This window comes from Papio anubis, chromosome 16 (assembly GCF_008728515.1).
Source record: "Papio anubis isolate 15944 chromosome 16, Panubis1.0, whole genome shotgun sequence".
Taxonomy (NCBI): Eukaryota; Metazoa; Chordata; class Mammalia; order Primates; family Cercopithecidae; genus Papio; species Papio anubis.
In genome coordinates this window covers 49,391,503-50,544,935 of record NC_044991.1, presented here as the reverse complement: position 1 = coordinate 50,544,935, position 1,153,433 = coordinate 49,391,503, and the positions used below count along the sequence as shown (strand labels likewise).

The 1,153,433-nt window shown below is 38.1% G+C and overlaps 3 protein-coding genes, 4 long non-coding RNA genes, 1 other non-coding gene and 2 pseudogenes across 11 annotated transcripts; 4 read left to right on the top strand and 6 right to left on the bottom strand.

Annotated features, from left to right (window-relative positions):
- Positions 1-4,293: 4,293 nt before the first annotated feature.
- LOC110740529 lies at positions 4,294-6,142 on the bottom strand (annotated as a pseudogene).
- Positions 6,143-62,172: 56,030 nt separating this feature from the next.
- On the bottom strand, positions 62,173-118,973 carry HAO1 (hydroxyacid oxidase 1). Its single transcript, XM_003905057.5, has 8 exons — positions 117,923-118,973; positions 112,125-112,276; positions 95,337-95,592; positions 87,023-87,198; positions 75,872-75,963; positions 66,505-66,663; positions 66,323-66,392; positions 62,173-64,437 (listed from the first exon to the last, which is right to left on the bottom strand). The coding sequence occupies exons 1-8, from the start codon at positions 118,057-118,059 to the stop codon at positions 64,367-64,369; spliced, it is 1,113 nt and encodes a 370-aa protein (XP_003905106.1). The 5' UTR covers positions 118,060-118,973; the 3' UTR covers positions 62,173-64,366.
- A 31,739-nt stretch (positions 118,974-150,712) lies between these two features.
- TMX4 (thioredoxin related transmembrane protein 4) lies at positions 150,713-191,162 on the bottom strand. Its single transcript, XM_003905058.5, has 8 exons — positions 190,727-191,162; positions 182,260-182,375; positions 173,610-173,655; positions 171,846-171,974; positions 169,657-169,702; positions 160,664-160,765; positions 157,160-157,223; positions 150,713-155,986 (listed from the first exon to the last, which is right to left on the bottom strand). Exons 1-8 carry the CDS (start codon positions 190,900-190,902, stop codon positions 155,616-155,618), a joined length of 1,050 nt encoding a protein of 349 aa, XP_003905107.4. The 5' UTR covers positions 190,903-191,162; the 3' UTR covers positions 150,713-155,615.
- On the top strand, positions 190,504-191,770 carry LOC116270792. Its single transcript, XR_004179024.1, has 2 exons — positions 190,504-190,592; positions 191,686-191,770. It is a non-coding gene; the product is annotated as an uncharacterized LOC116270792 (long non-coding RNA).
- A 66,269-nt stretch (positions 191,771-258,039) lies between these two features.
- On the bottom strand, positions 258,040-309,314 carry LOC116270698. Its single transcript, XR_004178862.1, has 5 exons — positions 309,247-309,314; positions 298,356-298,428; positions 297,633-297,683; positions 296,215-296,234; positions 258,040-258,544 (listed from the first exon to the last, which is right to left on the bottom strand). It is a non-coding gene; the product is annotated as an uncharacterized LOC116270698 (long non-coding RNA).
- On the bottom strand, positions 306,393-308,991 carry LOC110740605. Its single transcript, XR_004178863.1, has 3 exons — positions 308,904-308,991; positions 307,378-307,566; positions 306,393-306,582 (listed from the first exon to the last, which is right to left on the bottom strand). It is a non-coding gene; the product is annotated as an uncharacterized LOC110740605 (long non-coding RNA).
- On the top strand, positions 308,015-1,046,733 carry PLCB1 (phospholipase C beta 1). Of its 3 annotated transcripts, XM_031656115.1 has the most exons (33): positions 308,015-308,500; positions 326,295-326,372; positions 547,887-547,955; positions 792,421-792,558; positions 808,074-808,153; positions 809,889-809,942; positions 811,350-811,425; positions 819,173-819,273; positions 820,517-820,683; positions 846,193-846,339; positions 858,857-859,014; positions 870,132-870,214; positions 877,865-877,949; positions 878,989-879,166; positions 883,750-883,817; positions 886,044-886,140; positions 888,636-888,720; positions 890,694-890,818; positions 894,949-895,103; positions 898,144-898,308; positions 900,071-900,170; positions 901,169-901,273; positions 902,292-902,401; positions 917,884-918,016; positions 921,249-921,302; positions 925,892-926,111; positions 935,010-935,190; positions 948,903-948,979; positions 949,087-949,176; positions 949,957-950,014; positions 950,621-950,707; positions 961,759-961,876; positions 1,043,449-1,046,733. In XM_031656115.1, the coding sequence occupies exons 1-32, from the start codon at positions 308,402-308,404 to the stop codon at positions 961,855-961,857; spliced, it is 3,522 nt and encodes a 1,173-aa protein (XP_031511975.1). In that variant the 5' UTR covers positions 308,015-308,401; the 3' UTR covers positions 961,858-961,876; positions 1,043,449-1,046,733. The 3 variants fall into 3 exon arrangements, with proteins under 3 accessions (XP_031511975.1, XP_031511974.1, XP_031511976.1); XM_031656114.1 differs by lacking the exon at positions 961,759-961,876; XM_031656116.1 differs by lacking the exons at positions 961,759-961,876; positions 1,043,449-1,046,733 and adding an exon at positions 953,506-955,264.
- LOC100997493 lies at positions 773,831-774,593 on the bottom strand (annotated as a pseudogene). Its single transcript, XR_652478.4, has one exon. The product of XR_652478.4 is annotated as a peptidyl-prolyl cis-trans isomerase A pseudogene (transcript).
- On the top strand, positions 992,167-992,400 carry LOC116270864. Its single transcript, XR_004179169.1, has one exon. It is a non-coding gene; the product is annotated as a small nucleolar RNA SNORA73 family (small nucleolar RNA).
- A 69,085-nt stretch (positions 1,046,734-1,115,818) lies between the features above and the next one.
- Positions 1,115,819-1,119,180, top strand: LOC110740530. Its single transcript, XR_002515201.1, has 2 exons — positions 1,115,819-1,117,551; positions 1,118,812-1,119,180. It is a non-coding gene; the product is annotated as an uncharacterized LOC110740530 (long non-coding RNA).
- The last annotated feature ends 34,253 nt before the right edge of the window (positions 1,119,181-1,153,433 follow it).

The window sequence follows — 1,153,433 nt, the reverse complement described above, 5'->3', positions numbered from 1 at the left end:
AGTGTTAGGGTATGGCAGGGTCAGGTATCAGGAGAACCCAAGGTCACATCAAACTCTAGTGGGCAGATGAGAGCAACAGGTAGGTATGAATCAAGGCCCTTAGAAGTTGTCAAGATGATGAGTACCGGAAACCAGCACACGTATACTGTCTTTGGTGGTTGTTGGAATTGAGATTCTGTTAAGAGTTAGGTCTCCACGTGGATGAGCACAACTTCATAAGGCACAACTCTCAAAGTTTATCTGTCACCAAACACCGTGATTAAATTTAAATTTGGGGGGCCGGGCAGGGTGGCTCACGCCTGTAAATCCCAGCACTTTGGAGGCCGAGGCGGGCGATCATGAGGTCAGGAGATGGAGACCCTCCTGGCTAACACGGTGAAACCCCGACTCTACTAAAAATACAAAAAAAAAATTAGCCGGGCATGGTGGCTGGTGCCTGTAGTCCCAGCTACTCGGGAGGCTGAGGCAGGAGAATGGCGTCAACCCGGGAGGCGGAGCTTGCAGTGAGCAGAGATCTTGCCACCGCACTCCAGCCTGGGTGACAGAGTGAGACTCCATCTCAAAAAGAAAAAAAAAATAAATTAAATTTTTATTTCCAATAGATATTTCTACCCAACAAGGTAAGTGTAGAAGCCTCCATTGTCTGAGCTTGTCAATTGTATGCCTGGTCTTATCATGGCCTTACCGCTGGTCTAAACCAGCTGAACTCTCCTGATTTATATATTTATATTCATAATTTCCAATAAATTACTTTAGTTTTGCACTTCTCATATCCTGTATACGTGTGTATAAAATTAAACTAAAAATCCTTTATGTGATAGTACCAATGAATAATGTCAAGAAAGCTCAGATATTAACCCCAAACTTTGAGAAGATAACATCTACATTACCTATTTCCCTAAAAAACCTTACCATCAGTAATTAACATAAAATCAGAGGCTTCAGTCTGGAAGTTAAGAGATCATCTGTGGCAGATTTTTAGATGCCCACAAATTTTGGATCCTCTTTCCATCAAAAGTGGGATTACATCCCTCTTTCATCCATCAATAAGGGCTTCGGACTTACTTGCAAATGGTCTAAAGATGTAGCACAATTTCTGAGGCTATATCATAGTGGGTAATGCAGCTTCTGTCTTGAGCACTGGGCCACATGCTGTTATTTATATCCATGAGCTTAAATGTAAGAACACCAAATATCTTGAAGAAACTATAATGTGCAGAAGTTGAGGACACAGAAAAAAAAATCACATATACATGCTCCAGTGGCAGCCCCAGCTAAGCTCTCAGCCAAGTGCCAGGAAAACCTGAGTGAGGTACCTTGGACATTCAGTTCAGTAAGACTTCTTTATATGGTTGCAACTACTGTCAATATACAGCTGCAACTGCATGAGACACATCAAGTGAGATACCCAGACAAACCCTTCTGAATTCCTGACCCATAAAAGCTAAGGCAAAATAAATTTTTAAGCCTATAACTTTAGAAGTAATTTGTTATGCAGTGATAGATAACTAACTGATATACCATCTAATCCAAGTCCCTACTCTGTGATGAATCTTTTGGATTAAATGACTCTAGTGCAAGGTGTCTTCCTTCACATTAGCCACAAACCAATAGTTTTGGACAACACGATTTTGTTCCTCATGTTAGATCAAAATCTTCATTTCTCTAACTTTAAACCAATATTCTAGATTAGCATTATATGGCTTCTTAAACATGAAAGCTTGCCACATAGACAAAAGCACTCTGTAAATATCTCCTTGGTCTTTTCTCCTGAAGGAAAACAATACTCTTTTACTTCTGGCCTTGCCTCAAAAGAGAATTTTCAAAATTCTGTGTGTCTTTTTCTGAACATATTCCAATTGGAGAAGTCTTAAAATATAATGTAACGAGTTTGACACTTCATCCCATAAATCATCTCACAGAATTTGGTGAAATTGTCTTTTCTATTGCCTCTATTGTACTACACACAATATTTCATTAATGCAACCCAAGATTGTGCTAGTCTGTTTTTTGAACAGCCACATCATACCATTGGCTTATTTTATGGTTGTCATCAAATGGAAATCCCAGACCTCTGCCATCTGTACTGTGGCCAAACAAGCTCACTCATGCAGCTGACTTTCTGAACCTAAACAGAACTTGAAACTTGTTTCTGCTTAATCTCATTTCAATGGTTTTGGCTCAGTGTGTTGCTGTCAGTTGACCACTTTTATTCTTGAGTCTGTCACTTATAGTTTTAGCCATCTAAGCATCCTCACTTCTAAAGCTCTATCAAAATTATCCATAGAAATACTGAGTCAACAGGGCTAAGTGTACAGTCAGTCAAACGCCATTAGAAAACTACAAAGCCATTTGCCAACACATAGCAGACATATGTTTAGACACTAAATATCAACACTTCTATCATTCAATCTACTATTTACGTATGACGTTCTTGCAAAAAATACTGTCACCTGCATTGATGTAATTGAAACAATTGATACGTATTTTATGCATGGAATTTTCTGTTCTCTAGAGGTTCTAACAAAATGAGAAATCATGTGAATTTGGCATGATTTGTCTTGAAAAAATGTATGCTAGCTCCTAGAGATTAGCTATATTGTTTTTCAAAGGTTCATAAATCACATGCATGATAATCTATTCTAGAATATTATATTAAGCTGGAAAAGAAAAAACAGTAATCCCGATGATAAGTCATCATCACCATTTTTGAAAGCCAATACATAATTTTTATAGTTCAGACTTCTATCGGAAATCTTCTCTGATACTTCTTTAAAATTAGCACATAGTTCTCTTATACTATTAGATAATACATATTTATTGAATGAATGAACTAATTAATAAGTGAGTGAAAACATACATGAATTATTCCATTATCCTGCTTTATTTTCTTCATTTCAACATACCACCCTATGGAGGTAATATATTCTTCACTTTATTTGGAATTCTCTATCTACCCCTTCTCATGAGTATAGACCTTGATCTATCTCAATAATGTATTCACAGTGCCTAAAATTTAGTCTAAGGCATACTATACTCACTGCATGGAGACATGTTAAATTAAGGAAAAATATTTAATCCAGCTAGGGCTTAGGTCTCAAACTCTCTCATTACTCAGTAGTTTTTTGCTGCCGTATTCATTTTACTTCTTCCAGTTAGAAAAAATATTTTCCTTAATGAAGAAGACTAATCCACAATAGGAGTTCCATTTTCTGTCTGTCATTTGTTAATGTATTTCCAAGAAACACTTAATTTATTCTTATTCTTATGCCAAATATTTTTTCAAAACTAGATGCTTTACTTTAAGTTCCCATGCAAGCAATTTATTTTGGAGGTGACCCCAGGCAGGAAACACTGGGAAGGAAGTTCAGGAAACAAGACAGGCAAAAGAAAAATGAAGAGTTTAACTCTTCCATCCAGAACATTCAAGAATGCCTCCTTGAATCTTCAGAATTGAAGTAGTCATTCAGGTAGACCTCAAGAGGTTGGTGGCATGACAAACGTTTCAGTGACTTCACATTCAAGCATTTTCCCCACTTTTCCAAACCAAAGTTATGACTGACTTCTCCCCAGCAGACTGACATACATTAAAGTGAAACATTTGTATACATCTGACTTTTATTTCAAATAGGAAGATTCTCATTGTAATCTTTTACATCTATTATTTTCCCCATTTTGCCATTGACTCATTATTTCTCAAAGAAATTCTTCGAAAATTAGTATGCTAAAATTAGAATATTAATATATGATAAATCTGTATCAAATGTTCTAAAAACTTCATAATTATAAGTAACTATGTCACTATTGTGTAAAATAAGCATCAGACATTTAATGGCATGAAATATAATTACTGTTCTTTTATTTTAAATGAAGAATAATTTCAAGGTAGCATTATAATATATGCATATTCTAATAAAAGTGTGTGTGTGCATATGTGTGAGTGTCTGTGTGTGTAAACATAACGGTATAGATGGTAGAATTTCGAGTGTTTTTTTCTACTTTTTTATGATACTAAGGAAGTTATTTATTCACTATACACGGAATATGTTCATGTCCCCTATAAAATGTATATGTAAATCACTAAAAAGTATAATTTGGTCAACATTTTCTCAATTACAATACATACTAAATCAGTTGAGATAACAGCTCTTCCTCAAAATAATCTAATTATAGCACCCAGTCTTCTTTATATCTAATGCAAAGTTAAGTACTTATTTTGGGGGTTATCTCCTAGTTTATGTTTGGTGAGGCAGAGTAAATAATTTAACTCTAGTATATTACAGTCACTGCACAATAAACCAGATTATTACAGATTAAAACAAATCATTTTTTCATTATTTACAATAATAGGATCAAAGAAATATGGGATACTTTTAAATGGCAGATAACCACACAATTACTTATCTTTGATAGTATATTGGGTTCTATAATTATATTAGGATATGAATGATGAAAACTATTGTTATGAATAATACACCTCAAACAAAACAATGAGGCCATACTGTAATAATTCACTAGACTGTGCTCAGTAGACATTTACTGATTAAAGGAATTATCCATTTTTCTCAATTATCCAGTACAATGTTTTGCCCACAGTAAGGGCTCAATAAATACTTGCTGAACATAGTGACCAGGAAAGAGGTGAGAAGAGATGGGCCCTCTTAGCTGGATATCAAATATAATTGGAATTTACCTGGGAAGGAGAGTAGTTAGGAAGATGTAAACTGCATGTGGTGTACAAGTAAATAAGCGCAGGTGCCAACCCGGCAAATGATTAAACAGAAAACACTGGCACCAAAATAAACAAAAGCAAGATTTGCCAGTAATGGTGAAAATGGAACTTTTACATTGGACCATACTTTTTCCCACTCAATTCAGTTTGAGACACACCAACAGAGGCACTGTAAGACACTATGGCTGTCTTCCTTGATACTGAGACATCCTAGTTTCCAATAATTTATTATGGACCTGTTACCCATGAATCAATATAAACCTATTCATATTGAGGAAAAAGTTTCCACAAGTACAAACTTGAATTTCCTTTTATTTGTCCTAAAATGCTTACTTTCAAATTTGAAGGGACTTCAATTATTCCATGTAGTTTTCGAAAACATGGAATCTTTTGTATCTTTTCTGACCAGAGTCAAAATATCCATACAGTATTCATACTGCAGCACCCTCCACCCACCCTTTGGTCGCTTGAACTGCCCTTCTTTTGTTCTTTTTCCACGTTCAGATCTTTCTTGAAGTGTAGTAAGCAGAACCTACTGGGTATTCCAGCTGCAGTTTGGTCTATCATTGTTGGAATGACTTCTGCTATGCCGTCGTCTTCCAGTCGATCTATTTCTAGATACGATCTTCTAAACTGTTATCAAATGACTGACTTCTTGATCTCCTTCTTTCATAACTTCAGCTTCTAGAACGTCTGCATCTGTCATAATCATCATAGTGTGAAGACTGTATTTCAATCTGCCATCCACAAATCCACTTTCTGTCTAAATTATGTAAAGCGTCTTCAGCATTGCAAACATCCTCAAGTTGAACATAAGCAAATCCTCTTGGACAGAGAGTGCAGAAATCAAGTGGAACATACACATCAACTATAGGACCATAGTGACCAAATTCACTCTGTAAATCTTAAGACCTGGTGTCGTCGGCCACATTTCTGATAAGCAGAGATGTGTTGGGGGAACATAAGTAGCGAGACATGGTGACGGCGTGTCTGTCAGTCAGGTGCACTAATGGGCTCAGCAAACTGACTGTGGCTCTGGCGGCCAAGCGTCAGACACACATAGCCCAGAAGGCTCTGCCACAGCCATCCACCTCTTTTCATGAGACTTCACTAACTCCACGCAAAGCCCATTTTTTCCTACTTTTAATTATCTATATGTCTGATTTTCTTTTTCTAAAATAAAATCAAATTATTTTGTAATAAGCAAAAAATATTGGCAATTGGTGTAAGCAAATGTCCGAAACAAGAAAGCCGATCAAGTAAAAGATGTTATTCATAGAAACCTATTGGCAGCAAATATCCTTACTTTATGAAAGAACATGCCACTTACTACTAATTACATTAACAATACATTCTTACCATTTTTCTTATTAAAATAACATTAGAGGATCATAAACTCGTGTCCAGAATTGGTTCCTTCTGGTGGGTTCTTGGTCTTGTTGACTTCAAGAATGAAGGTGCGGACCCTCGCAGTGAGTGCTACAGTTTTTAAAGATGGGGTGTCCAGAGTTTGTTCCTTCAGATGTTCAGATGTGTCTGGAGTTTCCTCCTTCCAGTGGGTTTGTGGTCTCACTTGACTTCAGGAGTGAAGCCGCAGACCTTTGCAGTGAGTGTTACAGCTCTTAAAGGTGGTGCTTCCAGAGTTGTTTGTTCCTCCTGATGGGTTCGTGGTCTCACTGACTTCAGGAGTGAAGCCGCAGATCTTTGCAGTGAGTGTTACAGCTCATAAAGGTAGTGCAAACCCAAAGATGTGAGCAGCAGCAAGATTTACTGTGAAGAGCGAAAGAACAAAGCTTCCACAGAGTGGAAGGGTACCCAAGTGGGTTGCAGCTGCTGGCTGCAGTGGCCAGCCTTTTTTCCCTTATTTGGCCCCACCCACATCCTGCTGATTGGTCTATTTTACAGAGCACTGATTGGTCCATTTTACAGAGCTTTGATTGGTCCGTTTTTACAGAGTGCCGATTGGTGCATTTACAAACCTTTAGTTAGACACAGAGCGCTGATTGGTGTGCTTACAATCCTTTAGCTAGACAGAAAAGTTCTCCAAGTCCCCACTCAACCCAGGAAGTCCAGCTGGCTTCACCTCTCAATCCCCTTCTCTAAACAGGACACCCCAGCTGCTGTTGGGAATTGGGCAATGACTTCTCTAGCTACTTCCTGCTGGAAAGGAGTGAAGAAGGGGCCCTGTAGTTGTAGTGTCCTCCAGAGGGGAACTCTTTAGGTCAGTGAAAGGGCCAGGCAGGTTGGTCCAGGGGTCCTTGGTAGAAGTTGTTAGTTGAGCTCATTGGGGTAAGACCATCTGTAGCTTGATGGCCTCGATCCTAGAGGAAACAAATTTGACAAGGAAGTTAAAAATACAGGGCCAGAAGGCAAGCAATAGCAAGATGGCTGCCATGGGACCTAGAAAGGGGAGAAGCCATGTTGCCCAACTCCAGAGGTTGGTATAAGAGTTTGAAAGGTGTTGTCTGATGTCAGAAGCCTTTTCCTGTAAGTGCTGGGCAGCATCTTGTACTATCCCTGACTGGTTAGTGTAAAAACAACACCCTTCCCCTATGAAGGTGCAGAGTCCTCCTTTCTCAGCAGCGAGGAGGTCTAGGCATCGGTGGTTTTGGAGAGTTACTCTTTCCAAAGAGTCTATTTGGGGTTGTAGAGTAAGGATAGATATCATTGTTTCTTGCAAACTGTCTGAGAAATCCTTTGAGAGTGTGTGGTAGTAGGATAATGAAGTAGATAAACTGGCTATTCCAGTTCCTGTAGTAGTAACCATTCCTAACCCTATAAGTAGGGGTATTAGTTGCATGGCTCTGCACTGACAGACTTGAGCTTTGAGGAGTACTGATAGGGCCTGATTTCCTGGGGCAATGTTAATGTTGGGACTTAGAAAGACTAAGATGCAGGTGCCTGTCCAGTAGGTGGGGAGGCAGATATAGGTCGATGTTCCACATAAGAAGAATATGCCTTGACGGTAGACAGAACTGGTTGTGTATATTAAAAACGTGTGTGAGTTTGTTGTTTTCATTTTCCCCTACTCCTAGAGTACTTGCCAAGGCAGATCCGGTGCTGGAAAGGGGTATTGGGAGCAAACTGAATGGCTCCCTATGTTCCATTTTCCCATTGGAGAAAAAAATCATTTTGTATCTACTAGGAATCATTTGAGAGAGTGATTGAAAGAAGGGATGAGAAGGCATTCACTAGTGGTGGGGATGCTGCTGCAGGGAGTCCAGGGGTGAATGGTTATGCAGGGAGTATGTTTGTCATTACAAAACCTGGACTGTTTGTTAAGTAGGGAGGAGGTGATAATTTTGGGGGGCCCTGAGAAGTAGACAAACCATCTGAATGGAGCTGTTTGGGTGACTCAGAAGTTACTATGATCAGTTGGGGCTTGACGCTATAGGGTGTAATTACACTGATGGGGTAGCAGGTGCCCCAGGGGCAGGCCTGATAACAGGTTGCGTTGGATGCATAAAGGGGCTTGGAAAGTTAAGATGGTATTCATAGTTACAGGGCTGCGTATGGGCTTTTCATTGCTTGTGTAATAGGTGAGGTTGGAAATGTAAGAACATAAAAGTTGGATTGCACATCCTGTTAGGGTATTCTTGGTCCTATCAGAGATGGGGAAGTTGGCTAATGATTGCATATTTAGAAGTCAGAAAGAGTCTTTTCCTTCATAACGAGGGTGGTAGGTTAATTTGGTAAAGACCCAATTTTTTGCTAGAATGGGAGTGGCAACATAAGCAGAGGTTGATAGAGAGATACAAAGCCAACAGTCATTTGCCAGCGAAGGATTGGACTGGTTTAACAGAGAGTGGGTTGAGAGTCTTGTAGAGGTAATTAGGAGCTAGTGGAAGGGGAGGGATGATTGTATGAGGTATCCAAGGAAGCAGGAGGAATAGATAGGCAAAGAATAAATAGGAAGGTAAAGAGGGTGCTCTGGAAGATGAGATCATTTTATTCAGGCTGAGTTAAAGATAGGAGTAAATTGTGGTCAGAAGGAAAGAAGATAGAAAGAAGGCTGATGTGATTAGGATTTTTGTCCTGGCAGGAGCTACAGTATATAGTCCTATTGCAAAGAGTATGGTTAGAATGCTGCTTAATAATATGATGAAATAGTAAAAGGATTCCATTAAAGGGGCAAGGAGAGATGTTAAAGATAAAGATTATGTAGGTTTTCCCTTATCTTTTTTAAGGAGGAAGGGGTGTGTCTTCAGTATCAGTGGTAGGAGCCTTTTTAGTTTGGGATGTTTCCTTCCGAAATAGGAGATGCAAGTCCTCCAGTGGTTCGCAGGTGTTTCGAGGCTGGTATGGCTGATCTTGGGACTCCTGAGCTGATGGTCCCACAGGTTCCTCAGGGGGTGTCCAAAATTTAACTCGGGTGTGGTGAATCCAGGATTCCACTCCTGCCACCTTAACTGCAGTGGGGATAGAGAGGATTACCGAGTATGGTCCTTCCCACAAAGAGTCCATAGATAGGGAGGTAGAGGGGAGAGATTTGACCAACACTAGATCTCCTGGTTGTATCCAGGCATCCATAGTCGGCAAAAGCTGGTGATTCCAAGGAACCCCCACAACTGTTTTAATGTCTTAGGGTGAGGATAAGCCAGTATAGGCTGTATTCATTCCTTGCTGAGGGCCCTGGCCCCTCTGGCTAAGATTAGGCCTAGATATTTGACCTGCTGTAGGCAAAGCTGGACCTTCGACCTAGACACCTTGTACCCTTGATTAGCTAGAAAGTTCAAGAGATCTAGAGTAACCTGCTGGCATGAGGCTTCTGAACTGGTAGCCAAAAGTAAATCATCCACATGCTGAAGGACCAGAGTGCCTGGACTTGAGAAGTGGCCTAGATTTCGGACCAGTGCCTGACCAAACAGATGAGGGCTATCCCTAAACCCTTGGGGCAAGACCGTCCGTGTAGGTTGGGACATGTAGTCTGTGGGATCCTCAAAGGCAAAGAGAAACTGGGAGTCAGAGTGCAGGAGAATACAGAAAAAGGCATCCTGGAGGTCCAGAACAGTGAACCATTCTGCTTTCTCTAGTATTTGAGAGAGCAGGATATAGGGGTTGGGTACAATTGGATATAGACTCATTGATGAGTCTAAGATCTTGCACTATTCTCCACCGACCATTTGGATTTTGTACTCCTAGAATTGGGGTGTTGCAGGGACTGCTGCATTTCCTTACTAAGCCTTGAGCTTTTAAATGTTTAACAATATCCTTTAATCCTTTAGGAGCTTCAGGCCTTAAGGGATATTGCCTTTGATAAGGAAAAGTGGTGGGATTTTTTAGCCTGATTTGGACTGGGCGGGCATTTTTCACCCTTCCAAATTGTCCTTCCAATGCCCAGACTTCAAGGTTTATTCCCTCCTCAAGTAGGGAACAACAAATGGGTAACTTGTTCCCCATATTCATGTAGATAATAGCTCCAGCCTTGGTTAATACATCCCTCCCTAATAAGGGTGTGGGACTTTCAGGCATAACAAGAAAGGCACGTGAAAAGAGCAAAGTCTCCCAATTACAACTGAGAAGGTGGCAGAAATACTTGGTTACAGGCTGTCCCAGGATTCCTCGGATGGTAACAGACCTTGAGGACAGTCGTCCAGGACAGGAGATTAACACCGAGAAGGCCACACCAGTGTCCAGGAGGAAGTCGATTTCCTGGCCCTCAATGGTTAAACGTACTCAGGGCTCAGTGAGGGTGATGACATGAGCTGGCGCTTGCCCCAGGCACCCTCAGTCCTGTTGTAGGATCATCTGGTTGAGGGCTTCTGGCCCAGAGAACCATTGCACTCTGGAGCAGTGCACCTTCCAGTGATTGCCTCGGCATAGTGGACATGGACGAGGGGGTGGCTTGTTTCTCATTGGACAATTTGATAACGATCCCTACCGGGTGATTGGCCTGCTCCATTTTCTGTCCTCTCTGAACCACCAAGGTTTGTTTATCTGAAGGCCATGACTGAGGCTGCGGCCTTTCTCTGATCTTGCTTTTCCTTTTGGGCCTGTTCCTCTTGGTCCCTATTATAGAACACCAAGGTTGCCAGGCTTAATAATGCCTCCAGATTTTGTTCAGGGCCCAGGGCTCACTTTTGGAGCTTTCTCCTGATATCTGTGGCTGATTGGGTAATAAACTTATCTTTTAGGATCAATTGACCCTCAAGTGAGTCAGGTGACAGGGCAGTATATTTTCTTAAGGCCTCCCATAGCCGCTTGAGGAAGACAAAAGAATTCTCTTCCTTTCCCTGAGTTATGCTAGACATCATTGAATAATTCACGGGCTTTTTCTTAATTCTCCTTAGTCCTTCTAGGACACAGGTCAACAGATGTTTGCGACTCTAGTCCCCATGATCTGAGTCAAGGTCCCAGTGGGGATCCATACTGGAGGTGGCTTGCTGACTGGAAGGGAATGTGTCCCTTTCCTCGGTTGTCATTCTATCATTTACTTGACTAAGATACCAGGTATCTCCAAACTCTCGGGCTGCAGCTAAAGCTGCATTCTTTTCATTAAAGGCCAGGGTTTGATATAACAATAGCATGACATCTCTCCAAGTGAGATCAAAGATTTGCCCTAGACCCTGTAGGACATCTGTGTACCTATCAGGATCATCTGAAAACTCCCCCAGGTCTGCCTTGATCTGCTTTCAATCAGAGAGGGAAAAGGGGACATATATGCGGTTTGGATCAAATTCCCTCCCCCTACAGCTTGAAGGGGACAAAACGGATAGCCTCGGGGGTTTTGTGGTCCTTTGGAGATTTCTTTGCTTATTTCCTTCTGGGCGGGGAAGATTAGAGGAAGCTTATCATTAATAGGAAGGGGAGCTATAGGGAGGCTAGGATACGGGGGTAAGCTGAGAGGTCCTCCATGTGGGATGTAAATTGCAAGCTTTGCATAGTTGTGTATTCTCCTTCAATGAAAACAAAGTTTGGACATAAGGTATTTCACTCCATTTGCCTTCCCTGTTACAGAAAAGGTCAAGCTGCAGGACAGTATTGTAATTTATATTTCCCTCAGGTGGCCATTTTTCCCATCAGAGAGAGAATATTGGGGCCAGGCCATAGTGCAGAAAAAAAATGAGCCACCTCTTTTTCAGAGTTTGTGGGTCAAATTGATCCCAATGGCTTAGGATGCATTTCAAGGGTGAGCCTGTTGATGCCTGAGTGTTTCCCATCTGAAAGACAAAACTGCCTGAGGTTTTGGTTTGTTTGTTTCTCCCCATGCCCAAGAACCCACAACGGTCCCTGGATCCTGCTGATCAGAATAGTTGTGCTCACCAACGCAGCAGCAGAAACACCTCTTGCCCAAGAACCCGCAATGGTCCCTGGACCCTGCTGATCGGAATAGTTGCGCTCACCAACGCAGCAGCACAAGCACTAGTTTTCCTCCTAGACCACAAGGAGGACTGAGGAATGTCAGATTTAGTGGCCCTTACCAATGCATTCTCGAAAACCTGCACCCTTGCCTGTCCTCCTAGACCACAAAGAGAACCAAGAAAAATTGGATTTAGTGGCCCTTATCGAAGCATTCTCGAAAACCTGTTAGAGTCCTAAGCATTCTTCTGTTAGTATTGGGACTTTACTCATGTCCTATAAAGATGTTATGCTCCAAAATTGAAGTGGAGGGCCATATCCTGAGGGAGGGAAGGGATCTCCAGAGTTGGAAGAGTGATGGCTTTTGTGCTCACTTATATGAATAGGAAGGAAACAATTTCTAAGCTCCCCATGTCCTAGCTTCAGGAATAGCTTTTGTTAGGTCTGCTTGTCTGAGGAGGGATCCTAAAATTCCAGGTAGTCCCCGTTAAGATGGGGCTTTTGGTAAAAATTATGTCTTTCTGATTGGTGAGCCTGGGTGCCTAAAGAAGGAAATACAGTCCTGAAGTTTATACTAGAAATCATTCTTATAGGAGAAACTAGAAAAGCACCAGAGACAAGGAGTGGTTTTTAGAAGCAGGACTAAACTCAGAGAAGAGAGGCGAGAAGTTGTTTGTCTGACAGGCATCAGGACCCAGGAGGCAAGGGTCAGGATAGATAGGATAAATGGACAAGTCTTGCTTGGGCGACATGACTCTGAGAGTTCTGCTAATGGTCGCAGGGACAACCAACTTATTGTCGGGACTCCAGAGCTGAATGGCTTTCCTCTCTGTCAACCCTCGGCTCAGCCCAGAAGTACAAGAAAAGCAGAAGCTGGTTCCAGGCAAACTAATGCTCCCAGCTCCGAAGAATCAGGGGTTGTTACAGAGCCCTTTCCCAGAAAGCCTGACACCAATGTCTTTAGTCCAGTGGCCGTGCTAGTTGTTTTTAGTTGGCCGACAGGTACCCGGTATTTTGCCCCCGAATTCTAAGGAAAAGTAGGACAGAATAGCAAGTGAAAGGGGTCTGATGGTGCTCACTGCTTAGCGATAGTTAATAGTCCCTTCATGGTTGGCAAAATGTGTCCAAAATTGGTTCCCGGTGGTTTCTTGGTCTCGCTGACTTCAAGAATGAAGCCGCAGACTCTCACAGTGAGTGTTACAGTTATTAAAGATAGTGTGTCCAGAGTTTGTTCCTTCAGATGTTCAGATGTGTCTGCAGTTTATTCCTTCTGGTGGGTTTGTGGTCTCGCTTGACATCAGGAGTGAAGATGCAGACCTTCGCAGTGAGTGTTACAGCTCTTGAAGGTGGCACGTCTGGAGTAATTTGCTCCTCCCAGTGGGTTCATGGTCTCACTGACTTCAGGAATGAAGCTGTAGACTTTCACAGTGAGTGTTACAGCTCATAAAAGTAATGTGGACCCAAAGAGCTAGCAGCAACAAGATTTATTATGAAGAGTGAAAGAACAAGGCTTCCACAGTGTGGAAGGGGACCCAAGCAGGTTGCGGCTGCTGGCTGGGGTGGCCAGCTTTTTTTCCCTTATTTGGCCCCGCCCACGTCCTGCTGATTGGTCCATTTTACAGAGTGCTGACAGGTCCATTTCACAGAGTGCTGATTGGTCCGTTTTTGCAGAGTGCTGATTGACGTGTTTACAAACCTTTAGCTAGACACAGAGTGCTGATTGGTGCATTTACAATCCTTTAGCTAGACAGAAATGTTCTCCAAGTCCCCTCTCCACCCAGGAAGTCCAGCTGGCTTCACCTCTCAAACTAGCACTATTTCATGTCCATTTTAAGTAAAATTTAGGTTACAATATTTAGTTTATCCCCAGTTTTTCATAGATGTTCTACATCTCTAGAATAAGGTAGAGAACAAAAAAGGTGTCAGGAATTTGTATTACCTTATTTCTGTACCCTAATTTTGAGCATTTGTGCTGATTAAATACAAAAAAAATACAGATTAAGTAAACCTAATAAATTCACTTGATTCAAAAATAATAATTGATTTTAATAGTTATCAGTGTTTTTATTATCATTATCATCACACCATCATAAGTAAGTGACAATAAAATATTAGAAATTATAAACAGATTATGTTGGTGGTAGATTATGTAGAATTCTTCCTGAACATATCTTATAGTAGTATCTAGTCAATTTTTATAAAATGAGCAAAAGAAATAAGATGCAAGCCAGCAGGGAAAAAACTTTTGAAAAGCACCTCATCAAGTACCTGCCACAGAGATAACTGTGCTTTGACAATATCTTAAAGTTCCTCTCAAATTCTAGTACAAAAGTTTTTGTTGTTACAGAGCCTGAATTCAGTTACATCTTGGATATACACAATACTTTGTGATCTGTTTCTTTGTTTTTGTCATTCATCACTCCAAATGACACATATTTGGGGGTAAAATAGAAAGAATTTTAATTCACTACTCCAGAGATAAATTGTTCCCCCTTACTGAGTTTTCCACTTCTCAGTTCATAACTTTACAAACTAGAGCAGAACATTTTTGTCATGTCTATATTCTTCCCCAAAAATGTATAGAATTGTGCTATCAATATGGTAGCTGTAGTTTCAAATTAAATAAAATTAAAATTTCAGTTTAGCAATTGCACTAGCCAGATTTCCAGTGCTCAATAGCCAACTATAGCTAGTGGCTATCATAATTGGGGGAGCATTTTTATAGCGAGTTCTATTGGATAGTGCTGAATCATATATCAAATGCTGTCCAGTTACTTGTTAAAACCTAATTTAAAGCTAAGATTTTAATAACAGTGCAGTTTTGCCATAACCTTTAATATTTGGCTTACAAGGTAGCTGATGTAATTTAAGGTAGAATTAAATGCAACTTGTTGCTAAAATATTCCACTCTGTTGCCACATTCTAGAAGTTATCTACAAATATACTCGCAAACAGGCTGCTTTACTGGGTAACCAGGGTTTGAATTAGCCATGCCGCATTATTTATTGCTGTGTAAGGAATCATTCCAAAATTTAATAGTATGAAAAGGCAATAATCATTAATTATCTCCTATGATCTCTATAGGCCAAGAATTCAGAAGCATCTAAATTGAGCAGTTCTGGCTCAGAATCTCTCATGAGGTTGCAGTCAGATGCCAGCTGGGGTTTAGCCATCTGAAGACTCAGTGGCGCTGGATGATCCATTTCTAAGGTGGCTCTCACAAATGGCAAATTGTCTTCTCTCCATGGAACTTCTTGAGTGTTTTCACAACATGGCTAGCTTCTGGAAGAGCTAGCAATCCCAAATACTAAAGCAAAAGCTGTTGTACCTTCTATGACCTAGCTTTGGATGTCTTATACCATCACTTCTACCATATTCTATTAGTCACAAAGGTCAGCCCCAAGTGATTCATTGTGGCGAGAGGCACACAAGGACATGACTATCAGGGCACAATTGTCAATGGAGGCCATCTTGGAGGCCAACTACTACCCTACACTCAGCCCACAGTGTTTCTTGCTAGAGTATAGGGGTTAAGCACAAAAAGTGGAAAACATTACCAAGGAATTTAGTCACACTGTCTTCTGTCTGAACATAGATTTGTCTAGTGATTGCCCAAAGGAAGCTCCATGTTTCATTCACCTTTTGAGCTTTCCTCAAATGATCAAGATACCAGAACACTTCCTACTCACCAGCCTTCCCCATAAGCAACACATTTACCACCTAAGGGCAGGAAACTTTACAAAATCGGACCATTAATTGTTTTGACCTTAGCTGCAAAATGGAATGTCTCGGAGGTCTTTTTTAAAAAATTACTGATACCTAGGTTTCACCAGAGATTATAATATAATTTGTCTGCATGCAATCCAAGAATTAGAAAGCTGAAAAAGCTCCCCAGGTGATTCCAATGTTCAGTGACAATTGAGAACCACCAGTTAGAGGAAGACCCTTCTGAATGTTCTCTTCTGTGATTCCTCTCCTTCTTTAAGTGCTTCATCATACTTTGTAACCCTTAGTTTCCAAATTCTGGACCTTGTTTTTCAACAAAATTCCTGAGAAAACTCTTGACTTCCCACAAAATTTGGAGAATACCTTGGTCCCTTTCAGCATCTAATTACCTCCATTAACCCAAGATGCAACTCATCCTTACAGAATCCCAAGGGGCAAAAGCTGATTCTGGCTTTAAGACCAGAGAAGAAAGTAGAATGTTTGAATCCACTTCAGGCCTTGAATGCAGGATGCTGTAAATAATTTTCTCACTATTTACCTAAGAAATAACCACACCTTGTCAGAGGGAAAATTAATATTTACCTGAAACAACACAGTCCTATTTAACATAAGAAAACAAGTTCCTCCTGTTAACGAGACCTTAACCCTGCTCCTTGTGAAATAATAAATAAATCACTTCAAGATGATGATGTTAAGGCATATCTGATCCTTTCAAGACCTGGCTTATTTTGCAAGAGAAACAACAGTAGTAGAAGAAGACTTCTATTTTAGTCATCTGGACTAGCGCTAGCAGTTCTATCTATGTGGTTTCAAACCTTCATAATCTTTGCTCTTATAAACAGAAGAGAGGTGTCTCACTTTATTACACCATCTCATCAAACAGAGACACTCCATATGTCTATCTTCATAGGTATTTATGGAAAAAAAAAGGTCTAGCTATCAGCTATTCTCACAATTTTAGCTTGTGTATGAATTACCTGGGATCTTGTGAAAATGCAAATTCTGAGTCATGAGTGGAATCAAATTCTAAATTTTTAACAAGCTCTGGGAGACATCACGTTGCCAGTTCACAGACCACACTCAAGTATCAAGGATCTAGATATTATAGATAAATAAGAATAATGACTACAAAGCACTTTTCATCTCTTCCCTTTGATCTCATGCTTGTCCACAGAATTAAAATGGTTTTATCTCATTCTTCCTCCCACTTTTTTATTCACAAAATCTATAATATTTAGAGAATTCTATTACTCTTATACTTTTCATTTCATCTTTTTTCTGTTATGGCAAAACGTCTTCTGAACTTCTTTGTGTTATAAGAGTACAGATGAGTTCGTGAAAGAAAGACTGATAGGAAACAAATCCAAGATCCCACAAAAAGGAATTAAATCTTTTTTACCAAAAAGACTAAATATTTCACAAATATGTGTTCTTCTAGAATTGCTATCACAAAACATACAGAATATAATACTTACAAAATGACTCATGCCTGGGAATATCATGGTTACATGTTAGTCGGTAGTTTACTGGTTGTATTGTTTTGTTTTATTTTAGTAGCCAACCTATTATTCAGGTCTTTAGGATATAGGAAAAAAAATATGTCATTAGAAACATAGTACCGGCCGGGCGCGGTGGCTCAAGCCTGTAATCCCAGCACTTTGGGAGGCCGAGGCGGGTGGATCACAAGGTCAGGAGATCGAGACTATCCTGGCTAACATGGTGAAACCCCGTCTCTACTAAAAATACAAAAAACTAGCCGGGCGCGGTAGCGGGCGCCTTTAGTCCCAGCTACTTGGGAGGCTGAGGCGGGAGAATGGCGTGAACCCGGGGGGCGGAGCTTGCAGTGAGCCGAGATCGCGCCACTGCACTCTAGCCTGGGAGACACAGTGAGACTCCGTCTCAAAAAAAAAAAAATAAAAAATAAAAAAAAGAAACATAGTACCTCTTAGCTTTGGGGTGAGGAATCTATATGTAGTCTAATTAGCTATAGGAGATAGAAATTATATTCATTGTTCTAATATTTCTTTGAAGCATCCTTTGTCATTATGATCCTTGGCCATTCCAGTGTATTATCTTCAATGATAAAACCAACTAAAGTATCTTCTTGACCTTCTTTGTACATTAATACCAGTTCAAGAAATTACTGAAATGTTTTCAATAGTAAATTATTGAGTTAATCACAAGACAGTGAATAAAATTTATACGTTTCTTTTGTCTTTTATAAGTATAAAGGAAAAGTCTACTGAAAGAAAGAGCAGAACAAAATATTGAAAACAACTGAAAAGACACAAAATATGTCTTCGTAATCTTGGCTACTTACTACAACCAGGTTAAGCTTTTTAAAAATCCACTTTTATTCCAAACTTATTTTAAGTATAAAAAGGCACCGAGCAAACATGACTCAGTATTTAACAAATTATATCATTCTTAGCACTGTTAGGTTAAAGTCACTCCAAAGCATTTCCAATTAAAGTTTCTATAATTGATTCATATTTGAGCACATAGAGAAAACTTTACCCCCAAATTGCTCTAAAAGTAGTTCGCTACACAATGTATCACCCTGGAGAAAAAAAAAAAGTGACTGTTTCTTTTGCCTCCATGGTATCAGGCAGTCTAATCCTACAATATTTCCAAACCTCACCCATCCCAGAATAAATAAATGTATGAGATGACATTGCAAATTGGACGCCCAATGTTCACAAAAGCTGACTCTTTCATAAGAGTCACCCTTACCACAATCTTTACCTTGGAAATTACATCTGAAGTGGCTGGATCAATCCGTTCAAGCAGCATATGTTGAAATTTTGGTCTAACTCCATGGTAACTATAGCAATGTTTATTTCATTACAAACTACAATAATCAACATAAAGAACTTTGGACATAAATATTTGGTAACAATAGTGAAATTTCCTAAATCTGGTGACTATTGTTCTGCTGGCTCCCGGAAGGCCATGAAGAAATACAAAGAACAGGTAACGACATCCTCAGTTAGACTCCAGAATTGAAAAATGACTTAATAAGATTCTTCCCATTTGCCTAGAAGTTAGAAGATATGGACTCTTGTCCCACTTTCTCACTGACCATTCTTTTGAATTTGAGCAACACAATCAACATAAATGAGCTTTAGTAAATGTACTTATGAAATAACAAATGGTTGGTTTCAATATATCTGAAGTCCTCTACATCAAGAAAAATATAAATTGTTTAATTGCATTTTTTTTTTTTTTTTTTTTTTTTTTTGAGACGGAGTCTCACTCCATCATCCAGGCTGGAGTGCAGTGGTGCGATCCTGGCTCACCGCAAGCTTCACTTCCCAGGTTCACACCATTCTCCTGCCTCAGTCTCCTGAGTAGCTGGGACTACGGGTGCCTACCACCATGCCTGGCTAATTTTTTGTATTTTGTTTAGTAGAGACGGGGTTTCACCATGTTAGCCAGGATGGTCTCGATCTCCTGACCTCGTGATCCGCCTGCCTCCGCCTCCCAAAGTGCTGGGATTACAGGTGTGAGCCACCGCACCCGGCCATTTAGTTGTATTTTTAAAGCAAAATTATATTGTGTGCCTTACCCATTTCCCCTTCTCCAACGATCTCATTCTTGATCTGAAGCTTTTTGGAAAATTTCAACAACTAACTCTGAATTATTAATTATACTCCTGGCCTTTTCCAGACAAGGGAATATACAATAGCCTACAAATGTGGTAAACAAATTATTAGTCAACAAATACTTACTGAGAAACTACTAGAGACAAAGTACTGTATAAAACTGATTAGTATTAGAGCCTCACTGGAACCAACTATGGGGCATAACTGGTAATATTATTAAACAGTGAAGCTCCCAGGTAATGGATTAGAATAGAGATATACACCTTAAAGAGGCAGGAGACTCTCCATCTAAGCCTGGATAGTACCCAGAGGGACAATGTTAGCATACTTGAGAAAGAAATGCATTTGACAGCAACAGCATTGGCCAGACTTAGAAGCACAGAGATATAACCTTGAGAACCTGTCTCTAGCACAATTTAGATCCACTAGTACCCCTTTTGAAGAGTCCTCAAGGATAAAAGAGCTATAACTATCAGGATAACTTGTAACTAGAATTTAGTTCTTCCAACTAATTCCACTTTCATGGTATCCATGCGCACTAAACTACCCTCTGATTCTAATTTGACATCCCACATATCTGTCACTGTTAAGCATGGAAAATATAATCCCCCTAGAATAAAAATAATAGATTTTTCTGACTGGGATTAGCAGTCCTTGGTGCACTGATAAATCTGTATTCTGAGCTTCTTGAAATGTTGGCAGGAAGAAGGGGCTGTCTATAATGAACTCCTTATAATAATGCCAGACTTTCCCAAGAAAATCACACATCATAACTGGGCTTCTTTCCCCTCAAACTTCAACACGTCTATTTATTCTTTATCTCTGTTGGCTCTTATTTCTTCTTATTCTTATCCTCTTCCATCTCCTTCAATTTGCCCCAACAAAGATAATGAACTGACGTGGGCTTGGGTTTTAAAAATATTTGGGATTAGATAGATGTTCGAAGAAGGCGTTTCAAAGAGAGGGGCAATTAAATTGGGTTGGCGGATTAAGTAGACCAGCCCCAGCCAGTTTAAGGAGTGATGCTAAGTGAGGTGAGACTAGAAGCTTAAGCCATGTCCAGATCATAAGGATTTCCAAATGGCATTAAGGAATCTGGCCCCAGGCAGTTGACTATGAGAGTTCTTAGGATTTCTTGAAAAATAATGACATAGACAAAAGTTGAATTTTAGGAAGATTATGTATATTAAAGACAACCATACATGAAGCAGTATGTGTGTAGTATTAACTATAAACTATACTTAACACAAAAGTACATAGGCCAGTACTTTGAACTTCAATCAAGGAGATTACACATTCCTCTTTAGTGAATGGAGGTAAGGAACTTGTAGAAAATGACTAATGTTTACTCACAAGGAGACAACTTTAAGGAGCTGGAGGGATGTGGGTATGTCCATGAGTAATGGAAGGAGGAAAGAAAAGAAAGAATAGAGATTTCTCTAATTCACCCAGTACCTTTCCTCAGGGGTAGAGTTGGCTTTCAAATGACCAGCAAGTCAACGTTGGCAGCAACTCAGCCACCAGAGCAATATCCAGGAAGCCACTGGAATCACAGAGCATTTTGAAACACATGTGTCTGGATTTCAGTGTTATTCCTGAATAAATTTGTAGTCTTCCCTCAACACCTTCTATGAGAAATGGAAACTCTGGAGACACAAGGCAAGGAGGGACAACTGGACACACCAGCTGAATCATAACATCCGGTGAAGACTTCTCTGCTATCACAGAATCTGAGAGATGGCTAATACTCAGACCAGCTCCTAAGAGTAACTTTTCTACAGGAGGGTGAAACGACCTCAGGATTTCAGCTCAGGAGAAATATGTCTGTATGAGTAGGAGAGAGATGGAGTTGTGCGGAAGCATATGTGTGCGGTTTTCGAAGCAGAGGACAAACACAAAATCACATAGCATCCTGGTCTGATGGGTTTCCCTGACTTGGATGTTTCAGTGATGCAGTTTGGCCCTAGAGCCTTCATCTGAGCTAAAGTTCCCTCCCTCCCTCCCTTTTTACTTCAGCTCAGTGTTTTGCTTGAATCTGAGTCATAAGCTCCTTAAGCTGGCAGGAAGCGGATAGTTGGGCTGGCAGCTTGCTCTCCCCCAAGCAGAGGGAGTGTCTTGGCTGACACCTAAGCAACCTTTTCCATCCCCAGACTCTGTAACAGAACCAATGAGCATTAGAAGAATGGAAGGTTGGGCTATACTCTCAGAGTAGAAGAGAAAAACCATCCTATAGAAATCCAAAAGCTCAAGCTATGGTTTTAAAAAAAAATGGCTTACGGAATTTCCTCAGCCACTCGTGAAGTCCTTACAATATTTTGTGTTTATCCCACAAAGCTTGTCTATATACACTCTTAATCTAGTTCCCACCCCAGCTCTACAGGTCTTTATTCTCCATCCAGTTTCTGAATGATTTCCCCCCCACTTATAAACTCCATCCTTCCCTCTACTTCTCCTAAACCACAGCCCCTCTAACAGTTAAGTTCATACTCTCAAAGTTTGCCCTGTAGGGACTTAGAACAGAAAACTACCAAGTATGACACCTTGGCATGCTGAGTACTTTGAAATGGCGGAGATAGAAAAGGCCTCTGCAACAAGGTCTCTCCAACCTTTTCCCTCTTCCTTCTCTCGCCTAAGACATGTCATAGAAACCAGATTCCTCTCCCAAAGGTGGGTCATAGAAATTAGAACTCCTCTACCTCAAAGCAAACCATAAAACTTAGAAAGGCCACTCTCTGACTTACCTCCCCTGAAAGTAGGCCATAAGACCTTCATTCCAGAGGGTCCTACCCCATATCCAGGGGGAAATAATGCTACGCAGAGAGAAGAATTGCTCTGGAGGAATCTGAACAAATAGGTCTTGCTAGGGTATCCTCTTTCCTCAAGTTTATTACCATTAGATCATACCTGTTTTGTCCAATCGTGTTTCTCCACAACTATCCACTTCTTTCATTAGACTTAGCATAATAACACACAGCTTTCTCTGGGTCTTCAGCTTTTCATTTCTGAAGGCTCCTATGTCATGTATAACTTTGTTAAATAAATATGTGATGTGTTGCTCTTGCTAACTGGTCTCTTGTTATAGGAGTGTTAATCATGACCCTTGTGATGGATGAGGGAAAGGTACTTTTTTAAATCCTTTCAGGCCCCATTCATGGGCAAAGTAATAAGCTGCAATCTGAAGGAATTAAGGAAAGGCCTCTCTCCTGCCCAGTTCCAGAATTCCCGCTTTACTGCATGATGAAGAGTACAGATGTGATCAGAGAGGAAGGAAACACTGAGACATTATCACTCACAGATACTCCAACTCCCATCAGTTGTCAAATTAACTTCAACAAAGATCAAGCGCACAAGCAAAGAAGGAACCAGATTTTGGGGAAGCAGAAAAACTAGGAGAGAAAAGTCTGGCATATGAAGCTTATCATACTTAATGATTACTGCAATGTGGGTGACCTTGGAAGCTGTAGTTCAGGAAAAGGGAGGGTGGGGTTCTGAACACCTGGATGGAGAGAATCTGCCAAAAGAGCCAAGGGGTGTTGAAAAGTCATGGCAGAATGTTGGCAGCGATCCTTACCTCCTTCATAGTTTTTCCTTCCACCAATCTGGTTCCTTAAGTTTAGGACTGAGACTTGGCAGGCTTTTTGCATGCAGACCCCAATAGAAAGTCTGTCTCACCCAAGACAATTCCAACACTCTGTATGCCCCTTTCCCAACTCCTTCTGACTCCCTTGCAACCTCCCACCATCATATGCCTTTCCCTGGCCCTCATCCTAGCCTACTCAGACCTCACTTCTAACATGGGGTAAGACTTCAAGCCCAGGGCCCCTGGCCTTTTTTCTACCTGATGATTCTCTGCTTCTTCCTGTCTACACCATCACCTGATACCTTCTGATTGCTCAGACCAGGGCTCTACTGTCAATCAAGTCGTTGACCTCCAGAAGGCAGTCTTCAGTCTTTGGCTTTCCAATTTAAGGAAAGTAAAAACAAAACAGAACAAAAAAAATCCCTAAAATATTTGAAACAGGTTCTGTTTGGAAAGTTAAAGCTGGTGAATGCTGAATGTGTAAAATAACGTCCCTCACTGTCCTAGAGAGAACTTTGCAAAGCAGCTATCGTTCCTATATTAGAAATATATGCAGTTTTGTTATGAATTGAGCTCTTTCTTTTTACAGACACTGGCTCTTTGTTTATTTCAGATATGAGCAGCTACACAGCTGCTCCCCCGTTCAATATTTGCAGCATATTAGTTATGAGAGATAACATTGAATTATTAATATAAATAATGTGTTAATACTGACCCACCTGTATGTGAAAAGAGTCTTGGAAAATAGTTTCTATGCTTATTTAAAAATGATATTCAGAATGAGATTTTCACAGGGGAGAAGAGGACACATTCATAAGCACCAGGTTCAAGAAAGTCCATCTCTTTTTTTCAAATTTGTTCAGATGAGATGTGCTCTTCAGTCTTTCCCCACATGTCCATTCTGAACATTTGAATGCCAATCTCCTTGCAGACAGATTGATCTTAAAGGAACTCAACCAAACTAAGTTTTGTGGCTTGGTGTTGGGGCATTGCAGACCTTATCTGACAGTCTGGGTTTAGAAATGTAAGGAATAGAAGCAATCAATCAGAGAGCAAGAAACTTAATAACAAAGTCTAGTAGGAAACAGAAGTGATTGCAGGAAAACTTCATTCGTTCAAAGAGTTGAAGAAAGACTAAAATGATGACATGTGACTTACAGAGGAAAGAGTTACATGAGAATCTAAATTCTTACAATAATTCTGTCTCTAATGAGATATGTCACCTCAAGCAGAACTATTTATTTCTAAAGTCTCATAATATAATATCCCATGGATGATGTACTGTTCTATGTTCTTTTCTGAGTTCAGCCTCAGAGAGGTGATGCAGTCAAAGGGACATCGTTTATACAAAAATAAGACTCCTCAAAATAAATTCTTTATTTGCATTTTTGTGAAATTCTTGAAGAGAACAGAGAATCTCCAGTAATACTTTTTTAAAAATCCTCTTTACTTTTATCCACTGAAAGACATAGAAGAGACTTCCAAGATACTTTCTTCAAAACAGCAAAAGAATATTTCCCTCTAAACCTCCTGCCTTCCAAAAATTGACTCCTCCTTTTGGCTCTTCACCACTTCACCACTTTGTTATGACAATTGGTTGGCTGCTTTTTGCTAATCCTTTCCCCTTCTCCTCTCACCTCTCAGATCCCATCCTTTTATGGTCTTGCTCTGGTTCTCCATCGCAAATGCCAGAAGGACTGGGCAGACCCTCCTTAGGTGACAGAACCGAAGGGGGCCAGAGTCCTATTTGTCCTGCAGTGGATGTGAGAGAGTGAACATGCATAGAGCAATGCTTTGTATTGGCATGCCAGACCTCCATTGCTTCCAATAGGGATGGCACCATGTATGAGAGGCTGAAGAAAAGACCGAGTCAGAAATTGAGACATAGAGTTTACTAGGGGAACTTCCATACAGAGAGAGTCCAGTGGCAATTGCTGGACAAGAGAACTGCTATCATTTGTAAAAAGCATGCAGGTTGTATAGCATTTTCACATAGCAACTTCTGCCTAGCAACCTCCATTTAAGCCAAACAAAGGCCCTCTGTTCACTGTATGGCCTGCATTCCAAGGGATGGATTGGAGATTCAGATGTCCTTCATAGATAAGGAGTGGATCTTCAGGTTGGCCATTGCTGGGTTCCCTAGTCTGGGACTCTGATCACACTTTCTTCTTAGACCGTAGGGTTGTTCTCCTAAGCAGGACTCCTAAGAATATGCTTCAGTTATTGCTGTCAGGTGCATCTGTCATTCACATGTCTGTTTTGACAATGGCTCATGCATGATCTTAAACGGAAATGATATTTTAAAATATATAGTATATTCCAAAGGATTTTCCAAATAGAAGCCCTAAACTTCGATGAGTTATTGTCAAGTATTCTATCTTGAAGTAGACTATATGGCATTCAATGAAAATTAATGCATTAGAGCAACGTGCATTTGTGTGTATGATTCTCATGCATATCTTCCTCTCCTCCAATACTCTGTTCTTTCAATACCTTGGTTTCCCCAGACTTTCAGCTATCTCTCCTCTACCCAAGTTGCCCACCAACCCCTGCCTTAAGGTTCTCTCCTCGTGAGCCTGGAAACTTTCTCAAGGCAGTAAGCTGTGGCAATTATAGGACTTCCCACATTTTAATTTGCTATCGCTCAAGAATCATTGTTCTGTGGCACTTGGTGACCAATGTCTTAAACACTTTTTTACCCAAATATTTTGTCTGATTGTTTGTTTGTTTGTTTTTGAGATGGAGTTTCACTCTGTTGCCCAGGCTGGAGTGTAGTGGCATGATCTCAGCTCACTGCAACCTCCGCTTCCTGGATTCAAGCAATTCTTCTGCCTCAGACTCCTGAGTAGCTGGGATTACAGGAGTGCACCACCACACCAGGATAATTTTTTGTATTTTTAGTAGAGATGGGCTCTCACCAGGTTGGCCAGCCTGGTCTCGAACTCCTGACTTCAGGTGATCTGCCCACCTCAGCTTCCCAAATTGTTGGGATTACAGGTGTGAGCCACCGTGCCTGGCTGTCTGATTGTTCTGATTATTTCAGTTAAACAGGTAAATACAGTTCTTAATCCATCTCAACCAGAAGGAAAATTCCCACCAGCTATGGATTTAACAGAAACTCAGGCTATATTTGAACTCAATTGCTAAAGATCCACAGGTTCAGATACATAACAGCCCTTCTGCCACCAGAACCCGATCTCAAAGAAAATCCCATAACCTTCACTATGATTTGTGCTTTCATCATAGTGTACAGTCTTGCTCAGGGAGAGTGACCTCGTCTTGGGTGTGTTAGTTTCCAAGGGCTGCTATCACAAATTTCCAGAAACAACAAAATTTCATTCTTTCACAGTTCTGAAGGCTAGAAGTCCAAAAGTATGGTGTCAATTTATAATTACCTGGAGGCAATTCGAATGTCTTCATTTTATTCTAACACACAGCATCCAGCATTGTACTTTGCTCCTCAAATAAGCTCTACAGCGTTTATATAATGTTTAATTTAATTGTAACAGCTAAAAGGCTTTTCTATGAAGGTGATTTCAGCCTCCAGTCTTCAATTTAGGAATTCCTAAAAAATAGCACCAGGTGTACCATTCTAACATGCCTGTAAGGAACACCTGGCTAGGGAACAAACTATTTTTCCCACCTGTGTGGAAGTTACTGGAATGCTAAGCTGGAGAAATTTCACTATCTTGTAAGCCACAGAGAAAGAAAACGTGGTCTGTATAAAACTATTAGCTAAAGCTAAGACAGAGTCAATCATAAAATGCATTCCTGACTTCAAAGATAATTAAAAAGTGAAAGACAGTGGATTCAGATTCAAACATATACAGTGTAGAAACATGCTTTGTTTGTGAGCAAATGGAGATTGCTATCTTGCAAGTGACTTTTCACCCTGTCCAGAAAGTTTCCCCAACTTTCTACACTATGAGACTTGCCCGTCTTCCAACCTCCTCACTCCCAGACATCCAGCTATACTACATCTCACAGGTCCAACCTAGCTTGGCCAGTCTTATTTAAAATTTAAAACAGAAATACTGAGGCTAGGATTCTTTGGTAGCCAAGTCACATTAATGGCAATTGTCTGACACGTGGTGCTGGGGTGTCTCATAACTTTCCTTTAGACTACTCTTTCCAAAGGCTAAGGGGTTTAATCCTCCCTTGATTCCGCAAAATACCCCAACATCATTCCAGTAAACTCTTTTTTGTGGCTTAAGTCAGCCAGAGTTTATTTTTTGTGGCCTGAAACCCAGAGAACCTTAACTAACACAACGCCCTAAGAACATTTTCGGAAAGATATGCAAGAAATTAACCTTAATTATCTCTGAGAAATGAACTAGGTGTCCTAATGGTGTAGAAGGTAACTTCTGCTGTTACTTCATAACAATGTGTATGCCTGGATGTTGCATTGTTATGGTTTGGAGCAAAGAGTTGTCGGAGCAAAGGCTTTCCAGTTCAGAGTGTAGTCTGATTTGGGGTGTTCATTTTTACACACAGTGAGCATGTATTACTTGCATACATTTTTCAGCTAGGTTTAGTGCGTGTGTGTGTGTGTGTGTGTGTGTAGTGTCATATTTGAAAAGGAATAATACGATGGTAGCTTTCTGATTTTTCATGGCTCGCATTTGTTCCTATCCTGGTCCAGCTCCCTTATTTCACAGACATACAAACTGATCCTAGAGTAGTTAGGGCACAGCCAACCATCTTACAGCTACCGTGAGATCATTGCTTTAGAACAGCCTAGAATTAATCTTATTGATAATGTTCCTGTCTTAAAAATAATGATCTTATTTTTAAATGCAGTGATACTAAGTGATCAAACATCTTCCTGTGAAGTTGCCTTACATGTTCTCCTTCTACGTCATACTCCAAATTTACTCAACTTGAAGTTTTTGCTGGTTAATAATCTCCTACTTTGAAAAGAAAGTCAAGCTTAGATGGATTTGTTATTGATCACACTTGAATGTGAATTCCCTTAATTGGGTTAAATGTAGGCAGACACTTGGATAAAATCCCTCTCAGTGAATGAGCTGGGTGTTCTGATGGAACTGTGATAAATGTAGACTATTGGACATCACGTAGGAATACTCTTGTAGCTCCCTCCTTCATCTTTCCCTGCCACTACCACCTAAAAAGAAAAAAATTAATATGGTCAGAAAAAAATTTATCCCCTGGAAGGAAATTAGCACAAGTCAAGACAAATAGACTAAATTAGCCATTTGTGGAAATAGTTCATTCTGGGAGTTGGCCTGCAAATGCCTTGTCGTTGGAGCAAAGGGTTTCCAGTTCAGAGAGGGCTCAGGAAAATTGGACGGCATGTCATAATTATAAAGCAGTAAACTCTGCAGTTGTATTTTACCTTGCTTAGGATGATGTCATGGTGCTTTAGCAACTGACTTTAAAATAAGAGAGTGTAATAGTGTATTATTGTTCGTCCAGGACTGTCTTGAGAATCAGAGAACCACCCAGGATCACTCTGATTCTACACAAGGGATCACAGTAATTTAAACAGGCAACAGGTGCTTCCTAGACCACTAAACTTAGTGGAAATGGGGTCACAATGAGAGAGAAAGGAGGGAGGGAGAAATGAGTGAAAGGATGGAAAAAGGAAGTGACAAATGAAAGGAGGGCAGAGGGGGAAAGAGTAATGGTAAAGAAATGAGGCAAAAAGGAAGGAAAATCCCCCTCTCCAAAAACAAACATAATTCTGCCCCTCAAAGTGTTAGAATGTCGGGGCAGGGTAATGATCCTCTCTTCTGGTATACTGTAATGATGTTCTTAAACAAGTTTCCTGATACAAATGTACACTATTTTGTAGTGTGAATCTAAATATGGAAGTTATCAGCTCACTCCACCTTGTTTAGGACAATGGGGTTTTTTGGTTAAGTTTGCCTTCCTGTCTCAGAACTTCACTTCCCAGCCATGGCCCTTCGTGGTGCCCTGGATTTTTGTTGATATGTGCAGTATGCCTTGCTTTTTTATACCCTTGAGGCTTTTGGTATTCTATTCGCTCTAGGTAGAATGAAAAGTCTGCCTTTCAACCCCCCGCAACCATCACCCCTTTTGTCTTGCTGTCTCAACCAGTGAGACACTGTTCAAACAATATTTCTTCTGTAGAATCACACGCGCCTCTTCATAAGAGAATGATTCATTAAGATTCTATTGGCGTATATCAAATAAACTGTGGTTGTCTGAGTGAATCTCTCTCTCTTTGTAAATATTGAGCTCCTAAGGAACAAGCACCTTCTCATATTTACCAGCATGTATATATACCAGTCTCCCATGTACACTCATAAGTTTATCCTTAAAAGTACTTGAATTAATGAAGAAGGAAACAGAAACTATTTTCTGGAAAATGCACTCAAGACTTGAAAGTGACATAAAAAATTTCTTGGCTATTTTAAAATTATTTAGGGGTGACTGTTAATTTGCAGAAAATGAATAGCAATGTGAATGATTCCTGCCCATAGCAATGCAAATGAATTACACAAACCCCTGCAAGTCAAATTTTCATTTGAACCAGTGAAGATCTTACTGGTCCCCATGGCCGGGTGCGGTGGCTCATGCCTGTAATCCCAACACTCCGGGAGGGCAAGGTGGGTGGATCACCTGAGGTCAGGAGTTCAAGACCAGCCTGGCCATGGTGAAACCTCCTCTCTACTAAAAATACAAAAAAAAATTAGTCTGGCATGGTGGTGCACGCCTGTAATCCCAGCTACCTGGGAGGTTAAGGCAGGAGAATCGCTTGAGCCCAGGAGACGGAGGTTGCAGTGAGCCGAGATCATGCCATTGTACTCCAGCCTGGGCAACAAGAGTGAAACTCCTTCTCAAAAAAAAAAAAAAAATAGATCTTACTGGTCCCCTCATTTATTAATGAGTCAAATAAAATCTTTGACATGCATTCGTTTTATATTTGGATGAGAGTCATGATTTTACTATTTTTGAAAATTACGCTTTAACACTGTAATAGAACATTTTTATTGAATATGTCTGTGCATAAACTACCAGATAGCATAGGTTGAGGGTGTGTTAATAGAATATAGAGAATGTTTTCTATTAAACTTAACATAATAGCTGTAAGGCAATGTGGAAGTGAAATTAATGTATCTGTTAAAATCATAATACTACATTAGAACACCAACAGAATAATATAATAAGGTCCTTTAAAGCAAATGGTTTCCAGGTTTACATATACACATTCACACATGCACACACTACATATATACCTACAAATAAATATGTGCATGTATATGTGTTAAAATGTAACTGATACGGTGAAGTCAATATGTTTTCCATAAAGTAATTACAAGTTTATAGGTTTCTGCATCACAAGTATGTATCACACTCTATTAAACATGTGGTCATGAGAGCACAATGTTAACTCTATTGCTTAACTCTTTTAATCACTCTTACTCATACTTCCCTGTTATTTGCTTTTCCATCATTTTCCTTAACTAAAGCCTATGTATCATCCTCCTGCCAGACATCCCCCTTCCACTTATTTGAGTGGAAATAGGAACTTTCCCAATAAAGGCAGCTGAACAGACGGCATTAAGCAAAAACGTTTCAAATCTAATGGCCCATTAGTCACACTCAACCGATGATCCACTGAAATGACTGACCAGGTAACTAGGTCAGCTAGCTCAAGGGAAGCATTTACCACACAGCTCTCACTTTTCCAAACCCAAGGACCACAGCTTCAGCCTCCATTCACAAAAACAGGATATGGACCCAGGAGCCATGTGGCTCATTACCTGTGTGGTGGGAGTTTCTCATGGACACAGGCATGCTTCAGAGGACTGGGAATACACCTTTCTCTAAGACTAAAGTTTAGATTCTCTCTAACTTTAAGAGAAGGGTACCGCAAGGTCAACCTTGCAGTCTAGCACTTTTGTTTTGTTTTGTTTAAAGCACTACATCATTTCTTAAGATACATATTACATGTGATTAAAACTTTATCCTATTTTTCTCCCTCTCTTAGCTGGCATTCCTTGGGAGTGGAAAAAAAAAATCAAAGGCATTCCCACACAAAGGTCCACATTGAAGTATGTTTAAGTGTCAGATTAAAACTAACAAAAGGCAGGAAATAAGGAGTTAGACTTTAACTCAGTCCTGAACTCACCCTATTGTGCCTAGGTACCAAGGGGTCAGGAAAGAACCTCTAGGTTCAGAATTAGCTGCTTCTGTTTCCTTTCACTGCTGAGATATTATACTTCAAAAAAATATTAAATTGACAAGAAGCCCCCAAGTGCCTATAACCCCCACAGGGTGGTAATCTGTGCATATCTCTAGTTTTAAAAGACATGATTCAACCTTACACCTCTTCAAAAGTACAAAAACATCTGTTACCTTTGGTAAATCCCCTTTCCTATGTATCTGTTTTCTGGCTGTACTGAGTTATTTCCCTTTCAAAAAAATAAGTAAATCAGAAAAAGAAAAGATGCCAGAAGTAGGAAAAAGCAATGATTTCTTAGCAGATGGCAATCAGCAGCTTATTTATTTCTGGGTTTCTCTGCTAAGGAAAGCACTTTATTCATATTCAAACTTAATTTTCTAATCTAGGATGACTTCCAGTACCAGGTATGATTCTGACTCTTCCTGGCCATTTTTCAAATTCATCCTATGAATTTGAATAATTGCAACTGCCTACAGCTTATTCGCAAGGGGAGAGTGCACCTCCTCTGCAAATGTAGACTGCCTTTGGGACCTAGAGCATCTTTGCCTAGAGTTCTCTCAAAGAAGTACTGGCATAGACACTACTCAGGTATGCGTGTACGTCTGCTGACTGGAACTGGGAATGCATTTTGTATTTTGCATAATGGTAAACCAGAGTTAGCCTTCTGTGATCCACAGTATTGCTGAGGAAATTGGCCAGGGTTATTAAGACTCCAGGTACCACGAGTAGCAAAGGACATCCCTGGGGAGAAATAGTCAAGGTTCTAACAACTCAGGGTCTGTGACACTCTTGTCCTTGGATGCTCTTCATCTCATGCTCCACAACTTGAGACAGATAGATGTTCTAGCAGATTCTCTCCAGATATTGAAAACTGCAGATGACTGGAAGTTCCTGCTAGTAAAAATCTCCCAGATGAATTTGCAGAGCAAACCTGCACCTCCCACCAAAGAGGACAAGAGAACTCATCCTCTTTTCTCATCACGTCTGTCAGTTTATATCCTTCTTCAACCCCCCAAAGAAGGGAGCAAATCATCATTCTTCCTTTGACCAAGAAAAACAATGCCTCTCTTTACTTATAATAGTAGGAGCAACATTATGAGATAAAAATGAAAAACATCCAACCAGTCACAATGTTTAAATAAGAATTGTTGATGCACTGTCTCCATCAGTTGGGTAAAAGTTTAAAATTGTTTCCTGCTTGCTGGTTCGCACCTCTCACCCCTTTTCTCCACATGCAAACACACATCTTTCATTTTCACTTAAATCTTACAAGAGGGAAACTCAGGCATTGAGAAGACTGTTCAGTGTAAGTGCCTCCAATAAATAAATAACTCAGTACTTTCAGAGAATAATAAAGGCTATAAAAAAGGAAATAGTTAGAAGCGTCATGCAATTTATCATCCCAGCTGGTTAAGTTTTGAGAGAGTCAGAGGTCAGAACAAATACTAAACTGGACTGGGCACCAGGACAAGAGCCTCTATCTGGGACTCTCCCAGACAAACCTGAAGGTGGGAGGTCTCTCTCCAGGTAAAGTGATAATAATTTCTGGAGTGACTTTCAGAACTTTGTACTTAGAGAGGCAGTGGGAGACAGAGGACTGAGCCCAGTCTTGCCTGGCTGAAGTGAGCTTTGGAAAGAGCCACACAAAATTCAAATGCAGGCTGGATTTGAGGGGCCAGAGAAAATAGGTAGATATTTAGTTTATTACACTAGATATTTGAGACGTAATAGAGGCTTATACTGGCTGGTACCAATAGGATGAATGTGAGGGATTATTGATGTGAAATGAATAGATCTCAAAACCTCATGTCTATAAACAGGGTGAATCAGAGGTGATTTTTCTGAGTAACTGAGTGATGTCTTTAGCAGTATTTTGGGAAAACTAAGGCCAAAAGGTTGAGTAATATACACAATTTTGCCAACTAATAATGTGACCTCCAGATCTACTTTTTAGTAAAAAGATGACTCTATTTCAATGTGATAAGGGCCATGAAGTGGACATGAACAAGAAACTCTGAGGTCGTAAGAACTGATTCTACTTTTGCCAGGTGTGGTGAGACCCTGTACTACAATCTAAAGATGGACCCTGCTCGCTCAATCTCTAGTTTTATTACCTCTGGTGAGTACTTGCCCTTTTCTGGGCCTCAGTTATAAATTTGAAGCTCTCACATAGGTATGCTTCTTCACTGCTCTGTACCTTGGAATATGCAGCTCTCTCTAGCAGAGTGCCCTTTTCCATCTTGTCTACCCGAGAAGCCCTTTGTCATGCCCAAAGTTACCACCTCTGTGAGACTTTCTCTGAAAAATCATCCTTTGGAAACATAGCCTACCAATCACCTGTCTGTTGATTTCTTGTGGCAGATACAATTCTGCCTTCCCAGACACCTTCCAGCCAAGGGATAGCCATGTAATATGGCTTAGCCCAATGACACATAATCAGAAATCTTTTGAAATGGGGATTCAAGAAGACCTTTTACTTCTCTGGTTAAAAGTAACAGCCATCACACTCTTTTGCCCTTTTTCCTTCTTTCTTCAAACCACCTCAAACACCATTATAATTTTGGAGATAAATCAGCCATTTGGCAACCATGTTGCTACCAATGACAGAATGAAATCCAGCAAACTAAGTTGTGGAAGATATGATCAGTAGATTCATTTATGTCATTTTGAAGCACTGAAGCAGCCCTGTACCTAATTTTATTCTTCCTATTATAAAGACAGATAAGTCCCTGCTTTCCAACCCCTGTGAGCAAGTCTTTTCTTGAAACTAAAAGCATACATAATTGACACACTATCCGTTAGCTATTGCTGAGTAACAACCCCCAAATCTGCAGGTCACCTAGGTAGTCCTGCTGATCTGGTCCATGTTTCTGTTGAGCTGTCCAAACATCTGGAGGCCACATTGCCAGGCTGGCTAGACTAGGAAGGCCTCAGCTGGGACAGCTGATCTCTACTCCATGTTCTCTGTCATCTCCCACCTGGCTAGCCTAGGCTTTCGCACATGGGAGCAGAAGAGTTTAAAGAGAATGTGGAGCATGCAAGTCCCCACCATCACATCTACCATGTTATTGGCCAAAATGAGTAACTAGGCCAGCCAGATGCAAGGGGAGCCGTGGAGTACTGGAGGCATGACCGCTTGCACTCAATCTGTCAAACAATTGTAAAGTGTGAGAGTTTGAGAACAAAGATTGTGAGATATTTGCAACTTCTATATAGTAAGCCTTCCCTAACCTTATTTTTAGCCAAATGTTTGCTCTGCTTAATTCACAGGGCTATTGAAAGAACCCTTTATTTCTGAGTCCACAGTAGATCAAGTGGGAGGCCTTCTGAGATGCAAGGAAACAGATTACCACACACTAAATTACTGCTGGTATAATTAGATTTTTGGATGCATACTTGCAGAGCAAGGTTTTCATCCATCTCCAGGGACTTTGGAAGAAGACAAAAAAGGAAATCAATACATAGAAGAGCTTTAGCTCCTGGGTGAATTTGAAAGTTGAGTTAACATAGAGTGATTATTTACCTTGCCATCCAGTTATGATTACTTGTTACCAGTGGATAGCATGTTGTACTTCAATCACCTATTTGAGATAATACTTATTTTTTTCCCGGGAGCAAACTCTCCCACCTGGTCTACACAGGATTTTTCAAGACCACTTTCAGCAAACCATCCTCATTGTTCCCCAGAATAAAGGATAAAGAAGCGTAGAACACTTGTGAGATCATGTCTTCTACAGGAAAATTTTTGACCTCGAACAAGTTGGAAGTAGAAAACAGTGTGTCCACCATCTGGGGAATAATCAATGAACATCCTACCCCTAATATATGATGCATCAGAGGCTGGCTAAATTCTCACCAGTTTCTTAGGCACACAGCCACAATACATTCCCCTGATACTCTGCATCTGGGTGGGAACATATGACTGTTTTTTGCCAATGGAATGTGATTGGAAGACACACCTTTTGGTATAACGCAGGGGTCTGCAAACTATAGCCTACAGGGCAAATGTGGCCAATCACCTGTCTTTGTAAATAAAGTTTCATTGGAACATAGCCACCCTATTCATTTACGTATTGTCTAAGGCTCCTTTCACACTATGTCGGCAGAACTGTGTAGTTTTTAACAAAGATTAGGTAGCTCTCAGAGCCTAAAATATGTACTATCATTTACAGAAAAAATTAGTTGACTCTTGGTTTAAGGCATATTAAGGTGAGTGCCTGTTCCATTTGCTCCTCTTCTGCTATCTGAAAGATGTCAGGCCAGTTTTTGAAGCCACGACTGGATCTTGCAGAGTCCCATTATGAAAATAATTGTGTCGCTGAATGGATGCACAAAGCAGAGGCTCCTGTCCAAACAACAGACCCATCCCCATTCTCTTGGAATTCACATTGGACCATGATACAAGCAAAAAAATAAAACTTTATTGTGTTGAGGTACTGAGACCTGGGGATTGTGTGTTATAGCAGCAAACACTACTTACCTTGACTAATATAAATGAACAAAGCACAATGCTCTATACAAATATGATATTTAAAAATTGAGTAATTGCAGCATGGAAAAACAAAGGCATCGGTCTAAGACCTATAGCAAAGCTTGGAAGCGACAAGAGTGGTTATCATTTCCCCCAGCATTGTGATGAATTGGCAGAGAATTACCGCAGACCAATTCTAGCACCAACCTTAAGGTCCTTCTCATGTGATGTGACTCAAGGAAAATTGAAGATTCAAACCCAAAAGAATATCTCCTTGCTGGCTTGTCACTGATACCTGCCTCATTTTTTTTTTTATTATTAAAGGTTGCCTTGTTGTTGAAATGTGAACACCCCAGAAAATCATTAGCTACTCAGTATGAGAAAGGATCTCATTATACTCTTTTTAAAGGAGAGCCAGACAAATAAGCCAGAAATATATTTTTATTATCTCAAGATAGTTAAAATCCTAGACACCTGGAAGAGAGGGCTATAAAAAGAAAGGTAGGAAGGTCTTGCAAAAATAGATGGCTGTCTAACTTTGCCCCCTTCTTTGGTACAAGGCATGACTCAGGAACCTGGCAATCGTCTTGAACTCAGAGGCCAAAATGTTTTCCTAACTACAGTGCCCTATATTCCTTACCTGCTTTGTCACTTCCTCTTCAACGTGAGTCACTTCCTCTGAGAATTCTTCAGATCCATTTCAGATCTATTCTTCCTTTGTCTTTCACAACCCCTGCAATTAATAAATGCCTCGGGAAAGCACTTATTATACTATATGGCAAGTGTAATTTTACTCATCTGTCTCTCCTACCAGACTTCAGTGCAGGGCCATTTCCTGGCATAATTTCTGGAATACAGAATATATCCCATAAATATTTGTTGAGTTAAAGATAAACTGCTCTCTAGACGAAAGGGCCTCCAGATCTGGTTAAGAGTTAAAATTTCTTGAGGAATACATAAATATGGACTCCCAGACCTACTGAGTCAGGATCTAGAATTTAGACGATGAAACTGTTATTTTTCACAAAGTGATGGTGGAGCATCAAGTTTTACTCTGCAAGAATCTAGTCAAGCATTAGTCTTTCTTTGGTGGTTGGTACTTGCAAACCTCACACATACCATGAAAACAAGGTGGAGAATCCATTCATTTATGTATTTAGTCATAGTTATTGAGTGTTCCTTTTGTATCAAGCACTCCTCTGGGCTTTGGAAGTAGAGTAATGAATAAAATAGACAAGAATCCCTGCCCTCATGAAATTTATATTCTAGAAAGCTAAGCAAAACAAATTAAGTGCAGATTATGTTGTAATAAGTGCTGAAGAAAAAATTAAGCTAGGAAAGGATCAGAAAGCATTAAAGAGGGTCCAATTTTAGGTAGAGCAGCCAGGGAAGGCCACAGTAAGAAGGTGTCATTGATTCAAGATCTGAAGGAAATGAGAGTGAGAATCATATTTGGGGGAGGAGCATTCAAAGATAAAGAACAAGTAAATAGATCCTAGGAGAGCAGCACCCCTGGAACGTCTGAGGAGGACTCAGGAGAATAGGAGTGAGTAAGAGAGGGTCAGTGATAGGAAATAGGATCCCAAAGCATGGAAGAGGTCACATCACACAGGACTGTGTAGGCCACCGTAAGGTCTTTGCAATTCCTCAATGTGAGACGAAAAGCCTTTAAAGAGTTCTGGGCCAAGACTTGACAAGGTCCAATTTACCTATTAACAGCATTTCTATGGCTACTGTGCCTAAATTAAAGTGGTGACAGGGGCTGATGCAGGGAAATCTATTAGAAAACGTTTGTCCTAAATCATGTAAGTGATGCTAGTGGAATAGACCAGGGTGTACCCATGGAGGTGCTGAGAAGTTTTCAGATTCTAAATACATTGTATTTTAAAGGCAATTCCAATAGGTTTTGCTTGTAGCTCAGGTGTAGAATAAGAAACAGGAGAATCAAAGGCAACTCCAAAGCTTGGGGGCTGAGCAAATGAAAGGATGGCATTTTCATGCAACCCGATGGAGGAGATAGGAAATTGAGTGGCTAGGGGATGGATGTAGAAGCTCAGTTGTGTTAATTTGAAACACCCAATTGGAGACCTAAATGAGGATAGAAGTCATCAGTAACCTATGTGTTTCTTCCTCACTGATCTTCTCTGGCTTTGACCTCCAATGCCCTAATTCAAATATCTACTTTCTAAGCAAAAGCATAATTGCATATGTTGGTAAAATTGCTTTTCGAAACCATAAAGCACTATCAAATGAACATTATTATTATTTATACATGGAAATACTAGGATGATGCCATAAACCCCAAGAAGGACCTTTCATTTGGTATTTTGAAAATCAGGCTCTAAGAAACATGAGTTCACTGTACCTCAGGGTTTCTGGGCCAGAGGAATACAGACTGGATTTTTGCAGCAAATATAGTGCCCTTTATGGAAACCTTCACAGTTTGCTAAACTTTTGGAAAATTAAACACCCATCATTAAATTGTAACCTAAGGGGACATGAAGAAACAACTAACCATGCACACCCACCTCTTCTCTCCTGGGAAGTAAAAGCATTATGTGCAACTAAAGGAACTACAAGTTCAATTGAGAATATGTAAAAACCCATGGGTTTCCTTTTTAAAGAAACCAGAGTCCATACTTGAAATCCATCTCCCACTTCCATCCCATCTCGCAACCACCAGCTCTGCCCTCATTCCCACTCGTCAAATCTTGGTAGAAACAGCTGTCACCACAAAAGTCATACTGGGCCAGGACAGACAGCTGGCTCTGTGATTCACAAACAAATTAACCTTGGGATTTTATTTTGAGCAAAGGGGCTTCCTATCCTATGTCCTTCATGGCCATCCATTTTTTTGCCTTTGGGTAAACACACACCAACTCAAATGTCACACACGGCTGAAGGACATTTGGAGTTTTCAGGGTCACTACCCACTATTGCTTTTAAAAAATATTTCTTCTTAATCAAAGGCCTTTATCTCTTGACAAATTTTCCAGTGAAGAAGTGTACCTAGTTTAAGTAGCCAGACTCATGCCTGGGGTTTCGCTTCTCAAAGAGGGATGGGTGTGAACATCATTGTTCCATTAACAATTTAAGGATCAGTTCTCAAAGTGTAGTCATAAGGCGTAGAATTAACAGATGACATAATGTGATATTTAAAAGTTTTAAGAAACCAGCAAATATATGTCTTGCAGCACAGCACCATCTACTGACCAGACAGAGAAAGAATATGGGGGTGGGAGCAGAAGGGAGTGAGAAAGAAAGGGTGAGAAGGACTGAGAAGGCTGAGGGGAAGAGGAAAGGGAAAAGAACGGAAGAGGAAAAGAAAGAAAAAACAGGACTTTAGATTTCTGTTAATGCAATTCCACATTCCACAGATAAAGAAACAGAGCTCAGAAAGTTTAGCTGAATTCGCCAAGGATACAAAAGGCTCTCAGTTCTCCTATTTATAAGGAAAATTATTTTCACATCTTTGAGGTTTAAAAAAGAGCTATCCTGATGTAGAATTTGAGAAATTAACCAACATATATCAACGGAACTCATTAGAGAGTGCAGATATAGACCCATATGTTGAATCCATTATTTTTCTACCTTTGTACAAAGGGAATTCAATAGAGAAATGATAATCTTTACAGCAAACTTTATTGAAACAGTTTTGCAAAACACATGTAACCTCAACTCATAGTTCACATCTTGTGTGAAATTTTTATGCACCTTGTATAAAAATTCAATATGTATTATAAACCCAAACAAAAAGTATAGAACCCTAGCCAGGTGTGGTGACCCATGCCTGTAATCACAGCTACTTGGGAGCCTGAGGCAGGAGAATTGCTTGAACCCAGGAGGCAGAAGTTGCAATGAACTGAGATTGCGCCATTGCACTCCAGCTTGGGCAACAAAAGTGAAACTCCGTCTCAAAAAAAATAAAATAAAATAACCCATAGAGCTATAAAACTTCCGGTAGAAAACATAAGCGGAAAAATTCATGATCTTGAGTTAGGCAAAGAAATCTTGGATATAACATCAAAGAGAAAATCTTGGATATAACACCATTAAAGAAAACAATTATAGACACTATCAAAGATTAAGAATTTCTGCTCTTTAGCAGACACTGTGAAGAGAATGAAGACAAGCTATGAACTGGGAAAAATATTTATAAATCATGCATCTGATAAATAACTTGTATTCCCAAGATATATTCAACTTTTAAAACACAGTAATGAGAAAGTCAACAACTGCATTTAAAAATGGCTAAAAGACTTGAATAGACAAAATGTTCAATAGCGGTAGTAAAGAGGAAAGTGGAAATTAAAACCACAATGGGATACCACTACCTACCAATAAGAAGGCTTAAATGTTTAATGTCCTTACAATATTAAAGTATTCAAAGTGATTGGAAATATTTTATATTGCTGTTGGTAATAAAAAATAGCACAAACATGGTGATCATTAAAAAGCCAGGAAACAATAGATGCTGGAGAGGATGTGGAGAAATAGGAACACTTTTACACTGTTGGTGGGAGTATAAATTACTTCAATCATTGTGGAAGACAGTGTGGCGATTCCTCAAGGATCTAGAACCAGAAATACCATTTGACCCAGCATTCCCATAGTAGCTCCAGTAATAAAGTTAGGAATAACCCCCTTCCACTTCCGAGTTCTGGAAGTAACTCAAGGGACTCCTCTGACATCCGGCATGCTCCTCCTCACATGACAAAAACTATTTCAATTATATATCAAAATTTTTCATCAATAAATACAAACATTCTTCTTACTCTTTCAATCCTGTTAGGAAAGGATTATAAATCCCAAAGGATTATAAATATACCCAAAGGATTATAAATCATTCTACTATAAAGACACATGCACAGGTATGTTTATTGCAGCACTGTTTACAATAGCAAAGACTTGGAACCAACCCAAAGGCCCATCAGGGTTAGATTGGATAAAGAAAATGTGGCACATATACACCATGGAATACTATGCAGCCATAAAAAAGATGAATTCATGTCCTTTGCAGGGACATGGATAAAGCTGGAAACCATCATTCTCAGCAAACTAACACAAGAACAGAAAACCAAACACCGCATGTTCTCACCCATATGTGGGGGTTGAACAATAAGAACTCATGAACACAGGGCAGGGAACATCACACACTGGGGCCTGTCGGGGGTGGGAGGCTAGGGGAGGGATAGCATTCAGAGAAATACCTAATGCACACAACGGGTTGATGGGTGAAGCAAATCACCATGGTATACATTTACCTATGTAACAAACCTGCACCTTCTGCACATGTATCCCAGAACTTAAAGTATAATAAAAAAAAAAATGGCACAACCACTTTAGAAAAGTCTGACAATTTCTTTATATAGCTAAATATACATTTACTATATGACACAGCAATCCTACTTCTAGGTATTTACACAAAAGCGATGAAAATTTATGTTTTTTAAAAAAACTCTGGGCCAAGTGGTGGCTCATACCTGTAACCCCAGCACTTTGAGAGGATGAGGCAGGAGGATTGTTTGAGCCCAAGAGTTCGAGAGCAGCCAGGGAAACATAGCAAGATCTCACTGTACAAAAAAAAAAAAATTAAGAAATAGACAGTGGTGGTGTGCACCTGTAGTCCCAGCTACTTGGGGCACTGAGATGGGAGGATCACTTGAGCCCAGGAGGCCAAGGCTGCAGTGAGCTGTGATCGTACCACTGCACTTCAGCCTGAGCAACAGAGAGAAACCCTGTCTCAAAAAACAAAACAGAACAAAATAAAATTGTGTATGACCGTTTATAATTCCTCTAGGTGTGATCACCAAAACCTTGTCTCTCAATAAGTAAAGAGGTAGATAAACTATGGCATAAGGAATGCTACTCAACAATAAAAAATGAAGGGGCTAGTGACTCACCTAACAACATGGATGACTCTCAAAGGCACTATGATGTTACATGAAAGAAGTCAGTCTCAAAGGGCTATATACTGTATTATCCCATTTAATGGCATTCTGGAAAGGGGACATCTTATAGGGATAAAAAACAGATCAGTGGTGGGTGGGGCTGGGGTGGGAGGAGACATTGGCCACAAAAGGACATACAAGAATTTAGGCGACTAGGGGGTGAGAAAAACTGTTCCATATCTTGATTGAGACGATGATTACACAGCTGTAGGCATTAGAAAAAACTCTCAGAGCTGTACAACAGAAAGAGTAAATTTTGCTGTATGTAGATTATAACAAAAAAAATGTTGAAAATGGTCTATGGTCTGGAATACATTTTTCAAAAACGTGGAATTAAAAGTATATTCTACTCTCATACACTATTTGTTTATATAAATAAATTTGTTCAAAAAAAGGAAATAAAGAAAATAAAATGAATAGTGATTCATGCCTCAAATATCCTATAGTTTTAAATAACGGAAACTTAATTGGTAAGTTTTTAGTGCAATATGCATAGTTGGTTACATTATGAATATTTTAAGAATCTAAATTTATTACAAAGAGTAAGACTAGGCACAGTGGCTTATGCCTATAATCTCACCACTTCAGGAAGCCAAGACAGGAGATTCACTTGAGGCCAGGAGTTTCAGACCAGGCTGGGCAACAAAGCGAGACCCCCATCTCTACAAAAAGTAAAAATTTTCCAGCCATGGTGGCTCATGCTTGTAGTCCCAGCTGCTGCTTGGGATGCTGAAGCAGGAGGATTGCTAGAGCCCAGTAGTTCAAGGCTGCAGGGAGCTATGACCATTCTACTGCACTCTAGGCTATCTGACAGAGCAAGACCCTGTCTCAAAAAATTATGGACAGTGGATTGGGCTTACATTTGATGCAATCTTTGAATATGCTTTTAACATGAATTTTTATCCATATGAAATGGCTCTAAAAATTTTTTCTGGTAGCTTACCTAATACAAATAAGTGAATATACAGTTCTGAGTGCTGTTTCTTTCTTTTCAAGCTTAAAAATTACATTCCTATCAGCCTTCATGGAGCCATACATTTGTTCTTACAACCTGCGTGACATCTCTGCTCCAAAGAGTTCAAATGTTGCCCCATATAGGCAGAACATTTATTGACTTTAATTTAGGATGCCAGGAGTGATAGTAAACCGACAAGAAGTGGGAGAAAAACTGTTAAAAAACTCTCACAACAATGAAAGCCAGTTTGCCACATTAATATTTATCTTATCAGTGGTTTCCTTGCTGCTTCCCAAGGTCTCTAGTCCACTATTAAAGTTTGCCTATTTGACAATTCTTTTCTGCATATCTGTTATGTAAGGTATTGTGCTAAAAATAAACTCAGGATATTGTGGCGAATTGAAAGACAAAGGAACTATCCTAAAACAGCTCACCATCCTAGGGAGGATATATAAACACATACATTCAGAAAGTATGGCACAATAGTATCAGAATGATGATGGGAAGCTTCAGGAGCACAAGAGAGGAAGTCAGGGTCACCAAAGGGAGGGGTATAGAACATGGTCAGTAAGAAAAAAACAATTATGAGGGTATAAGCATTAACCTGGTTTATGTCCACTAACCATCCATTCACCAGGTTGATTGAGGAAAACGGGCAGTAAGAGAAGAAAACATGAGCAAAGACTTAAAGGCTTAGAAGTCTTTGGCTTTCTGTAATCTTGTAATTAAAGCTTTGCCACATGATAAAGATTATGCTTGGAAAATATAAAAACTCAGTAAAACTTTTAAAAAATTCAAAGCTTGGTTTAATTGATCTGTAGCTATCCATTTGAAGTCATCCAATTGGTGTTAACTGAAAACAGAGAGGCCAAGTTTATCTAGAGAAAATGCTATCCCTAAATGATATAATTACTTGGTCTTTAATTGGGGAAAATACTTTGGTATTAGAGTGACAGTCTAGAAAACTGAATTTTCACAGAATGTCGTCAGTGGAGTAAAAAGCAAAGTGTGATAGTCTTCATAACCTTTCTAGTTCTGACATTGTACATTTGAAGGTAGAATCTGACCGGACTGATTTCTGATAGATGTTGTTTTAGAAATAGATAGTTACTCTCTTACTTTTCATGAATTTCCTGCAACAGAAATATCTTGAACATTTAGACATGCCATTTCTTTGCATTGAAGTTCATCATTGGTAGAAAAAATATCCATTCATTCAGCAAGTCTTTATTTACTGCCTACAATGCGCTGTAATTCAAAATCCTCATTTGCATTATGTACTTGAGTAATAACTCTCATCAGTCATATAAAGTCTTAAGATGTACACAAAATTTCTTAACCAGTAGCTTAATTGCTTAGGTAAGCTCTCCCTCAGACCTCAAAAGCTATAATAAAATGAGAACTAAAATGTCGCAAAGCTAGCCGTATTTTTGATCCATGCCATTTTTAAGATGGCGTTTCAATAAATATTATTCTTTTACCATGCCATAAATTCACCTCTCTATAACTTTAATAGCTTAGTCATAATTTTATCGTACTCAATTTTAGTGAATTTGTATGTCTTCAACCATCAGTATTTGCCTTTCCAAAATATTCATAGTAAGTAATTCAGAAATAGAGTCTTCACACCTACAATGATCTGGTCTTCAACAAACTCAACAAAAATAAACAATGGGGAAAAGGCACGTCAACAAGAAAAAAAAATCCCATTAAAAAGTGAGTTAATGCCATGAATGGACACTTCTCAAAAGAAGACATGCAAGCAGCCAAGAAACATGAAAAAAATGTTCAACATCGCTAATCATTGAAAGGATGAGAATCAAAACCACAATGGGATACCACCTCAAACCAATCAGGATGGCTATGATCAAAAAGTCAAAAAAATAACAGATGTTGGCAAGGTTGTAGAGAAAAGAGAATGCTTATATACTTGGGTGGAAATGCAAATTAGTTTATCCACTGTGGAAAGCAGCTTGGAGATTTCTGAAAGAATGAAAAATAGAATTACTACTTGACCTAGCAATCCCACTACTGGGTACACACTGAAAAGAAAATAAATTCTTCTACCAAAAAGACACCTACACTTGCATGTTCGTCACATCTCTATTCACCATAGCAAAGACATGGAATCACCCGAGATGCCCATCAGTGGTGGATTGGACAAAAGAAATGTGTGGTATATATATGCCATGGAATACTACACAGCCATAAAAAAGAACAAAATCATGTCCTTTGCACCAACGTGGATGCAGCTGGAGGCCGTTATGCTAAGTGAATTAACACGGAAACAGCCAAATATGGCAAGTTCTCACTTTTAAGTGGGCGCTAAATATTGGGTACGCAGAGGCACAAAGATGAGAACAATAAACACGGAAGATTCCAAAAGGGAGGAGGGAAAGGTGGGGAAAGAATTGAAAAGCTGTGTACTGGGTACTATGTTTACTGTTTAGGCAATTCTTCTACAGCTATTTAGCTAGAAACTATTTCTTGGGTTCCTCATTTCTCCTCTGCAGTGATGCAGCATGGGGCTGTGTGAGATATCCTTTCATGTGGATAATGTATTGCTTTGGGCAGAAGAAAGCACTCCTACAATAAATCCTCTACGTGAGCTGCTCCCTAAGGAACTTGAAAAACTGGGCAAAACAATGCAAGAAGCAAGCATGAAACTTGAGGCCGTTATCAATGCCAACACACAGTTAAATACATGAAATCACTACCAAGTATGTCTGCCCAAGCCAGCCAATGGACCAACTTCTCACTCACTGTCTTTTATTTGTATAAGCCAAGAGGGAAACACAAGAAAAAACATCTCACCTTTACGTTTATAAGACAAGAACAGAGGACAAGAAAAAGGTAAATTTTGACAAATATTCGCTATTTATTTTGGGTAGTTATTGTTAACTCTTAGAAGTTAAATCAAAAGAAATGTGGGATTCCGTCTATCTTGGGCAGGGCTAGGGAATGTTCATCCTCATTTTCATTATATCCTCTTTGAAGCTACACACCCCACGTCCTCAATTTTCATTACATATATCCAGAACTGAATCTCGCAGTAACCAGAGAAGCAGCATGTTGCAAGAGACTCACTGATGGGCAATTGCTTCATTACCTCCTCCCCACTCAATAACTACAGAGATTTTGTTTAAGTCCACTCTGTAAATGTCACAGTTACAGACTGGTACCCAACTTAATTCAGCGCTAATGCCTTCTACAAATCTGCTTGGAAATCTTGACTAGTTCTGAACCTACATATCATAGTTCTTAAGTCCCACTAGGACTAAGAACTTGATGTACAGAATGAAATGTATTCCTCATCTGCAACTCCTGCCCTCATTTCCACATCTACAATAGTCTCCATCGATCCCAGGTTGTTTCTTAGAAAACTGGGTAGAGGATAGTGCCTGCTACAGGGAAGATGGCGGAGCTCCATTCAGAGGCTCTTGTCATGTTGTATGCCCATCCACAAGCTTCAGTGGACTTTGTTTCACATTGCTTGCACCTGTGACTCCATTCAGATGACTGACCTTGGGCAACTGGAGCCACTTTGCTGCCCAGAAAGTCAGAAGTACCTGGGAACTTACAGCCTTCAAGGGTGACCAACAATTCTAGTTTGTTTAAGACTAAAAGATTTCTCAAGATAATTGAGTGCTGAAAGCCGGATGGTGCCAGGAAGACCGGGACAACTGGTCACCCAATGCACCCCCACACCAAACTCCAAAAATAGACAGCCCTTACCCTCAAATGGGGACAAACTTTTGGGCAAAACTATACCCCAGAGCTCCTTGCAGGACCCAGCTGAGGCTGGCATTTCCTTTGCTTGTCATCTTTCATTCTGTGTCTGGTTTCCTCCCTCTCACCTCCCCATGTCTGCTGGAAGTACTTCCTTCATAAGTCTTAGGCACCCATTCTCGTCATAGGGGAACATTTCTGGGGATCCCCGCTGAGGACACCTGCCTCTCCGTGAGTGTTAGAAAATTGCATGATGTATCTACCACTGAAATCCATAAGGCAGTCACCAATTTGATTTCAGCCAAATTTTTGAGCCTCCTCTCCTGAAACAAAACTGATAATGGAAATATTGGCAAGTAGAAAAATCCCTCATCTTGTTGATTGTTTTTGTGTTGTTTCCATAGCCTCAGGTCAACCTGGATGTGCCAGTGATGGCAGCAGAGAGTGAAAGCAGTACTGAGGGGCCAAGAAAAAGTAAAAGGAGGAAAACAGAATTTAAATAATAAACTCCAAGTGATCAAGACGTGATTATTTCTTCTACAGTGGGGCTTGAGGGCTATTTTTCCTGAAATAAGACTAAAATCTAGAGTACACTTAAAAAATTGCTTTATTATGATATGTAGTAATGTATTGATATTATTTATATAGACTTTAAAATATTTTTAGAAACTGTAACTCTGTAAAGTATTAACCTGAACTGGAATGGCCCTCTTTACAAAATATATAATTTTTTTTTTAAACTCTCCTTCACTAACTTGCTCTTTCAATGAACCACTGAAGTCACTATATGGTGAGGAGCAATTTGCAATAATTTACCAAAATAATAATAAGGTAGCTCTATATCCTGTGTGTTTGATTTTTTTAAAAAAGAGTTTCCCTTTCAGGACCCCATGAATGTACAAGGTTCAAACAAAGTGCGGGACGCTAATGAACAGACGGTATTTTCCTGTGCCGGGCCCCTGTACAGAATGACTTCATTCAGGGCTACTGCTCGCGCATGGAAAGTGCTGGTAAAAAATCCCACAGAGTTCAGACGACCTTTTCCTAACTTTCGTTTTTTTTTTTTCCCCCTTGTTTGTCTTTCGGGCCTAAGCCAGGGAAAACATAAATATTCATCAGCTGATATTTGCAGTAGCTGTGAAGTTATGAATGGGGCCATGCGGCTTTCCTCCTATCCCATCTACAGAATGGCAGCTTCTCCACTCAGCTCCCAGCCAAACGACACTTTCCGAAATCCCCAAAGTGTACTAGAAGTCTTTTCAAATTCAGTCTTTTTTTTTCCCTTTAATGCTCAAAGCAGAAATGCTGTCTGCTTAATGTTTACCCTAGGATTATAGAAGAAGAAAAAGAAAAACATTGCTTTGCCAAGTTTTAAACTTTCAGATGCCTTGACGTAACAGGCAAACTGCTAGCAGCTCAAAATATTGGTAGTATATATCAATGGATATGATGGTGTCAGGTTTTTTAATATCAAACACTAGAGAGATACCTGAGGCATTTATTGTGTGAAGAGCAGAGAAAAAAAAAACATTGGTTTGATCTGGTTCTACCACTTTGTTCGCTTCTGGACAGGTGTTAGAGACAGATGTTGGAAAACACTTTTGAATAAGATTTCAGATAGGTCCTCAATGATGAGATATAAAAAGAATGAAAATTGTGCCTGCCATAGGATCTGGGATGGAGCTGGTCTTTCTGTAGTCCATATTCCTCACAAATTAATGCTTTAAAATCTGGAATCTTGTCATCTTCCAGGGTCTGTCACTCAAATAAAACTTTAGTAGAAGGTGAATTGTGAATGGAAGAGACTGTATAACAAATGCAAATAGCCATCAGTGTCTGGGAACAAACAAAACCTGTTCTGGGCTCAGCATAACCATATGTCTTTGAGCTTCCTGGATCTGGTTCCTGTAACACAGAGGTCTGAAGAACCACCTTCAGACAGAGGAGGCATATCTGAAAGTGTTGGTAAAGACTGTCGACAACACTTCTGAAAATAGCATTGTGCCAAGAGGCAACAAGTGATGAGTAACAGTGAGAATGCAATTGTGGAACAAATTGATTCAAATAGTACTACAGCCTCCTCTCAAGCATTCATTTCTACAGATGACTGCTGGACTGCTTGGTGAATCCACAAGTAACCAGGATTGTGGCACAACTTTTGATACCAGAAAGAAGTTTGTGATTCTAATAGAAAATGACTTTCAAATAATATTTTTAAAATGTCTAATTGTGAAATAAAAAAATGAACAGCAAAAATGTCAACAACACAACAGCTAATTGATCAGTCCCCAATTATTAGTGAACATAAGCAGTGAGACATGTTTTTATAGATAAAGAATATATGTGTCAATGTTTAATATTCTCCTTTTGACTTTGCTCATCAGTATGTTTTATTCAAAGCTCAATATTTGGTCCCTCCTTGTCTCTGTAGAAATGTTACCTACGTGATGGGTTTATTGGGTAATTTTAGGGTTGGAAGATTATTTGTAAGAAGTGTCACTAACTACAAGGTCTTACTTGGCAAAATATTCTTAGGAATATCCTCTAGTTTTGAATTTTACTTCACTATTGCAGATCAGGATCTCTTATAATCATTGTTCTGTATTTTTTATGGGGTTAGCCATATTACCTATACCTGACAGTGGAAATAATTCTCTAAACTACCAAACCAAAGAGATGAAGAAAAGGATCTCAGGTGTTCAAATAAGCACCAGTTCCCAGACTGGCAAGAGAGCTGACTAGAACAAATGCTTATGACTTGGTTGCTGTATCTTTCTCCATTCTGGAGAAGCCTTGCCAGTGCCAGAATGGAAGCCAGAGGCCAGTGCTCAACTGTGTTCTCCTTGGCTACAACCCTCACCAGAATAAGGCCTGATGAAGAGCTATGGGACAATGTCAAAGGCGGTGACCTTCTGCAGGAAAAACTGGGCAGCATACAGGAGTGATGGATTGTCATGCATGTCCAGAGACATTTGGGAGGCCAGCTGAGTAAGCATAGGCAGGAAAATATTTCCTCTCCCTCTATTCCTTGCCCAGGACTGAGTATTTTGAGCTAGAAGTAGTAGAGAGCAGAATTAGTTGTCCATCCTTCCCTGTGAAACTCATTTTGCAAATCACATCAGATCACAATGTCAAAAAGCATTCCAGTTTGATACTCATTACATTTATGTTATCAGAGAAGAAAGTCACCTGGTTCAAAAGTGGCCCATAAAATCTTGTTTACAAGCAATTCTATGTTTTGATCTTGGACAGAAGTAAACAAAATCTCGCATTTGGTGATTTTTCTTTGTTTTGAAAGGGATATTTACATGTTAAAGACCACTACCTACATTATATATTTTTTTCATCCTTCTGCCTTCTCTGGAAATACTGCGTTTTCCCCCATGAATACCTCCCCTGTTCAAATACACAGCTAGAGTCTTCAACAAGACAAGAGAACATTGGATACCCAGAATCAGATCATTTGATGCATACCACAAGTATAGCTCATCAATGTGGCCTATGCAATTTATAATCTAAATTGAGAGATTTTTGACAGTAAACAGGGCATTATTAATTACACTGGGAGAATGAGTATAAAACCAAGATTGTTATGAACACACAGTAACATATGACCATCCTACACATGGAATCTTCTTGCTGATTCTCTCTACTGTTATCTTCAGTTGCCACTTTTGCTATCTAGATAATATGTTGCTTTTCTATGAGGAGATTTATTAACACCTTATCTGGCTGCGTGATCACAGCTATACCAAGTCATCATCAATATGCTTCACTTAGCCTGCATCTTCCTGAGATTGTATGGGAAACGTTATCTTACTTCTGTCTTCTCCTCAATGATTTTAGTGATTTCAAAAGCATATCACATAGCATATCACATAGACAGTTGTGTGTTCTGCCTATGTGTAGAGCTGACACTAACTCAAGAAAAGTAGATTGTTTATTTCCATTGCTTCGGAGAGACTACTCGGTGGATTCAGGGTACAGTGTTGGCTCTCTATACTGAAGTATGCTTGGCTCCTGATAGAATCAAGATGATTAGCAAGATACAAAAGGGTCTCAGATCATTTCCATGGGGTCAATGTTTACACCTGTTAGAAAAGGGCACCTTTGTAGAACCACCACTTTAACACATTGGGTTTGGATTTGAGGGTTCCATGATGCCTGAGGATTTCCAACTCCTCTGTGGTGAATTCCTTTTACTGTTTGTTGATCTTGAAGTGTCCCACTGTACTTTTTTGCCTTATATAGTTCCTTCTGTAATGTAACGTGGAAAACAAAATTATGCCACTTCAAAGTTGATAGTTTTTTGAAGTAATAATTGACTGAAAGTCTACAGTCAATTTAAACTGATTAAGATAATTCTAACAGGAATTTACATAAACAAACTTTTACTTTTCTTACCATTAAACCTTGATGAATTTTGTTATTAAAACTTTATCAATTATCTCCAGTTCTGTGACCATTAGTTGACTGGCCTGGAGTAAGTCATAACCTTTCTGGTCAGTTCCCCAAACTACAGATGAAAGGGCTGGATTTTTAACATTTCTCACACAGCATTCCACAGAAGTCTAGTTATTTCCCATATTAATTGTACACATTCACAAAGGACTAATGGGAAATCCCTGGTTTAACAAATTAGATTTTCTTACTATAAGACTTAAGACACGCTAATGGACAGAGTGTCTTTTCAAACCACAAGACTCAACTTTAAGTTTACATGATTAATTTATGCACTTCAATAATAAAGTAACCAAGAAGTTAAATTTCCAAGAATAAACACATTAACTTTAGAATAACATGTTAAATTCCCATCAAACATTCTTGGTCTCAAACTGACATTATGGTTCTGGATCACTGATAGGTGGTTAAGCAAACAAAATAAGACACTACTCATAGTGGGTCTCCAGGCCATTTCTTCCGAAGCATGTAACTTCCCAGTTGCAATGTGATGCTATATCCATCAGGTGTTATAAGACTAAGGTCAAAGAATATACAGGGTGCCAAGTACATTTAAATTATAGAAAAACAGGTAATGTGTTTTTTTTTTTTTTTTTTTTTTTTTGAGACAGAGTCTCGCTCTGTTGCCCAGGCTGGAGTGCAATAGTGTGATCTCAGCTCACTGCAACCTCCTCCTCCCAGTTTCAAGCAATTCTCTTGCCTCAGTCTCCTGAGTAGCTGGGACTACAGGCGCACACCACCATGCCTTGCTAATTTTTGTATTTTTAGTAGAGACAGGGTTTCACCATGTTGGCCAGGATGGTCTTAATCTCCTGACCTTGTGATCCACCTGCCTGGTCTCCCATAGAGCTGGGATTACAGGCGTGAGCCACTGCACCCGGTGAAAAAGAGATACTCTTTTAGGCAAGTATGTCCAAAATCTTGCCAATGTCCAAAATATTTTATACTAAAAATTATTTGTTGTTTCTGTGGGAAACACATATTGTTCTGTCTCCAATAAAGCTTTCCTACTCTGGGAAGAATGGTACCGCTTCTCTTCCCTCTTCTCCACACTACAACATTTAGAACTCATAGTAGCCCCCAATTCATATAGTGCCTTTTCTTCCTGACCAAGTTTGATTGGTCAAGAGATGGGCAAGAAACTCAATTAGCGTTCTGCTCTCAGATAATATTGAACTGGTGCTGGAACAAGAGAGTGAATTATTCCTTGTGGCAGAACCAAGAGATAGGAATCTGGGGAGCTGCAGACGGCCATGTGCTTCACTAGGAGGAGGATGCCAACCTAGTGTGGAAAAGTATAAAGCCTACATTCTGAGGGAACTAACCTGGAGAAAAGCAAAAATAGTCCTTGTTGCTTTCAAACCCATGGTCCCAAGTTTCCCTGGGCCCAATCACATCCACGCTTTTCCTGTGCCTTGGTATTTCAACACTTCTTGTGATTGAGACACTAAACACTCCTCCTTTTCCTTCACCTGGTTCAAGTTGTATTTTGTTCTTTCCAACAAAAGATCATGAGTTATGAAATTGTAGTTGAACATTGTTTAGGATGCTTAGATAAAAATTAGCTTTATCACAAAGACTAAAGGAGTGTTAATTACTCACCACTTTTTAGGAACTAACTCTTGCACAGTTGAGATGCAGCATGTACCTTCATCCAACTGATGTGCCCACAGAATTCTTTTCTCAAAGACTGGATTGTAAGACTGCTTCATGGAATACACATGAGTAACTTCTAGTCACATAATCTGACATATTTTAACTAACTTTAAAATTCTATGACTTTGTGACATTTCAATTATTTTTTAATCTCAATTTGATAGTTATTTGCTATGAGAATAGAATCAAATAAGTATTTAAATGTTGAAATCTATACTTGAGAAAATCATACTTTCATATTATAATATTCCCTATTTATTTCTGTTATGAAAATTAAGCACATTTTTACAATAGCAGTTTATGACCATGAAAAATTCTTATAAAATTGGTGTTCTTAAAATTTTCCATTAAATATTGTGATTTTACATTTTCTCAATGGCATACTTCTAAGTCTTTGCTATACTTGATTCTAAGCATAGAATGTTAGAGTTAGTTCTTTAAAAAGTCAATAATATCCATGACAAATGTTTATTAGTTAAGTTAACAAATATTTACTGAGGCCGGGCGCAGCACGGTGGCTCAAGCCTGTAATCCCAGCACTTTGGGAGGCCGAGACGGGCGGATCACGAGGTCAGGAGATCGAGACCATCCTGGCTAACACGGTGAAACCCCGTCTCTACTAAAAAACACAAAAGACTAGCCGGGCAAGGTGGCGGGCGCCTGTAGTCCCAGCTACTCGGGAGGCTGAGGCAGGAGAATGGCGTGAACCTGGGAGGCGGAGCTTGCAGTGAGCTGAGATCCGGCCACTGCACTCCAGCCTGGGCTGGGCGACAGAGCGAGACTCCGTCTCCAAAAAGCAAACAAACAAAAACAAATATTTACTGAATACCTATAATTTTTATGCAAGGTATTGGTAAGACAGCAAAAAAGATACATTTCCTCCCTTCATGAAAATGACAGTCTAGTTTCTAGCACTATTTCCTCGTCTTTTTTCTATGTTGATGCTTCTTCCGTTCTTAGGACAACATTAAGTTTACTCATATGTCTACTTAAGAGCGTGTAAGGAAGTAAAGATCATCACATGTCCACCCCAAGACTAGGATGCATTCTACAAGCATGACTTGATTTCCAGGCATCTTTCCCACATGCTTTCTCACCCCTGAAAGCTTTCAGTGTGGCCAGAATTGGAGGCAATGCCACATAAGCAGACAGACCGCCACTGAAGGATGGTCTTTCTATTGTTCCAGACGCTGTGTTTCTGTTACCAAAGTGCAGAGCAAAAAGCAATGTGCCCTGACAGGAAGAGCTCTTTGTCAGGAGTCCAAAGACTTGGAAGGCAGCTCTTACCCCAGTACTCATCAGGGAATGACTTCAGTGCTCAGAGAAATATCTAATGGCATCTGGACAACCTCTAGAAAATTATAGGTTGTATCCAAAAACTTCCACCCTTGCAAACTTTCCTATCACTCTCTATATGAACCTGCCTACAAGTTTTTAAAAATAGTATATTGCTTTAACAATTGACATCCTATCACGTGATAGCAGAGGACATGCATAATTATTGATTTTAGTAAATGCTTTAATAGTGTAGACAAATTCTGATTATGAACATTTTCTGATATGGGCCAATATTTCTGAGTTTCAAATGAATCTAGACTGGAAAATAATGTTGGCTTTTATATTGAATAGACTACTAAGAATACCTGATTTATGCTTTATTCCTGAACAAGAGTCAAAAAGACAGAATGGTCAGGAGTACATAAAATAAAGTATAATTGATAGGAGAGTTAGATTCTTGCAGGATGTGAGTCCTATTTTGTTGTTATTTTTGTTGCAGCTGTATCATCTCTCATTTCCCCTTCTATTGGGCAAGGTAGAAGACATTAGAGGATCATGTAAACCTTCATCGTCAGGAAGGTTTGAATAAGCAATAGGAATGTAAATATTTGTGAAAACAACTAGAGACTGAATAGTTGTAATTGATTCATCATATATAATTTTACTTAACATTTAAAATATATGTTGTTATTTTATTAACCTGAAGCCTTGAAGAATTTTGGAAGTAGGAGTGTTAACAAAGAGGACGTTTAGTAGAGGAGGGAGAGATTCTTATTCCTGAACTTCTGGAAAAAAGACATCTCTCCAATGGGGAGGCAGTTGGACATTAACCTCCCATGTCCTTTTAACCACTCCCTTCCAGAGAAAGGCCCAAAACTGTGGGGAGTGCTCTGCTTTCTGCAGACTTTCTTTATGTGTTTATTTGCTTGCACTTGCATCATTTTCTCCATCATTTGCCTGCCCAATAAAGGATGGACAAGAGATGGCAAAAGAGTTCAAAGCCAAACAAATAATTCTGGATAAATTGTTAACAGACCTGGAATAAGATGAGCCAAGAAAAATTTAGCTAAAATAAGATTTTGGGGGAAAATCTGTGTATTTCATTTAGATTGTGTTTACATGACAACAACGTATCAGATTAACTCAGTGGAAAGTAGGCAAATTGTTTATGCAGTTATGTAGACACAACAGTTGCGTCAGTGATTACCTTTTCAAGTTGTGGATTCTGGCTTTCTAATACACTGCCCTGCCCATAATGATGAATTTATAATAACTGCATAAACTAAATTTTTTGATAGATTCACATTTTACTAATTTCTGAGCCTTCCAATATTTTTTGTGGTTTTGTCCAGTTGGTGGTGGTGGTGCTTATTTATTTATTTATTTATTTAGTCATATATGTGGCTGGGAATCTTGGAAACAGTGAATGTTAGCTTTATTAAGTCAAATAATTGAAGAATTTTTAAAAAGAGTTTCTTCCTGACTACTTTTGTGGTGTATTAAAACCAAGATATTACTACTTAAAACAGGGATGTTCACACCATGACACATATTATATAAAATTACTATTATTCAGAAATTCTCAAAAAAAAACCTTGAAAGATATTGCTTTTTAGTATTTCAACTAGATAGTATGGTTATAGTATCAAATAATGTTCAAACTAAAATTCAAACCAACCCCTCTGTTGGGTATTGATATGGTTTGACTGTGTCCCCACCCAAATCTCATCTTGAATTCCCACATGTTGTGAGAGGGACCCAGTGGGGGGCAATTTAATCATGGGGGTGGGTCTTTCCCATGCTGTTCTCATGATAGCCAGTAAGTCTCATGAGCTCTGACAGTACTATAAGGGGGAGTTTCCCTGCCCAATCTCCCTCTTTGCCTGTGCCATCCACATAAGACATGACTTGCCCCTCCTCGCTTTCCGCCATGAGTGTGAGGCTTCCCCAGCCACGTGGAACTGTAAGTCCAATTAAACCTCTCTCTTTTGTAAATCGCCAAGTCTCAGGTATGTCTTTATCAGCAGCATGAAAACGGACTAATACAGGTATATACCCAAAAGAAAGGAAACCAGTACATCGAAGAGATAGCTGCACTCCCAGGTTTGTTGCTGCACTGTTCACAATAGCCAAGATTTGGAAGCAACCAAAGTGTCCATCAACAGATGGATGGATAAAGAAAATGTGGTACATATATACAATGGAGTACTGTGCAACCTTAAAAACAATGAGATCCTGTCATTTGGAACAACATGGATAGGACTGGAGGATCATTGTGTTAAGTGAAATAGCCAGGCACAGAAAGATGAGCATTACATGTTCTCATGTATCTGTGGGATGTAAAAATGAAAACAATTGAACTCATGGACATAGAGCATAGAACATTGTGTACCAGAGGCTGGGAGGGGTAGTAGGGGATGCAAGGGCAGTTGGGAATGTGTAATGGGTACCAAAAGAGGAGAAAAAACGAATAAGACCTAGTATTTGATAGCACAACAGGATGACTATAGTCGATAATAACTTAATTGCACATTTTAAAATAACTAAAAGAGTGTAATTGGATTGTTTTTAACACCAAGGATAAATGCTTAAAGGGATTACAAAATGAAACAAAATTCAAATCAAAACTATATTTTTGTATATGGGATAGCTATCGTCTACTATTATTCAGAATATTTTTTAAAAACTGAGTGGTTTGCACATTAATAATAAAACTAAATAACATAATATTAAAAAATAAAGAAAACTCAGAGCTGAAATATGTTGACTTTGGCAATGCTATTTGTTCATATGATAAAGAAACCTGTGCTCTTATGTCAAGGAGATGCCAACATTTCTTGAGAAAGACTTCTTATTGGTGCCAGTTTGCTGTTTAGGATACAGGGTTTCATCCACTCTGCTGGAAATATTCATTATATCTAAATGTTTTGTTCATTCTTTCCGGATTTCCAAGATATAAGTCATTACATTACATGCCAAATATTACAAGTGCATTATTTTTACTGTTTGAAACCGTATCACTACTTGTCATTACATCTTACTGATTAGCTATATTGCTATTCCACCTAAAGGATGAAATGTAACATTCAAGATTATTTTCTCAAGATTTGTCAAGTTTGACTTGAGATTTCTCAAGTTTGTCCATTCTGAACTCTAAACTTTAGACAACATTATTGTGTTTTTCTAGGTTATCCTTACCAACAAGGTAATGGTAAACTGAATGGAAAGATTAATAAGAAAAACAAGCCAAAAATAATTCCACAAAGCAGCTTTAGATAAATATAGCATTTATCCAAATAATTTTACAATTTTATTACATTTGTTATTGCAATTAATTTACATGCTATACAGAATAACATAAATTGTATTACATTTATCATTGTAGTTTATATGTTTACCATAAGGGTAAAATTTTATTTTTTTAATTGGAAAGCTACATCAAAAAGACTTTATATGACTTCCCCAGGATAATCATGTAGCAGGACTCGTCAACTTAAAGTAGTCTTGAGTCTATTAGATTAAGTTTCCCCAGTACCAAATTTTATTCATAACATCTAGATTTGTGCTATTCAATACACACCCACTAGGCACATAGGACTACTTAAATTTAAATTAATTAAAATTAAATAAAAAGAAGCATTTGAAACTAGACACATTTCAAGCACCCAATAGCCACATGTAACTGATGGCTCCTATATTGGCAGTGCAAGTAACATTTTCATCATTATAGCACATTCACCAGACAGCACTGGTCTGGATAACAAAAACCTCTAATGAAATTTGTTGTCAAGGAAAAAATGTTCAATAATTTATAATATGATAACCATTGCTGTTAATGTCATTATAATGTGGTTGGTAAGGATAACATAAAAAAGCGAGAACAATGTTGTAAAAATAAATGTCAATAATTGATATGAGATTTATGCTGGTTGTTTTTTGTATATTCAAATTTAAAATAAAATACAATGGGTTAGGCATAGCTCTGCGTCACAATGGTAAGTCATGTGACATTTAGCTTTAACTTAGCTTAAGTCATTGAAATTCAAAGATAAAGAAATAATTTTTAGACATTGGGTTTGGGAAGTGGATGTGGGGAGATTATGTTAAAACATCACGAGCAAAAGAGTAAGCCAGTTTTTGTTTCTTCACATAAAATTCAATGCCAGAAAGCAATCCAAAATGTCTACAAACAGAAAACGTGACCCCAAAGTAGTATACCTATCCATGGTGTCGTTCAAATACAAAAACATCAAGTAGATTTTTAAACATGCACAAACTGAAGGAACACCAGCTATTTTTGAAATTACAGTTGGCCAATGAAATCTAGGGAACCAAGAGGTGAATCAAAGTTAAGAACCAGAGAATGGAGAAGCTATGAGAATTATAAGTACCAAGCCCATTTAAATGAAAACCAGTGTTAAACAATTTTGGAAATCAGTGATAGAGAAGACAATGATTTATACTTTGATAATTTAAAAATAATATATTAATGGCCAGGTGCGGTGGCTCATTCCTGTAATCTCAGCACTTTGGGAGGCCGAGGTGGAGGGATCACCTAAGGTTAGGAGTTCGAACCAGACTGGCCAACATGGTAAAACTCCTCTACTAAAAATACAAAAATTAGCTGGACATGGTGGTACATGTCTGTAATCTCAGCTACTCAGGAGGCTGGGGCAGGAATATCACTTGAACTCGGGACGTGGAAGTTATAGTGAGCCAAGATCATACCACTGTACTCCAGCCTGGATGACAGAGTGAGACTTCATCTCAAAAATAAAAAAAAGTATATATATATGCACACACACACACACACACATATATATATACACACACACATATATATATACACACACATATATATATACACTAAAGGGGAAGAGAAGAGGAAAAAAGGAGAGTAGATGTAAGAGACTAATTACTTCATGTCATTACTAATTACTAACGAGTTAACTGATGCTAAAATTAAAACATGTATATTAATGTTTTAATCAAAAATTACTTTAATCTTTTAAGTTTTCATAATTTTCCAAATACATTGTGCAAGCATTCTTAATCTACAATATCTCTTTTTGAAAAAAATTACCTTAATTTTAAATGTTTCCAACTTTACTTTTCCTTCTACAAATTCATGTAAAAATAAATTGAATATCTTACTTAAATATAACATTTATTGTATAGGCCTATTTTAGTAAAGCTGTAACCATCCAAGAAGTTCATTTTGCCCACTGTACAGATGGAGCCAAATTTTCAATACACAAATTGGCAATACAAAAAGAGTTTAATACACATAGAGCCATCTAAACAGGAGACCAGAGCTTTATTATTACTCAAATCAACTTCCTTGAAAATCCAGAGGCTAGGATTTTTCAAGGGTAGTTTGGCAGGCTGGGGAATGGGTAATGCTGACTGGCTAAGGATGTAATCATAGGACTGTGGAAAATGGTCCTTGTGCACTGAGTCTGCTTCTGGGTGGGGGCCACAGGACCAGCTGAGTCAAGAGTCATGGATCAGTGTGGGGCCGCCCAGTCCTCAGAAATGCCAAAGCCTGAAAAGACATCTCAAAAGGCCAATCTTAGGGTATACAATGGTGATGTTATCTTCAGGAGTAATTGGGGAAGTTCCAAATTTTGTGACCCCCAGCCCCAGAATAAAGGCTGATCATCATTTAGGCCTACATCTTAGCAGAATTTAGGCTCCTCTCATCCTCCTAACGTGGTGATCCTTCATTAGCTTTACAAGGGCTGTTTAGTTTTTAAGAAGGGCTGTTATCATTTAAACTATAAACTAAATATTCCCAATGTTAGCCCAAGCCCAGGAATGACCATGGACAGTTAGGAGGTTAAAGGTAAGATGGAAGTTGATTAGATCAGGTCTTTTTCACTGTCATAATTTTCTCATTGTTACAATTTTTGCAAAGGTGACTTCAAAACCACTTCTATCTTTCCAGTTGCTACTGATTATTCACACACAGCAAAGTCTGAGATGATATTCACCCAATATAAATAACAGTTATCTCTCTGTGGTAAAATCTTTGGTGATGTTTATTTTACTCTGTAAAATATTTAACTTTTCTCTAAATAAATGCTATAAAATAAAAGACTTTTTGGGATGTCTTTTATTCTCTTTCCTGATAATAATCATTATTAAAATATTAATATAAAATAATATTTTCCTTTGACTGTTGATTTACAGTTCATGATAAATTCTCACATATTTCACCATGCTATGTTCGTAATGACCCGGAGAGGTAAGCAAATGCTGCCAGCCTAATTTCTCAGCTGAGCATCTGAGGGTCCTCATATTAAATAACAGTTCACATTGCTAATCATTCAGATTCTCAGGATTCTAATCCAGTGCTTTTGAGCAGGTTAGTCTTGATCTTCATCGAGTAAGTTTAGTAAGAAAGCTCTAATATACAATGTAAAGAATCTTACCATAAAAGACTCTATCAATAGGAAGATTCCACTGTTAGAAACAGACTCAGGATGTTGACTGTAATTGAAAATAAATGAGCGTTAAAGACAGATGATCTAACCAGAAAAGATAGAAACCAAGCAAGGCTCTTCTCCCCCGTGATGCTAAATCAAAGGAACAAAATCAAGCCTATTGCTCACTTGAATTCCAGTTCTTCTTTTGGCATCATTCAGGGTAACACAATTCTTAATTTTTAGAAGGTCCTGGAAAACTTTCAATAGAACTTATACTCATTATCTAAGAGCAGTAAAGTGTCAGTGGAGAAGCAAATAGATAACTGGATTTAAAATAAAAAAGTATCTTTTTATTTCCTCCAACAATAGGCAACCACATTAGAGAGGAAAGAAGACACCTATTGCTCAAGTTTGATTTGGGTAAGGACAGGAAATTGCATCTTTTAGAATAGATGAGATTTCCCATCACATAAACATATAATAATAGCCTTCTATCATTTGGGCTAACATTTACATTACCTAAAATAAACTCTCATCCTGATGTTGTTCTATAATTGGCTTGTGACAGAATGCACGCTGAGGCAAATATAAGTTCAGAAAGCATCCTCCGTCTTTATGTTAAAAGAAATATTTGGACTTTCCTAAACAGACAAACTTTATTTTGTTGCTATGCAACTGACATACAACATAGTCCATCAGACAGTAAATAAGTTATGAATTTTACAATGAAGAGAAAAGTCTTTTCTCTCTGTTTGAGAACAAGCCACAACTTCCTTTCATGCTTTCCTAATCCACCACAGCCCTCTAAAGCTGTTTCACAAACGCCAGTGTTTTGGCAAGATAAACAAGCAAATGAATAACACAGCAATGACCCAAATGCAGTCTGCAAACATCACGCTAAGAAGCATCAATACCATTCAATTCATTCCTACAGACCTGGGAACCTGGGCTTCCCAAGCATCGTAAAGAGAAGAAAGTTTATTTCACACCCACATTCTTCCAGGTAGCTGAATATAAATAAGCTTAAACAAAGGAGATTCTGGCAATTTCTGTTGGCAGGCACCCATCACTGCTACAGGTCTCAGGCATGATTTTGTGTCAGGGCGTAAGAGTGATTTCAGCCATGAGGAAAACATCTGTGAGGAAAAAAATGTTTCAGGGTTGAGACTTGTGGCTTGTGGGCCATGTCCATGTTTAACACGACCTGCTCAGTGTTCAAAATGTTAAATATTGTCCAACGTTTAAAACTTTTTACATAAAAATCTAAATGTCTTGCGTTTCTTGAAAAATTATAAAATATCAGTGAATTTGCATTTTTGCAAAAATCAGTTAGAATCAACTTCCAGCAGAAAAGGAGAAGAGATAGATAAACTGTGGTACATTCCTACAATGAATTACTACAGAGCAATAATCAGAACTAAGTGCTGATACACTCAGCAACATGAATGGACTTCACGTATGCCAAGCAAAAGAAACTAAACACAAAAGTGCACACTGCATGGTTCCACTAATGTAAAGTTTAAGGCCAGTGAAAATCAATCAATGGCAACGGAAATCAGCATAGGTTTATCTCTGGCGGAAGGAGTACGTTTGGAGATGATGGAAATGTTCTATATTTTGATCGGGGAGGTAGGCATATGGGTGTAAATGTAAAGTGTAGACACTGATACACTCAGGTTTCAGCACCTTACACACCTCGCTGTATGAATTTCATATGTCAATAAGAAATAAAATTTAATGAAAAAGTGTCAATTGGCTAAGGAACAGCTGGCCTTTTAAGGTGAGGCTTGCCCTCCCTGCCTGGAACCCATACCCAATAGCTGGCTCACTTAGATGGCTGCAACAGAATCCATGGTATGGGGCGCAGCAATCTGTTTCAACGAGCCCTGAAGTCCTGAAGTTGATTCTGATGCACTATTAAAGCTTGAGAAACTGCTCTAGAGCACTATAGACATAAAATAACATACATGAAAGGCAGAGGCGGCCCTTATGGAGCCCTGTTACCCCTCCCCCAAACGTATTTCAAGAAACCTAGAAGAGAGGACTTTGTTGGCTTCCTCAAAGAACTCTATCTATCAAGCCTAAGTTTCAAAACTCTTGAAAGGGATTGTACAACCAACACACACCATTCCTCTTTTAACCATTAGACACTTTTTATTTCAGCACTGTTACAATTGGGTCCATATCACTCATTAAAAAAAAAGTAAAAGCAAACAGCTGTATATCTTTGATTATGAAAAAATTATCAAACAAAAAGCATTCAGATATATTCCAACTTTGAAAATATAAACGAAAATCTACATTCAAGGAGTTATTGTGGCTCAGGGAATCTTAAAAATTACGAGAAACTCACGAATTAAGACAAGTAATCCCCATTGTCACCGTTACTTGCATAAACCTTACATAAAACACTACTTGGAGATCTCTATTTTCTGGGAAGTTATCAACTTTTAAGCAAGCGCCCACACAACCACACAGTGTGATGCAGTCAAACTGGAAATTCTGTGCCAACAGAGAAGGCATTTTGAATCTGTCGAGGGAATCAGAGGTGCTTATTATACACTTATTCATTGATTAATATTAATTGGAAAAGCATAAAACAATGACATGATATGATAGAAATATTTATTCTGTGTATTTTGCGAAAAAGTTAAGGGATAACTTTTCTTTTTCATAAAGTTAAGTGATTATTTTTTACCAGAATGGTATATAATTTCAGAAAACAGTTTTTTGTGTGTTCATGCTAATATTTAGGAATGTCCTAGCATTTAGAAGGAGAAAGGGAGAGAGAAAGAGTTCTGGGAATAATAAAGCATAATAATAATAATAAAACATAATATAATAATTATATTTTCAGGTGGTGATTCTCTGAATTGTTTCATTCAGTACCTCACAGTGGTTGAACGACCAGAGAGATGATGAAAAACCAACTTCAAAATTACTTTGGCTACCTAGTTCACCTCCAATTTGTCAAATACTTGGTTTAGGAATGAATCTAAAAGTCACGTGATCAGGGCTTCATGGGTGTGCTCCTAGTGCGGTGGACAGGGCTCCATGCTCAGAAAAGGGACTCGGGCTTAGAGCTTGATGTTCTGTGGTTATTGGCTTGAAATACTTAATAATGTAATCATTCAATTTGTGTTTTATAAGTGAAGCATGATGCAACAATGGAACTTGTGCTGGGGACACTGAGAACCTAGCATCATACATTGTTCCATCTCCTGCCACCTCCCCATGTCTGCTAAGTGAGTTCTTGGTTGCTGGCTCAGGCATTCTGCTTAGTATTTTTGTCCTTCAGTCCCAGCAGGGTTCTGGGCATGGGCACAGGTGGGATCAAGGCAAGTTACAAGGCAATACCCCAGGCACCTGGAAGGCTCTACTACTTGCCATGTGGGTATCCCCAATCCCAAGGAAGCATGACATGAAACAGCAAACATCTCCATGACAGCTTAAGAGAAAAACTGTGGAAGGAAGGAAAAGGTTTTTGTCTTGCTTTTTGAACAAGGGGCCCCATTTTAATGTGGCATAGTCCTCACACATTATGTAGCAACCCTTGCACATGGCTATCAATGGTAAAGAATCAAAAGAGTAAAGAAAGGGAAGTAGGAGGTACAGGAGAACCAATGAGGTATGCAGAAAGGAAACGAGATAATTAGGGCTCAGAAAATAAAATTAAAATTTCATATTGTTACAAATGGACTAGATATATCCTTCCCCAAAAATGCTTTATTTCTCTCTGATTAAGAAGTAACATATATCCTAAAACATTTGGATATATTCAGACACTAAAGATGTGATTGGAAAGCTGCATTCAAAGAAGTATCACCAGTTACTGCCATCCATTCCAATTCTATCCAGGGCTACCTTCTCAATGTTGTCAATCAGGCATTTCCAATGCTTTGAATCTGAGCTTACAATTTAAGAACCACTGTTTTAAAGACATCTAAACAGAATACAGGTTAATAAACAATGAGATCATTATCTTTTCACCTTAGTGTTTGCTACCTCCAATTTTACTAAAGGATACAGCACTTTAGCCTGCCAGAGGATGACGTTGTCTAAACACATTTTCAATGTTTTCTTTTTAACAGTTAATATATTTCCAGGATGAAAGTCCATTTCTTTCTAAAAGGTTCCTAGGACACCCATTGAAAAGTCAAAAGCAATGAACTAAAAGGGATTGCTATTTTGTTGGAAAAGAACGACACCCTTTGTATTGAAGTGGGGGATTACAGACTGTGGTCACCCTCTGCACAGTGTCTCTTTGTCAAGTAATACATGCTGAAAAAAAAATAATACAGATGGGAAAATATTGTGCACTGTCAGATCTTGGAAACGGCCAAAGGATTTTTCCTCACCAATGTCTTGTCGATGACTTTCACATTCTGGCACCCTGAAAAAATAATGCATACATTTAATATGAACTGAATGCAATAATAATCAGGCAGGTAATCGTTTTCCCAAGGAATGTAAAATTTGACAAATGTAAGGTTTATGATTCAAGGTAGGCTTGCCAAATCTTATGTGGCATGAGACCATTTTTTATTACCTAAACAGTCCTTAACACAAAATGACTGGCACATATTTTTATTAACACAAAGAGTATATTCTTTCTGCCACATTTAATAGAGAGTCAGTGACTGAAAGCTCTCTTTTAGGATATGTCTGTAGCAAATTAAAATGCGTAGTGAGGATTCACAGAATGGCATTCTTCTTGTTGAGGCTCTGTCTGCAGACTGAGTACAGTAGTGAGTAGACCATTTATCTGGGGAGTTCTATCTATGGGGACAATCCAGATCATATGGATTACAGAAAAGGAAATCCTCTTTGCCTTCAAACATGGGGTAGCTGATAATTAACTCCCGGCCATTCTTTCTAGCTACAGGTTCTTTCTGAGCCAAATTTGAAATAGTCACTAGTAATATTTTAATGCTTATTTATTTATTTATTTATTTATTTATTTATTTATTCATTCTTTCAGCAAATATGTATTGTTTGTGTGCCAGGCACTGCTCTATGCACTGAAAATACTGCAGTCAAGACAACAAAGCACACTGCCTCATGCATCTTCTGTTCTAAAGGGGAAGCAGACAATATATAACACATATAATTTTAAAAGGAAATTCTATGATAGATGACATATAGGAGACAATAGGTGCTATGGAAAAAGCATGAAATAAAACTGGAAAAGAAAACTGAAAGTTGAATAGATTGGTGGAGGGTAAATTGCTATGTTAAACACAGTAATCAGGATAGGCACCTTTAAGAAAGTGTAATTTATATGAACACACGAAAGATGAGAGGAAGTTTTTCATGTAACTATCTGGAGGAAGAGCATCCAGGCAGAGGGAACAATCATTGCAAATACCCCAAGGCTAAAACATATCTCACACAGTCAAGGGACATCATGGAGGCAAATGTCACATGGGTAGAATAAGTAAGGGTGACATTATTAGAAGTTGGGATCAGAAAGATGACGGGAGTCAAACCATAAGAGGCCTTGTAAACCACTACAAGGACTTTGGCATTTACTCTGAGTAAACCAGGAGCCATTGGGGGTTTTCTGATCAGAAAAGTAAGATGATCTCAATTAATGTTTAAAAGAACCGTTCTGGCTGCCATGATCAGAATAGACTGGGAGAGGGGAGGTACAGGAGGATAGACCTGCCCACTCGCAATGTCCATGGGATGAGACACAATGATGGCTCCAGCCAGGGCGGTGGCAGTAGAGATGACAGGGAGGTCAGAATCTGATTATATTTTGAAGATCGAGCCCCTGTGAGTAAGAAGGTGTGAGAGAAAAGAAGAGGCAAGAATGACTGAAGATTTTTGGACTCAGCAACTGAAACTATGGGATTAACATGAACTGATGGAGAAACTGCAGGTGGAGCAGGTTTAATGTGGAATGTTAGCAGCTTAGTTTTGGACAGGTAAGAGTTTGGGATGCCACTTAGATATCCAAAGGGAGCTGTTGACTATCCAGGTAGATGTATGTGTTCATGTGTTATGAGATGAGGAAGAGTATGATGTTGCAACCACCTTTAAGTAGTCGTACTCACCAAAATATTCCTAATAAAGCTGTGAAATATAGAGGTTAAGTAATTACTAGAGACTATGCACATGCAGAGCTCCTCAAAACTGTAGATATGGAGTCAACGTCAAATTTAATATACTCAATGATCCCACACTCTTCTCTTTCAAATTCACTTCTCTCCACCAAGGACCCTGACTTACAGATCATAAAAGAAAAGAAAATTGTAAACAAGAATGAGTCTTACCACTCAAAGCCATGGCCAACCGGAATTCTTCCTTTAGTATCTCAAGGACATCTTGAACACCTTTCTCCCCCTAACCGAGTGAAAAAATACAGAACTATTGTGTAAATCAGTCTGACTTGTTTTATTCATTTGTTTTACTGTCAAATTGTCTATTTTATATATTTATTTCTTTGTCCAATTACCTGGAAAGCTAAGCCCCAAATGATTGGTCTCCCCACAAACACAGCCTTGGCGCCAAGAGCCAGAGCTTTCAGAACATCAGTGCCTTTCCGCACACCCCCGTCCAGGAAGACTTCCACCTTCCCTTCCACGGCCTCCACAATTTCTGGCAGAACATCAATCTGGGGAAAGAAAAGTTCAATAATGTCACTCTATTAACACTGAATTGTTATTCAACTCCACCTCCAAAAACCACGGACACATCCAGCTAGGGCTTAGAGTGAAAGAAGCCAAGTAGGTTTGGGGTCAACGGTAAAATTATTTCCTCCTGAAAGAAGAGAGGTACAAATGCTAGTAACTAAAACACCAACTAAATTTGGAAATGAGTAGCTTATTTTTATTTTAAAGTGCAAGGTTTTCTTTTTTTCTGTTTCTTATATTCAAAGATTGTCATCAAAAAATTATAAACATAAAACACTTGATCTTCCATAACTTTTTTTTGTTCATTTTTGAGACAGGGTCTTGATCTGTCACCCAGGCTGGAGTGCAGTTTCATGATCTCGGCTCACTGCAGCCTCCATATTGAGAGTTCAAGTGATTCTCCTGCCTCAGTCTCCCAAGTAGCTAGAAATACAGGTGCCCACCACCGTGCCTGGCTAATTTTTGTATTTTTAGTAGAGATGGGGTTTCATCATGTTGGCCAGACTGATCTCGAACTCCTGACCTCAAGTGATCTGCCTGCCTCAGCCTCCCAAAGTGATGGGATTATAAAATGTATAAAAGTAAATGAAGTATTTTATTGACATAAATTATTCATTGCAAGTCAATTGTTAAAATTCATGCTCCGATAATAGTGCAAGCGGTGTGTAAAATGCAAACACAACTAATAATAAAACAACTTAGTCTCTTATTTTGTCATCCAACATATTTTGCATCCAGCTGTATATTAAAGAACAATCTGTGAAAACATTTTTCTTGCTTTTAAGGAATATGACCACTTGCACCATGAAGATCTTGGTCTTGATTGGCAATTGGTGATGATGGACATAGGTTGGCATCAAAATGCACTTGCCTGCACCTTAGCCTTGGCCACTTTGGCCGATAACATGTGAGCAGAGCTGGCAGAATGTCATTTCTGAGCATAGGCCTTAAGCAACCTCATGTATTCCCACTTACTTTTTTGCACCTTGTCATTTGCCATGAGAAGACCATCCACCAGGTATTATTTCCCCCTCATCTTTGGCCCCAGGATAAATATTCAGGAAGCAGAGCCAGCACAGCCAAGCCCAGCTGGAGCTGACAACTGGATACCAGCCACCTAGCTAGTACCAAGCCTAGATCGGTAGACACTAGTCAACACAAACTTTCATGGAAATAAGTGATTGCTGATTTAAATCACTGAGTTTGGGATTGTTCATTTTATACTGTCACATGGCAGTAGCTAACTAATACAATCGACTACTTTAATGTGAATCTGCATTTGAGAATGAAAACAATTTACAAGGTGAGCTAGAGATCGAAATCTGTAGAAATCACCCACATTCATCCCAAAATGTAAAAATCTAAATTAGTATAGTTCCTATTTTAAATGTATGCTGAAGAAGCTGCCATACACTCAAGTCCACCTTTTCCAGAAATAATTGTGCTGAAATCACTCAAAGGTTATCCCATTTCTACCCTAAAATTTTAGAGGCTAAACTTAAAGAGAGTTTTATATATGAGGCTGAAGACCAAATAGGGCTACAGATTGGAAGGAAGTGAAGGTAACTCTTGGCATGTGGCCCCTAAATGTTTGGCACGTAATGTGATTTTCCTCTTTTCCTTTTGGCTTTTCAGCCTCGCCAAACATGCTTTGGATCTATTTACATATGTCCCTTTTCCTATACATAGTCCTCTTTTTGCATTCAGGCAAGTTACATCAACATATAAATGCTACAATTTCCAAGCGATGATGCAAGCTATAATTAAGCATATTTCCCCATTTGAAACCAGAACCAAAGAAAAATATTAGCTAGCTTGGGTTCAATACACATTTTCAAAGTCAGTCAAATCAAGTGTGTTTAGGTAATTTCCAATGCCTACCCTGGCCTAAAAGTAAACTAATAAAGATACTTAAAAATGCGAATCCTGGGTTAAAAAACAGAGCCCAGATTGGTGTTTCATGTGTCTGTGAACAACAATGTTCCATCTATTGCTAGGCATTTCAATCCTCCCCTTTTTCTTTCAATAGCTGCAGTTTTACTAGGTGTATATTACACAAAATAATTCTGATCAAACAGATTAGATAAATAAATACAGTAGACAGACTCACTATGTTATGGCCCTGTTTATGTTTCCCTCTTTTCAGCTTTCTATACATCTGTGAGATCATTCATTTTAGCCTTTTCCTTAGTGCTTCCTCGGGCAACTAATTGTGGGCTTAACTCCACTGGAGTTAATCTCCAGGAAAATATGGTAAGATCCCTGTATACTGTTACTCATTCATCCCTCTATTCGCTGTTTTATCAAACACTTTATAAAGGACCTGGTATATTTAAGGCACTAATGTCAGGCAGAGTAGGGGGTGTAGAAAGAAACCCACAGGGATCTGACTCGCAAAGAGAATCCTCTTTCTCATTTGTGTTCGAGTCACACTCTTCCAGAATGTTCCCTGCACAACTTGCTTCCCCAACCCCTCCCCCAAACACAACTTCTACCGGCAAGGAGCTCTCACCTTTCCATCCTCTATTGCATCCATTGTTATACTCTCGATTTCTGACATTTTAGGTATGGAAACCTTTGTTCAAATCAAAATAGTTTAAAGTAAATAAAAGCAGATGGAACCAGAGGTGCTTAGTTAAACGCAAAGGAGACAGAGTCCAAGTCACTGCCCATAACCTAAGCACACTTACAAAATCACTGGTCTGTATACATTTTGCTGATTGTTTGCAACTGCAAAAATGGCTACAATGATTTCCTCTTCTTCATTTCCTTTCAACATTATGGGAGAGAGGGAAAGGAAGGAGGGTTCTGTTCCCCCACACCTTAGATCTGAATTGAACTTGTGATTTACTTTCACCAGTGGAATATGAGAAGTGACAGGATGCCCATTCCAAGCCTAGATCTCAGGAGGCCTTGCATGCTTACACTCACTCTCTAGGAGACCTGCCACTTCATGAGAATGCTGGAAGATGTGAGACAATGCAGAGCCATCCCTGCAGAGCTCATCCTATGACAGCCTCCTAGTAGGCCTAGTAGCTGGCCACGGACACATGTGACTGAGTCCAGCCAAGACCAGAGAAACACTCAGCAGATCTCAACACAAATTGCCAACCCACAAAATTGTAGATTGTAGTAATGATGATTGTGATTTATCCAGTAAGTTTCAGAGTGACTGGTTATGCAGCAAAAGCCAGCTGATACATTAAATGTTTCTCCAAGATAGAATTGCATGGACTGTTTATATAGAAGAAAATTTAAATCCCTTGTAGTACTTCACAGAACATCCCCAAGAACTTAACAACCCAAATGCTTATTCTATAAAAATGTTTTGCTGTTGATAACTTTCACTGTGAAAGAAAGTCATATTTCTAAGCTTGAAGTAGTTTGTGTCCAGATAGCATCAAAATGAAAATGCAAAATTGAAAAAAAAATGCTCTTAGGATTCAAATATTCCAGAGAATCTTAATTTGAGAAGATCTAATGCTATGTATTTTAGAACTCAATTTGATTCCATCCTGTTATTCTCTAATTACTTCAAAGCCAATCTGGATCACATTATAACCATGAGGTGACAAGTGTATTTTTAATACGATCTTATTTTTTAGTTTTTCTGGGGTGTAGCAGAGGCCTGACAACTCTTCTCAGAAGCAACATATTAAGATGAACTGAAGTTAAATTACTGTTCTAGGACTCCTAGTGATAATAAGTATTTCTCCATATAAGCAAATCCTGTGATTTATATTAGCCTGGTGCAAAAGTAATTGCAGTTTTTGCCATTAAAAGTAATGGTGAAATGACTTTTGCACCAACCTAACAGAAATGTAGAATTCATATTGTTGTCCACTTTCTTTTTGTAAGTAACGCAATACTGTGAAGATGTTTGGGCTAAAAGTCTCAGTGACTTACTCACCTAGCTCTTATCCCCTAAGAAAGGTGAGACAAGACTCCATTTCAGTGCTCTTCCCATGACATCATGCTGCCTCTGTGGCTCTGACTTATGACATAACAAAATCTGCAGTACAGCAAGTTCTTCTGTGCAAGTACTGAGACCTGGACACCACAGCCTCCTCGAAGCCTTTTGTCACTCACCGCAAAACCCACACACTGAGAGAACTTTGTACTGTGCCATACACCGAATCCTTTCTCACATTTCTCTCATCATTATGAGCCTCAAATTTGCTCTAAAGTGTGAGGCAAAACTCAAGCAAGCATCCCTCTTATGTATATGACATGCAAAGAGGAGGGTTATGGTTTGTTTTGTTTTGTTTTTGAGATGGAGTCTTGCTCTTGCTGCCCAGGCTGGAGTAAATACAATGGTGCAATCTTGGCTCACTGCAACCTCCGTCTCCCAGGTTCAAGTAATTCTCCTGCCTCAGCCTCCCAAGTAGCTGGGATTACAGGTGCCCGCTACCACACCTGGCTAATTTTTGTATTTTTAGTAGAAGCAGAGTTTCACCATGTTGGCCAGACTTGTCTCAAACTCCTGACCTCAGGTTATCTGCCCACCTCGGCCACCCAAAGTGCTGGGATTACAGGCATGAGCCACCGCACCCAGCTGGTTATTGGTTTTTGTTTGTTTTGTTTTTAATTTTAATTTTTTATTTTATTTTCCATAAGTTATTGGGGTACAGGTGGTATTTGGTTACATGAGTAAGTTCTTTAATAGTGATTTTTGAGATTTTGGTGCACCCATCACCTGAGCAGTATACACTGCACCATATTTGTTGTCTTTTATCCCTTGCCCACTCCCCCACTCTTTCCCCCAAGTCCCCAATGTCCATTATATCATTCTTATGCCTTTGCGACCTCATAGCTTAGCTCCCACATATCAGTGAGAACATACGATGTTTTCCATTCCTGAGTTACTTCACTTAGAATAATAGTCTCCAATGTCATCCAGGTCACTGCAAATGCTGTTAATTCATTCCTTTTATGACTGAGTAGTATTCCATCATATATATGTACCACGGTTTCTTTGTCCAGTCATTGATTGATGGGCATGTGGGTTGGTTCCACGATTTTGCAATTGTGAATTGTGCTTCTATAAACAGGCCTGCGCAAGTATCTTTTTCGAATAATGACTTATTTTCCTCTGGGTAGATATCCAGTAGTGGGATTGCTGGATCAAATGGTAGCTCTACTTTTAGTTCTTTAAGGAATCTCTGCGTGGTTTTCCATAGTGTCTGTACTAGTTTACATTCCCACCAGCAGTGTAGAAGTATTCTCTAATCACTGCATCCACACCAACATCTACTGTTTTTTGATTTTCTGATTATGGTCATTCTTGCAGGAGTAAGGTGGTATCGCATTGTGGTTTTGATTTGCATTTCCCTGATCATTAGTCATGTTGAGCATTTTTTCCTATGTTTGTTGGCCATTTGTATATCTTCTTTTGAGAATTGTCTATTCATGTTCTTAGCCCACTTTTTGATCAAATTGTTTGTTTTTTCTTATTTGTTCGAGTTCATTGTAGATTCTGTATATTAGTTTTTTATCTGATGTATAGATTGTGAAGATTTTCTCCTATTCCGTGGATTGTCTGTTTACTCTGCTGACTATTCATTTTGCTGTGCAAAAAGCTCTTTAGTTTAATTAACTCCCAGCTACTTCTCTTTGTTTTTATTGCATTTGCTTTTGGGTTCTTGGTCATGAAATCCTTCCCTAAGCCAATGTCTAGAAGGGTTTTTCCAATGTTATCTTCCAGAATTTTTATAGTTCCAGGTCTTAGGTTCAGTTATTGTTTTTTAAAAAACAGTCTCAGGGAACACAACTCAAAAACCCTTCTAGATATGTCCATATTCTCTCAGTGAGAGGGAAACAAGCAACACCATTTGGCTATTTTTCCCTTAAAATCTAGTTAGATTTTATTTCAGTAGATTTATATTTTATTTTTAGAAAACAATTTGGCCCACCCACTAAGTCTGCATATCCATACACAGGTGAGTCATAAATCTGAGAAAAAGCTTTCTGCTGTGACCAACCTCTCCACCCTACAAGGAGGAGGTCTTCAGTTTCCACCTCTGTTTACCTGCAGCCAACATTTAATATCACCTAAAATGGTGTGTCTCTGGGAGCAAAACTGAGTTGCAAAGAGCTGACAACTTCCGGTTTCATTACTTTTCATCTTTTGTGTGTTTGTTTTGTTTTTTGAGACAGAGCCTCACTCTGTCGCCCAGGTTTGAGTGCAGTGGCATGGATCTTGGCTCACTGAAACCTCCACCTCCCTGGTTCAAGCAATTCTCCTGCCTCAGCCTCTCAAGCAGCTGGGATTACAGGTATACACCACCATGCCCAGCTAATTTTTGCATTTTTAGTAGAGACGGGGTTTCACACATTGGCCAGGCTGCTCTTGAAATCCTAGCCTCGAGTGATCCCCTTGCCTTGGGCTCCCAAAGTGCTGGGATTACAGGCGTGAGCCACCACTTGACTGTATAATCCTACAATGTACAAAGACTTGCTTGGTTCTTACCATTAGTGCTTTAGGAAAAACTCAGTGCAATATGCACACCCAATATTCCCTGCCATCATTTACTCCACCATCACAGCCACACAATTGGTCTATGAATGTCACTAAATCAACCTGCTAGTTCAATGAAACAACAGACCACTACTAGTTGACTAAAGTATTTGTTCTACTCTTCGTCTGGTTGTGTGGATAAATTCAAATGGTCATCTCAATTCAAACAATCTATATAATAACTACCACTGAAGGGTTCCGATAAAAGGGAAAATATTTATATAAGAATCCAGTTCTGAGAGAGGTGGTAGTCTGGAAAGTTGACCCACATTACCTAGTAAATACAGATAGATAGATAGATAGATAGATAGATAGATAGATAGATAGATAGGAAATATATATATATATTTAGTAAATATATTTAGATATATAAAGTTTTGTTATATGATGCTAGTTACTTTGCCTATGTAAATCACATTATAAAACATTACAGTTTAAAGGTTTAAATTTTAAAAGATGAGGAAACCAAGGTAGGGAGCAGAAAGCAATTCCCTCTGTCCCTCTGCAGTTCAGGCCCTCCTTCTCTCTTTCCTTGGCTATGGTAATTGTAAAGGCCACCTCATTGGCCTTTTTGCTTCTTGTCATGACAAAATCCACTTTATAAGACTCATTGCTGCTAAGCCAAGGCTCTTCTAGTGTACACCCAATGACTCATAATAGTCAAGGATCTCCTTCCTTATCTATCCAGGCAGATGCATTTCCCAGAACTCTCCCACTCCCCCTGAAACCGCCTTTGCAAAAATTATAACTGAGAAAATTATGTCAGTGAAAGAGACCTCACCTAACTGATTCCATCTTGATTCTAACTGCCAAGCTTTCCTTGTTCATTCCTGAGTGTAGGCCAAACTAACTTTGGGAGAAACTTAGTTCATACTTTAATTTTGAAACAAAGATGGTAACAGCCCTTTCCCAAAGCAAACTCCCTGCCTGCCTGGTGACTAGGCTGCCTTTGCAGGACTAACAAATTAGTCACAAGAATAGAAATTATGGTTTAGGAGTCATGCAGCTGTAGGCTGCAAGATTCTGAACCTCCCCAAATTGCTCCTGGGGATAGCATCACCATTGTAAAAACCGAAAATAAATGCCTGAGATATTTTGCAGACCCTGTACCTGGATCAGTTGGCACCACCTAGACTGATAAACTGGCTCATCTGGTGTTGTGGCCTCCAATGAAGAACTGACTCAGAGCAAGAGGACAGTTGGACTGTCTGTGATTTTATGTCCGACCTGACCAATCAGCACTCCCCACTTTCCGACTTCCTCCCCACCAAATTATCCTTAGAAACCCGGAACCTCAGGTTTTCAGAGAGACTGATCTTAGTAATAATAAAACTCCAGGCTCCCAGTACAGCTGGCTCTGCATGAATTAAACTCTTCCTCTATTGCAATTCCCCTGTCTTGATAAATTGGCTCTGTCTATACGGTGGACAAGGAGAGCCGGTTGGGCGGTTACAGCATCAGACACTGCAAACAAGATGGATTATTTAGTATTCCCTGAGCACATCTCACTCTTTGCCATTTTACACTTAGGCTTATCACACTGCAAAGAGGGGGCCACATGGGGCCAGAGCAGAAGCAAAAAGTATCTGCAACATCATTGCCCCATCTACAAGAGGCTTGGCCAAATCCCCACAAGTGGACAGCACGTAAGGGAATCCGCTTGATAGCACCCCACCAATGGCTCCTGGCCCCCATTCTGGATCACGGATCCATAAAATCCACCCCAGGAAATGTGTCCATCTCCATGGCTTTGCATCCATTTCTGGACTCCCAGTCCCTGATCTTAAAATCTGCTCTAAGTGTCTGTTGGTTTTCATGGTTTTAGGATCTTCAGGTTCTAATTGCTCTTCAATACAGTTCCACTCAGTCCCACACCTTTCAGGCCAGTTTGGTTCACTTTTATACCTAGATTTTGGACTCTGATTTGCCTACTCCAGTACATAAAAACCAAAGATGCACGTTGGAATCTCCTGATATCTTTAAAAAAATACTAGCGCCTATACACTCCCAAGCCCCAACCAGAGATTCTGATAAATAGACCTGGGGAGGAGATCAGGAGTCTTTAAAGTTCCCAGATGATTCCAATATGCAGCCAAGGTGGTTCACAACCCAGCCAGAGTAGCCTATTTACAGCTCACTTCCCCTTGCCTGGGCCTAAGCTTTTTTTCTCCTTTTCCCAACTCGTCACCGTTTCTCTGCAGCTTTTCAACCGCCACCCCACAGGAAATTCCAATATGTCCCTCCTCCTGATTTCTTGTCTCAGTTGTACCAATGATCTCAGATTCTACCACAGCCTTTGAATTCCCACAATTCTCTGCTAGTTCATGTCTATGGACATTCATGGCGTAATCCTTTGTTTCACACTCGTTTACATACTTATTGGTGTATCTGTGAATTCCAGAATAATCCTTGCCCACAAATGTCTTTATTATTTAACAGAGACTTTCATAGGTTACAAATAAATGCACTGAGCTAATTAAACATAAATATATTTGTTAATTTGGGTAGTTATGTGCCACTAAACTTAAAATCCAAGATCTCACATATTTGCACGTATTTCACCTTGACTGATCACACAAACTACACACAAAGAGGAGGCAGACATAGAGATAGTAACACAGTGATGGAAATGGGAACTCCAAAAGGAAATTGCAGCGTTTGCCAAAACTCACAGTGGCTGGCACCCCATCGAGTTGTCGAGCCCCATGATTCGACACCAAGATCCCATTCAAGCCATGTTTAACAGCCTCCCTGGCATCATCACCTGGAGAGAGTAAAACAAGCATCTTAAGGAAACTGTAACTTAACATGCGGCTTGGGTTTAGAGGCCTCCACATTCCAGTCAAATGGAAGCTGACTCCCACCTGCATACCTGGATCAATAATCTTAGCATAAAAGTGTACCCTAGGGTTAGCGCTAGAATAGTAGTGGTAGTTTTCTAGGCCAACAACAACAACAAAATGTTACCACTGACGGCAATTTAATTGTAAAATACATAAAAGTATCAATAGATAATACATTGACATAAAACGTATTTATCTTTATAAGGGTGTACTCTTGCTAAGTATTTTTAATAAATAAGATTATACCACTTTATCATTTAGCAAAATTATTCCTCAACAATTTGGATAGCAAAAAAGCACATAAAAATGGCAAGCACTGTTAATGTAACAGACAGTGGACAAACCTATTTCAAAAAACAATCTTTAATACAAAGTCATAATAGCTTTAGTAACTATTTTAAGTAATATTGTTCTATAATTAAATATATGTTTGTTCATTGAAATGTATAAAAAATTGGCCAGGCACGGTGGCTCATACCTGTAATCACAGCACTGTGGGAGGCCAAGGCGGGTGGATCACGAGGTCAGGAGTTCAAGACCAGCCTGACCAACATGGTGAAACCCTATCTCTACTAAAAATACAAACAAAAAAAAAATTAACCAGGCTTGGTGGCAGGTGCCTGTAGTCCCAGCTACTCAGGAGTCTGAGGCAGGAGAATCGTTTGAACCTGGGAGGCAGAAGTTGCAGTGAGCCAAGATCACACCACTGCACTCCAGCCTGGAAGACAGATAAAGACTCCATCTCAAAAACAAAAAAGAAAGAAAGATATAAAAAATGTAACATTAAATCTCTAATCATATTTTAAAATATATTAATTTCTGAAAGTTCAGTTTAAAATAGATTACTGTTCTCTTAAATCTATTTGCAACATTTAAAAACATATTTTATATTCTAAACTATTATTTTTAGCATGTCCTAGTAACAAACCATTTGCTAAAAGAATCATGAAAACAACACTGGTTCTCAGGTTTAACATTCAAAATGCAATACTAAGCAAAACCAATCGGTTCAAGAGTGTAGTAAAAATCAGGCCTTGGAAATTTAAGCAAATGGATATAGGTCATTGGTAATCTGTACAAATTCAGCAATGGAGATAATGAGCAGACTTGACTAAGAACTATTTTAAAAGATAAGATAATTATTTTTTAAATTATATGCTATCATTTTCCAAACTTTGTTTTATACAAGGCTATTTTTCAACTATTCTTACTTTTTTCAAATAATGATAGTGATATTTTTCTTCTAAAATTATAGGTATAGGAAACTGTTAAGCCTATATGTTATAGACTAAATATTTAAATCCTCTCAAAATTTACATGTTGAAGCCCTTATCACCAACGTGATGGCACTTGGAGATGGGGTCTTTGGGAGGTGATTAGGATTAGATTAGATTTCTAATTGCCTTTCTTTTCTTTTTTCCATTTACTGTCAGACTTCAGAATATTATCAAGTTCTTCAAAATTTCAATTATTTGATCTGACCTATTAGGTCACTTTATTTTCCCCCTGGAGATAACCCCTGGAGCCCTCTGCCTTCCTGATCCATTCTGTTGTGGTTACTCACAAGACATGATGTCTGCCTTCAGCTTTGAATTTGCTCCTATTCGCTCTGAGTTGAATATCTTGCTGTCTGAGTATGCCCTCATTTGGTTTATATTCTCATTTGTTTGTAGTAGATTCCTTTGTAACTTTCTTAAAAAGGACCCAAGGGAGGTAAACTTACAGACCACCTAAATAGCTTCTCTTGTGTGTGAATGACAATTAGATTGGGTATAATAATTTAGGTGGAAAAACCATTTTCCTCAGAACCTTAAAGACATCAGTCCATTGTCTTCTAGTACCCATTGCTGATGCAAGGACTGATGCCAGTTTGAATTATTTTATAAGTAAACAGTTTTATGTTTAGTTTATCTATACACATTATTTTTCTGAAATTTCATAAGGAACGTGAGAAGTTGTGATTTGTTTTCTCACTCTAATGACTTACAACAACAGCATTCAGAAATTGTTGGTCTTTAATAAATTCCTCTAGGCCTCTTTCTTTTACTTTTCTACCTGAAACTCCTATCAGTTGGATATTGTACATTTTAAAGTGGTCTTCATGTACATTCATGTAATACGTTTTTCTTTCTATTTATCTTATTGTTCTCATTGTTGTTTTACCCTTTGGGAAATGTCATTGACTTTATTGCTCAGCCTTTCAGTCATTTCAGCAATCATGTTTTTAATCTTTGAGAGTTCTTTTTTATATTCAATTTTCCCTTTTTTAAAAAAAAATCAGAAGTCATTTTTCTAATCATTGGGAACTCTTCTTTATGCTCTAATTTTCTTTTCATGGCAGACTCTTCCTATTTATATATATATTTTCAACTTTTTTGAGTGTCTCATTTGGATGTTTTAAAGTTCCTTTTCTTGTTTCATCTCTTTTTCCTGGGATAAGCTTTTCTATAGATTCATCTTGATTTTTTATGTTTTGGTGTTTCTGATATGCCTAGTGATGCTAAATTTTCCATTTGTATTTAAGGAAGAAAGATTGAGGAACTGCCCTGTTTTGTAAATTAGTTTCATTCTTGCCAAGTCCTTGGCTGGAGTGGAAATTCTTTCTTGGAACTCTATGTAAGAAAACGCAGGGAATGTCAACTAAGAGGCAATTAGACTGTGAGTTCCTCAAGTGTCAGAATGAGGACAGCATCATGTCATATTGGAAATGTCACCCACCTATATTTCATCCCAGTCATTCATTCATTTCTTTAGAAAGGATCAGCTACTTTATTATTGAGAAGTCAGTGCCAAGTGTCCATTGTTGCATAAGAAGTAGACTGGGAGCAGGATTGCTGGCAGGCATGATCGCTTCCTATATTGATCTTCAGTCAGTCCCCTTGCATTTAGTCTTCACTACCCTCTCTGCCATCCTTGCAGACTATATACCTACAGCCTCTCAAGCATTCTATTACATAATCAACCCCTACGTCCTCTAGGATTTCCTGAAAGCCTATCTCAAGGTACAGTTTTCTGTATGTTTTCCTGCTATCAACATGCTTTCAAAAGTTTCCTAAAATTTCTCTGCTGTTTCTGTCCCTCATCCTCCTTTGCTTTGCTGTCATTAGTGTATACATATTTGCATTTCTGTACTTTAATTTCAATGGGGTCTTGGCTTTAATGAGAGGATTCATATGTACTCAGGCCATCATTTGAAACCAGAAGCCCAATACATTTTCATCTCAGACATATTTCATAAATGATTCCCTAAAGATAGGGCCTCAATGAACTACCATAGAACTTTCTGTGATAATAAAAATGTTCTAGATCTGTGCACTTCCATCATACAGTACCACTAGTCATGTAGACACTGACCAACTGAAATGCGGCAGTGTGACTAAGAAACTGGAATTTTGCCTTTATTTCATTTTAATTAACTTATATAGCCACATGCAGCTAGTGGCTGCCGTATTGCACAGCTCACCTTCAATGTTCCCATAAGTTTACCTATCCTAATAGACATAGCATGGCATTTATTTTTAAAACCTAGGTGTAGTCATAAATAACCTTAGTAAACAGTGTAAAATTATATTCTGAATTGCTATAGTTTGCTCTGGTTATCTAGTTATGTACATGATACTAAACTTCAAGTCAAATGTAAAAAAAAAAAAAAACACTTAAAAAACATAGACAATGGTATTTTTTCAAACCTCATAATTGAGCATATGTATAGTTCTCCAGTTTATATTCCTATGTCTGCCACCATGTAGCTACAACCTGCATTATGAGAAGTCAAATATTACCAGTAAACAGATCCTGTACAGGAGGAAGAAGTGATTCACTGTTTAGACTAAGTCATCGGACCACCTGGACTTAAATCCCACATCTGCTGCTTGCTTGCTGTGTAAGTGGCAAGTTACTTAACTTCTCTGTGCATTATGGTCCTAAGCCACAAAATGAGGATAGCGATCCATATATGATGAGCTTGTGGATTTAATGAGTTGAATGTGTGTTTAGAAAGTGCCCGACACATGTCGAACACTCAGATAAATATTAACTATTATTACTCTTTTCCTCTGATGGTGCAGGGAGTATAAACTAAGACGATGAGTAGGTGGAGAAAGATTTATTTGCAGGATGCATTTGGCAACTCTATTTGAGTTGTGTTTATAACAGTTTCATCCTAGTTGGGATTACAATGATAAAGTGCCTCCCATTTGAATTAAATGTTTCTTAAGTAACAGTCTGTTATCTGCCATCATTTCAAGTGGTTTTTTATATTCTGCAGGTAGTATTGGGAATATAGGGAGAAAGGACAGAATGATTTGCTCAGAGGATAGGACTGTGAATTTCTAGAGAAGCAAAGACAATAAGGATAATTTATAACCAGACATAAGTCCCTTTTATTAGCTGCTTATGCAGCCTGGTCCACAGTTTTACGTTTTATTTTAACACAGAGAGAAAAGCAACTTTGCCTTAATGAAAGGGCCAAAATATTCCCACTTAGCAAAATGTTCGCGAATCTTGGATATTTTTATTAATTCTTAGAACTTAAGAGTGTGGCATTCCATATTTGTGAATTTGCCATTAAGTACAGTGATTGAGAAACACAGTCATCAATGAGCAGTGGCACTGTTTGCTCTCTTACTAATATTTTATTTCCGTATTTAATTTAAAATATAAAAGTGAAATGTAAGTACTCAAGATCTGAGCTCAGCCTTCAAACTCTTGGAGCTTTTGGTCTAGGAATCGATTCTGACTTAGAGGAGAGTAGTAACGAAATCCCAGACACATGACAGCAATTTTAAACACAATCCAGGAACATTAAATGAATTTTTTGTTAGAGTATCTTGAACAATGTATACAGGCATACCTTGTTTTATTACACTTTGCTTTATAGCAATTTGCAGCTACTAAGTTTTCTAGAAATTGAAAATCACCACCCTGATCAGTTAGCAGCCATCAACATCTAGGAAAGACCCTCCACCAGCAAAAAGATGACAACTCACTGAAGGCTCAGATAATAATTAGCACTTTTTAGGAGTAAGGTATTTTTAATTAAGGTATATACAATGCTCTAGTGGCATTGTGGCAACCCTGCAACAAGCAAGTGTACCAGCACTATTTTTCTAACAGCATGTGCTTGCTTTGTATCCCTGTGTCACAGTTTGGTCATTCTCACCCTATTTCACACTTTTTCATTATTGTTACATCTGTTGCAGTGATCTGTGATTAGTGATCTTTGATGTTACTATTGTAATTGTTTGGGAGTACCATGAACCATCGCCTTTAAAATGTGGAACTCAATAAATATGTGTGTTCTGACTGCTCCACTCACTGGCCATTCGCCCATCTCTCTCCCTGTCCCCAGGCCTCGCTATTCCCTGAGAAGCAACAATATTGAAATCAGGCCAATTAATAACTCTACAATGGCTTCTAAGTGCTCAAGGAAGAGTCACATACCTCTCACTTTAAATTAAAAACCAGAAATTATTAAGCTTAGTGAGAAAGGAATGTGAAAGGCCAAGACAGGACAAAAGCTAGGCTCCTTGTGCCAAACAGCTAAGTTGTGAATGCAAAGCAAAAGTTCTTAAAGGAAATTAAAGCTACTATGCTAATGAACACAGGAATGATAAGAAAGCAAAGCAGCCTTATTGCTAATAGGGAGAAAGTTTGAGTGGTCCGGATAGATGATCAAACCAGCCACCACACTCCCTTAAACCAAAGCCTAATCCAGAGCAACACCCTAACTCTCTTCAATTCTATAAAGACTGTGAGAGGTGAGGAACCTGCAGAAAAAAAGTTTGAAGCCAGCAGAGGTTGATTTCTGAGGTTTAAAGAAAGGAGCCATCTCCATAACATAAAAGTGCAAGATGAAGCAGCTGAGTGCTGATGGAAAAGCTGCAGCAAGTTATCCAGGAGATCTAGCTAGGAAAATTGATGGAGATGGCTACGTTGAACAATATATTTTCAATGTGGATGAAACAGGCTGTATGGTATCTTCTTCCAAACAAGCCTTCCTCATACTGGAAGAAGATGCCATCTAGGACTTTCATAGCTAGAGAGGAGAAGTCAATGCATGGCTTCAAAGTATAATCCAAAAATTTTACCAAATCTACTCTGCCTGTGCTCTATAAATAAAACAACAAAGTCTGGATGACTGCACATCTGTTTACAGCATGGTTAACTAAATATGTTAAACCCACTGTCGAGACCTGCTGCTCAGAAAAAAAAAAAAAGATTTCTTTCAAAATATCACTGCTCACTGACAATGCACCTAGTGACTCATGAGCTCTGGTGGAAAAACACAAAAAGATTAATGTTTTTATGCCTGTTAACACAACCTCCACTCCATAGCCCATGGATCAAGGAGTAATTTTGACTTTCAAGTCTTATTAGTTAAGAAATATATTTCATAAGATTATAGATACTATAGTTAATGATTCCTCTGATGAATCTGAGCAACATTAATTGAAAACTTTTTGGAAAGGATTCATCATCCTAGATGCCATTAAGAACATTTGTGATTTGTGGGAGGAGGTCAAAATATCGACATTAACAGGAATTTGGACGATGTTGATTCCAGCCCTCATGGATGACTTTGAGGAGCTCAAGACTACGGTGAAGAAAGTCACTGCTGATGTGGCAGAAACAGTAACAGAACTGAATTAGATGTGGAGCCTGAAGCTGTGACTAAATTGCTGCAATCATGTGATAAAACTTAAATGAATGAAGAGTTTCTTCTTATCGATGAGCAAAGAAAGTGGTTTCTTGGGATGGAATCAACTCCTGGTGAAGCGGCTGTGAACATTGCTGAAATAACAACAAAGGATTTAGAATATTACATAAACTTCACATATAAAGCAGCGGCAGTTTGAGAGGACTGACTCCAATGTTGAAAAAGTTGTACTGTGGGCAAAATGCTATCAAATAGCTTCTCATGATACGGAGAAATCTTTCCTAAAAGTAAAAGTTAATCAATGCATCAAACTTCCTTGACTTATTTTAAGAAGTCACCACAGCCACCCTAAACCTTCAGCAACCCCCACCCTGTTCAGTCAGTAGCCATCGACACCCAGAAAAGACCCTCCACCAGCAAAAAGACTACAACTTGCTGAAGGCTCAGATGATGATTAGCATTTTTTAGGAGTAACTTATTTTTTAAGTAAGGTATATACATTGTTTTTTAGGCATAACGCTATTGCACAAAATAGATTACAGTATAGCAAAAACATAACTTTCATAGGCACTGGGAAGACAAAAAATTTATGTGACTTGTTTTACCGTGGTGGTCTGGAACTGAATCCACAATGTCTCTGAGGTATGCCTGTATAAGAAGAGCTGACTAGAGAAAAGTTTCTCAGAAACACAAAACCACAATGGAAGTGAGACAGCCTAATTCAAAAAAAATTAAAAGAAAAAGAAAAAACTCTAAAAAGCACTATGCTTTTGCTCAAAAAAGCCATTTGTTTGCTAGTGTGAGTTCTGACAAAGACCAAATCCTGTCTCAAGTACATGTTAGGAGCTTGCGTTGACATTCTCTAAGGTCAGTTAAACCACACACAGTAAGAGATTACATCTTCCATTCCAATTTGCATTCATTAAAATATAATTCTTAAAATGGTGGGACAGTCAGATGTTTGGTCTAGATCTTCACAGTTGCTCATGGCTTCATGTTCCTGCAAATATAATCTGCACTTTTCTGAAAAAGGAAAATGAAAGAGGATGGGTGACTCTTAGTCAACCCATGTGATTTCTGGATGAGGACCTGTGAAATGGAGAAAATTGGATTTCCCAGAACTGGTCCTGCCACCACTCCCTTCCGATCCAAATTGAGCATATGTGTTACTTGGTGCAATTGTTGTCATAGAGATGATTCTTGTTTGTTAAATAAAAGAACCAAATGGTTACAGAAAACTAGACAATGTAAACTGTACATGTATAAATAAGTTATTTCCCTTTAAATGTCAAATGTCCCATCTCTCCTTATCCTTTTTTTTTTTTAGCTTTCTCTAATTAGATAGACTCATAGTTTTCATCAAGAAGTTCAGTAAATAAATATTTGGACTATCTACTATGTGTAAAATGTCACAAAAACATTTAGAAACAAGCAAGAAATCCATATGGATGAGAAGAAAAGAGAGGTGGTGATGATGGTGGTAGTGGTGGTGATGGTGGTAGTGGTAGTGGTGGTCATGGTGGTGATGGGAGTGGTAGTGGTGGTAGTGGTGATAGTGGTGGTGGTGGTGCAGGTGGTGGTGGTTGTCTTGGTAATGGTGGTGTTGATGGTGGTTGTGGTTATGGTGCTGGTTGTGGTGGTGGTCATGGTGGTGATGGGAGTGGTGGTGGTGGTGGTGGTGATAGTGGTGGTGGTGGAATGGTGGTTCCTGGTAACGGTGGTGTTGATGGTGGCTGTGGTCATGGTGATAATGGGATTGGTGGTGGTGGTAGTGGTGGTGGTTGTCCTGGTAATGGTGGTGTTGATGGTAGTTGTGGTTATGGTAGTGGTTGCGATGGTGGCAGTGGTGGTGGTTGTTCCCAGTAATGGTGGTGTTGACGGAGGTTGTGGTTATGGTGGTGGTGGTGGTGGTGGTGGTCATGGTGGTAATGGGAGTGGTGATGGTGGTGATGGGAGTGGTAATGGTGATAGCAGTGGTGGTGGTGGCAGTGGTGGTGGTTGTCCTGGTAATGGAGGTTGTGGTAGTGGTGGTGGTGGTGATGGTAGTGGCAGTGGTCCTAGCTAAAGTGATAACAGAATGAAGTTCTAGAAACCAAAATATTTTTCAACATAACATGTGATAGTAAATCTAATTCAATTGATTTGCATCATATCTTAGGGGACAAAGTTGTAGAAAATGATATACACTGGAAATCCTAAATTGAAAAGGTAGTTAAAAAATAAAATCACCTTTGTTCCTTATTCGAAACAATTATGGAACAAGACTAAAATTTTATTCTTCCCTAGTGTTTTAAAGCCAGATCCCCTGGGCCATCTCTGTGATTAACTGTCTTAATTTTCTAATTTAATTATACCTTCTCAGTCCCCTCCCTGCTATTACTCTAGGTCATCTCTACAATTATCTCTTTTCTGGGCAACAACAGTTCCTAAATGTCTTCCCTGACCACAATTTTGCCACCTCCATCCATTAGGTCCATTGTGCAAAGCATTATTTCTGTAAAATGCTTATTTGATGAGGTTGCTTCTCTGATCAAGACACTTCAGTGGTTCTCAGCCACTTTAAGGCCTATATTCTCTAAATGGCTTACATGTTTTATAAATTGTTATGCATAATTGCTTTATTCTGCCAGTACTTCAGTCTGAAATAGAGTCTATTGGCTTGCATGGCAAAACTCAAGCATCATCTTTCATTCTGAAAAGTGTTTTCTAACTCACTCTTATATTATTGTCCATATTCTTTTTTAAGCCATGCCCTTACATTGCACAGATTTCTATATAACATTTTATTGCACCCAAAATGCTTGCTTATATATCTGTCTCCTACAAGAATAGACTGTCTTTTCATCCAAGGATCTAAGATTGTTTTATTTTATAAAAATATTTTAGCACACAGTAATTACGATATTTATGGAATGAATGAGTGAGTGAATAAGAGAATGGATGAATGAATACATAAATGAATGGCACAGAACCTTCAGGTTAATATTATTTAGTCCCCACAGTTGAATGCGGCCACAGTAAGTAGCACTAGTAATCATGGATGACAACACGGATGCAAGTAAAGGAAGTGAAACCATTGTTTAAAGGTGTCTGTAAACCAAACCAATACATATTCATTGAAGTATAATCCACAGAAATTTTGAACTAGTACAATGATCAGTAGGAAACAGTGAACAATTTTTTTAGAAGTACAGAATAATGTTTGAGATGATGGATATGCTAATTACCTGATTACTATACATTACAGGTATTGAAACATCACTATATGCTCTATGCATATGTACAACTATTATATATCGATTTTAAAAACTACTTTAATTTGTTTAAGCACAGAATAAGAACATCTGGATTTAAACATATCTCCACTACTTAAATGTTGCACTGGGCTTATTTCTTTTACTTTTATAAGCTCATTTCTTCAGACATAAAATTAAATAGTCAAAGTAGGTAGAACTTTATAAATAGGGACCACATGACTCAGACACGTTCAAGTAAAATCTATGAAAAAGTTTTGATTCAAAGTCATTTAATAGACATACACTAACGGACAGACTCTCATCCCAAAGTCACTTACTCAAACATTTCAGTTAAAAAAAAAGAAAAAAGAAAAAAGTTTTTGGCAGTTATCTATATAACCACACTAAAAAAAAAAAAAAAATGTTTTCAAAGGCAAGAAAACATTTTTGTGGGTAAACACATTTACACTCCAAAATTATTATAGTCATTGGTACCTCCCTGTGGGATCTGAATATATGGGGATGCTGGAGGAAATAGTTAAGTTTCTTGTTACCCATGGCTTGATAATTGAGCATTTGACCATACTAGTCAGCCATTCTCTTCAGAGAGGTGATGTGGGTTTGACCACACTCAAAAATTAGTCCTAGCCATTTGTACTGGAGGGAACACAAGGAAAAGAGGGAAAGCTCTTAAAACAAGTCTGTCTGTCATAATATCTCCTTGGGGTTTCTCTTTGGTCCGAGAGCAGCTGTTGTAGCTTTCAGGTAAAGCAATGAACTCGTGATGTTCTACCAAGATCTTGCCAGGCTTCATGATTCAGTAACAGCTCTGAAATAAGGCAATGGCATCCCAATTCTTTGAAAAAGCTAACTTTCTACTTCATGAGAGTTTAGCTCTACTTCAGAATATTACCTAAGAATGAAGAAATATTTACTCACTGACATGAAAAGAGAGAATTGAGAGTTGGAATATCTCTCTCAATTTCCATGTTAATATTTCCTTGTTATTTTCCTTTAAGAATATGAAGACCATATCCACAAAGGATCATAAAATCTGTATGAATTCAAGTAGAGAAATAAACGAACCTCTCAAAATGCCCTTTGCAACAATTGGCAATGATGTCAGTCTTCTCAGCCATTTGATATCTTCCCAGCTGATAGATGGGTCTATCGCTTTAGCCACATATGCAGCAAGTCCACTGTCATCTCCAAAATTTTCCTCAGGAGAAAATGATAAAGTACTGGTTTCAAAATTTTTCATCCTAAAATAAGAAATGCATAAAACAAGAAATTTGCCAAAGTTAGAAATATCTTTCCAATGATTCATTCGATGAAAAATGTTACCCTTTTCAAATCAATTGGCTGTTCACTCCTCATTCATCTATAAGTCAATTAAGTCAATTGCATGCATATTTTCCATATTTTAATGTAGGACCCTAGACTAAATGTTATACACTAGTGGTCTTAATCAGTGACCTAAATTTTATTTTACATCTTAGGCTATGTTTATACAAACAAATGTGTTTCAAGGAAAAAAAATGTGTTCATATTCAAATATCCCTTTTTAAGCCAGTTTATAGGTATAGACAATAGAGTTGACACTATTTTTAGCCAGCAATGCAAATTAATCACAATTTTAAAAACATTTTTATGGTGCACTATAATTTACAAAGGGTTTCGTATGCCAAAATTATCACGATTTTTCCTTAAAAGACTCTTAGAAAGTAACACTGATACTCTATGATTCCCATAGAAAATAAAAACAGAGGTACAAAATGAATTGCCTCAAATTAGAACTAGCTAATAGCAGTATTTGAGTTCCAATCTGGGTCCCTTGACTTTATTCCTAATTATATTCTCTTTGCTCAGATCTCAGTTTCCTCCTGGCTATTGCACCTGACCTCATGAAACCTTCCAATGCCCTTGTAGAAAATTCTAGAAGAGGTTGCAACTGCAGTAACAAGTGTTAACATGACTGTCTGTTGCCCCTGTAGACTCCTTCTTGCCCTGCTATTGCAGTATTGATGGTGGTGGTGGGCATGGGAGAAGTGGGAAGTGTTTCCCAGCAGATAAGTTGTCACCTCTTGCCTTTCCCTCCCCCTTTTAGTTGTTCTCTCTGAACCTCTCGGTCTGCTGACTCAAAACAAGTTTGACAAGGACATGAACTTTTCAATTATCAATACCTTCATTTCTCTGACAGTGGTTTTTTCTTGGTCCTGGGCCTGAGTCACCACCCACACAGCAGACTGGAAGCATTAGGGATGTTGAAGTGTAAATACCCCAGCTCCCTCACCCCTGGGTAGACTAACTCTGAGATAAATTCTGCCTAAGCTCCCAGAATTTTCCAGCAGGGTTAAGCTTCAGTTGCCCACAACTGTAGCTGTCTTGGTATTATGCCCTTTGTTCAATGCCTTCCCTCCTTTGCCTCACTTTCCTACTCCTCTAGCAGTATTCCCTTCACCTTCCCTATAAACTACTTGCACTGAAATCACAGGCTCACAGCCTGCTTCTAGGAGAACCCAAACTGAGACAAAGTACCACTGAGTTGCTTCCTTCCCATATGTCTATTTTTGTTGACCCAGCTTAGCCCAGTATTTCTCTAACTCACCTCTAAGATTCTGCAGCTGGCTTCCCCTGTGCCTGAGGTCTTTTCTCTTGACCTAATATCCTGGCTAGACTTTGGCAGTTCCCCACTCTAGGGGCAATGTCTTTTCAGCCTGCAGCTGTGACTGCTAGCTGGATGGATGACTTCAGGATACACAATAGAATCATTCCTGTGACTTATCTGCCCACAGCCCCAAATCCAGTTGCAAAATTCTTCTCCTGAAAGATTGTTTTTGAATAATGACAGTGACCGGACTCACCTTGCTCTTCTGCATACTATTAATTCCCCTACCAGTCAATCTCCTTTTTTGGGGGGTCAAAGTATAGTGGTATGTATATCGATCTCTGGCTTAGTCCTATCTCTTTCTTCCCCTCCACCAGTTCTGTCATTAAATGTAGAGAAGATCATGGAGCCATATAAAAATTTATATATCGGCCAGGCGCAGTGGCTCATGCCTGTAGTCCCAGCACTTTGGGAGGCCAAGATGGGCAGATCATCTGAGGTCAGGAGTTCAAGACCAGCCTGGACAACATGGTGAAACCCAGTCTCTACTAAAATTTCAGAAAAATTAGCCAGGTGTAGTGGTGGGCGCCTGTAATCCCAGCTACTTGGGAGACAGAGGCATGAGAATCGCTTGAACTCAGGAGGGGGAGGTTGCAGTGAGCCGACATCACGCCACTGCACTCCAGATTAGGCGACAAAGTGAGACTCCATCACAAAAAAAAAAAAAAAAAAAATTGTATATCATACTAGAAGAATCTAGGCACAATCATGACTTCCTTTAATAGAAAACTATGATTTTTTACACTTTAGTGTATTTTAGCTAACATAACTGGTTATGTAGCTTGGGTGGCATATATTATCACAAAGATATGAACATTCATATCCCATATAACTCAATTCAAGCTATTAACAAAGTTTTCTCAATAAGGATTGAATAGTTAGTCCTATAGTTTCACGGACTCAGATGGCCATTGAAGATCATAGAAAATTTCAGTGAGTCATATGGATGCCCATCTAGTTGTTGGCCTTTGGTGGGGATTTTAGCTGAAATGCCTGGACTTCCTTTTTATTTAAATCAAACCCTTAGGGTTGTACGTTATATCATAGTCCTTGGTCTTCTGTGGTCACCCTAATTTGAATAAAGCTAACCGCTGGTCAATAAACATATCCTTATCATGGAGACCTACTTCATTACTTACAGATGATTAAATGATAATAAATTCCAAACCTTTAAATAATATTGTTAATAAGAAAAAGTCCAACCTGTCTATCCCATAGCAAGACCAGGAAAAGAAAAAGAAAAACATCTGTATGTGTATATAGTCTGCATGGCACCCCACCCCCATCCCAAACAAGCTCCAGTGTTTCAACAGGGGTGGGGTGAAAGGGTGAAATGGATAGGAAAAAACAGAAACATGGATAAAATTATATAAATAACTGTTGTTATTCTTGGATGGTGAAATGCGGATCAACACTTGAATGAATGTTGCCTTACAGAAATTTCAGTGCACAATGAAGCCTTGTTGTTACTCTGAAACTTTGTTCAAAGTCAGAAGCCAAGAAAAAGTTTTCAGATATCTTGACAGAGACCCACGATGGAGTGTTTTACCAAGAGCTCCGAAAGAAACCTCCATGAATGCTATTTTTATTCGGATTATGACATATATATATATAAATGCTTAAAGTGGCTTCTGATAACCAAAGTATTCCATTTTGTAAGGAAAAAAGGGGCGAAATCAAAATAATAACATGATTACTTAGAGCTTAATTCTCCAAATCCTGATCTGTTTAATGACGCAAATGTAAGAAACAAGATTTCTTCTTTGTAAGGTACTCATTATCTCTTGAGTGACACTCAAATATACTTTTTAATATAGAAGTTGTTTTAGCTGTTAGTAATTTAGCATCATAAAAATAGTAACAACTGCTAATGTAAGTTAAACATTATTAAATAACCAATAGTAACACTAATAATCACGAATATTGAGTAATACATAATATTATGTATTATAAGTATTGATAATGCAGCATTAAAGATAAAGCCACATAATTCTGTCTTGGGAAACGAAAAAATAAAATGACCAATAGAGGCTACAGTATCAACACAATATGAAAAGAAAGAGATTGAAAGAGGGGCTCATAAATACAGACACTGATACCTGGGCCACCAGCCTTTAATTCTGTGGTTAGGAGAATACTTGTGTTGAGAACACAGCCCTGGTAATTGCTTCCTCAATGTGGCCGCTAGAAGAAGGTTCAGGGAATGAATTTTGAGTTCAAATCCTGGTTCAGCCTCTTGCTAGTTATGTTACATTGGGAAAATCTTGTATGCTCTAGTACATTTTGTTGATTGAGTCAAAAATTACTTGTTGAGCATCTACTACGTGCCAGTGTTTTCAATGTTTAAGATATATCAATAAATATCAAAACAGTTGAGAATCCCTGCCCATGGTAAACATCATCAATAAGTAAATTACAAAGTGTATCAGAACATAAGCACTATACAAAGTCAAGAAAAAAGTAAAGCAGATTAAGAGGGATGTGAGTTGTCAGGGACTCAAAATCAAACTTTAAGTATGTTTGGTAACCAGTATTGGCAAAATTGAGACGCTACCTTGAGGAGGAAATTAGTAGAACTGTGTTTGTGGTTATTTGTTACAACAACAATAAGAATAACATGAAGGCATTATATTACAGTTCCAAATGTCAGAAGTCTAAAATGAGTCTCACTGGACCAAACTCAAGATATCAATAGGGCTGCATTTCTTCCGGAGAATCTAGGGGAAGCCCTATTCCCATGTCTTTTCCAGCTTCTAGATACCCCCTGCTTTCCCTGGCTCCTGACCACATCATTCCAACCTCTACCTCTGTCATTTCGTCTCTTTCTCTGACTCTGACACTCTTGCTTCCTTCCCTCTTATAAGGACCCTTTTAATGACATCAAGCCTACTGAGATAAAACAGGAAAAATCCTCCCACCTCAAGCCCCTTAAGTTAATCACATCTGCAAAGTCCATTTTGCCACGTAAAGGAACAGGTTCCAGGGATTCATTTTCCTGCTATACTTATGGATGGGAATGATTTCCTAACCAAAAATTTAAGAGGCTATTATGCCATTTAAGAGGCTATTGTGCCAAGTCTTCCACTGACCTCTCTCCCTGCCCCTCCCCCCACCCTGTTATTCTGCTCATATTTGCATCTCTACCATCAGTTTTTATTGTGGCTTCCCAATATAGAGACATGTATACCCATTCCTAACGTCAAGACTCAGTGGAAGCGAGGTTATCAGTCATGCGTGGATTCTGGGAATTACTGTTACAGGCAGAGGGAACAGCCAGGGCAAAGGCCCCGGGGTTCCAGCATGCCTGGCATATTGAAGGAACAGCAGGGAAGCCAGAGTGGAAGAGTAGGTGAGGATGTGAGTGCTAGGCAGTGAGGCAGAGGTCATGGAGACCTATTCACATTGAGTCTACTTTAAGGCAGGCCACTTTCATCATGAGAGACCTGAGAAGACAGTGGCAGGCCAATCTATTTCAGTATGATATATTCTGGCTACTGTGATCAATAAATCACTTCTGGACACCGGGCGCGGTGGCTCACGCCTGTAATCCCAGCACTTTGGGAGGCCGAGGCAGGCGGATCACGAGGTCAGGAGATCGAGGCCATCCTGGCTAACACGGTGAAACCCCGTCTCTACTAAAAATACAAAAAAATTAGCCGGGCGTGGTGGCGGGCACCTGTAGTCCCAGCTACTCGGGAGGCTGAGGCAGGAGAATGGTGTGAACCCGGGAGGCGGAGCTTGCAGTGAGCTGAGATCCGGCCACTGCACTCCAGCCTGGGCGACAGAGCGAGACTCTGTCTTAAATAAATAAATAAATAAATAAATAAATAAATAAATAAATCACTTCTGGGCTTAAGAAAACATGTCACTGGGCAAATCATAGAAAGGGTAAGTGTCATGATTTACCTTGATCTTAGTCAATGATCAGAAATTACTTTTCTTCTCTATAAACTGCCTTGGCACTGCACTGAAGGGCCAAATCTTAATTCAGGGTAAATGAACCATCTCCGTGGGGATATGGAGAAAGAAAAAGTTTCTGCCCCAAAGCCTCAGGAATCAGTCTACTGAACTGGTTTCATTCCTTGCTTCTTCCAAGAGCAGATGAGAAGTCTCCTTACTCCCTCTCAGTTTCAGGAACCCCCGTGCCATTAATAATGTATACACATGCATGTGTTTTGCATATGGACCAAGCAGAGACTACCAAACCTCTGAACTCTTGCTGGGCTCAGATGCCAAGAGTCGGGACCCTCCCCCACACCCGGGCAGAGGAAGTAACAAGGGCTGGAAGGAGCCATGCTTTACAGGCTCATTCTCCTCTGGATTTCCTGCCTCCCTTGCCTGCCAAACCTCACTTATGAAAAGCCAGGCTTCACCTTCTGTGAGTCAGGTCAGTTGCGGAAAGAAACCGATTTCATATCAGGCTATAACAGATGAGCTTTTCGGGTGTATGTGGCCTCAGGCGGAAGCCTGGACCTCCCATTAGCGTGCTCTGCCTTTGAGAGCTGAATGTGGACCACTGAGGAACTGACCAGAAGGCACTGGCCTACTCCGAAGTCCACTAGGACAAACAACGCCAATGTGCACTCTGAGGGGCTGGGGTACACCCAGCTGTGGGGTGTTTCCCGTCTTCCCTATAACCTGGATGTGTTGCTCATTATTTGATCATCTTCAGACCGGAGATGTGACAAGCTAGGAAGCCGCAGCCAGTTCCATGCACACCGACAGCTGAAAAGGGTCTTTGTTTCATGGCCCTTCACGTCATCTGGGAAGGAGCCCAGGAGCAAAAGAAAAGGGGGGAAAGCAAATCAACCTTCCCGCCACTCACGGGGTAGCCCCAGCCGTGAAGAAGCAAGAGGTACCAGCCAGAATTAACAACTGTGTCATCCCCACCCCATCTAAGTAGATGCCTCTGTGAAACACATTTTGCTATCCAGAGCAAGAAAGCATGTCTTAAGTTAAAAACAAAACAAAAAACCCTACTGTACTTATTATTGTTGTTACTATTGTTAGTAGTAGTAGTATTAAGAGATGGAGGAAAAGGAAGAACAAATTCCTTTTCAAATGGCCAAGGGGAAATAATGAGGAATGTTTCCTGTCAGAAACCTCGATAGCGGGAAACTATTTAGAAAGTCTTTAAAAAAAAAAAAAAAGTAATCAAAATAGAGAAATAATGTAAATATGGGTTTCATATTGGGGGAATTTGAATCCCTCAGCTTTCTGATGAATTTGGCAAGGAATAAGACTATGTCAGAGGCTTTTGTTTTTGTTCTCTTTAAACACGGGGTGTTTAGGTAACCCTGAGTCTGGGATATGTGGAACAGTTTTATTGGCAAGTTTGGCAGGGAGAGCACTTTCTTTTTCTGTCATTGGCCTAATCCTGGTGCCACATACAGAAATAATATCCTAAACTGGCCTGGTAGTAACAGGGAGGTAACATCACACAGCTAATTCACACATGGCTCAACAGCAAGATTTTATGCACAGTAGTTTATTCTCACATAGGTACATACACAGTAAAACTATGTGAAACTTACACAAGGCCATGCTCCAACTTCCATGGTGAGATACACTCTGCAGTCACTGTAATAGATATGAAATTCCAGGCGAATATGAATTTGATTTTGGATCTTTTCATTTTTGAATATTTTGGAAGAGCAAACACAGTAAACCTGTGGCTTCTTTCGTCTTTTATCTTTTTTCAATCTTGCTAGCCCTAGGTTGCTTTTTCTTTTTCTTTTTTTTTCAAATACAATTCAAACATAGACAGAATAAGTAAGGGCCTCTGTGGTATGAGATCTGGGAACCCAGAAAGATATTCCTCATAATCTTACATATTCTGATGGATGCTGTAGGAGTCCATCATAAAAATGTCCTCCATTAAAACTAAGATTTTGATCCATTTTCAAATACTTATAGGGCTGAGGGACATAATACATCCATATGAAAAATCCAAGAGCACATTTTGGTGGAAACTAAAGGAAGGAAAACATGATGGGGAAAAGAGGTGTATAGCTTAAGGAGGTTTGGGTCTTTCCCAGAGACTTCCGCTCAGTTTCCAGCTTTGACTCAAGATGATTGTAATCCCAAAATACTACCAGGAAATAGATAATAATTCACTGCTTGTGAACAGGGTGAATGAATGACCTGATGAAACCATTATAGTTCAACATCAGATTATGTGATACATTGTTTTTGCTAAGATGAATGATTTGAGTGAATAAATGAATGAATCTTGACCTATGGACAAACCACAGTGAAAGGAATATTGCTGAAAGAAGAAGTAGACAATGAGGGATCAAAGATGTGGCTTTTTAAAATCTCCATTATTTTTTCTTTCTTTAATCTTCTTATCCTTAGCTGTTCCATGTACAATTAAAAATAAAATGTAAAGGTGGCTCTTTGACTTTAACAGAGAAATAGGGCACCAGGATGATCTTAATAAACTGTTGCTTGGGCAAAATTAAGTATCTTCCATCTGTAGAGCAATTCATACTTCCTAAAGCCAAAGGCCTTAATGCACTCTGGTCTGAAAACTTATTTTGACTTTTGTAAGTATAGAGGCCATTTCTGTTTCTATTGTGTAGCTCAAAAAAGTGACATCTACAAAAGGGATTTGATTAGCTGAAGATTAACCAGATATTTAGCAATGATGGTATCAGTAGAATCCAGACCCTATCATTCCCAGACAAGATCCCTTTCAGCTCAGTTCAGGGCCCACATGTTCACGTTTACCTGAGTTGTGGTGGCAGCTTGAATCTGTTACGTACATCATCAAGACGGTTGCCCAGGTAAGGTGTGTCCACTGTCACAAATATGGCCTTGTAGCCCGTCTTCTCTGCCTGCTGCACCAGCTTCTTGGTGACTTCTCGGTCCTTATAGATATACAGTTGCAACCAACGAAGTGCCTCAGGACCAGCTTCCGCCACTTCTTCAATTGAGGAGGTGGCCCAGGAACTCAACATCATGCCCGTTCCCAGGGACTGACAGGCTGAGAAAGACAGGGGATAATCAAGCCAGGCCTGGCATTGCTCATCCAAGCCTTTGAATTGCAGTTGGATGGAGTAAAGACATCTAGAAGGGCAATTTGGCAATATGAAGTCAAATATTTTAAAGAGAGAAGCAAGTTCAGTCCATACCATCTATTTCCTGATTTTACCTCCTCTGGAACAAATGGCTACTGGAGTTATTGCTGCTCAGTGTTTATTTTCCAATGATTAGAAATACACATTTCTTTCCACACTTTGTATATTGTTCCTGAAGAACAAAATGAGTCCAATAGTCAAAGGTGCCTGTAAATACAGGCAAAAAATATTAAGAACCTGAATGTCCAGCACTAGGGAATTGGTTAAACTATGGTTCATACACCATCAAGTAAACACTGATCTTGTATGAAATCCCAGGACTCTCTTATCTTACTTTTACTCACTGACTCTTTTCATTGTCTTTAAGATACATCTTCAAAGATAGACACCTACACTTTTAATGTTACAGATATACTGAGACTTTATTCATATGTTTGGCATTTATTTCTCTTCTTTAATTAAACAGTTATACATTATGCCATTGCTATAAGGAAATTGCATATGACACACACACACACATACAATCACTAAAAGGGACACTGGTCAGGTCTCAGATATTGAAGCATCAAAGATAAGGCTACGTATATAAGCTGGGAGATAAAACTTCCATTTCAGAACAATAACAGGGTAGAATGGATTGAGAGCCTGTCCTACAGTCCCAGTCTTGCCATCCATGAAGCACATTCTATCTGCACAATGGCTATAGCCACAGCTGTTCTGCCCACTTCATTGCATTGCAAGATCATCTATTGGGGCAATGTTTGTGAACGTTTTCTGTGTAATCCCCGAAGCCATGCAATTGTAAAGGGCTAGGTGAGAGGATGCCTAATGAATTTGGAAAAATAAGTCCTGGATAGCTTTGTATATTTTTCTAATTTCGCCAAGGACCTGGATTTCTTAATGTCATTATTTATTAATCTTCTCTTTGCCAGACTCCTTTGTGCATTCACACTCTGCACCTCCAGTATACAGAGGACCTTCCTACCGGACTCTAAGATTCCATGCCTTCCCAATGCATGGCAGTGTCTCTCATGCACATGGCAAACCTACCCTCTTGGATGTCATTGCCCTGAAATATTGAGGGAGTCTATTTATCTATGCTTGGTACCAGGGAGTCATTTAGACATGCAGGGAGTCTAGAAAGATCATTGCCCTGGGAGAGTGGTGAGTTCCATGCTGAGTTCTCCTACTTTGTTGCTCATCTCTGTGTGACCTTAGGTAACATCCTCTTCAGGACATTTTTTTTTTTCCTTTTTTTTTTTTGAGACAGGGAGTCTCACTCTGTCACTCAGGCTGGAGTGCAGTGATGTGATCTTGGCTCACTGCAACCTCTGCCTCCTGGTTTCAAGCAATCCTAGTGCTTCAGTCTCCTGAGTAACTGGGATTACAGGCATGTGCCACCACACCCAGCTAATATTTGTATTTTTAGTAGATACAGGGTTTTACCATGTTGATTAGGCTTGTCTTAAACTCCTGACTTCAAGTAATCTGCCTACCTTGGCCTCCCACCAAAGCCAGCTTTCCTTTGCAATTATTTTTAATTTATTTATGTGTATTTTTAATTGAAAAATAGTAATTGGACATGTTTATGGGGTAAAATGTGATGTTTTGATCTATGTATACATTGTGGACAAATTTAGACAAGCTAATGACCATATTCATCACCTCACCAACTGGTAAGGTTTGGCTCTGTGTCCCCACCCAAATCTTACTCAAATTGTAATCCCACATGTCGAGGGAGGGAACTGTAATCCCCATGTGTTGAGGGCAAAAGGTGTTTGGATCATAGGGGTGATTTCCTCCATGCTGTTTTCGTGCTAGCGAGTGAGCTCACACAAGATCTGATGGTTTTATAAAGGGCTCTTCTCCCTTCACTTCACACACAGGCTCTCTTACCTGCCACCATGTAAGACATACCTGCTTTCCCTTTCACCATGGTTGTAAGCTTCCTGTGGCCTCCCCATCCATGCAGAACGGTGAGCCATTAAACCTCTTTTCTTTATAAATTACTTGGGCAGTTCCTTATAGCAGTGTGAAAGTGGACTAATACACCAACTTACCGTTTTTTTTTTTTGTAGGGAGAACATTAAATATCTATTATTTCAGTAATTTTAAAATATAAAATACATTACTATTAACTGTGATCACCATTCTGTACGATAGATCACTAAAACCTATTACTCCAGTTGCATTGAAACTTTGTACAATCTTGATCAATCTATCACTTTCCTCATTCTTTTCCTTCCTCTCCCAGCCTCTAGTAGCCACCTTTTTACAATCTGTTTCTGTGAGACCTACCTTTTTAGATTCCACATATAAGTGAGATCATATAGTATTTGTCTATCTGTTCCTGGCTTATTTCACTCAGCATACTATCTTCCAGATTAATCCATGTTGTTACAAATAACAGAATTTTCCACTTTTTAAAGGCTGGATAGTATTCCTTTGTGTACATACACCTCATTCTTTATCCATTCATCTGTCAATGGATACTTAGGTTGACGCCATATCTTGACTATTGTGAATAATGCTATAATGAACATAGAAGTGCAGATACCTCTTCAACATACTGATTTCAACACCTTTCAATAAATATCCAGAAGTAGAATTGCTGGATCATATGGCAATTCTATTTCTAGTTTTTTGAGGAATTGTATGAAACTAAAAATTTCTGCACAGCAAAGAAAACAAACAATTAACAGAATCAAGAGACAACTCAGGGATTGGGAGAAAATATTTGTAAAGCATATATCTAATGAGTGCTAATATCCAAAAAAATATATGGAACTCAAACAACTCAATAGCAAGAAAAAAATAACTCAAATAAAAAATGTACAAAGCACAGGAAGAGAAACAATCAAAGGAATAAACAGGCAACCTACAAAATTGGAGAAAATATTTGAACACTATGCATCCAACAAAGGTCTAATATCCAGAATCTATAAGAAACTTACAAATCAACAAGAAAAAAACAGATAACCCCATTAAAAAGTGGGCAAAGGACATAAGCAGACACTTCTCAAACAAAGACATACAAGAGGCTGATAAATATATGAAAAAATGCTCATCATCTCTAAGCATCAAAGAAATGCAAATCAAAACCACAAGATATGCCATCTCATACCAGCCAGAATTGCTTTTGTTAAAAAATCAAAACATACTATGTTGGTGAGACTGTGAAGAAAAGAGAAGGCTGATATACTGCCGTAGGGAATGTAAATTAAATAAGCCACTATGGAGAGCAGTTTGGAGATTTCTCAAAGAACTGAGAGTTATTCTACCATTCGACCCAGCAATCCCACTGACTGGGTGTATTCCCAAAGGACAATAAATCATTCTACCAAAGAGACACATGCACCTGCATGTTCCTCACAGCACTATTCACAATAGCAAAGACATGGAATCAGTCCAGGTGCCCATCAATGGTGGACTGAACTTTTTAAATGTGGTACATATACACCATAGAATACTATGTAGCCATAGAAAAGAACAAAATCATCTCCTTTGCACCAACATGGATGCAGCTGGAAATCATTATCCTAAGTGAATTAATGTAGTAACCAAATACCACATGTTGTCACTTATAAATGGAAGCTGAACATTGGATACACATGGTCATGAAAATGGGAACAATAGATGCTGGGGAATACAACAGTGGGGTTGTGAGGGGGAAAAGGGCTGAAAAAAACTACCTGTTGGGAACTATGCTCACTACCTAGGTGATGGATTCATTTGCACTCCAAACCTCAGCATCATGCAATATACCTTTGTAACAAACCCGCACATGTACTCCCTAATTCTAAAATAAGAGTTGAAAAAAGAAAAAAAAAATGGGCAAAGGATCTGAACAGACATTTCTCAAAAGAAGAGATAAAATGGCCAATAGACATAATGAAAGAAGCTCAGTATCACTAATCATCAGGGAAATTTAAATTAAAATCATAATGAAGTATCACCTCCAACTGTTAGAATGGTTATTATCAAAAACACCAATGATAACAAGTGTTGGTGAGGATGCAAAGAAAAGGGAACCCTTGTGGAGAAAAGGGAACCTACAGATGACAGGAAAGTAAGTTAGTACAGCCATTTTGAAAAACAGTATGGAGATTCTTCTACAATGATTTTGATGCTCAAGAGACACATTCCTCTTTTCCCTTGCAAATATAGTGTCCAGTGCTCAATACCTTTATGGAGAAAGCTCCTAAAGGAGAGTGGAATCTTCTCCAGGCCCAAGAACTCCCTGTGGGGACCTATATAGGGAGAGAATATCTAAGGAGATAATTTCTGCATTCCCAGGGTACACATTACTTTGGAGAGCCTGGAACAAATAATCCAAGAAGTGCAAAAAGAACAAGCTTTTCCCTATCCCCATCCTAACCTGTTTACAAATTTCCGTGGGGGGAACTGCAGAGCGAGTCTAAGGGGCTGCAGCACTTGCATAATCCAAACATCAATCAATAATACTTGGAAGAAAAGTTGTAAAGTTCTTAGTATATGTTTTTGGTTTCTCTACTCTTCCATTTGCAATGTAACTATAAATATAATAATATAAAAAAAGTGAGATTAATATCATTGTTTACTATCACCTATTCCCCCCACTCCATCTCAAAAAATGAGCTACGGCCAGTGGAATGATTTCTGTTTAACAGAATAAAAGTTAATCTCAGACCCACCCATAATGAAGATTCCTATTAGAGTTAAATCACATGTCCTAGGGTGGAAAAATGCCACAAGGGTCTGCAATAACCTGACGTAAGGTAAGTGTAGATCGACCTTTCTAAACTGCCATTCAATAGAGGGTTGGAAAATTTCCTATACTATGGAACCTATAATCAACTACTGAGATTAAAAAGAACTCATCAGGTATGAATGCAGCTACCTCTAGAGTTGACACAAATCCTAAACTCCAATGTACAGTGATTTAAATGAGCTAGGACAGGTAAATAGCTTTGGAAAACAGCAAAAACTGGCAGTGTTCTCCCTGTGGCTGAGAAATGCAATTGTTCTTCTAGAGCTTGGCAGAGTTTTGTTTTGTTTGTTTGTCACATCAAGCCTTAACGAAAACATTTATTTCTGATCCAGGTAATTTGGATGTGAAGAAGCAAAAATAGGAAATCCATTGTATACATAAATTTTAGGGGCCTGGATACTAAGCCTGCCCATCCCAGGTTTTTATCAAAGACTACTGTGAACACATCTCTCAGTTATCTAGAGTCTCCTTGTGACTTCTCACTCATTTCAGGCAGTCATTCTCAACTTGACAGGCTCTCAAAAGACCTTGAGGGTCTTCAGAAGGGAACAATATCCATCTACATCTAATACTGTTCATGTTTGAAGAACTGAACTATGCCTTTGACTTGGAACCAATAGGAATTTTCATCACAGGCTCTGACCAGGGCTTCTCAAGCTTTGAGGTGTATAGGAATCACACGGGTATGTTAACAAAATTCAGATTCTGACTCAGTAGGTCTGTAGTGGGACCTAAGATATGCATTTCTAACAAGCTCCAGAGTCCTGCTGATGCTATTGTTCCAAAGACTATGCTTTGAGAACCTTGAGGTAGATATTTTCTTTCAAAAGGACTCATCCAAATTAGTAGAATATGTGTGATGTCCTGAGCAAAGTTGGGGCTCATTGAAAATGGGAGGGAAAGATGGAGCAATGGCAGTGAAGCTGGCAGTGGTTGTCACATGGTTTGCCAATGGCCAGCCATGCCTTGCTGATAAATTGCCTTTCTTCTCTGCTGGCACCCTCTGGAGAGGGGCACAGGTACATGTGCCACATTTTTTAATGCATTCTTCTCTTACTAGTTTTCAAGCCAAGGAATTAAACTGTGTTCTCATGATGGCCCCTCAGTACACTTAACCATTATCCCATGATTTGGGTTTGTTTGCTTGTTTGTTTTTTTTAGCTTGCTTATCTGGGATTTGTCCAGCTTCCTAGTTCTCAGATCAGAAGTGGAAGTGAATGGCAAATAAAAATAAAATGGTATAAGTTGAAGAAGACGAGAGCGCTTACTCAAAGCTGAGAAAACACAATTTACCAATTATAAAATAGTTTCCAAATGTTTAATGTCAGGTTCAACAATCTTACACACAGAAATAAGACGATGAACCATCAAGCAAAACTAAAGTTTATCATGCTGGGCTTGATGAGGAAGGGAATTATAATATATTTGAGAATGATGCTCATCCACAGCCACCACCACCACCACAAAACAACAATGGAGGGAAATAGAAAATATTAGTTATCGGTGAGAGTTAATTATTTGGAAAATTAATTCATGTGGGACTAATCATACACCTAGATTCAAACAGAACAATTAAGCAACATGTTACTTTAGATCCAAATAATTTCTTTGAAAATAACTCTCTTTTATGAGAAGGCAGAGTTGAGTTTCCAAAATTATGGTTTTAAGGAAAAAGAGGAAAGAGGAAGCAAAAAAGGGTAATATGTTCAAAGGGCCTAAAGTGTTGGGGTTTTCTTAGGTGCATTTGATTAAAAAGCTCCTACAAAATTTAGTCATCAAAACAGCTGCACTGAAAATAATTTTGTTGAGAAAACGCATTTTGTCATCTGCACAGGAAGTCATTACGTAATAGGGAAAATATGCAATGACCAAGTACCAAGCAGTTGTGTGGTTCTAAACTCAGGGCCTGTCATAGTGAAGTGTTTGTATAACTGTGCACCATAATGTCCATTGAGTGTGTCATCCTGTCTTCACAGGGGAGCTACCATCATATAGGTCTTCACAGAGGATCTACCATGGTATAGACGCAGTCAACACTGTTTTATGAATGTCTAAAATTACAATTGAGATTAACCAGAAAAATAAAGTTCTGAAGTCAGTGATCTAAAAGAAGAACAAACCTTCAACTACAATTATGCTTGAAATACTTAAAAGTTGTCAAACAAATCTTAATTTACAATTTATGGAGCTGAACCAATTTAAACACGCCAAGAAAGACCAGGAAACCAGACTTAATCTTTCCAGTGCTTTCATCATGGTCCATTGAACGAATCTGGAGCTATATAATCTTGAGTGATCATACTGCCACTATACCTCTAGATCTCTTTTTTACTGTATGAAAATATTTGCAAGGAACAATTAGTCCCAGTGACATCTTAGCTCTCCCTTCCTTGTTTTCACTGTATTTCTAGAGCAGAACTCTGCAACAGATTAAAACATTAACTCTACTGTAGTGATTCCTGTGTTATTATTCTGTCATTTTACTGAATTGTCAAGTCTTGGCATAAATGGCAGATCATATGGAGACCACAACACAGTGATAGGCCCTTTAATAATGGTTTTAAGGAGTACTGAGTTTGTGCACAACAAATTCAACCAACCTCCCAGTGTTTAACAATTTCAGTGTTGGGATACACACATGAGCCTCTGACTTTTTTCACTGTCACATTAAAATGTCATCAGGTACATTAATAATTCCAAGAAGAAGCAATCTCATGCTCTCAACAAAACCACCCAATAGCTTAAATTTTGGTGCAAAATCCTAGAAATCATACCATTTGATGGCTGTCTTTAATACGGCTAGATTCTAATTTTTAATAGGTGTTTTAATTAACAATCTTGTTTCATTGCAAAGTGATTTTAACACTGAAGTCACTGTTTATATGCAAATACTTTATACAATGAAGCATACATTTTACAATGAATTATACAATGAAAATAAAATGAATTACACATTTTAGTATATGTATATATATATCAAATGTCCATAATCTTTTAATACATTTATAAGCATATGTAATATGGATGTGTGTTTGTGTGTGCGTGTGTGTGCTTACACATAGAAAGAGCATATCACTGACTTTTTATTGTTAGAAAAGCAAGTCTAAATCATAAAATTTGGTTACACTTTAGAGTGAAACAGACTTAGATTCAAACCCCATCACCAACATTACTGGCACTAGGCCTTGGTCAAGGGCTTCCTTCTTCTCTACTGTCAAACAGAATGAGAATTACTTCACAGGCCTATGGTAAGGATTAATCACAAGAACATGAAGTCCAAGCATTGCACCTGATACATGACAGGCACTCCACTTCAGAAAGAGTAAAAATTTTCCTTAAAGCAAGTCCAGTGCTTTGCCTGGATTAGGTAAAATTGAGAATAATTGGGATATTTTCCTAGTAGGTATGCTAAAACATATATCTAGTCGGTCACCTAGCACAACACATAAATATATAAATTAATAAAGCTTTCAAAAAATACATCGTTTGGGTTTGGAGCAAAGGAAATGACAATTTTTCCTGTTGAATGGTCTTTCACTCAATGTTAAGGTTGATCACTTAATCTTGGAAAATCCAGAAAATTCAACAGCTAAAACTCTCACCTACACCCTAATGCAGTCATTTGGGGTCTGTGTGGCTCTTTGTATTACTCTGCAATCTGTTCCACCTGCATCTTAATAGGTGGTCAAGTCATAGCTGAGTCCCAAAACTTCACTTTGGAATGTTCTGGCCTTTTAGGCTCAAAAAAAAAGTGTTTAGATTTAATGGTTTTATGGCCCATCAAATCCTGTGTGGTAGCCTCTAATTGCATCCAGGGGCTGGAATTTCTTTTAAACTCCTTTTTTTTTTCTTTTTTTTGACAGTTTAATAAGAATTTGCTAATATGCTGAGCATTCCTGGAACGCATTAGGTAGGTTTTAATTTTTCTTGATATGAGGTCCCAGCACTCCCTCATGTGGCACTTGCCCACATGACAAGTCAGAAGCAAAAGGATAAATGAATATTTAATCATTTTTTCTCTTTCTTTTTGATTTCTCATGTTTAAAGGGAGAAAAAACCATCTCCAGTAGCTCCATGAAACATGAAGGAAAATATTATTATAGCTACTGTTCATAAAACCTGAGAGGTTTCCATGATAATGTTCTTAAAGCACCAAGTGGTATAGTAAGCATTTTATTAATTGGATATTTGAGAAGTCAGAGATTTCAGAGATGATCTACTTATCCTGGAAGACAAAAATTTAGCCTAATGATACTACCTATTTTATATGTGTTAGCATTTATGTTTATTATTGCTATTTCCCTCAATATGTTAAATATTCATAGAAATAATTCTTCTTTAAAGAATATAAAGAAAAAAATTCAAAAACATAAATAAAAATTATCTGCTAGAGTTTCAAATGGATGTGCCATTATAAGTAGAGGCACTTATAAAACATCTTAAATATTATAACATTTACAACTATTAAAAGGTTGATTAATCTATTGAATCAAATTTTTTATTCGTAACACAGTACATGAAAAACTGCCCTCCATTCAGTATTTTTCAGATATTTTTCTTCCACTTTAAAAGACTTAGAATTTTATTTTTTGTTCGATTGTACTTCATGACCCATTGTTTATGCTCCCAAATTTTGCAAAAAGCGAGTATTTCCTAATTAATTTCACTTTCTGTGGCTTGCTTTATCTTCTCAAAGTTAAAAAGATAAAACAATTAAAATATAGGATGTTTGCAGTAAATATTTTAAGATGATAGCATGGTGCTTGCCTTAGGATTCTTGCTATAGTTAATGACATTTGAAAATACCAGTAACGGAGCAGGATGTTATAGGTAGCACTGCCTAAGTGATTAATAACCGGAGCAAGGCATTTAACCTTTCTAAGCCTTGATTTCCACATCCACAGGAGTTGGAGAAAGTTTCTTAGGGTTTTGCACTCACACGTTTTAAGATGGTGGTAAGGATAGATGAATAAACAATAAAGTCAAATTGTGTGGCACATACTAATTGCTCTATAAATGCTGGTGATCATCATTTTTCACAAGACTTTGAAGTATCACTTTCAGAGTTTATGCAACATTTATTAAACACATGTTTATGTTATTAGCAATATTCAGAGATAGTTACATATCTTGTTCCTCTCCTATAGACCAAGAATGTACTTTGAGAAATGGACATCAAATGCACTCAAATGCTCACTGCCTCATCTAAACCCTCCAGGGCTGACACAGCTCTGTGGAAAGAAGTGGCCTGACATAAAGTGCATGTAAAACCTCAAGGATTGACATAAAGTGTAAATTTCAGAAGTGTTAGAAAAGGTAGCTCTATACTTTCAATTGTCTCTCTTTTTGCATTTGATAAAATTTTAAATGGGATCAAAATCATTTATTTGTATACTGAAAATATTGCAAAGATCATCCACTTCTATGTCAATTTTCGGGGTTTTTGTCTTACCAGCAGAACTATTTAAAGAACTTTTCTTTTGAACGCCAAAATGCAACACAAGTAGCTGCATGCTCAGTGTCACACCTAAGTTCTGTAAGATCCCTGGGAACAACCCCAGCCTCCTTGGGACGTGGCATTCAAACCACTGGTCTTGCTCAAGCAGCTCACTGTATCAATGAAGAAACGTAATCCTAGAGAGTGAAAATGACCTGCCACAGAAATAAAACTAGTTTGTGGCAAATTTCCACATAAATCAGATGTCCCAGATGGACAGCCCAGGAGACACTTGTAGCCCACAAAAGTATTTACTTTGGCCCACATATTGTTGCCCCAAACAGTGTTTTAGGGAATTTTGATTTATTTGCCCACATTTAAAAACCAGGAGATTGTACGTAGAAATCAAGATTTCTGGCTTCCCTTAAAATTTTGGAAGATTTGGCAGCCCCACATCCCTGCTCCCTTGGGTCATCAAGAGCTAAGATGTGGCTGCCCCCTTCTGATGGAACACGAAATCTCAGATTCGCTGCAGTCTCCACCCAGGAGCTTGCACTGTTGTTTCGTTTGTTTGTGTGTTTGTTTGTTTGTTTCACTTTCATCTTTTTTTGGACATTTACATTACAAGCCTGGCTCCTAAAGGTACCTTTTTCCCCCAAGGTTTCTGCATAAAGCTTAAAATAAAAATATTTTTAGCAAAGAAAAAGAACAATTTTTATTTCCACTAAGATGAAATGGAATATTCTTTACTGAAACTGAGTTTTTGTGTGTGAAAGATAAAGATTTTGGGGACTTTGGGCTCTGAGGAGCAACTAAAGATCGTATATAAGCATTTCTAGCATTTATTTCATGAATCCTCACAAGAACTCCTACAGGTGAGAGCTCTGATTGAGCAAACATACAGGACATCTATGATTTGTTGTTTATCTGAAATTCAAACATAATGGGCCCTCTGTGTTTTATTTGGTAACCTTGTATTCATCATCATTTTGAAAATGAAAAAAGTATAGCTTCATTGGTCACTCTACAACCATGTAGCAGTGTAAAAGAGTAGTGTTCAGGCCGGGCGCAGTGGCTCACACGTGTAATCCCAGCACTTTGGGAGGCAGATCACGAAGTCAGGAGATCAAGACCATCCTGGCCAACATGGTGAAACCGTGTCTCTACTAAAATACAAAAAATTAGCCAGCCGTGGTGGTGCAAGCCTGTAGTCCCAGCTACCCAGGAGGCTGCGGCAGGGGAATCGCTTGAACCTGGGACCCAGAGGTTGCAGTGAGCCGAGATAGCACCACTGCACTCCAGCCTGGTGATAGAGCAAGACTCCGTCTCAAAAAAAAAAAAAAAGAGTCAAGTTCAGTCCTCAGTCCCAGTTAATAAGGTGGATGTGCCCCACAGTTGTGAGAGGAAGGGCAGAAAGGCCCTCGAAGTTGAACTCTGAATAAATCTGGAGAGTCAACTGGGAAAATGAGACTATGGCACCATAGCAATTCCCAGAACTTTCTGGAGGCCCATTCTAATTACTCAGGCCAGACCATTGCCTGTGGACACCAATGGGTTTCACTTACTCTCACTGACCATGCTGAGGGGGACACTTCAGAGAGATTGATAACTAACCCCTGTTTTCTGAACCTGGCCCCAACTTCTCTTCCTTGCTAGGGTCTAAGTCCTTGGAGACAGGAATGCTTAGGGGCCAGATAATTAGGAGGGTAACAAAAAAAATACTCCACAACAAGTTCCATAGATTTCACCATATTCCCAAGGATTGACTTGCTTGAGAGGATTTCCATATTCTTTCTGGGAATGATGGAATAAATCCAATAATAACTTCATAATTCCATGTAAATTTTCTCAGTTTTCATAAATAAATCTCTGCCAAGTATGAATATTCTTACACTGTTACTTAAATTTGCCTATGGCTATCTATAGCCTTCAGTTAGCTATTATCCTGGTTTGCATACTTCCAGAAGCCAAAAATTACACAGAGATGTGAGAGCAAGTCATCTTATTTGGAAATGATCTCAGTGAATTGAAGGAATGGGGAAGTGAGAGAAGAATGGGAAGGAAGCCAGTAAAAGAGGGTATGTTCATGGGTAGGCAACTACTGTGGACAATGTGATTCAATCCTTCCAAGGATGAGTGGGTGACCATATTAGAAAATGCTTCCGTTACCCTGATCAAAGAGAGCTGGGGTATTTATCCACCTACTGCTGTACATCATTAGCTAGGGAACCCTCTCTCCCATTCCCCTACTTCAAACACACCTATCCATGGGCTCATGTTGCAAGAGATAATGTCAGGCAAAAAGTGGTAGGTCCGATGGAAATGGGAAGTAAGACGGGAATACATCCAGAGCGCAAGCACCATCTACTCCAGGCATTCATTCTTTCCTTGCAAGTAACCCTCTGTCCCACAACCAAAACACACCTGCCAAAGAGCACTCTACTATTAGCTGATGACCGTCAGCTTTCTGGATACACCTAAATATTAAATAGACTAATAACCTAATGGTCTTTGAAACATAGGAGAAAACTTAGAAACCCTGGAGAAAGGTTTCTAGTACAAATACAGAATAGAAACTCTGATGTTGCTTCCCTGATAGGAACCCAATGGAGGATCCTAGATTTTTGAGGGCAGCATGTGCACACTTCCATTGCCTTCTCCAGTTCCTCTGTGATCTCGATGTCACCACCCTCTCTTTGTTCTGCTGGATCCACCTTATCCAAATGTCTATTGTGTAACTTATTCTGCCGAGGGGCCTGTTTTGCATGATTCTAAAACTATAATTACTTCTAGGGGATCATAATGGGCTTCTCCTCATGACACTTTATAGGACTTTCTGAAATTAAAGCTCTTGCAAAGTGGTAAGGAGCCCAGATTCTGGAGACAGAATACCTCTATCTGAATCCCATCTCTATCACTTATGAATTGTGCATCCCTAGGCAAGGTTATTCATCTGGTGTGTGCCTCAGTTTCTCCTGTGTAAAATAGGTTTAATAATATGACCTATTTATTTGGGCTGCTCTGAGGCTTCAATGCTATAATACTCATAATGTACTTAAAATAGTGTCTGGAACATGATAATTGCTTTATAAGTGTGAAATAAATCTAAGGGGATAAGACTGTAATAAGCACTTAATATCCTCTTATGGTTACTTCTGAAGGAAATAGTCCTACTTACACTGTCAAATCATAGTTTCTAAAGAAGCTTTCTTTTCTGCTTTCTTCTCCTCTTTCTTCTCAGCCCAACTCCACCAAGAATAAAGACTGGTCTTGGAACCATCAGAAGTGACTTGGAGAATAAATCTGTCATTGACGAGCTATGAAGAACTGTTTTCTCTGTAACTCTAGCTACTTGCCCACAAAATGGGGACAGAAACACCTGGCAAATATCAAATAAAGTAACATGTGTTGATATGGTTAGGCTTTGTTTCTCCACCCAAATCTCATCTTGAATTGTAATCCCAGGTGTTGAGGGAGAGACCTAGTGGGAGGTGATTGGATCGTGGGGGTGGTTTCACCCATGCTGTTCTCATGATAGTGGGTGAGTTCTCATGAGATCAGATGGTTTTATAAGTATCTGGCATTTCCCTGCTTGCACTTCTCTCTCCTGCCGCTATGGGAAGAAGGTCGTTCCTTCCCCTTTGCCTTCTGCCATTGTGGTAAGTTTCCTGAGGCCTCCCCAGCCATGTAGAACTGTGAGTCAGTTAAACCTCTTTCCTAATAAATTACCCAGTCTCGAAGAGTATCTTTAAATCAGTATGAGAAGGAACTAATACATGTGGTAAAAATAATCTGCTGGTTCCAGGGTGCCTTACTAAGTGAGCTCTGTTTTTTGCCTTCTCTGCTTCCTTTCTTCATTTCCATTCTCTTCATGGTCCCTTGTTCCTTTATCTCTACTCTTTCAAATCTAATTTTTATCATTTCCTCCCTACAAAATAATTCAAAGAAGAGTTTATAAGATTGAGCCAAAAATCAGAAGAGTATAAAGTCAGGAGTAATCTCATCACTTATAAAGAAACATTTGTAAATTGCGATATTTGAAACTAAATGTATTTTAGGACCTGACTCTCGTTTGCAACTGATTTCTTACAATTTTAAATTAAAATATCATTCTATGTTATTGCACTCTTCCTATAGTATAATTTTTTAATTTGATGCCATTTTTATGCATCATATTTTTTGCAAACTATCTCTAATTATGAGATGTTTGAGTATTTTTTTCTAGTTATTCTCCTGCTAAAAATAAGAAGCATGAAAATCCTTGCAGAAATGATTTTTTTCCTCAAAAATCATAATTATTTCCTTGGAATTCCTAGAAGAGAATTTTTAGCATCCCATGGAATTTACATTTTTAGAGCTTCGATATACAGTGCCAGATTATTTTCTAGGAAGATTATTTCACTTTACACTTCTCTCAACACTGTTTGAAAATGCACGTTTTCGGCCGGGCGCGGTGGCTCACGCCTGTAATCCCAGCACTTTGGGAGGCCGAGACGGGCGGATCACGAGGTCAGGAGATCGAGACCATCCTGGCTAACATGGTGAAACCCCGTCTCTACTAAAAAATACAAAAAAACTAGCCGGGCGAGGTGGCGGGCGCCTATAGTCCCAGCTACTCGGGAGGCTGAGGCAGGAGAATGGCGTGAACCCGGGAGGCGGAGCTTGCAGTGAGCTGAGATCTGGCCACTGCACTCCAGCCTGGGTGACAGAGCGGGACTCCGTCTCAAAAAAAAAAAAAAAAAAGAAAAGAAAATGCACGTTTTCTCCCTAACCTAATCATACTGCCTGATCTTAAAATAAAAATTCAATATCCAGAAAATAAAACAGATGGTCATAATTTACATGTCTTTGCTTATTAATGAAATTGAATATTTTTCATATGTTTATTGGTTACTTTTATGTCTCCATTTGTAAATTTCCTATTTATATCTTTTGTTCATGTATTTCTCTTTGTCCCTTCGAGCAATATATTATTTTCTTCTTCAAATATAAGGGCTTTTTACGTGGAAAGGACATTAACCCTTTACAGTCTCATATTTTGTTTTCCATTTATTTCAGTTTACCATTTACTTTTTATTTTCGTTGAGATTTAAGAACACTAAAGCCTTAGTTTTTTGGTGTTCATTTGTTTTCTTTTGTTCTAAGGTTGTTGCCTATAGTTTCAAGCCTGAAAGGGCCTTTATGATCTTGATTTTGTATAGATATTAACCCATTTAGTATTTTCCTTTTTTTTCTTCTCTCTACTTATGTTTCAGGATTACCATAGACAAAAGACTGGGGCCCCAAAGCCACTTATTTGTGTGTGGTCCTAGAATTAAGAAAGCTGCTAAGTCTGTCCAGCAAAACCTCATTGTGCCATTCTGATATCCCTGACAGAATTTTATGTCAGACATTTCAAGAAGGGAAGTGAATTCACAAGATCCTTAATTCTTAAAACTACAATGTTTGAAAATATTATGTAGTCGTGTTATTTTTCTGCCCTGCTTAGCATCAAAAGAATTCATTTCCAACTTTTGTATGAGTTTCTGAAGCAGAATTTGGGGAGATTTTTTACTCTCCATAGCTTTTCAAATGTTCACAGTTGCTAGAGAACTGGAAATTAATACATTAGCCCTAATAAAAGATTTCTTTACATCTTATTTGATTTTCTCATCACTCCCTCCTAAGGCAGCTGGAACTGCTCTACTAGGAATATAACTCATCCATAACAAAGAATCATGATCCAAAACCATGGAAGAAAACACAACCAACAGCGTTGCTCCATGTACTCTTTGGCTGTGAGAACAACTTTTATTTGGGGGAAGCAGGAGGGTTTTGAGATAGGGTAGCCACAGGGCTGAATTCCAATTCTGTAACTACCTAGCTGTGACCTTGGGTGAGTCTACTTGTCAGAGATCCATTTCCTGAGACAGTACTATTAATATCCATAATATAACCAACAGTTACTGAGCCAGAACTTTGTATACCTGAACTAATTCAATCCTCACCATAACCCAATGAGGCAGGTACAGTTTTTGTCCCCATTTTACAGCCAAGGAAACCAATGCAGAGAGAAGGTATCTTGCCCAGTCACACAGCTGGAAAGAAGAGGAGCAGGACATGCAAGAACAAGCATTTTGATGATAGAGTCTATGAGCTTAATGTTTCTGAGTGTAAAAACATCAAGGAACACGTTTGCTTGGTGCATTCAGAGAAGGAAGTTGATAAACGTTAGCCCCCTTCTGTCCCTGTGGTGACAGTCTTCCTCCTACCTCGCACAGTGGCAAGCTCGCCATCCACATGAGCCATGCGCTGCATGGCCGTGGCCCCCACGCATATTGGCATGCTGACCCTCTGTCCTAAAACAGAAGTCGACAGATCTGTTTCAGCAACATTCCGGAGCATCCTTGGATACAGCTTCCATCTAGAATTAAAAAATAAATAAATAACATAAAAGGCTTTAGAGTTTCAAAAATATAACCAAAACTTTGACATTACATTTTGGTTAAAAAGAAAAAATATGATTGGATTTTTTCCCAACAAGCAAATGACTTTACAAAGCTAATGGAAAAGAGGCAATTTTACTGTTAGGATAGAAAGTTGACAATTAGAGGGTAATTAATTTCCCAAGCAATTATTTAAGTATAATTAATATATAATAGTATTCACTCATTTTAGTCTGCACTTTTGTGAATTTTGACAAATGCATACAAATGCATGGTGTAACTACCATCACAATCAAGATCTAGAAAAGTTCAATCATTCCCAAAAATGTCTCCATTTTCTTTTGTAGTGAAACTCTCCCCAATTCAATCCCCTGACAACCACAGATGTATTTTGTTTTTGTCCCAATAATTTTACTTTGCAAGAATATCATGTAAACAAAATCATACAGTATGTCACCTTTTGAGTTTGGCTTCTTTCACTTAACATAATGCATTAGAGATTTTCTCATGTTGTTGTATGTATCAATAGTTTGTTCCTTTTGGTTGATGAATAGTATTCCATTGAACAGGGGCACCATCATTTGTTCAATCATTCCCAAGCTAAAAGACATTTGGAATACCTCCAGTTTGGGGCAAAATTCTAAATAAAGCCACTACAAACATTCACGTACAGGTTCTTGTGTGAACGTAGTTTTCATTACACTTCCCCAATCTTGAAAATCAAGATGGTATACAAATACGTAGAGTTTAGAGTTTAAGAAGATATGCTATGTCTAGTTTGTCTCCTTTTTATGTGATCAACAGCAGCTTCAAGCAATTACTTTTAAAATTATAATTTGATTTCTTCAAAATTACTGAGCTATATGCTGTATTCATTAAAGTCTAATGAAGAGGGAAGGTTTTTTTATTAGTTTAACTTAACACTTTTCTCAAAAATGTTATTTGACAAAAACTGAAATTTGGGAGTTAAAAAGGTTTTGACTCCTGAAAATTATTTTAAATGACTGTTTCTGTGCTTCTTCTGTGTTGGAATGAAAATTACCCATAAACCAGCAACCAAAAATTCACCAGTAAGATTTACAGGAGAACTAGTTCTCTTTCCTCCTGTTAAAATATATATCTCCTGTTTGTTTTGATTTATTATTCTCCTCATTACTGCTGATTAAAATTGAAGAAAATACAGCCCTATTTCTAATATGCATCAGTATAATAAACATGTTGTTCAGGCACACATATATATCTAACCAGCATTCACCTAGTATTACCTAGCTTTAACTCTGCTTCCACAAACAGCATGACTTTTTAGTAAATATAGTGAAGTACGATATAGTAACGCAGTAACTTGAAAACAAAAAAAAAAGAAGAAGAAAAAGAAAAAGCCCTTAATTGAAGTGTACTTCCTGTAGCGGAAGAAGAAATTCTGCCTTATGGTGCTTTGTGGAATAGCTAAGGGTCTGTAATCTAACCCCTCCTCACATAATAAAGTAAAAACATCCAGTCCCTGAAAAGCATAATAAAGAAGTTTTACTGTGATTTCTATGCTATTCCTTTGAACATCATAATTGTCATTATTTTATGTCACACCACATGCTCTGTTGCTGAAAGTCTTTTCTTCTTGACGGACCCTCACAGCATGATTCTTTGATCTCCATTTTGAAGGGGGAGAAGCAGAAGCCTTGAAGAGAGTTTTTATTACCAATCATCTCTAAGTGTGTTATTAGAATGAGAGAAAACGATCTTAATAGCAGCCATTGGCAAGCCAGCCTTGGAAGGCATTAATATTTACTTAGAGCTAGAGAAACAATGAAAGCTTTATGAAAAGAACACACAACGCTGCAGGGCAGCAGCTCTGTGTGTGTGTGTGTGTGTGTGTGTGTGTGTGCGCGCGCGCGCGCGCGCCAAAAGGGACATTTTTAAAGGTCAAATTCCCATTTATAAAGCAAGGCTAAATCCTTCCATCTCCAAACAGTGGCTTTATGCTTGTCCACTTGGTGGCGCAGTCACTTTAATAACTGTGGGTTCTTACTTTCCTTTAAACAGTATTTTCTGTTCTGAGGATGTTACAGAGGTTTGTCAACCAATGCACAAAACGTAATTCCTACGTAAAATTAGATAAAATCAATGGAATGGGAACATGCATGTTATCTAAAGAGTCCTCCATGTTTTGATATTTTTCAAATAGTAATAACAGCAACTATGTCAGATAGCTCACTAGCTTTCCAAGCCTTGCCCAACCCCACCCCAAATTTAAGTAACTTTCCCACAATCATACATAAAATAGCACCTCACCATTTTCTCGGACTGTGCTCTCCTGGGCCTCCACTTTGGAAAATAATAAACCGTTTTCAAAGGATAGAAAATGAGATGCCAGAGTAAAGGAAGTGGGGTAAAGATGAGAATCTGTTCACAGGAATTTTGGCCCACCCCACACATCTAACAAGGGCCTCAAATTTAACTTATAAAAAATCAAATGATATACACACTCCTCACAAAGTAGCTGCCCTGTTGAAGGAAGACACCCGTGCCTCACCCAGCTTTATAACTGTATGCTGTTTCTGAATCACACCAACTGAACATTGTGGGTTCATGTTTTATAAGGTGTGTAATACTATAATATTGCATTCCAATTTTCTCCACATTAATTTTTTACTCTAAACAGTTAAAATATATAAAGCAAAAACACCTTATTCACCTGTTGTGGATACTAGATAAATGATTTTGTGACATTTATGCCTATGAGAACACAATGTCACTGGTAAGTTTATATGTTTATATCACTTCTCAAATATTAAAGTGAGAGAATGACATCACTTTTACCTATCTGTTATTTAAAAGAAAATGACGCAATCTTCAGTATCAATAGGTGACGCAGCAGAAAAGAATTTCCTTTTCTGAAATCATGCTGGCTTCTAAGTGTCCAAATTGTTGAATTATCTTCCATCAATGATAATTTCAGGAAAAAAAGCTATGACACATGTGAAGACCATTGTTAAGAAGGCTACTTTGAATAAATGTGTAAGAGAAACAAATTACTGTTCTTCCTTGAATTAATCGCAATCAATTCCAGCCATGCAAAATGTAGCAAGTTGACATTTGCCCTGTTTTGTTATAACTGCAATAAGAAATTTTGTTCTTCTGGGTGGTTCCATTTATCTGTCCTTTTTAACATTTTTTTTCTATTGCCACAGTAATATTAAAGTCTCAAGTCTTACCCAAAAATATCTCCAAGCAACTGTTGGGTGACATGAGTGGCCCATGTCCCCAGAACTCGAAAATGTGGTTATCAGAGATGAGTACAGAGAAATAAAAGCTGTCACTGTGAATGACCTTTTGTTGTACTTGTGAGATGGGGAGGTGTATAAATTTTGTAAATGTGTTTGAAATACTCTGACCTTGTATCACAACGGGTTATCTGAGGTTTGATTGTTTTGCACTTTTCATTAGAATCAGAATGTGAAATTTCAGGTTGTTTTCCTTCATGCCACCAACCCAAAGTCTCCACAACCCTGGCAGAAATTCTACTCTTGGTTTCACATGACCAGCTACATGATGCAGTATGAGGAATCAAGGGTCTCCTAGCAAGTCACAAAGCAAAAGAGGAATTGAGATATTAGCTAGGTAACAACCCCTAAAATGTGTCGCAATAAAAACTCAAGTAGTTGATAATAAAATAGCATCAGCTGTCCTCCAAAGAAAGTTGATCAATACTTTTTTTTTTTTTTTAATTTAAAGCTGAACAAAAGAGAATGATCAAGGTTCCTGGGAAAGGTGGCACTGCAAATTCATTTTCATTGTCTGTGTCCTATCCCTAAGTTACTCGCTACACACATAGGATGGGAATACTCACTGGAATACCATGTAATTCACATAAGGCATGAAGCACTTTTCCAGTTCACAACTTAGAAGTCACCAAACTTTCTATGTCTCCCAAAGTTTCTACAATTTATAGGGTTGCATAGGTGATCCATCTGCCTTGGGGCGTCCCTTTGCATCCTCTCTGAGACCTCCACTTGGCCAACTATTTGGGGCCCATTTTGCATCAATTCAATCCAACAGTATACTGGAGGTTGATAGGCATCCAGTGGAACGTAAGCTCCTATGGACAGGAACTTTGTCCGGCTCACTGCTTTTTCCTCAGTATGTAGTACACAGTGTAGCTCACGGAGACTCCTAATTAGCCCTAGTTAATTAGCTAGCATGGGACAAAGGGAATTAAGAAGTGAGGAAGGCTGTGTATACATGAAATAATCACTTGAGCATTGATTGGAAGCCTAGCAATGCTGAGACACTAACCATATAAATCTGTCAAGGGTCTGAAATTTCCTTGGTTGTAATAACCTATTTGGGTTAAGGTGTTTTCAAGAGACCACTCATAGGCAAATTTTGGTGGACAAAGTTAATGTTGGCCCAAGAAGGGGCATCTTCCAAGAGCAGAAACTTTTAAATGAGTCCAAAATAGTAAATAATGGTGCAGAATTTTAAGCCCCTCTACTCTCAGTCAACTTCCCTTCCCCTGACTTCCCTGGCATTTGTTGAGCTCATTTGGGTCCCAGGCAAAACTTGAGACAAAGTCAAGGCTTGAAAGGATTGGGGAGAGGCCCTGTCCTTCACCCCATCACCATTTTTAGTCTCTACATGAATTTGTGGGTGAATCAGTGCTGCCTACCAGAGGCTACCTTGGCCGGGATGATTTTATTTCTCCTAATTTAAATATAGAAAACTGATTTTGAGTGATTTTGTTGTAGACTAAAGAAGAAATCAGGGAGGAAAGCTGATTGTCTCCCCACTGCATATTTTCTGCCTTTTTGTCTTTAATTTATCACCATCAGTGAGTACCCACAATACTGAGTCCCTTTACTAAGAGCCATAATGTTAGATGGATGAGACTGAGTGGAGTGGAGTGAAGGCTCTCCTGTCTTGCTCCAGCAAATAAACCATTTTTTATAACTCAAAAAAAAAAAACCCTTTGAAATGATTTTATTTCTTGTTTTTATTACAAACAGAAAACATAAACCATGTCACCCACCACCTTGTGCTTTGAAATATGAAAGTCAAGGGAAAACTAATTTGGGAAGAGAGATGAAGTGCTTTGAAGGAGAGATGAAACAGCAAGGTTGAAAGATTAATGCTACATAGACAAATTGAAATCTAAAGTGAAAGTTTAGACAACAGTGATCAAAATGAATGATAACACGAAAAGCCAGCAGGGAAAGAACATTTGAGCCAACAATCCAATCTGGTTCATCCGGATAAGATGGTTATCTGGCATTTAATGCTGTTTCCTACACCATGAACATAAGCACTTACTGTCATACTAAGAAAAAGAAAAGTCATCCGAATTTATCGCTATTTTTATATGTAGTTAAATTATTGTTATCATACTTCCAAGTGAAGTTAACATAGGGTTGACTCTTGCAGTCAGTTGTTCAAGATTCACAGGCTTGGAATATTTTTTAACAATTTAAAGGCCCAAGATTTCTTACAGCCCCAAGAACTTTCCCCTCTCTACCAAGCCTAAATCTGAACAAGTAATTACACACCACCAACGTAAAACTAGGAGATCTTATTTTGGTACAGTCTTTGTGTAATTTTAAAACACGATTTAAAAAAAGAAATTTTCTTACCTGGAAAATGCTGCAACATTATCAGCCAAAGTTTCTTCATCATTTGCTCCAGACCTATAATAGTCATATATAGACTTTGGAAGTACTGATTTAGCATGTTGTTCATAATCATTGATACAAACTAGCCGGGGGAGCATTTTCACAGGTTATTGTTATCCCAGATGGAGTTTTTTTTTTTTTTTTAATGTATTGCTTTCTACATCCTCACTGTTCTGTTATTTGTCAATTATTAATAGACTTTTGCCAAAGTTCAGATTTAGTTCTCTGTTGCTTACATTTAGTGAGCAAACATTATACGCTGAGCCTTTGAAATTTCATTTGTAGGCTATCTTCCAAAGAACACCGAAGTCACACTCTGCCAAAGAACACCGAAGTTGAGGTTGGGGAGGCAGCAGAAGGTGATGATGTGTCTATCACCTTAAAAAGGGCAAAGGAATAAGTAAAAAATTAAAGACTTAGAGGAATACCTGTATGAAACCACTCTTGGTTCAGTTTTGCCTAAGGCTGCTTCTTACACATGGTCTGTGCCTGTGCTGTTTGCTTGATACCCAGAATGGACTGCCCACCCATTTTCTTTCCACATTTGGATCATGCACAAATCATATAAACAAGAGCTTATGATCAGAATGAGGCATCCATGAAATACCGGGCATCCATGAAATTCAGGACTTCTGTACAATATAATATTTAGCTGATTACAAACATAAACATTTGGCTTTAACGTGGAACATTAAGGCCAAGTTTACAGCTAATTGTTTTACTCATTCTATATATTTCAGGTTTACAACATGATGTTATGAGATACATATACATAGAAAAATGGTTACAATAGGGAGGCAAATATAATATATCATCTCACGTATTTACTTTTTTGTGTGTATGACAAGAACAGCTAAAACTGACTTATTTAACAAAAATTCCTAATATGATACAATTTTATTAACTTTAGTCCTCATGTTGCACATTAGCTCTCTAGACCAGGTGTCCCAAACCCCCCAGCATGGACTGGTACTCGTTGGTGGCCTGTTAGGAACTGAGCCGCACAGCAGGAGGTGAGTAGCCGGTGAGCAAGCATTACCGCCTGAGCTTCGCCCCCTATTGTGAACTGCACATGCGAGGGATCTAGATTACGTCACTCCTTATAAGAATCTAATGCCTGATGATATGAGGTGGAACACTTTCATTCCAAAACCATCCACCTACTCCCACCACCTGTGGAAAAACTGTATTCCACAAAACTGGTCGCTGGGTGCCAAAAAGGTTAGGGACCCTGTTGTAGACTCACGCATCCTACATGTCTGCTATTTTGTATCCTTTGACCTGTATCACCCCATTTCCTCTTCCCTGCTTCCCACTAGTGGTATTCACTCTCTCATTCTCTAGCTCTGTGCATTTGAAGTCTTTTTAAAAACAAAATGCCACCTATAAGTGAAATAATGCAATAGTTTTCCTTTTGTGCCTGGCTTATTTCACTTGGTGTAATGTTCTCTGGGTTCTCCTGCAAATGACAGGATCCCCTTCTCCTATAAGGCTGAATAATATTTCACTGTGTATATATCTATACATTTTCCTTACCCATTTGTCTCTTAATGAGCATTAGGTTTCCCATTAATTCTTTTTTTTTTTTTTTTTTTTTTTTTGAGACGGAGTCTTTCTCTGTCTCCCAGGCTGGAGTGCAGTGGTGTGATCTTGGCTCACTGCAGCCTCTACCTCCCAGGTTCAAGATATTATTCTGCCTCAGCCTCCCAAGTAACTGGGACTACAGGCATGTGTCACCACGCCCAGCTAATTTTTGTATTTTTATTTAGTAAAGATGGAGTTTCACTATCTTGGCCAGGCTGGTCTCAAACTCCTGACTTCAGGTGATCCAACTGCCTCGGCCTCCCAGAGTGCTGGGTTGCAGGTGTGAGCCACTGCACCTGGCCTACCACTAATTTTTAGAGTCTTATCTTGCTCTGGAGAGGGTATAGGGAAGTGCTATTCCAAAAGACCTATGGTCTCAATCTATAATGTCACTCAATTATAGAACACCTGGGGAAGATTCACATTAGTAAGACATGCTCGAGAAAGCAATGATTGTAACTACAGTTAGACCTGAGTTTCAATCTAGGAGCCTCCACTTAAAGCTGTTGCCAGCTATTCACTATCTAAATTCCAACCACCTACAACTGTAGGAGATCTTGCTCTTGAACTTGGAGCCTGTTTATCATAAACGTAGCCTGCCAAGTAGTATAGCTCCATGCCCTGTGGAACAGCCCTCAAACACAAGCCCAAGAAAGTTGGTGCATTAAACACCCCAAATTTCTCATTCTTCTGGTGGGATTACTTCTAGGCTTACCCTTTACATTGCGGGTTTCATTTGCCCACAGTGTGAGCTGGTTGATAATCTACATAATCTATGCTGTGTTGGCTACCTTCCTTTTTTTTTTTTTTTTTTTTTTTTTTGAGATGGAGTCTCGCTCTGTCGCCAGACTGGAGTGCAGTGGTGCGATCTCAGCTCACTGCAACCTCTGCCTCCCAGGTTCAAGCGATTCTCCTGCCTCAGCCTCCAGAGTAGCTGGGATTACAGGTACATGCCACCACACCAAGTTGATTTTTGTGTTTTTAGTAGGGATGGGTTTTCACCATGTTGGCCAGGATGGTCTCCATCTCTTGATCTCGTGATATACCTGCCTCAACCTCCCAAAGTGCTGGGATTACAAGCATGAACCACTGCGCCCTGCCTGGCTGCCTTCCCTTCCAATCAGACTTTCTTACTCCTCATTGGTGCTTCCTTCACCTCCCAGATAAACTCCTTGTGTTTGAATGCTTGCCTCTCAGTCTCCTTTTGGTGAAACTTAAACCAAGACAAAGAGAAATAGTCATCCCTACCCTGAGGAGTGACTGTGAGGACAAAGGATATATCGTTGATGAAACACTTGGCATACAGTAGGCACAGCTGACCTTTGAACAAAAAACAAAGAGTCCACTTATATGTAGATTTTCCTTAGATTCTTCCACCCCTGAGATGGCAAAAACAACTTCTTTTCTTCCTCTGGCTCCTCATTCTACACAATGTGAAGATGACAAGGATGAAGAGTTTTGATGTTCCACTTACACTTTATGAATAGTAAATATATTTTCCCTTCCTTATGATTTTCTTAATAACATTTTCTTTTCTCTAGCTTGCTTTAGTGTGAGAATACAGTACATAACACATGTAACATATAAAGTATGTGTAAGTTGATTTTGTTATTGGTAAGGCTTCCTGTCAAGAGCAGGCTACTAGTTGTTAAGTTTTGGGGGAGCTGAAAGTTATACACAGTGGGTCGGTACCTCTAACCCCCATATTGTTCATGGTAAACTGTATTTCATTAATAGTACTCACCCTCATCTTCTCAATATACTTTATCAATACATTTTTCCAAAAGACATTTGTTTAATGTCAATTATATAAGGACAATTCCCTAATGTACAAGAAATTGGACAAAGGGATTCTCGGGCTTCTGGAAGGCCATTGCCATTTTTCTTAAGTAAGTTAATCCCTTGGAGTATTTCTTTTTTCTTTTTTTTTTTTTTTTTTTTTGAGACAGAATCTCGCTCTGTCGCCCAGGCTGGAGTGCAGTGGTGCTATCTCGGCTCACTGCAAACTCTGCCTACTGGGTTCCCGCCATTCTCCTACCTCAGCCTCCCGAGTAGCTGGGACTACAGGCGCCCACCACCATGCCTGGCTAATTTTTTGTGTATTTTTAGTAGAGACAGGGTTTCACTCTGTTAGCCAGGATGGTCTCGATCTCCTGACCTCGTGATCTGCCTGCCTCAGCCTCCCAAAGTGCTGGGATTACAGGCATGAGCCACCGCGCCCGGCCTCCCTTCGAGTATTTCTTTGCTAGATTTGCAATTAGTCCAATTTATTTTCTACACCCTCAAGAGAAGTGCCTTTCATAAATAATGTATATTTGTATAATCAGACCTTTTTGAAAATTGCCTTATCCCATGCTTCAGGAGGCTTTATATGGTAGAAAAGATAGGGTGTAAAATCATATCTTACAGTGGGTAAGGACCCTTTGAGTTTATTTTGGAGAAGGAAAATCATCTAAGATGAAGAACAATACTAAGGGGTTCAGTATGTAATCTGTGACTTAGTTTTGACCTGTGGTCACAGAGTGAACACAGAGCACAGTCATCAGTTATATGAAATTCCCATGCTGTGGGTCACCAAAAGGAGCAGGAGAGAGGATATGGATTAAATCTATTTTTCCTACTGACAAAGCAACAAGAAACGAAAGATGCAGACTCCATAGCAGCCTATTGGGCAAACTGGGAATGAAACCAGAACCAAAAATATAAGCCATTAGGTCTTTCCCAGATGTAATGATAGATATAGTATATAAAAAATAAAGGGTTTAAATTAATCAAAGGGTTATATGCTGTTAAAATTGACATTGAATTTTATAGTACATAGGTTTATTCTCAAAGTTCACAAATGCTTACTTTTTGCATCAGTGTAGTGACAGATAAAATGACATATTAAAATTGCTATTAGGATGTGGAAAATCTGCTAATAGGATAAGCAAGTTCTAAATAACTCAGTCTCATAGTTAACAAAATTATTATGAAAATGTGGTCAAAGGGATCTTAATTATGGCTTATAACCGATTCAAAATTTAAAGATTAAGGCATGACCTTTTATTTGCATATTTATGTGCAAATTTAGCATTTATTAAAACAATTAGCATCCTGCAACTAATGTAATTAGAATGAGGAGGCAATCTAATATTCTTTATCAGGTCAAGTCCTGGTGAAACTAAAGAAGACACATAAGGGCCAGTGGTTCTCCAAGTGTGGCTTTGAACCAGCAGCATCAGTATCACCTAGGAAGTTATTAGAAATGCAAATTCCAGGTGTCATCCTAGTCCTACTGAATCAGAGACTCTACAGCTATTTGTGCTGTAACAAGCCTTCCAGGTGATATGATGCCAAATATTGTTTGAGGACCATGGTTTATGCGAGACGGAATGTAAAGGGGGATTTTTTTCTTAAGAGGCGTATTCATTTTTATGATTTCAACTTTTATCTTAGATACCGGGATACATATACAACTTTGTTACCTGGGGATATTGCGTGATGCTGAGGTTTGGGGTACAAATCCTGTCACCTAGGTAGTGATCACAGTACTCGATAAGTAGTTTTTCAATCCATGCTCCCTTCCCTCCCTCCCCACTGTAGTAGCCTGCAGTGTCTGTTGTTCTCATATGATGTCCATGTGTACTCAATGTTTAGCTTCCACTTCTAAGTGAGAACATGCAGTATTTGGTGTTCTACTCCTGGATTAATTCACTTAGGATTATGGCCTCCAATAATCCATGTTGGATTGTTGCTGTGAAGGACATTGCTCCATTCTTTTTTATGGCTGTACAGCATTCCATGGTATATATGTACCACATTTTCTTTATCCAATCTACCATTGAAGAGCACCTGGGGTGATTCCATGTATTTGCTATTGTGAATACTGCAGCAGTGAACATATGAGTGTATGTGTCCTTTCAGTAGAATGATTTATTTTCCCTTGGGTATATACCAGTAATGATATTTCTGGGTGGAATGGCAGCTCTATCTAAGTCCTTTGAGAAATCTCCAGACTGCTTTCCACAGTGGCTGTACTAATTTACATTCCCACCAACAGTGTATAAACATTCTCTTTTCTTCACAGACTCTCAAACATCTGTTGCTTTTTTGACCTTTTAATAATAGCCATTCTGACTGGTATAAAATGGTATCTCATTGTGATTTTGATTTGCATTTTTCTGATGATTAGTGATGCTGATAATTTTTTTATGTTTCTTGGCTGCTTGTCTGTCTTCTTTTGAGAAGTGTCTGCTCATATCCTTTGCCCATTTTTTAATGAGGTTATTTGTTTCTTGCTTGTTAATTTGTTTATATCCCCTATAAATTCTGGATATTAGGCCTTTATTGGATGCATAATTTGCAAATATCTTCTCCCATTCTGTAGATTGTCTGTTTACCCTGTTAATAGTTTCTTTTACTGTGCAGAAGCTTTTTGGTTTAATTAGGTCCCACTTTACTATTTTTGTTTTTATTGAAATTGATTTGGGAACTTAGCCAAAAATTCCTTGCCAGGGCCAATGTCAAGAAGAGTGTTTCCTAGGTTGTCTTCTAGTCATTTTATAGTTTGAGGTCTTACATTTAAATCTGTGATCCATGTTTAGTTAATTTTTGTATATGGTGAAAGGGGTCCAGCTTCAGTCTTTGGCATATGACTGGGCAGCTATCCCAGGACAATCTATTAAATAGAGAGTCCTTTCCCCATTGCTTGCTTTTGTCAGCCTTGCCAAGGGTCAAATGGTTGTAGGTATGTGGCATATTTCTGAGTTTTCTTTTCTGTTCCATTGGTCTATGTGTCTGTTTTTGTACTAGTACCGTATTATTTTGATTACTGCAGCTTTATAGTATACTTTGAAGTTGGGTGGTGTGATGTGTCCAGCTTCGTTCTTTTTGCTTAGGATTGCTTTTGCTATTTGAGCTCTTTTTTGGTTCCATGTGAATTTTAGTTCTTTTTGTTGTTGTTGTTGTTGCTGTTGTTTTTTCTAATTCTGTGAAGCATGACATTGGTAGTTTGATAGGAATAGTGTTGAATTTGTAGATTGCTTTTGGCAGTATGGCTGTTTTTATGATATTAATTCTTCCAATCCATGAGCATGGAATGTTTTTCCATTTATTTGGGTCATCTTTGATTTCCTTCAGCAGGGTTTAGAGTTTCCTTGTAGAGCAATTTCACCTCCCTGATTAGCTGTGTTACTAGGTATTTCATTTCTTTTGTGGCTGTTGTAAGTTGAATTGTGTTCTTGCTTTCACTGTCATCCTGGACATTGTTGACGTATAGAAATGTGACTTATTTTTGTACATTGATTTTGTATCCTGAAACCTTGCTGAAGTCACTTATGAGTTCTAGGAGTCTTTTGGCACAGCTTATAGGATTTTCTAGGCATAGAATTATATCATCAGGGAACAGAGATAGTTTGACTACTTCTTTTCCTATTTGGATGCCTTTTAGTTTTTTTTCTCTTGTTTGATTCCTCTGGCTAGGACTTCCAATGCTATGTTAAATAGACAATGTGAGAGTGCAGAATCTTTGTCTTGTTCCAGTTTTCATGGGGAATGGTTTGAACTTTTGCCCATTCAGTATAAGGTTGGCTGTGTGTTTGTCATAGATGGCTGTTATTATTTTGAGGTATGTTCCTTCAGTACCCAATCTGTTAAGGGTTTTTGTCATAAAGAGATGTTACATTGTATCTCATGCTTTTCTACAACTATTGAGATAATCATATAGATTTTGCTTTTAATTATATTTATTAAAATTAAAATGTGGTGAATAATTTAATTTAAATTAAATTATTAAAATAATAAATGTGGTGAATCACATTTATTGATTTTGCATGAATTTCCTACTTGATTGTGGTGTATGAACTTTTCAATGTGCTGTTGGGTATAGTTTGCTAAAATTTCTTTGAGAATTTTCACATCTATGTTCATCAGTAATATTGGCCTGAAGCTTTTTTTTTCTCTGTTGTGACTCCCCAGATTTTGGTATCAGGCTGATTGTGGCTTCATACAACGAGTGAGGAGCCCCTCCTCAATTTTTTTTTGAATAGTTTCAGTAGGATTGGTATCAGTTCTTCTTTGCACATCTGGCAGAATTTGGCTGTGAAACCATCTGGTTCAGGTCTATTTTTTTCTTGGTATGTTGTTTATTACTCATTCAGAAGTTGATATTGGTCTGCTCAGGGTTTCAGTATCTTCCTAATTCAATCTCAGCAAATTGTGCACTTTCACGAATTTATCCATTTCCTTTAGATTTTCTAATTTGTATCCCAGAGTTGTTCCTAGTAGTCTCTGAGGATCTTTTGTATCTCTGTATTTTTGTATTTTGTATTTCTGTAGTTGTAATATTGCCTCTGTTATTTCTGGTTATGCTTATTTGGATCTTCTCTTTTTCTTTGTTAGTCTAGGTAGTAGTCTATCAATCTTTTTTTTTAATTTTTTTTTTTTAACAACCAACTCTTGGTTTCATCGATGTTTGTTTGTATTTTTGCATCTCAATTTCTTTAAGCTCTTCTCTAATTTAGCTCTTCTTTTCTTCTGCTAGATTTGAGGCTAGTTTATTCTCTTTTTTTCTAATTCCTTTAGGTGTAGAGCTAGTCTGTTAATTTGAAATCTTTCTAACTTCTTGATGAAGGCACTTAGAGCTATGAACCTTCCTCTTAACAATGTGTTGGCTGCACCCCAGAGATTTTGCTAAGTTGTGTCCCTATTTTCATTAATTTCAAAGAATTTTTTTATTTCTGCCTTAATTTCAGTGTTTACTCAGGAGTTATTCAGGAGCAAGTTATTTAACCAATATGTATTTGGGTGGTTTTGAGAGATTATTTTGATATTGATTTCTGTTTTTATTGCACTGTGGTCTGAGAGTGTGCATGGTATGATTTCAATTCTTTCAATTTATTGAGACTGGCTTTATGACTGAGTATGTGGTCAACCTTAGATCATGTTCCGTGTGCAGATGAGAAAAATATATATTCTGTGGTTGTTGGGTGGAGTGTTTTGTAGATGTCTATTAGGTCCAACTGGTGAAGAGTTGACTTTTTCCAGAGTTTCTTTGTTGGTTTTCTCCCTTGATAATCTGTCTAACACTCTCAGTGGGGTATTGAATTCTCCCCTATTAGTGTGGGGTTGGTAAATCTTTTCTTAGGCCAAGAAGAACTTGCTTAATTAAACCGGGGACTCCAGACTGGGTGCTTCTATATGTATGATAGTTAAGGCTTCTTATTGGATTGTACCCTTTATCTTTATGTAATGTTCTTCACTGTCCTTAATATTTATTGGAATAATGTCTGTTTTATCTGATATAAGAATAGTGAATCCTACTCTTTTTTGTTTTCCATTTGCATGGTAAACTTTTCTTCTTCCTTTTACTTTGAGTCATTGGTGTCATTACATGTGCAATGGGTCTCTTAAAGAACAACAGATGATTAGGTCTTATCTTTTTATCCAGCCTGCCACTCTATGTATTTTAAGTGAGGCACATTTGCATTTAAGGTTAGTATTGATACGTGTGGTTTTAATCCTGTCATCATGTGGTTAGCGGGTTGTTACATAGACTTAATTGTACAGTTGTTTTATAGTGTCTGTGGGCTATGTGTTTACACATGTTTTTGTGGCAGCAGGTGTCATTCTTTTGGTTCCATATTTTGCACTCCGTAAGGGCCTCTTGTAAGACTGCTCTAATGAAATGTACTCCTTCAGCATTTGCTTATCTAAGAAGTATTTTATTTTTTCTTCATTTATGAAGCTTAGCTTGGTTGGATATGAAATTCTTGTTTGAAATGTCTTTTCTTTTAGGGCACTGAAAATAGACCCCTAACCTCTTCTGGGTGGTAAGGTTTCTTCTGAGAGGCCTGCTTCTAGCCTGATGGGGTTCCTTTCATAAGTGACCTGCCCCTTCTCCCAGCTGCCTTTAAGATTTTTTTCTTTTGCATTGGCATTGGTGAATCTGATGACTGTGTGCCTTGGGAATGGTCATCTTGAATAGTATCTAGCTGGGGTTCTCTGTATTTCTTGGATTTGCATATCAGCTTCTTTAGAGAGATTAGGAACATTTTCATGAATTCTCTCTTCATTAAATATATTTTCCAGGTTATTCATTTCCTCTCTTTCTCTCTCAGGAATGCTAATGAGCTGTAGATTTGGTCTCTTTACATAATCCCATATTTCTTGGAGGTTTTGTTCCTCTTTCTTATTTCCTTTTTCTTTATTTTTTTGTCTGACTGAGTTGATTTCAAGAACTGGTCTTTGAGCCCTGAGATTCTTTCCTCATCTTGTTCTTTTCTGCTGTTAATACTTGACAACTGTTTTATGAATTCTTGTACTGAATTTTGCAGTTCAAGGAATTTAGTTTAGGTCTTTCTTAAAATGGCTACTTTGTCTTTCAACTCCTGAATCATTTTACTGGATTGCTTGGTTTCCTTGGATTGAGTTTTAACTTATTCCTGGATCTCAGGAATGCCATCCAGATTCTGAATTCTATGTCTGTCTTTTCAGACTTTCACACTGGTTAAGAACCATTGCTGGAAAGCTAGTGGGCTCATTTAAACACTGGCTTTTTTAACCGCCAGAGTTCTTACACTGATTCTTTTGTATCTGGAAGAGTTGATGTTCCTTTGACTGTATTATGCATTGAGTATAGTCCATTGGCTTCATTTCTGGAAGTTTTCAGAGGGCTAATGCTCTGTACAGGGTCTTGTTGTTGAATTATTGTAAATAATACAGCTTCGATGAATGGAGGAACACCAGGTTTTTTGTCTTGAGTTGAATTAGATAAGACACATACACACATAAGAAGATTAAATATGAAAAAAAAATCCACTTTTTTTTTGTACTACTGCAGCCCAACAGTTGATTTGGAGTACCATCTTAGTAGGTAAATTCTGAAATGCAGTCCCCACATTGCTTAATCTCTTGGTGGATAGAATGAAAAGCAGTGGTTGGAGATTAGAACAGCTTTTGTTAATTTGCAATGAGTGCATTGTTAAAATATCTTACATTCTTTCAGAGACAATACATTCTTTAAAACTTCTCTCCAGGTCTCCTGTGAAGTCAGATGCTAAAAGAGGCACAGCACAGCAAAACAAGTTCAGGTCTTGTTCAAGATGCTAAATGTTACATTTGCACACTCATCACCCCCACCCTCCCCGCAAGTTTGGGAATCAGAATGGTAAACACCAATGCAAATGGCATCTGCTGGGTTCAGGCCCCCTCCTTCACTGTGGCCAGAAGAATAGGCTTTGGTGTTTTTTTGTGTTTTCTTGCCACTGGACTTAATAAAAATCTTAACTTCCAATCCCCCCTAATATCCCAATAAAATCTGCAGAATAGGCCAGGCTTGGTGGCTCATGCCTGTAATCCCAGCACATTGGGAGACTGAGGCAGGCAGATCATCTGAGGTCAGGAGTTCGAGACCAGCCTGACCAACATGGCGAAATCTCATCTCCACTAAAATTTAAAAGAAAAAAAAAATTATTTGGGCGTGGCATCATATACCTGTAATCCCAGCTACTCAGGAGGCTGAGGCAGGAGAATTGCTTGAACCTGGGAGGCGGAAGTTGTGGTGAGCCAAGACAGCACGATTGCACTCCAGTCTGTGCAACAGGAGTGAAACCCCGTCTCAAAAAAAAAAAAAAAAATCTGCAGAATAATGTCCCGACATCTCCACAACCTTTGGATATTTTCCAACCCACAGGGTCATCTTGAGGAACTCTCTCCTGTTCCTTTCTCTCAAGGGTAACTAATCACAACCTAGAAGGAAGCAATAAGTACTTCTCAACTGGAATTTTTTCATTATTTGTCATAGATGTAATTTAGACTATTACATCTATTACTATTACATTGTTTGGAGAAATGTCATATTTCCTGTTTTTATCCTTTTAAGAGGCATTTTATTTTAAATGAGGAATAGAGTTTGGTTGAGTCTTAGTTATTTCCATCCTTCTAGACATTAGAAGAAGTTAAGTTGTCTCAAGCACTAATGGCTTGGGAGAAACGGGTATCCTGGACAGCTGGAAAGAGTGGCCCTTACAAGTATAAAAACTATTTCGTTGTGGTTTTACTTTATATATTTTTATGTGTTTATTGACTTTTTGTGGTTATTGATTGGTTGGCTTTCTTTATGCTTTTTTGAACATAGATCCTTCAGATTATATGTGTATGAGTTACGTTTTTCCTAAGTTTACTTGTTTTCACACATAAATAATGCCAATGTCAGCCACAAACCTGCATAATTGAGAGCATGTGGTGGGATACTCTGGTTTTTTTCTCTTTTTTCCTCCCTCCTTCCTTTCCTTCCTTTCTGTTTTTTTCTTTCCTTAGTTTTTCTCTCCTTGTTTTCATATTTACTTATTCACTAATTTAATTTTAAAGACAGGGTCTCACACTGTCACCCAGGCGGGAGTGCAGTGGCACAGTCAGAGCTCACTACAGCCTCAAACTCCTTTGTTCAAGCCACTCTCCCACCTCAGCCTCCTGAGTAGCTAGGACTAAAGGCACAGGCCACCACACTTGGCTTTAATTTTGTTTGTTTGTTTTTTTTTTTTTTTTTTGTAGACACAGGGCCTTGCTATGTTGCCTGGCCAACCGGGTCTCAAACTCTTGGCCTCAAGAGATCTTCCCACCTCTGCCTCCCAAAGTACTGGGATTACAAGCATGTACCACTGTGCCCCCTACTCTTCATCTTTAACTTAATGTTGTCTTCTTTTCTTTCTTCTTCCCTTTTCTCTGCCTCCTCACCTTTACTTTCTTTTTTTTTTTTTTTTTTGTGTTGGAGTCTCGCTCTGTCGCCCAGGCTGGAGTGCAGTGGCCGGATCTCAGCTCACTGCAAGCTCCGCCTCCCGGGTTTACGCCATTCTCCTGCCTCAGCCTCCCGAGTAGCTGGGACTACAGGCGTCTGCCACCACGCCTGGCTAGATTTTTGTATTCTTTGGTAGAGACGGGGTTTCACCGTGTTAGCCAGGATGGTCTTGATCTCCTGACCTCGTGATCCGCCCGTCTCGGCCTCCCAAAGTGCTGGGATTACAGGCTTGAGCCACCGCGCCCCGCCTATTTTCTTCTTCTTTTTCTTCTTTCTCTGTCACTCTGTCTTTCCATGTTGCAGTTATAACCTAGTCCTAGATAGGCAAGTTGCCTTTAGCTAGATTTTTTAGGGCTTTGTTTTTGTTTTGTTTTGTTTTGTTTTTCTGGTTCACCCTCTAACTGTGGTCCCTTTGAGGTCCTGGCTTTAAGCTAGGCTGAATAGGTATGCCAGTGGTGATAAGCTTCTGGAAAAGACTTTCATACTCTATAACAACAATAGAACCTGACAAGCTGTTGCCTGGGGGTGGAGTGAAGATAGAAGTAAGAGTAAGAAGTGGTTGCAGGTATTGCTCCATTAGCTCTAGTTAACAACCTTTTCAGTACTCACCTTTAAAGTAATGTGGTTGCCTGCACTTCCCCCAACAACCATGAGGCCATTAAAAATAGAGCTCTAATGCAGGATTGGGTTCAGCACATGCCCTTGGCGGAAAAGCAGCTTTAGGACTCTGCTTTCTTCTCCAGGTTCTTATTCTCACAGATTTTGGTCTGTTTATTCATTATTATTTTATGAGCATTTTGATATCTTCAGAAATGTAATTTGTTATATCTAAAATAACTAGTGTTTTTAGCAGGATGATTGAACTGGTATATTTTAGATCAATCAGTATGAATATGGGAAACAAATCATTTGACTACTAACTACTGGTCATAAATTATTAGTTTAGTTTTGTTTTAGTTCATTATCCCATACCCAGTATGGAAATTTTCTCTTGGATCGCCACCTGCATTGAAGCATTTTCCCCTACTATCCTTCCACTGAGGATGTCGTCTTCCAGGTTTCCATCTTTATATGGTAGTCTCTATGCCTTAGTCTCTGCATCCACATGTAGCTACACACAGGTGCTCTATAAGGGCTTATTAAATGATCTTGAGGAAATCTTAGGCTTCAGTGCCATTTACCTGCCTGTTGAGGTTTTACTTGCTTTTGGTAGTTCTTTTTGTTTTTTTTTTTATATTTGGGTTCTTGAGAATATCCATTACTTTCTTGCCATTTCAGCCACACATTGTAAAATATGCTTATAACATTTTATCTCACATCTGTAGGTGTTTTATAAAAGACTTCACTTCAGGAAAACTAGTCCACATATTTCTAAACATTATAATTATGGTTTTAATTATGAACCTGTTGTACAGAAATGTAAGTGTTTATTTTAGTCAAAGATATCAATAGTGCTGCTGAGGATCTGGGCTTTTTAGTCTTGCTTGGAAAATCCTTCTGCAGTCTTAAAAACATTTTCTCATGTTTTCTTCCATTTGGAGCTGATCTTTGTGCACTGTGTAATCACTATTTTATTTCTGTTAGCAAAGTGGGCCAAATATTTGATTTAACAAATATATCCAGCTCTTTCCTTCAAGGCACATAGTGAAATTGCATGTTCTGGTTTCCTTGTGGGTAGGGCCATGTTGGTTCTGGGCCATATGACCAGTTCTGGCCAATGAATTGTTAATGTCTGATGATCATCAAATTGGGGTTGAAGCATTTAATTGCCAGTGCAAGACCTGTCTTAGCTCTCTTTTCCTTGGCAGATCAGCGAGCTCTATTCTAATGGTAGCTGCTTTGTCAGCCTGGGTGAAAATGAGAAGAGCCCCAGGCAATACACGACTGGCAAATAGTATGTGACTTTGAATGCCAAAAATTATATCTTTGGCATCCAAAGTCACATAGTGTATCCTAGTCTTACCAATATACATAAGGCCCAAGATAAGAATTAATTTATTTTTCCAAATAAGTAACCAATTATCTCACCCTCACTGAGTGAACAGCCCATCTTTCTCCATTCATTTAATGATACTTGTTAAGACAGAATATTTCATACCATGAATATAACCAAAAACATTAGGTTTTGGTTAATCAAAAAAACATTTCCCATGTAGACATAAACACATTTTCAAGATTAATGATGAAATAAGATGGATAATGGATGCTAGAAATTATGCTTTCTGTAAGCAGCATGCAGAAATCTCCAAAGGAGGCTATTTCTAAAACACGGTTGTAATTGGAACCAGTGAGCGAGAGTAGGCTGCTAATGGGATGTCATGCTTTGATTTGAGAGATGAGGAATCCAAATTGAAATGACCTTAAACAGTACAGTTTTGTTTAAACGGTAGTCTTCTGCTAGGAGGAAAAGTTCCCAATATTTAAAATGGGACAATTTCTTCAGGTAGATAATTTGAATTTAGAGAGGAAGGGTAGCTTTACCTGAAAGGTGATGCTGAAAGGAAGTCACTGCAGTTGGAGGCTCATCCTGGAATAGGTTCTCATCCTGCAGGCTGCTTGTCTTAGAGGATGAGACACGGATGTGTGTGGTCTTCCTACAGGTATTGAATTATTTAACCCTTTTACGAATATTATTGATGACTCTTTTTGTTTTTGTTTTTTGAGATGGGGTCTCACTCTGTCATCTAAGCTGGAGTGCAGTGGTATGATCATGGCTAACAGCCTTGAACTCCTGGGCTCAAGTGATCCTCCAGCCTCAGCCTCCCGAGTAGCTAGGACCACATCACACCCCTGCCCTGCCACATGCCCACTGCCCAGCTAATTAAAAAAAAAATTGTAGAGACTGAGATTGGGTCTCACTATGTTGCCCGGGCTGGTCTGGAACTCCTGGCCTCAAGCAGTCCTCTCACCTCAGCCTTTACAGATGACTATTAATAGCATATTTATAAATATAACATTTAAAAATATTTGTAAATTATTTCTGATAACTAAATGCTGACAGTCACATTGAAGCATGTTAGAAAATTAGAAAATCATTAGGACCAATTTCTTTTGGAAATTACTAAAAAAGAGTATAGAACTTCATGACTAAAACACCAAAAGCAATGGCAACAAAAGCCAAAATTGACAAATGGGATCTAATTAAACTAAAGAGCTTCTGCACAGCAAAAGAAACTACCATCAGAGTGAAAAGGCAACCTACAAAATGGGAGAAAATTTTTATAATCTACCCATCTGACAAAGGGCTAATATCCAGAATCTACAAAGAACTTAAACAAATTTGAAAGAAAAAAAATCAAACAACCCCATCAAAAAGTGGGCAAAGGATATGGACAGACACTTCTCAAAAGAAGACATTTATGCAGCCAATAGACACATGAAAAAAATGCTCATCATCACTGGCCCTCAGATAAATGAAAATCAAAACTACAATTAGATACCATCTCACACCAGTTAGAATGGCAATCATTAAAAAGTCAGGAAACAACAGGTGCTGGAGAGGATGTAGAGAAATAGGAACACTTTTACACTGTTGGTTGGACTGTAAACTAGTTCAGACATTGTGGAAGACAGTGTGGTGATTCCTCAAGGATCTAGAACTAGAAATACCATTTGACCCAGCCATCCCACTACTGGGCATATTCCCAAAGGATTATAAATCACGCTGCTATAAAGATATATGCACATGTATGTTTATTGCAGCACTATTCACAATAGAAGACTTGGAACCAACCCAAATGTCCATCAATGATAGACTGGATTAAGAAAGTGTGGCACATATACACCATGGAATACTGTGCAGCCATAAAAAAGGATGAGTTCATGTCCTTTATAGGAACATGGATGAAGCTGGAAACCATCATTCTGAGCAAACTATCGCAAGGACAGCAAACCAAACACCGCATGTTGTCACTTATAGGTGGGAATTGAACAATGAGAACACATGGACACAGGGTGGGGAACATCACACACCAGGGCCTGCTGGGCAGTGGGGGGAGGGGAGGGGTAGCATTAGGAGATATACCTAACGTAAATGACAAGTTAACGGGTGCAGCACACCAACATGGCACATGTATACATATGTAACAAACCTGCACGTTGTACACATGTACCCTAGAACTTAGAGTAAAATTAAAAAAAAAAAAGAGTATATTGTTATGTGAAATATGTGTGGGAGCCATACAAATGTATTATAAGCAAATGGACGTGGGAAAAGGAGCACACTGAATGAATTTTTACCCCTCCTCTCCTCATTTTGTCCATAAATGTAAAAAATAAAAAACTCAGTCTTTTAAGATACGTAAAATGGTTTCAAAAACATTCTGATACTTCAGCTCAATTGCTGGAAATATCCTTTGTGGTAAGCAAAGATAGTTGCCTATTCACAAAGAATAGCATAATAAGAAAATAATATTTGGCCAGGTGTGATGGCTCATGCCTGTAATCCCAGCATTTTGGGAGGCCGAGGTGGGTGGATCACCTGAGGTCAGGAGTTTGAAACCAGCCTTGCCAACATGGTGAAACCCTGTCTCTACTAAAAATAAAAAAAATTAGCTGGGCATGGTGGTGGGTGCCTATAATCCCAGCTACTCGGGAGGCTGAGGCTGGAGAATCGCTTGAACCAGGAGGCAGAGGTTGCAGTGAGCTGAGATTATGCCATTGCACTCCAGCCTGGGCAACAGAGTGAGACTCTGTCTCAAAAAAAAAAAAAAGGAAAACAATGTTTATCTTCTACTTTATTATTACGGAGAGATTGTTTGGCAGGACTGTTTCTTTTATCTGCTTTGGGACCATTAGTAGCAAATGTTCAGCGTGACCAACATAAGTTAATGATGTGAGGACTGATACTAATAATTTTTGAAAACTCTCAGTGGAAATCATGAGTTTACCCAGCATTAGGTTTCATAAGTTACAATAATATAGTCTCTTTGCTTTTCACTGTAAATATATTCATTGAATATAATATTATATTGGTATATATTATATCATATGATTATGCATAATACATCATTACAATATATAAAATTAATATGTAAACTCACTCAACAAAAGATATACAGATCTTAGGCTAAGACAAAATTGGAAAACATTAAATCTTCTTATGAAAGCAATTTCTGTGGTTGTCCCTTCTTTAGAAACATTGGGTCCAGTGGTATGAAGGGTGATGGATGTAATAAATGAAGGCTTCATTCCTCAGTGGCAAACACTGGAACTACCACCCTGATCTATGCAGAGAATGTTTCAGCATCATTCTCTGCCAGTTAACTCCAGTATTAGTATACTACCAAGTGTTATTTTTTTGTGAACTCATATTAAATATACGTACATCAAGTATCTTCCAAATTTTATATTGTCAGGTCCTAAGAAACAGAAACAATGGTTACATCTCATATTAGTACACTAGGCTGCCCAACTGGCATGCGTTTTATTTGTTAATAAATACAATTTTAAAAATGCTCTCCACCTTCCACTGGTCCCCTTGCCACTCCCCTAAATAACTTAAGGGGGCTGGCTTGGCTGGGAGGCCCACTCTTTGCCCTTGCCATCTTCTTCCCTCTTTCTGTTCAGAATGCAGAAAGATCCAGCAGCATCTTGGGATGGTGAGATGCCACGAGAGTGGGGGCCAGAGACAAAGGTGACAGGGCAGAAAGAGACAGGATCCTGGGTCCTGAGGCCCACAAAGATGCCATACAAACCCTCAACAGCTTGCCTCCTGACTTCTTTCACACAGCAGAACATGACCTCCCATGTGATTTAAGTTCTTATGTTTGGAGTGTCTTTTCATTTTTGAGAGTCTCACTCTGTCGCCCAGGCTGGAGTGCAGTGGTGCGATCTCAGCTCACTGCAAGCTCCTCCTCCTGGGTTCACGCCATTCTCCTGCCTCAGCCTCCTGAATAGCTGGGACTTGCAGGCGCCCGCCACTGCGCCTGGCTAATTTTTTGTATTTTTAGTACAGACGGGGTTTCACCGTGTTAGCCAGGATGGTCTCGATCTTCTGATCTCACGATCTACCCTCCTTGGCCTCCCAAAGTGCTGGGATTACAAACATGAGCCACCACACCAGGCCTGGAATGTCTTTTACTAGCATCCAAACACAGCTCCACAGGGACCCAGATCGCAATTCACTGCGATGCCAAAGACAGGATGTAATAAGGTTAACAGCAAGATATGTATTTTATATATACACATAGATACATGCACATATACTATACACATAATGTTTTATATATACAAATAAATGAAATTGCAGCTTACCTTACCTATAAGCTAAGCTGCAATTTATGGTTAACTGAAAGTCAATTGTAGCAATAGTATAATATAGTATATGTAAGACCAGTGATACTATAAGTCATTGAAATTAGTGTCATGGAGTAAAATCCCAGAAATACTCATTAAAAGCAATTCTTGTTTTGTTTTCTGTAGCATGGGTATGCGTGTATGTGTGCATATTCTGTGATTTTTATACTCAATATTATAAGAAAAATCTTGGGCTGGGCGCGGTGGCTCAAGCCTGTAATCCCAGCACTTTGGGAGGCCGAGACGGGCGGATCACGAGGTCAGGAGATCGAGACCATCCTGGCTAACACGGTGAAACCCCATCTCTACTAAAATACAAAAAAAATTAGCCAGGCGAGGTGGTGGGCGCCTGTACTCCCAGCTACTCGGGAGGCTGAGGCAGGAGAATGGCGTGAACCCGGGAGGCGGGGCTTGCAGTGAGCTGAGATCCGGCCACTGCACTCCAGCCTGGGCAACAAGCCAGACTCCGTCTCAAAAAAAAAAAAAAAAAAGAAAAAAGAAAAATCTTGATTTAACAATTATGTTCTGGCTCTTATCAACTGAAATATTTTCTCAAACTCCTGGCCTCAAGCAATCTTCTTGCCTCAGCCTCCCAAAGTGCTAGGATTACAGGCATGAGCCACCGAGCCCAGCCTCAAGTGAAATTTTCTCAATTAATCAAACACTGTCAGCCAGGGCAGAACAGAAACTCTGAGAATATTCGAAGTGCCCCAGAATGTAGCTTCTGATGCCACAGGAGTAGAATGATGGATTCCCCTCCAGTTTCCTTGTAAAATCCTGTTATAAAACCGTGTGCCAAAAACATGGAGGACCTCATAGTTTGTAACATTAGAAAGAGATAAAATATCTAACCAACTGCTAAGACAGGTCACTTTGCATTTTGAAATCCTAACTGAAGAAGTTATCTGCTCTATACAAAAAGATAGATACAAGACAAATATTCTAACCTTGAACCCTAGCATCTAGGTGGATATTAACCCTAACAGTTGTGTCAGGATACTGCCAATGGGATTATGTCCTGAGTAATGGGCCTTTTTTCTTAATGAACCCATTTAACAGCTGTCAAGTTCAAAGAAAGACTCAATGTGTTAGATGAGATCATCACTATCCCAGATCTCTCCTGGATAATAAACAACAAAAGAATGTTCCTAAGGTTCTGTAAGCTCTTACGAATTTACCTTATGTGAATAGCCTCATTATAATAAGAAAAACAAAGACTGCTTGTCAACTTCTGTGCAGCACCTAGGGAAGTATACCTATTTTCATTATAGTAAATAAAAGCAGACCATTTTTCAGGTGTTCCATTTTTTATGTATCTGTAAAGCCCCAGCAATGGGTAACTCAGGAGCACATCGTAGGTTTTTCCGTGGTTGACTTTCTTTCTAAGTTACAATGAGACAATGTTATAATAAAACCTTGTTCGTGGGCCAGATGTGGTAGCTCACACCTGTAATCCCAATTTGGGAGACTGAGGCTGCAGGATCCCTTGAGGCTAAGAGTTCAATACCAGCCTGGGCAACATAGCAAGACCCTATCTATTCAATTAAAAACAAAAGAGAGGCCGGGCGCTGTGGCACATGCCTGTAATCCCAGCACTTTGGGAGGCTGAGGCGGGTGGATCACGAGGTCAGGAGATTGAGACCATATCAGCTAACAGTGAAATCCCGTCTCTACTAAAAATACAAAAAATTAGCTGGGCATGGTGGCGGGCACCTGTAGTCCCAGCTACTTGGGAAGCTGAGGCAGGAGAATGGCATGAACCCGGGTGGCAGAACTTGCAGTGAGCTGAGATTGCACCACGTAATCTCTGCCTGGGGCAACAGAGTGAGACTCCCTTTCAAAAAAAAAAAAAAAAAAAGAGACAGAGAGAGAGAGGAAGGAAGGAAAGGAAGGAGGGGAGGGAGGAGGAGGAGGGAGGGAGGGAGGAGGGAAGGAAGGAAGGAAGGAAGGAAGGAAGGAAGGAAGGAAGGAAGGAAGGAAGGAAGGAAGGAAGGAAGGAAGGAAAGAAACCTTGCAGCTCTTTTGTTTTCTCAGCCTTGCTTTCCCCACTGTGGAATGACTCCTGAAAGTTAAACGAACAGAGTTTTAAGAATCCTATCTTATCCTTCCTTAAGAGAGAAAAGTCACACAAAAAATAGGTTGAAATGTTGAAAAGAATATGGTGAATTTGCAGTGGAAAATTAGAAAAAAAAATTCCATCTGAACATTTTCAATATCAAGTGACTGTCAAAATATTGTCTAAGTCAATTGTTCCCTCTGACCTCTTATGTCACTTCTGGAAACAATAACATTAGCCTCGTTTTCACACAAGTCCTCAGCACACACGCTTCTACCTTTTTTCTCCACTTGAGTATCTACATTTATCTCTTTAGTTAGACAGTCGTTAGACAACATTGGGAAGCAGGCCAGCTCACAGTTCTTACCCCTTTTATCTTAATAGGATTTTCCAGAAATCATGTGGATAGACATGATACAAATTATTCTGCCTCTTCAGCTTTCAGTAACAGGAAAGTTTCTGTTAGTAAGGTTTCAGTATTGATAGGCATCAGTATTTTCCGGAAAAGAGATAGCATCATTTTCAATTTACAGGAAACAATTTCTCAATGAACAGTTTGAAAAGCACAGGAATATAAAATGATGGACTTAAAAAATACGGTCATATAGTCAGATTTTTATTTTAGTCAACATTTCTAAGTAGAAAGAAAATGCGTTTTTATGATTCTTCTAGTCTGGAGTTATTATCTACTGCTGAAAAAATCTAATAATATTATTAATAAAAGGTGCCTGCACATAGAGGATATGTAAGGCCTCAAAATGTTTGGATACGTATAAAATAAGCAGTATTTGGAATTCAAATTCGACTAGTGAGGCACATAATCTATCCGTCTATCTGCCTTTTGTCCACCTCCTTTGTTTGGCACACTTACAGAAAAGCAACAACTTCCAAAGTAGTTTCCCAAACTAGGTTCCATGGATTTCTAATAAATATTCCTTCACAGAGAGTATCTATATGTAGGGAAAAAAATATATGTGATTCAATGGAAAATTACGATTATTTAGATCAAAACATTCCAGATTATCTGATACTAGTCTGTCTTTATCTTTGAGCTATGTTACAACTCTATCAGTCGTAGATGTCTGATGGAAATACAAAATAAGATATTCACTTCTAACAGTAGCTTAATCCAATAATTTCATCTTTCATGATCATTCACCCATGATGCCCAGACCAAAACCTAGGAAACATTACTAATTATTTTCCTTTTCATCATCTACATCTAATCCAGTAACACGTCCTATTCATTTTAACATGAAATTATGTCCCAATTCCCACCATTAAATACCATGTGAATTTCAACCATCCTCATCCAAGCCTCATCCTCTCTCATTTGAACTGATGGCCAGATGATGAAACTTAAAAACTGAAGTCAGCCAGGCATGGTGGCTCCTGCCTGTAATCTTGACAGTATGAGAGGTCAAGGCAGGAGGATCCCTTAAAGCCTTAAAGTTCGACACCAGCCGGGGCAAGAAAATAAGACCAAAAATAGTTTTTAATTAGCTGGCATGTGCCTTTAGTCACAGCTACCCAGGAGGGTGAGGCAGGAGCCCAGGATGTGATGTAATGGTGAAAGCAGAGATTGGAATGACAGAACGCAAGCCACAGAATGCTGGCAGTCTCTAGAAGCTGGGAGAGACAATTTCTTCCCTGAAGCCTCCAGAAGGAATGCAATTTACTGACACTCTGATTTTAGCTGCCTAAGACTCATAACTTCTGACTTCCAGAATTGCAAGATAATAAATTTGGATTGTTTTAAGCCACTAAACTTGTGAAAATTTGTTACTGCAGCAATAGCAAATCAATATAGATGCATTCACTAGATATTGGCTTAAGGAATCCATTCCTCAACAGAGGCACTGTATAGTCAGGTGCTGCAAAACAATGTTTTGGTCAGCACATATACAGACAGACCTCATATATGACAGTGGTCCCATAATATTATAATACCACATTTTTACAGAATCTTTTCTATGTTTGGATACATTTAAATAAACAAATACCATTGTGTTACAATTGCCTACAGTATTGAGCACACTAACATGGTGTGCAGGTTAGACTAGGAGTAATAGGCTACATATAGCCTAAGTGTGTAGTAGGGTCTACCATATAAATTTGTACACTCTCTGATATTCCTAACAATAAAATTGCCTAATGACACATTTCTCAGGATGTGTCTTCTTCATTAAGCCATGTGTGACTGCAATAATGATTTGGCACAGAGATTGAGAACTAAGACTTTTGGGGTTCAAATCTCATCTCTTAATGAGATAGTGCATGTAAAACACTCAATAAATGCCAGCTGTATTATTGTTATGTTATATAGCTCAATGAAAAGTCCTCGTCCTGTTTCTTAACCCTGGCCGCACATTAAAATCACTTGAAGAGGTAAAAAATGTTCATGTTTTATCTCCGAAAAGCAGGGCCAGTTACATAATTTGCAAACTCCATGCAAAGTGAAAATGCAGGGCATGGTGGCTCATGCCTGTAATCCTAATATTTTGGGAGGTCAAGGTGGGAGAATCGCTGAAATCTGGGTATTCAAGACCAGCCTGGGCAACATAGTGAGCCCCTATCTCTACCAAAAAATTACAAAAAGTAGCCGAGCATGGTGGCTACATGCCTGTAGTCCCAATTACTCGGGAGGCTGAGGCAGGAGGGTTATTGCTTGAACCCAGGAGGTCGAGGCTGCAGTGAGCCACAATTATACCGCTGCAATTCAGCCTGGGTGACAAAATGAGATCTTGTCTCAATAATACTAACAAAATATAATAACATCAACAACATAGCATTTAAGCACAGCTCTGGGCCCTTCTGGGCATGAAGTCCTACAGGACTGCAGTCACATCCTTAGAGCCCACCTTGCTCAAGGGATTCTGAAATAATTCTGAAATAAATTATCTGTAATGTTTAAAAGCCAAGTTATTCTAGTATAAAACCCCAGTTGAGAACCACCACTGTAGTCCAACAATATCATTTAATAAATAAAAAATACTGAGTCTCATGTCCAATGCTGGCTTCCCAGAATCTCCCTAAAACAACCTATTGATAGGACAAAGTTGAGTTTATTGCTTACTGTGGTATCACAGCACTACCTCAACAGTCTTAATTGTATCTCAGAGGGAGGAATAGCAAAATTGGGAGATTTATTGATATTTGGAAGTTTCCTTTAAGTATTTCTTTGAGACTGGCAGGAGGATTGGTTAGGCCTGGGTAAGGATCAGAGTAGGATCAGTGAATACCGTAAGGCAAAAAAACTTGAACACTATCATTTGATGCCTTCTATTGAAGAGTCTGATGAGTCTTTTAGAAAGTTTCTGGAAAAACACAGTATAGTTATTTGTAGCTTTCATCTTTCTGGGCAAGTGTTTTCTGGAATAATAAAATTATGTTGATGAACACTGTGGAATAATCAAGTCAGATTAATTTGGATACTAAGCCATAGATAGCTTGGATTCTGAAAAGAAGGGTTAAATGATTTACATAGTATTGTTCAAATAGTGGATCTGTTGAGGGAGACCTTAAGTGTTCTGACTCAAAGGTAGTGCTCACACCAGTCTGCTTCTATGGAACATGGGAATCTAAATCAAACCTCTCACGTTATCATAATTTTCGCAAAACACATTTCAAAAGACGGTATCCTCCATTGGCATTACACTTCCAAAAAAACTGTTAAGTAGCAACTTTCAACTGGATTATTATAACAGAAAAGTTCAAGGTATTCATTTTTTATCATTAAAGAGCTATTTTCCAGTCCAAAGGTAAATTATGAGAGTTTTTGAGGATTTTGAAATCATGCCACACTCAGGTAATAACAAATCTGTAAATCTCCTGGTTAAGTTTGTAGCAGAAAACACTGAGCTAGTTCAGGAAATCAGAATTCAGAAGGCTTCACAAATTATTATTTTATGGTGGTTACTGTAAATTGAAACATATTCTAGTCTTTCAGCCTAAGTGCTTTTTTTTTTGACAAATGATGCAGCAATGCATGTTTTAGAAATTTTTACAAGAACTCTCAATCTTTTTGTGTTCACTGAGTTATGTCAAGCGTAGAAGTCTCTGTTGAATTTTAGCTAAACTAGAGAAGTTGTAGTTCTAAAGAATCAACCCATACTTGTGCAAACTTTCACAATAAGTTTTCTCGAATTTCCCATTGGCTTTAGATTTTTTTTCTTTTACATAAAAGAAAACTGATTAATAATGATCTCTGTGACTGGAAGTCTATTTCTTTGAGTAGACCAGAATGAAATGAGAGGAACGAATTCCTCGGGATAAATTTTTACATATAAAATTGAATTGCTTTCAGAATTAAATACCTTAGCCATTCTATACTCGTTTGGCAACATTATGACAGTGACATGGAGAGAAAAAGAGCGGCGGAAGGACAATTCTTTTCCTATGCTGGAGCAGCAAGTGTGAGATTTTCTTTTTCTACACCCTCAAGGCTAACTCATTTCTGGGCATGCAAGAAAAACTGAATGGAATTAATGTCACTAACTTGGAAACTGAATATAACATCTTTCACTCAAATGTGAAACTTGCTATAAGTAAATGCTGGGGAAGGAAGAACAATTGTCTTATTTCTGGTTTTAGATCGAAGACCCAAAGATGGTGCTAGTGGAGAGGTAGTCAGCAAAAATATAGTCCACAGAGGTAACAAATTATATCAGCTTTAATTTATAAGTGTTTGGCGATTTCCTCCTGGCCTCAGCAAGGAATAACATAGCTTTCTCCTGTTTCTTCCTTCGTCTGCTCCACCTACCCTTAGACCCTATTATACAAACTCAGAGCAGTCAGGTAAAGAGGAAAGAGGAAAAAGAAAAATAGAAATATTTGTAGTGGAAAAGGTTGAGATTTGCGAAAGGAGAAAAATTGAGGTTTGAAAGGGAAGGAGAAGGAGAAGGAAAAAAGCAAGAGTTTATGCAAAAAGCATGGAAGGGAAAGTTTGTGAGGGAAGAAAATGGAGAATGCGAAAGAAGGTAGAAGTCAAAGAGCAGCCCCAGGGACCCGTGTATGAGAGAGTAGAATAATAAAAGAAATGCACGGAGCTTTTAAGAAATGTTAGTCTAGATAATAAATTAGATTCTCATTATTTTTCCAGAGATAAAATAATTTGTGTTTCTGGCTCCTGGGCTGAGTTTCGTGGGCTAGAAATACTGGGCCATGTAGAGTCACGGAATTTAGATGGGTTACATTCTAGACGTGAATCTCCAGGTCTTTGGGTGTATAATGTGATACCCAATTGCACCTTGATTTAAATTATTACCTGAGTCAATAGTGTATACTTGCCATGAAAACCAGACTCTTGGAACAATGGAATAAATAAATAGGAAATTAAGAGTGAGTTCTTATAACTCCAGAAGACCCAAGCAATGTGGTTGAGGCTTTGATACAATAAAAACTGTAATTTGGTAGGGAGGAGGAGGAGATGCATGCTTCCAATTTGAAAATCAGACTTATGAAACAAATATAATGCAGTAAAATTGAGATTATCTTTAAAAGAAAAATATCCCTTGTGAAACTGCAAACTGGATATTCAGTTTAAAGACAGCTTCAGTGGCCCTCTCATTTCTCAAGAACATACATTGCATTCTTAACAGAGGCAGACAGACCGTGTCAGTCCTGCTTGGAGCAGTCAAATCTGCTGCCTGCTCTACTGTGCTGAGCACATTCATTCCAAAGGCATCTGGCTGCTGCCATGGAAGTCAACTTCCACCAGCCTTTGGAACTGTTGCAACAGGCTAATAGCTCCCAGAAACTTGAGAAATTTGTGGAAAATAACAGGCCAAGGAAGGGCCAAATTGAAAAACCTTGAGTTGTGATTTGAGCATTACACTAAAATGTTGTAAGATGTGTGGACACAAAAATAAGAAATACAGCACCTACTATCCTACACCAGGGCCGATTTATAAAGTGACAGCTAGAAAAGCTGCTATTCATGTTATAGATGTTTTTGAGAGGATGTACCCATAAGCAGCAAGTGGCTTAAACAATTCCTAAGGTGGAATGTCTGCCAGGAGTGATGGAATGAGGCTTGGCAAATGTCCTGGTTGGAGCAGATGGTTGAGCAAGCCATGATTTTCTGGGTTTTAATCCTAAAGCAAGAGTCATATGACCTCTCATTATTGGTGAAGATGACCTAACCTGAGGAGGAAAATGAATGAAATGTAACAGCCTCCAAGACCATATAATGGGGCTCACACTGGAGGCCTTGAACAGATTTAGGGAGCTAGAAGTCATAGTAAAAAACACTCCATCTTTGTTAGTCTTTTCATAAGAGTGAACATAAGCAGGATCCAAATGCCAAGCATGGGCCCACAGAGAGCTCTTCTTGGAGACTGGGCACCAATTTGCCTCCAGGGCAAGCAGGTTTCCTGCAATAAGAGATTTTAAGAACTCAACATGGATGAGTCTATATGAGGATCACCCCAGTCTGCCTAGCCAAACTTGGAGGACTGGACATGATCGGTGTTTATTTCTACCATGGAGAAGAGGAGATCTAGTGGTAGTTTCCACCCTGAGGGTATTTAATACTGAATCATCTTTCCTTACCTGAGGAATGGGGACTGGAGGAGAGGACTAGAGAGTCTCCAAATGGGGAAGGAGGGAGGGAGGGAGAGTGTCATTAAATCCTAAATGTAATATGTTGGCCATCAGGGAGTTCTCCCATTCTCTGCCTCCAGTGTTTGCAGAAAGGACAATGATGAATTTTGGTGGAGGAAGCTAAGCTTGAACTTCTTTGTGAAGTGCCTGACAGGAATTTTGATCTACCCAGTATACACTAGAGAAGTTGGGGGGCAGCTGATGTAAAGTGTAATAGACACATACGCACAGCTCCTTTTGACACATGGATATTCATGGCCTCCCACCCACCTCCTCCCCAGTCAAGGAAAATTCTGGCAATGCCATTTTGGTATTTACTGCTTTCCTGGAGCTCCATGGCTTTATTATGCAGTGAGAAGAATCTTACAAGCAGAGATGGGATAAGAGTGTTAGAAGGGAACTGTGGAGAAAGGAGCTTTCTCTCAGGAGTAAAGACGGAGAAGTAGTAGGTAAGAGGAGAGTGGTTAGGAAAAGAGAACAATTAGTGTTTGCACTTTGGAAACATCCTAGAGAATTTTCAGGCATAAAGACAAAAAGAGGGGAAGTGGAGCACAGGGATAGCTTTGGGGACTAAAAGAGGCAAAGAAAGAAAGAAAAATAAGGAGTCGATTTTCACTTTTGATAGCTAGATTATAGTCCTTTGAATGCAATAGTCCACAATGATAAAGCTTTATGAAGCTCGGGATTTATTGAAACTATGGCTTGCTATCTTATAGCAAAAAAAGGTAGAAAACTCGCCATCCAACCTAGGAACTCAATCTCCACCAGTTAACTTCCCCCAGCATTTACCCTGACTTCCAGGATTGCATCATCCTGATTTCGGAAGTTGCATAGGCCAAGGCTGAGTTTCAGTGTCTGTGGGGTCTGCTGACTTATGGTTCATCCTTATTCCTAATGTGAGTCCTTCACAGGCCCTCCCATCCTTAGCCATTCCCTGTCTCCTCAGAAGACAAAGTTCTCATAACCATTACTCAGCCTCTCAACACACCCCTTACCCCTACTCCATAACAGTAAATGCCCTCAGGAGAAACACGGCCCCAAACAACAGGATCACATTCCTGACCTTACAATTTCTCCTAGATCTTGGCCTGATATTCTTCATCATCTTGTAAACTTTGATGCCTTCAAGTGTGTAGCTATACATATATTTTAAAATCAGCTTTCCTGGTTATCTTCATTGGGAGGGGTGGTTAAAATTGTCTAGACCTTCATTAGTGGATGTGGAAGTCTTTTATTATCCCCATTGTAAATATGACGCACAGAGAAGTTGGGTAACTTACTCAAATTCACACCACCGCTGGCAAGTGGCAGATCCCAGAGTCTTCCTGGGATCCAACCCCAGGAAGACATGTTCCAGTGTTTGTGTTCTCAAATATCTGCTCCTTGCTAGGGTAATATATGTTGCTTTCTACAAGAACAAATCTTGGAAAATCCTGAGGAATATATTTCTAACATTTTGGCATTTCTCCCAAAGATTATTAGTAGAATAGTCCAGGGGATGTCTCACAATCAAAATATTCAAAGGACCAGCTAAGAACTAGAAACTCTCTATAAGTCTGTGGATAGTGGAAGGAATAAGCAACACATTGAGTATTTATGCAATGAAATACTACACACCAATAAAAAGAATTGAACTACGGATACGTGCAAGATGGATGAACCTAAAATACATTATTTTGAGGGAAAAAAAGTGCCTAATTCTTTTGTGTTATGTGTTACATGCTTATTTTTCTTTTAATCTAAAGTTTCTATTTAATAATTTTATCCCAAGGGTTTAAGCAAGTCTCACCTTGCTATCTGATAGTTTCCTTGTGTGATATGTAATTTTGAATTATGAGTTTATTTTAAGTGAGACTTTATCTATCGGAATCTTTAAGCGAGACTGAGGGTGTTTTCAAGAGCAGCTCTACATATCCATTCCCGCCTCCCCCGCCCCACCATGTGCACATCCCGCCAACCCCATTAGCCCTTTTATGAGAATTGTTTTGGTTTAGGTCCTTTTGAGACTATGAAGCTACTGTAAATTCAAACTCCAAGTTGTGTGAGGTCAGACCATTGATTGTGATTTCTTAGGGAAGTCTATTATTTTTCAACACATAGACCAGGCTAAGACAGAAAAGGTTTCTTGAAGTGTCTATGTTCTAGTGAGATTTTTTATTTCACCAAGGATGTAGCTGGGAATTTTATGTAGTATCAGTTCCAGCTTTCTAACTTGGCTATAGTCAAGGCTTTGCATCCTATACCTACATGGACAATAAAATGTACTCTCTCTGGTTACCTAAGGGAGCTGCTGCTCTCTCCACCACCACTGGTGGCAGTTCCGATATCAGGTCATATTTATTGACATCTTGATTTTTGGCTTTGTGAATTTTTCTTACTCTCTTTTGAGCTCAGTTCTATCTTTAAAACGATACTGGTTGTATTTTAGTCAGCATTTCTAGTTTTTGTAGTGCGATGGTTTTCAAATAATCTATTTCACAATATCACTTTTCAAGTTAAGTTTGAAAATGCTAGAAACTAAACTTATCCTTGGAGATTCACATGATCAGCCTATTAAAGGTCACCAATTTAAATATTACTCAATCATAAAACCCTTTTTGGTATATTACACACAAAGGCCTCCCTGACTTGGGTTTGGCCATAAATCACCACTTCATTTACATATTATGAATGAGGCAGTTGTCCCCCTCCGCCGCTAAGAATAATCACGGGCTGCTTTTTGAAGTCACTATCTTTTTTTTTTTTTTTTTTAATTTTTTTTTATTTTTATTTTTATTTTTATTTTTGAGACGGAGTCTCGCGCTGTGTCACCCAGGCTGGAGTGCAGTGGCGCGATCTCGGCTCACTGCAAGCTCCGCCTCCCAGGTTCAGGCCATTCTCCTGCCTCAGCCTCCGAGTAGCTGGGACTACAGGCGCCCGCCACCACGCCCGGCTAGTTTTTTGTATTTTTAGTAGAGACGGGGTTTCACCATGTTAGCCAGGATGGTCTCGATCTCCTGACCTCGTGATCCGCCCGCCTCGGCCTCCCAAAGTGCTGGGATTACAGGCTTGAGCCACCGCGCCCGGCCTTTTTTTTTTTTTTTTTTTTTAAACATAGGGTCTTGCTCTGTCATCCAGACTGGTGTGGAGAGGCATAATCACTGCTCACTGCAGCCTCAACCTCCCCAGGCTCAGGCAATCCTCCCTCCTCAGCTTCTCAAGTAGCTGGGACTTCAGGCAGGCACCACCATGCCCGGCTAATTTTTGTATCCCTTGTAGAGACGGAGTTTCGTCATGTTGCCCAGGCTGGTCTCGCACTCCTGAGCTCAAACGATCCACCCACCTCGGCCTTCCAAAGTGCTGGGATCACAGGCGTGAGCCACTGTGCCAAGCCTACTGATTGGGATATCAAAGATATTGAAATGAGAAAAAGCTCATGGAAAGATTAGTAAGAAACTGTGCCTCCATCACTCCCGCATAAGAAAATGAGGGCAAGAATCTACCACGATGGCTTAGTAAAGACATTCTCCTTGAGATCAGTGCTAACCTCTGTTTCCACACACGTTGCTTAAAGGTTGCTTGTGTGTGCCCAAGGGGTCCCACACCCACCTCAGCCTCCGCAGCCCCAAATGTAGCCCTCCTGGTCACACATACCATCTACACCCTCAGCCCAGGTCAGGTTCCTTTTTATAAACTCATATAGCATTTGTTAACTTTTCCACTTGTAACTTGTTTCCTGCTAATATTCACCTTCCCAAGTAAAATACAAACTCCATGAAATGACAATTTTCAGTTTGAAAACTCTGGTAGCTTGAAGAGCCACGGTGGTCAAGTCCAGCAGGAAGATCGCCAGCACTGAGACCATAGGTACTCTGTCCTCTCCTGCCATATGTGCATTTATACTATGTCCCAGGAGCTTACTCTATAGAAGGTCCTAGGCCTACAAAGGGGGGCAAGAAAAAGTCATTATGGCACGAGATTGCTAGCTCTCAAGTTCCCTTTGTTCTTAAGCACACAGCAAGATTACACATCTCAGTCTTCCTTTCAGTTAGGCATGACCCTGTGACTAAGTTCTCTCACAGGAAATGTGAACATAAATGACACATGCGCAGCAGCCTCGCTTTAAAATCTCTCAGCAATGTTCCTCCATCTCTTACTCCTGACTCACTGGGATGGAAATGATCAGAGCCACCTTAGCAGTCACGTTTTGTTGTTGTTGTTGTTTGTTTTAACACGGAGTCTCGCACTGTCGCAGAGGCTGGAGTGCAATGGCATGATGGCTCACTGCATGCCATCCGCCATGCAGTGGCTCACTGCAACCTCCGCCTCCATACAATGGCTCACTGCAACCTCCGCCTCCCGAGTTCAAGCAATTCTCCTGCCTCAGCCTCCTGAGTAGCTGGGATTATAGGTACCTGCCACTACGGCTGGCTAATTTTTGTATTTTTAGTAGAGATAGGGTTTCACCACATTACTAAGGCTGGTCTCGAACTCCTGACCTCAGGTGATCCACCTGCCTCGGCCTCCCAAAGTACTGGGATTACAGGTGTGAGCCACCATGCCCAGCCCAGCAGCCACATGTTAAATGGCAAAGCCTCCCTTGACCTTGAGGCCCAGAAAAACCTGCATAGGACAGAGCCTGCCTGGGATGCCTGGCCTGGCCTCTGTGAATCAGTAATACAATTCTTGTTCTTAAAGCCCCCGAGATTTGGGGGATCTGTTAGTACAGCCTGGGCTACTGTAACACAGTTATCAATATCAAGAAGCTCACATGTTCTAAGAAAGAATTTCTATTATTGTGAAATATGTTCCAAAGAGCATTCAAGACTAGAGCAAAGCAGGAGGTTAAATTTGTAATTCAGTGTTGCTGGCTTGAAAGCTGCAAGTTTTGCTATAGGCAAGGATGAATAACCAAAGTCATCTAGGCAGACAGCATGAGACATTTTTCTCTGTACAGGCAAATAAGCATTCTGAGCCAGTATCTCTGAGGGAGGGCCTTGGTGGTATGCAGGTTTAATAACTGTCTTCTCACTACACACATCCCCCACCATCTTCCAGAAGACCAAAATCAAATCTCCATCGTTTCAGTCTCTGAGGGGGTTTCAAGGACTCACCTTACCTCCTTGATGTTTTTCCACTATAGTGGTGGTGAGCGTTAGGCGTAGAAGGGAGTTTTCTGAAAGCCCCAAGGACAAGGCCAATCCATAGTGTCTTGGGGGATTAGTAGCATCCTTTGCCATCTGGCTACCCCAAGACCTCAGGATAGAGGGAGACCCCAGAGGTTTCTGAAGGCAACACAGTGGCTGGAAGGGCCTTGGATCTTTGGACCCAGTCTTGGTTTTGTGCACTTTCCAGAGCAACTAAAAGGCACGTGGTCTGAGTTTCACCGAGTCAGGAAGGGAGAGAGAGAGAGAATGAATGAACAGACTAGATGGAGGATGGACACGAAGGAAAATTTTTTTTAACAAATTAATATTTTTTGCTGCCTAGGCAAATGGTTTTTGTGAAAACACTTGTATGAAAAGCAATACACCATTTGTTTTTACTTATTAATCACTATCATTAGGTTTTGATGCAAATGGGAATTTACAATAAAATGAAACAAATAGGATCGGGGATTATATACAATACTGTGATCAAGTGATTTGTGATTCAGGCATTGTACTACTTGAAACACGTATCTGGATTTCTCATTCCAATAGCTGCAGATGCTATTTAAGGAAGCAAAAAATACAGAAAGAAAAATAATTAGGTTCATTAGGCTAAGACTAATACAGATAATATAAACAACACATTTATAACATACCGCATTGCAAATAAGCAATGTTTTTAGTATAAAAATTGCATTTCCACAAACAGACTAATAACAAATATGATTAAACTACTTCAGAAACACGTCAAAGTTGTATGAGTCACACATATATAGCGTCACAGTCTACATAAAGCTTTACTGAGAATAAGCCATGTGAAGGCCATGTCCTGGGCTGAAGCGATCAAAGGGCTTTTCAACTGAAGCTCTTGCTTCCGGAAAGCTGTTCAAAAAGCTGCCCCATCAGGTTCAGCAGGCTTGATGACTCCAAATTTGGCTTTTTAAGACAAGCTAAAATCTCCTCCAGAGAATCAAAGTGTAGGACTGAGGTAAAGAGATATTACACAAGAAGGAACTTTTCTGTTGGCATAAGAGATTTGAACGAATTCTTCCAAAAATGCTGGTACATCTGACAGGATGGGTCAACCACATATTTATAATTTAACTGACAGAAGTAACACTGCAACACCAAGATGAAAGACAGATAGCCTATTGACACGAGCAAGACAACCAATCTCCCTCTTCTTTTTCTCACTTCATACTAAAGATTTTATGCTGAAATCTCCGGTTTACCCTATCTTTTCCACCTTTTCTTAAAATTTATTTTTCTCTGGACTTTTAATGTTTCCATCCTATAAAACAACATACCAGCTCCACTACTGATACATTTGGTAATAAAAAGTCACATGGTAAGTACTTGCCTTAAAAATGACTTTTATCATCTACCCCATAGGTGTTTTTACAGGATGCAGGTTCTGTAGACTGACATATTCCCAAATCATATCAGGATATCACAGCTGTCAACAAGGAATTTTGGCCATAAAAAGTCAAATTTTGGCTTTTTCCACGATCAAAAGCCAACTCAGCTGAAGCTTATCTATTTTCTACTATAGTAGTTATTTTGAATGTATACAGTTAAAGAGGCCTGTGGCTAACAGACAGGGATTCTATGCACAAGATGAGCTTGTAAGTATGTGCCCATGCAGTGCAAGGCCCTGTGAACCCAACAGGCCCGCACCTCATCCCATCCAATGACTATACTTCAAAGGGAAAGAAAGATGTGGATTGCCCGTATGATGCTTCAGTATGAGATCTCTGAGCAAGCTGGGTTGGTTTAGCAGATCTAGCAAGAGATAAATAATAAGAGAAACCAACATAAAGGTAATCAGAAGTTTCAAACTTTCCTTTTAATTGAGGAAGAGGCACCCTGTTCCAACTCCCCAAACATAAAGCACTGCACATTCCCATTCCAAAACCAGTTACCTGCATTGCATTCACCTAATTTTAATTTACATAAAATACCATTCGGTGACTAAATAACTGGTATTGCAATAGAGGGAAGCATGATTTTAATTTTTTTTTTTAGATTTTAAAAATCAAAATCATGTTTCCATGCACTTGAGTTCTGGATCAAATATATTATCTACAGAAAAAACCCACAAACTCTTATAGAAATGTTCATATAATTTTAAGCTTAAATTATTTTAGGTTGACTTTTCTTCTTTAGTTTTACATTCATTAAGTATTGAAAACAAACCTAAAATATTCAAGTGGAAAGACATTAAATTAGTTATACTTATCACGTCACTTGGGAAAAAACCCATCTTTGCCATGATGTTAAAAAAGGGAAAATCAGGAAAAATGGTTCCCATAGATATTTAAAGTTTTAATGGGTCCTTTTCTCCAAGATGTTTTTTCCTCATCCTTCAATTTTTTTTTTTTAAAGTACTGCTGAGCAAGAAAATACATTTTCTGCCAGGCGTGGTGGCTCACGCCTGTAATCCCAGCATTTTGGGAGGCTGAGGCGGGTGGATCACCTGAGGTCAGGAGTTCAAGACCAGTCTGACCAACATGGCGAAACCCCATCTCTATTAAAAATACAAGATTAGCCAGGCACAGTGGCGCATGCCTGTAATCCCAGCTACCTGGGAGGCTGGGGCAGGAGAATCCCTTGAACTAGGGAGGCGGAGGTTGCAGTAAGCCAAGATTGTGCCATTGCAGCCTAGGCAACAAGAGTGAAACTCCACCTCAAAAAAAAAAAAAAAAAAAAAAAAAAAAATATATTTTTCTTATTATATAATTAGATATTGGTCAAATATCCCTTATCCAAAATGTGTGGGACCAGAAGTGTTTCAAATATTTTTGGATTTGGGGATTTTTGTATATATATAAGGAGGTATCTTGGGAGTACACCCAAGTCTAAACACAAAATTCATTTATTTTTTATATACACCTTATATAACACAGCTTGAAGGTAATTTTAACCAATATTTTTAAGAATCTTGTGCATGGAACAAAGTTTTGATTGCACTGTAACTGCCACCTGTCAAATGAGGTCAGGTGTAAAGTTTTCTACTTCTGACAAAATGTTGAAACTCAAAAAGTTTAAGATTTTGGAGCATTTGGGGTTTTGGATTGTTGGATCAGGAATGTTCAACCTGTACTATTTGGGGTTCAGTTGGAAACTGGCTTTACATTTTTAAAAGCCAGTGTAGACTGTATTTCTGCCCTTCCTCCCCTCTAGTCAAATACTCCACTAAAAAAATGAATATTTCAGTTTGAGGGGGAGGCATTATATAGAAAAGCCAAACTATAAAATCATTCTTATTCCATAATACCTCTGAACCTGAGTTTACTGTTCTTTGAACACTCTGTTTCAGCTAATTGTAAGAGAAAGAAATCCAGTGACACGAGGGCAGGCAGGCCCTGCTCTGCTCTGATCCAGAAAAGCTTCCTGATGTCAGGGAGATGGAACTGCCACCATCAGAACCATGGCACTTTGGGTGAAGGTGTGTCAGCGACCAAGGGGGCAGGAAATGGGCAGTGACTAAGGCGGCAGGAAATAGGCAGGCACATGGTAAGGTTCTCCCAGCCCATCAGCCCAGTGATGGCCTTGAACTTGAAGCTGCACTACTGTCTGAAAAGCACAGTTACTGGTGACTCTTAACAAACTTCACCATACTGGGGAAGAAGACTGTCAAGTAACTGAATTGGAAAGATGAAAAAGAGCCATCTCTAAAAATTGATGCTGTCAGAAGAACAACCTCCTTTGTGCAAGTCTTGCAACATCCTCATTCAACCACTGGAGGGCAGAGTTTCAGAACCTCCCCCACAGTGAGCTCCGTGCTCGCAGTTAATACAAGGAAAGGGTTATCTAAACAGCCAGATAGAAATATACTGCATGTTCCTTTCTAAAGATGACAGAAACTTTTAGAATTTCTTAAACCTGTACTCATTATTCTGCCTGGATCCAAGGGGCACAGAATCAACTTTAGGCATCTTTCATATGCTTGGAATCTAATTTCATGAATTTATTCTAACACATAAATCAGGTAAGAGAGAAGTAGATGGATAGATTTTTTTCAAAAGAAATTAGCCTCCCTGGGTACTTAAAGTAGACTGAGTACTGAGAGATTTACAAAGATACAATCTTTAGAAGATTACAGAAGATGGAAACAAAATCAAATCTTTCACTTTCAGGTACTGGAATTCATTAATTCTTTCACCAAAAGCACATCACCGAAGGAAAATCAGAAGTGGTTTTTTAGTTATTATTACAGTAGTTCAAGACCCAGGGAACACCTTGAGATGAAAACAAAACAAAACAATATTCAACTTTTCTTCACAAGACTACTTTGTACTGGCAAGACTTAGAGGACTTCTGGCTTGAAAAATATTGCTAAGAAAACTTAAAAACAAGAACAACTACTACTATATTTTGGACAAAACAATTTTTTTTAAATCTGTCTTGTAAAATCCTTACTTCCTTTTGAGTCTCTGATGGCTACATTTCATTTGAGATGTTTGGCAGTCACGGCTTCATGGGTTATGGATACTGATTATCTAAACGCTTAGGTCAGAATAAACAAACACAGTTCATGTAAACCTGGCTGCTACTGGAGTCCTCTGACCAAGAGATAATTGTGAAGAGTGTGGAGAGCCTGAATGCCCATGGTGGAAAAGATGGAAAAATTATAGGTAAGAAATAAAACACAAGAGATTCAGACAGCTGGGATGACTTCTGAGCTGCTCTCTATACCTAAGACCCTTTCAATTTCTAGCTGTAAAAGATTTTTCATGCACTGTGGTGCCAGATGTTTCTTGCAATTTGAGAAAAATAAATACTTTACACAAGAAAAGGAAGCAAGGCTTCTACGCTACACTTTTGAGGATGCTCAGGAGCCAAGGCTCCTGCTTGGCTTTCATTTCACAGGGCCTGCAGCCTTGTCTCTAGAAGGTGCTAATTAGGGCTGGAAGTGGCCTCCTCTGGTCAAGACTCTCTGACCCCCAAGTAAATGAACTTGTTACCATCCCAGTCCCCAAACAGATCCCAACAATACGTTTGTTTTTCTATATCCTGATTGTCACACCTGAAAGACTCTCCTTAGTATACACGAGGCTTACTGCCATGAGACCAAATGACTAGAGAGCATCTTTTAAGAGAGAAGCTTGCTCATTCAGGAAAAATTAAGGATTTGGTACAAACTGCAGGCCAGAGGAAAGCTGACATATTGTTTTGGTGTGTATTCTTGAAAACGTGTCATTAAATCTACAGTCCCTTGTCAGCATGCTGACTTTTACGCTGCCTCAAGGAGTCTTCCACCACCTCTGTGTCAGCTGGGCAGGGCTTCTCAGAGATGCCTTCTTCAGCCTCCTCAGGCTCTACTTCCTCCCGGGTCACACTGTCCTCTCCTGGGGGCCCCTGGTCATTGGCCTCACTTCTCTCCTCATCCACACCAGCAGCCAGGTTGTCCTCCTCCTCTTCTTCCTCTGCTTCATCCTCGTCGCCAAGATCTTCTTTCTCTTCTTCATCATCTACAAGGCTGTCTTTGTTTTCTTCTTCATTTGAATCATCTTTTTCCTCCTCTGCATCCTGCAACTGTTCAGCCCTATGAGCCTCCTCTGACCTCCCATTCTGCTCTGTGGAGGGAAGAAAGAGGAATATCCTCTGAATAAACAATGGTAATTCAGTAATCAATTGAGTGTGTTTAGCTGTGAAATAAAAATAGAGGGTAAGTGACAGTTTTTTCTATCTTGAAGCTATGGTCACAGAGGACAGATTCTCTGGTTGGCATCCTAGCCCCATTTAGGGCTTCTCCATCTGTCTCTGGAGATTTCATGGACCATAATGACTTCAGCAGGGCATGTGGGCAGCAAGGGCAAAATTTCCTTTACGCTCTGTATATTGTGTCTTGTAGAAAGCTCAGTGACTCTATCGGTCATGGTGATTGGTTCAGAGATGTGACAAGCTAAGCCACTCAAAGTACTCCCCAGGAGTTCTGGGTCAGAGTCAGGAGAAAAAGCCTCTTTTTCTTCAGGGATTTTTAAACAGAGAAAGTGTGCAAGGACTGTCAACAGCTCTTATGAATAAGCCACACAGAAAGAGAAACCTAACATCACTCGGGCCATGCTTGAAGCTAGAATGTCCTTGGGCTTTTCAGTTATGTGAGCTAATAAATTTTCATTTGTTTTCCTAAAATGTTTGATATTGGGTTTCTATTACTTTTAAGAATTCTAAGAATCATATTTTCAAATTATCTATGGAAGTCTCAAAGCCTCAAAAACTTCAAGAACTAAAAAGAAACATGAGCTTATTTAAACTCCCACATAAAATTCAACAATTACAAAGTCTCATGAACATCTTTATGCAGTCTCAGAAATAGTCTGGAATAAAGACATGCAAATCCAGGGGCACCCGGCCCCAGAAGAAGTGTGCAGCAGTGCAATGATTTGGGAAAACTGCTTTTAAAGGACTTAGGAGAGTTACTAGCACACAGCAGACTCAATATATATTGAGTTTCCCTTCTTCCCTTCTAGTTCTAGTTAGAATAAAGGAAAATATGATACTGATTAATGAAGTGCACACACTTAAAAAGAAAAAGCAATTGCCAAAATGAAATATTTCCTAATTTAAGAAAGGGAGAAAAATAATTTTTGTTCAAATCTACCTAGAAAACATATTTTAAGAAATCTGGTAGTGATGATTTGCTCACCTAGTAAATCACAGAGAAAACCCACTATCTATATGAGCACAAAAAGGCACACCACAGAATTCCAAAAACACTCTAGATCACAGGAGCTTATGGTACTTACCAGAACGCTCAGACAAATGCCTTGGAAGTGGCACATAGAAACATTCTGATATTACCACCAAGACCTGGAGGGAAAAAAGTGATTTTACAGTGAATAGATAGGACATTTATTACCAAAGGGCCTCAAAATTAGGCCTTGCTTCTATAATCAGATATTCTTAGACTAATAATTAGCAGCCAGTCAAAAGTCTTCACAAGAGACAAGGATATAATTAAGAATTTCCTACTTTTCAAATGTGATATAACACAGGAAAATATTAATTTAGAAAGTGGTCACAAAGCCAAAAGTCTACAGAGAACCCACTATAAATAGATGAACCAAGCAGGTGTAAGAAGACAGACACTATGAATCAAGTCTTTTTAAATACACTATTCTGGACAACCAAACCACTCTTTATATAGGCTGCCCCTCACCAATGGGTAACCCGTGATTGAGTGGAAGAACATTTCACAAATATTACAGCCAGCTGTGGGTGGGGAAGGACTGAGGATGACTTTGAAGGAGGGGGTGTTTAATGCCCTGGGCAGTCAGGAGAGAACAGCAGCACCGCCTGGCTGCTCTAAGCTAAACCAAGTTGGATTTCCATGGGGGGATCTTGGATCCAGAGAAAGCCCTGAATGCCAAACTGAGGAGACCCAGGAGGTGGGGCAATGAGTTGCAGGAAGGCTTGGTGGGTTGGGGAACAATAAGCTCTAAGCCATTAAATCAATTTGAACAACAACGAGAAAAAAACATTCATTCTGAAATGATTCCAGTTTGAAAACCTTACCTTTTAATGTGATAGTTGTATGTTTACTGGCTATTCCAGGACACATTTTTTTTCTGACTTTTCTTTTTTATTTATAATTGACACACAGTAACTATATATACGGATGGGGTACAACGTGATGTTTCAATGCATGTATATACAGTATAATGATCAAATCAGGTTAATTACCATATCCAGCACCTTAATTTATCCTACTCTTCTATTCTGGAAAATTGTACATTCAACAATTTTATCTCAGGTTTAGTCTATCTAACTTAGTCATTTAATTTTGACTCAGTTGGTGAGGTTACCAAAAAAAAAAAAAAAAAATTAGATGCTAGCTTCCCAACAGACATGTCATCCTTCAAGGAGTCTGGGCCATTCAGAGCCAGCCTCGGGCAGCTTTGACCCTCAGTATACCTTTACCCTGGCATGCTACATAAATATTCCCTATGTGGCTAAGATATGAAAACAATTGAGAAACACTTCTGTATCATCCTAGAAGTTAACAAAAATGTCATTCTGGAATAGATGATTTAAAATGGGATAAGAATGCAGCTGTTTCAAATTGTATAACTCTCACAAAACAGAAGTTGAAAGTACATAAGAAATTAAACGTTACTAAAGGCAAAAATTCTAGCAGTTGTGTGTTTACTTTAATATACTTAACAGTTATAGAAAAGGCATTGTATGTGTGTGTGTATATATAGAGAGAGAGAGGGTTTTTTTTTTTTTTTTTTTTTTTTTTTTTGGAGACAGGGTCTAGTTCTGTCACCCAGGCTGGAGTATAGTGGCAAGATTATGGCTCACAGCAGCCTCGAACTCCTGGGCTCAAGTGATCCTCCCACCTCAGCCTCCCAAGTAGCTGGGCCTACAGGTGTGTGCTACCATGCAAGGCTAATTTTTGTATTTTTTGTAGAGACAGGGTTTTACCATGTTGCCCAGGCTGGTCTCAAACTCCTGGGCTCAAATGATCCACCTGCCTCGGGCTGCCAGAGTGTCAGGATTACAGGCCTCAGCCACTGTGCCCAGCCTAAAACAGGCACTTTGAACACAGACACGTGTTTGTTATTTTTTGGAAACTTATTAACAATTAATGTATGAATCTTTTTAAATTTATGATTTGTATGCTTTGAAATTATTATTATTTTGTTAAAAAAGTTAATAATATTTTGTTAAAGTTATTTTCTTATTAAGGAAGGGTAGTTTATCTCACTTAATCACTCGAACAGGCTAGAATCACTCTCTCCTTACTTCAGGCCAAGCCTCCAATAACCTTTCTGCACTGATTATCTGAATCTAGGTTTCCAAAGGAATCCAAGGTGTAGGCAGGCAGGCCTGACTCAATTTCATGGACTTGAAGTCAACATCGAAAATAATATTCTAAAACTCTAAGCATTTTCAGTAGTCTCCCAACAAGTTCACACACAACCTACATTCCCTATAACTCCATCATTGACTCGCCTGGGACCTCATACCGTTCCCCCTACAAGAACCTCACACTACGGTAGCCCCAAAACACACTGCTAGAAAAATCTAGCATCAGACAACAGATGGGAGAAGCACAGACAGTCACATTCTATTTATATCCAGTGTTGAATCCCTTTAGACGAGAGCAATGGGGACATGTTAATTAGCAAAAAGATTAATGCAACAGAACAGAACATACCCAGGACCTAATGAAGGACATATACAGATATCTAAGTAAGCCCCATTCCTATCCCTGAAGTTAACATCAGGAGCCAAGTTTCAAAGATAAGCCATGATATGTATTAAGCATGTTCATGGAAAAGTCAAATCGAGCCTCTTTGGCCTCTTGGAGTTATCACTTACTATAAGTCAATTGTTAACATTTTAAGCTTATTTTTAAAAAGAACTTGCTGAAGAGTCAAAATTCATTATAAAATATAAGGATAGACTTTAAGATAATCTTACCTTGAAGTCTGTTCTTTGACATAAATTTTTAGTAATGGTCAATTATTCCCATTATAGTGTTTAGGAACTATGTGATTAGTATACAGTATAAAGGATTTTTAAAATTTTTTGGTTTAGTTAGGGTTTAAAATGCAGTCAAACTAATCAAGATTAGGTTAAGAGAAAGAAAAAAACAATAAAAAGTACAACATGCTAAACATTTATAGTTGCCTATATAGTTAGATAAATCAATTTATTATTCAACACTTGCCTGAAATACCTGGGGAGAAAATACACAGATAAATACTGCATACTGATTTTCATGCCCAAAGAATAACTGTGTTGTTTTAACTACATTATCTATCTCAGGAAAACCAGAGTGTATGCATAAGCAGCTAGTCAGGATTAGTTTAACTGGAGGATAAGAACAACAACAACAAAAATCTTGCATCTACCCAAGGAACAAATTCAAAACATTGGCCTTATCACTACAGTGTTCTAATTAAGTAGGCAACGTGTGAAATCACAGCTGACTCAGTTGTCGTAGAAACTATCAATTCAAGTACGGTCTCTCTCTTTTTTTTTAATCACTGTCTATAGTCTAGGCAGTACACATCTTCAAAATACTTAAAGGATAAGATTAGAAGATAAGAATTTAATAAATTTTCTATTATATCTCACATTACCATTGAAAGCAGTCTCAAACAAACAAATGCTATTTAACTACTTAGATTACACAAAATACTATTTTTTATGTGCTTTTTCTTTCTTGGTTGCCTTTTACTTGTACATGAAATCCATTTTGCCTTAAAGATAGAAAAAGGTTTGGTATTATCTCTTACCAGACCCATAAAAAGGCCAAAAACCAAGGTGGCTATGACGAAAAAGACATAAGAACACCAAGCAGGAATTCCAAGGGTCACTGTGAAATAGTTGTGAAGATGCTGGAATCAGAAGAAAAAAAAATATTAATTTTTAAGAGAACCAAAAATATTTCAATCTCCCTCTCTAGCTGTTGTTTTTACATACATAGGTTTATATATCTAAATGATTCTTAAAGAACAAGTCAATTTTATAATATTGGGAAACACAGTAGTAATCAAAGTCATTACTAAAAAAAAAAGTTATGCCTGCTTAGAGGTCATAATCTGGATAGAATTCTGGTAGAATCATTGTGATAGTCCTTTCTTCCACCATGATGGATGCTTTTGGCCCTCCTCCCCTATTATATACATCTCAATGTTTACTTATAATAGGGCATTCATTAAAAAATTAAACTGTTTGGGCCTCTGACTTTTTAGTAAAACTAAATTATGACTTACAGAACGTCAACCATTTAAAATGTCTCCATACCTCTTTTTTCTAATCAGACTCTCATTGCTCTACACCTATTCATCCTTTCAAAGTTTAGTAAATTACCAGAAAACATAAAATGTAACAGTAGACAGAAGAATCAGTTTTTCTGGTTAATTTATTATGAGTAAATGAGATTCCAGCAGTCTTTGAATAGAGTGTACATCCCTTCATGCTTACTGTTCCCTAAGACTCTATTTGACGACAAACACTCTAAAAATAAGGGACATAATCATAGCTAGAAATTATTTACATGCTAAATCATACAGAAATTAACAGATACGAACTTGCTATTTCAAAGTCAAAACATCAAAGTCTACTTAGATGTAGAGTTGCAGGAGCCATGCTTCCTCACAATGACTCAGTCTTTGGTTTAAGACTCTGACAGCTTCAAAAATGGCCATTAACTAAAATTCAAGCACAGGATGATATGGCTCCAAATATCATCAGCAAGCAAGGTAATGACAATGACTTGCCTAGAACCAGTAAGGTTGATGAAAATTAGTCCAAGTTTCTATTTTAATTTCCTATTTCTCAAAATCTAAATCACTCCCATTGGTTTCTTAGCTTACGTCAATGCAATTAATTAACATATTTTATTCTGGCTTAATTTGGAATGATAAATAAACAAAGAAAAAAGCTTGTAAACTGATTTAGCATAATCTGAAATATCTCTCTACAATTTCTTATTCAGCAGAAGAGATAGAGCTAAAGACTCAGCAAGTATTTTAAACACTGACACATGGAATCAAAGTGTTCAATCAGTATTTGTTGAATAAGGAAAAGATGCATCAAATGCCTGAGCTATTTATTCACAGGAAAGGCAAACACACTCTCAAACTGTAAAACTGGCATCTGTCCTCTGTTGATGGCACTGGTCATCAGCGTGTGTTTAACCAGGACAACTGCTTATTAAGAGTAACTTGGCTGGACGCAGTGGGTGACTTACGCCTGTAATCCCAGCACTTTGGGAGGCTGAGGTGGGCGGATCACGAGGTCGAGACCAGCCTGACCAATATAGTGAAACCCTGTCTCTACTAAAAATACAAAAAGTGGCTGGGCATAGTGGCATGTGCCTGTAATCCTACTACTCAGGGGACTGAGGCAGGAGAATCGCTTGAACCCAGGAGGCGGAGGTTGCAGTGAGCTGAGACTGTACCACTGCACTACAGCCTGGGCGACAGAGCAAGACTTCATCTCGAAAAAAAAAAAAAAAAGATAACTTAGCATTTTACAACCCAGCAAGCAAAAGGCATATTTCAGATATCAAAACACCGTTTCATTCAAACTCTTTTCAATGGAAGTTTTAAAATTTACTGTATAGCTTCCTACTTTAGAAAATACTATGTATTAAACTTATGCTTTTCTCGGGGGACTCAGTATTATCAAGATTAAACCCTAAAATGTGCCAAAGAATTAGAAGATGGTCAAAGTCAATCTGCCTCTGTGCCAACCCATGAATGTATTCTAGAACTTGCTTTATAAGCATCTGCTGATTTATCTTACTCATATGGTTAGGAAAAATAATGTGCAGTTTTAAGTCCTTCTATACAGTATCTCATGCCCTTTCTGCAAAATAAATGATTAATGCAACTCTCAAGAAACTTTCTACATTACTTTTTAATTTCATTAAATCATTTGCTTTTGAAGCATTGCATTCTGACTCAAACACTTAGTACTTTCAAAACATCCTCTTATTTTAATAAGCTGCACTTCAGTTTTCTTGTATCAACTTCCTTTTTAAAGGGATTTGAGTTTCTTGGAGAAACTCTGCCATCTTCTGGTCTTTTAGGTCATTATTAGTAACGATTCATTAATCAGGTTGTACTTTCACAAGTACAGATATAAATATTTACCTGTTTACTTTGAGTCTACAACGTCTTTAAAGCCCCTTATAAGTGTTAGGATTAATGGTAACATGTCCTTGAAGTTTTGCTTTATATATGTTTCCAAAGGAATAGCTTATTAAATAAAATCCAATTCAGTTTTAGATCATTGTGTTTCTGTTTCTTTAATTACTAGGCAAAGTGACAGTTTTCACTTGTGGAAAATACTGATCCTTGTTCAATATTATACATGCTTACCACAAGGAAATATCCCATGCTGTTCACGGAAAATGCACAAAAATGTAACCTGATGGGCATGATACCTTATACTATTGTACTAGATGAATAAGAAAGTATCTTACTGCGGCCGGGCGCGGTGGCTCACACCTGTAATCTGAGCACTTTGGGAAGCCGAGGCGGGTGAATCACGAGGTCAGGAGTTCGAGACCAGCCTGGCCAATATGGTGAAACTCCATCTCTAACAAAAATACAAAAAATTAGCCAGGCGTGGTGGTGTGCGCCTGTAGTCCCACCTATTTGGGAGACTGGGGCAGGAGAATTGCTTGGACCCAGGAGGTGGAGGTTGCAGTGAGTTGAGATTGCCCCACTGCACTCCAGCCTGGGTGACAGAGCAAGACTCTGTCTCAAAAAAAAAAAAGTATCTTACTCTGTTCACTGAAAATGCACTAAAATGTCATCTGATGGGCATGATATCTTATACTACCATAGTACATGATTAAATTAGAGCTAATTTTGGCCACATGCATATTTGAGTGAGAAGATGAAATTAAAACATCTTTACAACAGAATAAATGAGAAGAGCATTCTAATCAGTGGTCAGATAGACTTAAGGAAGACAGCCAAGCCAAGGCCTCCATGTATGAGGTAGAGCCTTCCCTCCCCAGAGAGGCAAGCAGTCCCGCTGGAAGTCTAAACTGCTGCAGGTTGGATTAAATACTGCTTAGTCACACCCACTCACTCGTCCAGCCCAGTGTTGCAGAGTCTCATTCAAACCTAGGCTGGCCCTGAAGGACAGAGAGCCTTTGGATTTAGAGTTCACCCGTGTCATAGGATATATTCTCTGAGGAGTTCTGGAACAAGCCCTTTAACTCTTTCAGACACAGATCAGAATCCCCAAAGTATCTTCCTTGCAAGGAAACAGCTAGAAAAGACTCTTCAATGATGGCCAACGTTTCACTTCTTTCATGCTTTAGCTCTCAGCACTTGTAACAAAACATAACCTCGCAGCCTCTTGTAGGATCTATGAGAGGTACCTTACAGATGTGCACCACTGTCACTATAACATTCTACAAAACATCCTAAACATTTTTATACGAAAAAAACATTGAGAAGAGACATGCTATGTAAATCATAGAGGAATGTTTTCAAGTTAAAATACACTTTGTTTTTCTGTAGTCTAAATGTTCATAGCTTTTAATTCTTATCATCAGATATTTTAAATAAAGCCTTAAGTCTTCTGTCACGTCATTCTAATAAAAAGGAAGGTAGCACCCATCACACAGATTGTCCTCCCAAGGATGTAGCACATCTTATTTTAGCTAAAATGTGCCATATGCCTACATCCTCTCAAAACAACAGTAACATTTAGGAGAGGGAAGTTACATCCTATATTATCAGTGAACAGCAGAGATTCACCAAATCCAATAAAAAATGCTTTAAATACATTTAAATGCTAAACCTAGTTAGCAAAAGCATATACAGGTTGAGTATCCCTTATCCCAAATGCTTGGGACCAGACATGCTTCAGAGATTTCTGATTTTTTCAGATTTCTGCATTACACTTACCAGGTGAGCATCACAAATCCAAAAATCGGAAATCCAAAACGCTCCAGTGAGCATTTCCTTTAAGTGTCACACTGGTTGTCAAACAGTTTCAGATGATGGAGCATTTTGGATTTTGGATTTTTGGATTTGGGGATGCTCAACCTATATGCTGAGCAACTGCCATGGCACCCTATTTTAAGCCTGCTATCAGCACTGGCTAAAAAATTAACAAAAGTAAAAGTATCGCATGTTGCCTATAAAGAGAAGGGAAAAGTAAAATAATAAAGACAACAATGATTAATAAATATAACTAACAAAAAGCAATTATCAAGCACATAACTAGGTACCAGATTCTGCACTAAGTGCTCAAAGGGTTCTAGGAACAAGTCTATGCCAGGAAAAAAATAAAAATAAAAGGATTCAGGGGCCTAGACGCAAGGTGTGAAACAATGTGTTTCTGAAAGAGAAGGATAGTGCCACTCTGTAGCATTGTAGCCAACTGTGAAAAAAGGAAAGACAGAAGACCGGACTGTCTCTCTCCACACGTGTGCCACACACAAAACCCAAGGACTTCTAATCCTAACTCTGCCACCAGATTTGGTAGTGATGCTTCCTGATGTTCAGTCTCCTGCACACTGCTTTCATGATATTTACCTCACCTTGTACCATCCATTAGAGTATTAACATTTTTCATTTAGTCACTTTAAGTTGTATACAATTTCAAAGAAATTTTATGTTGCTACTATAATATAAAATCAAAATGGATTTTGTCCTTTGAAAACGTCAACTCTCTGAGAAACTCCTCTAACTATCCCATCTCCTAGGCCTCAGTGACTCCATCTGTGAGACGGGTAAAATGTTGAGACTATCTGTGAGGACAGATATTAACAGCTAATGGGGTAATTACTTCTGTGAGTTTATATAAAAATTAAAATATACAGGTGAATGCCATCATGACTGAATTGGAAAGACAATTTAAATTTAGTGATGGAAAGAACACTGGAGATCATCTATTCTTGTCCACACTGTGTTATGAATGACATATCAAGGATCCCTGGGATTCAGGGTAACAGCAGGAAGCTCACAGGAACTGCCTCATAAGGGACTTTCTCACCTCAAGGATTTACTCAAGCAAGAACATAGGGGAAGTTGGTATAAAGTTAAGAAGGCCAAATGCAAACTAAACCAACTCCTGAGTTGATAGGAATTCGGCCACGTGAGTGTCTCATCACCAGGGGATCCTAGAACCTTGAGGACCAGCTTTTATCTCCAGAATGTGCGACCTAGCAAGTTAGCTTCTCTTCTAAGGCAGAAAGAAACTCAAGCCCCTTAAGGAATCACTAGTTCAGTAGGCTCTGATCTTCTAGATATCTTCTAGATAATCACTAGTTCAACAGGCTCTGATCTTCTAAATACATTATTTTCATTTTTTCATGACAGAAAAAAATAGAAGTTATAGAAAAAAAGTTTTTGAAAATCACCCATAATTCCAGTATCAGAGAAAACTACTGTTGATCTCTTTCTAAGTATTTTCCTATATACACACAAAAACTCCATATAAACATCCATTATACTGTTTTGTTATATTCCCTGTAGAAATACTTACATCTAATCAGCTACCCATCCAGGGAAGACGGTTGCTGAGGAAAGACTCATTTCTATCTGTACGTGTATCCGGATATTTCAGTAGGATAAAGAGATAGGCATAAACAATCTTGTCTCACTGGCATTAGCCATTCTACATCTTTCCTTCTTCCATCTTTTTAATCTTCTTTCTCTGAGACTTTACACTTTTTTGGTTCCACCTCCCATCCCTAGTCTATCTCTGTCTCACCATGTACAGTTGTTTCTTCTGTTCATTATTAATATATTTGCATTGCAGTTTCATATGATCTAGACATGATTTAAAAAACAATTAAGTTTGCCACAATTATACATTCAACAATGATGTGAGGAACTCTGACTAAAGGAAGAGTCAGCTGAATGAGCTAACTGAGCAGGAAGGGCAGTCAGCTGGAAGGACTGGCTGATTAAGTGACTCTATAAAGACAGGAAGGCAAGACCATAACTAAAGGTGGAAATGGGAACCAGAGACCTGATGGGTAGCCAAGGACTGCGTCTCTTTAGGTCAGAGATTATATACCTTGTAAATAAGAGGACAAGAGCCAAATTCTAGAAATACAAGTGGCAAGAGACCTTCCTAGAGATTTGATGAAAGGATGGGGACTTATTTCTAAGAATAAATCACAAAAGTGGGCAAGAGGCTTGGGGAGGCTACATGCTGATACAGAGGGTAGTATCAGATTTCACAAATTATTAAATGTATGTGTAATATACATACACAGACGGAAATCAAAATAATCTAACACTGTATCATTTGCATTCTTTTATGTGCAACTCTCTTCCACTTCCCTACATACACACACCCTACAATCAGGACGAATGTTTTAGTGATCCCAATAAATATAAATGGATTAAATTCATCAGTTAATTATTTCTTGCTATATACTTTTTATAATTTACTTAAAACATAATAAAAAGGTTGAAAATAGAAAAATTACTCCATGCAAACGCGTATAAAATAATATGGTATTAATACTAGATAAAACTATTTTACAATTACACATTTGTATAATTGTACATTTTACATTCTATATTTTACAATTATAAAATGTAATTATTTGCATGCCAAATTTTAGTTTATCTTATAAAATGATCATTTTTGGTTCCTTTTGGAAATATCTGGAAAGAAATTATAAATATACATTTATATAACACATATATCCTACTTCTCAATCATTAAGAAGAACATATTCATTAGTTATTCAGACATGGATCACATTCTATTCTCCAAATGGCTCTTTCTCTCCAGTTTAATGCATCCACACAGAATACATCTGTGTTGCCCATAGCTGGGCACTGTGTGTACAAAGATAAAACACCCACTCCTGGCCTTGACACACTCTAAATGTTACACATTGTAATCATCTGCATGACATAATGAAAAACTGTAACTCCTTATTTAAACTTATTTATCTAAGCTCCAAATGACAAGCTATATGAGGTGAGAGCCATTTTGTATTTTCCCTGCTACCCTCTTTGAAAGTAAAACTTCTCTTTTACAGTCAATGAAGGCCATAATCAGCTTTCATCTAAGCTCTTCTTAACTTGCAGAACAAATTCTACTGCACTTATAGATTTGGTGCTAAAATTTCACAGTCAATGCTGCCTGATAACCATCTATTAAAATTTTTCTGTTGAATTAGACAGTATAATGCTCTATGGCTCAGACAGCTAGCAGGCTACATGATTTTGTCAATCTTTAATATTGACATACTGCAAAAGGCAGAATCTCTTTTCAATTCCCAGTTTGCAATTCAAAATTCTCAGCCCTTGATTAAAGTTCTCACCAATGTTAAGAAAGCAGCAGAAGGAAACTACATGAAACTCAAACTATCTGGAGAGGGGGAAATATTAGTTATTGTTTATTGTGATAGACAAATGCCAAAAAAAGTTAAATTTTAACCTGAAAGACTGAAACCAAGTCTTCAATTAGCCTCTGTTGTGAAAAATAACCAAAAAGCTTGTAGTAGGTGTTCTATCTCACAGGGCAGAATATAAATGTAACTGAGAAAGTGGAATACAAAAGGTTTTTCTTAAATGTCTTTCAACATATATGAATGTGTATGAGCAACAGAAAAAGAATCTTCCCAAACTCTTTGAATATTATGTTCCAAACATGACACCATAAGCTACAATCCTAGCATAGAAAAGACATATATAGGCCGGGCGCGGTGGCTCAAGCCTGTAATCCCAGCACTTTGGGAGGCCGAGACGGGCGGATCACGAGGTCAGGAGATCGAGACCATCCTGGCTGACACGGTGAAACCCCGTCTCTACTAAAAAATACAAAAACTTAGCCGGGCGAAGTGGCGGGCGCCTGTAGTCCCAGCTACTCAGGAGGCTGAGGCAGGAGAATGGCGCAAACCCGGGAGGTGGAGCTTGCAGTGAGCTGAGATCCGGCCACTGTGCTCCAGCCTGGGCGACAGAGCAAGACTCCGTCTCAAAAAAAAAAAAAAAAAAAAAAAAGAAAAGACATATATAGGGAGACTCACTTCTAAGACTTTTTGAAATATTTTGAGCTATATTTAATTCCAGAGCAATTTTGCTCAATCTGGTTGGATTTAGTCCTCCCCTACAGAGAAGGGGAAATAAAAGGTTATGGGACATATTCAACATTATATAATGGCTCAAATATTAAACCTGAATAACAGTTCTAACCCACTGAAATGACTCAGAGAAATTATACAATCACATACAGCAAGGATCTATTACTTAAAGGCCAGATTGTAAATATTACAAGCTTGTGAGCCACAATTCTCTGTGTCTCTGCCACAACTATTCAGCTCTACCATTGTAGCATGGAAGCAGTCATAGACAATAGGTAATGAATAAATGTAGCTGTGTTCCAATAAAACTTTATTAACAAAAACAGGTAGCCCATCCACAGGCTAGAGTTTGCTAACCCCTGACATACAGAACTACTTTCAGGCTCAGACAATCTTTCCTATGTAGGGAGATATGCCGATGTGAACATAAGATAAAGTAAAATCACACAAGCTCTTTTGCTTGGATGAAAGACTCCATCACTGATCTAAGAAAATAAGACTTTGACACAGTAGTTACAGGTTCCTGTTCAGATTATGCCTTTCTACATGAAGACATTACCAGTGGAAACCCCACATGAGAGTAGTTGTGTGGTGAAATTATAAATGTACTTAGAAATGTTTCTTTTCCTATTGCTTAAAAGCTTTATTTTTATTCTTAACAACCTCTCGGCAAATATAAATGTTTTATTTAAGATTACTTACCCATATCTTGCCAGAGATGCTAAAAAGACCAGCCATTCCAGACATCCTTAAAAAAAACAGAGGAAACAGTGATCATATATAATATATATATAAAAAAAAATGAAAATCAGGTCAGGAGGACTGGTCCTTTTCCCTCCACTTCTTGCTAAATATTGTCCCCTCTCCCAGATTCATATCTGTTCTTGCAGAACTTAGATTCAGTGGCTATCATTTGAATCACTCTGCTGCAAATCTATTCCAATTCCTTGGCCGTTTCTCCCTTCATTGTACCTACCTGGCAAAAATCTCAACCCTGAGCAGCTGAATGTCTCCAGGGAAAAAATATCATATAACCAGATGACAGTTCTTTCTGCTTCATAGTCCCAAGCCTAAGTGGACAGTTAATAATGTCCAGTACTTTATAAGCTCTAACTAAGATACTAGCTCATTTCCTTTTTCTTCTCTTCAAAACTTGACACATCTTCCCATCCCCATGTACTCTCAGCTAACAAGTGATGTTATGTGCTTCCCCTTCACCTTCCACCATGATTGTAAGTTTCCTGAAGCCTCCCCAGAAGCCAAGCAGATGCCAGCATCATCCTTCCGGTACAGCCTGTAGAACCATGAGCCAATTAAACATCTTTTCTTTATAAATTACCCAGTCTCAAGTATTCCTTTATAACAATGCAAGAATGGACTAATACAGCATCCAACGTGACAGTTCTACAAAGTCTGCATCTCAAACCCAACAAGTTTTATATAGAATCCTTAATTTTCTCTTGCCCAAGGCAATAACAAGTACCAAGATCCATCATGTACTCAAACCAGAAACTTGTAAGTTTTTATTATGAATCCTTCTTCTCCTTCACCTTGGCCAAGCCTACCTTCAAAACATATTTTAAATCCACTCAGCCTCTCCATCCCCACATCCCGACTGCCGCCACCTGACACAGGCTACCACTCTAAGGCTTGACTTGCTTGCTTCATCCATTCTTGCCCTTTCCAATCTCCTCTCCTAAGGGTCACCTTCTCCTTGTGTGTGCTGGTAACTTCCAACTTCTTTCCTGTGGCCACAGGCCCTGCATGATCTGGCTTCAGCCTGCCCTTCTTATTCAGCTCATCCTACACTCCCTTGCACTATGCTTGACACTGGTCACCATTCTGTTCCTTAGGTACACCAAGCTCCTTTCCAAACTGGGGCTTAGGCATATGCCATACTCATTCCTGGGAATAATCTTCCCTCTGCTCTTTGCCTAAGCTAGTTCTTTCTCTCCTTCAGATCTCACCTAGAGGCCTCCCTTCAGAGAAATGCCTCCTGCTCCCTCCATCTAGAAGAGTAAGTCCATAACCCCATAGCTATCCCCTGTCTTTGTAAAGTATGTTGCTGTGTTTTTTATCCACCCTTATCCAGACTATGATTCTCTGTACCTGCGGTGAATGTCTGTCTTGTTCAGTGTTGAATACCTAGCACCTAGAAAAATATCTGGCTAAATCAGTACTCAAATGGTTATAGAATGAAATGCGAGAGAGGAGTTGTTTTTAGAGTAAGCTATGTGTTTCTTTAATATTAATACAGATGCCACTAGATGATTTACTCCTGAAATATTGCTTGATTTGCTCCTTTTTCAGTAGGGAAATTTCTTACACTTGTATTTACTAATATAAAATTATCTATATACATGACAATCCGTTCAAAATTAAAACCAACTAGGGAAAAAGTTGTTATGGTTTGGCCTAATCTAGCTCACCAAGTATTATACAGTTCGCCGTCAAGGCCAAAGCTATCCCCTGTGGTATTCTGCTAGGCAGCCAACGACTCCACAGGTTTTGTTTTCCACATAATATATAATAGCAATTCCTTCATAAACTATAATTCAATAAAGAGTTATTCTCTGTCTCATCAGATGATGTTGAATACCATATTTTGTAAGGAGAAAAAGAGTCATCGTGGCTTAGTACAAAAGCTGGAAAAGAGGCATTCTGCAACCCACTCAAATCTGGCTACTTAATTCCCAGTGTACTAAAAACCAGCTGAAACATATGTGGGTCACAAAACCAGAAATACTGCATGGGCTAAGCATGGCCATGAGTAATCTGGGGAATCGGAAGTAAATGTGAAGAAAAACAGAAGCTTTTTTGAGACCCACAGGCTATTAACTTTAAACCTCCTGTTTTATTAGTAACATCTTGTCATTAAAAAATTAAGTTACGTTAGAGAAGCTGGGGATTTCCAGCCGGTCAGAGGCTCAACTGATTGCCATTTCTTCTCTAAGATATAATTCTGCAGGTCTTCGAAGATTCCTGGGCCACGATAACGGCGGAATATCCCATCCTTTGCACTATAAATTATGAAAACAAGTAGAAAGCAAATGCATTAAAATAACAGACGTTACAGGTGATAAAAGTTAAAATAGCTATTGGCAATACATCTGAACGCCACTTGAATTTTAAATTGACTCAGTTGAAAAATATATAGTTAGACATAAATCAGAAAGCATTAATAAGCTTTATTACAAGTGAGAAATCCCAACCTAAAAGCATTAACATTCTATGTTATCACTGTACAATGTGTGACTAAATGCAGAGTTCTTGTCAGTGCTTAATACGCCAAGTTACTTTTTATTATTTTTGCTACCAATTACTTTAATTTTTCTCCTACAATAAAAAAACAGCCAGCTATCAAGTTTAAAACATTGTATCCACATTTTCAAATTTACGTCATTCAAGGTCCTCTCCTCAAACATCAACAAAAAACCTCATACGCCCTTCAACCTGCCCTCTCACCTACTTGCCACAATCAGGGCTCCCAGAGAAGAGTTTAGGCTTGCTGTTTTCTCCTCTTTATGTCTCATTCACTGCTTGGTGCAACTGGGGGATCTGCTTCCAGGACTCCCTTGAAACCACTCATATTGGGGGTCTCCAATGACCCCTAAGTGCTGTATCTATTTGTTTCCTTCACCTGTCACTGGCATTGTTCATTCACTGCTGAATACCACTTCCTTCTTCCTTTTGCTTGGCTTTTACGACAGGAGCTCCCTGGAGTTCTTCCTACTGCTCTGAGCATCCCTTCTTCATTTCCTTTACTCACTGTCTTCCTTTGCACAAGTCCTAATGTTGGCCAATCCCAGGTTCCATCCTGGACCTGCTTCCCTTCCTACCATACATGTTCTCTCTAGATATACTTCAACTGTTATTTACCTCAATGCTGAGGAATTCTCAATATGTATCTCCAGTCTAGGTCTTTCTTCTGAACTCTGGATCCTGATATCAAACTGTACCTAGACTTCTCCATTTGGAACTGGGAAGGGCAAGTCACACTATCTTTTGGATTTTTGTCTCTATCTTCCAAACCTCTTCTAATTTTAATGGCTCCTAATCTTGAAGGCAGGCAGTAACTTTTACTAGTTAGTTACACATGGCCTGTTAGTAGTCATCATAGACTCTTCCTTCCCATGGCTAATCAGTCACCAAGTCCCACTGCTTCTACCGCCTATGCATCTCTGGAATCCACTACTTTCTTTGTCTTTCCCCTGCCTGTACCTGAGTCTCTCTGGCCTCATCACTCAGCATGATCCAGCTATACCTGTGGTCCAGCCATAAAGAACTAGTTCAAAGTTCTCAAAAGGTACTTCATTCTCTCTTGGGCTTTTTAATGCTATCTCCTTTAACTGGAAAGACTTTCTCTACCTTGTTGGTTTAATGCACTTAGTTAGATATTAAGAATTACCCCACCTCTGATATCATCAGAGAAATCTCTGACTTCTCCTGCCCACCTACCCCTGACATTAGGATCTCCATCTCTACAGCACTCCAGGAAAGCTTCTCTTGTCACAGCTTTCACTCAGAGCACACCAGCCTTGTTTCCCTCACATGTTAAGCTGAATAAGTGGCGGTCATGGAAGACAACTTAGAATTCCTGGTGCACGTCTATTGATTTCTAATCTTTGCAAGATTAGAAGATTATTTAAACTTACTGAAAAAATGCTGGGAGAGTGGTGACAAAGAAGCGGCCACTCAAACCTACAAGAAGCATAAACAGAACAAAAGTTACACTTAAGTCCTCCAAAAAAAGCATTCTTGAGCTTACTTTCATAATCACATTATTAAAATCATTGCAATTATTGATTCACATTTACTATTTTTTTTGACTTAAAGAAATTTCATTTCTACCCATTTTTATTTACCTAACACTTTCCAGTAACTGACATACAACTTGTATCACTTGGATTGTAAGGAGGCTGAAAGGATAGAATTTAGAGCCTTGCAAACTGGGGTTTTGCAAAGTTAAATACCGACTTCCCCATTTACTAACTTTATAACTTTAGATTATTTAACCTCTCTTAGTCTCAGGCACCTTTTTTCTGTAAAATGGGTATGTAAAAGCCTAACTTAATTGTTCTAAAGTTAGATTAGGGCAAGTATTATTAGGCTTAGCGTGGTGCTGGGTACATAGTGAAGGACTCAACAAACTATAGGTATGATTACATCAGTCATTAGTTTAAAAAGAGTAAGTAATATGAAATGCTTAAGATCATGTATAATTTTGTACATTTATAAAATCTGTAAGTACTGTAAAGGGAATATATGTATGTGAAAAATATTTTTTCCAATTTGTTTTAGCAAACCTTTACTGAACACTAAGTACATATCAAATGCTATGTTATGTGCATGTAAAGACAAAGATAAATAAAACCCTTAGTACCTCAACAAGTATCTACCAAGCACCTTATTTGTTCCAGAGACTGTTGTTACCGCTCAAGACACATGGATGAATAAAAACATGTACAACCTTTACTCTCACAGAGCTTATAGTCTAGTAGCAGAAGGAAATAACTTATTCAAATAATCACAATCACAACTACAAACGGAGAATAATAATATAAAAAAAAAAGTGTGCAAAAAAAATGCTGAATGAGACTAGGGAGTGAAGAACAGATCCTTGCCCTTTATATGTTACAAATAACTAATATTTGCATGGGCACTAAGAATGAGTAAAGAGAACGAAAGCTTAAGGATCCTCCTGGCCAACATGGAAAAATGACAGAGGCATCATTTTAACATTTTCCATCACAGCTGCCTTTCCCACTGTAGAACAATGTGAACAAAATCAAATATCTATTCAAATTAAGTTGCTCAAATCATACATCTCTGTGGTCACTCGCAATTCAAAACACTGCAGCTTTACTTTTAATAACATGGGAAATTTACTTTCACCCATTTTATAAATTAAATACAAATTCAACATAATTTAGTAACAAAAGATGAGTCTTCTCAAAGAATTCTGTATTTTATTTCATTTCAGATCAAGTGGATTCCAAAACATCTCAATCGTATTTAAAAGGCAACACAGTACTCTGGAGTAGTAAAAGTCAATATCACAAAAAGAAACATTTACTACAAAAACTTGTCATTGTACATTAGAAAAAAAAGTGTGTCGCCAGTAACATAAACACAAGTATCCCAAAAATAGGTCAACTGAGGATTGTAACAAGCACTTCTAAGCGCATTTTCATCTCTCATGTTGCTTGGGATTTCACCCTGGAGAAGAACAAGGGTATCCTACAGCATCCTTCCAATTTTAAATTGCCAGGGGAAAAATACTTAAAATAAATAATAAAATAAATACTAAAATAAATACTTAAAATAATACAAAATATTTTTAAAAACTAGTATATGCCTTTGGTTTAAGATAATTATTACGAACAGTTTCATACATTACTTCTTACCTAGCTATAGATTCTTATGACCAGCCAAAAATCTAAGGACAGTTATGGTATTAGGGATGTATATTTTATTTGTATGGTTTTTAAAAATGGAATGAAGAAATTAAATAGTATCTCATCACATCTTAAAATTTTTTACTCAGATTTTATTTTTATCTGAATAAAGAGACAAGATTTCTATTAAATGTTAGGTATCATTTAAAGTGATTTTTTAACTTGCTCTTTAAAATCTTTTGTACGTTCTTAGTCATCACTGGCTATGACAATAAATAAGGAAGTAAATAAATAAGTAGAAAAATATTTCATAAAACACATTTAATTATACAATACATAAAACATTTCCAGATTCAGGAGCCTTTAGTCTTAAGTCTTTTAGAAATTGCACCTTATTTCAGAAAACATAAATTATCTTTACAAATAAATGTACACGTGAAAATCAGTGAGTACCAAGAAAAAGTGTCAAAGTGACAGATGGTCTCTAAGGTTTTTCTGCATCTTTCTGGTTCTGGCTAAAAGGAGTAACAGGAGAGTTGTTCCCAAAATTGCTACATTAAAGGGTATAATAACTCTATGTCTCTTGATATGAATTGCTATGTTGTTTCAGTGACTACTGTACCAATTTACAAGGCCATCAAGGTTTATTAAAATAAAGACCAATAATTTATATCACCTCAAGATTACTTTCATTTATGTTTGTCAGTATTTCTTCAAATGACAAGCTATGTGGAATATTAATAATAAGGTTGCAGCATCCACCTCAGACACGAGTTCAGTTTGCTGCCTGGAATAATATTCTGTCATGTAAAGATATATTCAGTAATATCAACAACAACAAGATCCAGAACAGCCGAAGTCCTCCTTGGATGATGACACACTACTAAAGCCTTGTAGATCCAACACCATAAGAAATTCATCTCAAAAAAAAAAAAAGTCACTTCTGGGAGGCTAAAGGACATCTGAAAACTCGGGTCTCATCTCAGTGCTCCAAAAATGTCTTCTAATCTTTAACACTGATTCTATGAAGTGTCAAGAGAAATTTTCATTACCTGAAAATTAAAACATGACCAGTTGGAACACAGAAACACCATCTGAGGTTGTGGCTTCAGGGTTTAACAACAGTAAGTTAAATGTGGATCTTGACAAAGAATTTGAACATCATAATAGCAGCTTGTTTCAGGGTAACAGTTCACTGCAATAACTTCAGTAAGCTTGGAAGAAACAAGTATACTCCCAAGCTTTTCAGTAAAAAAGGCCACAAAGCCTTCCAAAATTTCTACACGCCTTTTTTACTTTAAGGGTTGCTTCCACTTTAAAATGAAGACTATGATGCAACATAAAGTGGGCACAAATGGAGAATGCAGGATAGATTTTAACACTGCATCAGAAAACTTATCTTAAACACATGCAGCAAAAGAAAGAAAAATTAAAAGCTTAGAGAAAGAAAAAAATTATGAAAGAGAATTACATTTTGATAAGCCACAACGCAACAAATTATTTAAGTTCAGTATTAAGAAAACAGAGATAGCTAATAGCTATCTATTAGCCATTGTTGTACTATTTATTAGCGTGTTACCTTTGTCATGTTACTAAACCTATCCTAGCCTCAGTTTTCTGAGTAAAACAGAGATAAACAGTTTGTTCTTCATAGGGTTGTTATGAAGCTAAAATGCATGTAAGTGTATAGAACAATTACAGGCTGAAGTAAATGCTCACTAAATGTTGTTATTATCACCAAAGAGGGCAGCAGAAGGAAAACACAATGAAAAAAAAGGAGAATTAACCTTACATTTGAGATTGAAATAAGGTTGTCAGCATAATAGAATACAAGATAAAATTTACAATTATAAAATTAAAAATATAACACTAAAAGTACAGCAAACTAAATTGGCTTCTGCATTAATCAGTAGTTTTAAAGACAATGCTTACTCTTGGCTGTGGAAGGAGTCTGGCTTATCTCTAATCTAGTGAAATAGCCATCACCCACGGGGGATCTATGAGCAGCTGCTGTTTTCCTGTCCTTGACAACTAAGCTCATCTGCATAGAACAGAAGGTTCAAGTATATACTCATTAAATTTAATTTCTCAAAGTCAACTTAACTGAAACATCACCTGATCTATGCAGTATTTAACAGGCAATGTAATGTAACCTAATCTAAGGGCTGCCCTCTGCTCGGCTTCTGCATCTCAGCCATAAAAATGCAACATGATTATAGTCTCTAGTCTTAATGATATGGGAGAGGGGCAGGGAAGTGCTGGGAGGGGAAAGAGGGGCCCCTGGAGAGGGCTCCACCCTCGGGGCTGTGCCCATGGACCTAGGCAAGGACAGGCATTTCTGTTTTTGTGCCCAAATTTGGCATTTCCCAAGACCACCCTGGCCCGCCACAACCCCATCCTGTGCATATATAAATCCCGAGTCTCTAGCAGACACACAGACAAGCAGCTGGGCTTCAAGAGGAAGACATCGGCAGAAGAACACACAGCGGCTAGACATCAAGAGGACGCTGAGAGGAGCACGCCAGCAGAAGAACACACCAGCAGACGCTGGCAAGTCGACCCGCAGAACGACGCAGAGTTTGGCCAGGGTGGTTGGAGGACAGACCAGCCGCTGGGCGGCCCAACTCCAGGGGAAAACCACCACCTTCCCACTCCATTCCCCTCTTGCTGAGAGCTACTTCCACTCAATAAAACCTTGCACTCATTATCCAAGCCCACACGTGATCCGATTCTTCTGGTACACCAAGGCACGAAGCCCTCTGTCCTTGTGATAAGGCAGGGGGGTCTAATTGAGCTGACTCACACAAGCCACCTATGGATGGCTAAACTGAAAGAGCACACAGTAACACACACCCACTGGGGCTTCAGCTGTAAACATTCACCCCTATATGCTGCGGTGGGATTGGAGCCCCACAGCCTGCTCATCTGCATGTTCCCCCTGGAGGTTTGAGCAGCGGGCACAAAAGAAGCAAGCTACATCCCCATCGCACATCCTGTGAGGGGAGAAGGGAACTCTTCCCGTTTCATTGATAAATCTTAAATGTTACTTTAAAATACTTAAAAGAATATCTTAATAGATAAATTGATGGAAGAGTTACAAGAATAACTAAAGTGTATGCATGACACTTCAAAAATTATTGTTTCCCCTCTTTAAATTTTACTTACTGGGAAATAATTGAAATTACCCCTTACTAGCACTTTTGTGGCAAGGCAAGAATACACTAATGAAGATCTGCAACCAAATAGAAATTTGTATACAGAAATACACAGTGAAGTGCTCAACTGTGGGGAAAAATAGTATCATTTCAACGAGTTTCTACTGTTCATTCAAGACGTCAGTGTTTGTAAAAAGGAAATAAATACATTGCTTCCAAGATGGAGGCAAGCTGCCCCAGAGGCTTGCCAGTGAGTTAGTATCACATTAAGACAATCTTTCTTCACTTGGCTTCCAGACCCTCCTACTTCTCCCTCTCTCTCTTATCTCACTGGTTTTCCTTCTCCTCTGATGGAACTTTTTTTTTTTTTTTTCCAGACAGAGTTATGTTCTTGTTGCCCAGTCTGGAGTGCAATGGCACTATCTCGGCTCACTGCAACCTCTGCCTCCTGGGTTCAAGCGATTCTCCTGCCTCAGCCTCCCAAGTAGCTGGAATTACAGGCGCCCGCCACCATGCCCAGCTAATTTGTTGTATTTTTAGTAGAGACAGGGTTTCACCATATTGGCCAGGCTGGTCTTGAACTCCTGACCTCAGTTGATCCGCTCGCCTTGGCCTCCCAAAGTGCTGGGATCACAGGCGTGAGCTACTGCACCTGGCTGCAACTTCTTTTTTTCTAAATGTTGCAGTGGTCAGTTCTCACTACTCTGGCACACACATATCCTAGATAATCTGAATTGTTCTTCTAGCTCCAATGCCAAGTATATTGATGGTCCTCAAACTTACATCTCTATTTCATCTCTATTTGGATGTCTATTTAACATCCCAAACTTAGCCCCTGTCCCAAACCTGCTTCTCCTTAGTCTTCTCCATTTTCTCCTTTTCTACCCCAGCTGGGAACCAATCCATCAGAAAATCCTAGTATCTCCAAGAATCCCACCACTTAACACTGCTGTTACTAGTCCAAGCCACCACCTTCTCAACTCTGGACTACTGATTGACCTCCTAACCATTCTCCCTGCTTCCTTCTGATCCCCTGTAGTCAATTTTTTCACATAGCTGCCAAAGGAATTATTTTAAAACATACATCATATCATTTATCTCTCCTGCTCCAATCTTCCAGTAGCTCCCTATCATACTTTGCAGAAAATCTAAACTCCTTGCCACAGCAACAAGACCTCACAGGGTGTGGTCCCTAGCTACTTCTCCATCCCCATTTATCTCAAGTACTCCACTGGTGGTCCTATTGTTCTCCAGATAAGCCAGGTACACTCCTACCTACACATGGTGTTTGCTCTGCCTGGAATGCTCCTCTCACAAAGCTTTTTGAAATTTACTTCCTCAATTTATCAAGACCTCTGGCTAAATAGGTCTTGATAAATCGAAACCTATTTATCTCTGCTCCTTCCCTGGCCATCCTAATTTAAGAGGTAGCGCCAATCATTTTGTACATTTTTATCCTACTTTTTCTTCATATCCCTTACCACCATCTGACATTATTTGCCAATTTTCTTTTGTTACTATTTATCTCCTCCACTAGAATGTAGCTCCATGAGGAGCAAGGCCTCTGTCCTCCTTATTCACCTTTGTATCACTGGTATCTATTACAGGGCCTGTTTATGGTAGAAATTCAAATACTTGTTGAATAAACACATTACTTCTAATCGCTATTAAAAGATTAACTGAAAGCATTAAATTTGTAATTCAAAGTAAAATTATAAATTTAAAACCATATAATATAAAATGAAATATATTCTAGGTCTCTCAAATAATCATGACGTAGAAGTTTATCTCCTATTTTTTATTTATGAGTTGCACTTTTAAAATTTTTATCATTTAAAAGAATTCTAGAGCCTCTGCCTATACAAAATTGTTCAAACATACAAAATAATAGTCTTTGATTAGACTTCGTTTTTTCAGTATTCCTATAGAATTCCAGAGTTTTCTCCTTCTTCTTTAATAAGTATTTCAAGTATATATATCTAAGATATATATAAAACTGAGTCAACACTGAATGTATTAAAAATATTTCTTAAAATCAATCTATCTCTTATTTCACCATCAAGAAAACCTAATCAATTCATAATGTTAAAAATAGCTGCAAGTCTACATTTTTAGAAGGAAAGACTATAATTAAACATAAGATTGGTGAACCCATCACAAGCCTGTTTAATTCTTTTAATTCAAATTATGCTATAAATTCTGAGCAGGTGTGCCAAATTATTGAAATGCAAATTGACCAGCTGCATTTTTAAGAAACCCATCATAAAATGTGGATGGTGCCCAGTAATTAACAAGTCTTATACCTGATTTTATTTTACTTAAACTCTAAGGATGAAAACAAGTTTCCGGCAAAAATGTATCTGCAATGATTTAGCCTCCAAATAGAATTAACTTATTATAACAGCCAAAATCTTGTCCATCTCTAGATAGAGGACAGGCAGGTGGATTTGTTTCAAATGCTTACAAAGATAGAGGCATGAGGATTCATGGCTTTTAATAGAAATCTCGCTCCATGAGTTTGTTGACACATCAATTTTAACATGTACCATCTATTCTGTTGTCAAAGTAACTGGTACTTCATTACTTAGTGTTTTTTGAACTCATAGTTTATTATAGAAAATGAATGTCTACACTTCTGTGCCCATCTTCTTTTTGCCCTTGTAAAAGGATGAAAGGATACAGTAGGTATACATTGAATGTCAATGAAAAAGATGACTGTTAAAATTTGAAAGTAGCCATATTTTAGAGATTTAGATTATAAAAGGCCAACTTTTCTTCTCATTTTACACATAATATACAGTTATTTAAAAACTGCAAACACAAATTTATTGTATATATCTTTTCAGAATTTAAAAGTCTCTATATCGCTCCACTCTTTCGGGTAAAAATGATTCATTCTTGTGAAAAATTATATCATTCATAGCTAATCAGTGTAGACAGAATGAGAGAATGAGAAATTCACTCTCTGGAACCACAGTGAAATATAATATCTGATTCAGGCAATCGTGGATCTTAAAACCCCAAAGAATCATCCCAGAGGTTACTTGCTAATCACAATGTGAGATCCTTTCTTCATAACTGAGATACTTAGTGTCACCACCATATCCAAGTGCTCAAACTTAACATTACTAATGGTGATAGCATATCCCTTCTAACAAGATGTAATATGAAGTCACAGCATCATCTTAGAAGTACTCTTGCCATAAATGTCTAACCTAAATCATGCACCTAAACTCTCAGTTTGCAGAACATACTCGTATAAGTTAATATTCTTATAAGTTACATGTCACCCTAAGGAAACAGGAAAATCCTAGCCTTTTCTTTTCAAAATATCAATGTCATTTTAAAAGATGGGGGATAACTGTCGATTGCGAGAGGCTAAAAAGATATAACAACGAAATGTAATTTATGAACCATGATTGGGTCCTCAGTCAAAAAACTATACAAAAAAAAGACACATGGGAAATAATTAAGAAGCCTTCAACGTGCTAAAGAATTGAAGGGTAAATTATCATGATGTCGATAACTTACTTTCAAATGATTCAGCAAAATAAAAATAGAATTATATATGCAAATATGTATGTGCAAACACATACATGCAGAGACAGATCCAAGTAGGCCACCTGCTAATTAAAGGTGGCCAGTTCATGGATAATCAATATCCCAGACTCTCAACTTTTCTATACACTTGAAAAAAATTCAAAATAAAAAGTCGTTAAACTTTTGCATTTTATGTTCAACATTTACAGTACCTGGTTCTTGAATGACATCTACCTTCCCCACACTGATCTGAAGCATTTCACCATTCTTTGCAAAAGTCTCCCATTCTGAATCAGTCTGCTGGCAGGATGGACACCATGGGGCATAACTATAAGAGAAGAACAAGAATTATATTGATAAACATACAGAAGAAATCTGCAAAACAAAATAGAGAAATCAAGTATTTAAATTAAAAAATAAATTCTAAAAAGGGGAATTATAAAAGGAGGCTTTTCCAAAGTCATTTGACATAGAAAAACAGAAGCACACTGTCTCCACTAGGATTTAATGTATGAATGTCAATTCTATAGGAAAAAATTTGGCCAAAGTTTGAGAATATTTCCAATAATTATTATCCATAAACATTTTATTTCAATGCTATTCGTACAATATTTTTTCTCTCCAGACAGCTTTTGATCTTTGAGGGTAAGCACTCTTTTTAGTGTCCCACTAAAGGAGAACAATTTTCACAGGGTGCCCCTAAACTAGCCAAACCAGTTTCAAATCCATCAGAGCTACAGATCTGATGGGCAGAGACCAGATCTGTTGCTTGAGCATCCTCAAGAATGTTTCCAAAATCTGTGGTAATTTTGAAACATTCTGAAAAGGAAAGTAGAAGCTATCGGCCAAACCAGCTCTATCCAACACTTTCTTAAATTTAGCAGGAGTTAAAAATACCTTGGCTTTCAAGTCGGAACCCTACTTTTTACAGTTATTTTTCCTTCAATAACTACTAAGAAAGCACTATGGTAGAAACTGAGAGTACAATTGTGAAGGAGATTTGGTGCCTCCTCTCCTTGTGGATGGTACAATCCAGAGATGAACAGAGATAAGCGTGGGGGCAAAAACTATACTAGTCTTATTTTTGTGTCTGCTTAAAATTTTTCATAATAAAGGCTTGAATAAATAAATACACCAACTTGTGGGTAAGCAGGCTGAGCATTTTTAAAATGTCAGTTCCCTCCAGTTTATTATCATTTGTTCCATTCCTGAATTGTTTTTACAAAATGTGGCACCTATTATTTCTGTATTAAGGGAGGAAAGGGGCCAGGGGAAAGAAAGAGAAGTAGAAAAGAATACCTGCCAATAGAATATAACACTCACACACTCATAATGCCTTAGGAAGGGAAACAAAGTAAGGGGAAAAGTACAAAACTGATCAAATCCTGTAACAAGATTTAGGCTCATAGGTGCTTGTCAGGTCATCATTTACAAATCCCTTCAAAATTTTGAACTGTTAGAATGGCAATCATTAAAAAGTCAGAAAACAACAGGTGCTGGAGAGGATGTGGAGAAATAGGAACACTTTTACACTGTTGGTGGGACTGTAAACTAGTTCAACCATTATGGAAAACAGTATGGCAATTCCTCAAGGATCTAGAACTAGAAGTACCATATGATCCAGCCATCCCATTACTGGGTATATACCCAAAGGATTATAAATCATGCTGCTATAAAGACACATGCACAGGTATGTTTATTGTGGCACTATTCACAATAGCAAAGACTTGGAATCAACCTAAATGTCCATCAGTGACAGACTGGATGAAGAAAATGTGGCACATATACACCATGGAATACTATGCAGCCATAAAAAAGGATGAGTTTGTGTCCTCTGTAGGGACATGGATGCAGCTGGAAACCATCATTCTTAGCAAACTATCGCAAGAACAGAAAACCAAACACAGTATGTTCTCACTCATAGGCGGGAACTGAACAACGAGATCACTTGGACTCGGGAGGGGGAACATCACACACCGGGGCCTATCATGGGGAGAGGGGAGGAGGGAGGGATTTCATTGGCAGTTATACCTGACGTAAATGACGAGTTGATGGGTGCTGACGAGTTGATGGGTGCAGCACACCAACATGGCACAAGTATACCTATGTAACAAACCTGCACGTTATGCACATGTACCCTAGAACTTAAAGTATAATAATAATAATAAATAAATAAATAATAAATAAATAAATAAAATTTTAAACTGTGCAAAAGCATGCTGGTAAGTACCATTCAAAAAAACTCAATGCAATGACACATATAAACCAACTTTCCTGAATAACAAAACAAAAACAAAAAACTGAAATTGTGCAGGATTTTGATCTTTCACATTATAAAAGATGAGTCAGGGGTTAAAAAGCCAAGACTAGGGGAAGGAATGCGTTTATTTCACAAAAAGTACTGATAATTAGGCAGAACCCAGAAAAGAACAGGCTACCCAAAGGCAAAGCATTCATTACTTTCTCCAGACAAGCCCCAGAAGCAGCAAGACTCAGCAAGCACAGTTGTTTACCATCTCGAGAAAAGACTACTATATAGCTAATTCCAAGATCATGCTAAAACGTCATTAATCTTCCCATTATAGCTCACTGTCCAAATCCTGAGATCCAGAAGACAGGAACAACAAAATAATCTGCTGACATCTTTGAATGTAGACTTTTTAAAACATTCATGTCTCTGTATTTCCAGAGCAAAGTACATTCTTAATATACAGTAGGTGTTCAATAAATGTTTGCTGAATAAGCAAGTGTATCAACTTTAATGTAAATCATATTCTTCATCTGAGAAAATAGTTATTTTCTACGTAGTTTCTAAATATCCAAGTAACAGATGAGACTCAGGCAGCTGGCAAACTGTAGGAAAAAAAAGGAAGTCTGAATTATTAAGTACATTTCAACAGGCATTCCGTGATATTGGATAAGAGCTCTGCCAGAACAATCAGAAAGATCAACCAGGAATTAACCATGATATTCTGGGCAGGTTAATAATATCTCCCTGCCTCAGTTTCCTCAACTGTAAAATGGGATAACAGTAGCTACCTTAGAAGGTTACTGAGAGATTAGATGAAATACAGCAGGCACATATTTCTTTAATAGGAGCAAATGTCATCTGTAATACAATGTCATCTGTAATATTGTTTGGGGTTCAAGACACTTTTATGATGCATTAGCTCATCTGACCTTACAGCCTCACTGCCAAACAGACAAAGCAGGTATAGAGATGTGCTTAAGACTACTCAGAGCAAGAACCCAGATGGAAGTATTTCTTTGATAAAAATCATCAAGGAATATAAAACTCAACACCAACACACGCTGAGAGAGAAAGACAGAAGTTATAAGAAAGTAACAAGAATAAGGAAGTTATCTTGAAGTAAAATATAATATAATGAACTTCAGATCCTCTTTATTTCCCAAGGACTCTCTTTGTATATAAGTCACAGGCACATTTGCTACATCAGTAATTATTAAATCATGCATGTTTCATAATTTAAAAAATACAGGCCTTAATCTCTAGATAGGCTATTACTAAGTTAGTTTTTGGTGAAACTGACCTTCGGATATACAATTATAATACGTCCTCATATATGCCATTAAGGTAATTTTAAATATGCCATTTCTATATAGCTGCTATCCACTGGTCTGTGGCATTGTTAATGCCACTATTTCAAAGATTTAATCACAGCTGATTTGTGTTGGAATACACCCAGATGTTCTTTCAGTGGTAGAGATAACCCAGCTCTGAGTCCTTAGCATGGGAACTAGTCCATTGTTGCTGCAGTTTTTAAAGTTTTTAATATTCTTTTGTATCTAAAGAACAGTAATTTGTACAAGAATTTAGAAACTAAGTAAAATATTTCCACGGACAAAATGAATGCAAGGATCAGTCATGTGACCTTCATGCTCGTCTCTCGCTCTGTGCACACATATATACATATATATATATACACACACACACACACACAATTTAAGTATATATGCATAAATTAAACATATCAGAAAGAAATGAACATGATCTTCATTAATATTTATTTCATACTAGTTTGCATTGGCAATCTTCTCCTAAGAACTATAAAAGATATGACCTGCCATAACTTTGCCTCTTACACATAATCCTTAAGAGGCTCCAAGAGCAATTAGCTCCATTATAGTCATATAAACTGTCCATTGTTATCTTTTCTACTGAACTTTTGTTGACTTGTTTGCAGGTCACAGTGGTATGTAAAATTAGTAAACTTCATAAAGATATTTGAAATATATTCCAGATAGCCAAAAAGCTCTGGTAAATTACACCAACTTATATGTCAGTGTAATGTTTTTAACCATTTCTGGGAAACAAAATTCAACAGCATGCTTTCATTGTCCATGTTAGTATTCATGTACAAAGTGACCTGAGGTTCTGCTTGATGTAACGTGGTTGAAGGACCTTGAATCTTTTATTCCATGAACTTACTGAATTTGGTGTAAGATTTCATTAGGTGTGCTAAATATTTCAGAGACGGACTTACTTAAATATATTTCCTAGAAAGGAAATTTTAATAACGATAAATTTTTATTTACCAATAATAAACAACTCTTCTTCTGTTTTGACTCTAATTTCACCAATGCTTCTCTACACTCTCTTTTCTCCTGACTTTAAACCCTTTGTGGAAACTATCTAAAATCAAATATTTAAAAACATACCCATAACAGTACTTAGAGCAGTGGTTTTCAATTAGAAGCATTTAGAAGTGTGCACAGGGGATGGGAGTTATAATTTTTTGATGTCGCATGACTGAGACTACTACTAGAATATAATGGGCAAGGATGCCAAAGGTTCTGCAACATGTGGGCCATTCCCACACACCAAAGAACTGTCCACCCAAAATGCCAATAGTGCCCTGTTGGGAAGCACTGATGAATGTCCAACACAGAGGAAGCATTCAGTAAACATTTACTAAATCAATGACCATAACTTATACTACATATTTCCTTCAGAGCATAGTAGGCCAATCTCTTGGAAGGCTCATTCTTCTTCACCTTCCCAGCTCCCCAACACTGAACCTGACACACAAGCACTTAATGACTATCTCTCAAACATTCCATCAAGACATCAAGACAATCTATTAAACTGCAAGAAATTCTAACTGTTTGACATGGGCAAGTTAAGGTAGTGATGTTCAACATGTTCTCTCTAGGTATAAAGGAAGGCTGCAAAGCTAATACTAAAACCCAGATGTCCTATGGAAATAAACAAAGCTTTGTTCCATCACCAGGTGTTTAATTTAAATTTTGAAACATGATCACCCCAAGAACAAAAATAAGAAAAAGCAATAATTTGTAAAGATTTCTATGCTTTACAGAGGTAAATTAACCCAAAGACATACTTTTCCTCAGAGTATCAGCTGGAATCACTTGGCTATCTATTTCTTCTGGGGGAAAAGGCCACCAGAATGTATCATGTTACATACTTCTGTGTTTCAAAAGAACAAAAGTCATTTTCTCCAGGACTGACATAATGAGAGCCAAGCAAGTGTTGAAAGTAGCAAAAGGTTGCAAAGGAACTGAATGAAGAGTAGTATAAAACAATGGAAATAGAGAAAAGCATGCATCAGAAAGTCTTTTAAAGATTAGATCATTTTTCCTAATTCAGAAAAAGGCAAACGAGTATACAGTAAGCCCATAGCTGGGTGCCTGTAATCCCAGCTACTTGGGAGGCTGAGGCAGGAGAATCGCTTGAGCCCGGGAGGCAGAGGGTGCACTAAGCTGAGATCGCACCACTGCACTCCAGCCTGGGCAACAAAGTGAGATTCCATCTAAAAAATGATAATAATAACAATAAGCCCATAGCATTAAAGAAAATGTATATAGCAATGGGAGAACTTTTCAGATTTCTAAAAATGTCACAATAGAAACGGTGAATTACTGCAAATATACTTTTAACAGATATATTTTTAAAACACTGGAAATTCAATTGCAAGAATCCAAAAAATTGTTTGAAAGACTAAGAAAAAATAACCAAATTTAATTTCATAATAGAAGCTTTTCACGTCTCAGGGCTGCCAAATACTGCTAGATTCTTAAGAATAAATTATCTATACCAACATAACCAGAAACTGCATTAGAAGGGATCTGTATGACACAGCGTATAAAAGAAAAAATTCGCAGATGAAAGAGAGCATATAAGCAAATGAACAAATAAGAACTGTCATTCAAAGTAATGAATACATTTTGATACTAGCGGAAAGTTTCTCAATCTGTTTCTTTAAAGAAGTTAACTACAACAAAAGCTTCTCAATCTGTTTCTTTAAAGAAGTTAACTACAACATCTTTGAACTACTAACAATTTCCATTTATGTATGACCAGTTCATCTGAACTAAGTATTAAGATGAAGTTAATTTTAACGCATTTTGTTTTTCTCTGTTATATCCATCGAAAAAAAAATCTGGTAACGTATAGGCTATTTAAATGAATTCTTAGAAATTCACAGCAGGCCTATAGTGGTACTGAGGATATAATGAATTTCATATGTTTTTAAGTATTGGATTTTTTTTCACAGCAAGGAGGAAGAGTATCACCTAATAATACAGAAAAAATAGATCATAAATAGATAAGAACCAAAATATTTCTTTAGGATGAGCACTTGGGTTTTAGCATGTATAAAGAAGTTGGATAGAATCGTTTGGATCAACTTTCCTTTACAGCCTTGCTTCCTAGCCACCTATTCTGAAGTGCACTTGATAAAGAGAACGTCTACTAAAATGACCTTGTGTCTACACAGCTTACTTCCAGATTACATGACTCATCTTGCATCACGGCCCAAGCATATTCCACACAACTGGACACATGACAAACTCAGAGCAACTGATTACTATGTTTAGGTTTACACATTCATAAAAAAGTAAAATTTGAACCATCAACATGGCCAAGCACAGGCGTTGTCGGCTCTCACTCATTTAAAAACTTATCGAGGCTTTATCGTTCTTAATTCTACTACCAAAAAAAAAAAAAGCAATTCCAAAAGGAACCATAAAGGAGTTGATGTCATTAAAAATGAGGCCTTTCTGTTTTAACTTTCCTTACATACATACATATGCAAACTCAGTATTACCCTGAAACATGACATCTAGGAAAAAGTACATTTTGTAAGCACCTACTGAAAAGAGAACTTTCTGTAATATTGGCTGACAAAATGCAGTTTATCTCAAAGTCTTAAAATTACTACAAACATGGAAGTCTTAATACAGCTCCACTTATTTTTAAAGTTTCTCAAATAGAGTATGACCCCCTCATCTCCTTCCAAAAATAGTTAAGTGGAATATTTTAATAATTCATGTCTACAGCTCCCTTTAATAATTTCATTGATTTATTATGATACCAAGGGTATTTCATTTTGAGGTCTAAAACATCCCCTTCTTTGTGACTAAGAGGTAAATGCACATTTGAAGGGGTGATATACCTTATGTTCTTTGAGTAATATAATCTGCTGTGTGACATAACTTTTGGCTCTGATCTCACACTGAGGTTTTCACTCCATAGGCACCTGCTTGCAATCTAAATTGAAAGAATCAAAACTTGGTCTTGGATAAAGGAAAGATCCAATTTTCTGTCTGTGTCCTCAACGTAAAACAAATATTAAATAGTAGTATACAGATTGCCAGAAACTACAAGCTAAAGAGATGTGGCAATTTCCTGAAAGATTTTATGTTGGGCGGGGAGGGGAGAGAGATGAGAGAGATGAGAGATAGAGAGAGAGTCTCAGCAATCATTTCCCGGGACGTTCTTCATTTTCCCTGCAAGCCCACCATGATAGTCTCTCAAGCCCATTCAGACATCTGCCCACCGTCCACTGCAAGCCTCTTTCAAATGGCCACTTCCTATTTTAAGTTTAAACTATAATCAACAAATCCCTTTCTTTCTCCTAACTCAAAACTGTAGTTTCCCATCTCCTTAAAGAAAAGGCACTATCCACCATTTACCTTCTATTGTTAAAAGGGGCAATGTGTATGTTCTTTCATAACACAAGCACAATTATTAATATTACCCAGAAAGCCCGACGTTTAAAAGTTATAATAAATATCAACATTTATTTGAAATCTTATTGTAAAACTTAAAAGGTATTTATATTTATGTTTTATTTTCACAATGACATCTCAAGGTCTTCAAAAGGAAGACTACGATACAAATGGCCTGCCCTCACCGTGCTGCGATTCCTTCAACAGGTAACTTGCTTAGCCTGTGCTAAATATTCATATTGCTCATGGATGTCACTGAATGTCCTTTCTCTTCCAATGCATACCTATATCTAAAAGCACACGGTTTGCTTGCAGATTTCCTCCCTTCCCTTCTCCTCCCTTTGGGAAGCCGCCCAGTCCACCCCGAAAACACTGTCCCCCAAAGCGAGGGGATGCGCTGCACCCTCGGCTGTCACCGCGAGGGCTGGACGCGCATGCGCGGCGCGAGGGCCCGGCCCCAGCGCCGCAGGTCGTAGGCAAGGCGGGTCCGGGGACCCCAGGTCGAGCTCAGCGGCAGTGCAGGATCGCGAGCGGCCCGGCACCGGCGCTGCAGGTTGTTGGCAGGGCGGGTCCGGGGTTTTAGGTTGAGCCCAGGCGGCAATGCGGGATCGCGAGCGGGCCGCGCGGGCTTGGGAGGGTGACGCCCGCGAGGACACTGCGGCGTGCGGGGCGGGCGGGCTCACTCACAATTTCAGCATCCACTCGCCCTCCATCACCAGCGTCCAGTTGGAGGCGGTCATGGGCTGGACCCGGCTCTGCTCCGCCGGCAGCGCGGCCTGCTCGGGGCCTGCCGTCGCCGCCACAGCCGCGACCCAGGCAGCCAGCAGCGCCGTTAGCTGCGGGCCGCAGCGCCCACCCGCCATGTTGGGCGCCGAGCGAGGCTCCTCGGCCGGGAGTGTGGGGAAACGCAGCGGCCGGCCCACAGCCTCGCTCGCCCGCCCGCCCGGGTTTTTCAAGGAGGCGGGAGACGCAAGGGCCACCCCGCCTACGCCCGGCAGCGCAGACAGGCGGTGCTCGCAACGCGGCGGCGGACGCCACCTCTTATCGTTGCTTGCCCGTCGAGGCCACGCCCCCTCCCGCCTCCACTTGCAGTTGCCTGGGGTGTTGGTTACCTCAGCAACCGCCGCCCTTTCTTCCTGACCGCCAAGCTGACAATAAACAGATGACCCAATGTTGCCTAAGTTAGAACACGCACCGCTGCTGCCCAGGCTCCAGAAAGGGCAGGGTTGGCGCGTGTGTCCTTCTCTAAAGGGAAACATGGCCAATAATTTTAAAATCCATCCCCTCTTCAATAATAGCAAACATGAAAGCAACGGGATGCAAAGTACACTTACGTTTAATGAAAAATGGAGGGACGTGGTATCTCTTGCTGAAGAGAGAGGAAAATTTAAGTACTCTCTGCATGTGTATATTGAAGCATCACTAATTGAGGATATTGATGAAACTAGGCTATGCAATTGCATTTTGTTTTTACAAAAAAATGTTAATTTCGTAGAAACTCTTAAAAACATGGGTACTAACCGATAGAATGAGTCAGTTAAGACTATTGCCACCTGCAGTAAAATGGACCTGACATTTCTCTTGACTTCAGTTTTGTCAGATCTAAAATGAGGGTAGCCTTAAGTGATTTCCAAATTTCTTTGCAGGTCACATTAGATGAATCTGTACCTTGGGACCACCACACCGTTAGTATATAAGACTGGATTACAATTAAAGGATGAGGAAGCTTTCTCAAAGGGTGCTTTGTATGTGTTTACTAGTTGTGCAAACTACGAACCTGGGTAATGTGGTTAATAGATCATGAAAAGGATGTGGTTTCTGCCCTCGGCTTAAAACAAAGACTAAAATAAATTTTAAAAATAAGACTAAAAGTACGTCAGGGCACATGAGAACAAATTTCAATCAGTACTTATAGGAGAGGGAAATTAATTTTGCCTGAAGAGAAGATCTGGCCTGGATTATGCATTAATTAGTATTAGCTAAAAACTATGTGGACCCAACCCTTATCATTAAAATAAAACACTCAAGGGTTTACAAACTACTGGAATTTAAGAAAATGTCTTTGCAGTGAATGCTACTAAGACTCACTGTTATGAAGTACATACACATCAATCCCATAAACTTGATGGAAAATATTTTACTGTGCTTGTAAAAAGAAGTGACTCATAAACAGGAATTCTATCATTCTATCATTTTCAGTGCAACTTTTTTGTATAGAATATGTCATTGGTTTCAAAACATTCTTAAAAATAGCATCTGATATTAAGGAATTACTATTAATTTTGCTGAAGGTGATAAAGATGTGATAACTATATTTTTAAAAGGCTTTATTGGTTATAGATAATGAGATATTTATGGATGAAGTAACATGATGTCTAGAATTTGTTTTACAATACCCCAGAAATAAAATGTAGGGAATAGAAAGAAGATAGGTGAAAGCAAAGTGGTGCAACATCAGTCAGTGTTGAAGCTAACTAAGTTCATTTTGCTATTTTACCTACTCGTGCATTTGTTGGAAAATTTACAAAATGAAAAGCTAAAAGGAAAGAGAGAGCATCTGCACCATAAAAGACAGTCATTACCGAAGCACTTCCTATCTTTAACAAAAACTGTGGGTTCAAAGATTTCATTTTTTGGCCTTCCGACGAAGGATGGTAGGAAGAAAGTAGCAAGAAAGTGTGAGACTGACCTTGCGGTGAGGAGTCACGGACGAGGTTAAGGGAGCTGTTGCTGTCAGACCATGATTGGCATCTCAGCCCTGACACTTCCTAGCCATGTGATTTGGGGCTAAAACTAGTTAACACCAAAGTTCTGTTAAAATGCAATTAGTAATAGAACCTGCTCCAAAAGGTGGCTGTGAAGATTATATGAGATAAGAATAATGCCTAGCACATAGTCTGACTCAAAAAGCTTATAAATTAGGTTGGTGCAAACATAATTGGGGTTTTTGCCACAGCAATATTGCCAACACTAATATTAATATTTGGAGGCAACGATATGCTGTAATGTCTATTTTTCCTATGCTAAAGTCAACTTCACTTAGCGTGATACACAATGCCTTTCACAGCCCAGCTTCGGCTTTGCCCACTTTACATTCCACTATTCCCACAATTCCCTGTGTCCTAATAACACAAAGCTACTCCCCATTCCCAAAGCACATTGTGTACTTCAGTGTCTCCTTGCTCCTTCATTCTGCTTAGAACACTTTTCTCCAGTTGTCCAGTGAATCATTCAGTCTCTGTCATGTAGCCCACATTGTACCTCTGATAGCTCATGCAGAATGAGCTGCTGTCTCTTCTCAGATCCAATTGCTCTTCTGTATAACTGATATGGTTTGGCTCTGTGTCCCCATCCAAATCTCATCTTGTAGCTCCCCTAATTCCCACGTGTTGTGGGAGGGACCCCATGGGAGATAATTGAATCATGGGGGCGGGTCTTTCCCGTGCTGTTCTCGTGATAGTGAATAAGTCTCATGAGATCTGATGGTTTTAAAAATGGGAATTTCCCTGCACAAGCTCTCTCTCTTTTGGCCTGCTGCCATCCATGTAAGACATGACTTGCTCCTCCTTGCCTTCCACCCTGATTGTGAGGCTTCCCCAGCCTTGTGGAACTGTGAGTCCAATAAACGCTTTTTCCCGTATAAATTACACGGTCTCGGGTGTGTCTTTATCAGCAGCGTGAAAATGGACTAATACAATAACTTCATCACATACCTTTTATAGTATAATGCAATTGTATGTAGTTATCACCCTCTATCCTCTCTCCTCCAACCACTACTAAAAACTGTTCAAGGTCAAGGGCTTTACCTTATATATCTTTATGTCCCCTATATTGCAGAATACCCATCCCATAGGTGTACTTGGGATAGGCAGCTTCTGACACTGCTCCCGAGATCTCTCCCTCCTGGTATTCAGGCCCTTGTGTGATCCTTTCCTCCTGAGTGGGGGTTGGGCCTGGTGACTCACTTCTAACAGGAGATGGGAAAACTGATGGGTTATCACTTCTGTGATAAGGTTACAAAAACCTGAGACTTCCATTTTGCTGGCATCTTCTTTTCCTCTTGCACACTCACTCTGCGACTCTGTGTGGAGAGCTCCATGTGACAAGGAACCAAGGGAGGTCTCCAGCCTAAGCAATTGAGACCTCAGCCCAACAGCCCTCAAAGAACTGGATCTTCAAACAACCACATGAGTGACCTAGAAGCAAATCTGTCACCAGTGCTCTTGAGATGGGTAAGCCTTATAAATGACCCGGAACCAGGCAGCAAAGCTTAGCTTAGCTGCGACCTCCACCCACAGAAACTGCGAGGTAATCAATGTTGTTATATAATATCAAGCTACTAAGATTTGGGGTAATTTGTTACGCTGTAATGGTATCCTCGGTCAGTATGTGATCCATGTTTATGCTTAAAACATGGACTTACAGTTTTAAGAAGATTGGTTCCTGGTACTAGGAGAAAGGGCTTTTTCCCCCAGAGTAATGGTGGCACTGCAGGGCAGCTATGGTTACACAAAAATATGTGGTTCCTAATAGGCAAAGGAATTCCCAGGACTCTGATGAGGTAACATCATTAGCAGGAGAGAGGGGAAGAGTGAGGTAGATCCTACCTAGTGCCCCTGTCTTTCGCTACCCCACAGAGGAGGATGCTCCTGCACCCCTCAGAAGTTAGGTATATTGATATGAATTGGCCAATGCGCTACAAATGGAAGGGGTGGGTATGTATCATTTCCAGGCCGAAGTGTTAATCACCGGCACAAAATGTCCTAGTGTTCTGTTCTCCTGCTGTGGAAATTTTAGAGAAAAGATTATGATCTAAGAGTCTACAAGACAAGAGTAGCCTGAATTGCTGAGCTGCCTAATGGAGAATAGCAGCACTAGGTGGTTCCCTGGTTTCTTAAAAGGACTCACATAGGCAAGAAATACATTTTCAATATGAGAGACTATTCAGGTTAACTATTACTGCCTGATCAACCATCCCAAAACTCACCTCTCATGGTTTTGGGGGTTAAAGAGTTCAGCTGGGCTGTATTTGCTTATACTCTTTTATATGGTGGCAGACCCCTGGAGACCGAGGTCAGAATTAGTTGAAGTCCCTTGCACCCACATCTGGCACTTAGTGTAGGCTGGCTAGACCAGCTGGGGACTGCACAGGCATTGCTGTTATCCATGCAGTCTCTCCATGTGGCTAGCTTCGGCTTCCTTCAGCATGGCAGTGTGAGGGCTGTCATACTTAATTTCTCTAGAGCAAGAGTTCCCAAAAGGTGGAAACTGCATTGCTTCAGGAGTCTAAGAGTGTCATTTCAGCCTCATTCTATTAGTCAAGGCACTGAAGACACCCTAGACTAAAGGGGAGAGGAATTAGACTATCCTTTAACAAGAAGCAGCAAAACAAATTGCAGCCATACTTAATTCGTCAAAAAGCCACTCTGAAAATTTGGAATTGTCACTGAAGCATAGTCTAGCCTATTTTGACTAACTCGCTGTCTTCCTTTGAATACTTATTTATGAGCAACTGAGCGTTCTTTATTTTGGAGGGAGGTGATATTTTCAGAGAGCAGGGTAAGAACTTCCTCTCCCTTTTTACCTTCTGTGAGTAGGTCCTGTAAGATGCATCTTATGCAAAAGGTATTGGAGAAAATGATTTTCAAGCCTGTAGGCAGGTAGATGGATTGATGCCTTGGTATTTAAGTGTTCATTAAATGTTACAGAATTTTTGTTAAGCTTATTCCAAAAACATTCAAAAGCATATGCTGAGATTTGTGTAAACACACCTATTTTACCCTTGAATAATGAAATAGGAAAACGATTTACAAAGAAGGATAAAACTTATATTCTAATGTTAGAAATTTTTAATACATAGCTATAGACAATGCCTTTGATAAAAGTAGGTCAGGACTTGATATTAAGAGGATAATCAGTGAAAGATAAGGAGATGGTATTCAGATTACAAACTCTATAATAATAGGATATAGTTACTGTCAGGCCTCTGAGCCCAAGCCAAGCCATTGCATCCCGTGTGACTTGCACGTATACACCCAGATGGCCTGAAGTAACTGAAGAATCACAAAAGAAGTGCAAATGCCCTGCCTCGCCTTAACCAATGACATTCCACCACAAAAGAAGTGAAAATAGATAGTCCTTGCCTTAAGCGATGATATTATCTAGTGAAATTCCTTTTCCTGGCTCATCCTGGCTCAGAAATCTCCCCCACTGAGCACCTTATGACCCCCACTCCTGCCCGCTAGAGAACAACCCCCCTTTGACTGTAATTTTCCTTTACCTACCCAAATCCTATAAAACGGCCCCACCCTTATCTGCCTTCGCTGACTCTCTTTTCAGACTCAGCCTACCTGCACCCAGGTGATTAAAAAAGCTTTATTGTTCACACAAAGCCTGTTTGGTGATCTCTTCACACGGATGCACATGACAGTTACTCGATGGTTTTCCTAATGAAGATGGTAAAACCAGTATGGAAATATTAAATAAGTTAAGCCATGATGTAAAATTAGTCCATAAAGTAATAATAGTACAAAAATTTAATTACACAAACAGATTTGCTGAATGCCTTATAGGAACAAGAGGTAGAATGGAGAATTTAAATAGGACACAGTAATATTTCCTAGAATGTGGGAAGAAGAAAGAGAGATCAGACTGTGTCTATATAGAAGAAGTAGACATATGAGACTCCATTTTGTTCTGTATTTGAGATGCTGTTAATCTGTGAACCTACCCCCAACCCTGTCCTTGCAAGAGACATGTGCTGTGGTGACTCAAGGTTTAATAGATTTGTGGCTGTGCAGGGTGTGCTTTGTTAAACAAGTGCCTGAAGGCAGCTTGCTGGTTAAAAGTCATCACCATTCTCTTAATCTCAAGTACCCAGGGACACATACACTGTGGAAGGTCGCAGGGACCTCTGCCTAGGAAAGCTAGGTATTGTCCAAGGTTTCTCCCCATGTGATAGACTGAAATATGGCCTCGTGGGAAGGGAAAGACCTGATCGCCCCCCAGCCTGACACCCGTGAAGGGTCTGTGCTGAGGAGGACTAGTATAAGAGGAAAGAAGGTCTCTTGGCAGTTGAGGTAGAGAAAAGCATCTGTCTGCTGCCCGTCCCTGGGCAATTGAACATCTCAGTGTAAAACCCGATTGTGTGTTCTGTTTACTGAGAAAGGAGAAAACCGCCTTAGGGCTGAAGGTGGGACGTGCTAGCTGCAATGCTGCTCTTTATGCACTGAAAAGGTTTATGGAGACGTTTACATATGCATATCAATGCACAGCACTTTTCCTTAAACTTATTCATGTCACAGAGATCTTTATTCATATGTCTTACTGCTGACCTTCTCCCTACTATGATCCTATTATCCTGCTACTTCCCTTTTCTAAGATGGTAAAGATAATGATCAATAAATACTGAGGGAACTCAGAGACCGTGCCGGCGCAGGTCCTCTGTATGCTGAGCGCCGGTCCCCTGGGCCCACTTTTTCTTTCTCTATACTTTGTCTCTGCGTCTCATTTCTTTTCTCAAGTCCCTCGTTCCACCTAACGAGAAACGCCCACAGGTGTGGAGGGGTAGGCCACCCCTTCACTAGAACAGATGGTAGAAGAAACCATGAACGATGAAAATACACTGAATTGCACCCAGGCTTGTGCCTAGAGACAAATCCAGAAGACTTGATAAGCCTCTAAGAAACAACCCCAGGACAATGTCGTGGTGCAAGAAAATCATCTAATTATTATCAGAACAAATGAATGAGCTGAGGAAAAGAGCAGTTGCATGCAAGAGAAACATACAAATCAATTATTTTCCTGTACACTGCTTAGAATTAGTTTTAAAATGTAATGTAGACAAAGATCTTGAGAGGAGCCGGGCACATTCCTCAGCCCCGGGCTCAAAACAAACAAGCCCAATACAAACACATCCCATCCTCCCATCCCACCACATATCGCCATATATCTCTCAAACTTCCTGAGCCCAGTACAAACACCACCTGGAAAAGTCTCCGATAAGGAGGCAGCCGTTCAAAGTTTTACTGAAAGCGCGGGAACCAAAAAGAATTCCTTTGTTCCCGTGTAACTTTCGGGCTATAAAAAGCAAACACTCGCATTGTTTGGGGCCCTCTTGTATGCTGTGTAATGGAGGGACCAAGTTCGAACTTGTCGTAAAGATCCTTGCCGCTTGGCTTTGACTCTGGACTCTGGTGGTCTTCTTTGGGGAATAGAGGGTCTGGGCACAACAACCTCATTCAATAGCAAAAAAAACCCTTATGTTTCAAAAAACTAATGGAAATATAAAAGACATAAGAAAAAAACTACAGGACCTTATATGACAATTATCATAAATTAATCTACAAATCTAATGCAATACCATTGCAAATCTCACCAAGTTCCCTTCTATAGAATTTTAAAAATCTACCTTAAAAATAATGCTTAAAACTAACCAACAGGATTTTGAAAATGAATAATGATGTAGGTCTTGGCCCTCTTAGGTATTAAAATCTGCTATAAAGTTACAATTAAAGAGGGAGGTGTTGGCATGAGAAGAAGCAAATAAATAAATGGTTCAGAATGAAGACTCAAAAAACAAAACCATATGCTTATGGGTATTTATATATGTTAAGGGTCATATATTAGTCAGGATAAGACAGACTTAGGCAGCAGTAAAAAAACAACCCCTAAAATTTCAGAGGCTTAACTCAAAAAGCCAAGTTCTCTTGTGCAAAATTGACCTTGGGACTAAGAGGCTCTCTAGGGAAGCTATAACTTGGGGAGGGTCTACACAATACATATTGCTTAAATCTTGTATCTCTGCTGTCTCAACATGAAGCCTTTTCCATGATCACAGAAGTATAAAAGGCTGCAAGAAGCTTTTTGCTTTCTTAGTCCACAAGTAACACCTACCAATCCAACTTGCAAGCCATTGGCCAGAACTAATCATAAGACCTTGCCTAAAAGAAAGAAAAGATGGTCTACCATGGGAACTAAATATTGGTGAACATAATAATGTTCACACATGATATTTCAAACCAGTGGGAGAAATTAGTCTAATATACAATAGTGTTAGAACAATTTCCTCTTCATTAAGAAAAAAAAGTATATCTCTACCTCAATCTATATCCAAAATAAGTCCTACATCCACTAATGAAAGAGCACAAACTTTAAAATGCTCTTGGAAAAGTGTTTGGAAAATAATTATATAATCTTCTAGTGGGCAAAGCCTTCCTACATAACGTATGAAACACAGAAGCTATAAAAGGGCTTTAGGAAATTTGCCACACAATTAAAAAAACATCAAGCAAAGTCAAACCAGGTGAAATGATCTGAACTATAGACAGCACACAAAGGTTTAGTATTATTGAATTCAAAGAGTTCTACAAATAATTAAGAAAAAGATATTCAAGCCAGCTGGAAAATGAAGGATATTATAGAAGAATAAAAACAAATTACATATGAATATGAAAAGCAGCTCATACATATTGCTGATCAGAAATATACATTTTATACCAATACAGTTTGTTGGATGATTCCTTTTGGGGTAAAACCAATTGTGATTAGGACTAGCCACTCTGATGTTGTAAAATCTTCAGTCGACTCAAATCACAACAGCTTACCTTTTGTAACTATTTCCCCTCTTCATTTTTTTTTTTATTATACTTTCTGATTACATGATATTGGGAGCCTGGCATGTGTGTGTCAATTTTAAAGTAAGACTAAATGGAAACAAAATATTGGTATAATATTCTATTCCAATTGTGTACCTCAAATTGTACATTAAGGAAACAAGAAAAACAACTTCAGTGTAGAAAAATTTGCTGCAATAATGTTTGCTGCTGTCTAACAATCACCAGTCCCTGGATATTGTAGCGTATCAACTGGTGTCTTCATTTCATTCGGCAAATTTCATCAAGCACATCCTTGCACCGGTCTTGTGCTTTACTGTGAGATGAGGAAAGGCATGAATCTAGGATCTTAATGAGGCAAAGCATTAACTAATAAAACATTAAATAAGCAAGTTAAAGAATGTAGGGAAAATTGTAACCCAAGAGATGCTATGCAGGATATATGAGAAATTACTAAAGGAATTTCTTCATATACTAAGTGTCTAGTGATTTACAGTATGTCAGAAGAGAAAAGCAAATATTCTATCGAAGATATTAAACTCTAGAACTACTCTGATATGTAAGTAGTGTTAAACCAAAGTAAATATGGCCTGAGAATAACTTAGGAGTATGTGCCTGTAACAATAACTGAGTCTTGGCCAATCTCAGCAGCCATACTTGAACCACTCATAGATGGTAAGTATTCAAACTGTGTTGAAATAAGGCAAACGCCAACCTGTAACCAGTCAAGCTGTTTCTGTACCTCACTGCTGATTTTTGTATGTAATTTCCCTTTTTTTTAAGCTATAAGTCTTCTTCCACCACATGGCTACGCTGGAGTCTGTGTATCTGCTGTGATTCTGGGGACCTCCTGATTTGCGAATTGTTCATTGCTCAATTAAACTCCTTTAAATTTAATTCGGTTGAAGTTTTTTCTTCTATCAGATAGTGTCAGAAGTGGGACCCAAAGGAGAGCTACTAGCAACCTCCAGGAGCACTGAGTGAACATGCAAGGCACCTGCAGGACCCACCGGTGTCCATTTAACCCTTGGAGCAGCTGGGGATTGTGGGTAAGCTCTCTCTTGCATTTCAGAGCTCCACAGATTTGTGTTTTGAGCTCTCCAAGTTTCTTTGGAAGACGCAAAAGAAACTGGACTGGGTCCAGGATGGTATTTGATCTGGAAATTAACTGGCTTGGATCCAGTTAGAGGCCTCTTACGTCTGACTTGGTCAGACTTGAACTGGTAGTAAACAGTAATATGCAGGGGTTATAAAATTTGGCTTTTGAAAATTCACGGGGATTTTTGTGTTCTTCCCCTTTGTTTCATTTTTCTTGCCCACTTAGGTAGGAAAAAAATCATTTGCTAAGTTAATCAAGAGAACCTGAGAGTAAAGCCAATATTTTAAGTAAAAATGGTATCTTTAATTTCTGGAAAACTGAGCTCCTTCCATATTATACATCAGGCCCAGGAGGCAGCAAGGTCTTACAGAAATGGCAAAATCTGGCCGAGCGCAGTGGCTCACACCTGTAACCCCAGCACTTTGGGAGGCCAAGGTGGGCAGATCACGAGGTCAGGAGATCGAGACCATCCTGGCTAACACGGTGAAACCCTGTCTCTACTAAAAATAGAAAAAATAAATAAATTAGCTGGGCGTGGTGGCAGGCACCTGTAGTCCCAGTGACTCAGGAGGCTGAGGCAGGAGAATGGCGTGAACCCGGGAGGCGGAGCTTGCAGTGAGTGGAGATAGTGCCACTACACTCCAGCCTGGGTGACTCTGTCTCAAAAAAGAAAGAAAAAAAAAAGAAATGGCAAAATCTTACTAAAGATAACTTACAGTGGAACATTCCAAATGAACAACACCACACTGGAGTGCCTTTTAAAAAAAAAGATTTCTTTTGTGTTGTGGCTTGGAAACCCCAGGGCTATCGGACAGTGAGCTGTGTCTCTAGGGCAGCTCAGGGAAAAGGAACCCAGAAGCCTGGCATGCCAGCCAAAGGGTACAAATTTCTTAACAGTCAGATTTCTGACTTCTCTCTCTCTGCAAACCAGTTGAACGAATGGTAAATTTCACTATTTCTCCTGCAAAGTTTTGATTAATGTGAAAAATAATTCTGAGGCTAGTCTTAAGCTGTAATGAATCTGGTGTAGTTTGTGCTTTGAATTAATTTTTCTGTGTTGAGGGATACCTTTGGATAAAACATGGGTATGGGACCCTATAAGCTCACTGCTCAAGATGGCCCGGCAAGCTGGTCAGTAACAAACTTTGCTGCAGGTTCCTGAAGCAAACAAAATCTGGATGGGGCCTCCATCTTGTTTTATGTCCTTAGGAGCTTGACTTTGTAACCAAGTGGTGGTACTTTCTGTTGGTCTCCACCTTCCAGGGAATAGGAATTTTAGGGTTCATGTCATAGTTAGCTCTAAAAATTATCTTGAGTAGTTAAAAGCCTTTACAAACTCAAAATTAACTACTCTAGACTCCTTCTAGCAAAGGGAATGGAGACTGCCCCATGCAGTAGCTAAGTAGTTCAGTAGTTAAGGTATTTCCCTTTCACCATGGTGGTCTGGGTTTGATTCCCTGGTTAGAAAATGAGTCCTTTTGGGTTTGGTATGTGCATGACCTTATTGATTCTCTTCTTCTCCACGGACTGTCTTAAATTTTCCTTTCTCTTAGCACCTCGGAGGTTACCTTTGGTAAAGTTCAAAAGCCAGAAATATTGCTGTTTGGCCTGGCTAAAGTCAGGTAATAAGAAATTTTTAAAAAGACTTTATTCAAGAGTGCTGTGGCTAAAAGTGAGCTTAATTAAAAGCGGTTATTCAAGCTCTATCAGTTTGAACTGCTTGAGAAAAACAGGAGGCACCAGAGACCCTTTCCTGGCCCTGTTCTTCCAATAAAGCCAATAACCAATTAAGAAACTTAAAAACTGTCAAATGAAAAATCTTACAACTAATGTAGTAATCTTCTTCTGTTTGTCTGTCTGTGTAGTTACATATGTGTTGTTTGTGTAATGTTTATATAAAAGAGCACTAATTGATTGCCTTAAACAAAAATAAGTGCTTAAATCAAATATTTTGAAAGAAAAATAAAAGCTGTAATGGCTTTGAGTTCATGTAACTTTAGTAATCTTTGGGAAATAAAAACAACTTTAAAGATTATTGACAAAATCAAAGCATTTGGTCTAAATTATGTAGGTCAGATATGAGGTTTGCTAAATGCTTTAAGGTCATAAACTGCTTTGACATTTTAAAATTGTTCAATTTATTTTAGAGACATTACATTCTAAATAAGGTCTGGGGATATATGGAATTAGCCATGCCCCTAGCTATGCAAACAAGGTTGTAAAGAAAAGAGATTTTATATAAGAAAGGATCTTGTATGATAAGTTCTTTTCTTAAAGTAAAATGATTGGTTGTTTAAAAGAGGGCTATTTAGGACAAGTAAGCATCTCATAGATGGTCTGTGTAAGTTGGGAAGGGGTTTGTAAAAGAAAATTTATGCAACAAGAGTGAAAGTTGCTAAAAATTACCATTATAACATACAATTAAGACTCCTGGAAAAATAGATTTACATGCAAGGTGTGTAAGGAGAATAAAATGTGTTTTTGGTATAAGAAGGTATGGGAATGCAAATTTTTGCCTAGTTTAGAGGGTTACAGGATTGTTTTAAATAAGGTTAAAGGTTTAAACAAGTTGTGGACTAAATTTAAAGAACTGAAGAACTGTTGTTTGGTTTTTCCAATTTAGGTGCATAGCACTGATAATTAATGGGTTTTCATAGGTAATTTGACTTAGACCAGGAGTTCATTCAAATTGTATAGCTAAAAAAATGTTGTATTAGCTGATTTAGCATGATAATCTGGCAAAGTATTTTCTTGATGTTTAATTAATTTTTGTTCTTAGGTTAGCAGTTTTATAAACCAATCAGTCTCTTTATTAAAGTTTCAGGAATTCTTACTGAGTCCAATTCTTGGGGAATTCATGGAAAATTCTTACACATGATACGATTTTAAAGTTATTAGAAACCTGTATTCATTCTTACACAAGATATGATTTTAAAGTTATTAGAAACCTGTATTCAAGAGTGCTTTTGAGTTTCCATCCTTTCATGAGCCTCTTAAAAGACACCATATTGGCCGGGCATAGTGGCTCACACCTGTAATCCCAGCACTTTGGGAGGCCAAGGTGGCCAGATCACTTGAGGTCAGCAGTTCGAGACTAGCCTGGCTGACATGGTAAAACCCCATCTCTACTAAAAATACAAAAAATCAGCCAGATGTATCAGCCAGGTGTGGTGGCATGCGCCTGTAATCCTAGCTACTCGGGAGGCTGACGCAGGAGAATTGTCTTGAACCCGGGAGGCAGAGGTTGCAGTGAGCTGAGATTACACCACTGCACTCCAGTCTTTGGGTCAGAGTGAGACTCCGCTCAAAAAAACAAAAACAAAAACAACAAAAAAAGACACCATATTCTAGGATTTTGTGTGCTTGTGAAGTTTTCAGAAACTGCATCATCATTAAGCAGTTAACTGTGGAAATGACGTTAAATAGCGATAGTTAAAAACACAATTTGCAAGGAAATGTAGTTATCTCTGTGGTCTACAATAACTTAACTTTAATTATGATTGATATCATATACTGAGACATATTAAAATTTTAGAAATCTTATACAATTTTGGAACGTATTAATATTATTTACTAAAATATAACCTAAAGATTAACTATTATTTTTATTTTTACAATGCTTCGTATGTCACTTAACATGTTAAATAATTCTGTTCACCTCTCTTTTGGATGCTTCAGGAGCTCTCTGTAGCATTCCAAAGATAGAGGTCAGAAAAGACTATTTTGAAGCTGAAATTTGATTTTGGGAAGCCTATTAAATATGTTAAAAGTTTAAAAGACTTGGTATTATGAACTAAAATTCCAGGTCACCAAAAATCATTCATTTAGCCAAAATCATGACTCAAAAATTTTTTTAAAGGCAAAAACCTTTACATACTGATAGAGGGAAGACAGCTTTCCAAACAGTCTGTCTTTTGTCTTTCCCTTCTTTTTTTTTTTTTTTGGTAGTATATTTAAAAGCTTAAAAAAATTCTTTATTATTATTATTATTTGAGATGGAGTCTCACTCTGTAACCCAAGCTGGAATGCAGTGGTACAATCTCAGCCCACTGCAACCTCCACCTGCCGGGCTCAAGTATTCATTCTTACACAAGATATGATTTTACCTCAGCCTCGGAAGTAGCTGGGACTACAGGCATGTGCCACCACGCCCAGCTAATTTTTTTTTTTTTTTTGTATTTTAGTAGAGACAGGGTTTCACCATTTGGCTACCAGATGGGCCATTTAAACATTTATAAAGGGATTTCATTCAATTGTCATTTTTAATGCATGTTTTCTGGTTGTACAAAAGCTTTCCCATGCAAGAGGGCTGATGTTATAATGGTAGATTATTATGCTATAATGTATTTTTACCAGGTAAAGAAAGCTTTTTGTGGTTTACTGAGGACAACCCCTTTGCAATCTAGAGCCCAAAGATTGGATCTTCTGAAAACATCAGAGAAAGACTGTCCTTGCCACACTACAGCAGAACTTCGGGACCTTGAACTTTGGGTTTAGAATGTCACAACTGGGAAGAGTTCCTCCACATTCTTGGAACTGTATACCCATTGGAACCCTTAAGATAAAGCTAACCAGGACATTTTATCTCCAGAAGAAGATGGCATCCTTAATGTGAACAGCTTTTTCTGAAATCATGGATCAATACTTCTCTACTATCATGAAACCCTTAACTTTGAATTTTTTTTTTTTTTTTTTTTTTTTTGCTTATGCCTCTATGAACAATAGAAGTGAAAAGGGTGTCTGTCATGTGCAACTATAGGGTATACTTTTATTTGTGAAGGATTTTGCAGCCAGCCTTATACATGAATAACCTTACACTTTGATAGATAATAAATGAAGACCCAATGTAGATGAGAAACTTTACTGGTACACATGTTGGCTCATAATCAGTCAAAACTCCAGTTAACCCACATCATGGGTTAAAGAGAACATTGTCATCAGGAGGCCTTCACTTTTCTAGCAGGCCATCATTTATTAGGTCCTTTTTCCATGGTTTGGAATAAAAGAGGCAATCATTCGAAATGTATCCTTCATGATATGCTCTACAGCAGATTCTACTGTAAAGGCTATGGTTACACAGCAGAGTTTACATTCTCTTGTGGAAGTTATGCTAAATAATAGAATTAGCTAAACAGAAAAGTACCTGTACAGCTGCTGGCACTTGTGGCCTATGGAGAAACACATCAAATGTAGATTATAAGACTTCAGTTCTAGGGATTAATGAAAAGACCACATAATCATGTGAGTAGACTCTTCATCTAGCTCGTTATTTAATCTATTTAGTTTTAGGTGGTTTCGTTTATAGGGACCCTGGATAAGGAGCATACTCCAAACTGTTGGTATTATCCTCCTGATAGTCCTAATAATAGTCTTCCTAGTATGCTGTATTCTTTCAAAGGTTTTAAATGTTTGCATGCAGCCATCTCTAGAACATCAAATGGTCTCTCTTCAACTGGAATGACAAAAGCTGAAAGAGGACAACGTACGTAACCTATAAATGATATGCTGAGACCGGAAACCCAAAATGATGTAACTGAGAGTGGCGCTAAGGCCCTATGTTTTGGTCACACTCTCACCTAAGTGACAACCTGACCAAAAAGAGGGAATTGTTTTAAAACAAAATTATGGGAGGTCATTGTTTTGGACTGAGCTCATGCCCTAGGCCCCAGTAGACCAAACTAAACTAAAATTTTCATCAAATCTTTGAAGGTGATTAAAAATTCTTCTCCCATTAACTAGTGGCCTGTAAAACTATCTCTGAATAAAGAACCTGGGGAATGATAGCAGTCTCAAAGCTAGGATTTGCATAAGCAGCAGCCAAAGCTCCTGTGACAAAGTACAGAAATGTCCTACCATTTCTCACTTATGCTAAAATGTGGTTGGTTCAAGTAAAAATCATGTTGGCTATTGTGAATGAGTAACAGCCATTCTTGGATTATATTAGTGGAGATTTTCATCAGAAAAAACCAGTGGTTCTCAAGGAAGGGTGGGAGGTGACCTTGTTCCCCAGGGGACATTTGGCAATGTCTGCAGATATTTTGGTTGTCAGAACTTGAGGTGGATGAAATGTTACTGGCATCTAGTGGGTAGAGACCAAAGATGCTGCGAAATACCCTATAACGCACAGGACAGCGTCCCACAATAAAAAGCTAAAATTTCAATAGAAACCTTGTACTGTACCCAAATATTTGCACACATGTAAAATCACACAGATGAAGAAACGGAGCACCACTAGCACCACTGAAGCCCCTCACATGGCCCTCCCCAGTCACAACACCCTCCATTCCCTCTGGAGGTGATCTCTGTCTCAACTTATGTGACAATTGTTTTCCTACCCACGTTTATAGTTTTTCTGTCTCTGCATGTATCACTAAATATCAGAGATGAGTATTGTCAGTCTCATATTTTATATGAATATAATTTTTAGATGAATGTTATACTTTCATCAGATTTTCTTTAACATATTGCTTCTCTCATTCAACATTATGTCTGTGAGGCTTATGCATTTGATTGAATGCAGCTGTGGTCTCTTCTTTTAAATTGCTGTGTACTGTTGCATTGTATGAACGAAACATGGCATGTGTCCAGTTTAATGCAGATAGATGTTTAGGTTGTTTCTAGGTTGAGTCTACCAAAGACAATGCCACCATGACCATTTCTGTACATGAACCTTGAGACAGACGTGGACCAGCAATTCTACATTATTTACATAGGATAGAAATACTAAATTCTGAGGTGTGTGTATTTTCAGCTTTACGAGATAGTGTTGAATTATTTTCCAAAATTGTACCGATTTATACTCTTATGAGCATTCTATGAGAATCCCTGTTAAATGACATCTCCAATATTTGCTATTGTCAGATACTATATCTACCAATCCAGTGGGTCTATATCTTATTGGGATTTTAATCTAGTTGTCTGATCACTAACAAGATTGATAATCTTTATAAATGTTTATTGGCCAATTTCTTGTCTTTAATAAAGGGCTAGGTAATTGTTATTCTCATTTTTTTCTACTGGGTTGCCCTTTTTTAATTGTTTCATGGCATTTCTTTGTATATCTTGGAAATTCTTTGCCAGTTACATGTAGATTTCCTTTCAATAATTTTATGGTGTCATATTGATTGATAAATTTCTTAAAGTTTTTAATGTGTTTATCTACTCTTTTCTTTTTGTTAGTACCTTTTGTGTTCTATTTAAGAATTTTTTTTTCTTAATGTAAGGCTACAAAGCTACTTTTCCTATATTATCCTTAAAAGTTTTCCATTTGTGCCTTTATTTTTTTAGGCCTTTACACTCTTTAATTTTTTAATACTGTGAAGTAGGAGTGTAATTTCATCTTTTCTCAAATGGGTCCCCAGTTATCCCAGAAATACTTAAAGAACTGTATTAACTTTCTCTGGTGATCTACCACTCTGTCATAGTCTATTGGTACACATGTAATTCAATTTCTGAGTTGTCTGTTCTGTTTCACTGAACTATTTGTCTTTCCTGTACTAACACCATAGTGTTTTAATTCGTATATTTCATGGCACATCTTGATGTCTGATAGATAAAATTGTGCCCCTTTGTCTATCTTTTTTTTATTAGTTCCTTGAGTGTTCTTGTTTTTCTATTTTTTCATATACATTCTAGAATTATTTCATTTTAGCTAATCCTAAAATCAAACAAACAAAAATTGCTTATTAATTTTATTGGGGTTACATCGGTTATATAAATTAAGGTAGAGTATTCCTTTTCATACACCTTATTTAATGTCTTTCATTAAAGTTTTATATTTTCTCTATATAGCTTATACAATTATTTGTCACATTAACTACTAATTATTCAATTTTTAATTATATTTTAAAGGGTATTTTTTTAATCATTTTTTTCAAACTCTATTTCTGGTACATAAAAATACAAGTGTTTTTGTATATGTATATACATTTTGTAAACACCAAACTTGCTAAACTCTTACTGACTTTTAAAAAATTGTCTGAAACTTTGTGACCAGAAGAGTTCTAAGATGATCCCTAAGATTTCCGCCCTCTGGTGGATACTCCCTTTTCATGTGTACAGGGCCTGTGAGTATATGGGATATCACTGCATGAATAGGTTTAGCTGTGTGGCAAAGATAAAAGGATTTCGCAGAAGTGATTAAGGTCTCCAATCAGCTGCCTTTGAGCTAATCAACATGAGCTTATTCTGGACAGGCCTGGTCTAATCAGTTGAGAGCTCTTAAGGAGTGAATGGGCTCTTCCTGAAAAAAGAGCTTCTGCTAACCTTGAAAAAGCAAGCAGCCACCCCGGGAACTGCTATGGAGAGAACTGAGGACTTCAGTCCTACAACCACAAGAAAATTATTTCTGCCAGCAACATGAATGAGGTTGGAAAAGGTGCCTGAGCTCCAGTTGAAAACACCCAGGTCAACTCAGGTCATGAGCAGAGAACCCTGTTATATTCTCCTTGGCTTGGGGCCCATAAGCAATGAGATTATAAATGTGTGGTTTTTAAGCCATTAGGTTTGTGGTAACTTGTTACACAAACCTCTTTTAGATTCTTTACATACACAAATATATTAGAAATGAATAGAGTCTTCCTTTCCCATCTTTATACCATTTACTTATGATTCTTCCTTTATTGCTTTAAGACCTCTAGTACAAAGTTGACTAGAAAAGGTGGTAGTGACATTGTCTAGTTCTGTATATCAAAGGGAAGATTTTCTTTTTTTTTTTTTTTTGAGACGGAGTCTCGCTCTGTCACCCAGGCTGGAGTACAGTGGCCGGATCTCAGCTCACTGCAAGCTCCGCCTCCCGGGTTCACACCAGTCTCCTGCCTCAGCCTCCCGAGTAGCTGGGAGTACAGGCGCCCGCCACCACGCCTGGCTAATTTTTTGTATTTTTAGTAGAGACGGGGTTTCACCGTGTTAGCCCGGATGGTCTTGATCTCCTGACCTCGTGATCCGCCCGTCTCGGCCTCCCAAAGTGCTGGGATTACAGGCTTGAGCCACCGCGCCCGGCCAAAGGGAAGATTTTCAATGTTTTGATGTTAAGTATGACATTTACTGTAGGTTTTTCATAGATACTCTTTAATCAGATTAAGCAATTCTTGTCTATCCCTAGAATTATTGTCAGGAATAAATGTTGACTTTTATGAAACACTGTTTCTGCACCTTTTAAAAATACCATATTTTTTCCTTCAAATGGTTACTGTATTGAATTATATTAGCAGACATTCTAATGTTAAAGTAACCTTTCATTCCAGAGAAAAGGAGATGAGAATAGCAGTTTAGTTATAATGCTGTATCCCATTTATAAGTTCTTGGATTCAGTTTGCCAATATTTGGTCTAAGATTTTTGCATTATGTTAACGACTGGAAATGAGTCTTAATTTTCCTTTATTTTTCTGGCTTCTTTGTGTTTTGATATCTAGAATATGCAAGTCTCATGCAATAAATTCTATGGAAGATTTGGGTAAGATTGCATTTTTTTTCCTTACATGTGTTATAGAAATGAGTGGTAAAATATCTGAAAATGGAGGACTACTGAAGAATTGAATATGGTTTCTTCAAGTTGTAAAGAAAAATATGCTAAGTATGCTAACACTTAGAAACACTCAGAAACACTCAAATATGGCAAGCTAAAGTTGTTTAATCAATTAACCACTTTTGTAGAAACATATCTGCCGAAATGGGATGAGACTATAAATTAGTGTTTCCTGAACATATTTCACTATCAAACGCTTCTTCAATTTTAGTTTGTAAAATAAAGTGTATTTTGTTGATTTAAAACTTTCTTCTTTCATTCAAAGATCCAAGACAAAGAATTTGTTTAGTCTAGCATTTTATAAACATGAAATCCTGAATATGACAAATGCATGCTGAATTTAAATATTTAATCAGCATACATCAGTTTGTTAATGAGTGCTGCTTATGTATTAAAGCTCAGATTTTGCATTCATGATGCATAAAGAATTATAAACTATGTTTATATAGTATCCTGATGCAAGAAAAATACAATGCCACACTCAAAAGTAATCTCAAAATAATTGCATTTCTCAAGTCCTTTGAAAGGGATGCTTAAGCCACATAGTGCTTCTTAAAATAAATAAATAAATAAAAATAAAAATAAAATTCGGTTTCTTTTCCTACCCAATATCTTCTACAACAAAGCTCTTCTTAAGTCTTTCTCTAATACATGCACACATACACACACACACCCCTAAAAAACATAACACTTTTCTTAGACCTTGGCCTCTTGTTCCTCTGTTCCTTCAACAAGAGCCCCTGAAGTTACACACTCACTCAAGGATGGGAGAGAAGAGACTGAAGAAGACAAAACAGACTTCACTTTGGCAGCCAAGTTGAAGGCTGGAAACACTGATAAACATGAGCCTCGTGGGCTTCCTATTATGTATGGATAGACCACACCATTTATAAAGGTGAATTATGACACGCTAACAAGAGCAATTGTGAGTACCAGTTTGGCAAATTTTGCTTGTATTTCTGAAGATTTTCTGGATTATTTTTTCCTCTTGATTAATTTTGTCTTTGATAATATACCTATCAATTTTCTATGGACTAGTAGGTTTCCAAGAAACATGCTTTCCACAATATGTACTGTTTTTTAAAGCATCATTTAGTATTTAGACATCTTTTTAAATTATTTCCTTCAAATCACTATCTTTTAGGTGACTTAGAAATGTCCTTGTTGAAGATGTACTAAAAAATAAAGTTTGTAGGTGCAGCATATAGCCCAGTGTCAACCATATAAAAAATATTTGAATATTGTTTGTGGCTTTAATTCATCTCGGGCCTTTATGACTTTTAGTCATGTGAGTTTATATGAATAACTTCAGCTTCACATATGTCGTAGGTATCTCATAAGTTCATATTTGCAAATGATCAGCTGAAGTTTTAGTAAGAAGAGCATAGTAAAATAAGTTGCAGTTAATTTATTGACAGAAATTAAAGTCATAGCTCACCCTCTATTGCTAATGAAAACTATTTTGTAGTCTCCAAAATACAAGATTTAGAATATATATCAAACATTTCCACTTGTTAATATGGGATTCTATTTCAAACACTGTGAATTCATGAACAAGTTAAGAGAGAGAATGTAGGGTTATCATGGATGTTCTGAAGTGGATTGTTCACTCTGATAATTTATCGAGCTACATGCTTGTGGTTTGTATATGTTCCAATATTTGTATTTTACTTTAATTAAAGTATTTGAAATTCATGTTGTTGAAGTTTATTAACATATAATGTTGATCATTTAGGAAATTAAAATAAATAGGTTATAAAATAGCACATTTAGTGTGATATCATTTTGGAAAAATATATGTTTAATCAGAAAGAAAAAATAGTTGAAGGGTATACACCAACAGTTTGCTAGTGGTTAATGAAAGTAAAAGGTTTCCTTGTGGTTAACAAAAAGCATTGTAGTGTGTGCTGTAGCTAATACAGTTTGTAGTCATTTCGTGTTTTTTTTTTTTTCTTTTTTTTTTTGAGATAGGATCTCTGTAGTCCAGGCTGGAGTGCTGTGGCGCGATCTCGGCTCACTGCAACCTCTCCCTCCTGAGGTCAAACGATTCTCCTGCCTCAGCTTCCTGAGTAGCTGGGACTACAGGCATGTGCCACCATGCCAGGATAGTTTTTTGTATTTTTAGTAGAGATGGTTTCACCATGTCGGCCAGGCTGGTCTCAAACTCCTGACCTCAGATGATCCACCCACTTCAGTCTCCCAAAATACTGGGATTACAGGAGTAAGCCGTCACACCCAGCTCAGTTTGTAGACATTTCTACATCAGGACACAAAGAGCTTCTTCATTTTTTAATGGCCTCTATGTATTTATGACTAATTGAATCAATTTTCCATTGCTAGCATTGAGGTAGTTTCTAAGCTTTTACTCCTGTAATCGATGTTGGAAGGAAAATCTTGTACATATACTGTATTGCATATTTGTAAGTACATCTGTAGAATAGTTTTCTAGAAGTAGAATTGCTGACTTCAAGGAAATATGCATCTTAATTTTGACAGCCAGGTGCTCCATAGCAATGGTGCTCCATGGAGTTTATCTCAGTTTATGCCCCTGTAAGCAATGTATGAAAGTACCTGTTTCCATGCATCTTTGCTAATGAAGTTTGTAGTCACCTCATTTATCTCTGAAACTTAAAGCAGAATATGTAAAAAGCACAAGGACAAATATTTTGGTAGTATTATAAGTGATTCACTCTCCTTTTGTCTTTTCTTTTTAGCTTTTTTAAGATTTTCAAATTAACAGGAAAAAAAATCAAATTATAGAACAGTATTTATACTATACCACTACTGGTGTAAAAAGGGTTAGGAAAAGAATAGAAGTATGTATGTATGTATGTATATGCGTAAACATCCTTTCGGAGTCCAGGTAACACACAGACTGTCACGAATCAGAGACATACTTCCCTACAGCATGCTTTATTTCAGAATGGCAACGGCCTACACAATCAAAACGCTCAGATGCAGCAGAGAGGCCTGGGGAGTCATGGTGGCTCCACAGGTGCTGTCACCTAGAAAGCTTTTCTTTTGGTGAAATTACAGAACTGTGAAGCATTTCCTTGATAGACCTGGATACTGCCCAGGCCCAGGCTACTTGAACTCCTAGGAGCTCCCCTTCCTCAGAGATTCTGGGTTTTATTTACTATGGGCTATCCTAAGCCAGGAATGCCTTCTAATGCCCCTTCAGAGACAGTGCCTCTTCCTCCCATAAATATTCGTTAAATCTGTTTATGCTGAGGTCCAGGTGACTGGGAAGTTAGACCAGATTCCCTGCCTTTCTCCTGGGGACATGTTCCCTGAAGAAAAAAAAAAAAAAAAAAAGTGAGTAGATTTCAAATAGCCAACTTAATGCTTCCTTCTAGAAGGATGCACAACAGCATTTTAGGGATGCAGGAGAGCTGAGATCAGGATAAGATGGAGATTTTAAACTGAATATTTTTTTGGGCCATGTAAGTGAATTACTTATTTTAAAATGATTACATAACTATAATTAACAAAAGTAATAAAGTAGATGCCTGCAATTTATAACCAATACCACATGATATTTCTGGATTTCAATTGTATCTATATTCATGGAAAATGCTTCTATGCATGGCTAATCTAATTTTGGTAATGGAGTATTTGGCATATAGAAGATTGGGACCGAGGAGGAGAATGTGACAAGATTAAAATCCTCGGGAACATTATAGATTCTTGTGTTTGGTTTTGGATCTCTGCCTAATCAAAGCCTTTTTTTTCCTCCTGAAATATATTAGTGGATTTTATGTGCTTTTTGAATGTATTAATGACATTACCATTTTTAAGTTTGTCCATTGTATATGTAACTGTGCTTTCTAAAATAATGGAAAGGCTTCAGTACATTACCATATTAATCTTGTCTTTGTTACTTTATGACCTTAAGAAAGACATAACTTTTTTGTCTCGGGTACAGATATAGTATGGGATGGTGAGGAAAGCCAGACAGACCTAGGATTTGGGCTGGACTTGGCCTGCCCTTGCTATTTATGTGACTCAACTTCTCTGAGTTTCACTAACCTGATCCCCATCTGTAAAATGGGAATATCAGTGCCAACTGTTTTAGTCTATATTCCCTAGAAAACAAAGCCTATGGCCAGGATGAAAGCATCAATTTTTAATTTGGGGATAGGAGGGCAAAAATCTGGAGCAGCAAGTAAAGGAAAGAAGAAACATGAGGCAAAAGGATATAGAGAGGCATGGTAATCAGCAGCCGTATCCACTAGGCCCAGGATTTCCTGGATGGCTAAAAAGATAATCCATGCATCAAAAGAAGAAAAGGGAATACAATTGGCTGAGCTTCACACATCTCTTTCCCACTGGCCAGAGTTCGCCTCCATGGACTCTACCTCCCTGCACCGTCTAGTGACACCCTTTGGCCCCTCAGTTGCATCTTGGAATGCCATATGCCAAGTCCTGTGCTGTGACATTTCACTGAAGTCCTTGAGTGGCTGGAGGAGCCAGAACTCCCAATGGGTCTGCCTGGCTTTTTTGTGGTGGCCAAAAGGGAAGTTCAGCATTCATGGGACAAGTAACCATCAGTCCCAGGAGGTGTGCACGAGCCAGAGCAGAGTTGGCATTGTGTGGAAGTGGCTGAGACAGAGAGTAGCTGAGGTTCTGGAAGGTGGTTGGTGCCCAGAGAATTGTGGACATGTATAATAATATTTGCATCCGGTATACCCAGCTGGCTTTGTGTGTGTGCATAATGGCTAAACAAAATAAACTATTTCATACCTCATCTGTAGAGGTGCTCAACAATGCTAGTTCCCTCAAATGGTGTTTGATGAGAGGCCATGTATACAAAGCAGTCACCAAATGCCAAAGGAGCAAAGAAACCAAAGAATCAGGCAAACAAATCTAGTTTATTGGTAAAAGATATTTTATTGGGGGAACTTAGAGACTGAAGCAGTGGTCTTGGGCAGCCACAGGACAGGTATATCTCTGCATCTTTACTCCCAGACCCAGGACTCATATACCATACAGAAATGTATAAATGCTCTGTACAAGGCAATTAAAGACAATCTTCCAGAACAGGCAAGAACACTATGTGCATCATAGCCTATAATGTGTGCAGTAACATCGAGGATGACATGTTCTTAACTAGGGACAGTAAATAAAGTAGGAATCAGGAGGTATTCACAGGACTGGGGTCAATCAGAAGTCAACATGGTGGATTAGCCTCCAAGATGCAATTACCTTTGTCTCCACAAATGGATATAACAGCTCTTGTAATTATTTACTAGGGATATAATTAAAACTAAGAATATATTAGGTAAGTTTTCTTTGAACGTTCCAGAAAACTCCTCCAGTAATCACCTACTTTTAATAATTAGCAATGTTTTCTACACCTCCATCTTTATTGCAGCACTATTCACAATAGCCAAGATATGGAATTAATCTAAGTGTCCATCAACAGATTAAGAAAATGTGGTGTATGTATACACAATGGAATACTGTTCAGCCATAAAGAAAAATGAAATCCTGTCATTCAAAGCAATATGGATAAGCCTGGAGGACATATGCTAAGTGAAATAAGTCAGACATATGCTAAGAAAAATAAATACCATATGTCCTTACTCATATGTGGGAGCTTAAAAAAGCTAGGCTCATAGAAGCAGAGAATAGAATTGTGGTTATTAGAAGCTGGGAAAGGTAAAGGGTAGAGGAAGGGGAGAGAGAATGGATACAAAATTACAGCTAGATAGTAGGAATGAGTTCTAGTGTTCGAAAGCACTGTAGGGTGATATAGTTAACGATAGAGTGTATGTTTTCAAATAACTAGAAGAGGATTTTGAATGTTCTCAACATAAAGAAATGATAAACATTTGAGGCAATGGATATGTTAATTACCTTGATTTGATTATTACATATTGTGTATAGGTATCAAAATATACTATACACTATATTGACACAATTATTATTCAATTTTAATAAAGGAATAATAATTAGCCATATTGTTATTCTTGCTTTGTTAATATCTCCCTTCACATTGTTTTTGCTACAAATTTTAAAGCAAATTCTTGGTATAATAGTTTTTTAACAACAAAAAATTCAGAACTTATTACTAACAAATAAGGACTTTTTTTTAAAAAGTAAAATCACCTTGGTATTATCGTATCTAGTAAAATGAACAAAATTTATTCAAGATTTGGGGGATTTTTTGTTTTGTTTTGTTTTGTTTTATTCTTCACAGATAATGTGTCTTCCTATCAGTGCAGAAATAGATGATCACAAGGGAGGAGAAATGTACCAGGAGGGCAGACACCAGTACAAAAGGCATCTCTATTGCCTTCTCTTTCCCTCCTTTTCCTACCTCCTCTACCTGTGGTTCCATCTCAGCCTGCTGAGCCACGACCGTCTCTTCAACCACAATTGACTCTTTTGCCTCCACTAAATGCTGCTTATGTGGCTCCTGTCCATTCAGCTCCCATGATCGCCACCTCTGCCCCTTTTCACTTCACTTTACTACTGGTGTAACTTTCACATTTTGGCTGCCAATTCGACTACACAGTCACTTAGCTTCAGAAGATCAAGTAATCTCATTACCTACAAGAGACTTAAGCCTAGTCAGGTCCATCTACTACATATGAGAAGACACTCAGGTTTGGGAAAGTTAAACACATTATTCAGCATTATTCAGCTCTCCCAATTAGATACATAAGATTATATTTTTTTCTCTCATGTAGATTTTTTGCTTGAATCCAGCACTTTAGCCCCTCAATATCATGTTAAAGCTTGGCTTTGTCCTTGTATAGATATTCTTCCTAGCTTAGATTTATCAAAAAAATTTTCTAAGCCTGCCTTTTATATTTTCAACCAGGATTTGTTAAGAATATTTAGAAGCCTACAGTGCTTAGTCCACCTGAGACCTTTTTTGAGATACCATCTGGTCATTGGTTCTGATGGTTCAGTCTGAATTGCTTCATGCTATCACCCCGGTTTCTTAAACATGTCTTCTAACTGTTGATGTGATCAGGTTATAAGGTTGACACATTGTGTTTGGTTGATGTGCCTATAAATTTTAGCAATAACAGATCCTCTTTCCATACCCCACCATTCTATATCATTTATGTTTTGAAGAAATGTGCCAATTTGTCCTGTAGAAGTTTCTCATTTTTAATTAATATCATGTCCTCAAATTCACTTTCATCTTTAACTCCTGGCAACTATGACCTGTTATTGGTTGGTACAGTTTTGTTTAACAGAATGTCATATAAATGGAATCATAATATGTAGCCTTTTAAATTTGGCGTGTTTCACGTAACACAATGTATTTCAGATTCATCCATGCTGCTGTGAGTATCAGTAGTGTGCCGAGTATACTCCAGTGCTTGTGTATCTATTCTCTAGTTAACGAACACTTAGTTTATTTCTAGTTTTTGGCAATTGTGAATAAAGCTACTGCATACATTTGCATAGAGGGTTTGGTGTGAATTTAGGTTTTCATTTGATTTGAATGGGATTTCTGTGTCAAATAGTAAAGGCATGTTTAACTTTATAGAAAACTGCCGGTAGGAAGTACCATTTTGTATTCTCATGAGCAATGGATGAAAATTTGAGTTGTTCCACATCCTCATCGGCAATTGGAATTGTCGGGGTTTTATTTTGTTTTAGTATTTTAGTTATTGTAACAGGAATATGTATAAAGGACTATTATTCTGGCATAAGAATGAAAGGATGGATATATGGGACAACATGGATGAAAAAGCATTATGCTAAGTGAACTAAGCCAGAAGACAGAAAAGGACAAATACTGTAGGATTTTACCTTTATGAAATAGCTACAGCAGGCAAATTCATAAAGACAGAAAGTAGATTAGAGGTTAGTGGGGCTGGGGAAAAGAAATTAGAGGTTATTATTTGATGGGTATACAGTTTCTATTTGGGGTGATACAAAAGTTTTGCAACTAGATATTGGTCATATTTGCACCACATTTTGAATATAACTACTGGTGCTGAATTGTATACTTAAAAGCTATTCAAATGGCAAATTTTGTGTTTTATATATAACCACAATTTAAAAATAATTATAAAAATCTAAAAACAAAAATATATTTTTCAGATCAATTTTGATCAATTTTAGGAAGACAGTAAAAGGAAATAATTGTTGCCCAGGCCTGGTGGCTCATACCTGTAATCCCAGCACTTTGGGAGGCCAAGCGGGGCAGATCACTTGAAGTCAGGAGTTTGAGACCAACCTGACCAACATGGTGAAACCCCATCTCTACTAAAAGTACAAAAATTAGCTGATCGTAGTGGCGGGCGTCTTTAATCCTAGCTACTCAGGAGGCTAGGCAAGAGAATCACTTGAACCTGGGAGGTGGAGGCTGCAGTGAGCCAAGATCATGCCACTGCACTCCAGCCTGGGTGACAGAGGAATACTCTGTCTCGAAAATGAAAAAAAAAAAAATTTTTGAGCATTCTAAGGTTTCATGCACTGTTGGACTGCACTATCAAGATTGTACTCATAGGGAAAAGAGGAAAAGGATTATAGGAAGAAGTGGGAGATGTTCACTGGATTTTGATGACATTGAATTTGAGATTGTTGCAGGCTATTGGTAATATGATTCCATGCAATGGAGAAATCTGTTTGAAAATCATTAGCATTCAGTGTTAGTTGAAAAAACTAGAATGATAATTAAAAACTGAGATGATTTTAGGAAAAGTTAACCTCTTCTCCCAGTCTAATAAATTTGGTTACATTATAACATTATATATATTAAAAAAATCAGATGGAAAACAGCTCCCTTCTTAACAGTAGTCATAATTCTTTTCTTGACTTTTCTCAAAATGGAAAAATTAGAGTCAATATTGTTGTGCCACTTCATAGCAACAATCTAATTTGGTTTTCTTTTGTTTATTGCCAAAAACTTAATTAGATACATAATCCAGGGTCATTATTTGTCTATTAACTCCAAGGGACAATGGGCTTTTGTTTTTTTTTTTTTTTTTTTGAGACGGAGTCTCACTGTGTCTCCCAGGCTAGAGTGCAGTGGCGCGATCTCGGCTCACTGCAAGCTCCGCCCCCCGGGTTCACGCCATTCTCCCGCCTCAGCCTCCCAAGTAGCTGGGACTAAAGGCGCCCGCTACCGCGCCCGGCTAGTTTTTTGTATTTTTTAGTAGAGACGGGGTTTCACCATGTTAGCCAGGATAGTCTCGATCTCCTGACCTTGTGATCCACCCGCCTCGGCCTCCCAAAGTGCTGGGATTACAGGCTTGAGCCACCGCGCCCGGCCTGACAATGGGCTTTTGAAGGCTGGTTTAGAGAATCAACTTACATGCCCTTGTGCCTTCTATGTAAGTGGGGATTATTGCTAAGACCCCTAGATACATATCACCAGAAAAGATTAATGGGCTTTATCCTGGAATGACCTCACTGTGATAGCATCCCAAGCCAAGGTTCAAATGAGGTAACACAGGAGAAAACCTTGGTATAGTTTTAAGCTGTATATAAATGTTATTTATTGTTATTATTATTGTTATAATAAAATTAGGCTGGGTCGGTGGAACAGCTTGTATCTTTAGCAAAACCATCTTAAAAGGAAACTTAGTAGTGTGAAGACTTTATGTGTGTGATATTAGCAGGTTTCCTGAAGGACTAAATGTCTCTGACATAGTTCCTTAACTAGTACCTAAACAAACTGCGCCATTAGTGTGTTGAGGGATCTTCAGCCTCAGCAATAATAACATTTTGGATCAGATAGTTCTTTGTGTGGTGGGTTGTTCTGTGCATTGTAAGATGTTTACTAGCATCTTTGGCCTCTACCCTCTAGATGCTGGTTCCACCTCTCCAGTCCTGACAATCAAAAACATCTACAAATATTGACAAGTATTTCCTGGGGGCCCAAATTGCCTCCTGCTGAAATACCCCTGTAGACACTTACATCTTGTCTCATTTATAACAGAGATAAATAGTATTCAAGAGCAACGCTCCAATTGTTATATAATTGGACTATTGACCTCCAGAGATGCTGAATGAGAGATGCTTAACTACTGAAGAGCAAGGAAGTTGTTCAAAGTGCAGCAGTTGATACCAGAACACCTATCAGCACAGGGTGCAATTGGAGCAATCCAATGGAGCTATTATGTGGGGTGATTAAGTAAAGATTTTCTCACCACTGGAGGCATCTGTCCTCTCTGCATCTACAGTCTCATTCTCAGCCTCAGCACTCTCCCAACAGGCCAGAGCCACAATACCAGTGTCACAGAATTGGTCACTCCCGGGGGTAAAAGGGTGGAGTCCCCCCCCACCCACAACTTAGGGAGAGATGAGTCACATTTATTTACCATTTTAAAAAACAGTTTCTGAAAAACTGATAGAATGTTAAGGTGACCAAAAAACTCTAAACATTCAGTTCTCTAATGCTGGCAAACAAACATGCTACACATTTATGAGGTGATATATAAGGTATTTAGGAAGTCTTTTATTTTGTTGCTGCTGCTGCTGTTTTTAAAGTACAAATGTGGAGTTCAGCTTAAGGTGCATGAAAACTGAGCAGCCTTTTCTTTATTGGTAAGTAAAATAATAAATAGAAGGTAACTAAACAAGAGAAAACGTGTTTAATAAATATACATGCATAGATATAGACATAAGTTTTATTTTTAAATAATTTTGGACTTACAGAAATGTAAAAATAATATATGTATACTTCCCATGTGGCCCCTCATCAGTTTCCTCTGATGTTAACATCTCTTAATCATCAACACAAGGATAGTAACATTGATACAATATTATTAACAAAGTTACCTTATTTGAAGTTCGCCAGTTTTTCCAGTAGTGTTTGTTTTTCTTTTCCCAAATCTAATTCGAGGTCCTACATTGCATTTAGTTGTCATGTCCACTTGGTCTCCTCCAATATTCAACATTTCCTCAGTCTATCCTTGTTTTTATGATCTTGGCAGTTAGACGGTTCCTCCATTTGGGTTGAAGTGATTTTTTTCTCAGGATTAGGTTGAGGTTCTGCATTTTTGGCAAGAATACCACAGATGTGATGCTGTACCTTTCTCAGTGCAGCTTATGAGGTGGTTCATGAATAAAATGTGTCATATTATCAGTGAATGTTATCCTTGTTCCCTTAGTGAAGGTGGTTCCTGCCAGCTTCTACACTGTAATGGTATTATTTTTCCATGTATATTTTATTAATATCTTGGGGAAGACACTTTGAGACTATGCATATATCTAGCTTCTCAAACTTTTGCCTACAAAGTTTAGTATTTTATCAGCGGATCTTGCCTATAACCATTATTTTTCTGGTACTTGCCTAGAAAGATTGTCCATTTCCTTCATTCCTTCTACATTCATTAATTAGAATTCTTCTCTAAGTAGAGCTTTCCACACACCCACCCTCCATTTATTTAGATCTTCCAATAATTACTCTCTCAGCAAGAATGCATGGATATTTCCTAATTCTCTGGGTGATAATTCAATTCTATCATTATTTGTTTAGTTGTACAGATTGTCCTAGTTTGGCTGTTGGGTGCCTTTTCCAGTTGTGCCTGTGTCTATGTGACATGCCCACATCCTTTTCTGAGCATCTCTTGACTTCTGGCACTTTCAGAGGTTCCAGGTTCATCCTGTATTTTTAAAATTAAATCTTCTTCTTATTTTTTTAATTTAAAAATGCATGTTGAAAGGGTTTTCATGCAGTAAATAAAAAGAACTAGAATTTACAAAAGCCAAGTAATTATCCTAAAAAAACAAAAATTGTAATTTTGAGGCTGAGTGTGCTGGCTCATTCCTGTAATCCCAGCACATTGGGAGGCCGAGGTGGGCAAATCACTTGAGGTCAGGAGTTCAAGACCGGCCTGGCCAACATGGTGAAACACCATCTCTACCAAAAAATACAAAAGTTAGTTGGTGTGGTGGTGCATGCCTGTAGTCCCTGTTACTCAGGAGACTGAGGTGGGATCGCTTGAACCCAGGAGGCGGAGGATGCAGTGAGCCGAGATCGTGCCACTGCATTCCAGCCTGGGAGACAGAGTGAGACCCCGTCTCAAAATAATAGTAATAATAATAATAATTTTGAAAGAGAAGTGGTAGATCTGGGGAGGAAAATATGAAGAGAACCTACAGAAGGAGAGTGCAAATGGCATGTGCAAGAAACAGGTGAATCTGGGAAGAGGAACAAGAGAGCAGAGAGAAATAATTTTTACAAAATGTTAAATATCACTAAAGCACAGTAAAGGAAAAAAGAAAGTTAACCAGAAAAGGGAAGTGCACTGATGTTTTACAGCAAGGAGTAATTTAAATCTGAGTTAATATAACATTTGGGCCTTTTATAATAGTATAATTAATATTCATTTGCACTATGATAACATTTATGAAAATGTGAGGAATTATCCAAGATTCCGATCTTGGATTGCTCAGGGTCTTTTGATTTTAGAATTTGTTAAATTTGTGGATGGCTCCCTTCTCTGAGATAAAACCTAGTTTGAGTAGATTTTTTTTTTTTTTTTTAGTGAGATAAGGGAAGAAAAATGATCAGAAGACTTTATAAGCCCTTTCCTCCTTATCCATTACAATGCCAAGCCTTGGTTAGCCATTACCCTTTCTGGTTTTGGTCCCTTCCCTGAAGGTAGTAATCTTAAGTTCTAACTCTGGGCTTGAGCTGGTGTCGATCCCCCTAGTCGCCAGGGAATGCTGACTCCTGAGGCGGCTCTGCCCCTCTAACCATGTCCCTGCTGTTTCCACAGAAGCTCTGGGCTAGACAAGTTCTCCTTAGGGTAGGAATTGTGGGCTCCAGATGAAATCCCGTCCCATCAGAAACAAAGACACGCTACAGGGCATAATAATAAAAACGAAAGTCCTGGAACAGACTTGGCTGCACTTCCAGTCAGTGGGGAAATGATGGCTTTTGTACTAGAAGATGTAATGTTACTAAAACTGGATAAACAAAGTCGGATTTCTTCCTCACCCTATATGATCAACTGAGTGTGAGTAGGTAATGATTTTTTAGGAAGTACTAAAAAATAAAAAGACACAAATAAAATTTGCCTACAACAAAAAGTTCCTGTTCAATGTAGGACACCATAGACAATTTTTGGGAGAAGTTAAATGTTCTTTCAAAAATGTTAAGATGTTAATATCAATAATATCCAAAGATACAAAGAAAAGAGTAGGTACCCAATAGAAAAATGGGCAAAATATATGAATAAGGAATTCGCAGTAGGAACAAAAATGGCTAATAATTATTTGAAGATAGACTTTATCACACTGGAAATCAGAAAAATGAGATGTAACAATAAGGACTTTGGCAAAAAGAATCCCCCACAGGCATATATATCAAATATTAGTAAGGCTGTGGGGAAATGGGAAGCCCTTCTGCACTCAGGGTAGGAGTCTGGACAGTGTAGTATACTGAAGACAAATCATTAATTTGTGAAATCATGTCTGTAAAATCCCTACAATTTACAGATATGAAAATCCCTGAGAATATAAACCAGGAAAATTCCTGCATAAGGGTCATATACGAAGGTGCTTATGTAAACATTACTTGTGGTACCAAGAGGAGGAGGCAACCTGGTTTTCTATCACTAGAAAAAATGGGAACAAAAAAGTGGGAATACTATGTACACACTAGTCACAAATAACTGGAAGTAGAAACAGTAAGGGGAAGAACCTAAGAAGAGTTTGGGTGAAAACAAATAAGAAACTGAATGAAATTGAGAGTGAATCAGTGGGGGAGGGGAGAGTGTAACAAAATAGAGGGGCTTTGTATAAAACAAAGATCGTGTCCCAAGAATTGAGATATGTGATTATTTTAACTCTGAACCCTGTAAACCCAAACCTAACATTTCTGCATTTTTTCCTCTGTGCAGATATGCAACTTGTTTTATTTAATCTGTGTGTTACCTCTGTGATGAATGAACATTAAGGTCAAGGCAAAAATAATTTTATATCCCATATACTTCCTGTTTTATACTCAGCATATTTATTTAAAAATAATTTTGAGTCATTTAGTCAGACCAAAAAACAATAATTTCAATTATAATGATCAACACACATGCTTATAAATTTAAGATAAGTTGGAAAACGATGTTATAGAAACGTATTCACTCAATCACATGGCCTTTCCTACAAGATGAATTAAGCTCATATGTCTTTCAAAGTTTAACTGGTGTGCCTTTTTGATACCATGCCAAAATAACCTTAGAAGCAAAATTTTATTCTTATTTTATTTTTTCAGGGTATTCTTATTAAATCTGATTATCACTTTACTAATTGCTACTCAAACCGGGAAAACAGAGCTCAGAAAAGATGTCATATATCTTCAAATTGTTTAAATAAAATTAATAATTTTCATATTTTTATCTAAAAGAAGATGTTATAAATATTGTTTCTGAAGCAACAAATACCTTTGATGTGCTCCGAGGAAAATGAAAATTGTTTCTAAAGTGAAGATAACGTAGGTTTCTAAGTGAAATGATGCATAAACATGTTTTATATTCGCTTTCACACCCTTCTTTTAACGTGTACATAAGAAAGCTTATAATTAATATACAAACTGCCCACATCACTCATTCTACTGCATACTGACCAAGAACAAAGAGAGAAAATCACATTCTGTGGCATGTGGTTCCTGAGATAAGGTTGAATCCTCCCAGACAGGTCAGTTCTGAATCGCTTCCTGCTGATTGGTTCCAGCTGATTTTAAGATTGTTGCCACTAGATGGCGATAGAGGTTATAACTAGGCAGTCAAATCTTGCGTGCAGTGGGATCTTTCCATGCATCGATTTATTTATTCTAAACTACTCTTTATTATACAATATAATTATGACTCAAATAACTGCAAGTTACTATGAATTCCTAAAGGACAGAAATCTTTTCTATTTCTTTTTTTTTTTTTGCAATTTTTAATACTTCGCATACGCATAATGTCTATATTTAAAATGATATTGCTGGGCGTGGTGGCTCACGTTTGTAATACCAGCACTTTAGGAAGGCAAGGCAGGAGGATGGCTTGAGCTCAGAAGTTCGAGACCAGCCTGAACAACAGAGCAAGACCGTCTCTACAGAAAAATTTGAAAATTAGCTGGGGCCTGGTGGTGCACACCTGTGGTCCCAGTTACTCCGGGGGGCTGAGACAGGAGGATCGCCTGAGCCCAAGAGGTCATGGCTGCAGTGAGCCATGATCACACCACTGCACTCCAGCCTAGCTGACAGTGTGAGATCCTGTCCCCCAAAATATTAATCTGTAATAATAATAAAATAATATAGGTTTATATGTATAAATTATATATGTTTATGCATTATATATAAATTTAATACAGAGGGCAAGTGTTAAACAGCAACATATATACCTTTTCTTATTGTCTTGTAAATAAAGGCTAAGTCCAGAACTTGGCTGACTTTCCAACTTGCAGGATCAATTTTTTCTTTACCCACCTAGGACAGAGTCTGAAAAACAATAAGAACTCAATAAATATTTGTCAAATGAATGAATGTATTCAGTTGACTGTCGTCTCTCCATTCTTCTTAAGCTACTTATCATTCTAGTAATATGCTATTTCTTTTAAATGGCAGTTAAGTGATACTGAATTTGCCACCTGTAACAGGGTATCAAATTCAATTATTGAGTCACTAAATTGTGTCTTTGTTTCATCTCCTTAAAGAATATTTTCCCACACTTGCTTTAAAAGTTTCTTTGTCATAGTGATCAAACACAAAGGGAAGTGAAGAAACTATAATTCTTCAAGTGTCTAAAATCAGATGGTGCTGAAATGGATCATATGGTTACTAAATAAGACACAGAGTAAATTCCACATCTGCTTGGAGCATGTGACTTCCTGTGTAACATGGAGAGGCCACTCAACATCACTTAATCACCATATAACAAAAGAGGCCCATTAATTATGTGAGGATGTGTAGAATATATTTAGTGAATAGCTATATATTTCCTATTATTGTCCTCTCATTTCCAGCAAGCAGTCTATTTCTGACCCGGTATTACCTTTTAGAATTAACTTTAATATGTAGCCAACTTCTCACTCCGTGAGGATCCTCCTCTGAGCTCAGAGACACCAACATCCACTACTAATTGTCCTTCTCAGAGGTGGGGTTCCCAGCCCCCTGGGGATCCTTCTTCAAGAAGAATTGACATTCCTCTATAGAGGTCTGAGTTGCAGCTCCACAGGCTCTCTTCTCTACAGTTCTCATTTTAATCAGTCCGACACCTTGCCTATGTTCTCCCAGCCCGTGGGATGGCCCTTGTTTCCTGCAGCTCCTAATTCAGTGATACCTTCCTTGGCACTTCATTTCTTCACTGCTGCGTTAGCACTTCTTTACATTGAATTCCTCACTGTCAACAGAACAGGTGCAGTTTCTGTCTGCTGAGTACACACTGACTGATAAACCCCTCTCTTGGTCTGAAGTGCTCTTCTAATCCTCTCTATTGAAATCGTGGTTAATTTCTCATCCAAGACAATAAGAATTAAACCAATACGTAGTAAACATTTATCTTTATTCTGAAAATAAAAGAGCTTCTTAAAGACAGGACAGAAAAAAAGGGAGACTTAACAAACATGTTATCAATTTTCGCTAAATATGTACCTTGATTCTACAACAAATACATATTTTTACAAACATTATTACTTAAACTGACTGGAAAAATACAGTTCAAGAACTCCTAAAAAGAGAAGACACTTAGATCCTGAAACTGAAAACATTGGTATGCTATATAATCGTGAAAGGAAATTGGATACGTTTAATGAATCCTGACTATTACATTGTTCATAGTTAGCAAGAACAGATTATGTTTCATAAAACTTCTTGCTTCTCAGGGTCAAACTAAACCAAATGGACATTTCTTTTTCATTCACCAGCATGACTTTTTCAAAAATTAGCCACAGCTGAATTGGAAAGAGGTTTTGTCACGAAAATTAAATTAGCTGGGATGAAGATTCAAGGATTATGATTTCTTATCTATTTTGGTAGCTTCTGTTTATCTGTAACATATTTCAGATAATGGACTACAGTAGACAGCTCAGTTTTATTTTGTTTAATGAGATGTTGAGCTTGCTTTTCTTATTTAGCATATAAATTACTTTAACTATTGATTTTTGAAGTCACATTTTTTCTTTTAATGAACCTACCTTTACTGAACTTTTTTCAGATTACATAATGCTTGCTTTTTAAAACAGTTTAGAAGATACATCAAATTTTACAAGAGGAAGTAGAAGTTCCCTGAAATCTCACTACTCTATTATGTATGCACATTAATTTACATAATTTTATATAAAGATGGAATATAATGGAAGTTTTTCATATTACTTGTAAAACTTTTTGGCATTATCTTTTAATGCTGACCATAAGGAGAGCCTGCAACCCAGCAATCCCAGCCCTAGGTATACACCCTAGAGACACCCTTGCCCATATACATATACATGACATATACAGGGATGTTCGTAATAACCCCAAAGAGAGTTAAAGGAAAATAGAACCTCAGGACTCCAAACTCACTATGCTGAAGAGAAAGTTAAGCTTGGGAACGGAGTCATGCCAAAATCTCCTTCCTTTCATTCACAAAGTGATGGCTATCATTTCACATGCTTACTTTATGTAAAATGTAGATTTACTGAGCACAACATGAGTGCATAACTGACTTTTTCTTCTATTCCCTTCTTTTCACTTGAAAAATGTAGATTCACTGAGTGCTAGTCAGAATTTCACAAGAATGTGACTACTTGCTTCCTTGCCTATCCACCCTCCTTTTTCTTTTCTTTTTTCTTTTTTTCTCTGTCTCTCCTGCTTGCTTTTCCCCCTTTAAATATTGAAATCCCCAAGCCCTCAAGCTTTTTTTTTCCCCTGGAAAAAGTACAAACTCCTCAAGCTTTTTTGGGGGAAAAACACAAGTCACAGGTTCTACTGTGACTTGAATTTCTTTTTCCCAGGCATGTCGTCAACCTTGGCAAAATAAACTGCTACTTGACTGAGATCTGCTTCCATCACTGTTTGGTCTGCTGAAGGAGCAACACACCTGTCCATCAACAGGATCGGAGGTAAGTAATTGGTGGTGTAGTCATCACCAGACAATTGTGCCTTTCATCTTATGTGATATTTCTTTATCCGGTTAGGGCTTTCAATCTTAAACTCTCTCTCGTGTGCTATTAGTATTGTAAACCTTGTGTTCTTTTTATTTTTGTCTCGGAACTGCAGTGTCAGTATTAAAATTTCCCTTTTTCTTAAAAAATATTTTCCTTCTTTCTTAAATTTTGTGCAAATTTATTCTTCAAGTTCAGGAAGTTTACCAGGGAATTCCAGGTTTCATTTCTTCAGCTCTGTCAGCAGCTCATTTCGTCCTTTAGCCATGAAGAAGCTATCTTGCCATCACTTAGGGTAGTTTTTTTTTCTGTTATTTAATTACTGCCTCCCCCTCATCTGTTCCTATTTACAGCATATTAGAGTTTCTGGAGTTACACTCCAAATTGCTTTTGGTTTACCTCTTGACGGCCAAATTCTTGTAATGTGTTTCTGTTTAGAGAAATTTAACACACAGGGTCTTCTTGCCTGTTATATCTGGTCTGCTGGAGCCTGGCTGTGTCGTCCAGGCTGGAGTGCAGTGGGGCAATCTTGGCTCACTGCAACCTCTGCCTCCCTGGTTCAAGCGATTCTTCTGCCTCAGCCTCCCGAGTAGCTGGGACTACAGGCACGCGTCGCCACACCCAGCTAATTTTTGTATTTTAGTAGAGACAGGGTTTCACCTTGTTGGCTCGGATGGTCTCCATCTCTTGACCTCGTGATCCTCCCACCTCGGCCTCCCAAAGTGCTGGGATTACAGGCATGAGCCGCTGTGCCCAGCCTGCTCTTCCTTTCAATATTTCTCCTGAATTACAGAATTTGAAAATGATTTGTTTTGCTTTCAAAAGAACTTTATTTTGTAATTAAATCCTTGTACGTCTCTTTATTTATTGACTTACCAACTTTAGATTGTTAGTTAACATTGTCATCTGTTTCCTGGAGTGGTTATTTTTGCTGGAAGCTACCTGTGGAGGGTGATCGGACTCATATCTTCCTTCCTCCGACTTCTGGGTTCACCTCACTTTATTATTATTTTTCTGCCTCCTGTGGATGACTCACCCTTAACTCTAGCCTTAAGTAAATATTTGATATCTGCCAGGAACATTCAGGAAAGAAAAATCATACTTATTGGTGATAGATCAGAGGAATTCCCATTGAAGTCTTAAACAAGGCAAGGATAGTTGCTATCATGGTGACTGGGTTGGTGATCATAACCAAAATAATGTAACAAGAAAGAAAGTCGGTACATTGATTAGAAGTGGAATGAAAACACCAACATTATTTACTGATGATGTCATTTGCCCAGATGGTCACCTAACCATATCAACCAAAATATTGTTAGAACTAGTAAGAGAATTTATCAAGAGGGTCAGATCTAAGATTAGCCTACAAATCTCAGGTAGCATTCGATAGCAGTAATAAATGTTACAAAATACCTAGAAATAAATCTATCAAGAGATAAGTATGAGACATAATAAGAAGAAAATTTTGAAACTCTACAAAAGGGAAGAAAAGGTAATGATTATATAGAGAACCATGCAAAAATCTTAGATAAGAAAATTCCATATTATAAATATTTCAATTCTCCACACATTATTATGCTATAAATTTGATGCAATTACAAATAAAATTCACATTGGAAATTGTTATAAAATCTTGAGAAAATATATTTAAATTTCACCTGGAAGAGAAAAAAATAAACATAAAACTAGCTAATGTACTTTTTATACAAAACAAAAATAATAAGGCATTATTTTCCTGGTCTGATATCAGAACTTACTCTAAATCTGCAGTCAATGAAACAGAGTGGCAATAATTTTAGAAAATATAGAAGAGTCAGATAAACTGAATAGGCCAAAAGCGGACCTATCTTCAATGGGAAATTCAATATGTGATAAAGGTGGCATTTTAAATCAGAAACAAAAGGATGACTTCTTCAGTAAAGTATATTGAGATTGTGAATTCTACATTTGGAAGAAAAATAAGTTTGATTAACTACTTCAAATTTGTTGCAGATCAGGTTCTTCGGGAAGCAGTTTATGAGACAGGGATGTGTTGGCAGGAAGTTTTTTGGGGAGTTGCTCTTTAGATCAACACCTGGGGGATGTAAAGGAAGCAGCAGTGGGCCCCAGGAAATGTCGAGCTGCAATTGAGGCTCAGTTGAGGCCTGGGCCAACCCTAAAGGGAGCTGTGAAGCTGGGGTGTTCTTTTAGAGCTGTCCAGCGCTGGGGTCAGAGGGCCAGCATTTATAGTCCCGCACGGATCAGTCATTGGATGTGGGCTGGCCCCAAGAAGGGAGCATGAACTTGGGCGAGGCAGCTCTCCCCTGCTGAGAGGGTTGACACTACAACATTCACAAAATGAATTCCAGATGTATCTAAAAAGCAATGGTAGGAAACTAAGATATGGGGTGTGAGTTTTTTAAAAAGTAGAATATATTATAATCTAGGGCAAGAAGGCATTTCAAATGATAAATAATTTGACAACTAAAAAATTGAGAAAGCCTATACACATATTTTAACTTAAAGAAAGCCAAATGGCACACTGGGAAAAAATATTTGCAATGTGTTTTAATCAATGTGTGATGCACAGAATGCAATAAAAAGTAGCTTTCCTTTTGGTTTCCAAAACACAACCTCAAATTTTTTTTATTATTTTTTTTGAGACAGAGTCTTACTTACTGCCCAGGCTGGAGTGCAGTGGTGTGATCTCAGCTCACTGCAACCTCCACCTCCTAGGTTCAAGTGGTTCTCGTGCCTCAGCCTCCCGAGTACCAGGGATTACAGGCGCCCACCATCATACCCAGCTAATTTTTGTATTTTTAGTAAATAAGGGGTTTCACCATGTTGCCCAGGCTGGTCTCGAATTCGTGACCTCATTTGATCTGCCTACCTTGGTCTCCCAAAGTGTTGGGATTACAGGCAAGAGCCATTGCACCAAGCCTCTCAAAATTATTGAGTAGAAGCTTCAGAGGGCCCCACAACTTTTCTGTCGTGTGTTCACGTGAAGTCAAAAACACACTCTCATTTTAGTTCAGGATATTAATCAACACTTCGAACTTCCTTCTGAGGTAAGATTTCTCCTCCTCCTCACCAGCTCTGCGCTGCATTTGGTGGGGTTCTGGCTATTAGAGAAGGGAAGGTGGTTGGCTTCTCTTTGTTCTTTTATTTCTTCTTCCCTCATACCCTCTAGCTGGCTGTGGCTTCAGACCCTGCCTGGCAGAAAAGGGTGGGCAGGAGGAAGGAGAGGTAAAGATATGGAGCTGGAAACCTTCCACTTTGGTGGGGATGGATTTTGTCACCGCTGACTTCTTGTGTTCTGGGGCTGACTGATGTTTAAAGGGAACTCTCTTACATAAGATATTTGGTGAGGTTTTTGAATACCCCAATGGCCTCTCTCAACCTCAGCCATAGCAATCACACCTTCCTGGTTCACGCCTCCGGTTCACTGGTGGACTATACCTCAGACTCTTCCTGTTAGAGCTCCCACATCCTTCCAGGTCATTTAAGCACAGGTGAGAAAGGCACTCATATTCTTGGACCCACTGTGAGTGGAGAAATACTTACTTCCCAAATGTAGCCCTTTACAGTCTCTCTCACTGGTTTGGCACTGTCTAGACATCTTGAACAAGAAGCAGACAGTAGTCTGCTTTTTCCCACCTGCAACTGCATGGAGAATGTTGCTCCTAGGTGTGAAGAGAAGGGAGGAGCTTTGCTGGTTCTGTGGGGCCAGGGCTCGGGCAGCAGGATTCACACCAGGCAGAGCCTCTGTGAAGAAACCCCTTACAAATCCCTGTCCATCTTCTCAACCTGCTGTGCATAAAGATTTTCATTTGTTTGTTTTAGGTTCAAATGCATTCTATTTGAGAACATCCTATCACAATATATAACTGAAAAGTGATTACTAACCAGAACTTATAAGGAGCTTCTACAAATCAACAAGAAAAAGACAAATAGCACAGTAGAGGAATGTGGGAATGGTGTATACACACAAATACAGAGGAAGAATTCAACAAAGAAAAGATTCTCAAAGTCAGAGTAGAACGGAGCTCAATTGGCACTTGGATTGTCAAAATTAAAGAGATTTAAAGCATCTAGTTTGGCAAAAATGTAGGGAAGTAGATACTCTCATGCACTGTAGTGGAAGTACGAATTGGCAATTTGACAAGGACTATGCAAATTTTTGGAAAATGTTATTTGCCCATATAATTACAAATTCAGGTCATCATACCCTGCAATCCATTAGAAGAGACTATATTAAGTTTTCCAATGATGAGTGAAAATGGATCATCAGAGATCAGGAAAATATGCACAGTTGTAAAACAGAGATTTATTTTTGTGCACATCTGATTTGTGATTATTGAAGTGTTAGAAGCATGTGTCTTATCCAAGTTTCTATGATAATATATTCCCGCAACACTTACGCACTTAAATTTAAGAAGTCGCTTCATTTTATTATTGTTTTGCAGTAACGTAGTTCCACAAATACAACATTTGTTTTACAAAACATAAAATGATTTCATCATCACACTGCTCTTTCCCAGGCTACTAGCTTTAGAGGAGGTAAGCAACACCTTCTTAACAATCATTTTATTGCAGCTTGGGAAGAATTGCAAAATTACAGAATTAGACAAACATGACATTTCTTTAAGCCCTGGTTTACCCATTTCACTAGGTCATCACCTATATGCATTTGAGATTAAAAAATCAGATTAAATTCCAATTTTCACATTAAAATTGTTTCTATAGCCCTGAAATTAAAATCATTTTATTTCTACAGCCAATCCATATTAAAATAATCTTCTGCTTAAGAAGGTGTCTCCATGGCCCATTTCCTCTTCCGTAGAGTTGCCCTTCTAAGAGAACTTGGGCCTAAACAGTCATGTCTCTATTAAAACGGGGCTCTGTCCAACCTATTTCTACAGCTAATTGGATCTTGATGTTCAGGGGACCTGAGATATATTAATCAAAATGTTTCTCTTCAGTATCTGGGAGTAAGATTGAGACACTAAAGAGTCTGGACTCGTTGCTTGAACAGGAAACAGAAACTCAAGAGAGTTAGACATGTGTAATCAGAAGGAGGTCAAATCATTCTGCAGAGAGGGAAAAATAAAAGCAGACACATAGAGAGAAGTAGAGAGGGAGACAAGGTATAGCTGCCTACCCCCCTAATTCTATAATGGTTTATTGCATAACGGTTCATAGTCGTTTTCTTTGTATTGGAAATAATCACTGTCAGTAATGACATTTATTGAGTATGTACTGTTTGCCAGGAACTATTCTAACCACTTTACGTATGATATACTGTCTCTTTCAATCTCTATAGCAGCCAGATGACTAAGGACCCTTACAACCCTAAATGGAGTTTAAAGTCTAAAATAAATGGAGGCAGAGTTTATCTACCTGTGGCCTCAGAACTAATAACGCAAATAGCAACAATCTGAACCCAGGCTGAATGACTCCAGAGCCTAGATGTGCTCTTTCCTTATCTCTCTTATTTAGCTTTTCTTTTTAATTTTGCTCCCCCCTACAGCAAGTTTCTATTTTGAAAATTCCCTCTTTGTCCCTAATGTTTTCTTTAGCGTCACTCCACCCATCCCGGATAAAATCCGCATCATGTTTTGCTTTGAGTTGTCAGAGTCTTTTAGTCTCCTTCAATCTAAAATAGACCCCCGTGTTTTGTTTTGTTTGTTTGTTGGCTTTCTGTCCCATGCCTGTTCACAGTTATCTACTGTTGCATGACAAACTACCCCAAAAGTTTAGCAACTTAATGCCATTAAAAAAACAACCATTTGATTTTGGTCATAGATACTGTAAGTATAAAAAAAAATGGACAGGGCACAGTGGAGATAGCTTGTCTTTGCTCCACGATGCTGGTGCTTCAGCACCCGAGTAGCTGGAGGCTGGAATGTCCTGGAGTATTCTTCATTGACATGTCTAGGGCTTGGGCTTGGATGGTTCTAGGACTGGATTCAGCTGTGATTATCACTTGGAACACTCAGACATGGCTTTTCCATGTGGCTTAGGCTTCCTTACAACATGGTGACCGCAGGGTAGTTAGACGTCTTACATGACAGCTCATGGCTTCATGACCACATATTCCAACACTACATTTAAAAGCTGCAAGGCCTTTAATAACCTAGCCTCAGAGTCACATGCTGTCACTTCAGCTCTACTGTGTTGATCAAAGCAGTCACAGAGGAGAGAACACAGGCAACCGCCCCATATATTATTGGGAATAGTGTCAAGGAATTTACATCCTTGGTTTAAAACTACCACAATAACCTTGATATTTTTGAAGCATCCAGGCCAGTTAAACAGATTTTGAACTTTCATGTCATATTGTTGCCTTCTACAAGTTATCCTATTAACTTTCCAATTTTTATTTTCTAACTCTAGTTTGAAGTGGATTTCTGTTAAAACTTAAAGAGCTCTAAACAATAATGAAGAGTATTTCAAATGTTTTAATTGTGCCGAACTCTAAGTGTATTGTGCTAGCAACAAGCAGGCAGATCTTCGACAAAACTGCTGTTTATTGTTGAAGAAAAAGGCTATGACCTTCACTTTCTCTTGCTCATTTCACCAAATCAAAAAACAACATGTAATGCCAATAACTCAGAAGGAATATTGAATCATAGCATCTTCTGGCATGCATCACAGAGTATTGCAGGAAGAAAAAGACTGTTGTGCCTTTTTAAATTATTATTATTTTACTTTAAGTTCTGGAATATACATGCTGAACATGCAGGTTTGTTACATAGGTTTATATGTACCATGGTGGTTTGTTGCACCTATCAACACGTCATCTAGGTTTTAAGCCACACATGCATTAGTTATTGGTCCTAATGCTCTCCCTCCCCTTTCTCCCCACCTCCTAAAAGTCCCTAGTGTGTGATGTTCCTCCTGTGTCCATGTGTTCTCATTGTTTGACTCCCACTTATGAATGAGAACATGCAGTGTTTGGTTTTCTGTTCCATGCAGTGAGTTTCCTGAGGATGATGGTTTCCAGTTTCATTCATGTCCCTGCAAAGGGCATGAACTCATTCTTTTTTATGGCTGCATAGTATTCCATGGTGTCTTTGTGCCACATTTTCATTATCCAGTCTATCATTGATGGGCATTTGAGTTGGTTCCACATCTTTGCTATTGTAAATAGTGCTGCAATAAACATATGTGTGTGGTGTGCCATTCTTTTAACAAAACTTCGAAGGATATGAAATTCTCAACCAAGAACAGTTTTTAAAATAAGGTTTATTGATATATTACATGAATGCAGAATTTATATATGGTAAAATTTACCTATTTTTGGTATGAAATTCTGTGAGTTTTGACAAAATGTAGTGTGTAGTCAGTTATGGAAACACCACCATAATTAAGATATAGAACAATTCCATTTACTTCAAATGATTCCCTACCGTGCCTTCGTAGTCAATTCCCTTTACCCACTCTCAGCCTCTGGCAACTACTGATCTCATTTTTAACACTGTAGTCTAAAATTTTCCAGAAGGCCATATCTATGGAATCAAACTGTATCAGCTGTTTGGGTTTGGCATCTTTCACTTATCACAATACGTCTGAGATTCATTCATGTTGTTGCATTTATTCGTAGCTCATTTTCTTTTATTGCTTAGTTGTATTCCACTGTATGAAGGTACGTAATTTTTTCATCCATTCTCCCAGCAAGGGAAATTTGGGTTGATTCTAACACAGAACATTTTTTTTTATATATAAAATAACAGACTTGGGTAAAAATGAATCTTGTTACAGAGTCTTTACTTTCCTAACTCTTCACATTTTTAGGTCATCCTGAGTTTCTTATAAATAAAATTTAGAAATCATCAGTCTGAAAAGAATGATGCAAGTTTTGAGGCAACACTGGTCTTTTTCTAATCAATCTTTTTCCCACTGAATTCTTTTCAGTTTGATGCAATTTCTCCTGTTTCTCAACAAGCACGATTATGGAAAGTGTTAAAAGAGGATTATGTTCTGATTGGTGACAGCTGGCTTCATAACAATTGGATGAACAAAGGATTATCTAAGCGTCTAACTTTAAAAACTAGGGCCAGGAGCTGGGTCAGAGGATGAAACAAACACCCTCTTTGGCTGACTTTTAAGCTTTAGGTCCTCAAATGATGCTGTTGCTTGGGTAATTGTGGACTTGCTGCAGGATCGAGAGGGAACAGGCAGTGGGAGGCACTAGAGAGAAAGAACATGATGAATGTTTCGTTTTTTCCATTATCCAGCTCCCTTTCTGCAATAATCAGAGCGAGTCATTTCACATAGTGTGCATGATTTCAATAGGTTAGAAACTAATTTTAAATCCATTAAAAATGAGCCCATGTCAGCATTGTCTCCATGACCCCTTGCCTTTAAAACAACTCAGAACAATGCTGCCTCGCTGATTTTCTCATACTATTGTATCATTTGGCATAAAACAGGTGTGCCATAGATGTTTCATTGTCAGCTCAACATAATGTACCTGCACAATTCTCTAATTTCACTGTCAATGCAGCAATCTTTTCTCCTTTGTTAAAAAGCTCTCAAAATCACTGTAAGTAATGCCAGTGCATATTGAATTTAAGTCAAATAATACATTTTTGTCCTTCCCGCTAACTTTGAATCTTTAAAAAGCAAACCTGAAAAATTAGAGATGAGCCCTGGTGTGAGTCACTGTGTGCTAAATTTCTCTGGTTTTGTGACAGTCAATACTGCTAAAAAGAAGAAAACAATAGTAAGAAAAATTTTTTAAATGTCTTCATTATGCTTGAAGTCTCAAGTCTTTTGTCTTTTATTTATTTTCAGTTCTTTTCTTTTTACAATAATCTTTTCCTTAAAGGAGTTTCCATTGAAAAACGAAATGAGTATCAATGTGGATTCACATGCCCACCATTTGTTTCCTTTCCCACCTAGCTCCCTAATAACGTTACTTTCTTGGTACCTCTCATGAGCAGTGTCTTGGTGAGGTACATAACTAGATACTTACAGAGTTATTCATAGTTACCTCAACCAGGATCACAAAATGCACACTTATTTGTCTATGCTGATCATTTTCTGTGCAATGAATGGGAATGAAAATAGATTCCATTATTTTTATTAAACACACAAGTTAGAGTCCAAAAGAGAAAACACAAAAGCACAACGAGGAAATGAAAAAGACAACTGGGGACTTTCGGGGTTCCAAACTGATGTTTCAAACTGTATCTGACAATTGAGGACTCAATTCTTGAAAGGAGGATTTTTTTTCTTCCTTTTTTTTAAAAATTTTACTGTAGGTTCTGGGATACATGTGCTGAACGTGCAGGTTTGTTACATACGTATACATGTGCCATGGTGGTTTGCTGCACCTATCAACCGGTCATCTAGGTTTTAAGCCCCACATGCATCAGGTATTTCTCCTAATGCTATCCTTCCCTTTCCCCCAACCCCACCGACAGGGCCCGGTGTGTGATGTTCCCCTCACTGTGTCCATGTGTTCTCAATGTTGAACTCCCACTTATGAGTGAGAACACGTGGTGTTTGGTTTTCTGTTCCTGTGTTAGTTTGCTGAAGATGATGGTTTGAGAGGAGGATTTTTTGAGAGAGAAGAGGCTATTTGAACATTCACTTTGTGAGAGAGGTCTTGAGAAGAGTCACAGAGAATGAGGTAGGTGGGTTGAGGGACCTAATACTTCTAGCAACATTTCTCTGACTACCTTTCTTTTTTTCAACTTAGCAGAAAAAGAGGGACTTTTGGATATGCTGGAGATTGTCAGTGGCTTCAATAATGTGTTAATATCATTCAATCAAAAATATTTATCATATACCTGTTATATATTTCCAGGGACTATCTTATGCGTTGAGGTTATCATAAGCCAAACAAAACAAAATCCCTGTCCTCAAGGAGCTTACATTTGAGTGGACAGAGGTAGTTAAATGAGCAAAACTTTAAAATGACATAGGTAATAATATCACTGGTGAAAATAAAGTAAGGTACAGAGGTGGACAGAAGTTGCTGTTTTAAATAGGGACATGAGGGTGGGTCTGTCTGATGAGATGACATTTAAACAGAGGCTTAAAGGAAATGAGGAAGCGAGCTTTGTAGCTATCTTTGGAGAGAGTGCATTTGCTGCAGATGAAAGAGTTTGGGTCAGAGGCTCTGAGGTTGGAACAAGCTTCATGTATTTGAGCGGCTGCAAGGAGACTCTGAGGCTGAGCTTGGTCAGGAAGAGCAAGCGTGGTGGAGGATGAGACCAGAGCATAGCAGGGACCCTGTGTTGTGGCATTTAAACTCTCCATTATTTCCAACTCACCATTTGACCTCAAGTCAATCTGACCATTGTCCATTAACTAAAGAGCTATTTTGTGATGAAGTTGCTTCATGTTCACAGTTTGACTGCTGAGTTTCAGCCTCAGATCACAATGTAAGACATCAAATCTTTACTCTTACCTATAAAATTTCAATTGAAGAACAATGTACATATTGAAAAGTGCAAAACTTCTATGTGTGAAGCTTGGTGAATGTTCACAAACTGAACAAATCCATATAGCCAACATCCACATCAAGAAATATAACATTATTCTACCTCTCGAGGGTAACCACTGTTCTCACTTCTACAATTTGTATTATATTTGCCTCTTTCAGAACTCTATATAAATGGAATAAAATATGTATTCTTTAGTATCTGACTTCTTTTGCTCATTATATTTATAAGGTTCATCTATGTTATGGCACATAGTTAAATTTTGCTCTTTCTCTTTGCCGTGTGTGAATTATGTTGTAAATATACCATAATTTATTTATTCATTCTGATATTGGTGGGCATTAGTAAATTTTAGTTTGAGCTATGACAAATAGTGCTGCAATGAACATCCTTGTCCATATTTTTTATGAACATATTTGTACATTTTTGTGGGCATTTAATTAGGAGTCAAATTTGTGACTTAAAGGATACGCATATGTTCAACTTTAGTAGATTATGCTGAACAGTTTTCTAAAGTTATTTCCAATTTTTTCTCATATTAGTAGTGTGGGAGAATTTCTATTAGTCCATCTGAGACAACTGACGTTGTGTGTCCTTTTCATTTTAGCCATTCTGTGTAGAGGTGTATGATTGTAATTTTATTGTTTTCTTTTTCTTTTCTTTCTTTTTTTTTTTTTTGACACAGTCTTGCTCTGTTGCCCAGGCTGGAGTGCAGTGGTATGATCTCAGGTCACTGCAACTTCCGCCTCCCAGATTCAAGCAATTCTCCAGCCTCAGTCTCCCGAGTACCTGGGACTACAGGAGCATGTCATCATACCCAGCTAATTTTTAGTAGATATGGGGTTTCATCCTGTTGGCCAGCCTGGTTTCGAACTCCTGACCTCAAGTGATCCACCCGCCTCAGCCTCCCAAAGTGCTGGGATTACAGGCATGAGCCACAGCGCCCGGTCTTCTTTGATGATTAATAAAGTTTGTCACCTCATATTTTTGCTGGTAACTAAGTGTTTATTTCTGAAAAATAATTTATCAATAACTTCAAAAGTGGTTGTGGGAATTATAAATGGGAATAATAACAGCACCCACGACACAAGGTGGGACAGGGCTGCATGGAAGTGTCCATGTGAAAATACTTAATATGATGCCAAGCAGAGAATAAAAGCTAAATTAAAATTATGTATTATTATCCTTATTTTATGAGATAAATAAAGAATAGGTGCAAAATGTGATGGAATCTTTGGTACTAAATATTCCATTGGAAGAAATTCAGAAGCACTGATGGGTGAAAACAAAGAAAAGATGAATCACTTTGATAGAACAAATAGGAACAAAAATGGCACTGGAACGGAAATAAGTGAATCAAAATAAGTTCAGGGGCTGCACTCTTTTTATTTCAAATTATGAATTCAGTGTTGAATATCAAAGTAAGAGTCAAAATAATGACATTCAATAAAGCTTCATTTTTAACAGCTTCTATGCACTTTAGTTTTAATTATTGACATATCTTATTGAACTACATATTTTCACCTTTGGCCTGTGAATTCATACTCTTTGAATATAGATGAAGTGCATTTTGTTATATTCGGTACAATTCACCTGTGGCTTACTTTTACCATTTATCATCATTAAGTATCAATTGAGTCATTAAGTGGAGTCTGGCCTGAATTAGGCCAACTTAATGCATAAGTAGAAGAAACAGGAATCAGCATGGTGGAATGTTAATACCAAAACTTTGTATCTGATCACAACATTGAAGGACAAGGAGAATTTAATGGAGACAAAGGCAAAACAGACATATCAAGCCACTAAAATAATAGTAATAAAAGAACAGACACAATATTGCACGTGTCGGATGCAAGGAATAATGCAGTCTGGAAATAAAGCTGTGTAATAGGTGAGTGGAGGGATGAAGACTGCAAAGGTGTAAGGGAGCAAGATTATGAGGGATCTTGGCTTCATGCCGAATTTGTTCTGTAGCCTTTAGGGACTTGTGAAATGAATCTGAATTGAGAAATGAGAAATGATATGTACGTATTCTGGGAAGGTTACTTTGGGAATCTTGCACATAATAGATGAAGCGGTCCTTGGGTTAGCAGTGACCAGGTTTTAAAGACTGCAAGAGAAGGGCGAGTATATGATGAGAGCCTGACTGTGGGTAATAATAGAGAAAAGGCAAAAGAGATGGTTAATTTGAAATATATTTTTGAAATAAACTTGGTGACTTATTGAATAGACAATTGAAGTGAATACTAGTACTTTCTAATTCTAGAAAGTATTAAAGGACTGAATGAGGACCAAATTTAGGAAGAAAACGATCACTTTAGTTTGAAATTTTTTGATGTTGATAATGAAATGCTTTCGCATTTGTTAACATGGCAGGGTAGTAATTAAAACTAATGGAAAACCAAAATTGGAAGAAATTTTGACTATACCTGAAGCATTTGTAGGGCAAAGATAAATTAGGGGAGAGAAAAGAAAGATAAACAGTAACAGCAGTGGGCTTAATTTATGAAACAAACATGTTTGGACAATGAAATGATAAATTAACATTCTGTAAAGATTACAGACACGATAGAAGACTGAAACATATAGATTTAGTGCATAGATTTTTCTATGTATACATAGATTCTCTTTCTTGGCATCTCCACTCCAACCTAATGTAAATGAGGAACCATCAGCACCATATTAAGAGAGTAATTAAGTGAAAGCATAATAATTAACATACATCCATATTTTTAGTGCCCTTAAAATTGAAAAAAGTAATCTTCCAAATAATACATACATTTAATGGAGTCTCTTTTTTTTTTTTTTTTTTTTTTTTGAGACGGAGTCTTGCTCTCTCACCCAGACTGGAGTGCAGTGGCGGGATCTCGGCTCACTGCAAGCTCCGCCTCCCACGTTCACACCATTCTCCTACCTCAGCCTCCCGAGTAGCTGGGACTACAGGTGCCCGCCACCTCGCCCGGCTAGTTTTTTTTGTATTTTTTTGAGTAGAGACGGGGTTTCACCGCGTTAGCCAGGATGGTCTCGATCTCCTGACCTCGTGATTCGCCCGTCTCGGCCTCCCAAAGTGCTGAGATTACAGGCTTGAGCCACCGCGCCCGGCGTAATGGGTCTCTTTACACGATTCTTTTGTCAACTCTTTGTATTACTATAATTTACTCATTCAAAAATATATATATTTTAAAATCTCTATGTTTCAGGCACAATTCTAGCACTGGAATGTAGCAGTATACACAACAAACTGAAAAATCTCAAGAAATTTAATGATTATCCAGAAAATAACTTCCCCTCCAAAATTCACAGCAACTTCATTATGTATTTACTTTCTCCTTCCCCTTGTCAAGGACAACTACAGCTAAACATACCCATTATTGTAATATACAACCTGCATTAGGCTTGGCAATTGCCATAGGCCAAGAGACACCTGTCTCATAGAGATAAGTGGGAATTATGATTTCAGCATAACTCTGCTAACTGTAAAATGCTAAATAAACATTTAATGTGTCTCTGTAATTCAGTAAGTGAAGCCTATATTTTATGAATAGAATTTAATTCGGGTTCATAACTGCTTTAATTTTTCACATCATGAGAGCTTTTGACATTGCACAGTTCATTTTCCCAGAAAGGACAGTGAGTCCTTAAAATAATTATTTAACTAACCTCTGAGTGAACTAGCTCTGCTGTCACTGCTAAAATTTGGATGTACTCATTGTATTAATAGGTTTTGGCTCATTTCTGCTTCTTCCATCTTTGAAGAATAGATCTTTTTCTCAGTGGGCTACATTGTGAAAAGATAAAAGGCATTTTTAAAATAAATCCCACTGTTACTTCTAACTATTATTTCCTCTTAGAATTTCATTCTGGAATCTAACATAGTTAAATCATAAAATAGATGGCATTGAATATGCTTCATCATTGTGAGAAATTCCCTTATATAATGTTAGCTGGCTCACACTGTTAAAACTGACTGATATTTTATCTCAGTCCCAGAAAAGTTCCCAGGATTAGAAGCAAATACAGTAGATGCTTTTCTTCAACTGATCATTAAAATCCAAAATGTTTACTACTAATACGTTTGTAAATTTGTATTTGAAAATCATATTGGATATGTTTTGATCTTATTTGAACTATGACCTCTGTGTATTATAAATCTTGCTTTGAAAATCCATTGTTATTGTTACTTATTTTCTGCTGCTTTGATAAATGCAATTCCTCACTTAAATAAGACAAATTCCTGCCAGAATATCAAGATTCGCAAGTTACCCAAAACACTATAATTTCACTGAAATAAAGAAAAATGTTTCAGAATAGCCCTCTGGAACAAATCCAGAATTTAAGAAATATTCTTAACTTGGATGAGCAAAATTTCTGTGCAATAGGGTTCTGTTCCATTGTATTTATAGGTTTTACAGATGTCTTCACATATGTTCTTTTCCTCTGAGAGAACATGAAGAAAGCTAAATATCTATAGAAATTCCCGAGAAAGTATGTTTTAAGCAAAACTGTCTATGTGGAGAGAAAAAAAAAAATAAAAATAAAATGAACAGATTTTTGTTTTTCTCAACACTGACTAGTTTCCTTGAAAAGGTTCCAGTAGGGGAAATCATAAAATAAAATGACAAATAAGGTAGCTTGCTAAAATTATTATGCATAAAAAGCTTCCTCTACAGTGTGTTCCAGATGAAAGGAATTTATATCCGTATTTCAATGTTAGTCATACCTTCACTACATAATTCGTTCCATTCCATTATGTATTCCACTACCTTCCCATTAGATCTTGAATCTTTTTATACACTAGAACTCCAAGATTTTATTTGCAGTATTGGCTTAATTTTTTTAAACATATGAATAAGATGTTTTGTATGCATTTTTATTTTTAACACCACGCTGAATATATTCCAGGCACACCATGTCTATGTGAGATGGTTACATAAAAAACAAAATGCATGGTCATGCTTAAAGAAATGAAATGCAGGTTTACTTCTCACTCTATTGAAGGTCAAAGTTTATTTCTCACTTTACTGGAGTTCAAAGTTTAAACTTCTCACTTTGCTGATGTTCTAAATTTATTTCTCACTTTACTGAACACTGCAAGATATAAACAAACCTCTTTAAAAATAAACCACCAAGAGTGTAGTGGAGATGAGCGTCTGCTGTGATATTTCTTTGAGTGAAAGTCAATCATGTGACTAGAGCTGCACGGACTTTAAAAACAAGCTGACTGAATGTGGTGTTTAAAATATCTGAAAAATATAGAGGCATGCATATTTTAACCTTGGCTTTGGATATTAAGAGTGAGCCCAAACCATCCTAATTGTGTAACCACCACGTGGTTGATTGAAGCTATCAGGATGGTATTCCACAGTTTACGACTCCTGCCAGGCCACAGTATTTCCAGGCTCCAAGGTCAGCAATCATCCACTTACTTGTTCCCACAGCACCCGTCATTGGAGGAGGGTGTAGAGAGACTTATGTCCCTTTTTTTCTTCTGAGAACTGTAATGTTGCCTGTTCAACTGCATTACGTGAGACAGAGACCTTCAGAGTCACTGTTTCCCCGTATGGAAACCAAGGAAAGAAAGTCATCAAATGATTCTGTAACTAAAGAGAACGAATTTAAAGAAAATAATTTCCTTCCACTGGGATATAAGATTTTATAAGAAATAATAAGATTTAAGTAGAAAAATATTTTCTATTTTTAACTGGCTATATACACAGGGAAATTCAGTGAATAGATTACAGGGAAATTCAGTGAATAGATTACAGATTAAAACTTTTAGAGGTTTTAAATAATATAGCTCAAAAATATATTTGTGAATTCTTTTCAAAATTCTTTTATTTCTCATAGAAAAGTTTATACTGCTACTTGATGTTTATTTTATACTGCTTTCTTCTTATTTTCTAAGAATGTGAACTCTTTTAATAAAAATGAAGGACAAGTAAATTTGTCATTCTTATATGTTAAACCTACATGTTAAACTTTAAATATGAAAAAAGTTCCTTTATTTATGGTAAGATAAGTTAATGTTTTTTGCATGTCTACTAAATGCCAGGTACTGGGTTGTAGAAATTTATATCAAATTTTTTTCATTAGAGTGAGGAAATGGATGAGAAAGTATGTAAATCATAAGAGGTAGGATGTGGTTATTGCAAATAGCTATCAGAGACAATAAATACAATGAAAATTTAAAGGAGATAAATTTCTTGAGGTTAGGCATGCAGGGAGAGTTTTAGGGGAAAGTAAAGAATGAAGTAATATTCTAAAGTGGAAAAACATTTATTCATTCCACAAACTTCTTAAAAGTACCTCATGTACACAAGGAAATTCTCAAACTTCTGTGGGAGCAATAGTAAACAGGTATGGCTGTGGCCTGAAGATACTTAGAATTTGGTACGTGCATCAGTTGTTTATTGCCAGACAATGCTGCATTATGATAATCATAAAACTTTGGTGGCATACAACAATAAACATTTATTTAGTTCACAACTTCATGGTTTTAGATGATCTTGGCTGGACTCACTTGCTCCCACCTGGGCTTGTTCCTGTGTCTGAGGTCAGCTATGGGTTGCTAAGGTTGCTCTGTGCATCTTGGTAGGGCCTGCTTGTATGGATTGGGGCAGAGGGCAGAAGGGAGCTGGCAGTTGCCGGATGCCCTTGGTTGACATAGCTTGGGCATATTTCATCCTTCAGCAGGAAATTTTCTACTTATGTCACCTTGACTAACATCCCATTGGTCAAAACAAGTGACGTGGTCACGTCCAGAGTCAGAATAGGAAGATACAGCGATTAACAAGGCAAAGAGCATGGATACTGAAGGTGGCAAAGCACTGGGGCCTTTGATGAAATCTCTCTACCAAAGTGACTGAAATGCAAACTACAAGATTTGAATGCTTAAGGAAGGGATACATTCACTTGGGATTTAAGAGTAGAATCAGGATAAATTCAATCTGTGGTGGGTTTGTGAAAAATTTTTCAAAGTAAATATTATTTGAGAAGGACTTTGAAGAAAGGGTTCGATGTGAGAAAATTTCAGTAGATTTAGTGGAGTAAAGACACAGGGGTCAGAAAGCAATCAGTCAAGCCAGGTGACAAAAGAGACACCAATTTGACTCCAGCCTTAGGTTAGGGTAGTGAAAAATCTTGAGAACAAGATTTCCAACACAGACTCAAGTGAGAGTCTAAATTTTTTGGAATGCTTAGCTAATGAGTCTGGATTTTATTTGTAGGCAACAGGAGTCTTAAAAATTTGCAAACAGAGGTATGCTTTTTCTCAGGATAGCTGATATCCAAAGGGGAACTTGTGTTCAGCTATATAAATCTGCTACTACTTATGTTCAAAGTATTTACTAGCCCTAACCAGAGCACCCCCAATGCATGGAATTTCTTTAATAATGATATAAACTGAGGTGGAAAGAGTTAAGATGTTAATGGACACTGATGCATGCAATTTTGAAAATGACTTCTGAAGTAAGTTGTGACTCATTCTCACTTCATACACTGCTTTTGCAAAGTCTTGAAATGTTTTTAGGGCAAATAGAAACGATTAAGACTACTCCAGATAAATAGGAATTGTGGTTACTAATTAAAAAGTAGGAACTGGAACAAAATACAAAGGAATTTTAGAGTAAGATACACTCTCTTATGTGATATACTATCTAATGGGAAGAGAAAGCACATAGTTAAAATATGTTACAACAATTTTATGTGATAGAGGTACTTGCAAGGTTTTGGGATCACTAATAAGAGAGGTCTTATGGGATTAAATTTTTTTTTTTTTTTTTTTTTTTGAGACGGTGTCTGGGTCTGTCGCCCAGGCTGGAGTGCAGTGGTGCGATCTCAGTTCACTGCAAGCTCCGCCTCCCGGGTTCACGCTTCTCCTGCTTCAGCCTCCTGAGTAGCTGGGAGTACAGGCGGCTGCCACCTCGCCCCGCTAATCTCTTTTTGTATTTTTAGTAGAGACGGGGTTTCACTGTGTTAGCCAGGATGGCTATGATCTCCTGACCTTGTGATCCGCCCGCCTGGGCCTCCCGAAGTGCTGGGATTACAGGTGTGGGTCACCACCCTCGGCCTATGGGATTAAATTTTTAGTGAACTACATCATAATTTCATTTGTACTTATTGTAGGACAGCCTAGGACAGAACTGTTTGGATTATAGAGTAGATGCCATCAGTACCCTGTCTACAACCTTCAGATCTTATCACTTCTGTGTCCACTGGCCTACTTTCAACTGCAGGTATCTGCATCACTTTGCTGGAGAATGTTCTCCAAAGCTGCTGATGTCCTTTCTGCTTCACTGCCCATGTACATGGTGGTCTGAAAATGACAAGGAAATAATTCCCGTAGAGAGAATCCTCAATCAATGATTGAAGGAATTGGCATGTAATAAATGCCTTGCTCTCAATTGGGGTAACTCTTGGGTGTGTGTTTTACACTGTCTCCTAGAGTTCCTCAGCAAGATTGATTTTCAGTAAACACAATGGTTACTTACAGGATAGCACACCATTTATCGACTCCCTTCTCCTCCATGTCTCACTTCCCCACTTCCGTATGGGTACCTCCTGGATCACCTCCCAGATAAGCTTCTTGTAGCCAAATGCTTATCTTGGGACCTGCTAATGCAGGCACCCAAATGAAGACATATGAAATACATGTAATGATTTTGTATTAGCCAGTCAAGTCATGTTTGACTGACACTGAAAATGGTGCATGTGTGTATACAGAAGTGATGGGAATGACTAGAGAACTACTGAAACATAAAAGCTCTCCTGAGCCACACTTTTACCAATTTTCTCTCTTAAGATGCTTGAGGCTCCACTTTATCTTCACCAACAAATTTGCATAACATTATCTTTTATGGTCAATGATTTTCCATTCTAGCTCATTCTAATACAATTAGAGCCAATTGAAAGTGATTATTATTATTTTTTTTTTGAGACGGAGTCTCCCTCTGTCGCCCAGGTTGGAGTGCAGTGGCGGGATCTCAGCTCACTGCAAGCTCCGCCTCCCGGGTTCCCGCCATTCTCCTGCCTCAGCCTCCCGAGTAGCTGGGACTACAGGCGCCCGCCACCTCGCCTGGCTAGTTTTTTGTATATTTTAGTAGAGACGGAGTTTCACCGTGTTAGCCAGGATGGTCTCGATCTTCTGTCCTCGTGATCCGCCCGTCTCGGCCTCCCAGAGTGCTGGGATTACAGGCTTGAGCCACCGCGCTCGGCCTGAAAGTGATTTTTTAAATGTAGAGAGATTTATTCTGAAAAAATACAATTCCATTGCATTGCTTTTGTTGTCTAGGCAGTACCAAACTTAAGGTGGGACATGATAACCGGAGATGCCTTCCATAATTGGTGATGAGAGACAGCCATTAGCATAAGTGAAAAATCATTTTCACTTGGTCTTTCACTTAGGACTCATTTTGTAGTCCCTCTCTTTCAGCCATGAAATTTCCAGAAAGAATCACAAATTTGATTTTATAAGAATAATCTCAAGGACCACTTAGTAACATCTATTTTTTGTATTTCTTTTTGTGAAGTGATAATAATTCCCTCATCTCATGTTAAAATCAGGAGAAGTAAAGGCAGGAGCTACTACAGGGTCATATATGAGAAGCTTATTCATTGGTCATAGTTAATTATCTTCTTGATTCCTAATTACATAACTGGAAGAAAATAGCCTTTTAGTCCAAGAATCAGAGCTGCCGTGGTTTTTCTCAAAATGAATGCCCTTATTAAGACAAAATACAATGAATTAAAAATGTTCCCTATTTTAACCCCATAAAATTATATTCCCAAATTATATTTATCTACCAAGTAAAGCTCTCACACTTTCCAAGTCAGTTTGTTTCTAGCCCCTTGCAGCTTCCTTATCACAAGCACATACAAGAGTATTGAGTAATGTACAGACCTAGAAAATGTGGGAAAATGGACCTCCCATTAAAACAACTAGGGTAAATAAAAAAGTATGACCCTGTCCTCAAAGGAAGGACTGAAGAGATGACACATTAAAAAGTACAACGACTTCCTTCCTATCCCTGGAACATCAAGAGTACTTCTGTCAAAAATTGAACTGCTATCCTCCTTAGCTATAAAATATAATGCCTACATTAAATCAAGATATGAAAAAAACAATTTTAAAATATTAGTAATTCTTATGCAGCATAACCTAATTAAACAAATGACTTTTAGAAGTGAGCAGTGTCTGTCAGATGTCCAATTTTTAAAGTTGCTATTACTAGTTCCATTTCATAGATAATGAAATTGAGAACTTAAGAAACTCTCCCAAAGCTTGTATTTCTGGATCTAGAAACCATGTCATTAACCATCATATGATAGCTAAAAAGAAACAGGGTCCAGGAAGAATGTAAGATACCATCTGTTAATTTGAAAAGGAGATGAAGAGATTGGGAACATGAGGTACTGCCCCGCTGGGCTACAGTAACTCTTTTGAACAGAGAATAAGCCAGTCTTAATTTCATTAGATTAGCTTCAGTTATTCATAATTTATGGTATACTCTTAAATTTATGAAAAGAATAAAAATTCAAAGCAGACATTGCCTTTGAAAATACATGAAGTATTTTTTTTTTCATGTAATTTGTTGTGTCTTTGTCCTGTGGGCAATTATATATATTTAGGGAGAAACAAACAAGTAAGGGAAGAAATCTCATTCCAGAAACTTTCTAGTCAGTTACTTTTCAACCTTTCATTACATAAGGTCAGTCTTGAAAGCAAAACATCATCTGATCATATGAGAGTTTTCATGTTAATGAAAAGACTGTGATAATATTTAACTAATCATCAAAAGGGACACTAATTCTTACTTTTACCCAGTCCCATTATTTTTCTTTTTCCACTGTTTGTTTGGCTATATCTCATAGATTTCAGGAAAGATAAATGGCTGAGATAAAAATGTAAGCCATCAACACACTGTAAATATCTTTTAGTGATGTTATTTACTTTCTGTAAGGAGCAATATACCTTAGTCAAGTTGTGCCAAATCTGCCGATTAAATAATATCAAAATCTTAATAAACCCTGGTAACTTTGTCGGGTAGTAAATACACACTCATTAAAGAATGAAAAATGTTAAAGTCATTAAAATAGGAACAATTTCATAGAACTTCTCCACTGGTACCCTAGGTGACAGGGAGACCAGTCAGTCACAAAGATAAGGAATTCACCTAAGATTAAGCAGTAAACTCCACAAATAATTGAAGTCCAACAAACCAGACACTGGGACTGAACCTATTAGTGGCACTGAACATATAACATGGGTCTTAGATTGTGTTCTCCAGAAGCAAACTGTGAGACCAGGGTACATGTGCAAATGATTTATCAAGTGAGTGTTCCCAGAAGAAACTGGTTAGGAAGAGGTAGAAAGAGAGTAGGGAAGGGGAGGAAGTTAAGCAAAGATATAATTTCAAGCAAAGCCTCAACCTTCACTTGAAGGTACCCTGATCCCAAGGGTACCCCTAAAGCTTAGGTTGTATGTTGGAGTTGGTCCTACTTCAAGACAGAAGAAGTGGGGTTGTTTTTTGTTTTTACTCCAGTGGCAGTCAGTTATTGGCTACAGATTGCCTCTAGGGAGATGTGAAAACCTAAGTGTTTCTGACACCTCAAGAACCTGATGAAATAGCCTCATGGTGGTCCTTTGAAGAAGGTTATAGGTGTGAGTTGTCAGGAGTGAAGCACATAAAAACAGAGAGATAGGGACGTAAAACCTGTAATGGTGACCCAAGGGCTTCTGGAGTTGGGGACAGCAACAGCACCTACCACATATACAAGGGGACATGATAGCACTAGTCATAATGCCAATTAATATTTGAGGTTAGTTGTGCTACATTAACCAGCTGTCTTGGTAAAACAGAAAAGCCGGTGTGGCCCTCTTATTGTAAAAAGGGCTGATTTTGGCCCATGCTGTGAGCCATCCATAGTTGATGATCTCTGATCAAGATTAATGGTAAAAAATAAACTTGCTACACTGTTAACACTGAATTCCAGGATTTGCTGCCTAAGCTAAACAAGGCAAATCTACCATGTGACCCCATTGATGAAGTGTTGTCCATAGCACCAAAAACAGAAATTCAATCCATACAAGTCAAAGTAATTCTTTTTTCTCTTTTTAAAGTTTTCTGTTCCCATTAACTCAGCATTTCCCTGCACTTTCAACAAGACACTTTGCAGGAGAAAGAAAACCTCTAAACTAAAAAGGGAAACAGAATTAAATACACATGTTTCTACTGCAGGACTTGTTACTAGTATTAACATACATTGTAAATCCCCAAGAAAGGTGATACTAAATACAAAATTGTTTTAATGAAATGACTGTGTAACCCTTATTGTGTGGGGCATCTTTTAAGACTAATAGTCAGTGGGCTTACTATGGTGGATTCTTGCTATGAACCGTTAATGTAGAAAAATTACAGACTCATTTGATTTATTTTACAGATGCAAATACCCTAAACAATATATATGCATATCGAACCAGTGTATAAAACTGATAATATGCTATACCAAGATGAGTTTAAGCTATAACAATATATAAGCATATTTCATCACATGAAGACATTAAAAGAGAAATTATATGTAATCATTTTGATAGTGGTAGGATAAGCACTTGCAAAATCTATACCCATTCATGATTTTTAACAATATATTAAAGTAAGAGTAGAAAGAAATTTTAAGGTCTGACAAATTTTTAAAAACCCTAGATCAAACACAATTCTAAATGAAGAAACATTTAAAATATTATTTTCAAAATTAATTCTGAGGGCTTCCTCTATCATTACTTTTACTTATTGTATTAGAAGTCTTGACAAGTACAATAAGAGAAGAGAAAGAAATGAGAAACGTAAGAATTTGAAGCAGGGATTACAGTACGTCTCTCATTAGTTGCACGGGATGGTTGTTGACATGGAAAGCATTATGAACTCACAGACAGACTATTAGATTTAATAGAATTTATTAAGTTGGTTACTTATGAGATTAATAATAAAAAGTCATTTATATACTTATATATTAATAACAGTGCAAGCTATTAGACAACATATAGAAAAACATACCATATCTTATAAGAGAATAAATCTAACAGAAGATATGCATGACCTCAATGCAGAAATTATAAAGTTATATTAATAGATATTAAAGAAGACATAAATAAATGAAGATTTTCAAGATTAAGAAGAGTAATATTACAAGTATTCTATTTTTTCCACAATGACCTACAGAGTCCATGCAATTCCAATCAAGATACCAACAGAATTCTACTTAGAAATTGACAAGATAATGCTACAATTTTAACAGGAAAATATAATAGGCCAGGAATAGTCAGAATCCTTTTGAAGAAGTAAGCAAAAAGAGAAGATGAGCTGTACCAGGAATCCAGACATATTATGAAAAAAATGGAATTTAGAACAGGAAGGTAGTGATATAGTAGGATAAATATTAATCAAAGGAATTGACAGAAGCACAGTTCCCAGTAAATAATGAACTTTGGTTCATAGCAGAGGAGAAATTGATAGACTGTTCAATAATACTCACAGAGCTACAGAAAGTGGTTAGTAATTTGGAAAACAATGAAGTTGGATTTTATATTCCACATCATATGAAAAAAATAAACTCCTGTCAGATTAAAGTCTTAAAAGTTTTTAAAGTTTAGAAAATATAGATACATATCTAGAATCAGTAAAAGAAAATCAAGAAAAAATATGAATATAGGGTTCAGGATGATGGTTATCTACGATGATGAGTGGTAAGAATGGGACAGGAAGGAACCATATTTACTTAGGTAGTTATCACAATTTTAGCTTTTTTGTTGGACAGTTGGCTGATGAGTGTATATTATTTAAGATAATAAATTAAATAACAAAATAATCCACAAAAGTATGTTATATATGAGAGTATCACAAACCCAGGGTTGTAATTAATCCATTTATGTAAAACTAATGTCTTAATTCAAAAAGGTACCATTGTTTTTAATATATTTATGCTTCACAATTCAGTATATATAAGAAAAGAAACATCATAACATAATGGCTTTTAGCATGGACATTGGGGTTAGGGCGACATGGGTTGACATCCTGAATTTGCTCTTTAAAGCTAACTGGCTCTGCAAAGTTTGTTAATAATTTTAAGGCCTCAATTTCTTCATCTGTTAAAAAAATAAACCAAATACCTTACTTGGGTCAGTTTTGAGGTTTTAAAACAAAAACATAAAATCATTGTTGCCAGTGATTCCCAATATTTCACAAAAACTTTTCAAATAGAAGAGAAGAGTGTGCGTAGGCATCTCTGGGTAGAAGTAGAAGGAATCTTCCACAAGCATGAGCTATCTTTAGACTCTGTTCTACCTCTCTCAAATCTCATGCTAATTTTGACTGTTTTTAAGTTCTCTTTCTGAAATGTTTTAAATTTCTTATCACGGGTGGAAATAGGGAAAAATAAAAGAGAAGACACAGCGATCCTCAGTTTGTGAACTCGTGTGTGTGTGTGCACGTGCTGTAGCAGGAAGGTCTCAGTTTACACTTGGCTCCAGGGGTAAGGGGCCACAAGCTAAAAATGTGAATCATCAGGACAGTGCCACCTTCTGGAGAGGTGCAAATGTCTCAGAATATCTAGAGGCAGGCTTGTTCAGTTGGGCCATTAAATCATGCTTTGAAGTTTGATGGGATTCTAATGAACTCTCAGAGGATCAAAAAAGAAAGCAGTCAATTCTCCATGTCTTACTAGAATAGATAAGAAAAGATGTTTTAAAATTTATAAAAGGTGAGTACATGTAGTTCATCACTTCTGTGGTGACAGGGCCTTTGAGGAGCAGGGCTGGCTGCCATGGGTGGAATCCTTGGGGGCCCAAATTAAGAGATCATGTATTCAACACTCAATATGAATATAAAGAGAGTAATAGATCCTTGCTGGACCAAAATGATCCCAGTCGCAGCATGTCTCAGCAGAAAGAACGGAGGAGATCTCAAAAATGGGTGCACTTTGCATCAAGGAAAAACAGCAGCAAGAGCCAAATTAGAGCTTAAGACACCACAATTCCTACCCACCCAGGAGTGTAAGTCTGAAATCCACTTTATGGATTACCAAATTCTTTCAGCTTCAGAATGCTGTGATGTGGAGACAGCTTGAAGTCACAGGAATTTCACATTGGATTTCCACAGGAGAAGACTTAAAACAAATTCTATTTTAATTTTAGCAAGAAATTAAAATGATACTTGTACTCACATTTTCATGGAAAAATTTATATCTGTTTCTATTATGTTAATATAGGAGAACTTATGTTGAATCAAGTCTTGCCATATCAGAAAATTGGGCTAAACTGAAGAGAGCTGATACACAGGCAATGTCTCTTTTCCATTTTCATAATCCAATTTGTAAGAATTCAGACTTGCTCAAACAGAGCATTGGAACCAGCTTTATATATAAAGACATAATTTAGAGTAGTAACAAAATCTACTGAGTACCTAAGAATAAATGTGAAAAAGCTGTGTAAGTTCTTTTGGGGGAAAAATTATTTAAACAAGTTGGTAGGGCCAGGCGCGCCTGTAATCCCAGCACTTTGGGAGGCTGAGGTGGGCGAATCACAAGGTCAGAAGATCAAGAGCATCCTGGCTAACACCATGAAACCCCATCTCTACTAAATATACCAAAAAAAAAAAAATTAGCTGGGCGTGGTGGCAGGCGCTTGTAGTTCCAGCTACTCGAGAGGTTGAGGCAGGAGAATGGCATGAACCCGGGAGGTGGAGCTTGCAGTGAGCCGAGATAGCTCCACTGCACTCCAGCCAGGGTGACAGAGTGAGATTCCGTCTTAATAAAAATAAAAAAATAAAAAAATAAACCAAGTTGGTAAAGGAACAAAAGAAAGGCCTGAAAAAATGGTGAGGTATATCCTAACCTGAGTTAAAGAATTCAATATAAAAGATGGCATCTCTCTCCACTCTATCCATCATAGGGAATATATTCAATTCCAGTAGACAACAAAATTTATCACAGAACTTGACAAACTCATTCTAGAATTAGGGAAGAGAAAAACTACAAGAGTAACCAAGATACCCTTCCCTCTTTTTTTTTTTTTTTTTTTTTGTTTTTTTCAGACAGTGTCTCACTCTGTCCAAGGCTGGAGTGCAGTGGCACCATCTCAGCTCACTGCAACGTCTGCCTTCCGGGTTCAAACGTTCAAGTGATTCTCCCACATCAGCCTCCCAAGTAGCTGAGACCACAGGCGCATGCCACCACACATAGGTAATTTTTGTAGCTTTTGGTAGAGATGAGGTTTCATCATGTTGGCCAGGCTGGTCTCGAACTCCCAGCCTCAAGTGATCCACCCACCTCAGCCTTCCTGCTGGGATTACAGGCATGAGCCATCGCACTGGGCCCCAAAACTTTTTTTTAAAAGTAGAAGAAGGAGGGGTGATTTGCCTACCAGTTACTAAGATTCATGATATACCTATAATAATTAAGATAACGTATTTTTAAAAGATAAGGTAACAATAGTGCTCAAATAGAGAAAGACGCCAAAAGAAAAAAAGGAAATAAAATCATGCATGGGGCATTGATACATGAAAATAAAGAGACATCAAATTTGTGGGGGCAGAATGGTACCGGGATATTTGGTTTTCTGTATGAAACAGAATACCTTGTAATTCATATCATGAAATAAAACGAAACCTGATAAAGATTAGCTTTAAAACAAAGTAAAACTGTAAAAGTCTAGCCTATTATCTTAACTACCTCAGAATACAGAATGATTTTTGAACAAAGAGATAAACAATTGAAACAAATAAACAGAGATTATCATAACAAAAAACTGATATATTGAATTGCATCATAATTAAAAGCTTCTGTGCATATAAGAAACTGCAATAGGCAAGTTCTATGATGTGCACCTATTATCTCTTTCTCTTGGTATTCATGACTTTAGATAATCCCCTTTGGAGTAACTTGCTTCTAACAAACAGAATATCTCCACATCAGGTCATGTCATTTCCATGATTAGATTACAAAAGATTCTGATCACCATCTTGCTAGCAGCACACTTTCTCCCTTGCTTATTTTACTGTAGCAAGCTGCCTTGTTGCCTTGCTAACAGCTAGGTAGGAAGTAAGGCCCTCAATTCAGCACTCAACACTACCAAAACCACATAAATGAACTTGGAAGCTGATCCTTCCTCAGTTGATCCTTTGGTTAAGCCCCAGCCCCGAGTAATAACCTGATTGCAGCCTTGTGAAACACCCTGAAGCAGAGGAGGCCTCAGCTGGGCCAAGTCAGATTCCTGACCCACAGGAAATGTCAGATAATAAATGTGTGTAGTTTTAAGCTGCTAAGTTTGTAATAATTTGCTTCACAGCAATAGATAACTCATACAGAGGCCACGAGCAGGTGGGTGTGAGTCAGCGTGGAACAAGGCATGACAATACATATTACAGTCAAAGTTAAACCTTTGACTTAAGATTACACAAGAAACTTCTGCAAGTTATTATAACATAAAACAACTCAATAGAAAAACGGGCAAATGAAATGATCAGGCAATTCATAAAATAGAATCTTGCATTGATAATAAACATGAAACAATGGTTATCTTCACTAACATTCAGGGAAATGAAACTTAAAGAACAAATAATATTTCATATCTGTCTAACTCACAAAATTTTAAACAGTTTGATAAAGTCAAGTGTGTTCTGAATATGCAGAAATGAGAATTCACAGACACTGTCGGTAAAGTGTAAATTGTCCCAACTATTCTGCGAAGCAAGTTAGCACTATTTTGTAAAAATTAAAGGATGCATACTTGTGACCCAGCATTTTCATTTCTAGGTATATGCTGAAGAAGATATGAGCAAGGATATTTATTTGGACATTTTTTTGCAATAGTGAAAAATGGGAAACAGCTCAAATGCACATCAATAGTAGAATGATCTAGACATGCTTAGATGTTCCATACAGCAATTGCAATGAATACATTGGATCTGTAATATTTATATATATATCAAAAAAGGACATTGAAAAAACAAATTAAATAATACAAGACATGACATTATTTATGTAATTAAAATTTTAAAAAATAATATGAATTAAATAATACATGATGATATATAAGAACTTTATTATTATTATTATTATTCAAAAACCAACCAAATTCATCAGGGTCATCACCTTGGGAAAGAAAAGAAAAGAGTGATCCTGAGGGAAATCCAAATTTTCTTATTTTGTTTTTATATCTGTTTTTATTATTTTTATTTTATTATTTCACAGGAATTATATTTTATCTATATTAACTATATTTAAATATAAGCGTGTTCAAATTTTGGGTGGTAGTACAGAGATGTTTGTTATCCTTGCCTTTTGGGGGGAGATACTAATGTTCAAAATAAAATAAATTAAAAATTAAAACATTAAAGATAAAATTATTGTGTGGTAATTATTTCTTCATTGCGTGAGTGATACCCAAGAGTGCCATTGAAAAGAGATTTCCAGAAAATGGCTGAAATACATATATGACAAGGTTTGTGACTGCTGTGAGTGAATATGTCAATGACGAAATTTCCTTACTTTAAGGTCTTATCACATATCGCCATAATGTCAGACTGGTAGGTGGTGTATGAATATTTGCTATTCCAACATTAATGTAGCCTTTTCTTCACACTAAGGGATTTGGAGATAAATATTCCTCACTATCAGCTCTCTTTAACTCACAACTTCATTTATCATTCCTATAATCTGATTGTGTGACTTTTCATTTGCCATTGTGTAACAAACTACGTCAAATTTCAGTGGTTTAAAATAACAACTTATTATTTTTCATGGGTGTATGATTCAGCTTAGTGGTTCTGCAGATCTTGGCCAGGCTCATTCATGTATCTGATGTCAATTTTGGGTTTGGCTGGGACTGGATGATTTAGCACAGCTTCAATAGGACCATCTGGATCCAGTCCATATATTTCTCATCCTACTGCAAGTCAACCCAAACACATTCTTATGGTAATGCCAGGGGTCCAAGAAAGAAAGTGGAAATACCCACGTGCTTTTTCAAAGCTTGCTTGAGTCAAGCCACCGGTTCAAGGAAAGAATCAGTGCAGGATAGCACTATCACAGTACATAATTGCCAGGAGATGTGAAAAAATGGGAACATTAACACAGCCAATCTACCGTAATACTTGAAAACAGTCGGTTTTCCTTGTAGCTCTTGTAGTAAGATTTACTAAGTTGGCCAACTTTGGAAACCACTACATTGTTATTAAATTGGCTACTTTATATTATTCGTGGGCAAATAGCACTCCAGTCAGTCCCCAAATTAACATATTTTATTTCCTGATGTGAATAATGGAAGTCCTGCAGGTGAGTTCACTCCCCTCCACAGTTCCAGTCCACTCCAATAGAGACCAGGAATCACAAATACAAGAGAGAGCAGTCCTGTCCACTTTGGCCTTACAGCATTGGAGGGTTATCAGCTGCCAGTTGAAATTGCCATGTCCTAATTTTGAAGCAACTCTGGATGGTGGGGTAGCACCTTTCCTTATGCTAAATTCTCCTCAAGGTCAAATTGACCCTCTGAGGGGAAGGTCTGTGTTCTTTTAGCCCCTTACTTGGATATTTTCCATGTTCTATTGGGTCCCAAAATGGTAGAGAGACACAGTTTGCTGTTGGTAGCCCTTTGGTGGAGATTAAGACTACAGTGGAACAGAACTTCTAGGGGCTACCATACCTTTCGCTGATACTCTTCTACAGAAGGGTGTCCTGCAGGCAGGTGAGATGCTATCCACACTAGTGAAAGGATCGTTGCTGGTTAGACACCTGGAAAGGAGAGACACTTGCTGCCATCAAAACCATAGCTGAAAACATCCTTGAGTTGTTAGGATCAGTGAGAAGAGATATAAATCCTGGCTATTAGAATTCTCAGTGCCCAGGTCTTTCAGTTCACACAGAGTAAAATTCTTTTGCTTGAGGCAGACCTGGTTTTACTATTTAAATAATTCTTACTTCAGAAACACTAGGCTCCTCCATGGATTGCTCTGCTAAACTCAAATATTGGAGCTGATTTTTGGATCAACTTATCTTCAGACTTATAACTTTATTTCAAGTTATCTGTAGCTCTCTGCTGCGACTGGATCTTTGTGGCTGTCACTGTGGTGTTAGCCTTATGAATCTCTCATTTAGCAGGAAACGTTTGGATTCCTTCTTCCCAGGAGATTCAGAGTACCTTGAGTAAATTAACCTGCCTCCTCTATCCGAGACTAGCTCTGACAACCAAGCAATTACCTTCTCACAGTACCTTCCTTTGAACATTACAAATTTGCCTAAATGATAAGTATTTAAAACACACATTAAAAAACCATTTTTATTATCCCAGTCATTGGATAGGCAGAGAAAACCAGGTGACAGGCTCTTTGAGGTTAAGTGTGTAATTTTCAGAGGATTGAAAGGCTTCATTCAGGATGAATACAAATTAGTTCCATTGTAGATGTGGTCCTACATTTCCACACATAAATCTCAGTCCATACTTCATTCACTACAAATACACACATGACAATTAATAACACACACACACACACATATATATGAATACATGTGAATAATACAAATTCAACCTTAATCCATTCATAAACAGTCCTTTGCTCAGTACCCACGTCGTGCCAGGTACAGTGCCAAGTGCTGAGTTATATCAAAAGAAAATGAAGACAAACATGATATGGTTTCAGTTCTTAAGCACCTGTGTGGTTTTAAGGCAGGAACAGCTATAGGAAAACATGAGCATTTTGGCGTCAGCACATTTTTTGTAATTTTGCATAAATATAAACACATGTTGTTCATCATCGGAACTCAGAGAACATGGATAAGTTGTTTGCAATTCACAAGGCTAAAGCAGTTTTTAAGCCTTCAGAGATGCTTTAAATAAAAGTTCCAGGACAGAATTTATCAGAAGCAGGCCTGTTGTGTACTTGGAAAAGATAACTAAGGTGAGTCAGCTCCTGGCTTTTTCTTTTGATATAACTCAGATGACTGTGATTTTGCCAAAGTTATAAATGGCCAGCAGGCCCTTTGCTGAAACATATTTTCTTTATGCTGAAATGTAAGTTTTATATCTTCTACTTTGGTAAATTTTATGCACATCAACTAGAAGAGGCATTTTAGAGAAAAGGCATAGATGCATGTTGAACAGTGATACCTGTCTCACTACTCAACATCCTCATTAGTACTTTGTTTAAATTACATTTTTGGAAATTCTCCATATGGATAATTATGAATTGGTAAAGTATTCTTTCAACTGATGTCTACATTCAGCACTAGAAAGATTATTAAATAATCTCTCCCACATTTTTGCATTAATGATTTCACTTTGAGCCAGGCTTGATAATTACAAAAACAATTGAGTGTTAGCATATCATTTCATTTTCAATAATTTGAAACATAGGGTGATACCAGTTTCTGAGATTTATACTAAGACCTCAAGTAAAAAAGACAGAAACAGAGTAAAAGAATGGGGGGGGGGGGGGAGAGAGAGAGAGAGAGAGAGAAAGAGAGAGAGAATGAATTTCCTATCTAGATTCCAGAGATAGAAAAGGGCTTAATTCTTTAACAATATTAGAAGGAAATAACTTTTCTTCCAACTCACTAGAGTGACCCTTGAAATATGGAAAGAATCTATTATCATTATTTTAAAGGCCTAAAGCAGAACTGTATATTTAAAAGCATATGCCTAACACTTTTAGAAAGCATGAGACATTACAAAAGAATGTAAGCCATAAAACATAACTGTTTTTCAGTATTTAAGGAATTGATTTTACTCACTTAAGGAGTCAGGAATGGGTATAAATCAGTCCCCAATAATTAGTAATATAATTGGCAAGAAGTGATTATATAATACCTGAAGTCAGTCAAACATGGGCAACCTAATATGGTCAGGAAAAGCAATAACCTTTAGGATACTAAACAGGAGGTCTGGTCTACATTTTTAGAAGGGATGTGGACACAAGGTTTAGTATTTCATGTGGGTGTCTCTAAACTTAATATGGGTATTTCCCAGGATGTAAAGAAAGCTAATCATTTGCTCTGTAAACATTTGTTTGATATATTTATTCTAGTAAATAACAGGAATATTGGGCATTGAGTCATTACATGGAATGAATTTTTGTCATTGATTGGAAGGATACTTGTTTATTATAAAAAGTTTTAAAAAATAGATATTCAACTGAAAGGACAGCATTCCTGTCTATTTCTGAAAATGGTCAATTTTCTAGTTAATTACTGGACAAGATGTGTTCCGCTGGAGGACACTGGTCATGAACTCCCTTTGACTCTCAGAAAAGTCAAGTGGCTGCCTTCCTGTGTCTGCCTCTCCCCAGGAAATCACTAACTAAAGTCAGAATCCTGAACTCACTTATCAAGAACTTTAAATGCTGGGAGAAAAATCTGACATCATGAGCATCCATATCTTTGCTGCTTTCTGGAAATGCCTGTTGGATCACCCATGGAAACGTGTAGGAGGAAAATGAGCAATAGGGATTTTTCAATTTGTTAGGTAGAACTAGTGCTTCCAGTTAATCATTCATTTATATTCCTCCTGTGGCTTTTAGATAAGTTTTATATTATTTATTGTTATTACATGAATTCATATGTAGATTCTATTGCCAAATTTTGTTCCTAAAATAGCAAATAAAACTAAAGAGCTTTTGAGCTTATACCCTTCCATACTGTATCTTCATACAGTATGGTAATACAGGTATTCATACAGTATAGTACTTTATACCATACCCTTCATATTGTATCTTTTTATTCCTTTTGCTGTGCGCATACATCGTATGTGACTGTGTATGGATGTGTGTATATGCATTCATATACTTATAAACTACATGTAAAACAGATGGTTAAACCTTTTTTCCATATAGTTTGGCTATTTGCATTTCCTCTCCATGAATCCTATCTATAACATTCAAATGAAGAGCTTATCAAAATATAAATATACAGGGATTTTTGATATAGGAATTACTTCATAGGTTGTGTCACTGTTTAGGTCACTTAGAAAAATTTTAGACATCTTTCCTTGTCAGAGCATAGAGAACTACCAATTTCTTTTCAATTGCTGAATAGGTATTCCATAGAGTATATTTAACGTATTTCATTCAAATATTCCCTTTTTGTGCCGCTTTGCACACGTTTCAGGTTTTTCTAGCATAATCAGAATTAGAATTGTTCAACGAAAATACATATTTTAATTCTAATTTTAAAGGAATTCTGTGAAATTCTCCTTCAAAATAGCTGCACTAAATTATTCCCAGCAGTCATGCATGAAAGCTAATGTATCTGTCATCCTTGCCAGCACTTGAGACTGACAGTTTTAATTTTTTGCCAAGCTGATGCAAATTATCGCATCAAATTTTGTTCAAATTTTCAGTTCCCTGGGTAACAAGTGCAGTTGAGCATATTTTCCATATAGTTATGGGCCAGTTGCATTTCTTACCTTGAATTTCCAATTTATGGAATTCAAATAAAAGGCAATTATTGGCCGGGCGCGGTGGCTCAAGCCTGTAATCCTAGCACTTTGGGAGGCCGAGACGGGCGGATCACGAGGTCAGGAGATCGAGACCATCGTGGCTACCACGGTGAAACCCCGTCTCTACTAAAAAATACAAAAAACTAGCCGGGCGAGGTGGCGGGCGCCTGTAGTCCCAGCTACTCGGGAGGCTGAGGCAGGAGGCGGAGCTTGCAGTGATCTGAGATCCGGCCACTGCACTCCAGCCCGGGCGACAGAGCCAGACTCCGTCTCAAAAAAAAAAAAAAAAAAAGGGCAATTATTATATCAATGGGTGTTAGACTATTATTTTTGTCTATCTTTTAGCTATATTTGGTGAAAGTATTTTCTCGTCAAATTGAAGAAATTACTTATATATCTTGAATATCTATTTAATTTGTATTATAAATTGTTTCCCTGGTTTATGGTTTGTCTTTTAATTTCAATAATCCCATATTTTATAATATAAAACCTTAAAATTATGATATGATTTAAATTTGTCAGACTTTACAGCATTGTCAGACCTTTTCAAAGTCACAAACATACTCTCATTTTTGTTAAAGTTTTGTTTACATACGTTGATTTTAATCCATCTGGAAATATTTTTTGTAAGTGGTGGGTGGAAGGTAGGGTTTGAACTTTTTTTTTTTCCAGATGGAAAATCTGTTGCCCAATATCATTTAGTGACTACTTTATTCTCTTGCTAATAGGAGATGCCACCTCACTTACATATGAAATTCTCATAGATGCACATGTACTCTTGACTAATTTCTCCCATTTAAATTTATAAGATTATACCACTTACAAATATTAGAAATTTAACTATTATTGGCAATAATTAATTATGTTCTTCATTCATTTAATAATGTTTATTGCATGTCTATTATGTGCCAATCCCACTATTCTAAGTCTTGAGAGAGAGAGCAATTGGCAAAACAGACTAAGTCCCTGTACTCATTGCTGTTACGTCTCTAAGGGGTGGTGGGCCAGAGAGCACCACACAACCAATAAGTATGATGTAGCTGAACTGCAGGGTGTCAAACTTAAAAAAAAGTCGACATTCTCTTATATAGTGTTAAAGACCTCATCCATTTTATCTTCACCAAGATAAGGTATCTGGTTTTTTGTTTGTTTGTTTTTTAACTTCTTTCTTTCTTTCTTGTTTTTTGAGACGGAGTCTTGGTCTGTCACCCAGGCTGGAGGGCAGTGGTGTGATCTCCGCTCACTGCACCCTCCGCCTCCCAGGTTCAAGCAATTCTCCTGCCTCAGCCTCCTGAATAGGTGGGATTACAGGCATGCGCCACCACACCTGGCTAATATTTGTATTATTAGTAGAGACGGGATTTTACCATGGTGGTCAGGCTTGTCTCAAACTCCTGACCTCGTGATCTGCCCGCCTCGGCCTCCCAAAGTGCTGGGATTATAGGCGTGAGCCACCGCGCCCAGCCTAACTTACTTATTTCTAAACTTCACATCAGGGTGATCACTATGCAATACTCTGAAACTATAGAAAAAGTACATGGCAAGTCCTTTTTCCTCAAAAAATTTGAAATCAATCCGAGGAAACGAGACAGCAACAATCAAAAGGATATTATATAAATAGTCAAAGGGCCTAATAAATGAAAGACTTCAAGATAGTATAGCTTTAATTTTAATATTAATAAAATAAACCACAAAAACATGGCAACTTGAGGGACCAGGTCTTTTTGATGTGTACAAATTGATCTAAACTCTACTCCAGTTGTAAGTATACAAATGATTGGATACAAAGAGCATGGCATTCTTGATCAGGGGAATTTCATTAGTTTTACTGAAAAAAAAAAAAAAAAGCATGTGTTGTTAGAGAATAGACTGAAAAAAAGTAGTACAGAGAGAGCTTTTAGAGGTCCTTAAATAGCTAAGTAGTTTGTATCTTATCTACATCAAGGGAAATCAAAAGAAAACTTTTTAGCAGAGCATGGTCAATGTGTGACTTCAATGAACCAGTGGTCCTGGAAACCTTGAAGATAAAACTTCTCTAGACAAAAAATCTGTCTTCTTTACCTCAACTTTTCTTTAGATTTTTCTCTTCTCCCAAAGAGGTTCAGTGTCCTTGGGCTGACCTTTTCTCTATAGTAATGCCTTTTGGTATTTCGGGCACTCCAGAAATACAAAATATTCTTCTCTATTTCTCAACTCCCATGGAAAAATTAAATAGCCTCTGCCACATATATAATGAATCTAAAGATAACCCACAAGCACAGATTATCATGGCTGCTCTCGAACATACCTCTCCTGTAAAATACATTTGCATGTAACATAAGTTGCTGAAGAAAGTCAAGAGACAAAAATCTCTTTGCTCAAAAGTGTATGAGAATTTCTGTTTCTGGGGTAGCCTGGGAGGAGAGATGCTTTTGTCTCTGGGTAAGCTTTAGGTCCTGTGGTAGCCTCTAAAATGACTCCCAATGGTCCCCACCTCTGAGCTTTCCTCTGTTCATGTCATCCCCTTTTCTGAAACGTAGCCTGGACTTAATGTTTTGCTTCTGACAAACAGGATATGGTGAAAGTGATGACATGTCGCTTCCAAGATTAGGTTATAGAAGACTGGTTTCCATCTTGCCTGTTCTCTCTGACTCTCTCTTTAGGTCATAATGAATGCAAGCCAACTGCTATGTTGTAAACTGAGTGATAGAAGGCCCCCATGAAATGGAACTCAAGGAGGCCTCAGTCTACCAGCTAATGAGGACATGAATACTGTCAACAAACATGAGAGTGAATTTGCCCCTAGTGGAGACTTGAGCTGGCTGCAACATTAGTTCGACTGCAGCCTTGTAAGAAACTTTCAGACAGAAGACCCAGCAAAGCCACACCCAAATTCCTGACCCAAAGAATCTGTGAGATCATAAATAATTTATTGTTTTGACAAGCTGCTAAGTTTTGGGTAATTTGTTGTTCAGCAAACGTAACTAATACAGGCCACCTCCCAGCAGAACATTTTGTAGCTATTGTAGGACTCACAGAATGTTGGCATAGGAAGAGATTGAAATCAACTGGATTTATGCCCTGTTAGATGTTTGAGACCCCTGTAATTTCCTGCTTATGATGGTCAAGTCAGACCTGCACATCTCCCATGCTGTAAACATCTTAACACAATTTTCGGTTGACTCTGGAAATTTCCCGTTGACTCTGGAAATTTCCCCTGTAATAGTCTTTTAATAATGATGAACTTTCATGTCTCTGTGATGAACTATCATTCATGCTGGCTTCTCATTTTTGGTAAGAAGAATTATATTATCAATTAAAATTGATGGGAAAGGAAAAGTATGTCACTTAGAAGATCATCATTCCTGGTCTAACCCATCTTTCTGTAGCTGAGTTTCCCGTGTAACAACATGTAATCTCAGAAAACTGAAATGGAAAATGTCAACTTAATTGTGCTCTGAAGCCATGATAAAAAGTGAAAAATGAATTATCTCTGTAGTTGTAATAAACACTGACAAATATTTCTTTTTAAAAAAAGATAAAATACATCTAACAAATTGTATAGTCATGTCAGTGATTTGGCTTTTTTAGGAAGAAAATCTGCACAATGATAATTCATAAGCTCATAACATTAATAACAAGCTCTCAATTAATAACAAGCATGAGACAGCTGCACTGCATCTTGAAATCCCACAGCATTTCCCAACTGCATTGCTAACAAATTGAAGTCATACACCCAAATGTGGTGAAGCAATCCATTCACTAGCAGCTGTGAAACACCGGTCAGCTGAAATAGACTCTGAAGATAATTTAACTGGCAAAAGCAATTGAAAAAATACTGCACTCATGGATGATTTGTGAATCCGAGGCTATTGATATCCTGCCCTTATCCCTTGAGACTCATCCCTGAACTATGAAGCCTGCTTATTTCAAACACCTGTTGCTCTCTGCCTTTGCGCTTTAATTCTGACCTATGTTCAGGACAAACCAGAAATGCCGGAGGAAGGATAACGTTCTTTATCCGAGCTTCGACCAGTGTTGGAGTAGAAGTTGGAAGACAGATACACAATCTCCCTTCGTTTCTGTTGGTGTAACTTCAATGTATATTCTACATTGTCTCCCAGAGTCTCCCCACCCATCTACTCACATTTAAGTAGCAGTTGCTCACAGTAGGAACTGCTTTATAATGTAGCCTTTATTGCCTGACTTTCCTTCCTTATTTTCCTACCCCACTCCCAGTGTTTCCCGAGATCACTTCTAATAACTAGCAGTGTTACTAATATCACTCAAACTATTTGGACTCAAATCCATGTCTCCACTTCCGTTGCTAGGGAAACCCAATTTAAGACAACTTATTTGGAAGTTGCGTGTTTAAATCAGGTATTATACTCAAAGAATTTGGGAAGTTTTATACCCACTGAAATGCTTAACAACAGAGGACACAAAATGCAGCAAGTTTTCTTGAGTAAGGAGCCAAAATCAGACTTGGGACACTACCTTTTGAATTTTTGTTACATTTTCCTTTATCTATTTTCAATTTTGAAGTGGTTCCAGAAGTCCATTAGCTTTTATTACAACAGAGATTTCCAACATAGTCTTCAAACCTTCATGAAACAGAGGGTTAAATACAGTATTCCACAACCCAAAGAGACTGTGGATATTTGTATCCACAGAAAGGTTCACAATATTAGCAATAACTATACCTTAATAAATTCTTATTATGGAATAGGAAATGTGTTATTATACATATTTACCCATTCTGTATTCAAAATAACCTTAAGCTTTAGGTACTGTTCTTGTTCTATTTTGTCATTTTGTAACAGATTTAGTGTTGACATAAATGACATAAAATCTTTACACAAAGTACAATTTGACAACTCTAGACATATATATATATATATACCCATGAAATAATTGTCACCATTAGGATAGTGAATATACCACAAGCCCCCAGAAGCTTTCTCATGATCCTTTGTAATTCCTCTCTATTCCTTACCTTTTCTCCCCCGCGTTCCTCAGGCAATAGCCAGTATAGATTAATTTACATTTTCTAGAATCTTACGTAAATGAAATAATACAGAATGTACTCGTGCTATCTGACTTCTTTCATTCATAATTATTTTGAGATGCATCCATATTATATATATCTATAATTCATTCTTCTTTATTGTTCAGTTTATTCTGTTGTATGGACATACTACAATTTGTTTATCCATTCACCAGTTGAAAAACTACATTTTTAAAAATCCATCTACCTGTTGACTTATTCTTTCCAGCTTTTGATTGTTATAAATGTAAGCATTTTTGTATAAGATTTTGTATGTATATAGGCTTTCATTTTGGAGATATAAACATTTATATATGTTATATATGTATAACATTTTAAGAAATTGTCACTGTATCATTTTATATTCCCACCAACAATGTATGATAATTCCAGTTTTCCACATCCTCACCAATACTTGATATTATTAGGCCTTTAATTTTTAGCAGTTCTTACAGGTGTGTAGTGGTATCTCGTTGTAATTTTAATCTGCATTTACTACTGATTGATGTTGAGCATCTTTTCATGTGCTTATTTGTCCTCTGCATATCTTCTTTGGTGTTCAAGTAATTTGCCAATTTTTACTGATTTGGAGCTTTTTTATTATTATTTGGATTTGAGAGTTATTTACTTATTCTGCATACAAATCCTTTATCCAATATATGTCTGTCAAATATTTCTCACATCTGAGGTTCATTTCTTTTCATTCTCTAAATACCATTTTCTGAAAATAGCTTTTAATTTTGATGAAGTCCAATTTGTCAATGTTTTCTTGTATGAACTATGCTTTAGGCATCTTATCTAAGAACTCTGCCTAACCAAAGGTCATAAAGGCTTTTTCCTTTGTTTTCTTCAAGATGTGTTAAAGTTTTAAGTTTAATATTGAAATCTGTGATTCATTTTGAGTTAATCTATGTATATATACTAAGAGATATGGATCAAAGTTTATTTTTTGTTTGTTCAATATATCCAGCACTACTTGTTTAAAAGACTATTCTTTCTCCACTGATTTTCCTTTGCACCCGTTCCTAAAATCAATGGTCAATGTATGTGTAGGTCTATTTATGGAATTTCTATTCTGATCTATTATTATCTTTGTCTACCTTAACACAAACATGACACTGCCTTCATTATTATAGCGTTATAAGTATTGAAATCCAGTAGAGTTACTCCTCCAAATTTGGTTTTCTTTTTAGTTATTTTGGCTATTTCAGGTCCTTTGCACTTTCCTTTGAATTTTAGAATCTTGTCAATTTCACAATAAAATGCCTACTCTGGTTTTGATTGAGATTGCTTTGAATCTATTGATCAAATTGGAGAAAATTGCCATATTAACAATATGAATCTTTAGATTCATGAGCATAAGATATCTATTTATTTAGATCTTCTTTAATGTCTCTCAGTAATATGTTGCAGTTAAAACTGTAGTTTTCAATGACTAGCATTGCCACATCTTTATTCAGGCTTATCCTTAAGTACTTTGCATTTTTGATGCTATTGTAAGTGGTGTTATTTTAATTTCTGAATATTCACTGCTAGTATATAGAATAATAATTGATTTTTGTTTATTGATCTTGTACTCCGAAATCCTGTTCAACTCAATTATTAGTTCTAGGAGGTTTTTTTGTAGATTTATTTGGATTTTCAAGATATAATCTAGTTGTCTTTGAATGAAGACAGTTTTACTTCTTCCTGTCCAGTTGGAACAATTTTAATTTTTTTCTTGCTGTATTCAGAAGGTGAAATCTCCAGTACAAAGTTAAATAGAAGTGGTGAGAGTGAACATCCTTGTCTTGCTCTTGATCTTAGGAAGAAAGCATTTAGTCTTTCACCTTAACTATGATGTCAATTGTGGGTTTATTGTATATTTTGTTTATCATGTTAAGTAATAACATGATTACATGTTAAGTAACAACATGTTAAGTAATAACTTCCCTTACGTTGCTAGTTTGCTGAGAATTAATCTTAAGAATGGATACTAGATTTTACCAAATCCTCTTTCTACATTTATCAATAAGGTCATGGGGTTCCTTTTAGGTCTACTAATATTGTGCATTACATTGATTATTTTTTTTAATGTTACATAAACCCTGAAATCAATGGATAAAACCTGATTGTCCATGATATATTACATTTTTTTTTTATCAACTGATTTCATTTGCTAAAATTTTGTTTAGAATGTTTGCACATGCATTTCTGAGGGATTCTGGTTTATAGTATAACGTATCTTGTCTGTCTTGTGTATTAGTAGTGTGAGATATTCCCTGCTCACCAATTTTCTGGATGTATTTGTATGAAAATTGGTATCATTTCTTCCTTAAATGTTTGCTAGACTTCAGCAGTAAAGACAGTTAAGCCTGGAGTTTTCTTTGTGGGAAAGATTTTAACTATAAATTCAATTTCTTTAAAAGATATAGGACTATTCCACTTATATATTTTTCTTTTTTTTTTTTTTTTTGAGACGGAGTCTCGCGCTGTATCACCCAGGCTGGAGTGCAGTGGCGCGATCTCGGCTCACTGCAAGCTCCGCCTCCCAGGTTCAGGCCATTCTCCTGCCTCAGCCTCCGAGTAGCTGGGACTACAGGCGCCCGCCACCACGCCCGGCTAGTTTTTTGTATTTTTAGTAGAGACGGGGTTTCACCATGTTAGCCAGGATGGTCTCGATCTCCTGACCTCGTGATCCGCCCGCCTCGGCCTCCCAAAGTGCTGGGATTACAGGCTTGAGCCACCGCGCCCGGCCTATATTTTTCTTACATGAGCTTTAGTCATTTGTTTCTTTTAAATTATTTGTGCATTTAATTTTTTGTTGAATTTATTAGCGTGCAGTTTTTCATAATATTTCCTTGTTATCCTTTTGAAGATCTGTAAAATTTGCAGTAATGTCACCTCTCTAATTCGTAATTCTTATAATTTGTACCTTCTCACTTTTTTTTTCCTGGTCTGTCTGCCAAGAGGTTTATCAACTCTATTAATCTTCTCAAAAAATCAGCCTTTGGTATTCATTTTTCTCTGTTATTTTTCTGTCTTTTATTCCATTGATTTCCAGTATGATTTTTGTTATTTCCTTTCTTCTGCTTATGTTAATCTGTTCTTTGTTTTCTAGTTTCTTACACGGAGGTTAAGGTAATTGACTTACGATGCTTCTTGTTTTATAAAATAGAATTTGAGTACTGTAAAATTACCAGTAAGTGCTGATTTTAGAGCATCTCACAAATTTTGAAATATTTTGTTTTCATTTTAATTCAGTCTAAAATATTTCCTAATTTATATTTTGATTTCTTTTTTAAACCATGGATTATTAGAAGTTATTACCAAATAATTGTGGATTTTTTTAGAGTTTTTAATGTTAATGATTTTTATTTTTCTCCCAAGTTGACAGAGAATGTATTTTGCATGATACGAATCAATTTTCATTTATTGAGATTTATTTTAATGCCCAGAATATTATCTATCTTAGCAAATGTTTTCTGTGAACTTGATAGTAATGAGTATTCTCCTATTGTTGGGTCGGGTTTCTAGAACTGTAAATTAAATCAAGTTGGGTGATTATGTTGTTCCAACTTCTATCTTCTTACTAACTTACTGTCTGTTTTGTTCTACCATTTGTTGAGAGAGACATATTGACATATTTAACTATAATTGTGGATTTATTCCTTTTTTCCTACTGTTCTATCAGTTTTCACTTATGTATTTTCAAATTCTGTTATTAGATACATAAACAATTAGGATCGTTACGTCCTCTTGATGTGTTGACTGCTTTATCATTATGAAATGATCTTCTTTATATCTGTAATATTTTTTACCATAAAACTACCTTTTTCTGATATTCACATAATCTCTTCAGCTTTCTTTTGCTTAGATGAGCACAGTATATTTATATTTTTTCACTGTTTTAGTTTTAACTTATTATTTCATTAAATTATATTTTGTTTTACACAGTATATAGTTAGGGCCTTATTATTTTCCAATATAGTACATTTGCGTTTTAGTAGGAGTGCTTGAATCATTTGCATTCAATGTAATTACTGTTATGCTTAGATTTAAGTCTGTCACCTTGCTATTTATTTTGCATTTGTCTCATCTCCTCTTTTCCTTTTCCCATTGTTTGGATTAAGTATTTTGTGATTTTATCTCCTTTGTTGGCTTATTAGGTAGAATTTCTTGTTGCATTTGCTTAGTGGTCTCTTTTGGGTTTGTAACAAGCATCTTTAACTTAACACGTTCTACCATCAACTGATAACATACTCAGTATAGAATTTAACAATCTTAACAGTAGTATATATCATTTAATTTCTCCTCTCCCAAGTCTTGATTGTTATATTTTTACTTATGTTATAAATCCCATGCTACATTGTTATTATTTTTGTTTAAACAGTAAATTATCTTTTAATAAAATTTAAATAACAAGAAAAATAATTCGCTTATGTTTACCCACATGGTTACCATTTCCAGTGTTCTTCATTTCTTTGTGGGTCTGTGTTTCTACCTGTTGTCGTTTTTCTTTTGTTTAAAGAACTTCCATTAAGATTTCTTGTAACATAGATCTGTTGGAGATGAACTCTTTTGACTGTCGTGTATCTGAAAAAAATTCATTATTTCATATTTGTTTTTAAAATATGGTTTGTTTTTTTTTTTCCTGGGCATTTGGAACTCTGAGTTAACAGGCTTGGTGGGGAGAATGGGCAAGGTTTCAGAATTTTCAAGCTGTTACTCCCTTGTCTTCTCTCTTGCATTGTTTTCTGAGAATAATATCTTTGTTCATCTATATAGATATCTTTTTTTCTTGCTAGTTTTAAATCTTTCTCATTATTACTGAGTTTGAGCAATTTGATCATGCTATACCCAGGTATACTTTCTTCTCCTTCTTCTTCTTTTTTTTTTTTTTGGTGTTCATTGAACTTCTTGGATCTTTGGTTTTTCAGTATTCATCAAATTGGGAAAAAATATCAGTTTTGTTTCTTTAAAAACCTTGCCTTTTGGCGTCTCTATTTACTTGTGTAGGAAAATCACATAAAGTAATTACATAAAAGGACAACAGTAATTCAGGTACAGACATTAAAGAATTTTTTTCATATAAAATTGAGCAAGAAAATATGGATCTAAATCTTAACACAATAAATTCAGATTAGGCTTCAGGAAGAAATTCTATTTGTGGAACATTTTAGAAACCTTTACTTGGGTTGCAGAAAACCAACAAAACATTTTAGAATGTTTAGAAACAAACTGGGGTCCTCTGCATTTCACACTAAGGCCATTGCACGGCGTCCGGGTCCTTTTGCTCCTCTTGGGATTCCCTTTTCCACAGCTTCTGCCTTAGGGAAAGGTCATCATCCCAGTTTTTCTCTTGCATTATTTTCACCTTTATCTGTTTCTTTCAGATATTCTAGTGAAAAGTTGAAAAGACTGCACTGTGAATCACATACACATACATATATCCCTGAAGGTGTTCTCCAATGAGGACTTTCCTGAAAGCCACTGACTTGAACCTTCTCAAGGCTGATTCCTGGAAAATGTAACTAGCTCACTTTCTGGAAATCATGTGAATGAGAGGCCCAGATGATAATGTAAAAGCATTACCAGAGTTAAGGGGAAAAAAGAAGGTAGGTCAGTCACCAGTTTATCATCACATGTGTTTTATTTTTTTTAATGAGGCATCTTTATCATTTTGTTTCTGATGAATGTATAAAAGTATGTACTGGACTACGCTCTCTGTATATATACATATATATGTACATATTATATATGTACATACATAACATACACACACACACGTGCACACTCACACGCACACATACATATCCACAAAAGGCTGAGAAACTTGAAGTGACAGCTTTCAATTTCTCCTCTAGTCCTTTGATTCTGTCTAATTAAATCTAACCATTTCTCATAGATTGCAGAAGGTGGCAGGTAACACTCCTCATTTGGCAACCAAGAAGGTGATGTTTATTGCAAACTTGAAAGTGAGAAGAAATACTGTAATAGTTCCTTTTCTTCCCAATCTGCCTCCATACAGCTAGAGATTAAAATTAATTCATGTAAAACATCTGGCATAGTGCCTGGTACAGAATAGGAGTCTAATAACTGGCACCATACATTTCTATGAATGAAAATTTTGGGGAAATAAAAAAACTACTGATGGAGGGAATTAAGTCAATTGTAAAGAAAAAGAAAGAACGGGGAGGACAGGGTAGCATGGCACTCAGAACAATTTTTTGCTGAATCAGAAATCAGAAAATGGGTAGAATGTATAGATAAGACAATGATGAACATAAGCAATCATTTTTTTTGTTTGATTAAGGTCAAGTTAACAACCTATCCCAATGGCCTAAAAGTTACAAGGTGCTCAGTAAGCGTAGTTAACCACCATCTCAATGGACCCTTGGGACAGTCTCTATTTTAAAGAGGATTTGGAAGCTCCTGAATCAAGAAGTGAAGTGCAAAACTAAAGGTTTCAATAAGATTAGTGGAAGGGAGGAGAGGGCAAGTGTTGTTACAGAAGATACTTAAGGATAAATGATAAATCAGGCTTGGAGGACAAACGTCTCTCTCACTATAATCTTTTCTCATCTTTGGTAATTCCATACTGACTTGAGTGGCTTTATTCTAACTTGCTTACTAATGCTTCAAATTTTAAAAAAAATGTTTTGCTGATTTGACCTGATTGAAACAGGAATAAAGTACACAAAATACAACAAATATTTAATGGAATACTCACGTATTTTATCAGTCAATTTTACACAGTAAATATAAACTTCCTGTTACTTTTTCCTTCCTAGATCATAGCCTATCTCATATCCCCACCACCATGAAATTTTTGGACTGAGATTTGCTCTTTTCTTTTGCACCTGATTAGTAGCTTTGTTTCCAAATCCACTGATCTGAGTTACTCACATCTGTAGAGTCCTCATGGTTTTCCCTAACCTTTTCAGACAATAGAAGTATGATCGTTGCAGGCAATGGGTTGTTATCTGCAACTCCCAGGAGGCACAGTTCCTTAGATATCCCAAATATTTCATCACAGGCCACAACATTGTACATTTAGGAAAGAACGGGAAAGAATTGCATATCCACCTGTGCATGATATTTCTGTAGTTGCAAAAATTATTCTAGAGAAATTGCATTTTTCCTCTTCCTCCTTATCATTTAATAGCATGCTTTGAAGTGCACACACCTTCTGGGAAGATATGCTCTCTGTCCAATGGGATTGCTGCTAAGAAAAGGCCCTGACTGACCCTTTCCATCAAACCCACATCAACCCTTTTTGTAGACCGAGCTTTTAATCATGTATGTATTTAGCTCTGAATTGAAAAATAAATGGTATCTAGGGCTGAGTGACTTAGCAAACAAACGATGCGTGGAAATTACATAGCCATGTACTCTCTTGAATTGTCCCACAGAATTGGTTTAATAAGATGGAGATGACAATTTAACTTTTTCCAATTAACATGTCTCTAACTCAACATTCAGTTGCTGAATGTCAAAGAGAGCGCCACAAATCATTCAGGGGTCAACAACTAAATGTTATGAGCAGAGTTTTTAATGATCTTACTTTCTCATTTTAATATGAATTTCAATATTATACTAATATCCTCTTCCCATTTCAAAACATTAGACCAGTGGGCACTACCCCTCCTTTTCTCCAAAAATGCAGAGAAAGCAATATCATTTAGAAATCTGAGAACTTCAAAGAACTTCTTTATTTTTGTCTAGATAGGAATAACCACAACAGTCCAAGTCCATGACATTTGGGGTCAAAAGAATTGGATTTGGGTCTTGATTCTTCCCTTCCTAGCCAAGAGGCATTCTACAAAGTGCATAGTCTCTGGTTCATTTTCTGTGAAATGGGAGAAATATTAACCATTTTTTACAGAGCTGTCATGAGGATCAAATAGGTTAACATACGTAAAATGCCCGACAATGTCAATTCCTCCTATTTTAATATACACACAATATTGTGAGTTCAAATCTTATTAACTGCTAAAGTTAGAGGAATCAGGGTGATGTCCATATTTCCCTGCCAGAATTTATAGGTTGCAGTGGCATGTGTCAAATTATTATTACAAGGAGTCTTGTCCTCTGTGTGTAGATTTTCTCTAAGGAACTTTCATAATTTTTCTTAGTATTTCTCAACTCATTATAGTTCTGTAGGCAAATGTCATGTGATATAGAGAAAAGCTAGAGAAATACTTGATAATTTATCCAAAGTTTAGCAGATTCTTTGACTCTTCTAGTCTGCCCTGTGGTATGTTCTGATTCAACTGTACTTTTAGTTTCTGGGTTTCCCCAAATCACACCTTATCCTCTGAATCTATGATATTGAATATTTTAAACTCCAAGTGTTCATAAGTAAAAAATAACTTATATATGCCATCTATAAAATATATTTATTTATAAATGATATGTATGCACTTCTGTACTAATACAATCCACACATTTTAAAACATGGATTGTAAAATAAACATAAATAGAAGTGTTCATATTTTCCTTACATATTACAGTAATATGGTGTGCATTTCTTTTGAGATATAATCTAGCATTATATCTCAAAAGAAACTTGTGTGATGGTGGGGAATTAATGAGACAGAGCAGTTGATGCTAGAAACTACCATTGCTTTGTCTAAAGTTGTTAAAACTTTTTTATAAGGCTATACGTTGGCCATATTTTTGCTGTAGCAGATTCTTTTACTCTCATTTTACAGGCAGCCAAATCAGGCTTCTTTACTTTGCCAACAGGAACTGGAGGGAACTGGGTTCTTGGCTGAATGCCAGTCAACACTTTTACTAGCTTCATGTTTTTGTTACCAAACATTACATCGTGTCCTTTGAGATTTACAAAATTGGCTTAGATCCCCAAACTGAATCCTGTGCAAATTTTCTTGCCCTCCCTAAGATTTCCACAAGTTCCACAGAAAGTTTATATCCCCATGGTTATCTCTCCCTTCACTTTCTCACTGTGAAATTCTCTATCTTGTTTACTTCTTGCTACCCTGCAGGGGTTCTCGCCTCTCACCTTAAACAACACAGGAGAGAAATATGGGGCACCAGCATAGACAATGACTATAATAGCTGGAAGAGCTATATCACACTGCAGAGGAGCAGATATTTACGAAGAAATATTACTTATCCTCTTATCTTTATTCTTAAATATTTCCCCCAGTCTTGAGCAAACGTTTTCAATGAGGTGAATTGCAGGACAATGGAGGCCAACATTAGAGTTGTGCAACAGCACTTTAAATAACAATTGTTGATCCTTGCGTCACTACACCAATATGCCACAATCAGTTGTGAAGTGTGATACAAGTAATTTATTCTTAACAGACTATGACTAATACACATTATTACTAAATCAGAACGGAATCAGGGCTCATAAAAATGCCATTTTCACTTCCTTGAATTGTTACACAAATTACAGTGTAGGAGAGAAAGTGGTAGCATTGCAACAAGTGTGCTGGGAATGGTGCATAAAACTGGTATATCTCTGAGGGTTGCCCCGTATGTGAACATTAACAATGCTTAAAGCTTCAGCAAGGAAATGTTAACTCTCACTCATTTAGACCAATGAATCTCCAGTATGCTATCCATAATCAATGAGCAAGTAAGTTGATTCAGTGGGTCAAACATTAAATATTACAATGTATACTAATACTTATTTTTATCTCATACTTTAAAATGTATCTTTTGTTTGCATGTAATGTACACATGCAAAAGTTTTAAAATGCAGCCATAGGTTATTTGACATTTTTCTCATCAAGAGTTGGGTCTATGTTCCCTCCCCTTGAATTTAAATTTTTGTATCAATAGAGGGTGGCCAAAGAGAGGCTATGTGACTTTCAAGGTTAGGTCATAAAAGGTGATTCAGGCTTCATCTTGTTTACTGGAACACTTGCTCTTGCAACCCTGAACCACTATGTAATGAGTCCAAACATCCTGAGATCCCATGCTGTGAGGGAGCCCAACTTACAAGGAAAGTTCTCATGTAGGCACTCTGGTCCATCACAAATCCCAGGTGAACCCAGCCTAAGCACCAGACATGTAAGCAGAGAAGCCTTCAGATGATCCCATATGTCAGCATTTTGAGCCACTTTCAGCTATTTGAGATTTCCCGTTGAAACTCCAGGCATTATGGAACCAATACAAACTATCCCCATCCACATTTCTGACTCAGAGTACGTGAACATAAAAAAAAAAAGTTTGTTGTTTTATGATATTAAGTTTTGTGGTGTTTTTTAATGCAACATTAGATAATCTAAAATCTAAACAATTTATCAATATATTAGTACATTTAAACAATTTACAGATAGATTTATGTTGTTACAGTGTACACAAAACAAATTTTACTGATGGAATGAAAGCAGGATCAAGAGGCTTGAAGACCACTGAGCTCGATAGCAGAGAGTGAGCCAGGGCATATAGAAACTAAAGGTAGACAGGAAGAATGTGTAAACAGATGGGCTAATGTGTTCCGAGTATAGAGCTGAACATCAGATAGGAAATAGTATATTGGCTAATTCAGTAGGCATAAATCAAATTGGCAAATGCAAGAATCAAAGACATGACAGAGATTAGGTAAAACAAATCCAGTTGCATAGGTAGACAATTAGGTAAGAGATCTCAGAGACTTTCAGGTGACGTAGAGACAAAGGCAAAAATTCAGTGCTGCCAAGAGCTCACATGCACTTTCTATTAGAGTAGAAACAAACTTCAGGCTTGTGAAGCAGTGGAACCAAGTGAATAAAAGCACCAAATTGAAATGAAGACTGTAGAGGCAGTACTGAGAATGCTGGCAAGTAAGGATTTTCTCGACCAGGAGTTACCTGTTACTTTGTCTTAGGGATCTGCACATTTCCTTGAAAGTAATGAGATATAATTCATTGATCCTGCACTCACTCCATCAGTAAAATTTATTTCGTATACACTGTAACAATGTAGATCTATCTGTAAATTATTTAAATGTAATAATATATTGATATATTATGTTGTTTGGATTTTATGTTAATGTTGCATTGAAAAATACCATAAAATACATACCATAAAATTTTACCTATTAAAAAAGTATATTTTAATAGGTAAAAAGTTATGATATTTGCATAACTTTGTGACTACAACAAAAACAGTGTTTTTTAGTATATTCACAAAGTTATGCAAACATCACCACTATCTAATTCCAGAATATTTTCATCATCCCTAAAAGAAACTCTATCCATCAGCAGTGACCACAGGCCCTTCTCCTCCCAGCCCCTACCAAACTCAAGTCTACTTTCTGTCTCTTACAATTTGCCTATTCTGGACATTTCATTATAAATAGAATCATACAACATGTGGCCTTTTGTGTCTGGCTTCCTTCTCTTAGCATATGGTTTTCAATGTTTATCCATGCTACAGCAGGTACCAGTACTTCACTAATTTTTGTAGTTGAATAATATTCTATTGTACTACATTTTGCGTATCTGCTCATCAGCTGCTGGAAATTTGGGTTATTTCCACTTTTTGGATATTATAAATCATACTTTTATGAACATTTATGTACAAATTTTTGCATGAATATCTGTTTTCAATTATTTTGGCCACACACCTAGGAGTGGAATCTCTAGATTGCATGGTAACTTTAACTTTTTGGGAAACATTCTGTTTTTCAGAGGTTGAAAATTTTACATTCCCACTATCAATGTGTATAGCTTTCAATTTCTATACATCCTTACCATTTGTCACTTGTTATTATCTATTTTTTTAAATTGTAGTCACTCTAGAAGTTGTGGTATCTCATTGTGGCTTTAATTTGCATTTCTCTGATTGGCTAATAATATTGGGAGTCTTTTCACGTGCTCATTGGACATGATTAAGTTTAATTTAGCTTTTGAAATGTATGTTTTGTACAGCAGGTGATAAAATGAATGGATGAAAGAACCATGTCTGTTTTGCTCACCTTTCTTCCCTAACGCCTGGTGCACAGGAGAGCTGTGTCTATTCGCTGACTGAGCAATTGATAAGACAAATGTGGGAATGGACAGGCATCCTCCTTTATAATGGTAAAAGAACTCAAAGTTGCTCATCATTAATGGTGTGGGAAAAGAATAAAAGATTTTGTCAGTTTGTGTAGACTCACTTTTTCTTGAAATTCTAGCTCAGGGTTTCTTTCCAGTACAAAGGATACAACCATTAGGAATTACACAATGTTCTATCCATCCTTAGACTGGGCGGTCTTTCTCAACGTATTTCAATAAGGGGAGAACAATTTATTTCGGACATTGTCTAATATGACAGGGTTAGTTTGCTGTGGCAAATGATCCCCAGCTACAACATTATCATTGTGTGTTCACACTGGGATCTGCCACACTTGGTCATAGAGCCCAGTGGGGGTTATAGTCAGAGACTATTTGGTTCTTGTTCACCCACCATCTCCCATTCAGTTAAACCTGGGGAATATCCCACAGAAGATGCTTAATATCACTTAGAGACAGCTGATTTACGTTTATGGCTGTCCTGTCTCTATTACGGATTTCTTGCTATTACTCCACAGCATAGATAACCCACATGATTTGTATTTTCAGCATGACACTGAATAATTCAGGAATATTGAAAATGATTCAGTCAAAGAGATGACCGGTTCTTACTGAAGGACCACTTTCTTTTTATCATGGCTATTGTAATAAATGGCATTCTTATACACTCTTTGAAACAAAGGATTAAAAATAATCTTTTCTTCATGCCCAACAGCAGCAAGAGTTACCTGTTTGCCCTACATTAAAACAATAATGGATAGTACCAGGTTGTTCATGCTTTTGCTTTTAAAACTTACTGCAGTCTTCAAAAGCTTTTTGCTCTTTGATAGAATATTTCAACGTGATCAGAAAGACTACCGTGTTTTGAGATGAAGTTTAGGCCTTGTCTTTTGAGAAGTACACCCAGCAAGATGGTAAAGCCAGAAAACTGCAGTTGTTCAGATTTAACGCGTGAGTTTGTTTTTCTGTTGAGCAGTTGTTATATGAAGCCACCCTGTTAAGCCAGGAACACTGGAGGAAATGGTTTATCTTTGACTTTTGAATTTTGGGGAAGTTCCAATTTCCCACAACTTTTAATCTTTCTATGTTGCTGATTTGTAGGAAGTCATGTTGTTTCATTATCACTCAAGATATTAGCATCTATATATTATGAACATGAGCCTGAATCCTCCAAACATTTTTAAAAGGATGTTAGCCTACCTAATATGAAGTTGAACTGTCTACCTCTTATATTGTTTTTCCCAGTAAACACACAGAATAGTAGATACCCATGCATTTTCCAGTACTGCCTAGTGAATTGCAGGGTATTCTTTATGTCATCTATCAGCAGTAAAACATCCTGAAACATGTAGTAATTGCTAAGGTCAAATAATGTAATATATCCTTGATGTGCTGAAACAGATAATGAAGAGTACTAGCTTTTCAGTGATGCCTAGGTGGAAACACATTTTCACAAATTTCTGTTGAGGCCATGTCTGAATGCATTCATGGAGGGCAGACAGAATCACATGTCTCTGTATGTTGAGAAAAACTCGACGGTGTTAGCTCTCTGCTACTAGTGCTTCATGAACTTTTACTATTTTTTTTCCAGTGGACCCTTATTGGAAAAATCTCATGCTCACATTTTCCTGTAGTGGAGATCTAGCACTGGATTGGATCAATCTCTTTAGGCCTCACTGATCAAGAGTTTTTCAATGACTAAAATAATAGTTTTCTGTCATGCTTATGGTGGCTAGGAAATTACATTTGACTATGAGAGTTGCTTTTTTTTCATATTCTATAAAGTCAACTGGCACTCAATAGTACTTTGGAAGAGTGACTGGATGTTTGCCAGTGATCTGATGACATAGTGGAATCAGAACATTTTGTTACTCCTTTGTTTGTTTGGGATTTCGTCTTCAAACTCCATCAATCAACATGTAAAGAAAAAGATGGAAATTCACATTCACAATAGCTTACTTTCAACTGGCTTGTACTAGTATCTATTAGAATTTTTTAAACGGTGTCCTACAACCTTCTCTCAAGAGGTGCTTAAGTTAATGGTATGCTTGGGCCAGCTCACACTGTCTTGCAAAGCCAACTGGGATGCATCTCTTCATGACTAAGAATTCACTTACGTCAGGTTGGCAACTTGCAATCACCAGTGGATAGAGTATTAACAAAACAGAAATTGGCGAATGCTACCAATCAGGGTGCTACTTTCCTCCAGAGTGTTAGTTGTTAAACATTTAGTGGACCATCACTGATTATACCACTGGTTTCTAAGAAGAACTATTTGGAGAGGACCTAATGCATGACAATGTGATTTGTGTCATATGACCTTGGTAAACTGCAGTCTTAATTTTGATACCTCTAGACACTAAGGCAAGTATTGAAGTACAAGTAATTTTGGGGGAGGTTTGGAGAACAGCAGCTGGGGACTAGGGAGCTGAGGCTGGGAACAGAAAGCAACCAATACAAGATACATTCTTAAGTCAGCTACCAAGGTGGGCAACTCCTAAAACTAATAATTGAAGTCAACATGGTTACAGGATTCAAGATAAACATATTAGAATCAATTGTATTGATATACTAGCAATAAACATGTGAACACTGAAATTAAAAATGTAATATCACTTAAAATTTCTCAAAAATATAATTCTTAGGAGTACCTCTAAAAAACATGTACAGTACTTATAAGATGAAAGTTCACAATGCTGAGTAAGGAAATCAAAGAAAATCTGAATAAAGATGCATACTACATTCATAGATTGAATGAATCAACACAGGAAAGATGTCAGTTATCCCCCAAATGACATACAGTTTTAATGTAATCCTGTCAAAATCCCAGCAATTTCTTTAGTAGATATGGATGAAACTATTCTAAAATTTGTATGGAGAGGGAGAGAAACTAAGAGGGATCAGTCCTCTTGATTCTAGGAATTTTTACAGAGCTATAGTAATCAAACGCGTGTAGCACTGACAAGAGGAATAGACACACCAATCAGTGGAACAGAACAGAGAATCCAGAAATAGATTCATACAAGTATGCCCAATTGTTATTTTGACAAATTTACAAAAGCAATTCAATGGAGGAAAAATCGCCTTTCCAATAAGTGGCAAGTGGTGTTGAAGCTATTGGAAATCCAGAAAGAAAGAGAGGAAGAGAGAGAGAGCGAGAGAGAAAGAGAGAGAGAGAGAGAGAGAAAAGGAAGAAAGACAAAGGGAAGAAAACAAAAAAGAACCTCAACCCAAACCTCACACTTTATCCAGGAATTACTCAAAATTGATCACAAATTTAAATACAGTATACAAATCTATAAAATTTTTAGAAACCTAAGAGAAAATCTTTGGCATATGAGACTAGGCAAAGCATTCTTAGACTTGACACCAAAAACATGATCCAAAAAAGGAAAAAATTATAAATGAAACTTCAAATTTAAAAACTTTTACTCTGCAAAAACCCTGTTGAAAGGATGAAAAGAGAAGATACAGAGTGAGAGAAAATATTTGCAAACCACATATGCAACGAAGGACTAGTTTCTCGAATATACAAAAAGAACTGTCAAAACTCAACAGAACAAGCAACCAAATTAGAACACAGTCAAAAGACATGAAGAGACATTTCACCAAAGAAGATACACAGATGGCAAATAAATACATAAAATGTTGTTCAACATCATTAACCATTTGAGAAATACAAACTAAAACCCCAATGAGACATCATAGCACGCCTGTCATAAGAGCTAAAATAAAAAATATTGATAATACCAAATGCTGGCAATATTGTAGAGAAATGAGATCACTCGTACGTTGCTGAATAGAATGCAAAATGGTACAGTTACTCTAAAAAGCAGTTTGACAATTTCTTTAAAAACTAAGCATGCAACTCCCATATATAACCCTGCAATTGTACTCCTGGGCATTTATGCCAGAGAAATCAAGATTTATGTGTACAAAAATACCTGTATACAAATGTTTATAACAGCTTTATGTATAATAGCACAAATCTGGAAACAATCCAGGTGTTCTCTAACAGGTTAAAGGTTAAACATTCGGTTATATTTTCAAACCACGGACTAACAATCAGCAATAAAAACAAGCTATTGATACATGCTAACACCTAGAGGGATCTCCACAGTATTATGTTGAGTGGAAAAAAAGGCCAATTTGAAAAGTTCATATACTATATGATTGCATTTAGATAACATTGTTGAAATGACAAAGTTAAAGAAATGGAGAACAGATTGGTAGTTGCCAGAGTTAGGGAGGGCGTGGAGTCCAAAGCTAAGTGAGTGAAGCTACGAAAGGACAACATGAGGGATTCTGGCAAAGTGATTAACCTGTTCTGTATTTTCACTGTATCAATGTCAATATCCAGGTTGTGATACTGCATTTTCCAAGATCTTATCTATAGGTAAACTGGGTAAAAGGTACTCAGACTCTATATAATTTTTTAAAACTTGATGTGAATGTACAATTATCTCAAAAATAAAAAGTTAAATTTAAAAAAATTGGTAAAGGTGGAACTGACATCTACAATAGAAATAATTTAACTTTTGTCAATTTTGTTTTTATTTTTAGTTATTGTATTGAATATGTTTCAAATAATATTCTTATTTCTGGTTCTCATTATTTTCTTGCTTCCAATGCTGTCAACGTTCTTGAATTTCCTCTGTATTCAGCTGAGTTATATTCTCCAGCAGAATTTTCAGAAAATCTAGTTGAGTCTTTTCATGTCAGAAAACCTCTTTATTTTCCCTGACATGTATCTGATTGATAGTTGGGCTGAATATGAAATTCTTTAAAAACTCCTTTAAAGTTTATGGGTACATCGTAGATGTATGTACTTATGGGGTACAGGATATATTTTGATACAGTTATACAGTATGTAATGCTCACATCAGGGTAAATGGGGTATCCATCACCTCAAGCATTCCTCACTTCTTTGTGTTACAAACTTTCAAATTGTACTCCCTCACTTATTCCACAATGTACAACAAATTATTGCTGCCTGTAGCCACCCGGTTGTGCTATCAAATACTAGATCTTATTCATCCTATCTAACTATATTTTTGCACCCATGAATCATCCCCATTCTCGACCCCCCACCCCAGCCCCCGCTATCCTTCCCAGCCTCTGGTGACTATTATTCTGTCCTCTATCTCTATGAGTTCAATTGTTTTAACTTTTAGCTCCCACAGGTGAGTAAGAACATTTGAAGTTTGTTTTTCTGTGCCTGGCTTATTTCATTTATCATAATGTCCTCCAGTTCCATCCATTTTGTTGTAAATGACAGTATCTCATTTATTTTCATGGCTGAATAGTACTCCATTGTCTATAAGCTCCACATTTTCTTCACTCATTTGTCTGTTGATGGACACTAGTTTGATTCCATATCTTGGCTATTGTTAACAGCGCTACAGAAAAACATGAGAGGGCAAATATCACTTCAATATATTAATTTCCTTTCTTTTGGGTATATACCTAGTAGTGGGGCCACTGGATCATATGGTAGTTCTATTTTTAGTTTTTTGAGGAACCTCCATACTGTTCTCCATAGCGGCTATACTTATTTACATTCCCGCCAACAGTGTATGAGGGTCCCTCTTTCTCCACATCCTCGCCAGCATTCGTTATTCCCGTCTTTCGGATAAAAGGCTCACGCCTGTAATCCCAGCACTTTGGGAGGCTGAGGCGGGCGGATCACGAGGTCAGGAGATCGAGACCGTCCCAGCTAACACGGTGAAACCCCGTTTCTACTAAAAATTCAAAAAGTTAGCCGGCCGTGGTGGCGGGCGCCTATAGTTCCAGCTACTTGGGAGGCTGAGGCAGGAGAATGGCGTGAACCCGGGAGGCGGAGGTCACAGTGAGTAGAAATTGCGCCACTGCACTCCAGCCTGGGCGACAGAGTGAGGCTCCGTCTCAAAAAATAAAAATAAAAATAAAAAATAGGCCAGGCACAGTGGCTCACCCCTGTAATCACAGAGCTTTGGGAGGCCGAGGCGGGCAGATCATGAGGTCAGAAGATAGAGACCATCCTGGCTAACATGATGAAACCACGTCTCTACTAAATATACAAAAAATTAGCCGGCCGTGGTGGCCGGCGCCTGTAGTCCCAGCTACTCGGGAGGCTGAGGCAGGAAAATGGCGGGAACCCGGGAGGCGGAGCTTGCAGTGAGCCGAGATCGCGCCACTGCACTCCAGCCTGGGCGGCAGAGCGAGACTCCGTCTAAAAAAAAAAAAAAAGAGAAAGCCATTTTAACTGGGGTAAGATGATTTCTCATTGTACTTTCGATTTACATGAAATTCTTAGTTCAAAATAATTTTACCTCCAAACATGAAAAGCATTATATTATATCATCTTTATTTATTTATTTTTTTTTTTTTTGAGACGGAGTCTCGCTCTGTCGCCCGGGCTGGAGTGCAGTGGCCGGATCTCAGCTCACTGCAAGCTCCGCCTCCCGGGTTTACGCCATTCTCCTGCCTCAGCCTCCCGAGGAGCTGGGACTACAGGCGCCCGCCATCACGCCCGGCTAGTTTTTTGTATTTTTTCAGTAGAGACGGGATTTTGCCATGTTAGCCAGGATGGTCTCGATCTCCTGACCTCGTGATCCGCCCGTCTCGGCCTCCCAAAGTGCTGGGATTACAGGCTTGAGCCACCGCGCCCGGCCCTAAATCATCTTTTGGCATGTATTGTTACTGATGAAAAGTCTGATATTATTCTCATTCTAATTTCTTGGAAAAATAACCTTATTAGAGTTTTTATTTTGAAAGCTTCTAGGCATATACGTGTGTGTGTGTGTGTATATATATAAAATGTATATATTATTACGCAATTTCCATAAGTGTAACTATGTATAGTAAAAGCCTCCTCATGTGTTTGGGTTCTATAGATGGTTGGCAAATCAAAAGTTATTTAAAGACAGGAATACCTTAAACATTTGTTTAAGTTAAAGCATACACGTGTGTATTAGCCAGTCCTCAGATACAAACTGAGTACCTTTCCTGTGAGTATATGTCTACTGTTTGGAATTCTGCCTCATCTTTCTGGAATAAATCATACATACAATGTGTATTTTAAAAATTCTAGTTTCAGTATCTTAGTGTCTTTAATGTATAGAAAAAACTTGCAGGTACTTGTGAAATTGAGTGCAGAATCATCCTACGTTTTTATGATTCCCACATCTACCATCATTTTTATAAAAGTTTTTATAATCTATACAACAAACCCCCATGACACAAGTTTACCTATGTGACAAACCCGGACTTGTACTCCTGAACTTAAGATAAAAGTTTTTAAAAAGAAAATTAATTCAACTGCTTTTTTCAACTTTTATTTTAGATTCCGGGAGTAAATGTGCAAGTTTACCTGGGTATATTGCAATCATGCTGAGGCTTGGGTTATGAATGATGCCATCACCCAGGTACTGAGCATAGTGTACAATAATTAGTTATTAAACCTTTTCCCCACTCCTTGCCTCCCTCCCCAGTAGTGCCCAGTCTCTATTGTTGCCATCTTCATGTCCATCAGTGCTCAAAGTTTGGCTTCCACTTAGAAGTGAGAACACGTGGTGTTTGGTTTTCTGTTTCTATGTTAATTTGCTTAGGATAATGGCCTCCAGCGGTATACATGTTGCTGCAAAGGACATAATTTCATTCTTTTTTATGCCTTATAGTATTCTATGGTGTATATGTACCACATTTTCTTTTTCTAGTACACCATTGATGGGCATCTAGATTGATTCCCTGTCTTTTCTATTGTGAATAGAGTTGCCATAAACATGGAAGGGCATGCAGGTTTTTGGTAGAACAATTTGTTTTCTTTTTTTTTTTTTTTTTTTTTTTTTTGAGACGGAGTCTCGCTCTATCGCCCAGGCTGGAGTGCAGTGGCCGGATCTCAGCTCACTGCAAGCTCCGCCTCCCGGGTTTACGCCATTCTCCTGCCTCAGCCTCCCGAGTAGCTGGGACTACAGGCGCCCGCCACCTCGCCTGGCTAGTTTTTTGTATTTTTTTAGTGGAGACGGGGTTTCACCGTGTTAGCCAGGATGGTCTCGATCTCCTGACCTTGTGATCCGCCCGTCTCGGCCTCCCAAAGTGCTGGGATTACAGGCTTGAGCCACCGCGCCCGGCCCAATTTGTTTTCTTTTGGATATATACCCTGTAATGGAATTGCTGGGTTGAGTGGTAGTTCTGTTTTAAGTTCTTTGAGAAATATCCAAACTGCTTTCCATAGTAGCTGATTAATTTACATTCACATCAACAGGTAAAAGGATTCCCTTTCCTCTGCAGCCTTGCCAGCATCTGTTGTTTTTTTGGCTTTTTAATAATAGCCATTTTGACTGGTGTGAGATGGTATCTCATTTTGGTTTTGATTTGCATTTTTCTGACGATTAGTGATTTGGAGCATTTTTTCATATGTTTGTTGGCTACTTGTATGTCTTCCTTTAAGAACTGTATGTTTGGCTGGGTCCGGAGGCTCATACTTGTAATCCCAGCACTTTGGGAGACCGAGGCGGGCGGATCACCTGAGGTTGCAAGTTCGAGACCAGCCTGACCAACATGGAGAAACCCTGTCTCTACTAAAAATACAAAATTAGTGGGTGTGGTGGCGCATGCCTGTAATCCCAGCTACTGGAGAGGCTGAGGCAGAAGAATCGCTTGAACCCAGGAAGCAGAGGTTGCAGTGAGCTGAGATCACGCCATTGTATTCCAGTCTGGGCAACAAAAGCAAAACTCTGTCTCAAAAAACAAAAACAAAACAAGAAGTGTATGTTAACGTACTTTGCCTATTAACTTTTCGGTGTGCTGTTGGATTCAGTTTCCTAGTATTTTGCTGAGGATGATTGCATCTATGTTCATCAGGGATATCACCCTGTAGTTCTCTTTCTTTAGTTGTGTGTTTGCAAGGTTTTGGTATCAGGGTGATGCTGGTTTTGTAGAATGAGTCAAGGAGGAGTCCCTCTTCCTTGATCTTTTTGGAATAGTTTCAGAAGAATTGGTACAAGCTCTTCTTTGTATGTCTGGTACAATTTGTCTGTGAATCCATCTGGTCCAGGGCTTTTTTTGGTTGGTAGGGTTTTTTAAATTACTGATTTAATTTCAGAACTTGATATTGGTCTGCCCAGGGTTTCAATTTCTTCCTGATTCAATCTTGGAAGATTGGGTGTTTCCAGGAATTTATTTATTTCCTCTAGATTTTCCGATTTGTGTGTATAGAGGTATTCATTATAGTATCTGAGGATCTTTTGTATTTTGGTGGGATCAATTGTAATGTCACCTTTGCTGTTTCTGATTGTGCTTATTTGGATCTTCTGTTTTTCTTGTTAATCTAGCTAGTGGCCTATTGATCTTGTTTACCCTTTGAAAAAGTCAACTTTTGATTTTGTTGATTCTTTGTATGAATTTTTGGGTCTCAATTTCATTTGGTTCTGCCCTGATTTTAGTTACTTATTTTCTTCTGCTAACTTTGAATTAGTTCTTTCTTGTTTTGCTGGTTCCTCCAGATGTGATGTCAGATCATTGATGTGAGATCTTTCTAACTTTTCGAGGCAGGCATTTATTGCTATAAACTTTCCTCTTTACACTGCTCTGCAGCATCACAGAGATTTTGCTATGTTGTGTCTCTATTTTCATTTTATTTCAAAGTGTTTTTTTTTCTGCCTGAATTTCATTGGTTACTCATAAGCCATTCAGGAGAAAGTTTGTTTAACTTCCATGTAATTGTGTGGATTTCAAAGATCTTCTTGGTACTGATTTATATTTTTATTTCACTGTGGTGTGAGAGTTTGCTTGGTATAATTTTAATTTTTTAAATTTATTGAGACTTGCTTTATGGCCAAGCATGTCTTTACCAAGCATGGTAAATCTTGGAATATATTCCATGTGTGGATTTAAAAAAATGTATATTCTATGGTTTATGGATGGAGTGTTCTGTAGATGTACATTAGAGCCAGTTAGTCAAATGTTGAGTTTAAGTCCAGAATTTCTTTGTTAGTTTTCTGCCTCGATGATCTATGTAACACTGACAGTGGGGTGTTGAAGTTCCCCACTATTAATGTGTGGCCATAGAAGCCTTTTCATAGGTCTAGAAGTACTTATTTTATGAATCTGGGTACTCCAATGTTGGTTGTGTATGTACTTAAAATAATGAAGTCTTCTTGTCAAATTCAACTGCTTACCATTACGTAATTCCCTTCTTTATCCTTTTTTTACTGTTGTTGGTTTAATATCTGTTTTATGTAGTATAAAAATAGTGACCCCTGCTCTTGTTTGTTTTCCATTGTATGTTAGATCTTTCTCCAACCCTTTACTTTGAGCCTATGGATATCATTACATGTGAGCTGGGTCTCTTGAAGACAGCAGAAGGATGGATATAGTTTTTTTAAATCCCATTTGCCATTCTGTGCCTTTTAACTGCAGTAGTTTGGATGATTTATATTCAATGTCAACATTGATGTGAAGTTTTGATCCTATTGTGAGATTGTTAGCTGGTTGCTTTGTAGTTCCTATTGTGTGGTGGCTTTGTAAGTTCTGTATGCTAGACATTTAAGTGTGTTTTTGCGGTAGCAAGTATTGCTCTTTTATTTCCATGTTCAGAACTCTTTTCATGATTTTTTTGGAAAGCTGGTCTAGTGGTAATTAATTCCCTTAGTCCTTGCTTGTCTGTAAAAGGTTTTATTTCTCTTTTGCTTATTAAACTTAGTTTGATGAGATATGAAATTCTTGGCTGAAATTTCTTTCTTTTTTAAGAATGCTGAAAATAGGCCCCCAATGTCTCCTGGCTTGTAAGATTTCTTCTGAGAAGCCTGCGGTTAGTCTGATGGAGTTCCCTTTGAACATGATCTGACATTTTCTCTAGCTGCCTTTAAGATTTTTTTCTTTAGTGTTGACCTTGGATAGTCTGGTGACTATATGCCTTAGTGATGTTTATTTTGTATTGTAGCTTGCAAGTGTTCTCTGGATTTCTTGTATCTGGACATCTACCTCTGTAGCAAGATAAGGGAAAACTTTATTGAATTATTACCTTAAATATGTTTCCCAGGTTGTTTACATTTTCTCTTTCTCCTTCAGGAGTGCCAATATTTTGTAAGTTTGGTTGCTTTACACAATCCCATATTTCTTGAATATTTTGTTTATTTTAAAAATGTCTTTTTTCTTTACTTTTGTCTGATTGGGTTAGTTTGAAAGGCCAGTCTTCAAGTTCTGAAATTCTTTTTTCTGCTTGATCCACTCTATTGCCAACACTTTCTATTGTATTGTGAAATTCCTTAAGTAAAAAATTCAATTCAATTCTAGAAGCTCAAATTGATTTATTTTTAAGATGTTTATCTTAACCTGTGCAGTTTGACTACAGGTGCAGTTTAATCCAGGTGCATACAAAGTCAGCCATTTCTTGGTGATCTGGCAGTGCGGCTATGCAAGGATTTTAGTCTTGGGCCAGAGATTGGAGCACTTGCTCTAGAACAGGGTAGGGGCCGGCACAGCTGGAACTGTGGAACATGTCCTGGTAGGCACTGGAATTGTGTTCTCCCCGTCACAAGCCTGGAGGGGGAGAAGAACTGCTACAGCTGTACTTTCTCCTGGGTGGTGAGACTTGCATCCAGGGCCACCTTGGTGACCTGGAGCTAGTCTGTGTGTGCCATTTCTGATGCTCTAGGCTATTGCCCTGAGACTTTGGTACAGCAGGACCCTCTTCACTCCACCTACAGGCAGAAATCCAGGCATTTGGACACCCACTTGGCTGGACCAGCAGCCTGAGTTGCCCCAGCCTTCCTGGACATAGATCATGGTGCAGCAGGGTCATTGCTGATCCATGCCCAGGAAGCTCTCTAGACATTCAGAGTACCTACTTGCCTGGTTCAGCAGCCTGAGTCACCCCTTCTGTGTAGAGATCCTGATGCAGAGGACCCCTCTTTGCTACATACCCAGGGAGATCTCCAGTCATTCAGAGCACCTGCTTACCTGGATCAACAGCCTAAGTTGTCTCAGGCTTCATGGACATAGATTGTGGTGCAGTAGGACCCTCTCTGCTCCATGCCCAGGAACATCTCCAGGCATCTGGAGCACCCACTCTCTGGGATTAGGAGTTTATGCCACTCCCCATCCGTATGTAGAGAATTTGGAGCCAAGAATGTTTTCCAGCTCTATGCCTAGACACTTCTCTGTGCACTTGGTGGTTGCTCACTGGATTCTCCCTCAGTACTGGTGCATTCTGCTCTTGGTCTTGGGTCTAGGAAAATATCTGCAGCTTTTACCACTGTCTTTCCCTCACAGCATCTCCGAGCCTCTCCCCAAGTCAGCTCCAGGGCTTGGGAGAAATAAAGTGTTCTCCCTTAGCCTGGGTTGTATGGTCCCCAGTGGAAAGGTGAGTTTCAGTGGAAAGTTCTCTGCCTTTCTCACACACTGAAGTTTTACTCACTTTTACTAGCCAGATGCCATCATGGGAGCTGTTTGCTAGCATTCTCCTCCCTTGATCTGGGGTGTCCCTCACAATGCCAGTGGATTTCATTTTCCTTCTCGAATTAAAGCTCACAGAGTTGATCTATATGCATGACCTTGCCTTTTGCAAGTGGCTGAGGCACGGTACAAGTCTCAAGTCCACCATCTTGGGAGAAAAACACAACACACTCTTTTTTTTTTTATTGATTTCAGATATGAATCTCTTGCAGTTTATCCAGATTTCAGTGAGCAGTGAGCCTTTTGGGAAGACAACATATATTTTAATTTGGCAATGGAAAATTGTTGGTATAATTTCTGTGGTTATTTCTACCAGTTCTAAGTTTCCCACCCCCAATTTCTGTGTTGTCTTTCTGAGTCTTTTATTATGTAAATATTGTCCCTCCTCAACCGACCCTTGATGATTTTAACTTTCTTTTAAAATCATTTTTCTCTTTTATCTTCCTTTATATTTGTGCTATTAGTTTGGGCATCTCATGGTGTCTTCCTAACACAATAGCAACAGAGCGAGCCAGGTTTAACATAAGTCAGATTAGAACATTCTTCGTGCAATTCCTGTTCCTCCCTATTTTTCTGAGAACCAAAACCAAAGTCTTTGCATTCACCTACAAAACCCTTCATGATTTGCCTCTGGAACCTCTCTGGCTCCACTTTCCACTACTCTCACCCTCACTAATTCCACTCTAGCTATACAGCCTCTTTGCTCTTTCTCCAGTGCCCCAGCACACCACTGCCTTATAGATAAATTCTGCACAGGGTGTTCCCTCTCCCTGGAACTCTATTTCCCCTGTATACCCTTTTGATCCCACTCCCTTGTTTCTCTCAAGTCTTTGATTGTATCTTAATGTCACAATGATGCTGACATGATAGTGTCATTTAATTCCAAAATCTGCCTCCTTCCCCAGTATCTCCCACATCCATTTCCCTGCATGTTTATTTGTTGCCTGCCATATTCTGATTTTCATTTATTCATTATGTTTGTGTTTATTGTCTGTCTCGTGCAGCTAGTAGGTCAGTTCTGCAAGGATGTGATTCTGTGTCTGTGTTGTTCATTTGTATAACCCAAGCCCCTAGTACATGGTACCAGAACAAGGCATATAGTAGGTATTTCATTAATATTTGTTGAATGAATGAATAACTTTTTGTCCTAGGAAATGAAATTATTTGTTTTACTTCTAACTCTTCAATTAAACTTATTCAGTAATTCTAGGTACATAAACTCTTTATTTTTCTTGAATTGTTTCTTAATCATAGCTTCCTATTTTGTTACAGTTGCAAAATTATTTAATACTACTCTGAAAATTATGATTAGAATGGTTCAAAGTTCATTTTTCCTTACATTTTCTTAAGAGAAAAGGTGAATTTAAATTTAAATTTCTAATTTATTTAGTCTTTTTCATTTTAAATTAGATGTCAATATGCAATAATCAAGACTTGTCAGTGCTAGATACTTAAATAAAATTTGCTTAAGCAAAGAAAGAATTCTTTCATTCCCCACTGATGTACTAGAAAAGTCCATGGGTATATATGTCTTCATGTATGTCTGAATCGTGTATTTCACTGTCTGTCTTTTGGATAAGCTCTCCTCGTGGTTGGCAGGTTGGCTACCAATAGCATAAGATTTTCATCTGTCAATGTGCTAACTTCAGGGTTATATGGGAGTTTTTTTCTGTTAGTTGCAACAGAATAGTTTCAATGCAGATCCTGATTGGCCCAGCTTAAGTGACATGACTAATCTTAAGCCAAACCTTGTGGCCAACTGTTTGAGATTCTCTGCTTTTTCAGACCTGGGTCTCACATTCACAAGGTAGAAAGAGGTAAGTGATGAACAATCCCTGCTAAACTACATAGATTAAGTTTTCCAAAACGAAGATTATTTTTATTACTTTAAGAAAGGGTAGGCAAAAGCTGTGCATCAGACTTAATCTTTGTGCATTTTAAGAGTTGAAAACAATTCTTATTTTTTGATCAGATATCTTTAGCTGTAATCTAGATAAGGATACAGAAGAGGTTATCTTCAGGGATAGCTACTTGAATACAACAAATTAACTGTTTTATTAATTACTATTTCAACTAATAAAAGCAGTATACAGGATCTTCAAACTCCTATCTGGGAAGTTATTTATTGTTCAATAGAATCATCAAGATTCCACTAACTTCATGACTATGTAGTCTATCACAAATACTGCTTGCTGAATATGAGATTAAATTTATATAATTAGATGTTCAAGGTATTCATTCTTATTTCCATAAACCCATGCTAAACGAAATTTTTCCTGGAGGACAATAATGTCTAAGTTGCTGATACTTTCAGAAACAAACACTAAAATTAATTCATTTTAAATCAGTAAGGAGTAAAGCAAATAACATAATAACATAACATGATAGCAATACTTCTACTAGTAATAACTTTACTGTTAAATACTCTTAAATATTTCAAAATATTTTCACCTATATCATCTAATCACTGAGTATCTCATTTCATGAAAATTGGCAGGAAAACTGAAGGTCGCTATGAGTAAATATAACATTTATACACACCACCACATAGCTTTTATCATATTGTACAAGATATCTTTGCTTTTATCTCTATCTCACCTGTTAAGATTAGGAGCTAGATGAAGGTGAATATCTTGTATTACTTTTTTTTTTTTTATTTCCAGGTCCTAGCCAGTGCCTAGCATAGATCAGATGATTTTTCCCAAAAAAAGTTTTCAAAACAGAATTTAGTTGTCTGTGGTCGCAAAGCTAAGTCACGTATGGCAGGAATGGAAACCAAGTTCTTGTGCTTTTCAATACAGTGTGTAGATTGCTCTTTGAAATGCAATCAACACATCACACCTGCTTTTAAATAAGTGAACAGAGAAGCCTGGAGTGGGTCTAGTGAGATGCCATCCAATGGAGTGTGACTCATGGGTCTTGGCAGGAAGCAGATGAAACATTCAAGCTGGTTGATTGATGAAGGTCGATAAAAGGACTATTACAAAGGTTAGAGCAATAAACAAGGGATGCAGGACCCTGGCTGAGCCACGTAATAACATCAGGAGCTACTACCACTCCTAAACCTGAAGAAGTAAAAAGAAGTGGCTCCTAGAACCTGTGGAGAGAGCTGTGAGGGCAATTTGACTGGAGCTTGGCAATAGATGGGATCAGCAAATTTATCGAGATCCCGCTGGCAGGGAGCCAGGAGAATACTCTGACTTCACGCTCCTTCCTTCCTCCCATCTCATCCTGATGTACCCTTTGGCTGAAGCCACCAGAAGACAGAGAGCAAGGTACCCCTGGCACCTTGAGATATTCATTCAGCTTAGTATCCCAAATGCCAGGGCAGATAGCAGGGTAGAGAAGGACAGGGTCAACAGAAGACCTTCCACATGGAGAATTTGCTACCCCAACCCTTAGTGATAGAAGTAAAGATTAACTTGACTGCTTGGCCTACGCTTGATTGGAGACTGAGGAAGCTGATGTACTTGGAAGGACCTGGTGTGCTAACTAGGCTGCTGCCAACCTTTGGAAGAGTAACTTGTTCTTGCTAAGAAGTGTAACCAGATGGGGTCCATGGTTTAACTTCCCACTTTCATGGTGTGCAGGTGTCTGTTGTGGCTACAATCCTGTGTTGCAGAGGGTTTCAGGCTGTAATTTTGTGTCCAAGACCTTCCAGAGAGCAACTAGCATACTCTATGTACAATAAGTACAGGCTCGATCTAGTCACACTGCTAGTATCAAAGCATATTCTTCATTAATTGAATGTGACAGTGCACTTACCCCTCCTTTTTGAGAGAACAAAATACTGATTCAAAGATTGTTCTGACTATGAACTCCAACAACACACACAATAGAAGCCAATGAATCAGTTTGGTCTATTTCTTTATGAATAGATTCTTCTGTGTAGTGTATCACAGTGAGTCCTAACTTGCAAAGTCTTAACACTGCTCACTCAAGTTAAGCCAGCAGTAGACTTCCCTTTAACTTATTTGGCATGACTTTTCCTCTTGGGCTATGATGATCTCAGCTACATTAGTGTGCAACTTGTATACATAGAATATTAAGGAAATGACCTGAATAAATCTCTTTCAAGTAAAGGGGCAGACTCAGGCTTCTGGTATTTGTGTCTAAAAACTGTGATGAACCATATCTGGTTCCATCATTGTATGATCCTGGTGACTTCATTAGCCCCTCTAAACTTTGGTATTTCCTTCTATGGAAAGAGACATTTAACTTCCCTTCCTACATCCTCAGGGTTTTGAAATCTCACAAGTGCCACCAAATTATGAGATAGTATAACCACATAGCATACCGTTATCAAATATAAATATTAATACTAAGTATCTGAAAACATGTACATTTGTCTTTTGTTTTCTGCTGAATAGTGCATGGGACTCATAAGGTATGTCTTAACTAGACTAAAGGAAAGGTCTTTTATTTTATGAAAAGTTGCATGAAAATGGAAAAGTCACTTACTGTTAAGATTCAGATTTCCTATGTAAGAAATAGGTATGATGAGAATATTTACCTCCAGAATTTTCTCAGAAACTGAAAGAAAAGAATAAATACTTAAAAAAAAATCAAGTCATAAAAATGAAATTTGCTCATGAAGTTACTGTAGGTGATACGTCAATGTGTTTTCATGTTACATAAATAGTGTTTGTTACCCTTGACTAATATTAGAGTCAGGATCTCAGTCTATAAAAATGGAAGGTTTCAGGATTTCAACAAAGAACATATGAAAGTCATGACCTGAATAACTTTGGTAAAGTAGGAGCAAACTCTGGATTTGCAAAGAGAAAGAACACAAAGAACTAACTGAAGACAAACAAAAAAGTCTTTTATAGGTTCAGTGAGATTTTGGTTTAATAGTTAGTGATATCCATATGTATATCATTTATCTATTGCTATTACACTGCTGCGTATAACCACCCCAAAACTCAGTGGTTTAAGACAACAGACATTTATTACTGCTAATGAGTACGTGGGTCAGCTGGACCGGTCTTTTGGTATTGGCTGAACACACTCACACATCTGCAGTCAGATGCGGGGTGGAAAGGCAGCTCCCTTGAACTTGGCTGGGCTCTCTCATATATTTGGGAGTGGGTTGGCCTTAAAGCTGGTCTAGATTGGGCTCAGCTGAAATGACTAAGCTTTTCTCCACTGGTTTCTCACATCCCTCCAGCAGGCTCACTAGAGCTTATATCCTTATGGTTCCTGGGTGTGGTTGAGGCTTAGGCTCAGAATTGACCGATTTCACTTTGGCACCATCCTTCTGAACAAATCAGTTACAAGACCAGCCCAGATTAAAGAAGAAGGCAAAAAGACTCGACTGCTGAATGGGAGTAGGTGCAAAATTACATTGCAAAAGGTGTAGATACAGGGAAAGGAGGAGAATTAGGGCCAGTTTTGCATTCAGTCCACCATACTGCTCTACTTGAATTTCCTTACGAGCAGAAGTTGAAGGCTTATAAACATCTGGAAAGCTTCAGAAATTTGGACATTGCTGCAGCAGCATGCCCCCACAACCGGCAGGCTGTGTAGAGCAAGCCAAATTTGTACTTAGAGGGATCTATAAGACTTGCCAACTATTTTTATGAATGTACAAGTTTGGCTGACATACATTTTCTAATATCTGAAACATCCCATTTGTGCCACTTTAGCAAACAAATCAGATGCAATAACTGGTGGTATGATCCCCTTCTCAGCCATCCTTGTCACAGGAGAATTAAGTTGCTATTTATTTTACATATTCGATTTAATTTACAGAATACAGTTATGTCATTTTCAATTTTTGTCTTACTTGCTTATATTTTTAAAGGAAGGAAAGTTACATTTACCTACTCATATTTGGAAACATGGCCCCTAATACAAAGGGTAGTTGTATAGCACATTTACTCGTATCCGTAAACACCGAAATAGTATGTGGTGGGGAGGAGTACTTACAATTCTCTGCTTCTGCAGCTGTAGACAATTTCTTCATTTAAACATGGAATTCTAAAGAGGAATTTAGATCAATTACAATAATATTTTGTTGCCTGGCCTTGTTAATAACCAAGTTATTCAATCTATCATTGATGGACATTTGGGTTGATTCCAAGTCTATTATAAGGGCAGGAGAAAGAGGGGAGAGGATGGTGAAAAAAGAAATTTCTCATATTCTATACTGAGAAGGCAACAGATAATGAACAGAGCGAATCAGTAACCAGCGTTGAATCATTTTGCAATATGTGGCTACATGCCAAAGAATCAGCTAGAATAATTAAAAGTACTTACATCTGAAGAGAGGGAAATTGTGTAGATGTAGGATAAGCAGCTGCTTCTATTCCCAAGTATCTTTGTAGATTTATTTGATTTTTAAAAGTTATTGGTATAATTTGATGGAAATAAAGCCTAAACATTGGAAACAATGCATCTATGACATTACTCTTATTAGTTCAGTGTTTTGAAAAATAAAGACAAATATTTTTCCAAATAAACAATTTGATGGCATTTTAAAACATGAACATATTGACATATAGGCACACACAGGTGTGTTTGCACACAAATTGACATCATCATCATACAAAGCAACTATTTTCTAGATGTAAAACATTTTTTTTTTCTGTGAGTATGGCAGTGCTTGTCTAACCTTTATCTGTAGATTCTATTGTACATGAGAACCCAAACCTGTTAAACAACTTTACAGCTAAGTCTTGACAGCAGGAAAGCAGTGGCCAACATTATCCTCTGCATCCTTCCCCTGGAATAAAAAACAGAGTGAAAATGTAGTATATATTTTATTACTAAATATATATATACACATATAAGTGTGTGTGTATATATATATTTGAAAGCATGCATATGTATGCTTCCAAAACTAGGCCAAAATAATAACTGGTCTCATTAAAATATACAAAAGCCTTCAACTAAATGAAAGATCAAAAATTAAATATGTATAAAGGAGACAAATAATTACATAAACAGTTAATCTCCTGTTTAAAATTCAAATATCAAGTATTATCAACTTACAATCCTGTAGTGCCATTTTTCTAAGTAGCACTGGTCATTGTACTCTGAGGCCAAAAAATCAATTCTCTTAACGTTCAGGCATAAAAACGAGGGAAGGCATTCAGATAAATTAACTCTCTGAGTATAGAAATTAGGCAGTGTGTTAGCTTTCTCATGTGGTTCAATCTGAATTTCCGCCACAGCACATAAAACGCTATTCTAACATGAGTAACTAAGTCATTGGTATGTTTCCCATGCAATGTGGTATCAACGTAGATATTTTTGCCTGATGTCAATAGCCCATCAAAGCTCAGCATGTTACTCCAGTAAACAGAGCTGGTCTCAGCTCTTCTGTCAAGCATGAACATCTTGGGAAGTGAGGCTTGATATACATGCCTAGAAGACACTGTGATTATTTTATGTATAATAAAATAGTCAAATTTTCTGCAATGCCAAGATATTCTTTGATAAGAAATTAGTTCCTAAGGAAGTTGGAGCTAGGATGCCAGGACACTAGAGAATCACTTACCTGACTGTGGCACTAATAGATCCCACAGGTGCTTCAAAACTCTAATCTGTACACAATCCCCTGGGCTTCTGGTACCAAAGGTACCCTCTAATACAGTAGGATTGGAGTGGGGTCCAAGATTCTGTATTTCTAAGAAGTGCCAAGCAATATTGATGCTGCTGGTCTATGGACCACACATTGAGTAACAAGGCACTAAATGATACCATAAGCTGCTCATTTATTACATCGCCAAATTTCATATGTTGGCACAGAAGGCAGAAATCTAATAATGGATTTCATTAGATTTTCTATCACATAGCAGGAACTCAGCATATTTTGGGTAACTATACTACCCTTGGAAATGTATAGGGAAATCCTAGAGAACAGGTCTTAGCTCTATTTAATGAGAGCTAGGCTATTATCTATATATGCTTGGTGCAGTTTTACATTTACAAACAAAGTTAGTGAGAAGTGCTATTAACTGAATTTCTCAAATATTTTCAGAGATTGATTTGCGTAGTTATAAATTGGATGCCCCAAATATTATTTTATGGGTAACATGCATTTTGCAAGATGATTCCCTTAGAGTGTGTGTGTGTGAGAATTTGCTGTTGCAGGCTATTTTTGTTGCTACATGGTTGTTATGGGCCAAAAATCTTATATTCACTTATCTTTACCTAGTTTGGTCTGTTGCCTATCTTCAATATATAAAACATATTCTGCTTCAGATCTGCTGTAGTTTATGGGTTTACTTGTTTATAGTATAATAGTGGAATTAACTAAAGCTACCTATTATATACAACAAAGAAATAAAGAAATGAGACATTTATAAAGCAGTAAATGCTCAATTATTTTAGGGTAGACTGTGAAAGTTTCAAGAAACATTGAAATTACTTCTTGTAAGGATTGGCAAACTATTGCCCATGGGCCAAATCCAGCCTGTTACCTTTTTTTGTAAATAAAGTTTTATTGGAACACAGACACACTCTTTCATTTACACATTGTCTATGGCTGTTTTTAGTCTACAATGGTAGAGTTGGGAGAGTTGGGTAGTAATGATGGAGATCACATGGCCCACAAAGCCTAAAATATTTCCTCTCTGACTTTTGCTGAAAATGTTTGTCCATCCTGCCATACAACTAAAGATTATATTCTAATGCTTTAATTTGAAAAGGTAACAGGAGATAGCTTTATAAACTTCACTTGGTAAGATTAGAATTAGACTGTAGGATAATTACAAATCCTACTTTGTCTTACTCTTTGGAAGATGCAGTGGCAATATAGCTCAAATCACAGAATAGAATCTGTTAGGGAAGGGGGAGGTTCTCTTCATTGTCTTTATTTGCAACTTAATTTTTCTTTACCACTCTAAAAAAAGGGGACTATTTGCTTTTTAAGTGTTTTCAATTATTTTTGTCTATAGTCAAGAAAAAGGGGTGTTTTATGCATCTTCATCTTGATGATTTAAATTTTTTACTATAATTTTAATTTGATCATTTTCCAAGTTATTTTTCTTTTCCCTATGTGTAATATAACCATTGCCATCTGTTGCTTGGCTTAGCTTCACTTTCCTGCTCTTTGTAGATGTTTGCATATGTGCATTTGATATTTAATAGGTACCAATGGCCATAAGATAGAGTAAGGAAATGTATATACATTTAAAAGTTATCTGGATTTACCCAACATACATAGGTACAATTTGAATTCAATTCAGTTGATTCAAAACTTTAGTGCCTTAAACTGCTAACCTAGAACCTCTTTTTGTGAATGCAAAAAAAATCCCAGCTCAACATTATTCCTTATCTGTATGATTCAGTTTGGCATTACAAAACTAGGTCAACAATGATGTAGGGTTATTTATTTCAGTTTTCACAGTCTGAGAGAACCTGGAATAAATTTCTTTTGAGTCAGGCTATTTAGTTAAATGAAGAATGAAATTGTCCAAAGCCTTGTTCATCAATTCCCTAGCATATTATAATATCAACATTAGCATAAAAGATGGGTATTCAAGTGAGAAAAAGCTAAACTTCATAATAGAGTATCTGTAAATCACCATAGATTGATATTCATGGTGACACCTACTTTAATCATGTAGCTACTACAATAGCATTGGGACTAATTTTTAAATAAAATGCATCACTATGCAAGTTCCTTTGTTACGTACCTTTGCAAATACTTTGTGTACAATTATTCTCCATAAAAATCAATATTTCTATACTGATCCAGGCAGGGCAAAATTATTTCAAATTTTGGAGGAATTCATTCAGGAACAGAACCTTGGGGAAATACTTGAAAAAAAAAAAAAAAGACATTTTTCCCAACCTGCTGGCGCAGAGCTTAGAAAGGCAATTGAAGAACTGATGTGGAACAAAGCAATAGCACTAGAAGCTGCCGGTGTTTGGTATTTGCTGCTGTATTAGTGAGAGCTGGTTGTGGCTGCATAGGACGAAAACCGCTAAATTATAGGGGTTTAAACAAGCTAGGAACCTTTTTCTGTAATTTAAAATCTAGATGATCCAGGATGGTGTGGTGGTTGGGAGAACCAAGAATTTCTTTCTTCTCTACTAGTCTAGCTCCTGGCTTTCATGCTCAAGGTCACCTCCTAGCTGGAGCTTCAGCCCTTGAGTGGCCATTCCAGGCCACAGGAAGGAGGAAGGGGAAGGTAAAAAAAACACATTGTGACTTCAAATAAATTGGGAGTCCTGCTACTAATGGACACTAGGAAAATAGATATTGGATGGTAACTAGAAATCTCTAACACAGCTCCTTTGAAAAGTGACTTTACCCCCTCCTTTGTATGCTAAAGAATAATAGGAATAGTTATAACCAATAAAAAAGTCAAAGAGTTTACTTTTAGTTTCCTAAGGTGGTACAACTACAGTGAAATGAGGGAATGCCAGAAAGAGAAGTCCTGATGAAGCAAAATCATGTTGTTCTTTGTTAAAATTTCTAGAAAAATGTGAAAAGGTGATTATTTTATAGTTGTCACTGTATCAGTAATGGTGGTTGAAGTCTTTGTATACAAAAGGGAGGCACTGAAGTGTAGAATTTAACTCCAGCAAAATTTGGAAGAGGATTTTTACCCCGAACCAACTGAAAGGCAAAAAAGATGTTTTTTAAAATGCAAACCTGTTTATAATGCGCTGAAGTGAAAATAAAATGAAATTTCCTTTAAATCCTGTTGCTTACGACAATAGATATCATTAGAGACCTAAAGCTCAGTGGTTTTATTTGAAGTGAGAGAGAATTGGGGATATGCTGATGTTTATTTTTACAGAACAGGGAAGATACATATCTGGAAGATAAACTGACTCATGAAGATTATATATTTACACTGGCATGTCTCAGTCACTATGTCTGAGGGCCCAGAGATGACGGAGAAGGAAATAGGGTGAGGTGGGTGCTTCTTCCCATCCTGAGGCATTGTTTCTGCAGTCTTCTCCGCAAACACCTGCATTTTCCGTGATATCTGGATTGTGCTGAGTGTCTCTCCTTAAACATTTTTGGATCTGAGCTTCCAAATTCTTTTTTTGAAAAGAATTTGAGGCAATCAGCCAGATTTCAATGAAAGCCTTTGCTTTATATGAAGCATAAAATAGAGCTTAAATGAACAGAAGGTCATTTGTCTTGTTTTTCAAGTATTAAAAAAAAAAAAAAAACTCACCATTTTTGTAATATAACTAAAGCAATCTGAAGGCTTTTTTCTTTTGTGTGATAGAATTTAGAGAAACGTATTGTGCTATCAAGAAAGGGTTCTAATAAGAGCTTCTAAGGAAGATGTTCTTCTCCATGTGTGGGTGATAATTTTAAGTTGTCTTCCTTTGAGTCTCTGCCTATGTCAGTGTTTTATTTGATAACAGAACTCACTGAGTCAGAAGCTGGCAATTTCATCATGATGCATTTTCTTATTTACCATTCAAGAGGTGTAAGCCTTATCTCTTATATTAACGTGAAATGTAATGAAAATAATGATGCCAATGGCATTTAATTCTTGGCTCTAATACTTTATAAGTGTGCTTCTTATTCACATAATTGTACTGGGCAGGTGAACAAGTCATCAGAGTGACCTTTCTCCATGGAGTTAATCAGGGACTCAAACTAACAGAAGCTCTGCCTTCTTCAGTGCGTGGCTTCCAAGGTCACCACGGGGATCACCTTCATTCTGGCCAGTCAGGCAGGGAAGAGCATGGATCAGCACACATGGGAGGGTTTGACCTGACAAAGACTACTGACTGTAACCCAGATGTGGTTATTATAAAGCTGGTTCTGGGTAGTTTTTCTCCATATCTCTCTTATTTCAAAAAAGGTGAGTTAAAGGAGCCCTGATTCTTAGATGCAATTAGAACTCATTTTTTCATGATGGAAAAGAGCTTTTCAATTCTAGAAGGTTAGAGATGAAAATGAGTATGATTAAAGTTTATAGAATCAATGCAGCCAAAAGAAGTTTACTCAATCACAGACCACAGACTTAGAATGCTGTCTTTTAAGACTAAACGAGTTATTCTAGGGCATAGGAAGGGAATATAGTAGAATTTTAGAATAACCATGTGCGTGTTAACTACTATTGATTACCACTGTGACAGGGACTTAGATGTATGACTTCATTTAATCTTTGCAATACCTCTTTAAGACAGCTTAGTGTGGTGGTTAAATATGCAGGCTCTGGGGTCAAACTGCCTGGTTTAAATTCTGGTTCATTCACTTACTAGCTGGAAAATGTTGAACAACTACTTTACACGTCTCTGACTCAGATTTCTCAGGTATAAAGTGGAGATAATAGTAACCCAGCTCATAGGGGTTAATAATATGACAGAGAATGCATTAAAAATGTAAAACCCTTAGAAGGGTATGTGACATACAAAGCTTTGACATTATTATTATTTCTCCATTTACATATTAGGATATTGTGTTTCAGAAGAGATAAGAGACTTTCCCAGAGTCACATACCTAGTAATTGGTAGAACTGGCTGTTAAAAGATATGTCTATTCAAATCAAAACACTGTCCTTCCCACTGTGGCAGGCCTCAAGTGAGTTATGAGCTGACAAGAGACTGGAGTACATACCACAATCTAGTTTCTAGGGAAATTAGGACTATTTATATTACACTGTAGTTAAAAAGAGAGAGAATCTACTCATATCTGCCTTGTAAGTTCTAGAAGTATCTACCATGGTAGTTAAGAGTCAAGGTTCTAAAGTCAGACTTCCTAGGTCTCGATCTCAATTCCGAATTTTGTAACTGGAGGAGGTTAATTCATTCTCCAAGCCTTAGTATATAAATCAGTAAAATAGGATACAATAATATTATCTACCAGATCAGCTGAGACTAACAATAAAGCTTAAATAATAAAGAGATTTATTATCTCACTCATTAAAAAGTCTAGAGAAAATTTAAAGGGTTTAAAAAGCTCATGAAGGATGAGGTCTCTTTGCATCTTTCTTGTTAGTGTCCTCTTTACATAACAATATGAGACAGAGAAAGAGAATTTCCCTGAAGACATTAGTCAGAACTGAGCCCCTCATGTAGCTCCTAAACCAGTTACAGACAAAGGGGAATGGAATGATTGTCATTAGTTTAGGCCAATCAAAGTTTTTTCCTTGAAAAGAGAGAGGGCACCCTTTCTTAAACATGATTGCCACCCAAATTAAGTAGGGGTTTGCTTACAAGAAAAAGAGGGTGGAGAGTGGTGTTGAATAGGAAGGGTTATGTTTCTGAGTGTCTGGGAAGTGCTTAGCTTGGTACTCTGACCCACAGTGAGTGCTCAATAAAGATTAGCTTTGCCAGCTCCCTGAGGCTGACATTCCCAGAGGGCAATTCTGGCTCTCACAAAAAACAGACCCTTCCTATTGTTTCAAAAAACAGTACGCAGCACCGAACTTGATGGATCACAGGCCTGGCTCACACAATTTTGGATTTCTTACAGATCCCTTTGCATAGCAAAAATCTCCACACTTAAAAAACATTTCTATCTTGTATACTGAACAAAAGGTGTGGAAAATGAGGGAGTTAAACCATGCTGCTTCAAGACTCATGCTACGTGTTGAAGGGATTTATCCTGTAGTTCTCCTTTAACAAGCTGCGTCATTTTGCTGGCTGAAGAAACTCTTGCAGCCCATGTTTGTCTTGAAGACAAATCCTGTTCAGATTTCTACAGCGTTCTCTCCTTTTTACATCCACATTCACAGCAACAGCTGGGAGGAATCAGGGATGCTTGATGAAATACTCAACTATCCATTGCTAATAATGGTGGTTACCACATGACTCCCAACTCAGTGCCATTCAACAATGAACGTTTATTATCATGTTCATGAGTCTGCAGATTGGCTGAGTCTGGGAGATCTAGGATGGTTTCTATTGGACTTGTTTCCAAGCTGTAAATGGGGCTTAGGTCTGTCCTGATTGTCTCCTTAGATCAGAGGCTCCCTGAGGCATGTTTATCTCATGGAAATGATAAGAAACCCAAGAGGGAAAGCCCAACCTCAAAGCATATTTTGAGCCTTTGCTCATATCACATCTTCAGACATCCCATTGGCCAAAGCAAGTCACATTGCCCAACATCAATGGGATTGATAAATAAACAGGGTGTCTAGTAAAAACTGTAAGGTCACAAAGAAAAATTTGTGGACACAGGAAGGAGCAGGGAGCAGGGAACTATGATGCAATAAGCTACCACAGGAGGCTCAGTCTACTTTCTTATTTTGCTTAGAGCTCATTTTAACTCTCCAATCTCCTCTTCTAGTGAGCGCAGCCTTGTCTTGCCTTCCTAAGCCAGTGTGATAGGTAAAAACTATTTGCCCAGTAAATAACAAAGAGATGGGAGGAAAAAAGGAAAGGAAAGGAAAGGAAAGGAAAAAAATTTGATATGATCAGTTGTAAGGACAATTGAGAAGTCCTGGAGCCCCGGAAGAAGAGTTTCATTGCAGTACTCTGAAGTAGAGAAAATGGATGTGAGAAGGTGACTGGTACCTTCTGTGAGGTAATTAGCAAGCCAAGGCTGCTGGCTAGAGGGACTGTGGACTATTCAGGTTTTAGTTTAGGGACATGTGATCAAAATGAAACAAGTCAGTTTTTCATGAAATTCTTTGTAGCAAGTGGCTTCCAAGCACAAGGCAAGACCCCCAAATGAGAGCAGGAATCATGGGTCTTGTTCACCAGGTTATCCATGGTGATTACAATAGTGGCTAGTATACAGCTGGCTACCAATAAGTATATTTTAAATGCATTGAAATATTTAATAGCAATTTTCTGTATTGGATTTTGGTAATCTTTTGACTGAGTTCTTAAACATTGGGCCTTGGAGTCCTGAGGGCAGAGAATAGGGAGAATGAAGAATTAAGAGAAAGTAGTGTTTCTCTCCATTTTTCTCTCTTCATATTCTTTCTTCTTTTAAAAGATCAACCTGTTTGAGATATAATTTAGTTAAAACAAACTGCACTCAATTTAGGCATACTTAAAGAACGTACAGGTTTTGATAAATATACACACGTGATATAGAACATTTCCGACATGTTCAACAGGTGCTGGTAGCCCTTCCCTGTCCATCTCTACCTATCCCTGGCCACAGGCAAGCTTTCTGTCAACATAGAATATGTTGCCTATTCTGTAGTTGCTACACATGGAATCATGCTCGTGTCCGGCTTCTTTTACTAAGCTTAAAGTCGCGATTCATCCCTGCCCTTGCATGCCCACTCATTTTTATTGTGGAATAGTATTCCAATGTTTGGGCATACCACAGTTTGTTTATCCATTCACCCGTTGATTGACATATGCGGGCTACTAAGAAGAAAGTTATTCACATCACTTTACAAATCCCTGTGGACTTGCATTTTAATTTCTCTTGCACAAATACCTAGGAGTGGAATTTCTAGGTTGTATAATAAGTAAATATCTTACTTTATTAGACACTGTTCTCCAAAGTGGCTTTACTATTTTATATTCCCTCCAGCAATGAACGAGAGTTCCAGTTGCTCCACATCCTTTCAAGCATTTGGTATTATCAGTCTTTAAAATTTTATCCATTCTGGTTCCCCTCTTTCCCTTCTTCCCTCCCTCCCTCCCTCCCTCCCTCCCTCCCGTGCTTGAATTGAGAAATGTTTGTGGAAGGAGTGAAGACAAACATTCCTGGACCTACGTTCCTAAATGAGAAAGTTTCTATTAGTAAGACTCTCCCCGACCCGCCTCACATCCTACATACTCAAGGAGAGGCGCGGGAGAGGGGATCCTCTTTCTTCCTTGGAAAATAAAACCTTTGCTTTCTTTAGGGTGGGCTTTCTATCTCAAAAGCGCAAAGTAACCGTTTGCCCAGGTTTCAAGATCAGCGCGCTGCAAACTCTCAGCCGTGGCGAGGTTTCCTCAAAGAGCCTCTCAGCTGCGCTCGTCTCTGCTGATAAATGATAATTCTTTTCTCAAAAAAGCTGGTTTGTGGCCGGCGCTGGAGTGCTCCAGCTACAGTTGAAAGCTGCGGGTTGCCTCTGGTTCCTCCGAATGGGTCCCTTTTCCCACCCGGTTGGGATCCAAAGACGCTCCGGAACTCCAGCCCAAGTTCCCAAGAAAACCCCAAAGAGCGTAAGGCTCCTGGGGACCCCTAGCACCCCTGCAACCAGGGCACCAGGCATGCTCAGAGCGAATGCGGGAGGCAGGCGTTGGCTGCAATGGGGCTCAGGAGCCAGGAGGTGCCGCTGCATCCCCGCTTCCTGGCGCCTGACCCAGCGTGCAAAGTTGGGCTGGGAGCCGCGGGGGGAAGGAAGGACCCAGCGAGCGAGGGTGGCGGGGAAGGGGGTGGGGGGAGGAGGAGGGAGGAGGGAAAAGAGCGCGGAGGGGGGGCGCCGGGCGTGTGTCACTCGCTCTCTCCCTCTGTGTATAGAGGATGTGCTGAATGGTGCGCTTTGAGGCGGCGGCGGCGGAGGAGCAGAATCCGCCGCGACTGGCAGCCTCGGCTGCCCGGCTCGGCTTCTCTTCGCCTTCCGAGGCTCCTCATCCACCGCGGGTTCCCGACCTCGCGTCCCGCCTGGGGCATGGCCCGGCGCTGCGCCCCCGCGCGCTCTGCCTGCTGAGCGGCGCCGGAGGGAGGTGCGGAGGCCGGGAGGCCGGGGAGGCCGGCGGGGGAGAAGAGTCGAGCGCCTCAGGAGCAGAGAAAGGAGCCCGCGCCCCGCGCCCCGCGCGCGGTTCCCAGTCCCTGCCGCGCTCGCCCGGGCCGCCCGGAGCCCAGATGAGCCCAGATGGCCGGGGCTCAACCCGGAGTGCACGCCTTGCAACTCAAGCCCGTGTGCGTGTCCGACAGCCTCAAGAAGGGCATCAAATTCGTCAAGTGGGATGATGTAAGTATTGGGGCGGCCCGAGTCGGGGCGCTGGCTCGGGCACCGGGCAGGGCGGGCGTCGTGGGGGTGGGGCGAGGGGCGCGTTATGCAATGGGCGCACTGGGAGCGGGCAGGGGCCGCCTCGGGCGCACAGGTTGGCATCTGCCAAAGCGGATGTCCAAGGGCAGAAGCTTTGCGCGCGCTCCTGTTTTATCGGGCTTTAGTAGTTGCCATCCTTTCTGGGTCTGGCAAGCGCCCCCTGAGGGTCTTAAATCTTTTGGGCCAGTGGAAGGGAGGGGCAAGCTTTGCCTGGTGACAGGTCTTGAAAGTTCGGGAAGTAGGGAGTGTGAAGTTGAGACCAACTGGAAAGCGCCTGGTGTGAACAAGTCGCGTCCCTCTCCGCCTGCGGACGCACCCCCATTACCTCTTTTGCCCGATTTCAAGAAGGAAGGGCCTGAAGTCCACAACACTTAGTGATTGCGAACCCTCTTAGCGCTTTTGTGGGAGCCCACGCGGCGGAGGACACAACGGTCCAGCCAACAGGTGGTCGTTGATGCCAAACTTCAGCTCCTGGCTCCGGAGTGAGGGTCCCTGAAAAGGGCTGCGGGGACACATCTGGGGAGGGCGTGAACAGAATGGGGGCCCTTGAGGGTTCCTGGAGGACTCACGGGCCTGCAGGCAAGTGGAGAGGGCTGACTTTTGAGAACTGAGCTGATTGGAGTCTTCTGCCTGAAATAGACACGTTGAGGGGTTGCCCCAGGACTTACCTGCACCATTTGCCAGGTAGGGCAGAGCCTAGCCCAGCGCCAGGGTCTCTAATGCTTTACGTGCAGCCCAGACCCCAGGACTTCAAATGACTTCCCCTTCCCCTTTACCCCAGTTGTCTTCAAAACACATAAATTAGTCATCCAGCTGAAAACATGCGAATCTTCTGATGGAGAGCATTATGGCATCAATTTTATGTCCTGGGTGTCATTCAAAAGGTTCGATAAGAAAAACCTACTGAAATAAATCCGAGTTGCCAGGTTCTAAGGAAATTTAAGTCCAAATGACTAATACATCTCTTAATCAGAAGGAATTAGAGGAGAATGAGGCGTTCTTCTTGCCGAAAAGATTTTCCACCTAGTAAATTATAGCCTGTTATTCTCTAGGGTATTTTTCTTTAATCTTCTTAAGCCATTTTCCAGTGTCTGAAAACAATTTAAATATTCCAGGTAGTGAATCCAATTACTTAGCTGAGTGCGTCTGTGTCTATATTTTGTCCAGCTGGAAGCGCAAATGGAACTTGGAGTATGAACCACAGCTTCCTTGAAAGCTCATGCCAATTATTAAATGCTGTAGGCAAGGATGTAAACATACATCTTTTTTACCATGGGCTTCACACTTTTCTTCTTTCTGTTCCAGTCTAATTGGACTGAATGTTTTTGTAAATGGAATAGAATCTAAACAATAAATTCAGACGCAGATTAAATTCTTTGTGTCAGGGGGAAAAAAAAAGACAAAGAAAATGCAGTTCAGCAATAAATAAGACAGTCTTGCCCATTTTGAGATCCTTGAATAGAGAGGTGATGTGATGATGGATTTACTGAGAAAGAGAGTGAAGGGCAGAGGGAAGAGAAAGAGACTTTGCAGAATTTAAAAAGGGAGTTTCAGCATAAGCTCTGGATTTATATACAGTGATGATTCTAAACTGTATTTTAAATAATTCTCTATAATTTCTTGTTTTGGAGAAAATAGCCAACATCACGTTGAGAATGAAAGTATTCTATGAAAACACATTTTGATATATCCAGGTAGATGACTTTCATTATGTACCCTTCTGTAACACGTATTTCTTGCTCACCTATTATTGCCAATCCTAGACTGGATCCTGGGGTGGTGAAAAAAGTAGACAAAATCCCTGCTGTTGTGGACCTTACTTGCTAGGTGGAGGAGACAAAAATCATCAAAACACCAATGAGAGAGAGATTGGGTGATGCATTGAGGGTAATAGAGAGGATGTTCATGAAATACCAACCAAAGAAGAAGTTGAAAAGAGCTCCCTCTGAGCATTGCAGCAGTGAGTTTCCAAGGAAGCCCTCCTGGAAGGAAAGATGTAGGCACTAAGGAGAAGGCCAGTAGAATCTCAGGTGTTTTATTTATTTATTTATTTTTAAAACAACAAAACAAAACAAAAAAAACCTAGACTGCACTCAGGAGTCAAGTTATCTGGAATATAATGAGCTATACTGCAGGCTCTTTGGTTCTCTGGGTCTTCATGCTGATCAGTGGACTACAAGGGACCCAGCCTTTCTTAGGGTTGCCTTTTTCCTCCCCAGGCATCCCTCATCCACTCTTCTCAGCTCATATTTGCCCTTCCAGAATCAAGCCAGTTCAAGTTATCTGGCTATTTATATTGTACCTTAGTGAGACAGTGTGTTGAAGACAAAAAAGAACTAGATCTTGAATCAAAGGCTTCAGTTTACCTCTTAGTTGTTTCACCAGTAAGCTACATGACTTTAGGCCAATCACTTAGCTTTTCTGTATGTTTGCTGCTGCTTGTGTAAAAGCGTGGTAATGTTACAGGACATTCAAAAATGATGAATTTGGGGCTGTTTAGGATGTGAAGAAATTATCTCTTGTTCCTGAAGAGATTAAAGCAGTATAATCACTGGTCTTGTTGTCCTGACCACCATATGGAATGGAAGATGTCACCCAGAGGGTGCAGTGCCATGCATAATTTGTTGGCCACCTACCAAGTCACGGTGAGGCTGTGGATGCTCTAAGGGTGGTAGTCAAAAGCTTTAACATAGGCACTAAACAATTACAACAGACAGCAGGTGCGTAATAGATCCTGGAAATACCCTGTTGTACCAGGGCCAGGCATTAATGTTTTTGCTGCTTGATCATGAGGAGGTCTGGGAGTCCCCAGGGTCTGTGGATGGGTGGATAGGTAGGTGGGGTTTTTTTGACTATTTCAGTATTTTAAAACTCATGGTGTATACGGTCTGAACATCAAGGCTATACTTGTCCTCCTGAACTTGGCATGAAGATAAACCACTGACCTAATGATATTTAAAAAATTCAACCTCATATCTTTGCTTTTGTTTTGCATTTGTCTATTAGCAGGCTCTGGTGGTAGGAGGTGGGTGTAAAGGACTGTGGGTATTGTGGAAGAATTCTGGTGAGGTAGACAGTGGAAGGAGAGTTACTTTCTTGATCTAAGCTAGGGAGCTTGGGAGATTGTCAGAGAAACTCCTTTCTCTTCTGGACCTTGGCCTTGGTCTATATTGGACAGGACATGGAGAGAAAGAGGAAGGACTGTAAACTGTACAATAGGACCTCCAACCACTGATTTGGCCCTGTTTTCCATGCCTAAGCACTCTGTCTCACTGTCCCATAACCTCTGAGGGATGGAAGGGCTTTCATTTATTTATTCCTTCTGTTTCTTCATTCTTACCTTTCAAATTCAGATCTTACTGTGGGCAGGTTGCGTAATGCATCCCAACTTCAATTTCCTTAACGGTAACATGCAAATTGTAATATTTCCTAACTCATAGAACAGCTGTTGAGGTTAGATGAATGAATGCATATACATTGCTTTGTAAAAAGCCTGATATACAGGAAACCTTCAATAAAACATGTTTTTAAGTTATTGTCCCTCAGAAATAAGATGGATGTGAATTTTATCAAGGTGGTTAGTAGGTGTTCTATGGCTCTTTTATTCTTCTTGTGGAAAAATTCAGACCTTACTTCCATTCCCTTTAATGTGTGTTTTGATTTTATATTTTATAATTTGGAGAAAAATCAGGTTTCTTACCTTCTTTTAAAAATCCAGGTGTTTCATGGAAAATAAGTCTACGTAATTTAGAGCAGAACCCACTCTCTACAGCAAGTCAGTTTACAAATAATCCAAAAGTTTATTTTCACTTAAATTTCATATATATGTATGTATATATGTGTATATAATTTCACATTGCACATTTTTTCTTACAAGCATATTCTAACACGGAAAAATAATTGCTAGACTAAGTTGTCTGAGAAGTCTGATGAAACTCAGAAGTTTGGATTTGCATTAATGCCGTCTGGATTTGAATCAAGTAACTCCCTCCTTTACCACACCTTCGACCCCCACAGCTAAAACAGGTAATTTAAGAAATACTAGTATGTTGCACATTTCCCAGCATCCTACACAAAAGCTTAGAACTTTTGCATTTTGTGGAATCTGCTGTTCCAGTTTCCAAAATGATGACAAGATGACACTGACAAGATTAATGAGAGAGCCGAGGGGAAAAGGGTTTGCGAGGGGGGAATTTAGTAACGTTCACTTTGGAAAGGTTATGGGAAACGGAGGAAACTTCTCTGAGTTGGTAGCTGGCTGATGTGGATGGACCAACTACAAAGTGTAAGGTGGATTTTAGAATGGAAGGCTAGCAGGTGCCCTCTAAAGAGCCCCTTAAATATGCCAAGTTATTCCATTTTTCTTGTCAAAAGAGCTTTGTGAATTTCTTATTGTTAATAATTACTGTATAAGTGTAAAATATAACTTTTTTGCAAACAAATCAATAAAGCTACTTGAAACTTTTTAAAAAATCAGTGTAACATGCATACAACAAAACACACAAATTCTGGGTCCAGCTGGATCCATTTTCACAAAGTGAAAACTCCCATGTCATCAGTACCATATCAAGAAACAGCATCACTTGTCCCAGAATTCCTAAGTGCTTTCTTCCAGTCCCTGCATCCCCGCCTAAGGGTAACCCTTGTCTTGACTTCTAACTTCATAGTTTGGTTTTGCTTGTTTTTAATCTAATAAGCTATTTTTACTTTGAATGAAAACTTAAAAAAAGAGAACCTCTTCAGCCTAAAGCATTTTATTATTGCTGAACTGATCCTCTTGAACAATAACAACAAAAGTGACTTATAGTCAGATTAGATGACCCTTGATTCGGTTCTTGTCTGTCCCAAGTCTGGGAAGTGCAGCAGGTATAGTAAATGCCCTGAAGGAGGAAGCAGTTCAATAAAACCCTAGTAATTTACTGAGGAAATATAATGCCTACAGGCTGTTATTGGCAGGGCAAAGCAGACTAGTACAGTACTGTTGCTGGAATATAATTTTCTCGCATAGGTTTTCTCTCTTATCTTGCTTAACACTAATATTTCCCTACCTATGGTGAATGAGGATAATTTGCACTGGCTATTAGCTTTGTTTGAAAGTTTAGCCTATCAATAAATAGCTTCAAGTTATATTTACCTGCAATGACATATAAAGGAAACAGGAACATTTTGCTTTTTTATGTGGGACTTGGTAACCTGTAGTTAAATATTTCCTTATCAGAATTGTTTCATGTTATCATGAACCAGAAGTGCCAGCAGAAAATGGAAGGGAATTGATGGTGAATTGTTGACTAACGCTATGGGTCTCCACTTAAATAACAAACCCCTGGTAACTGAAATCATTAGTCTTCTTGTTACTGGAGCTAATAATTAGGTTCATGCAACCTTTCAGAGCATATCATAAATTCCAAATGCTCAGGCACATTTCACAGTCTATTCCATCTAATCTTTGCCCTTTCTGTTCTGTGTCTGATCGCCTAATCAGAGCCTTGTGCCCCTATGTGTAAGTAGGCAAAGGAAATATGGACGTATTTCTGAGGTCATTTACATATATGACCATGAAGAAGCCATTGATTTTTGTAACTAACTGGAATAGGATATAAAGGAACGAACTAACTGGAATAGAATATAAAGGATGCTTATGTTCTTTAAGAGTCTCTCTGGTTTTCCTCTGATCTCTTTAAGATCTAATGTTTGATTTTATTATCATTACCACGTGTTAATTCTCAAAATTTTTTTTTTTTTGGAGACAGAATCTTGCTCTGTCACCTAGGCTGGAGTGCAGTGGCACCATCTCGGCTCACTGCCAGCCTCTGCCGCTGGGTTCAAGCGATTCTCATGCCTCAGCCTCCAGAGCATCTGGGATTACAGGCACATACCACCACACCCGGCTAATTTATTTTTATTTTTAGTAGAGACAGGGGTTTTGCCATGTTGGCCAGGCTGGTCTCGAACTCCTGACCTTGGGTAATCCGCCCACCTCGGCCTCCCAAAGTGCTGGGATTATAAGCGTGAGCCACCGCGTCTGACCTTCAAGGGCTTTTTTTGTTTACAATATTTGGTTAATGTTCTGTTTCTTTTTACTGAATTGATGTTTAATGTGCAAGATCACAGAAAGTGGATTAGTTAGTAAAGAAAACATTTACCTGAAGTAGTCATGTGGATATCAATACATAGCATTGATATCTAGAAGATTAAGATATTATTTTGCCATTTAAAAAGATCAAAAATTTTTTGGAGGTCATCTATGAAATAGTTAAGAGTAAGGGAAATTTAATTTAACTTTAATCCATTGTATAGAAGAAGCCATATGAGCTCATAAAGCTGGAAAATCATAGAGCAAATCAGCAATTGAGCTGGTCAAAAAATGTTAAAGATGCCAATCCTGATCCTCCTCAGGTGTGCTGTGTTGGATATGGTTGAATCTCACATAGCATCAATTCCTACATCCTCTTAGTAGGACTTCCTATAATACAAAGTCTGGGCTTCTAAAGCTACATTTACCAGACTCCTTTTTGACCAACATTCTTCTTGAAAATTATTATTTCCACCAAATAAATTCATGCATATGAGATATGGAGGGCAGAAACATGAAAAGGGCCAATTTCCTGCATCCTTTCATGTTTCTGTATTTCTACAGATACGTGAGATGCTAGAAGAGGTGGCACTTTCTGTGATAGTTCTTCATTGTCTCTGAAGTGGCCATTGGTCACAGTGGCCACTCCCTGTTGGCAGCTTACACTTCTTTGGCTTCAACAAAGCTGGTGTTTTGTTTGGACCCTGGGAGTTCCTTCTTGATTTCTCACCTTTCTGAATGTGGTAGACATAACAGCTCTCCTCAAGGGTCTGTGCTGCTGTGTTCTGGGATCATTCATGGAGACCCAACCTAAAGCCCGCTCCTCCGACCCTCCCAGTTTTTCTGTCAAGTGCTTAATTTGTATGAAGTCCCTTTATCTTAAAACTTCAAGAGAAATTTCTGGTTCTCGTACCAAATCCTGGCTGATATGGCCTTTTGTGATTCTAGGATTTCACAACTTTCAGTCCTAAATATAATAATCTTCTAAGTATCCTACATAGTTTTCTCCTTCGGTACTACAGTTGGATAAAATGAAGTTTTGCTGTAGTATTTCCTCTGGAATTCAATATCCAGACTGAGTCCTAATAGTAGGCATTCATGCTTATGTAGCAGCCCTGCTTACCCCTGTTCAGTCATCAAGACCACCTTGGGTGGTAGGAAAAAGAGCAAGGGTTCTTCTTTTGCGTTTCACATAGAAATAAATTGAGGCTACTGATTGTGATTTGTCGAAGGACACGTAACTAGGTAGATTCAGAAGAGGAATTTAAAACTAGATCTTCTGGCCAAATTCAGCATCCTTTCCAGTCTACCATGATGTCCCCAAACAGGGTCCTTTTGGTAACAACAACAACAACAACAAAAACAAAAACAAAAAAAGTTTTTTTTTTTTTTTTTTTTGAGATGGAGTTTTGCTCTTTTTGCCCAGACTGGAATGCAATGGTGCGATCTTGGCGCACCGCAACATCTGCCTCCCCGGTTCAAGCGATTCTCCTGCCTCAGCTTCCCGAGTAGCTGGGATTACAGGCATGTGCCACCATGCCCAGCTAATTTTGTATTTTTAGTAGAGATAGGGTTTCTCCATGTTGGTCAGGCTGGTCTCAAACTCCTGACCTCGTGATCCACCTGCCTCGGCCTCCCAAAGTGCTGGGATTACAGACGTGAGCCACCGAACGTGGCCAACAAAAAACTTTTCATAGAGTCTAAATGAATGTAAGTTTAAAGAGATTGGTAGACTTTTCCAAAGAATCTCTGTTATTTTTAGGATTCATATATGTGAAGCATATATATCCCTGCAAACTTAGTTTTTGAGCCATTGTCTTCAAAATAGCTATTTTTCATGGTGTATATACAGTCCGTTTTTCTCTACACTGTGCAAGATGTGTGAGCACTGGAAAACCTCATCGCTGCTTTGAGACAAAAAGGGCAGGCCAGCCGCAGTGGCTTGCACCTGTGATCCCAGCATATTGGGAGGCCAAGGCAGGCAGATCAGTTGAGGTCGGGAGTTCAAGACCAGCCTGGCCATCATGATGAAACCCTGTATCTACTAGAATACAAAAATTAGCTGGGTGTGCTGGTGCAAACCTGTAATCCTGACTACTCAGGAGGCTGAGGCAGAAGAATCACTTAAACCCAGGAGGCAGGCAGAGGTTGCAGTGAGCCAAGCTCGCACCACTGCATTCCAGCCTGGGTGACAGAGTGAGACTCCGGAAACAAAACAAAACAAAACAAAAAAAAAAAAAAAAGAAAAAGGGAGGGGGGCACAACATATGCTCTATAGTCTTTAAATATATTCTACATCAATCAGTCAGTGTGGAAACATGCACGTGGAAAGACAGGTATTCAGGTATGGTGTTTAAGGCCTTTTTTTTCATTGCCGAGTAAGTGACATTTCTGCCGAGTAAGTGACATTTCTGCATTATATCTGTTACTCCACCTTTTCTTCTTCTTGACATATGTGCAAATGTTGTCTTTTGCTGATTCCTATTAAGGCCGGTCCCATGGCCTCTCATAGAAATCATGGATCATGGAAGACTAAGAATATGGTAGGCATGAAGGAAGTGTAGAGGGTGAGTTGCTTGCTCTCAAGTATGATGCAGAATGCACGGTAGTGTCAATTGAGAGTCCAGATCTATATTACTTGTGCAGGGAGGTGGATATGCCTTGTTTATATTACAACTGGAGCATGACTTCTGGAGGGTTATAGCTTTATAATTATTATTATTTTTTCCCTAGGGGAGAGCATAGGCCTGGCACCGAGAGATGCTGGTGCTCAGGGGATGTTTGTGGAATGAAGGAACTGTCTGGTGTTTGTCTGGCTCACAGTGGGCTCACACAGGGGAGTGTGCAGCCTTGAGGCAGACCTGGAGGGCAGTCACGCTCCTATGAGACCTTCGTGACCTTTGAGGTGTTGCATTGGTTGGAACACCTTGCTCCTTGTCCTTCCATTCCATCTGAAATCTCCCACGATCCTAAGGGACTCTATGGTCTTCTTAAATGGGATTTCTCCATGTGCGTTTGAGAAGGAAACCATTTATTGGCAATGCAGAGCTCACTGCTGTTACAGTGCTGATTTCATTTAAGGTCTAAATGTGTCTTAAGTTTGAGCGGTACTACACTGCAATTCAATATTGGTTGAAGATGATGATGCTTAATGTATTTATATCTCATATTCTAAATGTTACCATTAGTTCCTATTTTCTGAAAAAGATGCTCATCCATACACCCAAATATTGCAATGAAAATTGCCCTTAAAGAAATTCAGAAGTGTTGGGAGTGATAGAACAAAAGACACATGGTTGTAAAAACATTCTATCACGATAATTATTCACAAAGAGAAAAAAGAATACTTGTGCTTTATTGCTAAAGGGAGAAAAGTAACAAGACATAGTTCTAAATTTGATTTATAATAAACTTCCACCTACCCTATTCTTTGTGTACAGAAGCAATGGAAGTCCCTGGAACAATGCTTTTAATTTCCTCCCTTCTCCACTCCTCATTTAATGTACTTGGGCCACCTCCATTGTTCCAGCTGCCCTCTTGCCCCTGAGAAATACCTCACCTTCTGCATTTATATTTTGGAGCTCATCCTTCCTGGCATCTCTGAATCCTGACTTCATTATTATCTGCCACCACTCACCTTTCTTTTGACAGTGTCTATGTGAGTTTCCCCTCAGTTGAAGCTTTCCTAAGAACATAACAATATGCCTTTACTAGTAAAAATCCCAACCTCAAAACCAACACAATGTTCCCCAGTCCTTTTTCCTCCTTTAGTTACCGTCTCCTCCCTCATCTCCTTCCCTCTACTATGCAAGTGTAACTTATAGTCACTGTCTCCCTGTCTTCACCTCCTACCCACTTCTTCTCAGCCTTCCGAAGCCTTTTTCTGCCCTCACCACTACTTTGACATTTCTTTGCCATGGCTATGGGCAACATGGCTCCCAGCAACCCCAACTGATATTTTTCAGGATCTTCCTTGTTTTTATTTCCTGCAGTACCTTCCACCCCTTCATCCATTCATTCACCAGTCATACTTTAAAAATGTACTGATGTCTCTTTTAAGCATTGTGCTAGTATTGTGGATTCATGATGATGAATGATTTCATGCCTGCCTTTATTGGGGAGACAGATGCTAAACAAATAGAGGTACAATTATTTTCATTATAACTGCTATGAAGGAAAAAAAGTACAAGTGAGTATAGGAAGCATGGAAGCTTTCCCTGGAAAATTCTATTTATGAAAAGTGGGATTTAGGCCCACATGAGTAGAAGAATGTGTCAGGTGGAGGGAACAGCAGGTGTGGGTATTCCAAAGAGCCAAGAAACTCAGGGTTTTGAAAGACAGAAGCAGAATTAGCACAGGGGAGTGTGGCTCTGATAATGTGGTTGGATGGCAAGGGCCTGCATATATACTGGTTAGGTCCTTGGAGGATTTTAGACTTATAAAGTCAACCAGAAACCATTAAAACCATGTTTTCAACCCTGGCACCATTGACATTTAGCCCCATTAGTTTTTTTGTTGTGGAGTCTGACCTGTGTATTATATGATATTTAGCAGCATCCCTCGCTCTAGATACTAGGTGTCAGTTGCAAAACCCCCCAGTAGTGACAACCAAAATTGTCTCCAGACATTGCCAAAAGTCCCCTGGTGTGGAAAATTGCTCCCAGTTGAAAACCACTGATGAAAATGATAAATGATATACTATGCTCTTAAAAGTATCCAGCCAGTTCACCACCCTCCCTGCAACCCCAAAGGCCAATAAGTACATGAAAAGATGTTTAACATCATTAGTCATTGGAGAAATGCAAATTAAAAAACACATTGAGATGCCACTGCATACCCACCAGAGCTATATGTTATTGATATTATTGGCTTTTCTCATCTGATGCCCCCACTAAGCCAGGAGCACCTCGGTTGATTTGGTATCTGGGCTTTAATTTGGTTCTCTAGTGGATTATCTGAAGTATCTTGCATGGTACTTGAAGAACAATGCTTCCAACATTTCCCTACATTGTGTTAAAAAGGGATCTTTCTGATGATGAGCATTTTTTCATGTGTGTGTTGGCTGTATGAATGTCTTCTTTTGAGAAATGTCTGTTCATATCCTTTGCCCACTTTTTGATGGGGTTGTTTGTTTTTTTCTTGTAAATTTGTTTGAGTTCTTTGTAGGTTCTGGATATTAGCCCTTTGTCAGATGAGTAGATTGCAAAAATCTTCTCCCATTCTGTAGGTTGCCTGTTCACTCTGATGGTAGTTTCTTTTACTGTGCAGAAGCTCTTTAGTTTAATTAGATCCCATTTGTCAATTACTGGGTATATACCCAAAGGATTATAAATCATGCTGCTATAAAGACACATGCACACGTATGTTTATTGTGGCACTATTCACAATAGCAAAGACTTGGAATCAACCCAAATGTCCATGAGTGACAGACTGGATTAAGAAAATGTGGCACATATACACCATGGAATACTATGCAGCCATAAAAAAGGATGAGTTTGTGTCCTTTGTAGGGACATGGATGCAGCTGGAAACCATCATTCTTAGCAAACTATTACAAGAACAGAAAACCAAACACCGCATGTTCTCACTCATAGGTGGGAACTGAACAATGAGATCACTTGGACTCGGGAAAGGGAACATCACACACCGGGGCCTATCATGGGGAGGGTGGAGGGGGGAGGGATTGCCACTGGGAGTTATACCTGATGTAAATGACGAGTTGATGGGTGCTGACGAGTTGATGGATGCAGCACACCAACATGGCACAAGTATACATATGTAACAAACCTGCACGTTATGCACATGTACCCTAGAACTTAAAGTATAATAATAATAATAAATTTAAAAAAAAAAGGGATCTTCCTGCTTGTTCTGTAGGAAGCCAGTATCTTCACGTTGCTTCTCTCCACTGTTTTGCATTCCTACTCTGGACCTTCTTCGTCTCTTCTGCTTTTGTTTATTTTGGGAAATTTCAGAGTAGACACACTCCTGGAGGAAAAGTCTCATCAATGCTGATACACAGGGATGTTTTACTTAAATGATCTTAATTCCCCATCTGGCATCCAAGACTACCTTTATAATGTTTTCATTTCATAGCCAGGGCTGTATTGCTCATGTTTAGTTTGACAGGCATCACATCTGATTTTCTGTGACCCTTAGAACTCTTTGTCCATTGCATAGCTGTTTTCCCCCCAGTGTCTCTATTTGCTGTATTTGGCCCTGCTGCTTCCTAATGCAAGTCTTGGGCAATCCCTGTGGAACATTGCTTGTTACTTTTCCTGTTGACTCTGTGGTATTGATTAGTTTAGAAGTGCATGCCTCTATTCATGTGTGTTCTCTCGTAACAGCATAAAAACATGAGAATCACTGTGGAGTGAGAATTGTGGTCAACCTTGGCCAGGAGACTTGCTGACAGTGGTGCTAAGGAATGTGCCATGGGTCTGTGAACTGGCCCTTGACACGAGCCTTGAGGTTTAGGGTTATACTTCCTAGTAGTTTACTAAGACTTCCATAACAAAGGACCGCAGCCTGGGTGGATTACACAACAGAAATTTATTTTCTCACAGTTCTGAAGGAAGTGGGAGATAAAGGTGTCAGCAGGATTGCTTCCTGCTGAGGGCCATGAGGGAAGGATGTGTTCCAGGCCTCTCGTCTTGGCTGGTAGATGGCCGACTTCTTGCATCTTCACATCATTTTCCTTCTGTACATGCCTGTGTCCAGATGACCTCTTCTTATAAGGACACCAGTCATACTGGATTAGGGCCCACTTTTAAGGCCTCCTTTTAACTTAATCATATCTGTAAAGACCCTATCTCTGAATAAGGTCACACTTTCAGGTACTGGGGGTTAGGACTTCACCATGTGAGTTGTTGGGGAGGGGGGCACGATGAACCCAATGACATACCTCAGCCTGGTAAAGTGTAGCTCAGAGGGTAGCAACATGATAGCTCTAGTTAGATATTGAAGAACTGACACTTAGAGAAGAAGTTAGATTTATTTTATACTATTTAAATGTTAAAAATTAAATGGTAGCTGCATATGTGGGTAAAACCATAAACAACCTTGCTGGAATTGTGTGACAAGAGCACTGAGACTGTTTTGTGAGAAATTTCCCTGTTAAGGAGTATCCCTGTGAAGGTTTGGAGTTGCCCTGCCTAACAGAAATATAATGTGAGGCACATAGGATACTTGTAAATGTTCTAGTAGCCTCATTAAAACAAGTAAAAAAGAAACAGATGGAATTAATATGAATGCTATCTTTAATTTAATCCAGTGTAGCCATTTTGACTTGTAATCAATGTCAGAAATCATTAGTGAGCTATTTTCTATTCTTGTTTCCATTCTTAGTCTTTGAAATCTTGCAGCACATCTTAGTCTCAGCAGTCGCATTTCAAGTGCTCAGTCGTCACAGGGAGCCACAGCAGCTCCCGTATTGGACAGCACCAGTATAGGGCATCCATTCTCAACAGGGGCCATGTTTCTTCCAAGGAAATGAAAAGTGGTTTTGGAGAACAACAACAGCAAAAAATCTTCTTACTCTCTCTCTTTTTTTTTTTTTTTTTTGGTATAAAGCACAGTTATACATACAGCATATATACAGATATTCAGCCTATCTGTAATATTGAAATGTCGTGGGGGATTATTAGAAAAATAAAGACCTAAAAAGGCTCCTTTGCAGGGCAATAATGGAAAAAGTTGAGAAGCACTGTTATAGAGTGCGTACTGGAAGGTTTAATTTCCAGTGCTTCCCGTACCAGCTTAACTGGCTTTCCTTGAGCAAGTTATTTAGCCCAAGCCTTGGTCTAGGTATCTGTAAAATGGGAATAATAATAGTGTCTTAAGTTATTATAAGTTATTATAAGTATTATAAGTATTAAAGGAGAAAAGCTTTATTATAAGTATTAAAGGAGAAAAGCTGTGAAGTTTGCCACAGTGATTGGCTCAGAGCAAATGTTGAGGATGCATCAGTTACTATTCAGTCAGGGATTTTTATAAAAAGGTATACTGGTATTAGAAGTGAGTTTGGATTAGTAATGCCTTTGTCATTTCATGTCAGTTTCTTTAGTATTTATTATTGACTTATATCAGTGCATTGATGAGCAAATCATTGTAATGTTAATGTTGATTCCACTGACTCTTTTTTTTTCTTGCTGAATTGTTTCTTATTCTTCAGGATTTCGAGGTTTTGTTAAGGTCTTTTGCTTTGCCCCTTGATCATTTTTGATTTGGCTTAAAGACTCTTCAGAGATTCATGTAATTTACTAAATAACATCTTCTTAATTACTATATTAGTCTTCACTATTGATGATATGACAGTAAAACGTATTCTATGAAATAAAGAGCAGCAAGTAGAAATTTACTGAACATTATCTGCTATTACTAACTTAAGACAAGTGTGTTTATTACTGTTTTCTTTTTTATAGACAAATACTTATTAGAAAAAATATCTTATAACTTTAAGTAAATTACAGTTGAATTCTTAGAAGCAATATACTTACAAGATATGGTTTGCCTGCATTCTAAGGTCACAGGTGTTCTTGGAGGTAAACATCATCGTATTCCTGACCTAAAGCCTCACCCATTATACGCCTACATCTGTGGTTTTTTAAGTGTGGTCCCTGGACCAACAGCATCAGCATCACCATGAGCTTCTTAGAAGTGCAGATTTTCAGACTCTGTCCCAGAGCTACTAAATGAGGGACTCTGGAGAAAGAGCCCAGCAATCTGTGTTTTTACAACATCCCTCAGTGAATTTGATGCATATGAAAGTTTCAAAACAACAATCTTATGAAATACACATGTTATAGATGTTGATGGAGAGGTAAAGGATTAAAATATAGACCATCTGAGAGCTGTCTTCATCATTCTACAAAGGCCCCAAGAGTTGCAACCTATCTGCAACTCCTTTGTCAATGAAGGATGATCATATATTTCAAGTTTCAAACCTGGGCATATGTTCTGACAATTAAGAATATTTGGGATCTGGGTTGAGTGGCTACTTTGGTATGGGGAGAATATAGACACTAGCAGCTATGTGGGAGGTGGGAAAACAAGCAGGTGGAAATGAAAATAGACATTCATATATTTCTGGGTCAAATCCTACTTTGCATGGCAAGAATGCCAAGTTCCAGGGGATCTTGGAATGTTAGAGGTGATTATGAAGGAAGCAGGCAGGGAGCCGAGATAAATGATCACTTAACAGAGGAACTGTGGCCGGAAGAGTGGGGTCAAGAAAACATTGAACAAAGAAGGTTTAATTTTGAAGGAGGGGAAGGAATAAGCTAGAAATGGAAATATCTGAAACAAACTAGGCAGCATAGAATAGTGTTCCTAAATATAAATTTTGAAAAGTTTTATTCTGCTCACTTAAATGTTTGATTGTCTGGGATCCTTGCAGGGAATTGCCACCAAGATTTTGATTAGAATTTTGTCAGATGCTCTGATAAGAAAAGGAACTGACTTGAAAAAGATAAGACACACCTACAGTTTATTCTAAATTCCTCTAGAAGTGGGAATGTGTGTTGTGTGCAGCCTGTCAAAACTTTTATTTTGCCCACTTCTAGAAGAAAACAGGACTGAAAATATTGCTATGATTTATTGGAAATATTGCTGTGAGCTGTTATGCATGCAATCTCATGAAAGAAGCCTAAAATATATTAAAAATTATTCTTTCATTATAATATCAAGTTTATTTTCAAATGTCTTTTTTTGACATTTAGAAGTAATTAGGAAATTTTAAAATTCTAGCTGAAGTTCCTTGCAACAGCACAGTCCTTGTAAAATATGTTTTTTCCAACTGCATGTTAAGGATGTATATATGGAATATTAGCATAAAACAGAATGGCAGTTCCTCAAAAAAAAAAACATAGTACTATCATGTGATACAGTATTTCCACTTCTGGATATATACTGAAACCAAGGACTCAGATAGATGTTTGTGCATCTATGTTCATAAGAGCATTATTCACAATAGCCAAAAGGCGGAAACAACCTAGATATTCATCAGTGGATGAATGGATAAACAAAACATGGCATACACATAAATGGAATATTATTCAGCTTTAAACAGGAAGGAGATATGACACATGCTCTATGAATGAAGTTTTAGGACTTCATGCTAAATAAAATGAGGCAAACACAAAAGGACAAATATTATACAATTTTACTTATATAACTACTTAAAATAGTCAAATTATTTAATTACCTGGAGTAGTCAAATTCATAGATACAGAAAGTAAGAATGGTGGTTGCCAGGTTATGGGGGGAGGAGGGAATGAGGAATTAGTGTTTAATGCATGTGGCGTTTCAATTTGGGAAGATGAAAAGTACTGAAGATGGATGGTACTGATGGCAGCACAGCAAGGTGAATGCATGTAATACCACTGAAAAGTATATTAGAAAAGAGTAAATGTTATGTTCTGTGTATTTTACTACAGTAACACAGAATATTCTGATAAACTTACATTTAGTATTTTGATACATCTGTTTTTAAATATAATCCACTATAATAATAATGAACATTTTTATGTGGCATACGTGCCCAGATGCTTTACCCCAAATTATCCTAGCTAATTCTCACGACAACCTTCTGAGTTACGTATTATGATTATCCCCTTCTTTTTTCAGTTGTGTAAAGCTATGCACTGAGACAGGACAGGCAGGAATTTGAACCCAAGAGAAGAACATCTTCCAGAACCGAGCTCTTACAATAAAACGATATATAGATAAAAATCGTTCATACTACTCTGCCCATTAGGAAGAAAAAAGTCCCTATGCCAAAATTATCTCTCAAGTTCTAATTTTCATTACAAATTCTTTTAATAAGCTAGATGATATAACACACTATGGTTGTGCGTATGAAACAGTTGAAAAAACTGGCAATTTATGTCTCTCTAAAAAATGCAATTCCTGCAAAGGCCTGAGTGTTTCAGGATAAAAATCCATATCCAGTGATATGTATTTTCTTGTGCAGATAGTATGTCTTTCTGAAAATTGCTAAGAGAAAAGAACACGTGTTTTAGAAATGTTTAATATTGTAATTACAATGTGGGCAAGTTTTGCTTTGTACTATGCATGCCTTCAACTTTGAAGACTATTTACCTATGATGTTTTATTTTAGCATGTAAAATTGAAATTTGCAGCAAGTTTGTATATATCTTTCTGAATATGTAGAAGATGGCCTTATTTACAGTTACCTTGGAAACAGGGATGCTCAAATGCTATGTTTTACTCTATTACAATTAAAAATCATTTTATGGAGCAAATGTAATTTAAAATACTATTCTTAAGCATGGATTTTAGTTAATATTGATCATAAAAATATGTAATGATGTTTAGTCCTAAAATTATTTGAAAAACTAAATATAGATTTTTAATAGAAAACATACCTTAATCAATAAATGCATAATGGCTTTTTCCGTTACAAGTTATGTATAAGTATTCTGATTACTAGGAAAGTACTTCAGTTACATAATGGATAATTCCATGAAGTTAAAAATGCCATGTCTAATTTCTTTTGAAATTTTTCTTAATAATTGACTACTTTGGAGAATCTCCTTACAATTATTACTTCTTAAATAACTCCTGGATAGATTTTTCTACAATTATATATGTTGATATTCATGTTTCTTCTTACATTTCTAGGACTCAACTATTGTTACTCCAATTATTTTGAGGACTGACCCTCAGGGATTTTTCTTTTACTGGACAGATCAAAACAAGGTAAGAAATGAGATATGTCTGTCTTACATTTTTCCATCGTTTACTACTTTGAAAAGTATTTACGTATCTTGTCTATAGAAGAGCATCCATTCTACAGATCTTTTGCAGTTTATTTAAATGTTCCACTTTTAAAGAATATCTAAGGTATTCTTAGAATTTAGGACTTTTCAAAGTCACTAGTTTGAAATAGTAGATTTGCTAAATTCTGGAGCAACCGGTATTTTTGGTACTGCTTATATTATGTGTTAGGATAAGAACAGGGGAATTTGAATTACACTTGGTGTAGAACATAATTAGCCAGCTTTCCTGATTTAAGTCCCCACCCATAAAGGATGAAGAAAAATGATGAGAAAATAACTTTTGACCCAGTGGCCATGCCCGTTGGCTTTTCTTTCTCTCTCTTTTCCCCTGTGCTGTTCATTAAGGACTCTCTCAGAATCAGCAGGAATTTGGCCTTGATAATTTGTTTATGTCAGAAAATCAAGAATAAAATTCCTTTAGCCTATTCCTTCAGTTGTCAGGAATTTCTTACTAAATTAGCTTTCTGCCCACAATAGCATGAATTTATTATCTCATTTATTATGAAACCAATTGATGATTCTGTACTGAATTATTAAAAAGTAGAATATCTGCTGATCATAAGATTTATTTGGAGTTTAATGGGCAGTTAGACGAGAACACTCGTGGAAAGTGGTTATTATTTCAAGCATCATTGCCACAGTCCTACACTTGAACCTCAGAGGCCACAGAATATAGAATGTTTTTGTTCTCTAAGTTTTGATATATGGAGAAATGAGATAGGGTTTATTGAGAATGCTAAATACATGTTGAAAACAGTAGAATAATAATAGTATACCATTAAAACAGCTGCAACCTCCACAGTTACTGATGAAGGAGGAACAAATTGTTAGCTCTGTCAAAACTCTAAATTAGTTTCTTATGTCCAAAGTTCCTGGAGTTAGTTGCCTGTCAGCTTTGCCTTCTGTCTCTGAGGCAAGCTCAATTATACCAGTGTCTGGTCCCAGGGCCACTCCTGAATGAGCCTGTTTACACATCATTCAAAAGGCAAATTTCAGTTGTTGTCCTGGAGTTAGATTCGAAATCAGTGTGCTGTGGAACCATGTGTGGCTATAGAAGTGGAGGTAAACCACAGACCCTATGCTAATGTCAAAAATTGTATTTGAGTAGGATTTCCTACTTAACACTCACATTTATTATTGGGTGTGTTAATCGCTTTGGCTTAGACATTCTGTTTGGTTTCCTGCTGTTATGTGTAAAACAATGGCTTGCAAGAAGTTTTGTTTTTGGGTGTTTTTTTCTTCTCCTAAAGGATATTTTTAGAACTGTTGAAACTATATTCATGAAAGATGTACTTATAATGCCTAGAACATTTCTAGAGTTTGGGTATTTGTACAAGAGACCAAACTGTCAGTTTGATTTTTCAACTTGTAGATCAAGCTTCTATAAAAGCAACAGAAGATATTCTGGGATTTTTAAATAATTCATGGCAACTCAGTTAAACTCCCCTCTAGACCAATCATCAATATTTATTTGCTTAATAAAGAAAAAGGGTTTAGGACCAAAGCCTCTTTGTTGCATCTCTATTGTGAACCTAGTATTTCGACCCATGTTTATTTTCAAATGCAGGAAAATTTGTTTTAATTTTTCACAAACTTTTTAATCTTGGTTGTAATGCTGTTTATGACCCACTGAAACAGATAATGTGGTAGCAATTCCTTTTATCATGTTATTACTTTTCTTTTCATGGATATTACTCTTACAGTTCTAGCTAACAGATAGAAATAGTAAATTTGATTTTTCACTTTCTAAATACCGAAGTCATCTCTCAGTCATTTATCAGAATTTGGAGGCTTATTTCTTAGTGATCATATATCTTAGAATCCAAAAGATGAGAGGATTTAAGAAAAAAAAAATTAGACTTACCATGCTTTCAAGTTTGTCATTTTCTTTCTGGCTTTAAGCCCAGTCCTGGAACCAGCAAGAGTGATTCATCCACTTTTAGGAGATGGACGACTCTAAGTGATGAATTAGAGTAAATGTGTGCTAGAAGAAATGGTGCATGCAAATAAAAGATGGCACGCCAAGCTTTTAGTGGGTGTTTTTGCATAAGATCATTTGAAGGTACATGGATGAATGGTACAATCATGATGCTACTTAGAGGGCCACTTTTTAAAAAATATTTTTATCTGGCAATTAGTTTTAGGAATCTGCCACGTGTATCATAGAGATAATCTCTCAGAGAACAAGAAAATGTGATACCTTTAAGTTTATCCCTTGATTTTATGCACTGTGTTTTCCATTGGTAGGGAAGCTTGCACTGGTGTTTATTGTAATATGCCTCTCTTCTCCCTTTGGGCTTCTTCTAATATATTCCCTCTTTGGTTCATGAAGCTTATACCAAAGTACTTGGATTAGCAATCATCTGAGGTCTAGTCCGCTCAGAGGTGAGCAGAAATCCCTAGTAGGGAGGATTTTACAAGAGTTTTTTGTTTTTCTTTTTTATAGCATTGGAGGTAAATGGTCACATTGTATGGTGTTCTGTGCATGTCCTCTTGTCATGGCTACATCAGATCTTGTATCAGAGCCACTTATTTCAAGCCACTGGCTTTCCCCTCTGTAGACAATGACATGTTGCCTTCCAAAACCCCTTCTCTGATTTGTCACCATAGAAATGATAGGTGACAAAGAAGACAGCACGGATGATGAATTTAGGAATCAAAAATTAAAGCTAGCGAGTCATTTTTAGGTAGCAGAAATGTGTTTTAGTGAAACACTGACAGAATGTTTGGAGTTGGTGGAAGCAGATAAATATGAATATCATTTTTAGGGATAAATGTTTATGCTTTGTGCCAGCTCTGGACTTATTTTAATAATTCTTTTCACTGTATTGTTGGCTCTGTAAATCTTATTGAATAAAATGAGCAAAAATGAGTTTCTGAATATGACTATTTTAAGGAGAGTGGTTTTTCTTGTGTAAGTGTCGGTGATGTGAAGAGGATGAATTTATTTGTAAGTCACAGGTGAGAAGGGAGTCCTGCACAGCCTGAGTCCTTGAGAGGTGGCATGCATTAGGCTATAACTTTTCTCTGGATCCGTGCCATGTGAGCACTAAAAAACCGACACAGGAAGTATTAGCTGTGAAAACCATGTGAACTGTAAGAATCTGCTCCACCGGTTTTGAAAGAAAGGCTAAAGAGGAAAAATGGTGTCAATGTTAAAGAGTTAACCAAAACCTATCCTGCTAGAATATGAAAAAAAATTAGACCTTTGCCTTGCAACTTGATGCCGTGCTTCTGTGCCAAGGTTGGTGTAAAAATAAAACTAGTCACCACTAGTTCAGATCCAAGAAGTTCAATATAGTTCAGTAAACTCTTCCTTGTCTTCATACAACTGGAGCTTGGGGGAAGGGAAAAGGAACACATCATTAAATTTAAAAAGGAATGGGAGGAAAAACACATGTTTTACATGAAGAACTCCTATTACTTTCTTTTTTTGTTACAAATCTTATTTATTTTTAATGTTGTGGATCATATACAAGTATCTTTTTATCTGTAAAAGAGTAAAGCAATGTAACTACCTTTAAACTGCACTTTCCTATTGATTCTAACCCTAGTTGTCTATCCAGAGTCAACTAATAGCTTCATGGTTTCTTTGTAGGTCTCTTTTAAATAAATTTGTGCATGCGTAACTATGGAAATACTTCATTTTGTTTTGCTTATGTCTATTTTTATACTAAGTCACATCATATTACTTTAACTATTCCACAATTTCCTTTTTACCATACAGTGTGTCTTAGAGAATTTTTCAAGTTAGTACACGTGTGTCTATATCATTCTGTTAAATTGGTCTATCTTAGGGAGTTTTTCGGGTTAGTACATGTGTATCTATCACATTCTTTCGTATTGCTCTATCATATGTTAAATAATTGATTAGCAAATTTTATTTAAGAATACAAAAGTTCTCATTGATGGATTCCTGGTGTTTGTTTCTAATTTGAGATTACAAAGAATCCTATAATATGGAGTAATAGTCAGCTGTGTGTAGCCCTCTCTGGGAATATGGGTCAGGGATTCCCTAAGGTAAATGCTCAGAAATGCGATTGCTGATTCAAGGTTACACCTATTCTAAATTATAGTTAATGGCTGTACCATTTTATAACCCGACCCGTCTTATATGAATGGAACTGTTTTCTTAAGCCCAACCAACAGTAACAGGAATATTTTAATTTTTGCCCAACTGATGCAACTGCTATATCACCTTGTTTTAATCTGCCATTGCCTGATTTGCTAGTAAACTGTGTATATTATCATATGTTCATTGGCCATTTCAGTTTTTCCTTACATGGATTGCCTATTTATATCTCTTGCCCTTGTGTTGACAGTTCTCTGTGTATTCTAGATGTACTCCTTTAGCTGTTATAAATGTTGCAATTACACTCTTCCTGTCTGTGGTTTGTCTTTGACTTTCTTAACATCTAATTTATGGGTAACAAAAGATGACTTGAAGCTTTAAATTTTGATGTAGTTACATTCCAACTACCTCCCCACTTTTTGCTTCCTTTAAGATATTTCTGATTCCTTCTCATCACCATTATGAATCTAGGTTTTTAATCCATACGTAATGTATTATGAGGACTGGTGTGAGGTGGAGCTCTAACTTCAATTTCTTCATATCACTCGTAGTGCTGACATTTCACCACCTGGTTTGGATAGCCCAAAGATCTGTTATGTTTTAATACCTGTGGACTGCTGGGTTCTGATTTCCTACTTCATTTTTATCTCATTTATTTTCTGCCTTTCATACTTTGTGGCTCAAAGAGTGTAATTCTTTTTGTTTACCCGTGATCCTAGATTAGAGATTTAAATTTATACCTGCATATTTAATCATTTCTAGAGACTTAGCACAAGAAAGATTGGTTCTACAATCTATGCCACCTGCCATCTTGTTCTGGCCTGTGAATTTGCATGAGACACCATTCTGGATGTTTGTACACAGTGATGATTCAGTTTCCATTAATGGCAACCATAGATAGTCTTCTCTTATGATAACCTTAAATTTCTACAGAGTTCAAAAGCAAAGTTTAAAAGTTAAATATTTACATAAGTCATAGTAACATTTTTCAGCATGAGTCCAGAGTTCAAAAATATTTTGAATGATGCATCATAAATGTCAACAAGAAAATCTAGTGATTTCCTATTAAAAATAGTCTGACTTCCATAAAGAACTACTGGGCACCACACATTTCATTAATGATTTTTAGCAGTGAGGCTTTCTCTTTGGGATATACTTCTCTAGGGTATCCCAAAATTATCAACTTTGACCCTTCTTGTGTATAATAAGGGATAGGTCATACAGGAGTCCACTGAGTGATTAAATGCAATGATGTAGTTATAAATTTAGAAGACAAATGCTATTCATTTTATTTGGTAACTTTCCCTAAAGGTTGAAACAATAACTTACATTATCTAGAAAAAAAAAAAAAACCCAAAAAACAAAGAAAACACCAGAATTCACGTGAGGATTGCTTTGTGAGGGCTGGGATTGTTCCTTGGCCTGGAGCAGTGTATCAGTCATTGTTGACTCAGCAGCAGCATCTGGGCACTAAGTCTTTTCCTTCACCTTCCTTGAATTTCCTTCACCAGCATTGATGATATTAATAGCTAGGATAGACACAGTGCCATATCTGCACCCTCTTCCTCACCACTCCTGAGAATACAAGCTGGGCTCCAGTGGCTGGCCAGTGCCTGCATTCTTTTTCATTGTCTGGCTACTAGAACTCACATTGCTACCCATGCAGCTGCCCAGAAGTTCCTGGCAATGCATGCTCACCCTAACCAATGAGATTCAGTGGATAAATACCACAGCTCCCTCACCTCTTGGGTGGGATAACTTAAAGGTGCATGCTTTATATTATATCCTAGAATTCTCTAATGGATTAAGCCCAGTTACCTACAGTGGTAAGTGGCTTAAAAATGTTCCCTTTATGGGTTTCCTTTCCTTCCTGTCTCACTTCTCCACTCCTGATTGTGTGTGTGTGTGTGTGTGTGTTTTTTTTTTTTTTTTTTTTTTTTTTGTTGAGACGGAGTCTCGGTCTGTCGCCCAGGCTGGAGTGTAGTGGCGCAATCTCGGCTCACTGCAAGCTCCGCCTCCCGGGTTCACGCCATTCTCCTGCCTCAGCCTCCCGAGTAGCTGGGACTACAGGTGCCCGCCACCGCACCCGGCTAATTTTTTCTATTTTTAGTAGAGACAGGGTTTCACCATGGTCTCGATCTCCTGACCTTGTGATCCACCCGCCTGGGCCTCCCAAAGTGCTGGGATTATAGGCGTGATTGTGTTTTAAAATCACCTCTAAAATAAACTACTTTTACTAGAATCCTTATCTAGGAATTGCTTAATGCAGATGCATAGTGCTTAACAACTTAATATAGATGCCCCCAAATGAAGGGTTTTAGAAGGATTCCTTGGTTAAGAGAGATTGGAATATATTAGGTGAACACTTTTGTTTGAAGCCAAGTCTGGTTTTCCTAAAACAGTCCTAATTTGAGAAGCCCAAAGCTCGTTGAGGAAACCAGTTTTGAAGCTGTGACAGATGTGGATTGTCACAGTCTGGCTCTGCTGTTTATTTAATGAGTCACCCTCAGTGAATCTCTTTAAAAATCAAAGCCTTGGTATCATTCTCTATAAGATGGGTATTACTCTCTCAGTGTTGTTGTGAACATTCAATGTGTAAAATGAATGACTTAGGGTAACACCTGCTACTTTGTAACTCCTCCATCCTTTGTGGTGACTTTTATTATTGCTGCATAATAAACAATTATTCTCTAACCAAACAATTGTCCATAAGTATTAGGAACCACAAAAATGTGCTGTTTTGAAAACCAAGTGAGCATTTATTTATGTATATCTTTTTATTCCTTTTTTCTTCTTCAAGGCAACACTGACTTGTTTTCTGTTTAGACTCTGCTGTGGTCTTTTCATCTGAAACATTGAAGCTTAGGTCTGTTTGGTCAAATAAGATGTTTATTTATGTATTTCATAATGTTTTGGGAACAGAGCCATGGAAGGCAAAAGAAGGATTTATTGTTTAAAAGACTTTCCCTCTGAGGCTAATTTGCTAATAAATACTTTATCATAGGTGAAAGTTTCTTGGACCCTTGGGAATTTGAAGCATCGTATGGAACAACTTTTAAGATGATTTAGAGGACTTTGATAGGTGAAAATTGTATTATTCACAAGAAGAATTGGACACAATCATGGTTGCCTGTGCCTTTTTCCTAAGATAATCACTTTAGGATTGTGACAACTACATGGGCATCAGGCCACTTCTCTTCCTTCCTACTCACCAAGATCTTAGTGTTTTTGAGGATAGTTTAGCCACGAAGCCAAGGTTCAGATTGTTGAGGAACAAATCTGTCCTCACCATATCAACTTCCAGGTTAAGTTTTTCCACTTTATTAACATTACCTTCTTTTCACTTCTGTGACTCCCCAAAGATTTTGTGCCAGTAAACTCTGGCTAGTGTCAAATAGACATGCTGTGATGCCTTAGCTTATGTAGACACAATGTTATTAGAATGGAATCATTTACAAGTTCTTCTTAGAGGATGTGATTCATGATTTTTTGGTAGAATTTCTAATTGAAGTGTAGCCTCTTAAAGTATATTTTAAAATTAGGCTAGTCATTTTGAGATGGTTTCATTGCAGCTTCTTTGGAATCATTTTTAGGGTAGAAATGCATTACTACGATTTTGTGTCACCATCACCACACTTCATTATGCACATAACAACAGCAATGCTTGTTTTAATATATTGTAACCACAGTTTAGAAACATGTAATATCACAAAAATTCATTACTCCTAATATAATTTAATTACAAAATTATTCCTTGGTTTTATAAGTTGCATATATTTAGCTCTTCCTACTATTTTAGGAGAAATTAAATTGGATACTTTCCATGCTAGTAAGCTATTATAATGGAATATTTGTACTTTTTGATGCCAAAAAATGGTTTGAGACATTGGATTGGCAGAATATGTGAAGGAAATACATTCTACACATTGTTCATTATTTTACTTCCTGTTATGGAGAAAATTCCTTTGACTTTGTTACAAATAGAATCCCTGGGTACTTGGTATTGATATAATGCCATGCTCTTTTGTTTGAATTAAAAGTGTTGTAGGTAGAGTAGGCATTTTTGGTTGTTCTGCAATTCATTTTCTTGCCAATTCAAGATTGTTTGATGGTACTGATGGAGACATTGTTGTATTAGTCCATTTTCATGCTGCTGATAAGACATACCTGAGACTGGGCAGTTTACAAAAGAAAGAGGTCTCACCCACAACCCATGGGAATTCAAGATGAGATTTGGGTAGGGACACAGCAAAACCATATCATTCTGCCTGTGGCCCCTCCCAAATCTCATGTCCTAATATTTCAAAACCAATCATGTCTTTCCAACAGTCCCCCAAAATCTTAACCCATTTCAGCATAAATCAGAGGTCCACAGTCCAAAGTCTAATCTGTGACAAAGCAATTCCCTTCTGCCTATAAGCCTGTAAAATCAAAAGCTAGTTACTTTCTAGATACAATGGAGGTATAGGCATTGGGTAAATAGAGCCATTCCAAATGGGAGAAACTGGCCAAAACAAAGGGGCTACAAGGCCTCATGCAAGTCCAGAATCCAGCGGGATAGTCAAATCTTAAAGCTCCAGAATGATCTCCTTTGACTCCATGTCTCACATGTAGGTCACTGTAATGCAAGAGATGGACTCCTATGGCCTTGGGCTACTCTGCTCCTGTGGCTTTGCAGAGTACAGCCCACCTCCTGGCTGCTTTCATGGGCTGGTATTGAAGTCTGTGGCTTTTCCAGGGCCACAGTGCAAGTTGTCGGTGAATCTACCATTCCGGGTTCTGGAGGATGGTGGCCTTCTCACAGATCCACTAGGCAATGCCCCAGTTGGGACTCTGTGTGAGGACTCCAACCCCACATTTCCCTTCTGCATCACCCTAGCAGAGGTTCTCCATGAGAGCTCCACCTCAGCAGCAAGCTTCTGCCTGGATATCCAGGTGTTTCCATACATCCTCTGAAATCTAGGCAGAGGTTCCCAAACCTCAATTCTTGACTTCTGTGCACCCATAGGCTCAACACCATGTGAAAGCTGCTAAGGCTTGGTGCTTTCACTTTCTGAAGCCATGGCCCATGTTCTACATTGGCCCCTTTCAGACACAGAGTGGCTGGGATGTAGGGCATCAAGTCCCTAGGCTACACACAGCACAGGGACCCTGGGCCAATTCCATAAAACCATTTATTCCTTCCAGGCCTCCAGGCCTGTGATGGGAGGGGCTGCCATGAAGACATCTGACATGCCCTGGAGCCATTTTCCCCATTGTCTTGGGGATTAATATTTGGCTCCTTGTTACTTATACAAGTTTCTGCAGCCAGCTTGAATTTCTCCTCAGAAAATGGGATTTTCTTTTCTATTGCATTGTCAGGCTGCAAATTTTCTGAACTTTTATGCTCTGTTTCCCATATAAAACTGAATGTGTTTAACAGTACCCAAGTCACCTCTTGAACGCTTTGCTGCTTAGAAATTTCTTCCTCCAGGCTGGGTGTGGTGGTTCATGCCTGTAATCCCAGCACTTTGGAGGCCAAGGTGGGCGGATCACCTGAGATCAGGAGTTTGGGGCCAGCCTGACCAACATGGAGAAACCCCATCTCTACTAAAAACACAAAATTAGCCAGGCATGGTGACACATACCTGTAATCCCAGCTACTCGGGAAGGCTGAGGCAAATCACTTGAACTTGGGAATTGGAGGTTGCAGTGAGCCAGGATTACACCATTGTACTCCAGCCTGGGCAACAAGAGCAAAACTCCATCTCAAAAAAAAAAAAAAAAAAAGGAAATTTCTTCCACCAGATACCTAAATCATCTCTCTCTAGGTCAAAGTTCCCTAAATCTCCAGGGCAGGGGCAAAATGCTGCCAGTCTGTTTGCTAAAACATAACAAGAGTCACCTTTACTCCAGTTCCCAATGAGTTCCTCATCTCCATCTGAGACCACCTCAGCCTGGACCTTGTTGTTCATATCACTATCAGCATTTTTGTCAAAGCCATTCAACAAGTCTTTAGGAAGTTCCAAACTTTTCCACATTTTCCTGTCTTCTTCTGAGCTCTCCAAACTGTTCCAACCTCTGCTTGCTACCCAGTTGCAAAGTCGCTTCCCCAATTTTGGGTATCTTTTCAGCAACACCACACTACTGGTACCAATGTACTGTATTAGTCCATTTTCATGCCACTGATAAAGACATACTCAAGACTGGACAATTTATAAAAGAAAGAAGTTTAATGGGATTACAGTTCCACATGGCTGGGGTGGCCTCACAATCATGGTGGAAGGTGAGAGGCATGTCTCACATGATGTCAGGCAAGAGAAAAGGGCTTCTACAGGGAAACTCCTGTTTTTAAAACCATTAGATCTCGTGAGACTTATTCACTATCATGAGAATAGCACAGGAAAGACCTGCCCCTATGATTCCATTACCTCCTATCAGGTCCCTCCTACAACACAGGGGAATTCAAGATGAGATTTGGGTGAGGACACAGCCAGACCTATCACTTGTCAAGCTCTTTCTTATATTTAATCAGCAAGACAAGTCTCTTTTTGTCTTTTGGTAAAACAAATTTACATTGATTGTTGGATTATTTAAACATTTATCACACACACAAAATATTAAAACAAATAATATAATTACTTCCACTTTAAAATATTTAATATTTTAAATTTACTTTAAGTAATTTAAAAGGCAAAAATGCAAACTTTGAACAACTGACTTGTTAGGAAGTTGGTACCTATTATAAATAAGTTTCTGAAATCTAGGGAAGCATGTAATATTCAGTAATTTGCTTTGCACATACCTTTTCATCATTGTTATTATTATCCTTGTTATCCTTAGCACCACCAACAGCAAACATATATATGCTGTTTTATCCATGCCAGGCACAATTCTAATAATATGTAGTTTGTATATTTATAGCATATACATATTTTTTACATATATTTATATAGTATATGTAGCATATGTATACTTATAGTCTATAATAGTATGTATATTGTGCATATATGCTACATATATACATACATAGTGTGTCTATATGCTGTGCTACATATATACATACATAGTGTGTATATACTTACACATATATATGGTGTGTGTTGGCAGACATATGCAATTTCATCATTTCCATAATCCTATAAAGGACAGTGCTACTATTATCTACCTTTAAAAGTAGGTAAACTGAAGTGTGCACAGAAGTTAAGTCATGACCTCTGATCATACAGTTGGTTAATGGCAGAGTCAGGAATAGAAAGAAGAGTGGCAGCGCAGTCTGGTTCTATGTTCTGGCTCTATGTTCTGGCTCTTAACCTTTTGGTGTTTGAAGAAGCTGTTTAATATGTAAAGTTAAGTTTACCTGCAGGATTCTTTTCCTTGGATCTGTTTGAAAAAGAAAACTCAGTAGGCCTAGTGCATTTGCCAGGAAAAGACAAACTGTGTGAAGAAGGTATTCTCAAGTTGGGCTGCACATTGAAATGACAGGGGGAGCCTCAAAGGATGCTACTGCCTGGGCTTCCTGCCTCCAGAGAATCTGACTTAATTGGTCTGGGGTGTGGTCAGAACATTAGACTTTTTTTTTTTTTTTTGAAAGCTCCTCATTTGATTCTAATGTACAGCCAAGGTGAACACGGATAGAAAGCAAGCTGACCTTACAAATTAATTCAGTAAACTTCCTGAAAGGATGTGCTCCCTTTGCCTTTCCTGCCTGTGGCGTGGCCTACTTTCTACTCAGAAGTAATACTCCACGTGAGCAACTCCAGGCCCTACCAAATTCTGAATTATTCGACTATGATTGGATAACATTCCTTACACCGTGCTTAATGAGGCAATAAATTACTAGCAGTTTTTAGAATGAGTCTCAATATCTAAGGTTGAATCAAAATAGATTTTTTCTTATATTCTGTCGATTAAAATTTTTTTAACTTTCCATTCCCTGAATGTTACAGGTATTAGCTGCTTCTTTTTATCCTTACCAAACATGTCCTCAGAATTCAAGCCCTGTTTGTTAACCTTATATTTGTGTTTTTTGAGACCCTTGTTTAGATCACAGTACTATGTAAATTCCATACTTAATTAAATTAGCTGCACCCTTGAATAAGTGAATGTGGTTTTAACAATGACCTTATATAACTATTTTATTTTATATCTAATTTTTCATTTCTGGATACAAAGGCAGATATTATCTTATTAAATTGCAGTATTATGTCATTTCTTATCAATTTGTAGGACTGCTTCCTTAACTGAGACATATACTCAACTGGGCAAACCAGAGAGAACTAGATAATTTCAGGTGTGACAGGAAGTTTGCCTGTCATCACCTCTACATGATACATTTCAGAATAGTAAAATTCACATTTCTCCTGTTAGAATGTTTGGTTTTTTATTCTGCTTCTATAGGGAATGGGGATCGTGGTAATGATTTTTCATGAGATTTCTCCCTGGCATTGTGCAAAACTCCCCACTTAGGAACTGTGGTCTGGAAATTATATTACATCATGGCAAACAATGCACCTGTGTGAAATGAATGCTTCAGTGAAAAGTTTTATGGGACAGAACTAGTTACTATGCTAAGAAACTAATGACTGTGCTGGTATACATAATGGATTCTATTTTTAGATGAACATTTGGTCCTATAGCATGGCTTCATTATGCAAGAGGACAGAAGTTTCAGCATTATATTGTGAATATTGAGATATTAATATATCAGAGTATATGCCTTCTTAGATACTAAAGTGACTTTTTCATGTATTTTAGCCTGGCATAGTTCATAATTAGAGGAAAAAAGTAAAGACCAAAAACAGAATTCCAAAATTTCAGGTTTCTGGTGTTTGTAGGTTGAGTTTTTCCAACATTTGTCTGCAAGGAAAGGATTCAAGCTCAAATGATTTTATTTGGGAAGTGACCCCAGAAAGTGTGGGTAGGGCAGTGGGGAAGTGAGGCAGGCAAGGGATGACAGCCATTAATAGGTGAGCTATCAAATAAATTACCACGGTGGACAAGTGAAGCTGCATCCCATTGGAGAGCTCTGGGAGACAATGCAGAGGGGAGAGGGAGCAGTGGTATACCCACCAGTTCCTAATAATCAGTGATTGGGCCAGCTCTCTCAGGGATTATCTTCTCAGCTCTTCTGCCAGCCTCTCCTAGAGACTGAGGGGCTTCCAGGCCAGTGGGCCCCAGGCTTTGAGAAATCCCTCAGACATAGATGCAGTTGGAAGCTGTCAGTCGGCATACATGAAAACACATGGGCACCAACAGCAGCAGCCACTCTGGTAGCTTTAATTTCGGGTAAGTCAGACTTTTAAAATCTGTATCACAGTGTGCAAACTGGAGCCTGCACCCATTCACGAACAGTTCTTGCTTGGCCTGTGCAAATAATTAAATACATAAACATGAGTTGCCAGCATTTAAAAATCTGCAGGTTCATATACAGATCTGGATTTCTCAAAAAATCGGAGGCATGGCAATGCCAGCCGACATCACCCCATGGCCGCATTTGGCTGGGGCAGTGCGGCAGCTGCCTGCTTTAGACAGGGCGTGTGGTATGCAATCTGCCACAGTTCCCAGCAGGCTAGCCTATCTAATTTACATGACCTTTTAGGCTCATTTAGGCATTTGAGTATAAATATCGGGCCTCTATGATAACATCCTATACTGGAAGCTCCAGTAAGCTAATGATTGCAAAGCTTCATATGGAATGAGGTTAATTCTGTCACAGTGGGCCTATTGGAGGGCTGTGGCATAAAGACTAGATTTTTACAGTGGAAAAATGGCTGAAGGTCAGTATATCCAGGTCTTGCTCGTAATGGCCATAAGCAAAGCAATTATGCTTCAATCCCAATTCTTCTCTGTGAAATATGGATCTGAAGTGTAGGAGCCCTTAGGTCCTTCTCTGACTTAAAAGGCTATTATTCCAAAGTAACTTTCAGGTGTCATTTTGCTAGGTAAGATTTATAAATATGAGTCCTTGGCAAAGGATTTTCATGTTGAATTGGGCCATTAATCTAGGGAAAATAAGAATGGTGGACTCCAGGACACCAGGCAGAATGACTTTCCTTGGTTCCCTTGGTCGAATGAATGGGATTAACTTCACCCCCAGATCAAGGCAGTGAGCATTGACTGGTTTAGCCAACCAGTGTAGTCCACCCTTTTCTCACCGTAGAGCTGTGCTGTCTCATACAGTAGCCTCTAGACTCATGTCACTGTTTACAGTTAAGTTTTAAATAATTAAAATTAAATTAAAAGTTCAGTTTCTCAATCCCACTACCTACCTTTCAGGTGCTCACTAGCCACCTGTGCCCAGGTGCCGTTCATGTCATTGCAGAATATGTTATTGGACATCACTGCACAGAGCTTGGATCAAGAATGGCTCTTTAGAGTCAATGCAAAGTTTCTTGCAATAAGAAGCTTCCTTGAATTTGTGGGGAAAGAAACTTTCCTTCTTTTTCTGGATTATGTGCTGCAAGGATGTAATATCTGGACTCACTTTTGTTATCTTGTTCCCATGAAAGAAGATATTGGAGTAGCTCAGATGCTACTTTGGGAGACAAAACGGGAAGCTAGCCCTGCAGAAGACAAGCCAATGAAGAACCAAGTCCTTAATGATGCCAATAGAGATGCCAGATCAGTCCATTTCAATTCCGTGATTGAATCAATCCCCTTCATAGGCTATGCCAGTTTAAGATAGAGTGTTTGTCCCTTTGCAGTTAGAATTACTGACTGACACATTAGACAAGCATTTATTTGAAGGAAGGCAGGGTCTCTGATGTTAAAGATCCAGCTACATCTGGCCCATAAACTTGAAGGACAAATAAAAGTGGGAATAGAATTTGTTAACTCTGTCAGTGGCTATCATTTCCTGTACAAGATATTATTGTTAGTTTTGTATATTTTCTAATCTGGGCTTTAACATTTCAAGGATAATTTTAGTGGCTTCTAGCCATCGTGAGGAAGGAATATGTCTTGAGAAACATGGGGAAAATTGAAAACTGTACAGAGAATATAAGTTGTTGGCAACTTTGTGTGTTAACCTAATAGCCATAAGGGTACCATGATAATTTCTGGGGAAGGAAAGTCGAACTTATTAATAAACTGTTGTGCTGCAGACATTGTGCCAGGATACCTTATGCAGACAAACTATCACATGAATTCATCAATTGATTGATTTTTTTTCCATTTTGCTTTGAGGAAACTGAGGCTGTGGATAGGGTGATTTTTACTCTGGAAGACTCTCTAACCCTGCCAATTTAGAATGGAGCCCTGTCTTCTGTTCTTCTCGAATACCTTGTGCCTTCCTTTACCTTAGCACTTTTAAATGCTATGTTGATTCTGTCTGACTCGTTTTCCTTTCCCAGTGAATGATGAAGGCCTTGAATTCAGGGACTTTACCCCATTTGTTTGGCATTTTGAGTACACTGCTAACATACAGTCATTGCTCAATCAATGTGTGTCAAATGAATGAAACTTACAAAGGCTGTGCATCTTGTCTAAGGTTACAGGTTACTAAGTGGTGGAAAGCCAGATCTGTCAGGTCCAAAGCCAATGACCTTTCAATAGTTCATTCATTAAAACCCTCTCCTTCTTGTTTAAATCTCCAGCTGTCTTACTCTTAGCAGTTTATGTGACCTCTGCCACCTGGAGAAGAGAGAAAACACAGTATTCCCTGCCACCAGACCTAAAAGTACACTTTCATTTACAGCTGCTTTCTTCTGTCTCCCTCTTCCTTTCCTAGCCCATCCTTTCCACTTTGATCCTGGACCCTAGCTTCTGAATGATTTCACACTAAAATTGATCCCTTCCCTTTCTTGTGTTGTCAATATTTCCCCTGTAACCAAATCTGTACATCAGTATTAAACATGACATGCTTACCCATCTTAAAAGAAAACCCTATATCCCCTCTTGACCCTCACTGACTACTTCCTTTCTTTCTTGCTTGCACTCATAGCAAGCTTCTTCAAAGACCTGCCTATGCTCTCTCCATTATTCTCACCTTTCACCAACTCATCAGTCCATATCAACCTGGATTCTGTACCCACTACTCCTCCAAGTTACTCTTTCTTAACCCATCAATGACCTTCACATTTTAAAACATGCTGGCCATCTTGAGCTCTGTGGTGCTTGATTATTTTTATCATAATTTTACATTGTTGATAACCCCATTTTCCTTGAAACATTTTCTTTCCTTGACTTTCTTTTTCTCCTACCTCTTCCTACCTCTCCAGCCACACGTTCCCAGTCTACTTTGCTGACTGTAAGTTGCAGTCCTTCTCTACTCGCATTTTAGGGAATCTCACCTGCACTTACAACTTCTTTTACCATCTGGATACATTGGCTCCCAATTTCACGTCACTTTCCAATGCCCTGTTCCTGAGATACCAGAAAGCAGCATTTCCAAGATTGGTGTCATGCCCTTCCTCCCTTAAACCTTGACCTGGTCATGCTACCTTCCCTGAAAGTCTTCCCTAACACCTTCTTTTCCACCTTCCCTCCAAGTTCTTGGCCCCTTTCCTTTTGTGCTCCATCCACAATAGCCACAGTAGCCTTCTTCTATTTCCCTAGACACGGCATATTTCTTTCTGCTGAAAATTTTCACAATACTTTTCCTCTGCTTGGAACATACGTTTTCTCCCCACGCATTAGCCCCTCCCCTGCTTCACCACACTTCTCACAGTTGTAATCAAATGTTTTTTACACAGTTATGTAATATCCAGCTCCCGTATTAGGATGTTGACTCAATGAGAGCAGAGTCCAGTATTGTCCTTGTCCGTGTTTAAGACCTGGCTCTCCTGGTGGGAAAAGTAACTTGTAGCATTTGCCAATTTCCATGGTGTAAATACTGTAGTGTCTGATTTTGAGATATGGATACATCATCACTGAACACAGATTTGGAAAGTGAAGGGTACAGTTGGCTCTCATAAGCTTACAAGCTTGCCCCAGCACACCACTAGGACAGATGCTTGTCTGTCTTATTGACTGCTGTATTTTCATGAGTTGGGACAGTGCTTGGCACATGGCAGGAACTCAAAGACTATTAGTTGGAGGAGTGAATGTGGTGTTTTTATTCCCACTGGAAATATAATAAAAATGCTAATGCTTCAGAGAAAAATGAAATATTTTTTTAAATTTTAGAATTGGTCCCAGCCTGAAAGTTTATCATATGCAATCCCTTTGTTTTTCTTCATTAGAATTGAGGGTCAGGAAGTGAGATCTGCCACCATCACATAGCTATCTGATAAATGAGCCCTGGTTAAAATACTCATCTTTTAATTACCAACCAATGCTCTTTCTACTGTAGTGCATTGTCATTTCTAAAAGGAAAGTAATTTCTTTCTACTAGTGATTTAGTTCAGATTACATTATTAGGTAGTGATATAGTTGAACATATAAATAAATCTGCTTTACAAAAGAAAAAGCAATATTTTATCATTTCTTTTTAAATTATGAGTTGTCTCTTAAGAGGGATTTCCCTTTTGTCTTTTTCCTCTTTAATATTCTGATGTACTTATTTATAGAACAAAGACATTAGTCAGCGTTTTTGGTGTAGCAAACCACCCCAAAACTTATACCCTAAAACAACAACCATTTTTTTGGGGTCACCTTTCTTTGGGTTGACAATCTGGTGCAGGCTCTGGGGGATCATTCTGGTCTCACCTGGGCTCCTTCTGGCTTCTGCAGCTACCCGTGGGTTGGATGTGTGGCTTTGCTGATATGGCTGGCCTCTCCGATCTGAGGCTTCAGCTAGGATGGCTAGGTGGACTTGTATCTGGCCCATGTGGTCTCTCATCTTCCAGCAGGCTAGTCCAGCTTCTTCTGGCAGTTCATTGGCAGAGTTCTGAGACACAGTAGAAGCTGCAAGGCCCTAGAAGCAGAATTGCCATACTGGCACTTCTGCCACATTTTCTATGCCAAAGCAAATCATTCATAGGTTGGGGAAATAGATGCCTCCTATTGATGACAAGATCTGAAAAGTCACACTGCAAAGAGGCACAGTTACGGTGAAATGAATAACTTGTGGCTGTTTTTGCATTAAATACCAAAAAGTTATCTCTTCTTCAAATTAGTAGAAGATTGTCTCTGTGATGGGAGAGAACTGACTGACAGCTTCCTCATATCTCTGAAATATTAAGGCAATATGAAGTGCCCCACCTGGACAATTGTGTTAATTGTGTATGCCCAATATTAGAGCACTTACACTGCAGTGAGGTGGGTGTCTCTCACCATACCCTAGACTTGGAGGTCCCTGATTGGTGTTCTGAAAGAAGATCCTTGTGAGGTTATAGGGAAGTAAAACTGCATCCCAGCCTGGTGCACAGACAGTAGCCTCCTAGCAACATCTCTTAAAGCAGATGGTGTTTTTGGACATATTGAGGAGTGAAGTGGGTTGGGAGCAGTTGCAACAAGAGAGGGAAACCTTAAGTCATCTTTGAGGATACTAGTTTGTTGTGCTATTCTGTTTCTTCCTAAATGATTTGGAAGTGATTTTTCTGTGCCTGGTATAATCTGTTTTTTTTTTTTTCCTTTTTTTTTTTTTTTTGTACCCTGTGTTGGGAAATGGAAATAATTCAAAATCTGTAAAAACACTGGGAAATGGAAATCAAACTTTGGGATTCTTTACGGCTGAAAAATGATGATGGGAAATGTTTTGCAGTAGAGAGGTGGAAATCATTTCAGATCGCTTCTCCTAGCTGGGGCCTACAACATGCATTTTTCTGGGAAGAAAAGTACATGAGTTTGACCAAGGAAAAGCTTGGTAGGTTTTGTCAATGAAGAATGAAAAGGGATCGGTCCTTATCTGAGCTCATCTTTTTTTTTTTTGAGCTGAGTGTGCTCTTGGAAAATGTAGGCATCTGTGAATTTATATCTGACTGAGCTGACAGGGCATGCAGTGAAGGGGAAGGAAGGCCATTATCTAGTAAATGTATATTGGGTGGGGAGCCACTGAGGTTAAAAAATTCAGCCTACTGCCATCTCTTCACTTTGTGCTGTATGGAAGTTGTTCATGACTTCCCTAGTTGTTCTTTTGTCAGATACCCTGTATGAGATTATAGACTCTGAAATACAGTTCCCAGGGTTCAAAACCTGCCTCGAACACCATGTATCTCTGAGGAAGACATTTAACTCACTCTGAGCTTCAATGTTCTCTTCTACAAGCTAGAAATAAAGAATCTCAAGAGGATTAAATGAGATAACACATGTGAAACACTTGGCACAACACACATGCTGATAGGTGCTTCACACCTGCTACTGATTTTTAGGATACATTTTAGTAAATTTGAATATATATTGTGTGAATCTGAACTAGGAGAGGTATTCGGATACTTCTGATTCATATTCTGAGTCTCTTTGCACCCAATTTGATTGAAACATCAGGGCCCCCAAAGAATGCCAGTGTCTCAGGTTGCAGATAATAGTGCCAAGTTGCAGATGAAGTCCTTAGTTGGACAACTGTCTAAGAGTTAGTAGATCCACTCATACTCCCAGGAACTTGGAGTGCAGATTTTGATGCCTGAATTCAGAGAGGACATGGTGCATAGTGCATGTGGCCAAGGTCTACAATTGCTTCTGGCCTATTGCATCTTAGAAATGGAAGGCTGAAGGGGAGAAGATAGTTTGTCATCAAAACTAAGGTTCTGGACAAGTTTGGAGGGCTCAATTGCTGGGCTGGCCCTGGAGAATGAGACTGAATTCTCAACCCTTTGGAAACAGGTGCCATGTTTGATTTCTTTTTGTGTCAGCTAGGCATCTTCTATTAAAAGAATGGCATTAGGGTCTCAGTCAAGATGGCCTGAGGCATTCAGTTAAAGGGACACTGATTTATTCCTCGTGCTGGTCAGTGTCAAGGTTCTGTTCCTGTTCTCCTGCATCCCTGTGTACCCACCTTGGATATTTTTGAGTGCCCATGATATGCTCTTTGTTTTAGTATCTGAGATCTCTAGTTGGGAAAACCTACCAAAGTAATAAACTATTCTATCCATTGTAAGGACAAATAGGAAAATCTTACTGACTCTAGGAGAAAATAGCATGTATTTCTTCTTTTCTTTCTTTTTTTTGAAATAGACTATTTCAAATCCTAAAGTAGCTTCACTTGACATTTACAGAGCACATGTCATAAACTCTATTTAAAAACAGAGATAAGAAGGGGGAAGCACTCAAAAATATAACTGGAGTAATCAGTTTCATTCAAAATGTAAGTGGGGGAATCAGAATAGAAAATAATGTGATTTGCAGATTTATTTTAAATCACATCTAAATTTTTAGATTTGCAAGGTCTGAGTGGAAAAAAAGAGTGTCATTGCTTAGAACTTCTTAGGAAAACAAATCAATAAATCTGTAGGAAATAGGCTGTGTGGTGAGCCTTATTTGGTTTCCAGTTTTTGACAGAGAAGAAGTGTATCATACTGAAAGGGTATATACTTGGTACATAGAAGCAAGGCGACCTTTAATCTCTGACTTTATATAAACATAAAAACCATGAATAGAAAAGACTGAGCCTAAGAAGAAATTAAAAAGGAGCCCTGAATCTATGAGGCTGAGCCATATGAAATAGTCATAACAGTAGGCCAAAAATGGCCAAACGCAGGCGGTTTCTCATAGGCCAATATTACTGTTGTTCTAAGAGAGCAACAGCATTACTTTTGCTTAGTTGACCATCCAATTATGACAGTTTAGAACCTCATATTGATGTGGCAAACATGAGTTAACCTCTCTATTGTTAATGGATATGATTTTATTCTAATTTAGATCTGATTTAAAATAAATCTGCAAATCACATTATTTTCTATTCTGATTCTCCCACTTACATTTTGAATGAAACTGATTACTTCAGTTATATTTTTGAGTACTTCCCCCTTCTTACCTCTGTTTTTAAATAGAGTTTATGACATGTGCTCTGTAAATATCAAGTGAAGTTACTTTAGTGTATGGTGCAACATTTTATAAATAACAAGAAAGAGTATGCTACTTTCAAGACTATCACGTTTAATATATATAATATATAAGCATGTAAAATATATGTAACATATACATAAAATGCATACAAATTATGTACATTTAACTGAGGACAAATATAAGTGTTGCCCAAGAGGTCAGCTTCAAATTGGAATTTGAGGGAAATAAGCTTCAAATTTGTTTCTCATCTATTCATCATTTTATTTGTTTGTATGTTATTTTTGTTGTTGTTGTTGTATGGGCGAAGTACTGGTTTAGGTTACTTCTTTTGTATTAGAGGGTGGTGGTCAAAAGTACATACTCTGAACCCCATCTGCCTGGGTTTGAATCCCAGCTGCATCCCTTGTGGGCTGTGTGATTTTGAGTAAGTGACTTAACCTCTGTGCACTTCAGTTTTAACATACGTGAAGAGAGGACAATATTAGTACTCCCTTCAGGTTGTGTTAGGGATTACATGAATTAATATAATGTGTTTGGATCAGAGCTTACCATGTTAGAAGCACTAGGTTAGTGTTTATTATTATTACTTCTCATTCTAGTCTCCTTTATGAAACTTGTGTGCATAGGTTGTCTGGAGGATGACATTTTATCTTTTAAAGAGAGAAGCTGTACTACTTCTATTGTACCAGAAATTCATCTGAGAGCAGGTTACTTTCTCATCGTAAAGTCCATGCAAGCCAGATAAACCTATAGGGTAGCACTTCCTTAATTAGTTTACAATTTCTGAGGATTGGTTGGTAGGAGTAAACTGCCTCTGAGTGTTCACTTGTCTGGGAGCTGTCCCATCTGTTGTTGCTTATCATATGTTCTAGTGCATTTTTTTTTTCAGGTATGTCCTTTTCCACAAAGCAGTTTGGTGTAACCATTGTGACCCCAGTAAGCGATGGTTGGGGTCTATGTATAGGAATGTGCACCCTGAAATTCATTCACTTATTCAGCACAATTTTATTGAGCATCTACTGTTAGGCACTCTCTGTATCAGATATATTACAGATAATATATGACTACCTAAATGCATAGTAAGCAAGACATTGTACTATTGAGAGTAGTAAGAGTGATGAGAAGAGTTCAAGGAGGTAGTAGTAGTAATTGTTTTACATAGGTACTCAGGAAAGGAATCTCTGATAAGCTGATCTTTGAGCAGATATTTAAAGGCTGTGAGGGATAAGCCGTGTGGTTGGTTCTAAGCAAAAGAATTGGTAAATGTGAAGGTGTGTGACTTCTGGGATAGTTTGACAAACAGTTCAAGAGGCCAGTTGGCTGGAGTATAGTAAATGGGGATTGGAATCAGTAGTAGGAGGTAAGGTCAGAGAGATCGCTGAAGACAAGGGTGAATTATATTAGGTTTTTACAACCATTGTAAGGGCTTTGGGTTTTCTCTGCATGAAATTCAAAGATGTTATAAAGTTTTGAATAAAGATGTGATGTGATTGGACTTGTGTTTTTTAAAAAAGGATCACTGAGACTTCTGATCTGTACAAGATGGCCAGATTAGATATTGGATCTGAACATTTTTCTTTGTTTTTCTTCCCTAAGTACGACTATACATCCCGAACATAATGTGAGAGGCAACCAGCAGAGAACTCTGAAAGGTGCTAAGAGGAAAGCAAACTGGTTTCTGGCATCAGGACCAGAGAAACAGCACAGGGCAGGGTATCTTGTTTCCCCTAGCCAATAAAAGAAAGTGCTCAGGACCAGCATTTTATAACCTCTGACCTAGCAATAGAAGGTGGCTCAGGGAAGCTCCTTCCTTTCATGGAATCCATCCACTGTCGCCATGGAAGCCCAGCACCACTGGCAAAGGGATCAGTCGGGAATTCACTTATGGCTAGCCATACATGGGCAGGGTAAATGCTCTTCTTCCTGACCAGGCCTGGAACTTCTCCCTCTACCCAGAGATACAACACAGGGTCACCAGGTTGTGCCAGCAAAAGGGAGCCCATGCCTATGACAACAAGCAGCCTGGTCTGGGATACGTCTTTCTCCATGGGCCTGAAACTCCTCTCTCCTGCCCGGAGACACTGGGACTGCTGGGTGACACCAGGAAGAGGTATTTCACTACAACAAGCACTTAGCCTGTGAAGCCTATTTGTCTCCGTAGACCCAAGATGCTGTTCCCTCACCAAGAGACACTGGAGGGTCAGGCTGAAGGAATCTGTCAGCCCCCTCAGGTACAGGGACCTCTGGAAGCCCCTCTCATATCATATAAACCAAGCAGACCAAAATAACACAGCAAAAGTTCTGAAAATTAAACCATCAGTGGAATAACAACCCACAAAAGTAGACCAGAACTCATGTGATAAACTTAAACCAGGGCGACCACCTGCTAAAAGGAAAGATTTGAATAGAAGTTAGAGTCTTCTAAAATTTAGAGTCTTCTAGAATTTAGAGTCAAATAAAATGTCCAGGATACAATTGAAAGTTGCTTATCATACCAAGAACCGAGAAGATCACTGCTTGAGTCAGAAAATTTAGTCAACATCAAGATGAATCAGATTTTGGAATCATCTTACAAGAATTTTAAAGCAGCCACCACAACAAATATTTCAGCAATCAAAACCAAATTATTTTAAAACAAATGCAAAAATAGAAAACTTCAGCAAAAAAATAGAAGTTTTTAAAAAGAACCACATGTAAAAGATAAAACTGAAAAATATGATGGCCAACATAAAAGAACACAATAGGTGGGCTCAATAGAAGAGTGGAAATGACAGAAGACAGTGTCAGTGAATTCAGGACAAATTGGCAGAATGTACTCATCTGAACAACAGAATAAATAAAATAGATTTTAAAAAATGAACTGAGCCCCAGGGACCTGTGGAACAATAACAAAATTTCTAAGATTTCTATCAATGAAGTTGCAGAAGAGTCCCAGGGGAATTGGGCTGAGGAATATTTGAATAAGTAATGACTGAACATGTCCCAAATTTGGCAAAAAAACACAACGTAAGAATCTGAGCACACCTCAAACAGGATACACCTTAGGGAATCTACAGCAAGATACACCATGTGTAAACTTCTGAAAACAAAGACAGAGGAAAAATATCTTCAAAGGAGACCAAGAGAAATGGTGCATTAACTACAGAGAAGTACCAATTCAAATCATAATGATTTCTCATCAGGAAACATGGAGATCAGAAGGCAGTGCATCTGTCGATGGCTGAAAGAAAGTATCTGTCAACAGTGACTTCTGTGTCCAGTGAGAATCTCCTTCTAGGATTTCTCTCAGATGAAGAAAACCGGAATTTGTCACTAGTGGACCCACCCATTAAGACTGACTAATGGGATTTTATAAAATAGGAAGGAAATTATAGAAGAAGGAAAATTGGAGTATCAGAAACAGAAAATAATGGAAAAAGCTGAAACATGTGTGCAGGCAATAGACCATCCTATGCCTCGACAGTTTGTAAATCATATTTGATGGTTGAAGCATTATATCAGCATCTGATACTCGAGGCAATGCTATTTAAAAGTAAGAGTGGGTAAAGGGACCTAAATGAAAGTAAGATGATTTCCACTCTTCAGCTGAAGTGTAAAATATTGATACCCATAAAATGTAATAAATCACATATGCATATTGTATTAGGCCAGGTGCGAGGGCTGATGCCTCTAATCCCAACACTTTAGGAGGTCAGTGCAGGAGGAGTGCATGAGGCCAGGAGTTTGAGACCAGCCTGGGCAAGAAAGCAAATTCCATCTCTACAAATAGTTAAAAATAAAAATAACAAAATAAATAAGTAAGATGGGTGTGGTGACATGCGCCTGTAGTTCCAGCTACTTGGGAGGCTGAGGCAGGAAGGTGACTTTAGCACAGGAAGTTGAGCCTGCAGTGAGCTGTCACTGTACCACTACACTCCAGAATAGGTGACAGAGCAAGACTTCATCTCTAAAAAAATATTAAAAGTAATAGTAAAAACTGCAATTACTTTTGCACCAACCTAATAACAAACAAAAACCTTACACTTAAAACATTTATAAAGAAATCAAGATAAAATCCTAAAAAATATTTGACTAACCTCCAAGAAGGCAAGAAAAAGAAAACAGCAGAACAAAAATCAGAGTAAACAAATGGGAAACAAATAATAAAAAGGCAGATGTAAGCTCTAAAATATGAATGAATACCTTAAAGGGTAAAAGCAAAGAGAACCTGGATATAGACCCATATACATATGCTCTGCTGATCTTTTACAAACACACAAAATTAGTTCAACAAGGCAAAGGACAGTATTTTCAAGTGATGATGGAGAAATTGGATATTCATAGGCAAAGAAATAAGTAAAAATTTAAAAAGTAGATAAAATGAAGTTCAACATAAGCTTCACACTTCATACAAAAATGAATTCAAATAGATCCTAGATATAAATGTAAAACATAAAACTGTAAAACTTTTAGGAAAACACATGGGAAAATCTTTGGAATATGGATCTAGGCAGAGTTCTTTGACATCAAAACCATGATTCATAAGAATAAAAATTGGATCTCATTAAAATTAAAATAATTTCTCTGTTTAAAATCCTAAAAAGAGGATGAGAAGACAAGCTACAGACTGAGAGAAAGTGTTTGTAAACCACATATCTGCCAAAGGACTTGTATCTAGAATACATAAAGGACCTTCAGATTCACAGGAAAAAAAAAAACAAAAAACAAAAAACCTAAATCAAACAATCCATTTAGAAAATGGGCAAAAGGTCTAAGTAGACAATCTACTAAAGAGGATACACAGATGGCACATAAGCATATGAAAAGATGTCGCCTTCATTAGCCATTAGGGAAATGCAAATTAAAACCCCAGTGAGATCTCACTGCACACCTATCAGAATGACTGGAATTAAAATAGTGACATTACCAAATGCTGGCAAGGATGTGGAGGAACAGATCAACGGTAGGTTAAACAGTCTGGCAGTTTCTTATAAAACTAAACATGTAGTTACTGTATGATATAACTATTGTACTCTGGAGCGTTGATCCCAGAAACATGTTTTAAAAGTATGTTCACCAAAAAAATCTGTACACAAATATTCAAAGCAGCTGTATTAATGATAGCCCAAACTGAAAATAGACCAGATGCCTTCAGTGAGCAAATGGTTAAAGAAAGATGGCATGTCCATACTGTGACACATGCTACTCAGCGACAAAAAGCAATGAACTATTGGTGCACATAGCCTGGATAAGTCTCCAGTATGCTGAATGGAAAAAGCCAATCTCAAAAGGTTGCATACTGTATCATTCCATTTACATAAGAGTTTTGCAATGGCAAAATTTTAATGAGGGACAAATTTGTGTCTGTAAGGTGTTAGGCACAGGCGTAGGCAGGGATGGAGGCTGCTGTAGTTATAAAAGAGCAACATGAGGAATGCTTGTGGTGACGATGCTGTTCTATATCTTGACTGTGGTGAGGAATACATGAACCTACACATGATAAACTTGTATAGAATTAAATACACACACAGGCACACCCACACACACAAGTAAAACTGGGGAAATCTGAATTAGATTAATGGATTGTATCAATATCAACATCCTGGTTGTGATGTACTATAGTTTTGCAAGATATTACCATTAGGAAAAATTGGGTAAAAGGTAAAACACTCCCTTTATATTATTACTTACAACTGCATGTGAATCTGTAATTATCTCAGTCAAGTTTCAATGAAATAAAAAGGAACCTCCAGAGCAGCACCTGAGGACTCCCAGTTATACTTGGGAGTTATACTTGACCTCAGAATATCTCTAGACAAAAGTGATAGAATGAGTATTACTTTGTGAAGAGTTTGTCATAATGTGATATTATCACCACTCCCTTCTCAGTAATCAGTAGTATAATATTATGTTTGTAGAAAAATGTCTCATGGTATATCAATGTTTGTTCGTATTAAAATCAAATTAAAATAATTTTACACGAGAGTGCAAATGCCTGACAGATTAACTCTTAGGGGGAAGTTTACATTTCAGAAAAAGAATGATTGCTATAGTCAGAATGTTTGTGTCCCTCCAAAAAATCATATGTTGAAACCTAACCTTCACAGTGATGGTATTAAGAGATGAGTCTTTCGGGAGGTGATTAGGTCATGAGAGCTCTGCCCCCATGAATGGGATTTTTGCCTTAATAAAAGAGGCTTTTGAGAGTCTTTTTACCCTTCCACCACATGAGTATTCATAGAAGGCACCTTATGTGAGAAATGGGCAATCACCAGACGCTAAATCTGCCAGCATCTTGATCTTGGACTTCTCAGCCTCCAGAACAGTGAGGAATACATTTCTGTTGATAAATTACCCAGTCTAAGGTATTTTGTTTTAATAGTCTAAATGGACTAAGATGATTATGTTAATTCAAATAAATATGACTGCTCTGGGAGAAATGATTTTGGACAATATGGCTTTATTGCTGCTATTTCTATTCTAGGCTGCTACTCCCTCCTATAAGACACGGCAGAAATCAGCAACTTCACCCTCTTTTTTTGAAGGGCGCTATGCAGGTCCCAAGTATTATTATTACTATTTTTTAAAATTTTATTTGTTCTGGTATGTGATTCAGCTTTTTAAAAATCTTTTATTTATTTTCAGGGGTACATGTACAAGTTGGTTCTATAGAAAAATTACAGGTCCCAGGGATTTGCTGTACATATTATTTAATCACCCAGGTAATAAGCGTAGTACCCAATAGATAGTTTTTCAATCCTCACCCTCCTTCCACTCTCTACTGTCAAGTAGGTCCCGGTGTCTATTATTCCGTTCTTTCTGTCCATGTGTACTCAGTGTTTAGCTCCCACTTATACATGAGAACATGGGATGTTTGGTTTTCTGTTCCTGTGTTAGTTTGCTTGGGATAATGACCTCCAGCTCCATCCATGTTGCTGCAAAGGACAACAGGTCTCACTCTTTTTTATGGCTGCATAGTATTTTATGGTGTATGTTTACCATATTTTCTTTATCCAGGCTACTGTTGATGGGCATTTAGGTCGATTTCATGTCTTCGTTTTTGTGAATAGTGCTGCAATGAACATACATGTGCATATGTCTTTTAGATAAAATTATTTATATTCCTTTGAGTATATATCCAATAGTGGGGTTGCTGGGTTGAATGGTAGTTCTAAATTCTTTGAGAAATAGCCAAACTGCTTTCCACTGTGGCTGAACTAATTTACATTCCCACCAGCAGTATGTAAGTGTTTTTCGATTTTTCTGACTGGTGTGAGATGGTGTCTCGTTGTGGTTGTGATTCGCATTTCTCTCATGATTAGTGACATTTAGCATTTTTTCATATGCTTGTTGGTCATGTATTTGTCTTCTGTTGAAAAGTGTCTGTTCACGTCCTTTGCCTACTTTTAATGGGGTGGCTTGCTTTTTCTGGTTAATTTAAATTCATTATAGATTCTGGATATTAGGCCTTTTTCAGTTTGCAAATGTTTTCTCACATTCTGCAGGTTGTCTGTTTACTCTGTTGATAGTTTCTTGTGCTGTGAAAGAGCTCTTTAGTTTAATTAGATCCTGTTTGTCAATTTTTGTTTTTGTTGCAATTGCTTTTGGCATCTTCCACACAAAATTGTTGCCAGGGCCTATGTCTAGAGTGATATTTCCTAGGTTTTTTTGAAGAATATTTATAGTTTTTGGTTTTACATTTAAGTCTTTAATCCATTTTGAGTTAATTTTTGTATATGGGTTAAAGAAAGAGTCTAGTTTCAATCTTCTGCATATGGCTAGCCAGTTATCCTAGCACCATGTATTGAATAGGCAGTCCATTCCCCATTGCTTGTTTTGTCGACTGTGTCAAAGGTCATACGGTAGTAGGTTTGTGGCTTTATTTCTGGGCTCTCTATGTGGTTCCATTGGTCTATGTGTCTATTTTGTAACAGTACCATGCTGTTTTCATTACTGTATAGCCTTGTAGTATAGTTTGAAGTCAGGTAATGTGATGCCTCCAGCTTTGTTCTTTTGCTTAGGATTGCTTTGGCTATTCTGGCTCTTTTTTGATTCCATATGAATTTTAGAATTTTTTTTTCTAATTCTCTGAAGAATGTCATTGGCAGTTTGATAATAATAGCATTGAGTTTGTAATAGCTTTGGGCAGTATAGCCAGTTTATCAATATTGACTCTTCCTATCCATAAGCGTGGAATATATTTCTATTTGTTTGTATCATCTCTGATTTCTTTGAGCAGTGTTTTGTAATTCTCATTGTAGAGATCTTTCAACTCCCTGGTTAGCTGTATTCCTAGGTATATTATTCTTTTTTTGTGGCTATTGTGAATGGCATGGCTTTATTTATTTGACTCTCAGTATTGATATTGTTGGTGTATAGAAATGCTACTGAATTTTGTACATTGATTTTGTATCCTGAAAATTTGCTGAAGTTGTTTATTAAATCAAGGAGCTTTTGGGCAGAGGCAGTAGGGTTTTCTAGGTACTAGGTATAAAATCATATCGTCTGCAAACCAAGATGGTTTGACATCTTATCTTTCTATTTGCATGTCTTTTATTTCTTTCTCTTGCCTTATTGCTCTGGCTAGGACTTCCAATACTGTGTTGAATAGGAGTGGTGAGAATGGGCATCTTTGTCTTGTTCTTGTCCCAGTTCTCAAGGGGAATGCGTCCAGCTTTTCTTGTTCAGTATGATATCGACTGTGGATTTTTCATAGATGGCTCTTATTATTTTGAGATATGTTCTTTCAATGCCTAGTGTGTTGAGGGGTTTTAACATGAAGTGATGCTGATATTTTAAAAAAGCTTTTCTGTATATATGGAGGTAATCATATGGTTTTTGGTTTTAGTTCTGTTTATGTGATAAATCACGTTTACTGATTTGCGTATGTTAACCAACTTTGCATCCCAGGGATAAAGCCTATTTGATCACGGTGGATTAGATTTTTGATGTACTACCGAATTCAGTTTGCTGGTATTTTGTTAAGTATTTTTGTATCTGAGTTTGTCAAGGATATTGGCCTGAAGTTTTCCTTTTTTTTGTTGTGTCTTTGCCAGATTTTAGTAGCAGAATGATGCTGGTCTCACAGAATGAATTAGGCAGAAGTCCCTCTTCCTCAGATTTTTAGAATAGTTTTAGTAGGAATGGTACCATATTCCCAGGGCTATATAAGAAACAGAGTTGAATTTGGTTGAATTTGGAAACAGAGAGATTAAGGAATAGGTCAAAAGTGAGGAATACAGGGGCATGTAATATACTTTCAGCAATCCAAAGTTCAGTTCGGTGACAAAAAATGTATTTGTCAATTTCCTTTTAAATTCCAAATGAGAATTTGGGTTAACTCAGAAGAATATATGCTATCTAGGATAAGAATAAGTGAGGCTAACAGTCTTTAACTATCTGGTAATATGAGATTGCCTGAATCATGGTACCTCTGAACATTGCAACCCTTAAAACTCATGCTATGCATTAATAATTATTGCCACAGGAATATTTATGAAGCATTAAATTTAAAAAAGGAATTGCATTTGGTATTTTTTCATACATTCATAATGTAAAAGTAATGTGTGTGTGTGAATGTGTGTGTAAAGAAGAATAAGATTGGGAGGCTGAGGCAGGTGGATTACCTGAGGTCAGGAGTTTGAGACCAGCCTGGCCAACATGGCGAAACCCCGTCTCTGCTAAAAATACAAAAATTAGCCAGGCGTGGTGGTATGCCTGTAATCCCAGCTACTCAGGAGGCTGGGATTAAAAAAAAAAAAAAAGAATAAGAAAAAAAGACCAGAAAAATATATGTCAGAATTTTAACAGAGCTTTACTTTGGGGAATGGTAGGAATGTGTGGGGGATTTATTTTCTTTCCAGTGCCATTGTACGTCTTCAGATTTCCTTATGATTTCTTTACCTTACTGTTGAAACTAAAAAAATAACAATAACAATACATAATTATTTTTAAAAAGGAAGAAATTTAAGCAAAGGGAAAACTAGTATATGACAAAATAGCTGAGACCGGAGGTAGAATTTATAAGCCAATAGGCCAAAAGGCCCTGCACTTGGCCTTTTTAGTCCAAGTGATCTATATTTTGGCTGTTTCCTAGAAGTATATGCAAGGATTCTCAGTGGTGACTGGAGTGAACAGACTAGCTGTTCAGGAATCTAATGCCTACCATAGCTATTAATAGCTACCACTGGCTGGTCATGGTGGCTCACACCTGTAATCCCAGTGCTTTGGGAGGCTAAGGCGGGAGGATCACCTGAGGCCAGGAGTGCAAGACCAACCTTAGCAACAAAGGAAGACCCTATGTCTACAAAAATGAAAATAAAAAATATCTGGGCATGGTGAATCACACCTATAGTCCCAGCTACTTGGGTTGGTGAGGGCAAGGATCACTTGAGCCCAAGAGTTCCAGGTTACAGTGAGCTGTGATTGTGCCACTGCACTTCAGCCTGAGCTACAGAGTACGATCCTGTCTCTAAAAAGAAACAAAAAAGCTACTGCTAATACTGATGTTTAAGAGGTTTCTGGAATATATACCCATAAAGATGAAAAATCATATCTTTTAGTGAGTGACATCCCTGTAAGACACAGGGACAGCAGCATTCACAGAAATTAGTCTCATATCATTCTGAGACACAAATCGAAAGTTATTCGTTACTAGCAATTCCAGCAGATATAAAACCATGTGAACCAGGTGTGCAGCAGCTTTCCAGTGTTGCGTGTGGAGGATCGGTAGCTCTAATATTTCCTTTTCCTATGGCATACCTCTTTGCAGTTTGACTTTGTAGATCCTCCCATTGAGAGTTGGAGACTATTTCCTCGCCCCTGAAAACTGGGCTGGGGTTGTGAGTTTCTTTGTCTGGTAAAATGTGGTAGAAGTGATGGTGTGTCGTATCTGAGCTTGGTCTTCCAGTGGCCTTTTGTGTTTCTGTTTCATCCTACGGACGTCTATGTCTGTCAAGAGAACAAGCTCAGATTATCCTACCATCTTGCCAGAAGATGAAAGATCATGTGGAAGAGAGACAAGTCATCCTATACCATCAAGCTCCTATTTGACTTGCCAGTTGATCACAGTTGATTATCTTTTTTTTTTCTTTTTTGAGACTGAGTCTCACTCTGTTGCCCAGGATGGAGTACGGTGGTGTGATCTTGGCTCACTGCAACCTCTGCTCCCCAAGTTCAAGCGATTCTTGTACCTCAGCCTCCTGAGTAGCTGGAGTTGCAGGCGCCCGCAACCATGCCCGGCTAATTTTTGTATATTTGGTAGAGACAGGGTTTCACCATGTTGGCCGGGCTGGTCTCGAACTCCTGACCTCTAGAGATCTGCCCACCTCAGCCTCCCAAAGTGCTGGGATTACAGGTGGGAGCCACCGTGACCGGCTGTACAGTTGATTATCTTATTTGCAGCCACTGAGATAAAAGTTGACTCTTTATCTTTAACATAACTTACTGTTAGAATAACCACAATTATTACTCTTTTGGTTAAAAAAGAACCATTTTTTTTTTGGTATTTGAGGCAGTGAAGCTGCATTCAGCTGAGCTGGGCCCAGATCAGCAGAACCACTGATCTGTCCCACACACACATGAGCAAAGATGAGGCTTTGCTGTATGTCATTGAGCTTTTGTAGTTGTTTGTTATGCAGCATTGTTGCAGTAACAGATACATGATCCATCTGGTTTGATCCTTGTAGTGAAGGAGATTGGTTATCTTTCCTTCAGGGTTCCAGTCGTGGTTCTTCCTTTAACTAGCTATGTGGCTTCAGCAAATATTTTAACATCATTAAGTGGCATATGTAAAATGGAAAAAAAAATTTTGTCTAACTCACAAAATTGCTAAAGTAAAGTGAAATATGTATAAATGTATTTATTATCTATAAATCACAATGCAAAATTTGATTAATTTAAAACTCTTTGCTCTGTAATAATGTACTACATTTAAGTTTTTTCCCAATGCATTTGATCTTTCAGCTACTACATAAAAGAAACAAACATAAGGACTATTCTAATGCCAAGCCAGTCACAGTGTTAAAATAACGTAGGCATATTTTGATACTCCTTGATATGTTTATGATGAATTTGAAATTAACTAGAGAAGAAATTTTGTTTAGTTTTATAAGTGTGGCTTACAGAAGGAGACTTTAAATAAAATAAACCCAAACAAGTTTTGATTTACTCATGGACATGTTTTAGTTCGGAATGTCAAGTATGAGTGTCAGTCTCCAGGGATATCAGGGTGTGAATCAGATGCACTTGTTTCACAAGCCACAGGTTTCCATATGATTTTGAAACATAGAAAAAAACTTCACTAATTTAAGCTTATCGGCTTTCAAAGTTACCTTATTTGCAGCCGCTGGTATAAAAGTTGACTGTATATCCTTAACTAGTTTGCTATTTGAATAACCACAAATATTGGGTAAAAAAGAACCAAAAAGAGTTTTTGGCTAAAAAAGAACCAAAAATAGTTTTCTTGGTTTGACTGTAAACTGCAGTCTTCCATCTTGAAAATTTTGAATGTTTATAGATTTTTAAATATGTTTTTGAGATAATATTGATATGTAATATTATAAAATTTGAAGTAATAAATAATGAATGAATAAAATTAAATAAAATGTACTCCAGATACCTTCACCCAGTTACTTACACTGTTAATTAACTTTTAGAGACTATAAATTCAGGTATCAGCCTGTGCATATATACACATAGAAAGATAATGCATAAATAGGAGTGCTTTTAGAACAACTAGAGTATATGATGCATACTAATTTAATTAACATCTTAAATTTAACTTTATTTGAAATTAAGCATAAAAAAAGAAGCTGAATATAATCTAAGTGGCTGAACTCTAGTAACAATTTCACCGCAGAATAAGTTGTTTCTAAAAGATCCCTCTAAAGTTCGTAAGAAATGATTATGAAGAAATTGAAGTTTATATCATTACTTCTGTAACTAAAAATTTTCCTTTAACCATCTCTAATTCTTGTTATGGAAGACAAAGAAATTAGATTAGGTAGGCTTCTTTTTTACTCTACCATCTCAGCCTCTGAATTTTTTAGTTATATTATTTTTATATTTTTGAGGCTTCTGCCATGCTAGGACGCTTTGTGGCAATAATTTCTGAAGTTCTTCAAAATTAATTTTATCAGATTTTATCAGAAACTTAGCAATTCAGTTAAAATTGGAAATGCAAAAAGTCTTCAGATGCATAAGAAAGGAAACTCAAACCCATTCATAATAGTAGAAATGTAAATTGTAACCACACTGAGTTTCCATTTCTTACCTATCAGATTGTCAACATTCTGAAAGTTTGGCAATACCTTTATTATTATTATTATTATTATTATTATTATTATTATTATTATACTTTAAGTTCTGGGATACATGTGCAGAACGTGCAGGTTTGTTACGTAGGTATATATGTCCCATGGTGGTTTGCTGCATCCATCAACCCATCATCTACATTAGGTATTTCTCCTAATGCTATCCCTCACCTAGACCCCAACTCCCTGACAGGCCCCAGTGTGTGATGTTCCCCTCCCTGTGTTCATGTGTTCTCATTGTTCAACTGCCACTTGTGAGTGAGAACATGTGGTGTCTGGTTTTCTGTTCCTGTGTTAGTTTGCTGAGAATGATGGTTTCCAGCTTCATCCATGTCCCTGCAAACAACATTAACTCATCCTTTTAATGTTAAGGCTGTGGGGAGACAGGCTTTATCATGCATTGCTGGGAGAAGTGTAATTCACACCACTCTTATGGAGGGTAATTTAGTGATATCTACCAGAACTACATGTACGTAGCTTTTGATCCAATAATTTCTTTTCTGGGCATTTATCTTTTTATATGTATCTGCACATGCACAAAAATGATGGGTGTACAAGGTTAGTCAGCTGAGCTGCTTATAACATTCTAACTTACAAAGAACCTAAGTGTCCATCAGTAAGGGACTGGTTAAATAAATTATGGAACATTCATGCAATGAAATATTTTGCAGCTAAGGGGGAACAGAAGGAAAAGGTGGAGAAGGGAAAAAGAAGAGATCTCTGTATTGATTTAGGAAGATTTATAAAGTATATTGATCAGTAAAATGTTCATGTCCAGAAAGTGTGTGTAAAGAGATAAGATTGTATTTGTTTGTATTTGTGTATATATTCATATATTTATTTATTACATATTATATATATATAAACACTTTATATATAAACACTTTAAGGAAAATGTTTACCTTGTATGAGAAGGGACAGGAGAGGAAGGGCACTGGGCGACTGGTAACTCTGTCTCTTTAATTTGTTTTTATTTATTTATCACTAATAATTACTTATTACAAAAAGAACATTAAAGCATTAATTAAGTGGATTCATTCTGAACAGGACTGCTTTGTCTCAGACTCCTCATTCATGACTTCTTTAATTTGATTGACTTTTTGGTTAGCTAGATTTTTCCATCTAGTTAATTTTAAAGGAAATGAATGAATGTTCTGTTTCCTAAATTGCTGCATGAATGAGGATATCTATCAAAATTGTGTGTGCCAATTCTCCCTTGAAAACCTTTAAAATATTTTGGTCTCCTTTGTTTTCTACCTCAAAACCTTGTTAGTACTATTCCAGTGTCCTCTGGAATGAGATTGTGTCACTTTCAAAAAGTAGAGTTTTTCACCCTATACTTTTTGTTTTTGTTTTAGTAATTTGTTTTAAGGTGGAAGAGGAGCTCACTAAAATGGTTTATACTTTCTAATTTTACCCCAAAGTTTGGGTTTCTTTTTAGGTTATCTTTTAATATTGCACTATTTTGTGGATTTTAGATTTCTAACTTTCTGTTATGGAATATACTCAGGGAGGTGTTTATGTCTTCAGAGATGTAACTCAAAATTTTCTCTATGCAATTATTTATGCATTTTTCCTGAGTATGTGAAATAAATTTAAGAATAATCTGAAGTTTTGTGTTTGTTTTTATTGCATATAACTTGAAATTCGTGCTAATTGATGTTGTCTTTACTCTTTATTGTTTAGGCTATGAGTTGTGTGAGTGCTCTCTAATAGAGAAGTAGGCTGTTTAATGTCTTTATTCTATATTGACTGTGACATAAGCCTTGTAGATAGTTTTTCTATGTGCGGAATGTACAAAATGTCTTGCAGATCTCTGTGAGTTTGCCCCCATGACGCTAAAACAGTATGACTGAAACAACAAAAGGAGCAACACCATCTAGTTTCTCTATGTACCTGTGATAGTCCAGATTCTCTGAGAAGCAGACATCATGATAGTATTAAATGTGCAAAAACTTTATTAGGGAGAACAGCTGTGCGAGTGAAACAAGGGAGGCAGCTGAGGGCAACTGAGAGAGCCTTCAGACTAAGATGCACGTTTGACCCTGAGTGAAGGAGAGAGGGAGACAAGGTTGGTTGGGAGTGTCCTGGGCTGGCATGCAGTTTCAGGAATCCTGAAGGAGCATCAGAGTTCACTGTTAGAGGAGTCCTATGTCTCCTAGAAAGGGGCATGCCTTAATCTCTCTGTTGGGAGAAGTCACTGCTGGGAGTACTAGATGGCCTCAGCATAAATGGGGTGGTGGCTTTCAGAGCCAAGCAGGCTGAGCCCCTTGGTCAGCTGAGATTCCTATAGGGATTCTTACCAGTGCATCTTTCTAAAGCTTGTAGTGGGCCTTTTCTTATTTTACATTTGTTCTTGGATGACCTCATCCACTACTATGAAGTAGACTATCACCTAGTCTCAGTCTGTAGTCCTGATCACTATCTTCTCTGGCATGCCAAGCCTATTTTCCAATTGTCTTCTGTGTACTTTGCTGCCCTGCAGACCCTCCAAACTCAACACCCCACGATGAACTTAACAATCCTTCACCTCCCCCAGTCCCACCCTTTATTCCTGTCTTAGTTTACCGTGTCTCCTTTCTTCCCCTTCCCATATTGAAAACTAGGAGTCATCTGTACCTGTTCCTCTCCTTTACGTCAAATATCCAACCAGCCACTATGTCCTTTGCATGTATCTAACGTTCTAAACTCGGGTCCCTCCTCCCATTTCTGTTATGACAGTCCTAATTTGGTTCATAGATTCTTCTTTATAGTCACGTACTTTAAGATGGAGTTTGCCACTATAGGTCCATCATCTATTTTTTTAAGCAGTAGTGACTGGCAGGTATCTCTCCACTTCCTAAAGTTTTCATTGCTGATCTCATCCTTAGTCATTCTTCTGCACATAGACTTGTTGAAAACGTCCAGATCTGCAATGGTGGATGCTGTTGGAATGCTGGCATTTTTTCCATCTGCTTGTCACACAGATATAATGAATGACAAATTTTTATGGTGGATGAGTTCCTGACACCAGAGCCAGCAATTCCTACTCCCCATGTAGTAATACAGAAAGCATCAAAATCAGATAACTGAATCAATAAATGTATAGGACCACTACATATTTTGTGATGGTGGTGGTGGTGTTATATGTGGCTGTGCACATATATGTATGTTAAAACTACTTTATGATAAAACCTTACAAGTTTATTGCTGTACAAATCAGTTATTTGTGTAACCAACAACCTCAGAATCTCTGTGGCATGAAACAGTGGTTGTTATTTCTAGCTTTCTCATGCGTGGCTTGGCTGAGGTTTGGCTGATTTAGGCTGGGCTCACATAAGCTTCACATCAAGCTTTGTCTTAGGCATTTTCTGCTCCAGGCTCAGGATGTGTCTGAGGCTCTGGTCTTCCCAACATGTGTTTGTTGTGGAGCTCAGGTTTAAGAGCCAGCAGCCATGTGAAGAAGCTTCTTTTCATAGATTGCAAAATACAAGAAAGCAAGACCAATGGCACAAGCACATTTGAAGTCTTTCCTTATGTACTGTCCACTAACCTTCCTTTGGACAAAGCAAGTTACATGGCCAAGCCCAACGTCAAATGGTCTAGTGGGAAGGGCTACAAAGGAAGTGGACACAGGGAGCAATGAAGTACTGGGAACAATAATGCAGTTGAACACAATTACGATGATTGCTTTCCATAAAAAGAAAATAAATAGAAAAAACTTGGGGTTTGTTACGTGCAGATGCCTTTCCTGTTTTATGTTTAGGTCTAATTAGCAGAGGAGATGCATTTTCCTGTTAAAATTAGAAACTAAGAGAAGAGCAATGTGGATTGCTAGACAGAAGTATATTTGTGACATTATTATGTGCTAATTCTTTGATAAGAGTAGCCATCAATTTATAAAGAACTTCCACAGTTATTTTGGAAGCTTGCTGGGAATTGTCTATTTTCATCCATGTTTGCAATCTCTGAGCCATGTAAACAGTGAAGTGTACTGTGACGTTTTCACTTTCAAAACTATTCTTAACCAATTTTGTTAGGGTCTTATAAAATGAGCTAAAGAGTCAAACGTTAACATATAAACTTTGAATATATCAGGATATAGAATCCCAGAAGTTAAATTTAGAATTCTTAAAGTATTGTGTAGCAGACTGCTAAAATTAGTATGATTGATGACATTGTGATTTGATAGGTAATTCAAATATTTTGTAAGTGTTTCAGAGGAAAATATTGCTATAAAGGCAAATGCTTTAGAAATGGAAATGAGAAATGTCCCAAGAGTTGAATCGTTGTAATATTTATTTAAAAGTAATGTTGATTATCCTGCTCCTGATAACCACTATTTCATTCTCTATCTCTGTACATTTGATTGTTTCCTTCTAGGATTCCACATATAAGTGAGATCTTGCAATATTTTTTTTCTGTGTCTGGCTTATTTCACTTAGTATAATGGCTTCCAAGTATTGTATTCGGGATTTTTGCTGAGTGAATAGTTATAGCTGCTCTCGCCATTGGAGAGTTGGGGGATGGGTTACTATGTGAGATAGTGGATATGATAATTTGTTTGACTATAGTAACTATTTTACTATATGTACTTTAAATGTGCACAATAAAACGTATTTTAAAATATTGCCTAAATGAACATGATGTAGGGTTTCCTTTATTAGTATTAGGAAGGATTTTAATTGTGCATGTAGATATAACACATTTCCTTATGAAATTTATGTAAAAACAAAGATATTACACAAGGAAAATGGGTCTCTTTCACTTCCACACCTGAAATGTAGGCGGCGACACTTTTATCTAGTCATAGAAAACACAATGAACTTGTGGTTGAATGTACTCAAATTTTCTATCAAATTACAAAATTTGTCAAAACTGTAACACATTTATCATCCAAATTGTCTTAAGAAACATGCATCTGACAATGTCTTTAATTTTCAGTCACCCAAATTTTCAATAGTTGTATTATTCACAGTGAGATTCATCCAACAAATATATATCTGTTTCTACTTGGAATATTTTAGGAACTGACAACTTTTCGTGTATGATATTTGTCATTCTCAGAATCCCTTAGAAACCTCAACACTTAACCATTTACCATGTTTTAAGGAAATGTTTTGCTAGGAAAAAAAATTGCACAAGTGTGAAAAAGCAGGAGAAAGACAAGTGTAGTTTTAATAGAATGTCCAAGATTTAAGGTTATGATATGAAAACTAGGTAGCATGTTCCTAGCAAGTCTTGAATTAATGGCAAACTGATGACTTCACTGATTTTCTTTCCCCCATACCCTGACATGTAAATATATGAGAAATATAGATTCCATACCAACACCTAAAGACAGAGTTCTTATTTAATTTCTTTGAAAAACTAAATTCAGTGGCAGATGACAGAAATACCAGTGTGCTGTAGAAATATGCTCTGCATTCCCATGTTTTGTTCATAGTATACATTCCTAATGCCCCTTTTGTGAAACCTGATTAATAATTAAGCAGGTCAGAGTGTACGAACCACCTGAAATTCTCAGATAAGTAGTTTCTTAATATTTCTTTTTGTACTTGCTATTGAAAGTATTTAGAGTTATTTTTGCTTATTTGAAAATGTTCAATTTTATACTTTGTTTATAAACTAATTTTTCCTAAATACGCTAGTGTGGTTTTGAAGTTTGAAATGCCTTAACATTCTCCATCAGGGACAAGTTATGTTTTGTAGTTAGCGGCTTGTTACCCCCATGTAGCTCCATGTTTATGACGGCAGAGCGAAGTGAAGATTGCAGACAATTATCTGGATGGTCAGGCCTCCAGGCCAGCTGGCTGCTGTGTTTACAGACAAAGTGAGCCGGACATTGGGAAGTCCACAGGCAACTTGTTAAATACATAATGGTCTAAATTGCCTTCTATTCTCAGGGCCAAAGCCACTTGCTGGTGTAAGTTGGCTATTTAAGGGCAAGCATTACCTCTCATGGGTCACCAGGGAACCATTTAATAAGTAACTAGAGGCCTGGAGATGTTCATGTATTCCTCTAAATGCCCTGGTTTTGTTACTGGTGCAGTTCACTCAAGGTCATTCTGCAGCTTCAAATATTTAATGTCCTTTCTCAAGTGAATGACCGGGTCCAGTGGAGAAACTGGTTGATTTGTTATTTGTAGTCAGCCAGTACGTAGTAAGCTAATCAAGTTCATGATAATTACATTCTGGCAAGAAAAAGCTGATTAACAGATGTAGTAGGAGTTTAGAGAGGCTGAAATAAATCTGAGTTATGATAAAACAACCTCATTAGAGAAGAGTATATACATGCATAAGGATTTTGAGCTGAATACTTTTATGGTTTTTTTGTAATTTAATTTTGATATAATTTCTTATTTTTATTTTATATTTTTTAATTTTTGTGGGTACATAGTAGGTTTATATATTTATGAGGTACATGACATATTTTGATATGGACCTGCAGTGCGTAATGATCACATCATGGAGAACTGGGTATTCATCCTCTCAAGCATTTATCCTTTGTAGTGATATAATTTCAAACTTAACAATTTGTAAGATCAAGACAGTGAGCAACTATACATCCTTCACACAAATTCACTGATTGTTTCTCATTTTTTCCCATCTGCTACCTCATTACATCTAGCAAGATATCAGTCTACTTAATATTTTTTTTTCCTCAACCATTTCAGGGTAAGTTGTAGACAGAATAGCCCTTCACCTTAAATAATTTAAATAATTCAGTGCGTATATTCCAAGAACAAGAACTTTTTTCACATGACCACAGTGCATAATTATCAAAATCATAAGATGCATACTACTAGCCAGTTGTGGTGTATGTTTTTAATACATAGAGAGAAACAGAAGAATGAAAGTGAATGACTATTATTCCAAAATGCCACCGTATGAGTTGCACTGGGACAGATTATTAGGCTGTGTAAAGGGGAAATGAAGCTGACTTAATTATTTAAGTCATGTATTAGGCGAAATTTCAATTATGAAATTACTGAATGATCCAAATACATGTTAGATGAGGGTCGGTCACTTATTCAATAACTCATTTGCATATTTTAGTCAATGCTCAGATGTCTTGTTTTTCCTAATGACTTCCAAAAGTGATGATTATTGGCACTTCCTCAAGCCTGACTTTCACATACCACTTGTAAAGCAGGTTTGAATAAAAGATGCAAGGAAGTTTGACTTCAATATTTAGCCATAACTGGACCTCTTGGCGTGTTGGATTTCTGGTTTTCAGTGTATAATTCAGTATAAATATAATTATGATACAATAAAAGGCTGACCAAATATGTCTAAAATAAGGAGAGAGTCAGTATAGTAACATAATACAGACAAGGCATATTATTTGAATTTTGCATTTTAAAAAATGTCATGCTTTTATTTAGACTTTCTAATGGTGCACTATTGTAGCGATAATTAACAAGGTTAAAACCCTCTTCCTGAAGACTTTAGGGAGATGCTTGCCATTAGAATAATCTGTTTCTACCTATCTCATGTTTGTTTCTACAGCCTATGTTTCAAGAAATAGTATTAAGTCTGATGGATTTTCTTGCCCAAGAAGCTAATTCAAAAAAACATATTCAGTAGGTGAACTGCAGACTGCTAAATGGTGGGACTAAGATGAACGCTAAAGAACAACATAAAGGACAGATATCACTCACCTGTGAGGATTTGGTTAGAGATGTGGGAGGAGAGCCTTCCTGAGTATCTTAACATCAGTGTTTCTCTGAAGGCATTGGTAGATTTTTTTTTAAGGATGCAACATCATCTACAACCTGAAGTCAGTTCTGGAGGGAGGATGTGCATCATCCCTAAGCCAGTTATGGAGGCAAGACTGTACTCATATCACTGTACTCCCATCATTTAGAAGGAGTAAATATACATAAGTGGCACCAGTGTAAGCACCTAAGGATTTGGGTGATGGAGAGGTATCTTAGAGACAAATAGAGCAGACTTAAGGAATTGGATAGGCATAAAGGAGGGAAGAGAATAAGAAATGATGTAAATAAAAATATATAACTGCAGAGAAGCAGATAACTGTTGAGGAGTGGCCAAATATGGAGCGGGTCTAATGTGTGTATCAGGGATTTCCAGTTTCCAATTCTCATGAAATAGGATGGGTGCTAAGGGAGTGGTCTCTAACATCCAGTTAGTGGAACAGGATGTACATAATGGGTGGATACCTTTCAAATATTCAATTACTTTCAAAATTTTGCTACAACGTTTGTTCATGCATATCTTGCCGTAGTGAAGTCCAGCCCAGGAATTTCTGCCTTTGCATATGAAATAGGATATAACCAGAGACTGACAAAGAACATTCAGGATAAAGAGAACTATTAAGAGAACTATTAACTTGACACATATTTTATAGGAGATGCTGTGGGAAAATAGGCACATTCACATATTGCTGGTAGGAGTGTAAATCATTACACTACCTATAGGAGGGCAACTTGATGATAACTACCAAAATTACAAATATGCCCTTTGCCCTGAAAGTCCAGCTTCTGTAATGTACCTTACAGAATTACTTGTACACAATGCATAAAAAGCAGAATATTAAATCCCAAACCAAATATTTGAAAATGGAAACTGGTCAAATAAACCCTGCCAGCCATAGAATACTATGCAGCTGTAAAAGAAAAATTTTTTAAAAAAAAAAGGGAGAAGAAGAAGAGGAGGAGGAGGAGAAAGATGTGCTCTATGGGTTCATTTGGAAATATCCCCCAGAGAGAAGGCAAGAATAATCGCATTTGCATATATTTGCATAAAGGAACTAGAAGGAGATATAAAAAACAGAATAAAAGTGTTTTGTAGTGGGTGGAAACTGGTAGATGGAGACAAGGGTGGGTGTGAAAGTCTTCACTGTGTAAAACTTTTTATACTTCAAAATTTCTGAGCTGTTTCTGTACTAGTTAATGGAAAAAATGGAAAGAGAACTATTGTGTTCTTGTAAGAATGGCGAGGACTGCTAATTTTCTACCCCAACATTTATTCTCCCAATTGTTTTTTATTTTAAACCAGAACATTGCCCTGTAGACTTAAAATAGTGTTTCCACCTTCTCTTGCAGCTAGGTGTGGTTGAGGTCAATGAGGTATAATAAGTGCTGTGTTGTACATCTTGGTACTTTTTAAATGGATCTATTCAGCTATGAGGGTCTTTCTGCCTTGCTTTCTTCTTTCCAACATAGATGTGATGTCCAGAAGGTCAGAAAACATCTTGGTAATGAGGGGGCCTTGATATTGGAAACCATGTGCTAAGAGGACAGAGAAAGACCCATGAGTCCCTGGTGATACTCTGGTGTCAACATACTGGCTGCTTCTTGGTTTCTCTTATATCAAAGAAAAAAAGCTGCTACTCTGTGGGTATCACACTTATTTTGATCTTTATGGTGTTGATTAGGCACTAGAGTCTAATCCAGTATTTGCCCCAAATGTAGAATACTGTTTTTCTTTAAGATCTTTTCTTTGTGAACTTTGCCTGGGCCCTCTAAGCTTGTGACTTTACTTCAAATCCAGTTCTACTTTGGGTTGATATAATTGTGGCATGTGAAAAGTATGTCTGGAGAATCATGAGATGTGACTATTATCTGGTAAAGTGTGTTGCAATCCAAAGTGCCAATGGTGGAAAAACTCCCGTAAGTGCACTCTGTCATTTTTCTTTTTAATTTAGATGTACAGCTGAATGTTTAATATTTCATATGCAGTTAAATTAACCATGCTTCTTGTGTCAAAATAAACATTCAGAATCTCAATCATGGATTTAAAGATGTAGAAACACATTGATTTTAGGAAAAGTACATGTCTCTTTTATTACCACACATATAATTCTGGTAAAAATTATGATGAATAATAGAGAAAAATATATGGATGAAATTTGTTTTATAGATTTGCAGGATGTTTGCTAACATGGTGCTAGGGAGGGGTGACGTATTTTCAGTCTGACATCTGTTAATGTGACTATAATAAATAAACTGTATTTGCTAAGTAAACATTAAACTTTTCTCTCAAAAAGATTTGGTAGTAAAAGGATATGTCATTGTCTCATTGCTGGAATCCTCATACTTATTCATATTGGACGGGGAAGGGAATTCCATTAGTGGTAGCACAAGTCCATCTGTCTTACATTAGACATCTATCTAAACCAACTTTGCTCACTGAAAAGCAATGTAATAACACCACTGAAGAGACTTCTTAATAGACTGAGGAAGCAAACAGATTCAACTGGTGTTTCATAATATCTAAATTTTTAGACCTGAGATCAGTTCTTTGGATTCCCTTCTACAGATTTTAATTTGCATGCCTCATTTAGCAGCCTCTTTCCCTGCTTTAAGTAGAAATAATATTTTAAAACTAATTTTTACACCATTTTTTTTTTTTTTGCATTATGGAGATGGGCTTTCCTGCACATGCTATTAGTAGAAAATCTTTTAGGAAAGTAAGGAACAAACCATGCAGAGGAACATAATTTTTCAAAAAAGACTCAGAAGATATAGCAGTTTGTCCTTATGTTTTTCAAGTTAAGATTCTCCTATAGATATATTAAACCTAATCCCCAATGAGAGGGTATTTGGATTTGGGGCCACTGGGGGGTGATTAGGGCATGGGGGCAGAGCCCTTATAAATGGGATTAGTGCCTTGGAAAAGAGGCCCAAGAGAATTCCCTTGCCCATCAGCCAGGTGAAGACACAGCAAAAAGATGGCTTTCTATGAACCAGAAAATGGCCCTCATGTAATGTGTCTGCATCCTCTTCATCCAACTTCCCCTAACATCTTACATGACCATAGTCCAATTTTTAAAAGCAGAAAATTAACATTGGTACAATACTGTTAACTAAACGAGAGACCTAATTTAAACATTACCAGTTTTGCAACTGATGGATTTTTTGTTCTAGAATCAACTCAGTTTTCTCACATTGCATTTAATTGTCATGTTGTTTTCTTAGTCTCATGAAATCTGTGACAGTTCCTCAGTCTTTCCCTGTCGTTTACATCTTTGGCACTTTAAAAATGTATTGGTCAGTTACTTCATGCAATGTCTCTTGGTCTTGATTTGTGTGATGTTTTCTCATGATTGTATTGAGGTCCTGCATTTGTGTTAGTCGATTCTCACACTGGTGTGAAGAAGTACCTGAGACTGGGTAATTTATAAAGAAAAGAGGTTTAATTGGCTCACATTTCCACATGATGAGGGAGGCCTTAGGAAACTTACAATCATGGTGCAAGGTACCTCTTCACAGGGTGGCAGGAGCGAGAATGAGAGCAGAGTGACGTGGGGAAAAGTCCCTTTTAAAACTACAAAATCTCATGAGAACTCACTATCACAAGAATAGCATGGCAGAAACCACCCCATTATTCAATTATCTCCACCTGGTCCCTCTCCCTGGGGATTATTACGATTCAAGGTGAGATCTGGGTGGGGACACAGAGCCAAACCATATCAGTATTCTTGGCAAAAACACCACAGAAGTGATGCTGTACCTTTCCCAGCGCATTCTATCAGAGAGAAAATGATAGTTTGAAGTACCGTTTGGCAGTTGGCTCTTTGACCAATTTGCCTCTAATTCAAACTCTGCATCATTATTGAGCAAGCATTTTGTAGCTTGAAATTTTAGCTGCATATTCTCCATTTTTGCTCACAAGTGTATCACATATGGAAAGAAAGATGGGATTACTTTTACCAACTACTCTGGTGTTTTTTCTACCTATGTAGAAATGGAAAATCAAATCCCAACATCTGATTATTGCAGATGTTCTTACTAGCTGGGTTAGGAAGAGGGATAAAGATACTTGCGCTGCAGTGCATTTATAGAGGCAGGTGATGGTCAAGTACTCCTTGATGGTCAAGTACTCCTTCCATCTAACAGCCTCAAAGAAGCTCCTTTTCTGTAGAACCTCTTCTCCATTCCAGGTTGCAGAAGGCTGTGACAACCAAGGAAAAGAGACAGAAATGGGGTTCTCTTACCTGTGCCTAGGAAGAACCTTACCTAGTATCTTCTTCTGCTAGGAAGAGAGAACAGACGTATAGGATGAACTATCTCACCTTTTGGGACCTTTTTATTAAATAATCTCACACCATGTAAACTCCAGCCATCAAGGGAAATGTGCTGATTCCCACAGACTGTATTTCTTTTCTTTTTTTCTATTGCCTCAGAAAGAGAATGCATGGAACTGCTGCTGCTTCAAGCTAGATATTTGACGGTGGTGCTAATGGCTTGTTTCTCAGCTAATCCACCTGTCCTTCACTTTTGAAGAACTGATTGATAGTCTTTGTATTTCCAACTACAATTACAAATTACATGAAGTAAGAACAAGTTTTTAGTTTTATGATTATGTGGTAAGCATTTCAATAAAGCTCCAAAAATAATGGAAGGTGTGAAGGAGAGAAAGAGGGAGAGAGAGAAAGACACACACACACACACACAGACACGCACACACACACAAACACTGGGACCCATTACCCATTATCTGGACAGAAATATCTTAATTTTTGAGAACATTAAAATTTTTTTTCTGTGTGGCTATACATAATTATTTGTAAATCTGCAATTTTATTTACCAAAAGTTTGTGTGTGTATAGTGTATACTTGCTTTTAATAATAGACATATTTTCCTTGATAATGAACATGGAGCAATGTTATCATTTTTAAAGGCTGAACAGTGGCCCCTTCTGTGGATGATCTGTACCTGATTTAAAAGGTCTCACATTGATGGACATTTTGCCATTTTCAACAGTGCTGTAGTGGACATCCTTGCATGTTGATTTTGCATTCTACCCAGATGTTTCCCCTTGGGTAAAAGTCTAGAATTGGAATTATTAAGTCAAGTGTATAAAAAATTGAGTCTGATTGCATATAGTTAAATTGACTTTCAGAATAAAACTGCTCCAATTTCAACCTCCACCACGAATGTATCAATGTGCCTATTGCCATGAATGTTTGCCGAAATAAATTTTTGATGATATCAAAATATATCGTTGTCGCCTGTATTTTATTTCTTTATTTTGAAGTTGAGCCTCGTTGCCTGAGTTATTTTTCCTATTATTTCAACCTTATTTGGTGATTTGTTGCTTATATGTTAATTAGGTTGTATGTGAAATTCTTAGTGATTTTATATATTAAGGATCTTAATGATTTTTCAGTTATTGCAAATAATTTTTCTAGTTGTATCTTATCTTTTAACTTTATTTGCTTAAAATATTACTTATGAAATAAAAATAAATAACAGTGAAGATCTTTGTATGTACTACTAATATTTAATATATGATAATGCAACAAGTATTTGTGAATACTGTAATAGGTAATATCTTAAGCATTTACAAATATTAACTTATTTTATCCTCATAAAATTATTTAAGGTATATCCTGATACTATCTCTATTCTACAATGAGCATACTTAGGCACAGAGAGGTTGAATGTACTGTCTAAGTTTACATAGGACTGAGTGGAGAAACTGAGTTCACAGCCAGGCAATTACCTTTAGAGTTCTTGTTCTTGCTACTGCATTTTATAATTGGTTAAAAAAAATCTTTATTTGTTTTGGATATTAATTCATTGACACTCATTTGTACTACTAATATCTTCTCCCTCTTGGAAGTCTCTCTTTTAATTTTCTCTATGCTATATTTTGATATATACAAGTATGTCATAGCCATGATATGATTGTAATAATGTGGTCTGCCTTATCAATAGTTTTCTTCCTGGGTATTGTTTTTGTAGCATACTAGAAAATCCACTGTTACTCTTATGCCATGAAATAGGCCCTAATATATTTTTCCAAAAATCTTGACTTTTTATTTCTAACATTCAGAGCTTTAATCTACCTGGAATTGATTTCTATGTTTGGTATGATAGGAACTTAATTATACCTATTTTGTTACAGAAAGTGTGTACCATCAGCAATATTTATCAATATAACTAACTTTATTAAGGCCTTGAACTTCCCATTTTATGTATTTCTATGTGCTTTCAAAATTTTATTATTACAGAGAATGAAATTGTTTTATTGCCTTTCAAAATTGGTTATTCTAGTGTATAGGAATGCTATTGGAGCTTAGAATATTGATCTAGTAACCCAGTAACCTTGCTTAACAATCTTTTGAATTTTAATAGTCTTTTTCTGGAGATCCTCTTGGATTTTCTATGTAGAAAATTCATAATCTATACATCACCACACATTTTTCCAACCTTTTTACCATTTTATGTTTTTCTTATCTCCTTGAATTATCTTGAGCCTCTGATAAAATCCTGAATAAAAGCAGCATTTATCTGGACCCACATATTTTCCCTGATCGTAGAGGGAAGGCTTCTTGTGTTTTAATATTAAACATGATACCAGCTTTAGATTTGTAGAAGATATTTCTTAACAGATTAAGATCCGTTCCCTTTTATGCCTGATTTGCTGAAGGATTTAGAAAAATTATAAATAGGCTAAGTTTTGACAAATGACTTATTTGTATATAATAAAATAAGCTTTTCTCCTCTGCTGCAAACTGCTTGCTAATGTTTTATTTTGCATCTATATTCATAAGACAGGCCCACCTAGGCTTATCATTTCTTAGACTTTCCTTGTTCAATATCAAGATAATACCACTTCATAGACTAAGTTAGAATAATTGTCTTATTTGTTTTTTTTGTTAGTTATTTAAGCTTTGTTATGTTCCAGTTCTTCTCAGCCGTTTACTATTAGTTTCTGTCTTGTGTGTTTTATTTATTAAAAAAAAAGGTCCCCCTCCAGCAATAGTATAAAAATAATCACTTCTGTTTTTCTTATATTTTTAAATATTGTGGGTTTTTTAACCTTTAAATCTTAAATAGATAACTTAGAATTGGCCCCTCCATGTATATATTCAAAATGGAGTTATATAATTCTTATTTTAAAACCAGAGGAAAAAAATCCCCAAATTTTTTTTTAGCAAAAATCTCAAATGTATTCTTCATGATGCCAGCTGGGGTGCCCAAGAGAATTGCTATTGGTTTCAGGTTTAAAATAAACCTGAATCTCTACCTAATTCAACATTATGATTTGCAAAAGTAAGCCTTCAACTCAACACATAACCGGAGAAGAAAAATTTAATTCCAGAAGCTTTCCATCTCATAGAGGTTATTACTCAGCCAGAGTAAGGATTTACTTTAGCAGGCAGTTGGAATTCCCAAGCATACTGAAGCGTTATAGATAGCCTGAAAAGCAATGTGATGTTTTAAAGTGTTCATCTCTGGAGCAAAATTTCCTCTTTCAGCTTTACAATCAATGATGCTATCAATGACATGGTTTTTAAATTCTTGTTGAGCAAATTTAAAGGAAAATGTTAATTTTTTAAATGAGCAGACATGAAGTACATAGTTTACGTACAGCATGAATGAAGAAGCATAGAGTTATTGCCTGCATTGGGTTTTGTAGCTCCTTCTTGATTCCTGCTTATATTTAATAGATAGGACAGAATGAAAATGTCCAACATGGTTAATATTAATCTTATTCTTCAGCCAGTATATTCAGGAAGGCAGGATTTTATAATGTTGTTCTTTTGTTGTTGTTTTGTTGTTTATTTTGTTGTTGTTGTTTTGAGACAGCGTCTCACTCTGTTGCCCAGGCTGGAGGGCAGTGACGCCATCTTTGCTCATTGCAAACTCTGCCTCCTGGGTTCAAGCAATTCTCATGCCTCAGCCTTGAGCAGTAGCTGGAATTACAGGCATGCACCACCATGCCCAGCTAATTTTTGTAATTTTAGTGGTGACCGGGTTTCCCCGTGTTGGCCAGGCTGGTCTCCAACTCCTGGCTTCAAGTGATCTGCCTACCTCGGCCTCCCAAAGTGCTGGGATTACAGCCACTGCTCATAGCCTATAATGTTTTTTGTTTGTTTGTTTGTTTTACAACATTTATTTCTTGGCTTACTTTTTATTCCTGTTAATGTTGATATTATACCATTTGGAAATTCAGCTATTTTATGTGTACACATGTATGTGGGCCCTTTCTACATAGTCTGTTTCTACAGTGATATCTGTCTGTGGATATTTATGACAGATAAGCAGACATTCAAATGCAGAATATATCAAAGTATTTGTTGGACTAGATAATATCAGTATCACACTGAACAGGTTTGCTTGCTCGTTTATTTAATTCAGTCGCATATGTTGAGAGTACAGTGTGTGCCAGGCAATGCATTGTGTTCTGGGATCCCACACAGGTATAAAGACCTCATAATGGTGGGAGGTAGATGGTTTGCCTGCGATAATCACATCCGACAATATGCTGACTGATAGTCTGGTGTCATAAACAGTCATAAACAATGTGTCGAGGGAGCACAGGGATGGAAATAATCTGTTTTGCAGGGACTTGAGGGTGAATGTGGGAGCAGAGATGAGGAAGAACACACAGAGAAAGTAGAATTTGGTCTAGGCCTTAAAGGGAGTTGCACTTCATATGAAGGAGAGCGAGTCAAAACACTGAATCACCAGGGTACTTTGCTTCTTTAGTGAATGGGAAATACTATAGTGCACGTGGCAAATAGTGAGTGGTGATTGTGGAGGAGGAAAGTTTAAGCTGGAAGGGCTCGGCCATTATGGGTTGTATACACACGCGCACACACACACACAGATGCGCGCACGCACACACACACAGACACACACACAGAGGCAGTGGCATGGAGAATCATTTGGAAGTTGGAAAAAGTAAAAATCAGTAGAGTTGAGGATACAGATGAGAATCTGAGTAATGGTAGTAGTCTGAACAATAGGAACGTGGGACAGACATAAGAAAGGGATGGAATTGATGACAAACTTAATGTGGGAAATAAGGAAGAGGAAGAAGTAAAGATGATGTGGAAGGGTCTAGTTTGTGTGACCAGATGGAAAGTGACTCATTAATGGAAGAGTATTAGGATGGAGAAATTGTTTTGTTTGTAAAATGATTTCCAGTATAGTGATGAGGAGAAAAGGATCCTGAATTTGATTTTGAACATACTGAGTTTGAGGAGGCTGCATAACTATTTAGGTGGAAATGTCACTTTACATGAGGAAAATGAGTTTGGGCTCTGAAAAGAGAGAAGTACAAGTCACCAGGTCGGGGGTTGTAGGGGTGGGGGATGATTGAAGCCAAGGGAGGAGATGTGCTTGTTCAGGGAGAGATGCACAGACAAACCAGGTTCCTGAAAAACAGTGCACAGTCTTCCAGAATTCCCCTGCGGAATTCAGCCCCAGTGGCCCATAGCGAGTGACTTGTAACTTTATAACACCTTTCATTGCCTTCCATCCCATCTCTGTCTCACTTCTCAACTTCCCTCTTGGTGCCTTCTGGGGTCACCTCAGGATAACTTACTTGCAACCAAATCCTTGCATCAGGATCTACTTCTGGGAGACAAAATACCTAAGACAAAGTAGAATTTTGGTTTCTTTCTTCCTAAGAATAGACTGGAATGGGTTAGAAGGAAGATGAACTGCGGAAAGAGAGAACTCAGAAAGATAGGGTGGGGAAATAATTGAATACGTAGTCCCGTGTCATAAACAATGTGTCAAGGGAGCAGAGGGATGGAAATAATTTGTTAAATTATTAACAACTAAATAATTGGAGTTGGAGAATTAGGCGCTTTTCATCTCTGGAGAAACACAGGAAAAGATTGGAGTGAAGGCACATAATGTTAGTGGTGTGATCATTCGTTATCATTCATCCTGACATTTCGCATAGAAAGAGATAGAATTGTTTATTGAGCTCAGGCATCTTCATAAGCACCCTAGGTGATAGAGTTTGGATGTTTGTCCTGGGCTCAAATCTCCGGTTGACTTGTAATCCCTAGTTGCTGGAGGTGGGGCCTGGTGGAACGTGTTTGGATCATGAGGGTGGATCCCTCATGGCTAGATATTGTCTTTGTGGCACCTCCTTCCATCCAACCTTGCTTCCACCGTGTGAGATGCTGGCTTCCCCTTTTGCTTTCCACCACGATTGAAAGCTCCCTGAGGCTTCCCCGGAAGCCAAGCAGATGCTGGCACATACTTCGGGTACGGCCTGCAGAACTGTGAGCCAGTTAAGCCTCTTTTCTTTACAAAATACCCAGTCTCAGGTATTTCTTTATAGCAATGCAAGAACAGCCTAATACACTGGGATAGTCCATTCATTCTGAGTCTGTTGTCATTAGTCATTCAGCAAATATTTATAAATCATATCCTATGTGTCACACCTACGATTTTCTGTCTTAAATAATAGGGTTCCCTTTCATCATTTTTTTTCTTGCCACTTATTTGACAATACTGGTTGCTTCTACTTTCTGACATTGAATTCAGTTAATCTTATTCTGCTTTTGCCATCTGTGATAAGTTATTATCCTAGAAATATGTTTTGAATTTAAACTGAATATCCCTCTTGAAGTTGCCTTAAATTCTTTATGCTAAAATCCATTTAGCATAATAATCAGAAAAGACAGAGTGAAAAAACATTATTTAAAATAGTTGATTTAATGTTATTAAATATAAACAGGACTCTTGAAAAGGTGATTAATATTCTTACACATGTTGAAACAGAACAAAATAAGTTTTTTCTTACGTACTTTTCTTATCTGGTTCTTCTCTGGCTTCTAACTTTATTAGCATGCATATATTTTATTAATTAAAAGTTTTCTTGATACACATTCTGTGAAATCTTATACCAAAACAAATATTAAAACCTGAAATTCTTCAAGCTTCTAGATCCAGCTACTGATTTATTGAAAACACTGAGAAGATAAATGTATGATTAAATGATGAAGGATGAAATTGGTACATACTGTACTATAGGAAGTAGGAAAATCTTCAGGACAATCAATCTGGTTTAGTCAGCAAATAAATTCCAAGAAAAAAATAAGACAAAAGGGAAAACGATAGTTTAGAATACGTACAACTGATCTTAAACAATTCCAATGTATAGCTTTCATTTAGATTGGGATTTTTAAAATTATGGCACTTGTGAGATAATTTGAATATTGAGTATTTGATGATATTTAGGAATTACTGTTAATTTGCTTTAGGTATTTTAGTTATTTGCAAAAGAAGGAAACTACACCGTTAGAGATACATGCTGAATTATTTACCGGTATAATGGGGTTGGATAGGATGGCCATGAATGAATGGTTTTTGAGACTGGTTTATGGCTTTGAGTGTGCATTATACTATTTAAGTTTACTTTTGTGTATATTCAAAATTATCCATGATAAAAATGGAAAAAAATAAATTAATATATAAGATAGATCATCCTCAGTGTATAAATAAATTATAGTTTATTTTTTCCAGTAAAAACTTTGTTATGTAATAGCATGGTTTCATAAATTCAACTGTTTGATAGAAATAAGGTTAAACAAGTTCAAGAATCAACGAACATACACTCCTACAGTAAGCTTCATTGCAAATCCAGTTTTGACCTTTGCTCAAAGAAGAGAATGAGAAAATAACACATTTGTGTGCTCTTTTCCTGACCTATGACTTTTGTAGATGTTAGCACAGTGGATTTGTTTTTAAGGTAAACATTCTTTCAGCATTTCTCATCCATCTCCCATTTTGCAGCATTTCTCATCCTTTTCCCACCTTCTTGATATTTTAATCATTTGTATATTGTGAACATAAGATGTAGAAGTCTTATATAGTGCCCCTCAGTTAAATTTGCTTAGTTTCAGAGCTGCAGGATTCAATAAAATGAGATAGGAAGGATGGGTAACCTCATAAAGGAGTATGAAGGCATTGTCATCATTGCTACCCTTTTGAAGGAAATATGTCCTCACTCTGACTTGGAAATTATTAGTCTTTCATGTAATAATTTGGTAAATTTAATAAAATTCATTTTTGGACCTGCATCTAGATTTGCTTCTGCCACAACTAATATGAAGTATAAAATAAATGATTCTATATTTTAACTAATACATTGAGTTTTTCATTATTTTTATTCCTAAGAATGGTAAATATTAAGAATTACCTGAATTGCTATGCTGAATCATGTAAATGTATCCCAAGAAAATATTTCAAAAAAAGAAAATATGCACAAAGGTAGTCATTACAAAGGACAACAAAGTCAGTTATAATATTTTCAGGACTAAAACAATTAGACATGAATCAAATGATAAAAAGTTTCAAAAAGTAAATGCATAAATGACGGTATTTCAGCAACAGGAATTATTGAAGTACCATGAGAAATTTTTAGAATGCAACAATATGGAAATATTTAGATGTAAAAATAGGTAAAAATACAAGGAGAATAAAAATTGTGCCTTCACTCTCATATAAATACATAAAATATGTTAGTTTATAGACAAAAGACTGGAAGAGGATGTTCAAAAATGAAGCCAGATGTTGCATTATGGTGTTGATATTAAGGATGAGTTATTTTTCCTTTAAAATTCTTTTCTGCTGTTATTATGATATTTATAACATGTTAAAAGTGCAGAAAACAAAAAAAAAAATTCTGCCATGAAAAACTCTAATTATATTGAAAATACCATCCTACAGGAAAGAAAGTGCAAGATTACTTTTAAGTTAGCTCTAATAAATACAGTGAATGATTTGCAATGAACTGCCACGTATATTAAAGTCTAGTTTGTATTATATGGAACAATGCAGAGCATCTCCTGGCTCTGTCCTTCTTAAACAGAAGGGAAAAGTGCTGTTATAAATCTTACACCCTTCAAGAAGCATTGCATCACTATGAAGATAAGCTTCACCTAATGTCCAGTACAGTGCTGGACCTGGGTGGGTACTTACCAAACACTTGTGGAAAGTCTGAAGGGATGCTGGTGAGTGCCTTAGTCACGCATATACTGCCTCCCAGAGGTGGTATTTTCTTTTCCATTGTCCCATTTTGTTCCTCTATAATATTACTTTGCTTTTTTGTTTTTTTTAAGACACCAGATCTTGGTCTGTCACCCAGGCTGGTGTGAAGTGACAAGATCATAGGTCGCTGCAGCCTCAAACTCTTGAGTTCAAGGAATTCTCCCACCTCAGACTCCTTAGTAGCTGAAACTAGAGTCATGCACCACAACGCCCAACTAATTTTTTGATATTTAGTAGAGACAAGATCTCACTCCGTTGTCCAGGCTGATCTCAAATTTCTGGGCTCCAGTGATCATCCCATCTGGGTCACCCAAAGCACTGGGGTTACAGACATGAGCCACCTGCCTGGCTAAGTTCTTGTTTCAATAACTGCCTCCTTTCTCCTCCTGCAGCTTTTAAATTGTATATAAAAATTTTCAGGCGCTAACCTAGAGTCTTAGTCTTCCATGTTCATAGAGGTATCTGCATGCTGGGGGAAGGAAGAGGTTGAGGAGGGAATTGGCATTTTGTTGGGGGTTTAGTGCACTGAAAGACGTTGTTAGGACATCTGGAGATTTGCTTCCTTTTGTCAGGATCCCAAAGACTAGACAGATATTTGAACCACACTGTGGAGAACTGTTTTGATTTTTTCTTTTTCTCTTTTTTTTTCAGAGACATTGTAGGTCCTATTCTGGGGCCCCAGTGAATTGTTCCATAGACTTTAAGAAATTCTTGGGCTGTGGGACAAGAAGGCAAAACCATGTAACTGGATAGAGTGATTCTTTAGCTTATTTCTTTTTACTCCACAGTTAAGCTAAAATTAGAAACTCTGAAAAGCTGGCTGCTTTTAAAAGGAGATAATGGACACAACCTTTGAGAAGGGCTGGTGATGGAAGGGGAAGGGAGGAGGTGGTCATTTTTCCATACATCAATAAACCATAGACATGCTTGATTCATTCCACCACTAGTTTATTGCTGCTGGGAAGCAAATATTACCCTGTCTCTTGTTTATGGAGTAGTTTTTTTTCAAATTAATTAAAGTGTTTATTATCTCACTAAACACACAGATGTCTTAATAAAATGTAGAGCTATGTTTAGTATCATGCCTCTATTTCCTAGATGTCATGTGGAGTGCTCTTGGAATATAAAAGTGTAGTCCATCCCCTAAGGAGTTTGTATACACTTTTTGATGCACATACACAAACATAAGAAAGTTGGCAAGTCAAATTACAGATGAGGATGAAAGTGATGTTTTTCACATTTCATGAGATTATTGAATATAATTTAATAAAAATGAGAATACTTTCAGATAAAAGAGTGTGCAAAATATTTTATTTATGAATCTAAATTTTTCCAACCAAAGCCACTGATCAATTAGTTAAGTAAAATAGAAAATGGAAGAAATTTTTATTCTGAATGATATTAAAGTTTTTCTCAGTTTTTGTCTTGGCTCTCTTAAAAGTAAAGATTATAATCAGATAGTCAAGATGGTATTAATGTGTTTGTTCCTAAAAATGCTTTGCAGGCAGTTAACTTTGAAGAGGATGATTAATAGTGGTAGAGATAACATTAAAGAAAAACTGGTTCTACAGATTGTACAGATGGTCTTCAAGGGGTGGCTGTCCTGACCACAGGAACTCTGGCTGCTATTTTAATTAAACTTGAGGGCAGAAGAAAAAAAACTGTGTGTGTGTTTTTTTTTTCTAAGTAAGTAAGTATTGCGGTTACACAATGTGTTTAACCTTGGGGTTTGTCAACAGTTGTAGAAAAAAAATGAACAGTTTATAAGAAATAGCCAGTTTGCAGTTTTTCAGTTCAGTAACCAAATGACTTTCCCATTGTAGGTGAAAGTGGGAAAGAGCTTTTCTTAGCAAATGTAGACTTTGTTCTCAGAGGAGTTTGTTATTGTCTTCAAACAATTGGTATATGTAAAATGTAATTTAGGAAAGGAAAAGAAGTGTGTAGTCTTATGGTAATTTCATTGTGATGTGTTATATTGTTTTAAAAAACTTTATTTCCTTAAACTTATTTATTTTTATTTTTTTTAATTATAAAAGTAGTACTTGCTTGTTGAAAGTATTTGATGATTTTCAATTCCGTCATCATAATTTCTGTTGGGAAAGAAGAACTAAATACTACAGAAGTATGTGAAACAAAAAGGAGTTTCTCTCTTCATTCCCTGATCCACCCAGTGGTCATCCTTGTGATCAGTTTGGTATGTCACTATATAGACCGTTTTATTCTAAGTAGAGGCAAACATACTGACATAGAAAATCATCATGTATAACATGCACAAGTGTTCATCCAAGCCCTGTTCCTATTTAAGTGCTTTTATACACTTTAGCCACTTCAATTTTACTCTTTATCACCCATGCTAGAGTGCAGTGGAGCGATCATAGCTCTCTATAACGTTGAACTCCTGGGCACAAGTGATCCTTCCGCCTTCATTTTCCAAGTAGCTAAGGCCACAGGCTTGTGGCACTACACCTGGCTAATTTTTAAGTATTTTCTAGAGATGAGGTATTATTATGTTGTCCAGGCTGGTCTCTCACTCCTGGCCTGAGCCACCGAACCCAACTTTATAAATATTTTTAATGTGAAAAGTATAACTTTATTGGAAATATATCTCTTAATAAGATAGATGAGACCATCTTTTAAAAAAATTAATTCATGTACCTGGGGTGAAAATTATTATTACTAAAATGAAATAAGTGTTAATATCAATAGTATTTCTTTTTCTTTTTTATAAATGTCCATGCTGAAAAGAATGCTCACATGAATAAACAGATGGTAATGGAAGTATGTTTTATAATCATGCCTCTCAAATCTTTGAACTCCTAAGTTATATGCCAAAAAACATTATCAGTGCTCTGTCACCAAAAGCCATTTGATTAATCTATTGATGGACAACTGAAGTAAGCTTACCTTCAAATTCATTAAATCTGAGAAACTGGAAACAACGTGACCTATAGAAGGATTTATTTACTAGTATTGAGGTCTTTTACTTTCTCAATTTGGGGCAGGGGATCAAAGGATCATTCTCTATATCAGTTAGTTTTTCACATAGCTGAATCATATAAAACTTAGAAAGATTCAGAATATTGGTGATTTCAGTATACTTTTGCTCACGTAATTTTTTTGAGGAAAGCTTTTATCTTAAATTTCTGTGTATTCAATCCTTAGAGCTGTAGTTTTAATTCATTCAATTCATAGGAAATGTTATTTACATATAATCTAATTGGAGAACTCAGCCCTCAATGTCAGAAAAAGTCTGATTTCATTTCTCAGTTCAAATGAACATGTTAATAAGTACTGCAGTGATCTTCATTTCATTTCTGAATTCTGAATTGAGATAGAAGAGGCACAAGGCTTGGTGGTGTGATGCTCTACTGCTGTCAAGGTGTCTTCCAGCTCATTCCCATTTGTCCTCATGGGACTATCCCTCAGGATGGATGCATGCATTCTCAATAGCAGGGGATAGAGAGGCAAGATTCTTCAATGAAAACTTTTAGCTCTGTCTGAACTCTGAGCGTGTATATGATGCAGGGAAGACCAAAGCACCTTTATATGCTTATGGTGCCTTGGAAGGAAGAAACTTATTACATCCCTTCATTTGGTGCCCTGGAGGATTCTACTTCCTGAGATTATGCCCCTTAGCAAGATTGTGGCTGGATGAGAGACTTGGCTTTGTTTTTTAAGGGACGAGAAGGACACCAGTTTAGGGTGGATAAGAAAGGAGCAGGAGTAGCCAGCAGTCCCACAGACATCTCAGGCTTATCAGACTTGGGAAAGTTGAAAACCTACTGGAATTTCATTCACTTAAAACTCTCCAAGCCCATGTTTCTCTTGAAAAATCTTTATGTATGCTTCTATCTCTATTTGCATAACACCATTTTAGATCATTTACATGGAAGAGTTTGTTGGCTACTATGAGAAAAATGCCAGTGATGAGCATTTACACATTTTACTGAATTGGGGCTTTTAGGTTCTCTACATATAATTACATTCGAATGAAGTTGTAGGGGTATAGATTGGTCTATAAAAATCTTCAGAAAAAGGAGAGGATGCAGAACGATGGATATTGATGATGAAGTAAGATAGGAAAATATAGACTGTGTTGTTTTGAGTTGCCGAGATTCCTTAAATTTTACTTGGTTTTGTATTTAGAGCAAAAGATGTATTCATTTCAATTTCTGTTAGCATCTATTGCAGTTCTTTTGTGAATTATGATTGGAACATATTGCAAAATCTCCCAGTGTATCAGTTTTCCTAAAATAAATCATTAAAAGCAGTTCATTATCTATAATTCTTTCCTGGGTTAAAATAAAAATCTGCTTTCTAGGTCAATCTTCATTAAGCTATTAATATCCTTTTCATATTATAAGCCTTTTAATTTCCTTTATTAGCAACTGAAAGTAGCTGAAACATGAATGTCATTGTTTTGAATATTAATTGATGTTTGAATTCTTTTTAGTAATTATCTTTGATGTCAGTGAACTTCATTCCAGCCCACCCAGGGACAAGGAACTTCTCCATATTTATATTTACTGAACTGTATTTATATTTGTATATTTGTATTTTACTTCTTGTGATAGATGTTCCTGGTTTCTGTGATTTTTATTGCAGCAAAATTCAAGAATTGTCACAAGGATGCTTCATTAGTGGTACATTAGAAAAGCCTGATTTTTGTTTTGCTTTATTTTCAAGCAAATCAAAACCTCTTCAGCATAAATACATGAGAACTCAATTTCCTAAGTCTAGAACAGCATCTGCATTTTTAGTTCATCATAGTAATTGTTCAATTTCTTTCAAAATTACTGTCTAAGCATTTTGTATGCATTTTATTCTAAATACAGTTGACATCAAGAAAATATGGTGGGTGAAAAGAGCACTGGACTAAGAGTCTGACAGCAGACTTCCTCTTTCTGCTCTGTGACCTTTGACCTTTTTCAAGTAAACATGTCTCTGAGTCACTTTGTTACCATTTATAAAATGAGATGGTTTAGTCATGGTGATTCTTCTTAATTGTTACTGAGACTTAGAATTTTAAAAGCAATATAAAATTAGAGAAAACACCAACCACGTAGGTATACAAAACACAAAAGATGAAACATCTCTACAATTTCAGACCTTGGCCAAAAGCATTGTTCACTGCTGATGGCTGAATGATACACCCTTGCACGAGTATACTATTATTTATTTGCCTCTTGAAGGACATTTGGAGCACTCTGAAGTTCCAGTTGTACTCCACATGCAGAGACTCCCAAAGAACATTCTAGTACATATTTTAGAATTTATATGTGAAAATGTAGAATCAAAGTGTGTGAACATTTACATTTTCACCTTTGCTACCATGAAAGCTATATAAAAAATTGACATTGTAGATTTCTTTTTTTTCTTTGCAAATCTGTGTGAAGTAAAACACGGTTTCTTCCTTCCTGAGTTATCTTCCTCCACTCCTGTCTTTGTGAATGGCCACTTCATTCTAGTCTCTCCAGGTGCCTTTTAGACTGCACATCATGTTTCCTTCTGAGTCCTTACAACTCTATTGTCTCAAAGCTTGATGGTGACAAAAAGTGTGTTCACTAATTCATCCAAGAATTTTGGGGGCCTGATGTTACACTGAAGGCTACAGTGGTAAACAAGAGCATTATGTTTCATACTTGCTTTTGTGAAGCTTAAGGTCTAGTGGATCAGGAAAAAAATGTTAATTAGATAATGGCAGGAATGTCTGTGCTTTTCCAAAACGAGACAGGTGAATGCAGAAGGACATGATTCAGTCTGATTGTGACTGGCAGTGACCAGGGGCTTCAGGGAAAAACTCACTGGGAAGTGATCTTAGCTCCAAAGGTGAGTAAGAGCTAATTATCCAAAGTAATGGGGGTAGGAAGTGGGCTGGGAGGAAGAGCTCTGAAATCAGAGACATACAAAGGCGCTGCAGCAGGAGGTAGCAGAGCAAGTTAGAGTTGTTGAAGTTATAAGGCCCAGTGGCTGAGCCCAGAACACAAGGTGAAGTTTGGGCAAAGGTAAAGCCAGAACAGGAGTCAGAGTAAAGCTTGTCCTGCTGCACATTTTTTGTTACATCTGAAATGCAGTAAGAAGCCAATGAAGAATTTAAGCAAGGTGGAAATAGGGGAAATGGTGGTGGTGGTGGTGGTGGTGGTGTGTGTGTGTCCCTGCATGAGAGTAACATGATTAAGTTTGCATTATCACAAATTGTCATGAAATATAAAAAGAATGTTTAGAATTTAAAAATTGGATCTTTCTTGTCCTGTATGAGTTGTTCATGCAAGCAGATTGTTCATGATTCTTTTGGAGGAAGTTCTCCTCAATAATGTGGTTATTTTCCAGCATTTAGCAAGGAAATACAAATAATGTCATTTTCCTACAGGGCAGAGAGTCCTAGTCTAATTTAGCATCCACAACTAACAGTTCTGTTATACTTTAATCCTTAAATATTAGACCAAAGCAGGGACAATAGAAAATGTGTTTCACAAATCCTCCTGATTAAGGTGACTAAAAAGCAAAAGTGAAACAAAGGAGGTTGAGGTAAAGAGCAGTCTTACACATAAGGTTCCAGCTTTGGGACCGATTTACAAACCACAACTGAGTAGAAATGGGTACTATATATATGCTGATGAAAGTAGCTATGTGACATAGTTTGGATCTGTGTCCCTGTACAAATCTCATGTTGAACTGTAATCCCCAGTATTGGATGTGGGGCCTGGTAGAAGATGATGGGATCATGGAAGCGGATTTCTCATGAATGGTTTAGCAGCATCCCCTTAGTGCTGTTCTCACAATAGTGATTGACTTCTCAGGAGATCTGCGGGAGGCGGAGCTTGCAGTGAGCTGAGATCCGGCCACTGCACTCCAGCCTGGGAGACAGAGCGAGACTCCGTCTCAAAAAAAAAAAAAAAAAAAAAAGTGTGGCGCCTCGCTCTTTCTCTCTTGCTCCTGCTCCCACCATGCGAGACCTCTCTTCCTCCTTTGCCTTCTGCCATGATAGTCAGGCAGAAGGCCTTTCCTGAGGCGTCCCCAGAAGCAGACATCTGTGTTATGCTTTCTGTATAGCCTGCAGAGCCAATTAAACATTTTCTTTATAAATTATCCCTTCTCAGGTATTTCTTCATAGCAATGCAACAACAGCCCAATACCCTGTGTCTTCATTCATTAAAAGGCTACTGAACTATGCCTACTACTGCATTTTGCAGACTTGCTTTTCCTCCATTTAGAACTAATGTCTTTTATTTCAAGACCTAATGTCACCTCATTCTTTTCTCACGTGATAATATCCTCTGATGTGGCCTGTGAGTTGCCCATAAGCAATCGTGGAGTTTGGGATGATAGTTTCGGGGGGGTGTGCTATTTTGCTTTTGTTTTTTTTTTTTACTTTCAAATATAAAAAGGATCTAAGTGCTACTCCCAAAGATATTTGGGGGGACTGTTTGCACTTTCTTGTTTGAGGTGTTGTGGCTGTGGTGGGCAAGATAGAGAAAAGGCCAAACTAAATGGAAAATGGTGCAGTTATTGCTGAAATACATTTCCCACCATGTAATTCCTTTGTGTGCTACTGGCTGAAAAAGTCCTTTTCCTTCTCAGCTCCACAGCTCCTTTTTCAGGACAGAGTCTGATTTACATAGATAGGCTGAATGCAGAAGCTGTGTGTTTACCATGTGAATTTGAGGCCACTGAGAAAATTATTTTGTTTTTCTGATCTCTTGACCTTCTGAAAGCTCCCATCAGACCCTTCTCCTCCCACCTTCCGCCACACTGTAAATAAAAGCCCAACCCATAGGCAACCACTCAGATGCATCCGCTTTTTAAATTTCAGAATCAATTTGTTAATCTCAAAAGGCTGTAAAAACCTGAAAACTTAAGTGGCTAACAGAGGAAAAAAAAAAGTTCAAACATATTCTTGGAAGACTTTGAAGACAGGATGCTTGGGGAGCATCTTTGTAGTCTGTTGAGGGATTAGAGATGGCAACATCATGTCACCTTGCAAGTCAGAGGACAGCTTTGAATTGCAGCCAATCAGAAGCCATAGTATGTTTTTGGAAGGTGGTGGAGGCCAGTTTTTTCCCTTCAAATAGCTGACATTTCACAGCCCCCGTCCCTCTTGGAGCGTGACAGCCAGAGATTATGCAATTTGTTTGGAATCCTCTCACAACAGTCCTAGTTTGAGGCTAAGGCTAGGTTGTGAACATTTAGAGTTTTTGTGAGTCTCGACAAACCTGTGTTCATTGGGTGCTCTGTGACCATCAGTATTGTTTTGGTTATACAGACCAAGTGTTCTGGGCTCAGATCCAAAACTTGCACAAGTAAATCAGCCTCAGAAGGCAGCCTTAGAGATCTTTGAAAAGTGCTGAAGTAGGGCAAAATATTAGACAATCTGCCATAATTTAAGTTGTATATGTACGTAGATATATTTACATATGTATTTAATTCACAGCAGGGAGCAGTACACACATCATAAGAGAGAAATCTACTTTATGCAGAGTTAATTGGATGATACCCTCATTTGATGAAACTCACATCATTCAGTAATTCAGTTTTTGGCTTTCTTTATTTCTTTTTATGCTTTTCACTTAAAAAGGCTATTTATATGATGTTGAGGAGTTTGTTAAAATTAGCTGATATTTTAGGATCCTTTTGACATTTTATATGATTATAGGACATGGGGACATAAGTTCAGAAAAACTGGAAGGCTCTCACAGTTGAAGAACTGCCTGCCATATTTGGGAGTCCTTGGCTAAGTTTTATGTAAACTGTATGTTTTTTACTTAGGGAGTCTTTATAACAGAATTGAAAGCACCCATCATACTTTGTACATGGACTTCTATTCACAGAATGAATTTAGCAAAGCTATCGAGCAATATACAATTTTAGGTTAGAGAAAACACAGAGCATTCAAATGCTGTGGTCATGGTGGATCTCAGACTGAGTATGAGGCTGCAGGATCCACTCCTGAAGCTAGAAACAAACCTGAATCTGAAACCATGCTGGAATTCTGTAATTCTCTTCCACAAAGCTAAAGTAGAATGTCTTGTGTTCCGTTTTGGTCTCCACAGTTTATAAAGGACTTCTAAAACAGAGGCAGAGTTCACAGATGAATTTGAGTTTAAAAATATGATTCTAAGTAAAGATAGAAAGTGGGTATGGTTGAGTAGAAATAGAAACCTGATCATGACTCATGGTGTTCACTCAACCAAAGGTAGTTTCCTGGGAAGTAGAAGATCCTTCCCCTCAAAGAGGTCAGAGAAAAGGCCCCACAAATCCTCATATTTAAAGATATCTTACAGGAGTACACAAAAGTTATATAGCACAAGAGGGAGAAATTCAGAGTATTTCTCTCGCTATAGATGAACATAAAAATATTTGACATCTGCAATGGCTATATAGAAACTCAAGTACATGGAGCTCTAAGTCTATTCATTATAGAGCATTCAGAACCCTGAACAAACCAAAACCAAAATGGTGGTGACAACCCACTTCTTTGACATGCCACAACTAGTGGCAAATACTTCCTGTTCTCCCCCTGACCGGAGACATTCTTCCAAATGTGTCCTCTTGAGCATGACTCACCAATGAGGTGCTTTGTCACTCTCCTTCTCTATGTGATTTCAGTCTCTCCGATGGTGAGTGGGTACTGCGAAGCCTTTGTCCACCTCTCCTGAACCTTGTTTTAAACGCACTTTACTGAAGGTGACATTTCCCCAGTTGTTCCTTATTCACATCTCCTTTGTAAAGCATCTGAAACCTTGACACAGAAGCCAAAGTGTGCTACAGTTTTGAGTAAAGACCTCATTAAATATGAAGAGTCTAGGGCTAATGGATCTCTAACCCTAGGGGATCTCTGCAACAAGTGCAGTGAAAAGGTGGGGTCAGAGCCTCAGGAAATGGTAGAGTTGAAGGCCAAGATCTGCTGATTGATTACTTCACAGAGAAGAAAGCTGAAGAAGAAACCAAGGGCCTGAATGAAGAAGAAAGAAAAGAGATGAGATGGAGTACCCCATCTATCCCTGAGGATGGAAGGAGGGAGGACAGAGGAAGAGAAGCACAGAGGCTTCCAGGTGGAGAGAAAGGTGTAGCTGTTCAATAATCTGATGAAAGTAATAGCAAGGAATTTGTGAGACTGTGATATCAGTGACCTTGAACGTCTTACCAAAGGAAGAAATGCAGTGTGATTTTTCCGGTAGGATGATGCATAGAGTTGAAGGTCTTGAGGAGAGTTGTAAAGGAATGATGCTATAGTTTGAATGTGTCCTCCAAAGTTTATGTACGTTGGAAGTTTAATTACCAGTGCAACAATGTTGGCTTTTCAGAGGTGACTAGGTCATGCATGCTTTTCCCTTATGAGTGAATCAATGCCATTATTGCAGGAGTTGGATAGTTATTGCGGAAGTGGGTTCCTGATTAAAAGGATGAGTCTGGCTCCTTTACTCTCTTGTTCTTGCGCCTGCTTGCAGTCTCTTGCCCTTCCACTTTCCATCAAGCAGCCCCTTGCCAGATGCAGGCACTTGATCTTGGACTTCCCAGCCTCCAGAACTGTGAGAAACAAAGCTGTGTTTATTATAAATGACCTAGTCTGTGGTATTCTATTATAGCAACCACAAAATGGACTAAGACAGGTGGACTAACTATTGAACTGAATTTTTGATTCACATTTATTCATCCATCTATCCAGTAATATTCATGCTCTTCATTATATATCCCTTATATATGTTAGGGGCATGTACAGTGAACAAGGCAGACGTGTTCCCTGTTTTCATTGGTGGGAAATGCTCTTGCAAGTATGGTTTCTAAAGGGGCAGCATTTTATCCCCTGAGAGAGTGTTAGAGATGGGAGTATCTAAAGGTGCTTTGGGTCTTCCCTGCATAATACACATGCTCAGAGTTCAGATAGGTCATAGAGTGAGCAGTGGTACAGCTAACAGTTTTCATTTAACAAACTTGCCTCTTTATCCCCAACTAGTAAGAAGCATTGGTACATGGAAAAATGTTGAGTCTGGAGCCAGACTGCCTAGTTCAAATTTCAGCTTCCACCACTTACCAGTTCTGTGACTTTGGGCCAATGATTTAATTCCTCAGTTACCTCTGATGTACACTGGGAGTAATAATAATACCTACTTCACAGAGCTATTTTGAAGATTAAATAAGTTAGTGTTTATATAAAATGTCTTGGCACATAGTAAACACTCTATAGGTATTGACAAATAAAAATAGGCACCTAGACAAAATCTAGTATGTAAAAGGCAAGAGACAGCATGAATTACTGGGTCTCAAGGAAGGGGCAATGCTACTCCCTAGAAAATATTTCAGAATTTTGTGGGCATTTTGGTTGTTCCATGGATTGGGGAATATGGTGGGAAAGGACCAGCACATTCCTGCACAAGTTTCAAATATTCTAGCAGATATTTCTGCAGATGAAGAAAAGGCATTTTAAAATGATTTGAACTACATATAATTCCATCTTATATGTAGGTGTGTCAGTGTTTTATTGAGCTGTGAATTATAAGTTTCAGAGTTTTATTCTGCACTGGGTTTCCAGAATTGTGACTGCTTTGTAAATTGAGGGATGATTTCCTTTGTTTTGTTAAGAACATTACCAAGAGTTACTATTTCAGAATGTCTGTGATACACCAATCCTAGCATTTGAATCACAATGTAATGCAACTCCATCAATGTGTGACACTCATTGTGGTTCTCCTTATTTGTACAAGCATCTCAAGACTTCACTGTGTTTTCTAGTGAAGCTGTAACCAGTCACTAATATATTGAGATGCATATGCTGTTAAAATAACTTGCTTTCCTTTTACGTCTTCATATTTCAATGAGAGTATTATATTGGCTTTTAAGAAATCATATCAGTGTTTAGCTAGATTGCATGATGAATACATTTTGTTTTCTTATACATATTTGTTAGTGGCAGTTTGGGACTAATATGGTTGGGAACCTCTGCTGCAAGCAAAGGCCCTGGGGCAGGTATCAGTTAGAGTTATGGAGCTTGGATAGTTGTTAGAGGGTGGGATGCTCTCTATAAGGGAAGTACTGCTCTCCATAAGGAAAACATTTGTTAAATGGGCAGGAACTGTAACCTGTGGGATTTAGCGTAGACTTAGCTTTCCAAGCTCTGGTTTGTTGATGTAAGATGCTGACAGTTCTCTTTAAACCTTTGTAAACAAGGTAGAAGCTCATGTCTTTCTGATAGAGAGTAGTCACTGCACCTAAACCAACAGCTCAGATTTACGTCCAAATCTATTTACATACTCACACAATTCTAGAGTTAAGTTCACTTGCTCACACAAATGTGTGTTATTTGACCCGTTTCTCCCCCAAATAAAAGTTACATTATTAGAGGGATAGATAAGAATTTGAATTGTCATATGTTGAAAACTCATTTGTTCACATTGATGCCTTTGATATATTATTATTTATAAATAGTACATGTGGCCCATTTAAACAATGTGAGGGTTTCATAGTGATTTTTTCTTTTGGATTGCAAACTATTGACAGGTGGGGGGTCAAGTTTGAATATCTTTGTGCTCTTGTTAACTAAAACAATGCCTGGCATAAAATAAGAATGCAATACATCTGGCCGGGCGTGGTGGCTCAAGCCTGTAATCCCAGCACTTTGGGAGGCTGAGACGGGCGGATCACGAGGTCAGAAAATCGAGACCATCCTGGCTAACACGGTGAAACCCCATCTCTACTAAAAAAATACAAAAAACTAGCCGGGTGAGGTGGCGGCGCCTGTAGTCCCAGCTACTCGGGAGGCTGAGGCAGGAGAATGGCGGGAACCCGGGAGGCGGAGCTTGCAGTGAGCTGAGATCCGGCCACTGCCCTCCAGCCCGGGCGGCAGAGCCAGACTCTGTCTCAAAAAAAAAAAAAAAAAAAAAGAAGAATGCAATACATCTTTGACAAATGAATGAGCCCTTATTTGTGGGGTGGTGGATTTTGGAATGTAAATGGAGTTTAAGTTATACATTCTAGATTCTACCTCCTGATCTGTCACTTAACTGAGTTTTGAAGTTTGAGAAATTACTTAAAATCTTGGTATCATCATCCAAAAACTGAGATCGGTATCACATGCATGCCCAGGTTATGTATAACATTTTTAAGGTCAAAAGAGAGAAGTCAGATAAAACCATTTGAAATCCACAAAGTGCTAATCAAATGCAAGGTTTACTAAATTCCACAAAAACAACAGAATCAGATTAGGGTTTATTCAGAGAGAAATGATGCATTCATTAGGGGTTTAGTTGGTTGAATAGTGTTCCCTGCAAATTCACATCCACCTAGAACCTCAGAATGTAACCTTATTTAGAAATATATTTTTTGAAGATAAAATTAGGGAAGATGAGGTTATAGTGGACCAGAGTGGACCCCAAATCCTATGACTGGCATCCGGATAAGAAGAGGAGATGACACATGGGGGATCACAGAGAAGAAGGCCATGTGATGGCGGAGGTGGAGATTGGGGTGATACAGCTGCAAGCCAGGGAGCGCCAAGGACTGCCAGGAGCCACAGAAGCTAGGAAGAGGCAAGGAAGGATTCTTCCCTGGAGCCTAGAGAAGGAACATGGCCCTGCTGACAACAACTTGAGTTTGGACTTCCAGCTTCCAGAACTGTGAGAGAATAAATTTCTGTCATTCAAAGTCACCCAGTTGGTGATACTTTGTTATGGGAGCCGTAGGAAACTAATACAAGTGATCATCATTTTTTCCTCTTCTGAAGAAAGGGACAGGAACAGAGGTGAAATAATACTTCTGGAAATTTGTCTTGTGTCCTGGCATCAGTACCATTGGTCAAACCTTTACAGAAATAGAAGCAGTTAGCCTAATATTTAAAAGTACTGGCTTTGAGACACAGATGAGATTATGGTTTCATCACTGACAACACTCTGGGAGGTTGGGAATCTTCCACTTCCCACCTGTAAACTCCAAGTGATGATAGCTGTATCCAGTCCATCAGCTGACTTGAAGGTTAAATGAAATCATATATGTAGCTTGAATATATGAGTACATATATCTTGGAATAATACCTTCTCAGTGTTAATGATTATTACTATAGACTAGGTAACTTGAGGCAACCGTAGTTCAATTTCAGATAGCTCTAGTTTACAAGACTGTGAGCCAAGAACTTAAAAAAAGAAAGGTGACATTTTTCATTTTGATTCAGGACTCGATCACCTCTTTGTCAGAACATCTGAATTAGCCATTATCATCATGATGATGATAACCAAAACTGGTCAGTTAACTTCACTTGGCTGATTTGCATTCTAATTGCAATTTTTTTTTTAATATACATCTTTTAAGTAACTGCAACTTTTGGACACTATTTAATAAAACCAAGAAATTGAAAGTTAGGAGCTTGAAAAAGTCCTTGAACCTTACAATTTCTTTACAGACTCTGTATGTTTCACAGTAAAGTCAAGGTTTTAAATCTCGGTTATCGAGAGAAAGTTCCAGGCTGGCTCTTTGCCAGTGTGTTTAATTGAGATGAACATGCCAGATTCATCTCTCACATACCATCACTATCACTGCCCTCTCTGAGCTCAGGCTGGGCTCTTCTGTCCCCAATCAATAAATAATTCTTCATTAGGTTTAAAATCTCAAATAGCAACCTAAGTGCATTAACGAAATAGGTATTATAAGAAACATTCAGAGAAGAGAAGTTCAAGGTCAAAACTAAAATTTACACAGAGTTTCAATATTTAAATAGGTTTGAAAACTCCATATTCCATAGCCCAGTACATTTAACTATACTCTTCAAACATTTCTTTGCATAATTACTTATGCCGAATCGAAGCAAAAAGATCAAAATGTTTGGAAATTTAGGTTTCACTTTCCATTATTTTTCCAAGAACTTTTAATAAATGTTTTCAAAACAGCTTTAATACTGTATCTCATCAGGTAGAAATCATGCAACCATAGAGGCTCATTTACCTGCTTCTTGGTTCCATAGTGGTTGTGTGTTAATGACACCTACATACTTTCTGAACCTAACAACACAGTGTTTATAATTTTGCTTCAAATGCTAGTATGTATTTTAAAGAAATTAAGATGGAAAGTCATCTTTAAAAATACCTTATTCACATATTTACCACTATCAGTGCTTGTTATTAATTTCAGAAGTTCCGAGTTTCACTTCTCTTCAGCCTAGCTTGCTTTAGCATTTGCCATAGTACAGATCTGCTGGAGAAAAGTTCTCTTATTTTATTCTGTTTAAAAATGTCTCTATTTTTTCCTTCATTTCTAAATGATATTTTTTTCTAGATATAGAATTCTGGGGTAACGTAGTTGTTTCTTTTCAACACGTTTATGATATTTGTCAGCATGTTGTGCCTGTTGTCATTAATCACTCAAATTCATAGTTCATGTCTAGGTAATATTTTGTATTACTCTAGTGGATTTCAAAATTTTCTCTTTATTTTTGGTTTTTAGCACTTACACTATGATGAATGTAAACATGAATTTCTTTGTATTTATTCTACTTGTTTTTTGCTGAGTTTCTTCAGTCTGTAAATTCATGTCTTTCACCAAATTTGGCAAAATTTTGTTCATTTCTTCAAATATCTTGTCCCACTCTCTTCTCTTCCTTTGGGACTCCAATTACATACTGTTAGACTTTTTTATGTTGCCCTATTTTACATTATTTTTAATAATTTGTTCAATATCTGTCTTCAATATTGTAATCAGATGCAAATAAACTGGCTTCTCAACCTTGATTACATCAGCCTTCTCTGTGAAATAAATTCAATCCTTTACTATACAGTATTTTTATTCAACAAATGTGTATGTCATCCTTTCTGTAAATGTGTCATGGCAATAGTATTTGATTAGCTAAATTATCATTTCGCTCCTGAGTAATTACCTATGTCCATATGTCTACTGCCTGTCTTAAATTAAACAGTTTTGTCCACTTATAGCAAGCAAACTTCCACTGATAGATAAATGTTCCAACTTTACTGTAGCTTGCAGCAGTTCCTCTGTTAAGTGGAATTCTGTTTCTGCCACAGCATCAATAAGCTTTCCTGTGTATGTCCCATATAAGGACTTGGTTGCATTTCTATTATAGAAGCCATAGTTGCCCTGCTAAGGAGTCTTGCCCTTTCAGGGAATTTGTACTTCAAATAAACTGCCAAAACCCAGGCCTTCTTTGAACATTTATATTGTCTCACAGCTCTATTTAGAACAGGCTGTAAGATCACTCTGTCCTGAGTAAGACTTGAAGACTCATTTTTGCCATCACATTGGCGAATACCCTGCAAGCCAGTCATTTGGAGGAATCAAAATTGAACAATCAAGCCTGAAGGCTTGATAGAGTCTCAACTTTGACCTTTTAGTTTTTTTTTCTCTCTCAATCTCTTTATTTCTTAGAAAATAGACAAATGACTGCTTACTATTGATTGTAATGTGTCTCAACTTTTGAAATTCAGCATTAAACTTGTTTTACTGTGCACATTTGCTTTTGTTGAATTAAGTCCAGGTCTCTTCATTTCCCAGGGCAAAAAATCTTGGTTAAATTCCATGGGAAAGGATTGTGTTTTGGGTATGTAAACATCTATCCAAATACTTGTAAAATTCAAAAAGAGCATACATTCTTAAGAGTGACTCAATTCAAACACATGCATGCAGATTAAACGTCTTCTTTAAGGAAGCATATAGTTAATAGTTTTAAAAATTAATTTCCCCAACCTGATTCAAAGAACTTCCATTCTTCCAGAATAAAATATATCTGAAGTTCAAGTAGGATAATTAGCCTCACCCCTACAGTGCTTGCTTGGCGAACAGCAATTATGCTCTAGAAAGCACAAAAAGGATAGAATTAGTAGGTAAATTTTAGTGAGATTTGGCATGTGTGAGATTAAGGGAATTCTTCAAAGTTGCTTATAAATTTGCATGCAGTTTCAAATTGTTTTCATTTTGAGTTATTTTGGTTAAAAACAGAAACCACATTTTAAACAAGCAGTGTGCTTAATGTAAAATAGACAGGTAACTTAATTTGCACATTTGTTGGGTGCTTGTTTTGGAAATCATTGTGGTAAAATGGAAATAATCACAGAGGCTTCTGAGCCACGTAGATGTGGATTTGAGCCCTGACTTACTAATTCTGTGGCATTGGGTAAGTTTCTGAGCTCTTCTTGGCCACCATATCTTTTTCTATAAATTAGAAATGATTGTATCTATCTTTAAGGGTGGGTTAGAGGGTTAGCAGTTCAGCACTTTTTAATAAGTACTTTGAATTTTGAGAATAGACAAGACCAAAAAATTAAAGTATTTTACTTTTGACTAATAACTTATAGGTTATTAGTCTAATAACTTCAGGTTTTTCATAGTGATCTTGTTGGGTTGAGGCAATTGAGACTCTATTTTGAAATATTTTTTTGTGATGTATACAGCACACATAAAATGCATAAACCATAAATGTTAATGAATTTAATAGTAATAGACACCTATGTAAATCATCACTCAGCATATCAATTTAAAAAAAACTTTTAAATAACTTTTTGATGGTGTTATAACAAAGATACAGAAAAGTGAACAAATCATAAAGTTTATAATTCAAAATAATTTTCACAAACTGAACAACCTCATAACCATTGCCTGATCAAGGAATAAGACATTTCTGGCACCGTCCCCCTGCCCACCATGCCACCCCTAGAATCTCTGTGTGTTCTTTCTATTCAGTATCCGTCCTCACCAAGGTAGAATATTCTGACTTCCTTTCATTAGATGAGTTTCGCCTGGTTTTGAACTTTATATACACGGAATCACAGTGTGTACTCATTTATATTATGGCTTCTTCAGCTCATTATGCTAGTGGTATTCATTTTTTAACAGTCATTATGGAAAATTTCAAATGTACACAAAGGATGAGAAAGTATAGTGAACCTAATGTGTCCATCACTTCTTTAAAACCATCCTTAACTCATAAATACTTTGATCTAAACACCGACTTAATTCTCTGCTGTCCCCAAGGCAATGGATTATTTTCCCCAAACATCCTACCATTTCATCCATGAATATTTCAGTTAAGTGTCTCAGCAAGAAAAGGATTCTTTTTGTCACATCTACGAACTTAACAGTAATTACATGTTTTCAATATCCTGTCTTGGATCAGCATTTCTCCATTGTGTCATAAGGGTTTTTTGGTTTTGTTTTTTCAGTTTTGTTTTTTCTGCAGTTGGATTTTTTACAACGGGGTCTGAATGAAGTGTGAAAATACCTTATTTTAAATGCCTAATTATAGATTGGGGGACTATTCCATTTATATAAACTGAGTCTTTGAGTTCTTTATGTCTTATGTGAAGAAACATTCTGCATCATGTTGAGGCTTCTAGTGTTTTAGAATATTAGAATTTGAGATAATCTTATAGTTGCTTGATATCTTGTGTCCTGGCATACATGGAATCCTCTCTGTGTTTTGAAAGTGAACTTTTAGCTTCACCGACTTTTTCACCTTTGGTATTATAGAGTGTACTTTTTGCTGTTTTTACTCTCTTGATTTACCTGCCAAGTGGCAGGCACAATGGGCAATCTTAGCTCAGCTTATGTAAAGAAATTCATCACTGAGACCTACAACAATTCCTTGAAAGGAACAGAGAAAGCCAAGGTGTTCTCACTTTCAGTTCTCACTTCTGCAATTTGGATGCGACAGTGACTTTAAGGATATAACAATACAGCTGACACGATCAGGTGTTTGTTTAAATGATTTTTCTTTTCAGTTTTATTTTTTTTAAGCTGACCACAGCAAATGTTTGATGTTACCAGTTAAATATCTTGCAGTCTTTTCACGTTTAAACTTTTTCAGCCTAAAGTTCCTGCCTCCTTACCTGTAACATGTACAAGAGTTTTCCTCTCTGTCTCTTCCACCACGGAATGGTGTCTAGGCACATGGGGAAGGCCATCTTGTTCTTGCAGTGGTCACTGGTTGGTCGAGGGCTCTTATACTGTTTAATGTCAAGCCAGGTCTTCTGTGGTTATTGAAAATTACGTGTCTTTTGCAGGTCATTCTCATGCCCCTGTTGATGATCACCTTTCACTGTGAACTCCTGCCCCAACCCCAGACCTACTTCTGTCCACCAATCCTACAGCCTCCCTTGGTACTTGTGTACTCTCTGCTGCTTTCTCTCCACTAGCTGTAGTGTGCTGGACCCAGTGAGGTCACTATTGCCTGGTCACCTCTCTCAGCTTTGCCACTCGACTGTGCCCAGGTCATATTGAGCACACTGCCAGGAGGAAGGTTGAGCTTGGGGGACATGTATGCAGAGAAGCTGGGGGCCTATAGCAATGATTTTAGAATTCTTGATCCATAGTGAGATGCTTTCCTCATATCTTCTACATTTTCCCTGAAGAAGTTTCCAGGGCCTCTTTATCTCCTTTATATTATAACCTCCTACTTCCTTCTCCATGGCTTGTTTCAGTCTTCTAGGATTGATGCAGTGACTTCCTTTAACTTGACAGGTAATGTGAAATAGTCTAGTTGCCAAATTAAAGAGAAATAAAAAGGAGCAAGGAAAACCAATCTTTTCATTTTTTATTTTTTTTAGACAGAGTCTCACTCTGTCTCCCAGGCTGGAGTGCAGTAGCTCCATCTGGGCTCACTGCAACCTCCACCCTCTGAGTTCCAGCAATTCTCCTGCCTTAGCCTTTCTGAGTAGCTGAGATTACAGGCGCCTGCCACTGAGCCCAGCTACTTTTTTGTACTTTTAGTAGAAACGGGGTTTCACCATCTTGGCCAGGCTGGTCTTGAACTCCTGACCTCGTGGTCCACCCTCCTTGGCCTCCCAAAGTGCAGGGACTACATGCCTGAGCCACTGTGCCTGGCCAAGTAAAACTAATTTTTAAAATATTTTTATTTAGCCTAAAACATCTGAAGTATTATCATTTCAACATGTAATCAATATAAAAATTTATTGAGATATTTTACATTCTCCTTGTCTTTTCTTTTTTTGGGAAGGAATGGGTACAGAGTCTTTGGATCCCAGCATGTGTATTTTTCCCTTACAGTACACCTCAGTTTGGACCAGCCACATTGCAAGACTAGAGGCTACCATAATGGACAGAATGAGTCTAGGTCATGCCTGAGGAACCTTCTAGATAATTATAAGAGAAAAACCAAAACCATAAATAAACTCTTAGAATGGTGCGGCTTTGCCTGTCTACCTTAGCATTTCATTAACTCCAGGTGCCTGTTGCCCACTGCCACTTGATAAGTAAAATTTGTCTTCCACTCAACCAGCCAGATTTTTGGTCATAGAAATTAAGCCTCTGGTTTCCTCTTAATCCACCCAAACACATAGCACAGTGCTGACCTCACAGCAAGTACTCTAACCAACCAATCCCTGAATTAAAAACTGATTACAGGCAGCTGCCCGATGCCTTGCCACTTCCACTCTCAATGAGTCCACTTTATTTGTCTGACAGCAAAGCTCCAATTCTGTTTTCACCCCTACCAATCCACACTTTTGTAAATCGCTTTTTAGTTTAATGTTGAAACAGCCAAGCTTTCAAAATATCATTTCATTATGTACAGGTTGGCAATCAAGAAAGAAAAATTCCCATAGGACTCAAATGAAGCAAATCTAAAAATTTAGGCCTGAAGCTCGGGGATGGTCAATCTGATTTTAATGCTCTCGAGAGTCCACATAAAATATATGGGATTAGCAAACTTTCTGGGAAAACCCACTCAAGGAGAGGACTTACTGATGTATGGATGAAGCAAGAGTGACTGCCAGATTTTATCCAAAAATACATCTAATGATATATGAAAATGATCATTCTGGTTAAAAATATTTTAATGATTTGAACATATCTAAATAAGTTGGCTCTATCCCTCATAAAGTCTAATGACAAACTTTGGAGACTTAAAAAAGTATGAAGAGTAAAAGTCATACTCCTGAGGCTGAGGCAGGAGAATGGCTTGAACCTGCGTGGGGGAGGTTGCAGTGAGCCGTGATTGTGCCACTGCACTCCAACCCTGGCGACAGAAGCGAGACTCCATCTCAAAATAAATAAATAAGTAAGATAAAATAAAATAAAATAAAATAAAATAAAGTAAAATAAAATAAAATAAAATAAAGATGAATAACAATTGGCCCATACAATTTTTACCCTAGCAAGAGGATGTTTGGCTTAATGACCAGCACTGAGTATTGATACAAGCACTCACCTCCCCACTACCTCATACACCCACTCAGTCACCAAACTTTATAGAGCACATCTTTTTAATTCCCCTCAAAGCTGTGCTTTCCTTTCTGTCCCTGCCATCCATCTATCCATCTGGATTGCTGGAATGCCCTCCTGGCAAGTCTCCTTGCCTTCTCTGTACGTCCCCACCCCCACATTTGTCCTCCAGGCCAGTGTTTCAAACTCTCTGCTTTTTGTTTTGTTTTGTTTTTGAGACCGGGTCCTTCACCTAGGCTGGAGTGCAGTGGCATGACCATAATTACGGCTCACTGCAGCCTTGACCTCCCTGGCTCAAGTGATTCTCTCACCTTGGCCTCCCACAGAATACTGGAATTGCAGGTGTGCACCACCACGTGCCGCTAGTTATTTATTTATTTATTTTTTACTTGTAGAGACAGGGTTCATCTTGCTCAGCCTGAACTCTCCACTTGTTTTTCAATTTTTTATTTTTTTAATTGGCATATAATAATTATACATATTTATGAGGTACATAGTGAATTTTGATACATGTCTAGCGATCAAACCAGGGTAATTAGCATATCACCTCAGAAGCTCATCATTTGTTTTGTTGGGAACATTCAAAATCCTGTCTTATACATGTTTGAAAGTATATATAATTTTTGACTACAGTCATCCTACATTGCTATGGAACACTAGAACTCGTTCCTTTCAGCTAGCTGTAATTTTGTGTCCTTTAACAAATCCCCCCATGCGCCCTCCCTGCTACCCTTCTCAGCCTCTAGTAGCCACCGTTCTACTCTACTTCTCTTTTTTTTTTTTGCAATGGGATTTCTATTTTATTTCACAAAGAGATGATGATATTGTACTTTTCAAGAATTCCCCAAACTAAGACCAATATTTTGTTATTGTTCTTCTCTCTCTTTTTTTTTTAAATTTTTTTAAAATTTTTTAAATTATTATTATACTTTAAGTTCTAGGGTACATGTGCATAACGTGCAGGTTTGTTACATATGTATACTTGTGCCATGTTGGTGTGCTGCACCCATCAACTCGTCAGCACCCATCAACTCGTCATTTACATCAGGTATAACTCCCAATGCAATCCCTCCCCGCTCCCCCCTCCCCGTGATAGGCCCCGGTGTGTGATGTCCCCCTTCCCGAGTCCGAGTCCAGGTGATCTCATTGTTCAGTTCCTACCTATGAGTGAGAACATGTGGTGTTTGGTTTTCTGTTCTTGTGATAGTTTGCTAAGAATGATGGTTTCCAGCTGCATCCATGTCCCTACAAAGGACACAAACTCATCGTTTTTTATGGCTGCATAGTATTCCATGGTGTATATGTGCCACATTTTCTTAATCCAGTCTGTCACTGATGGGCATTTAGGTTGATTCCAAGTCTTTGCTATTGTGAATAGTGCCACAATAAACATACATGTGCATGTGTCTTTATAGCAGCATGATTTATAATCCTTTGGGTATATACCCAGTAATGGGATGGCTGGGTCATATGGTACTTCTAGTTCTAGATCCTTGAGGAATCGCCATACTGTTTTCCATAATGGTTGAACTAGTTTACAATCCCACCAACAGTGTAAAGACAAACAGAGAGCCAAATCATGAATGAACTTTCATTCACAATTGCTTCAAAGAGAATAAAATACCTAGGAATCCAACTTACAAGGGATGTAAAGGACCTCTTCAAGGAGAACTACAAACCACTGCTCAGTGAAATAAAAGAGGACACAAACAAATGGAAGAACATACCATGCTCATGGATAGGAAGAATCAATATCGTGAAAATGGCCATACTGCCCAAGGTTATTTATAGATTCAATGCCATCTCCATCAAGCTACCAATGAGTTTCTTCACAGAATTGGAAAGAACTGCTTTAAAGTTCATATGGAACCAAAAAAGAGCCCGCATCTCCAAGACAATCCTAAGTCAAAAGAACAAAGCTGGAGGCATCACGCTACCTGACTTCAAACTATACTACAAGGCTACAGTAACCAAAACAGCATGGTACTGGTACCAAAACAGAGATATAGACCAATGGAACAGAACAGAGCCCTCAGAAATAATACCACACATCTACAGCCATCTGATCTTTGACAAACCTGACAAAAACAAGAAATGGGGAAAGGATTCCCTATTTAATAAATGGTGCTGGGAAAATTGGCTAGCCATAAGTAGAAAGCTGAAACTGGATCCTTTCCTTACTCCTTATACGAAAATTAATTCAAGATGAATTAGAGACTTAAATGTTAGACCTAATACCATAAAAACCCTAGAGGAAAACCTAGGTAGTACCATTCAGGACATAGGCATGGGCAAAGACTTCATGTCTAAAACACCAAAAGCAATGGCAACAAAAGCCAAAATTGGCAAATGGGATCTAATTAAACTAAAGAGCCTCTGCACAGCAAAAGAAACTACCATCAGAGTGAACAGGCAACCTACAGAATGGGAGAAAATTTTTGCAATCTACTCATCTGACAAAGGGCTAATATCCAGAACCTACAAAGAACTCAAACAAATTTACAAGAAAAAAACAAACAACCCCATCAAAAAGTGGGCAAAGGATATGAACAGACATTTCTCAAAAGAAGACATTCATACAGCCAACAGACACATGAAAAAATGCTCATCTACTCTACTTCTAAGAGATCAATGTTCACGGCTTCCATATGTGAATGAGAACAAGCAGTATTTATCTTTCTATTCCAGGAGAAGAGCAGGCTTTTTCCTGAATACATTGCTGTCCAATATTACTATAAAACATAATACAAATGAATTATTAGAAAAATTAAATGAGAAAAACCCAGGCATGCAAAATATTAGAAAATATTTAAAACATTTTTGAAAAAATTTAAATAATTATTAATTTAAATAGACTAAAATTGCTGTCTCAACTTGCTCTGTAAGTTCCCATATTTACATTTCAGTTTCTGTACTTATCTGCCTGTGAAATTTTAAAACAGCTTGGTTCATCATTCAGGTAGCACTGATCTAGATCTGCACAGTCCAATACTATAGCCACTACTCACATGCAGATGTTTAAAGTTAAATTTCAATTAGTTTAACTTAAATTCATTAAAAATTCAATTCCTCCATTGCATTAGCCACATGTCAGGTATTCAGTAGCCACATATGGCTAGTGATAACTATATTGGACATCACAGATATGGAACATTTCCATCATCGCAGAAAGTTTTATTAGACAGTACTGCTGTAGACCCTTGTTACTTACAGTGTGGTCCATGAGCCAGCAGTTCTTACTTCACATGAAAGCTTTCTAGAAATGAAGAATCTAAGCTGGATGCAGTGTTTCGTACTTGTAATCCCAGTACTTTGGGAGGCCAAGGCAGGGGTGTCGCTTGAGGCCAGGAGTTTGAGACCAGCCTGGGCAACATGGTGAGAGCCCATCTCAAAATACAATACAATACAATACAATAAAATAAAATAAAATAAAATAAAATAAAATATTTAGCCACATGTGGGGACACACACTTGTAGTCCCAGCTACTTGGGAGGCTGAGGTGGGAGCATCTCTTGAGCCCAGGAGTTTAAGCTGGCAGTGAGTCATGATCACATCACCACACTTCAGCCTGGGCAACAGAGTTGAGACTTTGTAGCAAAAAAAAAAAAAAAAAAAAAAAAAAACCCTAAAAAACAAAAAATGAAGTAGGCCTAAACCTATTGAAACAGAATGTGCATTTTAATAAGTTTCTTAAATGATCCCTATGTACTTTAAAAGTAGAAGCCCTCCTCTGGGATGTTTCTAGGGCATTCTAAAGTCCAAATCTGATCAGACTATCCTACTAATCCTTTTAAATTGACACATAATATGTGTACATATTTGGGATACATGTGGTTATGGGAGACACCTGATCTTTTGGTACATGCTTAGAATGTGTAATAATCAAATCAGGGTATTTAGGATAACCATAACCTTCAACATTTATCTTTTTTATATGTTTTGGAAACATTTCAAATCTACCTTAGCTATTTTGAAATAAACAATCTTTACAATGTATCATTGTTAAGTATAGTCCTACTATACCTACTGTGCTGTCCAACATTAGAATTTATTCCTTTTATCTAACTGTATGTTTGTACCTACCACTAATCTTTCCATCGCTTTCAAGACCAGCTCTATCTAAAATGGTAGGCATTAGCCACGTATGTCTATTTCAATTTAAGCTAATTAAACTTAATTTACATTAAGATTAATGTCAATTGAAGTTTAAAAATCGTTTAAAGTTCAAAAATTGTTTTCCCAGACCCCCAGTCACATTTCAAGTACTCATTTGTCACATGTGACTGGCGGCTACTGAGTTGGACAGTGTAGATATAGAACATTTTCTTCACTGCAAAAAGTTTGATTGGACATTTTTGATTTAGACTCCAGTTTAACATCCAGAGATCTCATCATCTAGCAGAACTACCCCCTGCCTACCTCTCAAGCCTCCAAGCCATGGTGTCCCAGGTTGGCCCTTATCTCTAACACAAATAAGTTATGTAATTTAGTTCCTATGCACCATCACCCTCATTGTTCCTTCACCTTGACCACTATTTTTCCATTCCCTTCTTTCCATTCACCTCCCCGTAATCTTCAACTAATCTCTGTCAAAATTTACCTCATGGTCAGCTGCTCCAGAAAGCTTTTCTAGAAACCATCCCATACTCCAACCCTGCCACGATTTGAATTGTCCCCTTTCATTTCTTAGATAGAGGCCTTTGTATGCATGTATTGCATGCTTTTGCTGTTGATTTATTCTCTCCATTTAGGTCAGCATTTCTCAGCCTCAGCACTATCGACATTTGGGGCCAGATAAGATAACTCTTTCTTGGGAAAGTAGACAGCTGTCTTGTGTGTGGTAAAATGTTTAGTCTCATTGCTGATCTCTACTCACTGAATGTTAGTAAGCTCCCCAGTTGTGACCATCAGAAATATATCCGCATATTGCCAAATGTTCCCTGGGGGGCAAAATCACCAATGCATAAGAACCACTACCTTAGACCTATCTGTTCTCTAAGGAGAGCCTCTTGAGGTCTGTGAGACACCTCAAACCACAGCATGGTACATCAGTCCTGCACACAATTGGCACTATGTTGGTATATGTGCTGAATGAATGATTAATTAGGAAATCTGTCGACAGCAGGTGTTTCCCTTCTTTTTCCTTGCATCCTTTGTTTCTTCTTTCTTTCATTCTGCTTCTTTGCACAGTAAGCAACACATTCCCAAGTCTAATTCTGCTTCTTGAGTGAACCCACTGGTGAAACAGGAGAGCCCTGCAGGGCAGTCATTGATCATATGTGTCTCCCGTGGCCAGTTGATTTGGTTGGCTGATCCACAGCAGAAGGATAGAGAGAATTATCAGTCTCTTAAACTGAAGACTGGGACTGGGAATGAATCGGATGTAACAGCCTCCCTGTGATGGTCAGTTTTATTAGCTATTTTATATATACTGTATATATGTATGTAAAATAGCTGTATCTTATGTAACTATTTTATATAGCTTTTAGCTATGGGTCAGAGTTGCCAGTCTATCAGCTTTTCAGCCAGCTGTCAACACAGGGTTTCAGAATTTGGAAGAAACCTAAAAGATTATGCATTCCAGCAGGGCTTGGTGGTGTGCATCTGTAGTCCCCCCTATTCAGGAGGCTAGGGCAGGAAAATTGCTTGAACCCAGGAGTTCAAGGCTGTAGTGCACCATCATAGTGCCTGTGAAAACTACAGCACTCCAGCCTGTCCAGCATAGCAAGAGCACATCTCTTTAAAAAAAAAAGAGCAAGCGAGCGAGAGAGAGAAAAGATCATGCTTTCAGACTCCTCATTTTATCTACATCTGGACACTTTCCTTAGGTCCTACTCCAGCCATCATTAGCATCTTCAGATAAACATAGAATTTTGAGGTTCCATCATTTATAACCAATCAAATGCAAAGTTATAAGACAGTGATGTTCTTGAAATCTTGCTATGAAAGCTCTAAGCTCTGATGTCTGCTGCTCTGCTCTTCACTAGTAAGTTCCCTGGCAATAGAGCAGTGTTATAGGATGGTGACCTATTTTAGCTCCACCAAATTTCTCGAGCCAAGTAGAGAAGGACTGGAAGTTCTCTGCTGACCAGGCCTGCAACAGCTTTGGAGTCTGTCATTTGTTTTGCTCTTCTTCTATCTAGAATCCTTTCAGAAGCCTGATCCCCCACTTCGTGCATTCTGAAAGTCTGAGCCTTATACTATTTGTCCTCCTTGCTGGGTACCGTTTCTGCCTAGTGGTGCCTGATACATCTTTATATACCTAGCTCTAATTGTCCTAATATTGGCATTCTCTTGTTTTGGACTGGAAGAAAGATGGTTAAGTCCTCTCTCCTTTCTTGGTTTAGCACTTCTTACAATGTTTTTCTAGATTTGACCTACCTTTATTCTCTGCAGGCATGGTCCAATACCCTTCTAGCAGCTGGTGCTGGCATTGCAATGTGCATCTGCCACTATGCTATGGGCTGGGCTCTAAGTGGAAATATGTATACATTTTTTCACTGCAAAGTGTCAGCTCCCTCTCTCACTCTAGGAGATGCTTGCCTCAGCCCTGTCACACTCTCGGTCCTAGACAGCTTTCAGCTTCCTCTGTAACACAACCACATGACCAGTTAGATGGATTGAGAGGATGACCACCAAATCACCTGGGATCCTACTAATCACAAAACCATGAAGCTTTGTTACGGCCATTTATTCAATCTCATCAAATATTTATCAAATACCCGCTCTGGGATAGCTCCAGTGGATACAGTAAGATGTCATATTCATCAAGCTGCTGGTCATCTAATGGGAATAATAATGAAGCAAAAACATGATTATTGTACAGTGAGAAATGGATGTACAAAGGGATATGGAACACACATAATGGGGAAATCAGAGAAAGCATATAAGAATGAATCCTTTTTAGTAACAGTGTACTGTATGCCAGCCAAGGTGCTTGTAATTTCTATATAGTTTGCACTTCTGTTTAATGTTTCATAACCACTTGGTGAGGTGGACAGGCCGGCATTCAAAAATAGTGGAAACCCTCTTTAGAAATTGATACTTGGTTGAGTTGATTATTTTTTTCTTTCCTTTACCTTTTCTTGAAATATAAAATGCAGTTAAAAAGGTACAGTGTTCTAAATAGTTCTAAATAGTTCTAAATAGCTCAGTGAGTTTTTACAAGATGAGCACATCCCTGTAACCAGCAGTCTGATAACCACATTAAGAAACAGGACATTTCTTGCATCCTGGAGGTCCTCACATCCCCCTGACTGCACCCTCTTCCCACCACCCTGCTCCCTTCCTGAATTCTGCCTCTCTACCCAAGGCTAATCTCCTGGCTTTAACAGCATAGATAAACTGTGCCTGCTTTATTCTTTACATCAATGAAACATACTCATCTGCTCTTTCTGTGTGTATGTCCACAGTTTTTCACTCAACGTGGTGTTTGTGTAAAATTCATCCCACATTGTGGCATGCGATTGTAATTCTCATTGCTGTATAATATTCCATTGTGTGGATGCTCCATTTATCCACCCTACTGTTACGGGTAGTTGGATAGTTTCATTTTTGGATCATAGTTCATAGCGTTGCTATGGGTAGTCTAGTGTTCATATTTTCTTGCACACATGTAAAAATTCCTGCGTGGTATGTGTCTTAGAGTGAAACTGATGAGTTATAGGCATTTTTGGGATTGAAGGTGGAATGGGAAAGAGACGTACACAATCAGCTCACGAGCTGGTGACACTGCTGGTAAAAGGGAGTGCCTATATCCAGCTTTAATAGATACTGCCCAATGGTTTTCTAAAATGGTTTAAAAGTGGTGAGTTTCGAAGAGCATGCAGGAGTTAACCAGAAGGTTAAAGTAATAATAATATAATAATAACAACATCACTAATAAAAGGGAGCAGGGTGGAGTTACAGAAATAGCATTACAGAAATATGCAGTGTATGATTGTCAAATTTGGTTGTTACTGGTTAGCTGGGTGCATGAATTTGCAATCCTGTCATGTGTTCATTTTGCTTATTCTCCCCTGAAATTTCCAGCCACTAATGGAATGTAACACTTTACCCTTTTTGAACTTCTTCCTTCTCAATGCAGTACCACATTAAAGGTCAACTGTGAAATTTCCACATCCTATTAAATACTATTCCTAGAGCTGCATATAATATTTCAGAATGCTACTTCTGTTCCAAGACATACACATACTTTAGTGAACATGAAATTCTGTGTTTGAATATCCAGATTTTTTTTTTTTTGGTTGCCTCTATTGTCTTTGCTTTGACTTTGTGGATCTGGCAATGGTTGATAAATTGTTTTAGAATAGAAGATCACTAGATTAAAAACAGTATTTAACTAAAAATAGACCTCTTGGCTGATTATCAGTGTCTCAAGAGACAGTGTGAGTGAATGTTTATTTTTGCCATGATGCTAAGTATCACCCGGAATATAATGCTTACTGGCTTAACCCCTTTTGTTTTTTATATTATGTTTAGAATGTATATGTCTCTTCGTAAGAATCCAATTTGAGGGGTTCAGAATCGCATAGTGAATATGCCTGATGAGTAGTGATTTTTCAATAATGATTTTTACATGTTATTTCTCCTCAAAGATAACCACAGAGCATCATGTTGCCTAAATTCATGTAACTTCCTTCTGGGTTAAAGTGTTTATTGGACATTTCTGAATATATGCACCATATGTGGTTATCTTTCAAAGTATGTGTCTGAGATATTATTCAGAGCCTTTTCCAACCATTTAGAGATATATGTGGAGCTTAGAGAGAATAAAAATATAAACTACATTATTTACTAGTAAATCACATAAAATATTCCATTTCTAAAACATGTTGCAGAATTATTCTACTGGGTAATTAAGATTGAAGTTGTCCTTAGATAATAGCTACAGTATAATAAAAATACCACATAATAGAGATTGATTCTAAAATGTAAGAATGTTTTATTATTGGAAAATATATCCATATAATTATTACTTCTACAGATAAAAAGAGGAAAGCCACATGATCATACTGATAAAGCGACAAAGAGGTGTGATAAAATTCTACTTCTAATAATTTTTAAAATCTCCTACAAATTAGAAATAGTAAGATGCTATCACAAACCAACAACATCATACATGATAGTAACATTCTTGGGCATGTCTCTAAATTGGGAAAGAGCCAAAGTGATTCACTGACATCCCTATTATTGAACACTGCTTAATAAAATGAATTAAGCACTATAAATATTAGAAAAGTCATTTTATAATTTGCATATGACATGATTGTCTACCCTGAAAAAACAAGATCAACTAAAATGTTAATCCCAATGAAGAATTCAACAAGGATATTATTTCTAAAATACTTTTATAAAATGAGAAGGCTTTTTATGTCCAGTAATCAAAAGTTAGTGAAGCTGACATTCAAAACCTCAACCTCAAATATAAAAGACCCACATTTTAAAAAGAGCTTAAGGAGTGTATAGGATTCTTGTATTAAATTGAAACTCTCAAGACAATCCAAAGTAGTTTTAAATAAATAGAAGCACTATATTTCTGGAAGGAATAATATTTTAAAGATACATGTTGTTTCCAAATTAAATTACTGCAAATTCAGTTAAAGTTAGGAAGGTATTTTTCAAACTTGGAAAATGACTCAAGTTAATTTGAAAGTTTTTTGAAGCAACTACGAAAAAATGCTGAGGGAACTATGCCAACCAAAATTTCAAATATAGTGTAAGACAACTAATATAGCACTTTATTGATAAGGAAATTCATCAGCATAAGAGAATAGAAAGTTCATAAATACACTAATTACTGTAGAAAAATAACACAGGCACAGTGACTCACACCTGTAATCCCAGTAATTTAGGAGGCTGAGGTAAGAGGATGGCTTGAGGCCAGGAGTTTGAAATCAGCCCGGATAACAGAGTGAGACCCCTGTCTTCACAAAAAAATTCAAAAAATTAGCTCTGGGTAGTGGTGCCCGCCTGCAGTTTTAGCTGCTTGAGAGGCTAAGGTGGGAGGATCGCTGGAGCCCAGGAGTTTTGAGGTTGCAGTAGACTATAATTTCACAACTGCACTCTGGCTTGGGTAACAGAACAAGACCCTATCTCAAAATATTAATTAATTAATTAATATAAAATGAAGATACTAAATCAATTGGGTAACACAGGATTATTCAATGAGAGGCAGAAACTACAAAAGGAGAGTAAAGACAAACTTGATAGCACCATTATTTAAAAATACTTCTACACAAAACAATTCACAAATGCCAAGTCTAAACAAAACAAACTGGAATATTTTTGCAAAATAGATGGCATTTTAGAAACTTTAAATCCTTATTCTGTGCTAGCCTTTATAAATTAAAGACTAATAGAAATATGGGTAAAGGATATGAATGGGCAAGTAAACCTCCCAAAAAGAAAGAAAATGCAAACATAAATAGATATGAGAAAGTTATTAATTTCAGCAATAATCAAAGAAATACATACTATAACAGTAATTATTTTCACCCATAAAATTTCCCTTGTTTTCAAAACTAAAAGTTCCAGTGGTTGACAATGGGGAGGTAAAATACCACCGTAAGGTATTTTGCAGATAATTTACATTGGTTCAGCTTTTCTGGTAGCCTTTGGCATATTTATCACAAGCATGAAAGTCCTCAAGCCCTTTAATTCAACAATTTTATTTTTAATGCATTATTCTAAGGAAATTATAATGAAAGTAGGCAGATATTACAAGGAAATTCATTGTAGTACTGATCAATAGTATAATAAATTGAAACATAAGCTGTAAGTATTCAGCCAAAGGAATAAATTAAATAATCATGATATATGTCAATAGTGGAATTGTAGGCAGACATTAAGAAAGCTGTTACCAAATTAAATAATACATAAATATGTTCATGCAGTAGTGTCAAGGGAAATATGCAGATTCCAAAGGAAAATGAACAATAAGATCTTATTTTTAAAAAAGAAAAAATGCCCAGAAGTCATAAGGATATGCACCAAAATAACAGTGGTTTTCTCTATCTGGTGTGATTATAAATGATTTTAATTTACTTGCTTGTACTTGCCTCACATTTGCAAATGTCTTTCTATAGCAAGCATATATTACTTTTATAGCTTATCATGATAAAAATCATATTTCATTGTATTTTACAAGAGACGTTTTGTTTTCTAAAATCAGAAAACAGAAATGAAATAATTAGAACTATATCTTGATTCAGAGTTTAAAGGAGAAATCTCCATTTACTGGTTTCCCCATTACTACTTAATTGGCTAATCTAGTTTTTCATTTACCGTGATGTAGACACAAATAGAATCTGCAATATAATCAGGCACCAACCATGGGATTAATTAGCTAACTAATTACGTAAATGGGATCCCAGTTTTAACAGCCATACCTCTGCAAAAATTGTCTTTTTCTTTGCAAAAGCAATGAAGTACCAACTTTTAAAAATTAATCCTGCCAACTTCTTATAAAACGACTGTGTAATGTCTTGGGGAAAGATTTGGGATATAAAAGTTAAAGATGGCCTTTGAAAGACAGACAGATTTGAATTTAATATTTGATTCTTTTCTAAGAATTTAAAATTATTCTCAAAGAAGGAAGTGAATGGTCTGAAACTCAACGAAATCTTTTCCATGTGAGTTATGCACTCATGGTAACCCTGTAGGAGTTAGAGAGGTGAATAAATTGAATGAGTAATGATTTGTACTCTTAAATTTACTGGAAGGAGAGGTGGCTTGGAGGGTGTTGGTGGGAATAGCCAAGGTATGACTGTGATTTCAGGCAAGATAATTTGAGGAGCTGGCAAGTTACCTGGGTGGAAGTATCCAGCAGGCATTGGGAATATGTAATTGGCTCCTGAATCAGACATGTCAGTGGAGATGATACTCATATAGGAGTTGGTTACCTAAAAGTGACAGCTAAACCTTATGAAGACAATGAATTCCTGGTTAGTGCAGAGTTCCGAACTTTTTGCACAGTTCCAAACCCAGGGGATGCTCTTCTTATTCTCTTATTTGGAGTTATGCTCCAGGGCTTATCACTCACATAAACCACATTATGAACAATGCTGTTTCCATCTCTCTATCTGCCAGGTGGCACATACTAGATGAGGTCTCTCAGAAGAGCTAGACAGAAGTACACGGACTCACCTTTATATGTACAAAGTGAGGAACAAGACAATATGTACAATGACTGATATCAATATATGCAGGATGAAAGGGGAAAAAGAGGTCAGTTAATTGGTTTTTTAGAAAGGTTGACATAGGACAGGCTCAAGGAAAATGAAAAGGGGGCAAAATTGCGGGAAGTGTTTGGCCTGTGGTTTCAAATGTTATAGACAGACCTGAGGCAGTGAGAACTGAGACAAGCCACTGGGCCTAAAAGTAGATAGAAATGGGTAACCTTGGAGATGGTGGAGTCCATTGAGTAAATGGGGGTGGGGAGGTGGGGAAAGACCTCAGACCCTGAGAAGCAGAAGCTAAGGCCTGGGGAGGAATGGAAGACTATGGACTAAGAGTGTGGCGTCATTGATTGAAGGACTTTTATTTATATTTAGGGAGACTAGAGCATGTCTTTAGGTAGAGCAAAAGGAAGCAGGAGAGAGGAGAACATTGAAATACAGGAAAAAGAGGGGATGGTTGAGTAAACAGAAAGAACCCTAAGTGAAAGCAGGAGGAGATTGGAGCAGTATTCCAGGACCAGGGTGAGCCCTTGAAAAGAGAAGGAGCACCTATTTCTCAGAGCTAGGATGAGACTGAGGTGGACAAGGAACTAACGCCTTCCAGAACAGAAATATGTGGTCCAATGAGTCATTGAATGCAACTTAAAATCTAGTTGGAATATGATGGATAAGGAGAGACCGGAAGTCATCAACAAGCCTTCTCATGAACTTTCAGTCATTAACCTTCCTATATGGTAAGGACAGAAGTGATGATTTATGCCATCTTAGGCAAGGCAGTGCTAACAATATGCTTTTGTAAAGTCACCATCCAGTGTAAGGAATGGGCACCAGCTTAGTGATGTTTGCAAATAGGCCAGTGGTGGGTATGGATAAATTAGAGAGAGTACCAAATGCAGTTTGCAAAAGTGTTAAGTTTTGTCTTTAGTAAATTGCACGTAGTTTTACCAAATAGTGCTTCAGTGTTCTCTCTCTGTTTCCTGTTTCTGGTACTTAAAAAAAAAAAAAAAAAAAAAGTAAAGTCAGTTCATGTCGCTCTGAGATAAATCTTGAGAAAAAGAGTATTGAATAGAGTACTGAGTTTATTGGTTAACACTTAAGAAAGATACGATGCTTGATAGGAGATCCTTTTTATTAAACACAAAGAATAACATTTTATTCTATGCGTTAGAATTTTGTGATAGAATTGGCAACAATTCAGTTCACAAAGAGCGATAGCACTGTAGCCACTAATGCACTGTTAAATGGGTTCTTTGTTGACGTTGATTTGGAGGCTGTGTTAAATATCCTGCCCACAGCTCTAAGGTTTTGGGTACAAATCTATAAAACGATTTCACATTTATGCTACTTCTTTTTAAGACGATAGGTAATTCCCAGTGATTTGCTTATAAATCAGTTATGGTTTACAAAGCAGACCAAGAGACATTAAGTTAAGATTTCTGAAAACAAATTATCCATAGTTTTCTAATAAACATAGAACTGGGGAAAGACTTAATAATTACCTAGACTATGCCTCTGGTTTTTAAAATGAATTGTAATTACAACCATAATCTATGATTTTTTTTCATGAAAAAAACAAAAGCTGTGTGAATGAGGTCAGTATCTCCTTCGACACCTCTCAGTCTCCCAAACAACCACACAGGTTAACTGTTATCAGTTTGCTGTGAAACCTTTCAAAATTTTCATGATATTGACACAAACGCACGTGCGCGCCCACAGACACACAACACTTTTCTTAGTATGCAGTATTTAATGTGTGTTCAATACATAGCATCCTTTTTTTACATTTTGCTTTTTATACTTAGTGATATATCTTAGAGATTTTTGCATATCAGTATGCCTAGAGCTACTTCACAATTTTTATTTGATGCACAGTATTTCATCACATGGATGCACCATCATTTTTTTCACTTTCCCCTTAAATTGATATTTGGCTTGTTTTAATTTTTTTTTTCTGTTACCAGTGATGCTGGAATGCACACACCTCCTTGTGCATAGGTATTGGCTTTCTTTGGGATATAGGGAAACGTAAACGCATTTTACATTTTAAGTGGCGTTGCCAACTTATCCTTCAAGATGATAGTATAACAGCCTTTTAATTTTAGAAATTAAGAAGGTTAAGAAGGTAAGGCACAGAGATTTTATAGCTTGCCAAATAGCATAACAATTTAAGAAGTAGAAATCAAATATCCTATTTCTCTTATAGATTTCTAGTGCTACATCAATTTTTTTCCCCAAATTTATAAAAGAAGCAAATAATGTATATTAAACTAGCCCCATGAAATTTTGCTTCATACTTCTCCTATCCTTTACCAACAATGCAAAACCAGTTCTGATTGGTCATTTAAATCAATGAGTTGAATAAAAACAGAAGTATAATTGCCAAATTATGGGTTATGGGATGCTATTATGAACACAAGATTCTTTACTTGTCTGTTTTAGGTTGTTTTTCTGGGTTGTGTGATCCTGTGATCACACACCTGCCAACATTTTCATGGTTGGGGTATTTCCTAATGTAATTGAATTTCTTCTGGTTTAGAAGTTTATCAACAGCATCATCTTTATTTCTTCCCTTGATGTATTCCCAAATGTAAGAAAAACATGCATAGTGAGTTGATGAAAAGAATGCAAGTAACCTACTTGAAAAATTAAGCCTCTACTTTCCAGGAAAGATAATTTTAATGGAGTTTGGGTTCATTCTCTATGAGTCCGTCTCCATCCTAATGTTATGTTGGATCACAGTTGTCTGATGATCCTGGCTAAGGATTTGGTTAACCTCATTTTGGGTCCTCTTTCTCTCTTCACATGGAAGAGCACAGCACTTGAACTCTCGTGTTTGAGGACAGCTGGGCTGGCATCGAGTGTATTTTGGGAAAACTATTATGTCTTTGTAGCCACTTAATGTCAGTTTGATGTTGAAGCAAAGTTATGTAGGAGTAAAAAAATACAAGAAGTGCAATGAAATATTAATCAGGCACCGAGCAGAGGCAAGAAACTGGGCTAGGCATTTTTATGTATGTTATCTAATCTGTGCTCACAAGACTTACAACCCATGTTGTAAGTCTTGTTTTGTTTGATTTCCATATCAGGAAATGGAGGCTGAGAAAGAGAATAACACATCAACTAGTACATACAAAGGTTCCCTAGCTTTCCCTACTTCTTTCTACCACCCTGCCTCCCACCTCAGTAGAAATCAGTGAACACTGGAGCAAAGAGAGCCTCTTGGAAGAGGTAGAGTTGGAGCTAAGTCCCAAAAGGTGGCTGAGATTTAGATGATTGAAGGAGGAGGGACCCACATTTAAAGAGGGAGAGGAGTCTGTGTAAAGGCACAGATGAAGACAGGCATGGTACACACATGCTTTCACTGGGTTAATGTATAAGAACGGAGCCCTGTTCAACTGGCTTTGGGAAGTATAATTTTGGAGGATAAAAGGCATTGGCAAGAAACTCATTGGGGTCTCGTGATAAACAGCCATATATTAGGAGTCAGGAGCTAGAAGGACTCCCTGTGTCTCTCTAGAGAACTTAGTGTCTCTTCTTTGTCCCTTGACCTTCCTGCTACATGTTTTTATTGTTGTTGTTGTTTTTATTTTTTTTTTCTCTCTGCAGAATGGTTTATTTGCTCTACCTAGCGTGTGGTCACTTCAGCTGCAGCAGAGATTCCAGTTACTAGCATCACTGGGCCTCAATGCCAGATTCCACAGGCCAGATGTCTATCCCTGGTCCAATCAGCTATGATGAGGATAATGCTTTCAGGTTCTCATTTACCTCAGCCTGGGAGCAGGTTCTTTTATATCATGGCACAAGCAGCTCCTCTAAGAAGGCAACGATTAATATTTGAAGCACAAGGAACAGGAGAAGTGAAGGGGGGTCAATACGGTCAGACTTACTATGGAGTATCTTAAAGGCCGCTTCAAAACCAGGTACTTGATCCTCTAATTGAGAGGGAAAGTTTGCGAGGGAAAGTTTGCGAGGGAAAGTTTGCAAGGGAAAGGGGTTTGGTACATGGCAAGTTGAAAGAAGGGAGAGACTGAGCCCCAGAGGTGAGCTGAAAGGTAATGGTAAAAATAGAGGCCTAGGGATAAATTACTAGACTGAGAGAGAAAAGAGAGGAATGGCAATTGCTGAGGATGCAAGAAGCTACCTTCAAAGAAGGATAAGCAGGATTTATTGACTGGTTATAAAGGCAGCTTTTAGCTCCAGGGATAGGGACAAGGTTGTGTGGCTTTGGGACATAAAGGAGAAGGAGGAGGAACCTGAATATCAGGAGAGACATAATGCTTCTGGTTTGGGAATATTGTCTCTGGATCAATTGTGCTATGGGAATAATGGCCATAAGGCTACAAATGGGGTGTGCAGAGTGAATTGGATAAGATGTGAAGCTATGTTAATTGGAAGTTAATGAGATGAGAAGTGGGGAATTTTGGAGAAAAACAGAAAGTCAATGGCCAGTAGCCTTAAATCTAAATTTGCATCATTGCGGACATGCTATCTGTGGGTTTGTGATAGGATTTCACTCAGCTTCTAGGTGGGTAGGTCATATTATCAGGTGGTGAAACAGTTGAAAAATATCATGACCTAAGATAAAGTTTTGGTGCTTTTTTTTTTTTGCTGAAGCACAGTAATAACAGATGAGTTCTGTTCAGTAGGGAAAACTGTAGAAGCAAGCCCAACACTTCTGTGGATAAGACTGATTCTGGAACCTGCTTTAAAGCTTGTGCCAGGCAAATGGCCGGTGATTCCCAATGCTTGCCTTAGACTTCGAATGCAAACAGGAAAAGGTTAATTTTCTAACACAAACCTAAATATTTCCTTCGTGTACTAATAGGACCTAGCCATTCTGTAATGCAGGCAACATAGGTCTGAAAGAATGGTTGTGTTTTGGCCAAACCACGAACTTCTTTTTGAGACCCTGCCAGTTCCTGGTGGAAGCCAGGAAATATATTTTTAGGCCTCTATAACTCCGGCTAAGGGAACTATGTACCTCCTAATGGTTGTCATCCAATTGATATAAATAGAGCCTTTAAAGAGACACGCCATATGCTTTGTGGTGCTTACTTTATTTAACTCCAGATCTGATTTACAAGCACTTTAATTCCTAAAAACCACTCTATTTTGTTCATTAAGAACATGCAATGCACATAGGAATGCTTTGTAACTTGGCTGTGGAATCAGAGATCAAGAATATTTTCCTCCCCAAAACTTGTGATAAGGTCAAATGCTAAAGGCCTATAGTAATTGTTTTTAGCTGTTCTCTTAGAATTGAAAACAAATGTTTTCTAATACCACCAAAGTGGCATGCTGTTAGTAATGAATCTGTATGGCATAATTTCGGTTTCCTCATAATTTTTATGCATGACCTCAAAATTAAATGCGGTTCTCTAATTTTTGAATAATTAAAAGAATAGGTTTTTACTAATTAAGATCAGATTTATACTCTTTTGTATCAGAGAATATCATGATGAAAATTAATATAACAAAGTCATACTGACATTTACTTTAGATCAGTGTAAAGATATGCTATATGCCCACTGGAATGACAAAAACTGAATGACTGGCAATACCAAATTTGGCAAAGATGTAGATAGCGAGAACTCTAGTGCATTGCTGGTTAGCAGTGTAAATTGGTTACTACCACTTTGGAAAACTATTTATTAGTGGTTATTAGTGCCCTACATATATCTACTGTATCAGTCTAAGGTAAATGATCATATGTGTCCACTAGAAGACAGTTACAAGAATAATCATACATTTGTATTTGTAATAGCCCCAAACTGCGAACAATGCAATTATTTATCAACAATAGGATAGATAAACAAATTGTAATATATTCGCAAAATAGAACACTATTCAGCAATAAAAAGAATGAACTATTAACCCATGCTACAATATGGATAAAATTTCAGAAATGTCATGTTAAATGGAAGAAATAGTACACAAAAGAGAAATATGATTCCTTGTATATGAAATTCAAGAAAGGCAAACCTAGTTGAAGCTGATAGACATCAGAAGAGTAACCCACTCTCTTCCTGGGGAAGGTTTTACCAGGAAAGGGGTCCCTGATAATTTTGGAGTTGTCTAAGTGGTGCTTTCATGAGTGCGTACATATGCAAACATTCATCCCACTGTGCACGAAGGTTCGATACTTCTCCATGTATGTGCTATTCCCCAGTAAAAGTATGAAATATGTATTTTATACCTCAAAATGTTTCCCCAAGCATTATTTTCTCCTTTCCAATTCCACAGAGAAGGGAGAGGCTAAGTCTAGTACAAAAGGTTGGTCCTGGGCCAAATTGGGGAGGAGATGATGCAATGGAAGTATCCAGGCAAATACAAAGGGATTTTAACTTGTCGGTGTTTATTGCAAAAAAGGAAATTTGTTCTATTGTGAGAATAGTAAAATAGTAAAATAGTATGGCTTAGGAGAGGTTCTATTTTTTGGGGGGTATGTATATATTTTTATATTTTATATCATATCTAATCAGATACATTGAAGAATAAAAAATTTATTTTAATTTTAAGCAGAGTTTTTACTTTTAAAATTTTTATATCTTTATAAATATATGCCAACTCTTGTAAATAGAGCCTTATGCATGCTTGTGGAGCATTTTGGTGCAGCCTTTTTAAAAAATGTTTTCCCTGTTTCTTCTACATCTTTTAGTTTACCTCTCTATTGTCACAACCTATGTGTGTCCTACTTAATATTTAAACTCATATAATAAGGCATACTTATCATATAAATATGTGTGTATGGGTGTATATGTGTACACCTACACATATTAACATTCATAGATAAATACAGCTTTATTTATCTTTTTTCTATAAAAATGATATTGTAGTATACAAACTTCCCTGCATTTTGCTTTTATTCACCCAGTAAAACTTCATGGAAATTCCTGCAAGTCAACTTGTATGTTACGGCAGTCCAGTAGTCCATGCTGTAGATATAGCATAATTTACTTAACCAGTTCTTTGTTTATAGGTTTTGGTTGGACAAGGTCTTTTGTGTACTGCAGTGAGAAAGCTTTGGCCTCAGAAGTAGCAATCAGTGTTTGTCACTTAAATGGTCTGAGCCCATGTCTCGTCATCCATCAAAGGGAGATAAATTTATACTTGGCTACTCACAATATAGAGCAATTATAAGAATCAAAAAGACTATATATAAGAGTCTATGTGTTTGGCATGATGGAAAGATCATTGCCATGGTTAACTATCAAATTCACTTGTGTTTACTACTTGTTGTAGGTGAGGCACTGTTCTAAGTTCTTTTCATGTATTTATTTAATATTTACAATAACGAAATGTGGTACTGTATAGTATTATTCTTAACTTTTTCCAAATGAGGGAATTAAGAAAAAATTGAAATAATTTTCACAAAATCAGCAGGAGACTTCAGATTCAAATCCTGGATTTTCCATTTGAGTGTCTGTGATTTTATCTACCATGCAATATTACTTCTCAAATATGATGTTCACTGTACCTTTTATTTTGTACATGAGCATTCATTGGTAACATGAAATAGGGTGGTTTACAGGAGAATGATCTAATTACATTGTCAATCATAAACAATACTAAAATTTAAAACACAAAAGATATGCATCAGATAGCTATTTTTGTGCAAAAGTCATACCAAAATATAGTGACTTGAAATTACAACTGCATATTTAGGCTCTGATTCTGTGATCATCTGGTCAGAGCTTAGCAGCAGGGTTCTTCTGTTTCATCTGGGCTCATGCAAGCATCTGTGATAAGCTGCTGAGTCAACTAGACTGCTTTGCTCTGAAGATTGACTTCAGCTAGGAAAATAGGGGCAATTGAGCCATGAAGTGCTTATCCTCCAGCAGGCCTTTTCAGGCTTATGCACATGTAGGGTTATGGTTTCAAGAGAGAATGTAGAAACATACAAGAATTCTTGAGGCCTATGGTTAGAACTGACACAGCGTGGTTTCCACCACATTATCTGTTAAAGCGAGTCACAAAGTGATCTCAGATTCAACCACTTGTTGGGAATTGCTACCAAGACACATAGGAAAGGCAAAGACAGAGGGTGAGGAATAATTGCAGCTATTTAATTCAGTGTAGGAAGCAAAGCAAAATAAATACTACTTTATTTAATTCATCCCATAGAGCTCTGACACTGATTTTTTTTATTATTACTGTGTAAGTATATGTGTGCATATGTGTTTCTGCTGAGAATACCTTCTATATAGTTTTTATCTTTTAGTTTGCAAATGGCTGATTTTCTTTTCTTGGAGAATTTTTTTTCTGAGATGAGGATTTGCTTCCTCTGAATGACTAAGCTGAACTGAATTTCTCCACTCTTTAGAGCTACCCTTATGCTACTGAAGTCCTTATGTCTGCAATGATTTTAATCTCTATTTCTCAGGTAGCCAGAGGACAGGATATTATGTTGTGGTTTTCCACAGCAGCAGGTCTGTTTGGCTAGATAATCAAGGTATCAAAACTAATTCTTTAATGCAGATGGCCTACAATACTTGTGAATTGCATTTTCCAAGGAGCACTGTCATACTTTTCAATATTACCACACTTCCTATACCTTCAGCATCCTCTCTCAATACTATCAGTTCCCAAAACCCTTGCCCTATTGTGCCAAGAAAAGACATTTATCAGATGAGTAAACTGAGCCACAGGAAACAGCTATCAATTTCATAAAGAGTTAATCACCTGAGATTTATGGGTTTCTTATTTCTTGGCCCTCAGCCATATGAATTATCCAATTTGATTTTCAGATTATTCCAGGTTTTTCTTTTTTTCTTTATACAGCTTAAAATGACATACTCTCTAACTCATTCATTCAACATAACATTTCTTCTTAAAGGCCTAGTGACATAGAAATGAGGATATCTTTAGAAATCATTAGAAATTTTAAATGGTTAAATGAAGGAACTTTAGAAAACCATCTTAAATTAGGAGCTTAGTGAATGTTTTTTTATTCATATACAGTAAATGAAAAGATGGATTTAAGAATTGGCCAGGCTAAGATTCAAATTGCAGTGCCACCATTTGTAAATAACGTGAGTGAACTTAGACAATTTAATACAACACACACACACACACACACACACACACACACACACACACACACTTTTGCCTAATATCTGGAACATAGTAGTAAATGCTCAATTTTTTTAATTAGTATTATTAACCTCAAAAACAAGGGGCAGCATAGGAAATGACCTTCGCAAGTCAGATCAGGAGTGGTGACTAAATGACAAAGGACCACTTGTGCAGATGTCCTTGTATGTCTTCATCTTAGCTTTAGGGTTTTCTTTCAAGTGTCCTGATTGCCCCTGTATTACCCTTGGATAAGAGCCAATGAGATAATCCATACAGAATTCCTAGGGCAGGGTCTAGAAGGAGTAAGTGCTGTATAAAATTATCTTTCTTCTTCTTTCACTTCCTCTCTTTCTTGGGGCTGACCGGCTCATAAACTAGTCCTCTGTCCTGGATTGGGTTCCCCAAAAACGGACCTTGAAATGAGGATTAGGTGATGTTTTAGGGAAGCATCTCAGGAGAGACTGGCAAAGGAGCAGGCCAAAGAAGGGAAAGAAGTCACATCTGGCTTCCATTTCAGGTGAAGTCCCAGCCTCTACATGACCTCACAGAGTACTCTGGAACATAAACAGCACCTCAGAGTATGTCCTGCCTGGAGGCGAGGTAGCTTGGCTTTTACAGTCCTTCATCCATCTGTCACTGGCTATGGGCCCTCCTGGATGGGCTATCATCTCCCAAGCACTTCCAGCTCCCCATAGTGTTAGGGCAGTTGCAGTAGCAAAAGAGGAATTTCTGAAGAAGGCTGCTACGGATACTGCTGCAGCAGTATCTGCTGTTGCCACGCAGATTCCCATTTCCATTCTCAGCCTTCTGAAGAAGGCTGCAGTTGGAAATAAAGCATGTAAAAGTTGGGAATGGGAGCACGGACCCTGTAAAAGGGACAGAGGTGGCGAATCTGGGTGGCAGCAACAGTATCTGCTACGTCCTCTTGGGTTTTATAGGCACCAGGAAAACACATCTCTTGTTAAAATGGTGGCCTTCTGATGGGAAGGGCAAGTCTACCACTGAAGTCAAAATCATGTGTTATTTTTGTAAGCAGCTACTAAAGCAGTATCAGTCCAGAGAAACGAGTCCATCTTTGAAGACCAAATACCCAAAAGATCTGCTTCCACCTTCCCCAGTTAATCTTCTGCCAGAAGATTCACAATCTGAATGTGGCTGTGAGTATTTGATTAGAGTATTAGTAGGTGAAGGAAGGTGGTATGCAAGAATCAGCTTTAATATTATCCCTGTAGAAGGGAATAATTGGTGATTAGTTTTTGGGCTATATAGGACTAGTCATGTTAAATGAATGGATAAGCTGAGAGATTTACTCTAAAGAGGTATGGTCTTTTCATTTTAACTTGAGATTTTTAGGAAAGCACAACTTAAAAAGAAAGCACAGGAGATTTCAGAATTTAGAAGGAATTCTCAAATTCTCTTCTGCGGAAATGAAGTCCTAAGACTTGCATGGATATTTCTGAAAATTGAAATGAAATATTTTGGTGGCATAAATCTTCAACTGTAGTTTTTAACTAAGGAAATGTAATTTAAAAAATCCAAGTGTTTGATTTACATGAGAAATAGAGTTATTTAAATAGAAGATTTCCAAAACGTTGTTAGTGGTCTTTGACGTCTTTAAAAAGGCATTTGTATTTGTGGAAGGATGATCTATTTTAAGGTGTAATTATTTCTAATGTGCCTCATTTTGGGGTCTCTTGAGAGATTAGAAATTGCTAATAAGCAATTTTAAATATTTTCGAGGTAAGTTAATGAAACACTTCATCCGTAATTCATGACTTGTTGTCATTCTCACATTATCCTTGTGTGGGTAAAGACCTGTCCATCATTGGAAGTAATTGGAAAGAAAACTTTGCCGGAAGCTACATGAGAACTGGAACCATTAAATCATGAATGGTGGTAAGATTTCAAAATTAATTATGAAGGCTATTGAAATGATGTAGCATCCTTTAACTCTTATTTTGATCGACAGAAAGTGTCATAGATGGACAACTCACTTTCCCTTTGCTCTGAGCTTCCTGGTGATTTTAGGTCACGTCCACTCTGAAATCTGAACTGTCGTCAAAGCCATATCTTCATGTCTGTCTGTCTGAAGCAGCAAAGATGAGACAGTCTGTCACTGTGTGTGACCCCAGTGAGCGCCATAACCATAAGGCCCTGAGTCTCAATTTGTTTCTTTTGATTACTGGCAGATCACTGTCTGTGCGATTTCTCTGATGTGACTGTTTGAGCATATTAGCTTTGCCCTCCCCTAATTATTCATGCTTCCAATGTTACCCATTCAAATTTATGACCATGAGGATGGTGGATTAGAAGCCTGAGGAACTGAGGCTCAAGCCTGCTGCCCAAGATTTACTGTCATTGTTTTAGGTGCAAAGCATTAACAGGCAGGCCAAGTCACTTCAATTCCTGACTTAGTACATTTAGTGGAGAATCAGCTGAGGATGAGTACATTTTCCCTGACACAGCTGCAAAATCAAACACATGAGGAGTTGTTGAAAACTGGGATTTAAGCTTAAACCTATCATTTTCCTATCTGATGGGCTCCATCCCATATCTGTGAAAATCTGACATTGGGGAAGTGAAATGCAGGCTTAAAAGAATGCTTTCAAGGTGCAGAGCAAAAGCAATCTTGCTCCTTTAGTGTTTCCCATTTAATACTCTTCAATTTTTAGTTAGTTGATTAAGGAGAAAATCACTTAATAATCATATCATATAGATTGCTACTATAAATATCTGTATTGTCTATGTTACAATTATCACATCTATTTTACTTTATTATTTGTAATCTGTTGGGTTTTGTGGCCTTGTGCTCCAAAAGATTTTGCATCTGTAAGGTGGTTGGTAGTTAGATACCCTTCATCATAGCTTTTGCCATCTTTGAGTGGCTTTTTTAACCTTTCCTTTTTAAAAATAATCCCTTAATCCACAGTCTAATAAAGTAGGAAAAACAACCAATAATGCATACCTACAAAAGTTCCATTTGAAACTTTTAGTGAACTTAAGTTTACTCACAGTGCATTTAATCTTCCTTTCTGTCTGTCAGTTAGCAAATATTTATTAAGCCCCAACAATATAACAGAGACATTGCTGGCTGCCAGGTCAGGGGGCAAGAGCCATGATGCATTTCATCTTACTTTGAGGCTGTAGGTCTACAAATATTTACTGAGCTCCCAACAATATGCCAGGGACTTTGCTAGCTGCTGTGGACTCAGAGATGAAAAGGCATAGTTCCTTTTATTCACAGAATTTACAGAAGTGATACAAACAAAACAACATAGGAGACATAAAATATGTACTCTGATTGTCTTAGTCTGTTCAGACTGCTATTACAACAATACCTTAGACTGGGTAATTTATAAACGTTAGGAATTTATTGCTCCCAGTTCTGGAAGCTGGGAAGTCCAAGATCAAGGGCACCAGCAGACTCAGTGTCTGGCAAGGATCCATTCTTCATAGATGGGTGCTTTTGAACTGTGTCTGCACTTGTCAGAAGTGCAAAGGGATGAACAGGGTCCCTCAAGCCTGTTTTGTAAGGACACTAACCTCATTCATCGGGGGATGTCCTCATGACTTAATCACCTCCCAAAGGCCCTGCCTCTTAATACTATCACGTTGGGGGTTAAGTTTCAACATAGGAATTTGGGGGGAACACAAACATTCAAACAACAGCAGTGATGATGGTTAGGCCAAGATCAGTGCAGTCCTCAAGGAGAAAAGCTTCATATCTGCTAGGGAGAGTAAGGAAAGTGGCCTTGGAGCTGAGGCTTGGTGCACAGAGAGGAGTTTTCCAGGTGGATAAGAGCAGGAGAGGTTGTTCAAAGCAGGGGAAACAACATGGTCAAAAGCATGAAGACTTGCTAGAGCTTCTAGAATCTATCAGAGACTTTGAGTTATTGGAGAATGAAGTATAAGGCAAGGAGTGACTGCAGCTGAGGCATGGTTGGATGAGGGTCAGATTATAAAGAAACTGTATACGGCTGGGCGTGGTGGCTCACGCCTGTAATCCCAGCACTTTGGGAGGCCGAGGCGGGCGGATCACAAGGTTAGGAGATTGAGACCACGGTGAAACCCCGTCTCTACTAAAAATACAAAAGATAATCGGGCGCAGTGGCGGGCGCCTGTAGTCCCAGCTACTCGGGAGGCTGAGGCAGGAGAATGGCCTGAACCCGGGAGGCAGAGCTTGCAGTAAGCCGAGATCCTGCCACTGCACTCCAGCCTGGGGGACAGAGCGAGACTCTGTCTCAAAAAAAAAAAAAAAAAAGAAAGAAAGAAACTGTATACGCTGTTCAAAGTGGTTCCTATATTTTCTTCCTGCTGGTTATTAGGACATGTGCCCCTTCTAGGAGGCATCTTCCATGGTTAAGATAATAGAAAAGGGAATTTTCCAACAACTCAGTCTTTTCATCTCTGAATCCATGGCAGTTAGCAAAGTCCCTGGCATATTGTTGTGAGTGAGACACGTTCCTAGGTGTCTCTCCCCAGAAAGCCTTCAGAATTGGAACAGATTTTTTAATGGTGAAGTTTGTGGTAACATCACTGGTTTGCTGCTCTAAAGACCACTGGAATTAGGAATGCCCATGGGCGAAAGATATTTTTTGCCATGGACTTAGGAATCTGGGTGTGAGTATTTTCTCATTGGTGGGTCAAGATTGACAGCTGCCCTCTGCAAACTCTTTGAAATGGTAGGAAGCCCTGAAGGGCCTGGGTGGTATTATTACTTGATGGCTCAAGCAGATCTTCAAAAATTCAATACATGAAAGATAGGTAGTAAGACATGAGTGATGAGAGAGTGAGATTAGAGTGGTACATCTATGATAACCTGGATAGAAAAGAAAGAAAAGCAGGGGTGGGGAGGATACACAACTTGGCAATGTCCAGATCCAGCCATCCAAACAAGTGTGGAAGTCCTTGGTGAAGCTTGACTCCCAAGGGGCATTTTTTAGCATCAGGCACCTGCTAGTCTCCATGTGCAAAGGCAGCATTGCTCTTCTAGACAGTAATGAACAGCCACCGAAATCTCTTGGATGTGAACCTGCTGACTTCCCTTGTGAAAACTATGCCTAAAGGTTGGTGAATCCTGTTTTGGATCAGCTTAGGTCACTTAACACCAAGAAAACTTCGTACTTCGCTTTTCTCCTATCCCTGCAGAATGCTGGGATGGAAGGAAAAAAAAAGATGAAAAGTAGGTCATATAAATTGGTAGTGGCTAATTCTAATCCAGTGATCTCATATAACATTAGAATAAATTAGAATACATTTTGATGAAAATTTCCATTTTATTAAATAGCTGCTTCGTGCATAAGCAGTGCAGCTGGACCACACTGTTTCTAAGATTGTTTTCAATAAAATCTCATTAGCTCACCAAGGCAAATTGAATTCTCACTTGCTTAACCCATCCACTGTCCCTTACTCATCTCTGCTGTATGGAGCACTGCGTGTAAAATGTCACTAGCCAGTCCACTTACAGAGATGTGTATGGAGGGAACAACCTTTAGCTATGCCATGGCTTCCTCTCACAGCTATAATTAGCATCAGTTCAATAGGCTTCAGTTAAAACGATTTCTATGGTGCCATTATAGCTTTGTTTTGCCTTACTTATATTTAGGTGACCACATGTTCAGGTTTTTCTGGGACAGTCCCTTTCTATGCCTGTTTTCTCAGTATAATTCTTAATAATGCCCATTCTCACTCTCTGAAGTATTCCAGTTTGGATTAGAAATAATATGGTCTCCTACAGCAAATACCGTGAGTGTTCTTATAGCCCTCAGACCTAAGCATTCCAGAATATTCTTACTGGTGTCAGCCTGTTGATATCATGTGCAGAGTGCTCTATTGAAATGACAGAAGCTCTTGGCCCAGCTGGAATTCAGAGGTATTGACTTCCCGAAGAGCATCCTTTAGCCAATAACTGATAGGAATTGGTGGTCAAATTTTATTTGTTGTTGTTTTTGTTTTTTTTTTCCTTGTGGATGTACAGTTACTCTAGCACTATTCACTTAGAAAATTTCCTTTTCCTAGTCCATTTCATTGGCACCCTTGTCAAAAATTAAGTGATTTTTATATATGTCAGTCTATCTCTGGACTCTCTTCTGATCCATTGACCTACCCATATACCAATGCGAGACTGACGTATTTGTCCTCAGGTGACTTTAATTTGCCATTAGGACTGAAAATCACCAGTTTCGACAAACCATGATTTATTGCCTGGGGCTAAATGCATTTCTGGTCTACATGAATTTGCGGTTTTATTCACAGAGGACAGGACAAATATTGACTTGACATCTAGCAGTGTCTGTCTTCACATATATTTATTTATTTTCAACTTTTATTTTAGATACAGGGAGTACATGTGCAGGTCTGTTACCTGGGAATATTGCCTGATAATGAAGTTTGGGGTATGAATGTTCCCATCACTCAAGAGCTAAGCATGGTACCTGAGTTTTTCAACTCCTGCTCCCCTTCCTCCCTCCCCACTCTACTATTCCCCAGTTTCTGTTGTTGCTATCTTTATGTCCACCAGTACCCAATATTTAGTTCCCACTTATAAGTGAGAACATGCAGTATTTGGTTTTCTGTTCCTGCATTAATTTGCTCAAGATAATGGTCTGCAGCTGCATCTATGTTTCTGCAAAGGCCATGATTTCATTTCTTGTTATGGCTGTGTAGTATCCCATGGTGTACATATACCACATTTTCTTTATCAAATCCACCCTTGATGGGCCCCTAAATTGATTACAGGACTTTGCTATTCACACATATATTTAAAACATTTATACTAAACAATATGTTTATGAATAGTGCTATATTGTACACATTTCACAGGACCTTTTTCCCCGCTAAATCTTCATATGACTCTTGGACACATTGCCCTTGTGACCACTGGAGCACCTTTTGAAGTCATCTAGTAGACTTTTCCAGAACACATATTTTTCACTTATATTTATATTGTTTGAGCTGCTGTAAACCTCTGTAAATTGTGTACAACATTTGCAATTGTTAGATTATACCCACCTGGGAATAATTACTAAGTCTGCACTCATTTTTGTTTAACATCCTGATGTATTTGTTTCATTTAAGTAAACCTCTAGAAGTATCCAAACTAGGATTAATAGAGGCAATTTTGGGCTAATGTATCTTCCCCAAACATTGTTCTGTTGTTCAAAATAAGGTAATTACGAAGACACTGGTAACATGAGTGACTTCGTTGGGACTTGACTATAAGTCAGGTTCCTCTTTCCTGAGGAGTGCCTAATCAAGAAAAAAAAGGTTTTTCTTTATATACAGGCTTATGTAATATACAGGCTACCAATCTTTGGCTTTGTAATTTCGTTTGATGACGGTCCAACCTAATATGATTGACTTATTAGGTTGAATTATTTTATACCGCTATGAGGCACTTTTTGTTTAAAATAATGTATGCCTCTTCCAGAAGAACCCTGCATATCACACATTCAAAACTAACTAAATTACCAGGACATGGGAAAATGGTGTCATATGTCTTAGTTGCTGAAGGTTCACTTTATCTTGAATAATAAAATTACAGACCTACCTAGAATTGAACTTAATTGCACAATATTGTATTTCCTTTGCCAATTAACCCAATGGAGGTTTGAGGTAATATATATGAAAAATGCTTTGTAATCTGAAAAGCACCAGGCACTTGTTAATCGTTGTCATTACTATATTGGAAAAACTACCTGTGGCCACTTGCAATGGAGAAAAAAGTCTTTACACTGAGCAAAGAACAGCTCAACCCTTAGGCAAGTACTTTATCATCAAACCATTTTCCAATGGCCATGATTCACAGCAGATATAAACTAACTCCAATGCTTTTCAAACTAGTGATCTCGACCCACGTGTGGGTTATGACATCAGTATGTTGGTTGGACATCAGCATTTTACAAAAATGACCAGTGCAATAAACGTAACAGAATATACTAGAAATCAGTAATATCAGAGATAGTAAGGATAAGTATTGTTTTGAGAAGATCTCCATATATATACATATACATAAACATACAGATACAAACACTGGATGGAAATAGAAAATGTTCTAATTGTGAATCATTGCTCAGAAACAAAACAAAAGACAAATTCAATAACAATGTCATTGCCCTAATCTTTATTTAAGATTTTTAAAGAATGTTATAGTTGTCCTTCAACTTAGCAGTTATTGTATTACATAAGGTCTGATACAAAATGTTAAGACTTTTATAAATCATATGCTTATAATTCCTGAGTCCATAGAGGGTCTAAGGATTTTACCATTAATATCCTTCTAATAAAGCATTGCATTATTAAAGACAACTAACTCGCCAGTTCAAGTCAATGCATTTATTAAGAGTTAGGAATGTCTAAAAATATATTAAGGAAAATAAATTAAGCTTATACAATTATACTTTATGTTAAATGACAGTTTAATTTCTTCTGTGGGGTGTAAATATTTAACAAATTGCTGATACTCAAGAGGCCAATACATATTTTAAAATATTCTGGGAGTTATTTTTACATATAACGTCATGATCTCCATAATGAAGTTTCAGTCAACAACGAAACCACATATATGATGGTGGTCTCATAAGATTGTATTACTGTATTTTTACTGTACTTTTTCTAGGTTTACATATACAAATACTTTCCACTGTGTTGCATTTGCCTACAGTGTTCAATACAGTAACATGCTGTATAGTTTGTAGCCTAGGAGCACTGGGGTATACCGTATAGCCTGGGTGTGTAGTAGGCTATACCATCTAGGTTTGTGTAAATACACTCTGTGATGTTTGCACAATGAAGTCAACTAAGGACACATTTCTCAGAAGTTACCCCCTCATTAAGTGACACATGACTGTATTTCCTATAAAAGAGACTGTATCTGTCAACTACTGCTATGTAACAAACCGTGCCAAACATAGTAGCTTCAACAACAGCCATTTACTTAGTGCCAATTCTATGAGTTAGCAGTTTAAGCTGGCCTATCCTGAGTGGTTTTTCCTGGTTTCCTTGTGTGTATGGTCAGCCATTCTGCTAAGCCACTCTGGTTCTGAGAGTCTTTTGGCTGTTTGCCTGGGGCACTTCAGTTCTCCTTTACCCTGGTTGTCTCTAATCCTCAACAGACTAACTAGCCCAGGCCTGTTCTAAGGGCAAAGACAGGGCTCCAAGACAATGGAAGAATTGCAGGCATGTTGAGGCCTAAACTGGCTCAGGTACAGTGTCACTTTGACCGCATCCTGCTGGCTATAGGAAGTCACAGGCTAGCCCAGATTTAACGGGAGGGGGAAATAATCTCCAGTTTTTTGATGGGAGAAATGGCAGAGTAACAAGGCAAAAAGTAAAGGAAAAAATAAGGAGGCCATTAATGGAGACCATAAACACAGTTAACTTATCAGATGCTCTTCTCCTCCCTACCCTTTTCATTGGAGCAATATAAAGAAATCCTTCAGTCAAGTTTCCATAAAGACCCTGTTTCCTGCTTCTGGCTGAACTCCTACTAAAAAGAAGATTAATGTGGAAATTAATCTAATCCATGGATTAATAGGTAGAAGACTTACTTAAACTGGGCAATTTTCTCTCAATTTGATTATAATAAATATTTTGCATTTAAGAGTTTACTATTGCTAATGGAAGGACTGTGTTTTCTCTGGGAGCATTGTGAATCTTGCGTTATTGAACAAATGGTTTCCTAAAAGGGTATGGGTAAATGGAACTGTAAATCAAACAAAGTTTTTATTTTGAGCCCACAATTTAAAGGGATCATTTTACATGCATTCTCTCTCCATGGATATCTCTAAAAGTTCTAGGTTTTAGATGAACAATTCCCCAAAGCAACTGTCACCTGGAGAACATAATTCCTATATTTAGCTCAATACTTGGGCCAGAAAGGCTAATATGTCATTTAGTTTACAGGTAAGATGAATATCATCTCCTTAGAGTAGTTTCATCAACTTAGTGTAGAAAAACCAGGTACTAGAGTGATTTTTACACAGTTGTTTCTTGTTGAACAGATTACAAAATTAGAGAAAATGAAAAAGAAAATTACAAAGGATAGTCTTAAATATCTACGAATATGGTAATAATTTTATAAGAAAAAAATAAAAATATAGCATCTGTTTCTACCTGCCTGCCCTGTGAATTTTGTAGTCTCATATAATGAGCGAGATAATACACAAAATAGTTAGGATGGCTGACTTCGAAGACAGACTGCTTGCGTTTGGATTTAAGCTTTGTTATGTGTTACCCGTGTGTTCTACGTTATTTAATCTTTTTACACCTCCCAGTACAACAGGGATAATAATGCTTCCTACGTCATAAGGTGATTGTGAGAATTCAGTAAGTCAGTATGTGTGGAATACACAGGACAGTGATCAATCGTGCCTGGTAGGCAATAAATGTTAACTCTCACTGTCAACACTACAGTTGGTTTCTGTTCCAACCTTCATGAATTTTCACTGATTTTTTTCACACTTGTTTAAACTTACATGCTGTGTGCCTCTGCCAGGGACCTGGGAGACAGAGATAAAGGACAAAGACACTGTTCCCAAGTAGCTTGAGGTATTGGATGAATACCCCCCCACCACACACAGATGCACGGATAGTGATGCCACTTGTAAAAGGGATATATGACTTAAAGGTAATTCAGAATGTCTGTGAGACTCGTTTATTTTTATTTTTATTTTTATTTTTGAGATGGAGTCTCGCTCTGTCCCCCAGGCTGGAGTGCAGTGGCCGGATCTCAGCTCACTGCAAGTTCTGCCTCCTGGGTTTACGCCATTCTCCCAGTAGCTGGGACTACAGGCGCCTGCCACCTCACCCGGCTAGGTTTTTGTATTTTTTTAGTAGAGACGGGGTTTCACTGTGTTAGGCAGGATAGTCTCAATCTCCTGACCTCGTGATCCTCCCGCCTCGGCCTCCCAAAGTGCTGGGATTACAGGCTTGAGCCACTGTGCCCGGCCGAGACTTGTTTATTTTTAAGGTGATTTCTAATATATAATTTTGTAAGCAATATGCATGCTTTTTAGGCTGTTAGCTAAAATACAATGAATTACCTAGATTTGCTCAAGTTTACACTCATTCTGCATGTTTTTCTAAATACAGAAATTTCTCATTATGTATGGCCTGATTTTTTTTAAAAAGAAACATTATATATAAAGAGTATGTGAAGCCTAAGAAAAGTGGCACATTCTTCACTCTTGTAATATGCCAGCATCTTATTCTTTATTTGGTGGTTTCTAATTGTTCCCTAAAAATGTACCAAGCATAATATTGACTGAATTATGCCACAAAGAAAAGAAAGTGATTATAGTTCTCTTCATGGATCCTTGGAGCCCATATAAAGCATTGATTGATTGTAGAGCCTGCCTGGAGAACAGGCTGTATCAGTGCTATAGAATCTTTGCTACTAACTTAGCTACTCTTGATTTGGTCTCATTCATGAGTTTACATTTGCTCTGGAAGTGGTGAGCTTAGGTGATAGAAAAACGTTTGGTATATGAATTTCATACACTTGAAGAAATGAGTCTGGAGTTCAGTATTTCCCTGCAAAGTGCTAGACCTTAAAAATCTGATTTGCATAGACTGGAATTCATTGATTAAGAAGAGGAATTTATTATAGATGAAGAATAATTACTTCTGAAGAGAAAGTATGTTGAATTTGGGATTCTAATACATATTTAAAATTGGCAATAATTTCACTGTTACCAATAAATGCATTAATTCTGTTTTTTAAAACTTCAATTAATGTTATTTTTGGCTTAATATGCACATTGTTAAGGCATGTGGGTTTTTTTCTATTTTTAAAATTTAAGTATACTTTGCACAGAGTAAAATTTACCTGTATATGTCTACAGTTGTGCAAATTTTAACAATTCTATACATTCATGTATCCATCACCAAAGTCAAGATATACAACAATTCTGTCACTGGCAACATTTCCATGCATTTTTTTGTCATCAACCCCTTTCTCCAGTCTCTGGCAACCATAGATTTTTTTCCTTTCCCAAAATATAAATGGAATCATACAATATGTAGCCTTTTGAGTCTGGCTCTTTTCATGTAGCATAATGCCTTTTAGATTTATCCATATATCAGTAATTCATTCTTTTTCACTGGTAAGTATTATTTTATTGGATGGATACTCACAGTTCCCATTCGCCACTTGAAGGACATTTGTTTCTAGTTTTTGGTAATTACAACAAAAGCCATTTAATTATGTTCTTACTTGTTTTGGAAAAGATCCAATAAAATGGTAAAATAATTACTTTGTTTGTATAGGAGTAGGGTGTGGTAGGGAAGTCTGAATCCAAAGGTGTTGCTGAAAGTCTCTGCTGGCTGGGCATGGTGGGTAATGCCTCTCATTAAAGCACTTTGGGAGGCTGAGATAGGTGGATCACTTGATGTCGAGACTTAGAGACCAGCCTGGGCAACATGGCAAACCCTATCTCTACAAAAATATAAGAAGTAGCCAGGCATGATGACACACTCCTGTAGTCCCAGCTACTGGGGAGGCTGAGGTGGGAGGATTGCTTGAGCCCCAAAGGCAGAGGATAGTGTGATCAAAGATCACACCACTGCACTCCAGTCTGGGTAAACAGGATGAGACCCTGTCTCAATAAATAAATAAATAAAGTCTCCACTAAAAGCAATTATTTGTTGTCTACTGGTATAATCAGGCACACCAGTAGATCTCAGACTGTGTTTCTATTTGATTACCATTGTTCTGTTGCTTAAATCCAAAATATGCCAATTTTTAAAATAATTTTCACAATTAGTACATTGCATTTCATCAATCTTAAGTTTTCCTCTAATAAATCATTTGAAATGCTTGGGTATCTCACAGAGAATCCCATGTTACCTGATTTGGCACACAATCATTACACTGATTTTCCTGAAGTTGAATCTAGTAATTTTGGGGTATCTCACATAAGCATGTAACTTTCAGGCTCTCCCTAAAAAAGGAGTGTCAAAGGAATATATTCTAAATTAGTCTATCTGGATGTGAAAATAGGACTCTTCTCGTGTTCATAGTGGCCAAGGAATAAAGATCATGGCTACTACATTCTTTTTCTTTTCATTTCTTGTTTCTTGTTTCTTTTTTTTTTTTTTAAGATAATGTTGCCCAGACTGGAGTGTAGTTTTGAGATCATAGCCCACTGCACCCTCAAACTCCTAGACTCAAGCAATCTTATGCCTCAGCCTCCCTATCAGCTGGGACTACAGGCACACACCATAGCACCCAGTATTTCTTTGTTCTGTTAGAGACAAGGTCTTTCCATGATGCCCAGACTGGTCTCAAACTCCTGGGCTCAAGAAATTCTCCCCTCTTCAGCCTCCCAAAATGCTGGTATTACAGGCATGAACCACTGCACATGGCCTATCACTACATTTCTTAACGAAAATCACAAAGTAAGACTGGGAGGCTTGGAGAGGCTGAGAAAGCTGAGAATGGGTCTTGTGGAGGACTTTAGGGAGAGTCAGGAATGTTGTCTGAGTCCCCTCTTACACCTCTAGTGCAGTGAGATGGGGCCTAACAGGACCACTTGCAGGATGGCCTGTGACCAGTGTGGGAGTATTCTTAGACTCTGTCCAAGGTGCTGTTATAAGAGGGACAAGCAAATCCTAGCTTAAATAAGCTGGAATCATCTATGCCTAGTGCTAACAAAGGAATAAACAGTGAACTAGAGGGAAGCACAGCATGCCCATTCAAAGAGCCTAAAGAAAGAGCTCTTGTTGTGGGAGTGTGGTTAGCAGATGTTGCTCATGTCATCTCTAACTCCTATACCCAAGGGATGTGCATCCATTCTCAAGCTGCTGTGGGTACCAGTTACTAGAAACTCATAGCTGCCCCCATTCTCTGGCCAACTGCCCTGGGCTGACAGGAGCCCTCTTTCCCAGAGATGCCTTGTAGTTTATGCCTTCCACCAATCTGGAGACTGCCCATGGTCAGCGACTGAAAAATGCAGAGGTATAAGTGAAAGCACGGCCGCCTTGCCTCAAGACCTGACAGCCCTTGTCTTGCAATCCGTGCTTCAGAGCTCTCCAAGGGATCAGGTGGAGACTAAATTTCATCTGAAACAACATGTTTGCCAAGCTCCTTCTACTGCCCCCTCCTGCTTCTCTTGATCTTTTAGAGGCTTCTTCTGAGAGCTCTCCCTCAAAAACCATTTGCACAAGAATCCCTGTCTCAGGCTCTACGTTTAGGGAACCTAACCTAATATAGGAGACTCTGAGGAACACCCCCCCAAAAAACAAAAACATTAAGAGGAGGGAGACAGAGAGAAAGAGAACTTCATACACTCCCTGTGCTTAGAGAGCGTATTGACATGTTACTCCTGTAACAATCAGGTAAGAACCACTCTGCTTCCCCTTATCTCTTCACTAAGCTCTTCTAAGTGCCAAAATTCATGTTAGCAAGGTAAAAAAAGGAGATGCCTAACTAAGCTATTTGGGGAAGCATACCTTAAGGCTATTAAACCCTTTCCTTCCTATAAGGTTCCAGCTTTGCGGTTGATCTTGAGCCTTATGAAGAGAAGCCTTAACATGAAATGAACGTGATCTTTCCATGAGACACTAATTGTTGACCAGGGGATCTGGGAGACTATAACTAGAAAATTCATGAAGTCTTTTATCTAGGAGCCCAAGAATAACTAACCCACCTAATTTATTGAAGGTGACAGTGGGGTAAGGTGCATGATATCTGGAGTCTTGCTTATTTGGTTACCTGTTATCCTAAAACAATTGAAAGGACAAAAACATAATAAATGCTGAATCCTGACAAATGAAGACAGAAAACTTACTTTTCTTCTTAAACCAAGAGGATAAGCATGCTATTTAGTATTGAGATTAATTCTCATTGAAATAAAGTCCATCAGACACACAAGTCTCCGTGTATTGGCCATTCAGACGTTGAGATCTAATCCATCACACAAGTCTCTATGAGTTAGACATCCGGGTAGCCTCACAGACATCTCAGACAGGGCACTCTTAGCTGCTTTCCTCTTGATGGAAGCTGGGGATTTTTCTTTCCCTTCATTTTTTGTTCATTTGTTTGTTTTTATGTGTGTTTTTGTTTGTTTGTTTTTGAGACAGTCTTGATCTGTCACCCAGGCTGGAGTGCATGGCATGATCTCAGCTCACTGCAACCTCCGCCTCTGGAGTTCAAGAGATTTGCCTGTTTCTCCTGCCTCAGCATCACAAATAACTGAGACAACAGGCATGTGCCACCAAATGAGGCTATTTATTATTATTATTATTCTTGTGTTTTTAGTAGAGATGGGGTTTCACAATGTTGGTCAGGCTGGTCTCGAACTCCTGACCTCAGGTGATCCACTTGCCTTGGCCTCCCAAAGTGCTAGCATTACAGGTGTGAGCCATTGCACCTGGCCTTTCTTCACTTCTTAACACAGGGAAATACCCAAATATTAGAGGGATGGAGCAGTGGGGAATGTGTAATCCATGACGTCTTTGTTTTATGAGAACCCCAATGAAGAAAGAGAAACAGGGAGATATAGTTTAGAGCATGCCGCTCAGCAGAATTTAGAATTGCCTTCAATCACTGGAAGAGTCTATGTGTACCTGGATATTTCAAATATACAAATACCCAGCCTCATTATCTGAATTTTTTATGCTCCCCAAAATTTGAGCTCTCTTTTAGTACAGGCTGCTATAACAAAATATAGACGGGGTGGCTTAAACAACAGACAGTTATTCCTAACCATTCTGGAGGCTGGGAAGTCTAAGACCAAAGTGCCAGCAGATGAAGTTCCTGGTGACGACCTGCTTTCTGACTTGCAGCTGCCTTCCTGCTGTGTGTTCAACTGACCTTCCTTTTGTTTATGTATGAGGGAGAAAGAGAATGAGAGAGAGAGATTTGTTTTCCTCTTTTTAGAAGGACTCTAATTCCGTCATGAGGGTCCCACTCTGATGACTTAATCTAAGCCTAATTACCTCACAAAGGCCCCAAATGTAAATATAATCACATTGGGGATGAAGGGCTTCAACAAATGAATTTGGGGGAACACACAAGCATTCCTAATGCAGGACAGGCAACATTTCAGCTCTGCCACTGACTGCCCAAATAATCCTGGACAACTTACTTAACCTCTTTAAGCCTCAGTTTTGTCATCTGTTAGATGGGAATGAATGAGTTAGTATCTATTGTACCAAAACAAATATGTCTGGCACAGAGTAAATGTTCAGTAACTGGTAACTGTTTATTATTAGCTTGGACTAAACTCTGGAGTAGTTAAGAAATGAGGCAATTTCTCATTACTAGAAGAAAAATCAAAATGACTGTATTAAAAAGGAGATGCTGAACATCATATCATCAAAAGTTTTAATTGGTTCAATATTATTTCAAATTGTGACATTAAACAAACATCACTTTCAAGTGCTGAGGTTATTTCCTCAAATATGACATCAGTTGACTCAATCCAAGTAGGAGAAATTTGAGCGCTTCACTATGTGACATAAAAATTGCGAATTCTTTTCTTATTATATATTATAATCATGAGTCACTTAACGGTAGGGATTCATTCTGATATTGTGTGAACATCAGGGACTGAACTTATGCAAACCTAGGTGGTAGAGCATACTACACACCTAAAATACATGGCATAGCTTATGGCTTCTAGGTACAAACTTATACAGCACTTTACTGAGCTGAATACTGTAAGCAATTGTAACATAATGATAAGTGTTCATGTATCTAAACACATATAAATGTAGAAAAGGTACACTGAAAATTCAATATAAAAGATAAAAAAACGATGCACCTGTATAAAACACTTACCATGAATGGAGCTCCTAGGCCTGGAAGTTGCTGTGGGTGAGTTGTTGAGTGACTGGCGAGTGAATGTGAAGGCCTAGGACATTAATGTACACTACTAGAGAATTTATAAGCACTGTATACTTAGGCTAAAATAAATTTATTTAAAAAAACCTTTTTCCCTCAGTAATAAATTATCCACCTTAGCTATTTTAACTTTTTTACTTTATAAACTTTTAAATTATTTAAACTTTTGATTCTTCTAAGAACACTTCACTTGAAACACAAACACATCGTACAACAGTACAAATATTTCTTTATAGGCTTATTCTATAAGTTTCTTCAATTTTTAAATATTTAATTTTTACTTTTTAAACTTGTTTGTTAAAAACTAAGACAAAAACACATACATTAACCTACTCAAACACAGAGTCAGCATCATCAATATCACTGTCTTCCACCGCATCTTGTCCCACTGGAAGGTCTGCAGGGGCGATAATATGCATGGAACTGTCATCTCGTATGATAGCAATGCCTTCTTCTGGAATTGCCACCTGAGACTGTTTTACAGTTAATTTTTTTCTTTATTTATTAGAAAGAATACACTCTAAAAAAACAAAATGTGTAGTATAGTATACACATAAACCAGTAACAGTTGTTTATTATCATTACCAAATATTACGTGCTATACATAATTTTATGTACTAGAGTTTTATACAACTAGCAGCAATGTAGTTTTGCTTGTACCAACAACATCATAAACGCATGAGTGCTGTGTTGCTCTACGACGTTATGACAACCATGACATCACTAGGTTATAGGAATTTTTCAGCTCCGTTATAATCTTATGGGACCACCATCATATAGGCAGTCTCTCATGGACTGAAATGTCATTATGGGGCACGTGACTGTGTTATACTGTGTGTGTTTGTAGATACACATACATATATTTATCTTTTATGCTTGATTTTTATTTTTATTAATGTGGTGTAAGTCAATATTTATTGGCAACAAAAGATGTTTTCACCTTAGCAAAGGACAGATATAAAGTTTCATTCTAAAGAATTTTGGTGCTTTCCTCCTACTGCCCTGGGGAAATGTAGCAATCCCATGCAATCTGCCAACATGCATGGTTGGAGATGCATTTTAGGGGGTCAGGGAGATAATTAATGAGGAAACCTTGAGAGTCGTATCCAGATTTCTAGCTCTTATCTCAAAAGGAAATTACTTGTAAGTCCAGGAAATGGCTACACTGAAAATACTTGTCATTTGTCTGACCCTGTATGTAATTCTAATTTTTAAGATCATCAGTTTTAGTGGCAGGTATTCTTGGACTTAATACTACCTCTACCAATTACAGCGGTCATTAGCTGCATAATTTTGAACAATCTCAATCTTCTCATCCATAAAATGGGAATAACAATGTCTATTCCTTAGGGCAGGTGTGAGGATTAATGATTGAATGCATATAAAAAACGCTTGGTCCTGAATCTGGCACATGAAAGCACTGGGATAGTTGTTACCATTGGAATTGTCTAATTTTGGGCCTTTTCATTCCGCAAGTGAATGGTGACGTACCATTTAAGACTTGCCAATGGGTAGGGGAGCCATTTAATATCCAAATAATGATATCACTGGTCATTTCTAACTGAGCACATTTTTGGCTAGAAGGGAACTTGGATAAAATACAAAAACAGAGCTTTCACAGGCATTTTTGTTCTTTCGTTTATGCTTTGAAAAAAATATTTTGGGGCACCTACTATTATGGGTAGCTAAATACATCCCAAATTTATATCTTAATGTGTTCTTGTCCTTTAATTTTTATTCTGCAGCATATGAACTTCAGTAATTTCTAATTTCCAGAATGGTTAAACATAAATACATGTCTCCAGTTTCCATCAACTTTGCTAAGTCATAATAATATTATTAACAAAATCACAGTCTTTTTCTTTAACCTAGCAACAGTTACTTAACAATAAAAGCAGGTGCCAACATAGCAGGAACAGTATTTAGTGTTTTGTGAGTCATTGTTTTATTATTTTTAATTTTTTTTACCATCACCTTAGGAAATCATACAAATGTCATTGTGGAAATCAATCATTAGAGTAAGGTGGAGGACTAACTTTTATTGTAAAAATAACCGTATTTACCTGGATACTTATTTAGAGTCTGAGTAAGAATGCCTGTCTTCTTGAATCCCTTACTTTATTTAGTCAAATGCTAACTTAACTTGCTGTTAAGGCCTTGGGTTCTTCTTTTCCAGTCAATGTCAGTGTTGAGGCTTTGTGTGTTGGCAATTTTTAGTTGTGTATTGATTAACCATTGCTACAATATTGCTATGTAACAAGCCACCCCAGAAATTTAGGCTTACAACACTCACTTGTAGTTTCTAGTAATATGGCTGCATTGGTTCTGCTGATCTGAGCATATCCCATCAGGGCTCATTCACATGCCTTACACTCAGCTCTGTATTAACTTGTTGGTTTCATTTGACTTGGAGGGGCAATAATGTGGCTGGGCTCTCAGCTGAGAAGAGTGGGCTCTGCTCCACATGGTACCTCATCCTTCAAGAGGCTAGCTCTGGCTTTTTCTCAGGCTAGTCCAGACATAATCTCATGGCAGTCACATAGCAGCAAAAAGAAAGCACAAATGCTCAGGCATGATTTCTTCTTGAATCAAGTCAGCTAATATCCTGTTGCTTAAAGAAAGTCTACGGCCAAGCCAAGAGCAAGAGTAGGAGGGAGCTACAAAGTTATAGGGCAAACGATGTGGCTACATGGAGGCTATTAATTGGGATGTTAATGAAACCAATCTACCACAGATGGGATGGACCCACTGCATGTGGAAGCCACCGCCTTTCAGGAAGACTTCCCCAACTGGACTTTTAAAAATAGCCTTTCTCTCCAGATGCCCTACCTATCATCTCATCTGCCTATTAAGAATGGGTACATCTGGGCCGGGTACAGTGGCTCACACCAGTAATCCCAGCATTTTGGGAGGCCGAGGTGGGCGGATCACCTGAGGTCAGAAGTTTGAGTCCAGTCTGGCCAACATGGTGAAACCCCATCTCTACTAAAAATACAAAAATTAGCTGGGCAGACACTGCCAAAAAGAAATGCTTCGGTGATACCTTCTAATGGTGGAGGAACTTAACTTGTCAGTACTCAGCAAGAAATAATCATGCCTTAAGTGTTGATGTTGGCTTTGTGCCCAGATCCCCTTAGGCTGATGATTCTCCAGCTGCTGCTAGTGTTGGCTTTTATTAGCTCCCAACTGAGTCCTATGGAGAACTGCTCCTAGACCATGGGTCCCACTGCCCACCCACTGCCTTCTGAGGGGTAGCCTGTCTGACACAGTACAAACATCCCAACTACTTTTCCTCAAGATGGGACATCTCTGTGGTATAATCCATGCTCCAGAGCTCCCTTGGGTCCATGCTCAGGGTGGACTCCAGCTGAGGCCACAGCCTTGCTCAGCTCTGCCCCATTCACTTTCTGCTTCCCTCCCTCTCCTGTTCCTGAGACTCGCTCTCAAGAAATCACGAGCATCCTAATTCCTGTCTCAGACTCTGGTTTTGGAAAACCCAACCTGAAATACATGTTACAGTGTTATTTTCTGTCATTTTCTCTATGTATTTTTTAAAAAAATTCTCAGTGCCCTGAAAAAATAGAGAAAACCTCACATATACAAAATGAGATTAAATTCAGACATTTATGAGGTATATTTTTAAAGGCCCTATTTCAAAAGTTTCAGTGCACATGTATGTATTGAGGCAGTCTTGGAGGAAGGGACATCAACTTTGCTTCAGAGAAAATGAATTTATCTCTTCAGTCTGCCTGGCTCTGCCACTTATTATTGATCCTGAGAATTTATGAAGATCTTTTTTTTAAAATAATTTTTTATTATGCTTTAAGTTCTGGGGTACATGTGCAGAACGTGCAGGTTTGTTACATAGGTATACATGTGCCATGGTGGTTTGCTGCACCCATCAGCCCGTCGTCTACATTAGGTATTTCTCCTAATGCTATCCTTCCCCTATCCCCCCAGCCCCCAACAGGCCCCGGTCTGTGATGTTCCCCTCCCTGTGTCCATGTGTTCTCATTGTTCAACTCCCACTTATGAGTGAGAATATGCAGTGTTTGGTTTTCTGTTCTTGTATTAGTTTGCTTAACTTGATTCTCTATATTCTCATATGCAAAATGGGAATAATAATTACTATTGCAAGGGATTTTGTTGAGAATTAAGTTAAATGAGATAATGTATGTCAAAGGAGTATAAGGGGCTATGGATATGCTATTTTTACTTGTAGACTGTATTTTCTTATAACTCACAGCTTTAAAAACCCAATGCAACTACCTAATGCCAGTAAAATGGAGTCGTAAAATAATAAAGAAAACTGTCTTGTTTCCCTTTTTTTTTTTTTTTTGAAAACTGATATTGTTGCTTACTGTTTTTATCCTTTGGTCAAAATTGAAACATAAGTTTTGTATCTCTATCCAGGGGATACAAAGACAGATTTTTGGCTTTCATCACAACAGCACAGTAAGACACAGAAATGTTCGCTTCATTTTAATGTTATATTTTGACTTCCTCTTCTGAATGCTACTTCAGGCATATGGCAAAATAAACTTTCAAAATTAGGAAGCTCTGAGAAATAAATAATAATTTAAACATTCTTTATTTGTGAAATATAGATCTTTTCCTTTAAAAAAATCGGTTAATCTTATTTAATTCTACTGAGCTTTACAATTTGGGGATATTATGATCAGCAGATTGCAGATTCGAGCTGAAAAGGACACTTTTCTTGGTACCACCTCAGTGGCAAAATTCACCTGTATTTTGGGTTAGTCCAGGGTTAAACTGAAAGTAATACTCTTCAGTATTTGTGGCCAGAATGTTTACCAAACAATCTCTACCAAAACAGATATTTCTTCTTAATAAAAATAATGTTCTGGAGATATTGCATAGCCCTGTGACCCAGATTCACACATTTGTGCTAAGAGTGCCTGTGTGTGCAAAGACTTCGCTTGTCATCACTTTGTTAATCACATTACATTGACTTTCTTCATTTCTTTCTCCCCCACACCCTGCCCTTCAACTTGTTAAGTACACGGTGTATTTTCTCCCCAAAAGACTTTCTTTTTGGTTCAAAAATATTTTCTTCAGGAATTTGAAAGATTCAAGGGAAGGGAAAAGAGTTAGCTGACTTAGATTCAAATGAAGGTTGACGCTGATTGTTATGCAACATGGGCATGTAATAAATGGGAATGCAGATCTCCAAGACTGTTGATACTGGACAAGGTTTGGGGAATTTTGGACAGAGATTTTCACATTTGTTACAGCATCTTCAGTTAATGAGAAGAAACTATATGTGCTTAGACTGATAGAAAAGTAGATTGATTAATCAGTCAATATACTGATTAGTCTGAAAAAAATAGGAATCACATTCTTCAAAGAAAACCCAGTGATGAGAATTCTTAAGATGAAGATCTTAAGTTTTCATTCTTTGATATTTATTCTTTACTGTGTGTGTTTATCCTGATGTCTGTGATTTAAATCCAATGTTTCCTCTTCTACTTTTTGAAAGTGAACACTGGTAGAAGATGCTTGCTTATTTCTGTCAATTGGGTTTGAAATAATTAATCTGACTTTTGATTAAATGCCTCAGTCATATAGTAGCATTTAACAATTTATAGAGCCACTGTTACATAATTGGCCTCAATCCCATCTTGTACCCCTTTTGCTGATAGAGCAAAACAAACCTACGCAAATATGGAAGAAATTATCCACTGCAGTTACCAACCCCCGTGCTGCTTAGTAGAATGCATTGTTGTGCATACGCTCAGGATGAAAATACTGAACATTCTTCAACCATGGCTGTGTGTTGATTGCTGTGCCATTGTGTTTTGTTTGCTATTTCAAAATTTTGTCTACAGTGTTTCATCAACAATGGTAGACATCATTCCCTTAGATGCTTTTCGTTTGCCTAGAAGAAAAGTGGGAATAAAAGAGATGAGGATGATTACACTTTGGCTTCCTTCAATTTTTCTTCTGGCAGTTTAATCTAACCTCATCTTCTTTTGTTGAGTTTGTAATACAAGAATTTAAGGCATTCCATAGTAGGTTATGTGATTGAAGTTGTTGGCCATCTCTACTTCCATGAAGTGTGTATACATATCTCCCTCCAGTAGAATCTCAAAATCCCATTGTAATTCCTGATAGAATTAAGAATCCATGTTTTAGAATGAATGAAAACCTTAAAACCAGGTTAGATTTATTTTGCAGAAAACCATTTATATTACTTTAAGTTCATGGTTCTTATTTGTTCCTCTCATTGTTATTCATTTCTCAATCTTTGATCTTAAGTGGTGAAATTTCTGCAGAGGCTCCTCTAAGAAGTAGCACATATATAATAGCTGGGGCATAAGAAAGCTTGATTTATAAAAATGTTTGATTAATAGAGAAAAGAGGCAAGGTAGAGAGTCTTGTCTCCAAAAACAAAGTTGTCCTTAAAAGTATGTAAAACTAAAGCTTGAATCTCTTGGAATCATCCAAGACAGAAATAAAATTAATATTTGTGTAGGTGTATGGGCTGAAGCATCCTACAATCCAATTACATAACAGGGACAAACTAAGGTAACCCTGGTATAACGTCTTGTAAAAGAAGAAGTGAGGTTATATAATTATACTGCACTTATCAAGTAGCACATTCCACCTACACAGGCTCTGAAGAAAGAAAGAGGAAGTGGGGAGGGAAAGATTTCTAAGGAATAATGACTAAGAACAGTTTGATATGTACATTTGTGTCATCCTTTCAAGCTTTTTTTTTTTCTTTTAGTATTATGCATAGCATCACTTAGGTGTCTAATGGCTTACAGTTTTGTCCTTCAAAGACCTTGATCAAGCCAGTCTTTGGGGCAAAAAGAAGAGCTTAGATATGGGTGGGGGGAAAGCAGTGCTGGACCCTTTAAGAATTGTGTCTAAGGAAAAAGGTCAAGAACAGCTAACTAAGAATATATTTATTTGGAAAGATCATTTTCATGTTGGTAAGTACAGTTATTAGGTCAACAGAGAGCACGTTTTGTACCTTGAGATGGGTGAACCAGAGATTAGACACTGTTGATAATGCAGATAGTGCAGTATGTTTTGTTAATCCAACAAAGGTATCATAGGAACATAAAAAAGAGAAAGAAAAACCAAGATGGTAATAAGGAGCTTTATTATGGTGACCAGTGTACAGGAGGAGCAATGGATAGAGCAGAATCATTCCAACCACCACCTAGGACAGAATCATTCCACCTACCACCTTTATGGTTGTCTCTGTTTCACTTGTTCAGCATCAGTCCTCGTAAGATGTTTCTCAGTGCTGCGCTATTAAAGCAAAACAACAGTAATTTCTGCTGAAGAAGTGTATTTAGCCAGTTGACCTCAAGTATACCTACATTAGAAAACTACACTCCAAACCAATTTCCCAGATTGTTTTCTCCAGTGTTGGAGTTTGTTGGAAATGCTAAGGAAATGTCTTCACACCAAATTTATCAGACATCAGAAGTGTAGTACCTTTTGCTTGTCTCAAACTTGGGGTGATAACTGTTGATTACAGAAATAAAAAATATTGAAGTCCCTGCTAAGTTAAATGTAATTGCTGAAATGGCCAACAATGCAATCATGCAATCAGTACATGACTACTCTGCCATCGTTAGTGTTGGTGCTCCCTCTGAGTTCAAAACATCTGGTGAGGAGCATGCAGCGCATGTATGACTTTCCCGTTTGCAGTGGATGTACTCATTCCTGACACAAAGGAGAGCAAATAAAAGTAAAGCAATGACAATTAAAATGTACCGGTTCCCCAAATACAGACTGATGCAATAATAAGTTTAAGAGACAGCAATAATGGACAACAAAGATTGTTGACTACATGAGAAAATTTGTCTCAAATTCTACCCTTTGCAAATAACCATCATTAAAGCTGGATGAACTAAATTTTAACAAGGAAGTTGGCAAATAACCGAATCTATATTTAAAGACTTTCAGCCTACCAAATCTTGCATGCATGTATTTCTCATTTTATGACTTGGCTTTTCATTTCATTAATATGAACCAACAATAACTTCCTTTTGGCTCTGATGGACTTAAGTCTAAAACTCTCAAAGTTGAAATTGGAAAAAATGAATTGCTTTTTATACTAATTTCTGATTGTTAATTTTACTTCTTTTAAAGTAGAGGCTATATTTTATATACACATCATTTGGCCACAGTAATTCACTTCTAAACTTTTATGGTGCAAAATCAGTTGCCAATTTGATGATAATATAGGTGGGCACTAATAATGCTGCTTTGCTGCTTCAGAGCTTCCAGTCTGAGAAATTTCATAAGCAGGAAACCTAACACCACTGGCTGAACTGATATAAAGAATTACCTCTTATGTGTTCCCTTATATTTGAATTTTTCAAAGCTCCTTTGGAATATTGTATTTTTCGAGCAATCAGAATTTTCATTTATTTCAAGAAGTTGATTTCCTGTAGGCTTCAAAGATATTACAGTTCTGCATGGATTAAAAATGTAAAAATCAGAGTGAGAATATGAATTGTTTCTAAAATGTAGGGTGTAAATGCCATGGGCACTGGTATGGAATGGATATGGATTCTTATCTTCCGTCTTCCATATAAGGTGTACTTGGGAAAATCTCTTCCCTGATCTGTAACATTCAGACAACAACAGTTCATAGAACTAATGACTTAGAAGATACAAATGTATCTCCATATATAAATACTGTTGAAAATAATAGAAAGGAAGATATAGCAGAAAGAAATCATCATATTGAAATTAGTAGAAGTGATGAATGGAGGCAGAAGAAACTGGCTGGATATTTTCAATGGAAAAACTCATTTTAAATCATGAATAACCACTGTTAGCAACTTTCCATATTTGCTTTCAGTACTTTTTAAAACGTGTCATTGTTTTTGCACCACACACACACGTGTGTTTGTATGTGTGTCAAATAGTGAAAAAAAATCACAAAATCAGAGCCCCCAAGTCTACCACCCAGAAATAGCCATTATTTCATTGGTTCAACATCATTTTAAATATATATGCAATTATCAATATAGATGAAAGCATATAAAATAGTTTTATAAAAAATTATACAGATGGTATTTTAACATGAAGCCTTAAAATTTTTGTTTTAATATTGATTGCGTCTCTATGAAGCATGAGAACATTCATCCCCTCGTGTGTCCCTCCCTCTCTGCCTCTGTTTGGATTTTTGTTACTTGTGTCATTTTTTTTGCATTGCGTGTCTCTAAAACATTCATGGTGACTTGAACCATGATTTCCATATTTCATTAGTACTAGCATTGTATTTAAATAAGATCAATGTTCTCCTGCCTCCATTTGCCAGAGCTTTGCATTCTTAAATTATTCATCTTGCTTCTTCTCTAAATTGGCTCTATTTCATCATGAAAGTCTATTTTAAAAATATTTTTAGGAAGGATTCAGAAGTGTATGTATTTTATGAGATCTTCCATGTTGGCCAATGTCAGTCATTTGCCTTAAAAATTAATGCTTTAGCACAATATAATATTTTTGGAGTCACATTTGTAGCCACTGCTCCATGGGCTTCTAGCACTAAATATTGCTCTGCAGAAGTCTGAGGAGAACCTGTGCTTTCCGTGCGATGAATTCTTTGCTTTTTGTTCCTGGATGCTTGAAAAAATCTTTTCTTTATTTTCCTCTGGACAAGGATATTTTGCATAGTTGTTTTGCCCTTTTTAAAAAATCTTGCTTCGATGCCCCTTTTCAAACATTCTCTCTTGTCTTTTAAAGTATTGGTGACTTCTTGACTTTCTTTATCTCAGATCAGAATGTTTCTTTTCATAGGTTTTGGTTTGAGAGCTGAATAGTTCTCGTTCTTTCTGATTCTCTTGAGAAGGGAGGCTGAAGGGAATACTGATGTCATATATGTTCTTTCTAGAATTTCAGGTCTATTTTCTCTCCCGATACTTTGTTAAATGTCCTGTACCAGGTTTGCATCTGTGTGTGTGTGTGTGTGTGTGTGTGTGTGTGTGTGTAGGTGTGGAGGGGCACATGGTCAGGCTTTATTAGCTTTCTCAAATCATTCTGAAGCAGTGGATGAATTCTTTCCTTAATTCAAAGAAATTATTTTCTCCTATTTTCCTCAGTGAGAAGCATCTTTGCTATTACTCAGACTAGGGAAACTACCAGGACACCCATTCAACTTGTTTCTTTCTCGATTTGTGGTTATGAACAAGAATTCTCAGTAAGTTTGGACTCAACCATTGACTTGGAGGAGGGATCAGTGTTGGGAGTCAGTGACTTGCTTTGTCCTAGAAATTTCTGTCATTTTCTTAGCTGTCAGAGTTATGGCATTAGGTCTAGCTTTGTTTCTTATATGTTCTTGTTTTATTTTGTTTATAACTGTTTTGCCCATGTTTAAATGTATTCTGTGAAGTAGTTTTTATTTTCTGTCTTAACCTGAAAATCAGTACAGGGTTTTAACCTAAGCCCGGAAAGTTACTGCTATTTCCTTTGCAGATGGTGCATTGTCCCTGTGGGGAAGCTGTCTGGAGGGTATAACCAACTGTGTGAGCTAGGCCTATCAGAAGGACATTTCACTGAACACCCGCTGGCTTTTATTTTTTTACTTCATCTCTTGTCAGTGTCAAGGGTATTATATTTTTTCCTTTTTTTTTTTTTTTTCATCACCACTTACAAGCCGGATAAGACAGAACATTCACACCTCACTGACTTTCTTTTTATTGGGAAATTTTTATTTTTCCTCTTGATTTATTTTTTCTTGCTCTGAGAAGGTTTATAAAACTAAAGTGAGGAACTTTCAGATAAGATGCACTATCAAGATTATTCTAAACCCCAGCATCTTTACTATTTTGAAAGCAAAACTTAAAACAAAAAGAGTAATTAAAAATGTTCTTAAAATTTGAAGGTGTTTTCCTTTCCAAAACATATTTCTGCAGGAATTCTCACTGATTTGAAAGGTAAAATTGTATCAGATCAAAATTCCCAGTAAAAAAGCTAGTTTTCTATGTTTTATTTCCAAATGCTATCAAGGGGATAAAATTTAAACTTTTTCTGTGCACACATGTTGTTCACATGTGAGAATAATGAGACATAATATTAGATTTTTCTGCTGTATCCTTCGCTACATACAGAGTGCTGCTTGGGAAACCTGACTCACAGTATGGTTGTGAGGATTAAATGTGCAAATATATAGAAAGCACTTGATAAGCACTTAATACATATTATCTGTGGCTGCTGCTCCTTTCATTATTATGTCATCCATTGGAAATTTCCTCATGGATTTCTTCTTTTGAGTGTTCTGTTTTGAGTGTTAACTCCTTAAATGAGATTTTTGCATAATATTTAAAGTACAAATTCTATTGGTTTTCTAAAGCGCTATTTGAGTTTTTCTCCAAAACATGTTGTTTTGTTTGTTAAAATGGGATGTAAGGGAAGCCAGTGGGCTATGATGGATATAGGCCTCAAGTGCCTCCTTTGTACCTATCTTCAGCAATTGTCTCTCAGCCTGAGTCACCAAACCCAGGACTGTAAGGGATTCATATATACAACAGCACATGCATAGCCCTTCCATGAAATGCTGCCGGAATTGAGGAGTTTGACTGCTATATCCTTGATTTCAATCTTAACCCCACTCTTGGGTAGCTTATTATTATTATTATTATTATTACTATTATTATTATTATTATTCTTATTTGAGATGGAGCCTCGCTCTGTCGCCAGGCTGTAGTGCAGTGGTGCGATCTTGGTTCACTGCAACCTCCGCTTCCCGGGTTCAAGCGATTCTCCTGCCTCAGCTTCCTGAGTAGCTGGGACTACAGGCGTGTGCCACCATGCCCAGCTAATTATTGTATTTTTAGTAGAGACGGGGTTTACATTACATTTCTGCAATAGTTCAATTCCCTTTGCACACATAAAAAGTATATGTGAAATCATTTGTGTATGAGGATCCCATCATAACAAGCCACGTATAAAAGAGAAGGTATTTTGAGCATAGCATCCTAAATCTGGATTATTTTAAATGAGTGATTATTGTACTTGATGATTTATTTCAAATTTCCTCTTTACTGCAAAAGTTTTACAACATAAACGCTACTCTAATATATTTCTTAGACCCACAGTTTTGACACTAAATTTGTTGTAAGTGCAGAATCTCAGACTCCACCCCCAACCCAGACATACCGAATCAGAATTTGCATTTTACTGAGATTCCCCAGAAATTCCTAAGCATGTGAATGTTTAATATTATAGTACTAATGTAGTTGATACCGTTAATAGGGGAAGCCATAACACTCAAGGGAAATATGGATTTAAAAGGCCTTTAAACATATGAGACTGAAGCTCTCCATTCATAATTTTAAAAATTACAATCTAAAACTACAACCCAATACCAATGTTCTCTTTGTAGACTGGTAAAAATGCAAAGGGGTGACAATATACTGTGGGTTGTCCAGAAAGAGCACTAGCATTGCTGGAAGTTGGGGAATGTAGGGGGAATAATCCCTAGAGGTTTTTGACATATCTCTCAAAAGTGTATGCTTTAACCCACCAATCCTACCTCTGAAAATTTATCCTACAGATATGCTTGCAAAATGAAATATGTACAGAAATGTTCATTGCAGAATTATTTGTAAATGGGAGTTGCATAAGGGTCAATGAGGGACTAGTGCAATAAATGCTGCAATAGAACATTATACAGCGATGCAAAAGAATTAGAGCATATCCCCTTGTACTGATTGGGGAAACTCTTCAAATACATTGGTAATGGAAAACAAAAGCAATGTTTATGATACTTATAAATGTTTATGATACTTATGTTTATGATACTTATAAATGTTTATGATACTTATAAATATATATATAATATATAAATATATATTTTGTGTGTGTGTGTGTGTGTGTGTGTGTGTATATTTGAATTAGCCTGTATGGACATTTTAAAAACAACTTTGCAGACACACATAAGAAACAAATTAAGTATCTGCAATATGTGAAACTGATGAAGAGTTTGCCAAGACATAAATGTGACTTCTAAAACTATATAGGAAAATGACAGATAATGCACTGGGAAAAAAGCAGACAAAGATTTTTGACCAGTCTATTCATAAAAGAGGATATCAAACAGCCAATAAATGTATAAAAATGTTCAACATCATGAATAATAATGCAAATTCATACCAGGAGAAGCCATCACTATACATCCATCAGCTGGCCCAAATTAAAATTTCTTACAATAGCAAGGGCACCAGGGACTTGGATGCATGCTGGTAGGGTGAAGATTGGTGTAAATACTTGGACAAAACCATGTTACGAATATATTTTCTATTAAAGGTGAACATGCACATGTCCTATGGCCAAGCAACCCCAATTCCAGGTATGCACCATTGGAAATACATTCTCCTGCACACTAGGAAACAAGCACAAGAATGCTTTTCTTAACATTATTCTCAATAGCCTCAGACCAGAAATAACCTGAATTAAATATCCACCAGCAGCAAAATAAACATGACTATATAGTGTTAAACACACACACACACACACACACACACACACAGAGAAAATAGCAGGTGTTGGCAAGGATGTAGAAAAATTAGAACTTCTGTGCATTACTGGTGGGAATGTAAAATGGTCCAGCTGCTGTGGAAAAAAGTTTACTCATTCCTCAAAAAGTTAAGCAATGAATCACCATATGATCCAGCAGTTCCACACCTAGATATATTTGCAAAAGAACTGAAAGCAGGGACTCTAACAAATACTTACATGCCAGTGTTCCTAGCAAAACTATTCGCAATCGACAAAAAGTGGAAACTCAAATGTCCATCTCAGATAAATGGATAAGCAAAACTATTTAGCCTTAAAAAAGCCATGAAATTCTGATATTTCCTACAACACAGATGAAGCTTGGAAACATTACACTAAGTGAAGTAAGCCAGTCACAATGGACAATATTGTAGGATTAAAATAGGCATATTCATAAAGACAGAAAGTGAGATTCCAAGGGACTGGGGAGAAGGAAGAATAGGGAATTATTATTTAATGAGTACAGTGTTTCTGTATGGAATGATAAAAGTGTTGTGGAAATAGTGGCGGTGGTTACACAACATTGTGAATCTACTTAATGCCACTGAACTGTATGCTTAAAATGGTTAAAACAGTACATTTTGTTACGTGTACTTCACCATAATAAAAAAACAAATTATAGTATGTTCATACAAAATAGTATTATACAGTGATGGAAATGAATACACTGTAAATACACTCCACAGGTTGAATCTCTCAAATATAATGTTGAGTGAAGAAAGTCATATAGAAAATAATACATAAAATTAATTGTATGTAAGTTCACTTACATGAAGGACACATAGGCACAACTAAACTATGATGTATCGGGATGCAACTATTAGGATGAAGTAAAAAGAAAAGCAAGGAAGGAATTGCCCTAGAAGGCAGGTTAGTGGTTATCTTTGGTGAGGAGCAGATGAGGCGTCTTTGGGGCGCTGGCAGTGTTCCATCTTTTGATCTGGGTATTCACTCCATAATGATTTGTTTAGCTGTACATTTCTTAATGTATTTTATGTATGTGTGTTACATATCACAATAAAATGTTATTCAGGCAGGGCATGGTGGCTCACGCCTGTAATCCCAGCATTTTCGGAGGCCGAGGCGGGCAGATGACCTGAGATCAGGAGTTCGAGACCAGCCTGGCCAACATGGTGAAACTCCGTCTCTACTAAAAATACAAAAATTAAATGGGCGTAGTGGCAGGAGCCTGTAATCCCAGCTACTCAGGAGGCTGAGGCAGGAGAATCGCTTGAACCTGGAGGCAGAGGTTGCATTGAGCAGAGATCGCACCACTGCACTCCAGCCTGGGCAACAAGAGTGAAACTCCATCTCAAAAAAACAAAACAAAACAAACAAAAAAGTTTTTTAAAAAGAAGTGAAAAAAGTGGTTATGTGTTGAGAATGGTAATACAAGAACTGGATGGCGTGGGAATGATTCTGTTAACTATACCCTTTTCTAGTTGGGTTTTTAACTATAAGACTTATGTCATTTATTTTTTTTCAATTCAAATTACTAAACTGGTAAACTACAAAATGACCTGGATCAAATGACTGCAAGAAATTTTTATTCTACATATTTAAACAATACAGCCTTCCAGGAAATGTAAATACTTGTTTTATATAAATATAAAAACAAATGTCTTAAATATAAGTATTGAATTTGATTTATTTTCAGAATCCAACATTCAGTACTAAGTTCCACTTTGAAACCCTGTTTTTTGACATAGCTCATTAAATATTAAGCATTTAATTATTGCAAATTTAAAGGAAAACACAAAGGAAGATGGATTTATTTGTTTCTTTTTCAGACTGAAACTGCTTGGCCAAGGCCTAGCCAGGGTAGCTGGCCTACCCGTGGCAAGGACTTGCAGCAAGCCAAATTAACTTCCTTGTTTGGATCACACATTAAATTTTGGAATAAAGTCATTTCCCCAGAAAGGATCAGGAAGCATTAAGCATTAATGCGCAAGAAGATTAAGCTTCCATGTTGAGAACATCACTGGTTACCTTTGGCCTGGTGGACAGCTAGTTCTTTTCTGGCCTGTTTACCTTTTTATGGCTACATAAAAAAATGAATAACCTTTTTAAAAGTAAAAATCCTGTTTGGAGTAAGATGACATTGCAAATTGAATACGTATTGGAATAAACAACATTAGCATATTTTTTTCAAAACTACATGGTTAGCACTCAAAGCAATGTCATGTTGGGCATCTGTAAAACAGTTTATCAAGCATTTGCAGTTGACAAATACGTGTTTTTTGGAGATGTTATGGTTTGTATGAGGGTAGCCCTTCTTCTCTTAAAAGTCACTAAGATATTTTATTAGTGTAAAGAAACATCATGTAAGTAAACCCAGAACTCTTTTTAATACATTTTTTCCTGTTTTCTCTTGTGCTATTGTTTTATTTTTTTTAAAAAACCTTCTTAACATAGATGTCATGAACGCTATTCATAATTCAGCAGCAAAGATCAGTTATTTTTAAAGTTCATAGAAAATGAAGCTGTTTGTTTACTAGATCCCCTTAAACTTTCAGACTCATTTTTACCAATAAACCTTTACACACTAAAGAACAATGATCTATACAAATAGTTCAATTACATAGCCCCTCTCTCTTCTCCTTAATCTGTTTCCAAAAAGACTTTGTGACTTTGGCCTAGAACTTGTATGAAGATGTTTTCTAGTGTTATTTTCTTGGTATGGTTGCATTGCCTTTTACTTTTTCTTAATTTTAAAGTAACACGTAATTACTGACATGCTTATCATTTAACACATAAGTGATTCTATTTAGAAGTCTGCTTTCATTTTATTTTATTTTTGTACTGTAAAAAGACAAAACATATCTACTACTACAACAACAGGGATTGTTCTAAATGCTGTCTACCTACTAACTCAATTGTAGGGAGGTTTGATTTTCCATTTTATTTGTGTAAATTTCTAATATACTTGGCAGCTCCCTATCATATTCATTAAAAAAGATTTAGATAAACTATCAGAGGAAAATCTAAACTGAAATATTTAAAAAAATTTTAAATAGGCCTTATTTATTTACATATGTATACAAATACACACACATATATGTTAAAATGCTCATGTTATCCATTTTACATTTCATACCTCGTAACTATTATATACGTTTAGTATTACAACGTACTATATATTTGTATGTAGTGCAGTTTCTCCAACAGCATAAGTCTTACCTTCTTGGGAGATGAGATGTATGTCAAGCATTGGTGTTCTACTGCCTGCCAGTTTTAGTTTTTAACAAAAACAAGAAAATCATAAAGATGAAACAGAAGCAATCCAAAGTGTATAAATCATGTTTCTTTCCCTTATGATCCTATTCTTGACTTTTATTACCTCATTGGAGTATAAGGCTATACATCGCACTGTTAATCCTGGGCTAGGTCATCTGTTGAGTAAAAGAAAAGCCCTTGGTTCTCAGATTTTAAGTCATCTGACATTTTAAATTTGCGTTTGGAGGCAATGAAGGAATATGACCAACTTTCTCCGTTTCTTTAGATCTTGAAAAGGAATTTGTTTGAAGTCAATTCGTTGTTTTGATTTTTGGTCAATAATGAAATAATCTTCATTTTATGTTATATCCAGCAAAGAAAAATAATCACAGCAATATGGAGCCAGGATGTAAATAGATTTTATTGCTTGAAATCCACTTGGGTAAAAAATAAGCATGCAAAGCAAGGGAAAATAATCAATCAAAGGGGTTGGTAGATGTTTTTATTGGTTGTGGCTTTTTGGGTGGCTTTTTGGACTGTAAGCCTCCAAGTTGGATCTTGTCCCAACCGCTTTTAATTAAACTCCTTTTTCTTTTAATACTGTTTTCTTTTTTTTCCCATAAAATTAATAAGGGATCAAGGTAGGACTTTTGGAAAGTATGAGTCCTAATTAGGATATGGATCTAGCTACCCTAACAGACACCCAAGTGTCTTAGAGTTTATTTCTGTCACACACTACTCTGAGATAATTAGGCAAGAGCTGATGTGGTTCTCCATGGTGTCCAGGACTCCTAACCTGGACTCCTTCCATATTGTTGCTATGCTGCCGTCCTCCGACATTGCTTCCACCTCCTGATCTAAGATGGCTGCTTCAGCTCCAGACTTCACAGTCACCTTCTGGTAAGAAGGAGAACAGAGAAAAGGATACTCTGGACATTCCCACAAGTGGCACATGTTATCTCCATTTCAATTTCATTATTCTGTGCTCAGCCACAATGGAAAACTGGGAAGTTTCATTTTAATTCTAGTTAATCCTATGCCCATGTAAAATTGGTGGTTCTACTGGAAGAAAGGAAGACTAGATATTGGGAGAAAGCTAGCAATCTTTCCCAGAATACAAAAAAGTATAAAGAAGAAAATAACTATTACTGATAAATTCAGAACCTAAAGATAATGTTACCTTTAATTTTTGGCATATTTCATTTCATTACTTTAATGTGTTACATATTTTTAAAAAGAATTATACTAGATATTATAATATATATAGTATATATATTATATACTATGCATGTATCATAATATATTTAACTGAATTCGTACTTCTAAATATTTAGATTTTTTCCAATTATGTTCTAAACATATCTGTGTTTATAATTATTTTTCTAAGATATATAACTTACAGGTTAAAATACTCACTTTAAAGTTTTTATTTTATTTTTAAGATTGCCTCTCAAAAAGGTAGTGTAAAATAGTACTCCCACAGTTATATTTGAGTACTCACTGCATCAAATATTTCTCACTACTAAATAGTACAGATTTTAAGATGATTACTCATTTAATAGTTAACAAATGGTCTCTTATTGTTTTGATATCTATTTCTTTGTGAACAACATAGAACCTTTGAAAAAAACAATTCTTGGTAATTTGTGCATCTGGTTTAAATTTTCTCTATATGATCTTTATCTGTTTTTCTACTTATAAATTTATGAAAAGTCTTTCAATAATATGGATACAACTTATCTTTAACCACGGTGAAATATTTTCCCAGGTTTGAGTTAGCCTTCTCTTTCAATATTTATATTCTTGGAAATTTGTTCTGTTACAATATTTAGAATAAATATTTATTTGTATCTAGTAAGCAATCAATAAATGTTCATTTAATGAAGGATTGAAAGAGTGAATAATTAGATTTATTACCACATTGTATTGCTCTTAATGCTTACTGCTAGTCTTTTCTTCTTTTAACCAGATCTCCCCCTTTTGGATGCTTTTCATTTTGGTTTTCATCTTGAATGACTAGAACATATATTTTAGCAATACTTTTGAGATACATTTATGCTTCATATACACATACATATCAAAATATCATTCTATTGACTTTACCCAAGGACTTGGGTGATTGTATAGAATTCATTATACCTGCTTTCCTTCAAAACTCTGTATACCTTTTCCTACCTGCTGGTATGTGACACAAGGTGTAAAAGTGGCCTGAGTTTTATTTCTTTGTAAGAAATTATTGGCCAGGCACAGTGGTTCATGCCTGTGATCCCAGAGCCTTGGGAGGCTGAGGTAGGAGGATCTCTTGAGTGCAGAAATTGCAGACCAGCCTAGGCAACATAGCAAGACCCTGTCTCTACAAAAAGAAAAGAAATCACTGCTCTTTTGGTTTTATCTTCCTGGCAGCTCTAAGGTACTTTTTCTCTCCTCTTGAAATGGCCCCCAAAATTAGCTCAATGTAATATGAGTGGGCATTGATAACATTTCATAACTTCCCCTGGGAATATTAGGAATTATATTAAATAGATTTGGAAATGTTTCCTTCCACTTTGCCCTTAATTCTTATTTCTCTTGGGTCTGCTTGGCGTCTTCCTCTGGAGCATCAGTTTACACTATTTGAGTTTGCTTTTCAAATCTGTTGTCTTCTTTCTTAGTCTAAGAATCTCTTTGTCTTTTTTGCCTCTTCATTCTGGGAGAATTTAAAGGGTTTGTTCCTGTACCAGTGGTTTGATTTTTCTGATCTGACATTTATGTGCTCGTTTTCTAATAAAGATTTTAATATTGTTATGATATTTTTATTTCTCAGTGTTAGCTTAGCTTACCCTGTTCTTGTTTTGTTTCTGCATGTGTCTTAGCTCCTGTTTTATCTCATTCTCCAGCATTTTTGTCTCATTGTTTATAGAGTTACTATTTCACGGAATTTTATTGATCCTATAAACCAGATGCTTCACCTGTGTTTGCTCTAGTAAATATTTTCCCAAATGTATGCTCCTCTTCTTCGTTTTGCTTTATATATATATATATACACACACACACACACACACACACATATATGAGATATATTTATATATATATATGAGATATATTTTTATATATATAGAGAGAGAAATGATGGGTGGCTAAATTCTAGTATCTTTTCACATCCAATTTTTAATGTTTATTTTTTAAGAACCCTCTCTCATTTCTTAACCTGAAAGACTGGATATTACAGTGCTAGGTTCATGTGGCTGGTTCATTGATCCAGACACTTGAAGGACATGGCTGTTTTCTGTATTTAACTTTCTGTTTGGACTGGCCTCTGTATCAGGTACATAGAGTGACCATGGATACATGACATTCCTTGAACAGCTACCCATGGCATCATTGAAATGAAGCTCCAGGTCAGGAAGATGAGCCAAAGTTTACTTGGGTAGCTGCTTCATAAGACAGAGCAACCTATTCCTATGGCCTTCACACCTGTACCCACCAGTGCGGGGTTTGTAGGCTGCCACGAGCATTGTCATGTAATCATGCAGTGTTTATTTCTCAAGTGGGAGGCTTTCAAGATAGTTCTTGGTGTTTCCCTTCAAACAATTTCTCTTCTCACTAATATTTAGCTAGATTTTTATGTTTCTCAAATATTGTTGGTATTTTTTCAGGGTTGATACATTAGTCCTTTCATATAGTAGTCTATTGGTCATTTTATAAGGAATCCAAGAAGCATAGCATAAGAGAAATAGACAAATTTTCATCCTGGCACAGTGGCTCACGCCTGTGATCCCAGCACTTTGGGAGGCCAAGGCAGGCAGATTACCTGAGGTCAGTAGTTCGAGACCAGCCTGGCCAACATGGCTAAACACTGTCTCTACAAAAATACAAAAATTAACCGGGCATGGTGGCATATGCCTGTAGTCTCAGCTACTCAGGACGCTAAGACAGGACAATCGCTTGAACCCTGAAGGCAGAGGTTGCAGTGAGCCAAGATAGTGCCACTGCACTCCAGTCTGGGTGACAGAGTGCGACTCTGTCTCAAAAGAAAAGGAAAAGATACATTTTCTCAGTGCCAAGTTTACATGAATGCCATTAACTTAGCCTGTCTACTGCCCTGATTCCTGATTTCTCATATTATGTAATGATTATATTTCCATATTATTCCATATACTGACAAAGATTATTTTATATTACTATTTCATCATAGAAGCAATATATACATACTCCCAGAAGTATTTGAGCCAGAGGGTACTGAACTGTTGGCCAGTAGAGCGCGTCGGGCATGGGACCCACAGCATCCAGTGCATTAATCCTTTACAGTTCCTTCCATGTGAATTGTCTGAGTGTGTTCTTTGCTCATTCCTCCTTTTGTTAATTAATTTTCAACAATTCAACAGTTATTGTCTACTATACGTTAGAGCTCTTGAATCTTTCTAAGAGATGTCCTTCAATGAGACACAGGGATTTATTTGCCAGTTCCTTATATTAAAGAGAGGATCTCCTTATAGTAGTTGCTACATAATATTCTCTTGTTTGCTTTATTTTTGATACAATACTTTCCCAGTTTCCTGTTCTCGTTGTTAGTAAGCATCATGGTTTTGGCCTGGACAGGGTGAAAATTCTTATACTGTAGAAATTATCAGTGAATTTTTGTCTATACTTCTTCCATTTGCTTTGTATTTAGTAAGACCAGCCAAGGATATAAATTCTCGTATCCAAATTTTTCATCTAATTATTTTAATATTTAACTTTTTAATCCGACAGGATTTTATGTTGAATTTTTTGTGATAAGTGAGATTCAAAGGAATGTATTTTCCTCAGAAAACAAGACAAATTCTACAGTGGTGTCTGTTAAATATTTCCTACCTATTCATGTGTGGCTGTTTACCCTATATCCCAAAACAATCTCACCTCAGTAGAAGTAAATTTAGTCCATATTTATGTTTATGTATATATATGTATAATATTTAATTAGTGTGTTGTATATGATGTTGTAATAGCCTATGATATTATATATACATGTAAATTGATATATTTTTATATATATTTAACACAGTGTTTCTGGGATTAGGAATATTTAATAATATAAAATTTGTGATTAGAATAAAGAAGAAGACAAGATGTCACCAGCTTATTGATGATAACTGCCACCCCCAATACCTCATCTTGTCCCCAGGAGGCTTGCTGAGGCATGTGGAGGAGGAATGGAGAGCCAGATGGTGCCTGTGGCTCCATGCAGATGATTCCTACAGGGCTGGAAAGCAATTACTCAGTACCAGTCCCCTGGGAGACTGCAGACAAGGCAGGCATGTTCCCTGCATTCATGTCTACAAGGTGTAATAATTAAGCCAGCAGAATCATAGCGTTTCCGGATGGATGTACAAAGAATCAGCATGGACCCTCTTGGCTTGTTCATTACCTCAGTGTCACCTATGCAGACTGGTAATTACTCACGGAATTTATGGCATTTACATGTGACGATGATCTTTGCTACATTAACACCTCCTAAAGCTAAGGTCCATGGGGCCAGTTAAAAACCTGTTTATTACCAATGAAGCTTAAGCATTGAGGATTTGGGTAGATTTTACTGACACTACACTTAGAGAAAGATTTTAGATGTCTTCATCAAGAAGAAGACAAAGGTGTGTGTTGGATGCGGCCATTTTGAAGATATTTGGCAGCAGCTTATTGAATGCCCTAGAGTTAGCCTGTCTAACTCTGCTTTAAACAAACACTTGACATGTACTAAACCAGAGAACTTCTCTATTTGAGGTGTAACTGCCTATTATATTTCTCTCACTGACTTAGGCTAGTTGCAGAGACTGGGCAGCAGAGGACCCTCCAACCAGTACACTGGGAATTCTTGGCTAAACTTGAAAGCTGTGTTTTAGGTCTGCCCTTCTCTATCTTGCATTTCTATCCACGTGCCAGTGTGAACTAAAATGGAGCTTCTTGTTACTCAGCTTCTTGTCCTTGAGGGGCCTGGAGGCTACAAAAAATGAGAAGTGGCCATTCATCTTGATATCTGGAACTCTTGCCCTGGGATGCTGTCAAAGAAAGAAAATTCTGGAGAGAAGAGGAGAAGTTACTATCTTCTGTCAGATGATCTAGAAGCAGAGCTTGAGATGGAGATTCTGATGCAAGTGATTTTTGGAGGGAATGCTCTCTGGAGAAAGAGAGTGAGCAAAGAAAAATAGGGTAGGATTAGAAATTAAGGTAAAGGTGGGACTGGCCTCAACCTGGTCCCACAGGGAGCTCTGGAGTAGGAGTTGCACCACAGAGCTGTCCTGCAGATTGTCATGGAATACCAGCAGCCTACCCCTCCCAGGGGTGGGTGCATGAACTTCCAGGCGTCTTCAGCCAGGGTGGTACTCCTCAGCCAAGAACAGTCCTTCAGAGAATGGTAGAGGTGCCAGCTGTTAGCAGCTGACACCTGCAGTATCTGCAGGATGGGTGCAATGGCCCCGTGAAGGGAACCAGAGTGGGGCACGGACGTATTAACTACAATTCCTGACCCACCTTCCTTTCTCTTGCCTCCAACAGTCACTCTCTCTATTACTCTGTTATGTATAGTCATAGCGCTTATCACTGTCTGGAAATAGTGGCATATTTATATATTTACTGCTTATTATCTGTCTCCTTTCCACTAGATACCATAAACTCCAGAGCACATCAGCATTGCATTATCAGTCTCTAAACAAGTGCCTGGCACATAGTAGGTACCCAGGACACAATTTGTTGAAGAGGTAGGGGCGGGATGAGGTAGGAACTTTGGAAATCTGGGTCATGCCCAGCTGTAGTGGATGCTATCAGTGTCCCATACAGATCACCTCAGATCCTGGCTTTTTCATCCCTGGTTCCCATTCTCCAGCTTCTGCATGCTTCACTCCTAACAAGTGTCATCTGCTTATTAGTCTGTGCTTTATTAGTTGAGATAATAATAGCTAGAATTGGTTGAGTGCCTTCAGCCTGTCTAACTCTGCTTTAAACAAGCACTTGACATGTACTAAAGCAGTGCTTCTCAGGCTTTAATGTGTACGCAAGTCCCCTGTGGATCTTGGTAAAATGCAGACTCTTTCAGTGGGTCTGATGAGGGACCTGAGGGACTGCATTTCCACTGAGATTCCCAGGAAAGCTGATGCTGCTGGTCTCCAGACCACACTATGAGTGGCAAGGGATTTGCTCATTAATCTTCATAACAGCTTGGTGAAATAGGTTCTTTTATTATTTCCATTTTACAGATGAGGAAAGTGAGGCAGAGAGAGGTTAAGCCATGTGCTCAAAATGACACAGCTGGTAAGAGATGGAAGCAGAATTTGAATCCAGGCAGCCTGAATCCCAAATGTGTCACCTGAAATACTCAGAATAAAGGCCTCTATTGAAAGATGAAGTTATAGGTGAGGTTGACCAGGCTAACAAGTAAAGACAATGCATCCCTCTGGTAGATCTCACAGTGAACAAAGTCTATACACTGCCCCAGGACACTCGGAATCTTGAGCGAGCGTGACTCAACGGGAGACTGTTCCACTGTCAGTTTCTCTTCCAGCCTCCCATGACTCCAAACCATTAGGCTGCAGTTTTGACAGTGGCTCTCAATGGCTTGAAAGTAACTAATGAGTGAATGCCAGTGCCCAATAGAGGTGGATGACGGCAGTTACAATTTCTGAAAGATCATTTGATTCATCTTTTGTAATATTTCAACATTTAATGTAAAACAGCAGGCAAACTGGAGATTTATAACCTGATTCATTCTAATTGATTTCTTGGCTTCCTTGGGTTGAATTAATTTTTACTGTGTACCCTAAAATGGTGCAATAGGCTTCCTAAAAGCTGTTAGAAGGCAGCTGTATCATAGTTTATAAAAAGCTAACACTTGGCTTTTATTTGATAGGTAAATAGAAATTGATTTTTCTGTTGAGGTCCAGAAATAAAGGAGGAAAATTGACTCCAGAACTCAAGAGAAGATCCTGGATTACTCTGTCTTGGTTTGGGTTCTCCCAGGAGGAGATTCTGAGACAAGGACTCTGAATGCAAGTAGTTTTCTGGAAGGTAGTGCCAGGAAACACGCCAGGAATGGGAAAGTGAGACAGGGAGAGGAGGAAGCCAAATAGGGGGTGCATTGTCAAATAAGTTATATTGTGGGCAGCTGGTGTTCAATCTATGGAGTTGTCTAGGTTTTATTCCAACCAGGAACAAATCACCAATCACATCAGTCCTGGGTTGAGGGCTGCTTTTTCACCTTAACTCCAAGCATTCTGGACGTAGGCGTGGCTGGTTTTGACAGCCAGAGAAAACTCTCCTTCAAAGAGATGAAAGTGCTTACACTTGGAGCTGTAGGGTTGGGTCTACCTGGGAATAATAAATGGCAAGGGGATGTAGACAGAGAACACATTGTCTGTTACAATGTCCAAATATAAACTGTGCTGCTTTGACCTTTTGTGCAACAGTGAAGTACCCCTAGTTCCCAGCCGCTTGCTCCTGACCTTGGGTGGAGTTCATAATCAAGACTCCTGTGCCACTGACTTGAAGATCTTTAACTAAGGCAGTTGTCCATCTTACATTTTATAATACAACACTGTATCACCATTTGGAAGAACATAAATTATAATTATAAATTACATAAATTAAAAGTTACAGCTATTGACAAGATTGTGCAGACTGTAAAGTCCTTTTGGATTTTATTCATCAGTGTTCAGAATACCTCTCATGGTGACTTGGCTTTGAGTGGATCCCCCAGTAACAATCTTTTTGTGGAAAAAAAAAAAAAAAGAAATGAGAAAAGAGATGCCCCATCAAACTGAAAATTGAGTAGAAGCTTCTGTGTTGCAGTAATTTTTTTGTGGGCTTAAGATTTCATCTTGAAAATGCAACATTTGTATTTAGCATTGTCAAAGGCAAAAGAGGAATAAAATAGTGCCTTCCAGGTTAATGAAAAATAAATCCACCTCCTGATCAGGCTCTGCTGCTGGCAGGATGTTGTTCTCTGAGTCTTCTGACTGGTGCTACACAGGCTTTCTTGCCACCTCCCAGGCCCAGCTGCTGTTTGCCCACCTGTGAGCCTTATTCCTGCCCCCAAACAAGGAAAACAGCAAAAACAGTGTGGCCACAGAGACTGGGCTCAAAGCCCGAGAACAGCTTTCCCTTTGGGTTCTGTTATTGCCACCATGAAGCTACTCGTGGAAGCCCAGGAGCAACTGCTTATTAACCTGTTCCTCTCAACTATTTGTTTAGGAATCATATGAGTGTATAGATACTACAGACGATGAGGATGATTTCGAAACCAAACCATGATTTATTTGTTGATATTTGGAAACGTACATTCAACTTCTTGTGTTTTGTTACACAACTCGATGACACATTTTCATTTTTGTTTTATTTTAATTAACAAAGGGTGTGCTCACCGTGTGCCAGACCATACCAGCACTTGGCAAATTAAACTCATCTGGTCTTCATAACTTCACCATGGTGTAGGTACTGTTTTTATTCCCATTTTACAGATGGGGAAGTTGAAGCACTGAGAAATTGTCATGGTGGTATTATCATGAAAATAACATTAAGATTGATGAAATGTATATATTAACTAATTTTGACTCATAGGTTAATCTTTCTGCCCTTCCCTGATCCTATCCCAGATGGCTTTTGGAATGTTTTCCAATACACATTAAAGGGTTTATCTGTGCTATCTCTGGATTCTACTCAGAAGAATGTTGCCCAGGCTCTGTTATAGTGAAGGGTAGGTTATAAAGTCAGCACGTAGTGGAGAAAATGCCACAGAGTCCAAATTAACTCTGAAAATGCTTTCAAATACCTCAAAGTACTGCAGTGTGGTTGTATGCTTATGACCCTCTGTGGTAATTCTAAGGGAGCTGAAGTTCTAGAAAAACTGAGCCTGACTGAAGAAAGAAACTTTCAAATCACTCAGCTTTTAAGATAACCCTAGGGTCGAATGGGGATTGGATGAATCAATCAAAAAGCTTCTGCTTGCCTGCAAAGTTGATTCCTTTCTAGTTACACATCGAGTTTCTTTAATCTCAATGTCTGGTAATAGGCTTATCTGTTACCTTAAACATGTTTGCTCAAGCACAGTTGTGCTTTTTGATGAAGTGTAACCAATTGCTTAGGAAAGGGGTCTCAAGAAGTAGAAGGCCTGAGTTTGATTCCCAGACTCTTCATAGATACTTAGCATTGACAAATTACATAAAGTATTTGACCTTCGGTTTGTTCATGTTTCAAATGGGTGCATAATCTGTGCCTAACCTTATAGGTGCAGTGTGAGGACTAATTCCCATGAAGCTCTTTGAAGGGTGCCTGGCACTTACTAAGGGTGCTCCAAATGTCAACTATTCCTGTTATTCTAAAGTCGGGGGGAAATTTAAAGAATAGGTTATGAGATTCAGCTGTACCATATTGTCCTGCATAATGCTATCAGTATGAATTGAATTAATAGGGGCCTGGTTCCATTACTTACAAGCTTGTGACGTTAATCAAGTTACTCAACTCCTATGGCTCAATGTCCACAACTACAAAAAGAGGTTTTAAATATTACAATCCTTATAACATTATTGTGAGCATTAAGTTAATTAATTAACATATGTAAAACTCCTTGGACAACGTCTGGGTTTTTAAATCTGTTACCACTGCTGTACCCCAGAACCTAGCACATAGTAGGAGCTTTTGTTAAGTGGGTGAATAGACTATCAGTAGCCATAGTAGGAAGAACTTATCACTTTAAACTGCTATGTTTTGATTGACACTGTAGTTCCAAAAACATGGTATTTGGTCACAGTGTGATTCGATGTAATATATGCTCACATTCATTAATGTCGCTACTGATCTCGTAAAATAAATCTGTAAATACTGAGAAGCCATCAAGCTCACAGTGGTGGATACAAGCTTCCCAAAATTCTAAGTTTTGCTTGGTAGCTTGCATTTTATTATTGACAACACAAACTGTCAGTTATTTACCTTGATAGACCCACTTTATTCATTTTCAAGAATATATCTGTCACATATCCACATCTGAATAACCCTAGTTTTCCTGTCAGTTATTCTTTCAGGCAAAAATGGTGTTACTTGGGAAGAATGACTGGTTCAGCTTGAAACTCAATCTCCTAAGTGTTTCAGTATACTGGAGAATTATTTTGTGCCTAGTTCTCATTTTGTCATACAGAATATTTTAAAAGCCATAAAGAGTCAAAAATTTAACAAAATTAATAACTTTTAGCACTTCAAGGATGACATTCTTGAAGTGTGTTTTTCACAGTGAACGTGTAGAATGAATAATCCAATGATTTCTGGTACACTGGAAGTCTGGTGCCATTGTCTTGATTTGTATGAAGATATCAGCAGGGTTTTTTTCAGCATTGCTTTTGTATAAAGTGCAGATTTCATCTCAGTGAAAAAGGCAATAACCTCTTAATATCATTATGAAATTATTTTGACTTCAGGCACCCTCAAAGGGTCCTGGGGAACCCCAGAGATCTGTGTACTATGCTTTGAGAATCACTTAGCTATGGAAACATTCAGTGGATAAAACTGGCCAGTGGAAGGGATAGCAGAGTCAAGGATGACATCATTTCCCATTCTAAGAAAGTGAGTGGGCACAGATGCCATTGCAGTGAAGTGAGGGACTAGAGGAAGGGCGGATTTGTGGCAGAAAAGATAAGTTCATGTTGGTCATGAGGCATCTAGAAGATCTCCCATTTGAGTTGCACATCTTGGGACATCTTGTGCAGTTGTTCATTCAAGAAAGATTAATAGAACATCTAGTGTGCGCTGGAAATGAGAGGAATGTTTTTCATTCCCAACCTTTTTAATGAGGAAGTCATTTTCTTAGTGAAATTGTAAGCTTCTTTAGAGGATGACCTAAATTGTATATTTAGAAAAAAAATTGTATGGACCTAACACAATGCAGGATATTGACAAACTATCCCAGTTTACAAAAAAATGATATTCTCCTTCCTGACTTCCCACAATGACATAGTTTTTCTTCCACCCTTTATCCCAGTTCAGACAGTAGACAGAGTCATTCTAAACTTCATCATTAATCAGGAACATGCAAATTAATATCATAGCGAGATGTTCTATACCCAATAAACTGGTGAAAATTTAAAAATCTGACAATACCAAGGATTGAGGGTAAAGTGGGTCATTAGGGATATGAAACATCCCCTACGACTCAGTATATGTAGATACAATATATATGCATATATATATATATACACACATACTTACATATATGTATGCATGTATATATTTATACATATTTATACATGTACATTCATATATATGTGTGTATATATACATGTCCATATGTATATGTATCCTGATAAGATGGCCTTATCAGAAGTGCTTGTTCTCTGCTAGTTGGAAGATTAAGTTGACACCACCATTTGAAAAACAATTTCACACTATCCTGTACAATTTGACGTTACATTCTCTATAATCCAGAAAATCCAGTTTTAGGGATATACCCTGCCAAAAGCCTAGCACAGGTTTACCAAGGGAACTGCACGAGAATGATGATAGTAATATGTTAATAATGGCAACTTAAATGACCATCGGTAGGAAAATAACTAGTGGTATAGTCCCACAGTGGAACACTACACTGCAGTAAAAAATGAATGAACTACTGCTACATGCAGCAACATCTTGAAATCTTAGAAATATAAGCCTTAAAGAAAAAAGAAAAATCCAAAAGACTACATGCAGTATGATACATTACGTTCAAAGCAAACATAACTTTAAACATATTATAGTGGATAATACCTATTTGATAAAACTATACAATGAAACAGGACTACATTTAACCCAGAATTTTAAGAAGGTGTTTTCTCCTGGTGGGTGTGTAGACAAAAATATGTTATACAGGAAGAATATACAGGTCAAGGCAATGATATACGTAACCTTCTATGTTTTAAATTGGGAGGTAGATAAATTGGTTTTTATTAAAATGACAGAATATACACAAATGTGTGATATACATATGGCTGAGTATTTTTATATTTATAACAAAATAATATTAAAATGTGATAGGAGAAAAGGTTTCTTTGGTAAGCCTTTGCTTTAAAATTTTGTAACTTTCATGTTTTACACGTGTATTGTAAATATGAACTTTTCTGCATGTCTCCTAATAAATTATGAGAGTTTCCAGGGCAAAAATCTTCTTTCAGTCATGTTTACATCTTGCCTTAAAACAAAAGAATTTCTAGGCTATATTATGCACCAAATCTACGTTTGCTGACCAAAAAGAATTAATCAGAATAAATACATAAATAGAAGCTGCTTTCTGGATTGATCTATAGCCAAAATAATTCATATATATATGCCTCTTTTTATTATTTTATTTTATTTTATTTTTGAGACAGGGTCTCTGTCATCTGGGCTGAAGTGCAGTGATACAGTCATACCTAACTGTAGTCTCGACCTCCCAAACTCAAGTGATCCTCTCACCTTAGCCTCCCGAGTAGCTGGGACTACAGATGCACACCACCACACCTGGCTAATTTTCTCTATTTTTTGTAGAAATGGGGTCTGACTTTGTTGCCTAGGCTGGTCTCAAATTCCTGGGTTCAAACAATTCTGCCACCTCTAATTTGCTTATTTTTAATAGGAGAAAGATTACTGAACCAATTTTGACTAAGTTTATGGGGTGAGTTCGCCTCAACCAAATACTGCAGAGGATTGAAATCTATATTAAGATAGTCACTGCAATTATTTTCATGTTAAGACCAGATATCAGAACATTTTAAAAACAAATATGTGGTGTTCTGTCTGTAAATAGCCATTGAATATGTCAAGTTAATCACATTGTTATGTCTTGCTGTAGCTTCACATGAGAACCTTGCAAGTCTGTTTTGTACAATGTTGTGTCTTAAACACTGTGTGTGACCCATCTGTCCTCTGGAATTACTTGGAGTCACCTCCCATCACCCATCAGTGTTCTTTCAGGAATCACACAGATTAATAGAGTCCTCACTTCCATGTTGTGCCCTGAACCTTTTCAACTTTAATATAGTCCTGACAGTGGGAACAAGGACAAGTATATGCCCTCCAAGAACCGAGAGCTTTCTAAATTTTGCCTAGCTGAGGTAATAATCAAGTTTATTGGCCTAGGCATGTCTTTTAGGTCCCTTTTCCCATTAACTTTGTGGTTGTGAACAGTTGTCTTGAGGTTAGGAGGAAAGGTGATTTAAGGAAAAAGGAGCAGAGGGATGGAATGTGTACATAGCCCTTTCTTTCTGAATTATGTCTCCTTGTTTGGCGTTCCTTCCTCTGGGCATTTTGTTTCATTGGCTGTGATCGAGCCAGGCCTTTATTGATTCCCCGTCCCACCAGCACTGTGCGATGTAAATGCAAATGTCTGGAGTCATCAGGGATGCTTCATAAAGTGTGGAGCAGACCCAGAGAAAGGTTATGAAAACACACAATGCTTTTCCATTGTTGTCGCTTCATGCAGACATTATTTATATATCATGAGGTGACCATATGTTTGAGTAACCATTTATATGGATGATGAGAGAGTTTAAAAGTTCATTTTTTTGATACAACGTATTTTCTACCCAGTCACAGCCTTTTCTATATCAGTATATCATCATTTACCTTGCTCTGAAAGAACTTGAATATATATAGGTGTGTGTGTGTGTATATATATACATGTAGGTGTGTGTATATATGTGTGCGTATATATGTATATACATCTATGTGCATATATATGTATATACATCTATGTGCATATATATACACACACAAACACATGCATACACACACCTATATATACATCTGTATAGATGTATGTATATGTACACATAATATATATGCATACATATATACATGCATACTCATGTGTACGCATATGCATGTATACATCCATGTGTGCATGTATATGTACATATGCATGTATATATGTGTGTATATCTGTATGTGTTCGTAAGTATAAAATTGAGAATAAGATGGACGTAGTATGCCACTATACCACTTGTGTTTCTTCCCATATTGAAAATTATCAATCTTTCTCCATTTCTGTAGAAAAAAATGAATTTACACTCAAAAATGTTGATTAGCCATGTTAATAGTAATAATGTTCAGTATCTGGAGATTAGCTGAGTACATTGACATACAAATTAGTCAATACAGAAGTAGTATATGAAAAAGCCACTAAATAACATGGCCTCTTTAATTGTTTATTGATAAAAATTCCAAAAGGGAAGTGGAGAAAATGCAGAAAAGCAATTGAATGCCAAGTAATAATCATTATAACCACTGAGGGGTGGTTGAGAGTGGATAGTATTGATTGGCAAAAGAAAGCTTTCTTGGGATTTTGAGGATGTCAGTATCATTAATGCACAACCACTGAGAATGATTTTAAAAGGTGAGGCATAGACATCACTGTTAGAAATAACAGCAGGGCATATTTTCGGGAAGCTTCTGGCCATTTGTTCAGTCAAGAGCTATTAATTTCAGTGAATTCTGCCTGCATAATATGTTCAGCCTTCTATAGGGGCCACCTTCAATTCTAAACCTCAACATTCATTTGCTATCTTATCACCTTAGTAGATTTCTCTTTTGGTTTTTGTTTTTGCCAAAATCTTCACTGCATGAGTTTGCAGGCTCACATGCTTCTTGTTTGCCATTTTAAATCACAGTCCCATCAAATGCCCATTCTCTTTAATAAGATGAAGCAAGAGGCTGGGTGCTTGGCTCACATCTGTAATCTTAGCACTTTGGGAGGCCTAGCCAGGAGGATTGCTTAAACTTGGGAGTTCGAGACCAGCCTGATCAACATAGTGAGACCCTGTTTCTACCAAAAATAATTCAAGAAAATACAGATATAGTGGTGCACGTGGGTGGTCCCAGCTACCTGGGTGGCTGAGGTAGGAGGATCACTTGAGTCTTGGGGGTCAAGGCTACAGTGAGCCATGATCGCACCAATACACTCCACACTGTGTGACAGAGCAAGACCCTATCTCAAAAAAAAAAAAAAAAAAAAAAAAAATGCAAGAACTTGAATCACGAATGTAAAGCGCTGCGTCTGTACCACAAGAGACAAGAATCATTGATAGAGTTTGCATTATCCTTTAAAGAGTCCTTGTGACTAGCAGATGTGAGAGAAAAAACAACATATTTTTCTTATTCCTCAAACTACTCATTATTATCTTGGTAATATTTCTAAAATTATTTTTTTAAATTGACATACTTTAAAGTAAATTACTGAAAAAGACCTTATTCACTGACTGAACTAAGTATTCCATTTAGAAGTGTGGAATTGGGGCTTTTTTTTCCTCAACATGGAATGAGTCAGTGCAGAATATTGATTATTCATCTGAATATTTAAATCTGATTTTGTTTTTGGTTTTGTTTGCATGTGGGTTTTTTTGGCTCAGAAAAATAAATAATTCCATGTAAAAACCATTTATTCTTTAATTTCAGAAGTATTTATTCAGTACTTCTTGTATTCAAATCTCTGATGGCATTACATAGCACATAGGAATTCAAATGCAGCAGAGCATCTAAAACATAACCAAACAGATGCATGGGGCATGTGTTATGCTAATGGGAAAGGCTATGCCCAGTGTCACTTTAACCATAAACACGCTTCATTAAGATTATAGACGTAGACAGGTAAGTATTAGGTTGGTGCGAAAGTAATTGCAATTACTTTTGAACAAACTTATAGGTAGGTAGATAGACAGACTAGATTCATTCATTCATTTTTTCATTCATTTTTACTGAAGAAGTAGCAAAAGAGAGACTGCAAAACTTCCTAAAATCCTCTTGAGGCAAAGCCAACACATTATAGCACCTTTACTTCCCATGCTGCATCGCACACCAAATCTCTTTTCTTGCTGGAGTGGCCCCATGTCTTTCTTCTGGAATTCAGTTTAGACTCTCTTAGACTGTTCTCTCTACCCATTATCCTGATCAACATATAAAGGCATATAAGCCAAGCTACCCAATAATTATGCTGTAAAACTGTGGTTTTGAGTTCTTTCTTTGTGTTTTTGATGAATGCACAATAAAATCTACATTTTTGTCATGTGCCTTGGGATACAAGTAACCATCTCACACACACACACACACATACACACACACACACACACGTAGACACACACACAACTTTCAGGCCCAGGCACTCTTCCATTCTTAATCAACATTCTTGCTCAAGGGCGTATCATTCAGTCTCATGGATGGAAACATACTTGCTCTCCACTCCCAAATTCACATCACTGTTCCTTCCATATGCCCCTTTTGAGTTTAAGGCTATCTGTCTGACATTTCCACTCATATGTTTCTCATGCACCCTGATTTCTCAACTGCAACCGAATTCTTAATTTTCATATACCTCCAAAACTGCTGTTCCTCAATCTTTCCTTTTTAGTAAATTCCTTAGCTATCAACTTAGTTGCCCAAACTGGATATCAAGGAGTCTCTTTGGGTACCCTTTAGGTTCTCTTCTTCTATGCAGTCTATCACCACGTCCTGTTGATTTAATATCCAAAATACATCTAAAATCCACCCACTTCTCTCCATTTTCACTTTTTCTCAAGGCTCAAGGACTTCCTCTTGCTTAACTTGGCTCACTGCTCCTCAGGGCGCAGCTATAATGCTGCCTTATGTATCAGCTATCTCTTGTCACAGTAATGTTGTGTAACAACCAAAAAACCTCACTGGCATAAAGCACAACAGTAGGCATTTGTCACATTTAAGTGGGTGGGGCAAACCTTGATGACTCTACTGACCTTGGCTGGGCTCACTCACATGTCTGGGGATCCTCAAGCTGCTGGCTGACTTAGGAGGGCTTCAGCTAAGAAGACTGGGATGACTCAGTTCTGCTCCATGTGTCTTATCCTCCCAAAGTCTAGCTAGGGAATGTTCTCATGGGAATGACAGAGGCACAACAGCACAAGTAGAGATATCAAGTACAAGTATTTTTTCAGTGCTCTGGTGTGTTACATCTTCTAATATTCCATTGGCTGAAACAAATCACATTTCTTAACTTGTGATCAAGGGACAGAGAATTAGACTTTGCTTCCTGAATGGAGATCTGCTAATTCCATAGTAAGGACAGGGATATAGGGAGGATGATGAATTAGGATGATTAAAGCCAGAAATCTACCACACTAGGTCAGAAAGGCCTTTCCCTCCAAATTAGAGTCTCACCTTTCTTCCATTTATACTCACTCACAGCACCCTTTCTATGACTTCATAGCCATTTGTTTGGAAGTGGTTATTTTTAAAAGAACTATGTACTACCCAAACGTGTAAGCCTCACAAGAGTCCAGGGAAAGGAGCTCCCTTTTGTTTATTCACTCACAGAGCCTAGCACAATGCCCGGTACATTGTTAAGTGCTCAGTAAATGTGGAATGGAAGACAGGAAAGAATTGGCAGTGGAATTCTCAAGGTGCAGATGACATATCCTCACTCTAGCCCCAGGCTACAGTGCTGCTTACACCTGCAGGTAAAGATAAGGACTTCAGCCAATAATTTGACCCATCCACTACAAGGCCTCTCATTTCAGTGAGCCTTTTAGGAAATGCACCAGTTCCCCGAGGCTGTGATTGTGATGTACTTCTCACTCTGGACCAGAGTGGGGGCAGGCGTCAGTTCTACAATGTTGCATTCAGGAGAGCCTTGCCTATCTATTTCTGCTGGTTAAACTTCCACCTGGAATTACAGGACCCAGTCAAAACAGCTGCAGAAACTCTACCGTATCCCTGAAAATTCAGCTGTCCTTCGAGGAATGTAACCTAAGACAATGTATACTCTGGTAATGCCATGTTCCACAATATCTTCCATGCCAAGGGTGGCATTTTTGTTAGTAAAACTATCTTATAGTGCAAAGAAAAGCTGCTGCTTTTAAACAGCTGAATTTGGTACCTCAAAATTTAATAATCAAATCATTTGCTGTCTATTTTCAAAGGTTTTCAGGGGAATTTAAGAACTAGGAAGGACTGAAAGATCCACAATACTTTCTTTTTCTAGCAAATTATAAATGCCAACAGCATTAGTACAATTGAGTACAATTGCAAGGAATCAAGGGGATTATAAATCCAATGAGAGAACAGGCTGCCAGAATGATGGTAAGAGAGCCACCACCCACTGCTCCACCATGATCCGCCATTCCACGTCCCATGCTATCCTCCACACACTAGACACATGCAACTCCTGCTGCCGCTGGGTCATGATCCCCATTGTCCTTCTGGTCATGCTGTTTCCACCATCTGGAATACCCTCCCCCACCTTTCCTGACAGTCCAGGCTCTACTCAACATCTAGGCCCCAGGTATAAATTTAAAATGTGCGAATGTTTTGCTTTGAAGGATTTATCCTCAGGGAATAATTGGAGTTGTGCCTTGAGTTTGCACGGCAATGTGCCAGGACATTTGCAGTATTTACGTCATCTTCAGGAGTTAGGATTTGGTGGTCAAGAATGTGGCTTTGGCATCAGACTGCCTTGATTCAAGTCTTGGCTTCACCATTTGCTGGTTCTGTGACTTCAGATAAATCATTTAATCTTTTTGCCTCAACTGCTTCATACCTAAGATAGAATTAATATTGGCAACTAACTCCTAAGTTTACTGGGAAGATTAAAAGTGTCAGTAAATGTGAAATACTTTGAACAGTGCATGGTGCTCAATAAGAACTCAGTACATGTAAGCACTTAAGCTTTCAAATGGACTCTCATTCGTTGAGAATTTTTCTTCATTTTCTTGCTGTAGTTGCTATTAGTGGAAGGGTTAGAACCTCCTCTTTGTATTCTTTGCAATCTTTAACCTAGTGTTTTAGATATATTTGATGTTCAGTGAACAGTTGTTAATGTGTCAAGAAAAGTAATGAAGGTTCTTAAACTAAACTAAATTTTTTTATGGAGGAGCACAAGCCAATTTGCTAATTCAGGGACGTACTTTTCTTTCATGATAGCATCTGCAGCTGTCATGACAGTTTTTCAAGACCCTGGCAACTTGATAGTGTGGCCCAAATATGGGGCCAATTTCATTCTGCTATGAGTCCAATTTAAACAGACTCGATTGGGACAAAATTATACTTTTAATTATACTTTATCTAATGTCAGGAATCAGTGTCGTGCTTTAGCTATTTAAAACTTTGGCTTTCAATTAGAAATTTGATAGCAATGCATTGAGTGCATCTCTTCATCATGTTTTCAGAATGTAAATATCTAGCTTTTTCCTCCTTTGGTTAAAGAGGATTCCAATCATTGCTGCTTGTATACGTTGTAAGTAGCATACTCTAATGCCTCTTCAGTTTTTAATTTTTTTAATTTTATTTTTTAACATGCCCCTTCATTTATCCATATACAAATTGTGTCAGAAGACAAAATTGTTTCTGTGTTTTTTCAAATAAAAACTAGGGTCCCTTTTATTTCCATTCCACATTTACTGAACACTTAATGTACCAGGCATTGTACTAGGCTCTGTGAGTGAATAAACAAAAGGGAGCTCCTTTCCCTGGACTCTTGTGAGGCTTACACGTTTGGGTAGTACATGGTTCTTTAAAAATAACCACTTCCAAACAAATGACTATGAAGTCGTAGAAAGGGTGCTGTGAGAGAGTATAAATGGAAGAAAAGTGAGACTCTAATTTGGAGGGAAAGGCCTTTCTGACCTAGTGTGGTAGATTTCTGGCTTTAATCATCCTAATTCATCATCCTCCCTATATCCCTGTCCTTACTATGGAATTAGCAGATCTCCATTTGGGAAGCAAAGTCTAATTCTCTGTCCCTTGATCACAAGTTAAGAAATGTGATTTATTTCAGCCAATGGAATATTAAGAGATGATCTTTATTAAATGTTATATTATACCATAATATAGCATCTGGACATTGGGATGGATCTTTGAAGATGGTGGAAGACAGTCTTGATATAATAAGATTGAAGATGAAAATAGGCTAATAGAATTGCAACCAATTATACTGGCTGCATCCACTGCTATGCTGTGAGGTAGGGATCAATGACAAAGCTTTGTGTACTTCTAGAGATTGGAAATATCTACACAAACAGAGGTACGGAGTAGCCTTTTCCTTGTAAAAGTAGAATTGATTCCATCTTAGATATCCTCTGTATGACCCTGAAATAGAAGGTCCGCTCCCATTAGCAGCTTCTGAGAACATAAGAAGAGCATCTGGGCTGAAAGAAGATTTCCTGTTTCCTCCTTGTTGCCTTATTCTTTGTGTAGATCCAGGGTTTCAAAGTAAAGGTCATGATTTTATCTCCTCAGTCGTTTGTTGCTGGGCCCAATTTGCCTTTATGGCAAGTGTTGTTGCTAGTTCTCAAAACTACCAGAAGAGTTATACTTACCCTCCTGAGCAGATGGAAGCTCAGGAGTGCCACAAAGATGAATATAGATTTTAGAAGAAGTTTAGGTAAGAAACTAGAGAAGTGATAAACCATGGCCCTCTGTTAAACAGAAAACTCATTAACTGGAATACTGCATTCTAGTTAAGTGACATTTTACTATCCTTTTTTGTACATAGTGCATTACTTCTTTAATAAAAGGATTACAGGAGCACAATATAAAGAGAGTAATTAAAAAAATCTCCAAACAGTGAAAATACTACTTTTTACCCTTCAAAATGGCTTTTTATGTCCAGTCCGAGTGACACTTTTCTTCCTTAGTAAAATCAGCAGGAACTTCCAGGTGGCTGAAATCCACCCTGTGCATTGTTGCTGAGAACATTTATAGCACATTGTTCAGAATAGAATAGCTGAGAACGACAGGGGGCTCTTCAAATGTGCCTCATCAAGCCCCAAATTAGAGATGTGTTTTTGTCGTTTTAAAGTTTCGGCAGTAGGGTCTAGGATTCAAAGCAAATACCAGCTACTGCAGAACACAAGCCTTAATTAATTTCCAGCAGGAAATGAGTGATTGCCAATAAGCCATGAATTAAAATGGAATGGTGCACCAAAAACCAGGACCTCATCTCAAATGAATACCATTTCTTGCTGTTTTCTTGAAAGATCATCTCAGACTAAGAGGTAAGCAAGCTCCCATGACAGCTGTCTGTCTGTAAGGGAGGAATTGGTATGGACAAACACCAAACAGTAAGTCCTGGCCCAGTAAAAAATGGGGACCAAATGTGATGGACTCAAGGGCATTTTGTCAGTATCTCTATCACATAGCCTGCGATTTTTATGGAGAATCTGTCTATTTTTCTGACTTCATTATTTATCATGTTGTCATTAAGATTCAGTCTTGAGAAGGTCCTTAAAGGTCAGCTGTTTCCATCATTCAGTCAGTGCTTACAGTGCACTGGGGCTACTTCTGCCAAAGGGGTGTCCAGTTGCTGCTTGAAATCCTCTTGTGGCCAGAAACTACCCCCCTCCAAGAGCAGCCTGTTTCATCTCTGAGCAGCTCAGCTAGTTTTCATTTTTTCTTAAAATTGAGCAAAAACGAATCCCCTGCTGCTTAGATCCATTGAGCCTGGTTTATCCCTGAGGGCCAAACACAATGAATCAAAAACCTTCTTCTGCTTGATAGCTCTTTAATAAAAGGGGAAGGCAGGTCTCACACTCCCCCTGAGGGGCCTCTTCTGTGGGCAAACATCTCTGAGCTTTTCATATCTTCTTTGAGAGTGCTTTGTGTGTGTGTGTGTGTGTGTGTGTGTGTCCACTTGCTCTTATGTAAATTCTAATTACTATTATAATAATAAATAGCTAATACATACAGAGTGCCTCCAGTGGGCCAGGCAGTGTTCTATGTGCTCCCATAATCCTCACAGCAACTGTATGAACTGGTTACTAGGATTATCCCATTTTACAGAGAAAAAATGAGGCACAGAGAGGTTAAGAAACTTGCTCACCAGGATCTGAATCCACTATTCCACACTCTTAACCCCAGCACTCTAATGTTTCTCATGTCCTCATTTGTCTATTTCAACCGTACCTGTCCTGGAGACAAGAACCATTGCTAGTTTTCTATGGGAAACTGACATTGCTATCACCTACTCCACACTGGCTATATGCTAAGAACTATAGATTTGTTGGTCTGATTAATCCTTTCAACAGTCAGCAATCTTTGTTTTCGAGGATTTGTCGTTGTTATTGTTGCTTGCTCCAGCATTTCCCCATCCCATCCCCATTAATTATTATGTTGTTAATTAATAACACCTGTACTTAACTCATGGCCATTTATTCCTTTTCTAGAGCTATTTATTATCTATATTTTAGAGAACTTTAAATATGAAAATGGTTAATCCAGAATTTTTTGCTTGGGCCAAGCAAGCAAAATGCATTGCTGCTTTATGAAGAAGACCTTCTTTTGGTAAGAAGACAGTTTTCCATATTTTCATAGCCAGCAATTAAAACCACATGAGATAGGAAAACCTTCAAATTCTTTCTGAGCAAAATACTCTTCCTAGTGAGAAATGTGCTCAAAGTGGTTAAAGATAATGGGAAGCAGCAGAATTAGGATTTGAACTGGTGTGCTTCTGGGCCAAAACCATGGAGTTCCCATTTTGCAAACTCACCTTGGGGTCTGTAACCAGATGCCGCTCCCTGCAGGTGCCTACCACCTGTGGTAAAGGCGTGAGGAGTCCACTTCCTGTAAGGCAACAGCCCTGCTAGTCGCGACTAGTGCCCTCTAGCGGTCTGAGAGAAAGGGTAAGGTGAGTTCTGGTTTATGATTTCACTTGAGGCATTCAGAGGCTAAACATCCACAAGGTTGGTTCCCTGAACCCCCATAAACCCTGCTATTTATATCTCTTCCTCAACTCTGAGGCCATCACCCTATATCTGCTGCAATACACATTCAGCCTTTAGCGACAGAATTATGTACTGAAACGCTCATTTCTGTGCCGCTGCAGTGGTTAGCTTTGATTTTTATAGAGATGCACACAAGAAAACAGTCTGAGACTGGAGAGTTTGACTTGTGGGCTGCTGAGGTAAATTGAACCCATGTGTGTGGTATCCTCATGATTGGAGGCAGCAGCAGATGCTGGGCTAGGATGCCTCCAGAAATGAGCTTCAGAAGCATAAAAATAAGGACTCGTTCTTTTACATCGGCCTCTGTTGGGGTGTTTAAAGATTTGTTGGGATTAATGCATTTCTCCTTTGAAGTATAAACACTCTCAGAGGATGTTTAGCCGATGGACTATTCTATTATAGAATGAATTGCTTCATTGGGTTGCACTTTGCAAAGATTGGCTGCAGGGAGTAAGTGATTTGTTGGAAAAGAAGGAGCAAAAAAGGGTGGAAAGAGCAAAGACTCAGTGTCTCAGATAAGTCTTCAACTTTTCCTCTCTATCCAAAATGAATTCATTATGACTGAGAGGTTCCAGTTGGACTCCTGGAGACATTTAGAAGTGCCCCAGAAATGCCACCTGCAGGTCACTGGTCATGTCAAACTAGAATTTTCTGAACAAGTCAAATATAAGAAGGAAACTTGTTTCATTTTGGTCAGATTTACTTAAGTTTTGGATTGACTCCTAAATCAGCTTCTCACTTTGGGCAAGCCCCTTAAAGTCTATGCAATCCTCAGTCTTTTCATCTGTAAAATGGGGCTTGTAATGTTTACTTTGTGAGACTATCTTTGGAATCAAGCAAAGTAATGTCTGTACTGCGAATAGCCTAGGGCAGGCATACAATAGATGCCCCATCTAATGGGATTACATTAAAATTATTGTTGTTTTAATATTAGGTTATGAAAATATTGCAAAGTGAATGTAGAGCTCTCCTCTTATCCAATTTTTTTGTTCAATTTTGTACGTGAACAGTTTAAGGAATCTTTTAATAGGATTTTTAAAAACACTTGATTTGGAGGCGGTGACTCTTTAAAAGCTGAACCATGAAATGTTACCATCAGAAAAGAGCTGCTGCTGCCATTTACAAGCATTAACCAAATCCCCAAGAATTAAGCTGGAACTGAGTACATTCTTAACAAGGCAGTTTGGAGTTTTCAGATACATCTTTATTTCTTCAGCTCATTTGCAAATACTTATCTCCAATTTAAATCATTCAAATGACTTCAGAAACACAATGGAAGCAGAGCAGAACTAAGTGTTTCCAACTGTCAGGTCTGGTGAGGGATGATGTAAAACGGGACATTTAGCTGGCATCCTGCATAGTCTCTAAATAGAATTAACAAAAGCTTCCACATTTCAATGGCTAAAGATAGTGTTTATTGTAAAGGCAGCATGCCCGGAGACCTAAGGGTGACAGTGGGTGGGGTGGGCATGGGCACATGTGGGTGCAGGCAGGGCATTCTGAGGGGTCAGTTGAAAGCCTCTTTGTCTCTGGATTCAGCTTTAACTGGTTCCAAAATAATGAAGCCAAATGGCTTTCCTTCTCTCTCTGGTGTCACCTTCAAATGAATTATGGACACTGAACCTACACAGGTAATGCTGATTAAATAATTGAACAATATATTGATTAACTACAGATTGTCAATTGGAATAATCTGTCAAAGACCTGCCTGCCCACCTTTAGCATTTAGACAGTATTTTAATGTGAATGAGGTTTTGAACTTTTTGTGCTTTTAGTTTGGTGGGGGTTTTTTGTTTGTTTTTGAGGAGTTTTGGTGTATGTGGGTTTTTTTTTTTTTTGGTCCAGCACTTCCCCACCTAATCCCAATTAATCATTAATTATGTTGTTAGTTAAGAAGACTGGGCTGGGCGCGGTGGCTCACACCTGTAATCTCAGCACTTTGGGAGGCCGAGGCGGGTGGATCACCTGAGGTCAGGTGTTCAAGACGAGCCTGGTCCAACATGGTAAAACCCCGTCTCTACTAAAAATACAAAAATTAGTCGGGTGTAGGCACGTACCTGTAATCCCAGCTACTTGGGAGGCTGAAGCAGGAGAATTGCTTGAACCCGGGAGGCAGATGTTGCAGTGAGCAGAGATCGTGCCACTGCACTCCAGCCTGGGCAACAGAGCAAGACTCCATCTCAAAACAAAACAAAACAAACAAACAAACAAACAAACAAAAAACAAAAAACACCTGTACTTGACTCCTGGCGGTTTGTTCCTTCCTAGAGCTATTTATTGTCTGTATTATAGAGAACTTTAAATATCAAAGTAGTTATTCCTGAACTTTTTACTTGGGTCAAATAAACAAAATGCATTGCTGCTTTATGCTTTATGCAGAAGACCTTCTCCTGGTAAGGAGACAGTTTTTCATATTTTCATAGCCAGCAATTAAAACCACACGAGCTAGGAAGACCTTATTCTGATTCTTTCTGAGCAAAATACTTGCTTTTAATTTATTATTTAATAAACACATATATAGCACTTACCATCTGCCAAATGATTTATATTCTTTGTAAATATTAGCTAATTTAATCTTCATAGGGACTTTCTGAGTAAAGAACTATGAATGTTCAGCCGGGTGCGGTGGCTCATGCCTGTAATCCCAGCATTTCGGGAGGCCAAGGTGGGCGGATCACCTGAGGTCAGGAGTTCGAGACCAGCCTGGCCAACATGGTGAAACCCTGTAGCTAATAAAAACACAAAAACTAGCTGGGCACGGTGGTGGGTGCCTGTAATCCCAGCTACTTGGGAGGCTGAGGCAGGAGAATCACTTGAGCCTGGGAGGTGGATCACTAGTAAGTGGAAGAGGTGGGATTTGGACTCAGGTAGTGTCCATAGCCTAATGAGTGCTCTCTCAGTACTTTTTGGTCATACCTCTTAATTAAGTGTAATAATAATAATAATAATAATAAATGCCTGCCAATCATAGCATTGTACTTCTTCTGCCTTTGTAGTGTAGTTCATTTTGAATCCCAGATAGGGACTCATAGATTCTTTCTTTTTAATATTTAAAAAATCTCAAATTTGGTGACTTAAAATCCATATAGATTTATTTTTTTTAAATCTGGACCTAGAATTGAGTATTATTGGGGAAAAAAACATTGTGAATAAGTAAGTAGTGTGGTTCATGGAATCATCAACTGTTAGTGCTGGGAGGAATAGTATTTTTCTTAGCATTTTATTTTGGGAATGAAGAATCTGAGGTGGGAGAATCTCTGATTTTATACAACCATAGGTTGCCCATGGCTTGCTTTCTGAGTAGACCTGGGGAGACACTTGCATAAGAGGAGGACTTCTATGAACAAGGGGTTATGCTTTTCTAAAAATGGTTTGATTAATGCTTGGAAATATCCCTCTATGAGGTGCAGAGGGAAATCCTCTCTACCCTAGAATAATGCACAAGACCTTACTGGTCTACAAACGTTATGCAGATAGAACTAAGGACAAGATAATTCCTATGCCCCTGTAATGGCCTACATAGGAAAAGCATTTTTCTTGTTGTTGAACAGGAAAACGTGACATCCTCCAGATTTCTACCAATGTATTTCTTATAACTGGAAATAGTAAGTAAAACAATGTCATACTTGAACGACTATATCCAAACTGGCTAATAGTTTTGTTAATTGGGGCTACAAATGAGAAATAGAGGTCCCATGATGACCTAGTCCATTGAAATGTCAAGTTTAAGTCTCCTAGTTCAGAATTAAAGGGAGCGGCCATAGGGTGAGAAGCAATCTGTGTCCATAATTCCGTTGACAGCAGTTTTCTTCGGGCTTTGATTCATAGCTCATCTGCTCCCTGCTGATTGCCCTGAGCTCAGCAATGCCATGCTGGTTTCCATGGTGCTGATTTGCATACCAAACCAGGACTTGTATTTTTGTGTTTGCCTCACACATTTCCAGTGCTAAGTGTTCTTCTAAGAAAGGGATTAGCATGCTAGCCAATTAAGGGAGTTTGCCAGAAATAAAGCACCCAGGGACTTTTTCTTCAGGTTATATATTGCTACTGCTATGCCTAAGGACTGACATGGTTGATTGGTTTCCTTAGGCCAGCAATGAGTCTTAAAGGTAAAATGTCTACTGTGTAATCTTTAGTGTTTTCTTTTTTTTTTTTTTTTAACTATCTTTCAATCAGTTTCAAATAATTCACTGATTAAAAGAGAGATTTGTTGAGGTTTTGTTGTGGAGCAGAGATGGATTTCAAGGAGTTTACCTTCAGCGCTTTTGTTTGGTTACAGTGGGTCTCTCTAGTGGAAAAACATTTCCCCATCCCTTTGGAAATACTTTCTTTAAAAGAAGTCATGTTTTTAAAAGAAAATATGTAAATCAGCATTTTAATCAACTTGAATCATCTGAACCAAAGCTGGAAAATGTTTAGTTGTACATTTCACCAATGACTACTACTTAGCAACACAAAGTTGAATGAAGTTCAGCTGTTAGTCCCAAGCTTATGGATCAATCTCAAAACATGATGCTGAGTGAAAGAAGCCTTTTACCAAGAGTATTTACTGTTTTATTGCATTCAGATGAATTTCTAGGACAAACCAAATTAATCTATGGTGAAAAAAGAAACAGCAGTTACCTCTGGGTGCTGGGGCAGGGATGGCCTGGAAAGGGGTATTTGGGGGCTGTCTAGGATGATGAAAATGGTCCATTAATCGTCATTTATCTTTTGTTTGTTTTGTTTAAATTCCATTTTTATTTTAGATTCAGGGGTTACATGTGCAGGTTGGTTATAAGGACATACTGCATGATGCTGATCCCGTCACCCAGATAGTTTTCTACTGATCCCATCACCCAGATAGTTTTTCAGTCCTTGGCCCCCTCCCACTCTCCCTCCTTTTGGAGCCCCCTCTCTCTATTATTTCCATCTTGATGTCTGTGTTTACCCAAGATTTAGCTCCCACTTATAAGTGAGAACATGTGATTTTGGTTTTCTGGCTTTGTGTTAATTTGCTTAGGATTAAGGCCTCTAGCTGCATCCACGTTGCTGCAGAGGACATGATTTGTTATTTTTTGTGGCTGCTGCACAGTATTCTATGGTGTATATGCACCCACACTGATGGGCACCTAGGTTGATGCCATGTCTTTTCTGTTGTGATTAGTGCTACAATTTTATACCACTCTCACCAGCAGTGGGTAAGCTTTGCCTTTTTTCTACAGCTTCACCAACATCTGTTATTTTTTGGCTTTTTAATAATAAAAAATGGTCTATATTTTGTTAGAAGTTTAGGTTATGTGTGTGCATTCATCAAAACTTGTGAATGCCCACTTAGGATATATTCATTTCACTGTATATAAATTTTACCTGAATGTAAAAAGTAAACTGTAAAAATAATGTTCTTCATTGTAAAATCTAGAGTGATTGTTATCAAATACTTAAAAAACTAGAAACTGAGAAAAGGTGGTATGATTTTTGTGGCAGTTCAATGAGCAGAATTTAGAAATCATGTATGGATATGTTTATTCTGTTATTTCAAATATTTATGTGAATCTCTAGAGCCATGTGGGAAGATATCTGCTTCCAGAAGCTCTGCATTCATTTACAGTTTTATGTGGTCAGGGAGGATTTGATTGAGTTGGAAAGTGGATCATTTGGACTTCACTTTGATCCACCTTCCTTTTTAGAAATGAGATAAAAGGCATCTGTGATTGTGCCTTTGATTGGGTGGCATTCAAAACCTTGTTTTTCAGGGTGAGCTTAGGGTTCATCTCTATTAAACGTATCATTTTTCAGACACTGGCATGTCTAGTGATTCAGAAAGCCCTTGGTGTAGCACAGAAATGCTACCGTAACTCCAGAGTGATCTTTTGCCCTTACCAGTACTTTGGCTTTTTTAAGTTGCCACTTGAACTTGGGTAAGAGGCCAAAGAGGTGGTGGCTGTGGCAGTCAAATCTTGTGGAATGTGGCTGTCAATTGATGCCCTAAAGTTAAGGTTTCCACAATTGACAAAAATACATATACAGTTGCGGGTCCAGAATTGGAGCGATGTGTAATGTCTACACAGGAGGAGAGCAAGCCTTTAAACTCCAACTACCTTGTGTGATGTCCCCTCTTCCCTCTCACTGCTCAACCTCTAAGTCCATGCTGCTTTCATATACAGATAACAGTTGAGTTGCAGAAGACATTATAGGTGGCCTATCCAGATCCATGTCACCTGGCCTGTGCTTTCAGAGCCAGCTGCTGAGAGGATTAGTTGGGAAGACTCACAGCTGCCTTCATTCTCAGAGAATTATCCTTGATTGCTGGAAGTTATCTAGCCAGGGACAGTTATAGATCTACCCACCCACCAATGACATCCCCTCTCCCTGCCTCCTCACGTCCACTTCTCAAGCACACACACAATTCTTCTATCCCCCAAAGCCTACAGAACTATCCCATTCCCACAGTTAGAAATGACTCCATGGTACTTTTTGTGCTCCATAGCTGTCTGTGGAATCAGGCCAAAGACTGCACTTTATTTATCTTCTTCATGAAGATGGTAAAGAATTTCAACAGACCTTCAAAGAGACCAAGGCTTGCATTTAAGACGGGATCAATGATTGCCTCTAAGAAGAAATTACACCTGGATATTTGGGTACCTGTAATTAGGTGTTGGCTATGTTAATGTTTTGCCTGCTCTGAAGCTACTGCATGTGGTGCTTGGGGAATGCCACTCTTCTTACATGAGGCAGAACCAAGAGGAATGACCCTCCCACGTAGTAATGAGGGGGAAAAAACAAGGCAAAGCATGTTTATTTTTAACATTTTACTCTTCTTAGAAGGGCATCATTTACATCGTTCCATCTGTAGAACTTTCAATACAAGGGACACATACTGAAGTAATGTAAACCCTGACCTTGAGTTATTAGAATATGCCAGAGTCTTTGTAGTTCCTGAGAGCCACGAGCCTCCATCTTTTCTCTATAGAAAAAAAAAAAAAATGCTTAAGTCATTGGTCAGCTCTCCTATGCTTGAAATTGTTGCTGTTTGAAGAGTGGCTGTCCTCTTCAAAATATTTGGCATTACAGAGTCACAGAAAAAGTGTAACTCTTTATTCTGTGCATTTACTTATGTTGAAAATGATGTCCTGTATATTTGTATTTAATAAAATGTGAAAGGAAAGGAAAAGAATTTCTTTTCAGAATAAAATTTTGGTGCCCTGGAGGGTTTCTCAGCCTGCCTGCAGCATGAATTTTACTTACAGCAAAAAGCACTAGCATTGTTTTTACTACAATGAGATGCAACAGAAGATAACTATATCAGTCATCTATTTGTAAAATAGTGCTGTGTAGCAAACCATCTCAAATTAAAATAATTAAATTAGCTCAGGTATTTTTAGTTTGTCAACATAGACTGGGCTCAGCTGGCAGTTCTTCTGGTTCTAGCTGGGCTTGCATATGCCTGGCAGCTGGCTGATGTTTGAGACGATGGAGACAATGAAGCTACATGGTTCTCATTCTCCAGCAGTCCACTCTGAGCATGTTCTCATGGTGGTGACAGAAGAGCAAAGATGAGAGCAAGCAAGGTACTTACTCACACCCTTTCAAGCCTCCACCTGTGTCTTACTTCCTAAGATCTTATTGACTAAAAAATGTCACCTAGTAAAGCATAAGGTCCCTGTAGGAGGGCAATACAAGATTAATGATCAAAGTTGTGAATGCTGGGAGAAGCAAAGAATTGGACACATTGAGACAATCTGCCTTGTACAAGAGTATACATACATATGAAATTTTATCAAGTGAAACATGCAACTCACTAGCTAGAACCCCAAAGCTACAATGTAACTTCACATTTTCTCTCTATTTTCTTTCCAGAATCTTGCTCCTACTCATTGGCCTTGACCTTTCTTGTTTTGAACACTTCATTTCTCTTTCTTGGAATATCTGTTTTTCTTTTCTATCCAAATCCAAAATATTCCCCAAAGCCCAGCTCAAGTTTATACTTTCCTGGAAGCCTAATATCTGTGTCATTGTTCAAGTTTGTTTTTATATTACTTTATAGTTTTGATTATTTTTATTTGTATAACAGTGTCTCGTTGCTTCAATGTAGTCTAAGCTCCTTCAGGTAAGGAACCATGTCTTATACTTACTTGACTCTCCCGAAGTAGGCTTATTGTATAGTAAGAGTTTAATAGTAAGTTGATTGACAGGTAGTTCCGTTTTCAAGGTTCCACGCTAATCCCCTTTTCCTTTGTCTCTACCAACATTATCTTCCTCTACATCCGAGATGGCATCTCGAGAGTCATCTTCAGTCCATTAGTAACAGCTGTCTTGGATAATTATATAAAGAACAACTCTAGCCATAACTAGGAAAAGTTGGAATGAGTGCTACCATAGATTAGTAATGTCTGCCATAAATAGAGGAAGGGGATGGGCCATTCATATTTACTACCAAAATTGTTCTTAATTTTTTTCAGAGTTGTATCATTTCTTCTAAGCTCAGTGGAGAAATAGTAATGATATTCATTGAAAGGAAATGATAGTGATAGCAAAATATTAGAAGATATGTAAGAAGCCATATATTCAGGAAAAATCACTTAATAATAGGCAGTATTGTGCCCAGAGGGGCTTTCAGCCAACAGACCTGACTTCAAATTCTGGTTCTGCTGGTTACTATCACTGTGACTTTAGGCAAGCTATATAACCTTTGTCTGCCTCAGTTTCCCTATGTGCTAATAAATGGAACCAAATGAGGGTTGTTTTGAGTATTTAATGAGTTAATATACCCAAAATGCTTAGTATTTTTCTTGGCCCATAGTAAGCACTAAATAAAATACTAGCTACTATTTTTTATTAAGCAGTGGTAAAAATTACAAATAGGTAAAACCTACCTTTAAAGTTAAGATACAATGTAACTCCTCCATTTGGAAATCTTAGATGAGGGCAGTTGATGAGAGGAAGGGGAGGTGAGTGACCCTGGGTCTAACAGAGGGCTAAGCTATTCCCATGATACCAGGAACAACTTTGAGCAATGATTTTGCCAGCTACTGGCACTTTATTTCAGTCATACTCAATTAGAGACACAGAGCCACTAATCAGGATTGGTTACCAGGATTTGACCTTATGCAATTGTGGAAGCTATTAAAGAGTCCCTATGAGTCTGTAGTCTTCACATCTGAGGATGGAGCTCAAAGTCCACAGGGAAGGAAGGATGGATGTAAAGTGGGGGAGAGCAAGGCGAACTGGGCTCACGAGCGAGAGCCAGACCTTGTAAGAACAGACTAGAACTCAGGTCAATTCTTACTTCCTCCATCCTTGGACTAAGCAGGGATCCTGCAGGAGAAACTGGCTCCCTTTGTCATGGAGCTGAACACATGTCTGACCGAGGAGGTAACATATGTGAAGGGGCAGAAAAAGGTGAAGCAATTGCATGCAAAGTAAGTGAGCCACCAAAAAAGTGACAAAGGGCATCTGCCCTGACCTGAGTGGGAAGAGCAGTGGGGCCACTTTACTTCCTTTTTCCAGATTTCCTGCAAAATGTCTCGTGTGGCTCATGCTAATCATAAATAGTGGGAAATCTTGTTAGCCCTAGTTAAGCTGACACATTGAAGAGTCACCATATTCCTCTAGTGACCATGTGATACAACAGAAAGGGAGAGAACTGACTTTCAGGTCGAAAGATCTGGAAGTGTAACCTTGGCCAAAATGGTTTACCGTTTCTCACTTGTGTTCTTGTGTTCTTAGTTTTCTTATGTATAAAATGAGGGAAGAAGGTGGACTTTTTCATCCTTAAGGTCCCTTCCAGCTCTTAGTCTGTAATTTTGTCGCCTTACTGCCTACCTTCATTAAGTTTCTTGTGTCTGCTGGTCTTTTTTACATATTTCCTGCTATTCTGCCCCAAGACAGCCAGCCAAGCCAAAATGAGCAGTAGGCAAGGGAAAGAAGACTGAGCGTTTGCCGAAACACTCAGGGCTGCTGAAGTCAGATGCTGAGGGCAAAGGGCAACCGTAAGTGATGGAATTAAATATTTACTGTGTTAACCGTGACCACTCATGGATTTCGGAGAAAGCCGACCATATTGATTGGAGTTTTCACTCCTGTTTTTCTAATGATATGCAATCTTAACTAAATCTGCCAGCTCTCAGGGGGTTGAACACTATTCAGCAACATTAATTTCTTTGCCTACTTCCAGTTACAAGCAATTATAATCTTGGCAGTTTTACTCACCTTGAATAAGCACTCGTATGCTTTATTGATATCTGGCAGAGCTGACTCCTTCCATGCAAAGACCCACTTATGTTTCTGACACTGCTAGCTCTACAAAGCACTCAAGCTGCAGATCAGCATTTGCTGGATGTTCTGGGGGAAGATGTTATTTCTGAATATGGTGGGACAGAAGGTTCCAAGAAAGCTCAAAGAAATTGTGTTTATATGCTCTTAGACACATTTTTTTTCATCCCTTCCTCTCAAAATCAGTGAATGAACCAGTCCTGAAAGACACTTGGCACAGTTTCTCACCGTTTTTTATTGACAATTTCCTCTCTGGGAATTCACCTAGCCTGGAGAGAGCGATCTTGCCTATAATGCCTCCTTCTTTATAGCATACAATCAATTAGTGCTTATCCCAGTACTGAAGACCCAGCCCCTCACCGCAATTCAGGACAACTCTGTTAGTCAGTCTCAACCCGGAGTTCCCATGAGGTTGGCCGAGACCTCTTTGGCAACTGTAACACAGCCAAACTTCTTCTTTTATCCCATCTACTCCCTTCCATAGTTATTAATCCCATAACTATTCTCTAATAAATGCCTATATACAAATCCCTATCTTCAGGTTTACTTTTCCAAGGAATCAGTGATATAACTGCCATGACAATGAAAAAGATCAAAATTTGGGAGGCAGAAAGACCAGGGGTGGGACGTTGAATTTCTTTCCTCATTTGTAACATGATCTGGTTGGGAGAATTCAAGGCAGCCCAGTTAGTACAGATCCCCAGTCCCCTTTGGGGATCATAGGACTCTCGTTTTATCCCCTCACAGCATTTATCACCTTCTCTCATATAAAATTTATTCATTTATTATGTTTTATGTTGTTTGCCTACTTTCTGTCTATACCCACCCCCTGCCCAGATACCCTCAAACAAGAAAGTAAACCCCACCAAGATAAAGATCTTTGGTTTGTTCACCAATGGATTTCAAACACATAATAGCTGTCAATAAATGCTAAGTGAATGAATGAATGAGTGAATGGGCAAAGAGAGTCAGGGAGAAGAGCTAGGAGGCTATGACAGTAATGTAGGTGAGCAGGGATAGAGACTGACTGACATCAAAGAATGGGGATGAGAAGTGGATAGAGTCTAAGTTTTTTGTGGATAATAGAATGCATAAAAGTGCTTTAGAAACACATAAAGCTCTCACACTTGAGGGTACTTCAGATTCCCTTGGAGGGCCTCTTAAAACACAGATTACTGGGCCCTATCCCCAGAATGGATGATTCTGGATGTCTGTCATCAAAGCCCCATTTGGGTCATTATTTATTTTAGCAACATCCACCATCATAGATTGTGAGCCCCATGGTAGGAGGGGCTGTGCCACTCTGATCACACAGGCTGTCTCCCATCACTAGTGGAGTGTTTGGCACAAGCTAGTACTCAGCAAGATTTGTTGAGTGAGTAATTTACCCCCCTCCACACACACACACACACAACGCCATGCAAATCTATGCAGTCAGGGCACTTGCAAATCCTTAGTATTATCAAAAGAAAAATGCAAATTCTAAGGCATTCTTATGTGAAGATGAGCTCAATATCCCCAGTCCAGATTATTCTTAGTGCTGTTCAGAGTGGGAGGATCATCAGTCTCTGCTGCTGTATGCTGTCACTAATCATTATTTTTATTTCCACTTAATAAGGTTTTTGGTTATTTTACTCATTGTAGGAATCAAGAAAAGAGTTAGTGTTGACCTTGTAACAATGAAGCTTCGTAGTTTTAAAGACACTTATTAAATAACCCATTCATCTTTCTTCTTTTAGTTTGTTTGAAACTCTCTTTTTTAAAATTGTTTTCTCCTGGGCACTACTGGCAACATTTATCTTTCTTCCATTGAGAATTCATTAAGAATTATTTCTTTTCTTTTTATTTTTTTATTTTTGAAATTTATCTAACATCTCAACTTCTTTATTGGAATACAGAGACCAACACTGAGCTTGGAATTGATAAGTAAAATGGCAGTTATAACCAGACTTTTTTTTCTCTTAAGTCTTATCTCTGTGATGCATCCTTGTATTCATACTAGGTCTTAATCAAAAAAAGTTATTTTGTAAATTTTTAGACAGTATAATGATCTTATATGACTTCTAGGACTTAAAAGTCTTTTGACTTTGAAAAGTCAGAGATATGTATTTTCCTTTTTGACCTTACAGTCTACCACATTCATTATTAATTCCTAACTTGATTTTCCAGTGGAAGAAGGGGGAGGAATGAAACTTTCAAATAATATAATGAAGTAAGACCATTTTGACTAGTCAAATGTAGATATGCAGATATTTTTAGGCCTTTTGAACCTTTCGTTTCATAGAAATTGCCCACTTTTTTTTTTTTGGTAGTCATCCAGGTTGTTTCTCAGTTGTACAAATAAAACAGAAATTAGGACAGGGCTGAGATTGTTTTATTCATCCCTGAGTTCTCAGAGGTTAGCACAATACCTTCCACATAAAAGATGCATGGAAAATGTTTGTCGAATGATTGCCAATAACGAAGTTTTATTACCATTTTTATCCAAGGGCACTGTATTTCATTCTGTCTATACCCACTCCTGTGTTTATTTTTGGGGTTTGTGTGACAGTATTATGTTCTTTGAAAATCAAATAAGAAAAAATTGAAAAAATAAATGTTTTCAGTGGGCCAATAAGATGCTTACTTTTGTGCATATTTTTTTGGTCCGATGTTCAAATAATACAACAGTCAGAGAACAAAATCCTTAAAAATAATGATTTATGATCTATTAAGTGTCAAAAGTGAGAGTAGCCATCCCTTCTTACTTTTATAAAATTGTCACTCATTTTTGTTTGGTAAAAGTGATATTTTTTTTTTTTACTAGTCCTTCCAACAGCTAATTCCTTCCACTTCCAGTTAAAATAGTCTGTGTTTAGTTGTATTACATCTACACCTACTCAACATATCTTTTAGTAATTTAGTGTATATTATATATAGGCACCCATACACATATGTTTAATTATGCAATGACTGCTTTCTTACAACTTCGAGGACACGGATCTTGGAGTCACAAACCCTAGTGTTGAAATCTTACTTCTATTGTTGCATCAGTTATTTATTGCCAAATAATGTTGCATAACGAATTACTCCCAACCTCAGTGGCTTAAGACAATAAGCATTTATTTAGCTTATGTATCCGTAGGTTGGAGATTTGAGTGGGGATCACCTGGGCAATTCTGGTCTTCTGGTCTGGCTCACTCGTATGTCTGGCGAGTAGCTGACTTCTGTGGCAGGGGTGACTGAGTCATGTGTCTCTCATCATCCAGAAGACCAGCCCAAGATTGTTCACATGGTCGCTGGGCAGGGCTCCGAGACAGTGGAGAGCATCAGGCCCTTTGAGACCTAGGCTCAGCATGACACACTGCCACTTCTGGTGCATTCTTGGCAAAAAAATATCACAAAGCTAGCTAGAATGAAGACCCCACTTTTTGAAGGCAAATAGTTTGAGTACAAGAAGGAGGGGGTGACTTAGGACTGTCTATGCAGTCCACCAGAGCTATTCACAGGCTGACTTGGAACAGTTTACTCCAACCTCAGCTAGATAAACAAGGAGAGTTCATGCTTTTCTTTTCCTTATTGTGACCCCATAGAGGGTGCATTACTCTAGTGAAATAAAGATTCTCCTTATTTACCACCAAGACATGGGAGCGAACCAGCATGCATAATGTCACTATCCAATGCTGGGACGAACGGAGAAGCTTCGTTGGAAGTGTTTAGCACGAGATTTTGGGTGAAGAAGATGAGATATGTGAGGTCTGGGGGCATGGTATTTTGGCTGCCTGGATATCCCAGGATTTAGGGGAATGCATAGAACTTTCTCACTAAGTATATGATGGATGAGTAAATATGCTTCTCTATATGTTATTATTGTGTTGTTTTTAATAAAGTGTGTTTTCTGCACTGTAATCCTTCAGAGTAACATAGACTCATATACATATGAACTTGAGGACTGTGGGTATCAACTACAAAACATCCATGAAATAAACTGTTTAGGTAGTAAGCTAGTTCTGCAGCATTCAAAAAAGACAGTGTGCAATACTCATAATTTGCAAAACTGTTCTCCTTTTTTTTAGTTTGCTATTAGGTTATATACATGTTCCCTGTTTTGGAGATGAGGAAATTAGGTTCCTAGACATTAATCATGTGGCCCAAAGTCACACAGCTAATAAATGACCATGGCAAGATTTTATACCAGGCAGCCCTTTTGCTGGTTCCTACTTGGTATTCATCATACCTCTGGCTTCAGTTAGGGTTTCCATATGTGGTCACTGTTGTAATTCTGGCTTTCTTCAATTGAACTCAGCTTCCTCATGATAAACTTAACCATGACTTGCATGCTGTTCCATAAGAATTTGGCATCCAGCTCTGACTCTGTCTTGACAAAGTCATTTGGTCCATATCTAATAAGACTTTCCTTTGCCATCCATTCACATGTCATCAAGGAATGCAAAGCAGTTGTAATGGAAATTGGGGGAGTGATATGGATCCTGGGATGGGAACAGTAGGCTTCTGATAACAAGCCAAAGACATCACAAATTCCTTTAAGTATTTTACCAGTACCCTGTAGTCCTCAAAATCACATATACAAAATATCATGGGTACAGATCAACAACAAACTTAGACTGGCTTTATAATAGTGCATGGTCTACAACTTTGTTACCAAGTCACCAAAATATTCCCAAATAAGTAAAAATCCCACGTTAAAGGCCACCATCCTGTGTCTCCTCTCTCCCCCGCATTGGGTTCTGGAGGACTTTGGTCATCATAGCCAACATCCCCTCTATAGACATTCCCTTGGCATGCAGTATATACTGCTAGCACCTTGTTATAAGTACCTGTGACTTTCTGTCTAAGAGATTTCTTTGGATTCCACAATATTTTCAGCCACATGCTGGGCAGGCTGAAAGTATCAAGGAATTAAAGCTTCTGGAAGCAGCTGTCCACTAATTACTAAGGGATTTGGTAGAAAAATACCCCCAGTCCATCAGGTTTTAGTTGGGGCAGATCTGAGGCATGTTCTCCTGAGTCTTCTAGAATTTCCCAGCAGAATTGAGCCCCCATTGCCAACAATGGTTGCCCATTTATTAATATTCTCTATTTTGGCTTCTTTCCCTTCATTGTCTGGTATTCCCACTCACCTGTCATTGCTTCCTGGGGTTACTTTCCCCAGATAAACCCCCTCCACCTCAGCTCTAATTCAGAGTGTGTCTCTGGGGGGACCTTATAGAAGACATCTATCATAATATTCCAAAAATTAAATCACTGAAGCTATTCAAATTATTTTCTTATATTTTCCTTCTGTCCTTTTCCTACTTCTATCAACCCATCCCCATTCATCTTTTTTTCCCTGTAGTCCAAGGTTATTTAGCCCCATCCTACAAGGTCAAGTATTTTATACACCATCTAAGGAGTAAAGTATACAATTTTTAAAAAAAATCAGTAGGTAGAATATTACACTGGAATCTTAATAGTTCTTGCTCACAGTACCCTTAAGGTTAAAAAAAAAAAAAAAAAAACTCATTAAATTCCAAGAGAGAAGATGGTTATAAAAACTGAATGAAAAGATAGAAGATATTCCACAAGCATTTCTTAAATTAGTTTTTTAAGAGCCTTAGATCATCAGACATCAAGTAGAAAAACACTTATCCAAATCTGCAGAAAGTATTTCTCAGAAAGTGAAAGAATGCGGAAATTTACTTCCAAAGTTTTGAATTAAACATGACAGAAGAAGGCATCAATTTGGAAAACTTTCTCAGAACTCTCCCTCGCGTGGTAGAGTGGGAAGCTTACTTGATCTGTCAGAGGAAAGGAAGTTGCTGTTACTGACCAGACATGTGTTGAATTGTTTGAGGCTGTACCGCATGTCAAGCTTTGACAGAACTGACATAAAAAACATACCTCACATCGTGTTAGAATTGAAAAGAACAGCTCTTGTTCATTAGAAGGTGAGGCTCTTCAAAGAAGCTTGCTGGTGCCGCCTGATCTCCAGCTCACAGAGTGAAAAGCGTTTCCTATCAAACTCAGTTAACTGATTGCTTTGGAGACGCAGTCCCAAGAGGGATTTGAAGCCAGCATAAACTTGGTTATATGCACAACTTGCGTGATTTGGTCATTCTCTTTTTTTCAGATATGTTTTGTGTTCTTTCTAAAATATAGTCAGTGATATTTTAAGTTGTGTATAAGGTCTTTATAGGAAAATTTATTTATAGAATACACAACATTCCCATTATCAATTGCTATATAACATACCATCCCAAACTTAGTGGTATAAAACAATAACAGTCATTTGTTATTATCATCTATTGTGGTTCTGGGGGTCAACTAGGCCCGGCTAGGTAGTAATCTTTCCAGGTCCCTCAGGAATCTGCACTCAGAGGGTGCCTGGGGCTAGAGCATCTTAGAAGCTTCCTTCCCCACTCACATATCTGTTGTCTTGTCTGGGGAGACCCAAACAGCTGGGTGTTGGTGTCTATTCCTGTATACTCTCTCCTTATGGCCTCTCCAGCAGGATGGATTCAGGATAGTTGGACTTCTCACTCGGAGGTTCAAGGCTGCAAAGATTCGTGTCTTATGAGGGAGCAGCAGGCAGTGGCTGTGTTGCCCTTCACAATCTAGGCTTCTCTAGGTTAGAAGCAAGTCACTAAAGCAGCCCATATTCAAGGAATGGGCCTCGATTTTACCTCTTGATGGAAGGATTGTCAAGGAATTTGCAGCCTTTTTTTAACAATTACATTTAATGATTACCTTTCATCATCATAGGGCCTTATTGGTGTTTGTAAGCCTACTTCACTTAACCTAATACAATGCTTAGTCATTGCCAAAAAGCGAAAAAAAAAAATCTGGCTAATGTAATGTACCAACGGTTATAATACAGTGATACTTTTACTAATTTTTATGCTCTATTCAACTATCCTTTAAAATATACTTATCTAGAGGGAAGAGTTAAGTGAGAAACTAAAGATTTAGAAGTATGATGTTGATTTCTAAATCAAGAGAAACATATGTACTATTGCTTTTTCATTGAATTAAACTGATTTTTACAGAGTGACTGTTATAATCATAACACTGTGCTGCACTACTATGATTAATACAGATAAGTAAAGACGGTTTTAAAATTATGAACAGAACTTAGTCCTAATTCACTGCCTCTAAAATGGTGGGGGGAGGGGAGTGTGTGTGTCAGAGAGAAACTAATTGACAAGGATTATTTACACACCATTATAGAAGTCACACTAATTAAATCTAATGAAGACACGTATTCAGTTTTGATATTTTCCATAAGCGTCAGGCAAGAGTTCCCAACAATCTTCTAAATCTATAATCAATCCAAAGGAAATTATAAACAATAGGCTTTGTATAGAGAGAGTAGGTGGATCATATTAGGCAATAATCACATAGTTGATTTTTTTCTTAGTGTAAATTATGATTTATGTGTCATAATTTATAAGCAGCATACAAATGTTTGTTAAATGAATGAGACCTTACAAAGTATCACTGGGCAAAACCTATAATTGGCAGCTCTTCTCTGATATGGGGATGCCAAGGGTCCTTGGAACCTGGGGACTGGGGACTTCCTGAATTATTTTCAAGTAAAAGTATTTGATTTGTAGTTGAAAGAGAATAAGACCATTAATGTTCTCTAATTTTTTTAATACAAGTGTAAGCTCTGCCAAGGGGCATTTTCTCATTGGCTTTCAGTGTTATTTTGGTCTCATGAATTCATAAACATCAGCGTCTCTCCCTACTTCCAAAGAAAAAAAATTTACTTGTGCTCAAATCCTTGTCACAGCCACTTCTTCTAGGGAAACATAAACTAAGGCAGTGTGATTGCAATTCTGGGAATTTGAAATAGGTTCTTATGGATTTTTCCATGTGGGAATAACTTCTAAGTAATTTTCCAAGAATGAAAATACTACAGTTTTTGATAAAGATACTGACAGTACAGACACAAACAGGTTTTTCAGGTGCTTTTCTTGTGAAACTTTGCATTTAAAGTGAAGTTTTCTTTGTGTAATAATCATGTCACCAACAGTAGGATGCCCCTACTATTCACAGGAGTAGGAATAATGGGAGTTAACAGGTGAGGCAGGAAAGAAGGGACATTTCGGAGATGCTCTGTAATAAACAAGTGACTGAAAACTATAGCATCGGTTTTTCTTGGTTGGGTGAATTAATGCACATTCTGAAAAGGAGTGTTTTAGATTTCACGTTCCAGGTCTTCCAGAAGGGCTGCCATCTGAGCTAAGATTGATGCACTCTAGACCATTATTCTGGACTCTTCTCTGATAAGCCCGTGAGATGATTTTGTTGAGGTGTGACCATCCCAGCGTTTTAGTTATGTTTCACTGGAAAATTTAAAATATTTTAATAAGCGACATTTGTTTGGGAGAGATATACCATCCCTGAACTTGGCCTATTATGATGTGAATCCTCCATTCTGTTCAAAGGCAGTTTTCTCAGGCATCTATGGAGTCAGAGACTGATGAGACACTTAGGTGGTACTTACTATGTTCCAGGTACTGAGCTGAGAAATGTATCATGTATTAATTCATTTCATCCTCACAGCCAGCCATTTAATCATTTCGTCTATTTTAAAGACAAGGGTCAGGAAGGTAAAGTGACACGTGTAAGGCCACACACATATGATTTGCTGGAACTTGGATTCAAACCTTGTCTGTCTTTAGAGTCCATGCTTTTGTGAGACTCCATCTCCAGCTGTTCCTGAGGAGTTTCTAGCTAAGCAGGAATGGGGGTGGGCAAGCCAATGATGACAGGGTTAGGTGGATACTGGAATATTCAGGAAGTGCCAGAAAGTACAGAAGATGAAAGGCTTGACTTCACCTTGGAGATTTAAAAGCTTCAGAAGACAGCACCTTCATTTGAATTGGAAAGGGCATAGCCCATTGGAAAACCTGTTGTTTCCAGGGAACAAAATATTTTAGATTATTTTGAAAATCTGTATGAAGCTACAAGTACTTGTATTCAATTTTACAATCTAGGTAACAGTAATTAAAAGTTGATTTGTTTAAAAGAGATTTACCCTTCGAGTTTGTCTAAGTAAATATTTTGCTCTCTGTTAAGTGTTCCTACTTGGAAGTGTAAATATCTGCTAATGTGTTTATGTGAGTCTCTCTAACTTCAGAAAGAGTCCTAACCTATTTTCTTCAAGCTCTTCATACTAAATATCAATTCTCTGGGAAATTATATAGCGATATATTGACCTCTACAGAATAGATTCTTCATATAAATTAATGTATGTGGTTTAATGTTCTGTTGTTACTCATTTCCCTAGCTTGTGAGTGTTCACTCATGTCCTGAGTATTATATTGTGGGGTTGGAAGGTTTGCATTCCAGCCCAGCTCCTACAGCACAGCACGGTAAGGCTGAAGGCCAAACAGGCAATTTTCAATTGTTTTTAAGCTTTCTAGGAATGATAGGTTGTGATTTCCCTTGGCCTTTGATTTACCTAGTTTCATAAAATGTATACTTTTTTATGACTGACAAAATTGTTCCTAGTGTAAGTTACCTGCTTCTTCAGCAAGGTTTGTTGGTGACTTAGTTTAACTATTAACCCATGAAGTCTCTGAAGCAACAGATGTCTATTATTAATCATATCTTTTGTCTAGAAAACCCTCAATGTCTTTCACTTTTTTAAAAGAAATGTATGTTATAAATCAATGCCAGATTGCATCCTCACTTTTATTTTACTTCTATGACCTTCCAGAAGTTTCTCAAAAGTATACCTGCTTATTGGGTCTGAAACACCACACTGAAACAGATGCTGATATTTGCTAGAATGTTGGCAGGCCTGCTTCTACAGCGCCCAAATAAAAGTGGCTTAAACAAGATAGAGGTTTTTGTTTCTTTGTTTGAGACAGGGTCTTACTCTGTCGCTCAGGCTGGAGTGCTGTGGCACAATCATGGCTCACTGTAGCCCCAACTTCCTGGGCTCAAGCAATTCTCCCACCTCAGCCTCCTGAGTAGCTGGGACATACAGGCGTGTGCCACCAAGCTTGGCTAAGTTTTGTATTTTTTCATAGAGACTGAGTTTTGCCATGTTGCCCAGACTGCCCTTGAACTTTTGAGCTCAAGTTATCCACCCACCTTGGCCTCCCAACGTGATGGATTGTGGGTGTGAGCCACTGTGCCTCGCCTGTTTGTTTTTCATATTAAGGTCTGAACCAGAGGGCAGTTTAATGTGACCCTGCTCCACTTGGTTGTTGAGGTGTCCAGGCTTGTTTAATGTTGTTCCACCATATGCTAAAGTATTTGTATGTCTGAACATGGGTTACAGCACCATGTCCTCATTCCAGGTGTGGGGAGGGAGAAGAAAGTGGGAGGAAATTTCTCCCTTGACGGACATAATACAGAACTTTCATAAATCACAGATGCTCACATTCTATTTTGGCCAGAACTGAGACAGATGCCCATGCTCAGCTGCAAGGGAAGTTGGAAAATGTAGCGTAAAGCAAGAGTTCAGTTAACAGACTCAGAAGCTGATCTTGCCAAAAGGAAGAAAGGAAAACCTGGATATTGGAAAACAGCTTCTGCCATAGAAGCGTCCTCTGCCATAGAAGGCTTATTAGCGGTCTCTTCCATAGAAGGCCTGTTCATCATAGCTCAGTTCAGAACATCAGGGTCTCCCTAAGTTTATGTCATGATAATTCTGATTTCTAATGTTTAAGTTAACTTGTGGTTCACTTAGGCCTTCAGGTAGTTTTCTGAAGGTTTTCTGGCTGTCAATTTATTTCTCACATTGTTGAAAATTATGTTATCTTATAGTTGCCACCATAGAAAACTGATTATCTTGTAATTCATTTCACTAACTGCAAATATATATTATATATGCGTACATATGTATAGTTTTATATATATATATGTATACACACACATATTAGTGTTATATGCCTATATAGTAATACACATGCTTACATACATGTATACACATATATAAACACACACACATCACACAGATGCAGGTTGAGTATTCTTTATCTGAAATGCTTGGGGCCAGAAGTGTTTTAAGATTTTGGGTTATTTGAGAGTTCGGAATATTTACATTATACTGGTTGAGCATCTCTAATCCAAAAATCTGAAATGCTCCAATGAGCATTTCTTTTGAGCATCATGTTGGCACTCAGAAAGTTTAGGATTTTGGAGCATTTTGGATTTTGGATTTTCAGATGAGAGATGCTCAACCTGTACATGATAACATGACTAGGGGCATTTTAAAAAATATTTTGTTTACCAAATCTTTTGTTCTCTCATTTATCTTGCTGAATGCCTTTATCATTGCTTAAATTTGAATTTTCTGCTTCTGAAGGGTGCTTAAAATGGAAAGAGGAGGCAGATGCTGGAGTTGCTGGTATCTGCAGCCAGCTTCTCTTGTCGCTGTGTTGGCTTTTCTTAATTTTTAAGCATATGACATATGACTAGTTGATTTTGTTTTTTGGTGCATTGCCTGATTTTGGCCCTAACTGTTCCATTTTAATTTTAGTGATCCTGCATCATTTCTATAGGTGTGTTTTATTTGTTATTTCTTTATTTCTGGGTGACTAATAAATATATACATTCATATATTATTATATATGAATTATACAGACTTTACAAATTAAATGAGCAAGTATATATCAAAAATAATAGCTTACTGTGACTCTAATATGCAACTTTGGGTATATTAAAGTTGATTCTGTTTTGAGTATTCATATGCTCTGAGACAGATGCCTCAAAATAAGATACCTAACGGAGTACTTGCTGCTCTAGGCTTCTAGAGGATTGTTCAGAAAGGAAACATGGAACATAAGCATCATATGATGTTATGGCCAGTTAATTAGACATCTAGTCAATTGACTAACAATGTGTGTGTGAGACCCTGTCGTGGGTACAGAGTCAGGGAAAAGCTATCAATCCTGAATAGCCCCAGTATCTTCAGAATAAATTACTGATGCTAACAATATCTTCCAGTGTCAAATGAGAATGCAAGATTCACATGACGTTCCTAACTAATTACTATGACTCAATTGGTTAGTTTGGGGAGGTCTTAAATGACAAAATTTAATTCTGTATTTCTGTATATATAGCCAGTATCTTATGAAAGAGAAATTTGGTGAAATGGTTCTATATGTGTTTCTGTGAATTGAAACAAATTCCAACCACTTGAAAAGATTTTTTAAAGTCTTATTTACTTTTCTACCAGATGTGCTTGGAAGTGAGTGGAAGTCTCTCAACTAGAACTGCCAGGTCTTAGAGTATAGGTGGCATTTTTTCTTAGCCTAAAAGAAATACTTTTTTTTTTATTTTGAAATGGAGTCTTGCTGTGTCACCCAGTCTGGAGTGCAGTAGCATGATCTCAGCTCACTGTGATCTTCACCTTCTGGGTTCAAGTGTCAAGTGAGTCTCATGCCTTGGCCTCCCAAGTCGCTGGGATTACAGGCGTGCACCACCACACCTGGCTAATTATTGTATTTTATTTTGAGTAGAGACGGGGTTTCATCATATTGGCAGGCTGGTCTGGAACTCCTAGCCTCCAGTGATCCACCTGCCTCGACCTCCCAAAGTGCTGGAATGACAGGCATGAGCCACCACACCTAGCCAAAGACTTGTTTTTATCTACCACAACTACAGCTGTTTGGTTTTTTTTTCTGTTTGTTTGTTCTCATCCCTGCATTCAGACAATTAAAATGTTTTCTTCTTTCGATTTCCAAAATTTCCAATGATTCAGGTTCTTTGCTGAAGCTACCATATCATTGTTCCTTGTGCAATGATAATGTCACTGATGGCATAATGTCTTCATCATTATGTGGACATGTAAAGCCTGATTTACAATGAAGTTTTTCAGCATTGCTCTCTTTCTAAAATCCTCATTTGATGTGGGCTGTGGTTTACTTTTAGAGTTTGCTTCAGAGTCCACCTATGCAATTCTCAGAGCAATGCCACAGCCTGTTCTGAAATCAGAGTTGGGTCTGTTTAGTCTAGCAACCTCATGAGGACCCTGTCTTATGATTGCATGAACTCTCCTACACAGTATAAATGTGTATTTCTATAGGCATTACTTAAATGTTTGTAAAGGAGCCTTGTTTCAGTTTTCCCTCTTGTAATTAAATGCTGACATATTTTGCAATTGAAAATAGGAAAGAACAGGTAGGTGGCAAGCAGGTGTTCAGGAATAATTCTTTCCTCGGGCAAAAACCACTAAGATCAAGATTCCACCCCCCTGATTCTTCTGCTAGAAAATATAGGACAAAACCATGGGGCCTTAAAATGAATGAGAACAATAACATTGAATCAATAATAATAGCTATCATTTATAATTGCTTATCATGTGCTGGGCCTTGTTCTTAGCACGTTACAGTGTATTAACTCATCATATCATTATAGACAATGTAGAGAGCAGATATTATCTCATTTTCCTTTTTAGATGGGAAGCTGAATCTTAGAGAGGTTAAGCAACTTGCACCAAGCCTCACAGCTGTAACTGGTAAAGGTGAGAGTTTAACCCAGGCAGTCAGAATCCAAAGGCTGTATGCTTTAGCCATTGTTACAGGGACACAGTTCTAAGCATTGCATATAAACACTCAAGAAGCTGCATTTTATAGCCATAGAAGAGCCATGCTGCATTGATAAAATGTGCTCCTCAGCAGGCTCTCAAATGTTACACCAGCTCACTGGCTTGGGTAATCAGTCCTCCTTTCATTGGTTCAGTTGCATCAGACGAGTGTTCATTTTTCACACCCAGCAACCACTCTCAGTTCTATAATTCTGATGAATGCATGCCAAGCTATGGAGCTTTCTTGTTTCTGAAGAAGTTGTTGGCTCAGGATTCCTATTTTCTTGATAGCATTCAAGGGACCCTGCAAAGTCAGCAGAGTGTTCTACATGTCTGCTTTGAGGACAAATTCATTGACATGTAACAGATTCTAAAGATGGTGTCTGGACATTTTCATGCCATTTGTTACTAGTTGAGTTGAAGGAATGCTGTTGGCGCCTACAACATTAGCATCTACATCCTTTGCTGTGTCATAAAGGATAGATGTAAAATAGAATGAACTATGAAGGAGGGAGGTAGGAAGTATGACATCATATTCTCTCAGGGTATAAAGTAGATTTTCAGTGTACATTGCTCATTTAATATGCACAAAGCACTTCTGGTACATATGAGGTTAAACTAAATAGAATACCATTTTGGCAGGTCAAAAACAGTGGACTAGCAGAAAATTCATCCACACACATGCCCAGATATACACAGACTCATGTGTACACACTGCACTGTGTAAAGGTATTTATGTTGTCACTTTAGTTAATAAAACAAATAGACAAAGCTCAAAATTACCCAGTGGAATAGGGCTTAACCTCCAAAGAACATTAAAATCTTGTATGACTGAAAGTGGCTCTGAGGACCCATTCTTAAAATTCTATCAGAAAAGAATGTTTTACAGACCAAGACTTGCTTTTGGAATACTATGCCTGCTACCATATTCTCAAGGCAAAATTTACACATTGAAAGAATGAGATTCAATACGTGTGAAGTTTCTTTTTTTTCTAAGTTCAAATCGGGAGAAGGACAATATCCAAAGCTGACATATTGAGGTTGTTTTGTTTTTTGTTTTATGCCAGTCTGCTGAAGGCGAAGCCTTTTCTCTTGGCAGGCTGATGCCTTTTGCAAGGTTTTGTGGTTAGGGGCATGCCTGTGCTGCAGTGATGTGAGCAGTTTATCAGCACCATTTTTCTGACAGAAGTTACTGAAGCATGGTGTCTGAGTCCACCAAACCATTACATCTTCAGTTACTAGGTACCTCACTAAAAGAGGGGCTTTGGAATATTTTGATCCTGAACAAAGAACTTGTTAGAGGAAAGTGGTGTTATTTTGTTTTGTTTTATTAAAGAAATGACGGCAAATGCTCATAGAAGGTGCAAACTCACTTTCAGTTTGGGGAAAATATCCCTTAAACAAGAAGAAGCATATGGAAAAACTTGATACCTTACTAACAGGTATTCCATGATTTTTTTGTGTTTGCCTCATATGGCTTAATATCACTTCATTCTGCAGAATTATGGAATATAAAGTAATACACATCAAAGCAGCACAGGTAAGACAATTGGACCGAGAATTAGCAAATGTAGGATTTGGGCTCACGTGTCCCATTTAACCATGGACTTTTGTGGACTTTTGTCTCCTCATCTGTAAAACAAGTGATTCAAGACCATGAACTGGAAGATGTGATTGGGTGCTGGGTGTCTGTTCTTAAGAGGCTCTAGAATTTCTGGCCGCTGAACTGGCAGAGGAACACACAAAGCATTTGACCTTGCTCCCATCTTTCATGATGCCTTGTGCTGCCCTTGGTATTTAAATGAACACGATTCTACTGACTTGCTCTCAGTGGGACTTGCACTTTGGGCTCCTTTCCAGAGGTGGGGAAGGATTTATGTGGATTCATCGACACTTGCTTTCCCAGATGCCTCTGCTCCTGCGTTCTACTGTCAAATTGAGCAAATTTGCCAAAATCAGTGACAGAGTTTATTTGTTCCTTGCATACAGGCTAAGGTAGAAAAGCCTAAATAGATCCCAAAGTACATAGAATTTCAGTGTGATGTATATTAACCAGAAAATTCTGTAAATGTATTGATTATGTATTAGTTATCACTCGTGGCATATTATCAATAAGCAAAATGTACTGGACACTATTTAAAGTGCTTTCCATGTAGCATCTCATTTAAACTTCATGACCATTCTATAGTATGGTAACTACGATTATCCCTAGATGAGAAAATGGAGATGCTGAAAGACTAAATGACTTGCCTGAGGTTACACGCAGCCACTCAGTGGCAAAGCCAAGGTTCGAGCAGTCAGACTGTAGTCACAGTGCTTATAACTGCTACACTGTCCCTCTCTTTGGCTAGTGGTGCTCCCTACCTGGCTTTTGAGGTAGGAACTCTCAACTCATAGCCAAAGTTAGAGATTCTAGCCCTAGGGTGTCAACCCAAGTCAGAATAACTACGTGCAAGCTTTACCATGTATAAGATGTGAAAATAGCACATACATGATTAGAATCATACTTGCTTAACTTTTAGGGTTCTTATTTGACTAAAATATTTATGTAGCTGCTTTGGAAGGTGCATAGCTGTGACACAGATGGCTAGATGATCACTAAAAATACACATGCCTTTTCATAGTGTAGGGCAATTGCTGACAAAAGTCTTCTCAATGAGGGACTACGTGACCATTTCTCACCAACAAAATGTGAGGGGAAGTGATGTGTGTCACTTCCAGGCTGACATGGTTACAGAGATGTGCCTTCCTCACCATCTTTTCCCCACTCCCTGATTGAATGGAGGGAATTCCAGTCATTTGTTGAAGATTATGGAGCCAAAGGCATTGGAGCCTGAGTTCCTGAATGATTGCCTGCAGGAAAGCCATCTGACCAGGAATACCCACTTTGGATTTTCACACGAGTAAGGATAATCTCACAGTGAATTAAAGCACTGAGTTCAGTGTTATAGCAGCTAACTAGTGCCAAAAGCACAGTAAAAAGTGTTGTTGCTTTCATCTAGGTGGGGATTCCATGAATGTCTAGCCTTTACAATGCTGAGTAAGTCGTTGAACTTAGCAGTGTCTTCTGTTATGTTTTGATAAAGAAAATTTTTATTTCATGGGCTCAGAGCAATGTTTTCCAACTAGGGGCAATATTGTCCTTATCTCCAAGGAACATTTGACAATGTTTGGAGACATTTTTCGTGGTCACAATTTATGAGAGCTTACTACTAACATCTAGTGGGTAGAGGCCAGGGATACTACTCAGCTTTCTAGAATGCACAGGATATACTCTCATAACCTAAAAGCATCTGCCCCAAAATGTTGATAGTGCTGAAGTTGGAAAACCCTGTCTTAGGAGCATGTTTGCAGCCACAAATGTGAGCATCTTCACTGTGTTCTTGTGACATGTGGTTCAATTCAACTGGTAGAGACCCTGTGTGGCCCCTGCTCTGCATTGGGTCTTACTGGATACATCATTCAGGGCACATACTCTTTACAACAAGACTGTTTTGGTTCTCAGATAGCATTGTGTGGTGGAATAAACATTGAGTAGAATAGAAAACATTAGCTTTGGGCCTGGTGTGGTGGCTCATGCCTGTAATCCCAGCACTTTGGGAGGCGGAGGCAGACAAATCACCTGAGGTTGGGAGTTCGAGACCAGCCTGACCAACATGGAGAAACCCCATCTCTACTAAAAATACAAAATTGGCTGGGCATGGTGGTGCATGCCTATAATCCCAGCTACTTGGGAGGCTGAGGCAGGAGAATTGGTTGAACCCAGGATGTGGAGGTTGCGATGAGCCAAGATCACGCCATTGTACTCCAGCACTCCAGCCTAGGCAACAGGAGTGAAATTCCGACTCGAAAAGAAAAGAAAGAAAAGAAAAGAAAAAGGAAGGAAGGAAGGAAGGAAGGAAGGAAGGAAGGAAGGAAAAAAGGAAGGAAAGAAAAGAAAACATTAGCTTTAAAGCTAGATCTTTCTTTTAACAGCTATATGATTTGAGGCAAGTTAATAAGCCCCTGTAAGCTTCACTTCCTTCACCTGTAACTGGGAATAATATCATCTGCCTCAGATTTATAAGCATTAAATTGAATGATATACGTAAAACATTTACTATAATCACTGGCAAATAACAAGCACTCAATATAAATATTCTTTTCCTTCCCTAGACTTCATAAATGTGACAAAAATAACTTGTTAACAAGATTTGAAACTGTACAGTGGAATAAATTAGAAACAATTTACTGAGTGCCCTAATGTATTGACCCATATTTTTATATATTCTTACTTTATTGGTTGAATAAATAACTGGTTTCCAAAAAAAAAAAAAAAAACACTCAAGTTAATATTCAGCTCTAATTCATGCCATTCCAGTTTTAATTCCAGTCGCTTCTTGACAAGGAATTGGTGAACCTTTTGCCAGCAGTGACGTAGAGAAATGTTGCTATCCTGAAACAGATCCAAATTCTTTCTTCTGTGATCATTCTGGTTCTATGTGGTCTTTTGTTCTTTTATATCCTAGGCTAATCTATGACCCAGACCTACCTCTGCCCCATGCTTTTCCATGCATAGCTGCTTATTTCCTTGAAGCAAGGTCAACATGCCATTGCAGAACATTCTCAGTTGCTCTTGGCAATGAGTCAAAGTTCAGACATTGAGTTTCAGACTCTTCATAAAATTTCCTGTAACCATACCTATTTCTGTACCCAATACTGTTGACACAGATTAATGCAATGCTAAGTCTTAATGAATGAAGGTCTACTCATCAATACTTGAATGAAGGTCTACTCATCAATACTTGAACTACAAATGTCTTTTCCTATTGCCTGGGAAGTGTTTGCTTTGCTCCAATGCTATAATAAATGTTTTCAAAATGGCCCTGGAAGTTTATGGAAAAAACAGTATTTTTATACCAGTGCTTGTAATTTTTTGGTGACACAGCATACATAGTAAAAATATATATGCAGACCATTTGGTGCTGGAGGTGACAAGCTGGGACTTTGTACCCCTGAGGTCTCACCCAGCCAGGGCACAGGGTCAATATCTAGGCAGACCTGTCACAACCATTCATGACATGCTGACTTGTTGAGGAGTTCTATTCTGAACTGCCTTAGTGATGAACCATAAAAAAGACAATTTTAACACAAAGTCCTAGACACCTCCCTCTAACCCTCAACCTCCTAAATAGTTCACATTAAAGTCTTGTCCTTCATTTTTATGTTTTGCGTTGTTATATGAATTGTCACTTTATCTTTAGGAACTTAATTCATGTTTCATGATTGTCCCTGTTGGCTACACTTGAGTGTCTCTGTGTACACATGAGTAGATCTGGTCCCCACCCATAGTTACTCTCCTCCTGCCTTGGAGATTGCTTGGTGCTCCTGCAATGTCTTCCTTCAAGCGTGATGCACATTATAATTATTCTGTTCTGCTTCAGGAATGCATATCAAGTTCTATGCAATTAATACCATTACAAGGCAAATACAGAGCTCCTGTTGGCATCTCCGGTACATCTGTAACACTGCAGAAGCAAAGCATTGTAGTAATTTATGTGACTTAGGAACTTCTTTTTTCTATGACTGTTAAAATGGCATTTTTAAATGAAGAAGTTATTTAGCCAAGAAAAAAGGACTTCTGGAGAACAGCTGACTGCCTATAATAATGCTGGTCAGGGAGAATCGGGTTCTGGTGCTGCTTCTAGAGGCCTGTTGATCGCAGCAGGGAAGGATTCAGAAGGGTGAGGCAAGGGTGGTAGAGAAGCAGGATCTAGTGGGAACATTCGGAGCCTTTAGCCTGGAGAAAAGTAGTCCAAGGGGATGCAGGAAGCTATTTTTAGCTCTCTGAGGAAGAATTCCTAAAACTGATCTTGAATTCTGCAGTCAACAGAATGAAAACTAAAGAGTAAAAAGGTAGTTACAGAAAGAAATGCAAACAACATATTTAAAAATTGGTTACTAGTGTCAACAGTTAGGTGTTATCCTCCCAGAAGATTTTCTATGTAAGCCTAAACCTACACTTATATACATACATATTTTTAATTATGCATATATATTTAAGAATAGTTTTACAAAAATGGGATTATGGCCCATGTATTTTCCTTAAACTGGGAATCAAATTTGGATTTCATATAATAAAGACATTCTATGAATTGGGAGTATCTAGGATTCCCAGTGGAATAGTATTACCCGTGGAACAGACTGCCTCATGAGTAGCAGGCTTGCCATGAGTACAATAGCATAGGCCAGCAGGTCTCCACATTTAGTATTCATGCATATTTCCTGGGGGTCTTGTTAAAATGCGAATTCGGATTCAGGAGGTCTGGGCTGGGGATGAGATTCTGCATTTCAAACGAGATACTAGGTGATTGTAGTCCTAGGACTACATTTTGAGGAACAGGGGTCTAGCTTAACATCCCTAGGGTTGCTAGAAATAGATTCCTGTCGTGGGACAGGATAAAATAACCCCAAATTTCCATGTAACTTGAAGTTTTTATTTCATCTTGATTTTAACTTTATTCTTCTCTATGGAAAAAAATGTTGATTATGTAGGTGTTTCATTTACTGTCTCACCATTATTCATCATGTTTTTCTTTTCTATTTCTCTCTTTTCTCCAGTACAGCCTACAACACTGTGATGATAACTATGATTATAATCTTTCCTTTTTTAACATTCAAAACAAATATTATAGCTCTTCTACTGGTTGCTTATGTCTTTATTTAGAAAAACATGTATTTACATATTTTAGGATCATTTCTGTATGTCTAATTCAGTTCCCATAGTGATTTGAAGATTACATTTAAATTATGCCCCTAGTAATGCTAACAGAAGGAACCAGAATGAAAAAAAAAAAATTAAATAATAATGACTAAGACCTATTAAACACAGCTTATGTGATAGGCATTGCTTTAAGGGGTTTATATACATTAAATTATTTAATCCAAAGTGTAGACTTATGGAATAGGCATTACTTTTATCCCATTTTATTGATAAAGAATGTGAGCTATAGAAAAACTAAATAATTAGTTAAACTCACCCAGTTTGTATGGTAGAATTGGAACTTGAACCCAGGCAGTCTTGCTTCCGAGTTGAGGATCTCACTGTTATAACCATATTGGAACAATTCATTAGGATGATGCAAAATAAGATGTTACCTTAAATCAAAATGTGGGTTTTCATTTTATTACCATTAGGACACCATTTTTGTTGATAATTTAGTCTTTTAAATAGACGTTTAGCCTTTGAGAGCATCCATGCTGCATTTTGTAATTTCTAACTTGTTTGTTGAATTGCCTTAGACATACGGAAAATGTTGGACTGTCCTATTTAAATTTCATGAAGTAAGCCTTAAAATAGTACTTGTAAGATACATCTGAAACTTTTGTAAATTTATAATGATAATTCGGTGATCCTTGCTAAAGTAGAGGATGCGTGGGTTTCATTGTTGGTTGGAGAAATTTAAAAACCCTTTTGCAAAGTTACACCAGGGTTTTAAGCATTCTCTCTTAAGAGATAAGTGAAGGTAAGTGATTTCTTTTCCAAAGAGGCTTATCTTCTTGGTAAGTTAAATGTGTTTAAGATTTAGTATTCACTCCTTAAAATGTTTTCCTATAAGGAAAATGAAAAGAATTGATTAAATTAGTAAGAGCGAGGTCCTGGCATCTAAAGTTGGTAGAGTTGTCCATGGCAAGGACATGTGCTCATTTCAGCACATTATGACCATTGCTGGAGAGGAGGATGAACAGTGAGGGATGAATGATGCCCAGAAAGGTGCCTGTAACCAAGACTGTGGTTCTCAGGAAGCCAGAGATGTCCAGGAGTCAGAGATGTGAAGGCAGTGGCAGTACTTGCAGAGTGATTCATAGTTCTAGGAATTAGCAGGGGCTGTCTGTTTCTATTTCCCAAATGCCTTAATTTATTAAATTTTAGTAATATGTAATACATTCTCACACTTCCAAAAATATAAAGGGCAGGATGTTAACAATGAGAGGCATGTTAATTATTCAAGGAGTTCTGCACATTCATAAGGAAAGCTTAGATATGTCCGATTTCTCTGTGGGAATATATTCCACCAGTGGAGGCCAGCATTATAATTATTTTGTTAACATTAATGGGAGGAATGTCTTTTCATCAATATCCTTTTCCTGAAGAAAGCATTAAAGTGATCTGGTACCAAGATAATTGTTAAATAGGAAGAGCACCTCTGGTGGGTATTCTCTGTTTCATTGATTCTTTTTGCATCTTGTGATGGTGGTGATGGTCAAGTATAAGGAGCAGAGATAGAACAAAGATGAACTTAAAAGTCATCAGTGAAGAGGTATTTTTTTATCCAACTGTCAGAACAAGAAAAGTTTTTTATACAGTTTTTAATCTTGTATATTAACGGTTCTTCTTTAAGATATAATTTATGTAGAGTAAAATGCACAAATCTCAAATATATCACTCAGTGAATTTTGACAAATGCATACACCTCTATAAACACAGCATAGATTAAGATAGAATATTTCACGGTCCCAGAAAATTCTGTTGTGCCCTCTTCTAGTCAATACCTCTCCCTTCGGCCAGGCGCGGTGGCTCAAGCCTGTAATCCCAGCACTTTGGGAGGCCGAGACAGGCGGATCACGAGGTCAGGAGATCGAGACCATCCTTGCTAACACGGTGAAACCCTGTCTCTACTAAAAAATACAAAAAAACTAGCCGGGCGAGGTGGCAGGCGCCTGTAGTCCCAGCTGCTCAGGAGGCTGAGGCAGGAGAATGGCGTGAACCCGGGAGGCGGAGCTTGCAGTGAGCGAGATCCGGCCACTGCACTCCAGCCTGGGTGACAGAGCGAGACTCCGTCTCGTAAAAAAAAAAAAAAAAAAAAAAAAAAAAAAAAATACCTCTCCCTTCTACCCCTGCACGCATATGAAATACCCAGTGATGACTATTATCTTATCATCCAGCTTAGTTTGCTGATAATTACCCTTCATCTAGGTGGAATCACATGGTGTGTTTTTGTGTTTGGCTTCTTTCATGCAACGTAATATTTTTTGAGATTCATCCGTGTTGTTCCATATTGCATTCCTCTTTTTTATTGCTGTGAAGTATTTCTTTGTATGACTTTACCACAATTTGTTTATCCATTGTCCAGTTGATGGTTGATGGACATTTACATTCTTTCCAGTTGTAAGTTATTATGAGTAAAGCTGTCAATTTTGTACAGGTCCTCTCATGGACATATATTTTCATTTCTTTTGGGCAATTAACTAGGAAGGGACTTACTGAGTCATGGAGCAGGTGTCCATTTTGCTTTATTAGAAATCCCAGTTTTCTGAAGTTCTGTGTCACTTTATATTCTCACCAGGAATGTGGGAGAGAACAAAGATGGTCTTGATCACAGTGGTATGCTGTCACTTGCTCCTCATGTGGGCACTTCCACAATCTTATATATCACTGAGCTGGAACGAATAGGAGAGAATGATAGGCTGGAGACAGGAGGCAATGGAATTACAGAGTTAGTGTATTGGAGAGGTAATTGATCCTGCCCCTGCCAGCAAGACCAGCGCATTTACTCCCACAACTGCTCCTCAGCCCAGCGATGCCTGCCAACCTTCCATTAAGAGTTACACCGTGCAGACTGGCTGTGTTACAGAATTAATTCCGGGACTGGCTTTCAGCCCACTTGCACCTTGACCTCACCTCTGCCTGTTTTCTCTCACACCCAGTTCACGTGTATTCATACAGCTTCACAAAAACTCTCTTCTGTTGTTGGTGATTTTTTTTTTGTTGTTCCTCATCACTGAAACTTCAGTCATGAGCTGTCTCTTAAAAGATACGTAACTTTGGGCCAGTTACTTAACAACTCCAAGTTTCTGTTTTCTTGTCTATAAAATGGGGATCAGAATGCTATATTAAAAAGTTAATGGGGCCAGGCACTGTGGCTCATGCCTGTAATCTCAGTGCTTTGGGGGGCCAAGACAGGAGGACTGCTTGAGGTCAGGAGTTCAAGGCTGCAGTGATCACACCACTGTACTTCAACCTAGGCGACAGAGTAAGACCCTGTGTCTTAACAAAAATAAATAAATAAATAACTTTTACAAAGTTAATTCAATCGTTCATGCCTGTAAAGGGCTCAGCACACAGCATGTACTCAGTAAACACTACTCTAACTCCCAGCACCACCCCTCCTGTTGTACTTCCTACATATGATTGGTTTTCCAACTCTCTAATTCCCCTTAATTGATAATTCTAGTGAAAGACCCTCCTGGGAACAGACCTAGGAATTCCTGCCCAGGTCCCTGCCTTTCCAAGGCTCAGCCTCAAACCGTTACTCTGAGACAATTATAACGAAACAAGTGCCATTTATACGGCAAACTTTAAAGCTCCTGCTAGCTTGAGCTGGGGCTCTTTGGATTTCCTGTTTCATTTTTCCCAGGATGAGGATTAGATTTTAAGGATTACATGCTAAAAATAGACCTCTATTATGCTTTTTCAAGGATTTTAATATATTGTTAAACTCTAGTTTTAACACCTAGGGTACCTTCCCTTTAAAAATGAATTGTTACCACCTGCCGAATACCTAAACACTATTATTCTGTGCTCCTGATGTTCCTGTGATCTCATGGAGTCTAGGGTACCTTTCATGAGCCCTGGGTACAGAAAGGTCATTGGTTTTATCTTAAACAATGTCAGCCACCTGCTGCCCACTTTGTTCCAAGCTCTTCCTTGGCCCTGCAGTTTTCAGGCACGATGCCCATGAACCAGTACAGCTCTTCACATTCATCCCTCTGCCTCTTGCTCCAGAATCATGCTTGGGTATCACAAGCCTACATGTGGACCAACCTCCTTTCCCCTGTCCCACCGTGCCCCCCTCCCACATACATATCACAAAGCTTCTCTTCTCCATGCCTCCACTCACATTATCCCTCTCTGGTTAACACTTCCTCATGACCAACGTGAAATCAGCATGTACTACTCATTCCATGACTTTGCTGCTCTCCTGTACAGCCAAACTCCTTAGAGAGTCTTCACTCACTCCTCTAAAGGAAGAATTCTTAGAGTCTTCACTGTGCTTCCCCTCCTCCCAGTCTCACCTCAACACACTCCATTATAGCTGTTGTTCCCTCCACTCTGCTTAAAAGTTGCCAACGTCCAACATCTTGTCATTCCTTTTCATCTAACTCGGCCTCTTAGGCTAACTTTATATGCTTGATGGGCCTACCTCTTTTTTGAAAGGTGCTCTTCTCTTAACTTCTGGGACACCGGATTTGCTGTTTTTTCTGCCTGAATTCTTTTCTCTCAGATCTTCATGCGGATGTTCCTTCTCATCATGGATATAACCTCTCTGCAGAGGTCTTCCCAGTCCCAGGCCATGCTAATCAAAGCAGCTTCCTTCAACCTTTGACCTGACTTTCTACCTACTTTATATTTTTAATAGCACTAATTAATCTGACCTTCTCATTTATTTATGTAGATGTTAACATTTCATGGGGAAGTTTGTAACAATTAAATTGCACATTTGTCAATAATGATCCCTGACATTCATTAATGACCTGCTATGTGCTAATTCCTGTCCTAAATTGGCTCATCTAATATTCAAAATAATGTTATGAAGTAGGAACTATTATCTTCATTTTTTGTATGTGTAAACTGAGGTTCAGAGAGGCTAGATAACTTGCCCTGATCCCAAAGCTGTAAGTAACATCGTAAGAATACAGACCCATCTATTTTGATGCCAAGATCTGTGATATAAATCATTGACAGGGAAAAAGACAGTGAATTAAGCTGTCCCCATGCTTTCTGGGGGCACAAAGAGAGATTTGGTGAGACAGAACATCTTTAAAGGCACCACCTGGAGAGAACTAACATTTTGTTTGCTCTGGAGTGTTGAGAATTTAAAGGTTTGACTTTGTGATGGCTCAAGCAGTAAATAGATCACACACAGTGAGGAATTCATCTCATTTTGCATTGAGTGTGCAAAGCAGTCATAAATGATGAAGAACTGCATTGTGGGTCTTAGGTAAATCTTAGAGTAAGACTATAAATTTCTAAAACTTGAAGTTTGTAAACAAAATGTATCTCAGTTTACTCGTTAATGAATTCATAATCTGAGATGAACTGAAACTAGATCCTCATTAAAGCAAAATAAGGAGGACGCACTGGTCTGTATTTCCTTTCCTTTGACTTTCCACTTAATCATTAAAGCCATGGCCTTCGTGGATTATTGGCAAGGGAAAGCACATTGTAACACATTTTGCAGATAGAGAGAGCAGGTGTTTCCCACCTGTTCAGTTCCGTCTCCGGGATGAACTTTGCCTTCATTACATGAATCCAGAGCATACTCTCCCAGCTTGTTAGTGCTCCTGTGAACTGTTGATCTGTTGCTGGCAAGCCTGAATAGCCTGGCGCAGGAGCCAGTCTGCCTAGAAACCCTGAACTAAGTCTACCCTGTTCTCAGCAAATCCCATCGCTGCCTCTCTGGTGGGTCCTCATGGCACCTTTGTCTCCTGCCTGTTACTTCCCAAAGAAAGAGACAAAAAAAGTCCTTGGAAGTGTTATACTAATAACTTTGCATATAAAATCTCTCTCAGAAATGTTTGCATTTTTCTGGAAGAGGATGAGTAGAAAGGCCAATATGTAGCCCCACAGAAGGAAAAGTATTATTCACCCACAGTAGATGCTGGGGGCCCCGAAATCCCAACAGGCCAATAAGTTCCATCCACATGGGTATCCAAGGAATAGTTTTATACAACTGGATTATAAGTCAAGTATTTGAGGGAGAAGCTGTTCACTAATTGCCCAAAACATTCCTCCATTCTGCACCTCCTTCTCATTCCCACAGCGACTCTCTCTTTTAGGATCTTATTATTCATCTCCTAGTTCGCTTTTCACACTTAATGGGTGTACCAAGCATGTGGAGCTCTAGATAACATACAGATCCTGGCTTAGCCGGTGTGGGATGGGGCCCAAGATTCTGCATTTCTAGCCAGCTTCCCGGAGATGCCAGTGCCATTGGCCCACCAAATCGCACATCGTATAGCAAGGTCCTAGCCCAGCACTTTCCAAGACAGAGGAGGGCTCAAAATCCCCTGTAGGCATGTGAAAACATGGATTTCTAGGCCCTGTGGCAATATATTCTGATTGAGTAGGTCTAGGATGGCGCCCCAGAATTTGTATCTTTAACAAGTTCTCAGGTGATGCTGCTGCTGGTCTGGGAACCCCACTTTGAGATCCACCATCCTAGATTATTGTAGTAGCCTGTGACTTCTCTCTGTCACCTCTATTTCATTATTTCACTGTCACCAGAATTATCCTTTAAAATTCTAAAAATAATTACTTTGTACATGTTTAAAAAACTGCTCACCATTCTCAATGGATGATTTAGTATACTTCCAGGCTTCTGGCTTCTTGGCATGCTGTAACACACAGTTAGAAATAAGCAGCCCTAAGAAGTTTTTCAGAGGCCTGCCCCTCTGGTTATTTCAATAGCTACTATGAGATACAGCCCACCCAGTTCACATGCCTGTATTTATCAGCGATTTAGAGAATTCTTTATTTCAGGAACTTGTGCAGACCACAAAAGCATTTGTTGAAAATGAATAAACATATACTATAGAGTGATGTGTACAAACTTTTTAGTAACCTATAATAAGACAACACCAAGTACAAAGCCATCATGCTTTGTAGGACATCAGGATTGGCGGATGTACTCGTTGACATCAGGATTCCACTGTTAACCTCCATGTCCGATGTCTTGAGAAAGTAGCTAGTGTCAAGCCAGAGAGAGGCTGTTCTGTCTTGCTGCGACCTAACCTTCACATTGCTCTGCCCTATTTTTGTTAATTGTCTTCTGTGGGATCCCATGCCATTTCTTTTCCAGGCTGCTAGATGCAAGGATTATTTGTTGTTGCTGATGTTTGTTTTGTTATTGGGATCTTGGTCCTAATTCTTTTTCTTTGAATCTGTAAATACTCCAAGTGCAGTCCATAAAGAAGCTTGACTTGCCTCCAGAATGCACTGCCAGATGCTAGCTTCCAGCTTTACTAACCAACCCGAGAGATTGATTTTGTGGGTTTGTTTGGTCTCGCAGTTTGTGCCAACTGGGCACCGTGTCCTTAGTCCACCCTCTTCTTTGCACACAAGTACAAAAGGGAACATTTTATTCTTCCTTTGGTGGGAACAGTCACTTTATTTATGGGGTCTGAGCTAAAATTTGATTTCTCTATTGCATGGTGCGCTGGCTTTATCCGTGTACATCCACATCCTTTATTATTTTCCCATTTCATGCCCAAGTTCTTCTAGGCTTCTCATGGTGTTCCACCCTTTGTGGCTTCAGCCTTCCTTTACGGCTTCACTTCCCAGTACTACAGCCCATCTACTCCAGCAATCCTCTGAAAAGTCATGTCCTCTGTAGTATATCTGCTCCCGGTGCTCACCCCAACAGGATTAAGCCCACACATGTAGGCCTACCCAGATCCTAAACTCAATCTTGTTAAGCCCAATGAAAATCAGGTGGTGTGGCTCACAAAGGCGATTGACTTTAACTCCTCTTGGTTTTACTTTTTTCTGGTTTTCAAAGGAGAGTGCATGAGGGAGCAGGGAAGTGTTTGCCGCAGGCAAATGTTTGAACATTCAGGACAGTTAAAAGAAGAATGGATATAAGGGTTGGTGAAAGTGAGCACAACTGATGCAGATTTGGCATGCTGAAAGGAATTTTTGCCCCTTAATGATCTCTGTTTTCTTTATGCAGCATAACCTGAGGCAATTAAAGGCAGGAAACTACTCTAACCAACTGGCAATTATGTTTTAGTATACTTGGTACAATGCATACTCACTCTCCATATTTGCAGAATTTTTTAAAAGTAAGGAAGCTTCAAAACTGTCAAAGTTGGCTCTTCTCTCACTCTTCACGAAGGTAGGAAAAAGGAAAGAGCTGGGCTGTTTGCTCTGGGTCCTTTTATGTGCTGGCATGGATGCATATGAAGGATTTGAAATGTGCTGCAGTTTGCAACTTAGGTTCCTTTTGCTCTTTATTTCCTTTTGTGTTTTCACCCGTTGGTACCCTTGATTGATAGTGTTTAAGTCAGGGGACAAGCCGGGGGCTTAGAACATTGGTGTTCTCAGCGAATGACCCTAAGCTTAAAAGAGAGCGAAAACTCATCAGGCCTTGTGTTTAAAAATAGTTTATTTTTGATGATGTTCATGTTAATGAGCCATAGTCCTCCTCCTCAGGGCTGTGGAATGGAAAGCCTTGAGTAGCAAATAATCATAGTTGCCTGACCAGACCCTCTTTCTGGTCCAGGCACTGTCCTCCAGCAGTCACAGGTGCTCCCCTGGCCATTGTAGGATGTTCAGCAGCACCCCTGCACTTGGCCCCTTAGATGCCAGCAGCATCCCACCAGGGTGACATCCAAAATATTCCTAGACTTTGCCAAATGCCTGGGGCTGGAGAAAGGGCAAGGTGGAGGCACTGGGAGGCAAAACTGCCCCCGGTTGAGAACGATTGATCTCTAGGGATCCTGAAGATGTGCTAGGTAAAAACCAGTTCTCTTCCTAAGCTGATGCAGGCACAAAGAAGAGTAGAGGCATCTGCAAAATGAAAACTACATTCTTTTAATGATATCACTCTTTCCTCTCCACCCAATTTTGGCCAGTTTTTAGAAAATGACATCCTCTTCAAGCATTTAAACTGGCAGAAGAGAGAAGATGCCATGGTTTCTGTTTTGAAGGGTCCAGTGAGGTTTGGTATGGTCCTCACATAAAATAAAGAGGTCAAGGATATTTGTGTTTTATGTTAGGTCTTGACAAGATACGAAATTATAAGAGACATTTTATAGTGTCCCAGACTTCTGTTGTGTTTTTAAAAAGAAAATAACTTACTGAATATAATTGCCAGACATTATAAAGGTGAAGATAGTAAAAGTATTTAGATTGTCACCCCAAACTGCAAAACTGACTAAACTGATTTCAACCTTTTCCTGCTAGCAAATTTCACCCTTCTGTGTTTTCTCTTCCTCTGTTTTTGCCTGCCTGTATAACTCAATCCTTTGTATTTACCCATGATGAAAGGCCTACATGCAATAAAGAAAATTAAGCAAACCTGGTTTTCAAGTCTTGAGTAATTTAAAAACTATGATTTTTGACATTTTAAGAATGTTATGTTGACCTTGTTCTTGATCAGTCATGAGAATTAAATGCAGGAGCTTTGCACCAAAGCAAGGCCCCTAGCTTAATAAAGATAATTTATACCGTTTCCTAACATTCTATTTTTTTTTAGTCTACACAGCTCACATTGTACCTTTTCTCAAAGTAATCATGAGTTATAATTTAAACTGTTAAATACACACTGCCTTAATCTTGTATTTTGTTGTTACATTAATCAAGGCAGTGACAAGCAAAATTCTGTTCGAGGACTCTTAACCTGCCTTGCAAGAAAAGTAATGTTCACTTTTTAAATGAGCCATTAAATAAATCCACTGACTTTTTGAGTGAAAAGCCTCTCCCTGTCCCAAGAGTTCAGATTGCATTCAACAGTTGCTTTTGGAATCCCAAAGAGAGCAGCAAATAGTAGGAGTTATGTCTCTGGAAGGCTTCTTGAGTTCCAAAAGGCAATTTCCTTCCTCTCCAGAAGGAAATCAAAGAGGAAAAAAATGGGAATCATCTGAAAGATAACTCAAGAAGTAAATGCATAACTTGGTGGAAAGCTAGCTGGCTAGACAGATAGAATGAGGATACAGGCTTTCTAGAGAAATTGGGATTTTAAAGCATTTATGGAGTGGAGAAGAAATGACTGCAAACAAAGCCAAGTGCTAAATATAGAAACTATGGAAATAAATAGCCCATGCTCCCAGGATAGCCTTAGCTTTGATGTTAAGCAGCAAAGCAGATCCAGAGGGTTCCTGTGTAAAGCTATAAACAGAAAAGAATTAAGAATATGCTGATTGAGAGAAACAAATGTGGTTTACCTTGGGAATTACCTCTGTATTGTGCTATTTATGGAATAAAAGACAATAATGTCATAGCAAGCACTTTGTATAATTAAAGTTCTAGAGTTTATAGTGGAAAAATATGCAGTCCATTGTCTTGAAATGTCTATTTCATATTTTGTTGTAAAGGAGCTTTACAAAGGTAGGTGCCTTATTCTGACAGTGCTAGCTAACTAATAAAGTAATCAAGAACATGAACTCTGATAAGCAGATCTGAAACCAAACCAGAAGGCAGAAGAAGGAAAGAATGAAGACTCCAATTAGAACTAAGTGATGTGTCTAAAAAATAAATTTCATGTGTGCCTTTCTTTTGTATTTCCTTGGATCCATTGTAATGTAAATTTCCATTAGTGGGGTGATCTAGGTAAGTAAGATAGATATACTTAATTTATTTGCTGGTAAGTTGAGAATATAGCCTTATTAGGGGAATTGGAAGTGTCAAAAAATATAGGTGGTGTTGTCCATGAAAATATTGCTATACTCATTGTTTCTTTTAAGGCTATTTATAATGTTAGTATAACAACCAATGAATGGACTTAGGCCTTAAAGATAAGAGGAAAGATAAAGATGATGAATTTTTTAAGTTAATTTTTTTATTGAATTCTATGAGGAAATATCTATGAAATCTCAGGATTGCTCTAGCTTCAAGTGGTTAGAAGACAAAAAGAGACTGGCTTCTTAAGAAGCCAGGTAGTTAAGACGGTAAATCATGTAACTGGAGAAAAAGACTGGGAGTATTGTGGGGAAAGATATGGTTGCGAACACTGCAAGTTTCTGTTGGGGAAGAGGTGTTTGTAGCCATGACTGCAAAGATGACCTTCTGGAAAAGTCTAGGGAGCAAGTCATAGGACAATTCCAGAAAGAAGGAGAATTATTTAATCAGTGACTCCACTGTCTTTCAGCAAACGCTTGCCTGATTAGTACAGAATATGCAAATTTTGCTGATACAAACATGCATGAAGGAAGGTACTTCCTCTAGATAGAGGGACTTTGTGAGTAATTGACCTTATGTCTCTTCTCCCCTTATACTTCCCAGCATCCCTTGCAGCTAGATGTGCCTCTGAGCTAAATTCTGGCCAAGAGGTATCAACAAAAACCTGTGAGAATTTGGGGATCTTTTCTTAAAGGTAGGGACATGGACTGCTTCTTCCTTCCCTCTTTGCTGCAGGCTGAAAATGTAGCCAATATGAATTGTGTTGGAGTAGCCATCTCTACCATGAGGGAGATGCTGCATACTGGGGATTGAGAGGTTGTCAGAGAGAAAAAGCTGAGATTCAGACAACTCTGTAATGCAGCCCTAGTGGCCTGGTCTCCTACCTCCAGGCTTCTTTCATGTGAAAGAAGTAAGTCTCTATCCTGTGTAAGTCGCTGCTATTTTGGCCTTTTTAGAAACTTATAGCTGAGCTTAAATTTAACTCATACACATTCACTATGATTATAAGTAAAGATACTTAACTCATATTTAGCAGTTGGATTTATTTCCCCAGTTCATACTGAATCTAGAGCAATATCTTTGCTTAAAAACAGAATCAAAATCAATTAAACATAATTGATTGAATACGGATTGCAAAGAAGTATAAAATGGAATTTTGGCCCTCAAGTGGCTTTCTTCGAAATGAAGAAATAAGACATGTAAAAAGGTATATCCATACATATATATATGTATATACACATACACATATATGTATACATATACACATACACATATATATACACACACATAAACATATACATATCTACATACATACACCCGTGTACTACACACATATACATATAACAAAAAAATATAAAAAACCCCATTGTGTAATAGTTCAATAGGACCAGTGGTGGACAGAAAATAAAATCCTTGGGAATTCAGAGGAAACAACTGAAAGAGATGGGAGTTTGGGCGAGAACCTGGTTGTGAAGATTAAAAGGAAAGATTAGACACGTGACAAGAAGAGGAAATGGGACACAATGAATATATTGTCAGTAAAATGAAAGAGTTTTAAGTTGATATCTTAATATGACATATTTACAGTCACAATTCAGTAAAAGGTCTTTTGCTAGCATTCATGTATTTTATATGGTCTTAATGAAATGTATAAGTGACCATGATAGACCTCACTGTTCCGCAGGTAGCGTTTTCAGGAAAACTGTGCAATTAGTGTCTGAATTTCTTCTATGAAGAATCCTTACAGTTTGTCTTCCACTGGCAGTTTTGTGATCAAAGGAGCTGTCTGAATAATTGCAGTGTAGTAATTGTGTCTGCAGAGGACATAAGCAAAGCACTTTGCTTAAGCAAAAACACTGTTTTGTTTTGATTTTTTGTTTGTTTATTTTTGCTGGCATCATTGCTAGTCAAGACTGAAAAATTAGGGCATTTAAAATAGTGGAGTAAGAATGGTGGTTGTTACAGAGGAGCTGAGTAAGATAGAGCAATGTGACAAGCAGGTCTTATAAGACTAGGTAGAAGATCAATACTCTGAGAAGGAGACCTGGAGGGGTCGGAATGGCCTGTGGAAAAAGTATTGAACATGGTCCAGTTGAAGAGAAAGAGAACCAGTACATTAAAAAAGACCCAAATGAAAAAAAAAAGAAAGAAAGAAAGCTGTCTTTATTTGCAGATAGCATAATTTTCTATGCAGGGACACCAAAGAGTCTGTTTAAAAAAACTTTCTAGAACAAGTAAGTGAGTAAATCAAGATGCAAGATCAATGTACAAAAGTCTATTGTTTTTCTGTGTTCCAGAAATGAACAATTGAAACTTGAAATTTTTTTCCCTTCAACTTTTATTTTAGCTGGGGTGCATGCATTGGATGTGTAGGTTTGTGACATAGGTAATTGTGTGCTATGGTGGTTTGCTGCACAGATCAATCCATCACCTAGGTATTAAGCCAAGCATCCATTAGCTATTCTTTCTGATGCTGTCCCTCCCCTTGACCCCACCATGGATAGGCCCCAGTGTGTGGTGTTTGCCCCACAATGTGTCCATGTGTTCTCATCATTCAGCTCCCACTTATAAGAGAGAACATGTGGTGTTCAGTTTTCTGTTCCCGGGTTAGTTTACTAAGGACAATGGCTCCATCCCCATCCATGTCCCTGTAAAGGACATGATCTTGTTCCTTTTTATGGCTGCATAGTATTACATTGTGTATATGTGCCACATTTTCTTCATCCAGCCTATCATTGATGGGCATTTGGGTTGATTCAATTTCTTTGCCATTTTAAATAGTGCTGCAATGAATATATGTGTGCATGTATCTTTGTAACAGAATGATTTATATTCCTTTGGGTGTGTACCCAGTAATGGGATTGCTGAGTCAAATGGTATTTCTGCCTTTAGATCTTTGAGGAATCACCACACTGTCTTCCACAATGGTTGAAATAATTTACACTACCACCAACAGTATAAAAATATAGAACTTGAAATTTTAGAAATTACTATTAAGGGGTAAATTTGACAAAATATATCAAGGAACTGTATGTGAAATACTACAAAACTCTGATAAAATAAGTCAAAGAAAGTCGAATGAGATTGGGTGATATTTCATGTTCATGGATGGAAAGATTTAATATTGTAAAGGTGTTAATTTTTTTCCGATTGAACTACAGATTCAATGTAATCCCAATCACAATCCCAGCAAACTTTTTTTATATGTTGATATAATTGTTGTAAAATTTATATGGTAATGCAAAGAACTGAGATTAGCCAATACAATACTAAAATGGAAGAACAAAGTTAGAGAACTCACATGATTTAATAATTATTATAAAGCAACAATAATCAAGAAAGCATGGTGTTGGCAAGTTAGATACATAGATCAATGGAAAATAACAGCAAGCCCCCAAATAGACCCAGGTAAGTATAGTAAACTGAGTTTTTTACAAAGGTGCAAGAATAATTCAGTAAAGAAAGGATAGTCTTTTCAACAAATAGTGCTGGAGCAATTGGGTGTCCATATGCAAAAATATGAACTTAGAGTTCATACTTTACAAAAAAATAATTAATTCAAAATGAGTCATAGACATATATGTAAAATGCAAACCAATTAAACTTCTAGTAGAAAAATAGGATAAATTTTGTACAATCTTGGATTTGTGAATGAGTTTTTAGATACAACAGCAAAAGCATAATCCATGAAAGAAAATTTTGATAAAATACACTTTGCTTAAATTTAAAACTTTTGCTGTGCAGAAGACAGTATTAAAAGAACGAAAGGAAAAGACATAGAGTGGGAGAAAGTATTTGGAAATCACATTGTGATAAAAGAATAGTATTCTAAATATACAGAGAACCCTTAAAACCTGACAAGAAGAAAATAAATAATGTAAATTAAAATTTGGCAAAACCTATGAACAGATATCTCATCAAAGAAGACATACAAGCATAGCAAATATACATATGAAAAGATGCTCAACATCATTTGTCATAAAAGAAATGCAATTTAAAACCCCAATGAAATACACTACACACTCTCAAGGTAGCTAAAATTTTAAAAATTGACGATACCAAGTGTTGGCAAGGATGCACAGCAACAGTATGTCTTATTTCATAAAATATACATGATACAAATTACCATTTTAATCATTTTTAAGTGTACAACTCAGTGACATTAGGTACATTCACTTTGTTGTGTAACCATCACCACCATAAATCTCAGGAACCTTTTACATATTCTCAAATAGAAATTCTGTACACATTAAGCAATAACTCTCCATTCTCCAACCTTCACTTCCAGCCCCTGGCCACCATGATTATGTATTTAGTTTTGTTTTTTTTTTTTTTTTTTAAATAGCCTTTTATTCTAGAATAATTTTAGATTTACAGAAACTTTGTACAGAGAATTTTCATGTATGTCACAGGTAGTTCTCCCTATGGTTAATACCTTACATTAGTATGATACATTTGATATAACTAATATACCAATATTGATACTTTAATATTAACTAAGGCCCATACTTCATTTATATTCCTTAGTTTTGACCTACTGTCCTTTTCCTGTGCCAAGAGCCCATCCACGACACCATACTGCATTGAGTCCTCCTGTCATCTTAGGGTCTCTCTTTGGCTTTTCTTGCTTTTGATGACCTCAACAGTTTTGAGGAGTACCAATCAGGCATTTCCTAGAATAGCCCTTAATATGGGTACAGGATGCTTTTCTCAAGATTAGGCTGAAATTGTGGGTTTCGGGAGAAAGACCACAGAGGTAAAATGTCATTTTTATCACATCATGTCAAAGGTACCTACTATCAACATGACTTAATACTGATGAGATTATCCTTGGTGCGCTGACTGAGGCAGTGTTTGTCAGTTTCTGCACCACAGAGTTACTCTTTATCCCCTCTTTCCATATTGTGCTTTTTTTGAAGGAAGTTGCTATGTGAATCCCACACTTAAGAAAAGGCAGTAATGCTCCGCCTCCTTGAGGGGATATTATCTACAAAGTTATTTGGTATCCTATATGGGAGAATTGTATATTCTTCCCAATTATTTATTCATTCAATGACTGATTTCTAATTATGTGGCCTATGGATACTTATTTTATACTTTGAGTTTACAATCTAATATCACATCTTTATTTTGTTGCTTAAATTGTTCCAGCTTTGACCAATGAGAGGTCTTTTAGTTGACTCCATATGTTCCATTGACAAATTTTCTTGCTTCCAGGCATTGTTAGATACTCCAGCCTCATCTTGTAAATTCCGTTCTCCAGCTCTAGAATCAGCCATTTCTCCAAGAGCCCTAGCTTCTTTTATTGAAGAATGGCATTAGAAACCAAGTTCAAGGGGCTGGTTATGCTCATTGATACAGAAGTGTTATTGTTTCTAGGTCCTTTTCAAGAACCCAGTTTGGAAATATAGGTGTGCATACAAACCCATGTATATGCACACATATGTATAACTTTCTATATTCATCCATCTGTACGTATATTAAGCTAAAAATGAGTTCACACTGATGTCACAATTCTGGCCTATGTCTACATGGATCATTCTAGCCCCCTTCCTTTGCTCTGTAACTACCTGCTCCAACAGTAAGAAACCTTTCTGTTGTTAACAACCGTTCTTTTTGCTTTTAGTTTCACAGATTCCATTCATTTCCAGTTAGTTCAGTTAGCAACTTTCTCCCTTATTGCTTTCAGTAAGTTTGTTTTATATATTTATAAAATAGATATTATTTGTCACAATCTGCTTTCCATCCTGGGATTCTCTTGATGTTCTAAATAATTTTCTAATATTTGAATCTATTAAAGTTCATTTTTGTGCTTCAAAATTCTATAGATTTTTATAAATGCATAGTACATTTGTACATTTAAAAGTACACAGTATATTAATAAATACATAGTACATGCATAGTACCTACCATTACAGTACCATACAAAAGAATTTCCCTATCCTAAAAAGATTCACTATGCTTCACCTTTTCAATCTCCTCTACAACTGCTAGCAATCACTAATCTGATAACCATCTCTATGGCATTGTCTTTTTCAGAATATTACATAAATGGAATCACACAAGATGCAGCATTTTCAGAATGACTTATATCACTTAGCATTATGCATTTAAGGTTCATTCATGTCTTTGCATGATTTGAAAGCTAATTCCTTTTTATCACTCAATAATATTCCATTGTATATATCACAGTTTATCCACCTATTTAAGGGTATCTTGGTGGCTTCCAGTTTTGGGTTATTAGGAATAAAACTTCTATAAATAATGCATGCAGGTTTTTGTGTGACATAACTATTCAAATCTGTTAGGTAAATACCTAGGAGCACAATTGCTAGATCATGTTGTAAGAGTATGTTTAGTTCTAGAAGAACTATGCATGTACTATGTTTAGTTCTATAAGAACTATGCATGTACTATAAGAACTATGCATCTAGGAAATGCCTGACTGGTACTCCTCAAAACTGTTGAGGTCATCAAAAGCAAGAAAAGCCAAAGAGAGACCCTAAGATGACAGGAGGACTCAATGCAGTATGGTGTCGTGGATGGGCTCTTGGCACAGGAAAAGGACAGTAGGTCAAAACTAAGGAATATAAATGAAGTATGGGCTTTAGTTAATATTAAAGTATCAATATTGGTATATTAGTTATATCAAATGTATCATACTAATGTAAGATATTAACCATAGGGAGAACTACCTGTGACATACATGGAAATTCTCTGTACAAAGTTTCTGTAAATCTAAAATTATTCTAGAATAAAAGGCTATTAAAAAAAAAAAGACCAAAACTAAATACATAATCATGGTGGCCAGGGGCTGGAAGTGAAGGTTGGAGAATGGAGAGTTATTGCTTAATGTGTACAGAATTTCTATTTGAGATATATGGTTCCTGAGATTTATGGTGGTGATGGTTACACAACAAAGTGAATATACCTAATGTCCCTGAGTTGTACACTTAAAAATGATTAAAATGGTAATTTGTATTATGTATATTTTATCAAAGTAAAACAAGTATTTCAAGAAAAAAACCTCAAAGACAGAAAATTAGAGAAGAGAAACATCAGAAGGACTAAAAACAAAATTTAAAAGTAGACCAACAAGAAAGCAGTGGGATAGGAAGGAGAGCTGCATAAGATGCACAGGGCAAAACACTCCCATTACTAGAACACCAGGAAAGAAAGCACCTATTTAGAAATCACAGAGAACAAATTAGTACTCACGGTTTACTCTTTACTTCGTAATTTTTAAATTGTACACACCCTCTTCCAAAAACCCTACAATAGAAGGCAAGAAATACAGAACAAAACTTTTTGTTTATTAGTAAATTAAATTCTGTATTGAATGTGGAAAAACAGAACAAAAATGGAGGCTCTGTTACACTTTGGCCCCGAATACTGGCCCTCTGAGAGGAGGAGAGTTGGGGTAGCCAGATGTTATATTAATGGACTGGCATTGAACTCTGTTTATTTTATATATTATTTAAACCCTCACAACAGCATTATATGCTAGTACTGTTATTTCTCACTATAGAACTAACATTTGAGATCATAGTTTTCTGTCAATGACTTGAATTTAGTAACAGTGAAAATTCCATAGACATAGGAATATAGCAGAATTTTTTTCAGTAAGGCTGTAACGTTTAAGTGAACTTAGCTGATCCTGCTTATATTGGAGAACGCTTGCTATAAATTCATGGGATTCTGTCTACCAAGTCGGAGAAGTGGTTTAAATGTGTTGATGTATCTGGGGTATTAGAGACTATAGTCATGAAATAGAACCCTAGTTGTACAACTCATTAGCTATGTGCTGTCAAATTACTTAACATGTAGAGATCTCAGTTTTACCATCTATAAAATGGGGATAAAACAGGTTCTTTGCTTATAACATTCTTTTTCCTTTTCTAATATCCCATGTGCTTGTGACTTTTTATGATCAGAGAGAGTGATATTTGTCTTAAAAAAAGAAAGAAAGAAAGAAAAGGTCATATAAGCCCTATATTAATTGGAGTATCATAGGTACAATAAAAAATAAATGCCAGAGTTTCAATGGCTTAACACACTAAAAAGTATTCCTCATTTACTTAGAAGCTTAGTGTGGGTGTTTTTGATATAAAGGTGATTTTCTTCTACCTGATGATTTGGGGACTTAGTCTGTGTCCAATCTAACAGCTCCAATATCCCATAGGGTCTCTCTGTCCTCTGTAAAAAGGACACAGGGGAAAGAAAAATACCTGAAATGATCCTCATCTCTTCCATTCGCATTCCATTTGTGAGAACTAGTCATATGACCCTCCTTAAATGCAAGCAAAGGGTGATGTGAAATGTGACTGTATTCAGGCAGCAATTTCCCTGTAATTCTTTGAACTGTATAAGGCAAAGTGCAAAGTTTGGTGGTGAATGAACAACCTCTGCCTTAAGCTCTGTGCGAGCCCAGTAATGCTGAACTGTGCAAACCCACTCACCTGTATGGGGAGAAGAGTAGCACCATTATAGTAAGGACTCCTGCAGTAATCACCAAGTATAATGGGGGCATTTAACCCTCAGCTTTCTATGCACCTTAAATGGTTTAATAATAATTCCAACAAAAAGTATTTATAAAGCATTCAGGAATGCTTATAAGGATTAAAGTAATATTAAAGAAATCACTAGAGTCTTGATTTTTAATGTAACAAAATCTTATCATACTGTATTTTTCTTCTTTACTTTAAAAATAGACCTGCAGAATAGATATGGTATAAATTGAGACTCCACAGTGTCTAGAATTTTTTTCTTTGTATTTGTACTGATATTCTCTCTCTTTTTTCCAGTGTAACAACTTTTAGTTATATACTTTGTTCAAAAATAACATCTGATCATCATAAACATCAATTATTTAAATAGGATAACATGCTTCTTCTGCATGCTTTAAAGTAAACCTGAGTGTTTATAAGTAAGGGACTTATAAGAAGAAACCCTGGTATATCCACAAGATAAGTGTTACCAATCTCTAAGTGTGCATCCCAGTGGTTCTCAAACTTAAAAGTATATCAGAATCACCTGTAGTATTTGTTATAACACAGATTCCTTGGTCCCAACCCCTGGAGTTTTCAGTTCAGAAAGTCTGGGATGTGGGCCAGGGATTTGTGTTTCTAACAAGTAACCAGATGATGTGATGCTGCTGGTCCAGGGACCATACTTTGAAAACCACTGATTTTTATATAAAACAGTGCCAAAGAAGGTAAGGAGGAAGATATCACATCTACGCAGTTTCTCTGAGGTTGGACTACTTGATGTGTCCCAGCTTTTATGTTTAAAAAAAAATAATGCCGAAAGACATACAGTGCTTAAGACTCAGGTTAATTTAATTCCATAATCATACGGCAGAATAGCACCAATTTTGGTACGTAGAGTCTTCTGTACTTAATTTTGACTGACCCACATAGAGCAAATGTGATTTATCTGACTTGAAATTGAAAACCCAAATAAGCTAGGTTGTGAAACACAGTAGGTTTTTATGATGGGGCCTATAAGGAAACATATGAGTTATTAGGGGGATAGCATTGGTTAGGCTAAGGGTATACAGAGAATACATTGCAAAGATATTAAGGAAAATATGAAAATTATGGAAGACTTTAAAGAAAAGCATTAAATATGAGTTCAGGGCCTGAGCTAAGTGGATTTTCAAAAAAATTTTCTGGATATTTACTTTCTTAATACAGAGGAAGTAATTTGGAGGAAGATTTATTTTTAGGTTTTACTTTCATCTGAGCAAGAAGAAATATATTGTGCAATAATGAAAAAGTGATCTATCTTCTTGGGTGCTCAAATCCTATGTTAAGGATTTATGAGTTATTTATTTAGAAAAAATATACACCCAGGAATAGTGACCCTGGTCAATATTTAAGCTTCAAAAAAGATAATGAAATTCAGTTTTTCTAAACTCCAGAGGATAAAGTGTTTTATCATAACATTACAAATTATGGAATGAATGAATAAAGGTCACAGTGGGTTCTTTTTTGGAAGTCTGGGGCTACCTGGAATCAGCATATAGGACCCAACTTCAAAAGGTGAACAAAGATATTAATCAATAATGTGTTTCTTTGAGGAAATGATCTTAAGTAAAAAGATACCTCACAGACAAGGGAGGTAATATTCAAGCAACTAAAGAAGCTAATGACTATTTCATATGACTATCTTGCCCTTGGTGAAAAATCCTAATACAGTGATTATTTTTTTCTCCACTATATTTACAAAGGAAGCATAAAAATAAGAATGTTGGCTGGGTGTGGTGGCTTACACCTGTCATCCCAACACTTTGGGGGGCCGAGGTAGGAGGATCCCTTGAGCCCAGGAGTTCAAGATCAGCCTGAGCAACATAGTGAGACCTTGTCTTTATAGAATAAAAAAGGCAAAAAAAAAAGAAAGAAAAAAAGAGAATGTCTGGATTTGAAGGAAGAAAAGGATTCAAAGAAATTCTGCCCTGCATTCTGCTGATGGCAATTTTATTTGAGAACATTTGCACTGTCAAATATTTCTTAGTTCATCGCCCAATGTAATATTTCAGAAAAGTCATCCAAGGACTGTTTTCTTTTGTGGTTTTCTTTCTGGCAGCATTCTATGGCTTCTCTGTTCTTGGAGTGTTCTTCTGCCTTGACAAGGTGAAGTTCATGCCTAAGCATGTGCAAAAACTCAAGGTCAAGTGCACCTCTGAGTACCTTCAGAGTGAGTTTTTAGGGGACAATGTTCACAACTGTCCTCATCATCAAACAGCAAGCCTTCATGATAGGCCTGCCAGGGAGGTGGCCCTGCCAGCCTGCTGCCTCTTGTCCCTTTCCCAGTTTACACTGTTATTTCTCCATCTTGATGGATATTTCTCCTTCTTGCCCTGACTTTTGACCAAGAACAGCAAGCCTTTGGGTTGACCCTAGCATACCTGCTTTCCTTGTACTCCGGGGCCATAAGCTTGCAGAGCTACCCTGGTGGCACGGCCTGTGGTTTGTCCTGCCCCATATTTTTTGTTTTTGGATGGAGTCTCACTCTGGAGTGCAATGGCACCATCTCGGCTCATTGCAACCTCTGCCTCCCGGGTTCAAGCGATTCTTCCGCCTCAGCCTCCCAAGTAGCTGGGATTATAGGCACCCTCCAAAATGCCCAGCTAATTATTTTTGTATTTTTGTACAGATGGGTTTTCACCATGTTGGCCAGGCTAGTCTTGAACGCCTGACCTCAGGTGATCCGCCCGCCTTGGCCTCCCCGAGTGCTGGGGTTATAGGCGTGAGTGAACCACCATACCCGGCCTGTCCTGCCCTGCCCCATCTTGCTTCCTTCCTCCTTCTCTCCCTTTGTTCCTTCCTTCTTTTCTCTTTAGAAATATTTTTTGATATATAACAGAAAAATATAGAGCATAATAGGAAAAAGTCCCTCTTAAATGTTTTCGCTTTTGTTTTTTGCATTATCCCAATAACCTGTTTCATGCATATACTTTGTCTTCAGGGTGCAATTGTATGCAATATGTTTGGATTCTCTGCCACTTGCACTAACATTCTCTTGCTTTAATGCTGTCCCTTCTTATCTACTCATTTCCTATTTCTCATCCTTTAACATTTTTAAAGATTCTATGATTCTCACAAATTTATTGCAATAAACTGCACTGTGCTTCCACCTTCGGCCTTTTTAATGAAGGGAGTAAATTTAAGAATTAACTTGTTTCTCGTGAAGGTCAAGTCAAGGATGTGTTGGAAGAAGACAGATGTCGTCTGTTAGTTGTCTTTCTTTATTTTGTTTCAACCTACTGTTCTGAAGCAGCAATAGTAGTAAACATAAGGCCTTGTTGAAGAGTTTTTACACAATATTGTTTCCTTCCTCATTGTTACGGAGTACAGATGGGAAGCATATAGGCATATTACTCTCTAGCTCTCTGTTCAGAAGCTACAGAATTCCAACAAGAGTATATATTTAAACTTCCTCTTGACAGCAACTAATCCACTGCCCACTTTCCAAATCTGTCCACATTTTACTCTAATAACTTAAATTCCTACACTCCCTCTTTAAAACATTTCAGTGTTTAATTAACTTACAGAAAGGTCATAAAAATTCCCTCATTTCCATATGAGCTATATTCTCTCTTCTAAATCTGTGCCATCCCTGAGTTATCCCAAGATTTCTGGTGGGTAACCTTTATGTAGATGCCTGCTTTATCCTTGAATTTTAGCCTTGCAGTAAATATCTAGTTTGATCCCTTAATGATTAAGTTATTTTTCTTTTTTTTTTGAGACGGAGTCTCGTGCTGTCGCCCAGGCTGGAGTGCAGTGGCCGGATCTCAGCTCACTGCAAGCTCCGCCTCCCGGGTTTACGCCATTCTCCTGCCTCAGCCTCCCGAGTAGCTGGGACTACAGGCGCCTGCCACCTCGCCCGGCTAGTTTTTTGTACTTTTTTTTTTAAGTAGAGACGGGGTTTCACCGTGTTAGCCAGGATGGTCTCCATCTCCTGACCTCGTGATCCGCCCGTCTCGGCCTCCCAAAGTGCTGGGATTACAGGCTTGAGCCACCGCGCCCGGCCTAAGTTATTTTTCTTTTCCCTCTTCCTATAGGATCTCCTCTCAAGAACAGTAATTATTTCATTTCCCAGTCTTCCTATCATTGTCTTTAAAATCTGTCCCCATCCCACTTTTGGTCTGACAGTGATTGCTTTTTACTTACTCCCTTCCTGTTCATAAAGAGGTAGTAATACTAAATTAATAGTGTTTGTGAAAATTCCTACAAAACATGTTATTCACATAAGATCTTTTTAAAAATTATCCTTATTCATTTTTAAGTAAAGTTTTGATGAAATGATAAAATGAATTATGTTTATTCAACTTTGGAGTAGAGCTTTATATATTCTGTTATGGATAGATTTTTATTTTATTTTAATGCAAGGAAAGTCAGACTAGGGGGTAGAAAATATAATAAACCTTTACCAAGAAGAAAGTAAAATAAAGTGAATATAAACATATTTCTTTTTAGCTATGGGTATGACAAAAATAAACTCTGGTTTGGAGATTAGGTAAACTGATGTTTTTTATAGATTTACTTATTTATTTTTAGTAAGGAATATTTCTTTTTTAAAATCAGGCACTGTCTCTCACATGATGATAAGAAAAAGCTTTTGGGAAAACCATTTGCATGTTAGATTACAGGGTATTTATGCATATGTTTTCCCAGAAGTACCCAATATATTTTAAAACCTGATTAAGATGACATAAGATAAATGTGGTGTATTGTGACTGAGAACCCCTAGTCTTGATGAATGCTCATATTTAGTGGATATAATGATGAAAACTATTTTCAAGGAAAATTTTTAAACATTCCAAACACATACAGAAATATATCTAAAGCCAAAAAAGTGATTAATATAAAAATATGAGTTTAAAAATAGTAATATGTGATTCAGAATAAATTTCAAGTTTAACATTATTTTATAAGTTGATTATTTGCAAATGATAGCTATTTGGATCCTGTTCTCTGAACAGACCAAGATGCAAGGGGTTGTATACAGGTGATTTATTAAGGAGGCTGCTTCCAGGAGACATCAGTAAGAGAGTGGAGGAAGCAAGACATGGATGGAGAAGTGTTAAGTAAGGGTGAGCTTTCAGGTGAAGTACCAGCCTCAACCTGAGCTACTGAAAGCTCCAGAGCACAAATGACACCTGGAGTTGCTTCTTCTGCGTCTGTCAGGCATGAACTATCAGCTCTCTGGGGAGACCTAGCATCCCAGGCACTTCCTGTTCTCTGCACATCTGAGTGAAGTGACTCCAAGAAGCCAAAGGTAGTCAAAGGCTTCAAGTGTCACTTGTTAGGAATAAAGCTGATAGACACTGGAGGATGAGTGTCTAGCCAGTCAGGGAGCCCGGCAGGGAACCAGGTTAGTATCAATACAGGTTCCCACAGGAGCTTTAGGCAAACTTCCTGAGTAATTGGAAAATGGCTCTAGATTGATTTTTTTCAATCATTCATAGTTCTTAATATGAACAGCTAGCTTCATTTTGTGTACTTACATTAGTGTTGAGATTGATCAACAGTTGAATAAAAAGGAGAGTTCGCTTTTGGTAAAATTTACAGCACTTAGGCAAAACCTTGGGGCTGATTTATTGATTGACTCAGTGAATGTTCTTCTCAGGAGAATTCATTAAGCATGATGTTCCCTTTTAGACATATCCAGCCCCTACCCCCACAAATCAGCATCAGAAAAGATTCAATTGGATTCCGTCTGTCCTGCCAGAAAGCCAAAAGCAATCTTAAGTAGCAAATCTTCTTTGAAAGGGAGGGGAAAAAAGACATATTATTATACACGTGTCAACCTAAAATATCTCATTTTGGAAAATAGATTAACTCATTACATATTCACAATGTTTTATGAGACGAAAAGGTCATCAAAATGCAAACCTTTGGCAGAAAAAATTGTGATATATTTTGGAATAAAAAACTGGCAAAAATGAGACTATCCAGGTAGATATAACCAATCAGCTACTAAGGTAAAGCAAGGATAAATGCCATCTATCTATACTTCAGAAAATATGGAAATCACCAGATATGCCATACTGTGTGACGAGAGAGAAAACAAAATACGTTGGTTGCACTCTCAAATGTATAATGCACAGGGCTGCATCAAAACATGTGGAATTTGGCCGGGCGCGGTGGCTCAAGCCTGTAATCCCAGCACTTTGGGAGGCCGAGACGGGCGGATCACGAGGTCAGGCGATCGAGACCATCCTGGCTAACACGATGAAACCCCGTCTCTACTAAAAGATACAAAAAACTAGCCGGGCGTGGTGGCGGGCGCTTGTAGTCCCAGCTACTCTGGAGGCTGAGGCAGGAGAATGGCGTGAACCCGGGAGGCGGAGCTTGCAGTGAGCCGAGATCGGGCCACTGCAATCCAGCCTGGGCGACAGAGCGAGACTCCGTCTCAAAAAAAAAAAAAACAAAACAAAACAAAAAAAAAAAAACATGTGGAATTCAACCAAGCATTTTTAGAACCTCTCCTTGACAGTCTGGCCTCTAGGGCCCAACGTGGAAATGGCTGCTTTATTCTACATTGATATTAGAGCTATTGATAAGCATAGTAGTCTGAAGAAGACTTCTCAGTTTTATTAGCAGTTTTCTCATTGCTCTGAGGATTCTGATGCAGCTACTTTATAACTGGATGTAGGAAACCTGTCCGAGTGTCAGAATGCCCTACCCATTCTAGACCTAATTAGCCATCTCTGTGGGCTGCCATTGTCTTCATTTAATATCTAGGATAGAGATTTTCAAACTTCAGATTGCATCTGAACCACTGGGAGGTGAATCACCCAGCACAGATTGTTTGGCCACCCCAGAGGTTCTAGTTCAGTAGGCCTAGGGTTGGACCAGAGAATTTGCATTTTTCACTTGTTCCCAAGTGATGATGCTATAGGTCAAAGGACCACACTTGGAGAACCACTGGTATGGAGAAATGAAGGCATTTAATTCCTATAAGCAGATAAGTGATGAGTTCAAATATTATATTAAGGTAAGATTGAGGGAGTAGTTTGCACTGCCAGATAAAAAAGCTTGGCTGACTGTTCAGCCACGGTGAAATAGGTGTAAACCAGAGATAACATTTTAGACGATTCAAAGGGAAAATCTGGCTACATTTATGTCATCTGGAGTTTTAAAGTGGAAACAGCTTGTTTGCCTGATGAATCTATATCATTTCCATATTTCTTATCAAAAGACCTTTTATGAAAATCAGATTCTATGCTCACTCAAAATATTCAGGAAGATAGTTTTTAGCACTTATGACACTATTTGCAAAATGATGGATGCTGTTTCTGGTTAATCTGATTAGTCCGAAATGAGTAATTTAGCTTATCACAGGCAGTAATAGAAAATTGTAACGATGCCATCTTTATCATCATAGTTGCGATTTTTTTAAAACTCTTGAGTTCTGAACTAATGCAACATCATTCTTCATCCATAAAGATGTGGAGAATTCCTCGGTGAGATGCCTGGTAATATGTAAGAACTAGAAAAATAAAACACATTGCTATAAAGAGCCAATATATTTCTGAAATCATTCATCTTTGAACATATATAGATTATCCATGGTGATTATGGAACTTTTTCTCAGTTTTTTAATGTCAACCTAATAAGCTGACATCTTGTTAAAATGAAGGCACTTACTATCATCTTAAATCTCACCTGTTTTTCATTCATCGTTTGAAAGAAATTACTAAAATATATCTCCTAATATAATGTTTCCTAGAATCTGGAAGAAAGTGTGGCAGTTTTTTCCGTCAGAGTCATAGATGCATGCAACTATACCATAAATACTGTTACAATTAAGTTTTATTCATTTTATGTCTTAATAAAGTCTTGGTGCTATACATAAAATCTTATGTTTAGCTGAATTTAACTTTCAACTTTAGAAATGTTTTATATTTCTTATACACTCTTATACACTCTTAGATGTATAAGTATACATTTATATTTCTTATACACTCTTAGATGAGTGTATAAGAATTTCTAAGGTTGCTGAAGAAGGAAGTAAGAATGAGAATATTTGGCTATTGCACAACCAGCAGCCAAACTATCTCACCTGGCAATCTGCAAGGAATAAAGTAACTGCATATCTGCTGATATATTTCACATTGCCTTGTGCAGACACAGCCTCTGAAAACTAATGTTATATTTATTTATCATGATATTTTTTCTTATACATGAAAAAAGACTTAAGTGGTTTTCTTTCATTTATGTTACACAATACTCCTGCTACCTTATCAATATCAAACATTTTTAGAAAAAAGTAAGTTTAGGGATATGTGGATTATTTTTTCTATTATGTACATAGGGTCAATGATCCTGGGCAATTAACATATTTTCTCTGGGACTTAGTTTCCTCATCTGTGTTCTCTTTCCATTCCCAAAGTCTGCGATTCTATTATAGTAATTGTTTCTGTTTGGGCATATTCAGTAATGGTGACAGCATTGCAGTCATTTTTATGCAGGGTGGGTGGAGTGCCAAGATATGTAAATTCATTTACATTCCTTTTTAATTAAGTGCATTAGAACTTGGAAACAATGGGGTTAGTGTATTAGTTATCTATTGCTTCATAACAAACTACCACAACTTAATGGCTTAAAACAACAAATATTTATTATCTCACAGTTTCAGTGGGTGAGGGTCTCACCAGCTTAGGATCTCCCAAGGCTGAAATCAAGTTGTCTCCTGGGCTGTGTTCTCACTTGGAGCTCGAGTTCCTCTTGCAAGCTCATTTAGGTTGTTGCCAGAATTCAGTTCCTTGTGGTGGTAGAACTGATGCTCTTATCTCCTGGAGGTCTTCTTTTCCATAGTCAGTACACAGCACAGCCAGCAGATTACTGTCTCTGCTGCTTCAAGTACTCTCGCTTCTAAGCCCTCTTTTGAAAGGCCCACCCAAGATATCTCTCTTTTGGCTAACTTTATGTCATCTGATTAGGAACCTTAATGACACCTGCAAAATCCATTCGCTCTTGCTGTATTCCATAACATAATGGTGGGAGTGATAGCCCAGCACCTTTGCCATATTGTATTGGTTAGAAGAAAATTGCAGGTCCCTCTCACACTCAGAGGGAGGGGATTACACAAAGGCATGGAAACCAGGAGACCCGAATGAGGGTGCCCATCTTCAGAGTTCTGCCCACCAAAGATAGGCAAAAATGTAGAGTTTTGTGAGAAAATTGTGCAATTGACCAACAGTAGTCAATAGTAGTCATAGCTATCTCTGTTAGTTCTCTCATCTGCAAAATGGAGAAATATGATACTTATGTGACAGTATTATTACAAGGACCAATGAGATAATGCACACAAATTTTGTTTTACAATTCTTGACATGTTGGTTCTCTATTATAAATAGATGTAATTATTATTGCTGTTATTATTAAGGATATTATTTGACTTTGCCACCTTTAGTGTAGGAACCTTTACTCTCATCCACAGTAATTTCTCAGGTTTTATTTTATTTGTACTGAGCAGACTCTTTAGATTAAAAAGTGCATTAAGAGAGATTGTCTGGGTTTTTTTGGTTCAGTATCTTCCTGTATACTGACCTTGGCTCCTGGAAGAATGCAAGAACTCCAGACGTTGGTGGATTCCTTATCTCCCTAGGACAGGCAATGGAACAATGAAGGAAGCAAGGAAATAAATTAAAAATGAAAAGTTATCTTCCACATTATCTGCTGCATTCATATACTTGCCAATAACATTGGGCCAAAGACTTTGGAAGTAGGGCCAGGGATAACATACAGACTGAAGAATAGAACCGATAACATCCGCAGGCATTGGATCACCTACTTTTTCCCGCATTTATGCTATGATATTTATGAGAACATGAGGGCAAGGAAGGTAATTCCAACTGCTGTATTAACGAACTTTCAATGTCCCTTGGTTGCTTGCAAAAATAAAGTATCTTGTTGGTTTTCTGGGTAAAGATGAGTCTGACTTGTATTTTACGTACTGTGTTCCTGTTAGGGCCAAAGTCTGAAATACCTAACATCTTTAGCAGGGTGTCATTCATTCACAAACCAGGATGAAATACAGCCTCTGTGCTGAACTTTATGTCAAACACTATACAAATGGGGATAAAAGTCCAAGGTCTCTTTGTCGAGGGATTCACACCAAGTGGTGAAACCCCATGTCAATTGACAGTTACAATACAACCTCTAACACAAGAACATCCTCATTGCTTTTCCCATTTCAAATGTTGATCCTATTTTTCATTTACCTATAACACATAAAAATGAAAATTAGTTTCTCTAGAAGTTTTCTCTATTACTTAGGTTTTACGTTTTTTTGAAATAGCTATAGCGTCCCAGGTTTTCAGATCTTTTTTTTTTTTTTCTTCTGTGTTTATTTGCATTCCTTGTGTTTCTTCTAGATGCTTTACCTAACAACTTTTAACTTTTCTGCTAGGATCTTTTCTCTTTCACTTAGAATGGGAAATCTTGCAAGCATAAGAATTTCTATATATTTGGTACTCCCTCCTTGCTAAGTGGAGATCTTAGTTTAATATTTCAGTTGGTTTAGCAGCAGCCGAACGAGGGAGATGTTGCTGGCATCTGCACCTGTGTTTGACAGATGAGGATACAAGACATGCATGAGCACCTATAGCAACTTGTTTAATACTACATTGATAACAAGTGATAATTTGGGGGAAGAACTTACATTTTCTGCCTCCTACTTCTATGAACTCTGCACTATATTAAATCTAAGTGTGTTTAAATAAAGAAAGTCAGATGTATCATCTTTCTCTTGTCTCTGCCTTAGTTCTTATTGATGACCTGTACATCTCATTTCTATTGGTGTTTCTTACTGTGGGTCTCCATTGAAAGTTGTGGAAATAAAGATGAAAATCATGCCTAGGGAACAAAGGAAAAGAGAGACCAGGTGGCAGATGGTGCAGGGATTTCTTTGAGAGGTACACTGCACAGATTTTTCACCCCCTCAGAAGTAGAATAAAGTTAAAGAACAAATAATTGAGTCTAAGTCCATCTGCTTCTTGTTAAATTAAAACCCTTCATTAAAATACTCTAAAATCATTTTTTTTTTAAAAAAGTACATTTTAAGGAGGTTTGGCAGTCCATAAAATATATTAATGTATGCGACTTCTGGTAAATCAAAGTAGACCAACTTAATGACTATACCACACACATATGTGGAGGTATACATAATCACAATGCACACACCCAGCCATTAATATCTTCTCTGTGAAATGTTTATGACTATAATTGCTGTTCTGATTATATACAGTATGAACCTGAAGCACATTATTATATTGGATGACTAACGGAACTCAGTAACAATGCACAGACATTGGGATTCTGGAAAGAGTTGAGTTTTAAATTGTATTTCCTCCTGAGTTTGAAGTGGATTTCATGTCTCATCTACCACACAGTATGTTTGTGGCTGATGAATTGAAATCTCTCTGCTAAATAATAAACAACAAAGACAATTTAGTCTTCCCTTAGCTTGCCTGTTTTCTCATCACTCATTCAAAATATTTTTGTTAAATACCCAAAACCCATTAATTAGTAATAATGGATTTTTAGCATTTTATTAAATACCCAATACCTCAGTTTGTTTAAGAGTTTGTTTAAGAGTGTCTATTTTCCAGCCTTTGTGGAATTCATTATTTCTTTACTCCTTTCTTTGAGAGAGAGGTCACAGGGTATATATGCAGAAAACTTGGGTTTGAGTGAAGACCCTAAAATTAATTATTCAAGTATTCAGTCAGTAACTTTACCACACTGAGTAACAATGCACAGAAACTGGGATTCTGGATAGAGTTGAGTTTTAAATTCAGTATTTCTTCCTGAGTTTGATAATTAACATCTTCAGCAGGGTGTCATTCATTCACAAACCAGGATGAAATACACAGCCTCTGTGCTGAACTTCATGTTAAACACTATACAAATGGAGATAAAAGTCCAAGGTCTTTTGTTGAGGGATTCACACCAAGTAGTGAAACCCCATGTCAATAGACAGTTACAATATTATTGTAATATTACTGTTCACTTCTATCCATGCTGTTAATTCATTTTTATCCATACTGACAAAAAGAGAGGGCATATCCATCAATGCATCAGTGGATGCATCTGAGGTCCTGAGAGTATGATCTCCAAGCTTTGCAGGGTATCATTAATGGCCTTGGAAGTAAACGGTTCTTTTAGTATATTCCTCCTTTAATGATTCAGGTAGGTTATGTGACTTTAGGCACTTAATTCCTTTCTCATTGTTGGATGGACTTAAAGGTTAGAACAAATTTAAATTTCTTTCTTCCACTTTTCTAAAGATGTATCTAATGTTATAAAGTATAATGCAAATGTTCTATAGTAAAACATCTGTGATAAAATAATTTCAATGGTTGCTTGAGTTGCTGGACACCTAGGACATTTGCTTGGATAGAATATGATTTAATCCTAAAGAGAGATTATTACAGTAGCAGTCGATAGCGTTTGTCATTCAATAGTTTTTTCTTCAGCTAAATCTCCCCACTAGGCACACTTTTACATTCAGTAAATGTAATATTTTTGTTTGACAGTTCCTGATGTAAAGAAATGATAGTTATAGATTCTTCCTATTAACATAAGTATTGTACTGCTTTATCAATGATGTTCACATGAAAGGCCTTATAACAACGTGAGTATATCATTAGTGCTTCTCAAAGTGTGGTCATTGGACCAGCAACATCAGCATCACCTGTAGGTTTATTTGAGATGCAGATTCTCAGGCCTGCCCCAGACTCATGGAACCAGAAACTCTGACAAGTGACATGGAGCAAATCTATATTTTAATAAGCCTTTCAAGGCCGGGCGCGGTGGCTCAAGCCTGTAATCCCAGCACTTTGGGAGGCCGAGACGGGCGGATCACGAGGTCAGGAGATCGAGACCATCCTGGCGAACATGGTGAAACCCCGTCTCTACTAAAAAAATACAAAAAACTAGCCGGGCAAGGTGGCGGGTGCCTGTGGTCCCAGCTACTCGGGAGGCTGAGGCAGGAGAATGGCGTAAGCCCAGGAGGCGGAGCTTGCAGTGAGCCGAGATCGCGCCACTGCACTCCAGCCTGGGCGACAGAGCGAGACTCCGTCTCAAAAAAAAAAAAAAAAAAAAAAAAAATAAGCCTTTCAGGCAACTATAATGCAGGCTACAGTTGGAGAGCCACTGATATGGAAGGTATGCTCCTACCCATTTAATAGATGACAAAATTGATGCTCAGTGTGGTAAAGTTACTGACTAAATACATGAATAATTAATTTTAAGATCCTCACTCAAACCCAAGTTTTCTGCATATATACCTGTAATCTCTCTCTCTCTCAGAGAAGAGTAAAGAAATAATGAATTCCACAAAGCTGGAAAACAGAAACTCTTGAACTGAGGAAGGGCAGAAAGGGACCATTTCACTGCTTTATTGTAATGAGAGTGCGTTGTTAAAACTATTGTCACAAGAAAATTAACCTAGAAAAAGTTTTAATGATACAAGAAACACTTTTGTGGTCATGCATTGGGTTCCTCATTTTCTTTTTAGTGGCAGAGAGAAAGGGATGCAGTTAAACTCCAGAGGGGTGCCTGTGGCATGTTAATAGAAGTGGGAGGCACTATTTTAATCATTGCTTTCTAGCCAAATGAGTTCATGGACAGCTTTTCCACCTGGGTCTTCCCCACGCCACATTACCCTCGATGATAGTGCCCTGCGGTGGTTTTCATGCACACAGTTGGCGTTAACTACCCTTCCGTGGCTTGGGGAATGAATCCTGGAAGTGGAATACAGAGTTCATTATCTGTAATGCAAAAGTCTATGTAATGATGCCTGCTAAGATCTAGTTCTTTGTTAATTCAATTTGGGCTTCGTGTATATAATCAAACAAGTTATGTTTAAGTCTATTGTTTCTTCAATTGGGAGGAATTTCCTTAAATAGAAAATATTACAGGCTGGGCACGGTGGCTCATGCTTGCAATCCCAGCACTTTGGGAGCCCAAGGCGGGTGGATCACTTGAGGTCTGGAGTTCGAGACCAGCCTTGCCAACATAGCAAAATGCAGTATCTACTAAAAACACAAAAATTAGCTGAGTATTGTGGTGCGTGCCTGTAATTTCAGCTCCTCGAGGGCTGAGGCACGAGAATCACTTGAACCTAGGAGGTGGAAGTTGCAGTGAGTTGAGATTGCACCACTGCACTTTAGCCTGGGTGATGGAGTGACACCCTGTCTCTCAAAAAAAAAAAAAAAGAAAAGAAAAGAAAAGGTTACTGTTAATTAGGTAAACATACTGTGTGTGTAAGAGAGATTTTTATCCTACATAGATGTAAAAGCATCACGCAATATATATGGAAAATTACATCAAACATAAATGTTAGTGTTTTATAAATAATTATTAAGAGAACACCCATGTAATGACTACTAAATCCCAAAGTGATTGTTGCTAATGCTCCATATACCTCTGTGACATATCCTAAGTAAGTTGTAGTTTTCTGCACACAATTCCTGCTTCTGTGATTTTCTACCCGCAACTTCCTCTCTCTGAAACCACACCCACCCTCCCACCCCAATCACATAGTTATAAGGCTGGCAAACTCTGTCTCATCCTTGTGTACTGGCTGAAATCATGCCATAGCTCTCTGTAGCCCATGTCTGTAGGGCACTTTGAAATATTTCCTTTAGCATATAGTATTTGGCTTGTTTGTATGAGCTCATCGAACTGGGATCTTATCTTCGTATGTTCTAGTTTCTCAGTACTGGCATATACCTGATACATTGTAGGCATTCAATAAATAATGCTCCAGTGAATTAATTACTGGCATTTCCACTTGTATAAAGCCCTCAAACCAACCTCTCCAGAATGCACTATCAATTTGCCCAAACTTCTAAGTCTCAGTGTAGGAAAGGTGGAAACTGCAGCGTGTTTTATGACTTCCCTCTTTCCTTCAGTCAGTTCCTCCACTGCCATCTCTCTCCTCTTTCTTCCAATTACTTACCTTCATTTTGTCTCTTGTCTTTCATCTCTCAGATCTCCACTTATTTCCCATCTTCTAGATTAAACTTCTTCAAGCTTGATTCCCTTACTGTTTCTCTTCTTCCAGCAAATGTTTTGGTGGTCATTGCTGTAGAGATAAAGAAACTTGGGCATATGCTTAACTTACTCACGTCTGGTTTTTCCACCGTTTCTTCAGAGAGCGTTCTATAATGTGCATTTGTGTCCTAAGTGAAGCATTGAACATGGTTGAGACCATTGTTTTCTAACACTCATAAGGTAACCTCCAATACTGTGGATGGTATGGCCTTCGGGGAACTGTGGCATCAGTCACTCTGACCTGCAAGTTCCTTGCTGGGTTGCCACCTGTCACACCCCAGGGGTTTGGGAGGATTTCCACAGGGTCAGACATAGCATGAAATGGGCTAAGGCACCCTCTAAAATGGGGAAAAGGAAACTTACAAGGTCAGAGTGAGCAACAGCAGAGACTCACTGTTTCCTGTCCACCCTTCATCCCACAGAGAGCTGTATCAGGTGCTCTGTTGGACCTGCTGTGTGGGTTTGCATTCGAGGGGTGAGACTTCACCTTTTATTTGGCCCTTATTACAAGGCAATTTTAGGTGCAGAAAAATAATCAGATCAGTTTGCACCAGACATTTGGAACTGGCAGCAGCTGTTTGAAGAAGCTACCTAAGAGCAAAAGGTGCTGGTTCTTAGGGAGCTTGGCCTTTAAGACTTTAGAGCCACTCCTATCCAGAGGTTCTGTTGGCAACTGAATTAGGACACAGTGCCTCCTGCTGGGAGAAGGGGACTCGATGCTCCATCCAACTTGCTCATTGCCCAGGAATCATAGTTAGGACATCTGGAGTCACTTTAAGACAACTGTTCGCTGCACCACAGTCCTACCTGGCTGGTGGTAGAGTCCACTGTCTAATGCAGCAACCTGTGTGTGTCACAAACCTCATGGCTCAGTCGCCTTAACCAGACGTTCAGGGTTTCCATTCTTTGGCCCATATTCCTTTCTGGTGTCATCTCCCATGACTTCTTGTCACATGTTCTATGCTCTAGCCAAATGGAATACTGGATGTCCTCCCATGTGAATCCGCTTCCATCCTTCTACAACACCACTGTGCCTGTACCTTTGCAGTTCTTCATTCCTGGATGCTTCTCTCTCCTTCTCCCTACCTCCTTTCCCTGTAATGTTCTCTGTCTCTAAGTGTCTAAAGGCCACGAATACCTCAAGGTTCAGCCAAAATCTCTGGGCCTTTCTCATCTAGGCATTTGCTCATATGTTCCCCTCCAACTGGGAGGAACCCCCTCCCTACTTCTTTTTTCCAAGCTTAATGATTTCTCATAAACTTTTCTCTGAGCTCCTAGGAAAAAAACCGTGTTGTCTTTGCTGCCCCCCAACCATGGTAGTTGATTTTAAAATTGTCATTAACACATTCCCCCCATCTTACACATACACATTTCTTTACACTCCTATTTGATAACAGGTCCATCCAGGAAAGCAATCATATCTTGTACGCCTTATTCCCTAGAGTAACTTGTGTATTACAGGTGTTCAATGATGGGTAATGATTAAGTGAAAAGATCAGGGTATGAGGTATGTGTGCAAAAGGCTGGTGGCTGTGGGAGGCAGATTCGTATCTCTGCCTTGGCCAGATAAGCTGGGTATGTGTGTGAGCCGATGGGAGCATCTCACTCTGTCCTCCTTCCTAATCCTTCTCTCTACCGACATACCCTCATACCCTCACCTATGCTCAGTGACTCCCAGGATTATATTCATCAGGAAGAACAAGAAGACCTGATTCATCATGATTTAGGAATGGCCTTTAGGATAGACTGGGGACATAACCACAAACTTTTTGCTTTCAAAATGTATAACTGAGCAGTTAGCAGTTAGCTGTCTTTTTGTTTCCATTCTAATTCAATTGAGAAGTGATGTAAGAGGAAAGAAATATCCCAACTGCAGAGAAGTCTTCAGTCACGTCTCAAGATAATTTTTTAAGTGATGTCAATAACATAAAACAAAGAGGAAAGATCTGTGTGGTTGCTTAATGATTTCACGTTTTTGCCTTCCAGGAGACGGAGCTACTGGATCTCAGCCTTGTCAAAGATGCCAGATGTGGGAGACACGCCAAAGCTCCCAAGGTAGGAGGCTGAGTGTTGTGCATTCACCAGATGCTGCCTTGATTGTTTAGCTGTGTCACCATATCAATTAATTGCCCCAATTAAAAGTTTCCATGTTGTAGATGTTGTAAAACACAATAGCCAGTATGCCCTAAACACTTTCACTTTTATTAAACGATGGGAACAATGAACAAATATGTGGGCTCTTGAACAAAAGGGGTTTGCTTTGTGTCCTCTAATTTTGCCTTTGTTTGAAAGAACAACAACAACAATGCCCAGGTTACTGGGTAATTCTAAATGATTACAAAGTACTTGAAATTATTTGAAAAAATCTTTGAACCTCGTAAACATATGGAAACTAACCATTAGACATGATGAATAGAACTCCCATGTTGAAATGCTCTGCCATTGAAATGATTCCATCCACCATGCCAAAAGGTGTATGGTCTTAATTCTGCAAATGTTACTAGTAAAGATCAGCATACTTTGGGATGAATTGTGTGCAGTGTCATTTGTTTTGGTTTGAAAATCTTAACTGAAGAAATATTCAAAGAAGTGTTTTCAGTCTATTTTTTGAAGATTCTTTTTAAATATTGGATGAAGAACATAATTTTTTTAAGCTTAGATGATCTGGTAGGATATAGTAGCAGGATATGTTGACTTGCCATCAAAGTTAAAACTATTCTTCATTTTATTTAAAATTTAGTACTTTACATACTTCATTTCTGGCAGAGAGGGTATTGGCAGACACAGAAGTACAGTTGCCATTTAGGAGCTCAATGCCTCTTTCCATAATTGATATAAAACCAGCTATTTTCTATTTGAGTGTCTTCCCACAACTTTTGTTTTATCTTTTAAAAGTCAAAATTCTTTCTCTGACATTAAAATGATCTGTTGCTTTGGAGATGCAAGACAAAAAAATCACCTGGAATAATTATTCTTCAGAGGCGTAAAAAGGCAGTAAATTCTATGACACAGCAAACACACAGCTGCTATGCTTTTTTATTTTTTTATTTTATTTTATTTTTTGCTGAAAGGGTTAAAGTGATCTATGGTAAAATGTAAAACACAAAGATTTTTAGAAAGAAAAATTAGAACTGTATTCAGGAAGGCTTCTATAAGTGTTTCATATGAAACTAGTCTGTTATTTACATTTATCTCCTTAGTAACATGGAATTTCAATAGTTTAGCCTCTCAGTTTTGTATCAGACTTACCATAATTAATGCTTTGTTGATGATTCAAAATTGCTCACAGTTTTTAGTATAGGAAAGAATACTTTTTCTTCTTCCACCAACAACATTTCAGCCAAATTTCGTATAAGCCTGTTAGCTCCAAGAACTATATTGATAATGTAGCTATGAAATTTGTCTTTGAACCTAAGTTTATTGGCCTAACTTGCAATTTCAATATCGATATTAGTTAAAGACAGTTGCCGACACTGCATCAGAGCCCCCTTTGTCTCCAGTCATTGGGAGTCAAAGTGAATTCTGCTGCCACATGGAGGGTTTCTTTCAGGCTTGGATCTGTCTCTTTTATTGCAGTACACAGCTTGCTTATCAGTTAAGTGTTTCGTTTATGGATGTAGTTTGATAAATGTCTACTGAACAGTGACAAATGAACAGAAGTAGCGCCTGTACAGTGCTCAGCTGATAAACCACTGTTAGATCCTAAAATGCTTCTCGTGAGGATGGATTTTTAACACTCAGAATACTCTGACTTTGACAGCTTTTCTCCATCAACTCTTTCTCTTCGGATTACCTATGCTCCTGGCTTCCTTTTTCCCCTCCTATTCCTTGCTGATGTTCAAGAACCTCACTCTCCTTTAACATTTTCAAAGCCTGGTTCTATTAAATATTACCTGTGTGGCTTTCCTGAGACTCCAGCTTCTTCCTCATTGGCTAAATGGTGATGATAATGATAATAATAAGTGCTTGAAATGGTTGCTATAAGGATTAAATGAAATAATTCATTAGGAAACCTTTAGCACAGGAGTTCTCAAATTTAACTGCTCATGGAATTACCTGGGAAACTTTCAAAAATGCTGATGTGTGTTTTCCGCCTCCAGAAATGCTGGTACCATAAGAATCAAATTGATACAGGTGTGGTGTGGGCATGATGCATTTGAAAAACAAATTTGCAGCAAAATTTGAGCACCACTGCCTTAACTTACTATTGGTGTATAATAAGTACTTACTAACTATTAGCGAATATTGTTGGTAGTAACATTGTTGTTTTAGTTATCACTGAAAAATTCAAGTCAGAATTGTAGAATGCCACTTTTCATTTCAGTCACTTAATTTGGAAAAGTTTATGTCAGCAAGAGGAATCAGAGGAGGGGCTTATCTCAAAGGGAGTTGTGGATTGACAGGCAAGAAAGAAGTTGCTATTACTATCAGTTTAAAATCTTCAAATTTCCAGAGAAAACCTCAGCTTAAATTGGATAAATAAAAATATAATTTATTGAAAATGACTGGAATGTATTGAAAATTTTAGTGGAATTGCCAGGTTCAGGTGAAGTTTCATTCCACTGCTCAGTTAATGTCACCAAGGACCAGGTGCCTCTTTTTCTTCATCAGTATGCCATCCAAGGTTCTGGAAGGGGATCTGATATGGCTTGGCTATGTCCCCACCCAAAATCTCATCTTGAATTGTAAATTCCCATCATCCCCATGTGTCGAGGAAGAGTCCAGGTGAAGGTAATTGAATCATGGGGGGCAGTTCCTATGCTGTTCTCGTGATAGTGAGTGAGTTCTCACGAGATCTGATGGTTTTATAAGTGTTTGGTAGTTCCTCCTGAGTTCACTCTCTCTCCTGCTTCCTTGTGAAGAAGGTGCCTGCTTCCCCGTTATCCTCCACCATGACTGTAAGTTTCCTGAGGCCTCCTCAGCCATACAAAACTGTGAGTCAGTTAAACTTCTTTGTTTCATAAACTACCATCTTGGGAAGTTCTTTATAGCAGTGTGAGAATGGACTAATACCGGGTCCTTTTCCATCTTTGGTTTCCCCTTGGATACTACCGTCTGCACACCACCCTTGGCAGCTCCTGGCCTCCCCACCTAACAGTGTCATATGGGGTGGCCCCAAAGAGAGACTAGCTGCCCATCAGAGAATTGCATCGTGATTACAGTATAACTACCATGTAGCAGAAGGTGTATGGCCTGCAAGAGGAAAACTAGACCATTGAGTTGGTTAGAACAAAAGCAGCAGCAGGACTTAAAATATTAAAAGTATAAAGATATCAGGATAAAGTGAAGAAAGCTTGGAAACTTAGGACAGAAAGGCAATGTAACAAAAGGACAGATTGAGTGCAAGACTTTCTGCGGAGGCTTATAGACCATAAAGGAAGGAAGAACATTTGTGAAGCAGATATTTATCAAAATACCCAGGCACCCCACAAATATTTATGTCTATATTCATATTATTTTTGTTTTTTACAGAATCTCATTACATAAAAATTCAAGATCTGGTTGAAAATGAACTGTGTTTTGTGCCTGCTGTAATTTGAAATAACATTTATAGGAAATGGAAAAGCTTCCATGTGTTACCCTGTTTATGAATTTAAATGTCAACACCCAACACAATACATGCAATTCCAGATCTTCTTTTCTGTATATAACCTTTGTTCAAGTTGCCAGTTTTCGAATTTCACATTAGAGAGAACTTGGGAGATCTTTATCCAAATGTAATAACCAAAAGAAAAGAAACACAGTATCCTTTGAAATCTAAAAGGTGCTTACTTTCTTTTCTTGCTCTCTCTCTCCCTCCTTCCTGCCCTCCCTGGTTTTGTGAAGCACACGTAAGGGCAAGATGCTGTGGTATATATATCTTGTCTGTGCTTATACATGTACTTTCTGGATCGTCACTTCAAAAAGATCTTTGCTTTTAAAAAGAGTGTTTATCACTGCGGCCTCTGATCTATTAGCAGTGCCTGACCCATCAGATCCATTCAGTGGCTCATGTGCAGCTTCCATAAAGTAAAATAAACTTGATGAGAGTAGAAAATAAACTTGTCTTGTACAGAGCAAGTGGTTTTGTGAAACTTTTTTCATGTGACTGTATGTTCTGAGTCACAGCATAAAGTGTAATTTTTACTGTGGGCAATACATATCGGAGAAGTTTTAAAAGTGATGCTGAACAAGATCATTTCTTCATCCTCATGATTCTCAGCATGTATTGAGTGCTTAGTGGTATGGAAAAGTGGGGAAAGTGGAGATGTGGGTTCAAGTGCCAGCTTTGCCATTAATAGGCGTAAGGAATTTGTGCTGTCTGCCGGCACCTCTACTTCCTCATCTATGAAATGGGGCATGGGATACGTGGTTTTAGGTATGTAAGTTCCATTAGCCCTTGATTCCAGCTTTTAAATTGAGAAGTTAAACACCCATGGCTTTCCACCTTACAGATTCGAAAACTAATGTTGAGTAAGTTTACGTAACCTGAAACTTCTTACCTTCGTATACAAACCAAGTGAACCAAAAAAAAAAAAAAAAAGGTCACACTCTAGCCAAGGTAAGGTGCTATGCCAACAAAAAGGATTAAACACTTGTGTCAAGCTTCTTTATGTGTGGCTTCTCAAAAGCGTGCTAGGATTGCTTTTGGACACCACAGGGAGTGACCTCACGGTCACAGAGGCTCTCCCAACTTTAGTACATGAAAACTGTGTGCTGCCAGCTTCCAGCTCTCAAGAATGCATGCAGCAATGTCATTGAAAAATATTTTTATAGTTTTACAAAATAAACTGCTTGTTATGCTGATCTGACAACTAGTTTATTCTATTAGTAAAAGGCAGTTATGTCAGATATGTAATGTTAATTTTAATGTAGATTCTTTGTAAATATCTAGGCCACAATTAAATTCTAGGTGGTACATAGTATCATCAGAATCACATAAGGTAGATTAGGGTAAAATCAAATTTTAAAAATTGATTAGGCTTTCTTTCCTAATCTCTACATAAACGTGACAGCTTTTTTACTTCATTCTTTTATTGATTAGACAGAAGTCATTGAGTGACTGTTTCTGCCAGGTACTGTTACAGGCGCTGGAAAACAGCAATGAACAAAAAGACAAACAGCTATGCCATCATATAGCATTTTATTTAAGAGTGAGGAAGTGGTGGTAGTTTTAAAGTAGGTTTTAAAAAAAGAAATCTGCTGGGCATGGTGGCTCACACTTGTAATCCCAGCACTTTGGGAGGCCGAGGCAGGTGGATCACGAGGTCAGGAGATCGAGACCATCCTGGCCAACACAGTAAAACCCCGTCTTCTGGCTTGTAGGGTTTCTGCTGAGAGGTCTGCTCTTGGTCTGATGGGCTTCACTTTGTAGGTGACCTGGCCTTTCTCTCTGACTGCCCTTAACATTTTTTCCTTCATTTTGACTTTGGAGAATCTGAAAATTGTGTGTCTTGGGGTTGATGTTCTTGTGGAGTATCTTAGCGGTGTTCTCTGTATTTCCTGAATTTACATGTTGGCCTGTCTTGCTAGGTTGGGGAAGTTCCCCTGGATAATATCCTGAAGTGTGTTTTCCAGCTTGTTTTCATTCTCCTTGTCCCTGTCAGGTACTCTATTCAATTGCAGGTTCAGTCTTTTTACATAGTCCTGTATTTCGTGGAGGCTTTGTTTGTTCCTTTTCATTTTTTTTCTCTAATCTTGTCTGCATGCCTTATTTCAGCAAGGTGGTCTTCAAACTCTGATATCCTTTCTTCTACTTGGTTGATTCAGCTATTGATACTTGTGCATGCCTCACGAAGTTCTCGTGCTGTATCTTTCAGCGCCATCAGGTCATCGATGTTCCTCTCTAAACTGGTTTTCTAGTTAGCAGCTCCTCTAACCTTTTATCAAGGTTCTTAGCTTCTTTGCATTGGGTTAGAACATGCTCCTTTAGCTCAGTGGAGTTTTTTATTATCCATCTTCTGAAGCCTGCTTCTGTCAATTCATCCATCTCATCCTCTGTCCCATTCTGCATCCTTGCTGGAGAGGCATTGAGATCCTTTGGAGAAGAAGAGGCACTCTGGCATTTTGGGTTTTCAGTGTTTTTTTATTGATTCTTTCTTGTCTTTATGAGTTTGTTTAGTTTTGATCTTTGAGGCTGCTGACCCTTGGATGGGGTTTTTGTGGGGAATTTTTGTTGTTGATGTTGTTATCGTTGCTTTCTGTTTGTTTGTTTTTCTTTCAATGGTCAGGTACGTCTTCTACAGGGCTGCTGCAGTTTGCTGGGGGTTCACTTCAGGCCCTATTCATCTGGTTTGCTCTTGCACCAGGAGATGTTACTCAAGGAGGCTGGAGGATAGCAAAGATGGGTGCCTACTCCTTCTTCTGGTATCTCTGACCTCAAGGGGCACCAACCTGATGCGAGTAAGATTGCTCCTGTATAGGGTATCTGACAACCCTGTTAGAGGGTCTCACCCAGCTGGGTGGCATGGGGAACAGGATCCATTTAACGAAGCACTTTGACTGTCCCTTGGTGTAGGGGATGTGCTTCGCTGGGGGGAAATCCACTCATCTGGGTTGCCTGGATTCCTCAGAACTACCAGGATGAAAACCTAAGTCTGCTGGTCCACAGAAACTGCAGTCACTCCTCCCCCTGGGGCTCAGGTGCAGGAAGATCACGGTTCTTTCCCTGAGCCTCTGGCTGAGTTGGAGTTCCTGCAAGGAGGTCCCACCGAGTGAGACAGGATGAGTCAGGGTCAGGCCTGAAGAGGCACTCTGACTGCAGTCAACCACAACTGGTGTGTTGGGCTGTGGGGGAATCTCTTGGGACCAAGCTGCCCAGCCTCCCTGGTCCCAGGAGGGGAAAAGCGTGGCCTGGAGCTGTAGAGATGGATGCCACCCTTCCCCCACCCAGGGAGCTTCGCATGACAGGCAGTTATGAGTCCCAGTGCTGGCTGCTGCCCCTCCTCTAAGGAGTTCGAATGGCTTAGACAGCAGGCAGCCACAGCTGTGGTGCTGGTGGCCCCTCCCCCTGGGAACTTGGCAGGCTTAAGCAGATTCGAGCTAAGAGGCTGTTGAGAATCTGCACAGCTCTGGGGTTGGGACCCTAGGCCCCAGTGGTGTGGGTTCACGAGTGCGATCTTCCAATCCATGGGTTGCACAGTTCCGTGGAAAAAGTGTGGTTTCCCCAGCTGGGTAGCACACTCACTCACTGCCTTCCTCGGCTGGGGGATGAGGGCTCCCCTGTCCCATGTGGCTCTCAGGTGGACTGCCACACCACACTGCTCTTCCTTCCTCTCCATGGGTCATGCCAGCTGCCTAGTCAGTTCTGATGAGAGAACCTGGATATCCTGATTGCTGGTGGAAGATTCGCACACTATTATGGTTCTTTTCGATGTAGCCTCTGATGGCTGCTGCTCCTAGTTGGCCATCTTGGCCCTGCCTCCCCGTTCAAGTTTTATTATAAGATTGCAGGAAAGCAGTCACATCTTTAGATTCTAATAATAATTCTTGTATTCTAGCAATTACTACAACAACTACAGTGACTTTCTCCATTGAAGTAAAGGCATCCATGAGGATTGGAAACAGCTTCTTCCAAACTCCTCTTAATATTGATATTTTGACCTCCTCCTATGAATCATGAATGTTCTTAATGGCATCTAGAATGGTGAATTAAGGTTTTCAATTTACTTAGCATACATACATCTGAAACATCCCTATCTATAGCAGTGTAGCCTTACCTAAAGTATCTCTTGAATAATAAGATTTGAAAGTCAAATTTATTGATCCATGGGCTGCAGAATGGATGTGTTAGCCGGTATAAAACAACATTAATCTCCTTGTATATTACCATCAGGGCTCTTGAGTGACCAGGTGCATTGTCACTGAGCATTAATATTTTGAAAGGAATCTTTTCTCAGCATTAGGTCTCAACAGTTAAGCTTAAGGTATTTAGTATACCATGCTGTAAACAGATATGCTGTTATCAGACTTTGTTGTTCTATTTATAGAGCACACGTGGAATAGATTTAGCATAATTCTTAAGGGCCCTAGGATTTCCAGAACGGTCAATGAGCATTGGCTCCCACTTAAAGTTACTAACTGCCTTAATGCCTAACAAGAGAGTCAGCCTGTCCTTTGAAGCTTTGAAATCAGGCAGACATTGACTTCTCTGAAGATATGAAGGTACTCGATGGCATCATCTTCCAACAGAAGACTGTTTTGTCTACATTGAAAACCTGTTGTTTGGTGTAGCCACCTTCATCATTGATCTCAGCTAGATCTGGGTAACTTGCTGTAGCTTCTCCATCAGCACTTCCTGCTTCACCCTGCAATTGTATGTTATGGAGAAGGCTTCTTTCTTTAAACCTCATGAACCAACCACTGCTAGCTTCATACTTTTCTTTTGCAGCTTCCTAGCCTCTCTCAGTTGTCGTAGGGCTGAAGAGAGTTAGGGCCTTGCTGTGGGTTAGATTTTGGCTTAAGGGAACATTGGGGCTGGTTTGATCTTCTATCCAGATGGCTCAAACTTTCTCCCTATCAGCAGTACGTTTGCTTTGCTTTCTTATCATTTGTGTGTTCACTGGAGTAGCAATTTTAATTTCCTTCAAGGACTTTTCCTTTACATTCACAACTGGGTGGCTGACTGTTTGGCACAAGTGGCCTAGCTTTTGTCCTATCTTGACTTTTGACATGCCTTCCTCACTCAGCTTAATCATTTCTAGCTTTTGACTTAAAGTGAGAGATGCATGAATCTTTTCATTTGAACACTTAGAGGCCATTGTAAGGTTATTAACTGGCCTAATTTCAATATTGTGTCTCAGAGAAAAGGGTGGCCCCAGGAGAGGGAGAGAGATAAGGGAACAGTTGGCCAATGGAGCAGTCAGTACACACACAACATTTATTCATTAAATTCAACATCTTATATAGATGCAGTTCCTAATGCTCCAAAACAATTACAGTGGTAATATCAAAGATCACTGATCACAGATCACCATAACAGATACACGAATTATTAAAATATTCTGAGAATTACCAAAATGTGACACAGATACATGAAGCATACACATGCTTTGTAAAAATGGCACCAATAGACTTGCTGGACTCAGGAATGCCACAAACCTTCAATTCGTAAAAACAAACAACAAAAAAAAAACCCCCACAATATCTGCAAAGCACAATAAAGCAAAGTGCAATAAAATGAGGTGTGCTGGTAGCTATTGAAAGTCAAATCCATAGAGATAGAAAGTTGCATGGTGGTTGCTGGGGCTGGGGGAGGAGAAAATAGGGAGTTACTGTTTAGTGGGTACAGAGTTTTCGTTTGAGAAGATGAGAAAGTTCTAGAGATGGATGGTGGTGATGGTTGTACAACAGTGTGTATCTACTTAATGCCACTGAACTGTACACTTAAAAATGGTAAATTATATATTGCGTATGTTTTACCACGTTTTTTAAAAAAGAGGAAGAAACTGAGAAGGAGCAACCAGTGAGGAGGGAGAAGAACCAGAAGAGTACATATCCTGGATGCCTAAAAAATATTTCATGGAGGGAATCAAATGGTGAATTCAGGTCAAATGATGAATTTCCTTCTAGCTTTTCTTTTTTTATTGAGACTTCACTTTGGCACACTAGTAACTTTACTAACGATACCCTTTTATATATGCTGTAAATATTTTCCTTATATCATGACCATTTCCTGCTAATATTCAAATTAGGCCATTTATTTAAGGGTTGTCAAATCTCAAATAGCTCATCATAGAATCTGGATGCCAATATATAAATCTCATAATGAGCTGTTATTTGGATGTTATACAACAGTGGTTTCAATGAATCATCCATGAGGCCTGGAGTTGAAATGAATGTTTTATTTATTGTCTCCCATTGCTGATTATAAGCTGTTTCCCTGATTTTGTACAGATTTCACCATTATGTGAAGTCACAGTCATAAAATTTGGTATAGATATTTGAGGTTTAGGAAAGAAGAAGAAAACTCTTTACACCACAAAATAAAGGTTTCTCCTTTTTTCTCCTGCTTGCTAAGGAGATCAACCTTTGACTCTTATTCTTGGTTCCAACTATTTCTTAATTTACCTAACATGCTTCAATAGTTTTTTTTGATTTGCTTTTTGGTTTGTTTTGTCATTCTGTTACTATAAATGTGTGCTTATTTATATCTTTACTAAATGGAGCAAAATAGGGCTAAAAACTTACTGAATGATCTGTGTGTGTGTGTGTGTGCGCGTGTGTGTGTGATGGTTTTGACAGCTATTCACATTTATCTTTAGATGTAAATTATATGGCATAGTTCCTTTTTTATGTTCATTAAATTCCATAGATGTCAGTGGTTTCCTTGGAAACAAAAACCTTTATATAACTAGTCAGAGATTTGGTAGCAGAAATACCAGGATGCTGGCAGGGGTTCAGGGGTGGTTAAGGAATGGTTCCCTTGGTAGATATTTGCATTTAAAACTCTTCTGGCTTGTCTCCCTGCCCCTTACCATCATGGCCATTCAATAGTGAACAAGAGAAGATTTTTAAAGCTACTATTAAAATGTAGAAATTTTCTTTAATGGCTAAAAGCTTTTTACTTAAAAAAAAAATCGCAGATATGCTAAGTCTTTTATGGGATGGTATAATTTCCCAAATTTGAGAAGAGGTTGCTGTATCTCCTATCAACAGTTAAATTTGCATGTTTAGGCAATGCCTACATTTTTCAGTATATATGGTGTCCATTTGTAAAATACAGTGAACTGAATATGTGTGTGGTCAAATCAAGATTCTATATCATTTATAATGGCCAGCATCGGTCCTATTACCTTATTGCCAAAGGGTTCTAAAGGACCTGGAGAGGTTGTAGAGAAGGTAAGGGAAAGGTCACGGTTCTGTTCAAGGGTAGTAGTAGGTGAAAGGCCTGGCAGCCAAGATCATTCTCATGGAGGCCCAGAGTGGACCTGTTGTTGAAGACAGAATTAGTACCATGAGTTAATCAAACCCAGGTCTTTTCAGAAGATTGTGACTCATTTTTATCACTGTCCCTCTCTGGTGTAATTTCAACATAAATCCAATTTGTTCTACATGCAATGGTACATAGTTGCATTTTGGAAACATTTCTCAATTTCAGTTCTTTTAAATGCAATTATGCGCCATCTTGTGGACATATCCGATATTAAATTCTTGAATTAATTCTACATAGTGAACTGCTCTTTAAGCCAGGGTTTTCAATCATGGGTACTAACATAGAGATATGAGAAGCACTTGGGGAGCTTTTAAAATCCTGATGTGCAGGCCACACCCCAATCAATTAAATTGAAATGTTTGCCGTGGGACTCCAACACTGATATTGTCTTTAAAGTTCCCGAGAGATTCCAGTGTTCAGCCAAGTTTCAAAACCATTCCTCTAAGTAAAAAGAGTACCAGCTTAAATGGATGATTTCTCTTTTGAAAATAGAGATTTTACACAGAAAAGTATCGAGAATTTTCCTACAAAATATGCTTGTCGAAAGGACCACTTTTCAGTCTAGTTTTCCTTAAACTTGACCACTATACTTAATGTAGAGAAGTATGCCACGGAACTTGTATCAGTCTTCTCTGGTAACCACAGCAAAGTACCACAGGCTAAGTGGTTTAAAGCTTAAACAACAGAAGTTTATTTTCTCACAATTCTGGGAGCGGGAAGTCTGAGACAAAGGTGCCAGCAGGGTTATTTTCTTTGGAGGCCTTTCTCTTCGGCTTACAGATGGCTGCCTTCCCCGCGTCTTCACGTGGTCCTTCCTCTGTTTCTATTCCTAATTTCCTCTTCTAATAGGGAACAAGTTGTATTGCATCAAGGCCCACCTTCATGAATGTATTTAACTTAGTTACCTCTTTAAAGCACTATTGCTAAATACTGTTACCTTCTAAAGTACTGGGGGTTAATACTTCAACATACATATGTTGAGGAAACGTAAGTCAGCCCTTAACAGTGTTCCCTCGTTACATGACAAAGCCTAGTTTAGGATTTGCTTCTTTGTAAGAAGCAGCAGTGTGTGATTATTTTGTTGTTGGTTTAATATAGAAAAGTAGATTTTTTTCTTTATAATCAATACAGTGGTCAATGTGGATAAAACTGCGTAGTCAGAATCATTTCAGAAGTACACATGCTTGTTTTTGCAGAGTGGCTTTAGTGCAGAATATGTTGATTTGGTATTATCAGCACTAATTTCTGCATGCCCCAGGGCACCCAGTATGTATCTTTGTGTATTGTAAGTGCCTATAAGAGTATAGTTATTAAGGGCACAAGCTCTCAGGTCAGAGAACCAAGCCACAACGCCAATAACAGACTGTATAATCCTGCAAGTTATATTACATCTCTGAGACTTAGTTTCTTCACCTGAATTACAGGAATAATCTCCATGTTCATGTCATCTAGTTGCAGTAAGGACTCAATGACAAAATGCACGTAAGGCACCTAATACAACTGTCACATCCATTGTTTGTCTAAATACATTTTAGCCATCATTATTAAGTAAATAAAATATATAACTTACATGTATGTGATGTAGTGGGGAAAAGCAAGTTAAATAGGCATAATTTAACTATTTACAGTAGAATTCCATGCACTAATATGGATCATCACTAAGAGACTTATACTTTTGTAGCTGTGGCGTTTAAACCTACTGATTAAAATCTAACTTCTATGTATTAGCTATAGAAAAATGAACTTGAGGCATGTTTATCTTTGCAGCCAAACAACTACCCCCAGAGAACTATCACAGCAATATTGTCATACTAAGACTTACAGTTCTTATTTAGAAAACTGTCTAGATTTGCCAACAGTTAAATAGATTTTCCAACCATCAAAATAATTTTAGAGCAATTTACTTTCAGTTAAGAACATGCCGGTATCTTTTTCTGCACTATGAAGTCATTGAAGCAAAATCCAAAGCACTGTTTTGAAATGGAATAACAAGGTTGGGGGTCAGAGAGACCCAGATTCAAACTCCAGTGCACTTATTAGCTGAGAGAACCCAGGAAGGTTTATTGGTTTCTCTGTGAATGATCATGCTTGCTGTATTGATTTGTCTTGCCAGTTGGATTTTAACTGATAATAAGACATAAATCATAATGTTTGATACTACTTACTTCCCTATGGACCTTAAGTTCACTTTTCTTCTTAATGTTCCGTAAGACTGGTAAATAATGAAGTGTGTATGTGTGTGTGTGTATATATAACTTGAACATCCTCTATATATACTACATGTATATTGCTTGAACTTCCTCAGTTTTGGAGATTAGGTTATAAACTAATGTGGCATGTATTTTGATACATGTTCCAACAGGGGAAAATACTGGGATGTAATTTAACAAAAGAACATTGTGAAATGGGAATATTCTCTGAAAATATGGAGTATATCGTTACAATTCCTTTTCGGCCTTATGACTTACAGTAGACTGGGCACTGTCCTGGTTTTCAGGTCACAGAGGTGCTATAGTTTGAATGTTTGTGTCCCCTCCAATATTCATGTTGAAACTTAATCGCCAATGCAATAGTATTTACAGTTGTGGCCTTTTGGAGGTGATTAGGTGATGAGAACTCCTCCCTCATGAATGTGATTAAGGTCCTTATAAAAGAGATTTCACACAAGGTTCAGTCCTTTTTCCCTTCCTCCTTGGCCCATCTGAGGACACAGCATTCGAGGGACCATCTTGAAACAGAGAGCATCCTCACCAGACACGGAACCTATCTACGCCTTGATTTTGAGCCTCCCAGCCTTCGTGTCTGTGGGAAATAAATTTCTATAAATATTTCCCACCTGACAGATCTTTACTTATAAATTGGCCAGTCTGTTTGTTATAGTAGCACACATAGACTAAAATACTAGTTTTTAGTTTGGGTACTGCAGCTGATGGAATAACCTGGGTAGAGTCATACCATCTTTTAGGAATCTCACCTTCCTCATCAACAAATGAAGGAGACAAGCAAGATGATCCCTGGGGACTAAAGGTAACATTTGTATCCGTCATAGGGCTATTGTGAGGATTAAATGATACACATCTCTCAAATGGATTTGGCAGCCATAATGTGTGATATACTAATATTAATTTGTGAGCAAGTTGGGTAGAGTGGAAGGAAGTTAGGAATGTATACCAGTTTATTCTGAGAAATTTGTTTTGTCATCTTTGAATAGGAAATGGCTGAAAATTCTTAAATTCCTTCAATGTACCATAAAAAAGTGAAATCCTGTTATCACTGCCCTTGGATGTGTTGCATGGCACATAGTAGGTACTTTCATAGATGAAAGAATTCTTATGTATAGCATTTAACTTATGTAAAAAGTGGCAATTAAGATAGTAAAATATTTGCCACTTAACAAATATTTGTTAATGATGAAGTAGAGTTTTCCAGAACTCCTGAAATTAATGTTGATAGAGATTTCAAGAAGATAGAATAGCCTAACTAATTAGACAGTTTGTTTGTTGATGTTTAAAGGTGAGACAAGACCACTGAGATTAAAAGATCAGAAAATTCTCTTCACACACCTAATACATTTTCTCTATACCACCTGGTACTTCTGTACTCAAATGCTGCTTGATTTTTAAATTTATACCCAAGCATTACTGATTTCAGGTAAGACCAGAGGGCTTGGGAGAAGAATTTGCTCATCACTGCCAGCCGTGAATGGGCATAGTTTTGTGAACAGTTATTGTATTTTTTTCCTCAGGTATATAGAATACTTTTATCAAAACCAAAACTCACTATTTCTCCAAGTGAGTTCCTTGGAATACTAATAGATGTTATAACAATGTCATCGAGGTGTGGTGGCTCACACCTGTAATACCAGCACTTTGAGAGGCCAAGGCAGGATTGCTTGAGGCCAGGAGTTTGAGACCCAAGGCCGTATCTCTTAAAAAAAATAGCTGGATGTAGTGGTGCATGCCTGCCTATACTCCCAGCTACTCAGGAGGCTGAGGTGGGAGGATTGCTTGAGTCCAGGAGTTTAAGGATACAGTGAACTGTGATTGCACCACTGCACTCCGGCCTGGATGACTGGTCAAATAAGTTTGGGAAATGCTAAGTATTCCTTTATTGCAGGATTTCTCACAGGTTTTGATGTGTTGGACATGGGTTAGTGTCACCTCTTTCTTTTTCCTTTAACTATGGGTCTCTTGGTCACAAGCATCTCATAGGATTAATATAAATGTTCTAAAAATCATTTGTTATGAGGTTAACCACGCTTAATAAACCAGGACACAAGTTTATGAGTGATGCTTATCTTCACAATAGTGCAGATCCTAATTAAAGATGTTTAGAGAACAGGTTCTTAGGTGATCGAAACCAGAAACGTCTTTCTCATATCTCTTGATAATATTAATATAATGTTGAATTTTGTCTTGTATTGTATTATGATGTTTTGAATTTTAAACTTTACTATTTGCATTATTCCCACCTAATTTATTTTTTTCAATTCAAGACCTTAGTTTATGACAGAAAACCATCAGCATTGCCCACATATTACTCAAAACACAAGAATTTCATTTATTCCCATAGGACCTGGAATCTACGCTGGCATTTAGACAAGCCTAAAGCCTAGTGCAGCACTGCAGTGAGATTCCCTGTCTACTCACAACTATTTCTAGAGCCTATTTTTCTATGGTTCTACATCTTATGACTTATATAAAATCGGTACTACTTGACCTTTGTGGAAGGATTAAGTCAAGGTAAACCTTGAATTGAGGTTAGATTAAAAGTGGGTAGGACTTACTTAGGGAGCAATAACTTTTAATAGTCATAGTTTCTTTTTGGTTCCTGGTGTGTGTATGCAGAAAGAAAGAAGTCTGATGATTCTCTGGTGAATGGAAGTTGACTTTTATGCCCTGAAAGGGAGGCTTTGCTTCTGTATCCTCACACTGGGGAACAGCAGTGGTTAAGAGGCTCCACCAGGATTACCCATGTGGTCATAATCAAGTTGCTCAACTTCATGTCTTGCTTTCTTCATCCATAAAATGAAGTTAATAGTACTATTTCTCAGGGTTATTGTGAGAACTAAAGGCCATAACAAATGTTTCATAATAGGAAATCTGTAAGTTGTAGTTACTGTTATCCTTAAAACTACAGGTCATTAGTGCATATGTTTAATAGGCTTGAAGTTGTGCCATTATTTGACAAGTTAAACTCTTGGCTGCATCATCTATATTCTCAATGTTTTTCTTTAGGTATTTTCATTTGCATCTACAGTATATAGGCTTCTATCTGGCAAAGTTTTCACTTTTAATGGTATCTTTAATAGTATTTTTCAAAAACTTTGAGTATTACTCATATTTCAAAAATAGTAAGGTCATGTTAAATTTTTACATAAATTGTTTCTTCCTAGACTATTTCAAGATTTGTAATATCTGGTTAAAATTGTTTAGCAAACACAATTTTTCTTTTTATGAATGTTAATTAAAAATTAAATTTTACTGTCTTTAGTTGAAATGTCATTTTGTATCTATGCATGAATTACATTTTCCTTGATTCTTATAGTACCTTAGTGTAAATAAATTTAGTAAGAGTTTAAAAAGAACTTTCATTGGTCGAGACACATACAAATGGTATGGGAAATTCAACACCTATTGACTTTATTACTTTTGCTATAAATAAATCTCTACTGTCAAAAGCAGTAGTTAATGAGACATTTATTTTATTTAATGGATCTCTGAAACATGTTTCTGTGTTAATCAATTTGCTTGCAATTTTGTTTGAAGATTAAAGATTCTTCAGAAGGCATTATCTACATATTATTACTTATAGATACCAGATGAAAATCTAAATAAAATTAATTTAAGATCTCTTATATTAGTTCTGTCCTACACATATACCAAAGAATGTGGAGTGGCTGAATAAGGAAAATTAAATTTTAAGTTTACACAATTTTAAAGTCAATAATGCTTTCAAATAAATTATCTATACATAATATTGAAAAGGAATAGCTCTTAGAATATCTAAAATAAAAATAGATGATTGAGTGGGATATTTCACATGAGTTGGTGGTTGATAAAACTTTCAGGAAGTATGTTAAAGAATAACTTGTGTAAGTAATAGTGAACTAGACTCAATATTTAATTTTATGCTCAGCTGCTCAAAATTTCATGGTTTGAGTTGAGAATTCTTAGGTCAAATAATTTATTTGAAGGATATTGTAGAGCATTTGAAATACTGTGAAAGTGTGACTGGAAATCTGTTTTTCCCATTAAAAAAAAAAAACAAAGTAAATTGTTATTCTAGACTATAAAATATAGAAAGTCATAATAGATGGATACACTCCTCTGTAAGTATTTTTTCCCTGATACTTAACTGTACCATGTTATTCTAAATTCTTTCCGGTAAATGCTTACAACTGTTCCAAGTGTCTGGAAACTCATCAAGCTTCTTTTAATCATGTCCCTCAAGTGTTTGGCTTGTAATTTACTAATATTCATGCCCTATTTAGATTGTAAACAGAGAAACTACAAAGTTGTAACAGAAAAGTAATATATTGAGCTGAATCATGCCTTATTTTTGTAAGTTGAGCTTGTTTCTCTGGCAACAAGATATTAGATAATAAATCATATATCTAAAACCATGTAACTACAGAAGTGGGGAGCTGAAAGTTCAGAATTATCATCTGACTGTGTTGATGGCATCTTTGCCTCAATTAATAAGGTGTGACAATGTTGACTCAAGGACAGAAATTCAAGCTGTGGTGGATCCAAGGGGATTCAAAATATTTCTTTTAATCCTAACAAAGCATATTGCTTTAATGGCATTAGTTGGTATTAGTTGCATGTGGCAAAAAATTTCATACGCTATTAATCCTAGCACTACATTGCAACACTAGAATTATGTGTCCTTGGCCTTAAATAAATTATTTGGTTGTATGATTGAGAAGAGAAAAACCAATTATTTTAGAGGCCAGTCTGAATTATTGCCTTAATAAAGGTTCAATTTCAAAAAATGGGAAGTTGCACAGTTCAGTTTAAAAACAAGGTGGGAAAAGTAACAGCAAGTGAGTCTTTAATTTTGTCAATATCTGAAGCTACTATTAATACAGAAATTTGCATTGAAAAAACATTCAACTAAATAAGTTGCCTTCATGGTTTAGTAATTCTAGATATATACAATCGTGTGTTTATTTTCCCAAAGATCAAACTGTGTTCATCTATATATTTGCATACATAACATATTAAAGTTTTCTCATCTAACACGACATTGTAAGCATGGCCATGATTCTAAATATTTTTAATATTTATCAGTTTTATAGGTGAAAAATAATGCATTGATTGGAAATCATATTAACTACTTACTATTTACTTTTGAATAGACAATTTCTGTTTTATTTTTGCTATTATAGGTAAATCTGAAGCAGATATCTCTTCTTCATTTGGCATTTTTATTCTTTGGTATTGCCTCAAATTGTAATCCTAGCAGTGAAATTAATTCAATCCATTATTACAGGTTTCTTCCTCATTTCCTCTCCTTTCATGTATTTCTGTTTTTGTATAGTGGCAATTTTGATTCCATACTTCATTAATATATTCACTTCTTTTTCATAGTCTACACAAAATAATTCTAGAATAAAAACATTGGTGCTACTAATAACAAGTCCACTAGAGAAAATCCAACATTTCTTTGCAGTTATCTTTATTCCTTATTGTATGCTTCACTAAGAAGATATACTCCAAGATTATTAAAATTATTTTCTATAGAGTTCTATTATTTATTTGCTATACATTTAGATTTATTTATTTATAGTTACATTCAATTTTGGAGATTAAAATGCTCTATTGCTTTTATCAATTTTACATTTGGAAAGCATAAAATATTCCTATGGTTCAAAATTCAAAATTATGTAAAGAAGAATGCTCAGGGAAGTCACTCCCATCCATATCCTTTCACCCTATTCCCACCCACCTTCTGGTTTTCCTTACCATGTTTCTGTTTGCAAAAATAAGGAAACACACACACACACACATACCCAGCTACCCAGTCCTCTCATCTCATTTAATAAAAAGTCCATCTTTGCCCAGTGAATTGAGACACCAGTTTTTTCAAAATATATATAAAATGCCTTAGTCTTTCTTACACAAAATGTAGCATTCTATCTATATGCTTTTATAGGTTGTGTGTTTCACTTAATGTAATGTCAGTACCTCTTCATGTTGGTCATGGGAATCTTTTTCATTCTTTTGTACAGCTGCATATTGTTCCACTATATGGAGGTTCTGTAGTTTTTCAGTCTTCTGTGGAGGAGCATTTAGGTTATTTCCATTATTTTTTTTATTATGTGTAAGGCTACAATTTTAAAAAAAAATGCCTTCCTTTACATATGCAAAAGTTCAGTTTCAGGATAAATTCCTAGATTTGTTTGTTTTGCTAACATCTTCATAGACTTTTTCTTTGTTTAGTTTTTACCATTTTCTACTCCCCTTGCAATGTATTACAGAATCTTTATTCACATGCAGTCTCACTGCAAAGGACATTGATAAGTTTGTTATTTTTGCCGTTTTGGTAAGAAACGTGATTAACACATTTTTAACTTACCTTTTTCTTACCTATGCATGAAACTAAGCATCCTTTCACATGTTTAAGGACCACGTATGTATATACATACATATATTTCTAAAACATATATAAATCGGTATTTATACACACATATGCCTTAATAAAATATATGTCATATATTTTAATATATCATAATATATGTCTTAATATACATAAATATGTCTTAGTCACTTTGGACTCCTATAACAAATTATAAATATGTCTTGATCACTTTGGGCTTCTATAACAAATTACCATAGACTGGTGGCTGAAATGAAAACATTACCCACAGTTCCAGAGGCTGGGTAGTCCAAGGCAAGGTGCCAGCAAATCTAGTGTCTGCTAAGGGCCCACTTCTTGGTTTGCAGATGGCTGCATTCTCATTGAGTCCTCACTTAGGGGAAAGCAGAGAGAGGGAGTGTTGACTCTCTAGTCTCTTCTTCCAAAGATACTAATCCCATTTTGAGGGCTCCACCCTCATGGACTTCCCAAAGTCCCTACCTCCAATACCCTATCACATTGGGGTTTAAGCTTCCATCTATGAATTTTGAAGGGAGACAGACATTCAGTTAATAGCACAATGCTCATTTGCATACTTTGCACTTTTTTTTTTTTATTTGGTATTTGGTCCTTTTATTTCCCCCTTGATTTTTTTTAAGCTCTTTATATATTAGGAGAATTAGCTCTCTATCATACCCTAGAGGTGCAAAAATGTCCTCCCAGTTTATTTTTTCCCTTTTGATTTTGCTTTTGGTGTTTTGTTGTTTGCTGTTGTTGTTGTTGTTTCTGCCTTGTAAATTTTTGTTTTGATTTTTATCTAGTCACTTTATCAATATTTTATCGTATTGCTTTTGGAGTTTGAGTCACAGTTAGTAAGTCTTTATTCATGCCTAGTTTATAAAGCAAATTCACCTGTAGATTTCTTTTTCTAGTATGACTTCATGCTTTTCCATTTTGATCTTGGAGCATCTTGGAGGTATTTTTTTGTTTGTTTGTCATAAGGTATGAACCCAATTTTATTTTTCTAACTTACTATTCTTTCGTCCTAACACTATCTTTTTTCAGAACATTTTTTGCCCTATCCTGGTATCTAGGTGTTCCAATAAAATTTATTTAAAAGTCCAGTTGTATATCTCTTTTTGTTTGCTATCCAGTTGTGCCAACATCACTTATTTAAAAGTCTGTCTTTTGTACTACTTATCAAAAAGTCCAACTTTTGTCTAGGTGAGTTGAAATACTACCTTTTTGATGTATAATGTTTCTATGGGTATCTGGATCTCCTTTTGGACTATTTTTTACTATTTTGTTGTTCAGTGTATCTATTAATGCTTACTGAAATACTTTAAGTTCAAATTCTGTAAGGGAAAAGTGGATTCTTATTCTAGAATAATAAAACAATCAGAAATTATCAGTTTTTACCAACCCGTTATATCAAATTTTACTCTCAGTACTGTTCTCTCCTTTCCAACAACCACCTCCCATGAAAAAACTATTTTTCCCTAAGATAATTTGTGTTTGTTTCATATATTTTATGTAACTAGAGAGTGCAATTTTCTAGTTTTCAAAGCTTTATTTATTTTTACTTTATTTTTTCAAGTTCCTAGAAAATGACAAAATCATTACTCATTAAACAATTAGCAATATCTTGTAGATTTACCCACAAAGTCCAGAAAATAAAAATAAGAAAAAAACACTTGTGGTTACTCTGCCTTATAAACTTTCATTTTTAGAAATCCATGCCATCATATAAGTTGTTTGTTCTATAATTTCTGAGCTCATTTTCTGTAAAAATAACTCCTGTGCATTATTCATGTTGACAGGCCCTTTAAATAACCATAAAGCCTGTGGGAACAGATTAATGCTGCATCTGCCCTGTGCTTTTTAAGTCTGTCATTTTTATGGAATGGAAATCTTACATAATGCCAGAACTTTTCTGACATTGTCAACTGCTTGTGGTGGCATAGGGAAGTACCTTAGCTGCACTACGTGGGTGACAATGTCATATTTCCTGATTGGATTTTTATCCGAGAAGGGTGAGAGCTGTCAGTTTCACTTCCTGTTAGAAAGATATTCTAAGTTGAGTAAGTTTTCCTTTAAGTGAATTGTCACAGGTAGCAACTATCCGAGTCTGTATATTCTATTCTTTGTGCCAGAATTTTTCTTACCACTGATTACCAGGCACATAACCACTCTGGCCATTTATGACCTTTGGGAAATTAAAATTAAAATGATATTAGCCCATATGGGTAGCAGTGGAATTGGTCTGATTTAATGTTTTTACATTTTCTTTATTTTTTGAAATAAGTAATGTTTACATCTACTAAAAAGTAATTACAACTATTAAAGGTTATCTTATTAAAAAGTATTTCCCCTTCTCCCCTGTTCCCTTCCCCTGCGGCAAGGATTCATAGTATGTTTTCATTTCCCAGAAAACTTGTAAATGATGACGTGCTCTCAAATGCTATTTAAACTTAGCAATATGTTGCAGAAATTATGCCATGTCGGTACAAATACAAGTACTCATTATTTTTCTAGAGGTTGTAGAGTATTATTTCATATTATAGATATGCCATAATTTATGTAATGAGTCATTTCCTACTAGGTATTTTGTTGTTTCCAGTTTTTTGCTGCCTCAAACAATGCTTTGAGATATATACACACACACACACACACACACACATTAAAAAAATCATCTTTGGGCACAGTGCAGGTATATTTGAATTTCCTGTTGGTGAAATTGCTGAGTCCAAATGTATGTGCATTTTTAATTATGAAATACATTGCCAAATGGCTCAACTAAAAGATTATATCAATTAATCAATTACACTTCCACCAACACCAATCAAGATGACCTGTTTCCTCATTCTCTTGCCAATGCCATTTTTGACTGAATTTTTTTGGTCTTTGAAATGTTATAGATGAAAAATTGGGAGCCCTTTATTACTTAAATTTGCATTTCTTCTATGAGTGGAGAGGAAACTTCTCTTATGTGTTATTTGTATTTCTAACCATATCTTTTGCCCATTTTCCGATAGAGAGTTGTTCTCACTGCTTCGTAAGATATTTTGATATATTAAGAGCTATCATATATTGGAAACATTATCTCCAGCTTGTAATTTTATTTTTTTTTTATTTTTTATTTTTTATTTTTTATTTTTTTTTGAGACGGAGTCTCACTCTGTCACCCGGGCTGGAGTACAGTGGCCGGATCTCAGCTCACTGCAAGCTCTGTCTCCCAGGTTTATGCCATTCTCCTGCCTCAGCCTCCCGAGTAGCTGGGACTACAGGCGCCCGCCACCTCGCCCGGCTAGTTTTTTTGTATTTTTAGTAGAGACGGGGTTTCACCGTGTTAGCCAGGATGGTCTCGATCTCCTGACCTCGTGATCCGCCCGTCTCGGCCTCCCAAAGTGCTGGGATTACAGGCTTGAGCCACCGCGCCCGGCCTCAGCTTGTAATTTTAATTTGACCTTGTAGAATTATTGCCTTCCAGAATTACATTTTGTAGTCAAATTTATTAGTCCCTTTTAAAAAAAATGTACTTCCAAACAGAGTGCTGCCTGGAAGAACTATCTATTCTAAAATAATAAAGATCACTTTGTGATTTCTTCCGGTGTTTTTATGATTTTAATTTTTATGGTTGTTATCTTTGAGCTATCTGGACCTTAATTTATGACAGTGACAAAGGAATCTTTATTAGTCAGGATTAAAGTAGTCCATGATAACAAACAGCCCCCAAATGTCAGTGGAATAACCCATCAAAAATACATCTCTTGCTCAAACCATCTGCTGAAGGTCTGCAAAAGCATTCCAAGATAGCTACCCTCAGTGATCTAGGGGTGTTTCAGTCTTGAGCTCAACCATCTCAGCAAGAGGCCTTGCATTTGCTGTGGCAGGAGAAAACAGCTGGAGAATCAAAGAGGACTCCTCAATGCCTCAGCCTAGAAGTGACGCACATGCCTTCTGCTTATTGACCATGTATCAGTCACATGGCCCAGCCTAATTCAAGGAGGCTGGGACATACAGATAGATTCCAGTATGCCCATGAGTGAAAGGAGAACCAGTGATTAGTGAACTCATAATGTTGACCGTAATATCAATTTTATTTTACTCTAGATGACTGCCAGGTCATCTAACATTACTTATTGCATAACCCATTTTTTTTCTCATTGATTTGGAATGCTATCTTGGTTATACACTGAAAGCCTCTGTATCTTTCCAATTTTTCCCCTGAGATCATTGACGTTTCTATATATTTTTAGACTAGTAATAAAATGTTTTAATTATTGTGACTTTACAATATATATTACTTGATATAGTCCTACTTTATTAGCTTTTATTTACATTTATTTTAATTTTCATTTGAATTTCAGAATCAATATATATTGTTCTTCTAAAAACCATGTGTATTTTTTATTGGTATTTCTTTAGTGATGAGATTAATGTTATAACACTTTAGTGTACTACTTTTATGCAAGCAGAAAATATGTCCTCATTTATATTCAGGTTGTCTTTTATATTCCTTAGTAATGTTTTAAGGTCTTTATCATATAGATCTTACACAGTTAAAGTTAAACTTCCTCTGAGTGTTCCATCACTTTAATGTTTTAAATGGAGCTTTCATTTATATTTCTAACCACCTTTTATTAAATAAAGGGAAACTAATTTTTGACATAATATTATGTATCCATGTACTTCACCAAATCTTTTAAAAACTAGTTTTCAGGACTGGCACAGTGGCTCACGCCTGTAATCTCAGCACTTTGGGAGGCCGAGGCAGGCAGATCACAAGGTCAGGAGATCGAGACCATCCTGGCTAACACAGTGAAACCCCGTCTCTACTAAAAATACAAAAAAAAAAAAAAAAAAATTAGCCAGGCATGGTGATGGGCACCTGTAGTCCCAGCTACACGGGAGGCTGAGGCAGGAGAGTGGCGTGAACCCAGGAGGCGGAGCTTGCAGTAAGCCGAGATCATGCCACTGCACTCTAGCCTGGGCAACAGAGCGAGACTCCATCTCAAAAAAAAAAAAAAGTAATAATAGTTTTCATTTGATTTTTTTCATTTTAACCCATACTCTCTGTAGCAATTATAGTTTCACTTCTTTATTTCTAAATTTTATATCTATTTTTTCTTTATCTTTGAATTTAAGTTTATGTATTTTGATGATTTGGTAAAATTCTCATCCCTTTGCAGTTGGGCAAAAATTAATCGATGTTGTATATGATATCATTTTATTAGATTCTAAACTCTTTATGAATTGGAACTATTTAATTCAATAAAAATGTTTAACATCTCCCATAGGAAAATCACTGTGTGAGGTCCCAAAGGATATAAAAAAAGAAATAAAACATAGTTCTTATGCTTATGATTCTTACATTTGAGATCCTCCCTCCTCAGCCCCCCAGAGCCAGGCACAGTGGCTCATGACTGTAATCCTAAGGCTTTGAGGGGCTGAGGTGGGAGGATTACTTGAGCCCTGGAGTTCAAGGCATCTATGAGCTGTGATCGCACCACTGCACTCCTGTCTGGGTCAATGAAGCGAGACTGTGTCTCAAAAACCAAATAAACAAAAAACAACAGGGAGTATCCAAAGGCTGTAATACAAGGTCAGTTGTAGTAAATGATGTAATTGGGAATCGTAAGAAGTGTATGGAAATACTAGGATTTTAATTTTGCCCAGTGCTGCTGTGGGTTGGAATGGAGGAGGGAATGCAGGAAGATGGGCAAGGCTTCACAGAGAAGGAAATATTTAAATGATATGTTGATGTTCAGAAACAAGAGAGCAAGTGAGCAGGGTGTAGTGACATGTACCTGTAGTCCCAGCTACTTGGAAGCCTGAAGCAGGAGGATTGCTTGAGCCCAGGAGGTTGAGGCTTCAGTGAGCTCTGATAGTGCCACTGCAAGACAGATCGTGGACTGCAGAAATGGCCATTGCATTCCTCAGGGGAAAATCTATACTTATATTTAAAGCTTAATTTTTTTTAGCAGCTAGAAGAGGTACACCCATGAACATTCAATATCTTTAGGAGACTAACCATTTATGGGAATGGTCCATTAGTAACTCATTTGTACATATCCTAATTTAAAAATTGAGTATCCATTATATTGGAAACTAGGACCATTTCTTTCTCATTATTTGAGAGTCATGATTGTCTATAATTTCCTTTATGACACAGAATTTATCTGACACTTTGAGTTAAATCAGGCTTGCTTTTTGGCTCGTAAGTATTCATGTATAGACAGAAATTGTGTTTTTTATCTATTTTTATTAAGTAAAATTGTGACATTGATTTTGTAACAAGATGAATTTTTCTTTGCAGACTAATTTAAGGAATATTAACAATCAACTTTCATTGAAAACAGTGGGTTTTGTGATTTCATGGAATAAATACTCTGTTCTAAGAGTTAACTGACCTACGTTTTTGTTTCAGGGTTTTGGCTAAATAGCTGCACATCTGTGGCACAAAGCCATTTTTCCTCAGTTTCCTATTGTGTAGAAAAAAACATTTGGGATCACAAAATTCCTAGATTCCTTCCATTCTGAAACTTTTTACATCAATTCCAACTTTGCCTTGCATGTCCAATGATTTGCATTTCTCTATGTAAAGCACATCTTCTGGCACTGAAGTGAAAATGAGATTAGAAAACACCTAGTATCAAGGATAAAAGGTACAATTCCTAAGCTTATTTTGCCTTCCCTTGCTTCCTTTTTTCTCCCCTGAGAAGCAGGATGTCAAGCTCCTTGGAAAACTAATATTTCAAAGGAAATATCAGTTTACAACTGAAGTATGGAATTGAATGATTTCATTGTCTCAAAATGATATGGTGGTGAGGGTAGCATTCTATAATTTAAATATTCAAAGTTTTGAAAATGTACAGATTCTTTTTAATAATTCTTCCCCAGAAATATTAGTATTTACTAATAGTATTTTTTAAAAGCAAGTCTTCTTTGCAAGGTATAATCAGTATCGAATCCATAAAACAGAATATTTTGGAAGTATGGCTTTAATACAATGGCATAATTATTGCTGATTATGACCAGAGTTTTGGATTCAAGTAACATTAACACACCACAATTATTGAAGTTGAATGTGCCCAGACTAGCAAAATGCGCACTCTTTTTCTCTTAACCCTTAATTCCTACACGTTAGTCCTATTTCCTCTTATATTTTCAGGGGTCCTCTTTGCTTTCAAATCATGACTCTTTTAGTTCTCCATATAGAAGACAGAAATCAGTCTTATTCTCAAGCTCTAACAAACCTTCCCAAAACCCAGTGACATAAAACAATAAACGTTTGTTATTGCTAATGAGTTTGCAGGTCAGCTGAGTGGTTCTGGGTTCACTTATGTGTCTGTGGTCAGCTGTGGGTTGAAGTGGCTCTGCTGATTTGGGCTGGGGTCTCTCACGTGTTTTGAGGTCATCTGGCTCTAGACTAGTCTAGGGTTGTCCCTACTCATCTCCGCGTGTTTTGTTTACCTCTCCCTTAAAATCAGCACTCATCTGATTTTTCCCACCCCGGGGTATCTTCACAGTGAAAGGAGAACAGTAAGAGACAGAGTGGAAACACACAAGGCCTCTTGAGGCCTTGACTTGGAACAGGCACTCCGTCAATTATGCCACATGCTTTAGCCCAAAGCAAGTCTCAAGGTCAACCCAGTTTTCTCCCTATTTAGGAGTAGGGAAACAGGCTACCCCTTAATAGAAGAAGCTGCAGTCATGTTGGAAAAGGATGTGGATACTGGGAAGGTGACGAACTGTGGCCACTTTTGCAATCAATCTACCCCACTTTCCTTCTGAGAAGCTGGTTGTTTCCACTCTGAAGTCAAAGCCAGCTGAAACCTGGACAATCAAGTAGCCAAAAACCTTCCCTGTTAGACTTCAGCATATTGAATTTGGCTTATACCAATTTACAGAGCCAGTTGTTACACACAACTATTAAACTAAATAAACTTCAATCTAAACACATTATATTGAAAAAGGATAATCATGCTAATACTGTCACCTCCTAGTTTTTATTATTATCGAAGGCTATTTATAATCATTATATCCAAATGGTAGGAATGATTTATAATGATGCTACTGACATCTCTGCCCAAATCTGTTCAGTGACACCATGATGATAGATTGAAATTGGCCATGAGAATATTTACACAGGAGAAATTGACAAACACTACTAATTAGGGCTTTTTTCTTCCTTTTTTTGATAGCTGCTTGTTAACATTTACCAGCCCATCATTGCCTATATGTGTGATGGAGGATTTGAAGGTCCAAGTCAAGTCATTCCTGCATTTTATAGCATGAGTTACAGATTTACTTTATTGACTTTTATGTGTTCTATTGCTTTGATGGAAGAAGGAAAATATGTGGATAGAATAATTCAGGAAACGAAATTGCTTAAACCTACATTTTAAAATCAGTAATGACCATGGCGATAAAAGCTGTTTCTCTTTTTCTTTAGTAAACTTTACTGGATGTAATGAAAACAAATTTATTCAACTTACTAGTGTCAATGTACAAGAATAACCTTAAGGAAAAATGAAAGAACATGCAGGTAGTGTTTTGAATTATAGCTTCAGTCATTAAAATATGGCATATGCACTCAGGCAAAAATTGTCTTGTGTTAAGTGTTTTCAGCACATAATAATTTCAGGATGAAATTATTATGTATTGAAAAGCAACAAAAGGAAAGTGAGGTTCACTATCTTCTATCTCCTTGCTAATGGAGACCAGAGCTTACTTATTTTTGTGAGTCAGATGAGTTGAAGTTTGCCTTCCAGTATTCCAAAGCAGCAAAAGGTCATTCCATCCACATAAGAGCCTGTTGAGCAGAGAGCCCTTTTCATAAAGAAAATTCATTGAAGAAGCACTAGAAAATGAATATAATGCAAAGAGTAAGGCTGTTCAAATTCTATTCTTCAGTTTTACCATTATTACCGTAAATTCCCAGAAAAAGCAAGAATTAATAGTGATTTTATATGAGAGATCAACTTATCTGGGCTCTTTCTGGCTTTTTAAAATCCATTTATTGAGGGTGTTTTGATGAATTGTTAGAATGTGGTATTGGACAGTGGGAACTTATGATAAATATTTGAAGTGTGGTGTTTCAGAGTAGGAAAAATGAGACTGCTAAGTAAGTAAAGAATCAGGATTCTATTTATAAGCCCCTGACAATCCTAAGAAAATTGTTTTAACTTTCAGTGTAACTTCTGAGGCTACAAGAGCCCATTGCCTCCTGATATTTTAACTGTTACAGATAACCGAGGGAGGAAAGCTAGAATGAATCATGTGATACTAAAATGAGACATGCATAGCTTAATATAGGAACAAATGGATAAATTTGAAAATAATTTTTTTAAATGTGAGCAAATAGACAAATCTTTTATACAGAATAGTCCCAAATAACTTATGTGGCTAATGCCCCCTTGATAGGCTGGAACAAAACTCCCCAGCCTTTAAATCACAGATGATGACTATCTTCCAAAGAGTACAATATGGAAAAAGGGAAAAAGAGTAACTTTCTCAGTGGAGAAACCTGACAACCACTCAGTGTTAGTCGATTTTCACACTGCTGATAAAGACACACCCAAAACTGGGAACAAAAAGAGGTTTAATTGGACTTACAGTTCCACATGGCTGGGGAGGCCTCAGAATTATGCAGGAGGCAAAAGGAACTTCTTACATGGTGGCGGCAAGAGAAAAATGAGGAAGAAGCAAAAGTGGAATCCCCTGATAAACCCATCAGACCTCATAACACTTATTCACTGTCATGAGAATAGCATGGGAAAGACTGGCCTCCATGATTCAATTACCTCCCCTTGGGTCCCTCCCACAACATGTGGGAATTCCAGGAGACACAATTCAAGTTGAGATTTGGGTGGGGACACAGACAAACCAAATCACACTCCCTCAGCCAGGTGATCAGATCAACATTTTCAGTATTAAGTCATGTTGCTGGTTTGTAACCTTGATGTGATATAATAATGACATTATTATCTCCTAGTCTTCTTCCCCACAACCAATAATTGCAGTCTAATCATGAGAAAAACATCAGACAAATCCAGATTAAGGGATATTTTGCAAAATACCTGAGCAGGATTCATAAAAAAAGTCAAAATTTTCAAAAACAAGGAAAGTCTTGAGAAAACTCATAGTATAGGGGAACCTAAGAAGGCATGATGAGTAAATACAATGTGGTATCCTAAAAGGGATCCTGGAACAAGAAAAGGACACGAGGTCAAAGCTAAGGAAATATGAATAGAGTATGGACATTAGTTTTTAAAAAATATCAATGTTGTGACAAATAATGTAAGACATTAACAACAGCAGAAATGGTTCTCCCTGTTGTAGAGGATATGGGAGAACTCTGTCTATTCTCTTTACAACTTTTTTGTAAATCTATTTATAGACATCTAAAATAGTTGCTGTAGTAGGGCATGGTGGTGTGAGCCTATAGTCCCAGCTAATCATGAAGCTGAGGCGGGAAGATTCCTGGAGGCCAGGAATTCAAGGCTGCAGTACATGAGGATCGCACCTGTGAATAGCCACTGTACCACTCCAGCAGCCTGGGCTAGACTCCTTCTTAAAAAAAAAAGGAAAGAAAAAGAAAAAATGAAATAGGTACTGTAAAACTGTTCTGAATTGGAAGTTTTTTTAAAAAAATCAGATTATGATGACATAAATAATTAGACAACCCTTAGCAAATTCTCTGATATTTTAAATCAGATGCATGGGACAGAGTGTAAATTTGTAGGTGTCTGAGTGCAACACATATTTAATACAATGATTCTTAACTCTGGAGAGCTTTACACCTTTGAGCATATTAGCATTTCTGTCTGAGTAGCTGAAATCACACTGTAAAAAAATGTCAACTTGTTAGGGTCTATTTCTAGCTGTGCCACTACCCAGCTGTGGCATCTGAAACAAATTACTTCATCTCACATTTGGCAGCCTTTCTGCCCATGCCACAAATATATTGCTGTGTGTTGGACACTTGAGAAGTCATGTAATAGTAATTATTATTTTTTTATTTTTTTATTGCTAATAGCTATGTAATTTCATTACTAATATTAACTATTCAAGGTCTATTTCAATAAGTGCTCTTATTCAGTATTTTACATGGTGTTCAACATTGCAATTTAAACATTTCTTTTAGAAACAAGTAGCATTTTTGTGGGTTACAGATTGATTTGGAGAGACCACACCCACATTCACTTACCATGTGTTCCCAACTAAATTAGCTGAAGATGCAAAAATCCAGTGGACATAAAGTCAGGGCTAAGGGAGAGAAAGTGCATATTATCTAGGTTTTACCCTGGTAATGAAAGGGCTTTTCTGTGATGGCATGCAGCTACCCGTGACATTCTTTCTACTAGTAGGTCTTGATGGAATTAAGACCGTAACTCGAACTTGCTATGCTACAAGCCTTTTCTGTGGGGGACTTATATTCCCATTCCACATAAGCAACATTAGCAATCAGGGGTCTGCAGATATTTTCTTGAATGAAATTTGACATCTCTGAGGACCAACAAGAATACTGTTTATATGGAATGTATGTTCTTTTTATTTTTATTGTTTTGTTTGTTTGTTTGTTGTTTTTGTTTTTTGAGATGGAGTTTCACACTTGTGGCTCAGGCTGAAGTGCAATGGCATGGTCTTGGCTCACTGCGACCTCTGCCTCCCAGGTTCAAGTGATTCTCCTTCCTCAGCCTCCCAACTAGCTGGGATTACAGGTGGCCACCACCACGCCTGGCTATTTTCTGTATTTTTAGTAGAGATGGGGTTTTACCGTGTTGGCCAGGCTGGTCCCAAACTCCTGACCTCAGGTGATCCACCCACCTCAGCCTCCCAAACTGCTGGGATTACAGGTGTGAGCCACCGTGCCTGGCTGAAATGTATATTCTGTTGAGAGTGGGGATCGATAATAGGAGATAATAAACAAGCAAACAAATCATATTATTTAAGAAAGTGATATGAACTATGAAGAAAACTAAAGCAGAGTCACAGGAAAGCAGATGATGGGGGATGAGCTCCACCCATTGAATTTGATTTAATACACTTTTATTTGGGTGGTGCAGATAATGAGTTGGGTCTGAGGAAAATGATCATAAATCCATTCTCCTGATAGCTAAAAAAAATTAGAATGAATAAAAACTGTAATTTTATGTAAATAAATTCACACTGTTTATGCTTTTTTCTCTCTGGCTTGGTTCACTCAACATTATATGCATATATTGTTGGGTGTTACTGTAGATTGTCCATTTTCTTTGCTGTGTAGAATGTTTCATTGTATGAATATACCAAATTTATTTATCCATTATACAATTGACGTCTTTTGTATAGTTATCGGTTTGGTGCTATGACAAAGAGTGCTGCTTTCAACATCTTAACACATGAGTCCACCAAACTATAGGTGGAATTGCTGAGTCATAGGGTGTGGTATAGGGGAACCTAAGAAGGCATGATTAGTAAATGCAATGTGGTATCCTGAATGGGATCCTGGAATAAGAAAAGAACTTGTTCAATGGGGCAAAACATTTCCACAAAGTAGTTGCCCTAATCCACGTTCCTATTAAGAGTACAAGAGAGATCTTGTTCTCCACATCTGCACCAAAAGTTGACAGTGATCCTTTTATTCATTAATGTCTTTCTAGTGAGTGTGCCATCGTAACACCTAATAAAAGATCCTTTTATTATTATTTAATTAAATGTATATAATTTATTTTTACTGAATTTGATGTGCCTATTATGCCCGGTTATAAGTCTTAATGCATGAACCACACTTGACACATGAGCCTCTACTCATAGGCCCATGCAACCTGCTTTTTTTTAAATTTTTAAGTTAATTTGTTATTTTTAATTGTAATGGGTTGAATAGTAGTCCCCAAAAAGATATGTCCATTTCCTAATTCCCAGAACCTATGAATGATGCTTTATTTGGAAAAAGGCTCTTTGCATATATAATTAAGTATTTTGAGAGGAAAAGATCATCCTGAATTACCCAGGTGTGTCCTAAATCCAGTGACAAGTGTCCTTGTAAGAGACATACTAGGAAGATTTGACACAGGCAGAAGGGGAGGAGGCAATGTGAAGATGGAGGCAGAGGTCAGAGCAATGCAGCCACAAGCCAAGGGATGCCTGGAACCACCAGAGGCTGAAAGAGGAAAGGACCTGAATCTCCCATAGCAGCGTGACACTGATGACACTTTAATTTTGGACTTCTGCTCTCCAAAACTTTGAGAATCAATTTCTGTTCTTTTAAACCACCAAGTGTGTGGCAGCCTCAGGAATCTAATACATTGAAAGAGACAATTTGTCACATCATGTAAAACTGCACCAGTGTGCTAACCAGCAGCCAAATTTGAAATGTAGCTGGTCCAAACTGGATGTACTGTAAGTGCAAAATAAACAGTGAATTTTGAAGTCTTAGCATGAAAAAAAGGGATGCAAAGTATATCATTAACACCTTTTCATGTTATTAATATGTTGAAATAATAATATATTGGAAATATTGAGTTAAATACATCTTAGTGTTAAAGTTAATTTCACCTGTGCCTCTTTACCTTTTCAAAAATTGTGACTACTAGAACATGTTAAAGTACACATACGACTCACATATTTTATTAGGTAGTGCTACCTAAACAAGAGTGGCAACATTTAGTGGTGTGTCTATAAGAATTACAGCCTAACTGTTGTCAGTACATCATGAATTCATTCTTTTAGTCTTTATTCATCCAATGAAAGAGTAGACTTTTATTGGGCTTCTGTTTTCAAGTTCTATTGCACAGAGTGGGGTACAAATATAGAGATCCTGCATTCCATTTCTGTAGTTAAACTACTGGGGTCTATACAGAAGATTTTTTTTTTTTTTTAAGTAGAAGAGCATGTGGATCTGCTACCTGACAAACAGAGGCATTTTCCTGCATAACCCTTTCAAATAGAAGACAATTTCCTGTCCGGGCATAGTAGCTCACTCCTGTAGTCCCAGCGCTTTGGGAGGCCAAGGCCAGTGAATCACCTGTAGTCAGGAGTTTGAGACCAGCCTGACCAACATGGTGAAACCCCATCTCTACTAAATACAAAAAATTAGCCAGGCATTGTGGCACATGCCTGTAATTCCAGCTACTTGAGAGACTGAGGCAGGAGAATCGCTTGAACCCAGGAGGCAGAGGTTGCAGTGAGCCAAGATTGCACCATTGCACTCCAACCTGGGCAACAAGAGCAAAGACTCCGTCTCAAAAAAAAGACAAAAAAGAAGACAATTTCCTCAGTAAAGAAATTGACGCTTATAAATAATAAAATTATGGATCAGCTTACCCTAGTTATTGCATGTGGAGGAATACATTGTAAGGTGTTATTAGTTATTGCTACAGTAAAGCTGCGTAACAAAACCCATCAAACACAATAGTTTACAACAACATGCATTTATTTTCTTGTGCAGGTACATATATGCTGCTGAGTTATGTTGTGTGCTGGCTGAGTTTGGATCCAGATAGCCAGGATCCAGTTAGCCAAAACCAGTCACATGGTCCAACCCCAAATCAATGGGCAGAGATGTACACAACCACCTACTGGACCCCACTCTGGGGTTCCAGAGGGTGGGACTAAGGAATTGAGAACAATTATTGCATCCACTACACAAGAAAACGTCATTTTCTTCTTCTATCTGACTCTCATTTTAATAGCAGTTTCACATTCATTGATTATCTAAGATGTGGTCAAATGATGCAATAAGAGAAGCAGGAAGTCAGAGTTGAGTAACTAACTAGGCCCTGTCTTACAGGATTTTACGGTCTAATAGAGGACGCAGGTCCATTATTTGACCTCTTTGTGCTTCCTCATCCATAAAGCAGATAGCACTACTGCTTGCTTTACATGGTTGTCCTGAAGATTCATATGAAGGGCAACTTATCAAGATTCTTAGATTATAAAGATACAGCTGTTTTCTATATCTGTCTATCTAGTTGTCCATCTAGTTATTTGGTTTGGCCTTGATTTTTAAAAACTAGCTGCAGCTATATTGATATGTGCTTTGGAAATAAAACAACATGGAGGAAACACAGCATGTTAACGATGCCTCTATTTGGGTTTTGGCATAATGAAGAATTTTTTTTCTTTTTATATGTTTCAGTATTTCCTAAACTTTCTTTCATGATCATCTGTGACCAAAAAAAAAAAAAAAAAAAAAAATCAATGTACATTTTAAAAGATAATTTACCCAGTGAATTGGTTTAACTGGGAATTCCAGCTCCAAAATTTGTTTTATTTGCTAAAGACTTTGACCAAATTGTGTAGATAATTATGCAAATATTAAAGTTTATTTTGTTTTCATAGCTACCACCTTGAAATTTTCTAGAAAATGTTTTATTTTTAATATACATTGATGAATTTGATTTCTAATAATTTGCATTATTTTTATTTTAATATTACATCTGTTTAAACTATAAACAATGAAGTCAGTCTTTTTTTGCCTCACCTTATTATTTAAAATTGTCAAGTAGTAATATTTTCCTCTCATTGACAAAGATGGGGTGTGCTGCCATAAGAAACCCTTGTTATATGGAGGCTCTTCCAGGTTTATTTAAATTGTGAACATTTGTAGTTAATAACACGAACAATGAGCAGTCTGGATTTTTCTTTTTCAAGTTGTCAGTGCAAGTAAAGGCATTTTAAAATCTGAATCTGCTTCCGCCAGCAGTTTTGACAATTAAAGTACACAAAATGTATCAAACATTTGAGATAGGCCAAGTATTCTGTTGAATTTGTTACAGATCTTGAAGTCGACTCAAGCACTAATTGCTACTTTTCAGAGACCCTTTCAAGGTATGCTAGCTAGGTATGAATATCAGAAGGCTCCTGTTACCACTGTTTGACCACAAAGGTAAAGAACATCCAATAGACATCTAAATTCTAGATCTTTATTTGTGGTATGGGAAAGTTTTTAACATATTCTTTTTGCAACTTTCACTGTCTCAGATTAGATTTTAAAACTCAAGAGCTAGAATAATTGATCTAGCACCATCTCTGGTGTCTTCCACGGATGTGTTGCCTACAGTATATTCTGTCATCACATGTGGTTTTCTAAACCGAATTGCATTTAATTACAATCAAGCAAATTCATGCTGTATTTGAACTTCAGGCATATCTTTATTTTCCAGAAAGCCTGTTTATCATATAGCCACTCCTGACTTCCTGCAACTGTAACAGATTAACTGAGAAGAAAACAAGTATTATATTTCTAAGGCATTTTCAGCTAGTGGAAAAGATAAATAACTATATGAGTCAATAAAAAAGTATCATTTTCATGGAAAGGTAGGTTGGAAGAGCCTATCAGGACAAAAAAAAAAAAAAAAAGAAACTGTTCTTAATGAAAATAAAGAGATCTGTTTTCTCAATCGTCATACTAAAAAAAAAAAAAAAAAAAAAAATGAGTGGTGTCTGCACTTATTTTTATTTGGGATAATAAAATTGAACAAGATGATTGCTATAGCCAGCATACTAAGGAAAGAGGACATATAAGCCATATCAAATATAATGTAATTGCCCCACACTATCTTCTACGAAAAACAAAAACAAAAAACAAACAAAAAAAACTTGGAAATAAGATTTGTGAACTGCACATTGTCTTGATGACCCATGGAATTTCAACCAGCTCTTTTAGAAGAAGTTTACCTATAAGATGCCTTAGACACATCTTCCCTTTCCGAATCCTGTATGAATGTGTAAGAGAAGAAGAAACTCCACAAACATAGCATGGGATGTTGGAAAGAATTGGGGAATGTGAGAAATAGAAGAGAGAGATTAAAAGAATCAAAAATCAAAGAAAAGTAAAATATTATTTGAGAACATTTCTCCAGTGTTTAATCTAATATTCTATCCAAAGCTCTCTGCGCTACTAGAAATGTTCTGCATCTGTGTTGTCCATATAGTAGCCATTAGCCACATGTAGCTATGGAGCACTGGAAATGTGACTTTTGTGGCTGAGGAACTGAATTTCTAGTTTTATTTCATTTTAAGTGTAAACAGCCACATGTGGCTAGTGGCTGCCTTATGGGAAAGCACATACATGTTCACAGCTCTACCTCTCAAAGTGTGTTTGGGAGTTTATTAGAAATATAGCATCTTGGCTCCCACCCAGACCTATTGACTTAGAATATGCATTTTAACAAGATCTCCAGGCAAGTGGTTTGCTCCTGAAAGTTCCACAGGCCCTGCCCTAGAGCAATGTTCACTTGCTAATTAACTACCCATTCAGAAACACTGAGAATTCTTTATTTTTATCATGGGCGAGTGAACATTAGCAGTGTGTTCATTTTATCCACAGAGGAGTACTTGATGCAATAGGGTGAGTCATAATAGTGCTTAAACTGCTTACTTTAAATCTTTTCCCAAATGTGAACAAAACTTACCCTGACGATTGATCTGTTGATTTTCCCATTCATGAAACAAACACAGAGTCCTACATGGTAGGTGGAAGAGCATTAAGGTTTACCCAATATCCCTAGTTGGATTTAGGTATGTACCTTATTTATCTGTAGTGAAAGAAAGAAGGCTTGACACCTGAATTAAAAAATTATCACTAAAAAATTGTAAAGGAAGGAAACATTGTAAGTGTCAGAACTAGAGAATGATGTTGACAATTTATTGCATTTGGCCCCTTTCCATAGGTCTTAATTTGGAATCTTGCAAAAGCTGACTCTGAGAAAAGGACTTGTATACAGGTGGATTATTTGAAAGTGATCCCAGGTACCATAGTGAGTGGAGTAGGGGGAGTGAAGCAGAGAAAGGAGAAAGGTCATTAAAGGGTACTTGGATGAGTGGGCCACTGATATGAACAACTGGGGCTCAACCCCTCTTGGGGCCATCTGAGAAACTGGGCAGGTAAGGGAGGAAGACATCAGCATGTGTGGGAACTGTGTACCTACGCTGTAGGAGTCCTCTTAGATGGTGGACGTGGTGTAGAACACCAACAGGGTCTTGCACACCATAATAGAAATTGCTCATGTAATGGGATCCTACCCTTAATGTGGGGCAGAAAAATATCAACGGCTGCTGGGGAATGAAAACCAAGATCCAGAGTAACACCACGACTCTGGTAAAAGTCTGCTAGTGGTTAGTTTGCCTTAGGCAGGTTGTTGCTCTTAGCCACAGGGTGTAATGGAGGCTTTGGACTTTGTGATCCCAGAGGTTATTCCCTGCTCTCGCGCCAGTATTCTTCTGCATCTTTCCTCATCGATGTTTATCTGATTATTTCTTTTTTTCTCAAACTTGCTCTTTCACTCTGTCTCTCCCCTAGGAAACACTAAAAATATCTTGTAGGTTAAGAAATCTCCAAAACATAAATATGACTGTTTTGAAATTCTGTTTGACTCATGTGTGTTGAGTTACTTCTAAATTCAAGGTATTGTGAGTACTTGAATGATATTTTTTAGAAACAAAATAACGAAAAACTTGGCCTGACAGGGGAGATTTTTCTGATTTTGCATGCATTTATTTATGATTATCTGAAGCGTGATGTAAAATAACTTATGTATATACATAGCACAGTGAGTTCTGGATGGAGAGAAGACTATTTATAGAAAAAGTCTTTAATGTAAAAATATTGCATTAAATTAGATTTTGTTACATATGATCAAGTTGTCATTTCTAAAACGAAATTCTGAAGGCTCTGCTTGAAAATCAAAGAGATGTGGTCACACTAGCTTTGGAGGGCGCAAAGGAATGCTCACTAACGTTAAGCAATTTACTGTCCCTTCGGAAGGCAATATATATTCCCCTAAACAGGAAAAATAAGTTTACAAGGGAGCATGGTTTATGTACAGTCACAGGAGTAGGGCTTGCAAAAGATTCTATAGATATTCATGAGGAAGTATGTGCGAGACAGAGCATGGGATTTAACATGGCTAGTAATGACCTGCTTGGAGATGGAAGGATTTGAGTCAAGTTTTGAAATGTGAGGATTTTGTTTAGAGACTCTTTCGGGAAAATGAAGCAAACAGAGCTGAGCATGATCCTGGTATCCTGACTGAAGAGTACTTGGCAAATTAGAGAAGATATAATTGCAAATGCCAGGGAAGAATGTGAATGCTAGGCATAGTGCTTTTGGGGAATAGTCCTTGACTTTGTGTGTTTTACAGCTGAAGAGACAGAATACACACACACACACACACACACACACACACACAGAGACTCATTTCAGCTGTAAACACATATATATGTAGTTTTAAATACATATATGTGAATACAAACACACACACACACATATATATACATATATACATATATATATATATATATATATATATATATATATATATATATTTTTTTTTTTTTTTGAGATGCAGTCTCCCTCTGTCACCCAGGCTGGAGTGCAGTGGCGCAATCTTGGCTCACCGCAAGCTCTGCCTCCTGGGTTCACACCATTCTTCTGCCTCAGTTGGGATTACAGGTGTCTGCTATCACACCCAGCTAATTTTTTGTATTTTTAGTAGAGACAGGGTTTCACCGTGATACACGTATATATTTTTGTCACCGGTGTGTGTATATATTATGTATACACACACGTATAATATATGCACACACATTTATAACACACACATATATATGTATATGACAAATCAAAAGGATCTTAGCACTAGAAACTCTATTGTACTAATAGTTTGGTGGTTTTTTTTTTTTAGTTCTATGTAAAAACAATGTCATCGATTTATTATCAATGAATTCATGCAAATTCGTATATTTGCATTGGTCGAGTGCCTTGTACTAGAACTACAATGTTGAATAGAACATGTTCTCTCTTTTACAGGAGCTCAACATACAGGCAAAAAAAAAAAAGATTACACTTCAAAGCCATGCCATAATAAAAGTACCCATGAAATTATATACAATCTAATTCTAATCAGATTCTCCAGTTCACTTGCTATTTAATTCCTGTTCTCAATGGACTCCCATGTACTTTGTAAGGAGACAGAATGTCTGAGCAGAGAATCTTGAGAGAGAAAATCCAGTGCATCAAATACCGTCTTGGATACAAAATATCCATCTTTTACTTGTGAATAATAATTCAGTCTAGCAGGATGTCCTCTTGCAAACTGAAATGAGCCTACAGTCCCATCTGTAGGGAAACAAGAGACTCCCAACCATTATGCACAGGATGTTGCTAATCTTTGGTCACTGGCTGGTGCAGGGTAGCCGTCTGCAGTCCTTTACCTCTGGCTGGATTTCCTCCTTCAACTTCTAAAAGTCCATGGCTTGGATACAGTCCCCTGGTGGAGATCACCAGCATCTTCTGTGGGCCAACTGAATTGTTGAGGTGGGAGGTAGTAAAAGTCAGATTTAGGGTCTAGTTTGTCCTCCCTCTCTCTCATTTTCTGTCCAGCTTTCTTTCCCAACTGCCAACCTTGATTTACAGTTCAGTTAAGTCCCAAAAGTAGATGCAACAGCAACAATCTTCAATGGACTTCAACAGTTCCCTCAGTTTTGTAAGATGGAATTGCTCTGAAAATCCCGATTCTGTGTCACTCTAAGCGGCTCTGCCTCCCCAATCATGTGTCAGCTGCATTCAATCCTAACACCTGCCCAACCTTCAGGCCACCTCCACCGTCACTCACTGTTTGAATATCTTCAGAACATGTAGATTTGTCCTAAACAGGCTTAGGAAATGAATACACAATTGTACATAAATTTTTATTTTATTGAAATTTGTTGTGAGTAAAATGGCAGTCCCTTATCTACTGATGGAGTACCTTCTAAAAGCTTTCTTTGTTCTTATTCTTTATCAAATTATTTACTTAATGTAAATTACTTATATATTTTTATGTATTTTTTCAGAGATGATCATTTGGGTTTTGAAAAATTTTATTGTAATTAAAACCTCAAAATATTTACATTTATATGAGGATAATTACTTTGTCCATGAATTTCTTATTTAATGGTAGTCTAATTTTCATAAAGCACTAAGTACTCTAGAGGCATGGGTTGGCTGAAACACGCAGATGACTTTGTTGACTCTAACTCAAGTATCCTAGAGTAAGATTGGTTCTGCTGGGTGAAATGATCCCTCTTCTCCAATGCTTCTGATACCCCATTTCATTATGTGCCTACACAGAGGGGAGCGGACAAGAGCTGAGATTTCTTACAGTCCGAAGAGAACCATTTTTAAAACTCAGTCTATATAAAATATTTCCTGGATGTTTTCACCAGAGCTCATTAACGTAATTTTCACATCATTATTGCATCTAACGATCATGTAAGCATCCCTGATCATGTGGAAAACTAAAGATGTTAAATTAAAATATTGACACTGATGTTAGTAAGTAATGATTGTTTATAAGATGTCTGGATTTTAAAAGCTCTGTTTACTTAACCTGTTAAAAACGGAAGTTTACTTGTCTTTGGTGTATAAAATTAGACATGTGACTCTGAACTTTGTAGAGTGCTTAACAGCTTTTATAATACTTTTATGGGGGATTTACATTTGTTATGGGAATGGTCTTTTTACTTACTCTGCTTATATTTTCAGAAATGTGTCTTTAGCCACTAGCCGAGGACAGTGCCTGACCAATTAAAAAGCATCCGAAAATGTTAATGATTATAGATGGTTCCACAACTTACAATGGTTTGTGTTACAGTTTTTAAAAATTTTATAGTGGCTGGAAAGTGATACACATTCAATAAAAACTGTATTTCAAGTACCCATACAAGGATTCTACTTTTCACTTAATATGGTGCAAGATTGAACTTCAGATATTCCAAGTATATCTGTGAGAGTAACAGGAAGGTCCAAATCAGAAGAGAAAATTTGCTATCCTCATTCAGAATTTCTTAATCTTACTGGAAGTACATAGTTTTAAAGTCTGTTTTTGTTTTAAATACCTGGATGGAATAGACCAATTTGGCAGTCTGAAAAAGAACTAAAAAAGCCCAGCTGTCGCCAGGCGCGGTGGCTCACGCCTGTAATCCCAGCACTTTGGGAGGCCGAGGCGGGCGGATCACAAGGTCAGGAGATCGAGACCATCCTGGCTAACACGTTGAAACCCCGTCTCTACTAAAAATACAAAAAATTAGCCGGGCGTGGTGGTGCGTGCCTATAGTCCCAGCTACTCGGAGGCTGAGGCAGCAGAATGGCGTGAACCCAGGAGGCGGAGCTTGCAGTGAGCCGAGATGGTGCCACTGCACTCCAGCCTGGGTGACAAAGCGAGACTCTGTCTCAAAAAAAAAAAAAACCAAAAACAAAAAGCCCAGCTGTCAGACAAAATCACGTCTCTAGGAAGAGACACACTGAGGGAAGGATGTAACTGAGAGAAATAAGACATAGGCCTCAGCTTTCCCAGTTAGGCCAATGAGAAGAATGAACAGCATCATTATGTGGAGAAAATGAATTATAGAACCTGATCATTATTTGTGAGCTCATTGGTGTAATGAATTTGCTTACACAGTTTTTATGTGACAAAGTTTTGTATGTACCCACTTCTCCTTGTCCTTAGGCAATAAATTGCCAAGTGTGTACAGACTTGGCCTTCTTGCTGAGAAAATTTGTGGAAATCGTCATTTCAGAAAGAAGCAAAAATTAGTACAAAACATTGGGACTATTTTTTTGTTTTGTTTTGCCTGGTTTAATTTCTTTTTTTAAGACCAACCCCTGAGGGCGCACCCTTGGAGTAACAGAAGTTTAGGATAGGAAAGAGTCTCTATGATCAACTTGCCCTATTGAAGGAGCACCTAAGACCATCGGATGGTCAGCAGAGAAAGTGTTTATGATGCAATATCAATACATTTGTGAAACCTCATATGTCAAAATGCTCTCTTGAAGAGTGACAATTCATATTATTATGTTTTTTTTTTTTTTTTTTTGAGACGGAGTCTCGCTCTGTCGCCCAGGATGGAGTGCAGTGGTGCGATCTCGGCTCACTGCAAGCTCCACCTCCCGGGTTCACGCCATTCTCCCGCCTCAGCCTCCGAGTAGCTGGGACTACAGGCGCCCGCCACCACGCCCGGCTAGTTTTTTGTATTTTTAGTAGAGACCGGGTTTCACCATGTTAGCCAGGATGGTCTCGATCTCCTGACCTCGTGATCCACCCGCCTCGGCCTCCCAAAGTGCTGGGATTACAGGCTTGAGCCACCGCGCCCGGCCCATATTATTATGTTAAAGGCTTAAGTCTTACATTAAAGAAATCACTTTAAGTTTAACCCAGTGGTTTCCAAACTTTTTTGGCCAAAGATCCCTTTTATCCCTAAAACCTTTGCATACTTGTAAATGTTTATTTCATCCAAGCCTGAATTTGTCTTTAGTAACGTCCTGCTCAACATATGGTCCTTAGATGAACGGCATCAGCATCACCAAGGGCTTATTAGAAATGCCAATTCTCAGGTCCCACCTCAGATCTATCAAATCAGAATCTGCATTTTAACAAGATTCTCAGTAAAATGAGTATGCACGCTGAAGTTTGAGAAGCACAGGCCCAGTATTCCTTCTGACTCACCATCTTCACTTATTTGAAATTAACGACCTGCTGAGAAAATGTCTTATGCACATTATTTAAGCAATATTAGAACTGCAGGCAAGTTGTACCTGCAAATAGTATTTGCACATGCTGCCTCTCTAGTTTCTGTGATGCTGGGAGATGTCTTTCAGAGGCCTGAGTGAGTCTTTACAACCTGCTCGATTTGTTTTGTGAATTATGAGCGATGAAATTCTAGATTACAAATAGCAGACAAAGAAGTTTGTGCCTTTTCCCAGGCATAGCGTCAGCTGGTGAAGTCTATAGAGCTGGATGTATTTAGTAGAAATCAGAGCATGACTAACACTTCAAGAAGAAGATTTGCATATGCACAAAAAAGGGCAGAGAAGTCCAGAATTGCAGCTTGGCTTTCAAATATGATTATTGGTTTTTTTCTGACAGGTGAAACATTTATAATGAATCAAAATGCTACTCATTATGCAAAATGCTTGCAGAAATATCTCTATCAGAAGTAACTAAAATGTATACAGTTGACCCAGATGGAAAACAAGGGCCCCTTCTCAGGTATTAGAAATGGTCTATATATTGATAGGGGTTACATGGGTCTAAGCATTTGTCAAACTCAGCAAATTATTTAAGGTCTGTATATGATTTCACTGTCTATGAATTATACCTCAATAAAAACGTGTAACATTTATGAAATTTGAGTGCAGCTGATATTAGATACAGCAATGTGGGCTGTCAAGAATACTTTAATGGAAATGTGCATTTGGAAATAAATGCCCTTCACCTGGTATATGGAGAGATTTTTATAGGAGGGAATAGCCATTGAGTAGGCTGGGTTCCAGTGACTTCATGATCATGCCAGTCAGCGATGCCAGCTCTCCAGATGGCAGAGGGAGTTGTAGCATGGACTCTGAATTATAGACTCTGGGTTCAAATCTGACCCTAGTTCCCAGTGACCCAGGACATGTGATTTGACCTTTCTATGCCTTATTTTCTCTATCTATAAATGGCAATGATAAAAATATTTCCTTCACAGGAACGTTTGGAAGACCAAATGATTTAATATTTGTGAAGAACTTAGAATAGTTCTGGCACACAGCAAACATGATATACATATTTATCGGATAAACAAAGTGACTCCAGTAAGCTAGCTGCAACCACCATAACTGTCATCTACAACTTAACCTGTTTTTTTCTTTTACAGCACTTATCCTTCTTTAAGATGATCTTAGTTTGAATAATTTATTTGCATGTCATTGTCAGTTGCCCACTCACCTACTTCATGAGCCCCAAGATACAAGGGACTGGTCTGTTTTGTTCTTCACTGTACTTCTGAGGCACTAGAACAGTGCCTGACACACAATAGATCATAACACACTGAATGAATGAATAAAGGAATGATGTTTAAAGCAAAACAGGTTCTTAAAGAAGTCAGTCCTATGATATAAATGTTCCACCAAAACCATTTCCTTAAATACTGATTAAATTATTGTGTGCCTATCCTGTGTGCTGAGTGGTACGTAAACTGCTTACTGGGGCTGAGGTATCTGGATTGATATGTCCAAGGAAGTTTCTTGAGTGAGAAGGAGCCAATAATTGGAAAACCCCTGAGAACCTAATGCCTGTAGCATGTCCCAGTATCTGAAGAATTTTTGTATATCAATATTTTGAATAAATTCGTATTTGTCCTCAGAGAAATAAAAACTTCTACTTTTAAGAATACTCAGAAGCTAAACTAAGACATTAATTATACCATCTAATTGTGCTAGATTTACCCTTTTTCCTTCAGGATAGTAGATCAAGTAAGATTAAGCAATTTATACTATGACTGGGAGGAAACTCAAATTAACAACAGACTAGTTCTGCCTCTCAAATTTGGCAGATGCTCTATTTCCATTAATCCCTGCACCCGCCTTCAGATTTCATGAGGCAGGGTCCTAATCATACTCATCTATGCATTGCTCAGAGCTTCCTAGAGTGTCTTGTACTTAGTACACACAATAAATAGATGATGAAGCTAAATGAATTGAATTTGAAAGTGTAAATACATGCACAAGAGCTTGAGACCAAGGATTTAAAGTAAGACTTTGTGTTTTATCAAGACTCTGCCCGCTGGAAGAACAGAGGGGTCACCCACACAATCTGGAAGTTAGGCTCACTCATTCCATTTTGCAATTCCTTATTGGCCTTGCTAGGCCTACCGTTTATTCTCACATACCTGACACACACACACAAACACCACCCCCCCACACACACACACACATACGCTGTAGTGATGGATTTACTTCAAGGACCGTGAGTTATGAGATAAGCCACACAGAGCAGAGCAAGAGCGTACAATACTGAAAAGTATGTTGTGGTGAAGATTCATGTTTGAGTCATAGGACAGGAATCCAGATGTTTATTTTTAGGGGTCTCAGATAACATATCTTTACATTTGAAAGGCAGCAGGGTATTTGCTCAGTTACACAATAAGTATGTATTATTTTATTGAGACTAAATTACTTTTTTTGATTTCTGTGACGCAGCACTCTTTTAGTATGGAGGGGCTCATCTGGCAATTCCCTAACCTTTTTAGTAGAAACGAATTTTGATAGAAGACCAAATGAGTATCTCTTTCTTTTCACTAACTCCCATGACCTGCATTCTGAGTTGTTTTTAACTCGAGATACATGAGTCCTCTGTGCTGCGTTCTGTCATCCCCAACATAATTTCTACAGAATAAATCGACCAAAGATGGCCTAGCATTAGTATTTAGCAAGCAAATACTATGTGTTTAGCAAGCCTTCCACCAAAATACTTAGATGATGTTAACGGTAGAGGTTGGTGACTGCAAGTTGTCCAGGTTCTTGGCGTTTTGCACAAAGAATTGGACAAAATGTTCAGCAAAGCAAAGAAAGAATGAAGGAACAAAGAAGGAAAGCAGGGATTTATTGAAAACAAAAGTAAACTCCACAGTGTGGGAGCATACTCGAGCTGCGAGCAGCAGCTCAATGGCCCAAATACAGAATCTTCTTGGGTTCAAATACCCTCTAGAAGTTTCCCATTGGCCACTTGGTTTTCACCTCATGTAACTGAAGAGGTAGCCTGCAATCAGTCTGATCGGTTGCAGAAAGCAGCCAACCAGAGGCTGAGGTGAAGTTACAAAGGTCACACTCACGTGCAAACATCTGATTGGTTGCTTTTTGCAACTGATGACCTGCCTTCTGAGTTAAAATTTTTTTAACTTAAGATACATGAGTCCTCTGGGCTGCGTTCTGTCCTTGGCTGCTTTTTGCAACCAATCAGAGGCTAGGGTGAAGTTACAAAGTTGCCAAGGAAGACTGGACCTGCATTCAGTCTGATTTATTGCAGACAGCCAGTTTCCCATCTGCCTCATAGAAAAGGTCAACTTAGGCGTGGAAAGTTAGGGTTTTCCTTTCAGTTTAGTTCTAGGAAGCTGGCATGAAACAGCCTTAGGTTCCCTGCCTCCAGGCCCTATTCTCCTGCCTCAATCATGTTATCTATGGCAGTGCTTCTAAAACTATAAAGTGCATCAACATCCCTGGGGAGCCTTCTAAAACACCAGTGTGGATTCACCAGGTCTGGGGGGTACCTGAGATTCTGTAACTCAAACTGGGCCCCGGGTGTTGTATAGACCACACTCTGAGTAGGAAAGTTCTAAAAGGAAATATATTTATCACCCTTCCACAAATGGATTCTATTAAAAAAAAAAATCATGTTTTCTTCCTTAAAATATAGTTTCATATTCTTTGCCTCTAAATTAGGTGACTGTAAACTCCCTAGGCAATGAGGAGATTCCCAGCTATGCTGGTCTAACTGCAAAACAATTTTTACACACCATCAGCAGCAATGTCCATGCTCATTAAGGCTGTATTTCTGGATTTTCCTTTGCAGTGGGCTTCCATGTTAGATCGTCACTACATCCAATTTCAGGAAAAAAAAAAGAAGTTTTGAGAAAAGTTCTCCATGTGAGAGCACTTCTGTGCTGTTTTTAAAAGGTCCGTCTCATTTTTCTGGTATCTTCCAGCAGGCAGTGGGGAAACCTTCTTAAGCTCACCCCTCTTTCACTTTGAGCTTTATGGTGACATTTTTCTGGCACGTATGTCAGCAGAGCCTGCTTTTTAGCCGAGTTGAAAGGAACACGGGAAGCACTGCTTCATTTCTGCCTGGAAAAGCCAGGGACATGATGAAATGTGATTTCGTTTCCTGAAACGTGGAAGGATGGTTGGCGAAAAATGAAACATAGCAAAGCCATCGCTCTTCACTAAGGGCCAACTCCTTGAGAAATGTGCTAGTTTAACTCTTAGTAGTTTCCGGACAAGGCCTAAAATCAATCATAATCTTAAAGGAAGAAAAAGTTCTCTTTCTTTTCCAGTGGTATTTGAGAGAATAGGAACTCCGTTACAACTTGATTTGCACTCTGTTTGTGGAAAACTGACCACCCGCACTAGTTTTGCTTATTGGTTTGTTTGGATATACACGTGCATGCACATGCGCAGACCACAAAATTAAAGCTCAGAATGGAAACCCGAGGTTTCCATTGAGGTTTCAGCTAAAATAAATGTAAATTTAAGCCTTTCTTTGCCAGTTTGTGCTTCAAAACTTCAGAAAGTGGGGAGATGCAGGTCAAAGGGCACAGAGCAGCAGATATGTAGGATAAACAAGTCTAGAGATCTCATTTACAACATGAGGGCTGTAGTTAATAAAACTGTATGGTATTGGGGATTTTTGTTAAATAAGTAGGTTTTAGCTGCTCTTGTCACAGACTCACAAAAGTAACCATGTGAGATGATAGAAATCTGCTTTAAAGTAGCAATGATTTTACTGTCTATGTATCTCATAACATCATGTTGTAAACCTCAAATATATACAATAAAATTTATTTAAAAATACATATAGGCTGAGTTTTTCAGAACATAGAAAAGAAATATCAAATGGATGAGGATGAGAAACGGACATAAAATGGAAGAAGATTATTATTATTATTATTATTTTGAGATGGAGTCTCGTCGTGTCGCCCAGGCCGGAGTGCAGTGTGGTGATCTCAGCTCGCTGCAGCCTCCTGAGCTCAAGGGATTCTCCGACTTCAGCCTCCCGAGTAACTGGGATTATAGGCACCTGCCACCACATCCGGGTAATTTTGTATTTTTAGTAGAGATGGGGTTTCACCATGTTGGCCGGGCTGATCTTGACTTCTGACCTCAGGTGATCTGCCTGTTTCAGCATCCCAAAGTGCAGGGATTACATGCATGAGCCACTGTGCCCAGTCAGAAGAAGATTATTATATCAAGATGGTTTTATAATAATGAAGATTAGGAATCTGGACATACTCAGATTTGTAGCATAGACTGATGGACAGTTCTGTTTGCTCTCCCAAGCAGAAAATCTAAAAGGAAACCTGGCTTCTAAGGATTTGGAGATTTAAACCTTGAATTCTGATTCTCTAATTCCAAGTGGCCTTCAGTGAGTTAAAAATACAGGCATCAGCTGGAACTTGAATGGAGAGTAGGGGCTTTGCTGGGAGTTGCCTGGGGAGGGAACTATTTTAAAAAGACTGTTTGAGTAAAACTGTTGTGAGAACAACAGGTTCATATGCCCATTTGCACAGTAACAAACCATTTGCAGCAGAGAAAGAGTTTAATCATTGCAAGTGCAGATCAGGGAGATAAGAGGAAACTCTCAAATCCATCTCCCTGAAGGAGTTCTGGGCTGGGATTTTTAAAGGGATTATGGAGAGTGAGTGGCTGGAAATTTGGGGTTCTTGACTGGTTGGAGTAAGGAGGATGAAATCATCAGGTTTTGGAAAATGAATTATTTGGCGGGTCAGCTTCTCTTGGAGCCCTGCAGACCAGCTGGCATTAGTAGCTTTACTGGTATGCAGGACCTGAAAGAATATCCTCAAGGAAAAACTGAATGTTTCGTAATGTTCAAGTTGTTATCTGTACAGCAGTTGAGAGGAACTGTAATCTTGTATAACAGGGTCTATGTGATTCTAGAACAATACTCAAACATCTACGAGGAAGCAGGTCAGAGAAAACTGACCTAATAATTAGGGCTGAATGTGTGGCAAGTTTGGTTTATTTTCTTCCCCCACAACCTTCTTCCCTGATTAATTTGATAAAGTTTATAGGGATGGTTTCAAAACAAAGGAAAAAGGATACAACCAGGATGGGTCCAAATGATTCAGGACATTCTCAGCAACAGCCCCCATGACTTCAGTCTCTCTAAAAAAAAAAAAAAAAAAAAAAAAAATAGAAAAAATCTGAGGACAACTGTAAAGGTAGTCAGGGTTTCTTTATTATTATTATTTTTTTATGTGCCAGAGTCTCACTCTGTTGCCCAGGCTGGAATCCGGTGGTGCAATCTTGGCTCACTACAACCTCTGTCTCCCAGGTTTAAGCGATTCTCCTGCCTCAGCCTCTCGAGTAGCTGGGACTACAGGTGTGTGCCACCACACCCAGCTAATTTTTGAATTTTTAGTAGAGACATGGTTTTACCATGCTGGCCAGACTGGTCTCGAACTCCTGACCTCAAGTGATCCACCCACCTTGGCCTCCCAAAGTGCTGGGATTATAGGCATAAGCCACCATGCCCAGCCAACTGAAAGGGTTTTTATAGATGTGTTTACATAAAAGAAAATAGCACAGGAAAAAAGTGTGCAGTGTCAATAAATGGGACAGGATTATTCACTCCTGGTTTGTATTCTCCATCCCAAGAGAATCACCATTTCACTGCAAAGGCATATTAAGAGCCATGTAGAGGAATTGTGGCAGATTGAATAGGAAGTTCTACCTGGTTCAAATGAGTTCAGATCTCTCAGGGAAGCTGGTGACTGTGGACCCAGGTAGTCCAGGTTGTCTTTGAGAAATGATGGAGAACGTAGTGTCAGAGGTGAGGGGATTCTGTGGCCTCCATCTAGCATTCTGTTTGGCATCTCCAACAAAAACTTCTCAGAAATATGAGAAATAAAGGGGGAATATGTTTGAATGCTATCCCATGGCAGTTAATATGGAATCCGTTGTGGGTTGTGGATTAGTTGTGTGATTCGGGTGCCATTGGAGGTTTCTGGAAGAGAAGGGCCTTTTAAAAGCCTCTGAGAGGCCAATATTATCCTCACAAAGAGTAAGAGGAGGTTTATTGTATATACTCAAGCAATATCTATGAATCCCTTTACTTGCTATGTCTTACCCTCTTCTGCCCTAGGAACAGGCTCGTGAGAGAAGTGACCCAAGCACACCTTTCTGCCAGTCTCGAGCATTTTAGGTGTTAACCACCAAAGTGGCTGACATATGTACTTACTCATTTGATTTCAATTTGCAGAGTAGGAACAATGGGCTTAGGTTTTTTTTTTACTTCTCCAACTCTTTAATCACTGAATGGAATAACTCATGTTGGGAAGACAAAAGAATTTCCTGGTAGACCTTTTGAACAAGAGTTCATAGATTTCAGTGCCCTTGGTAGCCAATGTGATACAATGGCATTGTTGCCTATTATGTTTTTTAGGTTGTGACCTATTTGTGGGTTATGAATTCAATTTTGTGGATTGGGACCTGCAATTAAAAAAAAAAAGATGACGGAAATAGAACATAATAGAGTCAAGCACCATGCAATACAAAATGTCAGAGGTATCCCAACTAATAAGGGTGAATGATGGTTTGTAAAACTTCAGTTACATATGTATACGTGCATGTATGAGTGTTCTGAGTGATAATATAAAATGCACTTTTTACTGAGGAGCATGATCAGAACAATGTCAAACCATTGATCAACATCAATATATTTCTATTAGGAAGATATTTAAATGAAGTTTTTATGGTAAAAGGAAGAAAGATCACTAAAATATTTGCGAATCTACCCTGCACAGCCACTTTAATCTTTTCAGCTTCTAATTGAGATAGATGCTCTATATTACCCTGTTTATTAATAAACCCTCAAAGATCTATAAAGGTGAATTAACTCTCAGGGGCTTTAAAAGATAAATTAACCTGAACCTGCCTCGTTGTCTGTTTCAGAGCCAGAATTTGAACATGGATTCATTTTAGCCGCAGTAAGCACATGTGTTAGTCAGAATTCAGGGTTGTTAACAGAAGGGCAGGCCAGATTGGAGAGAGCTGGAAGCATATTCCAGGTAGAGACAATGGTGCCTGATGAAGCCTGAGGGTTCTGAATGCTGGAGTAAAGCCAGGGGTTATTTACATTGTGACTGGGTGTGAATCTAAAGATAGATCTGAAACTAGAAGATAAGCCCATGAAGGAAATGGGAAAATGTGCCCTGATTTTGAGTTACATTAACAAAAAAAATCTGAAGCTGAGTCCAAGATGGAAGAATGTCTACATAATTAGAGAGGACAGAAGTGATCACGAAGACCTAGAGGACAGGGAGAGGCCTCAGGTAATGCAAAATCTGCCCATAATGATTGAGGTCAGGAGAACAGGTGCTCTTCCCCGGTCAGTTTTAAGGCTGAAATGTTTCAGGAAAACTGGGAACAAGGTATGGTTGGAAATATCAGGCTGAACGGATGCATCAAGAGACTGCAGATCTCAGCACTACCTTGCCTGGGAATGGGATGGGCCCCAAGTGTGGCTGAGAATGCAAGTCTCGTGGGTGTATGTTTAATGAACCTAGTTGGAAGACGTTAGGAGGAAGACTGGTTCTGATATGAAAGTTTCCTTTCAAAGAATAGGCCACCCTAATGGCAGCAGTGCTGATTATAATGGAAATTTCCTATTTTGATTCTTCATCAAAAGAAAGAAGAGCTGGTACAGTGATGCTTGCCTGTGATCCCAGCACTTTGGGAGGCCAAGATGGGAGGATCCCTTGAGGCCAGGAGTTTGAGACCAGCCTAGGAAACAACAAGACCTCATCTCTACTAAAAATTAAAAAATTAGCCTGGCACGGTGGCATGTGTCTATAGTCCTAGCTACTCAGGAGACTGAGGCAGGAGGATCTCTTGAGCCCAGGAATTGGAGGCAGCCGTGAGCTATGATCATACCACTTGCACTCTAGCCTGGGTGACAGAGCAAGACTGCGTCTCAAAAAAAATGAAGAAAAAGTAGAAAATAAAGTTTTTCCTTATGGTTTATCTTTATTAGTTTGACATATTAATGGGGTTTATATTTTATTATTATTATATATGCATTAATATATAATCAGATATTAATTAAATATGTATTAATATATTATACATTAACAAACTTATATTGTCATCTTTTTAAATTAATTCTAAGCCTCAAATGAAGTGTAAAAGAAAATTGAAGCATCAAAAAGTTAGTCAGCTTCAGGCACTATCCCAAATGTTGAAGTTTTCCATGTAAATAAATAAAACCTCTAAAACAAGAGGCTATTTTCACTGTTGCCTGTTGGACACAAGCCTTAATTATGACAGTGATCTGAATAGCCAAGTTACACTGTAAGGCTGTTTCCCTGAATGGAAACATCAACCTTTTCTGCTTTTTTGAAAAAGAAGCAGAAATAGAAGTAGAAGGAGAGAGAGAGAGGGAAAAGGAGAACTCTTTCCTACAAAATGTATCAAATGTTTGACTCTTCACTCCAGATGCAATTTTTAAATACTAAAAATTATTTCACATCTATTCCCAATAAGATTTGCCACCAAATGAGTTTGCTGTAAATTCATGACCAAATGTTTGGTTTTCAGAGGTTTCAGGATTTCAGAATCACAGTAAGAGATTGTAGACCTGTATTTGGTATGTACAATTCTGGGGGACTTGAATATTAAGTCTGATTGAGAACATCTCTGGGTTTCTGTATGTGTACACATTCTACACGATAGTGTAAAGTTTTCTAGAAAATTTAGAGTGTCATCAAAAGTTACATTGGGGTCTGAGTTTTTATGTGAGAATCTTATAAAGATCAAACTATTAGCTAAAATTTAAAATTTAAGTTGAAAGGGCTTGAATGCTGTGTTAGTCTGCTTGGGCTGCCACAATAAAATGCTGTAGATTAGGTTGCTTAAACAACAAACATTTCAGTTTGGAAGGCTGGGAAGTCCATGGTCTGGGTGCTGGCAAGGTAGGTTTCAGAACAGCCCTTCTCTTGGCTTGTAGGCAACCACCATGTCACGGTGTGCTCAGATGACCTCTTCTTTGTATGTGGTGGTGGGGGTGGGAGCTGGGAGGGCTCTCTAACATCTCTGTTGTGGGATTTTTCCTTAGTTCAGCTGAAGACGGGGGTCCTTATCACATGGCCACGAAAAATTAGGCTTGCAGACAATTTGAAGCGTTAGGAGGGCAGGGTTTAATGGGTGAAAGAGGGAAACAGGGACTCTCCGCAAGGCTAGAATCCCTGCTACAATGCTTCCTGACTGCAGATTGAATCCCAGGTTCCACCCAGGAATAGGAGGGGCCAGGCTTCCCCTGCTGCAAATAGCACGAACTCCTGTGGCTCCATGCCAGGGCGCAATCCTCCCAATATGCAGGCTGATTGGAGTTTTTCCGGGGACCCCTTCCCAACTGTCTCATCTCATTTTGGAAGGACATAAATCCAATCCTATCCAATCCAATCCTATCCTATCCGAGCCCCACCCTTATAACCTTATTTAACCTTAATTACTTCTTTCTAGACCCTATCTCCAAATACTACTGCTTTAACGTATGAATCTGGGAGTGGGGGACACAATTCTATCCTTAGCAGATGCTAAAACTCAAGAACTTGAAACTGCTTTACCAAATGATTATGTGCTGTGGTCTGAAGCAGTTTTTTTTTTTTTTTTTTTTAACCCAGTGTTTTTCATTCCCATGTTTATTTCTTTTCTAAGAAATTATTTTCTTCATGATCAAAGTGACAGAAACTTAGAAGTGGCATTTGCAGTTGCCAACATTAAACCTTTGATCAAGCTGGCCTAGTCACCAGCCAAACAAGGAGGAGATTGTTGCTCATCCGTCTAAATTCACAGCTCAAAGGTGCAGAAATCCAGCTGGAGTAGAAAACATTTCCTGTCCTGAGTTAAATTTAACTCAACTCCATGCCTGGATGGTTTCTCCCGGTGGCACCCGTGGGATTGTGTGACCCCCTCTGACTTTGCTATCTGCAGGTTTCCTGATCACACGTGGTATCCATTTATCAGTCCTGACCGGAGCCAGTTTCCCAGAGCAAACAGATTCAGGATGATCAGCACAATCAGCAGCGGTTCACCAAAGTTCTAATTAGACCAGGAAGGTTTATTAATACAGTTAGCTTTAGGGAGGACAGTTACAACAGGAAGCAAATTCCTTGCAGCATCCGGTCCTCTCTTAGCCATGTTAGTTGATTTAAGAGGAAAGCCTCAGACTTCAAAATCAAGAGCAACGTTGAAAACGTCTGGAAATTTAACTTTCCAATAACTCTAAAGTTTTAACCATAAACTTTTTAATAACTGTAAAGTAAAATTTAACTTTCTAGTAACTGTAGAACAAGAAAGGATTCTAGAAAAATCTCAGGAAAAATTATTGAGGGGCCTGAGGGTTTAAGTTTGGGGAGAGTGGGATTGTTTTGATTTGCAATGTGGAAGCTGCTTTTGCCCACACTTTCTGAAGGTCTTCTATAAAGAGGGGAACTGTGAATTGCAAAGTAAAGCTCCTGCTGTGGAGAGAATTTGCTTATGTCACACTCTATCTGTGTGACCCTTAGGAAATTCCCTCATCTCCCATGCCTGTTTTCTGGGCTGTAAATGCAAGTAATAAAAGTAACTGCCTCACAGGATTGTTGCAAGTATTAAATAAGAAAATTTATAAAGGACATAAAAGGGAGTTGGCACAGAGTTAATATTCAGTAAATGATGAGTGTATCCTTTTCCTCTTCCTCCTCCTCCTCCTCCTCATGGACAATTGGTTTCATCCATCTGATAATGAATACTGTGAATAATGAATAATGAAACACTGTGAATTGCCCCCAGGAGTGCTATAAATGATGTACATAGATACTCAAAATTGTTGAATTCTATCAGTATGACATCTAGAAGAGTCATGGGTAGCACCAAGGGATAAGCTCTTTCTCTGGCGGAATAGTACATTTCTTTCTATTAAAAAAACATGAGTTAGTCAACCCATTATGTTTTTGTTTTTGCCCTTATTACCAGAAAATTACAAGATGATTTTCAATCACAGTGAGGATTAGTTTCTGTGACTAACATGTTCATTTCTTTCTCATTCTTATGAGTTTGATTTCCCATTCTTAAGCTAAAAAGCACAATAGGTATGATTGTGTGTACCATTTTTTTGAATGAGGCAGGAAGATAGTTGACAATTGGTTAATTCACATATTCATTCTAGTTAGTTTTGTGTCTGCAATTCCTTCTGGAATTAAAACTTTTTGAAGACATGCTCTCTGTTCAATTTTTTTATTTTTCATTCCTATAAAATTTTATTGAATGCCTATGTCCATTAATGTCCAACATACCAGATCCTAAGGTTTCACATTAGTCAAATTGGTCTCTGTCCTTAATGGTGTTATCATATAGCAGAGGACAAAATCATAAAATAACAATAATGTACAAAAGATGTGTAAGCATGAAAGGTCAAGAGGGTGGAAATTTATTCTGTCTTATTCACTGCTTTATCGCTACTCCTAAGGCAGTGCCTAAAACAGATTAGATGTTCAATTAATATTTATTCTATCAATTACTATCCCAGACACTTTACACATATTAGAAATATGAGAACTAATGTTTATTGAGCAATTCATATCTGTATACCAAACATTCTACTGGTATTTCAACACCACTAACTAGAAACAATTAGTAAGGTTATGAAATAGGAGTGAACACTGAGGTCTAGAGAGGTTATGCAATTTGCTTATGGTTACACAGCTAATAAGAGCTAGATAGAGGTCTCCTCTAGAGCTCATGCGCTTAACCAGTACCTCCATCCATGACACTATCTTACCCTAATACTGAAGGAGTAGGGGAATAGGTTTCCCCACATCATGAATAATAAAGCTAAAATTTTCTAAGTCAGGACCTGGTTAATGGAGGGCACGTGCAAGCTGACACTCTCAGGACTCCAAAGTGTACACACTTTTCACTATACCACACAGCCTCTCATGCACATAGACAATCACACACATATAAATGTTCTAACAGAAGTTTGTAGAAATTGTGCTGGGACCATGCTGTATAGCTATAGTCCATGGGTCCATGGTGTATAACACGCCTGCAGTAGAATATCTGTTGAAATGAATAGAGCTACAAGGTTAATCCGTTGGAGAAGGAATTTGGTGTGATACTTACAAGCTCCGCCGTGGCATGAATATGTCACTCTTCACAACACTGTCTAGTTCTTGTTTAGATACACTATGAGCATTAAGACAATTTATCTTTACTGTACAAACTCATGGAGAGTACCTGTGGTAGACATAATTCTAAGATGGGCTTCAGAATCCCATCCATTGGTTTTCATGCCCTGCACACTAAGTATGGGCAAAACCTAAGATTTGCTTCTACCCAGTAGAATATGACAAAGGTGAAGGGATATTGCAGCTATAGTTAAAGTCTCATGTCAGTTGATTTTGAGTACATCAAAAGGGAGATTATCCTGAGTGAGCCTGGCTTAATTAGGTGAAAGCCCTTAAAAAAGGAACTGGGCCTTTCTGGAGGCACTAGACTGTTCTTGAAGACTTCCTGAAGTTAGTGGCTCTTTTAGAGAAGCCTATATATCAAGGAGATATGACAACCTCTGGAACTGCAAACAGCTTCTGGTATCCAAGGCCCCAACGAAAAGCCAGGGCCCTCAGTCACACAGCTCAAGAAATTGAATTCTACCGTCAACCTGAATGAGTTTGGAAGTGGATTATTCCCCAGTCAAACCTCCAGACATTAACACAATCTGGCTGATCCTTTAGTTACTGTTATGAGACGTTGACAGGAGAGTCGATTTAGACGTTAGTATCCCATTTCCGTTACCAGATATACTGCAAAGACAGAGATCGTTTTTTCCAGGAAGTTGTGACTAAGCACCATTTGAAATATCATTATTGTGGTTTTGACTAACCCCAGACGAAAAGATGAACTCTCATAAGATTTCAGGCATCTTTAAGGATAGATTATAATGATGCCAGGTGATTCCTAGATGAGATATACTAAAATTCCTCTCCACACAAGGAAAATAACAGTGTGTTCTCTACCTCTCTTGGAAGTTCCATCATTAAGGATATTGAATATGACCAGGCACAGTGGCTCACGCCTGTAATCCCAGCACTTTGGGAGGGTGAGGCAGGTTGATCAGTTGAGACCAGGAGTTCGAGACCAGCCTGACCATGACGAAACCCATCTCTACTAAAAATACAAAAAAAAAAAAAAAAATAGCCAGGCGTGGTTAATTAAAAAAAAATAGCCAGGCCCTGCTACTTGAGAGGCTGAGGCACAAGAATCAAGAATCATTTTAACCTGGAAGGCAGAGGTTGCACTGAGATTGTGCCACTGAACTCCAGTCTGAGTGACAGAGTGAGACACTGTCAAAAAAAAAGAGAATATTGAATATGTGTGTACATAAATTAATTATTTTGAGCAATGACTATTTCTGCTTCAGAAAATCTAGAATTCTCAAGTTGTGTTCAGAAAAAAGCAAACAAGGAAATAAACACTTCAGGTTTATCCTTTGACGTTGTGACTATGTGGAAAGAGGCTGTTAATTTTAAAAATCTGTCAACACCAAACAACTCTCTTTTTTCTCTTTCCCTTTTTTTTTTCTCTCTTCTCTGTCTCTCCTGATTTTACAGGTTTTGGTATCTGTTGTTTTTTCTCCATGTATTGCCACCCTTTGCTCTAGGCTTACATAATTTTAACTCCAAATTCTGATTCTGCCTGTTCCAGTGAAAACCCTGATGTACCTTTTATTAGATCAACATAGAACATGTGCCAACACTTGACCTAGCCACTGTAGCCATGGAATTTTATGTATGTGTGTATGTATTTATTTTTCTGAAACGGAGTCTCACTCTATTGCCCAGGTTGGAGTGCAGGGGTACGATCTCGGCTCACTGCAACCTCCACCTCCTGGGTTCAAGTGATTCTCCTGCCTCAGCCTCCCAAGTAGCTGAGATCACAGGCGTGTGCCACCACGCCCAGCTAATTTTTGTACTTTTAGTAGAAATGGGGTTTCACCATGTTGGCCAGGCTGGTCTCGAACTCCTAACCTCAAGTGATCCACCCACCTTGGCCTCCCAAAGTGCTGGGATTACAGGCATGAGCCACCATGCCTGGTCTGTAACCGTGGATTTTAATGATCTGTTCAGCCGGGCCTGGAATGCATGTCTTCGCCTGTAGCCGGGAGTAAAATAAGCCTATCATGAACCACGCAGACTGGAGTTATGTTTTCAAACAGGATACAAATGTTCCATTACTGAAACAACCTCAGACATTTTCCTCAGAGTGGAAATCAGGAAACCAACTTAGAATCATCTCAAGATTAGAGGGAATTTGTGCTAGAAGGAGAATATTCTAAAGCTACTGTTTACTAAAATATTACCTAATAGTACAGGAATAGACAACTGTATCATAAATGGAGTAGAAGAGATTAGAAAGTGTTCAAACAAGCATAACTCATTTAGAATGGATGCATGAAATGCTATTTCATTGTAGCACTATTGCTTTACAAATGGTTTTATTAAACTATACACAAGTATATGAACACAAATCCATTACAGTACTGAATAGTGGAGTTACTATTTCTCAAATAACTAGTCATCCAGTATAGTAGACTGACATCTCATTGTTTCTACCATCTGTTTGTTCTCTCTGGTATGGTGTTTATTTCTACCGTTATTTGTACTTATATGAACATTTTTGGGCTAAGATGGCTATCAAAATGTGCACCAGAGTGGCAAAGAAAAATTCCCTATTCAATATAAAAATACCACTTTTACTGGGGCTCTGGGAACCTTCAAGACAGTGAGCAAGGAAGTATTAGGTAAAATTACCAATTACGTGGCTAATTAGATATGAGGGGAAAGTCTTGAAAACTTAGTAGGCCACGTACATATCACTGCAGCCTCTAAAGATTGACAAGTAGAGGGAAATAAATTGCCAATAAATGATACTGAGAATATATGTCCAAATGGACTATGCCATTATGAAGTAATCACTCCCTGAAACATAAAAAAGTATACTTTATGAATTTTATATACTTATAAATATATTTTATTTATGTACTTACAGAATTTTAAAAATTATATCTTCATATATGAATTTTATTTTTATTTTGTATGTTTTATCTTATATATTCATACATAATTTCATAAATGTTTATTTTTGCTAGTTAAGCATCTGATATAAATGACATTTCTGATTAGTAGTGAAATAGTCTTTTCTGGAAAGGTATTGGAATAATGGATATCCTTTATTATTGGAATAATGAATATATAAATATAATTTTGGCAACCTACTTCACACCATGTAAGCAAATAATTTCCATATTATATACATACCTAAATATTGAGGGAAAACCAAAATTGCTAGAATATGCAAAATATACTTTTTATAACTGTAGAGTGGGAGAAAACATATTTAGACATAGCACAAAACTCAGAAGCAAAGTAAAACACTAGTAGATTATCTGCTTAAAACTGTTAAACTTCTGATGGGCAAAAGACACAGTAGACAAAGGTAAAGACAAGTTGCAGGTTGGGAGAAAACAGTTACAAGATATATCAGAAAAAAGGAAATATATATCATCTCTAACATACTCTTACATGGCTCTTACAACCCAATAAGAAAGTAAAGTTCTTGGGTATCTGTGAATGCAAGCCACAATTGTCTCTTAGCCACAATGTCTAGGGTGTGTCAGGATTCAGATGACTACAGTTCCTGGCCAAGTACCCCCTAGCTTTGCTGAATGACATGCCTCTTTATGGCTTATGGACCATTGGGTCCATGTCTTCGCCCCATTTCCTGACCCAAGGGGCCACAAAATCCTTTGTCCTCAACCCCGGTTCACAAGAAGAGCATCTCCTCAGAAAATGGCCATTGGCTATCTCACCTGGCCCCAAGACGATGGAAGGCACCCACTCTGCTTTTTTGTAATGAGATGGAGCATGACTGGCCTTGCACATGACCTTTAGGCATTGCCTGTTTGCTCTTTGGTTGTTCACTTTACCAGCAGGGAATTCGGAGGGAAGGAGAGTCAGCGACATGCTCTCATAAGGTCATCTTCTTAGAATACCGCTCTCTCCAATTATTTTAAGCAACTCTTTAGAGCTTTCTACATTGTAAAGTTTTTTATTCTACCTTTGTATCCCTAGTGCTTTACACAGAGTGGACATTCAGTAAATATTTTGGCAAGAGTGAGCAAATGATTTAACAGTTGATGGAGTGCAAATTGCCAACAACTTACTGTAGCCTTTCCATCCACAACGTTCCCAGTCAGTGGCTAAAGTACTTGCAGTAAAGATGCCAAGCCTCCAGGCATCTAGCAGGGCATTAGCACACTGAAGCATTTATCAGACTGAGGAATATGCTCTTTTATTGGCTCATTTCAAACAATACCTAAAAAAGAAACCTCTTTTTTTTTTAAGTCTTCGAAAGATGACAGGATGTATTTTTTCCTAAGACTCATAAAACAGGTAACATAAACTGTTACTATTTCATAAGAAAAACTTAGGTACAGAAATACTCAAACACTTACCCAAGAGAGCTGGAATTTGTGTCAAATTTTCTTGAGGAATTACATGGCTCGTACTATTTAGACCATGCTCTAAACAGGCATTTATCACTTTTTGAAGTTTTGTCATATTTAGAAATTTAGATTCATAAATAATTAGATATTTAGATAGATTATACTGGAATATTTGGATGGTATATGGATAGCAGGTCTATAAATAAAATTTGAATCTTCACTACTGTATTTTCTACATTTCTGCCTTATGCTTGATTTAAGCTTTGGTCCCTTCTTTTGACTGGTTAGATTTTTTTTCTCATTCCTTTTTTCTTCTAGATCATTGACCTTTTTATAGGCATAGAAAATGCCCTGTACCATGCACCAAAGTTCTTAAAATTTTAAAAACTTTCTTTGACTAAATCATCCCTTGTCCTCTTTTGAAACTCTTCTGATCTCTATTTTCTATTTTATTTTAATTAATGATCTCTTAGGATTTGTAGGTTTATATGTGGATGTATGTATATTATCTTGTTAAGGGTACGTAAGGGAGTTATACAAAAGATTATGTTGGCTTCAAAGAATGTTAAACAAAAGGAATGAGAAGATTCTTAAATAATGTAGTTATACATATTCAGAACTTCTTTCATAAGGGCATTTGAAATGCATGCTGATCACCTCAAGGTCGCCATGAAATGGGAAGATTTAAACTAGTGGTGTTTGGACAGAAACAACTTTTACCTTGAAAGCCAGTAATCAGTGACTGAAAAATGTATCTCTAAGGCTGGAAAATCATTTCAGTGGTATTAAATATTCTGATGACAAAAGAGGTTCAGACATTTGTGAAGCCCATAACTAATATTGATATGGGTGATGGGAAATAAGGATGTATTTATTTTATTTGGACTTTAGTCATGTTTTTTATTGCCTATAAAAACTACTTAACTGTTATAGCTAGAGCATTGAAGAAAGAAGGGAAACAGGTCAAATGGGTCCCCAGTGATTCCCTATGGTACCTGGACTTTCTGCAGGAATTGATTGTTACATATTATTCCATCACAGACCTTTTAACCAGTCGAGTTCTTGTCTATGTATCCAGACAATTCAGTCTCCCCAGGGCTTACCCATGTTTCCATATATCCAGAAAGTTTGCATATTATGGCTAGAAAAGCAATTAAACCAGTTTGGAAGGGTTGGGGGTAGGGAGGTATAGGGAGAGATTTGTTAAAGGATACAAAATTATAGCTAGATAGGAGGAATAAATTCTAGTATTGTATAGCATTGCAGGATGACTAAAGTTAACAATCATATGGTATATAGTATCAGATATCTAGAAAGAAGATATTTAATGTTCTCTACACAAAGAAATGATAAATGTTTTTGATGATATACATATGGTAATTGCCCTAATCTGATCACTATATATTATATGGATCAAAACATCATTATGTACTCCATGAATATATACAATTATTATGTGTCAATTTAAGAAATTAAATTAAAAAGAGAAATTAACCCAGCCTCACCATTTTACAGTAGAGGGACTTGAGGTGGAAAAAATTCAAGAACTTTACCCTTGTCATTCAGTGGAGTGATCTTTTGAAAAAGGAAGCATTACAAGAAATCCAGTATATACCTGCAAATAAATGGTCACATTTCTTGACAATGTTCCAATTATTATTGGTGTCTACAATTAGAGTTAAATCATTGTTTCTAACCAGTAATATTCCAAGTAAAGCAGTAACATTGTTTATTCATTGGCATTAAGCATCTGTGGTTAGCTCTACAGAATTTATAGTTGAAATCTATGTGAAAATATCAATTTTTACACTTACAGACCGTAATAGGATACTTACAGAAGAGCTTGATACCAGACTTCAGCCAAATATTTTCTGAATTAAATATGAATTTTCGAAAGGTAGAGTGATTTGCTACAAGAGAAAATTGCTTTGAGTGCATTTTGCAGTCAAGAACTTTGACGCCTTGCAATTTACTAGTTGCAGAGATAATCTGATCACAAAGTAAGAAATTTAATCATTGTAATTCCAATTTATATCAATAAGAAATAATAAATAATCTTTATTATGGAGGTTTGCTAAGTGACTTAAAGTTTATCTAAATACAGGTGGTTTCATGTGAACACTAGGGACTGAATGAAACACTGTTTGCCTACCAATTAACCAGGCAGGTAAGAAACATAAGCAGTGACCGACCACAACAGATGATCTGTCAGATATTGATCACTCTTTTAACAGAAAAATTCCTATGGGCAGATAGAGGAGGGGGGAGGGCAGCATTATCTTGAGATTGTCTTAGGGAAGGATGATCATGAAACTCTTTATATCTGAAAAAAATTTTAAATCCTTTTAAATACCAATTTGGGAGGATTAGCTAAGCAGCAACAATAAAACACCTTATCATATAACTGTTACATAGTTAATTTAAAGAAACATTGTATCAAGATAAATAAATATAGAAAACAAGCAATCAATTTTAAAGAAACATACTTTGTTCTAGTTCTGACTTCAAATTTAAAACACACATATATGCAGAAGACACACTGAATATGATTGAATCTAGAATATTTATAGAAATAAAATAATTGAATATATTCCATTTGTTAATGTGTGCATGTGTTTTCAAGACTTGGCTCAATGATTCTGTAGTTTTTTCCTTATTTTTATTTTGAGAATTTTCTAGAAAAAAATATGTTTTAAATACTTAATTTTTACTTCTTGGTTATCTTAGTCCATTTGTACTGCTATAGCAGAATACATGAGATGATAATTTCTAAAGAACAGGAATTTATTTTCTCACAGTTTTGAATACTGAGATGTTCAGGGGACTGGCAGGTCTGGTTGTCTGTGAGGGTGGCTCTCTGCTTCCAAGATGATTCCTCTAGAGAAGGGAACACTTTGTCCTCGCATGGTGGGATGTGGGCTCAAACCCTGTATGAAATCTCTTGTATAACGGCCTTAATCTCATCTTTGAGAGAGGAGCCCTTATAACCAAATCACCTCTTAAAGCTTCTACCTCTTAATTCTATCACATTGGCCATTAAGTTTCAGCATCTGAATTTTAGAGGGGACATACTGAGGCAATAACAAATATTATTCTTTTGAGAAGGTCCCAGTTTTTTTTTTTTAATTTAAAGCTCAGTCCATTGAATATCTATAATAAAGGGTTAGTGAAACCCCAGACCAAAATTATCATCTTTTGAAGGTAATTCAGATGGAATTTCTTGAGTTATCAAGATGTATAATATTATCTATTCAAATCTTTCTATTTTATTAATAAAACTCAGGAGATTAAAGTACCTTGCCATGACATCGAAACTAGTAAAACAGCCAAATATGAAAACCAAGCACGCCGGGAAAAATCCTTATAATGGCTTTTTATAAGGATGGAATGGCTACCAAGTCTTTGTTATTCCCTTTGATAGTAGCTCAACTTGGAAAGACTTAGAAAAGCCCAGATTTCAGGAAAGTAGAAAAATTGCATTTAATGCTTTGATTATAAAATTATCTTATAAAGTTGTTTTTTTTTTTTTTTTTTTTTTTGAGATAGAGTCTCGTCCTGTCACCCAGGCTGGAGTGCAGTGGCACAATCTTGGCTCACTGCAACCTCTGCATCCTAGGTTCAAGCGATTCTCCCTCCTCAGCCTCCCAGGTAGCTGGTACCACAGGTGCACATCACCACACCCAGCTAATTTTTTTGTATTTTAAGTAGAGACAGGGTTTCACCATATTGGTCAGGCTGGTCTTGAACTCCTGACCTCGTGATCTGCCCGCCTCGGCCTCCTGAAGTGCTGGGATTACAGGCATGAGCCACAGCGCCTGGCCATCTTGTGAATTTTAATGCAACTGGCAGTTGACTGTGGGTCCTAACCTTGGGCTCTGTTTTTCTCAAATGTAAAATTATTGACTGATGTGGAAGACCATTCATCTTGTAGGATGAAGCCCTGTTTTTTATAAGTTAATGGAAGAGTATGCTATTCAATATCAAGTTAAAAATAACTTTTACCAGTGTGGAAAAGAAATGAGCAGGGAAACCTATTGACCATTAGGCTTAGTTTTCTGTTTGGTGCCCCAGCTTTACTCCATCCCCTATCTTTCAGGTCTCCATGGTTTTCTTTCCTACTCCTTGCCCCAGAAAGCTACATTATTCAGGCTCCCTGACCAACTGACTTCAGCTTGAGTTTCACCAGTGGGAGGTACTGTCACGCTATTGGAGGGCAGGAGAAGAGAGGCATGAAATGGTTATTTGGTTATTCCCTATTCTGTTCTGCTTCTGCATCACATTTCTGGCAGTGGCTGAATGTCTCTCTAACTACAGCTCCCAACAGGCAACCTCTCTTCCAGGGTTCCAGCTCTTACCAGTTATAATAATTCCATTTCAGTCACAACCCCTTCTTCCACCCCTACCCCAACTCTTCCAGTCCAGGGGTCACAATAGCACCCCACAGTGGCTATCTCCTGGGTGTACCAATTTCTTTTGTTGGTTTTCCCAACCTGCTTATACTTCAGACATTTTTCCTCATTAAAGTCTCTTCACTTAATTTATCTGATTTGAATTTGTTTCTTTGCTGAGATCTTGACCAATACCTGATTTTTAAGCCCAAGGTTAGGAACGCATAGGAAACAGCAAGGTGAGTATTAGAAATTAGTAGGAGACTGTTTAGTCTACTACTCAGATTAGTAGCTCTTTGTACAGTCATCCTCAATAAATAGGTGCTTCTGATGGCTTACTTTTTTTCTTTCTTTCTTTGTGATAAATTGTTCTTATTAAGGAATTCTATGAAGCCATCATGGAAGATGTTATTTTCTAATTTTACTTGATGCACAACTTGGAAATATAATTAATTTCTTGAATAATACCATCAAGGTTCAAAGAGGTCTCAGTGATCTGGAATGCTAGATATGTAGAATGTAAATTCTGGAATTGCACATAAATTATAAGTATATGTGTATAAATATACATATACTGAGTGATTTGCTTTGCAACATGGTGATTTGGCTGTTTAGAAATATTAATGATATTTGAACATCACTAAAAGAAGTCAAAGGCCAACTATACCCTGCAACACTCAGACCACATGTGGCGACATGCTGCCACTTTGGGGCACTATGATAAAAAGGTAAACAACCAAGAGAGCTGTGTGGCAACTAGTTTCAAGCTCAGGGTTTTAAGAGCTAGATTTAGGGGAAGGACAGGGGAAAAGGTGACAACATGACCTTTAATTTCCCTTTGCACTCTACAATTTCAGACTCTATGTGTGTGTTGGACAGAATATCAGGAAAATGGCTGCCACTTTTGTTTGCATTCATGTTGTCCTGGGTTTTACTCACATCTTCTTCCGGTGCTAGCTGTGAAATTTGGAGTGTATCTTTTGCCCCTCATCTCTGAAATGGGAGTCCTAAGATCATGGGAATACTCATTAAGTGAATGCACATGAAGTGATGCCTGACACATTTCAAAAACTCTCCAGACAATACCTAGAATACTACTAGTAATTACCAGTGTGTAATGGGTCTGGAAACCACGCGTCGTGAGTAACACTCTAGGGAACTGGGAACAATTCAGCTTGTGGACAGAGGTACTGAGGGATAGAGAAGGCTGCTTTCAAAATGCGAAAGATTGTCCAAGAGGAGAGCAAATTGTTCTCGGAAGGCAGAAGGAGACTCTCAGAGAAAGGTACAGAGGAATATAATTTGGCCCAATAACAGAAATACCTTTCTGACTTCTAGAGCTGTCCAACAAGGAAACAGGCTGATAAGCAATGTGCTTTTGAGCCATTTGTCAACAAAGGCTGGATGATCACTATGCGGAATATGATTTTAGCAGGAACTCCTGCAATAAGGGCTGAAGTGGGGGAGGGGAAGGACAGGGGAAAAGGTGACAACATGACCTTTAATTTCCCTTTGCACTCTACAATTTCAGACTCTATGTGTGTGTTGGACAGAATATCAGGAAAATGGCTGCCACCTTTGTTTGCATTCATGCTGTCCTCTTTCAAATCAGGCCCTTGGCAAAAGTCCTGAGACACGTTGTCCGAACTTGCTATTGACAATCCTACATATATTTTCCTGTTCAGATGCTTTGGCCTGCCAGAGGCTCAATGGGTGTCATACAATAGTCTTCTGTGTCACCAGCCTTGCAGATTTCTTCAAGAAACTGTTTGTTGAGTAGGCGCTTACTAAGTGGAACAAATCCCTTTGCAAAGGTATACCTTCCTTTTCTTGAACAGAATGAAAAATGTGTTGAGCAGGAAAAGAAACTTCACAGTATTTGTGTTTTTCTTTTGGCCCTTCCTGTTAGGTATCCTCACACCAATTGAGCAGGCTCTGGAAACCTGAAACGCACATCAGGCTTGTGCCTTTTTCTGTTTCTACCACTAGCAGTTGATAATTATAGCTTTTCAAAGCCACTCAGCACATTCCATGTTTTTGGTGGGAGCAGAGCCTTTGCATGGCAAAGTTGCTGATGTACTTTTAACTAAATCTGTAGATGTGTTATGTTTAGAAGGCAATGGAAGAAGCCTGAGCTGGCAGAATAATTGCTGTGTTAGGGCTCCACTGAAGACAAATAGTGTGTCCAAGATTGTGAAAATCCTTCCTTATAAACACTTTTTCCAACACCAGGGTTCCTATTGGACAGAAATAACAATATCTATTCTTTCTGAGAAAACTTGGAGAGAATGTCAATGTGATATCTCAGGGATAATTCATTTTTGAAAAAGGAGAGTCCTTTCTACTGAATACTTTTTTTAAAGGGACATTTTTATCTTTTCAAACTGCGTTTCTCTTCCCTGTCTGGATGTTAGCTGTTTGTATGAGTGGTGATGACAAAAAATAAAGGAGTGCATCCCACACAAACCAGCCTCAATAGTTTAAGGTCACACAGATGGCTTTGAGGTAAGAAAGGAAATTATATCTCCTGAAAGGCAATGCACAGGTTATTGAATAGGATGAACTTGGAGGTCTCTTCTAGTCCTGAGATTTTATTATTCCACGATCACAGAAACTCCTAGTGAATGTGACACTTCATATCTCATCCATTGGCTATTTCAAATGCCAACTAAAGTGAGAAGGGAAATCATTTATTCTTAAATGCAAATTCGAAGTAACAGAAATTGAGTATATTTCTTGGTGTTGATGAGCATCGCTAGTAGTGAAATATATGTTTAGAGATAAGAAAATAAAAACAATTTATACTTATTGAATGCTTATTACATACCAGGTCCTGTATCAAACATTTTATATGCATCATGGATTCTATTATTGTCAACATCCTATGGAGGAGGTAACTGAGGATTGCAGACATTCTGAAGCAGTGTCATGAAGCTGACACTAAACACTCTTTTGGCTATCATAGCATCCTGCTTCTCTATAGCCGACACTGTCGATTCATCACACTACATTTCTTTGGCACTCTGGATTTCAGCACAAGTGCTGTAGACAGTTAATTGCCTATTGCTAGTACCCCGCTTCCTTCAAGTGCGTGTGGGAAAGTAGGAGAGGGAAGAGAAACTGAAAGACCATTCAGCAGGCAGGTGCAACTCAGAATGAAGAGGGAATAATATACTCTACCTAAGGACAGCCCTCAACCAGTGCAATGAAGGGGATAGTTTCTGGGTAAACTCCCAGCCTCATTGTCCCCAAGGAGAACACTTCTGGGGCACATACTACAATAGTTTCTTAGAGTGTCCCTGACAGGAATGAGCCCCCCACTCAATACACAGTGGTAAGAAACTCATTCCTGCATTCTTCTAATACATCTTCCTTCCCTATCTCATTGTCTATACTCCTCATTTCTGCATCCTAGGATCAGCTCCCAAATAAACTTCCTGCCCTGAAGTCCTTGACCAAAGTGCTGTTTTGGGGAGGAATCAAAGTAAGATATTTTTAAAGAACACACACGTTACTGCTGTGTAGTTACAGGCCTAATCTTACTAATGGACTATAACGTCCGTCATCCCATGGGGTTGATGGTCATAATACCTAGGTGTATTTGGGAATATTTCTGTGGCATTAAATCTCTAACTATGTAATAGAAGCTAATGGTAATATATTGAAATTTGTTCTTTGGAATTCAATCATTCAGTAAAATAAAAGAGATCTCTACCACACATTAGTATGACCCCGCTGAAGTCTTCAGAAAGCCTGATGATTTAGCATGACTATTTCAAGATCATTTTTCCTGGGCTTCCTCCCAGCCTACTCCTGGAAGTGCTCTGCTATTAATTTCCTTTGTGGTCTTAGATAAGTCTCAGATTGTAGGTGAAATGATTAAATTATCATTTCTCTTGAAAAATTTCACACCAAGTCTCTTTCCATCTATTTCAATACCTGATGTTTAATTTGAATGGAGGATAACAACTACATTGATATAGGGAAAGTTTTATTGAATGAACAAAGCCATCACATAAATTTTTCTTTCTTTTTTTGGTGTTAATCTCTGAAATTAGTGAATAGGTAGAGACATCCATCAATTGGATCATTCTTAGGTAACATTTTGTTTATAAGAACAGGACAGTGCTGGAATGTGGACTTACCCACAATTCTCACATGAGATTTCTACCATTGTACTGCTGTTTTCTTCTTCTTTCTGACTTTTTCAATCTCTGCTCCTCAAACATCCAGGTAGCTTTGATCAGCACTTCAAGCAGAGTACTGGAGTGAGTAATACATTTTTCTATAACCTTATAATGAAAGCATGATTTTTTCTTAAGGACTCTGTACTTAGTGGGGCATCTATCATTGATTCTATACTTTGTAGATTTTATTTGGATGGTTCTACCATCCTCCATTTATTACATATGACTAACTCAGTAAGATTAGGCTAGGAAGAACTGGTTCCTAGAAGCTAATGTTACCCTGGACAGTTAACAAAATTTTTGTGAAAGTACTGTAGAGTTAGGACACACACCAAATAGTACAATTCTGTACACTGGATTTCATCAATTTACTGTTAAGTTGTAAAATGTAGGCTTGTACCTGATGAAAACATTTGGCAAATTTGTATGCAGTACCAGTGAAAAATATGCACAAATTGGCAAAATAAGGCAAGATTTTAACTGCTGTCCATGTTCAAGAACTCTAACAGTAGTGGAGTGAATGCTAAATCTTTACAATAATATAGAAATTGTATACTTGTTTTTCATGGATTATAAGACATTTTTCATTTTTCAGCCACACGGTATTGATTGATCAATTCCATATTCAGCTATGCCTATATATGTCCATGTCACAAAGTTATTTTCCCATTAAAAATTTACTCTGTCCTTGCAATAAGAAACACAAAAGAGTTAGTTCAAAGGAAAAAAATGACAATTTACATTTGGATAAAAATGGTGAATAGATTTGTTTTTGACTCATCCTGTGAATGCTTTTCAGATTGCCTTCTTTATTTTTTATTTTTTGAGACAGAGTCTCACTCTGTCACCCAGGCTGGAGTGCAGTGGCACAATCTTGGCTCACTGCAACCTCTGCCTCCTGGTTTCAAGCGATTCTCGTGCCTCAGCCTCCTGAGTAGCTGGGACCACAGGTGCGCATCACCACACCCAGCTAATTTTGTTTGTATTTTTAGTAGGTATGGGGTTTCACTCTGTTGGACAGGCTGGTCTCAAACTCTTGACCTCAAGTGATCCACCCACCTCGGCCTCCCAAAGTGCTGGAATTACGGGTGTGAGCCACTGCACCTGGCACAGATTGCCTTCTTTAAAAAAGTATTTTAAACCTCTTATGAGCTATTTGCTTCCTTCATCCCTTCGTTTCCTCCTTTTTCCTCCCCTCCTGGGACTCTCCTTCTCTTCTTTTCATTTACCTCTTTTCCTTCGTTCTTTCCTTCCTTTCTTCCTTCCTTCCTTTGCTCATTCCTTCCTCTCTTCCTTCTTTCTTCCCTGTCTCCCTCTTTTTCTTTCTTCCCTTCCTTCTTTTTTCCTCCTTATGTCTTGCTTTCCTTCTTTCTTTCACTCATCTAAAAAAAACTTGTACTATAGATCTTTGAGGAAATTATTTTAGTTTTGATATTCATTGCACAGTTGTCTGTAACCCAGTTCTGGAATTCTTTCCTATTTTTAAAATGAAAAACAGATAAGAGATTTGCTAGGAAAATTTGAAACAATGTTGATTCTGAATGTTTTTTAAAATTTCTAATATTTATAAAACAGCTGTATCTCAGATGAGCCTCAATTTGCAAAGCATCATTCTATTTTCATTTTAAATTCAAGATGGAAAGTACATTGGCATGATAGTGATTCATCGTCAACAACGCTGTGTTTGCTTGCCTGGTTGAATGTCCCTGAGTACACCAGCTGACATGGATGCCAAAATTCCAGCTATGAGAATATCTCCTCTACTTATTTTAAGCCTGGGTACGAATCAGCTCTCTTTGAACCCTGCCTGACTTTGCATCATGGTTTCTTCTCCTTACCTACTTCTTGTGAATGTGATAACTCAACTTTGGAATTGTAGCTTTGTTTCTGGCATTGCATCCTTCCTAATACGCTTATTCCAAAAACTGCTCTTTCACTGCACTACTTAGGCAAGAAGCCCCCTGGCCATGAGTCTCAGAGTTCTCCTCATCATATTACCACAGTGTCCCATGGGTTCCAATGGAAAGTGAGCAATAACAGTAGCTCCTGCAGCCACCTCACAGAGGTGCTGTGAAGAATAGAGATGATAATAGATGGACGATGTATTCACTTTGGAGGTAAATAGACTTGGAGTTAAATCCTGAGTCTGACTGAGTAAGCCAAGTCAAGTTATTTAGCTTCTGTGGTCCTCGATATCTCGGTTTCCTATCATGGGGCTAATAGTACCTACTTGGTAGAAATGCTGTGAGAATTTTCATTCAACAAATGTGGACTGAACACTTGCTATATATAGGCTACTATTCTAGGGCCTGGGGATGTAAAAGAGAACCAAGTCCTCGCCTCCTTGAATTCAGACTGTAAATAAACAATTAACTACATAATATAATATCAGAAAGGGTTTGGTGGCTGGAAGAATAGCAAAGGGTAAGGGGAGAGAGAGAGATGAACACAGTGAGAGTAGTGATATTGCAGAGTGTGGTCAAGGAAAGCATCTTACCTGCATGAAATGAAGGAATAAACCATGTAGAAATTTGGAAGAAGAGTATTTCAGGCAGAGGGGAAATCACATACAAAGGCTCTGTTATGGACTAAATTGTATCCCTCTAAAAGGCATGTGCTGAAGCCCTCACCCACAGTGTAACTGTATTTGAAAATAAGGCCTCTAAAGTAATTAAGATTAAATGAGGTCATAAAGGTGGACCCTGATCCCATGGACTGATATCCTTTTAAGAAGAGGAAAACATCAGAGCTCACTCACTCTGTGCACACACAGAGGAAAGGCCAGGTGAGGAGACAGGGGAAGGCGGCCATCTGCATGTCAGGAAGGGAGGCCTCACCAGTAACCACCCCTGAAGGCACCTTGGTCTTGGTCTTCTCACCTCCAGAATTGTGAGGAAATAAATTCCTGTTGTTTAAGCTACCCAGTCTGTGGTGTTTTGTTATGGCAGCCCGAGCTCACTAATACAGGCTCTGAGGCTGAAATGACCCAGGCGTGTGACTGCAGTAGAGTCAGTGTTGGGAGGCAGTGCTGGGAAATGCCTTGGAGAAGTAGCCAGGATCCAGGGCACCTTTGCCGTGATAAGGAGTCAGGATTTGATGCCAAGGGAGATGGATGTCTTTGAGGCATGTTCTGGCTTCAAACTGGCTGCTATGTGGGGAATTGACTCTGGGCCAGAGACCATGGTCTTGAGAGCAGTTAGGTAGAAGACAGGAGCCCCTAGGGGAGTTGGTGAGAAGTGATTGGGATAAATCTTGGAGATGGAGCTGACTGAATTTGGTGATGGATTGGATGCGGAATGGGAAGAAACAAGTCAGGATGACTCACCGCTTATTGGGCTGAGCATCCGAGTGAGTGATGGTGTTTTCGTGGAGACTGCCATTCTTATATCTGTAATGCTATTCTGCAGACACCAGTGTGGCTCACTTTCTCCTGTCCTGCATGTCTTTACTAAATGTCACCTTCTGATTCAGACCTTCCCTGGGAAGCCTTTTAAAAATTGCATTGTCTCTCTGTTTCCCTGTCATGCTTTTCTTTTCTCTATAGCATTTATCCCCATCTAACATATTATATATTTTACTTACCAATTTTGTTTATTTACTTCTAAAATGTATATTTCATTCATTTTTATCTGTTTTGTTCACTGCTTTTTAGTTCACATGTCTTGAACATGGTCTGGTATACAACAGGTGATCCATATTTCTTGAATATAAGGATGAATGAATGAATGAATGAATGGGTGAAACCTGGGGAAGAGGAATCAAGAACTTTGTTAAAATGAGGACTAGTTAGCTGGGTGTGGTGGCTCACGCCTGTAATGCTAGCACTTTGGTAGCCCGAGGTGGGCAGATCAAGGTTGGGAGTTCAAAACAAGCCTGACCATCACGGAGAAACCCCGTCTCTACTAAAAACACAAAATTAGTCAGGCATGGTGGCACACGCCTGTAATCCTAGCTACTTGGGAGACTGAGGCATGAGAATCGCTTGAACGTGGGAGGCGGAGGTTGCAGTGAGCCGAGATTGCGCCATTGCACTCCAGCCTGGGCAACAGGAGAGAAACTCCATCTCAAAAAAAAAAAAATACTAGTCAATTGGAAATATCTGGAAGGTAATTGGCTATACCATTAAATAAGACATACGTAACAATTATTATTACAAGTATTCTTCCTCTTCTAAGTGTGCTGCACCCACCTCTTAGTAGACTTTGGTTGGGATTATCTGAGACTAGTCTTTTTTAGTTCTGTGACTGTGTGAGCCGGTGGTTGGGAGAATGTGAGGAGGATGTAGCCGTGACCAACTTTGTCCTTTTGTAGCCACTCACTCCCCACCGTCACACAAATGGATGCTTACGCAGATTTCCTATTTCCTCCATAGACTCCTATCTTTGGGCTGAGTATTAATTCCCATCTGTGTTCAAGGACAGTAATCAGGCAGGGACAGTAATCAAAATGATGTGTACAGCAAAATCAAAGCTTTTGCATCATAATCAAAACCATGCAGTAAATTGTAGGAATACGTGTTCTGGTTTAATCAATGACTGATCTTGCTTGGATGCTTGATACAGAGAAAATCGAAGATTTGGTTTCGAATTAACCAAGGGCAGCGTATTATGAATGATCTCATATAACTTAGCATGCTATCACAGTGATTATTTTTTTAATAATAAGATTTTGCTGTATGTCTCACCATACTACTATTTTAGCACAAAACGACCAAGAAAAATTCTTGAGTATTTGTCCTTACATAGAGTCTTGAAGAATGACCTGCTCTCCAAAAGCTTGTTACAAGAGAGATGATATAGACGTGAGCAAAAAATGGTGAATGTGTGTGTACCCAGCAGTGTTAAGTAGATTCCTATCTTTGCTGTGAATTGTGAGTGAAAGGTTTGGGATGAATATTTTATTTTTCATTGAGAAGTGAAATAATTGTTAATTTGTTTAGCAGCACTGGTTTTTGGGGATTTTTTTTTTTTTTTTTTTTTTTTTGTCTTTACACATTCCGGAGTAGCAGTAAAGAAATAGGTTGATCTTTTAAAGGGTGTATTTTCTGCTGTTAATAAACACAGAAGTTTTATGAGAAAATAAATAAATTTTAATATAAAATTAAGATATACAGAATATATATTTAGCAGGTATAAAAGAGGGAAAAAAATCCTTTTACCTTCACTTTAGCCTGGGCTGATTTAACAAAACACTATAAACTGGGTAGATTTTTAACATCAGAAATTAATTTCTCATAGTTCTAGAGGCTGAGAAGTCCAAGATCAAGGTGCTAGCAGATTTGGTGTCTGGTGAGAGCCCACTGCCTTACAGATAGCCTTCTTCTCACTGTAACTCACATGGGAGAAGTGGCCAGGGAGCTCCCTGGGGCCTCTTTTATGAGGGCACTAATGCCATTCCGGAGGGAGGGCACCACCCTCAGGACCTCGTGACTTCCCCAAGTCTCCACGTCTGAACATCATCACCTTGGGGGTTAGAATTTCAACATATGAATTTTGGATTGGGACATAAACAGTCTATTGCAAGTTTCTTCATGTCAGTCACATTTTATCCCAAATCATCTTATATGGACTTCTCTAGAGATAGTTATATTTTTTAACCAACTGCACTTTTATACGATAACATATTTTTATATGCCACCTGCAAAAGGGCTTCCTAATGAGGCCACCTGTTTTTTGTAAGTGTAAGAGACCCAAGTGGAAGCAAGTTCAAGTATGAAGCACTGTCCCCTGTCTACCTGGGACATGGTGCATGCAAATGAGAGTAACATGAGCTTTGCGGGGGTCATCCTGGCCTCCTGTCCCACCTCCACCACTTACCAGTCATCATTCATTATTGTTATTTGCTTCCTAACCTGTTCTCCATGAACAATGCCACCCAGAAACCTAGAGTGACTCTCACTTCATTGCTTGTCTTCACCGAACATAATGCCAGTTGTGTGTCCTTAACATCTTTCTCATCTCCTTATTTTGTCCTCACTTCTCTCCCCACTGCCAATGTTTAGACCTGCAGCAATGATTTCCTAAATTACCCACCTTCCATCCAGCTTCCATCATATGGCTAGAGTAACACTTCAGAAAATCCAAGTTCAATCCTATTAAAATCTTATTTTAATAAGTCACCTATTTAATTATTTTTTATTATTGCCCATTACTAGGATAGAGACTTCCAAGTGTGTCAAGTAATGAACTGCATGATACTCCTGGTCTCTTTATTCAAAGTCATCTCATACTTATACCCCTAATGCACGCGCGCACGCACATACACACCACCCTGCCTTCCAGGAACCCTCAGGCACCTTTACTACTCCTGGCATGCAGTGTTCTGCACAACTCTCATTGCCTTTACCCTCTGTAGAATTTCCCTCTCTGTCCTCTTTCCAGATCACTTTATAAAGTTGTTTTTAACTATATGCTTGTGAAAATAAATGAAGACCACACAAACAAGAACAGAGGTGATTTATTTAGAGTTTGCAAGGGAGTCAACCACTATCAATTGCATTTGGCACAGTCAAAGGAACACAGAAAGATAGGAAACCTTTAGAGTGAAACAAAGAGTAGGTTCCAGGTATGCTGTGGCATGAGGAAGCTGGAGTTGAGCTAGCTAGATGTGAACATCTGATGTGGTTGGTTTGGGAAGCAGATCTGGCTTCCTCTGGTTGATCCTGAGTTGAAAGGAGGGAGCCAAGAATAGGGAAGCTGGCAGTCATTGACTATATCATGATTGTTGGGGCCAATTGCTATAGAGGTTGTGGTTTGGCTTCCAGCTGGTTGCTGCAGAGGTTGTGCTTAGAATTCTGTTGTCATATATTGTCTGGCTGTTGTCCATTTGTATATTCCATCTCTCATGATCAATCAATATTTTTTGAATGAGTACATCAATATTTCATCTCAGTGAGTGATCATTCCCTCTTCATCCATCTTAATGATAAAATTCTAATGTCCTAGGTTCTTTATCTTTCAACAAATTATGTTTCCCTTTCTTCATGGATAGAAAAGGAAGCTTCCCCATAGGCCTAAATGTGCTGATTTCAAGAGAAAGCATACTTTGCCACAAGAAGTTGCCTAAGCCTTCACTCTTAACCACTATGCTACACCACCATCCTTAGATGAAACAGAGATTTGGGGGCATATAGTTCTCATTTTTCACAATCTATTTTTATTGCATATTCAATTTGGCCTGCTTACCTTATTTACATTACTTGCCGGGGATGAAAGACATTTGAGGTTGTCATTCTGAACTCTTATGTAAGTCTTCCTTTAAAGCAAAGAAGCTGACCTTCCAAGCTAATTTATCCCACTTAGCAAGAGTAATAATAACACACCACCCACTTCAGAAAGGAAATCATGCAGATGAATGAAATAATGTTTGTACAGAGCTTGACACTCCATAAAATATTCTAATAACATGGTGTCTACACTTTGAAATGTTCAAATCCTGTTTCAATAGAATTAAAAACCATGAAGAATAAAATGTGGAATTGCTTGTCAGACTTTTACATAAAGGCGCGGGGTGATACTGATGCCATTAGACAATTTAAAAGCTAGGTTTTAGCAAAGTTTCTGAGGAATCTGATTGGTTTGTCGGGGAGGATGTGAGGGTAGTATTTATTCATATCCATTTTTGTAGAAAAACAATGGGTTATAACATGAACCAAAAAACACTTATGCAGCTAAATTTACAGAAATCTGTCTACTCATCTCCGAGGAAAAGTTTTGGCTAAGCAAGTTAATTTTGTCGTTAGACATTTGCATAGTAATTGTATTGAGTCTGAATGTGCATCTGCATGGAAAGCATGTTTTTTCAATCCTGTTCTTTGGACATGGATTAATATAGATCCTGGCAAGTCCTTAAATCATAAGTTATTGATGCTGAATGCTTAATTTATGTTTAGATCTTGTATAACCTGATGCTTGAACCCCTAGCCTGTAGCGTATTGCTGCTGCCTTTTTTGGTGTTACCGGTTAATAGTAACCTCAGGTTTTCATATGGTCTTAGTTTGGGAGTAATCTACTAAAGAATGTCCACATATAGTGTTTCAAATATTATTAAAGAGTGATAATTAAATGTGCCTGATATATAAGAAGCATGTGATGTCATTTAAACTAACACTTTTGTTGTGACTGTTGTGATGGTCATGAAAAACTTGATCATGTAAATCATCTAAAGGGATTGTTACAAACCTCAAGTGACCTCAGGTCCTTGAAACCATTGCATGTGGTGACCAGCCACAGAGGCCATGACATTCTTCCCTTGCCTATTGTATCCAAGCTTATTTTGCAAATCACCACTTTGCATGGCACAACCATCGGGGTTTCTAGAAATTGCCTGGCGTGATAAATCAGAGTATTTTCAACAATATGATTTCCTAGAATTAATGGGAGAGGTGTAATTAAGTTACTGTGTGATATCTTTCCCCCAAATGATAAATATCAATATGTGAACACTGAATATGTGCTCCTATGATGCCAACTTAAGTGGCAATTTTTAGCTCAGAAATTATGAACTAATGTTTTGTCTACCTGAACCAGTTTGGCGTCTGTGGATGGAAAAGACTTATGGGCAGATTTAAGAACTTGTTTTTCTTTGTTAATTCAGAAATGATCCTACTAAACTCTAGATGAGAATCAAGTGGTGATAGAGATATCAGCTGAGTGAGTTCTGTTTTCTGGAACTTTCCTGAATCCTTCTTAGTAATTCATAGCATTTTTCTAGACTTCATAGCTGCAGTTTCATATTGACATCATCCAGTATCACTCTAAAGGGACTCTAAAACTACCCTTCCTGGCATTCATCTAAGAGCTGGGAAGTCATCCGCTTATACCTGGCTTAGAATATCATTTTTAGAGACATGACCACAAGCCTGCCGACATTCAAGAGCATAGTTAAGTGCATCCCACTCAGAGCTTTGTGAATTCTTCTTGTAAATTATGATGCCTATTCAAGGTTCAGTGGGAATACTCCCTCTTCTCAAGCATTTATCAAAACACAAGATAAATGCATTATCCACATTAACTACTGTTCAAAAATTCTGTCCAAAAGTTTCATTTCAATAAAGGCAAAGTTTCTGTGTGATGCCTGGCATATGGCCAACCATATAGGATGGCCATGATCTTTATTACTGATTTCTTAGTGTTTATTTTTAATGTAAAGTTCTTTATATTTTTCCTAAAAGTTCCTCACTGTTTTCCTCACTCATCCACTAGCCCACATATTCACATATTTTACTTGATTGTGACTGTTTGACAAAAGCCCTTAAAGCTTTTTTCTAAAGCACCCCATTTAAGATTTTCAAATACATAGGAATCACTGGGGACTCTTACTACTATTCTGATTCTGTAGGCTGGGGCCTGAGAGTCTTCATTGCTAACTAGTTCCTAGGTGATAGGAACGATGCTGAGAGCACACTTTGAGTGGCAAGTCTCTAGAGCAGTGCTATCTAATAGAACTTTCTGTGATGGTGGAAATGCTTCATATCTGTGCCATCTAAACCAGTGGCCACTTGCCAGATGTGGTTAATGAATATTTGAAATGTGGCCAGTGCAACTGAGGAACTAAAATTTAATTTTATTTAGTTTAATTAATCTAAATTTAAATAGATACCTACCTTATTTGACTATGCTAGGAGACTTAATTAAAGTCTTTATAGCTCCTTGGCTTTCCCCAGTCTTGAGAGAAAGAATCTGAAAGTCAAAGGCTCTTTCTTATCTCCAATTTTCCAGAATCTTGCATAGGGCCAAGAATATTATGTTTGCCTAGTAAATGACGTTCCTATTAAGAGATCTAGTCTGCCGTTTTGGGGGCAGACTCATAGAACTGTCAAATAATAAAAAGATTTGACTTTGAAGCTATAAGATATGGTGGGTAGGTGGCTCAGCCTCTACCACTTACAGGATAATTTCTGGCAAGTCACTTAATCCCTCTAAGCATCAATTTCCTCATCTCAAAATAGCAATCATGATTATGGTAATGTAATACCTATCTCACAGAGTTGCTGTGTTATGCACATAAAATTCCTGGCAAATTATTTTTTTCAAGTGATATTTGCTCTGCAAATGCTAGTTTTTGTGGTTATTTCAGCATGAATTTCTTTTTTCCCCTAATTATTTATATTTCGGTAAAACAATAGAGAAACTATGCCCTATGTGGACATAGTTGCAATCTAATTGAGAGGCTAAGTAATAACACAAAACTATATGCAGTTTGGTATAATTTCTCACATGGAGAAAGTCGTTTCCATGGTCAAGGAGGAGGGCTTCAGCACATTACTTTGATTCTTTGCATTTCATATTATTTTATGTGGAAATAAACAATATTTTTGGCCTGGAATTTTGTGTTGTTTGATTTAATTCCCTCATAAAAATGTCTCATAAATGCTTTGCTAATTGTGATTGAAATTTCGTAACTCTATCTCATCTTAAAAATACCCCATTCCAATTTGCCAAATACGTAATTTCCCCTTGTTTAAGGTGATATAACAGACATATTTTCTCTTTGTTTTTCTTGAGTATATTTGCTTTGAAATAGCTTTTTTTTTTTTGGTTTTTCATACCCTCTGTTTATATATATGTAGATATGTAAATAACTACATATATATAAAAACATATATGTATTTACACACACAAATATATACACACATATACATTAATCAAAAGCATTACCTACATCATGAAACTAAGAAAAATCACAATAGCTAACATTTGGCAAGTGTGCAAAGCACTATTCTAAACACCTTACATATATAAACACATTGAGTTATCATTGAGGCTGAGTAAACCTTTAAGCTCTTTTACTGTCTACTATGGTGTTGAGTTCTGAAAATATTGATAGTCCTCTTATCACTGGTAATGACATGAAGTGCCATCCAATGACATTTGTAGAGTCATGACTTATGTATAGATTGAACTAGGGGCGTCACCATTTAAGAACGATTAAGACAAATCAAGGCATTTCTGAAAGAGAACAGATTGATTTTATTTATTAAAGTATTTATAGCTTGTAAGGCAGCTCTCTGCTTTTGTATATTCTTAAACAAGCATCATAGACCTTATTAAATAATTTAAGCGTTTTGTTTAAAACTATTTTGCAGCAAACCCAACTTCCCATTTGCATTGATCAGTGTTTTCACCTTCATTCTGGATTGCATCTTAAAGTATACCAACCAATTTGGATAAATGTAAAAGCAATCACATGTTAACAATCTTCTGAGACTGAATTGGTGCTGGATATTTCTGAGTTTCTATGGAAGGAAAAGAGTTCAAAGTTCAAACTGACTCTCTCACCACCTGAGCTCCATGCCTTGCCCCTTGCTTCTCTCCACAATAGGGCTTAGATGCAAAACACTTAATTTTCCTAATCATCACTCAGGCATGAGAGACCAGGTGATCTATGGATGGCCAATAGACCAACAACAAGTAGGGAGAACCTCCTTTCATTAATAGAGAGGCAAAGCATTGCGAAGGGAGCACCTTTCTATGTTATTCCAACCTCGAATAAATGAGAATTTATTTATTTTATTCCAGTTTGTTCATTTATTTCTTATACACTCTGATTAAGAGGCAACTCACTATGTTGATTTCTTTTTTCAGATTCATGCCCATTTATCTTCTTAAAGGAGAGTTTCTACAGATGCTCCAGGATCAATCTGACCTAGTACAGAGCTGTGTGTGTGTGCGTGTGTGTGTGTGTGTCTGTGTGTGTGTGTGCTCATGCATGCTTTTAATTATATATTGAAGATATGCTAAAGTATTTGTAATGCCTCTCAAAGATACAAAGAATAATAATAAAATAAGCAGCTTTCCCTACCTTAGAGACCCTCTGTGTACCCTTCCTTTATCCCTTCATTTTCTTACCTACCAACATAACCACTGATATGAATTTTGCATTTACTTTTCTCATTCTTCTCTTACAGTCATACTACATACCAGGCACCTCTAAATATATATTATTTCATTTTACATGTTTTGAACTTCTTTAAAGAAAGAATCATACTGAACAAAAATGGAATCATATTGCATGTATTCTTATGAAACTTCATTTTTCAGTCAATAATGCTACTTGAAATGTATTTATGTTGATGTGACTTAGTCACTACAGCCATTTTTCACTGCTCTATATTTGCCTCACTTTTGCCAGGTTTAATTTTTCCTTTGAACTAGCTTGAAATTATATACTTCACTCTTTTTTCTAATCTCTTGGTTACTCCAGAAATTTTGCCTTGTATATTTTACTTTAATCAAAATCTTTATGATTCTCTTGAATGATAACATATGTTCAGCATTTTAGCTTCAGCTATTATTGTCTAGTATTTAATTATATCTTCCTAAACCACATACGTTAGACATTTTTTACTACAATCAATGCTTATAACAATTCACTCACATATTTATCAGTATTTTTTAAATTTACCTCTCCTTCATGCATCTCTGACTTTGCATTTGGGATTATTTTCCTTCTGACTGTAGTTGGTTCTATAGGAATTCCTCTAGGGAGGATTGTTAAATATTTTCCATTTGTTTGAATGAAAAGTGGCCTTTTTAAATCTTTCGTATTAAAAGTTGGATTCACTGGGTTTTCAGTTCCAGGTTGGCAGTTGTTTCTTCTTGGCACATTGGCAGCAGTTTCTCCTATAGTCTAATATTCACTGTTGCTGTTGACAAGCCATAGCAATTGTTATTCCTCTGAAGTAATCTCTTCCTGTGGTTGCTTTTAATATTTTCATGTTGTATTGGGTGTTATGAAATTTCACTAAGTCTCCAGGTGTAGATTTCTTTCTTAGTTTCCTCCTCAGGATTTGTTGTGCTTCCTAAATCTGAGGTTTGAAGTAATCAGTTCTCTAGCACTTATAGCCCATTGCTACTTTGCCTCTCTCCCATTCATTCTGTTTTCCTTTTCTCAATAGACTTTTCCACTCTGTCATGCCCCCGAACGACTTTCTCGTGATTCCAACCTAGCTGTCTCACTGTGCTGCCTTCCAAATCACTTTTTCATAACTATCTTCTAGGTCAATAATTTTTCCTTCAGCTGTGTCTAATCTGCTGATAAAACATCTGTAAGGAATATGACTGAGCTGCATCCAAGCAGGCATAGGCCAAGGTAAACAACCTGGATGACTCAGCAGGTTTGTGGTACAAGTGCATAGTCCCACGTCTTATATAATCATAACCATGTAGACATAACATAGAAAAGCTCACCGCCATAGCCGTAACATAGAGAAGCTCACCACCTAGCTCTCAGCCACTACTATTTGTGTAATGTATAAAAGTAGCACTGACCCTGTGAGGCAGCTGCTGAATAAAGCCATGTCTCATCTACCTGCTGTCTCTCAAGTGTTCTTCCAGCTCCCTGCCCCACATCCACCCACTCCCCTCAGCCACAATCAGCTGGAGTTGGAACTTGACCCCAAGCATGACAACATCCATTGGTTTTTAATTTTAATTATCATATTTTTAATTCCTAGATATTCTTTTTGCTTTATTTTAAAATTGATTTAATCATTTTTAATAGTTACTTGTTCCTTAATCATATTATCATCTTCTTACTTATTTCCTGAAATGTGTTAGACAGTCTTAGATAATTCCTATATCGATTGGAATTATGGGTTGAAGTTGTTTGTTATTTGTGCTCTTCTTATTCATGTTGACTTGTTATTTTATATGTTGTGTATTTTCATGGAACTTTCTTTTCAGTATTGTCTGAGACCTGGATTCACATCAAGGACGAGTTTTGTTTGCTTCAAGTAGCTGTCCACAGAGGTAGAGGTGGGAAACCAACCAGTGACCAATAGATTCATACAACTCCCTACAAGAGTAGTATGATGCAAGCCATAAACTCAAATACCGACTAGGTTGTGGGTATCAAATCTCACTGGAGATTTTTTTCCTTCACTTAGTGCTCAATTCATCAGGCAATTTCCCTTGTTTTCTGAAAGAATTTATTGCCAGTTCCAGCTTATGCTGCTGTTCCAAGTGTATAAGGGATGTCTAGTGAGACTCCCCACATTGGAAAGTCCTTAGACTTTGTCTCTGATTGGTCCAACTCACATATTTGAAATCATACAAATGGAAGCTCATGGTTGCCAAGACTCAGCAGATATCTTCAGGGTGAAACCTGGAGTCTGCTTCTACTTAGCAATATGAAATAATAAACCACTGCTACAGACAAAATGTTAATATCTCTTCAGAGTTTTTAGTTTGTTTTCATCCTTTTCCAGCAGAAGAGCTATACAGGGAATCTAGGCTGGCATAGTGTGAGAAACAAAACACACATGGCAGCTGTTTTTGCCATCCACAACAAAATACTAACAATTGAGTCTATAATCAGCTAAATCCAAAGCCAACATAATGTTCTTCCCCATCTTTTACTTGTGCAGTTGTGTTTTGGATCCAGATTAAAGACCTTAAATTTAGTACTATTAAGTTTATTGTCTGTAGGTTTGACTTAGCTCAGTAAAACTTTTTGGATCTTAATTCTATCACATAACAGTCACAGTTGGGCTGGGCGCGGTGGCTCAAGCCTGTAATCCCAGCACTTTGGGAGGCCGAGGCGGGCGGATCACAAGGTCAGGAGATCGAGACCATCCTGGCTAACATGGTGAAACCCCGTCTCTACTAAAAATACAAAAAACTAGCCGGGCGTGGTGGCGGGCGCCTGTAGTCCCAGCTACTCGGAGGCTGAGGCAGGAGAATGGCCTGAACCTGGGAGGCGGAGCTTGCAGTGAGCCGAGATCGCGCCACTGCACTCCAGCCTGGGTGACACAGTGCGAGACTCCGTCTCAAAAAAAAAAAAAAAAAAAAAAAACAGTCACAGTTTTCCCTAATTTCATGTCATGCATACATTTATTTGGTCATCACAACTTGAATGTTTTTACTACACCATTGTAAAAATGTTGACTCAGATCAGATTAAAGCCTCAACATCCCCTCTAGGTAGAGACTCGTATATGATGTGTCATTGACTATGTCTGTTGTTAGGAATACTTTCTTTTTCTTTTCTATTGTTTTATTTTTGAGATCTCCCTCTGTCATCAAGGCTGGAATGCAGTGGTGCAATCTCAGCTCACTGTAACTTCTGCCTCCTTGATTCAAGCGATTCTAATGACTCAGCCTCCCAAGTAGCTGGGATTACAGGCGTGTGCCACCATGCCCAACTAATTTTTTGTATTTTTAGTAGAGATGGAGTTTCACTATGTTGGCCAGGCTGGTCTCAAACTCCTGGCCTCAAGTGATCTGCCTGTCTTGGTCTCCCAAAGTGCTGTGATTACAGGCATGAGCCACCACACCTGTCCATATTTCTTCATCTTCAAGAACATATTTTGCCAAAAGCCTTCATGAAGTCAACATACATTGTATTTATGATTTTTCTAACCACAAAAGAACTAAATCAGTTAACATGAATTTGACTTATAAATCCAACTCTGTGTTAATCAAAGGGCTCCATGGATAGCCACACCAGGTCATCATTTATCATCTCCATTTATTCCTCACTGGGGTCATTTGAAGATTCTGACTCAGAATTACATCCTTGATACCTTGATAACAGTCGAGTTAAGCTATTATGGAATTGTATCTATTTTCACCAATATTTGTGCAGCCTCTTTTCCTAAAACCTGTAATAAAGACCTCTGTGAACTGCCATGAACTCCATGGACTGTAGGTGTACAGTGTTATGTTTGAGTTCCTTCCCTTTTCCCCAGATGTCCAGGTAATGTGTACTTTATTCCTATAATGACCTAGCATCCATCCTTTTCTCCTTTTATCTTTTGAGCATTTTCCAGGGTGCTTTCATCATCTTGGTTTTGGATTTTTATCAGAACATATGTCCTTGAACTTGCACACAAGAAAGACTTTCAGTGATTGACACATCCAAGGCTTCTTATTTAGTTTTTCTTCAACTCAACCACATTGCCTAATAGAAACCAGCCAGGCTCTGCTGTCTGCACCATTAGGATGATTATAAAAAGAATTTAACTAGCATTTTCCTGTTTATCTTTCAAATACATAAGCTTCTACTTAGCAATATGAAATAATAAACCACTGCTACAGACAAAATGTAGATAAATCTCGGCAGAGATTGTGTGGAACAAATAAAACAAATGAAGTCATGTGCGAAAGACTACTTACTCTGTTGTTCTATTTATAGGAAATTCAAGAACAAGCAAAACTAATAAATGGTTCTAGAAGTCAGAATAGAGTTTTCCCCTGCGCGTGGGAAATATTGACCGGAAGAAGCATGAAGGAGCCTTATAGAGTGATGTTCTATATTTTGATCTAGGTAGTAGTTATAACTCTGTTTACATACATAAATATTCATAAAGTTGTACATTTAATACTTGTGCATTTTACTATATGTATGTTATACCTTAACAAAGAAGAAAAACTCATTTAGCTTACAAGTAAGAATCAGTTTTAGTGCAGTACTTATATGAGTATGGACTCTGGAGTCTTGGATATATAATCAGTTGATTACAATCAACATCTGAATGATTTTGGAAACTAAGTTTCCTCATCTGTAAAATGGATGATTTTCTGTAATAACTGTACATTTTTACTTTTTATATAAGGCATAATGGAGCTATGTGTATAAATCACTTACCATCATGCCTGCCACAATACATGTAAGTTTTAGTATAATATCGTCCTGATTCAAAACATTTTCTGCTTTTTAAAACATCCTGCTGTTTAGACAGATAACTGACATTATTCAGTACATCAAATGGTATGTTTTTATTAGTTACCTATTTGTGACTTGCTTAGCAATTATAATGGCAACTGACATTTATGTAACTCTTTATATTTAAAAGCAACTTTTATATACATTATCTAATTTAATTATTCACCGCAGTGCTATAAAAATGATACTAATTTTATCCTCATCTTGCCAAGCTAGAGCCTGAGATGCAGAGACCTGAAGTAACTTACCCAAATGACATAGTCAAAAAATATTAGAGAGAGTCATAACTCAGACATTTATCTTTCCCTCTTCAAACAGAAGGGTACATTCCAGTCACCTACAGAGCTAGTTGCAAGTTCCACCCCGCTTAGTGTCTGATTCAGCAGGTTTGAGGTGGGTCCTGAGATTGCTGCATTTCCCAGGCAATGCTGACACTACTGTCCTATGGACCCCACTTTGAGTAGCAAAGCTTTGCAGATGAATAAAGCATAAGCATCAGACCTGAGTTCTGCCTTCAAAGAGCTTACATTTCTTTTTTCAGGAAACAGGACTGAAGTATGAAATAATAGAAGCCTCCCTAAAGTGGTTTATATCCTGAGAACACCCTCCACTGGAAAGAAAGTTTCATAGCAGAAGAGAACTTAAGAATGCTCAGAGTACATGTATGGGAGGAAACAGTATGCTTCAAGACAGCTAATTTTATGTGAATTGCTCAATGACTTATATGTCAAATGTTAAAATGTTAAAATAAACAGACCAAAATCCAAACAAACAGGACCAAGAAATAAGGAAGAGCACAAAAATGTGAATCAAATTTTATAATTAAATTTTAAAAAGAAACAAAAAACAATTAAAATTTGGTGGGAGGCCCCCAAATTAATATTGTAATTCAAGTATCCTAGTTGTGTTGTTCTCACAACTTGTCATTTCATTATGTCGAGTAATATTTTAGGATGTTTTAACCATCATTATTTCTTTGATTGATGTGAAAATGAGTCTCAGTGCTTAACCCCAGGCTTTTGTCAGTGTAACCCTACTTAGTTCCAGCTTCTTTTTTTAAAAAAGTACATATATGCACCCACAACCATTGTTACTAATGGAAACTACTTGAAGAAAAGAAAGAGAGAAAACAGTGACCGAAATTCTTATAAAAATAAAGCTTCAATTTTCCAAAGCTGTAGTTTTCCATCCACCAAACCAGGATTCATAGGGGTTTTGCTATAGTAGCCAGTTATCTGTTTCCGTAACAGCATTATTAAGGTATAATTCACATGCCATACAATTCACTCGTATAAAGTGTACAATTCTGTGGGTTTCAGTGTATTCATAGAGTTATGCAACCATCACTACAATGTAATTTTAGAACATTTTGTTACTCTCAAAAGAAACCCTGTACCCATTAATGGTCACTCCTCATTTCTCAATTCACTCTGCCCTTTGCAACACATGTCCTCTGTCTCCATGGATTTGTCTGTTCTGGACATTTCATAGAAATGGAATCCTAAAATAATAATAGTCTTGTGACCAGCTTCTTTCATATAGCCGTTTTAAGGAATCCATCCATGTAAAAAGATGGATCCAGTTTTTTATTCCCATTTTGTAATTGATAATATTCAATTGAATGAATATGCCACATTTTATCTACCCATTCATCAGTTGATGGACATTTCAGTCACTTCCATACTTTGGCTATATGAGTAAGGACACATTCATGTACAAGCTTTTGTGTGGACATTTGTTTCCATGTGTCTTTGGTATATACCCAGAGTAGAATTCCTGGGTCATATGGAAACTATGTTTAAACCATAAGGAACAGACAGTTTTCCTAAAGAGTTGCATCTTTTTACAATCCAACTAGCAGTGTATGATGGTTCCAGGTTCTCCACATTCTCACCAACTCTTGCTAATATTTGTCTTTTTGTTTATAGTAGGGGGTGTGAAATGGTATCTTTTTGTGGTTTTGATGTGCATTTCCCTAATCCTAGTGATGCTGAGGTTCTTGCATGTGCATTTGCTTATCTTTTTTTCTTTTTCCACCCTTTGAGACAAGGTCTCACTCTTAGTCCAGGCTGGTGGCTTGGTGGTCACAATCTGGCTCACTGCAACCTTGACTACAAGCTCAAGTGATCCTCCCACCTCAGCCCACTCAGTAGCTGGGACTGTGCCACTTTTAATCTTTTAGAAATGGGGATCTCCCCACTTAAACTAGACTAGTCATTTCATTTTATCTCTTTTGGAGAAATGTGTATTCAGACTATTTGCCCAATTTTGGTTGTTTTGCATTTCTTTTAAAAATTTAATTATAAAATTTGATTCACTTTTTTGTGCTCTTCCTTGTTTTGGTCTTGTTTGTTTGGTTAGTGCCGACTTTCTTGGCCTTTAGCGATTTGACTGAGTGAGAGTAGCTATTGGTAGAAAGTGGATAATTACTAAACAAATTGCAATGAGAAAAAAGAATTCAATAGTGTGGAACACTTGCAAATATGATAACTAAGTTTTACCAATTATGAACAGCTTAACATTTGGTTTACTGTTTGGAAAATTATAATGTACAATTTACACATTGGTTCTAACAGAGTATTTAGTCTCTATCTTTGTGTCATATTTAATACCACCATTTTCCAAATTGTTCCATGGAATGTTAACAGGTTTTATATCAAAAAGGGGTCTGTGGCTTAACAAGTCTGGAGAACCATAGACTCAATAAACGGGATGGAGTGTTTTAACTCAAGGGCTTCCTTGAACCTTTAATATTTAAATAGACATTGTAAGTCTTCAAAGAAAGAAATGAAACCCTTTTCTTTCCCTAATGATTTCTTTTGGGACTTGTGTTCTGTGGAACACACTCAGGGAAGCATTGCTTTAAAGATGTTAATTTTTCTTGAAGAAAGTGTATTGCCCTGGAGAGCTCAGCTTGTGACAACTGGACAGGTACAAAGACTGGAGGAAGCAGCCGCAATTGTTAGGTTACATGTTACAGAGTGAGAATTAATATGGGAAGGATCTTGACATTTTATGAAATTAAAATTAATATTAATTGAACAGAAAGAGAAAAATACCTGGGAAGACTTAAGACAGTTTGTGATTCCTCTCAGCTAGCTGGTATGTTTATTTTTTATTACAGTGCATAATTGACCCCCTGCTAGGTGAATTGGATTTTACAGCCTTGCTTTGTTATGTATTTCAAAGAGCTCTAAATTTAACACATGCTGCCCCTCAGGGTTCAAGCTTTGAATTACCCTCCTTTTCTGTGTTTTAGCTGGGTAAGTTTCTCTCTGTTCAAGAACAGTAACTTTTTCAAAGCAGAGAGTTTAATTATAAAGATCTTCTCATTTAGGTAATGTTTTGGTGAATCTCATATTTCCTCATAAATTTAGGGAGAATTGAGCTATTTCTAGAAATAGGAATTAATAGTTGAGTTGTTACTGGCTCTTTTATTGTCCTTTCCAGAATTACAAAAAAAAAAAAAAAATAGTCTTTGGCAGTTCACATTGCTTCAGATTGAAAGTATACAACATTTTTAAACTATTCCGTATTCATAATAAGTGAAAAAATAATTATTTTTGATTTCTCCCCTAAGGTACTAGCAATGTGTCCATTAGGAAATTTAGCTCTTATTGTTGGTGAAGTAGCAGAATTTTTGTTTCAAGCCAAATTAAGCATAGATGCTTGATTGTAAAGATATTATTGTTTGCAAACCTTTGTGGAGTTTTTTGGGGGCCAAATTAAAGCATTATCTCAAAAGAATGGCCCTTTTCTTTTATTGTTATGTTCTTTTCATTTTATTTATTTGCTTTTCTATTTTTTCTTATTAATTTTATGTTTTTACCAATATCAGCCCCATCACTGGGGTTTTGGTGACCACTTAATTTCACTGTGAAGGAGAAGCCAGATGATGGGTAAGTCAAGCCCCAATATAATAAAGCCACCTTAACTAGCTAAACTGATAGAGTAGATAAGCTCTACTCTATCAGTTTATATATGTATATGTATGTGTATAAACAGATACATATGTATATCTGACCCCAGATATACATATATACCATCACTTTACAGAATGACTCTCTCTGGAATAGCCATGTTCTCTTTAAGCCAGGCATGATGGTGCATGCCTGTAGTTCAGCTACTGCAGAGACTGAGGTGGGAGGATTACTTGAGCCTAGGAATTCAAGGCCAACCTGGGCAACATTGCAAAACCTTGTCTCAAAAAAAAAAAAAAAAGTTATCTTCGTCATTGAGATGTTGCATTGATCACCCAAATATGATGAAGAATTGAAGAGTAGCCAATTAAAGCGCTTGATTATGAAAACATGATGCAAGATAAGGACCAGGAAGGTCACCACAGTTGTTCCTGGGGCTAGTTGCTATGAAAGATAAACTGCCACATCTCAGTAGCTTAACACTATTGAAGTTTGTATTGTTGTTTACAAAATGCTCTTTCTGGTGGACTGTTTCCCTTCCAACCGTGATTCACATGGCCAGCATTCTTCCATCTTGTAAGCCCATCGTCTACAAATAGAGACAACCAACTTACCCTGCTAGGGTACATCAAACCAGAAAGAGAAAGAGCATGGAGGGTCACCAGTGGAAGGTTTCTGCGAACATGACTCTAGCTCTAACTCCATGGGCTAGAAGTCAGTCATATCACCACACCTCATTCCAAGGGACACTGGGACATGTAATCCAACCACATACGCTCAAGAAGATGCAATGGATTTTGGTGAACATGCGGTGATCTTGACACGCACCACTGGATATTTGCTTTTTTATATTTACAGTGTTGAAATTAATCTGACTAATGTAATGGAGTTAGTTATCTCCAAAGGGAAAAAAAATTACACATGCATGCACACATTAATTATACATTAGTCTTAGGCTAATAATTAATATATCCACATGTTAAGTAATTTATTTAATAAGTTCTCTTCAAATTAGTTCAAAGATGTCTTTGGCATTCCTGGAAGGCACATTTTATTGATCTGTTCTCAATTTACAAAACAAATAACTGACTTTTTGTATCTCCTGAATCTCCTTTGAACATTAAACTGAGTAGCAAAGCATCACACATAGCAAGAAAATCGATTTTGACAGTCCAGCCTTGTTAGTTATCATTTCAACAGGTACCATTAGTATCAAGACCGAGGTGTCTGCCACAGCTGTAGTGCAATAATGTGAAGTAAATATCCATCCAAGCACCCTGGCCTCTTCTCCAAAATAGAAAATGACATCATGTAATTGGTTTTGTCCGAACTGCTCAGTGGGTGAAAATGTGTTTCAGAAGAGTTAAGGCATGATGTCATTATTCCTGAAGTGGATTCTTGCAAAGGCTGGGCACTTAGCAGCCTGAGTCTTAAAACTAGCAGCAGTACAAAAACCTGATGCAGAACCTTAACCCCATTTATATAATATGGTGACTTTTTTCTCAAATGGGAATATGGTGCATTATCTTTAAAAACAAGAAGTGATCACATGCTCCAGAACACCACTGATGCCTCTAAGAAATCTTATTGAATTAAGACAGTTAATGAATTGTCTGCAATAGTCTTGACTCTTGCCAGTCTATCTTTTGAGCATGGGTTGTAAATTTGGCAGGAATATCATTAGGGCATCCAATTCGTTCCCATGCCCCAGTGGCAAAGAGGGGCAGGACATGAAGATGATTTTATTTATTTAACAAATACTTACCACCTGCTATGTGCCTTGTAATGATCTTAGTGCTGGGTATATAGCCAAGAATAAAATGAGATTCCTCTTTTTATACATAATAAGCAAATAAAAATACAACCCAATGGCAGGTAGAGCTTCATACTAGGAAGAAAGATAAAGCAAAATGACGTGCTAGAGGGGAATGTGGGAGTGGCATGGCCTGGAATATGGGCTGTCAGCGTATGACATTTGAGCAGAGGCCAAAACGCTCTGAGGGAGAAAATCATGTGGATATTTGTTGCGGGAATGATTATAGGTGTAGGGAACAGCAGGGGCAAAGACCTTGGATCAGAGTGTGCTTGGCAAGTTTAAAGATGAGCAAACATGCATGAGGGGTGGAGTGTCGGGGATTATGGTGGAGGAAAGGCAGGGGGAGCAGAACATGCAACATGCTGGATGCTGCTATAGGCCCTCATAAGAGATTGACTATAGAGCCATAAAGCCACTTGATTTCAGACTTGGCATTCATGCTTGAGCACCAGAAATGTAATGCTGGGTGGTCTATGGGCTCTGCTTTTAGGCTGGGGACGAAGATGTGACATTTCTAGACCTTGGATGATTGTCAAAAGGATGGGAGGTTGATTCTGGGTTCAGAGAATGGGGAGGTGCATTGCCCAGTAAGACTTTTAAGAGATCTAAGTGTGACCACAATTGATGATTTTATTATAATCACTTCAGTGATAAAATTCTTTACCCTCCTCATTCCATAATACTCTGCTGCTTTCACCTGAAGTTTGCCAGGTATGATGAAACATTGAGTAGTTCAGACCAAAGCTTCCAGATATCTAGTAACAACATACACTTGTCAAAAAAGAAGATCACACACACATACATACACACACACACACACACATACACTCTTTAGTATATTTAGTAAGGAGAAATCATTGAGTACATGAATTTATAATGGGATTGTATATTTTCAATCAAAGATCTTATATGAAAAATGTTCAATAATTAAGATAAGGGAGACATTTCTGTTATGTGGTACCCAAGATATGCAGGTAAAGCTTTTATAAATACATTTTATTCATTTATTCAAAAGCCTTTGTCGGGGGGGCATGCTTACTCTGTGCTACTGAAGACATAATAAAGATCAGGAGATACCCTGGCAACCAAGAGCAGTGGTGCATGCCTGTAATCCCAGCTACTCAGGAGGTTGAGGTGGCAGGATTGCTTGAGCCTGTGGGTGGGAGACCAACCTGTGCAACACAGCAAGACCTTGTCTCAAAAAAATAAGTGGGAAGAAAGAGAGAGATGTTCTTGCAACAAACCAGAAAGTGAGGTATACCTATTCTAATTTTACAAACAAGGTAACTGAGGCATGGAGGAGTTCAGCCTATGCTCAGAGTCACACAGCTGGTAACATGAAGTTGAAACACAAATGTTATTTTTTTCTACACCTTGTCTTTTTAAAACCAACAATGCCATTCAGACACTTGCATACTTTTTTTTTTCAGATAATCGGTATATTTAAAGTATTTCACTCCACATGGACTATTTGGTGGATATGTAACATCTTAGATATAACCAATATCTTGTACAAGAACAATGTTTGTATGAAGTACAGAAAAACAATAGGATAATCAATGCAAGTTAGAAAGTGATAGCACACTTCTGTGATTAATACTAGGATAATTGGCAAAGACTATATGCTATTTTCTTTAAGAACAAGTTTTCATCCCACTCGTGGCCCTTGTATTAATATTTCTGTAACTTCCAATCATGCACATGGCCGCTTCTCTACAACTCTACAAAGACAGTATCTAACACACTGTCATACACCACTGCTTCCTATCTTGTTAAAATGCCAATTCTGACAGGTCTGGTGTGGGACCTGAGATTCTACATTTCTAACAGACTCCAGGGATGCAGATGTCATTGCTCTGTGCTCTTAAATGTGGAGTTTAAGGCTATTATAGTCATTTCTGGTACCAACCAAAACACTTTGCCTTGGGCCTCACCCCTACTGTTGGTCACTTTTGCAAAAATGTTTCCTGGGAGACCTAATAGAGCAGCTTACGGAAGTTCACAAAGACATGGAGTGATGGTAGAAGGGAATAAAGAGGAGAAGTAAAAGTGTTGCAATGGATTCTGTACCTCATTCCTGAAGAAACCACAGATCAATCACTTCTTCCTTGTTCAAGTGTGTCAGCCTGATTTGGCACAGCTGACTTGATGAAGCATGATCTCACAGCAAAGCTGTTGATCACCTTGAAGAATATGTATTTTGCTCCTTGGTGTAACCTAAATTTTACCTCGCTAAAACAAAACAAAAAGAATCTAATATTCTACTCATATTATTCATTCTGGCTGGATGCTAAAGCTAATTTCCTTAAGTGCTTCAGATACTATATTAAAACTATCCTTTTACCAAATATTTTAATATAAAGCTTTTGAAAACATGCAAGAGAATTTCTTCATTAGAGCCTTCTCCAATTTTAATGAGCACACAAATCACCTTGAAATCTTATTAAAAATATAAATTTTGACTCAGTGAGTCTGGGGTGGGGATTGAAATTTTCCATTTCTTAAAAGATCGTAGAGAAGGTGGATACAGCAAAGTCCTTGGAGCACTCTGAATAGACGGGCCTTGAAATGTCTTATCTTCACTTGTATTAGGATGGTTTTTGTGTGTGTGTGTGATATTCAAAATGATGAGGAAGCTGTATGTTTACATATCACCAGAAGCTTAAAATGATGGAAAGGAGGCTCCTGCCCCATTATACAGGCCACTGATCAAAGATTCTGCAGTCACACTATTTCCTAACCATGATGGATTATTCAAACACCAGCTGTAGACAAAGGATTTTTTTTTCCAGCAAACTGATAGTCCATTGTAGTTTTTCTGAAATCAGGCTGTACTTGAGGATTACTCAGAGGGTTCCCAAGAGTACAGACATTTAAGATCCACCCCAGACCAACTAAATCAGAATCTCTGGGCATGAGTCTAATGAGTAGTCTCTAGGCCAGCAGCACCTGCAAGCTTATGAGCCATACAGAATCGCAGGCCCCTCCAGATCTACTGAATCAGAAGTACAACTTGAAAAGATCCCCAAGCAATTCCAATGCATGTTCAATTTTGAGAGATGCTGCTAAGTGGGAGGCAAAGCTATCGAGTTGCCACAGCAACTTAATTGTAAGATATTAAAAGTCTCCTTTCCTATCTAATAGTTTGGATGTTTGCCTAGTATTAGGACCAAAAGAAGACAGGCAGACATAAGGACCCATCCAATGACAGTTACATTGATTATATCCTTCCCGAGGCATCTGGAATAGTATAAAATCAGGAGAGAACACCAAAAATGTATCCAGTTCCATGTAACTAGTGTGTATTAGCCCATTTTTGCTTTGTTGTAAAGGAATATCTGAAATTTAGAAATTTAGTAATTTAGAAAGAAAAGAGGTTTATTTGGTTCATGGTTCTGCAGGATGTACAAGCATGGCACCAGCATCTGGTGAAGCCTCAGGAAGCTTTTATTCATGGCAGAAGGCGAACGGGGAGCAGGTGTGTCACATAGCAAGAGAGGAAGCAAAGGAGTGGGGAGGATGTGCCAGGCTCATTTAAAGAACCAGCTCTCACATGAACTAATTGTGCAAGAACTCACTCATCAACAGGGGGATGGGGCCAAGACAGTCATGAAAGATTTGCCCCCACAATCCAAGCAGCTCCCACTAGGTCCCATCTCCAATACTGGGAATCACATTTCTGCATAACATTTGGTTGGGACACGCAGCCAAACCACATCTTAGTGCTTTACACAGACTGTTCCATCTATCTCTTCTCTTTGTCATGGGTTTGTTTGACTTTCTCCCAGAAAGTCCTCACTGCTTGTTTCTGGCTTTAAATGTATTAAGTAAAAGTTTATCTGAAGGAAATTTAATCAATAATTCAAGACAGGAATAGGTAACTCATACAGAGAGCTGTGCTCACAGTTTTGTTAATTTGCAGTGTTAGCATTCCTTATCACTGGCTGAAACTCAAGTAAAGGAGTGAAAGATCAACTATTTAATGAGAAACTATTTTGTGCCTAGCATCAGGTTAAGGACTGGTGACAAAAGCAAAACGTTAGTTTCATGGCAGTTGTTGGAGATCCATGTATTTAACTTGCAAATAATATACACAACTCGTGTATTATTAAGTTATGAAATACTGAAAAAGCATAACATAGGGGTTTAACAATGGAACACAGATAGGCTGAGCAGAAAAAAAAATTAGTGAAGGGAGATGTCATTTTGAATTGAGGCTTCACAGAGCCAATGCAACTTGAGTTGAGTAGATTTAAGATGTGGACATTCCATTTAGAGAAAACAGCTTCAACAAAAGCAAAATATATAAATATACGTATATAAATAGCACACAGATAACAGAAAACAAATAATATGAGAGCTTACCCTTAAACATGCGGCACTATTTTATATTTTGCATTTTTAATTTTGGGCATAGAACTTCACGTATGTCGGGGAAATTGTAGAAGTTTTTATTCTAATTAAGGAAGGTAGTTTTGAAAATAAGCATATTTTAAATCATTATAATTTTCATTATTTTTTCCTCAAAGTTATAGATTGTGGTGCTTTTTTGTAATTTTTGCTAACTTCAAAATGTAAAGTTTAAGGTTTTATGAAATATCAATTCTGAAAAAAAAAATTTCTGCTACTAATGATCTAAAAACTGCTATTTTAAGCAGGCTCTTTTCATAGATTAAAAACACTCAAAATCACTTTGATGTTATGTACTGGTGTTTCATAAACTTCATTCATTATACTTGTAAAAAGCTTGGTTTACATGGTTTATAAGCCAGTTTTACAGTCTGGCTGTTAAGCCTAATTCTTTAGATAATTACTATTTGAAATTTCTATTCTCATTAATTCTTCATTTTGGAAAACTGAATTTACAACTTCAGTTAACATGAGTATTCTCTGTTATGGAGTAATAATATTAATAAGAAATGCACATATTCAAAATAGTGTAGAATTATATGCAATATAATTTACATATTTGTTTAATATCTTTCTTTTTTTATCAGCTTTGCTTGTTTATTGATTTTATGTCACCTGCTGCAGAATGCTAATTGGTAACAAATTATGTCATTATAGAATAGGTGCAAGTCATCAAAGTGTACATTTTTATGTAAATATTTTATTTTTATTATAGAATGAGTAACCTAAAGATAAATGCAGTACATTCTCAGCAATAAGATAATGCTGAAATATATATATTCAGAAGATACAATATTTCTAAACCTGACAGGAAATTATAAAACATTAGCTTACATGAAATAAGTTTCATTCTATATGAGCTTTAATATTGCAAAATCTATGTCTATTAACTGGCAGTGGAAAGTTTTGTGAGGAAAATGGTTGTATGCTATATCTTTGCTTCCACTAACAGGAAACATTACAGAGTCACAATTCTTAATAGACTGCAGGCTCCTTTACAACTTAGCCGTCTATATTACTCACTTTTATGTCCCTAGCATTGGTAGTAGATGGTGTTATTTATTCACAATCCTTTTGCTTTCCATCTTTGCCATGAGTGTAAGTGGAGTTGACAATCTACTGCATTGACTTGGCCCTGTGACTTGCTTTGGCTAGTCAAATGTTAGTGGATATAATGATTTTACATGTGCTTGTATGGCATGACTCTTCTTGCATTTCTGCCATTTACTATGAGAAAAATATGTCCAGGTAGTTGACAATTTCAAATGTAAGAAAGATCCTGAGGGCGGTGTGGTGTCAGCCTGTAATCCCAGCACTTTGGGAGGCCCGAGGCAGGCGGATCCGCGAGTCGGGAGTCCCGGGGTCATCCTAGCTAACATGGTGGCTCCCGTCTCACTAAAAATACAAAAACCCAGCAGGCCCGAGGTGTGGCGCCATGATCAGCTGCTAGGAGGCTGAGGCAGGGAGAATGGGGGGGGGCCGGGAGGTGGAGCTTGCAGTGAGCCGAGATCGCGCCACGGCAATCAGGAAAAGCCCCCCCCAAAAAAAAAAAAAAAAAAAAAAAGAAAGATACGAAGGTCAGAACCCAACCTGTAGCATAACACAAGTCTATAAGCACAAAGCACCTTCCATGAGGTCATGTCTTAGTTCTGGGATTTCTAGATATGGGAGTTCCTTGAGCTGAGCACTACATATAACAGTGATGGTGAAATATCTAGGTATTGGTTTCCAGAGGTTTTCTCAGTAGTGGGACAGCAGCTGAGAAATAAAAGAGAAATTGGCTAGGCCAGGAGACTTCTCCATCTCTGGGGTCTCCAGCTAATAGTTCACATGACTTCAGAGATTCAAAGGTGCAGCATTAGAACATGGTTTTCCAGGTTAGCAGGGTCAGGCAGTTACCAGAAGATTCTGCAAGCATGACTTGGTGCCTGAGTGGGTGGCAAGCTACGAGTCCCTGTCCAATCCCCAAGCTGAACAAAGAATAAAATCCAGGGTATGATTAAGCTCATATCCACCACCACAAAATGGAGAGAAAAACACTAACACAGGTTTGGTTAACACCCAGTGTTCAAGGAATGAGAAAAGGGATAGGAAACAAACTTGAAGCATTGAAAAAATATGTCAGGTTCTGAAACTGGGGGGAGGAGAAGTGCGAGACAGATGTTCTGAAGAGCGTCACTGAGAAAGGCATATTTATACCTGAATAAGTTCTCTCCAATCTGCCTGCAATTTTTAGCTAGTTTGCCTAGTGTAGCCAGATTACAGCCTTTGGGTGTGTTCTGTGTCACCAATGAGGAGGGCTCTGTAACTGTTGATGACTGCCATAGAAGGATGGGTTTCCTGTCAAGTCCTCCAGGTTCCACCCAGATGCTCCCCCAGGATCTGAGAGAGGCTGGATTAAGGGAGCCTTCTAAAGAATAGAGTACCTCACAGCTTGAGAACTGCAATGTGGACTGAGCTTGAATCTCAGATACATGGTGTCATAAGCAGACTTATAAAACGACCTCTCAGTCTGGGGAACTGAAACTGAAAATTTACTGTTGAATATAGAAAATTTTGGCCAGGTGCTGTGGCTCACGCCCAGCACTTTGGCAGGCTGAGACGGGCTGATCACCTGAGCTCAGGAGTTGGAGACAAGCCTGGCCAATATGGCGAAACCCGGTCTCTACCAAAAATGCAAAAATTAGCTGGGCGTGGTGGTGCGTGCCTGTAGCCCCACCTACTCGGGAGGCTGGGGCCAGAAAATAAGTTGAATCTGGGAGGCGAAGGTTGCTGTGAGCCAAGGGCACACCACTGCACTCCAGCAAAAAAAAGAAAAAGAAACATGTAAAATACATTTTTATTTATAAAGTTAAGTTGTAGTATATTCACCTTTAGTAATAAATTTTTATAATATGTCATTACCAGGCAGACAAAAAAAAAACAACTTTGGATATTTACTTTCAAAGTGCCTTGAGTGCCTTCTGGTAGAACTGCTAACGAGAAAGACCAGTACTAGTTAAATAGCACTAATTTGATAATACTAATTATTGTGAATTGTTTGGATGACTTCTGATATATAGATTTTAATTTGAAGGGACTTTTTCTAGGAATATTGATATTTAATACCTGTTACATCTTCTATTTATAAATGATTATTAAGTTTGCTACTTGCTCTGCAAAGTATTAGGAATTTCAGTTGTTACTGGTTGGTGGTTGCATTTAGTTTTGCCAAACAGAATGCTTAATAAACATTTTAAGCTTGTTCTGCCTTGGCTGTATATTTTAGTTCATTTTTTGTAATTTTTCTCAAAATTAATTGTAGGCTAGCTTACCTATAATAGTCCTTAATTACCATTTTTGGGGGAATTCTTTTGTATAGTAGTTGTTCTCCTCCAACTAGAGTTTATGTGCCTTCTCTATCCTTCTCTGTCCCTCACCTGAATAATATAATGGTGACCATCATGGAGTAAGCACTGAACTTATAAATCATTTGAATTGGTTTTTTGATCTGAAGTTCACAGCTGATGAAAGCAATTGAAAGTCGATGTTTTCTGTGAGTCATGATTTTTTTTTTTCAAGCTGGAGTTGAAATCTACTTGAATATCTCGTATGACAAAGGCAAAATTAAGTATCATGATAACTTTCAGGCTTAGAATAAAGTAATCACTTAATAGTGATATAAATTTTCATGAACATTCACAGCTTAAAGAATTATTTTAGTATGCCACATATTTATAGTTTAATAAAACGTGTGTTTCTCTATAGTTCAATTTATTTTGTGCTTTAAGGAATTTTTTTTTTTTTTTTTTTTTTTTTTTTTTTTTTGAGAGGGAGTCTCACTCTGTCGCCAGGCTGGAGTGCAGTGGCGTGATCTCGGCTCACTGCAGCCTCTGCCTGTTGGGTTCAAGCGATTCTCCTGCCTCAGCCTCCCAAGTAGCTGGGATTACAGGCGCATGCCTTCACGCCCAACTAATTTCTGTATTTTTAGTAGAGACAAGGTTTCACCACACTGGGCAGGATGGTCTCGATCTCTTGATCTTGTGATCCACCCACCTTGGCCTCCCAAAGTGCTGGGATTACATGTGTGAGGCACCGTGCCCAGCCAGAAATTATTTTTTAAACTGTGGTTCTATATTTCCAGGATAAAATGTGTATCTTTTATACAGTTTCACAAATTAGTATGTCCATTTACCTATAGCAATGCATAAAAGGGTATTTATTTAAAGATCTATTTGTATAACATTCTGTAGTCCCCTCTTTATTGAAAGTACTAATAGCAGTATTTCTAAAATTATTTAATTTTCCAGTGAATGTCAAACAGTACCAATTATGGGAAAATATGTTCCATTTTGGAAAATGCTACATGCATTTCTCATTTTCACTCAGAAAAATAAAAGGCAATTTAATTACAAAGGATGCAATTTTATAGATTGGAAAAATATAGAAATCCAGAATGCTTGCCAAGTGGAGTGAGACTGTGTGTAATAAAGCAGATTTTGAAAACTTATGCTCAAAACACAATCAAAAAGTCACAGAGTGTGAGGATATTATGGATGGCAAAGAGATATTTGGCAAATGTAAGCAGGGCAGGCAGTCCTTCATTTTTTTTTTTTTAACCTCTTTTTCTAAATGCCCTCTGCTGAACTGGGATAGTTATTTAGGGGTAAGGAAATGATGGTGGGAAAAAATGTGGGAGACATTTTTCTCTCCACGTGCCTGAAATCTTAACATTGCTCTCTCGATCGATGGAAACAATAAAAAAGGAGAAGGCCATAGTCCTGGTTAATTAACCAGCTCACTATTTAAGAGCACAATTCTCCAAAACAACCAATTTTTTTTCTATCTAATAAACGTTAACCTCAAATAAATAAAAACATATTCTCTCTCTAATTCTATTGTAAGCACCTTAAGACAAAACCTGAGTCTTCTGTTTTGTGCTAACAGTGGTGCAATGTGCCCTCTAGAGAAGACCCTTCCTAAGTGTGTTTGGCTGCGCTTAGCTGTTCTACCTTTTTCTGAAGGTGGCACTCCCACATACTTCATAAATGCACATCTAGTTTCATCATTCCATTAATCACATGCTGACATATCAGCTTCGATTATTTAAATCAAATATTTATAGTTAACATTAGTTATATGAAATCGGTCCTCAGAAATCACTGTATGGAACACACTTTTATAGTTGACATTTTATTGTTTAACAATGTCCTCCTAAATGTTGGCCAAGTAATTTGCCTGAAGAGCCTTTCTCTGCCTGAAGCCATAAGTACCTGAACAGAGAGTTTTTTGGGGAAATCTTCCTAGTTGAAAATATTGAGCTAATATCTAAACTTATAAATAACTTTGAGACATTTGATTTGAGTTAGGGTTATAACAATGCTGCGTAATTATGGCCATATATATAATTAATTTAAATTCTTCTAGATAAAAAAAAAAGTTGCAGAATGCTACAGAGCTGCAAATGAAGACTAGTATCCTGTTAAAACCATTTGATCTTTAAACTGGCTTCCTTAATTTCATAATGGATCGAAAACAATGGACACAAAGTGTATAGGCAGTAAAATAATGATAAAATAAGTGTTGGTACTCCAAAATAGAAATAAATTAGAAAGTTAAGAACAAGGAAAACAAACACAAATGCACACACATAGCAACTAAGCTGGCTCATACCTTAGGGCCTTTGGACCTGTTGTTCCCTATTCTTGGACTCGTTGCTTCCTCAGATCTTTTATTTTGTTTCGGTTTTTGAGACAGAATTTTGCTCTTGTTGCCCAGGCTAGAGTACAATGGCATGATCTTGGCTCACCACAACCTCACCCTCTCAGGTTCAAGCGATTCTCCTGCCTCAGCCTCCCAAGTAGCTGGGATTACAGGCATGTGCCACGATGCCCAGCTAATTTTGTATTTTTAGTAGAGACAGGGTTTCTCCATGTTCGTCAGGCTGGTCTCGAACTCCCAACCTCAGGTGATCCTCCCGCCTCGGTCTCCCAAAGTGCTGGGATTATAGGCATGAGCCACTGCACCCAGCCACCTTCTCAGATCTTTCGCTAGCTGCTGCTGCCTCTGCTGCCTTCTTCCTTCTTCCTCCTTCCTTCTTTCCTCTTCTTCTTCCTCTTCTTCTTCTTCCTCCTCCTTCTCCTCCTCCTCCTTTTTCTCCTCCTCCTCCTTCTCCTCCTCCTCCTCCTCTTCTTCTTCTTCTTCCTCTTCCTCTTCCTCTTCTTCCTTTTCTTCCTCTTCTTCTTCTTCTTCCTCTTATTTTTTTAAATGGAGCCTCCCTCTGTCATCCAGACTGGAATGCAATGGTGTGATCTTGGCTTTACGGCAACCTCCACCTCCCGGGTTCAAGCGTTCGCCTGCCTCAGCCTCCTGAGTAGCTGGGACTACAGGCGCCCCTCACCATGCCCAGATAATTTTCTCATTTTTAGTAGAGATAGGGTTTCACTGTGTTGACCAGGCTGTTCTCGAACTCCTGACCTCAAGTGATCCTCCTGAAGTGCTGGGATTGAAGGCATGAGCCACCAGCCTGCTAGCTTCTTCTTTCTTGTCATGTGTCTCTTTTGAGATATCACTTTTCCAGAGATGCTCTCCTTGACCAACTTGTCTGAACTATCCTTAGAGTCCCCTTGTGTCATCTCCCTTTGCTTTCTTTTCTTCTGATCATTTATCAAAATTAACTTGTTTCTTATTCACTTCCATGTGTAAGTATTGTTGTCTGTCTACCCCCATTCAAATAGAAACTCCAGGAGAGTTTGCTCACTGCTGTATCCCACAGTTTTACATGTGGGTACCAGGTGACACTTTCTAAGTAGTTTAAAGTGGGTACATGTTCTTAGGAACTTGCTATGTGGCCTGAAGCTTTCTAGAAGTCAAAATGAAGAGAGATAAATTAGAAAGGCAGATGCTTACCACTGCTCCCCAGGGAATAATAATTTGAAAACCAGCACTTAATTATAATAGACTTGTATTGCCAGATCCCCATTCAGTGGGCACTGAATGATACAGTGAGAAAACTGTCAGACAGACTTTGTACAGGAGATACTCCTGTTGTGGTCCAAATCTGGAGAATTCTATTAGATGAAGTTCATCCAAACATAGAACTTAGATTAAGGGAGTAGATGTATACATCTACAGTCAATCCTTCACATTGGGTTTTTTATAAGCTCTGGAAAACAAACACACAAAAGAGTTTTTGATAAATTATCTATTTTTTCCCAGAGTTTCCCTTGTTCTTGTGCTGATGATTAAGTTTAACTCTTCAAGTCAATTGTAAGCTGCCTAAAGGCAGAAAAGATAAATATGTATTTAAATATATCTTCTTATTCTTAGGACAGAAGAAGGTCCCTATACATGGCAGATGTTCATTAAGGATCAGGGTTTAATGATGTTAATGCTATTACGTAGGTTCATTAGTCACATAAAAGTTCATTATGTGCCAGGCTCTTTCAAGGGAAGTTCTGAGAAACAACATTAACGATTGGGCACAGAATCTCAAACTAGAGGACCTCATCTGGTGAACTTGGGCATGAATGAGCACAGCGAATTAGTGGCAGAGCCTAGGGCTTATTCTGCTAATAGGAGCAATTCCAATGTTGGCATGCGCTCATATAGGGAAATGTGTGATATATGTTTCCATCACATAGGGAAAGCATTAAAAATCTACATGCTTGGACTTTACTCCTAAATCAGAGATTTGGGGTCTACAGAGGTGTTGAAACCCTCCCTCAATCTAGGAGGGTGTTTTAGTCTATTCTCACACTGCTATAAACAACTGCCTGAGACTAGGTAATTTATAAAGGAAAGAGGTTTAATTGACTTATGGTTCCACAGGGCTGGGGAGGCCTCGGGAAACTTACAATCATGGAGGAAAGGGAAGCAAACACATCTTTCTTCACGTGATAAGAGGCAGGAGAATAATGAGCAGAGGGAAAAGCCGCTTATAAAACCGTCAGACCTCAAAAGAACTTACTATCATGAGAACAGCAGCATGGTGGTAACCACCCCCATGATCCAATTACTTCCATGGGGTCCCTCTCATGACACATGGGGATTATGGGAACTACAATCTAGATGAGATTTGGGTGGGGACACAGCCAAACCATATCAAAGGGATACACTGAGATACAAGGGGATAAAGGAGATAAAAAGGCAAACTCTAGTCAATTGAATTTCTCATATATCTTTCATTCTAACCCGTTCAGATGTATTAATTTGTCAGATGCCATAGTTACTTTTCCCTCTTTAGACTTTCAAGTTAGAAAAAGCTTTTTTCAGATTCAGAAAGATAAAATATCAGCCATGTTTTAAATGCATTAACGTTTTTTCTCTCAACTGCTTTTATTCCAAAACATTTTCTTAAGGGTGGCTGACAATCTTGCAAGGATGTAAATGATAAGCTGTATTTGTTTGTTGACATTATCTATCAAAGAGGCTTCTAAACACTTTTGTATTTCTGATGTGAATAAAAGAAATACAACATTGAATAATAATCCAGGCAGGTTGCCGGTGGCATAAGGCTTCAGAACTCCCCCATAGAAGTGAACGTGATTGGAAATGCAGCAATCAACATTTTGACAGAAAAGTGAATGTTTCCACTGCTTTATGTTCACAGTTTTTTTCTATTTTCTTTTTATATTACAAAATTTAAGCCGTGTGAGTTTGTGTGCATGTGTGTATGTCTGTGTGTGTAAATTCAAGGTTTATCCTGTAATAAGATAGAATCAGAGATAGAGTCCTTGCTATTCTCAGGTTATTTTTTTCCTCGTTCACATTTTTTTACACTTGAGTAAAATACTTCTGCAAGACATATTGGAATAGCTTTGTGACTAAATCCTAGAATTTGCGAAATAGTGAATCACAATATGTTTTCCTTTGGATACTATTTTGGCCATACTTGGATGGCTTTCTGGAAGCATGAAGTGGAGGTTTCCCAGTGCTTCTGAGGGACATAGAATGATACCAAATTGTCTTATAGTGGGATTCATCCAGGTGACCAGCATTTGCTTTGCAACAGTCATCTGTGGCAATCACTCAAGTGTAGAAGGGTTTTCAAGAACTCCATCATGGAGTTTTGTCACTTCAGATTAGCTGTCTTCTACTTCTCCTGGAGTGGCTAGGATTCTTCAACACCAAAAGAGGCACTGAGTCTTTCTTCATTGGCTTCAGTCAGAGAAGGTGGGGATATGTGAAGCTTCTCAGTCTGATCTGTTCTTCAGCTCCTCAGAAAACTTCTACAGCTACTCCAGCTCTGTTTCCATAAAGGGGCAGTGGTGCAATGAAATTATTCATAACAGCCCACTTCAGAGGTCTGCCTGAAAAAGGTGGAGTATTTTTAATAGTAGATGTTTTGAGTGTCCTATCCATATCCTTTTTACTGAGGCTGGTGCACCCAGCCCTTGAGATGCCAAGTATATTATGTTGCGTTCCTCCCAGGGGTGGCACACAGGCAATGATTGACTTGTATGAGGGTGTAAACATGCAGCTCCCTTGCCTCTAGGTGGGATGTGGGCTCCAGAGCTCCATAGGGATCAAGCTGATCTAGATGCCAAATCTTTGCCAGCTCCTTCCCCTGCCCCATCCTACATCTCTCACTCCCTTGCAGGTTTCCCCTAAATGCATTCCCTTAATAAATCATGGGACAATTGTTTTCATCTCAGCCTCTGCTTCTGGGAAACCCAGCTAAGAATATCGAATATGGAAACATCAAACCCCTGAATATAACCAGGGCTGCCTCTTACTTAAAGACTCATGCTTGAAATGACCTGAAGTGCTTAGAATAATCTACCTTACCTTTTTTGACTAATTGAAATTTCTCTAAATATGCTTTAATTCACTTCTGCAATGGTTAAGATTTACATTCCTAGACCCACTCGAATCATTTAAAACTTAATTGCTCTGTAATCAACAAATGGACATTTTTAGAATTTTCATGTTTCTTCATCATAACATCATATCAAAATGTATTTAACTGCATTAGGTAACTATTTTGTTTTGCTATTAAACATAGTAAGACTTCAAATAGAGGAATTCTTTGAACCATGTAAATTTTCTAGATTTAATGACTTTATCCCAGACAGTGCTGGCATAGAGATAAACATTTAATTGATAGCTTATTTTATGAAAAATATAACATGGCAAAAGTTTACAGTCCTGTTTAATCTCAGCAGTAGCATGTTAAGAAGACAAATGGAGATTAAGAAACATTTTTTCTAAATAAAATACCTCGTTTTATGTGGTACTGATAAGCAGTATTTACAACATGAAATAAATTATTCCTCGTATACTTATTGAATACCTTAAAAGTATGTGCAACTGTGCTAGGAGCTGGGAACCCAGAGTATAATACAGGTCTTGTTCCCAAGAGGATACATCTATTATGGGGAGATGAAAGGGGGGTTAGGAGCAAGCACAGACTTGTAAATAATCTGTGAGTAAACATCTATATACCAGATTTGCCTAGAGGATGGTGTATTTGCATGGCAGGATATTGGGTATAGCTTTAGCAGTGAAAAGAACAAAGTGCAAAGAGAACCTGGAAGAATGCACCACTGGCAACTGAATATTATTATTTTCATCAAAGGTGAGTATTGCATAACTAAAATATTTCAGCTAGATAAATAAATAGTTGTAATAAATAAAAATGTCTTCATGTCTTTATGTAACTGCTCATTTTGTGAAAAGCATAACTTGGCTGCACACCTTTTTTTCTGCCTTCTTCTGATAAATCCTTGGAGTCCAAAAGGTATCTTTCATTTAGTAGATTTTTCAAAATGTTTATATTCGTAGCAAGTTCTGGTTTGGGTCAAGCAGGTGGTAGAAATCATAACTGCTTCCAGAAATCAGGAGGGCCCACGCAGTACGGGACTTGGCAGGCTGTGGTAGCCTAAGGTCGGCCAGAGTGCAGAGGCAATGCAGCAACCATAGTGCCAGCATTATTCTAGAAAGTTCTTACTTCTTGGAAGTACTGACTTGTAAAAGAGCATTTTAACTTGATCATGTTCACCCTGGAGTCTTCTACATCTGAATCTAAAAGGGAAATGTATTCTTCCTGCAAATTTGGGATTCTCTAAATAAAGTTCCAGGGCACCAGAGGTTCCACTGAGTTAGACCTTTGATTTATTTTAATGAAGAACCCGTCTCCCTTGTTGATGTCTGACAGCATATTCACAGTGATCCAGTCATTTTTGGGGTAAAATAGAAGGAATCCAGGTAGAATACAACATACAAATGTCTCAAACCAGGCAAGAGAAGACTCTAGTCCTCTGCTAGGTCTTATTTGTCGAAATATTTGCTACCGTCTTAGCTGTTCTTCCTCACTGAGCCCCTCTCTTCAAAAGATTATCCTTCATATCCCATCACTGTGAGGCTTGAGCACGTGCCTTGCTTTGAACAATGAAATGCAAGGGAAGCAATGTAATCCATTTCTGAGCCCAAAAAATTAAGAGCCATTGAATGATTCTGCCAGGCAATCTTCTGGGTCATCTCCAGAATCTGGGGTGAAGAGCCAGAGTAACCCATAATGGACATTGTGTAAGCAGGAAATAAGTTTTTGTTGTTCATAAGCTACCAGTGTTTTGGGGTTGTTACTGCAACATTGACCCATTGGTAGAAACCACTCAGCTTCTGGTTAGTAGGATATTATTTTAAAATCTGCTGTGAACATTCGTGTATAATAAGTCTTTGTGTATGGACACAGGCTTTCTATTTCTCATAGGTAAATTTTGTAAGCAAATGATAAACTGTTTTACAAAGTGATTCTGTGATTTTGGTGTCCCACTAGCATTGTATGATAATTTCCAGTTGCCCTACTTTCTTACTTAGTACGACAGCATCTTTTTGTAATACATGGGTAGTGCTATTGCAGTGTGGTTTTAATTTGTATTTTCCTAATGACTAATGGTACGAAATACCTTTTCTAGTGCTTATTTGCCATCCCAGTTTCTTATTTGGTAAAGTGTCTGTTTAAATATGCCTATTTTCAAAAAATAGTTTCTTTTCTTATTTTCAGATTTTTAGAGTTGTTGGCTTACATATATAGGCATATATATATGTATACATATATATATTAGCCTATGTGTGTGTGTGTGTTTCTCAATATGAATCCTTTCTTTAGATATACGATTTTTTTGAATATTTTTTCCAGTCCGTGGCATGTCTTTTCATTCTTATAACACTGTCTTTCAAACAGCATAAATGTTTAACTTTTATAAAATCTAGTTATCAATTTGTTCTTTTATGGGTTTTGGTGTTAGTGTCATATATATATACACACACACATATATATACACATACACACACACATATATATATATTTGCCTAACTCAAAGATTTTATCCTCTTTTTTAATAATTTATTTTTCAGTTTAGGTTTTATGCTTAGGTCTTATAAAAAATATTGAGTCATTCAATCCGTGAGCATGGATTTACTTCATTTACTTAGTTTTAAAATTTCTTTCAGTGTTGCTTTTTAGTTTTCAGTGTAAAAATCTTTCATGTTTCTTGCACTTAGGAATGCATTCAGCTCCTTGATCTATGAGTTTGAATTTATTCTCACCAAATTTGAACATTTTTCAGACATTATGTTCTCAAATATTTTTCTGCCTCTCCCCCTCTTTCAGGGAGTCTAATGACTTTTACATTAGACCACGAGTTCCAGACTGGAAAAGTGGTCTCATGTGAAAGTTCCACTTGTTCCAGTGGGAACAAGTACTGTGTGTAATGCTGACCATTGTTACCTTGAATTCTTGTATAGTCTTTCCTCAACCTTGGGAAGTCAGCACTCAGGTGAATACTCACTGGGATCCTGTACAGATCTCCAGAGTTATTGCTCTCTGAAGCTCTTTTCCAATACTCTTTCTGTGAACTCAAACTGCCTTAATCTTCCTGGATTCTCAGCAATATCTGCTCATCTCGGAATCCCTGGGTTCTTCTTTCCTGTACCAATGATTGCCAACTCTCACAAGGCAATAAGTTGGGTTATGATAGGACTCATCTCGTTTGTTTACCTGCACCCCAAGGATCACTGTCCTTTGTTATCTGACATTCTGTGTCTTAAAAACAGTTGTTTTGTATGTTTTGGCTGTTTTTTGTTTGTTTGTTTGTTTGTTTTGTTTTGTGTTTTTGTTCTTTTTTTTTTTGGTTGTTGTCGTTTCTGGTTGTTGAGGATAATTCTCATCCCTGTTAATCCATTTTGACAGTAAGTAGAAATAACAAAATTGACTTAGAAATCATTATATTTATTCTTGGTTCAAGGAGTAATGGGCTAAAGTAATTTTCTCCAAATTGTGTTATTTGTCTTGGCCACATCATTAACTAGCAAACCTACTCAGTTTTAATAAATGGTTGCTTTGCCAACCGTTTTTTTTCAACCAACCCCTCTCTGTTATAAAAGGAAAATTAAGCTACCCACTTTCTGTTTACTTACATAGAGTTCTACTATTTAGGCTTTTGAAAATAGCCCTTCTGACTTGTAAAGCACTTATTTGACTGTGTGTGTGAGTCACTCACTTTTATGTAGCTTGCATTGTTAACTGCATCTTCCAAATTGAATTCTGGTGATGCTGATAAACTGTTCAAACAGGTCTTTTGTATATTTGCATCAAAGAAAGTTTTATGGGTTTGTTTGGCATGATTAAGGGCTTTTTCTCTGTGTGTGTTTGTGTGTGTGTGTGTGTTTTAAATAGCATGGCATAATGCTAAATAATCCAAGCATCAAAGATTTGTTTTTATTAAGTCCGATTGCATCCTGTACATATGTTGGGGAGTAATTTTGTAGGTTATAGTTTCAGTGTAATAAAAAATGGTGGCGTTGGGGCTGGTGGAAATGATGCCTTTCTTCTGTGTCTAAGTGATAATGTAAACATAAGTCAGGAATTAAGAATATCTGTCTGGGAGTATATAATAGGATCAAACCTAAGCACAAATATTCCCAGAGGTAGATTTTTCTTATACTGATTTAGTTATGAACTGGGAAATTTGTTTTCATGACTCAATTTCTACAAAACAAACTTTATTATATATATATATCTGTGTGTGCATTTTTAATGTATGCTCATTTTTTTCTGTTGGTTTTTTAAAATTATGTTCATTATATAAGTTCCTAAGTGATAGCATTCTCACTGTAAACAGGTCAAACTGTTCAGATAAAATAAAATTCCCTTGTATCACCTTCTTATCTCTAACTAATTTCTTTCCCAGAAAGTAATCATTGAAATGAGCTTAGTGTGGGCACCTCCCAATGGGGACCCCAAGATCCCCGTCTATAACATGCCTACCGCTTTTGAGGTTTGAATACTCATAGGTTGCTCTCCCCTTTTCAAACACCTATCCCTGCACCATGATTTTCTGTTTTAATCAATCCTGTATGCCATCTATCTTTCACTGATTTCTCTCATTTCTGGTCATCAAGGGCACCCCTTTTTATTCTATCATTTGTCTGAGAAAGTGGCAAAAATGAACACTGACTTAAAAAAATCATACTCCAAAAATAATTTGAATTTAGAGCAAAAGCAAGTATATCATTGGTGAAAATTTCTTGTGTAGGTAGTACGACAAATTTAATTTTCATCAAATTCTAAGGTTGTGATTTTCCATCATTTGATTTTAGCTAATAGTTTAATTTTATGGTAGGTTTTATTTAGAGGAGATAAAAGACTTTGGTTTGCTTCGTGTCTCTGGAAAATTTATTAAATCTCCGTAGTTTTCAGAACGTAGCAAATGGTAAGCTTTTTTCCATTCCAACTTTAGAAGATGCTTTGTTTCTTATAAAGTGAATTTTCAGAGTGCTGTGTGCTTTAGCATCATTGGAAGCTGAACCTCAGGTAGTAGTCCTTGCCTTGGTTTATGAGAGTATGCATTTCCACCTTCGAAGATTCTGAAAAGGAATTAAAAAGTAGTGTCTTGAATATTTGATACACTTAAGATTACAAGAAAACATTCTGGAACATGACTTTCCTCCCGCTTTTGAAGTTTGTCACTTCTTTTTCTCTAGATCTTTCTATAGATGTTCAGAGGTATTTTAGGTTGAAGTGTTATGTGTTTAAGGAATTATAAGACAATAATTACCCGGAAATTAACTCAAATTACATAATCATGTATTCTAGATAAGATACATTGTATTGTTGTGGTAGACAAAAATGCCATGAGCCAGCAGAATATTTTAAAATTAGCAATGTATTTTAAATACTTGAACACTCTCTTTCATTTCAGAAGCTAGCCTGCTCTTAAGTCAGAAAACAAAGGCTAGCTGCCAGAGTGAATGAAATACTTCAGGAAGAGAGGAGAGAAAAACAGGTTTTTCTCATTCTGTAATTCTGAGTGTTCTTTAAATGTGTCAGAATATTTGCTTTGTCCATTTTCTGTGTCAATTTCTACTTCTTTCTTCTTGCTCAAAATGTTTCATAATGCCCCCTCTCACATAGTTAAGTCATTTATCTTTCCTCCCTCTCTTGCTATTTACTTCCTTGCTTCCTTCCTTCTCTACCACTTCCAATTTACATAGTAAGGGACCCTTTTGGCTTTTGGGTAGTAACTTAACCTCCAAATTTCAGTTTCATATTATGTAAAACACAGATGATACTTCCTGTATTTCACAGGGTTGTTATGGTGATGACTGAGCCACATTATGTGAGAAGGCTAAACATCATGCCCTTAATACTGAATATATGTTCTTTTCCCCTTTTCTTTCTTCTTTGCTGTCCCACTCTGAGACTCCTTTCTTCCACCTCTGAGATGTAGTTTTAAATATTTTATGAAAAAAATAATCTAATAGAGAAAGGAAAGAGAGGTGGATTCATGAGCAGGAGGAGAATAATAACTGAACTTTTGGCATCAGCATTTACTATGGCTAGTCACCATTTAAAGCCTGTCACTTTCATAAATTCATTTAGTCTCATTACAATTCTATGAAAGTGCTATCATTATGTCTGTTTTACACTTAAGGAAGCAAAGTCTTAGAGATTAAGGCAAGATCACATAGCCAGTAAGTAATGGGGTCAAAATGCAGACCTTAACATTTTGGCTTCAGACTCTGCACTTGAGTTCAGCCGGTGTTTGGAACAGGACTGATAGCCACAAAATGTGGACTTTGCCTTACCTTTTTTTTTTTTTTTTTTTTTTTTTGAGACGGAGTCTCGCTCTGTCGCCCAGGCTGGAGCGCAGTGGCGCCATCTCGGCTCACTGCAAGCTCCCGGGTTCACGCCATTCTCCTGCCTCAGCCTCCCGAGTAGCTGGGACTACAGGCGCCTGCCACCACGCCTGGCTAATTTTTTGTATTTTTAGTAGAGACAGGGTTTCACCGTGTTAGCCAGGATGGTCTCGATATCCTGACCTCGTGACCCACCCACCTCAGCCTCCCAAAGGGCTGGGATTACAAGCGTGAGCCACCACGCCTGGCCAATTTACTTTCCTTTCTTATCCAATCATGCCACTAGCTTGCATTGGCCTTAATACCCAGTGTTTTTCCTACCTTGGGGCCCTTTTCCTACCGTGGGGCCTTTGTATTCTCTGTTCCATCCTTTCTGCAATTTCTCCAGATCTTTCCAGCTCAGCAAAATTACCATCTCTCCACATTGCCTTGTTCACTCTATTCGAAGTAATGCAGGGTACTTCCCCAAAGCAACTCTTATGTTCCCGTGGCTTGCTTTATTTATCACAATAGGACATGATCTCCTACATTAGGTTTTCCTCCATGTTTTCTGGCAGCCCCTGAAGGATATGAGCCATAACAGAGCACAGCTATTGCTTTTTTTCTTTGTAGCTTAATCTCCAATGCCTCGTATTGTTCCCAGCATTTAATATGTTTAATGTGAACTGGATGAGAAAACTGAATGAGAGGCTTAATTTCATACAGCAGTGAAGGTGTGTCCCAGACTTATAACTTAAGGAGAACTTACTCTCTAGAAATGTGGAGTAGCTGGACATGGTGGCTCAAGCCTGTAATCCAGGAGGCACTTCGGGAGGCTGAGGTGGGTGGATGACATGAGCTCAGAAGTTCGAGACCAGCAAACATGGCAAGACCCCATCTCTCCAAAAATACAAAAATTAGCCAGGCATGGTGAGATGCCCCTGTAGTCCCAGCTAGTTGGGAGACTGAGGTGGAAGGATCATTTGAGCCTGGGAGATGGAGGCTGCATTGAGCAGTGATCGCGCCACTGCACTCCAGAGAGAGAGGGAGATGTGGAATAATTGATTTGTACCGTTACTTTGAAACGTTTAGTAATTAGTGATTTTCTCAGTCCTCTAACTTTTTCTCATGGGCCTCTTAAGTAAATGCTGATGGACAAGATTCAAGGCCATACCTTAAAGCCATTGATGGAGATAGATTTTCTTCCCAGGGTGTTTTTTTGGCATTGAGTTAGCTAAGAACGTGCTTAAATGACCATCATACATTGGTGTAAAGTAGAAATCAGTTCAGAGAAAGACTGGCAGAGCAGATCATAAGTCAATACGTGAATCAAGTTGGCCAGTATCCCACCAAGTACAATCTTTTGTTTAGTGGTGTATCTACTATCAGATTCTCATATTCCCAATGATACTTTAAAATTAACCTTCATGCTCATTTTTATAATAATGCTGAAGATCAGGCAAGAGATAATATCTTCATCTTATAGGTGGAGGAACTGAGTCAAAGAAGTACAGGACTTGTATAAAGAAAAGCTAGCCTATATGTTGTCTCTAAATCCTGGGTCTGAACTACTTTGATGATATTAAAAGCTTACTTGACATAAAATTTTAAGTCTGTTATGATTAGAGTGAATGTCAATAATATATGTGTCTAAGGAATTTGATAAATATACATTAGATGCTCTAATGAATTCAATTGCTTGGAAGTGAAAGGGAAAATGCACAAAATTTTTACTTAGGCTCATGCTTTTCATGTAGAAACAAATATTGAAATTTGGAAGTGAAAAACAAATTTACCTCTTATCTTGGGTATATATGCTGCTTATATATATTAATATGGTGAGATGTTTAAGTTTTTAAAATTAACTGCATTGTTGAATATTTGAAATACACATCTGATATTTGTTATTGAACTTTAAAATGATATATGAGGATTTAGGTAAATACTGTCTGTCTAAAATTAATTTTGGAAAGTAATTCATAAGATGATATTTTGTATATAGTTTTGCCAGCAATTATTAAATACATTTCGAGAAGAAAATTGCTATTCAAATTACCCATCTCATCCTTGGCCCTTTCTAAAAACCAGTCAAATATTTTTTAGTTTGTGAAGGCTGCTTATAACAGCTACAAGCTAATTAATTAATTATAAAAGATTTAGCCATGCATTTGACCATAAAATAGATTGGTTGTGGCTGCGGGGTTATAATTTTAGATGATTTTATGATCCAAGCATTGCCTTGACTTACTGATGATTTAAATGATTATGTGTGGGTGATTTAAAAAGCAATAAGATTAATAAAATATTTATTTTGGGTAAAGGCACAGAATATGTTTTGAACAAAGAAAGTACAGAAAAAATATCTAAATTCCTCATGCATTTTAAAAATCAGTTAATAAATAAACATGCAAGAAGCTCATTAACTATAGAAATTTAGCCTTTTTATTAGGGAGTGTTCATTTTTAACCACTATGTTCATTTTCTAGTCTAATGCATAATATTTTTCACAAGTACTTCAGAACCTCATTTTTCCTTTTGTATAGTAATGACTCTCCAAATATCTTTTTGTTTCTTGGTCATTATTTATCTTTTAATAAAACAATAAAACCAATAACAGAAGTATATTCCTATACCAAATAGCCAAGAATCAAAATATGCCTTTATGGTGTTTTTTTGTATATATATATTTTTTTTTGAGATGGAGTCTTGCTCTGTTGGCAGACTGGAGTACAGTGGCGCGACCTTGGCTCACTGCAACCTCCACCTCCCAGGATCAAGTGATTCACCTGCCTCAGCCTTCCAAGTAGCTGAGATTACAGGCACGTGCCACCACGCCCGGGCAGTTTTTCGTATTTTAGTACAGACAGGGTTTCACCATATTGACCAAGATGGTCTTGATCTCCTGACCTCGTGATCTACCTACCTTGGCCTCCCAAAGTGCTGGGATTACAGGCGTGAGCCACCACTCCTGGCCACCTATGCCTGGCCACCTTTATGTTATTTTATTTAACATTCAAATAATTATATAAAATTGGTATTGTTTCTTTACTCCACCAATGCTTATTGGGCAGCTAACAACTATGATCTCTTCTGAGAATTTGAGGTACAGCAGCAAAATAAAGTTGTCAAAGGGTCCTGTCCCCTTGGGGATTACAGTCTCAAGGTGGGGGGCGGGGAACATCCAGAAATAAGGTAGTTATAGTTGGTGATGCATTACCAGAGACAGGTGATGCCATAATAGTGACTAACCCAAGGACAGTGAGTTAGCTTTTGTTGCATAAATTACCCCCAAAATTTAGTGACTTAAGACAACCCTTTGTTTAGGCTCATGTTTCGGCTATTTGAAATTTGGGGTGGGCCTAGCTGGCTGTTTCTGCTGATGTAGGTCAGGCTAAGTTCAGCTAGAGCAACTTTCAGGAGAGCTGTAAACTTCCAGATGAGTCAAAGACTGGCTGAGGGTATCCTCAACTGAGATGACTTATTTCTGTGTCACATGGTGGTGGTAGGGATCCAAGTGCAGCACGGGTCATTAGTAAAGCAGACATTCAGGCCTTCATTTCATTCTTTTGAGTGTATGCTGTGGAAAATTTGAACAAATTATCCACAAATCTTCCTGTACCGCTTGTCAAGGTTGAAAACCCAAGAAAAAATAAGATTCTTTCTATCACTGGAGTGACATTACTGAGCTTTTCAGAGTCTATTCTCATGCCAAGAGGTATGTTTGTTAAATTTTGAACCGGTATGTGGTTTTCATTCAGAAAGCAAGTATTTGATGATGACTTCTCAAGCAAGGAATAACTGTAGTAACTTATGTGGTTATGGGATATTTTAGGTAAAGGTGAAAATAATAATTCTGCGAAACATGCAAGTATTGCTTTTTTCTTCACATTCCCTAATTTTCTTCTTTTGTACATTTCACGGAGCAATGCCTTCTCATGTATTCACCTGGCGTATTGAACACCAATACAGCATTGAATAAAGCAAAACCTGGTGTACGAGTTACACTGGAGAAAATCAAATAACTATATTTTTTTCTGGCATTAGGAAGTCAGAAACATATACAGAATTAGTGCCAATGACTGTATCAGTTTTTCAATGAAGAGAAGATAAAGAGGTCATATAGCAGAGAATCGTATTTGTATACTCTTGTCTATAAAATTTAGAACATTTTGGTTGTTGTTTAAATTTATGTAAGCTTGTTTTATTCTTGGTATATGTGCCAATATCTACCCTTTAAAATCCATACCATTCAAGTAACTCAAAGGATATACTCAACTCTGACATATGTAGTAAGTGAATAGGCTAACTTGCTGCAATTTGATAAAAATAGAAGCACACATCAAGTGAAATATTGGTGGAGATTTGGGTGTGATTCACAAAACTTTTCTCTCTCATTTTATTTTTCATTAATTCATTCAGCCCAATGTATACTAAATGTGTATTATTTCTTAGGCATTGTTTTAAGTGCAAGGAACACTGATAAATAAACAGGTAATGTTACTACTGCTTCTGAGCTTCCAGTCTATTAAACGTTAGATGGACAGTTCAGTCTTTCTTCTTTTTAGAAACAACCAGCAGATAATATTTGTTAACAAAAGTCATGATGTAAGGAATTTACTAAAGGAATTTAGAAAAGATTACATTTTTTTCTGGTTACATAATATAAGAAATTTACTGTAAGATTATAGAAAAGATTATGACTAAGCTGTATCCAGTATTTCAGTGATTTTTTTTAGCAGATTATTAATTTAGGTAAAGGTCATTTTGATTGGAAACATCTATCAAATCAGTCCATGAGGTAAAAGAAAGCAGAGTCTAACAAAGGACACAGAACATTTTAATAAGAGATACCTTTAAATTCTATTTTATACCATACAAATTGGTCTCTTTGTTTCAGAATTCAAATATTTTATGGCCAATACTACACACATTTACATTTGGGTTCTATATGCTCTTCTAGTCTCTAGTTATATACAGATATTTCAGATAATAAGAACCAAATCTTCCCTCAAATGCTAGCATCGTGGATGACAACATAGAGCCTAGTGTAATCCATTGTGATATGAGCAATGATGGTAGGTTTGACAACAGCATAGGGATCACAGGAGAAGCTGTACCTGAGCTGTACCTGTATCAAACAACTACATAATTTTTTCTGTCATTAGGAAGTCAGAAAGATATACAGAATTAGTGCCATACCCGAGAGTTCAGTCTGTGTATAAACAGCTCACACCATCTCTAAAGGTTTTATTTCTGTAATAAGAAAGGTAAGCTTTCACCAAACTCTTTCTTCTTTATTTTTATTATACATCCTTTATTAGTGACTACTAGCCCATGCTCAAATATCAGCTTGCCTCAAATCAAGTCCTAGGGTCATGCTTAATTATTTTTTATGGTATTAAGCAAGTGATTTCACCTCCGTAAGACATAGTTTCTTCTTCCACAATGTGAGATTCATGAGGAAGGGCCTAACTTGTGGTAGGGTGGTCAGGAGGCTTAAATGAAATCACAGCTAAAACAGTTAACAATTCCTGGACCCACATGAGTACGCTGGATATCCTCACTGTTCGTACTTGTATTCATACTTGCATTCATAATACACATTTCTCAGATACCCCAACAGTTCATATCCAGACACCTCCGATGGATACACCTGAGACTGATCAGGTCCTCCTTTTTCCTTCTTACGCTGCCAGCTACACAACAGGCACCCACTGTGGATTCATAGACCAACCAGACAGAGGCTATGTTCCATTCAAGACCTGGAACAGGTGATCCCTTTTCCATGATAAGGAGCAACCTCTGCCAAAACAAATCACTTGGCACAATTTCTAACTCTAAATTAATGTCTTTACTTATTTGCTTTATAACTCCCTCCACCCTCAGCTGTCAGATCAGGCCAGGAGAGACTCTGTTGGACGAGCAGTAGACTGCTCTTCCCCAGGTGCTAGTACAGTGCCTGATGCACCACAGGCTCTCAGTGTGTGTTTGTTGAAGAAACAAAGACACGGTCTGCCCTTTGCATTGAAAGCAGTGCCCCAACGCAATGGGTCCAATCCAGGTCACCTCCATTGTGCCTTCCCATTGGGGCTTGCTTAACTCTCTCCCGCTTCCTGAGGCCATCTCTCTAGAGAAGCTTCCTCCAGGTTGCCGCACAGTCTAGCCTGGACTACTGAACAGCATCCCTGGTCCTTCTGAATTTTCTAGCTGGGGAAGCAAAATGTCAGTCTATGATTAATCCCACACAATAGGTGGTAGGAAATATACCCATGCCATATCTTGGCCTGAGGCACAACTCTTCTCTGGATTTGAGTTTCCTCTAAATTCTTGGCTTTTGACTGTTAGTGTGCAGTCTCAAGGCCTTAACATGTATTTATAAACAGTCTTCTTTTTAAAAGTGCAGGAGCAGTGTATATAGTATGCCGTATGCCACTATTTTTTAAAAAAAGATATATCGCATTATGTATATGATTTTTTCTTGCTTGTATTATTCATATGTTTTATTTCATTCTCCAAAGTTGATATTGTTTTCTTCCAAGGAATGCAATTCTAAAAAAACAAATATTGAAACCACTAAAGAAATAAAATTTATGGTTAATAGCTTCAGTTCATTTGTTAAATGTAATTAACATGTATCTTTTTATTACTAAGATTATTTACCATTTTAATGTATATAATGACTATTGCATTAGAGTTTATTTTTAAAATGCTGTTGCACAAACTTAAAACCAAAATTAACAGTGTTCCATGGGACAGCTCTAAATATAGTATACCTATTAAAAATATATATTCTTAAAGTGTGCTAGGAAGAAAAAAATACTTGCCATGAACTATTCTGACATTTAAATCTTCTCTTATTCCTGTCAGCACTGCCACAGCAAATGATAAAGGTGGTATTACTAGCCATATAATTTTCTGAATTTTTTAAAAATATTTTTCAACCCACAAGGCAGCTGGACATGTTTACAGCTTGAAATCTTTTATTGCATTATTTGTAAGATATTAATATATGGATCTCATTTATAAAGGAAATAAAATGCATAATTGTTTTCTGGCACATTGACTTGCATTTAATTAGTTTTTACCTACTTAAGTTCATCTATCTGTTGAACATTTTCATGTTCTAGTTATTCTTTGAACACCTGCCTTCTTATAGATAAGAAAATTTTCAGTTTTGCTGATTGGTAAATTGGTAATTACTACTTTATTTTTGGTTCTTGGTAGTTTTCTAATGCTAGGTTCAAACTCCTGAGGAAAATATTTTGTTCTGCATGCACCTTTGCAGAGTTCTTAGAAAATTTGCTGGCAGAATAGTTGTAGAAAACCCCAATTACAGATGATAATTTTGCCGTTTTCCTGATGACCCCTAGAGAGGAATAAATTTGCAAAATTAGTTTAATTTTGTTTTACTCCTATGTCTTGTGCTTTCTTATTTCCTTTCCCCAAGTTACAGAAAATACATAAACCCAGTACATATTTAGTCCCCTCTTTCACTCTACTCTGGCCATTCACCTCTGTTCATCAATCCTGGGGATGACTAAAGGGAAGTAGGAAATATATGATCCTTCCACTGACCAGCTATGTGCAGGGACATTTGGCACCTGAGTTGACCATTATCTGAGCAATGATAGAATGAGAACCCCTTTTAGAGGTTAATGTGAAGATCAAATTAGATAATAGAAAGGAAGACACTTTGGAAAATGAACCACAAAGGCCACCAGTAGGAGTAGAATACTAGGAAATGATCTTTCTAAATGCCAATCTGATAAGTGCTTCCTCCAGCCTGCCTCCAACAATACAAAGTATCCAAACTCCTTAGAATGGCATTCAGATCTCTAAGGATAGCTGATGGCTTCTTGTACTGCCTTTTGATTCCTAAGAGATACTGCCCATAGTTTTCCTTTCCTCAAATTCCTCGGAAGACACCTCTGTGTTCCTTCGACACACAATTCAATACCATCTTCTCTTTGACATGACCCTTTCCTTCCACCTCTTTTCACTTCTTTCTTACCTGCAGCGTTAGGAGACACCTGCTCTGTGAGTGTATGTAAACCATACTTCACAGAGCAAGCCTTAAAAAATACCAGCTTTAATCCTTTTTTGTTCCCTTCCCATTAAACCCTATACAGTCATATGTACAATGTATTGAATGAGTATGATGAGAAAAGAAAGTGATTTATTTGTGTTTCTTGTACATTCATCTACAAATCTCTGAAAGTAGACATGACTGTGATTTTTTTTTTTAAGAAGTGGAAGTTAGGATCTGGGCTGAGAGGTTTGGGGGTATGAGAGAGACTTTTCATTGTATACATTGATTTTATCTTTTGAATTTTTAATCATGGGAATATATTTCTCATGTCAATATTAAGTAACATAAATAAAAATTTAGTATAAAATATTAAGTCTAGAAAAGTTGAATGTAAAAATTTCATTCACTCACCCAACATCTAAATTATCTGACTTACAAGCATATAGAGGAGAAAAGAATATGGCTCCCATTATCAACATTTCCTCTCCTCCCCTTGTCCTATTTCTCCTCCATTACTCAATAGAACACTCTGACATCCTTAGGGTTGAAGCAGAGATGGAGAGGAGAGTTAAGGAACATAAAGATTTTACTTGAAAGACATTGGTTTCATCAGTTTTTGGCAGCTGAGCTTGACAGAGAAAACAATGTATTTCTCAGTCTGGCTATGGTTCCATTGCAGATCAAAAGGAGGCTGTGCTCTGTGTCACCTCCACTCCAAGGCCCAGTGATGGAGCCTGCACCGTTTCTAATGTTGCTGGTTGCTGTGACAGAAGGAAAAAGCACGTGACAAATCACACACTGGCTCTTCAAATGTCTGCCCAGAAGTGACACAGGCCCCTTGAGTTATAAGTTCCTGATCAAAACAAACAACATGGCCACACCTAACTTCAAAGTGAGCAGAGAAATGCAGTGGCCCATGTATCTAGAAATACTAAAAATAGTGGCAAATAGCACTGATAAATATTTTCTGAAAAATATAAATCAAGAGTGGAATTCCTTTTAATCTTTCATTTAGTTATAGTTTGAGCTGCGAGATGGTTGTGTTACACATGAAATTCACATAATTAGAAAACTATAGGTGAGTATGCTTTAACCTCCTGCCTCAACTTCCTCGTCTTTCTTTGTTCTTGTTTTCTTCCCCTCCTCTTTCGCTTATATTTTCCTCTGACCTCACCCTAAAAACACAGTTTAACCTAAAAGGTACCGGAATACCAAACTAAACCAACCAAACAACAACAACAATAAAAATTGGGTGTCCTCTGGAATATTTGGCTCCTAAAAACTATTGAAATGTACAGCACCACTGAAATGCCTAATATTACCAATGTGGCATTAATAAATGGACAGTTGTGCTCTTTTGTAACTTTTCTCCCTGGAAGGGAGATGTTGGATAGTTTTTTGTCACACAGGCTGAAGTTCAGTGGAATAACATTGGCTTTTTGCAGCTTGACTTCCTGGGCTCAAGTAATCCTTCTACCTCAACCTCTAGAGTAGCTAGGACTACAGGCACACATCACCAAGCCTGGCTACTTATTTTTAAAGTTTTGGTAGAGATGGGCTTTTGCTCTGTTGCCCAGGATAGTCTCAAACTCCTGGCCTCAGCAATCCTCCTGCCTTGACCTCCCAAAGTGCTGGGATTACATGTGTGAGCCCCTGTACTCAGCCAGATAGTTCTTACTGTGACAAGGGGACAATAAGCCTTTTCTCAGGAGGACCAATGACAATTCTTTTTACCCCACACTGTCAACAATGGATCTTCCAGGACCATTTCCATTTCTTCAGTCTGTTGCCTCCTTTCTCATTGAGCAGCGAATGCTCTTGAGACCCAGCAGTTTTCTCCATCTCAACTCCTTGTGAATAATAGGAAAACATAGGCTGGGATGTAAGGAATGGATAATGGATCCTGGTTTTTGTTACCCCACCAGAGACATTCTGAGTTAATGCGATTGATGAATAAAGCAATGTGTATGGTTCTCTCCCACCAGGAGAGGAAAGGAATAGAAACAATAGAGAAATATAGCCTACGCGTCAGTTTGGTGTTTGTTCCAAAATAAACCCTAAAATCTTTGCAGAGACAAATTTCTTATTACTGTACCATCAAGTGAAATGCTCCATGAAATATATTCTGTTTTGCTAGATGTGTGTGGACAATTTCCTGAAACTGTTAAATTACTCAATGGTATTAACTCTTCTCCAACAGGCCATTAGAAATTTTAGCATTTAAAAGAGAGAAGAGGGAAAATACAGTTGGCTCAGTTAAGAAGCAATCTCTTAGAGCTGGTAATTATGTCACATCTGTTTGGAGAAACAAGTTGGTCTTTAAGAGACTGAATGGGGTAACAATTTAATTAAAGATGGGTTAGATTGCATGCAAATTACTTGCCATTATTATTGGAGGGATCTTTCAAAATGGACCACTGGGAAAGCACTGTTTTCCATGTTTCTTGAGGAGATTGTTCTTGGCATAACAGAAGAATTTAACTTCCTTTTCTGAATGTAAGTTTCAGCCCTGCTGTATGGAGTGAGATCATTGCATAGGGTCTGTGCACTTCCCTAGTTTCTGTTTTCTTCCTTTCTTACTCAGATGCTGTTCTTTTATAACTTGGTTTAACATAACACTGATCTGGTTTGTGGTTGCTTTCTTTGGTTTGCAAGAATTTTAGAAGGAATTATTTGCCTTTAAAACAAATTGTTTGCCTGTTGGCATCTGGTCAGTAATTCCAACCTAGAATTCTTAGCTCTGTGAACTTGAACCTAACTCAACTGAACTTCCTTATCTAATAATAAGTCTATTCCGCCACCCCAATATTACCAATGGGATAGTAGAAGGTTTTATAAGCAACTCAGTTTTTTTCTCAGTGTGAAATCATCTATATCAATCTTTTTGGTGCTGTACCCTATACTGAACATGGAAATTCCACCATTTAATGTGCTAAACAGCTAGCAAAGAACTATTCCATAAATATCGAACTTGAAAACTATACATTTTAATAAGCCAAAGTACATCTCAGGAAAAATCAGAACTTCAATGAAGCTACATTTGCAGATTTGTTAAATAAGACACCAAGTTCATTGTAAATGAATTTCCATTTTTTGGTTGATTATTTATAGGGTAAATGGCCAGAGAAGATAGAGTTAAATAATCAGTCCATCTAACTGACCTTAACTAATGTAAAATTACTTTCTGTAAGCCCAGGTTAGTTATAAAAAGATTGACCCTTTATCCCAATTTATCAGATATAATCTCACATTAATTAATTTTGATTAATTCATCATTTGCCTCAGATTTTTAATTTTAATAGGATGTTAATTAGAATTTTACTTTTTAAAATAGTTTTAATAAAAATGTTACATAGGTCTAGTCATATAATAAAACTATAGTAGAACCTTGAACAACATAGAGGTTAGGAGAGCTGACTCTTTACATAGTCAAAAATCCACTTATAACTCTTGACTCCCCAAAAACTTAATGACTAAGAGCCTGCTGTTGACCAGAAACCTTACCAATAACATAGTCAATTAACACATATTTTGTATGCTGTGTATTATATACTATATTCTTACAATAAAGAAAGATAGAGAAAATAAAATGCTACTAAGAAAATTATAAGGCAGAGAAAATATATTTACTATTAGTTAAGTGGAAGTGGATCATCATAAAGGTCTTCATCCTGCTTGTCATCACACTGAGTAGGCAAAGGAGGAAGGGACGGGGGAGGACTTGGTCTTACTGTCTCAGGGGTGGCAAAGGCAGAAGAAAATCAGAATATAAGTTAATCTTGTGTCTCAAACTCATGATTTTCAAGGATCAACTGTAATTTCTTAGTAATAAACCCTTTAGTCTCACAATTGTCATGATTTGAACAATAAATTGTATGGTCACGTTGGTCACCCTAGGTGGAAATTTGCTGATTTCAACAAATTAGAGGTTACTGTGTGATTGTCAGGATCTGAGAAAGCAACTGAGAAGTAACAGTTACAATAAGCTACAAACCTTTTAGGACAGTGAACATTTTAAGGTGTATGTTCTCCACGTGTCACAACCAAGGTAAACAAAGATCAAAATCATGGTAGAAAAGCAGGATTTAATGGACATCAGAGAAATTGCAGATCTGGAATACAAGGCAATAAAAATTTACAACAGGGAAGTGGTAAGCCAGAGAGAGCTGCTTCATGGTGGAAGGCCCAGGGGGATTGCACAGAGTGGTGCCAGAAAGTTGGATAGATAAGTTAATGCAACAATTATAATGAGTATAACAACGTAGTATTTGAAAATAAATATTTTAACAAGATAAATATAGTACAAAAAATGGAATAAGAAAAATACATTATTATAGAATATTCGGTATTGAGTTTTGGAAGTTTATGTGTCTCCTTTTCTAATGCCATGATTTTGCAGTGCATTACTGTTAGTAATTTTTAGGTCTGCCAATCCAAATTAGGCTTTTGCAGCATCTAACATCCTCCACCCTAGCTCACTTGGTGGGTGAGCCTCCGATGACTACAACAAAGGAGGATTTAACACAGGGATTTTATTACTTGCAACAAGTCAGGAGGACATGGGGTTGGGATAGTTCCCCAAAGTAGTGCCTCTCTGAACAAAGGTGAAAATTGGGCTTTTATTGAGCTGATCAACTGAGTCACTGTATATAAAGAGGGAGTAAAAGCAGTCAGGAGCAGTCACCTATCATGCTTCTACCTGCATTGCCTGTATAGAAAAGGGAAAATGAACTCCTCCCTGGGCAGGGTTTTTAGTATGGTAACAAGGGGAGTTATCCAACTTCAATCCAACTCAAGCATCAGCATCGAACCCAGTTTTGTTTTGCTGGGGCTGAGCTTCTTCCTATAACTTTTTGAAACAAGAACTCAAGGTGTGACAGTTACAAGTGGGTACTTTTTCACAGTGTGTACCTAAACACGTGAGGACCCTGGGTTGCAGAATGACAGACTCGAAGTGACTCAAGTTCTAGTTGTTCATCTCTAGATGGAAAAGATGACTGTACTGTCCTTGCTTATTTCCCATGTATTGTTTAAACTCTGGTATATGTAATACTGCAAAGGCTAGAGATACAACCTTTGACCAAAGTGAGTGAATTCAAAGAATCCATTACTAATGTGATCTGGAAACAAACATGGTGTTGAATGTGCATATGTCAGCTCTATGTTGGGGGTTCACTATAAGTCGGAATTCTCTAAAAGCACTTCCACGTAGAATGCAATGATTATTTAAAAATAAGTAATAAAAATGTGCAAATTTAAAACATGTATCTGCTTTGAATTATATATATGTGTATATAAATTATATTTTACTATATATATACAATGAAAACTGAACAGTAACCTCAGCCATTGTATAAAAGTAAAACCAACAAAAGATTTTTTGAGGAGGAAGAAGATTATTTTACTACTGACCTAAAGAATTGCTATGAAACAATGACAGCACACACAACCAACTTTTAGTTGTAATTTAAGAAAAATTCTTTCAGATAATGCATTCCTTTATTACTTGAACAGAGGGCAGACCACTCCTTCCATTCTACCCTTGGCACACATTACTTCCTAAACTATCTTATTGCTTTTAATTATATGTATTTTTTTCCTTACTATCAATTAAAATCTATAATTCATTAGCCATCAAAACCTGACCTGTTTGAAGTAGTAGCAATTCAACATTAAACCTTGACTAGTTTTGAATAATATTTTGAGGCTTTGTGTTGTATGCTACAGAGTGACCCCCCAAATTCCTTGGCCATGTGTGGCTAGACAATAGAAATAGTTCCTTGCTTCAACATGTTCCCCAAACACATTCTACAGGAGAGAGTATCTGAGCATCAATTCTTGTAAGACAACTGGGAAATGACGTCATTATTTTAAGCTGAAGCAGTGAAGATTATTAAATATATCTTCCATGTGCTTTGAAAATATATGCAAAGTAAAGCAATCAGTGCTTGCCATTTTGTTTGTACTCTAAAAGAAAGCTAGTTAAGGTTTTTCATCAAACTGCATTCTTCTTTAGGCTTATAAAGTACAATGAAGAGGAAGTAAAGAGAGAGTGGATATATCAGTGGCTAAACCCAAAGTTTTTTAGCATTTAGACTATGGCAACTTCTAGAAAAGCCACTAAAAATGTTAAAAATGAGAGGTCAGTTAAAAAATAGGTTAGATAAATATGTAAATAGATAACAGGTAGGTAGACAGATGACTGACAGAGATAGGCAGATGATAGATAGATGATAGATAGATTGATAGATAGATGATAGTAGATAGATAGATAGATAGATGATAGTAGATAGATAGATAGATAAATAGATAGATAGATAGATAGATAGCATGAAGGTGGTTGAGGTGACTACAACTTATGCTTCCTTCTGAAGTTTCGGGAATAATTGTTCATTTTCCAAGTGACTGCTCAATACAACATTGTTCCGTTAGGTAATGTAAAGATTGGTGTAAGTACAAAAAACATTGCCATCTGCTTTGTTTCTTTTGCCCTTAATTATAATGTTACCTTCTTTTTAGAGGCTATATTGTGAAACACTTATTATTCACCATTATTTCTGGCAGTGATTATAATTTATGACCAACAGTGCAGCACTGAATAATGTCTTGACTGATTGACAGATTAATGTAGATTTTTTAGGTAATAAGGGACAAAAAGCCTGAGAACATTTTCTGGAAGTGTAAAAGTAATTATATTTTCTACTATGTTTGAGGCCCAAAGATCACTGTGCTGATAATTTTAGTGAATAAAGTGTCAAATATAAGGAGCTTGTTTATTCTATCAATCATGTGATTTCAAAATTGGAGCTTGCTTTCACTTTTGAAATTTTCCACAAGCTAAATCTAATCCTCTATATTTACAGCAAAATGAATTGTCCGAGTTATTGCTTTTAGAATAACCCTGATCTTTTTCAAACTGCAATTTAAAATTTACTGATCACACAGAACTGAACTGATTTTCAGTTGTCATTCTGAAGAAGTAATTAAACTTTAATTACTACTTCTGAAAGACAGAGTTTTTACCAGCACGTTTTTTGACAGGACAATAATTATTTCATTTTTTGAAATTTTTATTTATAATTGACAAATAATTACATATGTTTATTTGGGGTACAGTGTGATGCTATGTGTATATATTGTTGAATGATTATATCAAACTAGTTATCATATCCATCACCTCACACACTAATCATTATTTTGTAGTGAGAACACTTAAAATCTGCACTGTTAGCAATTTTGAAATATATATTATTATTCATTGTGGTCACCATGCTGTGCAATAGATCTCAAAAATTATTCCTCCTGTCTAATTGAAACTTTGTATCTTTTGATTGACATCTCTGCCTCGGCCTCTGGTAACCACCATTCTACTCTACTTCTATAAGTTTGATTTTTTTAGATTCCACATATAAGTGAAATCATAACAGTGTTTGTCTTTCTCTACTTGACTCATTTCACTTAGCATAACTTCCTCCAAGTTCATTCACGTTGTTGCGAATGACAGAATTTGCTTCTTTTTTGTTTTAAGGCTGAACACATATATATACACACATACACACACATATATGTAAAACATTTCTTTATCCATTCTTTAACTGGCAAATAGAGATAAATATATATAAAACATTTCTTTATCCATTCATTAACTGATGGACACTTAGGTTGGTTCCATATCTTGCCTGATGTGAATAATACTTCAAGAACATAGGAGAGTAGGTATTTCTTTAACAGTTGATTTCAAATCCCTTGGATATGAACACAGAAATGAGATTGGTGAATTCTAGGGTAATTCTATTTTCAGTTCTTTGAGGCACCTCTGTACTGTTTTCTGTAATTGGTTTTACTAGTTTATATTCCTGCCAACAGTGTACAGGGGTTCCCTTTACTCCACATTCTCACCAACATTCATTATCTTTTGTCTTTTTGATGATAGCCATTCTAACAGGTATGAGCTGATATCTCACTGTTGTTTTAATTTCTCTGACAATTAGTGATATTGAGCATTTTTTCATAAACTGGTTGACCATTTGTATGTCTCCTTTCAAGACATGTCTATTTAAATTCTTTATCCATTTTTTATAAAAATTCGATTCTTTGTTTTCTGCTATAAGATTGTTTGAGTTCCTTATATATTTTGGATATTCACTCCTTATCAGATGTGTGATTTGCAAATATTTTCTCCCGCTCTGGGTTGTCTCTTCAGCACAGAAATGGACAGTCGCAGGTTACCACCTGTATGATCATTATTTTAAACACGAGCAGGAAAAGTTTTTGGGTTCCAAAATTTCAGTCTGTATGATTGAAAAACTGCCAAACTGGCATTGAAACATTTATTAGATTGGGGATTAAACTATTCATTCCTTTGGCATTAAAACAATGATGTACTTTTATTCATAAATCCATAAAGTTAAGTGCACAGTCATCACTTTTAGTACATTCTGATTCATTGAAATCCTGTAAAAATTTATGGGAAAATCTATGTAAACAAGCTTTAAATAAGGCAATATTCCAATACCAAAAGTCAGGATTTAGATATAGGTACTATATTTACAATTCTTAAGTAATTTTCATGTATTTCACATATTTTTAAAACTCATGTTATGAAATAGCCTAATTTTCTTTACTTTCTGTGTATGAGGGAGGATTTAAAATTCTGTAATATAAACCTCCCAAAAGTTATTCAGAATATTTCTAAAATAAACTGTTTTAGATTCTTGGAGAAATTATGTAATGTCAAAATTTCTTTCCTTTTTTTAAATGATAAAAAACATTGTGACTTTGTTTTTTTAATTGATAAACAATAATTGTATACATTTATGGGGTGCATTTATGGGATACAATGTATACATGTATCAAATTTTACCCCACATTGTACATTGGGGTACAATCTGTACCCCCATAATACAAATTGTACTCCAATGTACAATATGGGGAGCAATTTGATACATGTGTACATTGTGGAATGAGTAAATCAGATTAATATATCCATTACCTCACATACTTATCATTTCTTTGTGGTACCAACATTTCAAATTCATTCTCTTAGCAATTTTGACCTATACATTATTATTAACTCTAGTCACCTAATGTGCAATGGATCACCAGGAATTATGCCTCTTGTCTAACGGAAACTTTGTACCATTTGACCATCATCTCCCCTTTTACCTCCCACCCTCTCCCAACCTCTGGTAGCTACCATTCTACTTTCTACCTCTATGAGTCTGAATTTTTAGATTCCACATATAAATGAGATCATGTAATATTTGTCCTTCTGTGCCTGGCTTATTTTACTTAGTATAATGGCTTCATATTTAAAAAACGTTTAAACCAAAGGTTTCAATACATAAATCTAGACACAAACAAGTACTGTGTGATTCCATTTTTTATAAAGTTCAAGAACAAGCAAAGTTGATCAAAGAAAAGAGAAAGAAACTTTCAGTAGTGTTGGACATATTCTTTAATCTTTGTGGAGGTCACACAGGGATATAGATGTGAAGAAATTCACTAAGCTATGCAGTCAATATTAGAGCCCCCGGATGTACGTGTGTTATGCAGTAATGAAGGGCACGCACATACTCATTCATTCACACACAGGAAAAGTAATCTATGAAGTGACAACAGGACACACAGTGAACACTATTTTCATGATAAAATTGCAATAAGACAAATTACATTATTTTTACAGTATAAACAATTATCTTCAATCAAATGCATGAAGTGTGCTAGAATATATTGGATAATTCAGAATGAATACCTATACTGCAGGTGCTGAAACCAAGAGAGAGACATCCCTATTAAAGTATTGTAACAATTCTGTCCCCGCTGCCAGTTGCTATCATGAGATATCACTGAAATGTGGTAGTGTTTTCTAAAATCTACTGCATGAGGATAGGACAAAAATGCTTTCAGTTAAATGATAAAACACTACCAGAACTAAAAGAAACAAAAGTGGTCAGGTGCAGTGGCTCATACTTGTAATCCCAGCACTTTGGGAGGCCAAGGCAGAAAGATTGCTTGAACTCAGGAGTTCGAGACCAGCCTGGGCAAATAGCAAGACCTCTGTGTCTACAAAAAATATTTAAAAACAACAACAAATAATTAGCTGGGCATGGTGATGTGTGCCTGTAGTCCCAGCTACCAGGAGGCTAAGGTGGGAAGATGGCTTGCGCCCAGCAGGTTGAGGCTGCAGTGAGCCAAGATCAAGCCACCCCATTCCAGTCTGGGCAACACAGCCCCTGTCTCAAAAAAAAAAAAAAAAAAAAAAGAAAAAGAAGAAGAAGAAGAAAAAGCATTTTAAACCTGTCATTAAGAAGAAAAAAGATGTAATTCCAGCACTCTGGGAGACCAGAGTGGGCAAATTGCTTGAGTCTAGGAGTTTGAAACCAGCCTGGGTGTGCCGGGCGCAGTGGCTCACGACTGTAATTCTAACACTTTTGGTAGGCCAAAGCAGGCAGATTGCCTGAGCTCAGGAGTTCGAGACCAGCCTGGGCAACACAGCGAAACCCTGCCTCTACTAAAAATAGAAAAATTAGCCGGGCGTGGTGGCGTGAGCCTGTAGTCCCAGCTACTCAGAGACTAAGAAGAAAAAACATTATCTACCATAATAAAGCAAGAAACCCAATCCCTAAACAATACTGTGTCCCATAGAGTAAAGCCATTTCATTTCTCTTTTAGTACCTTTTCTACCCTAACAAAGAAAATTGTGGCTAAAAGTTAAAACAAAAACAGTGTATTTTTGCTAGTTTCGTGATATATCTTATATGTATGTATGGGTGAATATTCTTATATTACCATTTTTGGTTCACGTAAAGTAATTTTTCAAAATTAATATCTAAGACCAATGCTTCTGAAACTTTGTCACACAAATCACCTGAGGATTCTGTTAAAACTAATATTCATCTCCGGGAGTTCAGGGGTTAGGCTAAGATTCTGAGTTTCCAATAAGTACCCAAGTGATAGTAATGCTACTGGCCTACACACTACTCTTTAGTAATAAGGTCTTAGATTTGTGGGGAAAAGAAAGAGAGATCAGACTGTTACTGTGTCTATCTAGAAAGAAGTAGACATAAGAGACTCCATTTTGTTCTGTATTTGAGATGCTGTTAATCTGTGACCCTACCCCCAACCCTGTCCTTGCAAAAGACATGTGCTGTGGTGAGTCAAGGTTTAATGGATTTGGGGCTGTGCAGGGTGTGCTTTGTTAAACAAGTGCCTGAAGGCAGCTTGCTGGTTAAAAGTCATCACCATTCTCTTAATCTCAAGTACCCAGGGACACATACACTGCGGAAGGTCGCAGGGACCTCTGCCTAGGAAAGCTAGGTATTGTCCAAGGTTTCTCCCCATGTGATACTCTGAAATATGGCCTCGTGGGAAGGGAGAGACCTAATCATCCCCCAGCCTGACACCCGTGAATGATCTGTGCTGAGGAGGACTAGTATAAGAGGAAAGAAGGCCTCTTGGCAGTTGAGATAGAGAAAAGCATCTGTCTCTTGCCCGTCCCTGGGCAATGGAACATCTTGGTGTAAAACCCGATTGTATGTTCTATTTACTGAGAAAGGAGAAAACTGCCTTAGGGCTGAAGGTGGGACGTGCTAGCAGCAATGCTGCTCTTTATGCACTAAAAAGGTTTATGGAGACGTTTACATATGCATATCAAGGCACAGCACTTTTCCTTAAACTTATTCATGTCACAGAGATCTTTATTCATATGTCTTACTGCTGACCTTCTCCCTACTATGATCCTATTATCCTGCCACTTCCCTTTTCTAAGATGGTAAAGATAATGATCAATAAATACTGAGGGAACTCAGAGACCCGTGCCGGCGCGGGTCCTATGTATGCTGAGCGCTGGTCCCCTGGGCCCACTTTTTCTTTCTCTATATTTTGTCTCTGTGTCTCATTTCTTTTCTCAAGTCTCTCCTTCCACCTAAGGAGAAACGCCCACAGGTGTGGAGGGGCAGGCCACCCCTTCATAGATTAAAATGTACTTGGGCCCACTAACATTGGTTAGCTTATGACAGAAAGACAAGAAACAAAAACTAACAAAAACATGGAAGGTAAAATGTTAAAATCAAGGCACAAAGTATTGCTGTATAGACAGTATTTGAATTTTCAATATATTCGGCCCTGGAGGAACAGCTTCCCACTACCACTTATTTGCCGTTTCTGTTCTAAAGTGACTATAATAGCCCTTCAATTATAGAGCTGTTTCAGTAGTAGCATCTGCTTCATTATAACAGCAGTTTTATTAAACTAATAGTTGTTAGCATGAAGATACCATTACAGTAAATTACATTTCTAATTATGGCTCTAAATACACTCAGGTTGCATACAATTATTAAAAATTTCCACCCTAATCATTTACCTTTCCTGGAGCTTTCCTCCTATCACATAGACACTGTGAATGTGTCAGTGTGTGCAGGCTTTCCTATATCCCATACAATTACTCAAACTGATGCCTGTTGTGTCTAGAAACTTTCGTTCCTAGCTCAGAGAGTAGCTAATTAGAATCTCCTTCCCAATCTCGTACTTCCCACAATCTAGGTCATTTCCACGTTTAATGCCTTGATCAGAAATAATTTATTCTCTGGTTGTGCATGGCTTTGAGGGAGGCATAGTATAAAGAAAAGTTCATATAAGAAATATGCACATTTAATATCAATGCATAACAAACACCCCAAAGCGCAGTGGCTTAAACTAAAAACTATCTATCATTGCAGCTGGGGCAGCTGGGAGTGCTTATCTAGATTTGGCTCAGCTGGGCAGGTTAGTTAAGGTGACTCTGTTCCACATCATCTTTATTAGTCTGTTCTCACGCTGCTAATAAAGACATACCCAAGACTGGGTAATTTATAAAGGAAAAAGGTTTAATGGACTCACAATTCTACATGGCTGGGAGGCCACACAATCATGGCAGAAGGCAAAGGAGGAGCAAAGTCACATCTTACATGGCAGCAGGCAAGGGGACGTGTGGAGGGGAACTTCCCATTATAAAACCTTCAGCTCTTGTGAGACTTGTTCACTAACGTGAAAACGGCACAGGAAAGACCCGCCCCATGATTCAATTACTTCCCATCAAGCCCCTCCCACAACATGTCCGACAACACGTGGGAATTATAGGAGCTGCAATTCAAGAAGAGATTTGGTCTGGGACACAGCCAAACCATATCATCATCTCACATGCCCCCTCTGAGCCCAGGCCCTCCTGGCAGTGGCCCAAGCACATGAGAACACATTCAACTATGACAGTACATTTTAAGCCTCTGCTTCATTGCTTCTGATAATATGACATTGGTCAAAGCCAGTCACATAGTTAAGCTCAACCTGTATTCATTTTGCCCACAATGAGGCCAAAGCAAGTCACGTGGCCAAGATCAACATAAATGGAGCAGAGAAGTGTCATCTCCTATGGAAGTGAAAAGAAATGAGTGATCATTTCAGGATAACAACCTACTCTCTCAGAGATAGTTTCCCTTTTATACATGTAAGTACAATAATGTTTAAAGTCTCTGAGTTTATTTTCCTAACATGCTAAATAGCCACAGCCATATTTAGCCAAATTACAAACATTGGGATGGCTTGGTTTCTTTTAGAATCTTAGGTTTTTACAGAAAGTGAGAAATTATATATTTTATATATATATATTCCATTTTGACACTATGTACTACTAGTCAGTCACCTGTAAGAGTTTTTGACTAAAGTTTTTGGCAAGATAGATATAGTTGAGTCATGGTCAAGGTGACAAGGGTATTGACTCAACAAGAAAACTATTCATCAAAGATTTCCTATGTGCCCTTTTTATGGCTGTGCAGCTAAGTACAACACAGTTCCAAGCTTTACAGTTTTTAGAGTATTTACAGACAAATAAGTAAGATGCTCAATATGAGGTGGTAGGTCCTGTGTACTGTGTGTATGCCAGATTTCATAAGGAGTGAGTTTAACCACCAGACAGCAGAGTGGGTGCTAGAGCTGACGCTTGAAGGATCAGAAAAAATTCACCACAATAGAGGGGTTGGGCATTCCACATATAGAGATGACATTGGGCTGCATTCGGCGAGCCACAAGTAACAGTATAGAAGTGTTTGTGTCTTGACATCCAACAAGCTAGAGTGCTAGACACTGAGGAGGCCTGCATGATGAGCCTAGAGCAAGGTCAAGATGCAGGAACAAAACAGAATTTATTGGAACATAGAAAGATATGAAACAAAAGTAGTTGCTCTGAGAGGCGTTGTCTACATTTGAAATTGCCGGGTGTTGTGCTGAACCCCTATTAACCCCAATAAGAAAGGCACAAGATTCAAGAAGCCAAAGAAGAGACCCAGAGGCAGCAAATAAGACATGGGGTTTTATTAGGGGCTCACATACAGGGGAGAGAGTCCAGTGGTGGCAGGCTAGATATAATAACCTCATAGCCCAGTGGCAGTGGGCTGGGCGGGAAAACAGCAACTGCTAGCAAACAGCATGCACTTTATATAGCATTTCCACTTACCACCCTCCCCCAGTGACCTCCACCTGGCAACCTTCATATTGTAACCTAAAACTCGGCCTCAATCCCCTGTACGGCCTGGGTTCCACAGGACTGGATAGGATGGGACAAGGGCTCAGATGTTCCTCATGGACAAAGAACGAATCTCTGGCTTGGCTACTCCTGGATTCCCTAGTTCAGAACACACATTCAGGTGCCATACAAGGTCATTGTAAGGGTATGCTTAAGTTATTGCTGTCAGGTATGTTTATCCTACACCTGGTTGATAAGACAATGATGTCATCAGTCAGAGCCACATAAGCTTGACAGCCATTAAAAGTTTATCTTCCTTGCTGGGCGTGGTGGCTCACGCCTGTAATCCTAGCAGTTTGGGAGGCTGAGGCCGGTGGATCATCAGGTCAAGATATCAAGACCATCTTGGCCAACATGGTGAAACCCCCTCTCTACTAAAAATACAAAATTTAGCTGGGTGTGGTGGCACACACCTGTAGTCCCAGCTGCTTGGGAAGCTGAGGCAGGAGAATCGCTTGAACCCAGGAGGCGGAGGTTGCAGTGAACCAAGATTGCACCACTGCACACCAGCCTGGTGACAGAGGGAAACTCTGTCTCAAAAAAAAAAAAAAAAAAAATTGTTTATCTTCCTATGAGTGGGATTAGTCTGATTCAGGGTAAAGGGAAATGGAGAAAGAGGGCCCAACGAGCCCTGTGCACACAATGAGCTGCATTACCTAGCTGCCCTTGTAGTTACAGGACATACACCTAATCCCTGGTCAATGGAATGTGAGTGGAAGTGGTGGACCCCACCCCTAGTCCCAGCCCAACTGCCAGTGGATGCAGAAGATTGCAAGACCTAGAAGAGAGCAGACAGGCCAGATGGAAGGAGTCCAAGGCACTTGAATGACTGTGAGAAAAGAACCACCTTCTTCTCAACTCATTTAGACTATAATATAGTCTTAGAAATTAACTTATATGGCCGGGTGCAGTGAGTAAGCCTATTAACCCAGGGCTTTGGAAGGCTGAGGTGGGAGGATTGCTTGAGGCCAGGAGTTTGATATCATGCTGAGCAACATAGTGAGACCCCCCCATCTACAAAATATATATTTTTAAAATATATATTTTAAAATGTATATTTTAAAATTATATATTTAAAAATATATTTTAAAAATTGTATATTTAAAAATATATTTTTAAAATTATATATTTAAAAATATATATTTAAAATTATATATTTAAAAATATATATTTTAAAATTATATATTTAAAAAATATATTTTTATTTATGGTGTTGTGGTGTGTGTCTGTAGTCCTAGGAGGACTTAGGAGGCTGGAGGATCACTTGAGCCCAGGAGTTTGCGATTACAGTGAGCTATGATCTTGCTACTGAATTCCAGTTTGGGTGACAGAGCAAGACCCTATCTTAAAAACAAATAAAATCAGATAATTTTTAAAAATTATTTTTATTTTTTAGACAGGGTCTCACTCTGTCGCCAGGATGGAGTACAGTGGCGCTATCTTGGCTCACTGCAACCTCCACCTCCTGGGTTCAAGTGATTCTCCTGCCTCAGCCTCCCGAGTAGCTGGGACTACATGTGCACGTCACCACACCCAGCTAATTTTTGTATTTTTAGTAGACACGGGGTTTCGCCATGTTGGCCAGGATGGTCTTGATCTCTTGACCTGTGATTTGCCTGCCTCAACCTCCCAAAGTGCTGGGATTACAGGGGTGAGTCACTGCAACTGACCAATAGGATAATTTTTTTAAAAAGAAATTAACTTTTCTCATGCTTCTTAGATTTGGGAGTTGTTTCTCAGCCTTACTTGTCTACATTGAGTAATGAATCCCGACATGCTGAGTTTGATTGTCACCTTTTCTCTCCCAGCTTCAGCAATACTACATGTTTAGGACTATATAATTTTTTCACAGCTCACAAAGGAGCCTCTCAAAGAGGTGGGATGTAGGATAGGACTGAAGAAAGAAAACCCTACTGGGGAGAAAATATCAAGTGGAGACCGAGTATTCATTTCTACTCTTTGCTAAAGAGTAGTTAATGAACTCACAGTTTATGTTCAGAACATTGTCAGTTTCAGAGAAAGATTTCATTAGTTCATTAGTTTATCTATAAATTTATCCATCCTGTACCTGGGCATCTACTACAACAGCAGTCCCCAGCATTTTTGGCACCAGAGACTGGTTTCATGAAAGATAATTTTTCCATGGACCAGGGCAGCAGGTTGGGAGGGTTGATGGTGTCAGGATGATTTGAGTGCATTGCATTTATTGTGCACTTTATATTATTATTACATTGTATTCTATAATGAAATAATTATACAACTCACCATAATGTAGAATCAGTGGGAGCCCTAAGCTTGTTTTCCTGCAACTAGATGGTCCCATCTAGGGGTGATGGGAGACAGTGACAGATCATCAGGCATTAGATTCTCATAAGGAACATGCAATGTAGATCCCTTGCATACAAAATTTCCAGTAGGGTTCTTGCTCTTATGAGAATCTAATGCTGGAGCCAATGTGACAGGAGGCAGAGCTCAGGTGGTAACGTGAGCAAGGGGGATCTGCTATAAATATAGATGAAGCTTCACTTGCTTGCCTGCTGCTCACCTCCTGCTGTGCGGCCTGGTTCCTAACAGGCCACAGACTGGTAGCGGTCCATGGCCCAGAGGTTGGGGACTCCTGTTCTACAGCATGCCAGACAAAATGCCTGCTGAGGTTGGAAACAAAGTAAAAATAGACACAATCCTTGCTTTCTCAGTAGCTTATAGACTGGAGAGTAAGAGCGGCATTACTGTAGTGGTGAATACTATAGAGGAGTAGTAGACAATGTGTGTGAGTGCATTTAGTATGGAGCTGGAAGACATTTATGGGAGGAAAAGATAAGCAGAAACTTCTCTGATGAAGGGACTTTAAGCTGACATCAGAAAGAAAAGTAGTAGCAAACATGGTAAGCAAGGATGGGGATGAGGAAGTAGGAGATACAAAATACAAAATGAAACAAAGCACAGAATATCGCCCACAACAAAGCCCTCTTCATCCTGCCTGCTCTCTCTCCCCCATAGTGATTGACAATTTGAGGAAGGGGGTCTTCTTAGGGATCAGAATATTTTTGTATAACTGCTTCCATTTTGTATAATTGCCTAGTTTCCCAAGGTAAATAAAGGCAGGAGACGCATTAGGCACCAAATACAGAACTCTATACTCTTACTTGAGAAACACACCAAAATGATATACAAATATTACTATGTAGTATTTATGTCTTGCTTCTCTCCCAAAAATTCCCATGTGAAAATAAATTTTCTATGACCTACATATACTGTCATTTTGCTTCATCATTTTAGGGCAATATGAGGACATCATGTATTAAATCCTGGAGAATTCTTAGTTTTCAGATTTCTTGTTGGGTATTTCCTGATCAATAATGTGCAAAGGGAGTTGATATTCGGGCCAGAACCATCACTTTAAGCATCTCTGTATTATAAGAAATTCTGACTCGGGCTACTTAATGTAGTTTCTTTTTTAAAGCATGAATGCTTTAAAGTTCATGTTTTAGTCAAGAAGGAATTGCATTTTCTCAAACCTGGCAGGCCCAGAAAAAAAGCTACTTAGAAAATCACAGTTAGGTGACAGAATGATAAGAAAAGTCCCTTTAGGGGCCATTAGCACTTTGCCTGAAGAAAAACTGTTAGTGGTTCTTCGTAACTTTTTAACTTACAGAAGCAGCACTGTTGGAAAGCTCTTAGTAAAACCAACAGAAGTAAAGCAGTTTATTTTGGAATCTCATGTTAGGAATTTCGGAATATCCCATTGGTTAATTTTAAGTTAGAGTCTTTACTATTGCAATTTCCATCATAATAATAGGCATATTATATTTGTAATAGGTGGTGGGACAAAGACTGGAGTTTGGATATATCATAGAAATCTATATACTAAACTTCTATCTATTTTGCCAGTTAACCATGGCCAACTGATTTTTTTTTTCTGTGTTAACCTCCTCCATAAAGTTAGATCCAAGATTCGAGTAACAACCTATGTACCTTTTTCTAACAGTACTTTATTAAAGTACAATTTACCTTCAGTAAAATGCACAAATGTTAAATGTGTGTCACATAGAACTTTAACAAATATACAAACTCATTTAACAATCATCCAAATCAAGATATGGAACATCACCCCCCAAATTCCGTGTTGCCCTATTTTAGCTAACCACTCCATGACCAAAGGCAACTGCTATCCAATTTCTATGGATATAAATGACTTGTATTTCTTTTCAACTTCATATCAGTAGGACCATACAGTATGTAGTCTTTGGGGTCTGGCTTCTTTTACTCAAAATCTGCATTTTGAGGATTTCTGAAATGTTAAGGATAGCCTAGCGCTTCTGCAAATGTCAGATGGACATACAACTCAATTTATATAAACACTGTCAGAAGTAAGCTAATATTTGTTAACCTGGAAGTTTCTGATTATCATGAAATTGTCCCTAGGCAGGGACTATGTTGTTAGCTACACAATATCTAAGAAAACTATCCTGAGACAAATTAAATCTAGAAATAAAATCACAGGCAAGAGCAGATATGTCTAAGCTTCTTATAGATAAGCTCATCCTAAGTACTCTTGAGGTGCAAAAAGAAAAGGCTAATTATAAATTATTCTTATCCATTTATTGAGGCTGCTCCCTTAAGGGCTACTTCTAGGTAATGCTTCATTAACCTTGTATCAGTTACTTGTTCTTGAATTTCAAAAATTCATTTTTTCCATAATTTTTATTAATTCAGTGAGGCCCTCCTTCTCATTTGTACAAATTAGTAAGGTGTCAACCTACATGTGGAGTTCCGGAGATTCATCTTAAGACTTATAAAATGGGAAAAAAAGAGAACAAGTAAAGGTATTGAAGGCCTACTACGTGCTGATGGCCAAGGTACTTTCACCTATATTAACAAATCAAATCATTTCAATAGGCCCTGTAGGGTGGCTCCTGTCTGTCATCCCAGCACTTTGGGACGCTCAGGTGGGTGGATTGCTTGAGCCCAGGAGTTCGAGAACAGCCTGGGCAACATGGAGAAAACCAGTCTCTATAAAAAGTAGCAAAAATTAGCTGTGTGTGGTGGTGTGTGGCTCTGTCCCAGTTACTTGGGAGGCTGAGGTGGGAGAATCACTTAAGCTCAGGAAGTGTCAAGGGTGCAGTGAGTTGTGATCATGCCACTGCACTCCAGCCTGGGCAATGGAATGAGACTCTGTCTAAAAAAAAATCCTTTCAATAAATTATGATTCACAGAATCCAATACATCCACTGATCCAATGGAGTGCTAGTTCAAATACATTGGTACTTAAGCATGGACTGCATTCTAAAAGTTCATCTCTAACTCAGCTATTTTACCATAGAAACACAGATATATAACTAAACACCACTTGTATAGAATAGTCAATATAAGCCTGTTGTGTGTATAATTTACTATATCATCAAATGTAAACAGCTGTTGATCATAGGAGGCACTCCTGTTTATGTAACCAATAATAAAAGGAGAAAAAGATTGCCAATTTTTATGGTATACTACAGTCCAATTTCCGAGGTGTTAAGGTATGAAAAAATATATCTTAGAATTCATGAAATACAGCATTTGTGTAGGACTGAAAATCCTGGCTATCAAGAATGTGGTTAAGAATCAATAATTAGGGAGGGGAAGAGAAGCAAGGGCTCAGACAACTGGAATATTCATTCAAAGCCATTTGCAGCAGACTTGGGAAAATTAAAAAATGTTCCAAGGCTCAGCCTCCCTGGACTACCACCAACAACCAAAAGAAAGTAGAGACTCAAAAATCTCAATAAAAGGGTAAAATTGTGAATTGCATTTCAACCACACAGAAACCAAAGTTCAGGAGTGCAAACTATGTTCTCCTTCTTTTTTAACGTAAGACTTTTCCATTGTAGCAAAGGTGATTAGGCAGGGCCTTGACTAAATCACTAGAACAGTGGGTGCTGGCAGTAAAGCTGGAACCTGAAAATGCCTCCAGAAGATTGTCCTTGAGAGATAAGAGTCACCTTCTCCTGTGGTAGGGAGTTCCCTACTATCCCCATGCACCCTAAAGCTGTTATGCAAGGACTCTAATCCTGTGGTATGAAAACTCAGTCGCCTCGCCTCAAGGCTAGACAGATACAGAGATACAACGTAGGATCCAGAGCTCCCCTCGGATTGAACACACGTCTTGCTTCCCTTCTTCCCTTACAAGATTTTCCTGAGCCCTTCCTCAATAAATCATTTTCTAAGAATCTCTGTTACCTCTCCATCTCAGGCTCTGCTTCTAGGGGAAACCAACCTAACACACCCGTTTTATCTATGACATCATCCTCATTCTGGCCTGTGATTATGCTAACAATTATCTTCTCCTGGAGTCCACTGAGAAGGACAAAAGCCATTCAGAATGGACCAATAAAATTCAAGGCCTATTCTTCTTTGAGCACCCCATGCTTTACACTTTCTCCCCAACTGACACACGTGGTCAAGCAGAATGCAACCCCCTTTTCTTGGAACCCAGAAAAGTCAAATTAAGGAAAATGAGTTTGGAATAATGAAACAGTCTCCTGTGCAAAGGAAGCAGACGCTACCATTTTAAGTATGAATAACTGGAAAACAAGGCATTCAATCGTCTTAATTACAGTAAGTATACAAAGCTTGCATTAGTCTTAATTACAATAAATATAAAAAATTTTAAAAATAAGTGTTCTAAGCTGCAGAAAAGTAAATATGTCCTTGCTTGTACATTATTTCAAACATAGAAGGTTAATTAAGATAAGAATATGAAATGAAGGCTTATCTTTATTTGAGACTAATTTACTGAGGCAAGAAAGTTGGTGAGGTGGGGTGAGGCCCCTGCTTCTCAAATAAGGAAATCTTAAATTAAATCAATGCCAGTCAATTGCACGAACATTTTTGTCTTGGTGTAATGTGCTGGTCAAGCTATCAAATAAAATGCTGGCCATAGATTCATGGTCCTCAATAGAATTGGCGGTTGAGGATAAGATTGCTGTAGATGCTCATCATCCTCTACAGAAGTGATGAACTGAGAGCTTATATCTTTGAAAGGTCATATAATCCTTGGACAAAGCGGGTAGTACGCCTGTTACCCCTGCTGCCTTTATTCATCCACCCATCTAAACAACCCTCCCCTCAGTGTTTACTAAATGCCAACTCTGTGCCAGGAACTAGTCTAGACACTAGGGATATGGTGGAAAGAGAATGTATAATGCTCAGGAAGTTGGGATTTAGTGAGCATTCAAAAGAAAGATTAGCAAGTCTGTGGAGCAAAAATCAGAGTCAAGAGGAAGTTTTGCAAATGATCCTAATCATACCAAATATATGTGTGTGTGTGTATATATATGTATATATGGAGAGAGACAACTAATATATATATTTGTCTCTCCATATATACATATATATAGAGAGAGTCTCTCTCTATATATATATGGAGAGAGACAACACCTCCAAAGAAAAGAGAAAAAAAGGAAAGCACATGATCGTGAACGAATCTAGCAGTATGAGAATTTGATTGAAAGTCTCAGGGAAGACTTGAGATATAGTGAATAGTTGGCCACAGAGATGGTGTTAGTAGCGGACATCAGCTGGGTTACTGAACAACGCTTTTAAATCCACTAAAAGGGGACAAATGGAATTTACTCAGAGCTTAATGTATTAAGATTACTCAGATCATTGTGCATTGGGAGGGAAGAAGATGCCTGTGCATTTTCAGAGTTGAGAACTGGAGACTTTGTGTGCCTGAGAAATACCCAATGAGACACAGAGGAAGCAAGTCCAGGGGTGCAGAAACCATGCTGCCCAGAGGCCTACATGGGGAGCATGTGTTGTATGAAACCAACTGGGAGGAGTTAGTACGTCAAATTTCACATTAACTAAGTAATTAATTAATTGGTTAGTCAACTAATTAATTTTAAAATACCAAAAAGCTTCCAACGAGCATGTTGAAATTTGATATATACGTTGAAAAATACAGCAGCAAAACAAAGTATAAAAGACAACAAAATCTTAATTTATTTCAATGCTATATATTAAAAGCCTTCATACCCAAACTGTTACTAAATATATTTACATTTACATACTCCAGTCACAACTATAATATTCTATAAACTAACATTAGAGAAGATGCTTAAAGAAAAATAAACATTAAAATACAACCATATGGCTTTAGCAATTCAGGAAATTCAATAAATCATGAAAAAAATAAACCTCCTGGGTTTTTTGTTTTTTTTTTTTCCTTTGAGGGAGGGGAGGGGAACACTACGAGTTTTCTCTGTTTTCTTTTTTCAATTTCTTTCTACAGGATGCCTAAGCCTAGGTCAATTGTTTTTAATAACTTCATTTTGCTAATCAGTCATGGCACTTGTTTCTCTCATTAAATGCAAGTTAGGATGAGAACAACCTTGTAAACGTGTCTTGGTCTTCTCAAGGTCATGTTTGGCCAACAGTATCAGAGTTTCTTTTTCCTTTTTTAAGCAGGCAGCCATGTTCTGATTAAATATTTATAAGTCTAGTTGAGTAAAGTTAAACGGAGCAGAAGAGGCAATTAAGAAGTAAAACCAAGTGTCAAACTGCAGGGTCTCCTTAAATGATTCAAGACCTTGGGATCCTCACACTTTTCATCGACACTCTTTGTAAGCCAGAGTTGTTTTGTTTGTATGAAAAGTGGCAGCGCTTTCTCAGATTTACTGATCCCTGTTTAGAAGTCATCTAAAAATAATATCTGAGTAACTCAAACCCTCTCCATTTTCCCCAGAAATAGTTTTACTGTAGGGGTGAGATGTAGGAGAGGGAGGGAGTGTCTGTGTACTGCCATAGCTGAGAACATTACGGTATCCACTTCCTAGTGCCTTGCAGGCACCTTTGGGGCTTGCTAAGACCTTTGGAGAAGTGTAAGCAGAGGTTAATTGTTCAACCACCTGCTTTTAGAAAGATATAAATTTTATATACATAAAATAATTTTTAAAATCATGATTTATAGTCTATATCCCTTCAGTTACTTTTACAAAGCCTTCCGATGTCCAGAAGGAAACTGCTGGCGTGACATTTATGTAGAGGGGGAAAAAGAAAAGTAATTTTTCAATCTCAAATTGAAGGGCAGCGGATAGAGAGGAGAACATAAATTCATTATAAAATATCCTCTTAATCCATATATATATAGCAAAAAAAAAAAAAAAGGAGCTAATTGCAGACCAATTATGGAAAAAACCTGACCTTGGCACAAAGGCATGCTATTTATTTATAATCAGTATAAAGGATTTAGAAGCATTTTCAAGGATTGCATTTATTTGGGGTTAAAATGTCATAAATATTTGTCAGCCTGGTAATATTCTAGTTAATCTGATTTTGGTGTTGATAAGGCCAAGTTCAAATAATCAATCTCAATTAGGCTGATTAGTTTCACACTAAAAAACTGTACTGAGGGGAAGCAATTTACTTAAGCCCTAATTGACCATGTTGTGCCTTTGGGCACAGAGAGATCTTAAAAAGGAGAAATCAGGGAAATCACTGTACACAAACACTGGAAAAACTGACTTAATTTTCTTGTTTTTACCAACAATTGGTTGTGTTGCTGTCAAATGGATAAAGTAGAACTTTAAAGAAAAATCAATCTCTTAAAAATACCTGAATGAAATGAAATAAAATTCATAAAATTCTATTGAACAATTGAAAAAAAAATTTTTTTTTTTTGCTTGGATGCTGAGTAGCTCTGTTCTGTTAGCTCTTTCTGTAGCTCTGTTCTGTTAAGTCGTTATGACATTTGTTCAGCTCCTAAAAAACAAAAATTGGGGATTGAAAATCAATTTTAGTATTTTTTTCCTAAAGCATCAGTATACTTGAAGCCTGTGTTACTATGAATGGTTGCCCTTAAAAATGAAAGAATAGTTGTTACTTTTGGAGTGGGATAGGGCATATGAGTGGCTTATGAAACACACTAAATATCTTATATATGATCAAGGGTGGAGATACGTATGTTAATTTTGTGAAACTTCATTGATTTACACACTAATAATTTATACACATACAATTTTTCTTCCTTTATACTTTAATTTTTTAAGTTGTAAAGAGGGGAACTTATATTTAAAAAAAGGTTGGACTCCTATGTCCATTTCTACAAATGAAGCTGTCACACAGACCTGCAATTTTATTTGAGCACTCGCTCAATCATTTTCTTTTGATGATGATGTTTCTTTGATGTATGCATTTTTATCAAATATATCTAATTTGATGTTTCTTTGATGCATTTTTACCTAGCTTTTAACTGGGATCTGGTTTCTGTAGTGTAAAAATCTATTTGCAATTTCTAGTATATTATACTATTTAATGCCTTCTTCTCATTTGGAACTAGAAAATCACTTGGGTTAAATGGTGTCCAGCTGTCTTCAGAGATAAGCCCTGGCTTTGACTTATTAATACCTTTCCATCGGCCTTTCCTGGGTAACAAACATTCTTACTGTCCTCCAGTATGGTAAAATATTTACTTTAAGAGTAGTCTTGGCTCACAGTATAGTTGATGAATCCATGCTGTTTTTCAGACATTGGCTGCTCTGTTCATTACATTCTATACAATTTTGTATACTGATTCTTGGGGTTTTAATTGAATTTTAATGAAAAAATGGCCCTGATTAGCAGTAATATGGCCTGCAATGTGGTCTGCAATGTTAATATGTACCTACTGTTTCAATTTGCTGGTAAAGCTGATAATCACTGAAGAGGGCAACTGATGCAAAAAACTACGCCTAGCAATTACATTTGTCATCAAGTCAGCTTTTCACCCTTCATCTTTAGCAGCTTGCCTTCAGCTTTTATTAAAGAGCAGAGCAAAACAGGGCCAGTTCAAGCATCCTCTGATGCTTGTTTAGACTTTTCTCTGCTGACTGAGCATTTGTAATTTTAAAGGTCTGGTCTCTAGTATAGTTATGGGCATTGGTGTTAGACACATCCAGGTGATGCCAGACACACTTGAGTATGCATTCTTCAGCCACACTAGCCCTGTAAGATTTAGTAAGGTAATTTTATATCTCTTAGCTTCAGATTTCTTATACAGAAAAATGGGTATAATTGTATCTTTTTCTTGGATTATTAAAAAGATTAAATGAAATTTTGGATGTAAAGTCCTTAAATAGCACCTAGTATCCATTTCTCAACAAATGGTGACCATTGTTTTTGTTAAATCCGCTTCAGGTTTTCCCCATCAATATCAAAAATTAAGATTGGACTTGGAATAAAAGTTCTATTTTATATTTTAAATCTTACATATGAAAATAAATAAACAGCACAGATTCAATAACTATACTGCGAGTAAAGATTACTCTTATTACACTGAATGTTTTACCATATTGGAAGACAGGAAGAATGTCGGTTGCCCAGGAAAGGTCAATGGAAAGGAAAGTCAAAACCAGGGCTTGTAAAGTACATGATTCCAATTATATGAAGTATAAACACAAGTACAATCATTTTATGGGATTAATGTCAAAATAGTAGTTCCCTTTGTGAGGCATAGTACAGTCTGGAAGAAGCAGAAGGGTTCCCAAGATGCTGAAAATGTTCCATTTCTTCATCTGGGCCATAGCTGTTGTATTTTATATATGTAAAAATTCATCAAGCTGTAAACTTAAGATCTATGCACATTATTGTATTTATGTTACAACTCAATAAAAACGAAAGGGCTTAGCAACAATTTTTTTTAATTAATTGAAAAAATAAACTAGTACAGACCTTTGAGAAATTAAAAAGTCATGACAGTGCTCAGTAATCCCACCCCTAGTTTCTCTATTAAATATTCCAATAGCAGAACTATTCCAGTAATAGGTCAAATATTATTTATATGAAGGTGTTCAATGCAGCATTTCCTATTTTAGAAAAGCAACACTGAAAACAGTATAAAATAAATGTCTAATAATGTGGAAACAATTACATAATTGATGATGCATCAATTCCAAAATTATGCAGTCATCAAGAATAACTACATTATGTAAAATGGTACAGCCACTTTAGAGGACTCTTTGGCAGTGTATTATAAAACTAAACATACCTCAGCCCTATGACTCAGCAATTCCACTTCTGCATTTCTACCAATATAAATGAAGACATATGAGTCCACACAATGACTTGTACATCAATGTTCATAACAGTTTTATTCATAACAGCCAAAAACTGACAGCAATCTAAATGTCTATCAATAGGACAATGGATAAAGAAATGATGATGTATTCATACATTGCAATAAAACTCAGCAATATAATAATATGAATAGATCTAAAAAAAAGTTGGATGAAAGAAGCCAGACACAAAAGCTGTTCCACTCATAACAGGTTGCATCCTAAGTTATTCCATTCATACGAGGTTCTAGAAGGGGCAAATTAGTCTATGGTAATAGATATTAGAACAGTGGTTTACCTTTAGTGGGAAGGTGGGAAACTGGCTGGTGATGAAGATACTCTATCTTGTTTCACAGGATCTACAGCAGCCATCATATGACATTGAGGGTCTGCCCAGTAAAAATGTAAAAGTTTCAGTCCTAAAGTTGTTGAGTTGGCGAACCAATGCTGGGATTTCCATAGTTCTTATGTAAAAGAAAATAAAACCTTATTTGTTCAATCCATTATAGCTGGTAACATTCTGTAAAAGAGGATGCAAAAGGCACCCATGACCAATACTAGATAATACGTATTCAATCATTAGACTCTTTTATGAAAAAAAAAAGGAGCTAAAAGTGCTCCAACAATTCCCAGAAAAATTGAAGTGGGTATTTCCTATATAATGCTAAAAGAGCATCAGATATGAAGTAAGAGGGTGTGAGGAGAAGCTGCTAACTATATAATGCTTCAACAGTGAAAAAAACAGTTCTGCACAATAACCTTCTAATGATTCCTCATTGTGGATGTGTAGGTGGTTTTTACTTCCAGTCCCTTCAGTATCAGATGTTTATCATATCTCAAAATCACACACTTGATGTTTTTCCTTTGTACTGAAACTTTTAACTTGTGTTCATTCTATTTCAAGAAATATTGATGAATCATTTTGAATTATGTTCTTATTAAGACATTCATGTAAATCTGTGGTAGCTTCATAATTGTATTTAATTATGTATCCATTTATCATTTTCCAAAAGATTAAACCATGCACAAAAATATCCCTCTGTGTTCTTTTTGGCAGTATTAATAGTTGCATATACCTAGGAGAAAAAGGCAATTTAAATTCTCTCCCATGTTATTTTAGATGTATTTTACTCCTCCTCCTCGAAGTGGATATGAACAGCAACACTTCCCCCACAACCTCTAGCATATGCTCAAGGAACATTTGCAGGGATTTTATATAGTCCGTCCTCTCTTTGGATATGTTTTTAAAAATAAGGAAAAGTTTCATCTTTTGAGGAAGTGCCTTTTATTGACGTTCAACTAGTTACTGACAGATTTTTACCGTTCAGTCTCTTGAAAGGGTTTGAAAGAATGAGAACAGGGTAGTTGTGTTGCTGGTCATTGTAACGTTATTTTATTTATTTTATCAATAGTTAATGCAAGCATTGTATTGCAGTCACAAAATTCAGAAGGAGGAAATAAGTTAGTCTCCCTCACACCCTTCTTCTCCAGCCATCCTGTGCCCTTTCCCAGATGTAACATTTTCGAATAGTTTAACATACATTTCTGTGCTGATTACTTTTTTGCTATTTCCAACAATATTGCTAAGAATATTCTTGTCATTGCCCCCCAGTGCACATGATTTCAAGAGTTCTGTAACTCTTGAAGTATAACAGGAACTAGAATTTTTGCATTGAATGCTATGAGTATTTTCAACCTAGTCATGTAAAATTAGTTACTGTTTTCCGGATAGTTCTCATTTATCTTCCCATCAGGAGTGGAGGAGAGCTGTGTGGCTCCACATCCTTGCTCATAACTGTCAGTGTCAAGCTTTTCAATCTGGCATGTATGAAATCATATTTCACTGTGATTAAAATATGAATGTTCTGGACTAACAAAGTTGAGAATCTTTTCGAATGTTTATCCAGGTTTTCACTTCTACGAATTATCTTTTCAAGTGTTCTGCACGTTTGTTTTTCTCTGTTGAGTTTCTTGGATTTTTTCTTATTGACTCATAAAGCATCTCTCATATACTTTGGGTGTAGGTATTTGTCAGTTATATTTTTAAATGCCTAAATTAGATGCAGCACTCCCTAACTTCAAGCCTGTCTTATTTTCTAAAGTAAATATTTAAGACCCTTTCTTCTTAAGTCTTAACTACATCTTACAAGCATTGATATATAATATATTTGCTATAATCCACTTGTTAATACAGTCTGATTTCCATTATTTCTCCTTTGATCCATGAATTGTTTAGAAGTATGTTTTTATCTATAAAAAATGGAGTATTTCTTGTAATTTTTTGATTATTTATTTAAACTAGATTGCATTAAAATCAGAGAATATGTTCGGTATGATACCAATACCTCAAAATTTGATAAGGTTAGCTTTATCACTAAAATGTGGTTAGGCTTTACGAATGCCCACATGTGCTTCGACATGTATATTCTCCACTAAATCAAAATAGTACAGTGTACTTTTCAACTGTTCTATGTCTTTACTGTTGGCCTATAATCACAAGAGTCTCATTTGTCCATTATTAATGAACACTTTCAGTTTTTATATTCAAATGTTTGGTTTGATCCGAGTTTATTTTTATATAAAGCGTGAAACTAAGTTCAGGCTGTTTTTTTCCCCCAGATTCCAGTTGTAACAATAGTTTTCATTGAATCATTATATTTTTTCACTACCAATTTGTTTTGTCAAGTTTACTACATACCAAATTGTCTTATTTTTATTTACTTATGGATTTTTATTTTATTTCATTAATCTATGCAAGAATGGGACATTTTTATTAAGTGACAGTAGTGAAAATTTAAACTGGGTTTTGATGCAGTGATATACTGATGGACCCAAGGTAGAAAATTAAAGCAGATTTAGAAGAGAGAATTTAGAAAAATGGATAGGGTCATGGTCTTTTTGTCTAAAGGAGAGTGTGTGGATAATAAGTGGAAATGAAAAACCTCAGCAGAGGGAAGTACACATTGTTAACAATTATTTAGACCCATGTAACAAAAGACCATAATTCTCTGCTCTGTAAAAAGAATTATATTAAAGAGATAAATGTCACACTAAATGATACTTGCAGGACTTACACAGGTCTCCAGAGAAAAGAGTGAATGTAATTAGTACATGTGTTATGAATGATGTTTTGACTCTAGTCCAAGCCAACTAGATTAAATACATTTAGTTTTTGAACAAAAATGGTGAGACATAATGATTACAATTGGAATGTGATAGTAATATATAATATGTATATCTTTGTGTGTATGTATTTATATATGTATGTATGTATGTATTCCTTGTGCCTAAAACACTTCCTGCTAGGAAATTAAGCCAGCCTTCTATGTTTGTACTCATAATCTATCCTCCAAGACATGTAGAGTTGATAAAAATTAATGCTTGCCTATAAAATTTCAGCAGTGCTTCTCCTAGCTCTGTACCTCCCCTCTATATATTTGAAAAATTAATCCTGACCATCCCAGGAGGTAGAAAGGAAAGGGTGGTAAAATAAATAGCTCCCTGAGATTTTATAAATTCATTCAGATTAAAATATATATATATGTACGTATATATATGTATACACACACACATATCTATATCTTGAAAAAGTTGTGATGATGTTATATATCAGAAACAAAATTGTTTCCACTCATCCAAAAGTTTAGGACTTACGAATTTTTTTCAAGCATAAATAATTTTGTTTCATAAATTTGGTTTTATTTCTTTTGATTACATAAAAAACTAGAAATGGAAATTTATGTATAGAGCAATGTAAAAATGATAGTGAGTTTAATGCTAAAATCTGATCTACTGGGCTCTGTTTAAGCTAATACCCAAAACTCAGGTAATGGTTAAGTTGGGGTTTAGAGGGGCCTATTACCTTCTTCAGGGCATTGGTATTTTGTTTCCTACCTTAGTCTAAAATTAGTCTTATTTGCCAGTCTAATATATTTTACAATCATTCTACATTGCCTACCTTTTGGAGTATTTCTATTTAAATAAAACAAAATGAGCATTTAAACTGGGAACCTTTTAAAGTCTTCTGAGCTATTGGGCAGTATCAGATCCTTCAGCAAGAAAGCTGTTTTATCATCTACTAAGTACATAGACACTGCATCACCTTGCCCATTAAAAGCCATGTCGGGTACACATTTTGGTTGCTAGGCAGCTGCTGGGAAAGCAGTCTCTTCTACACCTATGGCTTTTACCACCTGACCTGCATTTCACACCAACCTCCCCAAACTTCCCAGGGAGTTGCGAGAGAGGATCTCATGTTCCTGTCTTCACTTTCCATTTCCCTGTCATAAGCACTCCATTTATTTGTCAGTTTTCATTAAGGACATTTCCGGGAGCTAAATATGGTAGATTTCTATTAACTGATTCTCAGGATTCACATTAAACAGAAATAGAGCAAAACCATAAAGCCATCTGTGGAATTTGAGAGTATGGAGGGGAATATATTAAGATTAAAAGATAATCCCGGTTACACTTCCATTTTCATGAAATTCGATAAAAACACTTTGGAGGAAGGAGAAGAAATGGGCCAGTGACAGGGACGGAAAAAGAAAGAGACCTGGAAAGGATAAAAGGCAGGAAGGCAGATGGAAGGAGAGGTAGAGAAGGATGAATGGAAGGAGGAAATGCACTTTTAAAATCATCTTTGAGATGAATATGAATGATCGTGGAATATTCCTTCCGTGACAGACTTTATTTTTGAGACAGGATCTTACTCTGTCATCCATGCTGCAGTGCAGTGGTACAATCATAGCTCGTGCAACCTTGAACTCTTGGGCTCAAGGGACACTCCCAGCCTCCCCAGCAGCTGGGACTACAGGTACACGCGCCACCACGCCTGGCTATTCTGGCTTCAAGCAATCCTCCCGCCTCAGCCTCCCAAAGTGCTGGACTTACAGGCAGGAGCCACCGCGCCCCCAGCCCTTGTGACAGACTTTTAATGAAACCATTATATTTACCTCTTGGACAGCCTGTTACTGTCAGTTTCTCCAGCCTCTACAAAGCCTGCCCTCATGGTTTAGAGCCTTGGCAGTCACTCCCTAAAATTGGAGTGGAGTGAGGAAGGCAGTTCTATAGGAGGGGCTTATTGGACCCCTTAAGGGTAAAGGCTGTAGGAGTCCATGCTGAGAGGTCTCTACCCTACCTTATAGAACTGGAGTGAAACAAAGGGGGCGTTGCTGCCAGCCATCTGGGAGAGCAGATCCAGAGCTTCCCCTCAGAGAGCTGGGATGTTGTCAGCAGGCATCAGACAGAGCAAAAAGCCATTTTTCTTGATTCTATTCCTGACACAAAACAACTGAGGTCTGCGTTTCTCTTTGGAAGTGAGGAAGGGAGAATAATGGAGCTTTTGCAGTGATGGACAGGGGGAAAGTGGGGAAGCAGTTAACTATCCATCTTGACAGGTGTAGGCACAGGCTGGGAAGCTGGATGTGTCTTCATCCCTGCTCCTGAACCGCCATGGGGAGCAGGAAGCCTACAGTTTCCTTGTATCAGCAAATGCATCATATTGAAACAATTTTACCGCTTGCTTTCTGAATTTAAATATAGACTTTCCCTGAGAAGGGCTCAAGCAGGCAGATGGTAAGAAAAACAACAATCTAGAAAGATAACTTCAAGTTCCTTCTCCTGGTTGGTGGAAATAGAGCAATTCTTTTCCAAAATATAATTTTTAGAGTTTTAAAGTTAAAAAAAAACAGATAGAGTCAGTCTGGAATTTCTTAGGTGACCGTTCTATCAGGGGACAGGTTTTCAGAAAATAGAGTTTATGGGGGAAAAAAAACACAAAACTGTTTTAAGTATGATATCTTCAGTGCAATATGTAGTTAGCACATACTATTTTGTTGTAATTAGTCAGAATATGCAATTATTATATATTAAACACATCTACATCTGTAATAAAATGTGTTGTCCTATATTTCAGAAAACTGTAAGGCTTTGGGGAAAGAAAATTTAGGAGTATACATTAAAAGCCATTTCAATGCCATTCCCTTTAACACAGTAATTCCATTTCTAAGGGAAAGAAGTTAAAAAATTGAATAAACTCACATGCATGAAAATGTTTCAATTCTAATCATGAAAAAGGAAATAATATAAGTCACCGGGATAGAGGATTGATTAGGGCAGTTGCTCTCAAGCAGAAGGGCAATTTTGCCCCCCGGAGGACATTTGACAAAAGACAGTGCCCCCACAACAGAATTATCCAGCCCAAAATGTGAATAACTCCAAGGTTCATAAACTGTCCATTAGTGTAATTGGAGTGTACTGACTCAACAGAAAAATGTGCCGTCTTTAAAGCTCATATTATAAAGGCTAAGCTTCAACATGAAAAATTATTTTGATATAATAAAAGAGAAAATAGCAGGGTGCTATTTCATATATACATTATTGTGGTCAAAGGTAGTTTTACCATGATGCTGGTGAAACCTGAGTCGCAGGATCTCTCACTTACAAAAGCCCTTCAAAGGCCCTTACAGAGGCTGTAACAGTAGTTTCATATGGTTATAGGCTTTTGTATACATTTTTAAACTAAGATTATTTTAATTTTATTTTAATATAATATTTTTCTTTTCTCCCCCTGAAGTTATACAAGTTTCAGGCATCACTAAACTAGATTTTCCTTTGACTATCATTTTAAGGAAGTGAAACTTAATGCACATGATGGAGGAAAAAGAATGTGATGATAAATTACCAAATAGCTAACTGAAGTCATGTAAGGATGAGGGGATAATGGAGAAACATTTTTCTCTTCTCTAGTTTCCAGATGTTTTCCAGAGCTGTTATATTAGTTTATAATGAAAGAAATTGATTCTTAAGACGAAGAAAGTTCATGGATATACAAGAAGAAAAAAAAAAGGTGGGAAAAAAACACCACGTTAGGCACCAGATGAGTTCACTGTGATTTCAGTTTTGATCTTCTCATGCTGATCTTTCTGGCTTTGTAGTTCTCTCTCCTCTCATAGCTCTCCATCATTCATACTTGTGTCCAACCACAGTATTTTACTAAGAGAGCATGTGTTCTAGTGCCCTATTACTGCAGAGCAAACCACCCAAAAAACCTAGTTGGGCTCTGCTGGGTGGTTCTCATTGGGGGCCTCTCACACAGTTGCAGCAAGATGGTGATTGGAACTGAAGTCATCTGAAGGCTCCACTGGGCTAGACGTCCCAGGCGATCATCACTCCCATGTCTCATATCTCAGTGCTCCCACCCATGGCATCTCTTGAGAGCAGAGTAGCTAGGTCTTCCTACATGGCAACTTGATACTACAAAAGGCAAGAAGAAAGTGCCAGTCGTCTTAGCAACTAGATCGAGAACTGAGAGAGAATCCTTTTTACCATATTCAGTGGTTCAACACAATCCCAAGCCAGCACAGATGGAAGGGATGCAAGAGTAGACTCCTTTGCTGCATGGGAGAATATCATACAGTGCAGTAAAGGAAGGGCTTGATGGTGGCCTTTGAACACAAGCTACCACAGCAAAGAACATTTGATTTCCAAGATTCCCATAAGTAAGGGAGGGATATGCAGTATAGAGCAAGCACCTTCCCTAGAAATATGCATGTGATCCAAATGTCTACCTACAGAGATATTGTTAGCAGTTGAAGTTATTCAAGCTATTGGTGGCAAGTTCGTATGGGTCTGTAGCAACCTCAATTCTTGCTTCCTCAGAAGAAAGAATCTGAGGGGCATAAGGCAGAAGAAGGGACTGAGGCAAGTTTTAGAGTAGGAGTAAAAGTTTATTAAAAGCTTTAGAGCAGAAATGAAAAGAAAATAAAGTACATTTGGAAGAGGGTCATGCGGACATCTTGGAGGTCAAGTGCCCTGTTTGACCCCAGACTTCCGGTTTTTACTTGCGATCCTACTTCCTGTATCTTGTGTCCCTTTCCTGGTGGAATGCCCCTGAAAGTCATATACTAGTTAAACTTTGCCATTTTGCCTCTTAATGTACATGTGTGAGCTCACTCGCCCAACTCTGGCCATCTGCCCATCACCTGATGGTCACCTACCTTTCTTGGTGGAGTGTGAGGGGAGCCCTCTCCTGCCCCGCTTACGCCTAACTAGCTACCCACTGTAACACCATGGTTATGTACAGAAACCACCATATGAAGAGTGTGTCTATGAAGTTCAAATTTTTACCTTCCTAAGTCCAATGGAAGTTTCTTAAAAGCACTCAGGATTGGGAATAGCCTCAACAGGTATCAAGCTTCAGTTCTATTTCTCAATAAGTTTAAATGGTCTGCATTCTGAAATATCATTTGTCTTAGCAATCTTGAACAGAGGGGTCAATCATGACCTTTTATCATCTTCAGTGGTTCAACACAGTCCCAAGACAGCACAGATTAAAGAGAATGAAGGAATAGACTCCTCTCGATGGGACAGTGTCATGTAATACAGCAATCCTAAGCACACCATTTCACCTTTCTGAAAGGAAACCCCTTATCACTATGTTTCTTGCTGTGGTGGGTTGTATTCAAAGGTCACCATCAAGCACTTCCTTTGCTGCATTGCTTGACACTCCTGCATGGAAAGACAGAGACAATTCCTCCATCCCCTTCATTCTTTGCTAGCTTGGAACCGTGTTGAACCACTGAATATGGCAAAAATCATGGTTTACTCCTCTATTCATGTCAGTCATATCAATTCTGTTGTTGAGCCTGTGTGATACTTTCATATGAGAAAATCTTTAATAGTTATTGGGTTTTTAGAAAGGAAGATGGGAGAGTCCCATACAGCAATCTACAATGCCCCTTTCCCCCAAGTGTTTAGCAATCAGCAGTATGAGAAATTTTGACCAATGAGTGTTGCAGATTCACCTGGGCATACAGCATAAATAATTATATGTGGGATCAAATTACAGTCTTAAAAACAGTTTAAAATATATCCAAATCTATGAAATATGGAACATCTGAACACAAAATGAATATTTCTGACAATCAGCTATACAGTGTAAAAGCTTTTAAGTAGCACTTTGCCAATTAGAATGCTCTAAAATGTAGCCTTCTAAAATTCTCCAGTGTAATAATTTTCTATGGAAATCGATCAGAATAGAGCAGTGACATCCAGAGAAATTTGGAAATGTTTAGTAGTATAGTGTTTTATGCATTTTTAAATAAATAATAACTAATATTTTCATTGGAATTTTTTAAGAAAAGATACAAGCTACTTTCAATTGAAGAAAAATGTCCCAAGCTAAAAAGAGTACCTTTGCATCATCATAGATGGACTGCTTAATAGAACAACTAAGGAAGTAAATGAAACGGAATTCACTAGAGGCCACCTGACTCATCAACAAATTAGTCAATCAGAAATGTTGACTAGAATCCCTCTTTGATAACAAAATTCTTATTCTGTTTCCAAATACAAGAATAAATGACCAGGGCTGTTATTTGCACTAGGGGATTAATCTTCTGTAGATTCAGTTAATCTTGCTTGTGATTAATGAGCAAATAGTCAAGACAATTAAAATATGCACATATGTTATGAAATAAAGACATATTTGCAAATATCAACAAAGGACATTATGTAAAAAATTCACTTATTAGAAGCATGTCAGTAGGCCACAAATTAACTAGCCCTAAGCATTATTTTCCTTTCTTTGTAGCACACTCCCCTTATATGGTACTCTTTTCTGGGAAACAGGGTCTTGCTGTGTTGCCCAGGCTGGAGTGCAGTGGTGCAATCATGGCTCACTGCAGCTTCGAGCTCCTGGGCTCAAATGATCCTCCCACCTCAACAGCCTTTCTAGGACCACAGATTCATGCCACACCTGGCTAATTTTTTAAAAATGTTTTGTAGAAATGGGGTCTCTCTATGTTGCCCACCCCTTGTCTTGAGCTCCTGGGCTCAAGTGATCCTCCTGCCTTGGCCTCCTAAAGTGTTGGAATTACAGGTGTGAGCCACTGTGCCCAGCTGATAAGGTACTTTTTTATGCCAGATATATTAAACAACCCTATTTATTGATATCAAAGTACAATGCACCAATTCTGTGACCAGAAAATGAGACAATAAATTAAAACTATCTTAAACTTTCTATTCCCCATTTTATTTTATTTTTATAGCTAACTTTTTTTTTTTTTTTTTTTGAGATGCAGTCCCACTCTGTCACACAGCCTGGAGTGCAATAGGGCCATCCTCTGCTCACTGCAACCTCTGCCTCCAGGGTTCAAGCGGTTCTCCTGCCTCAGCCTTCTGAATAGCTGGGATTACAGGTGCTCACCACTATGCCCAGCTAATTTTTGTATTTTCAGTAGAGATGGGGTTTCACCATGTTGGTCAGGCTGGTCTTGAACTGCTGACCTCGCAATCTGCCTGCGTTGGACTCTCAAAGTGCTGGGATTACAGGCATGAGCCACCGTGCCTGGCCTACAGCTAACTTCTTAACCACCCTCTCCTTAAAAAAGTAATCAAATATTTTCACCGTGCCCTTAATTCTCATTTTTAGTTTATCATAGCTGTAGAAGAAATGGAACTTAGGATTAATGCAGAACGATTTCTTCAGTTACTTAACTCTATATGACAAATGGAACAGTTATATGAATACTAAGACCTAATATCTTGAAGACTCTTAAGTAAAAAAAATGCTCTGGGGAAAATAGTTTAAAACCATTTGTCTCTGGTTTTGACACACTTCAAACAAACATCTACAATACATTTTCCCAACCCGAACATATTCATTCATTCAAGGGCAGATCAGTCACCCAATGGACATATATTTAGCAACGATTCTATGTGCAATGATGATTCTGGGAACATAGAATTAAAGATGATTAATAAGTTAAAACCTCTCCCTTTGAGGTCGGGAAATATTCACCTGATTTTGCTGTTGTACTGTTCTATCTGAGGTGCCTAATATTGTACTTAATTTTACTGTAGATCTGCCTTTTTCTTTTCTTTCTCCTTCTTTTTTTTCTTTCTTTCCTTCTCCTTCCTTCCTTCCTTCCTTTCTTTCTTTCCCTTTCTTTCTTTCTTTCTTTCTTTCTTTCTTTCTTTCTTTCTTTCTTTCTTTCTTTCTTTCTTTCTTTCTTTCTTTTTCTTTTTCTTCCTTTCTTCTTTCTTTCCTTTCCTTTCTTTCTTTTCCTTTCTTTTCTTCTTTCTTTCTTTTTCTTTCTTTCTTTCTTTCTTTCTTTCTTTTCTTTCTTTCTTTCTTTCTTTCTTTCTTTCTCTCTTTCTTTCTTTCTTCCTTTCCTTTCCTTTCTCTTTTTTCCTTCCTTCCTTCCTTCCTTTCTTCCTTCCTTCCTTCTTTCCTTCCTTCCTTCCTTCCTTCCTTCCTTCCTTCCTTCCTTCCTTCCTTCCTTCCTTCCTTCCTTCCTTCTTTCCTTCCTTTTTCTCTTCCATTTGTTGTTCTTTGTTTTTTTGTTATTTAACTAAGTTACATTGATAAAACATTCAAACTGGTGGAAATAAACAGAAGTAAGTACATAAACAGCTTAGGTCACTGGAATGTAAGCATACAGCTTTCTATGTCTCAGCAACCCTCATGTGGTTGGAGGTTATGTCAGTCTTATTCCCCATTCGACCTCCAGCATTAGCCAAGTGACTGGACAAAAGAAGTAATCAATTAATAATTGATATCAAAATAAATGATTCAGTATCTTTTCCACATAGGACAACAAAGTCAGTGAGGCTGATAAGAATGATATCAATTTTTCAAGATGTTAAATGCTACACATTATACTCTACTAAAAAAGAAACAAAGTTTGCATCTCTTTTTTTTCATTTATCGGAAATATTTATTTATTTTGAAGTTCTTATTTAACTTTGGTGCCTGATGAATGAGCTATTACTTGATATTCTCTTGCTTTCTCAATAACCATCTCATCTAAAAAGCAGGGTGGGACTTCTCTTTTTTTTTACTTTTTTGACGTGGTGAAGCGTCTATCAAAACATCTTTCCTCTCATTGGCAGCTCACTACGCAGCTTGCAGAGGTTCACAGGTGGATGAAACCCAACCCAGTTGTAAATCACAACATGGGTACATCCTGCATATTTTAGAAGACAGAAAATAAAATACCTTGTCAGCCAGCAATCAGAAGCACATTATATCTCAGAAAGTCTGCCCTTGTGCCTGTCAACCTGAATGGGGCCTTTCACACAAACCTTCCTTCCTGCCAATTCACTTAGAGCAGCCAGACAACTCCCTCCCTCCTGTCTTTCAAATTATTCCACATGTCTGTTTTCCTTTAAAATGTTTCCAAACCACTGGAGCATACCTCTCATCACAGACCCCCATTGATGAGAGACAGGATTGAGGTTGTGTCAGATATAACTGATGATTAGAGTTATTTCCACCTTCTCCATAGTTGTTGACAGACAGCAAATAAAGGCAACATTGTTAGACCTACAATTGATCTATTGAAGTTAGGACTTATTTTTTGACTCCTGAAACTGCAACCTTCTACCATGGCTATTCTAAGCCAATGATTTAGAGCCCTGATGCCCTGTATTTATTTATTTATTTTTTACTATTTTTCCACTGCTTATGCAATGAGGCCTATCATTATTATTATTATAACCACCTGGCTCTCAGTGGCATGTGTACAAACACATGGAAAGTAAAGGCATACAGAATCCTCCATTAACGTTGAGAAGGGACAGATACCATAATTGTTTTCCACTGTCCCTTCCATTTTTAAGCAGTGGGGAACTTACCTATGTTAAGCATTTCTAGGTGAAGCATAGACTGCTTAAGAGCTGTATGAGTAGAAATTAGGAATTTAGACTTCAGATCCAACCCCACCTGGGTTGGTATTTGAGTTTCAACATATAGTAGCTCTGTAACTGCTGGCATGCCACTAATGCTCTACAAATATGAAGGAAGGCTTTGAATGCTATTCCAATAGCATTAGGCTTTCTTCCACAGGCAGAAGAGAGCCTTTGAAGGCCTTGGAGCAGATGAGTAACATGGTAGAAAAAATGCTTCAAGATAACTTGCAAAGAGGAGATGTCAATCTCCAGGATTTGCTCAACTGCATTCTCCTTCTGGGCACATAGAATTGCTCTGTGTCTGGCACTGCATTGGTTCTCCAAATCTTACAAACAGTGCACTGAATGACTGTGATGATTGAATAATTGACCAAGAAACCCAGATAATGAAAGAAAGAAAGATAGTGAAATGTGGGCATGGTTGACTAATGTATGAGAGTTCATCAGATGTGTAATTTACTTTTCTTTTGAATAATTTGTATTTATTTATTGAGCATTAGTTGGATAAAATGCTTAACTTGTTCCATGCCTCACTTAATGGTTTAATTATCAAGAAGTTTTGAATCAATAATGACCTGCAAGCAATGTCTCAAATCTGGAACCTACCAAGAGTTCTGAGATGCAAGTTTTCTTTCAAACTTCCCTCCCTTTTGCATTCTGAAGTGGTAGTACAATTTGGATCAGATAAAGAGGAACAAGGTGGTTTTAGCTAGCTGTAGAACACAGAGATGACTTCATTACCCAGCTGTTAGTAATTTTCCTCCCAATCGGAGGTAGAATTTTGAATAGACTGAAAGCATGTTTGTGCAGAGTTCTAAGATGCTACATCAATTCAGATGTTCATTCATTTAATTCGTACAATAGCCGCAGATGATATCTTTCTTTCTCACCACAAGGCTATGCTTTGTCTAAATGGCCAGGTAAACGTCCCAGAAGTGAATGGTGCCTGATGTTTCCACTACTGGTTCTTTCATACGTGTGAACCCTGCTCTGCTACAATCTACTAGTGCCTTGGGCATTCCTGCGGCCTTTGTCTAAGTAGAAAGGGTAGAACTTCCTGAACATTAATAAAGGAAACATAAAAGCAGAGGTCAGCTGGAAGATTGGCAATGGGCTGATGAAACTGACAGTCACTTTTGACTGTTTTAAACAATAAATTTGTTGCCCCTACATCCTCCACATTAGCTGTCCAGTCTTGTCAAGTGTCACACTGGATATTATGTTGAATTTTTAAGGTGCCTCTTGGCTGTGAATATGGTCTGGGAGCTTTCTTTCCTTTTAATAATACTTAGCACATAACTGTTCTGAAATCACATGTTGGAAAAGCTCTTTGCTAGAAATATTGAGAGCAGGGGGAAAAAAAAAGACAGCACTCAAGAAAAGAATGGGAAAGTTTCAGTGACATTTGCAAAATTGCTTTTCCTTCTGATTTGGTTGGGAAAATTATTTTTCAGATTCTAGGGAATTACTGTTTCTCACACACTTCATACGAGTTTATATTTCAAGCCAGAAAGGACCATAGAGATGGTGCTCAGTGTCCTTTGTTCAGATCAGGAAAGGAAACTGAAGCCCAGAGACGTTAATTGACTTGCCTCAGTTGTGGCTGCAAAGGCAGCCAGTGAAAACAAAAATTCTCTAGGAAGCCAGCTTTGTTTCCTTATATTTAAAAGTCATTCACTCATGTATTCATTTGGCCACCAACTATGTATTGAGCAGCTATTAATATTATGTGGCAGGCCATATCAAGGCATGGAGAATACAGTGGTAAACAAAACAGATCAAGCCTCTGCCCTTATGTTGGTTATAAATGCTCTAGCACCTTGGTAATCAAAATAAATCCGTATTAGCAGTTTGTCAGAAATGCAGAATCTCAGGCCCCACCCTAGACCTACTGGATCAGAATATCATTTAAACAACATCCCCCTGGAGTTTCATATGCATTTGCAAGTTGAGAAGAAATAGAGAAGAAAAATAAATAAAAGAAAGAAAATAGGAAGAGTTTGGGAAGCTTAATGGGAGATGAGGTAAGAGAGATATGTGGAGGTCAAATGACCAGGGCTCTGTGGGTTATTTGAAGGACGTGGGTTTTTGCTCTGAGTGGGGTGGCAAGATTGGAGAGGGTTTTGAGACAAGGCATGGTGTAATGTGACTTAGGTATAAATTCTATGTAGCACAGTCTTAAATGTTAGACAGATAGAAAACAGATCAGTGGTGGCCTGGCAACAGGGGATAGGCCACAAAAGGGCACAAGAAACTTTTAGGGGTAATAGAAATATTATGTGCCTTGATTGTAATGGAATTACACCCGTGTAGATATGTGTCAAAACTCATCTATTGGTGCACTTAGAATGAATGCATTTCGTTATTTGCAAACTATTTCCAAAGAGTTACACACACACACACACACACACACACACACACACACACACACACACACACAAAACCTGTTGGACACATCTGATATGGTTTGGCTGTGCCCTCACCCAACTCTCATCTTGAATTGTAGCTCCCATAATCCCTATGTGTCATGGGAGGGACCTTGGGGTGGCATTAGATTACATGGGGTGGAAGCAGTTCCATGCTGTTCCACGATAGTGAGTGAGTTCTCACAAGATCTGATGGTTTTATAAGGGGGCTCACTCTCATTCTTGCTCCTTCTGCACTGTGAAGAGGGACCTTCTACCATGATTGTAAGTTTCCTGAGGCCTCCCCAGCCCTACAGAACTGTGAGTCAGTTAAACCTCTTTCCTTTATAAATTACTCAGTCTTGGGTATTTCTTCATACAGTGTGAGAATGGCCTAATACAACATCATAACCAGGATATAAGTTAAAGTGTATAAAAGAAATAAGTAGAATCACCTCCTTATTTGGGTACTATGCTCACAACCTGGGTGACAGGTACAAACACACCCCAAACCTCAGCATCACACAATATACCTCTGTAACAAACCTGCAGATGTACCTCAGGTTCTAAAATAAAAGTTGAAAAAGAAAAAGAAAAAAAGGCAGATGAGAGAACAGCTGTTGCAAAGAGTATCAGTTGAAACCAAACTTCTCTCTAAGCTAGAAGAATAGTGGGTATGTGAGCATGTGCAAGATTTTGCACCGCAAAAGATCATTTCAGGACTCCAGAACACCTGAGAATTTGCAGAATAAGAGTGGAGAATTCAAAGTGATACCACAATGCCAAAGCACACTAGGTCAGGATTTATGAGATAGATTCTATTTTTTGCCTCACTTCTACTACTGCCTAACTTTGTGACCTTGGACAAGTCATGTATTATTCTTGGGAATACAATTTTCTTCTCTTTCAAGTGGCAATCAGTGCACCTGTTTCCACATTGCTATGTGGGGGTCAAGTGCAATGTGAATGCTAGAAAAGTGCTTTGGAAATGAGAAGGCACTGTGAATGTGTAAGGACTGCTAAAGTGGCCTTTTCCAAGATGCATTCACATCAGTGAGGCCAAGAAGTTGAAAAGGACACCAATTATTAGATGGTTCTGACACTGCCATAACTTCAGGGCATGTGCCAGTTTTCCTGATGTGCATGCGAAACTGTGTTTATTACATACGCTAAACTTTTCCCCCAAATGGGACCAGCACCCACATGTCTGATCTATTCCTTAGGTCGAGCCATTCTTCTCAATAAACCACAAAATAGTGAAATACAGAAATGTCTGATTTGTAAAGAGAGGGCATCTGTAACAAAATTGAAAGTCACAAAATAGATTTGATACCTACTTTTACATTCTTGTATCCAGTAACATTTTTTTGAGCATCTGCTACTGAGTGAAGCATGGAAGGATACACAAAGATGAATCAAATAGTCTTTATTGTCAAGGAGATGACAGTCTAGAAGAATGGATAAGATGTATCTAAAAGCCATATGTGGAAAATATAAGACAAAAAATAATGCAATGGAGTTAGACGGGGAAAAATAAACACTTGTCTCTTGGAAACCTTCCTGAGAAAAGTGGTATTTTAAGTGAGCATTAAGAATAGATTAAGTCATGTCATAGAATCAGGAAAATACAAGGCATTTCTGGAGTGATGGGCTGACCTGTTTGACTGGGAGACAGCTTGTGTTTGCAGCACTAGTGTGATATGGGAGAGAAGGCTAAAGAAGGTTAATTGAAGACAGGACCATGGAAGGTTCTCCATGCTAGCCTTTCTAGGCTGAAAATGGAAAACCACTGGAGGTTTCTGAGCAGAAGTGTGGTATGACTCAAAGTGTGTCAGTGGAAGAGGACTTTGGCAGCTCTATTAAGTATGCACTAATGTTGGGACAGACCAGTGGTAGGAAAGCCAATTAAAAAACAAATGCAATGATTTAAGGGAGAGAAAATGAGGATTTCAACTAGCGTAGTAGATTATAGGTTTGGACAGATATGAATGAATATAAATAACATTGTATCAAAAAATTGGCTGGACCTTAAAACCATCTGGATGTGGGAGGTGAGAAAGAAGAAAGTACCAAAGATGACTCTCAAATTCCCAGCCAAAGTGAAAAGCCCTGAAAGAGTGCATGGTGAAAGATAGTGGATTTATTTTTAGGACATGCTGACTTAGTGGTGCTAGTGGAACAGCTAACACTATTATTTTTTCTGTACTGCACACATTTACATATATTAATCCATTTAATAATTAAAACAGGTTTGTGAGAAGAGTAAGATCATACTGGAAACTTTTAGGGGTAATATAAATATTCTGTACCTTGATTGTTTTACATAGAGGGATTAAGGCTAAAGAGGAGAAATAACTTGTCTAAGGTGGCAGAATCACCATTGGAGAAGAAACATAAATATTGTGTTCTTTGTATGCCATCACTGCAAAAAATCTAGCAGATTGTTGGACATAAGAAACTGAAATTCTTGGCTGGCCGCGGTGGCTCATGCTCATAATCCCAGCACTTTGGGAGTCTGAGGCGAGCGGATCAGGAGATCAGGAGTTCGAGACCAGCCTGGTCAATATGGTGAAACCCCGTCTCCACTAAAAATACAAAAATTAGCTGGGCGTGGTGGCATGTGCCTGTGGTCCCAGCTATTTGGGAGGCTGAGGCAGAAGAATCGCTTGAACCTGGGAGACGGAGGTTACAGTGGACTGAGATCATGCCACTGACTCCAGCCTGGGTGACAGAGCGAGACTCTATCTCAAAAAAAAAAAAAAAAAGAAAAAAGAAAAGAAAAGAAAGAAACTGCAATTCTTGATTTCCTGGTCCAGTGATAATTTCTAAATGATCCAATGAATCCCTCTGATGAATATTTCACTGGTATTTTTCTAATATATGATACATTCATAAGTTGGTTCCTAAGCTGTATTTTAGGAGAACATCATGATTTAGATTTTTCTTATACTACCAAGAATGCCACTCTGATTCTATATGGAAACTGAGACCATACACTTAAGATCTAGGGGGTTAGTAATGTAATGCAACCTGTGTTTCTAAAGCACAACCACACTATAAACAGACCTTGCTGCAGAAATAAGTATATTCAGCAGAGAGCTGATAAACCTCAGATCTGTGGCCGAAATGATCAGTTGATTATATCATAGTAAACACCATTACCAACATATTTTGGATGTTTTTATTCAAGTTGTGTGTTTGTAGGAAATGACTAGTATCTCATAAACCCTCTTGACAAAAAAAAAAAAAAAAAAAAAAAAAATCACATTTCTATTTTCCAAAAAGAGTTTTTAAAATATCATAATAAATGAGTTCTTTTGAATTCATCTGTGCTTTTCCGAATATTATCTTCCGGCAATGACTTCGCCTTATCTCTGCTGTTTCTGGAGAGCATAATTTTGCTATATGTATCTGAAGATTTATAATTGCGCCTCTTAATTGGAAATCAAGGCTTGGCATTAGTTAACAGTTACTGGTGAAATGGCCCACTGATAAAAGCAAATGCTTACATTTCTGGAATAATAACTTGAATTCTTCTCTGAAGAACCCAGAGCGGCAGACTGTCACTTCACAAAACTTTCTCATTTCCCCAAACTTGTAATAAAGCCAGTTCATTGTTTCTGCAGGCTACTAAGCATCAAGCAATTTGTTCTCTCTGTTCAGTCTGTCATCTCACGGCTCGCTCTTGTGTTCACTGAAGCCCTACGGCAGACTCTGGGACCATTTTTTTTTTTTAAATAAACAATTATGGCATCTTCAGATATGGATATTATCAAAGGAATGATCTAATTGTCCACCACAGATTTGGACCAGGCAGTTATTCCTCATAATACCTCAAGCTGAGACTCAGGAAACTAGTCCTGCCTGGGAACATATGTCAAATGCATTACAAAAACATCACCTCCTTAGTCTAAATAACGTCACTTCCACCCACCCAGTTATGCAAGCAAGGAACTTAGACAGCATCCTTTTTACCTCCCTCTTCCTCATTGCCCATATCTAACCCATTCTATGTTCTGAAATAGTACTTCTGGATTCATTCTGTCCTGTTGTGCTTTTGGATCCATCAATTTTTCTCTTCCTCAACTACCCCACTTGTCAGTCCACCTTGACATTCCACAGTGGCCTCCTCACTGTTCTCGCCATCCTTCATTCATGCTCCTCTCCAGTGTTTTCTCCACCTACAGTGAGAGCAATGTTTCCAGATTAACCAGTATATCAAGTGAGTCCTAGGTTTAAAACCCTGCAATTACTTTCATTGCTTCTAGTATAAATATCAAAATCCTTATGCACGACCTAGAATGCTCTACATATTCTAGTCCCACTCACTTCTACGGATCATTTGTTCTAATTCTTCTCTTCTCTGGGAGGAAGAGATCCCCCCCACTGAGAATGCTTCTCTTCTCCCATCTCTTCCCTTAGTTAATACTTTTCCTCCAACTTCATATCTCAAATGCTAGTTCCTCAGAGAAGCCTTCCTAATCACCCACACACTCCTGGTCCAGGGACCTCCCTTCCTTCCTTCCTCCCTTCCCTTCTTCCTTGCTTTTCTTTTTTTCTATTCTCTCCTTTCTTTCTCTCTTTCTCCTTTTTTCCTTTCTCACCATTAGCTTTCTTTCTTCCCATTTTCCTTCCTTTCTTCCTTCCCTCCCTCCCCTCCTCCTCCTTTTCGCCCTTCCTTCCTTCCTTCTTTCCTTCCTTCCTTCCTTCTTTCCTTCCTTCCTTCCTTCCTTCTTTCCTTCCTTCCTTCCTTCTTTCCTTCCTACCTTCCTTCCTTCCTTCCTTCCTTCCTTCCTTCCTTCCTTCCTCCCTCCCTCCCTCCCTCCCTTCCTTCCCTTCCTTTCCTTTCCCTTCCCCTCACTCCCCTTCTTTCTTTCCTTCCTTCTTTTCTTCTTCAACCTATTTTCATTCCTTCTTTCTTTCCATCATCTATCTTTCTATCCTTCCTTCCTTTCTTCCTCCCTCTCTCTCTCTCTTTCTTTCTTTCTCTTTCTTTCTTTCTTTCTTTTTCTTCTATTGTCTTCTATGTTTTTGTCTATTATCTATCCATCTATTCATCTATCTGTCTATCTCTGTATGTATATATTCAATAGAACCAAATCTCTATATTTCAGATCACTTATTTCTACTTGTAATCTTAGATTTATTCATATCTACAGTCTCTAGCTCTAGGCTATAAGCTCCGTGAGAACAGTGGTTGTATTTGGTATTACTTAATTTTATATTCTCAAACCTAACTTTGTGTCTGACACAGGTGAGCTTTCAATAAATATTAGTAGAATAAGTTAAAGTGCTTTACTGAGCTCTGAATGTTGATCGAGGAGTAACCACTGCAAAATATTAGATGCCAAAAAAATAAGCTATTTAACATTTCACAGCAAATGATTTTCAGTGAAGCAGTGAGGATGGGAAAGACACAATTCCTGAAGACTAAAAAAAATTTAAAAAGAAAATGGGAAGGCAAATGAAAAGCACATAAAACAAATACCTAATGCATGCAGGGCTGAAAACCTAGATGATGGGTCGATAGGTGCAGCAAACCACCATGGCACATGTATACTTATGTAACAAGTCTGCATGTTCTGCACATTATCCTAGAACTTAAAGTAAATTTTTTTAAAAGAATAACCAGAAAATAAATAAATATATATATTTATAAACCTGTTTTGTCAGGTACTGTTACAGTTGAAACAGATGAAGTGAAATCTAAGAAGAATGTCTAGGCCCAAGACACCTAGTGCTTGCTTTTAACTATTTTCATTTTTAAGCCAATTACTAATTAACAGAGGAGTATTTCAGGACTCATTGGAATGTCCAGATGACTAAGGGGCTGCACAGTGTTTGCTTTTGATTACAAAAACAAGCCCTAGCCCATGCACTTCCTGATAAGTTTGGTTTTGTGTCCCCACCCAAATCTCACCTTGAATTGTAATAATCTCCATGTGTCGAGGGCAGGACCAGGTGGAGATAAATGAATAATGAGGGCAGTTTCCCTCATGTTGTTCTCGTGATAGTTAATGCATTCTCATGAGGTCTATGTTTCTGTTTTTGTTTTTTGAGACAGAGTCTCTCCTGTCATCCAGGCTGGAGTGCAGTGGTGCAGTCTCGGCTCACTGCAACTTCTGCTTCCTGGGCTCAAGTGTAGCTGGGACTACAGGTGTGAGTCACCAATGCCTAGCTAACTTTTGTATTTTTGTAGAGACAAGGTTTTGTCATGTTGCCCAGGCTGGTCTCAAACTCCTGAGCTCAAAGCAATCTGCCTGCGTGGACCTCCCAAAGTGCTGAGATTACAGGCATGAGCCAGCCCACCCACGGAGATCTGATGGTTTTATAAGGTGCATCCCCCTTCCTTTGGCACTCATTCTTTCTCCTGCTGCCCTGTGAAGAGGTGCCTTCTGCCATGATTGTAAGTTTCCTGAGGCCTTTGCCTGGATTTTGGACTTGCATGGGGCCTGTAGCCCCTTCTTTTTGGCCAATTTCTCCCACTTGGAACAGGTATATTTACCCCATGCCTGTACCCCCATTGTATCTAGGAAGTAAGTAACTTGCTTTTGACTTTACAGGCTCATAGGCGGAAGGGAGCTGCCTTATTTCAGATGAGAGTTTGTACTTGGACTTTTGGGTTAATGCTGGAATGAGTTAAGACTTTGAGGGACTGTTGGAAGGGCATGATTATGTTCTGAAATATGAGGACACGAGATTTTAGAGGAGCCAGGGAGTAATATTTAGAGTAATATGGTTAGGCTCTGTGTTCCCCCCACCCCAAATCTCACCATGAATTGTAATAATCCCCATGTGTCAAGGGCAGGACCAGGTGGATGTAATTGAATCATAGGAGTGGCTTCCCCCATGTTGTTCTCATGGTTGTGAGTGAGTTCTCATAAGATCTGATGGTTATATAAAGGGCTTCCCCCTTAACTCAGCTCTCATTCTCTCTTCTGTCATCCTGTGAAGAGCCTTCCACCATGATTGTAAGTTTCCTGAGACCTCCCCAGCCATGCAGAACTGTGAGTCAATTAAACCTCTTTTCTTTATAAATCACCCAGTCTCAGGTATTTCTTCATAGCAGCGTAAGAACGGACTTATATACTTCCCCAAGACCTCTTCGTTGCTGGGTCATCACAGTACCTTGAATATGTTCTTAAAACCAAACTTTAAACCAGTTATTTGCTTTTAAGTTTTTTTCTATGGTGTCTTGCGCACCTTACATCAAATTCACCATGTATAATGAATTAAAAAGTATAACTCCTAGCAACAACTCCTAAAGAGTTTGGAGACTTCTTCTGGTGACTCATCTCTCTTGCTCTTGTACTCTCTCTCTTTCTCTCTCCTTCTCCCTGAGTCTCTGAATAATAAAATTTCTATCAGCAGTGGATTAAAAGATACATCTATCAGTTTGCCAATTTAGATTCTATAACAGGAGTGACAGGCATTAAGACATTGTATCCAATAAGGTCTGGGGTTAACTTTTTGTTGTTGTTCTCACATCCTTTCCACTGATTAACACAAATAATTGAATTAATTCTAATTTCCTAAGATGTGAGTGACTGCATTTCATCATAAATCACTCATAAATTCTATTGATAAATTGTGGGTTTTCAATTTAGGATAACTGAAGGATAGGAATTTTACCTTCATGTTAGCTATAACCAAAAATATGAGGGAAAAAAATGATCTCTGCCAGAAGATCACTGGAAGAGATTTAGTGTGAGATCTCCTTCCATGGAAAGATCAGAGCAATACAGACTGGCTCAAAGAGAGCAGATTGCCTCAGACTTTTATTGTAATGTATAAGAAATGGTTTTTATGTACTTTGTGTTCATCGATACTTATTTTCTTTCTTGGCTTCAGCCAAAATACTAATATACACTCAGTTTTCCTTTTTCATGGCAATCATTGATTCTAAAGGCCGGGCACAGATATGTTCTTTGAAGGATGTGACCTTTACCATGCTGTGCACATCAGCTATCTCCCCACCCCATACCTGCATCCCTTTGCCTGAGGGCTTTCTCTGGTAGACTGTCCTTTCGCATGCTGGAGAGTGAGCTGTCCCAGAGGCAGCCCTTAAACCATGATCTGTGGGATCTGACAGATCCTCAGCTGTGTCATCCTTTAGGTGACGAACTGCACCATCCCTGGAGCATCTCACATGGCGAAGTCCTGCTTCCCATAGTAGTAGCTTGCTCAACAGTGCAGCTCTTATTGGCTCTTTTCCATCCCCTTTCTTGCTTTCCCATTCTTCTACCCATATTTTCTCTGATCACCTCCCAAATAAACTATTTCTCTAGAACCCTTGTCTCAGGCTTAAATTTTTTCTGCAAATGGTAATGCCTTTGGATTTCTGTTAAAGAGTCTGCTTCAAAGAGGAATGCAACCTGAGAGAGAAGGCCATGGTATTCAGAAAAGGCTGTGGTTACAATGAGATTTGAGACTTAAATCCAGGTTTGTAAGAGTGTTAGATGTTACTAGTTGTTAAAATATTCAGTGTTTTTATGCTTGTTTGCAAATAGCTACTTCTCCCAACTCTGCAGTGGTCATGACCACTTCATGGTCACCCATTCCTTCCCATGGTTCAACAACTAAGGTTTATTACTTGCCACAACAGGGGGCTTCTAAGACCCTCATCGAGTGCTGTGGGCACCAACTGTTTGAATGATTGGTGTGCTTGTTATGTAAATTATTAAATATTTTAAATATTATTTATGTTTACTTTGGTGCCCACCAGACCCAGATGTGAAGTACAGCTTTTCCTTTGACTGTGTAGAGAAGACCTTGAAGTTATGTTCTTTTAACTCAGTCTTTATTATTTCTCTGCATGAAATCCTTCAGCTCTATGTCCAGTTGCACCGTGGTAGATTTGCAGGGAAGTGGATGGATGAAAGAGATAGGAGAAGGAAGAGTGGACAGAACAATCAATACTTGATGATTAACCTCTGGGAAACTGCGAGCATTTCTATTTGAAACAGAGTGTTTCTTATACAGTAGCCATATCGTACTTGTAAACAATAAAATGTCCGCTAGTGTGCAATAGATTGCATATCTCTGATGTTATATTCTTGGCTCTGCTTTTTTTCTGGATTCAAAATATTCATAAGAAATGAAATATGGAACCAAAAGTCATATATACATACACACACAGATTCATTTTATAGTAGGTACTTGATGCTTGGCCCAGATATGTTTGGTAGATTAAATTCTAGGCCCCATGCTGGATGCCAGACCCATGTTTAGACCCCTAAACATCAGATATTTAACGCCTGGCCCTGTGCTCCCAGCTGCCCATCCAGGTTGTAAGTTTTATATCTTGAAAAGCTTTTCCAGACTGATTTCATGGTGAATATGTGTTAATCACCTCAAGGAGTTATAGAGAATTCGGGATCAACTTGGTTGGGTGAACAAGCAGCATGTGTCCAAATATAGCTATTCCTGAGCTGTATCTTTGATATATTTGCTGATGCTTGAAAACAGTCCGATTGACATCCATAGCTGCATTATAAGGAACAGGGCTGAAGTTTGATAAGTTGAATTTTGTTGCAAATGCCAAAGCATGGGCCACAGATAAATCAGTTATCAGAATAAGGGTGATTTTATAACCCGCATGCATTTTATAGTTTCTCATGACACAATAATCCTAAAATTCAAAAGGCACACTCTTGCAAGTGTGAAAAGGCAATTTAAGGGTTGCATTTGGTTTCTGCTATTGCAAGGCAGGATATAGATACAGTCTCTCACTATTTAGATTTGCTATTGAAGTTTTAGTGGAGTGCCAAAGATTTCAGTTAGCAAGTGTCAGTAAATGATATCAACACAGCTCCAAGTTCAAGGTGCAATTGTTTCTTGAAATAAAGCGAGCATTTGGTGCCCAGAAATCCTGTTTTAAGATTCACCAACTTCTCGGTTTTGGAAGGACTCTTTATTTTTTAAAAATAGATTCTTATTATGTAAGCATACAACTTTTCTTATGTGTTCCGGTTGCTGATATTTGTACACATACACAGTGAAAGTTATTTTTAAATCTTTTATTCTTATCTGTAACTGCTGACAGCATTTGGGGTGTGGAAACTTTTAAGACTGAAAAATCAAGTAAAGGAAGATTCAAGCAAATGCATACAGAAAAACATTATCATTAGAAGCCTTAATAAAACTGCTGTTTAGCTTGGCACAGTGGTACATGCCTGTAATCCTAGCACTTCGGGAGGCCGAGGCAGGTGGATCACTTGAAATCAGGGGTTCAAGTGATCCGGGCATGGTGGGACATGCCTGTAGTCCCAGCTACTTGGGAAGCTGAGGCAGGATAATCATTTGAACCTGGCAAGCGGAGGTTGCAGTGAGCCGAGATCGCACCACTGCTCTCCAAACTGGGCAACAGAGCAAAACTCTGTCTCAAAAACAACAACAACAGCAAAACTGCTGTTTAACTCCACAAAAGCCATTACGCCACTATACATTCACTAAAATTGCTAAAATTAAGGAAAAAAATAGTAGCGAGGCCAGGTGTTGGCAAGATTGTAGAACAGCTGAAACTCTCATACAGGGGTGATCTAAAATGGTACAACTACTTTGGAAAACTCTCTGGCAGTTTCTAATAAAGTTAAATATGTACTTACCTCTCCTATGGCCCAACAATTCCACTTCTAGGTATTTACCCATAAGAGATGAAACATATATCCATATAACAACTTGTAAAAGAATGCTCATAGCCCCTTTATTCATAAAAACCCCAAACTGGAAACAACTCAAATTTCCACCAACTGGTAAATGAATAAACACATTGCAGTATAATCACATAATGGAATACTACTCAGCTATAAATAAAAATGAATTGCTAATGCATTCAGTCTAGCAATGAATCTCAAAATTATAGTGTTTTTGAAGAGAGCTGAAGAGACACAAAATGGACCATACTCTACAATTCTATTAATATTAAGTTTAAAGACAAGAAAATATTCTGCAGTGATAGAAACCAGAATAGTAGCTGACTGTGGAGTACAAGAGGACTGATTGTAAAGGAGAACTTTCTAGAGAGATGAAGTGTATTATACCTTAGCCTGGGTGATGAGTGCATGGTCATATACAATTGCCAAATTGCATTGATCCACATGTTTATGATTTGCATTATTTGCATATAAATTATACCTCAATATTAACATTAACATAAAATGATATTAACATAAAAAAATGCCCAGCTTCTGAGTTCTTGCTTAATAATATTAGTATCTTCTGTTGTTTTTCTAAGTTAACTCAGGAGCTAAATTCAAATTCAGTGTATGACAAAATCTTATTTGTGTGAAATTACTGGGGCAATGTACTTTTCCATTTAAGAAAATGCTCCAAAAAACTGAAGATTCTCCCTTAATGTAACAAACTTAAAAATAAAATAAAATAAAATAAAATAAAGATTTTTTGGGGAGGAGGAAATCTTAATTTTGGTAGGGTCTCATATTTGTGGTCTTCTTATGTGGCATTGATAAAAAATTTCCCACATATTTAATATTATTTCAAGATATCCAGAAAACATTTTCTAAACAATAGGATATTTCACACTTTAGAAACAATTTCACTATGTGGAATGTCATACAATTCCTTTTATTTGTGTCTTTCTTTAGCCCTGTTATTTAATATCAACTAACAGGTGGAACTCTTTGGGGGGCTTGAAAAAGGCAAAATGTTCAAACCACAGATAGAAGAGATGGATGTGATGGATATGAAAGCAGGATCAGGTTGAGGCACCATGAGGGGCACTCAAATGATTAGACCCATTCACTCTGGAAATATCTTTAAATTCTAAGACTAACCTGGATGTTTTGATTATTACTGGATAGATAAATCTTTGATCAAGCAAAGATGGGCTTCCCAGCACTTCCATAGACATTCACTGTCACTTATTAAATTTCACTTCATTAAAAAAAAATCATTTCTGTGACTCAATTTCTCTTTCATGTAATTTGTCAAGTCTAAAATGATTTTAAAATTTTTCTCAAAATGATATGCTTATATTTTATGGAATAGAGAAGATCGGTTCCATCTTTATTGATAAGAATTTTCTAAGTTGTCAGTGACTGATTATTTGGGGCAGACATGGAAATTATAGTCTATTCTCCTCCAAGTCAAGCAATTTTCAGATGTTTTGATGAAGCCCTGACAAACAAATAGCTCCTGTAATATTTATGATAAGAACACATGCCATATTCTACTCTGACATACACATTTGGCTTTACCTTATCATTAACATGGAATATTTCCACTTGATTTTAATTTGTCACATTTGAATGTAACACTTAATAAGACAGCTAGATATTTATAGGAAATACATGGAGATAGATGGCCTTTCCAGAGAAGACTTAAGACCAAACATGAAGTACATGAAGTAGAAAGTGTGTTTTCAAAAGTGCTTAAATCATAACAGTCGAAGCCCCATCCCATATTGAGTGAGGTGCAGCATTTCAGGTAGTGGTGGATGGCCTCAGTCTATGAGTTTATATTTTCCTCTTGCTTCTGGATTGTAGGATATGATGGAGGGAGAGGAGTGTGGGTGGAGAGTGTGCATCTACTTTTTGTTAGAACCGCCTCTTTCACTTCAAAGCTCCTATCATTGGCTTAGTATCATGATCCACTGTCTGCCTTGCCTTTTGAAACCCATTCAACCCTGTTAAGGATATAGAGTTCAGAACATGAGGGTTGGTGGTGAAGTTAGCAAAAATGGCAGAGTATTTCTCCACAAAAACACTGATAAAACCAGCAAAAACTATCAAACTCAACTCTGTAAGAACTTGCGAAAATAGACAAAGGCTTAAGGCAACCAAGCAAATGCCAAGTCAAGAAAAAAGTGACTAACATGATAGGAGAGATTTGTGACATTTTAACTTAGCTTTGCCACACATCCTCCTCAGCATGGCAGCAGTAGGAAAGATGGCAGCCATATTCTCTCTATGATACCTGATTCTGGAAGGAGAAGAGCAGACCTTATTACCAAGGAATTGTGTTTGTCTGTTCTGACCTGAAGAGTCCCTAAAAGTACTTGCCTTTGTTTTACCTAACTTGGAACTCTTAGAGCAGAAAAGCAACCCACGCAGAAGACATTCCTCCAAAACATAGAAAGGCAAATGAACAAGCCTCTGCCACTTAGGGCAGAAGATGATATTTGTTATAAACAATAAACAGCTCTAAATCCTGGAAGGAAAAGCTGGAGAATGAGTTACTTTGGGGAATAATTGCTTTGAAAAAGATCCCATATAATAGAGAACCTAAAAAATGATGCATATGCTCAGGATAGGACCCATGCTCAGAAAAGTTCTGAGAAGACACTAAGCTTTCACCTTCAGCTTGAGATCTTAAGGCTTCACGACAGCAGGAATGAAGGCTAAGGCAGAGTTGTAAACAGCCAGCCTAGGAGAAGGTTGGGTGTGTGTGTGTGTGTGTGTGTGTGTGTGTGTGTGTGTGTGTTTGCTCTAGGCATTTAGGGAAATCTGTCAAACCACTAGCTAACCACAAGCTAACAAAACAGAGACTTCAGAGTTCATACAACAAAATATATAGCCTTTAAAAGTAGTCTAGAAAAATGAGCAAAGTGTTTGAATAGACATTTATCCAAAGAAGGTCTTTAAATGGAAATAAACACATGAAAAGATGTATAACATCAGTAATCCCTCAGGAAATGTGAATCAAAACCACAATGAGATACCACTTGACACCACTTGGATAGCTATTATTTAAAAAATAATCAAAATGGAAAAAAAAAAAAAAAACTAGTGTTGGTGAAGATGTGGGAAATTGTAACCCATGTATGTTCCTAGTGATGATGGGAAAGGGTACAACCACTGTGGAAAATGATATTGTATTTTTTGAAAAATAAACATAGAGTTAGTATATAATTAAGCAAGTTCACTTCTGGGTATATATCCCAAACAATTAAAATCAGGGACTGAAACAGGTATTTGTACACTCATGTTCATAGCAGCGTTATTCACAATAGACAAAAGGTGGAAACAAGCCAAATGTCCATTAATGGAGAAACAGATAAACAAAATATGGCCTACACTTACGATGGAATATGATTCAGCCTTTAAAAATAAAGAAATTCTGACACATGTTAGAACATGGATAAACCTTGAAGACATGCTAAGTGAAATATGCCAGAAACAAAAGGACAGATATTTGTATGATTCCACTCGTATGAGATAACTAGAGGAGTCAAATTTATAGAGTCAGAGTGGCAATTGCCAGGGGACAGAGAGAAGTATAAGTAGTTATTGTTTAGTGAGTACAGAGTTTCAGCTTGGGAAGATATTAAAAAGTTCTTAAGACGGATGGTGGTTGATGATGATTGCACAACACATTTTGAATTTACTTAATGTCACTCAGCTGTACACAAAATGACTAAAATAGTAAAATTTGTGTTATCTATATATTATTACAATAAAAAGTAGTTTAGAAAAGTCACTAAAGAAAGAAACAACTCCAATCCACAGCAAGCAGCAAAAATAAACCCCAAAGAGTGGGAAGAATCTGATTTCTGGAGTTACCATATAATAATATTCAAAATGTCTTGTTCTCAACAAAAAATTATGAGTCATGAGAAGAAACAAAAGAGTATCCCACTCACAGGAAAAAAAATGAACAAACTCTCCTTGAAAAAGCACAGATATTGGATCTACTAACTAAGACTTTAAATCAACTCTTACAAGAAGGATGATTACCAGAGCCTGGGAAGGATAATGGGTAGCAAGGTGGAGGGGGAAGTGGTGAGGCTTAATGAGTACAAAAACATAGTTAGGAAAAATGAATAAGATCTAGTATCTGCTGGCACAAGAGGATGATTATAGTCAAAAAATAATTTAATTACACATTTAAAAATAACTAAAATCATATAATTGGATTGTTTGAAGCCAAAGGATAAATTATTGAGATGATAAATACCCCATTTACCCTGATGTGATTATTACACATTGCATGCCTGTATCTAAATATCTCATAGAATACATAAATATATACACCTACTATGTATCCACAAAATAAATAAATAAATATAAATGAATCAACTGTTATATATACTCAAAAAGATAAATGAAACCATGGACAAAGAAGTAAAGGATAAAAAAAGAATAAAGAGAAATGAACAGAACCCAAGAGACCTGTGAGACGCCATCAAGCATAACAAGGTAATTGGAGTCTCGGGAAGTGAGCAGAGAGAAAAAAAGGCAGAAAGAATATTTGAACACATAATGGTTGTAAAACCCTCAAAGTTGATAAAAGGCATAAATCTACACATTCAGGAAACTTGATAAACTCCAGGTAGGATAAATACAAAGGTAGACACACTAAGAGAAATTGTAATCAAAGCCCCAAAGAAAGAATCTTGAAATCAGCAAGAGAGTAGCAATTAGTCACATACAAATGATATTCAGTGAGATTAATAACTGATTTCTTATCAGAAACAAGGGAGGCAAGACAACAATTGGATGATATATTTAAAATGCCAAAACAGGAAGAAAAAAACCCTGTCAACCAAGAATTGCATACTTGGCAAAATTCGTCTTCAAAATTTAAGAAAAAAGTGAAATATTTCCAGATAAAAGGTGATATAGTTTATCACAAGTAGACCTGTCCTACAAGAAATGGTAAGGAGACACCTTCAGGATGTAATGCCAGCAAACTCGATAGTAACTTGAAGGCATACAAAAAAATAAAACACACTACTAAAAGTAACTAAATAGTCCTATATAAAGGCCTATTTTATTCTATTATTGGCTTGTAACCCCTCTTTTTTCTCATATGATTTAAAAGACACGTACATCAAACGATGAATAAAAATCTATGTTAGTTTACACACAATGTATAAAGATATAATCTGTGACAAAAAAATATAAAGAAAGAGATATGGAGAATACAAGAGCAAAGTAATTGTGTACTCTTGAAGTCAAATTGGTGTTAAATCAAGCCAGATTATAAGCTTAAGATGTTAGTTGTAATACCCAGGATAACTACTAAAAAATTAACTATAAAATATACAGAAAAAGAAATGAAAAGGAAATGAAAAGTAAATTTCAGAAGTCAATCACAAAAGAAGGCAGTAATGGGGGAATTGAGAAACAGAAAGGATAAGACATATAGAACACAAATAGTAAAAATATCAAAAGTAAATCCTTTTATCCATAATTATTTTTAAATGTAAATGAGCTGAACTCTCCAATTAAAAAGTTACCAAAAATCCTCTTTTTTTATAAAATAGAAATTCCTTCCTACCTTTATTTCTTCCTTCCTTCCTTTAGGAGGCAAGTTTTGAGTACCTACTCATGACAAGCCCTGTGCTAAGTTCTGGAGATACTCATCTGAGTAATTATAGCCCCTGTAAGTGTAGACTTTATAGTCCAAGTCAGTAGCTTTCAAATTTTAGTTTATATGAGAATCCCCTGGGAGACTGATAAAAACTACAAACTACTGGGCCTTACCCAATGTGTCTGATTCAGTAGGCCTGGAGTGAGGCCCTAAGACCTGCATTTCTAACAAAATTCCAGGAGTTGCTCATGCTGCTGGTTCGTGGACCAAAATTTGAGAACTACTGGTCTAAGTCATAGATTCTCCATTTTGGCTGTGCATTGACATCACCTGTGAGCTTTAAGAATACCAAGGCCTAGGTCTCATCTTCAGACTTAACTTAAGTTGCTTGGGTGTTGCCTGGTCATCTGGATTTTTTTAAAGCTTCTCACATGTTTCTAATACAGAACTAAAACTGAGAACCACTTCTCATTTCTGGCTGCCCATTACAACCACTTGGGAAGGTTTTTAAAAAAAATACTGGTATCTAGAAAGCATTATGGATTAATTCAATCAGAATCTCTGAGAATTGAGCCCAAGCGCTAGTATTGTTCAAAAACATCTAGTGTTGTTCAAATGATTTGAATGTTTAACCAGAGCTGAACTCTATCTAAGCAAAGGTAACATACAAAGAGTAACGTGCAAAGGTAACATACAAAGGAGAGAGGTAATTTTAATGTCAATTTTTTTTCGTTTGTCCTTTTAAATTATCAAGAAACAGACAGGAACATAAATGGAAAATCAAGTCTCCCATACCTGCCACTAGAGTATGTCTATTAGAATCATACATTTTTCCTATCGAGTATTTGACCATATGTGTGTATTTTTATATGGATCATATATGTGCAATTTGAGATTCTGCCAAAAAATTTATTTAAGCCACAGAATAACCTTTTAAAAATAATAACTAAAATGGACGGCATTGTCTGATTTTCTCCATGTTCACCAAGGAAAGATAACAAGAATAAACTTACATCTCAGCAGGATAATTTAGGCTTGTCACTGGAAGGAACTTCCTAGTCAGCAGAGTTAAACTGCTCAAGGAGAGAAAGTGGTGATAAACTAGGATATGGAACAAGGAAGCAAAGTCCTATCTAGAACCTATCTAGAAGCCAGATGATGGAAAAATGTCCATGGAGAGATGACCTGGGACTTGGCAGGGACTGTTCCAGATAGAATGCTGAAGACCATTAGTGGAGAGAATTTGAATCTTCATCTATATTTCACTTAGAGTCTCCTGTGCGTGGTTCAACATTTTGTTGTGGTATGTGGATATATTTTCTAGTCTAAAGGAATATAACTAGATTAATATTTTCTATTGTAAAATTTAGTATCTTTAACTTACAAAATAATATAATTATGAACCATATAACTAAGTTTTGCAACTCATGCGGGAGGATTATAGATAACCCTAGAGCACTCATTCTTTATCTGTTCTAAGATAGTCAGGATATGAGCAGTTGAAGACACTCCTCTTAGTTAACCCAAGTGGGTGCCAAGACCACATATTGGAGAATTGAAACAAAATACAGTGAGTTTGAAATTTCAAGCAGAAGTTCAAGTGTCTCTTTCGATTCTGTCTTGATACGTTGCATTGAAAGAACTGCTACGGTTTAATTCTATCGGTGAAAGTAACAGGGTTTGTGGGGTTTTTAATTTATTTTTCCCTCTCCACATTAACTTTCCTCATTTGTGTTCAGTAAATTTGCTTCAACTGCTCAATTTGCATGAGGATTAAATTTCATTAACAGATGCAATTAGAAAGTGGAATTTATAGAATAAATCTGCTTTATACCCTAACCTAATTGACATAAAGATTACCAATGTAATTGACTAGAAATCCTTTCAAGATAGTCAAGCTGACAGTTAATAGTGGTTTTTTTTCTATAAAATTAAGAATGTTCACTACAATCTACATATAAGAACTAATAAGCCTATTCCCTCCACCCATCACCTAAAATTATAGAGCTAGGTCAGTTTTATATTCTTGCAGCAAAAAACTCCCCCTGGCATGAGATTGAACAAAATCTAGTTAAACCTACTATTTTTTTCCTTTTAGCAGACCCTCCCTTGAGTAAAGAAAGATAGAGAAGAGCAAAGGGTCTTCGCTAAGTGCGCTCATAGCTTAGCCAAAGTCTTTCAGAGCTGAGTACAGAGGGGCTGCCTCAGTGGGAAGCAGAAATTAAGACCTGCTCCTCCATACATCTTACTTGCATCTTTAGCCTCGTTTCTTTAAAGCAGTGGTTTGCAACCTTGAGTGTACATTGGAATCACCTGGAGCACCATAAAAATTTTAATGACAAGACCCCACTGTAGGATTCTAATATACTTGGGCTGAGATGCAATTCACACTATGTGAGTGTGAAAAGCTGCCCAATGGTACTAATATCTGGTCATGGTTAACAGATGCTGCTTTACAGTAAGCAGTACTTTACCTGTGGCCAGGTAAAGCAGAAATGTGCCTGGGGACTTTGGGAAAAAGAAAGGAGTTTTCTCAGTAAAAGCTATGCTCCAGTAAAAAGCAGGTTAAGTGTTCCTTGCTGCCTATTCAAGTAGTAACAGTGCCAAGGCAATCCCATTTGCTCTGGCTGTGTGATAATTAACAATTGATATTTGTGTGAAGCCAGCCTGCCTAAGAGAATGGTGTGCAGTCTTTCAGCCAAACAGTACACTGGCTCCTCTGTGGACTTAAAATTGCATTCTAAAAGAGTAGATGACATTTTTAATAAGCAAAACCCCAGTTTAAATATAACCAACTGAAATTCTAAGTAATTTGGCATTATGACTTCATGTGGGGGTCATCTTAACATTAATAATACCTGAAATGAAGTAATTTCTAAAATATTTCTAATCTCAAATTACTACCTTTGGTGACATTTTGGGTGATAGACTATTTTTACAAACTAGAATAGATTCTAAACCAGGAAAAGTACATAACTGAGGTCTGGCTTTTTGAAGTACACACTCTCTTTTTTTATGAAATACATGTTTGCTGACCATGGTGTAGGCCATTAATGTCATTACGTCTACCACTTGAATAAAATTGAATCCTTTTGTAGTTTATAGTGTGTAAACCTATGAGACTTAGAGTATGTAGATGTATGATACTGACAGCTAAAACAGTATACATATTATGTTAAATCACTGGGTAGTAAGGTAGCCAATTTGGAAAATTCTTAGTTGGAGCAGTCTTTGTGTGTTGGCAGATAAGACTCGCATTTATACAGTGAACAAAAAACTTTGCTTAAGAATTAGAAGCAAGTAATTGATTTTTTTAAAATGATGTGGTTCAGGTGGAAGTAGAATAGCCCTACCAAGTAGGAAAAAAAATCAATTGAATTAAAAAGTCTCAACTGAAAAAAAATTTAGTTCCCATCCATCAACAAGGGCACTGCCCTTAGATACAGCAGGAAGATTCAAGTGCCCATCATCTCTCTCCTCCCGCTTCTCAACCTCCTCCTGGTGTGTTTCATTGTCCAAACTCAAAGGGAAGACAGGAGGTGAAGCCTGGCTGATGAGTTCAGATAATTTTATCTCCTGGTCACAGTGCAATATGGAGAAGCTAGACAGTAAGTCTGAAAACAGAGACAATTTGACTTTTTGCAGATGACATGATTGTTTATTTAGAAAACTCCATTGTCTCAGCCCCAGATCTCCTTAAGCTGATAAGCAACTTCAGCAAAGTCTCAGGATACAAAACCAGTATGCAAAAATCACAAGCATTCCTATACACCAATAATAGACAAACAGAGAGCCAAATCATAGGAAACTCTCATTCACAATTGCTAAAAAGAGAATGAAATACTTAGGAATACAACTTACAAGGGATGTGAAGGACCCCTTCAAGGAGAACTACAAACCACTGCTCAAGGAAATAAGGGACAACACAAACAAATGGTAAAACATTCCATGCTCATAGATAAGAAGAATCAATATTGTGAAAATGGCCATACTGCCCAAAGTAATTTATAGATTCAATGCTATCCCCATCAAGCTACCATTTACTTTCTTCACAGAATTAGAAAAATTTACTTTAAATTTCATATGGAACTAAAAAAGAGCCCGTATAGCCAAGACAATCTTAAGCAAAAAGAACAAAGCTGGAGACAGCACGCTACCCAACTTCAAACTATACTACAAGGCTACAGTAACCAAAACATCATGGTACTGATACCAAAACAGATATATAGACCAATGGAAGAGAACAGAGGCCTCAGAAATAACACCACACATCTACAACTATCTGATCTTTGACAAACCTGACAAAAACAATCAATAGGGAAAGGATTCCCTAGTAAATAAATGGTGTTGGGAAGACTGGCTAGCCATATGCAGAAAACTGAAACTGGACCCCTTCCTTACACCTTATACAAAAATTAACTCAAGATGAATTAAAGACTTAAATGTAAGACCTAAAACCATCAAAACCCTAGAAGAAAACCTAGGCAATACGATTCAGGACATAGGCGTGGGCAAATACTTCATGACTAAAACACCAAAAGCAATGGCAGTAAAAGCCAAATTTGACAAATGGGATCTAATTAAACTAAAGAGCTTCTGCAGAGCAAAAGAAACTATCATTTGAGTGAACAGGCAACCTACAGAATGGAAGAAAATTTTTGCAACCTATCCACCTGGCAAAGGGCTAATATCCAGAATCTACAAAGAACTTAAACAAATTTACAAGAAAAAACAAACAACCCCATCAAAAAGTGGGTGAAGGATATGACAGACACTTCTCAAAAGAAGACATTTATGCAACCAACAAACATGAAAAAAAGCTCATCACTGGTCATTAGTGAAATGCAAATAAAAACCACAATGATATACCATCTCACTCCAGTTAGAATGGCAATCATTAACAAATCAGGAAACAACAGATGCTGGAGAAGATGTGGACAAATAGGAACGCTTTTACACTGTTGGTGGGGATGTAAATTAGTTCAACCATTGTGGAAGACAGTGTGGCAATTCCTCAAGGATCTAGAACAAGAAATACCATTTGACCCAGCAATCCCATTACTGGGTATATACCCAAAGGATTATAAATCATTCTACTATAAAGACACATGCACATGTATGTTTATTATGGCACTGTTCACAATAGCAAAGACTTGGAACCAACCCAAATGCCCATCAGTGATAGATTGGATAAAGAAAATGTGGCACATATACACCATGGAATACTATGCAACCATAAAAAAGGATGAGTTCATGTCCTTCGCAGGGACATGGATAAAGCTGGAAACCATCATTCTCAGCAAACTAACACAAGAACAGAAAACCAAACACTACATGTTCTCATTCATAAATGGGAGTTGAACAACGAGAACACATGGACAAAGGAAGGGGAACATCACACACCAGGGCCTGTTGGGGGATGGGGGGCTAGGAGAGGAATAGTATTTGGAGAAATACCTAATGTAGATGATGTGTTGATGGGTGCAGCAAACCACCATGGCACGTGTATACCTATGTAACAAACCTGCATGTTCTCCACATGTACCCCAGAACTTAAAGTATAATAATAATAAAAAAAAGTAGGTCTGAATGGGCAAACAGAAATGTATAGTATATCTGTTTAACCAATAGCTTTTCTCTCCTTTCTCTGGAAATGTAATCAGCTAGAAGCCTGGAATAGCCATGTGACTAATTTTGACTAATGTGATGTAAGCAAGAGTGGTAAGGTAGGACTTTAAGGAAGATTTTTTTCTCAAGAGGATATAGACTCTGGAACCTGTGTTTTGTCCTCAGTCATTTCCTCCTTCAGGATACCTGTAAAACGGAAGTGAAGATTGAGGTTCCAACTGTCATTTTGGACTGAATTTAAGCAAATGTGCAGTTGGATGTCATTGCTAAGGATGGGAGAGCAGAAATTTACAAGAAGGGTGTGCCCTAGTTACCAAAGCCACGACAGCAGCCCTGGATTCCTCTTCTGAATTTATTCCCCATGAAGGAAAATTAATCCTTATGTATTAAAACAATCAACAGTTCAAAAGTTTCGTTTCACTATGTATTTGCTATCAATTACATAATTAAAGTATGATGTAGGAATTTTTAAATCATCACTTTTAAATTTTAAAAATTAGTTCTAAGACCCCAAACTATGTGTAATTTTACAAAGTATATCTGACTGCCTTACAACAGGCTACTATCTATTTATGTATTGTGCTTACTGGAGATGAAAATTGTGCCTTATCAACAGGTGGAAACAATCATTAAATATTAAAAATATTTGCTTAATGTATCAAGTGAATGGACGGACAAAGCATCTCAGTTTCTATTGGGTTTTCAGCCTGTGAACCTAGTGTATACCTTGTCAAAAAGTTGATTGTTTCTAATAAGCAGGATAACAGATACTCTAGCACCTTCAGAGTCAAACAGAGCTGAGAAATGAAGTGTGACTTATCCTTTGGAATGTAAAAAACAACATTTTTTAGGAAGCATGTGAATGTGAATGGGAGGATGATCATCATTTAAATATCACCAAATAAACATAACATTTCTGTTGGGCACCTTTTGAGCAGTTTGATTTTCCATGGACTATGTTTCAGCTTTGTTTTGCTTGGTTGGTAATCACAGCACTGAATTTAATAAATAGATATTATTGAATTTCCTTGGAATGTTCCTGGTGTTGTAACATAAATTTAGTGCTTAACTGGCTATGATATATGGCTACATATCTATAGTACTTACAGGTGGTGAAGTCTGTTTTCGGTTTTCTGGACTTTGATCACCTAGCTTGAGCTATCTTGAGATTATAAATCACTTCTTCTTCTTTTTTTTTTTTTTTTCAAACTACACATTCATGAAATATAACATCAATAGAAGATGATTTATTCTATGACCCTACTGGCGAAAGAATATATTGATACTATAATTTTGCTAGGTGTCATTTGTTCTTGGGGATTCCTTGTATTGGTATGCAATAGAAAATTAATCCAGAATTGCAAGGTAGAAAGGAAATATAACAGAACTTGTAATTCTGATCCTGAGTCAGTTAGCCGGATAACTTGATCAGATCGCATCTAATTTTTCTCAATGAGAGCACTATTGGCATCTCAGGTCATTGTGTGATATTGGCTGGGCATTGGCCTCATAAACACAGAAAGCAGTAGCACTTTCAGCCAGTTAATGTGCCAGAGACTTCTGCAGCAGCCTCTTGATTTGTGTGTTTCTGAATTTGAGCTCCAGGGACGATGGGCCAAGTTTGGGAGCAAGTACTAGAGTTTGGGAACAGTATTGCACTTAAAGTTAAAAGCAGAGGCGCGCTAAAATGTTGACTCTAATATAGGTCTGTGGCAATTTAATTCCATTTCCCCCTCTGTCTTGAACCCCTTTTACTTGACCACTAACAGTTTTTAGCCTAAATTATCCAGACACCCAAATCTTCACTTCATTCTCCCCTGTGGACAACCCAATGCCTGGGAACATGATGTTCATGAGTTTAGTATTCTCCAATATGTCAAGATCTTGATGGAAAATCTCTCTAAAATGGTAATGGGAAAAATCTTCCCTCCAAAATTCCAATTATTTTGAGTGAACATCATCATGCACATAAAGCCAATGTCACTGGCATACATCAGAAACTTTAATTTAACATAGGTTAACAATAATTATTAGTAGTCAAAACTTCGTTGCTGATCAGTAGTGGGATGGTGCCTGTGAATAGCCACTGCACTCTAGCCTGGGCAACATAGCAAGACTCCAACTCTAAAACACATAAATAAAGAAGTACTTTAAAAAAATCATTAGTAGGTAGTATGTTCCTTCTCTACTTAAAAGCAACCAATGTTGAAATGTCCATTTGAAGTTGTTAAACATTTTTAAAGACATGACTTAGAAATTGCAACTTAGCAACTAAAGCTGTGGCTTTGAAGTCAATTTATACTTTAAAGGGAATCTATTATCAGTTAAGTTTTTCAGATCTCATAACCAAATTGGAAATCTGAAGAAGTCAAAAGTTCTAAAATGCAGTGTTTTGAAAGGTCATTGATATATAGTTGTGATATTGTCTTAGCAACACACTTTTCTTTAAGAGAAGAATTTCTTCTTATATTATCAATCCTTAAAATGGGTCATGTATTCTTGGAAAACAGGGCATATTCATGCAATCTTTAAAACACCATCTAAACTTCAAGTGAACTTCAAACAGCCCAAACCAAATATATGCTGGATAAAGTGTATTGTGGTTACTGGAAAACTTTAAAATATGAAACATTCCTGTTCCTGTTACCTCTGAGAATTTTCTAGCCAAAGTTCTATTTGAACTGAGGTCAAAAAATCATTTACTGCGTGGGCTTTTCTTAAGGGATGAATTTAATGAAAGGACCTAGTTATTGCAACATATGCTGCCTTCATTTCAAAAGATTTCCTTAAAGCATAATGATTAAAGCCTGGGGAGAAAAAAATTTGTACTTTTCAAAAGCTCCATGAAGTACCCCACAGAAGAAAAAACAAAGTTCTGAATCCACATATAGAGTGAATAAATATTCCTTTTAGCTTAAAAGTCATAAAAAATCATTAGTTATTTTTGCTCTTTTTATTGAAAGTGTTTTAAGAGTTTTAAAAGACCAGTGTACACATTGTATCTAATATTCCTGCTTATTTCCAAAGAAAAGTGAACTGCTTTATTTAGAATTTTTTATTTTTTTATTTTTATTTTTTACACAGAGTAGGGAAGAATTCAAATGTTCAGCAAGTATTCTTAAGTGCCTAAGTCATTGCACTAAAGCAAATCTCATTTGATGGCTCTCTTAAGGTGGATTCTCAAGAACCAAAGACTGAGAGACACTTGTGGGTACAAAGAGTTTATCTGGAAGGTGATGTCAACAAGCACCGGTGGAGGTGTGGGGAGAAATAGAAGGAAAGACAGGAAGGCAGCAAATATGGTGTGAGTTAACAGGCAGGTTACTATTGTGGACAGCTGGAACCTAACCCCACTGGAGTACTGGGGATGAGAGGTTATAACACAGACCTTACTGTTATCCCACATGAGGCGCAAGGGAGCAGAGGTAGTTATCTACCAATAGGTTTTGATTGATGGATGCATCTGGTTTGTAAGGGAGAGCATTTCATTCAACCACTGCTGCTCATCCCATATGTGGGCCTACTGGACACCAGCAAGAGTGCCTTTAGGCAGAAAGCTTCAGTTGTTTGCCTCGAAAGTCATCGTAGAAATGATGGGAACTCAGAAAATATTGCCAGGACACTGACTACATCTGCCACAATGAAAAGCTGTCTATAAAATCCAAGTACAAAGTAAACAGGTATTTCCCCAAAAGATAAATATTAAGGTAAAATACATATCAGAAATTATCCAAACTGTCTAGTAATCAGAAAAATTCAGATTAAAACAGGATTAATCCAATTTGAGGGGTATTTAATTATCAAATTTTTGTAAAAACTGTGATAAAGCCTAATATGGCAGGTACTGTTGGTACTAAGAATATTATTTTTAAAAGCCACTTGGCATTGTGTTTCAATAGGTAAATCAATGTTCACATATACCGACCTAATGATTACATTTCTAGGATGTAAGTATGAAAAAAAGGAAATAAAACTTGAGAAGAGTGACAATATCCTATGTGTCCACAAAAATAGGGAAATGATTAAGTAAATTATAGTGTATGCAATCACAGATATTTTTAAAACCAATAAGATTAGGGTTGTTAAGGTAAGTACTAGCATGAAAATAAATGCTTATACTATAACAATAAGTAGAAAAATGATACGCAAAAGTATACATGCATTCCAGTTGCAGCTATCTTATTTTTCAACAGCATTAAAAACTACTGGAAGGAAATACACCCAAAAGGCTAATAGTGATTAAAATTTACTACCAGTGTCAGTTACAATGTTTTATTTGCAAGGAACAGAAAATCCAGCTTTCACTGGCTTAAACAATGAAAGGTATTTCTTCAAGTAACTGTGTAACTAGAAAGCCCAAGGGTTGGGCTTCAGGTTTGAACCAGCCAGCAGCTCAACGAGGTCATTAAAGGTCTAGTTGTTTCTCTTCACTCTTCCTTAATGTTTGCTTCGTTCCAAAGCAGGCTCTCCTCTTGGTTGTCATTTTAATGCCAGCAGAAACTAGAACTAGAAACTAGATGCTTCCATGGTCACACTGAGGGTCAGAATGAGGGCTTTTATCCCTCAACTATTGAGCAAAATTTCGGAGGTCATCTTATTATCACAGTTACATGCCCATTGGTAAACCCAAAACTGTGGCTGGGGATAAGATTGGTTATAAGCAGATCAGGGCACCCCTCTGCAACAGTGGTGGAGCCAATTTGTCTCTAAGTGTGTGGCTTCCACCCAGTGAGGAAGGTACAGAATGGGTGCAGAGGAAACGATGCCAATATCTACAGTAATATATAAATATATATAGGTATATATGTCGTTTTTCCATGTGGGTGCGTATATGTAAAGATACACATACACAAACACACCCATGAACAGAGGAAACACAACTGCACTTACCACGCTGATTAATTTTTTTTATTTACTCATTCAGTTGACACCTACCTTGTTCCAGATGCTATTCCAGAGACTCCAGAAACAATAATAAATAAGACAGTTAAGGTCTCTGATCTCATGGAGCTGACATCCCAGTGGAGGAAGACAGGCAATAAACAAATGAGTTCATGATCAGGAAAAATGATGTGAAGTAACTAAAGCAAGATGCCAGTTGGAGTAACCAGGTGTATTTTGATTTCTTTTGAGTGGTTAGAGGAGGACTCTTTGAGGAGGAGACATTTAAGCTGAGATCTGTATGAAAAGAAGAGCCATCTAGGCAAAGATCATGGGTCTGGAGCATACAGAGAAGAAAGCTTGTTAGTACAAAAGGGCTTTAAAGGTCAAAGTAATCCTGGGATTTTGGAGTAATCAGGAGTCCTGTGAAGCAGAGCCACGGTGTATGAAAAGTGGAATGGGATAAGAAGAGTGTGGAATGGTATGTAGGCATCAGGTCATGTAAAACTTTAGAGACAATGGTTGGAATTTGGGTGACATGCAAAGAGCAAGGAAACTCATTTGAATGTTTTTAGTAGAAAAAGGGAAATATCTATTTATGTTTTTTAGAAATCTGTTTGGGAGGCCAGACATGGTGGCTTATGCCTATAATCCCTATCCCAGCACTTTGGGAGGCTGGGGCAGGTGGATGACTTGAGGTCAGGAGTTCAAGACCAGCCTAGCCAACATGGTGAAACTCCATCTCTACTAAAAATACAAAAATTAGACGGGTATGGTGTCACCTGCCTGTGATCCCAGCTACTGGGGAGGCTGAGGCAGGAGAATCACTTGAACCCGGGAGTCAGAGTTTGCAGTGAGCTGAGATCATGCCACTGTGTTCCAATCTGGGTGACAGAGTGAGACTCCATCTCAAAAAAAAAAAAAAAAAAAAAGAGGATCTGTTTAAGGACGGTTTATAAAATGGCTTGTGGAGAGACAATAGGAAATTCATGGCTGTACTTGTCTAGGCGAGAGGTGGTGATAACTTGAACTGAAGAGTAATAGAGGATTGAGAGGAATGGACAGCCTGACATATACTGTGTGGATATAATGCCCTATGTCTGACTGATGGAGAAAGTCATGGAATAAAGGCTAACTCTCAATTACTTTATGTGAGCAACTGGTGGGTTGATGGGCTGTGACCAAGATGAGGAAAACGAGGGAAGATTTGGAAAGAAAGGAAAGAACTAAGAACACTTTATAGACATTTAAAGTTTGGGGTGTCTATAAGGGCTGATTACATATTTGCTGGCACACTCCAAAAGTGAAACCGAGGGGTGCCTTTTTCAAAAAGCAATGGGGGAAGTGCCAATAAAGATACTAAAATAGAACGCTTTTCTTTCTTCTGCAATCTCTCTCTTGACTGGTCATGGTATTTTTTTAAAAATTACTATTTAATGTCATTCTAAGTAAAAAAATTAAAATTATATATTACGAGTTTTAACATTCATCCTTATGTTGTGCAATGCCATTTTCAGCAAATAAAATGCCATTTTAAGCATTTAATTTATATACAGAATCACAAAAATTATACAATTCCCATTTCATAGATTGTACATGCCTATGCTTTTTGTTATTATCAAGATAGTGGAACTACTGTACAAAACTAGTATCATTGTTTTTGTTTTACTTCTTGATACATGAACACTCTACCAGCCTTCTCTACCTTCAGCTTACTGATGAGAAAGGAAGGATTGGAAAGAAGAGGAATTCTTGGTTGTGCCATCTTTCTCACTTTTTCTATGTCATTATATTCAATGTAATCGTTGGCTAATAGAAATAACACATAATGATTAGGATTATTGGTGTTTCATATTTTAGAATGCTATCTGTGCATTTGAAGCAAGTTCTGATTCTAATGGAAAGCATGACTTTTCATAGATGTGAGAACCTGGAGATGTAACACTTTTATCATATAGTTGGTTTGAGCCTCACTGAACTCTCATTGTGGATCTATGGACATTCTGTGCATCTCAGCATTGCAAAATCAGTATGTGAGCAGGGCAGCAAAGAACAATGGACATGTATCTTGCACATATCTCCTCTGCTTATGTGCATTCTCCATTGTTCCATCAGACTTCGGTTACAAAACACAAGTTCAAAGATAAAATGATGGAGAATTTCAGGACAATGACTGTAGAACATTAAACTAAGCATGGGTCCTTCTGAGTACTGGGCTCTGTGTGACTGCAGAGGCCTCATACTCATGAAGCTGACCCTGCATTCATGTGGAAATGTGCAAAAAATAGATATTGAAGTCGGGACTGCTGGAGAAAGGTCATTTTTGGAGATGTAAGCTTGGGAATTATTAGTATTTATATATTAAATATTTCAGGGCATAGACAGAGTGAGACCACCTACAGGGAGTGTGCAGATGAAGAAAATTTCTCAGAAAAGAATCCTAGACACTCCAGTAACACAAAAGGCCATGGACCTGCAAAGTATATTGAGAAGGAATGCCTAGAAAAGTAGGAGGATAACGGGAAAGTCAAAAATTCTAAAACCCATTAGAAGACAATAGTTAAAGTAGAGGGACATGATGACTTATCTGGAAAGCTGCTGGAAAGCAAGATGAGAAAGGAAAAGTCATTATTGGATTTGTCAACATGGGGGTCATTGGTGACCTTGATGAATACAGTCTCTCTAGAAAAAGGAGGACAAACATTCAAGTGAACATTCAGGAGATAACGAATGATGAGAAAAGAGACAGCAATGTTGACAACTTTTTCAAGAACTTTAACTAGGAAATGGAACAGAGAAATGGTGCTGTGTTTGCAGAAGGATAGGGTATCAAGGGAATGATGTCAATATGTTTGCCAGTAATTATTTTCAATGCTGTATACTATTCCATTCTCTGAACCTATTGTAAATTATATATTCATGAGTGTTTAGTATATACACATACCTCTGTTTTGCAAAGCAGTTTGTCATGCTACTACCATCAACAGGGACAAGAGGTCCCAATTATTCATATTCTAATTCAAAGTGTGAGACTCTGGCCAAATGATCCTTCTGATCTCTCTGTAAAAAGGCCAAGTTCTAAATGACTTTGGGTTTTACTTTGATCTCTGTTAATCAAGATTTACTCTGAGCTCCCAAAGACGTCAAGAGCTTTCTCCTGGTTTCTTGCTTCTCTCAAAGCAGGACTCTGGAGTATCAGTGGGTGATTACAGTGATAGTTTCCTTCATTGCTTTCAGGCCATGAACAAATGAAAACAGAACAAAAAGCCAAGAATTCCATGCTTCTGTTAAGTCTGTTATTTCAGGGTAACTACACATTTACATTTTTGCAGCTAGTGGCTGACGGACATTATGCAAGAGGGAAAAAAAGGTAAATATAGATTTTTTTTAAGATTTCCTTTAAGAGTTTGTTTTTAAAGACAACTTTGTGTTTGAAGCATATAAATTATAGCTCAAAAGTTTCCAGCAATTAGTTTACACAGCAAAAGAGAAGGAATCAAGGCCAAAGAACAATCTTATTTAAAATGCTATGGTTGGCCTGGCACGGTGGCTAATGCCTGTGATCCCAGCACTTTGGGAGGCTGAGGCAGGCAGATCACCTGAAGTCAGGAGTTCAAGACCAGCCAATATGGTGAAACCCTATCTCTATTAAAAATACAAAAATTAGCCAGGCATGGTGGTGGGCACCTGTAATCCCAGCTACTCTGGAGGCTGAGGCAGGGGAATTGTTTGAAGTCAGGAGGCGGAGGTTTTGCACTGAGCCGAGATCACGCCACTGCACTCCAGCCTGGGTGACAAAGCGAGACTCCTTGTGAAAAAAAAAAAAAAATACTGTGTTTAAGAAAAGGGTATCTGAGGATCATAGATTTTTAGTCACAGAAAAAAACAAAAAACAAAAAAACAAAACAGAAATACTAAGTGTTTATGATTCTTAATCATTTTCAGCACATGCAGGTCCTGAGTCAAGGACTTGAATGAAAATAGTTTATTTTTAAGAAGTTCCCAGGAAACAGCATTAGAAGTGTGCAGAAGGGAGGAAGGGAAGTGATGTAGTCAATAAAGTGTATGTTATCAAGCCATTACTACTGTGGGCAACCAGAGTCAATCCCACTGGAAACTGGGAGGCATGATCAAATACAAGTCTCAGAGTTTCCCCACTAGAGGTGCAAGGGAGCTGGGATATTTATCCACCAACTTCCTTCAGTCATTGGATGACAGTGGTTTCCAGGGAGACATCAACTGTCTTGCACTTCCAGCCTGTTAGGCCTTAAGCAGGCTCTGGCCATGGAAAAATCACTTCAACAAAAAAGATACAAAGGCTGGTAGTTAGAAGTTGAGTCCAAATTCAATAAGATGGTAAAGAGAGACACAGCTGGGGAACCAACAGAGGCTTGTAATTGGGAAGGAAGGGACAATAGTAGTTACAACAAAGCTCCCTCTGTACTTGTTTCTGACACTAATCCAAATGAGGACCTTCCATTCCCCCTTAGGAAATCATCCATTTAGTCCAACCCATAGATTAGCTTGTAAGGACATGGAGGCTCAATGATACTTTGTGACTTGCTCAAGCGTGCACAGATGCAGTAGAGAAATTGAACATCTTGATGCATTAATATATGAGTTTGATGAACATGAGTAAAATGTGTCTTCAAATATTTAGACAGAGAGAAAGAAAATAGCTGTCTCAGACATTCAAGTGAAGCCTTTCAAATGGAAACTTCTTAGCTTATACTTAGCCCCAACCAGACTCAGAAACAGATATGGGCACTAGACGAGACAGCATCAACATTCCAACAGGAGTTTTCCCTTCACCGTGGAAGGTTATTATTGTGCCCACAGAAAATGTCTGTGCATAGACAGAACCCATATGACTCTTGTATTTTCTTTCCTGACTTAGACATAAATTTGGCAAAGGAGCATCATGCAAAGTGGACAGAGCATTCCTTTTGTCCTTTGAACTAGACAAGAATCAGGCAATGACCCTACCTTAGCACTGTATTTGGAGATGAATTTCCCCGCTCTAGGGTTTTGGTGGTGGACAGGTTTATTTCACTGTAAGTGGGAAAATTCCTGGCTGTTTCTCACCTCACCCAAGAGTTCTAACAGAGGGATTTCCATTGATCTGATTTGTTTGCACTGTAAGGCTGGATTCAACTTCAGCGTGAAATCATCTTGCAATCTGAAATAATCTTGATTGGATTTCCATTTGGATTAACATCGCGTAAGAGTTGATATCCACTCTAGCGTTAGAGATTGTGGTCTATGCGACTTCTTTTTTCCCTTTGTTTTATTTCATGTAACCAGCTTGGAGATGTAAATCAGTCACCATTTTAAACTGATTGATCAAACTCAGTAAGAAATAAAACCTCTTGCTTCATGGAACTCACCCAGCCTTCAAACATTTGCAAATTAACTAAGTTATAAGTACTCTAGACCAATTTATAAAACACAGTTAAAATATCTGAATTAAAATCATACATACTCAAATATTCAAATAAATTGCAATAAGCTTCTCTAAAATTGCTTAGAAAATACAATTTCTGTTTTACATTTGTAAATTGTTTTCCAGGTCATCAAATTAATAATTGAAAAAAACCTTCTAATAATTGGTGGGCATTTCTGCCTCATTTTCATTAAAAGTGGTAGTTTAATCTGTCCTCCTGAAGCACTTAACCTGATTTTATATCTTAATAAAGGAATACTATTTAGGAGTTTGGGGACTGTGCTATGCTGTTAAAGGCATTCCTTGGAGCCCATTTTTGTTATTGATGAAATTCCTCCAGTCTGGGATAAACAAACTGTAAAGCAATAAATAAAAGACCAAGTAGAAGAAAGAAACTCTGACCAGACATTCCTAATTCTAAACATAGTTTAAGAATCTCTCTCCTGTTCATTTTAGCAAAAGGTTTGGAGATAACATTTCACCCTGACGTATTTCCATATGATCATTTAAATTTATTTTTTCCAGTTTTTAGTGTAAGTATACATATACACATACTCTCTCTTTATATGTAATTACTCTAAATAAGCTCATTCTAGAAATATTTTGGGAGTATGAATCTTATAAAAAAACAGAATATAATTTGTTACTAATCTCTCTTTCTAAAGGCAACCCAAGTTAACTTCCTGGAGTCTCTCCTAGTGGTATTTTTAAGCATTCATTTGTCTTTATCTAGCTGAAATTAAATGTGGGATTGTGTTTCATGCCATTGTTTTATATAGTAAGATATTAAAACATAATATTTTTAAGTTGTAACCATCCATTTAATGACTAACTATACAATAATTCATACATTACCTAAATTTCTATGAGTTTTTCAAGTCTACGTGTGATGGTGAGACCTGCATTTGAGATAAGGAGCAAACCGAGTGCGAGGAAGGGGGTACAGAAGTAACATTAGAGAGTTGACCTTCATCCTGTAGAGCCAGGTCATGAAAAGGGAGTAGAGAACCTCAAAAGAAGAGCAAAGAGAGAAAGAATGTGAGTTTGATGACAAGTTGCATTAATAAAAAACCAACAATCAAGTCATGTATTATTTGTAGACATATAAGAAGTAAATACTTTTTAAGAGTCTTGAGGCTGGGTGCGGTGGCTCACACCTGTAATCCCAGCACTTTGGGAGGCCGAGGCGGGCAGATCACGAGGTCGGGAGATCCAGACCATTTTGGCTAACATGGTGAAACCCCATCTCTACTAAAAATACAAAAAAAAAAATTAGCCAGGCATGGTGGCAGTCGCCTGTAGTCCTAGCTACTCGGGAGACTGAGGCAGGAGAATGGCGTGAACCCAGGAGGCGGAGCTTGCAGTGAGCCGAGATAATGTCACTGCACTCCAGCCTGGGCAACAGAACGAGACTCTGTCTCCAAAAAAAAAAAAAAAAAAGAGTCTTGAAAATAACAATGTTGATTCATAAAAGCATTTCACATTTTCCTTGATGACCTTCTAACTTAAGCAATCTTAACTGGCAAAAATAAAAAATCAAAATATTAATAATTCCCCCACGATATGTGTCCTAGTTTAGTTTATAAGTCTTGGTACTTAAGGGCTGTAATGAGAACTTACATTTAAAACATGTTTTAAAATAAATTTTAAAAGCTAGAGGTAAATCCATGGGCAATAAACCACGCCAGTTCTCTTTTCTGCACTAATTATTAGATTATCAATGCCTTTATTTTTCTTACCTTTCTGTCTTCCTTGTTTGATTTTGTTTTCAATGTTAAAATGCTAAGGCACTTATAATGCTTCCCATATTAGGTTTTCTTGTGAAAAGTATTTGTGCTTTTCTATATACCAGAATCTCATTATAACTGGGTCTGTGTGTATGAGCTGTGGAGCCTCCACCTTTGTAAACAAGCCTAAAAAAATTGCTTCTGTAACTAATAAGCCTGATGTCTTCAGCCCATAGGGATCTCTTTCATCTCTGTTCTAACGAAACTTTCTAACAATTAACTAATAATCCTAACCTTTGTAAGCTTTTGTAATTTATTTTTGGTATACTCATTTATTTGTCTTCATTGCTTAATAGCTTAGTAAGAATAAGGACTATGCAAACTTTTGTGTGTGTTTTTCAGACACCGACCCAGTATTTGGCACATAGTATACCTACCATTAATTAATATTTTTGTTGAGTGAGCCAACTTCCTTTGGATGGGCATGAGATAACCACTTCTGTATGATACATTCTCTCCAGGGCAATTAAAGCAGTTTTTCAGTGTGTGAAGGTTGTAAATGATCAAATCTCAACTGTCCTTGATCTTTTAAAGCACAGTGAGTGAAGAAAACAAAGCTGTTGACTCATAAAAATGAATTAATAAAAAGTAACCTCTCCTAAGTAAGAAATGGAATATAAAGGGTAAGTGTTGAGTGGCCACAAGGGCCATAACTAGAAATTGTGATGGAGAACACATGTAAGTTATTTGCAAGAAGAGTAAACACATTAAAGATAAAAAGTTCTGTGCAAAGAATAGTTCTAACCAATAACGTTTAAAGGAGAAGGACTATCCAGGGTACAGACGTTAGATGAAATTCTTGGGGAAACGGCCTGTGCTTGTTCCTCCAGTTATTTCTCTAGGCTTTGTAAACACTGCATATTTAGTGTTTGTCCATTACCATTCAGGGTCATTACAAAAGAACTTAGCCTTGACCTGGATTCCTGATAAATAAATTACAGCTTTTCTTATTACCTTCCAGTAGAATTTGAAACAATAATTCAAACTCTAAGTTATCATATATAGTCACAAGTGAGTATGTTAATAACAAAATGGATATTCATATACAGACCTGAGTAAATTTCTGATGGCAGTCACATCTTGATAGGAATAAATACTGGTTCATTACGAATTACTTAATAAATATACATCTGGATTCTCAAGCATTATAACAGATGATAGAATATTAATCTTGTTTGTTTTCAGAGCACTTCTTTTTCTTTAAGTTATACTTGCTGCCATTTACTTTGCCAGAAGATTGATTGCATTATTGGCCCCAATTCTTCATCATTACTACCTCCCTGGATCCATGCCCTTAGACATGTAACTTTATAATTGCCTTCTACTCAGCAATGTGACACATTGCAAATGAGATGTTGGCAAATGTCACATACACAGAGAAATAAAAAGCACTTGTGCTATTGGACTTGCTCTTAGGTTTGTCCTCTGACACTGCCATGAGAAGGATAGGCCCAGGCTATCCAGATAGAGGAGGAATCACATGGGGGTAGAACTGAGTATCCACAGTTGTCTCAACCAAGGCCACCCTAGGTAAGCCAACAGCAAGTCTACCTTCACACATGTGAGCAGGCTTAGTCAAGGCAAGCACGACCATGCATTCAACACATACAAGCGTAAGCTAAACAACTGCTTATTGTTTCAAGCCTCTACATGTTGGATTAGTTTGTTACATGGCATTAGTATGAAAATACCTAACTGATACACCTTGATTTCTCAATATTCAAATATAATTCTTCTTATTAATCATAAGTATAGAAGCATATGGACAATGACTAGAAAGACTTTGAGTAGGTCCCATTCATATGATGTGATATCAAATTAAATTAAAAATACAATGTATTTTTACCACAAAATGCTGAGAAAGTTTGAACCATTCTATCTTCATTTTTTTTTCCTACACGAAGAACCAAGTGACTATAGAAGAGTCTAGCTGGCCTCATATTGGGTTCTCTAGGATTATGTATGGAGGGAGCATGCCGTGCCACAGGGGCCCACATAGGGAAGCACCAGGATCATCAGGAGACAGAGGAAGCAAGGGGAAAATGTGGACAAGGTCTTTTATTGTTGTTTCCACAGGAACAAATAGGCAAGATAGTGTAAGGCAGGCTTAGGATTGACTTGTTTGAATAATTTCAGCAGGCTCTGGGGTGTAGGAGCTCTCTCTATTGTCTGGTACGTGGCCCTGGGTGATGGGGCAGGAGAATATTAGCCTTGAGTATGAGAGCCTAATGAGGAGGTGGTGGGTATGTGGGCTCTGGATTGGTTAGTTTGTATATGACAGGTGTTGTCCTTGTTCACTGTCTCCAGGAATTAGCTAGTCCTCAGTGGGGCAGTGCTTCCAGTGTCAGCAAAATCCAGTCTGGGGTGGCCCCACATGTCAAAGCATCAGAAATACAGAAAATAAAAAGGCATGACTAATACAACTTTCCCTTCAGAAATACATTCCTAAGGCAATAATATATTACTTTTCTTAGAGAGAAAAGTTAGGGGAGTTGCATTGTACTTAAAGTCATGTAGATATGCTGTGATAATGTTACAATGACCACAACAATCTCAAAATATTTTTAAAGGAATTCTCAGTCTTATATAAAGTTTGCAATGTTAGCTTCTTGCTATACTGTCCTCTTTCGAGGGTTTTCTTTCCAGTGATCAACATTGATTGATGTAGGACCTTCTTAGCATTCTGCTAAATATGTGGGAAAAATATATAGCATGTTTCCTAAATTTGTGGAATTTTTGTAGGGGAAGCAATAAGAGAGAAATAGAAGGCAATGTAAACTTAATGTGCTTTAATAATGATTTACTGCACAACTACTAGGTGCTAGCACTATGATAGGTGCTGGGGGATTTCAGTCAAATGCCATTTATGCTCTCAAGGGACTCGTAGTTTAATGAGCACAAATTATACGAAAACAAATGATTGAGCTATGGTGAGCAGTCACCTCTGTTGGAATTAGGCACAGAAAGCCTCAGAGAGGAGATCATCAAGGTGGGCCTTCAAGGATGAGCTTGACAAACTTCAAGATTGTTTGTAGGTGAAACTTCAGACACAGGGAACTGTATGAGCAAAGGCACAGAGGCAGGAATTAAAGTGTCATAAGAAGCTACAAACACTTCCTTTACAACCAGGAACTGGGGTGCATGTGGGAAAGTGGTAAGACATTAGGCTAATCCAGAAGTAGGTTGTGATCAAGGAGGAGCTCAAAGTCTATACTAAGGAGCTGAGGCTTTACCCCACTAATAAGGAACAATTCATGAGTTTTAAGCAGAGAAATAATATAAACAACCTGCCTGCTTAAAAGGTTATTCAGGCTCTACTATGAAAGACTTTATGTTCTCTAGGGTAGGGATTCTATCCAATTTTTTCACAATCTGTACCTCAGCACCTAGGGCCTGGCACCTAGGATGTATTCATGTGGCTGAGAACACTGTGCTAATTAAATGTTCCAATGCTCCCCCATACTTCCTAGTTCTCCTTGCAGTTAGATTGGAGCCCTGTGATTAGTTCTGTTCAATGGTTATAACCAGAAGGGACTTGGTGACCATTTGGATATAGAAGGTGAAGATGAAAAGTGAACCTAGGATGACATTTGAAATCTTGCTTGGGGTGGTTCAGAACTGGTTATAAGGAGCAAGTATGGAACAATTTTGGATATCCCGAGTTCAAAATGACTGTGAGATGAAGTTTTGAATTAGAATAGAACTAAATGCTACAAGGTTTGACATAGGCAACAGTTACTATGGGCAATCAGGAAGGCAAAGTATTAAACATGTAGCACTTTGTGGGTTCTGCTAGAGTGACTCACTATCCAGGTTTGCCCAGGACTGAAGAGTCTCTTGGGATGCATGAAGGACTGTCATGCCAATACCAAGAAAGTTCCAGGCAAATCAAGATGGTTGATCATCCTAAGTCTGCTATACCTTACCACCTGCAAAGAATAGCTATTGAATATTTCTACCCTGAATTCAGAAATTTGTATTCCTCCAAACCTCTCTATCTCAACTACCATTCAGTTGTATGGAAATGAATCCATATTGGCCGGAGTAGGCAAGAAAGTATAAATTCTGTAAACCAGTGTTATGCGAGAACCAATTCACACCAGCTCACAAGAGCTGATTTTACTCATTTCTTCACAACTCTACATTTGCTGAGTCATGCGAATAGGTTGCTGCCACAGTGGGAGAATTGACACTATGAAAATCAGCAAGTTCTACAAATCTGGGCTTCTCTGCCCTATCCCCAACCCCAGAACTGGTTGTTAAACATTTACCAGCACACCTCTGCCATAAGCTGAGTTGAAAAGGTTTGGAAGACATTATATTGTGGGGATAGCCCAATGTAGATGCTATTGGTACCTCACCCCTCATCCCTTTACCTAGGGAGTGCACTTATCCCCCAGATGCTGCGAGTGTTGGCAGCTAACAACTCACAGGCACCCCTTTCTCTAGGAATTGTCCTCAGCCAACAGGGGTTGCCGTGGCTGGAATGCCTGGGAGGTAATGCCCTACACCTAGTAGTGGCCCATAGGCCATGACTGACTTATAGAGTGGTGTCAAAGGTCAGGTTCTTTACCCCAAGTTGGGACAGCACTGTGGTACAATTCATACTCAAGAACTCTCCGGGATCAGGCTGAGACCAATCTCCAACTGGAACTACATCCTTGCTTAGCTGCCTCTGCTTCCCTATCTTGCTTCCCTTATTCCCTCATCTATTTCCCCTGAAATTCATTCATTCCCTCAATGAATCCCTGCCTTATGTTCATATTAATGATAGCCAAAAGTGGAAGCAACCCAAATATCCATTGATGAATGAATGGATAAACAAAATGGAGTATATCCATACAATGTAATGTTATTTGGCCTTAAAAAGGAAAATCGGCTGGGCAAGGTGGCTCATGCCTATAATCCCAGAACTTTGGGAGGCCATGGCAGGCAGATCACTTGAGGCTAGGAGTTCCAGACCAGCCTGGCCCACATGGTGAAACTGTCTCTACTAAAAATACAAAAAATTAGCCGGACATGGTAGTGGCACATGCTTGTAATCCCAGCTGCTTGGGAGGCAGAGGCAGGAGGATTGCTTGAACCCAGGAGGTGGAAGTTGCAGTGAGCCAAGATCACACCACTGCACTCTAGCCTGGGTGACAGAATGAGACTCCGTCTCAAAAAAAAAGAAAACAAAAATGAGTCTAACACATCCTCCAATATTGATGAATCTTACATTGATGAACCTTGAGGATATCATGCTAAGTAAAGAAAACCTGTCATAAAAAGACAAATACTGTATGATTCCATTCACATGATGCATACAGGGCAGTCAAATTCATAGAGACAGAAGGTAGGATGGTGGTTGCCAGGGGCTAGGGAGAGGAAGGAATGAGGAGTTTTTGTTTAATGGGTACAGAGTGTCCATTATTCAGAATGAAAAGAGTTCTGGAGATGGATACTGTCAATGATTGTACAACAACATGGATGTCCTTAACACTGCTGAACTTAAAAATGGTAAAAGTGATAAATTCTTATGTCATTTCTATTTTATCACAATTAAAAATAAAGATAAAAGACATTAAATAGATTTTTTAAAAAACATAAAATAAAAAATAAATTAAAAACCCTCATCTTAGGCTCTGCTTCTAGGGACTCTAACCTAACACAATCAGCCCAGGAGAACTTCTATGGAATGAACATATAATCTCCAGTGCGTATACCATGTGCTAACAAACACATGAGAGAACTTTATGATCTGCGTGCTTTCATTGAACAAAGAACATCCCTTTGATTCCTGAGCTTACTGGAATATCATTATGTAATTCTCCCCCATTTCCTGCTGCATACTTACAAGTAATCTCAAAAATGCTTTCAAGGAGAGTTTTCAATTTTGCATTTTGAACTTTGGATCTGCCTTCATTTAACTAAGTGAGAGAAGGAGAAACGAAATTCCAGTGTATTAGCATGACATTTAAGGTGAAGAAATTTAGGCAGCAGGCAATCATGTGGAGCAGCGGTTTACGGCTGAATTCTACCATTTGTAGCTACTTAACATGCTGAACCATTCCTCTCTGTCTGGAAAAATCATAAAAAGGGGCCCGTCAGCACTCTGAGTCACTGGTAAGAAGCTTATGCAGCCTCACACCTGCATTTAAATGAGTGTTTCCGGGGCAAAAATGAAGGACCTCAGGGAAATGAAACGGAGCACTCTAGCAGAGAAAAACGATATTGGTTTCTGTCTGCATTTGTAAATTAACTGCAGGAAGAACACTTCTAGAATTAGTTTAATTATTAATAGAAATCGCTTTGAACAACGTTTTTGCTGCACATTTTATTTTAAATGAGGACAATCATAGAAGGTTTATCATTAGGTGGCAAAATTTGATGAGACCCAAAATGTAAAGAAACAGCCACTGATGCCAAGGCATGGTGCCTCACACCAAGTAGGAATTCTGTACATATGAGGTGAATTTGTAAATGACGTCAACTCAAACAGGTTTCAAAGCCAGGACTTGTGAATACTTCATCTTTAGTTTCTTCTTTCTGAAATTTTACTTCTTAGTAAGGTATAACCTACATAGAGTACAGTGAGTAAATTTTAAGTGTATGTTCTGGTTAATTTACACAAACACACACACGTAGACACACACACACACACACGTGGAGTCCCCATTCATATTGAAATAGAGAATTTCTAGTGCCCCAGCAACCCTCATTAATTACCTCGCCACCAAGAGACCACTACTATTCAGACTTTCTACTATGGATCTTCCTAAATTTTCATGCTTCCATGGAAGAATTGTTTTTCCAAATTGGAGCAGGAGTAATCTAGTCATAGTATCCCTTGATTCCTATTTCAAGATTTTTTTTTTTTTCTTTTTTTTTGAGATGGAGTCTCACTCACTCTGTTACCCAGGCTGGAATGCCATGGTATGATCTTGGCTCACTGCAACCTCTGTCTCCCAGGTTCAAGCAATTCTCCTGCCTCAGCCTCCTGAGTAGCTGGAATTACAAGCGCACGCCACCACACCAGGCTGATTTTTGTACTTTTAGTAGAGATGGGGTTTCACCATGTTGGTCAGGCTGATCTCAAACTCCTGACCTCATGATCCACCCATCTCGGCCTCCCAAAGTGCTGGGATCACAGGGGTGAGCCACCATACCTGGCCCTCAAGATTCTCATCAGTCCAACATGATCCCAAGAAATCATTCGTCTTTTACTGCCTATCCTCAGAAGGGATCACCCTTGCATTGCCCTCATTGGGTGCTCTTGCCCATGCCATGGCCAGGTTCTCATTGTGATCCTTGGAGCTTCGGCTTACTTTTGGGGGGCAAAGTGCTTCCTAGACTCTCAGTATTATGGCTCTAGGTGCATTTCTAGATGCATGTCCTAAGTGCTGAACTAGGTCTTTTCAGATATTCCTCACCTGCCAGAGGTAAGACTTTCTCTCTGCCTGTCCTGGAACCAGGGCCACTATGCTGTCCCATAAGCTGGGGTCTGATGGCAGAGGCAGACTCCATTGCCAAGACTCCAGTTCACTGTCCCTTAATTGTGCACAGCTCAGAAGAGGTCACAGTTTGGCTCAGCCTTCTTGAATAGCTTCTTGAAGAATTGTTTGAAATGAGAAGATGTTGGAAAGAACTAGAAACTCTTCTCCTTCCATGATCTACTCCACACATATTTCACTCCAATAATACTAAACAGCTTCCAGTTCCTGGTCTACCATGTCGGTTCATGTCTGCCTGTCTTTGATCACATTATTAACTCTTTTTAGAAATATCACGTTTTTACCCCCTTGACCTGATGCTTTTTCTTTTTCCATCAAGTCTCAGCTGAGGTGTCATATTCTAGAACCACAAGTTCAGCTAAGTCCCTCTTCTCTAGGTCCTCGTGCTAATGAGCTTCTTTGGCATTGCTTCCACTGTCTCCTAAATGTGAGGTGGTCTCTGCTGCTTGCCAGCTCCAAGTAACCAAATATTATTTTTTTATAAACTCAAATGTAGATGCTATCTCCATGAAATCTTTTCACCTCTTCTCCAATAAAGCACTTTGCTTCTTCTCTATGTGTATTTGACAGTTCATAAATACCTCTCAGTGGGTTTTCATATTTTTATTTTTCCCTTTAGATTGTAAAACCTCCTTCAGAAGAGTTTTGTTTGACATTGAATTCCAGTCTACTCCAGTGCCCAGCTCATTACCCCAGATTCAATAAATGCTCGCTGAATGAATGCATGCAGAGCTGAGTGGATAAGCAAGCCTCCTTGATTAATCACATCAATTAAACTGGGTCAAAGATGTTTTGTTATATTGGTTCCATTATCTGACTTTTGGAAAAGCAATGTGACCTATAGAGTTGACATGCCCTTGATTTTCATCCTCAAATATCCCGTTAGCATTTTATTTTCCCTGTTTAGAGTATATGGTTGACTTATTCCTGTCACAGACCTAAGTAACTACTAATATTGAGATTTTCTCTCTAATTCTTCTGAAACTCCTTCTTTTTCTTTCTTTTTATTTATTTATTATTATTATTGGCCTAAAAAGCATCATCTTTCTGGATCACATCACCAACTCTAGGCTTTGGCTTTCTATCCAGGGACATTTTTCACAAAGAAACAAAACTGTTTAGTGATGGTAGCAGAGTTATCAACATTGTAAGTAGGGAAAAACTTATTTGCATTTAAAAGGAAATCCTGGACCTGTGGCAGAGCCAGGCTTGCTAATTACCTCCCTTATATCAGCCAGCCTGATAAAGGTTGGATATTCACAGTGACAAGTAACAACCTGCTATAGACCTTAGTGGTCACTCACAAATAGGAAACAAATCTTGGAATATTAAATTCACAGATTAAAGAATCCCCTTTTCACGTTTTCTGCAAAATCCATTTTGATGCAAATTGGATTACAGAAAATTTAAGATTCCCGCAGATATACATCGTATTTCTGTAAGTGACGCTTTACCCTTACCCTTCCACACCTTTGTGTTTAGGCTCACACATTTCAATTTCAAAACCAGAACCATGGTATTAATTCTAAAGTCTGAGCTACTAAAGCTGGGGCCCTCAAATAAGTACCCCATGGAATCTGTGAGATATAAATTTCTAGCCTCGCATTTTAGTTTAGAACGTTTTAGTTTGAAAGTATGGGGGATGAGCTGGTGGCATAAGCTATATAGCAATGATATTTTTATTAAATTTGCAGGTCTAAAAATATCCTATAGTAGGGGAAAGTACTTTTAACCACCATAAATGTTATTAGGTTGCTGTAATTGTGCCAGAATTATAAGGGCAAAAATGATCTGCTTTCTTTGCTATCGTCTAAGACTAATGCCAGCACTATCAAGTAAAAAAAATATATATATGTGATCTCAAAAAGGAAGACAATGTAGAATCTACTTAGCTTTGAGCAGTACCAACAAAGAATTCTCCTAGGACTCATACTAAATGAGTTGCGTTATTATTAATTAGTAGGAATTAAAACAATTATCAGATCATGTACAGCACTGTTCTTAATGCACCCTGCTTAGGGACCCTGTTAGGAGGGTGTGTGGCCATTTGACTCCTGCTTTCTTTATGTAATAATATTATAATGGCCCAAGCTAGGGGGATTCCAACAATGATATATACCAGCTTATAGAAAAGGGGACTTCATGACATTCCAAAAGTGAAAGAAAAACAGGAAAGCAGATGTGAGAGCAAAGCCATTTCTTACTGAAGACCTCACGAGCCCTTTGTTTTTCTTTTTCTATTGTCAAAAATATTTATATTCATCCATGCAGGGTTGCATGGGGAGGAATATCACAGTTGTACATTTGTTGCCATTGGGTTCTGGTTTACAACTGTCTTGCCTGAGATTGTAAATTTTCAGGTTAATACAGTGTTAATGCAGAATTTGTTCATCCTGAAATTTGTGTATATAGCATAATAAGTAAATCCAAAGAGACAAGTAGCATATGAGGTAAGGAGTCCTGGGTTTGAGCTTTTTCTAGTAGAGTAGCCATAGATTGTAGTTAGTAAACATTTCTGAATGTTCTACAGTACATAACTGTAAAGTACAATGACGAATGAGGTGACTTACCAGGCCACTTCCAATTTTGAAATTGTAAGATTTCATTCACTCTCTCCCAACCCCCACCAAAATAAAAGACTTGTGAAACCAAGTCTGTACCAGACTGACGTGTATTGAAACTGTCACTCTGGTGCTGGAATACATAGCCATAACTCTCAGTTACTGTACAAATGAGAGTTATGGAGGATATGATTGAATACATGCTTATTGAATATATACTTCGTGTAAGGCTCTGCACTGGGAATTACAGAGAAGTTCAAGTATATTTAAAACACAGCTTCTTACAGAGTACCTGGTCTGAAGAGGCCTTCGGGGAGGTGGGAAGATGAAAGAAATAATTTTCAAAATTATTTTGGAGAAGGGTAGAATAGCTCACCATAGTAGTGGTCTGTCTCTTCAACAAATGACACTTATAAATTGCCTTGGGTTTTTCTAAGAAGTTTCTAACTTCTTAAAAAATTGTGTATGCAACTGGGATTCATATTTTATTTCTTATATAGCCAATGTTAGGAACTAAATTGTGCTCACCCCATATTGATATGTTGAAGCCCTAACCCCTAATGTGACTTTATTTGGAGATAGGGCCTTTAAAGAGGTAATTAATGTTAAATGAGGTCATAAGGGCAGGACCCTAATCCAATGAGACTGGTGTCCTTATAAGAGGAAGGATACCAATCCCTCATCTAAGAGGAAGGGTACCAGTCCCTCGTCTAAGAGGAAGGGTACCAGTCCCTCATGTAAGAGGAAAAAACATCGGAGAAGCATGTGCACAGAAATAAGGCTGTGTAAGGACACAGCAAGAAAGCAGCTATCCGCAGACCAAGGAGAGAGGCTGCAGGAGAATCCAAACCTGTCCACACCTTGATTTTTGACTTCCAGCCTCCAGAACTGAGAGAAAATACAATTCGATTGTTTCAGCTACCAAGTATGGTGTTATGTTGTGGCAGCCCAAGCAAACTCATGTAGCTGATTTTATGAATTTTCATGTTTTCTGCACTGTTGCTTTTCTGATGTTTATAATTTTCCCCACTCCCTCTCCAGTCACAAAACTAGAACACAATCTTGGGAAAGGACCCTTGTTCCCACCTCCCATCCCCAGCACAAAAATCTTGAAACATGGATCTGACAAGACAACCCACATTGGGCCAGTGTCTTGTGAGGGGTGTCAGACATCATGATAAATCAGTAAGCGGGAGAGACTGCACTTCTAGAGTGCCCAGGACAGGCTCCAGGAGCAGGTGGCATTTAAGCTAGACCAGGTTAACTCCCGTCTCTGTTTTGTCTTTGGGCTTAGTTGTGCACTTCTCTCATTTGATCAGGGTAGACAGAATGAATTAAGACATGAGCATGTTTTGAAACTCACTCCTTCATTCATTCAACCAATAATTGAACACTGGGCACGGTTCTAGGTGGCCGAGTTACATCGGTGACCAAAACAGACTCATATTCTACCTTTGGAATTTACACTCTAGTAGTGTGTGGAGAATTAGACAGTCCTTGCCTTTGAAAAGTTCAGCATCTTATGGGGAGATGGTCCCTGTCTTAATCTATTCGGGCTGCTATAACAAATTACCATAGATTGGGTGGCTTACAAACAGCACCAATTTATTTCTTACAGTACTAGAGGCTGGGAAGTCCAAGATCAAGCTGCCAGCAGATTTGGGGTCTGATGAGAGCCCACTTCCTGGTTCGTAGATAGAAGACCATCTTCTTATTGTGTCCTCACATGGTGGAAGCGGGTGAGGGCTCTCCCTGGGGTCTCTCTTTTTTTTTTTTTTTTTTGAGACAGGATCTTGCTCTGTCACCCAGAGTGGAGTACAATGATGCAATCACAGCTCATGCAGCCTCGACCTTCTGGGCTCAAGCGATCCTCCCACCTCAGCCTCCCAAGTGACTGGGGCTACAGATGTGTGCCACCATGCCAGGCTAATATTTTAATTTTTTTGTAAAGATGAGAAGTCTCATTATGTTGCCTAGGTTGGTCTCAAACTGTTGGCCTCAAGTGATCCTCCTGCCTCAGCCTCCCAAAATGCAGGGATTACAGGCATGAGCCACCACACCTGGCCCTTGTGGTCTCTTTTACAAGGGTACTAATCCCATTCATCAAGGCTCTGCCCTTATGACCTAATCAGCTTCCCAAAGCCCCTCCTCCTAATATCATCACTTTGGTGGTTACAATTTCAAAATATGAACTTTGGGTGGGGACATAAGCATTCAGTTCATTGTAGTCCCACTTAAACTGATGGTTTCAATAATATAAAAAATGTAGAGTAAAGGAAGCCTGAACACGGAACTTTGAAAGGGCTTGGTAGGAGCCTGGGAATGACTCAACTGAGACATCCTTGAAGAATTCCTGGGTTTTTTTTTTTTTTTTGCTTTTTTTTTTTTTTTTGTCCAGAGTACCAAGGAAATTCCCAGCACAATGTACCTATCACAAATTCTGAAATTGTGTGTTGGGAATTAATCCTGCTTTATTTTCAACTCATTATATGAACGTAAAATATAGAAGAAACACCAGTTGAGTTAATTTTGGCTCCTTTTATGGAAATTTAATTATTTATACAATAAATGTAGTTCATTAAAATATAAAATCAATGTCACCTTTTTCTTTGCTCTTCAGTATTTTTTCTTGTTGCTATTTCTATTGCTGCTGTGACAAATTACCACAAACTCAGTGACTTAAAACAACACACATTTATTATTTGACAGTTCTATAGGTCAGAAGTCTGATGTAGAGGTTACTTGGCTAAGATCAAGGTGCCAGCAGGTGCATTTCTTCCTGGAGGCCCTGGGGGAATATCTGTTTCCTTGCCTTTTCCAGCTTCATAGACCCCTTCCTCCAACTTCAAAGGCAGCAAGGTTAAGCTAAGTTCTTCTCATACTGACATCTCTCTGGTTCTTTCTTCAAATTCCCTCTTCCACTCTAAAGGACCCTCATGATTCCATTGGGCCCACTTGGATAATCCAGAGTAATCCTACTTTAAATTTTTGTTTTAATTTTTAAGTTCTGGGGTACATGTGCAGGATGTGCAGGTTTGTTACATAGGTAAAGTGTGCCATGGTAATTTGCTGCACCTATCAACCCATCACCTAGATATTAAGCCCAGTGTGCATTAGATATGTTTCCTAATGTTCTCCCTCCCCCTACCCTACCCTCCAACAGGCTCCAGTGTGTGTTGTTCCCCTCCCTGTGTCCATGTGTTCTCATTGTTCAGCTCCCACTTATAAGTGAGAACATGAGATGCTTGGTTTTCTGTTCCTGCCTTAGTTTGCTGAGGATAATGGCGTCCAGCTCCATCCATGTCCCTGCAAAGGACATGATCTTGTTCCTTTTTATGGCTGCATAGTATTCCATGGTGTATAAGATCAGCTGACTAGCATGCTTAATTTCATCTTCAACCTTAATACTCCCTTGCCATGTAACCTAACACATCCACAGGTTTCCAGAATTAAGACATAGACAACTTTGGGGAGCCATTATTTGCTTACCACATGGTTTTAGTTAATCACCAGGGAGACAAAGTAGATAATAAGCATAAAAGAAACACCCCCAAAAAAACTTCCATGTGTCCTGCAACACTAAAGAACATAAAGAATCAAAGAGCTTTATTTTTCATCTAACTCAGTTTGGTAAGATTCCAATTTAGAAGGTAAGGGAAAGGGAAACTGACTTCCTATGGTACAATTTAAATTCAGTGCTTGCCCAAGTAGAACGTCCAGCTGTAGGTACGGAGCGAAGGTGTCAGTAAACTGTATTCACACGCAGGGCACCTAAGAGATGTTATTTTTTGAGACTTGCAGTAGATATGCTTTGCACTGTAGAGCCCACATGGGAGTTTCCACCTGAGAAACATTTGTTGTTAAGCACTTTTTTTCCCTGTCTTTGCTTCAGATTGTACACCTTTCAGGGACAGGTATCAGTATTATACATAGCTCTTTGCATATTTTGGGGGTTGACTGAGAAACATATTACATTACATACAACTTGCTGGTCATCCCAAATATTACAGTAACAATAACCACTACAGGTTGGGTATCTCATATCTGAAATGCTCAGGACCAGAAGTGTTTTGAATTTCAAATGTTTTCAGGCTTTGGAATACTTGCATATCCATCAGAGTATTTCAGGGGATGGAACCCAAGTCTAAACAAGAAATTCACTTATGTTCCATATATACCTTATACATATAGCCTGAAGGTAATTTGATACACTATTTTAAATAGTTTTGTGCATGAAATAAAGGTTTTCTGCATTAAGCAATCAGAAAGCAAATGTATCACTACAGTATCTCAAGCCCATGCGTCCAGTCTTTGGCCACGAGCATCCCTCTCTCTGGATTTCTATGTTACTGATGAGCAATTGTTTTCTTACACTTATTCACACCTAAGTACCTAGTAAAAAATATGACAAACCATTAATACAATAAAAAAAAAAGTGTTCAGGATAACTAAGCAGCACCGTAGCATCACCAGATTACTTGTATTTTATCACTATTACCCATAGAGGTATCTGTAGGCCTTTTTGACATTTTCAACAATATCTATACAGAGCAGAGAATAAGCAAAAAGTAATGCAAGCAGATCTTGGCTTCATAGGGAACATCATGGGGAACCTATTGTTGGCATGTCTGGTCGGCATACGTGCCGTTTTATTAATTGTTCTGGGCAACGCTTACATGAGGGCGTCTAGATAAGGGCAAAATATATATTGCAGCAGGGCCTGAGAGGGGTTTTTTTTTCCCTTGGAGAAGCCAAATAAACTGTGTGTTGTGCACCTGCATTTTGACGGTGACTCGTCACATGTGATCAGGAGTGGAATTTTCCACTGTGGCATCATATCAACACTCAAAAACTTTCAGATTTTGGAGCATTCAGATTTTGGAGTTTTGGATTCAGAATGCTCAATTTGTATTTTTGTTTTTAATCTAGCAGTAACACTGAGGGCTAAGACTCTATGTTAAATGTTCACCATATATTATCGGATTTAAACATCACAATGATTCTGCAGGGAAGGCCCTGCAGTGGGCATTCTCAACATTGGCTGCACATTAGAGCCCCCTGAGCAGCTCGTGAGACTCCAGAAACCCAGACTGCACCCAGGCAAGTTAATCAGAATCTCTGAGGGTGGGATCCAGACCCCTCATTTTTTAAAGTTTCCAGGATCTTCTATCACACAGCCAGGGTTCAGTCCAGATTCATCTGATTCCAAGCCCAGACATTCTTGCCTGCTGAGTAAGTACTATTGCCCAGGCCTTTCCCCATCTTTTGCCCCCACTCTCTCACTCACAGGCCCCGCCCCCCCATCTTAAATGTATACTTTTTTTAAGAGACAGAGTTTTGCTCCATCACCCAAACTGGAGTGCAGCCTCACTGCAGCCTCAACCTCCCAGGTTCAAGCGATCCTTCTGCCTCAGTCTCCCAAATAGCCAGGACTACCTGCACGAGCCACCATGCCCAGCTAATTAGAGAGAGAGAGAGAGAGAGTGTGTGTGTGTGTGTGTGTGTGTGTGTGTGTGTGTGATGACAGGGTCTTGCTATGTTCCCCAGGCTGGCTTTCAACTCCTGGCTTCAATCAATTCTCCTGACTTAGTCTCTCAAAGTGCTGGGATTACAAGTGTGAGTCACCACATCCAGCCCCATGCAGGCTTTTATTCCCAGTTACATTTTTGCCCACAAAATGAACATTATAAATTTTTGAAGTCCTTAGTATAATACCAATGATAATCTGACATTGTTTCTACTGAAAATAAACATTACTGTGACTGGCATTTTACTTTTGTTTTTATTTGATTATTATTATTTTTTTTAATGGGGAGAGAGAGGTGTCGTTAAAAGTAACAGTGATAGTAATTTTGCAATACTAATTTTGATAACTAAGAATGTATCATTTTATATACCAGGAATTTTATGGACTTTGCATATTTTGTGACATTTTTTTCGGGGAAGATTCTATTATTAGGAGGAAACTGAGGCTTACTTTCTCCAAAGACACAGGCCTGACATTTAAGCCCAAATCTGTGTAATTTTATCTTATTTTGGAGGCAGGGTCTTACTCTGTTACCCAGGCTAGAATGCAGTGGTGCAATCATAGCTCACTGCAGCCTCAACCTCCTGGGCTCAAGTGATCCTCCACCCTCAGCCTCCTCAGTAGTTGGGAGTACAGCTTCATTTTTTTTGTAGACAGGGTCTTGCTATATTGCCCATACTGGTCTTGAACTCCCTGCCTCAAGCAATACTTCTGGCCTCAAGTATCTCCTCCACCTTAACCTCCCGAAGTGCTAGGACTACAGGCATGAGCCCTCATGCCTAGCCCAGATCCATGTAATTTTAGAACATCAGTTTATAGCTTCTGTTTGATGTATTCTAAACTTGACTGAAAATAAAACTCTCTTGAGAAACTTGTTGCCCTCCCGAAGATTCTGTCTGGAATGGGACTTAGGAATCTGGATTTTTAAGTTTGGTCCTTGGTGTTCCTGGGCTACTCCACCATGCTGCAATATATTGTCTTCAATCAGGGCTTCTCAAACGTTCATGTGCATGCAAATCACGTGGGGATCTTGTTAAAATGCAGAACCTGATTAAGTAGGTTAGGGGCGGTCCTGAGATTCTGCATCCCTACCTAGTTCCCAGGAGATGTGATGCTGCTGGTCCACAAACCACATTGTGAGTGGCAACTTAGTGCCTGGTAACTAACTTAAGTTTTCTGAGAGCAAAGTTCTGAGAGCACTGTTGATTCTCCACTCATTGCAGTGTCTTTTTGTACATTGACTGGCAAAAAAAACTCCTTAGTATATCTTTGAGGAAACAAACAAACAAACAAAAAGTCACTTTTAAGACAATGACATCAATATGAACGTCAGTGCTTTAAGTGCATTTTATAAATAGCACAGCAGATAAATTAGCTTTTAGAAAGAAAATATTTAACCAAGTGTATCTTGTCTCCGTTAGACACTAAGCACATCTCTAATTCATTCTTAGATAACAGAGTTCCTTGCCCAAATTAGGTGTTTAAAAAGGCATTTCTTAAAGGAATAAATCATTTTACAAACCTTTGAATTGTTTTAAAATTAGGTCTTAATTTTGTATCCCATATTCTAACACTTAGGTGTCTTTTTAAAGATGCATATGTGAATTTTCATTCAAAAGTATATATAGACTACATAACGTATGCATCTGACGTGTAATACAAAGACATAGATTTTTTAAAGGCAATTAATATGTCTATACAAAATATAAGAAGCAACAGAATACTTTTTTTTTTTTTTGAGGCGGAGTCTCGCTCTGTCGCCCAGGCTGGAGTGCAGTGGCCGGATCTCAGCTCACTGCAAGCTCCGCCTCCCGGGTTTATGCCATTCTCCTGCCTCAGCCTCTGGAGTAGCTGGGACTACAGGCGCCCGCCACCTCACCCGGCTAGTTTTTCGTATTTTTTTAGTAGAGACGGGTTTCACCGTGTTAGCCAGGATGGTCTCGATCTCCTGACCTCGTGATCCGCCCGTCTCGGCCTCCCAAAGTGCTGGGATTACAGGCTTGAGCCACCGCGCCCGGCCTAGAATACTTTTAAGAGGCTAAAAATAACCTAAACATACCAAAGAAGTAGAGAGAAAATTGAGAGTGTTTTTAACATTTATTTTAAGTTCAGGGGTATATGCGCAGGTTTGTTACATAGGTAAACTTGTGTCATGGGGGTTTGTTGTACAGATGATTTCATCTCCCAGGTATTAAGGCTAGTACCCATTAGTTATTTTTCTTGATCCTCTTTCTCCTCCCACCCTCCACCCTCTGATAGGTCCCAGTGTGTGTTGTTTCCCTCTATGTGTCTATGTGTTCTCATTATTTAGCTCCCACTTATAAGTGAGAGCATGTGAGTTGGTTTTTAATTTATTTCCCAGACTTGTGATGCCCATTGTGAAAATGTATATTATAGGTTTAAAAAAATAAGGGTAATAACAGAAATGTTAAAAGCTAACATTTCTTGAGCACTTCCTATGTGCTAATTTGTACTGATCACCGACTGCTAAGCAGTAAGCCTCCGAAGGGTGCTGTCTGTGCCCTTGTGTAGAGGAGGAAATGGGAAAGTTGAGTGACTGCTCCCACTAGCATGACTGTGATGTGCAAAGCCAGGACTCACCCAGGTTATTCATTCCCAAACTAGAATACCTCTGAGCAAGTTTTCTTTGCACTAGAGTAAAACAGATGGATTAATGTTTGCTAGAAAGCTACCAGACATTGATAGAGAGCCAAGTTTGAGATGGAAAATTTGTCTTAGCCTGCTAGTGTTAACTGGTATGATATCCCCTTGTTTTGAGACAAGGCTTGTTCTGGAAGTGTTGCAGCTGTTTTCTTCTACAGCTTTATCAATCCCTTCCTCTTTCCCTCCCTTGCAGCACCAACACATTCACCATCATCACCTTTTATCTCTTAGGTCTTGATGGCTTCCACGTTTTAGGATATCTGATGGTCCTCCAATGTCACTTATTGTATTTTCCACTGGGTACCATCGTCTCTAGCCTCAGATAAGAATTAAAGTTCTCTCAAAAAGCTAGTTTGAAAAGCTGAACCTATGAGACAAAGTATAATTTTGTCCAAGTATCCATCCATAATGATGGATATTCTAAATAAAGAAGAGTATATGACACCACCACCAAGTTTTTTTTTTTTAAACAAAAGCAAGGTTGACTCTTGATATTCCTAGAATGGAGGCTTTTATAACAGACCTTAAACTGCCTTAATTTAAAGCAGGTGTATAAAATACAAAATGGTATTTAAAGAGGTGTAGAGATATTAATTAAAATAGGCTTGCTGAAATGCCAGGGATATCATCACTTCTGAAAATTGAATTAAGCCCTGAATGTCAATGGTGAATTAACATGAATAGACTTATCTATCCCTGTCCAAATATATTTTATCCACAAGCCGTGTAATACACGATGATTAACCAGAGGTTACGGATTCTAGCTGAAACCCAATCAGATTCTTCAGAATCCTAATTGAGGAATGCATTCAGGTCAAAGAATATTAACAGAAAAGCCTCTGTCATTTAAAGGGCAAGCAGAGCGAGTGCTCAAAAAAGTGTTCAAAATTTTGCTTAATTGTTCTCTTCTTGAGCTATTGTTCCTGATGATTTAGAAAACCTGTGTGCTGCAAGTTAAACTGCTTTAATTACAGTGATGTCAAATGTGTAGGCCTTTCTATTTAAAGGGAGTTTAATTTCTGTGGCTTATGAAAGAGAAACTGAAAGCATAGTTAAAAGTAGATATGTTAGTTGAGAAAGTTCCTGTTCTTACCAAGAAATAAAATTTTCCTAAATGCACGTTTGAAGGAGAGCTGGCGTTCAGAGGTGTGGTGCAGTTGAAGCTTCTCTGGTAGAAGCCCAGCATTTTGTTTGTCTGTTGTTGTTTTTTTTTTTTGTCCTCAGCATGGCTTACTTTTGTAAAGCCCCAGATATATAAAACTCATTGTTAAAGTATTACATGGTTTGTACAGCAGGATGATTTGCATTATATTAAGGACACCGAAACACAGAAAATGAAACGTCTACTGTGTATGAAAAACAGGACAAATGCTCTAGCAAAAATAAATTCGATTTTCTCTCAAAGTTAGCACGCTTGTTATTTAAAGAAATGCACCAGGAAAGAAATACAAGATTTTCTTTTCTTTTTTCTCATTGACTTTCACTCTCTCTGAATGGCATCTATAACTAAAACTACATCTCAGGTATCAAGTACCCCTCTTTTATATACATCCCTCTAAATCTATGGCTAAGTTCAATGTTTAAGGTTGTCAAAGTGGCTCCTGTCCAAAGTCAGGTTAACATTTGCACTTTGCCTAAAGTGGGACTCCTAGACGCAATTCAAGCGACCTTTCTGGTAATCCGAGGGTGTGGGTTTTAGCATCACCAGCTGGCTCCAAATGGGCCACTGCTCTCTCTACAATGAGGAGGGAGCCTTCAACACAGAGGCCATGCTTGTCAATTCAGCTGTGTCTAAATACACAGATTAGTGTTCCTCTCGGTCCCTAGACCAGCAACATCAGCGTCCCTTGGGAACTTGTTAGAAATACAGAATCTCAGGCCTCGCCTCACTGAATCAGCACCTGTGGGGTTGGACCCAGCAATGTGTGTTTTAACAAATCCTCCAGGTAATTCTGATGCACAACTAAGTTTGAGAACCACTTTTGTAAATTTGTGTTTCAACTTGACACTAACCAATAATGCTACCACTTAACATTAACAGCTTTCAATCTGATGATCCTTCGTGTTGGACAGGTCAAAGTGGGCGATTTCAACTGCTTAATGGGTACAGAATTTTATTTTGGGGTGTTCATAGTATTTTGGAACTAGATAGAGGCAGTGGTTGCACAGCCTTGTGAATGTGCTAAATGCCACTGGATTCTTCGTTTTTAACAATGATTACTTCTGGCCGGGCGCTGTGGTTCACGCCTGTAATCCCAGCACTTTGGGAGGCTGAGGCAGGTGTATCATATGAGGCCAGGAGTTTGAGGTCAACCTGGCCAACGTGGTGAAACTCTGTCTCTATTAAAAATACAAAAATTAGCTAGGTATGGTAGCGCGTGCCTGTAATCCTAGCTACTTGGGTGGCCGAGGCACGAGAATCCCCTGAACCCGGGAAGCGGAGGTTGCAGTGAGCCAAGATCACACCACTGCACTCCAGCCTGAGAGACGGAGTGAGGCCCTGTCTCAGAAAATAAAAGGTTACTTTGATCTTTTGTGTTATGTAAATTTCACCTTGTTTTAAAAAATATGTAATATAAATGAAACTCAAGTGTTTTAGACGTGCCAGTCTAAAGAAATCTGCAGATTAAACAATTTCCAATTCTTAATCATTCTTTTTTGAGTATGTCCTAACTCTTTTTTTACACATATGATATGATGCATTCTAATTACACAATTACTAAGGTTTCCCAAGTAAATATATAAAACAGAGTATCTATAAAGCTGTGATTTGAGTACTTTGCATGGAAAGTTTCTCGTTAGAATTTCTTGATCAGCCAACAATAGTTTTCAACTACAAGCAAAACAAAGGAAAGCATTATTTGGTTGTCTATCATTGTTAGGGTGAAGAGTATAAAAGAGGCAGGAAGAGTAAAAACCAGGCTTTTAAAATTAAATTTCAGGCAATATCTTATAGTACCTCCACCCTCATGTTGGGCAATTCAAGAGGTCAATTCACATCGTATTGTACGAATAGAATTTTATTTCTTACGAAATGTAATATAGAATATTTTATAATATGATCTGAGGATGCCTCCTGGAATTGTGCAACACTAAGGTCTTGGGTGTTGTCCTTTCTGGGTAGAGGATTTGTTAGCTACTGAGCATATTTGTTATAAATATCACTGGGGATTTTTTTAAGTAAATTTATTTTTTAAAAAACCCTGATCCTATGAAGTTTCACTAAATGTAAAAAAACATAAACCAATTAAGGCTTGAAGTAATATTTTATTTTACTATATAACCGTGTAACTCCCCCCCCACACATCTATTATAGACATAATACATTACTATATATTACTGTAATACATAATACATTACTATATAGAATACTGGAAATATCATAAAATACATGAAAAATACAATTTCCCACACTCTCAGAACTGAGAAGTAAAATCTGTTGTATCTTGAGAGGGTATATATGTATGTGTGAGCACATATCACACATATATAGAGTACAGTTAATAACATAACAGCATATTCCATTTTAAAACCTATTTTACCTTACCATATCAGATTTTTTTTCTTAACAAGAGATATTCTTCTACAATGTAAATATCATTTTAAGGCCATATAGCATTTCCATCTATAGACTTAGTTCACTTGATTAATTTTGAATTCCTCATAATTGAACATACTTATTACATCATTTTTCTTTAAAATATAACATCCTTACACCAATATTTTGTGCTTTTGCTGAATATTTTTCAAATATATTGATTTGCAGTATCTCTGTTTATACTAGAAACATCAACCTTTCTCTTTGTCAAATAGTTCTTCCAGTTTATTGTATTTTTGTTAATTTTGATTTTAACATTTATTTTATGTTTCATGTTTTCTTTTTTTTTTTTTAAGCTCTCTTTCTTTTTTAAAAAACAGACTCAGGGGTACATGTGTAGGTTTGTTACATGGATAAGTTTCATAATGCTGAGGTTTAGGCTTCTAGTGTACCCACCACAAAAAGTGAATATCATATCCCAACATTCACTCTCCTCTCATCCTCCCCACATTAGGAGTCTCCAGTGTCTGTTGTGGTCATCTTTCTGTCCATGTGTACCCATGGCTTAGCTCTCACTTGTAAGTGAGAACATGTGGTATATGATTTTCTGTTTCTGAGTTATTTCTTTTAGGATAATGGCCTCCAGCTTCATCCATTTTGCTGCACAAGGCATGATTTCATGATTTTCATGGCTGTGTAGTATTCTATAGTGCCCATATAGCACATTTTCTTTATTCAGTCATCCATTGATGGGCACTTGGCTTGATTCCATGACTTGGCTACTTAAACATTTTATGTTCAGTGTTCTGTTTCATAGTGTTGCCTTCCTATTCCAATATTATATACAAATTTTCCTATAGTTTCATCATTGTGGTTTTGTTGTTTACATTTAACTCTTTATTTGAACATCAGTGTGATCTGTGAGATAGTAAAAAGATCTAAGTTAATTTTTCTAAATAATTAAATTTTTTTATCACTTATTAAATAGCACAGTACTTTCTCCATGGACTTGCAAAATAAGTTTATCCAACTAGGGGCATAAACAGAGCAAGTTATTTAACCTCTCTGTGCCTTCATTTCCTCCTCTAAAAGAAGAAAGACAGTAACAGCATCTCCCTCGAAAGGCAAAAAAAAAAAAAAAAAAAATCCACAAGGTGCCTGACACAGAATAAACTTGATCAATATTATATGACTACCACTAGTATGATCACAATTATTATTAGTGCCCTATCTACCCAACTCAATATGGTAGTGTCTTTTTAAACATATTTACAATTATATTCGTAAGTGAGATGGCCCATGTTGTCTGTTCTTACATCAACTCTGTCAGGCTTTGAATGAGGGACTTGATGGTTTCATAAACTTAAAAAGTTCTACATCTATTTATTTTATTACTAATGTAGAATTTATCCTTGTTGTGATAGATTGACAGAATTCCTCTCAAACCTTTATAAGCCCTGAACATTTCTTTAAGACAACACTTTGAAAAGTATTTCAAGGTCTTTCTTAATTTTTGATCTGTTGTTAAAAATGTCTCTTGCTTTTGGATCAGTTTTGCTAATTGCTATTATTCTAGAATGAATTGTTGGGAAGCATGCCTAAAAGTAGACACCCATAAGGGAGTTGTTCTAATGGTTTAAACAGGAGATGGTTCCCAATTCTAAATCCATAGCTTTCCCTAATATCAGGCTTGATAAATAACAACACAGTATCTCCCATTTATAATGCCAAAACCTGGGAATTATCCTGAATTTATTTCTTTCCCCCAGCACCATCTACCACAGTCCCACATCCCTTTCCTCAGCCAGGCCCATTGCCTCCATATCCAAATTGCATCCAAGGCATCCACTTCTCTCCATCTCCATAGACCTCACATTAGTCCCACCTCCCATGAAATAGACTCAATTGAAATAGCCTCTTAATTGGCTTCCTGCCTCCAGTTTTGCACATGGCAGACAAAGTGATCTTCCAAAAATATAAATTAAATCATTTCACTCCCCTACATTAAACCTAACGGACTTCTTTTGTGTTTCAAATAGAAATCTAAACTCCATTCCTCTAAGAGCTCTTGTGAGTTGGCCTAGAATTTGCCCTTTGCCCCAACCACTTCCTCACAGATCACTGTGCTGCTCTCTTGCTATGTTCCAGCCTCTCTGGACTCTGTGTTCCTGGAGCAAGTCAATCCATTCCCACCCCAGCATACCAGCACCTCCTGGAACTTTCTTCTCTTCTCCAGACTTTGGTGTAACCCCTTTTTCTTTTATCTAATGTTCCTACCCCAATCCACTCATTATTTTACCCTACCCCATTTTATTTTCTTCATTGACTTCTTCTCTGAAATGCTCTTGTTCATTACAGTTGTTTGTTTATTGTTCTTCTACCTGTAAGCATTATATGTGTTATTTACATGTGCCTGACACATGTTTTGCCTTCATTAAATATGTATTGGATGAATGAGTGAGTGAATGAATGGGTATAGTCAGGATGATTTTAAAAATGAATAGATTGAGAAATTTAAGAATTAGAATTTGTAAAAGTTGGATATAAAAATGATCCCCCAAACTGATGAGCATATGAGGTAAGGCTTATGTTAAATAGCTTGATCTGGCCATTCCACAGTGAATACATATATCAAAGCATCATGTTGTACATCATGTATATATATACAATTTTTACTCGTCCAGTAATTTTTTTAATGACTAGAACATACAGGGAGCTGGGAGTGTGCTCTATCTCTGTGTACCTGGGTGTCGTTACAGAATGTGTAAAATGTAAATATCATCAAGTTGTATACTTAAAATTAATGCATTCTGTGCTCTTTAATGCATGCATGTTATTTCTTTAAAAATAAACCCATAAATACATGTTTAAAATAGCTAGAGAGCGCACCAAATTTAAATCATATGTGTAATTTAAAAGCTTCCATTTTTACATAGTCTAGGACCTAATATCACATGCAAATTTAAAATTTCTTTGAAAATGAGCTTTGGGATTCTGTAAAGATTTTGGGCTCTACCATGTGGTTGATAAACATAATTACTCTCTTTACTCAGCGTCCTAAATGGACTTTAAAATGAGCTGGAAATCAACTCTGGCTTCAAGGAAAAGGGTATACCCACAGGGCAAACTTGTTTTGCCTCAAAACATACTTTATCATGTAACATCCCATTCCTCACCCAAATTAGATAGCTTTACATTATCATGTGACATCTGTTAAGTAATTCAAATAAGAAAATAGTTCCTGATATTTAGATAAGGATACTTAGATTTATAGGGTATTTTCCTGCATAAGACACTAATGCCTTTTATAAAATGTTTCATAAATGTGTTTTATGAAAGCACAAATGTGAGTCAGTTGGCATAGCAACATGCACAGTGTAGCAACTCAAACGTTTTCTGAAGAAATAAATGAAGGAATGAGGATAAGAAATAAAAATATTGGAGGTAATTTTTTGGGTTCCAGACAGAGCTTTATTTTAATTACAGTTTCTTAAATTTGAATGAATTCACTATTTTACCATAATCAGAAGACTGCAGCAATCATCAATTGCACAACAGTGATGGCCTCTGTAATTTGGCACTATTAGCTCCTGAATGTATTGAGATGTATAAATATAAGCATCTTAATCTTTTAAATATACCCCAGCAAACTGGCCCTAGCATCCCTAGGGCTTTCAGAGCTAAGGGGAAGTTAAATGCCCTTCTCTTATTCCCTGCCAAAATAAGAAAAACTTTATTGATTTAAAAGTGTTAATTTCCTCCAACTTTTCATATATGCAATAGGCATGTCAACAGAGCAAAAAGAGTCTTAGCTATTGGAGATGAGGCTACAGATTTTATTAGGTTGGTGCAAAAGCAATTGCGGTTTTTGCCATTACTTTCAATGGCAGAAATTGCAATTACTTTTGCACCAACCTAATAGATTGGCTTATGTCATAACTATACATTTCCCAAAAATACAAGACATGGTTCAAACATTAATATTTGTGACTTAGAGCATCAAAATGAGGAGATTAAAAGTTTGAAAATGCTCCAGCAGTTGGATGAGGCAAGAATAGTGAGTTATAGTTCAAGAGGGTTAAGAATTAAAAGTCATTAATGCAAGCTAAATGTGTCCTTCGAAAGCTGTGCATGTTATAACTGCTGATTCCAACGCATCTATCTAGTCAGTCTCTGCTATTTTAACCATCTTTTTTCTCTTCAATTTACCACCTATTATTAGGCCAAGAAAACTTGAGCATCTGTCAAGAGTAAAAATATTTTGACATTGTCTTCAAACACACTGAATTCCATGATTTACACATGGTTCTTTTTTTTAAGAGATGGGAGTCGTGCTGTGTCACCCAGGCTTAAGTGCAGTGGTATGATCATAGTTCACTGAAATCTCAATCTCCTGGGCTCAAGCAATCGTCCTTCCTCAGTCCACCAAGTAGGTGGTCAGCCAGCTACAGGTGTCTGACCACTATGGCCAGCCTCATACATGTGTTCTGAAGCAACTGTTTTCAAAGCATGGTATACATATCACAAAGGGTGCACAGGTACTTTAGGGTGAATATCTGTATTTGCACACCAATAAATTAACCCTTCTAATGTGAACAATTCAGTGGTTTTTAGTATATTTAGTATATTCATAGATGTGAAATGAGCATCAGTATATAATTTTAGAATATTTTCATCACTCCAAAAAGAAACCCCCTACCCATTAATAAGCACTCTTCCTTCCTTCCTCTTCCCAGACCCTGGTAACCATTTATCTTTGTGTCTCTATGTGTTTAACTATTATAGAAATTTCATATAAATGGAATCATATAATATTATGTTGGTGCAAAAGTAATTGCTGTTTTTGCTCGTGAAAGTAATAGCCAAAACTGCAATTACTTTTATACCAACCTAATACCTGGTATATAGTGACTGGCTTCTTTCACTTAGCATAATGTTTTCAAGGTTAATCCATGTTGTAGCATATAACAGTACTTCATTGCTGTTAATTGTGAAATAGTACTCAATTGCATGTATATATCATATTTGATTTTCCATTCGTCAGTTTCTAGACATTTGGCTTGTTTTTACTTTTTGGCTATTATGAAAAATGCTGCTATGAACTTTCAAGTATGAGTTTTTGTGTGGACGTGTTTTCATTTCTCGTAGGTGTATACCTAAGAGTGTAATTGCTGGGTCATATGATGGCTGTGTTTAACATCTTAAGGAATTGCAAACTGTTTTCCAAATCGGCTGTGACATTTTACCTTCCCATCAGCAGTTTATTTGTTAAATTCCTTTCAGATAGAATTCGTAAATATTTTCTTCTGTTCTCTTGGTTGTCTTTTTACTTTCTTGATAGTGTCCTTTGTAGCACGAAGTTTTTGTTTTTTATAAAGTTCAATTTATTTATATTTTCTTTTGTTACTTGTCCTCTTGGTTATGTAAGAAACCATTGCCTAACCCAAGATCTTAAGGACTTATACCTAGATTTTTTCTAAGATCTTTAGAGTTTTAGCTCTTACATTTAAGTCTATGATAAATTTCAAATTGATTTTTGCATATAGTGTGAGGTAAGGGTCCCAGCTCATCATGATAGTGATGAGAAGTTTTAATTTAAATAAACATATTCTCTGCTACCAGATCATTAGAAGCTTGAGGGCAAAGACTGTGCCACATTCATAAACATAACCCTGGTATAGAAAATGGAAATAAAGGCATAAAGATTGTTGAATGAATAAAAAACACAAATGAAAAAGTATGTTTATGGTATCGGTAGAGCTCCTGGAACATTCATTTGCATATAGGTGAATCAATTATTGTAGGAAAGGTCACTTCAGTAAACGTTCAGTTTTCCTGGGATTCTATGACATAAAGATCCACAAGTCAGCTTTGGAGAAGGCAGCTCTCAAGCCCTCATCTTTGCCGTCCGTTGGATGGAGGAAGGGTGGCATAGCAACAATGGTTGTTTCACTGCTCAACCCAACTCCCTGTAGTAAAATTCTAGAGGTTTCACCAGGAAGTCCAGCTACACTCTGGTTTACATATTCCAGAGGGATTAAATGTCCTGTGCTCCATAGGTTCATTGGATTGTTGTGCATCCACTAAACCCCATAGATCTGTAGGTTACCTTAGACCCTTCTGCCCCAGTTACTGATTGAGCCACATATATCAGGTTGTCTAGGTCTCCATAGCCTCCCCTGTGCTCTTGAGAGTTTAAAGCCCCTTCCCTAGCAGAGCTTCATTACACAAAAATGGAACTACCAGCCTAATTAATGACACAGCCATACTTCTTTCTATAAAAAGGACATTTTCTGAAGTCAAATACTCTACCCCTGAGCTATACCCACAAGAAGGACATTTTCTGAGACAATCTGAAGAAAGTCACCATCTCTTAATGACTTTTCAGGAAGACTTTGGGGTTCTAACTAGATAACCAGATTTAAGTGTTACCCTCAGACATGGCCCAGCTTAACACACAAGTGAGCAGAGACAGATCTGGATGTGAGATGTGTGAGTGAGTACAAGTCCATTCTGTTTGCTTTATATTTAACGATAAAGCAATAGAGCTTGGAACTGTGGATACTGGCTCTATTGCATACATGAAATGTCTAAATGCTTGTCTCTTTATTTATCTAAAAGAAAAAATAATATGTTGAAAGGCCCCACAAGAAGTGCCCAATACTGTCCAATACCATGCTAAATTTGTAATTTCTTCTATGTATAAGGAACTGTGTGCCACACACTTAGCCTAAACAGCAATCATATAAAATGATATCAATGACCACAACTATCAATTATGATATTTTCATTCAAGTGCTCAGGTATTAGAGCATAACAATTGCAGAGCTGTTTTAGAGTTTTCTGGGGGTGATGAGTTTAACAATGGACAACATTTGGGTACTGAACTCCAGGGATATTAGCCATGTCTGTTTAGCATGCCTGTGTGTATTATGAAAATCTCACAAGGGGAAATTCAGAATATGGTCTAATAGGTGGCTCCCTTCTGTGCTAATATCTAACTTTCAATCCATATCATAAGATTCTTATAAAAGATTTAGCATTTGTAAGTCTTGATGTATAGATTGAAAAGAAACTATCACCACAAGTTCCCTGAAAACTTGATTCTCAGTTGTTTTGAAAAATGATTTTATGTTTATATTTTTCTCAATATTATAGTAAGGAAATGAGTTCATGGATCTTGTAAACATTTATAAAGTACATAACATGATGAAGAGAAAATAAATTCCTGTAAATGGAATATTTTTATAATATCAAGGTAAGGAAAGCTTTTTTATACATGGCAATAAATCAGAAAAATTATAGTGAAAATATTGATAGAACTAAATATCAAAAAATTAAATTTCTATAGGAGAAAATACCACATCATTTGGCATTAAACCAAATGATACATCTGAAAGAAATATTACAACATATATATCAGGCAAAGGGTCAATAAACATTTAAATAGCCCCAAAAAAAGCTGCTTATAAATCAATAAGAAAAAAAAGAACATCCTACTTGAATAGGGGGATTATAGCCTTAACAAACTCTTTCTACTCTAAAAGACATATGAATGGCCAATAAATAAGAATAGGTATTTCCCATAACTAGTCATTTTAAAACACAAATAAAAATAGTAACAAGATATTCTATTTTTTCAGCAGACTATCACAGATGAAAAAAATTGTCAATAACCTATATAGGTGATCTCATATGCTATAAGTATCGTAAATTGAAATATCAATACCTTTGGCCCTGCAATTACATACCAGGAATTTATCCTAAGTAAATTATCATTCAAGTATTCAATTATATATGTATGCATACACTATATATATATACACACACACACAGATGCTCACTGAAGCATTGTTTATAATAATAAAACCTGTCCAGTGATGAGAAATGTGTTAAATATATTATGGTGCATCTATATAGTAGAATACTACAGAACCAAATTAAGAGGGAAATATATTTCTATATTTATAAATATTTTATCAGTATATCAGTAAGCAGTCAAGTTACAAATAAGTATGTTTACTCTGATTCTATTTATGTAAAAGTGTGTGTGTGTGTGTGTGTGTGTGTGTGTCTATGTAGAGAAATGTCTAGAACTGCACTATTCAACTTGGTAGACACTGGCCTCATATTGCTACTTAAATCTGAATTAATTTAAATTCAACCAAATTAAAAATTGCATTAGCCACATTTCAAGTATTCAGTAGCCATGTGTGGCTAGTGGCTACCATATTGGACAGCTCAGATTTGGAATAGTCCCAGCATCACCAAAAATTTCTGTTGACAGCACTGGTCTAGAAACATGTTCTCCACCATGGTTTTTTTTTTTTTTTTTTTTTTTGTTACTTAGTTTTTATTTCATAATCATAAACTTAACTCTGCAATCCAGCTAGGCATGGGAGAGAACAAGGAAAACATGGAACCCAAAGGGAACTGCAGCGAGAGCACAAAGATTCTAGGATACTGCGAGCAAATGGGGTGGAGGGGTGCTCTCCTGAGCTACAGAAGGAATGGTCTGGTGGTTAAGATAAAACACAAGTCAAACTTATTCGAGTTGTCCACAGTCAGCAATGGTGATCTTCTTGCTGGTCTTGCCATTCCTGGACCCAAAGCGCTCCATGGCCTCCACAATATTCATGCCTTCTTTCACTTTGCCAAAGACCACATGCTTGACATCCAACCACTCAGTCTTGGCAGTGCAGATGAAAAACTGGGAACCATTTGTGTTGGGTCCAGCATTTGCCATGGTCAAGATTCCAGGACCTGTATGCTTTAGGATGAAGTTCTCATCTTCAAATTTCTCCCCATAGATGGACTTGCCACCAGTGCCATTATGGCGTGTAAAGTCACCACCCTGACACATAAACCCTGGAATAATTCTGTGAAAGCAGGAACCCTTATAACCAAATCCTTTCTCTCCAGTGCTCAGAGCACGAAAATTTTCTGCTGTCTTTGGAACCTTGTCTGCAAACAGCTGGAAGGAGACGCGGCCCAAAGGCTCGCCGTCGACGGCAATGTCGAAGAACACGGTAGGGTTGACCATGGCTAGTAGTACAGGACTTTCCTCGGCGGCAGCGTCTGCAAAGCCTCCACCATGTTTTTAATGGTTGCTTCTGGCTAGTGGGATCTGGAGTTAATTTCATTTAATTTTCTAAATTGCTTGAACTTTTTATGAGCATGCAATAAATTCATATTCAGAAGCTTCTTTCATCTGAAAAAAATCACTTATGATTCCACCATGTAGCATTGTAATATTACATTGTATTTCCTTGCAGTCTTTGTTCTAAATGCTCATAGTTGCACAGAATTAAAATATGTAAAGTTTTTAATGTTGTATTTATATCTAATACACCATAAGCATTGTATCTTATTCTTTAAAACTCTTCATAAACATTACTTTAAAAAGCTGCATACTATTCTGTCTAATGTCCTTAAATGATTTTTGTTATATATGTTCCCTTGAATATACTAAACTATTTAAGAATTTTGCAAATTAGTTGGGTTTGGGAAAATCAAATTTATAGGGAAGACAGTGATTTATAGTTCTTTTGTTTTATGTAGAGGACCATCTAATACATCACGCTTTGGAGATGCTTTTTTTGTTCCAAATCACTATTCAAAACCACCTTCGCAATACATAATAGCTTTAGAAATCAATGTTTTTGATAAAGTGCCTTTATTTTCAAGTATCCACTTTCCCTACTGAATGCAACAATGCACAGAAATCTTTGTTACTATCCATCTTCTGAGGAGATTTATCCAAAATGTGTCACCTCTCTTTGAGTCTCTTTAGAAACCATTCTTTGATGAACATACTTTATTTGGCTCTTCTGGACAACATTTTGATAAATATAAAATGACTTTAACACAAGAATCAAAGGTAAAAAAAAAAAAAAAAAATTCAGGATTAAAGAACAATGACCTGAAATGCATGGAAGAGGAGAATGTGTAACAAATCTACTTGACATCTTGCTCTGCAAGTTGCTTTTGCTGAATTTGAACTTCTATCCGGAATAAAACTGAAATCAGGGGCTTTGTGTTCTATACCATACCCTGGTACATAAAACCTTTCCAATTAGATTTATGTTCTGCAAGGAGGGATGGCCCCAAAGGCACCTCGGACTTTGCATATCAAAAACCAAACTCATAATCATAATCATACCCTCTACTCCTCCTCAACAGCGTCCTTCTCCAGGTCTCCCTGCCGCTCTTAACTACAACTCCTTTCTCTCAGTTATGCAGTTCAGAAACTGGGGGTTATTACTGGCACCTCCATTTCTTCAACCCCACTGAATCCAACATCAAGTCAAGCTGATTTTGCCTCTTACATATCTCTCCAAATCTGTCCCCCACATTCTACCAAGTCACGTTCCATCCTTCCCCTGTTTAAAGCCATTTGGTGACTTCCTCTTGCCTGAGGGCTTAAAATGCCTTGACAAGAACAAACCTTACCTCCTTGCAGAATCTGGCTCCCTACCTATCCATCTTCATTTCACCCAACCTTCTCTACTAGCTTTTCATTTTCTCATCCTTGCTTCTCTTCCTCCTACCACAAGAAATTTGCATAACATGCTATTCCACTGCCTGAAGTACTTCCTACTATCTCCTCCTTCATCTAAGACTCTTCTCCATCTTTCAAATTTCAGCTCATCATATGCTTGTTTAGGGAAGCCCTCTCTGATTTCATTAATTATGTTAGACTCACCTACTAAACTCTTTTGCACACATTCATGAGGCTGTTTGATTAATTTAATGCCCGTTTTCTCACCAGAATGTAAGCACCACCAGGGTGTAAGCGTCTGTTTTTGTTCACTGGTGTAGCTCCATTAACTAGTATAATGCCAGATAAATAGTAGGTGCTCAGTAAATATCTGTTTACTGGATGAATAAGGACCATGAGGCAGATGCCCCCAAGCACAAGGAAATTGCTGAATCTTCTACAAAAGAGTCTTGGAGCATTGGTCAACAGCAGAGCCTCTCTAAAGAAACAGACTCCTCCTATGTTGTGAGCTTTCTCCATGAGGAGATAGCTGCATAAGTCATCAAACTTTATAGTGAAATATCCTAATTACATTTCCCTTTCAGTTGGACTGTACTGTATGTACTGCACACAGTGTTCCCCAAGAATGGCCTGTATCTAAGATATGGAGCCCAGGAGGCTAGGCCCAACAGGACCTTTCTTGTGGAATACTTAGAGTGGTTTCTATTTATGTATCTCAGAGAAGGCCTAAGGAGCGAGATCTTGAAAGCATTCATGATACAATCTCCTACTGGGAAGAAGAAAGCCAGATGGGAGCTAAAAATTGATGCCAATAAGAGATTTGGAGCAATGCTATTCAAACTGAGGCCTTTTCCTGTTTCCCAGGAGCATAGAGTCATCCTTCTACTAAGTTTTAAGACTTATAGACCACCTCTAAATGTGACTGGCAGTGTGCTGAAGTCAGCTTGTACCAGTTCATGACAGCCAATTGTTAAATGTTTGCTAAATTTGCTACAGATTGATACACACAGCCATTATGATTAATTAAATAATTTAAACCTAAAGCTAAGTAAATTATATTAAAAATGCAGGTAATGAATACTCAAAACTCATCACTTGCTAATTATTTTATTAAATGTTATGATTAAGTATGATTTTGAGGCTGTTTATAGTCTTGTAGCTGTATGGTGAAATAGTATGCTACTGCTGATCTTTTTCCAATTCTGAATTCAGTGAGATCATCAGGGTAGCTTGAAACTGGCTATGTTGTGAGTATTTATACCATGGAAAACAGTAAATGCTAACATTTGGGAATTTGGAGGCTTTTCTTGCTGTTGTTGTTGTTTCGGGGTTTTTGGTTTTGTTATTTTTTGTTTGTTTTGATTTGTTAAAAGCCTGTTGTTAAACATTTACCAGCATACCACAAGAGGCAACCAATTCATGGCCCAGTGTAATCTGTCTTTTTGTACTTCATTGTCGAAATTACCTAGCAATACTAGGAAATCTTAGGCTGAAGTGGAATTGTGAATCAATCTTCCAATCATCTAAACCACATTTCTTCTAAGCTACATTTCACAAAAAGGTATTGGGTGGGACTAGTTCGAGAAAAAAAGAGAGTACATATATACATATACATATATATATATTTTTTAATCCCACATCATATACTGCTATTTTTTGAGTACCTAGTAGTTAAGATCTTTATATCCCTGTGTTTCTGAAGGTATAATATATTATTGATTTTTATGTATTATAGAATATGATTAACCCATGTGTATCTAGAGTAACAGAAAAGATATATAAATAAATCAAAGGAAATAAATCTTAAAATCAAATAATATTTACTCTTAGAATATTTTTATAACTTTCAGCAAATATATATTCACATCTATATTTAGCTTTATAGATCAATTACCCATTTACTTCAAACTCCTTCAGTTACCTGTAGTGAATTGGTGGGAAATTTTCTCGCTCCGTTTAACTCCTACAATCATTTATAATTTTAAAAAGAAAAAGATAAGTAACAGTTAACATTTATTTCACTGCATTTTTTCATGGCATTCTTAAAATAAGTAATCTTGTCAGTCTCCACAAAAATATATTAATTCTTTATGTACGTGTGATACATTAGAGTTTGAGGATTTAATTTTGATCACCACTCTAATGATATAAGGTGAACAGACATTGCTATTGTCATCCACCTTGGGTGGAAACTAGTTAAAGCTTTGAGAATGTGAGTTGCCTAATTTACAAAGCTAGTTAAATGGAAGAACCAGAAACGGAAAAGATCTAGAAATGACTCACCCTTCAGCACTCTTTAAATTAAGCTTCCCATGGAAAAATGAATTAAGGGAAAAACAAAATTAAAATGCAAACGTTTAGAATATAGGCAGTCAAATATACACAAACCATGAATGTATATCTAAATGTGCACACAAATATACATATTGATCGGCAAATCTCAAAGTAAGTAAATGGCTATACATAGTTTTGGTCTCTGTAAGAGATTAAATTATTCAGTATGTTCCCCCCGTACTGTGTTTCATTTTCATTTGTAGAACTTTTCAGAGTCTGCTTCTTCCATTTAACTAGCTTTGAAAATTAGGCAACTTGTATCCCCTGAGTTTCAACTTAGTCTTCCCTCAAGGTGGATAATAATAGCAATGCCTGGTCACCTTACATTAGTGTGGTGATCAAAATCAAATCTGCAAACTCTAATGGGTCACATGTACATAAAGAATATATTTTTGTGGTGACTGACGTGATTGATTACTTATTTTAAGTATGCCACCAGCTATTAATTTTTTTTCAAGTACTCACAGCTTGTTATGTGTGGCTCTGAGCTCTTAACATGTAATGATTCATTTATTTCCTATAATAACCTTTTTAAGGGGACACTACTATTATCCTTATCCCACAGTTTGGAAAACAGAGGCACAGAATGATTAACAAAACTTTTTAAGGCCACATTGCTTCAAACAACAGAGCCAGAACTCAAAGCCAAACGGAATGCAGGCTGTCTGGTCAGGCAGGGTGGCTCACACTTGCAATCCTAGCATTTTGGGAGGCAGAGACGGACAGATCACTTGAGGCCAGGAGTTTGAGACCAGCCTGGCCAACATAGCAAAAACTCATCTCTACTAAAAATACAAAAATTAGCCAGGTGTGGTGGTGGGCACCTGTGGTCCCAGCTATTTGGGGGCTGAGGCATAAGAATCACATAAGCCCAGGAGGTAGAGGCTGCGGTGAACTCAGATTGCACCACTGCACTCCAGCCTGGGTGACAGAGCAACTCTGTCCCCCACCCCCACCAAAAAAAAAAAAAAAAAAAGAAAGAAAGAAAGAAAAGAAATAGAATACAGGCTGTCTGCTGTTTTCCTCTTTCCTCCACGTGTCAAAAACCCACAGCATAGATGATGGATTTTCTTAACAAAGGGAACATTGTGTTTGTCATTATTAATGAATTGTCATCCTCCTTTTTTGATATGTTTGATTTTAAATTATGCTCTGAGATTCTAGAAGCCCCTTTGGCACATCTAAGTATAGCAAAGTACCATGGAAGGAAGCAGATATCATTACAAAATAGGAAAACTTAAATCTCACCAATAAAGAACTCATCAACTAGGGAGATGCTGCGGACTCACTGTAAAGGTGTCTGTGCATTCGATTAACAAACAGGCCTCACTGTGGTAGCTAGAAGCATTGACCTCGGATGGAAGTTGAAGGGGAATATAATGCTTTCCATGCTCTGTGGGGGGTTTAAACAGGAAGGCACATAGGATCCTAACTGTCTGCTTTGCACACACCGTCACCCCTCAGGGCATGTGGATTTTTATGCGTTGCAGTGGTAAGCGCTGTGCATACAAATTTGCTGGCAGACAGGTGGTAGCATATGTCAAAAAGACTGGGGGCATAGTTTAAAACATGGCTGACAACCTGTCTATACTTGAGAATTTTGAAGTTTAACAAATACTGACTCCATGAGGAGGAAAAAGCTAACTACTTTTTCCATTGACTAGTTTTCAAATTGCTATATTTCATGCAGTTTTATTTTCAGCAGGGATGATTGTACAAATAATGATTAAAATTGACCATTTAGCTTCGACTCTTTCCTAGGAAGGCAAGTACTCCCATGAGACCACCTTTCTTTCCTATTTTGATTTCTCATATACATTATTTTATATTTTTAACAAACTGCCGAAAATATCACTGAACAAGGTAACTTGAATGATTGCTATTTAAGTTTTATTCTGCCAATTGAACTATTTCCACTATTTTATATAAACTGCATCAAATTGGATATACTTTGTAACACAGTGTGATATGGAGAGGGCTTAGAGTTTACCATCAGGTGTACTTGGATTCAAATCTCTCTTTACACCATTTTATAAAACTGAGCAAATTACTTCACCTTTCAGCACATCATGTGAAATTGGAATAACAATAGCTATCTCTCTGTGTTGGTTTGTAGATTAAATAGGGGGAAGAAGATACAGAACAGCTAGTGTGGTTGTTGACAGAGTCACTAATTAGAAGAACTTGTTGTTGTATGTATCTCTTTTTTTTTTTTTTTTTTTGAGACGGAGTCTCGCTCTGTCGCCCAGGCTGGAGTGCAGTGGCGCGATCTCAGCTCACTGCAAGCTCCGCCTCCCGGATTCACGCCATTCTCCTGCCTCAGCCTCCGATTAGCTGGGACTACAGGTGCCTGCCACCTTGCCCGGCTAATTTTTTGTATTTTTAGTAGAGACGGGGTTTCACCGTGTTAGCCAGGATGGTCTTGATCTCCTGACCTTGTGATCCGCCCGCCTCGGCCTCCCAGAGTGCTGGAATTACAGGCGTGAGCCACTGCGCCAGGCCATATGTATCATTTTTATAGAGAACTGAACAGTCAGCACTTTGGGAGGCCGAGGCAGGCGGATCACGTGGTCAAGAGATGGAGACCACGCTGGCCAACATGGTGAAACCACGTCTCTACTAAAAAAAACAAAAATTAGCTGGGCGTGGTTGGTGGTACACGCCTGGAGTCCCAGCTGCTCAGGAGGATGAGGCAGGAGAATCGCTTGAACCCGGGAGGAAGAGGTTCTAGTGAGCCGAGATCATGCCACTGCATTCCAGCCTGGTGACAGAGCAAGACTCTGTCTCAAAAAAAAAAAAAAAAAGAATCTTAGTAGCCTATCAGATGAAATTCTTTCAATTGTAGATCCCATTGAATACATGAAGATTAATCAATATCAGGATAACATTTCCTTATTTCTTATAATCACTTCTTTAATGTTGCAACAGGTGTATTCAATCCATTGATATTCTTTTTTTTATGATTATACTTTTAAGTTCTAGGGTACACGTGCACAACGTGCAGGTTTGTTACATATGTATGCACGTGCCATGTTGGTGTGCTGCACCCATTAACTCGTCATTTACATTAGGTATATTTCCTAATGCTATCCCTCCCTCCACCCCCCCGCTCCCCACAATAGGACCGGGTGTGTGATGTTCCCCCCTTCCTGTGTCCAAGTGATCGCATTGTTCAATTCCCACCTATGAGTGAGAACATGCAGTATTTGGTTTTCTGTTCTTGCAACAGTTTGCTGAGAATGATGGTTTCCAGATGCATCCATGTCCCTACAAAGGACATGAACTCATCCTTTTTTATGGCTGCAGAGTATTCCATGGTGTATATGTGCCACATTTTCTTAATCCAGTCTGTCACTGATGGACATTTGGGTTGATTCCAAGTCTTTGCTATTGTGAATAGTGCCTCAATAAACATATGTGTGCATGTGTCTTTATAGCAGCATGACTTATAATCCTTTGCATATATCCCCAGTAATGGGATGGCTGGGTCAAATGGTATTTCTAGTTCTAGATCCTTGAGGAATCGCCACACTGTTTTCCACAATGGTTGAACTAATTTATGGTCCCACCAACAGTGTAAAAGTGTTCCTATTTCTCCACATCCTCTCCAGCACCTGTTGTTTCCTGATTTTTTAATGATTGCCATTCTAACTGGTGTGAGATGGTATCTCATTGTGGTTTTGATTTGCATTTCTCTGATGGCCAGTGATGATGAGCATTTTTTCATGTGTCTGTTGGCTGTATGAATGTCTTCTTTTGAGAAATGTCTGTTCATATCCTTTGCCCACTTCTTGATGGGGTTGATTTTTCTTGTAAATTTGATTGAGTTCTTTATAGGTTCTGGATATTAACCCTTTGTCAGATGAGTAGATTGACTCATTGATTCTTCCTATCCATGAGCATGGTATGTTCTTCCATTTGTTTGTGTCCTCTTTTATTTCACTGAGCAGTGGTTTGTAGTTCTCCTTGAAGAGGTCCTTCACATCCCTTGTAAGTTGGATTCCTAGGTATTTTATTCTCTTTGAAGCTATTGTGAATGGGAGTTCATTCATGATTTGGCTCTCTGTTTGTCTGTTACTGGTGTATAAGAATGCTTGTGATTTTTGCACATTGATTTTGTATCCTGAGACTTTGCTGAAGTTGCTTATCAGCTTAAGGAGACTTTGGGCTGAGATGATGGGGTTTTCTAAATATACAATCATGTCATCTGCAAACAGGGACAATTTGACTTCTTCTTTTCCTAACTGAATACCCTGATTTCTTTCTCCTGCCTGATTGCCCTAGCCAGAACTTCCAACACTATGTTGAATAGGGGTGGTGAGAGAGGGCATCCCTGTCTTGTGCCAGTTTTCAAAGGGAATGCTTCCAGTTTTTGCACATTCAGTATGATATTGGCTGTGAGATTGTCATAAATAGCTCTTATTATTTTGAGATACGTTCCATCAATACCGAATTTATTGAGAGTTTTTAGCATGAAGGGCTGTTGAATTTTGTCAAAGGCCTTTTCTGCATCTATTGAAATAATCATGTGGTTTTTGTCTTTGGTTCTGTTTATATGCTGGATTATGTTTATTGCTTTGCGTATGTTGAGCCAGCCTTGCATCCCAGGGATGAAGCCCACTTGATTACAGTGGATAAGCTTTTTGATGTGCTGCTGGATTCTGTTTGCCAATATTTTATCGAGGATTTTTGCATCAATGTTCATCAGGGATATTGGTCTAAAATTCTCTTTTTTTGTTGTATCTCTGTCAGGCTTTGTTATCAGGATGATGTTGGCCTCGTAAAATGAGCTAGGGAGGATTCCTTCTTTTTCTATTGATTGGAATGATTTCAAAAGGAATGGTACCAACTCCTCCTTGTACCTCTGGTAGAATTAGGCTGTGAATTCGTCTGGTCCTGGACTTTTTTTGGTTGGTAGGCTATTAATTATTGCCTCAATTTCAGAGCCTGCTATTGGTCTATTCAGGGATTCAACTTCTTCCTGTTTTAGTCTTGGGAGAGTGCAAGTGTCCAGGAAATTATCCAGTTCTTCTAGGTTTTCTAGTTTATTTGCGTAGAGGTGTTTATAGTATTATAAATATAGTAGAGGTGTTTATAGTATTATAACTCTGTATATATTATTTATAGTATTATAGTATTATAACTCTGATGGTAGTTTGTATTTCTGTGGGGTCAGTGGTGATATCCCCTTTATCATTTTTTATTGTGTCTATTTGATTCTTCTCTCTTTTCTTCTTTATTAGTCTTGCTAGTGGTCTATCAATTTTGTTGATCTTTTCAAAAAACCAGCTCCTGGATTCATTGATTTTTTGGAGGGTTTTTTGTGTCTCTATGTCCTTCAGTTCTGCTCTGATCTTAGTTATTTCTTGCCTTCTGCTAGCTTTCGAATGTGTTTGCTCTTGCTTCTCTAGTTCTTTTAATTGTGATATCAAGGTGTCAATTTTAGATCTTTCCTGCTTTCTTATGTGGGCATTTAGTGCTCTAAATTTCCCTCTTCACACTGCTTTAAATGTGTCCCAGAGATTCTGGTTATGTTGTATCTTTGTTCTCATTGGTTTCAAAGAACATCCTTATTTCTGCCTTCATTTCGTTATGTACCCAGTAGTCATTCAGGAGCAGGTTGTTCAGTTTCCATGTAGTTGAGCGGTTTTGATTGAGTTTCTTAGTCCTGAGTTCTAGTTTGATAGCACTGTGGTCTGAGAGACAGTTTGTTATAATTTCTGTTCTTTTATATTTGCTGAGGAGTGCTTTACTTCCAACTATGTGGTCAATTTTGGAATAAGTGTCATGTGGTGCTGAGAAGAATGTATATTCTGTTGATGTGGGGTGGAGAGTTCTGTAGATTTCTATTAGGTCCTCTTGGTGCCGAGTTGAGTTCAATTCCTGGATATCCATGTTAACTTTCTGTCTCGTTGATCTGTCTGATGTTGACAGTGGGGTGGTAAAGTCTCCCATTATTATTGTATGGGAGTTTAAGTCTCTTTGTAAGTCTCTAAGGACTTGCTTTATGAATCTGGGTGCTCCTGTATTGGGTTCATATATATTTAGAATAGTTAGTTCTTCCTGCTGAATTGATCCCTTTACCATTATGTAATGGCCTTATTTGTCTCTTTTGATCTTTGATGGTTTAGAGTCTGTTTTATCAGAGACTAGGATTGCAACCCCTCCTTTTTTTTGTTTTCCATTTGCTTGATAGATCTTCCTCCATCCCTTTATTTTGAGCCTATGTGTGTCTCTGCATATGAGATGGGTTTCCTGAATAGAGCAAACTGATGGGTCTTGACTCTTTATCCAATTTGCCAGTCTGTGTCTTTTAATTGGACCAATTAGTCCACATACATTTAAGGTTAATATTGTTATGTGTGAACTTGATCCTGTCATTATGATGTTAGCTGGTTATTTTGCTTGCTAGTTGATGCAGTTTCTTCCTAGCATCGATGGACTTTACATTTTGACATGTTTTTGCAATGGCTGGTACCTGTTGTTCCTTTCCATGTTTAGTACTTCCTTCAGGATCTCTTGTAGGGCAGGCCTGCTGATGACAAAATCTCTCAGCATTTGCTTGTCTGTAAAGGATTTTATTTCTCCTTCACTTATGAAACTTAGTTTGGCTGGATATGAAATTCTGGGTTGAAAATTCTTTTCTTTAAGAATGTTGAATATTGGCCCCCACTCTCTTCTGGCTTGGAGAGTTTCTGCTGAGAGATCTGCTGTTAGTGTGATGGGCTTCCCTTTGTGTGTAACCCGATCTTTCTCTCTGGCTGCCCTTAACATTTTTTCCTTCATTTCAACTTTGGTGAATCTGACAATTATATGTCTTGGAGTTGCTCTTCTCGAGGAGTATCTTTGTGGTGTTCTCTGTATTTCCTGAATTTGAATGTTGGCCTGCCTTACTAGGTTGGGGAAGTTCTCCTGGATGATATCCTGAAGAGTGTTTTCCAACTTGGTTCCATTTTCCCTGTCACTTTCAGGCACACCAATCAGACATAGATTTGGTCTTTTCACATAATCCCGTATTTCTTGGAGGCTTTGTCATTTCTTTTTACTCTTTTTCCTCTACACTTCACTTCTCGCTTCATTTCATTCATTTGATCCTCAATCACTGATACTCTTTCTTCCAGTTGATCGAGTCAGTTACTGAAGCTTGTGCATTTGTCACGTAGTTCTTGTGTTATGGTTTTCATCTCTATCAGTTCTTTTAATGTCTTCTCTGCATTGATTATTCTAGTTATCCATTCATCCATTCTTTTTTCAAAGTTTTTAGTTTCTTTGCACTGGTTACATAGCTCCTCCTTTAGCTCTGAGAAGTTTGATCGACTGAAGCCTTGTTCTCTCAACTTGTCAAAGTCATTCTCCATCCAGCTTTGTTCCGTTGCTGGCGATGAGCTGCGTTCCTTTGGAGGGGGAGATGTGCTTTGATTTTTCGAATTTCCAGCTTTTCTGCCCTGCTTTTTCCCCATCTTTGTGGTTGTATCTGCCTTTGGTCTTTGATGATGGTGACATACTGATGGGGTTTTGGTGTGGGTGTCCTTTCTGTTTGTTAGTTTTCCTTCTAACAGTCAGGACCCTCAGCTGTAGGTCTGTTGGAGTTTGCTTGAGGTCCACTCCAGACCCTGTTTGCCTGGGTATCAGCAGCGGATGCTGCAGAAGATAGAATATTGTTGAACAGCAAGTGTTGCTGTCTGATTCTTGCTCTGGAAGCTTCGTCTCAGGAGTGTACCCAGCCGTGTGAGGTGTGAGGTGTCAGTCTGCACCTAGTGGGTGATGTCTCCCAGTTAGACTACTCAGGGGCCAGGGACCCACTTGAGCAGACAGTCTGTCCGTTCTCAGATCTCAACCTCCGTGCTGGGAGATCCACTGCTCTCTTCAAAGCTGTCAGACAGGGGCATTTACCTCTGCTGAGGTTTCTGCTGCTTTTTGTTTATCTATGCCCTGTTCCCAGAGAATCCATTGATATTCTATTGGTTCATTCACAGAGGTTGCCTAACGAGAGTTCCCATATAGTCCTGAGAATGTTTTCCGGCTATGGAAAAGCAAGGGAGTTAGCACCCCAGGAATGACTGTCCACCAATGATGGATGAGACTGAACAGATAAATACTACAGTTTCCAGGCTACTTAGGAACATCCTAAGATGTATTCTTCATACTGTCTCCAAATGGCCCTAGTGTTTTGAGCCTCATTTGCCCAAAATAGTAAACCGCTAATTAACACAGTCTTTAAAGATCTTCTTCCCTTCTTGTCTTACTTCCCCACTCCTCACTGTGCTGTCTGCAGTCATCTCCAAAATAAATCACTTGTCCCCAGATCTTTGACTTGGGTTGGCTTCTGGGGCATCCAGACAAAGTTCCTGTCTGCCAAGCATGTGTATTGCAACCTGGGAAACTATTAGGTTGGTGCAAAAGTAACTGGGGTTTTGCCATTACTTTTTGCACCAACCTAATAGCTCAGACAATGCAAATTTTGGAAATAGGTAATAGCAGCATTTTCCCAGCTCTGAAGTTGTCTCTCCACATTCTGAGCCTAATTTTCTTGGTCCAAGGACTGTGGATACTTTATTTCAATCCTTTTTTCTGCTGCTTCTATGGTCAGCCTGCCTGAATGCCCTCCAGCAGCTGCTTATCTTTCCTTCCTTCCTAGCTCTCAAAACTGCATTAAACCAGACCCTGAACTTGTTCCTGGGGATGAGGAAAAACCTAGGATGCTATTTAGGGATGCTCCTTTAACTTTATCTCTTCTCTGTGACCACTTCCAAGCATGACCAAACTTTTAGCTCTATGGGAACTCCAGGGAACTTTTAGCTTCTCTGTTTGTGAATCAGGAGAATATTATTCTGGATGATCACCTTGCTGTTTCTTCTAATTTTTTTTTTTTTTTTTTTTAGACTTAAATAGTGTGTTCACTTTAGCTCAATCAATTCAAGCCTGACAGCTTCAAACCACTTTCTTTTGGATGAAGATGCATGGCCAAGCTAACTATATTTTCTCTTCTTCATCAACAGATTTCTATACTTATACAGTGACTTTACAAATTCACCATTATTCCATCTCAAAGCAAATATAAACGCTTTTCTTATGGTAATACCATTGCAGGATATGAAAGGGCAGTACTCCACCAACTTTTTTTTCTAGTATGTATCCATAGTTGCTTTTCTTTGACATAGTCAGTCTGTTCTCCTTCTACTCCCTCTAGTTAAAGAAATAACTAAAAAATATTTAAAGATTTTCCATCTGTTACTTGCAGGAAAAAAATACTTAAACAAGTAACATCCTCCAAGTCTTTTGCTCTATTTAGAAGAATATTCACAGCACCATATTTCAGAGTCATCATCAATGAGAATGGATAAGTGTTTCCTCTATAAAGGCTTGCTGGCTGTGTGAGCCACCTAAGCCACTGGTACACCCTGGTGAACAGAGTGACATCCTTCATCACATTCACATATAAAAGAAAGAAACCTTGAAAATGAGAGGTGTGAGGATAAGCATTGATTCAAAGGGAATTTGTTAATCTGTGTTTTATTTTCTGAGATGCAAATGTTGAATTCAAGGGTTTGATGGGAAACCAGCCTGGACATAAATTTATATATTTCCTCTACAATGAAATTTGAATAAAGCATAGCAATTTGGCTCTGCCTTCAAAGAAAAGGTAGCTTTATCACTATGAAGCTGAATCATATGAATCTCAGTTATGTGTAAGGAATCCATCTCTTTCATTTCCAACTGTTAGGTACTGATTGCTACTGGAAAGACTCTTATGTGCTTGATGATTGATAGGAATGGATTCGAGTTCCACCCATATAACTGTAATTCAGATTGAGAATATTGCATTAAGTGCTGGGAATCAAATTAACTTATACAAATCAATGGATAAGCCTAAAATCCAATAAAGATACATTTCATGAGTATGAAAAAAATGAGTAAGGTATATCTTCTACACCAAAAATGTTTCTGGTATCAAAAATAAAATCTAAAGGTCTTGAAGAGATGTTTTATTTTGTAGATACTTGGCATATAAATAAAATAACCTTTTTAAAAAGTGATATTAAAAAGTAAGAATTCAAACCAGCATTTAATTCTTTTTTAAAAAATTATCCTTTAGCCTGTGTTTATTCCTTCCATTAATTTTGAATATTTTAAATGGTATAATACAGTAACACGTGCTGTAATTGAGTCCTTGCTTCTTAGGTGTAGAACAGTCTTTACTTTCTTCAGTGGCCAATTACCTGAAAATGAGAATCATTAACATGAGCTTTATTTAACAAGAGCAAAACTCAACTTTCTTTGCAACAGACATGAAGTAATTTAATCACAAATCCTGATGATTGAGAGAAAATGAATTTACTTAGTCAGACAGTCTCTATTTGGTAGCACTTATGGGAACAGAAATGATCTAGATTTAACTTTAAAAGTGGAATTCAATTATAGCTGCCAGGATTCTGAGTTGATCTGGTTAATTCCAGCCGTGAAGATACATCTAGGATATTCTCTGAAGAAAGGAGGCCTTGAGTGACAGCTTAGCAAAAATATGAAATTCCATGTTCACCTCACCTCTTACTTTTCTCTGAACTGTCTTCTTTAGTTTCCTCCAACAAAGAAATTGAACAGTTTTACAGAGTCATGGGTATGTTTTCTTTGTAAAATGTTTAATGAAGTTATATCCGTTGCAAAGATGGAAAAATATGTTGGAGTCTGGTAGTAACTCAAATAGGTAAATCCTTCTCTGGAAACTTCTTAGGAAGTTGAGTCTATGAGAAATACTCAGACATAAAACTCCTTGGTAAAATAGGTTTGGGAGATAAGATGGTTTACATGTAAGTTGTCTATCAGTTTTTGTTATTGTGGCTATTTTGATTTTATTTGTTTGTTTTTGAAACATAGCCACCTATTTCCCAAGAACTGAGTATGTCATACTCTAGAAACAACCACTTTTTACACATCTGTTTTCATGAAATTCCTTCTACCTATAAAGCCCTCTAAAAACTTTGTGCATTTGCAGTTTGTCCTTCCAGACAATCCCCTCTTTGTGTATTCTCTGAAAGTCTGAAAACAGATGAGGACAACTTGAAGGTACAAGTGTCTTTCTCAGTCTACCCCTTGCGTATCAATATGCTCAACAAAGAGTCGCATTCAAAAATAGATAAGTTATTGAGTACAGGTCAAATAAAAGTGAACTTGTTTCTTAAAGGAGAATTCTAACATAATCAAGGTTAGTGTTGATAAAAATGAAATAAATGAAGAAAAGATACAGTTTTAAAAATAAAATGACCACTGCGGGAAAAGAAAGTAAAGCATAGTTTAAATCAATGTGTTCCATCACTGAAAAAGGACGTTAGTAAGAAACTTGGCTTGTTATATATTTTCAGTTCTCTGTTTACATTCAGAACTATATGGTTTTAAAATATTGTGGTTTCTTCTGAGTAAATGTTTCTCAAATCTTCAAATGTTCCTTTGGTTCATACACAGTAACCTTTTTAAATTTTTTTCCCAAATGTTAACCATCCAGATGCAGAACCATGCAGTGAGTCCTCAAATACTTACCCCTCAGATTCAATCAGCAGCATCATTTTACCAGCCTGCTTCATCCACCTAATTCCAGACATCACTTCTAAATACTTCATTATAAATTTCTTTTTATATAAAGACTAATAGTCTTTTAAAAGATATAAAACTCCTGTAATCCCAGCACTTTGGGAGGCTGAGGTCGGTGCATTAGCTGAGGTCAGGAGTTTGAGACCAGCCTGGCCAACATGGAGAAACCCCGTCTCTACTAAAAATACAAAAATTAGCCAGGCATGGTGGCACACCCCTATAGTCCCAGCTACTTGGGAGGCTGAGGCAGGAGAATCGCTTGAACTTGGGAGGCGGAGGTTGCAGTGAGATCACACCACTGCACAGCAGCCTGAGCAACAGAGCAAGACCTCATCTCAAAAAAAAAAAAAAAAGAAAAAAGAAAAAAAAAGAAGAAAAAAAGAAAAGATATATAAGCAACAATTACTGGGAAAACTTTTCAAACAAATATTTCAGAAACAGTTGGTCATGTTTCTTATAAATTCTTAGTGGGAACACCAGAAGCTCTTTTCCAGAATTGTTTTCTACTCTGAGCACCTACTCTGGGTGATCCTTACTTGCCTTGAGTTCCTTTATCTTAAGGATGATTCAAGAGAATCCCTGACCCCCACACCTAGTGTCTGCAATTCTGAGAGGTGGCGATCTTTAACCAATCATCTGTTTATCAAATTTTGAGCAAAAATGTCAAAATGAGCAACAACAACAACAACAACAACAAAAATGGACATGAGAATTAGGTAGTAAAATAGTGTAGACTGAACAAAAAATGCTTGGGGGAGAAAAAAGCCAAAGAATGAGTTGTGTGGCTATCACTGGAAGGAAAGAAAGGGTCCAATGTATAGATCCAATTCATTTCCAAATACTTTCCCACTAAAGATTGTGGAGGTAAATATATTGATGGACTCTGTAATCACTGATTTAAAACTTGTGATTTATAATTACAAGTTTCAGGTGATTTCGAAGAATGCTTTTTCTCTTCTGAGTATACCAAAAAGAACCCCACAAAATGACAATTACTGATATGTTTTCTCTTTGAACTTTGTCTCAATGGTGTTCAAAAACTTTGATGCAATTAATCAGTTCATAAAATGCCTTGTTATCAAGTTTAATTGCCTTCACAAAACAGTCATTCTTCCCGAACATTCTCCTTTAATCTCTCATTAATGGTAGAGTGCTAAATGTTTCCCTTTTTTCTATTATTGTTTATTTAATAAAACTTTTGATAAAACCTCTCCTTTTCTGGGTCATGCAAATTGATGTTTTTGTGGTAGCATTTGATCTTTCTAGGAGGCTTGATGTACTTGATAAGCTTTCAACTTGTTAGTGAAAGTGAGATTTCAGTTATGTTAGGCAGAGCTTTGAAATGGGGTTTTCTTTCTTCATAACTTTCCTGAAAATGTGACTCTTCATGCGACCAAACAGAGAACGTTTTATTAACTAAAGAGAGAATTAATGGCACCAAGTAAAGTAACTCAGCTGAAAAGGTTTTGTTTGTTTTCTTTCTTGGTTGTGTGTGGTTTTTGTTTTTTTGTTTTTTAAACATTTACTATTTCTTCATAAGGATGATGTATATCAAAACCTCCAAAAAGAGGTCAGAATAGCCAGTCTAAGTAATCAGTACCGCTTGGCCCAGTATTTAGCTAAATAAATAAGAATGTAAGTGTATTTCTGTCTCAGAAGCTGGCCAGCAAATTTGCTAAGTGATTGATTTGATGCTTATTTTCTGCATGGACTTCTCATTTCCTTCAGGGCCTGTCCTATGGGAGGAAATCAGTTCAGTCAAGCTGACTAAGCCCTATTTTAGGTTTGAAATTTTGGAAAACTTTGAGCTTTGAATTTTTGGAAAACTCCCTTTCCCAGCAGGAATATATCTCCAAAGGATTTCCATTTATCATGACCCAAAGAATGCAACTTGCTCTGAAAAGACTGCAGAAGTTCCATATGTCCAAATCCCAGTACATTCCAAGGACAGAAGTGAAATCAACATATGCATGGCAGGCACCACGGTTTTGCTCACACTAATTCTGGGTCATTTTGCATCAGTATTCAGTGTTGGAGCAAGTCCACACAGAGAGCCAGGGCTGTGTTTCTTCCCTAACCCTACGTAGGCATTGTCATATTTTAATTTCAGAATAACCACCTTCTTTATCTTAGTGCATTCAGGAATTGAGGAGAAGAATAGAGATTTTTCATTTCAATACACAATTTCTGGGATGATTGGAGGAAATAGAGAACCATGGCACATAAAAATGTGTGATAGGATCACAGAAAGAGCACTTAACTAAAGGCTATAGTCTTGAGCCAGAAATTGTCTCTCCACTACTCTGGCCAAGTTGCTTCATCTTTCTAGGTCGTTTGTGGGATGGGAGCCTTAAACTCCTACAATTCTCTAGTAAGAATAAAAGCAACTTTGTTTTGAAATCATTCTAACTCAACAGAAGTTGAAGTTATGCTGTAACGTTGGAATCTCTAGTTATAGACTAATTATTTTCAACATTTATTGTCCAGGACCCCAAATTACGTGAACTTTTGGATGTGGGGAACATCGGGCGCCTGGAGCAGCGCATGATCACGGTGGTGTATGGGCCTGACCTCGTGAACATCTCCCATTTGAATCTCGTGGCTTTCCAAGAAGAAGTGGCCAAGGTATGGTGGATGGAAACCGCTAAAGCTTATCATCATGATCTGAATGCTTGAGCTATCATACTAATGCCTGCAAAAGACTGAATTTTTGTTATATTTAGCATGTGTTAAAACTTCACCTAAAAATAATTCAGCTGCCAAGTATAAGTGCAATTAAAACACTTCCAAATAATGGCATCGACTTAAGAATTATGGATATTTTTTTCATTAAGAATAAGCCGGCCGGGCGTGGTGGCTCACGCCAATAATCCCAGCCCATTGGGAGGCCAAGGTGGACAGATCGCTTGAGGTCAGGAGTTCGAGATGAGCCTGGCCAACATGGTGAAACCCCTGTCTCTACTAAAAATACAAAATTAGCCAGGCGTGGTGGCAGGCACCTGTAATCCCAGCTACTTGGGAGGCTAAGGCAGGAGAATTGTTTGAACCCAGGAGGTGGAGGCTACAGTGAGTCAAGATTGCACCACTGCACTCCAGTCTGGGTGACAGAGTGCGGCTCCATCTCCAAAAAAAAAAAAAAAAAAGATTAAGGTATTTGATGCAGTTTCTTTGCATAACAAAATACAAATAAAACCACATTCTATTTCATCTAAACACTTTCTCCCAAGTCATTCTCTCTTAGCCTCATCCCTATGCTGCTTCTAAGTCCATCTCATTTCCAGCTCTCTCCTAGGGAACAGACATCTTCAGCCCTTTTTAAACTTCTTAATCCCTGGGCAGCACCTAGTCCACCATAATCCATGTAGTAGTTACTCAGTTAACATGTAGAAGAATGAAAAAATAACACTTTAAAACAAAAACTTTAAATAATAATGAAAATAATACTTAAATAAGAACAAATAATATTTGTTCAATTGTGGACTAGAAAGATAAATTAGATATAGCCTACCCATTGAGGTGCTGCTATTCCACTAGGAGCGAGCCTTTCAGATACTTACAAAAATAGCTAGAAAGCAGGTATAATACAGCAAACAAGAAGCTGTGAACATCTGGGACCCCTAGATTCAAGTGCAATGCTTTCTCTAGAAATGTCCAATTGTCATTGAAAGAATACTGAAATGAGCATATTTAAAGAAGAACTTTCTTTTCCCATTTTTATAGTTTATAAAATACTAGTGACAGTCCTTCTCCTTCATATAACTTCCTTTAAGAGTTGAGAATATGAATCTAAGAATACTTTGAGTCTGTGTATAATATATAAGCCTTACAGAGCTTGTCATGTCATGCCTCATAGCTGCAGGGTCACTTCATGTCTGTGGGCATTGTCTGAATATTGCGATCTACAGTTTTTTAACCCTCAGTGCTCTGATGATTTTCTGAGCTACACCGAATATGCTGGCCTGCTTTCTTGCTTTCTTGCTTTCTTGTTTTCTTTTCTTTCCCCTTCTTTCCTTTCTTTCCTTCCTTCCTTCCTTCCTTCCTTCCTTCCTTCCTTCCTTCTTCCTTCCTTCCTGTCTTTTTCTTTCTTTCTTTCTTTCTTTCTTTCTTTCTTTCTTTCTTTCTTTCTTTTCTTTCTTTCTTTCTTTCTTTCTTTCTTTCTCTTCCTTCCTTCCTTCTTCCTTCCTTCCTTCCATTCCTTCCTTCTTCCTTCCTTCCTTCCCTTCCACCTTCCTCTTTCTCTCTCTTTCCCTCTCTCTCTTTCTTTCTTTCTTTTTTTTTGACAGAGTCTCACTCTGTTGCCAGGTTGAAGTGCAGGCAGTGGCGTGATCTTGGCTCACTTCAACCTCCACCTCCCGGGTTCAAGCCTACACGCACATGCCACCATGCCCAGCTAATTTCTGTAGTTTTAGTAGAGATGGAGTTTCACCATATTGAACCAGGATGGTTTCAATTGGCCTGGTTTCTATGTCATTAGTGATTATTGGCAGGGGTTTATTTCTAACACTTATGTAATATTGACTTTAATTCTTATAATGGGATGCACAAAATGCCAACTAGTTTTAATATTCTAAGGTTTTTAGAAACTATGCTTTCCAAGTATTTTATAAACAGAATCAACTTTCTCTCTTTAAGAGCCAAGTTACTCATGTATTTCTATAGTATCATTTATACTTGGAGAGATTTCAGTTCAATGAACATTGTCTATGTGACATATACTTTATTTCCCTGCATATGAATAGATGGATAAATGAGTACAGAAAAAAAACAGATTCTAAATGTTTGCAAAATATTTTTAAAATATCTTTCCCCAAATGAACTATATTCCTTTTTTAAAAAGTGACCAATTTATGGGATGCACTAAATCTCAATTAAAAGCATGCAATAAATGGCAGTGGCTTTCAGGGAAGCTTTTGCTAAGAGTGAATATATTTATATTACACATCAATCTGCATATCTTAAGTTGCATTAAGCCTTTGTGCAGTCCTATCTAAAATATAGTTAATTTCCTCCTCTCTGTGGGTTCCTACCCACTAATTTTCCTTAGGGATTTTTATCTCCAATCCTTGTAATATTCCCCATCAGGAGTGTATCTGCAGAGATTTTCCCAGGGGCTACTTGATGTTCCCGGTATAATTAATGAAGCTATGGAGAATATTTTGCCTTCCCTGGCTGTGATATTCTGTAGAGTATTTCCCCCTGCCCCACTGAAACTGCTCAGCCAGAAACTTAAGATTTGCAAGTACTACTGTTACCTTGGAGCATCAGGTATCACAGTCACCTAGGGAGCCTATTAAAACACACATTGTTGGGCCCCAGCCCCAGGAGGTCTGGGATGGAGCCTGAGCATCTGCATTTCTAACTGGTCCCCAGGTGATGCTAATGCTGCTGGTCCAGGCACCACACTTTGACAATCTCTTCCTTAAAGAAGCTTGGGCACAGTATTGCCAGATCTTGAATTTTCTTCTAAAAGGAGCTGCAGAATCCATGAAAGATGTTAAATATTGGCAACAGTTGTTTAAAAACACTATGTGAACCAAAAAAACACAAGTATGGTCTGAGTAAGACTTGGGGGCTTCCATAGGCAGCTTTTGTTCTAGATTCACATTAAGAAAAACATTGTGCTAAATAAAACCTCAGGTCCTGACCACTGAATACAATGGGGAAAGCACGTAACATTATCTTGCAGAGCAGAATCAGCACTCTCCACCACATTTGTTCATTCTCTAACTTCCAAACCATTCCTAGAGCCCTCTGGGTGCTTAAGAAATGTGACCTTTTAAGACAACATTTTTCAATAGACAGAGAACCCTCTGCCCCCTTAATGGTCATTGTGGACATTTTTCAGAAGTTTTATAATAGGTTACTTTTTTTGTGACTTAGATTGTATCCTATTCTTAACCACAGCATCTCTCATCCCTTATAAAGGAAAGAGGTACAGAATAATATAAAAGAAAATCTTTTGGATGTCTCCAGATTCCATTTTTAAACACGTAACTTGAAAATTAAAGAATAAGGGAGACAAATCATGCCTTTGGGCCAAATTTAAAAGTCAAGAAGAATACAATCGTTACACAATGTTCTACAAGTTTACCTTACAACACTCAACCCATTAATTCAACAAATGCAAACCAAGCAAATGAGAATTTACTGCTGGAGGAGACAAATATGGGTTTTTTTTTTTTCTTGCTGAAAAAAGTAAGACTTTGTTGCAAATAAAATATGTTGCCCTTAAAGGCCATAATTTTGGCTCTTCTTGAGAAGGAACTAAATGGGACAGAACTCATATCCACGAGTTCTGAAATTCTGGCCCTAGGAAGGAACACAGTAAAGGGGAGAGAGCCCTAGAGAAGATGTCTATAAATCAGAAATGTTAGCATTAATCTTCTGCCAAATGGATATGAGCCTTCAAGTCCTTTGACAGTTTGGGTACATTCTTCATCTATAAAATGAAGAACTTGGATTCATTCACTCATTTATTCAACAACATTTTGTTAAGCCTTCTGCAATGTACCAAGTTCTATTCTAGATGCTGGGGATAAAGCAGTGAAGAAAACAGATAAAGACCCTTGCCGAAGTGGAGCATACATTCTAGGTGGGAGACACAATGAGTAAAATAAAGAAGTCAGTCACGCAGTGTATTAGGAAGAGATAGTGATATTGACAAAAATGAGGTAGAGATGGAGAGTGCAGTGGAAGAGGGCATTAAATAGGGTGGTCAGTGCAGCCATCTCTGGGAGGTGACACTTAAGCAAAGACTGGAAGGAGGTGAGGGAGCAAGTCAAGAGGATGTCTGGAGAGACAGCACTGCACTTGCACTACAGTCCTGAGGCAAAAGATAGTCTGGTGTACTTTAGGAACAGCAAAGGCCAAGTGTGACAGCAGCTAGGTAAGCAAGATTGAGGGAAGGTAGTAGCAGAGGGAACTGAGGCGGCAATTGCAATTGATTTTGCTGTAGGGTGGCATAGGCTTTGGAAGGACTTTGGCTTTTACTGTGAGTGAGATGGAAGCCATGAGAGGGTTTCAGCTGAGTATAGATGTGATTTGACTTAACATTTAATCAATAATGAACTGCGTGGCAGAGGGGAAATAACGGAAGCAAGCAGATTCATTACCAAACAATTGAAATATTTAGGTGAGTTGCTAGTGACTTAGACCAATGTGGAATGTGGAGGAAATAAAAAGGAATCCAAATTTGCATGTATGTATACACATACACATGCACACACACACACGTATATTATAAAGGAGGAAGTGACAGCGTATGTTTATGAATTTTATGTTGCATGTGAAAGAAAGATGCATGGAATCAAAGATGATGTTAAAGTTTTGGCCCAAGAGGCAAAGATAGAAATATCATTTACTGACATAGGGAAAATATAAAATAGAGTATAATTTTTTGTTTAGGAATATATAGCAGAAGTTCAGTTTTGGTCATGTTCAGTTCACGTAAATTTGGGGGTCATTGGGTGTTTGATTGTATTAAAAAGTCATCATACTTTTTAATGAAGCTGGATGAGATCAGCCAGGAAGTGACTGTAGATAGAGGAGACATCCAAGGGCTGAATCACTGACACTCTAACATAAAAGGAAAGAATCAGAAAAACGGAAGCTGAGAGGAGGCAGCCAGTTAACACCACGCTCATGGGAACTGAGCCAGATTATTTAATGTTTTATTGAAATGTAGCATACACAGAAAAGTGCACAGTTTCTTACTCTATACCCTGATGGAGTTTTGGAAAAGGAATATATCCACCTAATCAACATCCAGATCAAGAAACAGAGCATAACCAGCACCCTAGATATCCACCCTACCTACTTACCTCTATATGGCAGTTAACATTATAGATTAGTCTTACCTGTTTTTAAAATATCTGTAAATGAAGTAATACAATAAAATCTTTTTGGTCTGACTTCTATTATTCAACATTATATTATGAGATTTAAGAGATTCTTCTATATTTTCTGTGTGATTGTAGTTTGTCCATTCTCTTTGCTAAGTAGTAGTCAGTAATTTACTTACAGTTGGTAGACATTCAGGTAGTTGTGAGTTTAGGACTGCTATAAATAATGATGCTACAAACATCTGCCTTTCTGAGAGCTGGATATTGGAGTGTAATGACTGGTCATAGATCTTTATGTATGCTGCTTTGATAGATACTGTCATTTTCTCAAACTTGTTGAGCCATTTTGATTTTTAAATATTATTTCACACATAGAAGAAAAATTTAGCAGAGGATCTCTGTACATTAAATTATTACATTTTGAAGTAGCTGTCACAGAAGAAATGCGCTCTCTGAAAATATGTTCTATAATCTGAACATTAGTCTTTAGTGTTTGTAATTTTAGATTCTTCCCCCTCTGTAGTTGTGAGTTTCTTGGAGAGTCTAATTCACTTATCTCAAGGGTATGAGTATGATTTTCTGGAAGTTTTCATTAACTTCATCTGTATCAGTTTCTTGTGCACAATCTAAATAACACACCTGCTCTCTGAATTTCCTAACTAGCTCTCACATCTCTTTCCTGCTCCCCCTTCTTCCTGCCGTCTTGTTAAGCCCTTGTCAGGTCTAATGTACAATCATTACCTACCTATTTCCTGAAATTCTCTCACACTTTGCTCTACAAATCTGCCTGCTCAGCTGCATAAGAATGGCCTTTTAAAAAAATAAACTCATTCCTGATCATATTTTAAATCATTTTCATTCTCTGTTTCCTGCAAAATGAAGTTTCTATGCATTTAGTGAACAAATATTTATTGAGGGCCTAGTATGTGCCAAGCATCTCACTGGGCACCGAGGGTTTATCACTGACTAAACATAGCCCCTACCCTCAGGTACTGATGGTTCACCACTTTGACTGTTGCACTGTTCTGCTCCAGCAGTTCCTAACTATTTGTGATTCTTCTGCCTTTACAATTTTAATAGTAATGCCTTTATAATATGGTCATTTCCTACACTGCCTTTCTCTCTTTTGTCCACCAAGAAAAGTCCTAGGCCTCCCGAGGCACTCAGTATCAACTCAGTTCATCCATCTCTCGCTCCATCTCATGACTTCCATGAATAGCCCACTGTTCTTTCGTCTGTTGTTCTGTGAACTTTGAACATATTTTCAATTAGTTATTACACTGTAATTATCAATCAGTGTGTCTGATAACCTATCCTGTATTTGTGAGCTGATGAAAGTCAAAAACAATAGTTTAGTCTGTTTTGTATTCCCAGGATCTAGCTTAGTGCTTGGCTCAATAAATGTGGGAGGTATGAGAGAGGAAAGGATGGGAAAGGAAAGGAAGGAAAGGGGAAGGAGAAGGGAAAGGAAAAGGAAAAGGAGAGGCTTTTGAATTCTTGAAAATAAGTGATAGGTCACATAAAATCTAAGAGTCATAATGGCTTTTAACATCATGTGCTCCAATCTTTTCATTTAGAGTTGGGAGAAATTAAGGCCCCCTAGCAAATTGGTTGCTTCAGGCTTTTCCCAGAATAATTCTCTCTCCAGCTTGCCAGGATTCTCAGTAGGAGGACCCAGGTGCCATTCATTATGATGGCTTCCATTTTCCTAATCTTTTTTTTCCCAAAGCTAACCTTATTCCCACTCAGAGTTACTGTGACTGTCACTTCCTTACCCAGAAGTTGCTCCACACTTTCTTAAGCAAATGAAAATAACTCCTATTTACCAAATAGTTGACACCTTTCAGGCCAAGGAAATGAGAGAAGATGTCACAGAGAGGGGAATTTCTTTTAAGCAAAAGACATTATAGTCTATGAAATGAAGTTGGGAAATAGAAAAGAAAGAGGGGCAAGTGAAGGGGTCTGCTAAGGCCGCCTCCAGGCCATTCATCAAAAACTTCAGGAATTTTCTTAGAATTGCTCTAAAATAATAGTATTAGCTATTTAAAAGTGACCTCAAGAGATGTGAGATTCTTATATTTATTTTTATTCTGGGAGCATACGCATTGAGGTAAGAGTTTTCAAACACTTGCGTATATTCTGTACAAAATGTACACTTTATCTCGTTTCTATTTTGAATTTCAAACCAATTTATGATGAGTAAGCAGCAGTAGCTGTAAGTTTGACTTTAAATGATGAAAAATGATTAAGAAAAGAAAAGATGATGCCATAAATTGTGTTCAGCAATTTGTTTTGGGACATAATGGAAAACTGTGCATGACTTCCTTACGAGTAGAATACATGTGCCAAAAAGATCACTGTTTACAAACATGAAAAGTTAGATCCACAAGTTATTGTGTTTTGTGAGATCATCATTACCTGCTATTCCTGACCTTATTATATTTAAAAAAAAAAATGCCTGTGTCGTCTTAGGCTATTCCTCCACCCAATCATAAAAAGGACAAAGTTCTTACTATGTCAATTCATTGCACTATTAGTCTTGGAATTTTATAGTGGTAGGTGTCCTTTGTTGGAGAATGAAATTTACTCTACATTCTGCACTTTTTGGATATGTGTCAGGCAAATGAAGGATGAACAACTTAAACTTTTGTATTGTGAAAACATCATCTATCTGGAACATTTGTTTAAAAGCTCATAAGTCAAAAGAAAGACATTCATATTGAAAAGATTTTTATTTTAAAAAAAAAAAAGGCAACTTGGATTTCAGTCTCTCCCTTACACTCACAGAAGCAGCAGCAATTGCTATTCTGGTGATTGTGGAAGAAAGCACCCCTGCCTTCTGTCTCCTGGGTGTCTTTTCTGCATTTGCTAAGCAGGAGCTTTTTTGGATCCAGACAGTGTTCAGTGGTGCCCACATGAAAGCAATTAACGTCAAACTGAAGGGAAAATGTCAACCCTGAGTCATAGAAATGATTGTGATTTCAGACTGTGTGCTACTGTTAGTACAAACTCACCTCTCCCCAGAAAAAGAAAACAGAAATCTGCATCAGCAATAGTATCTCTTCTTTCCTTCCATCCACTCCATTGCACAGAGACAAGCTACTCTTCCGCGTACCTCTGTCTGCCTGGCTTCTGATGCCTGGCAGCTAAGTAAGCCCTGATTGCATTACCTGTGTGCCTAGCGTGGAAGCAGGAACACGGGTACCACAAAAAAAAAAAAATCACCATAACTTTTTGGAAGGAAGAAGAGTTCTAAGAAAATCTGGCTTCCTTGATTAAATTTCTACCTCCACATATAAAATTTTGGGGATGGCAGGGGAATATTGACATACTTTGAGAGAGGCAGGTTGATCTGTTTCACCTTTCACCTTGATATTGGTTGCCATCTTTAGTAGTTAAGCCAAATAATGCCCAATGAATAAGCTGGCACTACGAATTAAAAACACTTTTTGAAAATACCATGCTAATAATTTTCCTAACGACTATATTATAATTTTCATTCATTCAACAAGTATTTACAGGCATAATCAGCCAATGAAAAGGAGAAACAAGAAGAGGGAAATTAAGGAAGATATTACAAGAAAACATCTGAGAGCTAAACAAAAGTACTGGTCTTAAAGTCTAAATAGCAAGTATAGGAATGGAGTAGGTTCAGGTAATCAGTAGGAAACTAGAAGATGACAGATAAATGAAAAAGACTTAATTTTTTTCTCTCCAAAAGAAAGTTAAGGTAGAGGGGTGGGGATAAATGTACCAGAAATGTATTATCCAAATATCAACCATGCTAAAACATGTAAGAGTTTCAACAACTGAAGAAAGAACTTAAAAAGATCCATATATACTTGTTATTAGGAGTGTCCCTTTGGAGAGCCATGTGGGTTACGGTGTTAGAACTAAAACAAATAATCTGATATATTCTAATATATGGCCCAGCAGAAAACTATAGTTGCAATTTCATACTCATGTAAATTTTTATTGGACTTGTTTTAAACTTTCAGAATCAATTTATATGCAAATAAAGTCGCAATTATGAATGCTGAACAAAGATAAAAACTGACAATTTAAAAGTGAGTTTAAGCTAACAAGAGTTGGAAGTAAAAGGAATGGCAGGTAAGTGTCTTCCTGTCACAGAGGAGCCAAGGGATACTATTTTTAATGAATGGATCAAGAGAGTTTGAGTATGTTGCTTGAGTGTTTAGAGGTGACAGGGAGGAACGGGCATGAGTGATAGAACTCTAACACAAGCAAGGAGAAAGGGCAGGTGAGAGATGGAGTCAAAGATTTAAAGCCTCCTCAATCAGAGCAGGATATTATAGTCGAATTCTAAAATCAGTCAAGAAAAAGCATTACACGTGTGCACACACACACACACACACATGAAAAAAGCATCACACACACATATATATAAATAGAAATATGTAAGTAAACCCCAGAAATTTAAGAACAGAAATGCTGAAAATAGTTGTTAAGAAACAGAACTAGGACATAAAAGTGATCATTGCCTTTCCAACCCCTCTGAACAACTTTTAAGAAACTCTGTCTCTGTTTCATTGATAAATAATAGTTTTTTAGGTTACTATCATTTAACAAGCATATGTTACACCTGTCACTGGTCTAACATGAATTATCCCAATTCTCCCAAAAGTCCTATGAAATAAGTTCTATTATTACCTCCATTTTATAAGACATGAATATTGGAGGACAAATTTTAAAAGACTTGTCCAACATGATTCTGTCACTCAGGACTTGCATTTGGCCTGGACTAACAGAAAACCAAATCAAACAATAGCTGAGACAAATTAAGGATTTTTAATTTGTGTTTTGTTCGGTTTTGCTTTTCTTTTCTTTTTTTTCTCATGTAGCCGGAAGCCTGTCATGGGTGCCACTGGCTGGGGTGGGCATTGTGGGTGGTAAGAGAATTTACCAAGACAGTAATAGGTAAAGAAAGGCAGATTTATTAGAGAAAGTATGAAGATATGTTGCAAAGGTGCAATGGACAGCACAGCACAGAAGGAGCTGTCTGCAAAGAGGCAGGGATTGAAGGGAAGTTTCATAGGGTCATGATGGAGGGGCTATGTGCAGAATGAGGTCATGCTGCTGGAGTTACTGGGAGTACGTGCTGAAGGAGATATTTGGGAACAGAATGTTGTGCCAGCGGCTTGTCTGTGATTAGCCATCTCAGATTGTTCTCCCCAACCTAGGGCGCTTTCCTCAATGTTGCTTACTTATCTTATTAGGACTCCACAGGTGGTCTCTGGCACTGATTCAGGAGCTCAGGGATAACAAGGCTGAGTGAGGGCCCTGTGATTCTCGTGGCCTTTTTCTCATAGATTGAGATGACTCTGTGGCTCTATTCCATTTACGTTCCCTACAGTAAAAGGAAAAGAGCACCTATATCAGGAAACACATTTTCCCAGAACCCTCCAGCAGGCACCTGCTTACGTGTGATTTGCCACGTGGCACATGGTGGTCATCCAGCTGCTAAGGACATTGGAAAATGGATATATTTTTTCAGTTGGACATATTGTTGGCGTGAGTACTGTTGGGTCTCTGTTAGGCAAGACGGATAAAATATATATTAGATAGCATTTAGCAGAAGGTCCCAGCTAGAAAATAGTAGAATGGTGTTCTGAAATCCAATAAATTATATTCATAATAAGCTAGAAAAAGGATCTGCAATATGAAAGTCAGGAAGAGCCATTAAATAAACTGATATCAATATTTTACTTTTAAATTAGAAGACAAGAAAAAAAAAACTGTGTTTAAGAGTCACTATTCCATGGCCTTCACAGGCAGTGAGAATGATCAAAGATGGAACAATCAAGGCCAAAGGCAAAGAATCATTCTCATAGCAGAGGAAGAACTAACGGGATTGAGTTACCAAGGGTCAAATACCCTCTTCATTTGAAGAGAAGAATCTAGCTTGCAACAAGGTTTAAAATAAAGTTGTAAGGTATGATTAAGGTAATTTAAAACAAATTTATTTCCAAATGAGAAAATTATATTTCAGCAGAATTCTGTCATTAAATTATAAGTTAATGAGGAACTACCTGTGCCTAGTTCACTAATCAGTTTTCAAGTAATGCAGTTTTAATTTTGTCAAACTGATTTCATAATAAGCAGATAAGCAGCATGCTTAATGGCCAAGAAATTGCGATTGCTCCCCTTTTTCTGTTTCACATACATCTTACTAAGGAAATTAGCAGTGTTTTTTTTTACAAAAATCCTTTTTTATGTGATCTTTTCAAATGGAATTATTTCTGTAGTGAACAACAATATCAATTATTATTAAAGACCCCACTTACATTTATTGTCTATGGTACGCAGCACTGAGGCAGATACAACCAAGGTAATAATTAACACTGAGACTGCTAGGATTCAAAGGCATAATAGCAAGTGTTTTCATAAGAGTGACATGAGACTGTTGGAAGAATCTTTTCAGGAATGTGGTGGATTGACATGAAATCCACAGAAATGAAACTTTGGGGGTTCCATATATGAGCACACAATTAGCATTTTCTCAGTTGTACAAATGAACAATGACTCAGGAAACTAGCAGGAGGGAAGGGAGGAGGTCTCCCCAGTGGATGCTAAGAATACACCTGAGACTCCCAGTGATACAACTGTAATCGTCTCATTGTGAAAAACTTCAACAGAAACAAATATCTCTCCGTTCTTCTACTCTGTGCCATGGACGTTGCTCTTTGGGGGAGTTTTAATTTTTCCTGTTGAAGAATTCGCTTTAAGTTCATTTTCATTTTATTTCACCACGTTAAACTTTTCCCATTTGGCAGAGGAATGTCAAGAGGACTAGGACATGCTAGAACTGACAGCCTTGACTCTTCCTTAGACGATCAGGATACCATTTAGCACAACAGTGCTTCACTTATCTGAAAAAAAGATGCTTGAGCAACAGTTCTTCAGAATACAGCCCAAAACATCAACCAAAGCATAAGTATGTCTACCTAGCCAACATAGATGCCCAAACCCTTACACAAAAGCTTCTGTACTTTATTAATCGGAGAACTTGCTAGTCCCATGTTATATCTAGGACTCCTAATGTTTGCCAACTATTCCAATATAGTTCACGTTACAACAGAAATGCATAAAGCCAGTATCACAAGCCCTCTAGCCAAAAATGGTTATTGAAACTTATAACAATAGAGGAGATATAAAAACTAATTTTAAAAGACATAAATTATAAAGCATGGAAGTCAGTCACTTTCATTTACACATTCATTTATGCAGTCAACTCAGTGATTATGAATCTATTACCAATTTTATAAAAAGAATGCGAGGCAGAACTATGAGATCCCACGTAAGTTATGAAACAACACACACCCTTTCCTTCTGTCTGCTTTCCCACAGGGCTCCTACGCAATGGGCGTATGCCATGTTTGCTATACTCTCCCCTCTTCTGGTCACTGCTTCTTTCCCAGATCCAATTACTCTGTTGTCATGGACAATGCTAGGTTCTTACCTGATTGATTGTTCAAGAGGTAGACCAAACAGACCTTTCCCAGCATTCTTGTTATTGAAAATGAAGGAATTAGCCAGACCTTCTCTGGTGGTGAAAGACACCATATGTGACAACTCTTGGTGAAGTTGGTGGCCCAGGGGAAGAACCTGTCAGTAGGGAAAAGGAAAATGCCCTCAGGAAGAGAGCAGCGTAATGGCAATGAAGAAAGCCTGTGTGCATTCAATCTCCAAATTCCTGATGATCGTGTATTATAAATGCATTCTTTGACTGTAGTTTTTCCTTCAATTACAGGAAACGACACAGTGCCCTTAATACTTTCTCCTATTTCTTAAGTTAGAGTAGTGCTTTTGTCAACTGTAGCCTAAAGATATTTGAATAACATTATCTGAAAATAATTATGCACCTTTCCTTGATTTGAGCAATATTATTATGCTAGTTGTCCTAATCATGACAATATTGAGTCCTAATATGTTTCCTAGCTTTTAGTTTATTTGGGGTATTTTTATAATTATGTATGATTGGCAATCATTTCTTTTTGAGTATAAGATAAAAACAAGAACACTTTGACCATGATATAAGATCTTCACTGCTACCTAACACAGAAAAACTGTACCAGAATTTTTTCCAAAATTCTAGATGTTCAGTATAGTATGATAAGTGCAGTGAGTTATCAGATAGTCCTTTCTGATTTTAACAAAAGGCTTTCCAGCTCATGTACCATCTTTCACCATGAAAAGATTCTTCACTGCGTCACTAAGACAAATGCTCAGCAGGATGAATTCTAATGCATGCCAGTAGTGAGAGAAATGTATTCAGCCAGGTGAGGCAACGCTGGCTGAGTCACACAATGTTCCTCCTTATGCACGTCACACACCGCCACCCCCTTATGAGTAGAGGTGATCAGAATGACACCATTATCAATGACAGCAATAGGAGTTTGCCAATAAATAAAAAATAAACATAAAACACTAAAACATAGTTAGGACCTTTACATGTCTCACCAATATTAAAATATCTTGTTTTAAATTATTATATATCCCAGGAACTTTTAAATATTAATTCAATAGAGGACAAGATAAACAGTGAAACACAGATAATTTTTAGGGCAATGAAACTACTCTATGTAGTTAAATCTCCCCAACTCTTTCTAATGCTGTACCTATTTCTGGTGTGAAACTAGCCCCTGGTAAACATACAAAACTATATCTTGCCCTCAATTATAGATACTTTTACTCATGCAGAAAGTTGGCAGGGAGCTAGAAGTGTCTAAAGCTTGGCCATGAGCCTACAAAATATTATACCAGAAACACATTTTTGAAACCAGTAGTTATTATTCTTAGTTTAAAATTATCTATTTTGAGGAAAATTGATTTTTAATTTGTCAGATAGTTATTGTGAAATGCTCTTCTGTGTCTGCATAAAGCTTGGTGAGCAATAATTTTGCTTCTGTCTTGCAGCTATTCTGTACTGTCTTTTTAAGTCCTCTGCCAACACACAGAGTTCAAAGTCTCAGTATTTCTCACCTGGACTACTGGACTGTTACAGCTTCCTACCTGAGTTACTTTTCTTTGGATTCTCAGCCTCAAATCCATCCTTGACCTGGCTGCCAGATAATCTGTCTGATATGCAGCCTAGCCCCGGTATCACATTTTTTTTTTACCAATTTATCTCCAAACACTTAAATGCTCTTTATCCTCTGACCACAACTCTACTTTGTTGTTGCTACCCCCTCTCTCTTTTCTAATTCCTATTAGACTACTTTTTGTTTGCTCTAACTCCTGCCATGTTAGCTCACCTCTGGTTCTTTTCCCAGTTTTCTCTGCTCAGGTTTCCCTCTTTTCTTCCCAATCACTCTATGTTCCCTGCTCCTCCAGTTCCATCTCGAATGTTACTGTATTACGTGACAGCATATTATCATATTCCTTTCATCATTCCATTCCTTATCATATCATATTCCTTAAGTCAGGAAGCAAAAAACAAAAGACAAATCAAACAAAAGTAGAAATAACAAAAAAACAGGTGTCAAAGCAATCAAACTAAAAGACATTATTTCATTGAAGAGGGAGCCGAGTTAACTACAACAATATCAGATGATGACCTAGCTCTTGTGTCATCTTCTCTTGGAGAATTTTCTAGGGGTTTGGGCCCAGAATGTGTTGCGTGTTCCAAATAATCACCCAGAATGGAACTTCTATATTTGTTTGTAGACTTGCTCTTTTCCATTATCTTGGAAGCCTAGTGAGATCATTGCTTTGTGGTATGAGGTAGGGATTAAGATTAGGAGAGTAGTGAGACATTGACAGTGTTGGGAGAAGGGAGAATACTGCATATTGTGTGGCATTGTGATTGACTGGTATAGAGAATTTCTAGAACTGTAGTTAACAGTTAAAGATATCAGGTATAGCTGCTTTGGCATGAATAGTAGAGCAGGAAGATTATGTTTGCATGTTCTGTTGGAAACATATTTGATCATATTTTAAACTTTTTAATGACTCTTTATCTGTTTGTAATTCAAGGAAATAGTAAAAAGTGTTTAGTTATTGAAGGGAAACATAGCAATTTTCTATTTATACAAATTTTAAAAAGCGGAAAAAATCTTTGTGTACAAAGAACATCTCCTTAGGAAAAGAGTAGTCCCTCAGGGACTTGAATTTACTTATGTCATTTTTACCCAAAAAAGGGATAATAAAACAAAAGAAAACAAAAAACCTTTGGCATACACATTGAACTAATGTGTCTTCCTGGAAGCCAAGCTAAAAGCATGTGTCTAATGACTGTGCAGTATTTAAGCTAATGCAAGTGTGATTTACATTTTTCAGGAATGGACAAATGAGGTTTTCAGTTTGGCAACAAACCTGCTGGCCCAAAACATGTCCAGGGATGCATTTCTGGAAAAAGCGTAAGTCACTCTAATTTTATTGCTAAGGGCGTTGCTTCTTCTGAGTCAGTTTCCTTTCTCCTTTGTGAGTCTTCTGTTTATGCCACACTGACTTCTCACACTGATGAACATAAATTTTCCCTTGGGATTTGTTAGAGAACTGATACCTCCCTGGTTCAGAACTGGAAGACTTCCAAGAAAGATTGCTCTTTCCTCCAAGCTGCACATCCGTGTTACACCTGGGCTGAACTTGCATGAATGTCAGTGCTTTTGACACACAATAAAGAGACACTTCCAAATCCTGGCAGCTGTGCTCAGAACTAAAAATTATTAATATCAGATAATCCTCTGCTTCTACATCTGCGTGTGTCCTCTCAATTATTAATCTGAGGAACAGCAGATGTTCCTCATTTCTCTAGAGTTATAGATCTCTGAAAGATGCTACAATACCTTTCCTGACTACTTAAATCAATAGGCTGATGTCCTGATTCCATCCCATGTAGATGATCCCAGCAAGTGTTAGTAAGAAAAGAGAAAGGATCTAAAGGAAAGAGAAGAAGGAAAATAAGGAAAGAAAAGCAAAACAAATTGCCAGATCACTCTGGAATTGCCACAGCCTTTCTAAAGCTTCTTTGACCAAGGAAAATAATGACTTAGGCAAGATGAGCAGCAAGGAAAGCTGGTTGTGTTCGTTTTGGAAGCTGTGGCTGGTCAGGAGGTTAGGAAGTCTTTAAATCAAAACCACAAGTGGAAACATTAATAGGTGGTCCTCTATTTTGTTTAACAGAGTTGTCTTCCCTCTTCTTATGTAAGACATACCCATCATTCCAGACATAATACCTCAGCCACATTCTTTTTTTTTTTTTTTTTTTTTAACTCTTCTATGAATTCCTTTTGCTTTTAGTCAATATCTCAGGTCTTCATTTAAGGGCTTTTTTATGGGATTGCCTCCTCGACTGAGTTTGTTACCTTAAGGACTCTTCCTTCATGCCTCCCCCTCTTCCCTTCCTTTCTTCCTGTTTCTTTTTACCTTGTCTTTGATTTTATCATCCTTCTTCTAGAATATGTTTTCCAGGCAATGTTTCTAGAACATTTGTTCTTCCATGCAATGTTAGTGAAAGGGGACACAGAGGTACATAACATGTTTTATCTGAAACATAGCACGTTATTGCTAGTTGGCTAATCAATCTCTACTACGAATGTCTATTCCAGAAAGATGTCTCCCTATGGATAGCTACTATGCACATGTCTTTTGGTGAACATATTGTGAATATTTTTGTGGCGCACATCTAACTTTAGGATTGCTGGGCCTTAATGTGTACAGCTTCCTGAAGTAGAATTCCTAATGTATGCATCCATCAACAGTGACCTAGAGTTCTCATTCTGAGAATGAATATATAAGCAAACAATAAGCAAAATATGGTTAGATCTCAGAAACATACTATTGAGTGAAAGAAGCCAAACAAAAGAGTATGATTCCTTTATGTAAGGTGCAAAAACAGGCAAAAGTAATCTATGCTATTTGTAGTCAGGATAACAGTTCCCTTTGGCAGGGGGTTTGGGAAGGGCTTCTGGAATGCCGCTAAAGTGACAACATTCTATTTCTTAATCTGGGTGCCAACTGTGGAGACTTGGGCAGTTTGTGGAAATGTCGCAAAATGTACAAAGGCATGGGGTGTTTTGAGTGTACGTTATTCTTCAAGAAAAAAAGCTTTTTTAAAAAAATCAAACCCTTGTTTTTCTGCTTCTCCAACAGCTATACTAAACTTAAGCTGCAAGTCACTCCAGAAGGGCGTATTCCTCTCAAAAAGTAAGCTTTGTGAGCATTTCTCATTATTCATTTTATTTTCCTCAAAGATCTGAATCCGTGCCATGGCTCTGTTTTGTTTCTCCAGCAGCCTAAGTGGGAGTGTGGAAATGCGTGGTAGCCCCGTCCTCCCTCACACATGTCTCATGTCAGTGCAGCTGCTTTCCTCATAGACATCTCCCCGGGGCTTCCCTTTCCTCTGGCATTATTTTCAAGAAATACCAAAGCAGGAAGTGGGTGGAGGAAGTGGAGGGACCCTTGCTGCTAAAACCAAAAGGCCATCTGAGATTCAGATCTATTCTGGGAGTGGAAATTGGCTGACCTCAGTGCCTCTTTCTACCAAGATGGCTGTAGCCCTCAAGCAGTGGTTGCAACCTCAGATGCTAACTGGAGCCAGGCAGGGAATATAAATGACGAAACAGGTCAGGAGGAGGAGGAAAAACTAAAGAGCAAACCTTGTCTAAAGGAGACAACAGCTCATCTCTACCATATATCCTGTGGGACTGGTGAGCACCTGATATTAGATTGTCTAATGTCTTTATGGAACCCCTAAACCTAAATTAGTGTATTAAATTGTGCAGTACTTAAGTTTTATTTTTAAATCAAATTAGTAACCAAAACAAGTCCATCTCTAGGTCATATTCAGCCAAAAGTCTTTAACTTTTGACTTACAAGCTACTAGAAAGCTTCTGCGAATACACAAATTAAGCCAAGCACAGTGGCTCATGCCTGTGATCCCAGCACTTTGGAAGGCCAAGGCAGAAGAATTGCTTAAGGCCAGGATTTTGAGAGCAGCCTAGGCAACATAGCGAGACTCCATCTTTGCAAAAATTTTAAAAAATTAGCCAGGTGTGGTGGCACATGCCTTTAGTTCTAACTACTAGGGAGGTTGAGGTGGGAGGATCACTTGAGCATGGGAAGTGAAGACTGCAGTAAGCTGGGATCATGTCACTGCACTCCAGCCTGGGCAACAATGTGAGACCCTGTCTCTAAAAAAAAAAAAAAAAAAAAAAAGAAATAAAAGAAAAGAAATTAATTTAAAAATAAACAGAAATTAAAAATTAAATTTATTAATAATGCAAGGTACACCTTGGGGCAATGGGTAGTAGTAGCAAGGGGACAGAATTAATAAGGATGTTTATTTTAGCACTTAATATTGGAGATTATTTAATACAATATTTTTTAACTGGGTCAGCACCATAGTCCTAAAATATTTATTTTTTACTGGATACCTTAATTTTAAAAAGCACACAGGTTGATGCAAATGCATGGAGGAATGTATCTTTTCATTCTTTAAATATGAATAACAAATAGATTTGACTGAATGGAATATTTTGAGTTGGATCATCTATTAGTGCTGTGATCTATGTGCCACTTAAACCTCTCTCCTTTGTTGTGTTCACTTCACAGCATATATCGCTTGTTTTCAGCAGACCGGAAGCGAGTTGAAACTGCTTTAGAGGCTTGTAGTCTTCCATCTTCAAGGGTGAGCATGTTGTGTTATGCTATAGTCTGAATGTTCAGCCCCTCCAAAACTCATGTTGAAACTTAATCTCCAATATGACAGTTTTGAGAAATAGGGCCTTTAAGAGGAAAATAAGAGCCTCCATGATTGATGGGTTAATGAATTAATGGATTATCATGGGCGAGGAACTGGTGGCTTTATAAGAAGAGAAAAACAGACCTGAGCTAGCATGTTCTTCCCCCTCACCATCTGATTCCCTGTGCCACCTCTGCCAAAGTAGAGAGTCCCCACTAGCAAGAAGACTTTTGCCAGATGTGCCCTCTCGACCTTGGACTTCCCAGCCTTTGAAACTGTAGGAAATACATTTTGATTCCTATATATTATACAGTTTCAAGTATTCTGCTATATGCATCAGAAAACAGAGTAAGACTGAAAATTGGTACCAAGAGGTGGGGTTTCTGCTCATAACAAATATCTGAAAATGTAGAAGCAGCTTTGGAACTGGGTAATGAACAAAGGCTGAGAAAAGTTTATAGAGCAGGCTAGAAACAGTCAAGACTCTGACGAGGCCTCTTTTTACTCCTATAACTCCAATCAATATTTCAATCTAGAATGACCATTGCTTTTTGTAGATAAAAAAGTTACCTAATAAGGTAATATTTCTAAAATAGCCAAAAAAGGCTAGCATTATCAAGATGACAATTTGAAATGTGGTTTCAAACTTATTCACAATAAACGCTTCTTGATGTTTTTTTAAGATATTAGCTAATGATAGTGTTGAGTTAAGAGGCGAGACTCAACTCTGGTGGTGGGGTATGGACACCGGACCAAATTAAGGACCAGCTGAAACGGGGGAGCAGAAGCAGCTTTCCATAAAATATGCCCATGTCAGTTTACCATTGCCAGAGCAACACCAAGGAATTACTACCCCTTTCCACGGTAATGACCTCATGACCCAAAAATTACCACCCCATCATAGAAATTTCTGTATTAACCACCCCTTAATCTACATGTGATTAAAAATCAGTACAAATATAACTGCAAAACTGGCTGAGCTGCTACTCTCAGCACACTGCCTATGGAGTAGCCCTGCTCTGCGGGAACAGGCATGGAGCTGTAACACTGCTGCCTCAGTGAGGTTATTTTCTTCTACCCTACCACTCGCTTGTCCTTGAATTATTTCCTGAGTGAAGCCAAGAACCCTTGCAGGCTAAGCCCTACTTTGGGGCTTTCCAGCCCTGGGTCAGTGTGAAGCCATTATGTTTAGGAAGATATCTGAAATATTGATTTCATCTCACCTTAGCATTTTAGAATGTTTAGTTTTAAGATTTATAAACTATGTACACAATTAGTATGGTGCTGTGTGCTTATAAATAAATTTATCTACCTACTTTACAGAGTTGTGCTCAGAAAGTTTTTGCTGAGAGGGGTGCAGGATCTAACTAGTTTGGATAACACCTACTTTGCTCATACGGTGGTAAAGTAAGTGAGAGGACAAGCATGTAACATGCTTTTTGTTTTTATGCCTGACACATACAAGGTACATCATGTACATTAACCACCTCAAATGAAATAATTTGCTTTCATTTTGATTAATTTCTACGTTACTGGCTCTAAAATGATTTATTACTATTGTTTCTGGAAGTCCATTGCATAAAACTTTTTTCTCATGCGGAGCTCTCCTTTCTATTACAAATTATTTTTATCTTAGTATCTAAGCAACAAGGCAGCATTTACCTAAGGATAACACATAGGAAGAACCTTTGAGCCCCTCAAAATGTGCCAGCAATATTCAAGTTGCACTGAATAAGGTTGCAAAGCCATTCTTAGACTTATGATTGAATTATAAAAGTATTGAGTGCTATGGTTAAATTTATCAGCCAATTATTGTTGTGAAGACTTTTCCAAACAGCAAAGTTCATTAACAACTTTGGTACGTCACAAGAATGAAATAAGAGCACCTCTCCACTATCACCTTTCTTCTATAGGTGGAAAAAGCTAATAAGGCTGCAAAAAGTGAGCAGAGCTGTGGAAAGGCTCCCCCAAAACATTTTCACCTTCATTTTATAAAGCAGAATAAAATGTTTGAATCTGCTTGCTATTGCTTTTTTGTTAGATGCTTTGGAGTAGGAACATAGGAACAATATAACAGTTAAGGTCCTGTCCCCGACTTCAACAAATATTTCTTAGGCACTTACTATGTGCCCATAGGCATTGAGAATATGGTGGTGAAGAAAATGAAACTCAAGGTTTCAAGGACAATAGAGTCTTCTGGGGAAACTAGCCAATAAGCATGCCAACAAATGCATTTGTAAACTGGGGGAAGTGCTATAAAAAGAAAGACTGGAGAGCTACTATTGCAAGAAGGGAAGCTCATTCCAGAAAAAGAAAACAATGCATGCAAATCCCTGAGGCTGGAAATAATTGCCCTACTGGGTTTGAGCAACTGAAAAAGACTGCTGTGTTCAAGCATAAAGAGAAAACCTGAGAGATGGATTTGCAAAGACATGCAAAGAATTCTTTTTCCTTTGCAATCACTTCTGATTTTACCTTTTCTGGATAACATCTCGTAAAATATAATAATCAAAATATTTAACTTATGAATCTAACTAAGGGAAAGAAGGAATAGAAAATTAAATGCATCAACCAATTCCCTGTAAATTGTAATTTTCTAAACAACTGGATTTTGACCATTCAGTCAATAAATATACATTGCGTAATCTGCTATGTTTATTATATGTTCAAACTACCAGACCAATGTCAATTGCAGACAAATTTAAAAGGAAAATGAGATTCAAATAACAGCAGTTATGTTTAAATTGGAAAAAATTATCTCTAACAAATTAAATGTAATGACAATTATCTAAAGTTGGAGATAACTTTAAAAAACAACCTCTATGCTAAAACTTTGAAAAATTATAATTCATAGTAAAATATAATTTACTTGGATGACTTATAAAATTAGAATGCTTTTTAAAAATCTAAAAACCAAAGACAGTTTCAGAGCTAGGAAATAAATGTTTCTGTGAACTGACTATGACAAATCAAAACTCCGTTTTAAATCTCTATAAAAATTTCATTTCTACATAACAATGACTCTAGAAAATATCCATTAATTAGCAAAAAATGTTGGTCATATTGACAAGGGGCATTTTTAACAAGCCACGGAAGAAAAGGGTTATATAAATCATAGATGGTTCTGCATAAATGGGAGCGTATTTTGTAGCCAAGTCACTTAAACTAGATTTAATTGTGCTCTGTAAATAGATATATTACCAGAAACACAGTGGATATCCTGTTGAGACTTTTTTTTTTAAACAGGATCTTTGTGCACATTGTTAGGGATAAATAAGGCACTTGAACTTGTATCCTGGCCGACATGATCCACTAGAATAACACGTTCCTTTAGAAGGTACTACTCTTTCGAAATTACAGTTGCTAGCCTGAAGTTACCCTAATTGTTAAAAGGTAGTACTGAATCCAAAGAGAGAGACAAAGCAATTGCCGTCCTTCTATTAACAACCCAAACAGATTTTCCAGTGAGACCCTTGAAAACTGTTCCGTATTCAAAAAATTACCACTTTACCCACAAACTTTCTGAGAACTGAAAATAGTTTATTTGCACCAAATTCCCTTGATTTAAGGCTTATTAACTTGAAAAGAGCTCAGTGACATTTGGAATTGTATAGTAGTCTTGCCATAGCACTGGCATATGGAGTTGCATTTTAACGAAGAAGATCAGGAATAAACCCATGTATTTGTTTCAAATAACAAAGTTTATTGTAGTTGATGGGCACACATGTAATACAAAGAGAAATTAATTATTTTAAATTTGAAGAATAGTATAAATTTTACTAAATACTATGAATAAAATGTGTAAAATGACTTCTGTGTGTAACTGTAATATATTGCCTTTCTTCTGTGCCTTACATCCTGAATATAAATCAGAAACAATCATTTTTGTATTTGTGATTCTTAATATCACTAATATCAAAATTCTACTTTAAAACCACATTAAGTATTCAGTTCATTATGAGTGATTTACTTGTAATTATTTCGTGTATTCCATGGCTAATTGGCTAATTCAATGGTTTATTTATGGTTTCAGAATAAAAATATTAACAATATGTTGAATTTCTGAATTTACTGGGAAATTGTCCATCAACTTGTCAAGACAAACAAGTCTATATGTGGACTTTATTCATTAGAGTCTGCTTCAATGAATTAATATATTTTAAAATAACATTTTTTCTGAATTTTTTTCCAAAATTTAAGTACTCTTTTCTCGTATAATTATTTTTTAAATCTAGAAATGTATAACGAAGAAAATGCAAACCACCATCCCAAAACTAATAGGAATATTTAGTGTACTTGCTTACAGTGTATAGAATTAAGCAACTCAGATTCAAAATATAGTCATTGTCACCTCATCACACCCATTTGCTCACCCAGGACCTTAGACAAGTTTTGTAACCTCCTAGCACCTGAGCGTTCCTATCTATAAAAGTAGTACAGTAATAATGCCAACTGCAAAGAGTTGATGGGCTTACATGAAAATATTCAAGTAAAGCTCATAGAACTATGTTTGATATATTGTAAATGCTAATTATTATTCTCATTTTGAGTATTTTTCATACGCATATATTGGAGGGATCTTGTTTTTATTTTTAATCTGGCATTTGGATATGACATTACCAGGTCTATGAAATCTAGAAATGCAAATGCCACCAGTGCTACCACCAAGATTGTTAAAATTTTTCCCTTGAGAGTCCTTGTATACAAGCATGGTATTGAAGCAATTCAATTTTTTCAAGTTTGCCAATACTTTGCAGTTTCTAAAATAAATGGGCCTGGTTCAGATTACTAATTTAGATTATACTAGCCTTCTTAAGTCATCCTTCAAAAAGGTCAAACAACAAGAAGTAATCACTGACAGTGCATTTTGTATTGGGTGCCTGATGTGATGGACCAAGTCCTGGATTAAAAGGGAGGACCCAAGGTCTGATATCATCTCCTGGGTTCATCCAGCAAACACTGGTTAGGTATCTACTATATGCCGGGCACCATGCTGGGAACACAAAGGAATTAAATAAGAGATTGTCATGTCACTCAAAAGCTCATAGTTCAGTAGAAAATAAGACATATAAAAAAATAAAGGAAAAGCTGTGGAAGGATGCAATGATGAAGATAGATAAAGGGAGACTGTGAACACAAAGAAAAAGTAGTGTCATATCTAGCTGATGTGGTCAGGAAGGGTTCACAGAGGAATATTTGAACATTGGGTAGGATCTTTAGAGTATTAGACCTTGGATTTCCTCCTAGACAAACAGGAAAAATGAATCCGTGCCATTCACTTCACCAAGTTGTGAGATCCAGAAAGAGAAAGTATGTGAATTAGCTTTGTGAATTTCAGTCTTGTTTAAACTGCAAGGAATTAGGGATTATCCATAGCTTTTACCTAAACGTCTCCACTATACCCTTTCATTTTAGCTTTCAATGATGCTTACTTATTTTAACTCCTCTTTACTAGACACTTTTTTTTCCATTTTCACCTACTAACCCCAAAGACTTTGGGGTATCCTCATCAGTCAAGTTGGGCAAAAGAAAAATGAGACAAAGAAAATCAGCTATGTTGAAATGTTTTCTTCTTTCAATATGCTAACATCCAACTCGCAATGAAAATAATGTTGTGTTTATTCAGATTATCTCATTAATTTGACCCCTCCTAATTCACAGCTGGTGCATGAACAATGGTAAGATTTTAGTAAAGCATATTGTTCCATCAAATTATGTGTCAGGACTCTTATGTAAATGATGTTAGTTAAATCTGATATTTCAAAGGAAATAACAGCACATGAGTGTTCGCTGTCAATTTCTCCACATTTCTCAATAAATTACATCCATTCATTTAGTAAATATTTATTTGTACCTACTCTATGTGGCACACTGGAAATAGAGCCATTAACAGACAAGACACATGTCCTAGCTCGTGTGCATCTGCAGATTGGCAAAGAATAGAGAGAACTGTATAGCTGGGAGCACAATACATTGAGTGTTGAAATGTGAGACATGCAAGGTGTGATGAGTGCACAACTGGAAGACAAAACCCAGTTCAAGGAGAAGGCAAGGCTTTCCAGAAAAAGAAGTTATAAACTGAGACGGGAAGGAAAAGAGAGGTCAGTAAGTGAAGGATGACAATTATTGCTCTCCTTAGATCAAATTAATTTATGTGTATGATGGATGAAGTTGGTAGAAGGGGAAGTGAGGTGAACTCTATTTAGTAGGGAAAATAGGAGAACACACTTGAGGTTCATAGAATCCAGTAAAGCTGGAGGCACTTGAGTCGGCCAGCAGTGCTATTGAGCACGTTCTCGCAATTGATTTTAAGTATTTCTCTTCCTTGTGCCTAACAGCCAATAAGTAAGGTAGATAGGGTCATTTTCATCTATTAAAACTATTTACAGAGCTCCAGGTGTCCAACTTAGAGAGAGGGTGGAACTGAAAAGTGTGCAGTCTCCAGCTAAAGAGATTTCTCTCTTTCTATAAATCAAGTGGAATTTTGGAAACGTGCTTGCAGGTTACACTTGTTCCCTTTCTATGAATGCCAAAATACTAATAAAACAATTCACAAGAAGTCCCCACTGCTCTTGGATTTGACCACTTGTGTTTATTTCAAAGTTTGTGCTCAAGTAACCTAAGTTATAATGACACAACACATCTATGTCTAATGATTCATGTATTGTTTGGTTGTCTCAAAATTCTGTTTTGCAAAATAGATTTTTTTCTATCTCTATACATGGATTTAGTAAAGGAAATGTTACTTCATTCATTCATTCCACAAATATGGGTCTTCTGCTATTGGCCGAGTGATGAGCTAAGTTCTCTTATCTGTTTGCAAGTGGTGAACAACTTCAGACAATAATTTTTAGACATTTGTATAACTGTACATTTCAGAACATATGAAAACAGTAAAAGGAAGGGTGTGTTCTTTTGTTTAAGGGTTTGAAAAATAAAAATAATCACATTAACACGTACCTGAAATAGGAAGACTGCATGAAAAATGTCCTTCCTGTTAACAAAGGCTTGAATACATGCTTCCGGTTTCCATGGCAGCCCAACTAAACAGAAAAATAAGTCATAGAAGTGGCCTTTTATATCAATGACTTGCTTCCTAAACAACAGGACCAGGAGCAATCAGTGGAAAAATAATGACTAGTGCTGTCCTACTTACAAAAACTGTTTTACAACTTATCAGATTATTTAAACCAGAGGGAACATTGTTTGAAAAAAAATGACACAAAATTGGAATTTATGTTTTCATTTTGACTCTGTCTGTCTCTACGGTAATTACTTCAAAAAAAAAAAAAAGATTCAAGTAAAAAAAAAAAAAAAAAAACCTAAAAATAATTCTGCCAAACAGACTATCTTTCGTAGGTCTAACTTACTTTAGAAAATGTATGTAGGAAATGGCGTTAACATCCCTTTAGCAGGAGAAACTTCTTAAGCTTAAATTAAACTGAAAAAGCCACAGAAAAAAGGGTTTGACACCCTAAAGTCGGTGTCCAAATGAATGCTACGGTCAACCCCATAGGTGTGTTATGAATGTTTACCCTGACCTCCTAGAAGAAAAGGAAAAAGAAAGGAAAGAGAGGGGGAGAAGGTGAGGGAGGGGAGGAAGAAGGGAGGGAAGAGACAGAGAAAAAACAGGGAGGGAGGAAGCTGGGGAAAGAAAAAGACCATTTGCTGACTCTGTTGTTTTATTTCCCAGAATGATTCAATACCTCAAGAAGATTTCACTCCAGAAGTGTACAGAGTTTTCCTCAACAACCTTTGCCCTCGACCTGAAATTGATAACATCTTTTCAGAATTGTAAGAGTACACATTTTAACCCACATCTTTTTCAGCTTTCATTGATTCTCAGGTGACTAGAGCAGGACTTTGAGTGGTAATTGGAGATGGAAGAATATCATACACTATGTTTAAAAGCAATATTCCTGTGTGATGTTTTGGATAGGATCATATAATCTTGCCCATGAGGTGCAACCACTGCTTTCAATGAGTACAAGTTTGCTGTGATATATTGTCGGAGGTAGTTGTTTTTGTATGCTCAGATAACTTTGTATGGTTGAAGGATTATGGGTAGAACAGGGAGTCATCTTGGCTTAGTGGAGATAGACTCATGTCGCAGGAAGAACTCTGGATTGGGAACCAGTTAGTTTATCTCTCTGGGCCACATTAGCAACATGAGAAGTTTGGATTACTAATAACCCCCTTAGCTGAAGAATTATTTGCTTTTATGTTAGAAATTATAAACTTATATTAAGGCGTTACTTTTTTTGAAAGATTAGAAGAACAAAAGGAAAAAAAAAGAAAGAAAGAAACCAAGGCACTAAGGCAAATATGGGGAAATTAGCAGTTTACCTTTCCTGAAATACTGAAATCTACATGACAGAAAAACAATACAAAATGTGGTAAACAAAATAAGGATTTCTTCAAATGGAAGACAGGCAAACAGTACTGCTGAAAATGACATTGCATATTCTTGCTTTGTGCTGTTCATTGCCATCATATATTTATTGAACATCTGCAACATTTGTACCACTGAATTTGTCTTTAGATGATCAATACAATTGAAATGGGAAGTTTGAACGATATGTTGAGGAGTTATAGTCTCTTGTTGAAGCCTAACTGTAACTTTTAAAAATGCTCAAACAGGTTGTTTACTTTAAGTAATGATAATAAATACATATTTAAATGATTAGGGATATGGAGTTGGATGATTAAACCAAAATTTTACTGTCATAATCAAAAAACCTCTGTGTTCTGTTTAGAGTGGTGCACCCTTCTGCACATCGTGCAGTGTTTTTCTACTGTGAGTTTTCTTACCCATTTGGTATTTTTCAAGAGCATTGGGTTTTAGTGGTAGCAATTGCACAAGATATTTGCAGCCCATAGAGGTATAAAAATCATGTTTTTAGGGCAAGATAAGAGTTTCAAAATAGCATTTTCTTATCAAGCATAGCAGGATTTTATTTCCCTAGAGTTAAATGCAAATATATGAATGAAACTTAGTTTAAAAAATTCTTATTTATTGGTTTTTAACTGTTTTTAGTGGTGCCAAAAGCAAACCATATCTTACCGTTGACCAGATGATGGATTTTATCAACCTTAAGCAGCGAGATCCTCGGCTTAATGAAATACTTTATCCACCTCTAAAACAAGAGCAAGTCCAAGTATTGATTGAGAAGTATGAACCCAACAGCAGCCTCGCCAAAAAAGGTCAGTACTTCCTTTCACACCAAAGGGAAGTTCTTGTTTCTGATTGGGGGTAGTCACACCCTGGGAGTTAGGAACACCAATGATTATTAGATTAGTTTCCTCTGTTTACAAAGGCATCCCTTTCTGTCTGAAATCACTTGGAGGTTCAGTGCAGTAGGTTTTTCTTTAAACTTCGGTGTGTGATTTTTTTGTCCTTGTTGTTATATTTATGAATGCATGTAACATATTTTTTAAATGTCTAATCCTGTTTTGTTTCAAATTCACCCAGTGACTTAATGCGTATTTCTCATACAGGAAATTCACTATCTTTAGGTTACCCTTTTGGATCTTTTTCTAGAAAGTTCTGTGAAGTGGTCCACAGATTTTTCTAAAGTTCTAAAACTGAAGAGAATATTTTGTCTGTGAGACCCTTATCTTTTTCCAGTATATACTATCTGATAAATTTTTCTATTTGGGGAAATAGTCTAAAATTCGGCTCTCTGTGTAGAAAAACTTAGTGTTGTAAATACAAAACAATCCAAAAATTGATAACCCAAAGGCAGCTCTAAGTTACCTGGAAGTTTTTTGGGTTTTTTTTGTTGTTGTTTTTGTTTTTGAGACGGAGTCTCGCTCTGCCGCCCAGGCTGGAGTGCAGTGGCTGGATCTCAGCTCACTGCAAGCTCCGCCTCCCGGGTTTGCGCCATTCTCCTGCCTCAGCTCCCGAGTAGCTGGGACTACAGGCGCCCGCCACGTCGCCCGGCTAGTTTTTTGTATTTTTTAGTAGAGACGGGGTTTCACCGTGTTAGCCAGGATGGTCTGGATCTCCTGACCTCATGATCCGCCTGTCTCGGCCTCCCAAAGTGCTGGGATTACAGGCTTGAGCCACCGCGCCCGGCCACCTGGAAGTTTTTAAGAAATTTATATTTTTGATTCTGGGAAAATGGATTGCCAAAATAAGATCATGAAGATGTAATTACTCCAAGTTTTCAACTACATGTGGCAGCACTGTCCCTGAACAAGATCTTCCACTGGAAGACTAACTCTCATCTGGATTGAAATATCTTCACCAAGAAAATTAGTGTGTTATCACTGATGTTATTGTAGATTGCCTAGATATTCCATAGGGAGGAAAATAAAGTACAATTAACCAATTATTGAAAAGAAATCAATTATATATTAATATGCAGGCATTTTCTAAAGTAACATAAATAGCTCTAGCAAGCTTATAGTCATAAATAAGAATGATTGTCATAAAAGTAAATTTAAAAGTCTTTTAACCCATTATATTTAATCTGGAACTGGTCCTCTAAGTGGAAAATGAAAGCATGAAGTATAAATGGGCCCAGGTGCTGTGGCTCACGTCTGTAATCCCAACACTTTGGGAGGCTGAGGCGAGTGGATCACTGGAGGTCAGGAGTTCGAGATCAGCCTGGCCAACATGGTGAAATCCCGTCTCTACTAAAAATACAAAAATTAGTCGGGGATGATGGCACATGTCTGTAGTCCCAGCTACTCAAAAGAGGCAGGGGAATTGCTTGAACCCAGGAGACGGAGGTTGCAGTGAGCCGAGATTGCACCACTGCCCTCCAACCTGGGTGACAGAGGGAGACTCTGTCTCAAAAAAAAAAAAAAAAAAAAAAGAAAAGAAAGACAGAAGAAAAAGTATAAATATAAAATCTATTAATTATATCCTACATGCTACTACTTGGGAATTTTTAGATGCAATTTTTTAGTTTTCATTTGTTTTCTTGGTGAAGCACTTTGCCTTAGTTGTTGTCATCATTCTTACTGATGCTGTGAAGGTGAGATTAGTTAAAGGAAACAACTAACCCAACAGTATGTCTTGGCATGGCCAGGCCTGCCCCTCCAAACCTACTTAAATAGATTGCCCTTTCTTCTCTAGTACACAAGAGATGAGATTTCCCCTTATCATGAAGCAGGGCACATCTTGGAGGTTTTGCCCAAGTAGTGGTAGCAGTTCTCTTCTAAAATCCAAACTTCTCCAAAAATAACATACACATTGTTACAACAAATCCAACAACACTTCTAAAAACCAGTTAGCCCATGACACTAGGAAAACAAAAAGCTTTTGTGAAACCAGTGAAACACTCCAAAGTGTAAGCCTTTTCCTTTCCTCCTTCCTTCACACCACATTGCTGATGGCCCAGGCTTCAGCTGGTATCTGATGCCTCCATACATCATCTTCTGATGACTCGCACAATATAGAGGGTACAAAGAGAAAACATTGTGATAGATTACTATAAAACCCTATAACCCTAGAAAAACCCATTTTGATTCTAATGGAAATTAAGATGATGTCTCCTAGCATTTGCAAAATTATTTAGTGCCATTTTATGAATTTCAAATCGAAAGAGGCACACAAAATATTTTAAAATTTAAATGTTTTAAAAGCAACTCTATCTGTTTTTCCATACCTTAATATGACATTGATCACAAAACCTCTGTGTCAACCTTAATAGCAGTATAAAGAAGCAACATAGAATAGTGGTTCCACTTTTGAGTTTCAAAGCTGAGATCCACCTCACTAGTTATATAACCTTGGTGCTTAACTTCTCTATGCCTTCATTATTTCATCTTCAAAATTAAGGACAGAAGAATTCTTGATTCGCTTGTTGTAGATTTGAATTAAATAAAACCTGCAAAGCATTTGGAAAGAAGAATCTGGGCCTGTGTAACGCGATGAATAAGAGTTAACTCTTCTCAATGTTTGAAGTGTAGTGTGTTGGTTTTTATTCCACAGGTGTCGTTGTCTATTTTTTCTAGGAGATCACATGATTTCTGGGCCTTAAACTTTCTTTTATTTTCCCCAGCACCTAGAAGATGCACCTGCTCATGATGAAATCCTTAATGTAGACTTGCAGGTGGGATCTAATCAGTGACCCAAAGTATTTGTGCCCCAACTGATCACTTAAGAATGTTACCTAGTGTTCTCTGTACAGAAAAATTTTGGCTAATGCCATCTCTACCTAAAGCCTTATCTAGCACGTGGGAAGGACAGAGGCTTTGGAGTCCAACAGCTGGAATGTAGCTAATGGGCCAGCCACCTGCTACCATATAACATGCATCCTCAGTCACCCCAGGGGACTCCAGCACCAGTTCAGAAGTTCTGGTTGGCTGTATCTGTAGCTCCTTCTTCTCTAGAATCCATATGAAAGAAATTCAACTCTTGAGGAGTTAGAAGTCAAATTACAAAGACCTTAGTAGGGTCATTTCAGCTCTAAGTCATGTACACAAAAAGGGACTCATGATAGCTGCCTTGTTTTAGGATAAAGTGAGATTGTGTCTGTTAATGTTTAGTTCAGCACACAATAGTCATTCAGTAAATGGCCTAAATTGTTACTATCACTGTTTAAAGCAGGCCAAATGGTACTAGAGGAAGCACACAGTCTCCCATGTTCTAGTCTTACAAACTCAAACTTACAAGCCAACCTACATTAAGTCATTCATAACTTCAGTATTTAATAACTCTTCAGTGAAAGGCAAGAGGCTACAGACAGTGACAGACCCAGAGATAAACCCTATGTCCCTAGAGATTTGCACTCCTCTTAAACGTATATATATTATATATGTATAATTCTATATTATTAATATAATATGTAAATCTATTAATAATCTAATATCCATAATTAATATAATATCTAAATATTACTTCTTGAAACCCAATGTGCACCTGAATCACCTGAGCCCTTGTTAAAATGCAGATTCAAGATTCTGCATTTCTAACAAGTTACTGGGTGAGGCAGAAGATGCTGAGCAAAGGCCCACACTGAGTAGTAAAAGTACAGAGAAAAGTGCAGTAAGCATGAAGATAAAGGGATTTCTTCCTGTAGGGGACAGTTCATGGAAGTGATAACATTTGGGCTGAATTGATTTTAACACAGATGAGCTACAGACTTTAAAACTTTAAACTTTTAGTCAAGTAGTTAATACATTTGGATCAATAAACACATAAGAAAATAAGTAGGGAAGTTTAATATTACATTATAATTTATTCTTCTGCTGCTTTCATTTTAACTGTTTTCAGATGTGCCCAAGTGTTAGTTAAATTGGTGTTGATCTCAGTGCTGATCAGGAAATTAAGTCTTATTTACCTGAGAAAGGCACTTCCATATAGCCTATATTTGTTATAAAATGCTAAGCATGAGATACACACATAATATACATAATAGAATATAAACATATATAACATATATATACAACATATATACACATACACAGAGACACACACACTCTCTGATAACAAGAAACATATCTTAAAGTAGGTATTAAACAAATAAATAATATACAAACCTGACATATGCTGTTTAGCCTTTATTTGCATTTTATATAATTTTTACATAAAACGTAGACTTGAAATTAAATGAAAAATTTTTAGTGTCACCAAAAGCCCAAATGCCAAAGCCAACCATAGTTTAGCTGACTAAAAGGGTGACACATGGAAGTATGAAATAAAACTCCAGAAGGGACAATAGACTTTAATCCTCTGAGGACCTGCTGTAATTAGCATGTCAGCCACATCTCCATGCTGAAATTTCTGTTTTGGGAGATGTGTGTGTTGGTTATAAATAATCAGAGGCTTTCTGTGCAGTCTAAGGCTGGGTCGTGTGTGTGGGTTCCACAAAGAGAGAATTTGAGTCTTGTCACAGAGGATACTATTCTCCTGGGAGTTTGGTTTATTTTTACCATTTAAAAATCACACATTGAAAAATACCATGGCCCCTGGTCAGCAAAAGCTTCCTCCTTTGCATGTTGTTTGCACTGTAGACTTAGATATTCCTGGCACAGGAATATGCAATGACCACTGCCTCTTGAAAACAACATGTTCATGAATGTCATACTTTCAAGATCAGTGTCTCCAAAACAGTTATATTTATAATCACTTAAACTCTTCAGATGAAACACAGTGAGTAAAATTAGCATGAAAAATAAAATAGTCTATAGTCTGTAACTTTGGTAACAGAATGCAGACTTCAACTTACATATCTATGAACGAAGGTCAAATTTTACTTAAACTGCCAAACCAAAAGAAAACAGTAATTTTTTTCATGCTTTTATTCTGTGAAGATCAGGTGTTTATGAGTGTTTGTTAAATAATTGAATTAATGTAGCAGATTATAATAGCAGATGTTTCAAACTACCTTCCTTTTATCATCAGTTCTTCCTCCTAAATTTTTATAAGGCATACTATACAGAAGTATCCCCACTTTGTTGTAATTAAATCATAAAAACGAAGCTATATAATCCCTTTTAGTGACACTACTCACTGAGTTAATAGTTTAATAGTTGAAATGAACTCAAAATTATAATGGCGAAGCAATTTGGTTTTAAGCAAAGTAGTAGCAGTTCAGATATAGCAAGTGTTTTAGCTTTTTTTCCTTTAAATAGACCTAAGCGAATAATGATTGTATCAGTAGGAAAAAAGCCCTATTGCATTTTCAATATAGTTTTATTTAACGTATTATACAATTGAGCTATGTTCTCTCATTGTCAACACCAAGAAATAGGCTGAGAGTGATAGGAAGAGACTGGACTTGGGAAACTTGAAACCTGTAATTTTAGGTGAGACTCCTCCAGTTGAAAAAAATGGCAGAATTTAACTCAAACTAAAGCACTGAATAAATGTACTTGTGCATATAAGCAAAAAGTCAAGATGTTAATGGTTTCAGACATGACCATATCCAGGAGGTCAAGTCATGTCATCAATAATTGTCTTTGTTCATCTCTCATCATTTTCTCATACTGGCTCTAGTTCTTGGGCAGATTTTCCTGAATGCCAAGACAGCCACCAACAGCTCCAAGCCTATAGCTCACCAGTCCTAGTACACAGAAATCCTTTTTACTCATGGTTCCAATGAAAGTCCCAGAATCCAGGGCATGGCTTCAGTCACTCAAGGCCACTTCTAAATTAGAATCACAGTGTCCTGAAGGATGGGATAAAAATAAACGGACAGGCTTAAGTCATATGACTCCCCCAAGAGCCCATAAGGGGTCAACTACCTAAAGCACAAACCACATAGACCGACAGTTGGAGAGAGATGGTTCCCTAAAATTCAACCAGGATATGCTTCCTAAGGGAAGGAATAGTGGTCGCTTGGCAGATAAAAAGAGTAGATCACACTAAAACTAGGTCAGAAATCAGTCATTCATTATGACTCTTTATTTGGCCTTACCAAGCCATTTAACTTCTTTGACTAGCCCTGCTCCCTAGTTTTCTCAACTTTGAAATTATTTCCTGAGAGAATTACCAGAAGAATTAAATAAGATGCTTTTGGTAAGAAGGTTACATATATTCATTGTTGTCGGCTAAATTGTCGTTGACCTGAACTAATGAAAAGTGATCATTGGCATTTATGCCAAATTATTTTAAAACATTTATGAGTCAAAAGTGAGACTCAGAGCCTTGGGCTGAGGTATTCCTCAATATTGCTGTTTCTCATCTAACAGGCTTATTTAATGTACTATAATTAAGGATAAGAATAATCATTTATTAATGAAACTTGAAAAAAATATGGCATGTCATATCTGTGCACAAATGGTCCTTTCTGACTCATTCTTTTCTATACCTTTTTATTAAAATGGAATTATAATTATAGTCATAAGAGTAGGGATGTACACTCGACTCTTGCTGTTTACTTCATTATCACTTCAATGTAGATTTTTTTAATCATATTTTTCCAGCACCATTTCACTTTACTAGGTAGAAGTTATAAAAACTAATAATAGTGATGATTATAATCTCTATTCTCCATCCTTGAAAGATCAAACATGCCCAGATTAAAGAAATAGGCTGGCATAGTGTCATGATGAAGCCAGTAAACCTCAGGCAAGAGACTTTACTTGTGTGCTTCAGGTTCTTCATCTGTAAAATGGGATGAGACCAGCAATGTAGCAGACACCTGTGCTAGTCCCATGTCCCTTGGCACTCATGGTTCCAACCCAGCCACCTACACACTTGGTAACTCTCTAGGGCCTTCTGTCAGTCCATTCACAGCCAGGCTACAATTCCCAGGGATTGTATGCCTCAGGAGTAGTTGAAGAATAAATACCTCATCTTCTATGCCCCTTGGGTTGCAAAGTTCTGATGTGTGTTCTCTGCTTTCTCCCAGAGTTCCTTGATGAGACTGAGCCCTAATTGACCACAGCTGTAACCTGCTTCATAACCTTCTCCTTCTTAGCTGCCTTTCCTTCTTGTCTCACTTTTCTTCTCAACTGTTGTTTCATAGGGTCAACTCCCAAAAAAGCTACTTGCGCTCAAATCCTTGTCTCAGATCCTGCTTTTGGAAGAACCTAAACTAAGACAAGCACTTTTCTATAAATGGCCTTAAGGGAATTAAAAGTGAAAGATGGGTAAGGTCAGAGTTGCTGAGCATTCAGAGAAAAAAAAAATGGAAAGAGGCTATGCCTCATCATTCCTGCCAATCTGTCACGTTATTGTCTTCATTGTTTCCAATCATGAAGCCCTGGCCAGTGGCCTCAAATCATAGATTTCCAGTCTACAAAGGACTTAGCCATTTAGCTTAGTCAAACTGTCAGGTTATTAGAAGAGGCAGTTTGCAGAAATGGCAATGTTGGGACCAAGACCCTATTTTCTTTGTCCCATTGCAGAATTCTTCCCGCTACTCCAGACATCCCCCTAGGCACTCCATCAGGACTTGCTTAGAAAAAAGTTGCAACACAGTCCACTTAGAAGTTATTGATCGATATCTATAGCAGTGGTTTCCAAACTGGTCCTAGACATAGCACCCTTTGTTTGTTTCTTCTAACAAAGTCTCATGAGAAAGGCCAATATGTAGGGAAAAGCTTTAAAGGTGCTGTCTTGGTGGAATAGAGGGGAGCCTGGAATACAGGTGATGGTGGCTGTTGCCCTACCACTGTCTCCCCTTCTGACCCACCCCATTCTCTACAGGGACGTCTGCCCAAACCCTGGGATATTCAGGATGTTCAGTTTAAAAACCACTCCTCTGAAGGAAATACTGACTAGTTTAAAGATCTGCCTTACAATTAAGGTAGCATCCATTTAAGTCATTTTATATAGATTACCTACAAAGTAGTTGAGGAAATAGAACCGAAGTGAATCAACAAAGTCAACACAAATGAGATCAATTTTCTTCCCAAAAGACAAAAACAGAGGAAAACTATATGATGTAGCCAATGTTTTTCATGCCTTAATTAAGTTACTGCACTGAAAAAGCTGCTGAAAAGCTACTCTAGGATTTTATTGATTGAGATCTCATTTAAATTCCATCTATTGACTCTCCAGCCTCTGCGGAGGGTTACAGAAAAATGGCATTGTCGTCCCCAAGTGCATTCCAAGTTCTTCTTAACTTCATGTTTGGTATGTTCATAGACTTCTCTGAAATATTTCACATTGCCTAAGAATGAAAAAAAGTTTCAAGATAGTCATTGTGGATCTATTGTTCATTGGTTGACCTGGCAACTCCATTTGCTTTCCTTTCCCTTATTACATTTCCTTTATTCCCAGAAGGCAGGGCCGGGGCCTGAGGAAAGGCAAAGGCCTGGCCCAGGAATCCTGTTTGTTTTCTTTCTTTCAGTGACCTCAGTGTCTACTCAGGCCCACAGCTCTGGCCAGAAAGTCACAGCTCCATCTACCCACAGCTGAAATGTTCTTTGTTCAGAAAATAACCAGACAGGAAAAATATAAATAGTAAAAGGTAAAATCAAATGCCAGTCCAATAGAGAAGTGAGCTTGGTAGCCTCATCAACCTCATTGTCTGCTGAGTCTTGTTAAAACTTCTTTCCTTCATCACACCTTTCAGAGGTGCCTTGCCATTTCATGTGAGAGCTACTGGGACACAGCAGAGAATGGCTTCTTTCCTCCTAGATGTGACCTCCCAGCAGAACACGGCATTGATAATTGTTGGCTAGTATACCTTTCCCCTTGTCAGCAGGGTCTAGGAGTAGGTTGCAATGTAGGGGTGGGGGGCAGGGGACTCTGGCTCAGTCAAAATAGGCTGACAGGTTGTACTGTGTTGAGAGGGAGAGAGGCCGCAGAGCCACAGGCATTTGGCTCCTAACATCGGCATTATCCAGGGTCTTGTCAATAATCAATGTGATACAACAGATAAGTGGGAGGGAAACAGGTCGAATGCAGAAAAAAAAAACAAACCACAGGGAAACCAGATTAAGTGAGGGAGGGACCTTCCACCCTAACCCTTAATAGAAAAGCTGAAAAATGTACCGTGGTAGGGAATCCTGCCAGGAAGTGGAAAGGGAGCAAGGATTTCACTAATCTCTTATGTAGATTCTGGAAGATCTGTCCTAACTCTGAATCACTGCAGTCTCTAGGATGCCAGCTGTGACAGCAAAGATGATCTCTAAGCTAGGGATAGCATTATTTTAACAGAAGAGTTAATTGAGAATGATGAACAAAATCAAACTTCTTACCTAAGCGTTCTACCTTATATGTAGAAAATAAGCCCAAAAAAATGCTTCTGAACAACGTGGCTGTGTGTCTTTGTTGGGGGTTTTCCCAGAAGCCAACTTTAAAAGGAGATTCAAGTCCACAGAGTTTGAAAGGTGATACCAGGAAGTACTAGTAGGGCAGTAGGGAGTGTGAATGAGGAAGAGACAGCAGCTTACAAAAAACGTGTTGTCAAGACAGTCATTCCCAACCACAGCCATTGTTGGAGGATGCTCTTAGAAAGTGTTAATTCTTAGGCCCTTCCAGCCTGCACCACATGAAGTCAGTCATCAGGCAGAGATGCAGATACAAGTCCAGCTCAGCTGTATCTCCTGGAGCACCAATACAGTCTGCTATGATATTATTACCAGCAAAACACTGTTCACGATACTAAAAAGGATGTTCCCACCTCACTCTGCAGCTATAACAAGAATCTCCAGCATGTCAAAAAAGAGATCCTTCAAAATACCTGATGCTTATTGAATGCATTTCTTTATTCTAACATATACCTAATGCAGTTGTGTAGACACTTTAACAATCATGTGTTACCCATCTAACTTATGAACTGCTAGAAAGAGGAACAAAGTCCAGATAAAGTATTTGCTCTCAAGGAGCCAAGGAGAAAATTCTAATATTACAAATAATTATAAAACAAGATATAATGTGATTCAATTCCATTTATTCATCTAGCTAATATCCATTCATTCATCTAGCAAATATCTATTGAATAACTATGTGCAAGGGAAGCTTGAAGTTTTGCTTATTGACATTATGGGGAGTTTCTGGAATTGCTCTAAGCTCTTTACCTGCAAATTGCCATGGCACATTTTTCAGCTTTTCTATTTCTTGTACAAAATCTCAGACAAGTCTTCAAGTCCATATTATTATTCCCATTTTACAATGAGGAAACCGACTCTTTGGATGGTCCAGTAATTTGACTTGTTATACTGTTTGAGAATGACTTATTGAGAGGTAAGTCTAAAGATGTAACATTTGTGACCTGACTGGAACCCTTCATGCTATTCTTGACTTACTTGTTGGTTTATTTACTCAACACACAGTTTTCTTAGTCTTGCTACCTGTGTCAACCCTTGAGTCAGACAATGAAAGGGCACCATTCTTCATCTATCAGGGTTCTCAATGTAGTAGAACCTCCTCTGTAGTCAGTACAGTGGGGAAGGATGTGCTGAAGGCATCTGAAGAGGAAACTGGCATTCCATGCTGTGCTTTATGCTGCAGAGCAGAGGGCCAAATGAGAGACAAGTGGCATGTAGGGCACTAAAAGATAACCTGTTTTAAGTAGCTCATCAGAAAGCATTAATGAGAACGTAATATTCTGGGCCTGCCTTTATGCTAGACTATGGAAGAGATATAAACAAAGTGAAGGTCATGGTCCTTGCTCATACAAAGCCAATGTCCAATTTGATCAAGAAACATGACATTCTGGTGAAGGAACTAGAACATTTTTCCTCCTTTGTATTATGGTCAGGAACCACTGTGGAGGGTCTCCTCTCATAAAGCACTGTGACAGTGTATTCATAAAAGGCAATGGAAATTGGTTTCCTACCCTCTGAGAACCTCTAATTTTAAATGATAAATCAGTCCTTCTGCAAATCTATGTTCCAAACACAGCTCTAAAGCTGTATTTAAGAGAGATAGGTTCTAATCTGGATTCTGTTCTTATCTTTCTATGTCATTTTAAAGGGGCTGTTTAATCTCTCTTGGGACAAGTTTGCTTCTCTGTCATGTTAAATAATAAAACTGTCTTCTACCTACCAAATAGAATGATGAGGAGTAAATAAACTCACAGATGTGACAATACTTTGAAAAAGGGAAAGTGTTAAATCAAAGTAAGGTGTTATTATTAAGAATTTTCACACAAAACCACATCAAATAGTACAACTTAATACAGGGGAAACTGCAGGGACACAGAAAGCTGTGAGCACAGTGTGAAGAGCCAATCTGCAGGAGCTTTTGAGAAGAGTACATAGCCATTTAGGGGCCATTATCACACCATATCTTGGAGCTGTATTTGCACATAGTTATGGTAATAGCACAGTTTTTGCAATCAAGATGGAATAACAGTATGTGACACTTTTCAACTTAAGATAAAATAACACATGGAAACAGGTGCAGAACATACCGACTCCAGATTTAGGGGGAAAAATGGTAAAATAACCAAAGACGCCAGTGAAGTTCATATAATGTACAAAAGCACAGTTAGCTGACCAATGTGATAGGAAAGTTTGTGCCCAGGCAAAGATAGTTGAGAAGGGAACATTTAGATTATTTCTTAAAATAGGCAAATAGACTTTGGTGAGCCATGGGATATTAATGCCATCTGCACTGACTTTCTGTGAGCTGATCTAGCAGAATTTGCAAGGCCCAAAGCACCAGGAAAAAACGTGAGCCGAGAAATTGCTTTTCAGTGCTGTGCTTAGAAGTGATTTAAGGAGGTGCTAAACCACTGGGCTGGTAGTGTTCCAGTATGCTCTGGTATTATTGCATTAAGAGTGAAGATTGAGCAATGATGAATGGATTCTCAACCACCTAATCCCGGTGACATCCAAACATCTGAGTGCCAGATCCTGCCTAATTGGCATTTGGCACAGTGGAAGGAGGCTGGTGTCCATGCAAGCTGGCAGACACATTGTCCAGTTTTCCCATCTTGACTGTGATGATTCTACGTGGATTTATGGGCCATCTGTCTTCCAACGCAAAATTTGTAGATTTCTCTGTGCTGCAGAGCTCTGAAGATGTTATTTGCATGGGTTTAGCTGTTTTTATTTTTTAAAGCTAACCTGCATATTTTTTGCAAAGCCCACAAAACAATGTCACTTCTTGTGTTCACCATTTCTCTTGTCCTCATGTTGGCATGACAAGTTTTCTATTATATTTCATTTTTCTTCCTAAAAATCAGATTCATGGGTTGGAGGATAAAAATGCTAGAGGATGCTTTTAAATTACTTGCAGAGATTAGAATGTAAATTAAGTTGGGAAAAGAATTTGGACCTTGATAGACAAATTCAAATCAAAGAGCTAATCCTCACGCCTCTGCCAAATGGGTCATTTGTCCGCCGGAGCTCAGCTTCTTTACACAGAAAGATTAAAGTAACACGTTTTAGAGAGATAAGTAAATCCTGGGAAAACTCTGCCTTGGTCACATTTAGGATTATTTTTAGGACCAATGCAGAGTGCCCAGACTGAAGCCAACTGCCAAGAAGGCAGGACACCTTTCCTCCCCATCGTCCATGCCCCCAGTCCAGGCCGTGTTAGGAAAGTTATGTGGATAAGCACTATCAACCCTACCCACCACTATCCGTCTCTCCATTGCCCAGGCATGGTATCCAGATCCATTTCACACTAAATAACCCTGTGCCCTCAGACAAGTTGCTAACATCTCTAAGCCTCCGTTTACTTACCTGAAAATGGGAATTTAAAAGTATGTCTCTCATAGGATTTCTATGCCTGGCGTGTGGTCAATGCTCAGTAATAGTAGCTCCCATTATTATGATAATTATGGTTATTTACCTTCTTCTATCACTAGATGATGTGTGATGTCTTCTACAGCAAGCAGCATAGCATAATGTTTAATGGCATGAAACACAAAGCCTGACCGCCTGAGCTCAAAGTCCAACTTATTCACTTATGAGTTGTAACCTTGAGCAACCTTCAGCAAGCTACTTGAGCCACCTTATCTTTGGGCACAAACCTTGAGCAAGCTACTTGCCTCAGGTTTCCCATCTGTAAAATAGTCATAGAAGTAGCCACTTACAGAGTTACTGTGAGGATGAAATGAGTTAATGCTTGCATATAGCAAGTAGCGTATCATAAAAGATTGTTCAACAATATGCTGGAAATATTTTAAATCATGAAACTCTTCTAAGGCTCTCTTTTTCCTTGCACTTTCCTGTCATACCTTTTTTGTTTTGTTTTGTTTTGTTTTGTTTTTTAGTACTGCATGTATAAGCATGGCCTGCCACATTTTCTTTCCTTGATCCTTTTTCCTTTACCACTTTGCTGCTGCTGCCTTAAACTGCTTTTAGGACTAGCTCAGGAGCAGTTCCATGCTAGTTCTTTAATGGCATGATGGGAGCATATCCTAGCTAACCATCCAATTAGCATATCGAGCAGGGAAGAGCCTCAGTGGGGCCCCTTCCAGAGACCTTAGCAATATGCCATGAGTTGTATTTAAGGATTAGTTTTTGACTATGCCCTATGTACTTTTTTCTTCCCCTGGGTCACAGAGCTCATGCAGAGTGTAATGAGAGAATAAGGTGCTGAGGACTTGCTACTGCGCTCAGAAATTTCAGTTAAATGAGGAGCATCCGCTTGTGTTAACTGACCTTATTTAAAGTTACATTTGGCCAGGCACGGTGGCTCACATCTGTATTCCCAGCACTTTGGGAGGCCGAGGCAGGTGGATGACTTGAGGTCAGGAGTTCAAGATCAGCCTGGCAAACATGGTGAAGCCCCCTCTCTACTAAAAATATAGAAATTAGCCGAGCATGGTGGTGTGTGCCTGTAATCCCAGCTACTCACGAGGCTGAGGCAGGAGAATGACTTGAACCTGGGAGGCAGAGGTTGCAGTAAGCTGAGATCGTGCCACCGCACTCCAGACTGGGCAACAGAGCCAGACTCCATCTCAAAAATAAATAAATAAATAAATAAAGTCACATTCATGAACTTGGTGGAAAGTGAGAGCCTATTATATTATTTCAGATCCTTTACTTGTGAATCTAATAGGAAACTCTACCAGGGCTGAGCAAAGGAAGCTAAGAAGAGAGGGCACTGATGGAGCAGGTGGTTCACAATGTGCAATGTCATGAAGTACAGCTAACTCTGCTGTCACTTAAGGATTGATTTGGCCTATTCTGAATTATTCTAGTCCCCTTTCCTGGTCTATTTTGATAGCTTTGAGCATTTAATGCTGTCTGGTTAGCACTTCTGCTAGGCAGAGGTAGGACGTAAGGATAAAACTTTCAATCTTTCTAAGACTTTGTCAGGACTCCGCCCCCCAAATCCTCCCTGTCTTTCTTCTGCATATTTGTTGGCCTTCAAGGTACCATTAGTCAACGCCTGCGGGGCCTCTTGGTTCTGGTCTGTGAGCTGTTCATTGCATTTCTTTGATGTTTTCTTCTTAGTCCTTCCTTTACAGTGTCATTTATGGCTGAATTCGGAATTGCCATTTTTAGTTGTCTATGATACAATATCGTTTGAGATATCTGGTTGCCAAGATGAAGCACAAAACCACTCACAATATAAATTAATACATAAATGTTAATATTCAGGCACCAAATAATCATTTTTTCAATTAATATTTACTGAGCATTTACAAGCCAGGCACAGTTGTGAGTTCTAAAGATCAGCAGTGAACTGGAGGAACACTGCCTGTCTGCTGGACTTCCCACTGAGCACCTGCATCTCTTTGCTGAAGGCTCTGTTTAGCTTCCAGAGCCCCCTCTTCCCAAGGGTGCAGTTGGCCAAAGAGTACTGAGGAATTATCACCCTGGAAGCAGTTCTCAAACAATGACTGATGGGACTTGGTGTAAATACTCCAGCTCCCTCTCCCCTTAAATGGGATCACCTTCAAGTACATGTTCTGTCTCATTTCCTTTGAGGGAAACACAAACTAAGACACTCCATCCTCATGAAACTCATAATCCCTGGAGGAAGAGACCAAAGCTAGCATACCAGAAAATGTATCTATTAGTAGAATGACAGATGGTGATAAATGCTATGGAGAAATATTAAACAGCATATGAGACAGGAGTGCCAGCAGGAGAGATTGCTATTTGTATGGGCTACTCAGGAAAGGCTTCATGTTGTGGTAACATTTGCATTTGAGAAGAGTCTCAGTGCACTCAAAACAAGTCTCTCTCTCTCTCTCTCTCTCTCAATCTCTCTCTCTCAATTTCTATTTTGAAATAACCTAGAGTGGTGGCTAAGCACTAAGAGCCTTCCCTAGTGCCTGGGCATCAGAGAGGGAATCTGGTCCAAGCTGGTAGCCCTGCGTCATCTCATTTTTTTCTGGTCTTGGTCATTGACCATCCTTTTCATAACCACAGGCTCGGCTCCATCTTTGCCACCCTTGGGTGGACCGAGGAGGAACTCCCTAAGGCTCAGGCCCATCTACTTAGACACTTCTGCTTCTATGGGTTCTGGCTGCTTGGGAATACCAGCAGCAACTTTCTGGAGCACCTTCTGGGAAAGGAGCCACAGAGCTTCTCTCTTCAGGACATCAGGCTTGTCTGCGGTTTCTCCTAGACTTGAGGACAAGGAAGCCTTGGTATGAGAATGTCCCCAGGACCAAGCAGAAAAATGTGCCTTTTCATTCTTCTTTCTCTGCCATCCCTTTCTTCCCTGAAGCAAAAGGTCAAATGCTTTGTTGCTGCTTGTTTTGGAAAAGTGTAAGAGGGACTGGTGAAGGATAAAGGAGGAAATTTGTCAACTCTCAAATATGACAGGATTGAACACATGATTTATTTTATCATCTTAGAATTTAGTTCTAGAAGTCTCCTTAATTTTTTTTTAGATTTAATAGTATAATTTATCTAGCAGTGTTTTGAATTAAAATTGCAACTTTACATGACAGACTTAGGGTATAGAATTACAAATCTGGACATAATTTCCTGGCAATTGAATCAAGTATCAACATATCCGATGACCACCATGACGGGAGTTGGACAAGTCACCAGCACTCAGAAAATCAAAGGTCAGCTTGACTGATCACTCCTTTAGAAACGTGGGGAGTTGACTGCTTCTTGCACACACCACCGCACCTGTTCCACACAAGCAGCCTTGTGAGATTGGCAAGAGAAGTCAAGATATCCAAGCTATTTCCCACCTAATAAGTACCTAGGAGCTCAAGCTTCCTCTGTGGCTGTGATGGCACTCTACCTAGGAAAGGATATAGCAAGGAAAACCTGACAGATCATCCATACAGTGCCATCTGTGGTAAGAGATTAGTCACTGCATACTTTTCATTAGAAAAAATATAAAGAAAGTCAGAGAATTCCACGGTAAGTCCCTGCCAGGCAAAGCAGAAGACCTGTTCTTCCCATCGGATTCAACATTCCCTGCAAATACTAAGATCAAAGATAAGAAATGTAAGATCTGACTTTTAAACTTAATCAACAAAAATATCTGCAGTAGGATATAGTAGAATCATGGAACTTCAGGAGAAATATGGTAGGTTGAACATATTCAACTAACTGATCTTTCTTGAAACCACACCAAAACTCCATTAAGAGAGACTTTTAAGGGCGTAATCTGGCAAGGGTGAGGGATAATAGATAAGAGACGACCATTACATAATTTAGGCATCTGGCTATATGTTTACAGCAGTTAACAGATCTGAGAACCTGATCATTGGTCATCTGTGTGAAAACCTGGAACCAATCCAAGGTATAAAAAAACCTTAAAAGTCTCAGAAATTGATGATGTTTGTTTCCTCTGGAAGTGGGATTCAAGATAAGGCATAAAACAAAGAGGATAGTTGACAGCTACTTAAGGAACAGTCAGAACTCCCACCTTACAGAGACTATTTATTTATTTATTTATTTGCTGGAGTCAGGAAAACAGAGGGTTTTGAGGATAACACAAAGCCCAGGTGAAAGCAGGCTATAGACCGGGCGCAATGGCTCACGCCTGTAATCCCAACACTTTGGGAGGCTGAAACGGGCAGATCACCTGAGGTCAGGTGTTCCAGACCAGCCTGGTGAAACCCTGTCTCTACTAAAAATGCAAAAATTAGCCAGGCGTGGTGGCATGTGCCTATAGTCCCAGCCACTCGGGAGGCTGAGACAGGAGAATCACCTGAACCCAGGAGGCAGAGGTTGCAGTGAGGCAAGATAACACCACTGCACTCTAGCCTGTGTGACAGAGCGAGACTCTGTTTGAAGAGAAAGAAAGAAAAGGAAGGAAGGGAGGAAGGGAGGAAGGAAGGAAGGAAGGAAGATAAAGTGATCGTAAGCATACCAAAAAATGCTGAGACCTCCCTCATTCTTCTCCAATCTTGCTCTAGAATGCTGGCATCCAGGCCTTCACTCTATCGTGGCAAGAGATTAGAAAGAACTTCTCGCAAGACTCTAATCTGCCTAAGAGTAAAGACCTAAAGATATCAATATTAGGGTATTACTCCAAAAGAGAAAAAGACAGATCCCTCTGCAATGATGCCTTACCAACTCTCATACTTTTCAAGGGCAGCAAACACATCCAGAAATCCAATCAGCTTTTTAGTCTGCCAATTTGAAATATGAACAGATAATTAAATGCTACTAGACATATGAGGAAAACTTCCTTAAAAATAGGAAAAAGCAGGGAAAAAAAGTAACTTTGTAGGAAATAATGACTATGTAGTGAGAATGTGTGAAGTATACATGTATCATTAATGTCCATAGAAAAATAACCAAATATATTATGTCCATGAAAAAGAACAGAATGCTATTTTTTTCAATAAATGTCAGAGAACATAAACTGGCTGTTAAACACAAAAACAAAACAGTCTGAAAAAAGGTGGAAATACAGTTGAGGAAATCTTTTAGAGAGTAAAGCAAAAAAATTAAATGAGACATTGGAGAGGAAAATGTATAAAAGTTTAAAATCTGGTCAGGTGTGTTGGCTCACGCCTGTAATCCCTGCACTTTGGGAGGCTGACGTGGGCAGATTACCTGAGGTCGGGAGTTCGAGATCAGCCTGACCAACATGGAGAAACCCCATCTCTACTAAAAGTACAAAATTAGCTGGGTGTGGTGGTGCACGCTTGTAACCCCAGCTACTTGGGGGGCTGAGGCAGGAGAATCGCTTGAACCAGGGAGGCGGCGGTTGCGGTGGGCCGAGATCGCACCATTGCACTCCAGCCTGGGCAACAAGAGCAAAACTCCGTCTCAAAAAAAAGTTTAAAATCCAGACAAATAATATTCCAGAATGAAAAAACAGAGGAAATTATCATAATTCATAAAAATTTTTTTCCAAACAAGACCACAGCTTTCAGACTGGAAGGTTTCCAAGAGTGCCCAGCATAGGGGATAGATAAACCTATGCCAAAGCATATCATTGTGAAATTTTAAGAAACAGGGACCAAAAGTGCTAGAAATTGCCAGAGGGACAAAAACCAAAACAAAACAGGCCACACACCTGTTTTTAGGATTGTGAATCACAAAGTCTTCAAACCTCTTAACAGGGCTAAAAGACAGTGGAGAAAATTTTTCCACAAAAATCTTTAAAAAAAAAATCCAATCCAAAATACTGTGCCCAGCAAAACTAGCAATCAAGTGTGCAAGTGTAAAGAAGTCATTTTTAGACACGCAACGCTTGAGAAACTTAATATTCATGAACTCTTTCTCTGGAAGCTACTGACCAATGTGCTCCAACTAAAATCAAAAAATCAACAATGAAAGGGGAAGACATGGAATAAATAAAAGAGATTTAGCACAAAATAGAAGTGAAGAAAACAGAAATTAATCAGTCTAGATTGGAGCAGGTAAAAGGCTCCAGAAAACGCTTCAAGAGAATCTAACAAAGAGAACACTTGTTATATCTGTGCATATTGCAAAACCCTTTAGCTAACCGGTGGATACTTTGGAGTTGGACTGGAGATATATGCAAAAAATTAAGCAAATGATAAAACAAGATAATTATGAACTATAGGGAAAATAAAAAAAATTATTCATGAGGATAAAAATAATTGTTAGGTTACTGTATGACTCAACCCTGAACACACACAGTGTTTATGATAACATAAACACTGAACACTGTAACTAAATCATAGCATAACTATCTCTGAAAGAATGGGAGTAATGTATACATGTGCTACAGGAGTAGAGATAAGAAAGAGCAATATTCTCATCTTTCATGGTGGTAAGTCAAAAATAGCAATACATGCATATTCTTTTGAGATACAGAAGTAAATACCAAAAGCTTCTGCTAAAAGATTTGAAAGTGTTTGCTTCTAAGTAAGGAGACGTGAAGAAGTGTGTTTCTCTTAACTGTCCTAGTAAAAGTAGTGCTGGATCACAGCCATAGAATAATTCTAAATTTAGCAGATAACCCTTGACTTTTTGACCATGTTGTTTTTCCTATACTTGTCTCCTGAAGTGGTATCTGCGTATCAAGAGCAAATCACACAGGTGGCTTCTTAGCTCCCCTTGGTGACTCCACACGCTGGCCACATTCAGCCCCTCCCTACTCCCTCCTTGTAAACTTAGCCCATCAGCAGTCAAAGCTGACTGATTTTTCTTCACCTTCTACCAGACTTGGGCAGCAGAATGGTAGAAGGGAAACTGGAGCAGAGCTGGATCAGAATGAATTGCTTCTTTCAGAAGAGTCCTGAAATTTACATCCTCAAGAAGGTTCCTATCTGGCCAACATGAAATTAGTGTGTTTGTCCACTAACTGAGTGTGTGGGCTGCAATTTCAAACTCTTTAGTGTTATATGCACTAAGAGCTACACTAAATGAATAGAAACCTGAACTGATCAGCAACAGGAATCAAAGAGGAATTTTATGTTCCATGTTTTTAAGTTCTTGAAAAGCAATGCTCTGATGGACACATCCTTGGTATTTCCAACCCTTGACACATAGAGATACACCCTCAGTAAAAATGTGTTCATTGATAATCACCAGTAAGGAGTGCCCCAGCTCCAGGGTGCATTCAAAACATTTTGCTGTTCCTGGAGAAATATGAGCTGAAAACATCTTTTCCGAAGTACCTGAAACAGGAGGGTCAATCCAGAATGTCTCCTTAAAAGTAGGTTTTTAGAAGCCCATAGATAAAGGGATCCGAACCTGAGAAGATGAGAGAACCACTCCACAATGCTCTGCTAGACCATTCTTCCTTTCTGTTCTCCAGGGCTCCCTTTTCTGGACACAGCTCTTCCTCATTCTTAATTGTTGCAAGGCCAGTGGGATGGCCCTGAGTGTAGAGGAGGCATCGGAGTAGCCCATAGCCCAGTAAATACTCAAGGACCTTTGTATGTATTTGCAAGCATGATGGCATCCCACTGAGTGTCACTGAATACACTGCAGAGTTATAAAGCATGATTTTAAAGCATCTCTGGAAGGTATCATTACGTCATAGCAGAATTTTGAATTGATGTCTTTCTGACATCTTTAGGAGGATTGTTTTTCCTATTCTTTGAGGGATTTACATTTTTCGTACTTCAGCTGGAAATGGTACAAACACCATGTATGTTTATGAAAACCTTTAAATGCCATTATATGAGTGACATGTCCAATTGGAAGCATACTGATTTATTATTAACAAAATATGTAAGGAAATTTATTTTTAGCCTTTGTCAACTAAGCTTATCCTTCTGAACTCAACTTTTCTTTCTGGTGATTTAATTTCAGAAAATAGTAGCATTGCTTTTATTGTGGTTTGATGTTTCATAATCTCGCTCAAATATGGGACATTTTGTTTTAATTTAGCTAGAAATAATTCCTATTATATTAGCCTGATTGAATTCATAGACTTTCAGAGCTAGAGGAGACTGAGGCATCCATATAGATTACTCATCCTATAATTGAGGAATTTGTCCCTGACCAGTGACAAGAATGGAAGAAAACTGGATTTCTAGCAATGTTACTGATTTGTTTAGAAAAGCAATGTGTTTTCTTATCTTAATTCTCAAGGTTTTTCATTCTTCTATGTGCCTCAGTGGACCAGAGTGGACCAGAAAAAAATTGTAAATTTTTCACAAACAGTGCAAGTTTGATAGAAAAGGGCTAATGCATTTAAGTCAATGGTGACAACAATATTCCAGCTGAAGGTTATGTGGAAGGAAAATCCTCAGAGTTTGTTCTCTGCCCCAAGTCTTTACTAGTCAGAACTATTTTTTAGGCTAATTCGTTATGACAAAACATCTGTATTTTTGCAAGTACTCTTGACCCCTTGACTGACACCTACAAGATTACCAACTGACCGCTCTTTATCTTTACATTTTACTGGCTTTCCTTGACTTTGACATATCTCTGCCTAATCATTTGATGTATCAAAAATCTTCAGCATTTGCTCCTTTTGTTAGCAAGGCAAAGCTTTGGAATTGAAAAGTTGATACCTGGTTTCACAGTTAAGAGTTCCCTGATTGCACAGTTATTTTATTGCTATGATATGAATGTGTTTACAAGAAGCTCACTTGTAGTCTGCAGTCGTATTCTACCCGGACTGCCCTTCAAACTCAATCTTTGTTCTTATTTAAGGTTAGGTAAATTCCTTCACTAGGAATTTTTAAATTCTTTAATATAATTACAAATAATCCTCACACTCACTCACCAAACTATTGTTGTTTACTGATTTTAATCTATGCTAAAAATTATGTTAAAAGTTTTTATTCCAATGAGATAATAAAGGTAGAGAAAACAACCAAAGAGGTTATGGTTTATTTGACCTGTAGGATATTAACTAGTCTGTATTCAATTTAGTAATATCTGTCTAGGTTGTGTTTTTGGTTTTTGGTTTATTTGCTTGGTGTTTGTTGACAAAAATATACAAACACAGACATAAAAACACATAAACATACACATACAAACACATACATACATGTGTGTATATATGTCTACATATATATTTATATGTGTATATGTGTGTCTCATAGCTTCCTTTGACCTGGCTTTGACATCTTCTGGATTCCTCAACAATGGATTAAATAAAACTTGGATACACATTCTTTGCATGTTCCAAATTATACCTTGACCTTAATTATAATATCTTCATTTGAGGATGACAAATATATGATGCGTATACCCTCGCTTTTCTATCCTGTACCCAAGGCAGACATCAAAATTCATCACAGGCATGGTTCGGAATCTTTCTCAACACAAGCACCCAGAAGACATTAACAATAAATGGAAATTGGAACTAAAGTTAAAATCCATTTGTCATTTCTGCCCTATTGGCTTATGTTGTTTTTGTCTTGCTTTTAAAAGTTGCTGATCAAACCAAAGCATGTTTATTCTTGCATTTCATTCTTGTTCTTCTTTCATGTTCAATAAACCATTGTATTAGATTGCACAGTTATTTTATTGCTGTGATATGCATGTGTTTACAAGCATACACTTGCCAGTTTTCTATACCCTGTGACTACCCCAGTATGCACACTCATCCAGCAGTTACATTACTTTCCTTTCCTGGTCCCTGAAGATACTTGCATTTATTGCCTGTCTTTTAAGGAATTGCTAGTTAGAGACTGAGTTGTATGAAATTGTCTTTTGCATAGGTTAAAGACAGCAAATATTACAAATTTCATATCATCTGTCCTAATCAGAACACAAGAATCAAACAAAATGGTGCTGTCTTTGGTGATCTTCCAGTTTCAAAACAATTTATTTTCTATTTTGAATCCCAATAGTCATCCAAAAGAAGTGGTGATTTAGCACCCACTGTGCGTAAAGCATCTAGTAGACACCAGGGACGACAAAGATACATGCACATTCAGCTTTTAAAGGTGTTCATGCCTGGGTTTCAAGGGGTGAATGGCCTTATTTTCTATTAGACAGTGAGCTCTTTGAGGGCAGAGGCTGTGATTTACTGTGCTTTATTTTTTCTGTGCATTTATCGTATGGTAGATGTTCAATAAACCTTTGTGAAATTAGTGAAAGGCAAAGAGATAGGGGAGAAGGAAAGGAAATAGAGAGAAAGGGAGGAATAGAGATTCTAGTGTGAAAAGCACCTGCCCAGGCCCAGCACAGTGGCTCACGCCTATAATCTCAGGACTTTGGGAGGCTGTGGTGGGAGGATCGCTTGAGTACAGGAGTTCAAGACCAGCCTGGGGAACATAGGAAGACCCCTGTCAATACAAAGAAAAACAAAATTACCTGGGCAGGGTGGCGCATGCCTGTGGTCTCAGCTACTCAAGAGGCTGAGGCAGGAGGATTGCCCGAGCCCAGGAGGAAGGTTTTTCCTTTATGAAGCAGCTCCTCTCATCAAAAGAGCCAAAACAAACTTTCCTTCTTATTTTTTATTCTTGGACAAGAGTAAAAGCAATTTAGCTATTGAGTTTCCAGAACTTGGGAAAAGCAGTCATCAGTCACCTTGATAAACGTATTGAATGTGAAAAGATTTTTACTGTGGTAAATAATCAGTGCTAGTTTTGCCATTTACAGATGACACACCTCTTAGCAATCAAGAATAAATAATGTTTAAATCAGTAAAAATTAGAATTGTTAAATGTCGTCGTTTTACTGATAGGTTTGGCAGTAAGGGTGAAGAGAAGGAAAACAGATACTTTTATATACCATTGGTGAAAGTCAATTGCTAGGACTTTAACAGAAAGGAAATTGGTTATGTGTATTAAAATCCTCAAAAATATGCAAAGTCTTTGAATCAGAAATTATATTTCTGGGAATTCATCCTGAAGAAATAATTAAGTATTTATACAAAGATGTAACCATCAGAGTAGTCAAGTCAATGTCATTTATACTAGTGAAAAAATTAGAAACAACTTTAATGACCAATGATAATAGAATATTATTTTGTATTATACTGCTATATTTTATGATATAAAAATGTAGATAGTTGCATATTTTATGCTATAGTTATTTACCTGCATAGAATTTCTTTTTACATTAAAAATGTTCATAATATATTGCTCAGTTAGTACAAATGTTACTAAATTATATTTATAGTTATATGTATGTGTGTATATGCATGATTACAGCTTCATAAAAGAATTATACACACACAGGGGTGTTTTTCTGGAAGGATACACAGCAATATTTTAACAGTAGTTATCTCTGAAAGAAAAGTTAGGGATGTTCAAAACAAGTTTTATTTTTTCTCTCTGTTTATCTCATTTCCCAGTTTTTCTTTAATGAACGTATTCCAGTTTTATAGTAATAAAAAACTGTTTCAACAAGAAAAAAAAAATGCTACCCTCCGACATTTGTTGGCAACATATTTACTACCCACAAATGCGCTGTTGTTTTGAAGCTTTGATTGTCAAGATTGAAGAAACAAATTGTAGTGATAAAGCAAAATAGTTAAGATGATCCTATGTATCTATGAAGATTATTATGATAAAGAATTGTCTCAATACGTGTATCAAAACATCCAGTTGTATACCTTTAATATATAGTTTTTAAAATTATACCTCAATAAAGTTGACAAAAGAATTTTGTCAATATTTAGTATTAGTCAACTCAGAAAGGTTACAACATAGAAAAATTTCTAAATAGAATCTGAGTAAACCAAATTAGCTGTGTCATATTTCTGCCATCTGAAGTAAAATCATTCTTAATATGAGATTTAAGGATCTTTTTTCATGAGCATTCAAATTTTTATTTTTAGGAAAGACTTGTTTGTGGGTATCTTTATTTTCTGTTTCAGAGAAAAAAATATCATTATTTGAAAACACTTTCACATTATGTTAAATAATAAAACCACTCGTAAATAATTTATTTTTTATTTTTTATTTTGAGAAAGAGTCTCACTCTGTCGCCCAGGCTAGAGTGCAGTGGCACAATCTTGGCTCATGCAACCTCCGCCTGCTGAGTGCAAGCAGTTCTCCTGCCTCAGCCTCACAAGTAGCTGAGATTACAGGCGCCCACCATGCCCAGCTAATTTTTGTATTTTTAATAGAGACAGGATTTCAACATGTTGACCAGGTTAGTCTCAAACTCCTGACCTCAAGTGATCCACCCACCTCAGTCTCCCAAAGTGCTGGGCTTACAGGCTGCTTGTATATAATTTTGATTGTAAAGTAACATATATTAATAAGAAAAAAATTGAAAAATTACCCCAAATTCTATCACACAGAGATAAGCACTGATAACATTTTAGTGTTGATTCATAAAGGTAATACCCAGTCTTATATTGGAAAACAGGAGGTTGGTGTTTAGTTATTTAAATCCTCTGAAAAGTCAGTAGGGATCATGTAAGTACATTTTTTCTCTATTATCTGTGACATTTGGAAATAATTGTAGTGAAACAGCATAATCCTACACTCTTATTTAACCACACTAAAATGTAATTGTGGCTGCTGTCTTCTACCTTGAACACTACCAGATATTTCTGGGAAAATAAAAAAAAGAGGCAACTTGACACTCATAAAAAGAATGCATTCACATCCTTTGTAACTTCATTTCCTCCAGGACAAATATCAGTGGATGGGTTCATGCGCTATCTGAGTGGAGAAGAAAACGGAGTCGTTTCACCTGAGAAACTGGATTTGAATGAAGACATGTCTCAGCCCCTTTCTCACTATTTCATTAATTCCTCGCACAACACCTACCTCACAGGTATGAATTTTCTGGTTCTTTGTTACTTTAGCCAGTCTCACCAAATTTCACCAACCTCTACTTGCTGTTGTTCAGAAGCTGAAGTGTGTTTTCTTCCATTTCCTGTGAAGTGCCTCTGAGAACTCTGGGGTTCCACCACCAAAGCCTCCCGCCTCCCATGAGCAGTCATGTCCACATGTATAGGAAGCAATAGCATCATTTCTCCATAGCCTAAGTTTTCAAATCTTCTAAAATGCAACCATGGCTGACATTTTCAGACCAATGGATTTTTGTGTAACTGAACTCATTCTTCAGTGTACTTGAAGCCATGTCCAGTCCTATCCAGTTCTCTGGGCCGTGTTCATCTACATGACAGCTCAGAAGGTCTTAAGTGGTGGCTCATGCCTATAATCTCAGCACTTTGGGATGCCGAGGCGGGTGGATCACCTGAGGTCAGGAGTTTGAGACCAGCCTGGTCAACATGGAGAAACTCCTGTCTCTACTGAAAATACAAAAAAAATCAGCCAGGTGTGGTGGCGCACACCTGTAAACCTAGCTACTTGGGAGGCTGAGGCAGGAGAATCACTTGAACCCAAGAGGCGGAGGTTGCAGTGAGCTGAGATGGTGCCACTGCACCCCAGCCTGGGTGACAAGAATGAAACTCTTGTCTCAAAAAAAAAAAAAAAAAAAAATTAAGTAATTGCTTTTTGTTCAAGGTAGGACAGGGCTTTAGACAAAAACAAATTGACCTGTGAATGACAACTTATACTTTATTGTAAATGTTATAATAAAGTAGGAAAAAACAACAATGTGTTTCCTAATCTGAGCTTAAATTAAGCATTGACCTATCTGGCAGTCTGGTGAAGTGTATGTACCCTTCTCAGAATGCTAAATGCATAAATTAAGTACCTAGAATTAAAGAGGAAATAAATTTCATTGAAATATTTTTATAAAATGTTGTGATATATATCCTTGTATATCTCAGTATTAACACAATTTGACTAAGTATAAGCAAAATGTTGTGATATTTGCAACAATTGGAATATAATACACAGCTCTTGCTAGTGACTTGTAAGCTACATACTTAACTAAAGAGAACGTTAAATTTTGTGTGGAGGTTAAAATTAAAACTGTAACCATTTTTTCTCATCCAAGTTCAAGGAGGTTCATGGAATATCACTTTAAGAGTCTAGATCTTTGACATGATAAAATTCAAAGAAGTATAATTTTTAAAATCTGAGCACATTATAGAATCTTACATTTATCCTATATTTAGGACCACAAAACTCAAAAATACTTAAGTATATGTCCGGTTGAATTTTGGGTATTGTGTGTGATTTTATTTAACTGGAAGTCACAATATAGAGTAGATTTTTTGTTTGTTTGTTTGTTTGTTTTTTTTGAGATGGAGTCTCGCTCTGTGGCCCAGGCTGGAGTGCAGTGGCCGGATCTCAGCTCACTGCAAGCTCCGCCTCCTGGGTTTACGCCATTCTCCTGCCTCAGCCTCCCAAGTAGCTGGGACTACAGGTGCCGGCCACCTCGACCGGCTAGTTTTTTGTATTTTTTTTAGTAGAGACGGGGTTTCACCGTGTTAGCCAGGATGGTCTCGATCTCCTGACCTCGTGATCCGCCCGTCTCGGCCTCCCAAAGTGCTGGGATTACAGGCTTGAGCCACCGCGCCCGGCCTAGAGTAGATTTTTTACTAATAATCTTTTGAGTCCAAAATACCTTCCAACCGATATATTTATGTTCATTACATTCTATTTTATTTGTCATATAATAAATGAGTCAGTAGTACCAAAATGAATGACAAGACTGACTGAATATACATTCTATTTTTTCACCTTCTTTCAGAATATATTAATTTTTCCCTTTCTGCATATCACTAGGGTTTTCAGATTTTATGTATGTTCATTGAATCACAGCTACCATTTTCCTTTTGAGAGACCAAATTGTCTCAACTTTGGTTAGTGGGAGACATTTTTAGGCTATCATTTGTGTCCTCTTGACATGACCTATTAATCTTTGGAAGTGTTCTGGCACATAAAGATCTTCTGCACTCACCTTATTCTTTTCTGCTCCAGAGATGGAAACAGACTATTCCCCAATGAGCCCTGGTTCTTTTTGATGGGAAAGAAAAAGTATGAGTAACAGCAATTTGGACTCTGAACATTGCCTGGACTGTTTCAGTGATCAAAGGAAGAAAACATATTTTTTTTGTCTTTTTAAGGCACGAATTCACATAAATATTTCTACTTCTACCTACCAATTTAAATTATTATTATTATTGAGACAGGGCCTCACTCTGTTGCCCAGGCTGGAGCACAGTGGCATGATGATAACTCACTGTAGTCCCGATCTCCTGGGCTCAAGCAGTCCTCCCACCTCAGCCTCGTGAGTAGCTGAAACTACAGGCACGTGCCACCACACCTGGCTAATTTTTTATTTCTTGTAGAGACAAGGTCTCACTATGTTGCCCAGGCTGGTCTCAGACTCCTGAGCTCAAGCAATCCTTCTGTCTCAACCTCCCAAAGTGCTGGGATTAATGACATGAGCCGCTGTGCCTGTCCCCAATTTAAATTCTTTTTTAAAAATTTTATTTTTCCATCAGTTATAGGGGTATAGGTGGTATTAGAGTATAATATAGGTGGTATAAAGAGTAAGTTTTTTAGTGGAGATTTGTGAGATGAGATCCTGATGCACCCATCACCCAAGCAGTATACACTGAACCATACTGGTTGTCTTTTATCCCTCACCCCCTGCCCCAAGTCACCACAGTTTATTATATCATTCTTAAGCCTTTGCATCCTCATATTTTAGCTCCCACATATCAGTGAGAACATACGATGTATGGCTTTTCATTCCTGAGTTACTTCACTTAGAAAAATTGTCTCTAATTTCATCCAAGTCATTGGAAATACTGTTAATTCATTCCTTTTTGTGACTGAGTAGTATTCTATCGAATATACATACCACAGTTTCTATATCCACTCATTGACTGATGGGCATTTCAGTTGGTTCCACAATTTTGCTATTGTGAATTGTGCTGCTGTAAACATGCATGTGCAAGTATCTTTTTCAAATAATGACTTCTTTTCCTCTGGGTGGATACCCAATAGTGGGATTGTTGGATCAAATGGTAGTTCTACTTTTAGTTCTTTAAGGAATCTCCACACTGTTTTCCACAGTGGCTGCACTAGTTTACATTCCCACCAGCAATGTAGAAGTGTTCCCTGATCACTGCATCCATGCCAACATCTACTGTTTTTTGATTCTTGGATTATGGCCATTCTTGCAGGAGTAAGGTGGTATCGCATTCTGGTTTTGATTTGCATTCCCTGATCATTAGTGATGTTGAGCATTTTTTCATATGTTTGTTGGTCGTTTGTATATCTTCTTTTGACAATTGTCTGTTCATGTCCTTAACCCACTTTTTGATGGAATTGATTGTTTTCTCCTTACTGATTTGTTTGAGATCATTGTAGATTCTGGATATTAGTCCTTTGTCAGATGTATAGATTGTGAAGATTTTCTCTCACTCTGTGGGTTGTCTGTTTACTCTGCTGACTGTTCCTTTTGCCATGCAAAAGCTCTTTAGTTTAATTAGGTCCCAGCTATTTATCTTTGGTTTTATGCAATTGCTTTTACCCAAAAGCAATTTTTGGTCATGAAATCCTTGCCTAAGCCAATGTCCAAAAGGTTTTTTCCAATGTTATCTTCTAGAATTTTTATAGTTTCAGGTCTTAGATTTAGGTCCTTAATCCATTTTGAGTTAATTTTTGTATAAGGTGAGAGATGAGGATCCAGTTTCATTTTCCTACATGTGGCTAGCCAATTACTCCAGCACAATTTGTTGAAAAGGGTGTTTCTTCCCCATTTTATGTTTTTGGGTGCTTTGTTGAAGATAAGTTGGCTGTAAGTATTTGGGTTTATTTCTGGGTTCTCTATTCTGTCCCATTGTTCTATGTGCTTATTTTTATACGAGTACCACACTGTTTTGGTGACTATGGCCTTAGAGTATAGTTTGAAATCAGGTAGTGTGATGCCTCCAGATTTGTTCTTTTTGCTTAGTCTTGCTTTGGCTATGTGGGCTCTTTTTTGGTTCCATATGAATTTTAGAATTTTTTTTCTAACTGTGAAGAATGATGGTGGTATTTTGATGGAGATTGCATTGAATTTGTAGACTGCTTTTGGCAGTATGGCCATTCTCACAATATTGATTCTACCCATCCATGAGCATGGGATGTGTTTCCAGTTGTTTGTGTCCTCTATGATTTATTTCAGCAGTGTTTTGTAGTTTTCCTTTTAGAGGCCTTTTGAGTTCTTTGTTAGGTATATTCCTAAGTTTTTTTTTTTTTTTTTTGCAGCTATTGTAAAATGGTTGAGTTCTTAATTTGATTCTCTGCTTGGTCACTGTTGATGTATAAAAGAGCTACTGATTTGCATATATTAATCTTGTATCTGGAAACTTTGCTGAATGCTTTTATCTGTTCTAGGAGCTTTCTAGAGGAGTCCTTAGGGTTTTTAAAGTAAACAATCATATCATCAGCAAACAGGGACAGTATGACTTCCTCTTTGCTGATTTGGATGCCCTTTATTTCTTTCTCTTGTCTGATTGCTCTGGCCAAGACTTCCAGTACTATGGTGAAGAAGAGTGGTGAGAGTGGACATCCTTGTTCCCATTCTCAGGAGGAATGCTTTCAGTTTTTCCCCATTCACTATTGTGCTGGCTGTGGGTTTGTCACAGATGGCTTTTAATTCATTAAGGTATGTCCCTTGTATGCCGATTTTGCTGAGCTGTGCTCTCTTTAGTAATCTTGATACCTAACAGATTATACATACTATCTCATTCAATTTACTGACAACCTTATAAGAGTATTAAGAAAATTTTCAATATTAATACAAATAATAAAACTACAGAATGTAGTTCAAATTTGTATATGCAGTTTTAAAAGTACATTTAACTAAAAATTTACAATCAAATTAATTTCTTCTAAGTCATTCATATGCCCTTCCTGTGTATAACTTGGTAAACACAGATGTGGTAAAAAATTTGGCTCCATTGTGTCAGATTAGTTTAAATTTGAGGGTGTTGGCATATTAACAGCTGATCAGACTAACAAAATGATGTGATACTTTCAGCTATTAGGAAAGAGAAGGCTTTACCTTTTTTATGAAGAAAGAACTCTAATAGCTGTCTCCAAATTTCTGTACAATGGTTTTGTATCACCACCATCTGATTCATATACCTGGTTTCTGGTCAATTATCTCTTCAATTATTTAACTTCTAGTAATGTTAGAATCCACATATTTTCAAGTATTCAGTGTTTTAAAACTATATTAACTATGTCAAATTGTATTCTCATCTAAGGGGTTTCGTTGTTGCTGTTGTTTTTTATCTTGCTCCCTTTTCTGAGCTCTGTATTATTATACCAAGGTTTGCATTAGATAAATCTGTAACCACCCAACGGGGTTCTTCTTGCCTGCTGCCTAGAAAAAGCCAATACACTGAGAACGGCAGGTGTTACAGCAGAGAAAGTTTTCTTATTGCAAGGCAGCTGAGCAGAAGGATGGGACATATTTCTCAAAACAGTCTCTCTGATAATTCAGAAGCTAGGATTTTTCACGGATAGTTAGGCAGGAGGGGGTTGGGAAGTGGTTAGGGAATGAGGAATGCTATTGGTAGGTCAGGAATGAAATGACATGGGGGTCAAAGCTGTCTTCTTGTACTGAGACAGTCCCTGGGAGAAGTTTAGTCCATTTCTTGGCATGGGTCACAGGATGGGTGGCACTAGTTGGTCCATGAGAATTCAAGGGCTGAAAAATACTTTAAACACCAGTCTTAGGTTTTATAATAGTGATGCTATATATAGGAGCAATTAGGGAGGCTACAAATCTTGTGACTTCAGTCCTAAACCATAATTCCGACCTTGTGGTCAATTTGTTAGTTCTACAAAAGTTGTTTTGGTCCCCAAGAAATGAGGGGATTAGTTTTGGAAAGGGATTGTTATCATCTTTGTTTTAAAATCAAACTATATACTAATTTCCTCCCATAGTTATCTTGGTCTGTGCTCAGGAATGAGCAAGGACAGTTAATTTGTGAGGTTAGAAGCAACATGGAGTCAGCTATGTCAGATTTCTCTCACTGTCACAATTTTTGCAAAGGCAGTCAAATCTACGTTCTCACAATATTACCTTGCCCCAATACCAGTCATTTATTTTCATGCAAGTAAATTAAGGAGAATTCCATATAATTAGAAAAATATAAAAATATAAATACAGGCTCTTGAAGTTTTGCCTGAAATGCTGTTTTGACTCATTCATCAAAATTTGGTTTTACTTCACATATTATTGGTAGAATCATTGTTTTAATTACAGATGAAAGTAATGTAGAAGTCCTGTTTCTCAGAAGCCTTTGGATAAACTCAGATTTCTATGATATAAACATTCAAGTTACCCCAAACCAAATAAGAATGTTATAAAATAAAAATGTAACCAATGACTAATCCAATGGAATCCTATTAAATTTTAAAATTAATATCTAGAAAATAATTTCATTTTTATACTTTACAGCCATTTTCAGAACAAGTAGAAACTGTATTTATAGAAACATTATTTCATATAAAGAGTGACTGGTGGAAAAAAGAAAGTTTTCCTATTCAAATGAGTTTAAGAAATGCTAGGTGCAAACAAAGGTTAGCACCTACCATAATGTGTTTTGAATATAAAATAAAAGGATCAGAGTCTCACACTCATTAACTCTTCATCCTCCTTGTCACCACCCAACTTATTTTCCTGGAGCATTTTAAGGACTAATATTCCTGAAAAGTGCTATCTAAATCCAAATAAGAGGAATTTCAATATTCAGGATATTTTCTTTGAGCATCTAATGGAACTGTAAAAATTAAATACACAGAATGAAAACCAATAAGTGTAGCAATGCATTATTATTATGTCTATTTGTCTGCTCATTATTGCCCCTTTGTTGAATATCAAGATGCCCAGAAGGAAAAAGAAATTGCATCATTGAGAGAAATAGATGCACTCAATGAGTGGTTTTTAATTATCATGGTCACTTTTTGGGTTTGGGGTGATTTGGGCAGTACTCCCAGTACTGATTATGTTTTAAATTATTGCTTTTCCTTGAGGAATCCACCCTTCTGACTCAAGAAAAAGAAATCCTCCCAGGAAGAAACAGTATGCAGTAAATACAAACTAGACTTGTGCACCTCTTCATAAACCTTCCCATACTCCCAACTATTTGGGAGATAATGGCTTCAGAAACACTGGAAAGGCAAAGTAGTGTATCTCCAGACAGTTAATATCTTCATTCAGATAAGAAGGAAACCATTAGATTTGAGGGTTTTGCTATCCCCAATAATCTGATGAATTAAATTATCTGACTGAATGTTTCTGATAGTTATTCAACTCCTCTCCTCATGTGTAAGTTCTTGGCTGCAGAAAAGTTCTAAAAATGATTCCAGACCTAGCTGTACCCTTGCCAGTTATCTGCTAAAAACCCAGACTTTGAGCATCCCTCCTCTCTTTCCCATCTCTCCCACTCATTTAGCCCTTAGCATATGCAACGTTTAATCATTTGCTTTTGATTTAGAGCACACACATACCTAAGAAAGTCAGGTGGTAGAATGGAAAGATGAGCTTAGGAAATAAACAGGGCCCAGTTTAAAATGGCCTTTAAGTAAATGACATACTTAACTCATTTGAGCCTTGGTTTCTTTGTTTGTAAAATGGAGATAAATTAAAACAGCCAGGGTTCTTGTGGCTGAAAGTGATAGGATGCCATTATTTAATGGCTTAAAGAATTAAGCAGTGTATTACCTCACACAGCAAGGCACCTAGGAGCAGAGTGGTTGAGGATTGGTTAAATCAGAAATTCATTAATATTATGGAAGACCCAGGTGCTTTCTGTCTTTTTGGTCCCCTTATGGTTTCAAGATGACTGTGCACTCTAAGCGCTACCAAGATCCACAAAGGAGATGGCGAAAGTTCTTGTGACCCTTCTAAGAATGAAGAAAATGTTCCTAGAGGTTCCCTGACAGCCCCCACCTCCGTCCCCTCAATCTGGTAGGCATTCTTTATGCTGCGTTATATTTAGCTCAGAGTCACACCGCACAGCAATGCCCACAGTAATTGCTAACATGGGCCATAAAACTATCATGACTGACTGAGAAGAGTCAAGATTTACCCCAAGGCTGCAGAGAAGACCCTGAAGCATATCAGAACCTAGATAAAATATTTTATTGACAAGGAAAAAGAGAAAGAAGAGACAAAAGGGCAACTGGAAGTGTAAGAATGGGAATAAATTTATGTTTGCCTCCCTACCTAGATGGTAAGGGTAAAGGAATATATCTCATGTCATTTTCATATCCCCAGTAACCAGTATTTTGCCTCCCACAGAAAATGTTTTGGGGAATATGTACAAACACATAATGGTGAAGCTCCTCTAATCAGGAAGGCATATACTTGAAGTCGTTTTCTCAAGAGTGGAAATGACTTTAGGCTCCTACATAGACACTTTGTCTCCTAAGCCATCTCATGTCAATTGCTCTGTGTTCAAGAGAGCACCATGGTTTCACTGGGGCAGCAGGCAGGTACCATGTAAGTGAGAAATCAGATCCAACAGATGCATCTAGAAATGGTCAAGACAAATAATACATTCTCTGCATTTTAGACAGTTTCCTCAGGTGTAGCCATGAGATTACATGCCCTGAATGGCTGTCATAGCATTGAAAGCAAGGAAATATAGTCCTCATTCCCATCTGTTGAAGGGGACAATGACTATTGAAGAAGGCCACTGAATTCACAAATATATCACATTCTAGAACCTTCTTACCCTGGAGGTTGGAGGGAAGACATTAATGATAAATATGAAAACAGGCAATTAATCATCAGCCACTGCAAGATGAGAAATTCTTCAGAAGTTTGTGTTAATGGAAGGATTGCTATTTTCGATCTTCTGGTTTTTTCTATCCCTGGATGCCTTGCGTAATGTGAGACAAACCTCAAGGGAATGTAACCAGCCACCCAAAATGAATGCAGTCAAGTGAGAAGTTGCAGAGCTGTGACTTGGAGCAGTATTATGAATTACTCTGAGAAGGAGCTTCAGCTCCCAAGTTCAATCATGGGCTTGGAATGTATTCCAGAGGGTGTTCAGAGCCAGGGAGAGATGATGTCAAATACTAGTTTCAGAAATACCAAAGGTTGAATGACTCATGACCTATCACTAATCTCAACCTTCAGCGATCCCCTAGCCCCAGAAGCTATATTTAGTCAATATATTCAAATGGAAATATAATGGGTAGATGAGATGTAATAATGAGGAGTTAAGAATTTTAGTGAACAAAAATAAATCAGCTTTGAGGCTTAAGGCAGAAAAGAAGAGAGTAACAGAGAATATTAATACATGTGTTTGAAAAATATTTCCATAAATGAAGTAAAACATACAGGGAACCTAACATGCATTCCAAGGAATAGGATAATTATGGATAAATGTGGGTTTTCTCAAAGTATGCTTTCTTTGGGAGGCTTCCATTTCTAATAAAAAGTATTCATTTTAAGAATGAACAATGAGTTTACCTTGGAGGGATTCTTTTGGTCTTAGCTGTTGGACAATAAACTCTTTCTCTTTTTTATTTTTCAGTTTTTTCCCCACATTCCTTTGCATCTCACAAACCCAACCTCATGCCTTACCGTGGTTTTCAAAACATTAACTGATCAACATTCAAAAAATACATCAAATTCCTTCTAATTGTTCTTTGATTCAAAATATTCACAAGAAAATCTAAGGAAATGTTTCTCAAAACGTTGAACCTCTTATTACAGAATGCTCTAGTGTCTGTTAGGTATTTATCTACTTTGATACACTGTTAAATCTGATTAAATTCATCACGCTATCCTTACTAAAGTTAGTAACATTCAACTAGTATTAATGAAATTGATTCAGAAATTGTGCAAAATGTAATTGTGTTGATATAGTCAATAATGTGCTTAAACAATTCTCTAAACAGTACACACAAGAATCTGCTCTATTCTTTAATACAGGTGTAATTTTCTGCAGGAGCAAGTATTTTAAATTAAATAACCGAATAATATTTGAATTATTCACTTCCTTTAGCTATAGCTCCCCTTTAAGTTTAGGAATAACATATAAATGTTTGTCTTTTCCCCTTTACTCCCACTGTCCCCTTGTCCCTAATGCAAAAAAGACCTTTGTAAATCTTTGCCATGACAATGAACTTTGAAGCAATTATTAATGGCAATTTGATTATCCAGCATCAGGAACTTTCTAGGTCATTTTGTCAGCATTTCTGCTTTTCCAAATGCATCGTTGTGTTAAAAACATCCCATTTTTCCAGTAAGGAAAAGTTATTATGCAGACCCACTTAATCAGCCTTTCAGTGCATTTACTAGGGCTCCATAGAACTCAAAAATGTCATACTTTTGTTATGCTGATGGTTGAGTATTATGACATGCATATAAAAATAAAATTAAGCTAGTGGGCTTAATCCCATTTTATTTGTCCTGTGTGTCTCCACGGGGCACATCTTGTCCATTTCAAAGTCATTTTAACGGTTTGCATCAATATGCCATCTTTTAACTGGCTATTTAAAAAAAAGATGGTAGACCAAATGTGGTGGTTTATGCCTGTAATCTCAGCACTTCCTGAGGCAGAAGCAGGAGGATCAGTTGAGCCCAGGAGTTTGAGACCAACCTGAGCAACATAAGGAGACCCTGTCTCTAAACAAAATACAAAAATTATTTGAGCATGCTCGTGCACATCAGTGGCCCCAGCTACTTAGGAGGCTTAGGAAGGAGGATGACTTGAGCCCAGGAGGTTGAGGCTTCAGTGAGCTATGATCACACCACTGCTTTCTAGCCTAGGTGACAGAGTGAGATCCCATCTCAAAGAAAGAAGAAGAAAAACTTTTAAAAAATGATTGGGGCTTATAGAGTATAAATGAAAGAAAATCTTTAATAGGGAAAACCAAAGACTTAAATTTATGTGTTGCGAATGGGCCTGTTGAAAGAGCTGTTTATTATTGCTCTTTCAAAAATAATTTATCCTGAAATTAGTGACTTCCATTGACTTAAGTAAAATAGGAGCTTTTGGCTTCCATGCCCTGTGTATTATAATCAAGGCCCTCAGACCTTTCAGGTGTTTTGATTATAATAATTCTCATCACTTTACTAGGGTATGTTAGTTCTACTCACAAAAGTCTAATTCTTGTAAAGTTTATCTTTTTCTTCTGTTGCTTGTGTTTTTGGTGTTGTATCTACAAACCCATCGCCTAATCAAGGTCACAAAAAATTTACTGCTATGTTTTCTCCTAAAGGTTTTGTAGTTTTAGCTCTTACATTTATACACTTGATCCAATTTGAATTTAGTTCTGTATGTTATGAGGTAAGGATTCTTCTTCTTTTTTGTGTATGTGGCTATCCAGTTGTCCCAACACTGTTGAAAAGACTGTTCTTTCACACTGAATTGTCTTGGCAATTGTTGAAAGTCAGTTGACCATAAATTGAGGGTTTAGTTTGGAAATCTCAGTTCTATTTCCATTAATCTATATGTCTTTCTTTATGCCACTACCACATGGTCTTGATTACTGTAGCTTTGTTGTAAGTTTTGAGAAGTGTGATTCCTCCAACTTTGTTCTTATTTTTCAAGATTGCTTTGGCTATTTAAGGTTACTTACATTTCTGTATGAACTTTGGATCAGCTTGTCCCTTTTTTCCAAAAAAGCCTGGTGAGATTTTGGTAAGAATTGTATCTTTAGGCCAATGGTGGGCAGTAGTGTCATCTTAGCAATACCAAGTCTTCTGTTCCATGAACATGAGATGTATTTCCATTTATTTGGATCTTCTTTAGTTTCTTTCAACAACATTTTGTAATTATTAGAGAATAAGTTTTGCACTCCTCTGTTTAATTTAAATTTATTTTTTAAGAAGAGCCTTTTAAAAACAGAATGTTTAGCTTTCTCAGCATTTGTGCCTTCAGCAAACATGTCAGAGGCAGCTGGCTTATATAAAAGAACAGTCTTCCAGCAATAAATTCTCATCAGGAGGCAGTCAGAATTAAAAGAGTGAGTTTTGATGCTATAATCCTGGATCTTCTACTTCCTAGCAATGGAAACTTGGGCAACTTAACTCTGTGCCATTTTACTATGTGAAATGGGTATTTTCTTTTTATTAAATAGTTATACCACAGAGATTTTTTTGTGAAGATTAAATGTTTAATATATATACAGTCCAAAAACCTGTAATTGGCACATGGTAAATAGTTAATAAACGTGCATTGTTGTTATTGTTACAATGCCCTATCTTTCCCCAAAGCACTACTACAGATTCTATTTGAGATTGAGCCATTACCTTCTGGTGTGTTGAGGCAGAAGAAAGGCAAAGAATAACTGCTCCAGCTCTTAGACTCTGTTTTCCCACTATTGAGGAGCCTTTCTAAGAAAGCACCACTGTCTTCCTTGCTTATTGGGAATCTGGGGTTTGTTTTGTTGGTGTTTTATAGCTGGCCAACTGGCTGGAAACTCCTCTGTTGAGATGTATCGCCAAGTGCTTCTGTCTGGTTGTCGCTGTGTGGAGCTGGACTGCTGGAAGGGACGAACTGCAGAAGAGGAACCTGTCATCACCCATGGCTTCACCATGACAACTGAAATATCTTTCAAGGTAAGGTTTATGAATGTTACTAAGAGAGGCAGCTGGGGACACCTGATTCCTTTTGGTTAAAGCCTTCTAAGGTAGAAAGTCCCAGTCATCACAATTAAGTCCAAAGGCTGTTAATCATCTTTGCAATTTCAGAGGCTAAAATTTGGCTGTTTATTCATGAATAATTGGCATCAGGTGAATTAATCCATGCTAACCAAATTCTAAGGAAACTGTCTTGTGAAAGGAAATATCAATGTATTTGTCTTGTCCTCTTTAGCACTCTTACTCCTAATTTCTTGCATTTTATTTTTGTGAAATGTACATACTTAAAGAATACAGACAACTTATTTATATGCTTTAACTAATGGCTATAAAGTATGCATCCATGTAACTACCATCTAAATTGAGAAATAGAAACTTGGGTGTACCTGAAACACTTCCATGTATCCATTCCCATCAGAATGACCTGTTTACCCTCAGAGGTGACCACCGTCCTGACTATTACAGTGATCCCTACTTTGCACTTCTTTAGAGCACAAAGAACAAATTTATGTGCAGCCCTAAATGATGTAACTTCACCAATTTTTTTCACTTGTACGTTGATTCACACTATAGTATACATTATTTTATGACTTGCTTTTTTCACTCCACATTGTTTAGAAAGTTCATTAATATTGTTTCAGGTAATTCTAGATTTTTTGACTTTCTTTTCAGGATGATAATATTAATTACTACTGTTAATTATTAGATAAGATTCCATTCTGTGATGCTAGCTGTTGGAATGGTGATGCCAACCAGTCAAAGACCCCCGGGAACATACCTATGGTCAAGTTGGGTTTGTTTGCTCATACAACAAAGGAGAACACATGTTGTGGGGAGCTGGGGTATCTCAGTGAAAGTGTATTAGAGAGGAGTTACAGAACTTGGGCTTATAGTAGGCGATTTGGGGGACGGTTCAAGGGAGAAGGGTTTTGCAATGGATTGGGTGCTGTCAGCAAGCAGGAACAATCCTATGAGAGGGTATCTTAGTAAATCCTATCTAGGAAGCAGGACTAAAGCTGTTATTGATAAAGATGCATCAGTCATTCTTGTTAATGAGAAATGAGGTGCATTTGGTCTCTCTTCTTTTTCCAACTTTAGCTCTATTTTGCACCACAAAGGGCCTCACATTCATGTGTATGGACACCCAAGCCCAAATGTCTAAAGTCTGTCCACATCTCCTGCAAAGAGCCTTCGCCAGGGGGTTGGGGCAGTTGGAGTAGGGGAAATCTGGGGTCCTAGGTACTTGGAGAGTGACTGGAGAAAGAAGGTGTGGGCTTCAGGGAAAATGTTCTCTTGGCTGACTCAGGCTTTTTCACCCCTTTAAATGGGAATCAGAAGAGAAGGGCTAGAGGACAACCTCTTGCATTAGGTCCCAAGGCATAAGCCCTATTGCCTGGGATACCTGGGTCTCAGGGAAGTGTCACCAACTCTTATCTGAAGCAACCAAGGAAACAGAGTCCAAGTATGTAAGTAACTAAGGTGAGTGGAGACAAGGCCGTTGAAAATGGGAGATTAGAGTACTGAGAAGCTAGAATATGGGATGAATATAATGTTAATATTGTCAAGGTTAGTGAAAAAGCTTTGAATGAAGAAACTGTGAGCCACTTGCCAACTCTTTGCTGAATGAGGGTGGCTCAGTAGATGGCAGAAGTGAAGAGGTAAAAACTCTTTTGGCTGCTTCATGGGAACTAGGATTTTTTTTTTTTTTTTCAGAAGATTGAAAGGTAGTGTTTTAGAAGTAGCATTGAGAGCAAAAAGATCCCAAACCCAGCTTCTTACTGTGAAACACTTGAGATATGAGAAAATACACAGTGATCACTGAAGACAGCAGCTAACAAGAAGCAAGATTTTCAAGGGACAGCCAAGTTTCTGTTTAAACAAAAGGATTTTTCTGATCGAAGTTGCTGTATTAGACAATAATAAAAATTTTTTCAGCAGTAATATCATTCACACCTAAAAATATGCGTATTATGTTGTGCCTAAGGAATATGACTTTTCATGATTTCTTCAACTTAGCCTACAATGCAATAATTAGAGAAAATAGCCCCCTTCACGTAAATTTTACAACAAAGTTGAATATGGGGTTGACGTTAATTCTGATTGAAATCTTTAAAAGTTGTGTCTGTTCCTGAAATTGAGCACGATTATGACCCTTGCATTTTCTTAAGTGGAAAATCAATGTTTTTTAAAATTCCTTCCATAGTCCCGCTTCCTCCCTCTCAGACCTTGCTGTGGTCCTTTGTCAACTACGTAAGATGCAGTTTAACATAGTTGGGCTCTTTAAGAAAAAGTGGAGACAGGTGACCCTCGTGTGGAGCCAGTGCATCTTGTGCTCATCTGTCTGTTGATGGATGATGATGCTCCTGGAATGGCAGACAGCATGCCCTGATGGAGATGAGAGCTGGTGGCACCACACACTGTCCGTCCGCCAGGAAGACCTGCCCCCCTTCCCAGGCCACTGCCCTGTCTACCCTCCAGAGACATTGTGAGAAGCAATTGTTATTTTCTTAATAATTTGAAATCCTCCAAGTTCTCTGAGTTCCTTGGGGGAGAATAAACAGCAAGCATATCCTAAGGCATATTTATTTTATGTGGAACATTTGCTTCTTGGCCTCTGCCTGCCATTGAGTCAACTTGGAGTGACTCTCCTTGTGCACTCGATCATAAAAGTGGTTCTTCAATTACATCTGTAATCCCAGAGTCACGGGCTGATTGAATACATCTTCCTGGGCTCTGGAAGCAAGGCTTCTCAACCATGTCCACACACTTGCCAGCGGGTGAGAGGCTTAAAGACGAAATCTAGCCCAGAATGCTGCTTCCTCTCTGCCTGCTAGAGTTGGGAGTGGGGATGGCTAAAGAGAGGAGTGAATTCATCATCCCAGTTGGTTTTTCCAGCTGTTCCTCCTGCTAATGCCCATAGCAGGATAGACAGTTCTGGCTGAGATGTGGGTAGGTGACAGTGGGTGAGGATGGATGTGGGGAGTAGAAATGCCAACCTATTTTGCAGACAGATATATAGTAGCAAGGATGCTTTGCATCAGGACTGAGACTACAGGAAGGCAAGTAAGTTACCTAGCAAGTAAAATTTAAGGGTGTCTTTGCTCTCAGGGCCGTGTAAGCACGGAGCTGGCACTAGAGAGTGAGTGTCTCTTTAAATTTTGCACTTAGTCGCTTCTCTTGCCTCATCCTAGTCCCAACCCTGCTTGCATGATTATCAGCCTGCAGTCTGCTTTCCCTGAACCCAGTGTGTAAGGTGACTTTGTAAGAAAGAGTAAGAAGAGAAACAGGGCACAAGGCCCTACATAATCTGCAATCCCCCCATTACCTTGTTTCTTACTGCTTTCCCCCTCACCCACTGGGCTCCAACTATACTGACCTTGCTGTTCCTTGGCTGTGCCAGGCTGGTCCCACCTCACAGCCTTTGCACAGGCTCTTCTCTCTGCCTGGAATGGTCTTCCCATAGGTATCTGCCTGGTTATTTCCTTGCCTCCTTGAAGCCTTCCTCAAATGTCACCTTCTCAGTGAGGCCTCCTGGGACCGATCTATTTACTACTGTCACCAGCCAGCACTCCCAATCCCCACGCTTTATAACCCTGACATGCCAACTTTTTAGTATTGTATTTTCCTAAGGCTCTTATCATATCACCTTCTAACAATCTGCCTAATTTGCTTAATTCCTATGTCCCTTGTCTATTGTCTCTTCTACTAATGCATAAGCTCCACAAAGACAGGGCTCTTTGTTCTGTTCCCTGATCTGTCCCAAGTTCTCTTCTTTGAGCAGAACCCGACATATAGTAGGTGCTCAATAAATGTTTTTGGATGAATTTTCCCTTCCCAAAGCAAGTAGATCAAATATAGCATAACCTCCATTTTTAGTCTTTCTTGCCTCTGCTCATCAGATAAGTGAATTTGTCTTTCTCCATCCTACACATAATATGTTGGTAGAGGCAGGGAAAAACATTCCCCCAACATTTGCCAGTTTTAGCTGCCCTGAACATTTGGGCCAGATATTCACAGTATAACGAGACTATATTCTATAGCTCCACTGCATAGCACTGCAGCAAAATACACTGATTGCGGAGTTCATTTTTATGTCCCCCAGTGTATCTGCTTTCAGTGTGTGTGACCTGGAAAGCTTCTGTGTGATAGATCCCAAAAGCAAGAGATCCTATTGGCATTTGTTCCCTATTGACTATATGGGTCAAAATAAAAAGTTATACTCTGGGAAAGGAGACATTCAGCCTCTTTATGAAGGGCTTTTTGTTTTGTAGTCTGGCTTTATTATTTGTCCCATGTATCTGTTTCTATGCCTCATCACATTAGTCTTCCTGGTGGCCTAGACATAGCAATTCACCACTTGGTTTTCATTCTGTCTTCTCCCATCCAATAGCCTTTCTCCTTATGCTTGACACCACCCACCCACCTCTTTCCCTGAGTGATTTTTCTCCCTTTAGGCAGCTTCCTTTTAACCGGCAATTATACAAGATGGAAAACTGGATAATGTAATAAAATATATGAGGAAAATGTATTAAATTTGAGTAGGTTAAATTGAGCATTTCTGAAAATAAAGTGTCATTCATTCCCTGAGAGAAACAATAATTTAGGATGCAATTTCACTGCTACCTAAATGCACATATAAAATGGATATCCAAATACACCTACTGTTGTCTGTCAAGGATAAAGGATTTCAAGGGCAGTTTGTCTCACTGGAGTTTCGTAATTGAACCATACGGTTTATAGATTATTGAATCTAGTGCTACAAGTCTCTGAAAAACAGTTTTGGCTTGATAAGGAACAATGGAGCATTACTGTACTTTCACATCCAATGTCTGCCAATTATGGCAAGTATGAAAGAGTGAAACTTAAAAGCGATAACTGGTTTTCTCATTCTGACTGATCATGCACACCATACAAAATATTTCAAAGGCACAAAAGCATGAAAGTTCTCCAGTGGAACTTCTAAAGTTTTCAGTTGCTCTTAACTAAAAATTATTAGATGAAATTTAGTAATTCTTTTTTTTTTGGTTTAATAATTGCAAAAGGTTTCCTAAGCTGCTAGCTAAAGTTATCGTAGAGATGGGGAGAGGTGGACAGAGAGAGGAGGGAGAAGGATGGGTGAGAAAGAGAGAAAGGTGAACGCAGAAGGCAAGGATGCTCTCTGGAGCTGACTGACAGGGGTCCAGTACCAGCTCTTCCATTCAGTTGCTGCAAGACCTTGGAGAAGCTTCCTTCCCAGTGCAAGTTTCCTTTGTTACCAGCAAAATGGAGATGATAATAGTGTTTACCTCCTGGAGTGATTATAAGTAAGCATTCAGTAACTGTACTTAATACACAAATATTGCTTAAACTATGCATGGCATGCAGTGACTACTCTATAAATGTGAGCTTCTGATGTTATCATTGAAATGCATAAAAGTCAAATCTTAGCTTTCTTTCTGTAAATATAATGGTTGTGTATTACATGGGCATGGACTTATTAAGCCAGAGTGAAGGTGGGGGGCTGAATTAAGTTATCTGTAAGGCTGCCATGGTAGAAGCTGTGGGCATCCTCTACGCTCAACCCATGGCATCCACTTCACTTCCAGGAAGGTACCAGAAGCCCAAATTGTAGTAAACTAAACACAGCCCAGGCCTTGGTTAGGGGTCCAGTAGGAGCAGAGAAGGGAACAACAGATGAGCTTGGATGCTCCACTGCAAACAAGAGTCCTAAGTCAAGCACACAAGATCAGAAGTACACAATGTCAGAGGCAGGACAAAGGGAAAAGCAGGGGAAGCAAGACAGGAAAATCTAGGAACCCCAGTGGCCCAGTTGTAGTTCAGACCACACTAGCATCCCCACTGTGGGAAGAGAGAATGAAACCCAGGGAGCTACGAAGATGGGGGTGCATGGACTCCCTACAATTCTAAGAGCAGGCCCAGAGAAGCACTCACATTTTATCAGCCTAAGATAAAGATATGAGAGAGATTTGACCTGAAGCTAAATACTCACTTCCTAAATTAGAGGAGGGGAGGAGGGGCTTACCCACCTTCAGATTTAACTCTCCTTGGCCTAAATACCAATGAGGCGAGCCCACAATCCACTTTCATTATTAAAGGTGGCTGGAGAAGTTCTCAAATAGACAACGAAGAGAGCCATCATCAGAAAAGTTAGCAAAGCTGGCCAGCACAGTCCTCATGCCTGTAATCCCAGCACTTTGGGAGGCTGAGGCAGGCAGATCAGTTGAGGTCAGAAGTTCAAAACCAGCTTGGCCAACATGGCAAAACCCCATCTCTACTAAAAACACAAAACATTAGCTGAGTGTGGTGGTACGTGCCTGTAGTCCCAGCTGCTTGGGAGCTAAGGCACAAGAATCGCCTGAACCAAGGAGGCAGAGGTTACTATGAACCGAGATCATGCTATGGCACTCCAGCCTGGGCAACAGAGAAAGACTTCATTTCAAGAAAAACAACAGGTAGCAAAGACTAACTACACTTTTATTTACATGTATATTTGAAGGACTTTAAAAAAAATTAAAGCTCAATGTTTATTGGAAATTTCAGCCATGAAGTTGTTAAAAAATTAATCTAGGGCCGGGCGCGGTGGCTCAAGCCTGTAATCCCAGCACTTTGGGAGGCCGAGATGGGTGGATCACGAGGTCAGGAGATCGAGACCATCCTGGCTAACACGGTGAAACCCCATCTCTACTAAAAATACAAAAAATTAGCCAGGCGTGGTGGCGGCGCCTGTAGTCCCAGCTACTCGGGAGGCTGAGGCAGGAGAATGGCGGGAACCTGGGAGGCGGAGCTTGCAGTGAGCTGAGATCTGGCCACTGCACTCTAGCCCAGGCAACAGAGTGAGACTCTGTCTCAAAAAAAAAAAAAAATTAATCTGGCTATTGAATATGAATCAACATTCAACCTTCTATAATACAAAATTACATTTACTTTGGTTACAATCAAGTTTTAAGCTTTGCTTAAGCCAATGATCAGACTAGTCCAAAGGTCAACAAATTATCTTCTGCAGGCCACATTTATCCTGCCATCTGCTTTTGTGAATTAAGCTTTGTTGGAACATAGCCACATCCAATTGTTTGCATATTATCTGTGGCTGCTTTGGGGCTATGCGTTAGTCTGGACTGGCTCTCTTTCTAGAGAGACAGAGTTATTAAAAGGAACTGGCTCATGTGGTTATGGAAGTTGAGAAATTCCAAGATCTTCAGTTGACAAGCTGGAGACCCAGCTGACCTAATGGTACAATAGCAGTCCTGATCCAAAGGCGTAAGAATAAGGAGAGGCAATGGTGTAAGCTGCAGTACAAGTCCAAGTCTCAAGGTAGGAGAAGACCGATGTCCCAGCTCAAAAACACTCGAGCAGAAACAGCAAATTCTCTTTTACTCTGTCTTTTCTTTCTTTTTTTTTTTTTTTTTTCCTCCGATTCAGGCTTCCAGTGGATTGAATGAGGCCCATCCACATCAGGGAGGGCAGGCTGCTTAACTCGGTCTACCAATGTAAATGTTAATCTCTTCCAGAAACCCCTCACAGAGACACCCAGAAGAATGTTTAACCAAATATCTGGGCACCCCATGACCCAGTCAAGTTGACACATAAAATTAATCATCACAAGCTTCAAAGGCAGAGTTGAATAGTTGCCATAGAAATAGAAGTTCTATGTCCAGCAAAGCCTAAAACACTACCTGGTCCTTTATGAAAAATGTGTGCTGATCTCTGAGCTAGTCAATAGAAGAATAAATGGGAATGCAACTAGATGAATTCTGTTTCTCTTCTGTTACATATCAGGAGTTCATTCATTCATCTGAAAGTATTTTGTGAGCATCTAGAATATGCCTTAGCAGAACAGTGAAGAGAACAAGTTCTTACCTCAAGAAGTTTACACTGTCTAGTGAGGAAAGATATATCAAAATAAACACAAAGATACAGTGCATAGAAACATGCCCTTTAAAACAATCTAAATCAGTGGGCAAGGAAAAGAGAGAGCTGAGTTATGCTGTCTGGATGGTGGAGGCAGGCCTTTGGTAAGGTGATGTTTAGGCACAGATGCTGTACTTACTCCCAAATCAATGCAATAAATCATGCTTTCATGTGAGTATTTTTGACTGAAGGAACACAGTGCAAAGATGGTGAGATGAAAGCATGCCTGATATATTCAAGGAAAAGCAACAAGATCAATGGACTGTATCCAGGTGACAGAGAGGGAGAGGAAAAGGAGATGAATTTAAAGAAATGGCAGGTGCCAGATCAAGTTAGGCTCTGTAGATGATGATAATGAATTTGGATTTCATTCCATGTGAAATGGGAAGTCATTGGAAAGTTTATTAAAAGGAGTGAAACTGTCTACTCATGTTTAGGAGCAATGACTCTGGCTATGGTGTGGAATACAGCGGCAAGCACTAGAAGCCAGGAAAGCAGTAAAAAGACTCTGTCAGTCAGCTTCTCCTAGGTTTTTCTGCAATAAAAAGAAACCCCAGGATCACAGTGATTTACAGCCACAAAGGTTTACTTCTCACTCGGGTTAGATGTCAGCTGTGGCTCTGATTGCTATTGTTTGGAATTCATATTGAATGAACAGCCCCCATCTATGATATCACTGGACTCATGGGAGAAGAGAAAGAGAAATGGCTGGACAACAACATGATGGATCTTCAAGACTCTACTCAGCAGCAGCACATGTCATTTTCACACCCAGGCCCTTGGCCAAAATAAAACACACGGCCAAGCCTATGGTCAACAGAGTGTGTAGATAGACTCCTCCCAAAGGAAGGGGGAAGCAAATAAGTGGCAATGATGATAAAATCTAACACAGCAGTGACTGCAGTGGTTTTTGTATTAGGATGATAGCAGTGGAGGTGCTGACACTTGACTGTACTCGGGATCTATTTTGGACAAGACTGCTGAGGAATTAAAACATGTGAGAGAAGGAGAGGAGGCGAGAATGGCTCTACTGTATTTATCCTTTACCTGATACACTAGTGCCAAATTTATGAAATAAACAAAATCCAGCCCTTTTTTTCCCACACTTAGTATCCACATCCTTGATGACCTCTATTCTCAGTTCTTTTGAGGGCTTTGCTCTTAGTTGGCTGAGATTATTAGCTACATGGAAGTTACTGCAATGGTTGGGTATTAATAAGCTCTAGAGTCAGACAAATCTTCCTGGGGTTTAATCCCTTCCTGGGATTCTCTTCTCTATGACTTAAGGTAAGTCAGTTAATATCTCTGCACCTTAGTTGAACTGAGAATATATAACCATGATGAGCTGAGTCCTTTGCCTTCTCTTGCTGCGTCTTCACAACAGATCTGTGAAATGAGGTTTATTGCCTCCACTTTATAGGTCAGCAAACCAATACACAGAGGCATTAAGTGATTTTCCCAAGGTCACACAGCTTGTAAATCTCAGAGGCAAGGATTCAAAAGTCTGTTTGAATCCAAAGCCTGTGCTCAAATAAATCAAATATAGCATTTAAAATCTGGATGTTGCTTACCTTTTATAGTGCTTGCTTTTTTTTGACAGACTCAACTATCATAAAAGTTAAACTGATTATGTATGAAAGATAATCTGTGAGTTCATTTCTAAGAAACAGTAAAAGTGATTCTTCTCGCTCCATGCAGGCAAATCCTTCTTAGAGGATATATGCAAATATAGTACAGAATTAGAAAGCCTTATTTATACTCTAGGGCCAGGGAAATAGCTTTCAGGAGTGGATATAAAGAATGCTATACGTTGAATGGGGAAGGTAGAGACGATAGCAGAAAAGGCTCAGGCGTAAGGAATAGGAGTGGAAATACCTACTTAAAAGGAGAATATGAAAAAAATAAATATAACTAAAAACAAGTGTATGGGAATATGAAACCTCACTACTACTGAAAGTGATATAATTAAATAATAAATGAGACTGCACTTTACTACCATTTAAATAAGAAAAACATTTTTAAGAATAATGCCCCAAACTGGTGAATATGCATTGAAATCTGGTCCTGCATGCCTTATTCTGGGCAATCTAAAATGAAAAGCAATTTGAAGATACATGAGGGACTGTAAGAGTATTCATATTCTTAAATCAAGAATTCCCCTTCCGAGAATTCATTCCCAGAAAATCATTCAAGATATTAGGGAAAAAATGAAGATGTTCTTTGTAGAATTACTTGAATGACAACTCTGCAAATGTAGCTGTCCAACAGTTGGGGAATGGTTAAATCAATTTTGATACCTTTACTTTCTAGAATTTTGTACACATATTGAAACTTGTGGCACATACATTTTTTAAAATGCAGATTGAAAATTGAAGTACTGATACATGTTACAACATGGATGAACTTTGAAACCATGCTAAGTGAAAGATGGTCAGTACAAACAACCATATATTGTATGGTTACATTTATATGAAATAATTAAAATAGGCAAATCTATGAAGACATAAAGTAGATGAATGATTGCCTGGGACTAGGTGTGTGGGGTGGGATGCAGGAATGGGGAGTGGCTGCTAGTGGGTACATGGTTTCTTTTTGAGGCGATAAAAATGTTCTAACTTATATTGAGATGGCACTCGTGTGACTCTGAATATACTAAAAACCATTCAACTGTACACTTTTAATGGGCAGATTATATCTCAAAAAAGTTACATCTCAATAACAATGCTTTTTAAAAATACAAGTTGAGTATATACTGTAACTAAAACTAAACTACATAAATCCATGAGAGACAGACTAGAAGTGAATATAATGAAATGCTAACAATGGTTTGGTTCAGAAAGTGGATTTGTGGGTGAAAATTTTTGCCTTCTCTTACTGTCCCAAATATTTATAATATGATTAGATTTCTTTCATTATTAAAAAATAGATACAATTAGCAGACAGGAGAATCCTCTCCTTTGCATTTCTCTCTCCCCTCCACCAAAATCCAATCTTCTTATAACTTTGCAGAATCAAGAGTCGGAAATAGCACCGTCCAGCAGCCCTGGAAATCCCTTCTAGCCATTTTAGGCCATTTGATACAATTCTCTGAATGGAAAAGACAACTATATTAATAGATTTAATACACCTCAAGAATATACAGATGAAAATTTCTGGCATACTGAATATACATGTGTTCTCATTTTCAGGAAGTGATAGAAGCAATTGCGGAGTGTGCATTTAAGACTTCACCTTTTCCAATTCTCCTTTCATTTGAGAACCATGTGGATTCGTAAGTATTCAACATATTCAGGAAAGAGTCTTTTTCCCAAATGGGGCATACTGAGTAATTGTTTATCAGATTTAAAATTATTTGACATTATTAATGGTGTTCTTCAGTCATGTTATATATTAACTGGCATGTTTTCATTTGTAGGTGATGGAATTCACTTAAAATAATCAACATTAAAATTGTCCATTGGACTTGTAGGATCTATTTTCATACCATAGTATGGTTTTTAAATTAAAATCTCTTCTTTTTGCAATGCAATGGAACATGTTTTCCTACACAATACATGTCTCTGTCATAGATTTGGGGTGCTGTGGGCCACTTTTATAACTCTCCTTCATGAGTTCCTTCTATTGCACACAATTTGAGTCCAACATCACCTTGTGGCAGGTGGAGGGAGAGCTGTGAATTCCATTTTACCAATTTGCACTTACACAGAACTCAGTTCACCAAACCTCCATATTCCCCCTTTTCACTGGCTTTCCCGTTTGTCAATATTTGTATTTGCCAATTTCAAAATAGCCTGCATGTATTGCTGAGCTACACAAAGAAAAGGTTATTTTGACTTCACTGTTTTATATTCATTTTAGCACACATTACCAAAGAGAGACACATTTATATCTGATAGATGTATATTAGTTTATCATGTAGTTTCTCACTTTAAAGAGCTACAGAATGAAAGATTGTTATCCATATTGAATGAAAGCCCCCGCTTTCATTTCAGGAACCTAAGCCAGAATTTTCAACTAAAAGCCAGCAGCACCTGTCCTAATTTGGATTACAAGTTTCTTTTGACCCTCCTTCCTAATGAGAGCCTTTCCCAGGTCACTGAGCCTCTTTGTCCAAGTAACTTGCAACACGTGCTTCAATTCTCTAATTCTTAAAGAGTTCACTAAATATTAAAGATGCAGATTGGTCATGAGCAAATTTCAACTTGAAGAATTTCTAAGTAGTTAAATGTGACAATTTTATAATTATCTGTATTTTTTCAGTTTGCCCTCCAGAAACCCATATTACGTTTACTGGCTTGTGGTTCTGTTTCATTATGCAACAATCATTCAATGAATGATGTAATCCTTTGGCATATAGCTTCTCCAACGCTTCTGAGGGTCAAAGGAAGAGAAAGGAATTTATTCTGTTCCATGCTATTTCTGTTCTTACTCAAAGGGGCACCTCTTTAGAGGCTGTATTTAATACCTAGTTTGCTGTGATGGTTCTGCTTTGCAACTGACTCTGTTAAACAATTTCTCATCTCTGTCCATTCATTTGTAATTGGCCTGTAACAATATGTATTAGTCCATTCTTGTACTGCTATAAAGAAATGCCAGAGAGTGGGTAATTTATGAAGAAAAGAGGTTTAATTGGCTCACAGTTCCACAGGCTGTACAGGAAGCCTGGTGGCATCTGCTTCTGGGGAGGCCTCAGGGAGCTTTTACTCATGGGAAAACAGAGTGGAAGCAGGTGTCTTACATGGCAGGAGGAGGACTAAGAGAGAGTGAGGAGGTGTCACACGCTTTTGAACAACAAGATCTCGTGAGAACTCACTATCACAACAACAGTACCGAGGGGAATGGTGTTAAACCAAAAGAAATCACCCCCATGATCCAATCACCTCCCACCAGGCCCCGCTTCCAACATCGGGGGTTACAATTTGACATGAGATTTGGTCAGAGATGCAGATTCAAACCCTATCACAATACTTTAGCACTTTTCTTTCAGGCATTGTAGTTTCAACTTGAGGACGCTTTTTTTTTTTTAAATAGAAGAAGGGCATCTGGCATACTTTTCTTTTTTCCTTTCTTTCTTTTCTTTTCTTTTTTTGTTTTGTTTTGTTTTGTTTTGGTTTTTGTTTTTTGAGACAGAGTTTCACTCTTGTTGCCCAGGCTAGAGTGCCATGGCACGATCCTGATTCACTGCAACCTCCGCCTCCCGGGTTCAAGTGATTCTCCTGCCTCAGCCTTCCGAGTAGCTGGGATTACAGGCCTGCGCCACCATGCTCGGCTAATTTTGTATTTTTAGTAGAGATGGGGATTCTCCATGTTGGTTAGGCTGGTCTCGAACTCCCGACCTCAGGTGATCCGCCCACCTTGGCCTCCCAAAGTGCTGGGATTGGCATACTTATTTTCTTAAAGAGATGTTTCTATTTAAATTAGACAAAATGAAAGGCTATGGTTCCATTCTGTATTGTCACACCTGCTACACTGAGCTTCCCCTTGACATAGCCAGAAAAATATCAACCGCCACCTCCACCAACATAACAGCTAACCTTTATTAAACATTTTTTTGTGGCAAGCAGTTTTTGAAATATTTTACAAGCCTCAGCTCATGTAAGCCTCACTACAAACCCAGGAGCTTCTAAGAGTAAATATTATGATTATCGCCATTTTACAGATGATGAAACTGAGTCCTAAAGAGGATGAACAACTTGCTCAAGGCCATGTAACTAAAACATGACAGAGATGGGATTCCAATCCAGTTAGTGTGACTTCAAAATGCACACTTTTAACCTTTTAACCAACACATCTCCTACGCCTAAACAGAAGCATCGCAAGCCTTCAAAACATCAAATTCAGACAATGAGAGCATCCACCAGACAATGGCCAGCAAGTGTTCACCTCTGTGGCTTGTAATGCTTAAACACAAGATGGTTTTTGCAGTTCTTCACACCAGTCATGTAGAGATCCAGAACTGGACATGAAAACTAATTTCTGCATCATGCACAAAGGCTAAGAGACTAGTGCCATTGTACTGCCCTTACTGGCTTAAAAATGATAAATTTAGCTATTACAAGTTCATTAATAATTTATATATGACAAAAGAAAACAGGAAAACAGCCTTTCCAGGATGCCATGATTGTGTCCCAAACCACTGAGATAATGTAATGGCAGTGAAATACTAAAAGATAAAATTCTATTGTGGAGGAAGTGGGTGGGAGTTGCTTGCTTCATATTTCCCTTGTCCTTCAGATATCAAAACTGCTCAGCCACCATTCTTTCCTGGGAGGCTAGCACACACCCAAAGAAAACCGATAAGCTTTCCCTTCGCTGTTAAAACCCCATGCTTGACTTGTGAGTCACCTCATCTAGTTCCTGAACCCATAGCAGGCAGTAGCAACACTCTTTCCCACTAAACCTAGAAGTAACCTCAGAATCCTTCTCAGCACAGTGACCTCGGAATAGACCAGCAAGACATCTGACACCTATCTGCTATCTCTGATGAACTATTTTATTCCCCTGTGTGCTGCATATATGGAATTTCAGGTTTAGAACTCTGGTCCCAGCTCACTTGGGCCACACGTCCAAAACAAATTTACACTAGAAAAAAAGGAGAAAAGGACTGGGCACGGTGGCTCACTCCTGTAATCCCAGCACTTTGGGAGGCCAAGACGGGCGGATCACGAGGTCAGGAGATCGAGACCATCCTGGCCAAAACGGTGAAACCCTGTCTCTACTACAAATACAAAGTGGGTGTGGTAGCGGGTACCTATAGTCCCAGTTACTCAGGAGGCTGAGGCAGGAGAATCACTTGAACCCGGGAGGCAGAGGCTGCAGTGAGCCGAGATCACGCCACTGCACTCCAGCCTGGGTGACAGAGTGAGACTTTGTCTCAAAAAACAAAAAACAAAAAGTAATTTATTAAAAAAGAAAGAAAAAACGAGAAAAGCCACTGAAATTTCTGGTTTTGTCTCCCAATATCTGAAGTCACCTATCCATGGACAATAAAAGGGAATCTGCTATTAGCTGCTTTCAATGTATCCTGTTGCTACATCGGAATCCCATGAAGTGTCTTCAAAATGCAGATTCCTGAGTTACACTCTTACCCTGACTTAGAATTTCTAGAAGACTTGAAAATATATTTTTGAAAGCCCTACTTGACTCTGACATCCTACTTGTGAACCAGCACTTTTATAAAAAGAATTCTACACCAAATTCAAGTAAAGTAAGCTTTACCCATGTTCAGCCACAGAAAACTGTGATTTTGAACAAGGTTCTTAATTTCCATGGATTGCAGATTCCTCCTTTATAGGGAAAGAAGTTGGTTTAATTCAGATTGGAGGATATACCCCCCAAGAAATCAAGTGAGTTCCTCAGTTGGGAAAACTGACCTCTGCCCCAGACCTCTGCCCTGACCTCTGTCCCAGCATATAATAAAATACTGGGAGTATTTTATTATGCTCAGAAATGTCTGCTATGACCTGAAGTTCAAAATGCATTTGTGATTTTTTTTTCCTCTCACTTCATCTCCATAATAGCTGATACTGATGCTCTAAACACGTCAGGATTTTGTTTTTTTGCTAATTGCAATTTTAATGCCTTTTATTTCTGCAGTTCTGACCTGCAATTAAAGTCGGTTTGTTTTCCTCTGACTTTTTCAATTCAGTATTTGCTCTCTGCTCTAATTTAGTTCCATCAGGTGGGTGTGCATGTTTATTGAGAACATGGATAGCCTGATTACCAAATACCTCATTTTACTTTTTGCTTGGACACCTATCTCTTGTTCTGTCCATCTCAGTTGATTCTGAGGCAGGTTTTGTTTTTGTTTTTGTTCTTGTTTGTCTGTTTGGTTTGAGGGTCTCGCTCTGTCACCCAGGCAGGAGTGCAGTCGTGCAATCTCGGCTCACTGCAACCTCCGCCTCCTAGGTTCAAGCGATTCTCCTGCCTCCTGAGTAGCTGGGATTACAGGCACGCACCACCACAACTGGCAAACTTTTGCATTTTTAGTAAAGACAGGGTTTCACCATGTTGGCCGGGCTGATCTTGGACTCCTGACCTCAGGTGATCTGCCCACCTCGGCCTCCGAAAGGGCTGGGATTACAGACGTAAGCCACCACGCCCAGCCCTCAGGCAGGTTCTAAACGTCTACATTAGACATAGATTCTTGTTCTTAAAAGTGTGGTCCTCAGACCAGCAGCATCTGCATCACTGGTGAGCAAGTTAGAGCTGCAGCTGAGTCCTGGGCCCCACCCTGGACTCTGTGTTGGACTCTTCATTTTAATAAGACCCCAGGTGATGTGAATGAGATAGAAGAGCTAAGCTGTAACCACCATGGTTTATTAACCACCTGCATCAGAATTATCTGCAGGCTGGCTTAAAATGCACGTTCCGGGGCTTTTGTCCGAGCTACGTGAATCAGGGGACTGTGGACTTGATCCTGTCACCTGCGCATTAACAGCTCAGGTGATTCCTTAGTGGAACTGAGTGATAATCATGGCTCCAGTAAAATCTTTATCTGGGCCTGATTTGGTGACTTCCTGACAGAGGGCACCTGTTTGGGGATATTTGGGACATCTCCCTGAAATTCCTCTACTGGAGAGAATATGGTTCCCTGGAAAATCCTGAGAGCAGGGCTTTCAGGTAAAACGCTCTGCTTTCACTCCAGGTGTTTGATTAAAGATAATTCGGGGCTCCCAATTCCAATATTCAGGAAAAATGTCATCAACTTCAGCACGTGTTGACTTATTTTAATCAATCACAGTGGTTTTCAAACTTGAACACACACCAGAATCAAGAGGGCTTGTTAAGACACAGACTCCAGTGTCCCAGAGTCTCTGATTCAGAATCTGCACTTCTAACAAGTGATGATGCTGCTGATGGTTAAGGGACCACACTTGAAGAAGTAATGCTCCATGATATTGAGCAGCATCTTTCTGTAAAAGGGAAATGGAGGGTTTGGCCATTTCTTTAGTGCACGCTGGAACATGTCGTCCCAGCACAAATGCATTTCTTATCAGCAGCAGCCACAGTGCAGGCTGACCTGGTTGAACCCCTGTGCAAGTTATCACTGGAGGAAGAAGACCTGAACCCAAGGATGCCTGGGGCTGGCCCTACCTATTCAGCCACTTCTCTGCCTGCTCCCAAAGCTCTCATAGACAGTTTCTAATGACTTGTCCTTCTGCAACAACCTCTGATGCTTTTCAGGATCAATTCTCTGATTAGTAGTTTTTCTTCTCTCCCTAATACTACTGAGGAATGTGGTACTGTATTCTGAGGGCTGCATAAGCCATTTAGTAAGCTCCCATACAGACCAAGAGAGGCCTGGTGAGAAGGGGCAAGGTTGCTGTGGAGGACTTTGCAAGTCCTTTGAATCTCTCCTTAGCCTCTCCCTGCGGTTCCAAGAAAGCAGTGACTTGGGGGTTCATATTCAAATGCCAGAGAACTCACTCTCCCCCCAGAGCACATGACTTGAGGGTTCATATTCAAATGCCAGAGAACTCACTTTCCCCCAAGAGCACATGCTTTGTTTTTAAAAGGAAAAAAAGGAATACAAAATAGTGACTTTTCCTGTGGACCATTGCAATATGATTTGAACCCTCAATACTACCCCCCTAACCCCAGGGAAAAAAAAGAACAGCTCATGATCCAGGCTTAAACATTCATGGAAAAGGGAATGAAAATAAGAATTACATTTTATGATCAATTTGAATTTTCATCAAGAAGGCTTTTCATCGCTGTTACTTATTCTTAGTACAGTCACAGTTCTGCTAAAATGTATTATCATTGCAGCATGTAGAGATAACGATTGGAAATCAAGTTCGACAGACTGTAGATCAAATTCAAAATCCATAAAACCTAAAGGAATTGGATACCTTTATAATGATATTTAACATTCCACAAAGTGAGGAAAAAAATTATTGCTTTTTGAAAGGTCAAGGGAAGCAGTAGCATTGAAAGAATATGAATGTTCCCCTATATCAGCTGTGTTTACAAGTTACTGGGCATAGGATTTGTCTAGTCTAGCTGGCGGACGCCGCCTTGTAACAGTGGAATCATCTTACATTTGCCCTGCTCTTTTAATGTTTCAAAGGCGTTTGCATCCATTACTTCATTTCATCTTCTCAGCATCCTCTGTCCCTTTCCAAGAACAGTTATTATTCTCCTCATTATATAGACCCAGAGTGGTTCAGACTCTGGAGCTCAGCTCAGCAAACCCTGCAGTGCCAGCCTTTTTCCATTATACCAGGTCCCTACTGGCAACATATTCAGAATGATACCACCTTTGCTTTTCTATTATGTACATAAGAGTTGCACACAACTTTCCCCGAGGTGCCTGCTACTTTTATCTTTCCTCCAGGACCCCCTCCCCAAGTGACACACTGTTTGTTTGCCTGTCTGCCCTTTTCTACATTTTGAGATTCTCTCCCTCTCTTTTTCTTTCTCCATTGTCTCTCTTTCCCTACTCAGCTCCCTCCCTGCCATCCTTCCTTATCTATCTTCTTTCATCTCCTCATAAACACTCCTTTGCAGCAGTGCTTTACAAATTTCACTTGAGAATTTACATGGAAATATGAAAGGGTTCTTTCTCCAAGTGTCTTGCAATTGACTTGGAATCAGCGAGTTAAACAAAAGGGACTGAGCCTCTAACTCTGGGAATTTCAAGGCTCCAGTGACAGCAAATGACCTGCTGTCCCCTCCACCTGTGTCTATGCAGGTCTGCCCTGGGAACCACCTCACACGTCAATGCTTTCACTGTCCACTTGTATACGTTATTCAAATTCACATAAGTTAGGATAAATATCTAGGATGATAAAAACCAATCCTGACGGGTGGGGTTAGAGAATCACTTCTTTCTGTAGTTAATAACAAAAAGCAATCCTGTTCAGGCTCTTTGGATAAGCCTCCCTGCTTTCCTTCTTCTGTTCTTGTTCTCCCTTAGCCCAAAGCAGCAAGCCAAGATGGCGGAGTACTGCCGACTGATCTTTGGGGATGCCCTTCTCATGGAGCCCCTGGAAAAATATCCAGTAAGCAGTTTTGATGTTTGTCCTTGAAGGAATGTGTGCATTATTGATGAACAAGGTTGAGGGAAAACTTACTTCCTTTTCATGTTTATGTTTCTTGGTAAGATTAATGTAGTTGATGATGAAATCTTTGACAAGGAGGATACCAGCAATGGGCCCCACAAAGGGTGCAGGAAGTGCCTCTGCTCTCTTCCTCTTCCCATGCTCTTCTCTCTCACTGGCTGCCTGATGAAACTCAATCAAGAGTGCAGATTTCCCAACAATTACAATCAGCCCATAGATACAGTCCAAGAGGACAGGCCTCTGCTCACTCCCAAGGAACCTCATCACACCCCTTTGCGATGAGTGGGTTGGCAAAACAGGACACTGCAGGTGGCACAATGTCTTCTTGGCCTGTCCCTGCTGGCTGCTCTCTATTTCCTTGCATGCACCTTTTGGTGTGGCACAACTCAGGTCGCCTATTGCCATGATGATATCTCTGTTTTAGGAAGGAAAGCAGCAGAAATATCCTAAAGTAACATTTTCCTTCCTGCACCCTTTTGCCCGATCTCCATGCATTTTTAAGTGAGTTTATACCAGTCCCTACACTCATTGCAAGCCAAGAATAGAGGACCAACTTAGGCATTCTATAGATTTTCTCAAAGTAGCCTATCTTGTGGCTTGCACACATGCTTTCTGATATAATATCTAATGACCCTCTCGTGGGAAATTGATTTTCCCATTAGATGTACAAACTTGAAAATTCATAAATGTTCAGATTTAGTACATCAAATCTACCAGTATATTTCTATGGTCTTATTCATGTAGAATGTGTTGGAAAAAAAAAAAAAAAAAAAAAAAGAAAATATATCTTTGATGTTAAAAAAAAAAAAAAAAAAAAAATTAGCGCCTGTGCAGGATACACTAAGAGTTTAATGAGCAGTGTTGAAGGTGGGGAAGAACAGTCTAGACATTCGGTATCCAAAGCTGAACAGGGGGTCTGGGGAGGGGATCTGAAAGAGGGAGCAGTAGTTTTAAAGAGTATGCCTTTCATTTCTACTAGCTGGAATCTGGAGTTCCTCTTCCAAGCCCTATGGAGTTAATGTATAAAATTTTGGTGAAAAATAAGAAGAAATCACACAAGTCATCAGAAGGAAGCGGCAAAAAGAAGCTCTCAGAACAAGCCTCCAACACCTGCAGCGACTCCTCCAGCATGTTCGAGCCCTCATCCCCAGGAGCCGGTGAGGGGCTGGTGGGCTCTCCCCCTCATGTTCTGTGTTGGTTTAAGAATTGCTGCTCTGGGCTGTGCGTGGTGGCTCATGCCTGTAATTCCAGTACTTTGGAAGGCCAAGGCAGGTAGATCACAAGGTCAGGAGTTCGAGACCCTCCTGGCCAACATAGTGAAACCCCATCTCTTTGGTGGCCAACGTGGTGAAATCCCATTTCTTTGGTGGCCAACATGGTGAAACCCTGTCTCTTTGCAAAAATACAAAAAGTAGCTGGGCGTAGTGGCGTGTGCCTGTAGTCCCAGCTACTCAGGAGGCTGAGGCAGGAGAATCACTTGAACTTGGGAGGCAGATGTTGCAGTAAGATGAGATCTAGCCACTGCACTCCAGTCTGTGATAGAGCAAGACTCCATCTCAAAAAAAAAAAAAAAAGAATTAAAAAGATTCTGCTGCTCTGAAATTAGCTTTGAAGGACTTTGAACATTCCTATTTCTGCACAGTTTTAAACTACTGGTTTTCTCTTGCTGCTACCAACTTAGTGGCTTAAACCAACACAAATGCATTATCCTCTATCCTGTAAGTCAGGAAGACCCCTGGGTTTCACTGGGCTACCCTCCAGGTGTCGGAGGGGCTGTGTTCCTTCCTGGAGGCTCTAAGGGAGAAGCTGTTTCCTTGCTTTCTCCAGCTTCAAGAGGCCACCCACATTCGTTGGCTTGGGGCTCCTTCCTCCAGCTTCAAAGCGAGCAAGGCTGCATTTCACTAACCTTTCTTTTGTGGTCACATCTCCCTCTGACCACAGGCAGGAAATGTCCTCTGCTGGCAAGAACTCAAGTCCGTCCAGATAATCCAGAATAATTGCGCCCATGTCAAGGTCTTTAACTCCGTCTCACCTGCAATGTCCCTTTTGTCATGCAAGCTAACATATTCATGGAGCAGAGACATCTCTAGGAGGTCATTATTCTGGCTACCATGTAAGCCAAATAGTCTTCAGAGTGACCATATGACTTTAAGCTTCATAATGGGAAATATTAACTATAGAACTGAGCGCTGGATGCATTGTCAATGACGATATGCTGAAGAGTTCTGGGCATTTCAATCTTTTCATGTTTTGAAGAGCTTTTTAAAATCTGTGACATGGCAAAATTGCTTAAATTATCTTCCGAAGCTCCTAGAGGATGCCTAATATCATTTCTTTCCCTTTTAAATTAAGGTCGAAATAGATTTCTGTGGTTGATGAGAAAAGAATTCAGTGGTCACTCATTTCCTTTGGATTATTTGTCATTTAGTCTAATTTATCTTCCAAGTTCAGTCAGAAGCTTGGCAATCTGAAGACTGCATTCCAGACATCTCCTGATTGCAGGGTGATTAAGTGGAAGAAACTTCACGCTTGACTCTAGGAAGTTTTTCAGTTGTAAGTTAAACATAGGAGCAATCAATTTGGAAAACCACTTAGCAGTGTCTGTAAAAGCTGAATATATGCAGTCCCTGTACCTCAGGTGTTCCATTCCTAGGTATATACTTGACAAAGATGTGTATTTAGGTTTACTAAGAGACACATACAAGAATTGCTTAAAGCAGCGGTATTCAGAATAACCAAATACTGGAAACCAAATGCCCATCAACAGATAAATGAATTATGGTATATTCACACAAAGGAAGAATATGCAGCAATGAGAATGATCTATAGCTAAATGAAAACTATGGATGAATCACTATAAATAAACATAAGCTGAGCAAAGGAAGTCAGGTACAAAAAAACTACATGCTGTATGATTTAACCTATGTAACGTACAAAAAACAGGCAAAACTAATTTATGCTATTAGAAGTCAGGATAATGGGTTCCCTTGGGGGAAAAGCAACCAGAAGAGAGCCAAAGAGCCTTCTAGAGATTGGTTATATTTTGTTTCTTGATCTGGATATCACTTACTCAGACACGTTTATTTGAGAAAATTCTTTGCACTGTGGACTTACAATATGTGTACTTTTCTGTACGCCTATTATGCATCAGTTATAAGATTTTAAAATAATTAAAATATAAACTCTAGGACAATCAGGGTTAAAAAAAAAAATGTAGCCTGAGACTCTGATTTATCTTTTCTTCTATTTTTCTGTCTCAGTTGCCTGTTTTTTTTGTTTAGATTAAAATCTTTATCAACAGACATTATATAATTCTTTGAAAGGGTTTGTCCTGTAGCTTGTGAATGTGGACTTTCATCATTATTGTGCAGGTCTCTCAAAATTTTTTCAAAAATAATTTTTGTTCTCAGTAAAAATGTTCTCTTTGAAGTTTGGAAGTGAGTATCATTAACAGGCTTATCATTCACACCTATTTCCTAACACAACTCTATCCCTTGAATGCTAGCAAGCAAACCTTGTCATCCTTTGCATGTGGATGCTTGTGTTTTTTACCATCTGCCTTTCCCACTACCAGTTCTCTTCCTCTTATTAACAGGATGCATAACACAAATGACGATTTTTACAGGCTGTGAACGTTATTGCTTAATACAGAGAAAGGGCAACAATCTGTTAGTTATTCAGTAGATTTCCTAAGCTAGCCCTGTCGTCTCTTATGCAATCAATGGAAACTTTTGGACATTTTAATACGTAGGTAGGCCCCTGAATAAAGAGCACTGCTAATTTACCATTTGGTTTGTAGATATTCACAGTATTGGGAACTCAGTAACTTGAAAAACGTGAAAGGTATTGTATTTCAAAGCTAGTTGACTTATCATGACCCCCGTAGGCCAGATGCCTCTTGCAGGATTCAGTCCTTTGCTAGTAGACTTGTCCTAACGAACTAGGGTAAAGTAAGATATCTTTTATAGTTCAACAAGATTCCCCGAACATCCCTCCAAAGATTTACAAGAGAAATATCAGGCTTCTGCTTTTTCCAGTAAAGCAAGACAAATTCTTTCTTTCCCACAGAAACTAAAGAATGACCTGATTGGCTATTTGAAATGACTGTGAATTGTTGGGTCCTATGAAGTATTTTGTAGAAAGCTCTGCCAAAGAATTTTTTTTAATTACTTAATTAAAAGAATCCCCTCTCTCTGATTTTTTTTTAAAAGGTAATGAGAACTTGGGATAAATTTCATTATAAAAATGCTTAAGTGGCAATACCCTAAAAGAATGTGTCTCTAATATACTAGTAAGACACGTTTTATATCCAAAATATAATCAATTCACCTTATTAACTAATACAATATCAGCGTTATAAAGTGGTTGTATGTGGTTTTCCTTAATAAACAATCCAATACATAATAACCCTTGTTGGTCCCAGAAATCTTTCCTCCCCTGGAGATTTTTAAGCAATACTTTTTTCAGTGCTGTCATTCAGTAATTGAACTGTGTCAACCAAGTGAAAACATTTATAAGCTTCTCAGAGGACAGTGCAGTGGTACTGTCTCCATTTATATATAGATCGAGTAGGGCAGCTAACTTTCAGAAGGCTGGCAGCGGGCGGGGGGGGGGGTGGGGGGGGGGTGCAAGTTACTTCATTGTTGAACCATTATTGCCATCTATTGGACTCATCATGCTATTGCATCGTGTGAACCCTGAAAGATAGTAGTTAAATCAATTTAGAACTTTCGAACCTCGTTGACTTTTTACTTGAAAATCTTTTTTATATAATGGATTTTACTGGGTCTGACTGAAGCCCATAGCTATGGAAGAATGTAATGCTTCATACTGATGTGAATATTTAACCTAGCAGAAATATCCACTAATTCTTCAGGGGAAAAACAATTTATTTAATTACTTGTATATTGGCTAAATATGTAGCTTTAATCACTGTATATTGGCTAAATATGAAGCTGAATTATTTCTGATGGAGTTAGATTTCCAATCATGCTGATATTTAAGGATGCACCCATGTTATCCTGACCTCTTAAAAAGAATATCAGCATTTTCTACGATATGTGCTTTGTTGTGATGACAATACGTCCATCAAATAAGCTTGCAGACAAATATTGGGATAAAGTTGGCCCTTCACGATTATTGTGTAGTGAGTTTGCTGCCAAAGCCCCAGAGTTCCTGCCCCAGCTCCTAACTTCTTTCACTACTGCAAGGTCCTCTCTGGCCTTGGGGAAAATGTCAACACAAGATCGCTGAGCTATGTGCTGACCAAGCATTGCATGGAAGAGTTGGGGCTTGGGAAAGAAGGGAAAGGTGAAGGAGGGATAATTTATTTGTTTTCGGGGTCATAGAGACCCTGAGAGAGTGTTTGTATATCAAAACAAAATACACGTACAATAGAAGGCAAACTGTGTTCAATGCCAGCAAACTGTGTTCAATGCCATATGTTTAAAAACATATAGGGAAAAAATATTAAGACAAGCATTTTTTAATAGAATTTTGAAAAATTTAAGTGGTATTTATGAACAAATCCAGTTTAGGAAAAAAATCTATATTTAAAAGGTCAGTATAATTTCCTATAACGAATGAAGTTTAAATCCCTGAAAAAAATAATTTTAAAACCAACAGAAAGCCCAACTTCCAAGGAAATCTGTAATTAATTTTTGATAAAATATGTGTTACAAGTGCTTTAAAGCTAAATGTTGAAATGTTGACATCATGATCTGTTATTAAAATTTGACAGGAGAAGCTGATACGGAAAGTGACGACGATGATGATGATGATGACTGTAAAAAATCTTCAATGGATGAGGTGGGTACTTAGGGTTTCTGGTCCCAAAGGCATTCCACCAACCTGTACCCTCCTGGATCTGTCTCATGGTCACTTTCTGCCATCTAGTGGCAAAAAGTAAATTTGTGCCTTCCAATGACCAGCTTCAATTTTTGATGCAATTAAATGGCTTATGAAATGTTCCGAAGACCAGAGAAGATATGCGGTTTAGAAAAATGCTCAGAACTGTGACATTCATTGCATTGTTGTAATTTTGGAACACTAGAGCTACCTATTTATATAAACTTAGGCATCCCGAGTAACTTGATTAGCTCAAAAATATTAAGTGCACAGAACCTAGAAGAGAATCAGAAGCAGGTCAATCGGAATTTTGGAATTTTAGAATTTTGTCTTAGCAAAAGTTTATAGTGAAACGATCTGGGCAACAGAGTGAGACCTCATACCTTTAAAAACAAGTTAAAATGAAAGATAAAACACATCCAGGTGCAGTGGTGTACACCTGTAGTTCCAGCTACTAGGGAGGCTGAGGGAGGAGGATGGCTTGAGTCCAAAAATTTGAGGCTGCAGTGAGCTATGATCACACCACTGTGCTCCAGCTTAGATAACAGAGCAAGACACTGTCTCTCTTAAAAAATACATATTTTTAAGTTTATATTGAATCTGCTTTCAAATTTGTTAGATATGTTCTGTCTCAGCACTTGTAGCTCTACAATTTAGTAAAAATGAAACAAACAATAAGCTGCTCTTATTTCATGTCCTTCCTCTTAGAATTATTTTTTAATGTCTAAAGTTTTGTTTAATTATGTTCCCCCACTAAATTTCAATTTTTAATTTCCAGGAAGAAAACAACTTACCGTGTCTGGCAAAGTATATGTTCCTGAGCATGATTTCAATTGTGTATAATTTCTGATCAGTGATTCTAAATAATTTTTAAACTCTCTTGCTAATTGGATAGTCCATTTGCAAATGAATGTTTCCCAGTTAACATTTGACCTAAATATTACTCCCAGAATTTTTAAAAGACACTCATATCCATGCATCCTCTCTTCTAAAAGTGTGAGAAAATGTTAGATCACTCTACAGAGGGCCAACTTGTGCCAACACTGTATTATTGGTTTTCTTTTTCATTAAAAACTCCAGCAAAGTAATATGCCATATCTAATAATAGCAAAAGCAACGTAAGATTGTACCACTTGCCAGGTACTGGTCTAAGCTCCTTCACATAAATTAACTTATTTTTTAATCAAAAACCACTATATGCTGTAGGAACTGATTTTATCCTGATTTTACAAATGAGTCAACTGAGGCACAGAACAGTTAAGTAAGTTGCCCCAGGTTGCCCGGTTTCTAACTAGTGGACTTGGGATTCAAAATCAGGCAGGCTAGCTCTGGAACCCGAGCCATTAATCCCTGCACTATACTACCCTACTTGTCTAAGACACACCAGGAACCAAGAAGGCAGGGAGGGAGGAGTGTTGATGAAGGAAAGCAGGAGTTGTTTACCCACCCCTGCCCATTTCCACAAAGCAACCTTTTTTATTAACAATTTTCAGTTCATTTGGTGGTCACCTGCCTAATAATTTTCTTATTGTGCAGTGAATTCTTAATTTACTAATCTGATGAGAACACATGGACACATAGAGGGGAACCACAGACATGGGGCCTAACTGAGGGTGGAGGTGGGAGGAGGGAGAACATCAGGAAAAATAGCTAATGGACGCCAGGCTTAATACCTGGGTGACAAAATAATCTGGACAACAAACCCCTGTGACATGAGTTTACCTATATATATATATACCCCTGAACTTAAAATAAAAGTTAAGAAAAAAAAATTACTAACCTTAGACAACACCTATGGACCCCCTGCAATAGAAGATGAGCTATAGCTCAGTACTTCTCAAACTTTGATGGGCATTCCAGTCACCTCAGTAAAATGCAGGATCTGAGCCTGAGGCCTGCAGAGGGGCTAAGATCAGGCATTTCTAGGAGGGGGCAGGGGGTACGGAGTGATTCTGCTGGGGCCGTGCTGCCAGCCGCCATTCAACCTCCCACCTCCCTTCTTCCCTCCCTTTTATCAAATGAGGTGTTGCTGTTGCCTTTCTCCTGTAATGATTTTTCTTTTTGTAATTTTCAGAAAGGGAGGGATGATTATCTGCATGCTTGAGTCATGTTGTCATTTTCCTAGGAAAATAACTGATAATATAATGCTGACTCTGGCAATGTCTTCTGTTTTATTCCTACTTCCAGGGGACCGCTGGAAGTGAGGCTATGGCCACAGAGGAAATGTCTAACCTGGTGAACTACATTCAGCCGGTCAAGTTTGAGTCATTTGAAATTTCAAAAAGTAAGTTTTCCCTGGAGAAAAACCCCTCTTGTAGCATATAATGATTATATTTTAAATGCAGAGTAATGGGACCAAAGAATGTTACCCTTAATAGAGCTATTTATACTTTTGAATATATTTTTAAATATATGTACATTTTGACTGTCTTGTTACCTTTACACATATATATAATAAATATACATGTATTGTAATATATAAAAATAACCATATGAGAAAGTGCAATTGGGAATTGTACTTTGCTTTTTGTTCGCAACGCACAGTGACATCCATCTATTACATAAGTGATAATGTTGAAATAAACTATTTCCCAGAAGGGAAGCAGGCAGAGACTTGATGAACCCTGATAATTAGAAATAGAACCAATTTATCTATATTCCATTTGACCAGCACATTTTGTATGTTTAGAATAAAACGCATTAACTTCACATCACTTTGTGTTTTCCCTTTATTCAACTATACATCCATACTTATGCAAATAAAAATATCATCTTTACCCAGAAAAAAGGGTTCTTTTATGAAAATGCCCCTTGTATTTGTATGAAGTGTAACATGTTATCAGATTAAGGGAATCCTTGAAACTTACTAGCTGCTTATAAGGGTGTGCACTAAAAACAGAAATGTTGCCTAAATGTACTAGCTTCTAATGAAGGATGGCTTTGCAGCTGTATTAAAATCCAAGCCTCTACAAAACACACTTGTTTATATTTGTATAATTTTACAAAAAGTCTTCACTTAGTGATATATGGAATCTAGATCTCTACAACAAAGAATTCAACTTCCAAGAGTTTATATATAATGATTTCTCAACATTTAATTCGATGTCCTAATTTCTGATATTTCCTACAAGTTCTTTTATTTGAAACATCCTTGCGTAGTTATTTTTATACCACTGTAATTTCATTGACTGCAAAATGAGTTTCTCTAACTCATTAGTTAAAGTTCCAAGACAAGTAGCCAAGTGTGAGAAAGAGCCGATATATTTAGATTCGTCAGAACCTGGAAACAACAGCACCAGCTAGACTCACAAACAAGCACTTTTCTCCATGTGTTTAATATGATTTTATAATCTTAAAAAAAGAATATTCAACATATTTTACCAAGTACCTATTAATGTTGACTTAATTTAATTAATAGTTATTCTTAATTTAATAAGTCATATAAAAATAGATTTATGATGGACCAAAATAAGACAAGCCAAGGTTTGCCTCAGAGTGGATTGGAGAAGATGAGAAGATGGATAAAGAAGCCTGGAAATCATTAAGAAAAACGAGGTTTTAATTTTGAAAGAGAGGTCAAAGAGGGAAAATATCTCAAAGATAAGTCAGTTTAAAAAATTTGGAGCTGTATAACCACCCTGTGCGATACTTATCTAAAATACTGCTCATAATAGTTGTTTTTTAGTGGGGACGAGGGTAGAAAGTGACTCTTGGTCTTTCTAAACTAGGATAACTTTGTTTTGTTTCTCTCACTTTAATTGGAGGCTTGAATTTCACTTTCAAAATGTTTCTCTTGTGTTTAGCACATCCTCCTCTCTGGTCTCCATTTTATTTCATACTGTGTTAGTCGGTTCTCGTGCTGCTATGAAGAAATATCTAAGACTGGGTAATTTGTAAAGAAAAGAGGTTTAATTGACTCACAGTTCTGCATGGCTGGGGAGACCTCAGGAAACTTAACAATCATGGTGGAAGGCAACTCTTCACAGGGCAGCAGGAGAGAGAATGAGAACAGACAAGGGAAATGCCAGATGCTTATAAAACCATCAGCTCTCATGAGACTAATGCATTATCATGAGAACAACATGAGGGAACCACGCCCATAATTCAATTACCCCCACCTGGTAACCCCCTCTTGACACTGTGGGTATTACCATTCAAGATGAGATTTTGGGTGGGGACACAGCCAAACCATATCATGTATCTAATATGAAAATGAAGCCATGAGACTGGAAAATTTCCAAGGATCTTTCTGTTTTCAAAGACCATAATTCTGTCATATTAGTTATTTGAACAAAAAAGTATATACAAACTGATAAGGTGACAATGTGGGTATGAGAGAGATAGCACCTAGCACAAACATTCCCATGGTCTCTTTTGTTAAACCCCACATTGGCCCTTATCAGTTTGTATATACTTTTTTGTATATACAAAATCTGGGTGAATTTAGAACAAAAGATTCCCACAGGGTCCCTGCTCTTTTGACAAATTTTTTTATTGCCACACTATACTTATCTAAAATTCATTTATGTCCCTAAATTACAAAAGCATAAGTAGCTCTGACCCAAGTAGCAAATATTAGAAAAGACAACTAACAAGACTCAGCTTTTGTTACAGGTAGATAGTGCACTAGAAAAAAAAATTAAATATTAAAGTTACATTGAGGTTTGTTTGCTCTCAACTTCACTGAACATTTACCCATTTCATTTATAAGTTATAATTTATAACAATGAATTGTATTTCTCATCTTCCCTTTTTTTGTTTTGTTGTTGCTTAACTCAGAAAGAAATAAAAGTTTTGAAATGTCTTCCTTCGTGGAAACCAAAGGACTTGAACAACTCACCAAGTCTCCGGTGGAATTTGTAGAGTATCCTTGATTTGACGAATGGCTGCAGAATGAACACTGCTGAAGTCTTGTGCTATTTGTTCATTTGGTTTTTTAATAAGGAGAAAGATGCATAAAATAGCTTAAATATATAGCCTGGTGCGGATAAATAGTTTCAGGTATCATATACAGTGCTGGGCGGGGTAGTCTGGCCTATGGAATAAAAAACTGGTCTTGGAATAAAGGAAGCCTAGATTTCAAGGTTGCCTTCACACCACCAAGCTCTGTGTCTTTTGGCAATTTGCTTAATCGAGACTTTCCTTGTCTATAAAACAGAAGTAATGATACTATCTTTATGGTTTACTCTTTGGATTAGGTACAACATATGTAACATGAGTATGCATACTTTACACATATGTAAGATATATGTAAAGAAATATATGCCTGACTTGGCATCTCACATACTTATATGTACCATATGTCCAAATAGTAAAGATGATGATGATGACATTGTAAATATAAATATACATTACTAAGAATGGATTTATTGATATTACTGACAACAAAAATTTTTGCTATCGTCCATGAACTAAAATAAAGTGAAGCAGGCTATTAAATTTCTTTCATAAAATTAACACTAAATATCACAAAGTGCTCAATTTCATGTAGTAAGTCCTAGAATAAACTTACCTTTAAAATTCATCAGTGGAAGAAGAAATAAATGTTGACTCCATAAATAAAGTCCTGCTAGAAAATTATCATTGTTAGTATTCATTATTGACTGTGTGATAGACCTTGTCTTAGCTCATTCAATTCTCACAGTAGGCCGGGCGCGGTGGCTCAAGCCTGTAATCCCAGCACTTTGGGAGGCCGAGACGGGCGGATCACGAGGTCAGGAGATCGAGACCATCCTGGTTAACATGGTGAAACCCCGTCTCTACTAAAAAATACAAAAAACTAGCTGGGCGAGGTGGTGGACGCCTGTAGTCCCAGCTACTCGGGAGGCTGAGGCAGGAGAATGGCGTGAACCCGGGAGGCGGAGCTTGCAGTGAGCTGAGATCCGGCCACTGCACTCCAGCCTGGGTGACAGAGCGAGACTCCGTCTCAAAAAAAAAAAAAAAAAAAAAAAAAATTCTCACAGTAGTCCTATGATGTAGAAATTGTTCAATCTATTTTATAGATGAGGAAACTGAGGCACAGAAAGACAAAATAACTTGTCCAAGGTTATTCAGCTAGCAAGGTTGAGAGTTGAGGTTCAATTTCATTTTGCCTAGCTCAGAATCCTAACCAACCTTCACCTAACTTGGTGATAGGAATTAGTCAGTCATGTTTTAAAGACATAGCATGGTCCAACAACTACAAGATTCTTAGGATGGAAAACTGATGATGATAGGAACCAAAATATGAAGCAAGATCAGAAACTTCCATGATACATTGACCTTATTATCAATTATAAAGAGTACCACAGTCTTGGCAAATAGCATTCCCAGAGAAAATTAATAAAATGAGCAGACAGCATTTCAAAAATAGCTATACAGTGCATATTATCTACTTCTGCCAAACACAATATCATTCTTTCAAATGATTTAACACATTCCAGCCTCCTTGTGTGTCCTTAGTCATTAAGTCCATCCTTAATACTCTCCACAGAATCACATTGACTTTGCCTCAGCCACTTTTTGCTACCTCATTGACTTTTACCCACGGGGCTCTGCAAAGGTGATGCTATGCCTATGTGATAAGAGCATACTTATTATGTTGGTTTAGAAAGCTTTTTGCATATTTGATATTACTGACAACAAAAATTTTTGCTATTATGCATGAACTAAATTAAAATGAAACAGGGTATTTAATTTCTTTCATAAAATTAGCACTAAATATCCCAAAGTAGCCCAATGAGATCATCAATATTTACTTCATTTTCCAAATGGAGAAAGATGGAAGATAGCTTCTTAGTTAGTATTACTGACTAAATATTTTTATAATTGTATTCACTACTTAACATGATGGTCCAGATATAACAAAATGCAGCTTAGCAGGATATATCCAAAAGGAACACGTGTGGATTCATCCAACTATATGCCTCAGCTCTTCTGGAATGCAGGTTGTCAGATGGTGGCACTTAATTTCCAGACAATGGGTAAGTACATGCTTGTTCCCATTCTGCTATAAAGTCACATTGCCAAGTGTCCAAAAACCATTCTTACATAATTGGGAGAGAGAAAATTGCCAGACTTGATTGAAAAAAATAATAAAAGCAAATTTCAATGAAGGGAATATCCATGCATTAAAAAAAGTGAATTTTGAAAATCAAGACATTTTATTCAATTATTCTGTAAATGGATCTTTATTTCTGCAGGTTTTGCATTATTTTTCAAACAAAAATTTTTATACTTTTAAAAATAATACATATTTATTTTGAAAATAATGGAAAATTCAGTAAGTATTTTAAAAATGAACTGCCAGGAATGCTACCAACTCAGAGATTCCACAGTGTTGACTTTTAGCTTTGTAATCTATGTCTTTTTTGTCTACATATAAATGCTTTTTTATGTAACTCCTCATTTAAAATAAATACATATATATAATTCATATATACATATATAAACATACACTCACTTAAGGGCCATACACAGACATGAATTTCAATAACTTCTTACTAAGCGTATTTCACAATTCACTAAAAACTTATTTCTATTCCCTAAATTTCTTTTGGAAAAGATTTTAAAAACAGAATTACTAGTGTTAAAAAACGTGAAGGTTTTAATTACCTTTATGAATATTGCCAAATTGTCTGTAAAAAATGTTGCGCTACATTACTCCGCTGTTGGCAAAGTTTAATATGAGGTGGCTTCTTATTTGCGATCTTGGTGATTAAGTATTATCATTAAATAATAATAATAGTAATTAAACTTCAGACAAAAATCTGTTATTGTACTGTTATTTTAAATTCATTTCTTGAATCATTATTGAAATTGAACTTTTAAAAATATGTTTCTTGGTTTTTGTATTTCTGCTTTTATGAATTACATATTCAGGACTATCGTCAATTTTCTTGTTGATTTATAACAGCACTTTTTTATTTAAAGGGTATAATGTCTTTTGTGAACCAGACAAATTCATCGGATCGGGTCGGGCTGATTAATGTTTAATTAAAGTTCTTGGTTTACTTGTGTGATTACAGCCTTCTCACCCCAGGATGAGAGCCTTATGCTCCCATTTTTCCCATGGTTTCTTTTTTATTTAGCCTTTTCATCCATCAGAATTTAATTTTGGTCCATAGTCTAAGTGAGATCAATCCTTTTTTTCATCCTAAACAGTCATCCCACTGAACTGGAATTACAAGTTAATAGATGCAGCCTTTTTCATTGTGGTTGTTAATTCAGACCCATTTTTTTCACTTTATATCTTTTCCATTAATAAATTTGTCTGCCTTCTGGAATGCAATAACTCACTGTTTTTTACTGTATTTTATAATATGGGTTAATACCTGGAAGTGGTGATTCTCCTTTACTACCATTAATTTCAATTCCTTTTTTGCCATTGCCAGTGGAATTCTTATTTCAAATAAACTTAATCTAACTGTGTTGTGTTTACTTTGACCACTAAAAAAAAGAAAACTATTTTTTAAATCATATTAAATTTATAAATTTATCTGACAAAAGCTGACACCTTTTTAATTTTTACTCTTTCTGTCACAGGAAATATGCTTTTCTCTTTACTTTAAAATTTTTTGTGTTTAGTCCCTCAGCAAAATCACTTGTCTTCATCAGAGGTCTAGTTTTCTTAGATTGGCTCTTTCTTTTTATTTATATTATATTTTTAACAGATTGTTTCTGGATATTTATATTTGTATGTTTATTTATTTTATAAATTATTATATTTTACAAATGATCATCTTCCTAAATTCTTATAATAGCCTATTTTTTTGCAGTACATTCTATTGGAATTTTTAGACACACAAAGACAGTAATTTAATCATATCTCATTTCTCTGCCTGCCTTATTTATTGCTTTGGCCTGACCATTCTAAGGTATTAAATGAGGGTTCCGAGTGGGCATCTTCCTTTTTTTTCAGTAGGAAGTTCAACATTATGCCTTTTATTAAGTATCTATCAAGCTCTAAGTCACAATTAAGAGCAATTTGCTAGATATTTATGGCTTTTTAAAATCAATTAATTTATTTTTTATTGATACATAATAGCTGTACAAATGTTTACAGTACGTATGATAATTTGATACATTTATATAATAAAAGCAGAGTAACTGGGATATCCATCACCTGAAATATTTATCTTTACATTAGAAATAATCGAATTGTTCTCTTCTAGCTATTTTCAAATGTACAAACTATTAATGTTAACTATAGTCACCTCCTTGTCTATCAAACACCAGGTCTTACATCTTCTATCTAAGTGAAGAGTGGGCATCTTTCTCTTCATCCTGATCCTAATATAAATTTCAGTGTTGTGATATCATCAAGTCAGATCTTGGCTGTGTCTTTGAGTCAGATATTCTTTAACATACTAAAGGACACGGGTCCTATTTGAATAATGTTTTAGAAGTTTGTATTGAATGTTATTAAATGTCTCTTGGACATCCATTGGGATGCTCAAATGTTCGTCTTTCAGACATAAATGTGATAAGTTATCTTAATAGATCTCATTTCCTATTATATAATTATCCTTTTGTTCCCAAGGTAGGCTCTACTTATTTGTTGTGTATTATTTTTAGAATATATGACTTGCTAATGTAATTTTCAGGCCTTTGAAGCTAATTTTTTCAAGTGTCATAAATCCATTATTTTTCTTGAAATTTTGTCCAATTTTGGCATCATAGTTATGTTTATAAAATAATAGTTTAGTAAGAGAAAATTTCACTTATTTTTCTGCTCTAAAAATGATTTGTTACATGAAACTTTAGAATAATTCTATCATCACCTCCTTATTATCCACATAGGGATGAGTTGTGACACAGATAACCTGGAACAGTTGACAACTTCCCAGATTCTTTACAACTTTAATATGTATTTTTTCACCCTATCAATTGCAATATGTGTGAACGTTCATTTGATGCACTGAGTCTGAGGAAAATTTTGACCAGTAACCTTTGATTGCTGGAAGAGTCTATGCATAATTAGATATTCATTGTAAGTAATCACAGAAGTGCAAATTTTTAAAAAGTAATTTTATGTACAAATTAAAAACCAAGAAAAGGAACGACGGAATCCTCTTTTAATGAGGTATGGAGAAGTCCATTCTCAAAAACATGGCTTAGCAGTATAAGCTGGTTTAAGCTTTTGGAAGGGCATTTTAGCAAGGCATCAAAGACAGCTTTTCCAATGTGGACATCATTTGTCCCAGAAATTCCACTTATAAGAAAATCACTGATGATGGCTTCAAAGATTTCACCACAGTGATGTTTATCAAAACATTATAAGGGTGAAAACTTAGAAAAAACATAAATGTGCCCAAAAGGGGACTGATTAAATACATTATATTCTAATATATGCTTTAAGTATTAGAATACTATATTTAATATATTATATATTAAATGTATTAGAATATAATTATTATATTATGATATATATTATAGAATAATTATTAATAAATATGTTAGAATAAATAAATTATATTATTCTAATATATATTATCTATAGTATATAGGTATAATATGTAATATAGATATATAATATATAATATAGACATATGATATATAATATATAATAATAGAATAATATATCTAATATATTAGATCTATTATATATTAGATATTTTATATATACTATATATAATTATATATTAGATATTTTATATATACTATATATAATTATATATAGAAACTAGATACATTATATATGTATATTATATATTACAATATAATATATTCTATTATATATTAATATAATATTTAATACATAATATAATATCTAAATATATTATTCTAATATATTTAATCAAAGGAATTTGAGAAAGCTGTTATAATTAAGGCAGATAAATATTAAATGAAATCAACATACTGTATGTCAAAATATATTTGAAGTGGAAAAGCAGACTGTACACCCCTCTGTTGGCAGTGATTATTTCTGGATTTGGGGATTACAGGTAAATTTTTTTTCTTATCTGTGTTTTCTACATTTCTACAATAACTAACTCTCTTCTAAAGGAGTACAGTCATAAAAGTAGACCGTGATAAACTTAACTTTACAATCTTACTTTCTTATCCCAAATATAGATAAACTCACAATAAGGCTTGTGTTTTTGATACTCAGACCTGGCTATGCAAATAAATATGGGGATGTATGAATACAACGGAAAGAGTGGCTATAGATTGAAGCCAGAGTTCATGAGGAGGCCTGACAAGCATTTTGATCCATTTACTGAAGGCATCGTAGATGGGATAGTGGCAAACACTTTGTCTGTTAAGGTATGTATTCCCCATCACAAAAGCGTTCCTAACAATAGTGTTGAATTTACAATGCATAAAGAAGTGGCTTAGTCATTACAAATTTAGTAACTAGCAAAGATTCTACTTTCTTCCTACATTTTTTTTCTCTAAAGATCACATTAAAAGTTTTCGTAGGCCACATGGATAAGATAAAGGGACTGAATCTCATTCTTAATGATAAAAATCGGACTCTAAATCAATAAAATAAGTTAGAGAGACTCGTCATAACCAATTCTCTTTTTTGGTGTAACTATCCTACTGTGAAATTTACATGATAATTAGTGGCCCATATTGGAGAGATTTTCTGGTCTTCCCCCCCCACCCCCCGCCCCCGCTTTGGTTCTTAGCAAAATTAGAGAAAGAACATTCCCTCAATAAATTGTCAAATATTAAACAAAAGCTTTCAAGTTACTTTAAATGGTTTTTTAAAATCTTCCAGAGCATTCAGAGATTTTAAAACACATGTTAATGATCTTTAAATAAAAGTTGCTTTATTAAATATTTATGTATATATTGATATATATACATATACATATATCATAAATATATAAAATCATATATATACATACATATGTATATCTGACCCTAAATAATTCCAAATGATTTTTTATTCTTTGAAATTGATTTTATAGCAGATATAATTTTTTAGCTATCAGAAAATATTTTTAATACTGTGAAAGGAAAATCAATTTTTTAGAATACATTTTTACATGGATTCTTCATTGTTAAAGCTTTTCAAAAATATTATCTGTTTTCTGTTTAACTGAATAACTATAGAACTAAGAAATTTTTTTAATGGACATAAATGCAATTTTTTGATTAACCTTAAACAAAGGCATTTGAAAAACTATGTAAAAAACTTTCTATAACAGCTTCACTAATTTCTTTCTACCCTAAGCAGTTGAGCACATTTTCACCTTAAAACTTTTGTCACTTTATATCAAGGGTTAAAGAATAAAATTTCAATGAAGTGTCTCATAATTATATCTTTTGAAATTACTTCAAGCCACATATATAAAGAGTTCAAGTTGGCAGAATTAGAGTTTATTTTAGGAAACTGTTTTCAGAAAAGGCTGTTTAATTTCTGTCAGGTGTGATTAAGATAAACTCATAAGCTTCATGTACTGATAGAATGCTGCTTTTAGAATCGTTTTCAATTGTTACAGTTCGGTTGAATTAATAACATTTTTGTCTTGTTTGTAGATTCGTCTTGTTTTGAATGTATTTGTTTGCTTTTTTTTGTCTTGAAAATTCTACTGTAACAGTAAGCAATTATAAAACAATGACACAGAAGCAGGAAAGTATGTTGAGTTGTGAAGGGGAAATAACTGAGCCCCAGACAAGTGTAACCTGCTGCTCCTGTCCAGAGATGCTGTTCCAGAGCTGTCAGTCTCCCCAGAATGGACAGTCCTCACTGCAGTAGAGCCCTACCTTTCACATTATAGCTAGAGCCAAGATGCAGATCATAACTTTCCAATTATGCCTTTGTTTTCATTTTCTGGCATAGATTTTATAACGTCAGAATGGACTTATGAGCTTCCACGATGTTGTACCATCCTATTTTACTGATGAGAACATTGTGGTTTAGTGTCATGAATTTAGTATAGGACTCTACTTTGGTCAAACATCTTAAACACACAAAATCTGTGCATCTGAATTCCAAGTAGGACTTCTAGAACTTAGAAGTTTTAAACATGTTTTGAAATGTCTGCTCATTTTATAGACATGGTTCTCACGAAGAACCTCAAGTTAAACAAAGAGATTGTTGCTAGCAGGTCCCATACACTCAAGCCAAAGAGAACATACAGGGGAAATGAGTTGTCCCAGGATAAATCCAGAGAGCCTTCCTGATGACTTTCTCTCACATTACTCAGAATTTGTGACCACATCAGCATGTAACTGACTTTGACTTTACTCAACCTTTGATGGCTATTCTCACGCCACCATTTTGTCTGATTTCTGGCCCGGCCATAATTCTGTCCCCTTTCACAATCTTAAGCTCAGATTGTGAGCCCAGCCATAATGCTGTTTCCTTTTCACAATCTTGAGCTCAGAAAGTTCTTGACCAGTAGGCAACTTTCTTGTAACCACCTAACCCGGATTCACCAGGTTTGCTCTGTCGGCACTTGCTTCCTGCTGTTCACCTTCCTAGTATACAGCAGAAGCACATCTTGTTTGCCTCCATTAACCTTTATGACAGCTAATGGATACCTCAGGTTTTGAAAATTTGGACAGAAACAGAGGCAGACCTGGAAGACATTTATAAATATGTAATATTAAAAATCTCTTTTAAGTCTATAATATCAATTAGTTCTGTAGCTAGACAAAGGATACCTAACTGTAGATGGTGACACCATGTGAGATTAGGGGTACCAATAAACTGATCTTGATGGTTTAAAGTGAATACTTGTTCATTTATTCCTCCTACAATATTTTGTCTTATTAATTGACTACTTCTAACCTTACCATTTTCAATATCCCTCTACCAATCTGTATTAGTTCATTTTCACAATGTTATAAAGAACTACCTGAGACTGAGCAATTTATAAAGAAAAGAGGTTTAATTGACTCACAGTTCTGCATGCCTGAGGAGGCCTCATGAAACTTACAATTATGGTGGAAAGTGAAGGGGAAGCAAAGCACATGTCACACGAGGGAAGGAGAGAGAGAGCAAAGGGAGAACTGCCACACACTTTTAAACCATCAGATCTTGTGAGAACTCACTATCATGAGAACAGCATGAGAGAAACCACTCCCATAATCCAATCACCTCACACCAGGTCCCTCCCCAAACGTGTGGGGATTACAATTTAACATGAGATTTGGGTGAGGACACAGAACCAAACCATATCACAACCCGTTAAGTGAAAGGAAAATCATATTTCTACTCTTGCTTCTATTCCATTTTGCTTATAATTCAACATTCGCCAGCAGCATTTGTGGCTCTTTAAAGTATTCTCTTATGTCTGTGTTATTTGCATATCAAAACTCCTTATGGATTGATTGATTTATTTTCTAGATTATATCAGGTCAGTTTCTTTCTGATAAGAAAGTCGGGACTTACGTGGAAGTGGATATGTTTGGTTTGCCTGTGGATACAAGGAGGAAGGCATTTAAGACCAAGACATCCCAAGGAAATGCTGTGAATCCTGTCTGGGAAGAAGAACCTATTGTGTTCAAAAAGGTTGGTCACATGTTCTTGATATGAGTTATAACTGCATTTTCAGGTGTTTTACACTGAGAAAATAATGAAATGGTGAATTACTTGTTGTTTAATTTGGAAATTTACACATTTATAAAGCAATTACCCTTTGAAAGCCATTCTGAAAACTCTTCAAGAATTCTGTTGATCACTTGTTTGGATTTTCAGAATTGTATTGTAAATCAATTCATTCTAGTATGCCTCAAATGGACAGCCATAAAAACATATACATTGAACTCCTATCATCTGATAGTACAAGTGATAAATGATACTTTTTAATTATAACTCAAATGAAGTAGAGTGGAAGTAGGGAATAATATAGTGGCTGAGAGAAAGAAAATTCATACGTCCTTTAAAAGGAATATTATTTAAATTCCCCAAAATCTCTAGCCTCTGAGAGCTGGTCATTCAATCTTGTCTGGGTTCCATCTAATAAAATTGAAACCTTTCACACTCAACTGGGCCCTTCTCTTTCTTCACCAAAAAGCAAATCTTCTTCACACATGCTTATCATATAAAGGAAGAAAGTAAGTTCAGTGGGAAGTAGAATTTTTACCCTACTCTTTGCTTTTTTTCTGGCCAAAATACCTACAAAGCCAGTCTCCTGCAAGGAGAATAGCTATATGGAAACTCCCTGTGCTCTGAGATTTTTCCGTATGTTAACTGAGTTTAATAATAATGTTTACTATAATGTTTACTTCTTAGGGTTATTATGAATATTCCATAAGTAAATACGCTAACCACGCTTAAGAAATATCTAGCACAATGAAAATATTCAATAAATGTGAGTTTGCTGGTTTTGTAAACAATACATTTTTAAAGAGATAGTTGACTTCATGTTCTTGACATGAGATATAACTGCATATTTTAGATGTTTCACACTGAGGAAAGAAATGAGTAGTTGCTCGTTGCTTACTATGGGAATTTACAAATTTATAAAGCAATTGTACTTTGAAAGTTATCCTGAAAGTTATTCTTGTTTTTCGGTGGTGGTGGTTTTCACTTTTTTCTGCTGTCACTTTGAAGATGCAAAAGTAATTTGCTTTGAAAACATAAATGAAATATTCACATGGTGATAAGACCACTGAACTCTTTTTGTTTAAAGATAGAACTTTTGTCATTTCCACATTGAGAATGTTCATGTAAAAATAAAACAGCCTATTTTTTTTTAACAAATGCCTCATTTAGGCAAGGTGATAAAACACAGATGAAGCCCTATCTCTGACAACCCATGTCTTCTCCTCTGACAATGAAATTTATAAGGCAACATCTCAACTTTTTGTCTAAAGTAGCTAAGTAGAAACTTCTACTTGGATCTGAAAAGGTGGTCCTGGCTAGGCGCAGTGGCTCACGCCTGTAATCCCAGCACTTTGGGAGGCCAAGGCGGTGGATCACCTGAGGTCAGGAGTTCGAGACCAGCCTGACCAATGTGGTGAAATGCTGTCTCTACTAAAAAAAAATACAAAAATTAGCCAGGCGTGGAGGCGTGCACCTGTATAGTACTAGCTATTCAGAAGGCTGAGACAGGAGAATTGCTTGAACCTGGGAGGCGGAGGTTGCGGTGAGCCAAGATCATGCCACTGCACTTCAGCCTGGGTGACAGAGCAAGACTCTGTCTCACAAAAAAAAAAAAGACAGAAAAAAGAAAAGAAGAAAAGCTGGTCCTGATTGAATAATACCTTTCTAATTATTTCTTGGAATTGTTCATTCGTATAACCAGATGTGTCCTTAATGTCCTTTGTAGGTGGTTCTTCCTACTCTGGCCTGTTTGAGAATAGCAGTTTATGAAGAAGGAGGTAAATTCATTGGCCACCGTATCTTGCCAGTGCAAGCCATTCGGCCAGGTATGGATAGTGTGCTGAGAAACTTTTAATCAAAGTTGCAAAGAAAATCATCACTGCTTAAAATATTACTAGAAAATGATTTAGGAAACTATTTTCTGCTTTGTAATTTTGTTATGTAACAAGAGCTATGAGATTTAGTTACATGTTTTTGTGGCATGTTGTAGTATTAACATATTAGTCAACTCTTTCAACAATAATTATGTGTAACAAACAATCTGAAAACTTATATGCAAGTATTTATCTTCATGCTCATAGGTCTGTGGGTTGACCAGGTTTGGCTGATCTAGCCTGGGCTCAGCAGCATAGCTGTGCTTCAGGTTCTGGGTTGGGTCTATGTCTGTCCCACACGTGCTCACTCTGGGGCCCAGGCTGAAGTGGCAGTTCCTTCCACAATATGGACTTCTCTTGGCAGACCATTGGAATACAGAGGGCCAGTCTAATTCTGCATGAGCATTTTAAGCCTGTGCTTACACCAAAATACTAATATACTGTTGACCAAAGCAGAGCTTAAGCACAAGTCAAGAAATCACGTCAAAGCTGAGCATGGCGGCTCACCCCCATAGTCTCAGCACTTTGGGAGGCTGAGGCAGGAGGATCTCTTGAAGCCAGAAGTTTGAAACCAGCCTGGGCAACAGAGTGAGACCCTCTCTCTACAAAAAATAGTAATAACAATTAAAAAAAAAAGAATTCATGTCAAGTATAATTCTGTTATGGGGGCAAGTTTGGATCAATAATTCAGTCTATGACATATGATTTTGAATTCTCTTTTGTAGGAAAAAAAAACATATGGTTGGAAAGGAAAAAATCACAATGAATGTTTTCTTTTCTGATGAGAAAAATAATACCTTATCATTCATAACTGTTATTAAAATGAAAAAAGTGACCTGTTTTTCATCTAAAGTAACCTGAAATACATGCTTTCGTCACATAGATGTGCATACTTATAACTAACATTGGGAAGGAAATATGTGCTACACAGCATTATTCTCACCTTCCAGGCTATCACTATATATGTCTAAGGAATGAAAGGAACCAGCCACTGATGCTGCCTGCTGTCTTTGTCTACATAGAAGTGAAAGACTATGTGCCAGACACATATGCAGGTAAACAACTTAACTCAAATACCCCTTTACTCAAAGGGGCATTTCTGTCTGGGTCACCATATATTTTTGGGTTAGTGGAAGGAAAACTGAACCAAACAAGGCAGGAGATTCTGGCTTCAGAATTACCCCTATTTTCGTATGTGTGTTTAGAGGTAAATTGCTTGAGCCATTGTGAATACATTTTAATTTAATGTGTTTTAATTAAAATCACAACACCTCAGTTTTTTGAATATTTATTCCCTGGTAGTCTTATTCTCATGGGCCCAGCACTTACCAACTCATGTTATCCATTACAACAGATGTCTAGGTCTGTACACTGAATTTGTCTTCCACCAATTTTAGAATGCTGATTCTTTTCATGAGTGACATCCTAAATTTAAGGAATTAACCAAGAATCATAAACATAAATGCTTATAGTGCCAAGTAGCTTGGGTGTAAGACACTGGGGAGTACTGGAGACCATGGTAAGCTTGTGGCACATGGTCCATCCAAAGCTGGCAGCCATAACTCATTCCAGCTAGGTACTGCCATTCAAATGATAACTATATTGCCAAATCATTGGGTTGTCTCAACAGTCTGGAAAGCAGGCTTTTTATATGAAATGTCTCCATTTATGAAACATCATTTGAGCCAAATAGGACAATTGTGTGGGCCATTGCTGGAATGGATAGGCCCCTCAAAAAGAAACTAAAGGATCAAGAGTATTGAAGGATCCTGAGTTGAAGCCTGTCCAGTTTGACTCTCAGAACTAAACTCTTAATTTGTCTCTTCCTGAAGTTTCAACAGAGTCCTAACCCTTGTCCATGTTCAAAGTGTTGGTTAGAGGAGTGGATAGTTGTATGGGTAGATGGAAGAACGGAAGATGGATAATAACTGAGTGGATGGATGGATGGATGGGTGGGTAGATGGGTGATGAATGAATGCATGGACTGATGGTCAGACAGATGAGTAAGTAGATGAATGATGGATAATCAATACCTCCAGGACCTTTGATCTAAAATGTCTCTTCCCTATTTAGATGTCATTGAAGCTTTATCAAACCCAATCCGGTATGTGAACCTGATGGAGCAGAGAGCTAAGCAATTGGCTGCTTTGACACTGGAAGATGAAGAAGAAGTAAAGAAAGAGGTGAGAGGGTGTTTTAATCTCACATACAGCATTAAGCATGATTTCCACACCTACTTGTTGGCTTTGTCTAGGTAATATCACATACCTCAGGAGAAGAAATAGCACATTGGAACACTTTCATGGAGTTCAGCATCATGTCACAGAACATCTAGATGACTGACTTAAATTTTTCACATTTCATTTTCTTTTGGTGTTCTGTGGATACCATGAGCATCTTATCTTGTGATAAAATTAAACTGTACACATCTTGCTATTTCCATTGAAACTTTCTACATGATTTCATGCCAATTAAAGGTGATAAAGGCACTTAAAAAGGAAGATAATCATCAAATCATTTAAGGTTTCCCTTTGTCTTTAATGTAGTACACAGGATTTTCAAAGTGCTTTTCTGATTTTTTATAATACGTAAAACATGTAACACAATACCTGGAAAATAGTATGAGCCGTGAAGAGTCTACTATCATTATTAGATGGTTTATTTACATATTATAATGTATGTCCTCCAAATAATTGATATATTATTCCAAATTAGATGTCACAATGCAACACATAATTAAGGAAGGATCTAAAAATAGTAGAAATGAAGTTTAAAAATACAAAGCTTCTATGTAGACTGGCAGTCTTTTTGCTTTTAAAAAAGTGAATTATAGCTTGATTATTAAAGGTGATACTAATATTAAAAATAGTGATAAAATGTTGCTATTTTATATTTTATTCAGAGGAAAAACTTGAGAAAAAAGATAGAAAATGGAGAACTGTCAGTATTGGGGGAAAAAACCTTGAAAATTGTTTTAATAACTATAACTAATAGTTATCCATTAAATAGTTCAGTTAAATAGTCTATTAAAGTTGATATTGTTCATTAAGTAATGCTTTTCTTATTTCAAAAGCATTCTAGATTTATCATAGAAAATTTAAAACATAAAAATGACAAAAGAAAACAACAAAGAAATCAACTGTAATTCAAATATCCCTTCCACTCAGAGATAGCCACTGTGAATATGGGTGTATACATATCTAGCCTTTTTATGCACAACTGTTACTCTTTCATAAAATGGGATAATATTCATAGTTTGTGTTGTAAGTGAAAATAAAAGTATTAAGTATCTCATTGTCCATGTCGTTAAATATTCTTCTATGACATGACTTTTAATAACTCATAACGTTCTATCATATAGCTCCACCATAATTTAATTACTAAGCCCCCAATTATTGGATATTTGCAATGCTGCACTATTTTATTTTATTTTATTTATGGGTACATAGTTGGCATATATGTTATGGGGTGCATTTGATATTCTGATACAGGCATACTGATTTTTGTACACTAATTTTTAATTCTACAACTTCACTGAATGTTCATCAGTTCTAATAGCTTGTTGGTGGAGTCATTCGGTTTTTCCAAATATAAGATCATATCATCTGCGAACAGGAATAATTTGACTTTTTCCAATTTGGATGCCCTTTTTTCATTTTCTTGTCTAATTGCTCTAGCTTGGATTTCCAGTACTATGTTGAATAATAGTGGTGAAAGTGAGCATCCTTGTCTTATTCCAGATCTCAGAGGAAAGGCTTTCAGTTTTTCTTCATTCAGTTTGATACTAGCTGTTGAACTGTTATATATGGCTTTCATTGTGTTGATATATGTTCCTTCTGTACCCAGGTAGGGTTTTTTTGAGAGTTTTTACCAGAAGGGATGTTGAATTTTATCAAAAGCTTTTTCAACATCAATTGAAATGATCATATGGGTTTTTTTCCCTTCATTCTGCTGATATGATGTATCACATTGATTGATTTGCGTATGTTGAACCATCCTTGCATCTCTGGGATAAATCCCACTTGGGAGAATAATAGCTCAGCCCCTTGCTTGTGGTGGGCAATTTCTGTGTTGTAGTTCATGCTCCCAAGCGCCCTGTGGTATCAGCCTGAGATTGGAGTTTGCCTGAGGCCACATTTCGACTTATCTTCTTTCCTGTCTTAACCTGTTTGCCTCACCTTCCTGCAGTTTTTTCCTGAGACCATTCTCTCAGTAACTCATGTGCTCAAGAATCCTCATGTCCACTTCTGCTTCTAGGGAAACTAGCAATGCTAAGTAGCTTGCTGTTTTATAAATAAATACAAGAATGAGTTCTCTTTCTGAATTAATTCTTAATTAGTTAATTAAGAATTTAAATATTTGGCAATACTTACATCTTTCATTCTGGTATTTCTTCAACGATAATAGTGCTTTTTCTCTTTTCCATGACCTTTAAAAGATTAAGGCTATTCTATGAGTCTTTCATTTTACTCATATGGACATCAGTATGAAATTAATTTCTCTCTTTGGAAATCCACCAAAGGTTCTCAAATTCTTTTCTCTTTTTCCTGCTTTACTTAATAGCATATTTAATAAAGTATAATTAAAGGTAAGGATAATTTACATAGATATAAATAAATCACTATTAATAGCATTCTTCTCTAAATAGAAAACAGGACCTATTAGGTACAATGCATATTACCTGAGTGGCAAAGTTATCTGAATACCAAACCCCTATGACACACCTATATAACAAACCCTCATGTGTACCCCGAACCTAAAATAAAAGTTAAAAAAAAAAAAAAGAAACAAACAGGAATGTCTTTTTTCAACTGGATGTATTTTATTCTGTAAGAAATAGAGGTTAAATGAAAGCATTTTCAAGTGAAATTACATGTATTTTCGGTATTTAGAGGAAATACTTTTTAGATTATCAACTTTAACCTATTAGTTAGCCATTGTGTCTAAGGAATAAGCACTTGCTTCAAGAGAACATTTCAACACTACCATATTTCAGCCTACTTTTTATGTTGTCTGACATACATGTTCTTGTGAGTGAGCTGAAATTTATCTAAAATTGTTTGCAAATATTAGCTGGCTGTGCTGACACATGCCTGAAATCCCAGCTACTCGGGAGCCTGAGGCAGGGGAATTGCTTGAGTCCAGGAGAAAGAGGCTGCAATGAACTATGAATGCACTACTATACCCTAGCCTGGGTGACAGAGACCATGTCTCTTAAAAATAAAATAAAATAAAATAAAATAAAATGAGATAAAATTGTTTGTAAATATTTCCTAATTCAGTGTATGGCTCCGATTAGATATAGTAATTGAGCTAAAGGTCTCATAATGGAACATTTTCCTAATGGTGCTTCAGAGAGACAATTTCTGTAATGACTAGGGGAAAATGTCACCCTAAAGAATGGGAGACATAAGGCCTTTGAGATTGTAGGACTCTTTTTACAAATTGATGTCCTTTGAAAACCCTATCTTTGCACCATCAAAAAGGTATTTCAGGAGAATAAAATGTACAAAACTACGGAAGTAGTTTCAGGTCACTCTTATTTTTGTTGTTCTTTTCTTAAAGGTGAGCAGAAAGCAATTTTAGAAATGTGTAATATTGTTTAAACTTGGACAATATTTGGACATTTTTCAGTTTTAGAAATAATTTTAGAGGCATTGAATCACATAGACTCTGTATTGGTCTAACAGAGAAAATACGATTTTTTTCCTTTGACATGTTTAAACTCTTCACTGGCCTCATTTTTACAACTCAAGAAAAAAAAAAATCATTTGCCCTTAACATGTAATGCTAGGAAAGAAAAGTCATTTCACACTTTGAGCACCAGTATGTCTTTTTTCTTGTCTTGGAATAATGTAAGTTTGTTTGAATGATGCCATTGAAAATAAGTAACTGTGGTTTTCTCTGAAGAAAATTCTATCTAGGACATGGCAGGCACTGGAGACACTATTTTAGCATCAAAGACTTTTTTAGTATCATCATTTTAATGTGATGCTTCTAAAGGTCATTTCTGTTTGAACATTAAAAACTTCATTGGACTGCAAAATATTACCAGGTTTTTAATAGTCTTATAAATTATCTTCCTAGAGTAATTTATAAATCAAATAGATAGGTGGAATTTTCCCCCATGATTTGAACAATAGATATTCATTTCAGATAAGGCAAAAATATATTATTCGGATTATATTATACATATATTATGTGTATAATATATATTAGGTTACATATTGTCTGAATAATGGTTGGAAGTGAAGGAATAATAAAGATTTGTTATTGGATTTATTTTGTCTTTGTAAATTCAGAGTGGTAGATTAGTCAAGTTGTAGAATAAGTGCTTTACTGAATCCTAACGAGGTATAACATTCACAGTTAATTCCTCTAAATAAAAAGTCATGTAGAAAAATTTTAAAACATAGTAAACTAAAGAAATACAAATTTAAAACCCTCTAATTCTGCAAATACTGTTAACATTTTTAATGTATATCCTTCTAGCACGTTTCCTATGTAAATTTTCGTTTGTTTCTTTTTTGAGACGAAGTCTTGCTCTGTCGCCCAGGCTAGAGTGCAGTGGCGTGATCTCGGCTCACTGCAACCTCTGCCTCCCGGGTTCAAGCAATTCTCCTGCCTCAGCCTCCTGAGTAGCCAGGACTGCAGGCTCTCACCACCACACCCGGCTAATTTTTATCTTTTTAGTAGAGATGGGGTTTCACCATGTTGGCTAGGCTCTTCCTGAACATCTGACCTCAGGTAATCCACCTGCCTCGGCCTCCCAAAGTGCTGGGATTACAGGCGTGAGCCCCCGTGGCTGACCTCTATGCACATTTTAAAAAATAATTTTTTAAATGTTTTATAGACCGAATAATGTAATTACAGAGATGCCTAGTGAAATATCATAACATATTTTTTCTTTTCTGTCTTTAAAATACCTATAAAAGGAAAAAGTAAATATCTCATACATTTATTAGGAAATATTTTGTGATAATAATCTCATAAATGCAATATTTGAAAGTGATTTTTTTAATGTTAGAGAAGTAAAGAAAAAATAAATATAATGAGCGGTTACTGAGTGCTTACTGTATATCTGACACTATATTGAGCCCTTTATTTTATTTTTCTTTGATCAAGACAGGGTCTCAATATGTTGCCCAAGCTGGTCTTCAACTCCCAGCTCAAGCAATCCTCCCACTTCCGCCTCCCAAAGCACTGAGATTACAGGGGTGATTCACCATGCCTGGCCATGAAGCTTTTACTGTATTCACTCACTTAAGTCTTAAAACCTCTGGATGTCCTAATTACCATTATTTCCATTTAACAAATGAAGAAACTAATGCATTGAGGAGTTAAATTGCTTGCCTGTGCCATACTATTAGTAAAGAAAAGAGTTAGGATTGAAATCCTAACTACAAGGATTGGGTTCTACAACTCATGTTCCACATCAGCACTTTTCCACGTTAAGTGTGAAGACCAGGGCATCGTGATAAAATGCTGATCCTGATTCACTGGGTCTGGGGTAGGGCCTGGGACTCAGCATCTCTAATAAGCCCCCGAGTGATGGGGTACTGCTGGTCCTTGGAGCACAGTTTAACAAGCATCTTCACCACACGTGCATCACCTCTGTAACAAAGCTGTAATTTTCTGGTAACCTTTAGCAAGGATGGGACCTTCGTTCATCTTTCTGTCCTCTGTAGCAGGTTACCTGAATGAGTGAGCACAGGGTACAAGACCTTTACCTTAAATAGTAACATCTTTTGATTGAATTTTTAGTTGAATGTCAAGAATTTCCCCCCTTTAATCACTGGATGTTGTCAGAACTTATTCTTCAGAAAGTTAGGTTTATCTTTGTGGGTTCTATTTGATTGGTTTGTGCATTGGCTGGCCAAAATACATATCCCTCAACTTGGAAGTTACAAAAGCTGTATTCATCTGCCAAGCATTCATTTCCATACTTGGGAAAATTGTCCTCTAACACAGAGTCCCTGACACTACAAACCTTACCCAGCCCTCAAGGCCAAAAATGTTCACAAGAATTCCCAACATCGTCTGTGTTTGCATCCTGCAAGTAAAAGTGTGTGAGTGGTCTTTGTGTAATATTGATGTTGAAAAGCAAAAGTTGTTTGGTAATACTAAAAGTTTATTTATTCCAAAGGGCCTACTTTTTATATTGTCTGACTCACATGTTCTTGTGAGTGAGCTGAAATTCATCTAAAATTGTTTGCAAATATTAGCTGAGTGTTCTAACACATGCCTGTAGTCCCAGCTCTCGGGAGCCTGAGGCAGGAGAATCGCTTGAGTCTAGAAGGCAGAGGCTGCAATGAGCTGTAAATGCACTACTGTACCCTAGCCTGGGTGACAGAGATCATGTCTCTTAAAAATAAATAAAATAAAATAAAATAAAATAATTGGTAAATATTTCCTAATTCAGTGTATGGCCCCAATTTGATTATTTGAATAATGATATGAATTTCGCCAATAAAATAATGTGACATCAATAGAATCCAAGGTAGTGCTTTCATAAGGTTACAATGTTTTGCCCAAGGCCTTGGATACCATTTAATTATTCAAAACAGAAGTTTGATATTTCATTCACAATTAAGAACTTCACATTAAATCAAAGATGAGGTTTACAGCTCATTTTGGATTCTCTTTAAATAAACTTCTTCCTCCTTCAAATCTTCCTCCTCAAATAATAAATTTGCAAGATATTAATTTATAGAAACAATAGTTTATCAAAATCCCTGAACTTTAAAGCATCCAATACAGTAAAAAGAAAAGGCTTTCCTTTAAATAATGACACCATCTTGTTCATTTCTATACTGTACAGATTTGGCAATGCACTTCCATTGGATGCCTTGGATAAAACTGGGTCTTAACTAGGAAAACCGTAGTAATCTCCATTTTTAGAGAAGGGAACAATTGCTCATTATGGTAGAGTGATTTGGTGCCTAATATCAATGGCCAGTAAGTTGAAGAACGAGGGTCTTTTTAAATAAGTATCAAGAAAAGACCATTCATTCACGTGACTTGAAACTGGTCAATGATTGGTTCAATTCAACTGCTTTTGCAAATATCTTCCATAAAAATTTCTAAAATTTCAGTAGATTCTAATGAGGGACTTTGGATTCATCTGCCTAAAATAGGTATGAGTACAGTAACTTAAATATCCATGTCATGTCCGATTATAAAATCATGGCTCTCAATTAATGATGAAGTTTTTCACTCAGCTTTAGAGCAGGGCTTCTCAAATCTTAATTTGCATACAGGTGTAGGAAATGGGGGGCATGTAGGTCAAAGGATACAAAGCAGGAAATATGTAGGATGAACAAGTAAAAAAATCTAATGTACAGCATGAGGACTATAATTAATAATCGTGTATCGTAGTCAGAATGTTTTCTAAATGAGTAGATTATAGCTGTTCCTGCCACAGGGGGACAAAATGGGTAACTGTGTGAGATGATGGATATGTCTTTTGTTCCCTTATAGTAACCATTTTACTCTATGTAGGTATCTTATAACATGTTGTAAGTCTTGAATATACACAATAAAATTTATTTTTTTCAAGGTGCATACAGATCACTTGAGAATCTTGTTACAATGCAGATTCAGATTCAGTGGCTCTGTCATAATGGATCACAAAACACTGCATATTTAACAAGCTTCTAGGTGATGCTTATGGCCCATGGACCATATTTGGAGTAGCAGGGCTCTCAAACTTTAGCATGTACCAGACTCACCCAGATGGCTTTCTAAAACACAGATTGATGGGCGTCATAGTCAAAGTTTCTGATTCAGTAGGTCTGGGGTGGACCCAAGAATTTGCATCTGTAACAATTTGCAGTGAAGCTGATGCTGGTCTAGGGACCACACATTAAGAACTGCTGCTTTGAAGTCCTGCATCTTTCTTTTGCAAGAGCGTGGCTCTCCCCAGATGAAACTCATTAATTCCATCCACTCTAAAATGTTGGCTTAATCACAGAAACCTGGGAAGGGCTCCAGGAGACACTTTTTCTGGGAATTATCCAGAATTTGTCCTGTGAGCGATTGACTGTAGTCCTTACCAAATGATTTGACTTAATTAATTTTAAAGATATATTTCCACAAAATTAATGTAAAGAGTTGTTGGTCTACTTTCTTTTAAAAAGAGAAATCCATGATTTCTACCTAACAGCCAAGGGTTTAATCCTTCTGATTTCTTTGGAAACTGTATCAAAACACTTCTAATAAATTAAAGTTGGTAGGAACTTTTTTATATATATATATTAAAGTTTATATATATAACACATATAAATGAGTCAGCAGAGCTATGTTCCTTTACCCTTTTATAGACTTCTGAATAACCTGCTGCTATTATGCATTAAATACAAACTTTTTACAGACAGCAGAAAGCAGCATCTTCACTCTTTTCATTCATTGATTTATTCATTCATTCAAATTTTTTTTTTATTTTAGCCTAACATTTAGGTGGTTCTTTACTTTCAGGACGTAGCCATTAATAGTATAGCTATTTATTGTATACTAGCAGGAAAATAAATGTGAATTCATTCATTCATTCATTCAATTAAAAAAAACACACACAACTATGTGTCAGTCACTCTCATGGCCCTTATATGTGTAATGCTGAGGAAAATCAGATGCTCTCATAGCCCTTACAACTTGGAGGAAGAGAGTGACATTATAAAATTTATACATCTACATGTAAAATTGCAGCTGTTACTAATGTTCAACAAAATGATACCATATGAGTGCTGATGACTCATGCGAGTGCTTATATGATGACACAGCCATGCTGTGTCAAGATTCACTTGAATCCATGCTCCAGTTACCGCTAGAAGAACTTGCTGGACATTAACTGTGCAAAACACCAAAAGGGCTTTACTTGGTGTCAATGAAGAAGTCAACAGATGAATTTATCCAGCTCGTTAAAGCTGTCTCTTGCTTCTAACTCACACTGGTAGACTCTTCAAAATTAGGAGTTTTGGCATACTTCATTATGAAAAATTCTAAGCTAACATTGAAAGAACTGTATAAGGAACACCTATATATCAGCCACTTGGATTCCATAATTAAAATTTTGATGCTTTCACTTGATCACATATAAATCCCTCTATCCATTTATCAATTCATCTTAGTTCAATATGATGCATTTTAAAGTAGGTTGCAAACATCAGTATACTTCACTCCTAAATATTTGGGAGTGCATACAGCAGGATGAAGTTTGTAAGAATGATTCTGAATTTCTTAGAAATAGGAGGCAGATACATTATCTAATTTCATTCAAGTAATAGAAATTTAAGGTACAAAATTTGTACTCATGTTTGAAGAAGCTCCTCCTTAAGGGAGAGGCTGGCTCTAACAAAGCTACTTTATGACAATATTTGTCCTCAGTGGAGTGGATTCCTGCATGATGAAATTATGAGACTCACCCATAATATGCTGGAAAAATTGATGGCCTTGCCTCTTACCCATGTGGTGCCCATCCAAAGGAAGATGCTGTCATCCTAATCAGCTACACAGAAGGAACTGCACTCTTTAGATGACTCAGACGAGGAAAGCAAGATCCAACACCTCTAATAGCCCAGTAACACATATGATATTTGAAAGACCCTTCACTTACCATGTTAACCATTCAGTTAAATCCTCCAAATCCTAATTCTCTGCTGCTTAGCCATTAGATCCAAACTTTTTTTTTTTTTTTTTTTTTTGAGACGGAGTCTCGCTCTGTCGCCCAGGCTGGAGTGCAGTGGCGCGATTTCGGCTCACTGCAAGCTCCGCCTCCCGGGTTCCCGCCATTCTCCTGGCTCAGCCTCCCGAGTAGCTGGGACTACAGGCGCCCACAACCGCGCCCGGCTAATTTTTTGTATTTTTAGTAGAGACGGGGTTTCACCGTGGTCTCGATCTCCTGACCTTGTGATCCGCCCGCCTCGGCCTCCCAAAGTGCTAGGATTACAGGCGTGAGCCACTGCGCCCGGCTCAGATCCAAACTTTCAATGCCCAGAATGGAAATCTTTTCAACCAGTACATCAAATAGCTTTTCCTCCTTCTATAAAACTTATAAAGATGATCTTTTCAGTTACCCTTTTACTGCTCCATCTGTATTCTATTTTCAATGCACTTCTGTTCATTTTGGAATTAGGAAGCCTATAAATTCTTTTTATATTTAATTTTAACATTCAAGTTAGGCATATTTTGAAGAAAAAGATATTGCAATGATTTCATTTAACCACTAGAGGGCAGGAACTTACTTCTGTGGTTCATTCTGCACTTTTTTTTTTTTTTTTTTTTTTTTTTTGCTACCCACCTGAGCAAAATCTAGCTAATGCAACTAAAGTACTACTACCTTCTGAACCTTCTTTCCTTGATATTTGCTTAATTGGAATTTAAGTCTTTGAATCAAATTAAGAAAACTGACATTCCTAGGTTCTGTTTCTATCACAATTTCCAGTACCAGATTTTTATTCACTCATGAAAACAAATAATGGGGGAGAAATAAAGTATTGCCTTCTGCTGATTCTCTTGAGTGGGATAAGGAATTTGGTTTTTGCCCTCTGGCTTACAGATTCGTATAGTGGGAATTATTTGATCTTTCAATCATAATATCAGAAAGTTCAATTTTAGTATTGTACTCCTATAGGTGCTTTTCTTCATTTTTCAGCCATTGTTTTGCTTAACTTATTTAACTTTGTATATACGGATGCCTTTTTAGTGCAACAGGGTAGTTCTTTGAGAATTATGTTTACATGTATACATCTCTAGCTCAGCAGCAAGTTATTATTACGGTTCCTTAAGCTGCTGTTATCATAGAGTGGACTGATGCAGTAGAGAAATTTAATCTTTACCATGTAGTACATATTCAAATACTTGCTCACAGTTTCCTGTGTGACCTCTGGCAAGTTACATGACTTTTAATGAAGTTTTTGGTAAAGACTTCTAATAACACTTCCGATTTTTTTGCTATGTTATGGTGCTGTGAGTGTTGCCTACACTGACTGGCTGTGAAAGAGCTATTGTATATAACAGTATCTAACCCAGGATGACCTACAGCCACTTCTAATCGCAGTGTCCATTCGGTAAATGTAGTCAATTAAAATTTGTATCTATGGGCCAGGCGAGGTGGCTCACATCTGTAATCCAGCACTTTGGGAGGCCGAGGCAGGCGGATCCCTTGAGGTCCAGAGTTCAAGACCAGCCTGGCCAACATGGTGAAACCCCATCTCTACTAAAAATACAAAAATTAGCTGGGCATGGTGGTGCATGCCTGTAATCCCAGCTACCCAGGAGGCTGAGGCAGGAGAATCACTTGAACCCAGGAGGTGGAGGTTGCAGTGAACCAAGATTGCACTACTGCACTCCAGTCTGGGTGACAGAGTGAGATTCCATCTCAAAAAAAAAAAAAAAAAAAAAAAAAAGTTTATCTACAGCCATTAGCAAAAAAGTTTAAACATCAGTCACATACATTTGTTATTAAAGAATCTTACTTAACTCAGGCGTCCCCAACCAGCACTGGTCCATAGCCTGTTAGGAACTGGGCTGCACAGCAGGAAGTGGCAGGTGGGCAAGCAAGCAAAGCTTCATCTGTACTTGTAGCTGCTCCCCATCGCTCAAATTACCCCCTGAGCTCCGCCTCCTGTCAGATCAGTAGCGGCATTCAATTCTCATAGGACTGTAAACCGTATTGTGAACTGCACATGCGAGGGATCTAGGTTGCACACTCCTTATGAAAATCTAATGCATGATGATCTGTTACTGTTTCCCATCACCCCCAAATGGGACCATCTAGTTGCAAGAAAACAAGTTCAGGGCTCCCACTGATTCTACATTATGGTGAGTTGTGTAATTATTTCATTATATATTACAATGTAACAATAATAATAGAAATAAAGTACACAATAAATACAACGCACTTGAATCATACTGAAACCATCCCCCCAGTAACCTCCTCTCCCCCTGGTCCACGAAAAAATTATCTTCCATGAAACTGGTCCTTGGTGCCAGAAAGGCTGGGGACCACTGACTTAACTTGTATATAACATTGGTCTCTAGAAAATCATACGAGGTCCCTGGCAAGAGTCAGTCTATGCAAGGATCTCCAAATTCCTTAGCCCAGTGTTTAATGTCCTCATTACTGACCCTCTTCTCTATGCCTTTGCTTGGGCACTGGGGTGAGAAGGTAAGGAGTTGTGGGCTGCAGACTAGTTGGCTCCTGGCCCACTGAGTTCCTAGCACAGCCCTGTCCCTTCAGCATTGCTAAGGATGCGTGGCTCACTCTTGCACCGTCTCAGAGTCCCAGGCAAACTCTGCTCCTCCTGGCAGAGGGTACAGATTGGCAGCTTCTGGGCCAGATGCAGTCTGAAGATGTTCTCTGTTTGGCCTCTCAGTGACTGGAAACTGGGAGAGTTCACTCAAAAATTTAGTTTTTCCATTTTTCTCAAAACCTGGACAGCAATAGGCTAAAAATGAACAGCAGCAACTGCCCCATTTACAGGCTGTCTCTCTCCTGCTCTGGACATGACCTCACTTTGCCCTATTGCGTTAAATCCAGTCCACTTCACTGGTTTCTATCACTTCCATTAACTGCCTATTACTCTGCAGTGTGAATAGTATCCTTAGGGATTGTGTCCCTAGAGTGACACAGTCTACTCTACATAGAGACATCTCCAGGTGTGACACCTGGACTAAGTATTTCTCCAACGCCTACTTCAAAGTCCAGCACCAACCCTTGGTGACCCCTTCATCCCCAACTGCAACCAGAAAGTATTTGCCTGAATGTTTACTTAACATTTATCCGCTTTAAAAAATATCTTTGATTTTATATTTTACGTCCATTTTTGGAAGGTGGAGGCTTTGTCTCACATGCCCTTGATAAGCAGAGATGTATTTTTTCCTTTATTTGACTCAAATTGACAACTGAACTTGGTTTCCCAAGGGCGTACAGCTACATGGAGTATCTGAAAACTCAATACAAAGCAAACAATAAACTTGTTGGATCCAGTTTGAATGCACCTCCAGCCTAACACCTCAAGACACTAATTTTAGTTGCCAAAAAAAAAAAAAAAAGCCACCATTATTACTTTCACAGAAGCTGGTTTTCCCTAACTTCCATTCTTTCCTCCATCAAAATTTTCTTTTTTTCTATCCTTTCTCAGAGGGCTAATTTTAGTGAACTGTCACATTGGGAAGAATCTGGTTCATTCGCCACATGGTTTTAGAAACCGACTTGGATATAACGGGAAAGGTCAGATCCCCACGAAACAGGGACATCTTCCTATCTGCTTTCTAAAGCAGCTGAGTTTGGTAACCAAGGGCACCCTCTTCAGCTGGGAGGCCAGGAAAGCGTTACCGCTGCTATATTTAAGACAAAGAACCACCCACTGTGGGTGTATAGGCCCCAGGTAGTCAAATCTAGTTTTTCAAGGGAAGCAAGAAATCCATTGTTTCAGTATAAAATCACCTTAATTAAAAGATTTGACAACATTGGATGAGCCAAAGAAAATGCATCCATGTATCCCATTGGGACCATGAGTTTCCAGTTTGCAATGCCTTGCTGAACAAAACACACAATCCTTTCCCTTTGCATATAATTCTAGGGAGAATTTTTCTGATGGATGTAACTAAATAATGTGACCATACTGGCACTTACCCATCAGAAGCAGTCATTTTTCAAAAGAAAGATTCTGCCATAGTGACCTATACAGGCTGCCCCGGTTACTTGTTTAGGCCCTGTCTGCCCTAATTGATGTCCAGCCACTGCTACTAAGGGCTCTTCCAGCGCTCAGCAGGCTGTAGTAAACAAGCAGGGATGATCTGTTGAATTAAAATAAGTTCTGCCATCACTTAATGCAGTTTTGGAAGATGCTTTAAAGATGATTTGGGGAACAGATTAAAAGCCGCTGGTAACAATCAGTGTCACTATTTTCACTCTTATCTTACTTTTTATAAAAATGTTATTATAGGACAATTTTTCATCTCTAATGACATGCCAAAATGTCGCAATGTTGGGCTCCAAACGGCTTCTGGAAAAATGTATTTCCTAATGTATTTTTAAAATGTGCTACAAAGTAGAACATTGGGATAGCCTCATTGTCAGTAAAACCTGCCAGGGACTTGGAAGGCAATTCTGATAAAGAGTTACAGAGAATTTGGCACATTGAAAAGCAACATTAAAAGAGTATATGTAGGCAGTTATTTTATAAGGATCAGCATTTATTCAACGAACATTTTTAAACTGTTTACTCTGTATAAGGTATGTTGAATTAGCTGCTGGAGGGAAATGTTTCAATGCATTTATTATTATTATTCATTGGTAGTATTCCACAAGCTTAAATATTTTATTTGTTTTATGTCAACATAAATAACAAACAGAGATGCCCTCTAAAAGAAAATGATATTATTTAAGAATAGGACGTACTAAATTATGTGCGTAGTCAGGGAGGGAAGGAAGACAAAGGTTTTTAAAGGATAAATGAGGAGGATTACATAATTGTTTTGAGATGATTATGCTTGGCTACAAGGATCAATAACAAGAGTGACATCAGTCCGAGGCTGGACAGGGAGTTGCTGGGCAGGTGTCCTCACAGAAGTATTTTTTGTGTAAAGTTGTTATGGCCTTTGTACAAGGTGATGGTTTTTGCAGAGTCTTTTGTGAGAGTTTTTCTTATCAGGCATTTATGAGTGAGAACCTTCTCTTTATGACATTCCCTGGCTCTTTTTGTCAGGGTTTGTTGGGTTGTTGTTGTTGTTTTAATATAAGGGACTCCATTTGGATTCTGACAACTTTCACATTATTTAACATCCACATATTTACTCTATGCCAGAAACAATTCCAAGCACTTTATAAGTATTAACTTATTTAATCATCTCAACAATCTAACAAGATAATATTATGATTCCCAGTACACACATGTCTTCATCTATAAGGATAAAGAAACTGAAGCACAGAGTGTTAAGTGAACCATCCAAAATCACACTGTTGGTAAATTGCAGGGCGGGAATCTGAACCCAAGCAAGCTGTGCTCCAAAATGTGTGTTCTTATCCATCATATCAATTAGCTCGTTCTAGAAAACAACCCCAAACTTGGCGGCTTATAACATCAACTGGTTATTATTTTTCATGCATTATCTGGTCAGCTGGGCAGGTCTGCAGATCCAGACCAGACTCATAGACTCAGCTCATCTCAGCCGGGCTCACTCAAGTGTGTGTGCTCAGCTGGGGACTGGCTGGTCCAGGACATCCTTGATCAAGATGACTCAGCTCTCCTCCAGAAGAGCTGGATGAGAGACCAGGATGACTCAGACCTCTCATTCTCCATTGCTATAATAGGGCCCTGAGAAACAGTGGAAAAATTTGCGAGGGCCTTTTGTATCAAGTTTGCTACTCTCTGATGGACCAAAGCCTATCACATAGTCTAGTACAGAGTCAGTGTGGAAGGGCACCACAAACAGGCATAGACATAGGTTGGTGTAAAAATTGGAGACTTTAATACAATTAACCTCCCATAGTCATGGCTCAACACTATGCTGTTTAAACCCTGCTTTCCAGGCAGTATCAAATTTGATATTTCCAACTCCAAAAGAATTGTGAAGATGCTGCAAAATGTAGCCTTGTCGGTTTAGGAAGGCAAGAAAAGAGTAAAAAGAAATGTGGAAAATGAAAGGATATTTTTAATTTTAGGCTGATCCTGGAGAAACACCATCAGAGACTCCAAGTGAAGTGAGAACAACTCCAGCAGAAAACGGGGTGAATCACACTACATCCCTGACACCCAAGCCACCCTCCCAGGCTCTCCACAGCCAGCCAGCTCCAGGTAAGCCATCTGGAAAGAGCTGGACAACGTGAGCAAGATCCTTCAGTTCATTAGTGCGACTGAAGGAGGTGCTGTGATGTGGGTAGCTAAAGCATTAAGTGGGGAAAGATGTGTGGACTTAGGAGGTGCTCCGACAATGTGCAATTGATGAATGAAGGCCAGAAGAGATTCATATGTGCTCATCTGGCTCTACAGATAACTTATTAAACCACAACAAAAAAATCACCCAGATTTCCTGTGTCCTTTTTTAGTGATGAATTATAACCCATCTACTGGCACGGTTTGAGAAGAGTTCTCCAAGCAGCTTATAAACAACCATGCCTTAGAAGTGCATTCTTAGGCCTGCTTCATTAATTCTGTGCCAAGGGCTCCTTTCCCTCTTTCTCCAACTTTCTTTTCAACATCCTTGAGTGTCTGCTATGTGCTGGACACATTGCTAAGCCTTTCATATGGATCATTTCAATTCCCGCTCCCGCCCCTCGCCATACCAGGCCCAGAGAGTAGATTCTACTATTGTCCCCATTGCGCAGGTAAATAAGCTGACATTTTCAAGTGATAAAGTACTTATTGAAGGCCACAGAGCCAGGGAAGAGTGAACTTAGGCCTGACACAGTTCCCGATGATACTAACATTCTTGCTTTTAGCTCCTATATTCCAACCAAAGCCGCACTCATGTCTCATTTCTCAAAAAAAAAAAAAAAAAATCCTTTGATTTCTATGCAGCTAACTTTGACATTTAATCTTATGCAGCTTTCTGTAACTATTCCTTGTGTGTATGTCCTGTTTACTCCAGTAAATGGGAGGCCTCCTAGGTAGACTTCAGTTTGGTGCCTCCTCTGTACATCACACAGTGCTGGAGAATAGCATGTACCTGATAATTTCTTGTTGAATTGGTTTAATAAAGTAAACAAAAGGGAACAGAATTTCCTTCTACGAAGGTGTGGAAAGGAGCTCCTTTCTTTGTCATACTAGGTCAGAGCGCCAATAGATCCAGATCTTTTATTTAGGGTGGAAGGGTATTTCTCACTGGGGAGAATGAGAAATAAAAAAAAAAAAGGAATTATATTTAATTTGTATCAGACATGCTTGAACTGCTTTTTAAAAGGTTGCTGGCGAGGCATGGTGGCTCATGCCTATAATTCCAGTACTTTGGAAGGTTGAGACAGGCAGATCACTTGAGGTCAGCAGTTCAAGACCAACCTGGCCAACATGGTGAAACCCCCATCTCTACTAAAAATACATAAGTTAGCCTGGCATGGTGGTGCATGCCTGTAGTTCCAGCAACTCAGGAGGCTGAAGCAGGAGAATCGCTTGAACCTAGGAGGTGGAGGTTGCAGTAAGCTGAGATTGCACCACTGCACTCTAGCCTGAGTGACAGAACTAGGCTCCATCTCAAAAAAAAAAAAAAAAGTTGCCAAAGTCAATAATAGTGAGAAGATGACTTAATTATGAACAAGAAGTAAATTTTCAAATAAAGAGTTTTATATACCAAATACAAACATCTTGAGTGCCTCTGAAATATAAATCCATCATTTAAATGTGTGAGTAAATAGTCATGTGTTCCTGAAAGTAAAAGAGAATTTAGCATTTTCACATTTAACTTTTTTAACTTGATATTTTGGAATAATTTAACTTACGGAAAACATTTTTTAAATGGCACAGAATACATTCAAAAATAGCCTCCTCTTCCCCTAATGTTAACATCTCACGGATTCATGGGGCAATCATCAAAACCAGGAAACTAACATTGGCACGATACTCTGACCTGAACCGCACACTTTATTTGGACTAACTTGCTTTCCTCTAATGTCCTTTTACTGTTCGAGATTCCAACGCAGGATCCCACATTGTATGTTATTGTCATGGTTCTTTCGTCTCCTTTCATCTCTGGCAGTCCCGCAGTCTTTCCTGTCTTTCATAACCTTGGTACTTTGGAAGAACTCTAGTCAGTTATTTTGTAGAACGTCCCTCAGTCTGGGTTGGTCCGATGTTTCGCCATGATTAGGTTGAGGGCATGCATTTTGACAAGAGCACCACGCAAGTGATACTCGTCCTTCTCAGTGCATCACATCACGGATATACATTGTTGCTGGGTCTCATCACTGATGATGTGGGATCACTTGGTTAAGGTGGTTTCTCCACTGAAAGTTATTTATTTTCCCCTGTTAGATATATTGGGAGAGCTACTTTGAGACTATGCAAATATCCTGTTCTTCCTTAAACTTTTACTTACTGATTTTTAACATTCACCAATGAATCTTTCCTGTAACAGTTATTACTGCCTAGTGGTCAATATTTGACTTTTATATTTTACTTTATTTTATTTTGGGATGGAGTTTGGCTCTTGTTGCCCAAGCTGGAGTGCAGTGGTGTGATCTTGGTTCACTGCAACCTCTGCCTCCTGGGTTCAAGCGATTCTCCTGCCTCAGCCTCCCGAGTAGCTGGGATTACATGCATGCACCACCACACCCAGCTAATTTTGTATTTTTAGTAGAGATGGGATTTCGCCACGTTGGTCAGGCTGGTCTCGAACTCCTGACCTCAGGTGATCCACCGGCCTTGGCCTCCCAACATTTGACTTCTAAAAGGCCACTTGTCATTCCTGATTTTGCCAGAAGGTGGCAATAGCATTGCCTAAACTGAATTTGTTTTGCTTCCAGGTGGATGTCTTTTCTCTTTTCTCTCATTATAAATGGGACATATAATATCACCACTTTTTTTTTTTTTTTTTTTTTTGAGACAGACTTTCACTCACTCTGTCACATAGGCTGGAGTGCAGTGGCATGATCTCAGTCCACTGCAACCTCCACCTCCTGGCTTCAAGTGATTCTCCTGCTTCAACCAACCAACTCGCTGGGATTACAACTACCTGCCACCATGCTCTGCTGATTTTTGTATATTTAGTAGAGACAGGGTTTTACCATATTGTCCAGGCTGGTCTTGAACTCCTGACTTCAAGTGATCCACCTGCCTCAGCCTCCAAAAGTGCCGGGATTACAGGAATGAGCCACTGCACCTGGCCTAATGTTACATTTAATTAGGTTTGTCTCAAAGCTGCAAATAAAGACTTTTTAAGCATAATTTTTATAAAGACTTTTCTCACACAATTTGTCATTTCTCTGAAAAGAGATTTAGATTCAAGGCCCAAATATGTTTGTTTGCTTGTTTGTTTATAGGAAAAATACAATTTAAAAAGCTGAAGAGGCTATTTATTTTATCTTTTATATTACAGGTTCTGTAAAGGCACCTGCCAAAACAGAAGATCTTATTCAGAGTGTCTTAACAGGTAAATGCCACCCTTTCCCCCCATGGAATTCAGCAGCTGAGTATTACACAGTGGAAGTATTTAGAGGAGAGGAAATTTCCATTCATATCTGAAAAATAACGTCATTAATATTTCTTCTTCTAAAACATCTACAGACATACACTTTTAGTTTAGTCTACGTGATATGATATCATCACAGAGAAGTAACCATACTTTGTAGCTAGAACCCTACTGGCATAAAAATAATGTAGTTTCACAAGATAGCTATTTCAGCATCAAAGAATAGTTTCATGCTGGAAATGTAACCCAGTGAGCAAGAATGCCTGTCTTCCCAAATTGCCAACAATAAACTATATTTTAGATATGAAGAATATCCATTTGTGAGCATAAAATGCACAGTCTTTCAGAACTGTGATACAGTTTGGAATTATTTTATATTTGGTTACTCACATAAACTAGTGGAACTAAAATTGGTATAAGCTTTGTGCAGGACAATTAGCAGTAGGTAGTGGAATGTTAAAAATGTTTATAATACTCAGCTCAATATACAACAGAAATGTACACACATGTTCATCAAAAGCAGCACCACTGGTAAGGGCCAAATCTAGAAACGACCCAATGTCCATCAGCAGTAAGGTAGGTAAATAAATTGTGATAAATTCCTAGCATAGAACAGGAGGCAGCTGCAGGAATAAATAAACTCAAGGCACACACAACCTGGATAAAACTCAAGCATAATGTTGAGGAGAAAAGCCAGACACCAAAGAGCATGTTCTGTAGGATTCCATATACACTAACTTCAAGGACAAAACTAATTCATGCTATAGAAACCTGGATTTGGATTATACTTGGTGGGAGACAGGAACCAAAAAGGAAGACTTCTGGGATGCTGGCAAACTTCTGATTTTGACCTGAGTGATGGATATTGAAGCACATTGACTTTGGAAAAATTTACAAACCAAAAATTTACATTTATGATTTATGCACTTTGATGTATGTATTTGTATTTCATCAAGAAATGCATAAAATGTGCATAGAAAAATTACTTGAGGAAAGTATTAAAAAAAAACAAAATATGGTTTGGTTTGGTTTTTGAGATGAAGTCACCCAGGCTGGAGTGCAGTGGCGCAATCTCGGCTGACCGCAACCTCCACCTCTCGGGTTCAAGCGATTCTCCTGCCTCAGCCTCCCAAATAGCTGGGATTACAGGCATGCACCACCACGCCTGGCGAATTTTGTATTTTTAGTAGAGATGGTGATTTGCCGTGTTGGCCAGGCTAGTCTCGAACTCCTGACCTCAGGTGATCCACCCGCCTCAGCCTCCCAAAGTTTTGGGATTACAGGCGTGAGCCACCACACCCCTCGCAACAAAACATGTTTTTAAAAGATTTAGTTCTAGGCTGGGCATGGTGGCTCATGCCTGTAATCCCAGTACTTGCGGAGGCCAAGGGGGTGGATCACCTGAGGTCAGGAGTTCGAGACCAGCCTGACCAACATGGAGAAACCCTATCTCTACTAAAAAATACAAAATTAGCTGCTGTGGTGGTGTGCACCTATAATCCCAGCTACTCAGGAGACTGAGGCAGGAAATTCGCTTGAACCCAGGAGGCGGAGGTTGCGGTGAGCCAAGGTCGCGCCATTGCACTCTAGCCTGGGCAACAAGCATGAAATTCTGTCTCAAAAAAAAAAAAAAAAAATAGATTTAGTTTCATGGGAAACAATACCATATTAATGCATACAACAAGAGACAGAAATGTTCCTAGAACATGATTTTAATGTTATTTAAAAGAATGTAAATGAATGGACAAAAGGCAATGGTCTGTACCAATACATTAGCTGTGATTATATCTTGGTGGCTTCTTTATAAATGATGTTTGTGTCTTTATATAAGTGGGCATTACCTTTATACTTAAGAGCATATTCTAAGGAACAGCCTCTCGTCTACAGACTTTTTAAAAATAATAGTTTATGTGGCTTTATTTCTAATCATAGGTAAGAACATCTAGAGCCTTATTTCCAAACTGCCTATAGCTGATATGCTGTAAACCACTTTTAAAGAAATAGAATTGCATCTGCCACCAAGAATGCAGCAATTCCTTGGGATTATAAATTCTTAATGTAATAACTTATTATGCAACCATAATGAGTCAATTTGGGCCTGAGGGAAACCATTAAATAAATGTACCTGGTTTTCTCCATGGCCTCATTCTCAAAAGAAATTGAATGTCAGGAGAATAGACACAGTATAAGAAAAGGAAACATATTTCTATTGCTTAAAGACCTTAACATTTAATAGCATCAATTATTATTCTAGTTCCAACGTTTATTCACTAGACATCTAATTTTCTATTCAGGTCTCTTGTTACTCACAGCATATATTATTTCTGAATCAGTTGATAGTTTTAAATATTTATGGTGACATTTTTTGTTCCCAGAAGCAGGACATTCAATTCAAAGCATGGAAACGTGAACTATGACTTGATCTAGGTCCATATAAATGACAATTCACCGAAGTTAAGATACCATCAGTTGTAAAGCATTCTATGCTCATGTGTTGCTAAAAAAAGAAAAGCACTGACCCACCGTAATACCCCACCAACCATAAGATGCATCTTGATTTCAGAAATGTTACCATATTTTTTAAATGCACATTCTAGAATTGATTGAATATATCAGTAAAATACAGATTTGTTTTGTTTCATTTTGAGACAGAGTCTCACTCTGTCACCCAGGCTGGAGTGCAATTGTGTGATCTCAGCTCATTGCAACCTCCGTCTCCTGGGTTCAAGTGATTGTCCCGAGTAGCTGGGATTACAGGCGCCTGCCACCATGCCCGGCTAATTTGTGCATTTTTATTTTTTCATGTATTTATTTATTTATTTAGAGACAGAGTCTCACTCTGCCGCCCAGGCTGGAGTGCAGTGGCGCGATCTTGGCTCACTGCAACCTCTGCTTCCCAGGTTCAAGCGATTCTCCTGCCTCAGCCTTTCGGAGTAGCTGGGATTATCGGCATGTGCCCCCATGCCCAGCTAATTTTTGTGTTTTTGGTAGAGATGGAAGTTTTGCCATGTTGGTCAGGCTGGTCTCGAACTCCTGACCTCAGATGATTCACCCACCTTGGCGTCCCAAATTGTTGGGATTACAGGCGTGAGCCACCGCAACGGCCTAATTTTTGTATTTTTAGTAGAGACAGGGTTTCACCATGTTGGCCAGGCTAGTCTCGAATTCCTGACCTCAGGTGATCCACCTGCCTGGGCCTCCCAAAGTGCTGGGAGTACAGGTATGAGTCACTGTGCCCGGCCCAGAATGTTTTAAGGTCAGGCCCTATCACTTTAAAAGTTTTCTCAGCATGGGATAAAAAAAAGCAGCCAGGCATGATGACTCATGCCTGGAAATCCCAGCACTTTGGGAAGCCAAGGAGGGCGGATCACTTGAGGCTGGGAGTTTGAGACCAGACTGGCCAACATGGCAAAACCCCATCTCTACAAAAAATAGAAACTAATTAGCCGGGCGTGTTGGTGCATGCTTGTAATCCCAGTTACCTGGGAGGCTGAGACATGAGAATCACTTGAACCCGGGAGGTGAAGGTTGCAGTGAGCTGAGATCATGCCACTGCACTCCAGCCTGCGCAGCAGAGCAAGACTGTCTCAAAAAAGAAAATAATAATAAAAATAATATAGTAATGTGGCCCGCTAGTAAGCCTCTGGTGACTTTGTGCAAATTATAAGAGATCTTCCCTCAGACACTTTACTGCTATATGCTTTTATGATAAATGTACAAACTTATGATGTTTATACTATAAATGGTACCTTTAGAAATGGTGCTGTAGAACCTGCACAGTTATTTTCTAAGCCTCCACAGGCACAGTGCCAGAAACTGGGTTAAATACTTTCTGTGAGTTCTTTTATTTCATCATCTTAACAACCCTGTAAAGTTATAGAAGTATTATAATCCTTCTAGCAATGCTGTTGGTGCCCTGCCCAGATTCCTTGTACAGCTGGTGCACCCGTCTCCTGGCTGGTGGTGAGAGTTGGCTGCTAACAGCTCATAACTTGTCCTTCTCTGCAAAATTGCCCTCAACCAAAAGGAAGCCCCCTCTCCAGATGGTTATGCCTCCATGCACTGAATGTCCCAAACATGCAAGAACCTCACCTTCTTGCCTCAAGATGAAACCGGCTCAGTGGTACAACTCACACTCCAGCACTCCCCCATGGGATCAGGCAGAGACCAGACTCCATCCTTCTGAGACCACACCCTTGCTCAGCTCCTTCCCCAGCCCCGTCTGTTTCGCTGGCTCCCCTACTCTGAGAGTCCCTCAGTAAAGTGTGTGCACCTGAATCCCCATCTCGCATTCTGCTTCTAGGGAACCCAAACTAAAAATATATATATTCAAATGAAGCAATCGGGTTTCTGAGAAGTTTAATAACATAGTCTCAAAGTTAGCAAGTGATAGAGTCAGACTGGAACCCAGATAGAGCTGACATCAAGCGTTGCTCTTAAACTCCAGCTGAGCAAGATCAAACGTTTCCTCCTAAGAAGGTGGCCACTCCTCTTTCCATCTGGACGTTGAGCCCTCCCATTCCCTTAGCTTTCATATTCATTTGTTGCAGAAGTGGAAGCACAGACCATCGAAGAGCTAAAGCAACAGAAATCGTTTGTGAAACTTCAAAAGAAGCACTACAAAGAAATGAAAGACCTGGTTAAGAGACACCACAAGAAAACCACTGACCTTATCAAAGAACACACTACCAAGTATAATGAAATTCAGAATGACTACTTGAGAAGGAGAGCAGCTTTGGAAAAGTCCGCCAAAAAGGACAGTAAGAAAAAGTAAGTTCAATGAATAATTTTAGTTTGTTTCATAGCATGAAGAGTCGTTAACATGGATTTTTAATGTTTTATATCATGTTTTTGGACCTGGACCACGGCAAGAAGGCCACCTAACCTCCTCCGTTCTCCACAGCTTTTGAATTACCTTAGCCCAAATTTGCTTGTGGATTGAATTTTTTTATTTGACCAAATTCTGAGAATAAAAATGCAGGAAGTCCTCCCGTGAGTCTAGCCGGTGATCCCAATTCCAATTAACTAATTACCTGTATTACAGCTGCCATGAGTATAAGATTTTTGCCTTGGGTACCTAGAACCTATTTGGAGAGGCAGCTGTTTTTTTCTTTTGGAGACAGAGTCTTGCCCTGCCACCCAGACTGGAGTGCAGTGACATCATCTCGGCTCACTGCAACTTCTGCCTCCAGAGTTTAAGTGATTCTTGTGCCTCAGCCTTCCAAGAAGCTGGGATTACGCCACCACACCTGGCTAATTTTTGTATTTTTAGTAGAGATGGGGTTTCACCAGGTGGCCCAGCTGGTCTTGAACTCCTGGCCTCAAGTGATCTGCCTGCCTCAGCCTCCCAAAGTGCTGGGATTACAGACATGAGCCACCGCACCCGGCCACAACTGGTCTTATAGAAAAGAGAAGCTGACTATCCTTTGCTACCCTGTCTGAAATGTATAATGCCTTACACAGGTGACTCTTATGTTTGGGCCTGGGTTCCCACAGCCCCATGTACCCAAACCTTGATGATGAGAAGCATCTCTCACACATTCACTCAATTAATATTTATTGAGTGCCTACCGTGCCCTGGGGACACAGCAATAAACATGACCTACCCAATCATCTCAAATAGCTAACGTGGTAATGTGGGCAACGTAAACAATAAACAACAAACACACAGCATCATCTCGGGCTATGATGAGTACTATTAAGGAAAGAAATAAACAGGACCATGGGATAGAGAATGACTAGAGATGGGTGATCCCTTCTGACATGTTGATCTGCAATAAGGTGGCACAGAAAGAATAAGGCCTGGTCAGCTATGCAAAGAACTAGGGAGACTTATTCCAGGCTGAGGAAACAGCAAGTGCAAAGGCCCTCAGGCAGGAAAAACAATGAGCTTGTTCCAGGAACAGTAAAGCTGGCAAAGTGGGTGAAACATAGTAAACCATGAAGGAGTGAAACAGGATGAGATCAGAGAAACAGGAAAGAATCCCACTGCTAGGTTCTTTAGAGCTGGAGCAAGCGACAGTTCAAAATGTATTGAATGTGCAATAAGATGCTACTGAAGAAAGAAATTGATACAGTGAAATTTGAGAGTCTCGGAGAAATGAATCTAGTTGCTGTGTGGAAGACCCTTGAGCTGTGCATCTCAAATGGATATGAGTCACCGGGATCTTGTTGGGTGCAGGTTCTGACTCCATGTCTGAACTGGGGCCTGAGCAGCACCAGGTGATGCTGATTCTGCAGTTCCATAGACAACATTCTGAATAGTGAGGATCAAGGGCTCAGAGTGAAAGCGGGAGACCAGTTAGGAAACTTTTTCATGAGTCCAGCTGAGTAACGATGGTGGTTTGGTCTAGGATGAAGGTGGTAGACATGGAGAGAAGGGGATGAATTCTTGATTTGTTTTTTAAAAAAGCGTAAGGTATGGGGTCAGAGGCCTGAAGAGAGTAGCCTGCTTTTATGTCTGCAATTCCCAGGTGTCCTTTAGAGAATGAAACTCATGGTGTTACCCACACCAAATATGTTCATGACACTCCATTATCTAGACTATATCAGTGCATCTCAAATTTCAGTGTGCATATTTGCTAAACACAGACCCTTGGGCCTGACCCTAGAGTTTCTGCCTCAGGGGCCTCCTTCCATAGGGACTGAGCTTCTGAGCTCTAACGAGCTCCTAAGGTTTGCTGATGCTGTTGGTCCACAGACTTTCCACTGATGGGCCCTGGTCTATAATCGTTCAGGAGCATCCTAGAAATTGAAGGGTGGCTGAAAGGCCTTCTTTGGTCTAATCCCTACCTCCCTTCCCAGCTGCCATCTCCAAGCACTTCACACAAAAACCTGTACCTTCTGCTTAGTTCCCACCATGATGACATAGGGCAGTTGGGATTCTCTGGGCTCAGGGCCCTTCTTCAATTGCAAGACTCTTGTGTGAACAATGCAGGTTCACTCCAACAGAGACCTGCTTCCAAATGTGAGGATGCCGTGTGGATTTCAGAGTGTCACGTGCTCTCAGAACCCCACATGTGGACTGCTCATCATAGCTTATCACGGGACTTTGTGGACACAGGGTCTGGTGGACCACAGGGGGTTTCCTCTCTTATACCCTGTCAAGGACTGATCTCAGTCCTGGAGTAGCATTTCATTGAGTGTCAACGAAGTGCTGGGCATATGTGTCATATCAGTTTCCTAGGGTTGCTGTAAAAAGTACAGCAAACTGGATGGCTTAAAACAATAAAAATGTATTTTCTCACAGTTTTGGAGGCTAGGAATTCAAAAATCAAGGTGTCGGCTGGGCATGGTGGCTCATGCCTGTAATCCCAGCACTTTGGGAGGCTAAGGTGGGAAGATCACTTGAGGCCAGGAGTTTGAGACCAGCCTGGGCAACATGGTGAAACCCTGTCTCTACTAAAAATACAAAACTTAGCCAGGCATGGTGGCGCACACCTGTAATCCCAGCTACTCAGCAGACTGAGATAGGAGGATTGCTTGAACCAGGAGATGGAGGTTGCAGTGAGCCGAGATGGTGCCACTGCACTCCAGCCTAGACAACAGAGAAGGACTCTGTCTCAAGACAAGACAAAAGAAAACAAAGCAAAACAAAACAAAGCAAAAAAACAAAATCAAGGTGTCAGTGGACTATGCGATCTCTGAAAAGTCTAAGGGAGGAATCTTTTTTGTTTGTTTGTTTGTTCTAACTTCTGGTGGTTGCTGGCAATCTTTGGCATTCCTTAGCTGACAGATACATCACTTCAGTCTGTACCTCCATTGTCACATGAATTCTCCCTGCGTAGGTGTGTCTTGGTGCAAATTTCCCTCTTCTAATGACAGACACCAGGCATTAGATTCAGGTCCACCCTAATCCACTATGACCTCATTCTATTACATTTGCAACAACCTCTTTCCAAGTTAGATCACAGACTGAGAGGTTCTGGGCAGAACCTGAAGTTTACAGGGATGTTATTTAACCCAGTACATGTGCTAACCTCTTCTATGTACTATTCCATATATTGCCCACAGCAGCACTGTGAAGTAGGTACAGGCGTCACCCACACTGGATAAGAGAGGACCTAAAACTCAGCAAGGCCAAGTAACCTGGCCAGGGGCACATGCAACACAAAAGGCTGTAGTGACAGTGAGGTCATGGCATGTTGCCCCCTGAGATACTGCTTGTGTCCAATGACATAGCAGATCTGGAATCTGCATCTCTGTAGACCAGTGACTGCTTCTGGTCCCTATACTTATAATCTTCTATCTCTACACAACAAAACAAACAGATGCATGAAATAACTATGTCCAAATAAATTCCCTCATTAACTATCCCAAATGTTATGAGATTTCTCTTCTAAATTTAGATTCCTGAAATTTCTTTGAACATCTTTTGCAGGTATATAGTATGAACTTCTTGACAATAAATAATGTTTCACAGCATGAAGTTCCCTAATCAACAGTGTTAATTTTTACATTAAAATGTTTTCTTCAAAGTTGAATAATTAGGGAAATGGAAGTAAATGCAGTGACTTTACATTTTGTTATCTTTTTAGGGCACAGACAGTTCTTGTCTTCCTCAGGGCTTATTTAGCTGTCAAGAATAGTTTTAATTTCAGTTATTAAGCACTAACAGCATTGTGTAAGACATTGTTCTTAAGTCTTTTTAAACATCATCTCATAACATTTAAAAAATAAAATTTTAAAATAATATTTATGTTTAAAATAAAATGTTATTTGTGGTTTTAATAAAGGTGTATCATTTAGAAGATTTATAACTTTCAAAAGCAAAAGAATCCCTTAGTTCCATTTCTATATATATATATATATATAGCATTTTAATGAATTGTAGCATCAAGAGAAGTTTAAAAAAGCCTTTTAAGTTGAAATTATTACTCCACTTAATTTTCTATACTATAGTATATAAATTACTCTTATCAGATAGCCCATTTTTCATAGGTTGGCTAACCAATGGACAATGTATTGCCAAAGATAATCCAATGATCTTCACAACTCTAGGAAATTTTATGTAGAATTAGTTGTACATTTACTCAAAACTTTTTTGGAATCATTGTCATCAGCTTTCTCAGTAAAGATTATCTCAAAAGCTTGACTGATAATAATTGCCACTGAGAAATATAATTTCATTCTTTGACTGAAAACTTTATAAATTACCCTGAAACTATGTAAGCATGTAAGTGACCTGTCAATAAGCGAAGTATAAGACAAACTATTACATCCTTCCTTTACTGAATAATCTTCTCTTGATGCCAAGTCATAGAGATAAGATGCATTTTTTAGATTTATATTGTGACATATGATTTAACACATGCTTAAATTGAAAGCACTATCAAAACCTAATACTTGGGCTTTAAAAAGTAGTAAAATCATCATTTCTTAAGGGCCACCTAGGTGATATTTGTCACTTGTTCAAGGAGGAAGCTGAAAGCTAATGGTATTATCATTTACCTGTAGTTACATAGCCAGTTCAAGCAAAGCTTGGCCTAAAACTTCTCCTGAGTTTCTACTTTAGTCATATGTACTATGAACCACGAAAATCTGAGACAGTTAATTTAGCAAGTTTATTTAGTAAGTTCATTTTTCCAAGGTTCAGGACGTGTGCCTGTGACACAGCCTCAGGAAGTCCAGACGACATGTACCCAAGGTGGTCAGAGCAGTTTGGTTTTATACATTCTAGGGAGATATGAGACATCACTCAACCTATGCAAGATGAACACTGGTTCTGTCTGGAAAGGCGGGACAACTCAAAGCAAAGGCAGGAAGACGGAAGCCGGAAGCTAGGAGGGGATTTCCAGGTCATAGGTAGATAAGAGACAAATGGTTGCATTCTTTTGAAGTTTCCGATTAGCCTCTTTGAAGGAGACAATCAGATACGCATTTATCTCAGTGAGCAGAGGAGTGACTTTGAGTAGAATGGGAGGCAGTTTGGCCCTAAGCCATTCCCAGCTTGACTTTTCCCTTTAGCTTAGTGATTTGGGGCCACAAGATTTATTTTGCTTTCACTGTACATATTTGTTTATTCATTTTTGTATGTACTTATAAGTCATATCCTGCAAACTTCCAGTAGAATATTGAAGTAACATCGTAGAAGATTTGTATGTAAAAATCCCACGAAAATAGAAAGAGAAACCGCACACAGGCATAGACTGAGCTTTGGACAAATTATCTAGACCTGCTGCCCAATATGGGAGCCACTAGCTATAGGTGGCTCTCGAGTCCTTGAAGTGTTGCTTGTGAGATATGTTATAACTATAAAATACACACCAGATATCTAAGACTTCACTTTTTTAAAAAAGAATGTAAAATATCTAAAATATATCTGTTGATTTTATTTTAATTGCATGTTGAAATGATATTTTGGGCATATTAAGTTAAATAAAATATATTATTAAAATTAATTTCATTCATTCCTTTTTGCTTTTTGAAGTGACTACTAAAAGTTTGAAATTACGTCTATGAAGGGAATCACATATGTAGTTCTCATTCTGTTTCTACCAGACAGCACCAACCATTTAATGTTATCTCAGTCCTTGAACACTGAATTCAGTTCTTAGCTTCTGAGAAAAGGAATATGGGTTTGATAATTCTCCTTACCTGATTAAAGGAAACTTGCTGACTCTTCCAAGACAGACAAGAATTTTCCTAGTATTAAATTGCCACAGACTTAATTTCATGGATCTTATACAAGCAGCAGAGGGGATAATGCCTTCAACTTTGTTTTTATAGAAGATGCAGAGATATTGTTCACTTGTTTTTTTGTTTTTTTGTTTTTTTTGTTTTTGTATTGTCCCTCAAAACAAAACAAAACCAAAAAATCCCTTAGTACATAGTATCTAAAGATACGTCATAAGGAGCTTTTCTTCAAGTGGCAAAGCCAGTGGGTCTGATTATGTCTATCTGTCTTCCATCTCTCTTGATATGCAATAAAATCCTGAAAACACCTCAGATAAATGAATGGATGGACATTACATCCATTGAAGTTATTTCTTTCCTTCCTTATTTCCTTCCTTCCTTCCTTCCTTCCTTCCGACAGGGTCTTGCTCTTTTGCTCAGGCTAGAGTGCCGTGGCACGATCACAGCTTACTGCAGTCTCGACCTCCTAGGCTCAATCAATCATCCTGCCACAGTCTCCAGGGTAGCTGGAACTATAGTCGCATGCCACTAGGCCTGGCTAATTTTTTTTTTTCTTTTTAGAGATGGGGTCGTACTACGCAGGCTGACATTGAACTCCTGGGTTCAAGTGATCTGCCCACCTCGGTCTGCAAAAGTGCTGGGATTACAGGCACGAGCCACCACCACACCCGACCTGTTCCTAATACTGTATCTCTCTTTCCCTGTTTGCTACAGATTATAATACAGAGTACAAAATTGGAATGAATCACACCAATTTCTTTAATATTCATCATCTCAAGTGATCTTTCTACATAATGTGAAGAACAGGTTACTCGAAAATAGTTTGGGTCCAGACATGGCACGCAGTCATGCTGTGGTGCTCTTAAGAGCACAGGTGTTGCCCGTCTGCCCCTGTAATCTTTGGCCTTGGGCAAGTTGCACTACTGCGCCTCCATGTTGTGTCCTTGACCGATTATCTCACACAGCCCGGTTTCCTCAAATGTAAGCTGGAGATGGGTATACTGACTTACTTGGATATGAGTGTGCCTAGCACATGGGGGGATGGTCAGCAATGAGGGCTGCCTCTGCTGGGGTGGTTGGAACTGATTAAAGAAATGTCTTTATGCCCTGGCTACAATGACTTCCTGCTATATAAGATAATTCAGGCTGGGCATGGTGGCTCACGCCTGTAATCCCAGCACTTTGGGAAGCTGAAGCAGGAGGATCACCTGAGGTCGGGAGTTCGAGACCAACCTGACCGACATGGAGAAACCCTGTCTCTACTAAAAATACAAAAATTAGCCGGGGGTGGTGGTGCATGCCTGTAATCCCAGCTACTCGGGAGTCTGAGGCAGAAGAATCACTTGAACCAGGAAGGTGAACGTTGCAGTGAACCAAGATCATGCCATTGCACTCTAGCCTGGCTAAAAAAAAAAAAGAAAAAGAAAAAGAAAGAAAGAAAAGAAAAAAGATAATTCAATGTTACCTGTGTCATGCCAAGAGGAAAGGTCCCCTCAACACTGCAGTGAGGAGCCGTATAGAGTGTCCGTCCTCATTTGGCATTGCACATAAAAATGCAAAAAGAAACTTGAGAGAATTCTGCATTCCTTATTTGACAAAATCTGATTCTAACACCAGCTTCAGCCAACTCCCTTCTCCGTGTGATGCCACTGATACTTGCCCAATTCAAAGAAAAAGCAACCAGAATTAGTAACAGCTGATTCTAAGAAACTTTACCTGGCTCATCGGACCACAAGTGAAAAATATGGAGGCAGAGTCTGATGTGTTGGATGTCTTAGGTGGTGGTTTAGTCTTTCTGGAAGGGGTTCCATATAAATGAAAAGAGCATACCTACTCTTTGGACCCTGTTCCCAATACTCTGTCTTTCTTTCCATTGTTTCCTACAGGTAATACTACAGAGTACAAAAGTGGAAGGAATCACACCATAAGTTAATGATAATTACTTATTTATTTTGACCTTCATCCTAACCTTCTTAATATCTGTATGATTCTCTAAGAACAATGCAGAGAAAGTCATGCTGCTCAGAGGAAGCATTCGAAATATTTTAGAATGAACTAACCCATCTCTTTCCCCTTGTAAGTTTGTGTGGAAACTGCCATTTGGGTAAACATATCAGTGAAATTGGTGAAGCCTCCAAAGAGCCTTATTTTCATAGTGTGTCTTTGCTATTAAAAATCTTGTTAAGAGGCCAGGCACGGTGGCTCACGTCTGTAATCCCAGCACTCTGGGAGGCTGACACTGGCAGATCACTTGAGGTCAAGGGTTCGAGACCATGCTAGCCAACATGGTGAAACCTCATCTCTACTAAAAATATAAAATTAGCCAGGTATGGTGGCACATACCTATAGTTCCAGCTACTCAGGAGGCTGAGGCAGGAGAATCACTCAAACGTGGGAGGTGGAGGTTGCAGTGAGCCGAGATCATGCCACTGCACTCCAGCTTGGGCAGCAGAGCAAGACTCTGTCTCAACAACAACAACAATAAATTTGTTAAGAAAGAGAACTCAGATGGCAGCCAGGGGGGTTATCCACACGAGGCATCTACACGTGCTCTCCGTTTATAATCATCACCCCTGATGCTAAACAGGGCACATCTTTAGCTTCTCTAACAAAGTCTACTCAATGCAGTGTCCACTGAAGTTTTCATATGGGAAAGGTAACTGGGAATGCCATTATGCTTGTCACATTTTAAAATAATAAAAAAGATTAAAACCTGAAAATTTTTTATTAGACACTGTTTTTCCCAAAGGGAGATTATTATTCTCACCGCTGCCATGCCCAGGGCCCCCAGCCTCTTTGCTTTTCTTTCTGCCCCTGCCTCTTTCTATAGCACCGTGAATTCCATTCAGTCTCTGGGATTGGAGACACTGTTGCTAAGCTTGTCCTTGGGGTCTCACCCTCTACCCCAACTGGCTTATGAAAATACATATTTCCAAACAGAGAACTTTCTCTAGGAGGAACTCTGGTGAATAACCTTCCCTCCATCTTGTTATGGGCTTCCTGTTTTGTGAGTCAAGCTCTGTGTCTTTGCAGATCGGAACCCAGCAGCCCTGATCATGGTTCATCAACGATTGAGCAAGACCTCGCTGCCCTGGATGCTGAAATGACCCAAAAATTGATAGACTTGAAGGACAAACAACAGCAGCAGCTGCTTAATCTTCGGCAAGAACAGTATTATAGTGAAAAATACCAGAAGCGAGAACATATTAAACTGGTAAGCCTGGGAAACATGATTTATGTTTGTGCAACTGGAACTCTCTTTCTCATAGAAAACTTTGGATGCTTTTGGATAACTAAAAGGAAACAACGGCGGGTGTGACTGGCACCAACTTGAGAGATTGTTTAGTTGACACGGTGTCCATCACATGACTATTTTTTATAAGGCCCACTGTCTTAGCATCTTTACCAAGCTTCTCTGTCTTCTGCCAATAAGGCTATATTTTATCATTTTTATTTTCACTAACTTACGTTGACTTTGTAATTGCTTTTAGGAATCTTTGAAATCTCACAAGGAAATAGAAAACACTTACCTTTGTTTAAGAAATTAAGAACGTGTTGCAAACAAATTTCCCCCCCCTTTTTTTGGTAGCACTGGGCTTTGCAAGCATTTTATAAAAATTATACAGTCCACTCTCCTATATTTAGAAAAGGCAGTACCTAAATGGCCAACACAGAATGTTAGCTACCCAATTCCTAAGGCTCCCTGTGAAAGGAAATGCCATCCTCACCATTAATAATCAGTTTTATCTTCCAAAATGTTTCCTCATGAATTGAGACTTTCTCTCCATTTTTGTTGATTCCTTGTGTCCTTGTAGGGACACAATAAATATTTGGTGACAGATAGATTAAATAAAATATTCTTGAAAACAAATGTATGCGAAAACCAAAGAAATAAGTAAGCTTGATAGAAATTAAGGTAGTGTATCCAGAAGAAATGGGTTTTAAGAGATAGATGTGTAAACTGTCCATTTCTTTGCTGAGGGTCTGTGCATATAAGAGAATTCTGAGTTGCTTCAGCTTGTAAGTTTGGAAGCCTATAGATGATTTAACCATCACTGTATGATAGGTGATTCCGTGTAATTCTGTTGTTCTAGCACTGGTTCCCCAGTGACTGTATGCAATGAGTAGATCAAAATTGCATGAATTGCTTATTGAAAATCAAATTCTAACTAGGCCAGTTATTCTCAACTTGAGCATGCATCAGAATCACCTGGAGAGCTTGTTAAAAGAGATTTTTAGGGCCTACCTTAAATTTTCAACCGATCTCTTTTAGGGCTGGTGTTTTCATATTTCTGGTCCCAGGACCAGACTTCAAGAACTACTGCCTAATACCTACATGTGAGACTCAGGATTTGCTTTTTAACAAGCCCCACGTGATTTCGAGGGGTTGCCTTATTTGTGAACTACTGAAGTAAGATCAAAGCAGTGAAAGAATGTCTGGGCAGGGGTTGGATCGGGCATAAGGAGGGATTGCCTTGACAGACCTGAGAAAGTCAAATTAAATTTTAATAGGCAATAATGGCTTTGAGACCTGGCTACAACCACTGCCATCTGACTTTCTCCAGCAGCTCATCCCCAGTACTCCAGAACATAATAAAAATTAAAATAGTGGCTGGCTGTGTATTAAACACTCACCATGGGGCTGTCTTCTGTGCTGAGTCATTTACAGGAAACGTCCTATTTAATTCTCACAATAACCATTAGAGTTTGGTACTATTGTCAGTCCCATTTTGCAGATAAAAAATGTATGTAGCAAACTTTAGTGACGTTTCCAAGGTTCCACAACTAGAAGGTGGTGCCATTGGGATTTGAACCTTGGTCTTCAAGTTCTAGAGCCCCTGGTTTATAACCATTGTGTAGATGCCTCTGCTAATTCAGGTTTCAAGCCAATATCATCAAAATGAAGGAGTTTCTCTGGTATCCTGGTCACACAGAGAACACACAGCAAACTTCTTCGTTATGATACCTGGAATGCCATGCCTGTCTCTGTTTAATCAGCTTTATTTCCCATATCACACAATTCACTCATTTTAAAGTTTAATGGCTGTTGTATATTCATAGATACTTACAACCACCACCAGAATCAATTTTAGAGCATTTTCATCACCTTAAAAAGAAATCCTAATAAATTAGGCATTCATCCATTCATTCATTCCTTGAACAAATGCTTATTAAACACCTGCTTGTTAAGTATTTTTAAACAGTAGTAAATAAAAATAACAATCCTAAACTTTATGGAGCTTATATTGTAGAAGGAAGAGTCAGACCATAAACAAAATAAGTTGGTAAAATATGTAGTATGTTAGGTAGTAATAAGGGCTTAGGAGAAAAGCAATATCAGAAATGGGGGAATAGGGAGGGACGGTTTGGGGAAGGATGATGAGTATGCTTGGCAATTTTAAATAGGGTAGGCATGGAAAGGTTTACGCAGAAGGCAACATCTGACTTAAGAGGTGAAGAACTGACAACAGCCAACACAGGGAGGAGGATTCCTCCAGGCAGAAAGATTGACGTGCAAAAACTCTGGGCTGGAAATGGGCCTGAGTGTTGGAGGAACAGCAGGGTGGCTCTGCCTGAAGAGGATTATAGGGCATCAGGTCAGAGAGATGGGACTTTTGGGGTGGGAGACAGATCTTTGTGGGTCTTTAGGCCTCTGTGTTTTCACTAGGAGTGAGGTGGGAGCTGTTGGAAGCTTTTGAGCAGAGAACTGATGTGATCTGAAGAAACTTCCACAAGAACCACCCTGGGGCTGTGCGTCCCAGTACATTATGGAAAGTGGTCTCCTAGGAAAGAGCCATCCCAAAGTTCAGGCCAACAGCAGTCCAAGGGGTTAAGGAGTCCTGGGGTCTCCAGCAGATGACTCAAGTTTACTAACAGGGAGAATGTTGCTTGGAAGTCTGGACATCCCAGCTGGGCGCGATGGCTCACAGCTGTAATCCCAGCACTTTGGGATGCCGAGGCAGGTGGATCACCTGAGTTCAAGAGTTCAAGACCAGCCTGGGAAACAGTGAAACCCTGTCTCTACAAAAATACAAAAATTAGCCGGGTATAGTGGTGGGTGCCTGTAATCCCAGCTACTCCAAAGGCTGAGGTACGAGAATCGCTTGAACCCAGGAGGCAGAGGTTGCAGTGAACCGAGATCATGCCATTACACTCCAGCCTGGGTGACATAGCAAGACTCCATCTCAAAAAAATAATAATAATAAATAAAAAAATAAACAAGTCTGGACACCCCAATATTAGTCCATTTTCATGCTTCTGATAAATACATACCTGAGACTGGGCAATTTACAAAAGAAGGAGGTTTAATTGGACTTAGACTTCAACGTGGCTGGGGAAGCCTCACAATCATGGCAGAAGACAAGTCACGTCTTACATGGATGGGAGCAGGCAAATAAAGAGAGCTTATGCAGGGAAATTTCTTTTTAAAACCATCAGATCTCATGAGACTCACCATCATGAGAACAGCATGGGAAAGACTTGCCCCCATGATTCAATTACCTCCCACAAGGTCCTGCCCACAACACGTGGGAATTCAAGATGAGATTTCAGTGGGGACACAGCCAAACCATATCACCAACTATAATCATCTGGAGTTTCCCCAGGGCCCCAACCCCTGGGCAAGATCATTCCCCAAGGAAAGACACATAACAATTCAGAAGAGAGGTGGCAGAGTGAGAGGGAAGCCTGTTACCCACGGGAGATTCCTGAAAGAGGAATTCAGAGTACAGATAAAAACAGAAGCCAAAGCATCCCAAGAAACCCTCTTGGGGAGATTTGAGCTGCAGAAATAGGGTGCTAAAGTCACAAGAAAGTCATGCAAAACCTAAACATCCCAGGAACATTGCCTGAGCATGAGGCACCATATGGAATCCCACTGATGAGGGTGTGGAAAGCAGCTCAGGAGCTTTTCTACTGGAAGAGAAGGTTGGTTGGGAATTGGGGAAAACCAGCTGAGCTTGTAGGTGGGAAAATTGCACTTGAGGAGCTAGGGAGGTGGTAGAAGTCCTACTAGAGGTGGCAACTCCACCATATGCCCTTCCACTCCCTTCTCCCTAAGAAGGAATGTGAGTACACGTTGTAAAAGTTTTGAAGACTGTTCAGAGAGACGTAAATACATGCCCAAGTCAACCTGGCTCTTTCAGGCCAAATGTAAGCCACCCACTCAAAGTGCTCACCCCTGCACCACTGTGATTGTGGATTTGGGTTTCAGGTAAAGTCCCAGTGCCTGCTACACACACCTATACCTGCCTTGTTAGGAAGATTAAAGCCTGAATATCTTGGAATTAGTACCACACAGTGTTTATTTTATGGCCATTTGGGAGCATTTACAATTTTTACTACCTACCTTTAGCTGCGACGTGTGTGCCAAAGCTTCCTACTGGCTCCATTTGTAATAACCAGAGATTGTTCTGTCAGGAAATCTTTTGACTGAAAGGCACCCAGAAGTGTTAGTTCTATCTTTGCTGGTGGTTCTAAATAATGAACAGGCCTCCCAGGCTAAATTAGACAAACCGAAGTGTAATTAAAAAAGAAGTTAGCCCCAGGTTAAAAGGAGTATTTGGGTGATGAGGAAAATTAAGCTGACAGTATTTCATCTCCCAAAATTGCTTTGGGGATTAAATACCAACGTGCTTTGGTTAAGGATTATGCATTTCGAATGCCACATCCACAGTTCAAGAATTAAGAAAGAAAGCATGGCATCTATAAACTCCCTGTCAAATGTTTATTGAAAACTTAGTATTTGCACAGCATTCTGATAGACACTGGAGATGAAAAGGAATAAAACACAGTCGCCACACACACTCAGGGGATGTGTACAAGAAACACTTCTAAGAAATGAAATAATAAAAGCAGGAAAAAAAATGGATATGAAAGCACAGATGTGGTAACTATTTGCCTAACTCTATCAATTGATAAGCACCTAGAGGATATTTTTGATGTAATTATTCATATCATCATAGGAGATGTAAAATGCACACTAGCTCTGTAGACTCTACTTCTGTCAAAAAAAAAAAAAAAAAGATCTGTGTCCCTAGAGCTCTCCATCAAAATAACTCTATAGTTTAGCTACTCAAAGTGTGAAGTGTGGGCCATGAGTCACCTAGGAGTGTGTTAGACATGCAGAGTCTCAGGCCCCACTTCAGACCTGCTAAGTCATGATTTGCATTGTAATAGGATTCCCAGGGGCTTGTTATATGGTCAAGTTGAAGAAGCACAGTTTTGGAGTGTGTATCTTTGCTCCAAATGCATTTTAGAATAAGCCTACGATTTCTTTTATTTGAAATGGGAAATACGGTGAGCTCTTCAGAGCTTGGTCATCAAGTTGATTGTATTATCCGTTGGTGACAAAGTCATAGTTCCTGTGGAAATCACCCGTGTGGTTCCCACCCTACATCCACAGTAGAAGGTACTTTTTGCTTTAGTTGGAAGTGAGTGAAAATAAAGATGGAATTTCCTCCACCCCATTCAAGTGCTTGTGCTCCATGATATCTCTCAATGAACAGCTTGGGGGTCTGTAAACCCCAGGTAAGGACTCTTGCTCCAGAGAAGAACTACAGGGTTGGGAAATCTGTTCTAATTCATTTATCTGTTTTTCATCAACTGTCACTGGTTAAACTTGTGTTTTGTCTATACCATTAGGATTAGGTTTTAATTTTTAAAGTGACTTTGGTGAGGGGTGGAAATTCTTAGGGATTCACCGGAGGGTCTCCAATCACTCTGGGTATTCAGCTCTAGCATCACATTCTACTAAACATCCACAGCCCAGTGAGCAGGGATTTTGTGGTAAAGTTAAGGAGTTTTTGCTTCTCAGCCACAGATGTGCTTGACCCACCATTTTGTCTTCTTTCTTCTTCCTCCTTTTTAGTGGCTTCACAAAGAGATTTCCTCATTTCTTTCACAGTCACCATATGCATTATCCTCTGCAGAGCCTTACTTTGCTTTGCTTTGCCTCCTGTCTTTTCTCCCCTTTCCCATATCTCCCATATGTTCTAATCACATCCATTCACCTCTTTCTTTACATCAACCTTAATGGCTCATGTTCTTCTTACACATCCTCATGTCTGTCCCACCAGCAGTCATTCCAGGACCCCAAACCAACATTAGTACCATCAAACTGAGTTCAGCCCCAGAAGGTTAAAAAGTTGTGTTTCAGACAGCAAGCTCTGGGCAGATATTGATCAGCTATGAATGGACAGGCCCATCAGGATGCGAATGGTGTTGAGTGAGGGGTCTAGGGTCATATGTCCTCATTTCAGGCCACTGCTCCTCCACCAAGTCACTGCATGACCACCTGAATGTCAATTTTCTCACCTGTTCAATGGAGATAAAAATATCTCTTACCTCATGAAACTGTAAGGAGGAACAACAAGATAATGCACCTGAAATATTGTTTTTAATGAAAGCCTTTTTCTGTACAATACTTGAATTGACTAGGAAATCTATATACACTTCAAATATAAATGTGTATTACAGTTTTTTATATCCTGCCACAGCTTGAGGGAACTCGTTGTCTCTCTTTGAATGATTTCTACCAGCACCATGTGCTCTCCCAGCTATCTGGGAGCCACACTTGAATGTTCTCCTTTCTGTGGTTGCCTAGATGAAGTATATGTGCCAGGAGTATTTGCAGTGTCAGGAAGTATCCCTAGGACAGTTGTGGTAGTGCTATCTGTCTTCCTCCAATATTCAGACTTTACATAGGGTCATTTTTTTTTTTTTTGAAAAATAATTTAGCTTTCCCAAGAAATGTTGCATTTCCTACTAAATAAGAAATGACAAGTAAGCAAAAGATTTTAGTAGTGAAATGTGAAATAAAATAACTGTCAACATTTTTGTCAATTTTCCTGATTAGTACCCTAATGGGATACACACAAACACACACACACACACACACACACACACACACACACACGATCCAAATCCATATAGTTTTCAATTTGCTTCTTTTACTTAGCATTATGTCATGGTGATTTTTCATGTCATGCTTTTTAAAGCTTTTTCATGGCTTTGTATTACTTTATTGTATGAATGTAGCTTAATTTATTTATCTAGTTCCCTACTCAAGGTGGTATATTAGTCCGTTTCACACTGCTTATAAAGACATACCCAAGACTGGGCAATTTATACCCAAACTATGAGGTTTACTTGAACTCATAGTTTCACATGGCTGGGGAGGCCTCACAATCATGGAGGAAAGCAAGGAGGAGCAAGTCACATCTTACATGGATGGCGGCAGGCAAAGAGAGCTTGTGCAGGGAAACTCCCCATTATAATACTATCAGTTCTTGTGAGACCTATTCGCTATCACAAGAACAGCACAGGAAAGACCCACCCCCATAATTCAGTCATCTCCCACTGGGTCCCTTCCACAACACATAGGAATTATGGGAGCTACAAGATGAGATTTGGGTGGGGACACAGAACCAAACCATATCAGGTGGCAACTCCACATTGAATAGAAGCCTTGGTCAGACTTTCACATTCATTTTTCTTTGCTCAGCAAGGAAAAAACATTTCAAAGATTATTATAACATTGAAACTCAAATAAGCAGCTAGTTTAATATAAGTTCTATTTAGCTGTGGAAATTTTACAAATAATAATTTTATAGATGTGAAAGAATATCTCATAGAATGATCAAGGTACTTGCCCTTTTTGTCCAAGACTTTCTCCTTCTGAAAAGAGAAGGGAGCTAGTAGAGATTATAGCTCTGGGTGGACAAGGCCCTCTCTGTCTACTCACAGAGAAAGGTTGGACCATCAATACTAGCATAGTACTGGCACATAGTAGGTAAATACTCTTTGAATGAATGGTCAGGTCACACTCCCATATAAGCATCTTCCTTGTTTTTGCTTTTGTTTTTGTTTTTTTAGACACAAAGTCTAGCTTTGCTGCCCAGGCTGGAGGGCAGTGGTACAAACACAGTGCACTGCAGCCTCCATCTCCTGGGCTTTAGTGGTCCTCCTACCTCAGCCTCACAAGTAGCTGGGACTACAGGCATGCACCATCATGCCCAGTTAATTTTCTGTATTTTTTAAGAGACAGGTCTCACAATGTTGCCCAGGTTGGTCTCAAACTCCTGGCTTCGAGTGATCCTCCTGCCTCTACCTTGTTTTCAAATTGTCAGTGATGTGCTTGCTGTGTAGATCATTACTTAGTTCAGATGTTTTGTAAATTAAGAAAAAAATAGAAGAAGAAAAACAACGTATAGTGAAAATCCAGAGTAAATGCTTTGACTAACAGAAAAGAAAGAGGCATCTTCTTTAGACATTAGCGGAAGGGAAAGGAAGATGTGTTGAGCCCGAAGTATGAATATTCTAGACTTGGCTTTTTGCCTGTGTTCCAAGAGTATCCTTCCTAGAAGAGACTCCAAACGTACCAATTTCTGTCCACATATTTTTTATCCCTTTTGAGTTAGAGTCAAGGAATTATTCTCCTCCATGGAAACCATTTTCTTGCCCTCCAATGACTAAAGCAAGTGAAATTTAGCAGAGTTGAGAACAAGCGTGAAGTTTTATTCCCCAGGGCCTTTCTTTTAACTCCTTAAAAGGCTTGGAACATTGAGCTGGGAGAGTTATCATGAATGGCAAACAAACCAGCAAAGTAATTGAGATGTGTCTGTTCCTTTGGGACAGAAAAAAAAAAAATCATACCAAAAGTGAAAATTAAATGTTGTTTACTACCATTCAGTTTACCACATACCCTCTTAATTTATTTCCTAGAAAGTCCAAGCGAATTTTCGCTTCTTCTCTACCTTTAATAGTCAGTTTACTTTCAGAGTTTTGTGACTAATAAATGATTGAATGGCTCCTTGAGCAGAGCCAGCCTGCTGATAAATACACCAAAAGTTGGTATACCTTGCTTTTAGGTTAGTCAAAAAGCACTTCAATTATTATATGAAAAATCACTCTTTTGGGTACTATTTTCACATCTTATGCCGTAAGAACTCTGAGCCCAAAACACAGAAGTTTATCTTGTTTAGAGATTAAGCAGAATTGTTTTATTTCTGTTTTTGTTTGTTTTTATTTTGTCTTTATTCTTGTGATTGCAAGCCACAGAATTCCATGCTGGACTACCTTAGGCCAGAAGGGTATGTACTAGAAAAGTACACAGGGTATATCACATAAGAAAGGGGGCTGTCCAAACTCTGCCCCTACTTTCCTCTGTGTATTAATGTTATTCTTTTCCAAAGTGGCAGATAGGCTTCCCCTTGATAGAAAATACAGGCACTGATCCCTTCAGAGTTTTATTTCTCCATTGACATGTAGGAAAAATCTTGGGGAAAACCTTGTTTAGGTCCTATGATGACCAAGCCTGCAACCAAAAGTCAGAGTATGACTGACCCAACTTGGATTAATGTCTCCCCTGGACCAATTACCTTGGCCAAGAGATGGGGGGTAAAAAAATACAGCAGCTCCCAAGGGAAGCATGTGGGAGAGGCCATTCTCAGAAAGCAGAGGACGTTCTTCCTGGAGAAGTAGTTAGTATTGGGTAGAGAAAACTACAGGTGTACCCCAAATCCTCTTTTTGCAGCATAAAAGAGAGATAAATTATTGATGCACATATAAAATCCCATTGCCAATTTAATGTGAGCTGGACAGTAGTGGCATACTATTTAATATTAACAAAATCATAATATTAATTATTCTGTGTCCTGGAGCTTCAGTAGAAACAATTTAAATAAAATTAGTAAATGCTGTATGGGCAGAATTTCAGTAAGAGTGAGGGTCTTCTAAAAAATAGCTGAAGTCGGGCTTGGTGCCTCACACCTGTAATCCCAGCACTTTGGGAGACTGAGAAGGGCAGATCATGTGAGGTCAGGAGTTCGAGACCAGCCTGGGCAATATGGTGAAACCCCATCTCTACTAAAATTACAAAAATTAGCTGGATATGGTGGCACACGCCTGTAATCCGAGCTATTCAGAAGGCTAAGGCACGACAATCCCTCGAACCCAGGAAGTGGAGGTTGCAGTGAGCCAAGATTGCACCACTGTACGGCAACCTGGGCAACAGAGCGATACTCTGTCTCAAAAAAAAAAAAAAGAAAAGAAAAGAAAAGGCTGAGATGAGCAGAGGTGGGGCTGTGTAGTTGTGTAGTAAGGCACTATGGGGGAGATGAAGGCAAACTCAGCACAGTAGGACCTTTCCATATTTTACATATTACACACAGAGATATCCTTTTAAAACATACACTCTTTGGGATTCTAAGGAAGCACTATTTTCATTTAATTGCATGCAAAAACCTCATTTTAAAAAACACACCTGAATTTCACATTAAGATGCTTTTTCCTAAAGGAACAAAATTTAACTTGTTAAACACCAATATATAATTTTAAAAGTATTTCCAATAAGGCAGCCTGTGGCTTGAATGTGAGCTTTCATAACTATCGCTGAGGTTGGGTCCAGTGTAGTTTTGAAACTTAAAAGATTTCATTCATAACCATGTTTTTCAGTGCCTATTTTGTATAGAGCCTGGGATTCTAAACATGTATTAAGAATGGAAGGTTGAAATGGTGACATCCCTTTGTGGGAACAATAATAAGGTATTTACATATAAAAGGCATGTCAGTAAATGACGCCCTATAGGAAAAGCCAATTAGGGGTTTTCTGGGCAGAGTTATCTGGGCAATCAAAGGGGAGAATCACCTAAGGCTGGCTTAGAAAGGGAAGGGGCAGAGAGAAATTGAAATAGTTTCTTCCCGATAGTCTCCATCTTCCACAACCACCTAGACAATGCTTCTCAAACTCTAATGTGCACTCAAATCTCCTAGGAATTTTGTCGAACATGTAGATTCTGACTTAGTTGATCTGGAGTAGGGCCTGAGAACTTACATTTCTAATGTGCTCCCTGGTGATGCTCTTGCCACTGGTAAGTGGACCACCCTTTGAGTAGCAAGATCTAGAAAGCCAGGTCATCAGCTCAGAGTGTCTAAAACAGTGCCTGCTATTTAGTAGGTACTTAATAAATATTCATTGCATTGTGGCTAAATTGAATATTTTAGATAAGTGTGTGTTCTGGGACCACAGGAGGTGGGAACCAGTTCTGGAAGCGGTAAAGGGCAAATGCAGGGGGTGTGATGGGAGCCAAGAGGGAGGCAAGAGGACGCAACAGAGAGGGAACTTCTGGGGAGCCTGGAGGGAGTGTAGCACTGACAATGGTGTGGAGCCTGACACCAAACCAACATAAAGTCAGAACTGAGTGGGTAGAAGGTCTGTGAGTTCTCAAGCTTAGTCTCATCATTGACCGGATGCTGATGCTGGTAAGGATGAGGGCAGTAGGTGGAAGGAAAACAGTACCTGTGAGCAGATGCTGGCATAATCAAGAAAATATTCTGCAGTCAGGTGAATGATAGTGATGAGAACCTGGAAACAGAAATATAATTCAAAAGAGTTGCTGGGAGACTTAGCAGTGGCTTGTTGAATGAGGGAGGGTCCACCAAGACACCTCCCTCTTCAAGTCTGGCACAAAGCATCCAAATCACCTCGGGAGATTTTGAGAATATTGATTCCCAGGCCCTATCCCTAGACATTTGGAGTCCATAGGTCCTGGAATCTGTATTTTTAAGAAGTTCCCCCAAGTGATTCTGATGTTGCAGCCAAGGAAGGTGAACCCTGGGTAACTCTCTGTAACTCCTTCAAGTGATTGGAAGAGGAGAAAGGCCCTCTAGGGAAGGGAAGGTGCTAGTGAGAGGACACTTCAGCTAAATAGAGGCATTGCAGGAGACCCCAAGGAAATGGCCAGAGTCTTTGCATGCTGGAATTTTACAGCTCGATAAATGGCATGACTACAAAGTAATGCCTCATGATTTCTTTAACTGTGATAATCACGATTAGGCAATCCCTTTTGAAGGATCAAATAGGCTTTCTGCTGACCCAAGTCCTAGTTAATATTTGTTCAGATTTAATCCACTTCACAGATGAATGCATCAAATTTCATGATAATTTTAAATGAATGTGAATTCCGTATTATAATTCTCTTGTAAGCCATGGAACCTTATTTGTCTGGGTTTTTAAGCAGCTCAGCCACTTACCAGCTCTGGGGTCCTGAGCCCAGAACTTGAGCCAGGTGTGTCAGCATGTTCATATGTAAAACAAAAATAATAACACCAACCACACAGGACAACTCTCAGGATTAAGTAAATACATGTGAATCTTTTTTTTTTTTTTTTTTTTTTTGAGACAGAGTTTTGCTTTTGTTGCCCAGAGTGTGCCCAGAGTTGCTGCAGTGCAATGGTGCAATCTCGGCTCACTGCAAACTCTACCTCCCGGGTTCAAGTGATTCTCCAGCCTCAGCCTCCCAAGTAGCTGCGATTACAGGTGCCTGCCACCATGCCCGGCTAATTTTTTTGTAGTTTTTGTGAAGACAGGGTTTTACCATGGTGGTCAGGCTAGTCTTGAACTCCTGACCTCAAGTGATCTGCCTGCCACGGCGTCCCAAAGTGCTGGGATTAAAGTGTGAGCCACCGCGGTCAGCTACATGTGAATCTTTTAAAACTGTGCCTGACATATAGAAATGATCAATGAAAGCGCTGTAGGGCCCTCTCCTTAGTTCAGCTAAAGACGGGGTCCTTGTCACATGGCCACAAAAAGTTAGGCTTAAAGACAATTTGAAGAGTAAGGAGGACAGGGTTTGATTGTGTTCAAAGGAAAAGAGGGAAACAGGTTCTCTCCGCAAGGCCAGAGTCCCTGCTAGTGTGCTTCCCACCTTGCAGATTGAATTCCAACTTCCACCCAGGAAGAGGAGTGGCCAGGCTGCGATTGGAGTGGACTTCTGTGGCTGCACCCCAGAGTGCATTCCTCCCAGCGAGCAGGCCCATTGGAGTTTTTCCAGGGACCCTTATACTTGGCTGTCTCAAAAATTTGTGGTATTATGATTTGTCTTGTCACTATTACAGCTACCACTTATACAAGACTAGTCAACTTGGCTTGCTCTATATGTTTTTGGGAAAGAGAATCTCCATCTATGGGAAAAGCAGTGGGGCCTTTCAGAGGATGTCCACACCATCTATTTGGTGTTCCAGTAAGAAGGGTTGAGTCCAGTTGCTAGAGCCACCTGAAAACCTTGCAGAAGGTTCTCCAGATTCCTCACATGGAAAAAAGGAAAAGATTGGCAGGCAGAATTACCTTTATGTAATTGACAAACACCTATTGGGCATCAAGTGAATATTAGGAATTGTGAATTGTGCAGAGTAACAAGGATACAAAAACACAATTGATGCCCTCTTGGGGCTTGATTTGATAATAGATGTACTACAATAAATACTTGTGTTCACGGTGAGGTAGTGACAGTTCAATGATAGCACAAAGAGAATTTCTGATGTTCTTTATATCTACTGGAAATTGCCCACACAAGAACATAAATGTCAGCTTCTAAGATGGAAAACTCATGTCATCCTCAAAGCAATTCAACAATGAATGATAGTTGTGAGCCAAGAATTATAACTCGCTGTTGATTATAACTTACATTTGTGTCATACTTATTTTTATTTTGAGCTTCACAGTACCTCCAAAACATAAAGGTAGGGATAATCCCATTTATAACTGAGAAAATGTAGGTTCTGAAAATGTAGGGTCTTGCCCCAAATTTCACTTTTAGTAAGTCATAGGGTAGAGACTGGACCCAGGTCCCACACTATAGGTTGTCTTCGCGCTGAGCGGGGCTCTGTAACTGCCACAACAATCTAATGAATTCTGTTTAATTAAAAATAGATAATAAGAAGAATTTTATATTAAAACCCATAAGCCTAGATAATATGATGGTTCTAAATTGTCCTCATTGCCAATGTTAGATGTCTGGCAACTTTAACTATTGTGAAACATCCATCACAGATTTTCTAACTATAGATTCTGTTGTTTGAGGGAGGTGGGAAGGAAGCTCTGTTTGCGATCATTTGAAATAGCAAACTGACATTTTCTTTTTCCAGCTTATTCAAAAGTTGACGGATGTCGCAGAGGAGTGTCAGAACAATCAGTTAAAGAAGCTCAAAGAAATCTGTGAGAAGTAAGCCTTCATTCCCATTACAATTGACATGTGCATCTACATTTATTCAACACAAATTCCCATCTGATTGACCTCTTTTTTCTCTTTTACTTCCATTGTGACTTCAGAGAAAAGAAAGAATTAAAGAAGAAAATGGATAAAAAGAGGCAGGAGAAGATAACAGAAGCTAAATCTAAAGACAAAAGTCAGATGGAAGAGTAAGTCAAAAGTGTCCCCTCTCCCCAACAGTTCACCTGGGAATTATTTTGTTCTGTACATCGGAGTCACAGGATCTTAACCAGTCAAAGACTCCTCCATGAAATTTCTCCTCTAGTCAGCCTTACAAAAGGTTCTTTTGGTAAGGTTTTTAACAGGGAAGGCTCAAACAAAGAGTAGTTCCAAAAGGAGTGAGGCACACCCAGGACCTTTTAGATAAAGAGTAAGCAAAGAGCTTCCCTCAGGCAAAGGCTAAATCCTCACTTCCTACCTATAACCTTCCTGGCATTTAGTGAAAACAGAGCCTGTGCCTTGGGAGGAACCTGACTTTTGTCGGGAGGCTGGCAAATTATACCTTTCTTGTAGCAGTAATAAGAATGTTGCTGTGGCTCACATTTGTCATCTCAGCACTTTGAAAGGCCTAGGTGGGAGGATTGCTTGAGGCCAGGAGTTCAAGAGGGGCCTGGGCAACATGGAGAGACTGTCTCTACAAAAAAATTTTAAAATTAGCTGTGTGTGGTGGTGCACACCTGTATTCCCAGCTACTCAGAAGGCTGAGGCCAGAGGATGGCTTCAGCCCTGTAGGTCAAGGCTTCAGTGAGCCATGATGGTGCCACTGCACTCTACCCTGGGCAACAGAGCGAAACCTTGTCTCAAATAAATAAATCAGAAAAAAGAAAATAATGTTGAGAGTTCTGTAACCTGTCATTTAGAAGTCTGAGATTCCTGTTTGTCAATTTTGGATGAGTTGGTATAATGATGTATTCATCATTTGCTTTAAGGGAGAAGACAGAGATGATCCGGTCATATATCCAGGAAGTGGTGCAGTACATCAAGAGGGTATGTGGGCTCATCACACTCTCTCCTTTGCAAACCATGTGTGAACATTTGGTGAGCTCACTGTGAGCTTCTGGAAGGAAATGTCATGCCTTGTCATATCTTTTTATCACTAGCACCTAGCAGAGCTGTTTCACAGGGTGGGCACTCCTTAATCAACATTTCTGCAAGTTGAATTGCAAACAGCTATGTAAAAGGATCCATCTAAAAATAGACAGTCGAGTCATTTCCAAAGTCAAGAGCCCAGAAACATATTGTAAATGAGAGTTTTCCCAAAAGAACCTGTAATTGTCATCAATGATAGAGATGATGGCAACCTTGAAGGGCTGTCCTTTTTTTTTTTTTTTCCAATTAATGTCATAGAAATGTTTACATATTTATAAAAATGTAAGAACAGTACAGTCCATTGATCACCACCTCCCACCCTATGTTCCTATCACTCAGCTTCAACACTTACTACAGTCTACTATACTTGTAAGTGTAGTTCTTGATCAGGAGATCAAATAATCAAATGCAAGCCATAGATCTGAAAAGCTTTCAGTATTTTCTGAAAATGGACACTTTTAAACGTTTAGATGAAAATAATGTTTCTTGTAACTTTTCTTATAGCTAGAAGAGGCGCAAAGTAAACGGCAAGAAAAACTCGTAGAGAAACACAAGGAAATACGTCAGCAGATCCTGGATGAAAAGCCCAAGGTAAACGGAACTGAATTAAAATGCACAATTATTTTATTTGATTTCTATTTAGTAAGAATAAAACCTTCCTGGTTTACATAAGTACCTTGTACACAGTATCAGATCAGTTCTTGCATATGAAACTCATGTATCTTTCTCAATGAAGATAAAAATATAGCAATATTCGGTAAGCATTTATCATCAGCTGGTGAGCTTTTAAAAACTGCAAATGTACAGAACCCAGCCCCAGAGATTTGGCTTTAACTAATCAGGGGTATGGCTCAGATAAAGGTATTTTTATAGTCCCTTTCTCCTGGAGAATCAGAAACTATCCAAACCTTCAGTTTGGTTACTACTAAGTAAACTTGAGTTGTAAATAGCTGATGTAATGTTGTAATGGCACCCGCTGTCCAGCAGAGGACGCCCTGCACCAAAATCACTTCGGTTTTTCTACAGCAAAATAGTCTCATAAATCAGAGAAAAGCAAATCTTTTGTTTCCCATAGTAACAGTTGATTGGTGCTCTACTTTAAAATTATCTTATGTTCATTGTTTGGTTACAATTAATTGTCTTATGAATATTAACTTTGAATGAATTGAATATCTGTAGATCAAATACTTTGAGGTTAGCAAATGGAATCTCAGTTTTAGAACATTCCTTCCATTTTGATTCGTCACCGAATAGTTTTCTGTTTATGGAAATTGTGTTTTTCAATTTTCCTGCCCTTCTATTTCCAATTTAAAATATCTACTCTAAAAAGTATTGCCATTCCACACAAGTATTTCTTGAGTCCTCAAAGTTAAAAAACGTTAGGGTTTTATTTAATTGTATGTTTCATTCACAAATTTACTTCTTATAGATTTCTTGTGGATCATTCTGAATACATTTTCATAGTTCTTTGTGCTCTTATGCTTTCATATTTATTATATAAGACATTTATTTAATATTTTTAATTTCTAAGTTTTTAGGGTGGACAATATAGATTCTCAAGCAAGAATTAATAATTACTTAGATATGGTGCTAATTCTTATGTTTCTCCTATAAACATATAATGTAGATCTTCTCAGCCACCCTCTCAGGTTGATTATGCACTAATAAAGTGGAATAAATTTTAACATAATTTCAGAAATTGCTATACTTTCCAATCAGGATTGATCTTTTTAAAATGCTCAAATTATTTAGAGCAAAAGATCCAGTTTGACTGAAATTTAAGAAACACCTTTACAATAATCAGTCCCAGGTGATATATCAGATACATACATTTCTAATCTATGCTGTCTGGATTTAAATTTGTCATTACTTTGTACATTGACATAATAGAATTTGCTTGTGTTTGATGGTTCAGCTAGTTTTTGTATTTCAAAAAAATTTATCTTAGGGAATATGATTCTTTTCAGAGTTTCATTTTGCTTTTTTTTTTTCATGTGTGTGTTTCAGTTCAACAATGTTAACTATTTTACTTACAGATAAAATGTGAATGTAAAATCATTAATGTGTTTAAAGTATATAACTCTCAGTATCAATAACCCATATAAAGATTTTCATGTTACTGCTCTAGGCCATCATGATTAAAATCAACCTCAATAAATGTGGAAGCACCCTTCAACTTCTTCCCTGGATATAACTGGTCATGAAAAGAACTAATAACTTTTGGCCATTTTATCAGCAGTCAGGGTGCATTCAGCTGCAATTTTATAATAAGCCCAATTAAAACTGGCTTCAACAGCTATAGGATTTAGTAAGCCACAGTACTGGAAATTCAGAGGTACCACAGTTGTAACAATGATTAATTTAGTGGCTTAACAATTTCATCTCCAGGTATTTTTTGAATTTCTACTGTTGTCGCCTTCTAGCTGCAGGCCGTGAACTCAGTCATGAGACGGCTGCCCTAGCTCCACACATCATAACCTTACATAAAACCACTCAAAGGCCGTGCGGCAAATGGCAAATGTCTTCATTTTGTAACCCTTTCTAGAACTGAGAAAAGCCTTCCTACATCCTCCCTAGCTGGTGTTTCCTCATTGGCTACAATGGCCTCATATTCCCATTCTTAAACCAATCATGGGCAATAGGGTATCACTTTCATGATTGGCTTAGAGTAATTAAGATTCACTCACAAGGCTAGAGAGAGTTCAGTTTCTCAATTCCATGGTCATCAGGTACCTGAACAAAATTGATATTATATCATCAAAGAAATAGAGGGGAAACAGCAATTGGGTAGATATGTAACATAGAGGGTATGTTACAGCCACGTTTCTAACAATTTTTAATTTCTTTCTTTTTGGCCCCTTGGAAAGAGATCTGAAGTGTTTCTATGAATTTTTAGTAGTTCTATTGTCTGCATTTTTTATTGTAAATAGGTACCATGATGAATTCCTCTGTGCTTTTCTTCCATGAGGTTGCTCTATGACCAGCTTTTTGTGTCTGGATTTGAAGGTTGCCCTTGAAGATTGTTGGTTCCATGTCAAACTAAAGCATTTCTTGAGGGTTTTTCTGCATGGCTTGAAAACGTTGTGCCTTAGAGCTGTGATTTTATTAATAAAATAATAAGTCATGACTGTTAACATTGTGGGGCATGGTGGTTAAAAAGGGAGATGACACTGGTAAGAGGAGCAGTAACAGACGTAGAGTAAAACAACAAAATCAAGTGTGAGGCACGTGAAGAAAGACCAAAGCACAGGACAGCAAAGTAGATATTAATAAATGGGTGGTGAGGAGAGGCCAGGCCAGGGTAGCAGTCACTGATGCTTCTGTAACTGTGGGGCATGGATCAAAACTACAGTAACACTGTCTTTGAAATAATCCCTCTCCACGTCTAGTACTGAAACAGGCTTTGAATCTTCACATAGACATGAGGGAAAATAGCAAAAGCAGACACAAAGCAAGGAACAACCCAAGGAAATGAAACTGATCAAGAGTATCTCTAAAACAAGTCCACGGAGTCAGTTCCATTCAGTCAGATAAGAAGACAGAGTGATTTCGTGACCTCTAGAACTTTATGAACGGTTCCATTACTGGGTTTTGGATGAGGAACGTGAGCCGACATTGCGGCAGATAATACTAAAGGCAATTGTAACTTTCTTATGAAGAAGAAAGCATGCCAAACTTTGCCATAGGTTACAGAGGAAAATTTACAGATGGGATGAAGCTTTTTAACTAGAAACTGATCATAGCTAAGTTTTTGCTGGCACCAAAAGTCTGTATAGGCTACATGACATCGTATTTCTTCCTGTTCTTCCATTTCTTTCACCATGTTGTTGTATATAATAATTTACTTTCTCTTCATCCACTTATTCTAACTAATGTAATAATGTGTTTCGTGTTCCCAATCTTGTTCTTAACAGGGAGGAAGCTCTTGTTTACATTGCTGTTTACTCTGGGATATTACTATTTTGAGGTATTCTGAACCTTGATCAACCCCAATCATATTGGTGTAATTTTCTAAGCCATTGGTAAACAAACAACTCTTTTGAAAGTAACAAACAGATATTTTGTAAATCTCTCAGCGAAAGAAATTTGAAAAGCCAATGGCTCAAAGTTAACAGTTTTTCAGTAGCAAAGAAGTAGTTATTCTGGCTCAATTTAGAGCAAACTACATGTGAAACCTCATTCAAAGTGTGACTTTGCTAGCGGTTTACTGAACAATGTGCATGTCATCTGGAGTTCCCAACATTTTTACCATCCTGCAACAGCAGTCATACGAGAATATGCCTCAATCAAAATCAGGCTAAAAATTTGTTTCAGTTCTGCATGTGACCCAGGACCTTCAGGCTTTCTGGTCGCTATTTGTTGGGGGACCAAATGTGGCCAGTCACATGTGAAAAGTTTATTTTAGATTGTTCCACTGTGTGACATGCACCAAGCTCTTTTCATATGGAAAGTTCATTTTTCCCCTATGAAAAAAGAGATTCAATTAGTTTATTCCTTTTGTAGGTAATTTTGAGGGCCTTGGGGAAAATGGAAATAGGTGGTCCCTCCAGGCAATTTGTACAATAAAATATTTTGGCCTCGATTTGACATAAAATGATGTACATTGCTGTACATAAGTCCCATGGAAACTTATTATGTTATAAACAACAATAGATACTCTTAGAAGGGAATACTTAGCTCCTTTCCAGGACAGTTCTGAATTCTGGAGAAACATTCAACTGCATGTTTTCTAGCAATGAGATATTTGATTCAGTCCCTGAGTGTATGTGGGTTTCAGTTTTGTTTGAGGTGTGCCTTTTTTTGAAATCCATAGTGGTAGAATTTTCAAGATGGATGCAGTAAACACTGGCCAGTCTTCGGACTCGGGGAAATAATTGGTTTCCTTGGCATTTCCATACCTGGGTTTGCCAAAGTCAATAGGAAAGTGTTTATGTGTACAAGCAATGTTAGGAACAACTCAAGAACCCAACTGCCAGTGCAGAGAGAATCCATACCTTTTGTGGTCCTGCTCAACCCTGAATTGATCCATTATAAAAATGACCTTCTACCTTTTTCCTGAACACTTCAAAGATATTCATTTTAACATATGAAAGCACAGTTGGCCGGGCGTGGTGCCTCATGCCTGAAATCTCAACACTTTGGGAGGCTGAGGTGGGCGGATCACTTGAGGTCAAGAGTTCAAGACCAGCCTGGCCAACATGGAAAACTCAGTTTCTACCAAAATACAAAAATTAGCCAGGCATGGTGGGGGGCGCCTGTAGTCCCGGCTACTTGGGAGGCTGAGGCAGGAGAATCACTTGAACCCGGGAGGTGGAGGTTGTAGTAAGCTGAGATCGCGCCACTGCATTCCAGCCCGGGGAACTGAGTGGGACCACCCGGTCTCAAAAAAAAAAAAAAAAAGAAAGAAAGAAAAAAGAAAACACGGTTGATCACAAGTTGCCCTGAGTCTGTTGTGAATATGCCAGTGTTTATTGATCACTTTGCAGCTCCTGACTCTTTATAAGAAGAATCATCTTTTGAGGGGAATTTTTAATGAACTGTCTCCATAACCTCATAAAACAGTCAATAAATGTGTAATTTACTTTTTCTCTGATGCTTAATTTGTCTTTGATGCTTCTTAGAACACAGGTTTTCTGTTTTAATTTAGCTCATCATCAAGAGAGAATTCCGGGAAGCTTTAGGGCATTTTAATTTATTCCCAAAGAATATTTCATCATGTAGCTACTGGCTCTTTTTGTTTTTTTTTCCTCCAACAAGGGAATATAGACTGATTTTCCTTATTTCTCCTCTGACATCTTTGTAACAGGGTGAGTGACTCATCACTCTGCTTGAAGTTAGTCTTGTTAGACCTACCGCTGGGCTCTGAGACAGAACCTTAAATGTGGCTGATATCTCTTGTGTTCGGGAGAGAAAAGGCAAACTTAGGGATTTAAAATAAAACATTTTTTAAAGTAATGTATTTGTGTCTCCTCTAATCTTTTGCGGCTTGACGGGGAAATGGATTCTTCCTTGCCAGCACCTATTGGATCTTCTCCCAGAAGCCAAACCACAGAGTGGGAACTGGCTGCCTATAGCGGGGAACACTGCCTATATAGACAATGTTTCTGCTCGTTGTCAAGTCTCAATTAACCACACAGTGGTTTGTTTTTGTTTGTTCTGTAGAAGAAAATTCTTTTTCATTTTTGTCAATATAAAGAATTGCCTTTTTAGGAAACAAACATAGTTATGCCTTATTTTCTTGAGTATAAAACTTAGACATGTTTACTCTCCTTCTGGGCAATGCCAGGGCATTGGAACAATTTTAATCTCACTGGCTTCGTCAATTTCTTTTTTGAAATTTAATCCAATAGACTTTTAAACACATAAGGCATTATTATTCTATGTTATCATCATGGTTCATTTAGATATGTCTACATATTCACATATTCTTTGTGAAACGTTTTTTCTTGTATCCTCTGCCCATTTGGGATCATCATCTTGTACTTCCTCTAGAAGTTCCTTTCATGCGGTCTACTGGTGGGAAACTCTTTGGAGTTTTCATTTTTGTTTTTGTGCAAAAATGTCTTTATTTGTTTAATGTATTAATAGATGAGAATCCACATTTCCTCCATTCTGGAATGATATGTTCACTGGATATAAAATTTTGTGTTGGTGGTTATTTTCCTTTAGCACACTGAAGATAAAATTCCACCACCCTCTAGCATCTATTGCTGTTGTTGAGAAGTTAATTGTTAGTCTTAATACAGTTCTTTTGATGATAATTTGTATTCCTCCCCACCAATAGCATTTAGGATTTTTTTTCTTATATTTTGGGCAGTTTTTCTATAATGTATCTAAATATGTGTTTGAGGTGGCTAGATGGATCCCTGTCCTCAGTTCTGCAAAAACTCTAAACTATCATGAAAGCAAATATGGCTTCTGTCATTTTTTTCTTTCCTTCTAAGATTCTATATATATATATATTTGCATATAAAATAAAATGAACCTTTTTACTCCATCTCCTCTGTCAATGAATTGTTTTTAGTGTTTTCCATCCTTTAGCTTTCTGTACTGCTCTGTGGGCAATTTTTTTTCTGACCCTTTTTGTAATGCATCAATTTTTTGTTTAAGCTGCTATTCTATACATCCTCTGAGTGTTTAATTTCAGGTTGTGTATTTTATTTCCGATGTTCTATTTGGTTTATTTTCAAATCTATAATCTGTATGTATTAGCTTGTTTCAGGAAAGCTTTCCTGTGACATTCCTCACCCTGGAAAAGCCTCAGCTCTTGAGTGTAGGCTCCTCAGCCTTCAAGGCTGTCAAAGGGTGAACTCAAAATTTCCATCATGAGCAAAAGCCTATCAGGGTGAAAGCAGCGTCCTTGCTTATTACCTGTCTAGGTTCAATGCCCCCTTCAGTTTGACCCTGATCATTAAGTTCTTGTAGTTCTTTGGGTCTTTAAAGATAGTTTTAATGGCCAACCATGGTGGCTCACATCTGTAATCCCGGCACTTTGGTAGGCCAAGACAGCAGGATCACTTGAGATCAGGAGTTTGAGACCAGCCTGGCCAACATGGTGAAACCCTGACTCTATTAAAAACAATACAAAAGTTAGTCAGGCATGGTGGTGTGCACCTGTAATCCCAGCTACTCTGGAGGCTGAGGTAGAAGAATTGCTTGAACCTGGGAGGTGGAGGTTGCAGTGAGCTGAGATCATGCCACTGCACTCCAGACTGGGTGACAGAGCGAGACTCCATATCAAAAAAAAAAAAAAAAAAAAAAAAAAAACATATTAAATCCAGCTTCTTTTTTCAGTGGAAAGGATGGTCCAAATAATCTAATCAGCCATTATCAGAAATAGAAAGTCTCCATGTTGTGTTTCTGAAATACTTGAATTGGTTAACATCTGTATCAGTCACGATTCAACTAGAAAAACAGAGCCAGTAAAAAATTGTGTGTGTGTGACAGTAATTGGCTTATACAATTTTTGTGGATGGCTATCTGCCCCCTTCTCAAGGTTGTCTCCCTTTTTAATGATGGACCCTGGCAGGCAGGCAGGAAGGCAGGAAGGGAAAATTGCAAGTAGGCTTCGTGACTAGAGTAACCTGCAGAAGCTGAACCTCTTCGTCATGGAGTTGAACACACACACACACGCACGCACACACACACACACACACACACACACACACCCCTGGCCCAGGAGTCAGAAAACTAAAGGAAGACCCAACGGGCAGGGGAAGTGATTGCAGGCTCAGCCGCTGCTTCCCATCAACCAGACACATAAATCAACAGATCAGCAACAATGCCTGCGTATTACACAATGACTGCTGCCTCCCTCATCAGTCCTCCAATTCTCAGAAGAATCTCCGTGGAACCCACAATAACTGGAAACATACAGAAAGGGAACTCTGGGAAATATAGTTTGGCTGAGACAGTTGGCACAATAAAAAGCATCACGCTGTTATGTAAAAATCAGAAAATGTTTTATTTCAAAAATACACCATGTCTCTTGAAAAATGAGATCCTAAGATTATAATAGAAACATGCAAAGAATTTCTAAAGCTAGGAAGAAGCTGTCCCTTAGGGCTGCATGGTATTCCCTAGGCTGTTTCATAGATTTATATTGTCTATTGTCCCCATAAGGCAACTGAGTTTGAGATTTAAACAAAAATTAAAACTTAGATTCCCATGGATGCCATTTATTCCTCCTCCTTTTCTTTACCGTATCAACGTTCTTTCCCCCTCCTTTGTCCATATTTTTCTTTCTTGGGGATAAGAAAATGTGGACATGTGAAGATAAATGTACTGGATAGAGGGCAGAGGCTGCAAAGAGAATCGTCCCCATCTGCTAGAGTAGGGGGCTACATGTTGGTGGGGTTCAGAGTCTTTGCAGCAAACAATGATTTTAACACCAGGAATAGGATGAGGTGGACTTTTATCACATTGGCTTTCATATGCCCACCTGCCATACATGAAAAGTCCACACGACCATGCATGGAAAACCTTTTGGGTTTATTTCTACTTCTACTTCTGTGTGCCTGTCATTGGGCATGATTCCTATGAATTTTGCTAATGCTCATTAGATTTTTTTATCCTCAATGTATCTCTGTTTTTTTTAAAGCCCTGTTTTGGTATAACTAGGATAGTGAAAATTATCAAACACACACATCCCAAACACTTTAAAGCAACTAATGTAAAAGTGTAATTGATTTCCAGAAACCATTACCTGATTTAACTATGACCTTCAATATTTTAAAGGGAAAAGATGGCCAACTTCAAACCAAGAGAAATACTGTCATCCCTTGGTATCTATGGATGGCTGGTTCCAGGACTCCCCTCAGATACCCCAGTCCACAGATGCTCAGGTCCTTTATATAACATTGTATAGTGTTTGCATATAGTCTATGCATATTCTCCCATGTACTTTGTCATTTCTAGGTTATTTATAATGCCTAATACAATGTAAGTTCTATGTATATAGTGTTATACTGTATTGTTTAGGGAATAATGTCAAGAAAAAATGTCTATACATGTTCATACAGACACAACCATCCACTTATGGTTCTTCTGAATAGTGTTGATCCAAAAGTGGTTGAATCCACAGATGTGGAACCCATGGATATGAAGGGGATGACTGTATTTACCTACAGAAAATCCAAAGAGGAAATCTACTAAGTGCTTTGAAATACTTGATGAAGAAGTACTTGGAGATGAGGGAAAAGGCTATTGCATGAGGGCAAACGCAGGAACACTGGGTTGAAGAAAACACTGAAGAAAGTTTTCCTTCCAAATAGGAAAGCAGTTGCCAAGGGCAGGATTACATTCTCTGTTTTCCTTGTATTATATTATATCTAAGGCCATTTTCATGCAGCAAATTCACCACTTGGAGTCCTGTTTACATATTTTCTGTCAACAGAAATCAACAGACACAAGTGTTCTGTGTTTATTATAATCATTAGTTGAGGTTAATCTTTGAATTTGTCAAGGAGGTGTTTGAATTTCCTCGAATAACATTTTCAGATTTTAAAGAGTCACACACACACACATACACAACAACAACAACACACATTTATACACACACACAAACAACTTTATACGATTGGAGAGAAGCTTAGCAGATTAACCATTTCGGCATCAAAATGGATTTTGCCCTAGCTGATTATGCTAGTATATGAAAATTTGTGTCAAAGAGAATAGCCAGCAGCATGTATGTGTGTTTGGTACATAAGAGAGAATCGAAGATACATTGTCTTCTATCTTTGGCTGAGAAAGATTTGTTTCCTTTTTCTTTGCACCTTAGGTATTATCCAGAAAAGAAAAAAGTCACTCTTAGGTTTTGCAAAATACACAATGAGCTGTTACAATTCTTAAATTTCTTACTGGGTCTGTGTTTTAGGTGGAGCCAAAAAACCTTAGGACTTGAAAAAAATATTGTAAACCAGACAAGACATCTTTATAATTGTTGAGTACCAACTGCAGTGCAATCACCTTAGTCCAAGCCTCCACCGTCTCTCCCCTGGATTTCTAAGTAGCCTTCAAACTGCTCTCCCTGCTGCCACATGTGTGCACTCAAAATCTATTCTCAACATGTCACCCAGAGGCATCCTTTTAGAACAAAAGTTAAATCAGGTCGCTCCTTGGTTGAAAACCCTTCAGTGGCTCCCAACACCCTCAGAATAAAAGCTTAAAAGTCCTATATGGTCTAACTCCACTTTTGCTGCATTTTTTCTTCCTTTCCTCCTTGATGTACTCTCTGATCAGGCCACACTGGGCTCCTTGCTAGGCCCCAACAAGACAGGCAAATTCCACCTTGAGCCATTGTATGGACTGTTTCCTCATCTCCCAAGTGTCTGTTTGGGCAACTCTCTCCTGTCTTTCAAATGTTTGTTCAAATCTGTCAGAGGCTTTCCATGACCACTTTATTAAAATTTACAACCCCCTCCACCACTGCCCCATCCCTGCCATCCTCTCTCCTGGTTCTTCTGCTGTGCTTTCTGTTTTTCATAGCATTTGTCACCTTCTCTCATTCAGTCATACCCTTCTTTCCTAAGTGTGTCCTTGAGTGCTGCCCCACCTATCAGAATGTAAGCTCTACAACAACAGGGGCTTTGTCTGTTTCGTTCCGTGACGCTCTTGAGGTCCAGACACCCAAGAACATCGCCTGCCATATAGCTGGTGTTTAATAAATATTTTTTGAATGCATGATGTATGTAGAGGGCTAACAACATTAACTCTGTATGTTAAAAAATAGTTCTGGCTCTTCGTGGGGAGAAAAGTAGTGCCCAGACCCCTTGGACTGTGTTGTTCACTGAACAAACAGCTGTCAATCATTCATCACTATCTTTTCTCAAGTTTCTTGATGGTAGTGGGATTTTGCGGAGAATATCTCAAAAGTAACAGTTGTGATCATTTTTAACAACTAATTCTTACAGAGAGTGGGGAAGGCCAAGGAGAACTCAATGCCACTTCCATTGAATGTGTGGGAGGCCAGGTGCCATCCCACACTGGGGGTGTTGGAGCAGATAAAGGCAAACAGAGGAATTAAATCTGTATTCTAGAAGGCACTCCAAGAGATGTCCCAGACAAATAATTGGAAACACCAGGTGACTTAGAAATCAATTTCATTGCCACAAAAATGACAGCCTCCCTTTTTTTCCACACAGGGGGAAGGTTCCTCCTCATTCTTGTCGGAAACTTGCCATGAGGATCCCTCTGTTTCCCCCAACTTTACTCCCCCCAACCCTCAAGCTCTCAAGTGGTGACCACCGTCCTTCCGGCCAGGTAGGACTGGATGGGAGGGGTCGCTTTTGAGAGAAGGGTGGTGTGTAGCCATCCGGTTTTCAGGCATCATGGACTTGCTCCTCTGTCCTTCATCCTCCCTTTCTCTACATTCCCATCTTTTTTTTCTGCTAAAGTTCCCAGCCACACCCATGATCCTTTCCTCATCCTTTCTGCCTTCCTCTGGTATTAATTTCTCCATTATTGTGCTCTCTCTTCCTGACATAAATCTCATTCTTCCATATTGTCTTCTTCCTCTTTCTCCTTTTTGTTTCTCTATTAGCAAATTTGGCTTCCTTTTTAATCTGGATTTTCTCTCTTGCACTCAGACTATTATTCCCACTTTGAAACAATTTTTTCCATTTCTGCTTCTCACTACACTGTTTTCCCGCAGTCCTATTGTCTTACAATCCAGTGGGATCGAGTTAACTCTCAAGGAATCTTTTTCAATCCACTCCACTCAACTTATGCCCTCCTTTTGGAAGTCCAGCAAAATTTATTTTATTCCTAGATGGTATTTAGAGTGAGTGGGGACAGCTTGTGATTTCCTGATTCTCTAGAAGCAAGAGCTCTTGGAAATATCTCACTAATAGGGATACTTGGGCCAGGAGCTCTTTGTTAGAGCAAACTTCAGCTTGAAAATCAGAGCAGGCTTTAACTTACCCAAGGAAATGCGTCACGAAAACTATTATATCCCCTTCACTAATAAGAAAACTGGCAAAAGTCATTCCAAAGAGTGTGCAATTCTTAGAGAAAAGAAGCATTCTTGTGATTTTAAAAAAAGCAAACTTTATTCTGATGTAATGAAAATAGAATTCTACAATGAGACTTATACTGTTTTTGTCTTCAAGTATTTGTAGATCTGTGAAATAATGCAGTTTAAGAACATGTGAAAGAGTTACTGAAAATAACTCTTTACTGAGAAAGAGGTATGACTTATTCCTCTTCCTTGACATCAGTTGTTGCTCTGGCTGAGAGCTTTTCAGACCTTTGTGGGTATCTCAATTACTTGGACATCCTGTTAAACTGCAGACACTGATCTAGGATGTCTGAGTGGGGCCGGAAAGTCTGCCTTTCTAAGTAACTTTCAGGGGATATAGATGCTGCCACAGTTCCAGGGAGCACATTTTAACTGGCCAGGATCTAGTACATTCCTACCTCCAGGCTTAAGCACCTGGAAGAAGCTTGAAGCCACCGTCATGGCGTTTGAATGTATTTTAACTTTTTGACTCAATCACAAGCCTGGGCCTTTGATTTCTTTTTTTTTTTTTTTTTTTAATTTTCTACTGCCTGTAACACTAGAAAGAGAGACACAGGGAATGTCGTGTCAGAACAAAGTCACAACATGGCTGTGGATTCAGTTCATGTCCTCTCAACAGTGATCATTTTGTTTCTGTGTGACCTTGTGATGAAGGCCATATTGGAAGGTGGGTAGAGGACAGACATATAATACCAATTTCTGGCTTCTACAAGAAGGCATCAGGGAGACCTTGACAATGTCTTCTTCATTCGGATATAAATGTTAAGACTATCTTTTAAATCATCAATGATGAGCATCATTCGATTTTTTGTTGTTGTTACACTTGTTACACCCTGGTAGTTCTGTGGGGATTGTTTGTTTGTTTGTTTGTTTTTTGTTTTTTGAGGCATTGTTTTGCTCTCGTCGCCCAGGGTGGAGTGGAATGGCGCGATCTCAGCTCACCATAACCTCGGCCTCCCAGGTTCAAGTGATTCTCCTGCCTCAGCCTCCTAAGTAGCTGGGATTACAGGCTCCTGCCACTACGCCCAGCTAATTTTGTATTTTTAGTAGAAATGGGGTTTCTCCATATTGGTCAGGCTGGCCTCTAACTCCCGACCTCAGGTGATCCGCCTGCCTCAGACTCCCAAAGTGCTGGGATTACATGTGTGAGCCACAGTGCCTGGCCTGCCCTGGTAGTTTTTAAAGCTGTTGTGAACCACCTAATACCACAGATAGAATATCATATTTTCTCAGGGGATGCAAATGACAGTGGGTGGAGGACCTAAGAACACATGAATTGGGTTTTATTTTTCAAAACAAATGTAATAGAGACAAAAAAGCTGCATTTGTGTTGCTGTGCTTTCTCAGGCTTGCAATAGTCTGTTCACAACTTGTATTCCCTTTAGAATGTCAACTGAGATGCCCACTGGGGAAAAATATTTATTTTAAAAAACAGACAAATATCCCCACAATACCTAGACTTCAAAAATTTAATCATATGGTGAGTTTGTTTGGTTCCTTTAGCTTTCCACATATAAAAGATGACATAAAAATAAATATTTCACACTTTTCTTGTCAAAATAGGTCTCATTGCTAAAGCGGAAAAAGAAAATCCCATTATAGTATTTTATATTTGAAAAAAGAACAAAATGTTCTTTTTAATAGTGTATGGAAAGTAGATTTTTGTACTAATTTTAATATTTCCCCGAATGTTTTTTACATTCTTGTTCTTTCCTTAAACATCTTCATTCATACACTACAGCTGAAAACAAAATGATGAATAAAAAGTAATAGTACATAAGGCTGGGCATGGTGGCTCATGCCTGTAATCTCAGCACTTTGGGAAGCCGAGGTGGGTGGATCACCTGAGGTCAGGAGTTCGAGGCCAGCCTGACCAAAATGGTGAAACCCCATCTCTACTAAAAATAAAAAAATTAGCCAGGTGTGGTGCCAGGTACCTGTAATCCCAGCTACTCAGGAGGCTGAGGCTGAGGCTGAGGTGGGGCAGGAGAAGCCCTTGAACCCGGAAGGCAGATGTTGCATTGAGCCAAGGTCGCACCATTGCACTCCAGCCTGGGCAACAAGAGGAAAACTCCGTCTCAAAAAAAAAAAAAAAAAAAAGGAATAGTACATAAAGCTATAACGCTACCACGTATTTGCCAAAAGATAATGTTTTCTATTATGATAGAAGATTGACCCCAAGAGTAGTCATCACATAAATAGTTGTAATTTTACATTTTTTAAATTTGTGAGTGCAAATCTTCATTGGTGAAAAAATATATTCCTTGTTATCAGCTTGACGTTAATCGGTGAAGCTAAGTAGGTGAGTTATACTTTTAACTGTGGTAACCCATTTTTAAAATAGCCACAAATCACTATAGAGCAAGATATAAAATAAACAAAAGAGATGTTTGCTCATTTTATGTATATTAGGTCTTTAGATAAAGAGCTGTAGAATGACCAATTTCTAAAAACACCAATGAAACATTGGAAAATTATAAATATATGCCAGGTAATTATTAATGCCTGCTTTATTCTAGAATATGCCAATTTCAATAGAAAGCACAAAAGAACAGAAAATATAGTTCCTACATGCTTTAAAATAATAAAGGTCAGTTTAAGGCCATAGAAAGGCATTAAGATATTTTTCTGACACACAATAATAAAAACAAAAATTAGCATTTATGGAGCACTTACTGCATCATCAAGCACTTTTAAAGCACATAACATGTGTTATCTCCTTCTTCTTGCCATTGTACATTTGGAGAAACTAAAGTTCAAAAACGTTAATGAACTTTACTAAGGTCAGACAAGAAGTACCAGACCTTGGACACACTATGTGTCTTTCAGCTTTTTAAGTGAATGTCTGAAGCTAAGATTTTATGATCTAGATGTCAGAGTAGGTGACTTCTCTTTCTCACGTTGACATGGATAAACAAGCAATAAGGGTACACCACCTATGCCTCAATATACTTACCTGTAAAATGGAAAGATGATGAGCCTCTTTGTTAAGGAAGCATATCTCTTTGAGTGGCTAGAAGGGATACTCGCCACACATGTATACCAAACACTGTTTCATTTGCTGGTGGCATAGCCCAGCCTCCACAAGGTCATGGCTACAATTTGCCAGAGATTTCACCCCCAAACTGATCACAACAGCACAAGGCATTAAACATCACAGGCAGCACGTTCACATTGCTCAGAGTCACTTGTTTTTAACAAACATCTGGGAGAAGAACATCTCTGAGGACTAGATTTTAGAAAACTTCCAGCCCTGTGAAAACAGGACTCACCTCTAGGAAACCACAATTAGTCACAGTTTCTATCACTGAGAGGCGGGCAGCTGTTTTCTGTGTTCGTCGCATCTGCTGGGGAAGCAATGCCAAGCAGAGGGAAAGGGAGACACCTGAGGCACAGTGTGGCCTGCACAGTTCGGTTAAGAGAATTTTGGATCAACCTTCCCTGTCTATGGCTGCTGAAAACTCACAGTTCCACTCTCTAAAGCAGCAGGATTGAGGAAGGGCTCACTCACTCTCACCTCCCTCCAACCTTGGCTTTCCTCCTTCCTCTCTTCTCCTCTACTTGCAAGCCATTCAGCTTATACATGTCAATGCTCTTTCAACAACAGACTCGGTGGGTTTGCTTCCCTTGAGGTCTTCTTTCTCTCTCTCCTCTCCCCATTCCTCCTGTTAGGTCTGTCTCTTGCCCCAGCCTGAGAACAGAATCTTTGTTAACGAACCCTTCTTCTGTACTACACAAGAGAGGAGTTAGAGACACACTGGGCTTTTCTACGCGTCTGCTTTCATTTGTTAAGCAATTGTTTTTTATTTGGATTTCATTTATTCATTAAAATATTTATGAGGCTGTACTACTTACCGGGAGGATGCTAGGAATTCTAAAGGAATATCTTGGTAGAGAAATATCTCCTTTTAGATTGTATTTTAAGTTTCAGTCATAGCACAGAAAGGGGCTTCTTTGGGACCTGTGACAGATGACCCTCTTCTCCTTTTCCTCTGCAGTTAGATTCAGGGCGACTGCTTTGGGCTAAATTATGAAAGATTTAAGCAGGAAATAAAGAGATTTTTCTGAAAGTAAAAATATCTAAATACCCAAATAGATTCCTGAGGGATGTTGTGTTTCTTTGAAGATCTTTAAATATGGAGACAAAGAAGGCGTCTACCAGAAGAGGGTTGAATATGACTGAGTGACCTTTTTATGATCTCCTTTGAATCCGTGAAGGATGCGATTAATTAAAGTCAGAAGTTTGTCACTAAAATAATAGTTATGAGATCCAGAGAATTCAAGGTGTTGGAGGACTCATTAAGTAGGTGCATAAATATCATGCTGAAAGATTTAATGAGACCATAGGGTCACTTATAGAAAAATGGTGCAGAGATGGCCTAGAAAAAATAAATTAGAATCGATATTGCGCTTCCGAATTAACAGCTATAGATTGCTATATTAACACCTGAGACAGAAATTCTATAATTATATCTTGATGATGAATATTGATGTTCTTGTCATGGAAAAAATGAAAATTGCTCACATTTAGTATTTTACTTATCAATAATAAAATAAATTTATATGTGTGTGCTTATTTCTGTGACACCTGGGAACCGTAAATGCTTTAAGTAGCTACAATTAAGTGAATAGTGTTTTTCTTTTTTCCTTTTAATTCAACCAATAGTTATTGAATGCCTACTACACAGAAGGCACTGGGCTAGGTGCTGGGAAAAAACACAGATGCACCCCTTTCCACGCTTCAAGTAGATTATAGTATAGTGCTATCCAATAGAATTTTCTGCACTGATGGAAATTTTCCATGTCTTAGTGTCCAGTGCAGTAGCAACTAGCCACAAGTAGTTATTAACTGTTTGAAATGTGGCTGATGCAACTAAGGTGTTGAATTTTTAATTGTATTTTAACTGTTTATATTTAAATGTGAATATAAACAGCCACATGCTTAATCTTAATTTATAATGTGTAATCCGCTTTTGTGTCAAAAAGGATTGCATTGGGACAAAAGACTATGTTCATCATTATAACAGAGCTGTTTACATGGGAGGAAAGGCTGACACATAATTGAGGAAACCAAGGAACGCTTCACAGAGGTGGCAGTCATTGAGCTGAGACCTAGAGGAACAGATAGGAAGGACTTCCTCATGACAATATGAAAAAGCCTGAGATGCGAGGATCATGTTACTCTTGTGGAACTGCGTGTAATTTCATCATTTACATGTTATGTTACTCTGCTCAGCTTCCATAGCAAAATATCACAGACTGGGTGGCTTCAGCAACAGAAATTTATTTTTTCACAATTCTGGAGTCTGGAAGTCTAAGATCAAGGTGCCCGTGAGATTCATTTCTGGGGAGGCTTCTCCTCTGGGTTTGCAGACAGTGGCTTTTTGCCATGTCCTCAGATGGCCTTTCTATGCACATGCACAGAGAGAGAGAGAGAGCGCATGCACGCGCTGGCACTTCTTCCTTTTCTTATAAGGACACCAGCCCCATCAGATCAGGGACCCACTCATATGAGTTCATTTAACCTTAATTACTTCATTAAAGATTCTATCTCCAAATAGAGTCACATTAAGGGTTAGGGCTTTGATATATGAATTTGGGAGAGACACAATTCAGTCCATAAAGGAAGTATATCTCTCACACATAGCTCACACAAATTCTGTAGAAAACTATCATCTATTTACCTAGCATCTGGTGATTTTAATCACTGCTTTTGATTTGCATAGTGTTAGATAACATAGGGTTCTAGAATATTAACAAGTATAAAAAATACCTAAACCAAAGTATCCACCTCACAGAACTCGAATGTAATTAAACATTGCTTAAGCAAATATTAATTTTCCTTTATTCTTTGAGGACAAACCAGTGGTGAGCTGGAGCTTACTATCTAAGTTCATAACAGTTCATTTTCAAATTTTTCAAGGATTTTGTGACCTGATTATTAAACACAACCATTACTACAAATTAAATTATATAAACTTTCAATGAAATAAATTTATTCAAAACAAATGTAACAAATACTCATAACTCATCATTTACCAATTTTTTCCTAGAGCTTTGTCGAACCACTTTTTAAAATTTTTTTTAAGACAGAGTCTCACTGTGTTGCCCAGGCTGGAGTGCAGTGATGCGATCATGGCTCACTGCAGCCTCAATTTCCCAAGGTCAGTTCAATCGATCCTCCCTCATCAGCTTCCCAAGTAGCTGAGAATACAGGCTTGCCACCACACTTGGCTGATTTTTTTATTTTTAGTGTTGTAGAGGTGGAGTTTTGCCATGTTGCCCAGGCTGATCTTAAACTCCTGAGCTCAAAGCGATCGTCCTGCCTCAGCCTCCCAAAGTGCTCGGATTATAGGCATGAGCCACGGTGCCCGGCTCACTTACAAATAATTTAATACTTCTCACTATCGCCTGTGCTCTTGAGGTACTTTGCATCTTTACGTCTACTACGCACCATCGGTAGTGGTGGCTCTGACAGTCTGCTACTGTACACCTCCTCTCAACTCCTTATTCAAGGTCACCACTTTGGTGGTTTGCGACTGGCTCTGGGCAAGTATTTACACCATTGAAAATCAACCATCTCTAAAACTTCCTCCTCCCAACTTGTTACTCAGGGTCACCACTTTGGTAGTTTGCGACTGGCTCTGGGCAGTATTTACACCGTTGAAAATCAACAATCTCTAAAACTGGGCCCTTTCATTTTCTAGTAGAGCCACATATTAATCATTTACCAGCACACCGCTGGCACAAACCTTACCCTCTTTCATGGTACAGGGTTTTCTCTGTATTTATCTGGAGTTCCTGTTGCAGCTTTCCATGGCTGAAACATTATTACCCATCCTTTACAAACAAAATGAAACTTTTTACTGAAATAAATTACCTTTTTTAAAGGTTTTTTCTGTTTCCTACACTAGACAGAGCCTATACTGCTCTGTTGATCCATGAACTTTTAGGCCCTCAGTATAAAATGTTTTAAGGACAACAGAAAAGTCCCCTAAAACTTAAACCTAGCATTGACAACATTTTTCTAGCCCCCTCAGCAAGGTCTTCTACCTGCAAATTGCCTCAGCTGTAACGTAACATACCTCCCGCTGCTAGTACTAGCTCACAGCTAATACTAAGCGTAACACTTGACTCCATTTTACAGGGGCCACTTTTTTTCCTCTAAAAGTTTTATGTAGCAGTGAGTGAAATAGAATAGATGCTGGGGTAAACACAGCAGTTTCCAGATTAAATGTTATTTTCTGTAGGAAACATTTCTCTCCAGTGTTGCCCCTTCACACCATCCCCAAACAAGTAAAAAATTGCTCAGACTTTGAAAATGTAATACCATCTGGCAGAACTCACATTTGACCTTTTATTAAACCTACAATTATGTCACACCGGTGAGATCTAAAATTCAAGGCTCTGGAAGTTAAAGCAATGTGTCCAAGGTTACATGGAAAATACTTGAGAGCACACAGTTTCCTGCCTGGCCTTTCACTTCAGTTGTACACCGTACTACGTGTGTTTTCTGATTAGAGTTTTCTTCAGTTATGATTTCCTTTACCATCATAACATTTTGGGAGGCTGGTATGAGGGTGAGTATAGAAGAAGGAATTCAAGCAGAAAAGGTTAAGTGATTTACAGTTTTCTCCCTTTCTCCAAGTGAAATTTATGTGCCTCCAAATTTAAGAATCATGAATTTAGATTGAATAAGAATGGATAAAATCCTTGGCATATCTAAAGAATAGAAAAGGGATCCCAGGAGGTAGTTCTGGATAACTTTTAACTTGAAAACGTCTGGCAGAGGCTGGGCATAGTGGCTCATGCCTATAATCCCAGCACTTTGTGAGGGCAAGTCAGGCAGATGGCTTGAGCCCAGGAGTTTGAGACCAGCCTGGGCAACATGGCGAAACCCCATCTCTACAAAAAATACAAAAATTAGCTAGGTGTGGTGGTGCATGCTTGTAGTCCCAGCTACTTGGGAGACTGAGATATGGGAGGATTGCATAAGCCTGGGAGGTCAAGGCTGCAGTGAGCCAAGATTGCACTACTGCACTTTGGCCTGGACAACAGAGTGAGACCCTGTCTCAAAAACAAATAAATAAATAGTCTGGAAGAATAGAAAAAGCAAATGAGAAACAAAAAAGGGACCACCTATGAGGTAGGAGGAAAACCAAGAGGGTCAAAGAAGCCCAGAGGAAAAGCAGTGCATGAGTATGAAGGGCATGATCCCCAGTGTCTAAAGCCGGTGAATGCTACAAAAGAGTCTACTTTGGTTTTAGTATCCAGGAGGTCATTATTGGCCCTGGTGTTAGTGATGAATCAGTTGAAAGGTGGGGAAGGGAACCAGGTAAAAGTGGATTAAACAGGAGACCTGGAACAGGAGACAGCTTATCTAACACCCATTTGGAAGTATAGACTCGAAGGGAAGCAGGGATCTGGACTAGTAATGGAGGAAATAGGAGGGAAAATCCATTTGAGAAGAGATTAATGAGTCCTTCTAATTCATGGTTTGGTCTAGTTTATCATGAAACACTAAATCAAATGAAAGAGTTGCTTCTATAGCCCTGTGTACCTCCATCGGCAGATTTTATATTGGGTTGTACAGATCAACCCCATTGTCAAGGAAGAACAGGAAAAAGAGATTTCACCTACATTAATGGTTGGCAGAGTGGTATTTCCCTCTGATAAATGAATATTCAATGGAGGATCAATATCTTAATAAGTATACAGCATATGTTATTCAGAACAATAACAATAAAGGATTTCTGTAGACCTTGTTTAAATGTTAGGTTGTTTTCTTTTGCTGTTGAACACATGAACTGGCAGTACTTACACAACTTACACCATGATCTTCAGAACCGATACAGAAAGCCACAGGCCTGCATGGCTGCTACACTGAAGTGTCTACAGACGAAGAGGCTTCACATGTGCCTTTCTGTAATTAGTGTTTACTCAGCCTCCTATAGCAGGGAAAATATTTTGCACATAATAAACTCATATATTTCCTTACACCTTAAGGGGTAATGTACTTAAGCACATTCTGCTGTAGGATTTTTACTAGCAAGGTTGAGTCACAGCTCCAGGAAAGGAGAGAATGGGACTCCCTAGAAGAGAAGATCCTCATTAGCAGGTGGGAAATTTTGTAAAACAGGGATTACAAGAGAGGAAGGTATTTTTTTTTTTTTTCCCAAATTCCTTTAGCTTCTTCTAACACAGAAGCCAGGTCTGGGGGGCTAGAGCCTTGCTAGCTATGTACCCAAAGATGACATAACTCAGGATAAGACATAGACAAAGAGGAAAGCCTGCCCCCCTCTCCCCTAGGCCTTGGAATTGTTGGAAGAAGAAGGTGAGAGAGAGAGTAGAGCAGGAAATGAGACTTTGTATGTACCTCTCTGACTTCTACCCTCCAGGCAAAAATCTGGAAGATTCTGGAGCAGGCTCATGACTCCTCATATCTTGCGTGTCTTAGAATGGACAGGAAAGCGCTTGCTTGCTCCGGTGATTGGAAATGGTGATGTAAGCAGGGGCTGGTGTGAGCGGGGGCTGGTGAAAGCTGGGGACAAGACAAAGATGCTCCCTCTGGTGATGACTTCATAGCTGAAGTCAGCTGGACTCAAGTAATGAGTGGACTTTGCCAGACTCTACTAGGGCATCTCGCCCCAAATGGCCAGCAGTCTTTCATCCATGGAGCAATCTAGACCAACCATTTCACAGCACAGACCTGTGAGGATGCAGACAGCAGCTTGGCAGGTGTAAGTCTGTGCCTTTCTCCCTCTTAGAAGACACACTGAGTTCCTGAATAGATTTACCCACTGTTTTGGGGAGCTGAAAATGGGAAGGACAACTTTACAAGCTTCAACTTTACCCAAAGGGACTGACTCATGCAAAAAACGTGTAAAACCAATCCTGTGGGGAGTGAAATGTTGAAGAAACCATAAGGAAATTGTCTATTTCCTTTAACAGTTGGAAAGGCTAGGGCAGCTTCCCTTCCTGTCATGGGAAGTGTGGCTCCTACGCCCTCTGGGAGAGTGGTTTGAGAAGTGTTTCCGCTGTGACTTAAATTATAGCCATTTCCCGAGCAGGCAGCCCAGGGACTGTGGTAGGCAGTGCCAGCTACTCGGAGTCAATTGAAAGGGAATTGGTCGCCTGGGAGGTTTCTAACCTGATTTCAGGTTTCCTGGACACCATGTCCTCTCCTGACCCAACACCTGCTGTGACAGATAGATGTTTGTAATGAGGTGAATAACAAGCAGTCTCATGAACATTAGGTCACACGGAACAAAAGGCACACTGGCTTAGGTGGAGCCTGCATTTTCCTGTTTTCTCTAATACATTTCTCTAGCAAATCTACTCATGGAAAGCTTTGGCAAGATTTTTAGGTAAAGCCTTTAAACTCACATTTTTTAGAGGAAAAAAATGTTTGCTATTTCATGGCTGAAAGAGAGACTCAATTCTGCTGTTACATTCAGAAAGCTGTTTTTTTTTTTAAAAAAATGTCTGTTTCATAAGTAAAATCTCAGAATATCTTACTAAGACCAGCTCTAAAGTAAACTATTTCACTACACACAAAGAAAACGCAACCATCATAATAAAGGGGGCAGAAGGAAACATTGGGGGGTGATGGGTTCGTTATAAAAATGAATGAGGACCATGCGCGGTGGCTCACACATATAATCCCAGCACTTTGGGAGCCTGAAGTGGGAGGATCGCTTGAGCCAAGGAAATCGAAAACAGCCTGGGCAACATAGTGAGACCCTATCTCTACAAAAAAATTTTAAAAATTAGTTGGGCATGGTAGCACATGCCTGTAGTCCCAGCTACTGAGGAAGCTGAGGCGGGAGGATCACTTGAGCCCAGAAATTCCAGGCTGCAGTGAATTATGATCACACCACTGCACAGCCAGGGCAACAGAGCAAGATTTTGTTTTAAATAAATAAATATTAATGAATAAAATCAAATATTCCTAATAGACAAACTAGTTTTTGACATCTCTGGTGGTATTTCAATTGATTTCTCCTGTAGAGGAATTAATAGGCGAATGCCTGCCCCAGCAAGGGTCCAGTATGAACAAAGCTTTCTATGTGATTTGTAGGTTTTTCCTCTGCCCTGATGTGACTACCAGAAGTGGGGCTCAGCTGGGAGTTTTAGAAATGATTTATTCTTTTTATTTAAATTCTATGCCTAATTATATTCTTAGATGTATTAGTCAGAGCTTTATCATGATGAGTCTTATTTCTACAGTCCCTCAGTATTTAAATCTTATTAGCAAGATTAAATGTGAAAAAGATATTGTGTGAGATTTTACAAGAGCCCAAGATGAAGAGTAGAGACGTGTGTGGTGTTCGTCGATGGCATTATGCTTCTGTCCTTGTTCTGACAGGATTCTGGCCTTTTGGAACATTCTAAGGGTCGAAGCTAATTTAGTTGAGAAATCTAAAGATTGCATTTCGAGAATGATTTTAACACCTAGATTTCCAATCTTGAAATTACAATAGTCACTCACTTATCAAAGAGTACAGTAGAAAATAGGTCTTTCCTTTTAACATCTTTTCTCTCTTAAAATTGGAGGACAGGGATTTATAAGTAGTGTTCCGTCTATCCATCCATCCATTCATCCATCCATCCATCCATCCATTCATCCATCCATCCATCCATCCATTCTTCCATCCACCTGTCCACCTATGGTATGTACTTGTGTGTGTGTGTGCACGTGTGTGCAAACATATTTAAAAAGCAGGTTTACTCATTGCTTTTGGTATGGTTCTCTAAACTAAAGAAGCTTATGTTGGTATTTTTATTGTCCATGAAATTATATTATGAAACAATAACAGGTAGGAAGGATGGGTGCCTATAAATATCCTCTTACTCTCTTTGCATTTTGTATCATATGTACTACTAATCTCTTACATTTGTTAATCTATTGCTATGGTTTTTACATAAGTTGGACTGACACCTTCATTTAGCAGAGTGGAAAGAGGCCCAAAGAGGTCCACTTACAGGCAGGAATAGGGCCAGGCCAGAAATCTAGTCTCCAGTCTTTTTCCTTTTCTTAGCAAACAGATTCCCCAATGAGCAGACTTGATTGTGTCTTGCTGCACAGCAATCCACACTAACTATACAGGTGTAATGTCCATTATCTAAAAAACCCAGTCCCCTTTGATTTCAGATCATGTGCTTCCCTTCTCTACTGTGCAAATGTCAGGTAAACGGGTAATTGCTGCACTGCTTCATTGTTTGTTCCAGTCTTCTTTTCTCTGTGTTCCTTCCTTTATTCATTTTCAGCTGTTATGAATTTATACACAATTAAAGGGGGAGGGAGGCATAGTAATTGAAAAATTGATGACATAACCTTGAGGGCTTTGCTTTAATTACCTCCAGTGTTCAGGAATGACAGTTCTTCAGATTTATCTTCTCTTCCTTAATAGAGGATTTTTCCACTGGACTGACTTCTGGCGATATCTGGTGTTCAGACTGTAGTGCCATGCTCTGCTATTTTTATTACTCACACAAAAGTGAACTAACTGATGGGCCGTGGGCAAGTTAAACTTCTAATCATGCAATGGTGGGATAAAAGAGCCATTGCTAACCCTGGCAGACCTAAGGTATAAAATTTCACAAAATTACATGGATGGTAAGAGGTGGTTTTGACACAATCTGAGCTGACGCTTTCATTTAGCCAATGTGGAAAGAGGCCAGAGAGGTCCACTTATAGGCAGTGGTAGGGCCGGGTCCGAAGTCTAATCTCCAGCCTCCTTGCTTTGTACTCCGTGCCTCAAACTCAACTACTCTCTTCTCCCAACCATATTGCATCTTAGTGAGTTACAGTGCAACACAAGATCTAGAAATATCTATTAAAAAATTATGTTCTGATCATAAAACAATTGAAAACATATAAAAGAAAATAATTTAGTTAGGGGCTAGATGCAGTTTAAAATTTGAAAATCAATAGTTTTCCTCTATAGCATCAATAATATCTACCTATCTAATTATGTGTAATATGACACAAAACAACAGAAACCATAAGATATATTAATAGAACATGTATTATATAACCTGTTTATAGATATTCCTAAGGAGGATTGTGTCAAAGATTTCTGGAAGTGATATTTAATGATATCTTATAAAATGGTAGTGAAGAGAAAAGTAAAACAGTGGCAAAGAATATGAAAGGTGAGACACCAGTGTATAAGTGATCAATAAATAATTAAAAGCAAATAAATGGGAAGGAACTGATCTTTTAGAAAAAAAACAGGAGATACAGCTAAGTACCCAGAGCACAGGATCCCAACTGAGAGGGGCACTGGAAAGAGAAAACCAAGAGAAGTAAATTATCAAAGAAATATTATAAGAAACATTTTCACAACTGAAGAATGTTAATTACCAGATTGAAGGGCCAAAATGAGTGCCCAGCAACAAGAAAGAAATGACCTACGCTTAGGCTCCAAACTGGAAAATTTTGGAATACCAAAAACAAAGATAATTTTTTTCAACATTTCCAGGACAAAAACTAGCACTCACAAATGGAAAGTCAGAATGAGATCAGGCATCTCTACAGAAAATGAAAGTTTGAAGAGTAAAGCAAAGCATTCAGAGTTCTAAAATGATTTAATGGGGAATTCTGAAGCCATACTATCAAGCCAGAGAATAGAATAAAAACATGTTCAGACATACAAAATACTGTACCATCTATATATTTTTCTAAAATGCAAAACAAATTCTGTTCTTTCTATAAGCATATATATGAATATGAATAAACAGAGAATTTCTGGACATTTACACACCAAACTTAAACCATGGTTAACCTGAGGGAGGGGACTGGGATTAGGGAGGTGGCCAAAGGGTGCTTCGCAGCTATCCGTATTGTTTGTTTGCATGTGTTTACTGAAATAATGTATTTATGTATTATTTGGGTGATTAAAAGTATTCTTCACGTTAATGCAAAATAACCCATTACTGATAAAAGTTAGTTTTAAATGAGAGCTTGTTTGAAATTCTAAACTTTCCTCTAACTGTTCATCTGGATCCACTTCTTTCAAGTGCCCTTTCTGTTTCTATCTTTAAAAAGAAATCCAATTCAGGCTAAAAGGAGCCATTATAGTCTCTTGATATCATCACATTTCTGTTAATGAGCCCTTCAAACTTGATTGGTTCTTAGTAGAATTACAGTGATTCTGAAGCAATCCTGAAGTCACCTGTTTCCCTCTGCCGTAGAAAATGCCACATCTGTTGCTGATATAATCTAAGATAACAAAATATCAAGAAAACAAAACAGAGAGACCTGAGTTTCCAGTGAAAACTCTGTATAACTTTTTAAAGTATGTTTAAATGCATCAATGAATGGGAAAAAAGTAGGGAATGCTCAGAGGACAAGGTCCAAGTGAAAGCAGGTACCAGACAGGTGAGCAGAGCAGTCAAGCTGTTCTTTATCTTGAAGGTGTCTATCAGGGTCAGCATGGTAGAACTTGGTATTGAAACTTGGTGTAGAATAGAGGAGGAAAAAATTCTCCCTGAGAATTCGTGACTGCAAGCTGGTTCTCACTGGGGGTTTGAAGCCTGAATTCACCCCACCTGACAAACTCAGGGCCCAACTGAAGGGCCAAACTGAGTGGCCAGCAACAAGAAAGAAATGACCCATGCTTAGGCTCCAAACTGGAAAATTTCGGAATTCCAAAAACAAACAGATTTAATTTCAATCTGTCTCATTCTGGAAATCCTCTGGGCTCCTGACATAATTAATCAGCTTGTTTAAAAAGGAACCCATCTTTAAACCAGACCTAAACTATGACTACAGACAAAGTTCCAGGAAATGTCACCACATGAAAGCAATCACAGTGAATACAAAGAAAGTCCATGAGTGAGAATGAGCAAAAATAACAGCAAAATGACCCCTACAAAAACTTGAGATTTTGGAATTATGAGAAACAGAATATTAAGCAAGTACTTTTAAGGTTGACAATATGAGTAAAGAGCAACTGACTGAAAAAGTGATGAAGCACATTTGCAAACAAACAGATTGATTCTCTGTAAGTGAAAAATATATTTAAAATGCAATGCATAGTTATAGCAACAGAAAGAGAATTAGTGAATTTTTAGAGATCTGTATAATTACCAAGAATATAGCAAAGTATCAAAGACATGGAAAATATGGTAGAGAGATCAAGAGGCATGAAGGATAGAATGAGAAGAAGAGGTGAGAGCAAAAAGGTACAGGAGATTATTTGAAGAGGTTATATTTCAGAATTAATAAAATTAATTCTGGATTAATTAATAGATTCACAAATTCATAGATGAAGAAATCTCAAGCATAGTGTATTTTAAACAATGCCATATCTAAATATATCATATTTAAGTTCCAGAAACCCAAATATCATTTAGCAATGAAAGTAATAAAGACATTTTTAGCACAGCCCAGGAAGACAAGACATGGGGAGCGAGGGTACAGTGAGGACTAAAGGTTTCCCACCAGCAACTCTTCACTAAAGGTAACTGTATCTCCATATGCTAGTCGGAGGAAAAGATGACCCCAGATGGAAAGTCAGAACAAAGACCAAAGAAAATTGTAAATGGGTAGATAAATATAAATTAATATTCCTGATATAAAAGACTAACAATGTGTTATGGAGTTAAATAAAAATAGAACTAAAACATAAAATAATACAATATCAATTTAAAAGAGATAATTTGTATTAAAGCACTCTAAGTCTTTGTGATGTTCAGGAAGAGGGCAAATATTGATTAACTCTAGGATGTGATAAATATTGAAACATCAAATGCTGCTAAAAGAATAAAAGAACAAACCATAAATTACAGAGGGAAAAATATGAGATTACAAAGAAAGTCCATGAGTGAGAATGAGCGAAAATGAAAGCAGAATAAGCCCTAACAACTTGAGATTTTGGAAATATGAGAAACAGAATATTAAGAGCAACTGACTAAAAAAGTGATGAGGCATATTTGGACGAAAATATTTTCTTGCTTTCATCCATATTTGGATGAAAATATAATACAAAAGAAAGCAAAAAAGGGGGGGAATTAAGCACAGAAAGGAAAGTAAAAGATAGCATAAAAATGAATCCATTAGTATCAGTAATTACAGCATATGCAAAAATGTTCCATTTTCAAATATCAAAGATTGTCAGCTTGTATTTATTTTTTAAATTCAGCAATATGCTGCTTCAAAAAGACATGTATGGAGTATAGGAGTTTAGAAAACTTGTAAATATAAAGGAAACAAAAAATATACCATGCAAATACCAAAAGAAACCTGCTTCAGCTATGTTCATATCAAATGAAATAGACTTTAAGGCAAAAACAAAGTAAGTTGTTACATAATGACAAAATGTTTAGTTCTCCAAGAGCATATAACAATTTTAAACTTATATGCACATAATAATGTACTCTAACAATATGTATAGTAAAAATATTGACAATACTGAATCTACCTCTGTAGTCAAAAATGTTCAACACACTTCTCTTGGTAATTGATGCATCAAGAAAACGGCAAACAAATATTGTCATAGTATAGATTTGAATAAGCCAACACAATTAGAAACTTTACTAATGTATGTGTGTGTGAAACTCAAAAACCAAAGGCAAAATCCAGGGAAAACCTTATAATTAAAACATTCTCCTTAGAAAAGGATGCCCACTATTATCCCTTTCTGTCCAATGCAATAAGACAAGAAGAGTAAATAAAAGATATAATATTTAGATATTAAGTGAAAAAATATTTGCAAATGATGTGAATAACTATTCAGAATAATCTACAGATAAGTTAATTAATGAGTTAGCAAATACGCTGCCTATAAAATTAATTTATAAAAATCCATTTCATTTCTGTAGATAAGCAACAGGCAGCTAGTATAACTTTAAAAATATATAACATCATAACAAGTAAAGTTATTATTGGGTATAACATCAAACAAGGTCTATTATAACATGCTTATGAATTAGAAGAGCCAATAACATAAAAATAAGTACTGACCAACATGATAAAACCCCGTTTCTACTAAAAATACAAAAATTAGCTGGGTGTGGTGGCATGTGCCTGTAATCCCAGCTACTTGGGAGTCTGAGGCAGCAGAATTGCTTGAACCCAGGAGGTGGAGGCTGCAGTGAGCCAAGATTGTGCCACTGCACTCTCCAGCCTGGATGACAGAGCAAGACTCAGTCTCAACAAAAAAAAAAAGGAAAAAAAAAGAAAAAATTCTCCCAAATTGATCTATAGATTAAATGCAGTACCAAAAAAAGTCAACATTTGTAAAATTTGACAAGCTGATTTCAAAATTTTTATGGTAAAGCAATGACCCAGGAATTACCAAGATGTTTCTGAAGTGGGACAGAACATAAAGATTCATCATATATCAAAGATCATTCTGAATATATAGTAATTAAGATATTAGTGGGATATTGGCAGATTTAACATTGGTACAAATAAATGGTCTATGAACAAATGCACACTGATGTGAGAACTTGATTTATGAGAGAGATGGCACAGGATTCATGTGGAGAAATTCAGGCTTTTCAATAAATAGTGCCAGAACTATTATTATTAATATGGAAAAAAAACTAAATTGGATTCCTACCTCACCTCACATGCAAAAATCCTGTCTATGTGGTTTCAAGAATTAAATGTGAAATATAAAACTATAAATCTTTAGATTATGTAGAATACCTTCGTGCACTTGGGAAAAGGAAGGTTTTCTTTACCAATATAGAAAAAGAACAAAATGTAACAGAAAGATTGATAATTTGGGCTAAATTAAAGGTAAGATATTCTGTTCATCAAAAGACACTTTGAAGAGAATAAAAAGACAGATAACTCCTACAGTTAAAACTTAATCAAAAATTAGTATTATACATCATCCTTTGCTAGCCGTGAGGGATTGGTTCTAGGACTCCCCACAGATACCAAAACATGCAGATGCTGAAGTGCCTGGTACAAAATGGTGTAGATAGTCTCAAATTGATTTCCAGAAGGTTTGCACCAATTTTTACTTCCACCAACAGTTTAAAGTTGTCCCAGATGTGCCATATCCTTGAAAATCACTTAATACCATTAGACTTAAAAATAAAAAGTAGCAAAACACGAATCCCTGGTTTAGTTGGTTAAATAATGGTCCCTCATCTTCCTAAACACTTCCTCAGATATGCCAGTGTAGAGGTATAAAATAATATAACACTGTGGTTTATTTATATGTATTATAAACATATATTATAAAATTTATTCATCCTCCCATATATATTAAATCCTCTCCAGATTACTTATAATACCTAAAATGCCATATAAATACACGTTCCACTGTATTGGTTTTAATTTGTGTTATGTTTTATTTATGTATTTTTTTTTCAAAATGTTTTGAGTTACAGCTGGTTGAATCTGTGGATATGGATTCAACCAATGGATACAGAGAACCCATGGATACAGAGTCAACTGTATTATATTGTATTATATATACTCTAAATTATAGTAATATATTATAACATAATATTATATTATTATATATGAAATTCCTACAGATTAAGTGAAAGACAAATAATAGAAAAATGTGGAAAAACTCAAACAGGTGCTTCTAATATGGAAAAACACAAATGATTAGTAACATATAAGTAGGCTCAAGCTCATTAGTAATCAAAGAAATGCACATTGAAACCACAGTGTTATATTATTTTACACCTTCAGACAGGCACACTTTTAAAGTCTAACAATATCAAGCAATTTGCAAGGATATGGTGCATCTGGGACAACTGTAAGCTGCAAGTGGGAGTAAAAATTGGTGCAAACACTCTGAAAAACAATTTGAGATTATCTAGTGAAGTTGAAGGTATGCAGTCCTGTAACCAGAAATTCCTCATCAAGGTAGAAACTCCCTAGAGAAATTGTAGCCTATGTGTATCAGAAGTGTTGTGCAAGAGTGTTCATAGCAACACTCTCTGTACTAGAAAAAGAAATGAAAAATAACCCACCTATAATACTAGAATAAAGCAATGTTAATATATTGCTACAAAAGAATATCATACAACAGCTAAATAAATATGACTTGTAGCTACACATAACAACTTGGATACATTTCATCAACAAAATATTTAGTTAAAAAAACAAGTGGCAAGAAAATATATACAGTATGATTCAATCCAATAAATTTAAAAGCATGCAAAATGAATCAACATATTGTTTTAGTATACAAATAAATTTTTAAAAGTATGAGAACGATAAAACCAAAAAATTCAAAACCACCATTACCTCTGAGGAGTCAGGGAAGGAGAAAGGATTTTATAAAGTAGTCAGTAGGTGTTTATTGCTTCAATGTTCTTTATATCTTATGACTACTTTACCCTCTTTTATATGTACTCAATATTTAAGAGATCAAAGCTTTCTTGAGTAGAGGTAAAAGAAAAATTGTTTTAATTAAAAAATGTATTTAAGGCTGGGTGCGGTGGCTCACGCCTGTAATCCCAGCACTTTGGGAGGCTGAGGAGGGTGGATCACTAGGTCAGGAGTTCGAGACCAGCTTGGCCAACATGGTGAAACCCATCTCTACTAAAAATACAAAAATTAGCCAGACGTGGTGGCACATGTCTGTATCCTAGCTACTCAGGGAACTGAGACAGGAGAATTGCTTGAACCTGGGAGGCGGAGGTTGTGGTGAGCTGAGATCGCGCCACTGCACTCCAGCCTGGGCAACAGATCGAGACTCTGTCTCAAAAAAACATATATGTGTGTGTGTGTGTGTGTGTGTATACACACATATATATATGTGTGTGTGTGTGTGTATACACACACATATATACACACATATATATGTGTCTGTGTGTATATATATGTATATATATTTAAAAGACACTTTTAGAAAAATGGAGGGAGGAGAGTAGCTATCATATATCAGTTTACTGTAAGAATAATTTTGACAGATGGGATATTTTCGCACGTCAGCATCATTCCAATTTTTTATTATGTTAAACTGATTAACACTAATTACATATAAAAAGTGGACATTCAAGTCATTCAGATAAAGCCACTAACTCGCTTAAACCCTTTGTGGATTTATCAGAAGGTGTCAAGTCCTACCTCCTCAGCAGGTGTTTGCACAACGTGGCCCTGTATCCATCTCCACCCACCCCCTCCCAGTGCACACTATACTCCCACTGTTCCAGCTCTTTGTCTGTCCCCAGATGGAATCATGACCATGCTTCTGCTGTTTCTGCTGCTAGGCCACAATTCCTCTAGACATCTCCACACTGGTACCTTTTTCTTCAGTTCTTGGTTCAAGTGTTTCTTTACGGAGAGACTTTCTCAAATGGCAGAGTAGTTTCTGTCTTTATTCCTTTTTTTTTTTTTTTTTTAAATGTGTGGCACCATCTTTCTGAAAATATCTTATTCATGTGATTACTTGTTTATAACTTGTTTCGTCCCCACACAGGGGCCGCATCTCTGTTATTTCTCCAAGCACCTGGCATAGAGGAGATATTTGACGACTTCATAGAATGAGTTAATATTTTGTAGACTAAATAGTTGGGCAATAGAAAGTTGCATATACATTCTTATTTTTTAAATTGAAGAAACAGTGAAGTTCAGACCCATTCACTTTAAATATTCATCCAAAAGATATTTATTGAGCATATACTGTGTGTCAGGCACTGTGCTACATACTAAGGATACAGAGTGAACAGGAAGGTAGCCAGGAACCCTGTGCTGGGAATGGACAGGCCTCCAGATGCCTAAGAAGATCAGAGTAAAATCAGGAACCAAATGATCTGGAAATTAAGTTACCAAAATACTGTGGATAGGATTCTGGGCATTTTTCTTCAGTAATTCTATAGTGATACCTGAAGCCAGTGTGGAGATTAAAGGATGAGACTATCAGAGGTAAGGGGAGCTTTAGGACACAAAGCCAGTCATTGCACCAATGCCAGAGTTTCCATGAGAAAGAAAAACTAAAAAGCAGCAAAACACAAGTCCCTGGATTAGTTGGTTAAACAATAGTCCCTCATCTTCCTAAACACTTCCTCAGATATGTTATTGAAAACCCCAGTTGGGAAGACCCCTCTGAGTTCCAAGACTGACTGATGAAATGATATTTCTGCCTTTGATCTGTTGCAATAAAACTAAGATGTGAGTAGAAGAGAACAGAGATGTCTCTATAAAGTTCCCTGTTACAGTTCAGTCAGCCCTTTGTATCCATAGGTTCCACTTCTGTGGATTCAACCAACTGCAGATAAGAAATATTTGGGGGAAAAAATGGTGTCTGTACTGAACGTGTATAGATTTTTGTCCTTGTCATTATTCCCTAAATCATACCGTATAACAACTAATTTACATGGAATTTACATTGAGTTAGGTATTATAACTAGCCTAGAGATGATTCAAAGTGTAGATGTGCAAAGGGTATATGCAAATACTACACCACTTTTTTTTTTTTTTTTTTTTGGAGACAGAGTCTCGCTCTGTCGCCCAGGCTGGAGGACAGTGACGCGATCTAGGCTCACTGCAGCCTTCGCCTCCCAGGTTCCAGTGATTCTCCTGCCTCAGCCTCCTAGGTAGCTGGGATTGCAGGCATGTGCCACTCTGCCTAGCTAATTTTTGTATTTTTAGTAGAGACGGGGTTTCACCATGTTGGCCAGGCTGGTCTTGAACTCCTGACCTCAGTTGACCTGCCCACCTCAGCCTCCCAAAGTGCTAGGATTATAGGCCCGAGCCACCATCCCTAGCCAGAGCCACTACCCCCGCCTGCACCACTTTATATAAGGAACCTGTGCATACATGGATTTTGGTATCCAAAGCGCATCTTGGAACCAATCCCCCATGGATGCCTAGGGACAACTGTGTTATATTAGGTTACTAATCAATTCATGTACACTTTACCCAGTTTTATACCATATTGAACTGTTGATATTTGATTTGACATACCTGTGGCCGTTTTTGAACAAGGCCATTCTGAACTAATATGTCTTGATGTGAGAGCACATTCCCTAGTGGCATCTTTGTTTCTATGGAATGCTCCGATTCAGTTTATATCCCTTTGATTTTTACCCTGTTTCCGTCAGGGAACAAGCTCTCGGCACTAACACCTTCTGCACAGGAATGCCTCTACCATCTCTTTTAGATAGTTCAGAAGGCCCTTGAAGATCTTACACATTCTGAATACCCTGGGACACTTCCCACCGTATCACACGGTCATTACAGTTGTCTGCCGGTGATAAGGAATTTGTTCCTTTGGTTCCTAAACATTTACTCCTGGTTCTCAGTGGCTTCGTCAGCATCTCACAGGGTTGGCAGTGACACCCACTATACTTCTCTCTATCCAGCCTTGGGGATTCAGTTTAACATCTTATCTCCTTGCTCGTTGGAATTGATACATCCAGCATTCAGACTGTCCCTGCTACATGTAAGATAACCAACAAACAAAATTGCATTTTTTGAAACTTAAAGGCCCAATACCTTTATTTAGTATTAGACTACAGATTGTTGGGCCTGTAAGTAGGACACACATTGCCTAGAGTGGTCCAGCTCTGTCCTTTGCCATCTGGCTGCATGAATCAATGTCAGATGGATACAAATATATCTCTGGAAAGGGTACGTTGGGAAAAAGAGTAGATACACTAAGCACAGACCCCAGAACCTGTTCCCAGAAAAATATTTTCATGGTAAATCCTAAGATATCAAAGCACAGGTTTAAATCCTGGCTGCATGCTTTCTCTGTCTTTTATTTTCATTGGATGCTAGAATTTGAATAGGCCCTGTTTTTGCTTTATGAATCCACATTTTATTGCAGGCCCAGAAATTCAGGGGAACTCAGGAAGGGCAGGAAGTGGATGAGAAAAAGTATCTGATAGAAACTACAAGTAGCCTTAAGGGCAAAACAAGAATAATTCTACTGAGACAATGAGGCTTACATATCCAGCTGGCTACTGTATTGTCATTTAGCCACCAGGATTGGATCTCAGCTTGGATTTTCGACGCTTGGCAGTACAATGAGGGTTGGGATAAATAAGTTATAATTATAAATGTTATTTATTAAAAGGTAGTTTTGGTCTCAGAGAAGGAACACAGATAATAATAATGCATGCAGCACTGAAAGATAAAAATCCATAAAAAATAATTGAGGAATATGAGATAAGGGGAAAATTGAGAATAAGAATAGAAAAGTGACTTGGAGGAAGGGAGGAATAAATTAGTAAGCCAATCATAACACACACCCCGTAACATCCTGGATATTGGTTGATGTCTGGATATTGAGTTCATGGGTCAACACTGTCCACAGAGGTGAAACATCATTGGAGTAGCTTGGGCTTGCAAGGAAGGTTGGCATTATATCCCTTCCCAACCCCAGATGCCACCATAGACTCACCTACACTATCCCCAGGTCCTCATTGTACTCATTTTATCCATTCACATGTTTCTTGAATGTATTCAATATGCCAGTGACCAAGTTCTGGGAAAACCATACTTGGTAAAAAGTAGACATTGTCCCTGCTCCAGTGGAATTTATCCCCCCAAAAAAGGAGAGAAGGAGGCAATAAACAAATGGTCACATGAACTAATTGTCTAGCTACAAACCCAGACAAGTTCTCTGAAAGAAAGCAGCATGGTGCCAGGAAAACCCAGACTGCTCTGAGTGAGTTAGGTATAGGGGATTGAAGATCAGACAGAACATCTTGGAGCAAGTGATGTTTGAACTAAGAGCCAAAGGTTCAGTAGGAATTAACTAGGTAAATGATAATAAGGTCTGGTAGAGTGAGAAAGAGTGTGTGAGTGGATGAAGATAAACCCTTTCAGATGCAGATAATAATACACGCAAAGTCCCTGTGATAGGAGGGACCATGGTGTGTGCAAGGAACTGAAGAGTCATGGTAGATAGACCAAAGAGCATCAGGAAAAGAGTATACAGTGGAGCCAGAAAGGTAGATAGAAATGAAACCCATAAAGCCTTGGCTGCTGCATTAACAATTTTGGCTTTTATCCTAATAAGACTTAAGGCTGACTGGGCATGGTGGCTCACACCTGTAATCCCCGCACTTTGGGAGACCGAGGATGGTGGATCACCTGAGGTCGGGAGTTTGAGACCAGCCTGACGAATATGATGAAACCCCATATCTACTAAAAATACAAAAATTAGCTGGATGTGGTGATATGCCCCTGTAATCCCAGCTACTCGGGAGGCTGAGACAGGAGAATCGCTTGAACCCGGGAGGCGCAAGTTGCAGTGAGCCAAGATCGCGCCATTGCACTCCAGCCTGGGCAACAATAGTGAAACTCTGTCAAAAAAAAAAAAAAAAAAAAAAAAAAAAGACTTAAGGCTGGCTGAAGGAAGTGATATTATCTATTATCAGATTTAGGCTTTGAAAATATTTTTATTGATTGATGTGGGGAGCAAATTAAAGGATAGAAGGGGCAAGCAGGATGCAAAAGATTAGCTAGGAATATTATGTTAGTGCAGGCAAGAGACACTGGCAGTGTGGAGTTGGTTTATGGCAGTGGTGATGGAGAGAGGCAGAAGGATGTGAGAGGCAGGACCTGGAGCCAGATTGACTGTAGGATACAGGGAAAGGGAGGAGTCAAGGAATTGCCTAGGCATGTGGTTTGTGCAACTGAGGTGATTTTGACACCTATTCCTGGGCTAGGTGTCAAACTGCCAAACTGGGGATGAGGAGGAGGGAGCCATGACAGCAACGTTCGACATAGTATGATTGAGATGTTTTGAGGCATCTGGAGAAGTCATGTAGATGGCTAAATGTACCACTTTGGATTTGAGAAGAGAAGTCTTAGCTGGAGATCAAAGGTTTGTGAATCATACATACAAAAATGGAAGGAAAGTGGAGAGAATATAGCATGACAAAGAAAAGAAGGCCTCAGCTGGAGCCATGGAGAGTTTTCAAGGAGCAACTAGGCCTGGAATTATTCTAAACTTAGCACTAGGATTGTAAGGACAAGTGTTTATTTTCTGACCATTAACTTAACCTTCTTCCGTATTGTTTTGTGTTACCCATGACAGACGACTGTCACTCATCTCTCGCTCTAGAATTTCCTTAGTTAACCCTAAATCATCTGTGCCAATGATGATAGAAGTTTCACTCTAAATGGGTTTAATCAAGATGAAAAATATAATTGTATCATTTTATAATGAATAAGACTTTATAGGTATGCTAAATGATTGTTATCAAAACCATTTAAATAATAGTGATTTTATGCTTTTGTGTTTCACTGGTCAGCTTCTCTGGCCTTGACCTGTGAGCTCAGCGTGAAGTGCTGAGATTTGATTTAAGATGACCTAGAGTTTACGTACTGTCATTTACTTGGAAATGATCACTTTGCGGATTTCACATGATGACATCTCTTAGGTCAGTTTTGCAAGTTCATTATTGCAAGCTGTCTAAAGGAGGTATAGGATTTTGTGACAAGTAATTAAGGAAACCACCACAAAAGTTTAAGTTTATACTATATGATAGCTTTCATTATCCAATACTGCATTTTTTATAATAGACATTGAATAGGAGGGGACTATCCTTACTAAGTGGTAGGCATTTTTCCCCATGATTATTTGTTCACTGAATTTGGAAGTGATGGAATTCCAATGAAGAGCTATATCAGGATTGTATGCACTCATGCACATGTGCAGTATGGGTATTTGCATGTGCTCTGTGTGTTTCCCTGTGTTTGCTATGTAATATATAAAATCAAGACATCAACTGTTGTCTCTACAGAGTTATAGCTATATCACGTAAGCAGCAAAGGAAAGGACTTGGGGGTCCATTTTAATGTAGGCAAGAGATAAGACCATTTTGTCAAGTTAATAGGAAAGAAAATTATGGAGCTGTACTGTCCAAGGTAGTGAACACTAGTCATACAGGGCTATTTAAATATAAGTTATTGAAAAATTGAATAAAATTTGAAATTCAGTTTCTCAGTCACACTAGCCACATTTCATGTGCTCAGTATTCCCATGTAGCTAGTGGCTTTGGTATTTGACAGTGCCAATATGCAACTTTTCCACAATGACAGACGGTTCTATTGAATAGTGCCAAACAAGAACAGGGTTCAAATCCAGGCCAGTGCCTCTTTCTGCACAGCCAGTGCACTAAGAATGATTTTGACATTTTGAACTGATTGAAAAATAGTCAAAAGAAGAAGAATATTTCAGAGCACGTGAAAATCATTTGAGATTCAAATTTTAGTGTCCTTAAAATTTCTATTGAGCACAGCCATGCCCATTCCATTACGCATTGTCTATGAGTTCACGCTACAACAGCTGCATTGAGTAGTTGTGACAGAGCCTTTATAGTCTGCAAAGTCTAAAATATGTACTCTCTGCCTCTTTAAGAAAAGTTTATTAACTCTTGGGCTAAAGGAAGGAAAGGAGTAGTATCACATATTACTTTCATAAAAAATGTTGTATATAGATTTGGAAAATGAAATCAATAAGGAGAAGGGAAAGTGTATTTAGAATTCATGCCCTGATTTGATGGCTGTGCGATATCCTGTATTTGGGAATGTGATGGTGGATCGGGGTGAAAGCTCTGGAAATGTTGGCAATAGCCTTTAACATGTATCCAAAAGGCTCCATCAAACCCTCAGCTTTCTCAGGGTCTTTGCAGGCTTTTTTAGGATACTCTCAAAAGCTCATGTCTCTCTGTAATTCACCATCTTCCCCATTGTAAAAGGCAAATTAAGTCCTCTCAAAAGTTTGACAATATGAAACAAGGAAATTCAGTTACTCTCTTGACAGCAATACCAATTATCTTTTCCTTAATATCTATAACATTCTCTTAGGCAAATGCCTAAGACAATGGAAAATTATTTTGCAGTGAGACCCAAGCCAATCCAGACACAAGTTGCTCTCATTACAGCTGCTCTCTTCCCATCTCTTGAGGATGAGCTCACTAATAAGAATACATTGTCTGTTATTGGGACAGGCTTAAATACATGCAAGAACTTCATTAAGTCATTCCCTATCAGAATAGGAGCTATTGAGAATTTCTGCAGAACTAGGATGGTGTCTTCTCTACCTACGAATTGACTGGTTCCATGACAAAGCACTCTAGGGAGCCCTGCCAATCCATTTGATAATGTTGATGGACAAGATTGTATGGGGAGTAGGGAGAAAAAACACCTTTTATATTCTTCCCTGATATATGTATAAGTAGTTATTTAGGAAGAGATGAAATGCATGGCTTTATCCTGCATAGATTCCCTTAAGGGACACCCAGGGAATTCCTAGGCCCAGTGGAATTAATGGTCTAGAAAGAGAATCATGCTTGTGTTGCAGATCCCCCTTCTTAATCCTCATGAAACCTAGTTAATAACACATATAATAAAGTACTCTTATTGATGCCTGCAACTTCCTTTGAAGTTGAAATGCACCCAAAAGGATAAATGATATAGACATATGCTAAAGCAAATATCGTAAAATGCTACTGGTGGAATCTATGTGGTAAGTATATGGGTGTCTACTGTAAAATGCTTTCAACTCTTCTATATGTGTAAAGATTTTCATAACAAAATGTTAGGAAAAAAATCCTCCTGGAATACATTTCATGTAAGCCTCTAATTCCTCAGCATTAGCCACAAGCAGAACTGTCTTCAAAGGAGTAAATCATCAGGAAAAATCCATGACCCCAAAAGAGTGCTGTTCAAGTTTTCTTGGGCATTGCTCAGGTTCAGGCACAAATGCAAGTTCCCAGTTCCCATCTCCTCAGTGTATGCTCGCTGACCTCCCCGCAACAGTTCCGCCCATTGACCAGTAGGAGATGATTCCGATGAACACCTTCGTGCGTAGAATGTGAGCACTTAGACTTCTAGATTTTAAAAGGATTTCTGAGCCCGATCCTTACACACATGCTTTGGTTTGTACTGTCTTTCCGTACGTCCTTAGTTAAGAGATGCTTTCTAGAGTATTTTGTAGATGAATTTGAAGACTTCTCATTGCTTCAGTACAGAGTGCCCTGGCAATGCATGCCAGGAGAGAGTCCATGGACTTATATTTTCTAACCAAAGGGAGCTAAAAATCAGTCATTTTGACATTTGGATTTCTCATTGATGTGTCTTGTTTATTTAATTCAATTGAATATTAAAGAGTAGAGAGGGTAGAACAAACTGTTCAGCAACGTATAGATCATTAGGTTTTAAAACCAAATAAAAAGTACTCAGAGTAAAAATTTGCCTGACTAAAAGGATTTTGAAATTATTCTTGAAAGCTCTGAAGCACGCAGTGGCAGCTTTGGACGTGATGGATATTTTTGCTGCATAGAGTATCCAGTGCCAAAGAGATGATTCTGTCAGAAAATATTACAAAGCCAACATATCTTTAATAATTGCTTCAGAATGTCTACATATATAATCCTAAATCTCTTTTCAAAGTACTTACACTACCAGTGGTCTTTGATTTATAACTGCTGGTCCAAGAGATGGCCTACTACTAATATAAAACAGGGTCTTAGCTTCACTGCACATCATTTCCAGAGGATGTGAATCTTAAGTCAATATAAGAGATGTGTGAGTAGGAATGAGAACTCTTAGAAGTCGTAGGAGGGGATTCAAGTCAGAGGGAACAGCAGATGTAGCTGGCCTAAGGCAAAGGGAACATTGCAGGATCAGAAAGAAGTCCATTCCAATGAAAAGAACTGAGACCAAGGGAAACCATAATGGGACCATAGCATGCAAGACCATTGCAAGAAGCATCAAGAGCTTGACGCTTTATCCAGAAGACAGGAGCAGCCATTGAGAGGACATGCTCCAGCTTTTGTTTTAGCAGAATCTCTTTGCGTGTAATGTGGAAAATGAACTGGAGAGGGGAACCAGGAAACCTGTTAGGAGGCTAGTTCTGTCATCCATGAAATGGCAATATTCTGCTTTTATGTCTCTGAGAAGAAAGCATAGGTAAGCACTACCCAAGACACATTTGGTAGAAAAAGAATATTCCCCAGCTAAGGATTAGGAAGATAAAGAAAACAATCAAGACCACCCACCCATTACTTCATTTTCCTTTATTTGTCAGATCAAATACCCTTTCTAAATGAAGGTAAGCTGTACAGTTTTTTTTTTTTTTAATATTTAAACATCTCATCAGAACCTACTGAATATGAGTCTCCATGTACTCATTATAGTAAAATCTGTCTGAAGGCTGGCATCAGTATGTCTGGGTAGGATGTATATTCTAGCCAAGATTTTGCATAGATGTCACAGGGAATCCAGAATCCCTTGAGTTTCAGAGATAGCCTTTAGAAGCACACTGATCTTCACAGGTAGAGGCTTCCACTGCCATCAGTCTATTACTGCTGCTTAAATTCACAGTACCCTGGACAAGAGGAGAAGGTAGCCTAGCTGTTTCCTTGGCCCCCACATGTCTCTGCCACATGATGGACAGCCATACCAGATTGCATTAGAATGTTGACTGCAAGTTAACTGATGATCTTTCTTTCTCTCAATCCTTATTTTAAAATCACTCTACCAACGCCCTGCTCTTATTACTAATTAGATTATTTGGCCTTGGTGTATAGTGTCTTGGGGTCATCAGTATGAAGGTCAGGTCACGATAAAAGAGCGGGGTCTCTAATGTGGATACACCCAGGAGGTCACTCTCTCCCCAGGCTGTGTCCAAGTGGCATAGGGGAGCCCAGGGCTCTGTCCCCAGGATATACAGTCCCTTTCCATGACATTGGAGATGAAGCTGGGCCTCAACTATTGGAGATGAAGCTGGGCCTCAACTCTGCACCAGCATATTCCTACAACTTCTCAGAGTCCTGTGGATAATGACGGAGGAGACAAACCATGCAGGAAACTGCCCTCTAGAGCACCCAATCTGGATCTAAGTTTGTCTTACATGTTTAAGAAAAATTTGCTTTATTTTATTTTACTGTATTAATTGATTAGTTTTTAAGGAAATAGTGGAGTCCATCAGTAAGACCTCAGGCCATACCTTAGATATTGCAATGTTGAATAAATGCCACCAGTTTATTTTATTGTTATGTGCCTCTTTTTTCCTAAAAACTAAGCCCCAAAATATAAAAGTTTACGTTGTTACTTATTTATTTGTTTTAGAGACAAACTCTCACTCTGTCACCCAGCCTGGAGTGCAATGGTACAATTGTAGCTCGCCGTAGCCTGAAACTCCTGGGCTCAAGCGATCCTCCCACCTCAGCTCCCAAGTAGCTGGGACTATAGGCACATATCACCATGCCCAGCTCGTTATTTATATTTTGCTAAATGAATTTTTGAAATACATTTCACAAGTATTTGTCCATTTTCAGTTGAAATTTAACCTTCTTTCTTTCTTTTTCTTTCTTTCTTTCTTTCTTTCTTTCTTTCTTTCTTTCTTTCTTTCTTTCTTTCTTTCTTTTTCTTTCTTTCTTCTTTCTTTCTTTCCTTCTTTCTCTCTTTCTGTCTTTCTCTGCTTCTTTCTTTCTCTGTTTCTTTCTTTCTTTCATATTGCTCCTTGCATAACAGGGCTATCCCATAGGCAGAGTGCCCAGGGTAGTGAAAGTTTAGTTGTCAAAGAGTTTTTAATGCCAGAATCAGACTTATGAATTCACTCAGTAGATATTACATGTCACTGGCATATGACCTTTTAATAGATATTTTATTGGCCTAGGAATGGTAAGGTCAGAGACTTGAGTGGTTCCACTTCTAACAGCAAAAAGAAACTATTTCTGGCTATAATAAAATTTAGTGTCTTAAAATTTAAATAGAATAGTTGTTTATACTTACTCAGGGAACTGGAGGGTTATATGGGATATTTAAATAAATTGTGGAACACTTGGTCCTGAAAACTGCCTATTATAATACTTTAAACAAAATAAATTTCACGTAAAAGTTTCAAGCCTCCTGAACATCAGGGAAAGGTGAAAATACAGTCATGGGATATAGAGACTAGCACCAGGAAAAACAGCCAGAAATTCTGAACTTGGATCTCTTTGCATGTCCTCGTGCTGCTTAAGAGATTGCTTAAGAGATGACCTTGATAACATTTTTAAAATTTGAGTGCAAAGTGCAATGTATTGCCTTTCCGTGGATTAGAGCACATGATAGCTCTTGGGCCAGATTATAAGAATCCCTATCATAAGATTAGGAGAAGGGAAAGAAAAGAATCAGAATCAAAAGCCTGACCCGCAGCTGACTCTCTTGTTTAAAGAAAATGCTTGGTCTTGCTTCCAGCACATGGTTTCCTGAAAATGATCTTTACCTTAATAAGTAAATGTTTAAAGCTTTTCTTATTAATTTGAATTAGTTTAAGTCCTTAGGGAACCCTGAGCGGGTTTAGTTATCTTGACTACAAAGGCCCACATCCCTCAGAAAGTACCCCCATGTCGGCAGCTGGACAACAACCTCAAGGATTGTCATTGTGGAATCATGGCACAATCCAATTTTTTATCTCACTGTTGAGTGGTGGTCCCCAAAAAGACATGTCCTTATCCTGTTTCCTGGAACCTGTGAATGTTCCCTTGTTTGGAAAAGAGATATTTAAAGATGTTATAAAGGTAAGGATTTTGCAATGAGGAGATTATCTTGGGTCTTCCATGTGGGCCCTAAATCCAATGATGTGTGTATTAGTCTGTTCTCATGCTGCTAATAAAGACATACCAGAGACTGGGTAATTTATAAAGAAAAAGAGGTTTCATGGACTCATAGTTCCACATGGCTGGGGAGGTCTCACAATCATGGTGGAAGGCAAAGGAGGAGCAAAGGCATGTCTTACATGACAACAGGCAGAAGAGCATGTGCAGGGGAACTGTCCTTTATAAAACCATCAGATCTCATGAGACTTATTCACTATCATGAGAACAGCACAGGAAAAACCCACCCCCATGATTCAGTTACCACCCACTGGGTCCCTCCCATTACTCATGGGGATTATGGGAGCTACAATTCAAGATGAGATATGGGTGGAGACACAGCCAAACCATATCAATGTATGTCCTTAGAAGAGTGAGGCAGGGGGTGATTTCACACAGAAAGAAGAGGAGGAGGAGGCAATGTGTCCACAGAGGCAGAAACTGGGGTGGTGCAGGCTCAGGTCAAGGAATGGTGACAGCTACTGGAAAGTGAAAGAAGCAAGGAACCAATTCCCCCAAAGGAGTATGGCCCTGCTGACATGTTGATTTCAGACTTCTGGCCTCCATAACTGTGAAAGAATACATTTCTATTGTTTTAAGCCACTCAATTTTTGGTAAGTCAATATAGCAGCCATAAAAATCTAATACCCTAACTTCATGCCTTCCCTAATGTCTACTTTTCCAGATGAGTTATCTGAAAGGTCTTTTTCCCTTCCATGCTCTTCCCCATCCTTCTGGAATATTCTCTGTGGCAGTTACGCAGACCATTACAACCGCATTTCTTGTGGGTTGTATGTGTGAAATCTGCAGAGCTCAGAAAAAAAATATCTGATCAAAAGCAACACTTGAACTACTGAATTTCTTTTTTTTCAAGTTTACTCATTCAACAAATATTTATTGCACATATACTATGTGCCAGGCATTGTCCTGTATGCTGGAGAAGCCTGGGGAAGTGAGGGGAAAGATGAACAAAAATCCCTGCTCCCATTAAGTTTTCATAGGCAAGCAATACATAAAATAAAGAGGTAAAGTTGTAGCATGTTGGATGTAGTAAAAAAAAAAGCTACAGAGAATTAAGAAAGAAAGAGGCATAGGGAATAGTTTTCTGTTTTAATAGGATGATTATGGAACACTTTACTGAGAAGGTGACCTCCAGAAAGGAGATATATTAGTCAGAGTTCCTCTGAGAAATTGAACCAATAGGAGATATTCATACTTACATATGTACGTGTATGTGCATGAGATTTATTGCAAAGGAATTGGTTCATGTGATTATGGAGGCTGGCAAGTCCAAAATCTGCAGAGCACATGTCCCAGTTTGAGTTCAAAAGCCACAGGCTGCTGGTCAGAGCAGTGGCTCACACCTGTAATCTCAGCACTTCGAGAAGCCAAGGCAGCCAGATCACTTGAAGTCAGGAGTTCAAGACTAGCTTGGCTAGCATGGTGAAACCCCATCTCTATTAAAAATACAAAAGGCTGAGACAGAATTGCTTGAACTTAGGAGGCAGAGGTTGCAGTGAGCTGAGACTGTGCCACTGCACTCTAGCCTGGGCGACAGAGTGAGAGTCTGTCAAAAAAAAGAAAAGAAAAAAAGAAAGAAAGAACCAATGTCTTAGTTAATTCTTAGTTCAGAGGGTATCAGGCAGGAGAATTCTTTCTTACTCAGGGGAATGTTAACCTTTTGTTCTATTCAGGCCTTCAACTGATTGGATGAGGCCCTCCTACATTAGGGAGGGTAATCTGTTTTGCTCAGGCTACTGATTTAAATGTTAATCTCATCCAAAAACACCCTCACAGAAACATTCAGAATAATGATTGACTAAATATTTTAGCACTCTGTGACCCAGCTAAATTGACACATAAAATTAACCATAATGGGAGAGGAGTTCAGTGAGCCATAAGGTGTCTGTGGGAAGAGCTTTCTAGGAAGAGTAAATTTCAAGAGCTAAGGGCCTGGCTTGTTGAACAATGAGGCAGCAAGTGCAAGAGGGACTGAGAGCCACAAGAGATGAGTAGCAGATAAATTCAGAGTGCCCTTGAGGTGAGGCTGGTAGCAGGACTGATAGACCATGGACATGGCTTTTTGTCTGCTTTTGGTTACTTTGTTAGACCTATTTCAGGGTCTCCACCATTGTCACATTCTTTCCTTTTAATGAGGTTTTTTTGTTTTGTTTTGTTTTGTTTCTGGTTATACCCATGAAACCTTATTTTAAGTCCCTAACCACAGGCTTTAGAGATCTATACTGTATAAAAAGTGATTCATCCAATTCTATTATGACTTACATATTAATGAGCAATCTGCTCACTCATGAAACAAAAAATTCCAGACATATCTTGTGTTACTAGCCTGTCCTGAGTATTGATGGTTTGAATTCATTTGTGGACTCTTGAGGAGGGCTGTCTATAATGACAATGCATGTATATGCAGGCTTGCTGTAGAACCAGCTTATGAGAGTTTATGTTTTATAAACTGCATAATAGATTTAATAGTTTCTCCATACATATTTCATGATTCCCACCTCAGAGGGCACAGGAAATGGTCCAAAGCAGATGTGTCTAACTTAAAATGACTGACAAGGCATCTGGGTCAGTGATCTTTAGCTGCATAACAAACCACTTCAAAACTTAATGACTTGAAAACAAGTCACTGTTGAGACAATAACCATATGTTACTGCTCACAAGTCTATGGGTCAGCTGAAACTTTCTGCTGATTTTCGTTGGGCTCCATTGATCCCAGCTGGTCTTAGGCAGGTATCTGTGTTCGGCTAGCAGATCAACTGAAACCTGGCTAGTTGAGGATGGTCTTACCTACCTGACTGGCAGCTAGCTGGCTGGCAATTGGGACATCAGGAGTGATTGGGCCCTGTGTCTCTCTTCTACTAGCAGGCTAATCAAAGCTTGCTCAAAAGCAGGAGCATAGACTTCTTAAGGCCTAGGCCCAAAACTGGCATATTGTCACTTTGACCACATTTTACTATCTGAAGAAAATCCCAATACCTGCCCAGATTCAAGTGGGAAAGAAGTAGACTCTAAGTGTTAATAGGAGGAGCTGAAAAATAACTGTGGCCATTTTTTCAATCTATACATAATATGCTAATTAACTGTATGTGTTAACTTGACTGGTCCACAGGGTACCCATTCATTTGGTCTGAGTCTGATGGCCTGAGAATGAGGACAGCTGATGGGGTATTACACACACACACACACACACACACACACAATTGGGGTATTACACACACACACACACACACACACACACATAATTGATTCTGTCTCTCTGGAGAACCAAGACTAATACAGATTTTTGCCCCAAGAGTGGTTCTAGAGGAAGAGAATTGTAAGGATGGGTTTCCTGAATCGGTGCTGAGGTTTCTGGAATTGGTTCTCTCATCCAGTTAGGTTTAACGATGCAAATAACTCTGTTTCCATTAATAAAGAAGGCACTGATAGATAGTCTATGGTGTACTCTGTCAATAGAGATATGCAAAATATTACCATTGGATACTCCTAATCAACCACTTATAAGAAGCAAAGATTTTGTTGACTGTGTATATAATGCTTTTGAACATGATTGGCAAAGTAACAAATGTAAAGAGATTGGCTTCTATTGTCATTGAACAAAGAATGAGCTCAGGGTTTGAATTCCCAGGTCAAATGCTGCATACTTGATCTAAAAGCTGCAATTGTGTGCCCTCAAGGAGACCTTTATCTCCTATAGCCTTAGGACTGAGATCACTGAAAATCAAATGCAGGATCTCATCCCATGACTAGCCAAACTAACACAATTTGAACCCTCAGCCTCACAAGGTGTCTTCTGATAAAGTCAGTGTATTAACCAGGAAAGAATGTGTTGCTCAAAGTTGGAATGGAGATCAGCTTCAGCCCTGATGAAACTGAGGACATTGAGCCCCTAAATTATGATAAGGGTTCTTTGCCAGCAGAAGAGCCCTCTCCAGCCTCTTCTAAGGGGATTAATCCTGCATCACCAGAGGAAACTCTAAGGGCCTCCCCCAAGGCAGTTGCCATGCAAGATGATGCTGATTCTATTCAGGACCCTTCTTTGTTTCTAGACCTATAACTACATTCATTCAAGTCCCAAGATGCCCCTAAAGGTGAAGTACAAAGTGCAGTTCATGAGGATTTATACTATACTCCAAATAAATATTAAGTATTTAAATTTTCTAATTTATGAAAGTTTGGAAAACATGTGAGGGAATGCGTATTAAGAACGTAGGATCATGGTAGGAGAAACACAAATTAGATCAAAATGAATTTATTGTTATAGATAAAGGAAGGAGACAGCATGCATTTAATTTTGCAGCTCAGGCATTTGGAAAGTGCTGTAATCGTTTGTTTAGTCATTGGCTGGAACATGGGCCAGAAAGTCACCCACAGTGAGCAAGTTGGAAATGCTGAACTTCCCTTGGTTTAATGTAGAGGGAGGGATTAAATGACTTAGAGACATTGGGATGTTAGAGTGGGTTTGTCATTCAAGAATGACTTACTCACATTGGGAGGGTCCTGGAGACATACTTTTCACCATAACTGTGAGAAGTAAGTTTGTGAAGGAGTCCTGGCATCCTTGAAGAGCTCTGTGACACTCTACTCTGTAGGCCAGAACTTACAATAGAAACTGCAGTCACTGAATTGAGAAATCGAAATGTAACGGGAATGATTGGATCCCAGTGTGGCAGGGGCCAAGTGGCAGCACTCGACCATCAAAGGCAAGGTGGGCATGATTACCATGATGAACAGTGGAGTCAGGCAGCAACCAAAATGCTCTAACACAGAGAACCATGGCACTGGCCAGTTGATCATGAGGTTCCTGGGAAGTGAAAGAGATAGGTATCCGACTAAATTCTTTTTTAGTGTCTGTAAGCAGAAAATTTCTATGTCAAATGAAAAAAAGTATTACCTGAATCATGAAAGCAGAGAGTCACTCTCCTTCAAGGAATTCCCACCCTTGAGCAAGTTTATAGACCCAAAACCCTTTCAATGAAGGGGAGGCTGAGTCTCTTTGAGGAAAGGCCCCTGTACATTACTGAAAATTTATACTGTTCATCTCTCTCCCACCCTTCTCCAAATGGACCTATGGTGTTTTACCAGGTAACTATGCACTGGAGAAAAGGAAGTAGTCAGACCTTCTGGGGACTACTGATCACTGGCTCTGAACTGACGTTTATTCCAGAAGACCCAGTATTTCACTGTGGTCCACCAGGCAGAGTAGGGCTGATGGAGGTCAGGTGATCAACAGAGTTTTAATTCAGGTCCATCTCACAGTGAACTTCATGAGTCTCTAAACTTATCCTGTGGTTATTTCCCTAGTCTGAAATGTATACTTGGAATAGATATAGTCCCTGACGGAATTGCTACATTGGTTCCTGTGACCTGTGGAGTGAGGGCTATTACAGAGGGAAAGGCCAAGTGGTAGCCACTAGAACTGTTTCGACTTAGAAAAATTGTAAACCAAAAGCAGCACCACATTCCTGAAGGAAGGCAGAGATTAGTGCTACCATCAGGAATTTCAAAGTCGCAGGGCTGGTGAGTCTCACCATACTCTCCATTCAACTTACTTGACCTGTGCACAAAACAGGATGGTGGAGAGTAACATGGAAAGTTTAACCAGGTGGTGACTCCAACTGCAGTTGTTGTACCAGATGTGGTTTCATTACCTGAACTAATTAGCACATCCCCTGGTACCTGGTATGCAGTTACTGATCTGGCAAATAACTTTATTTCCATCCTTGTCAATAAGACTCACAAGAAGCAGTTTGCTTTCAGCTGTCAAGGCCAGCAATACACCTACACTGTCGTTCCTAAGGGGCATATCAACTCTCCAGCCCTATGTTATAATTTAGTGCACAGGGATCTTAATTGGCGTTCATCACTAGTCCATTACATAGATGACATTATGCTGATTGACCCTAGTGAGCAAGAAGTAGCAACTACTCTAGTCTTATTGGTAAGACATTCGCATGTCAGAGAGTAGGAGATACATCTGACAAAGTTTAGGGACCTTCTGCCTCGGTGAAATTCCTAGGAGTCCTGTGGCATGGGATATGTCGAGATATTCTTGTGTGGTGAAGGATAAGATGTTGCATCAGGACCCTCCTAAATCAAAAAAGAGGGACAATGCCTAGTGAGCTTCTTTCAATTTTGGAGGCAGTATATTCCTCATTTGGATGTGTTACTCCCACTCGTTTATTTAGTGACCCAAGAAGCTGCTAGTTTTGAGTGGATCCCAGAACAAGAGAAGGTTTTATAACAGGTCCAGGCTGCTATACAAGCAGCTCTGTCACTTGGGCCATATGATTCAGCAGATCTAGTGGTGTCTAGATTTAATATTATGTGTCATGTCCCAATAAAGCTTGGAAGTAGATATTAACACCATTGCCATCACCCACCCACACACATCCCTACAAGTGAAGAAACGGAGACCTCAAAGCAGGTGACTGGTCACAAAAATCACAGGTAACAAAGCCAGAAGCCAAACATTACCACAGCATGCTAGAAAGCCTATCTGCTTTTGATTTCTCAGTTACATTATTTTTTAGTAATTCTAATAAATAAATAAATAGGCTTGGCCAGGTGCGGTAGCTCATGCCAGCACTTTGGGAGGCCAAGGCAGGTGGATCACCTCAGGTCAGGAGTTTGAGACCAGCCTGGCCAACATGGCAAAACTCGGTCTCTACTGACAATACAAAATTTAGCTGGGCATGGTGGCACGTGCCTGTAGTCCTAGCTACTTGGGAGGCTGAGGCAGGAGAATCACTTGAACCCAGGAGGTAAAGGTTGCAGTGAACCGAGATCGCGCCACTGCACTCCAGCCTGGGTGACAGAGAGAGAGAGAGACTCTGTCAAAAAAAAAAAAAAGGCTTATGTGGTGGACTCTAACATAATCAGGGGTGATTTATATGTTATCAGGTTTTTTTTCACATATTTTCTTCAATGTTCTGTTCATATCGCATAGAACCACTGGGAATTATTCTCCGGCATTCACAGGGCCCCTAAGTACTGCTTCACAGACTGAACTGAAGCGGTATTAATGGGTCTCTTCCTAGATGAGCCCAAGCCTTAAGCATAGCCCTGTGCCTCAGTCAGCCAATCTAGAAATAGAGCGAGCTTCTAAAGAAGAAGGGGCACAGTCTCTGCTTTTAGTAATCTCACTAGGGCAACATAGCCAAGTGGAATGAAGAGATGAGACAAGGACTAGACTGTGTGACATGGGCCATAGGTTGACAGAAGCTCCAAAAATAGAGTGAGTGCTCTGAGGAAGCTACACAGTAGCAAGAACATAGTGAGCTGGGTGGAAAACAATGAGTTAGGTCTTGCAGGATGCCTGGCAAAGGTGGCACATCTGTAGAGGGACTGGCTTGAGCAAATGGTCTCAGAACAAGCTGTGGATTCCCTCTTTTAAAGTTCCAGACTTTCCTAACTTTGCTTTGGCCTGCATGCTTTCTTTTTGGAGGCAATAACTTCATAAATGCCATAAGAGGAAATTCAATACAGAACCCTCCATTGATTTCATTTTCTCTTTGAATTTGGCAGAGACCCCTTTAAGACCGAATCTCATCAAGAAAAATGTAATCTGAGCTGCATATCGTACTAAATCACTTCCCCCTCTTTTTAAATTTGAAATCAGCTTTTATTCTACATTTATTTATTTTGAGATGGAGTTTCGCTCTTGTCACCCAGGCTGGAGTGCAGTGGTGTGATCTCAGCTCACTGCAACCTCTGCCTCCTGGGTTCAGGTGGTTCTCCTGCCTCAGCCTCCAGAGTAGCTGGGATTACAGGTGCCTGCCACCATGCCCAACCAATTTTTGTATTTTTAGTAGAGATGGGATTTTACCATATCGGCCAGGCTGGTCTCGAACTCCTGACTTCAGGTGATCCGCCCACCTTGGCCTCCCAAAGTGCTGGAATTACAGCTGCAAGCCACCGCGCCTGGCCATCAGCTTTTATTTTATATGCATGCATAGCATCCTGCAACAATAACTTAAAAAAATAATAAGACATCACCATTTTCTATGATTGCAACCTATATAGAGAAACAGCGTGGTGTTCTCCTACAAGACAGTTTCCTTAAAATGCTTGAGTAATGGCTATTAAATCATTTTACGGAGTCATTTCTAAAACAATACTCTTTGTCACTGTTACCATAATTACCTTTAGTTGTGGCCATATTTTAAGGAACAGAATACTTTATCGTGACTGTTATAAATACAAATTATTTTTCCCCTTGCGGGAATCATGAGGCTAATTTGTTTACCATTTTCCTTCTAAAACAGATCTTTACTAAAAGGAAATCAGTACAATGATTGTGATTAAGATCAACAGCTCTCTTAATTCTTTGTTCTGTTGAATATCGAGTTTTTTCTGCCTTCCTCCCTCTGTCTTTCCATAAGACAAATCCTTTTGCTGGCAAGGGGTATATGTGTGCATGCAACTCCGGACTTATATCTTCACTCTTACACTTGTGCTAATGGATATTAAAATTAGAAATTCAGGATGCCAATGAAGGAAATAAGCTTTGAACCACGCAGGTCACAGTTTCTGTTGGTTGTATTTGTGTCAGGGAGGTGTCAGACTCTGCAGTTTCAAATTTAAGTTCTCAATGGACTCTGAGTACGTGTCCTTGATGTGTGATTCACACCTGTGGTATCATCATGGGGTCATTTTATTGAAATGAACTTGTTTGGAGGGGCCTTAATTATTTAGCTTGCTGCAAAACCTAGTTATTTGATATGTTCTCTGTTTGGGGATAATAGAGAGTAAATGGAAATAAGACATTAACATTGCCCAACCCCTATTATAGTATTAATAATCTTTGCCAATAGGTTTGAAAGCACCTTGGCTTACATAACCACTATTCAGATAAAACAAGGAAATAATGACATCAGTGTAAGATTGAATGAGATTTGACCACTGCACATGCTGTGCTTCGTAATAGTTTAAAAACCTGGAGAGAATGATCAGAACCATCTAATTCAAGCCCAGGGATAAGCAAACAATCAGTAAAAAATGCTTACATAGAAAGCGCATGATATTTTAATACGAATTTTTAGTATTTAATTTTGGTGGCTATTGTCAACCTTTTATCAAATAAACAGCTATTTATTATTAGAACTTCTTGTTAATGATTACTGGTTTTGATGGTAAGTCTAGCCTTACAATTTATTCAGAAGTGTGGTTTTAAACCACATAAAGTGCTTCGTGGCAATGCAAAATCTTCTACTGAAACGTTTTGTATTATTTTGATTTGAACTTAAGAGATTATGTGGATTCTGTACATAATAGGTTTTATTCATAGACTTGATAATGTAGCAGGATGAGCCGCAGACAAGAACCCCTCAGACACGGAGTTGTAGAAGGAAAGGGCTTTATTCAGCTGGGAGCATTGGCAGACTCACATCTCCAAAAACCGAGCTCCCCGAGTGAGCAATTCCTGTCCCTTTTAAGGGCTTACAAGTCTAAGGGGCCACAAGTGAAAGGGTTGTGATCGACTGAGCAAGCAGGGGGTATGTGACTGGGGGCTGCATGCACTGGTAATCAGAATAGAACAGAACAGGACAGGGATTCTCATGATGCTTTTCCATACAATGTCTGGAATCTATAGATAACACAAGCAGTCAGGTCAGGGGTTGATTTTTAACTGCCAGGCCCAGGGCACGGTGCTGGGCTATCTGCCTGTGGATTCCATTTCTGCATTTTAGTGTTTACTTCTTTCTTTGGAGGCAGAAATTGGGCATAGGACAATATAAGGGGTGGTTTCCTCCCTTAATAGTTAAATGATTTTGCAATAACAACAGGCCAAAATATAAAAGAGAAAAACTTATTAGGTTGGTGCAAAAGTAATTGCGATCTTTGCAATTCAGAGTAATGGCTAAAACCACAATTAGTTTTATACCAACCTAATATATATTTGGATATATATTATTTAATTGATGTTAACTTACACATTAAGTTTTAAAAATATTAGAAACCCTACAAAATCTGAGTTAAAAATGAGTATTTGAACTTGAAGGATGGCAATCTTTCACCCATTTTGTTTTACCAAATTGTAAATAAATCATAACCTGGTAGCATCACCTAGACAGAAATTTTGTGGAATTTCTACACTATAAATAATGGAACCCCTGTAAGGTAGTAACTATTTCAAAGTTAGGATCTCCTGGCTTTGGCACATTTTATTTTTGTGAAAATTAAAGTTGGGCATTGGCAACCCAATACCTTTTAGTTTTCCACTAGAGCAAAATTAAATATTAGGCCAGTAATTTGCGGCAGTGGTATCCAAACTTTTCCATTTCATGCCCCTAAAAATTAGACACTCACAGCCCCCATCATAGGCATATTCACTTATTCGCATATCCATTTTTACATTGTAGGTATTACTAGACTAACACATATATATGTTCACTATAAATGAATGTGTAATATATATTTTAAATTATAATAAAATATAAATAATGAAAAAGAATAAAGATGAAAATGTTTTATTTGTTAATTATTCAAAACAAATCTTTGCCCTCAATATAGAGAGTCCATATGTTTGAATAGACTTTATTATTTTCAAAACTCCTCACTTAACACTTTGATACAGGAATCCAAAACTCTGATCTTAAGTTCGGATTGTCTTTTTCATATTTAGTTTTAATGGCTGTCACTGCTGGGGGGAAAAAAGATTCCTCACACAGATTTAAAGATTAAAATGGAAGATGTGCATCCTTTGTCAAGGCTACTGCTTTATTACACTCCTTTTATTCATTCCCATCTACCAGTTGTAAAGGTTTGACTTTCTGTTGGACACTTAATTTTTAAGTGTCTGCTAATTACAATGGCTTGTCACTTTCATTAACATGCCATACACTTAAGGCAAGGCTCACAGTTAGCTGTGAGAAAGTAAATACATATTTCAGATAGTCTTCTTCATAAAATTACTTTTTAAATGGATTCTCCTGCAATATCTGATTGTTTTCACCTTGGAATGTAGGGAAGGAGAAAAGTCAACTCTGCCGTTCTCCTTGTGTTTGCCGTTGGCACACTTGCTCATGTGGTTCATCTCCCTGTCTTTGCAGGGTTTAGTCCATTTGGTGAGGGTTTGTTTGGCTAAAATAGATAAGGTAGCCTGTAAATCCATTTAATCTGAGCATATGTACACTGGATGTGTTGAAACGAGCTGAAAAGTCATTATATAAGCAAGGGCACCACTGTCCAAGTCCTCGAACGTGTGGGACAGGCCAGGTGCCATGGCTAATGCCTGTAATCCTAGTGCTTTGGGAGGCCGAGCCAGGAGGATCACTTTAGTCCAGGAGTTCAAGGCATTGAGCTATGATCATACCACCGCACTCGAGGCTGGGTGACAAAGCAAGACCTGGTCTCAAAAAAAAAGTGGGGCTGGGGAGGTGTGGTGCCCTCTTCTTTCCTCAGAAGGCCTCAAGCCCTGTAAGTCACTCATAACCTTTTAACAAACTAATATGGGGCCAGTGTCAACACTGATAATAGGTATGAGTAAAGCTAATTTCCCCTACAAGTGAAATTCTAGTACACTTTTCCCATATTCTAATAGATCATCTTTCCTTTTATCCCCTGAACATGTGCATGCATCTTTAAGACTACAGATTTAAAGTACTAGATTACATTTTTCTTCCCAATTAAACAGATCATGATTTCTTTTGGTGACTAGGGTGTTCTGGTGTTTTGCAGGCAGGAAAGATATAGGAAGTCCCCACGTTATAAGCATTATCTCTTCGAACATATCTATGTATATTAGATCTGTTAATTTTTGCTTCATATAGTTTGAAGGTATAAATATTGGGTGTATACATTTTTAGTATAGTTTCTCAAATACGTTGTTCTCTTTATTATGAAATGTCCTTTCTGTATTTTCTTGCCTTGAAGTAATGCTGTTTGATACAGTAGCCACTAGCCATGTGCCTATTTAAATTTAAATTAATTAAAGAAATTTAAAAAAATTCAGCCCCTCCTTTGTGCTAGTCACATTTCAATTGCTCAATAGGGCTGTTGGTTACCCTATGGGAGAGCACAGATAACATTTTCATCATCACAGAAGGTTCTGTTGGGTCGGGCTGCCTTAAGGCTACCTCATCTAATTTTTTTTTTTTTTTTTTTTTGAGTCAGAGTCTCGTTCTGTCGCCCAAGCTGGAGTGCAGTGGCGCGATCTTGGCTCACTGCAAGCTCCGCCTCCTGGGTTCACGCCATTCTCCTGCCCCAGCCTCCCCAGCAGCTGGGACTATGGGAACCTGCCACCATGCCTGGCTATTTTTTTTTTTATACATATATTTTTAGTAGAGACTGGGTTTCACCATGTTAGCCAGGATGGTCTCGATCTCCTGACCTCGTGATCAGCCCACCTTGGCCTCCCAAAGTACTGGGATTACAGGCGTGAGCCACCGCACCCAGCTACTTCATCTAATGTTAACAACTATATCAGGCGTTTTTTTTGGTTGACAATTATAGGGGGAATTAAATAAATCCACAATCACAGATGGAGATTTTTACATATCCGTCTCTGTTACTAACAAAACAAGCAGGAAGGAAAAAAAAAAAAAAGAGAGAAAATCACTAAGAACACAGAGAATTTGTTTAACACAATTGACAAACATAATATAAATCACATATTGAATGCATTACATTCAACAGTTATATAATACAATATGCGCTAAGTACACAATGAAGATTTATGAACAAAGACTATGTACTAGGTCATAAAGTAAGACTCAAAACTTCGAAATCTTGAAATCATGCAGGGTATATGTTTTGACCATAGTGGAATTAAGCTAGAAATCAGTAACAGGAAAATAAGTAAGTATATTCAAAATTTGGAAAATAAGTAATAGCCTTCTAAATAACTCATGGATTAAAAAAATAGAGAAAAACCAAGATAAAAACAAGAACATATTTTGAACTAAACAACAATGAGAATACAACATACCAAAACAACATGCAATGTGTAAAGCTTATGCAATGTTTGAAAGAAAATGCAGAGATTTAAAAGTATATGTTAAAAAAGAAGAAAGGATGAAAGTCAATGCTGTAAGTTTCTATCTCAAGAAGCTGGAAAAGAAACTGCATATTAAACCCAGAGAAAGTAAAAGAATGAAATACTAAAAATGAGGGCAGAAATCAGCAAAATAGAAAGCAGACAGCAATAGAGAAAATCCACAAGGCTAAAAGTTTGGTTTATTTACCTGAAAAGATTAATAAAATTGATAAATCCTCCTGCAAGACTTTTTTCTTTTATTTTTCTTTTTTTTTTCTTTTTTCTTTTTTTTTTTCTTTTTGAGATGGAGTCTCACTCTATTGCCCAGGCTGGAGTGCAGTGTCACAATAACTCCCAAGTTCAAGCAGTTCTCCTGCCTCAGCCGAGTAGCTTGGATTACAGGCCACCTTGCCCAGCTAATTTTTTTGTATTTTTAGTAGAGATGGGTTTTCACCATGTTGTCCAGGCTGGTCTTGAACTCCTGATCTCAGGTGATCCACCCGCCTTGGCCTCCCAAAGTGCTGAGATTACAGGTGTGAGCCACCATGCTTGGACTTATTTCTTTCTAATGAACTTATTTACATATGTTGCCCAGATAAAAGAAGTTTACTCCAAACTGTAATTTGCTCAACTTTCATCCAAGTCAATTATCTTTCTATTATACCAGGGTTTTTCAAGTCTGCTTTTCATCAGTTTAGTTGGATTATAATGACAAGAGCGTAATCAAGATTAAAACTAAAGTGCTGAGGAAAAAAATCTGTGAATATGTAGAACAACAGGGGACGTGACCTTTCTAAGGGCCTCGATGAACAGTATGGGGAGACAAGGACATTTTAATAATTATTTTTGAAAAAAATGAAAAAGAGTTTCTCTTCTCTTTCACCTTTCAGAAAGGTAGAACATGACTGAAAGGTCGTGTTTGACTAATGGGGACACATCGGAAGATACATCTGGCTGCCAAGTGTCCTGTAAGGAGGTGTTGATTGTAGAGACACACAGCAGGTGCTATATAATTCCATAATCACAAAACCCAGCAAAACTGGTATCACACAAAGGAATCGCACCTATTGTATTAGTCCATTCTCACGCTGCTCTAAAGAACTACCTGAGAGTGGGTAATTAATAAAGAAAAGAAGTTTATTTGGCTCACAGTTCTGCAGGCTGTACAGGTAGCATGGCTGGGGAAGCCTCAGGAAACCTACAGTCATGGCGGAAGGTTAAGGGGAAGCAGGCACGTCTTACATGGCTGGAGCAGGAGGAAGAGAGTGAAGGGAGAGGTGCCACATGCTTTAAAACAACCAGATCTCATGAGAACTCACTCACATAATAGTGAGTTATAGTTATGTTCACTCACGTAATAGAGAACAACAAGGAAGAAATCTGCCCACATGATCAAATCACCTCCCAGCAGGCCCCTCCTCCAACACTGGGGATTACAATTCAATATGAGATTTGAGGGAGGACACAAATCCAAACCATATCACCTATGGTTTGGGTTTTGGTAGCACAACACTGTTACAACCTACTACTCAGGGATCCTCAAACTTTAATATGCATGCTAATCAACGTGAAGTTCTATTAAAATGCATATTTTAATAGAGTAGGTCTAGGTGCACCTTGTAACAAGTATACTTCATTACTGACTTTAAAATGAGCTCCCAGGTCATGCTGATGTTACTGGTTTGTGGACAACACTTTGAGTAGGAAGATTCTAACTCAGAAGCCCAAACTAGCCAGCTTAAACACCAAATCATGACAGGAGCTGTTTCGCCTGGCTTGTATCATATTGATTAAAACAGTAAAGAATTAGTTGCTGCTGAAGTATGAAGTTTCATATGAGCACCTGAAACTTCTCTTGAAGACTGGGAAGATCCGGCCAGGGCAAGTCTGCTTCCATATATGGCAACTGTCCACTGGAGCAGAGTAGAGGCTGCTAGCTTTAGGAAGCCCATGATTTATCTTTCACCATAAATCCCACCTCCACTACACTGACATCTTGCCAACCACCCATCTCACTTCTTTATTTGCCTTTCTAATCTTCTTAGTCCAGGACTCTCAAACTAAGCTAAATATTGGAATCAGAGGAACTTTGAGAAATACTGATGTCTTGGTCTCAGCCCCAAAAATCTTGATGTGGGCATCAGGGGAAGAGCCTGGACATTTTAAAAGCTACCCAGGTGATTCTAATATACGCCAAGGTTGAAGACTTCTGTTTAAATCAATTCAGTGATACTAGCAAGATTCTCACCCACCATCCTCAGACATTCTGATTCTGAAGCTCAGGACCACCACTTCCTAATATTTGCAGGATCTGAGACAAAAGAAAGCTCTCAACCCATAGCCTTTCACCTTGTCTTTCTACTTCCCACCCACTTCTATACTTTCTTGCACCATGAAGGATCTTCTGCACATAGAATTAGACACACATCCAAGATCTGTCCTTACTCCCTTTCAGACACTTACCCCTTGGTCACTATTGAACTTAGACCTATGCAAAATGACTGTAAGGTCTGCCATAAAAGGAGGAGTAAGAGGGCCTAGAAAGGGGTCTTAGGGCAGTTGGGAAGGGAATTTTGATATCTTGATGGAGTGTTTTCTGACACCAGTCTCTTCTCCAACATTGGCTGGATGTCCAACCATTCAATTCAATTTTGATGCTACTTGGAGTTAGTGCAGACCCCACAGCTTAAGTCCCACAAGACTGCCCCCACTTCAGATGACAGTTGCAAGACTTGGATCACTCATACTTCTGACCAACCAGCTATAAGTCAGGGGTTCCAACAACATGTCCTCAGCTTCAATAATTTTCTAGAATAGCTCACAGAACTCAGAAAATCCACTTTACTTACATTTAGATTTACAATTCATTAGGAAGGATACGGATCAACAGCCAGATGAAGAGTATATAGGATATAGTAGTCTGCTTTGTGCTGCTATAACAAAATACCTGGGACTGGCAATTTATAAAGAACAGAAATCTATTTTCTCATAGTTCTAGAGGTTTGACAATCCAAAATCAAGGCGCCAGCAGGTTCAGTTGTCTGGTAAGGGCCTCACATGATGGAAGACAGAAGAGCAAGAGAGGCCAATGCTATCAAAAGCCTTTCTAAGGACCTTAATCATATTCATGAGAAAAAGGCCCTTGAACTAATCACCTCTTGTTTGCCCCACCTCTTAATACCATCACATTGGCCATTAAGTTTCAACACCTGAACTCTGGAGGGAACACATTCAAATCATGGCACAGGACAAGGTCTGGAAGAGTCCCGAGAACATGAGCTTATGATCCTATGGAGCTGGGGTGTGCTACCCTCCTAATTCATGGAGGTATTCACCAACCTGGAAGCTTTACATCATTATTTAAGGGTTTTTATAACTCCATCTTTAGCTCTCCCATCAGGTTAGTGAGGGGAGCTGAAAGTTCCAACCCTTTAGTCACTTTATCTGTCTGGTGATCCACCCTATCCTGAGGCTCTCCAGGGGCCCTATTCTAAATCTACTTATTAACATAAATTCAGATATGATTGAAAAGGGTTTACACAAGGCACTCCTATCACTGTGGAAAACCCAAGGGTCTTAGGAGGTCTATGCCAGAAACCTGGGACAAAGACTAAATATATTTCTTATATCACATGTGGGTACCCCAGCATTAGGGAGGCCATGTCTCCATGTGCAGGAGTCATGGTCTTATGGACTAAGCTACTCACCCCATGAGGATGAAGGTGTGGGTGAAGGAGGGCTGGGGGGCCATGAGGGCCCAAGGGATGGGCCTCTCTTGCCCACACCTGGAAGTCCAGGATGAGGTCTGAGAGTCCCTTTGCAGCAGGTTCCCCCCAGTGATTCTGATGTCAGTTGTCCACAGGGTATACTTAGAAAGATAAATTCTGCAGAAGGATCAGAGCTGAAGAAGAATAGCTTCCCCTCTTTTCTTTCTTCTCCCTAACAGTTCTCAGTACTAGTCAGAGCCTGGGAGCCACATTTGGAATTTCAAACGAGGAATTTGTCATGCTTTTCTAAATGGATTGTATTTTGGGGACTTGGAAGCCAAACACTTAGAATCTGTAAATAGTTTGTCCTGGGAGAGAATGGCTGCAGGCTTTCAGAACATGAGAGGGAAATTTAGGCTGGCTGCACCCTCTGCTTCTCAAAGCTCTTTTTGCTAGAATGCTATTGTTATATGTGGTCTTAGACACAAAAGAGAAGCCAAACACTCAAGTGGGCACTGCTTCCATCTGGTTTTACCTTGTAAAGTAAATCCTGCCTTTGCTTCAGAATTTTGAATAATGAGACATTATTCAAAATAATGTCTCATTATTCAAAATCTTGATATTGATTGAGTTCTTACTACTTACCCAAGCACTGAGCTGTCCTCTGTAATCATCCACAGTATCTATGATGCCAGCTTCATCATTCTTATTTTATGTAAGGAAACTGAGATGCAGACTGGCCACTGGCCCAAGCTCATACAACTATTCACTGACAGAATTAAGAACCAAGCAGGGCGCTGTGGCTCAACCTGTAATCCCAGCAGTTTGGGAGGCTGAGGCAGGCAGATCACCTGAGGTCAGGAGTTTGAGACTAGCCTGGCCAACATGGCAAAACCCCGTCTCTACTAAAAATACAAAAATTAGCAGGGCATGGTGGTGCGTGCCTGTAATCCCAGTTACGTGGGAGGCTGAGGCTGGAGAATCACTTGAATCCAGGAGGTGGAGGTTGCAGTGAGCTGAGATCATGCCACTGCACTCCAGCCTGGGTGACAAAACGAGACTCTATCTCAGAAAAGAAAAGAAAGAAAAGAAAAGAGAAGAGAAGAAAAGAGAACCAAGCAGGGTCGAGCGTGGCAACTCATGCCTGTAATCCCAGCACTTTGGGAGGCCAAGGAGGGCGGATCACGAGGTCAAGAGACCGAGACCGTCCTGGCCAATATGGTGAAACACCATCTCTAATAAAGATACAAAAATTAGCTGGGCATGGTGGTGCAGGCCTATAGTCCCAACTACTTGGGAGTCTGAGGCAGGAGAATCACTTGAACCCAGGAGGCAGAGGTTGCAGTGAGCCGAGATCACGCCACTGCACTCCAGCCTGGCGATAGAGTGAGACTCCGTCTACAAACAAAAAAAAGAACCAAGCAGCCTGGCTCTAGAACTCATATGCTGTAAGCAACTATTCTAAACCAGCTCTTTAAAACACGTAAGTGTAAATGTGCACAGATTTCAATTTAGAGCTGTGTGACTCCCAGCAGATTTCTTTTTTCTTGAACAAAGGAGATGACACTGTGAATGTTAATGTCTGTCATAGCCAGAGCAGACACTCTTTAGCTTTTGGGCAAATGAAAATGCTCAAAAATACCCGCAGGCACAACATTTTCTAATCGTGCTTCCAGAGCCAGGCAGTGTGTTCATGCATGTAAAAGGCTGTATAAATGTATGTAGTAGCACCAATAGTGCTCATGAATTATGGATGAAGAGGGACATCCAGAGTCAAACATTCCTGAGAAAGCAGACCAGGCTCCCTTTACTTGGTTAGGAAAAGATAAAAGACTAAACTTCCCAAGGCAGTTGACTGGTGATTTTCATTCTAACATCTGAAAAAACAGGAATAAAGTTGCTATGGTTTGAATATATGTGTCCCTTCAAAATTCATGCTGAAATTTAATCCCTAGTAAATAGTATTAAGTGAGGATTGTAGGATGTGATTAGATCATGAGGGCCCTGCCTCCATGTATGGGGATAGTGCCCTTATAAAAGGGCTTGAGGGAGCCTGCTTTGCCCTTTTTGCCCTTCTGTCATGTGAGGACACAGCAAGAAGGTATCATGTTGGATGCAGGAGATGAGCCCTCACCAGACACCAAATCTTGTGGTGCCATGATCTTGGAATTCCCAGCCTCCAGAACTGTGAGAAATAAATTTATATTATTTATAAATTACCTGGTTGAAGATATTTTGTTATAGCAGCAGGAATGAACCGAGACAGCAGCCTGTGTCAGAAGCCTGTCTCTGATGCTCCTATTCCAACCAAAATCCTTAAGCCAGAGATTGTAACCGGTAACCTGGCTGAATAATCCACAAACATGGTTTATTGTGCTTACACATCGTTATAGTGTTTTTTTCTTACTGTTCTTTTGTTTTCTTGTTGAACAGCATGCCAACTTTAAAAATAAGGAGATAGCCTTTAAAAATGTTTCCTTGCTTTATTTGAAATATTCAAAGACCTGGCTCACTGGGGCCATGTTCCAGTGAACTTGGCAGCAACTAGCTGGACCTGAGGAGTGGAATCTCCAATTAGATGACCTTATGTGCTCCCTTTAGCCACAATCACCATCACTCTTTGTTATCTTATACTCACATACCCCCACTGACTACCACCGGTGCTTTTCACTCTTTTTCTTTACCTCTCTTCCTCCTAAAGTCATTTGCATTTAATAACTGCTAATTTCCTGTTATTCAAGGTCCCTAGCAATTTATGATATATGTGTTTGCTTATATAAACTTGCTTCAACAGGCCACACTAGCCTAGGAGGTAGTCATTGCTTGAAGATTTATACTGGTCTGCAAAATAACCCTGAGTGTCTACCCAACTTTCAGTTTAAGTGCCTTATCCTGTATGGCAGTGGGTTACTTTTTGCATGCCAACTTCATCATATGGTAGCAGATGCTTGGGACTTTTTGTTGATAAAGATTCCAAGGCTATCTAGATGGCCTGGAAGTACCACTAAGATTGATTAGTGATGTCTGCCATGGTCACCCCAGCTGCTGCGATCCGTCAGAAGTCATGAGCCCTGTGCTTCCATCTCCATATCTCTCTTTTTTTTTTTTTTTTGTATTTTGTGTTTCTTCTCTGCCTCCTAATTATTCTGTCATTTCAGCCACATCTGGGGTTACTAAGTGTCGTTTCTAAATTGTAGCTACTGACATTAGCGAGTATCTTTTCATTGGGTCTCTCCTAATTGAAGAACCTGATAAAATTGCTCTGTTACAAAGTGTTCCTTTTCATCAACCACAAAACAATCCTCCAGGACAGAGCTGAGCAAACCCAATTCTGTCCAACCCCCTCTGAGTCTAATGACCGAAGCTACTCTGAGTTACCTTATTCCCAGTATTCCAGGACTGACATCAAGGCCCCTGTCCCAAGAAGTGGAGGAGTGCAGAACTCCCACTAGCCATATCCCAGCCTCCTTAAGATGGGCCTGTGGTCCTGGGAAATCTGCTCTTCTAACCTTTCCTTTGTCCAAGAAGCCACATCAGTGGAGGGTCAGTCACAGACAAGGGGCATACAGTGAATAAGGAGGCACTTACTTCTTGGATTAATTGGCTTAGTGTGAGAAGGCTCACTTTTACATCCTAAGATAGGAAAGTGCCAGAGGCACCCACAAGTCTCCAAAAGCATAGTTTGCTCTCTGATTTTCTCAACCCTTTCCTGGTCTGTAATGTTTATTGTTTTCTTACAATATACAGCAACTATCTTACCTCACCAGTGCTAGATCCTATAGGTAACAGAAGCACAGTATACCAGAATTATCACATCCAGTAGCCCCTGGCTGGCTCTAGGCGCCATGAAGTGACCTTTGATTTCATCACTGCCCCTGAGTGGTGGCCAGAAGTTACATTATGTCAGTTTACAGTGTGCAGCCCCCATGACCATTGGGGACATGACTGTCACGCAGGTCAGGCGAGTGTCACCACCTGGAAAACGGAAGCATCTCTAAAAACAACTTCCACAGAATGCATGCATTTACAGATGACATGAAAACGTGCATATTGAATTTTCTGAAAAATGGCTTATCACAAAATAAAAAAACAAGTATTTATCAAAGGAACTTTGGGCACATAAGGAAATAAATCCAATAGTATGCTCATGACAATTAGTTATATAAATAAAATAAAGTAGGTTATTAGTCCTTATGAGATAGCCTCAGGAAAAAGTAAATGCCCAGATCAAAAGTATGCAGCTTGACACATTTTTACAGGATTCATGAAATTAGCACTTGTGTCAAGATACAGAACATTGTCAACACCCCAGAAGCTTCCCTCGTGCTCCAACCCAATCAGTACTACCTCCATCCGGAAGTAACAGCTATTCTGATATCAGTCAACACAGAGATTAATTTTTCTGCTTTGCAACTTTATATGAACCATCATGTAGTCTACAGTTCTTTGCATCTGGCTTCTTTTTGTTGTTGTAGATAGCTGTAGTTGGGTTTTAAAAAATTGCTATAAAATATGTAAATACACCACACTTCATTTGACCATTCCACTGTTGATGGACATTTAGGTTGTTTCCAGCTTTTGCCTGTTACATGTGGTGCTTCTATGAACACTTGTACCGGGGGGAAAAAAAATGCCAGGGTTAAGGGTAACTGCCTCTAAATCGCAACATCAGTTCAAGCAAGGAGAAGAGAACATTTCCCTAGAAAGATTCTCTTACTTTATGTGAGTCTCCTAAATGATGACACTCAGAATAAGAAGCTTTCTTCTCCTTCCACAATCCCCTGTGCTGAGGCATTTTATGTGATTGTGTGGGCAACCGTCAAAGCGTTATTCAACAAAGAAGTTCTATTCTCCCAAGCTCTAAGCATTTACTCATAATGGGCATAAAGTATTTCGAGTGCTGTACTTTACTATCTCACCACTAGAGGGCAAGAGCAGCCACACAATGCTTGGCGTTGCCAGATCTGCAGTCAAAATGATTAATCATGAAGCAAAAACAAGAAGCCAGAGGGAAAAAAGGAAGAGCTCACAAAGGCAAAATAAACATCCATAAACTTAAACTTTCCTGGGTAGAGAAGATCTGAAAAATGTCACCCATGAGCCGCTTTCTAACACTCGTTCCATCTTTCTTTTTCCAGTGTGCAAAACTCAATTGCACAGTCTTCAGTTGCTAAACTACCACCCAACAGGGTGGGACTAGGTGAGGCAGACAGGTCTCAGAGGGTATTTTTTAGCACTGCCTAGATCCTTGTTTATTAGGAAGTCAAGAATCTTGCAAAGCTCCCAGGCCTCAGGGGTTCTGAACAGGCAACAGAGAGTTCTGTGACTTCTTCATTAAAAGTAATATTTCTTCCAATAAAACCATGGTGTTTACTAAAATCAAGGCACTAATGAGTAAGGCTACCAGCCCCAACACCTCTCATTTCTCTCCTCTCTCTCCCTGAGTCCAGCCCCTTCTACCTGCCACAAACTTAACCAAGATTACAGAATGGAGATGTGTTGCTTTCTGCAAGGGGAGAGAAGTAGGGAAATTAATTACGAAGCCAAGTTGCTGTTAAACTATTTATAATAAATTTCTACTAGAAAAGGACCTTTGGCTGACAATCATTTTCTTCTGCCTCGGCATGACCAAATACAGTAACAATTCAAAAGGAAAACTGAAAAGCGAGGAAGAGCCCACAGCTGGAGCAGTCTGTTTTCACGTCTCCACGCTGGCGAACGACAAACTCGGCAAGGAGCCTCCTGTGTATTTCCTGTCCTCATTATCTCAGTTCTTGCTCTGAAGGGCTAAGAAGCCTTCACCGTTAGCCAAGACTCCTTCGTGCTTCAGCTTAATTTTCTTTGCATAATTTTAAATACAGATCATGTCTACAGTGCAGCAATTAATGGATAGCCTAAAGACTTATTATTTCAAACTAATTGATATGTAGGAAAAGTTTAAATAACATAACAGGGAGAGGGGAAATTTTAAATGATGTGTGCACGATGAATTTAAAATTTCTCTCTGTTGCAGATGGTAGCAAAAACATCTGATTAGTAATGGGATGTGATCAAAATGTAGAATTGATTTGGCAATCTTTCTCTTTTTGATATTCTTGAGCATATGATTGGAAGGAAGATTCAGACATTTCAGAAATGGGGTAAGAGGTGCAGGGGGGAGCAGGTTCTTCCCCCTACTCATGCCCACCAATTCTAGGGGATTATCTCACAAGATGAAAGAACACCTGAGTGTATTTTGAGTTGTGCCGTTAGGTAAGAAATAAAAAATGGGAGAACAATGCCATTATTTCCATTCTAACTCTTTGGCCAAATCCCCTTCTTGAGATAAACTTGAGAGAGAAGTCTACAAAGAGCCAGTTCACCCAGCTGCAGCAGAACCTATTCCAAGTCACCAGCACTCCCAGACCCAGGATTCCCTCCAAGTTCTAAGAAATGTGCTGTGATTAATCACCTCACTGACACAAAAAACCGAAGATCTTTCTAATTTCCCCATTCACATTCCAGCAAGTTTAATAGGAAAGTTTAGAAAACTCATCTGAAGAAAGAATACTCTTCAAATGGGAGAGAGCAGGAACATTTTGTTCTAAGACTGGATTGAGACCTAATGATGCTAGACCACGTTTTAAATATCAGAACACAGCATTCATAAGAAAATAGAATCTGCTTCAAGCATAAACCATAAGAGGGGAAAACTACCTTTACAATGTATTTTCTTCATATCAAATTCATGTCATAAGAATATCTGAATGACTTCTGGCCAAGTCACTTAAATTTTGTGGTCTTCGGTCTTTTTGGTCTTTTCAAATGTAAAATTTGCCACAGACTGGTTATTTTTTAGAACCCTTTCTTCCCTTCTGTTCTACTTTATTTAGGTAGCTCCACACACACATTTTGAAAATTGGATAAACAACCTCCTTCTCGCTGGTCCATGCAAGACCATATTAGTGTATTTCTAATATAATACACAACCATGAAATAATTATACAACACAAAAACTACAATACTGCTTTCTCTCCCTCTGGTACCCTGGCCTTTCATTCTCTACCCTCTACCCTTTAAGATAATGATGAATCTGAAACTTGTGCATATATATATTCCAGTTCTTTTATATTTACATGGTTCTAGATATACATGTGCATATATATCATGCATATGTATTCCTATAACACTTTATTTTTTAATCTTAGTTGTTTTAACTTCATAAAAATGGTATCATATGGAGTATCATACTGAAATATAATATAAGTTAAAGGACCATACTGAACCTATACTATATATAATTTTGGGGAGCCTACAATTTTTCACTTAAAAATATGTTGCTTACTTTGGGAGGCTGAGGCTGGTGAATCTCTTGAGGCCAGGAGTTCGAGACCAGCCTGGCCAACGTGATAAAACCCTATCTCTACTAAAAATACAAAAATTAACTGGGCGTGGGGGCACACGCCTGTAGTTCCTAGCTACTGGGGAGGCTGAGGCATGAGAATCACTTCAACCAGGGAGGTGGAGTTTGCAGTGAGCCAAGATCACACCACTGCACTCCAGCCTGGACAACAGAGCAAGACTTTGTCTCAAAAAAATGAATAAATAAAAAGAGCCAGACACAAAAAGTGTATACATTATTATTCAGTGTATATGAAGAGTTAGAAAATATGCTATCTCGGGTAGGGGACAGGATGGCAGGTAGAGGTCTTATGGAGTGCTGGTATTGATTTGAGTGCTGGTTAAATGGGTGTGTTCACTTTGTGGAAGAAAATCCTAAGTCCATGAATTTGTTGTATCAGTTAGCTATTGCTGTATAACAAATACGACCACAAAACTCAGTGACCTAAAGCAATAAGCATTTATTATTATCCACAAGCTGGTGAGCTGGGAAGTTCTTCTGGTCTTAGTTGTTCTCACTTACGTGTCTAGAGTCAGCTGAGTGTCAGGTGGACAGCTCTGCTGATGATATTGGTTGGACCCTCTTTCATGTTTGAGGGTCACTTGGATGTAGGCTGGTCTAATATGGCCTCTGCTAGAACGACTGGATCTTTCCACTTAGTCTCTAATCTGTGAACAGGCAAGCCCAGGTTTGTTCACTTGCTGGTGGCAAGGTTTCAACAGCAAGAGTAGAGGCACATGTGGCCCTTTGAGAATGACTCAGCATGGGAACAGTATCACTTTTGTCGTATCCTATTGACAAAACCAAGTCGCAAAAGAGGGGTGAAGAATGGAGGGTTTTTGAAAACTCAATCTACCACACTTCTCTTATGTGAACTTATCTCTGTGTACTAATGAAAAAAATTTAAATAAAGTATATCTATGTATAAGGTATCTATATTGTTAAATGTTGCTGTAGTTTATTTTGACTTCTATATAGCATTGTATTCCATGAATGTATTGCACTTATCCATTCTCCTGTCAATGGGCATTTAGTGATTCCCAGTTGATTGCTGTTTTAAGCAGATCTGCTGTGAACATGCCATCTCATATCTCCTAGTATGCAAACTCTGTACCAGAATTTTTCTTGGTTGTATACCAAAGTGTGGAATTACTGGGCCATAGGGGATATGAATCTTCAGTTTTACATGATGATGTTAAATTGTCTTCTGAAGTACCTGTACCACTTTACACTTCCTTCAGCAATATGTGAAAGACTCTATTACCCTGACACTTGCCAATAGTTGATATTAACGTCAGACTTCCTAATATTTCCTACTAAGCGAGTATGAAATGATATCTCAATGTGGTTTAGATCTGCCTTTTTCTGATCAACGAAGAAACTGACCATCCCTTCTATTTAGTTTTTTTTTTTTCTTTCTTTTTTGCTTTTAGCCACGTGTTCCTTCTTAAGCAAAATACCTCTTTGTATCTTTTGGTTATTTTTTTCAATTGAGTGATTGGTCTTCTCTTATTACTTCATAACAATTCTCAATGTATTCTCAATACTATTCTTTTGTCAGATGTGTTTGTTGTGAAAATATTTGCCCAGTTTATAACTTGCTTCTCACTTTATTGAGAATGTTATTTGAGTAAGTTTCATAATTTTAAGTATGTGAATTACATTTTTATTTAATTTGTATTGTTAGCTTTATTTGAGGTCTATTTAGCCAATCCTTAACTAACCCCAGGATCCTAAATAGATTAAAGGTTTAGCAGTCAAAATATAAACTACAATACTATTTCATTTACACACACACACACACACACACACACACACACCCCTTGGCCTGCTCTCGTTACAAGCAGTTTTGGTAATGCTGCTCCTGTGTTCATTATGAAATATTTAGGTATGGACTTGTCCTCAGTAATAGCATCTAAATATCACAAACTCAAGAAATCTAAATCGTTCTGACAAGTTGCAAGAATAATTTCAAAGAACATTTACTTTTGGCACCAGACCCTGATGTTGTATAGTTACGGAAATGTTTAAATTCCAATGATAGGGCAGGGATGGCCCTGGCTAGAACAACACAAAAATCATTCAAATCTAAATGGCATAAGGCTGCAGCAGTCCAAGTGAGATCCCTGAGGGAGTCTTGGACCTTTTCCAAGATGTAGGCTCTCTTCATCGTGAGTGTGCAGAGATTGTATGATTCCACTGGGGTCACTTCCATTGATGGGTTCAATGGACTACAGCATTGACCTTCACATGGCTTGTTTTCATAGCTTTGAGTCCTAAAGGGAGGTAAGGTCATAGGAATATTTCAACAGTGTAAACAGCTCACGTGTCTTCCTAGCTCATTTACTTAGAGGTGACCAGATGAACTGAACATACCCTAATGCTAGACTCTTAAAATAAGATCTTGTTTTAAAAAGGGATCCAGTAGACAAAGAAGGCCATTCCCTTTTTCCCAACTCTTGTTCTCAGGGTAGTGTTCTCAAACTCTGCCAATTTGAGTGTGCAAAAAAAAAAAAAAAAAAAAAAAGAAACAAAATAATGCGAGTAGTGGAAGTAGGACAAATAGTTCCTCTTTAGCCTCCTGACGTACCTCTTGTTTGGAGGGAAAGATAATTTCTCAGATTGCCGCCTGGGCAAGGAAACAGGGCAACACACTTCCAACTCGGAAGCCCTGAGGATGGTGGCCTGCTACTTCTTTGCTGGTCCCTCTTCCTCAAGGTTTCTTCTTTGGAAATAGGGACTGATTCTTAATTGGTTCGTCTACTTCTAAGGCCGGCACTTAGGAAGAGTTAACTTGTTCTTGATTGGCTCAAGAACTTTAATTAATAAAGAAGCACCAAATCTGGAATATTTATAAATAACATCTGCTCACAAATAGAACATTGTTCCAAATAATTCAGCCTAAACTTTTTCAGCTTCATATCCACACTAAGAAAATCATAACAATTACCTTTAAACTCATGTTTCCAAAAATGTGATGTGCATGTGAATTACCTGTGGATCTCATTAATATGCAAATTCTGATTCAGTAGATCTGGAGTGGGCCTGAAGTGATACTACTGGTCCCAGGACCACACTTTGAGTAACAACGCTTTCTGAAGTTCTGCTCTCCCACACAGTGAATTGAGTAACTTTTCCTTCTAGAGATGGCATCATGGTTAGCTTTTGAAAACCTTTTGATTTGTTTTTTTGCTTCAGTCTTCTATTGTTTCAAGAAAACTGGCTATTTTTTCAATCTTTCTGAATATTTTAAGAATCTCCTTCTAATTCTGGAATGTTGCTCAGGTATTTCTTGTTGAAGTCTTTTCCACAGGGTAGACTCTAGCTTGGGGTCTATTAGAGCAAGTTAAATGTTGTCAAAGGTGATGGGTTATTCAATTGAATAAATGTTTACTAGAATATGGTGAAACCTGGCAAACACAATGGGAGTAGGAGAGGGAAGGAAAAAAAAAGACATAATATACTTTTCTCCACTCTACCTACCATGATAATACATATTAATTTTGCCTTTATTCTTTCTTTATTGTATATAAAAACTTCCACCAACTTTCCATTCTAGGGAGTCATTGACAGAATACAAATATGTGGGCTTCTTGTTAAAGCCTGATAGGAGAAGAGATTATTATACATAATTGGAGACTGTGGAGTCAGAATAACTGAGTTTGAATTCTGACATTATCATTTACCAGCTGTGTTGCTTAACCATAAAATGCTCATAATATTTATTCCAGCGAATAATGGGAGATTTCACAGAGGTAATCCATGCAGATAATCCATGCCAATCATTTAACCTAGTGCCAGGATATACTAAATGTTCGATAAATATTTATAGTAGTAGTCATTGTTATTTGATAACTATTACAGAATAGCTCCCAAGGGCCTACTGAAGAAAAGCTTTGTGCTTAAGACACTGGCAATAAGTTCATTTCCATGTGGTGTAACTTGAAGCTTTGGTTTTATAGATTAACTCAGAGACAAGTCCTACCACAGTGATTCACAGTTCCTGAATTCATAACACTGTACATATCACTGATTTGGCAATTCACCTTATATGACTAGCTCATGTTATTATTTTACTTTGCCTTGGCTCACTAATTATGTTTTAAGTTTCTAACCTTTAAGAGGTAACAGTTTTATACTATTCAAGACTCCCCAAACCAAATACCACAGAGCCATTTGTTTACATTAGTAGGTCCTTAATAAATATTCACTAGTTATTTCACTGATTAATTAAAGTAATCCATTCATCTCCACAGGGATTCAGGATGGCTGAATCAGGAGACACATCTTCAGATCTATTCCTCTTTGAGAAATTAGTATAATGTCAGTGCATTCTCATGTGTTTCTTGAATTATGATCTCCCTGATGCCTAAAGAGGACTCACAGGGAAGAGTTCATATACTGATAGAACAATCATTAATTAGTTTTCAAACTAGTTTTCATTTGAAACTAAGTAGTTTCAATCAGTTTTTTGACTTTCAACTCACTGCTGTGACATCATGGTAGACATAACTTTCTTGGAGGAATCAATACCATCCTTATGTCCGTGTTTGATTTGACAGACAAATATTGTGATTTTATTCTGTTGGACATTTTCCAAAGAAGTTAGTTACTGATTTATTAAATAAATGTACGTATTTTAGGTTAGTGGAAAAAGAAGGTGAATAGAAATTAATGGATGAGCAAAGGTGAGGGAAAACCAAATCACCAGTTTTCTTTCTGATTATATTTTAATCTAAAAGGCTATGTTTTAAATCAGGTTATATGTCTTGATGAGTGCATTTCTACTTGAAAAATGTTGGTTTTATTTGTATCCCAAGTAGGAAATGCAAACATACTTGTATAAAGCAAACAAGTTTAACTTGTGTGTTTGTATTAATAATATGTGATCAAGGCACAGGAAATGTTAGTAAAGAATCATGCACTTATAATGTTTGGGACAGAACAAAGGATAATTCATTAGTTGATGAGTTCGATCATTTTCTTTGAGACAAAACATTTGGTTAAAAGGCAGGCTAGTCCAGGTATCACGGCTCATGACTGTAATCCCAGCGCTTTGGAAGGCTGAGGTGGGTGGATCATCTCAGGTCAGGAGTTGGAGACCATCTTGGCCAACATGGTGAAACCCTGTCTCTACTAAAAATATAAAAATTAGCTGGGTGTGGTGGTGCATGCCTGTAGTCCCAACTACTCGGGAAGCTGAGGCAGGAGAATCGCTTGAACCCAGGAGGTGGAGGTTGCAGTGAGGTGAGATGGCGCCACTGCACTCCAACCTGGTGACAGAGCGAGACTCCGTCTCAAAAAAAAAAAAAAAAAAAAAATCAACTTGGGCAATGTAGCAAAACCCTATCTCTATAAAAATCTAGAACTTAAATAAAATTTAAAAGGCAGGCTGATGAAAACAATTTAATTAACTTGATTTACTGGAAAACATTGATTTATTGGAAAAACAATGAAAATGTACGTTGATTTATTGGAACTTGATTAACTTGACTTATTGGAAAACATGGAAAACATACATTGGGACAATTGGATATTAGATATTTATTTTAATGCAGAAGACTTTTCTTTAAAATTGTATTTCCTTTAAAAATATACTGGTATTATGTTATTATTTGATTATTATTTTAATGCAAAAGCTATTTTCTTAAGGATACCATTTATATTTCTGCTACTGAATACAGCACAGTAATATATTTCCTCTTGTAGAATACATTTAGTCTTGTTTTGATGGGATAAACTGCTTTTGAATATACTCACTATGTCATGCATGATTTATTTATTTAAATTTCAGCATAATTTTTCTTGACAACCTGTTCTTTCACTTGAAATGTTATGTAACAAAAACACCAGGACCAACTGGCATTTTAGTTTATCCGTCTATTCCATATGCTGCTGGATGAAGCGGAAAATGAATGTGTATCATCACTGTGCTGGGCACATTTTGTTCGCAGCCTATCTTTTCTCCTGTACATCAATTTCTCTTCTCCATTTGGAAATAGCTTCTTAGCAGGTTAGGTCTATAGACCTTAACCTGAGTGATCACATATAATGTACCAGGAATCTAACTGGCTATGGTTAGAGTCAGGGACCAAAAGATATTCAAACCTACTTGGATTGCTGCTTGAATGTAATCACTTCAAGTCCAGGTAGAACTATTTAGACTCAGAAAGAAATGGATATTTTTTCAATCTAAACATAGTGATTGGGTAATTTATGGTAAATCTCCAGCCCAAGCCTTTCATAAGCAAGTCAAATAAGGTCAACATGCATCAGAGACTAGGGCACATCAATCCAAAACTAAGAGAAAACCCTGTAATGTGTCCACTCAATATATGCCAGCTAATAAATTCAAACTAAGGACTAAGTTAAGGTCTTCATTTGGGTTCTCCCAGAAGCAAATCCTGAGACAAGGATTTGAGTCTAGTAGTGTTTCTGAGCAGTGATCCCAGGAAACCAGCAGGGAAGTAGAGAAGTGAAGCAGGAAAAGGAAGGTAACAATTAAAAGGTGTGGCTTTTCTCAGACAAGTTACAAATGGGGGCAACTGATGATCAGTACCACCATGAAATCCTGGGAAACTGCATAGACTAAGCACCTTAGAGTTATTTCTTGCAAAGGGTGAGGGAGCTGGAGTCTATATACACCAACTGAACAGGTACTTTCAACCAGTTTTGCACCCTGCGAGAGAAAGCAAGCTGTTGAATTAAGACAGTCTGCATGACAATGGTTAGGCCAAAGAACTTTAAACTGGGCACTAGCAATCATTAGCTTCAAACTGGATAAGAAGTTCCCCAAGATTATAATGCTATAGTCTCCATAATTCAAATTTCAGTGGCATTAAACCCACACCTGTGTCTGACAATAATCAAGTATGTTTGGGTTTAGAAAATATTTTCCAAATCTGACACTACCTTTTTGGCAAGACTTAACCATTAAATACATGAATGATTCTCTACAATTCACATAAATGAGAATCAGCGGCAAGGCTTCTTCAAGTTCTAAATCAATGGTTCTCACTCTTTGGGATTCATCAGAATCAGGTAGGAGACAATAAAACACAGATGACTGGGCTCCCACCCCCAGAGCTTCTGACTTACTAAGTTTGGGGTGAGCCTGAGAACATGTGTTTCTAACAAGATCCCAGATGAAGCTGATGCCGCTGTTCCAGAGACCTCAATTTGAGAGCTTCTGCTCTGTATAACCTCACACATTGTATTTGCTCCTGCCCTAATCAGTTTTGTGTTTTATCATTATAACCGAAAGAAGTACATTATATTCTTCGGACAAAGAAAATGTTAAGAGGCCTTGATTTTCAATCTGCTTCTAATTGGAAGAGTTAAGCAAAGGAAGTTTTTTCTACTTCTGAAGAAGGCAAACCACACAAAGTTGGAATCTTCTATCCAGAGTCAAAAACCCTATTATATTTAGAATCATTTTTTATTAACACATATTGAAAGATGGTCATTCATAGCAATAACTCATAGGTAAGAGATTAAGTTGGTAGGGTTTCTGAGTGGCATTTTACACAGCACTATGAAAAATTACGCCTATGATTATCTTTTCTTATTGATCACTGATGTATCCAGAGATATCTTCAACTTTCAGAATGTTTTATTCTTCTTGGCATACAATTAGACAAAATATTTCAGTTTTCAAAAAACAATTCAGAGTTCTTATTATTTTTCCCCTTTTAGTTATTTTAAAATTTGATTTGATGTGTGCAAAGAGAAAGGGGGAAATGATGTGGTGGGCCTTTGATGAAGTTAAGTGGCAGTCGCCTGGACAAATGTGCAAAAAGACAGGCATTTACTAATATCCAGCTCTTCTGGTCTTAGGTAATTTCTATTCTGTGATGCCAAGGAGAGGTAGTCACTCCCTCCTTTGTGTTACATTTGTATGTTGCATATAATTTTCCCATGTATATTGCAATATACCATGTATATTGCGTAGAATTTTACACATCTCAGCGTAGCACCTTATTATGTTATGTTTCACAGTCTCCTACTAGTCTTGGGACTTCCTGAAGCCAGGGTTGTGTCTCACTCATGTCTCTATGCCTAGCACCTGTGACAGTGCTAGGTTTATAGAAGTACACTCGCTAAATTTTTGGATACATGAATGAATGAATCAATGAATGTGTGAGGTAGAGAAGGCCACAAAAAGTGAGGAGATGTAAATAGAGAATGAGCCATGAGTCAGTGGTATTGGCCATTCAATCCAGTATTCTGAGTATTGCAGTATGGTCCTCATGATTTGGAATTAGGATGGTTCTACAGCTGAGATGCCAACCAAAAACCAGAACAGGCTTGTTAGAACTAGAACCTAGAAGATTTTTCCTGTCAACAGTAAGATTAGTTGTAGCTTTCTCTAATGTCATTTACCCCTGTGTAAGTAAGGATGCTTATGATGCATCACAATGGCTTTTAATCTCCTGGGTTGAGTGATCTGAAGAAAACCCCAAGTTTTGGGAAGCAGCACCAGAATTATATGTGCCAGGATATAGTTATCTGATGGGAAGAAGGAAGGAGAAAGCAAGATTTAGCAGACCAGCTCTGTGTTTTAAATCTAAGCAGAAGAAAAATGAATAGTGTTTTAAAACTAATTTGCAATTGTACTAAATTGAAGTCACCCATTCCTGTCCTTATAACAGTAACTTCACTGTGGCCATAGGTACTGTATGTACCTTAATCCAGTGATAACAATGGAAGAAAAGGGAGATTTTTTTTTTCATCCTTGCACTTCCCTTGTAAAGGAGAAAGAGATTGATGGAAACTAAAAGTGCCCCTGGGCTTTATAACACTAGCTCTTTCTTTCTCATAGTTATAAGGTAGTTATAAAGTACTCAAGATTTATTGTTAGGATGATTCTCTAATTCCACTTAAACTTCAGAATAACCAAAAAGGCCCCCAGAAATTTAAGAGGCCATCTTTATGGCATAAAAATTGGCTAATAAAGATTAATCATAAATAAGAGAAACACTCATATCTGCATGTATATTCATCATTCCCCTGACCTCAAGATAAATCATGCAACACAAAATATGTATGTGAGAATGTATTGGTTAGCATAATACTAGCTGCTGTGACAAACAATATCAAAATATCAATGGCTTCATATAATAGAATTTTATTTCTTTTTTGTACAACAATCCAATGTGTTTCCAGTTGATGAACAGTTTATCTCATCATGGCAATTCAGGGAACCAGGTTCCTTTCAGAATGGGGCTCCATCATCCCTAGGATCTTGCTGGAAAAGGGAAAGAAATAGTAGAGATTCCCCATATGTCTCCAAAATGCCCTGCCCTAACTTCTCTTTGGCAAGAATTTTTCAAATGGCCATGCCTGGGTGAAAAAGTGGTAGGGAGGACTTGTAAACATCACCTCTGGATTTGGCAGCTGCACCCAGGCACAGCAGACACCATGGACAGGTGCATGCAAATTTTGAGGATACCGAGTTATTTTCTGCAATGTAGACCAAAATACTGGAATCCAAATCTGCTAAATGTAGAATTATTCTAAATTGACTGCTACTCACAAAGACCCTAAAGATAAAATCAGTAAAGTGATGACTTTGTATTCCAAGTCACCTCTGTAGACCTCTTCGAGAAATGGATCCATTAACAAAAGGATCTGGGCTAGAAGACTTGCAAAAGAGGATTTCTATAAAAACAACTTGCTATTCAGCTTGTCTGACTTTTCTTTCCAAACCCGGTGTGTTTCGCACAGTTACATCACCACACTTACATGACGAATAAGGACAAGGGAAAAGAGGGAGATGTCCAATATTCTCTAGCAGATGCCTTTTATTCAAGAATAGGATCAAAAATTTACCTGGGGATATGATAGTCGCCTTGTTAAAGACTTGAGACACCAGCGCAATGTGGTTAAGTCTCCTCTAGTGCAACAAAGAAAAGGATAGAGGCCAGTCCCTGAATGGGGAAGCCCCAGCAGACTTTCAGGTGGTTATCTATCAAGTCCAAAGACAGACAGATGGAATACATTACCCAAATACTACAGAAGTTGCAAATCGATCTGCGTGGTGTTTTGTAAATTTCTAACTTAAGGTAACACTGACAAATTAGAAGGTTTAACACAAAATCCAGATTTCTGGATTCTTTTGAAAAATCAGACGTGGCACCTTGGGCGTACACTTTCATGTGGTAGTAATCTAGTTAGAAGAATGGGTGTCTGCTGTCTGTAACCACCCAGCCCTTGTCGCTCATTTGTCTTTTGATCTGGCCCTGCCTCAGTTTGCTGTCGCTGAGAAATCCCATCATCATTTTCAGCTTCACCTTGGGTGGAGAATTCAAGCACAACAATCAAGCTTCTCAAAATGCCTGTGAGGCCAAGAAACAAATGCCTAGTTTCCTTTCAGAAAAAATTGTAAATACCCTAAAACCACAGCAATTTAAGCAGGAGACATAAACATCATATTTAGAAGGAGGGACTATGTAATTAGGACATACTCCCTTAAGCATCAAAATCAATTATCCTGATAAAACCCTAGGACGGCTAACCACTCTTGAAATATACATTTATAAAAAGAAAAAGAAAAACCAAAACTAATTTTAGGTGATCGGGAGAAGGATGTTCTCCAGGGACATAGCTGAGTTCATTCTAGGACATTTGATACAGCCTGTCACTTGTTTTGTAAATGCCATGCACAGGCTTTGAGTCGAGAAAGTGGTTGTAGCTAGGGCTCAAGTTGGGTAATTACTAATCCTTGGTTAATCTGAAAAGGAGTTAGCATAAAGGCATGCACCGATGAGGAAACTGATCTGAGCTGAGGCCCACACAAGGGCAGGACCCCCACAGGAAAAAGTCTTTGGAGATCCGAGACTTCCTGAGGACGCTGCTTCATGGGACTTCAGGTTCTCTGAGATGGTTGCTTGCACCATCTGCACTACTGACCTTGCTTCTAATGTGACTCAGTGTAAGAATTGAATTCATAATGTATGTTCAGTTCTTTCCTGTTGGTGGCATTCCACCTGATTGAAAAGAAATACATCCTTCATCTAAAAATAATTAGCCTTTGAATGGCCTTTTATCTCAATTGCCCAGAGGCCTTTTATTGATTTTTTTCAGGGTTTGTGTGGTTAAGAGAATGGGATTCTTCTGGTGGTGTCTTTCTTAGCCTCTCTGGAGTAGGCTGGCATGCACTTGCTCCTCATGTGCGGCTAAATCCGAAGCCACAAAGTAGTGACTTGACTCAGTTGGGCCTTTTATTGGACTCTTGGAATATGTTAAAATTGCTGAATTTGAGTGTTTTATACAAGAAATACAATTCCACTTGGCTACAGATTCCACTACTTCTCAATTGCCTTATACCAGATCTCACTCACAGATCTGTGTTTCTTGAGCCCCGTATATATTTGAGTTCAGAGACTCTGAAATTAATGTACATGTATTAACGATACATGTAAGGTCCTGGGAACAGTGCCTGCCACACAAGAAGCACTCCGTTAATTTTAATGTTACTATTACTATAGTAAATAATTATTTTATGGTTCTATATTTCCTTATTAGCAATTTACTAGGTTGGTTATAATCTGAGAGATTTTTTTTTCTTTTTCTTTTAATCTATGATTTTTCCTTATTCCAGTTTTCCATTTGCTTGTCCTTTTTTATGGTATCTGATTCTTTACAGAACTATTCTGATTAAATTAGACTGTACTTAATGGAAAACAGAAAAACAACTAGCTGATCAAATAAACATTTCTTAAACTAAGAATAACACAGAGGGAGTGAAACACCAGGATTTTCCAAGTATGACAGACACAAAGAAAAACCCGTGATGATTTGGAAATGTGCTGGGCTAATTGCAGCTGGTTGAGGGTTCTTGTTGCTTTCCATAAAACCGTACTGTATTGTTTAGAGGACAGCAGGTCAGTAAGACCCTGGCCACGGGACCCATCTTCAGCATCACTTTTCGATAAAAGACAATTCCTGATTATTTTGTGAAAGCAACTTTGAAATCCTAAACATGAAAGGAAAATACATTGGAATGTTTTGTTATTTTTCCCTCAACACACAAGAATATCAGGTTCCTGAGAGCTTCACACATCCTGTTTTTACACAGTGAACATTTGGCCTGGAATGGTGGGGATGGAACCCTGGATGGGCAAGAATTTTATTTATTTATTTATTTATTTATTTATTTATTTATTTATTTATTTTGAGACGGCATCTCACTCTGTCACCCAGGCTGTAGTGCAGTGGCACCATCTTGGTTCACTGCAACCTCCACCTCCCAGATTCAAGCGATTCTCGTGCCTCAGCCTCCCAGTAGCTGGGACTGCAGGCGCCGGCCATCACACGCAGCTAATTTTTTTAAAATTTATTTTTAGTAGAGGTGGGATTTCACCACGTTGGCCAGGCTGGTCTCAAACTCCTGGCCTCAAGTGATCCACCCACCTCGGTCTCCCAAAGTGCTGGGATTACAGACGTGAGCCACTGCACCTGGCCAGGAGGCAAGAATTTAGTATTCAGATCTTGATTCTGCACTGACCCACTGGGATGGAAGGCTTTAGTCTCCTCACTTCATGATGGATGGGACTTGATGAACAATGTGCTGAATGTTTACTCTCTCGAGATTATAAAACACATCTCTTAAGCTTCCTTACCCCAGAGCACAGGATCTTCAAAGACTTAGAACATCTTTTGGTATTTCAAATATAATAGTAACTTTCTGTGTGACAAATGCCTTTGGGTTATTATCTTGATTATTTATCATTTTAGTAAAATCAAAATTGGTTTCCTAATTCACAATCATTTTTATGCCCAGCTGAGTCTTCCAAAAGAAAGCATCTAACTAAACATAGAAAACTTCTAGGTCTTAATCACAGGCCCCTATAAGGAGAAAGTACTCCAGTGCTCACACAAAAAGTTCAAGACTGAGAACCCATGTATTAGCTGGACTGACGTGGCCTGCTGAGTAGCATAATTATTGTCCTAAATTGTAGTATAAGTTGCTTTTAGGGTAAGTGGCTTGGGTATGTATATAAAGCAATAAGAATTTTGCTCCTGGAAAATGGTAAACAACTCATTTCATGTCAAGGCCACAGAATTTAATGCATACTTTTGAAAGAAATTATGAGAGTCATGGGGGAAATGCAATAATAATACCATATCGCAGACACAAAACTTCACTGGCTTACAATAATAAACATTTATTTAGTTCATAAGATTGTGGGATTCAGCTGATCTTGGCTGAGTATGGCGGAGCTTAGCTGGACGTGTTCATCCTTCTGTGGTTTCTTGCGGGTCAGGCAGGTGTCTCTGCTGATCTTGGCCATCTTACATCTCTGGGTATCAGTTGGATGTTGATGAATCTAGGATAATTTGGGGTATGTGACCGGGATGATTGAGGTGACTCAACTCTTTTCCTTGTGTTAAATCTTCTACTAGAGTAGTCCAAGCATGTTCTCATGGCATGCCATAGGAATAGGAGTGAAAGCTAATAAAGGCTTTTTTAAGCCTCTGCATGGACCATGCCTGCTAACATCCTATTAACCAATGTCATCACATGACCACATCATCTTCAAGGAATGGAGAAATAGACTCCACATCTCTCATAAGAGAAACTGAGAATAATAAAGCAAAGGCTCTGGATACAGGAGGAGCCATTAATCCAGTCAATCTGCCACAGGGGAGAGAACTGACAGGGTCCTGGTCCTAGTTTTGCTAGCCAGCCATGTCCTTGAGAAAGACACTAACTTCTCTGGGCCACAGATTTTCACTAAATAAAAGAAAGGATTTGAGTATAATTACTAAAGTCGTTTTCGGAGACATCTAAGTCATGAAGGGTTTGACTATATAATTGTTAAGTGTTCCTTTTCCAGGTTCCTACAGTAATCTCTAGACACCTGTGAGATGATTAGAAATTTTGAAATATATTTCAGGACTCAGAGGAGGTATGAAAGCGTGGACTATGTTAGGAGTTTTCCTCTATGGCAGTTTCATGGAGTATATGCATATATAGAGGAGTTCACACCTAAGAACTATGTCAGAATGCATTTGGCTTTTGACTTGAAATAAAGTATAAAGAGGAAATTCATGTTAGGCACTGTGCTTAGTAAATCATATGGTCTCTAGCTTCTGTCTTTCCTCTTTTATTGATTCAGTATTTGGATCTACTTAGCATTTTGCCTACCTTGTCCTTGACTCCTCCATCCTTCCTTTCTGGCACACTTAGCAACCCTTATTCTGCCCTTCACCCAATAGCCTCCAATGAACACTTTGAATCTAAATCTGACCATTAGCGTCTGAAGATACAAGATCTACAAAAGAATTGTTTAATATTCATCTAGACCCTGAAGTAATGTTGTTGAGGAAGGAAGAGGATGCGCAAAAGGAGAACATTGTTGGAAGACCTTTGTCTGAAGTGGTGCTGTTCACAGTGTGGTTCTTAGACCAGCAACAACAGCATCACCTTGGAGCTTGTTGGAAATGCAGAGTAGCATGCCCCACGCCAGATCTTCTGAATCAGAACCTGCATCTTAACAAAATCCCCAGGTGCTTTGTGTGTACATTGTCTTGTCACTTTTAATGTGCATCCATCTGTGAAATTAGCCATAGATTACGAAAACAGAGTATGTGAGAATTGTAATCCCTCCATTGTAATCTATGGCTAATTCATGAAAGTAAATGTGTGATAATTTAGTTTTTATATATTAGAGTAGATTCAAAGTTGAGATTCATGTTTTCTATCACATCTACATACTTTCACTGTATACCTGTAGATTGTGTAGGGAAAAGGGAAGTTACAGCTAGAGAGCTGTGTCTCCCCAGTGAATGTCATCTATTATATGTCCAATGGAGGAAGTGTTGAGAGCTTCTGCCCAAGATGAGGATAATGCTAAAGATATTAGCAGATTCTACAAGGCTCAATTTTTAAGTCTAATGTCCTTCATAAAGTATTCCCCGTATTACCTTAAGGCTACAGTACAGTCTTCATTTTCAGCATCCACACAATCCGTCTTGTGTGTAGCACTCATTCAGTCCAATGTTTTATTTTCCCCACTTTCATTGCTTCTCACCTTGGAAGGATTTTGATTTCTTCAGTCACCACAACACCAAACAGAGCCTTGCATGAGTCAGAATGTTGAAAATACCACTTATTGACAAATGCATCAAAATCAACAACAAACCAGAATATAGTCCCAAAAGAGAAATCCATCAAGTGCCACAACTGACCAAATAACGACTCAAATTAACTGGAAAGAACAAGGACTGGTTCATAGGCAGGGCTTTAGATGGTTTTTTTGCATTAAGTCATTTTTCTCTCTTTTTAAAAATGAGGTTATACAATATTTATTAATAAGCAAATCAGAGTATGCTAAGCATTTAATATGTATGATCTTGTTTAAACCTTTTAACAGCCCAGGAAGATTGGTTTTATTATTCGTATTTTATATATGAAACAGTTACAATTCCAGGAGATTAAATAAGCTGCACAAGGTCATATTTCATAAAATGCAAGCATTCTAAACCCTACGTGGAGAAAGAATCTTACCTATCCCTAAGTGAATTGTCTACTTTGTGTAGATCTATGGCATCAGTTTAACTTATGTTGCCTTCTTAGCCCTGTGTAACAGGTTCTATTGCTAATAGGTATTTGTTCACAAGCTAAAAATTAATTTTAATATTATTTTGAAGAAAATATATTTAGGAAAATCAACCCAAAATATAGGTAGGCACCATATTCCAGCACCCAATAAAAAGCAGCAGTAATTGATGTCCATTGTGAATGGCCTGTGTTCTTCTACATTGGCATGAACTATCCAATTTACTACTGTTTATGTCTGGAGTATTTTCAACTTTGACTTAGAAATACACTGATCACCATTTCACTCCTTATCTTTAGATTTCAGTTGCCAATGGCAACCTTGAATTACAAAGTTGAACAAAAGCTGCATTTTACTTAAGTCGTTTGTAATTTTGAACTTGAGTTCATGTTTCCTAGGAGCTGTTTGTCTATAGGTGTCAGTCCTGCCCTTGGTTGCCGAGGAATCCAAACATTCTGAATTTGCTATGCCTCTGCTGGGACTCAGCGGGTTTTATCAGTTTCTGAACAGTTTTTGCTTTAATTTATTGGAACTGGGTACTCAATTCACAGGGGTAATATGATTTGGAAACTGCCCTCACTCATGGGTTTCTGATTCGCTTTGTGGATGTTTTTCCTTGATATGCTCCATGAATCATTTGCTTCCTTGCCGCCTCCGCAAGGTTGTGGATTGGGTTTTCCTAGTTCCCATTTCAAGGGTGGGCACCCCTGGCTCTATGCAGGGACCTCAGGTTCAGCACTCCAACACCCGGCATCCTGAGGCCTCCTCTTCCAATCTCTCCTAGTCCCGCAAAATGGAGAATCAACTCTGTTAACTGTGAGTTCCTTTGTTACTTCTGTGACTTAAGGATTTCTTTTCCTTATATTCAAACTCAGCTGTAAATATAAGTGAGTATGTATGTACTGTTTTATTTTGCCTTTTCCTATGTTGGGAATAGAAAAGGAAATTTTCAGTCAGCCATATTGACTCAAAGTCCCATGGCAATTTATTCGAAGGAAACTTAGTGGAAAACAAATAAACAAACAAAAACTGAAGCGGTTGGGATATAGCATGTGGTCCCATTTTCCCACATGTCACTTTCCAACAATGCTTGGGTAACCTAGCTAACCTCACTCTGTAAATTTCATCTGATTCTGTTATTTTTATTCTTGAAGCAAACTTCATGAGATTATTCTAAAAATAAAATGAGGCCTTGCACATTTGCTCAGGATTAATTTTGAAACCATTCATTCTATGAATGTATTATTTTAATGTGTTTCCCATTGCTTTTAATATCTACTTAGCTAACTGATGATGTTGAGGTTAAAATACTATAGTCCTTGCAGTAATTCTTGGTAAAATTGTCCTAGTCACTGTATCCCACATTCAGAGTTCTACATTTTTCTTTTTTGTATTTTATAAAAACTATATTAGATTTTGTTTTCATTTTAGAATGCTATTTTTATGCTAAAAATAAAATAATCACATAACCATAAAAATGCGAAATAGAAAAAATAAAGATACTCATAATTCTAACACAGTTTATATTTTAGTGTTTCTTTTCAAAGTAGTTTTGTATTCTTTAAAAAATGGTCATAGTTATTATCACAGTACATATACAACTATAGGTAAACTTTTTCACTTATCACAATAATGTAATTATTTCTCCCTGTTTTCAAAGCCATTGGTTTATATTATTTGACTACATCACAGTTCTTTAAGTGAGAGCCTTATGATTTTTTACAGAAACACTTAAGTTTTATTCATGTTTTTGCTATTTCTTGGCTTGTTAGTTTTACTATTTTCCCAAATCTTTAGCAGTAAATTCAAGAATATTCTAAGCAAGATAATTACAGTACCGTATTATCATTCCTGCCTCTCAAAGGCTAGGAGATATATTTTTAAAGTGTTAAAAGACTATAAGGAATTAAATTTTAAGTATATGCAGCATGTATTTTACATTTCAAAATTGCTAAGAGATTAAATTTCAAATGTTCTCACTACAAAAAATGATAAGTATTTGAGGTGATAAATATGTTAATTGGATTTATGTAATTACTCCATGTTGTATTTATAAATCATGGCATCAGTCTGTACTACATAAATACATACAATTTTAAATTGTCAATTTTATTTACATATGTGTGTATGTACACACACATACACATACAAACACACACACACACCAGATGCTCCCAGAGAAGAAAAAGAATAAAATAATCAAAAAAGTCTACCGAGGAAACAAACTGAAACAAGTGATCCTATGTCTATATTCAAGGTAACATAACTATACAAAGAATAGAATTACTTTCAGTGAATTATAGCAGAGTAATATAATTGTGCACACTTAGTGGGATATATCCGATGAATAAAAAGAACTTTAAAAAAGTCTCAAGCTTCATTTGCTTATTTTATTGACAGGTCATAATATTGAAACTATTTCTGTATATATTAATATAAAGCAAATAAATAAATATGCTAATGTTATCAGAAAGAAACCTTTTTAGGAAATGTATGCTTCAGTCTTTATGGGTGAAATGTCGTGATGCCTGAAATATTTTCAAATGACTCAGCAAAAAATGTAGAGATAGACAATACATAATGCATATGTGGCAAAACATTGAAATTAAGGTAGTTTTCACAGGCTGGCTTTGTTTTGTTTTATTTTTTGGTTGCTTTGCCTGTACAAACAATGCTAAAACAATGCTATTTTTCATGTACAAAAATGAATATCTTAGTGTGTTCATTCTTATATGTTGGTGGTTTTGTTTCTATAGACTGAATTCCCAAAATTGGAGTTGCTGGGTTACAAGCCTATGTTTGCCTTCTTATACATTTTGTCAAATTATTGCCCAATGTTTCAGTGTGAATTTCTCAGAATGTTATTGCTTCTTTAAGAGAAATTTATTTTAAATTTAATGAATTAAATTAAATTAATCAATGTAATAAATGCCCCTTGAAAAGGTATTGTGGTATTGCATTTCTGATTGTTAATGAGATGCTTTCATCTATATTTCAAATATACATATTTGTATTGTACTTCTTTTGTATTGTACATATATTCTTTGTATTGTATTTCTTTTCCTATGAATTGCTTTATTTATGCTCATTTTTCAGAGAAATGGATTATTTTCATCTAGATAAAAATATCTATGTTTTTCTTTCTTATGTTGTTCTGTCTTGCTTAAAAAGATCTCTGTACCCCATGATTATACAGTTATTCACAATTACAATTACACTTTTGGCACATTCTCCTAGACAGAAGTAAATAACCATCCTAAGATTGTTATTGGCTTTATATTTTATATTATAAAATAGTATATATTACACATAGTATATATAGTATATGTAATATACATAATATAAATATTAATATATGTAATATGTGTAATATATTATATTAATAGAATATATTATTATATAATATAGTATGTTATATTTATATTATAAAATATAACATTTGTATATTAATATATTAATATTTATATTATAAAATACATTGGCTTTATACTTTGTATTAAGATCTTTCATAGACTTCATTGGGCAAAATGACCTGAGTTGGACTGTGGAATTCCAAATTTTGAAAACCTTGCAAATATCTGTCTGCACATTCTCCAGCTGCGTTTTTTTTTAAGTTTTCTCAGTTCCTCTGTTATTCCATTGTAGCTTATTGTTCTCTGGTTTCAATTTGTTTCCTTAGGAAATTGGTTTGATTGTCTCTGATTCATAACTCAGTAACCTGTCTTATATTTATGCCACGTTTATGTTATACTGGGTTTTGTTTGTTTGTTTTCTGATTGTAAGCTAACCTTCAAGAGTAACTTTGCTTGCTCCTTGGTCTTCACTTATGTTTATGCATCTAAAAGCTTTCCTTAACTAGATCAAATCTCTGCCTTTTTAAAAAGACAGGTGAAAAGAATGTCAGAGTCAGAAAAGCATCCCAAGTACAAAAATATTTGATAACATAGGCAGAATTGAATACATTTGTACTTGACTGTATTGCCTTTTCCTGCTTAACTACCCAGAGTTCACAAAAATGACTAGTGGGCAATATCTTTTGAAAATCAAGTTAACTGAGAAATTTAGAATTTGAGCCTGACTAGTCAAATTGAAGAACTGGGCCTATAATAAAACAAACTCTGGCAACACTCTTCTTTATTAATATCTGAGTATAATAATAACAACTCATCTTAAATTTAAAGGTTAAAGTCAATCATGTTCTTTCCTCTTTCTTGTTCATAAGACCTCAAAAAGAGGTCTTATCAACTTAAGATCAAACAAACTCATGTTTGACAATGTTATGCGAGAAAGGCTCCAAGGCATAGCCTACAAAATCACATGTATCTTGAAAGTCTATCTGTCCTGTGGTGATTTTTTTCCCCATGAATATGCTTTGAGACCACAATAATGAAAGGATGGGGCCTACTGAGTTAGCTTTGAGACCACAATAATGAAAGGATGGGGCCTGCTGAGTTAGCTTATGAGTATTTTATGGGGCCAGGCCACATAATAAGACTCCTTTCTGTTCCCCTCACTCGAAGTTATGGCCATAATACTGCTGCCTAACAACCAACCACAAAAGTCAGTAGTAAAACAATAAGCATTTGCTAAGTTGATGAGTCTATGGACTGGTTCTGGTCTGAACCAGGCTCACCTGATCTCAGTAGGCTTGCTCATGTCTGTGTTTAGCTGGTGGTCAGCTAGGGGCGAGCTGGTTTAGAATAGCTTCACTTTTGTATCTGATAGTTAATTGAAGTGATGGAAAAGGTATAATAACTGAGCCATGTGTCTCCTCTTCTGGCAAGCTAGGCTGAGCTTGTTCACATGATGGCTGAGTAAACTTCTAACTGTGAGAGCAGAAGCACACAAGGCCTTGTGAGGTCTGGACTCAGAACAGCATATACTTTTGACACATTCTCCTAGACAGAACCAAATAACAAGGCCTCCCCAGATTCAAGAAGAAGAGAAATCCACTCCATTCTTTGCTAGGATGGGATGAGCTGCAAAGTCACACCACTAAGGTTATGATTACAAGGAGGGGTGAAGAATTACTGCCATTTGCACAACTGATCTACCATTCACACCTAACACACTGTTTCACTTGCACAGAATAAAAAATTCAACACATATTAGAGTACAAAACCTAGAATGTGGCAATTAGATAGGATGATGCTGAACCCCAGAACAGAGGCAATCAAGAGGAAGCCTTGGTGATCTGTGGAGGACCATCTAAGCCTAGGATTGTGGGGAAGGAAAATTAGGAAAGATCTAAACTGGAATTCCACAGTTGGACCTCACTTCTGGAGTCCCCTGGTTAAAGCCAGATTTAAATCTGCTAGGGGGAAGGTTGTAAATTCTCCATGAGCCCAGTGGCGCTGACAAATGTGATTTGAATTGATTGCCAACAACAAACTCAGGTTCTTACATGAAGATGTGGATTTCTGAGTTCAATTTTCAATCTGACAGGCATCAACTAGAACTGAGTTGTTCGTACCCCCTTTAGACAGTGCCTGTCATCTCTAGCTCTTCAGAACCCCCACGACCCCCACTTTCTTGCACACAGCCTGATGAAAATGTGTAATGAAAATAAGAAGCCTGGCCCCTGTAAACACCTGAGTTTGTAACCCTTGGTCTGGAATAGCTCTAGACCACTGAAGGATGGGCCTTTGTTGGAATGGAGCCAGAATTACCCTGTATTCTTTTCATATTTTCTTACAATGAACAAGTATTTAGTTTTTAAGAAGAAAAAGCAAAAGCTCTAACTTGGAATGTAATAAATACAATTTTGAAATTAATTCATTAACAATTGAACAGCTTTTTAAAAAGTGTGAAATATATGGCACTTAATATGTCATGAGGCAGTGACTTAGTTTAGAATATGATAAAATCTACTACTAGCCCACGATAAAAGTCTACTAAAGTTATAACTTAGCCACAACTGGGTCAATTATTATAAATTCTTAAAAATCATTATCAAAATTAAATTACTGAAATGTAAGTTTTTCTTAGAATTAAATTATTAAAAATGTTAAAAATCATTGGTTTAGGTATTTGACATCTTCTTGTATTTTACTTCTTTTTTTAATAATTAAAGAAATAGCACTTATTAAGCACTATGGGGTCTTGTCTACCAATGAGCATTAACCTAAGAGAAATTTTCTGCTAGGTCAGGTACAATATATCCATAGCTGAGGGTCCCCCAGTCCAACCTATAAGAGAACAGCAATTTGTTTTCTTAAAACAGGGTTACTTGCTTTTCTCCCTTCCCTATCTTCCTTGGAAACACATGTGTTACTGAATTAAAACTGAGGTGAGTTGATGATGAGGTCTGAATGGTAGTAAATGGAAGCTGTCAAACACCAGGCTAAGATTTCACTTGTGCAAAAGAGTGTGACATTGTAAAAACCCCCGCTTCCTTCTAAATTGTTGGAACAGCAGGGAAAGAACTGGCAGTTGTCTTCTTCCTGTTCGATGCTCCAGTGACTCATATGTGCTGACACAAAGAGTAGGGCCCTGTACAAGGTGCTCCGTCATAGCCACATGAGTCCAGGGCCCTGAGCGCCCCCTCACAGTGTGTTTCCTCCTCAGCTTATAAGAATTTATGTGCTAGCAAATAGATTCGTAAACACCCCACATTTTACATTTGGGGAGAATAGTTGATTTTCAATACTCAGTCTAAGCCATTTTTACCAGATACCACTTTTATTTTTCTTTTATTTTCTATTTTTATTTTTTTTATTTGATATTTAAATAATATTTATAAATTTTTTGAAATTTCAACTTTTGTTTTAGATTCAGAAGGTACATGTACAGGTTTGTAATATGAGTACATTGTGTGTTGCTGAGGTTTGAGATATGAATGATCCTGTCACACAGATAATGAACATAGTACCCAGCAATTAGTTTTTCAAGCCTTGTCCCCGACTCCTCTCCCCACTCTATTAGTCCCCAGTATCCATCATTCCCATATTTATGTCCATGAATACCCAATGTTTAGCTCCCACTTATAAGTGAGAATGTGTGGTATTTGGTTTTCTGTCCCTACATTAATTTGCTTAGGATAATGGCCTCCAGCTGCATCCATGTTCCTGCAAAGGATATGATTTCATTCTTTTTATGGCTGCCTACTATTCCATGTTATATATGTACCATATTTTCTTTATGCGTCCACCATTAATGGGTACCTAGGTTGATTTAATGTCTTCGCTATTGTGAATAATGCTATGATAAACATATGAGTGCATGTCACACATCTTTTGATGTGAAAAAAAAGTCATTTGAACTAGATCCATAATCCATTATCTGAGATTCTTGGGGCCTGTTTTTCAGAATTTTAACTTTTCTGATTTTAGAAAGGCAATGTGATGCATATACCATGAGCATAACACTTCAGGGAGACCTGAGTAATCCTCAAAATCAAACAAATTAATATGTCTGCAGTTAAGTTCATGAATAGTCATATGACAGGGGATACATGAAATTATACATATTTTATGTATCAGTATCATCCCAATATCAGTTCATGTCAAGGAGTTTGCCACAAATTTGCAAGGAAAAAAAAGAAAATTTCTGGATTTCAGAACTTTGGGATAGATAAGGGATTGCTTAATATAAATTAAATAATTTAGTATTGGCAAAATGTATGTGGCACAGAAGTGAGAGTGAAAGGAGTTGAACTAAAGAAGATGTTCCCAAGCTGCTGTCACTGTCTAGAAGGAGGCTAAGACTCAGAGAGACAGATGCCCTGGGGACTGGCTTCACCCTGGCATTCCAGGGATCAGAACAAGCCCCAGAGGCTGCCCTGACAACTGCAGATGGAGGATGCACAGCCAAGATCAAGATAAAAAGTAGAAATGGGGGCTGAGAGTAGAACCCAGACAGGGAGCTATCAGAGTGGCCAAAGCAGATCAACCACGTTGGCATCCCTGAAGAACTGTTGAGAAACGCAGGAGCTCGGGCCCCACTCAGGCCTCCTAGTCGGACAGAATCAAGATCAAAATTCCAGATGATTTGTGTGCACCTTAAAGTTTGAAAAGCAGGGAGGAAAAGTCCAGGTGTTAAGGCCATATCTTAAAAATTGCCTCCAAGCTAATAAGGAGGTATGGGGGAAACATTTAACCTTACACGGTGTTTCAAGGATTATTCTCTCTGCTCACCAATTGATAAACACAGATAATTTTCTTTAAAATTCAAGGTCTTCTTTTGGACTCAGCACAGCACAGCTCCCTAGCAGACAACGCTCCCTTCTGCCCCGCTTCTCTCCCTGTCTATCAGAGAATCCCAGTTTTTAATGCTATTTTATGACTGAGACATCCACGTAAGTCTCCATTTGAAGAAAGGCTTCCAGGACTTTAAAACATCTGCAAATTCTCCAGGGCATAAAATAGACACATTAAAAGACAGTTTAAAGGGTAGCTAGAATAGTTTACAAGGCAAATAAAAATTAGAATGAAAAATGAATCAAAATAAAGAGGTGGCAAAAGCGGTCAAAATAAAATTTCAAGTTGGATACATGAGTTTCTTTACTTTGTGAAAATGCATCGAGCTGCTCCTTAGACCCCAGCATTGGCGTCCCAGCCTCTGACTAAAGCTGCACATCCCAAAGTCCACTCCACACTACTCTGTCTACTCTACTCAGCTTCTTAGCTTCCCCTAGCCAGGTTCATGGCTGACCTTGGAACGCTCACCTATCAATATTTTTCAACCCCTAAATGTAAACTTTGGATCATTTTACTTTTTATATATTTTTAAATAATTTTATTTTGTTTATAGTTTTCTGATACCTTTTTCTCTTTTTCTGTCTTTTTTTTTTTTTTTTTTTTTTTTTTTTGCTTCCCTTTTTCTCGCCTGTTTTGTTGTTGTTTGATCTCAGCTCACTGCAACTTCTGCCTCCTGGGTTCAAGCGATTCTCCTGCCCCAGCCTCCCAAGTAGCTGGGATTACAGGCACACATCACCATACCCAGCTAATGTATTGTATTTTAGTAGAGATTTGGCCAGCGTGGTCTCAAACTCCTGACCTCAAGCAATCCACCTGCCTCAGCCTCCCAAAGTGCTGGGATTACAGTTGTGAACCACCACGCCCAGCCTCTGACACCTTTTTCAAAAGACCCACGTGTGTGTGTGTGTGTGTGTGTGTGTGCATTTGTAGATACCATTATTCATCTGATTCTGAGTCTTTAGCCTTATTGTGCCACACATAACTTGAAGTTGACTTTCAGCTACAGACAAATGACGTGTCCAACTAAACTTTGTTACATCTGCTCTGTAGTTGAATGATATTTTCAGTCGATATATTCATCGGCCCCCTTTGTATATCTCTTTCAGAGAGTTTCTATGGGAGTGGGTATAGAAACATAAACAACCTCCCCTTCCCGAGTCCAAGTGATATCATTGTTCAGTTCCCACCTATGAGTGAGGGGGGAGGGATTGTATTGGGAGTTATACCTGATGTAAATGACGAGTTGATGGGTGCTGACGAGTTGATGGGTGCAGCACGCCAACATGGCACAAGTATACATATGTAACAAACCTGCACGTTATGCATATGTACCCTAGAACTTAAAGTATAATAATAAAAAATAATAATAATTAAAAAAAAAAAGAAACATAAACAACCTCAAGTCATCTCCCCTCTTGATGTCTCCCAGCTGCAGGTGGAGCTGGAGCAAGAATACCAAGACAAATTCAAAAGACTGCCCCTCGAGATTTTGGAATTTGTGCAGGAAGCCATGAAAGGAAAGATCAGTGAAGACAGCAATCACGGTTCTGCCCCTCTCTCCCTGTCCTCAGACCCTGGAAAAGTGAACCACAAGACTCCCTCCAGTGAGGAGCTGGGAGGAGACATCCCAGGAAAAGAATTTGATACTCCTCTGTGAATGCTCCTGCCAGGCCTTCAGAAATTGCATGGCCACTCCAGCGACATCGGACTCTCTCTTATTACAAAGATCACTGCCCAGGACCATCTTCCCGAGAAGCATCCCTTAGCCTAAAATCCACACCAAAGGGAGAGTTCCAGAGGAATCCATGAAGAAGTCCCATGCCCAGGCTCCATGTGTCATGTGGAAACCTCTGCAGGTCTACTAGTAAAGAATGCATGTATGTGAGATTTTTGTTTTCTTTCCAATAGTAAATTCAAAGCAAGCAACTCGCAGGCTCCATGGAACTTTTAATGAAGGACAGTGTCTTCTTTGAAGAAAATCGAGCTCATGTTTTTATTCGAAGCTCTGGTGTAAAGTATTTCAAAGTCATAGAAATAGTTTGAGAAATGCGTAGCATTATTTAACACTATTGAACAGCCTGCTTTGAGTATTTTTTTTTTCTAACTGCCCCTCAACTACCATTATCTTCAAGTCAACGTGCATATTACGTTGTTTCATCCTTCGCTTTGCAAGCACCAGTGACTTGCAGTTTGCTAATTTATTTATCATAGAGTCATCAATGTATTTGTTGCTGACATGGTTTTATTAGATACCGTAGTGATTCAAATACGTTTGTTTTCTATTTGGAAAAAAAAAAAAAAATCACTTGACTGTATCCTTGCCCAGTGAAGCCATCCCAAGACTTAGCAATATGGATTGTACATTTGGCTGCATCAACAAGTCAGCCACACACTTCCAGGCAGTGTGCTGTTTGCATTGACTATTTGCACTCAGAGTCTGGGTATTCATTGGTTTTTGGCCTGAAATGATCAAATAACTACAAATGGTCTGTTGAATAAAAATAGTTGAGCTGACATATGTTAAGCAGATATTCAATCAGAGTGAACAGGTTCCAGTGGTTATTTTGTTGTTTGACATTTTTTATGGTTCATTTATTTTTAATATAGAGAGGGAGATTGAATATTTATCTAGAGAATACAAAGACTCACATGTAAATGATAGGTATTATCTCCATGTATATATGTACCCACTTAGTCATGTAAGTGCATATACACATACACACACACATAAGTGTAGATATGTGTTTATTAATTGACAATGACCCAAATCTCTTCCACAAGACTTAAAACCAAAATCAGGGACAAATGGATAGAGAAGAAAAGGGTCAAACATCTAGATTACATGGATGTTAAATTATATGGAGATGCTAAGAAATAATTGATGGAGCCATTGATGCAAACTGAAGTAGATTTAGAACTTATTATATGAATTTGATTTATATTTTGCAAGATCAAAAATTAAATGTTAAGTATCAGATTTTAAGCTTGTTTTAATGGTCAAAAAATTAGGACAGAAATATGGACATTTATTAGAATCTTCCATAATTTTTAAGTCTGAAACATTTCTATTTTATTCTAACATAAAAAAACTTTCATTATATATTTACTAAGTACATTTAATTCACTTAACTGTGTCTTTACAAGTTCCTATTTTAGGTGGCATAAGAGAAACAAATTACATCAAGGTAAAACTGATCAAAAGCATGATTGAAAGTTCTGAAAAAAGAAAAACAATAATATATAGAAAAATGTAACTTAGAAAGTAACACATGAGTTTTGAAGTTAAAACCCAGAAGCCAGATGATCACAGTTTTATTTTACTTTAAAATAAACCTGTCTGATTGTAGCTTAGCGAAATATCTTAAAACGCAAAAACCAGTTGTGTCCTGAAAATTGTGTTTCAAGAATTTAATATTTTTATGAAAATTATTTTATTTAACTTTAAGCAATAACTAGAGATCACAATTAAATTTTAATCAAAATGAAGGCTTAGTTCAAACATAAGGAAACAGTGTTTGATTAAAAAAACACATCTAGTAAGACGCAAGGGGAAAATCACATCCTCTTTGGAGATTATTATATTTTGATCTGAAGGGTTTGGGGTGTTCATTAGACACTTAATAAAACTTCCACTGAAAAAGAAATCTTTTGTAAATCATTCTACTTTTGCACTTTGAAAGAAAGGCATTAATCATAAAGAAGCGAGAACGGTCAAAATCGAATGCTGCATTTTTATAAACAAAATTACAGACTGTCTGAAATTACAGAAGAATGAACTAATAATAGCATTCATAACCAAACACAATGGTGATTATTGCAGAACATCGTATCACATTTTAGTCCAGAGATAGAATAAAGTTGAATAACCTTGACTTACACAAAACTGTTTTGGTAGTTGGATTTCATTATCTTAGTGAATTTAGTCATTTTACAATATGTTTGTATTTGGCCATTTACTGTAATCACATTTTTATATCTGTACAATGACACTTTTTGCAGTTGTGGGGTAGTGTGTAACACTGTCCATCTTGCATCATTGAAACTACTACAATGATACTATCATTTAATAATATTAATATTACTTGAAATAGACTAAGATAAAGAAAAGGGGTCTGTATGATGTGCAGTTTTGTGCCTTTATGTATTTGCCTTGTTGTTTGTTGAATGTGTGAAATTCTGTACTGTGGTTTTTCCTATAATAGAGAGTAGTGCTGTGTATTAAATTAGACTGTGTCTCTCTGATACCTGTACACTACTGAGAATAGCATGGTTTTGGCCATGTATACCAATTTTCAAAGTTCTAATGACATGCCATGTGTTTTTGGTTTTTTACATTTCATTTTAAAATTTGAGTATCACCACACATTAATTAATAATCCTGTAGTAGATAAGCTGTCTTTAAATAATTCCAAAAAAGGGCCATTGCTTGCATTACTTTGAATTTAATGTTGCGCTTGTGCACTGTATTAATATTGTTTGTGATGGATTGGACATTGTGATTCTTGCCTTTTAAGAAGAAAAAAAGATAGGACAAAGTATTTGAAGCTCTTAAAATGTACATATTTTGGTTCTTCTATCTCAAATTATTTAAAATGCATAATTCACATTTTTGTAATAATTCTATGCAATTTTGTGGCATGATGTTTCTTCCACTTGTAATTTTATGTGCTTTCATCACAAATCCAAAGGAAACAATAAAAATTTCTTAACACAATCCAGCTGTTATTTCTTGGCGTCAGAGCCAACCTTCTTTTGACAGGGAAAGTGGTGGGAGCAGACATAATGCCAGTCTTTAGGGCCATGGTGCCCATTCTGACAGGGCACATCTATGCCCGTAAAGGATATTGGGTGTGCCAGAGGACACAGTGTTCATTGCTGTCATTCTGCCACCCTCCATCCAGGAGTGGCATTACACTTGCCATTGTTTCCATAATGGAGACCCTCTCTTCCTTCCTCTCTTCCTTCCTTTCTCTCTGTCTTCCTTGACCAAAGTTAAGCAAAGCAAAACGGTCAAAGGTTTTTTGGCAAATAGTTGCAGTGACAAGAATTGACAGAGCACTTGATGTAAATTTTCTTTTATAAAACAGATTTTAAAAGCATTTACAATGTTGATAGGATAAGAAATGTATGTGTGAGTTTTATGTGAATGTTCCAGAGACACCCCAAATACAGTGTATTTGTTACTTCTGTGTTACAAATGACTCTAAAATCTAAGGGCTTAAAACAATCAGAATTATCTGTTATCTCTTAGTTTTTCAAAAAAAATGTGTGGGTACATAGTAGGTATATATATTTATAGGGTACATGAGAGAGATACGTTGATACAGGCATAAAATGTATAATAATTACATTAGGGTAAATGGGGTATCCATCACCTCAAGCATTTATCCTTTCCTTGTCTTAGAAACAATCCAATTATACTCTTCTAATTATTTTTAATTGCACAATAAATTAATTGACTGTAGTCACCCTGTTGTGCTATCAAACACTAGATCTTATTCATTCTATCTAACTACATTTTTGCTCATACTAATAATCCTTATGCCCTCTTTTCCCCAACTACCCTTCCCAGCGTCTGGTAACCATCCTTCTACTCTCTATCTTCATGAGTTCAGTTATTTTAATTTTTATATTCCATGAATAAGTGAGGACATGTGAAGTTCATCTTTCTGTGCCTGGCTTATTTCACTTACTGTAATGACCTCCAGTTCCATCTACATTGTTGCGAATGACAGGATCTCATTTTTTAATGGCTGAATAGAACTCCATTGTGTATATGTTACCATGTTTCCTTTATCCATTCATCTGTTGATGGACACTTAGGTTACTTTCAAATCTTGGCTATGGTAAACAGTACTGCAACAAACACAGTAGTGCAGATATCTCTTCAATGTACTAATTTCTTTTATTTTGTATATGCCTAGAAATGGGATTGCTGGATCATATAGTAGCTCTACTTTTAGCTTTCTGACGAATCTCCAAACTGTTCTCCATAGTGCTTGCACCAATTTACGTTCCCACCAATAGTGTACAAGGCTTCCCTTTTCTCCTCATTCTCATCAGCATTTATTTTTGCTTGTCTTTTGGATAAAAGCCATTTTAACTGGGATAAGATAAGATAATATCTCATTGTAGTTCTATTTGCATTTCTCTGATTATCAATGATGTAGAGTACATTTTCATATACCTGTTTGCCGTTTGTATGTCATCTTTTGAAAAAATGTCTATTCAGATCTTTTGCTCATTTTTAAATTGAATAATTACATTTTTTTCTATAGAGTTGTTTGAGCTACTTATATATTCTGGTTATTAATCCCTTGTGAGCTGAGAAGTCTTAAAATGTTTGCTTCCATTCTGTGGATGGTCTCTTCACTTTGTTGATTGTTTCCTTTTCTGTGTAGAAGATTTTTAATCTGTGTGATCCCACTTGTCTATTTTTCCCTTAGTTGCCTGCACTTGCGGGGTATTCCTTAAGAAATCTTTGTCCATTTCAATATCCTGGAGAGTTTCCCCAATATTTTCTCTTAGTAGTTTCATAGTTTCAGCTCTTAGATTTAAGTCTTTAGTCCATTTTGATTTGATGTTTGTATGTGGTGAGAGATAGAGGTCAAGTTTTATTGTTCTGCATATGGATATACAGTTTTCCCAGCACCATTTATTGAAGAGACTGTCCTTTCTCCAACACATGTTCTTGGCACCTTTGTTGAAAATGACCTCACTGTAGATGTAGCGATTTATTTCTGGGTTCTCTACTCTGTTCCATTGGTCAATGTGTCTGTTTCTATGCCAGCACCATGCTGTTTGGGTTACTATAGCTCTATAGTTTAATTTGAAGTGAGATAATGTAGCCTCCCCAGTTCTTTTTGCTCATGATAGCTTTAGCTATACTGGGTCTTTCGTGGTTACATATAAATTTTAGGATTTTTTTTCTATTTCTGTGAAGAATGTCATTGGTATTTTGATAGAGATTGCACTGAATCTGTACATTGCTTTGGGTAGTATGGACATATTGATTCTTCCAATCCATGAACATGCAATATTGTTCCTTTTTATTGTGTTCTCTTCAATTTCTTTCATCAATGTTTTGTAGTTTTTATTGTAGAGATCTTTCACTTCTTTGGCTTAAAGTTATTCCTAAGTATTTTACTTGTAGCTATTATAAATGGGACTATATTCTTGATATCTTTTTCAGATTGTTCACTGCTGGCATATAGAAATGCTAATTTTTTTGTATGTTAACTTTATATCCTGCAACTTTACTGAATTTGTTTCTCAGTTCCAATAATTTTTGGTGGAGTCTTTAGCTTTTTACAAATATAAGATTATGTCATCTGCAAACAACGGTAATTTGATTTTTCCTTTCCAATTTGGATGCCCTTTATTTCCTTCTCTTGTCTGATTGTTCTAGCTAAGACTTAAAGTACTATGTTCAACAACAGTGGTGAAAGTGGACATTTTGTCTTGTTCCAAATCTTAGAGGAATGACTTACCATTTTTTTCAATTCAGTGTGATACTAGCTATAGGTTTGTCATATATGGCTTTTCCTTCTATATCCAGTTTTTTTAGGGCTTTTATCACTAAGGGATGCTGAATTTTATCAAATGTTATCTCATAGCTTTTTTGAGTCAGGAATTCAGAGAGAGCAAAGCAGATATGGCTTGTCTCTATGATATCTGGGGCCTCAGTCAGAAGATTAGAAGTCTTGGGCTAGAATCCACTCACACATCTAGTGGTTGATGTTGTATCAAATGGGAGCATAGCTGGGGCTCTGGGGTGGAACACCTGCTCATGCCCTTTCTATGGAGAAGCCTGGGCCTGGGATTTTTCACAATATGGTAGCTGGATTCCAAGGCAGAGCCTCCTGAGAGAGCCAGACAGAAACCGTCAACATTTTTATAACCAAGCCTCAAAGTTACATACATCACTTATGTCAGACTCTATTCATTGGTGCTATCACAAACCTCTTCCCAGATTCAAGGTGCAGTAACAAACATAGACCCCATCTTACCTTGGGAACACAGTTGATCACCCTGAAGAAGTACATGAGGGATGGAATGAATATAGGCATGACCGTCTTAAAAAACATAATCTGCCGCACACAGTATGCATGAAGCTGAATTTGTGTTACCTTCAAAGCTGCTCCACCTCCTTTGTTTTCTACATCGGTGAACAAAACCAGTATTACAAATCACACTCCAGCCTATGCAACCTTATGGACCATTCCACCTCATGGGCTTTTTAACTACCATTTCTTTAAACTACTTACATCCATCCTTTCTCTTTCTCTTAAATCTCTTCCCCAGCGTGCACGCACACACACACACACACACACACACACACACACACACACACAGAGAGAGAGAGAGAGAGAGAGAGAATTCCTTTGGTTCCCTCCTTTCCTTGGCTAACTTCTATTTATGTTTCAGTTTATAACATAAATGTCAATTCCTCTAGGAACCACCAAAGCTTCTCTCAAACCCCTTCATCTATTCTCCCAATGCATCCTGTATCAGTTACCCATAGCTACATAGCAAGCAACAGCAAAAGCTGGTGTTTGAAATAACTACCACTTACTACTGGTTGTGGGCCTATGGATGGGTAGATGGCTCTGCTAATCTGAGCTGGGCTGGGCTTGTCTCAACTGGGCTCATCTATGCAGTTACGGTAAGCCGAGAGCTATCTGGTGGCTGATCATGGCTGGGCTCATTGATATGTCTGGGGCCTTGGCTGGAACAACTGGGCTGACATGACTCTAATTCATAGGATTTCTCATCCTCCAGGAGATAAAATGTGTATCCAATAAAATATTCTCCAACTATTAAAAAGAGTTAAATACTGATACATGCTAAAACACAGACGAATCTTTAAAACTTTATGCTAAGTGAAAGAAGGCAGATGAAAAAGGTCACATATTGTATAAATCCAGTTGTACGAAATGTATGGCTTTTTCGCACATCAGAGGCAGGATATAAAGAACACATAAAAGTGCTCGAGGTCTCTTGAAGTCTAAACTCAGAACCATATACCGTCACTTCTACCAGATTCTATTGGTGAAAATAAGCCAAAAGGCCAGCCCAGATAAAGTATAAAAGGAGCCTCCAATGTCACAAGGAAAAGGATGTAGACACAGGGTTGTTACTAAGGCAATCAATCCAACAACCCCTTGTTATTTCTTCCACATAGAGAGTGCATACCAACTCCATGTAATGGCCTTCCTACTAAAATACATCCTCCACGGACACCTTTGATGCCAGATGTCATGTCTCATTTACGATGAATCTGCACACTCAACCTAATATCATAACTTAATAAATACTGTGTTTATAGTGAATAAATCCATTTCCTTATCTAGCTATTAGTACTACATTACAGGAAAATAAACAATTGGCTAGGTGCAAAGGCTCATGCCTGTAATCCTAACACTTTGGGAGGCAGAGGTGGTTGGATTGCTTGAGCTCAAGAGTTCAAGACCAGCCTGGGAAGCATGGTGAGACCCAGTATCATTTTTCCTATTTTAAATAGAATTTTTTTTTGAGACGGAGTCTTGCTCTGCTGCCCAGGTTGGAGTGCTGTGACGTGATCTCAGCTCACTGCAAGCTCTGCCTCCTGGGGTCACGCCATTCTCCTGCCTCAGCCTCCTGAGTAACTGGGACTACAGGCACCCGCCACCACGCCTGGCTAATTTTTTTGTATTTTTAGTAGAGACGGGGTTTCACCATGTTAGCCAGGATGGTCTCAATCTCCTGACCTCGTGATCCACCCGCCTTGGCCTCCCAAAGTGCTGGAATTACAGGCGTGAGCCACTGCGCCCAGCCTTAAATAGAAATGTTTTTCCCTTTCCTAAAACAGAAAAAATTAGCTGTGCATGGTGGCATGCACCTGTAGTCCCAGCTACTTGGGAGGCTGAAGTAAGAGGATCACTTGAGCCCAGAAATTCAATACTGCAGTAAGCCATGATGGCACCACTGCACTCTAACCTGGGAGACTTAGAGCAAGACCCTGTCTCAGAAACAAACAAACAACAACAAAAAAAACCAAACAAACAACAAACAAGAACAAAAGCAGAAAAAGAAACAACTGATATCTCAATCATCTCAATAATAAATGTCATTAAGTCAAAGCTACAATGCTATTTAGGTACTTTCTGAATCAGCAACACTATAATAGTAAGGCTAGACTACACAGGAGCCACACTCTTTGCCTTTAACTTACGGTACCAACTCCAAAACATGAAAGAGCTAGTAACTGATGAAACCAAATATTATTTTTGAGACACTGGTGAAGAAAGTGGGGCTCACCTTAGATCCTGGGGTTACCAAGCAGCCTCTTTTGGCCCACAAGAGAAAATTCAGGATAAATTCTTGCCCATGAACATTTATGTATTGTTAAATTGCTTCTTTGAGCACTCTGGACATTTTATCTGTTTGTTTGTTTTATGTTTCTCTCTGATTCTGGATCTTTTATTCTTTTTAATATTGTATTTAATTTTTTAGAGGCACAATCTCTAAAAAGGCATAGTCTCACTCGGTCACCCAGTGTGGAGTACAGTGGTGCATTCATAGCTCACTGCAGTTTCAAACTCCTGGGCCCAAGCAATCCTCCCACATCAGCCTCCTAAGTAGCTGGGACTATAGGTGTGCGCAACCTAGCTAATTTTTAAAATAACAACTTTATAATTCATGTTCCATAAAGTACACTGTTTTACAAAGTACGTACTTCAGTGGTTTTTAGTATAATCACAGTTTCTCATTAATCATCACTCTAATTTCAGAACATTTTCATCACCCCAAAAAGAAACCTCATATTCATGAAAAAACACTTCTCATTCTCTCCCCCAAACATTCTCTATTCAGACCATGAAAACCATTAATTCTTTTTCTGTCTCTGTGGATTTGTCTATTCTGGACATTTCATACAATTGGATTTATACATTATGTGACCTTTTCCATCTGGCTTCTTTCACTTAGCATAAAGTCTTCAAGATACATCTATCAGTATTTAACTCTTTTTAATAGCTGGATAATATTTTATTGGAAATATATTTTGTTTATTCATTCACACCTAATGGACATTTGGGTTGCATCCATCTTTTGGTTATTATGAATAATGCTGCTATGAACATTTGCATACAAGTTTTTATGTGGAAACATGTTTTCAGCTTCTCTTGGGTATATACTTAGGAGCAGAATTGCTGGGTTGTATGGTAACTCTATGTTTAACTCTTTGAGGAACTGCCAAACTGTTTTCCAAAGTGGCTGTACCGCTTTAAATACGCAGCAATGTATGAAGCTTCCAATCTCACATTCTTGCTCACACTTGTTTTCTGTCTTTTTGATTATTAATACCCTAGTGTGTGTGGAATAATGTCTCACTGTGATTTTCATTTGCATTTCTCTAGTAACTAATATGTTGTGTATCTTGACCATATGTATCTCTCCTTCAGTGGAATGTCTGTTCAAATCCTTTGCCCAGTTTTAATTGGTTGAATATTTATTTTTAAATCTAGGTCTCCTTTCTTGATTTTTGGCCTCTGGTAATTTTGCGACTGTCCATCACAAAACCTCATCTAAGGAAGGCTCTTTCAATTATTATTTATTCGAGGCTACTGAATAGCTGTAGGTTGTGCAGGAAATTGTCCTGGTTGTTTTCTACATGAATCCAGAAAGCCATTTGTCTGCTTATTGTTTTACTAAATGTCAAATATTTGTTTATTTCCCCAGACTTCTCTTTCTTCTAAAATTAGAGTACATAAAAAGTCTGATAAATGTGAGTTGCATTAACTCGGATCTAGTAAATTTCTTATAGAAGAAATTTAAGGAGCTAGTGCCTGAGCAGAAAGTTTCAACCAATGGGAAATCGTGGGTAAATGTCTCAGCTTCACTTAAGGGCAAGTGAAAGTTTGAATATTGCACTGGCAATCTTAGCCCCACAGACTTTAAAAGTTGATGCAAATTACATAACACATTATCCAACTGATGCTGTCAAGAAATTCAATGTGTCAATAAGAAACACACCAATAACAAAGGAAAACAAATTACCAATTAAATTATGACTCCTCATCAAACATAAAGGCATCCAATTCAATTTTGAGAAGGTTAAAAGCAAAAGTATGTCTTAGAATCAGTGAAATATCATAATTTTCTTTCTTTTTTTACTTCCAAAACTACCTGTTCTATAAGAACCTATGGTTGTACATTAATTTATTTAAAACCAACAGAAAGCACAATCTCCAGGCAGCATTGTATTCAAAGTAAAAATGCCCCAAGACCAGAAAAATCATTGGAAAGCAGAGATAAGTTTGTACTAAACTTACTACAAAAAGTGCCCAAGTAAGACTTGATTCATAATCTACATAGTCTCTTAAAATTACTTTCACCCCCTGTTTGTCTCTCTCGTGATTGTCACTGATAAAGAAACTGCCACCAAAACTGCCCTTAAAACCCAGCTTGTGCAGCTCTTGCCTTTTCTCCCCTCACTCTCATCTCTGGATTTACTCTATTTTCTTGAACCATCTTTAACCTTTGCATGAATCCTTTAATTTTTACAATGTGAATCACTGTGTTCTTTCTGAATGCTCTAGTGTTGCTTCATTCAGCCACCCAAAGGCTCACAAATAAAGCAGGCAAAAATAGAATTATCTTTACACTGGAAGAGGCTACAGCTACACCTTTAACAACATATTTCCCAGTAATATATTCACTCAACACATACTTAATAAACACCTACTATATTCCAGGCATTGATTCTGCCATAGGCTCAGTCAGACTTAAAGTGCATGTTTCTTGGTGATAATCATTCCCAGGTAAGTATATCTTTAAGTCCACTCTCTATGCCTCTACTCAAACTCTGTGTCTCTACCTCAACACAGTTTGACAGAAGGAAGGGTCCATTTGCACGCACACACACACACACACAGACACACAAACCCCAGATTGTGGTAGAGGGTCTTCAGCATCGAATGGCATTTACCATCTTTTTATCCTCACTTGCAACTTACATGCAGCAAAAGGCCACTCCAAGTTTTGGAACCTAGGATGTAGCCCAAGAGACAGTTTATGAGTTCAAGTAGTTTATTTGGGAGATGAGTTTGTACTGAAAGCTTTATTAAAAATGCCAAACTAGGATTGATTCAACACATTACAAAGTCTCTACTTTTCCCATCTTTTCATTTCCCTGTTTATTACTGTCACAGATTAAAGACCTGACCCTAAAATTTCCCTCAATTCCCAGTTGATTTATTCTATTTTCTTAATTTCTTCTATTTTCTTTAAGTGAGATGGGGATGTAAGGAAAGTTATTCTGATGACTGGGTTATCACTGTGAACAAAAGTGTTCAAGCCCCCCAATCAAACTCAAAAGGCCTTAGGTGCACCCCTCACAGTTAACTCACCAAGACATGAAGAAGCTGAGACATTTACCCACGATTTCCCATTGGTTGAAGCTTTCTGCTCAGGCACTAGCTCCTTAACGCTTCCAACTTGTGCAATCTGTTAGCCAAGTATGCTCCTGTGGCGAGAAAGCATCGCCAGGCAGAAATGAAAAAACTCTTTAGGTGAATAGAGATTTTTTCTCAGTTGATCTCTGAAGAAGGCTAACGGCTACATCCTAACACTCAACATTTCAAGGAAGGTTGCATTCCATCTGTAAGTAACATACAGAGAAGAGTTAGGTAAACTGGTTTCCATAAAGCTACCTATGCACTAGGAATTATAGATCTTTAATTGTTAAACCTCAAGGCACCCCCTTGCCCAACTCTGAGACTTATATGTGACCATAATTATAGCTTGACTCATCCTCAAATGGAAGGACCCAGGGAAGAAGTCTATGCCAGCCCTAGAATTGGGTTTGTAAACATTTGAGCCAGGAATACTAGGGTGCTGGTTATAGTCTAAAAAGGGTATGTTGCCACCAGTTTGGCATTAGGCCAAACAGATTTCTCCTTGTGGGGGAGACACAACCAGGCAAAGGCCAGAGTTAAGACCTCTAAAGCATGAGACCCAAGGCAAGCACTTCTCTTGCCTGGATCCAGGACAGTACTGCTTCCAAACATAAGTAGCTAGATAATTTCAAAAATATTAAGTAATATAGTATTGTCCCTATCAGATATGGCTTGGATGTTTGTCCTGTCCAAATCTCATGTTGCTCATGTAGAAATGTGATTCTTAACGTTGGAGGTGGGGTCTGGTGGGAGGTGATTGAATCATGGGAGTAGATCTCTAATGAATAGTTTAGAACCATCCCCTTGGAGATAAGTGAGTTCTTGCTCAGTTAGTTCACATGAGACCTAGCTGTTGAAACATCTGAGACCTCATTTCTCTCCCTGTCTCTTGCACCCACTCTGAACATTTGACATGCTGTCTTTTCCTTTGCCTTCTACCATGAGTAAGAGCTCCCTGAGTCCCTCACCAGAAGCTGAGCAGATGTCAGCACTATGCTTCCTGTACAGCCTGCCAAACTGTGAGCCAATTAAACCTCTTTTCTTTATAAATTGCCCAGCCTCAGGTATTTCTCTATAGCAGTGCAAGAATAGACTAATACACCATCGGATCTTTCATTTACTCAAAAGTCAAGCCTTTCTGTGTTTCACATCTCAGAGAATAAAAGCAGTAAGGTGGAAAGCTGAAAGTCTGAATCTCTTCCTGGTCTTTCTCATTCAAAAGCCTGAATAATTGGAGGAATGGAAAGGATTCCAGTTATGGACAAAATGTTGAAAGAAATCATGAAACAAAATAATCTCTGCCTGATCTGGGAAAAATAAACAAAATAAACAGACTTGGAGGCGGGGAGTGGAGGAGGGGGGAGTATGTTAAAAGTATAGACGTCAGAGGTTCTTGAGAAAGGAATTTAGTTTCTTTATGCAAAACACCAAAGAAAGAACGAGATCTCAGAGGGACCACAGTCAACCTTAGCAAATTGTACTAAGGTGGCTTCAATAAATTCCTATATTCTAGTGTGGCATGGAAACTACAGAAAAATTCCAGGATTCTCAAGATTAAAACAGATAAAGCAGTGAAAACCATTGAATCTAACCAGACAAGGAGGACAACAACAAGGTAGAGTGGTGGATGTCTCAGTAGAGGCCTGCATAGAAAGATGACATTGAGGATCAGTGGGTTCTCCTCTGGCACATCTTAGCACTATGTAAGCCTCTTGAAATTTAGCTACAACTGAAAGTAAGTGAGTTTCTCTTAGCAGATGAGCACTAAAGAAATGAACTATTGAGTTACATAAAAACATCCTACCAAAAGCTTCTGAATCATGAAGATAGTCATTTATACCCAGAATGACTGAGCTTATCCAAAATGTCCTTTAAGACCTGGAGGAATACATACATATACAACACGAAAATAAAAGGTTGTTCCATGGGCCAACTATGATGAAGAAAGAGCTCCCTTAGAGATTCCCATGTTGACCACTTATTTTTCTTCTCAGTGCTTGAAACCTTGCTGATAATGTTTTCTTAAATTTCCACATTTGCCCTTCTTCTTCTTCTGGGATTTGGGCATACCTGAATATTTACCTTAATATGCTTAATGCCATACACTGTCCTTTCTATTCCAATGGCCCATTACGGTAGTCTGTGGTCCAGTATATTGGATTACTCTACTTATTATGTGCTGGATTCTAATTCTGAGGAAAGAAAGCCATTGTCTATGCTGTTTATCTTATTTACTGCCTGTCTAAGCACTGCATAATGCAAAGGGAGATTAGATAACCACTCATGTTAGCTATTCCAGCTGTCCATGACCTCTCAAATCCTATCTGCTTTTTGCAAGTTCCTTCTTATGTCATTCAGCACATCAACTTTATAATGGCCTCTGTGAAAGCTACCATTTTCACTTAGCTTCTTAGTTCCCAATTCTCCCAATCTATCTTCCAGTTTAATGATTCTCTTTTCAGCTGTGTCTAATCTGCTGTTAAATCTGTTTATTGAGTTGTTTGCTTTTTATTTCCGCTCTTGCACATTGTTATTTCTAGACATTTATTTTGGTATTCTCTTGGAAGTGCTAGGTCACTTTTCACAGTTTTCTGTTCCCTGAAAATTATTTCTACTTGTCTTTTTTTCCTTTAAGTAGGGTAAGATGTTTTATAAATGTCAGTTTCACAGGTTAGTTTCTACTGGTTCTTGCTTACAGTGCTTTATTTTCTTGTATGTTTAATTTTTGCTGAATAGTACTTATTTTACTTGAAAAATTATTTATGGCCATTCTCTGTGACCTAGGATGGAAGTGCCTTCTGAAAGAAGATGAAAGAACACAGAAAGAATTCATGTTTGTTTCTACATGGTGCCTAGGGGAGTAGCTAACCTAAATCTCTTTAGTGTTTGTTTGTTTATTTTTGATTTGGTTTGGTTTTTTAATGTCTCTAAACCACTAATGTATACAATATCTCATTTTAAGAATACAATTTCTTGTGAGATCAGTTTTGCAGCAGCCTTTTTGGGAAAACTTTTTTCCTAGTTGAGAATCAAAGAAATTTTCTTTGTAGGCCCTATCATAAAGACAATGTTAAGATTACTTCTAATTTTTCTTTATCCTAATTTTGAACCCTTTGGGGAACCTGTTTAATGGTCAAATGACCTCCTATTAGACTTTCTGATTTAAATTAACTTAGACTTTCATTTTTATCTGTCCCATGGGGCCATCAAAATTGAAGTTCAAATTTGCCAGGATTGGTAAACAATGGCTTCAGTGCTCTACCTACCTCTGTGAATTTGAGATTTCCCTTAGAGTTTGGCCTGATAATTACACGCTATCTTGTATCTTCATTATTTTTAAAAAGTTTTGTGTTTCTATTTTATCCAGTACTTTAGTTGTTGTCTCAGAAGAGTTACTGAGTTCCTACTGGATATATTTGAACATTTTAAACTATTTTTCTGAAAAACACATTCAGTGATACCCAGACCTGGCCCTGCATCTGGTTAACATGAAATTTTTACTCTTAATCTCCTGGAGAAAGTAGCCAATCAACGTCTAAAAATGAAGTGGCTCATTTGTTGTTTGGGGACACTCCATAGCCTTACACTCATAGCAACTAGATAGAAAAATATCAAGTAGGGATGGCAAAACCTTCTTCTATAATCTAAAGACCTTCTAGTTGTCAAAAGTATGTATGATATCCTTGTAAGCTAAATTTAGCACCTAGAGCTCCAGTTTCTCTCTAAGATGTGTAAAAACTCATCTAGCTTGACAGTTCCCTGTTGGCTGCACCTCTGAGAAGTCAATTATTCTCAACAATGCCAATTTTAATTTATCCACTCTAAATTACTCCTGAATTTCTATGTGTATTTTTAATAGAAGGTATAATACCAAATTTAATCACTAATGGCTTTCTGGACAGTGGTATAAAATCTGAACCTTGGTCATCAAATTGCCTAAGGGAACAGATGTTTTGATTATATTATATTTTTGCTAAGAAATAAGTATAAGATCAATTATTCTTTATTTTATCCCCAGGACTTATAGTAGCACTGGGCCAGGCACAATGAATGACAATTAATAAAGGTTGAATAAACTAATTAACCCGTGGTAGATTAGTTGCAAAAAAAAAAAAATGGCACTAATTCTTCACAGCCTTCATGTATTTTTATAATGTGACTTTGCAGATCTTGCCATGAAGAAGCCATGTCTCTTCTCTATCCCTGAATCTGGGCTGGTCTTAAGATAGGCCTCACCTAAGAGAGTGAGTTACTCTATTATTCCAGGTCCCAGATTAGGCCTCTTTTTTTTTTTTTTTTTTTTTGGAATCCTGTTAACACCATGAGAACAGGCCTTTGCTAGCCTGTTGGAGGAAGAGAAACCTCATAAAGCAGAGTTGACCTCATTTTCCCAGCTGAAGGACCAAACATATGATAGAGCCCAACCAGCATCAGTTCAGCCACCTAACCAAGCAGCAGCTGACAGCACAGCTGAGTGAGCCCAGCTAAGGTAGCAGAGCTGGCCCAAAGCAGTGGAACTTTCTAGCCAATCTGCAAACTTGTAAGCATTAATGAATGATTTTTTTGTTGTTGTTTTAGCCACTAAATTTTGGAGTGGTTCATTTATAGCAGTAACTAACTTGCACAAAATCATTGTTACAAACCCTCCTGGGGTGTTTTAGAAGAAAGGACACCAGGTTGGGAATCAGAAGTCTTCAATTCCAGTTCATTCTCTGCCATGAGTTTGCTGGTCTTGCACAAAACATGCCTTCTCTGCGCCTTAGATTTGAGATTCCTTTGAGTTCTAATCTTATTTTTCATGTGAAATCTCCCAAAATGTTTTACTCAGCATTCCTGCCATCCGTCATGATATAGTGAGAAAAGTTTATTTATTTTTTGTATACTTGAGCATTTATTGAGTCTCCAAAGAATTTGCTTGCATATCAAGTATTGGAAATTCTAGACAATTGAGCTGATGTATTCTTACTCTAAGCCTTCTCTGAAAGCATATTTTTAGAATGAATTCTTATTGGGAGCTTTCTGTGATTTGTGTTTTCTTTTGTTTTTGTTATGGTATTCTCAAAGCAGAAGTCAAACAAACAAAATCTATTAAAATAAATATCCTTGTTAATCAAGGCTTCAGTGAACTTTGTTCTTTTTCGTCCTCCCAAAAAGGAACACAAAACAGAGATTTAATAATGGAACAAAAATATCACTCAAAAAAAGAAAGCAAGCACTCCAATATTCATCTGATTTTTACTAATTGTTTATAATATTGGAGTAGAGATAATTGTACCTCATAGCCCTCAATTCTGAAAACTATAATGGATTCATATATAATGGACTCCAGTACACAAATATGTGCTTATACAAGGGGAACCCATGTGACAATGATTCTTAATAGTGGAGATGAGGGATCTCTTAGAAATTCTGATGAAAACTAAGAACCTTGATTCAGAAAATCATACAAATGTAAACATTCACATAGTAGACTTTTTCATGATTTTTGCCTCCTCAGCACTTTATAAACACTGCTTTTTTTGTTTTGTTTTGTTTTGTTTTTTGCGGCGGAGTCTCACTCTGTCGTCCAGGCTGGAGTGCAGTGGCACGATCCCACCTCCCATGTTCAAGTGATTCTCCTGCCTCAGCCTCCTGAGTAGCTGGGATTACAGGTATGCACCACCATGCCCAGATAATTTTTGTATTTTTAGTAGAGATGGGATTTTACCATGTTAGCCAGGCTGGTCTTGAACTCCTGACCTCAGGTGATCTGCCCGCCTCAGCCTCCCAAAGTGCTGGGATTACAGGCGTGAGCCCCCATGCCTGGCCTAAACACTTTTCTTATGTTTGAGATTTTTTTTCCCTTCTTAATCTGCATACCTCCAGAGCAGAAACTAATAATTCACTTCCCGTGGTTGCAGCTATGACACAGACACATGGTCCAGGATCAACTATTCAGGTAGACACACATAGAACATCTATTTGAAAGCAAATTATATTCAGAAGCATGCACTCACAGATCCACTCTGGCTAGGATGGAGCTGAAGACATTGAGATTTCAGACACAGCAGGGAGTGGGCAGAGATACTGGTATATCATGGTGCATGGCATCTAAGTGAGGTGCAGCAACGCTGTTTAGGAGTTGAGGCATCAGAGTATTCCCTGAAGTATTGTGCAGTGTAACTTTACAGATGTTCCTAGCTGTACAACTTTCAAGCCTGATTCTTAGACCCTTTCAGAGATTCTGGGAATCATCTGATGCCCTTCAATAAATGCTAAACTATATGTGCAACAGAGAACTCTGACCAATATATGCATATAAAAAAACAAACAGAGTTTGCACTTAATTTCAAGATTTTTACAAGATCTTCTGAAGATTATGCATGGCTTAGCTCTCAGAATACATAGATGCTCATTTGTTATGTTGTCAGTGGAGAGGTGATGAGGAATGATGTTGCATAAGGCTTCTTGGTACAGAAGAATTAACACTGAATAGAGTAAGCAGTCTTAGCCCTAGTCTTGGCTTTGCTACTGTTTACCTAGTCATTGCACACTAAGTATCTATGTCACCTGTCCTGAATCTGGACAGGATTGTGACCATTAGAATAAGGTGGCAGTGGGGCTGTGTGACTTCCAAGGCTAAGTCAAACAAGACAACAGATACAGCTTCTGCCCTGTAGCTTGGGACACCCTGAGCCACCATACAAAAAGCCTGAAGAGGCCTCTATGCTGTGAGCAAGCCCAGACCATACAGAACAGCCGTGTGAGGTGCCCCAGGTGAGAGACTCAGCTGAGGTGCCAGCTGAAAGCCAGTAACAACTGCCACATACAACTCTATAACTTCTCATGCAAATTGATATATGAGCCCAGGACATCAGGTATCACCCAGGACTGTCTTGGGAAAACTGATGTATGGTCACCCTTTTGAGCATCTACTCTGAGCTAAGCACTTGTGCCTTCCTTTACCTCTGTGAACTCCTTAAAATGGGGTGAGGGTTGTTGAACTAGTAGATATCACAGATCATAGCGCTGCAAGGACAAGGCAAGTAACAGAAACACATGAGACAGCTGAATTTGAGTAACAGAACATGTCAAGGACTTCAGCAAACTGAAAAACACACACAAAGTCTAGAGGGAACAGATATTCAGCTCCCATATATATTATCAGAAAGCAATGTAGGCACAATATTTCCTGATACTCTGGTTTGTTTTTTTTTCAAAAGAAGTTAAAAATATACACTTTTCTATTTAAATTTAAAACTTTCTAGATAATTTTTAAGGTAGTCTTTGTGGGTTGGAGGATTTCAGTGGACTCTCCAGGCTAACAGGTCAAAATAAATCAATTAATGTAAATACCCCATGGTCACTCTTAGGTATCTGCTAATCCTGGCTCTCCAGCAGGCTCACTTTGGGGAGCGCTGTCATTTTTGTTTGAGGGTAAACCACTTCTATAAAAAGCCACTCTTTTGTCTCAGAATTCTAGATTGAAGATAATTAAAGCTCCCCTTCTCCCCTTTTGTTTTATCTTGTGTGAAGAAGTTTTAAACTATTATGTTCAGTTATATAAAAATCCACCCAGGTGCAGAAAAAAAAAAATACCAGTCATGAACTCTGTGTATTAGTCAGCTATTATTATAAAAATGTTATGTAACAAATATCCAAATAACTTACAACAAGCATTAATATCACAGGCATATATTTTGGGGCTGGCTAATCTAGGCTGGGCTCAGTTGGATGGCTCTGCTTTAGGCTGTGAGGCAGCTAAACTATGGCTTACATTCAGGTCTCCTTCCTCTGTGTCTCTTCTGAGATTCAGGGAGAAATAGCAGCATCTATCCAGCAGCAACTGTCCTCACAGCAGATCATCAGAAGGCAAGAGCCAAGCCTAACAGAACAAGTTCTACTAAGGCTTCTGTTTGCCTCACATCTGCTAATATATCACTGACCAAAGCAAGTCACAAAGTCAAGCACACCCTCAAATGGCCGAGAAGGACGCTCCATCAGCAACAGAAAGGGGAAAGAAGTGAATGCTTACTGAAATTAACCCAAACTCTAATATCCTACATGTCTTTTTGAAAAGCTGGGTTCCTTTCTAAATCATCCCCAAACAACCTCTCTCCCAGGCTTCACTGGCTCCCCATGAAGCTGCTGGGCTCTGGGACGTCACCCTAAGTGGATTTTGGCCTGCTGTGAGCGAAACACTGGTGAGTGGAAGCAAATGCCGAAGACTTGGAACTCTCAGGACAAGTGCTCTAAATTAGGAACAAAGCGTTCCATGGACTACGTCAAAACTTTAAAAATAAGCCTTGCTCCATACACAGCTAATGACCTTGCTGAAGACATTAAAAAATGCCTCATTTAAGATGTTTAAGTAATTACCCAGGAGGAGTGGCCATAAGGTTTTTCCATCCCATCTGTGCCCTGCCTCTAAGCCCTCTCTTTCCCTTCATTGCCATAGGTCCTGGTTCCCATGCAGGCTGTTTTAATGTAAGACAGCAACCTAATGTAAGAAATCTACAAATCAATGGTGCCTTTGGGTGGTTTATTTGCTAAGAATATTGCTTTATTTACTCTGCTCTTTTGATGCCTTCTAAGGAGAAAGAAGCCAACTACTGTCACAGTGAGTATTTCTTTAAGTCTGAGCCATAGGGGACCAGGGCATAGAGAATACCTAAAACACTCTCTGACTACAAACTCCTTTAAAATATTACTTTTTAAAGGAACCATGGAACAAGGTGAACATGCTGCAAATTCAAGCCTGAATAAATAAACAACCCCACATATTACCTGATGTTTTGTAGGAGATGCAAGAACCAGGGTGCACGAAAAACCTAGGAAGTATATATTGGTTGAAAGTGGACTGAGATAGTAGCATGGACTGACCCAGGTTCTCAGGTTTCTTATTTACTGTGTAACTCAAGATAATTGGGCTTCCTCATGGTCAATCTTGGTACATGGTTACATTCCAAAGAAACACAAGTGTCTCATCAAACAAACCAACCAAGAAATATGAAAATCTTCCACAAAGACTCAAAGAGATGTCAAAGATAGAGGCAAATTTTATTGCATAACACGACACACTCCTCTTCCCTATCTTCTTGAAGTCCTACATCTCACAGCAACGATTTAATCAAATTTATTCCTTTCAATTATTCCCATTTGTTTCTCCAAAAATTGTTTAAAAAAAAAAAAAAACATAGGGCCAACCACAATGGCTAACACCTGTAAACCCAACACTTTGGGAGGCCAAGGCAGAAGGATTGCTTGAGAACCGGAATTTGAGACTAGTCTGGGCAATACGGCAAGACCTTATCTCTACCAAAAATGAAATACTTAGCTGGGCATGTTGGTGCATGATTCCTAGGTACTCAGGAGGCTGAGGCAGGATGATCACTTGAGACCAGGAAGTAGAGGCCACAGTGAGCTATGATTGCACCACTGCACTTCAGCCTGAGCAACAGAGCAAGACCCACTTGAAGAGGGGAAAAAAGGAAAAACAGAGCAAACTGGGACCTAAACAGATACACAAGGGATGCACTGGAAGGTAAAGAGTCAGTGAATGTGTATCAGTAGAATGTATGCCTTGGTCACATGTGCTAGAGTCAATTTCCTTACCTCAGACAAGCACTGGCTCTCACATTGGGTCCAGAGTTCCCATGGCTGGATGTTGTATTCAAAGCCACGCTCCAGTTAAAAAAATAGAATTGAGGCCTAAAGGCTTTGGTTCAAATCCCAGTTCCATCACTTTACTGGCCGTTTGCATTTGGACGCTTCTTCAACTATAAAACAGGAATTTAAAAAATCCTACCTTAAGGTATCATCATTAGGATTAAATGATATCATGGAAATGAAACCTGGACACAAGTGGGGATTTGACAAGCCTGAGTGAATTCTGAACAACAGTGAGGTTTAGAAAGTGCTTTGATCACCTAGATAGGCCATTTTTCAAATTTCTCTTTTATTTGTATTCATCCCCTAAAATTATATTAAGGCTTCCTTACTGCTGTGGACTGAATGCTCCACAGCCTGCCACAAATTCACACATTGCAACCTAAATCCCCAATGTGATGGTATTTGGAGGTCAGGACTTTGGGAGAAAATTCAGTCATAAGAGTGGAGCCCTCACGGTAGGATTTGTGCCACTATAAGAAGAGGCACGATAGAGATGATCTCTCTCAGCCAAGGTGAGAATACAACAGGAAGGTGCCATCGGCGAACCAGGAAGTGTACCCTCACCAGACACCAAATCTGCTGGCACCTGGATCCTGGAATCCATCCCAGTCTCTAAAACTATGAGAACTAAACATTAGTCATTTAAGCCAGTCTATGGTATTTTATTATAAAACCCTGAGCTGAATAAGACAAACTCACATACTGCCAGTCCACTGAAATGTCTTTGAATTTCTGTAGGTAGGACATCCAGCCTTGGTTTCTTTTCCATGTATGATGAGGACAAGTTAGGTACAAAGATGATGGAGGATGACTTGGGATACTCTAGATGATCCTTTCTCAGGAAAGAATGGTAAATCCCAAGGAACCAGGTACCTGTTCTCTGAGACACTTCATCCACTCTTCAGTCCCATTCATACGTTTGCCCTGTTGGTGGCTTTTATAAACTTTATTGAGCTTTAGTTTGTCTCTGCCTGCCTTTATTGACTACTTAAACAGTGCTTGAAACATCTGGTCCCCTGAGAGCTTTTATCAAGCTCTCTGGAGTACAGATTAGGTTTTCATTTGTCCAATTGCTTGTCAAATTCAAAAGAAGGTCTTCTAAGCTGAGGGGATTCAGGACAGCTGCATGGGCTCATCTGTGAGCACCCACTGAGAGGGTAAAGGAGGTTGAAATTAAGCTGTGAGTCATGATACTGGGTTGAAGCTTGGTGAGAGGGATGTCTTCTTTGTAACTCAACTGCCTGGCGGAAATGCTTTCTTTTAATCTGGTAATTCTCACAAAGGTCCTGTAGGGCTGGCTGCAGTCCTAAGGACTTTTAGTACACCTTCTGGTTATTCATCCGAGAAAATTGAGATTGGAACTTATCAGAACTCCTTAGAGGGAAGATATTACTATATGGACAGATCTGTAATTGCTTTCAAGGCTTTTCATGGAAGCTATTGTCTATCCAAGAGAGAAAAAACTCAGCTAATGTCCACAGTCCAAGCTAACATATTAAGTAAAGGGCCTCAAGGAAAGAAAAAGAAATACATGCCACTTAAACACTACAAAAGTTAGTCTTCACAGGGATTCAAGTTGTCAAGAATTGATGGTTTCATTCCATTCACTTAAATTATTTAACAAAACAAGAGTTTTGACTTCTTCACACTATTAGACATTCTCCTCTATTAAGACAATAGCCATCTGCTGGAGTCATTAGTTTACTAGGACAAGAATTTTTGGTGGGGGTGTGGTGGTTCACACCTGTAATCTTAGCACTTTGGGAGCCTGAGGCAGGCGGGAGTTTCAGACCAGCCTGGCCAACATGGCAAAATCCCATCCCTACTAAAAATACAAAAATTAGCTGGGCATGGTGGCGTGTGCCTATGGTCCTAGTTATTCGGGAGACTGAGGCACAAGAATTACTTGAACTTGGGAGCGGAAGGTTGCAGGGAGCTAAGATTGAGCCACTGCACTCCAGCCTGGGCAACAGAGTGAGAATCTATCTCAAAAAAAAAAAAAAAAAAAAAAAAAAGAATTATTTCTCATTCTACACCTGCATTATGACCATTTCAATATATGTTTGTAAACTGAAATGTCTTCTCAGGCTTGATAATGAGTCAAACTCTTCTTTAATATAGAAAAAAAACTTCAGCAAAGAGATCTGTTATCAAAGTTGCCATATTCCTTAGAAATTTATGTTTGCTTCTTGCACTAGAGTCTGAATCCCCATCTCCCACCATAGAGTGTGGACATTACCCTGATTCTTTTCCAGTGCCTGATATAAGATGGACACTAAATAAATGCTTCCTGTTTTAATGAATGAATAAGCTAAAGTTATGTGATTACTTTGTCTTTATTTTCAAACCTTGATGTGAAATTTGTTCTATGTTGGTCTGGCAGGAAAGTTTTCTTTAATGCCGGAATTCTCACATAATATAAGTTATAGTATATTCCATATACTGTATAATAGTATATGTTACATATTATTATCCTATATAATAACATGCTATTATTATAATACAATAATAATAAGGAGTATATTCTTGTTGGGTGAAAAATGTTATATATATATACACATATTTGAATGTATGCTTTATGTTTGTTATACTCTTCATACATAATACACTTTATCTCACACACACACACACACACACACATATATATATATGAAGATTTTCTGTTACTTCATCGTGATCCCTAACAAATAAATAGCCTTGTCTAGCCATTGTTAGGAATTGGGAAGTAGACAGAATTTCTCATTGCTTTCAATTGATGAGACAGATGTCCCAAGTATTGTCTTTCCTGTTCAGGTAGACATAACCTGGTAAATGTATGCATTTTAACATAATAAGGATGCTTCTCTAGACCCATTTTCCTCAAAGTGTGGTCCATAGACATCATCTGTGGGCTTGATAGAAGTGTAGAATATTGCCCCATCCTAGATCTACTGAATTAGAATCCACATTTTAATAACATTCTGGGTTAGAAGAACATAGTTAAACCAAAGTTTGGAGACCTCAAGGACTGCTCAACTATACCATGGGAGGTAGTCAATGCCTAAGACAAGGAAGTCCCTACCACCCCTCCCAGGTCCTGCATCTTCCTCCTTGAATTTGCAATAGATAGGAGGCCAAACCCATCCTCTTCTCTCAGAACTGGTGACTGGGGAAAATATGTGCTTTAAATGGAATGAATAATAAAATATTGACGCTTCATGAATTTGTGAAATGATTTCATCCTATGTTTGTTTTCTGGGCTTGTCAGCCTGGGCTCTCTTTCTTAGAATGAAGTCACTATTTATCTTGCTCTTAGGCTCGACCTTGCACAGACTGCTTATGAACATTTAGTTTTAGTGTTTTCTAAAGATGATGACGATAATGATAATGACAGTGATGGTAATGATATGCTGAGAGTGCTTCAAATGCCTCCTCCTAATCATTCTCAACAATCTGCTTAGAATTCTAAGTAACCAGTGATTTTCAAACCAAGACCTGCAGAGGCCTAAGCGCTGGGTCACTGCAAGGGGAGAGGAAGGCAGGAGGTAGGATGGCTGAGTGGCATGGCTGACCCACAGGGATTGAGGTTAAGATCCAGAGGATGAGGGACACAAACCCAAGCATCTTTACTTTCATCTGCTCTTACATATTAAAGCCTAGCAAAGCCATTTTTTTTAACTTAAATTTCTTAGTACCTAATATTCTCCTATTAAAGCAACCTAGATTACTACTGTAATCCATAATTAGTATATAATATCTTGAAATATTTAGTATTCATATTTTCCTGGGAAGGAAAGAGAAACATTTAAGAGAATAAAAAATTACATTTTGGCTTGAAGCATGTTTTTCAATCCACGGAGGCTGATAGGCTTTGTTTGCACATTTCAAATTCAGACTTAGGTTTTAGCAATACCATGAGATGTTATGATGAGGGAAATCCAATACTGACAACATTTAAAAAGTTTAAAGGCCCTGAATTCTTTGAAAGAACCTGGAACACACAACCAAGAAATGTCGTGGAAGAGTCTCCTTGTATGGGTACATTCTGGGCAGGGTGATGAAAAGAAAAAAATCTCCTTGGAATGTGTTAAATTCAATTTAGTCTGGAGTTAAAGGAATGGGCTAGATACTCAATAGTGACCTGATCTATTACAATAATTCTACACTTCAGAGTTGACTTTTGAATTCCTGAGGTAGAAATCCATTTCAGTTGAGAACTGAAAAACTGGCAAATTAATTGTATTGACAACAAACCCAAATTTCCAATCCTTCCATTGTCCATTCCTTTTGCCATCACTTAGATTCATAATCTTGTCAATCCTTAGAAACACACTGAAATAAGAAAGAACAGGAATTATGTTCATTTCAAAATTGTTCTTAGGTGTGTGTGCGGCAGACTATATTTTCCAAAGACAACCAGCAGATCTTGCTCCTACAGTGTGATGGTGACACAACTTCCATCTAGTAGGGGACTTATGTCCTTTTCCCTTGAACCTGGGCAGACCTTTTGTGACTGCCTTGATCAACAGGGTATGGAGGGAGTGACACTATGAGATTTTCAAGAACAGGTCAAAAAATACTGGCACTCAATTCTACCTTGGTCTCCTTGACCACTAGCTCTTGTGAATGCACTTGCCATGCTCTGAGGCAGTCCAAACCATGTGGGGAGACCACATGTAAGTATCCCAGCTCACAACCTCAGTGGAGCTTCCAGCCAACAACCAGCATCTACCACCAGACATGTTCTCAGGGAGCCTTTACATGACTCCAGCATCAGTCACAGTTTGACTGTAGCCTATAGAGGAAGAAAAATATAATTTCCTTCTACCCATCTTAGGTTATTGGCTGAAGGCCTTGTAACAAAAGACAGACGAACAAGAGAAAAACATGCATTTTTATGTAATATAAGGTTTACACGTCATGGGAGCCTTCATTAGGAAATGAAGACTAGTGAAAGCAGCTAAACATGGGTGTTTGTATAGTAGGTTTGGTGAAGAATGGAAAGTCATGGAGAAATATGACAGGGTAAAAAGAAGAGTCTGATCTAATTGGAGAAAATGGCAAGATGTGTTTTTTCAGATTCTTGTTGGCATCCCTTATCTTCTAGGTAAAGATGTTCCGTTCTCTGGGTATAGGGAGGGCACCTCTCACATGAAGGTCTTATGACCTGCTTCAAGGGAGAAGGGTAGGGCAAGGTCAGAGAGACCTTCCTGAACTTGCTGTTTCTCAAATTATTTCAGCTTAAAATGTTTAATATGCCAAGGTGCCATATTTTGGAATAGCATGTCACAAACTCCATCAAGATCCATGACATACCCCACCAAGCTGAACCCCAGTCAACTCTCAAAACCATGAGAGATAAGAAGAAAATGCTTAGAGTTGGTTTAAGCTATTGATTTTGGAGTGATTTATTACACAGCAAAAGAAAAGTTAACACTTTGTTAACTAGGGCAGAAGACCCAGTGATCCTGAATGGTCAACTAAATTTTCTTCCCTGAATAATTAGCTCATCATTAGAAGTAGCTGGTATTAATTTTAGGCCATAATAGCCTTCATTTCCTAAGGGAGCTGCTGGACTTAGTTTATAAACCAAACACATCACTCTACCTTCAAAACTAGCACCTGTTTCCAACTTTCCTACTGCTATTAATGACACCAATTTTCCAGGCTCTTCAGGATCCACTCTGTCTAGAAATGTCTCCATTTTCAGCATACTAACCACTCAGTTATCGAGGTCTTTTGATACTTTATATTTGCAATGTCTTCTAAATTCAGATACCAAAATTTCTCTAGCAACTTTCAGCCTGTTAACCTCCTGCCTCCACATCCCCAGTCCTACCACCAGAATAGCCTTTTTACAGATTACGTTTATCATGTCATTCTATTGCCCCCCAAATCCCTTCTCCTGCAAACAGTTCCACTACTTAAACTAGTGTTGCAGACTAATATACTGATACGGGCTAATCAAGTAATGGGAATGAGTAAATTAGGGCAGGTATAAGACAATAGTGAGTGGTGGGAATTGCAGCAAACTAGATTATGCATTTCTTGTCTAAGAGAAGTAGAATCGCCCAGGTCATAATTGTTCTCAAAGAGAAATGCAGGCCCATATTTCACATCATATGATTTTTTTCAAGGGAAGATGGCATATTTCTATGAGATATCACCCATCACATGTTGGCATCTGAGTCAGTTCATTTTTACTGTGTAATACACCACTCCAAAACATAACTTAAGGCAGCAAACTTTTACATAGTGACTGATTCTACAGATTAGAAATTTGGGCTGGGCTCAACTGGGTAGTTTTTCTGATCTTAGCAGGGCTTCCTTTTAGATCTGTGGGTTTTTACTACTTTGGATTGGGGAAGGGATCAGTTCTTTTAGGAAAGGGTCAGCCATGAGAGCTTGTCTTTGCTCCATAAGTCTCTCATGCTCCAGCAGACTAGCCTGGCTTTATTCATACAGCAGAGTCAAGATTCCAAAAATAATTGGAAATAGGCAAGGCCTTTTGAAGCCTAAGCTTGAAACTAGCACAGCATCATTTCCTCTGCATTCTACTGTGCAAAGCAAATCGCAAGGCTAGTTCTGATTCACCTAGTGGAAAAATTGACTACATCTATTGAGGGGAGAAGATAAAAAGTTACATTGTAGAGGGAATGGATATTGAAAGGAGAAAGGATTAGGATCCTTCCTACAGTCTGCCAAAATATTTTTTTAAACTTTAAGACATTCATGCTAAAAATAATATGAATCAAAATTGTATGTCTCCACTTGGCTACCTGTGCTTCCCTCTTATGCCCTCACTCATAGAGCCACACTTTTCTCTTACCCTTCCTCTTTCTCCTTGCCATTAATGCATTGGCTCCATGCACAGTTCCATGCAGGTCATTTGTCCTTGAAACCTGCCCTGTTCATTTTCATATTTGAATGCGAATTCTTTGCTCACTCATTAGGAATGGCTTTTATTACCTCTTCTGTAGTTCATGTTCTCATTTCCTCAAAGGCTTCCGCAAATCTCTGCATTTCCTTGAAGCATTCTTCAAATGCATCATATTTAATCTCACCACATTCATTATTTTAGCTTGTGGGATTTTTTTGCACACTGTTTATACTTTGATTGACACTACTTTATATTGTTCTTTAATATTTTTGCTTCTGAATGCTTTGTTTTCTCACCAAAATTATAAAAAAACCATGCAATTTTCTCATGTAGTAATCACAAATTGGGATGTATATTATCAAGCAGCTATTGCTGAGTAACAAATAGTCCCAAAACTAAATGATTTAATTATAACCATATATTTAGTTCACAGTTCTGTGAGCTAGCAATTTAGGGTAGACTTAGCTGAATGATTCTCCTTGCCTTAGCCAGGCCCCCTCATATGAGTTGGCTTTACTAATCTTGCTGTACTCTCTCACACATCTGAGTCCTCAGCGGGATGAAATGGACAAATTTGTCTATGATCCACATATTCTCTCTTCCTCCAGCCTAGGCTTGCTCACTATGTTATAGCTAGGAAGAGTGGCAAGAGAATGAGTGAAAACTCCCAAGGCTTATTGAGCCTTGGCTGAGAACTGGCAAATTGTTACTTCTTTGAATTCTGTTGATTAAAGAAAGTCATGGGACCAGCCCAGATTTAAGGAAGGAGAATATAGACTCTTGTCTTAAAAGGAGAAGCTAATATCACATTGCAAAGAGATTTTGATACAGAGAGGAGAATAGTTGCAGCCATTTTTACAAATAATTTACCAAAAATGCTGGCCTGGCTCCTATGAACTCTTGGAGGAACCACATCTATTTTTCCTTCTCATTGTGTGGAATTTCTCTTTCCTCAATTTGAACTATGTCATTAGTGTAAAAATTGTATCTTCTTCCATAATCAATGCTTCCCTGGACAAAATAATTGGATGAAGGCTGTCCTCCTGTCCCAAATGTGTTGATTACAATAAGTTATCTACCATTTTCCCTCCTGATTCCTATAACAATGACCTCCAAGACTGGTCTAGAGATGTGCATACAATCTAAGTTTTTCCAGTGAGAATACTTCTTTTATCATTAGATACAGCTTTTATCATTAGAACTAGTGATAAAAACCTATGTTTTTCTCCTTTGTTCTTGGACTAAGAGCCCAGCCCTGTCATCACCCGTGTGCCCAGCTGCATAAAGAAGCCTGCCTTCAGTAGAAAAGCTAAAACTCAGAGAAAGCAGAGCTGAAAGGCCAAGAAAGTCCTGATGATGTTCAGGTCCCTGCTCTAGCTTCTTTTCTACAGATTACTTATGTGGACAATAAATTTTTTTGGTTTCACTTGTGCTGGTTCAAATTGAGTTTCTCTCACTTGAAAGCAGAGAATCCTGACAAATACGTTAGGAGTATCCTTCGTTATCCAGCACAGTGCTAGGTCCACAATGGGTTATTTAATAAATACATGTTAAATACAAATAGAAAATAATATGATGTGATACGATACAACCCAAAAGAATGACTAAATTTTTAAAAGACAGACAATACCAACATCAGTAACAATATAGATTTATTGGGACTTTTATACAGTGCTGGTGAAAATAAAAATTAACACAACCATTTAGAAAACCTCTTTGGTAGTATTTAGTAAAGCTGACTAAATCTGTGCACCCTAGGACCCAGTGATTCTAACTCTAAGCACATATACAGCAATACTGCAAAGATATGTTCAATGAGACATGTATAAGAAAACACTGCTCATAGTAGCCCCAAACTAGAAACAACCCAAAAGTCCATCAACAGTAGAATAAATAAATTGTAGCATATTCATACAATAAAATACTATACAGCAACCAGAATGAATGAACCACAGTTAATGTAACAAACATAGATGAATCTCAAAAACATAATGATACGATTTGGCTGTGTCCCCACCCAAGTCTCATTGTGAACTGTTGTTCCCATAATCTCCATGTGTCATGGGAGGGACCCAGGGGAAGTCACCGAATCATGGGGGTGATTACCTCCATGCTCTTCTTATGATAGTGAGTGAATTGTCACGGGATCTGATGGTTTTATAAGGAGCTTCCTCACTACTTTGCTCTTCACTTCTCCTTGCTGCCGCCATGTGACGAAGGATGTGTTTCCTTCCCCTTCTGCCATGATTGTAAGTTTCCTGAGGTCTCCCCAGCCCTGTAAAACTGTGAGTCAATTCAGTCTCTTTTTTAAATACATTACCCAGTCTTGGGTATGTCTTTTATAGCAGCATGAGAATAGACTAATACACATAATATTGAGCAAAAGAAGTCAAATACAAAAGAGTACATCCTGTATGATTTTATTTATAGAGTGCAAAACAGGAGAAACTGATTTTCACTGCTAGAAATTAGAATAGTCATATCCTTGTGGGGGAGTTGTTACTGAAAGCAGAACAAGGGCCTTCTACACTGGCTCCATGGGTGCATAAACTTATGATTTGTGCACTATTCTATATGTATGTTAAACATCTAAAGTTTACTTAAAGAAATTGAAGAAGAAATGATTCTGTGGATCTTTGGACAGTTGTATGCTGGCCAACGTCTTCCTCTCCCTTTGAGTGCTGTGCCTGACGCCTCCTTTCTCTGTAGTAGAGGGGAGAGGAGGTGAGAACTGTAAGAAGCACAGCTATCTCCATAAAAGAGCAAAGCCATCAAGAGAAAACACTTCTGTGACAAGGGAAAAACATGTTCCTCGACTTTCCCCATCTGTCACACCATATGCCGCAGCATCTATCAACACTCAATTTGCTGTATGTAGTTGAGGACATTCCTTCCACGTAGGAGAATAACTTACCCCAATTAGATCTTAAGATTAATTTTTTTTTGAATCTTGATGCTTTGTGAGTCATTATCATTTCAGGCAGCCTTAGCTGAACAGAATTGGATCTTGAACCTAACAAAACTCAGAACTCCACACCTAAAATCTTAAATTCCAAAAATCCCATCACAGTCCATAATCGTTCGACTTTCATTTTTTTCTTCCAATTTTTCTACATTTGGACTTCATTTTAATTTTAACTCCATAGGCCATTCTACTTCCAGGCATTATACAAGCACCTTCTAAGGGTGATAATTTCCCTAGGCCATCCTCTTTCAATAGCTAATTGAAATCTATTAATTTCATTTAGTTTAATCATTAACTTTTATTCCTTTGTTCCTTTAATCTTCAATCACATTTGCCCAGATAAACTTTACTCCTACCATTCTTTGCTGTTTTAAGTTCTATATTTCGTCTTTTGAGAACCAATGGTGAAAAATCACAGTGATACTCCTACAAATTCATGCCCTCCAACCAATGCCTGACTTTCTTCCTTGCCTAGTAATTCCTTTCAAGTCCATATTTGATTTTCTCTCTAATTCCCCTCAAGGACAGTTCCAAATTTCACCCATTCTCTCATTTCAGCAGCTTTAGTACGTCCTCTCACTTCTTATTTCCATAAGAAAGCCCATCTGGTGAGCTCTCCCTCCTCCAGGGCTAGTTCATAAATGTGCAAAACCTGTGTAACCACACAAGGTTTTTAAGGGGCTTCTAAGCCCCACACTTAGAAGAGCCCTGTGCTTGATTTAATGCTCTGCAGTAACTGTCTTGAAATTCTTAATCATTGTGAAGAAGGGGCCCTCAATTTTCATATTGCACTGAATCCCACAAATCATGTAACTGGCCCTGCCTCCTGCCAATAGAAACATGTCATTTATACTCCTCTTGGCATTCCTGCCTCAGGATTAAGAAGGCTTTCCTCCAACCAAAGTGAATTCTTTTTTTTTTTTCCTTTTAAGTTTTTTAAAATTGGGATACAATTCACACACCATCACATTTATCCATTTAAAGTGCACAATGCGGTGATTTTTAGTATATTCACAAAGTTGTGCAACCATCCCCACTACCGAATTCTCAAAAACAAACAAAACCCCTATACCATTAGCAGTCATTCATAATTCTCCCCTCCCAACAGCCCCTGAAAAACACTAATCTACTTTCAGTCTCCATAGATTTGCCTATTGTATTTTATACAAATAGAATCATGCAATATGTGGCCTCTTGCATCTGGCTTCCATGGAAACCACCTTTGCCGAATTAAGTCAGTGAGAGAAATCTGACATACCTGACTCCATCTTGCTTCTAACCTTATAAGCTGTCTTTGCTCATTCCTGAGCATAGGCCAAACTAAATATGGGAGGAATTTAGTTCATGTTTTAACCATAAAGCAAGGATAATAATAGCTCCTTCCCAAAGGAAGTTTGGGAACTGAAACCACCTCCTTGTTTGGTAACTAAAACCACCTTTATAAAACTAATGAGAAGCCACGAAATTAGAATTATGGGAGAGGTCTGAATTTTGCTAAGACCTACTTATAGTTAAAAGGTAACTAGTCACTGTGTTTGCTCAGGAGTCTCATATGGATGGTCACTTCCCTAATTGCTCCTATAGATAACACTGCTGTTGCAAAACCTGAAACTGGTGTTTAAGATATTCTTCATTATTTTCCATTCTGGCAACTGATTACCCATACCAAGGATCTGATTCAACTTGGCCCTGTGACCCCCACCTAGGAATTGGCTCAGCCTAAGAAGACAGCTTCCACCCACTATGATTTCATCCCCAACCCAACCAATCAGCATTGTCCATTCCTTAACCCCCTGCCCACCAAACTATCCTTGAAAAACTTTAGCCTCTGAACTTTTGGATAGGCCGATTTGAGTAATAAACTCCCATTCTTCCATCTGGCTAGCTTTGTGTTTATTAAACTCTTTCTCTATTGCAATACCACTGTCTCAGTGAATAGCTCCATCTGTGCATCAGGCAAGAAGAGCCTATCAGGAAATTACACTTTCACCTAGCACAATGTTTTCAACGCCAAGGTGAATTCTTGTGTCCCTTCTTTAGACTCCAGCCTCTCCTACGGTGGAGACAAACTCAGAGTTGTTCTCACTGTCCATCATTCCTTTTACAGATCCTGAGTAGAAGATGAGTCAATGTAATTAAATTCTTTCCAATATTTACAACAAAACCAATTCCTTCAATCTCACAATTGCTTCCATGAGTCCGTGCTCTCTCCTTTTCTCCCTAGTCAAGCTTCTTAGCTCTCTCTGCTTTCTCATCTCCCACTTACTCACTGCCTTTTCATGTCTGGCTTCTGTTCCCACCAGGCCAAAGAAAATGCACTGGTTAAATGACAAATGGATTAGCCACCAAACCAATGATGTTTTCTGCCCTTGGCTTTCTTGACCTTGCTGCAAGGTTTGACATGATTGACCACTCCCTTGTTGATACCTCCTTTTCCATTACCTCTTGGTCTCCCCTAAATCTCTCTGGCTATCCTTCTCACTATTTTTTTTCCAGAATCTTCATGTTTCCCTTGATCCCTAAATTCCAGCACACTTCAGAATTCTCTATTTGGTTCTTATTCTCATTCCATATATTTTCATTAGGACCTTAATCCAAACTGAACTGTCACATATACGTTAAAAATTCCCAAGTCTATGTTTCTAGACATGCTTTTTACCCTGGGTTTCAAACCTATATGCAAAGGTTTATCGAATATCTCTTTACCTGGATATCCACCAATTCCTCAGCCTCCTTAAATGTGCTTTTCATTAAACCCACAATCCTTTGCCAAACATATTCAATTGAATTAGATCCTTGCCTATCATCCAAACTATTCTAAACAGAAGCTGGGACTCACCATGGACTTCCTCTTACCCATACACAATTAATCTCCAAGTTCATTTCTCGTTCTCCATTAACATCTCCCAAGCATTGTGTTAGTCTGCATTTTCTTCCTCCCCACCACCACACCACATGACCATTGGTAAAGACCTCAGCCTCACCCTACCCCAAATAATCCATCCCACAGTGCTTGCAGAATAAGCTTTCTGAGGCTGGGCACAGTGGCTTATGCCTGTGATCCCGGCATTTTGGGAGGCCAAGACAGGTAGATCACCTGAGGTCAGGAGTTCAAGACCAGCCTGGCCAACATGGTGAAAATTCATCTCTACTAAAAATACAAGGAATTAACCAGTCATGGTGGCACGTGCCTATGGTCCCAGCTACTCTGGAGGATGAGGCAAGAGAATCATTTGAACCAGGAGGCAGAGGTTGCAGTGAGCTGAGGTCATGCCACTGCACTCCAGTCTGGGCAACAGAGTGAGACTCCATCTCAAAAAATAAATAAATAAATAATAAAAAAGAATAAGCTTTTTGAAACATGTGTCATGTTATTCCTTTCCTCTCCTCCAAAAGACTCCTAGACTTGACAAGCAATTTCATTAAAGTCACAGAATACAAAATCAACATACAAAAATCAGTAGCATTTCTATATACCCATAACATTCAAATTGAAAAACAAATTAAAAACTCAATCCTATTTATGATAGCCACAAAAATAATCTAGGAATACATTTAACCAAGGAGGTGAAAGATCTCTACAAGGAAAACTCCAAAACACTGATGAAAAAAAAATTGCAGACAATGCAAACAAGTGGAAAAACATCCCATGCTCATGGATTGGAAGGATCAATATTATTAAAATGACCATATTACCCAAAGTAATCTACAGTTTCAATATAATTCCTATCAAATTACCAACATCATTTTTTACATAATTAGAAAGAACAATCTTAAATTTCATGTGGAACCAAAAAAAAGCCCAAATAGACAAATCACTCCTAAGCAAAGAACAAATCCAGAGGCATCACATTACCTGACCTCAAATTATACTCCAAGCCTCTCGTAACTGAAACAGCATGGTACCAGTGCAAAAATAGACATATAATGATCAATGGAACAGAGTAGAGAACCCAGAAACGAAGCCACATACGTACAACCAACTGATATTTTATAAAGTTGACAAAAATAAACAATGGGAAAAGGACACCCTATCCAATAAATGGTGCTGGGAAAACTGGCTAGTCATATGCAGAAGAATAATGTGGACCGTTATCTCTCACTATATATAAAAATTAACTCAACGATGGATTAAAGACCTAAACATAAGACCTGAAACTATAAAAATACTTGAAGAAAACCTAAGGAAAATTCTTCTGGACATTGGCTTAGGTGAAGAATTTATGACGAAGACCCCAAAAGCAAATGCAACAAAAACAAAAAATAGGCAAATGGGACTTAGAGTAAAAAGCTTCAGCACAGAAAAAAAAATCAGCAGAATAAACAGACAATCTAACAGAATGGGAGAAAATATTTGTAGTTTATGCCTTTGACAAAGGACTAATATCCAGAATCTACAAGAAACTCAAACAACTCAACAATAACAACAACAACAACAAAAATCCATGACTCAATAGTGGGTTATTGTATTAGTCTGTTTTCACACCACTGATAAAGACATATCCTAGACTGAGCAATTTACAAAAGAAAGAGGTTTAATGGACTTATAACTCCACATGGCTGGGGAGGCCTCAGAATCAAGATTGAAGGCAAGGAGAGGCAAGTCACGTCTTACATGGATGGCAGCAGGCAAAGAGAGTCTGTGCAGAAGAACTCCTCTTTATAAAAGCAGCAGGCAAAGAGAGTCTGTGCAGAAGAACTCCTCTTTATAAAAGCATCAGATCTCATGAGACTTATTCATTGTCATGAGAACAGCACAGGAAAGACTTGCCCCAATGATTCAGTTACCTCCCACCAGGTCCCTCCCACAACACATGGGAATTCAAGATGAGATATGGGTGGGGACACAGCCAAACCCTATCAGTCATAATATCAATTTAGTAGCTCACATTCATCATGAAAAAAAGAAGAATAGGTTTTTAAATATTAAGGTTAAGCATTGTTCCATGACTTTTCTTTTTTTGTATGTGTGTCTTAGATCATGTTGTGAAATGTATTTCTTCTGTGCATTTCTTCTGAGGGTCTTGGTCAAAAAATGTTTAAAATCACTTGCTATAAACACCAAACAAATGTAACTTTCAAAGATTAACCTGGTGTACAGCACCAGCCCATAAAAAATTCAGACCAGCATGCTACAGCAGTGGGCAGGCGTTCTTGGGACTGTGCAAGGTTTGTGTTCAGCAGTGATCCCATGTGACAGCAAAGCAACTGCGTTAGACTGATCAGCGCCACCAGTTCCCTCTCTGCCTGATGATGGGAAATAGGTCTGACCCGATTGAACTGAGCTAGTGACCCATATGCACTGAAATTCTGGACAATTTGGGGAGGAGAGAAGCCTCAGGAGGCATCTTGCTCAGTGGGGCTGTAATAAAGGTGATATAATAATATCTATATCCCTAACTAGTTCAAAAGGTTCTGTTAGTTGCAAAAGGTTTTCTTAAAGATTTTTGTAGGGAGAAACCAGGATCTTCAAAATTGTATTGTAAAATATGTTGTTTCTCAATGAAAGTCCTTCCAGAGTGGAGCGAGCCAGATGGCAGCAAAGTGTACTCTTAAGAAGCTGAGAAAGGTTGCAGGTAGAAATGGATTGAATACTCAGTAACTATACTTCAGGGGTGGTTGCTGTAATATGATACATGTGTGACATCTGATGTTATAAATTACCTTAAATTCTCTGCTATTAATTCTATACTAGGACAAATAGTTAATACAGTCGTGTGCCTCATAATGACTTTTAGGTCAACAATGGACTGCTGATGTGATAGTGGTCCCATAAGATTATAATACCACAGTTTACTGTACCTCTTCTATGCTTATATATATGTAGATACTCAAATACTTTGCATTGTATTCCAACTGCCTATAGTATTCAGTACAGTCACATGCTGCACAGGTTTGTAGCCTAGGAGCAACAGGCTATACCATATAGCCTAGGTGTGTAATAGGCTACACTATCTAGGCTTGGGTAAGTGCACTCTAGGATATTTGCACAATGACAAAATCACCTAATGGCGCTTTTCTCAGAATACTGTCCCCATCATTAAGCAACACATGACTATATGTTAATTTTTGGTTTTATATTGGTAAATCCAAACAAGAAAGCTTGTTTTAGGAGAGCACAATTTTCCTTTTTATCAGTACGCTGCAACTATTAACACTGGTACTAGTTGTGACAGCCTAGGTTTTTGTCCCAAATCGCTATTTAAAAACCCAATATTAAATGGAATAAGTAGAGCAACCATTGCCTCCATTGGCTTAACAGAAAGTGTAGGTGAAGAGGGAGTACAGAAGGCTTTGTTGGTATAGATTCAGAACTCAGGCAAGTGTAAGGATGGCTTCAGTCTTACCTCAAGTAGTTTCCCTAAATAGTCCCATATATTTTGCAAGACAGATACCACTTGAAAAATCTCTCTTCCAGACAATAATCATGGTAATTTTAAACCATCTCCTCAAATTCTGGGGGCTCTGCCTGTCAGAATATGGGTTCTATGGGCTCTTCACTTGAATCTGGGCCAACCCTGGTAACTTGTTTTAGTCAACAGAAAACAGCAGAAGTGACACTGAGTAACTTCCAAGAAAAGCCTATGTGGCTTCTGCTAGTTCTCTTGTGATGCTTGTTCTGCAGAAACCAGTTATGATATTAGAAATCCAACTACCCTGAGGCCACTACATTGGAAATGCCATATGAAGGTGCCTCCATCAAGAGCCTAGGTGAGCTCCCGGCTGACAGCCAGTATCCTGTGTCAGCCACAAGAGCCACCCTTGGACACCTCACCCAAGTACAGTGGTGTTGTCATGGCTCACTGCAGCCTCCACCTCCTGCACTCAGGCAATCCTCCCACCTCAGCCTTCTGAGTAACTGGAACCACAGGCATGTGCCACCAAGTCCCACTGACTTTAAAATTTTTTATAGAGATAGATTCTCCCTATGTTGCCTAGGGCGGTTTCAAACTCCTGGGCTTAAGTTATCCTCCTGCCTCAGCCTCCCAAAGTGCTGGAATTAGAAGTATGAACAACCATGCCTGGCCAATCATCTTTCATTATAAAAATCACAAAAATAAAATCTTCCTAAGATTCCCTAACTGGCTTCAGGAGGTAATGTTTTCTGGTTAAAGCTAAAAATAAGCACCACAAATAAATTTTGCAAGACTGGACATCACTTGAAAAGTCTCTCTTCCAGATGATAATCATGGTAATTTTAAAACATGGCCTCAAACTTGAAGGGACTCCTCCTGTCAAAACATGGGTCCTATGTCCTCTCCTCTTGAATATGGGCCAATCTCTGTAGTTAGAAATTAGGGCTTTTTCTAACTATAGAGAGCTCAGAGAGCAAAAATATATGTAAAAGTAAACTGTAGCTAATTCTTAAAAATATGAACTATGCTAGCTTAGCAAATTCACTGATTAGAGTCAGGTTTACATTTCTGCTTTCAGCTGTGGTCATTTGTGTATTTGGACAACAGATACCCTTTGATCCAGATTCAAGGCCCACAATGTCAATGTGTCACTCCTCACGTCTCACATTGGGGAACACACACGCAAGACTGAAATTGGAGTCAACACTAACAAGGAGGCATGAGGCAGTCTGCAAAATTAAACTAACTGTCAAACAGCACAATTAAAATGGTAGGGGCCACTTAAGGGAGCAAAGGATGATGTTTCTGGTTGAGAGAGATGGGCTAATGGTCCACATTGGGCAAGGGCATGGTTCTGAGGTTACTGGCAGTTAAGATAAAAAGAAAAAATGTCAGTTTTAGGATCTGATACCAGGTTTGCTTCTTCAGGCAAACTCCTCCCAGGAACTGAACTCCAGTATTGTCTAGATATTTGTAGGGTAGACAATGTTTCCAACCACAACTTTGGGCAAGATGTAGAAATTTACAGTTCATTTAAAATGACTGAGAAAACAAGGAGGTGGATACAGTAGGTTGTGCCTGGAGGCTAAGGCTGGAGGATCACTTGAACCCAAGAGTCAGAGACTAGTCTGGGCAACATAACAAGACCCCATCCCTTAAAAAGAAAAAATTAAGAATGACTGAGAAAATGGTCAATAATCCAGATATGCAGAGAAGGGCATCTTGCTGCTGCTGCTGCGATACTGCCCTGATGTGCAGATGTTTCCAAGGGCATAGTTCCCTGGCAAGAAGAAGCTCTCTGCTCTACAGGGACCTCATCAGACACTTCTCCACCTCTTTATCTTCTACACCCAATGTGTACTCCACAGCTCCTCTTGTCCCCTCTGACTCTCTACCGGCTGGGGTACTGGAAAGATGGCTCAAGATCAGGCCCCTATTGCCCATTTGACTCATCCGGAAACTCAAGAACTTCCCCTACTCAGAAAGTGGAGGTGGGGCCGCTCCCTTCCCCCATCGTCTCTCCCCAATCACTTTAATCTGCTCAAAAAATCCAGAAATCAGGCAACAAATGCACCGAGCAGTGAGGCAAAGAAAGCAAGTCCCTCTTTCTTCCAAGTAACCAGACTTACGGTGCCCTTTTCACTTGGCTGGAGGAAGGGAGCACCTTCCCTTCCCATATCCTATAGAACGGAGTAAGTTTCCACCTGAAACTCAATCCCAAAGTCTCCAACAAATTCTGCTAATTCTTTTTTTTCTTTCTTTCTTTCTTTCTCTCTTTTTTTTTTTTTTTTTTTTTTTTTGAGACTAGTTTCACTCTCTTAGTCTGGCTGGAGTGCAGTGGAGCAATCTCGGCTCACTGCAATCTCTGCCTCCTAAATTCAAGCAATTCTCCTGCCTCAGCCCCCTGAGTAGCTGGGATTACAGGCGTGCGCCATCACGCCCAGCTAATTTTTGTATATTTAGTAGTGACAAGGTTTCACCATGTTGGCCAGGCTGGTCTTGAACTCCTGACCTCAAGTGATCTGCCCACCTCGGCTTCCCAAAGTGCTGAGATTACAGGCATGAGACACTGTGCTAGGCACTGCTAATTCTTTTTATATAGGCTGGCAGTAGGGGAGTAACGGGGAGATAGTTGGAGATGCAAATCATCTGAGAAATATCTGGCAGCTCTTTAGTTTCCACATGGCATTTATCTCCTCCTCTTCATTGTTCAAAGACAACTAAAAAAGTTATATGTAACATTCTCTTGCACCTGCTCCAGTTACTCTTGGTATTGGTCTAGTTATCTGCTTCACCTTCCAGACAGTGACCTCCTTGAAGGCAGGCGTATATCTTACCGTCTAGCATATCTGAAGAACTGGATAAGTATTTCAGTGAACAGAACCAGTTTTCAGGTTGGGATTTCATTTACCTTGAAATCTTTACTGCCGGCTTTCATTTCAGCAGAGCTTTTTATGATGCAGATTCTAAGAAAAATTAATTACCTAAGTATTTCTGAACTTGCTGAACTGGAAGAAATGTGTTCTTAGGATAATCAAAGGTTGGCTGTATGGTTCAGTTAGAATTAGAGAGGGTATCCTCATCTAGCCTCTTCCAAAATACTGGGCCAGGTGGCTGGATGAAAAGAGGGTTTGACTCCCTGAGCCTGCAGGCAGGAGATGAGTTCCTAATAAATAGGTCTCCTTTTGTTATTGAGAAATAAGATCAGTAACAGCCTCAGAGTGAGCAGAGATGGGTCTTTGTGCCTGTGGGGACTTGAGTTTAACAGGTCCTACAGCAACATTACCTATCATCCACATATCTTGGAACGGCCAGATACAGATCAGGAAAGCACAATTCAACTGTGGTCCTTGAGAAGGCAGGCTCAAAAATGGGTCAGGTATTTATTTTCTTTCTTTTTCTTTGTGGTTTTATAACTTTATTTGACAAGCAGCAATCAGCTCTCAACCACATTGACTGTAGATTTTTGAAAGTAGTAACAGGAACATAGAGAACCCAAGTATAGAGCTTGTTTGATGAATCTTTATCGTCATTACATTTTCTGGACAATTGCATGTGGGTGGGACATGCCTTATTCCTTTGGTCCAAACAGCTTTGTTGAACCAGGTATCAGAGTGGTGGCTGCTGACAGTTGGGGTTGCTGTGGCACTTTCTTAAAATAAAACGACAATGAAGTTTGCCACATCAGTTGACACTTGTTCTCACAAAAAATTTCTCTGTAGCATGCAATGCTCTTTGATAGTATTTTACCCACAATAGAACTTCTTTCGAAATTGGAGTAAATTCCCTCAGCCCTGCCTTTATCAACTAAGTTTATTTAATATTCTACTTTTTGTCTTCATTTTAACAATGTTCATAGCCTTTTCACCAGGAGTAAATTTCATCTCAATAAACTACTTTCTTTCTTTGCTCATCCAGAAAAAGACAATTGCTCATCCACTCAAGTTTTATCATGAAATAGCAGAAATTCAGTCACATCTTTAAGCTCCACTTCTAGTTCTAGGTTCTTATTGTTGCTGTTGTTGTTGTTGTTGTTGTTGTTTTGCTATTTTCACCACATCTGCAGTGACTTCCTCCAGTGAAATCCTGAACACATCAAAGTCACCCATAAGAGTTGGAATCATCTTCCAAATTCCTGTTAATGTTGATATTATGGCCATGTTCATTAATGATCTTAGCTAGATCTTCTGGATGACTTGCTGCAGCTTCTCCATCAGCACTTGCTGCTCCACCTTGCCCTTTTATGTTATGGAGATGGCTTCTTTCCTTAAACCTCAGGAACCAACCTCTGCTAACTTCTAAGTTTTTTTCTGCAGCTTACTCACATCTCTTAGCTTTCCTATAATTGAAGAGAGTCACAGCCTCACTGTGAATTAGACTCTGGCCTGAGGGAATGTTTTGGCTAGTTGGATCTTCTATCCAGACCACTCAAACTTTCTCCACATCGCCAGAGGCTGTTTAGCTTTCTGTGTTCGCTGGAGAAGCGCTTTAATTTCCCTCAAGTACTTTTCCTTTGCATTCAGAACTTGGCTAATTGTTTGGCACAAGAGGCTTAGCTTTTGGCCTATCTTGGCTTTCAACATGCCTTCTTCATTAAGTTTAATCATTTCTAGTTTTTGATTTCAAGTAAGAGATGTACAAGTCTTCTTTTCACTTGAACACTTAGGGGCTATTGTATGGCTGTTAATCGGCCTAATTGTAATAATATTGCGTGTCAGGGAATAGGGCGGCTCAAGGAAAGGTAGGGAGATGGGAAACAGCTAGTTTTCAGAGCAGTCCAACCACACCCAACATTTATCAATTAAGTTTGCCATTTTATGTGGGTGCAGTTTGTGGTACCCCCAAAAGAATTACAAGAGTAACCTCAAAGATCACTGATCGGAGATCACCATAATATGTGTAGTAATAAAAAAATTATAAACATTGTGAGAATAACCAAAATGTTACCCAAAGTGAGCACATGTAGTTGGAAAAATGATGCTGATAGACTTGGTTGACATAGGGTTGCCGTAAACCTTCAATATGTAAAAAATGCCGTATCTGCAAAGCACAATAAAGCAAGGCACAATAAAATGATGTATGCTCATATTATTTAAGAGAACATATCAAACCCAGAGTTTTTCCCTGTCTCTCCCATACCAGGAGACTATGGAGCTCACCTAACTCCCTTTGTCTTCAGAGCTAGTACAATGGAGAAAGGTTAGGCGATAAGCAAGGTCAATTAAAACATCCACATTGTGCCCAGTATACGTGGAGTCCTTGCCCCTTGTGCAGTACAAGGAGGAGCTTGGCAGGTGTCCCAGGTCTCTGTGCTGATGGATTTTTACCTACCACCCCGAATAGAGAAATGCTTAAACCTTACTTGGAAACAAGAGAGTGATTTTCCTCTTTTTAGAAGAAAGGGAGAGTGACATACACATTGGTAATCTACTAATTGCAGACATATGGACAGTTAGGGACAATCTCCAGTTAGAAAACAGGCTTATTTTCCCCTGAGGGGATTCCATCCACCTTTCTCCTTTCCAGAGGGTAGCCAGGGATTCATCCAATGAAACAGAAAGGAAAGAAGCTAAAACAAGTTTATGAAATAGCTTCCAGAGGAATCGTTAAGTGGATTCCAAGTTTTAATATGCCCCAATACACATTAGATTGAACTAAAATTTATTAATTACGTCAAAGATTGATCCCATTAATGGCCCAATTACTTTCCCTCTCTATATCCATGCCCCTTGCCCTGTGACTTTGCAAGTCACCCTACTGAAGAGACACAGCCAATTCCCCCAGTCCTTAAATAGGCTAGATTATGTGACCTGCTTCAGTCAACAGGATCCAGTGGAAGTGATGGTGTACTACTTCTAAGCCTTGGCTTCAGAAAATTTTTGTCTTTTCATCTGCTTTATTGTGCCTCTGCTATTACCATGACAACATTCTAGGGGTAACCTGCTGGAGGATGAGAAATAAATGGAAGAGATGAATCACCCAGTCATTCAACTGAAGGCCAGCCTAGAGCAGCTGACAGCCAGCCTAACCCCAGATACATGAATGAGTCCAGCCAAGATCAGCAGAACTGTCTAGATGGATCCTAGCTCACCCCAGATGTGTGAGCAATCAATTTATAGTTTTATGTCACTGTGGTTGCATGGTTGTCTGCTTCACTGTTGTGTATGGCGACCATAGATAACTGACATAACTACCTATCTTCCCAGTGATCAATTTATCACCACCTAAACCTCCCAATCATCTGTGAGAAATGTGTCATTATTTGCACTTTGCAGATGAGGAAACTGAACCATATAATGAGATTAAGTGATTTGCCCAAAATCACAAATACAGTGAGACAGGGAGTTTTTATATCCACATCCAGGATTTTCTTTAATGCAATACAGATGGATTGGAAGAAAGCAAAGGGTTTTAAAAATAAATATGATTGCAGACTGACTTCCTTGGTCAAATTCCTGGCCTTCGCATTTACTAGATTTGGAACATTTTGCAATTTTCTTAGCCTTTCTGAGTCCTGGTATTCATTTCTGTAAAATGAGGATTATGTCATCTGCCTGGAAGGAAATTCATCCCATAAATATTATTGAGTGATGACTATGTGCCAAGTACTGTTCCAAGTGCTGGGGAACCATTGCTAACCAAAAGTGAAAAGATCTGGATGTGGGATTCTATCTTTCATGTTTGACTTGCATGTTTAAAGTATAGCTAAAACTTCAGGAAAAAAGAGAGCATTTGGGGTATAGACAAAACATTTTGGTCAGTGTCTTGGTCATTTTTCATTGCTACTAAGAAATACCTGAGGGTGGATAATTTACAAAGACAAAAGGTTTGTTTGGCTCACAATTCTGATAGCTGGAAGATTCAAAACTGGGCATGTACATCTGATGAGGGCCTCAGGCTGCTTCCACTCCTGGTAGAAGCTGAAGGAGAGCAGATATGCGCAGAGGTCACGAGGTGAGAGAGGAAACCATAGAGAGCAGGAGGGAGGAAGGGACAGGCTCTTTTTAACAACCAGCTCTCTTTTGGGAACTAATAGTGAGAACTTATTAACCCCTTAGAAAGGGTGTTAATCAATTCACAAGGATTCCACCACCATGTTCCAAACACCTCCCATTACAGCCCACTTGCCAACACTGTCACACTGGGGATCGAATTTCAACATGAGATTTGGTGGGGACAAACAAACCATGTCCAAACTTAGCAGTCAGAAACTTGAAAGAAGGATTTCCCTTCCTAAGATTTATTGCTACATTCCTCCCTTTGGGATTAGGATTGGAGAGTAGTGCTTGAAAAACATCTGGGATCTCAGAGCAAAGAGAAACAACATCCTTCTACCTCAGTGTCTCCATTCTAGGGGACTGGTTTGTGAGAAGACATAGAAAAATTCCCATGCCCTGAGAATAGCATAACAAAATCACTAGAACTAAAGAGCATGACTTCTTCTCCAGTGGACATCTCATGAGGACCCATGTCAACAATAATCCATCAAAAGATTCCTGCCCCGATCCCCAACATTTCAGTAATTCATTCCAGAATTCTGACTTAAATTCTAGAAAGGAAACACTTTAGAGACCCCAATTAAATTTTCTTGCTGTACTGAAGGGATGATGCTTCAAAATGCAAATTATTTTGATTTATAGGAAATGAAATTATATTTTTGAAGCCCAATTTTGTAACCTTAGATTCACACATTTTAATTAAAATTAAACAAATGTTTTGCTGTTGTTTCTTGTAAAATAAGGTAAAATGTAATGTACAACACTTTCTGAGAAGAGACAGCTAGTTCTCCACCAAAATGCGTGCTTTCTGTTCCATGATACAGTGTTTAGCTAGAAAGCAGCTGCCCAGCAAGAGATTACATTTCCCAGAACCCTTTGCATCTAGGCAAGACCATGTGATTAGTTTCTACGAGTAGACTGTGAGTAGACATGATATATGTCTTTCCCAGATTGAGGTCTCTTCTGTATTATCTCTTTCCTCCTCATCATCTAAATTGCATAGGCCCCTTAGGCACTGGGGAGGCAGAAACACAAAATGGAAGGAAATTGAGTTTCTGAACGTTTCCTGGAATGCCCACCTTTTGATCAGGAATGCCAGCATCACATTGCTACATAAGCAAGATATAAATGTCTCATGTGTCAAATCACTGATATTTGGAGGCTTTTTTTTATATTAAACAATCTTTACTTGAAAAATAGTACCTTGCAATCCTAACACGATCTATCAAACTTTAGTGAAAGCAATTTCAGCAACAACTAATGAACAGTAGCTAAAATGACAAGAGATCAATCAAAAGTACTTTAAAGTGAGCAGCACCAGCTGATGTTCTGGTGAGTCTGGGTGTTTAGGACCTGGCTACAGGGAAAACAGAATCAAATCAGCAGGTGCTCTGGACCCAAGCTCACACATCATGACCAGCCTCCCTCCTTGGGCCCCTAGTGGCCCACAGTCCCCCTGGTACTTCCAGGTCCCTGTGAGCTATAGGTGGAGCCCTAGGAGCCAAAGGGCCCCTTAGGAAATGCTGGAACTTGGCCTCGCAGTCAGCCGGCTTCTGCCTGTTGTGTTTATTTTCTTTCCAGTGTACCTGGAGCGGTCTCTCAGTAGATAAGGTGGCCACCCAGCCTTCCTGGGCCATTTTCTCATAGAAGAGGGTTTCTCTCTGAAAACTGGAAGTGTCTTACTTCCATTCCCAGGCCAGGTCTTGGGCCATCTTCTTGTAGCAATCGCAGGTCTGTCAGACACAGTTCAAGTTTAGTATACCTTACTGAGGTCTAAGCAGTAGACATCCTGTTGAGACCCATCGTGTGTTCTTGGTGCAGTTCAGGCAGAGTGGGAGGCACCAGCTGTAGCTTCCAGAGCTCCCTCTTCAGCTGTCCACTTGCATCCTACAGAGAGGCCTGCTGGCTGAGCCGACTTTGGATTTATACTATGAGTACTTTACTGCTTTGGTTTTCTTTCTACAGTTGCATATCTGCTTCTCCAATCTCCCCCTCAGGACATTTAAAGAATGCACCTAAGTCACTGTCATCATCCACACTCTTCAGAGGGACTTGTGGCCAAGATGCTGGGTGACCACCATGTCTTGCTTCCCTATTTCCCTTCACTGCCAAGTCCTGATGGTCTACATGGTCTCTACTGCCCCTGAGCAGATGCAGGATTTTCAGTGGGGTGTGGGCCAAGCAGGTCAGTCACCTCCCTCCAACAGTTGCTGGCACTAGTCCCAGGATTCTGTACATCACTAGTTCTGCTATCCACAGGTGGGCCAGCAGCTGCTGAGTATGCATCTCCTAGTGGGCAGCAGGCTCTCCATGGCTCTTGAGGGCTCTGAAGCTCTGCCTCCACTTGCCAGTGGCATGTGGGCCACAACTGACCACTTGGAACCCTGAGGACTGTCTCCTCTCCAACAGAAACAAGGGCCCACCAATCAGGGTAGACCACCTGTTGGACTGGACTGTGGGAAGAGGAAGCACCCTGTGTTTGAAAAAACTGTGTCCCTGATTTTGTGTTAATAGAAAGTGACATTACTTATGCAGTGCCTTGGGGGAGTGGAAAGAGCTCACTGCAGCCCCTACCTCAGGCCACTCCAGGCCCCACCTGGCCCTACAGCACAGCTAGAGGGTCAAAGCAGGACCATGCCACAGCCTGGGGTCCACACATGATCCTCTCAGGGCAGCATGCTGACCCATCCCTGCTGAGGCTTATGACCCTGATTTCAAATCTCTTTCTGCGGCAGGGAAGCCTGGTCCTGCCTGCAAAGAGTCTATCTACCTTGCTAGATTGAGCTCCTTGAAGAAGGGACTATGCTTTCTTCATCTCTGCATCCCCAGTAGCTAACCAATGTCCAGTATACACTAGGGGCTCAGTCATTGTCTTGTTTTCTTGTTGACTGTACTCTGACTTATGACATGACACTTTCCCCTCTTGACTTCTATATTCAGATTTGTAAGTGGGTAAAGGCCCCTCTAGCTTTTTTTTTTTTTTTTTTGAGAAGGATTTTCGCTCTTGTTGCCCAGGTTGGAGTGCAGTGGCATGATCTCAGCTCACTGCAGCCTTCACCTCCCAGGTTCAAGCAATTCTCCTGCTTCAGCCTCCTGAGTAGCTGGGACTACAGGCACACACCACTACACCCAGCTAATTTTTGTATTTTTAGTAGAGGCTGGGTTTCACCGTTTTGGCCAGGATAGTCTTGATCTCTTAACCTCGTGGCTTCTAGCCTTAAAACCCCTCCAATATAGACAAAACTCAAACTGGAGCCAGACCTGAGGAACGGCAAATGGAACATTTTCCCTGGTGTGATGGGGAGGACCCATAAATCTGGCTATGTTGTCCCTTGCATCCCTCTGCAGAATTTGACCCCAGTTTTCAAATCAGACTCCAGAATGATCTTTAGTGTTGATGATTTTGAGGTTTTTTCTTTTCTTTTCTTTTCTTTTTTTTTTGACTTTGTTGTTGACATAGCTTCTGGAAATCTTTTTCACAGAGAGTATGGGAACTTTCTTGGCCAAATTGGGCAGGTGCAGGCTCCATCTGCTCCACTGCCACTCTCTGGGCCACAGCATGTACTGTGTCCTGCTCCTCTACAGGGGTTTTTGCAGTGGAATCTGCTCCCTCGCAGGCACATCTACAAGGTGCTCCTGTGCTCCAGCCCTGACTGTTTCCAAGAAGACAGGCCCCGGGACTGCCGGGATCCTTCTCCCTCAGACAGCGCAGTCTGTGTGGGCAGCAGGCCGGAAGTGGTGACAGCCGCCATGACAGTCACGGCCGCGGCAGGACGATCGCATTAGAAAACAGCATCCGGCCGCCAGGGGCGAGCGGAGTGAGTCGGCCTCCATCTCCCCCTTGAGGCAGCCATCTTGTCGCCGCTTTCCTCAAGAACATTGCGAGCTCTTCCCCAGGACCCACTTCTCGGCTTTTCTTCTCCCAATTCTTCTTACCAGGCAGTGGCGCGGCCTTTCTGTCCCGGCAGAGAATGGGCGCTGGGAAGGGAGGGGTAGTAACGACTGAGGCATGGAGGCTTTTCTGTAACAGCAGTTATGTTACCCTGATTAATACAAAATTGCCTCCATGAATCACAAAATGACCCAAGCAAAAAATAATGTCTATGTTTTAAGAAACTAACTCCTGAAAGAATTGATTCGACCTGGGACAATGTACAGAGTTGATGCCTGGTTAATTAGAGGTCACTGGGATAGAATTCTTCCTGAAATAGCCTGGCATAAAGGTGTATATTAAAGACTCTGGGTAAAGAATCACGTGAAGAGAATCTTCAGGTTTAACACAGAGATCCCAGTTTTTCAACAAAAGGGAAGCAAACTACTGAGATGGGGATCTCAGTTGTAGCCCAATGTCACAGCCTGCCCCTGCCACAATTTGTTATTGATCCCAGGAGACTGCCTTTGTTTACTGCAGTCATCGTGCTGTTGGAAAGTGTTAATAACTTGTTTTTTTTTAAGCGGGTGTGAATTGCATGGATTCTATTTCCTAATAAGAGTCTAGTGTCACCTGATATTTTCACATAAAGAGAGCTGCCTCGTGGCATGGCTTCTGAAGCTAGCATGTGCTTATCCTTCACAAGCCCACAAAAACTGCAAACTGTAATTCAGAAATTTGATCATTCCACTAAACCTCATAAGCACAATGTTTTCTTCAGCTCAGTGTTTTCCTTGCCATAAACTTACCCACAACGGGAACCACTGACATTTTAAGAGCTGAATCCTCACAGACACTGAGTCCAAAAGGACTTCAGTGACTCACGCAAGTCATTAATGTGGTAGAGGTAGCGCCAACTCTGCATTTTGAGGCCATTAAAAAAAATCATCTAAGACAGGGGTTGTCAATCAGAGGTTCTCCATAGTGAGTGTCCAACAATAAGATCACAGTGACTGCTTATTTCAAACCAAAGTTACCACATTCGATACTCAAGGTTTTCAACAGAATTGATTCCAATTAGAGCTTCAAATTTTCCATTAAGCTGTATGAAATATTATAAATCTATTGAGAACACCAATAGAAGAATGGCTAACTAAATTGCAGTATACTGGCACAAGGGAATACTATACTGCAATGAGAATGAACAATTTTCAATTATACCTGACTACATGTATGAATTTCACAAACATAATATGGGGCACAAGAAGGCAGACAAGAGAATATACAATGTATGAGTCTCATTGTATAAAGCTCAAAAGCAGACCAAAGTAATAGATTGTGTTAGAAGCCATAATGATGATTAGGTAGAGTCCTTACTAGAGGAAGGTATAAGGGAACTTCTGGAGAACTCATCATGTTCTGATTTCAGACTTTCAGACACACTAGTTCCCCAAGTGTGTTCAGCCTGTAAAAAATTTACAAAGCTGTACACTACCTCCTAGTGCACTTTTCTAAATATGTTATACTTAAATAAAATGTTTACTTAAAAGCCAATAACAAATCTTAAGGACCCCTGGAGAGACACCTCAAAGTTTAATGATCCCAGGTAATGAATCACTACCTCATATACTTTTGAAAAAATTTCATTTTGCATTTTGTCATATATTGCCAATTAGAGTCTGTATTAGTCAGCTCTAACACTGCTAAAAAGAAATACCCGAGACTGGATAATTTAAAAGAAAAGAGGTTTAACTGGCTCATGGTCCCACAGGCTGTACAGGAAGCATGGCAGTATCTGCTCAGTTTCTGGGGAGGCCTCGGAGAACTTACAATCATGGTGGGAGACGAAGGGGGAGCAGGAGGAAGAGATGTGAAGGAAGGTGCTACACACCTCTAAACAACCAGATCTCTTGAGCAGTCACTCACTGTCATGAGAGCAGCACCAAGAGGATGGTGCTAAACCATTCATGAGGGTTCATGAAGATCACCCCCATGATCCAATTACCTCCCACAAAGCCCTATCGCCAGTGTTCGGATTACAGTTTGACATGAGATTTGGTCAAAGACACAGATCCAAACCATATCAGGGTAAGTCAGGTTAAAAGAGTTTTACAAATGTGGGATTTGGAAGGATGTATTTATGATTGGATTCTGTTTCCCCCTTTCCCCCACATCTTTCATTTTTTGATTATAAGGAAACATACATGTTTTAAAGTGGTGGCTAAGATTCAGGTGTGGCCTATGCCTTTGGTAAAATACAAAATTTCAACAAATTTAAAGATCTAATTGGCTTTTTCATGCCTTGGGGGGCATCTCATCTGAAGAGTTAGAAAAGACTCTCTGATGACCTGAGCAGAAGAAGTTGGCTTTATAGGCAAAAAGGGGCTGAAGAAAGCAGAAACAGGGAACAAAAAGCAGATGAGTTAGCATCAGGTTACTTCACATTACTCTACTTGTAAGAGTTAAAGTCGAGGGGACTTTCTTATCATGCTGGCTAAAACTGGCCTTTTGTGGAGTTTGGCTACTAGCTATCCCTCTCCTGATTTCTTGGAAAGTCAGATAATAAAACTTAGTTTTATTATCTAAGTAATAGAGTAATGGTAATGGAGAACTTGAACATGACTGACTCCATTTGGGTTTGGTCTGTTGGGGCCTAATGCAGGAGCTCATTCCAAATCAATGGCCTCTTACAAATTTTATGTAACATTCCATAGATAATCTATGGACATAAAACCAGACCTTGCTTGACAGTGTTAAGCAGTCCTGGCTATTATGTGCTTAAGAGTCAGTACAGCCCTTAAAAAGTTACCTCCATCACCTCAATGGGAATGAAATGCAACAAAGATTTGTCCTTTATTGCTTCCATTATGCTTCTCTCAACTCATTGCTTCCATTATGCTTCTCTTTTTGATTCTGTCCTAATGACACAAGTAAGTCCCAACCAATATGTATCCATCTAACATTGCTAAGCTATGTTGTTTCACCACCACCACCAGCATCTCCACCAACACCCTCATATGGTTAGAGTAATATTCACATGCTATTGTGAATGTATTTCTGGTTATTATTGCTGGTATTATTGCTACATAACAGATCACACCAAAACTTACAAGCTTTTATTATTTTATCTTGTTCTTGGTTTTGAGGGTTAGGAATTCAGAAACAGCCCAGCTGAGCAGTTATCTGTTGGACTTTCTCATGTAGTTGCAGTCAGATGTTGGCTGGGCTGCAGTCATCTGAAGGACTGGACATCCAAGATGGCTCACTCAAGTGCCTAGCAGGAGGTGCAGACTGTCAGTGGACTTAGCTAGGGCTGGTGACTGGGGCATCTACATGTAATTCCCCAGCATGTTGATGTCAGGGCAGTCAGTTTTCTTATATGGTTAACCTCTAACTTCCACACAGTGAGTGTTCCCTGAGAACCCAGGGGAACTGACTTTGCCTTAGAAATCATACAGCATTGCTTCTGTTGCATTCGGTTAATTATAAGTGAGTCACAAACCCAAGCAAATTCAAAGGCAGGAGATTATACCCCACCTCTAAATAGGAATAATATCAAAGGATTTTCAGCCATTTTTTAAAACTACCACGCTGTGTGACCAGGGTAATAACCAAATTAAATTTAATTGTTTTTCTTATGCTGATGTCCTTTGGGTCTTCACCCAGAATGTTGCATGTAGTCATAGAAATGCAAATCAATTAATTAAATTAATTCAGTTGCTGCATTAGATATATTATCAAAGAAGCCACAAGATGTTTCCATTTAATGAACACAGATTTTTGTAGACCTTGCTCCTCCAATTCTGTGGGAACAAACTTGTTATTCACCTGTTCCATTTGAAGAAATGGAAACCTAGAAGGGCTCACAGTTTCCTATCTGTTAAGTTGCAGGGCCAAAATGTAAACATATTTTCTGACTCTTAAGTGCAAGATATATAAATACATCTCTGATAGTTTCAAGTTTAAATGAGCTTCATTCATTTCAGTAACATATTTTGCACCAAGTACCTGGATGTTTTGGAGATGAGTATATCTTACATCCTAGCATTATATCCTGGGATATTCTGATCTATTTGTTTAAGCCAGGAATTGTGCTAGCGCCAATGGATTGAAGTATCTGCTGCTCTTCTGAGCAAAGAAATGGAATAAACAATTTTAAGAACTTTAACAGAACCATGCACCCAAGAGGAAGGACATTTTATTCTGGGTGCAGAATATCTTTATCAATTGCCTGGCTGAAAGAACTGGGGATTAATAAGGATTAGAATGGCAAGCAAAATGAAGATAGATGGAGTTGCTAAGGGATCAAGGGACCAGACTAGAATTCAGTATGATCCTGGGTAAATTAAAAAGACAGCTTGTTAGCAATGAGGAAAAAAATCAGTAGGAACAAATGCAAAGTAGCTCATCCCAACAAAAATCCACATTGCTGCAAAGGTGGGTAAGACTGGCTAGATATAACCATAGTAGATGCTTGCCCCAAAGCCAATGAGTACCATGTGATGGATGGGAGTCAGCAATATTAATTTCAGGTGTGGGAGTTCATGGAAAAGACAAAAAGACTTTAGTTCAATGAGTGGGGAATTTATCTGACCCCAGCCTCAAAGTAGATCAACTCTTCTTGAAATACGTAATCAAAGTTCCTTTATCTTTCATTTCATGGACTTTATTACTGTTGTAATTTTCAACATTTTGATGTAATTATGTGATTAATATGATCTTTTCATTAGATAGTCAGTTCCATGAAAGTAGGGCCTGGATCTGTTTGCATCATGCATGCAATGCCTGCCATGCAGTGCCTGCCATGTGCCTAATGTACAGCTGGTTACTTCTCAATAGTTATTGAATAAGTAAATTAATATTAGGCTGAAAATAATGTATACTAGCGCTTGGCAAATGATGGCCCACTGATCAAATTTGGCCCATAACCTGTTTTTGTATGGCCTATAAACTAAGAATGGTTTTATATTTTTAATGGTTGAGAAAATCAAAAGAAGAATATTTTATGAAGTGAAAATTATATGAAATTCAAGTTTCAGGGTCTATAAAGAAATGTTTGTTGGAACACATCCCACATGTGTACCTATTTTCTATGACTGCTGTTGTGCTAAAACAGCAGCACTGTGTAGCTGCAACAGAGACCACGTGGCTCACAAAATCTAAAATATTTACTATCAAGCCCTTTACAGAAAAATTTGCCAGTCCCTGGTGTAGACAATCTGGTTCTCATCATCCTTTGGGTTTTGTCAACTCATGGGCGTTTATTCCTAAGCTTTTGGCTGATATCTAATAGATTAAGTGACTTTTGTGCCCTATCTCCCCGCATTGAAACAAAATAGCCACTCTCTTGTTTTCTAAAAGACTGAAGGTTATAAAATAAGAAACTGCTCAGGTCTCCGGAATGGAGGCAACGATTATTGAATGAATAAATTAATATTAAGATGAGAATAATGTAGACTAGGGATTGGCAAGACTAGGAGCTCTGGAGGCATATGGAATTGGTTTCAAATCCTAATTCTGCCATCCAAATGTGTAATGTTAAGCAAAATAATTCTCTAAGCCTCAACTAACCTTTTTATAAAATAGGAATAAAAAGTTATCTTCCTCACAGGATGCTGTGGTAGTTAAATTAGGTATGATAGACACCTTTTAGATGAGTTTGCCCATCCAAAGTCCTTTCTCTGAGAACTGTTCCCCCACTTCCAACTCCAGGGGCAACCTGTACAGCCCTTTCTACCTTCTCTCCTCTGACCACAACGGATAGGACAAAGTATGAACAACCGATGCAAAGTTTATCTTAGGCCAACTAGATGTTTTCCCTCAAAAATTTGAAAATGAAACATAGAAATTCTAGTTAGTCCACTTGAGGCACCTGGACTAGAGCCACTTGTTTGGGCAACAAGCAAGGATAGAAGAAACTGGTTTGCAGACAGAGCAAAGTGAACACAAAATGAGCAAGGTATTTGTGTAGAGAATGATAGTAGCCCCACTCTGGTGGGATGGGAACCCTTCTGAACCTGTTATGAATGGCAGCAGGCATTTTCAACTCACAGGTAGAGGTCTAAGTTAGTTAAGTCCTGCCAGTGGAGCCTAGCCCACCTCCGTCTCCAATTTGCTTATACAATTCAGCCCCTCAAGCATCCACATCTCTCTGTGGATAAGCTACAGAAACAGGAGCAATTAAAGGTGTCTTGCATTCCATTATTTGTGCTAAACATTTGGTGCAGACTTTTTATTCTGAATTGTTTAGCATCAAAGGGAAAAGACTGGAAAAGAGAACAACTACACACAGAAGTGGGTGATCCCATTCAATAAAACCAAAACTTTGGAACCTATCAAATCTGTCAAGTCTCAGGTATGACGTGCTAGCAATATATTGTTAAAAATTGAGCTTCAGATCCAAACTGCCATAGCAACTCCATGATTGCCTGCTCTCAGAAGACTGAGTTCCTTCTGCAGCTGCATAGAAATTGGATATATGCAGAGATTTATAAAAGAATAGCAGCAAAGGGGCCAGAGATTTCCCGTGCTACAGATTTTTCAGGGAAACACAGGCAGTTTGGGGAAGTCCCTGATGCTAATGACTTTCCACTTTCTAGTTTCATTCCCTTAGTTGCAGCCGGGGTACTTTTTGTCCTTGGTTCAGGGAGGTGGTCATGCACAAAATCCTGTTTTAAGACTAGCTCTAATGGAGTTCAGTCTATTCTCACAAACATGCCTGGACTGAAATAATAAATTTCCTGGTGCATACTTGTCATTCAACAATGTAATGATTGTCATTATTTTTCAAAGTATTATTAGTTGGCATTATTATTATGGAATAATGGAATATTGCTATGAAATATCCAGTGGAAGCCAATAGCCAGTGGAAGCCAATAGCCGGTGGAAGATTCAGACTGCAGTGTGCAGGAATAAAATGACATGGTGTCTGGGATTTGCTTCAGAACAATTCCATGGTAAAACTTTCTTTTTGTTTTTTCTTGTTTGTATATGTATGTGTGTGTGTGTTTCCATGATAAAACTCTAAAAACAGAAAAAGAAAATGAGAAAGAAAGAAATAGATAAAGCAATTTTGGTAAACTCTTGGTAATTGTTGAGTCTGGGTGATGGGTATATGGGAATTCATTGCATTATTCATTCTGCTTTGTGTACATTAGAATATTTTCATAAGAAAAATTAGATTAAGATTATTTTTAGAGTTCAAATAATTAGGTATTAAATATAGTAAGTTGCTTACATAAAAGCTCCAAAATGTCAGTTCATCATACAGGTTGCAAAGAGTATTTTAGAACTATGTATCCTTTCAAAATAGAAAGAAACCTCTCTTGGATAACGTAGAGTGGCCCTGAGACAGGGAAATGGACCAAATGACATTTCAAGACACACACATACTTGTCACCTCTACTATTCTCTATTAATGCATTTCTTCCTAAACAAAAGGTAAAGCATTCTTCCCAAGAATATTTAGAAAACCATCAATAATCCAGATGTGTCAAAGATCGCAATATGTCTTTAAATCTCAGAAGGAGAGGGAAATCACATTACAGATTTCTTCTTTTTCCAATACATGATGCTAATGACAACGAATTGGGTGCTCTTTATTCTCATGGGACAAATCAGGCCAAGGGTTCTGTTCTCTGTGGCTGATAAATCAGACCCTGGACACTGTGTCACCCTGGCTGGCCTCTTTCCCTAAGTACATGCAATCAGCCGCCCGCTAGTTCTGGGCTGATGAAGTCCAATTGCTCCATAGGCTGAGGTTTATTCAGTTTGTATAAATGGGAGAAATAAAGACCAAATATGGCCTGGCCTAAGTAAGACATACCAGTTTGAAGCACAGAACTGAGCCAAGAAAGGGAACTATGGGAAGAAAGGGGCATAAAACAAAGGCCCCAGCATGCTCTCTGCTCTAGAGGCAGCCAGAGGCGGAGCTTCTCTGTCCACCCCTGAGAAAAAGAGGCTACCTGAGGTTGGCAGAGAGGGTGTGCTGATGATGGAAGGAGAAACGTTGATGCCTCCTCAGTCCTTTAATTCCACCACCTTGTGACCATGGCATGAAACTCATAACTCCTGCCCATGCAGGTTGGAGAATTGAGAAGAAATTCTACTTGAAGAAAAGGTGGTACCTGGAGGCAAGTGAACAGAACTGGATGACCAAAAGCCATCTTAAAGAAAGGAACAAGGCAGCACCTAGCACAGAACCTGGCACATAGGAGGTTCTCCATAAATTTATTCATTCATCAGAAAAAAATGGAGAGTGGGTGCCTACTATGTGCTCTGTACTAGGAAATTCGACCCTGAAGGAAATAAATATAAAGTCCTTGGCCTCTTGGAACACAGTCTGTTGGGAGGATTGGTAGTTATGCAGATAAACATATAATCGCTAAGTCTGATAATCAGAAAATCAGTGATTTCAAGGGGTTATGGGAATCTTTAAGTGTTTTGTGCCCAAAGGCACCCAATGTCAGAATAACATGGTTAGGAGTCCAAGCTCCAAAAAGAGGCTTCCTGGATTCAAATTCCAGTTCTGTCACTCCCTTTCTGGGTGACCCTAGCCTGGTTACTTAACCTCTCTGTTTTTCTGAGAAACAATCATGTTAATAAAGCGAATGTGAGACCCAGCCTCAGTCCAGAATAGGAATCTGAACTCTAATGGCTCTGCCTCCTGGCCCCCTTGCCCTCAGTCTTCTGGTTGGATTTGACCAATGGAAAGCATGTTCAAGAGATTAGAAGGCTGTGGTTTGGCAGTTACCAATTTCTTCTGTCTCCTGGCCCTCCCCTAAAACTCTCACTAACTTTGAAACCCACCCGCCTCTAGACTGGTGTCTGGTAAAGGCGAAAAACTCTCTGCTATTGCTAGAACAGCAACATACCCCATTGGTTTCTTATAATAGTCCCTTCACTAAACACCGTTCAACTACTCTCTTTAAGTGTACCATGTGCTTTCCACTGACGCCCTGACCAGGGCACCTGAAAATAATGCTTGGCCCTTGATAAGCACTTGATAAACAGAAGCTAATATTATCCAAGTAAGACACTGTTTTAGATTTGTGTTATATTATAGACAGTGTCTATGACATCCCCTAACGTTGAAAACATGTTAAGAGGAGATAGTCTAACTCTTCCCAAACTCTCTAGAAGCCCAACAAAAGAGGATAAGAAAATAAGGACCCAGCAAAACACTAACATAAAGTGGCCATTCCTGGGTGAAGCAATAATAATTCTGGTCACCAGCAGTCCTTGCCTGTGTGCAAAAATCACCATGCCATTATAAAAAATAAAAGTACTGTTGGCCCTTTGACAATGATGAGAAAGGGGAGAGATTTTCCAGCAAAAGAATCTCAGCCAAATTTGAAGCTGTTATTTACCCGCTTAAGACAGAAAGTATCCTCTCTGGGTTCCTCGTGATCTAATCCTTTAAGCCTTCTGCTGGCACTGGAAACAATGTTAAGCTTTGGGATCAGGCCCTTTGGTTTCTATAATCCATGGGAATTTGAAGATGATAAATTTGTGGAGAGCCTGAATGTTCCTAACATGTAATGGAGCCCAAGGGGGAAATAATTAGGATACAGTCACGTAACTCCATTAACTCTTCTGGAAGGCTCTGAATTATGTAAGTCCCCTGCTGCAGCTTTTCTCCCCTGCAGCCCCATTTTGCCATGCAACAAGGAAAAAGGCAGAAGCAATGAAAGCAAATGAAGAAAAGGAAAGATCTTTCCAATATGACTATTTATTTGCATTTTCTATGAGAAGTCTTGTGGGGAAAGAATTCAAACTGACAACACAAATGAGGGGCAAGAATCAGCATTAGACTGAACTTACTCAGGCTCTCCGGGTCACCCCTAACCCTTGACCATCCTTGCCAAGGGTAACTGACAGCTACACACAAAAAAGAATACATTGAACCTATTGTCATTAATAAGATTTGTGGGGGCAAGATAGTCCTAATTTATGCTGGCGTGGGCTGAACTATTGAAAATAAAAGGATGAACAAGAAGTTTCTTTCATTTCAGCTATAACCGTCACTATAAATAGGACATCTACAAAGAGAGTGGACTTTTGTGGGCTGTTTGCACGATGCCTGTGAAAGGTTGTAAGAAAACCTCAGAAAATCAATTCTTATTCTCTGTTTGTCAGAGGTACTAACCTAGATTTGCCATCACACCTGTGCCAAGAAGAGAGCCTGCAGAGACCTGGGTGGGAACTGCTGCCTCTGTGTGGGTACCGCTGAGGGGTTGGTAGCAGGGAGTATCAGCTGGTGTCAGAAAAGAGGGACACCTCCTACACTTGGTTCATGCTGTGTGCTGCTTCATCTCTTCTTCTCTCACCTACCGTCTCATAAGACATTATCCGACTCATTTTTATTCCAGTAGACTTGGTAGAAGCCTATAGGGGAGCCAGAAAAAAAAAAAAAAAAGATAATTGAAAGCCATCTGTGATTTTCAAGCACAAATAGCTCTAAACAATAACTGGCATGGAGTATGGGCTTAGTAAATGTTTGTCCGACTCAAGTGAAGTCAGTGTGCAAGTTTTTGTTGTGGAGCAGACCAAGGCATGCTGGTGCACCTTCAGGTTTGCCATAACTTGAGATAACCAACATCCAGGTGGGCTTTCAAGCCATGAGGAGAATGTACCTAGCCATAAGCAAATGTGGGACAGGTAAATTCAGGTAGGTGGCACAATCTGAAGAATTGTCAGGACTGTTCTATTTCCAGGCTCTTGCAATTCTACTGTTAGTGAATCACTTCTGGGGGCAAATGCTATCTTCCCGAAAGAATTCATTTGGGGAGTAATTTTCATAAGATCTCATATTTTTAAGCATTTAGGACTTTTCTGTTTGCTTTCATATTCTTTAATATGCTTAATTCTCAAATTGTTTGTTTTAATCTAGGTGGAATCTTTACTGGTAACCACTGTACAGGTGAGGAAATCACCATCTTAACTTCTAGGGAAATGCTGTTTAGAAATTTGACTCAGGAATTCCAGGACAGGTAGTGTGTAGGGTGCTGATCTATTTTGCAGAACAATTTCTCTCACTAGAGAGAGAGATTTATGGGAAGCCTCAGACCTCTTGGGTTGGGAACTGAAAGCAGAATCTATCTAAAAGCTCCAAAACAACTTTGCACTCTGCATATGGTTCATTATGAATAATTTAGTAAAATATTCTTAAATTCAAAACAGAACCTGGACCCCAAAATGATGGATGGATCTTAAGAACACTTCACATGGGCAATGTCTGCACACTCTGACAGAAATGCTTTGAATGCAGCTTTCTTTTCAACCATTTGGCAGCAAATGTCCATGTTTGCAGCCTCATTAGGGAGACTAACACTTGTGTCTCCTGCTGATCATGCCACTGTGCAGACAGACTTCATCGACAGGCTTGATTGAATGTTCTGATTGGAAATTTTCCTAGAAAGTTTCTATGCAGAACATGTGGATACAGCCTTGCTTTCAAAACATTTGTCTACACATAGGCAGAAACCAGTGGGCTTAGAAGGAAGAATTGAAAGGATTATTGCCAAGCCTACGTTCTTGAAGTAATGTTGCATTACTACAGGAGACAGCCCTTAAATATACTGAAGAGGCATTTCTTAAGTATGCTAAAGAAGCAGATCTTGTCCAAGATATTCCTTGGGCAACATCCGCTCAGTAAAAATTCATCTTTCGATCCATTTCTTCAAGAATTCTTTACTTCATCTCATTTCTTGGCTTCTAGTTTTGCTTGACCTGAAATAGTGGTTTCCTCTGTTAACATCACATCTTCAGCTTCCTCCACCTAGGCCTACTTCCCCATTGCCCTCTTTCTAACACTGGGGATCCAAAAAGAGTTCTCAATGTCTCTCTGAAATCTCCTGATGGAGAACATGATACTTTACAAAGAAAGCAACACAGGTAAAGGAAAATACTGCTCAGAAAGCTTTTGTTTCTTGACTGCATCAGTTATTTATTCTACAAAACAACCATCCCAAAACTTAGTGGCTTAAAGTGGCACCCCATTTGAGCTCATGATTTTATGAACTGGCAATTAGGTTTGGCTCAGCTGGGTGACTCTTCTGGTTTCTACTGGCTTGGCTCAGAGATCTACAGACTTGTGCTTATCAGCTGGAAAATCGTGTCTAAGCGGGGCTAGCTAGTCTAAGATGCTCTCACTCAAATATCTCATGGTTGGCTCACTGTTACCTGGGATGATGAGCATGAATGAACCATGTGTTTGTCATTCTTCCACAGGATAATCTGGACTTTTACACATGGCAGCTTAAAACAATTCTGAGAGGAATAGAAGCATATAAGTGCTCTAGAAGCTGTGTTCAAAACTATTATGTAACTTCCACTGCATTCTATAGGCCAAAGAAAGTCAAAAGGCCAGCCCAGAATCAAGACTTGGGGAATTAGATGTCTTGATGGGAGTTGTTGCAATGGGAGGTGGTTACAGAGATGAGTGAAGAATTCAGAACATGTTTATGTGACTCAAAGGAAGTTTATTAACTAGAGAATAGAACCTACTGACCTAAATACAGACTTATTTCCTGACCATGCCATGAGCCTCATTCTTTGCCCTTTGAAACTCCAAAAGAAGTTCAAAGAAGTCAGGGGACTTAACACAATTCCATGTGCATGAATTAGAAAAATATGGGTCAGAGATAACTGTGTTTTTCCAAAAGGTGGAGTTTCTCATTAATGATCTCACAGAGCATGGAGAGCTCTAGTCTATGCCATACAATACTAAACAAAACCCCTGATCTAGCCATCACAAAGCCTTGGCGTATAAGGACTTTTTCACTATAGTCACAAAATATGCTTCAGCCAGCACTTGCCCTTACTAACTAAGCCTTTCAGCATTGTAGACTTTTTGATCCAATTCTTGTATGTGTGATCCCTGCCCTTCAGGGCCAGCTCTGGGATGCCCAGATGTTCAACCAAACTCAATATATGAGGGCTATCAATCAGTCTGAATAGAGAGGCAGATGGAACAAAGACAGATTAGGGAGGCTTGTTGAAATTTGGCTTTGTTTTTTTGCCCTCCGCAGTACAATCGTGTTCCCAACACTGATGAATGATATTTTCCTCAATCATCTAGACTGAAGGAGGCAGAGAGGAGTATAATCAACTTCTGTAACATCCTCAGCTATTCCAGTGACTGCTTCTCCAACATGCTAATTCAAATGGGCCTGGCTCTTCTGCATGAGGACAAGAACTCTGTACATACAGTCTCCAAAATAGCATCCTTCATCCGTCCTCCATTCACTCTCCCTATACTGACAGTTCTGTAACTGCTTTCTTCATTTCTATAGGGTTTGCCTGGCTGGACAAAGAATATCTGACTGAGGTCGCCAGTTTGCTTTTGGTTATGAATGGTGCTACATCTAACTCTTCTCCACATACTGTCTCCTGTCAGATGAAAGGGAACAATCAGATAATAGAAGATGTCTCACAATTACCAGATATCAACCTCTATTACTTATAATTTCTGTAAAGTAACTGTCATCCCACTTCCAAGCAGAATACCCCCTCACTGTATTGGGGGTTTTACCCCCAATCACCTCATCCTATGGGGTTTTCCTCATGCCAGCCTCAATTGCTACCCTTTTTGAAAGGTGCTCAGCCAAGCTTTATTTATTTATTTGTTTATTTATTTTAATATTTTGTTTTGAGACAGAATCTCCCTCTGTCACCTAGGCTGGAGTGCAGAGGCACAATGTCGGCTCACTGCAACCTGTGCCTCCCAGGTTCAAGCAGTAACCTGCTCACTGGCACACCTTTTATTGGATTTCCTTCTTTTCCTGCTTCTTTTCCCAACTCCCTCATTAGTGCTTTCCTGGAATCACCTCAAAAATAAACTACTTGCACCGAAGTTCTTTTCTCAGGATCTGTTAATTAACTAAGACACTTGTGGATAAGTGGAAAAATATGACCCTTTTCTCAAAGTCCACTGACTTTGTCCTAAGACAATACACTGAGTGCAAGTTGAAATTAAGATAGAACAAAAATTCTGAGCAGCCCAAGAAAGCCAGTTGATAGCAGAGATGGTAAGAGAAGTCCAAGTTGCCACAACCACTACAGCCTATATGATGCCTTTTGCACATTTGAAAAATATTTTACTTCCTCAAGACACTTTTCATCTATTGAAACATTTTCTGATATAGGACAAGGCACATTATTGCCATATGCCAGGAAATTGTCATAATAACTATAAAAATGTACAGTCTCTAAGATGTAAAAGGCTAACCCAAAGTCCTCCACTTTCACAACCATATATGGTAACTCTGACTTTACTCGGGTCAGTTACAATTCTTGTTCCTCTAAGGCCCAGCTAGGCCATGATTCCTGCCCTTGAATTCTGGTAAGAAACCCCACTGCATTCTCCCTGTCCTTAAACAGAGCTTGAATGCCTTTAAAGCAACATTAGAAAGAGTCCTAAGTCAATTTCTACATGTAAGTCAGGACCCTCCAGGCCAGTGGTGTAATCAGTATCTAACTAAAATTTGTTAAATAGATATTGATGATCCAGTTAGAAAACCAGTAGGATAACTTAGATCAAGGTCAGTGACACCAACTAATTATGTAGCACACAATTGTCAATGTAAATTAGGTGTTTAAATGTGTATTTCTTTATTTAAAAAAATATTTAGGTGTATTAGTTAGGTTTATCTGGTGATAATGCTCCATAACACACAATTCCAAAATCTCAGTATCTTAAGACATCTAACATTTATTTTACTATTACCGCTGTGGTTTGGCCATTTTCAGCTGGGCTTGGCTAGGCTAGACCACAAGTTGACTTCAAGTTCAGGTCTGCTCTACATTTTTCGTTAAAGGATGTGGGCTGAAGGAATAACATCTACCCAGACAACCCTCTTTTCATAGCAGAGGGTGGAGAATAAAAGGCCAAGTCAGGCCAGGTGCGTGGCTCACACCTGTAATCCTAGCACTTTGGGAGCCCGAGGCAGGTCGATCAGTTGAGGTCAGGAGTTCAAGACCAGCCTGGTCAACGTGTTGAAACCCCATCTCTACAACAACAACAACAACAGCAACAACTATACATACACACACACATATATATATATATGTTTGCATTATACATATATATATATGTTTGCATTATACATATATATATATAAAATTCTCCTGGGTTGAAGCAGGAGAATTGCTTGAACCCAGGAGGCAGAGGTTGCAGTGAGCCAAGATGGAGTCACTGCTCCAGCTTGGGTGACGGAGTAAGATTCTGTCTCAAAAATAAGAAAAAAGATAAATAAATAAATAAATAAATAAATAAATAAAGGGCCAAGGCGAGCAAGCAAGCACATTTAAAGTCTCCATGTTCACAGGCTTGATTTAGTCATTCCACAATGTATACCTATTTCAAAACAGCAGGTTGTACACCACAGATACATACGATTTCTTATTTGTCAATTAAAAATAAATGAACAAAAATTACATATAAAAAAGAAGTCTCTGCTTAGACATTGCCCATGTCAGGTCTAGTCACATTTCATTGACCAAAGAATGTCCTTGGGGTGAGTCTCATCTGAGAAGAAGTGTATCAGTGCCTAGCAAAGTGGGAGGCACTGTACAAACAGCAGAGTGTGCATATGTAATTCTATTTAATGGAGAGTAAAGAATTGGAAATCTACCACAAAGTGGAAATTCTTAAACATACCCTAAACAGAATGTCATAATAAACTCCAATGTACCCTATCACACCATTATAACGATCACCTCATTATTAATCTTCTTTCACTCCCATATAATTTTGAAGCAAATTCTGGATATTATGAGTGTTTTTTAAGTGAAGAAAATGAATCTATATTTTTGAAGATGAACGTTTATTTAGACCTCAAAGAGTTTACAAAACAATAAAAAGGATTTACTACTAAGTCAACTTGATATGAAATAAAACACAAATACATATTCAACAACATTAAGAAATAGTGGGCCAGGCGCAGTAGCTCACACCTGTAATCCCAACACTTTGGGAGGCTGAGGTGGGCAGAAAACTTGAAGTCAGGAGTTCAAGACTAGCCTGGCCAACATAGCAAAGCCCCATGTCTACTAAAAAAAACACACACACACAAATTAGCCAGGTTTGGTGGTGCATGTCTGTAATCCCAGCTACTTGGGAGGCTGAGGCAGGAGAATCACTTGAACCCAGGAGGTGGAGGTTGCAGTGAGCCATGATCGTGCCATTGTGCTCCAGCCTGGGCAACAGAGCAAGACTCCATCTCAGGAAAAAAAAAAAAAAAAAAAAAGAAGTAGTCAATTCCAAGATGCTGTACATGGGTGTTTTACACTGAATATTGATGAATTTTATACTTAACTGCCTGGTCTAGCTGAAATAATGAATACTACCAAAAATTAAAAGTGAACTAGATAAAGTGAACTCTTTATCTAGTTCATTAATCTTAGTGACAAAAGAAAAAGAAAGAATTTGCAATAACAGAAGCCAAAGTTCCTTTGGACTAGGCTGTGGGCTAGAATCGCATCGTTTTTGGCCAAAGCCTTGCTTTCTCAAGACAGTTTACTTTCATCTTTGGGAACATCTTAAAGGACAACCACAAAATAAACTTCAAGTGAGTTACAAATGGCAAAGAAGAACAAAACTTTAAAAAGTACAAAAGTAAGAAAATTATCAGAGTGTGGTTAATAAAAGGAATCATCAGATCAATATATTATCATGTGACTTTTGACTCATACTTAAAATAACATCTCAGTTTATGAAATGGCCAACAGAAATCCATTTTTTTTTTTTTTTTTTTTTTTTGAGACAGAGCCTCACTCTTGTCACCCAGGCTGGAATGCAGTGGCGTGATCTCGGCTCACTGCAACCTCCTCTACCTCCCAGGTTCAAGTGATTCTCCCACCTCAGTCTCCTGAGTAGCTGGGATTACAGACGTGCACCACCACACTTGGCTGATTTTGGTATTTTAGTAGAGACAGGATTTCACCATGTTGGCCAGGCTAGTCTCCAAGTCCTCATTTCAAGTGATCCAGGCTGCCTTGGCCTCCCAAAGTGCTGGAATTACAGGTGTGAGCCACTGCGCCTGGTCAGAAATCCATTTTTAAAGTCATATGCATGATTTCTGTATTAAGTTGCTAGTACTGCCATAACAAAATACCACAGAATGTGCGGCTTAAACAACAAAAGCTTATTTTCTCACAGTTCTGGAGGCTAAAAGTCGAGACCAGGTTGTCAGCAGGTTTGGTTTCTTACGAGGCCTCTTTCATTGGCTTGTAGATGGTTGCCGTCTCCTTGTGTCCTCATATGACCTTTTCTCTGTTCTCTTGCATTGCTGGTGTCTCTTTTTTCTTATAAGAACACGAGTCATATAAATTAGGGCCTCAGTCTTATGACCTCATTTAACCCTATTACCTCTTTACATTCATATTGGGGGTGCTAGTGTCAATGTGTAAATTTGGTAGGGACACAGTTCGTTCCATAACAATTCTATCAACCAGTAAGTATTATTACAACCTCTTACAACTGATACCAATACTAAAAATAGTTAATTAGCTAACAACAAACCATAAGATAGCACTCACTATGTGCTAGGATCCCTTCCACGTGCTTTACAAATATTCACTGCTTTAAAACTTAAAACAATGCTATCATGTTGGTATTATCATTTCCCCCACCTCACAGATGAGAAAACTGAGGCTTGGAGAAGTTAAAGAAGTAGGCTAAGTGCAGGCTGGGCACAGAGGCTCACTCCTGTAATCCCAGCACTTTGGGAGGCCAAAGCGGGTGGATCACGAGGTCAGGAGTTCAAGACCAGCCTGACCAATAGGGTGAAACTCCATCTCCACTAAAAATACAAAAATTAGCCAGGCGTGGTAGCACGCACCTGTGGTTCCAGCTACTCGGGAGGCTGAGGCAGAAGAATTCCTTGAACCCAGGAGGCAGAGGTTGCAGTGAGCCAAGATTGAACCACTGCACTCCAGCCTGGGTGACAGAGCAAGCCTCTCATCTCAAAACAAACAAACAAACAAACAAAAACAGGAGAAGTAGAGATAGAGTAACCAGTTAAATTAGGATGCCCAGCTAAATTTAGATTTCAGATCAATAATGAGTAAGTTTTTAGTATGTGTACATTCCAAATATATGACATGTCTATGCTAAAAAAAAGTATAAGTTGTTAAAATTCAAATTTAACTGAGCATGCTGTATTTTTACTTTCTAAGTCTTGTAACCCTAAGTTAGAGGTAAGGTACTTTTAAAAATTACACTGGAGCAGTGAGTTTTAAATTGCTCAAGAGAGCCTGGAATTTTCAAGAGATACATTAGGAAATTGTTGAGAGGGCAAAAGAGAAGATCATATTAAGATTCTCCCTTACAAATATAGCATCTCCTTTATAATCTCTTTTTATACACTGAGATTTGCTATGAATATTCACTTGAGAAAAATATTTCTTTGACTTTAAAAAATAAATGTGCAAAACTACTGTTTTTCAAGTAAAATTAACGTAACTTCTGGATGTTTTGTTTTTTGTTTGGGGCATTTTTCCCCCAAAATTGTGCCTTTGTCTTTTCCAAATCTGATATTTTCTAACTTCCTCTCTCCCTAAAGAATTCCCTAAGACTGGCTCATTTGCTTGGAGGACCCTCAAAGAGAGGTTTGCAAACTCTGACCAGTGGCCTACAGGCTTACTCTGTTTTTGTAAATAAAACTGTATTGGCATTGTCCATTAATTTACATGTTAGCTCTTGCTGTTTACACATTGCAGGGCTGAGCTGAATAGTTGTAACAGAGACCACATGGCCCAGAATGCCAATAAATATTTTCTATATTATTTACAAAAAAAAAGTCTGTCAACTCCTAATCCATATGCATCTGCTTCTGATTGCTGAAAGAATGGCTTAGAAACAAGCTGTCATGAAGAATTTTTTTTTTTTTAAGTTTAAAAGAGGAGATTAACTGGGCAGATCGATTTTGTGTGGTCACTTTTAACTACTTTATGCCACTTGGAAAAATTGTCTTATAAAATAGCCGAGTTATCCAGACAAAGTGTTCTTATTGAAGATTCAGTCACATGGCTTGTTGCTGGTAATGATCTTTAATTCTGGAGAGATGAAAACGACATGAAGCTTCTACTGAGACAAAGTCCATCAATATTTTTCTGCACTGATGACGACTCTTTTCAAAAGTGAACCTTGAAGCAGAAACCCGACAATTTCTTCCCTATTTCCACATCACTCTCTTGTCAGTTCTCTTAAGTTACAATGGTCTGCAACATTAGAATTCCAGACAAGGCATTTAAGACCATTGGACTCTTATAATACTCTATAGCGGTTTAGGTTGATAATCCCAAAATCAGCCCTGGAAACTTTAACAGAACTGCTGTGTCTTTGAAGTCATATCTTAGTGACACCTTAGTCTTCCTTCATGGAAAGTTGTCCATAAACACATTATCCACCTCTTGACTCTGGAGAATCAGTTCATTATTGCTGCCTCATTTTGCATTTTAAGCAGTTATTTTATTTAGCTCCCAGATTCTTCCTGAATCACCAATAGTCATAATTCTTCCAGGGCCATGAAAGACTCAGGAGAGTAAAACCACTTAGAAAAATGTTCCTCTCTGAAAGTTGAGCTCTACATACTTAGCACTATAAAAATCACACTGTCAATCTAGCTGGTACGCATATCAGTAATATTATAATTTCTTGCATTTTTCTTATTTACACTTTCTTGTGATGTGGATCATGTATGATTTTTAAAAATTTAGAGTGTCCACAAAATTAAAAACATGTTTTAAACGAAAGATGTTATGACATAATTTAAAGAACCACTTGAAAAAACAGGCATACAATCATATCATAGAAATCTCACCTTTTCCATGATTATCACGGTTCAGATTTTTTCTCTGGAAACCGAAGAGCCACATTAATAAAAAAAACATATTTATTATAAGTGACGAGACAATCCCTTTACATCATTTATAATGTCTACATCATTTATGATATCTATGATAACAGAAACATGTTGGTCTTAGTCTGGTTTGCATCGCTCTAAGAGAATACCTGAGGTTGGGTAATTCATAAGCAAAAAGGTTTATTTGGCTCATGGTTCTTGCAGGCTGTACAAGAATCATGGCACTGGCATCTGTGTACAGTGAGAGGCTTACAGTCATGGCAGAAGGCGAAGCGGGAGCAAATGTGTCCCATGGTAAGAGAGGGAGCAAGAGAGAGGGACAAGGATGCCATGCTCTTTTAAACAACCAGCTTCCACGTGAACTAATGGAGTGAAAACTCACTTATTACCTCTGGGAAATCACCAAACCATTCAAGACGGATCTGCTCCCGTGACCCAAACACCTCCTACCAGGCCCCACCTCCAACACGGAAGACCAAATTTCAACATGAGATTTGGAAGGCACACGTATCCAAACTATATTAACATTAGAAACCAACTCCTTAGAAATGAGACATCTCTTTGGTGCAAACACGGATCAATCAGTCATATTAGAGACTTTTCGAATGTGTAAAAATATCTGGGTGGTTAGGGAAGCCAGTGTGCACTACCTTATTTGATTGATGTTATCCACAGTAACCTCGGCAGTGTCTGGCATTTGGTGATTCATTTGAGATTGGTGTTGGTCCTGAGATGCCTCTTGACAATGAAGCAAGTTGATGTATGTCTAGGGCTTGAAGAAAAATTGGCCGGGCATGGTGGCTCACGCCTGTAATCCCAGTACTTTGGAAGACCGAGGCAGGCGGATCACAAGGTCAGGAGATCGAGACCATCCTGGCTAACATGGTGAAACCCTGTCTCTACTAAAAAAAAAAAAGAAAAAAAAAATACAAAAATTAGCCAGGCGTGGTGGTGGGCGCCTGTAGTCTCAGCTACTGAGGAGGCTGAGGCAGGAGAATGGTGTGAACCCAGGAGGCGGAGCTTGCAGTGAACCAAGATCACGTCACTGCACTCCAGCCTGGGCAACAGAGCGAGACTCTGTCTGAAAAAAAAATAAAATAAAATAAAATAAAATAAAGAATAATTTTCCCTAAGGATCTCAATAAAAGGCACCTGAATTTCCAGGTAGAAGTTGGGAAGAAGTCACCCCAGGAGATATTGGGAGGCTGAGTGTTTTTTCAGACAGAATGAACCTTCACTTTCTTTCTCTAACAGTCATGGCAAGAAATAATTGGAGAATCAATATTGAAGCTGGAAAAATGATGGCATCTGAACAAGTAGACACAGCCCTAGTCAAGGCAATAAATTACACTAAAGACAGAGGAGAAAGACTCAAAGTTGTTCTAACATGTGAGTACCTAGGGATGCTGCATGCGGTTGCGCGGTTTGTGTACTGCATAGTTGTACTCAGCCAAGAAAGTGGATGTGGCCACAGCTTTAACATGGGCTGCCGTCTGCCCAGAAGGATAATCTTTTCCTTATTTTATATCTCATTTCAGGGGGTCTCCAACTTCTGAAATCCATCCAGAAACTCCCTGTATTTGGGTAACAGTATTATAACTTTTGCACCAGGGCTTTTTTGTTTGTTTATATTAATTGATTTTTCTTATGTTCTTTCTGAAAGAATAACTCACCCATTAATTAAACAAAAAGTGAACTTAGTGCCTTCTATGTAGAAAAGCCTAGGAATACATATTGTGGGAGATTCATAACATCACTGGCCTTAATACTACACCTTCTCATGTTCCCCCTTGGCTGTGTAACTTTCTAGTGTCCTTATGCTCTCTCTTGGGGTTGGCCAATGTGACTTGCTTTGGTCACTGGGATATTAGGAACCATGACATAACCCGAGGCTTATAAAGTTGCCTGCTTATTGGGGCTTGTTCTCACTGTTGCATCCCAGTTATTCACGTCGCTCCAGCTGACAGCCAGCCAACAAACAGCCAGACACATGAACCTAACCAAGATCAGAAGAACCGTCCCACAAAGCATAGTCTAAATTGCTAACATGCAAATGTATGGTAAGTGCTACTCGTTTATGACATTGAGGTTTTCTTGGTTATTTGTTACACAGCTTTATTGTGGCAGTAGATAACTGATACTGATATATGTAGCGAACATGACAGATAAGGTCTCTGTTCTCCCAGGCTTACAGTTTAATGGGGAAACAAGATAATAAATGAACAAATAAACAAAGGAACAAATGAACTAGAAAAACTAGCTAGTGGTAAGTGATATCACAGAATTACATCAGAACATGGGAGGGGTGGTGGAATTAGGGCCTACACAGTGGCTTTACTTTTGATATTGAAGGATGATCTTAATTAGCTTAAGATCTGAATGAAAAGAGTCAGCCAGGCAAAGACCAGTGAAAGTAGCAATCTAGACAAAAGTACTAGCTAGTGCCAAGATCCTAAAAAGGGAATGAACTTGGAGAATTCTAGAAACAGAGAAAGCCTCTAGGCTTGTGGTATAGGGAGTGAGGGAAAGAGGAGCAGTACAAGATAAGATCATAGAGGAAGACAGGATAAGATCAGAGAGGAAGACAGGCCAGATTACACAAGGTTTGTAAACCAAACAAGGAGATTAGAGTACCCACCAGAGATAGCCTTTATGTACCCACCATAGATGGCCTTTGCATTCCCCCCAGAGATGGCATTTGATGTCTTTTGTCTCAGCCCTAGGTCAGAGCACAAACAGCAATAACAGAGAAGCAAAAGAGACATTGTTGGAAGAAAACAATCCCATTCCTGGCTTCTGTAAAAGGAACAGGAGGGGACACAGAGGCAGATTCCTGGGGATGGGAGAATGGGAAGGAGGGGAAGAGGGAGAAGATTCCCCTAGACTGGGCAGCAAAGGGAGGTCTGAAGGCCTGCCCCTCCTGAAGGGGCCAAGACGGAGTCTTCAGGAGGGACAGGAACTCCTGGGGCTCCTGCAAGGACACCTACGATACCTTCTCTAGGCACTGCAGCCCTGGCCTTGACAGGTTTACTTTGTCTAAGAATTGCAGGGAGCCTCCATGGTCTCAGTTTCTAAGCACCATGGAAACTTCCCAAGATGCCATTCATCATGCCTCTGGCTCAGACAATGGGCATACTAGGGAAGCCAATGTGCACCATCTTATTTGATTGATATTATCCACAGTAACCTCAGCAGTGGCTGGTGTTTGGTGATTCAGCCAGTGTGGAATAAGGAATGGAGAGGCCTTGCCAAATATTTCTGTGCCTGAGACCTCCCCTCCTCCATAGCCAGAGTTGCCATGACCTTGTAGCTGAGGTTGGGGCTCAGAGCTCCAATTCTGACTCAAAAGAATGTCCAGGAGCCCAATGCCATGAGGCTCAAGGTCAAGTAATTTGATTTTTAAGAAAATTAAGAAAGCTGCCCTCTACATCTCAGAAACGCTGTGTTTAGCGAAAGAAGCCAGACACTTAAATGAAATTCAGGAACAGGAAAAACTAACCTATGATGATAAAAATCAGAACAATAGTTTCTTCTGGGGGTTGAGGTGGGGGGCAAGTGACTGGTAGGGGCGTGAGGAAACTTCAGGGGTGATAGAAATGTCATTCTCTTGATCCACATGAAGCTTTCAGGTCTTGAGCTAAATGTCACTACCAAACTATACACTTAAGATTTGTCAATTTCACTGTATATAAATTTTGTCACTATAAAGTATTGACTTGAATCTACTGTGGCACGGAAAGAAGGAAGGAAGGAAGGGAGGGAGGGCGGGAAGGTGGGAGGGAGAAACAGGAATGAAGGCAGGAAAGGAGAAGGAAATAAAGGTGCACGTGTTGCAGATCCCAGGCTGTCACCCATTATACTTTCCACTTGTTTTTTCCACAAAATAAGCACCTACTTTGTGAGAGGTTGTGCCAAGCATCTAGTCTGTGCCAAGTGGCCAGAGAGAAAAAATATGGAAACAAGCAGGTAAGCATACAGCACTCAGACCTGGACAGTATTAGTTCTACCCAAGGGTGAAGGAGACAAGCTCTCAGAAAGATTTAAAGGGGAGAGAAAGGGTCATGAGGGCTGGAGGGACGGGGATTCTCTGAGATCTGAATTCACCTTGCACTTTCTTTTCTTCTTGAGAATCAGACCACAGCAAGGTAATCTTACAGCTGGGGACTCAGCTGCTGCAATCTCTGTGAAAGGTATTTGTGGCTAATACTGATGACACCATGAAGCCCAGGAAACAATTTACAGGGACATGGGCTGTTCTGAGCCCCCACAACCATGCATTGCCTAATCATTCTGACAGATTTCTGCAGATACTGTGCTCAGGTCACTGAGTTTCCCAGTTGTCACTGGTGAACTGGAGCGGAGGGAGAAGGAAACTCTTCAGACACACTGTTCCCTTCAGGAAACAAGGGACAAAAGGGCTGCCCTGAGGAGACTTGGGAAAGTGACATTTCCGCAGGGCCGAGGACATCCCGAGGTGACTTTCCAAAACACTGGGTTAAATTGGCCTGATTGTTTATTTTCTTCAGCTCGCTTTAGAAAAGAAAAATGTCCATCTGTCCTTTGATATCAATAAAAGAGCATTTGACATTATTAAAAACACTGATGGAGATTTGTTTGGGAGAACAGAAAATCATGTCACTATTGAAAATGGCAATACACACAACCTTCCATATGGTCATTTCTCTGCCTCTGTACTTCCAGGCTGAATGGCTTGTCAGCTCCAGCTTCTGGTCACTTTGTTCTCAGAGAAAAAAATTCAGGAACTATACATTTCCATGCATTTAAATGAAAAATTCCCAAGATGCCATTCATCTTGAGTCTGGAAGCAAAATTTAAACATGTTTCATAAGGAGTATTTTGCCAACACCCTACAATCTGGTTTCTGACACCGCTTTGTCGAGAGGCAAAGGTTTGTTCCCTCCTTTTCAAATGAATTGGAGATGTTCTAAGTCAGTGGTTCTTGAAATGTGGTCCCTGGACCAGCAGCATCAGCATCATCAGGGAACTTGTTAGAAGTGCAAATTCTCAGTCGGGGCAATGACACACAGCATAGCCAGACCCTGTCTCAAAAAGAAAAAAAAAGAAAAGAAAAGAAAAGAAAATCCTCTGACTCCAGCCTAGACATACATAATCAAAAACCCTAGGGGTGTGCCCAGCAATCTATGTTTTAGCAAGTTCTCTAATGCAGTTTGGGAAATGCTGCTTTGAAGAACCAAAGCAGGCTAGGCTATCTCAGTTCAGGATTGAATTCAGCTTCGATTAAAAACTTTCAAAATAATAGTGACTTAAACAAGGTAGAAGTTCATTTCTCTAACACATAAAAGAGTCCAAAGGTAAATGTTCAGGGCTAATATGAAGGTTTCATGGTGACAGAGGAAACCTAAGTTTTTTCTGTTTTTCTGCTCTGCCATCCTTTATGTATGGTTTTTTATTTCAAGCTGGCTTCATGGTTCAAAATGACTGCGGGAGCACCAACCATTACATCTCTGTTCCAGGCAGAAAGCAGAAGTTGGGGGATAGAGCAAGTAAGTAGGGTCTACTCCAGCTGTTTGTATCCCTCTCAGGAATTTTCTCAACAGTCTCACCTAACAATTCCATTTATATTTTTGGCCACCTGTAGTTCTTAAGATAAGCTTAGAAATACAGTCTTTTATCTTAAATTAAAATTGTGATTATTGATAGGTAACTCACTTTCTTTGCCACCACAATTCTAGATCCTTTTCCATATAAAGACACATAATTCCAGATATAAAGCAAGGTTAAACCCAGAGGCCAGAAGTGAAAAACACCAAGTCATCTTGATTATGCAGTCCCATTTTGAATGTAAACAATGTCATGTCTGCTTCTATTTCATTGACCAAAGCAAGTCATATAGGCAAGCTCAACATCAGTGGGGTGCTAAAGCACACTCTCCAATGGAAGGAGGAGGGGAGCACGAGTATTTGCTGAACAATAATGCAAGATAGCATAAGACTTGTCTGGGGTGAGAGGGAGATCAAAGCTCTGGCTCCCACCCACTCTTCAACCAAAGCAATGTGACTTTGACCTGTTTTCTCTCTTGGACTTGAATAATATTTTATTTGAAAGAAGTGTTAAATTGTTTATCTCAAAAAAAAAAAAAAAAAAGTCTGAAAACCACTGTTTAAAAGTCGCTTATTTTGCCAATGAAGAATCTGGGGTCAAAGGGTAAATGCCTTGCTGATTATATCTGTCTCAGGACCAGGGCTATGAGATTTGAAGTCAACCAAATCTGGATTTTTAATCCTAGCTCTACCATGTTTTAGCAGAGACACTTTGGATATTTTCACTGTCCTTTCATCATCACCGGCAAGGGTCTGTCCAGTGCCCTAAGTCCTAGGGCTCTCCAGTTGCTAACCACACTGAAGGGATGAAATGTATGAGTGAGCCTTCCACTAGTGTGAGCTGTACTCAGAATGAGAAAGACTCTCTTTGCTCCACCGTGTCCATGGGATGAGATGGAAAAGTGCACTGTTCCTGGTGGTGACGCTCTATTTAAAATACTGCTACACTATTGAGTTTCCTTCCTTGCTGTTCTCTCTCCCGTGCTTTGACAACCCTATGCGTGACTCGAGTATACAGCTATCTCCCCAGTGGAGCACAGGCTTTTTGGAGGATAAAGAGTCATATTTATTTCTTCCCACGCCTACACCTCACACCTCATTCCACCTCCACAGCACAACGACCATCCTATCTTCACAGCAGCAGAGATTCTGTAAATGGTTATAAATTAAATAATATGTTTTCTTTTCCATGACCCTATGTAGCTTTTTGGAGAAGACATGACTTCAGGAATGATTTCCCAGAAATTTTGAAAGTCCTTAAAACTAAAGAAGAGAGTCCTGTGATATCCGCAAAGGCTCATTTGCAGAAACTGGCCCAGCCCAAGTGTGCAGAAACAAAGAAATGCTACAGCCAATCAAAACCATTTGGCGCACTGGCTCTTATTTCAAATCAGCAAAATAAACAAACTGCAGTCCAAGTAGGAACTGGTTCTGCTGTCCTCTTCTTTCAAGCCAAGTTACAATGTTTGAATGTTTCAGAAGTTTCTTTCTAATGGGTTTCCTTTTATTGTCTGTGCCAGATGGCCAATGGATCCTAGGCTAGTAAATCAACATGCTCACTTTAAACTCTGACTTCATTTGTTTAGTACTTTCCTGGCATCACTTGTGCATATTATAGGAAGAAAGGTGTGGCTGTTGCATTGTTCTATAATAAATCCAGCTGTGTTTTACCCATATTTCTACTCTAAACATTATGACTTCTGGTTATGCACAAGTTGACAATAAGAGCATAGTGTATGTATACATACATCCCCCATCCACCCAGCACTCCTGGTAAGTAACCAAATCCATCCTCCACCCTGAAATTCAACAACCTGGTAGTTAAAATGAATTCTTTGAGGCACAATGAAAGACTTATGTCTACCACTCTTGTTCTAAGAATTCATAAGCTGGGATACATTTTACTTTTCTACATCCATCTCTCTTTTTATATGTGCTTTTCTAAGACCAGGACAATTGATCAAACTATTTATTGTGAAAGAGCTCTTCTCACCCTACACATTTCAATTTCAAAATATAAACAAGAAAGAGGTAAAATCACCAGTGAGTCTTCAACTCATGTTGTCACTGCAAATGTGGGGATTACTCAGACAGCCTGCCCCAAACTGGACAACACAGCGATGTCATCCAAGACAGCCTCATATCTGAACAGACTTATATTTTTAAGTAGTCAAGGAAAAAGCCTAATCAATAAGAATGAACTTCAAATATGTCCACCATCAGAAAAGCAGGACACATACAAATGCCCACAACTTAAATCTGGAGGTAAGATGGCAGAAAACAGGAGAGCCTGCATAACCGAGCCTTCTGCTCCAGCAGGGGAGGGTCATCTCTTAGCTTTCCTTACAGATTCAAGATGGTGGACTGAGGGTCAACTTTGTAAGGAGAATCATCTTAGAAGAGTATTTCACTCCATACTTGGCCTTCACATTCCAACCCAGACATCCCCTTCTTTCTGAAGACTTTCCCTCTTACGTTGGATCTATGAACCTTGCATATGTTCCTGTTGCAGCACTAATCACACAGCACAGTCATTTTTCATGTATACGATTGTCTCTTCTACTAGGCTCTGATCTCCTTGACAGTAAGGACAATGCCAACCTGCCCAAAGAACTTAGCATCATGCCTATTGCTTAGTATAAAATCCTAGGGTGTTCAAGCAACTCATATCACCTAATGTAGTAGATTTGTTTTTCCTTTTGCAACAGTGAAAACTGGGAATCAGCAACTGTAATCTCTTCTAAAGATTTCAAATCAAGAAAATATAGATAAAATTAATCAATGGCTGATTCTATGGAACTGAGGTTACTAGTTTACTTGCTTCTTCTTAGCCTAGCCTAACCTCACCCTTTCCCCAGACCCCCTACCCCATAGCCAACAGGTAACAGGTAGGCTCTCCTGTCAGTGATCATAGCTCATTGGACTAGCATGGTCATTTAACCCACAAGATAGAGAAAATTTGATTATATAATTCAGGATTTTGAATGAAGAAGCCTACAAATTGGTCATGTAGCCTCAAGATGAAGCAGCCATTTATTCTTTTATGGCCACAAAGGATGAAGGATGATTACAGAGAGAACTGGGATGATAAAGCTGTCACATAGAGAGAAGCAGAAAATTGTCTGCTCCATATGTCTCCAGAGAAATACAGACAGAAAGAGAGAGATAGAGAGAGAAGGGAATACCCAGAGTTTTATTTTTCTCAAGTATTGTCCAATAGGAAGCCAGTAATTCCCATAACATTGAAATCCATATTACTCCCTTCCACCATATATTCAATATTTATTTTAGCTTGTTTACATGGGTCTTAGTTTCCCATACAAACTAAATTATTCCTAACTAAGGCATTGTAAAAGATAGCATTTAAGCTTGACCTAATATATTCATTATTGGTATATACCCATAAATCGGGGCTTGATTAATTATGTTCAGAGCAATAGAAATTCTTTCTGCAAGGGCTGCTCATGAATAAACCCTTAATTAAAGATCATTTATTCTGCATCATATTGTTTGCAATGTAAAGGTCACCATTTTTTTTGTCAAACTAATCTGGGTTATAATTCCAGCTGTGCTTAGTTAGTAACTAAGTCAATTTTAGAAAGTTACATAACCTCACCCAGCTTTATTTAAAAAAAGTAATGTTACTTCTGCTATGGAAAATTTCAAAAATACCCAAAAGTAAAGAGAATAATATAATAAAAACCTAGATATACATCACCCATCCATAATAATTATTAGCATAATCTCAATGTAATCATGAAAAAAAACATCAAGCAAGCACAAATTGAGGGACAGTCTACCAAAGAACTAATGAGTGCTCTTCAAAAGTGTCAGGGACACAAAAGTCAGGAAAGGCCAAGGGACTGTCACAGATCAGAGTAGCCCAAGGAGACAAGACAAGTAAACGCAATGTGGGAGGACCATGAGTTGGATTCTGATAAAGAAAAATGACATTCGTAGGAAGAAAAGGTGAAATTAGATAACATCTCTAGGTCAGTTAATAGTGCTACCTTGTTAATTTCCTGGTTTTGATCATTTTACCATGGTTATGTAAGACATCACATTAGGGGAAACTAGGCAGTATGTACTTGGGCCCTCTGTGCTTAAAAAAAGTGCAACTTTTCTGTATTTCTAAAAGTGTTTCAAAGTTTCAAAATATAAAGCTTTTAAAATAATATTTATCAACTCTCTGCCATTCTTGTTTCATCTGCTCCTCCCACTCTCTTTTTTATTTCTTTTCTCAAGTATTTTAAAGCAAATCCAGACAGGATACAATTTCACCATTTGTTCTCTGACTGATAAGGACTGTGTTTTATAGTTTAGCAACAGGACCACACCTAACAAAATGGGCAACAGTTCCTTAATACCTAATACTCAGTTTATGTTCCATTTTACCAAATGTCTCAACAATGTCTATTGATGGGTTTTTTGGTTAAGTCAGATTTTAAACAAAATCCTGATATTGTAGTTTGATATGTCCCTTAAGTCTCTTCATCTGTAAGTTTCTGCCCCTCCTCTTTTTTTCATGCTGTTCTTTTTTTTTTTTTTTTTTTTTTAAAGAAACTAGGTCATTTTTCCTGTAGAATTTCCCACATTTTGCTCTGGATGGTTGTAAGCTTGTGGTTCAGAGTTTTATTATATGAAATGGGGACAATAACACTCATAGCTAAGAGAGCTTTTATAAGGCTTACATGAGAAAATGTATGAAAATAAAGGTCTAGTGTTTAGTAAATGTTCATCTCCAGCCCCCTATTCAGCACTTCATCCTCCAATCCTTTCTGCAGACTTGTAATGTATTCAGTTTTGAATAGTCACCATTTATTTAACACAAAGTTATCAGCAGACTCATTTGCAGAGAACACTCACTAAGGCTAGCAGATAAGTTTTCACAAATGATAGATAATAAAGATCTGATTCTAGAAATAGACAAATAAAATTATATCCAACCTCTACAAGTGACCATGTAAACCCTCTACTCAAAGTGTGGTCTGTGGACAAGCAACCGCTCATCCTCTGGAAGTTTGTTAGAAATGTAGCATCTTGGGCCCCTTGCCAGAAGTGCTGAATCAGAATATGCATTTTCACAAGATTTTCCAGGATATTTGGGTGCATATTATAGATTGAGAAACACTAGTCTTTAGAGCACTCAAATGTGGGTTTTAGTTTAGAAATTGGGGATTCTCCTCTTTCACCCCAGGAGAGAAGATTCTGGTCTACTTTCAAACCCTGGTAGCCATAGAAAATCTTGTCTCCCTGCCCTCAATTTCTGTCTCTCCACATTCCAACAAGGAGCTGGACCTTTGTACTTCTATGGGAAAAGGGCAGCAGGAAGTGAATCACTTCTTTCCTTTCTTTCTCCACTGACTCTGTCAGAGGCGTTTGAACAAGAGCAACTCCATCTTGAATAGGAGCTGGGTAAAATAAGGCTGACACCTACTGGGCTGCATTTCCAGATGGTTAGGCATTCTAAGTCACCGGATGACATAGGAGGTCAGCAAAAGACACAGGTCATAAAGACCTTGCTGATAAAAGGTTGCAGTAAAGAAGCCGGCTAAAACCCACCAAAGCCAAGATGGCCATGAGGGTGACCTCTGGTTGTCCTCACTGCTACACTCCCACTAGCATCATGACAGCTTACAAATGCCATGGCAATGTCAGGAAGTTATCCTATATGGTCTAAAAAGAAGAGGCATGAATAATCTACTCTTTGTTTAGCATAATCAAGAAACAACCATAAAATGGGCAAGAACCCTTTCTTGGCGTGTGGATCCAGACCCTTTTCCAGTAACAACAACTCAGAAAAAGTATTGAGAAAGAGATAGGATTTCTTAGGGTTTCTTAGGCAGCATTTGGGTAAATGAGCCATGAATTTGCACATTCCTCAGCTGTATATACAAGAAAGGTCTTTCAAACATCCTTGAAGATAGCTGTCATTTTGCCTGTAAGTTTTACTCACTTCCAAGCTTCTGTAAACCAAAAATAAAATTCTAAGCTGCCCAACTCACTGAATGGACCCCCTTCTCAGCCAAGGGGGATTCCAAAGAAACCTGAAAAACTAATGCAGGCCATGATGGGAAGGGAGACTCAGACATGTTTCATTGTGCCCTCTCCCTTTTGGAGTTCAGGCACAATTCACCAGCTTTAACATTAAAACAGATGTTAAGACTGACAAAACAGACTCTCCCCCCACTTTTTTTTTTTTTTTGAGACAGGGTCTTGCTCTGTTGCCCAGGTTGTAGTGCACTGGCACAACCACAGTTCACTGCAGCCTTGACCTCCTGGGCTCAAGCAATCCTCCCACCTCAGCCTGCCAAGTAGCTGGGACCATGGGCATGTGCCACCACAACTGGCTAATTTTTAATTTTTTGTAGAGACAGGATCTCACTACAATGCCAGGGCTAACTCCTTGGGCTTAAACAATATTCCCTCCTTGGCCTCCCAAAGTGTGTGAGCCACTGCACCTGGCCAAAACAGACTCTATTAGCAATAAGAGACCAAATTCCAACCTCACTCTAGTATAATATCATATGACAGATAAAGAAGGAAATCAAACCATGTTTCTTTGCCATATTTTGAAATAGCCTTGCAAAACCACCTTTTGTGGGGGAAAATTTGCATCTGTAAAGAATCTCCATTAAAATAAGGAGAACTTTCCCTTTCCAGATCCCTCCGAATCCTAAAGAGAGTAACGGAGATTCTAGCACCTCTTAAAGATCCAAATAGGAAACATTTGCCCCATCTCTTGTCTCTAAGGGCAGCCACCTATGAGACTTCATCACATAATAATAACCTCAGTCTCCACAATCCCTTATCCTTACCAAGACACTCCTTTCTATTGATATCAGGCCTCTTTAGATAATAACTTAATTCTTTCAACTAATGAATTGCCAATCAGAACTCCCCTCCCTTCAAGTTGTCTCCCTCCTTCAAGTTGTCCCACCTTTCTGGACCAATGTATACCTCACAAGTATCAACTGATATCTTATGTCTCCCTAAAGCATATAAAACCAAGCTGTAACCCAAACACCTTGGGCACATTTTCTCAGGACCTCCTGGGACTATGCCTTGGGCCCTGGTTATCATATTTGGCTCAGATTAAGAGTTTGGCTTTTTTCATTGACACTTATGACCACACTACAGAAGGGAGACATTCTTGCTTTGGGTTAAAGAGATGCTTACAAATGGGACATCTCGGGTAACCTTGGAAGGTTTGCAGTGAGCATGGACCATTGTGACCCCAAAATGACAGCTGCCTCCCAGGAGAGGAGTGGAGTGTTTCCATTACACCTGAACATATCAGTCCAGAAACACTTTTGATTTCAGAGAAATTCAATTTTGTAGTAACATGCAGTCATATTAAACACATACGAGGAATTTTCATCTTCCCTCAGAATCCAGGGTAGAGTTGATATCTGAACTTAAAGTCAGACCAAATTAATGGCTCTGAGTATGATGGCTAAAAACCAAACAAACAAAAACAACAACAACCACCACCACCAAATACCAACAGCAGCAACAACAAATGCTTTTAATTGCACAAAGAGAAGAACACATCTGAGTGTTTTTAAGTAAGTCACAGACACTATATATTTCCACCTACAATATCTAAATATGTATCTATAACACATTATTTTTTAAACATAACCAAAATAATAGTTTTATGCCAAAAAGAATTCACAACAATTCTTACTATTCAGTACCAGTTCATGTTCAACTTCCCCAGTTTTCTCAAATTATTTTGTTTTTACAGTTGGTTCACGAGTTATAAGTCATGTATTATATAATGGTCCCTATTTTTTTTTTTTTTTAGACAGTCTTACTTCATTGCCCAGGCTGGAGTGCAGTAACACTCACTGCAACCTCTGCCTCCCAGGCTCAAGCGATTTTCATGCCTCAGCCTTCCAAGTAGCTGGGATTACAGATATGCACCACCAAGCCCGGCTAATTTTTGCGTTTTTAGTAGAGACGGGGTTTCTCCATGTTGGCCAGGCTGGTCTTGAACTCCTGGCCTCATGCGATCCACCCACCTTGGCCTCCAAAAATGCTGGATTACAGGCATGAGCCACCACACCCAGCCCCTATCCATTTTTAAACGCCATTTATATGTTGAAGAAATAAGGCCATTTGCCCTATAGGATTTCCCTAATTCTGGATATGGCTGATGATTTCCTTGTCATATGTTGTAACATACTTCTCTATTTCTGTATTTCTCATAAATGGTTAGTTAGATATTATGTAATTTTTAAATTAATATCAGGTAACACAAAGTTCTTATACTTATGGGCTACTATGAACTGAAAGTTTTTATCCCTGCTAATCCCATCAAATTCGTATGTTGAAATCCTAACCCCCAATGTGGTGGTATTAGATGGTAGTGCCTTTGGGAGGTGTTTGGGTCATGAGGACCCAGCCCTCATTAATTGACTAGTGCCTATATAAAAGAGACACCAAAGAGTTGCCTCATCCTCTCTCTGGTACTTTAGGACACAAAGAGAAGTCAGTAGTCCCAGAAGAGGGCTCCCACCAGAACCCTAACACGTTGGCACTCTGCTCTCAGACTTCCAATATCTAGAACTATGAGAAATAAATTTCTTTTGTTCATGAGGCACCCAGTTTCCAGAACCATGAGAAATAAATTTCTGTTGTTCATAAGCCACCCAGTAGGTGGTACTTTGTTATAGCAGCCCGAACTAAGACAAGACAGGGGCTTCCTGGGAAGGATGCAAGTAAGTGAGCATGGCTTTGAGGCTCCACAGAACCCACTCTGCTCAGCTCTGTAACTTAGACTCCACCTGCCACTTGAAGTCAACCATGCCCTGATTTCTCACTTTATGCTTCTATTCTTCATAGCAAGTGGTGAGTATGCGAGAGGTTACCATGAAGATTTGACATTTGCAAAGCACTGATCTAGCATACTGTTGGTACTGTATAAACGTTTATTTTTCTTTTCCTCTCTTAGTCTCACATTTCTTGATGGTTAACTGAAATGATTAGAGCACATGGCCTAAAATTCCTCTCCAGCTAGGAAATGCCATGATCTCTGCTAAATTTTAGCATCAGGGACTGGGTCAGTTAAATTGGCATGGAAGAAAATCCACTGCTTACACTTTCTTTCCAATATAAGGGGCTTAAAAGTTATTTTAAATTATTTTTTCATTAAACAAATGTTCACTTGTCCCCAACTGTGTGTAGAGACATCCCCCTGGGGGCACATAAAGATAATTGAGACATAGTTCTTCCACTCAGTCAGCTCACTGTTTGGAAGTAGGGGAGCAAATGAACATACAAGATAAAGAAGCTATACTAGGCTGGGCGCAGAGGCTCATGCTTGTAATCCCAGCACTTTGGGAGGCCGAGGTGGGTGGATCACTTGAGGTCAGGAGTTCGAGACCAGCCTGGCCAACATGGCGAAACCCTGTCTCTACTAAAAATACAAAAATTAGCCAGGCGTGGTGGCACACACATCTGTAATCCCAACTGCTCTGGAGGCTGAGGCACAAGAATGGCTTAAACCTGGGAGGCAGAGGTTGTAGTGAGCCGAGATCGAGTCAATGCATTCCAGCCTAGGTGACAGAGTAAGACCCTGTCTCAAAAAGCAAACAAACAAACAAAAAAACAAATAAAAACAACAACAACAACAAAAAAAACCACACCTCCCTCAGACCTCTAGTATAGCTTTTTTTTTTTTCCCCAACAGAGTTTCACTCTGGTTTCCCAGGCTGGAGTGCAATGGCATGATCTCAGCTCATTGCAACCTCTGCCTCCCAGGTTCAAGCTATTCTCCTGCCACAGCCTCCCAAGTAGCTGAGATTACAGGCATGCACCACCATGCCTGGCTAATTTTGTATTTTTAGTAGAGAGTAACGGAGATTCTAGCACCTCTTAAAGATCCAAATAGGACATATTTGCCCCATCTTTTGTCTCTAAGGGCAGCCATCTATGAGACTTCATCACATAATAATAACCTCAGTCTCCACAATCCCTTATCCTTACCAAGACACTCCTTTCTATTGATTTCAGGTCTCTTTAGATAATAACTTAATTCTTTCAACTAATGAATTGCCAATCAGAACTCCCCTCCCTTCAAGTTGTCTCCCTCCTTCAAGTTGTCCCACCTTTCTGGACCAATGTATACCTCACATACATGCACATTTATATTAAGGATACCTAATGTTATATTACACATGATAATACTAATGGTGTGATAAACTATTAAGTATACTAGAGCCATATGGCTATGATATATAAGTACAATATAGCACATTTGTTAAAGAAGACTGGGGCCCTAAAATTTTTTAAAATTATGTTTTCTACAGTTCTTAAATCCTCTCAAGCACAATATTCAAAGCAATTATAGATAACTTGAGACAACATAAATGCACAGAAGCATCATAATAGAATTCTATCACTGATTTTCCCCGAATCAGAAAAGAAAAATCAGAATTTAAAAATGCTATGAAATAACAGGACAATCATCTTAGTGACAAATGGTAGACCTCAAAACAGCTGCCTGCCCTCCTTCCATATGAATACACTAAAGAATCAATCTGAAATTATTTCTTGGTATTAAGAAAATACAAGCAGTGTTCAAATATCAAGAGTTTTTAAGAAAAAGAGAGAATTGCTTATTCCATCATCCATTTCAATGCTTGATACATTTTATTGACACGTCATTTAAAAAGGTATAATTGGATGTGAGATAATTTTATCAGAATGCAATGGTATGTTTAACCAAGATCCCCCTGTGACAATCATCTAGTACATAAGTAACGCGGATTCATCCATTGAGAAACACAACACCCTACACCTCAACCAATGGGTTGGTGCCCAAGTAGCTAACACAAAAATCAGATCACTTGATCTATGGCATGTTCAGAAAATTACCAAAATAACTACTACAGCCCTCACAAACATGAAATAAGAACTTGAGTATATAGTTGCTAAGAGGGTCTGCAGCTTGATGTAACTATGAATTTAAATATTTGAAAACCCTCTGAAGTGACACCCTACATCCCTGAATCTCCTATATCAGGGGTCAAAAAAATTTCAAGTAAAGGGCAGATAGTAAATATTTTTAGCTTTGTAGGCCATTCAGTCTCAGTTGATCACAACTATTCAAGTCATAGAAAATATGTAAATGAATGTGCATGACTGTGTTCTAATAAACTTTATTTACACAGCACGGGGCTGGCCGGATTTGGCCCATGGACCATAGTTGGTTAACCACTGTCTATATTTTCCTGACTAATTGAAATGAAATTTCTTCTTTAATATGTAGTTTCACACAAGAAGAATAAAAGGAAAAAAGACAAGCAAAACTCAATAATGTAAATTTGATTCATCTGGGGCAAGTGGGTACTTTGTTAATTATTTTTATATTATTTTATTGAGGGGATCATAAAAACATGATTTCAAGTGGACTCTAGTTTCTAGGAGTTAGCCACATGCTGAAATTGGGATTAAATGTAACATTCATTATTCTTGATTTTGGTGGGAAGCATTTCTTTCTATTCTTATTTATTTATTGTTTTACTTTAAGTTCTGGGATACATGTGCAGAATGTGCAGGTTTATTACATAGGTATACATGTGCCATGGTGGTTTGCTGCACCCATCAACCCACCATCTAGGTTTTATGCCCTGCATGCATTAGCTGTTCATCCTAATGCTCTCCTTCCCCTTGCCTCCAACTCCCAACAGGCCCCAGTGTATGATGTTCCCCTCCCTGTGTTCATGTGTTCTCATGGTTCAACTCCCATTTATGAGTGAGAACATGTGGTGTTTGGTTTTCTGTTTCTGTGTCAGTTTGCTGAGAATGATGGCTTCTAGGTTCATCCATGTCCCTCCAAAGGACATAAATTCATTCTTTTTTATGGCTGCATTTCTTTATATTCTTAACGTTTGCATCCTATTCACAACTTTGGATTGATAACAGCAAATAGCTTTTCTTATGAGTTAATGGAATCAAAGTCTATGGTTTCATTGAATGCATTTTATAGAATCAGTGCATAAGATGACAATTTTTCTTGGCTATTTGATTCTAAGATACTGGTCACCTGCATAATGAATTCTTCCCTAATATCAGTCTGATACAATATGAGAACACAGATTTCTGATTTTACCTCCCATTGTGATTGTGACAAACTCTTGCAAGGCTAGAACCACCATTATGCACAATTATGATATGGTGTATAATATAAAGGAGCTGCCTCACTTTGCATTTCATTCTTGTTTTAAAAGCCCAGTGAGGGATGATTCAGTTGTGGGTCAACAGGTGAGACTGACATATGCTGGGACTAAATGATATCCAGTATAGAACAGTGTTTCTCAACCAGGGGTGGTTTTGCCCTCCAGGGCACATTTGGCCATGTTTGCCAAACATTGTCTACAGATACTTTTGACTATCACAACTAGGGGGATGCTACTGGCATCTAGTGGGTAGAGGTCAGGAATGCCGCTAAACATTCTACAATGCACAGGACAGCTCTCACAACAAAGCAGTATCTAACCCCAAATGTCAATTAAGAAATATTGTCCTTAACCACTCTTGAACTTAGTCACCCCTGACCCCTCTCCTGGGTCCCAAGCTTCAGAGAGCTCTAGACCTCCTCTAATTATGTGGCTCCCCATGGAGCAAGTAGTCTGTAGGCCAAGAGGACAGGTCCACCCAGAGCCCACATCTCCTCTTGTAGACCACATTGTGGGTACCCAGAAGCCCAGAAATCCTGAGCAGGGCTTGTGTGGGCCTCTTCCTGCATCTGTCTTTCCTAGGGAAGACCTCTGTGGTACCCTTATGCCCAAGAAGTTACATGCCAGCTGGGGAGAGGATACATGTACACAAAGTCCCTCACAGTAGTGGGAACATTAGAGATGGAGTGGTTCTCAAGCTCCTTTTGTAAAATTGGCCCAACCACACAATTGTCTGAAGTGGGCCTGATCAATTTATCCTATGGAGGGACTACAGCACCAGCTTACTTCCCCACAGGTTTTGGGAGCCCCAACATGGTGGTCAGCAGTCTCTTCAAGTTCCAAATGCCCAAGTGCTTCCACACTGATGTGTGTATATGTGTGTATTTAATGGGTGAGAACTGGGTTAGGACATCATGTCAGCCCAAATACTGTCTCAATCAAATTGGATTAATAGCAATCCAGAGTTATCAGGTAAGGCTCAAGTCTGCAGAAATCCCCAGATATCTAAAAAACACAGGGGATTTTCAGTGCATCCTGGGCCCCAATGATATGGCTCTGGGCTTCTCCTAAAATAGTTCTGGGGATCCTGTTATGGGTCTAAGTTCCAGGGCAAACATTTGCAGAAAGGAATCCAAAGACCTAGCCATGGGCCCAATTCCCAAGAACAGTGTTCTGTTTGGCCCTGTTCTACATACCACTAACGAGTCAACACTCTCTATCCCTATGAGAGATGGGCAGTGGGCCACTGTTTATTACTTCTAGTTTACATTGAAGCATGCACTTGCCAGTTATGAACTGGCTAGCCTGCAGGCATGCCTTGCTGAAAGCAGCAGAAATGTTCTGAAAACACGACTCGCAATGAATTGTCAGTGGGATCCTATTTAGATGCAAGAGGGAAGATCAATATCTCGAATCAACTACTTGTTGAATATCTTGGGCCCCTGTACTAATTTATCTGGTTTAGATTTTTATATATAATGTTTGTTTAAGCATGGTACAATAGGGTTGCCTAAAGGATATTTTAAAAATACATTTTTAAATCCCCTTAGTGAAACTAGATATTTAATTACTTGAAGAAAAGCATACTAAATACATACAAACACATATACTTAGACATATGCCTTTTATTCAGAGGTACTGTGTCTCCTAAAGTAACATTTTCCAGCTGGAAATGCCTTTTGAGACCACCCTGAATACATTGTAAACTATGAAGTGTGATCAAAATTGTCATTTTTGTGATTACAAAGTAGTCTCTGAGATTGACAGGAAATTCATTCTGTATTAAAATCATCGTTAATCTGTCAAAATAATCTCTTAAAATACAACTCAAATTATGTCCTGCCCCAGACTGTGACCCCTTATGATCCTATAAGAGGCCAGCCATGGCCTATAGACCAATATCTTTGACACACCTACAATCCATGAGCAACATCTGGAAATAAGCCAATCATAGGGAGCTAAATAAACTGCATGATTCCACTTACATGAAGTATCTAAAATAGCAAATTCATAGAATCAAAGAGTGGAATGGCTGTTGCCAGGGGCTGGGGATGGGGGCAGGGGAAATGGGGAGTAACTAATCAATGGGCATAAAGTTTCAGTCAAGCAGGATGAATAAGTTCTAGAAGAAATCTGTTGTGCAACATTGTATCTAGAGTCAACAGTACACTTAGAAATTTATTAAGAGGGTAGCTTTTGTTAAACGTTCTTGTTAAATATTCTTAGCCCATGAATAAGTTCTAGAGATCTGCTGGACAATATTGTGCCTATAGATAACAACACCGTAGATCTCATGTTAAGTATTCTTACTCCAATTAACAAAATGTCCTAAGTTCAAAAAATTAAAATAAAAATTCCATGCTTTGCAGGCAATATGGTCTCTGTTACAGCTGCTCAATTCTGCTATTGCTCTGAAAACAGCCACAGATAATATGTAAATAGATGGGTATGGCTGTGTTCCAATAAATCTTTGCTCATACACACACACAGAAAGGTGAGGGTGGGATTTAGCCAGTGGACTCTAATTTGCCAACCCCTGGCCTATGGGATAGAGGGTCCTCAGGTGGGATCCTTCATCTTGTTTTCCCGTGTCATTCTACGCTGGACTGTAGCCACAACAGTCTTCATGCAATGCCAGCCATGCCCATCTCTTTCACCAGAGTGTGTGTGTAATCTTGCTGATAGAGTCAACATAATATCATGTGGCATGTGGCAGGAAGGGAAAACAGGAAAAGTTAATAAGAAAAGTAAATTAAAAGAATTAGCAAGGAAGAAAGTATTTTAACTTGCCGAAGTGATTGCAAACTCTAAACATTTAAAAACCTCTTTTAAATATTCCTTCCATCCTCCAACTCCTTTTCCTACTATTAATTCAGAAATCAGACACTCTTTCCAGTAAAGACTTCTTTTGGGTTTTACTTCACTGAACACTTTCCTAAAACTTCAGTTCTCAAATATCGTGGAAAAGTTTATTCTGAGTTATATGCTGCTGCTATCACAGAAAAAAAAAAAAAGAGAGAGAGACTAAAAAGTAAAACAAGAAGAACATTTAATGGGAAATGAAGGGAGGCTGTGGACTTTATGTTACTGATGTTATCTTTGTGATATATCTGAAGCCCTTCAACGTGTCTGAGTTTCATCTCTGACCTCTCAAGAAAAAGGTGATTTCAGTTCCTCCCTTGTCTTTATCCTTCCATTCAAACAGACAAACCAAAAATATATTATAGACAACTTGTATTTTTAGTTCACTCAAAGATACTAATTTACACTGAATAAAAAATCATATTTCAATTTCTACAGTTCTATTAGACTAATACAGGGAAGAACAAGAATGAGGTAATTGGGTGAATTATTCACGTATGTGATCACAGAGCCACTTTCATACTTGCACTAGCTCCGTAATTAAGTGTCACACATTAAAAATGTTAAATTGTTGTGAATTGTTTCACTACTTTTCATTTAAATAAAAAAACGACCAATGTTATCTTCCTGTTAGAAAGTCAACTCAGCAGTATAAGAAAGGGTCAAAAAGATTAATAATAATACCTGGAGCTAATTGGAACTCTATCATTTCCCTTTTGATAATACTATCTCATGTTAAATTACACATTCTACGAACATATGTTACACAGTATCTTCCCGTAGTTTCAGTTCAAAATGAATAATAGTGTTCCCTGAGCAACAACTGTGAACAGCAGTTTCTATCCCTCCTTTGATTTGGAACGCTGCACTGATTATCGAGAGGGTTTCTATTTCTCTGAATCAGGCAGACACTTTGATAATTCAGTTCCTGACGTTAGTACCAACAATTGCAACAAATACTGAGGCATTCAATGTAGAGCCTTGAGAAAGCAATACAGTTTTAAAACAAAGCAGAAACTTTGTGAAATTAGCCATAATTATAATGCACTGATTATAATGTAATTAAGATAGTATAACAGGCTGAGGAGTAAGGTAGAAATATTTTTGAATGTTCATATATCACCTGTGTCTGAAAAAGTACATGGGAAACAATTTGGAGCTCAATAACATTCAAAGGCAGGAATGAATGCATGCTTAAGTCTCTCTAATCCCATCATACTAGACTTACACACAACAATTACAGAACAAATAAGGAAATTCCACACTTCAAGTCTTATAGAATAAATATAACTTATCTGTTGTCCTCAATAAGAGTAATTCCTGGTTCCGGGTCCATTAACCTGTAGGAGTCCAGAGATTAAGCACCTCTGACAGCTCTTTATCTTGCTTATCCATTTTGGTCTCATGTTTGTCTTTCATTTTGTTCTGAAAATCCAAATTCTTAAGGGGAAACTTCTGTAGATTGTTCCTCAATGACATTACAACATTTGAGCTTTGGTTCAACTGGAATATGCTCAATGGCAAAGCTCAGGGAACTGCACTGCTATATATAAACGTAGCTTACCTTCTGTGCTTTGGATATTGGAACATTTTTTTTTTTAATGAGTAATATCCTTTTTCTTCATTATAACTGGGATTTTAGTTCTAAGGGGAAATCACATAAAAAGTAGGTTACCATATATCTTTGTTCGTGCAGACTGTATAGAATCACCAATCTTATTCTCTAAATATACAATCAAATTTTTTAAATTTTAGTATTCAAAAATCACTTTCTTGATACAATTTTAATTTTATATGTTGCCATATGTTCTGTTTTTAGGTGTGTTTTCTTAACATAGGTTGTTGAATTAATTAATCTGCCAAAGTGTTAAAATCTATGTGGTCTGCATTTCAAAATAGACAATTGATTCCTAATTGCATGATTGACCCTAATTATATCAGGGAGTGTCTCAAAGCCCTAAATTCAATTATTTCCTCTTAATTTAAATATATATATACACACACACATGAAGCACAGAGTACTTTGAAGACAAAGGGATGTTTGTAAAATTCAAGCCACAAACTGACACAATCTAAAGAAACTACAATCATGTCTATAGATATGAAGTACAGTCATCTCTTGGCATCCACAAGGGATTGGTACCAAAATTCTCAAATGCTCAAGTCCCTTATATAAAATGGCATAGAATTTGCATATAGCCTACGCACATCCTCCCATATACTTTAAATCATCTCTAGATTACTTATAATATCTAATACAATGTAAATGCTATATAAATAGTTATTAAACTATATTTTTTGAATTTGTCTTATTTCAATTGAATTTTTTCTCCCAAACATTTTCCATCCACAGTTGGTTGAATCTGAGGATACAGAACCCATAAATACAGAGGGCCAACAGTATACTCATTCTCAGTTTTGCTATTTTAAAACTTCTTTTTACAAGTGTCAGATTATATAAACACTTGGCCTGTATTCTTCAAAAATATCAATGTCATGAAAGACCAAAAAAGGACAGGTTGATGAAATTTTCCAGATTAAAGCAGACTAAAAGGATTAAAAATTAAACAAGAGACCTTGGAACTGGGATGAAGGTGGGAGTGAGACAAGAAAAAAAATTTTTTTTTTTTTTTTTGAGACACAGTCTTGCTCTGTCACCCAGGCTGGAGCACAGTGGCACAATCTCAGTTCATTGCAATTTCCGCCTCCTGGGTTCAAGCGATCTTCCCACCTCAGCCTCTCAAGTAGCTAGGATTACAAACATGCACCACCATACCTGGCTAATTTTTGTATTTTTAGTAGAAACAGGGTTTCACCATGTTGGCCAGGCTGGTCTCAAACTCCTAACCTCAAGTGATTCACCCACCTGGGCCTCCCAAAGTGCTGGGATTACAGGTGTGAGCCGCTGCACCTGGCAAAATTGTTTTTAATTAAATAAAACACCTACTCCTATAGTGGATACTGGATGGGGAAGAATATTGCTATGCAAGACATTATTGAAGAAATTAGCAAAATTTGGGTATGTATTCTGGATAAGACCATTGCATCCATGTTAAATTTCCTGATTTTGATCATTGTACTGTAGTTATATTTAAAAATATACATTTGTCTGTGTAGATGAATGCAAAAGGTGACGTCATGGCTTACTCTCAAATGATTCAGCAAATCATGTGCACATGTCTGTGTGTATATGTATACACACACATATATATATATATACACATGTGAAGGACAGACACAGATAAGGGGAAATACAGAGAGAGACAGAGAGGTGAAGAAAATGGGCCAAAAAGAACAATTGGTGAATCTAGGTGAAGGATGTAAGAGCATTCATTGTGCTATTCTTAGCACATTGAATTTTTCAAAATAAAAAAAGTATTTTAAATGTCAGTACAATTGATAGCCAATTCTGATGTTAGAACAATGTTATCAAGATGTTTTCACATATATCTATGTTTAAATTTAAACTATCATTTTCATGTTTATAATAAATGTGATGCATTTTTCCCATCAAAAGACACAGTCAATAATGCAAAGTCAGGGCCCACATCTTGGTGTTACGCACAGAAACACAGAGATTAACACTGTAACTTCCACCTACAGAATATCCAACAGTTGCTTGTTAAGGCCATGTCGTTTTAGGGAACATTGTTTAGGACATGAAAGATTTTTGGAATCACTGTGACTGATTCCCCAGTTGAGAACAGGAAATTACATAAAATATGGAGAAATTTTCCTTCTTCCCACTTCAGCTACCAGATGGCATAAGAGAAGCAGATAGTCTTTAGGGAATGTTAGCAGCCCCGGAGAAAAAACCAAAGGTACTGTCAATGGAAGTTACCCAAAGACGCAGCCATAATATCCACCAGCTTCTCTCCACATTGGTTGAACATCGCCATCTTGCTGGAAGGCTGAATGACTTCCCAAGGCTCTAGATAAATCTCCAAGGCAGAGAGCTGAAAAATAGAACTTTCTTCAGATGCAATGCTGCCAGCAATGGGGCTGAGCTCACACAAACGATCCACAGCAGCTGCAGCTGAAATCAGGTGAGCCAAGAGATTGTGATGTGGGAAACCAAAAGTGTCTATAGGCTGCTTTCAGGAGACTTCTGCCAATACTTCACTGCTCCCCACCTCTACTCATTTGCTCCCTCTCCCCCACAAAAAGGAGGAAGATTGATTGATCCAACTGGGGAAATGGTGATCTTTATTGGGCCCTGTTTCATTAGCGGGCTAAGTTGCTGCATCTCAAAAGCAGACACCTCATCAATATATTCTCTCTTTAACCACATAAACTCAGGCACAGCTCGCCCTCTTACCTGCTTTTTCACTTCGCAGCTTTCTGTCTGCAATTGGCAGAGACACTTGGCAAGGTCTACCTGAAGAGACTTTCCAAACTTTCTCTCTGTTCTGCCAAAGTGTAAGGTTAACCAGGTAGAGCTTTACCATAGACAAAGGTGTTTTTAATTTAGTGGAAATGAGCAGAATCTGAGATCTTTGGTTTTAATGGGTGGGCAAAGGACAAATGAAGAGACAGGTCACCAGAATAAGACCTATTCAAAGAGCAGGTGTTTAACTTAACAGATGTGGAACGGGAAATAAGATTGTTTAGTTGTTTTGGCTTTAAGCTCAAAGGATACTGAAATAATGACAAAGAAACAAGGGACTGTTAATATTTATCAAGCAGATTTGAAAAACAATCACACAGATATTTTAAAGGTGAAAAATATAACAGCTAAGTGAGAAATCAAGTGGATTAAATAGTAGATTAGACACTGCTGAAGGATAAGATAGATACCAAGAAAGTATCAAAAGAGTGCAACCTATAGAGCAAACAATGGAAATTACAAGAGAGAAGTTAACAGACGTGGATGGTAGAGTGAAAAGTTCTAGCATATATCTATTCAGTATCAGAAGGAGAAAACCAAATGAATGGGGGAGTGGCAATATATGGGAGATAATTGCTATCATTTTCCAGAATTGGGCAAATTTCATAAAGTACGATAAAATGTTAGCAGCATAAATAAAGAGAAAACTGCACCTAAACATATTTTAATAACCAAAAAACAGAAGGTCTTAAAAGCAGTCAGGGAGAAAAGATATATTATATACAAAGTAGTAAAATTTAGAGTGATAGCTTATTTCGTCTAAAAACAATGGAAGAGAGAAACAAGTAGAATGATGTGTTCAAAGAGAAAATACACACCTCAGATATATTGCATGTCAACTTCCAGACCACTTCAGTAAAGCAAGTCAAACAAATTTTTTGGTTTCTCAGTGTATAGAAAACTTATTCTGAGTTATATGCTTAATAGACTATGCTATTTTATAGTCTATTAAGTATGTAATAGCATTATGTCTAAAAATATGTACATACCTTAATTTAAAAAATGCTTGATTGCTAAAAATTGCTAGCAATCATCTAAGCCTTTAGCAAGTTGTAATCTTTTTGCTAGTGGATGTTCTCACTTAAGTGTTGATGGCTGCAAACTGATCAGGGTGGTGGTTGCTAAGGCTGGAGTGGCTATGGCAATTGAAAAAACGTAAGACAACAATGAAGTTTGCCATATTGATGGACTCTTTCTTTCATGAAAGATATCTCTGTAGCATTTGATGCTGTTTGATAGCATTTTACCCGTAGCAGAACTTCTTTGGAAATTGGAGTCAATCTTCTCAAACCTGTCATGCTTTATCAACCAACTTTATGAAATATTCTAAATCTTTTAGTGTGATTTCAACAACGTTCACAGCATCTTCTCCAGGAGCAGACTCCATCTTCAGAAACCACTTTCTTTGCTCATCCAGAAGAGGCAACTCCTCATCCGTTCACCTTTTCTCATGAGATTGCAGCAATTCGGTCACGTCTTCAGGATCCACTTCTAATTCTAGTTCTCTTGCTATTTCTACGACATCTGCAGTGACTTCATCCTCTAAAATCTTGAATCCTTCAAAGTCATACATGAGGGTTGAAAGTAACTCCTTCCAAACTCTTGTTAATGTCGATATTTTCACCTTCTTCTGTGAATCGTGACTGTTCTTAATGGCATCCAGAATAGTAAATTCTTTCCAGAAGGTTTTTAATTTACTTTGCCCATATCCATCAGAAGTATCATTATTTATAACAGCTGTAGCCTTATGAAATGTATTTCTTAAATAACAAGACATGAAAGTCGAAATGACTCCTTGATCCATGGGCTACAAAATGCATACTGTGTTAACAGGCATGAAAACAACATTACTCTCTTTATACATGTCCATCAGAGCTCTTGGGTGACTAGATGCATTGTGAAAGAAATCCTTTTTTCTGAGCAGTAATTCTCAACAGTGGACTTAAAATATTTAGTAAACCACACTGAAAACAGATTTGCAATCATCTAGGCTTTGTATTTTTTAATTCACAGAGCACAGGCAGAGTATATTAAGCCTAACTCTTACGGGCCCTACGATTTTCAGAATGGTCAATTAGCATTGGCTTCAACTTAAAGTTGCCAGTTGCATTCACTCCCAACAAAAGAGTCAGCCTGTCCTTTGAATCTCTGAACTCAGGCCTTGACTTCTGTCTAGCTATGAAAGTCCTAGATGGCTTTCATCCAATACAAGGATGTTTTGTCTACATTGAAAACCTGTCGGCCCGACATAGTGGCTCATACCTGTAGTATCAGCACTTCGGGAGGCTGAAGCAGGAGGATTGCTTAAGAACAGCTTGGGCAACGTAGCAAGGCCTCATCTCTACAAAACATTTTTTTTGTTTGAAATCAGCTGGGTGCAAAGGTGCACCGGTAGTCCTAGCTACCAGGGAGGCTGGGGTGGGAGGATTCCTTGACCCCAGGGGTTCAAGGCTACAGTGAGCTATGATTGTACACTCCAGCCTGGGTGACTGAGCAAGACCCTATCTAGGAAAGGGGAAGGGGAAGGGGAAGGGGAAGGGGAAGGGGAAGGGAAGGGAGAGAGAAGGAAGGAAGGAAGGAAGGAAGGAGAAAGGAAGGAAAAGAAGAAAAGAAAAAAGAAAAGAGAAAAGAAAAGAAAACAAAAATTCTTATGGATAACTTGCAGCAGCCTCCCTCACCATCAGCATTTGCTGCTTCACCTCGCACTTTTGTGTTATGGAGATGGTTTCTTTCCTTAAACCTCAGGAACCAACCTCTGCCAGTTTCAAACTTTTCTTCTGTAGCTTCATCACCTCTTTTGATCTTCCTAGAACTGAAAAAAATCAGAGCCTTGCTCTGGACTAAGCTTTGGCTCAAGGTAATGTTGTAGCTGGTTTGGTCTTCTATCCAGACCACTCAAACTTTCTCCACATCAGCAGTAATGCTCTTTTGCTTTCTTATCATTTGTGTGTTCACTGGATTAGCAGTTTTAATTTCCTTCAATAACTTTTCCTTTACCCTTACAATTTGGCTGTTTGGTGCAAGAGGCCTACTTTTAGGTCTATCTTTGCTTTCAACATACATTTCTCACTAAGTCTAATCATTTCTAGCTTTTGGTTTAATGTAAGAGATGTGCAGCTCTTCTTTTCAGTTGAACACTTAGAGGCCATTGTAGGATCATTAATTGGTCTATTTTCAATATTGTTGTGCCTTGGGGAATAGAGAGACCCTGGGGACAGGGAGCGAGATGAGGGAATGGCTGGTCTGTGGAGCAGTTAGAATATACACATTTCTCAATTAACTTCACTGTCTTTTATAGGCATGGTTCTTGGTGTCCCCAAATGATTCCAATGGTAACATCAAAGATTGTTGATCACAGATAACCATAACAATGTAATAATTTTAAAATTTGAAATATTGCGAGGATTACCGAATATGACACAGAGATATGAAGTGATCACATGCTGTTGGAAAAATAGCACTGATGCGTTTGCTTGACTAGGGTTGCCACAAATCTATAATTTGTAAAAAAACACAATATCTGCAAAGCTCAATAAAATGAAGTGAAATAAAATGAGGGTATGTCTATATTTTTCAACCCTGAATTCTATACTCAGTAAAAATATCTTTTGAGAGCAAATGTTAAATATAGACATTTTCAGACAAATAAAAACTGAGGAAGCATAAACTGGGTGGTGTTTGTTTAAATAATATAGGTGACAGCCATATAGTAAAACTGAAATAACCTTATTAATTTTATACACATATATATTCTATGCACTCTTATGTCATACTTTGTGAGAGAGAAAAAATAGTGAATCAGTTTATTGGCAACAATTTTATTCTAAAAGATCATCTAAGGAATGTGTTTAGGCAACAAGAAGGCCCACTTTCCCCACTATTATTCAGCATAGTACAGGAAGTCCTAGCTACAGCACTCAGACAAGAGAAAGAAGTAAAGGACATTCACATTGGAAAGGAAGAACCCAATTATCTTTGTTTGCAGATGATATGATCTTATATTTGGAAAAACCTAAAGACTCCACCAAAAAGCGATGAGAATTGAAAAACAAATTCAGTAAAGTTGCAGGATCAAAAATCAACATCCAAAATCAGTAGCATTTCTATATGCCAACAGTGAACAATGTGAAAAAGAAATCAAGAAAGTAATCTCATTTATAATAGCACAAATTAAATTAAATTAAAATTTGTAAAATGGAAAGATATTCTGTGTTCACGGATTAGAAGAATCAGTGTAGTTAATATGTCCATACCACCCAAAGCAATCTACAGATTCAATGATCTGTCAAAATACCAATGATATTCTTCACAGAAACAGAAAAAATAATTCTAAAATGTATATGGAACCACAAAAGACCCAGGATAGCCAAAGCTATCCTGAACAAAAAAAATAAAACTGGAAAAATCACATTACCTGTCTTTAAATTGTACTACAGAGTTATAGTAACCAAAACAGCATGATACTGGCATACAAACAGACACATAGAACAATGGAACATAATACAGAACCTAGAAAAAAATCCACACACCCACAGTAGACTCATTTTCAACAAAGGTACCAAGAACATGTACGCTGGGGAAAAGACAGTCTCTTCAATAAAGGGTACTAAGAAAACTGGATATTCATATGCAGAAGAATGAATCTAGACCCCTATCTCTCACCATATACAAAAATAAAATCAAAATAGATTAAAGACTTAAATCTAAGACCTGAAACTATGACACTATTACAAGACAACATTGGAGAAACTCAGGATATTGCTCTGGGCAAAAAAGTGATTCCAGAAACATAGATATGAGATGCAAGAAGGGATTTTGAGCAAGAAAAATAGATAAAATATACAAAGGGCCAAGCAAATATTCACAGTGTAAACAATAGAAAAGTGCAAAATTCAAGATAGAGCAACAAAACACATAACTTGGGGAATGATTCAACTTAAAGTAGTTTCAAATACTTTATTATTGTGCAGGAGCAGATAAACACATTGATACTCATTTTGAACTCTTCAGTTAAATAGTGATATTAATATTTCCAGGATATTTGCTTAAAAATGGGATTTTCTAAAGAATAGACATTAATAGTAGGGAGAAAAAGTTAGAATGAGGTGAAAATTCGTTAAAAGCAAAGTAAGAAAAGAAAACAAAAAAAAATGTCTTTTAAAATAGGTCAAATAGAAAGTGAGAACTAAAATGGCAGAAGTTGATTGAGATATACCAGTAATCAAAATAAATATAAATGAAGTCTCTAGATAACAAATAAATAAATAAATATAAATGAAGTCTCTAGATAACAAAGATTGTCAGGCTAAACTTATTTTAAAATACTACCAATTTTTTCAATCAAATATTCAAATTGGTCACATCTGAGTTTGCCTTTACACAAACAAAAGAAATATGAAATCAGCAATTTTAGAAAGAAAAGAGTGGTAAAGTCAGATCTTGCAAATTATATTTAATTTATTTTTTTCTTTTGAGAAATTGAGTAAATTTGAAGCTAGAAAGCCCATTTGAAACAATTTTTTCAATCTCAATGTTTTTGTTCTATGCAGTGTAGCTTCTATGAAACTCAAATATTAAAATAGCTCCAAGTTGACTGGCTTGAGATAAACATGTTACTGGGGCTCCCATTGACCCAAGGCCCCCTTACAAGTGGTCATCCATCTTTTCATTCCACACAAATAGTCATTTACCCGGTGAGTGTGTGTAGTAAATAATGTTAACATTATTAATTGTTTGGCCTCATTCCTGAGATTCCTGGGTTACCCACACTCCATTGGCTTATTGGACTGACATTTTCTTTCTTTCTGGTTTTTTTTTTTTTTTTTTTGATGATTTGTTTCTTCTTTTTTTAAGACAAGTTCTCTGTCACCCAGGCTGGAGTGTAGTGGCATGATCATAGTTCACTGCATCCTCGAAGGCTGGGGCTCAAGCAATCCTCCACACCCAGCTGATTTAAATAAAATTGTTTTTGTAGAGATAGGATCTCACTATGTTGCCCAGACTAGTCTTGAACTCCTGACCTCAAGCAATTCTCCCATTTCAGCCTCCTGAGCAGCTAGGATGATAGGCACCAGCCACCATGCCTGGCTAATTTGAACTGATATTCTCTTAAGCAAAATACCATGAGGTTTGTGGCCACGTCAGAGCAGAAGCTTAGGTGTGACAATAAGAAGTAAACAGTCTACTTCCCCTCACCCTCCACTCTACCCGCATGACTATCCTGCGTCTAGCCACATCCCCTAATATGTATGTGACTCAGGATGACCAGGAAGAAAATAATTCCAGACTAAAACTTCATAAATGAGACATATGCAAATATTTGAGAGTCTTTTAGAGGGGAAGAAGGGAGACCATTGGTGGGGAGGGCAACAGTACTGCAGAAATTGACCTAAATTGGGCTAAACCTGGCCATGCTGAGGGATCCTATGCCTGGGAACTTGATCTTTAATCATTGCAGGCTAATAACCTTAAATACCTCAAAATGAGCTGATGTTATTTTGTTCCAGGTACTATACCTGATAAATAGTCTCCAGAAAAGACAGGTGGGATGGCGAAGTGTGGAAAGCAGGAGTGTATTAAAATGCTTTGTGGAAGAGGAAAGGTAGACTTCTCACTGCTGCTAGAACCCTCTCTTTTTGGGGATCAGTGTAGCAGCTGATTGTCCCGGTGGCTACTTGGGGATTTTAGAAGTCTGCACTTCAGGTTAGGAGCACACTGAAGGGCTCTCCTGCCTTGCGTCACTATCTTCATGGATTTCCATATCCTTTGGCTTTAAAGAAATGTTTCATCCTTTAATTGAGCTTCTTGGCAGCTGTCCACAAATTATACCACCATTCCATCATGATACCAACCAGGGATCTTGAGATAAAGGTTTCCTGAATTGAGGAAGAATCTGAGACCATAGCCTACACTCAACAGAGCCTGCATATTGAAAATGGCAATGGGTCTGAGTTTAGTGGTTATGCCTGCAGATTCTGTGAGACGGAAATTTGGAAAACTTGGCATTTCTCTGTGCTTGTTTCCTCATCCATAAAATGGGCAACATAATCTCTTACTATCAGACTAAACAAATTAATTCATTATAAAACTTGATAACCAGTAAGAATTCATTACAGTGTTCCCTAATAATAGTTACTTTTATTATTGTGATATCATAATTATTATTATTATCACATTAATGTGTACTTGAACCAATGTCCCCAGGTCATTCCTATATGCACATGGAAGGAAAGGGTTATATGATAAAACAGAAATAGCTATATTAATTGAGGCCCAAACATCTCTGCTACAGGAACTTATTTTCAAAAGATATGAAGTTTAGAGGGATAAAGTTGTTCTTGACTAGGACACAAACATTGGAGATTCAGGGGCACATGAAATAAGGAAAGACAGAAGCCCTCAAGGAGAAGAAATAATTAGAGGTCAAGGGCAGATCAGCATCATCTCAGTAGCTCAAGCTGAGCACCGATTAAATTAATTGGGGTTAGGGTTAAGGTAGCAAGCTCTGGCAAAGCTGGCAATGTCACTTTGAACAGAAAATCAAGAGTATCAGCCAATGGCACACATGTTACATAAAGCCACCCTTATCTCCTTTGGAAGTTCCCATGGAGAGTGAGCTGCTGGTCTAGCAGACTATTGAAGTCCTGTTACCTAATAAGTGGGAATACTTAGATGGAGTACATATTTTATAAATAGATTCCTGATTACATTAAAGAATATAAAATAATTTTCTGGCCAGTACTGATAAGAGCCCCTTCATTCTCCATTGCAATTATCAGGATAAACCAGAGTTTTTTGTTCATTATGATCAAGGCATGAGCTGCAAATATTGCACTTAAAAAGCATTTGCTCTTTTCTCAAAAAGAGCAAGTGGTTTGTCGCTATTCTTAGTAGCTCCCAAATTGTGGAAGGTCAGGTTCATAGACTCCCCAGGGATACATCTGAACTATTTCATGCGTTCTGGATGGTATTGTTAACTGGATGACTAAGTTCACTGTAATAGCTCTGACTTTTATTGTTGGAGACTGAAGACTTCAGGCTTCTTTGCTGCAGCTACTTCAAATCCTCATCTTTTCTGATAATTTAATAGAAGTTGTAAGGGAAGGCAAAGCATGGAATTGTTAGCCAAGTGGGAGTCCTATTGAGGTTTGTAATGGTCTCAGGCAATTGGAACCATCTCTGGTCCCAGAGGAGGCTCCTTCCCCTGTAGTAGTGATTACTTACTCCTTAGAAATACTTAATGCCCTGGCATTAAAGGTTTTGAAAACTACTGCAAAGGTCACTTTAGCCACAGCGCTTCTACAGGGCAATGAGACTAAGCTGGTTATGCATCATACTTAATCGAGGCAGTATATGCATGAGTACTTTCTCAAAATATCATCCCCAGTCAGCAGAAGCTGCATCACCTGAGTGCTTGTCAGAAATGCATTTTCTTGGGCTTTACCCCAGAGCTACTCAATCAGAATCTCTGAAGATGGGGTCCAGCAGTCTGTTTTTAAAAGACCTCCAGGAAATTCTGATGCACACTAAAGGTTGAAGAAACCTGGTCTACAGAGACCAACAAGTCTTGACTGTTTTATCAGAACTGACCTGACAAGTCAGCTAGACCAAAATCATGTTGGCATATCAAGAAGTCCTGAACTATGGAAAAATTTACCAACTGTAAACTAAGTTTCTCAAAGGGCCTAACTCAATAAACTGGTGCCCCAGGCTAGAGGAAGCACTCTAGACAATTAGCAAAAATAAATAAATAAAAAATAAATTCACCAACTCCAACATTCAGGAATTCTGATGCAATTGGTGTGGTGTGCTGCCTAAGCCTCAAGCATTATCCGCAGTTGATTTCAATAGGCCACTATGGTTGGCTGATTGCCAAAAGTGACCACATGTTATGCCCCTTCTAGCATCCATACTCTCAGCAAGGTGCCTTTGTCATTTCTCCTATTAAGAGAAACCTGTTTCTCCACTCTCTTGAAGGTAATGTTCGCCAAATGACTTGTTTTAGCCAATGGGACAGTAGCAAACATAATATAAGCAGAAACATGGTGCTGTAAGTTGGATGTTTGCCCCCTCCAAATCTCATGCTGAAATTTGAGTGGAGCCTAATGGGAAGTATTTGGGTCATGGGAGCAGATTCCTCATGAATAGATTAATGCCCTCCCTGGGGGAGAGAATAAGTGAGTTCTCACTCTATTAGTTCCCAAGTTGATTGTTAAAAAGAGCTTGGTACCTCCTCTCTCTCTGGCTTCCTCTCTTGCCATGTGATTTTCACACATGCTGGCTCTGCTTTGCCTTCCACCATGAGCGGAAGCTTCCTGAGGCCCTCACCAGAAGCAAATGCTGGTGCCATGCTCCTTGTATAGCGTGCAGAACTCTGAGTCAAATAAACCTCTTTTTAAAATAAATTACCCAGCCTCGGATATTTCTTTATAGCAACACTAAATTGACTAAAACACTTGGAAGGTACTTACACATTGGAGCTTGCTCATTTATTGCTTTTGGAGCCTGAAACTAGTATATGAAAAGCTTGGAGGTTGAGAGACCATACAGAAAAAACCCCAGTTAGCCCATCTGTCACAACCCCAAACATCACAAATGCAGACAGCTCCAACTTACTTGCTGACAACAAATGTATAAGCAAGCCCAACCAAGATAAGCCAAACATGAACCAAGAACTGAACCACCATATTATGAGCTAAATAAATAGTAGTTGTTTTAAGCCACTAAATTTGGGGGATGTTCATTAAGCAATCATGGGCAGGTGGAAGTTAATGCTTGCTGTCAATGAAATGGTAAAAGGAACTGAAAGGAGAATCATCAAGCCAAGGTCATTCCAAACACCCCTCTCTTTAGGATTGCTTGGTTCAGCCCACGAGGCAACTCTGAGCCTCCACATTCCCTCCTTTCAGGCAAGAATACCCAATAACCAGTAGATTCCATGAGTCTTCTGATTCACTCAGCCATCACTAAAGGCAAAAGGAGAACTGGATCATAAAAGCCTAAAGACTCTGGAGAGCTTCAAAGAAGATAGAACACAGGTTTGAGTCCAAAATATGCTTTTACAGGAGAAGACGGAATAGAGTATTCATTGTTAAGCATCTGAGACAGCTTTGTTTCTGGATTATCCCCAGCAGGGATTACAGAAAGCTTATGAGATTTGTATATTAAATCATCACAAAAATTTTTCAGTATGTGTAAGGAGATGTATTTCTTAATAGAAAGGAAACCAGTAGAAATAATAATTAAACATAATCCTTTACTCATAATGTATGGTGGTTCCAATATCCTTCTGCCACTCAAGGTATGATAAGCAGGATGATATTTTCACTAGGGGGTAGGTTTGATTTGACTCATCTCTGGTCCTTGGTTATGTCTCATCTCTCCATCCTCATTTGGCTTTATTCCCCTCCCCTCTTCTAACTCTATTTTCTTATTGCTATCTTTTCTAGCTGGGCCTCTATCTAGTTTCCTTAACCCTTTACCTAACCTATTCCTTCTTTTACAATGTTTTAAATTTTTATTATTTTAAAAGACAGGGTCGGCTGGGCATGGTCACTCACGCCTGTAATCCCAGGACTTTGGGAGGCTGAGGCAGACAGATTATTTCAGTTCAGGAGTTCTAGACCAGCCAGGCCAACGTGGTGAAACCCCATCTCTACTAAAAATACAAAAATTAGCCGGACGTGGTGGTGGGTGCCTGTAATCCCAGCTGCTCGGGAGCTGAGGCAGGAGAATCACTTAAACCTGGGAGGCAGAGGTTGCAATGAACTGCACACCAGTCTGAGTGACAGAGTGAGATTCTGTATTAAATAAATAAATAAATAAATAAAATACAGGGTCCAGATCTATCACTCAGGCTGGAGGGCAGTAGCATGATTATTATAGCTCACTGCAACCTCAAATTCCTGGCCTCAAGGGATCCTCCTGCCTCAGCGTTCCTAGTAGCTAAAACTACAGGGCCATGCCACCACACCCAGCTAACTTTTTAATTTTGTTGTAGAGACTGGATCTTGCTATGTTGCCGAGGCTGGTCTCAAACTCCTGGCCTCAAGTAATCCTCTTGCTTTGGCCTCCCAAAATTACAGGCATGAGCCACTGCACCCAGCTCTAATTTACTCCTTCTTACTTCCAGATTTTATCTTGAATTTAACTCTTGCAAAAGGCCCAGTCTAGACTAAGTTATTGGTCTGTTTTCCATATTCATTCTTCCTGTATTTACTTTTATCATAATGCTGTCACCTATATTGAGGTGACTGTAGACGTTGGGTAACTTCAGAGTAGAATCAATATCTTACCCATTGTTGCATGTTTTCTATTAGAAAAACTTTTGACTACAAGTGACAAAAACCTGACTAACACAGACTTAACAAAGAAAGGTTTATTTCTCTGCCTGCTCAAAGTAAAAAGGAATCTGGAGGTAGGCAGTTGGTGGCTGTGATTCATACAGTTTAAATTGTAAATAGGAATTCTAGCCCTTTCTGCCTTGCTGCTTCTACATCCTGAGGTCATGACTGATTTTATTTCATCTTTATTACTATTAATAACCTCATAGGCGCAAGATGGCTACTGTGCTTCCGGGTACCATGCTTACAATCAAGTCAGGAAATGGAAACACCAGCCAGGTTTACCCGTTTTTCCATGAAAGCAAAAGTTTTCCTGGAAGTTGCACAGCAGAGGCCTATTTAGGTTTCATAATTTACAAATGTGTCTTATGGACTTCCATTGCCACAGGAGAGTCTAGAATAGCAAGTAAAAGCAGAGTATTTATGTGTGCTGCATGTGTTACAGTAAGTAGCTAGTCAGACATGAGCAGAGCAGGAGAGGGCCCCCCGTGCTCATGAACACACACACAAACACACACACACACACACACACAGGGAATGTTAGGCGACCATTGGGTGATGGTCAGGCAGTTGTTAACTGTCTCTCTAAAGTAATAATTGGTCATAGCCAGCACCAGGGAAAGGCAGTTTCTCAATAAACAGAAACACCTGAAACTGGTGATTGATCAGCAGCATCCCAGGAAGATCTCAGGAGCTGGGCAAATGGGCTTACGTATGTGCATTAAGAGGCCAAGTGGCAGAGTTTAACTGGTATATAACCTTCTAGGAATATTTGACTGGTAAGGAAAGAATACCTTAAGTGAGCATACATACAGCTCCAGTAAACACACTGCGCATGCCCCCCTCCCAAGCGCTAGCAGGCCACTGCACATGTACACAGCCCGCCCCACAGAAGAATCAGGGAAGAAGGACCCCAGGACCCCAGAAACATGCCAACATATAAAACTTCAAATCAAAAGGTCAAACCATGGACTTGATCTCTCAAGTCACTCTCTTGACCCTCTTGCAAGTGTACTTACCTCCTTTCATTCCTGCTCTAAAGCTTTTTAATAAACTTTAAATTGAACTTTAGACCACTCCTGGTCTAAAACTTGCCTCAGTCTCTCCTTCTGCCTTATGCCTCCTCAGTCAAATTCTTTCTTCTGAGGAGGCAAGAATTGAGGTTGCTGCAGACCTGTATGGATTTGCTGCCAATAACACATGCAAATTTGTTGAATAACCATATGAAGAAATTGCATTGCAGATAAGGGAAGATAATACTGAACTTTAAGAGTCCTTTAAGAGTTCTTGACTCTCATGTCATGAATGCTACAGGATAGTGATATTAGGCAGAAGGTTGTCACACCTGACTCACTGGTGGCAACTTTAATAAAATCCAAGGATTCGTGCATTTAACTTTTTGCAGGACATTGGGTGAGCCATGTAGGTGGCATAAATTATGGATAACAGCCATTCTATAGTCTAATAAAGAGGCTATGTATACAGGTTGAACTGGAAAAGGTTATTTCAACTTTAGAAAAATTTTTTCTAAGGAAAATTCATGTGGGAATTTAAGGAAGTTAATGTCTAGCACCCATTTTTTAACCCATCCAAATTTGGAACCAACAAGGAGATGGATGCAGACATCAATCAGAATTCAAAGTATAACTTTCATGTCTGAAAAATGCTAAATGTAGGAAAGTGCTTTCTATCTGCTCTCCAATATGACTTCCTGAGTGGAAATGAATGAATTACAGGTTCTTGGGAAAACACCAGTTGTCCCATGGGGGCCTGTTTCTGAAAAACTTACATAATGAAAGGAATGAGAATGAATGATCTTTGCTAGAAAGCTGGTACCACAGGGCAACTTGACACCAGCTTCGAATTGAGCTTCTTCTGAACTCACCTATCGATTGAGTCTTTTCTCTTGTACTTCAGAGGAGTGGGTAAGGGAATGGAAAAAGACCAGAAGTGGTACTGTAGTAGAAATCCCTTTATATGGCAACATGAAATCAGGGAAGGGAGACTCCATCCCCAGCAGACAACAGTATGAAAATGCCTTCTTGGCCGGGCGCGGTGGCTCAAGCCTGTAATCCCAGCACTTTGGGAGGCCAAGACGGGCGGATCACGAGGTCAGGAGATCAAGACCATCCTGGCTAACACTGTGAAACCCCGTCTCTACTAAGAAATACAAAAAACTAGCCGGGCAAGGTGGTAGGCGCCTGTAGTCCCAGCTACTCGGGAGGCTAAGGCAGGAGAATGGCTTAAAACCGGGAGGTGGAGCTTGCAGTGAGCTGAGATCTGGCCACTGCACTCCAGCCTGGGCGACAGAGTGAGACTCCGCCTCAAAAAAAAAAAAAAAAAAAATGCCTTCTTACCTCCTTCTCTAGGTACACTGATAAACTGTTTTCTTAGCATCTGCTGCTAAACTAGCAAGGTTTAAGGGACTTGTAACTTAAGAGATGCCATGGCAACAAGGATAGAGAACCTGTGGCAGATGGGACATGTTTATCCAGAGAGAGTATTTGCTAGTGGCACCTTCCAAAGAGTAAATAATGATGGTGATGATGATGACAATATTAGTAACAATTCTGCTCTGGAAGTTACTCCAGAAATGAAGAGAGATGGGTTTTATTTTGAGTGAAAAATGGAAAATAGAAACCAGCAGCCTTAAAGGATATAAATTAAGATAAAAATAAATAATGTGAGAGGGATATGATGAATAAGGTATTAGCCATGACAATTTGGTGTTAGCCTCTGTTTAGAACAGTGTTCCTCAAACTTTTCTTTATTAGTGCCCCCCTTAAAGAGACTTTTTAGATGTTTTTATACTAATCTCCTTCCCACTCTACACCCAATTGATAAAATCCTAACACGATGATATCCTATATATCTGTTTATGTAACTCTGGTCCTTTGGTGGGCCAAAGACCATTGTGACATCTAAAATCCTGCCCGCCCCCACCCCACCCACAACAGCACACACACACCAAAAACCAATTTTACTTCTTTTGGAAGCAATATTGCCCTTATTGATTGAGAATGCATGGCTTAAGACAGTAACAAATACTCTATATTCTGGGTCCATTTCTTCAGGCCTTTTGGATTCCTTCAATTCCTCATAAGGAGAACTAAAACTCATGACCCAGGAAGAAATTAAAAGTTGTTTTAATAAAATGACCAAGTATTTTTAAACATTTCACTGCTATGAATTAACATTTTAGCAGCCAGGTAAGGTTTTATGTCTCATAATGGCCCATTCACACACCCTGCCCTAGCAACCAATACTTCTCCATATTATCACCATACAAAGCTACGCAGTCCATCAGTCAATCAGGCAAGCAGTCTAGCAACTTTTAAAAATCAATTTAGAGGGTTTTTAATATGTAGATTCCAAATTTATAGTCCTTTAAAACCAACTGAGCAATTGGTAGAAACTACGGTGGTTAGTCTATGTCAAATCTGTGACACAGGCCCCTAAAATAAGGCATTGTATCAGTTAGCTACTGCTGCATAACAACACATCCCAAAACTCAATACCTTAAAGTAATAAAAATGTATTATTACTCACATGTCTCCAGGTCAGCTGCATATACTTGTGGTCCTGACTGGGCCATTCATGCCACCATATTCAATTGTATTTTGAAGAGGCAGCTCTGCAGTTCTTGGCTAGGCTCTCTCATATGTTTGGAGGTTAGCTGGCTAAAGGCTGGTCTAGGAAAGCTTCAGCTGTTACAGTTGGGCTCCCCTCCATGTGGCCTCTCTTCTTCCAGAAAGCTAGCCTGGGCTTGGTAGCATGGGGTCCAAAGAGAGAGTGGACACTACACTAGGTAAATTAAGTAGCTTTTATGATTGTAAGATAAATTAGTAAATCACAAATAAAATAAACAAACACACAGCACTGATGCCCGTAAGTACTGATTTCCTTATGAAAAAGAGAAACAGAGTGGCATAATGGAAAGGGAATTAAAGTAATAGCCAGAGGCTGGATTTCTTATTCTGAATTTCCTAGGATGTAACTGTAGACAAATAACTCATGCTTTTTCAGTCTCCATTTCCCCACCTGTAAAATGTTGTATCTTATCTTCCCATCTCCAAAGCTTGTTCTGATGAGCAAGTTCTAGGGTACATGTGCACAACATGCAGGTTTGTTACATATGTATACATGTGCTATGTTGGTGTACAGCACCCATTAACTCGTCATTTACAATAGTTATGTCCTAATGCTATCCTTCCCCCCACCACCTCCCCACAATAGGACCCGGTGTGTGATGCTCCCCTTCCTGTGTCCAAGTGATCTCATTGTTCAATTCCCACCTATGAATGAGAACATGCGGTATTTGGTTTTCTGTTCTTGCGATAGTTTGCTGAGAATGATGGTTTCCAGCTGCATCCATGTCCCTACAAAGGACACGAACTCATTCTTTTTTATGGCTGCAGAGTATTCCATGGTGTATATGTGCCACATTTTCTTAATGCAGTCTGTCACTGATGGACATTTGGGTTGATTCCAAGTCTTTGCTATTGTGAATGGTGCCACATTAAACATACGTGTGCATGTGTCTTTATAGCAGCATGATTTATAATCCTTTGGGTATATCCCCAGTAATGGGATGGCTGGGTCAAATGGTATTTCTAGTTCTAGATTCTTGAGGAATCGCCACACTGTTTTCCACGATGGTTGAACTAGTTTACAGTCCCACCAACAGTGTAAAAGTGTTCCTGTTTCTCCACATCCTCTCCAGCACCTGTTGTTTCCTGATTTTTTTAATGATTGCCATTCTAACTGGTGTGAGATGGTATGTCATTGTGGTTTTGATTTGCATTTTTCTGATGGCGAGTGATGATGAGCATTTTTTCATGTCTCTGTTGGCTGTATGAATGTCTTCTTTTGAGAAGTGTCTGTTCATATTCTTTGCCCACTTTTTGATGGGGTTGTTTGTTTTTTTCTTGTAAATTTGACTGAGTTCTTTATAGGTTCTGGATATTAGCCCTTTGTCAGATGAGTAGATTACAAAAATTTTCTCCCATTCTGTAGGTTGCCTGTTCACTCTGATGGTAGTTTCTT

Excerpts from the sequence above, each read along its gene's own strand:
- HAO1 (XM_003905057.5), bottom strand. The coding sequence starts at position 118,059 with ATGCTCCCCCGGCTAGTTTGTATCAATGATTATGAACAACATGCTAAA. Across the intron at positions 112,277-117,922 it reads AATGTTGCAGCATTTTCCAG|ATGGAAGCTGTATCCAAGGA; the intron begins GTAAGAAAATTT and ends TTTTAATTCTAG. Across the intron at positions 75,964-87,022 it reads TGCAAAGGGCATTTTGAGAG|GTGATGATGCCAGGGAGGCT; the intron begins GTTCGTTTATTT and ends TACTCTCTCCAG.
- TMX4 (XM_003905058.5), bottom strand. The coding sequence starts at position 190,902 with ATGGCGGGTGGGCGCTGCGGCCCGCAGCTAACGGCGCTGCTGGCTGCC. Across the intron at positions 157,224-160,663 it reads TTGGCCTTTTTATGGGTCTG|GTCTTGGTGGTAATATCAGA; the intron begins GTAAGAGATAAT and ends TTTTCCCTCCAG. Across the intron at positions 155,987-157,159 it reads GCATTTGTCTGAGCGTTCTG|AGCAGAATGGGAGGTCAGAG; the intron begins GTAAGTACCATA and ends TTCCCTCCACAG.
- PLCB1 (XM_031656114.1), top strand. The coding sequence starts at position 308,402 with ATGGCCGGGGCTCAACCCGGAGTGCACGCCTTGCAACTCAAGCCCGTG. Across the intron at positions 859,015-870,131 it reads CAACTGAAATATCTTTCAAG|GAAGTGATAGAAGCAATTGC; the intron begins GTAAGGTTTATG and ends TCTCATTTTCAG. Across the intron at positions 883,818-886,043 it reads AAAAATCTTCAATGGATGAG|GGGACCGCTGGAAGTGAGGC; the intron begins GTGGGTACTTAG and ends TCCTACTTCCAG.